The 1,153,433-nt window shown below is 43.2% G+C and overlaps 1 protein-coding gene, 1 non-coding gene and 2 pseudogenes across 2 annotated transcripts; 3 read left to right on the top strand and 1 right to left on the bottom strand.

The window, feature by feature from the left end:
* Positions 1 to 34,184: 34,184 nt before the first annotated feature.
* On the bottom strand, positions 34,185 to 38,701 carry LOC124606328 (annotated as a pseudogene).
* A 331,171-nt stretch (positions 38,702 to 369,872) lies between these two features.
* On the top strand, positions 369,873 to 1,083,273 carry LOC124606925 (dual oxidase maturation factor 2-like). Its single transcript, XM_047139039.1, has 8 exons — positions 369,873 to 370,004; positions 490,155 to 490,331; positions 665,784 to 665,841; positions 736,132 to 736,266; positions 837,889 to 838,105; positions 1,007,698 to 1,007,909; positions 1,069,559 to 1,069,763; positions 1,079,027 to 1,083,273. Exons 2-8 carry the CDS (start codon positions 490,167 to 490,169, stop codon positions 1,079,364 to 1,079,366), a joined length of 1,332 nt encoding a protein of 443 aa, XP_046994995.1. The 5' UTR covers positions 369,873 to 370,004; positions 490,155 to 490,166; the 3' UTR covers positions 1,079,367 to 1,083,273.
* Positions 612,089 to 612,206, top strand: LOC124607734 (annotated as a pseudogene).
* Trnap-ugg lies at positions 725,043 to 725,116 on the top strand. Its single transcript has one exon. It is a non-coding gene; the product is annotated as a tRNA-Pro (tRNA).
* Positions 1,083,274 to 1,153,433: the final 70,160 nt, after the last annotated feature.

The following is a 1,153,433-nucleotide window of genomic DNA, read 5'->3' as shown; positions in this document are numbered from 1 at the left end:
TACAAAACAGGAAGAAGACATCAACTGTTTGAAATTTTTATCTTCGTCAAAATCACAACCTTCCGCTGAAGCCATTGGTCATAAATCCATTTCAGGAAATGGAACAGTCTTTTGACATCTCTAAAATTACACGTAATAAAGTAGACAGTGCAGAGGCTGCTTCTGGAATAGATACGCAAGCGTCATCCGATATCTTACAGTTACATTCTGAAGTCTTTCTCAACAAAGATGCTACCGTGCAACATTTTAAGTATGAATTTAAAGTCAAGGAAAATAAAAAGTTTTTTGATCCACGTTATGCTACTTCAGCGGTATAAAGAAAGAATAAAAAATGACATCCAGTCGATTTCAGGTCAAGGTTTCATTGAACCTGCTGTGAGTTCTTACAACAGTCCACTTCGTGTCGTTGAAAAAGAAATGGGACATTACGTTTGATGTTAGGTTGTAGACAAATCAATATCATTCTCAGGAAAATAACTTTAATGTCTTATACATTCAGAAGGTTGCATTGGAGAATTAAATTTCACTAAAACTTGCTTCCTAAGGAACAAGATAAGGAACCTATATGGAGGAAAATCAAAGAGAAATGGAATGATTGAGAGGTACAATGTAGCTGTGAGACAATTTTATCTGATGCAGAACAATATTCGTTTCAATAATATGAGTATTAATAGAGAATTATGGGTGGTATGTACTCATAATGATATAATGAACAAGCTTGTGTGGTGCGTTCACCTTAGTAACGCCCATTTTATGGCCTGAAAATATTTTTTGCAAGCAATGTGATACACGATATTTTCACAGTATGGAGAAAAGTATTGGTAATGTGCTTCCAAAGTGTATATTGCGTCAAAAGGCAAAACCTCCTACTGCATCCCACTCTGGTCCACTATTTTCCCTAATCCCTACTAAATTAAGAGAACTCGCAGCTGCCGATTTATTTGGACCCCTTTCCCATAAAAATAATAGCTACTCATTTGTTTTTGTGGCAGTGGAACTTAAATCGAAATTTGTCTCATTTACCAAACTAAGTAGAGCAACAGCAAAATCTTTATCTGCAGCATTTATTAAACACTTTTTGAAGGAAGTTGGTCACATAAACAAGATAATAGCTAATAATGGACCTCAGTTCCGATCCCAGCGTCGGTTGCATTCATCATATCGTATGAAAATTAAGCCCATCTTTAACTCCTTGCATCATGCGTCTTCAAACCGTTGTGAAAGCATGAAGGAGCTTGGGAAATCCTGCAGGTTGTGTTGTCACAGCAAACACAACACTCGGGATAGTAGTCTCTATTTGTTTCAAAGTGTATTGAATGAATTACCAAATGATTCTTCATTGTCCCTTCTTCTGGTGTTAAAGATTAAGCAGACACTTGGCCGAGTCAGATAAGTTGTACCACTACCCAAACAGAGACGCCTATGTCATAATGAAGTTATTGATTTAGCATTATCCAACATGAAGAGGGCTGCTGGAAATAGGAAGAAGTTGCAAGGATGCATGAATGTCAAACGACTGCATGTAGGTGAAAGGTTTTGGTGAAGTCTTACCATCTTTCTCACAAGTTCTTTGATACAAGGGACCATTTTTCATACGTTACATTGTTCACGAAAATGCTGTGCTAGGGGAAACACTGAGGAAACGTAAATCGCGAGGTATTCGTCATGCATCTCATGTCAAGGTATTTAATGAGTGAAGTTGATAGACACGTGACTGACATTAATGGTAAGCTATTCTAACAGTGTGTATATAACAACTAGTTATTTTGATGATCTCCATACTTATTTGTGATGTTGTTGTACATGAGATATGTGGTAGTTCCATTCTGGCCAGACAGATAGATGTATGTAACCTGAGAAACTGGATCCAAGACTTTTCATTTATACACTGAAGCGCCAAAGAGACTGGTATAGGCACGCGTATTCAAATACAGAGGTATGAAAACAGGCAGAATATGGCGGTGCGGTCGGCAATGCCTATATAAGACAACAAGTGTCTGCTGCAGTTGTTAGATCGGTTACTGGTGATACAATGGCAGGTTATCAAGATTTAAGTAAGTCTGAACGTGGTGTTATAGTCAGGGCACGAGCGATCGGACACAGCATCTCCGAGGTAGAGATGAGGTGGGGATTGTAATAAAGATGGTTGTTATATTAATGGAGAATTCAAAGATTTTTATGTTTACCAATGCTTCATATGCTGTAAAATAGTTGCTGATAACAGTTTAGATGCTGTGAAGATGGATTCCCTAAGAGAGTGAATTGTACCTATACAGAAAGATTCATACGGTTTGATTATGAAGCACAACGAGAAACTGGTGTACCTATTCCGAATCTCATAATAGTTCACAATTTTAAAGGAGATACTTTTATAAATTTAAGACAAATGAAGAATTCTGTAGGTGGCTGATATCTGATAAAAACAGGAATTATATATTGATAGCTCATTGTGCTAAGGGTTATGATTCCCAATACATTTTGAAGTAGGAACTAAGCTGATGTTACTGGAGATAAAGCATTTAGAACTAAAAATTATAGATAGCAGTAATTTTGTAAAAGGCCCTCTTATAAGTTTTCCAAAAACATTTGATTTGAAATAATTGAGAAAGGGATACTTCCCACATTTGTTCAATACACAAGAAAATGAAAATTACATAGGACTTATTCCAGATATCCGAATTATTGTGCTGACACTATGAAGTCAAAAGATAGACAAGCATTTCTCAAATGGCACAGCTCAAGAGTTAAAGACAATTATGTGTTCAATAGGCAGAAAGAAATTGTCGAATACTGTAATTCTGATGCAGATATTTTGAGAAGAGGCTTTTTAGAACTAAGAAAACAGTTCCTAGAAATACCTAATATTGATCCATTCTGTTATTTACCAATCGCTGGAGTCTGTATGGCAATATACAGATCTAAATATTTACTGGAAAACACAATTTGGTTGAACAGTTTAAACAATAATGATATTTCGCATGCTCTTAAGGTTGGAGAAGTAAAAATAGCAAGTGAAAAAGTATTCTTCTTCCTAAATTTGCTTTAATATATTAATACATCCACTATGGTCTGCACTTCTCAAATGTTCTACACTAGAAAGATGATTTAAAATATTCTTTGCAAATATTACACTGAACTTCCTTCTCTCTTGGTTTCCTATTTCTATCAACAAAAGTATCAAATTTAAATTCACCCCACATATTAGTCACATTTATATAGAATAAAACAACTTAATATTATTATTTTTTCTTCTACATAAATGGATACTCAACTGAAGAAGCTAAATAATGCAAGCAATTCTAATTTGTTTAAAAAGATTAGTGAGCTAGAAGTAAATGAATTGTATCATATTACAGGCTGTGAATATTTAAAAACTAGATATGGGGAGAAAATTTTTATGGCGCTTGCTAATACATTTAAAATTATTTTGCTAGACAGGTTTAATAAAATAATAACTAACTGGGACTTCCAGTTTTTTGGAGATGGTAATTTTAAACTAAAGTATAAAGGAATAACAGAACTAAAAATAATAACGAATTCCACGATCTAGAATTCATTGTTTGAATAAATTTTTATTGATTTAATTTTTTATTTTTGTGGGTGGGTTAGCTTTGCCCAGTAAATAATCTCTTAGTGCACTCACTTACCACTCAGAGATCTTCATCAGAGATGATAACTTTGCTTTGTCAGAGTAAGTCAGAGAATACTTGTAAGAGAGCGTGTTGGACAGTCTGGGATGTACTTTGCGTAAAAACGATGGAAGCTGGCCTGCTGTGTAGTGGAAGAAGCATTATTTAAAGAGAATTTCGTGATAATGTGTTGTGAGGAAAGATATTGAGCAAATGAGATTACATTAATTGAAGAATGATAAAAGCTGACTTTTAAGGTAACGGTGTAGCTCCTCATTGCTAGAATATTCCGTATGGTTGGCGGTTGCTGTTTAATTTCGTAATGAAGCAGTCTTGTATTACTGTTGAGACAACTGTCAAGGGAGGCGACTGTACACAGGAGAGCTATTAAGAAATACTGCTAACTTGCTTATGTGCGAGAACTTTATGAAAACGTGCATTGTTGTTATGGCTTAATGAGGCACTGTTAAATGTGGAGTCTTTCTTCTCATTTATCAGTCATGAAGGTTAGTTCCACTTTTTCATTTGCTTTCAGGGCTCTGTTTGCACAATCGCATTGTGCATCGCGAGTTGTGTACTGAGAAGCATTTATGAAAAATCGTAAGATACCGTCTTGCACTGCGCATCGCAAATACGGCAAAAGAAATTATATTTTTGGCCGTCGCATCATTACCGCCAATAGTAACAAATTACAGGGTAGCCGAGCGTTCCGTGCGCACAGGTAGGCCAATAAATTTAATTACCAACGAAGTTCATGACCACTGTGATTGTCAGAGTGTATTTGTAGAAATAATATCAGTATCATTTCAGAGGCTTAATACCAATAAAAGATTTTTATGTTTATTTGCTGTGTAATTACAATAACAGTCTTGGTACAGTGATTGTGTGCACGACTAAAGATTAGCGATATTCAGCGCCAACATTTTAAACTGAGGCATTTTGTTTTGCAGTCGGATGACGTACGTAAATTTCATTGAATACGGATTGCTTTCTTGCAGACGAACTGTTTGACGTACCATTCAAAATAAATTTTCACATAGTCTTGTTGCTCTGCTCTGAGATTTACATGTTTCTGTATCAAAAATAAGTTTCACAAATTTCTTAGATACCAACTTGACGATTAGGAACACAGAGTTTAAATGTATAAGAAAATTTCACACACTTAAATGTTCATCACATCGTATGCTGCACGAACACTGGTTACAACACTGTTGTTACTACGTGGTTTTGAGACAATTTATCGAAAACATTTTCGGCCGAAAACCAAAATACAATAACAAATAAGTTTTTGCCTGCCAATGAGCGCAGTAAATCAGGTGCATGGTGCGCAGAGTCGCGATAATATTCTGGTAGACTTTTACTATTGTTTTGTCATTCAGTATGATACAAGTACCAAATTTTAGATATGCGTGTAACATTCGGTTGTCTTTACACGTCAGTCCTTATCTACAGCTACCGATGTTCGTAATTTAACTGTCGTAACTTGGATGCCATGTGAAAATTCTGAATTTTTTTTCCGGCCCTGCTTTTGTTTTCTCTTTCCAGTTCTTGTACTGCTTCTTTCTCGATTTTTTCGTAATTTTTCTGTGTCAACACTTCTCCTCTTCTTTCGTGTCATACGTGTAGTAGAATATCTCTTTTTCTTCTTGTCCGCCTGTCTGTCTGGTCCGGCTGTCGGACTGTTAAGAATCATTTATCTCACGATAGACGTATCACGTTCAAATTTATGTTATACATAATATCTGTCGTCCTTTAACGGTGCAAGAAAGTGAAGTTTCTAAGTCAATGCAATCAAGAGATACGGCCACTGATGTCATCTATTTTGATACTCGCAATCTCATTGATCAATACCCACAGGTATTTCCAGTTGGTCTAGAACCGTGAAATTTGGCAAGAAGCAAGGTTTCACGGTACAAGTAATGGAACGAAACCCGACAACTGTAAAACTGTAATTCTATCACATAAAACCATCTTTTTTCCATTACAACTTACATTGCATTCATGATTCATCAAAAACATAATAGAAAAATATTACTGGAAACAAACACAAATATAAGCTGTGGTCACGTTTTAATAAGTAAATAAAATATTTTAGTAAACCTTCTCGCACTGCATATATAAACCGAAGTCCCCTGCTGGATTCTTTTTGTATGTCTGAGCTACTCTCAGGAACTACTGTAGAGATTTTGATGCAGTGTTGGAATTCCCAGGAGAGATATCGCACCAGTACCGATATCGATAACAGAAAACAAGCGTCGAGATTCTCGATCATAATTTCAAGCAGTGTGGTTACAGCGTCAGTTATTGTGTGAATTGGTGTTTGTTCAGGACTGCAGACGTTTTGCAGGTAAGTGAAATCGTTTTCTTTTTATATCCTTCTGATTAGTTTAAAACAATTTCTCAGTGATATCCAGAATAACGGAATCCTAAGCTACTTTTAGAAGCACGTTTTCGTTACACACGTTTTTAGGTTAGACGTGATTAAGAATGGTTGGTGTAAATATGGGCCCATGGGTTTGGTGTAAAAACGGGCGCCTATTTAAGGAGAGCCCATAATTACTCCATCTCTTCTCTTGTAAAACAATTAAAGGATATTTTGTTTAAAATTCATATATACAACTCACACAGCAACAAAGAAACAAACAGAATTTTCAAATTGCGATAATAGACCCTAATGCTTTTGTTCGTCCTAGCAGAATGCCGAGACCGATGAAGTGCTATGAATGTAAGAACCATAGGCATCAGTGGGATAGATCTCAGATAGTACGCGTGCCATAGCAGCCGTGAAAGCAAAGGACGCTTCTGTGAAGGTGCTGCGAGAACAATCGGAGTGCCTCGTACCACTTTGCAGAGATTTCTTAAACTTGATAAACCCCCTGAGCAAGCGGTTCAAGAGTCAAAGCTTGGAAGAAAATCGATTTTAAATGCAGACCTCGAGAAACAGCTAGATTCTTATCTCCTTGAGATGGAGCAAAAATTCTTTGGCTGCGCTTTGGCGGATCTGGTTCAAATGGCTCAGAGCACTATGGGACTCAACTGCTGAGGTCATTAGTCCCCTAGAACTTAGAACTAGTTAAACCTAACTAACCTAAGGACATCACAAACATCCATGCCCGAGGCAGGATTCGAACCTGCGACCGTAGCGGTCTTGCGGTTCCAGACTGCAGCGCCTTTAACCGCACGGCCACTTCGGCCGGCCGCCGGATCTGAGAAGAATGGCATTTTTACTTGCCCAGAGAAATAGTTTGACAACTCCTTTCAAAGGAGGAGAAACAGGACGAGCTTGGGCTGATTTTTTTTCGTGAGAGACACAAGGATCAGCTGTCAATTCACAAACCTTGTGGAACTTCATATGCCAGAGCGTTAGGCTTCAATTAAGAGAATGCGAGGGTTTTCTTTCATTTATTGTCAGATGCTTTCAAAAACACTCATATTCAGCAGAACGAGAGTATAACGTGGATGAGACAGTCCTGTTCATTGTCCAAAGCAAAGTACCAAAAGTGATAGGGAAGCAAGGGAAGAAACAAATTGCAGGTCTAACGTCTGCAGAAAGACGGGCTACAAACACAGTTACCGCATGGATGAGCGTTTCGGGACATTATGTCCCGCCAATGATAATTTTCCCCACAACCGACGTGTTCCAATGTCCCAAGCTCCAATGAGTGGCTGTCCCCTTGGTGCAATTGGTAGAGCCCATCCAACAGGATGGGTTCAAAACAAGTTCTCCAAGGACTTAAAGAAATGTAGTTTCACCATTCGACATATCTCCTGTGTTCAACTTTAAGAAGAGAACCACAACGCGAGGACAAGAGCAGCAACAGAGTGCCACATCACTGGAATGCCATACGAAGATCAGTTGACAAAGTCGCTTGATGAAAGTGCTCTCAAGAAGAGGTCGTTGAATTTCTCTGGGGTAACAGGCCTCCCTATGGACAGAGGTGCAAAATCCAAAGGCCTTAAAAAAAAAAAAAAGAAAATATGTTCCACAAAACTACCTTATCCATCATTGGACTCTTCTGGCTACTGCAGCCCTCACCTTGTGGACAGCGATAATGACCTTGATGTGAACGATGGGGATACACCAGACTCAAGCGATGCAGGTTGCATCTTTCGTGACGAAAAGTTCTCTCAAGACACGAGAGGAGAGGTGTAGTTTAAATGTGTTATGTGTCAAAAGTGGACACACTTAGATTGTGCTAGCGCTGAAGGAGTTACTTACTTTTGCGATTATTGTAAATAATGTCAGATTTCATGCATAAAAGTACGAAAGTTGCTTTTGTAGACTATTCTACCATATTGTATTGTTTTCACCCATTTCATTAAAATATTTTGAAAGATTTCTTGCACTTTTTCGTGGATGCCCATATTTGCACCTTCTTTTTTTAAGTTTCATTTTACAAGCTTTTTGTAAACCTTTGTTTTCGAATAGAAATAATGGATACGAATCATTGTTCCATCTTTCATCATTTCTTAAACTTGGTATAGTTGTTTATGAAGGTATAAAATGTAGAATTTTTACAAAGGTGCCTTTAAGTCCAAAACAAAAGAGGGTGTCTATTTACATTTTCTCTCTCTCTCTCTCTCTCTCTCTCTCTCTCTCTCTCTCTATATATATATATATATATATATATATATATATATATATATATAGAGAGAGAGAGAGAGAGAGAGATAGTTTGTACGGAACCCTTAGTGCGCTAGTCCTACTGCCGCTTCCTCAGAAAGAGTGATGTGTTTTTACAATAATTTCATAGTACAAGCCGCTCGAAATGAGACTGATTCCAATGTCGTAATCTTTGCCGCATACTTTAGGCTGTCTTTTATGACAGATGTGAGCTCTGCTTCTGTTTGTCATTCGGTGCTAATGTCAGTGCTTGAGTATCTGTGTTTCATTTTTTCTGAGCTGTCTTGTCCTTTATGCATACAACCGCAATTTTCATTCGTTTATTTGTATATCAGTGCTAGGCTCCTTTCGACTTCGATACGGTCAAAATATACCTGCTGGCATGCATTACAATGTTTGGTCTAATCATGAATAAAACTCTGGCCCGTTAGTTACTCGCATGTTACATGGACCTTATTAGCGTCATCTCACGTCTGGAACGCTTCAACTGATTTTCTAGTACAAAAAATCGTCTCTACGAAAATATTGCTACGCGGTGACCATTTACATGATTAGTTCTCCATTAATCACAGTCTAAGTGCGAAATTAGTGACAAACACATACAACAAATTCCTCTGAGCAGCCGTTTGGTTAAGGCACCGCAATCGCTATCGGGAGGACGATACCTCAGATCACCTTCCCACCAACCAGTTTTAACGTTATCGTAGTTTCCGTAAATCGCCCAAAGCAAACGCCGGTATGGTTGCTTTGAAAAGGACGCCACCGACCTGAAGATGGCGCAGGATATCCACAGTATTATTTCGAAGGTACAGTTATGCATTCAACACTATAGATTAAGGAAATCATGGGAAACCAAAAATCTAGATGGCAAGAAGCTAGTTTTATTCCCTTCCCTTGCGAATGTGGATCCAGGGCCATAACCAGTTTACCACCTAGTCATTTTTGACGCAATGCCCAAGTATGAATAAGCGTGGCAAATGTCTCCATGTAAAGACAGCGTAAACTGTGACAGGCACTTCACGCTTTAAGCTTTTACGGCCGTATGTAAAATATTTCCAACGAGAACGGGACAGTCGTAACGATTTACATAACAGTTTCAAAACACTTAAGAATGTCACCAAGAGATTTTGCATAACGAGGAGAGGAAACTTTTCTTTAGCAACAACGGGCAAGTTTTCCCTTCAGGGTGGTCTTAGTTGTCAACAAAAATTAAGATCACCACAGTCAGGGCCATTCCGAACCATAAACGGACGTAAACTCGTATTTGCAGTCGTTGTGAGAATACAATTTTATAATGCAATACTGCAGAACCGGTGTTATTTTAATTACGATGTAAAGGCACTGCAGCTACCAGAGCCGATACGAAACACATCAAACGAATTCGCAGTTGCGAATAATGACTACCATCAGCTGTAGAATGGAATGACAACAATGAAAATTTGTGCCGGACCGGGAATCAAACCCGAATTTCCCGCTTATCGCGAGCTGTCGCCTTACCATTTTTTTCATTTTTTTAAATGGAAAATGGATCAGGTCGTGGGGTGGCGAAGGCAAGGTGGGCAGGGGTTGCAACCCGAGGCCTGGCCACAACGTCTCTTCCTCGGGGATATGGTACAAAGGATGCAACGGTTTTATTGTTTTGAATGTTCATTTAATTTTTTGATTTTATTTAATTAATTAATTTGCTTTTCTTTTAAGCAGTAAGTAACTTAAACTAATGAGTACACTTGTTGCGTCGAATTGGAGGCGCACATAATTGAAAACATACTTACAGTTGCAGCAAAGAGCAAAAAGAAAGAGAACAAAGTGTGAGGCTAAGGAAGCCAGTAAATAAAACCACAGGGTGGAATCCGTACCACCATTAACTGGCACTACATATTGCACCGGATGGGAAACAGAAACTGCGCACTGATGACAAAAAGAGGAAAGGGGGCAAATACTGCTACACAATGAGAGCGGTTCCGACGAAACTCTCCATCTGCTTTATCATCAGGTATGACTTCTCGCAATGACCAAGGTAGATCCCAAGTTGCACCGCGTAGTCTTCTATCGTCGTCTTGTAATTTTGGTGATGATTCAGCTGCGTGGAGGGTTGTGGAAGGCACTCCACAGATAGTTGAAAAAATATTGTCGATACTTCCGGTTATAGAGGATCTTGCAATGTCGTTTCTGCAAATAGTTCCAAAAATCTAAAGTATCCTTAGTGCCGTTTTTAAGCAAATAATGCACTGCATGTCCACGAAGCCACGTCACGGCATTAGTTTTCGTGCGTGGGTAATACGTCTCATCTAGGAATAATATAGTCTTGGGTTGAATATGATTCGGCGTCACTCGAAGGAACTACGCTGACATTTGCTTCACTAAGTGTCACACTGCTATAGACTCGCCACAGCTAAGAGGGTTTTCATTGTTGTCTGGAAAGCCACAGCTCGTCTGAATGGCGGAGTCCACCTAATGGATCGCATGTAGCCTCGATCTGGTCACCTGCTTACCGTTGACAATGATATACCACATCGCCGTGACGGCGGCGTCCAGTGTTACGTGGTGAATCGTCCTTTACACAGCTCGCCAGTTGACGTTCAGGTGCTTCCTCTCCACGATGTTATCGGGTCGTCCATGCTGCAGGACACGATAAACCGTCCGTGCCGTCGCCAGTCGAGTCGCTGGTAAGGCAAGGCGAACGTAACTGAGTTCGTGTTAAAAGGCACCGATGTAGAAGAGTGACGGGGGGACGTGGAGTATCGGCACAAGTGGCGAAAAGGAGGGCGGCGCTAGTTCTTTTAATAACAACCTCGTCAGAATATCCGGACGGCGGTGCCATAGTTTGACAAACCTGCTTACAAGGAGGGTGACCGCTCTGTCATGAACGTGATAAAGGCCAAGCCCTCCCCGATTAGGTGGAAGGGTGAGAGTCTCATATTTGATCTTGAAAAGCATTCATGAACTCATGGGATAGCCAATGTCTGGGCGATGTGCAGAATGTGTGACGCTGAATGTGTGTGGACATACTGGGTCCGCTGAACGATGTCCAGTGCTCGTAGGCGGTTGTTGGCTATCCCAGTCCCAGTCCGAATATTTTGTAAAAGTCATCGAGAGTTGTAAGCACCGGTTCGTCGTATATCTCCTGTGAAATCAATGCCGAGGCATTTGGAAGTATCTCTGAGCTGTAAGGGGACGACGCTGTCCTCAGGCAGTCCTAACCCAATGTTCATCGCCACTGATTTTGCGATGTTGGTACCAGTGGCCATGCTATATGCAGATATCCAATTCAGTGCACTGGCGGTGTCGTCGCCGTTGCGGATGACAAATACCAGGTCGTCGGCGTATGCTTTACATCAGAAAGTGTGGCCTCGTAACGTCATAACCGTTAGTCGTTGGCGCAGGTCGCACAGGGGTGGTTCCATGGCCACAGCGTAAAGTAAAGTGGACAGAGATCAGCCTTGGCGTATCGATCGCGAAATGGTGAGGGGTTGCGTAAGTCGGCCGTTGACGATCACCTTGGATGTCGCGCCACGGAGTAGTCGCACGACGACAGTGACGAATGGCTGTGGGTATTGCATATGTTGGAGGACCGCTTCCAAATAGTCGTGGTCCACACGATCGAAAGTTTGACCGAAATCGAGTGCCGCCGGCGCACCCTTCGGATGACATGCCGTCGCCAGTGAGATCAAGTCACGATATTCACTGAGTGCTGTTTGAATATTATTGTCGCCTCCTAATGACGTTTGATCGGATGAGATTATGTATTATAAACTCTGGTGTATTCGCGCCGCCAACAATCGAGAAAAGATATTAAAGCCGCAATTCAATAGCGCCAGCGGGTGGTGGTCCTGCATCCGTGAGCCACCGGACGGATTGTGAATAGGAATAGTCATCCCTTCTACAAACACCACTGGAGCGGCACATCTGGAGATGTCCGGTAAAATTCCAAGGGGAGGCCTTTAGGACCCAGAGATTTGTTTACAGCTCCTTTTCTAATGACATCGATCACTTTTTTTTCCATAATTTCTTCCATCAAGGCCGCTTCTAATGCCGGGGTGTCGGTGCCGTAAATCGTCTGAGAGACGTCCTCCAGTGCTCTCTAATCAGGATACTGAACTGCTGGAAATAATGGTCGAGAACGCTGTGTTTATGTCTTGTTGCGTGGTGAAGTGACGACCAGCCTCCGTGTCGATGAAGCATCGTTTGCGTTCACGAAGTACGTGGAACACAGGCGGGCATTCGCTCGTTATCCTATCCTGCGTTCTCGAGTGGGTGACCTCCCTCTTTAGGTGGCGTTGCATATTAGCGGTGATCTGAGTTTATCACGATGGACCGCCGTTTGTCGATCCGGAGCCGGCCGGGGTGGCCGAGCGGTTCTAGGCGCTACAGTCTGGAACTGCGCGACCACTACGATCGCAGGTTCGAATCCTGCCTCGGGCATGGATGTGTGTGATGTTCTTCGGTTAGTTAGGTTTAAGTAGTGTAACACCCCACCCATCACATAGCTGGTTTTGGTGTGTGTTCACCCCAACTAATTGACTAACAGATCAACAGAGAGTGCAAAACTGCCGCAATATCGGATAACGCAAAAAAGTAATATGGCCCTGTGACTCCTGATAGACTTCGGTGGCAGTGTTGACTTTAATTTATTCAGAATTGATAACTTTTAATTAAAAAGGGGTGCTCATTGGTGTTATATTCATCTATTGAACACCAGATGCAAATGTTGAACATAAAATTAATTAATAAAGTGACTTGGGATTTCAACTACTTGATTGAAAACAGATGCAGTCGATTACCACAAATTTATTTTAACTCAAGACCTTCAATCATGACATTACAAGACTCTCCTATCAGGCAGTGGTAATAAATTGCGTTTGCGTGGAGTAAAGTGCGATACTCAAAAGTAATTCCTATCGACTGACTCAGGCATAATGTGAAGTGTGAGAAGAATTCTTCAATACACGGCCCATGAAACCCTCGTGGAAACTTTGCTGATGTGATCCGACAAATTAATCAGCGGCCAGAGCGGGGGCAATATCACCGAATACAGCATGGCGGAGCAGCGTCGTTGTGTGGATGTCGGCCGACCTCGTGGTGCTGCAAGGCTGTGCTTGTCTATTCACTCCTAGCTATCTTGTTCAGCACATAGCTGAACCAAAACTTCCTATCTCCAAGCCCAAACATTCCCTTTGCTAAGTCCTAAACTGCAGAGATGCTCACTCTTTCTCAGGCAAGCTGAGTCAAGAACGCCACGTCCGCACTCAAGGCAAGCTGGGAACGGAAGTCCTCTACAGAGACTTCTCACAGTCTGCTCTTCGCCTCGGTTTCCCCTCCAGCAAAATCACTTAAGCCAATTGCAGCGCAATTCGCATTAATTATGCTTTGCTTCCCAGCGCCGACCAATGCCTGCTCTGGGAAGTGAACAAATTCCCACAAAATTTCCCTTCCTCTTAAATTCTGTTATTTAGCTCCTCCCAGGTCACCCATCAAGGTTAGCGTCTGCACAAACACCAATTTTTCCGGAATTCTGACTCCCAGGAGAGTACTCAAAATTCCTCGGTCCTATGTTCCCATCGGAGGCCGGCGTATTTCATTCTGTCGCTCTTCACCTGATTTGCTTCAGACTCTGAGGACCGTCAATTCAGTGTGAAATTGCTATAGTCACGAACACGCATACTTTGACCCCTGTTGACTGCTCCACCGTAGCTTTGCGCGGCTTTCTCGCATGTTTCACTGAAAACGGGACGACGGACATTTATCAACAGGCGTACAAGTTCTCCGTCTGCTTCCCGGTCCACCCACATGGGGTCAACCACCCATGCTGTCACTCATCTTAAGGCGGCTGGAGGCCACCCCGCGTTAGTGCTTTCTCAGAGCTTGAGCCGCCCTAAGCTGCCTATTGTCGCTTTCCTTCGCTGTTCCCCAGCCGGCCACGGTCAACTCTAAATACTTCCCTGGGGTAAACTAGCGTCCAGTAAATCGACTCGTTTCCACAAAGTTTTCATGTCATGTGAATTACTTTAAAACCATTACCTGACATTAATTATTCCAATACGTCCATACTATACCCTCTACAAGATGCATTGTGCCTTGTCAGTCATTTTGTTCAGCCCTACCGTTCGTTCTACGTGAATTAGGTGATCTTTAATGACTTCATGTAAGGGGCATAGTTCTTGCCATCCTACAGTAGTTCTAAGTTCTAGGGGACTGATGACCACAGCAGTTAAGTCCCATAGTGCTCAGGGCCATTTGAACCATTTTTGTCGTTCCGGAGACAGCGCCATAGCATCGCAGTCTCGCAGTAACCTGAAGTAAAAATCGAGAGTATATCAGTCCAAGCGGCGTAGTCGCTACCGTAGGTTATCACGTTCGCCTCAGTGCCGGTTTGGAGCCGTCCAGCCACCAGCAGATCGTTGTGGGATATGCACGGAGGCGATTTTCACACGAATGCCATGTATCCTCAACGGCTTGGCGGCTATCCGGGTACGGCATGTGAGCAACGTTTAATATCCAAGGGCTGCGAATTCTCCACACTTGTTGTCACCGTAGGGTGATGGTACAGATGTAAGCAGAGTGGTCCGAGAAAGATGCAGGCCACAGTTCCGCATCCCGCGTCCCAGCGGCAAGAGGGCGTGAAACATAAATCCGATCGATGCTACTGGAAGAGTGACTCGTGATGTGTGTGAATCTCGGTCGATGGCCTTGAAGATGTTCCCAAGTGTCCACCATCTGCAGGTCTCGGATTAGTGTCTCGAGTTCCGGGAACGCATTATGTTGTGAGAGTTGGTCTCTGGGTGCCAGTACGCAGTTGTAGTCATCTCCGAACACCATATGGCCGTGGCGGCCTTTGAAGAGCGGGACGACGTCTTCCGCAAAGAATCGTGAACGTTCGCGACGTTTGCCCGTCCCTGAAGGTGCATAGATATTGATAAGGCGGATACCCAGTACTGTGAGTGCCGTTCCTCTTGCCCCAGGCAGAAAGAGGATATCGTCCGCCACTATCCCTTCCCGAAGAAATACAGCGACGCCGCTGCATGTGGGAGATGCTGAAGAGACGCATACGTCTTAACCGTACATACCTGGAAAGTCGTCGACGCACACCTCCTGGAGAAGGGCTATATCGATGGAAGCAGAATTCATCATATCCTGCAGCAACGGTAACTTAGCGCTTTTCCGTATAGTGTTGGTGTTGATAGTCGCTACACGAAAAGTTTGAGGTCTATCCATGTCACCTGTGTTGGCCATCAGCACCCTTGTAAGAGGTGTGTGCACGTGACGTCAGGCTGTCTCATCGCTGTCACTGATGGTGGGAAAGGATCAGCACTGGTGGAGTGAATTCCACCGCTTGTCGTCCGACACTATGGGCAAGGAGTTTTCCTCACCGTCGTCCGCCCAGTCGCCATGAAATACCATCGGCTGCTGGTGGTTGCTGCGACACTCGGCGCAGACTCCTTCGGCGCTACTGGCTGGTAATCGGCAGCGGCTGTCTGCGTGTGATCCTGCTGTTCCATGGGGTCGGAGGGACTGAAACCGTCACCATGGCGATCTGTTAGATGGGCTGTTACTGTGGCCTCTGTACCGCCAGTACGGTCGTCTGACTGTCCACAGTCCATGTCAGACATTCGCTGCAAGCACTCGCCCCATGGAGCATGCCGCCGTCTCTTGTGTTTCCGCCTAGAGCGCTGTTTACGAACGTGTGTTTCAGTATCCGAATGTGGGTGGATCTCTTCAGCTGCTCCGGCGTCTGGTAGAAAAGCCGCTGTCGGCACAACCCATGGGTCAATGTTCATCCTATCATCCGTGTTTCCTTGCAAGGTCGATCGGTGATTATCCTCAGGAGGGGGCGTCGTTGTAGTGGTCGGATCCAGTATTGCAGAATCCATCGTGGCCTCGCTATCGGGGGCGGCTATCGGACGAATGTGGTCGGCAGGGGAAAGGTTGGCCGCCCGTGCAACGCCGGCATAATTGAGGGGAAGGGTCGTCACCGCAGAAGGAGGCATAGTTTCACCTGTCGGGATTTGCGCAAGCCGTCGCCGGAGACAATCCGACCTGTCGTGTCCTTCTTGGCCACACCCGGAGCTAGTGCGTCATACATAATTATCGCCCTGCATCCGCCGATGACAAGATAGGATGTTACATGTTTTGTCGGTTAAATTTTGATCTGTCTTACCCCGTTAAGAACCGGGTACGTTGTAAAGGTGGTCCATTTTTCGGCCATGTGGCTGACCACTCTGCCGTAAGGCTGTAAAGCCGCGGTGACTGCGTCAGGTGGTATTTCGAACAGGAGTTCGAAGACTCGTATCGTACGGAGGCCAAACCCCGCGTTATCTATAAAGACTGCCCCAACATTGCCATCAGAACGTTTGAATGTAAGATCGTCCGCACGTGCGCGCACGATTCTGTTACACACCTCGTCACTTACTAACTTGACGCAAACAACACTGCTCGTGATAGCGATGGATACCAACTGTGTCTTGTGGATCAATTTTAACGTCGTCACGCATAAAACCTTCCACTTCAAAAGCTCGCGCCCATGCATGATCGGGTTAAAAACTGATCTTGATGGTGGTTTGCTGTATGAATGTGCCATATTACGTCAGTGGTGATGGACTCTAAGCTAGCGGCGACGAAATAGTAAACAACTACGGGCACTCGGGACCTCGCAGACGGGACGTAAACTGGACGCCCTCGCCGCAGCGCTGCAGAAAGCAGACTGACGTACCATTTGGCTATCGGTGCACGACTCACGGCCAGACCCAAACTTCCATATGTCGTCGACCACGCATTTACGACCTGTACTCGTACATCCATTATGTATATTCCCTAACAGGTCAGGCGTTGTTCTTGAAAGTCGCTTGACCGGTATCGGCAGATAAATACGACATTGCAGTGCCTGTGTTTTTCTGATTACGATGCGAAGTTCCTGTGGACTTATGTGCATTAGATGTTTCATACAACTTTTTACTGTAGGGCATACCCTGTAATTCATAGAAAACAGTTCGTTATACAGGACTGGGAACAACCAACGTCTCAATGTGCGTGAACGACAAACATAGATCTGCAATTAGTCCACATGTAAGTTAACAGCTATAGCCATTGCCCTTAAATATAATTGTTCCACCAGTTTCAAAACTCGACAGACTGTTTTCCTGCTTCTAGATTCACAGTGTGGCATTATTATAACCCAATGGAGACAGCATGAAACATTGCCACACAGTCTACATCACACAGAAGCATATGACATGAAACGCATTACAAATGCTGTTGCTTTGTGTAAAAAATACCTAGCAACACAATGAAGTTGCAAGTAGCGGCTTAAAAATATGTTCCTTTGCTCATGGTACTTTATAAATTCATCTACAGGTCGTGGCTCCCTAGGATGAAGTCAGGAGGAATCACTCAACAGAAACAGTCACCTCCAGCCACTGCACTTTGGGTGGAAACGTATTGCTGTGACTATAACTACAATGAAGCCCCAAAGAAACTGGTATAGACATACATATTCAAATACAGAAATATGTAAAAAGGTGGAATACGGCACTGCGGTTGGCAACGTCTATATAAGACAAGTGTCTGGCGCAGTTGTTAGATCGGTTACTGCTGATACAATTGCAGGTAATCAAGATTTAACTGAGTTTGAACTCGGTGCTACAGTCGGGCACGAGCAATGGGACACAGCATCCCGAGGTAGGGATGAAGTGGGGATACTGAGTTTGAACGCGGTGTTATAGTCGGGCACGAGCAATGGGACACAGCACCCCGAGGTAGGGATGAAGTGGGGATTTTCCCGACCATTTCATGGTCGTACTGTGAATGTGAGGAATCCGGTGAAACATCAAATCTCCAATATTTCTGCAGCCGGAAAAAGATACTGCGAGAACTGGACCAACGACGACCGAAGAGAGTAGTTCAACGTGACAGAACTGCAACCCTTCCACAAATTGCTGCAGATTTCAATGCTGGGACATCAACAAGTGACAGCGGGTGAACCATTCAACGAAACATCATTGCCGGCCGGAGTGGCCGTGCGCTTCTAGGCGCTACAGTCTGGAACCGAGCGACCACTACGGTCGCAGGTTCGAATCCTGCCTCGGGCATGGATGTGTGTGATGTCCTTAGGTTAGTTAGGTTTAATTAGTTCTAAGTTCTAGGCGACTGATGACTTCAGAAGTTATGTCGCATAGTGCTCAGAGCCATTTGAAACATCATTGATACGGGCTTTCGGAGCCGATGGCCCACTCGTGTACCCTTGATGACTGCACGACACAAAGCTTTATACCTCGCCTGGACCTGTCAGCACCGACATTGGACTGTCGATGACTGGAAACATAATGCGTGGTTGGACGACTCTCGTTTCAAACTGTATCGAGCGGATGGAAATGTACGGGTATGGACACAACCTCTTGAATCCATGACCCTGCATGTCAGCAGGGAACTATTCAAGACGTTGGATATTCTGTAATGGTGTGGGGCGTGTGCAGTTGGTGTGATATGGGACCCCTGATACGTCTAGATACGACTCTGACAGATGACACGTGCGTAAGCTTTCTGTCTGATCACCGGCATCCATTCATGCCCACCGTGCATTCCGAAGGACGTGGTCGATTCCAGCGGGACAATGAGACACCCTACAGGTCTAGAATTGCTACAGAGTGGCTCCAGGAACACTTCTGAGTTCAAACACTTCCACTGGCTACTAAACTTCCCAGACATGAACATTATTGAGCACATCAGGGATGCCTTGCAACGTGCTGTTCAGAAAAGGTCTCCACCCCCTCGTACTCTTACGGATTTATGGACATCTCTGCAGATTTCATGGTACCAATTCCCTCCAGCACTACTTGACATTAGTCGAGTCCATGCCACATCGCGCTGCGACGTTTCTGCGTGCTCGCGAAGGCCCTACAAAAATGGTTCAAATGGCTCTAAGCACTATGGGACTTAACATCTGAGGTCATCAGTCCCCTAGACTTAGAACTACTTAAACCTAGCTGACCTAAGGACATCACATACACCGATTCCCGAGGCAGGATTCGAACCTGCGATCGTAGCAGCAGCGCGATTACAGACCGAAGTGCCTAGAACCGCTCGGCCACAGCGGACGGTGAGGGCCCTACAGATATTCAGCAGGTGTACTAGTTTCTTTGCGTCTTCAGTGTATTAGAACGCAGTGCTATTTCGGACACTCTAAATTTAGATCTAAGCCACCGCTTCCTGTGACATCAGAGATGCAGGACAGGCCTTTGCTCTAGAAGGAAACGCTTTTGTAGTGTGGCAGAAGAAGCATGAGTCTTGTAAACAAACAAATAGCACTAAGTTCGTTGATGATGTATCTTTCATATCTCTGTAAGTCTCGAGGAGGGTTATTCATCTCAGCTAAATAGGTTTTACAAACATTCTTTTTGTTTTAGCCATTGCCTACAGTAAAGTATCAGCTTTTCGAAGTTCGTTATAGTTTGAAAAAAAAAACAACGAGTATTATCAATACACATCTCACTAGCCAGCGAGCTGAAAGCAAGCCTGTCGGTGGAAACAAACAAATGCAATGCGTCAGTGTTTGACGTCAGAACTTATACAATATACTGCACTAAGGTCGTGAACAAGAACAGAACGTAACACTAGATCACCACAATATCTCTCTCATACAATAACTGTCATGGAAATGGCTAGAGAAACGTTGGCATGGAGCTGATAGAAGCTCACCACTTCCTGTCAGTAACTTACAATTACTACAGCTATGAAACTAAACGACTCGATTTATATCCGAGATGTTACAGGGAAATGGTGTACTTCATATCATCCCACACGCATCTTCATGTGATGGACTCTGATGTCCGTAGGAGACGCAACGTGAGTTTTCAGTTTTGCGTCAGAATCAAGGGATTTCATTTTCAACTTGGTTTCCAGCGTTTTTCATCCAACCTAAAGCAACTGCAGTCAACGTAGTCGCGTTTCTAAGGTTTTAGTTTATAGCTCAGCAGAATTAGCACGAAAGTCTTGTACTTAGAAGTGTTGCAAGTAGTTCTAAACATGGCAGAGTAACCCTTTTGATTTGGACTACGAATGTCCTACAACACAGTACACATAAACGACCGACATATAAATCAGCCGTTTTCAAGAGATTTCTAAATCATTTCTAATGAACTGTAGGTTTCTTTTACACTAAAATGCACTATAATAGTTCATACAGAATTATGATCGATGTTGCTTACTTGGTAGAGTATTAGTGGTTGTAATAGTTGTAGATTCAACAGATACAAACAGTAGGTCCCATGGCGAATTCAGCATGGCGATAATAGCAGATTCATAGTATATATTGCAACAGCTTCCCTGCTAGCTCTATAGCTATAGTAGATTGATAACCATGGATTCTCAGCCAGCTGTACCACAGCGATAACACACTCTCTTGATGGTGACAGTATTATTTTTAACTAACACTGATTTTCGCTGTAAGTATGCCTTGGTGTGATTTCCATCGGATGAAACGTTAAATCCTAACCATCCTTTCTATAAACAGAAGGTGATCTATCGTTCAGACTAGCTCTGCATTTTTGATTCCTCACGTAATTTATGAATGTTTTACGTTTTATGTAGAACACATAACATTTCCAGCACCTTTCTTTCCACCACTCACGCCTAGCGTCCCGGCTTACTAGCCATAATGAATATATTGCAGCAGCACACAGAACTGTTTCCAGATAAGCTCCATGATTCACTGGAACAGGACACACACAACTGTTACGAGACTTCGAGTATCCATTGTCTCCAACGTCTATGTCACTAGCACTGCATAGTGCACCAATGAATGTGGTTTTACTTTCAGCAAAATTAAATGCATTGTTACAGGATTTTCATCAGATTAAGAGTTAAATGTAGTGGTAATTTATAATAATTCAATGATTTGTTGGCATGAAAGTACTGTTGTTAGATAATGATTGATATCATTTATTTCGGAATTCAACACAAATAACTGCAATGTTACTGGATTACCACACACTGTGTGTAAGAACCACCCAAGAACATTGAAATTATGCATCAACAACGAGAATCCCACATAGCACATTCTCTTTCAGAAACCTGACAGATGTCAGTAAAACGTACAATGTATAACATCCTTATGTGTACAGAATTTATGCAATTCTCTGATGAAGCCTTATAGAGTTTACCCATCAGAACACTTCAGAAGAAGTCTCTGCTATGAATTTCTAGTATGTTATTCACAGATGACATTCCAAAATAGAAAATCACTTAAACAAAGGATGATCTTCCTGGTCTACATCCGCCTGTACCGCTACCCTGCAGGTAGAAATCAGCATGGATATGTTTAAACCAGAATCACATTCCATGAGTTATATGTAGCTAACCTGCACCCCTACAACCATTTTATACAGTCACCTTGAATGCACGACAGTAAACCACTTAGCCAGGTAATTGTATTTCTATGATTTCGCCCTAAAGAAACTAACCTGCTTGGTTCTAAGTTTAGAATTAAAGATGGCGATCCATGAAACCATTGCCGGCCGCAGTGACCGAGCGGTTCTAGACGCTACTGTCTAGAACCGCGCGACCGCTACGGTCGCAGGTTCGAAGCCTGCCTCGGCCATGGATGTGTGTCATGTTCTTAGGTTAGGTAGGGTTAAGTAGTTCTAAGTTCTAGGGGACTGATGACCTCAGAAGTTAAGTCCCATAGTGCTCAGTGCCATTTGAACCATGAAACCATCGATAATGTCAGAATCCAAGCTGGAGATCCAATATGGCAATTTATAACGTCATGAGTGATGTCTGAATCAGAGATGTCAATTCGAGATGACTGATCAGGGGATACGAATGCAGTCCAAAATAGTTGTTCCAGTTTCCATGGCACTACAGTTGCCCATGCCCACCAATTATCCTCAGTGTTCAATCTTACAAGCCACGAGCAACACCCAATCCCATTATCGTGTCTGGGTGCAGTGCTGTGCTATAGTCTGTTTAAGGCACTGTGCTATCCCATTCAAAACTGCATTTGGGAACAGCAGTGTACTATACCGTCTGGCTAATGCACTGTACTATCCTATCCGAAACCACATTCAGGTACATCGTACCGTCTGGCAACTGCACTGTACTACCGTGTCCGAAATCACATCAAAATACAGTGTCATACTATACTGCCCAGCTGTTCTGCTGTGCTACCCACGTATAAGGATGACACTCTCTTCCACAAACTGTAACTAATGTTAAACAACATTATTCCAAAAGCAGATGGTTGCTGCTGCTCATGACTGCCTCACCTTCCAGGAAAAAGAAAAGAAAATTATTAGTTAAGAGTATATATTTTCAGATACAATCCTATTGATCATCATCATCAGCACTAATAGTTATATGATGGGTGTCCTGCAGAGAGGAGTGTTACTATGCACGTTGACATAGTTACTCTTTGAATGGTCTCACTCGACTGGGTAAACTATTTTATTATTATTATTATTATTATTATTGTTCAAAAAATGTTCAAATGTGTGTGAAATCTTATGGGACTTAACTGCTAAAGTCATCAGTTCCTAAGCTTACACACTACTTAACCTAAATTATCCTACGGACAAACACACACACCCATGCCCGAGGGAGGACTCGAACCTCCGCCGGGACCAGCCGCACAGTGCATGACTGCAGCGCCTTAGACCGCTCGGCTATTATTACACTCCTGGAAATGGAAAAAAGAACACATTGACACCGGTGTGTCAGACCCACCATACTTGCTCCGGACACTGCGAGAGGGCTGTACAAGCAATGATCACACGCACGGCACAGCGGACACACCAGGAACCGCGGTGTTGGCCGTCGAATGGCGCTAGCTGCGCAGCATTTGTGCACCGCCGCCCTCAGTGTCAGCCAGTTTGCCGTGGCATACGGAGCTCCATCGTAGTCTTTAACACTGGTAGCATGCCGCGACAGCGTGGACGTGAACCGTATGTGCAGTTGACGGACTTTGAGCGAGGGCGTATAGTGGGCATGCGGGAGGCCGGGTGGACGTACCGCCGAATTGCTCAACACGTGGGGCGTGAGGTCTCCACAGTACATCGATGTTGTCGCCAGTGGTCGGCGGAAGGTGCACGTGCCCGTCGACCTGGGACGGACCGCAGCGACGCACGGATGCACGCCAAGACCGTAGGATCCTACGCAGTGCCGTAGGGGACCACAGCGCCACTTCCCAGCAAATTAGGGACACTGTTGCTCCTGGGGTATCGGCGAGGACCATTCGCAACCGTCTCCATGAAGCTGGGCTACGGTCCCGCACACCGTTAGGCCGTCTTCCGCTCACGCCCCAACATCGTGCAGCCCGCCTCCAGTGGTGTCGCGACAGGCGTGAATGGAGGGACGAATGGAGACGTGTCGTCTTCAGCGATGAGAGTCGCTTCTGCCTTGGTGCCAATGATGGTCGTATGCGTGTTTGGCGCCGTGCAGGTGAGCGCCACAATCAGGACTGCATACGACCGAGGCACACAGGGCCAACACCCGGCATCATGGTGTGGGGAGCGATCTCCTACACTGGCCGTACACCTCTGGTGATCGTCGAGGGGACACTGAATAGTGCACGGTACATCCAAACCGTCATCGAACCTATCGTTCTACCATTCCTAGACCGGCAAGGGAACTTGCTGTTCCAACAGGACAATGCACGTCCGCATGTATCCCGTGCCACCCAACGTGCTCTAGAAGGTGTAAGTCAACTACCCTGGCCAGCAAGATCTCCGGATCTGTCTCCCATTGAGCATGTTTCGGACTGGATGAAGCGTCGTCTCACGCGGTCTGCAATTCCAGCACGAACGCTGGTCCAACTGAGGCGCCAGGTGGAAATGGCATGGCAAGCCGTTCCACAGGACTACATCCAGCATCTCTACGATCGTCTCCATGGGAGAATAGCAGCCTGCATTGCTGCGAAAGGTGGATATACACTGTACTAGTGCCGACATTGTGCATGCTCTGTTGCCTGTGTCTATGTGGCTGTGGTTCTGTCAGTGTGATCATGTGATGTATCTGACCCCAGGAATGTGTCAATAGAGTTACCCCTTCCTGGGACAATGAGTTCACGGTGTTCTTATTTCAATTTCCAGGAGTGTATTATTATATGATTATTATGTAATACCAGCAACAGTACATGCAAATTAAAAAAAATAAAAAATAATTTATAGATCATTTTTACTTTTTTCAGGTATACAAGGTGAATAAACTGGGCTCATCAGCCAGTTTTTCGCTGTCACTCCCGAAAAATGAATGAATTTATGATACTTTACTCTAAAACGCGATAAACGCAGGGTGGCAGTACTCAGAGTTAACTTGTGCTTGGGTAGTGAGTACATATTATACGTTATGACTACTGATGATCTGCCCATACTTTGAATACAGCCACTAACCCACTCTTAAAGAAGAATGGTCATGGCACGATGTTGGTGTATTAAAGAGAGCTGCTTAGCCCAGACCTTCTAAATATTCTAGAACTAATTATTTCTGAATGTGTCTACATCTACATCTACATCTACATCCATACTCTGCAAGCCACCTGACGATGTGTGGCGGAGGGTACCTTGAGTACCTCTATCGGTTCTCCCTTCTATTCCAGTCTCGTATTGTTCGTGGAAAGAAGGATTGTCGGTATGCTTCTGTGTGGGCTCTAATCTCTCTGATTTTATCCTCATGGTCTCTTCGCGAGATATATGTAGGAGGGAGCAATATACTGCTTGACTCTTCGGTGAAGGAATGCTCTCGAAACTTCAACAAAAGCCCGTACCGAGCTACTATGCGTCTCTCCTGCAGAGTCTTCCACTGGAGTTTATCTATCAACTCCGTAACGCTTTCGCGATTACTAAATGATCCTGTAACGAAGCGCGCTGCTCTCCGTTGGATCTTCTCTATCTCTTCTATCAATCCTATCTGGCACGACACTTCAGCTGTAGGACTATGACTTCTACAAGAGAAAAGATGAGGATCTTGTTACTTGATATTAGAAGCACATATTCGAGTGGTTGAAAACTAAATATGTGTGTAAACTGCTTTTTGACATTTATAGGAGATGTACAGTAGGATGTCGAAGTTTAAATTGTATTTACTATTATTTATTTCCTACATAGCTTATATCATTGTTATATGATATTTCACACGGATTTAACTGGCTGCCCAAGTGTTCAAGACTGATGTGCCCTGCTATAAACATTATAATGTGAATATACGATGTCAGGTTGATGGCGGCCCTCCTATTAAACTGCACTGAGATGGTTGAAAAAGGAAGATATAAAAATTGTTTTCTCAATGTATTATTATATTTTCTTTCTTAAAAATAATAAGATGTGTAGTCATCGCAGCGTAGCAAGTTGGTTGGGTTATGGTAACAGGGAATCTATTTCTATTTAGGAATCTAACACCACACCCACTAAACCTTAGTCACTATGAGTATTGATCAACTTTTAACTCTCATTTGAATCCTGACTGCTCTTGGAGAAGGAAGTGGTGCAACAGTGTGTGTCTCATTCACATGCGAGAAGCGCGTTATGGCTTGTCCACTAGCCAGAGCGTTAAGAAGGTTGAGAGAGCCCTCGAGCTCGTGAGGTTTTCACCTTGATGATCTGACAGACACAGGTACTGAAGCAGACCGCTCCTCAAGAGCGAATGTCGATTAATTAAGTTGCACAACGGAACTTAAACAGTGCGATAAGTTATGAAGTCCTGTGCACGGTATGCTGAGGGGATCTCAGTAAACTTTCATTTAATTCTACCTATGGATATGGGTTTGATTAACTACTAAAGGAAAATCAAGAAGTAAAATATATTCATAATTTTTTCAATAATTAGGATGTTTAATGTTGAAGGAATTAAGCATTCATTATAAACAGTTCTGAATCATGCAGTACATAGGGGTTCGAGTTAATGATTGAATCTATTTGTTAACAAGGCTATGAGATGGAGGAGTGTAGTAATTTTATTATACAGTTTTCCTTTCGTTGTTATCCTACAGCGTAGTTAAACAGCAAATATGCAGTGATTGTATAATGAGAAAATGAGAGAAACTGAAGAAAAACATATTACTGGAGCGGAGTGGCCAATCGAGGGTTCACTACTTCCATACTTTAACAGGCTAACACCCCTATCCAGCCCTATTATGCTGTTGCTGGAATATGTTCTTCCCAGAGTCAGGGATGGCTAGCATCGAGAATAATCGCGTTAGCTGGTCTTAGTCCTCCATCTTTCCTCACAGTCTCGATTTGAAGTCTCCTCTCTCCCAGTCTATGAAGCCGAAGTGTCCTCCATCATCTCTGTAGCCGAAGTCCGTCTTCTCAATCTCCTCCAGTTGAGTCTGCTGTCTGAATGTCTATAAATACAGCTCCTCTCAGCCTGGAGGCTGTTTCTCACGTGCAAAAAATTTTCCAACCAATCATCGAATTTAAAGCCAGCACTGGCGAATCGTGAATTTTAAATACTTTTTATCTTCCCTCCAGCGCCTCTGTAAAACTATTCTCCCAATCAATTGCGTTTCCACTCTTAAGTTAAGTTTAAGAGGTAGGAATCAGGAGCTATGTCACGGGCCATCTACCAATGTAAGATCGTGTTTTTCCCGCCGGTGGATTTTCGCCACTGTGGGAAAACAAAAAGGAAAAGAAAAACTCCTACTCTCTTGGCGCCTGCTTGGCAGGCAACCAGCCACACACAAAAAGTTCAATCAGCGTTGTTTCGAGTACACTTTATAAAGATGTTATCTTCAGCCAGAGCCTATCGTTTTGCACACTGAGAGATGTCGACAGCACTTCTCTAAAACCCCTCACAACACCAGACAAGTTTTCCTCGTTAACCTGGCACATGGTGTGCCCCGCAAGTTAGACTGGGGAACGGGATGAATGGGGAGACAATGCAGCTGTGTGTCTGTGCATTGTCCCCTGGCACTGGTGGTCCGTGACCCAGCCCCTGCCTGGCTGCTGTCTGACCATTCACACAAAGCACCGTTCAAAACTGGCTCAAATGGCTCTGAGCACTATGGGACTTAACATATGAGGTCATCAGTCCCCTAGAACTTAGAACTACTTAAACCTAACTAACCTAAGAACATCACACACATCCATGCCCGAGGCAGGATTCGAGCCTGCGACCGTAGCGGTCGCGCTGTTCCAGACTGAAGCGCTCGGCCACTGCGGCCGGCAAAGCACCGTTCTTCCGCTCTTTTCTGGTTAGGAGTTCACTGTGCACCTGGTGCGGCTCTCAGTCTCTCTCTGGCAGCATCCTGTCTGCCTCTGCACATCATGCAGGAAATCCAATTAGAATATAAAGGTTTAAAGAGTTAGTACTACTACAGCAGTCAGTGGCGTATGCATAATTTAAATTTCAAGAGCACTTGTCGAGTTTAATTGTTTTGAACTTGCTATTTCGTCCTATTGCCTCTTACGTGGACGAGAGGTGGCTTGCTAATGTGGTTAGTCGTTTCTGCAGGAATGCCTATGTTGGAGGCGTATTTAGAGTGTGGCTATCGACGGAGGGGTGCCTCTATCTCTTTCTTTATTGCTAGGTGTTAGAGAGACATCGGCGATGGGTTCTAAGGTGGCTGCAGGAGCGTTAGAGGTGGCATCAGCTGTAATGGTGGTGATGGCGGCTGTGGGTGCAGCAGCGGCGGCGGCTGGAGCCTTGCACATGGACAATGACATTTGGTAACTAGCAAGCGTTTATATGCTGAGTTATTTTCCATAGTTCTTCTGTGGATAAAATTGGCAGCAATGCTCTAAAGCGAGCTGTGGCTGTAAGACAGTTGGTGATAGGATACGGATGGCATGGAAAATAATAATAATTTTGCAAGAAATATTTTTATTTATATATAATTATAAACAGTCACTATTTTTTGCAGTCATTCTGTTCTGCAATATTTCGTAAATAATTGTTATCTATACGCCTTACATTTGGCCTGTACAGAATTCAGCTCTGTAGGCATGACAACGTAACATAGGTATTCCATCCATAAAATCAGCTTCTGCAGACGTACTGACAGGGTCAATATTAGTTGGCTTTGGCACAGGATGAATACAGGCCTTTATACTTTGTTTCAATTGACTAATATTTACACTGTACTGACACAAATAGTTCACAAAGCTGTAGTATACAGCTATAACGTACAGATAGATGTCAATGGCTCAGTCTGTAGTAATCATTAATGCACAGTATATATGACGTAACTTAACAACACTTGAGTGTTTTATATAAATAATTGTGTCTACTGAAGTTAACTGCAGCATTGATTGTCTGTACATACCTCTCATGGACGACTTCCTTCTGAACGTAAGTGTGTCAATAGGTTTATGGGATGCGCTGTACTCGGTATCATCTTCCTCTAAATGCAATCCCCCATGCTGCACATACTGTCCCATTCATACCACGTGTACTGAAACCCAGCATCAAGATGTTGAACATTCTACTTCTATTACTACATCGAAGTCGCTGCTGGGTGATAAACATTCACACGTTTAGATCCACTAGCTGTCAAATTATTTATATGTGTTGGTGAATAGCAGTATTCTCACAGTCCTTAATTGAGGCTCGGTGAGTTGAGAAAGTTATATCAGCTTCTGCCACGTCTGTGGTGGTGATGCAGAATAGCAAGATAGTTGAGAAAGATCACCTGTTAAGTGCTGCTGATGCTGTGATGGAGCAAGCAGTGTTAAGTTGATCACGTGTGTGTCCTGTTCCCAGCAGGTCTGCTAGTACTGCATCAGGGGCATGTTGCACTGTTGGAAAATTAATAAAAAAACGTAAGTATAAACAAATATATTAATAAATGAGTAATAACGATAATAATATATAATAATAATAATAATAATAATAATGGGTGGGCAAATAGTTACTTTCAAATGTGACTGTCTTCCCCTTCTCGTTCTGGCTGCAGGCAGTGACTGATCTCTGTTGCTACTGCTGCTGCTGCAGGCGCTTCATGGTTATTCTTTCACTATGGCGCGTGACCCACAAAAAAATGCCTTTACCAACGCAACGCACACTATTTCCTGTCAGCTACTGTTTCACACCGTCCTCTGTAGAGTATTGCTGTCGCATTCTGCACTTCTTGTTGTTGTGGTCTTCAGTCCAGTGACTAGTTTGATGCAGCTCTCAATGCTACTCTATCCTGTGCAAGCTTCTTCATCTCCAAGTACTACTGCAACCTACATCCTTCTCAATTTGCTTAATGTATTCGTCTCTTGCACTCCCTCTACAATTTTTACCCTCCATGCTGCCCTCCAATACTAAATTGGTGATACCTTGATGCCTCAGAACATGCCCTACCAACCGAACCCTTCCTCTAGTCAAGTTGTGCCACAAATTCCTCTTCGCCCCAATTCCATTCTGTACCTCCTCATTAGTTACATATCTACCCATCTAATCTTCAGCATTCTTCTTTAGCACCAGATTTCGAAAGCTTCTATTCTCTTCTTGTCTAAACTGTTTATCGTCCACCATTCACTTCCATACATGGCTACACTCCATACAAATAGTTTCAGAAAGGACTTCCTGACACTTACATCTACATTCGATGTTAACAAACTTCTCTTCTTTAGAAACGCTTTCCTTGTCATTGCTAGTCTACAGTTTACATCCTCTCTACTTCAACCATCATCAGTTATTTTGCTCCCCCAAATAGCAAAACTCATCTACTACTTTAAGTGTCTCATTTCCTAACCTAGTTCCCTCAGCATCACCTGATTTAATTCGACTACCATCGTTTTGCTTTTGTTGATGTTCATCTTACATCCTCGTTTCAAGACACTGTCCATTCCGTTTCAACTGCTCTTCCAGGTCCTTTGCTGTCTCTGATAGAATCACAATGTCATCGGCAAACCTCGAAGTTCTTATTTCTTCTCTATGGATTTTAATTCCTACTCCAAATTTTCTTTTTTTTCCTTTACTGCTTGCTCAGTGTATAGATCGAATAACATCGTGGATAGGCTACAACCGTGTTTCATTCCCTCCCGAACCACTGCTTCCCTTTCATGCCCTTCGACTCTTATAACTGCTATCTGGTGCCTGTGCAAATTGTAAATAACCTCTCGCTCCCTGTACTTGACCGCTGCCACCTTTAGAATTTGAATGAGAGTATTCCAGTCAACGTTGTCAAAAGCTTTCTATACGTCTAGAAATGCTAGAAACGTAGGTTTGCCTTTCCTTAGTCCATCTTCTAAGATAAGTTGTAGGGTCAGTATTGCCTTGCGCGTTCTAAGATTTCTAAGGAATCCCAAATGATCTTCCTCAAGATTGGCTTCTACCAGTTTTTCCATTCGTCTGTAAAGAATTCCTTTTTTGTACTTTGCAGCCGTGACTTATTAAACTGATAGTTCGGTAATTTTCAGACCCATCAACACCTGCTTTCTTTTGGATTGGAATTATTATATTCCTTTTGAAGTATGAGATATTTCACTTGTCTCATACATCTTGCTCACCAGATAGTAGAGTTTTATCATGGCTGGTTATCCCAAGCTATTACTAGCTCTAATGGAATGTTGTCTACTCCCGGGGCCTTGTTTCGACTTACGTCTTTCAGTGCTCTGTCAAACTCTTCACGCAGTATCATATCTCCCATTTTATTTTAATCTACGCCCTATTCCATCTCCATAGTAATGTCATCATGTTCATCGCCTTTGTATATACCCTCTATATACTCTTTCCATCTTTCTGCCTATCCTTCTTTGCTTAGAACTGGTTTTCCATCTGAGCTCTTGATATTCATACAAGCGGTTCTCTGTTCTCCAGAGGTCTCTTTCATTTTCCTGCATGCTGCATTTATCTTATCCCTAGTGATATATGCCTCTACATCCTTATATTTGTTCTCTAGCCATCTCTGCTTAGCCATTTTGCCCTTCCTGTCGATCTCATTTTTGAGACATTTGTATTCCTTTTTGCCTGCTTCATTTACTGCATTTTTATATTTTCTCCTTTCATCAGTTAAATTCAATATCTCTTCTGTTACTCAAGGATTTCTACTAGCCCTCGTATTTTTACCTACTTGATCCTCTGCTGCCTTCCCTATTTCATCTCTCAAAGCTACCCATTCTTCTTCTACTGTATTTCTTTCCCCCGTTCTTGGCAATCATTCCATAATGCTCTCTCTGAAACACTCTACAAACTGTGTTTCTTTCAGTTTATCTATGTCCCCTCTCCTTAAATCCCCTTCTTTTTGCAGGTTCTTCAGTTTTAATCTACAGTTCATAGCCTACAGATTGTGGTCAGAGTCCTCATCTGCCCCTGGAAATGTCTTACAATTTAAAACCTGTTTCCTAAATTTCTGTCTTACCATTATATAATCTATCTGAAATCTTCCAGTGTCTCCGAGTCTCTTCCATGTATACAACCTTCTTTCATGATTCTTAAACCAAGTGTTAGCTATGATTAATTTACGCTCTGTGCAAAATTCCACCAGGTGGCTTCCTCTTACATTCCTGACCCTCATTCCGTATTCACCTACTACTTTTCCTTTTCCTATTATCGAATTCCAGTTCCTCATGACTATTAAATTTTCGTCTCCCTTCCCTATCTGAATAATTTCCTTTATTTCATCATACCTTCAATCTTTTCGTCGTCTGCGGAGCTAGTTGGCAAATATACTTGTTCTACTGAAGTAGGCGTGGGCTTCGTGTCTATCTTGGTTACAATAATACGTTCACTATGCTGTTCGTAGTAGCTTACCCGCGCTCCTATTTTTGTTCGTTATTAAACCTACTCCTGCATTATCCCTATTTGATTTTGTATTTATAACACTATATTCACCTGACCGGAACTCTTTTTCCTCCTGCCACTTAACAAACCTAATGTAACTTGCTCATCAAATATCTTTTACACAAGTTTTGAATTAACCTTTTGACCCATGATCCTAAGGTAATTTATATTTTATTATTTCAACAAAAAATGATGAGCTTCTATTCACAGCACAATTACACAGGGGAGTTGGATTTGTAATTGTGGTAGAAACGCCGATACACTCAACTTGTGCACTGAATCCTAACTTAGGGATAGGCTTCATGACTGGTTCCATCATCACAGTAGCAGTATGTATACTCTAAGAGAAGAGGTTTTAAACTCACCTTTTGACAATGTCCCTGGTGATAGCAATGTAGGAGCATTTTGGCGCCTGCTTATCTGCCGACTTGCAGAGTGGCAGTCGATCTGAGGAAATCTGTAGAATAAGTCGAAGGCGGGTGCGGTTTGCACAATAACGTATCGGAGTGCGGGAAGTAGACACGAACATTAATAACTGTTGATTCACGTTAGTTTTGCATAAAATGATCTAACGTATAGTGTATTATTTTATGGCCACAGTGCTGAATCAGAAAAGCAATGGCTAACTCGAGTGAAGTTGTGAAATCCTGTGAATGCTAATGTACTGTTAATGAACTTTTAGACGTAGTAGGGATGTTTCTTATGAACTTGAAGTATAATAAATACGGTGTGTAGCACAAACTTTTCTGATCTGAAGACACCTATCTCATGATTTTTTATGTGTTACGAGGAGCACACAGCTATCGTTTTTTTTCACTTTTATGGTAAGTGAAGCTTAAGACTCAAATATCACTCACCCAAAGCATTGCAATGCAATTAGCAAAAATTCTCGAAAAAATTCACTTTGATTTTATCTGACGGTGTTTAATACGCTGAAGTGAGTTCGACAAGCAGCGTGAGTCTGTGCTTGAGTGCTCGCTCGACACGTGAAGGAGCATGGGTTCGCTTCCTGCCAAATGAAATTTTTAAACAAAGATTCTTCTTCTATGAGCTTTCCCGTGAAGCGTAAAATACATAAAGATAGAAAAAAATTAATTTGTAATGTTTATCAAACAATCTTGATTAGCAAATTTTTATTATCGATAACTAAGAATTTATGATAGGACTGAAAAGTGGCATTTTATGTACGAGATGAATTAGAAATAAGAAGACGTGCATCCTTCGTAAAAATGACAATTAAGTGTGTTACATAGTTCGCATATGATCAATTTCATATTTGAATGACATAGGTATTACAGCTGAAAGAAAACAAAAACGACAGAAATAGTGAACGGAATAAGGCCTCATTCAGCAGTTTGTAGTCTCGAGTGCTACTGACTTTTTTCCGCTTTTGTATTTTGTACGCTAAACAGAAATGTTGATAGAGCATACACCTCTGTTTAAAAACTTTATTGCGATGGGGATGGAACTCAGGCTCCTCCTTATAGCAAGCGAGCATTTTACCTTAGAGCTATACTCCTTGTCGGAAAAAAAGAAAACGTTCTGCCTCATTTTAGCCTACTAAACATGGTCAGGATACTTCAAAGTCGATTTTTTAGAGAATTTTTAAGACTAGTGTCGAACTGCTTTTGGCAGTGGATATTTGAGTTCTGAACTTCACATAGCATAAATATATAAAATTACAAAAATCCGGATGTTGTGCGATCTCCTTGTTAGTTATGTGCATTAGTGAGAGTAAGAGTTTGATGGGTCATATGTCACAGTACTTTAGTGCCCTGATACCTGTACCTTGGGAGTAAAGCTACCTCCCAGTGCTGTCAGGATCGAGAGTCCCATGCCAAACCAATGCTACACTAAACTAAAGAAGCCCGTATTGAAGAACCAACATTAATCTAAAACCATCGTGGGGCTTTACATCGCTTGTATAGTTTGCAGATGATGCTGTCGATAGCTGCCTAGTAAAGCCGTCAGAGGATCAAAGCAAATCACAAAATGACTAAATATCTCGTGGGTGAACGGCCTCATGTCAGTGTCCAACTGGCACGCGACGGAACACAGCTGTAGACTGCTGAGATATGTGCTAGAAGAACTCCTCAGGAGCAATAGAATTTCCAGTGAGCCAGCAGACATTATGAATTGGCGGGTTGGAAAGTCACACATTGCAGTTTTAACATTACGTGGTATCTACTCAAAAAGTAACTGCTGTTCTTATTTTGGGATGAAGAGCATCTGTTCATCCACTACTCTGGAACATTGAGGACTCTATATTGTTGGCTGCCACGACCCGCCAATGAGCCAAACTCAGCTATGGAAAAATGCAGACATAGAAAAGGATCAAGGTTCGCTACTAATATGGGTAAATCAGCATTCAGCTGTTCTGGTAACCTTCGACAAGTTGTTACACCGGGCATCGTATTTTCGAAAGCAGACACCATACAGAGCATAGTTTGTTAATACAGTGTATTTCATCAGTATTTTCCACTCAATGACGCAATGACACTGTGGCGCTGTATGGTTACTCAGCTGTGGCGGAAACGTTGGTCGAAGGCTGAACTGAATAGGTATTCACAATTCTATCTATGTGTTCTTCACGGATTTTTGAAATGAGCACTGTGGCTATGCCTGAACCGGTGCCACCAGCCAATGAATGTGTAAGCTGAAAACCTTGTGGGCTGTTTCAGTTTTCGACCTCTTTCCGTAGTATGTCGATTACAGTATCTACAAGTTCAGCGCCCTCCGCAAATGGTCTTTCGCCCAATTATTTCCACCTTCATTTTGTTCGAAATCCAAACTGTCTTACCGGAAAAGCAGGCCAAAGGTCTCTGAATGTAGTGAATCCAGTTTTCCTGGCCCCAAGTTTGCCAAAACCAAGCGAGGGATTATTTCACACCAGATGCGAGGCGGTAGTAAATATCACCTAGTTCCAGCTGGAAAACTGGATCTCCTTGCTAGGAACCTGCGAATCAATTTTTTTTTTCAGTTGAAATCGTTACGACTATGCTTATTTGTCTTAAACTCAGTTTTTTCATAAAGCAGTTACTCCTTCAGAACTAACGTGTTTGATTTGCATGTGATGGTCGCATTGCTGCTTTCCTGGTAAGTGATTTCATTTGAGAATTAGAATCAGTAATTTTCATAAACTAAGAATTTCACTCATTCCATAACTTCATCTTCAAGGTGGTAGCCGTAGTGCTACATAACAATTCATAAGTATTGATCCACCTTGCTTGTAATTGAAAGTCCTCCAGATCAAACACAGTTATTATTCAGTATAAAGGAAATTCAGGTTCTCTTGTGAAACATTAAATTCATCGTTCAGAGCGGGCGACCAAATCTTCGTACCTATAGTTCGCACCGCCTATGGGCTTCGGTCCGACAGATACGAGTGAGGTCAATATGGAATATGTAGGAACTGAACTGATATCTGTACCCTTACAGCAAGCAACTCACGTCGTCTCCTAAATCGTTTAAATATATTAAGAACAGCAGAGCGCCTCTAATGCACCTTGGGGAACCGCAGATATAACTTTAGTTTCGTTAAACAGCTTCCCATAAATTACTATGAACTGTGATCTTTTCGACAGGAAATAAAGAATCCAGTCGCAGAACTGAGACGATACTCGACAGGAATGCAATTTGATTAGAAGCCGCTTATGAAGAACGATGTGAGAAGCCTTCTGGAAATCTAGAAATATGGAATCGACTTGACATCCTGTGTGAACAATGAGCCAGTTTTGTTTTAGAGGAACATTGTTTTTTGTATTTGTGCTGGTGCCAGTAGATCGTATATTTGGAGGAATTTCTTAATGATAGAACACAGTATAGTTTCCAAAATTTTGCTACAAGTGAATGTAATTATATAAGTCCGTAATCAGTAGATTAATTTTATTTTCCTTCTTCTGGTTTGGTGTGATCTGTGTAACTTTCCGGTCTTTAGGTGTGATCTTTGATCAAGCGAGTGGTTGTATTCGACTGCGGAAAACGGAACTACGTCATCAGTATACCCTGAAATGAACCTAAATGGTGCACTATCTTGACTGGATTACTTTCCTTAACTGATTTAAGTTGCTTCACTACACCGAGCCTTATCTTCATCCAAACTACTCATGTCCGCAGTTGTGAATGTTTCGTATTCAGGAATATTAACTGCATCTTCTTTGCATAAAGGATTTCGGAAAACAATGCTTAGTAACTTAGCTTTAGTGGTGTTGTCATTGTTAACATTACCATCGCTATCATGCAGAGACTGCATTCATTGTTTTTCCAAAGAAAACACGCTGAGTTATTAGCTGTAAATTATTTTCATTTGTTTACTGCTAGTCAGTTTCGACATATTGTCAATATCAAGCAAGTAGGCTATACAGTCGAAATTGGCCAATGGCAAAAAAACAGTAAAATGTTACATCCGAAGACAGACAATGTTTTATTTTGAAAAATGTGTCGAGGCTGTGGGACAGTGCACAAACGAAATTATCAAGGTATTTTTGTGCCTTGCCACTCGTCTGTTCAGAATGTCTTTGGACTTTCTGCCCGATTTCGAGACTGAGTCTCGTTATGGGAACTGTTGAAAGTATCTCGAGCTTTTGCGTTCTTTGAAAGGTGGGATGCTTTTTTCGTTGCTCCCAAGGTGTCCTGACCACGGGGAATCTTTTCCGACTCTTTAATTTACTTATTATGAAACTTTAATTACTGTCGAAACTAATCCTTTGAGCACGAAATGTAATCGCAAAGTGCGAATACTGTACCACAACACCTATGCAATTTACCGGAGACTTATAAAAATTTGTGCTGGCTCGGGACTCGAGCCTGAATTTTCCAACTGTCGTGAGCAGTCGCTGTATCCACTTCGGCTACCTGAGCATGCTCCCAGGACTTACCCAAATCTATATGTCCCGGAGTCTGCTTCCGACAGGTATGTGATTCACCCTTATGGAGACTCTTATTCTATTTTTCTAGTTAGGTTGCCTTGGCTTTGGCATGAAAAACATTAGCGCAGTGTCCATATTTGGCAGTGTCTGGTGCAGTGTTCCTTCGGAAATGCATACATGTCTGAAGGAACAGATGCTGCTGATGATCGATAGCTGTATTAAATCATGAAATGTAATTTAAAATTGCAAATATGGTACTACAACAGCTATACAATTTACTGGAAACACATGAAAATTTGTGCCGGGCCAGGATTCGATGCTGGATTACCGCTTTTCACAAGTGGCCACCCTAACCACTTCGATTTCCTGAGAATGGTTCCAGCACGAACCCCAAACCCGATTTCTCCCTATGTCTGCTTCTCACAGCGCTCGCACAATTTTGTGGTTCCCATTTAGGGAGAGATTTATTTTATTTTTCTCGTCAGATTGCCATGGCTCTGACATTAAATACGTTCTATTTTGCAGGACTATAAAGTACAAACACTGAACTTACGTATTGCATGCCAAAGCCAAGTCAACTGACGAGAAAAATTAAACATCTGACGCTATGTGGGAGTCACATAATTGTGCGAGCATTGTGAGAAGCAATCGCTGGGATTTATGGAGATTTGGAACGGTCCTGGGAGCATGCTTAGATAACCCCAGTGGTTAAAACGAGTGCTTGCGACAAGCGTGAAATCCAGCGAGTCTTACAGCACAAATTTTATATTCTGTATAGGATTTTATAACCTGTATAGGATTTTATAACCTGTATAGGTGTTGTAGTACTATATTAGCAATTTGCGAAAAAATTGGTGATTTAGTATGGTTATCGATCGTCAGCAGTGTCTGTTTCTTCGAACATACATACATGTGTAAAGGAACATTCGATCTAACTATACAGACACTGTAAAATACAGGCGGTGCGCTAATTTAATTCTTTGAATATGTTGCACATTTGGTGGACGCCTACAAAATAGTATGTGAGGAATGGTGACTGTCTCTTAGGGAAGACGTCAAGAAATAATATATATATTTTTCGTTTTCTACAACCCATTGCCATTTTCGAGACTACTTTATCCTTCGAATGTTGCCAGAAAAATCTAGGAATTGTTATTGGCAGAAATATAAACTATTTTACTAAAATGTTTTTTGGGAGGGGTGTCATGACCCTCCAGTTGGATCTTTGGCTGACGCCATTGGGTACTGACCGTCCCATGTAACACGGTTACGAGGTCGAATGGCAGTGTCGTTGCGTCTGCTTCCGAGAGCGTGGGGAGGGAGGAAGAGAGTAGCTTCTCCGATGGGGGGGGGGGGGGGGCGGGGAGGGGCGCTTTCCGCTGCGGCCGGCGCAACTTTCACTGTGGGCGGCGCGGGGCGGCGATGTTCCGGCTCGCGGCGGCCTTCAGTCGTCCGCGCGACTCTGCGCGAACAGCACAGCCGCTGGTGCCGCGCCGTGCCGGTGCAGTGAGGTGCGCAGTGATCCTGGCCGCGTGGTGCGTCGACTCGCGCGACACCGCTCGCCGCCCCCGCATCGCTCGCTTGACCTCGACACCGAGGCCGCCGCCCCCGCCGCCTCCGCCACCCCCGCCCCCGGCCCGGGGCCAGCCCCGCCTGGGACGCAGCCGACATGACAAGGAAGAAACTCGGCCAGCACCCGCTAAGGTGAGCCAGTTGGAGCGCACCACCTCTGCTACCCCCTCCCCTCCACGGAGTGCGACTGGCGAGAGGTGCGCCCGTGTAGACGCCGTGCGTAGTCCTCGCACTCGCATGTCAGTACCACGCAGTATGCCGTCGACGCACCTGTCCTCCTCAGCCAACGGACACTTGCTTTGATCCAATGCTACCATATTGTGTACGTGAGGTGGAGGCTATTCTGCTTTTTGAATAATAATGTCTCATATTTCTAAACGAGATAAACTATATAATAACACCATAACATTTCGACAATTTCCTAGCGCTTTCAATAACGTCGCAACTGTACAAAATTCAGCGTCACCTTTTAAATCCCTTGCAGCTACGACAGCCAACGTACTATGCTACGATATCATTCAAAAGTGCGATCAGTGGATTACAGCAGTGCTCTTAGAAAAGTAGAAAGAGAGAAAAAGCTCGAGAGAGCCGTACATTGAATCGGTTCACCTGTCAAAGCTTTCGATCAGTCTTACAATCATTTTATTTTATCGATGCGACTGGTCGGTAGCATTCAGTCACTTTATTCGCGCTTCACGCAATTCGACAACACCTTTCGAGAGGCAATGCTATCCTCGTCATCAGGCTGCCACCACTCTACCTGTATGGTTAAATCAGTAAATATGCGTGGTTCATAAAATAACGACACATTCGACAATGGGTCTTCGTCTCGCGTTAAAATCACATACTTTTGTACTTGTCAGTCGCAGCATATACCGCGACCTCGTAACAGACACAGCTGATGGAGAGGGACCGATCTCAAATGTGTGTGTGTGGTTCTTTTTATTTTTAACGACTGACAACCCTTCTGCTCAGAAACATTAATATATGTGTGCATCCAGTGTTAAAATTTGTGATGAAGAATATCTTAGTAGTTCAGGAGCAAAGAAACATTTTTATTGTGTTGCATTACTTTTATGCCTCTGAAACTCTATACAGTCTTGCCGATGTAGATTGTAATCTAATGCCGCCTGATGTTAGCTCTAAAAAAAAAAAAAAAAAAAAAAAAAAAAGTATTGACAGTGATACTGGCAAGATATCAGCCCCAGGAATTTCAAGAGTTTCGAGAATGTTTTAATTTCAAGTTTGGAGTCGGATAACTTTATAACAAAAGAATAACTTTTGTGATATAGTTACAAATGAACGATTTTCGAATTTTTTCACTTACTTGTACTGTGAAGCCTTGCTTCTGGCCAAATTTCATGATTATACGTAAACAGCAAGTACCTTATAAGCTTTAATGAGTCGTTTTGTAGTATCAAAGTATGTGACATAAATGGCTGTATCTTTAGATTGCATTGACTTAGAAGGTTTTATTTACTACATCGATAAGGGACATAGACGTTATTATGTGACGTAAATTTCAACCTGATACGTTTATCCGGGTTTTTAACAGTCGGACACAAAGAAAGACGGACAAAAAGGTGATCCTGGAGCGGTTCCGTTTTTGCAGGTTTTTTGGCACCCGTCAGCTGTCATAATAGTTTCTAATAGGACCTCGTGAAAGAGATGATTGTGGAGCCAGCAGTATTGTTGCAGTCTTGTCGTGATATGCAGTGTAGAAGTTGATGCTTACAAAGAATCTGCTACACAGCCATTTAATACATTTTCTATAACGATAAAGCTAAACTTGTATTCTGTCGTAGTACTATGTTTCGTCAGCGATCATCGCTGCACAACAAAGCACAGAAAACAGCAGAGCACCGCCATTGCGCACTACTCCTGGTACCATGTTCCACGTTATGCGTAATGCCGCGATAAATGTTGCGCAGCCGCCTCGTTGCCGCCCACATCCAGAACCACCCGCCTGCGACATAGGACCCACACGACGACACCTATTATGACTCATACAAACTACATCCAGGGCCATCTAAAATAGAAAGGTGCGACCTGAGAAACAGTTCTTTGTACGGTATGCTTGAAGTATTTATGGGTCACTGTTCAAGCTGAAGAACTTCCTATCGATGTTACTCAAGTTGGCTATTTGAGTAATAACAGGTTGTTACCTTGCTTTCTACACTATTTTAAACCTCTCCAATACGCCCTTCCTACTGTTTACCGTGTCTAAAAGGACTGTAATAGTAATACAGATATAGAGAATGACATTCTCAGAACGGGTCAGGAAGTCAGTGGAAATGTCAACAACTACTTCAATTTTCTGTTCTTAAATGAGACGTATTATTTGGCACCCGTATGTTTTATCACTAGTTCGATAGCTTGAAGACGCGCACGTAATTCGATAGATACAGCCTGAATATTTTAAGAATACATCTATGAAAGTACCCAACGAAATTCAACTTTGAGTGTTGAAAAACTCGAAAATGTTTAACACAAAATTGAAATTAAATAAATTCTGCGTTTTGTGCCCGTCACTTATTCTTTTCCACCCTTGTTTTACACGCATAGAAAGCATTCAATTGAAAAAAATAACTTTTATGTTTTGCTAGCCCCAGATTCATGAGATCAGCCTCAAGATATAAGCTATCAGGTCAACTCAAATCGTTGCAAAACGTACTCTCATGCAAAAACGCACCTTTGAATATAGCTGGAAGTTATACATAACTCGGAAGAATTAGCTAACTTATTTTTTTGCGGCAGTAATAGTACTAGTGCTCCCGATGTAACTGAAACGTACATGCACATTTATTGTAATAAATATAATCTAAATTATTTAAACCTTCGTTTTCATTTCCGTATTGATGTTTCTCCGTATTTTGAGGGCATGAACTGAATTTAGGCTCCAAAAGTATTCACAAGTAAAAGCTTTCCAAGATATGTGGTCTTCACAGATATCTGATTTAGGAACTGGCCTAAAATTAAAGACTTATTTTTAGATAAGATATAATTTTGCACACATTTTCATCGAATCTGATTATCAGAAAGGTGTTAAAATGGTACATGTTGGATAACATTCTCAGTTTTACGTCAGTGGCAGTGTATAGTAATTCAGTATTCATAGTTAATTCCAAAATTGCACGTAAAAGTTATTTTATATTATAATCAGTTTCGTTACACCATCTTCCGGCAAGCAAAATACATAATTAAAAACGGGTGGTACAAATATCTCTTTGCAGGTGACCGAGTATTATACAGTGGTAGGCAAATGCTGAGTGTATCTATTCAGCTGGAATCAGATTGTTGGTCTGGTTGTCTTATGTACTTCAACTAGTTCCCTGGAGATGACTTAACGAAAGCAGTTACAACTTAAATAAATTTTACCTGCGATTTCGACGGCAAAGAATATCAAAATATTAAAACAGTCTCTTATGGTTTCCAGTTGTTAAAAGGTCGATGTTCTTTGTGTCCTTGAAACTTATGGACTTCGTGTGATCTCACGAAGCACTACCATATCGTTGTTAAAGCGTTCTAACACCATCTTCACCCCTTCATTTCGAAAATTAATTTTATTCTGCATTGAAGTGTCCGCTGATTTGAAAATTCCTGGCAGATAAAAAGTGTGTCAAACCGGGAACGATTCCCCAGACTATGGCTAACGCAAGTTTCGTCCGTAGCCTTCGTTCCAGGAGAGCTACTCCCACAAGGTATGTAGGAGTACTCTGCCAGGAAGTTTCATATCAGCGCACACTCCGCTGCATAGTGAACATCTCATTCTACTTCTGTGAAGTTTGCAAAGTACGAGGTGAGGTACTGGCGGAAGTGAAGTTGAGTGGGTGGGGGTGGGGGCGGAGGCTTGGTGGGGAGGTGGAGGGGGGAGGGAGACGTGTCGTGAGTCCTGCTCGGGTAGCTCATTTGATAGAGTTCTTTCCCGCAAAAGGCAGAGAGCCCAGGTTAGAGCCCCAACTCTGGCTGACAAAAAAAATGTGTGTGAAATCTTATGGGACTTAAATGCGAAGGTCATCAGTCCCTAAGCTTACACACTACTTAATCTAAATTATCCTAAGAACAAACACACACACCCATGCCCGAGGGAGGACTCGAACCTCCGCCGGGACCAGCCGCACAGTCCATGACTGCTCTGGCTAACAGTTTTAATCCGTCAGGAAGTGTCAGTCTCTTATCATTATTGATGGTTATATATACGTGACGTTGTCGGTTGGAGAGCGACCAGTTAATTAATTCAATGTAAAGGAAGCTTCTGATATGAAGTTTTTTATTGCCTGGACTACTGGTTTCGACAGGACTAAGCTGCCATCTTTATATCTACCTGTAGTACTTGGTTTTGAAGATGGCGACTTAGTAATACATTGTACATACACGCGATCAAGGCAATAAAAAACTTCATATCAGAAGCTTTCTTTACATTATTAAACGTACTGGAAGACAGTCTTTGAAACTACTAAGTTCTAACTAGTTAGTAATTACAAAAGAAGGATTTCAAATATCTTTAATGACTGTAAAGCAAATACGGCTCACACAAATGAAAAAAAAAAATAGTTCGTTGTGAGAAAGATGGGAGCGTTTATGAGTTTATGAGTTACGCAGAAGAAATTAATTAGAGGAGCATTCAAGGAAAAGAGCAACGTCAGTTAGATTAGTAAAAGTTAAGGGAGCAAGAGAGAGAGAGAGCGACAGAGAGAGAGGGGGGGGGGGGGGCGGTAGGAAGGGAAGGGGATTGGTATATGATTCTGGAGAATAGTGAAATAGGGCTGAAGAAGGATGGATTGAAAAGTGATGAATGTATTTAAGAATAGTTAGTTCTTTTGTGCTCAGACTACTTTGTCAGATTATGAAACTTTATTACAGAATGTAACCGACAATAAACCTGACAATCCTCTTTCGTGCTAGAGAGCAAGCGTTTCACTGTGGCGACCTTTTAAGTGAGATGCGGACCCAGAAGTGGTACACGGCAGGTACCGGGACCGGCCCTCTATAGAGGGATTAGAGTGCGTCAGGACAGTTCCCGGGAATACGTGTCAGAATAGGGTCGGAGGTGAGGTCCAGCCAGCTAGCTTGCAGCCGTGCCAGCCGGAGGAAGAAAGGAGAGCGTGCCCCCACTCCGGGCGCCAGCTGTCAGTAGCGGCTGCGCTGGTATTTATTTACTCCGGCTAACCTCTCCGAACTGGGTCAAGTTTCGTTGGGCGTTGCAGTACGGCACGTCAGGAGTCAGCAACGGGGCGAACGAGGTCCGCCTGCAACTCACGCGGCCGCGCCGTCGCCGGCTGCAGTGCGTTCCGCTGCACTCACTGTGGCGCCGTGTCTCTACGGAGTCAGTTGAGCAGCTAAAATCGAGGCCAAAACAACCGCGTGCTGTTAGCGACGCCCAGTATGCCGCTACTCTGATGCGAGCTCTATTCTAGCAGCTGACATTCACGCGTCCCGACACAGTGGACTGCATCTGTTTTTCTCGCTTGGCCGAAAAAGGCCAACCTTAGCGCTAACCTGCGTCGTTTACAGAGTGTAAGAGTCGGTAGATATGAAACGCTGCTAATACTGGACCGATAGAAGTGGCGCTGTGGTCATCACATTGGGGTCATATCAGGGAGAACGGCGATTCAAATTCCTGCACGACATTTCAGCTTTAGGTTTATCGTGATTTCTTTAAATCGGTTAAGGCAAATGCCGGGATGGATCCTTTGAAAGGACGTGTCGAATTCCTTCCTGAACCTCCTCCAATCCGACCTTGTGTTCCGTCTCTAATGCTCGAATCGTTGACGAGACATTACACCACAATCTTCCTCCGTCATCTACATCTAGATACATACATACTCCTGATCAACCATACGGTGTACGGTGAGGGTATTTTGTACCACGGCTTCTCATTTCCTTTGCTGTTCCACTTTCAAACGGAACGAGGGAAAAACAACCATCTATTTTGTATGCTTCTGTACGAGCCCTGATTTCTCCTACATGATGCGTATTCGAATTTACGGATATGAATAACCATGAGCTGTTAAAGGAATGACGACAGTGAAAATTTGTGCTGGAATTGTTCACGCCATCTTCTAATGCTCTGTGCTGTAGGAGGATTCACACCTTACCTAGTACGAAAGTCACGCTGAACAGTTATTACTGACCCGCACTGCACAAAACATAGAACACAAAACGCTTTCTATTGTCCCGACACCATTTTTACTAGAGCAGAAGTGGGCGCACACTGCTGCTACCTAGCGGGAACCATGTAAAATTTGACGGTTTGTTCTTTCCAACAGTATAGTTCATGCACATATCTCAGCTAACAGAATAGTTACGATTTTTTTCAAATCGATTGATTCTTTTTGATACACCCTGCACATAATGAACGTACGAGTGTAGGTTGTAGACACATGGTACACGACGTATTGAAGTGTGGGTCTCGCTGTAAGTAGTGTTCGCATAGCCTAATGGCAAGAAGACCGCTCGCAATAAGCCGGCAATCCGGGCTCGAGTCCCGGTCTGGCATAAATTTTCACTGTCATCATTCCATTGTACAGCTGATGGTTGTCTATATTCGCAACTGCCAATGAATGCATGTCCTAAAGAACTTTGCAGTACTTCTGAACAACATAAGCGCTGCAATATGGAACTAATTTCTCTTGTCTTCGCGGTCCGTACTTAAGATGTTAATTGCAGTTGTAGAATCGTTCTGCTGTCTCTCGTAAATTCCGGTTCTCTAAACTTCGTCTTTCCTCCATGGATTCCCATTTGAGTTCGTGGAGCATTTTCATAATGTTCGCTTGTTGATCGAATCCACCGGTAACAATTCTAGCAGCACGCCTCTGAACTGATGTCTCCCTTTAATCCGATCTGGTGGCGAAGCAAAACATCCGAGCAGTACTCAAAAAGGGATCACACAAGTGTTCTGTACGCGATATGCTTTATCGATGATCCACGCATTCCTAGAATTCTCTTAATAAACCAATGCAAATCATTCGCTTCCAATACAATCGACCTTACGTGTTCGTTCCGTTTCACATCCGCCTAGAAATTTAATCGACATGACCGTATGAGGCAGTACACCACTAATATTGTAATGAACATGACAGGGTTATTTTTCTTACTCATTTCTAATAACTTATATGTTTTCACATTTAGAGCAAAGTGTCATCCATCACACCAAATCAAAATTGTTTCCAAGTCGTCCTGTATCCTGCCACCGTCACTCGAAGATGACACTTTCCCGCACTGTACAGTGTCATCAGCAGATTGCTGCTCATCCTGTCCGTCATATTGTTTACATACATAGATAACTGGAGCAATCGTACTAATACAGCTCCTTGAAATACCCCTGACGCTACACACCCCCCCTGATGAACATTCGCCATCGAGGCAACGTACTGGTTTATACTACTTAAGAAGTCTTCGAGCCACTTACAAGCATGAGAACCTATTCCGTATGCTCGAACCTTAATTAACAGTCTGGAGCGAGGCACCGCGTCAAACGCTTTCCCGAAACCTAGGAATATGGAATGTGCCCGTTTCCCTTCATCTATGGTTCGCAGGACATCGTGCGAGAAAAGGGCAAGCTGTGTTACATACGAGTCTTCCTTTCTAAAGCCGCGACGATCTGTGGGTAGAAGCTTTTATCTCTTAACTTGTGACTGTGTTAAGTAGCTCTATGCTCAAAATTTCTTTGTTATTTTTTGAACCGAGAGTGCAACAGTCTCAGTTTTCTCACCATTTGCCGAATTTTGATATTAAAACACGGTAGATCCTTTCTCCCTTTAATCCACTTGCTCGCCACACACCTCTCCGGGGCGCGATTTACTTTAAACTTCATCCGTAATTCCTCTGCGTGCATCACTATTCATCGTCTAAGCAGGAAGCTAACAGTGTGTTACCTGTTCCTCCGAGGGTAAAAGTCTCTTAGCCTTCTTCGTGGACTTCCTCCTTTCTTTACTAACCCTGATAACTTAGAAACGTCACCACTGTACGTCACAAGCGGGTGGGGAGACCACAAAATATATTTTATGCTTCCCTAGTGCTCCCAATGGAGGGCATCAGTTGTTAAATATTTTGTTATGAAGTATAAAGGATATTCTCTAACTATTTAGTTTTTGCTCAGCTAAGTTTGTTTTTCATTTGTTTGCTAGCGACTTTGAAGCAACCACCGCTTCTTTTTCAAGTACTCCAGCATAGTGACCGATGTGATACGCCACCGTAAGTATAATCGTTTTAGGTTGTCCAGCTGTGGAATGAACAAATACTGAATCAAATCTCTGAATAGGACATTAGAGGCTGTCTAGAGCCCGTTACAAATTTCTGCCTCACGTTAAAGCCGATGTTCATTACTGGTAGATTTCTTTCTTGCTTTAACTTGTCTGGTTTCCAAGGAAGCAGAATTGCTTGTCGTTATTTACTTCGTGGTCACCAGTTTTGATGTTAAGTTTGTCGCTAATCTCATTTTTGCTACTTCTCATTACTTTCGTCTTTTTTCGGTTTACTCTTTATCTATTACCTGTACTCATTGGTCTGTTCATTCGATTCAATGGGTTCTGCAATTCTTCCTCATTTTTCACTGAGGACAGCAACATCATTTGCGAATTTTATCACTGATATCCTGTCACCCTGAATTTTAAAACCACTCGTGATTTCTTCTTTTATTTCCGTTATTGCTTCTCCGATGTATGAACTGAATTGTAGGAGCGGAACAACTGCATCTCTGCCATATACCACTTCTAATCGGAGCACTTCGGTCATGGTCTTCCATTCACATTTTCCTTTATGGTTCTTGTATATACTACATATTACCTGTCTTTCCTTATAGCTTACATCTATACATTGCACCATTTCACACTATCCAACGTAATCCGATGAAAAGTCTTAATTTTCCTAAATCTTGCTTCCATTATCAAGCACAACGTCACAACTGCCTCTCTGGTGCCTTCACGAAATATTGAATGGTCAGTGGTTGCAACAGCCGTGTATGGTTCTTTGAGAAACCACAAACTACAGTTTTGATAATCCACAAACACATTCACTTATAGGCGGACATAGTAACGGATTGCCTAATAGGTCCGAACTTCCCTCGTCCTCTCTTAATCGTACAAGAGTATACTGCATCTCAGAGACAAATAGTCTAGTTGTTCTACGATATACAACTTGATCTTCGAACATGTATTTGTCTGCAACAAAGTGGAGTCGCCACTTACTTTGCTTATCTTGTTCTTGAACAACGGTGTTCCCTGAAAGATGGAAAGCAAAAGGCGATGCCGGTTTGTAGCTACCTCGTCCACTTCTTCTAGTGCTACTACATTCTTTTCGGGCGGTATGTGAAATGTGTTGAGTGCGAGAGATCTGCCGAGACTGAAGAGCATACTTTGAAAAGAATCCTTCCTGCCTCTGACAGTGTTCTAACAACACATTAGTTCCGTAAACGGAATTCTTGAAACTTTGTGCCACAGCATAACTTCTGCATAGAAGCTGAGAGATGCTACATTTAATAACTGTTTCAAATGAAGCATTGGGAGCTGATTCTGCAGATACAGTCAATTATGACAAAATCATTTCGCTACTCAAACTAATATATTCGGCCTTGTTCCTCCTTGAAACCTAAATCCTCATCACTGAAATTCCTTTACCTTAAGATACAGATATATAAGGTATGATCAAAAAGTTTCCGTTTAAAGTCGTTGTTGCAAGGTACATGCAACGCAGTGCGTCTCCGATGCGGCTAAATAAACGCCGATCTGTAGGCATGGGACACGTGTGGCTTGCGGTAAAGGTGGAAACATGAACTATGGCGACGTTTTAACCAAATGCTTCCAAGCAGGAGCAACGTGCTGTTATTCTGTTCTTGGCAATCGAAGGACAAACACCGGTAGACATCCATCGGAAAAAGAAGAATGCCCATAGGGCAGCATGTTTGTAGAAACCGCTGTTGTGAAATGATGCGTCAAGTTCCGTGCTGATTGCTGCTGCTTAATGATAACGGACGTCCCCATGTCGTAAATGTTGTAAAACGTCAACTTAAGTGGGAGAGACTTGAGCACCAGCCCTATGATCCTAATCTCTTCGCATACGATTATTACGCCTACAGCTTCTTAAGAAATGCCTTGCAGGGTCGAAAATTCCTGTCGGACGAGAATGTGCAGAAGACAGTTACCGACTTCTTCATGCAGCGGGACACGGCGTTGTACCAAAGTGTTATCTTAAACACGGTGCATCGGTTGGATGAGTGACTCCAGGCTCATTGCGATTTTGCCTGATTCGCATGCCGAATGTAGACTGCACGGTCTTAATGGAAGCTTTCTGATGGCAATTTATATATACGTTTTTCTATCAAATATCATCCTATGCCTTAAGCACAGTGCAAAGACTTTCCCCTTGGACGCATGGGCACCGTAACTGGCTACGGCCACGAAAGTCCTGAACTTAATTTCCGTTAATCACTTTAAACATTCCTGCAGTTCAGAGGATGAGGTACGGAGCTATTGAGCAAGCGCTTCAGGAGCAACAACTGTGACGTAAGAGCCACGGGCTTGCTGTCGTCCCAATCTTCACCATGTAATGTGAACCACAATATTTTCTTCTTTCGATTGTGTTATATTTTGGACGATTAATCTTGTAAATTTCATCGAACTGAAAAAGTCTTAAATATTTCCAACGATGACAATCGACGAAGGAGAAACACCACCACTTGCAAGATAATTACGTGTAACGAGTGTAGATGCACGATGAAGTGAATAATGTGCAAACATGCATCTCAAATACGAGAGCAAGAAGAATTTTTGTCAACCTGGTTTCGAAATGAGCTTGATATTCTTGATTTAAAATCGTGTTACGTGTTTTTATTTCACAACCAGTATATTTTGCCATCATCGCTAAATGAGAGTTTGTAGAGTCCCATCAAACATTTTCAACAGATATCAATTGGTCAACATAATTAGAAAAGATGAAGACACCAGAAGAAAGTTCTGACATGGAGGTTGATAATGGAAATAATACTGAAGACAAATCAAGACACGATGATTAGGATTTATCAACATGGAAAAAGCGTCTGACGACGCAAAGTGGTACAAGATGTTCAAAATTCTCAGAAACTTTAAGCTATAAAGAAAGGTGGGCAAAACACAGTATGTAGAAGGACCAAGAGGGGGAGAGAGGAGCGGGCAGCCGCAGTTTGTAAGCAGACGGGCGGCCGGACCGCAGAAGGCCGCGCGGTGACGCCACAGGCGCTGCTGGCAGGGTCCGCGGCTTGTCTAGCGCGAGGCCGTCCAACGGCGGACACGGTTTCACTCTCAAAAGCGACGAGGGCTCTGTGCTAACAAGTGGCCGCTCCAAGTCCGCCGCTAGACATCGGCACGCAGGCGACAGCATGCGCTACCTGAAATGTTCCAAAATGCCGCAAAAAAAGGGGGGATTCTTCCCGGGCTCATACCTCGAGTTCTATTTCTAATAGAAAGGCAAGATCACCTGATTTAGATAGCCCTTGGTCTAGGGACTATTTATGTACCCAACAGAAGGATAGTCTTACTGTAACTACCCTACAGTACAGGGTCAAAATTTGAATATTACACACTTCCTCCAGCTCAGGCAAATGGAGCAAATTGGTTGGTTCTTTTCGCTTTACATGTGGCCTACGGTGCACCTTAAAGGGCATATGGAGTCACCATTTAATTCATGGAAGATTCCAGAGAAAACCCGAACAACATAGTTTTTGGGTACCAAAACCGAGCCGCGGATTCCAGCACAGCAAATGGCTGAAACTTGCGCAACATATTCCTAAGATCCCGGTCTCGAATAATCCTGAAAATTTTCTTGATATCTTTATCTGTTTTCAGGATACAGAGGTTCAAAGTCATACCACTTGCACCCACAAAATACGCACGTAAAATCTGATGTGAGGAGAAACCTTAGCTTATAAAATGACACAGCACGGAAAAACAAGCTCTAAAGTGTCTCCGTCATCGTCAGAAGGCTTCTGGGAACCTCATCGTTTCGTAGTAATGACGCAAATGCAAAATTTCCTTGCACCTAAAATCTGGTCTGAGTTGTAAAAGCATATAATTCTGCGTTATTTCAATTTCACATAAGTAAATTATCAAAATTTTATTCACCCCTAAAGTTCTTTTTATATGAATCCCATGTCCTGTTGTAGCAGGAAAAGAAGGGAACCAACGGAAAAATGATCCTGTCGGTGCACAAAGTAGGTGAATATGCCCCTGTGTATTAAAAGACTCTGACTGAAAAGACTGGAACCACCCGCCTTATTCTAACTTCCTCAGCACCATTAAAAATTTTCCCAAAGACTTTCATGTGCATACATATCGCGCTTTTTTACGAGGGGAAAAAAGAAGACAGTGGTAGTGGCAAAGGGACGGAAAAGTAATGAAAACTGGAAGACAGTAGACAGTGGCTGTGTTACGGAATGAATGAAGGCTATGTGGTAGAAAGAGAGGAACATAGTGGCAGTGGAACATAGTCGACAGTGACAGTACTGTGCAAGGAAAAGAGTAAAAGAGACACTGCCAGTGGGAGACGAATACGGAGAAGGGGAAATGGAAGTGGGTGAGAGCCAGTGATAATGAGAGACTGATTCTATGACAATGACAACGAGCAAGAGAGAACAATGACAGCAGTAAGAGACAGCACCAGTAGGAAGGAATGAATGGGATGGTAGCAATAAAAGGAAGCAAGAGGGAGGCAGTGGCACTGACAGGAGACATTATTAACAGGAGGGAACGAAGGAGACTGTGGCTGTGTGACGAGGGACAGTGTCAAAGAGACTCAAAGAGATAAAGACGATGAGTTTGGCTGTGTGAGTGATTGAGAATATGCGAGTAGGAGTGGATAGTTATGTGCGATCTACAGTGGGTGTGAGGCAGTTATTGTTAGGGTAGCTTATGGAGTGATGAGAGCTGAGTGGGTCTTAAAAACTGGGTGTTAAAAAGAGCGCGAATATGAAGCGAAAATTTTTGGGTAAATTGGCAAAGGTGCTGAGGAAGGTAGAATGAGGCAGCTGGTATCCCACTTTTAGATTCTTTCGATAAACACGAGCGTATTAAACTTTGTTGTGCTCCGATAGGAGCATTTCTCCACTGGTTTGTAGTTGCAATCGAGAATAGTCAAATGGATCCAAACACTGCTGCAATTTAATTACTAAATTCTTTCTGAAAATCATGATTTGGCACAATACCTGTATGTCACTCTAAAATTACCAGTTTCAGTAACCAATTAAGAGGCTAGGGTCCAGTCATGATCTTTTGCATCCAGATCAACGTTATAAATTAATATCAAAATGATACAGGGTGTAAGCTATAATTGTTTATTACGTCCCAAAGTGGTGCAGGGGAGGCCCAGACGAACAATTTGATATATCAGATTTACAGTCTATCAAGCCGACAAGTAGTCTCAAATTAGCCCACATTAGCTGAGTTACAGCGCATGCGCGCCGCGTGAGATTTTCAACATCTTTAACACTATTAATTTAAACTTTCTCGCAACGGTAATGAAAGCAAACAGACTTTTGTAAACATTATGCAGAAACTAACTACATACTCGAGACAAACCTAACCTTTTAGAGCACAGTAGTTTCGTAGTAAGAAGGCCAGACAAACAAAACAACTTAAGCCGGCCGAAGTGGCCGCGCGGTTAAAGGCGCTGCAGTCTGGAACCGCAAGACCGCTACGGTCGCAGGTTCGAATCCTGCCTCGGGCATGGATGTTTGTGATGTCCTTAGGTTAGTTAGGTTTAACTAGTTCTAAGTTCTAGGGGACTAATGACCTCAGCAGTTGAGTCCCATAGTGCTCAGAGCCATTTGAACCAAAACAACTTAAGTGTTAAACTTCTGTTGTTAAAATTCACAGTATTTTGAGGAAAAGTTTACACAAACGTCAACTTTACGTTTCGTAAGTGCATGAACAATAGGTTTTTAAAATTTGAGGACAATTTTAATCAAAATTTGGGGCTGCAGGGCAATTTGAAGCCGTTTACCGGTTTGATAGACCACAAGTTCATGTATCTATTTGCTCGTCCCGACTTCACATATATCACTGTAGCATGCTTAAATAGTTTATTGAGGACTATTTTGAATCTTTCCGTAGTATATTGATTGACACGATGCGATTTGAATTACATCAAATGGGAAGGAAGGAAGTAAGAATAGGATTTAACGTACCATTGTCGTGGAGGTCATTAGAGACGGAGCACACGCTGGTGAGGGAAATTAGTCGTGCCCTTTCAAAGGAACCATCCCGACAGCTTTTAGGAAAATCACGGTAATCCTGAATGTGAATGGCCAGACACGGATTGGAGACGTCGTTCTCCCGATTGCAGGTCTTGTTCTCGTATAATTCGTCCTTTTGGAGTAAGCAGATTCCTAAGTTTGATATGATTCTTGATGGCGTTAGCGATATTGGCAAGTCAGGCACAATCAAAAAATTAATTAGTAATTATCAGGCCTTCTAACTACAAAACTAATATGGTTGTAAGGATTAAGGCTGGATAGAATTGTCAACGTAATTAGTTTTAGCGTAACGTTTACAAAAGTTGTTTTTATTTCATTAACCTCAGGGGCACGTTTAAATTTATAATGTTAACGAAGTAGTCGACTGTGCTGGTGGCGTAATGTCTTAATCAGTAGAGACCAAAAAAGGTCGAATACTGGAAATAGTTCGTATAGTCGGAAATTTTTGTACAGTGATAGGACGGAGTCCCGCGAACAACATACTCGAAATCTTGACTGGTGAGTTCTGAGTGTGGGTGGAGGTGCGTTTGAAGGTCACTTTCGTTCGTTTTTCTTGAATAACTAGAAAACCGTGACCTCTAGCGAGAGCGTATTCTCGTACAAGATTTAACTATATTAATTTTTCTACAAAACGGTACTACTCATTTTTTCTGTAGGGCTAATAATTTGTGCGTAGGGAGCGAGGGACTATGAAAATCTCACATGTCGTTTATGAAGGCCAGTTTTAACATTGGGAGTTGCAAAAACGACAGCGGTTGGTCAAGGGAATCGTCCTACATACGTACATCCATTTTTATAATATGCAGATGGATACGGGCTTTAGCTGGCCAGCTATTTAGCCGTTTACATTGTTGTTTAATGTTTACAAATACATATTCATTTGTTACATTTACAGTGAATTTTAGGTATATATTATTATCTAAATAACAGATATGTCAAGTTTCTTATTCTACTGCTTAGTGTGTTAAGAACTGGCAATTATTCTTACACCTAGTATGTTTTATGTGGCTCATCATTCGAAACAAATAACAGGGCTAGAGATTAACACCGTGCACCAAACGAATATCCGTCTCTTCAGTGGACATAGTTTTAATTGTCGGTCTATCTTTATCACACTTGTGGCTAGAGGAATTCCAGCTTTACGATCGCCTTATAGAATTTTGCCTCCTGAACGCGTCAGCGGCAACAGCTTGGCGGTTAAGCGCTGCCAGTTCTGAAAGTTGATCTTCCCAACATGCAGGTGTTAAAACCTTGAATCTATAGAGATGTGCAGAACAACACCCGTGTCCATTTTACGTTCTTGTTATTGATGTACGCCGTATTGAAAGTTATAACTTTCAATATCATATTCTTTTAGCAGTTATGGTTGATTCCTTGCGAAGTGTCGTCCTCTTGTCATCTGGCACGTTTTACAGAATTGATACCATTCATCAAATGCCCCTTTCGTTACGGCTATGGTCGTTGTATAAGACAGACGTAGAAAAAAATGATAATACTTTCTTGATAGTGTTCTTTGCCAATTGGCCAACTATTTCGTTTTCGCTGTTTCCGGAATGCCTTTTGACGTAGGTAAATGTACTGTTCGATACACCTATAAATTTATTCTTATACATCGAAGATGTAATAGTGTGGGTATTATACACTAGTTATTTGAAAGAATTCCAAACACTTTTTTCTATCTAAGAACGATGTTGCTGACAAGATACACATGAGCTCAATCTCTAAGTAGTGCTCTTCTGTTTGAGATGACTGAAGAAGAACTGAAAATCTGAGTAATAGAAGGGAAGAAGTGTGATCTGTTCGCAGATATGAGAGCGTTATACCGAAGCTAAGACGTTGCAATTGAAAGCACTTGAAAAAGCAATCGACGCAAAGACATACTTTTGGATGGTGGTTGGTTCTGAGCACTATGGGACTCAACTGCTGAGGTCATTAGTCCCCTAGAACTTAGAGCTAGTTAAACCTAACTAACCTAAGGACATCACAAACATCCATGCCCGAGGCAGGATTCGAACCTGCGACCGTAGCGGTCTTGCGGTTCCAGACTGCAGCGCCTTTAACCGCACGGCCACTTCGGCCGGCTTACTTTTGGATGTCATGACCGCATCTTGGCAAATAATTTTGTTGACGTGTTTGTCATTTGTCCCTAGACACACGAGGCGAACTTAAATATTAGCAGAGGTGCGTGTGCACTTTTCTTGCGCAGCATACATAAGTGGAATAGAAAATCAAATAGGCATTAATGTGTGGAGTTGGACGCAATTGTAGGTTCCAGTCTGTCGACTTTGGACGCAATTATAATGTCAAGCAAACTTGTGTACAAGTAGTCATACTGAAGACTAAACTAACGATCAACAAAATTATTGCATTTTCGTCAACATATTCTTAACCCTTAACTATACTCGCTCTTTGGACTGATATTAGTAACTTCATGAGATCGTTTTTAGCCCCAAAGAAAAAAACCAGCGTATCAGCGCACACTCCGCTGCAGAGTGAAAATCTCATTCTGGGCACTTGAAACTTATTTAGTTCTAAGTTTCTCTAAACTGTTATTAACAAGACAATAAAAGAAAGGCTTCTGTTTATGAGAAATCAATCTTTCTGACGGAAAAAACCATAATCTTACCAACAATTAGGGATCTTACATTAACATTGGTTTTTAAATAGGTTTTGGGATTAACTTCTAAAACAAAGAAAATATACGTCAACAATGTTTAGAAACATGTTTTGAGAGTAATTAAAAAGTAAACAAAGACTTTCGATAAAAAAATCATCATTTATTTTGAATCATCACGATCAAGATATACCTTTTTGTCACTAGAATGCATTTAGCACACGTGTTTTTCACATTTACAACACGTTTTGGTTGTTTTTATGTCTCTAAAGTGTGGAAATATGTTGCATCGTGACGCCTTTAACTTCCTGCTGAGACTTGCACTGCAGATTCCTGGACCTTGCTGTTAATTTCAAAATTTTTGCGAAGAATGTCGTTCATTACAGTCTGAAAAGCCCTAGTAAAATTGCTGGAATTCATTTTCCTCTCTTTAATATTTGCTTTGAAAAATTATATGCCGAGTTGTTTTATAATATCTCGATGTGCCATCTTGTTATTCTAATTTGTGACAGCTGTTCCCATAAAAGTAGCCAGATTGTATTACTATTTTTTTTGTTCGCAAACATTCTCTTCTTCTGCCTTTTTATCATTCTCTATTTCACTGCCAGTTTCATGATGAGGTATTTATGTTTCATTCTCATTGAAATCGGATACATCTTGTAAAAAAATCTGGTGTGTCCAATGAGTCAGAGTCTTCACTAGGTGACAATGACTCGAAAATTTGATCATCGTTTAGATATCGTTTCATTCTGTTTAAAACAATGGAGAACAATTTTTGATGACAGATAAGAAAACTAACGTTTATAACCCAACTGGTATATACCTACGAAAGTAATGGTCGCTTCTTCGCACGTAATGCCATAGCGCAGCTGATACTAAAATTATACAGAAGCGGAGTGGCAGTAGGAACGGAATTGTAAACAAGAGAGTGAGTTAAGAGTTACACAGTTCTTCCATCAAAAGAATACCTACAGTTATTTCATACAGTAAATACACACTCCTACTCCGATGGAGAGCTCACATTTGATCCGTACAATCGTGTATCTTGTACCCATTGCAACCTCAGCTCATAAGTGTAAAATGGCTATATTGATCTCCTATGAAACAGTTTAACATGTGTTCTATCTTTCGGTTCTGGTTCACGGAAGCTTAGTGCCCTAGGTCATGAATTATCTTTGTAAAATCTGTAAAAGTTTCTGTGACAGGATTAGATGAACAAAATACAGTTTGCCCTAACAAATGAGGGATCTGTGCTGCTTAATGTTGCGTCATCCCACAGCTGAGCATCTACGGCCGGTTTTTGATCACTTTTTCGGTATATGGAGATCCGTTAGCTAACAAAGTACTGGTACTCCCGGTGTCACGGGAGCGTTCTTTGTTGTTTTACGCTATTTTATAACAGATGCCAGCTACACAGCGAAAAATTACTGACCATTAGCGCTGGGTCGTCCCATTCTCTTTCTTTGAGAAGAACATGCACCTGATGATGCGGCTAAAATACCGCGAAACTGATCGTGCTTATAAATAAAATACTTACAGCTGAAGCGATTTTGTCTTCAGAAAAAGTATTTTAACTTTGGTATTCCACATAACAGATTTCTTTCTTGTCTGGCTAAAGACTTCAAAGTCTCACTACATGTAACACCAATAGTCCTTTACGTCAGATTTTCCGATTCTCTTTTATCCTGTAAAAGAAACTCTGTGAACCCATTTTACCGAGCGAGGTAGCGCAGTGGTTAGTAGACTACACTCTCATTTGGGAGGACGAGAATTCAAATCTGCCTCTTGCCGTCATGATTTAGATTTTCCATGATTTCCGTAAATCGCTTAAGGCAAATGGCAGGATGGTTCCTTTGAAAGGGCACTACCGATTTCATTCCTTACTCAGACCTTGTGCTCTGTCTCTAATGAGTACGTAGTCGACGGAACGTTAAACACTAATGATCTTTACTTCTTTCAACACGTTTTCTTTGTTTCGTTACTTTAAGGCTTTAGTTTCATCCTGGTATCTATGGATTCACCGTTTATCAAACTTTTATGGAGACTTGAGTGATACCCCACATAAGACGCCTGCAGTGTAATTGATTTAGTTTGAGAAGTCTTCCTCACAAACGAAAATCCACGAGGAGTTAATTTTGAAGACTGAGCTGTGAAAACAGTGTTGTTATACAATACTTTTATTATTATTTCGATTCTATAAAAACTAAGGCTTCCTGCAGGTATTGAGTGGGCAGCGTTCATGCTTAGTAAATGGCGGGGGTAATACTGTTCTTAATAAAGAAATTTAGTGTTCCTTTGTAGAAAAAAATTACTGCATTAATCTGAAAATCTGTTACCGAATGGTATTTACAACCTGTAAGTTTCCTAGTCTGCTTGTAACTTGGCAGTAGATTCACAGTCTATACGAAATAAATAATGTACACGTTTCAAGATAAGCGCTAGTTGCTGTAATCATTTCTGGAAATTTCTGCTAATATATGAACCAAGGAGCACAGAGAATATACTAAGTCTTCTGAAACTTTACTCAGAGACTGGTTGAACAGTAATAGATGGCTGTGAGGATAAACATCAAGTGAAACCACACAAGATGTTTACAAATGACTATAATCTTTCTTTGTATCTACTGTGGTTCCGCTTCACCTTTCTTTTATTTAATCATTTCTAAATACGTCCTCAGCTAGACAGAAACTGTCACTGCTTTGCCTGACGGAGAATGAATGGAGAAGAACTTGGAAATAAGCATAATTCACTTGACAAATTTGTGATGTTACCTAGAAGCTCAGACACTCTGAACAGATATTGGCCATATATTATTTCATATCATAATGCAGGAATCTGTACCAGAACACTTCAGTTCAATAAAATGTATTATAAAAGTAGTCCGCACCTGTGTGGGCCTATGGTCTGAGCTACCTCACACTGGAAGCTGGCACAAGGCGGTGAGTCACGGAGGAAATTTCCACATGTCTGACCATTCTCGAAACCTCATACGGGACAAAGGAAATAATAAAGATTTCAAGAGCTATCTCACTGTTAAAATCGTAAGTTTCAAAGCAGCCTTTGTCCATTGACGTAGAGGTTAATTGGGATTTACGATTGTGTCGACCTATATAGCTGCATATCATTACAAAATAGAGCACGGTTTCTATTAGTTAGGTACTCTTTCAAGCTGCGTCCTTGGGAGTCTTTGTTCGGTGTTAGTGAGATGATGTGGAAACGTATGAACAAAGATGACACAATCATCTCTTACTACTGTGATAAAATCACGTAAAAACGCTTGTCTCTGAAAGAAAACGGAAGCCAACTGCATATTAGAGCTGACATAATGTTAGTCTATTTCAGGGAGAATTTTTTATTTTAAATAATTATCCTACTGGACTGCATGTGTGTTGTCGTACGCATCACAGTGTCCGAATGGAAAGAATACTCTTACGAGCACACGCAAGAAAACAAGTGAATATCCAGAAACACTTAGTACAGCATAAAATATAGTAAAGAGCAAACTGTGTGTATTTCTCACCAAAGGCACACTACTATTTCTATAGTAAAATATTGTAACTACTGCTTTTGACTAGAAAAGTTATTGTGATTGCAGTTTTGAGTATTCCTGATTTTGAAACAAATATCACAAACGCAAATATACATAGAGGCATAAATACAGCCGTTTTTCCAAAATTCAAACGATACGAGCGTTGTGCATGTCTCACAAGAGATGGATACACATAAAACCACGCCAAAACCACGGCAGTAACATATTTATATTCTAGCGATTGTGATCTCGCGATTGACCGTCTTATAGTAGCTCTACCTATCTTTCACATATCCAGTTACTGTAAAAATATGCACAACAGTCTACTGGAAGCTAGGTTTATGTGTTACCCGAAGTTACTAGGTTCGAGAATTCTTGAGGGAACCTGTGGAACATGTTCTATAAGAAGAGAATGGCTCATTTTATTACTGCTGAAGGAAATGAAAATAGATCAATTTACCGACGGCTATTTATACGTCTGTGTCTTTTGTTTTGAGCTAACTTTGTGCTCTGTCTCTGATGACTACGTAGTCAACGGAACGTTAAAACTAATCATCTTTACTTCTTTCAACACGTTTTGGTGGTTTCGTTAATGTAAGGCTTTAGTTTCATCCTGGTATCTATGGATTCACCATTTATCAAACTTTTCAAGGATACGTGAGTGATACTCCACGTAAGACGCCTGCAGTGTAATTGATTTAGTTTAGTGCATTGTATTGTGAAAGAAGAAGCATATTTTTCGTTTTTATTTAGTAATATAATGGTCGAAGAAACACGGCCTGAATACAAATTGGAACAATTACTTACTAACTTTAAGCTCCTGCAGCGGTTTTGACATAGGCACTCTGTTCGTTGTTTAAATAACTGCTGTACCACGGGAGGGTATCGTTTGATATACGCTGAAGTTCTCTGCAGGACAGTCCATTATTCAACTGCAATGTTGATTCCATCCCAGACTCAATAAACTTTCCGTCGCGTAAAAGTTACGAGTGACACTGGGAGCTTGTAAACATGGCTGCACATACTGATGAAAAACCGCCCGTCGTCGTCGTCAGAATCTGCAGTGAGGCTGTCATTTTGACCAGTTTCTTTTTTTTTTTTTTTTTTTTTGAAGGCTTGACGTGACGTCCTTTTCCTTCGTTCTTCTGTTTTACATGTTTTTTTACGCGTTGATGACATAAATTACCAGTTGTCTTCCTTCATTAGCTCGAAGTCACTCTTCTTCTCGAAGGATCAAATTTTCGTTTCTCTGGTAACGTTAAAGTAATTATGATTTATTTTGGCCACAAGGCCAATGTCGCTCATGGACGTGATCTGGATCGAATCCGTCCACCTGACCAAGGCCGTATATATTTTGCACCTGTCATTCATAGTTTTCAAACTGTTTTCCACTCTTTTACGAACGAATATTGGTTCAAATTCTGGCTTGTTCTCTGACCTCAGAAACATGAGATGCAAGTACTTACAATACAAAAAGAAAAAAGTTTTTCTCGATTGACAAATAAGATGCTTCATGCGGCTTACCTCCAGTGCGGTAGCTGATTCTCGCACCAACAGGAAGGCCAATCGACTACAGAAAAAATAACATAAACGCCTAAGGTAGATGGAAAATTATGCATTACGAGCAGAACTTGTCACACGCGGGACTAACGCTGCAGAAATAAAGGAGGAGAAACTTGTTGCCTAGTCGACGAACATGATAGACAATGCTGTTGATAAGAATAACTATTATTCGTCTTTTGCAACTGAGTTTTTACTATTACTTTTAACAATATTTGATTCTTTTAATTATGTTAGGCATGGTCATTAGTCTGCAACACGAGAGACAGTTGTTTAACTACAAATATTTTGGTTTGAGATTTGTTGTCTTCCATGGCAGCACTGTAAGTATACCCTAATATTTGCTTTTAATTACAAGTACCGGATTGTGATTTAGTTTCTATGTTTGAGATATGTACGTCGGCTGTTACGTAAGCACTTGTGAACTCAAACTTCTTTGATAAGTTTGTCAGTCAACTGCATGTGTCAGCCTAGTAATTCACCGCATTAACGTTATTGTTACAACCTTGCCGTGAACTGTAAGGTTATGTGCAATGGACTGAAATGTTGCAGCGCGCAAGTGATGAAAACCTTGTCAAATAAGCTTGGTTCCAGATGTGATAATACAAGTGCTGTTGTTTTAAAGGATAGCGGCGCCACCAATAGGTTGGGAAGATAGGAACCGCAGTAGTTGTATCTAGCGCCTTGCTCACTGAGTGAGCGACTGTCATGGAAACGCTTAGGATTAGATCGACTGACATCAGAATCGTTCTTGTAACCAAACTGTCTCATTATATGAGACGAAAATTCTGCTATCATTGTGGCAGCTGTACCCACATTTCGTTTATTCTGTTTATGAGAAGTCTTGTGCAAAGTGAACAAGTAGAGATAACACGTATATTTTTCGAAGCACATAAGCAGGACACGTGGAAATTAAAAAAAGAGGGACTGGATTCGTAGATAGAATATATTTGTAGTGTTATGTTGCATTCAAAACAGATTTTTAGTTAGAGGGCATTTTCTCTTGTTAAAATTAGTTTATACTGAATGCCATTGTTACAGCTGTATTTCATAGTTGTAACTAGAATTTACTGCTATATATGTTTGAATTTTAGATAAAACTAGTTATAACTCTGAACATTAGATAAAATTAGTTTTAACTAGAGAAAACTGTTTGCGGGAAATAATTAAAGCAAAAGCAATTAAGTGATGATTGTGATTAAAAACACATCTGTATTGTTCAATTCAACATAATCATACACTAAAGGAACATTTTTATCGAACGTCACAGAGCCGTGTCGACAGTATTAATTAAGAAAGAGAAATGAAAATAATCATACATTATAAATCAAAGCCCAATTTCAACGTAAAAAATCACACCCCAAAATTAAGAAAGTCCGTAGAACTGACACAAAATTTCTGTCAGACAACAGAAATTAAATCGTCGAAAAGCTTCACAAAAAGAAGGTGGGGGATTGAGATAAGATCATAGAAGCAAGAATTAAAACAACCACGAAGAAGAAACATAGATGGTGGAACAAGTTGTGTGATGAAGCGATAGAGCGTAGACTAACAGCTTGGAAAAATGGGACTCCTGCAAAACAGAAAGAGGTTGGAATACATTCACTGAGATCAAAGAACAGATAGAAAAAAATTATTCGCAAAGAAAAACGAAAATATGAAGAACAAAAAAGATTAGAGGAAACGGATACAGATTTTAGGGGGAACAACACTAGAGACCTCTACAAACTTTTCAAAGAAAAAATAACAGGGGTACAAACCGGTGAGTCTTCACTTCAAAGCTTCAACTCATTACAAACAACAAAGACAACTGTGAATTACTAGCAAAAAACTTCAAAAATCTTCTAAACTGTGAGGTATCAACACAATGACTAATTTTCAGACATCCTCAATAGGAAAAATCCACCTTCGGAACCATCCTCATTGCATCAAACTGAACAATACACTGACCAGCTGAAAAACACCAGAGTGCTAGGTGAATACGGGATATTAGTTGAGATGTGGAAACTGGGAGGGAAGCGGGTAGCTGAAATAGTTTATGAAGTTATTAAAGAATGTTGGGAGAAAGGAAGAGTACCAGACAAGTAGAAACAAGCCATAATCCATTCGATACATAAGAAGGGTGATAGGACAGACACCAACAGTTACCGAGGGATATGTCTGTTTCCAGTCACCTACAAAATTATATCAAAGCTCCACTGAATAAGATAGAAGACGAAGCAGAACAAACAACTGGCGAGTACCAAGAGGGATTTAGAAAAAAATAGATCGTACCCAGAGCAAATTTTTAGCTTGAAAACAGTTCTCAAGATCAGAACAATGCGGAACCTTAATACAGTTATTACATTCATTGATTCCAAAAAAGCCTACAATTCTGTAGACAGACAATATTCCTAACACTGGAAGAAGCCCGTGCACATGTTGCCAAGTACGTTTTTACTATGCTGCAGAAGTTTCGCTGGGAAGCCCACACACACCCTCCATACAGTCCCCCTTTGTGATTTCCACATTTTTGGAGCCTTGAAGAAAGACATTCGTGGTCGTCGATTTGCTTCAGGCGAACAGGTGCACGCTTGGGTACCATCATGGTTCCGTGAGCAACCGCAAACATTTTTCCATAAAGACGTTAAACGTCTTGTCTCATAGTGGGATAAATGTATTTGCAGTTACGGTGATTACCTTTGAAATAATAAACAGTTTACCTATTTTTTCCCGTCCCTCATTATCATTTGACGGCCAACTACATATATTTGTGGACGTGTAATGCTCAATAAAAAAGTGGATTACCACAATTAAATACAAAATTGGTGTTAGTGCTTATTTAGTACAGTCATTATAGCTGAAAATAAAACAACTCACTGGCTGTATGGCCTAGTGCTAGAACGTCTATTAAGCGAAAAAGAAAAAACGATTGTCTGCAGGTTCAACTCCGTAGCCAATAGATCGAGACTGGCGTGCTTGTCGTCGGTTTTCTCGGCTTGTTACGGAGCACTGACAATGTTCAGCACAACCGATTACTCGGCGACTCAGCGTGCGAAAGCTGCAAATTCCTATTCTATGAAAATCTACTCTTGTATACAAATGCCCTCTGATGAGCGCACTTCAGATGTCACAGAGATTGGCGTGGGAGCAGGAGTACCGTCTGTGGACGTTCTAATTATGGAATGATGTCACTGGAATTAGAAGTCGCGGTAGACGTCAGTATAAGTTGGCGTGAGGAAATTATATCATCAAAATTACTTGAGACGAAGGGTTCTTCTTTTTAACAAAAAAATGTTCAAATGTACACACACACACACACACACACACACACACACACACACACACACACACCCATGTCCGAGGGAGGATTCGAACCTCCGCCGGGACCAGCCGCACAGTCCATGACTGCAGAGCATAGACCGCTCTGCTAATCCCGCGCGGTTCTTTCTAACAGTGGAATGGGAGCCATAGTGGTAAGACCGCATCTAATATGTTTGCGGGATGAAATGGCATTGGCGATACGTTTACCATTGCTCATCATACGCGGACCTGCTGGACGATCCCGTGCACTCTCTGTTGTCACATAGCTCTTTTCTTCACATCTGTATGATCTGTGAGGTAATACACGACATGTATGTTCAATGAAAACTCCGCGGACATCAATACCCCTCAGGTCACCTTACAGGAGTCCGACAGGAGAAATCTAGGGTACCACCGAAAGCCGGGTGTGCCCCATGGGCTGCGTAACGACCAATGTCTCTGGATAACGGCGGCGATTGTCATTTTTATCTCCAAGCGACGCGCTAAGCTATGTTTTGTGTTGTCTATTTCGTAAATAGTTGTCGGTGCAGTGTCATATACAGTAGATAATAAAGTGAAAATGCGAAAGAGAAGGAGGCTTGGGGCAGGGGAGAAAGGAATGTGGCTACATGGCAGTAGGGAGTCCGATCTTAGACAGTCACTTGTTGGACATACGATGGAAATTTAAATTCACACTTTATGTAGTTCCGTGCGCAGAATATGTACTATGTTACTGATTATCCTTTTGTGTATGTTTACGGTTAAATAAAACTTACATCTCATCAACGGCTATGGAATGCAACCAGTATTGTAGGCGGTTACTTCTATGTACTGTCTGTCTGACTTACACAGCACTTTCAGCATGTGGCGCATTCTAGTCATTTTGTTGTTTTTATTGTCTTCAGTCAGAAGACTGGTTTGATGAGAACAAGTCTCATCGTCTCCAAATATTGCTGAAATCTGCATCCGTTTGACCCTGCTTAGCGTTTTCAGTCCTTCTTCTCCTCTACAGTTTCAACCTCCTCCAAAAACTTTACTCCAAAAAGAAATCGACGATTGCTTGATGCCTTAAGATGCGTTCTATCAACCAATATCTTCTTTTAGATGTGCCATAAATTTCTTTTTTCCAGACCCTGATCTGCATCTCGTCGGTAGTTACTCTATCTGCCCATTTAATCTTAACTATTCTTCCATCGCACCATATTTCAAAGGCTTCTATTCTCTTCTTGTCTGAACTGCTAATCGTCCATGTTTGACTTCTGTACAAGACTATGCTCCACACAAATATACGAGGTGCGGCTAGAAAAAAACCGGACTGATGCTGGAAAAAACATTTATTTACAATTATTCACAATTTCATGTTATCTCCTTCAATGTACTCTCCTCCTCGGTCTCTACACCGCTCCATACGAATTTTCCACTGTTCATAGCAATGCTGCAGATCATTTTCGGTAAGTCCATACATTACTTCCGTCGCTTTTTCTTTTACTGCATCAACAGTCTCAAATCTAGTTCCTTTCAAAGCTGACTTGACTTTAGGGAAAAGAAAAAGGTCACAGGGGGCCAAATCAGGTGAGTAGGGTGGATGATCTAAGATGGGAATGTTGTGTTTTGCCAAAAACGTCTTCACTGACAACGCACTGTGAGCTGGGGCATTGTCTTGGTGAAGGATCCATGACTTTTTTCTCCACAAATAGTTCCGTTTTCTCCGTACTCGCTCACGTAGGGTAGCCAGGACGCTAATGTAGCAATGCTGATTCACTGTTTGTCCCTCTGGTACCCAATCAATGTGCACAATCCCTTTGATGTCAAAAAAACAATCATCATTGCCTTGAATTTCGATTTTGACATTCGTGCTTTTTTCTGTGGTGGAGAACCAGGAGTTTTCCAATGCAGCGATTGGCGTTTAGTTTCGGGATCGTAAGTAAAAAACCACGATTCATCGCAAGTAATAACATTTTGTAAGAAGGTGGGATCACTTTCAATGTTTTCCAGGATGTCAGAACAAATCATTCTTCGGCGTTCCTTCTGTTCGATTGTGAGACACTTTGGAACCATTTTTGAACACACTTTGTTCATGTTGAAACTTTCATGAAGAATCTGCCTAACACTTTCCTTGTCAACTCCTGTTAACTCAGACACTGCTCTGATTGTTAAACGGCGATCTTGTCGAACAAGTTTACCGATTTTTTCAATGTTTGCATCGGCTTTTGCTGACAATGGTCTGCCAGTGCGAGTGTCATCACTGGTGTCTTCGCGGCCATCTTTAAATTGTTTAAACCACTCAAACACTTGTGTTCGCGATAAACAATCATCGCCGTACACTTGTTGTAACATTACAAACGTTTCACTTGCAGATTTTCCTAGTTTCAAACAAAATTTGATGTTAACACGCTGTTCTTTCTGTACACTCAACATTTTCCGACGCACAGACAAAACGTCAACTGCTTAAAACAGACGCCACGGGCAGACTGAGTGCAGGAGGCAGATGAAACTCGAGCAGTAGGCGGAGCGAGAGTCAATTCACAGGCCACGCGACTTTCAGCCTTATTGCATTCGTTTTATTGTTTCACCAGTACTAGTCCGGTTTTTTTCTAGCCACACCTCGTATTCAAGAAAAACTTCCAAACACTTAAATTTATAAATAAGTGTGCAGGCTTTCTTAGCCGTTGTCCTTAATGACAAAATCTTATGAGTCGTCAGGTTGCGTCTACCATCAAGGAACACCGCTGGAATCATGAATAAGATCCTTTCAGGGATGTCGAAACATCGATCAGTGAAGACGTTTGAAAAGGAAAATGAGGCGACCAAACAACTTAAAAGATTTTTTCATCAACTTAAATTAGTATTAATGTTAATAGATTCCTCTTTTCCATAAATGGTTCTCTAGCTATAGACAGTTTACACTTTATATCCCTTCTACTTTGGATTTCATCAGTTACTTTATTGGCAAAATAGCGAAATTGGTCTACATCTTTTAGTGTCTCATTTTCTACTCTAACTGTCTCAGTTACCCTCTGTATTACTTTTGGTGATGTTTATCTTATCACTTCTTTCCAAGACACTATCCATGCCGTTCAATTGCCCTCCCAAGTCCTTTGTCGTCTCTAATAGAATTACAATATCAGAATATCTCAGAGTTTTTATTTATTTGCAGTCAACTTTTGATCCCCCTTCCAAATTTCTTCTTGGTTTCCTGTACTGCTTGCTATATGTACTTGCTAAATGTACAGACTGAATAATATTGTGGATGAGCTATAGATCTGTTTCAGTCTCTTCTCTACAACTGTTTCCCCTCTCATGCCCCTTGTGTCTTGCAAGTGCATTTTGGTTTCTATGCAAGTGGTGTATAACCTTACAGAACTAAAATGTTCGAATGACTGACGCAACAAATGTTAAAGAATGCAAATAAGCGTCAGTGATATACGTAAACGTCTTTTACCATGTACATTAACCATTTGTATTTCCACTAATCGAATTATGTTATGTTTCAGTTGCATTCTTGTCACGCAACAAATGCAGAAAGCAGCCGTCGGTTATTGCTACTACTGTTTCAACATTATTAGAGGAGAAGGATGTGGAATAATATCGTATTCAAAACGATTTCTTTGTGGGGTATTGTCTATTCTGGTAAAAGCGTCAGCGTAAAGTTGTCGACATAACAAAGCGAGAGTGCGTTCTGAAAGTTACGCGTGCTCTCGTTTTTATGCACTGTTTGTTCTGACATACCGCTTTCACCTCGAATACCTGCGTAGCATTTCGTTTCCTCAGAGGATCAGCCCGTATATTTACTGAGGCAGTGTTTTCGAAACTACTGTCGAAATGATGACTATTCAGCTATGTGTTGTAACTCTTGCACTGAGCTTATGAAGGGAGCGCCTTGTTTACACCGAGCGAGCTGGCGCAGTGGTTAGCACCCTGGACTCGCATTCGGGAGGACGACGGTTCAATCCTGTCTCCGGCCATTCTGATTTAGGTTTTCCGTGATTTCCCTAAATCACTTCAGGCAAATGCTGGGATGGTTCCTTTGAAAGGGCACGGCCGATTTCCTTCCCCATCCTTCCCTCACCCGAGCTTGCGCTCCGTCTCTAATGACCTCGTTGTCGACGTGACGTTAAACACTAATCTCCATCTCCTCCGCCTTGTTTACAATCAGGAAAGTATTCTTTTAGTCATCTGTAATTTTTCATTGGAGACACAGTAGATCTGTTGTGACTGAGGTAGTTAAACATCAGCTCAATAACTTGTCAAAATTTCTCCATTATGTGTAATCGATATTACACTCTCCAGTCACATTAATGCGGCCATCTGTTGGAAGCCAGAATATCCACCTTTTGCAGAGCGGACCACTGCGAGACGTGTAGAAAAGTAGTTAGTGAGGTACTGGAAGATATCCACAGCAGTTTTGAGCCACGCCGACGCCACTGCCGTGGCCAGCTCCGCCAGGTTTCTCGGTTGAGGATTTATGGCGCGAACAGCCCGATCGAAGTGGTCCCACACACTCTAGAATGGGTTTAAATCCGGGGAATTTGGTGGCAAGGCGAGTACGGAAAACCCGTATTGCTGCTCTTCTGACCACGCACGTATACTGTGAGTTATGTGACACGTTGCATTGTCCTGCTGGTAGATGCTATGGTGTCGAGGAAAAACAAACAGCATGTAGGGGTGGACATGATCCCGAGGAAGATTCCATACTTGTGTTGATCAATTGTGTCTTCGATAATAACGAGATCACCCAGGGAATGCCATGAAAACATTCCCCCAGACCATAACACTCTCTCCCCTGGCCTGGACCCTTCCGATGATTGTCACAGGGTGTTTGTTTTCAGACGTTTCATGCTGTAAACGCTACCTTCTGTCAGAAGGACACCTGTCACCACTCAGTGGACGTCCAGGTGCGATATTGGCTTGCAGATTCCAGACTTCGTCGCCCATGAACAGCAGTCAGCACCATTCGAATGCTGCAACGTTCGCTGAACGGTTGTTGAGGAGACACTGTTGATAGACACTTGGTTCATCTGGGCGGTCAGTTGCTCGACAGTTGCACGTCTATTTGTCCGCACATATCTCCACAGACGTCATTCACCTCTATCATGAATGGCCCGTGGTGCCCCACAGTTGCCTCGGCCCCGATTTTAGTTAGCGCCATTTTACCATACACGATACACTTAATAGACGGTGGTACGACGATGGTTTACAGAGTTAGTGTTTTCGGAAATATTTCTACCCTTGGCCCGAAAACCAATGATAATGCCGTTTTGGACGTCAGATAATTCGCTACATTTCCGCATTACGATAACGTCCCCACGGACACGCTTTCTATCCCGTCCACTGCAACTACTGCCACGCGGCGTCTGTGAGTGGTTACTGCTCGTTGAACTCGAACGTAGTCGGTGGCTGCATTAATGTGAAGGGACTGTGCTTATTTCAGGTACAATGTTTAATTAATGATGGTACTTCCCCAGCTAATACAATACCAAACATCGTTATGTATTTAAAAAATCAGCTTTAGCAACGATGCTGTTCTTTTCTGTAGGCTGTAGACTGCAGGCCTACGATGAAAAATTAGTACACGTTACACTAGGGAACACTGGTAGGCGTGTAGCTGAGAATTGTCTTGAATATATGAGCGCGGACTTTCGCGGCTGTGTCTGTTTCTACGCCTTGCAGTGTATCCCACGAAAAAAGAAAGTATGAACGTATAATAAAAGGATTGTGCTTAAATCTTCCAAAAACTAATTGTTCGGTAGCGTTATAAGTCACAGTGATCACAGCAGGAGCACGTTAAAGAACAAGAATAATTGTAATTTCACTATTAGATAGTATTAAAACACCTGCCAGACCAAATGGGGCTCCTTTACGTGTATTTTTTGGGATTTCTTTTCGTGTCAGGTGCAGAGTCGTCATCTGGGGTGCGGAAAAGCTGGGTGAAGGCGGACCGTGATAATATAGAAAATAATGCACCCAAATGATTTGCATAACACAAAACACCAATCGGACTTCGTAATAAGGAAATGGGACTGCAAGGTTCCACTTGTAGAAAACGCAAATATGCATATGACGTCGTGCTGGTGGGACGAATTCGACACGTCACTAAACCAGTTGCTTCCCAACCTAGTTAAACAGCTGAAAGATAAAATCTGAATACATTAGGAGTAAATGGATTTCAACCAAATGCCTACTAAATAAAAGTGTAAGTCAACTTAAATATCATCATCTATGTTACTAAATTTACAAGTAACAAAAATATGTCCTTACATGAAGACGGACGAAAGACAAGGGGGCAGCAGTGAGGAGATTTTTAGTGCCTCAGTTATTGTAAAAAATAGAAAAAACAAATTTGCGGCAGCGATAGCAAAACATTAGAGATACAGAGTATAATTTTGTCTCTGATATAGTGAGAACATTTAACTGTGTCGTGCCCCGATAAAAAAAACTACCGACGCATCCGCTCCTGTCACAGATAACCTTCGCCAAGGTGTCTAATTATTATTTATGACTGTTGCTTTTTTTTATTTGCCATTGGGTCCCTACATCTTTAGTTGGAAATTACTGGTCGTCCGGGATTGCTGTGTGACACACGCAATGTAATCTTACGGAAAAATATCTTCTCCTCGTTTAATTTGAAAGTGTTGATCAAAATATGTTACTTTTTTTCAAATTGGAGGCACTGTTGTTTTTTCTTCCACTGTTAAAAGCGGTTTCATGTGGCCTTTTTTGTCGATGTTCATGTATCTTAGCTGACAACAATAAGTTTTTCTTTCATTCTGATGGTCACCTCTGGAACAAGACGAACGTACGTTTTTAACTTTTGACACGGCTCTCGCACTACTCACCACTCCGCCACAGATGCATCGACACAAATGCAGGATAAAAATGTAATGTCGTTTGGCGTTTTAGGCTGGGGTATCCAACGGGATGGGTTCATCCACCTGTCGCACATTGGTCCCTTTACTTGCAGAAATGTCAGAGATGTGTCGTATGTGAATTCGATGAGTGCAGTTGAGTGTAATGGAATCGGATGTAATGTAGTGTTACGTTTGTGACGTGTGATGACGGTAAGGAAGAGGGTTACACCTGATGCCGGCGCGTAGCGTACACCTCTCTAATAGCAATGAGGGGACCGCCAATCTTAATGTTTCCATCCGATGGACGGATCATTATCAGCAGTATCAAAAGCCCTCACTTCATGAGCCACTGCAGAGAGGTTTGAAATTTAATTTCACCCACCATCTGGTTTCGAACCGACTTACCTCCGATTCGAGCCTCAACATACAGGCGTGCGTTTGCGATCTCTGCTACGGAGAAGACGGCGGATTGTAAAAGTCAATGCTTTCCATGATGTTGCAGATGACTTAGTGATTCATTCCGGTCAGTAACAGCAAACACTATTTTACTAGTGTCAGTTTTCAAATGCTTGTCCTAAGCATTGCCTTATTGACATGTTTGAAAATATCGCCATCGATTCGGATTTCTTGAGCAGTGGCAGCAACTTATCTCACAAGTCTCCATTTTGTAATGTGGAGGTATATCATAATCAAATCATTTCTTATAAAGGGTCTCCTACAATTTCCAAGAACTTTTAGGAAAAAATCGTGCTCAGATAATACTGCAGAAAGTATTTGATTTTTTAAATAATACCAGACCATCTCTCCGTCGTCAATTTTAAGGTGTTACTGAACGACAGGGGCCCCAGGTGTCCTTTATCAATTTATTTCTCTACATATACATCTACATTATTATTCTGCAGTTCACAATTAAGTACCTGGCACAGGGATCATCGAACTACCTTCAAGCTATTTCTCTATCTTTCCACTGTTGAACGGCGCGCTGGGAAAATGAACACTTAAATCATTCCGTACGAAGTGTGATTTCTCATATTTTACGAGGATAATCATTTCTACATATATAGGTGGGAGCCAACAAAATACTTTCACAGCCTGAAGATAAAGTCTGTGAGTCGAATTATGAAAGTAGATCCTGATTCAACGAAAAACGCTCTTGTTTAATGATTGCCAACACAATTTGGGTATCATACTCGTGGCACCCTCTCCCCTATTTCGTGATAATACAAAATGGGCTGCCCTCCTCCGAACTTTCTCGATGTCACCCCTACCTGATGCGGATCCCATACTGCACAGCATTACTGCAGATAGGGGCGGACAAGCGTAATGTAAGCAGTTTCTTTAGTAGACACGTGTTCAGTCAATTTTATTTTCCCAAATGGTTCAAATGGCTCTGAGCACCATGGGACTTAACATCTATGGTCATCAGTCCCCTAGAACTTAGAACTACTTAAACCTAACTAACCTAAGGACATCACACAACACCCAGCCATCACGAGGCAGAGAAAATCCCTGACCCCGCCGGGAATCGAACCCGGGAACCCGGGCATGGGAAGCGTGAACGCTACCGCACGACCACGAGATGCGGGCTTATTTTCCCACAACATTATCTACACTCCTGGAAATGGAAAAATGGGTGTGTCAGACCCACCATACTTGCTCCGGACACTGCGAGAGGGCTGTACAAGCAATGATCACACGCACGGCACAGCGGACACACCAGGAACCGCGGTGTTGGCCGTCGAATGGCGCTAGCTGCGCAACATTTCTGCACCGCCGCCGTCAGTGTCAGCCAGTTTGCCGTGGCATACGGAGCTCCATCGCAGTCTTTAACACTGGTAGCATGCCGCAACAGCGTGGACGTGAACCGTATGTGCAGTTGACGGACTTTGAGCGAGGGCGTATAGTGGGCATGCGGAAGGCCGGGTGGACGTACCGCCGAATTGCTCAACACGTGGGGCGTGAGGTCTCCACAGTACATCGATGTTGTCGCCAGTGGTCGGCGGAAGGTGCACGTGCCCGTCGACCTGGTACCGGACCGCAGCGACGCACGGATGCACGCCAAGACCGTAGGATCCTACGCAGTGCCGTAGGGGACCGCACCGCCACTTCCCTGCAAATTAGGGACACTGTTGCTCCTGGGGTATCGGCGAGGACCATTCGCAACCGTCTCCATGAAGCTGGGCTACGGTCCCGCACACCGTTAGGCCGTCTTCCGCTCACGCCCCAACATCGTGCAGCCCGCCTCCAGTGGTGTCGCGACAGGCGTGAATGGAGGGACGAATGGAGACGTGTCGTCTTCAGCGATGAGAGTCGCTTCTGCCTTGGTGCCAATGATGGTCGTATGCGTGTTTGGCGCCGTGCAGGTGAGCGCCACAATCAGGACTGCATACGACCGAGGCACACAGGGCCAACACCCGGCATCATGGTGTGGGGAGCGATCTCCTACACTGGCCGTACACCACTGGTGATCGTCGAGGGGACACTGAATAGTGCACGGTACATCCAAACCGTCATCGAACCCATCATTCTACCATTCCTAGACCGGCAAGGGAACTTGCTGTTCCAACAGGACAATGCACGTCCGCATGTATCCTGTGCCACCCAACATGCTCTAGAAGGTGTAAGTCAACTACCCTGGCCAGCAAGATCTCCGGATCTGTCCCCCATTGAGCATGTTTGGGACTGGATGAAGCGTCGTCTCACGCGGTCTGCACGTCCAGCACGAACGCTGGTCCAACTGAGGCGCCAGGTGGGAATGGCATGGCAAGCCGTTCCACAGGACTACATCCAGCATCTCTACGATCGTCTCCATGGGAGAATAGCAGCCTGCATTGCTGCGAAAGGTGGATATACACTGTACTAGTGCCGACATTGTGCATGCTCTGTTGCCTGTGTCTATGTGCCTGTGGTTCTGTCAGTGTGATCATGTGATTTCAGCTCGCCCTATTTGCCCAAGAAATTCACAGTGCCGTAGACACTGGCGAGCAGATTGATGCCGTATTCCTGGACTTCAGGAAGGCATTTGATACGGTTCCGCACTTACGTTTAGTGAAAAAAATACGAGCTTACGGAATATCGGACCAGGTTTGTGATTGGATTCAGGATTTCCTAGAAGAAAGAACACAACATGTCATTCTTAACGGTTCAAAATCTGCAGATGTAGAGGTAATTTCGGGAGTACCGCAGGGAAGCGTGATAGGACCTTTATTGTTTACAATATACATAAATGACTTAGTTGACAACATCGGTAGCTCCGTGAGGCTATTTGCAGATGACACGGTTGTCTACAGGAAAGTAGCAACATCAGAAGACTCGTACGTACTCCAGGAGGACCTGCAGAGGATTAATGCATGGTGCGACAGCTGGCAGCTTTCCCTAAACGTAGATAAATGTAATATAATGCGCATACATAGGGGCAGAAATCCATTCCAGTACGATTATGCCATAGGTGGTAAATCATTGGAAGCGGTAACGACCGTAAAATACTTAGGAGTTACTATCCGGAGCGATCTGAAGTGGAATGATCACATAAAACAAATAGTGGGAAAAGCAGGCGCCAGGTTGAGATTCATAGGAAGAATTCTAAGAAAATGTGACTCATCGACGAAAGAAGTAGCTTACAAAACGCTTGTTCGTCCGATTCTTGAGTATTGCTCATCAGTATGGGACCCTTACCAGGTTGGATTAATAGAAGAGATAGACATGATCCAGCGAAAAGCAGCGCGATTCGTCATGGGGACATTTAGTCAGCGCGAGAGCGTTACGAAGATGCTGAACAAGCTCCAGTGGCGGACACTTCAAGAAAGGCGTTACGCAATACGGAGAGGTTTATTATCGAAATTACGAGAGAGCACATTCCGGGAAGAGATGGGCAACATATTACTACCGCCCACATATATCTCGCGTAATGATCACAACGAAAAGACCCGAGAAATTAGAGCAAATACGGAGACTTACAAGCAGTCGTTCTTCCCACGCACAATTCGTGAATGGAACAGGGAAGGGGGGATCAGATAGTGGTACAATAAGTACCCTCCGCCACACACCGTAAGGTGGCTCGCGGAGTATAGATGTAGATGTAGATGTAGATGACCCCAGGAATGTGTCAATAAAGTTTCCCCTTCCTGGGACAATGAATTCACGGTGTTCTTATTTCAATTTCCAGGAGTGTATGTATACGTCCCAATTTAAGTTATTCGTAATTGTAACCCGTACGTATGAGTTGAAGTTACAGCCTTTAGATTTGTGTGATTTATCGTGTAATGGAAATTTAGCGAATTCCTTTTAGTACTCATGTGGATGACTTCGCACATTTCATTATTTGCAGTCAGTTTCCACTTTTCGCACCATATAGATATCTTGTCGAAATCATTTCGCAGCTTTTTGGTCATCTGATGACTTTATAACACGGTAAATGACAGCATCATCTACAGACATTCTAATAGGTCTGCCCAGACTGTCTGGTATGTCGTTGACGTAGGTCAGGAACTGCAGAGGGCCTATAACATTTCCCGGGCGAACGCCAGATAAAACTTCTGTTTTACTCGATGACTCCCCGTCAATTACTACGAACTGCGACCTTTTCGACAGGAATTTACAAATCCTTTTGCACAACTGAGACGATACTCTGTAAACACTCAATTTCATTAGAAGTCGCTTGTGAGGAACGGTGTCAAAAGCCTTGGGGAAATCTTACAGCATGGAGTCGATTTGAGATTGCCTTTCAATATCATTCATTACTTCGTGAGGATAAAGAGATAGTTGTGTTTCACAAGAACGATATTTTCTGAATCCGTGTTGGCTGTTTGTCAATAAATCGTTTTCTTCGAGGTAATTCACAATATTCAAAGGCGGCATGCACGTTCCAAAATCCTATTGCAAATCGACGATATTGATATGGATCTATAATTCAGCGGATCACCCTTATTTTTTCCTTGCGTACTTGTGTGACTTGTGCTACTTTCCAGCCTTTAGGTACAACTCTTTCTACGAGTGAGCCATTGTGTATGATACTAACTACGGAGCTGTTGTACCAGAAGACTCTGAAAGTAACCTGACTGGTATATAATCTGGCCCGGTGACCTTGTCTTTACTAAGAAACTGAAGTTGATTCACTACACCCAGGATATCTGATTCGAGTTACTTCACGTCGGCATTGGTTCTTGATTTGAATTCTGGAATATTTACTTCGTCTTCTTTGGTGAAGGAATTTCAGAAAACCGTGTTTAGAAACTCTCTCTCAGAATCGTTGAAACCGTCACAAAAAAATGCAAAAGTCCTTCTCTAAGGTATTGTACATCTTACTCACAATTACTCGTATTGAAGTAATTGCAATGTTTTTCTTCTAATCCATGCGCATGGTAAAAATGCACTCATATGTATGTAACTATGCTCACCATTTCCTTCTAAACCACAGGACCGATTTCAACTAAACTTGGTGCACATGCCGCTTGCTATCTGGAAAGAAAAGGAGCGACTAAAGCAGGATTGTTGGACACGACGGACGAATACGCAGACTTCATTCATCCAGTATCTGAGAATGAGAACACCTAGCAACTTCCACTAAATTTTACACGTATTTTCAAACCTTTACGAACCTCTTTCTCGATTACATCCCCGACAAAATCAAAGAAAATCGTTTATCGCATAATCTATTTTCGCTGTTTATGCGGTAAAACTGCCGCATCAGGCGAGATGTTTTAATTTTTTTCTTCTTTGCTACGAACTGCATTTGCGACAAATCTTACATACGGCATTCACATGTATCACTAAATGTACTTAGGGGTTACTGTTGCTAAGTAGTTTCTCTTTTAAACAGCATCACATACAAGCCAAGCTGTTGCGTCTTTACCTGTGGTTACTCGTACTTTCGATAATTGAGCAATGCACGGCTCTGTTTAAAAAGAATGGCTCGATTGTGTTGTAAGGTCGAGCCGCGCACGTCTGCTTTCATACCATGCAGCTAATTCGCTCGGAATAATAACCTGTAGCTGTTCTTGCAGTCAAATGGTCTATGCACTGGTTAGAACTGCGACTTAATAAAATATACGGTAACGCAAAATAAATCGTTTAGTAACAAGGGTTCTATTGTAACGTCAGTAATTGATGCAGACGACAGATAACCATGTTCAATAATGTTCATTCAAGAAATCAAACAATGGAATATTCAGGATGAAATAATAATAATAATATTATAAAACGGATAATTGCTACTCACCTTATAGCGGAGATGCTGAGTCGCAGACAGGCACAACAAAAAGACTGTCAAACAAAACTTTTAACCAAACATACCTTCATCAGAATAGAAAAAATACACACACACAAACTCACGCAAACGTAATTTGCATTCACGCAAACGCAATTCGCACTCGCCCAACGCCTTGGCAGCCAGAGACTATGGTGTGTGCGTGGGTGTACATTTTCTATTGTGATGAAGGTCTGTTCGGCCGAAAGTTTTGTTTGACAGTCTTTTTGTTGTGCCTATCTGCGACTCAGCGTATCTGCTGTATGGTGAGTAGCAACTATTCTTTTCGTAATATTTTTATTCAAGATTTGATATCTCAAATAAACGGAAAGTGGTCCTACGATAAACAGGTGTAATACAGACAGAAATACTCTTCTTAAATGAATTAAAATTGCGTTGAGAACTTTACGAGAACGTTAGCAAAATCCACAAACTAAAATGTTATCAAAGATACGTGACAACTACGTCCATTTCGTGATCACAATGATTCACCAGCTCAAAGGAGTTCAGAGGTCAACACGATAATTTACAAATTATCACACGTGATGAAATGAATAGTAACTCAAACCCTGTCTGTTCTGTTACGTAATTCAAACGGAAAAACAGAGTCCTACTCTGGAGCACATTCAGACCTCTCGAAATATAAAGTCCCTTCAAAAGTACGACGGCGACTGTTCAAATACCCAGAATCAACCACATATACAACTGAATCATGCACATTACCATAGGCATGTCTTCCTTCTTCCAGCACTCGACAAAGTGTCCAAAATAGCTCCCTCGAGCTCTTCACTCGAGTCGTCCCAGTCTCCACTTGACTCCCATAGTGTTTTGGTACCTTCTACTTTTCCATTTGTTTAAGGCGGTCCCCACAAAACCGCAACATTTTTACATTCTATAGGTATCATTTGAGTCTACTTGACCACTTCACGCATTAAATTAATGTATTACAACAATATTTAAATAAAGATACTTCATAAACATTTGGTTACACTCAGCTCATTTACAGTAAGTATAAGTAATAGTTGGTTCATAAATAAGTAAACCAGCATTCTTGCGCAAGTGTGCTCACAATAAATGATAACAGATTGCCCTTAAATATTGTTTAAACAGTTATTTACGATTTATTGAAAGAAGTGTATTTTGGTTCTCTTTTCAGTTTTGGTGTCCACTAACACACGCATCTGACCACTTTTAAATTAGCACAATTTTTTAATAGCACTTGCAATCTACATTTGAATAAACTTCTGTTCATTGAATAATTACACAAGTTTGACAATATGTGAGATGTTCATGCAGTATTAATTGGCTTTGTAAATGTGGAGAATACGACAGGTATCGTACATTGCTATCATCTCAGATACTGCATGTTGAAATGGCAGGAAGCAATTATAAGTTGTTAATTCAAAGGTTCATTGTGAAAATGTTTATTGAGTTGTAATATTAATTTATGCAGTATTAAAGATATTGAAATGTTGTTGTGTCATTGGATGTGCCTCATTTTTCTTAGGTCACAGATGTATTCAGACTTGCATTAATATTTGACTGTGATTTATTGTCGAAGTTCAGAGAACTGTAACTTAGCCGTCTTTTAGATTGTCTGACAGTTCGCCATTTCATGGAGCATTGTCTGCCCTCCTAACCGACCGTCGCCATAATTCCCCGTATTGGTTGGTATTAACCCACATCCGGTCCCTTGATGACGCACATGGGACACGTGGAGCGGCCACGGCGCCCCACCCAGCCGCGGCACGCTCTTGGCTCTTTGGCCCTGGGACCACACAGCTTCGCGAACAAATTCACCCTACCTTGTACCAGTTCGAGGCGGCCGATTAGCTCGCCTACATAAGCGTAACGTTACAGTATCTCATCGCGGCAGCTCCCAGAATTTTGAAAGAGGTGCAATATTGATTGAACCTATCATTTTAGCGACATAGTAAACAAATAATTATCTACACGTCTATGAGGATTTTAAATGCGTGCGTGGTTTTCGTCTATTTTCTTTTATCTTTAATTTGGTTATTATTATATTTCAGTAGGTTGACACCTTTCTTTTCTGGAAGAAGCATTTCATTACAATGACTTCATTCTGATCACCGTCGTCATTATTATCAACATCAATACCTTGACGAGGTGTCTGTCGTGGTATGTCTTCCGTTATGTATACCATTTGGTTTTAACCGTTGCTGTTCATTCCACCCATCACATTTTTCGGTATGAATGCACTGCGCCTACCTCTCAATTTCTTACCGATACTTTTTTAAAGTTTTTCTTTATGAATTGACCATGCGTCGCGCTAATGTCGTTTCTCTTTTACGTAAAAACTAACTAAAAATGTAAATGTCATGTGACTAGGGCCTCCCGTCGGGTAGACCGTTCGCCGGGTGCAAGTCTTTCGATCTGACGCCATTTCGGCGAGTTGCTCGTCGATGGCGATGAAATGATGATGATTAGGACAACACAACACCCAGTCCCTGAGCAGAGAAAATCTGCGACGCAGCCGGGAATCGAACCCGGGCCCTTGGGAGTGACATTCTGTCGCGCTGACCATTCAGATACCGAGGGCGGACAAACACTAACTAATATTTTGTTATTCGTTCATTTCTTTTAGTACTTGCGCATTTAATTTTCTGTTGATTCGGGATGTTTCTGTCTCGTTTCTCCATGTTGACATCTCTGTTTCTTCTTCTTTTGTGAGGCAATCCAGACTTCAGAATTGTAACTAAAAATATTGCAAACAAATGTGTTTATATGATGTAGTACATAAATAAATTAATTTTATTTCTGCTAGCTTGTTTCGCCGCAACGATTCTTCTTTCGATACCGTTTGCATCTCTGTTTTCGTTAGTTATTGAACTACCCAACTAACTTAATTTGCTTTCTTGCTTTCGCTTTGTATTTCCTGTGTTTGACACACAAATTGGACAGGCGAGTGAGAGAAAATCTCCTCTCACTCGCCTGCCCAATTTGTGTGTCAAATACATATTTTCGTTTTGTTTGTGTTTACTTGTGGTTTTTCAGGGGGTCAAACTTCTTGACACAAAAATTTCACGAGGAACGTAGACAAATACAAAATAATGGAACTTAAGGCATTACATTGTTAGTTTTATGGATTTACTTTCTAGCAGTACAGAGTGACTCTGCAGAATAAGCACTAATTCTCAAGTTACACCTAGCAGCGTGTTATTGCTAATTCTGTTCTTCATGTTTTGTCACGTGTCTGAGGCTGGTTTGCTGCGGGCCGCCATGACTTTCTCTCCTGTGTGAACCTCTTCATGTCAGAGTAAACCTTAAGCCTAAAGTCCTCAATTATTTATTGTATGTATCCCAACGTGTGTCTTCCCCTGCAGTTTTTTGTGCTCTACTACTCCCTATAGTACTATGGAAGTTATTCCTTGAACTGTTAACAGATGTCCTATCATCTAGTCCTTTCTTCTTCTTAGTATCTTCCACACATTCCTTTCCTCGACAATTCTCTGGAGGATTTCTTCAAGTCATACCTGATAGTCAACTAAACTTTTACCAATCTTTTGTAACATCACATCTCCAACGCTTCTATTCCCTTCTTTACCGATTCTCCCGCAGTCCATGATTCAAGACCATTGCTGACCACCAGACGTTCGTTCTTAGAAGTTTCTTTCTCAGATTATGGCTATGATTGCTACAAATAGGCTTCTTCTTCTGCTTCCGATAGTGTTCAGTCTTCGTCTTTCATAGGTTATTTTTGTTCCCGAGGTAGCAGAATTCTTCCACGTCTTCTGCTACGTGGTCCCCAATTTTGATGTCAAGTTCATCGCTAATTTCAGTTCTGCTACACATTATTACCTTAGCCTTTCTTCAGTTTATTCTGATCCGTAATCGGTGCTCATTACACTGTTCATTCCATTATACTGGTCCTGTAATTGTTACCTTACGCCACACCGATTTTTTCTTAAGGCTTTCTAACTACGTGGTGACGAAAAATGCTAACTTTCGTTAGCGTATACCTGCGTCTGACTGATATTTCTTCTTTTTTTCTCGTCTCTATCTTTTTCTTTTTTGCTCTCAGGCGTTAATTTAATTTAAGAGCGCATGTTCTCGTTCCGAACGAGAGAGACTGCAGGTAGCTCGAAGTATCCAACTGAAGGACAGTTGTAGCCCGGTGCGAATACATGACTCTTTATTTGCGCATATCCCGTCGTTATAAAGAGGAAACTGGCAGGGGCCAGTAACGACTTGTAATTAACGGGGTGGAAGGCCGATAGCGATCTGGCATGTAATTAAGTAGAGCCACCGCCGTGATGGATGCTTCCTGCGGCCGCCGACAGCCGCCTGTCAGGATTTGCTCACGACTTGGGACTAGTCTGCTGTTTGAGATCTTTGGCGCAATCGCCGCTGTCGTCGATTTGGACGCAGCGACCTCCAAGTCCTTCTGAAAGAACTTGACCAAACCCTCACTACATTCTTTCCCGTGCTGCCAACTGCACGCCTGTTTCTCAGTTGCCTCGTATCTGCGAATTACCTCATTGTCCTCCATCAATACCGTCAAATGGACGTGCGTACCACGATGTAGTGTCGGTACTCTCTCATTTTTCACTTTTGTCGCAACGAGTCTGAAATATAAATATTCGACACTGTCTTCACGAATACTCAGATTTGTTCACAAACTGGAACACAGTAAAGTACAATAAGCGAAATAGCTCACAACTGTTTCGTGCCGAGTCAAAGAAGGCATTTGACACTGTTCCTCACACGAGACTTCTAATCAAATTACTTGGCTAAAGTGTATCGCTTCAGTTGTGCAGATGGATTCGTACTTTACTGTCAGAAAGGTCACAGTACGTAGTAATAGACGGAAAGTCGTCGAGTAAAACGGAAGTGATATCCGACGTTCCCCAAGGAATATATGGCCTCTGCGGTTTGTAAAGTACATAAACCATTTAGTATACAATCTGAGCAGTCCGTTTAAACTTTATGCAGATGGTGCTGTCATTTATCGTCTAGTAAAGTCATTAGAAGATCAAAGCCAATTGCAAAAAGACTTAAGCGCGATATCCGCATGGTGCGAAAAGTGGCAACCGTCTCTGAATAAGGAAAGTATGAGGTGATACCTAGAAATTATAGTTGTGAACAATTTAAATTTGAACTATCATATAGATAATGTTGTGGGGAGGACAAACCAGAGATTGCATTTTATTGGCAGAACAGTTATAAGATGCAACAGGTCTTCTAAACAGACAGCCTACACTACGCTTGATAGAGTACTCTGCTAGAGTACTGTTGCGCGATAAGGGATTCTTACCAGATAGGATCGACGGAAGACATCGGAAAAGTCGAAACAAGGGGAGCTCGTTTTGTATTATAGGAACATAGGGGGGAGAGTGTCACGGATATGGTAAGCGGATCTGGATGACAATCATTAAAACAAAGGTGTTTCTCGATACGGCGAGATCTTTTCACGAAATTTCGATCATCTACCTTCTCCTCTGAAAGTGGAAATATTTTACTGTCACATCCTACAGAGGAAAAATAGATCATCCAAATAAAATAAGATAAATCAGAGATCGTACAGAAAGATTTAAGTGTTTATATTTCCCACGCGCTGTTGGAGAATGGAACGGTAGTGAATTAGTCTGAAGGTGTTTCGAAGAACCCTCTACCAGACACTTATGTGTGCACTGCAGAGTTGTCATGAAGATGTAGGAAGACGACTAGAGCCAAAACAGAGCAAGATAGTTTAACCAGAGAATCTAGGAATAGCGGTAGGCAGTAACAAAGTTTTTAGAAGCAGCAATACGGTAATAACCCAAATTCAGAAGCCAAAGCAGATTTTTGCGTTCAGGCAGGCGATTTCACAAGCTGCAAGAAGATTCCTAGCGAAGTGTCAGAGCGAATGGTGGTCCCTTAACATCGGCTTGCTGTACGTGAGAGCGTGCAGTGAAAGTGAAGCTCTTGTTATTGTGTTTGAGGGTGAAATGCAAGTGTACTTACTTTCCTTTGTTTTCATTCCTTTGTTTTCTTTTTGTTTGTGGCGTTCGTGTAACGTTGATGCAGTGATAATGATAGACAGGAAATGCTGAGATCATGGCAACAAAATTGAATGAGAGCAGCCAGTTGAGTCTTACTAATGAATGATTAACTGTGGAGCAGAATGTGCACTGAAACAGTCCTCGTCAGGTTAAAAATGTGCAGCTCCAGCGCATGACTTTCCTTTTAGCAGACAATATTCTACCAACTGGATCAACCGATCACGCCTCAAACCATGGCTCTCGACTTCAACTTGATAGGCCTCCGTTACGCTCCCGTAAACTCTATAGTGTGGTTTCGTGATGTTACGAACTTTCAGGGATGATGTAGAAGGATAAATGTATCAATTTGAGGTAAAGAATGCTGGTCCAGAAACGACCGAGTCGAAAGCTATAAGCGAAAATTGTTCTCATACATCTGACGGTGGGCCTCATGTACTGCAAGCTCTTTGCTTCCCATATTATGGGGGGAGGTCGTACGGACCAAAACAAGAAAAAATGACCAGTAAACATGGGCTCTAAAGTGCATACCTTAAGAGCTACGACCACTCGTTCTTCCTTGCTATTGAGAAACGCATCTATTCTGCTCAATAAGTGCTTATATGACACGATATTTAAACTGTTTACAGCCTAAATTTTTTGAAGGACCTGCTGGCGACCTGTGCATCACTGGACTCACGAAACCGGACACAGTTTCCTTGAGCACAGGTGCCTTAACTGTAGTCGTCCAACAAAAGATAGCTTCCGCAATCTACTAAAAGTTTGGGCATTGTATGAAGAGGAGCTTAAGAAAATAAGAAGTAAGTCGCACAGGCGACGAGAAACAATCTGCTGCTTCTTCGCCGTAGGGCCAGGCAGTGTAAGATATATAGTGGAAGTAAAATTTGTTCATTTTGGTACGTGTCCTGCTTTGTTAAGTCCGTGTAACTTCGTATCAGGGTGAAACTTCAACTAATGTACCGGGTGATTCAAAAATAAAGAATAGTTTTCAACTGCTTATTTCAGACAGACTATAAAAGATAGAAACACCTTTCACATGTCTCTGGATAGAGGAAGGTTCAAAGTTTTGACACAGCACAGTTGTTTGTTTACAGCAACTTAGCGAAGACATCATGGAGAAAATGTTATGCGCGTCGAAATTTGTGCGAAGTGCAACTCGTATTCCGTCATTGATGTAAAATGAGCCTCTTCACAAATATATTTATGCCTCGCACACAAAATTCTTGGAAGTCGGTTGCATATGCAAAGGGAAGAGCACTATTCGACCACGTATGTCTCATGAAAATGTCAACCGTATCCGAGATGCGTTTACACACAGCCGTCGGAAATCTACAAGACTAACAGGCCAGGAACTTGAACTTTCTCAAACAACGGTGTGCCGTGTTCTGAAACAACGCATGTAGAGGAAGTCGTACAAGTTGCAGTTACTACAACGATTACGTCTCGGTGAACATAACCGAAGGTACGAATTTTGTGTTCCATGTCTCCAGAATATTGCGGAGGACACTTTTTCCGAAAGACTCATGTTTGCCGATGAATAGACGTTTCTTCAATAGGGTAAAGCAAACAGCCATAAAGTAAAACTTTGAGGGTCTCGAAATCCTGGCATTGTTGTCGAACGTGAAGGAGACTCACTGAAACTGAACATGTTTTGTGCCATTTCTGTTCACGAAGTTTATGGATCTTTCTTGTTTGCGGAGGAAACTATGACAAGGATGTCATACCTGGACATGCTGCAATAATGGTCATTTCCTCAACTTCATGAATATCCCAATGATTTCGTTTTTATGTATGACGGCACCCCGCGTCACTTCCACCTTGAGGTGCGGCGTTATCTCAATAACACCATACCGCAAAGTTGAATTGAATGAGGTGGACAACAAGATCTTTTTCATTGCCTTTGCCCTCTCGGGGCCATCAGACCTCACAACTTGCGATTTCCTCCTGTAACGTTGCATAAATGACAAAGCCTTTATTCCGCCAATGGCAGCTACTGTTCATGAGGTGGGAAATCGAACTGTTGAAGCTGTCGATTCAATAAACAGGGACCTGCTGATTCATTTGTGGAATGAAATGGACTGCCATTTAGATGTTTATCGAGCAACCATGATATTCTTGTTGAGTGTTTGATAGTGCTAATGTTGAACGTCCGTGAGAACATAAAACTTTGAATCTTCCCTGCCCAGTGCGCAATGTGTTTCTATCGTCCATAGTTTGTCTGTAATAAACAACTGAAATACGTTCCTTCTTGTCAAAACAAACCGTAATGTAACACTCACAGTGTTGAGATGGCTGTATGGACAGGTCAAAAAAGCCAATAAATTTAAAAAAGCTGTACATGAGAAGGCGCACTGAACGGGAGGTATTGTAACTGAGTTGGAGATATACTTACTATTTGTACTTTTGTCGCTTTGCTTAGGAGAGGCATTTAGGGCGGGTAACTTTCGAAGTGCTGATGGAGCTTAATGGGCAGTGTCTATGAAAATGGAATTTTAGGCAGAATCTATTTTTTAATATCTGTGTATCTGGTTTCATATACCGGATATTGCAACATCTGTCAGAATGGAAAGAAAGACATTGTCCCGACAACTATGCATAAAGGACCATCTTTATCGGTGGTACAACGACGTTTAGTGAAACACAAACTTCAGTCGTGTAATACACTCCTTGAAATGGAAAAAAGAACACATTGACACCGGTGTGTCAGACCCACCATACTTGCTCCGGACACTGCGAGAGGGCTGTACAAGCAATGATCACACGCACGGCACAGCGGACACACCAGGAACCGCGGTGTTGGCCGTCGAATGGCGCTAGCTGCGCAGCATTTGTGCACCGCCGCCGTCAGTGTCAGCCAGTTTGCCGTGGCATACGGAGCTCCATCGCAGTCTTTAACACTGGTAGCATGCCGCGACAGCGTGGACGTGAACCGTATGTGCAGTTGACGGACTTTGAGCGAGGGCATATAGTGGGCATGCGGGAGGCCGGGTGGACGTACCGCCGAATTGCTCAACACGTGGGGCGTGAGGTCTCTACAGTACATCGATGTTGTCGCCAGTGGTCGGCGGAAGGTGCACGTGCCCGTCGACCTGGGACCGGACCGCAGCGACGCACGGATGCACGCCAAGACCGTAGGATCCTACGCAGTGCCGTAGGGGACCGCACCGCCACTTCCCAGCAAATTAGGGACACTGTTGCTCCTGGGGTATCGGCGAGGACCATTCGCAACCGTCTCCATGAAGCTGGGCTACGGTCCCGCACACCGTTAGGCCGACTTCCGCTCACGCCCCAACATCGTGCAGCCCACCTCCAGTGGTGTCGCGACAGGCGTGAATGGAGGGACGAATGGAGACGTGTCGTCTTCAGCGATGAGAGTCGCTTCTGCCTTGGTGCCAATGATGGTGGTATGCGTGTTTGGCGCCGTGCAGGTGAGCGCCACAATCAGGACTGCATACGACCGAGGCACACAGGGCCAACACCTGGCATCATGGTGTGGGGAGCGATCTCCTGCACTGGCCGTACACCACTGGTGATCGTCGAGGGGACACTGAATAGTGCACGGTACATCCAAACCGTCATCGAACCCATCGTTCTACCATTCCTAGACCGGCAAGGGAACGTGCTGTTCCAACAGGACAATGCACGTCCACATGTATCCCGTGCCACCCAACGTGCTCTAGAAGGTGTAAGTCAACTACCCTGGCCAGCAAGATCTCCGGATCTGTCCCCCATTGAGCATGTTTGGGACTGGATGAAGCGTCGTCTCACGCGGTCTGCGCGTACAGCACGAACGCTGGTCCAACTGAGGCGCCAGGTGGAAATGGCATGGCAAGCCGTTCCACAGGACTACATCCAGCATCTCTACGATCGTCTCGATGGGAGAATAGCGGCCTGCATTGCTGCGAAAGGTGGATACACACTGTACTAGTGCCGACATTGTGCATGCTCTGTTGCCTGTGTCTATGTGCCTGTGGTTCTGTCAGTGTGATCATGTGATGTATCTGACCCCAGGAATGTGTCAATAAAGTTTCCCCTTCCTGGGACAATGAATTCACGGTGTTCTTATTTCAATTTCCAGGAGTGTATATTACATAACACAAGTTCGCCTCTTCGCTACACGTGCGAGCCTGAGAATAGGTAGTTACAACCGTGAGTTACGTTCTCAGTATCTGGAATTGGAATGGTAATAGCGCTTCTCATATTGCTTCACCGCTGTGTTGAATCATAAATCGTGGGGGAATGGAAATGAAGCTTTTCTTTCTGCGTAAGTGTCTCTAAGACGTACTCTAAGAAGCGAACAAGGTTTTCAGTTAGGTTTCGAAATTATATGATGTTACACTGAGTTGTCCTTAATCAGTTTAAATGGGATGGTGTTGATAGCAGTTATTTTCCAGTCAATAAGAGTCCTGTAGTTATAACTATTGAGTTTTTCATGGAAGTTGTTAATATTTGTACATGGATATTTTTAAATCAAGTATTAAGGCATCTACATCACTGCTTCCAAACTGGAGACTTTCGACCAACTCTAACCATTGCGTATTACCCGCATGGATGACGAAACACGCAGAGGGCGAAGATAACGTATGCTGGTATTGCGCGTGCCTATGGACGTAATGGATACGAGTCGACAATGCTAGGCAGTGAAATAAAAACTGTGAGCTGTTTACAGCAAAGTTAACAAAACTGAGTTTGCGATACATTTCTTTGTTTCTACCCTTTGTGGAATGAAATACAAATGGATACACGTTTACTACCCTTACAACTTCATGTCACTACCGCAGAATAACTATATTCGATTTTGATATGAGCTTTAATTAAGTTCGTTATCTCATTCATTTTTAATAGTTGCAAATGAATGCACCGTTGTTTACTATGCTTAGAAGAATATTATATTACTCGCAACTTCTAAAATTTTCTGCCCGAAGTATCATAATGGGTGTTCAAAAGGTTCAAATGGCTCTAAGCACTATGGGACTTAACATCTTAGGTCATCAGTCCCCTAGAACTTAGTACTACTTAAACCTAACTAACCTAAGGACATCACACACATCCATGCCCGAGGCAGGATTCGAACCTGCGACCGTAGCAGTCCCGCGGTTCCGGACTGCAGCGCCTAGAACCGCACGACCACCGCGGCCGGCTAATAATGGGTGTTTTAACCGACTAGAAAAATCTGTTGAATTCTATAACAAGTGTTAAATAATATAAAATATAGTATTTTTAGTACGATTGCCTAGGTATTTCAGCTTCAATTTTCTGTTATACCGAACAAGGTTGCTAAACGATCGTGGATAAGTTACTCGGAGGTAATGATTACTTATAGGCATCCAACTGACTTAATGCATATTACTTTTACTGCCGAAGTCACAGGAATTACAGGAAAGCCAAGGAAAAAAGATTCACTAGAAAAATGTTTCTAAGTTTGACAAGGAACAGGCTACTCTTGTCAACGAATAGGAGAATTATTCTTTAGAGAAAATGCTGGAAATATACAGCGTTGATGTTGTGCAGTGATCTGCGCGATTTATCTAACTACGAGATAATGGCAACAGCCCTGTCTGAGGAACTGAACAGGCGCTACAAACGGTGGGATGACTGACGTCAGACCGCAGCAAAGTAACTACTCTGAGACAACTAATGGAACAGAGAGAGGAAATTTTCATTGGAAGGCTTTAAATTTTTGCTTTTTATTTAGACAACTGAATATATTTGGTGAATAGCAAGTAATCTTTGTACGCATTTCTCTGCCATTACAGCATTAGGTTAGGAACGTGACGGACAATAACGGTTCTTTCAGATGCGTAGTGCAGTATACACAAGCCTTGACTTTAGAACCTGCGATTCATCTTCTGTGGAGAATATGAGCCACGCACAGCACCGATAGAATTACATTATTTGATTTCCAGAATACGTAGCAACTTTATTTCCTAAAGGGCAGAGTAGTGCTGCTACAAAATCTTAAATCACTGAACCAATGACAAAGTGTCTGACCAAAACACACTGACAGGGCTGGGGCACACAACAACCACAATTACAGTGTGTTTTGATGAAGTGCAAAGTGCTTTTACGACCTTATTTGTGAAAATATGTGTTATATTTACGTGTACTTCACAATACCTCACCATGATGATGAGGATAATAGGGCTTGCCACACAAAAACGTAAGTAAAAACGAATATAGGTGCGAAATATCGCGACAAACTAAATTACGTTTGGGGCATAAAATGATAGGTTAACTACAAAAAAAAATTTCTCATCAAAATCGTTTGGTTGGAGATTACAAGCTACCTGTAATAAATAATACACAAGTGGTCCTGAAAAATCATGCGGACCGACTGAAAATGTATTTAAAAAAGAAACGAATTGTTGTTTGAGCTAAACATTCACATAATGTTGTAATCATTTGGTAAAAATGATCACAGTACAGATTAAATACAACAGAAACCTAAAGATGATGGCACAGAGATGCTGAAACATGTTTGGGAACTGGAAGAAAACTGTGTTTTGCACAACTGGCGGACCTTACATCCAAAAATTTTACTTGCAAACACGGTAAACACAAGGAGCTACAAATCCAAATGATGAATATCTTACATTTATGTTCAGTAACAGATAAACGCGTAGCGAAGATAACTGGCGTCAGTTTTCAGCAAACCGGGAAAATAGAAATTTCAAGAGTACATTTTATAGGCAAAACTATGCACTTCACACCAGCCAGTTACAATGATCCGAAGTTCTGTATCCGAACTGGTGGATGTACGAAGGCATGCTGAAGAGCAATACCTCCGATTTTTTTATTCTGATCTCAATGTCGGTTGAGGTATTATATGTCATGCATATTACTCTATCGGCATTGAAATATCGCTGGCGCGAATTGAAACCCACTTCCGATAGTGGGCTTCGAACTGTAGCGTATTATATGGTGGTGTTTAACGTAATTACGTCGGTGTTTGAAAAACAGCGTGCTGTAATCGAGTTTCTAACCTCAGAAAACGTGTCTCCAATTTAAATCCATAGAAGAATGAAAGCTGCGTCCCGTGACGATTGTATCGACCTCATTAACGTGCAATGATGGGTATTCGTGTTCGTACTGAAGGAAACGGGAGTGCTAAGCTCAGCGTGTGCGGCAGAGTTCGAACTGGATGACCGTGTACGACAACCGACGAGACTCGTCAGAATCGGGTTGATGACTCACTTGTGAAAATCAAGACCCATCACGCACACAGTTTTCTGTGCCGCAACTCTGCAACGATGGTCTGTACATGCTCTCGTGATATGCCGCACTTGTCTGACAACTGTGTCTGTGTTACAGACGATTTTATTTCATGAGTTCATCAGTCCGATTGTGATGAGTCTCGTCGGTGGCCGTACTCGGTCATCCACTCCGAGCTCTGTCACACACGTTGAGGTTAGCACTAGCGTTCCCTCCATTATGAGCACGAATAACCCAACGTCTCCCATTACTGATGTCGACACAGTCACCATCCTACAGAACGTCATTTGCAGTTCGAAATTCGATTACAGCTCGCTCTTTCTCGCGCAACGACGTAGTTCAGCCCTCGGCACACGAAACGAAGCAGGTAACGTTTACGTGTACGCAAACATCACGAGACACAGCGCCCGCACACGGCATGATCTGGTTAACCTGATAGCGCTCTCAGCGTCCTTCGGCGGCAGTTGTCGGCTTTATTTGGTTCGCAAACCGTACAGTTTGTTCACGAAAATGGACACGAGCAGGATTCCTACCTTAGCTCGATTAAAAGCCACATTGACTTTCCTGCCCATGTTGTTCTGTCTATGGTATACATAAATAAAAACTCAATATCTGTGAACGTGCAATAAGACAAAAAATGAAAGATACATATGTACTGAGTAAGGACATTAGTTTATTAAAGTTCACCAAATCGAACAAAACCTCTCCCGACAGCTGAAGTTTTATTTTTATTTATTTCATAGGGAAGTCTCACAAACTTTTTGAAAACACGAAGGTGAAGAAAAGAAACTGTAAACAGCAGGAAGCGAACCCTGTAGCTGTCCACCCTCAACTCCATTCTGTGGCACCTAAGTCAACTACACTATGCTGTAACTGTGAAATTAGCGAACTCGTATTTTATGTTACAGCCGTCTAAAGGCTTTAGTATTATTAACCGACTTTTAATTATAACTAACACAAAGAAGAACGACACCTTTTCATAAACCTTCAACGGGTTGTTGCCTTAAAACTGCTTACTACTAAAATGCGCGAGTTATAATGCGAAACTAAAAATGAGAAAACTCTTTAAGCACCAATGTGACATTTCCCGTCAATTTATTGCAACAAATCGTACCAGTAACGATTCGATCTCTAGGCATTCAATGTTCGGGTGCTTAGAAACAGCATATATTAACGTGATATAACGTATAAAATAAAACTCACAGAATATAGGCTTCTGCTAAACACGACAAATACCCTATGGCGTCGTGCTTTCCACTTGTGACGTAAGAAGTGTTCTTGCTTCCTATTGGTTCCACTTTACGTGGGATGCTGCCGAAATACTGCAGAATTTGTTTTGTGTTTCACGAGACGGAATGGGCCCTCAGAGTGAAATAACAGTTAGTAACGTCACGAAACTAACAGAGCGCCACGTCAATGTTAGCTAAATCGTCCCGTGTGACGAGGGCTTTACGTTTCACGCCGCCATGATACACGCTACAATTCAGAGCAATCTAGCGGCTGATGGCTGCAACTTGCGTGAGCGAAGCGGGAAGGTCGACCGAGTAACACGCATGGCATGTAATACCTCAACTGATGTTGAGAACAGAATAAAAAGTTCGGAAGCGTTAGTTTTCAGCACGCTCTCCTATTTGACTTCACCACCACGAGTTGTATCGCGAGTGGCGCACGTCGCTCACGAGCTGCATATAGAATCTGACGCTCGTGATACGTCACGCTTTCTTCCCGACTCTCTTTCACGGAGGAGGTGAGGTGCCTAGACGCAGCTGAGCGTGGCCCGGTGCAGGGTGAGGCTCGCCGGTTTCCGCGTAGCGTGTAAACAGCCTGCCGGCCGAGCGGGGCGGGGCGGCCAGCTTTCTAGCGGCCGGCATCCACCGCAGGCCGCGGGCAAGGAATTTCGCGCCGTGAAGGACGTTCGCGAGCGCACTGCACACGCACGGGCACACGCCGCACGCCGCCGCCTTACGCAACCCCCGCGGGCCGTTTTAATTTCGGGGGGCGGCGGTGGGGGCGTTGCGTAAGCGCGCCTCGCACTTTTCGGATCGCCTCGGCTCTCCATCGCGACACTGTTACGAAAGCTGCTGCAGCAGCGCAGCCACCAATCCCGGAAAAACTGCCGACAGTTTTCCCAAAACGCTGCACGTAGCTTGCTGTAGCGTATCGTATTGTCTGCAAACATTACGCTGTTCACAGCCGTGAATCACGAGCCACGTCCCTTTCGTACTGTCACTATAGACCGTGCGGCGAAAGAAGAGCTCTGCCAGTTACAATGAGCTTGGCGTGCTTATCTCGCACGTCTATCTCAACCAATCCACGTTACGCCAATGGGCGAGGATTTGCACCTTTCAGTCTGCCACAAAGATGGATTTTGCGCTGCGATCCTTTCATTAGAAGCATGCGTTATTTGCGAAAATTTCAAGCGAACACAAGCTGAAAACTTTAAAAATGATAGCACCAATCAGTTGTCGTTCCGGTTCTAGTTTTATTAAAGCAGATCCAGATTTCGGCTAGTTACTAGCTATTATCAATGCGGTATTTCACAGTTGTTATATATGCCCTAGTACGTCTATACCTGATGACTGTTGAGCTGGTACATAAATTCGAAGCGTTTTCCGTTAGTTTAATAAACACAACAGATACACAAAACAGAGACTTTAGTCAAAAATGGCTCTGAGCACTAAGGGACTTAACATCTGAGGTCAACAGTCCCCTACAACGTAGAACTACTTAAACCTAATTAACCTAAGGACATCACACACATCCATGCCCGAGGCAGGATTCGAACCTGCGACCGTAGTAGTCACGCGGGTCCATACTGAAGCGCCTGGAACCGCTCGGCCACCGAGGCCGGCAGACTTTAGTCATCAATAATATGTTTTCCTTAACTATTTACAACAGTCTGCCAACGCTGAGGTTCAATGGCTCTGAGCACTATGGGGCTTAACATCTATGGTCATCAGTCCCCTAGAACTTAGAACTACTTAAACCTAACTAACCTAAGGACATCACACAACACCCAGTCATCACGAGGCAGAGAAAATCCCTGACCCCGCCGGGAATCGAACCCGGGAACCCGGGCGCGGGAAGCGAGAACGCTACCGCGCGACCACGAGCTGTGGACAACGCTGAGGTAACTTCTCGATTCCAAGACTGTAGAAATCACGTGGTTTTGAGCCGATCAACTCATCGAGCCATGTTCGTTTCGATTTTCATGTGGAAAAGAAGTTCCTTGAAGATTGTTCGATAGAAAGCGGAATGGGCGGAAATCTGAGGACGCAGGATCAGGTAAATACGGTGGGTACAGAATGGCTTCCCAATCCAACTCGTGCATATTGTTTTTTGTCAGTCTAGCAGTATGCGGACTGACGTTATCGTGGAGTAGCATCACTTCACGCAGTCTTTTTAGTCATTGACCTTGGACTGCGTCTGCAAGACGTCTCAGTTGTTGACAATAAATGTCAGCAGTGATGGTTACACATCGGGGAAGCAATTCGTAGTACACCACACCGTCGCTTTTGCACCAGATGCGTAACATTATCTTTTGTGGATGCGCTGCTTTATTTGGGTTCAACCATTCCTTTCTTTTCTTGTGTTAGTATAAGGAAACCATTTATTGTCACCAGTAATGATACAGCCAATTGATGATGAGCAGCCGGCCGCTGTGACCGAGCGCTTCTAGGTAGCGCTACCGCTACGGTAGCAGGTTCGAATCCTGCCTCGGGCATGGATGTTTGTGATGTCCTTAGGTTAGTTAGGTTTAACTACTTCTAAGTTCTAGGGGAATAATTACCTCAGCAGTTGAGTCCCATAGTGCTCAGAGCCTGCCTCGGGCATAGATGTGTGTGATGTCCTTAGGTTAGTTAGGTTTAAGTAGTTCCAAGTTCTAGGGGACTGATGACCTCAGATGTTAAATTCCATAGTGCTCAGAGCCATTTGAATCATTTAATGACGAGCGAGCAGGATACACATATTGCCACCCTCTGATTTTGGCTTAGAACATGCAGCTCGCATAGTCCCGATTGTTGAACCTTCCCCACTGCATGTAAATGTCGCACGATGGTGAAATGACGACAATTCATCACTTTGCCAGTTCTCGAGTGTACTGACGTGAATCATTGTGGATTAATCTTCATCAAACCCCGAAGGTCTTCCGGAACGTGGAGAATCACTTGTACCAAAACGATCCTCCTAAATATGAGAAAACCATTTTCTTGCCGTGCTCTGTCCCGTTGCATTATTTCCGTACATGGCACAAATGTTTCCGGCTGCCTCCGCTGCTGTCACCCTTCTACTGAAGTCAAACAGAAGAATATGTCGCCGGCCGCCGTGACCGAGTGGTTCTAGGCGCTTCAGTCCGGCACCGCGCTGCTGCTACGGTCGCAGGTTCGAATCCTGCCTCGGGCATGGATGTGTGTGATGTCCTTAGGTTAGTTAGTTAGGTTTAAGTAGTTCTAAGTCTAGTGGACTGATGACCTCAGATGTTAAGCCCCAAAGTGCTTAGAGCCATTTGACCCATTTGAAGAATATGTCGGAAATGTTACGATTTCTCCACTCGGGACTCCATTCTCTACCGTCCACAGCTTTACTCACTATCTTCAAATGACACTACCTAAACTCAGATAGCAACAGCGAACTACAGATAAAAACGGCAATCGATAAATAACCCCGTACCATCCGGAATACCAACATGCAAAACAAATACGCTACGAACTTATGCCCTTAGCTAATACCTTTGTGCCGGCCTATGTGGCCGAGCGGTTCAAGGCGCTTCAGCCTTGAACCTTGCGACCGCTACGTTCGCAGGTTCGAATCCTGCCTATGCATGGATGTTTGTGTTGTCTTTAGGTTAGTTAGGTTTAAGAAATTCTAAGTTCTAGGGGACTGATGACCAAAAATGTTGTCCCATAGCGCTTAGAGCCATTTGAACCATTTAATACCTTTGTACGAATGCGTATCAACCATGATTCAACCCATTTTGACTTATATCACGTATGTATCAAAGATAAGCCTTTCTACGACTGCCAGAGGTAATAAAGAAAAGTGAACTACTTGTTGTTTTCCTTCGGTTTCTTCGAACCGCAGCAAAATCGCTTACTGCAACACCTTGTGAATTTGAAGGTTCCCCTTCCAATAGTATTCCTGTATTATTCTGTCGTGAAGACCCTCACATTTACAAAACCTTTTCTACGAGACTGTAATGTGTGTATATGAAAGTTGGTGTTCTGTATGTTGTTGCCAAAACACTGTTATCTCCAACTGTATGCTTTACAATCTCTGCTGAGTTCTTTTTTTTGTGTTCTGTTTCGTCTGTAAATGATATTATGGTGTACTGAAGCAAGACTAGTTCAGGAGGAGGACGAACGGATACTGTGGGATACACATAAGTTATTAGTAATTTACTGAAACTTGAACGTGGTAAGTACTTCATTTTGGAAAAAAGTGATGTCCACATAGATGACTGATGTTGTCGCTGACACTTGTAGGATTCAGCACTTCATTACACGATGATAGCTTCACATTAGAGTACAATAGTGTTTAACTGGATTTAAAGTTCAGCCGGATCTGTACTAAGGCGATACTGTCGCAAGTAATGTTTATAATAGATCGCTGATTACATAGAGAGAGTGGACAGAGCGGCCCTGCGTTCTAACATTATAGCTTCACAGCTGCGGTAGCGGCTAGGGGCATGTCTACGTCGATGCCTCCGATTCGTTGCGGCGTTTGCCAGCGATTGTCCTTATTTCGAGAACCACGAGAAAGACACGTGACACCGCAGTTCTTACGAGTGTCAGCAGCCGTCTCCGGCTGGGAGCGAGTAACTACTTCAGACGAGTTTAACAATTCTTGGCGGCAAGTTTAAATGCATGCAAACTCTCGACAGTACACAACAATGTTAAGACCTTTAAGTGGGTACCTTCTCGGTCACATATTAATTTCCCGTGACTCATGCACAAAGCCGAGGGTTAGCGAAGTGTGGCGGACGACCCGACTAGTATGACATCAAAAATACGTTACGGGGACGTATTTCTCTTGGCTAGTGGTGCTGCCTTGAGGTACTAACTTCTGCATGCTGCCTCGCCCTGCGGACGACGCCGCAAATACGTCAAGATTCCTCAGTTATAAGTATCATTGTACACACTATTTTTATTACGATGTCTATGTGGACATGATTTGACTCCATCCAGCACTGCCGTTTAGTGAAGAAAATACGAGCTTCGGAAGGATCAGACCACATTTGCCACAGGATTTGAGACTTCCTTGCAGACAGAACTCAACACGTCGTTCTTAAAGGAACAAAATCGACAAGTGTAAATGTAAATTCAGGATTACCACAAGGAAGTGTGATAAAACTATTACTAGAAAACGACTCGGTGGTCGGGGAAACCTCAGCTGTCGTAGTACATTTCATAGCAAGAACTTGGCAAACAGCAGTAACTTCAAACAATTTCGTTAACGCACTACCGGTTTTGTGGTTTATAGCCACATTATAAATATTTATTTTCTAATGTCTCCCAAAAGTTTGAATATGTATGCAACACCAAATGGAAACATGACGATGCGTGGAATTAACATTCCCATTGCAGGCGGGCTTGCTAGCGAAGTTTATCATGTTGTACGGAGCGCAGACTGACGTCTGCTTTGAAGCCCCGCCCAGGAATGCAGCAGGCATTGCTTGGGCATGTTTTGTACCGGCCAGGTGCGATAGTGGGCTGCAGCTGTCATTTTACATTCCTGTGGAACTTGTCGAGCTACCAGTTCATGGAAGTTCTCCGGTGCTGCAACTGTGATCGGAGACTTGGAGGCTGATGGAAGCGATACATTCAGTTTTCTGGAAAGAACAGACCGTGCAAAACATGATTAGCCATGGAAAATTTTTTGGAAGTTTGTGGTAAGGTTCCATGGGACCAAACTACTGAGGCCATCGGTCCCTAGGCTTACACACTAATTAAACTAACTTACGCTAAGGACAATACACACACCCTTGCCCGAGGGAGGACTCGAACCTCCGCCAGGGAAGCCGCGTGAACCGTGACAAGACGCCCTAGACCACGCGGGTACCTCGCGCGGCATTAACCATGTTTTAAGAGAACTTATGAATAATGGAGTGACATTTCGTAAAACAAAACCTTGAAACAACCGATCGACACACATAAACGGAATCCCTTCACGAGAGCGTACTGGATGTCTGAAAGACGTAATCGGGACGCAGCGCAGCTTCCTGCGGTTCAGTTGAGACGTAACAGTTTTTATTGTTTTGTTTCTTTAATGGGATGTAGCATCGTTATACAGGAAACAGGAAGGAAGGAAGATTAATGTTTAACGACCCATCGACATCGAGGTCATTAGAGATGGAGCACAAGCTCAGATTTTGTCAAGGGTGGGGAAGGAAATCGATTGTGCCCTTCGAAAGGAACTATCCGGTCATTTGCCTGGGATGATTTAGAGAAATGACGGAAAACTTAAATCTGGAAGAACCGATTATAACCGGATGCGAGTGCAGTGTGCTAACCACTGAAACAGCCGTGCAGCCATCCACGTCATTTAAATATCCTTGATTCTTATTCTACTATGCACTTGGCTAATTGCTATTTACAATAAAAGCTAGGTTATGAATAAATGTTTGAAAGGTGACACCACTAGAAGATATTCATGAAGTAATTATATCATAACAAAATAACAATATCATCATAAAAAATTCTACTCATCTTGCCGTTTCTTCTCTTCCTCTTTCTCTCGGACCATCGTTGTGTACTGGTCAAGATCGGGCTGGTACTTCGGCCTTAGTGATTCCGAAGAAGTCGGTAAGTGTTTTCCCCACGTAGTCTAACGCTCGCAGGGTAGCAGACCCTGTGCCACAGTTACGATCCCCATGACATTGTTGATAGATCCACTGCTGCAACAGTGTCCGAAGTTTTGCCGGAAGTTTCAGTGACGTAATCCTTCTCTGCAGTGGATTCTTCTGAAATGTGAGATTCTTCTTGAGCATTTTCTGTCCTCAACGCTAGGGTTGGAGTGAGGGTCCTATTTGATATGAGGGTCCTATTTGACATGGCAGGCTATGCCTGCTCTGATTGTGGACTAACTCCCCATCCAGTTATGAGGTGAAGTGCAACCTGACGTGCTCTCGGAACTTGGTTTTTCTGGTTTATACAAAGCACTGTCAGAGGTCAAGGAACAGGTAAGTAACAGGAAAAACTCCTTTGGTCCAAACGAGTATATAATACTGGTATTTTTGGATTTTTTATCTAACACATTTTTTCTGTAGTTAACTGTAATTCCAATTCTATCGTAGGAAAATGTTCAAATTTAGTGCATTTAATGAGGTTAATAAAGCCTCTCTTAAACTTCGTCCAAACAGGCCTTGGAAGACCCAACGGTACCGACTGGCCGCCGTGTCATCCTCAGCCCACAAGCGTCACTTGATGCGGATACGGAGGGGCACGTGGTCAGCACAACGCTCTTCCCGGCCGTGAGTCAGTTTACGAGGCCGGAGCCGCTACTCCCCAATCAAGTAGCTCCTCACTTTGCCTCACAAGGGCTGAGTGCACCCCGCTTGCCAACAGCGCTCGACAGACCCTATGGTCACCCATCCAAGTGGTAGCCCAGCCCGACAGCGCTTAACTTCGATGATCTGACGGGAAACGGTGTTACCACTGCGGCAAGGCCGTTGACCAATAAAGTCTCAATGACCGTTAAAAAAATTGCGTTTCAAAGAAGCGTGTACCGCATTATGTAGATAGGCCGATGAGCAAAATTTTACAACAGCCTGTCGAACAGCGTGTTACTACACCTTTGGAATGCAATACGCAATATGGCAGCGTTTCTGCATGGCATGTATTCGACAATTCCTTGACAGTTTTCCAGAGGCATGTGGAGTTTACGCATACGTCATGCAATACCTGATGATTTGCCGGCCGCTTTGGCCGAGCGGTTCTAGGCGCTTCAGTACGGAACCGCGCTGCTGCTACGATCGTAGGTTCGAATCCTGCCTCGGACATGGATGTGTGTGATGTCCTTAGGTTAGTTAGGTTTAAGTAGTTCTAAGTCTAGGGGACTGATGACCTCAGATGCTAAGTCGCATAGTGCTCAGAGCCATTTGAACCTTACCTGGTGGTTTGCGCTCGCGGATCTGGCCCCCGACAGCATTTCAGATGTATTCCATCGGTTTGAGATCGGGAGAATTTGCAGACAAGACAAAAACGAGTTCCCTTTCACGCTCCTCAGTGCTGTAGCACGATTTTGGGCGAGTTACACGGACAGTTATCCAGCTCTAAGATATCATCGCAATCGTAGTGGAAGCCCTGAACGTCCCCTGTAGCTTAATACCGCCCTCAGAGGGTTGCGTCCTTCGAGCGGTTCATATTTTCAGCACCCGTTCGTCTGGATGACGACGTATCCGGACACTATGATCGATCTGGTGTTACAAGGCAGGTGATTCATTCGAACAGGCGACACATTTCCACTGATCTACGGTCCAGTCTCGGTGATCCCGTGCCCACTGGAATCACAAATGGCAATGTCGCTGAGTCAGCAGTAAAAGGCATAGTGGTCGTCGTCTGCCATGGAGCGCCGTGTTCAACAATATCTACATCTACATACATACTTCGCAAGCTACCGTTCGGTTCGTGGCGGAGGGTACCCTGTATGACTACTACCTTTACTGTTCTACTCGCAAAGAGAACAAAGGAAAAACAACTGTCTGTATGCCTTCGTACGAGCCCTAATTTCCCTTACATTCGTGAACCTTACGCAAAATGTACGTTGGAGGCAGTAGAATCGTTTTGCAGTCAGGTCTAAATTTCCCTAAAAGTGTTCCTCGAAAAGAAAGTTGCCTTCCGTCAAGTTGTTCCCATTCGAGTTCCCGAAGCATCTCAATAACTGCGTGTTGTTAGAACCTCTCACTAACAAATCTAACAGCCCGCCTCTGAACTGATTCGATGTGTCCCTTGAATCCGACTTGGTGCGCATTCCAAACACTCGAGTAGTGGGTCGCACTATTGTCCTATACGCGGCTTCCTTTACAGATGAACTGCACTTCCTTAAAATCCTCCGAATTAACCGAGATCAACCACTCGCCTTCGTACTACAATCCTCACTAGTCATTCAATTTCATACTGTTTTGCAGCGTTACGCCTAGACATTTAATCGACGTGACTGTATCAAGCAGCACACCTAATGCTTTAGTCGAACATTACGGGTTTGATTTTCCTACTCATCCGCATTAACATGCATTTTTCTAGTTTCTGTTTCCAGGGCTCTCGGGTGTCCAGCCGGATGCGATCGTTGAAGTCCCACGATATTTCGGCGAATAACCTTTCCACCATCATCAGGTGATTCTGATGGAATGGTCTGTCTGCTCATTGTCGGTGTTATTTATGTCCGTCAGTCGGACTTCGATTCCCTGCGCTGACGGTCCGATTACGACCTTCGACATTCCGATTGCGAAGGCCGACCTTCGATTGCGCTCGCCGACAATCCGTTTGCGGGCGGCGACCCGGGTCCGCTCCGTCCCCGGCGTCGCGCCGGGTGGTGGGGGTGGTGGAAAATGCAGAATCCCGTGGAGCGTCCCCGGCGGCCGTCGTGGAAGGATCTTATGTCTGCTTGAGGCGTCACTCTGATGAAGCTAAGTAAAGGTTTCCATGCCTTACTGTGTTGAAAACCTGTGTCTCGGTTTATGCGATGGTCCGTTACGCGAATTTCAATGGCCAACTTGAAGATGGTGTCCCAGTAGAAGCTGGTAGGGGCCAGAATCTTGGTCTCTTCGTGTTTCGTGTTGTGTCCAGTTTCCAAGCAGTGTACTGCCAGTGCCGATTTGTTGGGCTGGCCTAGGTGCGTGTGGCGTTGGTGTTCTTTGCAGCGGTCTTCGACTGTTCGGATTGTTTGACCAGTGTAGCATTTGCCTCAACCACATGGAATATTATTAACCCCCGCTTTATTGAGGCCAAATCCGTCTTTCACTGTACCTGTAAGGCACGTATCTTGGACGGTGGTCGGAAGACCGTGTCAGTTTTGTGTTGTTTTAGCAGTCTCCCAATTTTTGACGTCACGTTCCCTGCAAACTGTAGAAAGGCAAGGCCTGGTTCCTCATCTTTAGACTGTTCTTCATCTGGGTTTCTGCTGTGTTTACGTCGTCTGAGGGCTGTCTAGATCTGTAGACTGCTGTGCATTTTCTAAGTGTTTGAGTTCTTTGTGCATATTTTGTTCGTTCGATATCGAGTATGCTCTGTGAACCAGTGTGTTGAGCATCCCGTTGAGTTGTGCGGAATGGTGGTAACTCGAGGCAGGTAAATGTAAGTCCGTATGTGTAGGCTTGTGGTACACGCTGTAACTCAGTGTGCTATTTGATCTCCGCTCTACAAGTACATCAAGAAAGGCTAATTTCCCTTCCTTCTCGATTTCCATGGTGCACCGTATATTATCATGGATGGAATTTAGATGTTTTAAGATGATCAGTTCCATGGGCCCAGGCTGACTGGACACACCTGAAATCCACTGACAAACAGATTGACAAGTTTGAAAGGCTACCAGGCAGACAACAAGAAGAGACACAGCCGATGAAACGGACCGTGGTTAACCTCACGGGGAAGTTATTGGACGATGCCACTCCCATACTCGAAAAAGGACTCAACTTTGCACTGACGCCAGCTCACCTCCCCTCCATTGAGATCATGTCCACAGTGGAACAGGCGGTCCGGAGTTTAACCGAGGACAAGGCCGACGAAGTCAGGAGGTAAACATGTCGGATTCTCTCCAAAGCGAAACCGACCACCAGCAACATCTCACGCGAAGGAAGAGCGGCACCTCGGGCCCTCAGAGAAGGCAAAGAGACCGTCGTCCTGCCGCCGACAAAGGAAACACCACAGTCGTGGTGAACAGAAGATTGGTGGTCACCTTGTGCGTCAGATCAGTTATGTACACAAAAAATAAGAGTGGCCCTGCCATAATCGCTGGGGCACTCCTGACGATAGCCTTCTCTCTGATGAACACTCGCTGTCGAGGACAAAGAACTGGATTCTGTTACTAAGGAAGCCGACGAGCCACTTACGTACCTGTGAATCTATTCTGTGTGCTCGTACTTTCTTTAACAGTCTGCAGTGGGGCAGGAGGAATATGGAATTCGCATGTTGCCTTTCATCCATAGTTTGTAGGATATCATGTGAGAGAAGCGCAAGCTGAGTTTCGCACAAGCGATGCTTCTTAAAATTGTGCCGATACGTGGACAGAATCTTGCCCTTCTCACTGAAAGTTATTGTATTCGAACTGAGAATATGTTCAAGAAATCTGCAGCAAACCGACGTTAAGGATATTGGTCTGTAAATTTGTGGGTCCGTTCTTGTGATCTGTGTGCTTCGAAACACTCATTCATGCATCAAAAATTATGGTTAGATCTGCCCCTGATCGCGTCTGTCTTAATTTACAGAGTGGGCAACAATCCTACCTCTACATTATCTGACTAGGCATGTATGTCCAAAACAATGTCGCCTTCTCGTGTTTACACTTTCCATAAATACTGTCGAAAGTAGTATACGTAAAGCTAGCCAACTCCGCCATTTCTGAGTTGCTCGTTCCGAGACGCAGGCCCACACAATCTGCCTTTTTTTCTTATCAATGTATAAAGAAACAGGCATTTGTGACGATCCTGTAGTTGCATTAAATTTATGGAGTTTATTCGGAGCGGCGGAACCTTTCTGACTCCTGCTGCATTAGGTGCGAAGATTTTACCTATCGGTGGCAAATTTCAATGCCTGTTAATTCAGGCGTTGATAAAAATATTACAAGCGTCGACGAACAAAATGATGATGGACATAACAACGTTGAATACGTCTGTTTTCTTGAAATCCTATGGCGGGGATCCAAGTAAAGCTGCGAGCGACGGAGTCGAAGTTTGTGTCGGTCCTGGAACCGTGTTCAGGTAGCCGAAGTGGTTAAGGCAACCGCTCGCGACACCCGCTCAATATCCAGGTCCGGCACAAATTTTTGTCTGTCACCAACAGGTAATATCGTCGTACCTAGCGCCGCTGAAGTCGGAGAAATCTTCGCAATTGCGGATACGTGTCATAAATCTACCCTATGTCAAAATCTCTTATACAAATGTATTTCCACATTTGCAACCCCTATCGTCGATAACATGATTCTACGTCGTCTCTCTTCCGCTGCTTTCCTTATTGTGACACGTTGTCCGCAATTTTACCAGGCGGTGTTCAGTTTCGCGATTGGCAGAGGTCGTAACTTTTTGGCTCGTCAGTGAGAGAATATCAAGAGTGTATACTTCGAAGAAACAGAAAAAAAAGAACTGAAGCGAAATGTGACCACCAATAGACATTAAGGATTTTTTATTTAATTTAATTTAATTTATTTATTTATTATTACTTTTTATAATGCCTCTTTCATTACTTGATACACTGCTTTAAAACTCTGTTCCGAGTCGAAACAGGGACCCTTTGTATTTTGTGGGAATCGTGCTATCAGCTGAGTTATTTTAAGGAAACGGCATGTTTGTCGTTCCGCAGACGTGGAGGCCATTGCAAACAGCGTACATGCTCGGACGGAACAAGGATGTTGAAGGAAACCAGCCATGGCCTATTCAGAGGAACCACTCCTGAATCCGAATGAAGTTGAATTTAGAAGGCCGGGCAGGGACGTGACGCCTACTCCTCCAGAACAAGCGCCCTATGTCTTGCTTGACAGCTGCTCTATATATCTATATCTGACGTACGTTGGCTGGGGCGGGGCAGCACACACAGGGTTTAGATAAGTAATATTATTGACTTGGTACAAATATACCGTGTATTTGTAAAAAAATTTTATGCGGTCTTGCCGCTGTAGGTGTTAATTTTAGCCTTTGACTACGCCTATTTAGGCAAGCTGTTTTATATTCGTTCTGAAGAAGGCGTGGTTACCCACCCTGAAACCTAGGTAAACAGCAGGTAGTTTGTGCAATCGATGCGGATTTTTCATAATTATTTAAATGATTAGAGTTGCAAATGATTAGAGTGACAAGTAGAATGTCCAACAGAGTGCGTTAGAGCTTTTCGTGTTTAGTGTATTTACCAGACCTGTCAGAGCACATAAAGGCAACGAACAGTGTCAAATGTTGACATATCGCTGTAAAGGATATGGAGAATCCGCGTATATGTGTGAGACAGCGTTATCAGCATTTCACAGAGTTAAAAAAGGATTTGATTATGGATCTCCATTTTGACAACTGGTATAAATGTGTTGTATCGAGATTTGTCAGGTGTGACAGTGCCCCGGTGTTCAACTGCATGAGAACGTGAGGGCAGACATACTCGTCGTCTAGGTTCTGTCAAGTACGTCTGTCCACCGCAAGCGAGGGAAGTACGTCTGCCCACCGCAAGCGAGGGTCGCCGTATTGTCCACCAGGCAGATTGTAACCTCTTCGCATCCGCGTCTGTCATCCGAGAACATGTAATGGACTCCTCGCAACATTTTGTGTCATCCTGCACCATTTTTCGGAGACTAGGAGCGCCTGGAATAGTGAATTACCATAGCATCCATAGGCTGCCGTTAACACCACAACACGAACTGCTACATTTGGAAATGCGCCGTGACCGGGAAGCATAGACTGCAGATGAATGGCGTCACATTGTGTTCAGCGATGAAACGTGGTGCTGCACTACCCCAGATGACCATCGTCGGCGAGTATGGCGACCACCTAGGGCGAGGCCACATTTCTCCATTGTTTTGGGGAGGCACAGCGGTGTTACTTCTGTCACAGACCGCGGCTGGTGGTGATTGAGAGACCTCTGACAGCACAACGACACGTGACGGACATCCTGTGTCCTCATGTGTTATCTCTCATGTGACAGTATCGTGGTGCCATTCTTCACCAGGAAAACTCTCTCCTACACACGGCACTCGTCTCTATGAACTGATGCGTGATGTTGAAATACTCTCTTAGCCTGCAAGACCACCAGATCTGCATTTGTGTTGGACCAGGTCAGATGTCCACTCATTTTCAGCGCCAGTTTCCGGGATATCAAGGATCAGTTCTGGGCGAGCTTGCGTCAGAAGAGGATACAACAGCTTTATAACATCGTTCCCTCCGACTCAGTGCATGCATCGAGGCCAGAGGGGGGCGACAACGTACTGATACCTGCCAAGTTCTTTGTAAATTTGAGTCGATATTGTAATAAATGAAATAATATCACATATTGTCCAAACCGTGAAGTTTCGTTTCGTTTCCACCTCCCCAGCTCCCCTTCTGTGTACTTCACTATTTCAACCAGACAGTTTATAGCTCCGACGTTGATGAGAAGCAGACAAATATTTCATCACATATACTGTGATTTTATATATAACACAGAGTCTCCTGGCATAAATGTAACACTGTATGTATCAGGTAGGTAAAAGACTTCATCGTGCTTCGATCTGAGGACAAGATGGTTCAAATGGCTCTGCGCACTATGGGACTTAACATCTGAGGTCATCAGTCCCCTAGAACTTAGAACTACTTAAACCTAACTAACCTAAGGACATCACACACATCCATGCCCGAGGCAGGATTCGAACCTGCGACCGTAGTGGTCACGCGGTTCCAGCCTGAAGCACCTAGAACCGCTCGGCCACTCCGGCCGTCTGAGGACAAGAGCAGCAGTCTTACTTAGTCGGTAAATTTATGTCCACGCTTCATCTCCTTTTTCATTTTATCAGACAGGATATAATCAGATTATGACTGTTGGGTTGAAATGCTCATAGCTTGTTTATTTAGCTGCTCCATAGGACTTAACGAATCACAAATCACGAAGACCGTACATCTTTCAGACTTTCAAATCTGCCGAAAGTGCTTTGTTTCATACGAATGTCCTTGACGCTGCAGCTTTGCGAACAGACTGCTTTGAGATTATTCTTTGCAGATTTGGTAAGCGTTGAGTTGTCAGGAGTGTATAAGAGAGAGATCTGTTGGTCGTGACTCTGCCTTTCATAGCCGCGTTCTTTTGAGGGGTGCCGGGCCACGGCTGGCGAGCGCCCGCGCTCGATAATCTGACGGCAGGCCGGCCGGCTGACTTGTCATTTGTCAGGTTACCAATGGGCCACTCGTAATCCTCTTCACAAACTTCGTTGGCACCCACAGCTAAAGGAGGCGCTGTCACGGTACTAACAGCTTTTGCACGTTCTCTGCGCAGATCTGGGAACGCCAATCAGTCACTATGCTTTTCTTTTCCTTGACTCAGTACGCAGAATCGGGGCGCACGTGTCGTGTATAGTTCTCATGCCCGAGGCTGAAGGCGTAGAGACGACAGATGTGTACGCAAATTTTCGAAACGACGTCTCACGTACCACGCACGTGTCTCGTTGTCATGACTTTCTCTCTTTATATACTGTTCTTTCCTCGTATCATTTCAGTAATGAACTCGTAAAGTGTGCCACAGACACACAAGTAACGCGATTCACAGCCCTACTATTACGAAAACTGTCCATCGCACATTCAGTTTTGTTGTCAGCGCGATGCCATTGCCAAGGAGCGAGATACACTCTAAAGGCTGAAAAAACGACGCACCACGACGGAATTATTCGAATTGGGCGGAAATCGACAGATGTGATGTACATGTACAGAGAAACAAACGATCTGAATTTCAGAAAAATTGGTGATTTATTCAAGAGAAAGAACTCCACAACTTGAACAAGTCTATAGCCGGCCGAAGTGGCCGTGCGGTTAAAGGCGCTGCAGTCTGGAACCACAAGACCGCTACGGTCGCAGGTTCGAATCCTGCCTCGGGCATGGATGTTTGTGATGTCCTTAGGTTAGTTAGGTTTAACTAGTTCTAAGTTCTAGGGGACTAATGACCTCAGCAGTTGAGTCCCATAGTGCTCAGAGCCATTTGAACCATTTGAACAAGTCTATAACGGTTAGTCTACGTCTGGCCCTTATGCAAGCTTTTATTCGACTTGGTACTGGCTGATAGAGTTGTCGGATATCCTTTTGAGGGATATCGTGCCAAATTCTGTCCAGGTGAGGCGTTAGACTGTCAAGCTCCCGAACTGGTTGGAGGGCCCTGCCTGTAATGCTCTAAACGTTTTCAATTGGGAAGAGATCCTGCGACCTTGCTGGCCAAAGTACGGTTTGTCAAGCGCGAAGACAAGCGATAGAATCTCTCGCTGTGCGTGGCCGGGCACTGTCTTGCTTCATACCTCGATATGAAGCATAGAATATTGCCGACGTACCGTTGTGCTAAGGGTGCCGCCGATGACAACCAAAGGGGTGCTGCAATGAAAAGAAAATCTGGTTGTCGGACCGTATAGCTGGCGTAGTCACGCTGGTACCGTACCGCTGACCGGGGTGTCTACGAGTACACACACGTTTCGGCCTGGAATATCATTGACTGGGGTAGAATTGTCTTCAGTGATGAGTCCTGTTTCCAAATGGGCCCCGATGACCAGCGAGGATGTGTGTGATGACGCCCCGAACAGTGGTGGGATATCAACCTGGTTGTCGTCCCTCATACAGCCCGAGATGCACGAGTGACAATCTGGGATACCATTTGTTTTCACAGCACCCTTACAGCACAGCGGTATCTCGACGATATTCTACGCCCCCTTCACCGCTTGCCATCCTTGGCTTACGATTCAGGAAGATAATTCCGACCCGCACGCGGTGAGAGTTTCTAGTGCTTGTCTTCGTGCTTGCCAGACCTTACTTGTCCAGCAAGGTCACCGGATCACACACAAATTGAGAAAGTTTGCAGCATTATGAGCAGGGCCCTGCCACGAGCTCGGGATTTTGACGATCTAACGTGCCAATTGGACAGAATTTGGCACGATATCCCTAGGAGGAGGCCCAACGACTCTATCAATCATTTCCAAGCCGAATAAGTGACTGCATAAAGGTCAGAGGTGGACCAACGCGTTACTAACTTCCTCAGTTTGTGAAACTATTTCTCCGCATAAATTATCCATATTTTCTGAAATTGTAATTATTTGTTTGTCTGTACATGTACACCACATCTACCGATTTCCGTTCCATTCGGATGATTGCTTCGTGGTGAGAAGGTTTTTTTTATTTTTTTTATTTTTTATTTTTTTACTTCTCTACACTATCGCATGGTCAGTATAATTTTTTTTTTAGCTTCAATGTTAACACACTCGCTGCATTCAGAAACACATAACTGTCACTCTTATGATCTCCCATTTATCTTCATTTGACAATATTTCAGATCTGCTGTCGGAATCATTTCCTACCGTGATCAAGTACATTTGGGGTACCTACTCCTCTTGGACCCAGACAGATTGTGAGTTCCTTACTCCATTTTAAAGCGCCTGTACTTAAGAGGACCTCGATGACCATTAATTTCTGGACATCGCTATCGGCCTCCATTTATTCCTAGTGCAAATCCAAATGAACAGTGAACTGAACATCCGATTTTTTATGTCTTCGGATTCACACTTCCTCATTTCAGTTTGTAAATAGAAATTCGTGATCGGATTTATTGCTGTTATAATCATCACAGGTTTCATATTCAGTCGTTAGTCATCCACACTTGGTAAAGGGTTCTTCCGAAAGCATCACGCATCTATAATACTTCTGCGTGTTTTCTGACATCATAAATATCTTTTTCAGACTTCAACGTTCTTTGAAGAAACGTACGTCAGCTAGCACGTTATTCTTACCAATAAACTTAATTTCAGTCAAACGTTCATGTACCTTCCTTAATGACTAAATTGCTTCCGACTTGCTAGTCATTATCAGTAACTTCTTAGGCTACGGCTACATCAGAACATGCGAGGGGACAACGTTTTCATAAGGCCCCCACTAGACCTAATGTTAAGCAAACATTGATTCCTCGAATGTTCTGATACGGCCATTGGCAAGATAACATTTATGGGCTGTTGACAATGATTTGGCAGTCGGAACCCGTATATCCATTAAGAACTTTACGTGAACATGTCACTGAAATAAATAAAATCATCAATCACCTTCCTTTATGTAGCTGACTCGATATTTTCTAAACTCTCGTAGTCTAGCAAAGAACTTTCTTTGTCCATCTACCATTCTGTCAACTGTCTAGAGGTAGCGCCTATTTCCATTCCATTTTCCCTGTCGTCATAATTACCTCTTTATTCAGTTTCCTGACGCTTATATTAGATTTCTCAAAATGCATCTCTTCATTTTTCGTCAAAAATTCCCAATTTTTAGTTTGTCATGTAATCATGTAGTATTGTCATACTATGACAACCTACTAGTTTGGTTTGACTCTTAACGTGGATCACTTCCCGAAAGCTGGGAATCCGTAATTATATATCTAAATTATGAAAATATAACCATTATAAACCTGAAGATGCATCTACATGGACATGAAATAGTAGTTGCGAATAAAGTACCTTAATAAAGTTACGTGGCTTTGGGAAACACCTTATAATTCTTCACTTTTTTATTGTTATAATTTTTATGATACTTCGAATGGTTGAGTGTTTTTCATTTTCATTGTTATTCACAAACCCAAAGCTTACCACTGAAGAATCATTATTAAATTTTGTTCTACTTCCGTATTGTAATTCGCCTTATACACCTTATAGTGAGATTTTATCAAAATGTGGGAGTGTTGTTGGATAGACTTTAATGATTTGCACGGATTACTTTTGCTTCTTTTTAAAATAAGTCTTACTAGTCTGAATGGAATAACGTAGATATGTGTATTACCATTTTTATTTTCCTTGCGTACAATTAAATCTACACTTTCATTTCCTCATCGATTTTTCGCTCTCTAATGGAAACATGACTTAAATGTAATCCTATTTGGTCTTTTTTTTCACTCTACTACATCTCATTTTTTTATTATTCAACAGCTCTTCAGACTGTTCCAAGAGTTTGGGTCATAAATATCTGGAGTTTATTGTCACAAAATTAATAGTAGTGTATGTAGTTCGATTCCTGAAGTCCATGTTATTTACATTGTCGTCTCCCAACTCGCCAGCTCAGAACCCGATGGAACACATTTGGGATGTTACTGAACGTGTCGTCAGAGCTTCTCACCCCCCTCCCGCCCCTCGCCGAAATTTATGAGAATTAGGTGACTTGCGTATGCAGATATGGTGACCTCCAGCGGCCTACGAGGGCCTCATTGCTTGCATGTTGCGACGCGTCGCCGCTGTTATCATTGCCAAAGGTGGACGAAGGGGTTATTAGGTTCAAAATGGTTCAAATGTCTCTGAGCACTATGGGACTTAACTTCTGAGGTCATCAATCCCCTAGAACTTAGAACTACTTAAACCTAACTCACCTAAGGACATCACACACATCCATGCCCGAGGCAGGATTCGAACCTATGACCGTAGCGGTCGCGCGGTTCAAGGCTGTAGTGCCTAGAACCGCTCGGCCACTCCGGCCGGCGGGTTATTGGGTAGGTGACCATAATGTTATAGCTGATCAGTTTATCAAATAAAAAATCGCGCTAGAAAAAAGCTAGAATAAAAATCAAACAGAATGTTTTGTGGTGACTATCAAATGCTTCCGTTTGATCATGAGATTACAGAACTCATTTTGGATTTCGTCCAGGCAGAGAGGTATCGTGGCGTCTATCAAATGCTTCCGTTTGATCAGAAATTATGAAACTCAGTTTGGATTTTGTTTATACAAAGAGTTACCAATGTATTTTAACGGTGTTTTAATTATTAAACAATAATTAAAATATTTACTTTTAAGTGCTTATGCTAAGAAAGCCTTTAAGGAGACCAAACAGCCAAGGTCATAAGTTTCCTACTCACACCCCCAGGACAGAAGCAGTGCACTCAGTCTGTTAGAGTGTAGAGTAATGTGTGCATGTAGGTGTGAGAAAGTGTTGTAAATATTAGTGTAGCGTGTATCTGAGGTGAAACATGGGAAGCAGCCTGGTATTTACATAATGGGATGTGGGACACCACAGGCTGGCCGGTACACCAACGCCCCTCGTCGGATTCGACCTTGGACCGGCATACCTCCTCGTCCCAGAAGCCTTCTGTTAACATGCACGGCTACCGGGGCCGGTCGTCTAAGTAAAACAACCAACTTGTCAGAGTCTATATATTTTGACATCATGTTTCGCTGAAATTTCAAAGGCGTTTTTCTAAAAAAAAAGAAACAAAAAAAAAAGTGGTAAGATCTTATGGGACCAAACTGCTGAGGTCATCGGTGCCTAAGCTTACACACTACGTAATCTAACTTAAACCAACTTACGCTAAGGACAACACACACGCACATGCCCGAGGGAGAACTCGAACCTCCGACGGGAGGAGCCGCTTGAACCGTAACGGGACGCCTAGGACCGCGCGGCTACCAAGCGAAGCCCGCCCACAAAACGTGGTATTTCACTACGAATAAGAAATGATTCTGACTTCCAATACATGTCAATAGAGCAAGGGAATTGTTTTCTAAAAGAAAATTTGTAATTACATCTGTAAGAAAAGGGATGGATATTTTCAAACAATTTTTGCAGTGTTATGTTACGTTAGAATCGACTCTTGTAGAGTTTTAGATTATAGTTAACGAAGCAGTTTTCTTCAGCAGAAATCGATCTGGAGTAGATCGAGTGGCTGCAGTCGATCTCGTATTTATGAAAAGAGCGACGAGTTCAACAGATTTACATAACAAATTATATACTCAAAACTGTTTTTGACTGGTAACACTTTTGTGTACATTGTGGTTGCAACAGTTCTACGCCGAGAGACAGAAAATAGCCTGTTTCAGTTTCTTTTATTTTAAAGCTGAATCCTTTGTCTCTTGTTAACACTGACGTTTATTATCCTGTCGATAGTCCATGTGTAACTTAATAATTTTTTCTGTCTATGTTATATTCCCATATATGATGCCCATCGTGTGATAATCTGAGGAAGTATGTTTCATCTACGCAACGGATGTGGGTGGCTGACGTTTGTGGTTGACATGTATATTATTGAACGGCTAACACGGTTCATGGTTGATGGAACCGATCCCAGTTGCCTACCTAACGACTTTCAGGGACAACAAAAATTTCATTTTCAGTATCTCATATGATTATTGACTAAAATTAAAAATTTAAAATTCAGTCATCGAGTGATTAAGGGATACAACCTGATGTTAAAGGTTTAATACAGTAAGACAAGTTTTACAGTTGGAAACTGAGCGTTACGAAACTTTTTCTCCTTGCCATCCTCGGACAAAGCGACGAAAGGAAAAAAGTGTATTGCTTACTACACTTTCATGCAGTAAAACTTCAGTATCCGGCATGACGTTTTAATTTATTATTTTTTTACCACTAATTGTATTCCCAACACAGTTTGCTTACAATATCCACATATGCTGCTGAATGTGTGCGCAAAATTATATCATTGTGCGAATCGTAGTTAAGGAGATATGACGTCATAAATACTGAGAAGCGTGAGAAACTACCTTTTCCTTGAAACGGAGCGTAAATTACGATTGTAATATTCCAGTGTTTGATAATGAGAACACACAGATAACATAACTACTTCCAATAAAACTTAATTTCAAGCCTTTCCTAAACATTTTCTCTTTTACATGCTTAATGCGAAATATTTGTCACATCATCTCATTCGTAATCAGATGTTTCAAGCTGTTTTACGCACAGCAGTTCGACTCCTTGAAGAATCAGGATTTACTCGTTCTATCTAAATTGTTGATGGAAGGAGGATTTTATTTCTAAGTCCACGAATTGTAAATGTTCTGGCAGTTACATTGACGTAACGTTTCGTTTTACGTTTAATTTCTTTTTCTTTACCTTTTATTTTTCCCAAATCATATGATACAATAGGGCTTCATATTTTAAGAACCCTCGTTATGTTTGTGTATGCGTATGTGTGTTTTGTGAATAGACATTTTACTGTTAATGAAATTTAGCAGCTACCGAGATTACTCAGAGTTCAACAAGAATTCCTTAAAACATAACTACCACAGTGATTGCCACCTTACACGTGTATGAAAAACGGTTTGACACTGGCTGTTTAAAAAAAATGTGTTGCCTTTATCTAGGAAATTTAGAGAGGACAGAGGAAATCCGAGCCGCGAGTACAGTCGGATTTCTCGTTTATATTCTTGGTATTGAATCAAACAATTTGTCAGGGCTCTGTTCAGTGTTCACTTACAATAACATAAGTGGTCCAACACATTTAAAAGCGGTATAACAGTAGACAGACGTGCATGCTTGCTTTTACATGCACTTATACACGTTTCTTTAACCCAGTAAACAGTGCCTGAGATGGGAAATATAACCCTCTTGTGGAAGCAGGTAAAAATCAAATTATTTGAACGATTTACACCAAGTAAGCTCATACTTCCGTGCTTATGATTTATTATTAATTTAAGCAAATATGTACGTTATCATCAAGGCATTATAGATATACTTAAACAATAGTTAATCTTATTATGTAACGAAGTCAAACACCACGCTATAAGCATCGTTCACAAATGTTCTCGCTGCAGCGTAAACATGCTGACCATCTTATTAAACGTGCAATCTTCCGATGTACTCACGTTCAGAACACAGACGTCACGATTGAGAGTGAACCAGAGGTACTCGTAACGTGTTGTCTTCTCAGTGCCAAACTTTCTCTGTCCCAGATGCCTTCGGAATCTGTAATCACGTGACGACCTGGTTCCAACGGTCACCCATCACCTACCATAAATGGCAGATCAGACACAGGAATCGGTCCGAATAATACGCCATTTCGCGATATATGAAACTGTTGTTTAGAAAAGAAAAGACAGCGGGGGTAAAACTGGCAAAGATCAATATGTCGATGGATGGAGCGTACACCCTGTCTATTACGAGGCCACTCTGTTTAAAACAGTACTACCTTGTTTGTATGTAAATTGAATGTGGTGGGCAGGGTGGGGGGGGGGGGGGGGGGAGAAAGGCAACGAAAGGGGTTATTGATGTCGGCTACACCGAGACATTGCGCGGAATCAGCAACGACGAGCGAAACTGTGTACCGGACTACGATTCGAACCTGGGATCTCTTGCTTACTAGGCAGGTGCGTTAACCACTGCTCATCCGGGACACAGCGTTATCACAACTGCGCGAACTATCGCGGCACGCTTCACAGCCGACCCACACTCACGCCGAGCGCCACCTGTCCGCGGTCCCTGTCCATTTACTCGTTACTCGCTACTCTGAAATTCCCACAGGAGGTCGGACGTACAGCCGTGGACAAAACGAGCGAGACCCCTCGCCTTTTCGTTATGCTGATCCGCATAGCATTAAAGTCTGCTACACAGCATAACAGGCAAGGCGACGAAGTGCTACCAACATACTGTGCACAGGCATGAAACTGACAAACTGCCAGGCACGTAAGTCTGAATTGCAAAGAAATCCTGTAGATCTAGTCATGTTGATGTAACGACGAAATTATGTTGTAATTGCGACATCTGAGTTACACTTGATTCGAACATCGAAGTTGTTTGCTACACTCCTGGAAATGGAAAAAAGAACACATTGACACCGGTGTGTCAGACCCACCATACTTGCTCCGGACACTGCGAGAGGGCTGTACAAGCAATGATCACACGCACGGCACAGCGGACACACCAGGAACCGCGGTGTTGGCCGTCGAATGGCGCTAGCTGCGCAGCATTTGTGCACCGCCGCCGTCAGTGTCAGCCAGTTTGCCGTGGCATACGGAGCTCCATCGCAGTCTTTAACACTGGTAGCATGCCGCGACAGCGTGGACGTGAACCGTATGTGCAGTTGACGGACTTTGAGCGAGGGCGTATAGTGGGCATGCGGGAGGCCGGGTGGACGTACCGCCGAATTGCTCAACACGTGGGGCGTGAGGTCTCCACAGTACATCGATGTTGTCGCCAGTGGTCGGCGGAAGGTGCACGTGCCCGTCGACCTGGGACCGGACCTCAGCGACGCACGGATGCACGCCAAGACCGTAGGATCCTACGCAGTGCCGTAGGGGACCGCACCGCCACTTCCCAGCAAATTAGGGACACTCTTGCTCCTGGGGTATCGGCGAGGACCATTCGCAACCGTCTCCATGAAGCTGGGCTACGGTCCCGCACACCGTTAGGCCGTCTTCCGCTCACGCCCCAACATCGTGCAGCCCGCCTCCAGTGGTGTCGCGACAGGCGTGAATGGAGGGACGAATGGAGACGTGTCGTCTTCAGCGATGAGAGTCGCTTCTGCCTTGGTGCCAATGATGGTCGTATGCGTGTTTGGCGCCGTGCAGGTGAGCGCCACAATCAGGACTGCATACGACCGAGGCACACAGGGCCAACACCCGGCATCATGGTGTGGGGAGCGATCTCCTACACTGGCCGTACACCACTGGTGATCGTCGAGGGGACACTGAATAGTGCACGGTACATCCAAACCGTCATCGAACCCATCTAGACCGGCAAGGGAACTTGCTGTTGCAACAGGACAATGCACGTCCGCATGTATCCCGTGCCACCCAACGTGCTCTAGAAGGTGTAAGTCAACTACCCTGGCCAGCAAGATCTCCGGATCTGTCCCCCATTGAGCATGTTTGGAACTGGATGAAGCGTCGTCTCACGCGGTCTGCACGTCCAGCACGAACGCTGGTCCAACTGAGGCGCCAGGTGGAAATGGCATGGCAAGCCGTTCCACAGGACTACATCCAGCATCTCTACGGTCGTCTCCATGGGAGAATAGCAGCCTGCACTGCTGCGAAAGGTGGATATACACTGTACTAGTGCCGACATTGTGCATGCTCTGTTGCCTGTGTCTACGTGCCTGTGGTTCTGTCAGTGTGATCATGTGATGTATCTGACCCCAGGAATGTGTCAATAAAGTTTCCCCTTCCTGGGACAATGAATTCACGGTGTTCTTATTTCAATTTCCAGGAGTGTATTTACTAATTTTTTGTACATTATTTTCAGCCATAGACAAACATCTAGGTGCGTTAAATTGACACTGAAATAAAGTGTCATGCATGGACCAATTAATTCTTAACTACTTGTTATGGTACTGCAGTATCTGACAGCGTCTTCAGAAGTGGATATCGCATACGACGTTCCTAGGGTGTTTATAAGTGGATATTGTAGACGACTTCGAACAAAATTTGGTTGTAGCTTCGTAAAAGTTTCGTGATCAAACGATCTGAGTTGCTGGCGAATACAGTCTATCCTCACTAGACGGTATGTATTAACATTATACATGAGGTGAAAAGGGTTTCGCCGGGTGCGGTGGCCGAGCGGTTCTAGGCGCTTCAGTCACGAACGTGCGGCTGCTTCAGTCGGGCATGGATGTGTTGGTTGTCCTTTGGTTTGTTAAGTTTAAGTAGTTCTAGGTCTAGGGGACTGATGACCAAAGCAGTTTGGTCGCATAGTTCTTAGAGCCATTTTTTGACCTTTCGCGTAAATTTTCTTTATATAAACGGCCGTATGTTTAGATTGCGTTGATATAGAAGCTCACTTTTTTACACTACCAAGGAACCATACACCGTAGGAAGTGCGATACATTTCTGCTTGTTATGTCTACCCGTAGTCGAGGTAAACGGGTTTTAAGGGTTGGGTAGACAGATAGACGGTCAAGAATGTGAGACTAGCAGGGTTCCATTTTTACTGATTTAGATGACGAAATCCTAACAACGAAAATAGCTACGACAGTTACTGAAGATGAGGGTCGCATAAATAATTCCCCCTACTCATTATTCGAAATGTTCTAGTTGCAGTCGATACATCAGCATATTAATCGTAACTACACTTTCGATCCAAATCTCGTTTACAGGAATGCAAATAAAATTGTCTATACACGTGGTAATTCAGATCCCAGTATTAATGCCACCGCGTCTTATAAGTGCGAGCATTCCCATTGCTAGCTAGCTTAAGAAACACTTCGGCTAATGAACGTTTTCTGGCTGTGGCGAGTCTAATGGAGAATTCGAAAGATTGTAGAATACGTTTGGCAGCTAGGTCGCCATTTATTTCCTGGGATGGTGCAGAATTATCCTACTAAATTTACTCGCTAATAACAGTATTTTGTTATTTCGATAAACATCCATAATGATTGTCACATAAGCGGTGACATAACTGTAGAAAATTCATGTTTTTGAGTCCAAAAAGCTCTATGCAACAGGAACTGCAGATCATTTTGCCTTTTTCTTTGCGAAATTGTCGGCTTATTCGTGTCTGGGGTAATAATAGAGGGCTGTTTGCCTGGGTTATTTGCTAATGTAGTGAAAGGTGTTTGCTATTGCAAGGGAGATCTGGTTTGTTTTCGGTTCTAATCTCGATGGAAGCAGATAGACTATCAGTAAAGGAATTTTAAGAAATTCTCGCCTTCCCCCCCCCCCCCCCCCCCCCCCCCAATACGTTTTATTGTTGCCTTTATTCTGTACCGGCGCCCTGTGGATGTCAATATGAAACTCTTGTAGAATTTCATACATGTTACTGCCTAGTTTTTCCGCTTCTGTCAATAACTGAACTGACTTAAGTGTGGCACTGAATGATGTTTAACTGACTTTCGTTATGAATCTTCGCGCATTGCTAAATTCGCACACTTTCGTGGTAGGTCAGCAACGGTAATCCAGTATGACTGGTCTGAACGTTGACACAGACTGTTTCGCGGCCGAATGCGCATAATATTTTGCTAATTCCTAGCGATCTGGGATACTTTGTCTTACTAAAACAGTTATGTTATCTCGATAAGCTGAAATTCATTTTTATTAGTACATTTCATACTAATTAGCGTTTCTTCTTTCATTTATATCATGTATTTACGTGTTGTGTTTAAGACACTAATCAACATTAATATAGTCTTACACATGATTTAAATAGTCTGATAAAGTACGGATAGTTTTTCAATTTCATGCCTGTGCATAGTGTGTTGGTAGCACATCGTCGCCTTGCCTGTTATGCTGTGTAGCAGACTTTAAAGATGTGCGGATCAGCATAACGAAAAGGCGAGGGGTCTCGCTCGTTTTGTCCACGACTGTACATGTGTATCGCCCATATAGGCGAATGAATGATATTACACATTCATATAACTACCTTATTCTGTTTATCAATAGAGTACAATACTGTTTTACGAATTTTTTTAAGAACATAAAAGGCTAGTCTTGCACCGTTTTTCATTTCTTACTCCCAGTCACTAAATACACATTGTTTCATAGTACTGCACAATCAGTTAATGTCAGGGTCATAGAGACATGTCTGTTTCCAATTTGTGCAACGCAAATTCCAACTTGGCAGTCAGAAAAAACTGAGCCAGCGTCCTTCTATGTAGAGCTCAGAAACAGGATAAGGGGTTAGTACAGTATTATACGTTACAGAGCTCTGGGAGAAAGTATTTCCGGAAAAGAAAAAGGAAAGAAAAGACAGTGTGAAAGTACTACAGGAAATGATGTATGTTTTATTATCGTTATTATTATTTGTATGTGTTACATTTTTTACCAAACCTCTACTCTTGTTGTTAAGAAGAGCCAAAACGTTATGACCATTGCCCACCACGATGTTTGATGCCGCCTGGTGGCGGTGGGGGCACGTGATGCTGTAACAAAAATTTGTAACCGGAGCAGACACAGACGGGAGATCGGCGTAGCGAAGATAAGGGCTGCAAATGGAGAAATCCACTGAGATAAGCGACTTTGACAAAGTACAGATTATTATTACGTGAAAGCTGTGAACGAGTATTTCGAAAACGGCGAAGCTGGCCAAATGTTTACGAGGTACTGTCGTGACCATCTATGGAAAGAGATAGGACAGTGAAACTACCACTAACCGCTAAATGGTTGGACATCCCCGACTCTCCACAGAACGAGGGGGCTCTGTAAAGTAGGACAGATGGTGAACTGTGGCAGCTCTGCCGGAAGAGCATAATGCTGGTGCACGCACAAGTGTTTCGAAGCACACCGTTCATCCTACGTTGCTGAACATGTAGCTCCGCAGCAGACCATGCCTACAAGTTCACAAGGTGACCCAATGACATTGTCAGTTACGATTGTAGTGCGCAAGGGATCATCGGGATTCGACCATAGATCAATGGAAAACTAATGGCTCTTTCGGTGAATCACATTTTTGTTACATTAGGCCGATCGCCGTTTCCACAAACGCCGTCATCGAGGTGAACGACGACTTAAACGTGCAGCGCGCTACGGACGAAAGCTGGTGGCGGCAATATTATGCTGTGGGAAATGTTCTCCTGGGCTTACATGGACCTGTGGTAGTAATCGAAGACACGCTGACATTTGCGAACCACCTGATGTCTTGGCTGACGGCGATGTCATCTTTCAGCAGTATAACTGCCGGTGTCTCGGAGGCAGAACTGTCCCACAGTGGTTTGAGGAACGTTATAGTCAACTCATGTTGATATCTCGGTGACCAAATTCTCCTGCTGTTAATCCTATGGAACCCATCTGGGTCGCTATCGTGCTCCATCACCGAGTACGCAAACCTGCGGCCCGTTATTTACGCGAATTACGTGACCTGTGCGCAGGTATCTAATGCCACAAACCTACCAGGAAACTGTCGGATGTCTGATACGCAGACTCAGTGATGTATTTCGCTCCAAAGACTGACAGACATGCTATTAAGCAGGTGGTCATAATGTTTTAGCTCGTCAGTGTAGAATGTACAGCTTAACACGTATTTGTAACTGCATTTTTAAATACTTTTGCTTTAGTATTATGTTTAATTTCCTTGGGCAATTTATTGTACAGTTTTATTTCTTGTTGGAAAGTGCTGCTTTGAGTTTTATGTTTATTCTTTTTTGGTGAACGTAAGTTCAGTGTAGCTCTTGTTCTATGGTTACGGACAGAGCTGTTTTGCAGTAATTATTTTCGATGTTAAATTTGTGTGCACAACTTCAAATGTATTCACATGACGTAGCTAAAATTTGCCATGTTTTGAAAAGGCTGGCTTCTGTGGTGTTTTCATTAAATACATTTAATATTTACATCCAGCTCTATAGCTATTAGTAGAGAGAGTAAGCGCTCACAGAGAAACACAGTGATGAAATTTCGACCATCAAATGTCTTTAGTGACCTTCATTCTTTTTTTTCCCTCTGCGCTTCTTCACGTCAGCCATCGGGTATACAGGATGAAATTAGACACCACTGTTCGACTACCTCATTTAATGTTATTATTACACAGAATGTACTGGTATATTACTAGGGCACGTGAAACAGATTGATGTACCACGTTATTTTGAAAAGAAATAATAGTGCTAAGGTAAAGAAATTATTCACTGTTTCAGCGTACTCATTTCTTACTCGTACTAACCTTGATCATTATTTAATTACTCACTCTTGTTTTGTTTTTGTGTAATTTTCTTTAAAGTATGTTATGTAGCACCATGTACTCACACTGAGGCGGAGTACGATATCTGTTAAGGAAGCACGGCTCAGCGAAGGTATTGTAATTTAGATATCGTTCGAGAGAACCGGCAGTTAGTTTTTGTACGAAGTCTACTACACGGTTCACAAATTAAACTATTCGTATATAAGCTGAGATTATTAATTAACACATCAGATATTTATTACTTATACAAAAAAGTTTTAATCACCATTTCCTAATACATTATACTTAATTTTTCGTTTAATTGTTTTTGTTTTGTACACGGACCGCTACAATATCTTTTTTCGAACCACAAGCATATGACATGCTCTACAGTCAAGGCCTATGATTGGTTAAATGACTACGTCTCAGAAAAGGGAATGTTTCCGATGCAGTGGCTGTGCATAGGGTTTACAAAAGTAGCCTATCGAAATCGATATGTAATGAGCTAGCTAACTTGTTCCGGACTGGGATTCAACCAGGTCAAGTTTTGTGTCAGTCCTTGACGCGTAATTAGTAGCGCAAAGCTCTCGCAAGGCAGGCATCAGGGTTCGAATCTCGGAACGGCACGATGTTTTAAACTGATACATATAATTTATTTGTGGCATCATTTACATTAAATGTTAGTTACCAAAGTTTCACCTGAAACAAAAGGAATTTTACTTGCAAGGAGAAAGGGAGTGGCTGTCTGGGGTAAATATATAATATGGAGGCCATTATTAATTTATTAATCTCACAAATGTGAGAATTAACATAGTTGTCGTGATTCACAAGAAAAATAAATTTTATTTGTGCATCCCTGAATGTATTAAGTTACAATGAATATTTTTAAATAAATTATTGGAATAATTTAACGAACAAGTCGATATTTAAAACCGATTTAATAAAAACAGTATTTCTGGCGCGGGCCACTACTAATAGAGGTGGAATACAGTGCAATGTCCTAATGGAAGCTAGTATGACAGTTGTAAACAGAGCAACGGCTGTGCGACCAAGTCCCAGAGGAAGGCTGTAGTACGTTGTTCAAACTTCCAGTTGCTCACCAAAACGTTCCCAGCAATCAACCTAACAATCGGCGACCGAATGACAGAATTGCTCAAGAAATCCTGCTGCGTGGCTACCGGAGAAACATATATATCTATACCGGCCGGACTGACAACCCACAGTTTCGGCAGTTTCCAATAGTTGCGTCTTGTTCAGTAGCTCCACCGTCGCCATCGGCCTGGTGCCACACTCCACGCTGCGGGTGGCTGCTCACTGCACTGCCCAGAGTTCCCATGTCACGCTGCCCTGATGGCTGAGTCTCGTCGTCACAAGGTGCTGTCGCAACAGGACGATGGCATCGCAGTGGATGAGTGCCAAGTGGGAATTCGAAACGTGCCGGAAATGCAGCACACGCTTCTGTGCAGGAATTCAATGGCTGCATTACTTCGTAGGGTTTTCGTCACTGACGTGGGTCGACTGTGCGCTGCTCTCTTCTTGATAGAGATCTTGACAGTTCGGTAAATTAGCTGCATCAACGACGCCCTGTGTAGTTACGACGTCCTGCTCCTATACTTGGCAAAACTCATGATAAATATCATGGGTGTTACATTTCAATGTACATGACATGCGCAATGAGACGAACAAATATGACACTTTCATTCTTATTTTTTCTTTTCTTCTTCCACTCCATGCTAGGCCTAGGGCCTGTTCCGGTCTCACCATCTCTTATTCGGTCTTAATATAACTGCACTGCAGTCACCGCAATTCGTGGTGGTCACCTGGACATGAAAAACGGCGGAACATGGTTTTTAACAAGTTGTGTGATTACCGAGGACGGTAATGCATGCTCTGCGACGTGCTCCCACACTGGCTGGCGTGTTAGTATGGAGTTGTTGTGGTATGGCGTTCCATTCCTCCACCAGCGCGGTTGGCAAATGTTGGATGGCCGTTGGTGCACGTGGACGTGTTACAAAACGTCTGTCCAATGCATCCCACACATGTTCGACAAAATTTAACTCGGGGAAACGGGCTGGTCAGTCCATTGGCCGAATATCCTCTCGTTCAACAGCTCCGATGGGGTTGTGCACTGTCATCCATAAAAATAAAGTCGGGGCCGAATGCGCCGCTGAAAACGCGCACATGGGGAAGGAGTACAATATCACAATAACTTTGATCGTTGTGTGTCCCATGTTCTAAAATTTAGAGGTCAGTATGCACATGCGACATCCTGTCTCTCCACACCATAACACATGGAGCATCAAAACGACCATGTTCGACAGTGCTGAACTTACCCTCATATGTCGAGAGTTGGGAACACGGAGGAACAATGTCGAGCGTGATCGTTTTGCTGTCCCTGGTGATAGGGTGTCGGGAGGCATAATGTTGCATGGGCATACTGACCACCAAATCTTTGAACACAGTACACACAAGGTTAACACTATTGTATCACTGTACTCCTTCCCCGTGTGAGTCTTTTCAGGGATGCATATGACCATAGCTTTATTTTTATGGATGATAATGGGCGATCGCATTGAAGAGAGCAGGTGCAGCAGTACTTTGAACGAGAGAATATCCGGCGGATTGATTGGCTTGCCCGTTTCGCCGTCTTGAACCTCATAAGTGGGTTGCGTAGGGCACACGTTTTGCAGCACGTCTACATGCACCAACGACCATTTGGCAACTGTCAACCACGCTGGTGGAATTTCATGCTAACGTTTTTGGTCAGTATGGGAGCAATTTGCAGAGCACGCATGGCCGTCTGTAGTGATCACACGCCCTATTAAGAACCGTGCTCCGCAGTTTGTAATGTCCAGGGAACTATCATGAATCGCAGAGTCTGCAGTGTAAATATTGTCTTTGAATAAAAACGTGGAGCAACCAGAGGAAGAGATGGTGAGTCTAATCCTGGAGTGGCAGAAAAGGAAGAAGAGTAAAAGATTCATTTTGTTCGTCGCATTGCGTATTTCTTTTAGTTACCTTTTGTACTAAACTGCAGGGGTTCTTTCTACGTACGGTGCAAGTTTCTTCGAGCTGCTTTACTTGGCAGAGACACATCATGCGAAAGTTCTTTTCAAAAAATGGTTCAAATGGCTCTGAGCACTATGGGACTTAACTTCTGAAGTCATCAGTCCCCTAGAACTTAGAACTACTTAAACCTAACTAACCTAAGGACATCACACACATCCATGCCCGAGGCAGGATTCGAACCTGCGACCGTAGCGGTCTCGCGGTTCCAGACTGTAGCGCCTAAACGGCTTGGCCACCCCGGCCGGCAAAGTTCTTTTCGTCCTTAAGTTTTGCGCACCAGTGTACCACGAGAGTTGCGCAAAATGTACGTTTCTCGTATAACCAGAAGATGTTGGGGCAGACGATGCAGGGTTAAAATACAAAAACGAGAATTTCTGGACTTTCCTGTCGAATCCGTCAGACAAATTCCTTCACAGCTCGAAGAATCGACATTTAATGGTGAACATGCCTGTTTCATTCCTTCTCCTGCCAATCGAGAGCTTATGAGTATAGTTGTGAAAAGTGCTCGTACATTCAGAATGTAACATTCATGCACATTTGTGGACAGTCTTGCTTATTATAGGAGCAAGACATTGTAACTACTCAGGACATCGTTGAGACAGGCAGTGTACCGTAAACTGTCAAGATATACGTCAAGAAGCATGCAGTGCCCAGTCGTCTCACGTCAATGGCTCAAGTACTCCAGTCGTTAATTTCCTGCCCAGAGTTGTGTGCCGAAAATGCGGCACGTATCAAATTCCCGCTTGATGCAAACCCACTCCAATGCTATCCTCAGCTGCACTTTCTATGTAGATTCCATGTTTCACCGTACTATGTTTCTCTTGGCAGTGACACATCATTCAAAAGTTATTTCCATCTTTAGTTTTGCACACCAGTGTGCTTTTGGTTAGATTACAATCTTTCGCAACAGCTGTCATATATCAACTGTTATTTTTTCTGTCTCAGCATAACGTAATTTAAGGGACTGTTACATCAATAGCGTTTCGCATTTATTTGCAGAGTAACATCATTAGTGATTGGCTTTCATTGCTACTCTTTCCATGATTTGAAGACTGCAGGTTCGTCCCTCGTCACCGACGGCAAAACAAGTGGAACCACAGTAAAATTTCTGTGAAGACAACTTGAACGAAGTTTTAGAAAAGTGGAGTGAATTGCAAAATAAAAGAAAGAAAAAGGTGGTTTCTAAAAGTAGAAAAATCGCGAAGGTTGAAAGTGTAACCAATGTTTTTCGACTACAACATGTTCTAGGGGCAAGGGAGAAAAAAGCCGAATGCTTGCACAAAGGAGGAATAAACACCAGCCAACAAGGATGATGCCCTGTAATAGACATGGGCAAACTCGTTCATCATTGGGAACTAGTTCACTGGTGATCGTTCTTTTTTGGGAACCGTTCATTTTTACTAGTCATCGTTCATTTGTGCTCGGTATATGGTTCTTATGGAAAACCGAAAACTAGTTGTGTCGGTGACTGAAGGATGGAGGGCACCAAGAGGGGGCACTTGCCTCCCCCCTGGAGTATAGAGTTTTTATTCATTACAGAATTCTTAACACTTTTAGAAGTAATTTCTGTGATTCTGTAGAACCTGTCGTTTAGCCAACCGTAGCCTTGTGTGGCTGATCGCATGGAAATAATATAGGGTGGCGCACGGAAAACCGGGCCCGAGTACAGACTGCTCGCCAATTACGGACGATCTGTTGCCCGTTACGAGCAGATACAACAAACAGACAAACATGTAATTATTAGGCAGCGAAGAAATAACAAGCTAATGCAAGCAACAATTGCGAAACAATCTATGACGATGTGTAGAGAGCTGGAGAAGAGAACATGAAAATCTCACGTGACGCGCATGGGCTATAGCTCATGTAGTCTTGTAAACCTGTTGGTGACTGTTTCCCAACTTAATTGACCACAAGTGTCTTGTATAAAATTCTTCGTTTCGACTTCCACTACATAGCTATGCTACGTTGTAAACAATAATCGTTTACACCCTATAAATACTTCACGTTGTCTCTAAGTTCGTAGGCGAAGTAGAGACTTTAATGGAAGCATAAAATAAAATGCGGTTTTCGCATACTTGCGTCACTTAGTTAAAATTAGGTTTTTATACTGTATTATTAAGGTTAATGCATAATAATAATAATAATTAAGTTTGCAGTAATAAAGTTTTTGGTTTGAAAGCTCCTTCTGAACAAATGTTTTTGAGACAATAAGTAAATATGATTTTATGGCAATCTATGTCTTTTCAAATGGAGAGGCACCGCTTTTCCTACTGAGCCAAAATGACCCACAACCCACTTTTTTTTCGAAGAAACCAAACTAGCAGATAATGCAAATTGGAAACAACCAAACTTAAAACTAATTAGAGCCTTCCTAAATGTAATGTTTTGTATATGAAAGATACACGAAAATAGTTTTATATAAATTTTCTTACACTAAAAATTAAGCAAATTATTGAAAGTTAGCTGCTAAATCAAGTCGCTGAAACCAAAAAATACATGAATAACAAAAAAACTTTCCTTGTTATAAGTATGTCTTCTGCTGTTCATCGATATAATGAAATGAGCTGATATGCCCTTTTGTTACCTAAAAAGACGTACCTATTACATACAACGTAATTTTTATGTAATTTACGTAACTATAAAATACTTTTTGATTACCTGTCGTGGACGCTGAATAACGGGAACCAAGAGCTAGAACAGTTTGGAACACATGTCAAATAGGCGAGCGCAGTGAACGAAACGAACAACTGGATACTGAACTAACTAGGAGCAGTCGGCAGTGGAACTGAGACAGGTGGTCCATGCGAAGAGCGACGAGTGCGGCCGAGGGAGACCGAGACTGAGACGAGCACGCGACCGAGGCTGGAACGAGAACTGCCGAAGTGACCGCCGCGACCGCCGCGACCGAAGTGAACTAATGAACTATGAACCGATCGTTCCTCGTTCCCGGTAACTATAAGTAGACCGCCACGACCGAAGTGAACTATGAACCGATCGTTCCTCGTTCCTGGGAACTATAAGTAGACCGATGCGACTGAGTGAACTACGAACCGATCGTTCCTTGGAATTCGTTCCTCGGTTCTTTCGTTCATCTTGGTGAACCGTTCCTTTGCACCCGTTCGTTCGCGAACTACCCATCTCTACCCAGTAAGCAAAAACGATTCGCGTCTGGCGTAACACTCTTTTAAACTGCAGTAGGTGTAGTATAAATCAAAACAATAAACAATAACAAATGATGAACACACGTAGTTTTTGAAGATGTACAATAAATGACTCCTCATTGGGCGTGAAAGACATAAGCTCAAAGTTTCATTTTGTAGGGTAATTTCAGCATCTTCTTCAAACACCTGCTAAACAATTTACCTTTCATTGACATTAGCCGCACATAGTTCAGAAGTTTCATGTGGAGGTTAGCAACCGACGCAAGAACACGGCATAGCGCTTTCTGCTGAATAGCTGCAGTGAGACTCTGGTTAGGGAAGTGTCTGTCGATGCGGAAGCCGCGGGGTTCGACGTATAGAGAGCCGGGGATTTCTCCGGGGCAGCGCCTGGGCCCCTTTCGTGTACGGCGGCTGACTAAAAACAGCGAGCACGTAACGCGGCGAGCGCGGTCCGTGACGGGGGCAGACGTTTTTGTGGCGCCACTTCGTTGTTCCTAATGGCGAACAATTTATGTCGGGCAACGCTTATCTAACAGTGTGCACCGAGTCACGGGAACATACAATGTGTTTCTTGGCTGGTCAACATTTTTCGTTCTGCACGACCAAGCGAGATACAGCGGGCAAGAAAATTATACTGAGCTTTCCATTCCAGTAACTACATCGTCGTTCCGCACGCATTGCAGTCCGACATAGTTCAGGAAAAAAATCTTTTTGTAACACTGTGCAACAAATTGGCAAGATGAATGTGTGCTGTACCGGTTCATTTATTTATTCGTATGTCTACAAAATTCCGTAAATTGCTTCATATTTACATAAAATTCTCTGAATTACTTTTTCTGACAGTGACATCCCGTTCACAGTAGGTATAGAGAATTTATCACCAAATACATACACACAAATTTTAATTTTGGTCTGAGACAATTGATAACCTTGTCCAAGGAGTAAATTACGACAGTCTCAATGCACCAGTTGCGAGCAAGGTTTTCAGAGATTTCTCTTTGTTATATAACGAATGCCGAAAGTACCAAATATACCCGATTGGGATTCTCTCTGCTCGATTCGCAGCCTGTTGGAACAGGAGGATGAAGACAATCGAGAATCTTTAATCGGCCGCATTACAAGCAGCGCACTCTGCTCATTGGAGAAATAAAACTCGACTGGCTCTGTGATACGTATTGAGGACGCCTCTGCCCCGCTCCCAGCACGTCTGAATTTGGCACAAGACAACCAAGCCCTACAAAGGGACGAATCACCGCGGGTCAACACTCGCTAGGCAAAAGCAGGGTGTAGAAGACAGGTATACGGTAAATGTCGAACAGTGCACTGACTTTACACTTGAATTAAGATAACTGATGACCTGAAATATGCCATGGATAACCCTGAGGCCACAGTGTAGACACTGCTAGGCTTCAGAAAAGCAGCTGACACCGTGAAGTTTGACATGCTTTTCAGAAATAAGCTACATACAAAATTTTCAGATAGGACACTGAATTGGTGAGAAAGCTATTTGACAGACAGCAGAGTGTTTCCATAAAAACGAGAAGTCATCCTGGAAGCATATTCTCTCAGATGTGACACAAGGGTCGGTTCTCGGTCCACTGTTGTTCTCGTTGTTTGTCAATGATATCTCGTCGGTTCTTTCCTCCTGTAAATATCATTACTATACTGACGACATCTAGCTTTGTCTAAGCACCAGCTCTGAAGATATCAGTACTTTCATTGTCCAGGTGAATGACGGTCTCCCTTCAGTGTTCAAGTGGGCACAAAACTAGGGACTTAAACCAAATGGGAAAAAGCCCAATTTATTTCAGTATCCAATGAAATTTTAATTAGTTCTGAGTTCTCTACGAATACCATATCACAATACAGTACAGAATTTGGGTATAACTTTGGACGAGAACCTCATATGACCGGAAAATACTGCCGCCACATGCAGTAAGACTTCTTCTTGCCTCTATATCCTCCAGAAGTCTCAGAACGTACACAAACAACTGCGACCAATCGCTTTGAGATATTTACTTATTCCTCCAGACTAGTTTTTGAGCCTCTTCAGGATCGTCTTCAGAAGTTACACCTTTGATTTCTTAGCGTGATACTGGCTTGCGGCACTGTGAGCACATTTTAGTTAGTATTCATCTGCTTCCGTTTCAATTGATTATTGGCCATACATTACCTTTCGCTATAAATATAAATAACGACGCACCGGCCACGAGTCGAATCCACCTGGAGGGTTAACGAAGAGTACCGGTATGGACCGGTACGTCGGACAGCCTGGGTGTGGTTTTCAGGCAGTTTACTACAGCCGACTCGGTTGATACCGGGCTGCTACCCAAGTCCCACCCCAGTCACACGATTCGCAAACATTTAGAAAACGTTGTTACACTTGCACATGGATAACACTGGAAGCAGACAGGCAGAGTACGCAAACTCCGTCCCGTGGTGGGAGGGGGGGGGGGGGGGGGAGGGGGAGGAGAAGAGGCGGAGGGGGAGAATAGGAAGGGCATCCTGGCACCCTCTGCCAAATCCAGTAATTAACATGCCGCCCATCAGGAGATACGTAATAAAGGACAGGAAGAAGAAGATCTACAACTACATGACTATTCTGCAATTCACAATTAAGTGCGTGGTAGAGGGTTCATCGAACCACCTTCTGACAATTTCTCTATCTTTCCACTCTCGAACAACGAGCAGGAAAAACGAACACTTAAATGTTTCCGTAAGAGCTCTGATTGCTCTTATTTTGTTACAATGATTATTTCCTACTATGACTGTGGGCGCCAATACAATATTTTAGCCTACGGAGGATACAGATAGTGATTTAAATTTCATGAAAACATCCTGCCGCAACGAGAAGCGCCTTTGTTTTTAGCAATTGCCAGCCCATTTCGCGTATCATGTACGTGCCACTCTCGCATCTTTTTCGCAATAATACAAAACGAGCAGTCCTTATTTGAACTTTTTTGATGCCCTCCGTCAGTCCTATCCCATGCGGATCCCACACCGCGCAGCAGCATACGAGAAGGGGACGGACAAGCGTCATCTAGGCATCTCTGATCTGTTGCATTTTCTGAGCGTTCTGCCAATAAATCGCAGTCTTTGGTTCGTTTTCTCAACAACATTATCTTTGTGATTGTTGCATTTTAAGTTATTCTTTACTGGAATCCCTGAGCATTCACAGCATTTACACTTGCGTGATTCGTCGTATGACCGAAATTTAGCAGATTCCTTGTAGTACTAATGTAGATGACTCCACACTTTACGCACCATGCACATATCTTGCCGAAATTATTTTTCAGTTGCTTTCGACCATCTGATGACTTTATGACTCTTCAAACGACAGGATTGTCTGTAAACAAACTAAGTGGGCTGCTCAGATTGTCCCCTAAATAGTTCCTAGGGGAATGCCAGATATCGCTTGCGTTTTGCTCGAAGGCTTTGCGTGAGTTACTGCAAACAGTGACCTTCCTGACAGGAAATCACGAATCCACTCGGACAATTGAGACCATACTCCATAGGCACAATATTTGACTGGAATTCGCTTGAGAGGAACGGTGTCGAGAACCTTCTGGAAATTTAAAACTATGGACTCAGTTTGAGATCCCATGTCGATAGCACTTACTACTCTGGGTGCATAAACAGTTAGTTGTGTTTCACAACTATATTTTCTGAATCCTTGTTGGCTATTCGTCAATAAATCGTTTTCTTCGAGGTAAGTCACGAAGTTCGAACAATGTATCGACGTCAGTGATATGGGGTTTAATTCAGCGGGTTACATCTATTTTCTTTCTTGAGTATTGGTGTGACCTGTGCTAAGTATGAAGCTATTGTATCAGCATAATCTGAAAAGAACCTAACTGGTATCCGATATGGACTGGATGCCTTTCCTTTATTGAGCTAACCCTCGCAATATCAAGGGCGGAGAGACGTTGGGGAGGGAGGGGCGTCACTTTATGCCCACCCTTTGAAAACATTGTAATCTAAAATTATATGTTAAAACTTTGAAAGAATATTTATTGTTTTTAATATGTTCTTCTGCCAGATTCCGTAATGTTTTAAAATTTTCAGTTGATCTTATCGCAAAATTTAAAGCTTATTAGTAGATGTCACTTACCACAATGAAAGTCATGTTCACTATTTTCTCGGTCAGGACGTTACTTACACGTTAGTACCTCCTTAAAAACTATGTTGTTAATAAAAATCAACAAATACTAAGAATTTTCCTTTTTTAACGTATTTGTAGGGTGGGCATCAAATACCCCTCCTAGGTAATGAGGGTTGCTAGGATTAAGCTGCTTCGGTACACCGAGAATATCAACGTTCAAATTACTCATGTTGGCAGTCGCTCCAGATTTGAAATCTGGAATATTTACTTCGTCTTCTTCGGTGATGGAATTTTGGGAAACCGTGTCTAGTAACTCTCCTTTGGTGACATTGTCATCAATAACATTACTATGGCGATCTGCAGTGAAGGTACTGATTATGTCTTGCCACTGGTGTATTTGCATACGACCTGAAGCTCTTTCAATTTTCTGCCAGATTTAGAGACAGTTTCGTTGCGGAAACTATTAAAAGCATCTCGTATTGAATTGCGCGCTAAGTTTCGAGCTTCAGTAAGACATCGACAATATATAAATACTTATAAATTTGGGAGGCTTTTTCTGGTACTTTTGCAATAATGTTCTGCTTTGGGTACCATTATGGATCAGTACTATACCTTATTAATTTATTTGGTATACATCTCTCAATTGCCGCCGATATTTTTCTTTGGAGTCAACCCACATTTGGTCTACGCTTACATAGGTATGTAGGAAGGAGCGGAGACTGTCTCTTAGGAAGGCGTCGGGAGAACTTCCGCAGTGATGCTCCCTAATTGCCTAGGATCATTTGTTGCGAAAAAGTCAGGTATGTTTTCACTATCATTTACACTTCAACTGGGTTCCTGAACTAATTTTTCAAAATAATTTTCAGAGAAGGCGTTCAGACGACGTTTTATGCCTATCACCGACTTTAAACACGTATTTTCGCAAACATATCGGGAGTAGATTGAAGTCACCCCCAACTATAATTGTATGAGTGATGCACCTATTTAACACAAGACTCCAGTTTTCTTTGAAATTTTCAGCAATTGTATCATCCAAGTCGGTAAAAGGAACAATTATAAATTTACTGCCATTGTAGTGTATAATTTCTACCCATACTAACTCACAGGAGCTTTCTACTTCAATTTCAATACAAAGTAAATTACATGTGACGACAATAAACCCTCCATCACCCACTGTATTTTATATGTCCTCTCTGAACATGGTTAGATCCTTTGTGAAAGTTTAGGCTCAACATATCTCCGGCTTTAACCAGGACTTAACGATTTGAGGTTCAGTGCTTTCTATTAGCTGGTGGAGCTCTGGTTCTTTCCCAACACAGCCACTACAATACCGATTGCTCCTTGGTCTACTTACCTTCCTGTGTTTTCCCTACACCCTTTTAGAGTGACGCCCTTTCTGTAGTTTCCGGAGATCCTCTAACCTAAAATATCGCCCAGTCTCTTTCACACAACCGCCAACCCATGTAGCTGCATCCTGTGTGTAGTGGGCCCCTGAAATATTAAGCGGAACCCGAAAACCCACTATCCTATGGCCCAAGTTGAGGAATCTACAACCTACATTTCATAGGACTGTCAATGGCTCTGATTCAGACCCTCCACTTGATGCTGTACCAAAGGTCCGCAGTCGGTCCTGTCGATGATGCTACAGATGGTGAGCTCCATCTTAATCTCGCAAGCAAAAAATTGACATTCCTTACGACTTCGGGTAAGTACCTGAGACCAGAGAGAATTTCTTCCAGTTCAAGGCGACACACATCGTTGGCGCCGACGTGCATCACCTGCAGCACCTGAGACCAGAGAGAATTTCTTCCAGTTCAAGGCGACACACATCGTTGGCGCCGACGTGCATCACCTGCAGCTGGCTGAACCCCGTGCTCTTCTTGGCATTTGGAACCGCCCATTCCCCATCTGGGATGACTCTTTCCAGTATGCACAAGAGTGCATACTGAAATCTTCCCCTCCTTCACAGCTATAACCCTTAGGGCCCCATTACGCGCCTGACGTTAAAGCTACCAGTTACCAGAGATCGCATCACCTGTGGCAGCCCAAATTTGGCAGGCCAAGACTTCGCCTCAAACAGGGCAAGCGACTACATCTGGTTCAGGATGTTTATCAGATACACACAATGCCTGCAGTTTGTTCGTCAGACGAACCGTTACCCACCCACCCCCCAAAAGAAGTCTTTCGCTGCCCGACAAAAGGTGAGGGTTCAACATTAGTGCAAGTTGTACCTGGGGTGGTCATAATAGTGGACCTATCGGGGGACACCTCGTACATGTTGAAAGTTCCTGGAATCCCCAGATCCAGCCCCTCATATATCCATCTGGATCCGTGAACGAAGGGCCCCCATCCATACTAAAGACGGCTGAAATATACACTAGGCAGTCATTAAAACGCGGAAATCTGTCTGTTATATACACGAACACGCAAGAAATTTAAGAGTTTAAACTAAAGAGCACACAGGAAATAAAAAAAAAATCACAAACGAGACGGTGCTTCGATAATCTGCTGCAGGCATACAAAGTACTACTCAACTGATTGTCACCAAAAATCAACATAAATCTGCCACAATCCAGCATGTGCAGTAAAACCGATGACGCTCGAATGGATGGTGTCACTAGTTTTGCGTTTAATATGTCCATCAGCACTTACAGTTCATAATTACATCAGCAGAATGTAATAATAACGGCAACGCATGCCATTAAAGTTGCCGTGGCTTTAGGGTATTACGAAGGGTAATAGGAAAATTTTGCAGTACAGCTTTATTTATTTAATTTTTTCAAAGTAATTTCCGACACATTGAACGCGCCTCGCCATGCTACGAAACCAATCCTTAAACCAGTTCTCCCAAGTTCCTATATCAAGAAGTTTCAGTCCTGTAGCCTGCGGATATCCTGTGCACGATTAGGCGCGGTTGAGATGAAGCGTTGTCGTGACGGAGAAACCAAGTGTCCATTACTGACTTCGGTTGCAGGTTCTTCAAAGGTTGGATGACTTTGGGCAGGCACAGCTCAGCGTACCAATTAGCTCTCTTCTGTATGTCCATAATGACACTCTCCACAATTCCACTCGATCTAATGATCGGGATTTTCTGACAGCTGCGGGTGTGTATTTTCAGTGATCCAAAGTTTGTTTTGAATCTTAGTCGGCACGTCATAATAGTACAGCCAAGTCTCGTCACCTGACACGATCTTACTCATATACTGAGGTAGTACCTAGAAAACTTCTTTAACATCTCCCAGCACCAAGTCACACATCGTGTCATCTGCTCTTCCAGCTGTCTATGTGGCACACAGACACAACAAAGTTTCTTTTCTTGGAAATGATCATGCAGAATAGAATGAATTTCCGGTGCATATAGCTCTAAGGTAACCTCTATCTGCTTATAGGTCGCTAGCCTGTTTTCATCTAGTATTTTCCTCACAGTATCAATGTTTCCTCCGTAACTGATGATCGTGGCCTTCACGTCCTCTCAGCGTCGTCCAGAGTGGAATTTCCTGTTTGAAGTTCTCTGTACTACCTAAATATATTTTTATGCTGTGGACACATATGACCAAGTGCAACAGTCATTTCTCCAAAGTGTTGCCCGTAGTTGTACCACAAAACTGCCCGAATCTCACTTCGCGACCAAAACGCCATAACAAGGACTTCAAAGTAACCCTTCTAGCGAACGGCTCCGCCCACAGACTTGGTGCAGCGGCTACAATGCAGGTATGAAGTATTCTCACAAGACAGCAACAATCAGCCTCCTGCGACTTAATGTTGCGTCGTATTACAAAACTTTCCCAGTACCTGTGTATTACAGGGTGAGTCACGTATGATACAATACGCCTTTTGTTTCGTGAACAGTTGTAGATACAGAAACAACATTTTCGGCAAATGGTAGTACACTATGGGACATGTACTTTGGTTAGTAATAAAGAATCTTAACTCTTGTATCGTTCGAGATATTGAAGCAAATATGATTTTTTAAAATAGAATGATATACACTTTTAACGGTATCCGAAAGCACTTGAAAAGACGAGTACAATGATATAACTCTTGTTAATTTTGAGCTTGAAACTCTTTGCAGAAGACTCAGGGAAATATTCTAAAATTGAAAAGCAAATCGACCATAATCAGCTATTGCGTTGTAAATACGCTCATGCTTGATTTCGTCATTGTATCAAGTCTTTCAACTGTTTACTTGTCTCCACTGCAAAACTAGCAGAAACTTCGTTATCTATTGGCAGATCATTACTGCTTCACAATTTCTTGCATGCAGACATGTAGACCAATGAGGAAAAACTGCCTGACGAAATTACAGTTGATTCCACAAAAACCTGGAAACGTACACACATTTGAAATAGTTTCAGTAAGCCCCATCTGATGCGTTCAGAAGTTAGCAAACGCCATCCATCTACAAAAACTGTAACTGAAGCTGTATCTATGTTGGTTTTGAAATGAGGTTCTGTCTTCGTAGTGTAGGCCTGTCTCGCTGGATATAACTACGAAGCCTGGCTTGAGAGCTCTGCTTGGCGCAATAGAGTACAATGGCTGCATTCGAACTCTTTTACGGAAGATTTCAACGTCAATAGTAACGAACGCGTTATCACTTTATTCATCTTTCTAAGAGCTACTGAACGCAGTTGTGAAAATTATACGGTTCCATTAAAAAAAAAGTTCGACTTGATTCAATATGTCAGTTGATACCAGAGTTCAGAGCATCAGTTGAACAAAGCATTATTATTAGCCCCTCATTGTACTATCAATTGTGGACGTCATAAACTTTACGACCTGATGTTTTCTGCACGGTTGTAACTGCACTACTAAGTCTGATTTCCATTTTAGGTTAATTCTTACGAGTTGAATGATAACCATTTCTAGAAAAGAGCTCGGTACCGTACAGTTGCATCACGGATCTGGTTGTCCGATAGAAACGTTCTGTCATCACTGGATTGATTATATTGGCCGAATTATGACACATCTGAACTGAGAGCAGCCGAGAAATCAACGAACCACGTAAATTTAAATCGTAATATTTTACGAGTAACCGCTCTCTGTTCAGCATTAATATTGTCTTTCATTACCTTCGGTATTTGTAAATTACCTGTGATTACGATTATGGACGTATTTTATGTGGGTTATATACGTCTTGAAACGACAGATGACGCAAAATGAAGATGTGAGTGTAACTGCACAAACTTCTTCTGCCTCAGTGAAAAATGAGATCACATCGCAGTCCTGAACTGATCATTTTTTACAACGAAAATCTGGTTTTAAGCGGTTACTTCACCACAATCTCGGGGAATGCCAAAAACATCCAGCGTAGCGTCATCTGAAACTCGGTAAGTGGTAGTGATTGTTACGATTTATAATGAAAGCGGAATGGCACTTCCTTCAGCTATTTTTGGGATCGTGCTGGACACGGTAACTTTTCCGTCTAATCGTTTTGAATTTATTTGTGTGAATATCTGTTATGTTCCAAAGTTGACAACAAACGCACTCGCTGCACCATTTGGAACTTAACAACTAAGGAAATATCACTGATCCTATACAATAGCGGAAACTAATTCTAAGTCACCCTCTCTGGATGAAAATATTATAAAAATATCGAAACACTGATTACTTATAAGTTCGACTGTTTTTTTTTCTTACAGTGAAGGAAGTAAGTCTGTTATGTTAAGATATCTATCCACGCATTTAGCTGGTTGGTTGGTCGATTTGGGGGAAGGGGACAAAACAGCAAGGTCGTCGGTCCATCGGATTAGGGAAGGATAGGGAAGGAAGTCTGTCGTGCCCATTCAAAAGAACCATCTCTGAAGTGATTTAGGGAAATTACGGAAAACCTAAATCAGGATGGCCAGACGCTGATTTGAACCGTCGCCCTTCCGCATCGAATCCAGTGTGCTTACCACAGTCCCATCTCCCTCGGCACGCAGTTAGTCACAAGTAGCTGAGTTAAAATGGAAGAGCGCTTTGAGTTTCAAGAAGGCTGATAAGCAAGGTGTGGTTACTCAGTCGAAACGTATCGCAGACTGCCTGAATGTATCAAGGGCAACTCTCTGGTGTGACGGTGAAGTGTAATCAACGGAAAGTAACCGGAAACTGAAAAAAACATTCACAAAGAATAAGAAATTAAAGTGACTGGGACTCACATTAATATCCTCATGCACAAAATGCTCTAGTGCGAAGTTTATAAACATCGACACTGTAATCTGAGCTAAGAACTATTTTGTTTAGAGTGGCTACAGCCACGTTTTAGGTTTCGAAAGACTACGTGTACGAGCACTGCGCACGTGCGACAAGCTCAGACGGCTAATGCAAGACACTTGCAGAACTGGCAGACATTTCGAACGCTCGCCTGCCCAGGACAAGGTAACGAGAGAAGGGAACGGACCGATGAAGTATTATGCAAGTGCTGTAATTTCTGATGCTTTATATGCAACCCCATTGCTCCGGTGCTCGTGATTTAGGGTTCCATGCCCTGGTTCATTTGATTTGAGGTTTCATCTATTTCATCCGAACATCCTGCAACTGATATATTACATCTGGAGTTCCGAAAACTCTCTTATAGCGAAACGTATTCCTACACTGCGTTAGGCAGTCTGGTTTAGAAAGGTCTCGGAACTTCGACTTTCTTTTGATAGTGCTTGACAAGCGATCAAAAAGTTTCAGTTTGAGGGCGTTGCTACCTCGTGTATGCAACGTAGAGCGATTACAATGAGCGATTATAAGCACCGGCATATAGGCAAGGGATTAGGGTGGCATTCGTATTTTCCGACGCGGAGACGGTAAATGCGAAAATGTTAACCATGTCGACGTTATTACAAAATGCGTCCAAACAGAACCAGCGTGCTATTATAGTTTTCTTGGCTGCCGAAGGACAAACCCCAGTACACTTCAATTGGAGATTGTAGAATGTGTACAGGGTAGCATGCCTGTCGAAAACCACTGTTACGAAATGGTGCGTGACAGGGTGCTGCTGCTTCATGACAACGCACATCCCCCTGTCGCAAAAGTCGTAACGCAGAAGTTACGCCAACGCAAGTGGGAGCCGTCGAGCACCCACACTACAGTCCTGATTTCTCCCATGTGGTTTCATGCTTTCGGTACCTTAAAAAAGGTCTCGAAGGGTCGACGATTGCTGTCGGACGAGAATGTGCAGCAGGCAGTTACAGACTTCGTCATAGAGCAGGAGGCGGTGTTTTACCAAACAGCCATCTTCAACCTGGTGTTCGATGTGATGATTGCCTCAATGCTCACGGCGATATGACTGATTGACATACCGATTATGGACTGTAAGTCTTCGAACGGAAACATTTTTGTTGCCCCTTATCATATATGGAATACTATCACATAAATTCTGCAGTAAAACAGCTAAAATAGCCAATAATCGTAAGATAAAATCGAATAAATTAATCATTTATTACTCGACGACTGTATATGATACCGTGCCGCTTTTATCATTCACGATGAAAGCTACAAGGATGGCTCAAAACTTTTAATACTTTGTGAAGCAACACGTCTTTATTTGGCTTTAAGTCTTCTTGGTATGAATGCAAGCCTTAATGAAATTAGTACTGTCTTTGTTTTTAACTTTTTTTGATACTGATTTACTATGATAAGAGCAACGGAAACATTGCTACGCCGTAATAAAGTCTCAAACCCATTATTGGTATAGTTTATAGTGTAGTCTCAGATGAAGACTACACGGAAAGAAGGGGTGAAGTCCAAATCTCACGAAAATGAGTTAGTGGTATCATTATGAAATTCATCCAATGTACTTTCAGTTGGGTGAACTTAAATGAATGTGATGGGTATAGTCACAGAGTTGCAGCCAGATTAAAATAAGATGTAAAGGAGAAAATGGATCAAGTCCGTCCAATACACGGACAGAAAGGTGAAGTCCAGCAGGTGCGGATTTCTGAAAATGGTTCAAATTGCTCTGAGCACTATGGGACTTGACAGCTGAGGTCATCAGTCCCCTAGAACTTAGAACTACTTAAACCTAACTAACCTAAGGACATCAAACACATCCATGCCCGAGGCACGATTCGAACCTGCGACCGTAGCGGTCGCGCGGTACCAGACTGAAGAACCGTTAGGCCGGCGCGGATTTCTGAGTTGTACTGGTTTTTTTTGTCTGCTTTTATGGTAGTCTCATTGTGGACATTGTTAAATGAAATGTCATTGTTGATCTTCTTATGTATTTTCGAAGCTAACAAGGAGTAGATTTGACATTAGCTTCGTGCTGTGGTGGAACTGAATTTCGTGCCGCGATTTGTGCTAACACAGAGCAGCCTTGACAATCGCTTCAGCGCTTTGTGGTGTGATAGATTGAATTGAATTTCGTGTAAAATCCAACTGAGGTCGGTGTTTCAACTGGTGATGGAATATCCAGAGTCAAGTTGCAGTGGTAAGTCTAGAAAAAGACAGAGCTATGGTAGACAATCTGAAGTATCTAAAAAGCTAAGAACAATCCCAGGTGAAATAGGCATTGTAATAGGTGAAATAGGTGCATTGTAACTGCAAGAAGTATTGCACTGATTAGCTAACCGATGCAGAGAAGTCTACATTAATATCTAATTTCAATTTTCTGAAGAACTGGAGTGAGCAAAGTTGTCACCTGACTGGACTGATTTCCATTGACAATGTACAATGCCGAAGTCCTCGCAGAGATGAGACAGTAGTTGCTTTGTGTGGTTATACATTTCATTATAAGGTCAGAATAATGAGAGACAATACTATGACAGAACTGTCTATTTGTCAAAAGGCCTTTATATCATTGCATGGTATTTCAAAGAAAAGATGAGAAACTATTGGGAATTCCTTAAAAAATGAAGTCATGGCGCCAGTTGATAAAGGAGAGTAACTCAGAAACCAAGTTCATAAACTTTCAACAGAAACAGAGCAAACATCTGCGCTCACATTAAGTCATTTAATGGACGGTCCAGTCATTAAAGCATAAATAAAGCACAGAAACTATATTTGCCGGAGAACTCACAATGAAGATTATGTTCAAGGTGTGTCAAGAGGCACATTCTACTTGTTCCGTATCATATGAAACTTATTGTAAAATATTTAAGACAAAATTTAATATCTCATTCGATTTCCCTCGAGGTGATACTTGTATATGCAGTACTTGTGATAAGTTTTCTGTAAGTTTCAAAGCTCTAGAGGCACAACCCACACATGCACCAGATAGAAAGGAAGGATCAGACGTTGAAAGTAATATTAAGAGAGAGATGATTGAATATGAACTGCACCACCATAAAGTATAAAAGACAGCATGAAAGACAATCTCGACAGAGAAGCAGAAACTTTACAAACACTGAATCGATATGTATGGATTTCCAACGAAATCTTCCATGTCCAAACATCAGCACCAGCATTGTCTATTATAAGCGACATCTTTCTCTATATCTATTGAACATACATCGACTCTCAGTCAGTAATGCAGTGTTTTATGTCTATCCCGAAACTACAGGGAAGAAAGATTCAAATGAAGTAGTTTCTTTCTTTCATCATTATGTTACTTCGTTTCTGGATTCTGACGTTAAAAATTTGGAAATCTTCTGTGACTCATGTGGTGGTCAAAACAAAAACTACACCCTTTTCAGGTTCGCCCATTATCTCGTCCATCATGCAAAGGGATTTGAATCAATTCGTGTGAAATTTCCAGTAAGACGAAATTCATACCTGGAAAGTCACAAAGACGTGGGCCTCATCAGACGTAAAACAAAGGCTGACGTTCCAAAGGACTGGATACACTTAATTAAAGATGCGCATCCGAAACCCACTCCTTTTCAGGTTGCTGAAGTTGATGACTCTATGATACGTGACTGGACTGATTTCTTGCAACCAAGTGTCCATTCCCATCGCGAATTATTAAGGAGATGAAGATAAAACATCGCCATTCAAGGCCTATCATACATCGTGACACTGATAATGGATCTTGTATCACATCAGTTGTTACTGTTCCTGCTGGACGAATGGAAGAGGAACCATAACTTGCAGATGAAGAGTTTTTGTTCCCTTCACCCTGTTACGAAGGTAGGCTGGTAAAGACTTATAAGCATGTGAATATAGCAGGTCCTGCTTTATTATAACAAACCTAATAAGATACCATGCTAATAAGACTTCGCATTTCCAATGTTTCGGGACTGCTACCTATCACAAAGGAAATGTATCGTGATCTGCAAGAACTGAAGGTGTTCTGTGACACAGGGGTCCAAGAGTACTATACAAATATTACTTTCCGACAGTGAATTTACAAATATGTTTTATGTTACTTGTTTGTAATAAGTAAAAAAGTGAGAAATGAAGACTGTGCTGATATCTGAAATTACGTTCTATTAAGTATATTTTTAGTGTATGTGTTGTAACCATTTTTTGAATAACGTAAGTAGATGTATACCAGGTGATTTAAAGATACAAAATTTGAGACATGGCTTATTAATCATTATAATTTACACGAGTTCAATGAAAATAAAAACAGAATATTGATAAACACTTTTGTCCCTAAAACCTGATTGGTCGTGAACATACTGTACAATAAACAATTCTGTTGGAAGAACATCCGCAACTGAGTATTATAGCAGAGGTTGAAAATACGGCTTCAATTGTACGGAGTCTGCTGCAAAAATACCAACCGGACGCACCACATAAGGAACCGAAGCAAAGCCAGACGGGCAGGCGCGAAGGCAACCAAATAATACAGCTGTCGCCCACGTCAGCCCACGTCCTGTGCTCATAGGCAGCACACCGCGGCTGGTACACGCGGCGCTCGGGGTCCACAGCACAGCTACGACAGCTGAGGATGGGCTTGTAACAGTCCGAAACCGGTCGTGTGAAAATGAAGTAATTTACAACTGAAGCGGTGTTTTCAACCTCTGTAATACTGTACGATAATGATTAGACGCCAAAGATGAATAGATCTTTGTCAAGGGAGTTGCAGGGAAGGTTTACAGTGAAGTATCATCCCAATATTGCATTACATTCTGACTTTTACAATGTAGTTTGTGCATTGTACAAAGAAATTAGAAAACAGACATTCAGATAAAAAGACATACAGGGTCCAATTTTTAATAATATTTTTTCCACTTTTAAGGAATCCTAAAGAAAAGGTCATTGAAGGTACTGTATAAATTACTAAAGCCACTGAAACTGTAATGTTTTAAACTTTTAAGTCCTCTCCTGAAAAATCTATAAAATGGACTTAACCCTTCTTTCCGTGTGGTCTTTAGATGTTATGTATAAGCGCTTAAACGCTGCTTGCGGCTCTATGTACTTTATAGTCCACAAGACCATGAATATTGTCGAACATGGTTGGTAAGAGGAAAAAGTTACATTTTAGTTTCTGCAATCTATTTTCAGTATAATCGACTACAACAAAGCGAAGCATGTATACCATAACAAAAGTGTCGTATGAATCAACGAGAGACATGGAAAGACAAATATCGGTCATCTTCCACAGTTGTGTTTTAGGAATGTATGTGGTCAGTAAATTGGAGACATTGAGACCTGTTGTAAAGCGAACACGGTAGTACTGTAGACGAGCGGTAGCCATAACTTCAACAACAGGAAGTGAAGCTGCCCCTAGAACGCTTCGGTGATAAGTTAGATTCTTGTTATGCACGCGAATTACATCGACATATTTACAACTAGTATAAAAGGAACCTTTAATATGACGCTTTTTGATAGTGCAGAACACGAGTATTGATGTGTATAGGCGACTGATGAAATTAGCGCCATGAGGTCAGTATTCTGTACGATCGTCACAGTATAGGGAAAAAGTATGGACTGTGGTTCTTCGAAAGTTCTATGTACCATGGGTTCCTGAGGATATAACGGTCATTTACGACCAGGGACATCACACCCACAACGCCGCCTGAAGGCGACTGCAGTAATTACAATGAAGTTTTTTCCCGGATACTCCGATAATGATCCATAAATTACCGATCCACGTTGTTTAAGAAAATAAAATGCGAGATATACAAACACAGACTTCGCTGAGACTGTACCATCTAAAAAAAAAGGAAAAAAACATCATTTTGCTTAAACATAGCATTAAACTCGTTAACAGATGCGGCAGAACATACGAGAACTGTTTAGAGGACATAAAAATTTGAAACTGAGACCATGTATGACAAAATACCGTTTTATTACACATTTACACTAATCAGTGGCCGAATCATCAACATACTTCAGCGCTGCACCACTCCATCTGGCGGAAACCGGTTCGATACCTGGCAGTGGAAGAAATTTCCATACCTCTAATGACAACGTATAGTGCGCGTTGACTGGATTGAGATCTAGTTTTGAGGATAAATTTCAAACCCTTCTGCTGGAAAACTTGCCCGTAACAAGATACTGTAAAAAAGTTCATTACAATCACCGACATTACGGTCGAATGTCTGAAACATGGTTCATACTAGTATAGGATCTGGCATTCACTTGACAGAGATGCGTAAAGCTGTGATGTATTTACATCTTTAAGTAACATTTTGAACAATTTAAAAAAATATTCTAAAAACTGAGGAAAATTAGTATAAATGTCTAGATGGTAGAAATACCCCGGAGACCAGTGTGAGTTAGTGATGCCGATAAACAGGAAACTCCCATCTAAAAACAATCGGGCGTAGGTCTTAGAAAAGCATGTATTAAAGCATTTTAGAATCCTGATTCGCTAACGACAATTTCTGGCTAAAATTCTGAAAGTACGATTGTTTGTATGTATTGGGTACCAAATCATCAGAGTTGAAGATCGATCGCTACTTTTCCCACCTTGCACCGGAAAAGATAGCAAATATGATGCCTTGCTAATGCCACCCTCCAGCCCCCTCAAACACACACACATACACACACACACGCACCACATATATACACACACACACACACACACACATTATGTAATGGGTGATTCAGAAAGAAAGAACAAATCTAATTTCTTATAACAGACGACAAGCTATAAAAAACAGACACACATTGCAGATGCCACTGGATAGAGAAAGGTTCAGAGTTTTGACATAGCTGCACTGTTGCTGGATTGTAGTAACATGCAGACTAAACCTGGAGAGAAATCATTTTGCGTGTTGGAATTTGCGCGAAGTCAATACATTGATCAAGTGCAACGTGCGTTCCGCCGTTGATGCAACATGAAATCGACTCTGCGCAATTATATTTATGACTAACATAATAAATTCTTGGAAGCTGGTTGCATATGCAAAGAAAAGAGAGCTGGTAGAGTCTGGTAGAGTACGCACGTTTGATGAAAATCTTCAGCGTATCCAAGATGCGCTCACACGGAGCCCTCGGTAATTTACAAGACCGGAAAGCCAGGAGCATCAACTTCCTCAAACAACGGTTTGATTTGTTCTGCAATGACGTCTGCATACGGAGCCTTAAAAGTTGCAGTTACTACAACAATCGCGTCCCGGCAACCATAACAGAAGGTTCGAATTTTGCAATTCAGTTCTCCAGGATATGACGTAGGACACTTTTTCTGAACGACTGATCTCTTCGGAGTCATGGACACGTCATCTATCGGGTAAAGTAAACCGCCATAATGTAAGAATTTGAGGGGCACAAAATCATAGTGTTATCGTCGAACGTGAAAGACACTCTCCGAAACAATGTGTTCTGTGCCGGCTCTGTTTATAAAGTTTGTGGACCTTTCTTTTCCGCAGAGGCAAGTGCGACAGGAATGTCATACTTGGACATGCTGCAAAAATGGTCGTTTCCTCAACTTCACGAAGATTCTAATGATTTCATTTTTGTACATGACCGCGCCTCGCCTCAATTTCACCTTGAGGTGCGGCGTTTTCTTAACAACAACATCGCACAACACTGAGCTGGAAGAGATGGGCAATAATATCTTGTTCATTATTATTGTCGTCTCAGATCACCAACATCACACCTTACCATTTTTTCTGTGGGGATAAATGAAACACAATGTCTGTCCCACCTATGGCAACTTCTTTTCAAGATCTAATAAATCGAATTGTTGAAGCTGCCGATTCAATAAACATTGACCTGTTGATTCATGTGTGGAATGAAATGAACTACCGTTTCAATGTTTCTCAAGCATCGCGTGGTGCTTATGTTGACATACGGTTTAGTGTATGGTTCAAATGGATCTAAGCACTATGGGACTTAACATCTGAGGTCATCCGTCCCCTGGACTTAGAACTACTTAAACCTAACTAACCTAAGAACATCACACATATTCATGCCCGAGGCAGGATTCGAACCTGCCACCATAGCAGAAGCGCGGTTCTGGGCTGAAGCGCCTAGAACCGCTCGGCCACTGTATAATGTATGTGCGAACATAAGACTTTGAACCTTACTCTATCCAGTGATCCGATGAAGGGCGTTTGCTGGCACTTCACGTAGCATTTATTTCAATGAATCTGAGGCTAATTTAAGAAGTTCATTAAGTCGATTCCTTGAAACGTGAGGGCGAGTACTATTTTCGTACCTACTTGGGATCGGTCATTCCCCTTCTTTACATTGTTTATTTTTGTCTATAATTAAGGTAGCCATGAAAAACAAGTAGGATTGAAATCTGCGTTGGATACGAAACGATTGCTTTAGCCTTTGCGTGACGTCGCTCGGTCAGACGCCATGGTAGGCTAGGGATATTTATGTTTCCGGATGGCTACGGAGATTTGTAGGGACCAGTAACTATTAAAATCCTTGATGTGAAAAACGTCAAACTGCGCTTTGAATAAGACAAGGAAAAACTGCTTACCTTGCGACCAAGTACTGTACACCTTTAGCTTCACACATATTCCTATTGTGAACAGTGATAGCCCGATATCTATAGAATTGAGTTCTCTCTCTTTCTCTCTCTCTCTCTTTCTCTTACCTCCCTCCGTCCCTCTCTCTCTCTCTCTCTCTCTCTCTCTCTCTCTCTCACACACACACACACACACACACACACACTTCTCACTTTGTTTAGATGGACAAACAAGAGCTCAGTTATACTCTGCTTGAAATGGACCTTCTACATACACCAACAATAATTGTAAATTTTTACGTCCAGTTATGTGTTGGTCTTGAGGACACTTAAATTTTTGATGGTATTAAAATACTGATAATTCGAGAAAATGAGAACTAATAAAATGATTGTAAATAATATCGTAATATAATGCGTAATCCGCGTTCATATCAATTAATGGAACGTTGGACTCACTTCAATGTGGTTTTCATGGTACAGTAAATTGCTTTTGTGGACTCAGTGTTTTGGCAACGACATGCGTCGTTCTAGAGATTCCACAGACTCTTGCCCGAATGCCGATTGCTTAGAAATTTGTGGTAAAACTTTTTTGGGAACCTGTATAATTATTAGGGGGAGAAAGCAAGCAGGCGACAGCTTTGATCGCCGAATCAGCCAGGTCAATACGGCTTCACGAGAGCAGGTCGAAGGAAGGAAACTACGAAATCACCTCCGGTATGACGTAAGCGAGACAGCAGCGTAGGACTTGTACTAGCAGCAATATCTAGCGCTGCGCAAATTTAACAGAGCTGGAGGAACGTTGAGCACCGTATTACAACGCCCCTCTGCGAATATGAAGGACTTTAACGACGACTGTACGCGGAACTGCAGACTGTACTAAAAATTTTTTCCGCTTTTCAGAGTGCATCAAACGACAATGGTACTATTTTTATTTTTTTATTTTATTTTATTTTTTGCAAGTATGTAACTTTTCGAGGATTTGTATAAAAAAGGTGATGCTGAACTCGATTTCCTATGATTCAGTTCTCTATCGAGAGTATCACGGCATTAGCTGAATAGATCCAAAGCCAGCAATAGATGGCAAAAATGATTTGCATTTAAGAAGACGGTTAGAGAGACAAAGCATTTGTGAATATAAACTTTTGGTTATGACATGTGAGGAAACCTGTAACTCCATTACGAGATTATAGCACACATGTTACTCAATACTTCTTTTACGTATAAACTGCGATTAACTAATGACTTTAAAAAAATGTGTGTTGTTGTGGTTGTGCACCTTTAGTTAAGGAACTGGAAAGAACTATAACTTTAAGACACCATGTTTCCTGAATTAGTTAACAATGTTTCAACCCTGTGTTTTAAAACTGTTGAAATGGGTATCTGTGCCCGTGAAAGGGTTATCGGGATTATTTCGCATGATGTTACTGTACTGTTGGTTGCAACTGTGCTGCGTAACATACACATACAGACTACAGCAGGTGTGGTTTATGTTATATTTTATTTACAACTGACAGGTACCGTTTCAGATGGAATGAGAACGTTTTCTTCAGTTTTAATAAAGTCCACGACAGTCTTGAATGTTATTTAGAATTACTGAAGTCAATGACTGCAATTAACGCAATCGAATGGAATACTGTGTGGCAGTCGATGTTTCGCACTCCACGAGAAACAAGGACACTAAATTTTAAACTGTCCATGGCTTATACCAACAATTAACTAAGACTGGCTCCAGTGTCGAAACATTTGCTCGCTTTTAGTTCCGCATGAGCTTACGGCTGAGCTAATGAGCCGATGAATGTATATCATCTCTAGTCGTGACACAAGGAGTAGCATGTATTTCCTTCTGTCCTTTCTCGTCAACTGGAATGAAACCTGAAATTCTGACCAAATAGGAAAGCCAGTAGTGGAAAATAGTTTTTCCCACGTCTCTGCCTGGAGAATAGAAAGCTACCAGTGGAAGGTGCGTGCAAATCAAGATGACAGTATTTTTTCATGATAACTGCACACTACCCCCATCAGCTCTCAGCACTATTAGGATAAGCTGTACAGTTTCATGTGATACGAAAAAATTTGGGCTACTGTCCAGTTGCGTAATTTGCGCAAAAAATACGCGACAGACATTTAGAAACTGTCGAGAAATGAGCTTCAGGTATTTAACTAGAAAAAAGTTTAGTATGGGTATTACAGTCCGTTTATTTTCCATCTGGTCTACTTTAGGGTGCCATTTGTGGATATTGTTTTATAGCGAACAACTGCGCGTTTCGGTACGTACAGTCAAGGTTCAACATACTTCTGCGACGAGTTTGGTGACCCTCCTGCTTCTTAATGCGAGCTCACAACAATGAGATCATCACCGAGAAAGTAAATTTTCAGTATCATTTGCTAACGATTAACATCTTTTCATTTTGTGGTAACTACGATGATGTATAGCTCAATGCCTAGCGCAGAACTCCCTAACTGACGTCACTTGGTGACTTGGTAATAGGGCATGTTAAGTGTACCCGTCTAGTACGCGTGAAAACACTGAGTGAGTGTATAGCGTAGTGTCATATTTATGTTGTTGTTGGTAACGAGTATTGAGAGGGGATAAAACCTGGTGCCAGCACATAGTCTACTCCTCTCGAAAAGTACCAAGGTTTCCGCAGAGCTTCATGTCACTACACGACGTACAGAGCATCATCAAGAGCACCAGATGCGCACGCTGCTCAAATTCTCTAATGTAGTTTGTTATCATTGGAAGAGATTTACATTTCCTTCCCCGTGTTTTCTACTTTGTAGGGCGGATGGACGTCAGAGTGCTGAAAAACGCAAGGTGCTGGTCGTAGAATTATTTCCTCAGTACTCTCCACGAATACCAATCCATGATGAAGGCTCCATTGCCCACTTCGGTGGTGAACTCGTCTCCAGAGGTTACGCTTGTCCGTATACCGTGAGAATCTTTCTTGTGCAGAGGGTGCATCTTGCAAAAAGGTACGGAGCCTTGCCACACGCGTCTTAAACCAACGCAACATCCGTAGGACAACCCCTAACGCCATCCTTATTGTGTGACTCCTGCACTATGCACCCCTGAGCAGGTGTGGTAAACAATGAAGGGACCAGATACCAATTATGCCAGTTCTTGCTCATCTGTCTACTGTGACTGAGGCGGAAGTTATTATGGATTCTAGTAGTTGGTCATAATGATGTGAACTAGTAGCGTCTGTAATGTTAAGAAAGTGGGACGTGTAAGAAACGGCAATGTAATGAAATCAGCACACTGTTTGCAGCATGGAGACATTCTGGAAGGAAATAAGGCTTTCTTTGCCCAGTTCTACCCAACAGATTAACGAGAAAAACAAGAATAATCAGGACACTAATGTAGTAACAACTGTGCAATTGGAAGAGGAGACGCAGCATAGTGAGGTACGATTCTCAAGATGTGAATAAATAGGATATGCACTATTAGGCATTCGTTTATTTGTCTCTGAGATTCCGTTTGACCGTGCGAGATAAATATTGTTGATCACATAAGGACTCAATACATGGTTTACAGAAGGTTTATTAAAAAGTATACAAAAAGAATTAAAGAATTAATAAAACACAGAGCATTCGAAAAAATTCCGCGTTACAGAAAAAATTACTCAATTACTGTTAGGATCTCCTATTCAGTAGAGGAGTACTCCTCAAGGAAACCTTACAACTTAGATTTGAATCCTTAGGGTTTATCACTAAATTGGTTCAAATCGCTCTGAGCACTATGGGACTCAACTGCTGTGGTCATCAGTCACCTAGAACTTAGAACTACTTAAACCTAACTAACCTAAGGACATCACACACATCCATGCCCGAGGCAGGATTCGAACCTGCGACCGTAGCAGTCGCACGGTTCCGGACTGCGTATCACTAAATTGTTTCACTTTTGTTCGAAGCCTTTTGAAAATGGAACCTGCTGAACAGTGCATATCTTTCTGTATAATTCTTAATGAAGTGTTAGCCTAGAGCAGGATTGGCCAAGATTTCGGCTCGCGGGCCACGCCTGGGCCCGAGTGCCAAAGCACTCGGCCCTGCTTCACATTACATTACCCCCACCGCCATGCCGCGCTGTCTGAGCGCGAGGAGGTGGACGAGGGGAAAACACCGAACGCGCCGCATTTAAATGGCAGACAGTCGTACACCATACGACTTGACTTTATATTTAAAGTTTTTTCACAACTTAGATCACAAACAAAACAAGTGTTCAGCATTAATTAATAATTTTTGGGGCGCTGAAGACGTAACATAATTTTTATCTGGTACGAAATGTCGGTGTACGGACAGACGCAGACAACTTGACGAATTTTAGTACTAAAGTTGATACGTAATCGTGACTTATTTGCTTTCATAATCGAAAAAAGACCTCTCACACAAATATGTGGATCGAAATATTGTGGCAATTTTGCAACTTCATTATGGAGATTTGAAAAATCTACCTGCGAAAAGCAATGTAGACGTCCTGGACAGTTGTAACTTAAAAATATCTGTAATTAAAACTAGAATTAGCTTGCAGGTCGATCAGTTGCATCTGCACACGCACAGGGGCGCTTGCAACTGATACGGCAAACGGTCTCGAAAACAGCTCGAAAACATAAGACTGACAGTGTCCTCGAAACCTTTATAAAACTATCATTGTAATTCGTCCAAGGCCACAAAGAATTCTTCAAACCTCGCGCTTCCTTTAACGTCACTGAGGTTAGGGAGCTGGACTGACTTTGTCAAAATGTATCCCTTTTCAACCCGATCTACTTTCTAAATGCATCCCCATCAAATTTGAAAAAAGTTACCTTGCAATGTCTTACTGTGGGCAGTGTGCAGATGAGTCCACTTAAAATGCGAAGTCTGAAAACCGTATCAGATGTTGTAATTTTCGTTCCTGCATTCCTTTTTGCTTCGTAAATTCATCAGTAGCGAGATTTAAATACAAAAACCGTTCCAAGTGTGCCCCTTGACTTAACCAAGGCACTTTTCAGTAATATATGAAGTTTCCATTCCCTACATTCATTACCACTGAAAACTGTTGCAACTAAAATGGAATAAGCAGCGCGACTTCAGAAATGTTGTTATCTGGACCACCAATTTCTCCATGTGCTCCGTGCCAGCAAATTTAGCACAAACTACTTCTTGATGTACAGAACAATGAATCCTGTCTGTCAACCGTTGTAATTTTTTGCTCTTTCATTTTCATCTAGAAGATTAACTTGTTTCTGCGTGTACTATAAAGTCGTTTCATTGCAAATAAGAAGTGCCCTTCGCTTATGCGAGTTGAGAATATTATCCGTCTCTTCTGTCATTCCCATTCATTTTAAAGCACTGTGATGATAGATCGGTAGACTGCCTCTTTTTGTGCAAACAGCCGCTGGACCTGTAAACGTCCTTCATACCGCGAACAAATAGCGAAGGGTAAACATCGCTGACACCACGATTCTGCCGAGTCAGCGTTGTCCCGACCGCACCGCAATGCTAAATGAAACGTCACGCTCTTCCGGGTACTTCCGAGAAGGACCGACAAAGCCGAGTGACAGGCCGGCCCTTGGTCCGCACGCTGCCCACACACGCTGTACACGTCAAGTTTGGGACACCGTGGCCGGCGCTGGTCTAGCGCAAATCGTTTCTCCTTCTAGTGTTCAGCGAATGTTGCACTTCTTCCGAATACGTCAATACTGTCGATAACAAGTCGAATTGTGGAATATATGTACATAGACGGTAGAGTTGGCGTGCACTTTCTAATAATGGCGAAGCAGGAAATGTTGGTGACCCTGGCGATCGGTGGTGAGCTGACACGCAGGAGTCTGCCTGGCAGAGTGCACTGCGCGGGCATATGTGGGTCAGGGGGGCAACTGGCGAACCTTAACCTTGCTCGGCCCGCCCACGGCTGATGACGGAGCAGCGGCTTTCCCGCCATCGAGACCGCCACCGCCCCCAGCCCGGAGAAAGCGCCTCCTCACTCCATACTACACCTTATGGTCTGTGCCATTCGCAAATGATGCACGAAAGAAAAGAATGTGAATGAGCTCGAATTTCTCGTAGGGCTTATGTACTTTACGAGATATACACTGTCCAGTGACATCATCTGACCACCTGTCAAAAGCCTGAATAAACTCTTTTCCAGAGCGGATCACTACGAGACGCGCAGGAAGGAAGTCAGTTACATTCTGGGAGCTATTTACACGGATGTGGAATCATGCCGACTCCAGTGCCGTAGTCTGCAGCGCTAGGTTTCTCGGTTGAAGATGCATGGTGCGAACAGCCTGATCGAAATCGTCCCCAGCTTCTCAACTGGGTGTAAATCCGGGGAGTTTGGTGACCAGGGCAGTACGCAAACGGTGCTCTTTAAACCACGCACGTACACTGCGAGCTGTGTGACACGTTGCATTGTACTGCTGGTAGACACCCACGAAAACATTTCCCAGGCCATAAAGCTCCTTCAGCCTTCGGCCTGTAGCTTTCCAACGATTGTTGCTTTCAGATGTTTCATCTGAAAAAGTCACCTGTCGTCACTCAGTGGGCGTCTATGCGGTGTTGCCGTGCAAGTTCTAGTCTTCGTCGCCGATCAACAGGAGTCAGCGTAGGGCCAAGAAGCTGGCCACTGCTGCGCAGTCGCAACTGTAGTTGAGGAGACACTGTTGGTAATCCCTTGGTTCGTCTGGATGGTCAGTTGCTCAACGCACGTCTGTTAGCCCGCATAAATCTCTGCAACCGTCGTTTATCCCTGTGACCCATGGCCCATGGTGTACTACAGTTGCCTCGATGCCGGTTTTGGATAGCAACATTCTGCCATGCACGGTATACCTAACGCCCGGCACGCCAGGAGTTCAAAAACCATGCTGTCTCGGAAATACTTTCCACCCTTAGCCCGAAAGCTACTGATCAAGCCCTTTTGGTCGTCAGATAAATCTCTCCACTGGTTCCGTCCTTCCCTCCTTCCCCCCTCCCCCCTCTCCCGAACATAGGTTGTTGTCACACTATCGTAACTGGACCGTGTATACTGGAAAAAATTATAGGTTGCTTGAGTCTCGAAACATGCGCTCTAAGAATTTTGACAGTAAACCTGTCCGTGACCACAATTGTATATCCCACTGCTGGAGTTTGACCACAACCTTTCTGCCGCCTTCGCACTTACTAAACGAACTTACTGGTGTCCTTTAGATCATCCCTATTTCGTCTATCTCAGCCGATGTTACCTGGTAAGGTTTGCAGACTGGCGAAGAATGTCCGAGAGTCATTCTAACGAGTATTTTGCAAGATACTTCTTCAACAGGTAACACATTTCCTTGATATCTCCAGTTCATTTTCACCTACTATCTGCCTTTCCTTCAACTACTTTGATCTAGTTGTTCCAATCCAAGTACCTCCTGGCACACTGACATTCTGTGAACCGCAAATTCTCTCGGCGTTTTTCTGCTCTGGTAGATACGATGGCTGGCGAGATAAATTTAGTGCCGGTTCCCAAGCGTTACTTAAATCGAAACCTCCATCCGTTTTTATGAGATTTTCTGACATTTTTACTTCGATAGATTCCTTAATTACACTGTTCCAGCAACTTGGCGTTAACACCACCATACTGGTCTCATCGCATTTCATTTCATAATTATATTTGAGACAGTACTCGGGGACAGCTGATTTGCTTGATTGTTTAGTCGGATATGCCGCTGATTTTCCTTGAATCCCTCATCAACTGTTCTGACAGTTCTTCCTGCATAGTACATGTCATATTCGCATGGGATGTGATACACACTCGAATTCCGAAGACCTTCATCGTCTTTAACATTAAAAATCACAGTTTTTATCGTATTTGAAGGGAGAACAATGCGCTGGATGCTACGTGTCTACAGGAATCTACCAATATTCCACTGTAATGGAGATAAGCGATTCTGGATTCTCTTCCTCGGTGTCATTCTCGTCTTCTTTCTCGGGCGTTCTTTAATTTGGTTGCTTCGCCCTTTCAGTTTCATAATTTGAGTACCCCTGACTTCGCAACACTATTCGTAGGTGGGGTAATTCTTCGGCGGGTTGTTCTGAAAGTGTTCGAGCTTTACGGAACCCGAGTCTTTGGCACGGAATTTCCTTGTGGCGGATTATTAAGGCTCGAGGTATGGGGATGGACGGTAGAGTGCGTTTTTTCTATATACACTGTAACCCAGAATCCGTTCGTTCTTCTCTTAACTAACCTCTCGAGGAAAGGCAGTTGGCCTTCTTTTTCTATTTCGCCTTGAATTTTATATTCCAATGTATAAAGTTATTCCAGTGGGTAAAATTTAAATGTTCCAGGAACTCTTGAAGCTTTCCCACTCCATTTGATCATACTACAAACGCGTCGTCCACTTAACGATAGAAATACTTTGGTTTCCACTTGGGGGATTCTGGTGCGTTTTCTTCAAAGTGTTCCACGGATAGGTTCGCCACGACAGGTGATAACGGGCTACCCATCGCCTCCTAATCGATTTGTTCATAATATTTTCCGTCGAACACGGGATAAGTTGATGTCAGTACGTGAAACAATCTACTGCCTGTGAAACTATCGTCAAACTTCTTCGCGATTAATTCCAAGAAATCAGAAAGTGGACCTCTCGTAAACAGGGTGACTACTTCGAAACTGAAAAACAAAAGAGCATCAAAGAGCGTAGTGAGCGTCAGGAATTGAACTAGGCTATAACTTGCGGCGGGAGATCAACAATATCTCACACTGTGATTGGAGTCCTGACAGTGAGTAAACATAACAACAAAATTCGCAGCAGCTGAAGAAGACGACTGGACCGGTTGTCGAAAATATTCTGCAGAAAACTGAAACAACAACTCGGCAGAACACCCGGAAGCGCACCATTGATCAGATCTAACGATTACAGCAGCGACACATAGGCGCGTGGTCAATACATGTGGACTGATAGGTAAGAAATGGGCAGGCGATAAGAGGAACATGGAAAACATTGACAAGAAGGATATTTATGTATTGAAACATCAGATAATCATTTGCATGGTACAAGGGGCCCTTAAAGGGTAAAGCTGCAGCAGATGATAGACTCCGGATGTATTCAACTAATCACTCACCGTGTAGTGTGACTAGGGCCTCCCGTCGGGTAGACCGTTTGCCGGGTGCAAGTCTTTCGATTTGACGCCACTTCTGCGACTTGCGCGTCGATGGGGATGAAATGATGATGATTAGGACAACACAACACTCAGTCCCTTAGCGAAGAAAATCTCCAACCCAGCCGGGAATCGAACCCGGGCCCTTAGGATTAACAGTCCTTCGCACTGACCACTCAGTTACCGGAGTCGGACAACTAATAACTGAGACATGATGAAATACACCGCTTCAGCTATATTATAAATATTTATTTATGATCGAACTAGTTTTGTGACGTTAGAGCCACATCCTCAGGGGTACATATTTATTTCGTAGCTTAGTTCAAGCGATAACCAGTAGATGACCCAGCATTTTCTGTACACTTGTGATAAAAATGTTCAATGGTCAAGAGATCGACAGTCCACTTTAAAATATGGCGGACTGCAGGGACTTGTACTATCGATCTCTTGACAGCTGAAAATTTTTTTCACAATAGGACAGAGAATTTTGCGTTATCTACTGGTTATTGTTTGAACAAGTTATTAAATAAATATGTATCCCTGAAAATGTGACTAACGCCACGACACTGGTTAGATCACAAATATTTATCATACAGCTGAAGCCGTCTAAGTCATCATGATACAGTTCTACAGCTGTGGATGCCTACAATACAAAATTTGCTGCAATAATTGAGGGCGTTGGATGCAAGTGGTACTCCGAAGTAAAAAGGTTGGAACAGAGTGGAATTCGTAGCGTAGCGTTCGAAGTCAGCCTGTTCTCTCCGTTTACTCGAGCCTCCAAAAATCACTTCCTTGGTATGGACATGTTGTGTGTGTGCACTGTTGTATCCTATGCGCATCCTGACGTTACAGAGAGCGCGGAGTGGAGACTATTGGCCACGTATGGTATGCCCTGATTAGCCCTGATTATCCAGTTTTGCTACGCTGGGCATTATTTTGAACTGCTGTCTTATTACTGCCTAGCAATTACTTTAGCTCGTATATTACCGATCGGTATTTCAGACGATACCTTTTACCTGACGAAACGAGGATCTAGTGGAGCAGAGGAGCAAAGATTACTTAGACAGCTTTCATTAAATCTAGGATGTTGTGCAAAGATCTAGTAATTCTGTTAGCAGAGGTCGTGACACCGGTAGTAATAGATTACTGTTAAGATAAGAAAAGGTCTTGCACATGAGTGATTTACAAGGCACAGCTGCTAACTGTGATGCACAACTAAGAATTATCCGGCTGAAAAGCTTAAGAGAAGATGTAGGAATTACTAACCTTTGAATAAATAACCTTCCACGCAGAAAATTCAGCGTTTCTTTCGCTGCTGTAGAATGTTGAGCAATTAATTACCTTTGGAACAACACAATGTTTTTCATTGTTCTCTATTGCACGCTGACGAATTTTTGAATCTTGTCTTTCATTGTTTAACTCTACTGCATGCTGACGTGATTTTGAGTCTTGGCCTTTATTCAACTTCTGTTTTTCGAAAAGTTCACAAACTAAAATGGTTCAAATGGCTCTGAGCACTATGGGACTCAACTGCTGAGGTCATTAGTCCCCTAGAACTTAGAACTAGTTAAACCTAACTAACCTAAGGACTTCACAAACATCCATGCCCGAGGCAGGATTCGAACCTGCGACCGTAGCGGTCTTGCGGTTCCAGACTGCAGCGCCTTTAACCGCACGGCCACTTCGGCCGGCGTTCACAAACTAGCTGAGGCAAATTTCCTCAAGTGATTTTATTCTCTATAGGTGTAACAATACGTTGAGTGTAGCTGCAGTACTCAATATTACGAGAAGATAAGAACAAGACCTATAAGTGAGCTGTTCTTCATACAAAGCGTAAGACTTTTCCGATTGGTAACACTTTCCACACGCTATGAAATCCGACAATTCTCATTACTGGTTGTTTATTGAGGCGGATTATGTTCGTAGTATAATACATGAAGCAACCAAGGTTCTGCTATAGTTAGTAGAGTTATTCTTGTATTTCATATCTGGCATGACGCGCTGGGTACTTTTAAATTCAACCAACCGAATGGATGGTATATTGAAAAGAGGTTACAAGGCTAATATCAAGAAAAGTAAAACGAGAGTAGTGAAATGGAATCGAATTAAATCAGATGATGCTGACGGAATTATATTCGGAAGTCAGGCACTAAAAGTAGTCGATGAGTTTTGCTATTTGCGTATCAAAATAACTAACGGTGGGCAAGTTAAAGAGGATATAAAATGCAGACTGGCAATAACAAGAAAAGCGATGCTGAAAAACAGAAATTTGTTAAAGTCGGACATAAATATAAGTGTTATAATGTCTTTTGTAATTTGTATAGTGTGGAGTCTTGTATGGTAGAGAAAAGTGGACGATTATCGGTTCTAATGAGAGGACAATGGAAACCTTAGAAATGTCGTGCTACTATTGAAAATTATGGGAGTAGTTCGAGTAACTAATTGAGGAGGACTGACTCGAAATGTGGAGGGGGTGGAGGGGGGGGGGTGGGGGAAGGAAGACTGTGGCACAACTTGAGTATAAGAAGGGATCGACTGATAAGACACATTCAGAGGCATCACGGAACCGTCAGTTTGGTAATGGAAGGATGTTTAAGGGTAAAAATTGTTGAGAGAGGCAAGGCTTGAATACAGTAAGCTGGTTCAGATGGATGTAGGCAGCAGCAGTTATACAGAAATGTAGAGGATTGCACAGGATGGGGTAGCGTCGAGAGCTGCGTCAGACCGGTCTTCGGACTGCAGACAATAACAACACCCTTGCTCAACATTCTTAACATTTCATTGTTAATCTAGAAAAATTACTGTTCACCAATGTCTTGTCGTTATTAATATATCCTCCGTTCAGCATTTTATATGTACTGGTTCACCCGTTTCAGCATTAGTTGAACTTTCAGCTTTTTATATTCATCTAATATGAAAAACTATTTGGCTGTTTCTTAACCAATTCCAATTCTTGGACACTTTCAGGCCTTCACATCACGGCGCTATAATGACTGTTCAAACAGTATCCGACTGCTATAAATAAAATAAATTTTTATTCAGATACAGTTGTTTGGCTCTAATCACCTGCAAAGTAATCCCCTTCAGCTTCTACAACCTCTCGCGAAGCTGCTGTCACTGCTGTAAGCGTAGCTGGGAAGCGTCTCTTTGGATGGTGGGCAACTAATCCGCCGAGTTGTGCATAATATTTCCCCGTTATGAAATCTGGCCGTTTCCACAGTCTTTTCAGTTTAGGGAAAAACAAGGAGTCTCTCGGCGCTAGGTCAGGGGAACAGGGGGCTGACAAACGACAGCCGTGTTGGCTTTGGCCAAAAAATTCTGAATTAATTGAGAACGATGAGCGGGTACGTTATCACGGTGAGTGTGCCAACTGCCCGCTGCCCGTAAGTCCGGCCGTTTGCGTCTCACTGCATCATGAAGACGACGCAGAACCTTTTGGTGGTCCTCCTTATTTACATTAGTACCTTGTGAGGCGTACTAGAACTTGCTTCACTCTTCACTGCCGAGCGGCCATCTTTGAAGTGCTTGTACTACTCCTTGATCTGTGAGGTACCCGTTGATTCGTCCCCAAATAATTGCCGAATCTGGCGGATTGTTCCAGCTTGAGAATCGCCAAGCCTAAAACAGAATTGGAGGCAATAAGTTGTTGCACTTTTTCTGTGATTCTGCCCTCAACGCAAAATCCCACGGCTACCACTTACTTGTGTTCACCTGTCAGCGGATATCCAGCGATTGGTAGTTTCTGCAGTCGTGCAAAAAAAATCAGGCTTGCGCAGTCTATTGACGCACAGTCAACACGGATTTAGAAAACATCGTTCTTATGAAACACAACTAGCTCTTTACTCACACGATGTGTCGAGTGCCATTGACAAGGGATTCCAAATTGATTCAGTATTTCTAGTTTTCCAGAAGGCTTTTGACACTGTACTACACAAGCGGCTTGTAGCGAAATTGCGTGCTTATGGAATATTGTCTCAGTTATGTGACTGAATTCGTGATATCCTGTCAGAGAGGTCACAGTTGGTAACTGAGGGAAAGTCATCGAGTAAAACAGAATTTATTTCTGGCGTTCCCCAAGATAGTGTTATAGGCCCTTTGCTGTCCCTCATCTATATGAACGATTTAAGAGGCAACCTGAGCAGCCATCTTAGATTGTTTGCAGATGATGCTGTTGCTTGTCGACTAGTAAAGTCATCACAAGATCAAAACGAGTTGCAAAACGATTTATAACAGATACCTGTATGCTGCGAACATTGGCAACTGCCCCTAAATAACGAAAAGTGTGAGGTCATCCACATGAGTGCTAAAAGGAATCCGTTAAACTTCGGTTAAGCGATAAATCAGTCAAATTTAAAGGCTGTAAATTCAACTAAATACCTAGGAATTACAATTACGAACAACTTAAATTGGAAGGAAAATAAGAAAGATTCTGGAGAATGCTACCCAAAGACTGCATTTTATTGGAAGGACACTGATAAAATGTAACAATCTACTAGTCTGCCTACACTACGCTTGTCCGTCCTCTTTTAGAATACTGCTACGCGGTGTGGGATCCTTACCAGATAAGCTTGACAGAGTACATCGAAAAAGTTTAAAGAAGGGCAGCAAGTTTTGTACTATAGCGAAATAGGGGAGTGTCACTGAAATGATACAGGATTTGGGATGGACATCATTAAAACAAGGCGTTTTTCATTGCCGCGAGATCTTCTCACGAAATTTCAATTACCAACTTTCTCATCCGAATGAGAAAATATTTTGTTGACGCCGACGTATATAGGAGAAACGATCACCATAATAAAATAAGGGAAATCAAAGCTCGCACGGAAAAATGTAAGTGTTCGTTTCTTCCGCGTGCTGTACGAGATAGGAATAATAGGGAATTGTGAAGGTGATTCGATTAACCTCTGACAGGTATTTAAAAGTGATTTGCAGAGTATCCATGTGGATGTAGATGTCTACGAACATAAAGAGCACGTGCGCCGCGATACCATTGTTGGTTTCAATGAGAGGGAAGGTCGGATACATTTTGAGTGTAGCTCGATATCGTGTTCTAATTCGTTGCCATTGTGTTGTTTGAGAGGTTTGTTCCAAAAGTGACACTCAGTTAGCTCATATTTATTTGTGCAGCCATAAGCTAACTCGTTGCTCCTGTTGCGTTTGTGGGCATAAAAATCAAGGACTTAAACACCAGTTTTTGGTTCTTTCTACGGTAGTAGTAATTCCCAGTGAAGGGCTGCCTCCGTCTTTAAAATTACGTCGCATTAAAAACCATTTTGAAAAAATAGAGCGATGTTTCACCACATCCGCCAGAAAAGCTGGACCAAGTAATTTGCGGTCCACTAGTGCGCCGGTCGCGCTGTCAGTGCGACTGCCTCAGCAGAAGAGGTGGGAACCGGTTTAAATGTACTCCGGCCCAGATTCCATGTGTCCGCTCTCAATTGGCATCCTGCTTGCCCTACTGCAGGTGTGCAATAAATTATGCCAGTGTACCTCCATAAACAGCAATGTATTAATAACGATTATTCGCGGGTGTTGCACATTTCATGCGAGATGCGGATAGACGGCTCGAACTATGATCACACTTGCGTTTTGCAACAGCTTGACCGTTTTGAGCACGACTTTTGAAGCACCAGTCTCTGCGACAGATATGAGTGTTTAAGTCACGAAAGACATGCAGCAGACAGCAGGAACCTGGAGATTACTTCTTTAGGGAGTAAAAATGCCAAGAGAATGTATTTTAGCCGAGTAGCTGCCCATGAGCGGAGACTGAGGATCAGTACAGTCGATGAAAAAAGGAAAAATAATCGTCGATTCATCAAATGCTACTGTTTGTCTTCTTATTTTTTAGTGGCCTGTTTCCGGTCAAAAGCTAACAAGCAGGAGTTTGTAAGTGAAAAGAAAAGAGGTCTAATTGAGAGATAGTTATAGTCTGCACTTAGAAATTCTAATGAAACTTATTGGAAATCAGGAGACGAGTCTTTGAGACAACAGAGGTTTAAATTAAAAGAAGTTCTTTCAGCGGGTAAAATATGTCTTAGTTGTACTGGAGAGGAAACGTTTGTTACTTCGACAGCTGTAATGCGTAAGTTGTCGTTGCCTGACAAAAGAACGAATTGACTATCGACCATTAGCCAATTAATTTTACCGAGATTATTCGACGTCCTTGACCTTAACATTTTATTCCTTTAACGGCGAACACGAATAATAGCGTTTAAACTATAGTGAGAGTATTTGACTTGGACGTTTCTTATAAACTGTAATTAGTATTCGAAGTTGGATTAATTGCTTGTAAGTTTCTCAGTACATACAGAATCCAACCTTAGGAGCTTATTCTCCATTTTCCATCGAAAGTTATGTCGTCAGCTCAGGATCTAAATGTTCTTTTGCTCGTCCGCGCATACTGAAAAACGTGACTCTCCACTTTTTAGCGTGAGGGACGAAACATCCGTGCAAAATCCATGCCTACAGTTCTCAAAGTAATACCCTCATTCTGATTCATCTATGCAGGAATTACGTAGTAGATGCCTCCGTCAACCTTCGGAAGACCCAGAATGTTCCTTGCAAGCATAATGTCTTATGTAGCGACATTGACTACTCACCTGTGGACTTCTCGTATTTGCACCATTCTTTTTGTTCTGGCGTCATGTAGGTGTTGATAGCTTTGCATAAGGATTACTAAAATTGTTTTTAAAAATTTAATGAGTGTCACTTCTCTGCTAATAGCTTGCTGCAGTTGTAACATCGGTTCCCGTCAAACCATCGAAGTTGAACGCTGTCGGGCTTGGCTAGCACTTGGGTGGGTGAAATCCAGTCTGCCGAGTGATTTTGGCAAACGGGGTGCTCACAGTCCTTGTGAGATCAATTGCGGAGTTACTTGATTATGAAGTAGGTGCTACAGCCACGAAAACTGGCAACGGCTGCGAGAACGGTGAACTGACCGCATACCCCGCCGTATCTGTATCCAGTAACGTCTATCGGTGGAGGATGCCGCGCGATATTAGCCGAGTGGTGTAGGGCGCTGCAGTCATGGACTGTGCGGCTGGTCCCGGCGGAGGTTCGAGTCCTCCCTCGGGCATGGGTGTCTGTGTTTGCCCTTAGGATAATTTGAGTTAAGTAGTGTGTAAGCTTAGGGACTGATGACCTTAGCAGTTAAATCCCATAAGATTTCACACACATTTCATTTTTCCGTGGAGGATGACATGGCGTCGGTCAATACCGTTGCGCCTTGCGAGGCCTATTCGGACGGAGAGGAGTTTCACTTCTGTAACTGGTATTAACTTGTATGGTAAATACATGGATTTTATCTCTTTTGTAATGGCAAAACTATGAGGGGCGATCAAAACGACTCCCTTCGAAGGCCGTATGCTAATGAGGCAAAGTCGCATTGATGCACTCATTCCACCGAGGTACCAGGCTGAAAATACGAATTTGGTAAAACACCGCCCCTGCTGCATGAAGAAGTCCGTAATTGCCTGCTGCACATCCTCGTCCGACAGCAGTCGTCGACCTTTTTTAAGGGACAGAAGGCGTGATACCAGAACCACATGGCAGGTGCTCAAGTGTCTCCCGTAATGGATGAGACTGACCTCTCAAAGTGACCGGCGTCTTGTGTCAAATCGCGACTAGTGCGGTACTTGGCGCACCATTTCGCAACAGACTCAGCAAGTCGCCTCAGAGTAAGTAGGTGGACAACAAAGAGAAAAAGACAAATAATGGAGAGGGCAGGGCAGAATAACAAGTCTAGTGAATGAAACGAGATCTAAAACGTAAGAGGTATCGAATCCAGAACCAAACCAACGATATGTAGCGAGATTAATATCAGAGCGCAGTGAAATCACGACTGACTGACTGAGCTGCTGCGGCATTGGAATTAAAGGACAGCAGCGAGTACTGTTACGCCGGCAAGAGGGGAATAGTTCCGAGTCACAACGCTGTGGCGGTGACGTAGCGCTCGAAGATTTGAGCAGTGCTGTCTACCGTCTGTACCCGAGATCCATGCCTTCCGGTGGACTTCCAAACTCGCCGAGCCGGCATACCAGAGGTAGTCTTGAGCTACAATCATTTATGCCAAACGGCGTATGTTGTTAGAGACACAGCTCACAGGGCACATCTGAAGTCCATACTTTGACGACTTTCGGAAAAATAGATATGTCTAAAAGTAGAACGCAAGTGATCCATAAGGCCTCACAAATACATCTTCAGTATTAGTTACGATATTAACAACGGGGAACGTAGAGGTCTGGCACGTATTACTGGCGTAAGGTTACCTGGGAGTGGAAGGACCGTGTCAAATAAGGGTTGAACGTCAATCGTATGAAAATTTTTACTAGCGCTTGCCAGCAAAATGGCTTTACTTACTAGCTCAACAGCGCCTTGACGTATTAAGACCAAACTGTTAAATAAAATTGGTTAAGAACAACTACTGATCATCGATCAACAATTTATCGAATATTTCAGTAAGATCAACTAACAAAAGGTTAGAGTGTTAATTGAAATACTTGATCTCGACTCTCCAAAAGTCGTTCGTGGGAACATGAAGTATGAAAATTTAAATTTACAAAAAATGTTACTCTCTTTGTGAAAAATGTACAAATCTAGTGTGCGACTGGTTACTAATGTTTAATATCTACAGCCAATTTTAATAAGTGAAGCAAGATAGTACTGAATCAGTTGAAGTTACACAACAATCTGACAAAATCTTCTGAGAAAAGAATCCTCAAATGGTTAGCCCATAAACATTTCTTGAATGTGTTCGAATAAAATGCTACAAATAATAGAAGTTTACCTAAAAAGAATTTCATTAAAAGGAAACAAAAATACAATTAATGCCGCTCGATATGAAACCACCACACGTAGGGCAACATGGTCCAGACGAATGGACCCGAATTTAGTTAGGGCAGCCCCGATACGCTGCTCACCACACTCCTCCTTTCGTTAGCAGCCAGTGGGAACACGTCCTAAGGTACAAACATACACTGATAGCCTCATGAACAGAGAAGTAATGTTTAAGTGAAACGAATAAAACTTAATTCATCAGATTACACGTTGGCGTTGAAGACAAAACAGTTATGAAACGCTGCTAAAAGCTAATAAGGTAACTGACCAAGGCAGCTACCTTCCACTTAGACCTGATAGCGAAGTAGTTCAGCGGCAAACCGACATTCTGCTTCGAATCCCTCCACGAAGCGGAAATAGTAAATACTTAACCGTTATCTGGGACGAAACATAGGTGGGAGAAAGCCGTTGGCTGATGAACCTTACTTATGTAAACATAAACTTCACTTTGAAGTATAGCCACCGAAATACATACAAGAAGATTTGCCCCGGTAACGCGCACAAGCTAGCGGTCTCCAAATAACTAAAGAAGATGACTTGGTGATTTAGTGCACAACGTACCAGACAAAAATACTTTGAACATCCTAAATAATAACGAATTAAACGTTAAAGCAACTTACGAAACCTCAAATAATTTAAAAGAGATCATCAAATAATTCAATGACAATTAGCAAATGGAAGATGTTATGGCCGGCCGGGGTGGCCGAGCGGTTCTAGGCGCTACAGTCTGGAACGGCGCGACCACTACGTCGCATTTTCGAATCCTGCCTCGGGCATGGATGTGTGTGATGTCCTTACGTTAGTTAGGTTTAAGTAGTTCTAAGTTCTAGGGGACTGATGACCTCAGAAGTTAAGTCCCATAGTGCTCAGAGCCATTTGAACCATTTTTTTGAAGCTGTTATGTTTTGATAAGAGCGACACGCTCCTCATGTTGTCAAGCCAGACACAGCAACAGAGAACAGCATAAACAAAAGTCTGAATCGAATCCGATATAGAAGTAGCAGGACACAACACGCCCTGGAAGCGAACCAGTCACATTTATAACTCTCACAGTGGAGAGCAAGATCAGCCTTTATGAATGCCACAGGGTCTCGACACCGAAGCAACGAACTAAAAGCAGCTCACTGGGCATACGAAGCCACCGTGAGACAAACAGTGGAAAAACTGAGCGCCGGCAGAAGACGTGCGGATGACGACTACTCACCGCTCGCCTCTATACGTGATCGGCCAAAGGAATACTGCGTCCACTCCGTTTCCGGAGCAGGTTGCACGAGTCCAGAAGATTCTCAGCCAGACCAACGTGGAAGCCATATGGGCGGTGAATCCAACAATCGGTCGGTCCGTTGCACCGCAGACTTCTCTGTCAGTACTGCTTCACTCACCGTCTCTGCCAGGAAAATTGTCTCAACGGCACTCGCCGCCGCAAACCTGCCACGCCCCCTTCGCGCCAAAGATTGTGATGCAGGAGACGCTGTGCGAGCTATCGATCGTGCAATTGTTAAGTGTGGTTAAATACACGGCTGTTATTATCTTGGAAGAATTTCTCTAGGTTAAGCCAGGATTCTGAAGAAACACCAACAAAGAAAGTGTCTCACTACGGTTGCATTAAGCTTGTCTCTAGGTAATGCGGTCGTCTCTACAACACAGGTACTTTATATGTGGCAAGGGCCAGATGAGTTTAAATTCGCACACCATTCGGAAGCAAAGCGTAGACATCAAGATTGTTCTCACTATTTACAGCCTATCTGTAGCTACTCCACATTTCATGTATAACAATAAAACATATGTTTATGATGTTCAGTTGTTTAATAAACTGTGATAATCTGGGTGCATAACTGTTTCATTAATCGTGATGACTGTTTTACGCCTCATTAAATTATGGAAACTTTCCCGTTAATTTTCATCGGAAGTAATCTTTGCTACCATCAACACCATAGGTGCTGCTGTCACGTCAAATGGATAGACAAGTATTTGCTTTTATGGCGCTGCTGCCACCGTAGCATATTACAAACTTTCTACATTTACGATAAGATAGACTTTAGTGATGGTCTTCGACTCACTTAAATGCTTAGAACGCACGCAGCCAAAATACCACTAAGACAACTGATCACATCCTAGAAATGAAATACAGAAACACTTAGGGCACTATAATATGCTACGCTCCGCTTCAGAGTCCATACCACACGAATTTTTGGTAGATTAAAACTGCGTTCTGGAACGGAACTCGAACCCGGAACCTTGTATTTTCCTGGCAATGCTCTTACCGACTGAGTTACCCTGGCACGCCTCACGCCCACCCTCAAAGTTTTCCTTTCGTGTCTCTCTTCTGCGTTGCAAGCTTCAGACAAGTGCTCCTGCCTACCTTGCTCCTCGGAGAAAAGAGCCTTGGGGACTGTTTCCAGGATGAATCTTTCACTCTGTAGCATAGCGTAGCCGTTTTGAAATTTCAGATCATTAACTTCATGTCAAAAGTAGCGGAACACCAGCTATCAAAAATTCTATAGCTGTTTCCATCAAGAGGTACTGTGAACATCAGTACTTGTTTAGGCGGGAGACACCAGTGCCGTCTGTTAAATTCAGTACGCATGTCGCAGCAGATTTACTACAAGCCGGACATCTCAAGGCTAGTATCCTTTCTAGAGCTTACCTGCTCTCTACTTTCACAGTCTAACTTGGCTAAGCTCCTACTGTGGCTCAAGTGGCGGTGAACAGTTAGAATGAGTGCGTAAGAGCCCAGTAACGGTGCCACAAAAACACCCTTTTGTTACAAAAATTAGGTAAAAGATTTTATTTTTTTTATCTTGTGTATGCATTTGAGACTGTGTAGCTGCCAAGTGTTCGACCTTCTAAACCTTCGGTACAATTTTCTGTGGCAGAATAGTAACGTAATTTTGGCACTTTTTCAAGATTTTCGCCTGTTACTCGGAAACTACGCATCCTACTGAAAAAGTTATACTTACCAAATGCAAGAGCATTTAATTTTGCGTCGAATTACTTACTTAAACTTCAAAATTGTTGCAACCGTTTGGCAGCAATCAGCTATCAAAATTTAGTCATTTTTACCAACTTGTAAAAAAATTCGGCTCCAACGTCTGTAATACAAAAACCGCTAATCCAAATGAAAAATGTCAATTCATCAAAGTTGTAGCATATAGTTTTTCAGTTTTAGGCGCTATTAAGCGTTCATGCACTTGAAACGAAAGTAATTGGTTCAAATGTTTCTGAGCACTATGGGACTTAACTTCTGAGGTCATCAGACCCCTCGAACTTAGAACTACATAAACCTAACTAACCTAAGGACATCACACACATCCATGCCCGAGGCAGGATTCGAACCTGCGACCGTAACGGTCGCCCGGTACCAGACTGTAGCGCCTAGAACCACTCAGCCACCTCGGCCGGCAAACCAAAGTAATTAGATTTTTGTTATTTTTTGCAAGTCAAAGTTGTTCAACGAAATTAAATTTCCAATAGGCACACATAACTATGTTCTACCTTCGGGTGTAGAGGTATCTATAGATCTCCCTCGACTGACGTATGTCACAAACAACCGAGGCTGCCATCCTTTCCGTTCCTTTGTCATTGTTTCCATCGTTAGCAGCGCCCAGTCTTCCCGAGTTGTGCGATGGAGACGTTCAGAACTCCTTCTGTCCTGCCACGTGGGGTAGCCGTGCGGTCTGGGGTGCCTTGCCACGGTTCGCGCGGCTCCCCCCGTCGGAGGTTCAAGTCCTCCCTCGGGCATGGGAGTCTGTGTTGTCCTTAGGATAAGTTAGTTTAAGTTAGATTTAGTAGTGTGTAACACTAGAGACCGGTGGTCTCAGCAGTTTGGTCCCATAGGAACTTACCACGAATTTTTTTCCTTGTGTCCTGCACAATTCTCGTTTCCTCGTTCGTTTGAGTCATCTCTCAATTTCATTGTGTCGCTGCGTTTAAAAAACAAACGAGGAACTTAAGATAAATGGAGAAAAATGTGTCTTGCTTGGTCACATGCAGTGATTTCTGCAGTGAGGCCACGGTCATTTCTAGCTTCACTATTGATTGGGCTCAGTACATTCATTTACAAAAGATTCGGATTAAGGCTTATTGTCGACGCTCGTATTGCAATTGAATTTGGCTCCAAATATGGAAGCTTTCCTATTTGAGATGTCCTCGACTGCGTGACCCGAGCAACCTAATATAACCAGTGAAGGATTCATCCGGTTCATCCCTGATAACGTCGATTTTGACATCTGTATGATTGACGGAACAGTTTAAGAATGAGAGGCACATTATTTTTGAACGAACTAACTGTCGGTGATTTGTGGCTTCTTCCATGAATCCATTCCACTCTGGCACGTCAGTTAATTTCTTTCACTTTCGATAAAGCCAGAGAATCTCACATCCAGAGAGCGGTGCGTTTGTTTAAATGTGGCGTGCTTTCTTCGTTGTTACTGCAACACTGTTCTGACCCGTTTTGTGTACCAAGGCATCAGCTCCGTCGTTTGTTAGTTTAGTTGGTATAAATCGCCCAACTACTGTCGATACTACTTGTTTGAATTCAAGCCACATCAGGTCTACACTTACCGGTACATTGTTAATTTGGAAAGGGTGATGACTCAGGGTCGTCAAAACTGAGTACATTTATAATAATACTGTTTAAGCTAATATCATTTGCTTCTTGATAGGTGATCAGCCGAGGTTCAACAACTATAGACAGAAATTAATAAGATGAAAGCCTTCTCTCCCGATCAATGTTCTTGTCAGACTCCATAGCTGCGTGAAGAATGACTTCCGTGATTCTTCCCATGGAATGGAAAGTATTCCAACTAAAACATTCATATTTCTTTATGTACTACATGAATATATTATAAAAAATGGGGGTTCCTATTTAAAAAACGCAGTTGATATTCGTTTGACCTATGGTGTCGCAATCTAGCGGGTCAACCATGGCGCCATCTGGTTCCCCCCTTCAAGCTAGACAAGTTTCGTTCTTTGTAGTTTTTTCGTTTGACGCTTATTTCGTGAGATATTTGGCCCAGTCACGATCAATGGACCACCCTGTATACACTGTTCCTTCTCAGCACAGAAACAAACGTTATTCAGTTAAGAGATATCTAGCCATTTCGCGTTTGAAAGTTTTTCAAGAAGGAAAATTCAACTTTGGTTAAGAAGTTAATATGTCGTCAACAAGTTAATACGTCACCTGGTGACGAAATTATTTGTAGGAGAAAAACAAATCCACAGATCAAGTGCTAGATGCGCTTGTACGAAAAATTACGAGCAGTGAATGTGACATCGTAAATAGTTACCTGTAATATAATAATAATAACTCTCGTAAACAACTTCTTTAACGAAATTGCCATATAATACCGGTATTAGGATGGCTCCTCTTCCTCTAAGTGGTGGGGTTTGAGCATCAAAAGACCTTACTCTTGTGGTTTCCATTGTTGTCGTTGGTCAACTTCGAAGTGAAAACTATGTAATAATGACAACCGTACTAGATGACGCTGAAATTATGGGCTTCATCTGACAAACAGCATGTGATCGCCGGGTCGCATCAAGCCGAATAAAATTACTGGAGTACAGTAATGTTCCCAGCTTCCGTAGAACCAAACTAGTTACATTTTTGTAGGCAAAGCATGGCACGTCTTCAGATCTTATTCCTACTGCTATGTGCTGTGAGCTATATGAGGATATGACGTCTGCACGTATTTGGTTCAACTTTTTAATGAGCTCTCCGCGCTGAAAACATTACAAACGTTTGTTAATACAGCTCTGGTTCTCACGTTACATCCTTGTCAGGAGTGTTTTAGGATTTGGCAAATTTAGTTATTATTTAACTATATGGCCGGATGCCCTTTCTGAGGCAGTCGTCACGGTATTTAGGGAACCACGGAAACCCTAAATCTAGTTTCCGTGACGCTGGATAACGGGAGCTTAAGTTTTAAATTTCTCTGTTCTAGCCATAGAGACTATTTTCATTCTAAGAGGCACTGTGTGTGTTGTTATTTATTTGCAGTTGATTTGAAAGGTTGTTACAGCTTCATCTTCAGGCACAGGCCGAAGTCCCTCAAGGGGGAACCATAAAAGGCTTCGAAATCAATTGCAACAAAAGTAAGCAGCAAACACAGCTAAGCAGATAGTTAATATGCAAAGAGACTCTGGGTGGCCGAATGGCTATTTGGACAACCGACCTCCGAATGCGAATATGTATCATACCATTGCACTGCAGTCATGCTCAGGAAGTTCAACAAATCAACTGAAGAGACTGCCTACACTACGCTCGTCCGCCCTCGTCTGGAGTACTGCAGCCCGGTGTGGCTTCCGCATCAGATAGGACTGACGGAGAACATCGAAGAAGTTCAAAGAAGGACAATTCGTTTTGTGTCATTGCGATATAGGGGAGAGAGTGCCACAGATATGACACGCGCATTGGGGTGACAAGTTCTTCGTTGCGACAGGATCATGACATTTCAACCACCAACTCTCTCCTCAGAATGAGAAATTATTTCGTCGGTGCCGATCCACACAGAGAGACATGATCATCTTAATAAAATAAGAGAAATAAGAGATCGCACGGAAATGTTTAAATGTTCATTTCTCCTGCGCTCTGTTCGAGAGTGAAGCTGTAGAGAAGTAACTTGAAGGTGTTTCGATGAATCCTCTGCCAGGCACTTAACTGTGAACTGTAGAGCAATCATGTAGACGTAGACATCTATCTCTACGTATACATGCATACTCTGCAAGACACCATGCCGCGCATGGCTGACGGTACCTTTTACCATGTCATTTCCTTTCCTGTTCCTATTTCAAATGGAGTGAGAAAAGAGAAACGACTGTCTATATGCTTCCGTACCAGCCCTGATCCCTCTTATCTTGACTCGTTGCTGACCTTATGCGACAGGTAAGTTGGTGGCAGTAGAAGAATCGTTCTGAAGTCAGTCGCAAATGCCGATTCTCTAAAATACCTAAAAAAAAAAAAAATTTTCAGGAAAAGAACTCCTTCCCTCGACGGATTCCCGTTTGATTTCACGATGCATTTCTGAAATACTTGTGTGTGTCAGATTTTACTGGTACAAAATCTAGCAGCATGCGTCCGAAGTGCTTCGATGTCTTCTTTTAAGCGGACTTGGTGGGGGTCCCAAATACTCGAACAATACTCAAGATCGCGGCCACCTTTCCAGCTGAGATAAAATTTCCCAGAATTCTCAGAATAAACCGAAGTCGATCATTTATGTTCCCTACAAACGCATGCTCCTTCACATTGCCGGCCGCGGGGGTCTCGCGGTTCTAGGCGCGCAGTCCGGGACCGTGCGACTGCTACGGTCGCAGGTTCGAATCCTGCCTCGGGCATGGATGTGTGTGATGTCCTTAGGTTAGTTAGGTTTAAGTAGTTCTAAGTTCTAGGGGACTGATGACCACAGCAGTTGAGTCCCATAGTGCTCAGAGCCATCTGAACCATCCTTCACATTACGTGCTCGTTCCATTTCATGTTGTTTTGCAACGTTATGCCTAGATGTTTCATCGTCGTGGCTATATCAAGCAGCAAATCACTAATACTGTATTCGAAAACTACAGGATCGTTTTTCCTACTCATCTGCATCTAGTATGGTTTTGCAACGGGAATTCTGAAAAAATGCGCTTTGCGGAAGAAAAGGAAAAATAGGTACTTGTGAAGTGTTTTTATTGTACCTATTGTACGAGCGTCCCGTCGCACCCGTTAGTGAAAAGCGTATGAAAACCACTACAATAGTTACCGAGTTTAGCCTTCACATACAGGCAGAAAGCGTGGCGGCGGACAAATTTAGTGATGTATATACAGGATGAAAATTATTTAAACCGACAAGCTGTGGGAGACTACAGCGGATATCAAAAATGTTCAAATGTGTGTGAAATCTTATGGGACTTAACTGCTAAGGTCATCAGTTCCTAAGCTTACACACTACTTAACCTAAAGTATCCTAAGGACAAACACACACACCCAAGCCCGAGGGAGGACTCGAACCTCGGCCGGGACCAGCCGCACAGTCCATGACTGCAGCTTCTGAGACCGCTCGGCTACTCCCGCGCGGCTCAGCGGATATCAAAACAACCACTTTTCTCTAATGTCATAATTGTCAGTCAGCATAATGGACAGCGGTAAAGGGCGTAATCTCTCTCAGCACTCGGGCAATTGCTCGTAAAGTGGGGATGAATCAGACAGTGTAAGAAATGTCCTCCATGAGGAATTGTTAATCCATTTTACTAACAGCGTTTGCACAACGTGGAACCGGAGCACAGTTTCTGCAGTGGTATCTGGAACAGTGTCAAATGCAGCCTAAATCTCCCTCCCGTGCGTTGCTTATGGACGAAGTAACGTTCGGGCCTGAAGGGGTCTTCAACACCCACAACTGGCATGTTTTCAGTGAGGTTGATCCACATGCCACATTAAATCTCGCTCCTCAGTTGCGGTTCTACTTGAATGCGTAGACTTGTGTTGTTGGTGACAGTTTAATTGGGTGGGCTATCAAATGTTAAAATGTGTGTGAAATTTTATGGGACGTAACTGCTAAGGTCATCAGTCCCTAAGCTTACACACTAGTTAACCTTAAGTATCCTAAGGACAAACACACACACCCATACCTGAGGGAGTACTCGAACCTCCGCCGGGACAAGCCGCACAGTCCATGACTGCAGCTTCTTAGACCGCTCGGCTAATCCCGCGCCGCAGTGGGCCATCAAATGACAGATATTATTACTGTTTCTTCGCCAGAGCATTGCAGAATTTCTGTATGACGTGCTACTCGCTACAAGACAGCGCAACCGGCATGACGGGGAGGCGGCATACTTCAATGGTCGATTTTTGAATCGACAGTTTCCAGTGGTGTATTGGTAGTGGTGGTCCTGTACCTTGGCCTGCTCGATTCCCTGATCTGCCCCATATGGACATTTTTGTGTGAGAAAAGATGTGCAATCTTGTTTACAAAACCTCTGTTGAATCAGAAGAGGATGTGGTTGCCCGGATAGCATTAGGGATGAAAGACACTCCTGCAGTCTTTGACGGTGTAAGACACGACACGAGAAGCGGTGTAGGTTTACAAGTCAATGGAGACATTTTTGAACTTCTACTGTAATTGAAGAACTTGTGTTAATGTCGACTCTTGGTAATAAAGAATTAAAAGTTGTTTGTTTTTCTTTTTGTCCACACAGCAAAACATATTAGAAAAAGTATTTTCATTGTCCCAGGCCAGGAAACCTCGCAGAGTTTGTTAGATTAATTATTTATCACCCACAGAAGACTCCCTCTATCGGTTTAAAAAATCCTCACAGAAAAATGTGATGCTAGAGAAAAGCTTTTGTTTCGGTGTCCGTGCAACCTCCCAGGGTTTATCGGTTTAAATTATTTTCACTATATAGATACTACATAGATACTACATAGCTGCACAGATTCAGTAGGTAAGAAGGATACAAAAATCATTGACAAGTGCAAAGACACATCTGCAAAGTGTTCAAGCGTGGGGACTGATAGGATCTTCCATCGTGTCGGCAGGACGCGGTTCCGCGTGATGTGGCGATGAGTTTTGCGTGGCAGCAGTGCGTGCCCTGTCCCACGGCCGGCATGCGGAGAAATGTCACCCTAGACAGCGGCGGCGGCGAGCTTTCTCCGGCGTGACGTCACACGTTCGGCGCTGCGGCAGCCAGTTCGAGCCCCGGCGGCCACTTTTACCGCACCTGCCGCGCCGATGATCCGCGCGCTTCCGCTTCGCGGCGCCGTCCCTTGCACCTGCTCTGTCTCCCCTACAGCGTTTTCTTCCTTAATCCTGAACATTTCTCGGAAAGAATATTCAGAGTGCCTTGTAATCCCTGGCCTGTTGACTAGCGAAACGACATACCACATGACATGAATCAGAAGAATTCTCGAATTTCTTACAGACGTATTCTAGATGGGATAAATCTCAGAACTCCATTCGTCGTTACCTATTTCAATCCTCTTTAGTTTTCCACAAGTCGTTTTTAAACTCTCCGAGCGTTGTTCCCTCTCTGTTAAAATCGGATCCTTCCTTCCAGATTCCAGTCCTGACCGTAACCCAGGCATCAGCTTCCTTTCGTACTTGCCGACGTAATTGACTCTGATATCTCGCTTAATCACTGTGATTATGTTCTAGCGATTAACAGTAATTAAAGTCTGGAGGGGAGACGTAAAAGTTGTGTAAATAAGTGTCGTAGACTGTTGATTAGTGAGCAAAATGCTAGTTTACCTGGTAGAGGACGGGAGTTATAAGTGGATACAGGGCTTCATTGCAGACAGAATTCAACACGTTATTATACAGAGGATCGGTGAGTGGTGCTCCGGCCGCTTTGGACGAGCGGTTCTACGCTCTTCAGTCCGGAACCACGCTGATGCTACGGTCGCAGGTTCGAATCCTGCCTCGGGCATGGATGTGTGTGATGTCCTTAGATTAGTTAGGCTTAAGTAGTTCTAAGTCTAGGGGACTGATGACCTCAGATGTTAAGTCCCATAGTGCTCAGGGCCATTTGAACCATTTTGGTGAGTGGTGCAGAGACTACCAGTTGATCCTGAACGTAAATAAATGTAACATAGTGTGCATAAATAGGCAGATAGACCGATTACTGTACGAATACACTACTACGGTTACACTCGTTGTAGGAGAAAAACGTAAATTAAGCCACTTGGTACTATTATGGGACTGTCATTCTGGTCCTTCCATTAACTCGTTGAGTGATTAACTCATTCTAACTTCAGTTCCCTTATTTGTATGACCGAAATGGTCAGTCTTGCGCCAATCTCAGAAGAATCGTCAGACACTGTAGGAATGTGGAAACAAATGTATTTGCTCCTCGCCGACGTTAAAGAAAGCATTATCAGCAGGTCTGTGAGTTTGTATAGAGTAGAATGGTGAGTCTCTAAGAATGGGGCCTTCGCAGTGCGACATTTGAGCTTGTTTACAGCGCCATTCAAGGCAGAGCGTGCTGATGGCACTTGTGCTGTTGTCTCTGGTACCGTTGTCACAAACCACAAATGCCTCTGAGTGCAGCGGGCACGTGAACGATGTCGCTGGAGTGGTGAGTGGCGAGATGCGGTCAGGCGAGATCCGCTTCAGCCTGTCCTACAGTGGTGACCGCACACGTGTTACACGCTACCGCGCTGACCGCAGACTGCTGGCATGCACTGGAGGACAGCGTTGTGGACGAACGCCAAGGGTGTCGTTTTCTGGCGCCACTGGATACGACACACGATCACAACTCCTACACATTGATGTTAATACGAATACCTGCAGCCGGCCGGGGTGGCCGAGCGGTTCTAAGCGCTACAGTGTGGAACCGCGCGACCGTTACGGTCGCAGGTTCGAATCCTCCCTCGGGCATGGATGTGTGTGATGTCCTTAGGTTAGTTAGCTTGAAGTAGTTCTAAGTTCTAGGGGATGATGACCTCAGATGTCAAGTCCCACAGTGCTCAGAGTCATTTGAAACATTTGAACCAATACCTGCAGCTGGACAAGGAAAGTTCTTATGCCATATTTAAACAGCGCATACCACCGAAGCGCATTCAGAATGAGGACATTACACCATTTGCGTGGCATGCGCCTTCAGTCATGTCTGAAACACAGCTAGTAGCCAGTATTCATGCCAATACTCTCCACCAATCATTATTAATGATGTGTGATCTCGCATACAAAACGCTTTCAAAGCGATGCTCCAGAAATGCAGGGTTTAACAGAAAAGCGTGGCCAAACTTTCAGTCCCAAACGTTGCCAGAAAATCTTTGTTGATGATGAGGTTGCACAATTTCGTCAGGATTCTCCACAGTCCATACTTGGCGATTGTGAAAATTAACAATTTAACCACATTGAAACGAAGCCCCATACGTGAACAGCACGTTTGCACTGAAGTTAGTGTTGACTCATTGCTGAAAGAACAGTTCGCGGAAATGTACTAGTGAAAGAAAATCAGCTGCTGATAGTGTTTGCAGAAGCTGTATTTGGCACGGATGCAGCAGGATCTCATGTAGCGCTGTCCAGTCGTATGTTCAACATCACTTATTGCAGCTAATTGTCTTAAGCTGACACTAGGCTTGTCAACTGCACGAAGTAGTTTTTCCTCCAGCTGAGGTGTCCTCGCCCTTCTAGATCTCCACAAACCCAGTCCCGAGTAGCAGGCTTAAACTCCAGTGTTCCCTGAGACGACTGGCAGTTGCTTCGAACTTTTTCCTGTCGGGGAACCGTCTTTCTGGAAATCTCTCCCGATACAAACGTTGAGCACCACGGCCATTACCACCTTCTAATCCGTACAGCAAATGGGCATGTGACAACTCCGCATTTGAGTTCTCTTCCATTAAAGCATACCGGAAACCAAGTCTGTGATGAGCAGTAACTGTTGATGCTGCGTGCTCATACAGTCCGTGATGAACACTAAACAGTTGATGCTATGTACTTGATGCTTGGATCGTAGGTTCGAATCCTGTCTCGGGCATGGATGTGTGTGATGTCCTTAGGTTAGTTAGGTTTAAGTAGTTCTAAGTTCTAGGGGACTGATGACCATAGATGTTAAGTCCCATAGTGCTCAGAGCTATTTGAACCATTTTGACCCTTGATTCAATAATTTACGCATAGAACTTCTAACTGCATCATATTGGAGCTTCACACTATATTATTCCACTCGCATAGATGATTTACAGTTCAGCAGTCGTAACCATTTGTGCATGGGCCTGCTAGGTGGTAAGTTTCCATAGACGCTAGTGTGTTCGTCTATGTATGCGCTTTACAAACCACGGTGCCGTGCAAGGAGGTCGGTACGTAGTACCAGTATTAGTGAATTTCTGCCCTATTCTATTCACATACTGACCGAGGAAAACAGTGACTGTCTACTTCTGCACGCGCGTTAATCTCTCTTATGTTATTTTCACGGTTTCTATGCGAGATATGCATTAGTGCAAGCAGTCGCAAACTCTATACCGAAAATTGGTTTTCTAAATTTACTGAAAAAATGTTTTGCAAAAATGACAGTACCATTCTGCTTAAGACACCCGTTCAAATTCTCTAATCTATCTGTTTACTCTTTCATATAGGCTTCTGTGCACCAACCTGTTACGATCGTAGCTGCGCCTCTCTGAATTAATTCGATTTCTGATATCTTTCCTACTTCCTAAGGATCCTAGAGCAGTCAGCTGTAGATCACTGCCGCGCGGGATTAGCCGAGCAGTCTAAGGCGCTGCAGTCATGGAGAGTGCGGCTGGTCCCGGCGGAGGTTAGAGTCCTCCCTCACCACGCTCATTGTACCAGAACCTTTCTAACAAATTTAATTTTTAAAGTAAATTTGTTTTTGTGTAACACATTCGGTTTCGTTGTCCATCCAAACATTTTTTTATGAGAAAAATACTACTGATATTCTATTCTTCAGTCTAACGTGTCTAGGCAGAAAGAAAAAAATTTGTGTTTGCCCAAGATGGAACATATCCTAATACAATGGCGAGCTCCAGCCTCAACATAACTAATTCTGCCATTAACCTAATTAGTGCAGATTTTACTTGTTCTTCGCATTTCATGTTGCTCCTAAATATTTATACGATGTGTTGTGCTCCAGATGTTCACGACTAATTTTGTAGTCGGACGCTATAAGGTTTTTCTTATTTGTTACGGGCATGATATTACGTTTATCAACACATGGATGTGCCATTCATTGCTCTAAATTGAAATTTTGTGCATTTCTTTCCGCGTTTTCCTACGATTGTCCAGCGACAATACACTGCTACAGAATAATCTGCTAGTAATGGTGAGCCTCTCTAATAACTTGTTTTATATTGGGAACATTAGAGGTCATATTAACTTTCATTAGAGGCAACAGATGTCCCTTTCTATTCTGTTGAACCCTCACCGTTCTGTGTAACATACTATAGTGAAAAATTCGCAACAGCCGCATATCTCTGAAGCTATTCTGCGACACAGTAGCTTTGTTATGCGATGTGATAAATACAACAAAAAATAACAATTTAAAAACAAATAATCTAATAGAAATAAAAGAGATTAAAGGATCTACGACGTAAGGTGTACTTCCAGAGACTCCTACACCTTTTGGGCATTGAGAAAGCCGGAACTTACCTCTTAACTTACGTCATTTGCAAGTTGTCGCAACCGAATAAAGCAGCAGTTGTTCGCATGATTGTTTTTTTTCCTGAATTCTTACTCATTCTTTCAGTAAAGCTTCTTTTTCTACAGGCACGTCATAATGCTCGAACTTAGAATAATCTTTGCGATCCTGTAATAGATGGGGTGTAGTATCATTTTACCCGTTTCGTAAGTAGGAGTGACTTTCGCTCTTTCCCTTCCACACGGGAGTACTCACCGCACAAGAAATTTTCTAGGAGTATGAGCTAGGAAAGGGGCTGTTTCCGCAGCAAATTCGTGTGAAATCTAACAGGGCCTGGCATGTTATAAGGCTTTCAGTGATTTCAGTTTATTTCAAAAAAATGTTCAAATGTGTGTGAAATCTTATGGGACTTAACTGCTAATATCATCAGTCCCTAAGCTTATACACTACTTAACCTAAATTATCCTAAGGACAAACACACACACCCATGCCCGAGGGAGGACTCGAACCTCCGCCGGGATCAGCCGCTCAGTTTATTTCAAAGCTGGGAATCCTTATATTAATATGTCTCACTTCTGAGCATAGGCGGTGTTTAAACATCAGTGACATAGATTCTTCGCAAACAGAAGTCACATACAGCCCCACAAAACGACAGTAGTACCAGTTCAGCATGTTTTAAGAAGGCCACAGGTGTTTAGTAGCAGCCATTTCTTCTGTACCAAATGGATACAAAAATACTTGAGACGAAGCCCGCATTCAGAAGAAAAATAAATATTATTCATTAAGTCTACCGCTCCACCCAAACTGGTACTTTGGCACTGGAAGAACAGCGGTTTTGAGGTATCACTGTTTACAGATCCAGCCATCTCTAAACAGGCAAACATGGACTCTCATACGTCGGCTTTCTCTCACTTCGAAATAAATTTATAGGTGCGAAACATTTCGAGTCTATCAAAATGTAATGGCGCTCGTAGATGGATATTCTGCAGATCTTGCAGAACTGGATTTCAATGGAAACATCGTTAGATGAATTCCAATGTTTTAAAGGTGACAGAGTCGGAAATAGATGAAACTGGACCTTTGCCGACTGAGCTGTACAAACACGACTTCCGACCCGGCCTGAAAGATTTTCTTCCGCCGGTAGTTCTGTACTATCTAATGCCGCACAACCCCGTAAGTGGTCTACCGTGCACAGCGACCAATTTGAAAGGCACTATCGTGGTGCTAAATTTATAACACATTTTCCTTTGCGTTATATCATAAATATAGCGTCTCATTTCAGTATCTAACTACAACATACCAACTAATGTTGAACAAACTACAACCAGTGCCTGTTCAGCAATTTGTGTTTTTACATACTACAAGAAATTTTCCATAACTGTTAGTTCACAACCAAATGCAGCTTATTACGTAAGCACGGGCGCGAATGCAGCATGTCGCTGTTTAGTGATCCAAATTTTTGAACTGAAATGTATTTATTTTCGAGACTCATATCCACCAGTACTGTCAAACATAGCATCCTTAAAAAAAGGATTGTAGAGTCAGTGACGTATCCCTGCTGAAAATGGAAGTGCTTTAAGTGCAAGTCCATAATATAAAATGTCTAAACATATCTGTGAAAGATAATATTGGTTCTTTTCCCGAATTTAGTTGTGCGATTGAATGCTGCACAACTCTTCACCATTTTTCTTCACGTACACAAGAATGTGTAGGCAGTACAGTTCCGACTGACAAATACTATACGTATGCACCACCAGACTATACGTATGCACCACCAGCTATATAGTGAACAATCTGAGTACTTACAAGCACTTCAACCTTCCATACTATTAACACCACAATGGGGTTGAAAGGTCTCTGTTGGATTCCTTTCATGTTAATTTCTTAAATCTGTTGCCATTTACGGCATAAATTCCACTTCTAAATTTACTGTGGTGCTTCTGACTCTATCTGGGAGGAGACTGAGCGTGGAACGTGTTACTTTTACACATAAACAAGAATGATCTGTCACACTACTACACTTTAAAACACAGTTTATATGTAATTCGTATCACAAAATCTCATATGGAACCTACATGCGCTTTCTTTTATATAGTGTATATGATAAGACACTGTCATCCCCCTTCCATTCTGTGTGAAAGGATGAATGAGCAAATGTATTTCTAGTTGCATGCTCGATGGTAGCAGACAAGCCTGTCTGCTAGAGAACAGTAGGACCAACGTCGGAACAGGTAGCTGTGCTTTCTAAAAGCAAAGAGGTTTCTATTCTTGGTATGGTCCTGTCCGTCCCTTGTCATGTTGATATAGGAAGCTGCCTCTCTGGTCACTTCTGTTTGTATCTGTGAGGCACCTTCGGTAGGGGCCTACGCCAGTCTGTCGGCGGCGAGCATCTGAAGTGGTAAGGTCTCCGGCTAAGCGTGTCTCTGCTAAGTCCGTAGGACACTGGATTTCTTAAGTTCAGCCTAACTGAAAATTTAATCACCTTTGTTTCAGGTTTAGATATAAAATATCTTATTTTTTCTTGAATTGCAACACAGTGTAATTCGAGTGTGAAGTTCAGAATATCTTCCAGTAGTTTGCTTCTTCACTACTTTGTGAGCAAAGTGGAACCACACGTTGATGATCCATAACTCTAACTAAGATCATCAATCTTAAATGCGAATGTGCATGAGATTATAACGTCTCGCCTTGACTATATTTTTCAATATAGCAACTTTTCTTTATGTTCAACCCATGTGGGGTGTACTTTGTGAGACCAGTACCACGTGCTTATATAATTGTTTGACCTATTAGGTTAATAGTATGATGACAGTTCAAGGTTTTTCTTTCGTAAATTGCATTTCTATGTAATTTATTTTAATTATCAAAATTACTGTGGAGCTACACTCTTTGTGTAAACCAAGTTTACCACGTGAAGCATGTGGTGTAATCATCAAAGTTATTCTATTCGAGAAGATTTCACAGACAATTAGTATGAATTTAGTATACCAATGTGTGGTAATTTCATAACTGACAGGACTGCGCTACGACCGTAACATCTTTGGGTGAAAATTGACTCAGTTGGTTGTGGTTAATTCCCTCCTGCATATGTTTCAATGTTCTTCTTGTGTTATTTTATGAATGCTGTGTTGTATGCAGTGTCCCAATCTTGGCTCCATATTTGATGTGTTCCATAAGATTACAAACTCACATTTTCACATTCCTAAATAAGGCACCAGTTTAGATATGAATCAAGTTTAATATGCTGAAATTTTAACGGAACAATGATCAATGTTAAAATAAATGTCCAAATATAAACTGGTTTATTTCATTTTATTTAAATTCGCTTTATATATATATATATATATATATATATATATATATATATATATATATATAATAAAATATAAAATATATATGTATATATCACCGGTTGTTGTAAGATGACTATTAAAAGATTACAATTAATGTTAGTCTGGTTGGGAATTTGGTAAGATAGACTGGATACCTGGAGAAACAGTTGCTCAGTAATGCAAGGTTAACTTCCCCAGATGGCTCACAGCTTTTAACCCGCTTTTATTATCAAGAATATCAGCACCGCTTTCAGAACAACTTACTGCATCAACCTTACAGGGTCCAGCCAAAGGTTTAAAACATTCCGCGTCTGCAACCCTTCGGTGAGTCTATTTTTACAAGCTCTTTGGTCCTAACTTCAAAACTTCGTATGAGTTCTCCTGCACTCCTGTAGTCATGTGGTTCCGAAGCCACCTTTTGTATAAAGTTCAAAGAAAAGTTATAGCTTTTCGGTGAATGTAGCAGCGAGTCTAATCGAAGCATAGCGATCATGTACGTTAAACCAACGACACAGCTGTATTAAACTTGACTTCCATATTTCACAATACGTAGCTCTCATCAGAAGTGCTAAGATGAGTTTAATCTTAACAAAATTCAAGATCTTCAGGTACAAATAGAATGGACAACTAAGTAGTTGTATAACGATTCTAACCGCATCGAGAACTTGAGTTCCCGCTTGTGATGTATTCAAGAGACACTTTAGACAGTTATCTTGGGCTACTACAGTTCGCTAATGACGCACTCGCTATAGCGAGGACTTTATCAGCTGTTTTGCATCAGCTGCGTCAAATAAACGAGACGACTAATGACGTGCAATTTATCATAATTAGCGAGCCGCAGTGGTTGGTTGCGGAGCGGAGCACGAAGCGGCGGCTGGCGGGTGTGTGCAGCAGGCAGCCTGCGGACTGCTGGCGTAGTGGATGAGGCAGGACAGACAGGCAGCGTGGTCTGGGGCGGGCGGCGGGACAGGGCGTAATGCCGATGCGGTGTCCGCTTCGCGTGGGGCCCGTGTCGGCGCGTCAGCGCTTTCAGCCGTACCGCTGCCTCGTCTGATAGATGGAAGAGCCTCTAAGTGCTGTAGCCAAAACGCGGAAACACTCCCTCTGCCTAAACATCCACTTTTACTTTGTCGACGCAAACGGAATACGTGGATAGACGATTTCACTTCCGCACTTCGGCTCGAAGAGCAAAATGTTCTTATAACACTACCGGTTGCTACTAAATTAGCAACACACCCGATAATGATACTCCTGTGAAAGGAATTAGATTTAACTGGTATCGGGCTATTTTTCGTTTTTTAAAGACATCTATTGAAAGGAGTAATGGCAGAAAAAACGGCAGTCGAACCAAGATTCTATAAGCAACCAAGTAAACTCCGATTGGGTAAAAAGAAACAGTCGCCATACTAATTAGGCAAAATTTTACAAAGTACTAGCACTGTTATTAACAGAATTAACTGTTGGTGTCTACTTTACTTGATACTGAACTACTATTTCTGCGTTGGTTGCTTGATTTGGGGGAGGAGACCAAACAGCGACGTCATCGGTCCCATCGGATTAGGGAAGGACGGAGAAGGAAGTCGGCTGTGCTCTTTCAAAGGAACCATTCCAGCATTTTCCTGAAGCGGTTTAGGGAAATTACGGGAAAACTAAATCAGAATGGCCGGACGCGGGTTTGAACAGTCGTCCTCTCGAATGCTAGTCCAGTGTGCTAACCTCTGCGCCACCTCGCTCGTTTTGTTTTGCTTATAGAGCTCGAGACAGTATAACACTTTAGCAAGCAATATACGAGCGGCTTGTCTTGCCCGGCCAGTGTGGCCGAGCGGTTCTAGGCGCTTCAGTCTGGAACCGCGCGACCGCTACGGACGCAGGTTCGAATCCTGCCTCGGGCATGGATGTGTGTGATGTCCTTACGTTAGTTAGGTTTAAGTTGTTCTAAGTTCTAGAGGACTTATTACATCAGATGTTAAGTCCCATAGTGCTCAGAGCCATTTGAGCTTGTCTTGAATAACACAGAAGGAGTATTATAACGTTTTGGCCAGCACTGGCTCTCAGTAACTCTTACTATCTACATATTAAAGCAGAGAGAATGGTCATTATTGTAAATTATTATTAGTGGTGGAGCACTAGTAACTTGGAAATGAGTATCTTTTATCAGTTTACTGAGAAATATCGTCACTGAAATGATCTTCAAATCGTTATGTCATCAGTTCACGGTACTACGTTTTTTATCACTTCTGTGTACTAAACAGAGCACACATAAGACTTGTGTTCCCTGAATCTGTAGTAGTTTGAATAATGGTAACCAGTTATTTATTGCCGGCCGGTGTGGCATAGCGGTTCTAGGCGCTTCAGTCTGGAACCGCGCTACCACTACGGTCACAGGTTCGAATCCTACCTCGGGCATTGATGTGTGTGATGTCCTTAGGTTTGTTAGGTTTAAGTAGCTCTAGGGGACTGATGATCTCAGATGTTAAGTCCCATAGTGCTCAGAGCCATTTGAAACAGTTACTTATTACAGAACAAAAATATTGCAAAATTGGTAATTGCATTTCATTAGAACAGTAATTGTATTTTGTAAAGTACAGCTGGCTCAACAATTTGTATGGCGAGCCTAAAACCAGTTTATTAGTGACTAAGATCGAGACTAACACGTTTTGTTATCACACAGTATGTAAAACACTATTAACTGCAAACACATGAAATATACATATTATTACAAATCTGTACATTAATTATTCTTTGGGCTAACCGTCCAAGTCTCTAGACAATGCTTACTTCGTTTGATAACAGTTTTATTCAGGTAATTTTGGTACTGTACTGATAATTCAATAAGAATGACATTTAAGCTAAGCACTTAGGTGTTTCCTTGGCAATTACATCTTAGTGAAACTTTTACTATCCTTTTCTGAAAACATGTGAAGTACTTTAGAAACAAAACTCACTGATTGGTAAAGAAACCTACTACCCCACGAAGCTATTAAATGCTGTTATGGAAATCAATTACTTTTCAGTCCAATAATGCAGGATACTCGGAAATATCGCAGCACTTGAAACAGGACTCAATTTAGGGAAATGACTAAGGATAAAATGTATGTCTTCAACGCAAAGTTTAAACAAAAGAACATTATTATCTGGGAAAACACCAAACTACTGGTCCATCCAGTTTTATCGTACGCAGTTGGTTAATTTAGCCAAAGGTGATGGGTGTGGCGATCTCCTACGGTTGCACAAAAAAGCTGCAAAGGTACCCATGGCTCTTGCTGTACAACATGTTGTGAAAATTCTCTTCTTAGCGTCGGATTTTCGTAGTGCGGAGCGTATGCCATCAAGAATGATCCAAATTTCTTCCACATCCAAGGCTGTATTTAAAATCTGGCTGCTCTCCTTGCCTCACTCCGCTCGTAAGATTCGAACACTTTACATGCTAGCCACCGACTAACTCTTGCCACAGGGGAGCGTTGCAGTTCGGCCGCCAAATCCACATTTTCTATTCCCACCACGCAGGTTTCTTTGCAGAGGGACTTGCTCCATGAGTCACATGATTAAAAACCTAAGTACCGTATGCCTGAACCAGTATTATAAGTAAAATTTTAACGTTTCCGTTCTCTTATTACTCTTATTAATTTTAAAATTACGTGCACAGATTAATTACATTGACATACAGGGTCATAATCATTGAACTGTAAGAAATTAAATCGTCATAACTCCAGAACGGTTTGCGTTAGGACGTTCAAATTGCACGGTTGGCCGTGGAGTGTGATGAGAACTAGTATGCGCATGCGCACGCGTGTTTTTGTTGTCGTCCATATGCACGCGCAAATGTCATGGTTCAGCGTGCCTGAGCGTATAGCGCTTGTGAAGGCCTACTATGCCAGCAATGACAGCCCAGCTGTGGCTCAAAGGAAGTTTGCGACCGAGTTCAAGCTGAAGATAATTGTGCTAACAATCAGGAATTTGTTTCGCAACTCTGAGAGAACGGGTAGTGTTCGTGATGACAGTGTTGGCAGTGTCGGTCATCCAAAAAGGGTGAAAACGCCTGAAAACATAGAGAAGTCGCTGTGTTTCAAACCAGCTCCAGGAAATCGATCAGACGAACTGCACAACAGGTAGGAGTCAACCGAGAGACACTGCGACAAATTATTGTTGAAGACCTGCATCTCTTCCCATACAAAATTCAAACCCATCAGCCGTTAAACCCCAGATCCATGGAACAGCGGTTGTGTTTTGCCAGCACTATTGTCCACAAAATCGACGAACGGGACACTAATGTGAATATGGTTTGGTTTATCGATGAAGCCCACTTTCATGTGGATGGGTTCATCAATAAAAAAAATTTGCCTATTTGGGGGACTGAGAATGCGACTTTCGCGATCGAGAAGTCTCTTCATCCTCAACGGGTGACTGTGTGGTATGCAATGTCCAGTCACGGAATAATCAGTGCGATATTTCTTGATGGCACTACCGAAGGGTATGTGAAGCTTCTGAGAGATGATTTCATCCCCATTATCCACAGAGACCCTAATTTCGACAATATGTGATTCATGCAAGATGGAGCTCCATCCCATCGAAACAGGAGAGCGTCTGATGTCCTGGAGGAGCACTTTTGGGATCGCATTCTGGCTCTGGGGTACTTCAATTTGCCGCCATATTCTCCGGATCTGAACATATGAGGCTCCTTTTTGTGTGGCTATATCAAAGACAAGGTGTATAGCAATAACCCCAAAAACCAACGCTGAGCTGAAAATAGCCATTCAGGAGGTCATCGACATCATCGATGTTCCGACACCTCAGCGGCTCATGCAGAACTTCGCTGTTCGCTTCGCCACATCATTGCCAATGATGTCAGGTATTTTGAACATGTCATTATCTAAATCCGAATATCTGCAGTGACGTTGAATAAAGTGTGTTCACGCCGTAGTTTGTAACTAATTTACGTTTCTTCTTATAGTTCAATAATTGCCACCCTGTAAATAATGAAATAATGAATAGAACACATGTACGACATATCAAAGATCATCGTGATACAGAAGCCATATTAAACATAAGCAGACAAATAAGTTGTGTGAGATAATTGTAAGTTATATTGATATTGGTGTTACATGCTGAAAGTGTAGGCTACGGCAGTACAAAGGAAAGAAGAATAATCGGATTTGATCGATATGAGTGGTTGTGTGGAACTCCCGTGAAGTCAGAAGTTAATTGAGCGCCAGCTACCGAATGTGACGAGTTTAGTCTGTTTCCAAAGCAACAATTATTCTCCACCTTAATTCCTACTTCCTATCCCTCTTTCGTGTTACCAAAAATGAAGAGTAACTGGAAATGCAGGGCATGCGATATGCCTAGGACTGTTCTGCCACTTCAATGTAGGACCATGGAATTCTGTAATATTCCACCAGCCTGAGAGATACTCTATAGATGTCCTTGGCCCAGCGCAGATGCAAGTGCTCAGGTCGCGAATTCATTGTTATTTAGGTGAGGCTGTAAAATAAGAGGTGATATGCCTAAGTGTGTCATTTCTTCTAAGTTATCTAAAAAGTTCCAAACTGTGATGTCAGAAACTTTCTTTTATTGTCTCATCACACGAATTACTCGAACTTCGCAAATAAAGAATCAAACTGTAAACAATGTATCTTACAAACGTACGCCTATACGGTTACAAGATTCACATTTCGTGTAGTCTGCCACATTAATTTCTTACAGGAAATACATTAGCAAAAATGATGTACACTTCTATGCTGTTCTTCTCTGCCATGCACGCAAAGTCGCAGCTATTGAATACGGCTTTGCAGCCTTTAACATGAACCATACTGTCCAACCCCTCGTGCGCGACTGACAAGACAGCCTGAATCACTTGGTTTCGTAACGCATTTTTGGTGGAGCCGATGATGCACGAAATAATTCGTTTGAATGTCGTTAATCTAATATTAGTTGAAATTGTTGTAAAAAAAAGATCTGAATTATGTGGAGAGTATTCAACATGATAGACAATTAAATCTGAATTATACTTTATTAGATATTAGTAACTGAATATTAGAGAATTTGTGCGCTGGCTCCCGTGGTGACAGCCAATCATATTATCCACTTACTAAATTGGCGCAATTTCTCACGCAACTGGTACTCATTGTACCGTCTATTTCCTTTCCTCCCATTCCACTTATAATGTCATGCTCCGGCTACTGCAATCCTAACCAGACTATGGGGTGAAAAGTACTCTTTTTTTTGACGTAAAAGTGTCTGTTCGCTCGTTGGTCGAACTTTATTGTGTGACAAAATGCCGCTAAATTTGAATCGCTAGTAACTACGGCACAAATAATGCATAAAAATGGTTGAGTCCATATCAGATGGATCATGTCTGTACGAGTTTGTCACGCAATAATTGTTTTGTCTGTAACGTCATCGTACGAGTATAGGCACACGCGCGTAATTGTTACGAATTAGCTTGGTGTAAAGTTATAAATTTGAGTAGCATGGAAACGCGTTTACATAGGACACCGATACGGATGTCATTGAGAAGATCTTGCAGAGGACCACTAGCACCCAGAGTGAGACGATAAAAATATTCGTCGTTATCCGAGTGAGAGTCGGAATTAAATTGGAAATCACAAAATAATGAAAGATGACGTCTCACATGCAATTATGATTGGGATTATATAAAACGCAAGTCAGAAGAAATATTGCGTGGAAAGGAATGCTAAGAGCCTGAAAAGTCCAGTATGGAGCGAAAACGAGAGCTGCGGCAGCGTCAAACAGCAAATGGAAAAACGAGGCAAAGGGCCATTGGGCATATCTCTGCACAGTATTACACCGAGCCCACCGAAGCTCAAGTCATGTACGCTTGTTATCTGCTTTAGGCGGTTGTATGTTTTACGAAAAATGTCTCTTCCACACTCGATACATTTGCTCCCCTTCATCACTCCACAAAACATACAATAAACTTGAGATTCTCCGAAGCCACTACTCTAGCCTGTGTAACCATTGTTTTAAAGAGATTGGTAGTTAAATTACACATTAATGCCAAACACTCGTTATGATTTTATCTACACGTTTAAAAAAAAAAAAAAATCCATGGCACGGATCCGAAATGCGCGCACAGAAACCACTGTAGCACTATTGTAACTAACCAATTTGTAAGGAACTATTTTATTACGAGGTTTATTCTGAAACAGGTTTCTCACATTCATTTCAACCAAATTCCGGACGTTTTCAAAATAATGCACAAAAAATTGAGAAAATAGAATTACCGTCAATATAAGCTTCATAGTAATTTATTTTCACATAATGTAACATTCCACTGATGGAACGTTAAGAACAGAACTGCATATTTACAGTTTGGAAATAATTATAAAGACAAATTTCACACAGTTTACGTTGAAAGATGATGGTACACACTTAGCGGTTCTTAGGTAGTAGTTTTTAGTGTCGTGTGTTGGCTTGGACATTTATTTTCATTTAATATCAAATTGTAGATGCCCAAACAAGGCAGACTGACAAACGTAGTTTTTATCATTTTCAGGTCTTTTACGGGTTGAGTCTTGTTTTAATCCGTATACAAAGTTTTAATTAGTGAAAACACTCTTTCGACAGATGCATCAATACCTGAAATAACTAGTGAGATCTCAACCAAGCTCCTAATACGTTTTAGACAGACTCGCTCATTGTGAAAGTCGGTTAAAATTTCCTGCCATATTTCATTGATACTAACATTTGATTTTGTATTATGAATCAGCAGTTTACCTTCACAGTATTTTTTTAATCAACAGTATTCGTCAAACAGTTCTCCTTTATCCACAGTGAAGTTAATGGCACTAGATCTTACAAAATTACGCAGTTCTTGATCACTAATCAAGTTAGTGGTTTTATTTAGGACTATTCATTTTATGACCTGAAGCTGTACCATAAATCATTCACATCCTTCACTCTGTATGTAGTGCAAATATCGTAGGGAACTGTAGTGATTTTTGAACAGATAAAACATTTCGTTTTACAATTCATGTAACGCTGTTTTACTGCGGGTATTATAGATCTTTAATACTTTCTCGCTTCTAATTTGAGGAGTAACATGTTGATTTTAACTGCAAGTTCCACTACAGTTACATTTTTTTCAGTGCACAGAACACTGTTAGAGAAAATACTCAACTGATTTGAAAGACACTAAAGGGTGGGAGAGATGATTTTCGAAAAAAACCTTCATTCTGAGTGGACATTGTCAAGGGACAGGAAGCAGAATTTTAATGCTTGGAAAACAACAATGACCCTTTCAGCGGGTGTAGAAGGGAGAACCATCTAGTTATTTTGACCGATAGTTTTACTATGACCCAGAATGATCTTACTAATTCTGAGCTCTATGTGCACAATATGCACAGGACGTACTAAATCAATTAAATTATTTTCACTCATTTCTTAGGACCAAAAATGAAGATTGTTTTTATCTGTCCCTGTCTTTCCTCCATAATTGGTATTTGTGTTGTTAATCGAAATTGTTACAACATTTTTCTTGAGTTCGAACTTTCACAACACTTCTAATACACATGATGTCAAACGCCCTCCACTTTCACACCAAGTTCACTTCAACACTCTTTGCAGTGGCATATCTGGATGGTAGAGCCTAACCATTGAAGGAATCCGCTCGAAGTTCGCATTTCTGGGAGATTCAAATATCACTGTTATACTCTTTCAAACGCCTTAAACACGTTCATAATAACTGATTTGGTTTTTGCCTGCGAGCACCACAACTTATTGTTGAAGCGTGATTTAATTATGACAATCGTGCAGTCGATGGACTACAGCACAGTACAGTATGCAAATGTGGTTTCTTCTGCCGAAAGTTGTATATTCACCTCTGAAACTACCTTCGCCGATAAGCACAATGCGCTATCAAAAAGTTGCCGTTCGGAGGCCACACTAAGCCCTCGACTCCTCGCATCCGAGTCGCGCTGGGTTGCATATAGGCTGCCCAAACGCTGTCAAACGGAAACTTTTTGTTCACCATTTATCGTTACTGATTTTGTATCTTGATCTGTTGATGTGAAGAGGAGCTTTTTATGTATGCTGGACTTCATATGAGTTCTTATGTCGGTGCTCCACAACCTGTGCACTCTGCGCTCTCACTGTGTCCTTTAATCAACGAGAATTTTTATCGCGTTTTACTGTTTAGTCTGCATTTGTATAGGAGTACTTGAAACGTTAAGCTACTGTACAACAGCACAACCCATCAAACTCTGAACACGTGAAATGTTTACAAGACCGCCATATGATCAAGTAGCGCAAGGAATCGATATATATATATTACATCGAATCTGACAGCCAATAAAGTTAAGTATTTTCGTGGGAATTAAGCGCAGTGCCAACGACCCAAAACTTCAGGCGGATGAAACATTATATTAGGACAAAATCTGTTCGTCCTTCATTAAACGTAACACAGAATTTTCGAACTGAAACTCCATTCATCACATTACCATAATTTCGGTTATTAGTTCGTAAATTTCAACAGGATGGACTTTTTTCCCTTCGGGAACCGTATTTAACTACGGACTTCACACTTGGAGAGATCGTTAATCTTGTCAAATATTTTAAAATTGCTGAAATAAACAGTAAGCGACAGTTCCTGCTTGCTGTCAGCTTCATACTGGCGCTAGCGATTAGGAAGGCCAGTGACACGATTACGGAAACTGGGAAGGGGAGGGGCGTTGAGGGACTCGTCATATTAAAACGTTCTTTACTTTTAGAGTGGGGCCCCACTCGTCCTGATTTTTTCAGGAGAGTTCTGATTTTTAACAGAATGTCCCGACGCCTCCAAACTCTCGCCCGAACATAATTTGTGATCAGATCATTGGGCTGTGTCTCATGCCAACCGAGCTAACTAGACCGATCTATCTCGTTCATCTGAGAGGCATTCTTCCTACTCTACTGAACGAGAAATCGAACTCAAATTGACGCAAATGTGGACGCCATATACCCAAATCGATTAACACAGAGGTCGCGTTGTTTCATTGCCACCTCGCTCATAAGGTCTTACACTTATTGACTATCTTCTGTGGCATGCTGTGAAGACTATGGTGTTTGCTAGTTCCGTAACATCAGAAGAGAATTTTGTCTTTCGAATCCATGCTGCCACTGAATTCGCGAATACAAAGTTGCCATTATTTCGCCACGTGCGACAGTCTCTACACCGCCGATGTATGCAATAGTAGTAGAACATATAATGAATTCTTTTTACAACGTACTGTTCGGCGATTGATTTTCTGACTTATCACCATATCCGACCCGTTCTGCAACTTCGTCGTCCTACTGCGCCGAAAACATGGATGTCCGAAATGGGATTCCGTCTTGAAAACTGGTTTATCTCTGTTCTCGGAATTCCAAACGATCCAAAGGCACAGTCTGTGCGTACTTTTACTAAATTTTTACTTTTTATTCGATCCTGCATATTCTGATGTCATTGGCCTTCTTGATGACGGAATTCCAATAGATCGATGATGTGGGGAGAATGTTTTCTTCCCGTGATTACGTACGCTTTCCCAGCGTAATAAGTCTTGAAAGTCTCTTCGGGTTTGCTGCCGGATCCTAAAATCAACTTGACTCGATATTTCGGCGATCCAACTGGTCGCCATCTTCAGGAAAATTCTGCTTCTGCTGATGAGTCCCGCTGAGAACTGATTTTAGGATCCGGCAGCAAACCCGAAGAGACTTTCATGTTTTTTTCCCATTTGACATGCTTTTGTACTTATTTGAGAGTCTAATCTCAGTAACCGCTGATTTGTTCAAATGTCGATATTTGATGTGTTACTGCATTCTGCACAACGTTATGAGACGGTATATACGGAATGATCAAAACAATTGCTACCACACTCACAGGAATGTAATACCCAGGAACTCCGAGACCGAACTGCCTTTACCGTTCACAGCCTTTCATTTTCCTGGGCTTTCGTAAAATAGGTCTCAGGCTCAAATGCGACGCGGCACTAAGGTTGAGAACGTTCTATCTGAGGATGTCGTCACGACGAACTTAGTCCCCAAGAAAAATCTGTGTTGTGGTACCAGTTCACCTTACGTTGGGACGTGTAGCCCATATAACGGGTATGACTGGAAAGGTCAAAGAGAGAAGGGACGGGGTGGGGGTGGGCAATTCAACGAAACTTGTATAGCGTTCTGGTCACTGATCCTCAATAACCCGCCGCACTCCCATCTGCACGAGATGTTCGACGCTCTCGCAATTTTCTCCTTGGGCTGTCGTGCCTCTTAACTTTAGAGCCAGAGAAGGTAGTGCCGATCGCATGACCTAATTGAGACATTACTTTAAGCAGGCAATTTCGTCCGGCGATGTCGTGATCTTACTTTCACAGTCACAGGAACGCCGGGCCGCGGGTCCCCTTTGATCTTTTCAGTCAGTCGAATACCCTGAGCTTGCCGTTTGTAGATTAGATTTCCGCACGATACTAGCTCTCTGGCGGAACGACACGCATCCATGCACTCAAAACACACACACACAAACACACACACACACACACACACACACACACTCACACACACACACACAAAAAAACAAAGATAAAGAGGTATTTTACACTGTTGCTCTTTAACATGAGCGTTGATTCTATCGTCGTACACGAACACAATTCCTCAGTTTTGCGGGCTTCATTTAGAACATAGTTCTGTTTGATCTCTTGATTCTGCTCTCGCCATTTCTTGCAATCTCTATTTTCTGCTCTCTCTGGTGAAACAGTCCTAATACCGTTAACGCGGAAAGTTTCATTTATATTGCTACAATATTCATCTGTGGCGCCTAATGATAGGACTTTGATAATGATAAAGAGAATCGATATGGGACCAGGAACATATTTGAGAATATACTCTATTATTTTTGTTTTCGTCTTTGTTAACAGGCGGAACGAATAAACAACTTTCATTTTGAATATTTTCACATTTGTTGCTGGCCATCCAATAGAGATCAGCAATAAACAAAGCGTTTCATAAAGCCGCCTGATAGTAAATGCTCGGTAACTGTCGCAGAATTCTATTTTGTTTGAATGATGGGGAATATGCATATTATTCATTATTCCAGATGGGTCCCTTGTAATTCTCGATGACGTAGTCGTTATTTAGCTTTCGCTATATGACGAACGTCATTATTTGTTCGATTACTAGCGGCATATATGGTGTACAAGAATGTGTCAAGAAGATTAAAACTGCTATTATATTGCAACGGAGCCTGAGTAAATTAGACTTAAAAAGGAATGTCCATGACGCATTCAGTTATCTGTGGAAGAAGAATGAAGATATCTGTATGTTGATGATTTTCACTTATAGACCGTCTGACAGCAACTGAATAAAACACAATTTTAGTGCCATACGCGTTTCGCCTTTATTTTCTGCAAGGCATCATCAGTGGCAGGTTGCGTAGAGAGTTTCTTACATATTACGCTCCTGTTGCATTTTTGGTCTTGTTCTTCTTCCTATGAGCGCCAATTTGCTGTTTTTTCTGCATTCCACAGCACTATGCACTGAACGCTTTTTTTAAATGCAATGTTTTGGTTTCTGTTGCCGACTGTCAAATGTTTTTGCCCTACACGTTGACAGGGAATGCTTGACATAGCAAAAACATTTGACAGTCGGCAACAGAAACCAAAACATTGCATTTAAAAAAAGCGTTCAGTGCATAGTGCTGTGGAATGCAGAAAAAACAGCAAATTGGCGCTCATAGGAAGAAGAACAAGACCAAAAATGCAACAGGAGCGTAATATGTAAGAAACTCTCTACGCAACCTGCCACTGATGATGCCTTGCAGAAAATAAAGGCGAAACGCGTATGGCACTAAAATTGTGTTTTATTCAGTTGCTGTCAGACGGTCCATAAGTGAAAATCATCAACATACCGTAGTATTACGCGCAACTGAGGAGGACAGGACCAAAAAATTGAAGAAGATATCTGTCCTTTAGACAAAATACAGCATTACCTTACTCTCTTGGCAGAAATGTTTGGTTGTTTGCTTGCTATTTTGCTTAATATTCACGTATAGGAGGAGATCGTGCATTGTGTTTATCAGTACATCTGAGCAGATGTCGCTTTCTGCCGGCCGAAGTGGCAGTGCGGTTAAAGGCGCTGCAGTCTGGAACCGCAAGACCGCTACGGTCGCAGGTTCGAATCATGCCTCGGGCATGGATGTTTGTGATGTCCTTAGGTTAGTTAGGTTTAACTAGTTCTAAGTTCTAGGGGACTAATGGCCTCAGCAGTTGAGTCCCATAGTGCTCAGAGCCATTTGAACCATTTTTTGTCGGTTTCTGTTGGCATTCTATGTGCTGCTTCCCACATTTAAAGGAATAGAGTCAACATCTCAGCAATTGTCGGTCATATTTTCGGATTCCCCTGACAGTGCAGTTTCCGTTCAGAGTTAATCACATTCTTGAGATCGCAAGAAGCTTATTTCATAAAGAAGATTTATTTAAGCTGTATAGATTTCATTCTGTGTTGGGAAGAACTTTTATCATGTTCTGTGTCGGACACAAATATGGGGATGGCTCTCAGTGGATTCGATATACTACAACAATTATCGATTATTAGATTTCGCACGTTGTCCTCAGGTACTCTACCTTTCCCCTTCATTATGTTGCTTCACTTATGTATAGTGTCTCTGTTTTGTTTGGTGTTTGGTGTTTACGGGCCCTGAATAATGAGGTTATCAGCGATCTCCGTTTTGTCACATGGGTCTCTCCTCCGTGTCGTTGTGTATTTATTCATAATAATTTATACATGGTTTTGAAAATAAGAAAAAAATTCAGAACTTGTGACCTAACGTGCGAGTATTAGAAATCTATCCCGCCTTTTTTTCGGTACAGATGACAGTGAAGCTGATTGTAATTTACACTGTATAATTATTATTGTATTGTAACAGCCTCAATGTTTTCGATCCTTTTTCCGTGCTGCTGTGTCAGCGCTGACGGTGCGGCGTTTCACAGGTGACGAATGAGCTTTCCCCAGTCAGCTGGGGCGAGTTTTTAGTTATAGCGATTCTGGGAAGCGGATCTTTCTCTCTGTTACTGGCTTTGGCAGGCGTAGGATCGATCTAGGGGGGACTGAAGTTTTTCACAGTGGCTCCCCCTATACAGAACCTCTGTATCCCTTCTTTCCGATAAATCGCACCTTATTACTCCTAAATTCACAGTCTTTCCTATCGGCCACACTCCTAGCTTGGCCATTTTGTACAGTAGTCAGCTGATTAGGTTTATAACGTCTTACTTAACATAATTGAAAAAAAAAAAAATGGCTCTGAGCACTATGGGACTTAACTTCTGAGGTCATCAGTCCCCTAGAACTTAGAACTACTTAAACCTAACGAACCTAAGGACATCACACACATCCATGCCCGAGGCAGGATTCGAACCTGCGACCGTAGCGATTGCGCGGTTCCAGACTGTAGCGCCTAGAACCGCTCTGCCACTCCGGCCGGCAACATAATTGAAACTTCATCTCGATAGCGTCTGTACAGGATGGCAGCCAGTCAATGAATATTTTAGGGAATTGGTTTAAGAAATTTATTTCAAAGGCCCAGTGGAATCTTTACAAGTTTTGTCCCAGAGTAATTCACGCCGTGTCTACGTGACACAAGTCGCTTGCCTTTCAAAACTGAGGAAGTTCTGTCTAGTTAAAGCTGCTGACAGGAGACTCCCTGAGCCCTCTACTGCAACTGCTAGCGAATTCACGCCATTGATTTTAGCCAATAGCGTGCGCGGGATACCGATCACGTGTGTGGACGCCGGAGCGTCCTGCGGAGCAGAACACACACTTGCTTCTCTCTCTTGGAATTCAGACCTCGAGCAGAACAGACGTCTTCTTGGAAGGCAGAGCCTCTGGCTCTGCCTTTCGCGACCGACCACCAACGTAAGTTAACATGAACCGCTTCCCCTTCCGTCGCCCATTTTAATTAATTATTCGACCTCCTAGACTGGCCTAAACCTGCTAGCTTACGACCCTTGGGGCGCCCTTTGCACTCCGTATATTGAAATATATCCTGTTCATTGTACTTAATGTCCTGTTTTGTCATTTAACGGCAGCCCTGGATGCCCACTATCAAATCCTGACCGCTCGACCTCCTGCACACTGCCGCCACGAGGCATATTTAACAGCCTTCTTCCCCCTTCCCTGCCGAGCATTTATTAACATCGATTGCAGAAGTCCCTTGTAAACTTCCCCTAACTTTACACGTCTCTGCAAATCTTTTTTCAAATAACACCGAGAAGCTACTCGTCAGAGTAACTGGTTCGTATATGTCCTTCGCAACGTCACTGCGATTTTTATCGACTGTGGCAGCTACTCATTACAGTGTGCGGTATGAAGTGACTAGCACTAGCGTATGGGGGAATACTGCTTAAATGGAGAATACTTGAATATATTGCCAGTAGCGGTCGCAGACTCGGCAAGCAGTTACGCACACACATGGAAAGCCACTAAAGTAAAGATTGTGGCGTTTGTATGTGTGTTTCTTTCTTTTTTTCTTATTTTTTCGTTCCACGAAAACCATTTGATTTGCGTTACGTCTTGTTTATCCGCTCTATCCTGTTCCCTGGCGGCTCGACCCACCGCCTGCACACGTAGCGTTGACCGCAATAGCATCCCTGCGGCCAACCGGTCTTCATTTATCACGAAGCTGTCGCACTAGAGCACGTAGAATCAGTTTCTTGTTGGCCGGTTGAATTGACACCTCTTTCTGATGTGCGATCCGACTGGAGAAAAGAGCGTACTCCTTTTGCCCTGCATTCTACCCCAGCTACCGAGCGAATCGATTTCGCAACGGCTTCTCATCATAAGGTGACTCAAGTGGACAATATTCTCCTTACGTGTTTTTCGGGAGGGAGGAGAGGGGAGGCAGTAACATCCAACATCCTCATTTTACACTACTGGCCATTAAAACTGCTACACCAAGAAGAATAGCAGATGATAAACGGGTATTCATTGAACAAATATATTATACTAGAACTGACATGTGATTACATTTTCACGCAATTTGGGTGCATAGATCCTGAGAAATCAGTACCCAAGGCAGCCACCTCTGGCCGTAATAACGGCCTTGACACGCCTGGGCATTGAGTCAAACGGAGCTTGGATGCCGTGTACAGGTACAGCTGCCCATGCAGCTTCAACACGATACCACTGTTCATCAAGAGTAGTGACTGGCGTATTGTGACGAGCCAGTTGCTCGGCCACCATTGACCAGACGATTTCAATTAGTGAGAGATCTGAAGAATGTGCTGGTCAGGGCAGCAGTCGAACATTTTCTGTATCCAGAAAGGACCGTACAGGACTCCAACGTGCGGTCGTGCATTATCCTGCTGAAATGTAGGGTTTCGCAGGATCGAATGACGGGTAGAGGCACGGGTCGTAACACATCTGAAATATAACGTCCATTGTTCACAGTGCCGTCAATGCGAACAAGAGGTGAGCGAGACGTGTAACCAATGGCACCCCATACCATCACGCTGGGTGATACGCCAGTATGGCGATGACGAATACACGCTTCCAATTTGCTTTCACCGCGATGTCGTCAAACACGGATGCGACCATCATGATGCTGTAAACAGAAACTGGATTCGTCCGAAACAATGACGTTTTGCCATTCGTGCAGCCAGGTTCGTCGTTGAGTACACCATCACAGGCGCTCCTGTCTGTGATGCAGCGTCAAGGGTTACCGCAGCCATGGTCTCCGAGCTGATAGTCCATGCTGCTGCAAACGTCGTCGAACTGTTCGCGAAGATGGTTGTCTTCTTGAAAACGTCCCCATCTGTTGACTCAGGGATCGAGACGTGGCTGCACGATCTGTTACAGCCATGCGGATAAGATGCCTGTCATCTCGACTGCTAGTGATACGAGGCCGTAGGGATCCAGCACGGCGTTCCATATTACCCTCCTGAACCCACCTATTCCATATTCTGCTAACAGTCATTGGATCTCGACCAACGCGAGCAGCAATGTCGCGATACGATAAACCGCAATCGCGTTGGGCTACAATACGACCTTTATCAAAGTCGGAAACGTGATGGTACGCATTTCTCCTCCTTACACGAGGCATCACAACAACGTTTCACCTGGCAACGCCGGTCAACTGCTGTTTATGTATGAGAAATCGGTTTGAAACTTTCCTCATGTCAGCACGTTGTAGGTGTCGTCACCGGCGCCAACCTTGTGTGAATGCTCTGAAAAGCTAATCATTTGCGTATCACAGCATCTACTTCCTGTCGGTTAAATTTCGTGTCTGTAGCTCATCTTCGTGGTGTAGCAGTTTTAATGGTCAGTAGCGTACTTATCTTCCTTTACAGTTTTTGACCTCTCTGGCTCCCTCTAGTACCATGGAAGTTATTCTCTGATGTCTTAACTCATGTCCTATCATGCTGCCCGTTCTTGGTATTTTCCACATATTATTATCCTCGCTGAATTTGTGAAGAACGTCCACATTTCTTACTTTATGTTACTTACATGGTTACTCTGCTGGCCCCACAAACTTCTGACTATTTTTTGACCTTATCAAGCAGCCTCTTCCACAGCGTTCCGTCCATGGCGTCTTCTACCTTTTCTTCAATTATATGAAGATCCGTGGTCTCCTGGTCTCTTCATCTTATTTTCGGTCTTTGTCCTTCTGGTTTCTTCTCTGACACTTCTCTCAATTTTGATCCCTCGTTTTTTTCTGCAGACATAGCCTCCCCGTATAAGTCTCCGTGTTTTGACTTCTCCAACAGTAGCTGATCCATTATACAGGGTTTTTCACAATTCATTGTACGCACTGTAGAAGGGACTTAGTAGATCATGCTTTACAAGGGAACCCATGTCCGGAAACGTCATGCAACGACGCTACAGATCGTAAAAGGTAGAGGCATGGGCGCCTGTAAAAGTACATGGTACGTACATAAACGGTGATTCTGTAATGACGTTACAAACTTTTGAGAGTGATGCAGAAGGATAAATGATCGATTCTAGACAAGGGGCCCTGTATCGGAAAGGAGCGAGTCGAAAGTTATAAGCGGAAACGGTTCTGTTACCTCTGATAGTGGAATACATGTAATGCTACTGTTGTTGCTAAAAGTGTAGGGTAATCAGCTTTCAGAGGTGGTAGTACGGACCAAAGCACGGAAAGAGTCTCTTAAACACGTGCTCTAAAATGCATACCTTAAGAAACTATGAGCAGTTGTTCAATAGAGGATATGTGTTTCATACTAGCGAAGATGAACAAGTGAACTCATCAAGTATGAATTTTGGAGCCCATGTATACTGGACTTTTTTGTCTTGGTCGGTATAGCCACCTCTGAAAGTCGCATGTCCTACATTCTTAGCAAGAACTGTACCGGTACGTCTATTTCACTGTCAGAGTTATCAGAATAATTTTTGCTTGTAACTTTCTACTTGTTAGTTTCCGAACCAGGAACTCTTACCTCAAATTGATCTATTTATCCGCCTCCATCGTCCTTGAAAGTCTGTAATACTATCACGGCATCAATGTGTGTGTACACACTTTTACATGCGCCAACGCCTTTAACTTTGAGAGTCTGTAGCATCGTTGGATGACGTTTCCGGACGTAGGTTACTACGTAAAACTTGATCTACCAAGTTCCCTCTACAACCCCTAGACGTGTATATCTTCTCGACCTCCCTGTTCTTTTGTCTTCGCCATTCTCCTCCCTCACAAACTGATACAAATATTATTTACAAAACCCTTTATCTTTCTCTCCGATTACTTATGTATTCTCTGCACGTCTGTCCCACACAGTGTACTGGTCTGATTATAATTTTATGTGTTCTTATTTTGGTTCCTCTTGAAAAAATTTTGGATGACAATAATTCGTTGAGTGAATATGAATGCCGCTTTGATTCTCGTTTCTATTTCTTGTTTCTCATCATTCCTGTTGATTACAATAACCAACAATATTAAAACCCTTCCGCGTCTTCAAACAACCTGCGTGGTTTGCAGCCTTTATGACTTGTAATTTCTTTCTGCCTTCATGAATTTTATTTTTTTGTCACTTACCTCTAATTCAACTTCCTTCGCTTTTTGAAACAGCTTTCGTGCCAATGTTTTCAGGTCAGGTAGATATTCAGTGATTAATGCTGCGTAATCCGCAAAGGCCAGTAGGGGAGAGTGTTGTATATTGGAACACTTTTCATACTTCCTCATCTCTAATAGGACATTAATAATTTCCTTATTTCACTTTTAAATGGTGGCATTCTCTTTTTGTGTTCTGTAGTCTGGTTTTGAAGTGACAAAAATTATTTCGGGAGAGGAAGTTTTTTTTTCCAAATATAGAAAACTTTTCGAGGTACGATATGGTCATGCACCTAGAACAAATCTTCTACTGAAGTTTAAAAGTGTTGCAATCGAGAAAATCTTGTCAGTACTGCAATTAACAGCCTACCTTTTACATTATTACTCTAACGTGTACCAATTATAAGTAAGACAAAACAGATTAAGTGGAAATATTATCAAACCTTAGTTAGAAGTTAAATACATTTTTTAAATAGAAGCTACGCAAAACCAAAACGAATTTGCGGTTTAGAAATAGGTAAAATTGATAAGACATTAAAGAAATCAGCTCATCTGCTAAAACAGTATCACATGTTTCATAGTGGAAGACGACCTTTCGTTTCAAGGTGCGCGACCCACGAAGCTCCTCGCTGCCCGCATGTTATATAACATTGATTTAAAAACGCATAGAATTTTTCTCAGCATGAAACTCTGTAACAGAAGAACAATGTCTTCCAGACTGCTTCCACATATTATACGGCACTTAACAGGGTAGAGTTATAAATATTTACAAACGCTACACAAAATACAATTTCATGTCTCACAACAATAAAAACATTAGAAAATGCCGAGAACAGATTATTGTGGTCTCCAGTGCCCATTCCTTCTTGTTATTCTGAAATCGGTCACTAGACTGAACCACGGACCACGAAACTTCGTGTGTGTCAAAGCACACTATCCTAGAGATACAATACTGTTCGTACACGCATTTTTACTCCTACGTTACTTCCCTATTCTACCTCGGTTTTTGTTTTCAGAGGTTCCTGTATTATTATGTTCAGCAAGAATGGTAACGTTCCATCTCCTTGCCTGTCTCCTGTTTTTGCGTCAAAAGCCATGGGATATTCTGTCTTGAATTCCGCTATTACTTTCGAAGCTCCCAGCGTCACTTTTACAAAATTTCTAATTTTCGACGCGTTGGGTAGCCGCGCGGCCTGAGGCGTCTTGTCACGGTCCGCGCGGCTACCCCCGTCGGAGGTTCGAGTCCTCCCTCGGGCATGGGTATGTGTGTCGTCCTTAGCGTAAGTTAGTTTAAGTTAGACTGAATAGTGTGTAAGCTTAAGGACCGATGACCTCAGTGGTTTGGTCCCACAAGTCCTTACCACATATTTACAATTTCTAATTTTCTTTAGTAACTTATCAATCCGCTTATTTTCAGCAGTCTATGAAACCACATCTCAAACTTTTTGAAGATATTGTCCAATATTGTCCAAGTAGACTATTTTTTTATTATCTATACCATTGACCAGTTTCGATCTTTGGCCACTTTCAAGCACTACGTAATCTTCCAGCTTCATTTTACATTATAGTATATCGGCGGTTCATGTGGATAGGAAATGCATCTTAGTTCTGTGCCTAAGACCATGTTTCAATTCTCACAACAAGTTGAGGTTTTGGACCCCTATAAAAATAAAATTTTAAAACATCTCAAACTTTTAGAACACGTTCTTTCAGATTTTTCTACAAACCAAACTTATATTTCTAGAAATTTCTACCTCAAATTAAGGTCTATGTCCGTTATTAGCAACTTCAAAAAAAAATGGTTCAAATGGCTCTGAGCACTATGGGACTCAACTGCTGTGGTCATAAGTCCCCTAGAACTTAGAACTACTTAAACCTAACTAACCTAAGGACAGCACACAACACCCAGCCATCACGAGGCAGAGAAAATCCCTGACCCCGCCGGGAATCGAACCCGGGAATATTAGCAACTTCCTTTAATGAGGAAATCCCTCTCGGTCTGTGGAAGTCTGCCCCGTGCAGTCTCCTTGATTTGCCCGCCATGCGTTGTTTTGCTTCAAAGTTACCATTTATCAGTTTGTCCGCTTCTTATCCCCAATGTAATCGCTAACATTTCTTCTACTCCTCATTACTTTCATCTTATCTTCAGCACACAGGCCCTGCAGTTCTTCCGCACTGCGGATAACAATATCGGCAGCAAATCTTATTTCGTATCCTTCCACCTTGCGTTTCAGTCTCACTCTTGAACCTACCTATTATTTCTGTCATTGCATCTTCGATGTACTGGTTCAGAAAGGCCGTATCCATGTCTTATAACCTTTATAATACGAGAACATTTTTCTTGATCTTCCATTTTTATTATTCCCTCTGGGGTCTTGAATATACTGTTCATTATATTACCCTTCCTTCCTTACTGCTTGTACTGTTTTACTGAGTGCTTCAAAGATCTCACAGCATTTTAAGCTGTCACTTATTCTAGGTGCCATAATTTTTATTGTTTTGCTTCCATAACCGAGAACAACGATAAAACTACCTCTCTAAACAGTAGAAATCTAACAGACACTGCTCATCACGTCTTTCATGCGACATCCAAGAGTGGTTCAGATGGCTTTAAGCACTATTGGACTTGACATCTGGTTCAATCCCGCGTCCGGCCATCCTGATTTAGGTTTTCCGTGATTTCCTTAAATCGCTCCAGGCAAATGCCGGGATGGTTCCTTTCAAAGGGCACGGCCGACTTCCTTCCCCATCCTTCCCTAATCCGATGAGACCGATGACCTCACTGTCTGGTCTCCTTCCCCCCCCCCCCCCCAAAAAAAAAACAACCAACAACAACTTAACATCTGAGGTAATCAGTCTCCTAGACTTAGAACTACTTAAATCTAACTAACCTAAGGGCGTCAAACACATCGATGCCCGAGGCAGGATTCGAACCTGCGACCGTAGCAGCAGTGCGGTTCCGGACTGAAGCGCCTAGAACCGCTCGACCACAGCGGCCGGCCATGCGACATCCGGTGTCGACGGAATGCATTGTTTTGTTTCCCGTTTAGAACAAAATTGTTCTTAAACTGGAATTTCACGTACCCATTCGATAGAGAGCTACCAGATTAGTCTAGTGCGATATTCGTTTTACCGATTCTTATTAGCAGGAACAATAAAACACGAGGAATAGTCGGTGGTACTCGAACAACGAATGCGCAGCGCCTCCCTGCATGGCGGCAGCAGTCAGCGCCGGCCATGACAGTGGTGTCGCTGTTGGACTACTCATTATTCCTTGTATTTTACCGTCCCTGTCAATAGGTATCGCTGAAACGAATATCGCACTTGACTTATTTGGAACCGCTCTGTCGAATGGATACGTAAAATTCCGATTTAAGAACAATTTTGTTTGTAACGGGAAACAAGCCAACACTTTCCACCGACGCTGGACGTTGCTTGAAAGAGACATAATGATCCGTATTTGTTTGTGTTGACTCCAGCTACACGCTGCAAAAATGAAGTTGCAAATATCTACCGCAACACCAGAGGAAATGCGCCTGGCGACTCTTAGGAGGGACGCACTAAACATATAGCCAACTCATGCACATTTCAGAACTTCATTCGCTTTGGAATTATCGCAACCAGGCACATTGCTTCGTTGACAGACAGTTAAACCTCCAACGAGCGAGTCTGTCGTAAAAGGGTAGCCATCAGCTTTCCCAAGGAACTGTGCGGCGACAGAAGAATAAAACCTCCTGCTGAGTTTACGGCTCGCCCCGCAGAATAAGCGCTCGTCCCGTTAACGGCGCCTCGCTTATTATATGCCTTCTGCGATACTTCCCACGCTTGCAGAGGAACGAAATTCAGGTTACGTCAGATAATTTACTGACTTTATTGCTCGCTCTAACAGGAAGGGCTCTCTTCCCTTTCTCCTCATGTCCAGCTGGACGATTATATTGTTCGTATTCTGCAATGCCTCCTGCGTTCGCAGGCACTCAGAAATCAATTTTCATTATTCAGTTTCCTTACTTGCCGCAGCACAGGCAAACAAAAATGCTTTGAACCAAGGCTATATCGATCGTAGGAAAATTTTAATTCCGTACAACAGAGAACAGTCTGTAAGTAGGCTGTTTAGGTTTTTATATTGGTAACGCCACGTAGCGCTCTGTATGAAAATCACTGGCTGTGCTGTGCGCACTCTGTGGCTGGTTCGCATTGTTGTTGGCTATTGTAGTGTTGGGCAGCTGGATGTTAACAGCGCGTAGCGTTGCGCAGTTGGAGGTGAGCCGCCAGCAGTGGTGGATGTGGGGAGAGAAATGGCGGAGTTTTGAAATTTGTAAGACTGGATGTCATGAACTGCTATATATATTATGACCTTTGAACACTATTAAGGTAAATACATTGTTTGTTCTCAATCAAAATCTTTCATTTGCTAACTATGCCTATCAGTAGTTAGTGCCTTCAGTAGTTTGACTCTTTAATTTAGCTGGCAGTAGTGGCGCTCGCTGTATTGCAGTAGTTCGAGTAACGAAGATTTTTGTGAGGTAAGTGATTTGTGAAAGGTATAGGTTATTGTTAGTCAGGGCCATTCTTTTGTAGGGATTTTTGAAAGTCAGATTGCGTTGCGCTAAAAATATTGTGTTTCAGTTTAGTGTTGATCAGAATAGGTAAAGAGCGAAATGTCCGAGTGCGTTCAGTTCTGCTCAGCTGTTTGAAAATCAAATAATGTAAGAGGTTTATCAGCACAGTAATTAATTAATTTTTCTAAGGGGACGTTTAAAGTCTAAATTTCTGATGTTTAGAACGAAGTACACTATTTGCTCAAAATTATCCAGGCACGTTTTACTGGACATCAATATGGGATGTGTCCATCCTTCGCCTTTATACTGGGAACGCTTTCAGTAAGATGTCTGAATGTCTAAATAAATGGCAGATTTCTTAGCCGAGAGCCGAAACCAGAGGAGTTAGTGATATAATGATATTGGACGAAGGATCTGGAGCGAAGATGTTCTAACTCATCCCAAACGTGATTACTGACTTTAGGTTGGGACTCTTGTAAGGCCAGTCTATTTCACAGACGCAATTATTCACACTCCAGCGCCTCAGAGATGCTGCTTTACGACGTGGTGCATTGACATTCTGAAACAAAAAATCGACTCTGCTGTGCATATTACACAATGCTGTCGGCCGGTGTGGCCAAGCGGTTCTACGCGCTTCAGTCTGTAACCGCGCGGCCGCTGCGGTCGCAGGCTCGAAACCTGCCTCGGGCATGGATGTGTGTGATGTCCTTAGGTTAGTTAGGTTTAAGTAGTTCTAAGTTCTAGGGGACTGATGACCTCAGTAGTTAAGTCCCGTAGTGCTCAGAGCCATTTGAACCCTTAAACTATTGTCGCTTTGACCGTGCGCCCTGTCCACGCCACGTACCTGATACTCCAGCGGCGGTCGTATTAGTTCTGCTACACACTGCTGCTGCCTTGCCTGAAATTATATATACAAATATGCAGGCGGGTTTAGGGGAGCCACCAACACTAAAGACAACTCTGTCCTACGTCTGGTATGAACAATTATATTCTGAGACGATAAGAAAATCTCCGGTTGAACTGTTTACACACTAAGTAGTAAGTGTTGATGCCGACTAACATTCTTGCTGATTTGACCCTGGTCGAACCTTCTGTGATAGATACACAGGCAATGATGATGATTATCTGTTCACAGTTATCACTTGGACGAGCGTACGCGTAACCGGCACGGCGTGGGTGATTGTTGATTATGCAGAGGCCGAATGGTCGAACGAAAGTTCTTACGCTCGTCACGCACAGCGATATCTTGCACCAGCCCTTCTAGACACTTGTGATAATGTAACACTGTTCATAAAAGTTAATTGACAGTTCACAGCTCTCTCTCGTACGAGCGTACGCGTAACCGTCGCGACGCTGCTCATTGTTGATGATGCTGAAACGCGATGACCGAACGTATGTTCTCACAAGACACTGGCACTTGACTGCAACCCTTTGTGGTAAACTATTTTACTGATTAGTTCATTTTGGGAGGCCGAACACGGCGCGGATGATTGATGTTGATTGGTTCGACACGCAAACGGGCGTATACTCAAATACGTTATCGGCGGCACTGCTCAAAAAAATGGTTCAAGTGGCTCTGAGCGCTATGGGACTTAACATCTGAGGTCATCAGTCCCGTAGAACATAGAATTACTTAAACCTAACTAACCTAAGGACATCACACACATCCATGCCCGAGGCAGGATTCGAACCTGCGACCGTAGCAGTCGCGCGGTTCCGGATTGAAGCGCCTAGAACCGCTCGCCCACAACGTCTGGCCGGCACTGCTCAGTTTTAATTAATTCTTTACTGACTTTTCACTGAATTCACTTCCATATCTCATTATTTCACAATAATCGCACTTGCAGCCACACTTGAACTTCCATAATAACGCCTTTCCCATGCAGACTACCCACAACACAACATAGCAGCTCCGTGTTCCGTGCTCTGCAAAATGCATCCGCTCGCAAAAATACTCCGCAACTAAGCCAGCGAATTGACAATACGCTCACAACTGCAAAAAGGAAATGCAGAGGCTCAGTCAATTGGGAGTCTGTGAACTGTACTGTGAAGATGAGAAGGATTTATTGTCAGACGAATGTAGGGTTATGTCAACAGCAGTAGAAAACGGTACAACGGGTGTATCATTCGTTGTTTGTTGTTGTGGTTTTCAGTCTGAAGACCGGTTTTATGTAATTCTATACTACTCTGTCCTGTGCAACCTTCTTCATCTGCGATTAACTACTGCAACCTGCATACTTCTGAATCTGCTCACTGTATTCATCTCTTCTTTTCCCTCTACGGTTTTTATCCCTCACGCTTCTCTTCAATGCTAAATAGGTGATCCCATGAAGTCTCAGAACTTGTTCTATCAACCGATCTCTTATTTTAGTCAAACTGTGCCACTAATTTCTTTTCTTCCCAATTCAGTTCGGTACCTCCTCATTAGTTACGTGATCTACCTATCTAATCTTTACCATTCTCCTGTAGCACCTCATTTCAAAAGCTTCTCTTCTTGCTCTTGTCTAAACTGTTTATCGTCCATGTTTCACTTACATATATGGCTACACTCGAGACAAATACCTTCAGAAAAGACATCCTAACACTAAAGCTACATTTTCGAAGTCAACAAATTTCTCTTTTTCAGGAAAGTTTTCTGGCAATTGATAATCCAGATTTTATGTCCTCTCTATGTCGGCCATCGTCTGTTATTTTACTTCCCAAATTTCAAAACGCGTCTACTACTTTTTATGTCTCGTTTCCTAATCTCATGCCCTCAACATGCCACCATTTAATTCGATTGCAATCCATTACCCCTGTTTTCTTTTTCGATGTTGATCTTATATCCTACTTTTAGGATACTGTACATTCCATTCAACCGCTGTTACAAGCCCTTTGCGTTCTATGACAGATTGAAATTTCTATGGGCAAACCTCAGAGTTTTAGTTTTTCTCTCTGAGCTTTAATTCCTTCTCCCACTTTTTCTTTGGCTTCCTTTACTGCTTGCTCAATGTACAGACTGAATAACACTGTTGATAGGCTACAAGCCTGTCTCACTCCCACCTTAACCACTGCTTCCCTTTCATGTCCTTCACCTCTTATAACACATTTCTGTCTAAGTTGTAAGTACCCTTTCGGTTCCTGTGTTGTACTTTTGCTACCTCCAGAATTCCAAAAAGTGCATTCTAGTCAATTTTGTCGAAAGCTTTCTGTAAATCTACAAATGCCGTGAACATAGGATTGCCTTTCCTCAATCTATCTTCCAAGGGAAGTCATAGGGTCAGTATTGTCTCAAGCATTCCTACATTTCCCCTCAGTCCAAGCTGATCTTCCCCGGTTTTTCCATTCTTCTGCGAAGAATCCGTGTTAGTATTTAGCAACCATGCCGTATTAAAACTGATGGTTCGGTAATATTCACATCTGTCAGCACATGCTTCTTTTGAAACTGGAATTATCATAGTTATCTTGAAATTTTCGGGTATTCTGCTTGCACCCCAGGTGGAATAGTTTTGTCATGGCCGGCTCTTCCAGGGCTATCATTAGTTCTGAGGGAATTTCATCTACTCCAGGGGCCTTGTTTCGAATTAGGTCTTCCAGTGCTCTGCCAGATTCTCCTTGCAGTATGATATCGCCCATTTCATATTCATCTACGTCTTCTTTCCTTTCTATAACATTGGCATCATTTCCATTCTATACCCCTCTGTACACTCCTTCCACGTTTCAGATTTCCCTTCTGTGCTTAGTACTAGTTTTCCATGTGAGCTCTTGATATTCATACAGCTGCTTTTCTTTTCTCCAAATATCTCATTAATTTTCCTATAGGCGCTATCTATCTTTCGCTTGGTTCTATATCCTTATATTGTCCTCTAGCCATTCCTTGCTTGGTCATTTTGCACTTCCTGTCTGTCTCATTTTATGAGCCTCAGTAATCTGCTGAATTTTATCTATTTTTCCTTTAATTAATTGATTTCAATATTTCCTATGATATCCAAGGATTTATACTAGAGATAGTGAAAGTATATGAGGATACTGAAGATGTAATTTAGTATATAAAAAGAGACTGTAATCTAATAATCATGGTAGATTGAAGCGCAATAATAGGGTAAGGAATAGAAGAAGAATTATGGGGAGACATGGGCTTAGTAGTAGAAATGAGAGAGGAGAAAGACTGAGTTCTGCAATAAATTTCAGTAAGTAATAGGAGACAATGTTCAAAATCTCACGAGATGTGAGTATATTTGGAACAGGACAGGAGATATAGGAAGATTTGAGCTGGATGAAATCATGATCAGATAGAGATTCCGAGATCAGATATTGGATCGTAAAATAGCAGACACGGATTCGAATCACAATTGAGTAGTGATGAAGTGTAGGCTGAAGTTTAAGAGAATCGTATGAAATAGTCAGTGTAGAAAGAAGTGGAATATTGAAATAATCAGGAATGATGGTAGGTTTTTGAGGTTCTCCGATGGTATAGATACTGAGCTAATCAACACCATAGTAGAAAGTCCAGTTGACGAAGAATGGACATCTCTAAAAATTGCAGTGACAGAAGTTGGACAGACAAATATAGATACATGGACGGTAACTGCGAAGAAACCGTGAGTAACTGAAGATTAACTGATCGACGAACGAAGGAAGTGTAGAAATGTTCAAGGAAATTCGTGATATAGAAATGTAGGATGTTTCAAAATGAAAATACGTGTTTTATGGCTTTATAGCATTTATTACATTCAACTCACAACTATAAATAGTACATCAAATGAAACAGCAACTCAAAAAGTTTTGTTTTTATACCCCTGCAAAGGGGAAGAATGTAGAAAGTCCAAGAGCGCTTGAAGAGCGTGTTGAACGAGTGAGACTTTTTCACGTGTATCCCCAAGAATTCATTTGGGATGGCTAGTTGTGAATTACCGTTTCCAGTGACGCCTGTGTGGAGATTTTTAAGGAGACACTTAAAACTACACCCATATATTTTGTGGTTGTTACAAGCTCTAAGGCCTTCAGACTATGGTTTACGAGCCAACTTTACAAACGAAATGTTGCTGCTTGACGATGAAGATTTTCTGGATGGTGTCGTCTTCAGTGATGAATCGAGATTTTACCTAAGTGGAAATGTGAACATACATAATGTGCGCATATGGAGGCCAGAAAATCCCCAGGAGATAGTACAGTTGCAAGGAGATTCCCCTAAACTAAATATCTTTTGTGCCACATTCCGATGGAAAGTTTATGGACCTTTTTTTCGCTGAATCAGCTGTAACTGCTGTTTGTTATCTTGATACGTTAGAACTATGGCTCTTTCCTCAACTGGAAGAAGCTGAAACATAGAACTTTTTGGCAACAAGATGTTGTGCTGCCTCGCTGGCACAACTCTGTATGCGACTGGTTAAACGACGTTGTACACGACCGCTAGGTTGGCCGCAACCGACCGGATGACATTTGTTTTGCATCACCTCCACGTTCACAGACGGTCTGACACCATGCGACTTTTACCATCGGTTTTGACCTGTAGGGGTTCATAAGGGATTTTTTGTATAAGTCTCCTCCAATCTGATGTACTTTACTTTGGAAAGGACACTGTTGTAACATTATTCCAGACACTCTGATCAAGGTTTGGGAAGAACTCGCTTATCGACTTACTGTGTGACGAATGATGCCCATACTGAACACTTGTAAAAAAACTGTTTCAGTTGATATTTCATTTGATGTATTATTTACAATTGGAAGTTGAATATAATAAATGCTACAGAGCTTTATAACCTGTAATTTTGTTTTGAAACACCCTGTAAAAGTCACTTTGAAATAAAATAAATAGCAAGTGCAGGGAAGCCAGGGTGAAGTGGCCGAAAGAAAAACGTGAAGGAATCTAAACAGAAATGACTATCGGGTGGACTGATTAAGCGTAAAGAAAGATAAAAACAGTCTCCGGTGAAAGTAAAAGCAAGAGTGGCAATAATGAGTGCAGCAGGAATTGCTCTTCTTAACACAGAGGATAAAGCAGATGCAAGTAACTGGAAGGAGTACACTGAAGGCCTCTACGAGGTGGAAGACTTGTCTGATAACGAGTTTGATGAAGAAATGGGAGTCGATACGGAAGACGCAAGAGATTCAGTGTTAGGCGGAGTTTAATATAGCTTTAGAAGACTTGCAAACAGATAAGGCAACCTTGCGACAATTCAAGTTGGAATGTAGGATGTATGAAACTGGATACATACCTCAGACTTTCTGAAAAACATCATCCAGACGCTTCTGAAAATAGCAAGGCCAGATAAGTTCAAGAGCTGTGGCACAACTAGCGTAACGGTTTATGAGTCCAAGTTGCTGACAAGGATAATATACAGAAAAATGGAAAAGGATATTGAACATCTCTCAGATGACGATCAGTTAGTCTTTAAGAAAGGCAAGGAGACCAAAGAAGCAGTTTTGATGTTGCAACGTAAAGGAAACATGACTTAAGAAACACCGGGACGCCTTCATAGAATTTGTCGACCTGGAAGCAGCATTTGACAACGTAAAATGGTACTTCTTTAACGGGACTAGGTCGTGCCACAATTCAACCCTTGATGTCGATTCTAGAATCTCCAGTTTCATTGAAGCCGGCCGCGGTGGTCTAGCGGTTCTGGCGCTGCAGTCCGGAACCGCGGGACTGCTACGGTCGCAGGTTCGAATCCTGCCTCGGGCATGGGTGTGTGTGATGTCCTTAGGTTGGTTGGGTTTAAGTAGTTCTAAGTTCTAGGGGACTTATGACCTAAGATGTTGGGTCCCATAGTGCTCAGAGCCATTTGAGCCATTTTAGTTTCATTGAAAAGATTGCAGAGGAGGCTTCTTTCTTGCTTTCGCAGGTGCCGTGAGATAATTAGTGTTTTCTAGATTTGGGAGCCATGCTCTACCACGCCGCCGTGAGTAGTTCAGTTATTCGACTGTGAAACATTTGGTTTATGCACAGATTGCTGTGGAGCGCTTTGTTCGATTTGTCTTGCACTGCATACATTTGTTTTTGACATGGTCACATCAATACGCAGTGGCGTAGCTAAACTGATTGTGGCTATGTAACGATTCTCATAGTGCCACTGATCTCCACAAAACAGGATACTGCGTATAGTGCTCGGAGCATCATTTATCCGACAGGAAGTCTCCAGAGTAACAGAGTCGATAGCGTGTGACAACCAGTCACTGTTTGTTTCAGCTTTGACATATTTCGGACTTGTGTTTAGTGTCAGAAATGTTGAGTCTGATGTAATTTTACTTTACTTGAAAGCACGTTCTTCTCGTTACCAGGCGAGGTAGACTCGGTGCGATTTTGTCAAAAAATGACGTTATTTGACCAAGTAGAATAAGTAATGGAACTAATGATATTCGACAGCATTAAATTTAAGGAAGCGTCGTATAACCAACAAAACATCACAGCCTAATTCAGTAGCCAGATCTCTCGGCGACTCTCAGGATGAAATGTTGCAACAGTTGACGGCAGAGAATAGGTAGTCACAACGCGTGCAGTTGCGACTTGGACAGTTCAAAAAAATGGTTCAAATGGCTCTGACTTAACAGCTGCGGTCATCAGTCCCCTAGAACTTAGAACTACTTAAACCTAACTAACCTAAGAACATCACACACATCCATGCCCGAGGCAGGATTCGAACCTGCGACGTAGCAGTCGCGTGGTTCCGGACTGCGCGCCTAGAACCGCGAGACCACCGCGGCCGGCACTTGGACAGTTCCTACGATCGGTAACAAACTATCTGTTTTTCATTCAGCTAACAGACCGCAGACAATTATAAATGGTCAGAAAGAAATAACCACAAATGGAAGGGCCAACACAGATTTAAATTGCGAACAAGGTATCACAGTTCAACGAAATTTGCCGAGAAAATTCGAACCAAAACTTACAGTTCCACAGTTTTGATAGGACAACGGATTTACGGTAGTAGTGGCGAACGATAGCTGGTACGCAAAAACGTCTCACAAGCAAATCGCATTAACTTGACTCGTGGGCAGGTAAAAACTAAGAGACTGCTCGGACAGACAGAGGCAGAGAAAGGAAAGATTTGACTGGAAGTCCGCTATTCATGACATTGGGATAAACCTTTGGCGATTATATGGTGTAAGATAAGATGACTGTGCTGTCCGTTTTACGACAGCAGCACTGCAAACAAGAACTGTAACGCCCACAGTTAGCGTTAGTTCTCCGCTTATTTTTTTTATTTAATATGCCACGCAATGAATTTACAGCTCATGTAGACAGAATTTTTCCTCTTTAACTTGCGCAAAAGTACGTAAAATGCGAGCAAGCAATTTCTCTTTCGTTTCATACTTTTCGACTGTAAGCATCGTTATTCAATCTTTATTACCACAGACAATAAATCAGAGAAGAAAGGCCAGGTGCCGTGGGCTGTCAAATGGTCACTACAGCAAACACCGTGACTTTCAGCTGTATCTCGGGAACAGTTTAGGCTAGAATACTTGACTACGTGAGGTGTTCCCGTCATTATGGTCCGTACTACTCCTTTAACGTTGGTCTCCTTCCTTCTGAAGTACCCAATGAATGGTGAAACAAGTTGTAACTGCCAAATCCAGGAGACTGGAAAGCACTTACATGGATGACTGGTGTAAATACAAGAAACAAATATCTTCTACTATGTGTAACCCCATTGAAATCTGAGTGACTTTGCACAACACGCGAAGGCAATTAATGAAAAAACTGACATCCGTTACTTGGCTGCAGGACGGAGGGATGAACTTCAGAACATTCCACCAGTTCACTGAAGTTATGAATACCACAGTACGCTATTGTGACATCATTGTCAAGATAATCTTTGATAGATTTATGGGAAACGGACGGTTCTGAGTATAGCAAAGTCCATGTTCAACAAAGCAGCGCACGATTGGTGAGATGTGTGTGTGTTAAAGATGTAACTTTCCTGAAGGTTGGATTAATTAATGCTGACGTATTTTATTGTGAAAACCGGTCCCCTCCGATCGGACCAGCGCATAATATTATGAGCATGGAATAATGAACTCGCAGGAGATGCAGGTATCCGTTCTTGGATCTAAAGGGTCTAATTATTCAGAGGGAGCAACGATTACCTCTTGGAAGCTCCATCATAATATTACTTCTCGTGAATATATTGGCTCACTTGCGCTAAATCACGCAGTAATTGGTGACGAGTAACGTTATTAAACTCGTCGCGCACAACACACATTATCCATCGTTTATTAATTTTTCTGTTTCAGTGGGATTAATATTTACAATGTTCCACAGCTTACCTTGGCAATTTTCACACAATTAGGAGATAGGTAGTACGCGCGAGAAAAATGCTGTTTCCTTAGATGCGTAATGACATTCGAGAAATTCTTCGTTTTCAGGTGTAAACCTCCAAAGAAAATGTTACAGAAAGGCACTTGAAGTTTGAATAACGAATTTTACGGATTTCCTGAGAAAACTGAAGCGCTGGTGGCTGTTTAATTACTTTCACCACAGTGAAAAGTTTCGTTGGTTAACAATATGCTTCATATCTTCAATGTGAATTTCTTTCTCCTTAAAACATTACTTTCTTACCTTCTTTTCTCGTATCAATTGCACTTTTTCACATCCCATAGCTTGTAAAATATTGCCCTCACGTTCGGTCCGGACACTTGTAGTGCATTCCTTCATATGGACGACGTTGTTGACTAACCTTAGAAAACGATTAGCTCTTTGGAGAGCTTTTACTTTTCATGAGATATCAAATTTTTATTAGATGTCTTTTGCTTAAACACCACGTACTTTTTTTTGTTTTGTATTTCAATGGATTAATCATTTTCCATTTATTACTTTTGCAGAAAGATAATACTAAAGATAAACACTGTTTACAAATGTTCTCTTTCCTCATTCGTTCTCTTTAACATCCCGTCGAAAAAGCAGATACGTGCCCAGTTTCGGAGGATTGTCCATAAATTAGGAGAACGAGTCAACAAATACTGGAGCAAAAATTATTTTTCACAACTTTCGGTGTTGTCAAATACTGAACTTTTTGCATGATGCCCAACACTTCACTAAACCTCAGTTTTGGTTCCGTTGCACTAAAAGGAATAAATCATTCTCTGTGTGGGTACTCACTAGCAACTGCCCCTCTCTAATCAAGACGAAGTATCCTCCATATCACAGAAATCCCTACTGAACAACCTTCAGAATTCAAACTAAATTCCTGGTGTAACTGAGGCCGCAACATAAGAGAATGGACGGTACCATTTGAGAAATTGCCTTCTGACCATGAAGAGAGTCGGTCGAAATGGAAAACTCTCAACAGGCTATGATCTGAATTCAGCAGGTGAAAGACCAACCAGAAGAAGTGGGGATTTTCTTGCGACCTCACCCTTTGCTAATGTGGAGAAGAACGAACCATGGATCATCGCCTCATCTGCAAGTTCTGCCAACAAAAGATCCCTAAAAGAACTAATGGCAGCTACCCATCAAGCCCATGAGGTGGCTACATATTGGTCAGACAGCATTTAAAATCCATTTCATCACGTAACATCTATTTGTAATGAGCTGTTAATGTGTATAGTACCAGACTGAAATTCTCTTTGTATTATTCTGATTATATGCCGTATGTTTTATGGCGCAGTTAAATAAATTCAAAATCCCACCAATTGAAAACTTCGTACTACTATTTCGAGGCGGATTTGTGGTGGTAATGAAAGTTAAGAAGCTCACTAACCGCAAGAAAATATTTGTCATAAATTGCTTAGCGCCATACACAGTCATCATAAATAATTAAAACTGGAATTGAAGTACCACGGCATCCGCTTTTAAGGATGGGAAAGAACGTCTCCTCAACTACTTTTTCCTTCGAGGACTTTTTATCAGGCCTGATGACTGCTGTGAGATGCTACAAAAATTTCGTCGCGATATTCATGCTCAACAGCGACGAAAGCTGCCGTGAGCGTCTGTGTACTGCACAACAGCCGTCCGTACAACGAGTGCTGCTTAACAGCAATTGCTCGCCTTCTGCCGTCATTTGGCTGTGAAGTTTCGGATCATCCGTAGTACTGTTCAGATCTTACTGAAAGTGTCCTTCAACCTTTCCAAAGATGAAGAAATCCTTTCTCCAAAGACTTTTGCAGACGATGATGGGGTCAACGATTGTAAGCGATGTGGTTAAATACTTGTGCGGTGATGGTAAATGAATGTCCGTACTTTGACCTACCAGAAGTCGGAACACATGTGGCAGTTTAGTCAAAAAGTGAGTAAAACTAGTTTCTAAGTATACCTAAAGCTATTGTGCAAATTTAGTGCTGCATAAATAATTCCCAAACTTCACAACCTGAGTGTTTGCGAATAATCCTCATATTAAGTAATCATTTAAACGTGTAGTTATAGATCATATATGGAGAAAAAAGAATTTTTCTAAAAATAATTCAACTAACAAAATATAAATATCTGAAAATATTTGCGTAATACATTTTTACTAATTATGTTCTACCTTTTAGTTCCCAGTAGAAATCCTAGATAACGGTAGTGACATTAACAGTTTAATTCGTTACAATCAAACATAGACGGAAAATGATTTATAGTTTTTCAAGCAAATAGAGTTCATACGTACGTTGTCTGTACATCAAATGGAGGAAGGAAGAAGCAAAAAGGTTTAATCTTACCGTACTGTCGAGGATGAGATCATTAGAGACTGGGCACAAGCTATGATTGGGAAAGGACAGGGAGGGAAATCGACCGCGTATTTTCAAGAGCACTATCCCGGCATTCGCCTTTGGTAATATAGGGATACAGGTCTGTATAGCAAAGTGTCCGCAAGCCGAAAACCGGTCTGCCAAATGAATACTTCTAAAGTGCACCTCATGGCGTACAACAAGGTGCCGTGTATCACATAACACTGTTGCCGAACACTGAGGTGACGAGTCATGGGATACCTCCTAATATCGTGTCGGAGTTTCTTTTGCCTGACGCAGTGCAGCAACTCGACATGGCATGGATTCCAGAAGTCGTTGGAAGTTCCCTGCAGAAATATTAAGCCAAGCTGCCTCTACAGCCGCCCACAATTGCAATAATGTTGCCGGTTCAGGATTCTGTGCACGAAGTGGCCACTTGATTGTGTCCCAGAAATGTTAGATGGGATTCGTGTCGGGTGATCTACGTGGCCAAATCATTCGCTTGAATTGGCCAGAATGTTCTTCAAAATAAACGCAAACAGTTGTGGCCCGGTGACATGGCGCATAAAAATTCCATCGTTGAATGGCTCAAAATCGTATCCAAGCAGCCGAACATAACCATTTCCAGCCAATAATTAGGTTTAGTCGGGACAGAGACCCAGTCCATTCCATGTAAGCACAACCCACACCATTATGGAGCCACCACCAGCTTGCTCAGTGCCTTGTTGAAAACCTGCGTCCCTTTCTTAGTGGAGTCTGTGCCAGACTCGAATCATACCAACTAAAATCGGTACTCACCTAACCAGGTCACAGTTTTTCAGTATTATAGTGTCTAACCGATGCGATCACAGGCCCATTATCGACAAATTTCGCCACACTGTCCTAACGGATACATTCGTCGAACCTCCCAAATTGATTTCTGCGGTTGTTTCAAGCGATGTTGCTTGTGTGTTAGCACTGGAAACTCTACGCAAATGCCACTGTTCTCGGTCGTTAAGTGAAGGCCGTCGGCCACTGTGTTGTCCATGGTGAGATGTCATACCAGAAATTTGGTGTTCTAGGCGCACTCTTGACACTATGGATCTCGGAATATTGAATTTCCTAACGATTTCCGAAGAATGTCCCATGATCTAGCTCCAACTACCATTCCGCGTTCGAAGTCTCTTAATTCCCGTCGTGAGGCCATAATGACGTCGGAAAGCCTTTCACATGAATCAGCTGACTACAAAAGACTGCTTCACCAACGTACTCCCCTTTTGTACCTTGCTTAGGTGATATTATCGCCATCGGTGCATGTGCATATCGCTATTCCATGACTTTTGTCAGCTCATAGTATTTCAAAACCCTAAGAGAAGCTTTAAAAAGGTATATTAGAGATGTCTGTATGAAGTTCAGCTAGAAAATTGTTAAATTTCCTGGTTTTATAAATCATTCTATTTGTGTTGTTCATACTACACATTGGAAAAAGGAATAAATAAACAGTGGCACAGCTGTCCAAAAAGGAGCAGAAGACCCTCTAAGTACTCTCAGTACGATCAGCGTATATTATGGTTTGCATCCGTAAGACACTACGAAAAACTTTTTGAATGACGACCGTATGTAGGACAACCCGTGAAATTCCTTGATAGAGTTTTCACGAACTGCTAAGTCTAGACAGTCACCAATTGCGCAAGATATTGCACTTGATTAAAGATCTCAACGACAGATGCACCATAATAAAGACAGACGTAATGAGCTAGTCCTGTTGGTAGTGGTTTGGCCCATGATGATACCCTGAGGCCGCCAATTAATGGCGAGTATCTGCGTAACTGTCACGCAGGAGAGTGAGCTTTGTACAAAAATTTCGCTCACAACTTGAGCAACAAGTACCAGAGGTCAAAGGCCGTCTTAAAGTGCTTTGACTTTTGCAAGGATTTATTATTCAGCCTGCGTGAATCACGAGAGACTTGAGCGTTTTATCTCTGGCAGCAATCGAGCCGCCAGAGAGTAGAGATTGCTTAGCAAGAGCGTTACAGATGATTCGTGTCTGGAGATAAGTCTTAAGGGAAGCGGTCGGTGATGCTGGCCTCATTCCTTGTAGCTACTTTCACACTCTTTGGAGACTACCATTAGTTCTTTACAGTGGTGGATGTTTGCTAGGTGAAGTCACACATAAACAAGTAGCGTCGATTAATACAGCTGCATACGCTATATTAATCTACACTGCAAGCAACGCCGAGGTAAAAAGACAGTCACTGTATTTATTTCCTAAAAATGTAGAGAGAAGGGGATGACTACGGGATGAATGAATATGCTCGTTATAGCACGTTTCGGGCACGTTGTATGGCAGTGAGACATTGACTGTGGGAAAGCCGAAACACAAGAGAATCAGAGTATTTTAGATATGGTGCTACACAAGAATGTTGGAAATTAGATGGACTTATAAAGTAAGGAAGGAAGAGGTTGCCCGCAGACTCGGCTATGAAAATACTGACAAAAGAGGAGATAGGATAGGAAATGTGTTAAGACATCAGTGAATGAGTTTCGTGGTAGTAGAGGGAGATATAGAGCGTAAAAAATGTGGAGGAAGACAGAGATTGGGACACATCTGACAAATAATTTAGGGAACAGGTTGCAAGTGCGACTCTGAGATGAAAAGGATGGCACCGTATCAAACCAGCCAGAAGACTGATGGAAAAACAACTGAATTGCGTATTGGGGAAGTGACGATGACACATCGCTGAGACATTACATACCCTTGTTCCGGACAGAGCAGCTTCATAAGCTAAAGGATAAAGAATACCGCTACTTATGCTTCATTCTACAAACGTATTTTACATTCTATGTGCAAAAGCGTTGTTAGTAGAGCTTCTCATCTTCATGCGACTGACAGCGTTTCATTTTGTAAGACTTTAGAAACTGTTTGTTTCTTCCGTGCTTTTTAGTAGCGACATGCAGCATGGACATTCACCTTCTCGGACCTATTCATGTACCTTTCAGCCGGTTCCTTTTAGGTTTCCATTACGTAAGTAGTGTCCGTCTGTATAGCTGAACTGCGATGTTTCTTGCAAACGCATGGAATATAATATGATTCTACGCAATTGCTAATGACTATTTTGGCGCAATGTATTGCATTTGTTTATATTGTTGGTCAACTGCCAATACCTGTAACAAGCCTCGATGTTCTCTAGGTCTTCCTGAATTTAGATACAATGTTCTAGCGTTACAACTTCTCTGTATCTAGCAGCAACATCGGCTATCAGCCTATTGAAACTTCTAATATTATCCACTAGGTTATTTATTTTGTTTACTGTTGTAATGAATTATCTAACTGCAAAGATACAGAAAGTAACACCGTGATACCTGCTGTAAGCTGATAGGGTGGCCATTATATCTTATAACATCTAGCAAATTCAAAGAGAACTTGAGGAGTGGAGGAAGGCGCTTGCAACATATGAAGTGTGCATCAATAGAACGGAGACCGAGTTCCTGAGTCCAACGTCAGCCTCGATAACAAAGAAACGAAAGATGTCAAGCTTCGTAACGGCACATTTCCATGAGTTAAAAACTTTATGTATCTGGTATCAGTAATGTCGGAGGACGGATAAATTGAAGCAGACATAACAGAAACAATAACATCCGGCTGCAACAAGTGACGTATACTTTCCGAGGTTCAACGCGATACAAAAACGTCCATAAAGTCATAGGCAACATTTAAAAAACAGCTGTAACACTAACTCTGTTGTACGGCAATAAAATCTGGGCATCAAAAAATGCTCACGAACAAAAGATTCACACAACAGAAATTTGCTGTCGAGAGGAATAACATCGAAAGACAAAGTACGACATGATTTAACAGGATTTTTATTCACAGCTGCTCTTCAACACATGCAGTGTGTATTCTTTTCACACAACATTTTAATTTCACTTCATTAGTTTCAACAGATTTATCTGTCATCTACAGAGTTTTAGTCCAGGTTTAAACCATAAGAAAACTGAAGTCAAACAAGGATCGAACGAGAAAGACATCCTAAAAAGATTTATGTAAAAATATAGATAATTTGTTGAAAGTTGTTGGCGAAGTGTCACAGCTTAATGTTCTTTAATGAAGGTATGGCTTTTTACGATGGATTGTACACTCGTTTTTAACTTCTCATTCTTTTCTAACGCTTAACTATTGTACATCTGCTTTAACAAACTTTTTGTATTTCTTAATTAACCTTTTTAGAAGGTCGTGACTTTACCTACGATTTCCACCTGCATTGAACTTCTGAAGATGACAGCATAATCTTTGAAACCGGAAAAGTAAAAGTAATGGTTTTGTGCAGCTGACGGGTGATTTTTATTTCGGTGAAAAGAATTCATAGCAGATAGCTTTTAACGAAAATTCTCTCACTCTAGGCTGAGGTTACATGGAAATAGAGGACTATGCCGTTAAAATGCGCCTGTCTATGGTTTTTTTTTTTTTTGGTGATCAGTCTACTGACTGGTTTGATGCGGCCCGCCACGAATTCCTTTCCTGTGCTAACCTCTTCATCTCAGAGTAGCACTTGCAACCTACGTCCTCAATTATTTGCTTGACGTATTCCAATCTCTGTCTATGGTTACAAAGAGAGAAGGAACACCTGATGACTGACGAATATCCAAAGTGATATGAAGAAGCTAAGAGTGAACATTATGCCTACCAGCAGGATAGAAGGTGCCGCGTGATGAGGAAAGCCGACCCTGAGTAATGAGAAAATGCGTGAACAAAGAGAACAAAGCTGGTCAGGTGTGAGCTGGGCTCGCCCACTGAGGGTTCCGTATAAATGTGATTATATATGCATTCAGTTCATCCACTCCAAGAATCGAGAATCTCTCCGATTTTTGCCTTGTTATCGACATTGATACTGGCAAGATATCAGTACCAGGGATTCCAAGCCTTTCAAGTTCGAGGCCGGATAACAAACGGTGAAATAAACATTTTTTCGTGTGGGATAGAGACAGATAACAGTTTTCTGGTTTCTTCCTTCACTTGTGCAGTAAAACCTTACCTATTACCTTACTCCATGATTTTAGAGCAACCGGAAATATCTTATACATTTTGATGAGTGAGTTTTCTAATATCAAAATATGTAACATAAATGGCCGTATCTCCTGCTTGAATTGACTTAGAAATTTACCATTTTTTCACCGCCAAGGGACTATAGACCTTAGTAGGCGACATAAATTTCAACACGATATGGCTTCCATTTCCTGAGAAAAATGGGACTTAATTGACGGACAGGTAGACAGACAGACAGCCAGATAGCAAATGACATTTTTTTCCCATATGATATAATTACAAATTAATATTTCCAGATTTTTTCCTTTACTTGTACAGTAAACTCTTACTTATTTCCAAATTCTCCGATTCTAGACCAACGGGAAGTATCCTACAGCTTTTGATGAGTGAGTTTTGAAGTGTGAAACTGCGTGACATAAATGGCCCTATCTTTTGGTTGCATTGACTTAGAACATTATGTTTATTACACTGCCTAGGTATTATAGACCTTAGTATATGGCATAAATTTCAGCTTGATACATCTAACTGTTCCTGAGAAAAAGGGTTTTTAACAGTCGGATGGACAAACAGGCTGACACTAACGTCATCCCATAAGAATTCCGTTTTTACCGATTGAGGTCCGGAATTCTAAAAAGAGAATAATGGTCCTATAACATTTCTTAGGGGTACGCACGAAGTCAGTTTTACGTCTGAAGATTCCTCTTCGTTAAGACGACACGTTGCGTTGAAAAACTGCAGATTTGGTCTCCGCGCTTCAAAGAATCCGGTCGGTGAATGTTCACGTAGGTTGTACTGGCGACTACTGGATATGAATATGCATTATTATGTTTGAGAATAAATATTTTCACTGTGATTACTATGTAGGAGTGAGGAAGAGATGCTTGCGACACAGATGCTTCACATTATGGAAGTGTTGGAAGTCATGCCACAATCAATGTTGAAGATATAACCGATAATATTTTACATTTTGAAAGACTACGAATGTAATAATGTTGTTGTCTGTTGATGGTGTAGAAAAGCTTCTCTGTTGAAAGATGATAACTGCTGCTTTCTAAAATGTAACATAATAGATTTTCAGAGATGTATTACAGAAATAATTGCCAGCAAAACTACCTGGACAACGTTATGAATGTAATACAAGATGCACCGCTCAGCACCTGCGGCGTTAAGAGAGATGAACATCATTTTGTGCTGTACATGCCGGCTATTACAGAACTACAGTTAGCATGTAGTAAAGTGCTCTTTAAATATATGACATGTAGCCTTAATACGGATGTGATAGTAGTTTACTACCAGCTCATTATCTTTACAAGGAGAGAACTATACTGGATTTGCTGTAATGGAGAGGAGTGATCAAGTGCAGCAAATATACGAGCACTAATGAAAGTATCATATTCCGTGTCATGATATTATCCTTACTGACAACTACAATGATGTCGATGACTTAAATGTTCAGTTGGTGCAATGTGCGATACTGTGCTCGAGTCTGTTAAATTGCCTATCATATTTTTATAAAAATTCCTCGGGAACGGTTCAAATAGCTTCGAGTTGCAAAAGGACTTTGAGTTTATGTCTCAACACAGCAATCAGAGGAGCTTGGAATTTCTATCATTAATTTTTGTAACTTATTATGTTTATTTACCTCAAAAAGGAAATGTCTGATATGAAATTCCGGAGATATTAAAACTTTACAAAGTTTGTCGTCAAGCAGTATGGAACATAACACCATTCGACGTTAAGCGAGATTTTTTTTTTTTTTGAGGTAAGTAAAATTGCAGCATATTTTGTAATTGTAAGTAAGAGTGTTTATGTATTGCTCATTTTAGTTTTACTGTTAGTGCAACCACTTGTATTCGATTATTCGATTACAATAACTGTTAGTGGAACCGTAGTAAGTTGAGTAGGAAGTTTTATTTATTTATTGATGACTTGCTTCGGACGATTTTTTCATTATGAAATCATCTACGTACAGAAGTCTCGCATTACAACCAGAGGTGCATGCAAGTTTTTGACCACAAAACATGTAAACATGGCAATATACTATATAGCGAACACGCGTAAATATCACTGTGCCATATGGTAAAACATAAACTTACGTTTTGACGTACAATGCGTCCACATGTGGATGCTACATTGTATATTGCGACTTTTACATGTTTTGTGGTAAATAACTTACATGCACATCTGATTGCGATCCAAGACTTCTGTACATGGATGATTTCGTAATGTAGAAGTCGTCCGAAACTAGTACCTACGCAACTTAAGACGGTTTCTCTAACAGTTATTGTAATCACTTAAAAGTTAGAAACCTGTTTCAACCCAACCTTGCTAGAAATACAGCAATTGTATTCGACAGTAAATATTATGACTTGTGGCTCAGTGGGTGAAATAAGAGAAAGAAAAGAATAAAAACGAAGACGGAAACAAAAAGAAAGGAACAAAAAGAAGAGATAATGAAAGGAACGAAAAAGAAGGAAATGAAGCAATAAAAAAGAAATGAAAAACAGAAATAAAAATAGAAAAGAAAACAGAAGACGAAAGGCAACAGATAATCACAGAAAACTACGAAGAAAAAGAAAAAAAGAGAAACAGAGAAAGAAATAGAAAAAAGGAAAAATTCGAAAAAGAAGAAAGGGAAGAAAAAGAGAAAAAGTAAAACAGAAAAAGAAAAATATGTAAGTGCCGCACTCCGAAACTAAAAGCGTAAGGTTCTGTCCTTGTCGGTTCAGGATTTTTTTCTCTCACGTCTCTCACCTTGGTCAGTGACTTGTTAGTGTGACAATGCCAAGTCGTACCGTGGTCAGAATCCGCGTTTAAATGTAGTTTCCCCTGTAACCGGCAGGTGAGTCAGTTCAGAGGTAAGAGCAAGACAATGGCATGTCACCTCCAACAGGACCATACCTAGTAAAGCACTGTGGTACTCAAACCACTTTCGACTGAACCAGATTTACATCTGTTTTTCATATTCATATAAACAGTCACAGTGGCAATCCAAAATTAAAGTAAAATAGTTCTGTAAATCACTGTACTGTAAACAATGTAACCAGTTTCTCGACTGTCGTCTCTTACCTTGGAGCTTATACCAGTAACAGCTGATACAATGATTAAAATGCCTTGTAAAATATACTTCTTATAAACGAGCGAAGAGCAAAACATTTGCAACACACCTGAAATTATCAGACCAAACTTCAGTGACAATCGTTGATATACTTTGACTGGATGTTTACAACAGATGGATCAAGGCCGTAGAGGACCCTGCAGTTACTAAAAGGCGAACCTTTCTTTCTAAGATGTAATAATCCTATGTTAGTGTTCTTCAGTATTTCTTGTACAGATTGAACAGATGTAACATTCGACAAAGGTTTTGAAACACTCCATTATTGCCTGCAAGCAGTTCACTATAAGATTAATGTCGAAATACATTTCCTTGCCGGCCGTAGTGACCGAGCGGTTCTAGGCGCTACAGTCTGGAACCGCGCGACCGCTACGGTCGCAGCAGGTTCGAATCCTGGCTCGGGCATGGATGTGTGTGATGTCCTTAGGTTAGTTAGGTTTAAGTAGTTCTAAGTTCTAGGGGACTTATGACATTAGAAGTTAAGTCCCATAGTGCTCAGAGCCATTTGAACCATTTTTGAACATTTCCTTAAATTTGAAGTCGGTTTTTCTTCTTACTTCTGAAATGGTGATACTTTTTACTTGAAATTTTATCTTTTTTCGTCTCCAACTGTGCACGACGATTGGTGTCACATGGGGCGTCTATGAACGTCTTACGCAGCTCTGCTCTGCGGAGCAGGTTTGTTGAGGACAATCCTCTAGAGTGCTTCAAAACAGATCTTTCATACACAACCGTGTCAAGTGGACGCCAACGCGTAACACAGGTTTTAGCAAAGCCTGTGGATGAAGGTGGATAATTCTTTTTTCGGTGTACGTTTTAGCCAGGAGTTAACAGACAGCTGCATTAGAGAGCGTCCCCAACGATATCAGTTGTATTACATTGGTCTGTCGATTCATGCTCCGCTCTGGCCACCACAATATGGTCACCGACGGAGGGAATAGCGATTCTCAATGAAACATACGTTATAAATTAAGCATAATGTCACTGGTATGATTCACGTTCGATTTTTTCGTATTTGATGAGCAAGCCAGTACATATCTCGGTAAGGAAACGCACTACTTAAAGTGGAACCGAGTTCACAGAATACTCTATGGCCTTTCGCGAAGAAAGAATTGTAAAAAACGTTAGGAAGTCGGCGCTGCCGAAACGCAAACAAGGAAACCTCGTATCTGCTTATATCGTAGCTCTTAATCGAAGTCAAACTGCATTTCAATTCCTCTAGATCAGAAATATGTTTATCTGTTATCCCTGTTGTTCTCTACAAGTAAAGAAAGTATTTCTGCGTGCTACTGTTGTAAAATTTAGTCTGTAAAGACATCTAATTTGTCGGTGACATCACATCTGATTGAATACTGGAAAGTGTTCACTTACCTGTCTATGTGTCAAATGCATCGTTTAGCACGTATCATTGATTCATTAGCTAAGTTCGCAAACATGATCATTCGGTTTGTTTTCCCCTCGCATTTTCGCTTGGATTCATTCTTTTCTCCTCGGTGCTGACACAAAAATGGTTCAAATGGCTCTGAGCACTGTGGGACTTAACATCTGAGCTCATCAGTCCCCTAGAACTTAGAACTACTTAAACCTAACTAACCTAAGTACATCACACACATCCATGCCCGAGGCAGGATTCGAACCTGCGACATAGCAGTCGCGCGGTTCCAGACTGAAGCGCCTAGAACCGATCGGCACAGCAGCCGGCCGGTGATACACAATTAGACTGTGTAGCTGGCTAGTTCAGTGTAACCGATTTATGAGCATTTCCTTGTCTACCAACAGGCACTGTGTAAATAAAAGGATACTTTTGATTGATTCAAATTTACAATATCCACAGATAAGGAACTTGTACCAAACAATGTACGTATAACACGTACAGTTGTAAACTTTTTTACCACTCTACTGCCGAATGACTTTCACTGCCAGTCGAATAATGTTCTGTCTCGTTGGCGGTGTTTTGGTTCATTCTACTTCACTTACTGGAGTAAGGCAACCATCTCATTCCGATTGGTACATAAATCTATCACGAGGAACCTTCACTAGCGTTTGAATTATTAAAATACATCCTGACGGATATTTTGGGAATAAACTGTCACCATCGTACGAATCCGTCAAAATAAAATTGCTAAAATGACAGCAATAAATCGTAAACTAGCTGATGTAAGCGTCTTAAAAATTTGATTATGTTTCTATTATGTTTAATTAAGTTCTAAAACCAAAAAGTAAATCAAATATCATTTGTATTCTGCAGTTGGTCCTCTATCGGATTTCTTTTCCCATCAACAATAGCTGAATATTGTAAGTGGGTCACTCAGCCTGTGGCTGTAACGGTATAATGATTCCGTGTGAACTAGAACATGTATGTGGCTCTAACAATTTGTGTGAATTGTACCGACCTAGGAAAAGACATTAGATGCTTAGGAGACAAGGAACAACTCACTATGAGAGGAAAACCGATATCAAGTCAAACAGTCATTCTATGCGCTGGTTTACGTCATGCAGTCGTATTTGGAGAGAGGTTTAGATGATTTTCATGCAGCTGGGCTTTCACTTGCAACGTTGTACACGTGAATATTGCGCAACGTTAAGGGGAAGACGTGCCTCAAGTACTGCGTGTCGGTACGTCAAAATCTTGAGAAACGGAAGTAAGTGGCTCAGAGCAGTTGCGAAGATGATGACGTGTTTCTATGTCGGCCACGGCCGAGGAGCCGCGGAAGTCGATCCAGAGACTGTGCGTGCGAAAGCGTCTGCGTCACCTCACCTCGCCTCGCCTCGCCTCGTCCTTTTCATGTGAGCGGCTGACGTCAGACAACTTCCCCATCTCTCTGACGGTTCCAGATGTAGAGAAGCTAGACCCAAACTATCAGCTGCAATGTTTGAAGCTGACAGAATTCCGGCGAGATAAACACGAATTCCACTAGGCTTACATTGACGCTACCATTGGTGCCCACACAAGGGTAGCCAGTCTTCCTCCTTTGCTAAGCTGCAGTCATCCGCACCTGAAAACTTTTCCTTACACTCTGTGGCTATGAATCTGATACGTGTTAGAAACATTTCTATTGCACCATAACGTTTAATCCAATTGCTGTGATTCGAACGAATTTACACATTTGAAGCCGTCTATGAAAATACAGACATAAGGATTATTCTCTGGTCTTGTTGCTTTTGTCAGTTCGCTTCACCAACAAACCATTGATACAAAGAGTTATATTCACAGTATTACCGTGCTCTTCCTATTCTTCTTTTTATCCCTTTCTTCTTCTTGGGTAGAAATAATCGTTATATCTCCATTTGGATATAGATGGTTCACGTTTTTCTTAGTGTTAGTCGATATCATTAAAACAAATTGTACAGAAATTTGTACCATCGGTGTTGCTCAATCATTGGCAGTTTTTCGATTTTGGGTTTTTAAAAAGTTTATCCAATTTATAAAATCACAATTATGCTATGTATAAGTGGTTTCGGGTAGTAAACAATGAAATTATTGGCCGTGTGGCAATCGAGATTTTGTCGGATGAATTAACTTTTCTACAAAGAATCAAATTTTGAAACATTGCGACACAATGTCGTGCTGTACGGAAGTAAGTTTGTCGCAACTGTTTCTCCAGCTGTGACAAACACCATAGTGTTAGAGGTGACGTTTAAATCGATCGAAATACGTTACTATCTGTGAAAATTGCAACTCATAGAAGGTATGGTCTGAATAACTTCGAAATCGGATAATGAGTACAACAGTGAATGAAATTCTTGAGAGCTGACGTGCACATAAGCTCTGGAGAGCCGTCTTTTGTGTGACCGGACAGGTCAGTCGGTACACAGTCATCAGACAGAGCCGAAACGTACAAGGAAGTGCCGGTGTGCATCGCCGGCGTCAAAAGGAGCTATATTAGAATATGGGTGAGTTCGAGTGGGGCGGAATGATTGGACTTCGTAAAACGGATTATCCGCTCCTGGACTTTGAAGTTCGTTCAGAACACGCTGCAACAACGACGATGTTTGGGTGGAGCCAGTGAACAGAGAAGGATCGTACACAGCGACTGGCGGGTATTTTACCACTCAGTGAGGCCACAGCGCGGGAAGATCACCGCCTTGTCCGCACGACCGCAACCGACAGAACAGCTGCGTCCACAGCATTGGCTCGATGTTGGAGCGCTGAAATAGGTGAGGACCTGGCTGCGTTGACGCTCAGACGGTGTCTATTGAGGGGCTTGACTGGTGCTACGCATGCCATTGCTTCGGCTGTCATTGACCAAAAACCAACAAGCCTTCAGACCCTTGACTAGCGAATTGTAATGCTTTTGGACGAGTTCTGTTGTAAGTTGTCCTGTAGTGATGGCCGTATTAGTCGCTACCGTCGTGAAAGCAGTCTGGCAGACTGCATTGTTGAGCGATATAGCAGACAAACTCCTTGCGTCACTGTCTGGGGCTCCTTTAGCTACAATGTATGATCTCACGTCCTCCGCACCGAGGGCAGTCTGAACAGTAACCACTGCATCAGCAACGTTTTAGATCCCGAGACACTGCCCCTCTTGCAGGCAGTTCCACAAGCCAAATTTGAGCAAGACGGCGCCTGGCTGCAAGTAGGGAAGAGCGTGCGAGTCTCGTTCGAAGAGCGACGGGTATCATAGCTTCGCTGGCCTCTACGTTCGCTTAACACCTCTTCGAACATATCTGTGGTGTAGTCCGCCACAATTCTGGTCCCCGTGCAACGCGCCTACAAACCGTATGGATGTGTGTTTTCCAGCAGCTTATCCGGGCTCTCTATGATCCCAGTACAAGGCGTCTAGAGACTCTAGTTGCAGCATATCACGGATCCACACTGTGCTGAATTCTCACTGTCAAAGTTTACATACTGTTATGTAATTCCACTCATTTGCGTATTTTCACGTCCCTAATCTGTACAACATCGTTGGCTGGGATGTCCCAGTCGGGTCCGGCCGCCAAGTGCAAGTCTTTTTACAGCTGGCGTCACATAGGGCGACTTGCGGCCGGTGATAAGGATAATACAACATCCAGTCCCTGACCGGAGAAAATCTCCAATCCGGCCGGAAACCGAACCCGGGCCCAGTGCATGACAAGCAAGTATGTTACCACCCAGCTAAGCAGGCGGACAGCGGCGTGTGTGCATGAGCCACATCATCTTTGCGTTACCCGATGACACATCACAGCCAGGATAGATACATTTCAACACGTAAGTAATGTTATCAGATACGTAGCGATTTCCTATTCCTATGCCTGCACTGTACGATATATGCGCTTTATTAATTTTCAGTTCAACATGCGCTTGAAAAAGGCCACAAAATCTAAATCAAGATTGTGTAAAATAAATCAATAGGTAACAGTGAAATGGCGGAAATTTCTTTCAAAAAGTTCTACGTGACTGTGGTCCCAAACGAAGTAAAGATCAATAACTTCATGTGTCGTTTCTAGTGTTGTCGCACGCAGCCATTGACCATGCTACTATGCTATCATAGATGTGGCGACGAGCAATTGCTAAAAAAGAAAAGAAGAGAAAAATCAATTAGACCGAAGGCGGCCGCAACGCTACGACCTTGAGACAGCCACTGAGGCTAAGTGCGGGTAGGCGATTGCGTGCGCGTCCATACGCGGAATCGTCGCTCCGCATTTGGTGGCAATCCGGCATCAGGGCGGTGCGGTGCGTCCCGTTGCGTCAGGCGCCTTGTGGCCTCGCCTGCGTGTGTGTCGCGGGGATGCAGCCCCGGCGGAAGGCAAGGCGACGCGAGCTGACGCGGAGTGAGGTGCGCGCCCTTGTATCCAATCCTCGGGCCCCGCATACCGCGTGGCGCAACGGTCCGCCCCGCCTGACATTGAACGCGTCTGCGTATGTCGGACAAGGACGGAGGACCACCTCAGCTCGGTTCACCTGCTGCTTGCTACCTGTTACCGGGCCTCCGCCGGCCACGGCCTCGCCTTCCGGTCCTCGACAACGCCGTAAACAACATGTGTTTGCTCCTTGCTTTCATATCTTGCCGCCGCTACAACCGAGAGAAAATGGGTCGCGTACAAACATTTCTGATCAGCCCTCATCACGTCGGCGTAGGTCTGTAAAAGTAACAACTACTAGAGCGAGGCGGAAAAGTCTGTGCCCGCCGCGTGGAAGGCGTAGGCAACATTAAAGATGTATGTCTTATTTTGGAGCTGGTGACGTCACATGGAAGACATAAGAGAATCTGTACCAGAGTTAGATGGAGCTTGGAAAAACTTTAAAAGGTAAAAATTATACATAACATTTCGTCTGGATTTCTAAAATCAATGTGGCAAATAGTGTGCAAGTGTGTAGAATGTTCGAGACTGAGGATACATCATTAGACTTTCGGATAATATCATCCACACAATCCCGAAGGTAGCAAAGACAAATACAAGCGAAGACATCCGCACAAGCAGCTTAACAGAACATGTATCGGGTGCTGACAAGAATAATACACAGAAGAATAGAAAAGAAGATTAGGTGTATAATACATGGCCATCCGTTTGGATTTGACAAAACAAAAAAAAGTAATGGGTTCTGGTTTGGCTGAGATTTTTCGCGAAATCGAACTCACTTAAAAATTTATCGTTATCCGAACTACAGTTTTATGAGTGCAATGCCCGTCACCGTTACGCAGTACACACCCAGATTTGCTGTGGTGACTGCACCGTCTTCGTAGATGAACAACACTCTAACAGCAAGTTTTTTTTATTTTTATTATTTTCTATTGAGTCATCAGTCTGACTGGTTTGTGGCGACCCGCCACGAATTTCTCTCTGCACCAGCCACTTCATCTCAGACTAGCACTTACTCCATACATCCTCAATTATTTTCTGGATTTACTCCAGTCTCTGTCTTGCCCTATAGCGTTTACCGTCTACCCTTCCTCTAGTACAATGGAAGGTATTCCCTGGTGTCTTAACACATGTCCTATCATTCTATCCCTTCTTCACGTCAGTGTTTTCCATATGTTCCTTTCTTTTCCGATCGTGGGAGAACCACCTCATTTCTTATCTTATCAGTCCACCTAACGTTCATCATTCTTCTTTCGGACATCTAAAACGCTTCGATTCTTTTTTGTTCTGGTTTTGCCACTGTCAATGATTCACTGCTGCACAATGCTGTGCTCCCAACGTACATTCTCCGGACTGTCTTCCTAAAATTCAGCCCTTTATTTGATACTAGCAGACTTCTCGTGGCCAGGAATGCCCTTTTTTGACAGTGCTAGTCTGCTTTTTACGTCCTCTTTGCTTCTTCCGTCATGGGTTGTTTTGCTCCCAAGGTAGCAGAATTCCTTGACTTCGTCTACTTCGTGAGCCACCAATATTGTTGTTACCTTTTTCGTTATTCTCATTTCTGCTACTTCTCATTACGTTTGTCCTTCTCCGGTTTACTTTCATCCCATATTCTCTACTTATTACACGACTCATTCCATAAAATAGATTCTGTAATTCTTCTTCACCTTCACTGAGGATAGTCAAGTCGTCAGCGAGTCTTATCATTGACATCCTTTCATCCTGGATTTTAATCCCACTCTTGAGCCTTTCACTTATTTCTGTCACTGCTTCTTCTATGTTCAGACGGGACTAAATCCCTTTCTTGCATCCTATGTAATCCGAGCACTTCGTTCCTGGTCTCCCAGTCGTATTGTTTCCTCTTGGTTCCTGTACGTATATTATATTTCTTTCCCTATAGGTTAGTCCTATTTTTCAAAGAATCATTGTACTAATACGTTTCTACATGCTTATATGTAATTACGAATTTGGATCACCATAAAATACAAATTAATCGTCATAAAAAAGATAAATTTAAAAGCGGAAGTGCTAAACGAAGATTCTTTTCGTGTTCAGTGTCATCAAGTTATTAAATTGCAAATTATGTAGAAAAAATTTACGAGTAAGTAATAAACTTCAAATGCTGAGTTATTAGTTTTTAACTGGAACATTGCACTAAAATATTTTTTTATGTTAGTTTATCGCAAAATTTCCCCTGGGAGGTCTGTCACCACAGGTTCAGCCTAGAGGGCTCGTGATCTTGTTCTGCATGATATGAAGAAATATTTAGTGTTCACTTAGTGCAACACCATTTACTGGAACTATATTTTTACACGAACTGTAACTTCTGATAGGTATGAATGAAATCAGGTCAGAATGACTGGATAAATTACTAAAATATTTAACCTCTTTACATGAAAATTGTTTGAGAAATTTTCAATGCATTTTAATAACTTACAGTTCGAATAAGATAATGGAATAGGCATTAAGTATTCACAGAACAATATTTTTTTTATTATTCCATTTGTTTCCATAAATTTTAACCTACAACACAGAGAGTCTAAACTATTTATAAATGTAATAAAAAGCGCTTGCTAGGAAAAAAGCCTTAGCCTTAGGTCTGAATATCAAACTATTGCCTTTAACAGCCTTCAAATTTTGTCGAACTGTGTCGAAAATGAGACTTGCAGAATCCTGCAGATTTTTATGATAGTAATTCGGGACATTCTCAAAACGTCAACACGATTCTCCTGTGTTTCGTTAACTGGACGGATACTGATGTTCCTTTTAATTAAGTTCGTTTTGTTAACTACGAATATTATCGCTGAGAAGTTGTGCGGCGATATCAATATACAAATGCTGGCCTTTTATAATAGAGGCTTGTACGGGCTAAATCAATTAACGTGTTAACACACAACTCCCGCTCGACATGATTTGTCCAGCCTGATATGCGTTGTCACAAAATATTGGCCCATATTACATGAAGAAATGAAACTGTGAGAAGCAGTCAAACTTCACCGTGTCACTCTTGCTGGTAGTTCAGCCCATGAATATGTATTTTCCTAGAGAACTAACCGTTTATCCTTAGTCCTAGAAATCTCTTTTTTTCTGCTATTTTTTGTTGTAAACAGGGATAAATAGAAATGAAATGGAGGATTCTCGATCGTCGGAGAGCTTGGAGATGATGGGGTAGAGATGATTGGGGTACTTACACGCAAACGTGAGCGGACCTGAATGCTTGAAGCTGAATGTGATGAACTGATACCCCAATTAACACAAGAGCCATTTATTATCGCTACGACTGTAGATAACATTGTTACACTCTTGAGGCACAGTTTGCTGAGGGAGGAAAAGTGAAAACCAGGCAGCTGCTGGCACAGCACCTAGTGCAGAAAGTTTCACATCCGTACTGCAGAAGTGCTTCCCTCTGATCTGTTATTTGGTGTCATTTGTTGTGTGTTCATATCTTTATGTAACTAACAGAAGCACATGAATGAATATGACTGAAATGGATAGATCACAATGTGTCAAAGATTATGATCCGTTGTTGGGCAGAGGGAAACCAGCTTCGCTGGACAGAAGGAATACCAGCTGGGGTAGATCGATGGAAACAAAGCTAATGACAATATGCGAAACTAAAAACTCCTCTCGAATGGAGAGTCGTTTTGAATAAGACGCATGCTACTAGGTCGCATGCCTGGTCTGGAGCGGGAAATAGATAAAGATCTGATATTATGCCAAAGTACAGCTAAGAGGCTGGTCGTATGCAATCAGGTATCAGAATAACGATAGGTATTTGTCACACGAAGGGAGACACTGAATACGCCAGTGTCTAAGAAACCGACGGAGAAATAGAACAAGTGAAAATCTCGTCGTCTATCTGGCGTCATCCAGCCTAACTGGGCGTAGGAAGGACTGAAGTGATCAGACAAACGAATGTTACACACCTTCGTCGCTAGCTCAAGCCTCTGAAGTCATGCCGAATTGAACGACATCACATTAGTATAGATTCCGTAAGACTAAAGACTGAACTAATTTTTGTTTAATTTTAAACGGAAGTATTCTAAATGTTTGTATTTCACGCAAGCAAGAGACAGGTTAACAGTTTGTTCCTCTCAGTCTGGAAGTTAACCCAAGATTTTTTTGCTTTGCTACAATTAAATCAAGGTCAATGCAACAAATTAAAGTGTTTGAAGTAACTATATTCATCTGAACTGAGGTGGAAAAATGTGATTTGCCAGCAGTGGTTGAACGGAGAAAAAAGTCTCACAAGTCCCAGTAAAACGATTTTTTTTGAAATTGGTAAGCAAGACTCCATCACAAGTCGGAGAAAGATGTGGGTCTCAACTCTTCCGCTGTACATTATAACAAATTAAAAGATGGTGCGAATGTCGAGGCAGGCTAGTGGGGCTTCCCTTCAGGGCAAGATGCAATTGAGGAGCGAACGTCTTTTGCTGGTGTATATGCCAGCTCCAGTGCAGGACGCTTGGCGGATGTACACAAAGAAAAATAAAGGTGTTAATGCAAATGAAGACCACACGGAAAGAAGGGGTTAAGTCAATTTAATATATTTTTCAGGAGAGCAATTTTAAAGTTTAAAAAGTTACAGTTTCATTGGTTATTGAAATATGCTTTTGTAATTTATACAGTACCTTCAATGACCTTTTCTTTAGGATTCCTTAAAAGTGGAACAAAAATATTATTAAAATGTAAATTATAATGTATAAATCACAATATTGGCCGGTATCTCAACTTCTGTATCTTTAAATCACCTGGTATACACCTACCAACATTATTCAATAAATGGCACATACATTAAAAATATAGTTAACAGAACGTAATTTCAGTTATCAGCAGAGATCACAGTTTTTATAACCCAGAGTCTTCATTTCTCACTTTTACTTATTACAAACAAATAACACAAAACGTGTTTGTAAATTCACTGCCGGAAAGTAATATCTGTATAGTACTCTTGGGCCCCTGTGTCACTGAACACCTTCAATTCTTGTAGATCACGATACTTTGCCTTGGTGATAGGTAGCGGTCCTGAAACATTGGATATGCGATCCCTCATTAGCATGGTATCTCAACAGGTTTGTTATAATAAAGCAGGACCTGCTATTTCACACACTGATATGATCTAGTTTCATTTAATTACTGTGACTAAAGTCTTTACCAGGCTACCTTTGTAACACGGTGAAGGGAACAAAAACTCTCCTTCTGCAAGCTATGGTTCCTCTTCCATTCGTCCAGCAGGAGCAGTAACAACTAATGTGATCCAAGATCCATTGTAAGTGTCATGACGTATGATAAGCCTTGGATGTTGACATTCTATCTTCATCTTCTTAATAATTCGCGATGGGAATGGACATTTTGGCCGGTATCTTCGTTGCAAGAAATCAGTCCAGTCACGTATCATTGAGCCATCAACTTCAACAACCTGAAAAGGAGTGGATTTCACACGTATATCTTTAATTATGTCTGTCCAGTCCCTTGGAAGCCCAGCTTTTGTTTCACATCTTATGTGTCCCACGTCTTCGTCACTTGGCAGGTATGAATGTCGTCTTACTGGGAATGTCACACAAATTGATTCAAATTGCTTTGCGTGATGGACAATATTATGGATGAACCTGAAGAGGGTGTAGTTTTTGTTTTGACGACCACCTGAGTCAGAGAAGATTTTGAAATTTTTAAGCTCAGGATCCAGAAACGAAGTAACATAATAATGCAGCAAAGAAACTACATCATTTGAACCTTTCTTCCCTATAGTTTAAGGACAAACATAAGACATTCCATTACTGTGTGAAAGCCAATGTGTGTTAAATAGATATAGAGAAAGCTGTCATTTATAACAGACAATGTTGGTGCTGATGTTTGGACATGGAAGATTTCGTTGGAAATCCATACATATCGATTCTGTGTTTGTAAACTTCCTGCTTCTCTGTCGAGATTGTCTCTTACGCTGATAGAATGCGTCAAGTTTATGGCTGCGCAGTTCATATTCAATCTTTTCTCTCTTAATATTACTTTGAACGTCTGATCTTTCCTTTCCATCTGCTGCATGTGTGAGTTGTACCTCTAGAGCTTTTAAAGTTACAGAAAACTTATCACAAGTACTGCATATATCACTTCGAGGGAAACCGAATAAGATATTAAATTTTGTATTAAATATTTTACGACGAGTGTCGTATGACACAGAACAAGTAGAATATGTCTCTTGAAACATCTTGAACGTCTTTTTGATTGTGAGTTCTTCAGGCAAATACAGTTTGTGTGTTTTATTTATGCTGTCATACTGCCCTTTAAATGACTTGATGTGAGCGCAGATGCTTTGCTCTGTTTCTGTTGAAAATTGATGAACTTGTTTTCCGTGTTTCCCTCGTTTATCAACTGGCGTCATGCCTTCAGTTTTGAAGGAATTCCTCATAGTTTCTAATCTTTTCTTTGAAATACCATGCAGTGATATAAAGGTCTTTTGACAAACAGACAATTCAGTCACAGTACTGTCTTTCATTGTTGTGACCTCATAACGAAATGTATAATCACGCAAAGCAGCTTCTGTCTCACCTCTGCGAGGCCTTCGGCGTTGTACATTGTCAACAGAAATCAGTCCTGTCAGCTCACAACTTTTCGCATTCCAGTTCTTCAGCAAATTGAAATTAGATATTAATGTAGACTTCTCTGTGTCAGTTAGAAAATCAGTACAATTCTTCATGCAGTTACAATGCTCTCCTATTTCATGTAACTTTGCTCTTAGCTTTCTAGATACTTCAGATTGTCTACCATAGCTCTGTCTTTTTCTAGAATTACCACTGCAGCTTCACGCTGGATATTCCATCACCAGTTGAAACACCGACCTTAGTTGGATTTTACACGAAATTCAATTCAATCTACCACACCACAAAGTGCTGAAGCGATTGTCATGGCTGCTCCGTGTTATCACAAATCACGGCACTAAAATCAGTTCCACCACAGCACAAAGCAAAGAAGCTAATGTCTAATCTACTCCTTGTTAGCTTCGACAATACATAAGAAAGATCAGCAATGACATTGCATTTAACAATGTGACTTCCGTAAAAGCAAACAAAAAAATCAATACAACTCAGAAATCCGCACCTGCTGGACTGCTCCCTTTCTGTCCCTGAATTGGACAGACTTGACCCTTTTTCTCCGTGTATAACATATTTTAATCTGGTTACAACTCCGTGACATTCATTTAAGTTCACCCAACTGAAAGTACATGCGATGAACTTCATAATGATACCACTAATTCATTTTCGTGTGATTTGGACTTAATCCCTTCTTTCCGTATAGTCTTCAAATGTAGTATGTGGATAATTAAAATTATTTTTAAGAATTTGGATGAACTTTTAGTAAATTTTTTGGTATATGGAATGCTTATAAATAAAATTAATCAGAACCAGCTATCTGAGAAAACAAGACCGAAAAGCTAGAAAACGTCTCTCTAGAGAAGCTGCTTACGCTACAATTCGTTAGAAGAAAATGTAGGTCATTCGAACAATCTCAAAATCACCCAGTGTTTGTGAGTGCAGCAGAGAGAAGAAATAAAAAAAAAGTAAATTAAAAATAAAACGGTCAAATTTTTCGTGAACTCGCTTGTGTAAAAGTAAGATCTAAAATACATTAGGGCAAGATTTGAAACACTTTTTAATGATACTGGAAACCATGTAAAGCAATTGAGATGCTCATACGTTAGAGACGTAAGGAGACCATAGAGTGAAATTCCATTTTAAAATTCTACATTAAAAACTTAACTTTAATTCTCTCAACAGGCATTTCATTTGCTGTACATGATTTCAGGCTTCATTTAAAGGCTCGTCAAATGTTTCTCAAATCTATTTTATTTCTTATTTTTAGACGAATCATTTCACAAAATAGGACCTTTTTTTAACATTTTTACTTTTGAATTACGTTCAGAAAGCTCGAAACACAATAATTTACGCAGTCGTGAAATATTTCAGTTTTCCCTCAAACGAATAATTAAGTTTTCCTTAACTACCGTGATTAACATCACGCAGTTAAAGTTTTTGCAGTACTAGATCTGGTCAATTTGATACCCCATATGTCTATCTCTCACTCCTCGTTTGGCTATGAAAAATCGGATGGATATTTTTATGTAATTTCTAGGAAGTGTTGTTTTCACTCCGCTCAAACATTGAACCTTTCGTCAAATATAATGCATTACTTCCATTTAATAGAGAGAACATCGACTCCAGTGCTTGCTCAGAAATGTAAGTATCACCCAGAGTTGAAACCAAAGATTAATTGTCCCAGTAATTCATCGAAACGTGAACAGAAACTCAAGTGAAAAGCTATAATGGAGTAGAAGGAAGAACAGAGGAAGTACGATACACTTGAAGGTTCTTCCTGACTGTGTTTATGCAGGTATCAGTTTCCATTAGGGGAGTCATTACGGGAGTATTATTGTAATAAAGAGCTCGAACGTTTCACGGGAAATTTCCATTCGTAGCAGATCATTAGATACGACAGAATTTTTTCTTTACTTAGCTTTGACACGTGACTACGATAATCGAAAAAGTGCCATCATTAAAGAAATAGGTTAGAAAACAGTCTGTCTCGGGTTAGTACAGGACAATTGTACACAAAGTACCCTCTGCCACACGCGCTTCACGTCTGCTGTGCAGCGAGCTACCTTAATTTAAGTATTAACTGTATTTTTCTTACTTGTCAGTTCTTCTTCCGTGTGTATTTGCTTTTAGGAAGCTTTAATTGTCGGGTGCTATTAATAGTGTTCCATAGATTTCGTGTTTGTTTTGAATACAGTCAGAGAGAGTCCCTTTAGTCAGCCATAGTGCCAGTAGAGTCAGTGTCGTCGTAACTGCCGTCTGCTTCACGTCTGCTGTGCAGCGAGCTACCTTAATTTAAGTATTAACTGTATTTTTCTTACTTGTCACTTTTTCTTCCGTGTGTATTTGCTTTTAGAAAGCTTTAATTGTCGAGTGCTATTAATAGTTCCATAGATTTCGTGTTTGTTTTGAATACAGTCAGAGAGAGTCCCTTTAGTCAACCATAGTGCCAGTAGTGCTAGTGTTTGTTTGCAATACAGTCCAGAGACAGGTAGTGCTATTTTCATTGTTTTCTACAAGAAGTGCCCAGCAACCAAAGTTTAGTGAATAAACAGCCGCCTTTAGTGAATTAGCAGTCTAGTTAAAGGTTGATTAACTCTCTTCAGTAAATTGATTCCTTAGGATGGATAGGATGTGTGACTGTTGTGTACGGACGCAGGAGGAGCTGGCCACTGTTCGCGAACAGCTGAGCGTGTTGATGGCCGCGGTCAGCCGTCTTCAGGCTGCTGCCTCGGAGTGTAGCGGCAGTGGGGAGTCTGGTGCGTCGCAAGGTACACCCCAGGTGTTACATGCTTCACCCACTGTCCCCGCTGTCGAGACATCTTCGCGTGTACTGGGCGCGGTTGAGCCACCCTCTCCCCAAGGGGAGTGGCGGATTCAGCGGCGTTCGCGGCGCACGAGGCGGAGGGTCAATGTGGAGGCTGGCCGTGTGGCATCGCCCGCTCTGCCTGTGAGTGGACATGTGGCTGCTCCTTCAGCAAGGTCCGAGCAGGCACACGGGGGGAGGGGTTTATTAGTTATTGGGAGCTCCAACGTTAGGCGGGTGATGGAGCCCCTTAGGGAAATAGCGGCAAGGTCGGGGAAGAAGGCCAGTGTTCACTGGCTTGCCGGGGGGTCTCATCCGAGATGTGGAGGAGGCCCTACCGGCGGCGATAGAGAGCACTGGGTGCACCCGACTGCAAATTGTTGCTCATGTCGGCACCAATGACTCCTGCCGTCTGGGTTCAGAGGTCATCCTCAGTTCGTACAGGCGGTTGGCGGAATTGGTGAAGGCGGAAAGCCTCGCTCGCGGGGTGTAATCAGAGCTAACTATTTGTAGTATCGTTCCCAGAACCGATCGCGGTCCTCTGGTTTGGAGCCGAGTGGAAGGCTTAAACCAGAGGCTCAGACGATTCTGCGGAGATCTGGGATGCAAATTTCTCGACCTCCGCTATCGGGTGGAGAAATGTAGGGTCCCCCTGAATAGGTCAGGCGTGCACTACACGCCGGAAGCGGCTACAAGGGTAGCGGAGTACGTGTGAAGTGCACATGGGGGTTTTTTAGGTTAGAGAATCCCCTCCCTAGGCCCGACAAGACGCCTCCTGAGACGCAGCAAGGTAGGAGTAGGCAAAAATGTAACAGGAAATAACAATATTAATGTGCTAATAGTAAACTGCAGGAGCGTCTACAGAAAGGTCCCAGAACTGCTCTCATTAATAAACGGTCACAACGCTCATATAGTACTAGGGACAGAAAGTTGGCTGAAACCAGACGTAAATAGTAATGAAATCCTAAACTCAGATTGGAATGTATACCGCAGAGACAGGCTGGACAGTGAAGGGGGAGGCGTGTTTATAGCGATAAGAAGTGCAATAGTATCGAAGGAAATTGACGGAGATCCGAAATGTGAAATGATTTGGGTGAAGGTCACGGTTAAAGCAGGCTCAGACATGGTAATTGGATGTCTCTATAGGCCCGCTGGCTCAGCAACTGTTGTGGCTGAGCACCTGAAGGATAATTTGGAAAATATTTCGAGTAGGTTTCCCCACCATGTTATAGTTCTGGGTGGAGATTTTAATTTGCCAGATATAGACTGGGAGACTCAGACGTTCATAACGGGTGGCAGGGACAAAGAATCCAGTCAAATTTTTTAAAGTGCTTTATCTGAAAACTACCTTGAGCAGTTAAACAGAGAACCGACTCGTGGCGATAACATATTAGATCTTCTGGTGACAAACAGACCCGAACTATTTGAAAAAGTTAACGCAGAACAGTTAATCAGCGATCATAAAGCGGTTACGGCATCGATGATTTCAGCCGTAAATAGGAATATTAAAAAGGGTAGGAAGATTTTTCTGTTTAGAAAAAGTGACAAAAAGCAGATTTCAGAGTACCTGTTGGCTCAACACAAAAGTTTTGTCTCAAGTACAGATAGTGTTGAGGATCAGTGGACAGTTCAAAACCGTCGTACATAATGCGTTAGATGAGTATGTGCCAAGCAAGATTGTAAGAGATGGAAAAGAGCCACCGTGGTACAACAACCGAGTTAGAAAACTGCTGCGGAAGCAAAGGGAACTTCATAGCAAACATAAACATAGCCAAAGCCTTGCAGACAAACAAAAATTACGCGAAGCGAAATGTAGTGTGAGGAGGGCTATGCGAGAGACGTTCAATGAATTCGAAAGTAAAGTTCTATGTACTGACTTGGCAGAAAATCCTAAGATATTTTGGTCTTATGTCAAAGCGGTAGGTGGATCAAAACGAAATGTCCAGACACTCTGTGACCAAAATGGTACTGAAACAGAGGATGACAGACTAAAGGCCGAAATACTAAATGTCTTTTTCCAAAGTTGTTTCACAGAGGAAGATTGCACTGTAGTTCCTTCTCTAGATTGTCGCACAGATGACAAAATGGTAGATATCGAAATAGACGACAGAGGGATAGAGAAACAATTAAAATCGCTCAAAAGAGGAAAGGCCTCTGGACCTGATGGGATACCAGTTCAATTTTACACAGAATACGCGAAGGAACTTGCCCTCCTTCTTGCAGCGGTGTACCGTAGGTCTCTAGAAGAGCGTAGCGTTCCAAAGGATTGGAAAAGGGCACAGGTCATCCCCGTTTTCAAGAAGGGACGTCGAGCAGATGTGCAGAACTATAGACCTATATCTCTAACGTCGATCAGTTGTAGAATTTTGGAACACGTATTGTGTTCGAGTATAATGACTTTTCTGGAGACTAGAAATCTACTCTGTAGGAATCAGCATGGGTTTCGAAAAAGACGGTCATGTGAAACCCAGCTCGCGCTATTCGTCCACGAGACTCAGAGGGCCAATAGACACGGGTTCACAGGTAGATGCCGTGTTTCTTGACTTCCGCAAGGCGTTCGATACAGTTCCCCACAGTCGTTTAATGAACAAAGTAAGAGCATATGGACTATCAGACCAATTGTGTGATTGGATTGAGGAGTTCCTAGATAACAGGACGCAGCATGTCATTCTCAATGGAGAGAAGTCTTCCGAAGTAAGAGTGATTTCAGGTGTGCCGCAGGGGAGTGTCATAGGACCGTTGCTATTCACAATATACATAAATGACCTTGTGGATGACATCGGAAGTTCACTGAGGCTTTTTGCAGATAATGCTGTGGTGTATTGAGAGGTTGTAACAATGGAAAATTGTACTGAAATGCAGGAGGATCTGCAGCGAATTGACGCATGGTGCAGGGAATGGCAATTGAATCTCAATGTAGACAAGTGTAATGTGCTGCGAATACACAGAAAGATAGATCCTTTATCATTTAGCTACAAAATAGCAGGTCAGCAACCGGAAGCAGTTAATACCATAAATTATCTGGGAGTACGCATTAGGAGTGATTTAAAATGGAATGATCATATAATGTTGATCGTCGGTAAAGCAGATGCCAGACTGAGATTCATTGGAAGAATCCTAAGGAAATGCAATCCGAAAACAAAGGAAGTAGGTTACAGTACGCTTGTTCGCCCACTGCTTGAATACTGCTCAGCAGTGTGGGATCCGTACCAGATAGGGTTGATAGAAGAGATAGAGAAGATCCAACGGAGAGCAGCGCGCTTCGTTACAGGATCATTTAGTAATCGCGAAAGCGTTACGGAGATGATAGACAAACTCCAGTGGAAGACTCTGCAGGAGAGACGCTCAGTAGCTCGGTACGGGCTTTTGTCAGAGTTTCGAGAACATACCTTCACCGAAGAGTCAAGCAGTATATTGCTCCCTCCTACGTATATCTCGCGAAGAGACCATGAGGATAAAATCAGAGAGATTAGAGCCCACACAGAGGCATACCGACAATCCTTCTTTCCACGAACAATACGAGACTGGAATAGAAGGGAGAACCGATAGAGGTACTCAATGTACCCTCCGCCACACACCGTCAGGTGGCTTGCGGAGTATGGATGTAGATGTAGATGTAGATAAGATGACTTGTGGAATGTGGATGTAGACTGTGAGCGCTTGAAGCGCCTGTTTGCCATGTTTGCGTGTTCTGACAACCGTTCATTCAAAGGCTGTAGAACGAAACATCGCCAAAAGTGTATCATTGAATGCTTCTCTGTCTGTTTCCAGTATTGGTTTCAAATGCTACTTCATGTCAAAGCCGCTGTGTCAGACTTGTTCCTGCGTGGAAAAAATTTATTTTCGCCGCTTTTCAAATTCATGTCACACTGAGATGTTGAAATAGTTTTCATCACAAGTATATCCAGTGTTTATGTTTCATTTACATTTCCTTGTAATCAACAACGTTTATATTACTTTTGGCATATTTTTCAGTATGACAGCTTAGTAAATAAGCTGAAACTTTGTTGCTTTACAATGGTGCCGAAGGATATACCGAACACGCTAGTACAGTGGGGAAGACAAAAGGAGCGAAATTGACTGCTTTCATTTTATTCATCATGTTTTTCTATCTTGTCTGCCCGTTGTCTACTCATAGGGTTTGTACCTTCTGCCGCTCCTTCCGTTCTTCTGGTTAACTATTCCTGAATCCCATAGCATACGCGTCAATGACCGGCCCTTTCAGGTAGGTTTTGTAGACTTCCTCCCTCACCTGGTCCTTGTAGTACCTATCCGAGTCGATTTTTATTTTTCCACTTAATCGTTAACATTCTTCGACACGAGGACGTTTAAAATGGGAGAATAGGGACTCAGATCTTCATCAGACCTAACATTTTTACGTTATATTTTAGTTTCCATAGCAATCATTAGTGATTGTAATACTGAATCGTTAGGTTGCATCATACTGTCCTTCAAACTTCTTCAGTTCCAATCTACTTGCTGAGATCTTCTTCAGGATTCGTCAGGTGCCTCTGGATGGCTGAACCCTGCCATTTAAATTTTGCGGAGAAGCGGAGTTACTTTGTAAAACTCTTGAGGCTGCTATTGATGGGCCGTCGTCATTTGGTAAACACTGAAAGCAGGTATTGAAAGAGAGAGAATCCAAAATATTGTTGTTGTGGTGCCGCCTCGATAGTGTCCTGGTAGTTCTTTATGTTCCCTGGTTGCTGTGGCTGAACGTTTACTTCCGCCATGACTGGTAGCCAAGTAGACGAAAGGCTATAGCTGTTATCTCTTGAGGAATTTAGAATAAGAAGATACAGTGGCCTAACGACTCAGAAGCTTTTGCCGTCGTTTACCTTGTCGATTACAGGTGAAGTCAGAGATGATTCTCTACGTAAGGGAACTACATACAGCTCTACTCAGCCTCCGCAGTCATCACATCGACTTTCAAACTTCATACAACAGAATTACACGAGCTCTGAGATCGTTTCTTTCAGTGTGGTATGGAGGCTCAGAGAGACGGATACAATAGTCAGAACGTATTTCCTTACTTTAAAATTTCTTCTCTGCTCGGTTCCCAGCATTACGACACTTTTTCTATAGATGGATTCCCAATTTGCTGATAAATATTTTATTTTGCTTGTGCTAATCGTATTTATTCTTTATAATGTTGTTTCGGCTAGTAGGTCATCTTCAAGTATACCTATTGATGCTCAAATTTATGTAGCTTTCTTATGTCTACGTATCCTTCATTTACGCTGTTCTACAATTTTATTTACGCCTGGTGGGATGACGTTCGTATGCATCTTGAAGCGCATATTTGTTTGGTGGAAAGTTGTGCGCATCACGTAATTTCGGCCGTATAGAATACTATTTTTGGCAGATAAAATGACGTTCTTGCCTCACGATGCTTTTTGTTTACAGAGTAAACAGTATCTCTAAAGGTCAGAGGTGGTGACTGTATATCGTAGATATTAGAATTAACTGTAGTTAAAAGTTGTCAATTGTTTTGTGTATCATTTGGTTTTTATTCTGTTTTGTTTTTCTAAAACTTCAATAAAGTTTTCTAAATAATTTGTGTGTTTCAAATCGGTTTGTTCGTTGAGAATGTCGTTGGGATATTTCTTCGAATGTTTTGAAATTTACTGTTCTTCCAGAATGTTCGCTGTAGGGAATTTGAGTATTGTATGTACTATTTTTAGAAGTTCATTGAGGATGTCGTTGAGCTATTTATTCGTTTGTGTGTAAATTTCCAATTCTTCCAAAATGTTGATTGTACTTGTAAGCAGTAATTATCTCCTTCTGATTTGTTTGATAATAGAATCCATCCCTTTTGGAGATTTCCCTCTCAGGGAAGAGCTGAAATTCGGTGCTAAGAGAAATGGAGGGCCTTATATGTAGAATTCTACATACAATACCTAAAGGCCTAACAATTGGAAATTTAAACATATTCGAATAAATATCCCAACGTCATCTTCAACGAACAAATCGGTTTGAAACATAAAAAATATTTAGAAAATCATATTAAATTTTTATAAAAGAAAAGGAGTAAAAATCACATGATACCCAAAAACAATAGTCAACCTTTAACGGCAGTTAATTCTGATATCTAAGATGTACAACCACAATTTCTGACCTTCAGAGATAAGATTTACACTGTAAACATAAAGCATCGTGTAGCGAGGACTGTCATTTCATCCTTTGCAAATAGTATTCCATACACACCAAATTACGTGACTTACACAACTTGTTGCTAGACAAATGTGCACGCCAAGACGCATTTTGAACATCACTCCACCTAGACGTAAGTGAAATTATAGAACAACGTTATATGAGACACACATAACGGAAAGTAAGCTAAATTAATTGTAACATCGACAGGTGCACTTGACAATGGCATACTAGTAGAAGCAATCTTGTAATGAAGGAATACGACCAGCACAAGCTAAGTACAATGTTTTGCAGCTAATTCAAAAATAGTTTAGATAAAAACTTCGAAATGCTGCAACATTGCTACTTGATTGTACTTGTAAGCAGTAATTATCTCCTTTTGATTTGTTTGATAATAGAGTCCATCTCTTTTGGAGATTTCCCTCTCAGGGAAGAGCTGAAAGTCGGTGCTAAGAGTAATGTAGGAGGCAAAGTAGTTTGGAGGTTTAAACAAACACATATTTCATATTTGTTTTGTTATAAATTCAGTCATGGATTGAAAAAGTTTAATTACCTTAAATTAATCTATGTCAACGATGACCGTCATCAGACAGGCGTAAATCCAGTGTGTTACACAATACGCGTCATTGGTTGTACAGGTAGTATGGCCAGTGACTCGAATTATTTAGGGTACTGGTTTTACTCATGTCTGGAGATGATCATAGTTGACAGAAATTAATTACCTGGTTAATTAACTTTTGTGATCCCTGAGTGGATTTATAGCATGACAAATATTTCCTGGTTCAGTGTGAAACATTATTGCGAGTATGTCGCAACTCGTATGCCGTACTTTGTGCCGACTTCTTCCGCTCTAAATATTTTCACATGTTTGAGACGGTGAGCGCGCTTCGATTCGGCGAGTTTCCCAGCCTCTGCTCAGCTCAGCTCACGTCAACGCCGGTGGCGAAACTGCTTCCGGTCCGCCTGTTCCCAGCCGGCTCCCGACGACGGGTTCGCTTTCTCCGTTCCACGTTCAGTTTTAGGGCTGGCGACCACTTTGCATCTGCCTTCGTTATGCTCGCTTTGGACATTTTCCTCTAGTGATACGAATAAATTTTGCTAAGTATTTCTGAAACATCGGTTTCCCAGATTACTATCGGCATGCCACTTCTGACAGGATTGAAAAGACTCGTGTAAGAAAATTTTGTGTTACGCAAAATACGGTAGCATTGTTTCATCGTACCTGCAAATGTTTCAGTAATATTTACTGGGTGAATATTCACTCCCGGGAAAGCAGTGACAGTTTCACAGAGGTTGAAAGGTGGTGATCTTAAATTTGTCAGGAATCGTATTTCGCATTGAAATACTCATTTTCATGACATTTCAACTCATTAGACTTCCTTATATGATGAAATCGTCAAATTTCAGAACTGTCATTCTCTCAAAGCGTAAAATAATTATAGTAATGTAGGACAGAAGATGTTGGAAAATTAAAGGAATAAATCATTACTCAGTTTACATCTCTCTCCCACAATTCTAGGAAAGAAGTCAATACCATATTAAAAGGCAATCAGTCTGAAAACAAAAACGTAGAATACGATATTCCACACTCAAAATAGCACTGAAAATAATAACAATAATAGTAATAGCAGGACACTAAGAATTAACTTCATTTTCCAGTTATCAATAATGGACAAGGAAAGGCGAACGCACCCGCAGTGGAGGTTAGGAGCCCTCATACTTGAATTTGCTCAAAATATTTGAAAAAAGCACACGTATGACTGCTGGAAGTGTGTATTCTGCGTACTAGCATGCATCCTTTCTTTAGGAGCACATTTCACGTTTCCGTGTATATCTTAGTGACTTACGATTGTATCTGATTTTGACAGGCCCTTTGTGCATAGAGAAAGGAGAGAAGAAAAGCAAGGAGTAATTTGGAAAACGATTTAAAGTTCAAGCAGATAAATATGAACTAGCTCTGTCGATGACGTAATTTCAATGAAGTAATTCTGTCGTGTGAAAAGTGTGGCAGGTCAATTGTCATGAAAAGAGATTATAAGATGAACGCCAACAGAAGTAAAACGAGGGAAACACACTAAAAGTAATGAACACATTTGATGTTTGGGCAGCAAAATAACTGACGATTGCTGATGTAAAGATTACGTAAAATGCAGACTAGCAATAGCAATAACACTACTTCTGTATAAGAGAAATACGTTAACATCACATATAAACTTAAGTACTAGGAAGTTTTTTCTGAAAGTATTTTTATAGACTGTAGCCTGGCATATAAGTCAAAGAGTGAAACGTAAGTATTAGGAAGCCTTTTATGAAAGTATTTTTGTAGAGTGTAGCCTCTTATATCAGTTGGAACGCAAGGACGAGATAACAGACGAGAAGAGGGCAGATGCTTTTGAAATGTAGTGGTAGAAAAGAATGCTGATGATTAGATGGGTAAATCAAATAAACAATAGGTGTTAATGAATCGAACTGTGATAATGAGCTTTATAGCGCAACTTGACTAAAAGAAGGGTAAGGTTGATAGGAGATATCCTGCGACATCAAGGCTTAGTTAATTTGTAATGATGAGGAACAGGGAAGGGCAAAAGTAATAAGATGGATCAAAGCTTCAAGACATCAAGTAGGTTCAAGTAGATACAGGCTGTAATACCAAAGAGGCTTCGGAGCACAAACCTACAGTAATAAAACATTAAGAAGGCTTAAAATACTCGGGTATGGACAGTATTTTATGGTGTTCAGTAATTTCGGTAAAAAGAATCACAGAGGACAGTAACTTAAAATATTTGTGAAGGTAACAGAAAAAGTTAGTCAAGAAAACCGCCTTCAGCATGGGTTTGGAAATCTGTAGGCTTTCAGCGACAGCCTTCAAGGCTTACGTAAACCTAGTGAAACTGAATATTGCGAAGTGCTATTTTATAGATACCAGTCAAGGATGTGTTCGTAATATAAAAGTGCTTTCACTAAATGGATCCTACTGTTCCATTTAATCAAGTTCATACAAAAAGCCGCAAATATCATAAGCGAGAAGCTAAGCTGCGTTGTCAGTGTGAGAATCCTCAGGCCTGATTTGGCATCACGTGTGGTTATCAGGAGCCGCTTATTCGGATATAATCAAGAGAAGTATAGTACCAGAAGGATGGTAATTAATGTATGTGTTGCGTGGACTAGCTGAATGTGTAAATAACTAACGAATGTCTAACCTCTTACTAAAGTGTAGATGATGATTTTCTTGGAAAAAAATTGAATCAATAGAATGCGAATTTTAATCGACTATGTTCTTGTTTTATAAACAGGTCCAATGAACTAGCAGCATCTAATTGACTATGTTTCTGTTTTCTAAACAGATGCAGTGAACCAGCAGCATCCCCTGAAATGCCGAAATAACGGTGCACGAGAATGTGGTCAAGCTCGAACGCTTCTACATCAGTGAACTCTATTCCTCACACATCAAAAGAAGTTTTGCATCACCCCTGTTACCAGAACTCCTGAAGATAGATATTGACTGTGGATATTGTATCACAGCCACTGCCCGTTTTACTATTCAGAGATGTCACTAAACGCGCCCAAGATGTAAACAACCATGCACGAGCAGCGCCTATTAACCGGAAGGGGTCCCATAGCCGATCAGTTCCAGTCATTCCACCAAGAAGGATGTACACGGCTCATGTTGTCTGTAGTTCAACCATGCCTAGACAGTCAATACCGCGGTTGGATCGCGTCCGCATTGTTACTTCGTGCCTGGAAGGACTCTCAACAAGGGAAGTGTCCAGGCGTCTCCGAGCGAAGCAAAGCGATGTTGTCCGTGTATGTAGGAGATACAGAGAGACTGGAACTGTCGATAACATGCCTCTTTCAGGCCGCCCAAGGTGTACTACTGCAATGGATGACCGCTACCTACGGATTATAGCTCGGAGGAAGCCTGACAGCAACGCCACCATGTTGAACAATATGGCTACGAAGTCTTTCGCGACGTATTTCTTGAGTAAAAATTTCTCGGTGCACATGCCGCGTCAAATCAGGATAAATCTCCAAGCTTTCGACCACTACCTCCATGGTCGTCGTCAGGGCTAAATGTTACTCATGTTGAACAATGCTTATCGTACAGCCACAGGACGTCGTGTTACTACTCAAACTGTGCGCAACAGGCTGCATGATGCGCAACTTCATTCCAGACGTCCATGGCGAGGTTCATCCTTGCAACCACGACACCATGCAGCGCCCAACAACATGCCGAATGGACTGCTCAGGCTTGGCATCACGTTCTCTTCACATATGAGTGTCGCATATGACTTCAACCAGACAATCATCGGAGGCGTGTTTGGTGGCAACCTGGTCAGTCTGAACGCCTTCGACACACTGTCCAGAAAGTGCAGCGAGGTGGAGGTTCCCTGCTCTTTTGGGGTGGAATTATGTGGGGCCGACGTAAGCCACTGGTGGCCATGGAAGGCGCCGTAACGGCTGTACGATACGTGGATGCCATACTCCGACCGATAGTGCAACCATGTCGGCAGCATATTGGGGAGGCATTCGTCTTCATGGACGACAATTCGCGCCCCCACTGTGCGCAACTTGTGAATGACTTCTTTCAAGGTAACGACATCGCTCGACTAGAGTGGCCGGCATGTTCTCCAGACATGAACCCTATCGAACATGCCTGGGATAGATTGAGAAGGGCTGTTTATGGACGACATGACCCACCAACTACTCTGAGGGATCTACGCCGAATCGCCGTTGAGGAGTGGGACAGTCTGGACCAACAAGCCTTGATGAACTTTTGGATAGTGTGCCACGACGAATACAGCCATGTATCAGTGGAAGAGGACGTGTTACTGTGTATTAGAGGTATCGGTGTGTACAGCAATCTGGACCACCAGCTCTGAAGGTCTCGCTGTATGGTGTTACAACATGCAATGTGTCGTTTTCGTGAGCAATGAAAAGGGCGCAAATGATGTTTATGTTAATCTCTATTACAATTTTCCTTACAGGTTCCGAAACTCTCGGAACTGAGGTGATGCAAAAATTTTTTTGGTGTGTATATGATCCATGGCATAAACAAACCATAGGTTTTGGAAACGTGATTCCTAAGAAAATACTTGAGTGTAGTGCATAGTGAAGACAGATGGAAACATCGATGCGAAAGAGAAGGCTACCAGAACGTGGACAGAATATCGGAAATCAGAAGGTTAGCGTTCCTCGGACCATAAACAGAATGAAAGGAATAAGATACCCACAAAAATAATTTTTCTCTGGGAGGAGGTGAGCACCCTGACGCGCATTAAGGAAGTTACGCAGGAAGGAAAAGTTAAGATTCACAGGGATGAAGACTAGTGTTGAACGTTCCGTCGATAATGCTGCCATTAGACACGGTGCACAAACTCTGACTGGGGATGCAAATCGGACATGTGCTTTCTAAAGTACTTTCCGGCTTTCGCCTTAAGAGATTTACGGAAATCATACAGCAGGATGGTTGGACGGTTACCTGAATCGTCGTCCTTTTGCGCCATCTCTCTCAGTTTCTAACTTCACAGAGTTTCAGATGTTAGAAGGAAGAACGTACAAGAGCAGAGTACTAAGTGTGGACGAGTTTCAAGCTGCAAGAAACATAAACGAGATAGGATGGAAGAATGAAGCGTCAAATTATATCCTAATAGTTCTCTTTTTTCCGTTTTGTCCAATGGCTCTCTCACAGTCACGCATCTATTTTACAAGTTTGTTGCACAATTGTGGTATCCTGAGCCTTGAAATGTCCTTTCTGGGGTACAATGTCATATTAATTGTTTTTAAAGAGCTGCTGATTTACAACTTACGTCAGACAACCAGTTTCGGTCCGAGACAAACTGAACACAGGTTCTTTTTAACGAAGTAACATACAACAGTTTAGCAAATCTTGATCCTCAAAAATTGTATTAATTATTTGAGGCGATAGAAATGCTGGTCTTATTGCACATGCTACCCCTTATATCTCGCTCCCTCCATGGCGACATGCTACGTCATCCGTCAATCACAGCAAGACTATCCTATGTCTAAGGACGCATACACTATTCTGAACAGTCAGTTTTATTCATTAACTGGACATGAGAGCCTTTTCTGAAAGAATGACACTGTGAAAGAGTTATTGACTGTGGTGTGGTGAACGTCAACTTTCAGAAGTATTAAACGTTAATTGAGCTTCAGATTGTTCTGCCGAGAAGCTGTTTCCATATTATGCGGAATACGTATTTCGACGACTGACACAGTCGTCACTTCCAGGTGCTGCGAGTTTTGTTGTTACCTTTGCTCGCTTCCTGGACTCCAAGCAGACAGTGAAGTGTTGCTGGTCGCTCGCCGTTGTTTATAGTCGAGGTCGATTCCCGGAGCCCACTACGCCCTCTGGCGCTCTCTTGTTTTTCACTGCTCGCACTGATATTCCGTGAAACGCAGATTCTCTCGGTGTTTTCCAACTGTGGTGGATGAGATGGCCTGCCAGATTCTAATAAATTCGGTGCAGGACAGTAAGCGTTATTTAAACTCAAACCCCCATCTATATTTATTATATTTTCTGACTGTAATTTGTGTTTTTTGTTGTTAACTGCATTTGTTTCCTATTCTTATACTCTGGTGTATTTCTCTGTGGAGTGAGACACTGAGCAATGCAAGTAGTGTGATTACGTAAATGCTGACTGGTAAAAGAAGACACCACATCAGTCTGAAACTGTATGACTGAATTACAGTTAACTTTTAGAAAACGTAAATATGTACAGTAAATAAGCTTCTAGAGGTTGAAGCTATTTTGTCAGTATTTGCTTTAACAATACATATGTTTCTGGGTGAGGTTCGTCTTTAGCAAAAAACAGTTTTGTTTTTTATCCCAAACATGTTTCACTGCAGTTGCAGCATCATCAGTGGGCTTTTACTTTACGGCTTTTTTCCGCATGGTGTAGTTTTCCTGATGTATTATCTATGTATGTATTATGTATTACAGGCACTGTAAAAATATAAAAAGTCTACTGATGATGCTGCAACTGCAATGAAACAAGTTTTGGATAAGAAACAAAATTGTGTTTGGCTAAAGGCGGACCCAACCCAAAAACGTGTGTACTGAATAAGCTGTCCTGTGAAATTCTGTATCATGCAGTGCCGTGAACAGTGTTACAACACTTGAGGTCACAGTACGTGACTTGCAGCTCCATATAACTACCAGAGCAAAAATTCTACTTAAAATCGCAAATCGAATTTTGAAAGGATAAATGTCCAAAATGTTTCTGTATAAATGTCCTGTAGATTTACTTATGCAAATTGACTAAATAAAATTCCAAACATTAAACGGCACAAACGCGAATATAACACTTCTCTGTAAGAATGAGAAAGTCTGCATAGAAACGAGAACGGCACTGAATTTTACCAATACTGAACCTGAAGAAAATTTTGCAATGCAATGCATAACTGTGAATGATCTTACTGTCCTAACTGTGACGTGAAACTGTCCCTAACAGATTTTCATGGCTTACCTGTGGCAACGGAAACTCCTTACTGCTCGGAAATGGTGATAATAAAAACAAAGTTCAGCAGAAAAACAGGTAGAGAAAAGAAACGCTTATGCCGTGCAATGCGAGGACATACAACTGTTACAAACAGATCACGCTTCAGTTTTAACCTCTGTGTTCCACAAAGTGCAACCGGTGGCACACAATTACAAAACAAAATTTTCGTGAGGAGGTGGTGGAAGAATTTAAACTTGCTGAATGATGAAAAGAGACTACCTTTTAAAAAATGTATTGCTTAGCAATTAAAACTATCTTTACAAAAATTCGCTTCTCATAAAGAAAATATTACTCTGCCATGAAATCGGTTACTTAAATTGTAAAGTAGTGGTAAGTAAACAACTTCTGAGTGCGAGCCATGTGCACAGATAATTTTACTTATCTTGTTTCGACAATCAAACTAGCTGACCCGAACCAATAAAGGGAAATCACCGAAAATTTGCGTTTCACAAACTTATCTTAGATTACGAGCGAGCAATCAATGCAGCGAGAACATTAATTGAGAATCTCCACAATTCTCAAATAAGTCTTTACCAAATCACATTTCCAGAATCCAAAATCCTCTGCATTCGTATCTCTGTGCTGTGATAGCTATTTCGAGACGGCTCAGTAACGTGAGCAACACCCGGTTCCCTCACTTCTCACTGAATGGTACTGGCAACGACTATGCTGGTGACAACCAAAGATCACATTGTTTGTACTCAGAACCTGTGTTGCGTAACATATCATTTATTGAACATTTCTGTTTAAAAAAATCCAGCGTACGGATGTGAAGATAAAAATTGAGCTCACGTCACTTTCATTGAATACTGAAAAACAAGCGATTAACCTCACACATCTTTATTTTGATAGACTTCTTAATTATGCTCTCCCAGATATTCGGCGTTCGCAACACGGTGCTGGTCTCATCGTATTTCATTTCACTATCATATTCGAGGCGGTACTCTGCGACACTTGATTGCCTCGGTTGCTTTAGTCGAGTAAGTCGTAGATGTTCGTTGCATCTCTCCTCGACTGCCTTGATAGTACGCCCCACGTAGGACATGCCACATTCGCATTGCGTTCTATACACACACGGCTCTCGGAGAGGTAGATCGTTTTTAACATTACAGAGAACTTACCTTAGTTGAAGGCAGCTAAATAAACTGGATGCCATGTTTCCACACGATCCACCGATCTTTGGGGATACTGGGCAAACAGAAGAGTAGATAAGCTTCTCTTTCTCTGTTTCGCTCTCAATCTCTCTCTGGCACAGCATGATAAAGGAGCCCATCGAAATGAAGATGTTAGAAAACCCAACAATCGGGGATGGCGATTCAAATTTAAATATTGTTTTGCCTCCTGCACTCAGTTTATTAAAGTATCGCAGGTCATCACATCCGCTAGAGTTGGGAAACGCTGAGGGAATTTCCACTTCACGGAACATCAGCATGTGAGAGACAAAAGAGTAGGCGTAGAGAATTGAAATCGGCTATAAACAGCGATATGAGGCTAACAACAATTCAGTCTGGTTAGGGTGCACGCAGCGAGTACATATAACAACAAAGATAGCAGCAACTCAAGACGTCGGCTTGGTTGGTCGCCAAAATGTGTGTACTGTGCAGAAAATGGAAACAAAATCTCGATAGAACACCCTGAAGCACACCATTACTCAGTCACGTCTGAGAGAACACATAGTATTAAACGTTAATGAAGAATATAGTTTACGAATTGACCGTCTGCTGTCCCGTCTCCACCACTAATTCTTTTGATATTTAACGCTTTTTAACCGATGTGAAGCCCTCATACAACTTTTACTCAAGCAATATTTAGGAAATTCAGCCCAGTTATCAATCGTGTGATTTTTGCCACATGTTTCGGCACAACATTACCCCACTTTCAAGTACTAAAAACAAGGAAACCAAATAAAACAAACCTCCTTATACCGACAGACACAAGGTTATCCGCCTTAAGAACCAACATATTTTACCACTGACATAGGATTTACGCAGGATGGAGGTACATTTAAGTTAGAATGCGCTGGGACCAGACGGGAATTTGTCAAAGATTTTATAACAGACAGTAGTATCGTTGGTGCTGAGGATTACGCTTTAAATAAATATCGTCGTTGTTTGGTGGTGGTAGCGGCTTTCAGTTTGACGCTGTACCTCGGAACTGTGGATGCACCGGCTTGTGATGTTTTATATTTTATTGTTTGAGTTGACAATGTAGGTGTGCAGTTGGTTTTAAGTTGTGACGAGGCCTAATGGCATAAAAATTTTTTTAGGGTAGATTATAACTCAGGACGTCTGAAATCCTTATATGTCTGTCGGTATGAGGAGGATAGTTTTATATGGTTTCCTTATTTTTAGTACTCGAAAATGGGATAATGTTGTCCCGAAACATGTTTTGGTAATAAACACACGATTGACAACTGGGCTGAATATCCTCATTATAGCTTAGTGCTTTTTGACTATAATTTATGCCGTTCATTACATGAATGTATGCATGTTTGCTTCATCCTAGGAAGAATATCACAAGAAAGGAAAATTCTTTGCTTTAATCACTACCAGAGGTTTTGTCACATTTAGTTGTTGATTTTCTTCGTTGCCCAGACAACCTAATTAATCAGACACTCATCCAAAATCGGCGAACCAATTCTTTCTGTATAAGCAGCTATACTTAAAAATAAAGTTTTCAACATCCGTATATGTTTTAGTTATTTCCAGGCAATTTGCGTATACATTTTTCATTCACATACAGTTTATATTTCATTCCGATCTTTGAATCACCAAAATGCTGTTTCAGAGTAATGTCTCCGCGAAGTATTATAAAAAAGATGTTTTTCCTGACATTTCACACGTACCACAGTTTCAAGACTTTTTCAAAGATAAGTAACCAGTTGATTAGAATCCCCACAATAGTCAAAACAAATAGCCGTCCTCTTAGCGACATAAGATAGTATGCGTAGTTCAGAGATTATTTGTTATATCGCAAACAGTTCAAGCGGGTTTATTTTTGCCAGAGATATACAGAAAAGGGAAGAAAAAGAAATCGAAACACCTCAACCGCAACCCATTAACTTGCCTGATGCGGTTGGCGTTCAAAACAATTTCCAGTCTTCTCGCAATGAATAAATACAGCTCCTGTATGGTTTTCGCGGGACTCTTACACAATTCTTCCTACAAAACGTTGATGGAGGTAGACAGCGATCACTCACCCTTATCTTCAACCTAGAGCACAAAGGTTCACTGTCATTAGTACCTGGTGACTGTAGTAAGGAGGAGAAATGCGACAGTTCTTCCCCGTGCTCACAAAACAAGTCATGGATGCTATGAGGTGTGTAAACATGACTTACGTCATCCAGTACCACAGCATCACCATTGGAGAACAAACATTGTACTACGGGGTTGACGTGATCAGCCAAAATGTCACAAAATATTTGTCAGTATCGGAATCCTGCAGAGTAGCTCTGGGGCCCGTGGAATACCTCGATACCGCTGCCAAATCGTAACCACCCTCCCCCCCCTCCCCCCCACCCTCCTTCCCATAATTCACTCTTGGGACGTAAACTCTGCCAGAAATTGGAGGCAGTGTGAAACAAGACGTATCCAACCAAAAGACTTTCTCCCATTGCTCCAAGGTGCAGGTGTTATGGCTTCGACAGCACGTTTTTCTGTTACGGGCATTTTCATCACTAATGAATTCTAGCCCGCCCTGCAGTTCCCTACTTCTGGAGCTTCCTTCGTGTAGTTTTAGTGCAGACAGTGTTCCCTAGTGCGACATTTGTTTCTGCAGTGACTTTTACAGCTATTGGTCTCTTACATTTCGTTGCAATCATCTTCAATGACCGCCCGTCACGAGCTCTGAGTACACACTTTCGACAGCGTTGTAGCTTAGCATACAATATTTTTCCGCTTTACCTGTATACAGTATAAATCTTCGATACGGTGCCTCTTGAAACACAAAACACTTCGGCACCCTCAATACGAGCACCAGCAATTTGCCCACCTTCGAATTCGCTGTGCTCCAGCATACTGCGCTTACAACTACACAGAACACTTTTCTGGCCAAGACTGACACTTCCAACGTACTGAGGGCACTGCACAATGGCGTTCGTAGTCAAATACAACAGCACACCCCGCCGCAGATTTGGCTGGCGCCTACATTTAAAGTCAAGTATCAACTTATCGCGAAATTCCATATCTTTGTCCACCCCCTATACAACGTATGCCGCAAAATAAACAATCTTAACTCGCTTCTTAAAATTGAACTTGATTATAGTACGGCCAAGAAGAGGCTCAATACAATTTTAAAGAGATTCACGACTTCCGTTACTCATGTAGTTATTTCGTTATAAGACTATAATCGCCGTAGGAGATGTGGTGTAGCTTTAGGTTTCTTGCTGCGATGGTTGGCTGTCAATCAGGTTGGTGCTGAATCCGGAAGTATAGCTTTCAGCATTCGCCTTACCTTCGCGACGTATATGTAAAAAGGCAAACACCGGTAGTGTTCATTAAATACAATTATTCCTATTGTAAAATGATTAGGTTAGCTACATATAGTACTACACATCGTGAATGTGACAAAATTCTCGGCGAGCCTGTGGAACTTCCGTCTCTCTTCATGACACATGCTGCAATTGTCTTATTGAATGTAACAAGTTACACAAAAAAACTGTAAGTTGACTGAGTATAGGTACGTGAGCTAGTCGTAATGGTACCACCACGTCTGGTGGTTCTCGTAAGTGAGAAGCAGGCTAGCTCAAGAATGTAGCATATGATGAGCGGCGGGCGCGTCATGGGCTAGGCGCACGTGCTCGGCGTACGCTGCGGTCCGAGATACGCCTGCGTGCGCCCAAGGATAACGAGGAAGCAGCGTGGGATGAATGAACGAGGCACTGTGACCAGGTATGCGGCACTTTCTACTCGCATGGCACGCATGCTTTATGGAACAACTCGACGCACTCGTTTCAGCGGCTGGACACTCGCTTAGCCGGCTGGATGGAAATTTTACAGATCCCCATCCAGAGGGTTCGTTATCTCTTTACTCCCCCACGAAGAACGCCAGCAATGAACCGCACTGCTTCTGTGTACAGGAACAGGTAGTTAGCTACATGGTGACACCCAAATGCGTGGGTGAAAACCACGTTGCAGCGTATGTCAATAAACAGATTTGGTATGGTTAAGCCTGAGATTGTTAGGGGACGTCTCAGCCTCAGCTATTGCACGTGATCTTCATACACCTTCACAGCTCCCGCTAAACTGGCGCCCACGTAAAGCCCAAATGGCATCCAGGCTTTTGTAAGCTCCACTTACGTATTTAACTAGAGAACCCAAACCAAGTCTGTTTCCGAAGTTATGCAATGTCAGCAAGAAGAGAAACGACAGAACAAGAAGTGCATAGAGGACGGTACTGTCAAAACTCAATCAGCTGTTTGGTAATGTACAGTCGGTGATACGATGTGATTACTTTCATTGTGTGTGATTAGAGTCGCACTCTACCAAAACTATTGTTCGATAGTTTTGATACAGTACATAAATGATGTACTAAATAGTAGGATTATTGGTAGTATTGGTATCATTGGTAGGGAAAGTGAATGTTTAAGATGGAAACTGGGAGATGACGACTTCTCGTCCATTTTTTTTTTCTCCACACCGCACACCATTCGATGTTAGTCCATTGTGTATTTTATATCTTTACAGAATATAAATCGTATTTAATGAGAAGTGAAAGTTGGTTGATCGCGTAACTTCAGCGCTTTTTTGCAACGAAAGTATTTACTTTTGATGCAAGTACATTTTATATGCACAAATACAAAAATATAAATAATTATTGACCTTTTTTTAAATCAAAGTAATTACTTTTGATGCAAGTACGTTTTTATATGCACAAACAAAAAAATTATTGTTGTTACTCTGTACTCAACAGAACGTTCTTTATCACGATGAAAGGCAAGAGTTTCCTGTTATTAATGATGACTGCGAAATTTGCTAATCAATAACAGAAACATGAAACTTCTTAGCAATTTAAAACTGTGGGCCAGGTCAAGACTCGAACTCGGGACTTACCCGCGATAGGCAACAGGTCTCACGTTGGAGTCTCGGTCTGGCACACAGTTTTAATCTGCCAGGAAATTTCTTATCAGGGCACACTCCGCTGCAGAGTGAAAATTTCATTCTGGAAACAAACATGTTTTATAAAAGTTCGACGAAGTACTGAAATGATAACTGATATATTTTTGTTTTGCGTATCTTTATTACCAGTTTTTGGAGGAAATTGTTTTTTTCTAGCGCTGTGTGACGAATACGTATTATTTTCTTTATTTTTACCATAACATCCCTCCGTTTCACGGAACAAATCAACAATTTTGCTATAAATACTGTTTGTTTTCACGTAACAGATTGGAGGATAACTATGTGGAACAAAAACGAACCATATGTTAGGCGGCCTTTTATGTATCCTCACTTACTTCCTAGACGGTTCACCGTTTTCGGTTTGAAGGGGAAACTAGTAAGACACTGATCGCATACTTAAAAGAAAGCGATCTTTGTGACTACAGGCAACGCCTGATAGGCATGCAACACATTTACTGTGCAGGTAATGCGGGTACGACCTTAATTGACCAAAGCTGCTAGGAAAACTGCCGTACTGCACGCGTACTTACGACAGTGTGCGGTAGTGTTACAACTCTATGTGTCACTCTTCCTTCAACTACTCATCAACGGATTTGTCTATCTGGCGTTGGCACTTTTGTAGGGCTACATCTAAATCTTCTTCTATACTCCGCAAGACATCTTCCAGTTTGAGACAGAGGGTACATATTGGGCCACTGTCTATCCACCGCCCCCCTGCCCCTCCATTTTTCTGTTCCAATCGTGAATACGTTGCATGATGAACGATTGTTGTTAAACCAACATGGGAGCTCGAATCTCTCTAATTTTACCCACATAGTCTTTTCGCGAGAAACACGTAGGACGAAGCTTCTAGGAATGTACGCTCTCGGAGTTTAAATTTAGCACCTTAATGCAGAATGACTCTCTTGAAGCATCTATCGTTGGAGATAACTGGACATTTCCGTGACTTCCACGCTTAGTGGAACGAAGCGCGCTGCTCTTGTTTGGATTTTCTCTGTTTCCTTTATCAATCTTATCTGTTACGTGGGCCGGCCGCGGTGGTCTCGCGGTTAAGGCGCTCAGTCCGGAACCGCGCGACTGCTACGGTCGCAGGTTCGAATCCTGCCTCGGGTATGGATGTGTGTGATGTCCTTAGGTTAGTTAGGTTTAAGTAGTTCTAAGTTCTAGGGGACTGATGACCACAGAAGTTAAGTCTCATAGTGCTCAGAGCCATTTGAACCATCTGTTACGTGTCGCAGACTGACATGAAATGTTCAAGCATTGGTCAACGAGGGTTTTGTGAACAGTCTTTTTTTGTGTGTGTGGACTTTTGCCTTACCCGCGATTAATTTTATTTGGTCGTCATACTTCAGATCGCTCCGCACACATACTCCTAAAACTATTTTACGTATGTGACTGTTTCCAGTGTTTGTTCTGAAATCGAGTAATCGTACGATAATGTGTCTTTCTCCTATTTATCCGAAATATATAACATTTACAACTGCCAGTCTCTGCACCGACTGGAGATACTCTTCAGGACTTCCTGCATTTTGGTTTAGTTATCCAGCACTGTGACTTCTGCAACTCCCCTGTGTGCAACACCATCCTCCGCTAAAAGCCTTATGGAACATCCACAGTTATCCATTAAGTCATATTTATATATTGATAAATAATGGTCGTGGAACACTTTCTTTGTGTACTTCCGAAGTTACTTTTACACTGAAGATCTCTCTCCGCTGAGAATGGCATGCTCTGTTCCGCTTGCTAAAAACTCTTCAATCCAATCTGGTTTCACTGTCCGTGAACTCTTATTTTGTTTTCTAGGCGGCAGTGCAGAACTGTATCCAACGCCTTCTGGAAGTCAAAGTACATGGATCAGCCTAGTTGCCGATATCTGCTACTTTTTGGGTCTCATGGGCGACCAGACCGAGCTGGGTTTCATACTATCGTTGTTTTCGAAACCCATCTTGATCTCTACTGAGCTCTCCATAATTACTCGGAAATATGCTTTGCGGGGGCGAAGCAATTTGATTGTCACAGCACGTGCCTGACGACGAAGCCACCAGAATTCCGAAACTGATCGTAACAGATGAAGATAATGGAATATAGTTGTTTGGAATTAGTTTCAAAATAACGAGGAATGATAGACCTTCTACGCAACAATAGGAGGTTTTCCGTCTCCAGAAATGTCTTAATACGCGTGCGTAATACTTGTTACAAAATTCTATAACGGACCGACGTCAGAGATATGGGCTTATATTTTTGTACCCATGTATACGAGCGCGAGAATGTGTCAGTTCCTCATGCATGGATCCATTTTTACACACAGAATTTAATATGCTGCTATCTGTTGGCTGTCCTCGGTCAGGATGGCTCATCGACGTTTTGCTGTCTCGCGAAGTCCGTGCCACAATTCCACCTCCGTGCTTGCGTCTAAAGGTGATGTCACTTGCAACTAGGCAGCTGTCTGACCCCTCATGACTCAATAGCTCAGTTGCCAAGAGTCGACTAGTCTGTACGTGGTGGCGTTATCGGTGTCAAGATAGAAGTTCACGTACAAGCCGCTGATTAAAGCAATAAGCACTCCAGGCGAAGGCGTCGGACTCCAGTTTTACTGCATGAGAAACTTAAACAGAAAGCTGCCTACAGTCATTCGCAGAACTTTAAGCAATTTAGTTTACAATGTATCTGTTGTTATAATGGATCACGTGCAACTAAGATGTTATTTCATGCTCGCAATGAGCAAAGTGGCTGGTCCTCTGACACAGGGAGGTTTTATGAAGTACATAAATGTATCGCAGTGACTGCTACACAGCGAAACTGTCTGCATGTAATAGTGTATTAGTGTAATAAGGAAAGGAGTGAGAAAAGCAGTAATAAGGCGGCGTTGCTGAAGGTAATGGGAAACCCGCCAGAGAGCTGCGATTTCGGAGCCGCAGTTATTCTCGAATGACAGGGGAGCCTTAGTTGAAGCTGCGCCGGAGAATAAAACGAAGTTCCGGGCCGGTACAGGGCCCTGACATCTGGCCTCGGTTGCTGCCGTACTCCACGCCACGAGGTCCAGTACACAGTTGCAAACCGGCCCTACTCTTCTTGTTACGTTCAAATCCAGCTACGACTGGAAATTACTCACTTTGCATGTTACAAGACTAGCTTACTCCTTCACTAAACCGATTTAAAGATCTTCGAGCCGTTGTCTTAAATTACCAAACAGAGGAAGTTTTAAAGGAAGCTACCAAAAGCTTCATACTCTCTCTAAGACAAATAGAAAAGACAAAAGAAGAACTCAGGAAGTTTCTGATGTAACATCAATTATCAGTTTCTGAACTTTTGTATCTGGATCGAAACAGTTCGTAGAGAGTGAAAATGTCACAGAAGAAGTCACTGCCTATACGAAGTGCAGTGCTACAGAAATACTTCGACATCTTACATACTTATATCTTACCAGATGATGAGATAAGTTAGCGATACATGTGCTAAGGCATATAGGATTGTTTTACCTGATTATTCAGCAATCAGTAAAGGGAAACAGAGGTAGAAATGTTAGAGAAAAGAAAAATTAGAATATGTATCGTAATCGGATTCAATAGGTAAACAGAGAAGAAAAGATTGGCACAGTTTACGAAGAGATGGAAGAGATTTGTCGGATTGGTCCAAAACTTAATGGCGATTTATGTATAATTCAGAATCATGGAAAATACGAAAATAATTCTCCGTGTGTTCCTAAAATAATATACGCCACTGTAGCCCTACAAATATCGGGAAGAGAACTGACTCAGTCCTGGACAAGGGAAAAAATACTCGCAGTAGTCGAGGAAGCTAGTGTGTGATAATTTTTGTTTTGTTTCTCTCTTATTATAACTTTTGATACGAACATTTGTAAAATGTGCATCAATGGAAAAACGATCCTGTGACTTTTTCTGGTAAATAGATGGCTAATTTTTTATCCCTGTCAGTCAAAATTTTTTCTGCTGTAGAAAAATTATATTTTTGTTTCATTCGCAACGTAGTTTTTGAAAAGAATAGTTTTTGAAACCGTCATGTAATTACTTACTTTTGTGCAATAAGAGGTTTATGCCTAATTTGGAACTTGCTTAGGATTCTTACCCATCTGGACGTCAGCGACTGAAAATATGCAAAATATTATTTATTAATTTCTGTGTCTCCAAAGCTGTTAATTATTCTTGTGGTAAAAGTAGCTGAATTTAAATGTTCTAGAAGGCCTACGTTATGGTCTCTCCTGTTTTTCATCAACTAGTCTACCGAAGAAAGAAGAATTTCAAATGGTTAAAATGGCTCTAAGCACTATGGGACTTAACATCTGAGGTCTTAGAACTACTTAAACCTAACTAACCTAAGGACATCACACACATCCATGCCCGAGGCAGGATTCGAACCTGCGACTGTAGTAGCAGCGCGGTTCCGGACTGAAGCGCCTAGAACCGCCCGGCCACAGCGGCCGGCCAGTAGAATTTCCTATGGTGTGAAGGCATCGAGATCAAGGCAACAATATTTGGCATACTCAAAATTTAGTGTGCCCTTTAGAGCATAGTATTGGGTCTGTTAACATTGTTATGTCAGAAGTCAGTGAAGACAATTCGTGCAATTAATGAAATGTTACTGAGGTTGTGCTCTGAGCGTGTGGGATGCTGGATGGTTCCCCCAAAGAATTGGCCAAACGTTGGCCAGGAGGTGTCAGCTCCAAATCACTGCTGGTAAAGGAGGTCCGCGGGAAGTGTCCGTACTTGACATCCTGGTTTATAAAGGCAGTCACCTACAGTTCCATACCTGCTCCTCCGCACGGTGGCCGCAGCAAAGATTAGTACCAGCGTTACATCCCGAGTGGCAGCTAGGACCGTCAGGAAAGGTCTGATGGCAACAGGCCTACGGCGTCGATCGAAAGGTCATTCATTCGAGGGCGTAGCGAAAGGCATGTCTAGCTGGAGAGATGACCCGATGTTGTGATCAGTTGCAAGGGCAGATTCTGGCTTGGAGTCAGTACTAATCCTTACTGCCGAATAGGACAGGGAAACAGTATCTTCTGGAGTGTGGCACGAAGCAACATGCATGATAAGTTATGGGCTCCGTGGTATATGTAAATGAACATGCATCTTACAATGATAAAGCAGAAATCCTGCTCTTTTCTGACGATGTAAGCATCGCAGTCAAGCAGAACACAGCTGCAGCAACAGAACGAGCAATAAACGAAATCTTCAAAAGTATTATTGACGACTGATTCTTGACAAATGGTCTGCACTTACAAAAAACACAAGTTATTCAGTTCTCAACATGGCAAGATACCGGGTCGTTACATTTAAACTGATGGTGTTCCGAGTCCTGAGGGGTGGGCTGCATACTTCGCAGGACGCTGCAACATCGTAGGTATGCTGATTATTCGGTGCTCTCGCCGAGTTTGCTGAAAAAATAAAAGTTCCACTTTCTCCCACCAAGTGAAAATATGGCACTGTAAGCAGTTAGAAAGCGAAATGTTTCCTGTTTTGACGTCATCATGCTGTTTGTCACTTAGTAATGTGTGCTGATTTCTTTTATGAAGTGACTGTCGTGGTGTAAAAGGTTAAGAGGGTTCAAGTTTTGTGTACGAAACGCAAGAAAAAATTATTTCTCAACATTACGCACCCTATAGCACCCTTAAGAGCTTTTAAGACTGTTTATGACCACCCTGCATAAGCACGAAAAACGTCTGTCCTGTACGGGAATATACCACCCATAACAGATGTCCGAGTACAGGTCGTAGGCGCATGGTTGACGACACATGGGAGTTTGGGTCTGGCCCAGAGTCGTGCAGGGATAGCCAAGTAGTAATGCGACAGCTCTCAAAAAGCGGGAAATCCGGGTTCGAGACCCGATCCTGCACAAATTTTGGTTGTCATTCCATCCTACAGCTAAAGGTTATCCTTATTCGGAATTGCGAATTCATTTAAGATACACTGATTTAGTCAAAGTCGTCCAGTTGTGATCTCTTTGCATTTGTTCGTGCCAGAACAGAAAAACTTGGATTCGGTTTTGTACTGGTCATGCAGTAACCAGATATTATGTAGAAGTAAACATTATGGGCACCTTTCCACCAAAGATGAAACAGTCCTGGCTGCTCCTGCCAAATAACGTACAGTAAAAGATATGAGGAGTATGATTAAAAGCAAAAAGGTATTGGGCGAGTAGGGAGTGGTATTTTCGACACATTAACTCCGTTGAGATAAGAAGCGTCGGGAAAGCTCTAAATTTTAAAGGCAAACAGGTATCCAGTTAATTGATCGAGTTCTATTTGTGAAAAAAAATTGAAGCGGACCAGTGGCGCCAAACGCGGACGCTTTTACCTCCGTTATGAGCTAAACGCGCCGTTCAGAAATAATGAAATAACTTTATTTGTTGGCTGTTAATTAGAACGACTTGAGAGCACGTCGGCGCGTCCACCACGTAACTCAGCGGGGCCGGGCGACCAGGCGGCCGTTCCCCTCTCGCTTTTGTAACACGTCGTCGCCCAAAAACACAAATATGTGCGTCACGAAACATTCAGTCAGTTCCCAGTCTTGCGATCCATGCTCTATTTTATAAATCAAGGGACCATTAGATAACTGACCGTATCCAAAGTTTTGTTACGAGTCTGACAGATATAATGCCCTCCCTTCCTTAAAGTCAAGATCTAACGAAGAATTCATGTTTCTGAGCATACAGTTTTCGAACTACACTGGAGCGCCAAAGAAACTTGTATAGGCATGCGTATTCAAATACAGAGATATGTAAACAACGAGAATAGGGCGCTGTGGTCGGCAACGCATGTGTAAGACAACAAGTGTCTGGCGCACTTGTTAGATCGGTTACTGCTGTTACAATTGCAAGTTATCATGATTTAAGTGAGTCTGAAGGTGGTGTTGTAGTCGGCGCACGAGCGCTGGGACACAGTATCTGCGAGGTAACGATGAAGTATGGCTTTTCCCGTACGACCATTTCTCGAATGTATCGTAAATATCAGGAATTCCGTAAAACTTTAAATCTTCGACATCGTTGCGGCTCGAAAAAGATCCTGCAAGAACGGGACCAACGACGACTGAAGAGAACAGTTGAGAAGTGCAACCCTTCCGCAAATTGCTGCCGATTACAGTTCTGGGCCATCAACAAGTGTCAGCGTGCAAACCATTAATCGTTCGAACCATTAAATGAAACATCACCGATATGGGCTTTAGGAGTCAAGATCCACTCGTTTACACTTTATGCCTGCAGGACACAAAGCTTTACGCTTCACCTGGCTCCTCAACACCGACATTGGACTGTTGGTGACTGGAAAAATGTTGCCTGGTAGGATGAGTCTCGTTTCAAATTGTATCGGGTGGATGGACGTGTACGGGTATGGAGACAGCCTCTTGAAGCCATGGACCCTGCATGTCAGCAGGGAACTGTTCAAGCTTGTGAAGGCTCTGCAATGGTGTGGGGCGTGTGGAGTTGAAGTAAAACGGAACTCCTGATACGTCTAGATACGACTCTGACGTGTGAAACTCACATAAGTAACCTGTCTGATCACTTACATCCATTCATGTCGATTGTGCACTCTGACGGACTTGGGGAAATTCCAGCCGGACAATGCGACACCTCACACGTCCAGAATTGCTGCAGAATGGCTCCAAGAACAATCCCAAGACATGAAGATTATTGAGCATATCTGGGATGCTTTGTAACGTGCTGTTCAGAAGATCTCCTGCCCATTGTACTCTTACGGATTTATGGACAGCTCTGCAGGATTCATGGTGTCAGTTCCCTCCATCACTACTTCAGCTGTTAATCGAGTCCATACCACGTTGTGTTGCGGCACTTCTGCGTGCTCGCCGAGGCCCTAAACAATATTAGGCAGGTGTACCAGTTTTTTTGGCTCTTCAGTGCATATAACGTTTTTGACAGTGATTAAATTACTGCATTATAGAAATTACATTATATCTGCAGATAAGTGTTACTTATTTTGCAAGGTCGGTCTCAGTATCTTTATTCATATATGAACTTTTACTGTTAGAATATTGGCTCTAGCGTTGTCGAAATTACAAATCGTTGGGACATTGTGTTGCTTTTAACCACATCCTTCGTTTATTAATAAGTTCTTGCCACACATCTTATAACAGCACTTCTCAAATATAAACTGTGCAACATTCTTGAGCTACATAAAGAATACAGTCGAGCGCGGAGTAACATGTACCAAACTCAATAGCTACTAAATCTATCTTGCTCTGATGTTAAGCGAAGTATCTCTAAAGCAAATCCAATGATATCTTATGCATGGTTCGGTATATCTATTGCGAATCCAGTTTACAGTACCTTCTAGAACAGTGTAGTCCGCATTATAATCACCATGACTGAAATTATTTTTCGGATTTAGTTGTATATGTTTTCTGGAAATAATTATTTGCGTACAGATTTATAGGCCTAATGGCCAATAACAAAAGTTTCAGATTTTGACAATATGAGAAATTGAAGCGCCCTGTTCTTTTTTAAGATCGATTTTACTGTAGATGGCAAAATTATAAATGGAAATAGAAATTGTTTTTGCATGTTAAACCGAATCATAAGGATGTTACGTTTACTTTAAGTTTGTTTTTAGAATATTTCAGTTGACAACTATCATTACTAATTTTCGTGGTTCAAGATCGATTTTACGAAATGGATCGATATGAATAGTAAAAATATATTATCAGAAAAAATAGTTTTTTTGAGGCTGATATGTGTTCAAAAATATATTCAGATGACAAATATACACTCCTGGAAATGGAAAAAAGAACACATTGACACCGGTGTGTCAGACCCACCATACTTGCTCCGGACACTGCGAGAGGGCTGTACAAGCAATGATCACACGCACGGCACAGCGGACACACCAGGAACCGCGGTGTTGGCCGTCGAATGGCGCTAGCTGCGCAGCATTTGTGCACCGCCGCCGTCAGTGTCAGCCAGTTTGCCGTGGCATACGGAGCTCCATCGCAGTCTTTAACACTGGTAGCATGCCGCGACAGCGTGGACGTGAACCGTATGTGCAGTTGACGGACTTTGAGCGAGGGCGTATAGTGGGCATGCGGGAGGCCGGGTGGACGTACCGCCGAATTGCTCAACACGTGGGGCGTGAGGTCTCCACAGTACATCGATGTTGTCGCCAGAGGTCGGCGGAAGGTGCACGTGCCCGTCGACCTGGGACCGGACCGCAGCGACGCACGGATGCACGCCAAGACCGTAGAATCCTACGCAGTGCCGTAGGGGACCGCACCGCCACTTCCCAGCAAATTAGGGACACTGTTGCTCCTGGGGTATCGGCGAGGACCATTCGCAACCGTCTCCATGAAGCTGGGCTACGGTCCCGCACACCGTTAGGCCGTCTTCCGCTCACGCCCCAACATCGTGCAGCCCGCCTCCAGTGGTGTCGCGACAGGCGTGAATGGAGGGACGAATGGAGATGTGTCGTCTTCAGCGATGAGAGTCGCTTCTGCCTTGGTGCCAATGATGGTCGTATGCGTGTTTGGCGACGTGCAGGTGAGCGCCACAATCAGGACTGCATACGACCGAGGCACACAGGGCCAACACCCGGCGTCATGGTGTGGGGAGCGATCTCCTACACTGGCCGTACACCACTGGTGATCGTCGAGGGGACACTGAATAGTGCACGGTACATCCAAACCGTCATCGAACCCATCGTTCTACCATTCCTAGACCGGCAAGGGAACTTGCTGTTCCAACAGGACAATGCCCGTCCGCATGTATCCCGTGCCACCCAACGTGCTCTAGAAGGTGTAAGTCAACTACCCTGGCCAGCAAGATCTCCGGATCTGTCCCCCATTGAGCATGTTTGGGACTGGATGAAGCGTCGTCTCACGCGGTCTGCACGTCCAGCACGAACGCTGGTCCAACTGAGGCGCCAGGTGGAAATGGCATGGCAAGCCGTTCCACAGGACTACATCCAGCATCTCTACGATCGTCTCCATGGGAGAATAGCAGCCTGCATTGCTGCGAAAGGTGGATATACACTGTATTAGTGCCGACATTGTGCATGCTCTGTTGCCTGTGTCTATGTGCCTGTGGTTCTGTCAGTGTGATCATGTGATGTATCTGACCCCAGGAATGTGTCAATAAAGTTTCCCCTTCCTGAGACAATGAATTCACGGTGTTCTTATTTCAATTTCCAGGAGTGTATAAGTCTAGCAAGGGAAGAGACTCAAGTCTGGCCGAAAATGTACAAGGTGATTTTTCCACCTTGTGCAAACTCTAGGGATTGATAGGCGAGAGGATACGGTACAAAACAGTTCTAATGAACTTATGTCTGGAAGTACGTGGTTTCCGTGCTAGAGACCATTTATTCAATCATACATTGTTACAGAGACTGCAGTCTAATACGCGCTCTACCGTGCAACCACAGGTACAGTATGCATGGCTTCCTCCTAGAGCGTGGTACTGTTCTTCATACATCCTGCCCTAGCGCCCTCTTGTTCCATAGTAGTTGGTAATGTTGTGTCCGATTCACTTCTCTTGCTGTCCCACTTCCTAGTGTATGTATTACGACGTTGTTACGTATTCGAATCGAGAGCTTGTCGACATGGTGTTTATATACAGAGAGGTAAATGGCAACGGCGGGCAGCAAGGTTGTATCAGGAGACCTATCCCCGCCGACAACAACCACAGCATTGAATGTCTGCAGCAGTGTTTTTCCGTTTGTCTGAGCAGGGTCGTTTCAGGAAGCAGGAAATCATGAAGGACGTGCCCGAAATGTTCGGACAGCAGACTTAAAGGAAAACGTGATTAACAATGTGGAAGGCGACCACCGTTCAGTACCAGGCAGTTGGCGCCAGTACAGGGTAAGCCAGACGACCGTGTGGAACATTCTCCATGACATTTATTACTACCCTTATCACTTACAGCGTGTGCAGAGCTCGCTAGCGACAGACTTTCCATGTCGAGAGCTGTTTTGTCACAGGTTTCTTCAACAGGCAACCACGATTCCGCGATTTGTATCACCCGCCCTATTCACAGATGAGGCCACCTTTACGCGGAGTGGTATTTTCAACTTTCATAACAGGCAGCTGTAGGATAGTATGCAAAACCCCGATGGTATGGTGACAGCGAATCATCATCATCGGTGTAGTCGGAATGTGTGGGTTGGGATAATTGGCGACCGTATTTTAGGACCAGTCTTCCTTCTATGTCGCCTAATGGCCCAGAAAATTTCACATCTCTCCACAGAGCCTCACGAACTGGCGGTATGTGACACTATTGATGGTGATTCACCGGATGAGGATGTTAAGCTTGGTGTTTCCCGTGTGTTGTTCGAGAGCCGTAGGCTATGTGCTGACACCGTGTTTCACCTTCTCCCTTCCTTTGATCCATGTCAACACAAACTCAACACTACACTGTACGGGCACTCTCCATAGTGAGGCACACGAAGCACATACAGACTTGGGACTTCTTAACAGGTCGGAGGAAGGGAATGGCAAACTACCTCCACTAAGACCTTGCCCGGAACGGCGATGCAGGATTCTACTCCCCTACGCTCGTTCCCTGAGTGTGGAACTACTGTGAATTGACGTAGAGTCGGCGTAGCAAACATGATGCATCGGAACTAAAGATGTAACTGTAATTGAGACTGAAAAGGCTCGAAAACAGTTAACGGGAGTAAACACGTATTTAAAAAACTAACTGGTCGCAGTTTTCTGTAATTATATTCAATACAAAGGCATAGGTTTTAGATTATCCGTAATGTATAATCTTAACATGGACATAATCCGAGTCTTTTTTCATGCGTCAGTTTCTATGTTGTCTTGGTCTTGAATCCGTTGATTGGTCAGAGGAAGCTCTCCCCAAGCTAGTCTATCCTATGCAAGCTCTTCATGTTTCCATAACTTCTGCACCAACAGTCACTGGCAGCTGCTTAACTGTAATGGAGCTTGGGTCTCCCTCTACAGTTTGCATAGAGAACCAAGTGTAACAATAGTGTTATACAGTGTAGCGTAGAATGATAAATAAATAAAACGGTGTACTAACAGTAGAAAGTAATTTTCACACATTCCTCGTGAACATTAAGCAACACATGTACCGCAAAACGGTCACAAGGGTCGACAATCCGCGTCCTGAGGTGTGTAAGATTTCTGATCGTCATATTTGCAAAACTGTTTTCACGTGCCTCCACAGATACAAATGGAATGGACTTAAATCGGGAGCGGCAGCCACTCCATTCGACCACTACGACCTGGGTAAAATAGATATCCACGTATGCCCAGACAGCTATACCGTCTGTGATTTCCTTTCCATTTGAAAATTACGAGTTGAATCCAAGATGACAGCATCCAAAATAATCACATTATTGTTACCATAGCCTCACAGTTGTTTTTTTTTCATGTCGTACTACTTGACTTTAAGTCTCTGTTCAAAAATGGTTCAAATGGCTCTGAGCACTATGGGACTCAACTGCTGTGGTCATAAGTCCCCTAGAACTTAGAACTACTTAAACCTAACTAACCTAAGGACATCACACACATCCATGGCCGAGGCAGGATTCGAACCTGCGACCGTAGCGGTCGTGCGGTTCCAGACAGTAGCGCCTTTAACCGCTCGGCCACTCCGGCCGGCTTAAGTCTCTGTTTATGCACTTCTTCTTGTTTAGAAGGATAGTTCCACGCCTATGGAACAACCTGTGTAGTTTTTCCATATGAATATGTGTGTGTGTGTGTGTGTGTGTGTGTGTGTGTGTGTGTGTGTGTGTGTGTGTGCGCGCATGGGGCTGACAGTTCGCTTCCTGAACCCACGATGGCAAAGCTCTCTTGGACACCTGGTAGCTGAACATTATGAAGATATTTGGTCGGGTCTGATGGCCTAATGGTAATGCAGTGTGGACTAGTGGTTAATTCTTTTGGCTGGTATGCTGCGAGTCAACAGTTCCAATCCGATCGCCAGCAAATATTTGTTATTTACCGGCTCATACGTCAGTGCGTTCAGTCAGGGTACTGACCAGCGTCTCTGATAAGACATTGCCATTGATGGAATTTGTGAGGTGGCACTCAACATTCGCACAGAACTGGAGAAGAAGAACGACGGAAAAACAGAAAGAACAGTGGTAAAGAGCGTGCCTAGAAACCAGAAGGTCGCGGAATCGAGTCCCGGTGGGATCACGGAATATTTCAGTCTGTCTTTAACTCAATAATGTGAAGAATCGCCAGGAATTACAGGTGGTTGCGCGACAAACTGTAGGTCCCCTTTCCCAGTGAGATTTATGTAGTAGGTGAGGGACGCGCAAGTAACAGAGCGGATGTCCAACTGAAAGACTTTCAGCAGGCGCTCGAGCTACTCGTACACGGAGCTACTTCGGCCAGATGGTCCGCAGGACCAGTAGAGGTACTCGACGGAGACGTTGGCAGGTGGCTGTGAGGCGCGCGCGGCAGGTTTTGGCAGCCGCAACGGCGGTTCAGGTACGAGCCGCGAGCCGCGGACTGTAATTAAAGGCGATGAAAGCGGCCGCTGCTTTCTCCGGCTGACGCAGCGCCCGCGGAACACTACCAGCAAGTGGGCCGCCCGCGCACCCCGCGCTGGACACCGGCTCTGCCGCCGGACGGTCGGTCGGTCGATAGCCTCCCAGCCGCGACGGCGTCAGCGGCACCGGGCGAAGGGGGGGGGGGGGGATGCCGCACCCAGGCACCACCGACACAGGCTGTTTCACAAAGATGTATAAACGCAGACTGAAGTGACCAATGAAAATTAGATTCGAACCCGGGTCTCCCGCTCACGAGGCAGGTGTGCTAACCACTGGCTAGTTAGCTGCACAGCCGGATTCGAATCCCGCCCTTGGTACAAATTTTCATTTGTCGTTTCATTGTGTTCAGCGTATGGCTATGTCGCATCGTACCTCACCTGCAGCAGCTGCTCCGTGTCAGGTATGATAATGTGTTGTTGGTGCTTCCATGTTCTTGTCCGTCGCCAGTATGTACAAGTACGGCATAGTTAGAATGTCAGCCTACACGAAGATCGCGAACTGACACTGTGGATCAGTTTGACCACCCTCCTGGTGGGTGCTCATATGGTGGAGATTATTCTTATAATCAAGACGGCTACATTCGTTTGCGCACAAGATCTTGAACGTGTTACTTCCAAGAAAGCATTCCAACTATGCTCATCTATACTACTAGACTGCTAAAAAAGTGCACTTTCTCAATTCGTTTGCCAATCTGACAACTTCCAGGGGCAACAAAAATTTTGGTTTCAGTTTCTTGTATAATTGTAGACCAAATTTAAAATACTATCATAAGCTACTTGTTCATAGGTATAATATTAAGTCAACAATTTAACACAATACGACAAACACCAAAATTTGTGTCTTGAGACAGCATGACTCAAAGCGCACAAATTACCCAGACTTTGAATTTTCGTACTTCGAGAGAGCTGAAGGGTGCCCTGTTTAATTGTTAAAAAGCATTCAACAAAATGTCTCTGAGCACTATAGGACTTAACTTCTGAGGTCACCAGTCCCCTAGAACGTAGAACTACGTAAACCTAACTAGCCTAAGGACATCACACACACCCATGCCCGAGGCAGGATTCGAACCTGAGACCGTAGCGGTCGCGCGGTTCCAGACTATAGCGCCTATAACCGTTCGGCCACACAGACCGGCAACATTCAACACCCAAGGTTGCATAAAATATTTTTTTCTATTTATGACAACCGGTTTCAACAGAGTTCAGATCTTAAAATATTTTTGTTGTAAAACAAGTTCATTTTACACTCACGTCACACATAATATATCAAGTGGATAAAAATAGCACATTATACAACGTTTGTGACATCTAAAATATTTAAAAAGATAAAGCACCTTGTGCAACAGGCTAAGTATATATACATATTATTCACAGTTGCTTGTTGCATCATACAAACACGGTACACGGGATCTGCACTTTTTAGAATATGTTCAGCACATTAAACAGTTGTGATTTTGTGTACCGTGTTTGTACAATGCAACAAACAACTGTCAACAATATGTATATGGAAGTCACCTGTTGCACACGGTGCTTTATGTTTCTGAATATCTTAGCGATGACAGGCCTTCTATAATTTGCTATTTTTATCCACTTGACATTTTTCACACAGACTTCGTTTATTAAACACACTTTGAACATAATTTCACATCTTCGAAACTTTATATAACATGACAAAAGATTGCTCCAACAATAGTACTATCACACTTCATTCAATGAAGAATATTCATTTGAACTATTATTCTAATAATTTTTGTTGGGGCTATAGTCACCACCCTCAGAATAAAGAAGGGAAAAAAGTTTTGTCTCTTACTATATTTTCGAGGATCATGCAGTAAAACTTCCACATCAGACACGACGTTTAACTACTTCTCTATTGCTAACTCTCAGCGCAAAATATTTTGCAGACGCCGTTCACACGCAACAATGAATGTACCTGCAAAATTATACCATTGTACGACACATAGTTCAGTAGGCATGACGTCAGAAACGTAGAGATGTGTGAAAAACCTCCGTTTTCTAAAAATGGGGTTTCAGGGGGTTTACTGGTTCCTGATAATTTGGAACAGTCGTCTTCACTGACTGTTTGCTCACGATGGGACAGTAAAATTTCACATTTGAAAGAGTACCATGTCAGAAATTGTAAGCACTTTGTTTCGTTGCAGTTAGTGTCAACTTGTTGTTGGAAAGCCAAGTGCTGATGTTAAGGACTGCCCTGTCAGCAATATTTATATTACATTCCAGGTCTTCCACAATAACATTTGTGTCATATGCAAAAAGATAACTTTTAGAGTAATTTGTCATGTTTGGTGGCATGTTGTGGCATATATAAGCAATGGACCCAGAACGGAACCCTGTGGCACCCAGACTCCTCGAACTGCCATCCTTCCACTTTAAACGACCTCAGTCAGTTTCAAATGTCCTCGCTGTTTGTTGACTCTGGAGGATAACTACCTGCTTTCTACTTTCCAGATATGGAAAGAAGCGTTGTTGAGCCTTTTCCCTAATCCTTTAATGTTTCAACTCATGCAAAAGAACTATGTTTGTCATATCAAAGAAAGTGACCTCGAAGTCGAGAGAGCGCTAAAGCCTATGTGCATTTCTTAGATCCAACCTGCATTAGGGAACCGAAGGAAAGTGTGAGAGCGAACAAACAGCAGTCCACAACGGTCACGGTGAGACTTCTCATGTTTGCCTGAGGAGTGGGTTTTCTGCTGCACCTCTTCGATCTAATGATGCTTGCGTGCGCTTTCTACTGCATCATAACAGCCATAGTAAATCTGGCAAAGGCTTATTTTGCAGGTCTGTGGGTGTTGTAGGAAAAATATTAGAAGTGTTAGGCATGTAGTTTCTACGAGAGTGAAAGTCGATCTGTAATTTGAAACTGCTATTACTGGCTGACTTTTCACGTTCCCTACGCACTTACACCACGCTAACATTGAGTAATAACAGTAGCATCCAACTGGATGGTTATCTTCCGCATGTCACTTGCAACAAGTCGACCAGAGATGCCTCTTATTTTCGTATTTTCTGTAGAAGAATAAAAAAATAGAAGAATCAAAATTATGAGCGTTATGAATTAACTCAAAGGAAATATCGTTCCTGTGAACCCAACTAGCTCTTTATTCTCGCGAAGTAATGAGTGGTATCGACAGGGGACGTCAAAATGATTCCATATTTTTAGTTTTCCCAAAAGCGACTTCTAATCAAATTGAGTACCTATGGAGTATCGTCTCAGTTGTGCGACTAGATTCATGATTTCCTGTCAGAAAGGTTACAGTGTGTAGTAACTGATGGGAAGTCATCGAGTAAAACAGAAATGATATCTGGCGTTTCCCAAGGCAGTGTTAAGAACTTTCCGATCTACATAAGCGATTTAGGAGACAATCTGGTTAATCCTCTTTGATTGTTTGCAGATGATGCTGTCGTTTACTGTCGCGTAAAGTAATCAGATGATCAAACAAATTGCAAAATGATTTATGTAAGATATCAGTATGGTGCGAAAAGTGGTAATTGACTCTAAATAATGAAAAGTGTGAAGTCATTCACATGGCTACTAAGATGAATCACAGAAGTCTAAAGGGCATTGATTGAACTAAATTCGTATGGATTACAATTACAAAGAACTAAAATTAGGACGATGACGTAGATAATCTTGTGGGGAAAGCAAACAAAAGACTGCGATTTATTGGCGGAACATTTAGAAAATGCAACAGGCCTAATAAAGAGACTGCATCTGTCCGTCATGTTCCGAAGTATTGTTAGACGGTGTGAGATCCGCATTAGATAGGATTGACGGATGACACCGAAAAAGTTCAAAGAATGGCAGCTCGTTTTATGTTATCGCAAAATAGTGGAGAGACTGAAACGGATATGATACGCGAATTGGGGAGGCAATAATTAAAACAAAGGCGATTTTCGTTGCGGTTTCTCATGAAATTTCAGTCCCCAATTTTCTCCGCCTTAAATATTTTATTGACATTCACGTAAACAGGGAGAAATGATTATTATAACGTCATTTTAATCGCGAACTTAATATTCGTGATTTACGCAATGTCTGTGTTAATGCAGTGACTGTATATTACATTACAATGTGCTCCAAAAGGGCATACATGTCTGAAGGAACAGACACTGTTTGACGATTCACAGCTAAGTAAAATGTGCAGCTAACGTAAAAACGTATTAACAATTTGCAAGTTCATTTCGACTTCATATTCACCGCTGACTGTACTGTTTACTACAATAGCCAAGAAAGCAGATTCGACCTCAGGTCATTTTCGATGGTTGCAGACGGTGAAAAGACAGAAGTAGTCAACATTCATAAGAAGCATAAAAATGCGATCGTCTATGGTTACGGTTGAAACTAGATTCGTACTTAGTGCATCTCCTAACGGACACCATACAGAGTTGATCCTCTGGTGAAAAGTAGAAATTTACGATCTCATAGTAGATTATTATTAGAAAAATCCTTTTTGTCTAAAGAGGTTTTGTAAGAGTTTTTCAGCACTCTTACGGAATTCGTTAATGTGCTATGGAACGCCGGTTGGTTATTCTTTTACCTTTACTGATTCTGTACTTGTGATTGTTTATGCACTAGTCTTTTGATAACTAGGCACGTTGACGAGCCTGCGGGAAAGCGAACATGGTAACTGGCTGGACGACTGTGGCGAATTGTATCGCGGAGTGGTATTGTGGGACCTAGCAGAGAGTAAGAAGAGGTAAGAAACACGTCGCAAGAAAGAGCGTGGAGGCGTGTGGCAGCGCCGATCGCTTCTTTCCCACCTCCGGCTCAGTCTCTGCTACGTCATTCCGCAGGCACGTACCAGCCGGGTTTCTCAAGCTGCCCGACCATTTTTTGAGGTTCCGTCTGCTCAATGTCTATTGCTTGTAAGAAACTTCTTTGTATCAATGCAGCGGTGTTTCTGGTCGTCGGGGAAAGACACACATTTCTTGGAATACAAGCATACCAAATCATTTAAAAAAACACACATACACAAAACAAAACAAATGAACGACACACACACACACACACACACACACACACACACACACACACAAAACAGAGAAACGAATATCAAACCACACATACAACACAAAGAAAAGACGAAAGATAAACACACGGTGACATTTGGTAACACTACACACTGTAAACACACACAAGTTAAACACTCAAAGAAAACTGCAAGTGAAGTGTTGTAATAAATGTGGGTAAAAAAAAAAAAAAAAAAAAAAAAAACGCCGGGGACGCCCATCTGGAATACGGGGACGAAGTAAGCATATCTCCAGGATCACAGACATGGGCTAGCATCACTGGAAATTGTATGACCAAACGATAGCTTAAACTAACGAAACTTGTGCTGCAAAATTTGTTTCTAGCCTTAAAAACAAAGAATAATGTGAGAAAACCTAATATAGTAACATACTTGTAACTACTACATAATGCATTTTTGTGTGTGGGTGTGTATAACAATCAGATGCAACACGAAGGAATTATCCGAATAGGATGGCAATCGGTAGATATAAGGAGCACGAACAGACAAACAAATTATTACAATTTCATAAAAATTGGATGACTTATTCGAGAGAAAGAACTTCACAAACTGAGCAAGTCGATAACGTGTTGATCGACCTCTGGTTCTTATGAAAACAGTTATTCGATTTGGTACTGATTGACAGGGTTGTCCGATTAACTCCTGACGGGTATAGTGCCAAATTTCATCCAACTGGCGCGTTAGACCGTCAAAATCCCGAGCTCGTTGGAGGGCCACACCCATAATGCCCCAAACGTTCTCAGTTAGGGGAGATCCAGCGACCTTGCTTGCAAAAGTACGGCTTGGAAAGCACGAAGACAAGCAGCAGAAACTCTCGCCGTGTGCAGGTGGGCATCATCTTGCTGAACTGAACGCCCAGGATGGCCTGGCATGAAGGACAATAAAACGGGATGTGGAATGTCGTAGAAGTTCTGCTGTGCTGTAAGGCTACCGAGGACGACAACCTAACGGGTCCCGCTGTGAAAAGAAATGGCAACCGAGACAGTCACTCCTGGTTGTCGGGTTGTTTGGAGGACGACACTCAGTTTGGTATCCCACCCCTGACTGGGGCGTCTGTAGACACGTCTTCGTTGGTCATCGAGTGTCAATTTGAAGCGGGGCTCGTCGCTGAAGGCAATTACACTCCAGTCAATGAGATTCCAGATCGAAGACGTGTCTGGATATACCCCGTACAGTGGTGGGATTCCAACCTGACTGTCACCCGCCATTGACCATCACTGTTGTCAACATTGATGGTCTGGGTTGCCTTTTCATTTCAAAGCAGGACCTCTGTAGTTGTCATCCGCAGCAACCTTAGAACACAGCGGTACGTTGACGATATTCTGCGCACAGATTTGTTGTCCTTCATGGCCTGGGCTTCCATTTCAGCAGGATGATGGCCGCTTGCACACGGTGAGAGTTTTCACTGCCGCTCTTCGTGCTTGCCACCTTAGAACACATCGGTACGTTGACGATATTCTGCGCACAGATTTGTTGTCCTTCATGGCCTGGGCTTCCATTTCAGCAAGATGATGGCCGCTTGCACACGGTGAGAGTTTTCACTGCCGCTCTTCGTGCTTGCCACACCCTACCTTGGCCAGCAAGGTCACCGGGTCTCTTCCCAATAAAGAAAGTTTGGAGCATTATGGGCAGGGGCCTCCAACCAGCTCGGGTTTCAGATGATATAACGCGCCAATTGGACAGAATTTGGAACGATATCCCTCAGGAGGACATCAAACAACTCTATCAATCAATACCAAGCCGATTAACTGCTTGCATAAGGGCCACCGGTGGACCAACGCTTGACTGGCTTGCTCAGTTTGTGTAGCTCTTTCTCCTGAATATACCGTCCAGTTTTTTCTGAAATTGTAACCATTTGTTTATCCGTACATTTACAGTGATTTCCGTCTTATTCAGATACAGCTAGCTCCTCCATGGTGTGTCATTTAGAGTGTCTAGAGTCAAACATGTATTACAGACCGCTGAAGATGCTTCATTTAGTTGCAAAGACAGAACATGCCTCCAAGGAAGTAAATAAACTTGATACTGCGTATTTTTGTTTTCAGTGCTCAGAGAAGCACACAGAACTGAACCCCACCTGAAACGAAGTACGAGTCACGCCCTTAAAAGTTGATTGCTGTACATGGTGTACGAATGGAACCAGGCGGTCATATGACGCGCCACTACTGATGTAATCATATCAGTGTGTTGGGTTTCTGCCACCCCGTCGTATGGTATCAGTGCATGAACATGTGCTGAAGTGCAAACATGACGCAACGGTAGAAATGAGTCATCGAGTGTGGACATGCCCACGACCACACCGTGGATGAAGTTGCACGATATGTTACTGTCCAATGTATCTACAAGGAATGACACACCACTCGCAGCAATATAGCACAACGTGAAGACAGTGGACCATTAGGGACCGGAGATGAGTGTCACACCTTGTTAATGACAGTCGATTTTAAAATTGGAAGGAGTAGATACCGTCAGTGAATGCAGGTCCATCACATCCTTGTTTCGAACAAACACTGCGAAGGGAATCTGAATGCTATGGACATTTGGAGCCAGGTACCTCGCAAAAGGCCATTGTAGTCAGCGGAACATCAAGCTTCAGTAGCGCAAGCAGAGAGACTAAGCAATAGCTGACTGGATGCCACTAGTGTGGTCCGAAGAGTCATCCTTTTGTCACTTTTCAGACGGTGCAGGGTGTCGAATGCACCGACGGCCCAGTGAGGCGTTCAGTCCACATTATGTGGAGGGTGCAGTTCACGACTGAAACGTTCTGTGATATTTTTAGGCGTGTTTCTGGTACCATGATCTGGGCTCATTTAGATCAGTTCCAGTGAACAGGAACCAGGATGCGTACGTCAACATTCTCGTTGAACATTACGTGATGGATATACTTCTTCTTCTCCACTTCAGAGCTTATCCACTTGTGTCTTCTCCATCTTCACTTTTTGCTGCCACATTATTCTGGGTTTTCCTACATTTGTCACTTCTTCCTCTTGCTGGTAAGCATGGCCAGACGTGGGATTCTCTCATTCTTTGTAGGTGGTGTTATCATAATGTTTTATTTTCCTCAATTTTTTCATAAATATTATAAATATCTAGTTCATTCCTAATATCCTCATTTCTTATAAGGTTTTCCCCGATAACACCTCCCACTTTCCTAAGAAATTTCGTTCCCGCTACTTTTATTTTACCTTTATCACTTTTTTGTTTAGAAATCCACCGGTGTAGTCATGGTTTTATAAATTTTTAATTTTGTTTCCTTCCATGTTTTGCTCTGGAATGTTTTGTTTATTATTCCACATGTTTCTTGTCTTGTCCAAGTCATAGCTTACATCGCATCCTAAAAAAGTAAAGTTGGAGACCTCTTCAAGTGGTGTATTATTTATTATTATTTTTGAGTGTGTGGAGCATTTCCCCTGACAATCCCGGATTTTAGTTTTATTTGTTGGTATTTGGAGGTTATATCCTCTTTTCCCTAACTGACATTGCTTTTTCTAGCTCAATTTCGCTTTTTTCAGAATCGTCTTCATACATAAGGACATTAGCCGACCGAAGTGGCCGTGCGGTTAAAGGCGCTGCAGCCTGGAACCGCAAGACCGCTACCGTCGCAGGTTCGAATCCTGCCTCGGGCATGGATGTGTGTGATGTCCTTAGGTTAGTTAGGTTTAACTAGTTCTAAGTTCTAGTGGACTAATGACCTCAGCAGTTGAGTCCCATAGTGCTCAGAGCCATTTGAACCATAAGGACATTACCATATTTATTTCTGTTAATCTACATGCTGCCCTGGCGGGGCCCATGCTCCTGATCTAGTGAGAGACCAGATCTAGTGAGAGACCAAAGTACAGTCCCGCCAGCGGGCTCGCTTCTTGGGAGGATATGGGTGGCATCCATTGGGCCCTTAGCTATGTGTCACATTACTTCCACTTACTTGTGTCAGACATCTTCTGTTTTCTTTTCTATCGGCCTCTCTTGGGCAACTCTTGCTTTTTCGACCCTGACGGTATTAGGTTGCAAAGCCCGAGGGTCTTTCATTCCCATTCTCTGTTGAAGAGGACGTCAACGTTTCGGATGGCGGAAGAGAACTTTGTATAATATCCTGGCGGCAGAAAAGGCGGAACACATCTACTCAGGGCAGGCAGAACTGGAAGTCTGGCAAAGGCGGTCTGCCTAGGAATGGTAATCCGAGAAATTACTCAGCAAACTTGGGAACTGTGAAGTGGCACTCCATCAACAAGCTTAACCTAAGCAGCGCTCGTTACCCAGACAAGGGATTATATATGTGCTGGCTCTATTCACAATTCACAACCTTGGATGAAAAAGGATGGATCGTGAAGAATATACAGCGGACTCTGTGATGATAACAGGTGCGTTCAAAGAAACTCGAAGTTTTTTATTACGGAATTCTAATGTATATACATTGAAGGATTATTCCCCAAAATATTAAGCACGAACTCCAAAAATGATTCAAATGGTTCTGAGCACTATGGGACTTAACTGCTGTGGTAATCAGTCCCCTAGAACTTAGAACTACTTAAACCTAACTAACCTAAGGACATCACACACACCCATGCCCGAGGCAGGATTCGAACCTGCGACCGTAGCAGCAGCGCGGCTCCGGACGGGAGCGCCTAGAACCGCACGGCCACGGCGGCCGGCGAACTCCAAAAAGTAACGACTCTGTGAGCGTTTGAAGACGAGCGTGCACTTCACGCCTCACCGTTAGGGAATTGGTTCCGCACTCACGCTCCCTGTTTGTACAGATTTGAGTCAACCTGATTTGCTGGAACATTGTTTAAGTGGTTATACACAAAATGTGAACGAAAGTTTCAATAGTCTCATTTGGAGATACGTTCCAAAGAGAACATCCACCCGAAGCGAAATGGTCAACATTGTTTCGAATTTGGCCGTGTTTCTATTCAATGTAGGCCTTAATACATTAAAGCACATCGCAAACCCCTTCAAATCAAAATCGGCGAAGGAATGCCCCGATTCTGTGAAGACAGACCCCAGCTTCGATGCACTCAGCAACGAAAAGGGCTTTGAGGAGGAAAACGAGGACTTATCAGGTCAAAGTAGCAGAAAGCGGCCATCCAGTAGCCGGGGCGATAGTTATTATGGACCAGGAATCAATGATATCCCGTAAGTTTCAAGCTTTGTCCCTTAAAATGATAAATACTTATCAAACTTCAAACGCATTCTTCTTAAAGCCATGATTTTCGGCATGGTTGTCGTCGCCCACGCTACAATTTTCAGCTGATTTTAATGATTTTTGGTCTCACTTGAAGCAAATTGAATTCTTTTCAGTTCATTATAGCCAATTTTTTTATGTTTATATTTAGTATTTTTTTCAGCCAAAAAACAGGGGTCCAAAATGGCCATTTTACCAAATATCTATAATTTCGGCAATTTTTTCTTTTTTTTTTTTTTTTTTTGCAAATCTCTACGACTAACTAAAATTACATCTGTAAGTATCAGGGTGATACGTTTCAGATAACCACAACCGGAGCTACAGCGACAATCGTCGATGTAACTCCTTCAGAGCTGCCTCGGAAAAATCCCAATTACACAATGAAGATATCAATATTTTTCAATAAAGAATGCCAATAAAAACTTCAATGTACGCTTTATTTATTGCAGCAAACCCCATTTGCCTACTACATTCCAGTACGGAGAAAAAGATCTTGAATTTGAGCAATATTTAGTCCGTCACCCTGTCTTAGAAGAAAGATTAAGGAAAGGCAAACCTACGTTTCTAGCATTTGTAGACTTAGAGAAAGCTTTTGACAATGTTAACTGGAATACTCTTTTTCAAATTCTAAAGGTGGCATGGGTAAAATACAGGGAGCGAAAGGCTATTTACAATTTGTACATAAACCAGATGGCAGTTCTAAGAGTCGAGGGGCATGAAAGGGAAGCAGTGGTTGGGAAGGGAGTGAGACAGGGTTGAAGCCTCTCCCCGATGTTATTCAATCTGTATATTGAGCAAGCAGTGAAGGAAACAGAAGAAAAATTCGGAGTAGGTATTAAATTCCATGGAGAAGAAATAAAAACTTTAAGGTTCGCCGATGACATTGTAATTCTGTCAGAGACAGCAAAGGACTTGGAAGAGCAGTTGAACGGAATGGATAGTGTCTTGAAAGGAGGATATAAGATGAACACCAACAAAAGCAAAACGAGGATAATGGAATGTAGTCGAATTAAATCGGGCGATGATGATGGAATTAGATTAGGAAATGAGACACTTAAAGTAGTAAAGGAGTTTTGCTATTTGGGGAGCAAAATAACTGATGATGGTCGAAGTAGAGAGGATATAAAATGTAGAATGGCAATGGCAACGAAAGCATTTGTGAAGAAGAGAAATTTGTTAACATCGAGTATAGATTTAAGTGTCAGGAAGTCGTTTCTGAAAGTGTTTGTATGGAGTGTAGCCATGTATGGAAGTGAAACATGGACGATAAATAGTTTAGACACGAAGAGAAAGAAGCTTTCGAAATGTGGTGCTACAGAAGAATGCTGAAGATTAGATGTGTAGATCATATAACTAATGAGGAGGTATTGAATAGAATTGGGGAGAAGAGGAGTTTGTGGCACAACTTGACAAGAAGAAGGGACCGGTTGGTAGGACATGTTCTGAGGCATCAAGGGATCACAAATTTAGCATTGGAGGGCAGCGTGGAGGGTAAAAATCGTAGAGGAAGACCAAGAGATGAATACACTAAGCAGATTAAGAAGGATGTAGGCTGTAGTAAGTAATGGGAGATCAAGAAGCTTGCACGGGATAGAGTAGCATCGGGAGCTGCATCAAACCAGTCTCAGGACTGAAGACCACAACAACAACAACAACAACAACCCTGTCCTTTTCCCTTAATCGCCCGGGCTTGATCACAAAGGAAGATTTTGGAACTATTTTGAGGAGCAGGTGGAACATAGTAATCATCAACCTTTCAGTTGTGTAACTGTACGGGCTCTGCTCTCAGTGAGTGGTTTGAGCTTGTGTGGCATACCGGAAGAAACTTGCGGACGCCCTTCCCTGCCTAACAGAGGTTATTATCACCGACAGAGGCGGTGTTGCACAAGTTTAGCGTTATGCCTCCCAGGGGTGATTAATTTTTATCGTTTGTGCGTGTATACATCTCAACATTTCGTTTGTTGTGTTCTCGGTGAATATCTAGAGTTAAATCTGGATACAATTTCAAACTTATTTTATTCTCCATTATCTTCGCAAGGTAACAAATAGACAAGGGGACGGTGGCTTGATCTTGTACTGCAGTTATCAATATTTTAGTTACAATGGCATCTTCCATGACTGCGTCCAGTAATTTGAAGCGTGGAACAGAATCTGCGTCTACTTACGAATGATTTTCGTTATTATTATTATTGTTCGTAAGACTGATTCTTCTATTAGATTACCACTGTACGATGGAACGTCAGCGATCTGTTAGGACAGACCGTATCACGCAGGTATTATATTCACACGAAATATTGTAAACTCTTAGAACTGGCCCTTTAAAAATCGTTCCATCTACAGCTGACTGTCATACGAAATTTGATAAGATATTAATGACTGTAAAATATCGCATGCACACATGCATTCCTTGATCTAGTACTCGAGATTCTCGAGAGGTCAACAACCAAGAAAGCAGGAAGGATCAATTCCGACGCATCAATCATGAAATTTATTTTATTTCGAACTGAATCTTGTTTGATAATATTTTATCAAGCATCTTCAACAGTTGTGATTTTATTCTCTGTTCTTTGTATTTAGTCTTATGTAGTAATATTTCATGCAGCCTGGTCCACCTAATTCAAAGCATAGCGTTGCTTAAGTTTACCCAAATATTTTTCGGCTTTGCTGAGACTACTTCAGTGCGATTTAATGTTTCTTGTGAAACTTAGGCTTATTAAAACGTATTACTTTATTTGTTATTACATTTGTACTCATTCGACTTTGCGTACTCCTCCTAAAAATGTGCGTGGGTGAAAACGATTTGAAAAATACTGAGAAATTCAGAACAAAACAGCAAAAAACCAGGGCTGATCCACAGCAGTAGTAAAACGTGTTTCAGGAATCATACACAAATCTATGTTATTCTTAAAGTGGGACTATGATGTACATATATTTTTAAAAAACTGACTCGGGATATAGCAATGTGCTGTTTGCGGGCAAGTTTTTGATTGATTTTTGCAAAGCTCCTTCTGCTTCTTCAGAACTGACCTATAAATAGTAATACCATTTCTCTTATTTTTCAGGTACATTCGCCTAACAGTGCAGCAGAAAATGAGTTGCGATAGCGGCATTTGTTGCGACTGACTTCAATACATGAGATATCAAGGTCAGAACCGAGCTTCAGTTGACACAAAAATTACAATAGGTGTTTTTAGAGTTTAGAGCTCACTAGACTTTTCTCTCCGTGAAAGGAGCAAATAAACGCTACGGATTGAATTAAGTAGGCAAAATCAACTGATTTTCATAGCAATTGTTTCAAATATTTTTCTTTGAGATCCATGTTCCGCAGATATAGAGGTTGATTCATGTGTTCTGCTATTATTCCAATAAACCGGATGTAGAATGCTATTTGGTTTTTCGACGCTTGAGTTAACGCTGTTTTTAAAGAAATGGTTCAAAAGGCTCTGAGCACTATGGGACTCAAGTTCTGAGGTCATTAGTCCCCTAGAACTTAGAACTAGTTAAACCTAACTAACCTAAGGACATCACACACATCCATGCCCGAGGCAGGATTCGAACCTGCGACCGTAGCGGTCTCGCGGTTCCAGACTGCAGCGCCTAGAACCGCACGGCCACTTCGGCCGGCCGCTGTTTCCGATGACACGACCAAGTTGTAAGCGTATTGTAGGCAGAACCACATTGGAGTTTTGAAATTTACAAATGTAACAACGCTTGGATATTTTTACACACATGTGAGTAATTGAACAACTAATTTAACAACCAATTATGGTAACCTTTAATATTTTCAGTAATTAAAACTTCCGGGCTAAGAGGCCGTGGTCCAATAGTAGAAATACTTCTCCCTGACGTTTCGTTGCCAGCTGCAGGCAATATCATCTGATGTGAGTCTACGACTGGCTGCTAGGCCGTGGAGGTCCTGTTTATATAGAGCGCGTAGAGGGCGCCACCACTCGTCACGTGTTGTCAACAGTAAAACTATCTCTGGCTGGCGTCATTACTCTCGATCGAAGGTAATCGATTGTCGCATCTTTGGTACAAAGTCGATCGCCATATCTTATCTAACTTCAAGCCTTCCTCTTTCCTGTTAAAATTACTGTGGTGTTTAAAAATCTCTACAGCCTCTCCATACATACGTGCATAATAATGCGATGTCTTAGCTAGCACGCTCGTCTCACTAAATTTTATTTCATGGTCATCTGTTTCAAAAACATGTTCCGCTACAGCCGATTTGTCCGTGTGTCCCAGTCGACATTGGAACCACAAAAAGAAGTATCAATACTCGCCTAACTGAACATAAAAGGAACTGTCGACTGGGACACACGGACAAATCGGCTGTAGCGGAACATGTTTTTGAAACAGGTGACCATGATATAAAATTTAGTGAGACGAGCGTGCTAGCTAAGACATCGCATTATTATGCACGTATGTATAGAGAGGCTGTAGAGATTTTTAAAGACCACAATCATTTTAACAGGAAAGAGGAAGGCTTGAAGTTAGATAAGATATGGCGATCGACTTTGTACCAAAGATGTGACAATCGATTACCTTCGATCGAGAGTAATGACTCCAGTCAGAGATAGTTTTACTGTTGACAACATGTGACGAGTGGTGGTGCCCTCTACGCGCTCTATATAAACAGGACCTCCACGGCCTAGCAGCCAGTCGTAGACTCACCTCAGATGATGTTGCCCGCAGCTGGCAACGAAACGTCAGGGAGAAGTATTTGTACTATTGGACCACGGCCTCTTAGCCCGGAAGTTTTAATTACTGAAGACGCCGGCCGTGAAAGCCTACACGCTACGATTAGACGCGTCTACGGGGAGGATATGTCGGTTATGGTACGACGATTGGAGAGCCTACGCAAGAAGAAGGCCCAGCAGCTTTGTTCGCTCACTTTCTTGCTACGTTGTCGTGACACCGGTACAGTTCCGAAGTTTTTGAAGGTGAGAAGATTGTTTCATTCAGCGCAAGCTAGCCGTATCTATTCACGCATGGAACTGGCAATGCTACGAGAACGGATCCATCAAACACGTCGAGGACTGGCGGTAACATGCAGTCAACTATTAAATATCCATCTATTTATTAGCAATACAATGCAGATTTGCGATTGGAATAAGGTGGATGGACTAACATTTAGATCCATGGAACACAGTGCAGAAGTGTCTTCTAATAGGCAGAAGAAGAAGTTTGATAATCTACAGAAGAGCAGACAGGAAACACCGGTTATAGACAATTCTCCAACGGTTATAAATTTGTCCGGAAAAGAAATATCCAGGGAAGAAACTTCTGTTCTCTCGAAAGGAGGAAATTTTGCAATTACTCCACTGAAGATTCCAACGCAGGATATTATAGCTAATATAGAGGTGGGGATTCGGCTGTTACCATCACACACTGCTGATGAAGTTAGGATGGAAACAGTCAGGATACAGCGTAAAGCTAAGCCACCTAGCAGTAATCTGTCTCAAGGAGAATAGAAAGCATTACGGGAGGTTAATGCGGACAAGAGTATTATTGTACTTTCTACTGACAAGGGAAATGCTACCGTGGTTATGAAGAGTGAAGACTACCAGAAGAAGATCAGTGACCTTTTGGATGTTACCACTTATAAAAAGTTGAAAAAGGATCCTACAACAAAAGTGTTGACAGTTACCAATCAATTAATAAAAAAGTCTTCTATTCCTTCAGAGGATAAAGAAGATCTTTGCAAAACGGAAGCTTATCCTCCTAGATTATATGGGCTACCTAAGGTGCATAAACCTAATGTCCCACTGAGACCGATAGTAAGTGCTATTGGATCCCCTACTCAAGAGCTGGCTAGACATCTTGCCACCTTGTTACAACCGTTTATTGGAAAAACTGATCATCATATTAAAAACTCTATGCACTTCATCGAAAAATTGAAGGAGATTACCGTCAGCCCCAGTGATATTCTTGTCAGCTTTGATGTGGTGTCTCTGTTCACCATGGTTCGTGTCAACGAAGCTCTTGCTTGCATATCTGACATATTTCCTACTGATATAGTAGCTTTGTTTAGACATTGCCTTTCCACGACTTATTTTCAGTACAATAATGAGTTCTATGAACAAATTAATGGAGTGGCAATGGGTAGCCCTTTAAATCCAGCCGTTGCTAATATTTTTATGGAATTTTTTGAACAGCAAGCACTGCAGTCAGCCAGAAAAAGGCCTTTGAAGTGGTATCGGTATGTGGACGACACTTTTGTCATATGGAATCACGGTGAAGAAGAACTGAACCGGTTTTTGAAGCATTTGAATAGCATCAGTTCAAAAATACAATTGACTATGGAGACAGAAAGTAATGGACAGATTAATTTTTTGGACGTCTCAGTAATTAAACGAGCAGATGGGACTCTGGGTCACAAAGTCTACAGAAAAGATACGCATACCGATCGTTATCTTCATAAGGATTCAAACCATCATCCCAGGCAGAAGAGAGGTATTATCAAGACATTGGTGGACAGGGCTAATAAAATCTGTGAGCCAGCTTATTTGCAAGAGGAACTAAACCACTTGCGAACCGCTTTCCAGAAAAATGGGTACGCTGGCAAGGAGATAAATCGAGCACTCCATCCCAGAAGAAAAATGTTCGAAAACGTGCAACAGCAACAACCATCGGTGGGGAAAGTTTTTCTTCCATTCATCCACAATATTACGGACCGTATCGCGAAAGTGCTGGCCAAGTTCAGAGTTGAAACAATCTTCAGACCCACCAAGAAGATCAGTGAGTGCTTAAGATCGGCGAAAGATGCACGACACCCTTTAGCTACTCCTGGTGTGTATAAGATTCCGTGTAGTTGTGGGAAGGTTTACAATGGAACCACAAAAAGAAGTATCAATACTCGCCTAACTGAACATAAAAGGAACTGTCGAATGGGACACACGGACAAATCGGCTGTAGCGGAACATGTTTTTGAAACAGGTGACCATGATATAAAATTTAGTGAGACGAGCGTGCTAGCTAAGACATCGCATTATTATGCACGTATGTATAGAGAGGCTGTAGAGATTTTTAAACACCACAATCATTTTAACAGGAAAGAGGAAGGCTTGAAGTTAGATAAGATATGGCGATCGACTTTGTACCAAAGATGTGACAATCGATTACCTTCGATCGAGAGTAATGACGCCAGCCAGAGATAGTTTTACTGTTGACAACACGTGACGAGTGGTGGTGCCCTCTACGCGCTCTATATAAACAGGACCTCCACGGCCTAGCAGCCAGTCGTAGACTCACCTCAGATGATGTTGCCCGCAGCTGGCAACGAAACGTCAGGGAGAAGTATTTGTACTATTGGACCACGGCCTATTAGCCCGGAAGTTTTAATTACTGAAGACGCCGGCCGTGAAAGCCCACACGCTATGACTTTAATATTTTGTTACAGTCCGTATTGGATGATTAATGTACCAGTAAAAGCAATGTGTAAAACAACATGCAAGAACGAATTCATAAAGTTGCAAACACAAGTGATAACAGTACTATTAAACCTCAGAAAAGAGCTTATGTGAAAAAAGAACTAATTACTTAACATTAATACATTATAGGCTAGACAATGAGCTGATAGATCATAAATATTTTGTCAACAGGTCAACAAGGAAGAGACCGACCAGACACGCTTTAGAGTTTTAAAGATGAGAATACACAATTTAATTAACGTTAATACTAGTTATAGATGTTACTAAACCATTTGTTTTTCGTTTACACATTCATCGAAAGTTCTTTGATGTTGCATTATATTTTAGTACTTGAGTCGAATTACAAAACTGCGACTTAAAATGCACGCAAGTGGAATGATTAGAATTATCCAGGCAATGTTTGCAAATTGTCCTACACGCCTAATATTTTACCGTGAAGTGTACCTAGAGGTCCAAGCATATGTAATGTCTTTGTGCGAGTGAAATTGTATGGCGTAGCTTGGATAGAGTGCAGGCACCGAGAATACGTCACCTTCACCATCCGAGGAAAAATGATAGATTACTCGTTAAAATTACTGTGTAGGAACACGAAACAGTAAAATTGCTTAGACATTTGCATCTTCATGAGGATGCCTTCTGCTGAACGCATAAAAGCCCCGTTAGTGTTACTGCAGACCAGACACCGCAACTCCAGTGAATACTGCTTTCAGGAAGCGATGTGTAAGTGACTGAAGCCCTTAAGGTCGATGCATGTTCTACATTTTGCTTCTTATGTTAAACCGTACAAAGACACATAATTAATGTAATACAAATACCGAGTGTCCAGCTGAATTACTCAATACTTCTTCAAATGCTCCAACCAATGCTTTCTGTTGTATTCACTGTCTAGTTTCCAGTGGGGATCGATGTCGAGCGTAAATACTGCCGCATATCTAATAATCCCTCACACCCAGAAGTACAAAATTTTAGAAACGGGTATTAGTACAATGAATAATGTGTTCATTCTCATAAGAGTGGGCTCTTTTTAGAATTAACCGTAGTGCGCGTCGTACTGGAAGCAGCGCAGTTTTGAACCGGTCTGGCCAGCCCCCTTTACAAGCTCTGGCATCAGTCTTCTTCCAGAGGCCTTGTGTGAATAGCGCCAGCTTGCGAGAGACTTCGATGTGGAGATACTTCACTGACAATCGGTGTTATTCACTGTCGCCTGCAACAAGGTCTGGTAAAATGGGCGACCACATCTCTGCCGTTCTGGGCAAGTAAACCTGGCAAACGTGACCATCCTGCATGCATCTCTCTCTCTCTCTCTCTCTCTCTCTCCCTCTCTCTCTCTCTCTCTCACACACACACACACACACACACATACACACACCCTTTTTCTGTCTGTCAGTAGGTGCCTACCGTTGTGAAACTCACTGTATACAACTACGAAACGAACACTCGCTCGAGAACAGTCAATTTACTCCCATAAATGGAAAACAACGTCTGAGAGGAGTCAAGACAGTAAGTGTATCAGCAATCGTCCAGCCGCTCGGTTTGAGGCCCCATGTCACGGACTGCGTGGCCCCTCCCGCCGGAGGTTCGAGTCCTCCCTCGGGTATGGGTGTGTGTGTAGTTCTTAACATAAGTTAATTTAAATTAATTTAAGTAGTTTTTAAGTACAGGGACCGATGACGTCAGCAGTTTGGTCCCTTAGGAATACATTTTTGAGCAATCATCGCTTGACGTAGGTACTGAAGACAGTTAAGACCATTGTGGCAGCGGTCTATGTACGGTGAACGAAATATGAAGGGTGTATGTCAGGTCTGAAACGTAGGTTTGGGGCTATTGGTAATTTTTGTTCTAACTTTATGTCAGTAGCCATTTTCGTGTGTTGATCGTCTTAATGTACCTGTTGCGAGTAACACTTAAATTTCAGTAATCCCATACATACTGAGAGTTTGGTTGGAAATATCTCTTTTCTTTCTTAATTCTCTCGCCTATCGTCAACTCCGATAATTACTGGTGCCCCTGAAACATTGTACAGGTTACTGTTCCGATGTCTTAGGTAAAGGGTATAAAATCCCGATGATAATGTCAGAGACGGTACAACAGCTCAGACTCGTCAACAGTGGAGAAGGAAATCGGCCGTGTCCTATTTTAAAAGAAACCAGCCGGCCATTTGCCTGAAAAGCTTTGGGGACACTTGGAAAATCTAGACTATGGCGGTCTGATGGAGATTTGACCAGTGTTCCTTAAAATAAACCAAGCCCTGTCGAAATTTCTGGCCCCGACGGAAATCTGCGATACCAACTGTTTATTAGGCGCGTTTGACCTACTTTTTAATTATAAAGTGTATAATCATGATTTTGGACATTTATAAAGTTTTCTAGTACTTGAGCGAAACCTTGCCTCACACGTATTATTTTGCATTAGTATATCTAAGTTACTTGTGCTAGGACGCTATGCCATGAAAATTAGTTTTCCAGTGAAGGACATTAGAAGAGTATACAACAGAATATTATTACGTATTCTTATTTTGTAAAATCGTTTTGGTGTTGTTCAAGACAAATGTTTACATTTATATTTTTATAGATTTACAATCGATATCCTATTAAAGTACCAACTTAACATAAGCAGTAACTTTAGAAATATTTACTCAAATTTTACAGTACTGTCATTACCTGTTATTTTAATAAATCTCTAAAGGAATTTACATTTGGGAAATTCAATCTTCAAATTAAAAATTATGAAACTTAAAAATGAAACTTATCTAGATAACATTTGATCAATTGAACTTTCTGAAAGCTCCCAGAACAATCTGCGATGCATATACTATTCCTGCTGGGCGCTAATAGCGTCAGAATCGTTCTACATCTGAGAGAGTGAACACGATGTGAACGTCTTTGATTTGTGTGGTCAGAAAGACTATGGGTCTCTTCTTAACTTTTATGTGCATTCCGGAGTTCAAATTTTCATTGTGATTTTCGGCAGTGTTTGTGACTGTGGGTTGAATAATGTGAAATGATAATAAAAATGGGATTTTGCGAACAAGCAGTTTAGCTTCAAGCTTGTCGTTAACGAATCTCGAGAGCTATTGAATTATATTTATACTACGCATTTATGAAGGCCCCTGGACAATGATGCCATTTGCAAGTCAAGTAAATAATAACGACATTTGTGATGATCCCTCTTTTGAACTTTGTTAGTAAACATTCCTACCAAAGTGCTTATTACTTAAGTACAATGACATCAACTTTCAATAATTTCAGAGTAATTAAGCCTTAACTCATGAGGTGACTTTTCTGTAACGTATACCACGGGGTGGAATCTCTAGGACCCCTACGTTTAAACCGAGATTTAAGGTGCTTAGTAAACATTCCTACCAAAGTGCTTATTACTTAAGTACAATGACATCAACTTTCAATAATTTCAGAGTAATTAAGCCTTAACTCATGAGGTGACTTTTCTGTAACGTATACCACGGGGTGGGATCTCTAGGACCCCTACGTTTAAACCGAGATTTAAGGTGCAAGTTATTTGAAATTGTTAATTTAAGTCATATAATATTCATTTTTACAATTATTTAAATGTTGTTTAAATAATTCTTGTTGATTTAGATGTGTAAGGTAAATCCTGCAATATTTTATTTTTTATCACAAAACATTACTTAGCTTTGTGCATTTTTAAGTAGTACACATAAATGCGAGTAAACCTTTAGGGAACTGAAATTTAAGTTCTGAAAAATTGCAGTGACTTTATTTTCGCATAAAACTAAATTACACACTTTGATCCTACACATTTGGGCTCCGTACATACAAGAAGAATGTCTCCAAAATTGATATTTAGTGCTGGGCTTTAAATTTTTCCTTTATGACTACTCTGCACACATTTTAAGTGACATGCTATATATTTTATTGGAGAACTATAAAGGTCACCATCACAATTCTCCAGAACTTTTTCCTTTCAATGATCGTCCACTAGTAGGGTTGTGACCACTGACATTTGGTCTTTTAAGTCTATTCCTAAATCTACATCACTGACATTTTCCTTCATCCACCGACAAACAATTGTATTACACTAAGGATCGTTAAAACTGACGCATTCCTGCGAACACATTTTGCACTTTACTGAAAAAAACAAGTAGATTGTTCACGAGATGCGGTCTAGGAGGCCCAGTCACGTGTCAGTAACACGTGTCAAAAACAAAGAAGGCGATTACGCAACCAACAATAAAACTTCGTAGGGTTGGCGATTAAGGAAGGTAAGGAAGGTACAGAAGTATTCTGCCAGGAGGGACCTTAAAGGACCAGTTCGAACATTTTCGCTCGGTGTGGGAGACTATACCTCGTGAGTTAGAGAGACAAGATCTTTTCATCTTCCAGAATGCAATTCCTGTGCTAGGAGAAATAAATTCATAAATAAATAACCACGCCGCCACCTCAATCGCTGGGACCATTGATAGTGGCTGTAACTTTACGTGCGGAGCGAGAGTCTGTGTGATGCGACTGGGCGATGTTAGGTCGCGATCCACAAGCTGGGGTCCGCTAATGGCTCGCAAATTGTCGCCAATCAGGTACGGGTCGCTGGTGAGGGACCTGTGAGCCAGGCGGGAAACCGTGGTGTCAGGGGTCGCGACGTGCCGGCCAGGGCGGGCATTAGCAGTGACGTGCGCTCGCAGACAGAAGCACCATTGCAGCTCCCCGCAACTTTACGACAAGGATGGAGGCTGCACGCAGTCAAGGACGGCATTCCTAAAATAGTTTGCGTGGTAGCCTAGGGTGCACCCATGATCTGATTGAAGAATACTTAACTATGCTGAATGGGATGCGGCAAAGTGTAACATGATCATAAAATAAATAATACACAAATCTAAGTTTATGGTATCTCTTTTGACGCGAAAATGTCTTTCAAATCAGTCCTGAACGAAATTGTGTTGCCTTTGTTTTCATTATAACCTGCAGTGTTTGCTTTTAGCCATGTGGCCATGTTTGTATTCAATTTCTAACAACAGACCGTACGAGACATTCCTCCACGCGGGAACCCGCGTGCCCGCTCCCTTACGTCATTTTGTGTGAGTGTGTGTATGTGTGTGTGCGTCGGGTGGGAATTAATTAGGTGTCTCAGTTCGCTTCCTATACCAGTAAATAATTAATCGTGTGTCAGCACTGGATTGAAACAGACGTGTGATTACGTAATTTTAATAAAGTGGCTTAAGCATCAATAAATTTATCGTTTCTAAAAAATCAACTCAACTTTTACTTTACGATCATCGATGTGAAAACAAACTCCAGCGAACGACTAGTTTCACATGAACGTGACTCAGTAACGTGTACAGGCCTAGTGTGGCTTACAGAACAGCTGGTTTATAGAAAAAAAACTATATCTTCTATTTCCCTGAGTAAAGATACTCTACATTTGATTTTCTGGAAGTGAGAATGAGATGTTGTTCAGAACAATGACAATGGCAACAAAGAGAACTAAGTTTGGAGTCTTGTGTCTCGACACCCTTATCACTAGAGACGAAACTCTAACCTTGCTGGAGAAGAAACAAAGAAGGGCGACCGTGACGTAGTCAAGGAATCCATCTTGAGATTCCCCTTAAGTGATTTAGCCAAACCAGCGATAATGTAATGGTCGGGCATAAATTCGGGGCTTCTGAATTCCCGTATGGCCAACAATCTTGCCGCAATGGTAACAGGTTCCCGTCCGATCACCAAAGTTAAGCACTGTCGGACTTGGCTAGCACTTCGAAGAGTGACCGTTCGAGTCTGCCAAGCGCGCTATTGGCAAGCAGGGTGCACTCTGCTTTTGTGAGGCTAATTGAGGAGTTACTTGGCTAAGTCGTGGCTCCGGCTGCGAAAACTGACAACGGCTGGGAGAGCGTTGTACTGACCACATGCCGCTCCACATCCGCATCCAGTGACGCATATCGATTGAGGATGACACGGCGGTCGATCGGTAGCGTTGGGGCTTCCGAGGCGTGTTCGGGCGGAGTTAATATTCACGTACACAGTGTGGTTAGAAACAGCCTGAAAACCTTGTCAGGATGTTGCAGGAGAGGTTGTGCTCAAAGATAATTGTTAAGATAAAAAAAAGTATACGTTGCGCCGTTTCCGTTTTATGTAAAAATGAAGTTAGCCGATCAGGTCGTTGCGCGCATATTTAAGCATCCTCCCAGAGACAGTGTCACCAAACGTGTTCTCCATTTGGTTTCCTAACTTCAGCTTCTGAAAAAGACACATTTTAAACGACAATAAGCATTTGAATAAGTAGTAATTTACGGACCCACAGATGCTACGCTTAGCGTGTTCATGTGGTTAAATTTGCGCGCGCAACGACCTGATTGGCCAGCTTCAATCTAAATAACTCGGAAAAAACCCAACATATCGAATTTTTTCCTTAACAATCATTTCTCAGCACAACCTCTCCTGCAACACCCTTACAAGCTTTTTCTGAGCACCTCGTGCACTTCATTACAAAAACATTCAGTTGTTAATGCTTTTCAGAATTGCCGTCACTTTAGGTGTCTGCTAACTACTGGCATAGGTGGGTTCTGGCATTAGTACTACCAGGCCTCGTCCTTTCGTAGATCCATCCTGCACTGAAGACAATTTTACGCCGCGTCAGCTTGTACTCTCCGGCAAGCGTGAAGTGCTCACGTTAAGTGGCGGATGCCTTCACTATGGCTTATAATTGCGCGGTGCTTACTTGAGTGTTAAAAATTTCAATTAACGCTCTTAGTAGAATACTGCAGTTTTAGTATCGATCTGGACTTTGATTCTGGTTAGCCGTTCGCTTCTTGAACTCAATAGTAATCCGTTACAGGAATCCGCCGGTATAAGCATCACCGACAGTGCGAGTGGCCATAAACTGTGTTCTGCCTACGCCGAGTAGGAGAGAAAAGCCTTTGCCATAGAGAGTAGACGCACACCACCACAGCACGGAGGATCGACGTGTGCGAGCCGTGGCGAGTTGTAGGATAATAAGGCAATGTTGCCGGCCTTGTGAGATATTAATCTCTTCGTGTATGTGGTTTACGGGCTCTTGTATTTCGGCACGTGTCTGGCGCCCTCGGTTCACCCTTAACAGTTTATTTCGTCCACCATATATCACTAGTTTCGAAAATCACAGTCCTTGACACTGACAGGATATTATGCTTCGTTCAAAGCCGGAGTCTAGCCTTGATGAATGTGACATTAAAAAGACACTGTTAATCTTCAGCTGTTGCACATCGTAATCCTCTCACAATCTAACGAATATGTTCCTTAAGGTGGCCCCCACTGATTTCTTACTACTAGTTTTCGTGACAGTTCTTTCAGTAATCATCGTCTTTCCTTACCATTCACAGTTACCAAATCGCTATTATGTCTGTCGGTGATCACGTAGTTTTTCTAGGGGAAAATCCGCCTTCCTGTAGACTTAGCGATCACTAACAAGGGAACCTCCCAATCGCACCCCCCTCAGATTTAGTTATAAGTTGGCACAGTGGATAGGCCTTGAAACTGAACAGAGATCAATCGAGAAAACAGGAAGAAGTTGTGTGGAACTATGAAAAAAATAAGCAAAATATACAAATTGAGTAGTCCATGCGTAAGAAAGGCAACATCAAGGATAATGTGACCTAAGGAGCACCGTGGTCCCGTGGTTAGCGTGAGCAGCTGCGGCACGAGAGATCCTTCGTTCATATCTTCCTTCGAGTGTAGAGTTTACAATTTTTTTTTTAAGTTATGATCTGTCCGTTCGTTCACTGACGTCTCTTTTCACTGTAATAAGTTTAGTGTCTGTGCTTTTTTCCACGGCACCGCAAAACCGTGCGATTAGTAGACGAAAGGACGTGCCTCTACAATGGGAACCGAAAACATTTGATCGCAAGGTCATATGTCAACCGATTCCTCCACAGGAAAACACGTCTGATATATTCTATACGACACTGGTGACGGCATGTGCGTCACATGACAGGAATATGTTGTCGATCCACCTAACTTGTACACTTGGCGAATGGGTAACAAGATTCTTCTACCTTGCCCGATAATACGGCGCAGTTACCTCGCATCGGACGGACGGACAGACAGATAATAATTGTCTGAAAATAAAAAATTAAATCTTTCACTCGAGGGAAGACTTGAACCAAGGACCTCTCGTTCCGCAGCTGCTCACGGTAACCACGGGACCACGGCCCTCTTGAGGTCACATTATCCTTGATGTTGCCTATCTTGCGCATGGACTACTCAGTTAGTATATTTTGCTTATTTTTTTCATAGTTCCACACAACTTCTTCCTGATTTCTCGATTGATCTGTGTTCAATTTTTCAAGGCCTATCCACTGTGCCAACTTAAAACTAAATCTGAGGGGGGTGCGATGGGAAGGTTCCCTTGTAAGTATCCGCAACATGGCCCTCAACGCTCCTGCAGTAACATAAAGGAGGCACTGTGAGCAAGACGACAAACTCGCAAAGGGGTACAGCAGCTCTCAGTGCCCATAAAAAGAGAAAGAACCGCATAGATCAGATCACAAGATTAGCTATTAATTTCTGGACTGCTTTACGTCGTTCAAATGTTTAATGATGATAAAAAATGATACGAAATTACAAATTGTTTTTATTGGAAGGATTCTGGGAAATGGCAGTGCAGGTGGTAGGAAACAAATTGTACTATTCTGCTCCAGAGTTTGAAGCACTTATCGATTAGGCATTACTGCAGACCTCGAACAATTCAGAGACGTGTTGCTAGCATCTTAAAAGGCGGGTATAGCCCGCGAGGACGTATAGCTGTGAAGCTACGGGAACTTAATTGCAAAATTTGTAACAAAAGACGACGTTATCCCCGTGAATCATGTTGGGTGCATTTAGAGAACTGGTATTTGAATACGAATACGCGACCGTTTTGCCATACCTCGTGTATTGTAAAGGACGTACTGGAACATACGAATGCTCTTTTGTTCCCTTGCTCAGTACGCTAATACACATATCAAAAAAGGTTTTGCATCACCTCGGTTCCGACAGTTCGGAAACCTGTACAGAAAATTGGAACAGAGATCAACGTAAACATCTTTCCGCCCTTTTTATTGCTAATGAAAACCACACATTGCATGTTGTAATACAACACAGCGAGACCATCAGAGGTGGTGATCCAGATTGCTGTACACACTGATACCACTAATACCCAGTAGCACGTCCTCTTGCATTGATAGATGCCTGTATTTGTCGTGGCATACTATCCACAAGTTGTCCGCCCCCGATAGCTGAGTGGTCATCGCGACAGAATGTCAATCCTAAAGGCCTGGGTTCGATTCGCAGCTGGGTCGTAGATTTTCTCCGCTTAGGGACTGGGTGTCGTGTTGTCTTAATCATCATCATTTATCCCCATAGACGCGCAAGTCACCGCAGTGGCTTCAGATCGAAAGACTTGCACACGGCGAAAGATCTACCCCACAGGAGGCCCCAGTCACACGACATTTACATTTATCCACAAGTTCATCAAGGCACTATTGATCCAGATTGTCCCACTCCTCAACGGCGATTCGGCGTAGATCCCTCAGAGTGGTTTGTGGGTAATCTCGTCCGTAAACAGCCCTTTTCAGTCTATCCCAGGCGTGTTCGATAGGGTTCATGTCTGGAGAACATGTTGGCTACTCTGGTCGAGCGCTGTCGTTTTCCTGAAGGAAGTCAATCACAAGATGTGCACGATGGGGGCGCTAATTGTCGTCCATGAAGACGAATGCATCGCCAACATGCTGCCAATATGGTTGCACTATAGGTCGGAGGATGGCATTCACGTATCGTACAGCCGTTACGGCGCCTTCCATGACCACCAGCGGTGTACGTTGGCCCCACATAATTCCACCTCAAAACAGCAGGGAACCTGCACATTGCTGCACTCGCTGGACAGTGTATTTAAGGAGTTCAGCTTGACCAGGATGCCTCCAAACACGTCTCCGACGATTGTCTTGTTGAAGGCATATGCGACACTCATCGGTGAACAGAACGTGATGCCAATCCCAAGCTATCCATTTGGCATGTTGTTGAGCCCATCTGTAACGCGCTGCATGGTGTCGTGGTTGCAAAGATGGACCTCACCGTGGACGTCGGGAGTGAAGTTGCGCATCATGCAGCTTTTTGCGCACAGTTTGAGTCGTAACACGACGTCCTGTGGCTGCACGAAAAACATTATTCAACATGGTGGCGTTACTGTCAGGGTTCCTCCGAGCCATAATCCGTAGGTAGAGGTGATCCACTGCAGCAGTAGCCCTTGGGTGGCCTGAGCGAGGTATGTCATCGACAGTTCCTGTTTCTCCGAACAACAGCGCTTTGGTTCAGTCCGAGACGCTTGGACGCTTCCCTTGTTGAGAACCCTTCCTGGAACAAAGTAACAATGCGGACGAGATCTAACCGCGGTATTGACCGTCTAGGCATAGTTGAACTACAGACAACACGAGCCGTGTACCTCCTTCTTGACGGAATGACTGGAACTGATCGGCTGTGTGACACCCTGCATCTAGTAGGCGCTGCTCATGCATGGTTGTTTACATCTTCGGGCAGGTTAAGTGACATCTCTGAACAGTCAAAGGGACTGTGTCTGTGATACAATCTTCAGGAGTTGTGGGAACCGGGGTGATGCAAAACTTTTTTTTATGTATGTGGATAAGGGTAGAAAACAGTTAATCGAAACAGATGTCGAAATAATTCGGAGTGGAATTTTAAAGATTTATTATTTTGTGACCTGTTGTATTAGCGAACTGAGCAAGGGAAAAACGAGTATCTTTGTATCTGAGTACGTTGCCTAAAATATTTATTCTCATTATACATATGCTAGATATACAGTATCGACAGCAAATTGTCATGCAGCTTACTCGAACGAATACCATTTCCTCTCTCGTCCTCTACAGAGATAGAGGGAGAGAGAGTGAGAGAGAGAGGAGGGTGGCAGAGGAAATTTAGATGAGAAACAAAGCACATGCCTTGAACAGCGTAACCTGGATTGACTTCGCATTCGTGAACGTTAAGACACTGCAATGAAATAGCTACCATGGATGTCTCGTTACGGGTCGAATACTGCTGAGGCAGCTGTGGAGAGAGCGTGAATCGAGCGAAGTACCAGAGAGAGTTATTGCTTCAACAACAGGACACACCGTTTCGAAGTGGTGGACGGTAATGCTGCGGGGACATGCTTCAAGAAAAGCAGTCTCCACGTTCCGGTTTGGAAAGACGCTGGAGAGACGCCATATGGTCTACACCACGAGTGTTCGCTGAATCGTGAGTCGAACCGCCTCACGGATCCTCACCTCATGCATAAATACTACGGCGGCAGATGTTCCTCAGCGGGCCATATGTTCGCCAGTACTCGGTGATATGAATCTTGAGCTGCACAGACTTTCAGGTGGCTCAGTTACTCAGAGGTGCTTTATCGTTGGATATAGGTTAAAAAGCCGGCCAAATGAAAAGATATAAGTAACCCAACCATTGTGCCAGAATGTCTTTGGTGCTTATCTGAGCAGAAAATAAGGGGAAAGATATGCGAGAACCGAACTCTGACTAGCAATGACATAATGATGTCAGACATGCCACTGAGGTACATTTTCTTATGTTGATGGAGATCGTCAGAACCAACTTCATCGATCGAATAGCTTTGATTATACGGCTTTTTAATATAGATATGTTGCGGCAGTATAGTACAAAAACAGATAGATTGGAGTAGTATATTGTCGTAAAAGTCTCTGTTTTGGCCGTTGTAGGATCCATCAAAATTCAATGTTCTCGAAGATTTATGCAGTATATGGTTTTCATTTACAATAATCTCTTGCATTTTATTCCACCTGCAGCTAGCTAATAGCTCTAAGCTACCTCTGCGGCCTCTCTTGACAGAACAAGTCCACGCTCATCGATTCGCAATGTTCATTGAGAAAAACAGAATTCGACGCCTGTACACGGGGACGCAGAAACCCTCTTCCCTCCGCAAGCTAGGACTTATTAACAAAACAGTTATCCTTTTCCAAACATCCACCAGATCTCCCCCCAAAAATGTTGCACCCAAGTAAGTAACATTTTTACATAATTCTGCAGCCTGATTTGGCTGTAACTATACGTAAGTCTGGTTCCGGATGAATTTTCGTGCGTTCGACATTCAGATTGGTGCGGTTTGCGCGTCTTCGCTGATGTACCCGAACGCTGCATCATCTTGCAGACTCTGTGCTATGTTTTGTATTCTGCTACTCTGGTCGACAGATCATGGAGAGATGCACTTGTTGACTCCTCCGTACCCGCTGCATTTTCTCTTATCTCATCCTGACCATCGAGACACCGCAGCTGTGTCGGATCTTGTGGCACGCTTCCTCGGCGTTTTATTGCGGCACACACAACAGCTGCTCAAGAACACGCAGAGATGTTGTCACAAGGCGTAGCTTTTTAGTGTGAGACTACTCGATGTGTCATAATGCCTCTGTTGCATTTCTCCCCTTTCAACTTCTGTCGCTAGCGAGTCTTTTGTAAAAGGCACTGGACTCTGGTACTCTGCAGATAACTCGGTTATCTGTGACGAATATTACCGCCCTCCCCCCACCGCCGAAAAGAAAGGCACGAATATCTAGTCTGGTCTTCACATGACATCAGTCTTGCGTGAATATCAGAAACAGGCTCTGAAGCAAGAGATGCGAAGAGGTGCGCAAATTAAGAATGTAGTAGTCTTTATCAATCAGATTCGTGATTCACAAATGCGGTGAATGTTGGACTGGCAATGTGTATTAATTACTTTCGGTTGTGCTTAAAAATTAGTAGGTTTTAATTTATTGGCGGAGTACTGGGACATTGCAGTCTGGCTACAAAATACAGTGCTTATACAATCTATCGGTCGCTGTATGTACAAAAGTGATCTTTCAAACTCAGATTGATTTCTTGCTAAATTAGTGACACTGATGTCGGCTGGAGTAGCAAGCACTGGCCTAATGTGCATCCAAGGAAGGGCAATGGGTATAGCAACGTGTTTGACAGGAGGTACTGCGAGCTAGTTCTCGACAAAGAATTGTTCGCACAGTAGAATTTGAGGAAATGATGTTGGACCATACAGGAGAAGATTCATTAGTAACCATACGATACTTTACCAGAGTGAGGCACAGTTGGGGGAATATAGTACTGTAAGCACTGTGGGACCTGCAGCTACACGCCTATCATACACAACGTGTGCAAACTATGAAGCCAAATGATTTTTCAGGTTTTTTAGTAGTGTAATGCAGAATTTGGAACAGTTGCAATGAACGTAAGTTGTTGCTATACGTTGTAATCTGCTTACACAAAAAAAAAACTAAATTCTCTTTTCCTACTGTTAGCTAGTTACTTATTTTAAGTCCGCAGCTCCTGGTCGTGCGGTAGCGTTCTCGCTTCCCGCGCTCGGGTTCCCGGGTTCGATTCCCGGCGGGGTCAGGGATTTTCTCTGCCTCGTGATGACTGGGTGTTGTGTGATGTCCTTAGGTTAGTTAGGTTTACGTAGTTCTAAGTTCTAGGGGACTGATGCGCCATAGATGTTAAGTCCCATAGTGCTCAGAGCCATTTGAACTTATTTTAAAGTATTCAGTTTTTAATACTCTTCCATCCGCATGAGTGTAAGCGTAACGGTGTAGGACATCTTGTACAGCTGGCCAAATGGAATATTTGTTTAACTTTTAGTTTTTGTAGTCTCATTATAGACTCAGTATATATACCATTTGTCTGGCTGAAAGACTGGCATTTGTCGTAAGGAAAAAAAAAAAAAAAAGTTACCATGTTCCCGTGTGGCATGATGGACTTAGGAGCTACTAAAATTGGATGTTGGCAAACGTCAGTTTTCAGTCCGACATGGGTGTCCTTGTCTACATAGGAAACGCGTTAGCTAACAGACCCTGCGGTAACTGCGGTTAGATGTTTCATTGGTCATATGATTTGAGCTGCGTGGCTAGCAGGCCACTGCTTAACTGCAGGTTACAGCTGATTTACTTATGACTAACTGTTACCTGTGTCTGCACTTGCATTTATAATATTAGTACAGATAAAATTTTAAATTACGATATCGTTTTCTTTTCGTGGACAGATTTCGATAATATAAAGCCTATGCAATTCCCCAAGCTACACTCAAATTATCTGTGAAAACCTTATGAAAATTCGTCTTGTAGGTAGCATGTTCAGACGAACAGACACGACACGCCGTTTTTTGATAAAACAATATACCAAGACATCTTTTTTGTGATCCGATTTTGAGTAAATAAGCCTATAAGTTGCCCCAAGCTAAGCTCAAACTACGTATGAAAATCCCTGAAAATTCGTCTTGTAGTTTTGAAGATAAGCGTGATCAAACAGACAAACAGTTATTACGAGTATTAGTAAAGCGATGTTACGAGCGTGACGGCTTTTCGCTGACAGCCCAGTTCGAAGAGTCGGTCAAACCTTGGGAGCGGCTGTCACTGCGACCGTGCGCTCGCCTTGCGCTAGTTATTAGATACCTCGCCTTGTAAGGGACTCGCTGCGAACTATGTCACTGCCGCGAAGAACGTGGCTCGGAATTTCTGCAGACGCATTGCAGAGCGAGTCCAGCTGCAGGTCATAAACTCTCGCCTGCTGACAAAAAGAACTGTAATGATGCTGCTGTTTTCCTTGCCGCCACGGAATTGTTCACCAGGCCGTCGTCCACGTGCTTCGAGCGATACGCAACGCACTCGACTCCTCTACATTGTATCGTCCTTCCAAAGTCAGATTCAGTCTATAGGTGTGATATAGGAGTGACACTGACTCACGGAATTAGGTTAAACAGCCCATATTACAACACCACTGTCACGAGCCACACAGCAATTTGATTGCTATACAGACTGCTATTCGAACAACTAGGCTTGGAAACAATATGCCACGTACCATCTCCACTTCACACACTGTCTGTTGCTTTGTATCTGGAATCTTGGGCCAAAGTTTGTTTAACTATTTTCCTAAGTTTCACCAGCACGAGTGGCTGGCACTGCCGAAGTTCACATTTCATTACTGTCTTTGCAAGTGGAGGGTGAATCTTTGGAAATGCCAGCCACAAGTGCTGGTGAAACGTCAAACAAACGTCGAATGTAGATACCGAGAGAAAAAGCCATCAGCCAGTACATCAATAATTGGCCACGAAAGTCTCAACAATTTTGTCATCTCCCAAACGTTTTTGTGAGAACGCCACTGGTGTCACGGGAAGGTAAGTTTCGAGATACCAGTTCACAAGCACCAGATAAAATTCATTTTTATGGAAACAAAGCGGCTTACTTCCTATCGAAAATGATTTAACAGCTCTGTTAGTCATGGAGAAAGATTATCTTTGCTGATGACAGCAGCACTATAGTCACTGAGAAAACAAGAGAACTCCTTGCGGAAAAAGCAAATGAAGCCCTCGAGCAAGTTTACAATTGGACAATAACCGCCAATGTGACACTGAACATAATCACCGAACTCCGACTGGAGTTGAGGTGGTAGTGATAACAGATTAATGAGCACAGAAGGAAGAGGAAGAAGTGGACAAAGAGAGGGGAGGATGAGGAGTTTGTCAGAGGGAAGGGGGAGAAGATGGACGAGACAGCGAGGGGGAGGTGGATAGAGAGAAGCAGGAGAATGAGGTAGACAGACCCAGAGAGAGAGAGGGAGCAGAATAGGACAGATAAAGGGGGGATGGATAGAGAGAGGACGGAGGAGGAGATGGACATGTGTTACGACAGTGAAAGAAACCTGTGACCACTGCAGGTACTCTATTTTACTTATTTTATGTTTATCGTTAGGTATATGTTTAATTTTTTGTCACAGAAACTCAAAACCATGTTCTGAAATTGTGTATTGTCTCTCCACTAGACGGTGCCACAAGTTCCTCCAAAAAATCGTAATACAAAAATGGCTCTGAGCACTATGGGACTTAACATCTGTGGTCATCAGTCCCCTAGAACTTAGAACTACTTAAACCTAACTAACCTAAGGACATCGCACACGTCCATGCCCGAGGCAGGATTCGAACCTGCGACCGTAGCAGTCGCGCGGTTCCGGACTGAGCGCCTAGAACCGCTAGACCACCGCGGCCGGCAATCGTAATACAACACACACACAAATGTCATACTATCAAATGTAAATCCACCTGTTGATGGAGGTTTAAACCTTTGAAACGTGTCTTGGAGATAAATAAACAGTGACTGGTAACATTAAACTTGTTGTTTCATTTAAGAGTCAATATATCGAGAAGCGCTAACTTCGAGTGTTGTGGTCGCAGCTTGGTATTTCGTTTGGAGGTGATGATTAAAACTTTGCCACCATCCTTCGTCCGGCGCGCCTTCTGCTGGTCATCGCCAGGAATGACACGCGTCGCCGACTCTGCCTCTTACGAGACATAATTAATGGGAGAAATCTCTCGCTCGATGGCGATCCGCGTCGAAAGACGACGTGTGAAAGCTAGGAACTTAATCCGACTAACTTCTCAGCGACTAGCGCCGGGAAGACAGCCTTGGTGAGCTACTGGCAACTATCCTCACACTGCCTCTCCTAAGGAGGGTAGTCAGTGCCGTACACATTCCCCAGTCAGGACACACCAAGCTGGACGTTTTACTTGCGTTCTGGAAGGAAATCGAGATAAATTCCTGCGAGGGTAGCAACGTCGCTAGGCTGCTAACAAGCGCCGGGTGATGGCATTTGATCGGATACCGGGGCGGGCATTGTTCGTGTCGAGATAGGCGTCTTCATAGCCCTGCTGCAGACCTAATGCTGTTGTTCACCTCTGGAAAGGAGAGCCTTATCTCGCAGCCCCATTGTTTCCGTGCCTCATTAGCTGATGCATAGCTGTCGCTGTGCCTGGCTGCGATCGTGTAGGACGATGTTATTACTATAGTAGTGTTCCTTCAGAATAGAAATCTGTGAAACCAAACCGTAGTTAACGATATACTACACCTATTAACATTATCTTAAATGCTCAATGTGTATACCTCTTGAAGATGAATTGCAGCTACACTGACCGCACTCTTTTACAAAATAGTGATACCATCCCGGAAATATTTGTTTTGTAAACATGAATCTCCTCGTGAATTGCGCCTCCTGTATTAGTTGGCCGTAGTATTACTGCGCCTGTGAGACAGCTTTCTAACCTGTCCCTATAATTATTCAGCTACAGTGCCTCTCTCTGTCAACTATACCTCGAAGTATTAGCACGCATGCCACTAATCTGTCCCTTTTCGTTGAGATTTCCACAGATACGTATCCTCGTCTATTCTTTCCACTAAGCATGTGAGGAAATGAAATAAATTTATGTTCACGAACAACTGTGACCGGACACAAGACCGTGTAAAAAGTAGCCATGGAGTGGGAAATATTCAAATATTCTGGGTCACTGTCAACGTAATTTTCTGCACCCTAATATTCAGCAGACAGTTCAGTGTGCTCGGCGGTGTTGCTGTTAAGTTACTATAAAAACGTAGTACACAATTTCACAAATGTGATTTTAGCCCATGTAAAGAGTCTGTTGCAGTTCAGTATGCTTCTGGCTTTCCTTTTTTTAAATTTAATATTGAGTCTTTAATTGATTTCATTCTGTCCTTCATTTATTTCCTACACTGTGTTAACCAACTACAATAGGCATACTTTACAGTTTCCAACCTGTCCCTATAATTATTCAGCTACAGTGCCTCTCTCTGTCAACTATACCTCGAAGTATTAGCACGCATGCCACTAATATGTCCCTTTTTTGTTGAGATTTCCACAGATATGAGTCCTCGTCTATTCTTTCCACTATCTAGTTATTTTGTGCTTTATATGCCTTCAAAATTTTTGAAGCCGTACACATGACTCATCACTACTTGTATATAAGCTTTGTTTATCCGTAAACCATGTTGTTTGGAAGGTGTTAGCATAGCACTCTCCCAGAATGTCGATTTCAGACTTCGCACTACATTTTCTTCGCTTAGCTCCATTGAGGTGATCGCATTCCAGAGCTCCAAGCAAGGCAAAATCATACCACTTTATCCGTTGCTATTCTGCTGAACTTATGAGAGTCCAGGCGAGAGAATTTCTCGGTATTTCCGAATCGTGGACTCTGAAACGGTTTATTTGGATGGTATGTAATGAATGGCTTTGTGTCCAAGTTGAACACCTGAAAGGTGGCAAACCACTTTCTCACTTTAACTATTCTATCGGTCAGATTAATATTCACATTTCAGGTCATGATAACCATATTCCCAATACTACATTTGGTATGTGTGGCTTATGACTTCTTTTACATGAGCAAATTGTGAGCAGAATGTTCTTATAACTGCACGTGTAGCCTGTAGAGAACTTGTATCCGAGGAGCCGTAGTGAAGGCGACGGAGAACAGAGGGAAAGTTGGATTGTGGGCCTTAAATGAGGTCTTAAGAGAGACTGGTGTAATCTGAGCTTTTGTGCAAATGGCACGTCGGTCACACAACTATAAGCATTCTCATGTTAGAAGCTGGGACAATACTATGGTTCTAATGGCTCTGAGCACTATGGACTTAACATCGGAAGTCATCAGTCCCCTAGAACTTAGAACTACTTAAACCTAAGTAACCTAAGGACATCACACACATCCATGCCCGAGGCAGGATTCGAACCTGCGACCGTAGCAGTCGCGCGGCTCCGGACTGAAGCGCCTAGAACCGCTCGGCCACCGCGGCCGGCTGGGACAATACTATCAGAGCGGCTGGTGCATATGTTTAGTGGCGACAAGACTGCAATTCCCCTGAGGCCAGGAAGTCGCCAGGTTCTTTCAGAGAGCGGAAAGAATACATATCTCACTGGCAGAACTGTCTGGGAAGCTTAACATCCTTCTTTCTAAAATTGGAAGTAGTTGGCCTGGAAAGATTAGGTCTCTTAGTAAATGAGGGACTGTGGTCCCATCTAGGTAGGCGTTTTTTGCCGAAACAAGGCCATGCTTCCTATTCTAAAATCTTATTTTTTCAGAAAAGAGAGGATTTGAGTCGCCGATTGGCTCCCCTCAGCGTATGCACAGCATAGGCTTGCTCCCCGCAGCATGGGAACCCTGGCGCTGTGTCTGGATTGGGTACCAGGCTAGCAGGACAATCAGGAGGGAGGATTCAATGAGTGGAGGATAGTTCGATTGGTTTGTATGACGTGGAGTCGTTTTTTTTTCTTTTTTTCTTTTGCTAATGTGGCTCCTGTATAGGACTTGTTGGAAAGGGTCTTTGATTCTTTGCTTCTTCGTCTCCTGGGCCTTCCCTGTTGGCGAACTTCAGGTATTTCCCTAGTGGGTGAGACTTGTGGTATGCAACTTGGGGTGGACTAGGATGCAGTGGAAGTCTCCAACTGTTCCGACAGTGGATCTGCATATCTCCTCGGACAGATCGTGTATCACGAGGATGAACTTATTCGTCTTGAATCTCCCGTCTGACGTCTGACAATTCCAGCACGCGCTGTCGTGCCTGTGAGTCAAATTGGTCGGCCAGACCAGTGAACGGGTGCGCCTCACACTGAAATCTGCCGGGATTTCAGGGGTCTAATAGGGAAGTTTACTACGTCCTAATAACCAGAACGCCAGTCCGTGTAGTTCGCAAATTTTCGTGCACACGTCAGAATATTACAGCTACCGCCGACTCTGCCCCTCGCCCACACCTTGCCGTTTCCTGTTGCCGCCTGAATAAAGGTGAAAGGGTAAAGTATTGCTGCAGTGGCATAGAGTTGTTAAATGATATTCACAGCTCACTGCTCTCCATGAACCATAGCTTGTGGTGTACCTGGGCGTAGTTGATTCCATTAGAATAGAATTTGTCCTCACAGTGGATTCATGCAGACGAAATCGGATTTCGTTGTACTACGAGGTGCATTCAAGTTCTAAGGCCTCCGATTTTTTTTCTAATTAACTACTCACCCGAAATCGATGAAACTGGCGTTACTTCTCGACGTAATCACCCTGCAGACGCACACATTTTTCACAACGCTGACGCCATGATTCCATGGCAGCGGCGAAGGCTTCTTTAGGAGTCTGTTTTGACCACTGGAAAATCGCCGAGGCAATAGCAGCACGGCTGGTGAATGTGCAGCCACGGAGAGTGTCTGTCATTATTGGAAAAAGTCAAAAGTCACTAGGAGCCAGGTCAGGTGAGTAGGGAGCATGAGGAATCACTTCAAAGTTGTTATCACGAAGAAACTGTTGCGTAACGTTAGCTCGATGTGCGGGTGCGTTGTCTTGGTGAAACAGCACACGCACAGCCCTTCCCGGACGTTTTTGTTGCAGTGCAGGAAGGAATTTGTTCTTCAAAACATTTTCGTAGGATGCACCTGTTACCGTAGTGCCCTTTGGAACGCAATGGGTAAGGATTACGCCCTCGCTGTCTCAGAACATGGACACCATCATTTTTTCAGCACTGGCGGTTACCCGAATTTTTTTTGGTGGCGGTGAATCTGTGTGCTTCCATTGAGCTGACTGGCGCTTTGTTTCTGGATTGAAAAATAGCATCCACGTCTCATCCATTATCACAACCGACGAAAAGGAAGTCCCATTCACGCTGTCATTGCGCGTCAACATTGCTTGGCAACATGCCACACGGGCAGCCATGTGGTCGTCCGTCAGCATTCATGGCACCCACCTGGATGACACTTTTCGCATTTTCAGGTCGTCATGCAGGATTGTGAGCACAGAACCCACAGAAATGCCAACTCTGGAGGCGAACTGTTCAACAGTCATTCGGCGATCCCCCAAAACAATTCTCTCCACTTTCTCGATCATGTCGTCACACCGACTTGTGCGAGCCCGAGGTTCTTTCGGTTTGTTGTCACACAATGTTCTGCCTTCATTAAACTGTCGCACCCACGAACGCACTTTCGACACATCCATAACTCCATCACCACATGTCTCCTTCAACTGTCGATGAATTTCAATTGGTTTCACACCACGCAAATTCAGAAAACGAATGATTGCACATTGTTCAAGTAAGGAAAACGTCGCCATTTTAAGTATTTAAAACAGTTCTCATTCTCGCCGCTGGCGGTAAAATTCCATCTGCCGCACGGTGCTGCCATCTCTCGGACATATTGACAATCAACACGGCCTCATTTTAAAACAATGCGCGTGTTTCTATCTCTTTCCAGTCCGGAGAAAAAAAATCGGAGGCCTTAGAACTTGAATGCACCTCGTAGAAATTAATTCAGGAGAGACCTTATATAGTTTCCATACCAATGAATGCCCTGCCAATCAAGCATCATTCCTTTCCTGATTTTGATTTGTCATTCTTTTTGTAAGATTTATCAGCTCGATTGTAGTTATCAAAGGATGAATAAAAACTTGTCATTATTTTTGTAAACTTTTATACGCCACTGTTCTCCTTAATACTCCCACAGCCACTCACCGTTTCTATTTTATTGTGGTGATACATGGATACCCCAGCAGTTCAGAATGCAATCGTACTAAATTAGTTAATTTGATGATTAATTTGAGTTCTGAAAGTGACCACAGACTAAGGCAACAAAAGTGCCATGATTAAATTTGCTAATACCATATATAAAAATTAAGGGTTAATACAGGGAGCGAAAGGCTATTTACAATTTGTACAGAAAGCAGATGGCAGTTATAACAGTCGAGGGACATGAAAGGGAAGCAGTGGTTGGGAAGGCAGTGAGACAGGTTGTACCCTCTCCCCGATGTTATTCAATCTGTATATTGAGCAAACAGTAAAGGAAACAAAAGAAAAGTTCGGAGTAGGTATTAAAATCCATGGAGAAGAAATAAAAACTTTAAGGTTCGCCGATGACATTGTAATTCTGTCAGAGACAGCAAAGGACTTGGAAGAGCAGTTGAACGGAATGGACAGTGGCCTGAAAGGAGGGTATAAGATGAACCTCAGCAAAAGCAAAACGAGGATAATGGAATGTGGTCGAATTAAGTCGGGTGATGCTAAGGGAATTACATTAGGAAATGAGACACTTAAAGCAGTAAAGGAGTTTTGCTATTTGTGAAGCAAAATAACTGATGATGGTCGAAGTAGAGAGGATATAAAATGTAGACTGGCAATGGCAGGGAAAGCGTTTCTGAAGAAGAGAAATTTGTTAACATCGAGTATTGCTTTAAGTGTCAGGAAGTCGTTTCTGAAAGTATTTGTTTGGAGTGTAGCCACATATGGAAGTGAAACGTCGATGATAAATAGTTTTGACAGGAAGTGAATAGAAGCTTTCGAAATGTGGTGCTACAGAAGAATTCTGAAGATTAGATGGGTAGATCACATAACTAATGAGGAGGTATTGAATAAAATTGGGGAGAAGAGGAGTTTGTTGCACAACTTGACTAGAAGAAGGGATCGGTTGGTAGGACATGTTCTGAGGTATCAAGGGATCACCAATTTAGTATTGGAGGGCAGCGTGGAGGGTAAAAATCGTAGAGGGAGACTAAGAGATGAATACACTAAGCAGATTCAGAAGGATGTAGGCTGCAGTAAGTACTGAGAGATGAAGAATCTTGCACAGGATAGAGTAGCATGGAGAGCTGCATCAAACCAGTCTCAGGACTGAAGACCACAACAACAACAACAAGGGTTAATCGTGTTTCCTTGACTTCCACGGAATAATCAAAAAATTCAGAGACGTGCTGTTAGGATCGTAACAAGTCGAATAGCCAATACGAAAATGCAACGCTAACACTCAGAGAACGCAAATCGGAATCCGTGGAGGAAAAAATGGGGTAGGACTTGAGAAACCCTATGTGGAGATTCTAGGTAGTATTCGTAGAAGCATAGGTGACTATTATACTACTACCGTCAGATATCTTCCGTAAGGGTCGTGATAATAAGGTGAGAGAAATTAAGGTACATACATAGGCATATAGAAAGTAGTTTCTCCGTCGTTCAAATATACGGGAAGAGTAGGATAAACCTCCTGACGCCCGCTGTGCATTGGCTTGCCGATTACGTATGTAGATGTGTATGCAGACAGGCTGTCCACATAGTCCACAGAAGCGTACATTGCGGGTTTGCATTAGTGTCCTTACCACAACGGGATCATTTATTCAAGGCCAAACCGAACTGCGTGTCGTTTAGTCATGCACGGCGAGTATGCACAACTTATTCCGCGATGTGTGCACACCGGGGCGGCGCGACCTGACCTCACCACAGCCCAGCACAGTGCACCACACGACGCCACACCGCGGCGACAGCTTTCTCCTGCTGCGCCATGCGGCGCGCATCCCACGCTGCGCGGTGCGTGTGCGTGTGCGTGACCTGAGGTTCAGACTGCCACTGCCGCCTCACCTCGTACGTCCTGGGCTCTTACTGTGGACGCTGTCCAAACCCTAGGCGCCTCTCCTGCGTCCCCCGCGGCACACTTCCTGCTCAATGTGATTGTGAAACTCTCGCCTCATCTTTCTGCCAGTAACGGAGAAGGCGAACACAAATAATAGAGGCGCACCTCTCGGACGTCCACTACCGGCCTTTTGTCCCCAGAAATTATTGATTACTTTCTTTTAATAGCCGCCAGTTTTTAAATTCCTAGGTGGTTTTATCCATTTCCTCCTATCTTGTGCTGGTCTATACGTTCCTGCAGTCCAACTACGCTATTGCCCATTAAAACTGGCGTTCCAAGAAGGTAATATGCAACAAACATCAATTTGTCATGAAGCTTACCACATGTTTCGAAATGCAAATGATTTACATTACAGTGAAACCGAAAATACGTCATCTACATTCTGTATGTAAAAAGTGATTACACAGTCAGTATCTCAGTCAGAAACTGAATTTCACGAGAGCTGTTTGTGAGAAGGTCGTGGTATGCCTCGTGCAAAATAGAGAAACGTCTACCAATATGTGTCGAAATTCAAAAGCATAAAAATCGGCCGGCCGGGGTGGCCGAGCGTTTCTAGGCGCTACAATCTGGAACCGCGCGACCACTACGGTCGCAGGTTCGAATCCTGCCTCGGGCATGGATGTGTGTGATGTCCTTATGTTTAAGTAGTTTTAAGTTCTAGGGGACTGATGACCTCAGAAGTTAAGTCCCATAGTGCTCAGAGCCATTTGAACCATAAAAATCGTGGGCTACCGAGGGTGCGAATTATAGTTCTGCGATATTGTTGTGTGTGTGAATTCCTAATGGACCAAAGTGCTTAGGTCATCGGTCCCTAGACTTAGACACTGTTTAAACTAACTTACGCTAAGAACAGCACACACACCCGTGCCCGAGGATGGATTCGAACCTCCGGCAGGAGGGGCCACACAATCCGTGACATGGCGCCTCAAACAGCTCGGCCACTCCGCACGGCGATATTGTTGCTCGAATTAGTTGAGATCAGAAGAGCGTCAAAATAATATGGAATCTGTGTGCTGAGCAGAGCCACATTCAGCACCATGGAAGATATCAATGGCCACACGAGACTAGCGCTAGAGAGGACAGTCATGTTCTTCTCACAGCAATGCACCGTTGTACAGTCAAATGACCTACCGTGAGTCAGGAATGTGCTTGTTTACAGCAAGACACACACGGACAGTGAGATGAGGTCTAGTGCACTGCCACTTGTCAGCACAGATACCAGTGCTACGATTTCTCTCAGCTCGAGCGTTGGAAGACAGGCACCGACAATGGTGTGCAACAATGGCCACAATGTTACGTGATTGTTTTTCCGGAAACAGTCACGTAACGTATGCAAATCCATAATGCAAAACCCTCTTGGACCCAATACTTAACTAACGCTGGGAAATAGGATTAATGTTAGTGCCTGTGATTGTCTGTTACTGACTAATACAACTGTACTCTTCTTTTACTCTCGATTAGAATTTGCATGCCTCGTAGAAGTGAGAGAACGCTGAAAGCATTCTAAGCGGTGGAAAAAGCATGTGATCGCCAGGGACAGTAGAGCTGTCCATCTCCTCTAGAATCAATTTGCAGAGGGCCTGGTGAGGCAGAGGCAAGGGTCAATAGCACAGCGGACATCAGCTACGCTTTTTAGTGCCGCCCCGGGACATAAACCTTTGTTTTGTACGAACACAGACTGAATCTCCCATGGCTCAAATCCCTGGCTATAACATTTTAAACTGGGAGAGAAGCGAAAAGGTTCGCTTTACAGCAGAAGGCACTATTGTGCGTCAATGTAGAAAGTTGACTGTTTCCACAGTTCTAGGACCTTCGAAAACTTGAGATACTGCTGAATGTATTGACTCTGCAGGAAACAAATGTTTACAGAGTATAAGAACCATAGGCATTGGCTTACGTAAATAAACTACGGGCTAAACAGCGAAAGGTGGCGGTGAAGGTGAAGACCACATCATTGGTCGCAGAGAGAGAAAGAGAGAGAGAGAGAGAGAGAGCGAAGCGATTTTTTTTACTGTGGAAGATGGTAGGAGAAATGTTATTGATTAACCCGCTAGAAGAAGGAGACTAGTGTCAGTGCTCGGAGGATCTGGAGCCCAGACCATCTGAATTTAGTAAGAGACGCAAAATGCGGCAATGCGTGACTTCTTCTTAATTAACGTCCGATCAGAAATCTCTCGATCTTCGGGAGTCGCTGCCACCAGACTTTCACGATGAGAACCATCGTCGATTCTGTCGGCCTGCTGTCCCACCTGAGCTGAGGTACTGGGAATTTAGGAAAACTTCAAGCTGATCTGGTGGGGGTCGTTGGTTCCGCCAATGGCTAATGCAGTCACCTCACCCTCTCTCTGCTTTACTATGCTGAGATCGAGTCACAGCCGTGAAATGATGCGTAGGGACATTAAAGTCATTTTATAGTAATTGACCACTAGATGTCACGAGAGGCGAACCCGCCAGTATATAAGGAGGTGGGGAGTTCTGTGTTGTTAGCAGAGAAGCATTAACGACAGAATGGATATGTCAGGAGAACGCAGTGACTATTCAGCTCCTGTAAAGCTGTCCAAATCGCCTGTTGGTGATGTGATTAAGAAGTGGAGAGACGAAGGAACGACCAACGCTAAACCAACACCAGACAGACTTGATGTACTGACGAGCACGAACCGTCGAGTATTGCTGAGGATGGGTGTCGGAAGGAATCGGTCGTGAGTTCAAATGGCACAATGACTGTGCATAAGGAGTTAAAAAGCATGAGGTACAGCATTAAATTTGGAAGCGTATCAGCACTTTTTATAGCACGATACACTCTGCCATAAAACAACATTTATGAATGAATGGTCTGTGGGCAGTAATATTCCTATAGTGGGCTGAATTTCCCAGAATTCCGATCTGAACCCAGTAGAAAAAGTTCGGATGATGTACTCGTATAACATTGACTTAGCTTCAGACTCAGCGTCCAGCATCAGTAAATTTTCTGGTTTCGGCTCTTGAGGAAGAGGAGGTAGCTTTCCTCCCCAGGCACTGAGAGGTTTGCTTTTCCTTGACTTTTCTTCTGAGATAAATCGTAGGGTCGGTTTTGCCTCGGATGTTCCTACATTTCTCCGAAATCGAAACTGATCTTCCCCGAGGTCGGCTTCTACCAGTTTTTCCATTCTTCTGTAAGGAATTCGTGTTAGTGTTTTGCAAACATGACTCAATAAATTAATAGTTCGGTAATTTTCAGTCTTGTCAACAACTGCTTTCTTGGAAACTGGAATTATTACATTCTTCTGTCTGAGCGTATTTCGCTTGTCTCATACTATGTAATAAAGGACTACTCTCGTGTGTTTTGTGTATTCGGTGTGTAGTCTTATTATAGTAACATGCTTAACGTGACTCGTGGTACAATAACTGGCGACGATTGTATGATAAATAGGGTAACATATGTCTCTCTGGTGATCTATATTTAATGTTCCTATACTTGGGTGTCTACACGTTCTTTTTCGTGGGTTGTGTGCTCTATCTCGGTGGCACTGGAATCCTCAAAAATGATTCAAATGGCTCTGAGCGCTATGGGGCTTAACTTCTGAGGTCATCAGTCCCCTAGAACTTAGAACTACTTAAACCTAACTAACCTAAGGACATCACACACATCCATGCCCGAGGCAGGATTCGAACCTGCGCCTAGAACCGCTCGGACACCCCGGCCGGCTGGGATCCTCATCTGAACTAACGCAGTCGCTTCTCTGACATCTGTTACGATACCTGTAAGGTCTAAATTATTTACAGATGGTGGTTTCTGTCTGTTAGTTTATTAGGATTATCCCAATTTGGACGAGTTGCTCAGTGTATGTTGTAGTGTTCCTGTTGTGTTTCCTATTATGTTCCGCCATGTGTATGGGTACCGGTGCTGTAGGATATGCTGTGTATGGGTACCGGTGCTGTAGGATATGGTCGATGACCAGTTAGTAAATGAACCGTGACACGGCCAGGACTCCCACGATTCATTCCCCCACCCCCCAGAACTGAACGCTAGAGCGCTTCTATTGTGAGAAGAAGAGCTCGTCAAAAGCGCAGTAATGGTGGTTGGCTGCGTCAAATCAGTCAGAAGACGGATGACCTTCGAAGAAAATACGGTAACCATACGAACTGCCGCCCAAGGGCGCTGACTCTCATTCTTACGACACACCGGGACGTTGCTTACTGTAACGGCGGGTAAGCGTCGCAACGATCGCGTGGCCTCGGCTGGGAGCTGAGGTGCGCTCGGCCCGCACGTCCGGTCAGGGCCCGGGCGTAAGGCGAGCCGCGGCCTCCGGAAGAAGCGGAATGCGGGTCACGGCGACGCTCGGACCTTCCTGCCCGCCCGCCTGCCGGGCTTTCGCTCTCCTTGCCTCGATACGGATCGCTTTCGTCGGCGCCCGACCCGCGTCAACCTTGACTTTTCCAGCGCTGCACCGGCTGCGGCTCCGGCACGGGCGGCGCGCCACGCCTTTCCTCGTCCGTGGCGGCGCGCACCGTGTTTTGTTTCCACGGGAGCGAAGGTGGCGGCCGGGCGGGGTAAGCTGAGGTGAGGTGAGGTGAGGGCAAGGTGTGCGGCCAGTCGGAAGGGTGCCGAGGCCGCAGTCCGGCTCTGGATAACAGGGCTACCGCTCTCTTTTTACTGCCGTCGCAGGAAGGCTGGAAGCCACAAGGAATATCTCTCTCGGCTCCAGATTCCAATCTCATAACTGTTTGTAAAAATCCCAACACCAAGAGATGTGGTCAGAATGAAATTTATTCTACGCTAGCGACCCGGGCCGGTTTTGCACGAGTAGCATTAAGAATCTACAGCCAGTCGACATTCGTGGCGTAGCGTATATGTTTTGCGGGCTTCTGTGTAGAGTTTCAGAGAAAAAACGTTAAATAACTGAATATCATTACTCTTCATACCTTGAGGAACTACTATGAAGAAAATCACCTGTGACCTGATCCATAAAAAAGTGCAAGTATGCGCATCCCACCTGCATAATAGAGAAGCCTCACCACAGTTGTAAATAGGACGGAGAGGTGTCAGACTACCAAACTGCACCAAGCCAAAATACTTGAAAGTCACCCTAGACGCCTACGCCGTACACTGTCATTAAAAAACCAGACACTGCACTGATTTGAAAGGAAAATACACTACTGGCCATTAAAATTGCTACACCAAGAAGGAATGCAGATGATAAACGGATATTCATTGGTCAAATATATTGTACTAGAACTGACATGTGATTACATTTTCACGCAATTTCGGTGCATAGATCCTGAGAAATCAGTACCCAGAACAACCACCTCTGGCCGTAATAACGGCCTTGATACGCCTGGGCATTGATTCAAACACAGCTTTGATGGCGTGTACAGATACAGCTGCCCATGCAGCTTCAACACGATACCACACTTCATCGAGAGTAGTGACTGGCGTACTGGGACAACCCAGTTGCTCGGCCACCACTGGCCAGACGTTTTCACTTGGTGAGAGATCTGGAGAATGTGCTGGCCAGTGCAGCAGTCGAACATTTTCTGTATCCAGAAAGGCCCGTACAGGACCTGCAACATGCGGTCGTGCAATATCCTGCTGAAATGTAGGGTTTCGCAGGGATCGAATGAAGGGTAGAGCCACGGGTCGTAACACATCTGAAATGTAACGTCCACTGTTCAAAGTGCCGTCAATCCGAACAAAAGGTGATCGTACGCATTTCTCCTCCTTACACGAGACATCACAAAAACGTTTCAACAGGCAACGCCGGTCAACTGCTATTTGTGTATGAGAAATCGGTTGGAAACTTTCCTCATGTCAGCACGTTGTAGGTGTCGCTACCGTCTCCAACCTTGTGTGAATGCTCTGAAAAGCTAATTATTTGCATATCACAGCATCTTATTCCAGTCGGTCAAATTTCGCGTCTGTAGCACGTCATCTTTAGCAATTTTAATGGCCAGTAGTGTATGTGCAAGAAACAATATTATACGTAAACTGACTGGTTCAACATGGGGAGCACAACCTGAAGTTCTTCGATCATCAGTAGTTTTGCAGCCTGAGGATATGCGGCACCAGTATGTGAGGCGTCTAGCCACTCCAAACAAGTAAATGTTGCTTTAAACGAGACTGTAAAGATTGTCACCGGAAGACTGAGGCCTACACCTGTCCATAAATTTTACTCACTTGTGGCAATAGCACCATAGCACCATCGAACACGTAGACGCAAAGCAGCCACTAAAACAGGCAGAAAGAAGCAGCAAATAGACCCACGGCACTTAATGTATAAAGATCAAAGAGATTAAGTCAAGGAAGAGCTTTATACAGTGGACAGTACCGCTAGAAGGCCGACCTGAGCCCCTTCGCATATCTTTATGGTTGGACACTCTGCAAAACACGAACCTGCACCCCAAACAGGAAATCACACAAGGTCAGAAACTACAGAATAGTACATGGAGAACACTGAATATATTAAGAACAGCACTCGTAAAATGCCAAGGAAACATGGTTAAGTGGGGCTACTCTGAAGATGAGCAGTGTGAATGTGGTGAAACACAGACTATTGAACATTTGCTCATTTTCTCACGGATGGAGTTTGTTTGCACAGAGAAAGATCTATTTTTGTACAACGATAAGGCTATTATAAGTGCAGAGCTTTGGAGGAAGAGAGTTCAGATGTTCTCGCTCGGACACGGAAAGTAAAATATCACTTTCATATACCTTATACCATGTAAGCAACACATGTCAGGAAACTTGTTTGAACCATGAATTTTGTGTGCTCCATAAGAACTGGCGTTTAGAGTTATATGGCAATATGGGAATAATGGGAACACGTGATGTAAGTACACTCTCCAGAGACTTAATGTGGTCACCTATTGCAGCGCGAGACATGCAGGGTGGTAACCAGTGAGGTCCAGGAATGTACCGACAGGGATGTGCAGCCATGCCGACTCCAATGCCGTAGCCAGCTCACTAGTTATCTCGGTTTCGGAACCATGGCGCGTATATATAATCGAGGTGATCCCACGGATTCTCGATTGGGTTTCAACCAGGGCGGTACGGCAAACTCATCCTGGTCCTCTTCTAATCACGCAGGTAGGCTGCGACCTATGTGACACGTTGCGTTGTCCTGCTGGTAGGTGCTAGCACGGCTAGGAAAAACAACCTGCACGTAGGGTTGCACATGGTCCCCAAGGATAGACGCGTAGAGGTGATCCCACGAAATGTCGACTAGGTTTCAACCAGGGCAGTACGGCAAACTCTTCCTGGTCCTCTTCTATTCGCGCAGGTAGGCTGCGAGATATGTGACACGTTGCGTTGTCCTGCTGGTAGGTGCTAGCGCGGCTAGGAAAAATAACCTGCACGCAGGGGTGCAAATGGTCCCCAAGGATAGATTCATACTTGGGTTGATCCACTGTGCATTTCAGAATAACGAGATGACCTAGGCAATGCCACGAAAACATTCCCCAGACCATAATGACCCGTCCTCCAGCTTGGACCCTTCCGACTACTGTCGCAGGGTGTTTGCTTTCAGACGTTTCACGCCCTACACGCCAACGGCCATCTGTCCGATGGAACATAAAAAGTGATTCACCTGAAAGGTCACCTGTAGCCTGTCATAGGAAGTCCAGTTACGATACTGAAATGCAAATTGCACCATTAGTTGCCAATGGACAGCAGTCAGCATCGGTGCATGAACCAAGCGCCTGCTGCGAATAGGACATGCACCAACGTTCACTGGACAGTTGTTGAGGAGACAGTGTTGGTAGCCCCTTGGTTAATCTGGGCGATCAATTGCTTAGTAGTTGCACGTCTATTCGCCCGTGCACATCTCTACAGCCGTCGTTCACCGTCGTCATGTATGGCCCGCGGTGCACCACAGTTGCCTCGACCTCGGCTTTGGATAGTGCCATTTTGCCATCCACGGTATACTTTAATCTCGGCAGTAGGCGAACAGATTACAAACACAGCCCTTGGGCCGAAATCCAATAATGATGCCCTTTTTGAAACCAGATAAGTCGCTCCGTTTCCGTATTATGATAACAACTACAGTGTTTTCAGCGTCCTCTCAAAACGCTTTGTATATTCTCGTCTGCTAGTGCCTAGTACTTGACGCGCGAGCGAACCATTGCGCATATTTGACCGGATTCCGTGATAGAAAACTTTCACAGAGTTCATTTTGGAGTTGATGAATGTATAATATATTCTTAAGATTTCGTTCGCATAAAATATTCGCATGACTTAAGAAACAAAATACTAACCCAAATGTCAAAAATTCGCGTCAACAAACGCATTTTAGTAAACTTTTAGTATATTCCCTTACATAGTTGTTGCTGTAAATAAAACTAAAATGGAAATATACTGAAGCTTCTGCAGAACACTTTGACGACAGTTCCGTGTCTGTACATTGCATATTTTACCTGTTTGCGCCAGTTGACAAACGAGGTTTTATTACAGGGTGTGACAACTGTGCTCCGTGCATCTACGTGGCCCTGGTGAACTCTCAGTAATGAAGGCGCTACGGTCTGAACTACCAACATTTGGCCACTTACTGCGCTAAGTGAGACGACTGATGTTTACCGCTACTCGTGTTGTCCATGCACGCTGGGCATTTCTCTCTTGCCTCACATCTCGTGGCCTCACCATATCACTCTTATTTTCTACTCTAACTTTGGGGCTCGTAATGATTTCAAAGACGTCCTTACGTCCAAAATCACAGCGACTGTGGCAACAGACGAGCGAGCAGCAGCGGCCGAGATGGGCGGCTGTTCCCCGTTGTGTTGATCGCCGTAGCTGAAACGCCCTTCCTGGTCGAAAGAGCGCGGCCAGCAGCGAGCAGCGTGCGATCCGTGGTGAGGCAACGCTGCACGCTTTTCTCCTTTGCGACACCGCGTCTCTCATCTTCAGCTCTCATCAGACGCGCCGCTCCACGCCGCTGCATCCGTAATTGGGTGCGGATGCTACAGTGGGGGGCTGCAGCAAGCCTTTGTCCTGCCTCTGCACTCAGGTCCAGGGGTCACTCAACTCTTACACTTCTTAATCAGATCGGATCACCGATAAAAGTCAGACACACTAGACGACCAGCTCACGCTGGTATGGCTAACGTCGATAACATCAGCTACACTTTAGCAGCGAAGTCAAAATTATTTGTAGGTTTGTTATTCTTGAGCTACTTTGTCTGAAAACCGGTTTGGTGCACCTCTTTGCACAACTATTGCAACGCCCATTTGAAGCTGACATCTGTAGCGAGGCAGCTATACAGACAAAAGCTGTAGAGAAAAACAGAGATAGGAATATATCTAATAAATAATGGAGAACGTCGAACGCTTGTGCTACTCTGAGATGAAGCTGGAATTGGAGTTCAGTCAGAACTGGTCTCACTGTACGATTTTCCAAGACCCCTCCCGCATACAACACTCCATTTCCAAACTGACGATTCCTTGGTACCTCAGAATATGTCCTATCTATATTTTAGTCAAGTTTTGCACAAATTTATTTTCTCCGTGTAGGGGGCTTTGTAGGTAAAAGAACGGGGAGAATGGTTTTAAATTGATATATAATATAATTTATTCATTAACTACAGTCAAGAACATACTGTAACAGCATAAAATCTTACTATGAAAGTACTCAGATATGCTTGGAATAAGGGTCGGGGGCTTAATACGCAATCTTACCTTAAATTAGAATTAATGACACCTGATATACAGTCTAACATTGAAAGGTTGAAGATTCTCGAAGTGAAAACTGACTTCAAAGTAAATCAAACACTCGAAAACGGTATCTGACAATAAAATGAAAATGGGACCTGTGGCCGACTGTGAAAACAGTGGGAATCAACTAACTGAATCTAATGTGCAACTCAGAGAGGAAGATGTATCGAACGAACTGTAGTTGAAATAAAGTCATTCACAAATGCAGTGTATCCTAAACTGGAATAAGTGAAACTTATTGACCACTGCTCGTCTACTAAAACTCTCTCTATCCTAGCTGCCGCTGGTTCGTTCTCACCATGTTATCTCATGAGAAAAAAATAGAGAAACGTTAACATTGTCGTTTTAATGCTTCATGTGTTCTTCATACTCTCGCCCCACTTGAGTCCAAGCCGGCCGCGGTGGCCGTGCGGTTTTATGCGCTCCAGTCCGGAGCCGCGCTGCTGCTACGGTCGCAGGTTCGAATCCTGCCTCGGGCATGGGTGTGTGTGATGTCAAATGGCTCTGAGCACTATGGGACTTAACTACTGAGGTCATCAGTCCCCTAGAACTTAGAACTACTTAAACCTAACTAACCTAAGGACATCACACACATCCATGCCCGAGGCAGGATTCGAACCTGCGACCGTAGCGGTCACGCGGTTCCAAACTGACGCGCTTAGAACCGCACGGCCACACCGGCCGGCTGTGTGTGATGTCCTTAGGTTAGTTAGGTTTAAGTAGTTCTAAGTTCTAAGGGACTGATGACCACAGCAGTTGAGTCCCATAGTGCTCAGAGCCATTTGAACCAACTTGAGTCCAATCAGGTGAATTTCTCCACTTTATGATTTTGTGGTAGGTTCGTACTGATAACACCAAGTTTCACCAACGGTGATGATTTTTTCCACTAAGGAATGTCCCAGTTTTCCATTTCAATCAAGTCACGGCAGGCTTCCACCCGTTGCTTTTGTTCGGGAGTCATCTTCAAACAACTCTGCAGAAAGTGTTAAACACTTGATCTGAAGATGTTGTTCCACTGCGACTTGTAACACAACAGCGTTGACACACTACGGCCCTACGTCCACTGCTTAACATTGCCTGCTCACGACTCAATGTTTGAATGCACAGTTATTTGTTCAGGCTACCTCCATAGCTACTGCGCCAGGAATAAAATCAGCTTATCTCACGCATTTGCACTATGAACATTAGTTAAAGTAAATGATTGTTAATATTTGCAGCTTTATGGACGGGGAGGGTACTGTCTGCACCGAGTAATGTAAATGTCTCAGGAGCAAATCAAACAATTCAGATGACTACTTGATCTAATGGCCTGACATAAAATGTCCCTGTTGACTATTCTTGACGGCGTAAAAGAAGGAAAGAAAAAGCTTTTCTTGGCAGCTATGCAATGTTATTCGACTCAAACTCAAGCCTTCTTTTCTCAACATGGGAAAACTTCAGCATTTTCTCATTATTATCGTAACAGTCCAGGTGAGAGAGTTAAGCCGCCCAGACAGCTGTGGGTGTCAGCACGCCGCTTCCGGAATCCGAGGATACGCCGTTCCGGAACGAATCCACCCTGCGGATTAACGACGAGGGCCTGCGTGCTGCCAGCCCGGGTATGGTTTTAGGCGGTATCCCACATCCGAATAGGTGAATACCGGGCTTGAACCCAAGTTTCGCCTCTGTTACACGATTAAGAAACATTTAGAAAACGTTTTCACCCTTTCACATGACAACAGTTGGAGGTACACATATTTCTCCGCAGGGGATACCGAGGTAGCAACAGAAAGGACATACGACCATCCCTTAAATTAACTATGCCGATAGTAACGATGTCGACCCTACGTAGATGACGGATAAAGGCACAAGAATAACGAGAGTCAATAACGAGAGGGTTAAGTTCTCAGCATACCTCACGTAGCTCGTAGAAATGTAGGTATCAGGGACAGCTATGGCATACACTTTGTCTAAGAGGGACCATTTATAGGACAGCGATACGCACAGCTGACAGAGCGAAAGGGAAACCTGGTGGCGCACGTCGTCGACCTGTGAAGAGAGCCATGGGCGATTACGTCGCCGATAGTCGGAGACGAGAAACCGCAGCTGCTTTTGGATGACCTCCGCCATCAGCTGGCCGTGTGTCACTCCTTAGGTCACAGGGCACGCCGCGGCGCACAAGGAGAGTGCTTATTTCCTCGGTCGCGGTTGGCTCGTAATTTTCCCTCGACTGCTCAAAGAGCTGCAAGAAAAAAATCCGTCGCTTTACGCCGGAGAGTGGGACGCGGCGCCGGTCTGTCGCAACGTGCGCCACGCCGGTAGTGTTTGGGCGAAACACGATGTTTCGGGGGAAATTGCCGTACGCTGCAATGAGAGTTGTCCCAGTGCACTTTTGTTAGCGAAACTCGTGGTGCCAAACACCCACGCAACAGCATCAACGGCAGCCGAGAGGAATGGGTGTGCGCGCGAGCATTGTCCCAATTGCAGCGTGAGCAGACGCTGAGCGGCAGGTCAGATACATGTTTATGTCGAGGAGTTAATCACTGTGAGTACTGATTCGCGCACTCCAAAGAGACATATCGTGCGGTGGGTAATGGGAGCACATCCCGTGCAAAGTATCGTAGCACCAGCACAGCAATGCATCCTTGTCATTAGCGCTTAGCGAGTAGATCCCATTGTCCCGAAGAGCAGCAGCCGAAATTGACTGTCACCTCCCGACCTCCACATTCGTTGCTATCTCTTTATTACGAGCGGGGATCAAATATGAATGGGAACTTTTCTTGTAAACTCTACTGAATTAACCAAAACAAAAACACACCAACCTAATTTCTCATCCAATTAGCAACTTTTTGACGCCATCATCGAAGCAGGAAGAGGTGCGTCTACGCAGCCACTTGCGCACGAATTCCTCTGCCGCTGCGTTGCCATGAAACCGGTGTCTTCCAAGCTCTTCTCTCAGAGGAGAGAACATGTAGTACTCGCAGGGTGATCAGTCTGGACTGTAGGGACGACGTTTCAGAGTTGCCCAATGAATTTCTTCTAGATTTTCCCTCGTTAAAGCAGCAAAGTGCGGCTGTGCGTTATCGTGCAGAAGGATAAAATTTCTAATCGGCTGCCGACGGTGTTTACACTGAGGTGACAAAAGTCATGAGATACCTCCTAATATCGTCTCGAATATCATTTTCCCAGAGTACGGTAGCATCTCGACGAGGCATGGATTTAAGAATTTGTTCGAAGTGCGCTGTAGAGATATTGAGCCATTCTGCCTCTAGAGCCGTCCATAACTGCGAAACAGTTGCCGGTGTAAGATTTTGTGCATAAACTGATCCCTCGATTATGTCCGATAAATTTTCGATGGGAGTCATTTCGGGCGATCTGGGTGGCCAGATGATTCGTCCGAATTCTTAAAAATAATCGCGAATAGTTGCGGCCTTGTGATATGACATCGTTCTTTGAGGACATGAAGTCCATGAATGGCAGCAAATGGTCTCCAAATAGCCAAACATAATCATTTCCAAAAAATAATCGTTTCAGTTTAATCAGAGAACCCAGTCCTTTACACGTAAACACAGCCCACACCATTATGGAGCCACCACCAGTTTTCACAGTGTCTTGTTGACAACTTGGGCTCATGGCCTCGTGGTGTATGCGCCAAACTCAAACCCTACCATGAGCTCTTATCAACTGCGGAACTCATCTGATTAAGCCACGATTTACCAATCTAGGGTCGAACGATATGGTTACAAGCCCACGAGAGGCGCTGCAGCCGATGTCGTGATGTTAGAAAAGTCACTCGCGTAGATCGTCTGCTGACACAGCCCATTAACGCCAAATTTCGTCACACTGTTCGAACGGATATGTTCGACGTATGCCTCACATTGATTTGTGAGGTTATTTCAAACAGCGTTGCTTGTCTCTTGGCACTGACAACTCTACGCAAACATCGCTGCTCTCGATAGTGAAGCGAAGGCCGTTGGCTACTGAATTGCACGTGGTGAGAGGTAATGCCTGAAATTTGGTATTCCCTGCGACACTGTGGATCTCGAAATACTGAATTCCCTAACGATTTCCGAAATGGGATGTCTCATGCATCTAGCTCCAACTACCATATCGCGTTCAGATTCCATAACAACGTCGGAAACCTTTTCACATGAATCACCTAAATACAAATGCCAACTCTGACAAAGCGTACCTCGTGTAGGCGAAACTACTGCCATCCGTATATGTGCATATTACTGTATTACTACTTTTTTTTCACCTCAGTGTCTTGTGGTATGTGAATTTTGCCTGAGCCAAAAGTCAGTAGTATTAGCCGATGTCTTGCAATACGGTCCTGTAGTGCACGAAGGTTGTCTGGTGTGGTCCTTGTCCATGGTCGTCTTTAGTGAGGTAAGTTATCCACAGCTGCCCATCCTGTCGCAAATGTTTATGCCATTCATGTAGTTGCGGCTTCGAAAGGATTTCTTCCGCACACTGTGCATCGGCCTCCTCAAAATTTCCGCAGGTGTGGTGCCTTCTTTCGCGAGAAACTTGATTACAATGCGCTGCCAACAGACTTGTGTATCTCGCACATGGTGGCCTCATTTGCGTCACGCTAACTACTTCATCATAGTTCTGTTCCAGACATTCCCATCAACATCCTGTCACTGTCGCGCGTGTTTTCGGGCAGTACCACAGCCGTGAAATTTAAATTCAGTTTCGTATTTGGTATGCTCTCACACTTAACACAGAGTCGTAATGTTTGCTAACTAGAGGTGCAGGGAAAACCCTTCATCATCAGACGATATGGTGACAATTCACCATATCGTGGTAGAATGCCCTCTGAGGGCCTACCCTGGGCCAACAAGGGACTTCATGGATGCGACTAACAGTGCAATCGATTATATTTCTAACCTAGATGTTTGTTTGTGATATTGTAACTGTTTTGTGTGTTATGTACTTTTAGATTTTTCATACGTGATTTGTACTTGCCATACGCTAAATAAATAAATAAATAAAATCAGACGCTTACGATTATATGCAGTCCCATTAAATCTACCTTGGGATAGGCAAGAGGGGAAGCAAAAAATCTCATTAAAAACTGTGCTTGAGAGGGTTGAAGACGCTCAGTAAAGAGAAAGATGTAGGAGGGGGAAAACATAGCTGCAAGTGCTTCCCGATGCGGAAGAAAGAAAAGAAAATTTTGTCTATATTTAATATTGCTGAACAAGTTGTCAGCGGCCTGATGCACAATTCACAGAGACACATGTTCTTTATTTTACAGTGTAAGTTTCATAGTAAGTAATGCTGTCAACTACGTTGCATTTGTTACCCAGTTTTTGTTTAATGAAATTATCTTCTGGCAGTGGTGTTGTTTCGCTTTGTGTGATCCTTTGTGTATGTTGTAAGTAGTTTTTTTTGGTTTGTGTATTGGTAACGCCACGTAGCGCTCTGTACGAAAGTCACTGACTGTGCTGTGTGCAGTCTGTGGCTGGTTGGACTCATTGTTGGAATATTCGCTATTGTTGTAGTGTTGGGCAGTTGGATGTGAACAGCGCGTAGCGTTGGGCAGTTGGAGGTGAGCCGCCAGCAGTGGTGGATGTGGAGAGAGAGATGCCAGAGTTTTGAGAGGTTGCTATAAGCGGACGATCCGGACGTGTGTCCGCCAGAAAAAGGAAATTTGTAAAGATGGATGTCATGAATTGATATACGACTTTTGAACATTATTAAGGTAAAGGCATTGTTTGTTCTCTATCAAAATCTTTCATTTGTAACTATGCCTATCAGTAGTTAGTGCCTTCAGTAGTTAGAATCTTTTATTTAGCTGGTAGTATTGGCGCTCGCTGTACTGCAGTAGTTCGAGTAACGAAGATTTTTGTGAGGTAAGTGATTCATGAAAGGTATAGGTTATTGCTGGTCATGGCCATTCTTTTGCAGAGACTATTGGAAGTCAGATTGCGTTGCGCTAAAAAATATTGCGTGTCAGTTTATTGATGATCAGAATAAGTAAAGAGAGAACTGTCTGAGCACGTTCAGTTTTACTCAGCTGTCTTTGTATCAAATAACGTAGAAGTTTACTAGCACAGTCATTCATAAATGTTCAAGGGGATGTTTCAATGTGACTACTTTTTTCCGGTGTACCAGTGACATACTATTTACTTTAAGTGTCCATATTTCTCGAATTATGGGCTGTACTGGAATATCTTTTAATACAATCGTTTGGAGACTCATTAGTAGTGGCTTAAAAATTATGCTAGACATCCATTTGTGCAAATCTCCTCTTCTGGGCAGTGGTCGTTCACAGCAGAGGCCCCCACCACCCACTGTCCCCTGCCTCCTAGACCGTCTTGCCGATATGGGCCGAGGTATTTTGTGCGCGCTCTTACAGAATCGACAAAAGTTTGACATGGTGTATGACTTCGGACCATTATTCACTTGTTCCAGGTCACAACAACATTTGTCCAGACTTCAGTGCCGTCTACACTGGCACTGCCATCGTCACTCTGTGTTGTAGTCACTACGCTGATTTTTGTTTCGTTTGTCCTTAACATTGCGTGTCCCTCCTTCTCTCATATACGAAAGCAGCCGGCATGCTGAACTCAGAGCTGCTGTCAACAAAGTTGGGCTATATTGGTAGCGAGAGTAAACTGTCAATGACGGTCGAATATCCTCAACTTGAGTCGTTTCAGATACCCACCATTACCAAGCGCACCTAGTGTTATCAACAGGTGATCGACTAATATGCCATTAGATCCAGTCATATAAGAAATGAACAGCTTTATGTGCTGCTGCGAGCAATGGCCGTTTGCGAGCTATGCGACTCCAAATGTCCACTGCATGCACTTCCCTCCGCAACGTTCGCTCGGAAACTGATTGATGTGGACATGTATTCACTGCGAGCAGCAATTTCTGTTGGAACGACCTACTGACATTGAAAAAGCACAACACTCACCTCTAGTCCCTGTTTTTGTACGATCACTGTCCTACCGTCATGATACATGGCTCCTAGTGGGGCACCGTTCCTTCCACACAAGATCAACAGTCGACGTTGATACACCAAGCAATCGGGCAAGTTCATTCACGGTGTCGTCATGGGCATGTGCAAACGATACAATAGCTGTTTCTTCACATCGCTGATTGCACACAGCCGCCTGGTCACATACACACCACTGCACTGTCATAACTGAAATCACTAGTGAAAGACCTGTTACAAGTTCCACATCTACAGCACTCCAAGGTGACCAGTGTGTTTCTTAAGAGTGAGACTAATATTTTGCTTGGTGGGCTTTCTTTACTGGAACTGGAAGTGAGAGCAGTCCTACAGAGTGTTCAACGCTGTCACGTAAAGAGTAACCACTACTTAGCATTGGTACACCTGTACCGCCACATCGACTCCTGGTCATCCCATTTAGCGTTACACAATAGTCTAGTAATTAATTTCACGTGAAAGACATTTGCTAAATTAAACACTATTCACAAGGTCATGATGTCTAAAGGCAAAATGTGCGCGGATGGTCCCTTAGAGCCTAGAGAACTTTTTCCCGGTCAGCCTTTAAGTTGGCGCTACAGTCTGGAACCGCGCTACCGCTACGGTCGCAGGTTCGAATCCTGCCTCGGGCATTGGTGTGTGTGATGTCCTTAGGTTAGTTAGGTTTAAGTAGTTCTAAGTTCTAGGGGACTGATGACCTCAGAAGTTAAGTCCCATAGTGCTCAGAGCCATTTGAACCTTCAGTTGGCTGTGGCTGGCTTCCGCCGGTGTTGAGTGTCGCAGAGAAAGCTGGCGTGTCGGGGTCGGCACCGAGCGTGGGTCGCCGCTGTCACAGCAAGACTTCTGCTACAAGTCGCGTCTGACGGCTCAGGACTTGAGCACCTCAACCTTGTCCTTGTCCGGCAGTCTGTTCGCAGTCGTGTGTGCACACTCTCCATAAAAATATGCTCTTGTCCTTGTCTTCCGACTCACACTGGCGTTCACTCCGTTAAGTGTAGTTTAAACTACCGTCGCACGAGTGGTTGACGTACTCGTTAGTAAACACTGGATTTTAAGCCCATATGGAAACGCTGGACGTCTCGTATCTCTTCTGACTCAAGTGCTGGGCGTGCCTCAAGGCGGCCGTTGCCAGCTGCCTCACACTCACTTTGCAACGGTACAACGGTACCTGCACCTGCACGATGACGTACTTGGATGTATATCTCACTTCTGTATCCCACAAATCGCTTTACGGATATGTGTTGGAGGGTACTTCTGGTACCACTATCATTTGTTCCCTTTGCTGTCTCGTGCACAAATAGTGATTAGGAAAAACGACTGTCGGCTAGCCTCAGTAAGATGTCTAATTTTCCCGTCACTATCATTTCGCGAGATGTACGTGGGAAGAAGTATCAACGGCACTCAAATGAAAATGAAAGAGACGGGAGGAAAGTAAGTAAACTGTTTAGCATTTCAAAACTAATAACCCTACCTGTTAATACAAAAAATGGTTCAAATGGCTCTGAGCACTATGGGCCTTAACATCTGAGGTCACCAGTCCCCTAGAACCTAGAACTACTTAAACCTAACTAATCTAAGGACATCACACACATCCATGCCCGAGGCAGGATTCGAACCTACGACCGTAGCGGTCGCGCGGTTCCAGACTGCAGCGCCTGTTAATACATTTATCCCACTGAGACACAAGACGGTCGATGCCTTCATGGGAAAATGTGGTTACCTACGGAATCATGTTTGTGAGCCAAGCGTGCACATCTTCGTCCAAAGCAAGTTGACAGCCACACGAATGTCTTTCTTTAGGCTCTTAAAATATGGAAGCTCATCGGGAGAGATCGTGATAGTATGGAGGACGTGTAAGGGCTTCCTAGCGGAACTTCCGCGACGCACACGAAACAACTTTGGCATCATGTCGGTCTGCCTGCTCACAATCATGGTTGCTTGGAAGAAAGCAAACATTTTTTCACGAAGGCACTGACTGTCTTGTTTCACAGTGGGATAAATGTTTTACCAGTTATGGCGAACAGTTTTGAAATAATAATCAGTTTACTTACTTTATTCCATCTGTCTCGTTTTCATATGACTGTCCTTTATAACATTTGGTTCGTAATCTCTAGGAAATTGAACAACAAACATATTCCTGTGCACAGACCCACTTTGTCACTGGAATTTGATAAGTATCTTTGATAATCTCTCGAGCTTAATAAAAGATCCTGTGACGAAATGTGCTTCCTTGCTTTGAATTTCTGTCTAGTATTTACCCTACCTACTGAAGGTCCCATAGTGGAAAATAACTCCTAAGACTCAACCAAAGGAATGTTTTGTAATTCACTGCTTTGGTGGATGAGCTACGTTTCTTCAGGATTCTTCGCATGAATCTCGGTCTGTCATCCGCTTTTACAGCAACTTGCACTTTGCGGTCGGCCAAATTCAGCTATCGAAAGTGATGTTGGAATAACTCTGTACAGTCACAAAGCAGATTTGATATTCTGTAAGGCTACATCTGCAGTAAGAACGAATCACAAAATATCGTAATGCTATTCGCAATCGTCCTTTGAAAGCGCTTTCTCTCTCGCTCTCTCTCTCTCTCTCTCTCTCTCTCTCTCTCTCTCTCTCTCTACCTCTCTTATTGTCTCTTAGTCTCTCTTTTTCCTTTATTCAGACTCCATTTTCAACAACTGCATGTCAGGTGTCGAAGACATCACATCACTCAAGGAATCACCTGAGTGACGTAATTTGCGATGATGGAAAGCTTAAATCAGCGTCTACATCTACATCTACGTCCATACTCCGCAGGCCACCTGACGATGTGTGGCGGAGGGTACTTTGAGTACCTCTGACGGTTCTCCCTTCTGTTCCAGTCTCGTATTGTTCGTGAAAAGAAAGATTGTCGGTATGCCTCTGTGTGGGCTCTAATCTCTCTGATTTTATCCTCATGGTCTCTTCGCGAGATAGAGGTAGGAGGGAGCAATATACTGCTTGACTCCTCGGTGAAGGTATGTTCTCGAAACTTCAACAAAATCTCGTACCGAGCTACTGAGCGTCTCTCTTGCAGAGTCTTCCGATGGAGTTTATCTATCATCTCCGTAACGCTTTCGCGATTACTAAATGAGCCTGCTACGAAGCGCGCTGCTCTCCGTTGGATCGTCTCTATCTCTTCTATCAACCCTACCTGGTACGGATATGAAGTCTGCTGTGTTCTTTCTTGATTTTTCGATAAGTTTTTTTTTCCCACTGATTGTGTACAAATTTCCGCATTTGATTCACGACATACAAAACATAACATCTAACTATCTATTAAGAGGAACATACTTTTCGCATCACTCAACAGCAGAAGTAAATAATATATTAAGACTATTTACACCTCCACAGGGCCCTAAATGCAACGTGCAATTAATAAAACTTGAGAAAAAGGTTACTGAAGGAGTTTTATTCTTACTTCCCGTGTACCGAATACAGTAACGTTCACAGCTGCAAAACGTGGATAAAATTAAAATGAGAAATATATTTACAACGAATTCAGATTTGAGTGTTGGGGCTGGCCGGGGTGGCCGAGCGGTTCTAGGCGCTACAGTCTGGAATCGCGCGACCGCTACGGTCGCAGGTTCCTGCCTCGGGACGTGGATGTGTGTGATGCCCTTAGGTTTTAGTAGTTCTAAGTTCTAGGGGACTGATGACCTCAGAAGTTAAGTCCCATAGTGCTCAGAGCCATTTGAACCATTTTTTGGGTGTTGGGAAGTCATTCTTAAGGTATTTGCATGAGTGTACGTAAGCTCAGTACGTAAATGAAACGAACTGATGAACTATTCATGTATGAAGAAAAATGTTGAGGCTACAGGAGAGTACTGGAGATTAGATGGGCAGACGAATAACTAATGAAAAGGTACTGAATGGAAGTGAGTATGTGGAATCACAATTATTCCTAACACTAACTCCACGTATAAAACCCTCAGCATATGTCAATCAGAGAGTGTTAGTCTGTCCCAGTGCTATCAAATTATACAGAACTGAGGTGAATATACACTCCTGGAAATTGAAATAAGAACACCGTGAATTCATTGTCCCAGGAAGGGGAAACTTTATTGACACATTCCTGGGGTCAGATACATCACATGATCACACTGACAGAACCACAGGCACATAGACACAGGCAACAGAGCATGCACAATGTCGGCACTAGTACAGTGTATATCCACCTTTCGCAGCAATGCAGGCTGCTATTCTCCCATGGAGACGATCGTAGAGATGCTGGATGTAGTCCTGTGGAACGGCTTGCCATGCCACTTCCACCTGGCGCCTCAGTTGGACCAGCGTTCGTGCTGGACGTGCAGACCGCGTGAGACGACGCATCATCCAGTCCCAAACATGCTCAATGGGGGACAGATCCGGAGATCTTGCTGGCCAGGCTAGTTGACTTACACCTTCTAGAGCACGTTGGGTGGCACGGGATACATGCGGACGTGCATTGTCCTGTTGGAACAGCAAGTTCCCTTGCCGGTCTAGGAATGGTAGAACGATAGGTTCGATGACGGTTTGGATGTACCGTGCACTATTCAGTGTCCCCTCGACGATCACCAGTGGTGTACGGCCAGTGTAGGAGATCGCTCCCCACACCATGATGCCGGGTGTTGGCCCTGTGTGCCTCGGTCGTATGCAGTCCTGATTGTGGCGCTCACCTGCACGGCGCCAAACACGCATACGACCATCATTGGCAACAAGGCAGAAGCGACTCTCATCGCTGAAGACGACACGTCTCCATTCGTCCCTCCATTCACGCCTGTCGCGACACCACTGGAGGCGGGCTGCACGATGTTGGGGCGTGAGCGGAAGACGGCCTAACGGTGTGCGGGACCGTAGCCCAGCTTCATGGAGACGGTTGCGAATGGTCCTCGCCGATACCCCAGGAGCAACAGTGTCCCTAATTTGCTGGGAAGTGGCGGTGCGGTCCCCTACGGCACTGCGTAGGATCCTACGGTCTTGGCGTGCATCCGTGCGTCGCTGCGGTCCGGTCCCAGGTCGACGGGCACGTGCACCTTCTGCCGACCACTGGCGACAACATCGATGTACTGTGGAGACCTCACGCCCCACGTGTTGAGCAATTCGGCGGTACGTCCACCCGGCCTCCCGCATGCCCACTATACGCCCTCGCTCAAAGTCCGTCAACTGCACATACGGTTCACGTCCACGCTGTCGCGGCATGCTACCAGTGTTAAAGACTGCGATGGAGCTCCGTATGCCACGGCAAACTGGCTGACACTGACGGCGGCGGTGCACAAATGCTGCGCAGCTAGCACCATTCGACGGCCAACACCGCGGTTCCTGGTGTGTCCGCTGTGCCGTGCGTGTGATCATTGCTTGTACAGCCCTCTCGCAGTGTCCGGAGCAAGTATGGTGGGTCTGACACACCGGTGTCAATGTGTTCTTTTTTCCATTTCCAGGAGTGTATGTAGTCTCGCATGATAGGAAGTCAGAACTATAGACGGAAGCGCGAGGCCAGCCGGGCCACCCCAGCGCCTACGAACACAACGCGCGCCATGAAAGATTAGCTGAAGCACTCTGGTCCCAACTAAAGATCGATCGCTTGCCCAGTTCACTGTGAGGAAATCCCCAGACAGGAAGGCTGTCAGTCATCTACACCTGACGCCTCTTAAGAGAGAAATTTGCCCCCAAACCATATGAGTTTTCCACTTGTAGCCACGTGAAAAGGAAATCACAATCCGCGAAGTTTTTACCACTTGAAATGCAAGCTTCCCATTTGTTAACAGCAGCAAACTGTCTAACAGAGAGCGATGGAGCTAATAAGGGGGAGGCGGAAAATAGCTGTAACTGGGAGGACTGGTGGTAGGGAGGAAAGTAAGTGTTAGTGCTTGGTAGTCGAGAGGACATTTCCACGCCCTGAAAAAGTAGTGATTAGCCACGATAAGCAGAGCTACAGGAAGGAGAAGTCTATAAAAGTAACAACAATTCCGATTCGCGTAAGTCGACTCCACCTAACCTGACACAGTGTCGCCGCAATAAGCGTTCATATTTAGTTGCATTACGTACGATTATTTCTGACTGAAACGCGTTAATTTTTAGATGTTATGTTTAATTATTTTGCTTATGTTCAGTACAGAACCTTTTACTCTCTGAGTTTCTCACTTGCCACTTTTTTTGATAATCTGTTGCGCAGTGATCACACAGCATAGCCGCGCGGGATTAGCTGAGCGGTCTGGGGCACTGTAGTTATGGACAGCGCGGCTGGTCCCGAGGTTCGAGTCCTCCCTCGGGCATGGGTGTGTGTGTTTGTCCTTAGGATAATTTAGGTTAAGTAGTGTGTAAGTTTAGGGACTGACGACTTTAGCAGTTAAGTCCCATAAGATTTCACACACATTTTTGAACACAGCATTTTAAACTGAACATGAGCAAGCGTTAAAACGATATTCTTTTTCTTCTACATGATGTCTAAGTCCTAAAAACGTCAATATATGGCAGTAATATGAAGAACTGGAAATCTCTGGAGAGCATAACACGTGTTAACGCACGTTCTGGCCTCGATTTTCTACATGACTGCTTTCAACATATCTTTGTGCTTACAAGAATTACTAAACTGCCCTCTGTAGCTGTGTACTATTTTTTCTTTTCTCCCTCTTTGCAGTTTCGATCAGATTGTAATGTTTCGATGACACTATGCGAGCCATTAGGGTAAAAATATATTTATTCTCCTAGTCAAGTTTTATTTTCAATGTTAAACGCTGTTTCAATTATGACTGCATACGAGTAAGTTCTAGACAAAAGTTGAACTATTACGCCATCGTGACTTCCTCTGTATATGACATAAAGATTGCGATTTTGGAGTAGAATTCTGGCGAATTCTTCGCCAGAATTTTAGTGAAGGCGTTGCAGAATTGTTATAGTTTTGGCACAATTTTACGAGCAACTACACGGTTTTGTGGCTCAAGGCATCAGGACTGAAGACCACAACAACAACAACAACAACAACTCAAAGTAGTTTCCTTCTGATTGCACACACTTTTTCCAGCGCTTCTGCCATTGATGGTAACATTTCTGGAACTCATCTTCTGTAATATTCTCCAAGACCCTCGTCACAGCTTTTTGTACATCTTGTGTTGTTTGAAAATGGTGTCCCTTGACCGCCGTTTTGACTCTTGTAAATAGAAAAAAGTCGCACGGAGCGATATCTGGTGAATAATGGTGGCTGTGGCAGTACTGAAATTTGTTTTGAGGTTAGAAGTTGCTGTACTGACAGAGCAGAATGGACTGGCGCATTATCGTGATGCAGAATCCCATTATCAGCAATGTTGGCACGGACCCGAGGAACTCTTTTACGAAGTCTTTCTAAAATTTCTTTATAGTAATACTGGTTAACTGTTTGTCCAGCAGGCACCCACTCTTTGCGAACAATTCCCTTGGAGTCAAAGAAGCACACAAGCATGCATTTCACTTTTGACTTTGATATGCGAGCTCTTTTTGGTCTGGGTGATCCCTTTGAGCACCATTGCGAACCATTGGGAACTTTTATCACCAGTGATAACACGGCTCAACAATTCTGGATTGATTTCCGTTTGCTCTAACAGATCGGCTGCCACATTTTTCTTTGTTTCTCGCAGTTGTGGTGTGAGATTTTTGGGGACCATTTTTGCACAAATCTTTCTCATACCAAGATCTTCAGTTATTATTAGATGAACCGTTTCTCGATTGATGTTCAGTTCTTCTGCAATCATTTTCACGGATAATCTTCGATCAGATCGTACGAGTTCACGCACCCTGGCCAAGTTGACATCCGTCCGTGAGGTTGACGGTCGTCCACTGTGGTCTTCATCTTCAACATTCGTTCTGCCTTCACTAAACATTTTATGCCAACGAAAAACTTGTGCTCTTGACATAACCTCCTCTCCAAAAGCTTCCTGAAGCTTACCGTAAGTTGTCGTCGCGTTTTCACCCAATTTAATGCAAAAAGAAATGGCATACCCTTGCGCAATATTATGCGGTTCCATTTCCGTGGCGAGAGACACAAACACGTGTTAACTTATTACAGCACAACTCACGACTGAGCAGTTGCACCAATGTACCGCTTGTACTATAAGCAACTTATAGACCAAGCTGCCGGCCGCGGTGGTCTAGCGGTTCTAGGCGCTCAGTCCGGAACCGCGGGACTGCTACGGTCGCAGGTTCGAATCCTGCCTCTGGCATGGATGTGTGTGATGTCCTTAGGTTAGTTAGGTTTAAGTAGTTCTAAGTTCTAGGGGACTGATGACCACAGATGTTAAGTCCCATAGCGCTCAGAGCCATTTGAACCATTTTTTTAGACCAAGCTCAAAGATATTGTGCCTACGCAAGCCTGCAGGGTTGCCACAACTTGCAAAGAAAATCAGTCTCATTACTTTATTGTCGCACCTCGTATATTGTTTTTGTTTGTAGGTTAAACAGGTTTTGGGGATTGTATGGGTGTTAGGGGGCCAGCACCGGAAGTGAAAGACGTCTAGAGGGTGGAAAAAATCGGTAATGGCGACCACTTGCGTAAAGCGGGAAATCCGGGTTTGAGTTCCGCTCCGGCACAAAATTTATTTGTCTCTTTGATCTTATTTCAAAGCTCAGTTGCGGCCGATGTCTTCGTTTCTCTTAAATTATGGACCTATTACATCAGCTCACTTCTAAAAGAACCTTATTGAGGTACAAATTTGAACCGGAAGAATGGCTGCACCGAGAGCATCTGCTTCTAAGTTGTTCATCTTGCAGTTGTTATTGATTTGAATCTCGTAGTGTGATGTACGTAGCTAAGATGGCGGGATGACCCACTGAGACTGGCGGTGGAAACAGACTGGGTGAGCGGCAGCTGTGGGCCAGCTCCGGCGCGGCGAGTTACGGCCCGCTGCGCGCAGCGACACGGCGTGGCCGGCCTGGACTTACGGCGCCACGCCGCACAATGGCCCATTCCGCCTCCCGCGGAGTGGCCACCGCCGTGCGTGCAAATTGTTTTCCTATCACGGCCGCGATTTACCGCTGTCCGCATAAAGGGGCCCCGAGAGGCTCGAAACCGCGTGTTCCGTAACTAGTCTACGTGTCCCGCTGGAATTCCCATCTACATAATGCTACACCGCTCTCGGAGCGCTAAACAGCGTTTCCTGACGAGTCCTTCCAAGGACTCTTCCAGCCACAATTCTAACTACATCGCTTCGGACGATGCGTGTACGCAATAGTTTTGTCAGGAAACGTGTGCAGTAATGTTTAAGGTCAAACAACAGATAATGCCTCTCAGTCACTGTTAACTAGTAAGTGTCAAAGTAGCTGTAGTAGTTATACTGGGCGTATTTCTTCATTTTTCATGTATATATTTGTCACGTACATTGAAAACCCATTCTCTTGAAACTATAACCGATCATGTTATTTATCTAAAGAATAACTGCTTTACATTCACTGGTTTGTGGTTTATATTTCGTTGTTATTGTGTGTTGTTACAATTATTAAATTTATTCAGCCTCCTAGCACTCCAAATGTCTTACGTGGTACCACGTGGCTTTCCTTCAAACCATCCAGACCATAGGTCGACCAAGTCTTGCGTCGCCACCCGCATGCACTTGTCATTATCGTTGCTTTTCCTTTATTCGGTGCCACCATATTACTGTCCCTCACCACCTAATGCGAATTTCTTCGCTTCTTTTCTCATTCTGTAGTTCCTTCTGTCATACTCTTGCTGGGCTTGCTACGACGTATTGTCCAGCATATTTTTTCAAAAAGTTATCTTTTCACTTTCAAAGAGTATCTCTCGTATGTCTGTTGTGTCTACAAACTACCTCTGCTCCGAAGTAGCTCGTGTCTAGTTAATGTATCATCCTTAATAGCGAAATCAGACAAGACTCAATGTATACGATAACAGAAGTAGAAACATTCCGGCAAGCAAGAGTTCGCAAGTGTCCAGTTTGCGAGATAAGTGCCAATATTGACTACGAGCTACTACTGATTTCGTTACGAAATATTGTCCTACTAGCCACTAAAGTGAACTTCCGATTTATCTCATGATCCATTTTATCGCAAAGTCATCAATGGTCTTCCTCAACAATAAATGCAATATTACTTCAGTGTGTTACATGTGTGACGCAGGAAGTGGCGGAACAGGATGATGGCTGGTGGTTGTGTAGGCGTATATCCTTTACAATATTTGAACACATTTATTAATTAATTTCAACAGCACCGAGCGCATGCACAAGATAACACAAATAAGATATTTAAGTCACATTTTACCAAAATTCAAAACATTATAACTGACACAACAGAACGCAAAAACAAATAATCTGCCCTTTTGAAATTTACCAACTTTGCAATAAAGGGGACTAGAAATACTAGATCATAAGTAATACCCCGAAAGTAGAACTTCTTGAAATAAAACAGTCTTCGTTGCAAAATCCTTTTTATTTACAGGAAATGACGTGTTTCGCCCCTTTGGGGCATCATCAGATTGGCGTAAAAATTAATGTATAAAACCAACATTCGTCCATTAATACATTAAATATATTCGCAATTGCAAATAAAGACAATCTTCAGCTATAGAATGAAATGACGACAGTGAAAATTCGTGCCGGACCAGGACTCGAACGCGGATTTCCCGTTTATCACGAGCAGCCGCCTTGCCATTTGGCTATCTGTGCACGACTCACGGCCAAACCTCCATATGTCGTCATCGATGTGTCAACGATCTGTACTCATACATCCTTTATGTGTAGTCCCGTACAGGTCAGGAGCTGTATGTCGCTTGCCCGGTATCGGCAGATAAATACGATATTGCAGTGTCTGCAGTGTACTGCAGTAAAGAGCATGCATGTCCAAAGGAACTTTGCACTGTAATCGGAATAACACAGGCACTGCAATATCGTATCGTATCAGTCCATTAATTTCCACACACGGCATTAAGATAAAATTTTATTCTAATGCCATATGCGCGCATTAGTGGACGAATGTTGGTTTTCTACATTGATTTTTACGCTAATCTGATGATGCCCAAAAAGAGTGAAAAGCGTCATTTCCTTTAAATAAAAAAAATTTACAACCTAGACTGTTTTATTTCAAGAAATTCACAACCAGTTGCTGTACCAGGCGGCCAGTGTGAAACGGAACCAATTTTACAAAAGTAGAAGAGGAAGAAGAAAACATACCAGGATCAATCTTGGCCCAGAACACCAAAGAGTAAGATATACTCAAACTAATGCCGACAATCTAACTAACAGTAAACAAGCTACTAACAGCACAGTTTACTCTCTACTGGGCTTAAAAAGTCAGTGGAACAAAACAGTGAATACCATCAACAAGAAGAGATTAAAATTTTACTGAACACAACAACAATAAAATAAAATTATCCAACTTTAGTAGACTAGTCCCTACACGCCACACCACAGTTGATAATTATGATCCCTTGGTAATTTAACTTGACCAGCGCAGACGCTCTAGTCTGCACTACATGACAGCACTGATCACAACGAGCACAACTGCCTTTAACCGCTGTGGCTGAAGACTAGCAACAGCTAAGAACACTAGACTTCCAGCCCCACTACATTTCCTGAATCGACAAAGCCAAGCAACGTCCACTGCTACAGACCTGATCTATACCCCGTGTTAACAGGAGGCCGCCACTAGCCCCTGAAGAACATTGACCAAATTGCCTCACTGCATTGTTACAAAACTTCCTGATTCACCACATCCACCCGGCTGCTCTCTTCAGAAGCTGCTAACCGCGTTGCCTACAACATTGTCGCCTTGATACTGCTCCCTCAGATGACAACAACGGCCGTCACATACCCCACCTACACGGGAGCGCTATCACAACCAACTTCCTGGGCCAATCACACTGGGACGTAAACGAGCTCTCTTGGTGCACCACGCACGGCCCGGCGTCAGACGCTGGGATATTTCTGACGCTGTCCATCGCACCCTGGTGCTGGAATCAATCTGAGCAGCAGTCGTAGATCGTTTGCAGGTGATACCGTCGGTCACCTTCTAGTAAAGTCGTCAGTAGATCAAAACTAACTGCAAAAGTTATTTAGAGAAGCTATATGTATAGCGGAAAAAGTGACAACTGATACTAAGCTTGTAGCATGTCATTGACGGAGTTGCGAGAGGCTAACGATGGCAGACCAATGCAATAAGGAAATAAGGCGCCCAATAGCATAGCGTTACCGTCAAGCACACGGCTGTAACCACGCCACAACACCTAGGCACGTCAGTCCACAACAGCTCCCGAGCCGGCACAGTGCGACAGCATACTTGGTAGCTATGGGACGGCCATCGACTTGTGTCAACAACTTCAATGTAAGACGAGGACCCACAGTCCAATATACTTTTAATTCTGTTTTACTCTATGGACTTCCCAACTATTTGTGATGGTATTTTGTCTTTTTAGTCCGTTTAATTTCATGACATAGACTTTACAACCTGATGATGAGAGCATTGTCTCTTGAAACGCGTTGTTAAAATATATGTATAAGAATCGCGGTTGAATGCTAACAGTGATAACCTTGATAAACGGGTATTCAGTGGACAAATATATTATACTAGAACTGACATGTGATTACATTTTCACTCAATTTGGGTGCATAGATCCTCAGAAATCAGTACCCAGAACAACCACCTCTGGCCGTAATAACGCCCTTGATACGCCTGGGCATTGAGTCAAACAGAACATGGATGGCGTGTAAAGTGCAGCTGCCCATGCATCTTCAACACGATTCCACAGTTCATCAAGAGTAGTGACTGGCGTATTGTGACGAGCCAGTTGCTCGGCCACCATTGACCAGACGTTTTCAATTGGTGAGAGATCTGGAGAATGTGCTGGCCAGGGCAGCAGTCGAACATTTTCTGCATCCAGAAAGGCCCGTACAGGACCTGCAACATGCGGTCGTGCATTGTCCTGCAGAAATGTAGGGTTTCGCAGGGATCGAATGAAGGGTAGAGCCACGGGTCGTAACACATCTGAAATATAACGTCCACTGTTCAAACTGCCGTCAGTGCGAACAAGAGGTGACCGAGACGTGTAACCATTGGCACCCCATTCCATCACGTCTGGTGATACGCCAGGATGGCGATGACGAATACACGCTTCCAATGTGCGTTCACCGCGATGTCGCCAAACACGGATGCGACCATCATGATGCCGTAAACAGAACCTCGATTCATCCGAAAAAATGACGTTTTGCCATTCGTGCACCCAGGTTCGTCGTTGAGTACACCATCGCAGGCGCTTCTGTCTGTGATGCAGCGTCAAGGGTAACCGCAGCCATGGTCTCCGAGCTGATAGTCCATGCTGCTGCAAACGTCGTCGAACTGTTCGTGCAGATGGTTGTTGTCTTGCAAACGTCCCCATCTGTTGATTCAGGGATCGAGACGTGGCTGCACGATCCGTTACAGCCATGCAGATAAGACGCCTGTCATCTCGACTGCTAGTGATACGAGACTGTTGGGATCCAGCACGGCGTTCCGTATTACCCTCTAGAATGTGGGGGTTGTTTACACCAGGATGGATACCGTACAGTCAACTGGTAAACATATTCTCAGCTTACTGATGTTTACATGAGATAGGATACAGTATGGGTAGTTGGTATAGATATTCTCATATGAGGGATGTTTACACGAGATTGGATGCTGTTGAGGCAGATGGTAGAGATATTCTCATGTGAAGGACGGTTACACGAGACATTGTTCTGTTCAGGTGGGTATTATAGGTATTCTTGTGTGAGAGAAGTTTACAGGACATAGGACACTGTTCAGGTACGTGATAGGAACATTTGGTGTGAGGGATTTTACGTGGTGAAGGATACTGTTCAGGCTCATGATAGAGATGTTCTCGTATGAGGAACATTTACTCAAGATCGGATATTGGTCACGTAGGTGGTCCGTTAGCACTTCCATATTTTGTAAAGACGACAAGAACCACATCGGTAGAAGATATGGTGACGTCAGAATTCAAAGTTCCACGTTCCCTCTTTCAGATTTTCTTACAGTCATTTATTCATCTTTCGTGGTATGATAAAATGATTTCGAAGAGCGGCCAAGAGCCTACCTACTCGTGCTTTCAACACTGCGGCTGCATGAAAATCGGTGTGGTGATCTTCATTTGAACGAGGCTTCTTGCCAGTCGAAAACCCAACTATCAGTTTCCCGGAGTTCTATATTCGTCACGCTATTTGGGGCACAGTGGTCCGAATGAAGTGTGGGACACAGAGAACAGTAATTAGTCTGCACAGCCTGGGATGGCAAGACCCATCAAGCTGTAATAGTAGTGACTTGGTGCAGATGGAGTCACATTATGTTCAGGACTGCATCTTGCGTGATTTCGCAGGGTCCCTGGAGGAACTATTCGGAGCAATTGAGTGCTGGAAAACATAGACATTGATTTCCCAGTCTGTTCGTTTGTAATTTCTTTGTTTTTAATTTCAATGTACTGAACTACTAATTGACCTAAAGCATCAAACACTAAAGAAAAATAGTGAAGTAGTCGAATGAATGAATGAAATGTTTTATGGTTCCAATCACGATTAACGTTTCTTGAGTTGGCCATTCCTATTCTCAACGCGGCAATATTCACAGAGAGGATGCACCTTTAACACCACCGAAAGAATCAAGAATTTCTGGGAGAAACGCAGGGGGAAACACGAAAAACACGACACATTACCACGTCTAGTACGGCTTAGGAAATCCCTTGTCGTTCATAACATCTTCCAGGTAGTCTCGGAATGGATAAATACAGGTCCCATATGGTTTTCAAAGGAATCTTATACAATTCTCAATGCAAAATAGTGACGTGTTCAGATAACGATGGTATAGGTAAATAGCGATCACACACCTTCTCTCCAAAGTGGTCCACAAACTCCGATTAATATTATCTGATGACTGTGACCGCAAAGGATGGCGCAACAATTCACTCTCGTGCTGACAAAACAGTCTTGGACGATGCGAGCTGCCTGAACAGGGTCCGTGTCGTCTTTGAACAGAGCATTACCATTGACGAACAAATATTGCACCATTTTATGGACGTCCGCAGCTCGTGGTCTAGTGGCTAGCGTTGCTGCCTCTGGATCACGGGGCCCCGGGTTCGATTCCCGGCCGGGTGGGGTTTTTATTTGCCCGGGGACTGGGTGTTTGTGTTGTCCTCATCATTTCATCATCCTCATTCGTGACAGTGGATAGATTGGACTGTGTAAAAACTTGGACTGTGTAAGAAACTGGAACATTCTACGGGCGCTGATGATCAGCGCAATTGAGCGCCCCTCAAACCAAACATCATCATCATGTTGTCGACCTGTTAAGGTAAAATTCTCACATAATCTTTGCCAGTAATGTGATCTTGCAGTATAATCATGGGGCCCATGGAATACCGAAAACCCGCCGTGGGCAAAAACTACGCCAGAAGTTGGAAACAGTGTGAAACAATACTCATCCGACCAAATGACCTTCCTCCGTCTCTCCACAGTCCACATCTTACGGCTTCGTAAAAACGTTTTCTTGTTACGGACATTTGCATCACTGACGAGTGATATGGGAATTCCTCCGCACCCGCAGTTCCCTACTCACGGAGCTCCCTTTGTCTCGTTTTGGCGCTAACAGGGTTCGCCAGTGTGTCATTCAGTTCACCAGTGACTCCTGCAGCTATTGTCCCCTTATTTTTCGCCACAGCCCTCTTCAATGAGCCTCTGTCACGATCACTTAACATACGCTTCCGTCTGCGTTGTGCCTTAGCGGATGATGTTTCACTGCTTTCCCTGTGTCCGGTACAAAACTTCGATACAGTGCCTCTAGAAACAGCAAAAACTTCATCTCCCTTGGTTACAAAGGCAAGTACCATATTAGTTTCAACACTTTGCTCCCGTTCGAGTTCATTTAGTTCCTACCTCGTGCACTCACAACTACAGAGAACGCTGTTCTGGCCACGACATGTAACATATCGGGAACATCCAGGTGCCATTCGTAGACAAATACAGCAGTGCAGCCAGCAGGCTTGGCTAGCCTCTGCATTTACACTACTCGCCATTAAAATTGCTACACCACGAAGATGACGTGCTACAGAGGCGAAATTTAACCGACAGGAAGAAGATGCTGTGATATGCAAATGATTAGCCTTTCAGAGCATTCACACAAGGTTAGTGTCGGTGGCGACACCTACAACATGCTGACATGATGAAAGTTTCCAACCGATGTCTCATACACAAACAGCAGTTGACCGGTGTTGCCTAGTGAAACGTTGTTGTGATGCCTCGTGTAAGGAGGAGAAATGCGTTCCATCACGTTTCCGACTTTGATAAAGGTCGGATTGTAGCCTGTCGCGATTGCGGTTTATCGTATCGCGACAGTGCTGCTCGCATTGGTCGCGATCCATTTACTGTTAGCAGAATATGGAATCGGTGGGTTCAGGAGGGTAATACGGAACACCGTACTGGGTCTCAATGGCCTCGTATCACTAGCAAAAGAGATTACAGGCATCTTATCCGCATGGCTGTAACGGATCGTGCGGCCACGTCTCGATCCCTGAATCAACAGATGGGTATGTTTGCAAGACAACAACCATCTGCATGAACAGTTCGACGACGTTTGCAGCAGCATGGACTATCAGCTCGGAGACCATGGCTGCGGTTACCCTTGACTCTGAATCGCAGACAGGAGCGCCTGCGATGGCGTAGTCAACGACGAACGGTGTACGAATGGCAAAACGTCATTTTTTTCGGATGAATCGAGGTTCTGTTTACAGCATCATGATGGTCGCATCCGTGTATGGCGACATCGCGGTGAACGCACATTGGAAGCGTGTATTCGTCATCGCCATACTGGCGTATCACCCGGCATGATGGTATGGGGTGCCACTGGTTACACGTCTCGGTCACCTCTTATTCGCACTGACGGCACTTTGAACAGTGGACGCTACATTTCAGATGTGTTACGACCCGTGGATCTATTCTTCATTCGATCCCTGCGAAACCCTACATTTCTGCAGGATAATGCACGACCGCATGTTGCAGGTCCTGTACGGGCCTTTCTGGATATAGAAAATGTTCGACTGCTGCCCTGGCCAGCACATTCTCCAGATTTGTCACCAATTGAAAACGTCTGGTCAATGGTGGCCGAGCAACTGGCTCGTCAAAATACGCCAGTCACTACTCTCGATGAACTGTGGTATCGTGCTGAAGCTGCATGGGCAGCTGTACCTATACACGCCATCCAAGCTCTGTTTTACTCAATGCCCAGGCGTATCAAGGCCGTTATTACGGACAGAAGTGGTTGTTCTGGGTACTGATTGCTCACGATCTATGCACCCAAATAGCTTGAAAATGTAATCACATGTCAGTTCTAGTATAATATATTTGTCCAATGAATATCCGTTTATCATCTGCATTTCTTCTTGGTGTTGCAATTTTAATGGCCAGTAGAGTATGTTGAAGTATGCATTTCACGTGGTGTTCCCACATTTTTGTATAACCACCGTATCAACTATCTAATTAAGAAGTGAGAGGGACGCGGAGAGAATTTTACTTGGTACTTTCGGGTAGTTTCATTTCACTGTCCCCGACGAGCTTGGCACGACATCGCACTTGTTTCTCCGAGGCCTATCAGCTGCTCTGAATCGACAGGCGTCACGGAGAATGATTTTCTGGGGCTAGACAAACGTTTGCTCTTTAGCGTGCCGGGTGAGACGGCCGTTCGAGATACGGGCGAGGCATTCTCCGCACTACCGAATTTCGTGTTTCCGAAGTCGGCGGCGCGGCGCGGCGATGGTATCTGCGGCGGCAGGTGGGAGAGTCCTCGCCTTGTCTTTCCTCGGCGGTTGCGCCAGGCGGCGTCTCTCCCAGGCCGCTTGCTCAAGCGCGCTTCGCAAGCCGCCGACTCCCGCAATCCCTTTCCTGCCGTTATGATTTCGAGTGCAGGTGCCATTAAAGCGCCATCCGCCGCTCACGAACAACCTGCTACCGCTGCTGCTCTGGCGAAATGCCTCGGCCGTTGCTGATGTACTGCCGGAACGCTACGAGCCCTGTACCGCGAGTCCTCGTCAAAGGAAAGCGATGTACCTGTGTCAAAATGGTTGAGCTGGTCCACGAAATTCGGAACTGGTGAGCACAATTAGCATTCACGTCTCGCTGCAACAGCATTTTAGCCTCCACCAGGTCAGCGGCCGATCCTTTTTTTTCTTTCTTTTCCCACAGCACAGGCACAATAAACTTTTATCTTTTTACGAACTGGCATAGTTAACTCATCAATGTAAATCGTAAATGATACGACACTTGATACAGATCACAACGTCTAGTTGTTACCGGGAAGCCGACTACGTGTAGATCACTGGATCCGGCCCGCGTTTTGTTTCAACTCAGATCGCGAAAGAAATTCTTGCAAGGGAGACATTTTGCTGTCCTAGATTCTTGTGTTTGATTTTGTGAGTTTCTATGTATACTTTATTGCGATGGCATGTCGGAAAGCTTAGCGCTACGTTAAAATATATTATCCACAAACACTGACATCGCTGGTGCTATACCTTCGGACCTTTGCGTTAGACTGTGCGGCTGGTCCCGGCGGAGGTTCGTCCTCCCTCGGACATGGGTGTGTGTATTTGTCCTTAGGATAATTTAGGTTAAGTAGTGTGTAAGCTTAGGGACTTATGACCTTAGCAGTTAAGTCCCATAACATTTGACACACATTTGAACATTTGCGTTAGAGGGGGCTGCCATCACGTCACATTAATACTGTGCAGTTTCGGCCATTTCGTGCTACGGTCACAGGTTCGTGATGTCCTTAGGTTGGTTAGGTTTAAGTAGTTCTAAGTTCTAGGGGACTGATGACCTCAGATGTTAAGTCTCATAGTGCTCAGAGCCTTTTGAACCAACCATATCGTGCAGTGCTATCAAAATACGATTCGTGCCGGTGACCTGCTATGGAGAAATGTCACATGGAAGTTAACGGGCTCTCACACGTTCAATATGATTCTCAGTAGGTCAGTCTATTGACCATCTGGGGAAAAATATTGTCGTATTGTCAATACTAGAATACTGACGAACAGTATTGATACCATCCAAAATATTCTCAGTAGTACCAATAGGCAATGAGCGCTAGTAAATAATTCTTGTGTGGTGTGGAGATGTTAGAACACTGCAGATATTGAAGCTGAAGGTGATTTATAATGAATCAGCTGCTACCAGTTGCTTTTATAGGCGTAGTTGTTTCCATGATGACATTTCAAGACGCCTGGCACCCCATCTTACATTTATTTACGCGTCGTGGTCATTGTTTGTTTGCTAACGACGTTGCAGAATTCTGCGAAGCAAGTTTTTAGGACAGCTGTTGTAAAGCGTCGCAAATAAAGAAACAGTGTTCACGACACGTAAATGAATGTAAACATCTGAAGATGGGATAAGTATAAAATGAATGTAGTCTCAAAAACGCGTGTTTTGAGGCATAATTTGTTCTCGTGGTGTATTGAAATAGGAGTGCTATTCATATCAGTAAATTACCACTTGAGCATTAAAGTCACGGACGTTATATTTGGGCTAGGAGCGCTGCTGTCGCGTCACGTGACGAGGCCTCCCGAAACTCTTAAGTAAATACACACATCAAAAAATGTTTTGCATCACCCCGGTTCCCAGAACTCCTGAAGATAGACGTTGACTGTGGATATTGTATCACAGACACAGTCCCTTTGACTGTTCAGAGATGTCACTAAAGCCGCCCAAAGATGTAAACAACCATGCATGAGCGGCGCCTATTAGACGGAGGGGGTGCAAAACACGATCAGTTCCAGTCATTCCACCAGAGCGGAGGTACACGGCTCATGTAGTTCAACCATGCCTAGATGGTCAATACCGCAGTTCGATCGCGTCCGCATGTTACTTTGTGCGAGGAAGGGCTCTTAACAAGGGAAATGTCCAGGCGTCTCGAAATGAACCAAAGCGATTTTGTTCGGACATGGAGGAGATACAGAGAGACAGGAACTGTCGATGACATGCCTCGCTCAGGCCACCCAAGGGCTACTACTGCAGTGGATGACAGCTACCTACGGATTATGACTCTGAGGAACCCTGACAGCTACGGCACCTTGTTGAATAATGGTTTTCGTGCAGCCACATGATGTCGTTTTACGACTCAAAGTGTGCGCAACAGGCTGCATGATGCGCAACTTCACTCTCGACGTCCATGACGAGGTCCATCTTTGCAACCACGACGCCATACAGCGCGTTACAGATGGGCCCAACAACTTGCCAAATGGACCGCTCAGGATAGGCATCACGTTCTCTTCACCGACGAGTGTCTCATATGCCTTCAATCAGACTGTCGTCGGAGACGTGTTTGGAACCAACCTGGCCAGTCTGAGCGCCTTAGACACACTGTCCAACGAGTGCACCAAGATGGAGGTTCCCTGTTGTTTTGGGGTGGTAATATGTGGGGCCGACGTACACCACTGGTGGTCATGGAAGGCGCCATAACGGTTGTACGATACGTGAATACCATCCTCCTACTGATAGTGCAACCATATCGGCAGTATATTGGCAAGGCATTCGTCTTCAAGGACTACAATTCGAGCCCCCATCGAGCGCATCTTGTGAATGACTTCCCTCGGGATAACGACATGTTCTCCAGACATGAACCCTATTGCACATGCGTGGGATAAATTTAAAAGGGTTGTTGATGGACGACATGGCCCGCCAACCACTCTGAGGGATCTACGCCGATCGCCACTGAAGAGTGGGACAATCTCGACCAACAGTGCTTTGATGAACTTGTGGATAGTATGCCTCGACGAATACAGCCATGCATCAATGGAAGAGGACGTGTTACTTGGTATTAGAGGTACCGGTGTGTGCAGCAATCCTGACCACCACCACTGAAGGTCTCGCTGTATGGTAGTACAACATGCAATGTGTGGTTTTCGTGAATAATAAAAAGGACGGAAATAATGATTATGTTGATGTCAATTCCAATTTTCTGTACAGGTTCCGGAACTCTCGGAATTGAGGTGATGCAAAAGTTTTTTTTATGTGTATGTGCGAATGAGCTGCGCGGGTTACCATAGGCTTTCTACGACTGGTGTAGAGGGACTCCTCGTCTTCCGGCTGTTCCTGCCTCTTGATGTTGATAGCGGCCCATCGGGTTGTTCTTAAACAGTTTATTTACCGGACTGGTTCCCGATACTTATCGCAGTTTTTATTAAAGGCTGTGTCAAATGCAACGATTAAAAAGTTCAAAAAATGGTTCAAATGGCACTGAGCACTATGGGACTTAACATCTCAGGTCATCAGTCCCCTAGAACTTAGAACTACTTAAATCTAACTAACCTAAGGACATCACACACATCCATGCCCGAGGTAGGATTCGAACCTGCGACCGTAGCGGTCGCGCGGTTCCAGACTAAAGCGCCTAGAACCGCTCGGCCACCAGCAGCCGGCCTAAAAAGTTCACACGAATTTCTTCATATTTTAGAATTTTTCTCTATTTCTCACGTGGGTTCCATAGATAACATAGAAACTGTAATTTCTCAGTGTGTCGCAGCTGATAGAGGGAGTGCTCTTTTTTGGGCAACTATTTATGTAGTGGCAAATCTCTTAGAGGCAGGAAACGGCTTAATGTCTGGTTCGGTGATTGTTGCCGCGGCGAAATGATTCGTCGTGGTTCCGTTTATGAAGCTAAGTATTAGTTTATTAGTTCTCCAAACGTCTGGGACCGTCCGACACAGAATACTGAGCTCCAGAGTGCCTGGTTCACAGCACGGTCCGCAGGTTGTGGTCGTGCGGTAGCGTTCTCGCTTCCCACGCCCGGGCTCTCGGGTTCGATTCCCGGCGGGGTCAGGGATTTTCTCTGCCTCGTGATGACTGGGTGTTGTGTGATGTCCTTAGGTTAGTTAGGTTTACGTAGTTCTAAGCTCTAGGTGACTGATGCGCCTTAGATGTTAAGTCCCATAGTGCTCAGAGCCATTTGAACCATTTTCTTCACAGCACGTGTCGCAGGCGTCTGTCCTTATCAGGTGTGTGGCTGATAGTTTTACAGTCTTCTCTCTGGGATTGAAGGTGGATTATTGTCACGTGAACTTAGTGTAAATGGGATCTCCTCGTGGTCCACTGGTGCCATTTGGGAATCTGGTCTGTATTATTATCGAACAAGGCCGCTGTCGGACTGACCATGATGTTTTCTATGATTTTGGATGTTTTGTGTCTCATCAGAACAGCGCATCTTCAAATAAAGTCGATTAGGTCGAGGCCTTCTTCTTCTGATTTTAAAGTCCATGTGATGTACGCAATCTTAGGTATGTCTCCACGCCACAGTACCCAGGAGACCGTATGTATTGAGCTCGATCCAGTTCTTTGGGCATGTTTAGAATTTTGGACATAAACCAAGATTTTGATAGGAAATATATGTCTGTTTTTACTTCACCATTTCTGACAATCTTAGGTTTCTTGTGGCGTTTGATTTAGTTACTGCTGTGGTACAAGACACTATTTTTGGCCAGTTGTAAGCTGCTGTTTGTTGAAAACTGGCTTGGGCAACTTCTCTGTGGACTTTATGTTTCAGTTTTATGATTACCAAGGGCACTGGAATTGTGGTTGTCCTAATGGGTTTTCGAACGGTTTATTACCTCGCCCCGTGTTCTTTCGCATATATTTAAATCTAGTCCAAGTCTCGTATCTCGAAATCATCTACATAAGCTTTACAAACAGTACATGCTCCCGCAGTCGCGACAGCTCACAAGATTTGCCGAACTACAGGCTTCTTAGCATTCACCAATGTGTGCCCTGCCCTAGCGTCTAAGACTATTCGTCACCTGGATTCGATCCCAGTCATTAGTCCTCGGGTGAAAATCTTCGACTGAAAACGTTCGTTTTAAGGAGCCACTCTCGTTCTTCCAACGGCCTTGCAAATGAGGATAGACGAAACCGATAGAGGTTCAGAGCATATTCTGGTTCTTCGAATGGGAAATCGCCCTTAAAGGCGAAAGCATAAGCAATGATCATCGACAAGAACCAGCAGAAAGTAATGCAGACAACTGTATTAAATACACATAATATATATCCTCAGGAAATGTGTACTGTGAAGGAAAAATTGCCATGATGAGCTCTCCATTAATAAAAACAATACAGATGTTCACGCCCGAGTCTCCTTCCTGCGAAGAGTATAGCGGGCGATCAGGTAGTAGCCAGATACAATTAGCGTCAGTTGTTCTCATAGCATAAACGACAGCGCACGCGGCTGCTCAGCCTTTGCCTCTGGCTGGATCCTTACTACAGTTCCATGCCCAATTTTTGTATCGCTCTCTTATTTGGTTTTAGGAAACCAAACGAAGAACACTTTTAGCGACACCGTTTCTGGCGGGCTGCTTGAATCTGCGTGCGCTACGTCCTGATTGGCTCACTTCAGTACTAGTTAACTCCAAAACGGCGCAACATATCGAATTTTTTCTGAATAGTTATTTCTCAGCACTGCCTACCCTGCAATATCCTTACATGTGTTTTACATTTTTCTGACCGCCCTGTACTCGTTTAACGAACCGAGCACACTGGAGCAACGGTTAAAACACTGGACACATAAAGGATCGCATTCCTTGTCTAGTCATCGATATTTAGGTTTTCCGCTTTTCCTCTATCGACCCTAAAAAGGCTGATATGTGGCGCCTGATACGCTATTTGTACCCTCTCCTGGCAAGTTCATATGTCTGTCAGCACAAAACTTGAACTATGCCAAGCAACGGTCGTACCCTCCACGTTATAGGGTTGCTTCTCCTGGGCCACTACAAGCAACACAAGCATTAAATAACTACAGGTGTTACAAAATCGCTGTCTTCGACTCGTTCTAAAAGCCCTTCGGTGGGTCCAGAGGAGGAACCTTCATCGAGAACTTGACACTGACCCACATCCAGCACACCGTCAAGAAAACAACGCGTAAGCTCGTGGACAGCGTCACAGACTTCCGGCTGACCACCTGCCACCTGACGTCGGATCTGTTACCCTACTACACTGACATCGGATGCAGGTGCCACGGCCCACGATCGAAGCTCATCAATAACCTACAAAAACGTCTAGAAAATACCAACACAGAAGGGCTCATGGGTCCAGAGCCTGTTGCCCCTGGCCGAGCGATTCTAGGCGCTTCAGTCTGGAACCGCGCGACCGCTACGGTCGCAGATTCGAATCCTGCCTTAGCCATGGCTGTGTGTGATGTCCGTAGGTTAGTTAGGTTTACGTAGTTCTAAGTTCTAGGGGACTGATGACCTCAGTGCCATTTGAACCATTTGAACCCTTTGCCCTTTTCACGAGTAAATAAAGAGAACAATACCCATTTATATTTTCATCCAGGAAATCCGGCCACACAGTAGTAGCACTTCTCTTACACCACAAAAAAGGCGACACGTAAGCGAACGCATTTTTACAGCTGCCGACTCCGAACACTGCCGGCGTCCCCGCTATGGTTGGCTGAGGAACCGGCTAGAAGACGTGACGTAAAGTCGGAGCGATACGCGGCCGCATCGTTGACGCAGACTGCTTACTCACCCCACCTTAAATGTCGCGGCTGAGCCGGTAATGACCTGTGTGGAGGGCAGCGCGCCAGCTGCTTAACCGTCCAGCGGTGCCATCCACATCGCACTCGTCGGGCGGCCGTTTGGTAGGCCGAATACAGCCTGTGGCTGAAGCTCGCCCACACTGACCGTGTTACATTAGAAACACCATCAGTCAGTCGTTAAGCAGCTGAAATTAAAAGCAATGGTGCCAACATTACGACTGCAATAGGAATTTCACTGTTAAACCAGAGCAGAGAGATGATGGGCGAACAAAGTACACTGAAGGCTTCTGTAAAGGGGGATTGAGGGGGGATGAACTGTCAGGTGGCGTGAGAGAACAAGAAATAGGAATAGGTTAGGAAGACAGTGATAATACCGTTGTAGATTCTGGCGTTTCGTTTGGGCTGTAGGTTTATCGGAAGGAAGTAAGATGTACTGCAAGTCGCTGTTTCCCTATCAGAAGATAAAAACAATCTGACCTGCTATACTTCTGCTTCCTGGATCGTGTAACCTTCATCGCCTACAAAAAAAATGGTTCAAATGGCTCTGAGCGCTATGGGACGTAACATCTTAGGTCATCAGTCCCCTAGAACTTAGAACTACTTAAGCCTAACTAACCTAAGGACATCACACACATCCATGCCCGAGGCAGGATTCGAACCTGCGACCGTAGCAGTCCCGCGGTTACAGACTGCAGCGCCTAGAACCACAAGACCACCGCGGCCGGCCGTCGCCTACAGCTGTGGATACTATTACCTTGGTAAATGACTATATTAATGAAAGGGGCAGGTGGAAAACCATAGACCATTGAATTTAACTGAGATTAAATCAAATTTATTCATGATAAAAACACGTAAGTGCAAGGTAGTCCTGTCACAAGGGATGCAATTTAGCGAAACCACACAATTCTGGGCTACATGGTGACAGGATTAATACATAGTGCACTGAAAACAAAACTGAAGATCTGTTACACGACTTTAATTTGGTTTCAGGAAACGTAAAGACATTAGAGAGGCTATTTTGAAAATCGCTTGATAATGGAAGTATGACTTAAGAAAAATCATAAAAAGACGTTCATAGGATACAATATATGCGATATTTCAATGCCTCTGTTATTCTGATAACGATGCAAAGTTGCTTTGGACATGCATGCATGTCCAAAGGAACAGGCACTTCGCTGACTGCAGCCTTTATGAAATACACTAAATGAATTCGCAATAACGACTAAGGGCAACCATCATCTGTAGAATGGAAAGACGACTATGTAAATTTGTACCGGACCGGGATTGGAAGCTGGATTTCCCGCTAATCGCGAGTTGTCACCTTACCATTTGGCTATCCGTGTACGACTTACAGCCAGACCCAAACTTCTATACGTCGTCAACCATGCGTCTACGACCTGTCCGCGTACATCCATTTCGAATACATTTAATGTAGTTCACAGGATATGTCGACTTCCAAAAAGCGTTCGATGAAAATGGGGCACGATGATCAGAATTCTCATAAAAATGGATACAAACTTACAGGAAAAGGATGGTATTTACAGTATGTCAAGAACCAAGAGAGAACAATCAGAATGGAACACCAGGAACAAAGTACTTGCATTAAAAAGGGTGAAGACAGGGATGCAGTCTTTCGCCCCTACTGTTCAGTTTGTACATACTAGAAGCAAAGACGGAAATAAAAGACAGTTTCGACTATAGATTAAAATTAATGCACAATGGACATCAGTGCTAAGACTCGCTGATGGCTTTGCTATCCTTAGTGAAAGTGAGGAAGTATTGAATGGAACAGTCTAATTCCATGTTCGTCAAAGTGCGGCCCGCGATCCTCATGCGGCCCGAATCAAATATTCACGCAGCCCTCAGTTCTCATCCGTATTTTATAACAATATCTATTTAGTAACTAACAGTCGAATCAAAGAACGTCAGCTAACGTTAAGAGATACTTAAGATAGTCGTTTTCTTGCCAATAACAAACAAAAATTCTTTCAAAGACAGTAATATTTTAAGGTGTACTCAATTTTAATTGACGCTAGTGAATTCGGCCTTGAGATATGTGAAGTTGGCTGCTAATCTCAGGTGATGAATGGTAAGCAGCGACGCCATGTTGTGGTGAGGGAATGTTTTATAGTTTGTCATCCAGTGCTGGCAACCCAGGGGTATATGTGTCTCGTAGCTTTCAGCTGCGATTGTATAAATTTCAAACGGAAATAACAGGGACTGGCGATTGTTTTTGATACAGACAGTAGTCTTCAAATTCAGTACATATTTGCAGCAAGCAATATGAAATGAAATTAATGTTCTTTTAATACTCTGAGGCGCCAAAGAACTGGTATAGGAATGCGTATGCAAATACAGAGATATGTAACCAGCCAGAATATGGCCCTATGGTCGGCAACGCCTATACAAGACAACAAGTGTCTGGCGCAGTTGTTACATCGGTTACTGCTACAATGGCAGGTTGTCAAGATTTAAGTGAGTTTCTACTTAGTATTAAAGTCGGCGCACGAGCGGTGGGTTCCAACATGTCTGAGGTGCTATAAACTGTGAATTTTCCATTACGACATTTCCACGAGTGTTCCGTGGATATCAGAAATACGGTAAAACATCGAACTTCCAACATCGCTGCGGCCGGAAAAAGATACTGCAAGAACGGGATCAACGACGACTGAAGAGAATCGATCAACGTGTCAGAAGTGCAGCCCTTCCGTAAGTTGCCACAGATTTCAATGCTGGGCCATCAACAAGTGTCAGTGCGTGAACCATTCAACGAAACATAATCGATATGGACTTCCGGAGCCGAAGGCCCACTCGTGTACCCCTGATGCTTTACGCCTCGCCTGGGTCCGTCAACGCTGACATTGGACTGTTGGTGACTGGAAACATGTTGCCCGGTCGGGAGAGTCTCGTTTCAAATTGTATCGAGCGGTTGGACGTGTACGGGAATGGAGACAACCCATGAATCCATGGACCCTGCATATCAGCAGAGGACTGTTCAAGCTGGTGGAGGCTCTGTAATAGTGTCGGGCGTGTGCATGTGGAGTGATATGGGACACCTGATATGTCTAAATACGAGTCTGACAGGTGACACGTACGTAAGCATCCTGTCTGATCACCTGCATCCATTCATGGCCATTGTCCATTTCGACAGACGTGGGCAGTTCCAGCAGGACAATGCGACACCCCACACGTTCCGAAGTGCTACAGCGTGGCTCCAGGAACACTCCCCAGACGTGAACATTATTGAGCATATCCCAGATGCCTTGAACGAGCTGTTCAGAAGAGATCTCCAACGCCTCGTACGTTTACGGATTTATGGACAGCCCTGCAGGATTCATGGTGTCAGTTGCCTCCAGTACTACTTCAGACATTAGTCGAGTCCATGCCACTTAATCTTGCGGCACTTCTGCAAAAAAATGTTCAAATGTGTGTGAAATCTTATGGGACTTAACTGCTAAGGTCATCAGTCCCTAAGCTACTTAAACCTAAATTATCTTAAGGACAAACACACCCACCCATGCCCGAGGGGGGACTCGAACCTCCGCTGGGACAGCCGCACGGTCCATGACTGAAGCGCCTAAGACCGCACGGCTAATCCCGCGCGGCAGCACCTCTGTGTGCTCCCGGGGGCCCTACACGATATTAGGCAGGTGTATCAGTTTCTTTGGCTCTTCAATGGAATGAGATGAAAAAATGAAATTCAAAACATCCGTTAAAATTTCGTGATAGTGTCACATATTGCGCAAAACATTTAAATATAAGCGCAGTTGCTGCTATTAGTCAGTTAATAATCCGCTCACACAGACAACATAACAATAGTTTGTCAGGAAGTTGACGGGGTCACACCTTTGGGTTACCGAGAGTGGCCGCAATCTGAAACGGAGAATAGTTGACACGATGTTTTCTGAATGGTGCTCACTTTTAACGACCAGTCCTTGATGGATGACGGCCAACGTATTGCACTCTTACTATAGCTAGTATATTGGGGCTCACAACATACTGATTTATGTGGGTTACTAATTAATAAGATTGGTACATATGCGCCCAGAGTAACCTTCCTACAATGTAAGTATTGGCGCCTGAGCACAAAAGTTTGACGTGCACTGGCCTAATCAGTATTCGAATATGGATTCTGAGTAAACCGAAGAAAGATGAAAAGAATGCGGAGGAACAGAAATGAGATTAGAAGTAACATTAACATCAAAGTTGGAAACAACGAACTCGATGAAGTGAAGGATTTCTATTATTTTGAAAGCAAAATAACACATAACAGACTAAGCAAGTGGGACATAAAAAGCAATCTAAGACAGGCAAAGAGGCCATTCCTGGACAGAAGAAGTCTAATAAAGTCAAATATCCGCCTTAATTTGAGGAAGCAATTCCTAAGAATGTACGTTTCGAGCACATCACTGTACGGACGTGAACCGTGAGTTGTAGGAAAATCAGAAAAGAATATGATCGAAGCGTTTGAGATACGGTGCTGTCGAGAGGTGCTGAAAATTAGGTGCATGAATAGATTGAGAAACGAGGAGGTTCTCTGTTGAATCATTGACGAACGTGCCATGTAGAGAGCAATAATAAGGAGAATGACAGAAGATATAGTAAGACGTCAGGGAATAACTTCTATTGTTCTAGACGGAACTGTGGAGGGTAAGAAGCCATGTAGGCTCTTATCGATATTGGGCATGGTTACGCTCTTGACTTATCTAGCGACGGCTTCACGAGTGGCACCAGTGAGGGCGTGCGCGATGACTTCCGAGACTTTTACAGTGGTATCAGGTTCGCGTGGTGAAGACTGTCTGGCGGCCAAGAAGGAAACTTCCAGCTGGAAAAAAGAGCTCCTACTCCAATCCGCGCAGACAAGCTGGAAGGGCGCATCCCAAACTTCGCGTGGCGTCGACAACTATGAGACCATGAAGATAGGAGGCGAAGCGGGCAGCTGTACCTCGGGCCAAAGAATCGTTGGGTCGTTGGCCGCGGCCAAAGGAGGGGGATTGGTGTACCAGTTAAAACTTGGGACAGCTCCTATTCAACCAAAAATAACCAAACTTGGTGAGTACGTTTCAGAACATTGGCTATTGCTGTGCACTTGTGCGCGTGGCCGACTCTAGCATACAGCCCTGTCTGTTTACTCCTGTCTGCTGGACTTCAATCACCATTGAGTTGCAGTCGGTGTCTTCCTTCGTGTTTTTTAATGGTTGTGGAATACTTGAAAAGAACTGACTAATCATTGGTTCATGTGGAATTTCTTCCACCTGTTAAGTTTTTTATGTTATCGCTGTTCAGAATTAATTTTTTTGCCTTAAAATTGTCGTTTATTATCTTGAGTAACGGGGTGGATGAGGGGAATAGATTTGAGTCGTACAGCTGGTCTGACTCGCTCAATTAGAGCGGCTGGTTTTAAGATTTTTATTATGTAATTATCGTAACTCGTCCTAGTTGATGCTGTTCCTTTGCTTACTTCTATTTGATTAGGCTTCTGTCATCAGCACTGTTTTTTACATGTTTCACCCTAGCTGCGTTACGCTTGTAGGCTATTAGGTTTACCAGGACTTGGTTTGTTATTGAAGAGTTAATAGCTTCTGTCATCAGATCCAAGCACTGTTTCTTTAGCTTACACTTGTTTGTGGGGTTTAGATTATTTATTAGTATGATGAAAGGTTATTTTAAATATATTTCTGGTCGCGGATAATGGAATGTATAATTTGGAAGGAACCTTGAAGAGGCGGCCCTTTTGTGAATTGATTATTGTGTGCTTATTAAATTTATTCTATTTCTGTATTTTAGAAGTGCCAATGACTGTGCTATTTGGCTAGGTACAGTAAAACGACGTGCCCACACTGTGGACTGGTGCACAGTTTGAGTCCTGCCCACATTTGGTTGATTATAAAATGAAGCTAACTGAACATTTGCTGGCTTTTATAATTGCATTAGAAAGTTGTGGGCAAATTTTTCTATTTTGTTACCCTCCCCAGGCACCTAGCTCACTGGCCACTTCAGGTAAGAGCTGTAGAATGGTTCAAATGGCTCTGAGCACTATGGGACTTAACTACTGAGGTCATCAGTCCCCTAGAACTTAGAACTACTTAAACCTAACTAACCTAAGGACATCACACACATCCATGCCCAAGGCAGGATTCGAACCTGTGACCGTAGCGGTCACGCGGTTCCAAACTGACGCGCTTAGAACCGCACGGCCACACCGACCGGCTAAGAGCTGTAGACACAGAGATAAATAACTGAGGACGTCAAGCGCCAGAGCTATTCTCAGATGAAGAGGCCGGTGCAGGAAGTTGAGGTGGTTGGTTCAAATGGCTCTGAGCACTATGGGACTTAACTTCTGAGGTCATCAGTCCCCTAGAACTTAGAACTACTTAAACCTAGCTAACCTAAGGACATCACACACATCCATGCCCGAGGCAGGATTCGAACCTGCGACCGTAGCGGTCACGCGGTTCCAAACTGAAGCGCTTAGAACCGCACGGCCACACTGGCCGGCAGTTGAGGTGGACTCCATAGAACCAGTCAGAAGACTGATGACAAGGAAAAACCTCTTCAGTGTTGGTTCAAGGCGTTCTTGAACTTCCGTCAATGTATGATCACTTTTTGAAATTAAAATCTTTCTTCATTACACCTTACTTGAATTTATGCTTTTCTGTGAAATTTATGGCTTTCGATTTTTGATGTGATTACTAACAAACAACTGTCTGCTTTTTTGCACAAACGCTTACAATGAAGGTGCTTATGGACAGACTGAATTTCCCGCTAGCACATAGAAATTTACGAGACGTGTCAAACCATCTCGTAAAGTAAGTGGGTGGTTAACATTTTTCCAAACTACTGTAGCTTGAATTGAGCAATGAGTTGCGGAGCATAAGTATGGGGAATTATAGGAACGCTTATCAGTATCTAAATTGAGCCGAAAACACTATTCCTTTGGTCGTTTCTCTTCTGATTACTAATTCTCTTCGAATGTCAAGATAGAGCAACGAAGCAGAAAGATAAACCTTCTTCAGTGGGACAGCCGGTAACGATGCATTGAATCTCGTTCATAATAGGCACATGCACACAGTGGCGTAACTAGGATAACTAGCGTCCTTGGCGACTTAGGATTTGTGTTCCCCCCGCCCTGCCGACATATTCCCATTTTTTGTTTAACCCACATCACTACTTATCTTTCATTTATTGCATATTTAAAGAACTGTGGCCTAATATGTTAAAAGATTTGGTCATTTTACAACTTTGCATCTAATAACATAAATTGTTCCATATTATAAGCAAATATTGTCTTCAGCAATAAAATAAATCAAAGTTAGGACACTGAGTTACAATGAGAATTAAATTATTTATAGGGAACATAAGGTATTAAACAAAAAATGTTAGCAGGTTAGAAGAAAACAGTGGAATGATAAAAAATAAAAAACATACAGCTTTTGAAACATTTAAAACTCACAAATAATTAATTATTGAACTAAATACTAGATTGTTTGGTCAAGGAATCTGTCGTCATCGTCGTCTCTATTGTTGCCTGGGTCATCAGTTTCGTCACCTTCCCGTGTGGTTGAAACGTCCCCTTTGAACAATTTTACATGACTGTGCTTAACCTGACACACAATATTTTGTTAGCGCAACGCAATCTGACTTTCAAAATTCCCTGCAAAAGAATGGCCCTGACTAACATTAAACTATACCTTTCACAAATCACTTACCTCACAAAAATCTTCGCTGCTCAAGCTACTGCAATACAGCGAGCGCCACTACTGCCAGCTAAATAAAAGATTCAAACTATGGAAGGCACTAACTACTGATAGGGATAGTTAGCAAATGAAAGATATTAATAGAGAACAAACAATGTATTTACCTTGATATCATCATATATAAATATAGCAGTTCATGACAAATTACAAATCTCCGTCATCTCTCTCCCCACATCCACCACTGCTGGCGGCTCACCTCCAACTGCGCAACGCTACGCGCTGTTCACATCCAGCTGCCTAACACTACAATGGCGAGTATTACAACAATGCAAAGCAGCCACAGACTGCACACAGCACAGCCAGTGATTTTCATACAGAGGTGGCGTTACCAATAAAAAAACCTAAACAGCCTACTTACATAAAGAAAACATAAACAGCCTACTTACATGGTGTACATTATATTACTGTTTTGCTATGTCCTGGGCCTCTTGTCACGTCTTTTTTGTCGCTCTTTTGAGTGCCGAAGATGCAGGACCTTGGGGATCGAGTCTGCCCTACTATCGATATCTGTCCATGGTGTTTCGTATCTAATCGCATGCCGGCCGGTGTGGCCAAGCAGTTAAAGGCGCTACAGTCTGGAACTGCGTGACCGATACGGTCGCAGGTTCGAATCCTGCCTCGGGCATGGATGTGTGTGATGTCCTTAGGTTAGTTAGGTTTAAGTAGCTCTAAGTTCTAGGGGACTGATGACCTTAGAAGTTAACTCCCATAGTGCTCAGAGTCATTTCTAATCGCATAACATAAAGCCTCGTATGTGCGCTCTAGTCGTCTGGTCTGTTTGTGAGAAGCGTGCAGAATAATACGACGTGCTCTGGGACGCGTCTCTCCCCACAATTACATCCTTCCCTTTCACTGAGATGGATGCGGTGTAAATGCATCAGTCAGGAAATGGTCCATGCCTCTACTGGGGTCGATGTGACTCGTTCCTATACGTACACTCATATTGAGAAATAATGTGTAAGCTTTCTGGTCCTAGTCACTGCTATTTAATTCCCGTTGTTAACTATTTCATTGTCATCTATTTAAGTGGCGTTTGTATATATTTTCTACACGTGCTATGATGGTTACCTTATCTCGTTCTCTCATCTTAAGCTAGTACGCAGTGGCCCGGAATTTGGTCATGTAGTCTATCGGTAGATTCCCAAACCACACTCGAAGCTTTAAGTGAGATAGTTTGAAAAGTCCCAGATAATCTGAGCAGCACACTACCTTGGCTTCATCTAACCCCTGTTCGCTTAGTAACAAAGCTCAGACCGTGTGCCCATATACTGACCGCAAAGCATACAGTCGACTCAAAAAAAGTGGCAGGAAGCAGGAGGCAGTCTTACTAAATTAGTAGTACTGTGGAACCAGTATCTCCGCTCCGGGGTGCTCATGACCTCAACACACAGGAGGGCTGCCAGTCGACTCCTTTATTTTGCGAGCTCCAACCTGCTGTATGAAAACTGATAACATTCCGGCTTTTGGGCTGATCAGAGTCAGTAGCTACATGCAGGCAATTTTAATGGCCCGTTTCCCTACGCACGTTAGTAACACTCCACTGTAAAATGCTACTATTCAAAAGATTGTTTCCAACTGATGCTGAAGAAACCAGCCATTCTGGAGAAATCTCTCTCCCCTGACCTGCTCTGTAGGCTTCCATCACATTTCCATTTAGGAGGACGAGGGAGACTGTCGCATCATATATTCAGGGGTATAGCCTCCATCCCCTTCCCCCTCCCCCCACCCGCTTCCGCCCTGCCCCATCCTCCAGATACTGGGGTGACCATCACGAGCTGACAATTGTAGCGAAGAATTGATACATGACACAGGTGGTAAATTACGGTAAATGGAAACAGGAGAGGTTGTGGATCTGTTCCTCAACACAGTCCAGTCCGGATCCCCTGGTGATTTTCTCTACCTCTACATCCATACTCCGCAAGCCACCTGACGGTGTGTGGCGGAGGGTACCTTCAGTGCCTCTATCGGTTCTCCCTTCTATTCCAGTCTCGTATTGTTCGTGGAAAGAAGGATTGTCGGTATGCTTCTGTGTGGGCTCTAACTCTCTGATTTTATCCTCATGGTCTCTTCGCGAGATATACGAAGGAGGTAGCAATATACTGCTTGGCTCTTCGGTGAAGGTATGTTCTCGAAACTTCAACAAAAGCCCGTACCGAGCTACTGAGCGTCTCTCCTGCGGAGTCTTCCACTGAAGTTTATCTATCATTTCCGTAATGCTTTCGCGATTACTAAATGATACTGTAACAAAGCGCGCTGCTCTCCATTGGATCTTCTCTATCTCTTCCATCAACCCTATCTGGTACGGATCCCACACTGCTGAGCAGTATTCAAGCAGTGGGCGAACAAGTGTACTGTAACCTACTTCCTTTGCTTTCGGATTGCATTTCCTTAGGATTCTTCCAATGAATCTCAGTCTGGCATCTGCTTTACCAACGATCAACTTTATATGATCATTCCATTTTAAATCACTCCTAATACCTACTCCCAGATAATTTATGGAATTAACTGCTTCCAGTTGCTGACCTGCTATTTTGTAGCTAAATGATAAGGGATCTATCTTTCTATGTATTCGCAGCACATTACACTTGTCTACATTGAGATTCAATTGCCATTCCCTGCACCATGCGTCAATTCACTGCAGATCCTTCTACATTTCAGTACAATTTTCCATTGTTACAACCTCTCGATATAACACAGCATCATAACTACCGATGTCATCCACAAGGTCATTTACGTATATTGTGAATAGCAACGGTCCTACGACAGTCCCCTGCGGCACACCTGATATCACTCATACATGTCCACACCAATTTCATTAAGTGCACGCCAATTCTTTGCTTTTCCTTTCACTTCTGCCTCTTCTTCTTCCACTTCTACTTACTGCTACTATCTCTTCATCGTCTCCCTGTCTTTCCCCTCCTTCTGCTTACTCGCTCTTGCAACTTTATGTTGTTCTTTCTCAATTCTTTTCCTTTACTTTTTGGCTTTTACAAAAGTGCATCCGTACACAAACGACGCCCTGATTGCCGTATCCCAATTACGCCACTGCTTGTACTTTTTTTTGTGCTGTGTGGGGGACGTATACTCAACTGTAGAGTATCTCGAGGCAAGCACAGAAGACATCTTTAGAGTGCCCGCTCAAGTGCGGTTACGACGATACCTTGGCAGTGCAGCGGGCACGGAGTAGCCTGCGCCAGTGGCCGGTGGCCGTTCGTTTCCCACGTCCGCCGGTCCCCGGTCCCACGGCTGCGGCCGGCTTTCCCCGGCAGCCTGCACTCCAGTGGCGGAGTTCCGCAGAGGGTCCGCCGGCGGCGTCCGCTTGCGCGACCCGCCGACACGTCACACGAGCCCGGCCGGCGCTGCGCGTTGCGGCGCCTTCGCGGGAAAACTCTCCTACGAGGACGCGCTCCGGCCGTTTCCCGTCCTCGCCTTCGCCTTCACCAGGCGACCCAGTTTTCGCTTTCGTCCTCTCGGCGTGCTGCCACGTAATGGATGCAATCTGCAACGTCTCCTGGGAAACGACACTTCTCTGGAATCACGATGAGTCCTCTCCACCGATACCACAATTCACGCGATGTGTAAGCGCCAATATTAGCAGTCGTCTTATTCTTTACCCTCATTAACCAACTGCTCACAATGATGCGATGTCACGATATACGTAAGTAAGCGTTGACTTTTCGTAAAATATTTACAAGCCAAAATCGCTTATAGGATATTTGATAACTAGCTTTGACCATTACCAGTCAACTTCAGACCTAACTAAAGTTCAAATGGTTCAAATGGCTCTGAGCACTATCGGACTTAACATCTGAGGTCATCAGTCCCCTAGAACTTAGAACTACTTAATAGGTTTAAGGTAGGTAACCTAAGGACATCACACACATCCATGCCCGAGGCAGGATTCGAACCTGCGACCGTAACGGTCGCGCGGTTCCAGACTGAAGCGCCTAGAACCGCTCGGCCACTCCGCCCGGCCCTAACTAAAGGGAAGTTTGTATGATGCAGCTGCTCTGGACCCCGAAATAATATAACAGCTGCACTTGAAAATTTGTGATCGGACCGGTATTCGAACCCAAATTTCCCACTTTACGCTAGTGGTCGCTTTAGCCGTTTTAGCTATGCATACACGAATGACGGTCAGACACAAACTTTCATATCCAGTCCTTACCGTGTAACAAACTGTACTCGTACAAACATTATGTACTTCCCGTTAAGGAGAGGCGGCAAAGAAATACGATATTTGCAGCGCAGGCATGCGGCTACGTGCAGTCTGGAGGAATACTGCATTGTTCTTCTTAACAACATTTGCATTGCAGTATCGTATTTATCCACGAGTGCCGATCCAGCGTAAATTTCCATTATTGTCATTCCCTTATACAGCTGATGGTTGTCCGTATTCAAAACTACAAACAAATTTCATGTGTTTAACAACACAGGCACTGCAGTATCATAAAACGTGGGGTTGACGCTACGTCTGATAACGTTATCCGCCTGTCCGCTAACACCATGTCCTGTACTCTAGCAATGTTTTCATTCGTGGATGTGGAGGGACGCCCATTTCAACCTTCATCCTGCACACTCTACCTTCTTCTCTGAATATTTGCAACACCAGCGACCAACCATTTGACGAAACATGACATCTTCGCCTTACACGGTCAGTAGGCGTTCATAGATGATGGACACACTAGTCCTACGTGCCCATACTTACCGGATAACAGCTCGCATTTCCGTCGGCGACCACATTGCCAGTGGTCGCCAAGGGAAGCACTGAAGAATTTTACTTTCGGAACGTCCGTCGGAGAATGATTCCCCCATACGGCTCTGTGTAGCTTGTACGAAGGATGTTCAATACGTAAGGCAACATATATTTTTCTCTACTAATTTCAGTTGAAAAAATGCAGAATTGCTTTTGGAATATCGTACAATATTACCGATTCATCCCTTAGAGTTTCATGAAGTTCCAGTACGTGGCGCGCTGTACGTAGCCTTCAAAATGGCAACTGTAAAAGAGGGGCAGTCCAAGGAGAGAGCTGTCATTGAATTTCTTTTGGCGGAAAACCAGAGCACCGCAGAACTGATAGGCGCTTGCAGAATTTCTACGGAAGCGCGCTTAGTCGTTGGGCGAGGCGTCTGTCATCAAAGCAACAAGGCCGCTCAAACCTGTGCGATCTCCCGCATGCCGCCCGGGCACTCACAGATGTGACTCCTGGAACGTTCCAACGGACTTTCTCAATCGAGGTGGTCAACGGATCACAGTTAAACACCTCGCTGTTGGACGTCTCTGATGGTAGTCCGCCAGTTAGGGTACTAAAAGGCATGTGTCAGTTGGGTCCCTCGTCGCCCAACACGAGACCATAAAGAGCAACGGAGGATTAGATGTACGATGTTGCTTGTGTTTCGAGGCTGATTGTGACATCGATACAGGTGATGAAAAATAGGTTTATCATTTCGAGCCGGAAACAACACGGCAATCTATGCAGCGACCCACATTGCTCCCCCTCCCACCATCAGTGGGTAATGTCATGGCGACGGTCTTATGGGACCCTGGATGAGATTTCTGTTTGATGTCCTCCCACATGGTGCAACGATCGACTGTGAAATGTATTGTGCTATCCTCAGGAAATTGAAGAAACGACTTCAGCGTGTTCGTGGCCACAAAAATACAAACTAACTTCTCCTTCTCCATGACAAAGCAAAGCCTGACACAAGTCTGCGCATCCGAGGGGAGATCACAAAATTTCATTGGTCTCTTCTTCCTCATCCACCCAGCAGCCATGATGTCGCTCCTTCCGACTTGTTTGGCCCAATGAAGGATGCGCTCCGCGGATAGCAGTACGTGAATGATGGGAAGGTCATTGATGCAGCAAGACGTTGGTTCCGACGTCGGCCAATACAGGGGCGCCGTGCGGGTATACAGGGCTGCCCACTATGGTGGCATAAGGCAATAACATTAAACGGAGATTGTTGAAAAGTACAGTTTTGTAGCCAAAAGAGTCAGAAAGAATATGGTGAATTCCAATGCTGAATAAAACCAACTTGCTCTCAGAAGAAAAGTGCTTCATTACTTATTGAACGTCCCTCGTATGCTTCCCTTGCCCACCCTCGTACCTACGCATAATACAACGTCACGTTGGGCACCGAGCGCATCTTTATGTTCACAGAGATGACAAAAGTCATGTGATACCTCCCAATATCGTGCAGGACCTGCTTTTGCTGGGTGTAATGCAGCAACTCGACGTGGCATGGACTCAACAATCGGTTGCAGGTCCCCTGCAGAAATGCTGAGCCATGCTGCACTCTATAGCCATCCATAACTGCGGAAGCGGTGGCGGTGCAAGATTTTGTGCACAAACTGACCTCTCTATTAGGTCTATGAAATATGCGACTGGATTCGTGTCGGGCTATCCGCGTTGCCAAATCATTCACTCGAATTGTCCAGAATGGTCTTCAAGCCAGTCGCAAACAATTGTGGCCTGATGATATGGCGCATTTTCATCCATTGAAATTCCATCGTTGTTTGGGAAATTGAAGTCCTTGAATGATTGCAAATGGTCTACAAGTAGCCGTACATGGCCATTTCCAGTGAATAATCGGTTCAGTTGGACCAGAGGACCCAGTTACCCGATAAAAACACAGTCCACACCATTATGGAGCCACTACCAAGTTGCACAGTGCCTTGTTGACAATTTTGGTCCAAGACTTTCTAGGGTCTGCGCCACACTCGAACGCCACCATCAGCTTTTAGCAAATGAAATAGGGACTCATCTGAGAAGGCTACGCTTTTCCAGTCGTCTAGGGTCCAACCAACATGATCACGAGCTAAGTAGTGGCATTGTATGCGATGTCGTCCTGTTATCAAAGGCACTCTCGTCGGTCGTCTACTGCCATAGCCCATTAACGCCAAATTTCGCCGCACTGTTCTAACGGATACGATCGTCGTATATACCAAACCGATTTCTGCGGTTCTTTCACGCAGTCTTTCTTATGTGTTACCACTGACTACGCAAGCGCGGCCGCTCTTTGTCGTCAAGTGAAGGTCGTCGCCACTGCGTTGTCCGTAGTCAGAGATATTCTCGGCACGCTCTTGTTACTGTGGTTCTTGGAATACAGAATTTCATAAAATTCAGAAATGGTATACCTCACGCTTCTAGCAGCAACTACCAAGTCTGTTAATTCACGTCGAGCGGTCGTAATGACGTCGGAAACGTTTTCACATGAATCACCTGAGAACAAATAATAGCTCCGCCAATACGGTGCTCTTTTACGCCTTGTGTACACGATATTACAGGCATTTGTACATGTGCAAATCACTATTCCCTAACTCTTATCACCTCATTGTATATACCTTACATAAATGAATTGGCACTAAGAAACATCCCAAAGTCCGAAAACTGACTGGGAAACGTACACTGCCGACAGTCAGCGCACTGGTATATAGTGCGCACGTTGTCAGTGGCTGTAGGAATACCGGAAGTCGCCCACGAGATCTTTCTCTGCCGCACGCTAAGCCGCAGGAATGGGGTCTGAGTGAGGGACGTGAGGTGCAGAGGCAGCGAGGCGCGGTGAGTGAACGGAGGCCCAGCAACAGCGCGGCCGGCCGCTCTGTATGCCGGACGCGGGCGTCGGCGCGCGGAGGAAGGCCGCGGCACGCGGGCCGCGCGAGCCCTAGGTAATGGAGCTGAGGCACCGCTGGCGGCTGCCGGCTGCCGGCTGCCGGCCCTGAGCGCAAGGTTAGCGAGCCGGCGACCTTGCCCGCGGCCCGCGGCCCGCGCTGCTGCCGCCGCCGCCGCCGCCTACTGCCGCTCAGTCTCGCACCGACGACGACAGCGACGGCATCGCAGCTGACCGCGCCGCCGCTCCGCACCTCGCACAGTACTGCGCCGCGCCGCGCTACGCCACCACACTCCACACTGCGCGACTACCCGCGCCGACTTCCGAGCAGCCTGCACGCCTGGTAACTGCTGCTCTTTGCCCATCTCGCCGTCGTCTCTTCTTCCGTCCTGCAGGGAGGCGCACGATATGTTACACGACTCAAACGTACTCTCGAGGCTTTGCCAGTGGAGTTACGCCTTCGAAAATTCTGCTCGGAGTCTTACGTCCGTGCAAAAAGCAAAATTTGGTGTGAAGAGCCCAGTAGTTTGTGATAACGGTCGACAAACGCAGCTCGATAGTTCCACAAAAGCAAGAAATGTTGTGCTACCACTGTAGGAGAGAGAAAACGTGGTACTGTGACACAGTCTTACTTTTTGTTCTTTCCCAGTACAAGGCTGTCTCCTTGCCGCAGGCAGTAAGAAGACTATCTCGACAATTATACGCAATGCGACTGTCTTGAAGAGAAAGTGTTCACAGTCTGCTGGTGTTCGTGCATTACAAAACGTTAAGCATCGCTAGTGTCTTTCACTTCAAGTTCGGAAAGAAGACCCAGTGCTGAATGGGGAATTTCAATTCTGTGCAAAGTTTTACCGTTTCCGAGACTGGCCAGCCTCCTTATAATATTTCGGTGGCGCAGGGCTTAAGTTCCGGCTCCTCCCAGGTGGTCTTTTTTTAATCTCATTTTAGCAAATTTTGTATTGTGGGCATCCAAAGTTGTAGAACTGTACCATGATGAATAAGACCGTTTCAAGCATATGAAAATTTTTATTTTTGAGCCAACTACTTTTGCAGTTCAAATGGTTCAAATGGCTCTGAGCACTATCGGACTCAACTTCTGAGGTCATCAGTCCCCTAGAACTTAGAACTACTTAAACCTAACTAACCTAAGGACACCACACACATCCATGCCCTAGGCAGGATCCGAATCTGCGACCCTAGCGGTCGCGCGGTTCCAGACTGTAGCGCCTAGAACCACTTGGCCACTCCGGCCGGCTACTTTTGCGGCATCAGAGTCACATCTTCACCGATACATATTTATTTCAAACAATACCCAGTAGATGACCCCACACTCTCTGTCCAATTTTGCTGTAAATGTTTAACCGTCAAGAGGTCGGTAGTCCAAGTCAAAATAGGGTAGAATGCAGGAACCTCATTCTGATACAGGAAATCCGAGGCGGTTCAGTTCAGTTCGTCTAGGTGGTCACTGCGGACCTCACGTTGCCACGACGTTGTTACACCTAAGATTTCCTGTATCGGTATGATGTTCCCTGCGTTTTGCCCTCTTTTGAATTCGTTTACCGATCTCTTTACGGTAAAATTTTTTTAGCACTATTGGACAAAGAATTTTGAGGCATGTCCTGGTTACCGTTCGAAATAAATTATGAAATAAACATGTAGTCCTATCCATGAAGATGTGGCTCTGACGCCGCGAAAGTAGTTGGATCATAAATACTGGTTTATCACACAGCTGAATCGGTCTCATTCATCATGGTACGTTTTTTAACTGACCACAACAAGTCGGCTCGGGAGATTTAAAGTAGTACACGCGTAATAAATCGCAGCCTAACTATAATTTGCCGCTGCGCCAGCATCATTGAACGTGACGGTGGGTGACCAACATGATGTGACGGACTGGGGCGTCGGCCGACGTACTGTACTATTTGAAAAAGATATTAGTTAATAAAATATATCAATCAGAAAATTTTCAGAAAATTCACGGTGAGATTTTCTAAAGTCTAGGAATACAAAGACGACACCCAAAACTTCCGCTCACCGAGCAGCTGCAGCGCAACTATTGGGACCTTGCGGCTGGCAGCGGTTGGAAACATGACGTGACATTCACGAAGATTATCGACTTGTGCCGATATGTATCGAGAAGACTTAAGGACCCAAGTAACACTACCACTGTAGGGTCTGTTTCTTTAGTAAATCTTGTATTTTTTGTTTTTAGAATTAGAAATTGTGTTTTAAAGTCCGGAATTTCAAAACAATATAGTGTAAAAGTATTTGTCATTGCACATTTTATCACAAGTCTGCAAAAAATCGAAATTTGTGGCTTTATGGCTGGAAGGAAGAGGAGGAGGAATAAGCTTGTATGGTTGAAGAAGTGCATTCCGGCACCTAAAATTTTAGAAATTAAGCACTGCGTTGGTGAATAACTTTTTGGCAACAGATAGGATACAGACTGCTACTACATTTGCAAACTGAGCAATCCAGGAAGAGGTTGTTCTGTACAACATGCTCTTTTCTGATCAAGTATTGAGTCACGCGAATGAAGGTATAAACAAACAGGCTGGGATATTCGCTAGTAGTGGACATTAAAGAAAAGTACGGTTCCAATTTGTGCTTGGATCGTGATCTCATGCCACGGAATCATTGACCAATTGTCCTTCGATTCTATTGTAACCGGTGAACTGGATTTCGGTATTCTGCGAAAACAATGCTTCCCCAGTCGTGGCAACAAGTTTATTGCTGCAGACACAGAGCATCATGCTGGATGGAACATGCCCACGCACTGCAAACGCTACACTTGATCTCCTGCTTCATGGGCTTGGCTTTCGTGTAATGTCGGCCAGATTAACACAGTGTCGTGAACATGGTCGACTCTGGACGCCCCAAAGCTCTGAAATTGATCCATATGAAATTTTCCTCTGGGGCTACGTTCAGAAATACGAAAAACCTCTGCAACTGAAGGTCATTGTTGTGGAGTTACACTGCATGACTGCTGAATATCTGTATGGGAGAGTCATCAGCAGTGTACAAGTGACTTCAAGAAACTGTAAGACAGGACGGTGTGCACATTGAACATGTTATCCGTTAAGGATTTTTGCTTTTGTAGTATTTACTTTGGGTTCCGTCCCGAAATAGAAGCACAATTCGTAACTCATGTCGTGTGACATTTCGTGCGCCACCCTGCAACTTTATTATTATTATTTTTTTAACTCCGGACTTTTGTCGCTTATAGACTAATGCTCTGTTAAGGAATGTACATTAAAATTCTCAAAATATTTTTTTGTCCTGATTATTCGTGATAGTTCCGCAGTCGTCGAGCACCTATTTCGTGTAAACAGTGGAAAAGTTATGTATCCAATGGGCTTTTGTCAATTGGAAAGTGTATGTGGTTTACCTGCTGTCAATCCTGAAATTTCAGCAACTTTCTATGTCTCTCCTTACAATGGATAGTAGGACCACATCTTGGCCCTCTTCCAGCCATGCAGGCGGGTCCCTACGCGTAAATGCCTATGATGCAATAAAGATGTAAATATTTTCAAAAAATCATATTCTTTGAGTTAACTGTTACGTAGTGGTTACTCATTTTTCTCTGGGTGACTTTTTTGTCTGTTACAGAGTCAAATAGTTTCAAAATATGTCTTTATGAGTTCCACGTTATGCTGCAATGACTTTAGTATAATAGCGTGTGAAACACCTTTTACTGTTGTTCAAAATATATTGGGAGGAATATACAATGGTCTTCGATATCGACTGAAAGAAAGGTGCCCTAAAATTACCTAAGAAGACATTGTTTACGTCATTATTAGATGTGAACTGCAGAATCTTACATAAAGAAGTATTTCGAGGGCTTTTACTTCAGAAGTTACCTGTGCGAAACTCAATAGCTGTTTGACTATACCTCACACACATTGCCAGTGTATATTAACATCGCGATATGCGACTTAAATTCAGTTTGGCTTTACACCATTTTAAAACTAATACCCTAGGTAAAATATGTTAGAATAATTTTTTTAAACGTTTATTTCGAAAAGAAAAAGTTCATTTCTGTAGAACAGATATGTGGGTTCTAGTACAGTTGGTGTTTCCGTATGTTGTCGTTTGCAAAATTGCTATCTAGTAGCATTTTTATGTATATCAGTATATTTCTTGTTATGAACACTTGCCTCTTCTTCTCTTTAATTGCTTTAGATGTTGAATTCCACTGCCCTATATATCTATAATTTGTACACCATCGATCTACTGGTCTATAGCATCCTCGCAGCACGTCCTGTAACATTGGCCGTTGACATAGTCGTTCTTTTCAACTTGCCACCTTTAACAAATTTAAAGACGTAGGTAGCACACCCATGAGTCCATCTGCGAATGCGCCACCGCAGTCAGTTTCTGTGGACGGTACTAAGCAGCAGCCGGCCGCTGTGGCCGAGCGGTTGTAGGCGCTTCAGTCCGGAACTCCGCGGCTGCTACGGTCGCAGGTCCAAATCGTGCCTTGGGTATCGATGTGTGTGATGTCCTTAGGTTAGTTAGGTGTAAGTAGTTCTAAGCCTATGGGACTGATGACCTCAGATGTTAAGTCCCATACTGCTTAGAGCAATTTGAAACATTTTGAACTAAGTATCAGGGAACACTACTTTGCATTGTCAGGCTTCTGTAAATCACGCACTGTATAATCGAGGACTCACAAATGTAAACTTTCTCAATGAATCGGAGAAGACGAAAGCGTCCACGGGTTCGTCATGTGTCAGGATGAACACAAGGTTCCGCAGCTAGTGGCCACATTGACTCCACTTCGATAGCAAATATTACCTATTCTGCATTTGTGTGGACGTGATGTAGCTAGTTGTCGAATAAATGTTTAGGGTACTTAGAATTGCTCTCTGCAACTAGTGAAACTTTATTGTGCCATATGTGTTTCGTTTTATCAGTTTAAAAATATCATCAGTGATGTGGAATCAAACACATATAGAAATTGATTTGCTTTTTGATGTTAAACTACTTCGTTTCACAAGCTACTGAAGAGTGATTTTTTACTTACTGCATTTTTTCCGTTTTCAGCTGACATTCCGAGGTGTCGAGTGCAGGCAAATTTGTCAGATTTCTCTGCCCTTGACAGTGGTCTTCTTTAGCCAAAGGGAGCCGCGTGACGAACCCCCAAACAGTTTCTTCTTTTCATAAACTTGTGGGTTTTCGTTAACTAAAAGAGTCATTTGTTGGTGCATGTAAATGGAATCTTTTTATTCAAAAAACGATCGCAGTACAATTTGAATATCTGAATGAATAATGCAACTAGGAGGAATAAATATCTGGCATACTAAAAAAATTAGTAACATACAATCCCAGTTGTTAGTCTGCCATCAGTGGAATCAAAAATAATTGTGGTTAAACCCCGTGCATGCGGGTTAAATTGCTTGAAGAAATACAGCAAGAGGTCTTTCTTTTCTTTCTTTATTTCTTTCTTTTCTTTTTCTTTCTTTCATTCAGCCTCTTTCCCCCGAGATAAGTTTCCGGCCTTGACGCATCTTTAATTACCATAGTACATTTGTATCTTCGTCAGTACAAAGATTCTATCGCCTGCATTTAGAAAATGGTTCAAATGGCTCTGAGCACTATGGGACTTAACTTCTGAGGTCATCAGTCCCCTAGAACTTAGAACTACTTTAACCTAACTAACCTAAGGACATAACACACATCCGTGCCCGAGGCAGGATTCGAACCTGCGACCGTAGCAGTCGCGCGGTTCTATACTGAAGCGCCTAGAACCTCTCAGCCTCTTCGGGCCGGCGCCTGCATTTAGAATGCAGATGATTCCTTTTGTTCTTCAACTTGTGGTTCCATACTCATGTATATGCGTAAATCGGTCATAGGGTGAATTCTGCGCTGCGTTAGTGCGCCAGAGAAGCTGAAAAGTGTTCAAAATGTTCAAATGTGTGTGAAATCTTATGGGGCTTAACTGCTAAGGTCATCAGTCCCTAAGCTTACACACTACTTAACCTAAATTATCCTAAGGACAAACACACACACCCATGTCCGAGGGAGGACTGGAACCTCCGCCGGGACCAGCCGCACAGCCCATGACTGCTGCGCCTCAGACCGCTGGGCTAATCCCGCGCGGCCTGAAAAGTTTTTGTGCTAAGCACATAAATGTGTGAAAGGAGCTACAAACTACAGAATAAAAAGCAGCAGCAGCCTTCTGAATGTGGTCGATAAAAACGTTGCATTAACGAAGATTTGAATTTTGGTACGCCAAGTGAAGGAGAGCGAAACGCATCTCGCGTAAATAAAGCAGTGGAAGGAAGAGCTGCCTGCTTCATTTTTTCAAGGAATCAGCAATGTTTTGAACCTGAACATTGCTGCATACAGTTATTTGACATGGCTTCAGCTAGGCTACGACACTGTTGTTGATTAGTCGCGCAGTATTTTCTCCACGTACTACTGTGAGCCCTCAAGAAGGCTGTAACAAGCGAACGCAACGAGGCGTTAAGCGCTGCCGTTCTCGAAAGACGCGTTACCAGAACCTGAGTGTCATGCAGCGCAACAAACATGTGTGACTGTTCCGGTGCGTGCGTCCCTTTCTCCGCGTCATACGCAGTGCGTATACTGATGGTGTGGCGATAGACTCGCCGCTGGAGTCGCCACTCTTTTTTCCCCCCACTCGCTCTCGGCGCGGAACGAAGAGTGCAGCTTTCACCGGCGGTATCCGCGCATGCGAGCCACGAGCCGGGACCCTCCGCCGTTAGCGCTGTCGGCGAGCAACGAGAGTCGTGGCGTAGAGGAGCGGAAGCAGACGTGCTGCGTGCAGTTGGTGCGTGGCGTGCTGGCTTCGATGCCCGGCTGAGGGAGTGGGCGCGCCGTGGGACGATCCCGGCAGTCCGCGAGTTCTGCGGGAGAGAGCGGCTCGCCGCGTGGGCCACAACTGGTCTGCCTTCTGCCGGCTCCTGCGCCGACGCCCGGCTGGCGGACGAACGGACGGCCGGTCCCAGTGAAAACGTGTGCGACAATTCAGACGTTTTCTTTCCAGACCCGTGTCACTAAGCGTCTGCAACATTTAAGATTTAAATACCAGTGCATCAGCACTACTTCGCGAAAGAGACATTTGCTGTTTTGCAGGAAACGTGGCCGTGTTTTTTCGAAAAAAAATGTATATGAACGAAAGTGAGAATCGTGTGCGATTGTGTCTACAGTTTCTGTTAACTGTGCCGCGCTGTGGTTGTGCTTGGCAACTTACAAGCCATGTCCTTTCGACGAGAAAGGTATGACAAACTTTCCAAACGACTACGAAGGCATTCCATCAGTCGTAACACGTGACTGCGTAGGTCATGAGGAAATCGAGGTAAGCGAATTCTTTAAAATGATTTTGTTCCGTTATTTCCAAAGACATTTACTTGCTCCTTATGCAAAAGATATTACAACACCAGTGCTCTTCACTTTACCGCGTGTGATACATCCATCAAATTCACTGAAACAGCTGAAATGGAAGTGGTCTTTACAGAAAAATCTTGTATTTGCTCTAGCATACTGATTGCGTGTTTCCGTAGCAAGTATCCAAAGTTTCCAAAGGTCGTTGCTAAATAATAGCATTTCGTCCGTATTCGTGGCACATGTGGTTTAACAAGTACATTAGCAAATCGATGTTAACGAACTCTTGCAAGGGGAATTTCTTCAAACGCAGAATCACAAAAGTAGGTTTTGCAACTGGAAATTAGGACATTTGTGTCAAGTTCTGTGGGACCAAACTGCTGAAGTCATCGGTCCCTAGGCTTACACACTACTTAATCTAGCTTAGCGTAACTTACGCTAAGGACAATACACACACCCATGCCCGAGGGACGACTCGAACCTCCGACGGGGGGAGCCGCGCAAACCGTGCCAAGGTGCCATAGAATGGTTCGAATGGCTCTGAGCACTATGGGACTTAAATTCTGAGGTCATCAGTCCCCTAGAACTTAGAACTACTTAAACCTAACCAACCTAAGGACCACACACACATCCATGCCCGAGGCAGCATTCGAACCTGCGGCCGTAGCGGTCGCGCGGTTCCAGACACTAGCGCCTACAACCGCTCGGCCACTCAGGCCGGCGGCGCCATAGACCACACGGCTACCCCCCGCTGCCGGTTTTCAATTGATCTTTACTAAGGTTTCAGTTGTCCAGAAACGAAACAGTTAGAGGCATGTCGTTTACCACAACAACAACATTCAACAGACAATCGTTCAACTTTTGCTGTAAATTCTTTTTCTTCTTTTTTATCTGACTCTTAAAAACTCACGAACTAAGCTGATTATAAAACTGTACTCTGCATCTTTACACGAAGACTTTACATTAATCTATAATTTAAAACTGTCCTTTCTTTACCATAGTAAATTACATCATTTAACAGTTACACTGTTTCAAAAATGGTTCAAATGGCTCTGAGCACTATGGGACTCAACATATGAGGTCATCAGTCCCCTATACTTAGAACTACCCAAACCTAACTTACCTAAGGACAGCACACACATCCATGCCCTGGGCAACATTCACGCGGTTCCGGACTGTAGCGCCTAGAACCGCTCGGTCACAGCGGCTGGCTTACATTGTTTGAAAAACCAGGTGTATAAAACTGAGCTTTTCGTGTTTGTATCTATCGTACCGCACGTTCCTGCTCCGGTTGTGGTTGGGTGAGGAACATCCATTTCGTCATAACTAGTTCCTTTTGTTGAGCGACAAAATCGATGCCGCGAGGGATTAGCCGAGAGGTCTAGGACGCCGCAGTCATGGACTGTGCGGCTGGTCCCGGCGGAGTTTTGAGTTCTCCCTCGGGCATGGGTGTGTGTGTTTGTCCTTAGGATAATTTGGGCTAAGTAGGGTATAAGCTTAGGGAATGACGACCTTAGCAGTTAAGTCCCATAAGATTTCACACACATTTGAACAGTTTTGAACAAAATCGATGCAACCCTAGATTGTGTGGGAAAGAACTACCGACATCTGACAATTCTACCACAGTAATAAACTTCTAAGGCCACTTCGATTCGCAGATATGTCGCAGTTGGAATTTTCTTGCTTGTTCCATTGTAGCGTACGCATTTCGCGAGGTTCCAACTGCTTTTGATGTGGAACTGATAGCTCTGAAAGACACTTCTGTTGAAGGTGTGTGATGTTCTCGTATTTCTGTAAATCCTTAGGGGCGATCCATGATCCACCGCTGTAAGGTTTCGCAGCGTATGTGGAAGTATGAAGTTGTACCACGGCCAGCATTCCATGTTATAAGTCTGTGTTCAACTGGAAGCGTGGGAAATATCTAACGTTGTTATAAGACAAGGCACGCCACTTACATTAGGACCAGGTATGTTAAAATAATGCAGTATTCAAGCGATCCTCCGCGATGTTTAGAATTAAATATTTAAATCTTTTCCTTACGTTTTTCTCTACGTTAGCGCCCTGGTTATTTCTGCAAGTGATGAGAAATTAATTAATCTGTCAGAATCCAATCGTTACTGTACTGACGACACATGACGTACCTAATGTCCACCAAGAAAGTTTTCACTCTGGAGGGACAGCACATATTCTGCATCACCTCCTGCCTAGTGGCCTAGAAGAGTTTCATGCTACTTTAGTAAACTACCACTTCTCAATATGACTTTGTCTATACAAAGGAAGAATTATTTCAGACTTTGGATTTAAGAGACCGTCACTAGCGCTGCAGATTTTTGTGAGCAAAAAACAAGAGATTTTTTGGGAAATTTTTGCTAAACCAGCAATGATCGGAAAAGCATTAAATGATACACTCAGTTTATTTGTATCTATAAGTTTTTTAGTATGTAAATTGGCTGTGAACTACTCTTATCTTTGCTGGCATCGTATTTAACTATGGCATTAAAATGCCCACGAGGGTGTGTCCCAAAAATTTTGTATTATGTATTAACAAGAAAGATCCTCAGCAGCCATGACATTCAGCTCTGTGCAAGATTACCCTCATAGTCTGTGCTTAAAAAAAAGAAAAGAACTGATTTTACCACCCCCTCCCTCCCACGCTGTCTCCCCCTCTTCTCCTCACTCTTTTGTTTCCTTGCCACTAACGAAGTCTCTTTGTTCGTCGGGCGTGTATGCAATTTCACGACGGAAACGTCGACGACAAAGGTACCTGGCGCTGTCAGAGGAAGGAATTAACACACATGGACCTGTATTGTACATTTTCTCTTCAAGTAGTGGCATGCAGACTCTTCTTTGTTGTTACAGTCAAGTTTCGTCTCCAGTGGCGGCCGGTTGTAACGTGCTAATGTGCTGCAGAACGTTGTAAATATGGCACTAAAATTACGCCATTTCTCTTTGAATGAGAGCCGAAAATTGCATTAAGATTATGCTTCTTATCTTTGAATGCGTGCCGGTATGCAAAGAAAATGGATGAAAACATGTTTTGTCTCTCTCCCTGCGTGGTAACTAGAAACCAGTGTCGGGTGCTGAAGTGACGGTTAGCTGCACAATGGTCAATTTAGAGAAGGGACGCAGCTGTCTGTTTTCGTCTATGCATACTCTAATGTGAAGGCATTCCTTCTTGCGCTATGAGGGCTACGTAACTCACAGCACCAGGTCAGTACTTTTCTTTGAAAGTGCATGTAACGTATTGTGCAAGCATAGAGCAGGAGGGGTTTCTGAGGTGCAGTTGATGTAATGACACTGTGGCCGAGTGATCCTGAGAACTGACTGACAGTTCATGAATTCGGGTTTGATTCCTCTTGCAACTATAATTTTTTCACTTTATTTTATCCCTTGCAATGTTAAAATATTAATTACAAATTTAAATATATTCAAGCACTTCAGTTTATGTACGTAAAATTAATATATTCTGTTTAGTTACGGTTACTATCGTTGTAAGTCAATAGGCTATAGGTCACCACATTGTAGCACATTGGTAAAATTTTGCACAAACCGCCTCTGCTAGTCATTCAATTCTGCCATCACAGCTGTAGCATTTGATCTCAGTGGTATGGCTCCACAAATATTTAATCTCTTTGTTGCACTTAACGCTTAGTCGACAGCGTCCTCCTCTCTGTAGACACACAACGATCATATATCTTGTGTTGGTTTTCACACAATGAAATAAACCTACATAGTGTGCTTTGTAACATTATCCTGAGATTGTTTCATGTAAGAAACGTAGACAATTGTTCCACCTTTCACATTAGCAGCCATCTGCCATCGAATACTTCATATTATTGATAGTGTGCACAGGGACACTGTAAGGAAATAATATAAAGAGTTAGGTAGTGCAATGACTAAACGAATACCTCGTAGGCGGTCTAATTGGTAGTCCAAATCCTGATTTGGCTATCTTGGTTTATATTTTCCCTGGAGGTGTGCCCAAAAAGCTTGGGGTTATGGATAATAAAAATAATCACATATATCTCTTAGAAGTTCCAGGGAAACTATAAACCAATACTTCCAAATCACCATTTGGGCTACGAATCTGACTGCCTATGAGGTATTTGTTTAGTCACTACCTAACTCTAAAATATCATTTCCTTATCGTGTCCCTGTGCACACTATGAATAAAACGAAATATTCGATGGCAGATGCCTCCTAATGTGAAAGATGGCACAATTTTCTAAATTTCAAACAATCTCAGGACAATGTTACGAAGCACACGATGTAAATTCATCTCACTGTATGAAAACTAACCCAAGATATACGACTGCTGTCTGTTGTACGCTCCATCCTTGCTGGTGAAAATATGTGGACTCTCTTTTCTATGTTTATTTACTTTTCTCCTAGCGATCGTATAGTTTAAAGTGAGAAATATTCTTCTAATATTAATGAAATGTCGACACGTGATGACCTGATTTAACCTAATTAGCTACAACGGAAGTTGGCAGTACACGTTTACGTTACTTTGAGCATGAGTTTTTGGTTGTGGCTTCCATGTACTGCACCTAATGTACTTCCCTGCAGAATCCACCACTTCGTTTTTTCCTCTTTAATACCTCGGACCGAGCCAGAAGTATGTTCCTGAAAACCAAACACGTTAATTCTTGACAACTTTAAAGGGTCACTATCAGACTCTGCCTAGACATAATATTATGTGATATCTGTGAGAGGATATGGTTCATCAAAGAAACACACAGCAAATGCATTCTTCGACTGTCAGTTTATTCGCCGGCATATTGGGTCGACCTGCCTCACTTCAAGAATAAAACATGGTCGACCATAAACAAGCTTAATAAGGCTGCAATGAAAAATTTACCCACTTTGCTGCCTCAGCCTTCGTGAGTTAGCAAAAAATCTGACAGCTCATCAAACCTGACACACTTCTTACCAACCATTTACTACACCATCGATAACTGTAAGCAGAAATCTGCTTCCTCGGCTGGTTCTTCACGAAGAGAGCGAGATTTGAAGCTATGAGCGTTCCCTCAAACTTGTACAAGTTAAAGTTGTTTTGACCAATGCTGACCTTAGTTCTGTTGTGGTCGTTTAGATATCGATGATTGTGGATGTTCATTTGGACGGAACCTGCACCCTTGGATCATATGACCGCAGAAAAGGGCTGTTGTTCCATTAAAACTCCGCGGCGTGTGGCAGGGGTTGCTTTAGGCTCTCAACGCGACAATGTCGTTTGAAAATTGTGCACCATTTCCTACAACACTAAGACGTTTTACTCGTGCAGTGCAATTAATAATAGAATTGGACATTCATGAACTCCTTGATCTCTTATTAGCGCTTTTTCCAACTTATCCTCACCACACCATTTAGTCGTCTCCTCCACATTTCAACTGTTCCAGTTAATTGAACTGATAGGTAGAAGGCGGATCAAAAATGAACTGCCTATTAGTTCGGAGGATTAATTTAACGCTCCTATTCAGCAATAATCCCGATGTACTAGGTCGTGCTAAAAAGTAATGCCACCAATTTTTTTATGTGAAAACTCCAAAGCTTAGATGATTATAATGATCTACATCTTTATTCTTCATGTCTACAGGCATGTTTCTCAACATAGTCGCACTGTCGACGAACACATTTCTTCCACGAGAGACGAGTTTGTTGATACCATATCTGTAGAATGTTTGATTTTGTACACCGCGCCACAACAGCACCTCTGCTTACACTGATCCGTCGTTATCAAAGTGAAGTCCTCGAAAATGTTCTTTAAATTTTGGAAACAGAAGAAAATCGGATGGGGTATAGTCGGGACTGTTTGGAAGATGATCGAGACAGCGAATCCAAGCATCGAACTTTTGTAGATGTCACAGCGTTCGTGTGTGGTCTGGCATCGTCATGCTGAAGGAGAGGGTGATCCGTGTGTGGACGAACATTTCGAATTCGAAACTCGATTCCAGCACGTGGTCTCTCACGCACTGGCATAGTTATGTTATACACCGCCATGTTACACGCTACAATTCGGAGTGTTCTAGTGGCGGAGGGCTGCAAATACACTCCTGGAAATGGAAAAAAGAACACATTGACACCGGTGTGTCAGACCCACCATACTTGCTCCGGACACTGCGAGAGGGCTGTACAAGCAATGATCACACGCACGGCACAGCGGACACACCAGGAACCGCGGTGTTGGCCGTCGAATGGCGCTAGCTGCGCAGCATTTGTGCACCGCCGCCGTCAGTGTCAGCCAGTTTGCCGTGGCATACGGAGCTCCATCGCAGTCTTTAACACTGGTAGCATGCCGCGACAGCGTGGACGTGAACCGTATGTGCAGTTGACGGACTTTGAGCGAGGGCGTATAGTGGGCATGCGGGAGGCCGGGTGGACGTACCGCCGAATTGCTCAACACGTGGGGCGTGAGGTCTCCACAGTACATCGATGTTGTCGCCAGTGGTCGGCGGAAGGTGCACGTGCCCGTCGACCTGGGACCGGACCGCAGCGACGCACGGATGCACGCCAAGACCGTAGGATCCTACGCAGTGCCGTAGGGGACCGCACCGCCACTTCCCAGCAAATTAGGGACACTGTTGCTCCTGGGGTATCGGCGAGGACCATTCGCAACCGTCTCCATGAAGCTGGGCTACGGTCCCGCACACCGTTAGGCCGTCTTCCGCTCACGCCCCAACATCGTGCAGCCCGCCTCCAGTGGTGTCGCGACAGGCGTGAATGGAGGGACGAATGGAGACGTGTCGTCTTCAGCGATGAGAGTCGCTTCTGCCTTGGTGCCAATGATGGTCGTATGCGTGTTTGGCGCCGTGCAGGTGAGCGCCACAATCAGGACTGCATACGACCGAGGCACACAGGGCCAACACCCGGCATCATGGTGTGGGGAGCGATCTCCTACACTGGCCGTACACCACTGGTGATCGTCGAGGGGACACTGAATAGTGCACGGTACATCCAAACCGTCATCGAACCCATCGTTCTACCATTCCTAGACCGGCAAGGGAACTTGCTGTTCCAACAGGACAATGCACGTCCGCATGTATCCCGTGCCACCCAACGTGCTCTAGAAGGTGTAAGTCAACTACCCTGGCCAGCAAGATCTCCGGATCTGTCCCCCATTGAGCATGTTTGGGACTGGATGAAGCGTCGTCTCACGCGGTCTGCACGTCCAGCACGAACGCTGGTCCAACTGAGGCGCCAGGTGGAAATGGCATGGCAAGCCGTTCCACAGGACTACATCCAGCATCTCTACGATCGTCTCCATGGGAGAATAGCAGCCTGCATTGCTGCGAAAGGTGGATATACACTGTACTAGTGCCGACATTGTGCATGCTCTGTTGCCTGTGTCTATGTGCCTGTGGTTCTGTCAGTGTGATCATGTGATGTATCTGACCCCAGGAATGTGTCAATAAAGTTTCCCCTTCCTGGGACAATGAATTCACGGTGTTCTTATTTCAATTTCCAGGAGTGTATATTGACATGAACAATAAAAATGTAGAATGTTAATAACGTTTGTTTTATTCATAAGCCTTTAAGATTTCCCACATAAAAAATTCGCAATCATTGCTTTTCAACATGCCCTCGTACTTTTTCTTCCTATCGTCATATTCGCGACATACTTATGAACACACGGTACAAAAAGGGCATAATTTTTGGTCCATAAAAAGCAGCTGAACGGAATGGACAGTGTCTTGAAGGGAGGATATAAGATGAACATCAACAACAGCAAAACGAGGATAAAGGAATTTAGTCGAATTAAATCGGGTGATGCCGAGGGTATTAGATTATGAACTGACACGCTTAAAGTAGTAAATGAGTTTTGCTATTTGGGGAGCAAAATAACTGATGATGGTCGAAGTAGAGAGGATATAAAATGTAGACTGGCAATGGCAAGGAAAGCGTGTCTGAAGAAGAAAAATTTGGTAACATCGAGTATAGATTTAAGTATCAGGAAGTCTTTTCTGAAAGTATTTGCATGGACTGTAGCCATGTATGGAAGTGAAACGTGGGCGATAAATAGTTTGGACAAGAAAAGAATAGAAGCTTTCGAAATGTGGTGTTACAGAAGAATGCTGAAGATTAGATAGGTAGATCACATAACTAATGAGGAGGTATTGAATAGAACTGGAGAGAAGAGAAATTTGTGGCACATCGTGACTAGAAGAAGGGATCGGTAGGTAGGATATGTTCTGAGGCATCAAGGGATCACCAATTTAGTATCGGAGGGGCGCGTGGAGGGTAAAAATCGTAGAGGGAGACCAAGAGATGAATACACTAAGCAGATTCAGAAGGATGTAGGTTGCAGTAGGTAGAAGCTTGCACAGGGTAGAGAAGCATGGAGAGCTGCATCAAACCAGTCTCCGCACTGAAGACCACAACAACAACAAAAAGGTACGCTGTCTTATAGTTCGGCGCTTAAGCAGTGGAGAACTGTCGTCTTATTTTACGGTGCAGATCCACACAGGCCGGCCAGGTACAGAGTTGCAGCGGGCACGAGTCGGAGTAACACACACTGAACGCTGCTGAGAACACGTGTGGTCAGTGACGACACGTGCAGGGAGGGAAGGGCGGCCCGCGTCCTCGGCCGAGCCTTGACATCTCGCGGCCCGCTGCGCCGCGCGACCTTGGCGAGCAGAAACACGCCCACTCGCCTGCCGACCGCGCGTCACGTACACGGTGCACTGCCTTGCCTTCCCTTCCCTTCCCTTGCTACTGACTCTCCAGAATGCGAGCACTCCGAGAGTAATACTGCATATGTGGACTGTCTCCTACCCGCTCGGATAGCCGGGAGCGTTAAAGCGCCGCATCCGAAATACGGGGAGGTGGGCGTGACTCAGATCGAACACGCTTCTTTATTTTTTTATTTTTATTATTATTATTTTTTTTCACCAGTCTACTGACTGGTTTGATACGGCCCGCCACGAATTCCTTTCCTGTGCTAACCTCTTCATCTCAGAGTAACACTTGCAACCTACGTCGTCAATTATTTGCTTGACGTATTCCAATCTCTGTCCTCTACAGTTCTTGCCCTCTACAGCTCCCTCTAGTACCATGGAAGTCATTCCCTCATGTCTTAGCAGATGTCCTATCATCCTGTCCCTTCTCCTTATCAGTGTTTTCCACATATTCCTTTCCTCTCCGATTCTGCGTAGAACCTCCTCATTCCTTACCTTACCAGTCCACCTAATTTTCAACATTCGTCTATAGCACCACATCTCAAATGCTTCGATTCTCTTCTGTTCCGGTTTTCCCACAGTCCATGTTTCACTACCATACAATGCTGTACTCCAGACGTACATCCTCAGAAATTTCTTCCTCAAATTAAGGCCGGTATTTGATATTAGTAGACTTCTCTTGGCCAGAAATGCCTTTTTGCTATAGCGAGTCTGCTTTTGATGTCCTCCTTGCTCCGTCCGTCATTGGTTATTTTACTGCCTAGGTAGCAGAATTCCTTAACTTCATTGACTTCGTGACCATCAATCCTGATGTTAAGTTTCTCGCTGTTCTCATTTCTACTACTTCTCATTACCTTCGTCTTTCTCCGATTTACTCTCAAACCATACTGTGTACTCATTAGACTGTTCATTCCGTTCAGCAGATCATTTAATTCTTCTTCACTTTCACTCAGGATAGCAATGTCATCAGCGAATCGTATCATTGATATCCTTTCACCTTGTATTTTAATTCCACTCCTGAACCTTTCTTTTATTTCCATCATTGCTTCCTCGATGTACAGATTGAAGAGTAGGGGCGAAAGGCTACAGCCTTGTCTTACACCCTTCTTAATACGAGCACTTCGTTCTTGATCGTCTACTCTTATTATTCCCTCTTGGTTGTTGTACATATTGTATATGATCCGTCTCTCCCTATAGGTTACCCCTACTTTTTTCAGAGTCTCGAACAGCTTGCACCATTTTATATTGTCGAACGCTTTTTCCAGGTCGACAAATCCTATGAAAGTGTCTTGATTTTTCTTTAGCCTTGCTTCCATTATTAGCCGTAACGTCAGAATTGCCTCTCTCGTCCCTTTACTTTTCCTAAAGCCAAACTGATCGTCACCTAGCGCATTCTCAATTTTCTTTTCCATTCTTCTGTATATTATTCTTGTAAGCAGCTTCGATGCATGAGCTGTTAAGCTGGTTGCGCGATAATTCTCGCACTTGTCAGCTCTTGCTGTCTTCGGAATTGTGTGGATGATCCTTTTCCGAAAGTCAGATGGTATATCGCCAGACTCATATATTCTACACACCAACGTGAATAGTCGTTTTGTTGCCACTTCCCCCAATGATATTAGAAATTCTGATGGAATGTTATCTATTTCTTCTGCCTTATTTGACCGTAAGTCCTCCAAAGCTCTTTTAAATCCTGATTCTAATACTGGATCCCCTTCTAAATCGACTCCTGTTTCTTCTTCTATCACATCAGACAAATCTTCACCCTCATAGAGGCTTTCAGTGTATTCTTTCCACCTATCAGCTCTCTCCTCTGCATTTAACAGTGGAATTCCCTTTGCACTCTTAATGTTACTACCGTTGCTTTTAATGTCACCAAAGGTTGTTTTGACTTTCCTGTATGCTGAGTCTGTCCTTCCGACAATCATATCTTTTTCGATGTCTTCACATTTTTCCTGCAGCCATTTCGTCTTAGCTTTCTTGCACTTCCTATTTATTTCATTCCTCAGCGACTTGTATTTCTGTATTCCTGATTTTCCCGGAACATGTTTGTACTTCCTCCTTTCATCAATCAACTGAAGTATTTCTTCTGTTACCCATGGTTTCTTCGCAGCTACCTTCTTTGTACCTATGTTTTCCTTCCCAACTTCTGTGATGGCTTCACGGACTAACAACATGGGCTGCTGAGCTGGCCATCCTGGATGTGGGTCCTAAGTGGTTTACGATATCTATTTAGCTAAACACCAGGCTGGTACCCACGTCCCGTTTCAGATAAATACTATACAAACATTAAGAAAACGTTCTCACACTTGAATGTAGATTTCCTCTAGATGCAGCAGATGAGATAAAACATTTTCAGTCCCATGGGAAGAGGTGCCACCAGGAAGAGAATATGGTCACTAACACACCCTCAACCCTTATAACACCAGAGAAGAAGGAAAAAAGACGGGAGAAGATAAAAGGAGGAGAAGAAGAAGAAAAAGGGGGTGTCTCTCCGATACAGCCATATGCTGTCTCTAGGTCAGTGACTGGAAAAATGCAAAGGCCATTGCTGTTTCCTAGAACGGTCGCCAAAAGGATGCCCGCAACTATAAGCGTGTATGGCGTCACTCTGTTGTAGCATTTCTGAAACGGTTTTGTGGTCGGATATTATCAATTTCGTAGAGATCTAAAGTCTCCTTTTTATGAATCAATAAGCATTCCGCAAAGAAGGGTCGTATAAGACCCAGCCCTTTCTTTCCTGCAAAGCTGATGTTTGGTTTGTGGAGCGCTCAAATGCGCGGTTGCCAGCGTCCGTACAAATTCCCAACCTTTGCTCAGCCCAATCCCGCCACTTTCATGAATCATGATTAAATGATGAGAACAATACAAACACCCAGTCATCTCGAGGGACGTGAAAATACCTACCTCCGCTGGGAATCAAACCCGGGACCCCTTGCTCGAGAAGCGAGAACGCGACCGCGAGACCACGAGCTGCGGACTCTTCTGCAGTCTTATAGATATCAGCGCCTGTAATGTCCTGTTAAAAAAAATGGTTCAAATGGCTCTGAGCACTATGGGACTTAACTTCTGAGGTCATCAGTCCCCTAGAACTTAGAACTAATCAAACCTAACTAACCTAAGGATATCACACACGTCCATGCCCGAGGCAGGATTCGAACCTGAGAACGTAGCGGTCGCGCGGTTCCAGACTGCAGCGCCTAGAACCGCTGGGCCATCCCGGCCGGCTGTAATGTCCTGTCATGGCCGCCAAATCTAATGTGCTAATACATGCCTGTACTACCCGGCAGCTTATAAACGTGAAGTATACATTAATCTGTTGTAAATTCTACTAAAAATAATCTTTGGAAAAATTCACGAACTTTCAGGTTCGGAAATATGCTACAGGAAATTGTTCTACTGTCAGAGAGACACACACTTATTCCAACACCAACATGAAACACAAGAAAAATATGTACTAACATTAATTAAATCGGTTCATTTTAAATAATAAAATATTAATTAGTTTATCTAGCTCACCAAACAAGTGCAGTAGTTTATTATCACAATACTTATTACAGTATGGCGTAAACTGATTACAACTGACATATAGGTATCCTCTATAGCTGTGCAACACAGAAACAGCAAGAATGAGATCTTATTGTACAATTTTTGTAGTATGGCGTGGAAAAATGAAGGATGACAAACATTCAGGACTCGCGCACAGAGCATCTTTGTATTTTTACGATCGCTACGACAGAGATTGTTACTATATAGGTGATTACAAGAGTCTACTTAGATGTTATTGCACGCTCAAGTTACCGTCATGTTACCCCATTTATGATTCTGCTGCTTCAAGCACCGATCCATTACCGTATACTGGTGGTCCACATGGCGACATTTCTTTAACCATCATCGTTCGGTAAGGTCATTATATAGAATTTGAAATCAGCTTCTTAAATTTCTGAGTCATTAGATTCGATCCACATTTAGTTGGAAATGTATCTGTAGGCCCTGTACCATTCAGGACATTTCGAGAAATAGCTAATATATGCGAATTTCCTTGACGTCATTTACAATAACTAGCTCTTTTCCAATCCTCCTCACTTTTACTGCAGTTTGAAACTTGACGATTGCAGGCAGTGCTAAGTGCCTGTAGAATAGAAAGATGTTCCGTATTGCTCGCGTTCTGTAGAGTACATGTGCAGCGACTACACAGCAGGTTCTTCAAACCAATCGTGAACAGCTGTGACCTGCTGATAGGATGCATTGTCATGCACAAAAATTCTATCGCTGTTTGGGAACGTGAAGTCCGTGAATGGCTGCAAATGGTGTCCTAGAACCCGAACATAACCACTTCCAGTCAAAGGCCGATTCCACGTAATATAAACACAGCCCATACCATTATATATCCACCACCAGCTTGTACAGTGCCTTGTTGACAACATGGCTCCGTGGCTTCGTGGGGTCTACGCTATGCTTGAACCCTACCATTAGCTCTTACCAACCGAAACTGGGACTCTTTTTGACCAGGCCACTGTTGTCCAGTCGTCTAGCATACAACCGATTTGACCACGAGCCCAGGAGAGGCACCGCAGGCGATATCATGTTGTTAGCGAAGGCACTGCTGCCGTAGCACATTAACGCCAGATGTCACCTCACTGTCCTAAGACGTAGACCTACGTTCGTCTTACGTCCCCTAATGATTTCTGCTGTTATTTCACACAGTGTTGGCTTGACTGTTAGCACTGATAGCTCTACGCAAACGCCGCTGCTCCCGGTCGTTAACTGTAGACCATCACTCACTTCACTGTCCGTGGTGAGAGGTATTCTCTGCACACTCTTGACACTGTGGATCTCGGAGTATTGAATACCCCAAAGATTTCCGAAATGGAATGTGCCATGCTTCTCGCTCCAGCTACTATTCCGCGTTCAAAGTCTGTTAATTCCCGTCGAGTGGCCACAATCACATCGGAATCATCTGAATACAAATGACAGCTCCGCCAATGCACTGCCATTTTATACCTTGCGTACGCAATAGTACCACCGCCTGTATATCTGCGTATCTCTGCCCCGTGACTTTTTTTTTCTTTTTTTACATCAGTGTAAACTTACAATGGTCAGTTACGTGACTTTCAGATTCGTGGGAAAGATGTTCGTTGTTTCGTGCAGGTCTGCGAAGCTTACAGCGCCATATACGTTTTGATGGCCTTTCAAGAGGAGCTTTACGGGACATACAGTAAGTGCTCTTTGTTAGAACGGCAACATGGCCTTTCGGGCTCATATAAAGTTCTCTGACATTTAGAGCGTACTGCTTCTCTTGGTGTCTGTCGTGTTCAGGGAAAGGTTAGGAAGTAGAGAATTATAAAGTTTTAATGTATCATTCCATCTTCTAGGTCTTTAGAGATAGCGCAAACTCAAACGTAGAAAAAAGGACGAAAGAAATCGGCCCAGACATTGTATTAAAGAAATCATCCTGGTGTTAGCGGGAAGTAGATTAGGAAATGGAGTCTAAGCCCCTGTGTCCCTAAATAAGAGTCCAGTATTTCTCCCTCGATAAGAGTCCAGTATTGTAACCATCGGAAACACCTCTAGAATAATTAGAGCTACCTCAGTACCAAAGACCCTGAAGTTACACCAAAATTCATTCATTGCCGTATTAGTAACCACGATGGGCCGTAGAACATGCTGCTTAGCTTTTGATACCTGCATATAAAAATCTGTGTTCCCGGAAAGATGCTTGATGAATATGCTGTATCCCTAAAACAAGAATCTTCGTGTTTTCATTAAGAAGCGACAATATTACTTGTATAAAAGACGCGACGTTACAGTGGATGTGACGTACACATGAAAAATTTTGCGATGTATTTTTGCATCCTGGTGTTTATGCAGGCTAATAGCCCTAAAACAATGATGTTATTGTTCAGGAATGCAAGGTATCTACGATTTGGTATTCTGTGTTTCTCTAAAGCATGAGCGAAAAACATGCTATACTCCCTACAACTGTAGTACAATGAACCAAATTTTTCTGACCGGCATGTTGACCGCTTTTGACAATTTCACGTACACGACCTTGCATCAAAGGTAATTTAGAACGAAATTACGAGATTATTAGACCTCATAGTACTAAATTCCAAACAGGAAACTTCGTTCAGTAATAGTGATTCACTCATTCCTGTTGAAAGTATTGAATCCTGCATAATGAGCTAATGTTTCGTAGATCCATACGTATTATAAAAACCTGTGTGTGAATGTGTGTTTGCTCCACGTCCCATGCTAAACAACTGGACAGATTTCAATCAGATTTGGTACAAATATGCGTTACTGTCAGACAACAATCGCTGGGAGGTAAGAACCACCGACCTATCATCGGAGTCTTTCGCGGCGGCATGACTGAATACAATCTTTACGGTTTTCAAGTCGTGTCAGTTCGAATAAAATTACTGACAGCCAATATACCTACTCGTGATGACGGTGACGGAGCTGGCCATCGAAAGATGGAGAATTTTATTTGAACTGACGCGGCCTGAAAACTGAGAAAACTTTATTCAACCACTTACATGTCATAGTTCAGTAGATATGACTTCATTAGCAATTAGATGCTTGAAAAACTGCCGCTTCATGTATGAATTTTTAATACATTATTTTTCTTTACTTCTAAGACTCTCCTACAGTCGAATCAACTTAAGGAAATCCCTGCCACCTGGCAGCGCTTTTGATGGCTTTCAACTGCGAGGCGCAAAGGACTATGGGTGGAAACAATAGCCGTTTACAGAGCTATGAAGAGGCGTTGCCATAGAGACATTTACAAAATCGCGTTGTAAACTCGCGAATCAGCTACGTCCAGCGTACAGGAACTGTATGGGATCATCTTACACCGTGTCTACTGCAGGAGTACATATAAGGTAATAACAATCGAAAATAAGTTTTTCGTCTTGGTCACAGGTCAAATTGGCAAAATGAATACCCGGGCAGTGCCGGCTTCGTCAGCTAGTAAATTTAGCAAAGGCCGGCACTGGTAATTTTCTCCCATTCATTCAGTACCTACTGGAAACCTCACTGGTATTTTGCTGCAAAGAACCGAGGCACTATAACTGGTCCGATCTTAAGCAACCCGCTCTTGTCTTTGGAGTAGAGAATGACGTACACGGAAAACAACAACCAAAAAACCAAAACATTCCTGATTCCTGTCTTGCTGACAAACATCGCACATTAGAGTAATCAGATTTGAGAACATTAAGTGCATATTAATGCCCTTAACATGGATGTATTTTAATGTACAAAATTATGACAAATTCTGTTGATATCGGTTAGTCAGTGAACAGGAGACTACAAAATTTCGGCAGCCGGAAAAGTATTGCCACGGTTGAGTTTTGTGACTGAAAATGCGGAAGAAATACATCATCGAAACTAAGATGTTTCAAGAAATCAAACAAAACATGAATTGTAGGTGTGTGAGCGCTAATTCAACCCGGAGACTGCGAGGCACATCTGAGGCTTTTTGCTACCTGCAACCCGTCACTCCGTTCCTAGCATCTACTGCCGAGTCAAAACGAGGCGAGGGAAAGGCTGGTGGGAACACAATAGGTCTGCCCACGGATGTCTTAAAGGCAGAGACATTATCCTCGCTTGATCCGATCTTTAGTGCTGAAGTTAATTGGAGATTCAAATCATTGCACGGGCCGTGACGCTTGGCATTTTTCCCGACTATTTCTGAGTAATTTTTAGTGACGTGCAGACAAATTTCGTTGGTGTTGTACCAAACTCTTATTACGAGGAATGGGCAATGCACTGATTACAGCACACTATAGATTATAATACGTATTTATAAATGATAAACTGTCAAGGAGTTGTTATGCCGTTTTTACTTCATTCAGTTAGTTCCAGTGATAGCCGTTATGAGATACTGACAGTTATATTTCGTAAGTCGAAGCTTCTATAAACCTAATGTCACTGATGTTTATGGATATGATATCTTGTGGTAAGAGCAGATTCGTGCAATGATACAGTAGGAGCTAATTCGTGGCTTCCGAACTTTGCAGTTGGTAGCTATCGAATGATGACTACCCGGATAAAATTACCTCACTTTGAAACGCACTGTCGTGTATAATGCAGCATTATTTACTCCATAGACTCTAAAAAAAAAAAAAAAACACTGCTTTTTACTGTTAGACAATAAAACTGATACGACATCCGGCCACAAACTACAGAGATTTTGTAGAATTCATAGTCTACTTGTAGTATGTAATTTATAATACCATATCTTAGCAAATTATAAGTCCGTGACTCAAGACCAAATCTGCAAAGACCCCGGCCGGTTGTATCACTGTGTGTGGATTCGTCAATATGATCTCATCGACAAATTGAACAAAGGTTACCCCACCAGCTACAAAATTTCTTCTGCAACACATGCAGCTACAAGGAATACCACAAATCTGCTTTCCTCTCTGAATATTAACATTCGTATGAAACAAAAGAAGTTTCGTTCGGTACTGATAAAATCTGTATTAATCGTGGAAGTTTGGATACTCCAACGATAAACGTATAAAGGTAGCACCCTTCCCAGTGTGAACAGAACGGTATTTAACTCTTCATTGTTCAGGGTTATTCATGAACTACCGCCTTCGTACCTGTACTGACAGAAACATTGTTGTTCAGAACAGCTGTGATTTGGGATTTATCTAACTGGACTGCAACTTTGATTTACACATCAGCAGTGTTGCTAAATTTATTAGTAATTAAGGTTTCACACCAGTACCTACATTGTAAAGTACAATATTAATACAAACAAATACAAAATTTTAAAATACCTAAGAAGATTTCCAACGTTCTGTATGCACAGACTGCCGTAGTGCAATTCCTCGTCCATGATGTACCTGCATCTCCAGTGGTTTGAAAATAAACGCAAGACTTCGATACTAGTCACCATTAAAATTTTAGATGCAACCGTGACGAAAAATTTAATAAATAATAAATAAACTGAGCTGCTGGTTCTTTATACCAAGGCAATGTTGGAATTGCCTAAGTGTTACTTAACTATTTTTAAGGGGATACTTTTTTTATTTTTTTCAAAACGGTGGGAACCGAATCCAGTGCTGCTGGGAGAGTGAGCAATGTCGAAGAAAATAATATGAAGATTATTATAAACACTGCTTTACATTTTTTTAATTAACTGTCAGTAGAACAATCGCACACGAGAGATATGACGTCTACGTTGAGGCGCTGGACTTCTACTTGGAATGTGCGGTCGCGTCTATGTCCGTAGCTCATCCTTCCTTCAGCGTTATTCAGTATACCATAAGCCTTATTACAAATGATTTCGATGAGATGTCGTACTTTAATCTTAAACAATATTTATAAATATATGAGAAGCATCGTTAAATACTCATTAAAAATTCGATGAGCCCCTTCACATGAAAACCATGGCACCTGTATCGTAACTCAACTGAATATTATCTTCAGCGTAAAGCAACGTTAGTTCAGCCATAAATTTGGTTGCTGTGATCTGATTATCAGCTTTTACTTGCCTCATTCCTAAGTTTGAGGATATCAATTTTTCCACTCCACATCGGAAGATGACAGTTTTCCTACATTCGATTTCTGTTTGGATAACATGCTTATGCAGACATTGGAAAACATTGATTCTCGCATAGAATTCTAGATGTACCTTTATAGGATCTTAACAGGCCTCCGAGCAATGCAGCGTTGTGGTTTCGAATGGCTACTCTCCTGACCTTACTTTCCGCTCAGTTTCAGTCACCTTCATTGAAGAAATATATACTTAGGAGCCTTCTGCTAGGTAACCTTCCTTCGAAAGGTTTACCAGGAAAGGGAACTGTAAGTAGAGCGGTTGCGAGAACGTCTATTCAAGGCGCAGCAGACGTGACCTCGAGTAGCGAGGTCTGTGGATCGAGCATCGCTGCCGCCCGGCAGATGCATTCACTTCTATTACCTGTGCCATTGGATGTGTTTTTCTTCGAGACTAATTTCCAGCTTACAACGTTGAGCCCGCTGTGATATTAGTCTAAAAGTAGATAACTTTCTGAAACCTATAGCGCTTGTCAGATTAGTCTGATGGTGCATTATTCTTTGTATAACGTAGCCCAACCTTCGCAGATTTCTGTTCATTGCGTAGAAACAGGCAGTAACAGCACGTTTGCTGTAAGAGTTAATAACGTACGCAGATGCAGGCGCAATGTGGATGGTTCTGAACTGCGTCACACAGAATCTCTTTACTAAGGCCTGTGAAGATTTTAAAAATGGATCTGAGCACTATGGGACTTAACTTCTGAGGTCATCAGTCCCCTAGAACTTAGAACTACTTAAACCTAACTAACCTAAGGACATCACACACATCCATGCCCGAGGTAGGATTCAAACCTGCGACCGTAGCGGTCGCGAGGTTCCAGACTGTAGCGCCTAGAACCGCTCGGCCACTCCGCCCGGCGAAGATTTTAACTAAACCGTCAGAGGACCAAGGCAGCAAGTTTAACTAGTCGCTAGATTTTGCGCAGGCAGCAATGTTTCCTGACCTTTCATTGTAATCCGATCTAAAACGAGGAATTAATGCATCGGTTCGACATTTTCCAATGACATAAACGAAGCTCAGATAGCAGCTATATTAGAGAAAAGGAAAGAAGGCTTAGCATTGAAACTGTGGTCCCACTGGCGAAGGCGTCGTTGGGGACAAAGAGGCAGCATGGACAAGGAGGGAAAAAGAAGTAGACCAGCGTTCGCTGAAGTGATTTACAGAAATTGTGTATAATCTACATGAAGGCAGCTATTGATCACCTAGTGTGTTAATCAACTACTAGATGATCTTCTTCAGTCTTAAGGAGCTAACAGAAGGGATACAGAATGAAAAGAGACAAGAAAAAGCAGAGGGGAGGGCACAAGAGCCCCACAGGCGTTATTATTCATATATCAGGAACAGTTAACTCTCTCTTCTCTGAAATTCCTAGTGAAGAATAGTTTATCAAACTGTAGTCTGACATGATTACAATGTGTCGGTCTTAAAACGATGTTGCTCGTCATCATCGTCTTTGTATCCTTCCAGTCAATTGGGTAGTGGGTTTATGAACAATTTACTTCTCTATCTTCACATACTTCTTGTCTTGATATTGTTTCCCAGTTTTCTCCTCTTGTCTTCAGAACATCCTTAATCTGATCCAGCCATCTTTTTCTAGGTCGTGTTATAAGTCTTTTCCCCTACTTATTTCTACATAAGTATTGTTTTGGTAGGCGGCAACTCTTCATATTCTTGACATGTCCAATAAAGCACACTCTCTGAGTCATTGGTAGAGGTGCTCACATCTTTCCTCTGACGTCTCCATTCATAATTTTGTCTCCTTTGATCTTCTGGAAGGCTGACCGCGCTTTACATGCTTGTAATTTGCTCAGATCTGTATTGTTAACTCTGAGTACACAGTACCTCAAACTGAATGACGTTACCGGCAGGAGATACATTTTAAACATGGTCTGCTTGGCTCTGATAAGAACTTCTTTGTCACACATTAATAAAAGATTCAAGACCCGTCGGATCACCGAAGTTACGCGCTGTAGGCTTGCAATGGGGTGGTGACCGTCCGGGTCTGCCGAGCGCTGTTGGCAAGCGGGATGCACTCAGCCCTTGTGAGACCAACTGCGGAGCTACTTGATTTAAAAATAACGGTTTCGGTCACAAAAGCTGACAAAGCGGGAGAGCGGTGTGCTGACCACATGCCCCTCCATAATCGCATCCAATTACGCCTATCGGCTGGAGGATGACATGGCGGTCTGTCGGTACCGTTGGGCCTTTGAAGGCTTGTTCGGACGGAGTGAGAGTTTGAGTTTTTGGAGATATGCAAAGAGTAAAGTTCCGTGCTACACGATAAGTACCTGTAACATTTGGTGAACTTAGATGTTAATGTAAGAATGATTTGTGTGTGTACGAGCTGTTTTTATTAATGTCACTTAAACTGCAAACTATAAGTCTTCATTTCCAGGCTCAGGAATTTTTCGGTAACTACTCTAAAACTTTCGTCGCGAACATTTACACATTTCCTCTTTTTAACAAATTATAGAATGACTTAAGCCCTACTCGCAAATAGTAGTTCTTACTGGAAACATTTGTATTATAGATTAATGAGCCAAAACAACATGACGACTGCGTACAGTGAGACTGAATGACGTCTGGGTACGTGAGACGGTAACTAAAATACAGTATATGTCCAACGCAGCTGTTAATGGTCGCTATGATCGCTTCTCTGACGTTTTCAAGAAGTCCTGAGGCTGTAAATGCACGCATGGTACCTCACCAGTGTTCGCTGGAGTGGGCTGCATGCATTTCTAGCCCCAGGTGTGATTTAAAATGCAAACAAAGCTACATTACTAACTGTCCACAGCAGTGTTACAAAAGGCAGATTGTTATAACCCAACACCTGGGAACGAGAAATACCAGGCGTGGAAACCTATGCTGTATGATCATATATGAGTTCGATAGATTAAGGCTGCCAGAGGAATAGAGCCTGGTGTTATCCCCTACACATTCGGCGCTTTGTAGAGTCGTTGGGCAAAGTTTCCACGCGTAGCTTCCTATCCTCAGTTTGTTCGTCTGCACCCCCTTCCAATTCTGTCTGTACTGTTCCTTTACAGTCGGTATTAACGTGAACACTTCTACGGCTGGAGTTGCGTCTCCATCCGTACCAGTGAATCCTGCGTCTAGTCACAAGTTTCGTTTGTTGCCTTTCCATGTGGTTGTACACTTTGCGGAAGCTACCAGGAAGCGAATAGCAAGTCAACCGGCAGGAAGCATTTGGCACTGTCCAGAGGCCATTGTTCTGCAGGAATTGGGAATAGCGGCAGGCACGAGAGCGAGCACTTTCTCGCCGCTTCCCGCGACGGAGAGCCAGAGCCACGCCTGCCCGAGCTGGCCGCTGCTGTCGGCCGGACCGGGGGGAACCGTTATAAGGCGCCACGCCGGATCACTTTTCTTTTCCGGCTCGCGCCTCAGCCGAGGCCTTGCGATCGCGTCCGGCTGCGCATGGCGTGGCCCTGAGCGCAGCCTCTGCTCTACAAAGCCCACCCGCGGCCGTCGCTCCACTCCGCTCCTGCTGTAGCTCCAACAGTATTACCTCAGCTTTAAGTCCGAAAACAAATCATCACTGCTTGCTGTATAGTGACTGCAGGCAAGGCTCCACTTTCGCGGGGGGGAGGGAGGGGAGGGAAGAAGTGGGCGGCTAAGGGCGGATAGGGAATGGGGAGAGTCATGGAGGTGACGACTCTCCCATTCCCCCCTCCCCCTCCCCCTCCCCCTCTGGTACGAGACGTCTACAATAACCCTGGGTTCGGTGTGTGGCGGCGGTGGGGTGGATGGACGGCTGCGGCCTGTTATGGGGTTGAGAGCCACTGAGGGCTACGGCGGGACGAAGCCTCTCCATCGTTTCTGGGTCGCCAGTTCAATAAACAATACACAATCCACATAAACGTGGATGTTGGCGATGCAAAAGCATCGTTGTCTACGACTCGTGAATACCTTTGTTGTATTCATCCAGTATTTGAGAATGAGATCATCCAACACTTGCAACAAACTTTACGCGTAATTTCAAACGATTACGAAAGTTGCTCTGACTGACGACCCCATAAAGAGATGGAAGGAGAAAAGCTTACCGCTCACTACATTTTCGCTGTTCGTACGATAAAACTGCCAGATGAAGTATGACGTTTTAATTTATTAATTCTTTGCTATTAACTATATTCAGAACATATTTCGCAGAAAGTAGAAACACGTGCCACACTATTGTACATCACACAGTTCAGGAGATACGACATCACAAATACTGAACTGCTTGAAAATGAATTTGCAGAGCGAAATTCACTAGACGTGCAGGTGAAATACGTGTACAAATACTCGTGCAATGTGTTGAAAATATGTGAAATACACTACTGGCCATTAAAATTGCTACACCACGAAGATGATGTGCTACAGAAGCGAAATTTAACCGACGGGAAGAAGATGCTGTGATATGCAAATGATTAGCTTTTCAGAGCATTCACACAAGGTTGGCGCCAGTGGCGACACCTACAATGTGCTGACATGAGGAAAGTTTCCAACCGATTTCTCATACACAAACAGCAGTTGACCGGCGTTGTCCGGTGAAACGTTGTTGTGATGCCTCGTGTAAGGAGGAGAAATGAGTACCATCACGTTTCCGACTTTGATAAAGGTCGGATTGTAGCCTGTCGCGATTGCGGTTTATCGTATCGCGACATTGCTGCTCGCGTTGGTCGAGACCCAATGACTCTTAGCAGAATATGGACTAGGTGGGTTCAGGAGGGTAATACGGAACGCCGTGCTGGATCCCAACGGCCTCGTATCACTAGCAATGGAGATGACAGGCTTCTTATCCGCATGGCTGTAACGGATCGTGCAGCCACGTCTCGATCCCTGAGTCAACAGATGGGGACGTTTGCAAGACAACAACCATCTGCACGAACAGTGCGACGACGTTTGCAGCAGCATGGACTATCAGCTCGGAGACCATGGCTGCGGTTACCCTTGATGCTGCATCACAGACATGAACACGTGCGATGGTGTACTCAACGACGAACCTGGGTGCACGAATGCCAAAACGTCATTTTTTCGGATGAATCGAGGTTCTGTTTACAGCATCATGATTGTCGCATCCGTGTTTGGCGACATCGTGGTGAACGCGCATTGGAAGCGTGTATTCGTCATCGCCATACTGTAGTATCACTCGGTGTGATGGTATGGGTTGCCATTGGTTAGACGTCTCGGTCACCTCTTGTTCGCATTGACGGCACTTTGAACAGTGGACGTCCCATTTCAGATGTGTTACGACCCCTTCATTCGATCCCTGCGAAACCCTGCATTTCAGCAGGAAAATGCACGACCGCATGTTGCAGGTCCTGTACGGGCCTTTCTGGATACAGAAAATGTTCGACTGCTGCCCTGGTGAGCACATTCTCCAGATCTCTCAGCAATTGCAAACGTCTGGTCAATGGTGGAAGAGCAACTGGCTCGTCACAACACATCAGTCACTACTCTTGATTAACTGTGGTATCGTGTTGAAACTGCATGGGCAGCTGTTCCTGTACACGCCATCCAAGCTGAGTTTGACTCAATGCCCAGGCGTATCAAGGCCGTTATTACGGCCAGAGATGGTTGTTCTGGGTACTGATTTCTCAGAATCTATATCTGTGAACCCAAATTGCGTGAAAATGTAATCAGATGTCAGTTCTATTATAATATATTTGTCCAATGAATACCGTTTATCATCTGCATTTCTTCTTGGTGTAGCAATTTTAATGGCCAGTAGTGTATATTTTTCACATGCGTATTCGGACAAAACCACGGATAAAAAGCACATCCTAAACCCTTGGAACGATTTCAGTCAAATTTGGTTCACTTATTATTTATAATCTGGAAAGAAATACTGTATGGAGAAGAACCACAAGCCTCCTACTGGGGTGAGAATAATAATGCAGGGAGAGAAGGGAGGACGAGCAGATGAACAGACACCGACGGGATGGAGGAGATAGGTGCACATAGGAGGAGAGGGAAATGAATGGAGGGAAGAGAAAGGATGAGATGGACATAGAAAGGAAAGGGGAGGAGATGAACGGAGAGAGGTGGAGATGGCCAGAGAGAGAGAGGGGGAGGAGGGGATTAACAAAGAGGTGGGAGGAGAAGATGAAATTAGTGGGAGGAGGAGGAAATGGACAGAGTGAGCGAGGGGGAGATGGACAGAGAATGATGATGGAGGAGGAGATAGATTGAGGGCGAAGGAGGAGATAGACCAGTACATGACTGGAATAAATATACACCCGGGCAACACTGTGATGCCGGCCGGAGTGGCCGAGGGGTTCTAGGCATTACAGTCTGGAACAGCGCGACCGCTACGGTCGCAGGTTCGAATCCTGCCTCGGGCATGGACTTGTATGGTGTCCTTAGGTTAGTTAGTTTTAAGTAATTCTAAGTTCTAGGGGACTTATGACCTCAGAAGTTAAGTCCCATAGTGCTCAGAGGAATTTGAACGATTTTTGAACACTGTGTACTCAGCTAGCATATTTATTAAAACTAACAACGGCGACACTACATTGCACACTTTATGTGCACTGTACACACTATGCACGTATTTAAATTGGGAATATTTCTGCCAGTTGTACTTTCGTGATATTCTTCGTCTAAAACAGTTCTGCCTTGTGCTGTAACAATGTCAGGGCGACAGCCCCTATTTGAAACTGCTCGAATGTGCAGCGCAATAGACGTTGCTTTCTCACCTCGACGCTGGAGGGTTTTTCTCAACAACGACCGTCCTGGCGTCATCGCGCCGTGAGAGATGAGCGACTTTCGCAGCCGAGAGATAAGGCCGCGGGACGCGCGGACGCGCTACTGACCCACATCGCACACCCCGCGGACGTTGAGCGCTGCCGCACGGGGAAGCTTTCGACAGCGAGCGCAACGCCGACGTGACATGTCCCGTCCTGCCGGTGAAAGACGCAGCGGCGCGACGCGACGCGAGAGTGACGCAATCGCCGACAACGGAGGGTCATCACGCGAAAGTCAGATAACATCGCGATTTCCCCGGCGTCACGTAATATGCCCATTGTTCTTGCAAATTAATTATTCACGATATCGGGGACAGGTCAAGCGGCGACATGAAGAGACATAAAAGGTTGTGCCCCTCTGGTCGTCTTTTAATACCAATCTGCGGGACCGAAAGGAAATGTGTAGCTCTAATCGTTTAGCGCGCTCGCGCCCATACTCCCCACATGCTGCATGTTTCGAGTCACGCATTAAGGTCGTAACGTCTATAAATTTGTTCTTCAAGATGCGACTTTCTCTGATAGCCAGAACTTTCTTGATGAGAAATTTTCTGTTCAGTGTATTTTTTTCTCTGATCACATCCTCTTTTTTAAACAACAGTGGAAAAAAAGCACTTATTGTAAGCCACATCCTGGTCATTAAGAGCACTAAGGTCTAAGAATGGAAACCGTTATGACAATTCATTAACATTTTACTCTGTCATTATCAAATGCTGACAGGGCTTTAATAATTATGTTGAAAGTCACACTAATGAAACATGTAGCTTACTGAGTTGTTAATACACACCGATGAGGAAAACCTTATAGTAGCCTGCTTCGTAGCGTATCGGTACACCATTGTAACGCAACATACCAGCGACTCTGCGTGGCTTGGTTTCCACAGGTATGTGGTTCCAGATGACTTACTGCTTACTGCATCCTCTTTCTTTCACAGACTGCTACACACTCACTGCTGTGCACCAAGTGCCCTCTTACTCCAACACTACAATCTCAGACCAGAAGCAGTATCTTTGGCTCTGCGGTCGTGCAAAGTCAGCGATGCGCATTATAGAACCCATCACAGACATACATCGCTTGCAATATAGTAGTTTCATTTTAGAATGAGATTTTCACTCTGCAGCGGAGTGTGCGCTGATATGAAACTTCCTGGCAGATTAAAACTGTGTGCCGGACCGAGACTCGAACTCGGGACCTTTGCCTTTCGCGGGCAAGTGCTCTACCAACTGTGCTACCCAAGCACGACTCACGCCCCGTCCTCACAGCTTTACTTCTGCCAGTACATCGTCTCGTACCTTCCAAGCTTAACAGAAGCTCTCCTGCGAACCTTGCACACAGTTTTAATCTGCCAGGAAGTTTCATATCAGCGCACACTCCGCTGCAGAGTGAAAATCTCATTCTGGAAACATCCCCTAGGCTGCGGCTAAGCCATGTCTCCGCATTATCCTTTCTTTCAGGAGTGATAGTTCTGCAAGGTTCGCAGGAGAGCTTCTGTTAAGTTTGGAAGGTAGGAGACGAGGTACTGGCAGAAGTAAAGCTGTGAGGACGGGGCGTGAGTCGTGCTTGGGTAGCTCAGTTGGTAGAGCACTTGTCCGCGAAAGACAAAGGTCCCGAGTTCGAGTCTCGGTCCGGCGCTCAGTTTCATTTTAGTTTTCGTTAGTATCATCACAATATTCGGGTGCCACATGTAAGTGTCCCCCAATTGACTGCTTTCAGTATTTAGATAACGATCTTGGAGAGGTGGGAGATCCACATTATGCAGAATCCAAGTTTTGTTTTACCTTATAAAAAAGAAAAAGAAATCATCACTGCCCTACTTCCGTTAACAGGAACGTCCATGATCATGGGAAAAGCTGTGAGTGGGATCGGATCTACTAGATACGAACGTACTTGAGTCATGATTATGTCAATAAAAATAATAAAATTATTCCAGCCCAGCTTCTGAAAGGATCTCGGACACTTGCTGGGTTAGAATTTAGCTCAAGGCTTTGACGGCTCGTTACTCGGTCGCTCTTTGCTACTCAAATGTTGTTGACGAAACGTTTTCACCAACCAATATTCGTACTGCTCCGCTCTGGAGCGCCACTAAACGTGCGTGTCTTAGCGATATCGGCCATGGAAGCGTTTTGTCTAACAGAAACTATCCAACTTCATCTCTCTTTTTTTTTAATGTAGTGATTCCTTTTGATATTCTTGTCTGGACTACTTTTCGGATAAAACAACAGAAAAAATGTACGTCAGCGAAACGAATACAGACATTTGAAACTGATGTAGTATTTTAAGGATGTGCATCATTTCGGAATTGAAAATTAAAAAAGAAAAGTAGAATCTACGTAAAAAATTCTTGTAAAATATTATAGCAAACAGCAAATTCCATAAGCATAAGCAGGAATTGGGCGAGAAACTCGCACCAATGGTGATATATATCTGTGTTTGTGGAAAGAACGAAACGCGTAGGATTATGAAAAATGCTTCTTTACTGCTAGCATCAGTATGCGCAAAGGATTCGTGTAAAAACTACTGTTCGTATATATGACGGATTTATAGAGAAATTAGGTCACAATGGAGACGCATATGAAGATCTTACGTGTACAGCACAATTTGTTCGTGATATAAAATAGAATAAGGGAAGAATGGTTGAATTCAACGTGCCGCCGACGTCACGGTGGAGTCAGACTACAAACTCAAATAACCTAGGGGATAAACTAGGTTTCCCTTTGGTCACGTACATGAATCCCAACTTCTGGAATATAGAATAGAAACAAAGGAAAACTAATGAGCTTATGAGCCACTACTTTGTTCATTTTGTTTAAATTCACCACTTTCCACACCACTTAATGCGAGGAATTAAGTAATAAAAAGGAGCAAATGTAACAATATTGAAATAACTAAGTTTTTCGCTCTGCATCCAATTGCTGTGTAAGTGTTTAAGGAGACGGTACAGTTGAGTTCATCACCCCTGTTGACCCCATAGGACAGAAGCAGTGTACCCAATCCGTCTGCGTGTAGAACAAATTCTGTGTCTAAATTTTCTAAATATTTAGGTAGCATGTGTCTGAGGCAGAAAATGGGTACCACCCCGATATTCAAGTAGTGTGATATGGAAAGCCACCTAAAATCCACATCGAGGCTGGCCGGCACACTGACCCATTCTCGTCAATCCACCGGGCGGAGAAGATCCGCGGCCGACAATCGCCTCGCCCAGGGATAGGTCGCTTTAAAACACATGGCTACCAGAGGAAGTACTACGATTCACCTACGGTAAGAATTTATATAGCGGTTTTCTTCCAAAGTTGTTTCGCGATCTCTCTTTTTCTTACTTCGGGCTGACAGTTTTCATACATACTAACAGTGTAATTATTGTATCCTTAGATGCGGGGTGTTTTCTCCAAGGATCTAAAAAATAATAAGCCAGCACAATGTGTTACCAGGAAATGTGGTAGTTTCGTGAGTCAATGATGACAAGCAACTATAAATACGAATCAGGAAAACATCAGACACTTTAAACGTGCCTGAGAAATGGAAATTTTACTGTTCTTCCAACTTCCTGTAAAGGAAAGTTGTGCGATGAGCGTGTAATTTCCCCTTTACCAGTCCAACACGTATTTTCTCATCCTATGTATCTCTAAATCAGCAAAATACTCCCTTGGTAAATCTCTCCACTTGCAGTCAGGACAATGACATTAGGTTCCTCCGCTCGAAGAAGGAATTACTTATTGCTAAGCTAGGCCACTACAAACTGCTCCCCCCCATTCTTGTGTAGCTACGTCTCGGGTGACTTGAGCTGCCGGTAAGAGGCCTACTTTAAAAAAAGAATTTATGATAAAAGTGAACGCTACTGCATTATTAATAAAAGTCGAAAACTTAATTATAAAAGCCATACATTTAGACACAGATCGTGACAACGAGCTATCTCATTGCTGGTCTTCAATAAAAAAAGTTCTGCTTCAATGTCAGCGATATTTCTGGAATTACAAGACAACCGACCCCAGTAACCCTACTGGGGAAAGGGGTCCAACAGTTTAATGTGAAATCCGAATACAGTTTAACGTGAAATCAAAATAAAATTTAATGCGAAACATGAATTGCGTGTCGATCCCGGCATTTCTTCACATCAAGGAAAGGTGAAGGCTAGGGTGAAGGCAGACTGGAAAATTCCGTCATCTGTGCGGATTCGAACCTGCAATCTTATAGTCCCCAGTCTCGCACCACTAGACCGCCAAGATCGACACCGGAAGATATGGTAGTCGTGTTAGCTTCATGTGGACAGATGAGAATCTATAGGGTAAATGAGAAACGAAACTGGCGTAAAACCATCGAAGTGACATGAAATTGGGTGGCTTTTACTGGGATGGGGGCACAGCATCGCGTCTCAACTGACGCGTGATGAAGTCGTAACAGTCCTTGCTGTTAGCTAGTGCACCTCACCGTCACCCTCTAGCAAAACAGTGTCAACAGAACCTGGCGGTACTCGTCGCTGGACAAGCAAACAAGTCACGCGTGATGCTCATAAAGGGTGTAACAAAAATGTACTGCACAAATTGCACGACACATTCCTCACATGTAGACGAAGAAATTATTTTATACGAACATGGGTCTGGAAACTCTGTTTCCAAGTTACAACTCGTATTCTCCAAGTCGTTATTCATGGGAAACACACAAGAACAGAATGTTAGAATCGTGGGGAGCACGCACTCTTGCTGACGTCTGGTTGCGTTGTGCACCGCCAGTGTTTTGTTTTACATGTCCCTGTTGCCGTGCGATGTATGTCATTGCTTGTTTGCAGGTAACATCAACTGTTTCAGCTATCAGTAAGATTGTTGCAAGCCCACGGGTTACTAAGTAGAGTTAATCACAGACTTGCTTGATGTAGAGCACACAAATGCAGAGACGACAGTAGCCAATTTGATGGATGAACTAGCTAATGGCAATGGAGTCCGTGGTCAACGCGGGAGGTATATCCAGGACAAAGGTACCTAGACAGGAAAACGTTTGAAACCATTGGTTCAAAAATGGTTCAAATGGCTCTGAGCACTATGGGACTCAACTGCCGCGGTCATTAGTCCCCTAGAACTTAGAACTAGTTAAACCTAACTAACCTAAGGACATCACAAACATCCATGCCCGAGGCAGGATTCGAACCTGCGACCGTAGCGGTCTTGCGGTTCCAGACTGCAGCGCCTTTAACCGCACGGCCACTTCGGCCGGCTTGAAACCATTGATCGTCGACTTAGGGAACAAGTATGATACTCGCCACCGGGGGAAGCTTAGAAGGACGAGGACACAGCAGCGGGAGGCGGAAATTCTTCATGCAGTTGACGACGACCCTAGTGTCAGTACAAGACATGGCGAGTGTTACACGAGGACCAGCTGGATCCATACCATTTACAACTTGGGCAGGCACTATAAGCAGCTGATTTTCCTGCACGGGAACTCTTCTGCGAAAGGTTTAGTCAACAAGTGTCAGCCCTAATTTTACTGCAACGATGCTGTTCACTGAAAAGGCGTCGTTTCAAAGAGATCAGATTGTAAATTTTCATAATCGGCATGTATGGGCAGACGACAATTCTCATGCAACTGTTGAAGCAAGTCATCAAGAAAGATTTTCTGTCGATGTTTGGGCCGCCATTCTTAATGACCGTTTGGTAAGATTTCAATTTCTTCCACCCGGGCTCAACGGACAAAGTTATCATGATTTCGTAGAGAATGTTCTGTCTGATCTGTTAACAGATGCGCCTTTAGCTATGCGACAAAACGTATACTCCAAGCACGATGGAGCACCCCCTCATTTTAGTGGTAATGTTCGTCGGCTTCTACACAGTGGATTCGGTGACAAATAGATAGGTAGAAAAGAACCAACTGAGTGGCCTCCACTCTCTCTGAACCTAAACCTCCTGGGCTTTTATTTGTAGGGGCATTTGAAAGGTCTTGTGTGTGTAACTCCAGTACAAGATGTTCAGAGTCCTCGTGCTCGTATAATGGAAGAGTACGAAACGACAGGCAATACTCCAGGGATACATCTGCGCATTCGAGATTCACAAAGACTGTGGGATGATGCACGTATCAGTGCCTACGGAGGGCATATTGAACATCTCCTGCGAGAAAGAGTTACATGTTGTATGCTGGTGCGTTCTGTTCACGTGTATTTTACATGATTAATGAGTTGTAGAAAATGAGTCGTAACATGGAAACAAAGCGTTTACAGACCTTTATTCATATAACATAATTTCTTCGTTTACGTGTGAGGAATGTGTCCTGCAATTTGCGCCGTACATTTTTGTCATACCCTGTATTTGTGGCTGCACTAGTGATCATTCTCCATTGCATGACTATTGGCTATGACTCGGTTGTCATTACTGTAATATGTAACCTGAATATTATAGTTCTATCACTGCAAACTCATCAATACACTGTCATAAAAGCATAATGTTCTTTCCGATAAAGTTATTGTAGTTAATGCAACATTTCTTTCTACGTTCAACAACGAAGGTGGAATGCGATCGAATTGGTCAAATATTCCTCACAGTCAAAACAATACTGCATCAAATTAAAGAGAAAAATAAAATTATAAACTCTATGTAAATTTTTCGTAATTAATGCTCACGGGATTGCATCTGACTTCATCTGACTTGGCAATAGGTAACACAAAAATACTTAATGGAAGTGAAAAAGAAAAACGAAAAAAAGGTTGCATTAAATTTCAGTTTACTTGTACAACTCTATTAAAAGATATGTTATTTAATTACTGCACACTCATTATGAATCCGGAAGACAGAACAATGCATTATTATAATTTTTTAAGTAAACAAAAATAACTAAGATTCATAGATTGTTTTAGATTAAACTTTAGTCATACTGACACACAGAGTTCCTTGATATTTTAACACTGCGTACTCATTTTTTCCTTGTTCAATCACATAGTTCTTTCTAGATATCAATCAGAAACCGGAAGGAAAAACAAGTCAAGGCACAATTTTACAATGTCTTCATTTTGTAATAGTCATTCATTTCGACATAACGTTCGCGAGTAGTAGGTTGGTTTGTGAAGAGTTTGGAATTGTCAAGACTTAATTTTACCAATATTCATTTTGTCTCCGCTGTTCACTAGAGTATAACTTTCGTGAGTAGTAGATTGCTTTGTGAAGAATTTGAAATTTCTGCTTAAAAGCATAATTTACGCTGTCTCCATTGCTGCTCTCTGCTGGTTCTACCCATACCTTTGTTTGTGTCACGATACTACTCACACTCGTAGAATACACTTCCAGCAAAGCTTCTCTCGGCACTGCGCACCAGAACGTAGTTACATACAAAAACAGAAAATGGAAATTTTAATGACTTCTCATCTCGTCACTTATTCTTGTTTAAAGTAACTTTATTTCGTTTCCAGTTTGGTGCTTTATTTATAAAGTACCAACACATCCATTTGGAAATTCCCATGCATGACGTAATGGGCTGGGGGAAAGAAAGAAAAAATACGTTACACCTGCTTATTGAACTTGTTGTATCATGCCAGTACGAAGTATGCCCTGACAAGACAACCTATTTTTAAATAAAACTTTTCGCTGGTGACTCCCTACAGTTGTTACATATTTTGAAGAAAGCATATTTGTCCCATACGCTCTACAGTCGCATGTTTATTTTCAGTTTCGACTATTATAACCGTCTTCATAGGAGAAAAACAGTGTACATCAATGGATCAAAAATACATTTTCGTCAAATGTGACGCAACCAAATGTAGAATATACGTAACTGTCATAATAGGCTGTCTGAACACAGTCCTTATAAACTTCTTGTGCCTTGTCAATTTTTTAACCTTACTTCGTGTGCCTCGTACAGGAAAGGAAATCGGCCGTGACCTTGTTGAAGAAACCTACCCACTTTTCACTCGAAGCGATTTACATAACTTACAGATTTTGTCGGACGGGCACTTAAATCCCTTTTTTCCGAAAGCGAATCCGATGTTTGAGCCAACGGGCCATATTTCGCTGGCTCTGTCATCGAGGAAATCGCTAGAACATGCGAAATGGAGTGGCATTAGTGCCGCTTGCAACACACCGTCTGTCTCCGTGGAGACTAGTCGGGGACCAGGAGGTGTTGGCGAGAAGGCGGACGGCGCCTGCCGGAAGAGCTGTGGCCGGACCGTGGTCCACGAGGGAGGAGAGGAGAGAGAGAGAGAGAGAGAGAGAGAGAGAGAGAGGGCATTTGCGCAACGGGAGGACCGCGGACAAAACAGGTTGCCCGGCATTGTCATCCCTGCGCCCGCCCGTCCGCAGGGGTCATTCACCCCGGGGGCGACGACCCCCGCCGGCCGCTGCCGTTGCCCCCGCGCTCTGTTTACATGTTATCCCGGACGTCAGCTGCAATTTTTACGCAGCGTTTCGACACCCAGCGGCGGCGGTTTAGCTTCCTGGCAACGCCTGAGTGATCCTCAGAGAGGGCGAGCTGCAGGATAAAAGGAAAGAGGGGAAAAAAAGGGCAGAGCCTAGAGTGGCCGACGTAGAGAAGCCTGCTTCCCAGTCAGTTATTCCGGAGCTGCTCGGGTCATCACATAGGCACTAGAAATCCCGCGGCCGACCAGAGTAACTTACAGTGGCGACTCTAATTAGCTTTCGAATGACAGCGAGAAACAACTAGGTACTTGCTTCCATGCCATTGGAGCTGAACATAATTTCTCAGGAAAACAAATGGAGAGCAACTGGTGCCTTCCACTTGTCTATGCGCCTGTGGGATGAATATGCAGTGACACAATCGCTCCTCTCCTAGTCGTTCAACTGTTCTCAGAAGATGAAGAGCTCTATCTGCGCCACTGCTGCCCATCTTTAGAAGACGTCCGCGGAAAATGGTTTCTCGGTTGCCGAGCAACTGAGCGCGGAGGTTCGGTTATGGACTGTGATCGAGCGACTGTAGGACCTCTGCAAGAACAGTACCGCGTTGACAAGGTGAAGTTGCCTATATGCAGTTTTCATTTACCTTTCTTCGTTGATACTTTTGTGATTAAAGTTAATTTTTGGGAACAAAAGCCTTCTGGTTCGTTTAATATATTTCTATATTTATTATGGCTACCACCATCATCAGATCAAAACTTAGAACGAGAAAAACAAAGTTCATTGTCAGTTGCAATAAAACATATGTATGGCCTAGGTGGCCTAAATTTTAGTTGCAACTGACACTAAACTTCTTTTCTTTTTTACGAGTTCTGCGTTTTGATCTCATTATGGCAAAAGCTCAAAAATTGTAACAAATGAAGACAAATTTATTCGCAAAAATCCTCAATTATCGCAGATTCATTTAGGTAATGTCATTTCTGTATTAATGTTCAGCCAATTGGCCATTTATTCTTGACGTTAGATTATTTGGGCTTTGTATCACAACTTTTAACAGTTGGATTCTGTGGCTCTGAAACGATTTTTTTATATGCTTCGATGTCTTTGCTTCTGTTTCGTTCCTTACGCTCACAACTTCCATCGCAGACTAAATTTCTAAGGCATGCTGCCGGCCGAAGTGGCCGCGCGGTTCTGGCGCTGCAGTCTGGAATCGCGAGACCGCTACCGTCGCAGGTTCGAATCCTGCCTCGGGCATGGATGTGTGTGATGTCCTTAGGTTAGTTAGGTTTAACTAGTTCTAAGTTCTAGGGGACTAATGACCTCAGCAGTTGAGTCCCATAGTGCTCAGAGCCATTTGAACCATTTTTAAGGCATGCTAGTACGATAATACAACTGAAGCCCCGTCGAATCTCGGTATTATAACGTGGCAGTCTCACTCCTATATTACCTACATCCCTCCCTAGATAGCGTTAACACGTCATGAATATGTCCTGATACAGGTTTACACGCGTAGTCCCTTCGCCATCAACAACAGAAATACAGTACTCGGCATACTCTATTTCTTGTCAAATTAGTGATTAACAACAACAACTCTGCAAACTAACTGATTAACGAGGAAAGGGGGGGGGGGGGGCGGGGAGGTGGTTATTAGCGGCCTGCGCCAGCGCTATGTATAAGCTGCTTGGCGTCTTGTTAGCTTCAAAATCCGGCTCTTGTATTCGTGACTAAAGACTAACATACTCTGTGATTACAACACGACGGACAAGTAAAGGAACTTAACTGCTACGTTTCAAATTAATATTTAAAGATTCCAGTACTTTGCTATTGGCAGTTGCGTCAATACTTCTCAAGGTGTAATTGAGATCGATATGACGGTTAGTGCAAAAGCAGCAAGTGAACGTGACCCGCTGACTCGTCGCAGAACACTTTCACTGGACGTTCAACGGGACCTGCCGTTAAACGTGGACGGTGTAAACAGCCTTAGCTGCCGCATTTCCCCGCGTCTCGAAAGACGGCCACAGGCAGTACTCTAGCGACGCACTGGGCAACGTTATGGAGCGGAATTCCAATTCATCACACCTGCTTTTCCCGTCCAATAAGGAGTGAAAGGTATAGTATATGCCTATATCATTGTCAAAAAGATATTTAAAGCGCAATGCACTCTCATAATATCTCATGCCTTGGTGGCGTACGGGGAATTTCATCCTAGAGTTTCAACGTTACGATTTTGCAATAAATGTGAACGGATCTCCTTTACGTTCTCGATCTAAGATGTTTCCATTCTAGTAAAAAAACGAGTATAACGGCCCTCTGTAATTATAAAAAGCTATAGCGAAAACATTGTAGACTGACAGGACTCAACAAACTATAGTACGACTTCGACAGGAATTTCATATCCGTTCCGTCTTGTGAAATTAACTGTTGGATTTTCACAGTGCTTTCATGCCAGTAAATATCCTGTGTAGTCTTATTTTCACTGAACTCACTTGATTCTCCTGTGTCAGAGATCCAATAATAAAAATCCACATAGCTGTGAGCTGTCATTAATTTATCCAGTGATAGGTATTAGTCATTGCAAATGAAGACTCCCAGATCACATCGTCGGACGTTGTGAAATAGTGCAATCTCTATCCCTCACACGTGAGTAGTTGATAGTGTATGACTTCAAAACGCGGCTTCAGTCGCAAAAATATTATTTACTTGGTATGACTATTCGAATCCTGGAGGAGATTTTCGGTTACATTTCCTTGTTATTTTTATATTAGTGCTTCTGTTTATACGAAACATTTGTATTATAAAACAGTACTTGATTTCAGAGATGAATGAACGAACTAGGTGTGCGAAACATTCACCATCAATTCAAGCAGCGACAGTCTCAGTATTCTATGTTTAAAATGTTGAAATGTATGTGAATTCCTATGGGACCAAACTGCTGAGGTCATCGGTCCCTAGACTTACACACTACTTAAACTAACTTATGCTAAGAACAACACACACACCCATGCCCGAGGGAGGACTCGAACCTCCGGCGGGAGGGGCCGAGCAATCAGTGACATGGCGCCTCTAACCACGCGGCCACTCCGCGCTGCTCAGTATTCTATGCGTACGTACTTCACTAGTATTCAGAACACAGGTATAGGCCGGAAGAGTGTGTGTGTGTGTGTGTGTGTGTGTGTGTGTGTGTGTGTGTGTGTGTGACTGGCGATGTAGAAGCTCTGTGCTTCGGAGGGAAATATACGGAGTTATTTGTGCTTTCAGAGCGGAAGTAAAAACTCCAAAGAATGCGCCTAGCTTAACATACTACATATTACTTTCCTCTCCGGAGAATGAATTCCAAAGACAGTGACAACTCAGGATATTGCATAAAGTACTTCCAAATTTCACAGCTCCTCTTCAGGACAGAAATTCGTGTTAGCCCCTCGGGCAGCTTAGTGTAAATTTAATACTTCAGAGACAGTTATGCAGTACACAAACATTTTGGCAGATTACAGAAACGATACAGTTCACACACGCACAACAAAGCAAAGGGTTCGGAAATTCAAATATTTAGTACGTTTATTTTACTCCGATCCCATAGACTCCAAGCATGTCTGTGAAGAGGATGACATTGCTGCCAGGAGATTGGCAACGAATCTGTACAACTAAAGAAAAAACTGTGGCTGTTGCAATCTGGTTTTCACTCAGTTTTTATTTTACTGGCCACAGTCATGGATAACTGATCATGATTATGTCTTCAGTGCTTTTTGGAGTATATTCCCTTTGAAACAATATCAGTCTCATTCGATTAGCTTACATGTAGAGATGTATTGGATAGCATTCCAAAGCTACTAAATTTTCAATGCACTTACAGTTTTGAGTGACAAAATTTTATTTTAATTTTCCGAAGAAATGAATGAAGTGCTTTCCGCCAGCTCCTTGTGCCACGTCTCGGTTATCTCGAGAGTATAAATATCATTCTGTACGCTACAGATAGTTTAGAACTGACATCACGAACAGCTAGAAATTTGAATCGGTGCTTATGCGATTAAGTGTGAGACTACTGACTGTAAGTTTCCGTCCCCTTTAATCCTATGGCTTCGCTTCGTGTGTACATTTCCGGCGTGATTACGGTTAAACTTCAAATGAACATTTTGTTGTTGTATATGAAAGTTTATGCCGGATCAAAACTCGAACCCGGTTAACCCGCTTTTCACCAGCAGCCGCGTTAACCACTTTCGCTATCCGAGTACGCCTTCCGGATCGACGACACACCGTATTTGAACTTATGCCCACGTACTGCACTCTCGCGGTTGCTTACGTACTACTGACGCGGCTTGTCTAGCTACGTACACACATCAAACAAAGTTTTGCATCACCCCGGTTCCCAGAACTACTGAAGATAGACGTTGACTGTGGACATTGTAACACAGACACAGTTCCTTTGACTGTTCAGATATATCACTAAACCCGCTCAAAGATGTAAACAACCATGCATGAGCACCACCTAATAGACGGAAGGGGTCCCACAGCCGGAAACTTTTAGCCATTGCACCAGGAAGGGGGTACACAGCTCGTGTTGTTTGTAGTTCAACCATGACTAGACGGCCAATACCGCCGTTCGATTGCGTCCGCATTGTTACTTTGTGCCAAGAAGGGCTCTCAACAAGGGAAATGTGCAGGCGTCTCGGAGTGAACCAAAGCGATGTTCTTCGGTCATGGAGGAGATACAGTGAGACAGGAACTGCCGATGGCATGCCTCGCTCAGGCCGCCCAAGGGCTACCACTGCAGTGGATGACCGCTACCTACGGATTATGGCTCGGAGGAATGCTGACAGAAACGCCATCATGTTGAATAATGCTCATCGTGCAGCCACAGGACGTCGTGTTACGACTCAAACTGTGCGCAGTAAGCTGGATGATGAGCAACGTCACTCCCGACGTCCATGGCGAGTTCCATCTTTGCTACCACGACACCATGGAGCGTGGTACAGATGGGACCAACAACATGCCGAATGGACCGCTCTGAAGTGGCATCACGTTCCATTCACCGATGAGTGTTGCATATGCCTTCAACCAGACAATCGTTGGAGATGTGTTTGGAGGCAACCCAGTCAGGCTGAATGTCTTAGACGTACTGCCCAGTGAATGTAGCAGCGTGGAGGTTCCCTCATGTTTTGGGGTGGCACTATGTGCGGCCGACGTACGCCGCTGGTGGTCATGGAAGGAGGTAACGGCTGTACGATACGTGAATGCCATCTTCCGACCGATAGTGCAACCATATCGGCAGCATATTGGCGCGACATTCGTCTTCATAGACGACAATTCACACCACCATCGCGCACATCTTGTGAATGACTTCCTTCAGGATAATGACATCGCTCGACTAGAGTAGCCAGCATGTTCTCCAGATATGAACCCTGTCGAACATGCCTGGAATGGATTGAAAATGGCTGTTTATGGACGACATGACCCACCAACCACTCTGAGGGATCCACGCCGAATCGCTGTTGAGGAGTTGGACAATGTGGACCAACAGTCGCTTGATGAATTTGTGGATAGTATGCCTCGACGAATACAGTCATGCACCAACGGAAGAGGTTGTGCTACTGGGTATTAGAGGTACCGGTGTGTACAGAAATCTGCACCACCACCACGGAAGGTCTCGCTGTATAGTGGTACAGCACGCAATGTGTGGTTTTCATGAACAATAAAAAGGGCGGAAATGATGTTTATGTTGATCTCTATTCCAGTTTTGTGTACAGGTTCCGGAACTCTTGGAACCGAGATGATGCGAAACTTATTTCGAGATGTGTATTATTATCTGCAGTGTGTGTTAATGACGAGCACTGTTGCTTCCACGAGGACGAGGAGGGTCTATCACTAGTTCCGCGGGAGATCAAACAGAAGCTCGAAGACGTATCCGCATTCCCGCATGGTCGACTGTGACATTGCCGACGTTTCCATCATCATGTCAGAATAGATAACCGTCCTTTGATCGTTGTAGAAGTCGTTTTCAAGCCATCTCATTTACAAGCTTGACATGGACAACGCTCGATACGTTAGATAAATGTATCCCCACCATTTCTCGCAGATTTATCTTGACCTCATCTCTGAGGAATCGTTCTATCAAATGAGCCTACAGTCTTGAATAATTGTTATTGAAACTGGAGTTTGATGTTGTCATCCTACGGTTATTTAATTCCGAGTCTGTGTTCGTGTGTGGATGCCTGTGTTAGATGATGCGCCGTCCTTCTGGCGGTTCTACTTTACTGCGAAACATCGAAGTCCTGACATCGGTATACCACATTTCGCTGAAACAGCCGTAGAAGTAAAGTATGACCTCGATCAAAATGAGGTTACAGACTTCAATATAGCTATTTCGAAAGACACCGGAAAAATAATGCGATTTGCGAGTAGAACACGGACGTGAAGATATAAAGTTAATGTCTGTTGTCCTGCAAACTAAGTTATACCCTCACCAACGGGGGCCACGCAGTTGCGATCATTGACCTTCCCCCTGGCGCCGACTCTACCAACCGACGCTCAGAAATCGATTCCGTTCCGTGCTCGCTCGAAGGCTGTGTGTCTCATTTACAAACAGAATAAGCACGGAGCCCATTTGCTCAGCTCCGCATCACGACCAGCCGGCCGCTGTTCTCGCCGCCCAGTGACCTATGACGGATCACGAGGAGGCCGCCGTGCGCTGCGGGTCCGCGGTTTCTTTTCGGAGTTGGTCGGCCTCACTTTGGCGAGAGGGGCTCGCCGGTGCTCACGACGGCGCGGTCGGCCAGACTCGTGATACCATCTGTCACTCGGCCCGGACGAATACAAGCGCACACACACACACACACACACAGAGCCTCGGGCCGTCGTTTCACAATCGGCTGAGCGCGCGTCCTCGGTGGGGCCAAATTGTATCTCGATGCACGTTCCGCCAGCTCAGGGTCCGGGCATTCCGACACGGGCCTGCGAGCACAATGGCTGCGGCGGCATCTGTCGTCGGCTCTTGCCGGACACCGTCGGCAGTCGTGAGGAGAGCACAAAGTGGCGTGAAATCTGCGCTAAGCGGCGAAGGCGAGCGACCGACGGCTTTTGTGAGCGCCGAAGAGTGTGGCGTCGAGAGGTGACAGAGGCAGGCAGTCAGCAGTCTCGTTAGCGGCGCAGCTGCTCAGGGCGCAGTGCGAAGAGCGCTGCTGCATCCATCTACGCGCCACACGAGAGCCACCGTGTGGGAGGAGTAGCTGCACTGCAAGTCGGCTTGTCCCAGGCCTGCGCCCGGTCCCTGAAGCCGTCGGCACACGAAGCGTGCATTCGAACATTGAGCTTTTGAGCGTGCCGACTTCCTGACGTCATAGCATGGAAAAGCACGATGGCGAGTCCTTCCGAACTTGCAGAGCATTATCTAACATGCCGGATATTCAGATCGTGCGCCTGAACCTAGACCAGTGAGATGGAAGAACGTCAGCTTCGTCACATGACGCCATCTCTCTTCAGTATAGAGTCGCGAGTCGCAATATTGGTTTTTTTAATTGAAACCCATATGGCCGGCCGGAGTGGCCGAGCGTTTCTAGGGGCTTCAGTCTGGAACCACGTGACCGCTACGGTCGCAGGTTCGAATCCTGCGTCGGGCATGGTTGCGTGTGATGTCCTTAGGTTAGTTAGTTAAAGTAGTTCTAAGTCTAGGGGACTGATGACCTCAGATGGTAAGTCCCGTAGTGCTCAGAGCCATTTGAACCTTTTTTTGAAATCCATATGCGTATATGCCATTTCTAAGAATAAGCAAACTGAGGATCTCTCGAAAATCCGTCGTTAAGTATACGATTTGTTGTAATAAAATGATGGGAAACGTCATATATGTAGTTAAAGAATTACTGTAACTTATGTATTACGTAAGTGTGCGGTTTCAAGGCAACGACACTTTAAGGAAATTTGGAAATTAGTGGTAAGTTCCTGTGGGACCAAGTTGCTGAGGTCATCGGTCCCTAGGCTTACACACTACTTAATCTATAACTTACCCATGTCCGAGGGAGGACTCGAACCTCCGACGGGGGCAGCTGCGTAACCGTGAATAGGCGCCCGAGACCGCGCGGCGCACTTTAAGGATCCATAACGCACTCTTCTTGTTGCTACACAGGGAATTTTTGTAAGAGAGTGCAAAAATTTAACAGGGCATAGAGGATGGTCCACTGAACAATTTGAGGCAGTGGACCTGGGGTTGGAGAAACCAGCTTAAGGACATAATAGGAATAAAATCACATTACTGGGTTCTTCTTTATTTACATTAGTTATAGTTAACTGCAAATACCACCATTGACACAATGAACGTACCATTTGTACTGTATCTTACAAAACGTGCTGAAAGTAACAGCCATCAACCTCTGTGCAAGCATTACATCGGTGAACAAGATACTGACGCATCCTAGCAAATATCCCTGGTTTGTTTCGAATCACATCACAGGAAGCTATAATTATAGCAGCTAATTCCATCTCCGTATCCACTGGGCTCTCATACAAAAATGTTTTGAGATTTCCCCATAGAAATTAATCAAAGGGATTCAGATCAGGTGACTTCGCAGGCCGTGGAAGAGGACCTCCAATTCCAATCCAGGGACTGGAAAAAACAGCATCATGTCTTACTATTAATCAGTCGCGTCCTCCTCTTTTCCTTGGAGAAAATAAGGAATATGTCTGTAAATAACCAACACAGTACATTACCTTTAAATAAGCTGGACGACAGGAAAGCTAGATAAAGCGGTACAAAAGTTTACTTCCTTATCTCCTTAAACTGCCTCTGTTATCTTAAGTGCAAACTATTGTGAATATGTTTCGCATTATTTGTAATGGTACTTTTACAAACCGCGTTCTCATTAATGGGAAACGGCACTTTCCTTTTTGCCTTATAACATGTTCATGGATATTGAAGTTTTGATTTACGTATATTACAGTAGCTCAGATAAATTTGTCGTCCTCTCCAGAGTAACGTGGTATAGGACAGAGGGGAATCGAACAGTTGCCATCAGCAGATCTTTTTCTCGAAACGAGAATCAGCTACTGACAGAATTAAAGGTTTCCTCATAACTCAGGTGCAACTGCAGGGAAAAATTCGATGAAGATGAGGACGAAATATGTGTACAAATATGTGTGAAATGTATCTGAAATACACAGGGTGTCCCTATTAAGAGTCGCCAGGTGCATCTTCTCTGGTGTTTCGGCCGATACTGCAAATTTGTAGCTGGAATCAGCCGAAACAAATACTGCTTATCACGTCTTTGGTGCGAGGCCGAGTGTCGACGGAAAGCACAGGTTTGTTTCCCGTTATAACCTAAATCATTTTTAATGCGGAATTTTACATACACGTTCGAATGAGTGGTCCAAAATTAGTACGATGTTGGTTGTATCTATATGTACAATACTGGCCATTAAAATTGCTACAACACAAAGATGACGTGCTAAAAACGCGAAATTTAACCGACAAGAAGAAGATGCAGTGATATGCAAATGATTAGCTTTTCAGAGCATTGACACAAGGTTGGTGCCAGTGGCGACACCTACAACGTGCTGATGTGAGGAAAGTTTCCAACCGATTTCTTATACACAAACAGCAGTTGACCGGCGTTGCCTGGTGAAACGTTGTTGTGATGCCTCGTGTGAGGAGGAGAAATGCGTACCATCACGTTTCCGACTTTGATAAAGGTCGGATTGTAGCCTATCGCGATTGCGGTTTATCGTATCGCGACATTGCTGCTCGCGTTGGTCGAGATCCAATGACAGTTAGCAGAATATGGAATAGGTGGCTCTGGCTCTGAGCACTATGGGACTCAACTGCTGTGGTCATACGTCCCCTAGAACTACTTAAACCGAACTAACCTAAGGACAGCACACAACACCCAGCCATCACGAGGCAGAGAAAATCCCCGACCCCGCCGGGAATCGAACCCGGGAACCCGGGCGTGGGAAGCGAGAACGCTACCGCACGACCACGAGATGCGGGCGGAATAGGTGGGTTCAGGAGGGTAATATGGAACGCCGTGCTGGATCCCAGTGACCTCGTATCACTAGCAGTGGAGATGATAGGCATCTTATCCGCGTGGCTGTAACGGATCGTGTTGCCACTTCTCGATCTCTGAGTCAACAGATGGGGACGTTTGCAAGACAACAACCATCTGCACTAACAGTTCGACAACGTTTGTAGCAGCATGGACTACTCGGAGACCATGGCTGCGGTTACCGTTGACGCTGCATCATAGACAGGAGCGCCTGCGATGGTGTTCTCAACGACGAACCTGGGTGCACGAATGGCAAAACGTCATTTTTCGGATGAATCCAGGTTCTGTTTACAGCATCATGATGGTCGCATCCGTGTTTGGCGACATCGCGGTGAACGCACATTGGTTCAAATGGCTCTGAGCACTATGGGACTCAACTGCTGAGGTCATTAGTCCCCTAGAACTTAGAACTAGTTAAACCTAACTAACCTAAGGACATCACAAACATCCATGCCCGAGGCAGGATTCGAACCCGCGACCGTAGCTGCCTTGCGGTTCCAGACTGCAGCGCCTTTAACCGCACGGCCACTTCGGCCGGCGAAAGCACATTGGAAGCGTGTATTCGTCATCACCATACTGGCGTATCACCCTGCATGATGGTATTGGGTGCCATTGGTTAGACGTCTCGGTCACCTCTTGTTCGCAATGGCGGCACTCTGAAAAGTAGACGTTACATTTCAGATGTGTTACGACCCGTGGCTCTATCCTTCATTCGATCCCTGCGAAACCCTACATTTCAGCAGGATAATGCACGACCGCATCTGGCAGGTCCTGTACGGGCCTTTCTGGATACAGATAATGTTCGACTGCTGCCCTGGCCAGCACATTCACCAGATGTCTCACCAACTGAAAACGTCTGGTCAATGGTGGCTGAGCAACTGGCTCGTCACATTACGCCAGTCACTACTCTTGATGAACTGTGGTATCGTGTTGAAGCTGCATGGGCAGCTGTACCTGTACACGCCATCCAAGCTCAGTTTGACTCAATGCCTAGGCGTATCAAGGCCGTTATTACGGCCAGAGGTGGTTGTTCTGGGTACTGATTTCTCAGCATCTGTGCACCCAGTTTGTGCGAAAATGTAATTACTTGTCAGTTCCAGAATAATATATTTGTCCAATGAATACCCGTTTATCATCTGCTCTTCTTCTTGGTGTAGCAATTTTAATGGCCAGTAGTGTACTGACAGGGGCAGTAAAACTGGAAGAATAACCGGTACTCCAGCAGCGATTGATTAGCGCTGCTGCATGGCAGTAACAGTCAGTGCGGGCCAGGGTGCTGCTCAGTCGCTAGTGGAGTGCCGGTTATTCTTCCTGTTTTACTATCCCTATTAATACATGTCGATAAAACCAATATAGTACTAGACTAATTTTGGAATGCATTATCGAATGGGCACGTAAAATTCCGTTTTAACAATCATTTTGTTTGTTATGGGAAACGAACTGACGATTTCCGTTGGGACTAGGCGTCGCATGAAAGACGTGATCAGCAGTACTTATGCTGAAATACCAGAGAAAATTTGGCTGACAAGACTAAGGAGGACACCGTGTTGTGTGTGTGTGTGTGTGTGTGTGTGTGTGTGTGTGTGTGTGTGCGTGCGTGCGTGCGTGTACGTTACATCTACGTACGCAAGGAAGCCGCCAGCAAAAAGTTTGTTTATTATGAAATTACGTTGCGGAGGATACGCGACTATGTTACGGTGTTCCAGTGGTCTTGTTGGCCGCACGTGGAGCGTCAAAGGATGACTTTGCAGCAATTCTCGTTACAGCCGTAGCATTGGGCTGTGACGGATTCTGGCCGGCGAGGGAAAGAAACGAGAATCAATCTGGGCAGCCATTGTGGCTGCGGACGACTTTCCCCGCTGTTAATTGAAGAGCAGCGGCACGCGTGTCGCCTGCCTTCGCAGAAGCGCGCGGCAGCCGCAGGTGGAGCGGGCTGAGCTGAGGCGTGCCAGTCACCGCGACACAAAGGCAGAGGCGGCCAGCACAGGGCGGCCGACGCCTCCTCAGCGCTGAGGGCCGCTGCCCCGACTGCAGCCACACGACGCTGGGCACTCAGCGCAAAGGATGAGAGTCCCGTGTGACCGCTGCAGCAGGTGGAATAAAACACTCACGTACCAGACGTTGATCCGAGGGGGAGAAGGGGCCACCCATAACGAATTACTCGAAAAGGAAAGTTTACTGAAGGCGTCAATATTTTTACGAACTTCCAAATGTCTCAGACAAGTTTTTTAAACTACAGTAGCGTGAAAACTCGACGTCGCAAAAGTGGCAAGGATATTAGAAAATTACAAGCTGTCCAGCTGCTTGCTTGATTTACCGCTCACGTGATTGGGCTTGCCGGCTGCACAAAACATTCCAGCCAGTAAACGCACACATTCAGAGGCTGATCGAACCTGCCACGCCGGCCGAAGTGGCAGAGCCGTTCTAGGCGCTTCAGTGTGGATCCGCGCGACCGCTACGGTCGCAGGTTCGAATCCTGCCTCGGGCATGGATGTGTGTGCTGTCCTTAGGTTAGTTATGTTTAAGTAGTTCTAAGTTCTAGGGGACTGATGACCTCCGATGTTAAGACCCATAGTGCTCAGAGCCATTTGAACCATTTTAACCTGCTACCACAACAAACCCTGTATGCCTCGTGACTCTACAGGCAGAACCAGCAGATCACGGTAAATTGAACAAGGCATGACAGAAACGGAAAGAGCAAATTGTACTAATTTAGATTGACGTTTTCAAGTGTAGTAGGAAACGACCGAAAGAAACCACATTTCCCTCATTTACACGCTCGCTTAGTCATAAACTACAGAACTACGTGTTCACTGTTGTAGAGCTTGATGAAATACTGCCAACAGTGAATGTACACTTCGATTACTTAGCGTGTAAGTTATGACGTTGACGAATTTTTAAGGGTTTGTTGCTGTTACAGATTTTAAATAAATGTCATGATATCTGTACATTTCAGTTTCTCGGACGAAAGCTTTTCCAGCTAGGTGTTTTGTTAATTGTTGGTTTTTGGAAGTTAGGCTAAAGACACGTGCTAAGCACTGATCTAAAGAAATTATTATTGTTATTATTATTACTGTATCAAAATACTTTATATATTTTATTGCTGTTCAAAGTATAAGCCTCTCTCTCACGGGTAGCCACGGCGAGTTGTGTTAGGGAAGATGGGGGGGGGGGGGGGGAGGGGTTGGTTAGGGGGAGTTCGACGCAACCCGTTTCAAAGTTATGCAATCCTCACTAAAATCAGATCTTCGACGCACGACTGTCAGTTGCATGGTAACCAGTACAGATTCCAGAAACAACTATCTCTCGAAACCAATCTCAAAATCTGAAATTCTTCACATGTCATGTCCTTAATATGGCATCGCCCTCATTTTTAACAACCCACACATGTCTACGAATTTAATAGTACGGAGAGGGGAATGTAGAACTGGCCCTGCAAATATTTCACACACCTTAAGGTAGGCATCCACACTTACATCATCTGCAGCTGCAGCTCATAATTTAATGTCAGGTGTGTGAAATATTTGCAGGACCTATTTTATTTTGTCTACCCTGTAATACTCTAACAACAAAATGTACAGTGTATTTGGGGGTATAAGTGCAGATGTTTCTATTGATGGCTGTGGACAGTGTACTGAACAACTTTACACTGGTATTTATTTCAATTGCAGACTAATAATCATAACTATTACAACTAGTGTGTTTCTAGGTCGGTTAGTACCTCCAACTATGCGTGCTACAAGCAAGTCATTAATATTCATTTTTCCCTGGGCAGTAGGTCAGGTATTGAAGTGTGAACGCGTCGAAGCAAACGAATAGTTATACTGCCACGCACAGTCCGCTTCGTGCAGTGACGATTGTGCAGAAAACATCAGGTGGTAAGTTAAGTGATGTGTTAGTGGGAAGACTGTCAGACACAAAGAAAAAAACAATTCACATGCTGAAGTTGCTGCATATTACGGCACCAATGATCACAATATCTTTAGCTAACTCCTACATAAAGTGTTTTAATCTCTAAATAGTAAAGGCATTGTCCCGACTGACTGACACGCTCACTGACTTATCTTCGCTGAACGCAAACCACTAAGGATAGAAACTTGAAACTTGGAGAGGACATTCATCTTATACTGTAGGAGTCATTTAAGATGGAATTTCTCGCAATTCCACACCTAAGGGGATGAAATAGCGGATAAAAGTTTTTTGAAAATTTGTCGTTATTAGGGCAATTTCGAAGCTAGACCTACAAAAGCAGGTACTTCATATCTCGGTCAGAAATAAAGAAATATTTGTTCCAACATTTTTGGGAATTTAACCCCTATGGGGGCGCATTAGTGGGTTGAAAGTTGTTATTGAAAATACGATGTTAAAGAACTACTAAAGCAGATACATGTATGAAAATTGGTATTTGGCTTCTCGGTTACAAATAAAAGAAAAAATATTTGTTTCAACGTTTTTGGAAATTCAGTTCCCTAAGGGAGTGAAATAGGGGATGAAAAGTCTTATGAAATTATTTCATTACGAAAGCATTTTCGTACCTACATCTAGGAAAATTTGTATTTGATATCTGTGCTAGAAATTAAAAAAAAGTATGTGTTTCCACAGTTTTCAGAAATTCATCCCATAAGTGGGTGAAATAGGGGACGAAAATTTAAAGAAAATATTTTGTTATATTTCAATTATCTTAAACCTAAATCTATTAAAATTTGTCACTTCTTGGTTTGATATAAAGATATGTATGTTAGTGGATGAAAGTTTCTGCGGAAATATCACCACAAGAACGCAAAATGCATTATTAACAAAAGCGGACTCCAACTACCAAAATCGCTTTTTGGTCAGAAATACATTCCAACGAAACCATGCTTCTATGGCCTTATTAGCGTGAAAAGTTTAGCAGATGTAGCAAATTGTGAACAACATAAAATTTCGATTAAAGAAAGAGTGAAGCAGGGGTCGCTAAGCTAGTCTCGTAATAATTTTTTTACGTCAGTGCTTAGTACAGCTCTTTAAAAGGACATCCAAGAAATTGCAAATCAGAGAACTATTTAATTTGATGAGGATTTGTCTGAAAAATTGAAATTAAAATGTCTTAAGTAACTATTTTATTAAGTATAATAACAGCGCACTGTCACAATTATGACAAACTCATAATGCACGCAGTATAAAATCCACGTTTGCACTGACCGTTGTCAGTCATTCTCTTAGTACTGCGACTGTGAAGACAGCCGGCCGGTGTGGCCGTGCGGTTCTAGGCGCTTCAGTCTGGAACCGCTCGACCGCTACGGTCGCAGGTTCGAATCCTGCCTTGGTCATGGTGTGTGTTCTGTCCTTAGGTTAGCTAGGTTTAAGTAGTTCCAAGTTCTAGGGGACTGATGACCTCAGATGTTAAGTCCCATAGTGCTCAGAGCCATTTGAACCATTTTTCTGTGAAGACAAGTCTCCAGACTACGGCTTTGCGAGCTTGAAAACGAGAGGAAGAATGGTTCTTCCAAAAGTTTCCGCATAAGTTGGGCAAGTCAGTCTTTCTGTTGTTTGTTTTCCGGACAAGGTCTATCCCTGTCTGTGTAGTTTTAGTCAACTACCTCTGGTTGGCCGATTCTGCCTGTTGAAGTACAGTGCTGGATTTATTGACAGCACTTACGGCCAGCTCTACATGACTGAAATGTTCTACAGGCCAGCAGGACGCAAGCCTATCCAATAGGGCAAGAAACAGAAGTATCATGTACTGTATTAGACACGGCTTGAAGTTTCTAGCACTCCTTACCAATAGTTATCGTTGTATAAACAGTCACGTAGTCCATGCATACGAAAAGAGTCAAGACTTCATGTAGCTAATAATTATCAACAGGTTTTATTCTTACATTTCCTTTTAAGAAAGAGAACATAAATGAGGTACAGTTGGAGTGATATCTGCAGCATCACTATTATCGAGTGTAATTTTATACACTACTGGCCATTACACCACAAAAATGACGTGCTACAGACGCGAAATTTAACCGACAGGGAGAAGATGCTGTCATATGCAAATGATTAGATTTTCAGAGCATTCACACAAGGTTGGTGCCGGTGGCGACACCTACAACGTGCTGACATGAGGAAAGTTTCAAGCCGATTTCTCATACACAAACAGCAGTTGACCGGCGTTGCCTGGTGAAACGTTGTTGTGATGCCTCGTGTAAGGAGGAGAAATGAGTACCATCACGTTTCCGACTTTGATAAAGGTCGGATTGTAGCCTATCGCGATTGCGGTTTATTGTATCGCGACATTGCTGCTCCCGTTGGTCGAGACCCAATGACTCTTAGCAGAATATGGAATAGGTGGGTTCAGGAGGGTAATACGGAACGCCGTGCTGGATGCCAACGGCCTCGTATCACTAGCAGTCGTGATGACAGGCATCTTATCCGCATGGCTGCAACGGATCGTGCAGCCACGTCTCGATCCCTGAGTCAAAAGATGGGGACGTTTGCAAGACAACAACCATCTTCACGAACAGTTCGACGACGTTTGCACCAGCATGGACTATCAGCTCGGAGTCCATGGCTGCGGTTACCCTTGACGCTGCATCACAGACAGGAGCGCCTGCGATGGTGTACTCAACGACGAACCTGGGTGCACGAAAGGCGAAACGTCATTTTTCGGATGAATCCAGGTTCTGTTTACAGCATCATGATGGTCGCATCCGTGTTTGGCGACATCGCGCTGAACGCACACTGGAAGCGTTTATGCGTCATAACCATACTGGCGCATCACCCGGCGTGATGGTATGGGGTGCCATTGGTTACACGTCTCGGCCTCTTGTTCGCATTGACGGCACTTTGAACAGTGGACGTTACATTTCAGATGTGTTACGACACGTTGGTCTATCCTTCATTCGATCCCTGCGAAACCCTACATTTCAGCTTGATAATGGTTCAAAAGGCTCTGAGCACTATGGGACTTAACATCTATGGCCATCAGTCCCCTAAGTAAGCTAAGGACATCACAGAACACCCAGTCATCACGAGGCAGAGAAAATGCCTGACCCCGCCGGGAATCGAAACCGGGAACACGGGCGCGGGAAGCGAGAACGCTACCGCACGACCACGAGCTGCGGACAGCACGATAATGCACGAGCGCATGTTGAAGGTCCTGTACGGGCATTTCTGGATACAGAAAATGTTTGACTGCTGCCCTGGCCAGCACATTCTTCAGACCTCTCACCAATTGAAAACGTCTGGTCAATGGTGGCCGAGCAACTGGCTCGTCACAATACGCCAGTTACTACTCTTGATGAATTGTGCTATCGTGTTGAAGCTGCATGTGCAGCTGTACCTGTACACGCCATCCAAGCTCTGTTTGACTCAATGCCCAGGCGTATCAAGGCCGTTATTACGGCCAGAGGTGGTTGTTCTGGGTTCTGATTTCGCATGGTCTATGCACCCAAACTGCGTGAAAATGTAATCACATATCAGTTCTAGTATAATATATTTGTCCAATGAATACCCGTTTATCATCTGCATTTCTTCTTTATGTAGCAATTTTAATGGCCAGTAATATAATTCTTCAGTTTTAGAGAAACAAAATTTCAAACAACTGTTGTAATTACTTTCAAGTTTTGCATGTGATCTTAGTGAGTATTGGAGAGTGTACTTGTGTAGTAGCATCCCCAATAACAAAACATTCAAGTTTAGATCTGTGTCCCAAAGATTTCATGCTTCCTTTTCATATTAATCATTAGTTTCAAGGAGCGAACGAGAATAGCTGCTCCAGTGTTATTAAACCAGCGCGAGAATCGTGTGCCGTCGAACGTTTTATATCTGATCGTTACGAAATGTGTGAAAACACAGTTCATTTGGGACGTCTGTTATACCCTCTGCATGTTCATTATCGCGCATTTGATTGGAGCTCTGAACGTAAATTTACTCAGCTACTTAAGATTACTAGTCTGTCTTACTCAAACATATCATCGTATATTTCCTTCCTGGAAGCTTGTTACCAAAGCTGCAATTTGTTTGGACGAGCAGCTCTATGTGCAAAAAGGCGCGCCTCGATTCGTAATGATAGGGTCAGTCAGTAGGAAGGAGAAACACTGAGGCGAAATTTTCCGCGCTTAGTTGACCGGAACCAACCTTCCCAACGGCGAAGGCTATTCTTGTTTATCCTCTGCGAAGTATCTGATGAAACTCTCGCCTTCCCTGTAGAAGATCAGATCTATTAAGGGAATCCAATTGAGTGTGGCCTTCCAGAAAGAAAGTGACAGTAAAATACTTCTTGATTCATCATTTTCACTTGGAGAGATGCGCATACGTAGCTTTTTACTGGAAGTTACATCATTGCTATATCGTTAAGTGGAACGGAGAATACGACTGTGGAGATAGAAATTGTAATTTGTTACAACATCTCTATGTGAATCTTGAAGTTTCCCTAGCAACTATACATCCACCCAATATATTATAAAAAATCGTAAGATGTATACCAATAGATGAATAGAGTAATCTTATTCAGAAGGTTGCAAATTACAGAAGTTATTCGAAGATGCAGGGGCTTAGACAGGATAGTATGGAGAGCTGCATCAAACCATTCTTCGGAGTGAAGACCACAACAACATAGTGAGATAGTGGCACAAAGTATTTTTTCGCCAAGCTTTCCGCAAATGTCCCGGATTAAACTCCAGTCCTGTTTGCAGTATCTCGTGAAGTGAGGACACGTGGCACTGTTGACTGTGATCCGACCGTCGGATGGTGGCGTTAAGCTCATCGGCCTCTGTCGTGCTATTCGAGAGGCGTAGACTATGATCTGTCTACGAGTTCCACCTTCTTCTTCTCCTTCTCCAAAACTACACTGTACACACACTTATCACGGTCAGCCACACGACGCAGATACACCCCTCATAACAGGACAGAGTAAGGGCCTTGCCTAGAGCGACGATGCAGGATTCCTGCACCCGCTCCCCTGCGTTCATATCCAGAATATAGGACTATACTGACTGCGTAAACAACACGGAGGATTCGTATTTTACTAATGCATGGCGAAGAATTCCTATTCGTATTCTCCCACAGTCCTCCCCTGCCATAGTGACCTTCAGCACCCGCCCGTCCCATTTTCCACGAAGATATCCTCCCACGCCCTCATTGTGTTGTTCCCTCGCGCAGTGATGGCGACAGCCGCCCGACACTGTACTGCGAAACTAATTACTACGTCATTAACTTGCGTAGAGCTCATTAAATTAGGAATGGTGCCAAGGCAGCTCTGCTGTTTTTACTGTTGCTTACAAGTGTTTCCTACACTCTTGCTGCGGGGTCGCGGCTGGTGGAAAGTTGGCTGCTTTGGACTACCGTACTGGCGCCAGGGGATGACGCTAGCTTTCCTCCGGCACGGCGGCAGGAACGCGGCATTAGCCTTGTAAAGCCAGCGCCCCCTATCTGTGTCAAGTACAAGAGTATACCGTACATTCTGAATAAATCAATGCAAATGAAGCGTGCGCGACTGGCGCCAGTGGCTGCCACGCGTGTGGGCGCCGTATAACGAGAACGGAAAGGGACTTCATGCGCTACATATACAGCCGTACTCCGCTAATCACCTAATGGTGTGTGGCGGAGGGTATACTGGTACTACTATAATTTCCCCTCTTTCCTGTTCCACTGGCAACTGGTACATGGGAACAACGATTGTTTGCAAGCCTCCGTGCGAGCTCGAATCTCTATTTTCGCGAAATGTACGTTGGGGGAAGGAATCTATTGTGTGACTTTTCGGGGAACGTAATCTCTCCGAATTTTTGCAGTAAACCATCCTTGATGCACTACATGTCTCTTGTAAGTCTGCCACCGGATTAGGGTAAGCATCTCCGCAACGTTTTCGCTCTTTGTAAATGAACGTGTAATTAAACTTGCTGCTCCTTCGATCTTTTAGATTTCATCCATCAGCCCTTTCTGGAAGGATCTCAAATTAACGAGCAATAATATCTCGTATAAGATTCACGACTGGTGAGCAGTATTCGAGTACTAGCTTCAGCGCTGGCGTTCCCCGGGCTATTTAGTATCTGTAGGTACATTTTGCAACTAACAAGAATCCCATAGTGTTTTTGGAGAATTCGTCTTCTGTTCTTTCAGAGCACGACACGAACTGATGGGGCACTTTACGTCACGATTCGGGAAATCTCGTGTTCTGTTCGATCTTTTGATCGGCCCGCGATCTAGCGACTTTTGTTGATACTATGCCCATGACTGGCCTTAGCGATTGTATGGCGCTGTGGATTTTAATAACAAAAATAGTTGTGAAACAAGGACTAAAATATCTTCTGCGATATACCGTATGTCATATGTAACGACAGTTAATCATAAGAAAGTGTTTGCAATCATGTTTCTGTCAAATTCTGGAGCTTTCGCTCTTCCCACAATCTAGTGGCATCCCCAAGACGGCTTTTGCCACTATAATGTATTCTCACGATAGGAATTGCAGTCAATTTACCATGATATACTTCGTTTGTTAGGAATTCAATTTTTCGTTAATTTTCTTCATTGTTTCATCTGAACGTAGAAATTTGAAGTAAATCGACCATGAACTTTAAGTAAATCGGTCAAGTGCTTTTCGAGATGTTTGGTAACATGGTAACAACACTACTTCTTTACACACACACACACACACACACACACACACATATATATATATATATATATATATATATATATATATATATATATATATATCGCCTGATGAACATTTGGTTCATCAGGTGATCGTACAGAAATTTGAAGTAAATAGGTGAATAACTTTTACACATTTTTGCTAACAACCTTTCCTCTTAATAAATTATGTACATATATGTTTCAAGTCAGGTTACGAAATCTTATGTAGACAGTTATCTTCTGCTTGCCTTGAAGGTAAGGTGTGCAAAATTTCATCAAGATCGTAATAGAACTGTAGATTCTTATGACTCACAAACGAACAAATAACCGGACTCTCTTCTTTATATATATCGATCTATCAAACGATGATTTCATAAGCTACCTCCTTCTCGTGTGGACTGCACTTGCTGAGGAGTCTTCCGATGAATGAGTCTCGTATCTGGAGTTCATTGTTAGTTTTATGTATTCGTTAAACTTTAAGTCGCTCCGTACTGATACTCGGAGATAATGACTGTTTCCAGTGATTTTTTATCATGGTGTAGTGACAAAACAATGTATCTTCCCGTTATGTATGCTCATTATGTTACACCTGTTTATGCTGCAAATCCCTGCAGCAAGAACTGATGCTCTGCAGGTCTTCCCACAATTTGCTACAATTTGCCAGCGTGGCGACGTGTCCGTAAACAACACTATTAGCTACGAACAGTCTCATAAAACATGAGATGTTACTCACTTGGCCATTAAAATACAGGGTGTAAGTTCGGATATATTTATTGGTTTCTGAGGACAGTGTATTGAACAACATTACGTCAGTATTTATTTCATTTGCAAACTAACAATCATACCCATTACAAGTCCTATGTTCTGGGCAGTACCTCCAAAGACATGTGACAAGGCCAAACCATTAATGCTTATTTTCCCCTGGGGAGCAGCTCAGGTGTTGAAGTGTGGACACGCGGAATCAAAACGGTTCGTCTATCTGACAGGCGCAGTTGACTAAGTGGTGCAGTTATGAGAATACAGGAAACATCATATCGTAAAGTCTGTGATGTGTTTGCAGAAATACTGTTCGACACCAAGAAAAACCAACCAATACACAGATGTGCGTACATACTAAGGGACTACGAATAAAATCTGCACCTATACACATTACACCCTGTTTATTGTGGAAAATAATCGTCCTATAACTCTCCTTTTGAGTATGACCGAAGTAACTTTCACATCTGAAGATTTTTCTCCATTAAGAACGACATACTGCTTCCCGTTTGCAAGGAACTTCTAAATCCAGCGACTAAACTGGTCTGATAATCCATATGCACATATTTTGTTCATTAGGCGGTAGTTCTGAACTGTATCGAACACCTTTCGGAAGTAAAGGGCGCCGGTACCCGCTGCGTTCTGGATTTTGTGAACAAACAGAGCGAGGCAGGTTTCACACACTAGTTGTTTGCGTAGTTCTTGTAGGTTCTACAGAGAAATTTTTCGGTCTCCAGATAGGTCGCAGTAATCGAGCATGAAATGTGTAGCAAAATTCTGCAACAGACTGAAATCAATGGCGTAGGCCTGCGCTGATTGTGAAGGTCATTCACGGTCACGACGTAGTAACTGAAATCAGTTGTTACACGAGCTAGCCAAACTGGCTGGAAACTGATGGCGCCACAGTTGTTTTACTTCCCGTCGACAGGTGAATGTGTGAGTGGAATGAGAAAGCCTTTTGGGGTATTCTTAATATCAATAAAAACTATTGTTAATCACGAGTACCATCTTCTGCCTTATCAACTCCCTCTCTCTACGGCGGTTCAAAATAGTCACTACAGGAAACATCTTGGAAAGAGGGATAGATTGTGGAGGGTTCACAAGGATCGGCAGCCCACTCAGAGGGGGGACCACCTGCTGTCATGAACCGACAAAAGGTGATTTACCTGCTTGTTGCTTGATCTGAAGGTCACACGATATTTTCACCATTATTTCTAGAGAATGAGAGTAGAGATTGAAGAATGCTGTGTGGCCCGAAATGGTATCGTATATCTATAGCCCCATGAGAGATAAATGAAGAGTGGACATAGAGGAAGCCGAAACAGTGAAAGAAAATGTTCTGGTGATCGAAAGGAAATAAAGAAATTAGAGGCTTGTCTCTGCTGAGAGCCGAGGACTCTTTGGACCATCGCTTCGCAGAAATCCTTGTGTAGCTGTACGGAGCAGTTGTCGCCGCGTGACATTGCTGACAATGAGCAGAGTATGACGGTGCTGACAATGAGCAGAATTTGCGATCTTGCGGACAGCCCTGGACCCGCATGAAAGTAAAAGAATACCTTCCGCCAGGGGGGGGCAGGTCGCGCCATGATGGAAACGAAGTCCGCACGCGCCTGGCGTTCCCAGCCCACGCGTAATCGCGAAACTTCGCATTCCTCTTGCGGGCTCCCGCAATTAATCGCCTTTGTGGCTACGCTTTGTACCTCGTAACAGCACCAATTTTTTGCTCGGCTGAGGTATCTCACTACTATCTTGAGACACCCGCTTCGGGCGGCATGCGTACTGGTTATGCTGCAGTGCAAAGGCAAGATGTTCAGCTTCCCTCCGATCTTGTTCTGGCGCGGGACACAATACGTGCGAAAATATCCGATCTAATCTGAACATCACATAAAATTTGAAATATTAATCAAACACTGTTGTATCATCCTTATATCATTCTGTACCACCAAGAAAGCGCGAACAATTTTTCTCCACATACGTTAATTAAAAAATCTGCCAATTTTACGTTAATAAACTTGCAGGATTCTCAGAAAAACGAAGCAGCGTCCACTTAGAGGAGATGTAGAACATATACACACATACTGCTCACTCAAAATATTACGACCACTGTCCACCACTTAGTTAGAAGCCATCTGATGGCGTTGCGGGAAGGTGACGCGGTAAGGAAAGTATGTAAGCGGAGCAAAGACGACTGGGGTATCATTCTAGCGACGACACGGACCGCAGATGGGAAAATCCACTGAGATCAGTGACTTTGACACAGAGTAACCTGTGAACGAGTATCTCGAAAACGGTGAGGCTGGTCGAATGTTCACGTGCTACAGTCGTGAGCATCTAGGAAAATGACAGAAGGGCAGTACAACTAACACTAGACGCAACATTGCTGGAAGTCCATGACTTTTCCCAGAATGGGGGGTTTGGAGGCTTACCTGCTCGGAAAAGTGGGATAGGTGGCGATGTGTAGCATCTCTGCCAAAAGAGCACAATGCTAGTGCACTCACAAGTGTTTCGGAGGGCACAATTCAGCGCACAATGTTGAGCATGTGGTTTCGCAGCAGGTGTTCACATGCCGACCCAACGACATCATCAATTATGGTTGCGACGGGCACTAGATCATCGAGATTAGACCGTAGATCAATAGAAACGTATCAGCTCCTCGGATGAATCACGTTTTTGCTATAACAGGTCGATGGACGTATCCACAAACGCCTTCGTCCAAGCAAACGGCGGCTCGGAACTTGTACCACGCTGAAGACGCAGGCTACTTGGGGCAGTATTATACTATGAGAGACATTCCCCTGCGCTTGCCTGGCATCTATGGTAGCAATAGACGACAAGCTGACGGCTGCAGGCGTCACTTCATGCTTGATGTCTTCCCCGGCGTTGATATCATACTCCAGCAGGATAATTGTCCGTGTATCAAAGCCAGAACCGGGCAACAGTGGTTTGAGCTGCGTGATGGTGAACTCACATTCATGTCTTCGTCACCAAATTCGCCTGATGTGAATCCGATAGCACCCATCAGAATCGTTGTCGGGCGCCATCACAGCGTACACAAATCAGCAGCCAGTAATTTACAGGAATTACATGACTTGAATGTAGACATCTGGAAAAATGGTTCAAATAGCTCTAAGCACTATGGAACTTAATATCTGAGGTCATAATCCCCGAGACTTACAACTACTTAAGCCTAACTAACGTAAGGACATCACACACAGACATGCCCGAGGTAGGGTTCGAACCTGCTGCCGTAGCAGCAGCGCGGTTCCGGACTGAAGCGCCTAGAACCGCACGGCCACAGCGGCCGGCAGACATCTGGAGCCGCATACGTTCACAAATCTACACTACTGGCCATTAAAATTGCTACACCATGAAGACGGCGTGCTACAGACGCGAAATTTAACCGACAGGACGAAGATGCTGTGATATGCAAATTATTAGATTTTCAGAGCATTCACATAAGGTTGGGGCTGGTGGCGACACCTACAACGTGCTGACATGAGGAAAGTTTCAAACCGATTTCTTATACACAAACAGCAGTTGACCGGCGTTGCCTGGTGAAACGTTGTTGTGATGCCTCGTGTAAGGAGGAGAAATGAGTACCATCACGTTTCCGACTTTGATAAAGGTCGGATTGTAGCCTATCGCGATTGCGGTTTATCGTATCGCGACATTGCTGCTCGCGATGGTCGAGATCCAATGACTGTTAGCAGAATATGGAATCGGTGGGTTCAGGAGGGTAATACGGAACGCCGTGCTGGATGCCAACGGCCTCGTATCACTAGCAGGCGTGATGACAGGTATCTTATCTGCATGGCTGCAACGGATCGTGCAACCACGTCTCGATCCCTGAGTCAAAAGATGGGGACGTTTGCAAGACAACAACCATCTGCACGAACAATTCGACGACGTTTGCACCAGCATGGACTATCAGCTCGGAGACCATTGCTACGGTTACCCTTGACGCTGCATCACAGACAGGAGCGCCTGCGATGGTGTACTCAACGACGAACCTGGGTGCACGAATGGCAAAACGTCATTTTTTCGGATGAATCCAGGTTCTGTTTACAGCATCATGATGGTCGCACCTGTGTTTGGCGACATCGCGGTGAACACACATTGGAAGCGTGGATTCGTCATCGCCATACTGACGTATCACCCGGCTTGATGGTATGGGGTGCCATTGGTTAGACGCCTCGGTCACCTCTTGTTCGCAATGGCGGCACTCTGAAAAGTAGACGTTACATTTCAGATGTGTTACGACCCGTGGCGCTACACTTCATTCAATCCCTGCGAAACCCTACATTTCAGCAGGATAATGCACGACCGCATGTTGCAGGTCCTGTACGGGCCTTTCTGGATGCAGAAAATGTTCGACTGCTGCCCTAGTCAGCACATTCTCCAGATCTCTCACCAACTGAAAACGCCTGGTAAATGGTGGCCGAGCAACTGGCTCGTCACAATACGCCAGTCACAATTGTGGTATCGTGTTGAAGCTGCATGGGCAGCTGTACCTACACAGGCCATCCAAGCTCTGTTTGACTCAATGCCCAGGCGTATCCATGCCGTTATTACTGCCAGAGGTGGTTGTTCTGGGTTCTGATTTTTCAGGATCTATGCACCCAAATTGCGTGAAAATGTAATCGCATGTCAGTTGTAGTTAACTATATTTGTCCAATGAATACCCGTTTATCGTCTGCATTTCTTCTTGGTGTAGCAATTGTAATGGGCCGTAGTGTACCAACGACCTGTAGAACAGATGATATTCAGAAGTGGTACTGTATTGCGTTACAACGACGGCCCAACAAACTATTAAGCAGGTGGTCGTAATGTTTAGGCTTGTCAGTTCGTGTATGATGTGCCCTTTGTAGTGAAATCGTCAGTATTGTTCCGGTCCTGACACGGCGCCGCAAAACCAGAATTGAGACTCTCGCAACCGACGCTTGCGGACCATCTCTTAGTGGTGGCTGTCTTCCGTGTAACGTCGGACAACGCCCCCCGTTCTAGCTTCGAGTAGGAAGCCGCCGGCTGAGTAGAAAGTCCCGAAAGTGGTCTCGTTAAAAAGCTATCTGGAAATAGGGGCACAGATCCGAGCCAACGCGTGTTTGCCGGGAGGCAGCTTGTCCAAAGCTAGCCAGTCTGCAGAAGAATCTATTCTATTTTGCTCTTGGATGGTTCTAAAAATAGTCCTACCACTCGGCTTATTTCGATAAAAATGTTAATTACTTAGTTTAGATAAAATGACTCTTTTATGCAGTGTAAACGATAACTGTTTACAACGTACCACAGTGGTGTACAAAAGTCTTCTAAGCTACAATATTCTCTCCCCCTCTTACGTCGCTGGCTTAGTCGGCCGTAACCGTTTGAAATTAATTTCTTTTTCTCGCTGAAATTAGCCTTTAATATTAATCACATCCTGTTCTTGCACTTAAATACTACAAAATTTACTTTTTAATTTGCCTCACAGTTTTGTGTATTTTAATAATTAAGTTATTTTGTTTCTCTGGTCTTCTTACTACGAGGCTTCTCTGCTTGTGAGGACTACGATTAGATCGAACTGTAAACGCCATTAGTTTTTATGCAATATTTGCAAAAGTGTTTATTCTTTCTTTTCTATACTACAACAGATAGAGTCCCCATGTGGAGGAGTCAGTAAATAGGTTAGACTGTCGCAAATTTTTGGGTGTACATATCGATGAAAACTTGATCTGGAAGAAGCATATTACTGAGCTTCTCAAACACTTAAGTTCAGCTACTTTGCTCTTCGTATAATTGCTAATCTTGGAAACAAACGTATCAGCCTCCCAGCATATTCTGTACATAATAATGTCCAGTGGAATAATTCTCTGAGGTAAATCACCAATTAGAGAGAAGTTAAAAAATGGCTCTGAGCACTATGGGACTTAACATCTTTGGTCATCAGTCCCCTAGAACTTAGAACTACTTAAACCTAACTAACCTAAGGACAGCACACAACACCCAGCCATCACGAGGCAGAGAAAATCCCTGACCCCGCCGGGAATCGAACCCGGGAACCCGGGCGTGGGAAGCGAGAACGCTACCGCACGACCACGAGATGCGGGCTTAGAGAGAAGTTATTGATTGTAGAAAGTCGAGCAGTAAGAATAATATTTGATGTTCACCCATGCACATCATGTAGGTATCTCTTCAAGGAACTAGACATTTTAACTGCGCCGTCTCAGTACATATATTAATTAGTGAAAGTCGTCTTAAATAAACCATCCCAAGTCGAGAAGAACAGTGATGACCATACCTACAACAATGGAAGGCAAAATGACTTTTATTACCGATTGTCAAAGCCGTCAGTGGCTCAGAAAGGAGTTCAATATGCAGCAACAAAAATTTTTAATCATTTGCTCGATAACATAAAATGTCTGAGTTGTAGCGAAGCAGGTTTTAAATCTAATTTGAAGCCACTTCCCCTGGATAGCTCCTTCTATTCCATTGACGAATTTCTTCTTAAGAACTAATTGCCAATAAATACAAAAGAATTAAATGCAGTTGCCTGCGAAGGATTAAAAATAATAATGTGTTCACTATTGTTAACACTGAGAGGCACCCGCATGCCTTGCTCATACTGTGGCATCAAGCAGTCAGGCCTGCAAGATGAGTGGTCTGCCAAGCGTGTGGATTTATTCTTATTTATCGAGTAACATCAATGACTGATTATGAGCTCTGGTACTCACAATTAAGCTAGAAATTATTCTCCTGTTCGAATATGAGGCAACGGAAACGGATAACTCACTTCTGACTATTAGTAATTAACACAACTCTGATTGTTCACTAACACTGGCAAAACCCCATTTTCTTTCTTACCCTACGGCTTTGATCAACACGTGGCCATCGGACTGAATATGAATGGCGCACACATTATAAATTCTGGATATCATGACTACACACTATTCGAAGAACAAGGCCACCAATCTTTTTTTTTTCACTATCTTTTTTATTCCGATAAATTCTATAACCTAAACACACCATTACATTTCATACAGCAATTACACATGAGAAACTCCGCCCAGTGGGCATGGCTTTATATTGGTGAGTATCTTATGGTCTCGTAATTATCTAACACTACAGTGCACTTTCTGGATAGGATGGTGGATCTTTTGCTATATCTCACACTTCGACTCTCACACCCATCATCACGAAACTTTACTCCAGACCGAGCAGTACAAAAAAGAACATGCATATCCCACTACCTCTGAACCTATCTTGCTACTCTCCCATGAAAACCACACATACTTAAATTACATGAAATACATCACACTGGTAACATACAATACATAACAAAGAATAGTCACAACGTTAGAATCACATCACATTCAACTTTCCCACTTCAATTAGTATTCATCCCAGTTTCAAACGACACTGTCCCACTTCGAAACTTTTCTTGCCTACTACGAACTCTGGAGGATATATGTACGTCTTGCTGTGCAATGCAAGCCAAGTGGCGTTGCTGGATAGACGGCTGACTCACCTTGCTTCTCTCTCAGAGTATTAGAGTTTGAATCCAGCATCACATGGAAACATAATACGCAAAGTAATACTAAGATCATATTCGTCACACACGCGAGTCCTCAACTGATACCATGGACGAGTACTTCTCTTTATCCTTTGTCTCATACACAGCTTGAGACTCACACAGTACTCACCACGTGGAAGTACTCGTCTCTAATTTCAAGTCCTGCACACGCCATTTCTTAAATCTTTCCAACTTACAGTACACACGCCAGTAATTCAGCTTAACACTAGCACTCGCAAGTATTTCAACTTATTGCTACACGTGATTTCATTGTGACCGTTGGTCACTTGCGAAGATTACTACGATCCCCTTAATATTACCTGCCTGTCATTTAATTCTCACCCCAAAAGTTCCTGAAATAGAGAAATTATTATTCCAAGCTGCTCTTAAGTATTTCACATCCATACCGTTCTCTCCACTCTTTAGTCTTTACGGAGCACACCTAAGACAGGTCTTACCAACACAAGATCCAGCGGCAGAGTGCTGAAACCTGGCCGTTCTTCAGGTCAGCTCGCACCTCCGTCGAGGTTGGGGAGCACCTTGCTACCGTATTAGTCAGTCACATTTCAGGTGCTCAAAGCTCAGGTAAATTTCATCTCTTTGGTTCCACCAAAGGTGACCAAAGGACCGTCTCAAAGATGATCGTATATTGCACATTCACTATCTGCGGTTAGCAGACGACCATACATTCATTCATTTCGCAGATCTCACCAAATTGGATATAGAGATTTATTTTGTGGGAGTGCACATGTGATCAGTTAAATAAATAAATTGTCCTTTCCTATACTGGTATCCGGCTTCGGTGTATTAAGTGAAATTGAGTTATTATTACAAAAAATATGTTGTTCTGACAAGAGTAACGAAGAATGTTGTACCTATTTTCAATGTCGGGCGGTACTGTACCCTTTCAACACTAATCATGTATTTATAGCCTGTAAACTGGCTCGTTCCACATCATTGCGATAAAAGAATCGTTCAGATGGTCTATGGAACATGTAACCAACTAACTAACAGAAATTCCGGGAAAAATTAAATGGACATTTCTGGAAGGAAAACGTAGTTCTCGTGTAATCCTGTTGGATAGATTTAGGGAGCCTGTATTCGAAGAAGACTTTGCGACCATTATGCTGCCCCAAACGCATGTCTCCTGTTGGCATCATGAGAATAAGGCAAGAGAGATTAGGGAATGCACAGAAGCTTATAGATAGTCATTTTTTTCCTTTGCTCAATACGCGACTGGTAAAAGGAAAGAGCATCGACAATATTTGTACGAAATACCCTCCGTCATGCACTGAAACGTGTGGTGGGGAGTGTAAATGTAGTGAACATTGTCAATCAAAATATGTAACATGTCCCCTCTTGTATTTCAATCGGCAAATACAATAAGCGGTTATTTGAAGCAATGTTCCCGACATAACGGCAGAAACGGTTACACACGCACATTCTACCAGTTCGTGGGACGAGGTTCTTGTACAAGGGTGACAGTTGGCGCTAGACGACCGCACCCGGATACAAGCATAGCAGTCGCAGAGCGCGCACACACACACACACACACACACACATACACATACATGCGCGATGGAAGTGAGCTGCAGGTCGGGCAGCGTCGGCAAACAATGGGCTGCCCATTCTGGTAGCCGCTCAGCCCATGCTAATTAATATTAATCAGCGCAGACGTGTCCATTCAGCGTTCACATTACGCTAATTGACTGCTTCCAAGGCTGTTAGACACTCGTCCGCCCTGTACATGATACCGCCGCGTCGCAGCGGGCCGTAAAATATGGCGGTCCTTTAAAATCGTTACTGTCAGCGCCATTGTGCGGGCGCTTAGCGCACAGTGGCAGAATTCTTGCTGCCCATTGTCCTGTTCGTGTAATTATTGAAAGCCACAGCGGACAATGGTTCCGTGTACCGGGTCTGAACCAGATTAATGTATTGTCCCTTGGATTACCACGGTGGGCCTGTCACGCACTGGCAGTGTTCGTGATTCATCCGAGCAGATCTCCAGCTTTAGATTAGTTGACGGAGTGAAAAATTTTTCCATTTAACTAAGGCTGAAGTATAAATTCTACCCACTTCAGTCCTCTGCCAGTAATTATTACATTCCTTGCATCACAGCAAATAATAACGACATAATGAGCTGTTCGTTGGGTGACGACACCTTAGAGAGGTGTAGGACTTGTTAAATACGTCTCGACGGCAGAAATCGTTATAATTACTTTGGATGTAGTGGTCCAACTGAACAATTATGCACAACAGCAGCCGTATCTTTAGAAATGCGAACCGAGAGTTGAGCTCTGTCCGGCAACTTTTGCATACTTCCAGTATTACCCATCCATCCGAATGTAGGATGTACGACTCACGGTGCGTGAAAAACCACGATTCACATCCTAACGTAACCAAAAGGTACAGCAGAAGCTTTGTGTTGATCCGAATCACCTTATGAAGGAGAGAAACTACCCTAACCGCAATACTTTTAACGTTTATGCTACTGGCGGCTGTAATAAATTGGCTACTCCTGTGCCCGAAATGGAGAGACTTTCGAAGACAGGACTCGCGTAAGCAGAACATAGATGATGGTGACCTGTGTTGCATAGTCTCCTTCGACTGAATGTATGCCTTGTCTTCTTAGGTATTTGGAGGATGGCTAGATGTTATTATTACTCCACAAGTATCATATGAACACCTGAGCTTAAGTAGTCAGACGCCGCGCGGGATTAGCCGAGCGGTCTAGGGCGCTGCAGTCATGGACTGTGCGGCTGGTCCCGACGGAGGTTCGAGTCCTCTCTCGGGTATGGGTGTATGTGTTTGTCCTTAGTATAATTTAGGTTAAGTAGTGTGTAAGCTTAGGGACTAATGATCTTAGCAGTTAAGTCCCATAAGATTTCACATACACAAATCAGTAGTCAGACCGAAAATACTCAGCACTAAAGCAGACTTTCGACGTCCATGAAATAATAAACATCTATTTTGAAAACAGTGTTTCCAGCTTGAAACAGCGGGAATAGCCGATTTAAATTTGAATATTGTAAGTGGTCTTGTAATCAAGTGATAATCTAATCTCGTTATTTTACACTGAACGAACTAAAGTGTACTATTCCGCATGCGGGATTCTGAGTCAGAAGAATAAAATTAAATTTACTGTCCAACATCAAAATGTCGATGACTTCAATATGTTGCAGAAATGTTTTAGATCCTCAGCAGCATAAAAATGTAAGCAGTATTATACCGGAAAACATTGTTTTTACACAGCAAAAACAAAGCTCCTGGTCTAATTGTGGAACAGTTTTCGCTGAAGAATGTTTTTACACAGCAAAAACAAAGCTGCTGGTCTAATTGTGAAACAGTTTTCGCTGATGAATTCATAAAAGAAACCGTTTACGAGTACAGAAATCATGCTTCACTGGCAACATGGTTTCTCTAAGAAATCAGATTAAAACTTATTCTCCAGTAAGGTTTCTTATTCCAATAACGTCGTAAGCTCTACTTTATTACAACAAAGAACCACAGTATAATACATTCTAAGTGTTTCATTATTATCAAGTACTGTTCGGTGAAGATACTCACAGTTATTGTGCAAAACATGATCGCCTTAGAGATTACTGTAATGCAGTGAACAGTATCCTCCGTACAAGTGTATCACCCAAACATGAAACATTCACAATATTCTTGCTCGATAGCTAGTAGCCCACAGTTCTGGTCTGCCTGTTTGTGCAGTATAGTGTCACACGCCACAGTCGTTAAGTTGCGGGATAAAGCCAGCATCGGTGTCGGTAGGTTCAGTTGACCGAGCAAGCTGGACGATGTTTTACTATAGAGAGGTTTAGTCAGCCAAGCGGAACACTGCAGGTACCTGCACAGGTGTCGCCGGTTTGAAGGCCGGTAAGTGAGCGACAAGTGCGTTTCGCGCTACGCCTGCCAGCGCAGTCTGACCCCGGTGGCTACTTTGCATGCTGGCCTGTGCCGTCAGCCGCCTCTCCACCATATGCGCTGCATGGAGGTCCTCGGAATACAGATGGAGTGCGCTGCAGCCGCGAGGGTCAGATGAGCACATACTTTGCGCTTCACGCGACACTGTATCACGTGAACCAATTGCACCTTTATACTCGGGGCTCGTAATCCAACTAATGCGGATTGGGCAAAAGTTATTATTATTTCAGTAAGGCATATTCTGTAGGCCATCTGATGCTAGTTACGTCAGGTGCTTCAGGTGCTGTCGGAGGAGGATTTCGCACAGATCGCTATGTTCTGTGTCTTTTCATAAAGCGTAATCAGACACGCGGGATGTTCAAATGGATCTGAGCACTATGGGACTTAACATCTATGGTCATCAGTCCCCTAGAATTTAGAACTACGTAAACCTAACTAACCTAAGGACAGCACACAACACCCAGTCATCACGAGGCAGAGAAAATCCCTGACCCCGCCGGGAGTCGAACCCGGGAACCCGGGCGTGGGAAGCGAGAACGCTACCGCACTACCACGAGCTGCGGACACACGCGGGATGTACTCACAGCACTGTGAAGTGAGAGAGATTACACGTTTGACATATTTTAGTATCATATTGAGAATCAGAGTTAATTGCTATAGGCGGAACTTCGCCTGTAGGGATCCATTGCCTCTGTTTTGTCGCATGAAGGAATTACCCGAATGGGACGGAAATCGGTAGATGTAATGTACAAGTATAGACAAACAAATCATTACAATTTCAGAAAAAATTGATGATTCATTGAAGTGAGAGAGCTTCACAAATTGAGCAAGCCAGCAGCGGACTGGTCCAGCTCTGGCCATTTTGCAAGCAGTTATTCAGGCTGGTATTGAGTGGTAGAGTTATTGGATGTCCGTCTGAGGGATATCATACCAAATTTTATTCAATTGGCTCTTAGGCTGTCAAAATCCTGAGATGGTTGGAAGGCTCCAAACGTTCTCAATTGGACAGATATCCAGCGACCTTGCTGGCCAATGTAGGGTTTGATAAGCACGAACACAAGCAGTAGAAACTATAGCCGTGTGCAGGCGGGCGTTATCTTGCTGCTGGCCGCTGTGGCCGTGTGCTTCTAGGCGCTTCAGCTTGGAACCGGTTCGAATCCTGCCTCAGGCATGGATGTGTGTGATGTCCTTAGGCTAATTAGGTTTAATTAGTTCTAAGTTCTAGGGGATTGATGACCACAGATGTTAAGTCCCATAGTGCTCAGAGCCCAGCCAAGCCATTATCTTGCTGAAATATAAGCCTAGAATGACTTGCCGTGGAGAGCAACAAAACGGGGCATAGAATATCGTTGAAGTATTTCTGTGCGTTAAGGGTGCCTCAGATGACCCCAAAGGGGTTTAGCTATGAAAAGAAATGGCACCGCATACCGTCGTTCCAGGTTGTCAGGCCGTAGGGCAGTCGACGACCAGGTTGGCATCCCACCGCTGTGCGGAGCGTCTTCAGACACGTTTTCGCTGGTCATCGGGGTTCAGTCCTAAGCGGGACTCATAACTGAAAACTTCTCCAGTCATTGAGTTTCCAGCCCAAAGATGTGTCTGGAGACTTCCCAGATAGTGGTGGGATACCAACCCAGTTGTCGTCTGCCATGTGACCAGACAACCAGAAGTGATGGTCTATGGTACCATTTCCTTTCATAGCAGCACTCTTACAGCACGGCACTATGTCGACGATGTTCTGCGCACCGTTTTGTTGCCCCTCACGGTGAGCTGTCCTGGGCTCGCATTTCAGCAAGACGATGCCTGCCCGCATACGGCGAGAGTTTCTGTTGTTTGTCTTCGTGTTTGTCAACGCTATCTCGGGCAGCAATGTCGCCGACTCTCTCTCCAATTGAGAACTTTTGCAGCATCACGGGCAGGGCTCTTCAACAGGGTCGGGATTTTGGTGATCTAACGCGTGATTTACAGAGCGCCGACATGTTGCACTGCTCTGCTCGATCACCAGACCTGTCTCCAAGCGAGCACATTTGTGACATCATTGGACCACAAATGCAGCATCATACCCAGACAGCATTAACCGTACCTATATTGACCGACCAAGTGGAAGTCCATCGCAGAAACTGACATCCGGCGTATGTAAAACACAATTCACGCGCGTTTGTACGCTTGCATTCAACGTTCTGGCGGTTTCAATGGTTGTTAATCTACCAGAATTTCACATTTGCAATGGCTTATCTCGCGCATGCATTAACCTGCGATGTTGCAATGTTAATCACCCCCGAAATTTCAGTAATCTATATTAATTCTTTTTGGTATTTTGATTGTTTTCGGTCAGTGTTTTTAACTCTTGTTAGGAATTTATAAATTTTATTTTCAAAAAGTAATATTTGTACCTTTTTCTTAGAAACTCTTAAAGATATTTCTACAAAATTTTCTCTATTTAATCTCTTTGTGTATAGTAAGCTTCTCTCGTGAAATTTTCTGTATATATTGGATAGAAGAATTGGAATAATATTTAATTATAATTCTGTAAGTGTAACATAAAATTCATGCAGAATTCCAAGCACTTTGGCCTGTATCTCAGCTTACACTCAGAATTTAAAAATTTTCTCTTGAGACATTTCTTGGGTTTATAGAAGTATGAGCACAAAATTTCATAATTATAGCCTTCATAGATTCTGAGAAAAAGTTGCACAAACTTTAAAAAAACCAGGTTTTATGAAATGCAAACTAAGTTCAACCTAAAGTGTTTTTATTTATTTATTTATTTATTTTTTTTTTTTTTTTTTGTGGCGTCTTCAGAAGGCCCCAGGTTTGTACCCAGGGTCCTCACTCCCTTCAAGGCTTCTCTTCTGTACTCTTGTATCTTACATTCATTCGTTTACCAATTCTTCAACTGACTTTTCAGCAGCAGAGAGGCAGTGTATATCTATTTTCCTCAATAAGTCTTGAGCGAAATTTCCTATCTCAAAGCCCATTCCCCCTAATACCTTCATCATTCCTCCGTTCCCATCACTAAATGCAAGAACTGCATCATAAGTTGCAGTCTGACAACTGTTGCAGATGAAAACATGGTTTTAGGGCATCGTTTCCATGCGAGTGAATTTAGAGAGACTCATCTCCGTGGTATCACGCATCGACCTGCCCCTGGCATCTTGAAGTTAGCGGGTTTCCACCAGACGCCAGTAGTGGTCGTGCAGGATCCAGCAAACCCACTGGTGCACGCCCGCTGAGCCACGGCTCCAGTGGCTATGGACTACGAGAGCACTCTGCTACCACAATATAGCACTGGCCGACGGAACCCAGATAGCCCCACTCACATTCGGATCCACTTCGCTATGTGGCGCTACACAGATGCCGTCTAGTCGCTGCTCCGACGCCATCGTTCCTGCTTCAGTTCAGAGAGCCTCTTCCTTGTTGACATTAGAGCTTCACTCTATTTCTTGTTGCATTATTTGTAATGAGTGTACATATGCTTGGAGAAGTACAAGTTGCATAAATCTTCTGCTTACTGTGTTAACATGTTCGCTAGTCATTTCTGCTACTATCCATCTTTCCTACGACACAACTGCCGCACCGCTCCGTAACCCACCTCTGCTTACCGTTGCATACGAAGTTGTACACAATAATTTGGATTCTGGGTTTTACCACGAACACATTTTGTAGCAGGACAGTATTCACACGGCTTTCTAATGTGTACCGCGCAAGTTCGCTTGAAAGTAATCCACGGATCATTGTTCACTAAGCTAGTACTGAAGTGTTGCTTCAGAAAGTGAGCGTGGCTGGAAGGTCGCGTCACATACTTAGTTATTTTTCAGGAACCTCGGATGCGATTTCATCATTGCAGTTTTGGCAACTTACAGGCATGAGTTCTACTGATAAATAGAAATGAACTGAAATCGAAATTTTCGGTCAGTTTCATGAACGCCCCCCCTCCACCCCCCCCCCCCCTCTCCCACCCTTAATATGGCAGTAACTTGAGTTAGAAGCGTACATTCAGTTGCAGAAATACCGATTATTCCGAGGAAAGATGAGGAAATGAAGTTCTTAGTTGCGAACAGTGCGAGTTGGAAGGCAGAGTTTACTTTCGCTCGCGCCGGAGGCTGCGCGTGATGGCAGGGCGCGGTGTGATTGTTGCCCATCTTGGGCACTGACCGCCCATCAGCGTCCGCCCAGAAGACATTAGGGCCGGCCCGTGATGCGGCCCGCACTGTTCCAAAGAATGCGGCAGCCGGCCGGTGCAGGGAGAAACGCGCGCGGCCGCCCGGGGCGGCGCGGCCCGCAATTACGCGACGAGGAAGCCGAAGCCGAGACCGGGGCTGCTACCGCCCTACGCAGATTCCGGGAATGCCCCGGGCAGTGCCCCCCCCCCCCCCCCCCCCCACCACTCGCAGAGCGGGCCACGGCTGGCTGTAGTGTTGGCGCCCCTGTAATAGGCTCGTTACGCGCCTGCGCGCCTCACCGGCAATCGCACGTTATTCGCCGGCCGTTTGTCCGCCTGAGAGAGGATTCGCGGTAGACGCTCTGCCACGGCTCGCGACCTCTGCGCCGCTAATAAGTTGCCCCGACAGAACCCAGCGGGGAATACGCGCTGCAGTGTCAGTGTCTGTATTTCGCATAGTATACACGCTATCATTTTGCGGTTGTGTTGTCGGCACGAGAAGCAATTTGTATTGGCCGTGTAGACCGCGTCAGTAAGCAATCTGACTGCGTACTCTAAGTTGGAGAGAGTAATAAGTAGGGAAACGGCATCGCTACGTTAGTAATGAGCAGTACCGTAAAAAAGCACCTCACTCCTAAAAGTATCGATACCTTGAAGTACCGGTCATCATTTTTGATAACAAAGTAAGAGTTAGGTACATCCTATCAACTCCAATCTTCACATCTGAGTACCCGGCACTGCCCGGGTATGTATTTATTTCGATCTTCTAGTAGTCTGTGTTCTTCTTCCCCCATATCTCTAACCATCTCCTCCTCCTCTTCCCTTTCTCTGTCCATCTCCTCCTCTCCCCTCTCTATGTCCATTTCCCCTTCCCCTCCGTCTGTCCATCTCCTCCCCACCCCGTATTTAAGCCCATCTCTCCCTTCCCTCTCACTGTCTACCCACCTGCTCCTCCACCCTATTTGAGTCCATCTCTTCCTTCCCCTCGCTGTCTGTCCATCTCCTCGTTTCACCTGTTTGAGCCCATCTCCTCTCTCTCCTCGCTCTCTGTCTCCTCCTTCCCGCGTCTCTCTTCACTTCATCACCCTTATACCAACAGGAGGCTCGCGGTTCTCACCAGTTGCTTTGCATGCACACACATTTCTCAACTATATTTCACTTATACAGTATTTAACACATCGCTTTATCAAATACCGGTATATCACCTGTATCTCTAGCGAATTTCGGACTGCATTTTCATTTTCACGCAGCTCAATGTTTATGACGTCGTAACTCCTAAATCTCCTAAACTATGTGCTCTAATAATGATATCATTTTGCAGGTACATCCAGTGGTGTATGTGGCTACTGTCAGTGAAACGTGTTGTGAATAGATTTAGAAATGAAGTAATAAATTAAAACGTTATACATGATGCTGCAGTTTTTCACTCGTCTCCGTATTTATGACGTCATATCTCCTGAACTATGTGGCGAACAATGATATATTATTGTTGGGATATTCAGCGGCGGATATGGCTACTGTCTCCAAAAAGAGTTGCAAATGAAGTTAACAGCAACAAAGTAATAAATTTAAACATCTTGCACGATACGGAAGTTTTCCAAGCATCTCAGCCTTTACGACGTTATATTTCCTGAACCATGTGTCGTACAGTGAAATAACTTTTCTGGTACATTAGGTGGTGTATGTGAATATTGTATGCAAAGTGCTTCGTGAATACAGTGAGCAGTAAAGAAATAATAAATTAAAACGTGATGTTTCATGAGTCACTTTTACTGTATCAACAGCGAAAATGTAGTAATTTTCGTGCGGTCGAATCTCATTTTTTACAGTGTCATATCTCCTGATATGTGTCGTACTCTTTTCTTTTTGGGAGGGGGTGGGGTGGGGTGGAGGGAGGGGGACTAGAAACCTGCGCGGGTGTACGGAGAACTACTCACCAAAGTTTCTTCGCAGTCGGAATTTAGGAATGCACAGAGGACAAACATACAAAATAACATTCTTTTTTATTTGTGTAGATATGAATGATAGAGAGCGATTTTTTGAATTTTTAAATGGAATAACACGAGAGTTAAATCAAACAATGTTTTTTATTCTCATTAGAGGTTACAGATTCAAAAAAAATTTGTAATCTGAAATAGGAAAGTACAGACAAATTATCGGAAAAAAACTATCGAATCGTGCCCAACAGAAATAAATCAAATCTTACTTTAACTTCCCGTATTTCTTTCTTACAATCAGAAATAACATCTGAAAAGCATTCTTTTATCCAGTCGTTCAGCTGATAATCTGTTATGTGACTTTCGCAATGTACTTTCTGCCTTTGAAATTAATGCTAGGAGAGCAAAGACAGTTGTGGAATTGTCAGAAGCTCGTTGGTATGGCCTACACAGCTGGGGGAATAAAGCTTTCATGTCTTCCTTTTGCTATAAAAGTTTAGTCCAAACAAAGATTCAGTCGATACGATACCCTGCTATAACGAACGGATATGATATAGTGCCAGTTGAAAAGTATGGAGGAAGAAAGCATCAGTATGGAAATGAAAGCAGTCGATACCAAGAAATATCAGTGTCTTTCCGTTGTCGCTAGTAATAAGTGCTGAAGCGGACCTACAATCGGAATTAACGACTGCTTTCTGTTTAAAACTACTATCAGCCTCCGATGATGTCTGTAGCATTAGGAGACGAAACGTTAGGCCCAGAAATAAGCCTTGGACCACTGCCTCATTCAAGTAAAACTGTATTCACTAGGTACTTGATACTTTGTAGAATTGCTTTTGCGGGATACTTTACGTGTATTCTTAACCCTAAACCCTCTTTTTCTACTAAATCGATAGTTAATTTCTGGACATTCTGTACTTTGTGTTGCAGTAGCTATTCGGAAACACTGTTCTGTGGAAAGCCTGCTTGCTTTGCTCTTGTTGTGTGATCGTATAGCGCTATTTAATCGCTGTCTTTGCGCCTTACAAAACTGAAACGATCCAAGACAATTCTTCATTGTATTTTGAGTAATCTAAGTATCAAGTAAACAAGAGTGAAGAATGTCTTCATTAGTCCGTTCCTGAAGATAGGCTGTGCATTCTCACATCCTTGTTCCAGGAAAGTAAGTGCCCGCCTCGCTACGAAGGGGAATTGCCTTTCTGGGCAAACCACTCCTTCAGCTTCTCCAGTGAGTTATTCGGCATGCGACCTGAGTTCTGTTCGCAGGCGCCTTTCCTACCTATGTCGAGTAAAAACGTGCTTAGCTCTACAATAGCGGCGGGCTGACACTTTCAGTTATGTGTTATTTGTTTCGAGCTCTCTGTCTTCCTGGTTAGAGGGGTGTCCTAGTTTATCATATTGCATGTTTTATTGCTGTAAATAGTTATTTGTCACTTTGCTACAATATCACAGTAGCTTTTCTAATAGTCGAGGAAATACACCCAAGCTTTAGTTTGTCCGCGGTGTTCTTTATTTCGCTCTTACTTCGAAGACTGGGCAACCAACTTTGGGCAGGGTGAAAAAGGAAGTACATTCTCACACACAAAAAAACGACACATCACGAAAGAATTATCGAATTGGACGAAAATTGGTAGATGTGACGTACATGTATTGACAAACAAATTATTATAGTTTCAGAAAAATTGGATAGCTTGTTCAAGAGAAAGAGCTTTATCACAAATTGGGGATGTCAGCAACGCGTTTATGAACCTCTGTCCCTTACGCAAGCAGTTATCCGCTTTGTGCTGGTAGGCAGAGTTGCTGGATGTTCTCCTGAGGGATATCGAGCCAAATTCTGTCCAGTTGGCACATTAGATCGAAAAGTTCCCGAGCTTTAAAGGGTTCTGCCCATACTGCTCCAAACGCTCTAAGTTGGGGAGAGATCAGGAGACCTTACTGGCGAAGGTATGGTTCGACCAGCACGAAGACAAACAGGAGAAACTCTCGCCGTGTGCGGACAGGCATTATCTTGCTGAAATGTAAGCCCAAGAGGGCTTCCCGTGAAGGGCAACAAAACGGGGCGGAAAATAGCATCGACGTATCGCTGCGCTGTAAGGGTGCCGCGGATGACAGCCGAAGGAGTAATGCCATGAAAGAAAATGGTACCCCAGACTATCACTCCTGGTTGCCTCCCATGTGGCGGGCGACAGTCAGGCTGGTATTCCGTCGGTGTCTCAGGTGTCTCCAGACACCTTTTTTTCTGGTCTTAGGGTGTCAGTTCGAAGCAGGACACATCCCTGCAGACAGTTCTACTCCAGTCAATGAGATTTCACGGCCGAAGACGTGTCTGGAGACACCATGGACTTATGTGCGATACTAACCAGGAGTGATGGTGTGGGATGCCATTTCTTTTGATTGCTTGACCTCTTTGGTTGGTATCAGTGGTACGTCGACGATAGTCTATGCCCCGTTATATGGCCCTTCATGGGAAGCAATCCAGAGATTACGTTTCGGCAAGATAATGTCCGCCCGCACACGACGAGAATTTCTACTGCTTGTGTTTGTGCTTGACAAATCCTACCTTGATAAGCAAAATCACCGAATCTCTCTTCATTTGAGAACATTTAGAGCATTATGGGTAGGAATTATGACGACCAGTCGCGTCAGATCTACAGAATTTGGCATGATATATCGCAAGAGGACATCCAACAACCGAATCAAGCGGTGTCGAGCAGAATAACTTACCGACCGTGGTGGCGTAGTTGTTAGCACAATGGACTCGCATTCGGAAGGACGACGGTTCAAAGCCGAGTCCAGCCATCCTGATTTAGGTTTTCGCTGATTTCCCTAAATCGCCTCAGGCAAATGGCAGGATGGCTATTTGAAAGTGCACGCCCGATTTCCTTCCCCATCCTTCCCTAACCCGAGCTTGTGCTCCGTCTCTAATGACGTCGTTGTCGATGGGACATTAAACACTAAACTCCTCCTCCTCAGAATAACTGCTTGCATAATGGCCAGAGGTGGAGCTCTTTTCTTGTATAAATCATCAAATTTTTCTGAAAATGTATGAAATTGTAATCAGTCGTTTGTCTTACATGTGCATCACATCTACCGATTTCCGGCCCGTTTGGATAATTCCTTCGTGGTCTGATCGCTTTTCTTATTTATTTATTTATTTTTGTCTTAGAGTGTTTTTTTTCAGTGCAGTGCATAAAGTGCAGATACAAAGTTAAATGGGGAAAGAAACGAGATACAATTACTCTGTTGCCTACCATCGGAGATCACGATTCCATCGTACCATAATACTCAGAAATCATCTCTAAATAACCTCGGAAATTGTATGTGTGGGGTTCGAGTTTACCTTGCATATTAGGTACATTTAAGCTTTACATGGAACCTCAGCGACTGATAATCAAAAGCTCATTTTGAAACATTCCATATATTTGTTTTATTTATCCATAATGATCGGTCTCGATTAAACCATCACCAGACAGAAGTGTACTCCACAGGGTGTTAACGCTAATGGAATTTATGCAGTAGTACATAATGCTAGCCACCAGTCAACCGTGCAAAATAGCTGCGTCTAGGTATTTTATACAGCTGACAGGTGCCAAGTGCAAGGTTCTATTTCATCAGTGCTGCCACCAGTCAAGGACTTGTTTGGTTTGACTAATAATTGTCACCAAGAATAAATTTAAAAAAAATCATTTTGATTGTTTCAAGGTTAGCTTAGCTACAACAGAATTGCACTCATGGAAGACTTAGAAATCTCTCACAAGGGGAGGGCGCCAATTGTGAAATTCAGATTCGATTCATACTGCGCATGATAAAGGCTCATGGCCAAAGATGTAATGTGGCAAAGCACCAAGATGCACTTCTCAGCCGTTGTCGAGAAAATCGACAGTTAAAATAAACCGTTGCGGTGAAATACTCTCTACGATTAATAATTTTTTACAGCGTCGTGGCGCAGTGGTAAGCGCTTGGGTTCGTAATGCGAAGGTCGCCGGATCGAATCTCGCGCCATGCAATATTATTTTTAATTATTAGTTTTTTGTATTTCATATATATATATATATATATATATATATATATATATATATATATATATATATATATATATATTAATGAAATACTTATGCATGTTGGTGAAGGCGGATCGCTCTCCAATTGTACCGCCTCCATTTTTCCGTTTGTTTAACAGGATGTACCAAAGCTCTCACGTCCGCACTGATTTTCGACGATGTTATAACTTGCGCTAGGGACCGCATCTACCTTCTTTCGAAGTTAGCAGGCAACTACGCTGTTATGCGGCGGCTCGTTTCGGCCCATTCAACATCTGTCCTTCAAGTGTAACGAGCGAGTAACGGAGTTTATATTTCATACCTACCACAGCAAATTTGTGTTCGTGGGGTTTCTATTCTAATTCGAACGTTTGACTTACGCTATACGTATTCGTTTCGGAATATCGTTTCTACGTCTTCCGTTAACTATACGTGGTTAACATTATGAAGACAATTAATAACATTTGTGAAATACAACTTTGTTTGCGGAAAACATAATGATGTTCGAAGTCGCCAGTTATTCCACGACAAACGACTTTCAACAACTTATTATATGCATAATTGTTGCAACTGATTGCCGGGAATTATATATATATATATATATATATATATATATATATATATATATATATATGTGTGTGTGTGTGTGTGTGTGTATGTATACACACATTTGAATTAAAAAAACAAATACCAAAAAAAAAAAGTTGCATGGCGGGAGATTCGATCCGGTGACCTCCGGAACACGAACCTGAGCGCTTACCGCTGCGCCACGACGCTGTAGGGATTTATCAAACGTAGAGAGTATTTCACCGCAACGGTTTATTTTAACTGTCGATTTTCTCGACAACGGCTGAGAAGTGCATCTTGGTGCTTTGCCACATTACACCTCTGGCCATGAGCATTTATTATGCGCAGTATGAATCGAACCTGAATTTCACAATTGGCGGCCTCCCCTTGTCAGTTAGATTGTACAGTAGAGTCATAAGAACAGCAAGCGTGTTACGTGAAATAGTTTTTTTTTTTTTTTTTTTTTTTTTGTACAAAACATCAGCGACTGAGCGGTCATTGACTGTCGCTGTTCGGTTCCTGAGATCGCCAAGAAGCTCACCGAGGTAAGAGAAGTCGAACGGGGCCCACTGACTCTCAGGAGAACTACTGAACCAAAACCAGCGGCTCGTATTTCGAAATGTTCTGTCACAATGGCGTAAGTAGTACTGTGACTAATGCACGACATAAACTGAGTGTCTCCCACCGTCCGCCGTCGGTCACTTCAGACGGCAGCATCCACCGCAGCAACAACAGAATGAGTAATGACACGATGAGCCTGCCCTGGCGCACTGCTGTCTTTCAGTGACACACGACCTTCCCGAAATCATTTCTTCCACCCAAAGACACGACTGCGTGTCGTACAGTGTTCGCCGTACATAGCAGACATTCTGGCGTGAATTTATATTCCTGACAGTCCTTCCACAGTCAAAAACTGCACAACACCTCACTGTTCTTCTTTCTCAAAATAAGACGTTCACACGACTCGATAACGACACGTCGAGCATGTCTGATAGACAAATGACACAGCGGCGGATGTTCGCGCTGTTCCTTCGTAATTTCCTATATGGGCACATCCATACGTACATCTACTTGTATTACCAACGTCCGCTCCATGCTCGTTACAGTGTATTCCGTTTTCATGTGTTTGTCTATAACATATTTTAACAGGATGCATCAAAATGATTTCAGATATCCCTAGTGTCAACACACAGCTTCAAGGAAAAGCAATAATTTAAAGCCGAAAACCACGTGAATCTCTCGATTTTTTGTTAGTGTCATTAACTCGCAATAGTTTTTGTATGTTAAATAAACGATATAACAGTATCAAAAAATTATCATTCATTTTCTATAGCTCCCCTAATGTCTACCCATTCACTCTAACGTCAATGGAATACAAAATATTTGCTGATGAACACGAAGAGAGAAAGAGAGAGAGACATTGGATGCAGATGTGTTAGTTTACAACTGTGGTTAACTACCATCCAAATGAACATGTCATTCGGCTTAGTACCAAATAGGTCAGTAATAATATTTATCCACTTTCCTTTCTGGGATGATTAACTTAGTACTGTGATTTATCACTTGCATGGGCCCTATCTGATTTCCAAGAACTGCCAGAGGAAGCCAAACGTGTAGGTTCAAAATACTCTTAATAAAAAATGCCCATTACATTGTAAGTCTGTCACCATTAGAAAATACATGTACGATTGTTTTTTAATATAATAAAAACTAGAGATCGTTTGAAATTAAATAAATGTGAAAGTCTCGTTCGAAAGCGAAATCTGAATCATATTACAACACATAAAAAACGAGTGAAATTGAGGATTTTACTTCTTCTGAAAGAGAAAGCGATCCCTGAAACTTTTACAGGAAATTACTTAATAACGATTTGAACTCAAGATATTACTTCATCAAAATGGAAAAACGCTACTGTGCTCTTGGATCCTGCGTTCTTTATTGGTGGAAAGTCTCAGGTGCGTCAGGAACTACCCAATTCTGAATAATTTGATTAGGTGTATGAAAATGTCTCTTTTTATTGCTTCCAAATAGCTACTACATCACACGCAACGTTCGAGGAGGCATCGGTTTCCCATCCAACAGAGAAGATATCGAGACTGGAGCTTCCTACGTGCATTGTTACGGATGTGATACCGCGAGTACGTCTTTTCTTAAAATACGTATTACGAAAACGTTTCCCCGCGTATCTCTAACGTTTTTCTACGCGCAGGAGTAGTAAAAGTGAATGATAAGCCATGAGCATCCCTAGCTAATTTCTCATCAGAAATATTGTCTGTATTTTCACCTGCAAGTACTTAGGTAATATGACCTATGATGTCATGTCCAGATGTTTCTGCCGCTAACCACGTCGTATGGCGGTGACACACATGTAGTGACTAAGCACAGTTTCAGGAACTGGAGAAATTGGAGACTTGGCTTGTCGGTTCTTGCGATGAATTAAATACATTCCAGAAGCCAGACGTAAACACCGTCTCTGTCACTCATAAACACCAAATTACAACATACTTTTTTTGGATAGAATTGAGAAGTTATTGCTTCACATGTGACAGGACGTTTTGCAATACATATTTCGCACGAAATATGATTAGCTTTCGGTGCTGCTCGTAGAGAGAAGTCCACACACACTAATTCAGGGAATCATAACAATGGAAGCAAATCCTGGCTGCTGTTTGTGGAGTTCTTGCGTTACTTGCTGAGTTATAATAGCTTATCTTGGGGAGAACGGTTCGCATGACTGGCGAATGATTTTAAGGCGCATATGGGAAACATAACGGTTCGCAACTTCGTATTAATCTCAATATACAGAAAATAACGCTGGTGCACGAGAAACTGAAATAGGTCAAACGCAGTCGTAAGGATAATTTAAAATAGAGCTTACGGTTTTTCGTTTCATTTTTCTCGAAGGATAACGAGGGCGGGTTAACAGCGGTTTATGTAATTTTTCTTGTGACAAGAATCTCTAGAGCTATAATGAAAAGAAATTTCAGTTCATATATTAACGCCTGGACTTCTTTGCTTTTGTTTTCTTCGTTAGATAGATGGTCACATTGCGTCTGCACAATCGAATCATCAATGAAGAGAGACACCTGTATTCCTGTCCAGCAAGTCAATATTCAGAATGTTGACTGTGTTGCTGATGTAAAACAACATTTTAGATACACAAAATTCGAACCCTGAACCACAGTCAGCAACCAGCAACTAAAATTCTAATTCAATGTGTGTAAAGGATGCAGATGGTTAAGTTCGAATCGCTTGCACACTATAAATTTCATTCTGATGAGTCCAGAGGTGACGGAGAGTAAAATCCACACCTTGCTTTAAGCGGTAATTGATTGCAGTATCTCGACTTGTCAGGGCAATAGCATTGTTCGAAAACCACGGCTGTCGACTTCGAAAAGAACTGAGTACCCACCTGTTTATACCAACGTTCTGCTTCATTGTTTACTAAATGCAGAAAATTGACAGAAACTTTGTGAAGAATAACTTTCAGAAGAACCGTGAATATTTGAGAGGGTTATACCACCGCCAAGTTCGTACATAACGTAATACATTATTCAGTGGGTACTCAGTTGTTTGATTAATGTGCATAAAATTATTACAAGATAGTGCTGTAATGATTCACTGACACGTTTTCTGAGTGAATAAAAATTCAGATGGTGTTTTAAAATATGTTACATCAGACCTAGGCACGCTTTACGGCTCTAACAGCCGCAGTTCGTTTGCAGTCGTAGTAATTGTGAAAGGGTGGCTATGGTATTACTAGGTGTGTCTGATTCACCTTTCTGTTTTGAGTTTACTTTTATCCTGTGGTCTTCTTTTTGCGTATGTCGTCACAAGTCAAATTAAACTGATGCCAAATGCAGGAACAGTGCAGCCCAGAGGAATTTATCGATACGACCAATCGATTTTGCGAGAAATACTGCGTATATTTGATGTATTACCGTATTATGGGTAAAATGAACAGAGGCTGCTTCATTCTGAAGTGATCTATTTAGTCCGGTAGCTAAGGGAAACCCTTCGACCGACAGGGGGACCCTATTTTGTGATAAGGTTTTGAATGGTTCAAATGGCTCTAAGCACTATGGGACTTAACATCTGAGGTCATCAGTACCCTAGACTTAGAACTACTTAAACCTAACTAATCTAAGGACATTTCACACATCCATGCCCGAGGCAGGATTAGAACCTGCGAGCGTAGCAGCCGCGTGGATCCCGACTGAAGCGCCTAGAACCGCTCGGCCACCACGGCCAGCTGATAAGGTTTCGAGCATGATCTCTGTCAAGTGACTCATTAAAAATAACCCTCATAAATATCAGATCGTCGAGTGCACTCCACTAAAAAACACTGTTGAAGACGTGTGTTAACAATGACGGGTAATGGCCGTCACCAGTGGAAGTAGCCCGACGATGAACTGTATTAAGCGAGTAATTCCTTACGCGTGGGAAAACAAACAAACAAACAAACAAACAAACAAACACACACACACACACACACACACTCACACACACACACCAGCTCGCAGGCACTTTCTCTCGCACAGCTTCAAAAATATGTATCCACGCTCGTATAGAAAAATGGACTCATGTTTGTGTGATAGTTTTACTCGAAACGACCATCTTTTCACGTACATGCTTTCTTCCGGCACAATCCTTACCGATAACAAGACACCATAGAAGTACGAATTAGTTCCAAAATATAACAGATAGCATGATACACACACCCAGGTAACAATCAGTTGATTGCGAAGAACAAATCATGGAAAACGTTTAATACAGTTTTTCTTGTTACACTAAATCTTTATTTATTATAATCATTATAGACGGCATTCTCTGATATGAGAGACGATCAGATAGTTACAGTTAGAAGGCCAGACAGCCCAGAATCGGTATGTCAGTGAGACAAAATCACCGAGAGCACTGAGTCAACCGTCCCACCGACGCACCAGCTTGAAGATAATCGTTTGTTAAATCACCGTGTCCTGCTGTGTGAAGAAGTCCGTAACTGCCTGCTGCACATTCTCGTCCGACAGCAGTCGCAACCTTTCAAGGCTCCCCCCCCCCCCCCCCTATTTTTTAAGGACCGAAGGCGCGATAATCGCATGAGGAGAAATCGAGACTATAGGGCGGCTGCTTGAGTCACTCCCGCTTGAGTTGGCGTAACTTCTGCGTTATGACATTTACGATACGGGGACGTGTGTTATCATGAAGCAGCAGCACTCCATGTTTCCGACAGACATGCTGTACCATACATATTTTGCGTTCTCCGGTGAATGTCTACCGGTGTTTGTTCTTTGTCAGCTAAGAAAAGAATGATAGCATTTGATAATAGCGTCCCCATAGTTCACGTTTCAGCATTTACCACACGTACGTCGGAAGAACATGAATGACACACTGTTCCCTTGCCTGCATGTTGGTGCTTATATACCCGCATCAGAATCGCGCTACCATGCGCACACACTGCAACGTCCTCAAACGGGAGCTTCTTGATCGCTCCTTGTATATGTATTGCGTTTTCGATAAAAAAAAATGTCGTGTGACTAGGGCCATCGGGTAGACCGTTCACCAGGTGCAAGTCTTTCGATTTGACGCCACTGCGGCGACTTGCACGTCGATGAGGATGAATGATGATGATGATGATTAGGACAACGCAACACCCAGTCCCTGAGCGGAGAAAATTTCCGACCCTGCCGGGAATCGAACCCGGATTGACATTCTGTCGACCTGACCACTTTTTTTTTTTAAATTTTGTTCGTTGTATTTAGTCGTAGCGGACGTCACGTGGCATCCATTGAAGTTCGTTTGTTGATCCATTGACTCAGATTTTTTATTACAGAGACCAGCCAGCTCTCTGACCGAACTCGCTGAGCTACCGTGCCGGCAAAACTCTATCCGCTACACTAACTCTACAGCCCAACTGAGGGGGGACTGTGTTTTTCGATAAACATATTGGTATAACAGACTGGTCAAACGCATGTTGATTATTACTGATTGAGGAGAGACGTAGAGCGGGAGACATTGTCGAAAATATTTGGCATAAGAGGTCGTAATCTACATTATATCCAACATTTTGCGACAGATCTGACTTCTACGCAAGCAAACGTTTAGAAAAACGCAATGTGTAATTACCAGGAACTCGTTCTCAGAATACTAAAATGTATAGACGACTGCGTACAAACTAGAATTGAATAAATATGGAGTTACGGCGGCCACCAGAATTTGCTGAAGTAAAGCGCAGGTTCGAAAAAGCGACCATAAAACGATAGTTTTCTCTCCCTGCGCAAGACTGTCTCTTTTTTTGCCTCCATCCTTTATATAAGAAAGGAACTAACGATATAAATAACAACTCACAATGATGAGCGAAGGGATAACGAACTTTACGGCTCAATAAATACTACCACAGCAGAAGTTCAGGCAGCCCAATAGAATATAGCAGAATCTGTTCCTGGCTCGAAGCTTCCAATTAACGGCGAATATCTGCCGCAGAAATAAACCGTTGTGGCCAAATGCGAGGAGAAAGCATCGATCAGGCCCACGTGGCCAGGCCGTCGAAAATACCAGCCGCTGTCTTACGTAAAGGATACGTCGGTTCGGATGGGATGTTTATGCGAGAGCTGTAATATCCAGCTTGCCTCTGGCCAATGTGTTTTCATATGTCTGGCCCACTGCCAAATACTGGAAAGCGTTCGTTGCTTTACACAGGTCAGCCGGAGTGTGAGGATTAACTCGTGTAGAATGACCGCACCTAGGATACGTTTATGGCACAAAAGGTGTGTAACAAACGCAAGGAATCCAGAAAAATCATTAAGTGGTTTACAGGTGGAGAGGATGTGGAAAACCGCATTTTTAAGCGCATTTGACAAGGGCATCTTGTTTTGGCTTAGCAAAAGGAGCATCTCAATACAGGGTGGTTCAGAAAGAAAGAACAGATATCAGCTGTTTATTACGTACAAACTGTGAAAGATAGAAACACATTGCATATGTCACTGGATAGAGGAAGATTCAAAGATTTATGTTCGCACAGACATTATACCATACACTCAATATGAGCACCATGCGTTCCTCGAGAAACATCGATGCGATAGTCCATTTCATTCCACACACAATTCAACAGGTCGTTGTTTATTGAATTGACAGTTTCAGCAATTCGACTTCTAAGATCTTGAAGAGTAGCTGCCATAGGTGGGACGAAGACTGTCTTTTACGTATCCCCCACAGAAAAAGTCGTAAGGTGTGAGGTCTGGTGCTCTGGGAGACCAAAAACGACGAACAAGATTTTGTTGTCAACCGCTTCCAATCCAACGTTGTGGGATGGTGTTGTTAAGATAACGCCCTACCTGAAGTTGAATGTGAGGCAGGGCGCCATCAGGCACAAAAATCAAATAAGTGGAATCCGCTTGAACTTGAGAAAACAACCAGATTTGCAGCATGTCCAGGTGTGACATTCCCCTCACAGTACCCTCCGCAAAAAAAGAAAGATCCATAAACTGTGGCCCCCAAATTCTTACGTTATGATGGTTTACTTTACCCGATAGATGAAACGCCGATTCGTCCGAAAGGATGAGTCGTTCGGAAGAAGTGCCACATTCTGGAGAACTGAAATGCAAAATTCGTACCTTCTGTTACGTTTGTTGGGACGCGATTGCTGCAGTAACTTCTAAGTATTCATATGCAACAATCGTTTGAGAACTCGTCATACCTTTGTTTTAGTAAGCTGAAGTTACAGGCTTGCCGTTCTTGTGGTCTACTGAGGGCTCTGTATGAACGCATCTCGGGCACACTCGACATTTTCATCAGACGTGCGTGGCCGTCTAGTGCTCTTCCCTTTGCATATGCAACCAGTTTCGAATAATTTTGTATGCAGGTCATAAATCTGTTTTGTAGAGGCGGCTTCTTGCTTCATCGACGGCGGAGCGCACGTTACACTTGAATAATTGATTCACTTCGCAGAAATTCCATCACACAAAATGATTAAATGGTTTCTCTTATGGTGTAATCGCCATGTTGCTACAAACAAACGACGGTGCAGCTGTGTCCCAACGTTGAACCTTCCACTACGCAGTGACATGCGGAATGTGTTTCCATCTCTTATAACTTGTCTGTAATAAACCACTGAAGTCTGTTCTTTCCTTTTCAATCACCCGTAAACGGCATAACTTGTCGGGCGTTTGCGTACTACCGCATCCATCTCAAGTGGACGACAGCAACTGCTTCCAAAGACAAGGTATTAGATTTATAGCCTCTTGCAAGAAGGTAGACGTAAGAGATGTCTCCTCTGAAGCGGCAGTCCGTAGTGCAACTGACAACAGGTTAAAGAGCTGGAAAAGTCACTAGTGTTGCAGAGTACGCCATTCTTCGAGGTTTTGACGTAGTTACGGGGTGAGGCAACTATGAGAGGCCACCCCAGATACATCCAGAAGAATACATATATCGAGGTGTGGTTTTTGCCAAGATATAGCGGACAGTATAGCTAACTTCCTGACGTTCGCAAGTCTCTTTTATCATTTATAGTCGCCGATTTACATCTACTTGTTTTTTTTTTTTCCTACTGGAGCTATATACCTTTTCTGTGGCACTTAAAAGAAACTTCCGAGAGAACTTCAACGACACAACATATTTAGGATTTGATCAAACAACATGAACATAACATCGTCGCAAACTACTGCCGTGTCATCAGGAGAAGAGATACCACAGTCGTCTGCTCTGTTATACGAGATGTAAGCAAACACGCCACTCAGAAATGGTTCAAATGGCTCTGAGCAATATGCGACTTAACTTCTGAGGTCATCAGTGGCCTAGAACTTAGAACTACTTAAACATAACTAACCTAAGGACATCACACACATCCATGCCCGAGGCAGGATTCGAACCTGCGACCGTAGCGGTCGTTCGGTTCCAGACTGTAGCGCCTAGAACTGCACAGCCACTCATGCCGGCCACTCAGAAATGGTTTACCTGTGCGTTTGAAGCCCATCAGCGTATCCTCTGTTGTTGAAGCAATTGGGTAACTTACTCTTAATGCTACTGAGACATTCACAATGTCTACAACAATCGAAAACGTGAATATCGCTTATGGCGAATGTCGCCAGAATGTTAGAGCAGCTGGGATGTCGTACGCTGAAGAGTAAGCCGATCCTGTCAAACACTCACGATCTGTCTTTGCAAGCATTATAAAAAAGTTCTAGAAACTGGGAGTATGGAGAATACAAACGCTAAGTAAAAAGATCAACCGATCAAAGAAATGCAGCAAATATTTTAGTGGCAATAACACATAATGCAAATGTCACTAAGAGACATCTCGGAAGTATGAAAGAGTCAACCAAACGAGTGTTCTGCGAATGTTATCTATGAAAAGTACTAATGATACGGCATATCTATGCAGAATTTTGTTTAAGGAGGAAGCATCGTTTGCAACCCATGGGCAACTCAATCTATGCAATGTGCAGTAATCGTGAGTTTAAAATCCACGTTGACTCAAAGGCGTGGATAAAAATAACGCTCTTGGTCTTCAACGCATCACTGATTTATTGATGGGAATCTAAGTACACTCAAGTATCTCGCGTTCCTAAACTGTGCTGCCGCCGTAAACATCCCAATAGCCGTAAGACAATCAGGTCAGTGTGGTAACAACATGACAGACATCCCTCCCATTCCACACATGTAATGACAGATCTTCTTAAGAGAACAATTAGAGAGCATTGGAACGGTCGTTCAGGGAGCGCAAACTGGTTTGCACACTCATCAAATTTAGAACTTCTATTCTTTTATTTGTGATGAAAATTAAAACCCGATGTCTATTAGGAAATACCGACAATTCCGGAAGTCATGTGACGCCTTACAACACGGGCTTGTGCTGCTGTTTACTGCAGATAAAATTCAACGTGCAGTAGCTTCTCCAGAATTACTTTATAGTGTGTAGTGACGCTCAAGGTCAATATTCTGAGCATTTTATGACGACCTTTATAGTGAAAACTCGAACCACACCTGAGTTTCGTGAGGAAGAACGTTTGGAACCTCTTCTGGCTGCAAAACAATGGCTTGCGGCGCTGTTTTCTTGATACTGTTTGAACAAGTCCCATACACGTTATGTGATTGAAGTTCTGTTACATGTTTATTTCAAATACCACAAAAGAAAAGTATATAGTTCCATTACAAAAAAATGCCGGTGTCGTAATGAGGCGGCTATAAATGATAAAAAATACTTGCGAACTTCAGGAAATTAGCCATATTGTCCACTATCACTTGGCGATAACCGCACTTCTATATATTTATTAATTATGGATCTATTTGTGGTGTTCTGTCTTATCTGCCTCGCCCTGTGTATGTACACATTGTTGAATCAAATACATCGTTGGAATTGCAGAGATGATGGGAACATTGCAGTGTAAACAAATAAGGTAGACTTGTTAAATCACGTTGGCAGCGTCCCGTCCACATCGAGGTGAGCAGACACGGAGTACAAGCTCGGATGGTGTCAAGGATGGGGGAGGAAAACGGCCGGGCCCTTTTGAAAACAACCATACTGGTGTTTGCCTGAAACGATTTAGGGAAGATCACGGGAATCCTAAATCCGGATGGCCGGACGTGGGTTTGAACCGTCGTCCCCCGATTGCGAATCCAGTATGTTAACCACTGCGCCACCTCGCTCGGTGCAGCCTATAGACGGCGCCATCTTTCTCTAGGGTTATTCACTTATGCGTGTCATATCAGTGTACCCTAAAGTGGGTTCTGGAAGATTCGAAAATACGTTTTAACGATCACCGCAATATTTTCATTGGACCCAAAAAAGCTGGCATATACGATACCAAATCTGTTGAATACAATAAATGTTCCAGCAACTCATATTTCAAAACTCCCAGGTTTTCTATAGCCAGATAAAGTTTGCAAACATTTGTTGAAGCCTGATTTCTTTACTTTTGATGTCCTGACCTGTCTCTCACATTTTATTCGTCCAGTTTGTTCAGTCGACATGGACAGTATTTGGGAGCTGTTGTTTTACTCTTCATCAGGTAACCAACAATAAGAATGTCGTTCACGCTGCTAGGCGTAATCGCTGGTTGGAATTCTGGCAGCTATAGTGGAGAAGGCTAAGAAGATCCCTGACTGTTCGTAGTGCTGTTGCCAGTTTTCAACTGTGAAGCGCTAATAGCCGCTGGAGAAAACAGTAGCTGTCTACAGAACTGTGACAACAATGAAGCGTTGCTATAGAGACGTTTTCAAATCGCTTTTCTTTATTGGTTGAGATAGGTCTGCAAAGCTCCAGTACCCAGGCCACTGCAGCTACCATGGATCAACACACAACGATTCAACTATAGAACATCTAACATCACTGTGTGCAGCATCTGAAGAAGACGACTGGCTCAGTCGTCGAGATACTGTACATAAAATGTAAATAAGTGGCTGTACATACAGAAGTACACCATTAATTGGTTTTCTCATTTCCGTTTCGTCGGTGTTCAAGACATGCGGCACCCATCTTGCACAGTGCTTCCTCACTGTTAATTCTGAGTGTGAAAAGTACCCCACTCTTTTCTCTATAGGTCCACTGTTTACATACACTTTTAACTGCCGAGCTATCGATAACATTTTATGCAGTTTGTCGAAGTTTTCATCTTTGGTTGCAGTTTTTAAACGTCCTTCAAGGGCATAATTTTCACGATCATTGTAGCAATGTTTGAGAGCAGCCACCGATTTCTTAACTCTTCAAGACGAAAGGTGCAGGCTCCTGATAAACATTCACTAATTCGTGTACAGCTCAACTGCTTCAACACGCTGTGTGTAGAAAATGGTCATGTGGTCAAGCTGGCAATTGATTCAGGCTGCTGGGCAACCTTTTAAAAGAAAATCATTGACGCTGTGACCGGGCGAAACTACGATCGTCCAGCCATAACTATGGTTTCCATGACCTCTCAGTGAAGTGGCATGTAGGAACTGTAACTCACGAAATATTAGTTCGTCTTATTACATTAATTAATAAAAAATTTACTTAACTTTCACACACTTCTTTGTCACAGGAGTGCTTGATAATGCAAATGTCAATGACTCTTAAAGCATTATTAATGGACCAATTAACAAACTGTTCTCTTGGCGCATGATGTTTCACATTTACGAAAGTACAGGTCCATCTCAGATTTCGAATCATTCGTTTGTCTTGCTCGATGATGTGCCTGCTTCAGCTGAGGTCACAAACGGGGCTAGAATTCTTGCACGCTCGACATTACATTGACCTCAGTGCGAGGACGCTGCAGTGCTGGGGGATTGGGGTGGTCTTCAGGAGCGCCTCTCGTACGTCGATGTAGGTAACAGTGAGCTCTCGCTAACGTCTCTCATATCGATATGTGTTGCCGCCTTTGGTGTGGCACTGCGATCTCTTTACGATGCCACAAATGACGCGACCGCACATTTCGTTCCAGAAATTTTCACGTATATTGCAAGAGTGAATTTTAGCTTCCCTGTGGCCAATGGCAGAAAAACAAATGTGAAGTGCACCTTGCGTTTGGCGCTTTTTTCCAGTCTTGGAAAGCTGGGTCGAGTCTCAGCGCCACACACAGACGCCGCCGAAGAAGAAGAATAGTCTGCAGCGATGGCACGAAACGTGGGGCGCCCTCGGAGCGAAGGAGCAATTATTTACCTGCACCTCGGGAGCAGACGTGGGTTATCGCATGGCAGCGGCTAATAAATCGCCCGCGGACAGCTGGGAGGCGATATGACTAAGTGGCCGGAGGGGGGTTGCGTCACAGACGCTACCCGCGCTGCAGCTAGATAGCTGGCCGGCTCGCCTGTGTGTAGGAAATGAAAGCGAGCGTGGTTGGCGCGCGCGTTCGTGTGCGTGCGTGTTAGTGGCCATATGTGACCGGTGGCGCCTCCCGGCCACGTGACCTCCCCAGGAATGCGGCGGTGACGTCACGCAGTGAAACCGGCCGCGGAGAATTCCACCGTGGTCCGAGTGCCTCGCCGGCAGTGGCTGAGTGAGGCCCCTCGGGACATCTCGGTCCCGCCAACAGATGCGTCGTCGAGGCGATGCCGCTTATTAAAGTAGCGATTTACAGCGTGGCGAAACGTGGCCACTCAGGAAGCAGCTCCTTGGCATTAACAGTCGAAAACACTCGAGTCTAGAAAGCATCGGCAGTATCACACCTGCTCCTTCTACATATAAATGGCTGCCCCTTAGTAGGCCGTATACGTTAAAGACACGCGGTGGTCTTCTCTTTCATAGAATACAACGGTTGTTAAGAGTGATGACATTACACTGAAAGCAGGGTGGAGAGCGACAATGAAAAGACTGTGGACGTGTTGACGCAACGCACAGGGTATTCGTCTGTTAATTAATAAAAAACCATGGTGAACCTACAACAGCAAAAAAGAGTACTCAAATGGTTCAAATGGCTCTGAGCACTATGGGACTTAACTTCTGAGGTCATCAGTCCCCTAGAACTTAGAACTACTTAAACCCAACTAACCTAAGGACATCACACACATCCACGCCCGAGGCAGGATTCGAACCTGCGACCGTAGCGGTCACGCGGTTCCAAACTGTAGCGCCTAGAACCGCTCGGCCACCCTGGCCGGCTGAGGTACTCACTCTGAAGCGGAGTATAAGTGGTCATGAAACATCCTACTGGGTTAAAACTGTGTCTTATATCAGGAATCGAACTTGGAAGAAGTCTTCGGCAGGTAACACTATGACCAGGTGAGCAAACACAGTGAACCGTAAGCTCCAGTCCAAAGCTTCAAAGAACACGCTTTTGTTCTTCAGCGCTACAGATTATTTCCTGGGTAGGAAGAGATTGCTTCTCTATTGCCAGATTCGGCTCGTTTTGTAAATGGCAAAACTGTCACTTTTGTGTGTAAAATTATTTATTTGTACAACCCACTATTACGATTTCGTTCGTGTGGGCATCATAAGTGGAAATAACTGTCTTGTAGTAAATGTCGAAACCTAAAAATCATCTGGAATATATGGAAGTCATTCACATCCGATAGTTGAGTCTTTAATTATACTGTTGTTAAAAGTATGGCACGCATGCCACAGTGACACAACTAAAAAATGCAATAAATGAGAGAACCCGAGTTGAAGAATTAATTCTATAAAACATATTGAAATAGCACAGGGTGTACCACATAAAACAGGTACGCCTCATGCTCGAGGTTCAGGAAAAATTAACTAACTAAAATAGAATAGATAATAGCGAAGTTAAAAAGCCTGTTTGTAAGAGGTGCTGGAAGTGGTGACCATGGGATTTCAGGCATTGCTGACTTCGAGTGATGATTTTACCAGCAACAAGCTGTAATTCTGCTCGCATGATGTAGTTAAAGTCTCTACCAACGTTCTGTTCAAGATCGTCTATTGTACGAGGATTGTCGGCACACACTCTGCTTTTCAATGTGTCCCATAGGTAAGAAACACACAATGTTAAGTCCGGGGACCTTGGGGATCAGAGGCCTATGCTGAGAAGTCTGTCTTCGGGCAACACGTTGGTAATGTGAACCATACTTTGGTTGGATGTGAGCGGTTGCTCGACCTTGCTGGAATACTGCATACAGCTTTTCTGCATCTTTTAATTTTGTGCATAGAAAGAGTCAAAGATCTCTAGATATATGGTATTGTGTAAGGTGTAATTGAAAGATATGGGACCAGTAATGTGCATACTGGACAACGCACATAAAACACCTATCTTCTCTGAGCGAAGGGTCTCTTCTTACAGAATATATGGGTTGTCCTGCTACCAGTATCTGCAGTTATGGGAGTTCACGTAACCTGACAAATAAAACAAGGCCTCATCTGACATGAAGTAAAGCAAGGGTCCAGGTAACCGTTAGAAACTGACGTTACAGCAGTTACAATAAACAATTCTTTTTTTTCTGATCCTCAGATTTCAACTCTTGTACCACACTCACACGATAGACTTTTAATTTCATATCTGTTAGTGCACGATGTCCGCCCCCGGTAGCTGAGTGGTCAGCGAGACAGAATGTCAATCCTAAGGGCCCGGGTTCCATTCCCGGCTGGGTCTGAGATTTTCTCCGCTCAGGGACTGGGTGTTCTGTCATCCCCATCGACGCGCAAGTCGCTGAAATGGCGTGAAATCGAAAGACTTGCACCCGGCGAACGGTCTACCCGACGGGAAGCCGTAGTCACACGGCGTTTACAGTGCACGATGATACGATGTGCGAGATGTACCAACCTGCTTCGATAACCCTGTAACCGACTTGCGGGGACTTCTCGTAACGTCAACGTCAACTCTGTCTATAGCAACAGGAGTCCTCACTGTCGGTCATCTATTCCTCTGCACATTTTGAAGGATGCTGCATCCCTCCATTTATTGCACAGATTTTGAATTGTGCTGGTCGTGGGGAGTTTCCTACCAGAATACTTCGCCGGCCGCTGGTGGCCGAGCGGTTCTGGCGCTACAGTCTGGAACCGCGCGACCGCTACGGTCGCAGGTTCGAAGCCTGCCTCGGGCGTGGATGTGTGTGATGTCCTTAGGTTAGTTAGGTTTAAGTAGTTCTAAGTTCTAGGGGACTTATGACCTCAGCAGTTGAGTCCCATAGTGCTCAGAGCCATTTGAACCAGAATACTTCGCTTGAAACATTTCTTTAGATTACTTGAAGGATCCTGCCTTTATGTAACACAGCGCAATATCAATTCCCTACTCCAATGCAATCTGCCCCATTTCTATAACAACTCAACAATACGAGTGAAAAACACGGATGCACTAAACTTTAGATAAAATGTAGTGTAGTCAACTTTCGATGCAGTGTTGCTACTTTACAAGAAATCCGACTAGAGGTGATTAACTGGTTGGTGAGGCGTACTAGATTTATGAGGGTCACCATATATAAATTTCCTTTAAATTTGAAGTAAGTATTGTTGGCAGTAAATTTCGTTGGGGCTTCTCACACGTATTTTTCAGCGGCGTAAACTAAATGTGCCTTATTTCGACTTGTGTCACTTTTCTTGCCGGGGTGCGATATGTGAGGTGATTTTTAGACATGTACTAAGCCACAGTTGTTTCCACTTGATAATGGTCACACGGCCGCGCGGTGTAGCCGTGCGGTCTGAGGCGCCTTGTCACGGTTCGTGCGGCTGTCCCCGTCGGAGTTTCGAGTCCTCCTTCGGGCATGGGTGTGTGTGTTGTCCTTAGCGTAAGTTAGTTTAAGTTAGATTAAATAGTGTTTAAGCTTAGAGACCGATAACCTCAGTAGTTTCGTCCCATATAACTTACCACAAATTTCAATTTCAATGGTCACACGCCTAAAATTGCAACTGTTTGTTCTGAGAGTAAATAATTTTACAGTCCAGAGGTAACCATGATGTTATTTACAAAACTCCTCATTTGCACATCTGATGTGACATTCCCTCCGGCAGCCAATGAGCATCTTACTGCTTTCACAGGACACTGCTTTCATGTTATTGTGGACTGGAAACGTGATTATAACAAGTCGTTTTTCATAAAACTGTTGCATTCTCTGCGAGTAATATCACTTCCGTAGCTGAGAGATCAGCGCGGCTGACTACCAGACGGCTAGGCAGGGGTTCGACTCCCGGTACTGCCAGGGATTTTTTCTTGGTGGGAGGACTGGAATGGAGCACGCTCTGTCTCGGGATGCCAACTCAGGAGCTAATTCAGAGAGTAGTTGTGGCTCCAGGTCACAGAAACTGATAACGGCTGGGGAAGCGGTGTACTAACCGCACGCCCGTCCATATCGGATCCAATGACGCTATTGGCAGAGGATGACACGAAAATGGCTCTGAGCACTATGAGACTGAACATCAGAGGTCATCAGTCCCCTAGAACCTAGAACTAGTTAAACCTAACTAACCTAAGGACATCACACACATTCATGCCCGAGGCAGGATTCGAACCTGCGACCGTAGCGGTCGAGCGGTTCCAGACTGAGGCGCCTAGAACCGCCCGACCGCACGGACCGGCCGATGACACAACGGTCGGTCAGTACCGATGGACCCATCAGGACCTGTGGACAGAGTTTACGCTGCGAGTGATGCCTTACGATGGTCATAATATTATTGGCAGAAAACGCGCTTCTTTCAAATGAGAATCAAAACTCGACACTTCAACAACGATGATTTCCAGGTCTTAGCAGCAAATACGTGCACGCGCCACGTCAGGCGTTAGGATTTAATATAAGACTCTATCGGCGTAGCTCAATATTAATTCTTTCCTACAGCTTCATCCTTTATATAGTGGCTAAGTAGTTTACAATCATGTGAATGCTTGTCCTTCAGGGTTCACATGATAATTTTTCAGGCCTCTGGTAGAGTAATATAAGACTGTTGGTAGATGGTACTTTGAATTAGGCCGTGAGATGTGCTCACGTGAGCCACCTGGCAAGAGAGTTATGCAGGTTCAGTTTTCATCCAAAGTTAGGATGGATGCATCAGAATGTCTGTTCCTTTCTCAAATCAAAGTGTCCTGTCTTACTACCAATACTTCAAACAGCATGATAGAAATGTAATGTCGCATACTGTATGTTTTTAACAAGTCAGTGTATAAATTAATGCACATCTCTGTCTGAGTGAATAATATAACTTCGGTGCAAATCGCCTCAGTGAGAATGCAACTCCATTAAGGAATACCTTACTGCTGTCATAATTAGCTGTTGTAATGATTGCGACAATAAAGATGATGATGATGATGTTTGGTTTGCGGGGCGCTCAACTGCGCGGTCATCAGCGCGCATACAAATTCCCAATCTGTACACAGTCGAATCTAGACACTTTCACGAATGATGATGAAAACACAACTATAAAGAACCTGTGTCGAACGCATATACATGGTGTCGCAGAAACGTTGTGACAAACTTCGAGGGGTTGTAGGAGACGCTTTGAGCTACAAATTAAGGATAGGAATCCGTGTCTTGAAATGTCACCCAACAACGCTACAGAGCCTCAAAGTTATGGGCGCCAGCGCTTGACACTAGAACAGCCCTTCAGCAGCAAATGCCATTTTGTACCCTGACCGGACCATAGCGTTGTTTGTTATTCAGTGACCGCCTCTGGTTGCCACGACAGTCAGTGGAGAAGACAGAGCAAACTGCTGCTTATACAGGCCCTGTTTCCTATGAATGCGGCGCACTTTTGTCTTGATGGATGAGAGTTTCGGACATGCGTTTCTATCTGTGGTTTATTTTCTTGTGTATACCGAAAAAAATGGAATTTTTATAAGTTTCCAGGAGAAAAATAAACTGCAGATGCAAACCTGAGTCCGAAACCGTCATCCACTGACACGGCAGAGCACCGGATTCATAGGAGACGAGGCCTTCGTACACAGTAGCTAGCTCCGTCTTCTCCACTGCCGATCGAGGCAATCAGTTGTGGACACTGAATAACAAACATCATCTCGAGGCGTTCCGCCTACGGTCCGTTAGCGTTTGAATTCACGTTTGTTGCCGAAGTGGTGGCCCAGTGGCAAGCGCCGGCACGTGTGAGATAGACACTCTGTACAGTCATTGAATAACGTTTCCGTACACCGGTTCACCTCCTCGATTTGTTCCTGGAGACACCACATACAATCTCTCGAAGCCCGTCTGGTATCTCTAGGATATCCTCTATACAAGGTAGTTTACATCAAGCTGTTGCTTCGAAAGTATAGAATCATCTCAGTTGAAGCTAGCTGACAGAAATTACGCTTCTTAGGCAATATAAGTTCCTTTGAGAAGGATTTGGTTCAAGTCACATGCATCACAACCTAATGTACATTGCATTTATGACTGTTCCGTCGGTTCTTGGTAGAATATTTTATACATTGCGAATGAAACACACACAACACTGGTGTAATATTCCACAATTACACCAGTGTCGAGACATTTCATTCATAACACATACAATTACACCAATGTTGTGTGTGTTTCATTCATAATAATATGTGCATAACAGTTCTTTTTCATGCTTCATAAATAAGAGTGTAACCATATAAACTTGTTTCCTGCAATTAAAAAAAGTCACTTAATTATAGCAAACAAGGTTTCCGGTATATGACTGTATATAAAGGGATCGTATCTCGCTGCATCTACATCTAGATTCGCTGTATGAAAGTACGTAATCTTTTTTTGAAAAATCATGGAATTTTCATTGTTATGGTAGATAAAAGTAAGCTACGCACGTGTGCCACATAGTAAAATACTCGACGTTTTGCATATTTCTCTTGCTGGAAACATATTTCGTATCTTAAACCATTTATGCATTGAAACTTCCTGGCAGATTAAAACTGTGTGCCTGACCAAAACTCGAACTCGGGATCCTTGCCTTTCGTGGGCAAGTGCTCTACCATCTGAGCTACCCAAGCACGACTCACTACCCTCCTCACAGATTCAGTTCTGCCAGTACGGACGGGTAGTGACTCGTGCTTGGGTAGCTCAGATGGTAGAGCACTTGCCCGCGAAAGGTAAAGGTCCCGAGTTTGAGTCTCGGTTCGCCACACAGTTTTAATCTGCCGGGAAGTTTCATATCAGCGCACACTCCGCTGCAGAGTGAAAATCTCATTCTGGCACTTATGCATTGTTATGAGTATGTCTTAGATGGGATGCCTATTATGTTAATATCACGAGAAAATGACAGAAAAATAAAGTGAATGCTAAATTTCACTGTATGAGAGGTTTTTGCTGTTACGGAAACATATGAAGTTCAATCCACCATTCTTAATGTTAGTTACAACAGCCATTGTACCTCAGATCTTGAAGAAAACTCTTGAAGAAATCCTTCAGTATTTGAGAATGGAGCGTTTTGACAGTAAGTTTATAATAAAAAACATTTGCAAACTATACAGGACTGTTAGCAAGTCCATAGTGACAACCATCCGTATCGTGAGTCCACAATTATTGCGAGACGAGAACGAATTGACCACGTTACTCGTTGAGGCAAGAAATGACGAGGAAGTATGAGTGCCGATGTGAGTCACAAAGACGACGGAGCGTCTGGGTGGAGAGCTCCGAGAACGGTCGAAACGTGCAGACCGTTTTACAAGGGGAGCGAAAGAAGCTATAAAGAATCGTGAGGAATACGGCATGAAAAAAAAGCTATTACAGGTGCTGCAGGGGGCAGCAATTTACATAACGCAGCAGGACGGCACAGGACACTGCAAGATGAGGACGATAGTGAAGTCAAGTGTGAGGGCGACCGGAGTAAGCGGCTGCTATTTGTGCCGTGTAAACGTCAGCCAGGCTACCTGAAGCAACTGCCGAGAATTTATCGTCGGTGGTGAATACTGCTACCACCCTTAAAAATTTGATGTAGCTTCTCCTGGTATTACGTCTCCCGCTTTCGCTACCTACATTTCTGGTCTTATCAGTCAAGTCATAGCCACTCCTGACGCAAACGGAGAGTGCTGTCAGACCACTTTATGCAGTGAAACTCGGATGCTCCTGAGAGAAGCGAAAATCTCTCTCTCTCTAAAAAAAATAAAAAAAAGAAAAGTCTGTCACAGCAGGACTACTGACGACGTGATTTAGAATGTTTATGTATACGTCGGGAGTAATCGGGAACTTCAGATGACGTTAACTCTTACTGTGGTCGCGACGTTAATCATGCAAGATCGCGTATCTTATTCCGTTACAAGATCATCCGTTAAAAGAAAATAGCAATGACTGAGTTTGGTGAGAGGAGAAAAAATCTGGTCTATCCATCACTCCAAACTATGGATAGGGTAGGTGGCTGAATACGTGAAAAAAGGTACTAGAAAGCTTCCCCATCTGGAACACTAGATACTCTGTGCCATTCTGATGGTAGATATAGTTTAATAGAATTCGTAATTTTTTGTTTGTTTGTTTGACTGGCATTTGAGCCATTTCTTTTCAAAAACTGCATGATCATTTCAGTAACACAAAAATGCTTTGTTAAATATACTTCGTGTATTCCTCCTTCCCGGTTATTACTCATCCGGCCGTAGAACTCCTGTCCTTGGCACGTGCTGTCAAATGCACTTCGTGAGCTAAAAAAAGTTCCGAATTCATCATCTACACATCTACACACATCAAAAAAGTTTTGCATCACCCCGGTTCCCAGAAATCCTGCAGATAGACGTTGACTGCGGATATTGTATCACGGACACATTCCCTTTGACTGTTCAGAGATGTCACTAACCCCGCCCAAAGATGTAAACAACCGTACCTCAGCAGCGCCTATTAGACGGAGGGGGTCCGACAGCCGATCAGTTCCAGTCATTCCACCAGGAAGGAGGTACACGGCTAGTGTTGTCTGTAGTTCAACCATGCCTAGACGGTCAATACCGCGGTTCGATAGCGTTCTCATTGTTACTTTGTGCCAGGAAGGGCTCTCAACAAAGGAAGCGTCCAGGCGTCTCCGACTGAACCAAAGCGATGTTGTTCGGACATGGAGGAGATACAGAGGGACAGGAAATGTCGATGACATGCCTAGCTCAGGCCACCCAAGGGTTACTACCGCAGTGGATGACCGCTACCTACGGACTACAGCTCGGGGGAACGCTGACACCAACGCCACCATGTTGCATAATGATTTTCGTGCAGCCACAGGACGTTATGTTACGACTCAAACTGTGAGCAAAAAGCTGCATGATGCGCAACTTCACTCCCGACGTCCACGGCGAGGTCCATTTTAGCAACCACGACACCATGCAGCGCAGTATAGATGAGCCCAACAACATGCCGAATGGACCGCTCTGGAGTGGCATCATGTTCTCTTAACCGATGAGTGCCGCATATGCCTTCAACCAGATAACCGTTGGAGACGTGTTTGGAGGCAACCTGGTCAGGCTAAACGCCTTAGACACACTGTCCAGCGAGTGCAGCAAGGTGCACGTTCCCTGTTGTTTTGGGGTGGCGTTATGTGGGGCCGACGTACACCGCTGGTGGCTATGGAAGGTGCCGTAACGGTTGTACGATACATGAATGCCATTCTCCGACCGATAGTGCAACCATATCGGCAGCATACTGGCGAAGCATTCGTCTTCATGGACGACAATTCGCACCCCTAACTCGCACCCCAAGTGAATGACTTTCTTCAGGATAACGACATCGTTCGACTAGAGTGACCAGTATGTTCTCCAGGCATGAACCCTATCGAACATGCCTGGGATCGATTAAAAAGGGCTGTTTATGGACGACATGATCCACCAACCACTCTCAGGGATCTACGCCGAATCGCCGTTGAGGAGTGGGACAATCTGGACCAACAGTGCCTTAATGAACTTGTGGATAGTATGCCACGACGAATACAGGCATGCATCAGTGCAAGAGGAGGTGCTACTGGGTATTAGAGGTACCGGTGTGTACAGCAGTCTGGACCACCACCTCTGAAGGTCTCGCTGTATGGTGGTACAACATGCAATGTGTTGTTTTCATGAGCAATAAAAAGGGCGGAAATGATGTTTATTTTGACCTCTATTCCAGTTTTCTATACAGGTGCCGGAACTCTCGGAACAGAGGTGATACACAACTTTTTGTGATGTGTGCATTCCACGGTGAAGGTCTCTCTGTGCTACACCTAAATTTTCAGAAGGAAATATTGAATTCGTTCTTTCTTTACAACGTTTCAAACGAACTAAAAAGTTTAAATAGATATGCTTTTTTCTCTTGGCCGATCCTTGCTTATGTTCCGTCTCAAATGATCTCACCCTTCATAAGTTTTAAATTCGTTCTCCTGTGGCCGTAGTTTTTGAAAGTTAATAACGCATTAATTGTAGGCATATTCATAAGTGGAGGCTGAAATGCGTCCAACAAGATCATCTATTATGTCCAAAAGATCAAATACGCAAAATTCTTCACATGGTCCCTCAAAAATTAGTCTACTGTTTTCACGTCTTATCTTACAAGCCAAACGACATTTCCCCCCTCATACCCTTCCCTTTATCTCTCTATCTCATAAAACGATCTCGATTTTACTCATGAACCAAACCAGCGGAAGTACTAAAAAATGGTATAAGCCGAACCTGGGGAGATGGGAGTTGGCTCTACCGAACATTATCGAAGCTGAACACATGTACATATTGTTTCTACAGTGGACATTAGGGGCATTCCCCTCACCCTTACACAAACACTTAACTCGCTAAAACTTTCACTCCTCGCATGAACAACGTAAGACGGGCACAGCTTTGCTTCACATACTTCTGAAGTACTATCTTAATTGCTGGCATTTGTTAACGGTATTCGGAAAGATATAAAAAGATACCTAATTAAACAGTACTGAGTCCAAAGTCTCATGTCTAAGGAGCTAAGCTCACGAAGGCAGCCACTTAGCGTCTCCTTATGAGCTTCAAGGTAACTGCTGAATTGAAATGAAACATGAAGTGACGACCGCGAAATGAGATAATCCTTTTTTTCACTCTTGACTTTTAATTAGAGATTGTTACTGGATCTACTGCTATTAACTGTACCAGCATAATGGAAGAGGAACGTGAGCCGTTTTTTTGGTACCAGAAAAGTTTTATCCACCGCTTATAGACTTGGTGTAAACTCATTTTACCGCGAAATTAAGACCACGTTTGATATTTTGAAGCATTGTATGAGTGTTCGTTTTGATTGTACGAAAATACTTAACACATAATCAAAATTGCGAACAGCAGCCATCGAGAGAAAAGTTCCAGAGAAAAAGAAAAGCCTCGTAAAAATAAATGGACCTGGTCGTTAAGGGGTATTTATGCTCGAAAAGCCCGAACTTCTAGCGACGAGTTGGCGCTACGCAGGCAGCCGTGCTTCGCAGATTTAGTGTTATGCGTACGCTTCTGAGGTGAGGGTATAACTCCAGCCGTCGTAAAACAAACAACCCGAGAGAAGCAGTCAACGCCGCGTCGCGCGTGACTAACTTCGCACCTGAGGTTCCGCCTCGTGCGTTAGTTAGTTCCCTGCTGGTTGCTGGCGCACTTCATGCTGGCAATTTGGGTTCCACGAAGGATGAGCTCGCGTCCGCCGAGATAAAGCGCGTTGATTAAATCCAAGCATCGAGCAATAATCCATGGGCCCCTTGTACATCCATTTCGGTCTCCTAGATGACACTTACTGAGAGTCTCTAGTGATCCTCCTCGTTCATACTGCTTTTAAATATATTATAATTAAATGCAAAAACGCATCCCCCCTCCCCGACTTCCCGCCCCCTTGCACAGACGTACACACATAAAATGGGATGTTCCGTACCAGGGACACACAATGACGTGCACACACGCATGCAGATAAAGTACAAAAACGAATATGCAATCAAATGTTAGAGGAAATAGTTGAAATTTACCGTCCCGTCTGCGAACAGGTTATTAGCGTTGTCGCAAAACCTCGGAATGTGAATAAATCAGGAAAAGAAAATTAGCTTTCTCGTTTTCAAAGCAACCATCTTGACACTTAAATTAATTAATTTAAGGAATGTATGTTTTGAAGTTAAGGCTCACTTTTTATACCCATATTTTTTCAAATAAATATTATTTGGGAAAAATTCTTGCCTTGGACAGATACAATTTTCTTCATTTACACCCACACATATTTCGGTAAATATCGCCATGAAACTTTCTGACAGATTACTCGAACCTGGGAGCTTTGCCGTTCGTGGGTTAGTGCTGCATCAACTGAGCGAACCAAGCACGACTCACGACGCGCCCTTACAGTTTTACTTTGCTCAGTACCTGTTTTACTCTCTTTCAAATCTCACAGAAGTTTTCCTGCATACCTTTCGGTCCTTTACTCCACAGAGAACAGTGTACTGCTCCAGCAAGGATTGATCATACAAGAGTTTTGTAAGATGGACGCTACAGATGACCTCATGCTACGTCCCTAACGACATCGATATAGCCCAGATTTTTAACTCCAACATCCCTTTCCACAGCTGAAATTCTAAATGTGGTGTGCACGTCAGATGCCACGGTGATGGGCAGAGGCAAAGGGCAGACTACCACATGATACACCAGCCAACAGCGTCATTCCGCCGCGTTTGTCTCTAGCGTGCGCTATAAAGTGCGCGCAGAACATTTACCGTTGGTTTTCACGTTAGTATTGGCACGATGAAGGTAATTAGTCACTGTACTGCTCATTATAGGTGGCTTAAGGTATATGAGGTGTGTTAATAAAGACGGGATTTTCTGAAAACCTTTTATTTTTTGTTCATGAGTTTTATACGTTTAAAATAGTTCAGAATAGATTTTATAGACTTCTGTTATCGCTTTTTCTTATTTCCAAAGCATTTAAAATCTCGTCTAGGTTTGTAAAATGATATCGCCTATAATGTTTTCTTTACTTTTGGGAACAGAGAAAAGTCACACGGGGTCACATCTGACGACCATGGAGACTAGGGCATCATTGTAGTATTGTTTCTGGCGAAATATTCCCAAAGATGCAAGGAGGTGTGAGCAGGTGCATGATCGTAGTACAAAAGCTACAAATCCAGGCGTTTTTCGTCGGATTTCTTGACGCAAACGACATAGAACTTGTAAATAATATACAACGTTGATCATTGGAACATGTGGTGCACTATGCGGTTAAAATCGAAGAATATATTTGACCGCATTTGTCGTGCGGTTTTCGGTCTTCGCTGCACAGATTGGGACGGTTACGCATCAGTTTCAGCATCATATCCGTAAATCTATGTTTCATCAGCGGCTATGACACGTTTCAGTAGTTCTACATTGCTGTTAACTTCACTGAGTGGCTCATGAGAAACTTGCATTCGCCGTAGTTTTTGTTTAAAATTCAAGAAACTCAGAATAAAATTTGATATTACAAGTTTCCTCCCCAAATATGGGAAAAAATATCCCTGCATTGGTCAATTGTTATGCCAACATCATCAGCGACTTCTCTGATTGTGACCCGGTGATCGTTCATTACCACTCATTTCATTTTTTCCGCGATTTCATCTCTCGATGATGTGCTGGGGCGTCCAGGGCTCTCGTAATCTTCGGCGCCTTCACAGAGTTCTTCGTAACGCTTGTATCACTCATAGCAGACTGTCGAAAACCATTGCTAAAGCTTTGGTGAACTTCATTCCGTCCTTAACGAAAATTTAATACAAGTTCTGTGATTCATTTTATACAAAATAAATAATAGCCGATACTACAGCCGACAGTAAACCGAGTATCAGACATGGTGAACACCGTACATATGCCTTCCAGAGATGTTTACTAACAAAAACGTAAAAAAAGAGTGGGTAAGTCGAATAGAATAGGCTAAATTAAAATATTCCAGTTACGTTTTGAACACACATTTTACACGTCATGGAATAATAAGCGACAGCGGTAGCTTATAGAGCATCTAAATTTGCCTACAGGGAATCAGGAGCAGAAACGGTGGCTCATTGCAGTTCGAGTACTTACCTCAGCGTTGGCAGTTACCAGGGTAGGCTACAGTCGGAGGGGCAGGTGTGGGACAATGAGGTAAAATACATATGCGACGCCGCAAACCGCAAAATATGCTCCGCCCCTCTCTGCACGAAAAGCATAACGCGCCACCGTCGTACTCGTAATTACGCACCACTATAGATAAAGACGTGTTTCTATAAAATGGTTCAAATGGCTCTGAGCACTATGGGACTTAACGTCTGTGGTCATCAGTCCCCTAGACTTAGAACTACTTAAACCTAACTAACCTAAGGACATCACACACATCCATGCCCGAGGCAGGATTCGAACCTGCGACCGTAGCAGTCGCGCGGTTCCGGACTGAGCGCCTGAACCGCTAGACCACCGCCGCCGGCGTGTTTCTACAGGCAACTAAAATCTGCACATGAATCCTCCCACCATTGTCCTCAGAAGGCACTGTTTCCACACGCGCCATCCTATTCTATACCGGCACTGTATTCGAGATGGTATTAACTGCAAAAAGTCGTGCAGGAGTAAATATAACTGTCCACGTTTTAGCTCAAGAGCTCACACAAACGTGAAGGAGAAGAAGACAGCGGTACAAGTATTGAATACGAAATGAGATTTCTCGTAGAAATCATTTGGTTCCTCAAGCACGCTAAAAGTGTTGTTGAAAGAGGACGAGTGTCGTTCGAAAAGTAAATGAAGGAGTAAAACTATTTAAGAATTCCTGTTGAGTCATGTTTCTTGTGGGGGTATGTACGGTTTATGCAACTAAATGAAGGCAGTTCGTTTATTGCCATACACGTTTCGCTTCATTTCTTTGGAAAACATCATCAGTGGCAATTTCCATCAGTGTTAACTCATGTGTGTGGTCCTGGATATGTATTCGTTAATTTCCATACTCCAGCTGGCCGATTTCTGGCGTCCTTTCACCCACATGTGTCAAATCGCAGATGTCAATTGCACTTTCCATTTTGTGATCGACATACACTATGTGACCAAAAGTGCCCGGACACCTGGCTGAAAATGACTTACAAGTTCGTGGCGCCCTACATCGGTAATCCTGGAACTAAATATGGTGTTGGCCCACACTTAGCCTTGCACTGTCTCAGGTATACGTTCAATCAGGTGATGGAAGGTTTCTTGGGGAATGGCAGCCCATTCTTCACGGTGTGCTGCAGAGAGGAGAGATATCGATGTCAGTCTGTGAGGTCTGGCACAAAGTCGGCGTTCCAAAACATACCAAAGGTGTTCTGTAGGATTCAGATCAGGACTCTGTGCAGGCCAGTCCATTACGGTGAAGTTATTATCGTGTAACCACTCCGCCACAGGCCGTGCATTATGAACAGGTGCTCGATTGTGTAGAAAGATGCAATCGCCATCCCCAAATTACTCTTCAACAGTGGGAAGCAAGAAGGCGCTTAAGACATCAATGTAGGCCTGTGCTGTTATAGTGCCACGCCAAACAACAACGGGTGCAAGCCCCCTCCATGAGAAACACGACCACACCGTAACACCACCGCCTTCGAATTTTACTGTTGGCACTGCACACGCTGTCAGATCACGTTCACTGGGCATTCGCCATACCCACACCCTGCCATCGGATCGCCACATTGCGTACCGTGATTCGTCACTCCACACAACGTTTTTTCACTGTTCAATCGTCCAATGTTTACGCTCCTTACACCAAGCGAGGCGTCGTTTGGCATTTATCGCCGTGATGTGTGGCTTATGAGCAGACGCTTGACCATTACATCCAAGTTTTCTCACCTCCCGCACAACTGTCATAGAACTTGCAGTGGATCCTGATGCAGTTTGGAATTCCTGTGTGATGGTCTGGATATATGTCTGCCTATTACACATTACGATTCTCTTCAACTGTCGGCCGTCTCTGTCAGTCAACAGACGAGGCCGGCCTGTACGCTTTTGTGCTGTATGTGTCCCTTCATGTTTCCACTTCACTATCACAACGGAAACAGTGAGCCTAGGGATGTTTAGGAATGTGGAAATCCCACGTACAGACGTATAACACAAGTGCGACCCAATCACCTAACCACGTTCTAAGTCCGTGAGTTCCGCGGAGCGCACCATTCTGTTCTCTCACGATGTCTAATGACTACTGAGGTCGCTGATATGGAGTACCTGTCATTAGGTGGCAGCACAATGCTCCTAATATGAAAAACGTATGTTTTTGGGGTGTCCGGATACTTTTGATAATATAGTGTATATTGTTGCTCACAAAATGGAAAGTGCAAGTGAAATATGCGAAGTGACAAATGTAGTGAAAGCATGAAATCGTCCAGGAGGAGTATGGAAATTAACGAATAGATCTCCAGGACCACACACATAACAGCGCTGGAAATCGCCACTGATGATGATTCCCAAATAAATGAAGCCATACGCGTATGGCAATAAGCAAAGTGCCTTCAGTTAGTTGCATAGTCGAATTTAAAGCAACTAAGGGAAAGACAGAAAACAGAAAAAATGACATATTTTTTGCTCTATACAGAAGTCAAATATATGTATGTAAGATGACATAACTGGCCATCTTAAATTAGAACTAACACTGACAGACCAGGCACCTGGAGATCACTTTATTATGACTGTAGTATGCTTACTGCATTCATAGAAGGCAAATTTCTAAAGTTTTGTGTGAAACTGTACCTGCTATTTATGCCTTATACCATCTAAGTACAGCGGTTCAAAATGGTTCAAATGGCTCTGAGCACTACGGGACTTAACATCTTAGGTCATCAGTCCCATAGAACGTAGAACTACTTAAACCTAACTAACCTAAGGACATCACACACATCCACGCCCGAGGCAGGATTCGAACCTGCGATCGTAGCGGTCGCGTGATTCCAGACTGAAGCGCCTAGAACCGCTAGGCCACACTGGCCAGCTATTTACAGTCATATTTGCGCTTAATTACTAAAGCAAAAACTTATCATCGTCATAGTTAAATTTAAATTCCTTTACAATACTCACTGTTCTGCAGTAACATAAAGTTTAGCATGTCCATACTCTCAGTTACGTTACAGTGAGTTGATAAAAGCCATGGACTAGCGATATGGACATATACAGATACTTTTAATATCGCATACACAAAGTATAAAAGGGCAGTGCGTTTGGCGGAGCTGTCATTTGTCCTCAGATGAGTCGTATGAAAAGGTTTCCTAAATGATTATGGCCGCACGAAGGGAAAGAACGGACTAAAAATGGTTCAAATGGCTCTGAGCGCTATGGGACTTAACTGCTGTGGTCATCAGTCCCCTAACTAACCTAAGGACATCACACACATCCATGCCCGAGGAAGGATTCGAACGTGCGACCGTAGCGGTCGTGCGGTTCCAGACTGTAGCGCCTTTAACCGCTCGGCCACTCCGGCCGGCCAAAAGACGGACTCTGAACGCGGAATGGTAGATGGAGTTAGAGTGTAAGTCATTCCACTTCGGGTATCGTTAGGGAATTCAATATTCCGAGATCCACAACGTCAAGAGTGTGCCTAGGATGCCACATTTCCGCCATTACCTCTCATCACGTACAACACAGTGGCCAACAGCCTTCACTTAACGACCGTGAACAGTGGCGTCTGTACAGAGTTGTCAGTGGTAACAGACAAGCAATACTCCTTGAAATAAGCGCAGAAATCAATGTTGGACCTACGACGAATGTATCCGTTAGGACATCGTGGCGAAGTCTGGCGTTAATGGTGTATGGCAGCAGCCGAACGATGCAAGTGTCTCTGCTGACAGAACGACATAGCCTGCAGCGCCTCTCCTGGGCTCGTGACCATATCGGCTAAACCCTAGACGACTGGAAGACTGTGGCCTGGTCAGATGAGTTTCGATTTCAGTTGATAAGAGCTGATTGGTTGGGTTCGAATGTGGCGCAGAACACACGTAGCCGTGGATCCAGGTTGTCAATTACGCACTGTGCAAGCTGGTGGTGGCTCCATAACGGTGGGGACTGTTTTTACGTGGAATGGACTGGGTCCTCTGGCCCAAGTGAACCAACCATTGGCTGCAAATGGTCGTGTTCGGTGACTTGAAGACCATTCAACGATGAAATCTTTACAAATGACGATGTGCCACTTCGCCGGGCCACAAACTGTTTGCGATTGGTTTGGAAGAACGTTGTGGACAGTTTGAGTGAAGGATTTGGCCAGCCAGATCGGCCGACATGAATCCCATCGACTATTTATGGAACGTAATCTAGAAGTCAGTTCGTGACAAAGTTCTGCACCAGCAATAGTTCTGCAATTGCGGATGGCTGTAGAGAGGGCATGACTCAACATTGTTGCAGTGGACTTCCAATGACTTGTTGAGTCCATGCCAAGTGGAGATGCTGAACTACGCCAGGCCAAAGGAAATCTAAAATGATATTAGGAGGTATCCCTTGACTTTCGTCACCTCCGTTGCCTCACTTCAAATGATATTGTTTGACTTTAAGTGTTTATTAGGAATTATGGAAGGGTATAGTGGTATTCGTACCGCGAAACTTAAGAATATTTTGCCACTATTTACTTTCACAAATAAACTGATTCAACAACTGCGCTGTTGAATGAAAGTAGAATCAGAGCAGAATCAGATAGCGGCAGTTGCTGAATTTCTTGGAAGAGGATGGGGGAAAGTGCTTGTGGCCAGTAACATAATTCTTACGACTGTCAGTCCAACTTGCAAGACAGTGAGCCAGTAGGATTTTTCCGCAGGGCAGTTGACTAGCCGGCGTGATGGTGGAGGACGCATTTGCTGGTTTCGTTGCCAGCGGTAAGGAGGCTTTGCGCTTAAAAGAGAGAGAGAGAGAGAGAGAGAGAGAAGAGCGTGCCGCGACGTAACGCGCCGTTGACTGCCCTGCTCCTCCTCCGGCTGCGCTTCCCTCATTGCGCAACTCTGCCTCACGGCTGCTACGCTCGATAAACTACAACGGCGACGCACTCGTCAGCTTACAACACTCCACCTTTTGCTGCTACCGGGACCGCTCGGCGTGTTACGCGTCGTGTAATCCGGTGGCGGGGATCCCGGCATCAGCGCCGCGGGACGCGCCGGCGCCGGTCGGACCTCTGGCGCTGTCTCGCGGCTCGTTAATTGAAGTGGGCTGCCTCGGCGCCTCCGAATTACGGCGGCCGGAGTCGTTTCCTGTTGCGCAAAGGAAACGTTACGCTAATTGCAGTAATCGCGAGTTTTCTGCGTCGAGGAGGGGGTAGAAACACGGAAAGCTCGCAGCAGTTGTTGCGGCCACCTCCTTAGCTCCGCCGGAGTAGGCGCGTTTTAGGAGGGGGAGATCCAGACGCGGGAGGTGCTTTCAAAACTCCCACAGTCACAGTGATGCGCATCTAGCAACACATTTTGTCCTACGTATGATTGATTTTTTGTCTACCAAAGCCCTCATTTTTTTAAACAACAATATTGTCCCCTTCAAAGGAGGTCCCTTCGGTAACTACACACCGGCAGAGTCGTTTCTCCCATTCTTGGTTGCAGCGCTGAAAGGCTTCAACTGGTAGGTCCTTTAATAAGTCGTTCATATTCTTTTGAATGTTCTCCGGAGTCCCGGCCGAGCGGTTCTTGGCGTTTCACTCCGGAACCGCGCGACTGCCACGGTCGGAGGTTCGAATCCGGCCTCGAGCATGGATTTGTGTGATGTCCTTAGGTTAGTTAGGTTTAAGTAGTTCTAAGTTCTAGGGGACTGATGAACTCAGATGTTAAGTCCCATAGTACTCAGAGCCATTTGAACCATGTCCGGAGTCCCAAAATAACGTCCATATGAGACATTCTTCAATTTATGAAAAAGAAAAAAAGATCACAAAGACTCATGTCAGGTGAATAAGGGGCTGTGGAACAACAGGAATGCCTTCAAAGGTAAAAAATTCCCTGTTGGAAGTGGCTGTCTGACATGGGGCGTTGTCACGATGCAGGATAGACTTGTCTGCTATGCGCCGTTTCACCCGATTCACCCTTTTCCTGAGCCTTTCAAGGAACAGTCTCACAAGAGCACACACACGCTTTCGACGTTTTCGTCGATTTTTGAAGCTGAAGGTCTCCATGCACGGGGTTCATCTTCAATGTGTTGTCGGCCTCTCAAAAATGACTTGTGCCAGCGAAAAACTTGTGCTCTTGATAAGGCGTTTCAACGTTTCAAGAGCCACACCTCCGGATTCTCCAAGTTTAACACGAAATTGGATGGCATAACGTTGCTCTAGATTCTGTTGTTCCATTTTCGTAATGCACAACAAAAACACAACTTCACTGAGGCGCTCTCAAAAATCGTGTGGGGGCTGTACAGAGCTTGAAGTCGGACTGATCACCTGCAAGGGATGAACACACCGATCTACACGAGTGGAAAAATACATCATTGTCAGATTGCTCGCAGAGTTCTCAATCTCATTACTTTTCCCGCCCATCTCATAAGATAAAAGTGGAACTCCTTTAATTTCAACGGTGTCATTTAGGTTACACATGCAGCATATCTGTCCCAGAGTCCGGCCTCTTCGATACTGATGTCAGCCATCGATGGTATCCACAGGTGCAATGATTGCAGCTGGATCTCAGATAAGCGTTTGGAAACGTAATCCGGTGCAAGACGTTTGAATGCCCCAGAAAAGAAACTGCAGCTATGGTGTCGAACGTTGTTGATAACAGACGAGGCAGGACCCGCTCTGAGGCTGGCAGTGAGAGACGTGACGGCCGGCCGCGCCAGTCTGCGGCCGACTGGAGTGCAGACCACCTGCTGCAGGCGCACGTATTGCCACCACCGAGCCGGCGAGAGCAGACGCCTCAGCGAGACCAGCCGAGTTGGATAGCGGAGTTCCTTGAATGCATTAGCAGTCTTATCCGTAGCTTCTCTGTACTGTGATTGTTTACGGCGATTAGGCTCTGGCTAACGGATTTCTGCAATAGGACTGGTCTTGCTCTATCACATTAAGTAAACACAAGTATCACCCCGATTACGTGTTGTTGTAATTATTTCTGCTTTCTGTCGAGGCACCCATCTATTCTTCGGCACTCACCCCGGTCCAACAATAACCTGTTTGAGTAGACGGGTAAAATGCAGTATATAGGCTACAAGAACCAAGTGGGAACTATAAGAATGGAACGCCAAGAGGGTTCTCGTATTAACCCTTTTAGTGCCACCAATACGAAAAAATATAACTTTAAAATGTTCCACATAACTAACCTTAATTATCATAATAAGCAACGAATACGAAAAGAAACTGTCAAAAGTAAACACTCAGTTGTTTTAAGGAGTTGGTTTCGCTTTGGAATATAATTTTAAAATCTTTCATAAAATTAACCTTTACTTTCGAAGTGAGCAACGAATACAAGAATAAACTGGCAAAATGTACACAACCAGTCGTTTTAAAGATGTGGTTTCGTTTAGGAACCTCCAGGACGTACAGTTTTAAATCACCCATCATTTCATGTGCTATATTTGAAGGAAAATTCGCTTTTTTCCTAGACACAATCCCACATCTCGAAACTTCCACGAACTCAAAGCCTAAAACAAATTATAATCCCAAATAACATGAGAAAATGGGCCTAAAATTTAATAAGTTTTGTACCAAATCTACGTTTTGGCCCTGCGAAACCACTAGGGTCAAAGATATTGTCAAAATCCTCACTACTAAAGAAATAGATGTCTCTGTCTTGCAACGACATCGGTTGTTCCATGTTAAAGAGACTGGTACTTAAAAAAAAAAAAAAAAAAAAAAAAAAAAAAAAAAAAAAAATTGTTCCATGGATAAACCACTGTTAATCAAAGGATTAAAAATGACATAAGACAAGGATGAAGTATTTCGCCTCTGCTGTTAAACCTACACCTCAAAGAGGCAATGACTAAAATTAAATAAAAGCTCCGGAATTGGATTAACTTTTACGCAAAAGTGATATTAACTGATGACGTTGTTATCGTCAGTGAAAGTGAGGAAGAGTTAAAAGTCCTCTTGCATGGAATGAACAGTTTAACGAGCATTCAATATGGACTGAAAGTAAAATAACGAGGAATAGCATAGCAGAAATAAGATTAGCGAAAAACTTATCAAAATTGGAGACTACGAAGAAGACGAAGTAAAAATCTTCCGCAACCTCGCGAGCAAACATACGGGTTAATTTGAGGAAGGAATGTATTATACGTCTGGAGCACAGCGTTATATGGATGTGAATCATGGACTATGGGAAAAGTGGAAGGGAAGACAGCTGAAGCGTTTGACATTTTGTATTACAGAATTATAGAAAGTAGTTGAAAATTAGATGCACTGCTTGGAAATAACCCGATAGGTTAGGTGTACGCAAGTCACCGGAGAGGCGCCCAATTGAAAGACTTGCATCAGCGCTTTGAGCCACATGGAATTAACATTATTATTAACATAGCAGAGGAGTGAATAAATTACATGATTGATGAGGAGGATGTATTCGACGAGCGCGGACGTCGTTAGAAGATTGTAGCGAAAGGCAGGAAGACTTAGTGGAAGACGGCAGCTGATACTCGACTTAAATGACTATAATGTAAGTAGAGGGAAAGATACACTATCGATCACTTACACGATCTGCGGGCTGTCACTGCAATTAAACAGAACCGTCAGCAATTTATGATTATCTATTTGGAGCGATTTAATATCCGTCTCAAATGGCTCATAAATAAAAATAACGGCACGTATTCATTCATTTCGTATAAAACTTACACGAATATATGCCTGAATTGTTGAACGGTAAATGTTGGTTGCCGTTTGTAGAAATTAAGCACTCATGTTGGAGAAAGGGGAATGATATATGCCATACGCGCTTATGTTTCTCAAAGAGCATCAGTACAATAATGTTTTGTAATAATGCAAAACTCACATTATTGACTGCGTGCGTAAGTTGCTGTATATACTGTATGTATTCCTAACTCTGGCCTAAATTCTTCCCACGCTGAGGTATTAATACGCAAAAGTGTGATAGCATCTGCGGATGATTATCTTCGTTCATCTGAACATAATGAAAACACTTTTTCCAGTGGCATGTGTCACAATTTTAAATGTTTGCCAGAGGAATACAGAGAGAGAGAGAGAGAGAGAGAGAGAGAGAGAAAGAGAGAAAGAGAGAGAGAGGGGGGGGGGGGGGGGGGGCGGGGGTGAGAGGAAGTGGGAGGAAGAACATATACCATTGGTCATGGTATTATTTTTCTGCTGATTATGCTGACTTTAAACTCTGTACAAACAATGAATGTATGTGTGTGTGTGTGTGTGTGTGTGTATGTGTGCGAACACTGACACGTAGCACCTCCGTCTGGGATACAAAATACGCTACATATTCGCTGCTGCTAGCTAGACAGCACAATGTATACATTTCTGTCAAAGAGCTTTCCAAATCACGAATTTCGTACAGGTCGTTGGCGCAGTGCTTTAAACTCAAGCTCCTCCATTCTTGTACATGTTCTTCGTCATTAGATTTGTAGTTAATGACTTGATATCGTTCCAAAGCAACTGTAGTATCTAGTCATGTAAACTGGTCAGGAAAAAATTATTTGCATGTTGGTAATTCTTCTTGAATTATTGTACGAGAAGATGAGAAGTACGTTTCATATGCACTTATCGGTACTTTCCAGCATGCCTGAGAAAAAGGTTAAGAAACCTCAAATTGTTAAACAGTAGTTGAAAAAAATCGTGGCATGCATCTTTACTTCAGCACAAGGCTTTTTTTTTTTTTTTTTTTTTTTTTTGCTGTTGAGACTTTCTTTCAATACCTCTAGGTTTAAATAGAGGAAAGTTCTTTGGTCTCCAGGCCAGTAATACTCTTGAGACGTCCCGATGTTTGGACGAGTTTTTTTCTTGTGGCGAGAAGACAGTATGACACTTGTAGATACATAGCGGTATCTCAACGCGAAAGTCTAGTTATACGTTCTTATGTATTCCAGAAAAGAGCAGCTTTTAGTCTAGAAGGATAGCACGTACATACTGCTTCCAGTAGCACCGTGTATACTAATATACTGTGACAGTTAAATTGGCTTCCTCGCAGTCTGCTTGACCACTGCCGTCGGTGTTCCAGTGGCGACCGGACATGAAGGGCTGGTTCGACGCCTTCAGGAGCGATGGCGGGCCCACCCTGTACAGCCAGAGCAACCGGACATCCGTCACGGGTGACGTCACCACGGTCACGGTCTGCCTCGTCTTCTTCACCGTCTTCCTCGCTTTCCTCATCATCTTTCCCGGCGTGCGCAAAGAGGTAAGCAACTTAGTACAGTTTAGGCTGGGTCATGCATGAAGTATAAAAAGTCTAGACATTCTAGTCAGACTAGAAAAGTGTGGTTGCGTAGTGATTCCATGGGCGTATGACTTTTTCCTGTGGAAATAATGGGAAGAGGTGGTGCATTGGTCAAAATTTTCACTCTATCAGCTATCGTACTGCTCAGTTTCCTTAAGCTCACAAATACTGCGTAGTTGCAGGGTGTATGTGGTTCGAATCCCACTCTCTAGCCGGTATTAGTAACATAAAAGCAGAGAAAAGCTATAATTTTGCGTAATGTTGTAGGTATTTCCATAAAAAGCAGAAAAAGACACCTCTAATTTCACAATAATACCATGATCCGTGCGACACTGATCGCCACTCTCCATAAAACGTAATTTAACGAGAATATTGATGGGCATGTGTACTGCATACCACTTTCCTGACCATTAATATTGGGCTTAGATACCTGATCCGGGTTGTCGTCATAAGGTTGCGCGGAGCCCGTTCTATTACTGCCATCAACGGGAAAATTACCGTCGATATCTGTGAACTAGTCACGGTGCTACCCGTTAGACAGACCTGATGATTCGTTAGTTACAGTGGTGGTTGCTTCTCGTCATAAAAACATAATTAGGTAATACTCGTGTTTTTGCTCTGTAACGCTGTTGACATGCTCAGAAAGACTGTCATTTTCAGGGAGTAACACTGTTTTGGTCTTCAGTCCGAAGACTGGTTGGATGCAGCTCAAGCTAGTCTCTGTGCAAGTCCACTTCATCTCCGTATAATTACACCAACCTGCACCCACTTAAACCTGCTTCCTGTGGCCATGCGCTGTCTCTCTGTACAATTTTATCCTCTCAAATCCCCCCCCCCCCCTTTATCAAACTGACAACTCTTCAAGCTTCAGAATGTGTCCTACCAGCTAGTCCCCTCTTTTTGACAAATTGTGCCTTGCGCATGTTTTCTACCCAGTTCGATTCAGCACGTCTTCATCCGTTATCCAATACACTCATCTAGTGACTAACACTCTTTGTAGCACCATATATCAAATGCTTGTAACCTCCCTTCTCTCCCTTTCTCAGCTTTGATTGTGGAAGTTTTTAACTTCCGTACAAGGCAACATTCCAGACAAATACCTCGAGAAAAGACTTCGTAACTCGCTTTTATATTCCTTGTAAGGAAAATTATCTTTTTAATTAACGCTTTTTCTGATTTTTTCCAACAGGCGTTTTATGTCCTCTCAACTTGGGCCATCGTAAATTGTTTGGCTATCCAAATACTTAAATTCAACTACTGCTTTCAGTGTCTCACTTCCTAGTCTAATTTATTTCAGTATTATTATTTGCATTACATAAGGTCATAAATCTGGATTGCCGGACGTGGATGTGAAGTGTGCTGCTTTCTGACACCGAAAATGTGTCCAAACACAGGTCTAAATCAGCTGCCAGAAAGTTGAAAAACCAGTTTACGACATTCGAACGATTTATCAGACTCACTTACGTGAACTATATCTTGTTCAACTGTTCCGCACGGAATAAATTCCCCTCTTGAATATACAAAATGAATTCCTCGGGTAACAGGATAGAATTTACAGTTGTTTGTCGGTGGCTTTGTTGATCCCAATAAATGTTGTCACAGACGTTGTGAGTGTTTAGAACTCTACATGCTAAGCTTAACTCCGAGTCGTAATTCGAATCACACGTGTAGTTTTCGTGGCACAGAAGCGCTAGGCGAACACACCCCGTCTGCCGACTTGTACGTGCGCATACCGGAAAGTTGGCGATATAAAGCCGACGTAAATCTCCCAGACTTCGCGTGCGCGGCGCCGGGAATTGCAAATGTGTATTTAAGGCCAGACACCGAGGCTGGAGATCTCCGGACGGCGTCGCAAAGGGGACTCACGGCGCCAGGCCGCTCTTTCCGCCGCGCTATCGGCGTCGCCTTTTGCAGAAGGGCAAGTCTTTACGCGGCACCGGCGCCAGTTAGTTCCCAGGTGTTCACAGTGCCGAGCAGCCAGGCATCCTGAACAAAAATGTGGAAACATCGCGAGAAGTGCACGCTTTAACATAAATGCACATGTTAGCCGAGCCTGCAGATTGCGCCGTTATACGCTACTGGCCATTGAAATTGCTACACCAAGAAGAAATGCAGATGATAAACGTGTATTCATTGGACAAATCTATTATACTAGAACTGACATGTGATTACATTTTCACGCAATTTGGGTGCATATTTCCTGAGAAATCAGTACCCAGAACAATCACCTCTGGCCGTAATAACGGCCTTGATACGCCTGGGCATTGAGTCAAACAGAGCTTGGATGGCGTGTACAGGTACAGCTGCCCATGCAGCTTCAACACGATACCACAGTTCATCAAGAGTAGTGACTGGCGTATTGTGACGAGCCAGTTGCTCGGCCACCATTGACCAGACGTTTTCAGTTGCTCAGAGATCTGGAGAATGTGTTGGCCAGGGCAGCAATCAAACATTTTCTGTATCCAGAAAGGCCCGTACAGGACCTGCAACATGCGGTCGTGTATTATCCTGCTGAAATGTAGGGTTTCGCAGGGATCGAATGAAGGGTAGAGCCACGGGTCGTAACACATCTGAAATCTAACGTCCACTGTTCAAAGTGCCGTCAATGCGAACAAGAGGTGACCGAGACGTGTAACTAATGGCACCCCATACCATCACGCCGGCTGATACGCCAGTATGGCGATGGCGAATACATGCTTCAAATGTGCGTTCACCGCGATGTCGCCAAACACGGATGCGACAATCATGATGCTGTAAACAGAACTTGGATTCATCCGAAAAAATGACGCTTTGCCTTTCGTGCACCCAGTTTCGTCGTTGAGTACACCATCGCAGGCGCTCCTGTATGTGATGCAGCGCCAAGGATAATCACAGCCATGGTCTCCGAGCTGATAGTCTATGCTGCTGCAAACGTCGTCGAACTGTTCGTGCAGATGGTTGTTGTGTTCCAACGTCCCCATCTGTTGACTCAGGGATGGAGACGTGGCTGCACGATCCGTTACAGCCATGCGGATAAGATGCCTGTCATATCGACTGCTAGAAATACGAGGCCGTTGGGATCCAGCACGGCGTTCCGTATTACTCTTCTGAACCCACCGATTCCATATTCTTCTAACAGTCATTGGATCTCGACCAACGCGAGCAGCAATGTCGCGATACGAATAACCGCAATCGCGATAGGCTACAATCCGATCTTTATCAAAGTCAAAAACGTGATGGTACGCATTTCTCCTCCTTACACGAGGCATCACAACAACGTTTCACCAGGCAACGCCGGTCAGCTGCTGTTTGTGTTTGAGAAATCGGTCAGCACGTTGTAGGTGTCGCCACCGGCGCCAACCTTGTGTGAATGCTCTGAAAAGCTAATCATTTGCATATAACAGCATCTTTTTCCTGTCGGTTAAATTTCGCCTCTGTAGCACGTCATCTTCGTGGTGTATCAATTTTAATGGCCAGTAGTGTATGTGACCACGAACGGCGCCTGCGGAACGTCCTCAATAGGCTGCGAGTGTCAGTCGTGGCCAGTACAGTGTTCTGTGTAGTTGTGAGTGCGTTATCTCGGAGCTAATTGAATTCGAACGTGGGCAAACTCTTGGTACTCGTATGGTGGCTGCCAAGTTAGCCGAAGTTTTTGTTTTTGAAGAGGAACCGGATATTTGTACCGCACACAAGGAAAACCGGAAACATCATCTGCTAAGCCGCAACGAGGACGAAAGTGTACGCCGAATGATCGAGACCGATGGTTCACGGAGGAGGATTGTGACGAGAAAATGCGGCACTAGCGCTTTGAGGGTTTCGTACAAACGCAGTTAAGTGTACAGGCAGTTCGTCCTTCCCAGGAATCGAGAATCTCGGCGATTTTTGCCTGTTGTCGGCGTTAATACTGATATGATATCGGTCTCGGGAATTCCAAGACATACAAGAATATTTTAATTTTAATTTTGAAGCGCGGTAACAGATAGCAAAAGGAACATTTTTCGTCTGGTATAATTACAAATTAACAATATTTGTACTGTGAAATGTTGCTTCTTGCCAAATTACGTGATTCTAGGTCAACGCGTTTTGCACGTTTTGATGAGTGAGTTAGCGAGTGTCAAAATTTGTCACACAAGTGTTTGTATCTGTTGTTTGCACTGATTTAGATGTTTACAACTACTCCACCGCCAAGGGCCTATAGATCTCAGTATGTGACCGAAATTTTAGCTTGATATCTCTACCCGTTCCTGAGAAAAAGGGACCTCAACTGACGGCCGGATAGACAGACAGTCCGTTAACAAATGACAAAAAATTTTTTTTCGTTTGATTAAATTACAAATTAACAATTTTCCAATTTTTCCTTTAGTTCTAGCGTGAAACTCTCCTTCTTGCCAAATTTCATCATTGTAAGCCAACGGATAGCACCCCATAGGTTTTGATGAGTGAATTAGCTAGTGCAAAAATATTTCACATAAATAGCCGTAACTTTTGACTGCACTGACCTAAAGGCTTACATTTATTACGCCGCCAAGGGACCATAACTCTTTCTATGTGACATAAAATTCAACCTAATAGCCGGCCGCTGTGACCGAGTGGTTCTAGGTGCTTCAGTCCGGAACCACACTACTGCTACGGTCGCAGGTTCGAATGCTGCCACGGGCATGGATGCGTATGATGTCCTTATGTTAGTTACGTTTAAGTGGTTCTAAGTCTAGGGGACTGATGACGTCAGATGTTAAGTCCCATAGTGCTCAGAGCCATTTTTCAACGTGATACTTCTACCAGTTTCTGAGAAAATGGGTTTTTAACAGCCGTACAGAGAGACAGATAGACAGGCGAACGAACAACAAAGTGACCTTATGAGTATTCCGTTTCACCGGTTGAGGTATGGAATCCTAACAACAGAACGAGAGCTACGTAAGTCACTGCAGAACTGAATATCGCACTCGCGAACCCTGTCAGCACGAAACCAATACGAAGGGAGCTGCATGAACTTGAAGCTGCAGGTCGAGCTGGAATTCCAAAATCACACATGAGTGACGCAAATGCCCGTAACAGGAAAACATACTGCCGAAGCCATATACCCTGGACTGTCGAGTAATGGGAGAGAGCCATTTCTTCGGATGGGTTTTGTTGCAGATTGTTTCCAACATCGGGCCTAGTTACAGTAAACATTACGGGGGTTCAGTGATGATTTGGGCAGTCGTATCGTGGTACTCCGTCGGTTCCACAGTTCTTCTGCAAGGTCGCGATATTACCAAGGGTTATGTGACCATTTTGGATGATCAGGTTCATCGTGTGATACAATGTTTGTTCCCCTATAGGGATGCTGTGTTCTAAGACTATTGGGCCCCTGTTCACTCAGCCTGCACCATCCAGGACTGGTTTTCATAGTATGAGGATGAATCTCTTTGGCCAACTCAGTTATGATTTCTCCATGTTATTGAGCTTTTGTTGTGTATCCAGAATGAGATTTTCACTCTGCAGCGGAGTGTGTGCTGATATGAAACTTCTTGGCAGATTAAAACTGTGTGCCGGACCGAGACTCGAACTCGGGACCTTTGCCTTTCGCGGGCAAGTGCTCTACCATCTCAGCTACCCAAGCACGTCTCACACCCCGTCCTCGAAGCTTTACTTCTGCCAGTACCTGGTCTCCTACCTTCCAAACTTTACAGAAGCTCTCCTGCGAACCTTGCAGATCCCGAGTTCGAGTCTCGGTCCGGCACACAGTTTTAATGTGCCAGGAAGTTTCATATCAGCGCACACTCCGCTGCAGATAGAAAATATTCTGGAAACATTCCCCAGGCTGTGGCTAAGCCATGTCTCCGCACTATCCTTTCTTTCAGGAGTGCTGGTTCTGCAAGGTTCGCAGGAGAGCTTCTGTAAAGTTTGGAAGGTAGGAGACGAGCTACTGGCACAAGTAAAGCTGTGAGGACGGGGTGTGAGTCGTGCTTTGGTAGCTCAGATGCTAGAGCACTTGCCCGCGAAAGACAACGGTCCCGAGTTCGAGTCTCGGTCAGGCACACAGTTTTTATTTGCCAGGAAGTTTCGTTTTGTGGTGTACTTTGGAGATAAGGATACTTGATCGCTACCCTCTTCCACCATAGGTAACTGAACTTGCCACTCTTTGGTAGGAAGAATGGTGCAGTATTACTTTGAAAACGATTCAGGTCCTGTAGTTGGTTGGTTGGTTGGTTGGTTTGGGGAAGGAGACCAGACAGCGTGGTCATCGGTCTCATCGGATTAGGGAAGGATGGGGAAGGAAGTCGGCCGTGCCCTTTCAGAGGAACCATCCCGGCATTTGCCTGGAGTGATTTAGGGAAATCACGGAAAACCTAAATCAGGATGGGCGGACGCGGGATTGAACCGTCGTCCTTCCGAATGCGAGTCAAGTGTCTAACCACTGCGCCACCTCGCTCGGTGGTCCTGTAGTTATCCATTTCGATACGACTGGAAGGTGTTTTGAATGCCAATGGTTTTCCTACATCATATTAGGCATGGTAATGTGTTGTGTTTTTCATGTTTTCATGTTTTTGTCCACCATCTGCACAAATATGCTCCGCAAGCCACTGTGCAATGCATGGCGTAGGGTGCATATCAGCTATACCACTGAATACCTGCCCTATTTCTTTTGGATAAAGAGCGAGAAAAAAATATATCTCTATACACTAGCTAAATTCATTTATCTTTTCCTCATGACCCAATGCGAAATGTATGCATGTTGCAGTTTAATCGTCATACAGTCTTCTTCAAATACGGGATTATCCAACACGGTTTCATGAGAACTATGGCATCTGTCTTCCGGGTGTTACCATTTAACATCCCCGAGCATTATTGCACTTCCATATGTACTATACCGACCTCAGTTAAATGGATCACGTGATGTATCTGAAGTACGCTCTTTTATCCATAAAAGTAGGGTTCGCGTTTTTGGCGGGCTTATGACAGTTAACGGTTTAGACTCTAAATAATCATCAGAATCCGTATCGATCCTCCTTGTAAGTATTCGGTGCAGCGCGTCATTTCATTCATCACTGCGGTGACATTTTTCGTTGGACACAACTCTTTTCAGTTGGGTAGAATTTTGGTATTAGCGCTGTTTATCCATCGCAATTTGTTCATGGTATGAAGGATGTTTGCAGGTCCAGCTGTTTGCACACCAGAAATTTTAAAAATAAATGGAAACGACGGAAGAGAGGGATGAAAATTTCAAACATATATTATGCAGTCGCATAACCAACGGGTACTGCAAATTCTCTATGAAACGATATTACATTGCCATGCAGAAAGAGTTTGAAGATTTAGTTGCCAATGAGAGAAAAAAAAAATTACAGCTATCGACAGACAGGATCCATTGTTCTGTGCATCAAGGAGCACTTTGTGTTGAATTTGCAGGCATGCATCACGTGAAGTAATTAGTAGTACAAATAGTAAATTTCTGAAGTCACACCTATTACTCCACGATCATTAACTGTAGTTTTTGATTTAACTGAACGAAGAGTATGGAGACTTTATATATTACTGCAGTGGACGTTTGTTAAGTCAAGGGGCATACCTGGAAGCGTTTTAAGATTTAAGGCACGCTATCTTTGAATCAATAAAGGAAAAAGCTATGCAGGAACGAAAATTAGAACATGCTGAATGCATTGCATACTCGCATTTTAAGTAGACTTGCACCCACACTAGAACTTTGCCAGGTGAGAAACAACTTCTTTCCGGTTTGATGCCAAGGCATTGAACAAGAAAACCACGTTGTAGTTTCTGTAATTATAACTTCTTTTCTTGATTATTAACTTACAATTAAGGAAACTTTGTCGTTCACCTTAACTGTTTTTTAGGATACTTGTACAATATAGGATGCCTACATATCGAATCGTAATTATTTGTAATTAATGTAGGAAAACAAAGAAGAAAATAAAAAAATTGCTCTTAGTGAATATGAAATGTCAGAGTTTCGCTCTTCCATGCATGTGGTAGATTCAGATGTGTGCTAGAAAAACAGATGAAAGCCTAAATCAATTTGTCTTTCGTATTTTTAAGATTAAATGTATCTTAGACTACAATCTATTAAGTTATATGGGCTCACACTCCTTTAAAAAGCTTGGAATGCCAGCACATAAGCGCTTTTCCACGTCATGTTTTGAACATGAGTGGCTTCCACACATGGCGTACTGAATAAATGACTACCTAAATTACAGAATGTAAGTTCTTTCCTTAGAAGCGAGCATGTTCCAGGTGAAGCTTATTATTATCATATCTCATGGCAAGGAAAGACTGTGTGATACGAAACTTTGGTGTCGTTTCTCGAAGTCAGTTGCACGAGCAAGGGCTTTGAAGCAGTAATAATGGTCGCCATGAACGGTAAATCAGGATACTGTCTGAGCTTCTGTGTAAGCCCAGCCAGGACAAAAAGCGTGTGCCTACTTCTTACGGAAGGATAGAGAGCGAACAGGAATAGCAAGAACCGGTAGCGAAATTTCGCTTTTGGCAGCTCATGGGCGTGAGTTACGAGAATTGCAGCAGATAAGATCGGAACTCAAGAGGCTGTTTCGCGCTGGCGACTCGTCGACCGTTTACAGATATCATTACGCGATTTGCGTAAGATATTAGTGCGGCTGTTCTTTACTGCGGGCGCTTACCTCTGTGAGCGCACTGGAGCACGAACTGCTTTCCAGGAGAGAAGGCAGTCGATGTATCGATACGGAATAATCGTGCTTCTGGCGGAGGCTCGCCTATTCATTCCTACCAGCTCCGTAGTTCCACTACGACGGGTAGTTCATTGTGCTTCTATGACACACACATCGCCCTGGTTAGCTTCTATTATTACTCTGCACTTCTTGTAACGAATAAAGTAGCGATGGGCTCACACTGCTCAGATGACGATACTCAGATTAAACCTTCCTTCTGTCCCCTCACTTACTGTCTCACGCATGTTGTGATACGTATGGAAGCCTGTAATGATACTTCGCAGTTCAATGGTCGTCACTAAAATCACCTCACAGTTTTACGATGAGAGGGCAGGCTCGTAACTGCTGCCGCTTTGCTCTACAAGATGTTCGCTGGAGATGATTATGCCGAGAGAATATATAAATGTAAATGTAGAGCAATAATATGTTGATAGTTGTCACATAGGACCCAGCTATTTTCTACTGAATGAAACCAATTTTAACATGCCAAAACAAGACAAAGAAAACATGCAAATACGAGGGGCGTTCAATAAGTAATGCAACACATTTTTCTTCTCCACCAATTTCGGTTGGCGAAATGTAGAATTTACTGTGGACTATTGTTGAATATTCCCGCTTCAAACCTATAGTTTCATGAAGTTCCGATTGGTGGCAGCATTATACGTAGCCTTCAAAATGGCGTCTTTGACGGAGGTACCTTCCAAGAAGAGATACGTCATTGAGTTCCTTATGACGGAAAAACAGAGCATCGAGAATATTCATCATCGTTTGCAGAATGTGTACGAAGAACAAAATGGGCGAGGCGTCTGTCATCAACGCAACAACGTTCCGAAAACCTGTCCAACTTCTCGCGTCCTGGTTGGCCGCACACAGCTGTGACTTCTGCAATATTGGAACGTGCGGACAGTCTCAATTGAGATGATCGACGAATCAAAATCAAATACCGTACTGCTCAAATGGACGTCTCTGCTGGTAGTGCTGACACACGCGTCCAACAGTTAGGGTACTCAAAGGTGTGTGTCTGCCGGATTCCTCACCGCCTAGCAGAAGAGCGTAATGAGCTTCCAGCTGTTTAGCCCCATGCGGCAAGACGCTGGCTCCGATGTCAACCAGTAGAGTGGTACCACGGGGGCATTCAGGCCCTGCCAATAATGTGGCGTGAGACCGTCGCTTTGAACGAGATTATGTTAAAAAATAGAGTTTTGCAGTCAAAAGAGATGGGAATAAGATGGTGTAGGGTAAATCCGGGAGAGGCGCCGGATGCGGTGAAGACTGCGCACACCTCGTATTTTCAGCAAACACTGACTGAGTGTGTGCATATCGGCCTGGCTGCAATAAAAGTGTTTACGTTTCTTCGATCGAGGAAGTTTTACATACGCTCTGGGGAAATAACTGAGACAAGTCTCTAAATGTTTCATCAAAACTTTTTACTGTGTCACGGTCACGATTAGTTCTTAGAGTGTGTTAAATGGTCAAACATTTCCAAATGTTTGAGTAGTTGTATTGAAAATAGGTTCTGTTGGGAGTGTTCTGATTCTTGTGCTACTTTTCACTTTCGCAGCTCTCCTGTATAATTCTCGTGCATGACGTGAGAGACCAGCACTCCTGGAAAATATGATATTGCGGAGACATGGGTTAGCAACGGTCTGGGGGATAATTTCGTGAATGGATTTTTACTCTGCAGCGAACTGCGCGCAGGTCTGTAACTTCTTGGCAGAGTAAAAATGTGAACCGGACCGGGACTCCAACCTGGGTCTTTGCCTATCGCGGGCAAGTGTGCCAAAGGCAACAGTTTCAGTTTAGAGTTGCGGTTCAGCGCGCAGGAGTAATCGGCCAGGAAGTTTAAAATCTGCGCACACTATGCAGCGGAGAGAAAATCCATTCTATTTTATAAATATTTGTGTGCCTGATGATTCACACTAATATTTGAGGTCGAAATATATGCAGATGTTCATTTTGCAGCGATGGACATATTTTATGTAGCTAAAGGTATTAAAATGTTGCAAAGTCGATTTGCCAGATGTATTGATTTGCATGGTTATTATTTAGAGAAATTTAAAAAACATATTTGTTTCTTAGATACTGCGTTTCCATCGTACGCCCGAGAACTTGTTGAGTGACGTTTGTATAATGCGTTTCATATTGATCAAAGTGGATAAAATCCAGCTGTAAGTTTAAAAATGTGAAGTGTTGTTCACAGTATTAACTTCGTGGTAAAAATTACGATTTTCTATCGTCTGTAAACGCCAGATGAGCACGCTGTCTCGTCCTTGCGACCCTGCTTGAGTTACTGGAACCTGCCCTTTTGGTGCGGCCACATTCCCAGCGCCTGTCAACGGAGATTAGGTTCTTTTGCGAAAACGGAAGCGGCAGACTCGTTAAACACCTGGCGAAACGACTTCTTGCCCTTCGCTTGCCGAGTTTGGAAAGTGGTTGTACAGACAGGCCATGATTTGTGTTTCTCTACTGACGTCTGCTGACTAGACTATAAAGCAAGTGTGTCTCAGAAACCAGCACTTTCAGAAGCAGAGGTAGGTATCTGCGAATTACAACATTTGTAGTGAACTTCAATATCACTTTCTGTTTTAAGCAATAAGTTAACGGACTACCTCGCTCCATCTGGAGACATGGGAGAGTTTTTTTCCGAATTACAAGGCAGTAAACAGCTATTTTTCTGTAAATTGTTCTTATGCGAATAACGAGGAGCACGATAAACGAGAGTATCGCTGAATATATTTCGTTGTAAAATACATACAGAACAGTTTTTCTGTTCAACAACATTAAACAACGTTAAAAATACAGGATAAGGAAGCTTATTTACAAATTATACAGAAAGCAAGCTGCAGCTTCGAAGGGCGTGAAATGGACGAAGTAGCAGAAAAACGAGTGGGAGCGTCTTTTAGTCTGTACCCTACGTTATTTGATTTGCATAAATAGCGAGCACCAAAGGAAAGCAAAGAAAAATTTAGATAAGGAGTTGTAGTTTAAGGAAAAGAAATAAAATGTTTTATGATTTTCTGATGACACTCTAAATGTGTCCGACACGACAGGACGTGGAATATCAACTGAACAGAATGAAAAGTGCCTTAAACAAGTAAAAAGAACATCAACAAAAGGAATGATAAAGTAATGGAGAACAGTCATATTAAATTAGGTAATGAAGAGGGTATTTTACCAGGTAATGAGACATTAAAAGCACTAGATGACTTTGGTTATCTGGCAAGAAGATAATTGATGATGGCAGAAATAAGGAAGATTTCAAATATAGATTGATCTCAGCGAGAAATGTTCTTATAAAACACAGAACTATGCTTATATCCAACATACATTTAAATATTAGGAAGTCTTCGCTAAAAGCATTTCTCTGGAGTATAGTCTTGCGCAAAAGTAAAACGTGGACGATGAACAATTTGGACAAGAAGTGCACAGAAACTTATTAAATATGGTGTTACAGAAGATTGCTGAAGACTACATGGACATTCAGAGGTACTGAATAGAATTAGGTAGCAAGGAATGGTTAAAGGGTCAGTAGAGGAGAGCTGGTTGAAGTGGATATTGGTTGTAATAGTTATCCAGAGGTTAAGTGAACTGCACACGATGGAGTCGCGTGGAGGGTTCTATCAAGGCATTCTGCAAACTGATGAAGACCACAGAAACTGCCCCAATCAGGTTCTACGTAATTCATATTGTATGTTTACATACGTCCGCAGCTCGTGGTCGTGCGGTAGCGTTCTCGCTACCCGCGCCCGGGTTCCCGGGTTCGATTCCCGGCGGGGTCAGGGATTTTCTCTGCCTCGTGATGACTGGGTGTTGTGTGATGTCCTTAGGTTAGTTAGGTTTAAGTAGTTCTAAGTTCTAGGGGACTGATGACCATAGATGTTAAGTCCCATAGTGCTCAGAGCCATTAGAACCATTGTTTACATACGATAATTTCTGCGATAATTTGACACAGAATCACAAAATAACGGTCAGGTAGATATTATCTCAATAACATCTTAATATTTAGTCTTAAATCCGGTGCAAAAGTTCGTATCGGACAATACTGAAATAGTAATCTGCCGTGTTCTTTTCACACGAACAACCCGGCATTTGCCTTAATAGATTTTGGTGAATTGTGGGAAACCTAAATCGGAATGAACGGACGAGAAATCTTTGCTGGTTGCTGTTGAATACGTGCTCAATGCCCTCCGTTGACTACCAGAACATCAGTGCCTGTCCATCTTTGTAGAATAGCTCTGTTTGCAATAGAGAAGTGGAACAAATACTCAAGAGAATGCGTCGGGAAGTTTGCTAAACATATTGTGGAAACTACGAAACTTTCCACAGTACAGCGTGTGGTCAAGATACACTCATTGTGTCTATGTATTTGATGTAAGGTCCTTTGCAAGGAATTGACAAAGTTAAAGAATTTGTAGGGGCAGGTAAGCCAGCAGCCTCCGCACAATTACTCGTAAATGGAATAGGATTAGCATTTCAGTTCTTTATCAATAAATACTAAATACACACAGTACAGATGTAAAAGAAGATATTAAAATAAATTCAAAACGCTCTTTATTTCTGGTGGCATTACTATCTCTGCGATGTTCCTCTGAAACACGTACAATATTTACAACTCCATCAAGGAACTGAAATGCTACGCATTGAGTAGAAAATCGATAATTTATCGAGAAATTCATTCGTGAAAAAGCTGGCTATTCAAACTTACGCTATGTTAGCTTTGAATTCCCGCTCCTGCACCCACTGGATTTTTATCTGGAATGCTGTTATTACTACCTCTTCTTTACTGTGTTGTTGGCATTGGTCGAAACCCGAGCTCTTCGAAAGCTGCTGACCAAGAAGTCTATTCAAACTGCGGAACATGGACGTGCGTGACAACAAGCCTTCAACGGAGATTACAGTTAACTTGGTGACTCACTGCGACCTGTGATGTTTGTCGAAGCAGTTGTCGATAATGTAAACGTCCTTTACATCTTAGTGACAGAGTAACTGAATGGCAAGAGTAGTGAAAAAAAAATTATTTGTCACCCATCTGTACACTACTTCATTCCAAGTCACGAGTGTACAAAGAATACGTGTTTGCCAAGAAAACGTGACCAACGTAATTTTCTCGGTAACAAATATTTATACTATACGCTGTTAAGGAAACAGTCAGTCCAAAACGCTCTTTTCTTTAGTTATTCAAACAGCGTATTATCGAATAAGCGGTAAAAGATTGGTAGGCCTACTGTTAAGAGTAATATTGTAAGTAAACGTGATACGCTCTTCACGGTAAAAGAAATGGTTTCTAACCATTTCTCTTACATATTTTGAAAATGAAAAAGGTAAAGGTGGATCCTGACTATAAATCACAGATGGAAGTAATAGGTCACAAAATAAAATGTAACTTATTCTGACAATGTTTATGAATCCTTATGAATAACTTGTGGATGGTACAACAGGATTAGGCTTTTGGTTGATTATTGCCTGAAAAAAAAACTGATGTAGTGTGACATCGCACACTTTTTCGGATGTATAGATTGTTCTAGTAAATTTTGGGAGATACCACCATATTAATTAAGCACAGACTGTTCTGGACATACCGAGCGAGTTGCTGCAGTAGTAACATCGGAACGGTATATAATGTGACTGCTGTTAAAGGCTCTGTTAGGTTATCCTGATTTAGGTTTCCTAAATCGCTTTAATCGAATGCCAGGACGTTTCATTCCTGAGGCAAGGCTAGTTTCCACTCCCGTTCTTCTTCACCCTAGCTTGAATTCCACCTCTAATGATCTCCTTGTCGGCTTACAGTTAACCTCTCTTCTTCGTCTTGTTCAATTCCATTGGTCGTCTTCAGGTACATATTGGCGAACGTACACTGAGCTCGTTTGTTTGAGACACCGCTGGCTCATGCGCTGTAGATCTGTAAGGTGCTGTGTGGGCTTTACTTGAGAATATGCGCTTCTGCTCTTTGTGCGTTGTGCGACGTGAAAACTATGCCTTAGCGACATCAAGTCGATTATCCGCGTTCAGTAAAATCGCATAATAATGTCTGTCACACGAAGAACAATAGCTAACGATAAGGATCTGTAAAGTAACCAACGGAAAACAATCGTCCCGATTGATGAAGTTTTCGGAAAGTCATATTTCCACTGATTCACTGATTTTGGGTCCCAGATGTTAAAGTATAGGTCACAGTTTTAATTCCATTTATAACACTCCTGTCTGCTACTACTGTACCATAACCTTAAAACTGGAAACAGGTTATGAAATAAAACTATTTTGTTCAAGCAATTATGGTATATAGCAACAGAGCAGTGTTGCCCTCTGAGAGGAATTTTGTTAGGTTGACCGTGCTGTACCTAACGGGAATGGCTTATCGAAAATGAAAGTCAGAATTACGTAAATATTTGAACAGTACTAACAAAATTTTGTCTATCTGTACTGTTCAATTGAGAAAGAAAACGGTCGCCAGCCTAACTATGCAAGAGAATAATTAACATTCTCGTTTAAGAAAGTAGGTATAAGTAACTCTAACGAATAAACACGACCTATACTTTGTCACACGCGAGTGCAATGAACTCTGACATATACATATGTTTACGGTAAGATTGAAACTGACAGTTAGAGCAGCAGAAACTATTTGCAAAATTATAAGAGATACCGAAACACACTATTACTTTCAGGGCTTACACAAAGTGAATGGTCTTTATAACATTACTATTAATATGCACTTCTAATACACAAGAGAGACAGACACTTAGCAAACATGAGTATATAACGTTTCACAACTGCAGTTTTCCACTTTTACTACAGTGAGACACAGAATTAACATATATGTAAGATACTGACTCACCTTCTGCGATTTACAACAGGCAGTAGTGTGATCATTCACTAAGCAAAACTTTATAAGCCTCAATCATAAGAACTTTTAATTTTGAAGTTGGCAACAACACACTAATAAGCAGTTTTACAAGGAAAATTATTTTCAGCAAGCCACATTAACTTTAACTTTCTTTTTACTATGTTCAAGAGGCATCAATTAGTAAAACTCTAGGCTTTAATTTCTTTCAGTAAGGACACTCGGAAATCACTTTAGTTCAAACGGAGAGGAACCTGAGAGGTGTTATGATGAGGAGAAAAGTGAAGGTTGGTATATAAATTCAGCTATAAATTACCTTATATTTGAACACACTAACATATCCATTAAGCTGATCCTTCACTGTACATCATTACAGCATTCCGATGCAATGATTGCGCAATGTGGTGGCAATTGCCTGTTGGTAGGTGGAATTGCAGGTAGAATTGCTGGACTCTGTCATTTCTTGGTGGCGATGGTAGATACAAATTCCAGAATAGTTCCAGCTATTTATCCATCCATCCGAGGCATTGGAAAGTAGCAGAAAAAGCCTCTCTCGGAATCAGCACAATATGCATCTTTTATATGGCAGTGCACAGACTCGTAGCTTGTCCCCGACTGGTGGCTCGTCCCCGACTGACTATCAGTTCCACCTTTCCTACCTAGGCCAACAACAATTTGCGCGCGCTACACAGTTCCGTTCCCGAGGGGAACCACTACACCTTTTACATACAAACTAACTAAGAACCCTAAGTGAGGATCAGCAGTTTACATAACAGTAAACAATCATTTTAAACAAAACAGAACATTTGCACATATAGACATTTCTACAAAAAATTATTCATACAAAGTTACAATTATATACAGTAAGTATTGTTCCCTCCAAATGGGACAAAGCGTTTAAACGACTGATATACTAAATTGCATAGAACCAAACCATGACATCAAAGTTTGTGCAAAGAAAGAAATATACAGTTTTTGTGTTATCGATTCAATGAAACAATGTTTACAGAAGCTTAGCGATGTAATATTAAATGAAACAAAAGCAAAATAAATCAGTAGAGCATTCGAGCTATGGTGTTACACATTGTACTTCATCGACAGACCAATAGTAATTAAGTGTTTGGCAATAGCTGATTTGTCGGCTTACTGGACTTGACGAGTATGCTGCTGGTGTTGATTTAGCTTTATCAAACTCCCTCTTTCATCGTTGATACCTACCTGTCCTAAAAACTATAGTCTTAGCCTTTTATCATCTCCTTGGATCAAAGATCCAATAGATAAACTCATCTTTTCATTCTACGCACAAACAACCATCGGTATGAATTACGCAATGGGTTTTCCTGCGAATTTTTATAGTCATTTGGAGAGCGGGAAATGGGCCAATGGTGTATCAAACGGACCTGCATGAGGCATATTTTTGTAAAAAGTATTTAATTGCTTTAAAATAACAACAGGAATTAAGAAAAACATATTGGTGATTTGAGGGAAAATTAAACAATCAGTTTTTGTTGGAATTTTCACAGCACAACGGTGAGTGGGAAATGGACAAGTGGGGCTTCAAACCGACCAGGGTGAGGTCTGGTTTTGAAAAACAGATTACTTTGACGCAATCAGTGATTATTAAGAGAAACGTAATTAGTGATTTGAAGATAAAATTGAAACGTTTCACGAGCAGCTGCTGACAGCCTTGGAAAGAAATGTCAAGAAGTTCATCTCATCAACTACTACTTATTTACCAATTAAGAAGTTGCATTGGTGTGACATTTAACTGTCAAAAAAACTTTCTTCACATAAAATACTAAATTTAAGACATGTCGAGAACAGAAGACGCGAGGAAGGCAAAAAGTTCATCTCTTTAAGGCGTTGCTATTTTGTGTCCAAAATGGTTGAACTGATGTGAGATTTGATATCTGAAACGGCTTCAGATCAAGTAATAAATTTAGATCATTTCCATAACCTCAGTCACTAGGAAGACGAATGAGATTTCAAAAAGTTTATCTTCTCAAGGCAAAGTTATTTTCCATATAAAATGATACATTGGTGTGATACTTAACTTTCAGAATGGTTTCCTTCGAATCCAATACTAAATACAGGACGTTTAGAGAACAGAAGACGCTAGGAAAGCAAATGAGGTGTTTCCTGAACAAAAATTCGAAAACTAAAAAAGAGAATGAAGAAAATTCTTTCAAATGTTTTGTGAAATTATTTGTCTAAAAGTAAAGAATTAAATATATTTGTGAAAAATTCCGCACGTCTTCAAATGATGTTTAAATCATGTACAGAAAATAAGATATGTCAAAATTTTTCTAATCTATTTTTTTCTTACTTTTAGACAAATCATTTCTCAAGACGTTTGACCGATTATTTTTCATTTTTTAAAATTATTTTCAGTAGATTTCTTCGTATATGGCGCCACAGCCACGAACTTATGAGACAATTCCATTCTGCACTGTGGCTGTTACAATGTCATTGTAATTGTACGACAACCAAATTGGGAAATGGTTTTGTCTTTCATTGTATTGTAAATGGTGTTAAGATGAAGAACAGTAATAAACGAAGTCTCGTACTTCAAATGGCTCTCAGCACTATGGGACTTAACTTCTGAGGTCATCAGTCCCCTAGAACTTAGAACTACGTAAACGTAACCAATCTAAGGACATCACACACATCCATGCCCGAGGCAGGATTCGAACCTGCGACCGTAGCGGTCGCGCGGTTCCGGACTGAATCGCCTAGAACCGCTCGGCCACACCGGCTGGCAGTCTCGTACTTGTGTTCGATGTCCCCCCCCCCCCCCCCCCCCCCCTCATTTCGAAAGCATAAACGTTTCATTGTGTGTATAAACTGCGGTTCTTAGTTGCGTTATCGCCGGACGCAGTGAAGTGTGCGACCGTCCTGCTGTATTCTCACCTGGCCCTGAACCCACGCCATGCTGCGCCAGTATCGGATTGGAGTGGTTACGCGCCGCGTACCAAGTTGGTCACCGAACGAAACCGGATAGAAAAGCACCAGTTGTTACAACATTACTTGTAGACGCGTGCGAGTCCTCATGTTACGTGCTGAAAGGTTGCTCATAAATGTGGAAGTCCTTCGGGGGGCAGCATAGTGGTTATTTAATTGATCTGTGGTTTAATTATCTTTCGAGTGCAACTTGCGCCTGCCACAGCTTTGTATTGTTTTTCCTGCTCGCTCAGTACGACGAATTATGTGTCGCTCGTGAAAGCGAACACAGAACTACTGGCTACAGTAAGAGATTGTTTCAACTTATCTGAATATCTGCTGGATGTGAAAGTAAATTTGTACCCTTTGCACATTAAGTCCTAATTGTAGGAAGTTAGTTGAAATATTTTTGACAGCATCTTGACAGAACCAAAGCGAAAAGTGATAATGTCTTACGCAGCTATCTGACGTATCGTCAAAATCTGCTATTCTTTGCATTTGGTTTCGCTACGTGTGCTGGGTAGAGTTTGGTGTAGGTTACGAGACTGATCAGCAGTTAATACCCGTGGTGCAACTTTATATATTGGTGCATTGTAATGAATTTTTATTCATTGTTGTTATAGACCTCTTTTTATTTATAGCACATGTGAAAATGAAATTGTACACTTTGGAAATCGATTACGAGAATTAAATGTATGCATAGAAAAACTGAATGGGCTATTCAGAAAACATCAAAGTGGTTAGATACAACTAAAAGTCTCTGTGGTACGGAACATAAAATTAATCACAAGAACTGCGAGTGTTAATCAGGAGGTTACTTCAAAAATGGTTCAAATGGCTCTGAGCACTATGGAACTTAAAATCTGAGGTCATCAGTCCCCTAGAACTTAGAACTAATTAAACCTAACTAACGTAAGGACATCATACACATCCATGCCCGAAGCAGGATTCGAACCTGCGACCGTAGCAGTCGCGCGGTTCCGGACTGAAGCGCCTAGAACCGCTTGGCCACCGCGGCCGGCCAGGAGGTTACTACCAAAACTTATTCCACGACTTACAATGTGTCTTTCATGTCGACATGGGAAGCCTGTTTGGTGGAGGGTAAAGAAGTTGACACTGTCTGAACTTCGATCAAGTTTCACATACGAAAAAACCCCTGAGCGAGTTATTTCGTCTGTTAATGACGCGTCTGGTTATTCAAAGAAGCCCAATTTATACATTCCGGGGAAACAAATTAAAAATTCATGTTTACGATATAGGTTGACTCTTACAGAGAAGATAAGAGGAATCAGCCACTTTTTATAACGCTGTTTATTAATTAAAAAGCGCCGTTACCGGTTTCCAACTGGTAGGTGGTGTCTGAAGATGAACTTGTCGGTTCGAAACCAGTAATGGCGCTATTTAAATCAATAAATAGCATTACAAAAAAGTGTCTGGTTGCTGTATGTTCTCTGTAAGAGTCAACCTATATTTTATACACAGCCACGGGGTCAAAATGTAAGTTTTCGACGAAACAGCATCCTGCTTATCATATCTTGTGGAAAGCCAACTTTTGCTATGTCCCTAGATGTCCATTTCGACAGTATTTTCGAGCGGTAACCACCTTTACTCTTAAGGAGAGAAATGGCACTGGTAAGACAACAGTTCTTGGGGTAAGGTATGGTACTGAGTTTCAGTTCAACGGCTTCAGTTCGAGGTTTCCACTGGACTGAACGCATGCATGACTAGAACGCATAAACTCCAAACGATACTTGAGTTCATTTTTATTACGCTTACGATAAAAGAGCCAATACCAGACGTAGTAAGTACGAGACGATGAGGTGATAATTCAGAAATAGTAACAAGGCTAGGAATCTGAATTCAAATATTTTTAGCAACAGAATATTTCTTCAGTCTTTAACAAGGAGATAGATAGTCTTGTTAGAATTGTTTGACAACAATTTTATCAAACAAAGATCTTGCGCAAGGTATAGTGAGTGAATATGCTGACCATATTGAAGAAACTATCATGTGAGTTCCCTGGAGCGGAATTAGGGAAAGTGGGGTAAAACTAATTGATTGTTGGCAGGACCAGAATTTGAAAATGCCTCCTTATGTGTGACTGCAGGTGAACGCGTAGGTATGCAAAAGACAGTTACTTCGCGTGTGCCATACGAATAACACGAAGTGGAAGGAGACACGGCAGCAAAACATTTTCCAGTCTGTGCTTGGGCAAGCACCGGACGCACGGCCCAATTCCCGCACGCTGTAAGTCCTAGCGTTGTGCTCCTGCTGCCACGGGCGTTATTTGGAATCACCTCTGGTTTCACCTGAACTACAAACATCAGTTTTTGCAGTATAAGGATCACGATGAGTGTGGCATAATGTGCTATGTCTCGTATGGTCTGAGAGGCATGGCGGACATGGCAGAGGTGGGGGAAAGATGGAGGGGATGGCTACGGCGTGCAACATCTCGTGTGTATGGGGAAGACAGAGAGGGTAAGTAGGGGAGGGGGGATGAATGGCGGGAGGAGAGGGTATCAAACAGCTTAGGACTCTGTGTAAGCTGAAGTTCGTCATGCTAATGTCGCAAAGTCTATAAAGAAATTCTTCTCATTTATTGCAGCCTGCTCTAGTGAATACTATTTTTGCTTCTCAGTTAACGTAGTATATAGCTATTTAACTATGTAAATGCAGAACATCGACACTACCACTTAGGGTCTTTGGTTCTAATACGAGGGTTGGAACTTAAATAGTGGCAACTATTTATTCACCACCGATGCAAAAGAGTTACATGTTTGCATCTGTTACTGTCCTTCAGAGTAGATACCAGCGTTGTGTAGAACCCGTTACCACCGATGTGGAAAGCGTAGTATACCGTCAGCAGAGCCTGTTCTGTTGATGGTGCGAATGGAGCGGTCAACTGCCTGTCGAATCTCTGGAACAGTTCTGAAGCGAATGCCACGAAGTGGTTCCTTCATCTTCGGAATCAAATCAAAGTCATGAGGACTTAAGTCCGGGGAGTATAGTGGATGCTACATTACAGCTTGCGCTGTATGCGCCTGCGCATTGTCGTGCAAAAGCAAGGGGTGAGGCGGGGGGGGGGGGGGGGGGGGGGGCTCCGCAGAAAGTGTCGCGCCGCTTCTTTCTCAAAGGTGGTCGCAGGTGATGCTCCAAAAACCAACAGTAATACCGTGTATTAACGGTCTGCCGTGGAGAAACGTAATGCGTCAGGATAACACCATCACAGTAAATCACCATAACTTTAGACCGCTCCATTCGCACCATCAACAGAACAGGCTCTGCTAACAGTATACTACACATTCCACATCGATGGCAACGGGTTCTACACAACGCTCGTGACTACTTTGAAGTACAGTAGCAGGTGGAAACACGTAACTCTTTTGTATCGGTTGTGAATAAATAGTTGCCACTATTTAAGTTCCAACCCTCGCAACCCTCGTATAATCTCACTGAAACTGTAAACGAAGTTTGCATTTACTCGTATCTGTTTCGTTAATTTGGCGCAGTGCAAGCCAAGTTTCCGGGTGGCAGTAGTTCCTACTTGGAATAGGGGAGACAGTTTGTTTCTCATTGGTTATGAACTATGGTGACTGGGATAAACACAGCAATAGTAAAAAATAGAACGGTTTCTTTCAATTGATCATTAGTTAATTTTATGAAGAATTCAGGACAGTGGACGTTGTATTATAATTTAACATCCCATAAGGATAAACGAGAGATGATACAATTTAAGGCCACAGTTTTGCAAGTCTCGCGATAGCCTCTGACATGTCATTACACGTGTCTCTACCTCGCTACTATGTAATACATGTTTCGAAAGCCAAAGTTGTGGATTCTCCATTAGAAAGCCTGTTGCGCCACTCGCATCTCACAGTGATTTGGATGAAAAGATCCCAGTTCTACAAGAGCCTGCCCTTCCCTCTTGGACCCTTGGATAAGGAATAGAAAAACAGTACTTCGAATTCCCAAGGTGTGACTAAGGGTTTCGGGAGAATGATCAAAAGTATCCGGACACGTATTAGATTACGTTAATATGGGTTGTCTCCACCTTTCCCCATTATGACGACTCGAAATCTGCTGGGGACACTTTCAATGACGTGTCTGAACGTCTATCGAGCACATTCTTTCTTAAGAGCCGAAACCTGATAAGGTCTCCATGTTAACCGCCTGGATCTGCAGCGAGGTCAACGTTCTATATCATTCAAGAAGTGCTCCACAGGATCCATGTCAGGACTCTTCGTAGGCTAGTCCATTTCAGGAATTTTATTATCAACAGACCGTTGCTTCACAGATGCTGCTTTATAACATGGTGCCTTGTTACTTTCATAGAATCATCATCTTCGATCTGTTACTATACTGAACGCAGTACAAAATTACGCAAATGTGTTCATGTTCTTCCTCAAAGCGGTTTCTTAAGAGCAATAAAGGGACCACAACCTAAGCACCATTTAATACGTTCAATTCACAGTCCACAATTACTGTAGACTCTCGCTCATGCTTCCCACACAGTGATATTGTTTCGTTATAAGGGCTAAATTTATTCAAGTAGTGTTTTGGGTTACTGAATTTACATGCCATAATACTGAGACTTTAGGCGAACTCTACGCTGATCCATTATGTCCACGCAATCAAATCCATAGTCCACATATTTAATCTCTGCGTGTAACGGTATTTCAACAACGACATCTGCGAAAGAATGCGTATAAACTGTTTGTGACTAAATCCAGCGATATTTGTCGACAGACTACTCTAGTATACATGTTAACAGTATTCTACATGTGTCCTGAATTATATGGGAAATGAATAGAGTCACTTACGGTTTAGTGTTCTTGGAAGATCGCTTTCAAAGAAAATGTAAGTTGGCCGTCACATAACGGTCCGTTGCAGCCATAAATCACCGCAAGAAATAGACAATGAATGGCGGAGGCTACTTCAGAGCGTTACTAGTTGTTTATTTTTCTGCTCCACGAGTGGATGAATGTAGGGTAAAAACGATTATCGTTATGCCTTTGTCCAAGCTCTTCCGTTATTTACGCGCGGTGTACAAAGGATGCATTAACACTCTCAATTTGCCTGATACACGGACACCCTAGCAGTGCCCAAGAATTCGTAACAAGAGTAGTTAAATCTTCAATATATATATATATATATATATATATATATATATATATATATATATATATATATATATATATCACCTGTCCGCATAGAGATGCACTATTTCCAGTCAACACATAACAGAAAAAAGAAGTTCGTAGCTGAATGGGATTGTACATGAATAATTCCAGAACACGCCAGAAAGCGTTCGAATGTGACATACTAGTACCTCGTTAAAGGGTGTTTGACGTTATAACTGAACTGTATAGCTGCATGGACATTGTTAACAGACAATCGCTCACGTATCTCCTACTAATCTTCACTTCTTGCTTCTTCAACAGTGCATGTGAAACGTCATAGCTAAGGCTAGTCTCAAAATCCCAATGCAACATTCAGGTGGTCGAGCTGTGAAGAATTCAGCCACTCGAGTACTCGTAAGAGATCGTTTCGCAGATCGTATAACAATGGAAGTATAAAATCTAATAAGTATACGTCGACACTTGCTTCGAAGTACGTGTATTAAGTGAAACAAATGAACGAAATAAAAGAGCAGCAAATGTGCTTCAGTCGGACTTGGCCTGCCTAAGAGAATGTACAGCCGTCACCCGGTGCCCCACATTTGATTTCCAGCCAGGATATTGTTATGTCGGTCTTACGGCGAAATAATTTCAGGTGGCTATTAATGAAGTTAATTACATATCATTATCACTCTAAGACAGGCAATTTGGAAGCTAGAAAACAAGCAGAATGGCGAAGGAAGCACTGACTTTTAAGTTTGTTGTACGAGGCTGTTTGACGACCTAATTGAAGTGAAAAGGGGGAACTGAATGCGAAAACGCGTCTTGGGCCTTTTATCACGAATGAATCACATATTGTTTAAATTACCGACATGACAGCTATGAATCGTAACAGAGAATAATGTTATTATGTTTTTATGAGGGGGACAAAAATAACGGTAACGTAACCTAATTTCTTTTAAAAACTCAGTAACATTGTGTTTCGTTTCCGAGTCGCAATTAGTAGCTTCAGCAAAGTAACACTACAGTCGAATAACAGTACTTGCTGCTAAAATACGTTCGTATTTACATTCCTGACACCTGTAAATATCTTCCGTTTACTTTTCCGTTTACGAAAACTAAGCATTCTACTGTAGCTTCAATGTCTCACTCTCGAATATACTAAATTGCTGCTAACTGGCAACAGGTTTCTTTCGCCATTAACGTATGTTTTCTTAGGGCGTCAGGGTGTGCAGAGAGAAACGTTTAAGAATAAACAGTCTTCAGCCACTGCTGCAAGCACAAACATGAAACCATAAAAGGCAGCGTTCTGAATTCGGTGATGTTATCCTGGCATTTCGGGACCTTTGTTTACGTGGAGGACACTATTGACCGATATGTCTCCCTCGGTAGTTACATTCATCCATAAATGTGATTAACTTCCACGGGGAGGGTGATACCACCCAGCTAGATAGACTTGGGGTTTCGTTGATTCATAATGACGTTATTTCCAAGAATACATGACATAAAACAAGAATACGTAATACACACTGTTTGGGAGAAAACAGATACGTTGATGTCCTCCCACAGATTCATTTAAGATAAAATACAAAACTTGTCACAAACGCGTAAACTTGCAAACACTGAGGTGCATAATTGTTACGCTGTGGAAGCCACACATCGTCAAATACGAGTATAAAGCGGTTCACAACACTTGTTTACGGTGATCACATTATTGCAGAGGTCAGATTTTACTCAATAATTTATTTGACATTACGAGCAGTACTAATATGCCCCTCCTCTTCTGTCCGAAAATGCTTGGGGAGCTAGATCAATTCATTCAAGTGCTTTCTTGTCAACTAAGTTCCCCAAGTACTAACTGCATTAATCATCTACAGGACCACCCCAATGCGGTCGCAGCGTGAATCTTCAAAGACGTGGGTTGTGTTTGGGGAAGGGGCGGAAAAGCCCTGCAGACAGTGCGATTCCACATATCTGAGGAGAGAAATCAACACCTGAGTCAGGCCATCTAGCTGCCGTTTGGGATTAATCTCTGGGAACCAGCAGGAGTACATTATAACTAAATAATGTGTAAATCATGGTCCATTTCCTTAGTTGAGTGGTCAGCGTGTTTGACTGTCATGTGGAAGACTCTAGTTCAATTCCCGGTGTTGCCAGGCACTTTTCATTTGTGAAAGGATTGGTACGGGGTGCTCTGAGCCTCGTGACAACAACTGAGGAGCTACCTGAGTCAGAGGTAGCGGCTACAAGGTCGGAAAGGCTGTGTGCTGACGCCATACGCTTCCATATCGCATTCGCTTCACACCACATGGCAGAGGATGACAAGGCAGCCGGTCGGCGACGAGCGGTCCACTGGGCCTGATCATGTCTATTTTAATCCTTCAGAGTGTATTGCATTCTCTTATCGAAGAGGTGTCCTTTGGTCGTGGTTAATCTTATCCACTTCTCACTTCCCCACCCCCAACGTCACCCCTACCTCCACAATATCTTTTTCCCTTTCGGGTAAAGGAATTTAACAAAATTAAAAAAATATATGTATTCTCATTTCATAGTGTCCTGTTCGTTCAGAAACAGTGAAAGATCCCTTGCTTGTAGGCTGCTTGACAATTGCTAAGGAACAGAGATACTGTTGGACAGAAATAATCATACGCAATGATGAAAGAGTATACCTTTCTTTGGCACCAGCGCACATTTTGCACTCGTTATTCATGCTGGCTACGACACTGTTGAGAAGTCCTTGGGGGACATTGTCGCACCCCTCTCTCAAGGCGGTTTTCTGTTCAGGGAGGGCGTGTTCGTTGAGAAACACTTTTCCCAATACCATCCCAGACATGATATACGGGTTTAGGTCCGGGGTGTAGGCTGGCCATTTCATATATTCAATTTTTTCACTTTCCAGTGTGTCCCAAACCTCAGCAGTCCTGTGTGGGCTGGCGTTGTCGTCCACAAGCAGAAAATCAGGACCTGCGGCATTGCTAAACAGACGAACATGATCCAGGGTAATCTCCATTCGGTACCGCTGTGCTGTAACCGTACCTCGCCCAAAGTGGTATACATTTAACAGGCTTCGAGCGTACAAATCAGTCTGATTTAACTACTGCGAAATGGTTCCGGCAGACACACGTGTACCGGTTGCAGCTGCCATGTCTGCAGCCATCTACCTAGGAGAGAGATGCCTTTTCCTTTTCGCCACTAGGGCTACGCATCGATCTTCTTGCGGTGTGAGGTCCGTCTACGACCAACGGAATGCTGTCGCATGGCTTTTCCACGTTCAGCAGACTTTTTTAATAACGATAAGACACTTTTGGGCACACTCATTACTGTGGCCACAGTAGTGACACTTTGATCGGCTTCGAGCAGTCCAGCTGCATGTCCACGATCGTAAGCCCTCAAATGATGTCTTGTCGTACCATACGGAATGTCGCACTAAGCGGTAACACAACAGCATTCGTCAAACAACGTACTGCATGATATGTCTAATTTATACTGAGCGTTCGTGGACAGGCTTTGCTGCAGTTGACACGTCCTGCCATCTACATTTCCTTTTACAATCATTGGCCGGGTGTTCCGAACCAATTGCCGGTTGATCCGTAGCAGTCGGCAGCTGTTCCTTGCAAGTGTCAATTGTTACATAGCAAGTGTCAAGCAGAGCACTTAGGCGGCAAATACCTTACCGAGGTGCAGCTGAGAGCGTCAGCGCCCTGCGTGCCTCCCCCGAGCAGGAAAGGTTGCAGGCGCCCAACTTCACGCTCTGTTTGGTGCGCGTGGCTTGCGACACGGCGGCGCTACGCCAGCCAGCCTCATGCAACGCCACGCTCATGCTCCCGCTCTCTGAGCTCCCATCCACACACTGCTTTATCGCAGTTTTCCCTCCTTGTGCGCATGTTGTCTAGAAAGCAACAATATCATCTTCATTTTCTTCTTCCTGTTCCTGTCACACTTTTGGAATGAGGACTGCGTATCTTCTTCACGCCAGGCTTTACGTTCACTGCTTTCTTTGCTCGTATTTTCCTTTCCAGGTAGCTCCATAGCACCATGACCATTTAAATGGATGCGCAGGAAGTAACTGATACACAAATCTAGTCTTCCTTGCGTAACTTTATCCGAATGGCTAGTTTAGTACAACGCCTGACGAAAAAAGTGAAGAACGCAGACAGGGAGGAGGAAACTTCACAGGTTGAGAGAGTAAACTCACCGGACAAGAAGTTAGTCAAACCTAGAGAAATAATTACAAGCATAATTTAATACCGTGTAAGTCCGCCCTTTGACAACCGCCGGGCTTCGGTCCACGAGTTTGTGCAGGTACGTCGCTTCCAGGTTAAACCACTCGCTGAGGCTCTGGTCGTGCAGTTCCACCAAACTGCTGGGATATCGACGTTTTGATATCACCGTTTTACTCGCTGTTCCCACAGGTGTTACAGATTTTCTGTAGGGTTCAAGCCAGGTGATTTTGCCGGCCAATTGAGAAGGAGGTGAGGGAGAGTACAGAAAGTTAGTCACATGTTCTTCCAGCCCGATGAAGTTTGCTGTTGTCATCTTTATGTGCCTGTGTGAGCAACGTGACTGACTCCAAATGTTCATTGCGCACAATTTTCATCGCAATCTTATCTAGCTAACTTATTCAGATGAACGTTCCTTCATTGCCTGCGACAATTCCTGTTTCGTTTGGAAGCGATTCTGCTTCACAAGCGGTGAAACACTTCTCCGGTCCCTCTCAGTCAGATTCTTTTCCCAACAACAATTCCGATGTCGTGTTTCGTGGCTACGTGTGTTACACCACTGCTTGCAGTCACGTTGAACAGTCCGCCGCGAAACACCAACAAATCTAGCGACTTCACACACCACAGTGCCATGGGCACGGCCAAACACGGTTGCCCATTTTTGCTACTCCGTCAAGTTCTTACATTTACCTACGCTTAGGTACAATATAACATAAATGTTTCATTGATCGCTACTGCCTAATGGTCACGTAGAGGCAGTATGCGCGCAGTTGAGTAAGTGACTCTATCGCTGGGCCATATGTAAAGTTTTAACAATTGCCGGGTTGTGTGGCCGAGCGGTTCTAGGCGCTTCAGTCTGGAACCGCGCGACCGCTACGGTAGCAGGTTCGAATCCTGCCTCGGGCATGGGTGTGTGTGATGTCCTTACGTTAGTTAATTTTAAGTAGTTCTATGTTCTAGGGGACTGATGGCCTCAGATGTTAAGTCCCATAGTGTTCAGAGCCATTTGAACAATTTTAACCATTCATCTGTTCGTGAGCACTAGGGTGACTAATGTTTTCTTTTCTGGTGAGCTTATGTGACGTTGTTTCACAGATACCAATATCCACTTCAATCTAAAAGAACTTGACAGTATGATTCCACTTATCAGGATTACGCTCACCCCCTCTGCGAGACCGATTTGGTTAGGTAGGCTGTCATAAATACGTTGTATTCTCTCCTGTGGTAAGCTGTTACAACTGATCTTTGATATCGTAGACACTGGCACTGGGACGCAGTTGACATCCGAGATGGTCCCAAACATGTTCTGTTCCCCGACAGATCTGGCGATCTAGCTGGCCACGGGAAGTACCTCAACATCACCGACGGAGATACACTGTGTGATCAAAAGTACCCGGACACCTGGCTGAAAATGACTTACAAGTTCGTGGCGCCCTCCATCGGTAATCCTGGAATTCAATATGGTGTTGGCCCACCCTTAGGCTTGACGACAGCTTCCACTCTCGCAGGAATATGTTCTATCAGGTGCTGGAAGGTTTCTTGGGGAATAACAGCCTATTCTTCACGGAGTCATGCACTAAGGAGAGATATCGATGTCGAACGGTGAGATCTGGAACGAAATCGGCGTTCTAAAACATCCCAAAGCTGTTCTGTAGGATTCAGGTCAAGACTCTGTGCAAGCCAGTTCATTATAGGGATGTTATTGTCGTGTAGCCACTGGGCCACAGGCCGTGCATTATGAACAGGTGCTCGATCGTGTTGAAAGACGCAATCGCCATCCCCGAATTACTCTTCAACAGTGGGAAGCAAGAAGGTGCTTGAAACATCAATGGAGGACTGTGCTGTGATAGAGCCACGTGAAACAACAAGGGGTGCAAGCCTCCCCAATGAAAAACACGACCACACCACAACACCACCACCTCCGAATTTTAGTGTTGGTACTACACATGCTGGCACGTGACGTTCACCGGGCATTAGCCGTACCACACCTTTTCACATTGTGTACCGTGATTCGTCACTCCGCACAACGTTTTTCCACTGTTCAATCGCCCAATGTTTATCCTCCTTACACCATGCGAGGTGTCGTTTGGCATTTACCGGCATGATGTGTGGCTTATGAGCAGCCTCTCGACCACGAAACCCAAGTTTTCTCACCCCCTCCCTAACTGTCATAGTACTTGCAGTGGATCCCGATGCAGTTTGGAATTCCTGTGTGATGGCCTGAATAAATGTCTGCCTATTACACATTACGATTCTCTTCAACTGTCGGCGATCTCCGTCAGTCAAAAGACCAGGTCGGACTGTACGCTTTTGTACTGTACATGTCCCTTCACGTTTCCACTTCACTATCACATCGGAAACAGTGTACCTAGGGATGTTTAGGAGTTTGAAAATCTCGCGCACAGACGTATGACACAAGTGACACCCAATCACCTGACCACGTTCGAAGTCCGTGAGTTCCGCGGAGCGCCCATTCTACTCTCTCACGATGTCATATGACTACTGAGGTCACTGATACGGAGTACCTGGCAGTAGGTGGCAGCACAATGCACATAACATGAAAAACGAATGTTATTGGGGGTGTCCGGATACTTTTGATCACATAGTGTATGCACAATGTGTCTACGAACATTATCGCGTCGTGTATGCCATACAGCTATATGAGACGTAACACATGAGGACAGTGTGGGAGCGAAGTACGGCTTTGCTGTCAGAGTTACCTCAGACACCAGTAGCCGTGACAAGAAAGCATACTCGACGCCTCCCAACGTCATGACGTCAGGGAGTGTCTCTCTAAAACATTGGAAGACTCGGGCCTTTTCCCAGGTCCCCGCCATACTCGCAGACGATGGTCTTCCGGGATAGTCCGGAACCTCGATTTATCGTTGCCTCCTGTTCACGGTACCTCTCCAAACGCAGCCTTTTGTTTTCAAAAATGTTCAAATGTGTGTGAATTTCTAAGGGACCAAACTGCTGAGGTCATCGGCCCCTAACCTTACACACTACTTAAACTAACTTATGCTAAGAACAACACACACATACCCTTGCCCGAGGGAGGACTCGAACCTCCGGCGGGAGGGGCCGAGCAGTCCGTCACATGACGCCCTAGACCGCTCGGACACTCCGCGCGGCAGCCTTTTGTGTTGTGTCAAAGTAGCCGAAGCATGGGACAGTGATTCCCTAGTCCGGCTGCTGTTAAGTAGCGGTGGCTCCACCCACTGTCTCCCGTATAATGTCATTTACAACCAATGGTTACAGTGTATGACAAAATTTCATATTAAGAGTGCAGTACAGTGCGTTTGTTATAGGTATATGGCAAAACATGTTAATATGAAACGACATATAAATTACACATCGAAAAGTATGATAGAGAAGCGAAAGGAAGTAATATCCCGTAACATACGATATTTGAACGTCGCCTGCCATCTATAGGGGGATGCAGTAGCTACACATAGTCCAAAGATCGCTGACAGGACTCCAAGTGGTTACCTACGAGGTGAAACCTGAATCGAAACATACTGTCCTCGATGCTATAGAATCAATGATAGCCTGACGCAAGCTAAAATAAACAGGCAAATGTATTGCCGTCATTTGTGACAGGGTGCTATTACTGGTACAAACGATAAACTGAAACAGTTTTTTTTGTCAAGGTTTGGAAATCCTCGAAGTGAAGAACGCAAATAAATTTTTATTTTGATTACTGTTTTCAGCTACACACGAGCCACCTTCATATCGTAAAAAAATTTTTGATTAGTTTAACTGCTATGACTGCGCAGCACGACGTTAAAATCTTTTTTAAAACTGACGTCATCCATACATAACGTACAGGCAAAATAACATCGTTCGTAGCCAATCAAGTAGAACGGAGGTCACAAAACTAAGGCGTTATGCCATTAAAAATTAGTAACTGACAAAGTTTAATCAGTACTGTGTCAGTTACTAAGCTTAACGGTACAACGCCTTAATTTTATGACCTTCGTTCTACTTGACTGGCTGTTCGTAGGGGCGTTGACAACCTCACCGTTGAGCACCCGTAAACCCTAAAAAAACACACACACTACTTGATTGACTACGAACGATAAGAAAATATTTTACCCATAATTTCCGTATGCAAGTTGTCAGTGTTAAAAAGATTTTAACGATGTGTTGAGCCATAGTGGCAATTACATTAATTAAGAATGTTTTCGTGATCCAAAGCATGGCGCGTGTGTAGCTCGAACTAGTAACCAAAATAAAAATTTATTTACGATCGCGACTTAGAGAGTTTTCAACCCTTACATAAAAAAGTTAAGAAGTTAGATAGATTTCTTGTCTCTAACACTGACAATGTCAACAAACATTTTAAGTTGTACGTCAAAATATGTGATACTCATAAAACTGAAAGTGCATTTGCATAAGTTAAATGTAATCTGTAAAATCTTATGCAAAAGTACATGTTACGTATTTTCTCTTTCAATTTAGAAAAATATATATAATGAAGTAAACATGAGTATTTGATATTTTATATTTGTATAGAGTGCGTCTAAAATTCCCCTTTCAAACTTCTAGAACTTGTAGAAGGGATTGAGTAGACAATATTTCGAATTGGAACCCATGTCTCGAAATGTACAGTCGCCGGTACGTATGCAACAGCGTAGTCATAATGGGGTTAGGGGCAGGGAGGGGGGGGGGGGGGGTGGTGCTGACGTCGTATTAGCTGATCTCATTTGCCATTCGGAAGAGTTACCCGTTGCTTTTATCAAGATCGTTATCCACAGCGTTCGACTCCTTCGCATACCATTTTCGCCACAATTAGGCAACGGCTTCGAGAAAGGGGTATCTTCATAATCAGCACGCGTGACTGTGGTGTTCCAAGGAAACACCACAGTTAGAAGAGGCCGTACTGCATCACGCTGAAGATAACCCTTGTATGAGTACACGAGCAATTGTGCGCACAATGGCTGTTGCTCCCAGCACTGCCTGATATGTTCTGCACGACCAACAACTACATCTATGCCACATCCAAAGGATACAGTCAATAACACCAGCCGTTCTGCACCTCGCGTTGAGTTCTATACCCAGTTTCTGCACCGCTGCTTCAACGAGCCCCGAGTATTTCCACGGCGCAATGTCTTTGCGGATGAATGTAAATTTATTGGGGATAGTGATCTCAATTCTCAAAACAGCCGTGTCTGTGCAGACGAGATCCCACAGACCACCTATGTCCAGGGATTCCAACATAGATTTGTTACCAAAGTGCGGGCAGGTATTCTGGTTGATCATGTGACTGGACAGCATATGCTTTCATCCAAGCTCACGGATCCCATCGATCTGACCTTTCTACAACAAGTATTGGGCGTATTGTTGGATGCTGTGCCATTGAACTTCCGCGAAGACATGTGGTTTCAGCATGACGGCGGATACGCTCACTTTTCACCTGATGTTCGGAAACATCTGGAGCATCGGTTCGGACACAGATGGATAGGCCGAGGTTCTCCAATCACATGAGCTCCACGATCACCGGAGTCGATTTCATTGGACTTTTTCCTCTAGTATCGAATGAGGGGTTTGGTTTATGAGAATCCTTTAGAGACAGAAGAAGATCTGTGGTACGATTTGTGTCCCTGCAGGACAGATAACAGACACCAGGTGTGATAGAGGCTGTGTACAATAACATCATTCCTAGATACAATGTTTGCACCGAACTTGGTAGTTGCCAGTTGAACCTTACTTGTAGTGGATCAGAAATGCTAACCCTCCCTTGAAAAGGACAAAACGATTTGGTTCAAAATGGTTAAAATGGCTCTGAGCACTATGGGACTTAACTGCTGAGGTCATCAGTCCCCTAGAACCTAGAACTACTTAAACCTAACCAACCTAAGGACATCACCCACATCCATGCCCGAGGCAGGATTCGAACCTGTGACTGTAGCTGTCGCGCGGCTCCAGACTGTAGCGCCCGATTTAGTTGTTTGTGAAAAGTGATTAAGTTTACTTTTTGTTTATTTGGTTATTAATGAGTGGAATTGTAAAGGAGTAATGTCCTGGTTCACTCCTAATAAATTACTTGTAAAAGTGGTCGCGTTACGAACATGTTTTCAAATGATTGCAGCACGGAAACGGGACGGTTCCGGACATGGGTTCCAATTCACAATACTGTCTACTCAGTTCGCGCTTCAAGCCCTAGAAGTTTATAAGAAAAATTTTAGAGCATCCTGTATAAAAAGTGGCAATAGCTGGAGTCACCAAGACATCAACGGTTATTTAGGGAGACAGTGGGCGGAGCCTCCGCTACTTGCCGTGCGTAGATCAGCATTGTTTATCGTCGCTACATAGCGGGCTGCTCCGCGGCAGCCTCTCCAGCCGTCATGGGCAGATATGAAACGTTACTTTAAAGCAGTTGCATTATTTACATATACACGTAAGTCTTGTCCTCTGAAACTTTGTATTACTCTTTTCCCGGAGTTTTATGGTCTGACGATGACCGTACCACGATGGAAACCCATCATCTGAGCATTAAATTTTATATTTTAACCACTCACAAAAAATGTCAAATGTTAAATGAGTGTGAAATCTTATGGGAGTTAACTGCTAAGGTCATCAGCCCATAAACTTATACACTACTTAACCTAAATTATCCTAAGGACAAGCCGGCCAGTGTGGCCGAGCGGTTCTAGGCGCTTCAGTCTGGAACCGCGCGACTGCTACGGTTGCAGGTTCGAATCCTGCCTCGGGCATGGATGTGTGTGCTGTCCTTAGGTTAGTTAGGTTTAAGTAGTTCTAAGTTCTAGGGGACTGATGACCTCAGAAGTTAAGTCCCATAGTGCTCAGAGCCATTTTGAACCTAAGGACAAAAACACACACCCATGCCCGAGGGAGGACTCGATCCTCCGCCAGGACCAGCCGCACAGTTACCACTCACAATTGATGCTAGACAGTTTTTATTTAAAAGTCCTTAGTTAATTTTTTGATAGCTGTTTTCGAGGAATGATGTTCCAACAGATGTGAAATAAAGTATTTTAAAAGTAAAGTAACAGTCTAGGCAGAGGAGTGTACTGCTTTAAGAAATTTATAGTGGCTGTGTACCCGTGAATAAAAAGACTATTACGCAAGGCAGGTCTCTGATCTTTGCCGGCGCTGGTCTCGCTGTGACGTGTGGGATCTCAACATAATGGAGCACGCCCGCTTTGTCGGACTAGCCCCACGCGCCACGAGGCGGGCAGCGCCGATTGCGGGAGCCCAATAAAACAGAATGCCACCGCGGCGACACACAGCCTCTCGCATTCGGGACACGCTCCGCGGCGGCTACTGCGCCCCACATCACACCGTAGCCCCTACTTTATGCCCCGCTGATTGTGTCGCATTTCCACAGGCGCAGTTCTCAAAACATTACGATAAATATTGACACTCATAAAGGCGCACAGCCGGCCGAGTCGCCGCCGTGTTACGCCCCGTGTTTACCTTTTGTCACAGGCCGGGAGCGGCCGGGTGACTGCGACGCTGGGAAATTCCCGCTGCCCACGCGCGGCTTAATGCCGATTTATCGCGCGGCCGCCTTTTCACGCCTGCTCCCAATCGAGGCGGCAAGCGGCGGAGAGTGATTTAGCCACCGCGGTGGAGCTGAGCCACGGGTACCTAATGCCGCGGCCGGGCGTCGCAGCCGGCCATCGTCCGCTGTATAGTGCACGGGGATGCTGCGCATTCAACAGGCCGGTAAATTGGGAACTTCAACGGCTGCCTCCGTGCCTCTGCTAAGCTCATCCCCTTAAAAGAGAACGCCAGTAGCCGCCCAGGAGCGCTGTAGAAGGCGTAGACACTGACCCGACGATTTACCTTAGAAGACAGACTGAAGAAAGACATATCAACGTTTAAAATGTCCAGTCACATAACGTGACAACGCATTAAAAATCTGAATAACCAACTTTTGCAACGCGGACCGCTGCGAGCCTTGGAAAAACTGAGTCAGTTAGGTCCTGGAAGGTACCGGCAGGGATGTGGAGCCATGCTGATTCCAGCTGCGCTAAGTTTCTCAGTTGAGAATAGACGGCCAGTTGAATCGAGGTGGTCAGACAGACTCTCGACTGGGTCTAAATCCTGGGAGTTTCATGGCAACGATAGTACGATATACTGGCAGTGTGCAGTACCACTTCACGCTTCCCTTTTACCATTCCAGTCGCTAAGGGTATGTGGAGAGAAGGACTGTTCGTAAGCTTCCGTACGAGCTCGAATCTAATTTTATATTCATGATATCTTCGCGATATGTACTGCAGGAGGAAGCAATTTCCTACTAGTATAGCAGAAGGCGCACGGCACAAGCAAGCGAGACAAGTAGTTGAGCCATAGTGGGATCAAATTCACAAGACGATTTAACGGCAGTCGGTCTGATATACAGACCATACTAAGTGTGGTTTTTAAGCGGTTTTCCAGCTCATTAGTCAAATACTGGGCTGGCCCCCAGTCTTCACCTCAGTAAATGCGGTACACATTTAATCTACGATAACATACAAAACCAAGTTTACGCTATTCACAGACAGGAAGTGCACATGAGTTTTGTTGCTTTGGGGTAAATGACTATTGTGATGAGAGGTAAGGCATCCGAAGAAAAATAAAATAAATTAAATTTTGTCCCGTGCGACTACTACGGCCGCAGGTCCGAACCCTGCCTCGGGCATGGATGTGTGTGATGTCCTTAGGTTAGTTAGGTTTAAGTAGTTCTAAGTTCTAGGGGACTGATGGCCTCAGATGTTAAGTCCCATAGTGCTCAGAGCCATTTGAACCATTTTTTTTTTTTTTAATTTTGTCAAATCACGAAGACAGCTGACCCAGGGATAAACGCAGTGACCGAGAGAGAGAGAGAGAGAGAGAGCGAGAAAAGCAAGATCAGTAAACAACACGCTGATGGTCAGTGCCACTTTTGCAGTGTCTGCCACAGGAGTTGGATGATCATCTCCACGACGCTTTCGCGGTTGCTGAAATGAGCCCGTGACGAAACGCGCCTCTGTTTTGGATCTTCATTTCGGCTATCAATCCTAGCTGTTAAGGGTACCAGACTGAGAAGTAATAAACAACCGGCCGAGCGGGGGAGCATTGCACTTCCTGAGGATTCTTCCACTTCCCAATCTGGTATTTGCCTTTCCCGCGATTAGTTTTAAGTAATCGTTCGGCTTTAAATCGTCCCGTGCGCATATTCTGAGATATCAGATGGATGTAACTATTTCCAGGGATTGTTCAGCAATCGTGTAATCGAACAATATCTGGTCTTTCCACCTATTTATATAGGAAATGGATCGACCATCCGTCCGTAGCATCCACTAAGAGGGAAAGCTGAGCCCAAATAAAATGGAGTAACGCCTACCACAACACCAGAGGAAAATCAGTAGGAAAAATGTCTTTTCCTTGGTCACTAAAAAGTGTGGTATAAATTGGTTAACGGCACGACAGTAACAGACTCAAAACTCCACATGGTTAGACTTATTGCGTCGTACAAAGAGTTGCCTCCGCTTGTCTGGTGGTGGGCGTACACGCTCATCAAGATGAGTTAGCCATATAAATTGGACTATGCGTAATCTCTATGACAAAAATACATGATGGCTCGGAGAAATCACAATTACGGAAAAGCTTTTCAACAATTATTTTTAAAACACCGGTAAGGCGTCTTCATAAAAATCATATCTCTGTCACTCAAGCAGTCTCAGTACCAATTGCATGAAACAAACGACATGCATACCTTGATGCTCGCTTCTGAAATTTCAATAATAAATTAGCTTTTATTTTACTCAACGATGGAAAGAACTGGGGGAACTAATAACTGAAACTGTTCATATTAATCTTAATAAATAAATTGAATGTAGGCGTAGGCATTTTTCCCAAGGACAGGTGAATAATTGTATTGATCCACTGCGTCTTCCAGAAAGACAAGATCACCCGGGGAATGCCACTAAAACATTCTCCAAACCATTACGCTCCCTGTTGTTGCAGGGTGTTTGCTTTAGGACATTTTACGGCAACGGCCATCTGTCCGATGGAGCATAGAACGTCATTCATCTGAAAAGGTCACCTGTCGTCACTCAGTGGACGTTCAGTTACGGCAAGGCCGTGCAAATTCCTGCATTTGTCGCCGATGAGCAGCAACCACCATTGGTGCATCACCCGGGCACCTGATATGGAGGCCCATACGCAGCGATGTTCGCTAAATGGTTATTGAGAAGACATTTTTGGTAGCTCTTTCGTTCATCTGGGCGGTCAGTTGCTCAACTGTTGCAAGTCTGTTTGCCTGTACACTTCTGCACAGCCGTAGAGCCACGCACAGTGGCCGCGCGGTTAGAAGCCCCATGCCACGGATTGCGCGGCCCCTCCAGCCGGAGGTTCGAGTCCTCCCTCGGGCATGGGTGTGCGTGTTGTTCTCAGCATAAGTTAGTTTAAGTAGTGCCTAAGTCTAGGGACCGATGACTTCAGTAATTTGGCCCCTTAGCAAGTCACACACACACACACACACACACACACACACAGACAGCCGTCGTTCACCCTTGTTATCTATGGCTAGCGGTGCAACGCAATTTCCTGGGTGTCGGTTTTAGACAGCGCCATTTTGCTACGCACGGTTTACTTTAATCATGGCGGCACGCGTGTAGACAAATTCAGCCGTTTTTGGAAATGCTTCCGCCCTTGGGCTGATAGCCAATGATCAAGCCGTTTTGGACGTCTGATAAATCGTTCCGTTTCCGCATTACAACGTCTGCAATCTTTTCCGCATTCTCTGACACATTATATATACGCCTTTACTGATACTGCTGCTACCTGCCATCTGCGAGTGGTTATTGCACTTTGTCGTCGATCATAGGGCTGAAAGGCAGCTAGGATAAAACGCAAGAAGCGAAAGATTATTTACAACTTGTATAGAAACGAGGCGGCAATTAGAATACTCGAAGTGACTCTAGGATCATACTGTTATAACTCTATAACAGTCATATAACGTCTTGTTTCACAATGGCTTATTTTGTTACATTCTGCCTGCATGATATTACTAAAGGAATCTGCGACGTGTGATGTCTGTCTTGAATACCAAATCGCATTACCCTTGTGTCGAAAGAATGTCTTGATTTGTACACTGTGCCTGGAGTGGTGTTTTCTGGAACAAGCCGATAATGTTCTCTGCTTTACCTGTATCATGACGGGGAACCCTCATCCTCACACGCTTCCATCATAGTGACGTCACTGTGAGTTTTTGCCGCTATGTTCGCGGGAAGTTGATTATGTTGAATAAGAAGCCCACAATACTCTACTCGATTCTGAGTTACAATTTACTAACGCACACAGCTAGTGCCAATTGAGCCATGTATGTCAATCACGTTAAACACTTTGGCTAACACTGAAAGAAACATAGTACTTTGCTCATTATGCACTTGTGATACTCGCGAGTCTCCTGCAACTTCGATATATTTTTTACAGTAGTTAATTTTTGTTAGTCCCGCACACGCACATACACACACACACACACACACACACACATACACATACACACACACACACACACACACACACACACACACACACACGATCGTGAACGCTCAGCATTCGCTGCTGCTGCTCCGGCCCATCGCTCTCTTCTCTCCCCATGCGACTTTCGTCACCTTCTGACTAAGCCGCTGGCGTGCCTCCAACACGACGTCTCCATTTGCCTGTCACGCTCTGATCTCGTGAACACCACGCAAAGCTTCACAGTAGCGAAACATGCGTTTCTCACTTGATAACCTGACTTGGACATTATTTTTTCAGCACTATTATTTTTTTCACAGTGCTTTTGTGACCACGGCATTAAATCAAAGAGGCACTGAGTCCACGGGGAAATTCAGAATCTAGTTTACATATTAAAAATTAATCATATTTGTGTTAATAAAAATGTGAGGTCACATCTGAGACGTCCGAGTCACCTAACAAAAGACGTGCCTGCACAGGTGTGTGACGCTTGCACTGTGTGGAGACGACGAGAACCAGCATCTACTCTGGACGTACGAACAGCGGATCTTCCGCTTTTTGTGTCTGACTTATCGAATTATCGTGAGGCGAGATAAATCATAGGTAGCACATTCGCAAGCCGGCTATGCTCATTACAGGGCGAGCCGTAAATCAGAGAGCGCAGATCGGTGGAGCGCGGGGCGCTCCGGTGCGGAACTAATTCGGAATCGCGAGTGGCGCCCCGTAGGCCGGGCTTCTTGCCGTCGCCCGCCGTCCCCGAGGTGACTGCCGGATGATGCACGGCCGCACGTCGCACTATTGTGGGCTCAGACGGGCCCTAACAAGGTGCTCCTCACCTGATTTATGCCCCGCTGTAACGTGCAGTTACGATGATTTGTCTTCAGAATTTCACCGTCCATTAACAGCGATAGATTACAAGGAATCAGCTGCCGCAATTTCATAGCTTCGACGAGATGTATTGATTTTGTTTTGCGCTCGTTAGAGTCGGAAAAAGGAAGTTGCGGAGGACACCCGTGCCTTCAGCTTAGAGCTTTTCTTTTTTCAGCGCCGAATTTATGTACGTTTCTATCTCTCTCTTTTAAGGAAAAAAAAATTGCCGTTACCGATAAAGATATGTAATGGTAACTCATGTCGGTGTGTAGAAGATAAAATTTGTAAGATAGTACCGAAGGAAGCAGGCAATAAAAGACAAAAAGAAGAGAAGGAAGGATAGGTTGCTAGACCCCATCGTTGTGGAGATGGGCCATTGTCTCACGTGGTAAAGCGACATCTGAAAATTTCGTTCACGGATCCAGCCCAGCATCTGACTGAAGTAAAACGTGGAAGTCAAATATGGGTACAAGAAATACGATGACACTCCAGATGTACAATTTATTGGCGACAAATGAAAATTTATGCCTCACCGGGTACTCGAACCCAGATTTCCTGCTTAACCACTTCGGCTTTCCGAGCATGCTTTCTGACGGACTGCAATCTCTATATGTCACCGTGAGTCCACATTCTGCACTCGCACGATCGCTGTGATTCCCGTACAGAGACAGACTTGCTTATTATTGTCGGCTAGGCATGTAAATACTACTCCTATTTGCAGTGTCTGTGTTTAAAGGTCTAGTACACAATGTCTATCAGACATACATGCATGTTGACGGAGCAGACACTGCTGCATCAAAAGCTCTATGAACCACAAGCTATGTACTCGCTCTAATTTTATCCATATTTGGAGCTGAAAATGTGATTCTATACAGTACATTGGAAGTATGAATTAATAAAGTTTTCAGTCACAAATTTTCGTGTCTTATAGAATACACGATGTGTTTCGGACCCTGTGGGTCAATCGTCAGACGTAAATCGTCTTAATACATGATTTATTTTTTCTGTTGAGAGAGGTGAAATGCAAGTACCTGTCATGAAAAAAGCTTGATGTTAAGTTACTAATTTCGTAAGTCAAATGTGGAAAATATGTGCAAAACGGGGAAAATGGACATATGATCAAAGAAAAGCGTTCTTAACCTTTTAACACCACCAAACTTTGGTTTCTCCAAGTTGTACGTGCGTATCACTTCACTCAGGAGCCAATTTCTATACACATTTTTATAAACACTTCACAGATATTATTCAACATGGTGGTCAAAGATTAGTTTCTTCGTAGTGCCAGAAATATAATTTGTCAAACAATTGGCATATGCAGGGGCTAACTTTTGAATAGGTCTTTAAAATTACCAATGTAACGGTGGCTTGCGAAATCTGTCTGTTGCTTTCGCAACCCAACGAGGTGATGCAGAAATGTTTTTTGATGTGTGTATATTGGTTTACTCTTGGGGAATGCACGTTCTCGGAATTCTAACAGCAAACAACATCGCGATGCACGGCGCCTCTCTTTGTACTTTCCTCATCTGAGTTATGTGAGCAGCTCCGTGGCGCATTCACGCCTAAACGAAACTGTGACGAAAATCTTCTTTGGGTCTCACCTATTCTATCAATACTCTCCGGCGTAAGAGCGAGAATAATAAGCAATATTATAATATAGATTGAACGAGGGTTTTGTAAACTGCGTCCTACGTAGGTGGATACAATTTTAGTTTTGAATTCTGAGACTACTCACGCATGGTTGTCCTTACGCTAATTTTGACCATGTTAAGTTTTTGTGTTTTTCTTTGTCTACTAGGCATTAGCTACGCTTAACACGTTTAACGAAATGTACGTCTTACCGAGCATACAATATGGTTATGCATAGCCAAAACTAAGATGAACACAATGAACAGTAATAGAAAGTATAATAGTCACTACTTAATATAAAAATTGAGAGATAAAACAACTTGGAAGCAAGACTACACGGTATGGTCGAAGCAAGAAAGGTATTAGACAAAAGGATCATCATTTGGTTGCTGATCAGTTTTTGAGAAAATAATGATTCGACATTGTTTATGATGTGGTCTCTCTGCTTTGTGCTATACACACACTAATCGATCAGTCCCCTTGGTCACCTTTCACATCATTCTAGACACTTCACCCATGTGCTGCTCTCCTGCTGATGTGTTACCTCGGTAAGCTGTCTGAAACGTGCGAAGCGCGTAGTGGGCAGTTGCTCACATTTAGAACAAGCGTTTAATAAACCGCATACACCAAATAACAACAGTATTTAGTACGTGAAAACAACCAGTAGCCGGCCTGAGTGGCCGTGCGGTTCTAGGCGCTACAGTCTGGAACCGAGCGACCGCTACGGTCGCAGGTTCGAATCCTGCCTCGGACATGGATGTGTGTGATGTCCTTAGTTTAGTTAGGTTTAATTAGTTCTAAGTTCTAGGCGAGTGATGACCTCCGAAGTTAAGTCGGATAGTGCTCAGAGCCATTTGAACCATTTTTGAACCAACTAGTAGACGTGATCTAATCGAGACAACAGATGACACCCTTCAGCCAAATAACGGCTAGCAACAGACGGCTCCGTCACTGTCGCACCTTTGTACTTTGTACCATCCCAGAGCACGTAAAATATGTTAGGTTTGTGCTAAACATTTATTTCTTTTTTGCTATACACTTTCGTTCCATGGTACTTCAAAGAAAAACTAACTCAGTCTGTAGCAAAAAATCTCAATGAAATTGACAGTTAATAAAAAACTTGTACTAGACGTCGTTCACTGTGGCCACGCGCGTTTAATGTCGTAAGATTTCCATCATAGGAAAGACCAAATTGTTTTATTACGGTATATTGATAATTTTTTTAGTTATGGACCGTCTGACAGCAACTGAATAAAACACAATTTCAGTGCCTAAAATTGGCACTAAAATTGTGTTTTTATTCAGTTGCTGTCAGACGGTCCATAAGTGAAAATTATCAGTATACCGTAATATTACACGCAACTGAGGAAGACAGGACTACAAGAGTTGAAGATACCAAATTGCTTCTTTTTAAATATCCACCACTATACGACTACGGAAAGTCAAAAATCTATCAGACTGCGACCGATTATGACAACACATGACGTGCAGATACGCAAGATGTTAAAGAATAGAAGTAATTGTGTTTGACAATAAAATGGTTAGATCAGTTTCGCAACTGTATCTTAAAACATTGAATAGAACTTGGGTATATAAAGAGTTAAGCTTAATACGTGAGTGAGTGCTGAAAAGAATTGCCTCGGTATTTTTTAGCTTTCTATACAAAACAAAAATTGTTGAAATTCTACATCTTTATCCTTCATGTCTGCATCATATTTACTTCTCAACCGTCACCCTGGCGACGAACAATTTCTCCTATCTAACGTCCAGTTTGTTGATATCTTCTCTGTAGAAAGTTTGGCTTTGCTGACGAAGCCACAACCTTTCATCTGTTTGCACCATTTCATCGCTATCAAAGTGATGTCCTTTCTTTAAGTCTGGGAAACAGATAAAAATCGGACGGGAACGTGTCGGTATTGTATGGAGGGTGTTCGGTGACAGCGAACGTAAGGCGTCGGATTGTTCAGGCGTCGCACCGCTCGTTTGTGGTCTGGCATTGCCATACTGAAGGAGAGGTGACTTCATGTGTGGACCAACTCTTCCAATTCCAAACTCGATGACAACGCGCTGTTTCTCTCGCACCAACATGGTTACGTTACACACCGCCTTGTACACGCTACAATTCGGAACCCTCTAGCGACAGAGCGCTGCAAATATGTAGACGTGAAGAATAAAGATGTAGAATATTAATAACGTTTGTTTTATTTAAAAATCTTTAAGAATTTTCACATTAAATATTCGGAGGCATTACTTTCCAGCGCCCCCTTGTAATTACATGTGTGGCTGTAAACTACGATTAAACTACAAAGGAACAATTAAGACATGAATTCGTTGAGTTTCGTAGTACAGCGTCGTAAAGGTGATTTGATATAGGATCCAAAATGCACCTGGTGGTGATACGAGAATAATTAAGTACTCCTGCGAGGTTTTTTCTAGCCATTGCAAACAGTTTCTTTGGCGGTTTGTCGCATACACGCAAATATCGGTAGCCTATTTTAGAGCAGGAATCAGGTGCTGTTTTCCTTTCTCAGAACCACTGGTTGAGGAAGCTGCTGTGCAACACGAGGAATTGTACTGAATTCTAATTTCGATGAAATTATACAGATTCATTTTACGATGCATGTCATCTGTCTCATTGTAGGTCGAACATTATATTAGTCACGTTTGTTCTACTTTTTGCATCTGGCAAATAACAAGTTGTAAATTGTAAAATATATTTGCATAATAAGTTAATAACTTGTTACTGTGGTTGGACGTATTATTGTGCCAGTCAATGCACTGTGGAAAGCATTTTACGAAAACTGGAATTTCAGCGAAACTGCCGCATTACGACCAGAGAAGAGAGACGCGCTGACGCTGATGAATCAGGGCTTTGTTTCTAGTACACTTCTCGCCGATGAACTCACTTGAAAGTGAAACCATTAAACTGCATTACGTAGCTGCCTCAGGAGCAGGATGCAGACACTGCAGCGTGGGTAGACAGTAGACGTGGGAAACAAATTAGCTAGAAATTATAAAAGCCACCTACCTACTTACCAGTGGAGCTGCTAGTTTTTCGACTACGGTAATAGTTGTAGCTATCATGGTGCCCGTAATTCATTTTCGATGTACTGTTAGCCAATGTGAGATAATGACGGTAATGAGGAAGATAAAACGCAGATACGCTATTCGAAAAATTCCAGAGATGCATACTCATCATTCATTGATACTGATTCCAGTAGCAGCCAGAGCAGAGCACGAATTTTGAACTGAATGTTTGATTTTAGTGTTCAGGTTACTGACTCTTCCTCGTGTTGTGCAGCCGTGGTAACTTGCCCTCCATCCCCCCTTCTGAATCTCCCCAACCCCCTGTCTCCCACATTTCTTCTAGAAAGATTGTTAAAACAGGTCCTGTGCAGATCCTAATTACTAAGGGAATTGCAGTAAGCTCTGAACTGATCCTCAACACCGTCTCCAAATGGGATCTTTAGAATCACTTAAGTTTCACTGGCTTCATAACAATAATCTGATACCAGCAGCATACTGATCTTTGTTAATAGTTTGTATTTTGGCTCAGCGTCAGAATTTTTCCAGGAAGCCGGCCGGTGTGGCCGTGTGGTTCTAGGCGCTTCAGTCTGGAACCGCGTGACCGCTACGGTCGCAGGTTCGAATCCTGCCTCGGGCATGGATGTGTGTGATGTCCTTAGGTTAGTCAGGTTTAAGTAGTTCTAAGTTCTAGGGGATTGATGACCACAGATGTTAAGTCCCATAGTGCTCAGAGCCATTTAAACCATTTTTTGCCAGAAATCCGGGAATCTGTCTGTTGCCCTTTATCCAAGGTTCGAAGACTATCGTGCGAGAAAAGGGCAAACAAATTTTCGCACGGCCGACGTTTTCTAAATCTGTGTTGATTGTCGATAGAAGGTTTTCTCTCTTAGGGAAATTTGTTGTATTCGGCCTTAGAATATGCACAATAATTCTGCAGGATAGGCCACGTGGACACGCATTATACATGGCTGGCAATATTCAGTGATGCTATTAAAGAGAGAGAAATCATCTATTAAGGTTCAGGGTGAAATTGTATAACAGCCAAAATAGGCTGATGAGCTGAATTCTTGGATCTAGCAGTGCTGACACCTCAGGTTAGGTTTCAACAGAAACCTGACAAAATTTCTTCCCCTTATGTGTGGACTGACAGGGAAAGTACTTGGGTTCGTACGAACATATCTGCATGAAATTTTGGTTACAGGACCATTACGTACCCCTCAATGTGCTGGTGAGTGTCGTTTTTCTGCAAGAATCTCAAACGTGCTCCAGATGTCAGTGCAGATGTCATTGCAGAAGCTAAACGCAGTGCACGTACCTTAGCTATAAATGCAAGTGAGGACTTAAATGCTCAAAGCAATAGGAATGACTACAAATTGCACAGTGGAGAAAAGCAAATTAATCACTTATCGTAACAGCGCATTCTATAACATCAGTGCTGAACGCCACCTCAGTGACACTTTTGAAGTTGTCCACAGGTTCACCAATATCATAGCTCGCAGCTCGCGTTCTAGCATTCGTAAGGAAGTGTTGACTATATACTGCCGCAGACAATTGACTGTAAATGGCAGAATGCATTTTCATGATAGAGAATCTGTCATAAAATTTTAGCTACTTATTTGTGGAATGTAGTTTAAGAAAGGCTGTTATTCTCTTGCCGTATATTTTATATTACCTAAAGTTCTTTAGATATACACATCCGTAGGTTGTGCATATTTTGTTTTTTTAAGCGGAATTATTTTTAAAACTACATCTTGTCCTCCAGATACTTTCAGTTGTAATTATTCATCCTGATGCACACACCAGGAATGGCAAAGTACTAGAAACTTTATGGATTCAAAGCTGACAGAGAAAACGTCTTCAGATGTTGTTTCGTCATCTTCCCGCTCACATTTGCATCTACGAAGAAATCTGGAGGGCATCGTTTATTTCCGTTGACACACGGAATCCAAACTTTCAACTTAGTTCTTGGAGTCTTTTATAGAGTTTGTCTACCAGTCGTTCCTCCTTTGATATAGTAACATCGATCGTATAGTTGTGTGCTGCACTGTTAACTGATTGCATGGTCGGGACAGCGTTTCTCTTCCCTTTCATGGATAGAGTTCTTACAGAAGATAGCTCGTAGTTGAACTGACTCCGATCACAGCTCCACTCAGGGCCAATTTGGATGTTTACTGTCATGATATGTGCACTGACTTCAGCAGCATTTCTTTCAGCTCATTGATCATCTCTTCTTTGCCGTCTTCATCTTTTTGTGCTTTAAGCATCCTTAAACAGTGTGCTGGTATCCTACGCTTTTAAAAATTAGTAATAAATTCCCGTTACCCTTTAAAATTTGTTCATCCAAGATTTATGGCTACGTCGAGTGACCAATGTTGTAAATGCCAATAATGAACGGAAGAAATTCTCGCGCTTCATCATACTTCGCCATACACACCGCTTGATGGTATTGAACTGCAGAGTACGATTTCCTTTGAAAATTATATTGCCTTCTTTTTTTCTTTCCCACATATTGCTTTCACCTTTTAGTTTAGGGTGTCTTTTAAGAGCTTGTCACTTGTGTAGCACCTTTGATGTGATAACCATGTACACATTCTACTGTGCTGTCATCAAACACCGTGATAAAACTTTCAACTTTAAACTCATTAGGAGAATTGGTCCTATTCTTGAAATAAGACAGTTTTGGTTGCAAATTGTTTTTATCTATTTGTCGGTAATGACGCGGTTCGTCTTTATGGGGCATCTCCAGAGTAACCTAGAAGGTGTAAGCTAAAATCATGAGGCATAGACGAAGGTTTGAATTCACTTGCACTGCTTATATCGCCTCTTCTCTAACCGGCCTTATCACTACCGCTTACAGTCAGATGCTCGTCACTATCATCAGAATTGTGTGTTAGTGTTACAACCCATAATAATATTTTCGTACTATAATAGCTACCATAAAACACCCGAATGATTCATCTTCTCTACCAATACCATCTTCACGAAGAGGAGTTGGTCGTATTCTCATTTCGACCAATCGCAATATATTAACAGGGTTGATTACCAATCACCGACGCATCTGAAGCTTCACTACAAAAATAGCGTCACAAAATGCAACTCACATACACTCTGGCGTAGCGGCCGGCAAAGGTCGAAATCTTCATGGCGTACTCAGTGGCCTTTGAGGACGACTGCAGAGATTTCCAGATAAACGAATATCACCGGTGCAACAAGAGACCTTTACTAGTAAATGATCCCTCAGGAAATTGTGATGTAAATAAGTTTGTTCGAGCCCAAATACTATGCTTGTGACAGTATAGAGGCAAAACCCTTGTGGAAGAACGTAAGTGAGAATGTGTTGGTCCTGAGACACTATGGATGGCCTCGAAGCCTCGAAAGCTGTTGACACATCGAATGATGTCCATAGAGGTAACAAGCTGCCACTAGGGTAGGCGAAAGCGTGCGGGCAGAGTGCGTGCTGAAGCGTGCGTATTCGTCCGTAGCCTTGTGCTTCGGGCCCTGAGTACGTGCTGAGTGTCACGCACTGTACTCTAACTGCTGCGATTCTCGATACCCTCGTTAGTACATCGAAACAGCCGTTGCCCGCCAATAAGGCCTCCAGCACCTCATGACAATCGGCATCCCCTGTGTAGTCTACGTGAGAAATACGAGAAATTACGTAGCTTATCATCTACCATAATTCCCAGAAGTGTTTGTAGTCCAGGTTGTTTCAAAACGCTTACTCCGATTTCATAAGACTATATCTTCTACACGACTGAGGATAGAATTTTGTAATAAATTTTAATTCACCCACTAAAACTAAACCGAACGAGGTGGCGTAGTGGTTAGCACGGTGGGCTCGCGTTCGGGAGGAAGACAGTTCAAACCCGCGACGAGCCATCCTGATTTAGGTTTTGCGTGATTTCCCTAAATCGCTTCAGGCAAATGCTAGGATAGTTCCTTTGTAAGGGCAAGGCTGACTTCCTTACCCATCCTTCAATAATAGAATGGGACCGATGACCTCACTGTTTGGTCCCCTTCCCCAAATCAACCGACCAATCAACGGACTTATAATAAACGTTTGTATTTGCGCCGCTTGTAAATTGCCGTTTAATAAATTGGCGGTAGGAGTCTACGTGGTGTAATTACGTCGCTCGTTCATTACTCAATGTTAATCAAGCCATGATGGTGAAGACACAGTAACAAAATGATTGTAGTACGAGGCGAGTTCAATAAGTAACGCAACGCTTTTTTTCTCAGCAAATTTCGGTTGAAAAAATGCTGAACTGTTGCGTCACATGGTGGGATTGTCCCACTTCTGAAGGTGCGTTCTAAGCAGATAGCTTATATTGAGTTTCTTTTGGAGGAAAACCAGAGCGTTGCAGATATTCGCAGGCGCTAGCAAAATGTCTACGGAAAGCAGGCAGTGAACAAAAGCACGGTCAACCGTCTGCCATCACTGCAGGAAGGTCGCACAAATCGGCCCGATCACCCGTGTGGCGGCCGGCCGCACACAAGTGTTAATCTTGCAATGCTGAAACGTGCGGATACTCTCATTCGAGGTGATCGTCGGATCACAATCAAAAACCTCGCTGCTCAACTGGATGTGTCGGTTGGTAGTGCGGACACACTCGTCCACCATTTGGGGTACTCAAAGAAGTATTCCCTCTGGGTTCCTCGCTGCCTAACATAATACCATAAAGAGTAACGAAGGACGTTGTGCGGAATTACTTGCGTGCTACGCGGCTGATCGTGACAATTTTTTGTCGAACGTCGTCACAGGAGATGAAACATGGATTCATCACTTCGAATCGGAAAGAAAACGGCAATCCATGAAGTGGCGCCTCGCCACCTCTCCTCTAAGACAGCGTGCAAAGCCTCACCCTTAGCTTTGGCGATCGTCTTCTGGGACTCTGAATGGGTTATTCTGTTTGATGTCATCCTGTATGGTGCCACGATCGATCCTCATGAAATTGAAGGAATGACCTCAGCGTGTTCTTCACCAGAGACGCAAGGCCTCGAACAAGTCTGTGCACCCTAAAAGAGCTTACAAAACTTCACTGGGCTGTTCTTCCTCCTCCATCCTACAGCCAGGATTTAGCACCTTCCGATCTCCATCTGTTGGGCCGAATAAAGGATACACTACGCGTGAAGCAGTACGTGAATAATGATGCAGTAAGACGTTGGTTCCGATGGTCCCGACATTGACAAGTAGAGCGGTACAACGCGGGGAAACATGCTATCCCACTAATGTGGTGCGAGGCCATCGGATTGAAAGGAGATTGTATTGAAAAATAGGGTTTTCTTGTCAAAAGAGTAGGGAATGTTATGGTGTAATGGAGTCATGAATAAAACCAACTTGCTTTTAAAGAAACGTGTTGCATTACTTATTGAAAGCCGCTCGTACGTTCTCCCAGTTATAAACATTGCTCAAGTTGACGTTTTCTTCATTACGTGTCAATTTAATTATGCTCGGATTTGTTGTAAATCTTTTGAGTGATATGGAAAGAGATAGAATTAGGCTTATTCTTTAAGTCGTAACCGACGACGGAGGCACTTAACGTTTTGGTTAACGTTCCTTCTACGACAAAAGTTTATTAAACATGAAATACAAGCTAAGATTGGTCGAGATTGAGAAAGAACATCGTCATTGTTGTTTTCAAAGGAACTAACATTATATTCACATTGAGAGTTGTAGAAAAACTACGGAAACAATCAATCACAACTAGCGGACTGAAATCTAGCGCCATTTCGGCAAAACACGAGTAGTGTGTCACAACCCCGGTGATCTCTCAGTAAGTATCGTCGATGTCGATGATTAGAGACGGAGACGGGTCAGTATAATCGATATCGACATGAATACAGACGGAGATGTTGGAGAAAAATGGAGAAAGGTAGCGTCTATGGGTTTTTCAAGGGCGTTCGTGGCATTAGGATGAATTAATTTACAGAAAACCCGCGAGAAACCTATTTTGTTATAGCTGTACAAGAATTAGAACTCCATACCTAGAATATAAATAGATCTTCTTCTTCCAAATTGCAGTTATCAAGCATACAGAACAGCACACTTTCTTGTGTAAATCAGAGTTCAAATAGCTCTGAGCACTATGGGACTTAACTTGTAAGGTCATCAGTCCCCTAGAACTTAGAACTACTTAAACCTAACTAACCTAAGGACATCACACACATCCATGCCCGAGGCAGGATTCGAAACTGCAACCGTAGCGATCGCGTGGTTCCACACTGTAGCGCCTAGAACCGCTTGGCCACTCCGGTCGGCTAAATTAGAGTTCAAAATGGTTCAAATGGCTCTGAGCACTATGGGACTTAACTTCTGACGTCATCAGTCGAACCTGCGACCGTAGCGGTCGCGCGGTTCCAGACTATAGCGCCTAGAGCCGCTCGGCCACCCCGGCCGGTTAAATTAGAGTCCTTAGCGAAGTAAGGAGGACATCTGTTGTAGAACTCCTCGTTCTTTTCAGTCACATATCAGCGACCGGGTGGTGGACGAAAATAATTAACAATTAAAAATGTGAGTAAGGTGACTTTCAGATTCATAATATGTCTTGCAAGGAAAAAAAGTCTTCAAAAATATTCCTTAGAATGTTCAACCTATTAACATATGCAGTGCTCTTCTACAAAGAGAATTCTTACCTTGAGTTAAAAAGGTTCGATACCTGGCGAATTTGCACTCTATATCCACTTGTCCCTTTGCGTAATAGGCATAATCGCAAGTTGAATTATTGCTAGAAACACCAGGAGTGCTTTCTTATGCCACTCACATGCACTGTCATATCACAAGGGACATAAACAGCTGCCAGTGAAGTAATAAGAGTACCCCGCTACGTATTAGTCTGGGTCTCCAGGTGTAGTTCAATAGCTGGTAATGCAATACCCACCTTGACGGACGTTATCGATGCAAACGCATTGCAAAGTAATCTGATGCTGTTTGTATAAATGTCGTGGTGTAGCTAACGGCACAGTCTCTATCCTCGCTAAATTCAGTCCATAGAGAAAAAAAAAAAAAAAAACAGAATTGCCTTTACGGGCTGCGTGCTACAACCACGGACATAGTTCACGATTGTATCAAATAATTGAAATTTAAGGCGTACGATAAAACGTGACGTATGAGTTCCTTGCAAAAGTTTGTACAGCGCATCCTGATGTTAGGCTTGATTCAATAGCCACGCACAGCCAAGTGCACCGTGTAAAGAAAGGGTCGCTAGAGCCATAATGTACGAAGATTACAGTCGCGCTTGCGCAGTGAGCATTGCCGTAAGACATTGCGAGCCATCGTGCGGAGTCGAGGTCGCCCAGCAACCTTGCAGTTCGCGGCAGCCTTCAGCTCCGGGCTCAAAGCTTGTTCAGTCTTCATTATTCACCAGACAAATACCTCAGCGGCAGCTGTGACTCCTTATTCGATGAAAACCATGATGCATTAACATTTTAAAAAGTAAAAAGACAATCAGATATGAACACATTGGTTCATCTGCTATGTAGCTATTTGTGTTATTTATATTGAAATAATAAATGAAAAGCACTACATTGATTATGTTCTACACACACGATTAATTTACTGATTAGCCGGTTTTCGGGTTAGAAGGCCATCATCAGACTTAAAGGGACTATCGTCGCCAAAGAAGTTGCAATGTTTGTAAACAACATTGGGAAAGATGCTACACATTTAGACTGAAGCACAAACACACAGTAAATGTGATCTTTGACAGTGTGTGTAACTCATTTGGCGACGATAGTCAGCTAAAGTTTGATGATGGTCTTGTAAGCCGGAAACCTGTTAATTCAATAAATTAATCCTGTAGAACATGAGCAATATAAGGTATTGTAGTACCTGTGTTATTCTGATGACAATGCACTGCGGCGACCACAGCCGTTACGAAACACACCAGATGAATTCACAATTGCGAGTAATGACTACCATCAGATGTAGAATGGATTGGCGACAGTGAAAATTTGTGGCGGACCGGACTCGAACCCGGACTTCCCGCTTATCGCGAGCGGTCGCCTAACCATTTGGCTATCCGTGCACCACTCACGGCCAGCCCCAAACTTCTGGGCTATCGTGACCTGTCGTGAGTGTTAAGTAATCAGTTGCGAGTGTGTTTCTTTGTATTACCCCATCTTGGCCATTACTGTCAGTCTGCGGGCCGGCATTCTACATCTACCTTACTGGTGCGTCGCGGAAGGCACTTGCCCGCACCACTTGCTCGCCCGACCCCTTTCCTTTCCACCTCCTCTCACGAACAGTGCGTGGGAAGAATTACTGTCGACAAAACTTCGTATTAGCTCTCCATTTCTCTGATTTGCCCGTCATGATCATTCCATGAGACCCCTGTGAGAAGTAGCAACATTTTGCACGATTCTTCTTCGAACATACGTTCTCGAAAGTTCTACAGTAACCCGCTCTGTGATTCACGACACCTTTCTTGCAGCGTCTGCCACTGGAATTGGTTGAGCGTTTCCGTTACTCTCCTGCGCCGAATAAACGGTTCTGTGACGACAAGTACTGCCCTTCTATCTCTTCTATTAATTCTACTTGTTATGGATTCCATACTGACGAACTGAATAGGGCATACTCAAGACTCGGACGAACGTGCAAGTTACTTCTTTCGCGGACGAATTGCGATTCCTTACGATTCTCCCAATGAACCTCGTTCTGGCATCCGCTTTTCCGACTGTTTGTTTTACGTGGTCGTTCCACTTGATGTCGTACCGGATGGTATTTTAAGTAGACACTGTTTTCACTGGTCGCCAATAGTGTAAACGATCAGTGGTGAATCTGTTCATCTACACTCCTGGAAATTGAAATAAGAACACCGTGAATTCATTGTCCCAGGAAGGGGAAACTTTATTGACACATTCCTGGGGTCAGATACATCACATGATCACACTGACAGAACCACAGGCACATAGACACAGGCAACAGAGCATGCACAATGTCGGCACTAGTACACTGTATATCCACCTTTCGCAGCAATGCAGGCTGCTATTCTCCCATGGAGACGATCGTAGAGACGCTGGATGTAGTCCTGTGGAACGGCTTGCCATGCCATTTCCACCTGGCGCCTCAGTTGGACCAGCGTTCGTGCTGGACGTGCAGACCGCGTGAGACGACGCTTCATCCAGTCCCAAACATGCTCAATGGGGGACAGATCCGGAGATCTTGCTGGCCAGGGTAGTTGACGTACACCTTCTAGAGCACGTTGGGTGGCACGGGATACATGCGGACGTGCATTGTCCTGTTGGAACAGCAAGTTCCCTTGCCGGTCAAGGAATGGTAGAACGATGGGTTCGATGACAGTTTGGATGTACCGTGCACTATTCAGTGTCCCCTCGACGATCACCAGTGGTGTACGGCCAGTGTAGGAGATCGCTCCCCACACCATGATGCCGGGTGTTGGCCCTGTGTGCCTCGGTCGTATGCAGTCCTGATTGTGGCGCTCACCTGCACGGCGCCAAACACGCATACGACCATCACTGGCACCAAGGCAGAAGCGACTCTCATCGCTGAAGACGACACGTCTCCATTCGTCCCTCCATTCACGCCTGTTGCGACACCACTGGAGGCGGGCTGCACGATGTTGGGGCGTGAGCGGAAGACGGCCTAACGGTGTGCGGGACCGTATCCCAGCTTCATGGAGACGGTTGCGAATGGTCCTCGCCGATACCCGAGGAGCAACAGTGTCCCTAATTTGCTGGGAAGTGGCGGTGCGGTCCCCTACGGCACTGCGTAGGATCCTACGGTCTTGGCGTGCATCCGTGCGTCGCTGCGGTCCGGTCCCGGGTCGACGGGCACGTGCCCCTTCCGCCGACCACTGGCGGCAACATCGATGTACTGTGGAGACCTCACGCCCCACGTGTTGAGCAATTCGGCGGTACGTCCACCCGGCCTCCCGCATGCCCACTATACGCAGTCGCTCTAAGTCCGTCAACTGCACATACGGTTCACGTCCACGCTGTCGCGGCATGCTACCAGTGTTAAAGACTGCGATGGAGCTCCGTATGCCACGGCAAACTGGCTGACACTGACGGCGGCGGTGCACAAATGCTGCGCAGCTAGCGCCATTCGACGGCCAACACCGCGGTTCCTGGTGTGTCCGCTGTGCCGTGCGTGTTATCATTGCTTGTACAGCCCTCTCGCAGTGTCCGGAGCAAGTATGGTGGGTCTGACACACCGGTGTCAATGTGTTCTTTTTTCCATTTCCAGGAGTGTATTTATGCACAATACGTTACATTTACTTACGTTTAGAGTCGACTGCCAGTCCCTGCATCAATCATGTATCCTCTACAGGTCATCCAGCATTTCACTACAGTCTTCTGGTATTGTAACCTTCCTATAGAAAATTTCGCCCACGCCGTGCGGTTCTAGGCGCTACAGTCTGGAACCGAGCGACCGCTACGGTCGCAGGTTCGAATCCTGCCTCGGGCATGGATGTGTGTGATGTCCTTAGGTTAGTTAGGTTTAATTAGTTCTAAGTTCTAGGCGACTGATGACCTCAGAAGTTAAGTCGCATAGTGCTCAGAGCCATATGAACTTCGCCCGCAAATAGCCTTACGGTGTCTCCAACGTTATCCACAAGAACATTAATACAAACTAGACGCAGTAATGACGCAATAGCATTTCCTTCACTGTATTCCCGAAAATACATCCGGGTTTGTTCCGTTGAGAACAATGTGTTGATTTCTGTCTGCAAGAAGTGCTGTATTCATTCGAAAATCTGGTCAGATACTCGGCAAGCTGGCATTTTGTTTACAGGTGGCATATCAGATTTTATATATTCAGACTGAAGCCAAGAATGAGAATTGGGCCAAGGCCGTCATTGGAACCCAGGCCTCCTGCTCACTAGAAAGATTCGCTGACCTCTATGCCGCCTGGCTAGCTAGCGCCTCTACCTAGTGAGCAAAGGACCGTCTGAACCGTATCTCAAAACAGATGCAGCCATTACTTTAAAAATATACTTTTGTTTCTTTCTGCGCTTCGTTGCCTGGTGTTCTTTCCAGAACACAGCGATAAGATGCCGCAAGGAAGAATAACAAAACAAGTACTCAAGTGCAAAATACAAGGAAAATAAGATCCTGGTAGACTAAGGAAGAGATGATTAGGCTGACATCTCAACAGGTGAGACATAGTCTGCAACGCGTGTGTGTCTGCTCGTGTGAGTGTGTCTGTGAATGGGGAGAGAGAGAGAGAGAGAGAGAGAGGGTGATTGTGTGATTCGAGACGAGAGGTGTGTGTGAAATTAGGGTTTTACGTCAGTAGGGGGCAACGCCGACGTCGTCTCATATAGCGGGTTGCCTACATCGGGGAAAGTATACATTCATATAGGTAAGAAAAGGGGATTACTATTCTTTCAATTATCTAGTTTCAACTACTTTTCAAAGTCACCCGACTACCCATTTTCCCCATCCGAAATACATGTGCATGTGCATGTGAGTAGTGGTGTCACCTTGAAAAGTAGTTGAAACTAGATAGTTGAAAGTATAGTAACCCCTTTTCTTATTTATATGAATGTATACTTGCCCCTGATGCAGGCAACCCGCAGTGTGGCGATTGAAGCCGACGTTGTTCCCCTACTGACATAAAAAGGAGACCAGTAAATGCAATAGCCTTCCTGGCCGAAAGAATCCTACCAGCTCAAACATCGACCTTTATTTGAAGTAGAAATTTCTTAAAGAGTACACCATTCTAAGGAAGCGAATGATGCACTGCAGGAACACCGGAAAAGAGACGAATCGAAGTGTTTGAAATGTGATGCTATAGAAGGATGTTGAAAATTAGGGAACTGTTAAAAATAAGGAAATGAGGATGTTCTCCGCAGACTTCGCAAAGAAAGGAAAACATTGACAAGAGGAAAGGAACAGGATGATACGACAGATGGTTTAAATGGTTCATATGGCTCTGAGCACTATGGGACTTAACACCCGTGGTCATCAGTCCCCTAGAACTTAGAACTACTTAAACCTAACTAACCTAAGGACATCACACGCATCCATGCCCGAGGCAGGATTCGAACCTGCGACCGTAGCGGTCACGCGGTTCCAGACTGAAGCGCCTAGAACCGCATGGCCACACCGGCCGGCTACGACAGATATCAGGGAACTGGGGAGAGTAAAATCTGTAGGGGGAGTCAGAGATTAGTGCTACTCTAAGACGTCACACATTAACACAGTAAAGTAATTGATGATATGCCGCATCAGACAAGTCAAAACAAAAAAATTACAAGAGATTTATTTACAGCCCCTTCTCCGGTTCTGAAGACTTTGTTTTGCCGTTCTTTAAAAAATAAGATTTTCCCAGTTATCAGTACTACTTTTCCTAGAGAATATTCCGTTAACGCAAGTTTGGCTTGATTGGTATGAAATGGCGTAATTACCGTGCTCTAAGGCTGCGCAAAGATTTAAATGGAGCCCCTTGTGAAAACGGACATGACGGAAGAAATTGGTTGGAAGTGGCATTCCGGGAAACTCAGGTACCTCGAGTATGTTTTCCACAGTAGTTAACTCAGCATGTTATTGTCCTGTCATATTCTTCCAACTATAGGAGAATTGCTTGCTACAGACAAACAGGTCCTGAGGATAAACACGTCTACCTTGCGAAATGCCGCTTGCCACACAACTAGGTGGTATTGGAAGGAAACAGTTTGCAGCACTTGCGGAACAATAGCAAAGCAATTATTTTATTTCAGAAAAGGATAGGTACGAAAATTTTTCCAGGATTAATGAAGTGAGGCTGTTGTTATACACAGAAAGTTCCCGATTACCCAGGTCAAAGCGGACCCTAGGTTGTACGCGTTACCGAACAGACGGCTAATCCAAAATACGGGTAAACGTTTTTACCGGAAACTGCCATTTGCTGCATTTACAGAACATGCTGCGTGCCATATACTGCAGCCCGAAGGAAACAACGGAAAAAATCTTTCCATATTTTTTATTTAATAGTCTTGATTGCAAAGTTTTCTGAACGGAATTATCGGTTTTGGCTGTACAATAACCATATTCAAAATCCATATATATGCATGTGTGTGTTTGTACGCATGTTTCACATCTCTTCCTAAACCACTTTTCTTTTCACCCGACCAATTTCATCCAATCTTGTTATACATATCCCTTACTGTCAAACGAAAATCACTGTGAATGTAAGAGCCACATACCTATCATATTTCAGGGGATATGACGTCATGAACAATGAGATGCGTGAAAAACTACCGCATCATGCATGACGTTTAAATGTTTTTCTTCTATACTCTGTTCGTAATATAGTGTGCAGACAGTATCCAAATAAGCCGCTAACTGCACCGACAAAATTATATCATGGTAGCACATATAGTTCAGGAGATATGACGTCATAAGCACTGAGATGCCTGAATAACTGCCGCATCATGCTTGACGTTTACATTTATTACTTCTTTCCTACGACACTACTAGATCTATTTTCAACACATTTCGCAGACATTACCCACATATGCCGCTGAATGTACGACACACAGTTCAAGAGATACGACGTCATAAGCACTGAGATGCGTGAAACAATGCCACATCATACATGGGTTGTAATATATTTGATCTTTACTACCAACACACTCCTACAGCCGAGCCAACTTAAGGAAATCCCTGACACCTGACAGCATTTTGACAGCTTTCAACTGCGAAGCGCAAACGGCTGTAGGCGAAAACAACAGCAGTCTGTAGAGCTATGTCGAGGCGTTGTTATTAGAACTGTTGGTAAAATTCCGAAATGTCGATATGTCCGCCAAATATATCGATATACGTTGGCGACATCTTCTTCACCCGTATATCGATATCAAAGTGGCAGTAATGGGTACCAATATTTCTATTTCATATTACATTTTTTCGCAATTTTCGATAAGTATTTGAAATTGCCCTTTTGAAATTGTAGTATACGTAATTTTACTTTCGCTATTGGAGGAGTCTTACTACTTTTTGAGCTTTCATCCTTGAGTGTGTGAAACAAATATAGGTGGCACAGAAGAAGTCCGATTGCACTGGTGGGGGTGGTGTAAGTGGAATAAAAAGATTTCAGATGTGAAGAAATAGAACGCCAGTTGTGTTAAAAAAACAATTTTTAACTCAACTATCGTACTGTTTCTTCACATAGACATTCTTGAAAAACACTTGCTGCGAGCGGAGACGTGTGAGGGGAAATGCTGACGTAATCGACGCTCGTCGCTACCAGCAGAAACTGCAAAGTTTAACTTCACCACGCAATTCTGATACTAGAATTGCTAGGTTGCTGGCGTTTGCAGAAATGAGAAAGGGAAGTTATCATGAAATGTTCCAGACAAATCCGATTTGTGACGAAACCGAACGACGGACCCTTCGGACACTTATTGTGTCACTTACATGCAGTTACCTTTGCTAACAAATTGGTTATGAACATGCACCGTTTTCCTTTCAATCCTTGCTCTAAGTGGGATGAGCAGGCTGTGAGCTTGTTGATGTACACAATATCTAATAATAAATCAGTACTTATACCGGCTGTACATATACAATGAGCAGCCGATATTTTTACAGGTCGGTATGTCGATATGTTCTCCTCGATACATCGACACAATTTTTCGTATACAGAGGGACGAGAATGCTCTATTTTTAAGTATCGATGTATCGGGTTCCCGATATTTTTAAAAATATCAGCGGTTTTAGGTGCCCCCAGCATACAGAAAGCGTAGGGGGTCATCCCACAACGAGTCTATTAAAGAGTATATGTAAGATTTCGTATATAATAGAAAATTATCAAAATGAATCCCCGGGCAATGCTGTGTTTGTCAGTTGATCTATAACGAAAGTAAAGAAAGAAAAACAGTACTACATACTACAATAACAAATTAAAAGCGTAGGACAAAAAATATATAAGATTGTGCAGCTCTGCACGTCATAACCATGTAAAAAACTGCTACGCTGCTTCAGCCAGATGCACAGAGTGGTTATAGTCAAAGCGAAGCTGCTCGTATAGGCCCAGCGTACGCTGTAATCACCGCCTGGCAGCGAAACTTGGTAGATATTCTAATACGTTAATGAGGAAACGATTTACGCAGGTGTGAACGGAAGAAAGGCTGTCAGCAATGTTTCTGTATGTAATGGATTGGAAACGGGACGTGGGCAGAAAAGCTCAAATAAGTGAGAACTGCATAATGTTGAATTTATTATTAACCGTCGCTTACACAATTTGTTCTATATGGGCACCAGACACGTCGACCATGTGCTGCACAGCGTCGTATTTGCACGTGGTAGCCAAACTTGGAACAAATTCTTTTCCAGCGTAAATCGATTCCGCATTAAGGCAATGGCATATCTACCAAGTTTCGCCGCGATACGATATTTACAGGCCACACTGGACCATAGCCAACCAGTTTCTTGGATGCAAAGCTGTCCTAGAGATCGTTCATGCATGCATAGCGTAAGGATGATTATACAAAGTAATTAAATGAAAGGTCTTTTATAGGTACATTTCTTTAAAGTATTCTCATTTGTATTTAAGCAAGCAAAATCCTAATGTATTTAACCATCTGAAAAATCTATGTCTCTTCTGAGGGCTTAAAGCTGACCAGAATAAACAAAATATATGGTGTAAACGAAGGAAGAAGTAGGGTACATTTCAAGAACATGTACATTGGTCTACCTCCAAACTTCCAATTTATATTGTAATTTGAAAAATAAGCAATAAAAATGGAAATGGAAAGGAAAGGAATGTGAAGCAAAAAAAGAAGAAACTTAAAACATTTCAATAAAATAAATGCCAGATGACGTAATTCGCAGTTTTTTACTCTTTCTAAAATTGTCAACTTATGCACGCAAAGCCACAAATCGGATAATTAGGACCTTGTTGTGCTTCATTAATGCTGCTGTAAATCTAACCAGCTACATAGATACATTTTGGTTAAGTTAAGCAATTTAAAATGTTCCTGTTTATTAAGAAAATCTTTTTTTTTTTCTAGGTATGTGACCACCTTCCGCTGCTGAATGATAAAATCCGCCTGAGCTGCTATTGCAGGTAATATTCAAGGGTACAACTACACTCAAGTGCCAAAGAAACTGGTATAGGAAAACGCAAGCAAATACAGAGCCGCGCGGAGTGGCCGCGCTTTTTCGAGGCGCCATGTCACTGATTGCGCGGCCCCTCCCGCCGGAGGTTCGAGTCCTCCCTCGGGCATGGGTGTCTGTGTTGTTCTTAGCATAAGTTAATTTAAGTAGTGTGTAAGTCTAGGGACCGATAACCTCAGCAGTTTGGTCCCTTGGAATTCACACACACACACACACACACACACACACACAAACACACACACACACACACACACACACATACACATACAGCCGTCGTTCACCCTTGTAATCTATGGCTCGCGGTGCAACGCATTTGAAATACAGAGATATGTAAATATGCAGAATACGGCCCTGCGGTCGGCAACGCCTATATAAGACAACAAGTGTCTGGCGCAGTTGTTAGATCTGATGCTGCTGCTGCTACAAAGGCAGGTTATCAAGATTTAAGTGAGTTTGAACGTGGTGTTATAGTCGGCGGACGAGCGATGGGATACAGCATCTCCGAGGAAGCGATGAAGTGGAAATTTTCCCATACCATTTCCGAGTGTACTATGAATATCAGGAATCCGGTAAAACATCATATCTCGGACATCGCTGCTGCCGGAAAAGGATCCTGCAAGAAAGGTACCAATGACGACTGAAGAGAATCGTTCAGCGTGACGGAAGTGCAGCCCTTCCGCAAATAGCTTGAGATTTAAGTGCTGGGGCATCACCAAAGCATGCGAATCATACAACGAAACATCATCGATATGGACTTTCGGAACCGAAGGCCCACTCGTGTACCCTTGATGACTGTACGACACAAAGCTTTACGCCTCGCCTGGGTCCGACAACACCGACATTGGACTGTTGATGACTGGACACATGTTGCCTGGTCGGACGAGTCTCGTTTCAAATTGTATCGAGCAGATGGACCTGTACGGGTATGGAGAGAACCTCATGAGTCCGTGGACCCTGCATGTCAGCAGGGAAGTTTTCAAGCTAGTGGAGGCTCTGTAACGGTGCGGGGTGTGCGCAGTTAGAGTGATATGGGACCCCTGATACGTCTAGGTACAACACTGACAAGTGACACATATGTAATCATCCAGTCTGATCACCTGCATCCATTCATGTTCATTGTACATTCTGACGGAGTTGAGCAATTCCAACAGGACAATGCGACGCCCCACACGTCCAGAATTGCTACAGAGTGCCTCCAGAAACACTCTTCTGAGTTTAAACAGTTCCGCTGGCCACCAAACTCCCCAGACGTTAATAGTATTGAACATATCTGGGATGCCTTGCAACGTGCTGTTCAGAGGAAATCTCCACCACGTCGTACTCTTATGGATTTATGGACAGCCCTGCAGAATTCATGGTGTCAGTTCCCTCCAGCCACTTCTTCAGACATTAATCGAGTGCATGCCATGTCGTGTTTCGGTACTTCTGCGCACTCGCGGGGGCCCTACAGGATTTAGGCAGGTGTACCAGTTTCATTGGCCCTTCAGTGTATTTTGGTGTTGTATATTTGTTAGATGGTCATTTTCAAATAATTTCAGCAGGACAAGGACCGAGTGGTAAATTTAGAGCTACACTGAACGCTATAAATGGTCTCACTTACGAAGACTGCTTGCCATAGTTCCAAAACATCGGCGTCCTTGGTATTTAAAGAAGCAAACGAGCATCCAGAGAATTTTTTTATTGCTTGGAAGTTTCTGCTCGTCGTTGCTCACGGTGACTTACAAAAGCAACGCCCCGGTTCGTGAAGCGTAAATTACCTTTGCCAGACAGTTCGACCTCTTCACCCTAAATAAGTGGAACGCGCTTGATTAAGAAGAGAGAAGAAAACGAATCCGGAGGCCGGCCATATGGCACGCGGAAGACGCCGGGAACGTGATATACCGGTAAAAGTGGCTTTCACTGCAGATGTGCACCCTGACCGTGTCGTTACGTCTGCCGCAGCCAACTGTGGGTAACAAAGGCAGTTGCGGTCCGGTATGTCACTGCGAACCGCACTTTCCCCATGGAGCAGGTGCTTCCGGGCTGTTATCCGGGCTCTGGCCGCATTGTGCAAGGCGCGCATTAATTGCGAGGGAACGCAGCGCAGCGGAACGGTCCCAGGCATCCAGGGCGCCGGCCGGCGAAACGGCAACTCGGCTAGTGCGCGGATCCAGCTGCCGTCGTCCTTACACGTACGCTATTTGCGTCCCAAGTTGGATTATGCCGTCGTTCAATGCAAATTTCTGTGCTTAACCTTTCGGTTCCTGATGCTGGTAACGTCATCAGAGGCTATAAAGACTCAGATAACAGTTTCTAAGGTAAACAAGCTCCACAAGCCGAACTGTTGACACGTATCCTCGCAACGTTCGGTCAGTGATGTCATCAGACAGCTGTCAAAGATCGTGGTGTGGCACCGATGTTTGTTATGGAGCTTCTGGTGGGGAGTAGTTTGGATCGTTTGCTTTATTTATCGCTGTGACCCATAACTTGACTAACTCTAATCCTTTTCGTTTTCTATTAAAGTTGTTTTTGTGGTTTTGAATTTCTACGACGTCTTTGTACTATATAAGAAGCAGTAAAATTAAAACGAGATACATGTAAAAGTAAATAATCTTTATTATTTCAGAAGTAATTGCCATATCTCTTAATACAGTTATCAAACTCTGATAGAGTGCCTTCGAACTCGCCAAGCTAGACTCTTTTTTGTTTAATCAGTAGTGCACACGAAGGGATTAACGAGGCACCCGCTGTTCCTACTTCTTTGATACGAGTCTTTCGTTATTTGTTCTTACATGTTAGTAAGCTTATCTACTCTTCTGCGCTTACTTGCAGAACTTGACCATAGGTAACTATTAAACTTTATTTTTGGATTGGCCCTTCCCGGACGCATGGTCCACAAAAGTTTTTCCCAACATGCACGTATCGCGTATCTCCAGAACTACTAGTAAATTAAAAGTGTGTTCATATTTTGAGTAGTATGTTTTGGAAATATAGCTGTCATTGTACTAAAGGCGAAGACAAAGGTGATAGCTCATCTGTTCACCTTCACTGTCTTGCAAACCTCACACGAAGGCGTTAGAAACTGCACAGGATCAAAGCCTTGCACTACGTTTAGTACACTCAGCACATTAACCTGCACTGTATCGCTGTACTCCACAGTTCGAGAGCTTTGGAATACCGCTAAAACGTTCTTCTTAAATAATCTCAGCTACTTTAGAATTGCGATGTATGAAAAATAAGTAGACAACAATCAACGCTGCTCTTTTCTCGGCATCACTTTCCGTATAAATTTTTTAAATCTTTTATCGTGAAAGCGTTGGTTTTATTGCATGGAAAATACACAAAACGTTCTGTCTGATGGCGTATTTTTTTGATTAAGTTATTTATTGTAGAAGTTAAATGAAGTTCACGAGCAAGCATCATGGAACTGCTGAAACATTTGAACTGACAGACATCTGAGGACGACGCCAACCACTCCACCAAAGACCAGCTCATAGAGTTTAGCGATTTTGGAAAGCTCGACATTTTAGCGGCACCGAAGGCTACAATGATTCATTGTTTTGAAATAATTTATTGTGCAGCACAGACACACAAATTTCAACCTAAGCTACTAGTTACGGGCGGAATAGACGAAAGAAGCGGCTTGTAAGTAGATTTCTCATCAGTCAGGGACACTTACCAGGTAGGACTCAAAGAAGAGATAGGGAAGATCCAAGGAACAGCGGCGCGCTTCATCACGGAATCGTTTTAGACGGTGCTAGAGCGTTACAGAGATGCTCAAAAATTCCAGTGGCAGGCGTTACAACAGAGGCGTTGTATGTCACAGACAGGTTTACTATTGGAATTTTAAGAGAGTAGTTTCCGGGAAGAGTTGACAACATACATCTCGTGAAATGACCACGACGGGAAAATCCGAGAAATTATAGCTCTAACAGAGGCTCACCGATAGTCATTTTCCCCATGCTCCATTCGCGACTGGAACTGGGAAGGTTAGAGGTACCAGAAGTGTCCTCCTTGCGGAATATGGTGTAGACGTAGAATCGGCCCTTCTAAACAATGAAACACAGGCGATGGCCCGACACCATCACTCCAGCAAGCACGTTGACCATGTGGTCTGATGATAACATGTTTTCCGCAGTGGTGGGATTGAACCATGGCCTGTATTTTACGATCTGAGGATAGCCGATTCCGGCCGAAACCAATCATTTCGTTTCAAATTTGTGTGATAGTGTCGCACAATAAATTATTTTAAAAGTTCTATGAGCCAATATTAAATGAAAAACCTGGGAATATACTGAATCCCTACGTATCGCTCCGTAAGATCCGCGGACGTATTATTAGACTAGTTATAGCATACACAGAAGCACGTAAACATTCAGTCTTACCGTGCCCCATGAGAAAGTGGAACGAGAAGAGACCGCAGTATGTAGTGCTATTCAAAGTATCCCCTCCCATACACATCGCAGAAATTTGCTGGATGCGCATGTAAATGTACAGGATGACAATTATTGAACAGTATGAAGAAAAACATAAATTAGGTACAAACTATGGCGTGCACACACTTTATTCAACATCTAAACGTCACTACAGATGCTCCGATTTAGGTTATGACACGTTAGCTACGCCTGCCATCATTGGCGATGATGTAACGCAGACGAATAGCGAAATTCTGCATGACCCAATGAGGGGTCGGAACGACGACGCTTTCGATAATTTGCTGAATGGCTGTTTTCAGCTCAGCAATAGTTTCTGGGTTATCGCTGTACACCTTGTCTTTAATATGGCCCCACAAAAAGGAGTCGCATCTGTTCAGGTCCGGAGAATATGGCCGCCAATCGAGGCCCATGCAAGTGGCCCTGGGTATTCCAGAGCCAGAATGCGGCCCCCAAAATTCTCCTACAGGACATCAAACACTCTCCTGCTTCGATGGGGTCGAACTCCGTTTTGCATGAACCACATCTTGTCGAAATCAAGATCACTCTGGGTAAGGGGTATGAAATCATCTTCCAAAATGACATACTGTTCGGTAGTCACCGTGCCATCAAGGAATATCGCACCGATTACTCCGCGGCTGGACACTGCACGCCACACAGTCACCCATTGAGGGTGAAGAGACTTCTCGATCGCGAAATGCGGATTCGCAGTCGCCCAAATACGCCAGTTTTGCTTACTGACGAACCCATCCAGATGAAAATGGGATTCGCCGCTAAACCAAACTGTACAGCACATACTAATTCCCATCATGGCCCGCGGCCAAAAGAGCAGTTTGAACGTTCTAACGCAAACCGTTCGGAAGTTATTTAGATTTCATATCGTGTAGTAGAAAAATTGTCACTCTGCATGAATTACAAAGTAAGTTGTAGCCGGTCGATTTTCTGAATGTGATATAACAAAGAGTGGGAGTCAGTAATAGACTGCAGTCAATCTACACTGCTCAGTCTATTAATGTGACCACATGTCAAAAGCCTGAATAACAAACTTTTGCAGCGCGGACTGCTGCGGAATTAGTAGGAATTGAGTCAGTGAGGTTCTGGAAGATTCTAACAGACTCGCAGAGTCATGCTGAATCCAGTGCCGTGTCCAGCTGCGTTAGGTTTCTCGGTGGCACGAACAGCTCCATCGAAGTGGTCCCAGGGATTCTCTATTGGGTGTCAATTATTCAAAATGACAGTCACAATTGCATTATTTATTTTGCCGCCAAACGGTTTCAACCCGCGATGGTGTCGTCTTCAGGGCAATTTACACCATTTGGTCTCTCTCTGGAGTCGTCACCCTGCCTGTGCATGGTTGGTAACGACTCCAGCGAGCGACCAAATGCTGTAAATTGCCCTGAAGATGACCCCATCGCGGGTTGAAACCGTTTGGCGGCAAAATAAATAATGCAATTGTGACTGTCATTTTGAATAATTTATTAAAAGTAAATTAATCGCTGATTATCTCCATACGACTATGTTGTCTAAAAATTCTATTGGGTGTAAATGCGGGGAGTTTGGTGGCCGGGGTCGGCCGGGGTGGCCGAACGGTTCTAGGCGCTACAGCCTGGAACCGCGCGACTGCTACGGTCGCAGGTTCGAATCCTGCCTCGGGCATGGTTGTGTGTGATGTCCTTAGGTTAGTTAAGTTTAAGTAGTTCTAAGTTCTAGGGGACTGATGACCTTAGAAGTTGAGTCCCATAGTGCACAGAGCCATTTGAACCATTTTTTTCCCTTTTTTTTTTTTTGTTGGCCGGGTGAGTAATGTAAACTCATTCAGTTGCTCTTCGCACCACGCACGTTGCATCGCCCTGCTTGTAGATGCTATTGTGTTGAGGGAAACATAGCTGTATTTAGGGGTGGACATGGTTCCCAAGAATAGATGCGTACTTCTGTTGATCTATTGTGCCTTCCACAATGATGAGATCAACCAGGGAATGCCACGAAAACACTCGTCAGACAATACCGCTTTCTCCTCCGGCCTGGACTCTTCCGACGACTGTTGTTGGGAGTTTGCTTTCAGACAGTTCACACCGTACACGCTAATAGCTATCTGTTCGATGGAGCATAAAACGTGGTTCATCAGAAAAGGCCACCCGTTACCACTCAGTGGATGTCCAGTTGCGGTACTAGCGTGCAAATTCAAGTCTTCGTCGCCGATGAACAGCAGTGAGCATGAGTGCTCACCTGCTGCGGAGGCCCATAAGGAGTAACGTTCGCTGAACGATTCATCTGGCCAGTCGGTTGCTCAAGATTTGCAAGTGTATTTACCCGTACACATCTTCTGAACGGTCGTTCACCCCTGTAACCTATGGCCCGTGATGCAACACAATTGCCTCTGCTCCATTTTTGGATGGCGCATTTTGCCATGCACGTATACTTTACCTACGCCAGCACGCGAACAGTTGACCAACTTAGCCGTTTCGGAAATGTTTCCACCCTTTCTCCAAAAGCCAAAGATCATGTCGTTTTGGACGGTCAGATAACGACTGCTCTGTTTCCCCCCCCCCCCCCCCCCCCCCCCGCCCCTAACCTACCCACGACACGTTTTTTACACTCTCCACTACTAGCGTGCCACATGGCCCCCTGTGAGTGGTTATTGCACATTCACGTCGAACGTGGGCGGTGGTCACATTAATATGACTGGACTGTGTGTATTACTAAACGGCTATCCCCAACATTGTTCCAGTTGCTGACTGCCAATGCAACGGCTTCTAGGGGCAATAAAATTTTTGTTTTCGGTATTTCACGCAGTTACTGACCGCAATTAAAAATTTAATATGCTCTCATAGCCTTCTCAAAAATGGTTCAAATGGCTCTGAGTACTATGGGACTTAACTGCTGAGGTCATCAGTCCCCAAGAACTTAGAACTACTTAAACCTGACTAACCTAATCACATCACACAGATCCATGCCCGAGGCAGGATTCGAACCTGCGACCATAGCGGTCGCGCGGTTCCAGACTGTAGCGCCAAAACCGCTCGGCCACTCCAGCCGGCATAGCCTTCTCATTAACATCTATAATCTTACGTCAAGTGTCCCAGTTAGAAACCGTGAATATATCTTGAGGCAGCGTAACTCATAACGTGCAAATATCCCAGGCTATACTCACCACGTACTTGAGATGGCAGCAGTTGGCGGTCTTCCAACAAACTTTACACATAAATTCAAACTTTCATGAAATCTTTTATCATTCACACTCCTCACAAGATGATGAACAGAAAAAAGTTTGTCGCTTACTACACTTTCGCTGTTCCTGCAGTAAAACTGCAGCATCAGGTATGACGTTTCAGTTTATTAATTCTTCACTACTAGCTCTGTATTTTGCAGACAGAATCCACGACATGCCACTGAATGTACTTGCAAAATTATATTACTGTACGACGCTGAATACCGGAGATATGACATTTTATACATGGAGTACAATTCTTTATGAAATGTGAGCTTGGGGTTTACTGGTACATGTACACCCACATCTGCATGGATACTCTGCAAATCATATTTAAGTACCTGGCAAAGGGTTCATCGCACCACTTTCACAGTTCTCTATTATTCCAATCTCGTATAGCGCGCGGAAAGAACGAACACCTATATCTCAGCGTAAGAGCTCTGATTTCCCTTATTTTATCGTGGTGATCGTTTCTCCCTATGTAAGTCGGTGTCAACAAAATATTTTCGCATTCGGAGGAGAAAGTAGGTGATTGGAATTTCGTGAGAAGATTCTGTCGCAACGAAAAACTGCTTTCTTTTAATGATGCCCAGCACAAATCCTGTATCATTTCTGTGACACTCTCTCCCATATTTCGCGATTATACAAAACGAGCTGCTCTTCATTGAACTTTTTCGATGTACTCCGTCAGTCCTATCTGGTAAGGACCCAACGCCGCACAGCAGTATTCTAAAAGAGGACGGACAAGCGTAGTGTAGGCAGTCTCCTTAGTAGGTCTGTTACATTTTGTGTGTCCTGCCAATAAAACACTGTCTTTGGTTAGCCTTCCCCACAACATTCTCTATGTGTTCCTTCCAATTTAAGTTGTTCGTAATGGTAATTCCTAGGTACTTAGTTGAATTTACGGCTTTTAGATTAGACTGATTTATCGTGTAACCGAAGTTTAACGAGTTCCTTTTAGCACTCACGTGGATGACCTCACACTTTTCGTTATTTAGGGTCAACTGCCAATTTTCGCTCCATTCAGATATCTTTTCTAAATCGTTTTGGAGTTTGTTTTGATCTTCTGATGTCTTTATTAGTAGATAAACGACAGCGTCATCTGCAAACAACCGAAGGCGGCTGCTCAGATTGTCTCCCAAATCGTTTACATAGATAGGGAACAGCAAAGGGCCTATAACACTACCTTGGGGAACGCCAGTAATCACTTCTGTTTTACTCGATGACTTTCCGTCTTACTATGAACTGTGACCTCTCTAACAAGAAATGACAAATTCAGTCACATAACTGAGACGATATTTATAAGCGCGCAATTTCATTACAAGCCGCTTGTGTGGTACAGTATCAAAAGCCTTCCGGAAATCCAGAAATACGGAATCGATCTGAAATTCCTTGTCAATAGCACTCAACACTACATGTGAATAAAGAGCTAGTTGTGTTTCACAGGAACGATGTTTTCTAAACCCATGCTGACTGTGTGTCAATAGAGAGTTTTCTTCGAGGTAATTCATAATGTTTGAACAGAATGTATGTTCCAAAATCCTGCTGCATATCGACGTTAACGATATGGGTCTGTAATTTAGTGGGTAACTCCTACTACCTTTCTTGAATATTGGTGTGACCTGTGCAACTCTCCAGTCTTTGGGTACAGTTCTTTCGTCGCTAATCACTATCTGCCGGTGCTCCAGAACAAGTAAAACTGAACGAAAGGAGAGTGTTAATCCAGTAATCGGGGAAAGCCGGTTGAGTGGTGCTATGTTCGTTGTAATTCACGCTTAACAGGGCACTGCAGTTCAGAGTGAGTTCCGGTTCAGTGCGTTCCGCGTCTCAGCTCATATGAACACTGGGCAAAACGAGCCTGCGGTCACGCGAGGCAAAAATATCAGGCCGGGAAAGACCCGCTGTCACGGCCGGCTGGCATTCCCAGGCGACCGCCTCTTTGTCGCATCCGGGACCTTGAGGAACTCCACACACCGGGCGTTTACGTCGCTGGGGCTTTTGCATCCTATTCCGAACAGTTCTTTAAGAATTCATCTGACCACCACCGTAATGAGGCTATGCGCGAGGAATGACTTGAAGCAAGGTAGAAGATGCAGCGAAAGAAGGCAAAAGATTTCTTCTGTAGAAGTGAGTAGGTTTTCCTACTTCCCTAAAATACGTTGTGTAGGGATCGTTCAAGACTGCAGTGGGCAACTAAAAGCAACGAAATATCAAATGATTCGACAGTTAACGTCTGTAAACCCACTTAATAAACTATAACGCTGAACATAAGTTCTTCTTTACTCACAACAGAAAGGACGCAAAAGAAATACGTGGTAACGAGTTGAAGTGAGGGCTGCCCATAAAACTATCAGATAATCTCTGAAAAGCCTTACTTTTTATCATTTCTGCATTTCTACATATACTCTGTTGACCCGTATTAATTCTTAGAATATAGTAGGAACAGCAAGCAGCCGCTATTAGTAACGCCATATATAAAGAAGAAATAGGGAATTTACTGTCTTCAAACAGGCAGGTTCATCATCTGACTGCTGCTCATGTTTGGAATTATACGTAGCTTATGCTAGACATGCGAGTTCACTGATTTTCGTTGTATCGACACTTCTTTGGTTTGATGGTGCCATCGAAAATCCTGGTACATTTTATAGTACCTGTTGACCGCTTTTGAAGCAGTTCTCACAGCGAAAATCAGCCAATATCTCACACACACCATAAGCCACGTCTAATTTTAAACGTGAACAGCCGTCTGTTGAGCCTATCGATTCGAAACAGGTAACGGCCATAATTTTTCTGAATATGTAACTTTATTAACTTTTTGTAAGAATTAACTATATTTTTACATAGACAAGGTTCAGTCATGTCAATTTTCGACATAACAGCACTCTACTGATAGTTTGGAACCGACTGCAGCGGGAAAACGTCGGAAGCTCCGTGTGAAGATAGCTGGTTGATTGGTTCATTTCGGGTGAGGGGACCAAACAGCAAGGTTATCGGTCCCTTCGGATTAGAGAAGGATGGGGAAGGAAGTCGGCCGTGCCTTTTCAAAGGAACCATCCTGGAATTTTTCCTGAAGCGATTTAGGGAAGTCACGGAAAACCTAAATCAGGATGGCTGGACGCGGGTTTGAACCGTCGTCCTTCCGAATGCGAGTCCAGTGTGATAACCACTGCGCCATCTCGCTCCGTGTTATTTTATTTTGCACGTTTACTTCCGTAGGACGAAATTGAGGAGCAAATCTCCAAAGTCGTGGAAGGTGTCACTACATGAAATTACAACATAAAAGTAATAGCAGACAAAATAAAATGTTTATGAACCCAAAAAATACAAGCCATATGTTTATGTAACATATTTCAACGAACTCCTCGACAGAATAGGAGTGACCTATGAGGAAACTCTTCAGTTTCTATTTGAAAGCGTGTGGATTACTGCTAAGATTTTTGATTTCTTGTGGTAGTTTATTGAAAAAGGTTGTGTACAAAATATTTTTATTTTATTTTTATTTTACACTTCTAGTACCGTAGGACCAACTTGAGGAGCAAATCTCCAAGGTCGTGGAACGTGTCAGTACATGATATTACAACATAAAAGTAATAGCAGACAAAATAAAATGTTTATGAACTTGTATATGAAGATAGTAAAGGGGTCAGAACATGGATCGTGCATTCAAACTTCAACGTAGAGCGTGTCGAGTCTCTCTCATCATAGCGTGGGAAAAGCACGTTGAGGAGTGTTCCCGAATTTGCAGAACAATATCAGACATGACAGATATGCTGAACGTACGTTTCATCGCAGACCAATGAGATGGAAGAACGCCACCAACGTCACATGCACGTCAAATTTGCGGGTATAGAGTAGAGAGAGGCCATATTGCCTTTCAGTTGAAGCCCAATGAATATATGCTATTTAAAGCAGCAGAAAATTGACAAATCTAAAACCGGTCGTTTATTGGTACTATTTGTTGCGATAAAATGATGGAAACTTAATTGTTATGAAAGTGTGCCGTTTCAAGGCAAAGGCATAGTGAAGATTCACGAAAAACACATTTTTATTTGTACGATTTGTTATAATTAAATGTTAAGGACATACCTACGATTTAAGACCTTCACGAAAGAGTAACATACGAGACATGGTAAGATGATACAGAAAGCCTGTGAACTGTAATGGATAGAGGTGCGAAGTTCAAATGTAGCATGTGTGCTGCAGTTTGCGGCTCATTACATCCAGTTTTTCATTCACCTTTGTTTTTGCTGTTATATTCTGAGTTTTTCTCATTCATCTAACGCAAGTACATTCTATAATATTAGATGTTATGTAAATGTGAAAGCATTGAGTATCAGGAGCGTGTTCCGTCGATTGGTTTTATCTGCAAGATAGCCTGCATTACTAGCAGTAAGATATTTATCACTGCTTTGTTCAGTCTTGTGTTTTACAATTTCTACAAGTTCTGCTACTGAATAGACACAACGATCAAATACGAATGAGCTTAGGATTCTACTAACAAGTAACAAGGACGAAATAATTTTTCTCTTGTGTGGTTCACTATTGCATATTTGTATGGCACGATTTGTAATGGAAATTTTATAAGCCGATGTTCTTACTCAATATATATGGTACTTTCCTTTTTGCCTTGTAGCATGTTCATGTATATTTAAATTTTTGTTTATCTATACTACGGACTGAGCAACACGACTGGAATATGACCATAGGAGGAAATGGGCGTTTACATAGAGTTAACATGGTAATTTTATGCCCGTACATTTCGTAAACAAGCTGGGCGATTTGCTAGCCACGGGAAGTGGTGGCCGAGTGGTCTAGGCGCTTCAGTCTGGAACCGTGTGACCGCTACAGTCGCAGGTTCGAATCCTGCCTCGGGCATGGATGTGTGTGATGTCCTTAGGTTAGTTAGGTTTAAGTAATTCTAAGTTCTAGGGGACTGACGACATCAGCTGTTAAATCTCATAGTGCTCAGAGCCTTTTTTTCGATTTGCTAGCTATATACAGCCGAAAACTGCCGCCGGAGCGCGCTTCTATTGCTTGCACAACGTTAAGACACTCATCCGTATACAGAAGCCGCACCGTTTCTCAGCGTTCAGCAGCACGATGAACTCGGCATGCCCAGCGTTGAAGTTCGAAAGCACAGTCCGTATCAAGACGGTTGAAGACTGCAGTACAATGTTTCGTTTGTATCCAAGCAGCTGTGAAGAAAGGCTAGCTTGTAGTACAATGCTAGCAGAAGAAACACGCTGCGGTCTTACTGAACAGTCAGTAATCCCTAGAAGAGATGTGGACAACCAACGGATAACATAAATAAACCTGAAGCTGTCGAGTACCAGAAAAACCGCTGAGACAAGTCGTTCAGTCTTTTTCGATTGAACTGAATGTGTTGCGATGATTGCGTACCAACTATGCTTCAACTCTATCCCAGTTACATCAACTAAGCATCAAAGATGACCCTCACTGCGACTGTCAGAACAAAGGAAAAGGAGATTGGAACCAACTGCTGTTTTCCTGCAATTTCTTTGAAGCACAAAAAAAACTTACTACAGACAAACATTGCGAAAACGAAGGTGCTCCTTCCGACAAATGCTCCTGTTTCATTGTATATTGTGATTTCCATAAATATATGATTCTGTACTTTTACTAAGCTGTTGACAATCCGGTTCAATAAACCTAAACCAAATTGAAAGAAAAAAGAAACAACGGCATGCGCCGAGACAGCGCTGGGTTGCCGCGCGGTCTCAGCCGTCTTCTCACGGTCTATGCGGCTCGCCCCGTCGGAGGTTCGAGTCCTCCCTCGAGCATGGATGTGTGTGTTGTCCATAGTGCACGTTACTTTAAGTTAGATTAAGTAATGTGTAGGCTTAGGGACCGATGACCTAAGTACTTTGGTCCCATAAGATCTTGCCACAGATTTCAAATTTTTTTTATGTGCCGAATGCAGGAGTAAATTACATTTTAAAGTAAACGATTTCGTAGAAACGAATTCTCCAGTTATTTCCTTACTAAAAGCTGTGCTTCGCTTTATTTATAGTTACACAACATTAGCAGTTACTTTCTTTACGAAAGAAAGTACAGCGCGTTAGCGGCCTTACACATGCAGCTTTTATTAAAGAAATGTACACAGTAAAACTTGCAGAGTCACTTGAGTAAACGAATCCACATCTTTCTCAAAAATGAAACTCTGCTGCGCCAGGAGAAAGCTAGCTCTCTTTTATGAGGTAAGCGGAACGAATTGCGCGTGCTGCTAGATAAGGCCGCCTATGGACTACCGTGATTAGCGCACGCCTGTACACAAAGGGAGGCGCGCTGTTCCCTCCACAAAGCGATGGAAGCGCAGAGGCACGCCGGTGAGCCGACACACTCTGCTGCCCTCACGCTTTTGTCAAAGTGCGCTTCCTGGTATGCGCGTTAATCTTAGGAAGTCTGTAGCCAACAAAAGAAAACCGAACCGATAAGAAAAGAAGCAAGCGGCGAACCAGATGAAACTCGTTTTATGTTACGCCAGATCGATAGTTGTGGCCGGACATGCTATCATTCAGGCGAATGGCAGCTCAAAACGTGCACCACGCCACAAACGTACGAGTACGGGAGCAGTATCATTGTATGGGGGACATTCATTAGACTTCAATGGCACCTTTGGTAGTAATCGAGAGCACAATATGGATTACGTGAACGTTATTGCGGACCACCTGCGTCCCTCCACATTTGATATCTTCTCCGAAGACTATGACTTGTTCCAGCGGAATGACTGTCCGTGTTACAAAGCCAGAATCGAGCTACAGTGATCTGAGAAACACGTTGATGTCTTGGCCTCCAAATTCATCTGATGTGGACCCTGTGGGTCACTTATGGGGCATTATCGGGCACAGATCCGAGCCCACAAAACACCGGTCCGAATTTAAAGAAACTCTGTGACCTAAGCGTCGACATGTAGTGCCACATACCTCCGCAAAACCACCAAGTACATGTCGAATCCATGCCACGAAGGCTCGATTTTATAATGCGTTCCAAATGTGGATCAAAACACTGTTAAGCAATAGTAATGAAGTTTTAGCCCATCTCTCTCTCTCTCTCTCTCTCTCTCTCTCTCTCGGTGTGTGTGTGTGTGTGTGTGTGTGTGTGTGTGTGTGTGTGTGTGTGGTGGAGGGGGACATGTTAGAAACTAGTGGAAAAATTCTTCTATCTGATCATAAAAAACGCGAATATACTCTTGTTCCCGTATTAAAATATTCTGACCGAAAAGTGGGGGGAACAGCTGCCTCATTTTACCCTCCACAGCACCTTTAAAAATTCTCCCAACAATTTTGGCATGCGAATATATTCTCTCTCTTTTTAAAACGCAGGTTAGCCTACATCTCACTCCCATGAGCTCCCCTAAATCACTCACATCCACTAATCCGTCGTTGTAAGTCACTCATACCCATCCACTTCCACTTGCCCGTTCTCACCCACTCACTAAGCCCCATTCATTGTAATCTCTTTGTGTCTAACTCTCATCTGTCCTGTCTTATAGCCACAGTCTCCTTCATTCTGTCATACAACTACTGTCTCTTCTCACTATCACTGTCTCCATTTTGCTCTCTCTCTCCACACTCTCTCTCTCTCTCTCTCTCTCTCTCTCTCTCTCCTTCTCTCTATCTCTCTCTCTCTCTCTCTCTCTCTCTCTCTCTCTCTCTCTCTCACACACACACACACACATACTCTCTCCCTCTCTCTCTCTCTCCCACACCCACATACACACACACATACTATGTCTCTCTCTCTCTCTCTCTCCCCCTCTTACTGCTACTGTCTCATTCATTTATTTCCACTGCTGCTGTCTTTCTCACTGTAACTAGCTCTCTCATCCTCGTTGTCATTGTGATATAACCCATTTTTGTTGTCTCGTTCTCTTTATTCCTCTCTCAGTGCCATTGTCTCCTTCATTCTTCTCCAAACACTGTTCTGTCACTGTCAACTATGTTCCACTACCAATGTCTCCCCCTCCCCCCCCACCCCTCTCTCTCTTTTACTGCCAATCTTTGCTTCGCTCTTTGTATTCCAATCAATGTGTACTGTCTTCCAGTTTTTATTACTTTTCCGTCTCTTTCCCACAGATACTGTCTCCTTCTCTCCAAGCACAAAAAAGGGTGAATATTTTCGCGTGCCAAAATTTCTGGAATATTCTTAAAGGTGCAGAGGAAGGTGTAATGAAGCGGCTGGTGTCCCACTTTTCAGTCAGAGTTTTTAAATAAACGGGAGCATATTCGCCTTTCTTGTGCCCTGATAGGAGCGTTTTTCCGTTGGCTCTCTTCTTTTCCCTGCAGAAATATGTTGTGAAGGGCCTCCGTTACCATCAGAATAGCTAAAGTATTGATGCACATGCAAAATTTCACATAAATTTATTTTCACAGAAGTAAACTATCAAATTTTTACTGACCCATAAAGTTCTTTTTAAGCAAGTGACATTCCTGTATACCAGCCGCTTCATTACACCTTCCTCTGCACCTTTAAGAATATTCCAGAAATTTTGGCACGCGAAAATATGCTTGTATACCAGGAATGTCACTTACTTAAAAAGAACTGTATGGGTCAGTAAAAATTTGATAGTTTACTTCTGTGAAAATAAATTTATGTGAAATTTTGCATGTGCATCAATACTTTAGCTATTCTGATGGTAACGGAGGCCCTTCACAACATATTTCTGCGTGCTGTATACCAGGAATGTCACTTACTTAAAAAGAACTTTATGAGTCGGTAAAAATTTGATAGTTTACTTCTGTGAAAATAAATTTATGTGAAATTTTGCATGTGCATCAATACTTTAGCTATTCTGATGGTAACGGAGGCCCTTCACAACATATTTCTGCGTGCTGCATTACTTTATAAACTATCTTTTTGCTCTTATAGGATTTTACGTGTACAAGTAGGGTAAGTTTGAACTTCTGTATCTCGGAAACGCATAATGACTTGGAAAAATTTTTCAAGGTATTTCGAGATCAGGATCTTAGGAATATATTTTAAAAATTAGAGTCATCTGCTGTCCACAGCCGTCTTGAACTCTGCGGCTCGGTTTTGGTTCCCAGAAACGATGTTTTTTTGGGGGTTTCTCAGGACGCACCAATAATCTGAATGGTGCTTCCATGAGCACCTTAAGGCGTACCGTACACAGCACCTAATGTAAAAAGCCAACTGATTTGCTCCATCCGCCTAAACTGGAGGAAGTGTGTAATATCCACAAATTTTTTTGGAAATTTGTGGTAAGGTCTTGTGGGACCAAACTGCTGAAGTAATCGGTTTCTATGCTTACACACTATTTAATCTAACTTAAACTTACTTATGTTATTGACGACACACACACACACACACACACACATGCTCTAGGGAGGACTCGAACCTCCGACGGGGTGAGCCGCGCGGACCGTGACCAGACGCCCCAGACTGCGCGGCTACACGCGTGGCAGTATTCATACTTTGAGCCTGTACTGTAGGTTAGTTACAGTAAGACGATCGTTCTGTTGGATACACAAATGGTCTGTAGTCGAAGGGCTAACCAAAACACTTGACCCTACCGTACTATCACTAATAGAGCCCGAGGTATGAGCACCGGAAAAATCCGGTTCTTACACGTGGCGTTTTGGATACAATATGTGGCTCACGCTTTCGCATGCGTACTGATGAGACTTCCTACAGCAGCAAATTAAATGCTGTTTATTCGCTAGAAATCGCAAGGCGTCGCCCATTGATGCACTGCGGAAATATTTATGACTGATTTAATCAAGGGCATTGCGCGACGTCTGGTGAGCAGTCTTGTTACTGGTCAAGTACTGGTTGTGAAACACTTTTGCATCTTCGTGTTTCAAAACTACTGTCTCCAAGTTGAGCATCGTGAGCATGCGTCAGCGACCTCTACTACGGAAGTTAATGATGTCTCATTATTCACCTTTAAGATCGTCTGTGTAAAGTGAATCGTCAGTGTTTCCTTGGATCGTGGGGTGACGATATTCACTCAGACGCAAGACCGCAAAAGAAAACACTTCAGTCCTGCGTTCACCGTTAATCCTGGCAAAATTAAGCGCATCCCCTCTGACAAAAGGAAATAAAATTACTTCACATTTCGTTAAAAAGGAATTAAGATTAGGATTTCACGCCGCTGGACGAGAGAGTCATTAAGAAACAGAGCATAAATTCCGATAGGCAAGAATGCTGAAGGAGATCGGCTGTCTCCTCATCCCGGCGTTCGCTTTGACCGATCGAGGCAAACAGCGGAAAACCTAAATCTATAGGTTTGTTTAGAAATGACTCATCTGCTAGGTTTTTATGTGCTCTGTGTACCTGGTGTTGAAATTTCGGCCTGTTTGTCCTAGGTAGAACATGGAGCATTAATGCTCCATAAAAGCAAAATGCCAACCGACTAAATAAAGGACATAAAATGGATTTGCTAGAAGAGCTAGAAATATATTCACATTACAGAAAATATGAAGATAAAATATTAAACGAAAAATTTGAAAATGTATAAGTGAATTTCTTCAGATGCTTCCATAGTATACTTAAATAAAAATAGTAACACAGAAACAAGCACAATTGTAAAATAGACATAAGTCAATTATGATCCAAATTTTTGAGGTAAATAACGTCTGTACAAAAGCATGTCATACTCTGTGGAAGATCTATCATGTCATCTGTGTTGACAACTTCTAAGAACATCTGCGACACTGCTTTCTTTATGTAAAATGTTTTCGATGTTTAAAAGTGTACATCAAGTTGTGTGTGATGTTTAGTGTATGTGAGACTCTGCACAAATGGACCATAAGGAAATTGTAAGTACAAATTCTTCTAAATTTGGCCACTAACTTCACAAAAACATCGACAACCAACTAAAAATCGCGTATTTTCTTATATATCGCGGTAAAGTCAACGAAATGAAGCAGAATCACACACATCGACATCACATGGGAATAACATGACAAACAAAAAAGAACGCACTTGAAGATGGGAATCATTTCCCGAAACGCGTCATGCGAAAAATAAAATAAAGAAAATCGTGACTGATAGCAGATGAGTTATTTATAAACAAACCTATTGTTTTCACAGTCGCAGAGTTTCAGAGCCATTTATAATGGATAAAATCAGACACCTAAATCTACTTAACCGGACGGGAGTCTGTACGTCGTTCCTGTCGAAAGCGAGTACAGTGCGCTAACAGCTGTGCCAACCTCGCCGGTTTCTGCGCTTCGTGAGCGGCCGCAAACTCCCTGAACTACATGCCGTGCGATATGGGAACCGAAAGCGCGTCTGCTCGACGGCCGGGTGGCTCTCTCATCGCGGTCCTGCCGGGTGGCAAGTGGCCTTTCGGCGTCTGTCCACCTCCCCTGTCCCTCGGAGTGTCGCAACGTGTCGCCCCGTGGCCGGCGGGCGAAAGTGGGCCGTCCGGCGACCTTGCCACCAGCAGGGGTTCGCCGACAGGGGTTACGGCACATCCTGCCACCTGCCACACGCCGAAACGCTCGTGTAGTCGCGAGAGTTTGTTGTGAACGACCAGAAAGGCACAACATTTTCTACAGGTTCTACCAAAAGTTAACACCGTATTACGACATCCTTAGTGAAAAGGAAGGGTCTCAGGCATTGTCGGCCGGGACACCGTGAGGGGTAGGTCCATATGGGGATCTTCATACTGACAGCGTGCGTAGGGCACGACGAGCACTTCACATATCGTACCCCGGCAACTGAATGTCGGTAAGGCTGCTGGCCCTGACAACATCTATAATGAATTTATTAAGAAAATGGGCCCACACTGCATACGGTGGCTCACTTCGCTTATTACTTACATACTCAAAGAGAACAAACTTCCCAGACAATTCAAACTGTCGAAAGTTATAGCCACTCTCAAACCTGGCAAGCCTGAAGACAGCCCTGAAAGCTACCGCTCTATAGCATTGCTCAGTTGTACATTAAAACTTTTGGAACGAGTTCTCCTAACGAGAATAGCACCGTTCATCGAGGCTGCTACCCCTCCTGAACAAGCTGGCTTCACACAAGGACGCAGCTGCACCGATCAAGCTCTTGCCCTAACTACCCATATTGAAGCAGGTTTTCAAGGCCATCTGAAATCAACAGGTGTCTTCATCGACCTTACAGCCGCGTATGACTCTGTCTGGCGACAGGGACTTGTACCTTGTCGAGAAATTGTGGATCTAATATCCAGCATGCTTAGTGAAAGGCAATTTGAAGTGTTTCTAGGCAGTTTTAAAAGCCACAAACGGAAACGGAAACTAAATAATGGACTGCCACAGGGATCTGTTTTAGACCCATCACTATTCAATTTGTACATTAATGATTTACCAACCACAATACCAACTAAATTCATCTATGCTGATGACATCGCACTGGTAGCACAGAGAAGTAATTTCGAAGATGGTGAACGAATTCTTATGGAGAATCTGGAGAAGATGTCAACTTTCTTTAAGACCTGGAGATTGATCCCAAGCACATCAAAAACTGAAGTCTCTTGTTTCCATCCAGCGAATCGTGCTGCTACAAACCAAGAGTTCTGCTCAATGGACAAACGTTGAGGTAATATCCTTTCCCAAAATATCTCGGAATCACTCTAGATAGAACCCTGAGCTACAAAGAGCACATCACCAAGCTTTCTCATAAGGTTGCTGCAAGGAACAACGTACTACATAAGCTCAGTGGTACAACCTGGGGAACCTCTGCTGACTGTCTGCGTTTAACTGGCATCAGTCTTTTGTACTCTGCTGCTGAGTACTGTGCACCTGTCTGGTTGGATAGTGCACATGTGAAGAAAGTAGAAACAAAACTTAACGACACAATGCGCTGTATTACTGGTTCCGTCAAATCAACCCCATGCCACTGGTTACATGTACTAAGTCACATCCCTCCACCTCACTTAAGGCGGAAACAAGCTCTACTGAGGGAGGCCAAGAAAATCTCTGCATCACCCTCTCTACCACTGGACAAGGAATTCTGCAATCCGCCACAGCAACGATTGCGATCAAGAAGACCAACAAGTGTTACTACAGGACAACTCATTGCGGATGGTTTTGATCTAAATGAAAGCTGGAAGCATGAATGGACAAAAATACATTGGGAACAAGAGCCCATCACCTTGATCCCACAAAGAAGCCAAAAGGTTTTGACCTACCGAGGAACCTCTGGTGCCGCCTCAACAGGTTAAGGACTGGACATGGTTGTTGTAGCTACTTCAGGTACAAATGGGGCTGGATCAATTCACGAATGTGTGAATGTAATCAAGAAGGGCAGATAATTGAACATTTAGTCCAACGCTGTCCACTTCATTCATACCCTGGAATTCCCGACGACTAGATCACTCTCACACCCAGCTTAATTAATTGGTTGAAAAACACGGACTTTAAGGTTTAATCTTGTCTTATATCATATGTATATTATATAAAATCACTTGCCTTGTATCAACTGTGTATTGTATAAAATCACCATACGATTAAATAAATAAAACCCCAACCATAACAGAGACACGGCTCAAAAACGCAATATTTGAGAAAAATCGACTTAAATAATTCTATAGAAATAGAAACTAGAAATAGTATAAACTCATTTAAATTTGAATTACATATTTTTGCCAGTAATTCTTGTATATCTATACGGCAGTTATACGAACATGTGGTTCTGTTCTCGTCGAATGTGAGGTCTTATCCGGTAATTATTAATTCGTTCTTTGAAACATGTCACTATTTTTGTCTTTCTAAAAACTGTTTGCTTCTGTTACGTCTCTCGTGTAATACTTTTGCCACAGTGACAAATCGGCGTAGTTCAAAACAATGCGAATGTCGTTGAAAAAAATGTCCTTTTATTCGATTTTGGTCAAGATTCCAAAAATTATGACCTTCGATAGTTAATTTACGAGAGCGTGCTGAAAAGTAATACCTCCAAATTTTTTATACTGGTCTCAGTATCGGTTGAGTTATTATATGTCATGCATATTACTCCGTCAACTTTCCCGCGTAGCTGATGCAGGTTGCAGTCCTCCGCCACCAGATGGTTCCGAACTGTAGCGTATAACATGATTGCGTGTAATGCAACTACACTCCTGGAAATGGAAAAAAGAACACATTGACACCGGTGTGTTAGACCCACCATACTTGCTCCGGACACTGCGAGAGGGCTGAACAAGCAATGATCACACGCACGGCACAGCGGACACACCAGGAACCGCGGTGTTGGCCGTCGAATGGCGCTAGCTGCGCAGCATTTGTGCACCGCCGCCGTCAGTGTCAGCCATTTTGCCGTGGCATACGGAGCTCCATCGCAGTCTTTAACACTGGTAGCATGCCGCGACAGCGTGGACGTGAACCGTATGTGCAGTTGACGGACTTTGAGCGAGGGCATATAGTGGGCATGCGGGAGGCCGGGTGGACGTACCGCCGAATTGCTCAACACGTGGGGCGTGAGGTCTCCACAGTACATCGATGTTGTCGCCAGTGGTCGGCGGAAGGTGCACGTGCCCGTCGACCTGGGACCGGACCGCAGCGACGCACGGATGCACGCCAAGACCGTAGGATCCTACGCAGTGCCGTAGGGGACCGCACCGCCACTTCCCAGCAAATTAGGGACACTGTTGCTCCTGGGGTATCGGCGAGGACCATTCGCAACCGTCTCCATGAAGCTGGGCTACCGTCCCGCACACCGTTAGGCCGTCTTCCGCTCACGCCCCAACATCGTGCAGCCCGCCTCCAGTGGTGTTGCGACAGGCGTGAATGGAGGGATGAATGGAGACGTGTCGTCTTCAGCGATGAGAGTCGCTTCTGCCTTGGTGCCAATGATGGTCGTATGCGTGTTTGGCGCCGTGCAGGTGAGCGCCACAATCAGGACTGCATACGACCGAGGCACACAGGGCCAACACCCGGCATCATGGTGTAGGAAGCGATCTCCTACACTGGCCGTACACCACTGGTGATCGTCGAGGGGACACTGAATAGTGCACGGTACATCCAAACCGTCATCGAACCCATCGTTCTACCATTCCTAGACCGGCAAGGGAACTTGCTGTTCCAACAGGACAATGCACGTCCGCATGTATCCCATGCCACCCGACGTGCTCTAGAAGGTGTAAGTCAACTACCCTGGCCAGCAAGATCTCCGGATCTGTCCCCCATTGAGCATGTTTGGGACTGGATGAAGCGTCGTCTCACGCGGTCTGCACGTCCAGCACGAACGCTGGTCCAACTGAGGCGCCAGGTGGAAATGGCATGGCAAGCCGTTCCACAGGACTACATCCAGCATCTCTACGATCGTCTCCATGGGAGAATAGCAGCCTGCATTGCTGCGAAAGGTGGATATACACTGTACTAGTGCCGACATTGTGCATGCTCTGTTGCCTGTGTCTATGTGCCTGTGGTTCTGTCAGTGTGATCATGTGATGTATCTGACCCCAGGAATGTGTCAATAAAGTTTCCCCTTCCTGGGACAATGAATTCACGGTGTTCTTATTTCAATTTCCAGGAGTGTATATCGGTGCCTGAGAAACAGCGCACTGTAGTCGAGTTATCGAGTTTCGAATTGGAAGTGTTCGTCCGCACATGGAACACCGTCTCTTTCAGCATGACGATACCACACTACACACGAGCGATGTGACATCTGTAACGGTCAGACGCCTCGGGTCCACTGTCATCGATCATCCTCCATACAATCTCTACTTGGTCCCGTCCGACCTACATCTCTTCCCAAAACTTAAATATCACCTTCGAGGACTTCACTTTTATAGTGATGAAGTGTTGCGAGCAGAGGTGAGGTTGTGGTTCCGATAACAGTCAAACATTCTACAAAAAAAATGGCTCTGAGCACTATGGGACTTAACTTCTGAGGTCATGAGTCCCTTAGAACTTAGAACTACTTAAACTTAACTAACCTAAGGACATCACAAACATCCACGCCCGAGGCAGGATACGAACCTGCGACCGTAGCGGTCACGCGGTTCCAGCTGCAGCGCCTAGAACCGCTCGGTCACTCCGGCCGGCCACACATTTTACACTGACGGTATCAGCGAACTGGTCCCTCGTTGGGAAATAGATATTTAGATATGAAGAATGAATATGCAGAATGTTCTTAAAGTTCAAAAGCCTTATTCACATTCAAAATAGGAGGCCTTATTTTTCAGCATGCCCTCGTATTATTCAAAACGTAACTCACAGCTTTTAGTAATACACTTGGTATTGGAGTTATTTCATGGACATTTAATCACCGAATCGTTCAACAGTTCGAAACGTTCTTTCTCGGCGTTTTGATCTGCGGTTCAGTTTGCACATGTCTTAACTGAAATAGCAGATTTCTTACTAGCTTTGAAAGGCAACGAACGAATTTGGCATTTAACTATCAGAAACGAAGTGTTTTATGACGGTACGGCTTTCCAGTTCATCTATTTGAAAGGAACGCTTACAACACTATTTTTAACAACGATACAAACAAAAGTATTGGTCTACTCTAATTATGCTATTCCACATAACGCAGCATATAACAAAAGAATCATTTTATTAACTCCATCTCCGTGCCATGCAGAGTACATACTACGAATTGTACCACTCTTAACTTCCGCACCACACGAAGTCATCGGCTGTAACTCCAGAAAAGGAGAACAAATTTAAAGTGAGACAGTAGATATTGGAAGGAACATGCTATTTCGTAAGTTGTGGAATCAGAATCCGGAATTGAAAAATATAATCTTCTTGGCAGAAAAGTCTTATTTTCCCAGCTTGCAATAAATGCGTGCATAGATAAGTAGTTTCGACAATTTAAATTGCCATGTTCAGATCATCTACATACATCACCAATTATTGCGCCACTCATTATAGTGCGCTGTTACCTAGTCACTACTCTGAGTGGCACAATGGTTGATGTATCTAGATGATCTGAACATGGCAGTTTAAATTGCCGAAACTACTTGTCTATATACGTATTTATTGCCATCTGGAGAAAGAAAAGTTCTGTTGTAAGAATATCACATTTTGTAAATTCAGATATGGCTCCCCTGCTGGCAACATCAGGTAACCAGAATCTGGAATGCCAATGGGCAGCACAATTCATAAAGAGATCTCACCGCAAATAAACAAGAAGTAGAATGAGTGGTCCACGAAGAAAAATTGAGAATGTGTGGACACTGAAAAAAATACCATGAGCTCAGAATACGCGGAGAGCCGAGATGCAACTTCGGAAAACAAACGGTACTCGTCGTCATAGAGTGCTTTGCTTACTTGCAGTAGAGTTGTATCGTGTTCCTGGCTTTACTCACGGTGCTACCGCATGGCGTTGACAGGAGCAGCGTGCGTGAAGTCGGTTGACAGAATCAATTGTCGATGGCCTAGCCGCAACCGCAGACGCGGCCGCGGTTGGCAAGCGTCGTGGCGTCCCTTGGTGTACGAAGTGCCGCGGCCTCCATTGATGTGTCAGTGGCACTTCACTCACGTGGCAGTAGCAGCACAGCACTTCTTGCCGCGATGAAACAGTCTGTGTTCTGAAAGAAGAACAGGTTTTGCGACGCCATAGGAAGGAGGTATGCTCTTTACACAGACGTTGAAATATTCACTGTTCGCTCACGACACAGCGACATTAGGCCCTCAACACTAACTCTCTCAAATTTCATAGAGTGGCCGACAGACGACTTAAGCGCTCCTTGCGGCAGCCAGTGTTAACTCGGCCGCCATACTGACGGTGGTCACAACAATGACGGGTGCCAGTCCACCTTTTGTATGTGTGGAAAGTGAACTGCTTTATTTGGTGAATCGTTCAATTTTCCTTTGCAATTTGTGTAGCAAAATATAAATTAAATATGCTAAAAACGGATTTAGGATTCAGCTGTACGAACAGAAGTGTCAGGAGCTGACGTAGAGATGGACAGTAATTATGAAACGAGAGCAATTGTTACGAACTACGACGAGCTACATCTGCTTAAATCACTTTGCAGCGAAATATACGAACGGCACAAATTATCAGGGGTGTCTTTTGTCCAAGGTGACTCAACTATCTTTAGTTTTCTACAAAATTCACAGAAAAGTGAAATTTCGAGAATTTTCTCAATAATACTTCTAATGAGTTATCAACAGCACATAGTAAATCTATAATTTAGTAACTATTCTGCTTCCACATATTTTCATACAAACATACATACTGTCTCTATTAGCTAACCAGGACGCATTTCGAAGTTTACCCCATAATCTTCAGGTGGACGTGCTCATTTTGCACTGATTTACGTTCAGTTTACGAGCAACTGGATGTTATCGTGGGTGGACGACAATATTTTGAATCGTCTTTCAGTTTTATCTGAATTGAAAGGTATATCCACAATTCGACTAACACTTTCCTTGTTCCTGCCAGTTAACGCAGAAATCACAATTGTTTACTGTTTTTGCGAAATAAATACAGCTACCATGAGCAATTTAAAGTTAGTCAAAGGTAGTTTCAAGAGGGGTGACACAGCAGTCGACGCCTTTGGTTATAAACAAAGTGTCGGACGGGTATACTATTTGCTTCTAACATGGCGGACGTATAGGCACTCTAATAATCTCGTTGGTCTTCACAAACCCGACTGCACCGTGCTGAGTACCTGGCTTCAGACAGTTTTCATTTTGTTCATAACTATACCTTTTACGGACATGCAATTGCACAAAAACACAAACAAAAATTCACATCTGCTTTTGCACCTCACGGTGAGAGACCTTTACCTGTCAGAAAGATCGCTATTTCAAATTACACGGAAAGTCTATCTTATTATTATCTAATGTCGGGTAGGCAGTAGGCTTTGACGACATACGAACGTGAACACGAATGGGGATAAATAATTACGTTTGCACGTACCTCAAATGTTTTGTTGTGGTGTTACTCCTTCCGCTTATAAGAAATTATCATTTAATACTTTTTTAAATGACACTGTTTATTCATATATGTTTTTAACAAATGAGCCCTGTCAACTGAGCTTGCTATAGTTTGCTTTATGCAGAATAAAGCATCAAAATACTTTAAAAGTTTGTTGGTAACGTCACGTAGCGCTCTGTATGAAAATCACTGGTTGTGCTGTGTGCAGTCTGTGGTCGGTTGGCATTGTTGGAATATTCGCTATTGTAGTGTTGGGCAGTTGGATGTGAACAGCGCGTGGCGTTACGCAGTTGGAGGTGAGCCGCCAGCAGTGGTGGTGGATGGGGGGAGAGAGAAGACAGAATTCTGAGAGCGGACGATCTGGACGTATGTCCATCAGAAAGAGTAAATTTGTAATACTGTATATCATGAACTGATATATATGTTGACGTTTGAATATTATTAAGGTAAATACATTGTTTGTTCTCTACCAGTAATTAGTGCCTTCAGTAGTTAGAATTTTTTATTTAGTAGTTAGAATTTTTTATTTAGCTGGCAGTATTGGAGCTCGCTGTATTGCAGTAGTTCGAGTAACGAAGATTTTTGTGAGGTGAGTGATTCATGAAAGCTATAGGTTATTGTTAGTCGGGGCCATTCTTTTGTAGGGATTATTGAAAGTCAGATTGCGTTGCGCTAAAAATATTGTGTGTCAGTTTAGTGTTGATCAGAATAAGCAAAGGGAGAAATGTGTGAGTACGTTCAGTTCTGATCAGCTGTTTGAAAATCAAATAACGTAAGGGATTTACCAGCACAGTAATTCATTAATTTTTCTAAGGGGAGGTTTCAAGTCCTATTTTTGACAGATGGACTTCGGCATGCCACCACTTTTGTTTTCCTGTTTATTTCAAACTTCGAGTTTTCTCACTATATTTTATAGCTATATATCACAAGAACTGCTACCGAACAGTGTGCGTCGTTAGTCCTAGGAGTCTTTGGTGGCCGCGTGTTTGAATAAGATTTCAGTTTTCAAACTGCGTCATTTCGATTAAAACACTCCGCCATCGTTGTCAGGAGTAAAAAACCACGGGCTATCCGTGCTGGCCCGGTTTCCCGCTTATATACGAAGCTCAGAAGGAAATGACAATGCAATGTTGACTCGCTTTCTTGTCTGGGATGTGGCGGAGAGTACTGCGTGTCATTGCAATTACCTCCTTTTCTGTTCCAGTCGCGACTACTGGGAAGCCTCAGTCTGAACTCTAATACGTCTGAATTTTACCTTCACGGTCTTTTCGCCAGAGACATGCAGGAGGAAACAATATCCTGGTTGACTCAGTTGACGTTAAACTGAAATAAACCTAAAATTTACCTCACGTCTCCGTTGTACTCTCATCACTATGTTTGAAATCGATTAAGAAATTCGACACACACACACACACACACACACACACACACACACACACACAGAAGAGTGAAAAGCAAAAAATAATTACATAATAAAAATTCATTTTTAATGTACCACGTTTTTAAATCGATCTAAAACTTATAAATAATTTCTCTTATCCTCATACAGATACCTAACACCATACGGATACTCTTGAAAATTTCTGATCGTCAATTTTTAATAGCTGCGAAAATACTTGCAAGACTTCAAACGGAAAACGTTGGGCGTATGCAGTATGTAATACTTAAGAGGTGAATTATTCATGCATCAATTATGTAGTGTAGTGCCCAACGTTTTAAATCACGCAAGTGTTTTCACAGCTATTACAAATTTTGAGCACACTCTGTATGGGGTTAGGAATCTGCGTGGAGCTGAGAGAAATAGCTTATACTTCTCAGTCGGATTTAATACGTGGTATACTATTTTTTTAAATAATTATTCTAACTCTGAACGGAATATACTTAACAACAACATGCCCTTTTAATAATGGTATTTATGATTCCTTGGGATTTACACTGATTAAATGCGATTGTAAAAAAATATCTTCCGTGTGTTGCACATAATCACATAATATGTTTACTTACTTAGTGGCAGTAATTCGTTCAAATGGTTCAAATGGCTCTGAGCACTATGGGACTCAACTGCTGTGGTCATAAGTCCCCTAGAACTTAGAACTACTTAAACCTAACTAACCTAAGGACATCACACACATCCATGCCCGAGGCAGGATTCGAACCTGCGACCGTAGCGGTCGTGCGGTTCCAGACTGTAGCGCCTTTAACCGCTCGGCCACTCCGGCCGGCCAGTAATTCGTCTTTCATGTGTAACAATATCAAAAATGTCTAAATATCCACAGAAATCAGTACAGGATACCTTCAAACCTGGACTGTAAACAGCTTTCCTCTGTACGCAAATGTTTTATTTACAAGAACAAAAAAAAACAACGAACCACATTCCATTTTTTCCAGTGAATAACAATTATCAATTTTAACGTTAGGCTAGTCTTCAAAAGTACGGTCATCGCAGTCGGAGCTCAAGGTCGAACTGCTTTTATGCTCTCGCCTGACTGTTTTCACAGAGACAAGGTCTTCTTGATGTTCTTTGAGTTACACTGCTCTTTTCACCATACTGTGCAATCCACTCATTTGTTTGACGTGAGATATTCGTAAGGAACAACCTTTTAATGTTAATCTTCTTAGTCATTAATATCTTGCCTTGATACCACAAATCGTTGTTAATCTCAATGAATGAGTCTCTTGAACATTAAAATAGTCAACACTACAGTCCTTGGAACAGCTATTCCACATGAACAATCAACTGCCTTCTCACTTGTCATTTAAGATGACTTGCAGCACAAAAATGAAAACGTCGTTACTGCATACTCTCAGATACAGTTGTTTACATTTCAAAGATTGACTGCTAAGGTAAAAGTTATCTCAGTTAGTAAGACAGCACGTCCACTAAAATACAATCTTATATATAAGCATATTTTGTCATGCCACTTAAATATGGGATGATTATTTAGTTTTTTTTGTTATTCAATATTCTTAACAGTTTCTTTTGGGATAGCTAAGTCTCTTTATATTAATAAAACAAGTATGCCACTTTGGGGAAACGTTTCAAGAAATTTGTACTATTACTCTCTAGATTATCTTTTAGCATTTTTGTTAACTTGCACTATACCAAAAAATGAAAATTACTATTTTGTCATGTTAGTTTTGAGTCGCTTATTCGTTTTATACAATATTATGTAGATATTTTGCGATATCCTTGAATGTGTGGCTAATGTCCTTAATTTTTGGTGATTTAGCAAAATTCTGTTAAAAGTTTTGTATATTTAACCTCACTGACACAGCCAGCAAATAGGTCACATCGCTCTCCAAACCAATCTGTGATTATAAGATAATGTACATGTATCCAAAGGCACATTGTGGAAGCAGCTTGCTGCTGAAACGCTTCGGGTCAATAAATATCTCTAAAATAAAAGGGATTAAGCAGAAAAAATATTTTGTAAATGATTTGATCCAGCCACTGACCTGAACAAATTTTACACAACATGGATAATTTTAAGTAAGTAACGTTGTTTACAAGAGGTGGTAGTTGAGATATGCATTTTTGAGCAATTATTACTTAACCAGAAATCTTTATCGCATGTACAGAGTAACTATTCACAGATTTTTTATTTTAGAATATAACTCAGACATACTGCCGAGCTGTGTAGATATTATTTAGGTAGCGATTAGCAGCAACAAAGTTCTCTCAAAGTCTCATTCTCAGCGTGAGAAGGTAGTTCAATCTAATGCGAGAGATTAAAGCTTGTCCAACACCGTTGGATTCCCCGTGAGCGGCGGGGTCGTTGGGAACAATGCTTTGTTTTCTTTAATGCGGTGTTACGGGTCGTCATTAAGACATAATTACATCGCAGCGTGTAGTTTAACGTTATGCGATAAGACATCGACATTGCGGCTTAATTATAATTATCGGACGACGTGCGCTGGCCGTGATGTGGCCGACGCGAGATGTAGCAGTAGAACGTGTACGCCCCACGAGTCGAGGGACTCCGGATTTCTCCTCGGAAAAACAGCCGGCACGCCTCCTCCACGTCCCGTAATAAGCCGCGCGCCGCGCAAGAACAGAAGTTGCCTTGCTTCCATTATGGGGGGTAATGTTGTTTGAGGTTAGATGTCGAAAAGAGGCAACAAGGAGCTGCGCGGCACGCCCGCGAGTTGCTGGGCGCGCACCTGCTGTAATGGCGGGAGGCCGACCGCGCCAATCCGGCCCTAACACGACTCGGGCGCTTCCAGGCTTCTTCCCGATGTCGTTTTCGAACGTTCAGAAACGTACTGATGGCTCAATGGCGGCAGTGTGATGTGTGACCTCAGCGTTCTCCGGCAGCAGTTGTCCCTTGCATCAGGTGCTCAACACGTGCAGAACTGATGCCAGGAAATGAACAGACGTGACATTACTGCGTTAACTTACAAGAAACTCGTGATGTACAGAAACATCGACAGCAGTAGGCGACCCTTTATTGAACACTATCTCTACCCAGCGGTGTTACCCGCAGTTTGACAGTTATTAATAGAAAAATGCACAGGTATGTAATTATTCCAATCTTCTATTAGTCAATCTCTTCCTTGTCCATCTCTCCGTCCATCTCCTCCTTCCCGCCTCCTCTCTGTACCTCCTGCCCCCCCCCCCCCCCGTCTCTGTTCATCTCTTCCAACTCCTCTAGCTCCCACTGTCTGTCGAGTCCCTCTACCTCCCCCCTCCTCTCACTGTCCATCTCCTCCACCCCCTCTCTCTGTCCAACTCCTCCTCCCCCACATTTGCGTCCATCTCCTCCTACCCCTCATTCTGCCCACCTCCTCCTTTTCCCTTTCTCTGACCATCTCCTCCTCCCCCTCTCTCTGTACAACTCCTCACCCCACTGTGTCCATCTCCTCTTATCCCCTCACTGTCTGTCCATCTCCTCCTCCCCCTTTTTTTGTCTACATTATTATTCCCACCTTAATAGGAGGCTGGTGATTCTTATCCCATAGTATTTCTTTCCAGATCATACACAGTATGTTTTGGATGAGCTTTTTTACTCATGGGTTGGCCCACGTATGAACATGTCAGATATATTTCACATGTATTTAACGTATTTCACACGTATTTCTACACATGTTTAACCCGTATCTCTAGCGAATTTTGAACTGCAGTTTCGTTTTCACGCAGCTCAATGTTTATGACGTCGTATCTCCTGAACTTACGTCGTACAACTATATATTTTGGTGAGCACATTCAGCGACATATATGGATACTGTCTGCGATATGTGTTCCGAATAGAGTGAGTAGCAAAGAAGTAATAAATTTAAACGTCGTACATCACGCGGCAGTTGTTCACGTTTCTCATTGTTTACGATGTCATATATGCTGAACTGCGTGTGGTACAGTGATACAGCATAATTTTGCCTTTACAATCAGTGGTATATGTGAATACTGGCTGCAAAATGTGTCACGAGATGCAGTCAGTAGTAAAGCAGCAATAAACTGCAACGACATTCTTCATTCGGCAGTTTTACTCCATGAACAGCGAAAATGTAGTAAGAGATAAACTTTTTTTCCTTCATCGTTTTGTAGCGGCTGTCAGCGAGAAAAAGTTTCGTATTTTGTGTGATGCTTTTACAAGCCTCTAAGTGCTCTCATTCCAAAATATTGGATGAATAAAGTATGGATATTCGCGCATCGTGGGCTACATTTCTTATTCACCCCTACACCCACCCCCCTTTATAGGTAGATATATACTGTAAAAGGTAGCCTATTTCAGGATATCAGCTACCTCCATTCCAAATTTCATCCAGATCCATCCTGCCGTTTCAGCGTGAATGATTAACAAACTTTCTCTCTCTCTCTCTCTCTCTCTCTCTCTCTCTCTCTCTCTTTCTCTCTCTGACACAAACGCACACACACACACACACACACACACACACACACACATTTCAGATACGTGACATCACCAGTCTACCAGTTTACTCACCTTCACATTACGATTTGCTAATATATTTGAGAAATAATTTTATCAATAATCTAGCAGTAGCAGCTGTGTCTCGTACTTACAGGTCGCTGGAGGGGTGCAACGTTCCCGTTGATTGAAAACAATATCGAAAACATGCTATACAAAATTTAGCCGTTAATCTTACAGTCCTATTGCATTGAGGTCACAAGGCTGTTTTGCGTCATTTGCGTCTCTGATGGGAACTTGAAGCTTGGAAACTTCTCGGCACTAGGGTATTTGCCAGCACCGGTTTGCATCATTTTCGTTCTCTTCCTCATCTTCGGCGAGATAAACTGGACGATACACTGCAAACTCAATCATCACAATGAGCTACTTCTTCCACGTGGCCAGGTAAGCGCATGACGGAGGATTCATAATCGGCTTTTAGATGAGACATTTACGTTTTCTCGAAGGGGCTACACAGGAACTCAACGTATGAGCAACTTTGTGGTCGCACAGAAAACCGTTTGCAGGTGACACGTCCATCGGTCGCGCGCAGTTGTGTGCCAGCCGTGTGCCTGTTGCCAGCAACGCTTCCGCAGTCTGGCCGCGTAACTACAGTATAACCAGCTTTCGGTTTCACTTGGCTACAGCAGTTACGCACTTTCAGCAAAGGTGCCGTAATTTCACAGAGTGTTCCTAGAATGCTGTAGTTTGTCTCGTCGACGTTGTGGTCATTAAGGACGAAGCGTTAGTTCTACTGGAAAACGGTGAGGGAAAGCAGCAGGCGTTCCTTGTGATTGAGAATGCCGTTTGTACATTCACTCGCCAATATTACAAGCCTTACGCAATAAAATATCGCCAGTTGGTATTTTTTGTTATCTTTCCAAGGCGTTTGATTGAGCGGATTATGTTACACTTTTAGAAAAACCCAAGTTTTATGGAATTGATGGCTTTACACACAACTGGTTGTGCTGAATAATTTTGACAACGTTAGAAGGATAGGAAATGTTATTTACTGGGGAGAGATACAAAGGGAGCCACACAGGGCTCAATTTTGGATCCACTCTTCTTACTTATAAACGTAAGCGATCATCCACTTAACATTCAACAACAAGAATTGATACTTCTTCAGACGATACTAGTTTTACAACAAATCCCATTAGAGAGAAAGCAACAGGAGATATAGTAAATGATTTTTCTAAAGAATTGTAAAGCGATTCTCAGAAAATGTACTTTCCTAAAATTTTGAAAACCTCACTATATCCAGTTCTATACAACAAACAGAGGCATACCAACAACTGATATAGCACATGAGTAGGAGTCAGTAAATAGGACAGTATGCTCCAAATTTTAGGGTGTATATACTTGAACTGGAAGCAGCATATTACTGACCATCTCAAATAACCCAGTCAGTAACTTTTGCTCTTGATATAATTGCCAGTCTTGGAAACAAACGAGCCAACCTCCCGACATATTTTGCATATTTCCACTCAGTAGTATCTCATTTTAATTTTATGGGGCATCTCACCACTTGGAAAGGAAGTACTGATCTAATCTCAAATCATTTCTCCGGGACAGCTCCTTCTGTTCCATGGTCGAATTTCTATTTTAAAACTAAAAGCCCTAAAAAAGCTTGTAGCTACATGAGTAGGACAAAAAAAATAATCTGTTCATTAACGTTAACGCTAATCATGTATACGTATCGTGTAAACTGACTACCTACACACCATTTGGATAAAAGAATCTTGAAAACTTGTAACTAGCCAAGGAATCATACTGCCACTTGCCTAAATCGAATTAAAATAAAGAGGAAAATCTGAATCACGATCGGATGGGACGCCAAATCCAGTGCCCGAGTGTGAGCACAGTGCCCTAAGGTGCATAGCACCCTGTTTGGTACATGTCCTTGAGTCAGGAGAAGCACGTTTTGAGGCACATTATAAGAACATTTGTACCATGAAGGAAAAACAAAACAATGTTTTAAAAAGGACACATTTTCTTGTAGCACTGCGCTTTAGGAAATTGTTTCGAAAGATTGTTTTGTTACAGAAAAACAGTCCTATTATCCAGGAGCAGCATCATAGCTGTAGCGAGGCTGCAGCTGAAACCGCTCAAAAAGTGGCAACCTATTACATGCAGTACTTGAACTTCGAAAGCGGAAGAGAAACAGTGGCAAAAATTTTTATGTCAACACACAATGCATTTCTAAACATGTAGGATTAACTTCAGGCGCCGCTTGCAGTCACAGCAAATTCTTGGTCAGTTTAGTCATTTTTGTGACTAATGCGAGGCTACTCTTAAATGACCACATTATTCACATTATTTTAAAATATACCTTAATTGTGTTTCATAGTACGGCTGGAAAAACACTTAACAGCTATCATAAGCAAATTGCTATGTAATTTTTAATGGATATTTCCATCTATAAAAAGAAAAATCTTCAAGAAACTTCTTAAATTCAAATATAAGATGCAGTAATTTGAGAAAATTTTCCGAACACATACAAAAAGAGCCAAAAACTATTGTAAGAGTGCATGATAACTAGCGACACGAAACGAGCCTACAGATTTCGAAATGCATTCTCCACTGATAACAAAAAGTATATTGATACCGGAGACTGCTTTTAGTGATAATATACTTATAATATTTGACAATTTCGTGTAAATTTTGTGAAAGAAATGACAGTCCATTGTCCAACGTTGAATCGCTTTTGCTTTGCTTTCATTTCACTTACCGTTACGTAAACGATACTGCAACAGTTCAACCGATACTTCGTTCATGTTAATGTTGTGAGTGATAAAATGTAAAATCACAGACCTCTTCAACTAAAAATTGAATTTCTCATAAATTCATAGAACACTGAAAGTTGAATAAAACAGTACGAAAGATGAGACGTTATATTATGACTTATTATCAAAACCTTCTCTTTAGCCTTTAAATAATTAAATGCCTTCCATCGGCCATTTTAAATTAAAAATAGAGAGTAGAGATCACTAGATGTCTAACAGCAGACAACGTTCCCTTGGTAACAGTCTGCAACGAAGCGCAACACATTGTGTGTTCATAGCGTTGCTTGCTTAGTCCATAGCCATTGTGCGAAACAATAATTTTCCAATAACTGATCAGCGGAATGATGCGCTTTGAAACTAGAACAATTAGTCACTCAACCTACATACGCGAGCAAATCATACAATCTGAAATAATCTCAAAGGAATGTCGTGCACAGTTTCACCTCAAGAACTAATCTTACTTTACAATGATAGTTTAAACGTATATAGAAAATGAGAAACACAGCAACTGATAATGTTTTGAGAATAAAGGAGCTAGATAGCTTATTATATTTTCATTTATTATAACGTATCCGCTATTGCCACCATCAGATAAAAACTTAGAACTCGTAATACAGAGTTCAGCGTTAGTCCAAACTAACACAGAACTTTATTTTAAGAGTTCAAAGTTTTGATCTGATGGTGGCAATACGCGACAAATTATAATAAATGAAAATATAATAAGCGAACTAGACAGCTTTATTCTCAACAGCCGTCGATGATTCGTAGATTCTTTTACGGATTTCATTTCCTTGTTAATGAATAGTTGATAAGTTACAGCTGGAAACTATCTATTTTCAAAAAAATACCGACCAAACAGAGTCTAATCCAATCTTTCAGTATGTAGTACGACAATGAACTTTGTCGTCTCATAAACGCTGGTGTGGAAGACTTAACGACGAAAGTGACTTTCGCATTATGTGTGACTGCCAAGTAACGTACTTCGGTAAAACTTGAGTCATACATACAACGAACTACTACAGTATAATAGAGAAGGTAACTGAAAAAAAAATTGGCAATGAGACATACATAAATGCCATTTTTATTCAAAGACAACAATTACGCTGAAGTAACCACCATTAATGGTGGTCCCCTGGACGTAACAAGCGCTTGGAGATACTTTGTTGTTCAATAGTGGACACATTTGTTTTTATTTCAGTCCAGTTGATGCGCAACATCCTGCTCCAGCACTGCATCGACGCATTATTTGGCTTTAAGGGACCATGTCTCGCAACTGCAAAAGAAGACGAAAAACACGAGTGTCTCAACAAGCCGGACGTTTGTGGTGTACGTTATTGCTCTGTTCTGCCAGATCTTGGGGAGGTGCTTGATCGTCTTATCACGTCTTCACGGCTTCCCGCGTTGCAGATGGTTGACCAAAGCTTGATGGAATATAGTGTCACAATCATGTTGACCGGCGAGTGTACCATATTCATTGGTTAGGAGGTAAGTACGGCCGACCAACATTATTGTTCTTCACACCGTAACACCTGGATCACCAAAACGATCATTTTCGACAATGCTGGCCGTACCGTAATATGGCGTTTGGTGGAACAGGTAATGGAGCCAGGAACATCGTGGGATATGATTGTTCTGGTGGTACAGATGTTCTGGTGTGGCGACGCGTAATTCTGCAAGAGTTCAGTTATGCATTCAAAATGGTTCAAATGGCTCTGAGCACTATGGGACTCAACTGCTGAGGTCATTAGTCCCCTAGAACTTAGAACTAGTTAAACCTAACTAACCTAAGGACATCACAAACATCCATGCCCGAGGCAGGATTCGAACCTGCGACCGTAGCGGTCTTGCGGTTCCAGACTGCAGCGCCTTTAACCGCACGGCCACTTCGGCCGGCTATGCATTCATCCCGGAGCTCTCTGTTATGCATGAATTGCGCGATCGCATCGAACTGCGCCGGTGGAGGAGCTCTTGGAATATTTGGCGAATGGACTGGCCTGCATGTCCACCGCCACACATTTAAATCTCATCAGGTACGTGTGGAATGCATTAGGGAGTCGTTCTGCAGCACGTCCATATCACCAACGACCGATCAGCAGATGGCAACCTCGACATTGAAGGAATGGAACGCCATTCCACAAGAATCCATTGCCACCCTTGTGGTCAGCACGAAGCAGAGCATCCTTCGCCATCAGTGATGATAACTGATTCCGTACGCTACTAAGAACCTCTCTCGCCGTTTGTAACGTCCAGATGACCATTATAAATCGCGATGACTTCCGTGTAATTATTGTTTTTTAATAAAACTGTCTTTCCTATTCGTTTCATCGCACATTCCTTTCAGCTCCTGTCTGTTCTACACTATAGCAGATCTTTGTATACACGGCCCATGTTTCACTGTAGTAGGGTTACTTGGCGGTAACACATCACGTGAAAGATACTTTTGCCTTAATCTGTACACACCAGGCTATCCCCGGAGCTCTTTGTTATGCATGAATTGCGCGATCGCATCGAACTACGCCGGTGGAGGAGCTCTTGGAATATTTGGCGAATGGACTGGCCTGCAAGTCCACCGCCACACATTTAAATCTCATCAGGTACGTGTGGAAAGCATTAGGGAGTCGTTCTGCAGCACGTCCATATCACCAACGACCGATCAGCAGATGGCAACCTCGACATTGAAGGAATGGAACGCCATTCCACAAGAATCCATTGCCACCCTTGTGGTCAGCACGAAGCAGAGCATCCTTCGCCATCAGTGATGATCACTGATTCCGTACGCTACTAAGAACCTCTCTCGCCGTTTGTAACGTCCAGATGACCATTATAAATCGCGATGACTTCCGTGTAATTATTGTTTTTTAATAAAACTGTCTTTCCTATTCGTTTCATCGCACATTCCTTTCAGCTCCTGTCTGTTCTACACTATAGCAGATCTTTGTATACACGGCCCATGTTTCACTGTAGTAGGGTTACTTGGCGGTAACACATCACGTGAAAGATACTTTTGCCTTAATCTGTACACACCAGGCTATCCCACGGTTGAAGCTGACGATATAATCATTACTCTCGATTGATGTGGTACCTCCGTCCACGGTTCTCCCCTACACACGAGCATATTGTTGCGTGTTCTTATTCAGAACTCCAGTTACTCCTTGAAAATATAATTGCGTATTTTGTGGTGTAAAGGAGACTAAATTGATTTATTTATACTATTCTCTTTAAAGCAAAAGTAACTAATAGATATTGCTTAACGCCACACACTTACACAAGTTTCGCTACTAGTCGTATATAAATCAAACTGGTGACTTCTCAACAGGTAACGCCCGTTATATTGATTCTTAGTTGAAAATAATTGCATAGCTACGCCATCGTTATAAATTGTTGTCGCTACTTTAGCAGTCACTGCAATTTGCATTTCAGACCTGTAAGGGTTCGGAAAACTGTTACTGAGTAAGTGATTCACCGTGGCTGAGCGGAAGACTTGATTTGTAGTTCGACATCATAATTCAACACGGAGGATTTCGTGTCCAGACATTTGCAATTCGTAATGGGCGTCTATAGTACGTACAAACACATATGCAAAAGCAAGTACCGAAGCGATCGTAGCAGCAGACACGGTTCCACTTCTCTCGGGAAGACGACGCAAGACGATCTTCTGTGTTGCGCGGCCGTAACTTGCATCACATGCTCTGTGTCATTGGCTCTGCGTGCAGCATCCCTAAGGTCATCCGTGGCAACAAACCCTAGGACGGCATAACTTTCCTCGAAATAGTTGCACGAAAGAGCAGGCAGCACTTCGTGAAAGGTCGCTGATAACAACCTTTGGCCTCTCGCATTTTGGCTGACACGGGAACACGTGGCGCGGCCGCCCCGGCGCGTGGACCTCCTCCTTGTCTCACCTCACACATAAAGCTGCCGCCGCGCTGTGGTACTGTGCGGCTGACAGCGCTTTCGTAGATCGGACAAACCACCGAGGTAAGAGCATATTTGAGCCTATGGGTGGTCTTTCGTATTTTCTTTACTCCAATTTCCTGCAAGGACATTTCACCTGCCGCTATGATTCTACATCCGACCTATCAGTTTAATAAGTCACAGCTGCAAAATACTAACGCGAATTATTTACAGACGAATGGAAAAACTGGTAGAAGCCGACCTCGCGGGTGATCAGTTTGGATTCCGTAGAAATGTTGGAACACGTGAGGCAAGACTGACCCTACGACTTATCTTAGAAGAAAGATTAAGGAAAGGCAAACCTACATTTCTAGCATTTGTAGACTTAGAGAAAGATTTTGACAATGTTGACTGGAATACTCTCTTTCAAATTCTGAAGGTGGCAGGGGTAAAATACAGGGAGCGAAAGGCTATTTACAATATGTACAGAAGCCAGATGGCAGTTATAAGAGCCGAGGGACATGAAAGAGAAGCAGTGGTTGGGAAGGGAGTGAGACAGGGTTGTAGCCTCTCCCCGATGCTATTCGATCTGTATATTGAGCAAGCAATAAAGGAAACAAAAGAAGAGTTCGGAGTAGGTATTAAAATCCATGGAGAAGAAATAAAAACTTTGAGGTTCGCCGATGACATTGAAATTCTGTCAGAGACAGCAAAGGACTTGGAAGAGCAGTTGAACGGAATGGACAGTGTCTTGAAAGGAGGATATAAGATGAACATCAACAAAAGCAAAACGAGGATAATGGAATGTAGTCAAATTAAATCGGGTGATGCTGAGGGGATTAGATTAGGAAATGAGACACTTAATGTACTATAGGAGTTTTGCTATTTAGGGAGTAAAATAACTGATGATGGTCGAAGTAGAGAGGATATAAAATGTAGACTGGCAATGGCAAGGAAATCGTTTCTGAAGAAGAAAAATTTGTTAACATCGAGTATAGATTTAAGTGTCAGGAAGTCGTTTCTGATAGTATTTGTATGGAGTGTGGCCGTGTATGGAAGTGAAACATGGACGATAAATAGTTTGGACAAGAAGAGAATAGAAGCTTTCGAAATGTGGTGCTACAGAAGAATGCTGAAGATTAGATGGGTAGATCACATAACTAATGAGGAGGTACTGAATAGAATTGGGGAGAAGAGGAGTTTGTGGCACAACTTGACAAGAAGAAGGGATCGGTTGGTAGGACATGTTCTGAGGCATCAAGGGATCACCAATTTAGTACTGGAGGGCAGCGTGGAGGGTAAAAACCGTAGAGGGAGACCAATAGATGAATACACTAAGCAGATTCAGAAGGATGTAGGCTACAATAGGTACTGGGAGATGAAGAAGCTTGCACAGGATAGAGTAGCATGGGAAGTTGCATCAAACCAGTCTCAGGACTGAAGACCACAACAACAACATACATACAAACCCACCTTATGGTGGTACTTCCGGTACCACTCGCTGTTCCATTTACAAACCGCCTATGGGATAACGATTGTCGGTAAAGCTCTGTGGTTTGTGGGATTAAAGGGACCAGACTGCAACGGTCATCGCTCGGTAAATCTCTGTACGAGGTCTAATTAAATTCTCTAATTTTTCCGTCTAAGTCATTTCGCGAGAATTTTGGAAGTGATATATTGTCCGAGTCTTCTCTAAATGTATGCGCTCAGAATTCCAAAAGTAAATCTCGTTGATGCACGACGCCTGTTTTGTAACGTCCACCACTGAAGTTAGTCGAGTATCTCCATAGTAATCGAATGAAACTATATGGTTCCTGAGTCCTTTTCAAGTCTCGAAAATATATATGATGTATATATGCAGACTGAAGGGACGAGTGAAAATTTGTACTAACGCCGGGATTTGAACGAAGGTCTCTTGCTCACTTCGCAGACGCGCTAGACACTATGCTGTAGCAGAACTGCACGGAGTACTGTAAAGTGTCTGCCCCCCCCCCTGCCGCTGCACCAGGGCGGCGTAGTGATTAGCGCATCTGCCTAGTGAGCAGGAGACCCGGGTTCGAATCCTGTTGGTACAAATTTTCATTCGTCGCTTCAGTCTGCACATATAAATCATCTCTATGATTCTCTAGCGGTGGATAAACGATCCCGTGACGAAACGCACCGCTCTTCGTAGCATCTTCTCTATCTCTTTATTAATCCAACCCGGTAAGTTACGCACAGTAGTGAGGAATACTGAAGAATCGGTGTCACAAATGTTTTGTAAGCCATTTCTCTCGCGGATGAACTACATTTCTGTACCGTTCTCCCAGTGAACCTCAGCCTGGCGTATGCTTTTCCTACAGTTGTTTTCTGTGGTCCTTACTCTTTTAGATAACTCTGGTTGGTTATTCCTAGGGTTTTTACGGTGATTTCTTTTTCCATTGATGTCGCAAATCGTGTAATCTAACAGTAGTAGATTTCTTCATCGATTAATGCGAAATACGTTACATTTATTTATGATCAGGGTCAACTGCCAGTATGTCCACCAGTTATCGGTCCTCTGCAGGTCCCACTGCAATTCGTTACTGTCTTAAGGTGTTGCTGCCTCCCTGTACACAACTGCATCGTCTGAGAAGAGTCTTATAGTGATACCGACATTATTTATCATATCATTTATATTTATTGTAAACAGTAATGGTGCTTTCACACTTCCTTGGGGACACTGCTGAAGTTACCTTAAGGTTCATTAAGAACGACGTGTTGATTTTTCTGGGGAGGAAATCCTGAACCCGATCACAAATCTGTCCGATAATCGGTAAGCTCGCATTTTTGCCTACGAGACACGTACAGGCACTACTGTTGTGATAGTAATCATCTGGCTCCCAGAGATCTGGTTCACAGTTAGCATTTTTGTCAGCGCACGTTGTTCACAGATCCTCGTATGCTGGAAGGAAGAAAGGAAAGAATGGGAAAAAAAGATGATCACTTTCGTTGACGAATGGATAATTAGAAACGGAGTACAACCGGGTGTAAGGCAAGTATGAGAAAGGTAGTCGGTAGTCTCCTTCTCAAAGGTGCCGTGCCAACATTCGGTGTAGTCGATTTAGAAAGAGCCTCTGAAACAGTAAATGTGTATAGTAAGACGTGAATTTAACCCCGTCTCCCTCGAAATACGAGTTACAGCCTTGACCGCAACGTCATTTTGCTGGACGCGTTGAAATTTAAGTTGCCAGTAGAACGGCGCCTTCAGGTAAGAAATTCCCACATTACTAAAAGAAAAGACAGTAATGTCATACACGTCTCCTCATCAACGATGACATTACACACGCAGAAATGGTTTAAGGAAATCACTGAATATCTGCAGCATGATGGCCGAAAATCCCGTTCTTCTAGAATTAATTTTCTGCTTGTTAACCGCTATAATATGTTTCTCTCTACGGCATTACGTTTTGATACGTTCGGTGCCCCCGCTCCGCCAAACGTGGTATCTCGGGGCCGACGCCACGCCACGCCTAGCGTATTGACTATCGGTGCCGTCTAGTCTATGTTTTTTTTTTTTTTTTTTTTTTTTTTACTGTGTGGGTCGTATTTGCTTCAGTCCGCCCCCGGGCACTCTGCAGTGAACGTCGGTTACGATTTAGCTGTTGGTTTATCTTCCTTGTGCAGGCGAAATACATTTTAATTTATGTTTATTACAAATTTACTTTCAACAGGAAATAATTTCCTCTTACGCCCACTCCTGTTTTGAGGCATGTCTATAAAAATTAAATTTGTGTGTAATTACGCTGAAAATAATTACTTTGCAAATAAAGAACGATGCACTGGGAACAAATGCACTTATTTGCGCAAGTTCCACCACAGACTGGTAGAAAGATAAACGAACAGCTAAATCGTAACAGACATTCACTGCAGTGTGCCAAGTACGGACTGGGTCAAATTCGACAGGCACAGTAACGAAACACAGACTAAAAGCGCTGATAGTCAGAACACGCTAGGTGTGGCGTCGGCCAGTTAGTGTTGCAGGAGCTATCACGGTTGGAGAGGTGGGGGCACCGAAGGTGTTAGTAAGCGTTCCGGACTAAAGCTTCGCCTCGCTCATACCGTGTAACAACGCCTCTGGCCTTGATGATTTCTCAATTCGGCAAGGAAGAGAGTACACACAAATTTCTTCAGGTATGTTATATCCGGCAGAAGAAACACATTGATGATTTGACCCCATAGAGTTTGAAGAACTCCGTGCATGAGAGAGAAATGTGACATTTATCTGAATCTGAGATTAATCGAGAATCAGGCACACTCTTGAGACCCAGTGCTATATATGGTGTGCATGAGGAATTTACTAACGCTTAGGTGATTGGCCCCAGCAGTGTTCCACAAGGTGGGGAACTGACGTAGTATTATAACTTCAAAGAACTTGTTATGATAATGAACTCGATATTTAAAAAAACAGAATATGCATATTAAGGCAGTAAAAAACATGATGACAAGAATGTAAGAAAGATGTTCCCTACGGTACATGTTACTGACTAACTCTCTAAGTTGCCATAGTTACTGAAAAAGGCGGAATTCCTTCAAATCTATAACCTAATTTTGTGAGATAGGCACAGTAGACAGTTTGTCTGGAACAAGCACCCAAAGAACTTGAGAACTGAGGAAGCGCTGATAAATGAGCCAGTGACAGCTATCTTGCGACTGAAACGCAACACTCTCGGTTTTCCTAAAATGCCAGAGCTGTAAACGACGCTTACCATAGCAACACTGTGACTTGAGAGCGCAGACACAGCCTAGCCCCCTCGTCTCTCAATCGACTCCTCTCTTCCACATCTTGGACACGACTCTCCTCGCCCTCGTTTTCCCATCACTCCTTTCTTCGCGGCTCTATAAACGTAGCTTGCTGCTGTCTTTCCACCAAAACTACGCGTCCACCAATCCTCTAAAAAGTTTCCAGGGCTGCCCCATGGCGTAACTGTTTCATAAGCAAGATTTCGCAGACAAAAATTCTGAAACGACAACAGGCCAATGAACCACATTTACTCCCCTCGTTTCTGAAGATCTTACTGCCGTATTTTACGTACAAATGCCCTCACAATTAAAACAGCTAACACACCAATTGGTGATGCAGTCATCAATGAGCCACATATTACAGATTTTGCGAAAATGTTAAAGGCTCTCTGCTACAGCGCCCGTCCTTAAAATAGGTCAGAGCTGTTTTCTTAGGAACGCCAGGAGATGTTTATCTCCCCAGTATATCATTTCCGAAATTCCCAGCACCTGTTGCCCATTGACAGAGTTCCGTTTTTTTATTTTTTGAATTAAGGCCTTTTTATCTACGCCGCCCGCAGACTGTCATAAATGGTCAGTGGCTTGCCGCCAGAGGTCTGTCCGCCCAATCGACTTACATCACCTAGGCAGGAGATGGGCAGCCCGCCTATCATTCTCACCTGTTCCTAAGAGAGGCCGGAGCGCGGCTGCCCTTGGCTCATTTCGCCAGGCCTCGCAACGTGACGCCAGTCTCGTGTTTGCAGCACTCTCGCTTCTAAAGTAAGCTTAGTAAGCAATTGAAAATACCCAGCACGAAGTCAGTTTACCAGAAAAATAAGAAGAGGAAGTGAGCACGTCACATCCTGTCACTGTGATAATACATATCCTATCACGCTAATTCAACTCCCTTCAATTTGCTTGATTTAAGATGAGCAAAGAATGAAAAGAGGCTCAAAGAAGATCTTGCCAGCTTGTGAGAATTTTAACTGCGAAAGCTATCTGCTGTTTCACCCACTGTTCCAAACAGCCCTAGCCATTTTCTACGTGAATAAGGTCGTGTGTTTTAGCCGGTTAGTCTAGATGCCATAGGGTAGCCCAGTGTTCATAAAACCAGGAACGAATGTACGCAGCCCTATTCTGTTGACGTCTTTGAAGGCGGGATTGTTTACAGATGTATCCTGTCGGACAGGATGTTTTAGTGTCACTGTTCCTTTCCCGTATTGAATGGCTGTGAGTGGCAGACCATTCCTTGTAGACACGTTCGACTGAAAAATCGGGCAACTTCATTCACGGTAACTCCTTCCTGCTGTTCTGACACGTCGATCCATCTTTCTGTGTTGATTCCACTTTACCGTCTGACATATGCATCAGGGGTAGAGAGTGCCGTAAGTCAAGATAAGAATTTTATGTAACGGTAGTATCACGGAGCATCCCATACAGTACATTCCAGTGGTGACTCGCTGTGAGGTGTTGCCATAGGACGGTACTGTTCCCTGTGACAAAAGCCGTGGGATACGAATGGTTGAAATGGCTCTGAGTACTATGGGACTTAACATCTAAGGTCATCAGTCCACTAGAGCTTAGAACTACTTAAACCTAACTAAACTAAGCACATCACACACATCCATGCGCGAGGCAGGATTCGAATCTGCGTCCGTAGCAGTCAGGCGGTTCCGCGCTGAAGCGCCTAGAACCGCTCGGTCACAGCGGCCGGCCGGTGTGATACATTCGACATCATTTACTCTTTATTGTCCCAGGTATCTTTGCCCTTGCACAATGTCTCACAGGCGAGACGTACAATTACACATTTCCGGACATATCCAAATAAGTAAGTAAATTAGAAATAAGAAAGACGCTCCACGAAGGAATTATTCGAATGGGACGGAGATTGGTAGATGTGGCGCACATGTAAAGACAAACAAATAATAACAATTTCCGAAAGATTGTATGATATACTCAGGAGAAAGTGCTTCACAAATTGAGCACATCAACAGCGCCTTGGTCAGCCTTTGGCCCCTATGAAGCAGTTATTCGGCTTGATATTCACTGACAGAGCTGTTGGATGTGCTCCTAAGGGATATAGTGCCAGATTCTGTCAAACTGGCGTGTTGAATAGTCAAAATCCTAGCTGGTAGGAAGACACTGTCCGCAATGCTCCAAACGATCTCAAATGGGGTGAGATCCAGTGACCTTGCAGGTCAACGTAGAAACGTTTGAGTAAGCGGGTAGACTAGGAGTAAAAACTCTCGCCGCTTGCGGGCGGGCATTATCTGGCTGAAATGTAAACCGAGGATGGCTTGCCATGAAGGGCCTCGGGCATGGATGTGTGTGATGTCCTTGGGTTAGTTAGGTTTAAATAGTTCTAAGTTCTAGGGGACTGATGACCTCAGAAGTTAAGTCCCATAGTGCTCAGAGCCATTTGAACCATTTGAACCATGAAGGGCAACAAAACGGGGCGTAGAATGTCGTCGCCGTACCACTGTAGTATAAGGGTGCTACGGATGACAACCAAAGAGGTCCTGCTATGAAATGAAATGGCGCACCATGTTGTCACTCCTGGTTGTCGGACCGTACGAAAAAAAAAAAAAGGTTCAAATGTGTGTGAAATCTTATGGGACTGAACAGCTAAGGTCATCAGTCCCTAAGCTTACACACTACTTAACCTAAATTATCCTAAGGACGAACACACACACCCCTGCCCGAGGGAGGACTCGAAGCTCCGCCGCGACCAGCCGCACAGTCCACGGCCGCAGCGCCCAAGACTGCTCGGCTAATTCCGCGCGGCTGTCGGACCGTGCAGTGGGTGATAGTCATATTTCAGGGAGATACCGCAAAGCTGTCCGCCACGTCTCCAGACACTTCTTCACTGGTCATCAGGGTGTAGAGTCTCATTGACTGGACCAGAATTTTCTTCACTGATGAGTCCCGCTTTGAACTGACCCCCGATGATCAGCGAAGACGTATCCAGGCAACGTTGGGATACCTAGCTGACTGTCAACCGCCATGCGGCCCAACAGACAGGAGATAATAATAAGAAATCGTATTCATTGCAATTAATCTGTTACGAGCTACTGGAGACTGCGAGTCTCTTGTGACTGAATATGCACGTAAAATCACAAAACTAGCTCCAGCATCCCGTAGTTTCTGTTTTGTTCTGCTGTGCTCTGTTTCACTCCGTATTTAGCGCAGCTGTTGTCTCCCGCCCAAAGGAAGCCCGACGAGTTGATTTGAATTAGAATAGCCTCTCTGCGCAGTTAAGTTGTTGTGTGATAACGGTCAGTGAGGGTGCCTTGTTAGCATTCTGTGAGCCGACCGCCTCGGAGGCTGCCGGCTGGCGCTATGCTGGCCACGTCGCCGGCGAAACGGGCCAAGGCGAGGACGCCCGCCGGAGGACAGCCCGCGTTGTTTGCGCAGCCCGCACGCGTCTGCCCGCCACGGACACCGGCCCGCGGCCCTCCTAATTGGTGGCCGCTGTCCCCACACGAAAACTCATACACACGCTACTTAAAGCGCCTAGAAGAGTCACTGCTTACTCTGGGATGTTTCAGGACGAACAGTAAATATTTTAGGAGGTTGTAGAACAAATGGTTCAAATGGCTCTGAGCACTATGCGACTTAACAGCTGAGGCCATCAGTCCCCTAGAACCTAGAACTACTTAAACCTAACTAACCTAAGGACATCACACACATCCATGCCCGAGGCAGGATTCGAACCTGCGTCCGTAGCGGTCGCGCGGTTCCAGACTGAAGCGCCTAGAACCGCTCGGCCACACCGGCCAGTGGTTGTAGAACAGACTAATTCGAGTGAAACATCCTAATTATACGACGTGCAATTATTATTGGTTACTGAGATACAGCTGTTCGAATGTAACCCAAACTGGACGAGTTAAACAAAGGCAAATGATCGACTTCAAAGTTGATTTTCACAAATTCCACCTCAAACTTCAATGCACTTTCGAATTCTCTTGACGACATCACATATAGCTTCCGAGATCGTTTTGTGGCCTTTAATAGATAAGCACTATTCGTAAATCTAGCGATCAGTTCGTCTCTTGTGTTTACTTGCTCTCTTTTGACCATCCCCCCCTCCCCCACATAAAAATCAAAAGGGGTAATGTCCGTGGACCATGGTGGTCAAGAACGTGACCGTTTATGACAATACATTTTCCGCAACATTTTAGTTTCAGATGACGTGTCGCCTGACGACTAGAATAGCAAAGGTCTAACATTGCTGGAGGGAAGCGAAACATGTTTTTTTTTTTGTTTTTTGTTTTTTTTTTCATTCGGCAGCAGGGTCTCGGACAAGATAAGGCACTTGCTGAAAAGACACAAAAGCGATATTTAGGCCTGCGTCAAAAATCCGGCAATTACTGAGACCAGTTAAAAACGGAACAGAAATCTGGGCCTACAAGATACCTTGCGAATATAGCCAGTATTGCGTCGTACAAACGGTGCGCACTGAAGAACAATGCAGGTTTTATCACTTACGCTCTCTCGAAAAATCCGCTGTAGCTGAGCGTGCTCTAGAAAATGTCCAGCGAATCAAATTCGACGAAACCTCTGTCGTCGCTGGCACTAATGGCTTGTGAGACTGCGTGATTACAGAATCCATCGACATAAAAATGCTTGACGACACTCTTAATAGAGATGCGGCTGTCTGGGATGGAGCGATCGCGAGACTGAAGCGGGCACATCGAACACGCAGCCAACAGATGCTCGCATATGGCGATGCTGTGAGCACTAGTGACGTCACAGTATGTTGCAGGGTACCGGCAGCCCATAAGCAATCACTCCACGTGACAATGGCCAAGGAGTGCTTGGTCGAAAGCTCGTGACATCAGTTGACGCTAGTAGAAAAGCGTGAAAATTTTATTTAACGACAAATGTAATAGTCATAAAAATATTCGTCGATTTTTTGTAAATGGGTTATCTGTTATGATAGTGCCATACGAAATCATATTCTGCAACGCTACCTCACATACGCACAAAACACCTATTGTACAGAAACCTGTTATAGCCATAATACATGTTCCAAACTCATGTAGACAATTTTTTCTATAAATTAATCATACTAACAACGATTTGACAGAAAACTCACTCTCTTGGGAAGTTTTACTTAAGTTCAACTGAAGTTTGAAAGTAATAATAGCTGTCATACAAACTCTTGCTCTCGGGTGAAGGTAACGTTAGTCTGTGAACGGTGTGTATATGTATCAGCAATGAAATCAGAATCCTCTAATCACATATTAACCACACTCTCACACTGATGAGGGCAAGTGTGAAGTCACGAAGTACTGGACATGCTACCTTGTGAATAAAAAGATACTGATAGCTAATTAAACTATTTCTAGAAATTAACTGAAACAGGTTTTGCACGTCAATTCCTTACTCACCTTGGATAAATTTCAAAGTGACACTTTTAAAAAGTTTAATAAAGACTGAAATTAATGAGAAGGCCAATTATGTAATGGGTCAGTATGTAGCCGTGTTTTCACCGAGAAATTGCTCGGCATGGAAGGATCATAATATCGGGAAAGCGTACGGCATGACATTGGACAATCGGATATTAACAGAGGTTCAATTGCTTGACGCTATTAGCCTATCAGAAGAAAGAATACAGTGCATTTCACATGAAAGAACTTTGTGTGTTACGACTTGCAAATTTCTTGAATGCTCAGTAAAAAAGAACCTGACACGAAATTTTCAGTAATGTTTAATCACTCTAAAATAATTTGGTAGGTTTTGTGTACCGATTGATATTGTCGATTATATGTCCGTAACCAAGTTCAAGGCAAAACGAAACAGAAGTGAGTACACTGAGTGTTGTTGATGGCCCTGCGCCAAAGAAAAAGATGTTGAAAGCACCTGATGTAAAAGTTATGGCCAGTACTTTGTGTGGTGGAAAATAAATTGTTTCAAACATAAAACAATACCTTGTGAATAACTACCACGTCATTTCAATCACCTCGGTGAAAAGGCGTGACTAAACCTAAATAACAGACATGGCTATTCAGCAGCTTTACAGTTTAGACTGTACACTTCTTCTCTTTTATTTTCAGAAATGACAGACCCTGCAGACCACGCGCTGCATCAACGATCTGCTTCCACTTCTTCTATCTCTCTCTGTCTCTCTCCACCCTGGCGAGATTCACCATGCTGCGACGTCCTTTGATGTCACCTTTTCACCATGTGCGAGGTCGGTCTAATGGTCTTGTTGCCTAGAGAGCGCCCTAAAAATCTTTTGTAGGGATGCTGTTGGTTTCCATTCTAGCACATGCCCAGGCCACTGCAGTCTGTAACTTTTTAATTTCTGGACGATAGTGTGTTACTTCATTAACTGATAAATTCCAGTGTGCTTTTGAACTCTCCAGACTCATTCTCCAACACAGGTCCCCAGATTCTTCTTATCACTTTTCTTTCGAATACATTCAATTTTTCTCCTTTTTTTCTTTGTAAGCGTCCAGTTTTCCGAACCATGTAGTACTACTGGGCAGTCACGGGTTTCTCTGCCTCGTGATGACTGGATGTTGTGTGATGTCCTTAGGTTAGTTAGGTTTAAGTAGTTCTAAGTTCTAGGGGACTGATGACCGTAGATGTTAAGTCCCATAGTGCTCAGAGCCATTTGAACCATTTTTGGCAGTCATGGTGTAACATATCCTCTTGTTTGTGGAGATTGCAAAGTTTTTCTTTTGAGTGGGCTGCTTATAGCATACAGACATCTCGATCCTGAGGATATTCTCTCATTTATATCCAGTGTTACGATATTTTTACTTCTGAAGCGCGATCCAAGGTATTTAAACTAATGAACTTTTCTGAATCTTGAATGGTGATTAGTTTCGAAGTGTGGAATTGTGTTTGTGACTGATGTCTGTACGTTGTGTTTGAGATACCCTGCAGCTTTTCTGAATGTTTCTCAAGGAGAGATTCTATTGTCTTTGCTGTTCATTTCAGTCCTGTCTACTCGATCTGACTGGCAGCTTCTTTATTATTATTTCTCTGTTTGCAAAATGTGGAAACTAGAGTTTAGCAATTAAAAAGTCTAAAACACACACACACACACACACACACACACACACACACACTCTCTCTCTCTCTCTCTCTCTCTCTCTCTCTCTCTCTCTCTCTCTCTCACACACACACACACACACACACACACACATACATACACACACATGTGTGCGCGCGCACTAGTCACAACCCACAGTAAAAGCAAATAAAAAGGCATGAACACAGTGCTGAATGCATCACAGACGAAAGCTTAGTAAAATTTCTATGAAGACAACTTGTGCGACGTTTTTCAGAAGTAAGGTTCCAAATGGCTCTGAGCACTATGTGACTTACCATCTGAGGTCATCAGTCCCCTAGAACTTAGAACCACTGAAACCTAACTAACCTAAGGACATCACACACATCCATGCCCGAGGCAGGATTCGAACCTGCGACCGTAGCGGTCGCGCGGTTTCAGACTGGTGCGCCTAGAACCGCACGATCACAGCGGCCGGTTCAGAAGTACGGTCAAAAGAAAAAGCGGGTTTCTCAAAGCTGAAAAATATCGAAGCGTGAAATTGCAAATAAGTTTTTTCGACTTCAGCTTCTGCTAACAATGACGTAAGGGCCTGTCGGGTTCATAATACGTAGAGAAGAGCAGTAAACACCGAAAGTACACCAATTCCATAAAGAGAAACTGGGCGAGTATGAGTAGGACTCGCCCATCTGAGTGTTCCGTACAAACTCAAATTTGTGTATAGATAGTTCATCTATAGATTTTGATGAGTAAGTTTGCAACCATTAAAATATGTGGCATAAATGGCCCTATCTTTTGACTGCATGGACGTAGAACCTCAATTGTTTTACACCGTGAAGGGACCATAGACCTAAGAATTTGACGTAAATTTCAGCTTGATACCCTTAGCCATTCCTGAATACACTGGTCTTAACAGAAGAACAGACAGGTGGACAACAAAGTTATTGTATACCGATTCAGGTAGGAATCTGTAAAACTGGTTTGTAATCTATCAATAGCAAAATATAGGAACGTATTGTGTATAGGCTACTATATTTACAGGACACCGCTGACTATGTAAAAATGGTTCAAATGGCTCTGAGCACTATGGGACTCAACTGCTGTGGTCATAAGTCCCCTAGAACTTAGAACTACTTAAACCTAACTAACTTAAGGACATCACACACATCCATGCCCGAGGCAGGATTCGAACCTGCGACCGTAGCGGTCGTACTGTTCCAGACTGTAGCGCCTTTAACCGCTCGGCCACTCCGGCCGGCGACTATGTAAAAGCGAAACGCGTCGTGTAAGACTACCTGAAATTGCATTACGCGGAAAACAAGATATTATAATTCGTAGAATAAAATATTATTTATTTATGATGGTAGTTTCTGTGTGGTAAAATATTTTGGTCACAATGATTCGGGATTCACTTTTGGTGTGATGTCCTTGCGTCATTTTTGTGGCGTTGTTGGGATGTGGATGATGAAATTTGCTGGCGAGAGGTGGCGTTGTTATGGCCGGCGGCCTAAGAGAGTAAGTTGGAGGCCCGAGGAGCTACGGTCTGATATTTACGGATCAGTACGCTGTGGGAGTGGCTGTTGCGTGTTGAGAATTGTGTGAATGGGATGAAAAAAGCTGGTCTTGGATATTGCAAGTGGTCTAAACAAGACTGGTGCTCCTCAAAACATTGTGAGCTTCAACAAGATGAACCACCTGTAGTTAAGCTAACATCGAAGCGCTAATAGACTTTAAAGCAAAGCGTCATCAGTGCACGTGTCGAGAAAAGCGAGCCGCTCAGCAGTTCACGATTCCCTTCACTAATGCCTTCCAGGCCGCTGGGCAAACTGCAAACCAACCTCTGAGAGGGGATGCTGCAGCTCTTGTTTGCTCCGCAAACAGACTGACGCAGGCCCAAAGAACGTCGCTAAGAAACGCCGGCGATCGGCGGGCAAGCTGCTGACACCGCCGCAAGCCGGACATTCCGGCGGAGCTGACGAGGCCGCCACGGCTGTTGCTCTGACCTCTCAACTGTTCAGCGTTTTTACGGCGGGTCACTTATTTCCATCTAATAACGAAAAGAAAAAAAAATGCTCAACACGTTGCTTGTTATAGTTCTCTTTCGCTGAAAAAAAAACTTTCTTTCTAAGTTTGTGTAACTTCTGTGGCACACTCAGGCTGAAAACTTCGTCTCTCAATGAAGTTGGGCTTCCCCTTACACTTCTGTCCATGGCTCTCTATAATTCTCCGTATGGTTGACTTCTGGAGATTGTGTTTCAACAAATTTAGGACATTTATAAAATCACTGCTCTTACTGTATGCACTTTATGCAAAGGACATTTATCTTTTTACAATATGAACCTCGACCAGAGCTCTAGATTATAAACTTTTTTGAGGAAATATTTTTTTCCCAAAATTGATAACTATTTTTCAAAATAATGTCGTCAATGATTGCAAGTGCACCCACCCAAGTCGAAGACCCAGGGCATCTCACCGTCGCACAGCTTCTGCTGTTTCTACTGCCGTCTGAAAATTATCCTTTTGTAATTCTTCCTCGGTCTTGCAGCACTCAGTCGTCCTACGATCCAATTTGTCGACATTAAATTTACTTTTTTACGCAATTACTATAGCTTCCAACACTGAATGTCTCTAACAACGTATTTTTTTCGCCAGTTCGAAAAACTGATCTTGTTGACACAGTTTGATCCTCTTGTTAATCTTCCACCGTAGAATTTGATTGGACCACCCCTGCCGTGTGGTATCGTTTCCAATTGCTCTCCTGAAACATTAGCGTTTTTTTACTAGCCTTAGCGCAATGTTTTTCATTTACTTCAAGTACGGAGAGACACATTTCGCTGACATTATTCGTTCTTTGCTGACCGATTCATGACCGTGAGACGAATGCATCCTCATATTTGTATCGGTGCGTTGTGTCGGCAACATGTTTTCAACACGCTCACTATTTTCCCGTTTGAATCAATCTCTCTCTGATGGCAAATCACGGACTGCCACTTAATGAAAAATTTTTTGATACTACTTTACTCTATTTCACGTCTAGTACTTCTATAGACGTGCAATGTTTGGCATTTGCGGACAATTTCTCATTTCTCAGCAGCAATAGAGAGACAGTCAAAACATCACTAAAACTGTAAAAAAATTGCAGGGAAAATTATGCCGCTAATTTGAAAAAAGAAATACGCAGAGAGATTGCCACAGGATAGTTTTCATATAGCAACAACCTCAGGAAATTCGCACAGACCACGAATTTACGGTACTTTGAAGAAATTATTGAACCATCAGCCCTTTTCTTGTAGGGGCAGTCAAGAAAAAAATCAGAAAACTCCAAGACTCATATATCCTCTAGTGGTGTCACAATGAAAATATCCACGTACACCAATGGAAAATCAACGCTGCGCAACAGACACATTTGTTGAAGCACCGTAGAACGCAACGCAAACTGACTGATGATGATGATGATGATGTTTGGTTTGTGGGACGCTCAACTGTGCAGTCATCAGCGCCCATACAAAGTCCCAGTTTTTTTACGGTCCAATTTTTTTCAGATTCCAAAATAGTCACTGTCGCGATTGATGAGGATGATGATGAAACGATGAGGACAAAACAAACACCCAGTCCCCGGGCAGAGAAAATCCCCAACCTGGCCGGGAACCGAACCCGGGACCCGTTGATCTAGAGGAAGCAACGGTAGACACTTTTTTTTAATTCTTCTTGTAAACGATGAGAACTAGGGAACAGAAGTTTAAAAAGAGAAAAAAAATGAACCTGACAAGGATTCTAACCATGGTTCTGTGGTAGATTCGGTTTTGATGTGCCAGCAATCTACTTTTTTTTAATTTCTTTTTTTTTGGCTAGGAACCTTCGTGGGCGTACGGAGAACAAATCACCAAAACTTCATCGCAATCGGATGAGTAGTTTGGGAACACACAGAGGGCAGACGTACATACATTCATTTTTATATATAGAGGTTGACAGTTACGTTATACTATATGACCTGTTTAAGTACATTAAATTTTACAATTATTAGTTTAACATTGCGGGGAATGAAATAAAATGAAAAAAATTGCGAGTAGTGGGAATAGAATCCGGGTCCGCTGCATAAGAAGCCTTTACCTATTCTTTTTTTTAATGTATTTTTTATTTTTTTACATGTTTACATTTAGGAAACGTGAACAAGGAGAATTCTAGTAACTAAGTGTTACAAGTAAGTGTTACAACAACAAAGGTGGCATAAAAGAATAATCAAAAAAATAAAAATATAAATCACTGATGCAATTCCAACTAAAAGATTCTTCAATAAATGTAACTGGTTCCACCTGGTGCTTCGCCATCGTTATCTGATATCTCCAACAGCACCTTTGAAGGGCATCTGCAACGGAGGCACTCTGCTTCGCTAGTGCCTCAAGGAAAACAGCATCCTTGCAGCAGCCTGTCTCTTCCTTCGCTCATGGCTGACAAGGCAGAACGTTCAGCCGTTAGTGTGATGCGGCACAGAACATTAACCGCAGCTTGGCACTCCTCACCTGAGTGGGGGGTTAACGAAAACGCTGCGTAAATAATTTGCGAAGAGCATACGGTATTTCGGTGTGCGTTCGAGGGCATTTTGAGCATTTTGTAGGAACCACCAGTAATCAAGCTGCTCTTTCTCTCCGTCACTAAAGATATAGGCGACGGTAAGTCCTTTGAACCATGTAAGCGCATGATATTTTGCAGCCGGAAAGTAAGTTTCATCTGGACAGAGTAGGGTCTGAGGGTCAATCATATGAGGTGTGACCCGGAGGTAACAAGCCAATATCTTCTGTGTTAGTCGCCAAACTCCGGACGATGATGCGCAAGTAAAACGATGTTCATCGGTATCCAAGAGGTAACAATCTGGGCAATAAGGTGAGTCTGCCAGTCCAATAGTGTGAAGTCGCTGTCGTGTGGCATATTTTTTGTTGGCGATCTGATACCACTTCGAACCCACCGTGGATGACAGAAAGTTGTGGTGTATCGCTTTCCACACTCTTGGCCAGTGAACTGAAGGGTACATGTTTTCCACCACGTTATGGGGAACAGCCAGCAGAAGGTTGGTATAAAAATCTTTCGCCTTTGGTGGACGTGTGGCGGAGAGGTTCGAGCTGACGTAGCTGTAATCAAGAATGAAGGTCGACACATGGGAGAGCTGTGGTGCGACGTGCGCAACCGACACCGGCGGGACGTTAGAGACTGGCATCAGAACCTGTAGTAAACGACCCGTGAGAGAGGTATGTTGACTTTTCCATCGTTCCTCATGTTGCTCATGTAAAGGGCAGCTGCTCTCGCCCTGACGTTGACCAATCCCAGCCCCCTTTGTGCACTGGGAGGGTAAGAGTGTCGTATCGTACTTTAAATATATGACCTGCGGAAACGTAGTAACTGAAGGCCGCCTGAAGCCGGCGACCTATCTGCAGCGGTAGTGGGAGGACCTGTGCCACGTGGTTGAGTTTTGATGCCACGTAGAGGTTCAGGTATTCAACACGTTGTAGCTGATTCAAGTCCCGGAGCAGGTTCTGTCGTACCATTGCGTGTATGGTAGTTTGCTGCAGCTGTTTTACGTACATCTTTCTTGAACGTGATTCTCAAATATCGCAGATCAGAAACTGGTGGGAGGGGAGCGAGGGCTTCCGGTCCGAGACCACGCCCAATATCCAACGCCGCCGACTTGTTGATGTTCAGAATACTGCCTGTGGCCTGTACGTATCGCTCAATCCACGTTAGTACGCTTTGAACTTCGTCATTGGAACGAACCAACAGTAGTAGGTCGTCAGCGTATGTCCTATAGCGAAAGGTCACGTCCCGCAGCGTGATGCCAGATAGGCGGTGGTTAAAGCCCCCTAGGAGTGGCTCGAGTGCGATTGCATAAAGATAGGTAGAAAGGGGACAACCCTGTCGTAGAGACATCTTAATGGGTGCTGGTCCTACTGTCCTTCCATTGACCTGGTCGTGTGAGCTGGCTGCGGTCCAAAGACGCCGTAGGGTGTCTATGAGGCCCGGGGGGAATCCCATACAGTCCATCACTCGTAGGAGGAACTTGTGGTGCATTCTATCAAAGGAGCGGTTGAAATCGATGGAGACGATCGCCGCTCTCAGACGGCACGCAGAAGCGATCGCTATTAAGACCCTGCAGTCACCGGTGGCCATGTGTATGTTCGCTTCTCCCCTCTGCGACGTCTGTTCTGGAGCGAGAATCATCGGCAAAGTCGCTTTAATACGGCTCACCATAATCCTGGCGAAAATCTTGTAATCGGTGTTCAACATTGTAAGCGGCTGATAGTCGTTAATCGGTAGCCCTCCACCTGGTTTGTGTACCGTTATGAGAAGTCCTTCTACAAACGCTGGCGGCACAACACAGTCTGGAGACATAAGTTCGCGGAACATTATAACCCAGCGAGGCATCATGATGTCACGGAAAGTCCGGTAGAATTCGATGGGCAATCCATCAGGTCCAGGAGGCTTATTGGCCGCACCTTTGTCCACGGCGTCTTTGACTTCTTCGAGTGAGATTTCCTCTGTTAGTGCATTCACGGTAGCCTCGTCGATAGTACGTGTTACCTGCTGTAACACTTCAGTAGTGGTCTCGTCATCGACGGTTCTTTCCTGGAAAAGATGACGAATATGATCCTCCACCGCCTTTACTATGGTTGCTTGGGTCGTACATAAGCGACCGTCGTGTGTCCTGAGTTGTATGATTAAATGTTGGCGTTGTCGGCGCTTATCCGCCACAACGTGGTGCATAGTGGGTTCCTCTGCAACCGTTCGGTCGTGCCGTCGCGAGCGGACTACTGCACCTTCTAGTCGGTGCTTCGTCAATTATAGTATTTGAGCCTTGATTCTGCTTTGGTCATGTTGTCTCTCCGGGGAAGGGGGTAAGGCGTCGAGGTCCCTGAGTGCCACGTAGTAAAAATCGAGGGTCTGTCGATGCCACGCAGTCACGTCCTTGCCATATTGCATAAGTGTTCTACGGATTGCTGGTTTGGCACAGAGGAGCCACCACTCCAGGGTCGAGGTGTATCGTGGGTGGCGGCGTTCACAGACAGTCCACGTTGCTGCAACTTGCCGACGGCAATCCAGGTCCTGGAGATAAGTTGCGTTGAGCTTCCAAAAGCCATTGCTGCGCCAGACTTGTTGGGGGCGTAGGTGTATAGTGCAGATATAGGCACTATGATCGGAATAGGCCTGAGGCCATAGTTCGGCGTCCACCACACCTTATGTGAGATCTTGTGACACATATATGCGATCAAGTCGGCTGGCCGAATGACTGGTAAGATGAGTGTGGCCAGAGCGGTTACCGTGGACTTTATCCCACGTGTCTCACAAGTGAAGTTCTTGGATCATCGCACCCAGTTCCGGACAGTGCATGTAATGTGGGATTTGGTCCTTGGGGTGAAGTACGCAATTAAAATCGCCGGCGAAGGCGCTGTGGTCGCATCGTCCAAGGAAAAGGGGAGCGACATCTGTGAAGTAGAATCTGGCGCGGTCGTGACGCCTTGTGGTACCCGACGGCGCGTAAACATTAATGAATCGGGTGTTGAGCGCCGTAAATGCTATTCCTCGCGTAGAGAGAAGATACATGACGTCGGTAACTTCAATACCATCACGCACTAATATTGCCCCTCCGGTGTCTGCAGGGCTACCGGGTGTCACATGTGTGGCGTAACCGTAAAAGTTCGGGAGTGTAGTCGTTTTCACTTCTTGTAGGAAAGCAAAGTCAACTCCCATGGCTCGTATTGTGTCTTTCAAAAGTTGGATCTTGACAGGAGAACTTATCATGTTGATGTTCATTGTCGCCAGGCGGTAAGCCTGGCAACGCGTTGTTTGGGCGAGGTTATCCATGTTGATGTTGGAGAGAAGCTAACATCGGAAGTGATGTCACCCCCCGCCGAACGCGCTCCTCCTTGTGCTGCTTATGCTGCATGATCCGGCGGCGGCTCAGATGGCCGCGGATCGGGATATTGTGTCTCGACGTCCTTGGCCCACGAAGCGGGCGCGGATGTCTGTTCATGTTCCATAGCCTCGGAATGGTTGGTAGTAAGGGCCCGCGCGACCTCGCTGCCTGCACTGGTACCTTCCCGCTGCTCACTGTTTCTGTCAATGGGCTGATGTTCGAAAGCTGCATGTTTTTCTGCCTGTTCTGCAAGGTTCGAGTCAGTGGAAACAGCCTCAGCTTCGCGGCTGGCTTCTTGAGTGGTCAGTTGTTCTTCCCCGGCCGAATGCGAACCGCTGTGTTCCGACACGGTCCGACGACGGCGCTTTCGGCGTTTCGGTGATCGCTGTTTCCGTACATGGCCTTCATTGTCAGAAGACGGCACTGACTCACGCTCCGCCGGGACAAACGGTTCGGTTGGTACAATAAGGGAATCAATTGCCATCATGCTGTCGTCAATGTCTGACGCGTTCGGTAGCTCCAGAGTCGTAGTACTATTTTCCACCACTGGCCAGGTCGGCGGATCATCCAGATTTTTGTCCGAGGAAAGTGATGCTTGTACCGCTGAAACCGTCGGTTGTGGCTGTTGTGTGGAGAACGTCGTGAGCGCCGCCGCGTAAGTCACGGGTAGAATAGTCTTCGTCGCTGGTGGTGCAACGTCCTTCGGTGGGAGTTGTGTGATCCGACGCTGGAGGCACTCGGAACGAAGGTGACCTTCCTTGCCGCATCCGGAACACGTCTTCGGCTAACCGTCATAAATAACTATGGCCCGGCACCCACCTATCTGTAGATAGGATGGCAGGTGTCGTTGGAGATCAATGCGCACTTGGCGTACTCCATTGAGTACTGGATACGTCTTAAACTGGGTCCATTTTTAAGCCACGTGTTCGTGTTCCGTGACGTAGTGGCGGAGCGCCGCTACAACTTCTGCCGCCGGGAGTTCAAATGGAAGTTCGAATATGCGTATAGTCCGCAGTCCCATTGCGGCATGGCCGACCTCGACGCTGCCAACATTTCCATCAGCGTGACAGAGGCGGAGTTCTTGTTTCATCTCACGAAGCAACTTGTCGCATGTAGTTTCGTTTATGAGCTTTACATAGACCGTGCTACTGACGATCGAAAAGTGAATGCCGACAATGTCGGCAGCCGGGGTCTTGGCTTCCTCTTTTAAAAAGCGTTCGACTTCGAGCGCCTTTGGTCGGGTAAATCCGCTCCGAAATGTAAATTTCAAAGTTGATCTTCTGTGTTGGTTTGCCATGGTCTTGTAGCGCTACGGCGTCACGTTAGTGTCGGCCGAAGAAAGTACACAAGGCGCGCGGGCCCTCGCTGGCGGCGGAGAGCACACACTGCACGTCTGCTTCGCTCGCCTGCGAGAGCCGCACTGACCACTAGACAGCGAGCTACTGACAAAAACTGACTGAATGGTTCAAATGGCTCTGAGCACTATGGGACTCAACATCTTAGGTCATAAGTCCCCTAGAACTTAGAACTACTTAAACCTAACTAACCTAAGGACATCACACACACCCATGCCCGAGGTAGGATTCGAACCTGCGACCGTAGCAGTCCCGCAGTTCCGGACTGCAGCGCCAGAACCGCTAGACCACCGCGGCCGGCACTGACTGACAGACAGAAATTATGGATATACAGAAAGAAGAATAGAAAACACCTAGCAAGAGTTTCGGAACAACGAATAGACGAGGAATTTGGATGAAGAGAACAACGTCAGAATATACAAAGAAACAAGTCAAAATCATACTTCAGAAATGGAATAATGACGTATTACGAGCATGTTTATGGGATGAATAGGAACAGAATCGCATGAATAATTCTCGAAATGAAACATTCAGGCAGGGGAAAAATAAATTGGATGAGGGAATTGAAGATCAGTTCGGACTACTATGTGTGACAGCAGATTAAGTGTAAGATTGGGAAAAGTTCTGGAAGACCACCAACAATCACCAGTTAGATTCCACAGGAGAAAAGAACAAGACAGGATGATGCAAGTGGGCAGAAGAGCGAAAGAAACAACACAGCGAACATCTGAATAGAATTTGGGAAGGGAGAAGAAACCCAGACAAATAATAAGGGAATTAACGTTCAGACATTGTCTTTATCAGGGAATGATCGTAAATAACAGTAGTGATAATACCATTTGGGCAACGGCCTTGCCGCTGTGGATACACCTGTTCCCGTCAGATCACCGAAGTTAAGCGCTGTCGGCTGTGGCCGGCACTTGGATGGGTGACCATCCGGGCCGCCATGCGCTGTTGCCATTTTTCGGGGTGCACTCAGGATCTACTCGTCCAAATAGTTGTGGCTCCGGTCACAGAAAACCGCCGTAACGACCGGGAGAGAGGTGAGCTGACCACACGCCCCTGCTATCCGCATCCTCAGCCGAGGATGACACGGCGATCGGATGGTCCCGATGGGCCACTTCTGGCCTGAAGACGGAGTGCTGCTGCTGATAATACCATTTCACTGATAAGAAGAGAAATGTTATCTTCAGTTGTAACTCAACATTACTGAATTAAGTGTTTGAAAACGTACTTTTATGCCTCATGTATTCACTTCCTGAATTATTCCGAAGAAACTTAGACTTAATAGGGACGAATAAATTAGAGCGAGACTCTAGCTTATTTTCAGTCTCACCTGTTAAGAACAGTGTTGCGTCAGAGTGTAAAGTATTCGTGCTGTTCTGGATACTTTTTTTTTCGGAAAATCATGAGTAAAGCGGACAGACTTGAAATTGTCCTGAGCTCAGTGGGATGATATTTGACGTCAACGTATGCAGAGCGCAGACGGTGGTTCACCCGCTGTTTCTCCGGGCAGCACTTGTTTCAGTTTAGTCCGTTCGGGTAGGAGGATGAGCAGAGCGCGGCGCGCGGCGCCCCAGTGAAACGCGAGTCGGACGCGTCGCGTTCCTGTCCCGCGGCCGCGGCTAAGTCAGCAGCAGCGCCAGCGCCGGTGGCGCCGCGTTATGAGAAAGCGGCTCTCAGCAGAGGCCACGGAGAAATCCCTGCGTCTGTCTGCGTGTGCGAGCCGGGACCGCCCGCGGAAGTGTCGGAATCGCCGCCTCGGCACGAGACGGACGCAAGTCGTACAAGCGCATCTACAGTCTGTTACTTCAGGGCTGAATCTCTACAAAAAAGTAGCAAAAACAGGCCCTATCCGTTTTTATGTAGAATCCAACAAATTGAAATTTTTACAAAGAGACACTGTGACGTAAGATGACAGAGTCATCGTGAGGATTTATTGCGTAAAACTTCTCGGTAAATGGGTTAAGTTGCAATATTCCGCGGTGTGTGAGATTGTGAAACCTATCAGAGTAATGGACCCACCCATACTCTCTCACACTCCACTTGTGACTCCATGTTAACTGTAAATGACGCAACGGAATCGCTACTTGAAATGCCGTTACGTTGAAACGTAAGTTGGGAAATTGCTACAACCCTACTATATAACTATCCATTAAATCAGTAGAATAAATCACTGAATTGAAGGGACCACGTGGTCCTTCAAATAAAAATGAAAATGAAACATAAGCAGATTATTTGTTATATTAACCAGTTACAAAATATTCGCATCAACATTCTATGAAAAAACAAAGTTAATTGCTGACGACAGCTAACAAGATAGGCAAGCGGAAGTATGGCTGCCGTATCCTATCTCCACATTCAATCATTAGTCCACTAAAACCCAACGATTTAGTTAGAAACTCCAGTGGTCGGTTGAATACGGCATCAAACAATACTAAAGCTTGAATCGGGCTTAGCGGGGCTGTGGCAACGGTAAGCTTCCAACCTAAATGTTAACCTCCACCTATTGTGCCGTGCTGCTTTATAATCTCCCCAGTCTGCTGTGGCGGTAAGTCGCCGTGCGGCTGGTCTCGGCGGAGGTTCGAGTCCTCCCTTGGGCATGGGTGTGTGTGTTTGTCCTTAGGATAATTTAGGTTAAGTAGTGTGTAAGCTTAGGGACTGACGACCTTAGAAGTTAAGTCCCATAAGATTTCACACAGATTTGAACATAAGTAGCCGCGCGGAGTGGCCGCGTTGTCTGATGGCGCCATGTCACGGATTACGCGGCCCCTCGCACCGGAGGTTCGAGTCCTCCCTCGGGCATGGGTGTGTGTTGTTCTTAACATAAGTTAGGATAAGTTAGGTTAAGTAGTGTGTAAGCCTAGGGACCGATGACCTCAGCAGTTTGGTTCCTTAGGAATTCACGCACATTTAAACATCTTAAGCGTAAGTCGACGGACTGTGGTCGTAGTGGAGAATCTGAATCTCGCTCTTTCAGGACTCGGGCTCCTACAAGCGCCACGACTTCTCGAATCACCGATCTGTCTCCATTCAAATCAAACCATGAGTGGCCCTTTTTGTATCACCAGCTCTCGACACGGGTATTAGCGCCAATCTGGCCTCGAACGCCAATCAGGGAAAACATTACTGATTTCCACCAGCAGCTTGTCAGTGCCACGTTTTACAAATTCCCATCCCGGAATGTCGTCAGTCACGGGCCAGTCAGAACATATCTTCCTCGCTAGATTGTCCCAGAAATTCCCATCTGACGTCAAACGGCGATGGGCGAATCGGAGCGTTTTTAAACATTTCTGAATTTACCGATGTCCCTGTCCTCGCCGTGGTTTGCCTCAACATTACAAGACGCGTACATTTTCGACATAAATGGGGGTGTCCCAGTAAGCACTTGAAACTGTTGACCTCGGCCATCTCAAAGGCTAGTCGTGCCACAGCCCGCTAAACTCGACTTAGTGAAAAGGATCGGTAGGTTCTGTAAGCTTCCATCGGTGGCTACTTGAATCACGGAAGCCAGCGCAAAGATCTCCATGCCCACGACACACCTACCGCATTCAGATCAGTGTTCGAGCTGTGCATTTCTCACGTATTCACAAAAAACGTGTCTCTGAGCACTATGGGACTTAACATCTGAGGTCATCAGTCCCTTAGACTTAGAACTACTTAAACCTGACTAACCTAAGGACATCACACACATCCATGCCCGAGGCAGGATTCGAACCTGCGACCGTACCACCAGTGCGATTCCGGACTGAAGCACCTAGAACCACTCGGCCACAGTGGCCGGTTAAAGTTGAAGTACGCGGATCAGTACGATTATTGTGGGTAAAACGTCTAAATTGCACAAAGTTTCACTGCGAAATTCTGATGCTGTGTGGACCAAAGACAAAATCGAATCCAGCCGTAGCGAAATATGGTCAACTATTGGACCACTGTCGCATAGACGTGGGCGATGCTGATGGGAAAGCAGGTAGTTCTTGTACCAAGCGATATCCATTTTTTCGGCAATCTGAAACAATACATGGGGAAAAAGAGAGGACGTTCGCACAGCGGTTCTCAAATTGCTCGTGACCAAGGAAAGGATTTCTATCGTCGAGGAACTAGACGACCGTTAGAACGTTCCAATTGTTGTTTACGAAGACTTTGTGATAACATCAAAAAATAGTATCATGTATCTGTGCCACTCTGAAGTGTAGTGCAGCACTCGATAAATGTTCCTTGGGCTGCCATAATAATGTTTAGCCTTCCGTTTGAAGTCCCTTCGTACAAAGGTAATGTTGTGTTCTCGTCATTTACTGATTTGAAGCTTTCAGCGTCATGTATTTCATTTTCAAATGAAACTATTGCCGTTGCCTTCCATTTGACTGTCTTTCCTTTCAAGTCCTAGGTCTCACTATTCATCACTAGGTTCGTCGAAATTGTGAGGATGCAAAATTAGGACTGTTTCACATGAAACGTAACATGTTCAATTCCAATTATTGTCGACGCCCACCTCGATAACTTCGCGGTCAGCGCCGCTGCTTGCTAATCGAGAGGCCCGGGTTCGAGTCCCGTTACGTTCGGAGATTTTTCTCAGTTCAGGGACGTTTGTATTGACGTAAATAACATTTCAATGTTGACATTACTGTACGGCCACGTCTGGAAAGCCAAAAAATAAAAATAAAATTTGGCTTCATCAGTCCCGGTTTATGTTTGTTTCTGTGAATATGACCAATACGTTCCTCTTTACTTAACTTTTTGTATTTTATTCTCACTTCAGCCGCAGTAGAGGGACGTATTACTAAGTCATACTTTCGCAGAAGCAGATTTTTTATCGCAACTCTCATAAGATCTAATGATACCGTAGCAGACACTGTAAACGTACTTGTAGTCCGCCCTGAGGGCTTTGTGATGTGTTTAGTTTAACACATATTTCGCCTAATTCTTCGTAACACTTCGTGCTCTTCTTTTATGTTATGCGTGTCTCATAACCGTGTATACGCAGTTTATTGTAAACATAGTGTTTCAAATCCAAGTCTGGAGCAGCTACATTCTATTGCTCTTGGAGCACGTATATATGCAGACTCAAGCGACGAGTGAATATTTGTACCAAGGCCTGGATTCGAACCAAAGTCGCTTGCTCCCTAGGAAGGCGCGCTAACCACAGCGCCACGGGCGCGTTGACTTTGTACTACTGCACGGACTATCTTAACATGACCCCCTCCTCAATCCAAATTCCCATTCAGGTCTCAGCCGTCTTGATATTTCGTATTTATCCTGAACTCGAAAAGTATTGCAGAGGCTCTCTAACCATATTGGGTATTCTGCCTGAAACCCAGGCATAGGTGCTTTAATCAAATGAAACTATGGTTCTAGTGACCTTTTCGAATGTCTAACATCTAAGATGTGTATGTGGAGTCTACATATAATAGATATTTGAGACTTCAATAGGTCTCTGGAACCTTATAATTTCATTTGACTGTCGGAGCATGTTTCAGTCATCGTTACTTAAATACTTATTGCTGTTATTTCCCCATACCAGTTTAAAATTTTTCTTCTCTTGTTTTGAAAAATTCTGCGTCTATTAGTATTCGTTCACTTCGACTCATAAAATATACCACGTTCCGAAATTTGAAATTATGGTTCCCTATTTAACTCAGTCTCGCTGTTTCTCTTTTTTTTTTAAAGGGCTTTCATATACTTTTTCCTACAAGTGATGTCTTAATTGCAAGACCTTCTTTATGAGTAGGCCTCGTGGTTCAGTTTATCATAAGAGTTTGTAAGCAATATCAAACGCAAATCACCTGGATTAATCTGCTTGAACATATCCTTATAAATCTCCGCGTTCGTTTGGCAAGGAGAGAACCTATTCGCGGAAGTGCTGTGAGCTTCAGTGTAACAGCAACAGGAAAAAGTCGTGGAAGAGCCATTAGTCACCCAAAATATTTCTTCGTTGCGTCTGCTGCGTCCGTCTCACCCCTGCGCAGTCGTGCTTGTTGACGCAACCCACCTCCGCGGGTCTGTCATCGCAGCCGCAACGGCCGCTTACTCAGCTGTTGGTCACGCACGTCTCGCGGTGAACGAGGCAGCATTTACTGAGTGCCCACCCCTTCCGCCGATCTGCCGGGCGGCGCCGCTAACTGGCAAAGTGCTTGTTTCAGTGCGTGACTGCGAGCGTGACGCGGCGCTTGGGAGAGCGCAGCCACACACACGCAAGTCGACAAGCGTGGGAAGGAATTGTTTATACTTCACTTCAGTCCCCTTATTTGTCTTGTGGATGGCGCTGTTTGACTCATCAGCTATCCGGGACGTAATGAAAACAGTTTGTCAAATTTACCTACTGAAGCCGTTCTTTCAAGTGTGCAACGAATGTGTGAAGAATAATATTTAAGTTGTATTCGCTGCTGTTACATAGTCATGTGGAAGTTACGCAAAAAATGAGCTATACTACCCAAAATCTTAAAGATATTCTAATCCAATGTTGCAAAATTTAAATGTGTCAAAAGTGATATTTTTTATGTGCTGGAGTTAATGAATCTATTAAGAAGAGGAGCAGGAAACAACGCATAATAACAACTGTGGGGACATAAAGCTGTGTGCTTGACTGGGTTCAGACTCAGACATCTGCCCTCCGCGACAGATTACATTTGCCGAATACCCTTATGAACCTACTCAAAGCTTCAACCTATGTGGGGCATTCAGTAAGTAATGTAACAGCTTTTTTTGAAAGCGGGTTGATTTTATTCAGGATTCCAATACATCATATTATTCCCCACTCTTTTCCCTACTAAACCCTATTTTTTAAAATAATCTCCGTTAAAGGCTACGGCATTACGCCAGCTTATTGGAAGGGCCTGTATGCCCTCATGGTACCACTCTACTAGTCGACGTCATAGCTAACGTCTTGCTATGTCAATAACCTCCCCATTATCCACGTACTGCTTCCCACGGAGTGCATTCTTCATTAGACCCAACAGACTGATGTCGGAAGATGCGAGATCCGCACTGTAGGGTATGAGGAAGAACAGTCCAATGGAGTTCTGTGAGCTCCCCTCGGATGCGCAAACTTGAGGCCTTGCGTTGTCATGGAGAAGGAGGAATTCATTTGTACTTTTGTGGCAACGAACATACTGCAGTCGTTTCTTCGATTTCCTGGGGGCATGCGGGTGATCGGATAGGTCTGCGCGACCATTCTCCGATGACGACACACGCCTCGCCCAGCGACTCATCGCGCTTTTGTTCACTTCAAGGTCTCCATAGATAGTCAGCAAGCACTCATGAATATCTGGTTTTCCGCCAAAAGAAACCCGATGACAGCTCTTTGTCCGAAACGGATCTCTTTTACAGACGTCATTTTTATGGTTACGTTTAGCCGCCACATATTGGAACATCATGAAATTATAGTGGCTGAAGCGGGAATATTCCTCGATGTCCCACAACAAATTCCACATTTTTCCAACAAGAAATGGCAGAGACAAAAATGTATTGCATTGATTATTAAACACCTCTCCTACATGTAGTTCTTCTCCATACTTCAGAACTAAGTTGGACCGAGCGAGGTGGCGCAGTGGTTAGACACTGGACTCGCATTCGGGAGGACGACGGTTCAATCCCGCGTCCGGCCATCCCGATTTAGGTTTTCCGTGATTTCCCTAAATCGCTCCAGGCAAATGCCGGGATGGTTCCTTTCAAAGGGCACGGCCGACTTCCTTCTCCGTCCTTCCCTAATCCGATGAGACCGATGACCTCGCTGTCTGGTCTTCTTCCCCAAACAAACCAACCAACCAACCAACTAAGTTCGAATACCGCTAGGCATGCGCTGCCTCACAAAAATAAGTAAATAAATCCAGAAGAGGAGGAGAAAAATAAATTAAACCTCTTGGAGTGAGAAGGCATTTGATGTTCTTTCAGTGATTTTAATATCGAGTCAAATTTACAAAGGATTTGTCAGTACGAGCCCACGTGTCAATATGACGCTGCATTGATTCTGTTGAAAATGGTTCTCTCCTGAGGCAAGATGTCATACAGGTGTTGTAAGTCATCCCTGATATCATGGCTCCTGGCACTGGGGCAGCTTTGACGTCCGAGCTGGTCCCTCACGTGTTCTGTCGGGGGAGGATCTGGGGCTCTTACTGACCTCGGGAGTACCTCAACATCACAAATATCTGCCCTCTGTGGAAAAGCATTGTCCTGTTGAAAAATGTCACCACGATACTGTTGCGTGAGAGATAACACCATGAGGACGCAGGATGTTCGCGCAGTACAACTGGACACTGAAGTCGTACCCGATGTCTCTAACAGAAGGATAGAGCAGTGCCTCTCCATAACATTGGAAGAATGGGATATTTCCCCACGTCGTCGACATACCCGCTGACGATGGTTATCCAGGATAGCGCAGAACCGCGACTCATCGCTGAAAACAATGTGACATCCATTCGTGAGCAGTCCTTGCTTCTCGGCCGCGGCACCACGTCAGACGCAGCCATTTGTGTTGTGGTGTTAACGGCAGTCCTACACATGGGACGGCGATTCCCACAGTCTCCGACCAGCGATGCAGGTTGACTCAGAGTATTGCAGGCATTCCATTACTTGTTCTCGGATGGCAGGCGCATATGCGAGAGGTTTATAATGTGCTTGTGCTGGCCAGACGTGATCGTCCGGAACCCTGAAGACGAATGAGACTGCCCTCACGTTTCCATGCAATGGGACGTTCGAATGACACAAAAACAAGAATACTGCACCATTCGAAACGCCAGCCAAAGGCACACAATAAAACGCGAGCCAATATGTTTCTTAAAGAAAGTCAATTGAAAATTTATGTTTAGCTCCCAGATGGGGTTAATACCAACGGAATGTACGTACGTATTGCACAGTAACACACGTCGAGCATCAACGTAATCTGCCTTAGTATTCCTAATACGACTGTTTAAAGAAGTCTTGTTTTGTTCATATGATTAGCTACAACACCGTGCTGTCGAGAGATTCTTTGTTTTGGGCGGTTTATTGCCAACGGAAAGTCATAAAGTTAAGAGATGAGAAATGTGTACCTGCATTCGAACGCGACCGTAAGATGGAAATATGGAGACAATGTGAAAACGCTGTTTATTGATAAGCTGTATATGAAATAACAGACGTTGTGGGCCTATCAGGCAGAAGAACGCAAGAGACCAATGTATCTGACCCGAAAAACTTACGATAGGAATGCTTTGTGCATGACGGATACCACATTGGTTGAATGCTGACGAAGTTACGAAAACGAATTCCCTAGTTCTCAAGGTTAGAGATACACTACTGAATTACAACTTTTATTTCGTTCTTTACCACAATCGCTATAATGTTATAGTCGGATGACTGTTTCATGTAAGGTCTCTAACATTCTGCGTCTTGTCTGATGTTCTATATCGTGTCTCCCTACCACTTTCGCGCAACGACGCTCTGAGCGTGTTTTTTAGGGAACTGACTAGTTTGAACCTGGGATCTGTTGCTGATAAGGAGACGCCAGACCACACATGACACGTATAATTCAGAAGAGTTCAGTGAGACTAGCGATGATATAACCAAATACTTACTAATTTCAGCGTCAGCTCCACTGCACTCCCTGTAAAAGAATCTTAATACTAACTACATTTAGTGGAAGGGGTTCAAGGCTTTCCTATTTTTAGTTAGCTGGTAAAATAACGTCGAAAAAGCAGTTAACTTTACCACTGGAAATTTTATTCTACTCACAAAACATTGTTTATAAATTGCAGTATCGATAAAAGGAAATGTCTTAATACAGGATGGTAAAAACCAACTGCGTTCAACAAAAATGTGAACGAATATTCCCTGCATGGGTTTGCAAGTTCTACAATGGATCGAAGGATGACCTATGCCGTATCACATCTATAATCTAGGTTTAAATTAAGTTTCGTAAAAGAGTAAACTATCAAAATGGTCTACAGTGACCCTCAATTATCTTTAATTAATTATCTAACTTGTCGTAAATTACAGTGGCTGATGTGGCTTCTCAATAACCATATAACAGAAAAATCATCGCGTTTCAGATTTTTACTTCAAGTGGCAAATGTGAACACCATGAGCTTTAATTGACGATCGACACTAGTATTACGCAAAAAGGAGGTGTAACAGATGAGACTTCTGCATTTCTGAGTGAAGCTTTATGCGCTGTTATGCGGCATCGCGTGCGTTCATTACCTTGTCGGTGTTCGTCAGGGGGCGGCAAGCAGCACAGCTCCGCTCACCTCGCCGTCTCGGAAGCAACTCTCCTCTAACTTCTCCTTACTACAATTTACCGAAGTTGGTTTAAAAAAACTGTCTGGCTGTGTTTTCATCTGACCAATCAGGGTCTCAATGTTAACTTTAAGCTCCGCCTGCAAAAATTCTGTCTATCCAATGAGAAACGTTATACTTTTCGTGGTGGGGCAATGTTTTTAAAGTTTGCAACGTAACAGAGACGCGAAAAAGTCTCACGCTAAAACTTGCAGCTGGTGTGGTCCTTTTAGCGTTATCGTAAGATCTATACTGTTCTTCTGGAGGGCTCTATCTTTTAACATGGGCTGGGGGGGGGGGGGGGGGTGGTCCTGACGTAACAGAGACGCGAAAAAGTCTCACGCTAAAACTTGCGGGTGGTGTGGCCCTTCTTGGTGTTATCATAAGATCTATACTGTTCTTCTGGAGGGCTCTAGCTTTTAACATGGGCTGGGGGGGTGGTCCTAACGGTTAGCTGGCAACGTGGGTGTCCGTCCCTAATCGTAGGGCCTTCTAACTTAACACGGTTCTGCTCTCGGCTTCTGTTCTCGTTTCTCCCATCGGAACTGCGTCTGTCTCACGGTGGGAAGGTATGACATGCATTGAGGTATTCTTGTGTTAGTCTGTGGTATTCCATTTGCTCACTCGTTACTCGTATTACTTTGGTTAATTTAATGTCACGATTTATTCGGAGCTATGTGACATACTACTGGATTTGCTTATCATGTCAGGGTTTTCATGGAAGGTGTTGGATGTGCCTGACACCTTACAGGACTATTAATCACATGGGTACACATGGTTCACTGTGACTGATTACGTATCTGTAACTGCGTGAATACTCGAAACGGGTCATTTACTTGTGGTATTAAAGCGTCTTTCACGGAAAATAAATGTGAAAATTACAACTTACTTTACGGGCCATTTTAAAATTAATACAACTGATTTTGTGCAGTGATGTGGTACCGTGGATGAGATATGGGTCCGTCACCACTTCACAGCAGAATTAAAATGTTTTTGCACATACTTGGTGGAATGCTGTTTCCTTGACTTTCTTTTTAAAATATCAATAATTCCACAGCGTAACCAGCCACTAAATTTAAATTGTGTAAACAGTTATGTATTAAGTTCAACCTAGAGTGAAGTACACTACGAAGAAACACAGACTGGAGATATTTGTACACGGTTGCTTTCCCATGAGCAATGCAACTGAACTAGATATCTAAACTGCCGCCTGACAATGAAGCAAAGCATCTTATACGAACCTTTAATAAGCAAGTATCGAAATACCAATGGTTCAAATGGCTCTGAGCACTATGGGACTCAACTGCTGAGGTCAGTAGTCCCCTAGAACTTAGAACTAGTTAAACCTAACTAACCTAAGGACATCACACACATCCATGCCCGAGGCAGGATTCGAACCTGCGACTGTAGCGGTCTCGCGGTTCCAGACTGCAGCGCCAGAACCGCGCGGCCACTTCGGCCGGCTGAAATACCAATCATAACAGCGAATGACAGAGGAAGTACATTACACCTACTGGAAAGACTATGGCCAGTATAGCCTGGAAGAAAAAGAAATTCTTGTCGTTGATGTTACGCAAGATGTCTGTACCAACTGGTACAAAAAAGCGAAAAGATATCTGTATAAAAAAGAAAATCATCACGAGAACTCATCTACCCAATAATCGACTTCACCATTGCAAAAACTGAGGAATCAAAAGTACGCATTGGAGCTCTTGCGCCAGACACCAAATATAGAACTTCGTGTTGTAAAACATTTTACAGCTTTCGTCTATGGCATTTAAAGGAAACAGTCTCCCCATTGAAAAACAAATTGCAATCAACTTAACGGGAACTACATCCAAAAATAAGTCAGTTTTTAACCTATAACATCCGTTTTTTACTGCATGCTAATAATTTTTCTCATTTTCCTCGTCTATTCCAGAAAATTTACGAACGTCCAGTAGTATAAGAGATTAGGCTTTCCCCTGCTGGAATCTATTTCAATAAAAATCTTGTAGGTGTTTGTCCGCCTTACGTGCGATAAAATTGCAGAACTCATCCGATGATGGCTGTCTGCTGCAGCGGCCAAAACGTTGGCAATTTTATCATATGGAACCCAGTCACACACGAGAATAATTTTATTCAAACTTCCAAGTGAGTAGATTTCCAAATGACTATTGACTGAGAGGCAGTTGAAAAGACAGCGGAAACACGACCTCACTAGCCGTCAGCTGTCAGCCAACCAGCCAAGAGATCTTTCCTGGGTTACTTCTGTCCAGCGTGTGGTGGAGGGCAAGCATTTCTAGTGTTCTCCCCGTCATAGAGTTGTCCTTTATTTCACTTTACGTATGGTAGCCATTTCGATTCTCATCTTCTTTTGTTCTATCCGATACTTGCCACCACTTTAAGCGCGCTGCAGATCTGGCCAACGTTTACTCATCGGCAGGTGATCTTCGAGCACCAGCTCCCGGATGTGTTTGTTCTGGAAGTCTTCTGTCTGCTGGAAGAGCACGCTTGACATTGTGCGGAAGTCCTGCTGTAGGTATGTGATGCCTGCCATTCAATTAACCGGTTCCATTGGACGTCGGATAGAAGGTGGAGCGCCAGTTCAACCTCGTCAGTCCTGAACTTACATTTTATGAATAAAAGTTTATGTCGGTGGCCAGTGCGTTTTTCTGGTGCAAAATGAGACTAATATACAACATTCTAAAAAATTTGAGTAATTCATCAAAATTTTAGGACACGTTTAAAGTGAATTTTATTTATGTTAGAAAACAAGTGAATGATGCGCAGTGTTTAGAAAACTCAATGCAAAACACGTAAAGATTATGAAAACAGTGCCACTGGAATGCGAAAGTAAAGTTTTTTACCAAATGTAGACCCAGAGTTACATCGAATACATAGCTGTGTTGTTGTGAACGAAATAAACACTGACTTGTTTATTGCAGTAAGATATACTATCGTATTACAGCATATACTAAACCAGTGGCTCCCAACATTTCTGAGACCCTTACGTTTGTGTGCAATAAGATATTAACTACTGTTCCACCCACCCTCTCCCACCATCACCATCCTTAAAATTAGCGTCTAACTAAAGTTTAGAATGAAACAGAATTTCCTTTGACTACTTCCATATCTAAACTGATGAAAGCTAAACGATATTTAGTTTTTGTACGTGTATTAATAAACCACAAAATGATGAGACAATGAGAAAATTTGTACTGCTAATTTCTAACAACCTTTTCTTATGGAATGACGAAGCAACTTTTAAGAAAAGAAAGGTGATTATCCACATTGATGGCAGATATTTGTTACAAAACTTGCTTTCTCTGCACCAGTCTTCTCCTCTGAGGCACTACCTTCAAAATCAACTAAAGTAAAACATTGGCACTACAGATGGCCTACTGCTTGTAAATCACTTGGTTTCTTAAATCTTCACTTCTGAACCGACAAAAATTAGAGGACTTCAGACTGCCAATGCTTTGTGTCTGACCGCTACCACTAATAATAATAATAATAATAATAATAATAACAATAATAATAAATGTACTGGAGAATGATGAATATAAATTATACTGGAACAGAACCATTATAACAGATAAAACAACATCACATAACAAACCTGACATCATACTCACCAATAAAAAGAAGAAATTAACACAACTAATCGAAATATCCATACCCAATACAACAAATATACAGAAGAAAACAGGAGAAAAAATTGAAAAACACATCCAACTGGCTGAAGAAGTCAAGGACATGTGGCATCAGAATAAAGTTGACATTATACCAATTATACTATCAACTACAGGAGTCATACCACATAATATCCACCATTACACCAACGCAATACAGCTACATCCAAACTTATAAATACAACTACAGAAATCTGTAATCATTGACACATGTTCAGTTACCCGAAAGTTCCTAAATGCAATGTAACATATACCGTACAGTTAAAAGGAAGTCACGCTTGATCAAGGTCCGCGTCACTTTCCATTTTTAACCAGACATAACGTCTGAGAAAGGAAAGAGTAATAATAATAATATTTTGTAGGCTCTATAGCGGTGTAGTAGACGTTATTATCGTTGTGTTGTTCTGTCAATTAGTTCGATCTGTTGCGAACTGAATAAGTAAGAAATTTCTGGTGTTCTGTAGGAACTATGTATAACTTGGACAGGATAGCTTCCTGAGATATTTAAGCACGTGTGACGTCCGTGGCTCAATTTTGTTGTCGTAGTACATGGTCCAAAGTCAAAGACCAAAGTGTACGTGTATATGTGAGGAAGAAGTTGTTCATACATGCGTTTCATATGCTGTAACCTTCAGCACAATGTATTACGCGTTAATGTTAGTATTTTCAAAAAATGTGTTTATTGGTACTGGTAGTTTACGTAATCAGTAGTATTACAGTTTTTACAGTTTACGAAATAGTGATAGTAGTAATGATCTTTGGAAAAAATTTAGTTTCGTGACCGAAACGCAAGTCTACTCTTACTGTATACCCCTCAGAGAATTACATTTTACCCCTCAGGGGTAATAACCTCCAGGTTCTACTGTTTTAAATACATTCTAATCCAAAAATACCGAAAAGAAAAAAAAATCAATTTCATTTTTCGGAGACCTGCTGACATTGCGAAAAGAGCTTTTTTCAGAATATGATACGGTCCACAGTGAACATGCAGAACGAAAAAGTGATACACTGAAGCACGTGGTGTAAAGTAAACGCTAGAATAAAGTATACCGAGATTAGTTCGTTTCCTGGACTGGGAAAAAAACCTTGGCCTTAGCATATGTGGTATATAAGGACTGACGAGGTCAAGCGTCTTGTTTTGGACACAGTGGAGCCGATCGATGTGTAGTTTCGCCACTTTGCCCCAGGTGACAGCTGCATAAACAATGCGCAGCCGCAGAAGCTTCTTGTTCATAGTGAGACCAACACCTGTTGGCAAAGTTGATCGTGGATTGAGAACTTGGTATAGGTGGCGCATAGCCCGGTAACGAAAGCCCTCGACGTATCGCGCTATGTGAGACGGGTGTCCAACGTAACGCACAAGTACTTGTTTGTCTTCGTCAATCATCACGGTACTGGTGGCAGCGCTACTGGGATGGCAGTCAGATGTCGGTACGACGCCGTTGTAGACCTACGCAGAGGCGCGAGTGCGGGCAACGTGCAAGCGTCTCGCGGCGTCGTGGCGCCCATTAGCATGTTGCAGCAGCAGCAGCAGCAGGAAGAAAGCCGGGCGGCTCGGCGCGGCTCGGCCGGAGAGAGTTGGTGACCCAGTGGCTCACTTGCCTCGTCCTCCGCCACCTGGCCGGCCGGACAGCCCGGCTTTCCGCGTTCCCTCGCGCAGACACTGCCGGCCGCCACTCCATTCTGCGTGGCCGTCCCGACTTCAGAAAAAAAACGTCAATAGTCACAGATAACTCACTGCGTCCTATGAGCACTTCGTACTGATCCTATCAGTAAAGTCAGAATACATACTAACTGACGAGTAGCCAGACAGAAGTGGTATCTGACGTCCTCCATGGAAATGTTGTAAGCCCTCTGCTGCTTCTGAGCTACGCACAGACCAGTCACATTAATGTGATCTCCTGTCAATAGTCCGAATAACTACCTTTTGCATGGCGGACTTGTAGGAAAAGAGTCAGCGAGGTTCTGGAAAGTAACGACAGAAATGTGGAGCCATGACGACTCCAGTACCGTGGCCAGCTATGCTCGGTTTCTCGATTAAGGTTTCACGGCGCGAACAACCCGTTCGACGTGGTCGCACATATTCTCGATTGGGTTTAGGAATCTGAAGAGTGTGTGGCCAGGCGAGTATGGTAAACTCATCCTAATGCTCTTAGAATCACTAATGTACACTGGGAGCTGTGTGACACGTTGCACTCTTCTGCTGGTAAATGCCATCATACCGAGGAAGAAACAGACTGTGTGTAGGGGTGGAGATGTCCCACAAGTGTGTTGATCCATTGTGCCTTCCGGAATGACGAGATCACCCAGGGAAAGCCACCAAAAAAATTCCCCAGACCATAATGCGTGCAAGGTGTTTGCTTTCAGACCTTCCACGCCGTACGCGCCAACGGCCGTCTCTCCACGTCTCTTTCTGATTCATCAGAAAATGCCATGTGTCGCCACGTGTTGCGGTATTTGCGTGCAAATTCTAGCCTGTCTCCGATGAACAGCAGTCAGAAAGACTGCATCAACGAGGCAACGTTCGTTGAACGGTCGTCGTGGAGACGTTGTTGGTAGCCACTTGGTTCATAGGGGCGGTCAGTTACCCGCACCATCTCCGCAGCTGTCGCTCACACCTGTCACCGTTTCCATCTGGCACGGCTCCACTGTTAGTGGTGCCATCTGCCGTTTGTGAGCGGTTATTGCTATTAATGTCGAACACAAGCGGTTGTCACATTAATGTGACTGGACCGTGTATAAGCAATTTAGGAGATAGTCTGAGCATCTCTCTTAGATTTACTGTACATGATCCTGTCACTTATCGTCTAGTAGAGCCGTCAGATGATCAAAACCAATTGAAAATTACTTAGACAAGACATGTGTAAGGTGTGAAAAGTGGCAATTGATTCTAGGTAAAGTAAAGAGTACCAAACGAGTACCGAAAAAAAAACGCTAAATTTTGGTTACGAGATGAATCACACAAATCCAAAGACTGTGAATTCAACTAAATATTTAGGGAGTTCAGTTACGGATAACTCAAAGTGGAACGGTTATGTAGATAATGTTGTGAGGAAAAAGAACCAAACACTGCAAAAAAATAGTTCAAATGGCTCTGAGCACTATGGGACTTAACATCTGAGGTCATCAGTCCCCTAGAACTACTTAAACCTAACTAAACTAAGGACATCACACACATCCATTCCCGAGGCAGGATTCGAACCTGCGGCCGTAGCGGCCGCGCGGTTCCAGACTGTAGCGCCTAGAACCGCACGGCCACGCAGGCCGGCCCAGACACTGCAACTTATTGGCAGAACACCTAGGAGATGCATCGAGTCTACGAAAGGAACTGCCTACACAACGAGTGTCTGTCTTTTTCTGGAGTACTGCTGCCCAGTGTGGGGTCCGCATCGGGTAGCACTGACAAAGGATTTAGAAAAATTCAAAAAAGGGCAGCTCTTTTGTACTACCGCAAAACAGGGGAGAGCGTATCACGGATATTATACGCGAATTGGGGTGGAAATCACTAAAACAAAGATGTTTTTCGTTGCGGCAGTGCCTTCTCATGGAATTTCAATCACCTACTTCCTCCCTGGAATACGAAAATACTTTGTTGACACCCTCTTACATAGGGGCAAATCATCATTGTAATAAAATAAGGCAAATGAGAGCTCCCACGGAAAGATTTAAGTATTCGTTATTGTCGCGCTTTGCTCGAGAGTAGAACGTTAGGGAAATTGTCTGATGTTGGTTCGCTGAACTCTCTGCCAAGTAGTTAATTGTGAATTGCAGAGTAGTTATCTAGATGTACATGTAGATCACTACATACTGTGCCATCACAAGTTCAAGGTTCCTTACATATTCAGGACGTATTGATTGTTGGAACAGCAATCAACACAAGCAGAAAAAAATTGCTGTAGCCTATAGTCGCATTTTGACTTTGTCAAATGACTGTCAGTTTCGGTAACCAGTATCATCATCATGCCATCCACTGGCGCGCAAGTGTCAGACACTTACTTGTGCAAGCGAGTTTGACGACTGCGCGCTACAGCGTGTTTTAATGGTACTTGTTACGGGCAGTCATTTGACAAAATAAAAGTGCAGCTTAAAGCAAAAACAAATTTCTCAAGAATTTTTGTTAGTAATCTAGTTGCCTGTGATGTCAGTAGCAATTACGAATGAAATTAGCACGCTCGGAAAAAAATACCAGAAACCAGATGTATCCTTCAGATAATATATGTCACCAGCAAAACAGTTTACTCTTTGAAGTTTACACTCTCTCTCACATACTGAGCAGTATGGCCATACGTTTATGCAGTTTGTTTATTTATCATGCAACCCATATTTCGCTTTATTTGTGAAAGCAGTCTTCAGTTTTTATTTTTTTTCCTTTGTCCACAGTTTCCCTTGTATACACATCAATTACGAATTTAAAGCAGTTCCGCCTCAACTTTTACGTACAGTGAAACAGTATTCCCAGTTACTTTATGTGTCCTGGTGATTTCTCCGTTTTTTACCATGTGGACACGGAAGGAAAGTCGTGTCTGCGCTTTATTTGGAAGCACCTTCGTCATATTCACGCTGAAAGCAATCGTGTCTTTTCCAGACCTTGTGTGTGTATTGTGTAATTCAAGCATTTGTCTGAAGACGTAGTAACCAATTAAAATATTTAACATCAACATCTACATGACTACTCTGCAATTCACATTTAAGTGCTTGGCAGAGGGTTTGTCGAACCACAATCATACTATCTCTCTACCATTCCACTCCCGAACAGCGCGCGGGAAAAACGAACACCTAAACCTTTCTGTTCGAGCTCTGTTTTCTCTTATTTTATTTTGATGATCATTCCTACCTATGTAGGTTGGGCTCAACAAAATATTTTCGCATTCGGAAGAGAAAGTTGGTGACAGAAATTTCGTAAATAGATCTCGCCGCGACGAAAAACGTCTTTGCTGTAATGACTTCCATCCCAATCCGCCACACTCTCTCCCCTACTACGTGATAATACAAAACGAGCTGCCCTTTTTTGCACCCTTTCGATGTCCTCCGTCAATCCCACCTGGTAAGGATCCCACACCGCGCAGCAATATTCTAACAGAGGACGAACGAGTGTAGTGTAAGCTGTCTCTTTAGTGGACTTGTTGCATCTTCTAAGTGTCCTGCCAATGAAACGCAACCTTTGGCTCGCCTGCCCCACAATATTATCTATGTGGTCTTTCCAACTGAAGTTGTTCGTAATTTTAACACCCAGATACTTAGTTGAATTGACAGCCTTGAGAATTGTACTATTTATCGAGTAATCGAATTCCAACGGATTTCTTTTGGAACTCGTGTGGATCACCTCACACTTTTCGTTATTTAGCGTCAAGTGCCACCTGCCACACCATACAGCAATCTTTTCTAAATCGCTTTGCAACTGATACTGGTCTTCGGATGACCTTACTAGACGGTTAATTACAGCATCATCTGCGAACAACCTAAGAGAACTGCTCAGATTGTCACCCAGGTCATTTATATAGATCAGGAACAGCAGAGGTCCCAGGACGCTTCCCTGGGGAACACCTGATATCACTTCAGTTTTACTCGATGATTTTCCGTCTATTACTACTAACTGCGACCTTCCTGACAGGAAATCACGAATCCAGTCGCACAACTGAGACGATACCCCATAGGCCCGCTGCTTGATTAGAAGTCGCTTGTGAGGAACGGTGTCAAAAGCTTTCCGGAAATCTAGAAATACGGAGTCAACTTGAGATCCCCTGCCGATAGCGGCCATTACTTCGTGCGAATAAAGAGCTAGCTGCGTTGCACAAGAACGATGTTTTCTGATGCTGATTACGTATCAATAGATCGTTCCCTTCGAGATGATTCATAATGTTTGAATACAGTATATGCTCCAAAACCCTACTGCAAACCGACGTCAATGATATAGGTCTGTAGTTACATGGATTACTCCTGCTACCCTTCTTAAACACTGGTGCGACCTGCGCAATTTTCCAATCTGTAGGTACAGATCTATCAGTGAGCGAGCGGTTGTATATGAGTGCTAAGTAGGGAGTTACTGTATCAGCGTAATCTGAAAGGAACCTAATCGGTATACAATCTGGACCTGAAGACTTGCCCGTATCAAGCGATTTGAGTTGCTTCGCAACCCCTAAGGTATCTACTTCTAAGAAACTCATGCTAGCAGCTGTTCGTGTTTCAAATTCTGGAATGTTCCATTCATCTTTCCTGGTGAAGGAATTTCGGAAAACTGCGTTCAATAACTTCGCTTTAGCGGCACAGTCGTCGGTAACAGTACCATCGGCACTGCGCAGCGAAGGTATTGACTGCGTCTTGCCGCTTGTGTACTTTACATACGACCAGAATTTCTTCGGATTTTCTACCAAATTTCGAGACAATGTTTCGTTGTGGAACCTATTAAAGGCATTTCGCATTGAAGACCGTGCCAAATTTCGCGCGTCTGTAAATTTTAGCCAATCTTCGGGATTTCGCGTTCTTCTGAACTTCGCATGCTTTTTCCGTTGCCTCTGCAACAGAGTTCGGACCTGTTTTGTGTACCACGGGGGATCAGTTCCATCTCTTACCAGTTTATGAGGTATTAATCTCTCAATTGCTGTTGCTACTATATCTTTGAATTTGAGCCACATCTCGTCGACATTTGCATAGTCAGTTCGGAAGGAATGGAGATTGTCTCTTAGGAAGGCTTCTAGTGACACTTTATCCGCTTTTTTAAATAAAATTATTTTGCGTTTGTTTCTGGTGGATTTGGGAGATACGGTATTGAGCCTAGCTACAACGACCTTGTGATCACTAATTCCTGTATCAGTCATGATGCTCTCTATCAGTTCTGGATTGTTTGTGGCTGAGAGGACAAGTGTGTTTTCGCAACCATTTACAATTCGCGTGGGTTCGTGGACTAACTGCTCGAAATAATTTTCGGAGAAAGCATGTAGGACGATCTCGGAAGATGTTTTCTGCCTACCACCGGTTTTGAACAAGTATTTTTGCCAACATATCGAGGGAAGGTTGAAGTCCCCACCAACTATAACCGTATGAGTGGGGAATTTATTTGTTACGAGACTCAAATTTTCTCTGAACTGTTCCGCAACTATATCATCGGAGTCTGTGGGTCGGTAGAAGGAGCCAATTATTAACTTAGTTCGGCTGTTAAGTATAACCTCCACCCATACCAATTCGCACGGAGTATCTACTTCGACTTCACTACAAGATAAACCACTACTGACAGACACAAACACTCCACCACCAATTCTGCCTAATCTATCTTTCCTGAACACCGTCTGAGACTTCGTAAAAATTTCTGCAGAACTTATTTCAGGCTTTAGCCAGGTTTCTGTACCTATAACGATTTCAGCTTCTGTGCTTTCTATTAGCGCTTGAAGCTCAGGGACTTTCCCAGCACAACTACAACAATTTACAACTACAATTCCGACTGTTCCTTGATCCTAGCACGTCCTGTATTTGCCATGCACCCTTTGAGATTGCAGCCCACCCCGTACTTTCCCGAGGCCTTCTAACCTAAAAAACCGCCCAGTCCACGCCACACAGCCTCCGCTACCCGTGTAGCCGCCAGCTGAGTGTAGTGAACTCCTGACCTATTCAGCGGAACCCGAAATCCCACCACCCTATGGCCCAAGTCAAGGAATCTGCAACCAACACGGTCGCAAAACCGTCTGAGCCTTTGATTCAGACCCTCCACCCGGCTCTGCACCAAAGGTCCGCAGTCGGTTCTGTCAACGAAGCTGCAGATGGTGAGCTCTGCCTTCATCTGGTAAGCAAGACCAGCAGCCTTCACCAAATCAGACAGCCGCTGGAATCCAGAGAGAATTTCCTCAGATCCAAAGCGACACACGTCATTAGTGCCGACATGTGCCACCACCTGCAGCTGGCTGCACCCTGTGCTCTTCATGGCATCCGGAAGGACCCTTTCCACATCAGGAATGACTCCACTCGGAATGCACACGGAGTGCACACTGGATTTCTTCCCCTCCTTAGCCGCCATATCCCTAAGGGGCCCCATTACGCGCCTAACATTGGAGCTCCCAACTACCAATAAGCCCATCCTCTGTAATTGCCCGGACCTTGAAGACTGATAATCATCCTCTGAAACAGGGCAGGCAGCTGCATCTGGCTCAGCCAGAGACAGTCCCTGAAACCTGTTTGTCAGACGCACCGGGGAGGCTTTCTGATCAGCCTCCGGGGACGTCTTTCGCTGCCTGCCACGCCTTGGAACGACCTCCCAATCAACCACAGGCGAGGGCTCAGCCCCACTGCGGGCAGCAACCGGGGCAACCACAGCGGCCGACCGATCTGGGGACAGACGGGACGAGGTTGACATCCCCGTGATACCCAAGTCCGGCTTCCCGCAGTGGTGCCCATTGGCAACAGCCTCAAGCTGCGCGACCGAAGTCAGCGCCGATTGCAGCTATGAGCGAAGGGATGCCAACTCAGCCCTTCAAGGGAACTGTTGTAATTCCGCACGCAAAGTTATTAGTTTGCTTGGTATCAATTTTTTTTATTTCTGTGTAGACGTATTGCCTTCCTACTCTCGTCCCCCCACCTCCCTCTGTGTGTGTGTGTGTGTGTGTGTGTGTGTGTGTGTGTGTGTGTGATGTGTGCGGCCAACAAAAGTGTAAGTAAAACAAATTTGATATGAACTATCAAAAATTGTAGTTGTCCTGTTTTGGGCGTGATCGGGAGGGGGATTTCATTAGTTGTGCGGTAAATAGCGCGTTGAGCACTAAAATACAGTAGAATGCCCCAAATTTTTGGGTGTACATATTGATGAAAACTCGAACTGGAAGAAGCATATTGCTGAGCTTCTGAAACAGTTAAGATGATCTACCTTTGCTCTTGGTGTGATTGCTAGCGCTGGAAACAAACGCATCAACTTTCTCACATATTTTGCACATATATACTCAGTAATGCCTTATACAACAATTTTCTGAGGTAACTCATCACTTAGAAAGGAAGTACTGATTTCACAAAAGCGAACACTAAGAATACTGTGTTGTTCACCAACAGAAGTCATGTAGGTAGCTGTTCAAGGAGTTGGGCGTTTTAACTGCGCCATCACAATGCATATATTCGCTAATGAAATTCAGTACAAATAATCTTTCACAATTTGAGGACAACAGTGATGTCCATACCTACAACACTAGAGGGGAAAATGACCTTTATTACCAATTGTTAAAGCTATCGTTGGCTCAGAAAGGAGTTCAATATGCAGCAATAATAATTTGTGATAATTTACGCAATGACATAAAATGCCTGTCAGAAAGCTAAGCAAGTTTTTAATGTAACTTAAGGCCATTTCTCCTGGACAACTCTCTCTGTTCCATTCAATCATTTCTACTTAAAAAGTGGAATCCAGCAAAGACGAAAGAAAAAAAAGAAAAAATTGTCTTTTTAAGTGTAGATGTGGGAATAGAACAAGAAAAATGATGTGTTCAGTATTTTTATCACTACTAATGTGTACATACACAGTGTGTCCCAGTTCCGTTAGAACTATGTGTGTGGAACTCCAAACTGCAATGCTATCTCTTGACGAGATGTGGCGTTGTGGTATTTGAAGTTTCAACAACAGCCTTGCAGAAGATCAAACTGCTGTCTTCGTTGCATCAGGCGTCCTAATTGAAAATGTCTGACACTTGCCGAAAAATGGCGGTGGAACAGCGAGGCAGCGTCAAGTTTTTTTGAGTTCTCCATCGTTTGTGAGCGAGAATTCATCGAATTCGACCCAAATATCGAGAGGCAGGTTCCTGATAGCTCCTCCACGACAATGGCCGAGGCGACAAGGCGAAGACTGTGTGCGAGTTTTTGGCCAGCAAAAGAATAACAGGACTGGATCACCCACCGTATTCGCCGGATTTGACCCCAGCGAACATCTTGTTCCCCAAATTGAAGTTCGCAATGAGAGGGCATAGTTACTGCAATTGAGGGCATCCAAGAAAATTGTACTGCAGTTCTAAGTTCAATTCCAAAAAAGGGCTGAAGTATATTTTTCAAAACACTTTTAAAACGATTTTAGCTTTGTACTGAATCAGGTGGAGGCCATTTTGAAGAAATACAGTGATTTTGTAAACATGATCCATGACTTTTACTTTTCGTAGCCACAGTCCTGCACGAACTGGGAAGCACTACGTAACATATAAACTGACTCGTTCAACATCATTTCGACAAATGATCTATTGATTGTGTAACTAGCTAACTAACTATCAGCCACTCGTCAGTTGAGTTGTTTTGTTGTCTTATGGTGATGGGAAATGATACTTGAACAGTGGCCTCTAAAGTGATACGATGATGTCGGTCGTTCTGTGTGCGAGCCGCGGAATCTGCAACAATGGGAGGCGGAAAGGACAGAGTCTGAGACGCGGTCGCCGGCCGCGGTGGTCTCGTGGTTCTAGGCGCTCAGTATGGAACCGCGGGACTGCTACGGTCGCAGATTCGAATCCTGCCTCGGGCATGGATGTGTGTGATGTCCTTGGGTTAGTTATGTTTAAGTCGTTCTAAGTTCTAGGGACTGATGACCACAGATGTCCCATAGTGCTCAGAGCCATTTGAACCATTTTTTTGAGACGCGGTCAGCCGATGTGTTGCGGAGAGCGGCTAAACGCCCGGGCAGGCGTGGACTAGCGGCCTTGCTCGGCGCGCCATCCGCTCACCGCCGCCGCCGGCGCTGCTATCTGTCGAGGTCATACGCTGGCGCACACGCATCTGCTCTCCTCTCACCTCTGCAACGGCCGCGTCGCGCTCATCCACAGGAGGAAAAGGCAGCCTGCGGTTAACGGGCTGTCAGCGTCTACATCATTACGGGCGGAGCCATTGTTCATCATAGCTTTCCGTTCTGGAGGGGAGGGAAGAGGGAGGGGGAGAAGACGTGACAGTTTGATACTGGCACTCTCTCCCTCGTTCCCAAACACAGCTTCTTCATCAACATATACACTAAGGGATCAAAAATATCTGGACACCTGGCTGAAAATGACTTACAAGTTCGTGGCGCCCTCCATCGGTAACGCTGGAATTCAGTATGGTGTTGGCCCACCCTTAGCCTTGCTGGTAGCTTCCACTTTCGCAGGCAATCAGGTCCTGGAAGGTTTCTTGGGGAATGGCAGCCCATTCTTCACGGACTGCTGCACTGGGGAGAGGTATCAATGTCGGACGGTGTGGCCTGGAACGAAGTCGGCGTTCCAAAACATCCCAAAGGTGTTCTGCAGGATTCAGGTCAGGACTCTGTGAACGCCAGCCTATTACAGGGATCTTATTGTCGTGTAACCACTCCGCCACAGGCCGTGCATTATGAACAGGTGCTCGATCGTGTTGAAAGATGAAATCGCCGTCCCCGAATTGCTCTTCAACAGTGGGAAGCAAGAAGGTGCTTAAAGCATCAATGTAGGCCTGTGCTGTGATAGGGCCACGCAAAGCAACAAGGGGTACAAGCCCCATCCATGTAAAACGCGCCTTCCGGAGTGGCCGAACGGTTCTAGGCGCTACAGTTTGGAACCGCGAGACCGCTACGCTCGCAGGTTCGAATCCTGCCTCGGGCACGGATGTGTGTGATGTCCTTAAATTAGTTACGTTTAAGTAGTTTAAGTTCTAGGGGACTGATGACCTCAGAAGTTAAGTCCCATGGTGCCCAGAGCCATTTGAACCATTTTTTGAAAAACTCGACCACACCATAACACCACCGCTTCCGAATTTTACTGTTGGCACGTTCACTGGGCATTCGCCATAACCCCACCCTGCTATCAGATCGCCACATTCGTCCCTCCACATAACGTTTTTCCACTGTTCAATCGTCCAATGTTTACGCTCCTCACACCAAACATTTACCGATTTACCGGTGTGATATGTGGCTTATGAGCAGCCGCTCGCCCATAAAATCCAAGTATTCCCACTTCCCGCCTAACTCTCATAGTACTTGCAGTGGATCCTGATGCAGTTTGGAATTGGGGGGGGGGGGGGGTTGTGTGATGGTCTGGATAGATGTATGTCTATTACACATTACGACCCTCTTCAATTGTCGGTGGTCTCTGTCAGTCAACAGACGAGGTTGGCCTGTACGCTTTTTTGCTGTACGTGTCCCTTCGCGTTCCCACTTCACTATCACATCGGAAACAGTGGACCTAGGGATGTTTATGAGTGTGGAAATCTCGCGTACAGACTTATGCCTCCGCGGAGCGCCCTACTCTGCTCTCTCACGATGTCTAATGACTACTGAGATCGCCGATATGGAGTACCTGGCAGTAAGTGGCAGCACAATGCACCTAATATGAGAAAACATATGTTTCTGGGGGTGTCCGGATGCTTTTGACCGCATAGTGTATACTCTTCAAGCCACCAAACGGTGCGTAATGAGGGTACCTTATACCACCGTTAGACATTACATTTCTATTCCACTCGCAAATAGAGCGAGGGAGAAACTGATGGACTGTGGGGAAACCAGAAAAGAAGAAAACCGAGGTGGGCTCTTCTTACATCTATGTCTACATGATTACTCTGCGATTCGCAATGTAGTGCCTGCCGAGGGCCCCTCGAACCACCTTCAAGCTATTTCTCTAACTTTTTAAAATTTTATTTTAATGGGTGTCCACTGCCTCAACGTGTTTTTAGAATGGAAATATAGTCTAAGTAAGCTGTATCCTGTTTATTATCTGTGCAATTGGCTGATTTCAACCGTGCGACTATTTCAAGGAGCTGTAATACGTTCAAAAATTGTGACGTTGGTTTACACATTGTCTACAGTTCTCGCATACATATACTTTATAACCCAAGTAACTTACATATCATAAGCTTCCTGTTTCACGTTCTAATACATCGCTGTTACATGAGGATAGGTAGGCCTATACATTTGTGTGCGTGTGTAGCAGAAAGAGACTACAACCATGTACCTGACTACGTACATTAGCCACCACAAACAGAAATCTGTCATATCATAGTATACGCACAGCTGCAAAATACTGAGCATTATTTCGGTTTATTTGTAGTGTAAGATATTTTCGATAGGGATTCGAATCCACGATCTTCAGACTGCAGTTTGTACTTTTTCCGCTGGGTCAACCGCTGCTTGGAAGCCACGCTAACGTAAACGACTCATGCCTCGCCCGACATGCGCCAAAATTGCTACTTTTTAAGATATATGGCCATCTGGAGCTTCCACTTCCGGCAGTAGCTTTTCTGGGCAAGCCTTGCACATTCCATAATTCTGGCGAAATCAGTGATGATGAGTAAGCACGGTCCCGTTGTACGTTAAGACCGTCTCAACATGGCGCTCAAGAAGCAGGACGTTGGCATCTGGGGCACTGCAACAAACAGGGGAACGCGTCTTGACGGCAGGAGAACTCGAGTCCCAGTGCGACAGATCTCCTCTGTGAAGATTATTTAACACCTCGGGTTTCGAAGAGACTACTCAGAGACGACTACGTTTCGTAGCCAACTTAACCGTATTCATATGCTCTGTTTTCGGCAGAATGCTTAGATACGTTCCGTTGCGAGACACTGACTTCTTGTAACGGCCAGAACCACTTCTCTGACGCCTTTCCAGTGTATTCAAATTTAGCAGAAAAGGATCCTTTACAACGGAAAACGCCAATCACTATCTTCTAAATTAATTACAGCTACAATCCGCCAAGTTATGGGACAATATCTCAATAATGGGACATAATTACTATATGGAGATTATCAAAAAGTTTCGGTTTGAGTCCGTTACTACAGCATATATGAATCAGCCCGACTCCGGTGCCTGTATATAAGCACTGACATGTAGGACACGTTCGTGACCTTCGAACGGAAATTTTTTGATCGCCCCTTGCGTTTAGTATCTCTCGTCCTCTCTCGCAAATCACTTAAAATCGCGAATAAAATTACAGTCAAAATTAATTCATACATCGTAATTTCACTGGTAGCTACAAAGGCCTATTAATCTCTTAACTGATGTGTTGATAACAGTTTAACCCCCCCCCCCCCTTCGCACCATGTGCAGAATGTGGCATCACAACGCACCACACTGGAAAAAATTATTTCGAGAACAACGAGCGCATTAAGCGCATGCACACAGTCGGGAAGACGCAACAAGCGTGCACGCGTGTTTGGAAGTGAAATCTGCCCAGATATCGCTACGAGTTTTACGACCTCCTCGTGAGCAGCCCATAAAAAAATAAAGAGGCTATATTTGCTGTTGGCTATGTAGTGAACGCTTAGCCGAAAATCCAGGCTCATTTGTCATTCATGAATACACGTGGGTTTTGCATTAAACATAATGACTTTGTTATTGCGCAGCGGCCAGCACCCAGGCAGGGAAGTGTCATTTCCAGGGGTCCGGTTCGTACGCTAGCAAGAGACCAGCCATGGCGGGGATTCTCGCCTCGCTGTTTGCAAATTCGCAGAAGAGCACCGGTAAATTTCACAACATTACGAAGCGTCGCTGACTATCTTACACTGCTTTCCCCTTCCTTCAACTGTTACCTACTTACCCTACAGTTTCAATGTAAGTAGAAATTATCTCGTAACCGAGTACGTAAAAGAGGTGGATATACATATTTAAACTTTGTGCTATAAGATAGCAGTTAAGATTAAGAGGTGTGTTGAAAATAAAAACAAAAACGCAAACGCAGATTCAAAAATTTAGGCCCCAGTAATGACATATTTCTGTAAATTCGCGGCCCGTCGAGTCAGAGATGCAGCTGCAGTTTACCTCCGAAGACGACTCCCTCAGTTATAGACGAAACATCAGGGTATTGTTTTATATGTCGGCCACGGTCTGTCATCATGAAAGCTCACACTGTTTGAAAAACAAGCGTAATACTGCGCGTAAACCTACTTTAAAAAAATCGAAAATTAGGTTTTCAGAGCCTAACAAACGAGTATTTCTCGATTTCTTACTTATCACTCATTGAGGGATGCTAAAGATAAATACAAACTCTGATCTGATCCATTATAAATGGTTCGTGAAAGCCTGCGACTTTGGAAACAATGGGTCCGTTAGTAAATATCTTTTCTGCTATCTGTCATGATCGTCTTTTATTTATATTTTATTTTATGATTGCCATTTTCAAGCGCGTTTTGCTCCATGTATGATGCCATTTTTGTGTAATGTTTTTGAAGTGCTAGGTTCTGTTTTGTTCTGTTGACATTAAGTTTTCTTATGGACCATTTGTGCAGAGAGTCTCACTTACGTTACACACCGCACACAATTTTCTGTGCAAAGTATAAATGGAGAATAACTTACATAAACAAACATTTACGAAGATGTTTTGTAGTCAATTTTTTAAATGTTTGTTCATGTAAGTTATACTTACATACTTATAAGAATACTTATGGTCAACAGAACGATGCTGAACCTCATTACATAAAAAAGAGACAATACGCAGATAAAAACTGACTTGAAAATGGGAAACATTTCTCGAAACGCTTCGTGTAAAATATACACTACTGGCCATTAAAATTGCTACACCAGATGATAAACGGGTATTCATTGGACAAATATATTACACTAGAACTGACATGTGCTTACATTTTCATGCAATTTGGGTGCATATATCCTGAGAAATCAGTACCCAAACAGCCACCTGTAGCCGTAATAACGGCCTTGATACGCCTGAGAATTGAGTCAAACAGAGCTTGGATGGCGTGTGCAGGTACAGTTGCCCATGCAGCTTCAACACGATACCGTAATTCATCAAGAGTAGTGACTGGCGTATTGTGACGAGCCAGTTGCTCGGCCACCATTGACCAGACGTTTTCAATTGGTGAGAGATCTAGAGAATGTGCTGGCCAGGGCAGCAGTCGAACATTTTCTGTATCCAGAAAGACCCGTACAGGACCTGCAACATGCGGTCGTGCATTATCTTGCTGAAATGTAGGGTTTCGTAGGGATCGAATGAAGGGTAGAGCCACGGGTCGTAACACATCTGAAATGTAACGTCCACTGTTCAAAGTGCCGTCAATGCGAACAAGAGGTGACCGACACGTGTAACCAATGGCACCCCATACCATCGCGCCGGGTGATACGCCAGTATGGCGATGACGAATACACACTTCCAATGTGCGTTCACCGCGACGTGCCAAACATGGATGCGACAATCATGGTGCTGTAGACAGAGCCTGGATTCACCCGAGAAAATGACGTTTTGCCATTGCACCCAGGTTCATCGTTGAGTACACCATCGCAGGCTCTCCTGTCTGTGATGCAGCGTCAAGGGTAACCGCAGCCATGGTCTCCGAGCTGATAGTCCATGTTGCTGCAAACGTCGTCGAGCTGTTCGTGCAGATGGTTGTTGTCTTGCAAAGGTCCCCATCTGTTGACTCAGGGATCGAGACGTGGCTGCACGATCCGTTACAGCCATGCGGATAAGATGGCTGTCACCTCGACTGCTAGTGATACGAGGCCATTGGGATCCAGCATGGCGTTCCGTATTACCCTCCTGAACCCACCGATTCCATATTCTGCTAACAGTCATTGGGTCTCGACCAACGCGAGCAGCAATGTCGCGAAACTATAAACCGCAATCGTAATTGGCTACAATCTGACCTTTATCAAAGTCGGAAACGTTATGGTACCCATTTCGCCTCCTTACACGAGGCATCACAGCAACGTTCCACCAGGCAACTCCGGTCAACTGCTGTTTGTGTATGAGAAATCGGTTGGAAACGTCCCTCATGTCAGTACGTTGTAGGTGTCGCCACCGGCGCCAACCTTGTGTGAATGCTCTGAAAAGATAATCATTTGCATATAACAGCATCTTCTTTCTGTCGGTTAAATTTTGCGTCTGTAGCACGCCATCTTCGTGGTGTAATAATTTTAATGGCCAGTAGTGTAAATAAAAGATAATTGTCACAGGTCGCAGAAAAGTTATTTATAGACAAACCCATAAGTACAGAGGAATGTCAGAGTTTAGGGCAACAAGTAATCACTGTAATCACATTCTATTTGTGAGGGACAGCATTAAAAGCACCACCTACCGCGCGCTCTGTTCAGTGCAGATGCAGATAACGCTTCCGAGATTGCGTATATCTGTCAAAAATGCGTGTAAAGTAGCACCGCTACAGTTTGAGACGGGAGCGCTGCGGCGGGGAGTGAGATGGACTGCGCGATACGGCGTGCCCCTAAACGGTGCTATTCCTCAGGAAGGGCCAGCGCCACCTGCGGCGAGAGGCCGGAATGCCGCCGGCGCGGTCGCTAATTAAGTTGCCATTGCGGGGGCGGAGGGAGGGGGGGGGGGGGAGGAGTGCTTTCTCTGCAGATGCTGGCGGCCGATACGGCGCTAATACCCACAGCAGCCGGGGCCCAGGGCAGGCCAGCAGCGGCTGCCCCCACGGTGGGCCACGGCACGCCTGTTGATTTAAGGCGAGGACTGGCGTGGCGTGGCGGAGCGGGAGCGCACACTCCCCCCACCACCTCATAGCGTTGCAGATCGCATGCCGCTGATACCGCCGGCGTTTTTCGCACCGACACATAAATTTCTCTGTCAGTTGCAACTACTGACAGGATTGTAGGATTTATGACCATTAGCGAGAACGCTGCCTCAAACTGTTATCAGATTCATTCAGTGCAGCAGCGATACCTGATGACCCTAGAACACCTAGCACAATCATGTGTGTTCTGTAACGTGTCGCTGTGCTTGCCACACTCGTCGATCCTATTTCAGCCTGGTATTCACTACATTTGAAAACTTTCTTTAATTCTGATAATGTCTATGGAACTACTTAAATTGCATTTTTCGTTACCATACATATGTCAAGCTTGTTTGAAACCGTCTGAAGTTGTAGGGCCGGCCGGAGTGGCCAAGCGGTTCTAGGCGCTTCAGTCTGGAACCGCGCGACCGCTACGGTCGCAGGTTCGAATCCTGCCTCGGGCATGGAAGTGTGTGATGTCCTTAGGTTAGTTAGGTTTAAGTAGTTGTAAGTTCTAAGGGGCTGATGACCTCAGAAGTTAAGTCCCATAGTGCTCAGAGCCATTTGAACGATTTTGCAGTACTGCAGCAGAATATGAATGACTATCAATGAGGACTGGAAGGAGTTTGGACAAATAGAAAAGTTTACTTGAAACTTCCTGGCAGATTGCCTTTCGCAGGCAAGAACTCTACCGTGTGAGCTGCACAAGCACAACTCACAACTCGTCCTCACAGTTTTACTTCCACCAAGGTAGGAGACGAGGAACTGCCGGAAATAGAGCTGTGAGGACGAGTCATGTTTGGGTACCTCAGATAGTAGAGCACTTGCGCGCAAAAAGCAAAGGTCCCGAGTTTGAGCCTCGGTCCGGTACATCGTCTTAATCTGTCAGAATATTTCATATCACCGCACACTCCACTGCAGAGCGAAAATTTCACTCTGGAGAAGCTTACTTATTCGGGAATCAGGGCCGCAAGGGATGATAGAAGCCGCGAGGTAATTGTGAACCGAATACAGCAGGCCAAAAGTGCCTTTAGGTTGAGAAAGAACTTACTCACTGAGCAAAATTATATTAAAAAAATATAATATAATTAATTTTAAAAATTGATTTTTTCACACTTTTATCGTTTTGATTCCTTATAAATTTTTAAGCGAATGCAATGTCTTTCACTTTTAACTTACATCGACTCCTGTATTCGCTTTGCTGTTGAGATTTACACGAGTTGGTAAAATGGTTCTCCTTCCTCCATAACTAGTTCTCATTCCTGACCTTTTGTTCAATATTGATTCTTAAGCAGACTTCCTCTTCTGATGCAGGCAGCTACAGTGGCATGACATTCGGACAATGCGCGGAAGAAAAGAAAAAAACAAAAAAACTTTCATCGTTTTGCACAAAACGAACTCTCAGACTTCATATTTTCATAAAATTATTATTCAGACGCATTACTGTATCACAAGAAATGCGTCTTCCCGCCACGAGAACTAAAGACAGAGGCTCTCTAATAATTGCAAAAAAAGTTAAAAAATGTTTCCATCATTTGTCTTTCGCCTTCTGGCGTAGCAAAATATCTCTTTGCCGACGCTTCCAGTGGGCGCGCTTGTGTTTATTGTCATTGGTAATAACTTTTATCGTAGCATGTTGGAGATTTTCCTTTATGTACCAATACATCACCAGCAAGAAAATCAGTCTGGAAATACGGACGTGGGCCATGAAGCAGAAGAGACGTTGGCTAGGGCCTCAGGAAATTTGGCGCTATAGAAGTATCTTGAAAATCAGCTGGAGATACAGTTACCAATGAAAAGATGCTAAGCAGATTACAGGCCACCACATCTCTATGAGTAAACACCCGAAAAAATTAGAGAGAAACTAGTTGGATAAATTTTACGACACAGTAATACCACTCGTACAATAGGAGATGGAGCTGTTGGGGGAAGGAATCGCCGGGGACGACCAAGGATGTCAAACATGCAGCAGATTAAAGAGTGATGCTGGTTGTACGAGGTATATGGAAACGGAGAAGAACGCAGACAGAAGAGTGAAATGGCGAACTGCTGGGAAACAACCTCAGGGTTCAACAGCAAAAGAGAAGAAGATTTAACACCAAGAGCTGCTGATAAACTTTCATTTGCTGTCAGTTTTCACCGAAACGATCAGCATTAGTTAGCCTTTACTGCAGTGGAACTTTGCGTTATCAGCAGCTATTGGTTTCACATCAAAAATGGCTCTTTAAATACACTGGCCTGCTAAACTTAAGAACGAAAATATCTTTCGCATGGTATGTCAATGCCAAGCAACATGCCATGATGAAACTTGGACCATACACAGAAAGAACTGCTACTGTGTAGTACCGAAGTATCTGAAATAAACACGCGTGAGAGGAACAGAAATAACACTTTTATTCAAAGACAGTACTTACACTGAAGTCGTCGCGATTTATGATGGTCTCCTGTATATTAAAAAAAGGCAGGACATGGGTCGTAATAAGGTGTGTGACCAGTACGGACGCCGATGCATGCTCCGCAACGTGTTACCATGCTGACCGCAAATCTAATACGGAGTTCTTGCGATAAGGCGTTCCATTCCAAGTGTACTGTTGACAGTTGCTGGATGGTCGCTGGTGCACGTGGACGTGCTGCAACGCATCCCAAACGTGCTCGATGGGATTTTACTCGGAAGAACTGGCTGACCAGTCCATTCCCGAAATTTTCTCTCGCTGCAAGAGCTCCTATACCAGCACTGTTCGATAAGATCCCGCATTTTCATCCATAAAAATTACGTCAGGACCGAATGTACCTAGCAATTATGCACTTGGGGAAGGAGTTAAGTGTCACAGTAACTTTAACAGGTAAATGCACCGCATTCAGGAGGTCAGAAAGTGCATGCTACAATATGCTTCCCGGCACCATAAAACCTAGGCCACCAAAATGATCATGTTCGACATGATTCTGAACGTATCCGCAAATGGCGAGAGGTGGGAAGAAAAATGGTTCAAATGGCTCTGAGCACTAGGGGACTTAAGATCTGAGGTCATCAGTCCCCTAGAACTTAGAACTACTTAAACCGAACTAACCTAAGGACATCACACACATCCATGCCCGAGGCAGGTTTCGAACCTGCGACCGTAGCGGTCAAGCGGTTCCAGAATGAAGCACCTAGAACCACTCGGCCACAACGGCCGGCAAGTGGGAAGACGAAATGCACCCAGGAACTGAAATCCCGATTTCATTGGGGGTCTCCCGAATACCAGTTGTGTTTCGTAACCTATGTGTTACCTTCCTAGGTCACACAGAATTGAGGAAGATGTCTGCGAAACAGTAAGCCAGGAACACAGCATTCTACAGAAGGGAGCTTGGACTATGGGAAAGCAGGAGAAGGAGAATCTTTGTTAGAGATGTGATGATACAGAAGAACAACAGGAACTGAGTAGATAATAAATGGCATAAAAAAGTACTATGAAGAAAAAGCGTGGATAGATACTGGAAAACATCTACCGGAAAGAGTATCAGGCAACCAGGAGTATTCAACTTGAGGCTGCAAGGAGTAGGAAATAGGAATAAATGTGGTAGTCTGTTATCTGGGTTGTTAGATGTATTATACAGAGAGTTTCATGGCACAGTAGAGGAAGAGATGAAGCAGAGAATCAAACCAGATTGCAATAAATGAATAAAAACAGCATTCTCATGTTTCTGGATCGACAACGGCGGCTCTCAACGAGCAGAGTGTAACTGTGAATGGTACATACGTAGTACGCCAACCTTCCCGCAAAACCGTAACTCTCACACAAAAAGGAAAACCTCGCAGAGGTTTCGAACGCTATCCCCTTTCCCAAATTGCAATTTCGTCTGCAACTTTTGTTCGTTAAAAGCAGGTAGCGTTGGCAGTTTTCACTTTAATTTGGCGTTCAATAACCAGTTCCAATTACTCAGCATCAGCGGTTATTTTACATACAGTAATTACACACGCCATACCGGTATACCAGGCGGTCCGCAAGTAGACTGGGATGCAAAGCAGTACATGCATACGTTCGCTCACCGTGGTTGTGGCTAATTGATTCGGCGTCAATTACAGGATCCGCAGCATATGAACATCACTCTTAGTATAATAGCGCGTATATAGCACGTTTGCTCATTAACAGCTTCAGGAATATAGAATTTACTATTAGTGGTTCAGGATAACAGCTTTATCTTTATGAGGTAATGAGTTTTTCTTTGAGGTACCGCAACGCACAGCGCCATCGTTGCTATGAGGCCATCAGTGGCATCCCTCGCTGTGCAGGGCACAACGTCTTAAAATCTTATTTACTGAATATTCGAAACTAAATTTTGTTTAGTTTTAAAAATGATTATACAGGGTGATTCAAAAAGAATACCACAACTTTAGGAATTTAAAACTCTGCAACGACAAAAGGCAGAGCTAAGCACTATCTGTCGGCGAATTAAGGGAGCTATAAAGTTTCATTTAGTTGTACATTTGTTCGCCATTTCAGCCAATAATGTTTTTGGTCCCTTTTTCTTCGAAGGTGCTACTGTAACTGGACTACAGTATCTGGAGATGTTAGAGAATTGGCTGTTCCCTCAGCTCGAACAAGAAGCACAACAATTCATATTTCAGCAGGATGGAGCGCCACCACATTGGCACTTATCTGTCCGTAACTACCTGAACGTCAACTACCCGAGGCGATGGATCGGCCGCCAGGCAGCCCGTGACAGAGCACTTCATCACTGGCCTCCAAGAAGCCCTGATCTTACCCCCTGCTATTTTTTCTTATGGGGGTATGTTAAGGATATGGTGTTTCGGCCACCTCTCCCAGCCACCATTGATGATTTGAAACGAGGAATAACAGCAGCTATCCAAACTGTTACGCCTGATATGCTACAGAGAGTGTGGAACGAGTTGGAGTATCGGGTTGATATTGCTCGTGTGTCTGGAGGGGGCCATATTGAACATCTCTGAACTTGTTTTTGAGTGAAAAAAAACCTTTTTAAATACTCTTTGTAATGATGTATAACAGAAGGTTATATTATGTTTCTTTCATTAAATACACATTTTTAAAGTTGTGGTATTCTTTTTGAATCACCCTGTATAATACTTAACGATATTTCATTAGTACAAATTCTGTTCAGCACATGAGTTGACAGTGAAATGCAGTAACGGTGTAAGTAGTTTAAGACTTCAAGTATCTGTTCAGGCAAGCGCAGATGGTTACCATCTGCAAATATAACTCGGTTCTCTTCGTTTTGATTCCTCAGGATAAGGTCCAAATTCATTACCGACGGGTTAGTGCTGCAACTACTTCTCAAAAATGGGGTTTGAGGTGAACATGCTCTTCATTTATTCGGTACGATATCAGATGATTGTTATAAAGGCTGTCCTATTAATCTTGATCACCCCAAATGAGTCTTTGTACTGAAGCAAAATGAAAAAAAGTGCATCACGCAAATATTGTTTAGCCACCAGGTGGAGATTAATTAGCACGACTGCCTGTCTTGTGACAATATTCTTTACGAAGACATAAACAGCAGTAGGTCTTTTTTTTAAAAAAGCATAGCATATTTTTTATTATTTATTTGTTAATCCACTTCCTCCCCTGAAGACCTGTGAAAAAACTTACCACAGCATATCATTCACATAAACGACGTAATTAAAAACGTAACACAGAACTGTCATGCTAACGTAATTCCCCCACTTGGTGGAGCTGACAGCAGACAAATGGAAACACAAGGAAAATGTCATACTGTTCATTAAGTTAAGCGTGTTTAGCTAAAGGTTTGTGTGACTGCAATGTACACGAACGAAGGTAAGTAGAAATTCTGCTCGCCTACGGAGAACGTAAGTTTCCAGAACAGTAATTGAATTAACATTTTTTGGTTTACAACTCTGGTACATTTAGTACAGTAGTATAGCCCTTTTAAATGATATGTTGTCTACGATAAAGGCAGTTCGTGATTTAAAACGGTGTAGTCACTACTTCACTTTTATTGTGATTGAATGTTGGCGTGATGCTTTTCAGGCAGAGGAAGCTCTACGGAGAATGATATCCTGACAAGAACCTACATTGTCTATGGATGTTTTCTCGTCTCGTGACGCTTCAAGAAACGTGAAGTTTTAACAAAAAGCATAAAACTCACAAAGACGAAGCAGCCGAAATTAATGTTCTCGTTTCTGTTGCAATAAATCCATACTTGAGCATATGAAAGTTTGAACAGGAAAGATAACTATTTGATAGTGACAGGGCAATATTTGATTTACTTATAGAATTCTTGTAATTAGTTGTATGGCTACCGACATTTAATTCACAAGCCTGTTACTTTTATCAAACCTAACGTACTGAAGTTCATTTAAATGTTGTCTAAGACTATTCTATTGCAGTTGATTAAATTTTTGTTGTATGGACCTGTTCAAGTTCCTATAGAGAATTGAGAAAAAAAAGGATTAAGGAAACAGATCTTCTTTGATGGCAGTTTTTGTTTGTTGGACAAGCTGCTCGGTATCTCTTAGAGCTGAAAACTGTCAAGATGGCTGCCGTAGAAATCTTCATGCTTCACACCGCTGCAGCTGGTATTTCTTGCGAAGTTGGAACTTGAAAAAACATTCAACGGAGCTCTTCAGACAGGCTGGAGACTACAATGCAATGTGGCGCTCTCCATCGAGTAATGATCACTGGTCTGCGTAAGGAGAAAATTTATATTTGATGTAACGACTTTAACGGCGAAAATTCTTCCATATATTTAGCCGAACCGCAAGCAGGCTCGAACCAACTATCATTCATCATTGATTCCACTCTCTAAACTACGTCTATCTGCAGCGTTAATCATCTCAGTAGGCTTTGTGGAAGAAAAGTATTGTACCTCGCTAAATACGAGGGTTGGAACTTAAATAGTGTCAATTATTTATTCACAACCGATACAAAAGAGTTACACGATTGCACCTGTTACTGTCCTTCAAAGTAGTCACCAGCGTTGTGTAGAACCCGTTGCCAGCGATGTGGAAGAAGTAGTATACCGTTAGCAGAGCCTGTCCTGTTGATGGTGTCGCCACTTCTTTCGAAAAGCTGGTCGCAGGTGATGCTCCAAAAACGAACAGTAATACTGTGCATTGACGGTCTGCCGTGGAGGAACGTAATGCGTTAGGATAACACCATCACAGTCGTACTCGAGAATCACCATACCTTTCACCATACTGGGACTCTGACGCACTTTCGACTTTCGCTACGACCCATAATGACGCTTTCGTTGGATTGGCGTTTCAATTGTGGCTCGTACGATGTGGCCCATGTCTCATCCAGTGTTACGATAAAGCGTAGCCGGCTGCGGTGGCCGAGCGGTTCTATGCGCTTCAGTCGGGAACCGCGCGACTGCTATGGTCGCAGGTTCGAATCCTACCTCGGGCATGGATGTGTGTGATGTCCTTAGGTTAGTTAGGTTTAAGTAGTTCAAAGTTCTAGAGGTCCCATAGTGCTCAGAGCCATTTGAACCATTTGATACGGCGTAAGGAAGTGTCTCCTTAGCGCTCATAGCGCTCCAAGTGCGTTACATTAGACCGCCCGCTCATAAGTGACTGTGTTTTTCTCGATTGTGCGCATGCCGGTGACGTGGGACGGACGAGTCCATTTGTTCGGAGATAAGGTAGGTATGTCAACAACGTGTGTTATCGGCGACAATAGCAGATTCCATTGCATAGTCTCCACAGCAGTGTTGCCACTATTGAAGTTCCAGCCTACGTATCTAGAATTTATAAACAGAAAAACGTTTGCTTGCTAACTGAACACTTTTACACGTATAGAACGCCGTAGCCCGTCCAGATAAAAATAAATTAGTAACTAATCTTCTCTTTACACACAATGATTCAGAGATAACCTAGCATCCTTGAGTAACGCAACACTCGTAAGAGTTTATAATCGTTATTGTTGCTTGCTACTAACTCACAGTAGGAAAACAAGTTCATTTACAATTGTTGACTGAAAGACGTCGTAAATAATATTTAAATAAATTGTCTGTCAAGTCTGCGACCTATATTAAATATTAATACTGTTTCATGTCAATACGTTTTAATTTATGACAAATGAATACACGCACATAGCGTCATTGCACTTGAACCATTATATGGAGTTTGGCATTATTAAAACCAGTATACATCTCATTCTAATACATTTCTTACATCTTTATTACGTTCTCTATAGATCAATAATATATCTACCTTTTCTTATTTGGCGTACATTGTACTCACGCAAACCTTCAACTGAAAACGTTTGACTGATTTATCGGTGTGCATTTTCCTTGTGTTTCCATTTTTTAACTACCAGATGCAGAAAGTGGACGACTTACGCTACTCTGGGTACCTAGCTTATGTGCTAGTACAGGGGACTAAGAGTCAAAGTTGTATTACGTTTTTGAAACGTCATGTTTACATGAATGGTACATTGCGATACATTCTGGAATAGTTATTGAGCTGTGGGAGCGGATTACCGAATAAAAAGTAAGGGTATAGAATGCTATTGAAAAAAGACGCAGGGCTGTCGATATATTTCTAGTGAATAGAGTTACAAGATGGGCGATCGTGCTGATTATTGCCGTCATGGCAGCTACATATCTGCTTGATACAATTTTTATTTGGCTCATGGATATAAAGTTATTTTGGGACGTCAAGATAAATGGGACGCCCTGCATAAATGATATTGATCAGAACTAGAGGGAACAATTGTAGAAACACATATATGGAAACAGTTTCTCGCTGAGATATTGGCCATCTAATTGTGTCTCAAACGGTTATTGGTTGAATTATTTTGTTATCCAAAACGGTTATTGTTTGTATTACTTTATTATTCTCGTCAACGGTAAATAAAATGCAAAATGCCAGCTGTGATTTCGGCCCTCCCACGCTTGGAATCTATTGGCAGAAATGTGGTCTGGTATGATAGTTATCAGGAGAAAGAAAACTGGCGTTCTACGTATCGGAGCGTGGAATGTTAGATCCCTTAATCGGGCAGGTAGGTTAGAAAATTTAAAAAGGGAAAGGGATAGGTTAAAGTTTGATATAGTGGGAATTAGTGCAGTTCGGTGGCAGGAGGAACAAGACTTTTGCTCACGCGAATACGGGATCATAAATACAAAATCAAATAGGGGTAATGCAGGAGTAGCTATAATAATTAATAGGAAAATAGAAGTGCGGGTCAGCTACTACAAACAGCGTAGTGGCTCAAATGATTCAAATGGCTCTGAGCACTGTGGGACTTAACATCTATGGTCATCAGTCCCCTAGAACTTAGAACTACTTAAACCTAACTAACCTAAGGACATCACACAACACCCAGCCATCACGAGGCAGAGAAAATCCCTGACCCCGCCGGGAATCGAACCCGGGAACCCGGGCGTGGGAAGCGAGAACGCTACCGCACGACCACGAGATGCGGGCAAAACAGCATAGTGAACGCATTATTGTGGCCAAGATAGACACGAAGCCCACGCCTACTACAGTAGTACAAGTTTATATGCCAACTAGCTCTGCAGATGACGAAGAAATTGAAGGAATGTAAGATGAAATCAAAGAAATTATTCAGATAGTGAAGAGAGACGAAAATTTAATAGTAATGGTAGTAGGAAAAGGGAGAGAAGGAAACATAGTAGGTGAATATCGATTGGGGCTAAGAAATGAAAGAGGAAGCCGCTTGGTAGAATTTTGCACAGAGCACAACTTAATCATAGCTAACGCTTGGTTCAAGAATCATGAAAGAAGGTTGTATACATGGAGGAACCCTGGAGATACTGACAGGTTTCAGAGAGATTATATGATGGTAAGACAGAGATTTAGGAACCATGTTTTAAATTATAAGACATTTCCAGGGGCAGATGTGGACTCTGACCACAATCTATTGGTTATGAACTGTAGATTAAAAGTGAAGAAACTGCAAACAGGTGGAAATTTAAGGAGATGGGACCTGGATAAACTGACTATACCAGAGGTTACACAGAGCTTCAGGGAGACCATAACGGAACAATTGACAGGAATGGGGGAAAGAAATACAGTAGACGAAGAATGGGTAGCTTTGAGGGATGAAGTAGTGAAAGCAGCAGAGGATCAAGTAGGTAAAAAGACAAGGGCTAGTAAACTCCTTGGGTAACAGAAGAAATATTGAATTTAATTGATGAAAGGAGAAAATATAAAAATGCAGTAAATGAAGCAGGCAAAAAGGAATACAAACGTCTAAAAGATGAGATTGACAGGAAGTGCAAAATGGCTAAGCAGGGGTGGCTAGAGGACAAATATAAGGATGTAGAGGCTTATCTCACTAGAGGTAAGATAGATACTGCCTACAGGAAAATTAAAGAGACCTTTGGAGAAAAGAGAACCACTTGTATGGATATCAAGAGCTCAGATGGAAACCCAGCTCTAAGCATAGAAGGGAAAGCAGAAAGGTGGAAGGAGTATATAGAGGGTCTATACAAGGGCGATGTACTTGAGGGCAATATTATGGAAATGGAAGAGGATGTAGATGAAGATGAAATGGGAGATATAATACTGCGTGAAGAGTTTGACAGAGCACTGAAAGACCTGAGTCGAAACAAGACCCCGGGAGTAGACAACATTCCATTAGAACTACTGACAGCCTTGGGAGAGCCAGTCCTGACGAAAGTCTACCATCTGGTGAGCAAGGTGTATGAGACAGGCGAAATACCCTCAGACTTCAAGAAGAATATAATAATTCCAATCCCAAAGAAAGTAGGAGCTGACAGATGTGAAAATTACCGAACAATCAGTTTAATAAGCCACAGCTGCAAAATACTAACGCGAATTCTTTACAGACGAATGGAAAAACTAGTAGAAGCCGACCTCGGGGAAGATCAGTTTGAATTCCGTAGAAATATTGGAACGCGTGAGGTAATACTGACCTTACGACTTATCTTAGAAGCTAGATTTAGGAAAGGCAAACCTACATTTCTAGCATTTGTAGACTTAGAGAAAGCGTTTGACAATGTTGACTGGAATACTCTCTTTCAAATTCTGTAGGTGGCAGGGGTAAAATACAGGGAGCGAAAGGCTATTTACAATTTGTACAGAAACCAGATGGCAGTCATGAGTCGAGGGGTATGAAAGGGAAGCAGTGGTTGGGAAGGGAGTGAGACAGGGTTGTAGCCTATCCCCGATGTTATTCAATCTTTATATTGAGCAAGCAGTGAAGGAAACAAAAGAAAAATTCGGACTAGGTGCTAAAATCCATGGAGAAGAAATAAAAACTTTGAGGTTCGTCTATGACATTGTAATTCTGTCAGAGACAGCAAAGGACTTGGAAGAGCAGTTGAACGTAATGGATAGTGTTTTGAAAGGAGGATATAATATGAACATCAACAAAAGCAAAACGAGGATAATGGAATGTAGTCGAATTAAGTCGAGTGATGCTGAGGGAATTAGATTAGGAAATGATACACTTAAAGTAGTAAAGGAGTTTTGCTATTTAGGGATCAAAATAACTGATGATGGTCGAAGTAGAGAGGATATAAAATGCAGACTGGCAATGGCAAGGAAAGCGTTTCTGAAGAAGAGAAATTTGTTAATATCGAATATAGATTTAAGTGTCAGGAAGTCATTTCTGAAAGTATTTGTATGGAGTGTGGCCATGTATGGAAGTGAAACATGGACGATAAATAGTTTGGACAAGAAGAGAATAGAAGCTTTCGAAATGTGGTGCTATAGAAGAATGCTGAAGATTAGATGGGTAGATTACATAACTAATGAGCAGGTATCGAATAGGATTGGGGAGAAGTTTGTGGCACAACTTGACTAGAAGAAGGGATCGGTTGGTAGGACATGTTTTGAGGCATCAAGGGATCACCAATTTAGTACTGGAGGACAGCGTGGAAGGTAAAAATCGCAGAGGGAGACTAAGAGATGAATACACTAACCAGATTCAGAAGGATGTAGGTTGCAGTAGGTACTGGGAGATGAAGAAGCTTGCACAGGATAGAGTAGCATGGAGAGCAGCATCTAACCAGTCTCAGGACTGAAGACCACAACAACAACAACAACAACAACAACATGATGGTGTTGTGGCCTGAGAGATACCACATACTATAAGACATGTGGTATATACGTGCTCACGCAGTGCAGTGATTTTGAGGCCAAAAATAAAAACCATTTTCTGCTTTATTAAGTTTTACGCAAGTTCGATACAAGACAAATTATCTATCCAAAGCAGTTTCCGAGTGGACAGATACTACGACGGCGTACTGAAAAGTAATGCTCCCGGATTTTTAAGTGAAAACACTTAAAGCTTCTTCAATAAAACAAGTGCTATTAACATTCTACATCTTTGTGGTTCACGTGTACGTATTTATTTATTACCATAGTCACCCTGCCGACGAACATATTTCTCGCAACGAAATATCAGTTTGTTGATGTAGAATGTTTGAGTTTGCTGGCGGGGCCGTAGTCTTACCTCTGCTTCCACCGCTTCTTCAGTGTCAAAGTGAAGTCATCGAAGGTGTTATAATTAAGTTCTGGAAACATGTGAATAACAGATGGAGCCAAGTGGCGAGTGTGTGGAGGATGATCGATGGCAATGAACCCAAGACGTCGGATTGCTTCCAGATGTCGCAGCGCTCGTGTGTAGTCTGGTATTGCCGTGCTGAAAAAGAGGGTTTTCCATGTGTGGATGAACACTTCGAATTCGAAACTCGATTACAGCACTCTGTTTCTCACGCACCGACGTAGTGGCGTTACACACTGCCGTTGTTACACGTTACGATTCGGAGCTCTCTTGCGGCGGAGGATTGTAAACTGCGTCAGCGGAGCGGAAAGTCTGCCGAATAATATGTGTGGCATGTAATCCTTCAACCGATATTGAGGAAGGAATAAAAAATTCGGAGGCACTTCTCTTCAGTATGCCATCGTACATATAAACCCGTTTTCACTCTTTCCAATACAAATGTGACTAAGACGGTGTGCACGAACCTTTGAAAACCATAGTTATGCTAGCGATTGTGACCAACTCGTCGACATCTGCCAGAGAAAACTAAGAGTCCGTCAAGACGTCTTCGTATCTGAGAAATAGTAGGGATTATGATTTTAGACGTTTACGCGCTTGTACTAGAAAGACGGGAGGTGGTGTTGGAACGGGTGTGGGTGAGGTTTGTCCGCAGCTCCCAGACATGTATACCAACGTGTAAAAGTAATGAACGGGATATCAGCAGCAAAATACCCGTGATAAGGTTTTGGATACGAGCCAAGGTAGGGAATGATCTTGCCAGTCTCCAGAATTCAGCGTGATTCAGTTCTTACGAGGTACAAATATTACGAACTTCACATCGAAAACACGCATTGGTTTGAACCTGCATGGAGTTTATGGCTGACTAGCTTATGTGATCGGTGATGATGATACAAATATTGAAAAAAGAAAGTGAAGCATAAAGTTAGACCCCACAACCTCAAATTACCGTTATGTACGCTTTACGCTGCGCCAACCGCTTCCCGAAAACCACGCTGGCATTAATGACTGACACTTTGCCCGACTCATGCCTAAAATGCTACTTTTCCTAAACGCGTGGCCATTTGGACCTTCTGCTCCTGTCACTTTCACTTCTGGCCAAGGTCCACATATATATCATAAATTAGGACGAAATTGGCGGTCGCCGTATTACTCGCATATGTTACCACCGAGGCGAATAGATTACGTCCCTTTATTGTCAGACGGGAGAGGAAGGTTTCTCTGGCAGAAACGTGCTACCCTCTTCAACTGCTTGTCTGCGACAAAATTTACAGGCTAGAAGCGGACGTAAATAACGGCGCCGGTTTCGTGAGCGGTGGCCGGTTCCGCAGTGGGGTAACCGCTGAGCGGTGGGCAGCCGTGACTGTCGGCTTGAGGCGTGCGGCGAACCGCAGACGGCCGCCGGCGGCCGGTGAGAGCTGTACTGCGCGCCACCTCGTGTCGCGATCCTTCCCGTGCCTGCGCGGGGCGCCGCGGTCGCCGCATTGTAGCTGACGGCGCGCGGCGTCCTGCGTCGCTCACAGCCGTGCTGACCAGCCCGCGAGGCCAGGGGAAAGCACACGAGGCGCCGATTTGCCTCCGGCGCCTGTCCGCTGAAGCTCCGAGCGCTTTGGCTACAAAGACACGCTCCGATAAGCTGCGCAGCTTATCGCGTGTGATGTCGCACTCGTACAGCGAACCGCTCTGTATCAACTTGTGGCGACGCAGTTCCTTCCATTCATACGTCGTTTATGTAAATCCCATCACGAATGGAAAGCTTTAATAGTGTACACTACTGGCCATTAAAATTGCTACACCAAGAAGAAATGCAGATGGTAAACGGATATTCATTGGACAAATATATTATACTAGAACTGACATGTGATTACATTTTCACGCAATTTGGGCGCATATATCCTGAGAAATCAGTACCCAGAACAACCACCACCACGCCCTAGATACGCCTGGGCACTGAGTCAAACAGAGCTTGGATGGCGTGTACAGGTACAGCTGCCCATGCATCTTCAACACGATACCACAGTTCATCAAGAGTAGTGACTGGCGTATTGTGACGCGCCAGTTGCTCGGCCACCATTGACCAGACGTTTACAATTGGTGAGAGATCTGAAGAATGTGCTGGCCAGGGCAGCAGTTGAACATTTTCCGTATCCAGAAAGGCCCGTACAGGACATGCAACATGCGGTCGTGCATTATCTTGCTCAAATGTAGGGTTTCACAGGGATCGAATGAAGGGTAGAGCCACGCGTCGTAACACATTTGAAATGTAACGTCCACTGTTCAAAGAGCCGTCAATGCGAACAAGAGGTGACCGAGACGTGTAACCAATGGCACCCCATACCATCACGCTGGGTGATACGCCAGTATGGCGATGACGAATACACGCTTCCAATGTGCGTTCACCGCGATGTCGCCAAACACGGAAGCGACCATCATGATGCTGTAAACAGAACCTGGATTCATCCGAAAAATGGCGTTTTGCCATTCGTGCACTCAGGTTTGTCGTTGAGTACACCATCGCAGTCGCTCCTGTCTGTGATGCAGCGTCAAGGGTAACCGCAGCCACGGTTTCCGAGCTGATAGTCCATGCTGCTGAAAACGTCGTCGAAATGTTCGTGCAGATGGTTGTTGTCTTGCAAACGTCCCCATCTGTTGACTCAGCGATCGAGACGTAGCTGCAAGATCCGTTACGGCTATGCGGATAAGATGCCTGTCATCTCGACTGCTAGTGATACACGGCCGTTGGGATCCATCACGGCGTTCCGTATTACCCTCCTGAACCCACCGATTCCATATTCTGCTAACGGTCATTGGATCTCGACCAACGCGAGCAGCAATGTCGCGAAACTATAAACCGCAATCGCAATTGGCTACAATCCGACCTTTATCAAAGTCGGAAAGATGATGGTACGCATTTATCCTCCTTACACGAGGCATCACAACAACGTTTCACCAGGCAACGCCTGTCAACTGCTGTTTGTGTATGAGAAATCGGTTGGAAACGTTTACTCATGTCAGCACGTTGTAGGCGTCGCCACTGGCGCCAACCTTGTGTGAATGCTCTGAAAAGCTAATCATTTGCACACCACAGCATCTTCTTCCTGTCGGTTAAATTTCGCGTCTGTAGCACGTCATCTTCGTGGTGTAGCAATTTTAATGGCCACTAGCGTAAAACATTGCGAAGTTCAAAATGGTTCAAACGGCTCTAAGCACTATGGGACTTAGCATCTGAGGTCATCAGTCCCCTAGACTTAGAAATACTTAAACCTAACTAGCCTAAGGACATCACACACATCCATGCCCGAGGCAGGATTCGAACCTGCGGCGATAGCGGCAGCGCGGTTCCGAACTGAAGCGCCTAGAAACCGCTGGGCCACAGCGGCCGGCACTACGAAGTATCCGGACCCGTAGTCGCAATGCGGAAAAGGAGCGTTTTACCTGACATCCAAAGGAGCATGATCATTCGTTCAGAATCTTGGTTGCGAAATTATCTAATGTTAATGACGCGTTTCACCCTGTGTGTAAACGTAGCTGGATACCTAACCAATCCGTCATAAAGCCTTATAAAATGGAAAACAGACGCAACAGTACCTGGATACGTTTTTATGACGGATGGGTTACATATCCAGTTATTGTTACATCCACTTTCCATTTTATCTGGCTTTATGACGGATGGGTTACGTATCTAGCTACTTTTACACAATATGATGATACTAAACGTGTCAATGATATTAAATAATTTAGCAACCAAGACTGTGCGAGGTGCTGGGGTGGAGAAGAGTTTGTACCTCTTGAATTCAGACGGATCTTGAATGAGAACGAGACATGCACCCGGCCCCCTCCATATGTACCAGCTGATTAATTATGCGCACAAAGGTAACGGAAGGAAATGATGGTGGACCCTGCTAGTTGGTAAAATCAGGAGTGCACACTCTCAATAATTTAATAAAAATCGTAATCCACTCAAAAAAGAGAACTTTATCATGATAATTAACAGGAAATGGGATTCTGCCTATATCTACGAAATGATAATCGGATTAAATATCACAATGAGATTTATTATATATCAGAAAGTAAATGCACATGATTGTCAACACACACAGTAGGTTAAGGTATAGGGTATACTGAAATATTATGAGAATAAGAGCTGGCTCGAGAATAAGGGGCTCCTACTCTCTGTCATGCAATAGACTGACGATAATTACTGGAGGTCCTGATGAATCAAATATTAATCTCCCGACTATATAGCAGTATTGCAATTAGTAGTGAGAGCTCAAATGGGATCACATGGAGAAACAAGGAAGGTGGGCTTGTATCAAAGTGAACGCGCGTGCAGCTGAGGGATTCAGTATAAAATTGATAAGGTCCTACAATGACAGAGCTGCAAAATACTGTTCCAGTACTGAAATCTGCAGCACGTCTTCGGTAGGCAGCGTCCTGATGATTTAGGCGCCGACTTCTGCCGTGCAGCAACTCTGTGTCAACCCCTGGCCGCGAAGGCTGTCCGAGAATTGTAAGTTCTTCCGAAAACCATCGACTAAGTTGCAAGACCGTCCGATTCAGAGGAAGATCAGATCCCGAAACCTCTGCCCGCGGAACGCAAGAGCGAAGCCAACATTACTCTACCGCCTACTCTCCTCGAAAACCGCGTATCATCATGCAGTGCTGATTCCAAAATACCCCCACACTGTCTCTCAACATCATTCACGCCGATAGCCACCGGTCCTTCCAATTTCGAGCAGGATTTTATGACGTCAACTAGTCTCAGTTTAATTTGACCAATCATGCCTCCGCTGTTCAGCTGAGGCCACTGAACTTGCCGTTTGACCGGCTACGAAAACAATCTACCTAGACGACCGGCAATCCGGTGACAGACAGTCTCACCTAGCAGGGCACAGTCCACAAGTATACTCAGAATCAAGAGGACGATGCAGCCAGTTGGTGCCAGGAATCTTCGTTCCGGACGCGCCGGAACGGTGAACACACAAACTGCGTCGACGCTCAAATGTCTCGCAGGTCGTTTCGCCCTGCATACAATAGACAAAACTCGACTGGCGTCAGTCGTTCCGCCAGGCGTTTAAGCCTGTTGTACGAACAAAAATGTTCAAATGTGCGTGAAATCTTATGGGACTTAACTGCTAAGGTCATCAGTCCCTAAGCTTACACACTACTTAACCTAAAGTATCCTAAGGACAGCCGGCCGGGGTGGCCGAGCGGTTGTAGGCGTTACAGTCTGGAACCGCGCGACCGCTACGGTCGCAGGTTCGAATCCTGCCTCGGGCATGCATGTGCGTGATGTCCTTAGGTTAGTTAGGTTTAAGTAGTTCTAAGTTCTAGGAGTCTGATGACCTCCATAGTTAAGTCCCATAGTGCTCAGAGCTATTTGAACCATTTTTTATCCTAAGGACAAACACACACACACACCCATGCCCGAGGGAGGACTCGAACCTCCGCCGGAACCAGCCGCCCAGTCCATGACTGCAGTGCCCAAGACCGCTCGGCTAATCGCACGCGGCTATTGTAGGAACCCCACAGAATTCAGGGAAGTGCAGCCCCCAACCGGAAATGCAGTGTGCCGCGTCCTCCGATGCTCGCCTTGCACAGGCCACCCAGGGAAGTAAAACAACATGTTTATGAATCAAGTGAAAAGTATTTTTTGAGCTCTCAGTACAAATACTCTCATTACAATAACCTTATTCGGTCTGTTACTACCGTGCAATGACATAGAACATTAATAAAATTGACGAAAATGAGAGGATACATGCAAAAGAGGGCATGGAACCTCTCAAATGTTTTTATTTTGGAATAATTCGTAACTGGTTGCTGTAGTACCCTGCCACAATGGAATGGAATAATTTTTACATGATCATTATCTCTCGAGGTAAGGCTGGAAGCATTTCCGAAACGACAGTGGTTGAAGAATACTGTGGCAACTGTGGTGCACTGCGGGCATTAGATCACGAGGGTGAACGGCGGCTGCGGAAATGTGTATGGAGGAACAGACACGCAACTGTTGAGCAGCTGGCAGCCCAGATGTAGTAACGGGCTACCAACACTGTCTCCTCAACACCTGTGTATGAATTTCCATAGCAGGTGCCTGATTTATGCACCCATGCTGAATGCTGTTCGTCGGCGACGAAGGTTGGAATTTGCACGCCAATATTGCAACTGGAAACCCACTGAGTGGAAACAGGTGACCTTTTCAGATGAATCACGTTTTATGCTCCATCGTAGAGATGGCTGTTGGCATGTGCAGCCCTGCATCAATCATCACAAAGGTCCAGGGCGGAGGAAAAAAATGGTTGAAATGGCTCTGAGCACTACGGGATTTAACATCTGATGTCATCAGTCCCTTAGAATTTAGAACTACTTAAACCTAACACATCCATGCCCGAGGCAGGATTCGAACCTGCGACCGTAGCGGTCGCGCGGTTCCAGACTGAAGCGCCTAGAACCGCTCGACCACTGTGGCCGGCCCAGGCCGGAGGAGGGAGCGCTATGATCTGGGCAATGTTTTCATAGCATTCCCTGGGTGATCTGGTCATTTTGGAAAGCACAGTCGATCACCACATCTATCCTTGGAGACCATGTACTCTGCTACACTCAGTGTGTATTTCCTCGTTACGACGACGTCTGCCAGGACAATGCAACGTGAGACATAACTCGCAGTGTTCGTACGACTTTCGAAGAGCACCAGGATAAGTTTACCATACTCCCTGGCCATCAAACTTTCCGGGTTTAAACCCAATCGGGAATCCTTGGGACCACTTCGATCGGGCTTTTAGCGCCATGGATCCTCAATCGGGAAGCCTAACGCAGCTGGCCACGGTTCTGGAGTTGCTACCTACCAAGATCTCATTGACACTGTTCCTGCACGTCCGCACCCGCTGCAAAAGATGGCTATATAGCCCTTTGGCGGACGACTGGATCGTGAAGAAGTGTTTAGAAATTACACCTATCAGCAGTATTAGCAAGTAATTATCATTTATATACTACAGTCGAGCTTAACAGGAGTGTTTAATTATTTTGCATATAGCTGCATCACTGAAAGTTAATTTCACGATTCTTACAAATTAATATGTATGCCGCAAAATTAGTCTACTGACTCCTCCCTCACCACCAGAAACTATGCTGGAACGTTCTCAGATGACGTTGTTGAACTACACTCATGCTCATAAATTAAGGATACTGCTGATACATGGTGAAACAACGCTCTGGTGGGTGGTTTGCGGGTTTAAATAACCTCGGAGTATGACGATGCGGTGCATTTGTCTTGCAGTCGTCACATGGTGGCGCTGGCAGCAGTCCACATACGCAGATGTGTGTTGGTGCATGTCAGAGTATGGTGCAGCGAGTAAGTGTGCAGACGTTTTCAGACGTGTTAATGGTGACTGTGTGTTAAAAATGGCTCAACGAACACGTATTGATGACGTTATGAGGGGTACAATACTAGGGCGATTGGAGGCTGGTCAAACACAGCAGGTCGTAGCACAGACCCTCCGTGTGCCACAAAGTATGGACTCAATATTATGGCAACGATTCCAGCAGACAGGAGACGTGTCCAGGCGCTACAGTACGGGACGTCCACAATGTACAACATTACAAGAAGACCGATATCTGACCATCAGTGCCCGCAGACGGCCACGCAAAACTGCAGCTAGCCTTGCTCGGGGCCTTACCGCAGCCACTGGAACAGTTGTCTCGAGACACAAAGTATACAGAAGACTGAACTGACATGGTTTATTCGCCCGGAGACGTGCAAGGTGCATTCCCCTGCCCCTGGTCACAGGAGAGCCCATAAAGCCTGGTGTCAAGAACACAGTACATTGTCATTGGAACAGTGGTTCCAGGTTATGTTCACGGACGAGTCCAAGTATAGTCTGAATAGTGATTCTCGCTGGATTTTCATCTGGAGTGAACCACGTACCAGATACCAACCCCCTTAATGTCCTTGAAAGGGACTTGTATGGTGGTCGTGGTTTGATGGTGTGGGATGGGATTATGATTGGTACACGTACACCCCTGCATGTCTTTGACAGAGGAACTTTAACAGGTCAGGTGTATCGGGACGTCATCTTGCACCAGTATGTCCGCCTTTTCAGGGGTGCAGAGGGTCCTACGTTCCTCCTGATGGATGATAACGCACGGCCCCACCGAGCTGCCACGATGGAGGTGTACCTTGAAACAGAAGATACCAGGCGAATGGTGTGGCCTCCTGTTCTCCAGACCTAAACCCCATCGAGCACGTCTGGGATGCCCTCGGTCGACGTACCACTGCACGTGCTCAAACCCCTAAGACACTTCAGGATCTCCAACAGACACTGGTGCAAGAATGGGAGGCTATACCCCAGCAGCTGCTCGTCCACCTGATCCAGAGTATGCCCACCCGTTGTGCGGCTTGTGTACGTGTGCTTGGTGATCATATCCCATATTGATGTCGGGGTACATGCGCAGGAAACAGTGGCGTTTTGTAGCACATGTGTTTCGGGACGGTTTTCTTAACTTATCGCCAATACCGTGGAATTACTGATCTTTGTCGTGTGTGTTCCCTATGTGCCTATGCTATTAGCGCCTGTTTTGTGTAGTGCCACGTTGTGTGGCACCACATTCTGCAATTATCCTTAATTTATGATCACGAATGTACTTGGTGAACAGTCTGTTTTTCAGCGCCACATTCACGACTTGAACAAGTTACGTTCTTCCACTTCTACAGAAACTCGGCACACTTGCTAGTGTTGGTCCTTATTTGTCATGAACCGGGTAAATCTTGCATGTCAGTTCAAAGATAGATGGCTTGTTCGATATGCACGCCATGTTAAGTCTTTCCATCGTAAAAATAATCGGCCATAGTGAAAGTCGTCGTCAACTAACACTCTTGCAGCTTCCAGGGGTGGACGACGAGAGCGAGGCCTTCCTTCACTAATGATTGTAATATTTTTGTGGAGAGGAAGTTTAGGATTTTTCTGTAGTTTCTTTGTACTCCCGTACTGTGCACTTTCCTGCCGCAGAGGTGGAGGTGGTATTTGGCTAAGTATGGGTAGGCAGGTCTGATTGTACCAGCTGTAAGATGCATGGTTTGGTTGAGCTGTGCGTCAACGAATCTCGTGTATATACCGTTCTTCTAAGCTGGGTAGCAATACTCCGCAACGGGGCAGGCCAATCCCATAGTTGAAGTACGGTATGCCATGTATCCCCATGGTCTGCCATAGAGTTCCAGGAGACTGTAATTTCGATTTTCGATTTTGGTGGCTGTTCTTAATGGACGTTGTTCGGAACTGGGCGTTGAATTAAGCGTGAGCACTAGATATTTCTGGTTTCTATTATGTCTGAGTTGTATTCCTTCAAAGTAGACTGTGAGCTCCTTGTTTGCCAACTTGTTGTTCAGGGGAAATGTTGAGACTTCTGTCTTAGCGGCACTTCACTGCGGCCTCCACCTGCCGAAATACCTGTCAATAATTGATAAATCATTGGTCAATACAGAGTCGGTAACTTCAAGATCTCTACGTCTCATTGCGACTGCTCAATTACCAGCATACCCAAACATTTCCTGGTGTGATTTGAACCATACCTGATATGTACAAACTGAACAGGAGAGGGGTTGCTTCGTCTGTGAACTCATGTTGTTGCCCATTCGTTCTTGGAAACATTTGTTTGAGCATTTGATTGATGATATTGCCGATATTTGGGATTGGGGTGACTTGTAGAAGTTTCAGTATGACGTCTTGCTTCCAGGCGGCATCATATGCAACTTTGGAAAGAAAGCTGATGCTTTCTAGCTACGCTGTGCGGCTCCTTACTGTCAACTACACAGTGATCAATATTTACATGAATATAATACTATTTAAAAACAATAACAACACCAACAATGACACTATTTAAGGGTTAAAGGTTACAAATTCTGTAACAATGGCTACTTTATGTTTTACATTACTGATGCGTATTTTCAATGCGAGACTGCTCATCATTCGTAATTTATAGTTAAGACGATATGTCTTCAAATTATTGTGGACTTTTTTTTATAAAGTTTCTCAGAGTCTTGCCTTACGTCACCGAGAGAGATGGCGCAGTAGTTAACACAAGACACCGGACCTGCATTCCAGATGACGGAGTTTCAAACCGTCGTGCAGTCATCCGCACTTCCGGTCGATTCCCTAAAGAGCTTATGGGAATTGCCGCGACGTTCGCTTTGAAAATTAAGGGGTCGATATCTTCCTCCAGCCTTTTGTAATTCGAGCTTGAGTTCCTTGACGACATCATCGTTGACGGGATTTTGTACGCTAATCTTTCTCCCTTCCTTTTATCGTATATCTGCAGGCTGCCTTTTGAAGACCTTCAAAGCAAGATAAAGCACTCTAAACTCGAAACTATCGCGGAAGACAACGTGGTTATAATAGTTTTTATGTAACACATTTCGTTTTACAAGCGCCGCACGGAGTGGCCGCGCGGTTTCAGGCGTCATGTCACGGATTAAGCGGTACCTCTCACCGGAGGTTCGAGTCCTCCCTAGGTCATGGGTGCGTGTGTTTTCTTAGCATAAGTTAGTTTAAGTAGTATGTAAGTCTAGGAACCGATGACCTAGCAATTTGGTCCCTTTGGAATTCACACACGACATTCGTTTTATAAGCCCTTAAAGTGTTACTACACCGAAGGTATCCCACTTTTCTCTCTGTTCACAATTACACCCACAAGTAATGTAGTTTCCATGGCCTGTATTCAGATATATAACACGTATTTTTTTCTGTTTCTTCCAGAGATTCACCACTTTCACCAGCGTGACGCTCAGTCTGTTCGTCGGGACTGTCATCCTAGGTGAGTCGTTTGGTTATTAATTTGTTAGTGATTATGTGTACAGACTGAAGGAAACAACAGTAAATAGTTATCAATCTATATAAATACTAAAAACGTAAATGGTCGCTTGTTCAAAATCTTAAATCTCTGACAGTTCTTCGCCGATTGCTTTGAAATTTTGACAGAACGCTGAATTCGAACACGTGCGCTGTTTCATATACATTCTGCAGCCATTATATGTCACTTTTTTAATATTTGAATATATATGTAATATATAAATGGAAATGTTGTTACCAAAAATCCCGAAAGTTATTGACTGGTATGTCCCACATTTTCATACGTTAGTCTAATGACAATATGGACGGACATAGGCTACATATTTTAATGTGTATAGAATAGAAATATCTATGTATTATATAATAGATTACGTCGCAAGCAAAACTCTCGAAAAGTTCTTGACCGTTTTACTTCACATTTTTGCACTTTGCTCTAATTAACATTCAGCCAGACCAGTTTAATGTCGTGAAGATTACGAAACGGGTTGTTAACCAAAATAATTTACAAGAGCATCCAAGCGATTATTAGTCAGGAATGCACAGTTTTTCTATTAAAATTGACTGGGGGAAAGATAATGCTGTGTTGTGCTCTGCTTTGAAAGCGCGCAGTTTTTTTCGCATTCATTTTTTAACTATGGTACCATGTCACGGAGAACAGGAAGGAGGAGACGGACAGAGAGGAGAGGGAGGTTGTGGGAACAGAAGGAGAGGGGCGAAGAGGAGGAGGAGACAGATGGGAATCAGAAGCAGATTAGGACGTATACCTAATTTCCATACACATTTAGCAATTGCGAGTATTGCTGGGTTCGCATAGCTGTACATAGAGAGGAGGAAGGAGGAGATAGAAAGATGGGGGGGGGGGGGGGCGGAGCGGGACATGGACAAAGAGAAGGGGAGGAGATTGGCGAAGAGAGGGGGGGGGGGAAGGAGATCCACAGAGAGAGACAGAGAGAGAGAGAGAGAGAGAGAGGGATTAGGAGATGATCACAGAGAGGGAGAGTAGATTAGAACGTATATTCATTTAGCCAGAGTGAGCCACAGCGGCGCGTGACCGGTTACAGCTAGTAAGGGAAGCAAATTTTCTATATGAGTCTGCAATCATTGTGGAGCTTTGTGAATCTGGACGTCTAGAGCACTTAATATGCTTCTTTATTTACAACGACGTTTCGGCTCCTACCATCATAAGACCAAAATTTAGACCTTATAAAACGAAGTTCTGTTTAAGCTGCAACAGAACCTTCGCGTAAGCGGTGCGTCTGCTTGGTTATTCACAAAACAGTAAATAAACCCGCATCTTACTAAAAGGTCGCTTATTGAGAAAACTTTGATTACGTAGTGGCACTTTAAGAGACTGGTGGCTCGAGGCGGATGGGTGGGGCTGAGGTGGCGGTATATTCGACGAGAAAGCAAGTTTTAGTTGCCGCTGGGAATGCAGTAAATTCAAAGTTCAATTTCTTACGAGCCACACACACCATGAACAATCGTATTGCAATAATGTGTCCGACATGTAATTTGCATCTTATTTGTGTTTCTTATCTGTGAATCTATGAAGCCGTAACAGTTTTGTGTGTGTGTGTCTTTTTTTTCTACTGTTCTACATATTTCTTCGAAATGCAGACGTAAATCACATTATGTTAAATATGAGAGGAAGACTTAAGATAACGTGCTCCGTAGCGGGCTAAGAAATCCTTTAGTACCTTTAGTAGTTCCTCAGTTGGCGTCACGACTCTGAGCGTAAACCGTTCCAGTCGTCCCATGAAGGATATAATGCAGAAAAGTTGAGTTAGGTTTAATACTCTTTTAAATCTCTTTACCTTTTGATTTTCGTAAGTCAATTTTATTTTCTGACAGCCATCGTATGTAATGAAGGTAATGAACGAAACACGATCAGTATAGAACAGCTTCTGTCCCTTGTACAGTTAATAATCTGTAAATAAACTCTACTCTGAGTGCTATATAAATGTTAATTTAGCACTCAGCGAACAAAAAGGCGGAATTGTAAGAAGCTCTCGCGGCTCACCGACAGGTTTGCCGTGAATAGGGGCGAGTGTCAACTGTAGAAGCAACATTAACAGCTGACAAATGTCCAGGTGACGATTACAATTCAAAAGATAATAACATGGTTGTACCTCAAGGCAGTCAGATCTATGCTGCGGAAAAGAAGTCTCGAAACGCTTTGTCGTAGATACGGTGGGCGAACGACTTAAGGAGACCTGTGTGTGTGTGTGTGTGTGTGTGTGTGTGTGTGTGTGTGCCTTTTTGTGTGGGAGGGCTAAGCGTTATTTAGCACCCGGCGTTCCGCACCAATTGAGAACTGCGACAAAGCCATGTGAGGCACGGCGACTCGGTGAGTGTGTGGACACCGTCTGCCGTGCCGTGTGAGTCGTAGCGTCCACAGACGACGGATCGGCCGAATGCTGAAACTGTCATTTGCGGCACAGAATTGGGAATAGTGCGCGCCGGTCACGCGCCGCCGGCAACTGGGCTTGCGCTCCCCTGTGCGACGTCAGCGGAGTTAATGCCGACCGAGGCAGTAGGTGGAAGAAGTGAATTAACTGCTGGACACACCCGCCGCTACAGTTGCTACTCCGTTGAAACTCTATGACTAACGACCCGGCAAATGCTATCAGTCAGTGCCACTCTTGCAATACGCGCACACATGTACACCGTCTTTCCGACACACTTGCTAGCACTCTCCTTATCTCCCTTCGTCGATCACTGCCATCATCTCTCTCTTCCTTGTCTCATTTCCCTCCTACTTCAAATCACTCTCTCTCTTTTCCCTCCTACTTCAAATCACTTTCTCTCTTTCTATTTCTGGGATATGGAGCTACATACACAGCTTGTACTACAAGTAATAGTAAAACGTTACATATCTGAATGTAATGGATAGTAAGAGAAAACACATTCCAGTAAACATAGGTGTGCAAGATAACTGGGAGTATGTGTATATGAGCCACCTCTGACATCAGTATGAAGAATTGTCGAAGTCCTCACTGAATTTGAAGTAAAAACTCTTCTATTAAGTCCCCCATGACTGTGCTCAAATTTCACCCATGACCTACCTTAATGAGAAATACTGTACTACTTTGGTAAGTTAAATGTTACTGTTTGCTGCATGCTCGTACCTGTTAAAGATGTTCCACACTTCGTCCTAGCATTTGGATGGTGTCTTGCTCTCTCCTCTCCAGTGATACGTCGGTTCTTTCAAACATACGCCAGACCCTCTCGTACAACTTGACAACACTGCATAGTTCAGAGCCCCAGTTCTTCAACCAAGTCATTGAAAGTATCGTAAACTCCAGTTCTGAGGTGATCCCAGACAAACAGATCCAGAGGTAAGATGTTTTGGAAACCACCTATAGACCATGTTCGACATATCCATTTTAACCTTACATCTGCAGCAAAATGTGCTGGTCCCATTATCTAGCAGAGATCTTGTTTGTAAACCCGTATTTACTGGAGGGTAACTACAGCTATTGTCATCTGTCTTATATGCGTCACTTTTTAGTACCAATTATGAAACATCCTGTAGAATGCAGCGTGTCATATTACGAAACTAGCCTTTTTTTCATGGCTTCACCTGCATCTGTATTTCACCCACATATATGGAACACACCTTATCCTGCATCTCTATGTCCGACTATTTGCGCCTCTGTCTGTCCACCTCATTCACCCACCTCTGTCTGTCTCCTCTTATCCACTCTCTCTATCTCTTCATCTCCTCTTCCCCTTCTCATTGTCCATATCCTCCTCCACCTCTCTCAGACCAATCTTCCTGGCCCCTCCCTCCAACCGTATCCTCCTCTCCCTCTTTCTTTATTCCTCCAATTCTCCCTCTTTCTTTTCCACCTGCCACTACCTCTCTACATCTTCCACTGGCCTCTTGCATCTCCTCCTCCTTCCCTCTTTCTGGCCATTTCCTCTTCTCTCTCACTCTGTCGATCCTCTCCTCTATCCATCTCAACCTTTCCCCAGCCAAGCTCATCATCACAGGTAGTCCCTGCCATACAGTTCAACAAAGCAGGATGATACTACTCCCCCCCCCCCCCCCCCACACACTTGTCATGCAGGGCAGGCTAAATGTCAGGACCTCAAAAATCATCGGTTTCTTGCCCTCACAAATAGGCTGCCCAGAAAAAGAAGTAGATTTGGCAGGCTGATAATGCTCCCACACAACATGTTTGGCCTGTTGTGCAGGGCGGGCTACATGCCAGGTAATAGAAGAAAAAGGCTTTTTGCCTGTGTCTCTGCTCCTAGGAGATTATAAATCCCACAGTGCTGATACTCACGAGACCTGCTGTTTCAGTGTCAGATTTGGCTGAAATCTATCCAGACGTTTGGGGGGAAATCCCAGACATAATCATATACACACATATACTCATTTCTAGACCACTCTTTGTAGTCATTAGATGCCGTTTCTCTTCTGTTCCTGACAATAGTTTCAATTTTCTTTTGTATTTAGTATGTCAACACAAACATAAAGAAACTACTTGCGATACCTAGCGACAGCACACAAACAGTGTTTGTTTCTGATTGTATGTCTGGAATAATAAGCTTTTAAAGTATATCAGTAGAACAGCCTCATGTTAGCGCCATGTGACATTTATTTCAAGGACATTTATTGAGAGTAACTGCAAAATAGGGAGAATAATTATTGTTTCTAACAATGATGTAGCACTGATGCTTCTATGCAATACCAGATCTTCATAGGCTCTTTGTTACAGCAGCCATACTCATTTTCTGCTCAGAATACTGATTATTCTTTGTGTTCTGCTTATCCTTCTACTGAATATGGCAGAATAGCAATGCGATTTGAATAAAGACATTTTCTTCTTTGGGATGTAAATTTCTTTATTTGAAATTCAACATTTCTCGGCATATATGGTACACAGCATTAGTGCAGTGTGTAGAACACATTCATATATGATGTGAAACTGATCAAACGTACACAAAGAATTTTACGAGCCGCAAAAGATAAAAAATCTCTTCATTCAGCACTGTGTCATGTATGTGTAACGACTTGTAAAGAAAATATAGTCGCCTACAGCTGCTCTTTCGACTGGGTACATAAAAATTTTTTTAGACAATATTTTGGTTACAATGAAAAGTAAAATCGTTTCCTGTTAGCACGAGGGCCATAAAAACATCCACACATCTAATTTAATTTGAGCAGACTTGTACTATAGGTCACAGAAATTAAACTCAAAGTATCGTAAGAAATACTACCTGACTGCTGTTAGGTGGAACACGCGGTATGTTTATAAAATCCGTAATTTTCTTTTCCTAACTTTTTTGTCTTATACCACTGATTCCCTTCTGGAGCTTTTTTTGTGTGTCTAGTAATGAAAGTCTTCATACCGGCTTCTAAATGAAACTTCTCGCTGCTTTGTCACTGGAGCTATCCGCTTCTATACTTTTTCTGGCCACCGACGATTAGTTTCATTCAGCCTTTCGATATGTACATACCAATATAGATATTTGTTTTACATCTGTGTCTCTAATTGCAACATACTAACACACTACATCCATTCGTATGAATATGTAAATTCTGAGAAAATTCCCTTTCACGCTTTCTCAACGTTAATACAGCTCGTGCAGGACTGATTCAAAGTTGTAATGTAGTTATTTGACAAAAAATTTCACACAAAACCGGTTCACAGCTTATTCTAAAGAAATATGCCCTAGTCATTTTGCATGTTCATGAAGAGGACATTATGTAGACATCACCATCGCTACTTTTTTCTCTGCGAGATTTCTTAATGCTAGTATTCTACCTATTCAATGAAACATTTCAATCCTTTCTAATCTTCACTGATCATAGGCTAGAAATGTGATGACGTTATGGTAAAGTTAGGATTCCAGGGCTCTTCGACAATGAACTCTTGATCTCTATGATGTTTAAGAACTGACAGTCTTTCCCTGGACTATGAAAACCTTTTGTTAGTCTACAAAATTGGCCAAAAAATTGGTTCCAATCTATTTTCACTTCCATCCTGTCTTAGATTTTGTCTAACACTCTCCTGCTCTTCCTCTTCTCTCCAGCGTTACTCCTCCTACACACACACACACACACACACACACACACACACACACACACACACATACACACACACGCATACACAGATCAAAGTACGCCAGACACCTAGTAGATTTCTCCTGTGCAATTCCCTATCCAGTGACTGTCACAAATATAGATCACTCACTCCTTGGCTCCAGACGTAGATGGTAATTGATATTATGTTTTAACAGCTGCCAAGCGCACGGTGCCTCGACATTAACTAGGCCATAATCACATGTAGGCTGTCTACTGCTGCTGCGATGCAGTCGAGTGACTTCTTGCTGCTGATCAATGCAGTTGTTCTCGGCGAACGTATACTCATTCAAATTAATGATTCTAAAGCGGATGATTGCAATAATAGCACGAGCAAATTGCCTCCAACACTTCTACTGTTACACGCCTCCGCAGCCGAGATTAATGGCATGAATCTCGACTTCGAGATGATTCTTAGAATTCTAGCGAATTCTTAGAATTCTAATAACCACCATTTGGCCGGCAGGGGAGATGAAGTGGTGGCGTACGCTTTATGTTCATCAGACTACGTCGCATTTTCTTGAGTTAAGTTCCAAACTTCGTAATAACGTCTCACAGACTTAAATACGACGTTGCTGATAAACATCCCGTCAAATTGAGCTATAAGCTCTGTACCTTCTTTGCTGCCACTTCCTACCTACACTTCATTCTCTACGTTCATCACAACAAGTTATTACTGAAACAAAGCTCAGATGTCGAAGTTCTGCCCGACACTTTTTTTTCAATTAGAGTTTTCAAAACTGAGCATTTAGCCTCACTGCATGGAAAGACAGATGAAACTCTAATGACAGTAATACGGAGAAAAGCAGACTTATGAAATTGCTAAAACTCGTCAAAAACTAAAAATGAGTTATGAAACCTTATATTTTTCTGTATTTACAAACCCGTACTCTTGGGTACAATAGCGGATCGTAGTAACCAGTAATGACATCAATGCATTTGTTTGCCATGTTACGGAAGTGCGCTGCTTAGAAAACAGAATGGTTGAACATAAATCCATACATATTATCTAATCCACTGGACGTATTTAACCAAAGTTAGTACACGTATACTATTAGGCAACAAGCGATGTGGCATTAAGAACCTCCTACCTATCATAGTTCGGGAGATATGACGTCATAAACAATGAGATGCGTGAAAAACTGCCACATCATGCATGACATTTATTTTATTGTTTCTGTGCTACTAATTCTACTCGCAATAAATGTAGCAGACAATACTCACATTTACCGAGAAATGTATCTACAAAATTATATCTTGGTGCCACACATAGTTGAGCAGATGTGACGTCATAGATAATGAGTCGCGTAAAAAGTGCCGCATCAGGCACGAAGTTTTAATACATTTATTCTTTACTACTAAGAGTTTTCTATGTTCGAGCCAACTTAAGAAAATTCTTGGTATCTGGCAGAACCTTTGACAGCTTTCCACTGCGAAGCACAAACGGTTGTAGGCGAAGTCAATAGCTGTCCATAGAGGTATGAAGAGGCGTTGCCGTAGAGACGTTTACTAAACAGTGTTGTACGTATGCGAAGCAGCTGCGCCCAGCGTACAGAAACACCGAGCCTACTACAGGAGTACGTATAAGGTTTCGTTTCTGACAGAGAATTCGCAAAATGTATACCCGGGCAATGTCAGGTCCGTCAGCTAGTAAAATTATAAATAAAGTCACATGGAAATAGACCGAAATAATAAAATAAATATACGCTTCTGGAAAGTAGAAAATGACATTAACCAAATGAAATACACGATCACAAACCAACTTTCCAAAGAAATTGATGTTGCATACTATTATGTAACGTAGGAAACTAAAAAATAGTATAAGAGACGAAGAAAGAGAATGTACTAATGCTGTGTTGGTCAATTAGCAGATACGGGAGACCCTCGAGTTAGTTTTTTACCGCCTTGTTAGGATTGACAATTTTTTTAGACCTTTCTAGCGATGGAATAATCATGTTGTTCCTCATAGTATGTGATCGCATTGTAGCTGGCGTTCCCAGTTACGCTCACAACAGTCATACTCGGAGTTATGAAGTGATAACGGTGTGCTGCTACCGCGCAGTCGCCGCGGCATTGCCAGAGAATCACGGCGCCGTCGAGGCTGTGAGTGTCAAACAACACACATTTCCGATGTCGAGAGGGAGCATCAAACATCTGCTTTATTCGAGCTTCTTGACAGCTGCGACGTTAATTTCTATTTGTGTGACTATCTTATAGTCGAGCCGAGTAGGAAGTATTGTGTAGTGGTAATGCGAAGGCGAGGCATACGGAAAGAACGTGCACGCTGAGCACAATGTCTGCTGAATGACGTCCCTCACAGTGTCTGCTAGTAAATCATATCGTCGAAAGCCGTGTTGCGTTTTCTGCGTTACGGTCACCTTGCGGTGCGGATGAGCACAGGGTGTACCATTTATCTTGACCAACCTCAATTACTGTTTGTCCAGAAGCGAAATAAAAGATGTATCAAACAAATGTTGCTTAGCTACCATGGGGACATTACCTCCATCATGATCGTCTTTGTTGTATCTTTGTTCCCTACGAAGGTACGAACAGCAATATGTCTTTTTCAAATAGCAATTTACACTTTTTATCTGCTAATCCGATTCCGCTTCTCCAGACCTGTTCAAATGTGTCACAGAATACTATCCACTTAAACATGACGTTATCAAAAACGGAACACAAAATTAACTTTACAAGCATGTTGCATAAACCCTTTATGAGACTATGCGGTCATTGGTTGCGATGAAAGAGCACTTTTGACCACAGTTTTTATTGTCTGAGTTACACGTTACTCGTGAGTATAACTTCTGTGTCGTCCTGTCGTCCTGGCGCTGTGGTTGCTGTTCCTACGCTCCCAAGCTTTTGACTGACTTGGATGTGAACCTCTCTAGGACTGACCGTCCCGACCACCACACGTTTATGTTCCCATAATTATTTGGTGACAACTGAAGATGAAGCTTTATGCTACGAGACCGGTAGTGGAATAAATTAAGAAATTACTGGCCACTGAAGCAAATTTTTATTCTATAAATACGTTCTTCAGTTGGGGATGTTCACTTGATCAGATGTGAAGGAGGTTGTAGAAACAAGATTTTTTACGTAGGACATCCGGCAACGGAAATTAATCATCGTGCTTTAATTGTAAAATGAAAACTGCGGTTTAGGCACTAATAGTTTTTTTAGATTAAAATTGTTATTCAATAGTGTTATTTTTGTTATTTATTGGTCCATAAGACATAATGTCCTTTAATTTCTATTTATTACATACTTCGTTGGCATTCTCTCTCGTGCCTGCACACCGGTCATGATAAACCACAGAGGCATACTCGTATACTGTCGATGTGATAGACGTTTAAGGTTAGTTGTTAATGTCTCAGTCCGACGATTATCAAGTTTCCGTTTTACTTTAATGTATCCCAGTACATCCATAATTGGTGGAGTAAGTGCGTTCACTGTATAATGTCACCACAGCTGAAATATGCCCATCGCGAATTCCATGTTCCGTGCAGAGAATTTTTAATTTAATTGTATATACTTTTGGGTGGGGGAATGCGTTGCATTAAGTCGGAAAGTCGATGAGTAAACTAATGGCGTAAAAAATTTCCATCGTGATAATTGACAGATATGTTATTTTAAACAAACAGTTCCAAATGATGTGTAAAACGATATGTTTTTTCTGACTTGCTGATTCTTCTTCATCACCTCATTTTCAGTTTGCATGAGGAGGAAATGACCGAGTGACCATTCATCAGTTTTCTTTCATAAATCTCTTTTATTGTATGCCCTTTAATTAACATATAATGATAGGAATTATTTATGAGATATGATTACTTACACATGACACCTGGATACTTGATAACGACCCATGACTGTGAAATAATATACTCGCGCTTGCACAGTAGGCCGATGGTCACCACTTGTTTCTGGGGATAAAGCTCTGACTGCTTCGAAATCGATAACGATTAATGAACAACATTAAATACAGCTTTGTAAAGCATGAAGAAGGCAAGGAAGTATTTTTGCTAGAAAGAGCGGATAAGCAGTTGTTAGGATCCCACTTATAAAATGAATGGACATAATTTAGTTCCAGTATTAAGAGCAAAGTCTGAACGGACTGGAAATCGAACGCTGAAGAAGTATGAGCTGAGTAAATGGATTAAGGACGGAAAAGACACCCCGTGGTTTAATAACAAAAATCAGAAACTGCAGAGGAAACAGATACTGTTGCAGTCTCGCTTCGAAAAAGAACCGCGCGAATGACGGCACGCAACAGTTAGCAGAAATTAGTGAGTTAGTAAAGAGATCGACCCGCGAAACATGCAACTGCTGTCGCCATCGTTCCTTAGCAAAAGATCTTGCCCGGAACCCGGAAAGATTCTGGTCCTATGTAAATTCGCTAAGCGGGTCTAAGGCTTCTGTCCAGTCACTCGTTGACCAGTCTGGTGTTGCAACAGAAGACAGCAAAAGAAAAGCCGAAGTTTTAAATCTCGCGTTTAAGGCATCATTCACGCATGAGGATCGAACCAACATACCATTGTTTAACCGTCTTACAGATTCCCACATGTAGGACGTAGTAAGAAGTATCCCTGGCGTGGAGAAACAACTGAAAGGGTTGAAAACAAATACGTCAAGAGGTGCGAATGGAATCCCAATTTGATTTTACAGACAGTACTCTACGGCAGTGGTCCTTTACTTAGCTTGCATTTACAGCGAATCTCTCGCCCAGCGCAAAGTTGCGGGGGAATGAAAAAAAAAAAAAAAGCGCCGTTGACTTTTGTATACGAGAAGGGTAAAATATCGGACAAAATTACGAACCAATATCCTTAAAATCTGATGTAGAATTCTTGAACATATTATCAGTTCGAATATAATAAATTCCCTTGAAACAAACAGCGTGTGTCCACAAATCAGGAGGTATTTAGAAAGCATCGCTCGTGCTAAACTCAGCATGCTGTTTTTCTCGCATGATATCCTGCGAACCATGGGCGAAGCACAACAGGCAGGTTCCATGTTCCTATATATCAGCAAAGCATTTGATACGTCGCGCCACTGCAGACTGTTAACGAATGTACGAACATAAGGAACAGATTGTCTGGTATGTGAAGAACTCGAAGACTTCTTCAGTAATAGAATGCAATACGTTGTCCTCGACGGCGAATGTTCATCAGAGACAAGTTTATCGTCAGGAGTGCTCCATGGAAGTGTGATGGGACCACTCTTATTCTCTACATCTAAATGATCTGAAGGACAGAATGAGCACCAATCTGCTGCTGTTTGCTAATGACGCTGTTGTGTATGGTTCAAATGGTTCAAATGGCTCTGAGCACTATGGGACTCAACTGTTGAGGTCATTAGTCCCCTAGAACTTAGAACTAGTTAAACCTAACTAACCTAAGGACATCACAAACATCCATGCCCGAGGCAGGATTCGAACCTGCGACCGTAGCGGTCTTGCGGTTCCAGACTGCAGCGCCTTTAACCGCACGGCGACTTCGGCCGGCTTTGTGTATGGGAAGGTGTCGTCGTTGAGTGGCTGTACGAGGGTACAAGATGATTTAGACACAATATCTAATTAGTGTGATGAATGGCTGCTAGCTTTAAACGTAGAAAAAAGTAAGTTAATGCAGATGAGTAGGAAACACAATCCCATAATAGGCGAATACTGCATTAGTAGTGTGCTACAATACACAGTCATCTCGATGAAATATCTGGGCGTGACGTCTCAGAGTGGTGTGAAATGGAACGAGCATGTAAAGATTGTTGAGGGGAAGGCGAATGATGGACTTCAGTGTATTGGGAGCGTTTTAGGAAATTATGGTTCATCTGTAAAGGAGGTCGCATATGGAACACTAGTGTGACCCATTGTCGAGGACTGCTCGAGTGTTTGGGATCTCCATCAGGTCTGATTAAAGGAAGGCATCGGAGCACTTCAAAGGCTGACTGCTAGGCTTGTTACTGATAGGTTCGATTAATACGCGAGTATTGCGGAGAAGCTTCGTGAACTCAAGTGGAGGGAAGACGATGTTCTTTTCACGGAACACTATTGAGAAAATTCAGGAAAGTGGCAATTGAAGCAGACTGCAGAACGATTCTCTTGTCTTCAACATACATTACGCGTTAGGACCACAAAGGTAAAGTGAGAGAAATTAGGGCTCGCACGGAGGCATATAGATAGTCGCTTATCCTTCACTCTGTTTGCCAGAAAGAGGAAATGAAAAGGCTGATAGCTGTACAAGGTAGCCTACACCATGCACCATTAGGTTGCCTACGGTGTATGGATGTAGATATCGATGAAGATGATATCATAATAAAGGAAATGAGTAGTTGGTTATTTGCTGCAGCAAGATGAGAGGGATAATGGGGAGGCGGGAGTGTAAGTACTAGAGCTGTCATTATTTGATAGTCATTATGTGCGCGATTAATGTAGGAATGGCTAAACTGGTACCAACCACCCTCCACCACGCACTTTCAGTGCCTTGCGAGTATGTATGTCGCAACTACGCCAGTATCACTACTTTTTCGTTGTACACAACGTAGATACACATCTCTAATGAGCTCCCTGTCGGCTTAGTGTTGATAACAAGAAATAGATTTGAATGTAGAGAAATAAACAAGGGAGACACAGGAAAAAAGCCTAATTGTAATAGGCACCGCACGTCCTTTTGTGCAGAGGCCGACGTCGGCTTGCTTGAAGCGCAGTTACTAATGGCACGAGCAGACAGAGGCGCTTGTGTTTTCCTTCGAAATAAACTTGTCAGCAGCAGGCTGGCGAGTCGTTAGGTTGCGTAGTTTTCATACGCGCTGGAAATGAGGTGTAACAGCGGGCGCACGGCGCCGCCGGCTGGAACTGCACTGCGTTACCCTTACCTGCCTGACTGACGGCAACTGCTTTAGCGCTGCCGCGTCCCGTCCGCGCTGGCTTCTCGTTTTTCTGTCACGTGATACACAAGGCCGAAAACAGATAGGTTCCTCGGCGCGCTAATAGCACCATAAACATGTTTGTGCTCTCGAGGACTGTCCGCAGTTAAAGAGTCGTAGAAGGGAAAGCGCAGTGTAGCGGGCGCACGCGAGTCTTTGTTCCCTGGGAAACGTCTCCTCTCCTGTTCCGGAGACAGTACGCAAGCGTCTGACTCACTTTCGAGGAATATCAAGTTCATAATCAGATGAGTTACCGGCTAAAAATCTGTCACTGGATACCTTTCAGGAACATAGACAAAAACGCAATGCTGAATTTTTAATTTCTCCTGTTATCTGTAACTATACTCTGCAAGTTATCTTAGGTACGGTTTGCGATGAAAGGGTACCCCTGGTATCATTATCTGATCCCCGTTTAAGCGGGAGACGAGGTCGTCGCTGTTATAGAGTGTTTTAGGGTTATAACTCCAGATATTGCGATCGTTGCTAGCTTGATATGTACACACCTCAGTGTGTTAATTTTTTTTCTGTATCTAACAGTCTTCCTGCCGATACATCACGTAAGTTACTATCTGATGTCTTCAGCACGGTCGTAACTGCACCACTATGTCTACTGCGCCTGTCAGTATAGACTAACCGCATTGCGTTCACGCATCTTCATTTCATCATCTGACCTATGCCCAGTGGAAAATAAGCATTAATGACTTGCTCTTGATACATACTTGGAGATACTAACAAACCTAAAACCCTAACACACCTATTAGTTATAATTATTAGTTTGCAAATGGAGTAAATGCTGGTGTAATGTTGTTTAATACAATGTCCATAGTCACCAATACAAGTAGTTGTTCTTAAACCTTTAACACCCTGTGTAATTAGTGGAACATTAAACGTAGGTTGAGCCATATGTAGATAATGATACATCACGTGTCGAACGGTCGCATCCGCAGATTAAGTACAGAAGAATATTCATGGCGTAGGCATCCACAAGCAACCAGGAATGCAGAGATTCTAGTCATTCTCTGGAATATAAGTGTTTAGTGTAATCTACAAAATTATAGTATGACAGATCTCGAAAGTGATCAACTCATTTATATCAAAATGGCAATTAAACACTCTCCATCCTTTAAGTTCTTCCCACCCGCTTCTTCTGAACGCATTTTATTGATCGTCGAGTGAAGAATGTAATTCACACTATTCCGAAGACGGGAAATGTGAGCACTATTGCACAATCAGCTTGACAGCCCATACATCTAAGCTACTAATAAGATTAATGTACAGAACAATGCGAAAGAAAACTGAGGGCCTATTAGATGAAGATGAGTTTGGATTCAGGGAAGGTAAAGGTACCAGAGACGCAGTTCTCAAGTTACACTTGATCACAGAAGCGATACTTAAGACTTAAGAGAAGTGAAGACATCTTCATAGTATTTGCCGAATTAGGAAAAGCGTTCGATAATGTGAAGTCACCAAGGTGTTCGAAATTCTCAGAAAAATAGTTTACTAATTCAAGTGCAATTTGGGTTTCAGTCTTCCTGTTCAGAGTTAACAGGAAACAATAAGAATAGAAAATTGAGCGAGAAGTACTGAGGTTATAAGAAAGGTGCAAGGCAGGAATGTAGTCTATTTCTTCCGATTTTCTGTTTGTCTACCTCCTCCCTCGCCCTTATATGTTGATCTCCTCTTCATCCCTATCTCTGTCCTTCTATTCCTTTCCACTCCCTGTTTCTGCATCTCCTCCTCCCCCACCTTTCTCTGCCCATCGTCCTCACTCCAATAGGCCCCAGCCCCCTCCCCCCCCCCCCCCCCCCAGTATTTCTTTTGGGACAGTAAATAACATGTGTACCAAGTATGGCTGAAAACGATCCAGGATGTAGGGGTAGTTTTTTACCTGCAGCTTCATCCAAGTACTTTCACGTCACATATATTTAACATCTTTCACACATTTTTGTACACATATTTCACTAGTATCACTAGCGAATTCCGCCCTGCAGTTTCCTTTTCACGAAACTCGATGATTATGACGTCTTATTTCCCGAACTATTGTGTGTCCTACCGTGATATAATTTTGCAGCTATATTTAGAGGTATATGTGGATACTGTCTGCGAAATGAGTTACGAATGAAGTTAGTAGCAAAGAAGTAATAAATTAAAACGTCTTGCATGATGCAGCGGTTTTTCACACTTCTTAGTGTTCACGACGTCATGTATCCTGAGCTATATATCGTTGTGTTATATGTGGACATTGTCTACAAAATGTGTCACAAATAGAGTCAGTAGTAAAAAAGTAATAAAGTAAAACGTCATAGCTGATGCGGCAGTTTTACTGCGTGAACAGCGAAAATTTAGTAAGCGATAAACTTTTCTTTCTTTCATCATTTCGTGGGGGTATGAGAGAGAAGAAGTTTCTTACTGGTATGAAATTATGTGTAGAGTTTGTTGCAAATAACTAAGTGCTCTCAGCCTCAAATCCGGGATGAATAAAGCCTGCGTCTTTGCGCGTGTAAGGCTACACTTCTTTTTCGCCTCAAACACCATCGATTTGATAGGTATGTGGCTCTTACCCGCACAGTACTTCTTTCCAGACAGTAAGTGGTATGTGTACCAGGTTTGGTTCAAATCTATCCAGTAGTTTAGCAGGAGATGTGGCACACACATACATTTTTGCAGTATGTATGTGTAACGTATGCTCAGTTCCATTCTTGGTAGAAGATTGTTGCTACCCCTTTTTTTATATAATATGTTGCTTCTACCTCACTCAAATGCTTATTATGCAAGTCAACTGATTACTCAGTTAAGGCAGAACACCACTGATATGGAATGCTGCACTTATAGTGAAATGAATAGCTCTCAAGCTACATAAATCGAGAACTGTTTCAAATAAACAGTAGGGCTGATACTCGAAACAACAAAAAATATTATTTCTGTTTCCGTAGTGAAATGCAGGTCACCAGTTTATCTACCTGCCAGGAAACATGACGACTTTAGCCTACTGCGTGGTGCCTGATTGGTGAACCGGTGTATCCCCGGCTGTCGGCTCTGAGGTAATGACACAACAAGCTTAATGGCCTCAGCTTGGATTTGGAGGGGTAAGGGGGCCGGGTGAGGAGGGTCACTGAGACACAAACGCAGTAAGTAGGGACGTGCCTGTAACAATGAAAGTGAAACGCAAAGAAAAGGAAATGCAGCCATGAAGAGAAAGCTGGCGTAATCACCGAATAATGGGACTGAATTCTTTGCAAACAGCTTGAAAAGGCCATCTGTCGTCACGGCACGGTTCGCGGACGGGACAAAGCGTACGTGAGGAGAGGGCCGCGCCTGTAGGTGAAACGCTGGAGGCTTGGGAGGGGGGTGGGGTTGAAGGAGAAGGGGCACATCAACGCCTCCACGCTTCCGGCCGGTCATTGTTTACGCTGGCCCATTCAGAAGTGGTGACGTGACACTTGAAAAGCCGCCGCGTCGCTTGTCGCTCGTCACCCGCCAAAGCCACGTCAGACGAAGTTGCTGCGTGCACGGAGCTTTCTTCTGTGTTTGCCTGCAGTCCGCACGAGCGCTTTTCCTTGTTTGCAGCCGCCAAACAAAGCAGTTTGTCTGCTTACCACTGCGGAATTTATCGTTGATGCAAGGATTATACCCTTGCTGTATGTCGAGCCGTGAGTCTTTGTGCGTGGACTGCAATAACTTCCTTAAAGTTGAGCAAACAGACGTACAGCACATTGAAAACCAAAGGATAAGAACAAGCTCCCTACGCGGCAATAAAATATTGATTTTTCCGCCGCACGGTGTAATGAAGCTATCATCGAGGTTTCTTCGGACGATAAAGGTAGCCCTGTTCTCAGCTAGATAAGCCTATTTCTAAGAAGCCCTTGCGTAGGCTTCCGCGGCCAGAATCAGTCGACATAAAAGTTTTCTGGGTATGGTATCGCGTCATAATGTATAAAACTACTGCTGCTGGAGAAAAACCAACGTTTCGGTCACGGCTGCAGCGGTCTTCTTCTGGGTCTACTGGTGCGTTCTAGCTATGCAGTGTCCCTTATATTTTTCTTTTTTTACTGTTCACTGCGCATGCCATTACGTCATAATTTTAAAATGATAGTTCGTTCCATTGGTCACTTGAGGAAGAAGGAGAGGAAACTTTATTTTAATAGGTTATTGCGGAGGAGGGAAAATAACCTCTGTTGTGTATTGGCTCTTGTGTTATGTGCAATAATTGGCGGTCAATGTCGAATGAGAAGTTGGCTGTTGCTTACCAAATGCTGGACGTCGGCCGCACGGCGGCAGTTACTCGCCGGTAGTGCTCGTGCCTCGTGTTGACAGTGGGGTCTATTGGGCTCCGAAATAGACAAATTGCAGCCAACAGTGCGCTTTCCTTATGTGAAAAAATGTTACTGTTACGTCAGAATATGCTGACTGAATGTAACGTTTGCAGTGTTACTTGAAAATGGCCATAAGGCCGAAAATGCAATCGTAACAATAAATATTTTATACAGTCAACGGCGGCTATGATGTCTTTTAAGAAATATTACATGACTGTGAATTCAAACCATGAGAAGTTAAACAATTAATTTTATTTTTTGATGAATGGGAAACTCAAAAAGTCTTTTTCCATACATTTTCATAGGTGTTCCATATGAGATACACGGCATATGTCAATGCGGCATTCAAATTGTTCCCACACTGCAGCGAGCATGTTTTGAGTTACAGCTTCCACAACTGCTGTTATGCGATGTTTCAGTTCATTCATTGTTGCTGGTAACGGTGGCACATAAAGATAGTCTTTTGTAAAGCTCCACGCGAAATAAGCACATACACTCAGGCTCGGTGACCTTGAAGGTCAGTGATGTATGGCTGAATCATTTGGTCCAGTGCGACCGATCCATCCTTCAGTGATGATTTGATTTAAAACTTCCCGCACTTCCAGATGCCAGTGTGGCGGTGGCCCATCCTCTTGCTAAACAAAGTCCTTGGAATCAGTCTCCGACTGTGGGAAAAGAATGTTCTCAAGTATATCGAGATATGTGCTTCCTGTAACTGTTCTCGGCAAAGAAAAAGGGACCATACGCCTTTTCCCGTGAAATTGCACAAAACACATTACATTTTGGAGAGTCTCCCTCATCTAGTACAACTTCATGTGGTTGTTCCGTACCCCATATTTTCACATTATGACGGTTGACCTTTCAATTTAAATGGAATGTTGCCTCGTCACTAAACACTAAGCGTGGAGAGAAACTGTCATACTCAGTCCTTTCACGAACTAAATTACAGGACTCCACACGTTGCTGTTTGTCACCTTCACGAAGAACTTGCAGTAGCTGAATTTTGTAAGGTTTCATGTGCAAACGTCGACGAAACACACCCCAGACGGGTCATGTTGTGCTGTCGAGCTGCACTCCGAACGAATTTCTGTGGACACCATTTTTACTAGAACTGAAGTGGGCGCACACTGCTGCTACTTTACGTGAACCATGTAAAACTCGAGAGTCTGCTCTTTCCAACAGTACGTTATTCACTCACATTTTTCTAATAACATAAGAGTTACGATTTTTTTAAATCGGATAATTCTTTTTTATACACTCTTCATTATTAAATGCAATTATTTCGGTTTATTTGCAATGAAAGTAACGTGAAAACTGAAAATAAAAGAATGCTTTCTTCAGAGGTTCTGTACCCACAACTTTCAGATTTCTGTTGTGTGCCCTTCCTGCTCCGTCTACCGCTGCCCGCTGTACTAACGTAGATAGTTAATGCCTCGCCGACTTGCGCCAAAAATGCTTTTCTTTCCTAAATGCTTGACCATCTGGAGCTCCCCCTCCTGTCATTTTCGTTTGTGGCCAAGCCCTGAATGCATACATATTATAAAAATGGATGTACGGATAGACGTATGTATAAATGTATCTATGTTCCACATCTCCTCCTAAGCTACTGGACTAATCTCAACCTCTTACTTACTGTCTGTAAATCATCGCTCTAGGTGTAAGAACCACCTACCTATCAAAGGGGTGCGTACAGGGACGAAAAAGTAGTTTAAGCGACGACGCGCCAATATCCATACTTCATTCATCCAGCATTTGAGACTGACATCACTTAGTGACTTGCAGTAAACTTTACATATAGTTTCGAACTTCTTATCGCTGACAACACTCACAAAATGATGAAAGGAAAAAAACTTTATCACTTGCATCATTTTCGCTGTTCGTAAAGTAAAACTGCCGCCTGAAGCACGACGTTTTAGTAATTACTTCTTTAGTACTAACCGTATTCGCGACAGGTTTTGAAGACAGCATTCACACATTCCACTGACTGTACCGACTAAATTATATCATTGTAAGAAACATAGTTCAGGAGACTTGAGGTAATAAACACCGAGATACATGAAAAGCTACATCATGCAAGATGTTTAATTTTATTACTTCATTGCTACTAACTTTATTCGTAACACTTTTCGTGGACAGTAGTATACATATATGGCGCTGAATGTACATATAAAAATATATCATTTTACGACACATAGTTCAGGAGAAATGACGGTAAATACTGAGATGCGAGATAAACTGAGGCATAGTGCATGACATTTAAATTATTATCTCTTTACAGCTAACTTTATTTGCAACACACTTCGCAGACGGTATCCACAATGCTGCTGGATATACGTAGAAAAATATATCATTATACGACACATAGATCAGGGAATGCAGCGTCATAAACACTGAGCTAAGTAGAAAGGAAAGTGCAACGTGGAATTTGATACAGGTGAAATATGTGTACACATACTTGTGAAATGTGTTAATTATATGTGAAATATATCTGACATGTGCATACGGGGCAAACACATAGGTAAAAAGCTCATCCTTAACCACTGGAACGATTACGACCGAATTCGGGACACATTTTAGTTACCATCTGAAACGAAATACTTTAGGGATAAGAACCACGTATTAGGGTGAGCGTGATAGCGTGGAGAGAAAAGAGGGACAGACAGACAGTGAGGAATAAATAGTAGACGGACACCTACAGGGGGGAGGAGAATACAGACAGAAAGAGGGGCGGAGGAAATGAGCAGAGTATGAAAAGAGGGAGAGATGGACAGAGACAGCGGGAGGAACATGTAGGCAGAGATATGGGGTGGAAAAACTGTACAGAGAAACTGAATAAGACTGGTTGTTTTAATGAGTTGGGGGAGGGGACCAAACAGCGAGGTCATCGGTGCCGAAGAATAGCGAAGATCGGCCGCGCTCTTTCAAAAGAACCATCCCGGCATTTGCCAGAAGTGATTTAGGGAAATTACGGGAAACCCAAATCAGGATGTCCGAACGCTGGTTTGAATCGTTGTCCTCCCAAATGCAAGTCCAGTGTGCTAACTACTGCGTCACCCTGCTCGATACTAAAGAAGAGGAGATGGACAGAGGAAGGGGAAGGAGGAGGTGGACAGATAGAGGGGGAGGAGGAAGTGGACAGATAAGAGGAGCAGGAGCAGACTGACAGAGAGAGGGGGAGAGATAGACAGAGAGGGGGAAGGAGGCGGACTTACAGAAGATTTGAATAAATACATATCCAGGCAACATCAGTTACTCAGCAAGTATACCATAATATCATTTGAATAAATACATATCCGGGCAACACCAGTTACTCAGCAAATACACTACTGGCCATTAAAATTGCTACACCAAGAAGAAATACAGATGATGTTTTTGAAGTGCTAGGTTCTGTTTTGTTCCATTTGTGCAGAGAGTCTCACTTATGTTACACACCGCACACAATTTTCTGTGCAAAGTATAAATGGAGAATAACTTACATAAAGAAACATTTACGAAGATGTTTTGTAATCAATTTTTTAAATGTTTGTTCATGTAAGTTATACTTACATACTTATAAGAATACTTATGGTCAACAGAACGATGCTGAACCTCATTACATAAAAATGGCACAATACGCAGATAAAAACTGACTTGAAAATGGCAAACATTTCTCGAAACGCTTCGTGTAAAATATACACTACTGGCCATTAAAATTGCTACACCAGATGATAAACGGATATTCATTGGACAAATATATTATACTAGAACTGACATGTGATTACATTTTCATGCAATTTGGGTGCATATATCCTGAGAAATCAGTACCCAAACAGCCACCTGTAGCCGAAATAACGGCCTTGATACGCCTGAGAATTGAGTCAAACAGAGCTTGGATGGCGTGTGCAGGTACAGTTGCCCATGCAGCTTCAACACGATACCGTAATTCATCAAGAGTAGTGACTGGCTTATTATGACGAGCCAGTTGCTCGGCCACCATTGACCAGACGTTTTCAATTGGTGAGAGATCTGGAGAATGTGCTGGCCAGGGGAGCAGTCGAACATTTTCTGTATCCAGAAAGGCCCGTACTGGACCTGCAACGTGCGGTCGTGCATTATCCTGCTGAAATGTAGGGTTTCGCAGGGATCTAATGAAGGGTAGAGCCACGGGCCGTAACACATCTGAAATGTAACGTCCACTGTTAAAAGTGCTGTCAATACGAATCAGAGGTGGCCGATACGTGTACCCAATGGCACCCCATACCATCACGACGAGTGATACGCCAGTATGGCGATGACGAATACACGCTTCCAATGTGCGTTCACCGCGATGTCGCCAAACACGGATGCGACCATCATGCTGCTGTAAACAGAACCTGGATTCATCCGAAAAAATGACATCTTGCTATTCGTGCAACCAGGTTCGACGTTGAGTACACCATCGCAGGCGCTCCTATCTGTGATGCAGCGTCAAGGGTAACCACAGCCATGGTCTCCGAGCTGATAGTCCATGCTGCTGCAAACGTCGTCGAACTGTTCGTGCAGATGGTTGTTGTCTTGCAAAGGTCCCCATCTGTCGACTCAGGGATCGAGACGTGGCTGCACGATCCGTTACAGCCATGCGGATACGATGACTGTCATCTCGACTGCTAGTGATACGAGGCCGTTGGGATCCAGCACGGCGTTCCGTATTATCTTCCTGAACCGACCGATTCTGTATTCTGCTAACAGTCATTGTATCTCGACCAACGCGCGCAGTAATGTCACGATATGATAAACCGTTTCATCACGCAACGCCGGTCAACTGCTGTTTGTGTATGAGAAATCGGTTGGAAACTTTCCTTATGTCAGTACGTTGTGGGTGTCGCCACCGGCGCCAGCCTTGTGTGAATGCTCTGAAAAGCTAATCATTTGCATATCACAGCATCTTCTTCCTGTCGGTTAAATTTAACGTCTATAGCACGTCATCTTCGAGGTGTAGCTATTTTAATGGCCAGTAGTGTATTCCATAATATGGACGAAATAGACAATGACAAGTAGGAGCGCTCCTTTGATGGGAATATAGCAATCCGTGTATTTACATTTTGGTGACTGAATGTTAGTCCTCAGAGAAGCTACTGCAAAGAGCGTTAAAGAGCTTCGCTGCAAGGCGTGGCGTGCTGCTGGTAGCCGTACATCATTTCCAAGTGCGCAAGTCGCGGCAGCAAGCGAGTGCGTCGTTGTCGGCTGCGCGTCCGGCCCGGATTGTTGGGCTGGGCTGTCTGGCAGCTGGTGCAGGCAGCGAGCAGGAAGTGAGAGGTGAGCTCGGCCTTGCGCCTTGCCACCACTACCGCCACACCGCCACAGCGCCAGTCCGCGGTGAATGCATTCGCCGCTGCAGCCTGCCTCCTTGCGCTTAAGTGCGGGCCCTCGAGCCCTCCCGGCTCACATTTGTTTCCTAGCCGTTACTGTCCTTCAGCGTGACAGTTACCAACAGCGAAAACGAACCACATTCTCTGAATAATTAGTCATTCGTCGATCAGTTCATCACGTCAAACGAAAATGTTTGACTAATATTACAGCATTTCTCTCCAATGAAGGGTCTCCGCTTCATGCAGCAGTTACTATTGCGGTCCTCAGTCTGAAGAGTTTAAAGCAGTTCTCCACAGTAGTCTGTCCCTTGCAAACCTCTTCACTGAACCTGCTTACTGTAGTCAAGCTTTGGTCCCTCTCAGCAACCCCCCTCCCTTCTCCCAAACCGTCCCCTTTCTCACTTCATCACCAAATTGACTATTCCTGGGTGCCTAGGGGTGGGTCCTACCAACTGAATGTTTCTTTTAGTCGAATTGTCTCATTACGCTCTTTTCTCCCAGTTACCTCTTTATAAATTATGTGGTCTAGCCATTTAATCATCAACATTCTTCTGTAGCACCAAATTTCTAAGGTTTCTATTCCCTTAGCCGCTGGTAAAAAATTCCGGGTTGTACGGTCGCGGCCATGAAGCTTTCCTAATGTTTCGTTCAGAGCTGCGATGGACGTCTTCAGAGATGGTTTTGGTTCCTACCGATCCTCTTCTTTTCTTGGCTGTACTGCTTGTCGACAATGTTCCACTTCCATTTGAGGCTACAGTCCACTCCAATGTTTTCAGAAAAGACTTATTGATGCTTAAACTTATATTTGTCTAACGACCTACCCCAACACCACACTGGTAGGACTACTTATCTACGGCCAAACGATTTGTTTATAATTTGCGTAGCTACACACAAACTCTCTCGCCGGCCGAAGTGGCCGTGCGGTTAAAGGCGCTGCAGTCTGGAACCGCAAGACCGCTACGGTCGCAGGTTCGAATCCTGCCTCGGGCATGGATGTTTGTGATGTCCTTAGGTTAGTTAGGTTTAACTAGTTCTAAGTTCTAGGGGACTAATGACCTCAGCAGTTGAGTCCCATAGTGCTCAGAGCCATTTGAACCATTTTTGAACAAACTCTCTTCTGAATTAGTCTATCTGTTAGTGAAAAAAACTAGCCAAGTGCAAGTAGGACTGGCGCAATTACGGTTGCGTACAAACTTAATTATGTATATACGTAGTTAATCCATCCTGGGAATCGAACATCTCGGAGAATTTTGCCTATTATCGATATTGACACTGGTAAGATATCGGTCTCAGGTATTCCAAGACCGTATCAAAATCTCTGCAGTAGTTCTTGAGAATAAGCCAGATATTCAAAAAGAAGAGAGAAGTTTATTTATGTGTAGAGAGAGCAGTTTTAATATGTCATTTATTTATTTACTAAAACATGGCAACAGCTTAGAATTTGTTAGCGTGCGAATTTCATGATTGTAGATGGGCAGGAAGTACCTTATAGGTTTTGATGACTGAGTTTGTGAGCATCAAAATATAGGACATTAATGGCCATATCTTTAGATTGTACAGACTTAGAACCTTAAATGACTTCCACCGCCAAGGGACCATAGATCTTAGTATGAAACACGAATTTCAATTTGCTACGTCTACTCGTTCTTGAGAACAAAGTGTTCTTAAAGTGGGTCAGGCAGAGAGACAGATAGACGGAAGGAATGTAAAGTGATCCTACAGGGATTCCATTTTAACCGATTGAGCCTCGGACCCCTAAAAGCCATCAAAATCCCTACAGTAGTTCCTGAGATTTGCATTAACATGCAGACAGAAAAATGCCGTGAGGCACTTGACAATATGTACAGATGTTAAATAAAGTATTTCTCTTCCTTCAGAAACTATTTTCTTGTTGTTGTCAGACTGCATTTTCTAACACTTCTACTTCAGCCATCATCAGCTCCCAAAACAGTGGAACTCGTCTACTACTTTCAATGATTTATTCCCTAATCTAATTCCTTCAATACTACCAAACTTAATTCCGCTACATTCCATTACCGTCGTTTTGTTTTTGTTTGTAGTGATTTCATAAAAATAGTTCAAGTGGCTCTGAGCACTATGGGACTTAACATCTGTGGTCATCAGTCCCCTAGAACTTAGAACTACTTAAACCTAACTAACCTAAGGACATCACACACATCAATGCCCGAGGCAGGATTCGAACCTGCGACCGTAGCAGTCACGCGGTTCCGGACTGAGCGCCTACAACCGCGAGACCACCGCGGCCGGCAGTGATTTCATAATTTTTTATTTCTGTTCGATGTACTTTAACAAACCGGTGGGCTGTAAAAGTGTTACCCACTTCTTCTTCACTTCAAGATTTAGACAGCTCTGTTTTCGTAGTGTCTCCTTGCATTGTATTCGTGGTCGTCTCGTATCTTCATATCTTCTTCTAGGCGTCTCTCATACAGCTGTCCTTTCGGAACATGGTATCCTTCATTCTTATCGTGCTGGGCGCATTTGCTTCTCCGTTGTCGCATTTTAACTTCAATTGTCTCTACGTTTTAGTCAATAATCATCAGTGTCTTCACACAACGGTTCTCGAATGGCTTTGTGATCAAGGAATTGAACGATTGGTAGAACTTACCGACCGTTGTTTAAAGATGCTTGGTGACTATGATTAAAAATAGTGGCATAGATATGTATGCCCTTGGAGTTTTGCAGCATTCAGTATACGTTACTTGGCCTGCAGTAGTATTTAAATAGCTTCGTAGTTCATTCACGCAACAATTGGCTCATAAATGCCTACAAGACCGTTTCTTGACTACCGCTAATCAACAGTGGACCCTCACCAGGTTTCGTTGACAGAGGAAACGGTATTTCGTGAAGGGGTAATTCAGTAAGCGAGAGGCTACTACGCAGATACACCAATGGCAGTCGCTACAAGAGACAAGGAGACAAAGGACAACTCCGATGGTGTGCCTTCTATAATTGTATCTGCTCCGAGAGACTGCCATCATTAATCTTGATTCGGGTGCTCGCATTTGGTACAAATGCACTGATAATTTCGACAAATTTTCTGTTAAATCCCATTTTATCCATTACTTTCAAGGGAGTCAACATCTGTCCTATCGTACGCTTTTTAAAATCGAAAATGCAGTATGCAATGTCGGCTGCACTTCCCAAGTAAAATGGACAATGTCTACATTGTCTGCCAATTAGTCAGTCATCCTACGTTCAGTGAAATGCTGTAACTGGCGAGGAGCTGGGAGTGGTAAGATTCCAAAAAACAACATTTGAACTAGAAAAGACGATTTATCTATAAAAAGAGGCACTGTAAATATTTATGTATTTCTTTAGCACATCTTTAGTAGATCTGAGTAAACAAGTACGTATGGTGGGCTAAAACGGCAAGAAAAACACTTCAATTAGCCACTAATAAACAGAAAAAACAGCCTGTAAAACAAATGGGCGATGATAATAGATGTTTGAATAAAATTTAAAACAAAACACTCATATGGTTTAAACGACAAGCAATATATTTAACCCTGAGTGCCCAAGCCTGCGTAAATAATAATCTTCAGTTACAAACTGGACTCAATCCCGATAAGCAAGAATATTCATAACATGAACTGAAGGCACCATTAGCAACGTACACGGCTTGATTTCAAATTCCATATAAAAGATGTATAAATAAAATTTGAACCAAAACGCCCAAAGCACTTCAGCTACAACAGAAAAATTGAATTTGCCTTTGTACTGGGTGCACATTAGAGGTACCACTCGTAACATTCATTAAGAAAGAATTAAGCGTTTAGTAAAGGGGACTTTATAACTATAACTAACGGTAAACGTCCCTTAACAGCATTGGAGTTAACTGAAGCCTAAAAGAACACAGAGGCAAAGCAGATAACTCGGAATAGCTTCACGTACAGCCTACACATCAAAATGCTCGCCAAACATGCCCATATCGCTCAGCCAGTCCACCCTGCCTACAATTTCTGTAGATAAGACACAGCAGGCACAGTATCGAGGCCGTCCTTTACCAGATTCGAGTGTCGTATTTCTCAGGTATGTAACTGACAGAGCGACTGTGTAGGCTTCCGGGCAGCGTGCTACTCAGATCCGGCAGTGGCTTGTAGCTGGCTGCACGCCAAGCCGGCCATTGCTTAGCTACAGCCAAAGAGTCGAAATCGTGTTTTCGATGACATATCAAAAGCGAACAAGGCTCATTCAGGGACCGCGAATTTCCTACAGGCGATCTGATTGATTGGAAGAAAAGTTCTGTACTTAACAGGACTCGGAATTTTCAGATTTGCAAAGTCGTTTTTTTCGTGTTTACGAGAATTGCAGCGAAATGCTTCAGAACATTTATGTTCACACACTGTGCTTCAAGTCGATGAAAGGTACGATGAAAATCGTTAGTTACAATAGTTGGTTACTGACATGTTGTGGAGAAGATATGAACTGAGGAAACATATTGCAACACCAAAAAATAATCAAGGTAGAGTAATGAAATTTAGGGAGTATATTTGTCTAGATAACATATTTAAGTGATTAACATTGCAAGATCACACAGGTTCATGTAAACAAGAGGTAATCCATTGCAAATGTGAAATGCTGGTACATTAATAACCGGAACTGTCCTTGAAGTAACGGATTTGTAACTGTTAGTTGTATCACTGTGGCCCCAACTGCTACTCAGATTGCTGTTGCAGAAGCAGTACGACGTAACAGAGCTATGCGCCGAAAACGCTGGTCTTCCGTCTCGGTAGTGCCACATGGCCGTCCGGAGCCCGGTCTTCTTGCGACCATACACTCTTTGTGTTCCCCGCTGCCACAGTCATGTACAGTCATGGCAAGTCTTTCTGCAGTTTCGCAGAAAGAACATCCAGCTTCTCGTACCTCTATTAAACGACCTCGTTCAAACTTAGTGAGTTGTTGGTAATGGCGTATTTGTCGCCGCAAAAGGCATTCTTGGCTAACATCAAATTACAACGTCCAGTCTCAAAGGAACAGCATTTCTTTAAAGAAAGGCTGATTTGCATCCCCATAATGGCGATACCAACGCCTCTCTTGTATGACTGGCGAGAAATTTGAACATTCCAACATAAACAAAAGCAAAACGAGGATAATGGAATGTAGTCGAATTAAATCGGGTGATGCTGCGGGGCCGGCCGCGGTGGCCGAGCGGTTCTAGGGGCTTCAGTCCGGAACCGCGCTGCTGCTACGGTCGCAGGTTCGAATCCTGCCTCGGGCATGGCTGTGTGTGATGTCCTTAGGTTAGTTAGGTTTAATTAGTCTAGGGGACTGATGACCTCAGATGTTAAGTCCCATAGTGCATAGAGCCATTTGAACCATTTGATGCTGCGGGAATTAGATTAGGAAATGAGACGCTTAAAGTAGGAAACGAGTTTTGCTATTTGGGGAGCAAAATAGCTGATGATGGTCGAAGTAGAGAGGATATAAAATGTATACCGGCAATGACAAGGAAAACGTTTCTGAAGAAGAGAAATTTGTTAACATCGAGTATAGTTTTAAGTGTCAGGAAGTCGTTTCTGAAAGTATTTGTATGGAGTGTAGCAATTTATGGAAGTGAAACGTGGACGATAAATAGTTTGGATAAAAAATAGAATAGAATCTTTCGAAATGTGGTCCTACAGAAGAATGCTGAAGATTAGATGGGTAGATTACATAACTAAAGAGGAGGTATTGAATAGAAGTGGAGAGAAGAGAAATTTGTGGCACAACTTGACTAGAAGAAGGGATCGGTTAGTGGGGTATATTCTGAGGCATCAAGGGATCACCAATTTGGTATTGGAGGGCAGCGTGGAGAATAAAAATCGTAGAGGGAGACCAAGAGAAATGGTTCAAATGGCTCTGAGCACTATGGGACTTAACACCTGTGGTCATCAGTCCCCTTGAACTTAGAACTACTTAAATCTAACTAACCTGAGGACATCACACACAACCATGCCCGAGGCAGGATTCGAACCTGCGACCGTAGCGGTCACGCGGTTCCAGACTGTAGCGCCTAGAACCGCACGGCCACACCGGCCGGCCAGACCAAGAGATGAATAGACTAATCAGACTCAGAAGGATGTTGGTTGCAGTAGGTACTGGGAGATGAAGAAGCTTGCACAGGATAGAGTAGCATGGAGAGCTGCATCAAACCAGTATCTGGACTGAAGACCGCAACAACATCATCTTCCAGATGTAGAAACACGCCTACCAAATTTCGTTTATGTAGCACAACTGCTTCTTGGTGTTGTGTCAGTGTATTTCAGGAAGTAGTAGGCGCCGAAGTCCTGATACACTAATTTAGATGAAATGAATAAACTGCGCGGTGGAAAGAGTAAACATGGTAGAGCTGTCATTACCTTGGCTCATATCATTCCCAGTTCGCTGATGCAGCGAGAAGGGAAGCTGTTACAGAGCAAATTGGGAGCTGCTCTGGGGAAAGCAAGCAAGCAGCGGAAGGCGCAGTGGTGTGCGCCGCAGGAAGATGTGAGATCTGCAGGTAGCTGCAGCCTTGTAGCGAGGCGGCGACCTATTGTGGCGGCAGAGATGCGAGCGCGATAAGGCAGCCGCCGTGCCGCCGGGCACGCGTAACCACCGGACGGCTGCCAGCGCGTCAGGCGTGCCCGCTGCTCCACTATTCCGAGTCCGCTGATCACGGAGTCAAAGAAATACGTACACGGACCTTTGCAGCGTGCGTCACAGCACGTGACGCTACAGGTGTTTAAGAGTGCCAGCGCCGGGAGCGAGTTACTGTTTCAGAGGAGTTCATTAATTTTTAACATGCAAGCTCTCGACAACACACGACAGTGTTAACACTTTTAATGGATACTTTTTCATTGAAATACTGTTTCCCCGTCTGAACAGAGCCGAAAGTTCGCCATGTATGGCGGAGAAGGTGACTAGTGTGACGTCACAAGTTCGTTGTGGGGCCCTTATTGCTCGTGGGTCCCGGGTAATGAGAACTGAGGCTTCAGGTATTACCAGAGCAGCACAATTTGAGAGTATATGCGTCCAGCTAAGTTTCCACATTTCCAACTATAAGTAGCGGTCAAGAAGTTTACATTCGAAAGCTATAAAATCCAGAATGGGTTTGCCAATCAGGCAAAATCGCCGTTATTACTGAGGCAGTCATCCCACCGACGCACCAGGTTGGAGATAACCGCTTGATACAACACCGTGCCCCGCTGCGTGAAGAAGTCGGCAAGTGCCTGCTGCACATTCTCGTCCTACAGGAACTGTCGACCCTGCAAGGCCTTTTTTAAAAGGTTGAAGGCGCAATAGTGGCATGGGGAGAGGTCGGAACTATAGGGCGGGTGCCCGAGTCTCTCCCATTTGAGTTGGCTTAACTTCTGCATTATGACACTTGTGATGTGTGGATATGCGTTATTATGAATCCGCACGGAACTTGGCGCATCATTCAAAAGTTGTGGTTTTGGACAGACATGCTGTCCTACACTCACTCTTCATTCTCCGATGGATGTCTACGGGTGTTTGTCTTTCGACAGCCAAGAAAAGAATAAGAGCAGGTTGATCCCGTTTGCACGCATTGGGTAATGACGTCGCGATAGTTCATGTTTGAACATTTAGCGCAAGCAGATTAGAAAGACAGGAATTCCGTTCTAATTCCTCGTCTAGAAGCTGGTGCTTGTACAGGCTGATTTTTACTAACGAGTAAAAACCCCTGAAGCGACGCAGGTGACGCAGAGCAAGTAATTTAATTTGAGACACGTGGGGTCGTAAAAGTGGGGGAGTGCCCCAAAGGAGGATGACAAATGTTAAACATGGGTCGTCTCCAGATGACGTACCTCGTAGCAGGTGCAGCGATTGACCTTATCGCTCTGTCGTACCTGAACATTCTAACCCAAATGAAGTCTTCACGTCGGTGTGGCTCCGAGCCTACTGGCGCGATCTAAGAGCATAGGGCTCAGCGGTCGAATCTTGCGTCTGGCAGGCGGTACTTTAATCATTGCATTAGACAATTATGTGTTTCCATTGATAATATACATTATTTTATTTACCGGTCTGTCCGTCTTCGTTGGTTAGTTGTAAAGTACAATTAAATAAGTATAAGCTTCCGCACGGAAGTAAATGTCGTACGTGTTCCTCACCAAATAAAGTCTCTAAACCAAAAAAGAAGGGAAAAAGGGAAGAAACAAAATAAGAACAGCTTTTGCTTGGTTACAATGACGACAATATTTTTGTAACGCCTACGTTCACAACACATCATATTTGCAAAAGGTGTTCGCAAACAGAGTAGCATAGCGGAACGATGTGTTGCTATATCTCTAACGGTGATGCTACGATCGACAAACCCAATCGCTTCATGTGCGGCCAACATTTGTCGTCCACTTTTGGGGTATTTCCCGACATTTGCGGCCCAGTTTGTCTTATGTTAAATTACGTGTCTCAGTGTTATTACGTCGGTTCGGGTTTTTTTAAACGTTAACAATAATCTCTCTGTAAACTCGCAGCGGAATCGCGGTGCATGTACTCTACAGCAACGCCCTCAAACAGAAATGTTTTGACCACTCCTATGCTTTATCCCCCAGCATTACTTTGCTTCTACATGTACATCTACGTCTGTACTTCTACACGCTAGCCATCTTAATAACCGTGGCGGAGGGTACTTTGTGTACTCTGTCACTTTCTCCTGTCCTGATCCAGTCGCTAATGCTTCGCTGCACTGGAGTGGGCTCGAATTTCTCTAGTTTTACCTTCAGGATCTACGCGAGATATATGTAGGAGGAAGTAGTATTCGATTAAATCTTGTAGGAGCGTACCTCTCTGAATTTTAAAAGAAAACAACATCGCGATGCCGAACGCCTCTCTTGCGGGATCTGCCAATGGTGTTGGCCGAGCATTTCCATGATGCTTCCGCGCTTGCGAACTGAAACTGTAACGAAACGCGCTGCTCTTCTTCATACCTCTATTTTCCTTATCAGTCCTATCTGCTACGGACCCTAGACTACCGAGCAATATTTAAGTACTGGTCGAACGAGGCTTTTGTAAGCTTCCTCCTTTGTGTAGTGCTATGCGACCGTGAAACATGTTCCAAAATTCTACAACAGACCGGTAGACCGACGCCATTCTTTCAGAATGAAGATGTTAAAGACAAAGATGACAATGAGCCATGTCAGCGGACACAATTGCTCGCCATCGGTTTGAAGAATATTCTGGGCAATTCGAGCGAATGATGTGAGCATCCAGATCGCCCTACATGAATCTCGTCGAACATTTATGGGACGTAATCGAGAGGTCAGTTCGTGCACAAAACCCTGCTCCGGCAAAATTTTCGCAGTTATGGACGGCCAAAGAGGAAGCATGGCTTAGTATTTCTGCAATGGACTTCCAACTATTTGTTGAGTCCAAGGCACGTCTAGCTGCTGCACAACGTCAGGCAAAAGGAAGTCTGACACAATGTGAGGAGGCATCCACTGAATTTTGTCCCTCGGTGTAAATGCAGTGAAGAACGCCGATTGTATCTGAAATGATTTCTGATGTCGTTAGTTGTACAGCCTGTAATGAAAGCAAGAACTTGTATAACAGCTGCACACATATGGACGCAGAATTTTCGTTTCACAAATACTGAGTTCATCTCGTTCAGAACGTTCAGACTTTGCTACATGTGGTTTTACACCTCATTTGGGTGCAAACAACTGAGACAGAGATCCTGCCTTAAGTTAATAATCTAGAAATCCCTGATTTCCTCTTAAACTGCTAATCAATTGCTAATACTAATGTTTCTGATCGCTGGAGCTTTGACTGATATATAATGTCTATGCGACCGATACAAATCAACGAAAAATGTACTGCCTATCTTAGGCGTTTATAACCTTAAAATTTAAATAAAGAAGATAGAAATATTTACTACGCATGTGAAACGTCATTTAACAGTTCAAAATGCTTAGCTTTTTCCTTAAAGAACATTTTCAACGGCGCGAGAAATCATTGGGTGGTCTGAACCACACAAATATTTGATTCAACATTATTGACAAGTAAACACAAAAGCTCTGGCTGTTACACTCGTCCCGTGTCTCTGTGTTTAGTGTTCCAGTTGAGCAAACAAATCGCTGGTTTACACAGCTGACTCCCTCCATAAGGTACTTAGGATTTTGCCGACGGCGATGTAAGGGACACAGCTCTTAACGTTGCCAGCAAGCACAGAGAACGGAATCGTCCGTGAACCTGTGTTGTGTAAGACATTGCGTTGTATAAGACACAATTACAGGATGCTAAGCTTGTAGTGCAGCATGTTTGATAGCGCACTTTCCATTCGGGAGTAAGGTTCCTCTCAAATTTATCTCCAGTAACCCTGGTTAGTGTTTTGCATGGTATTCTAAACTTTTTCTGGCAAATGTCGCCATGATATAATTAACCAGGGCACCAGTTCCCTCACCAAACTGGCCCGAATGACTTCTGCGGGTCTGACCATTTGTTGTTCTCTCCTCCTCTTTTGCCACTGTATCATAAGTAGCCGGATATATTTTAGATAAAGTGCACGAATTGGATGTTAGAATGTTCACTTCGTATTTGAACAACACTACTTTCACCCAGAAGTATGCTAAAATTTCACAAACACCGAGCGATAAAATTTCTTATTGTTTATTTAGTGAAACTTCCTGGCAGATTAAAACTGTGTGCCCGACCGAGACTCGAACTCGGGACCTTTGCCTTTCGCGGGCAAGTGCTCTACCAACTGAGCTACCGAAGCACGACTCACGTCCGGTACTCACAGCTTTACTTCTGCCAGTACCTCGTCTCCTACCTTCCAAACTTTACAGAAGCTCTCCTGCGAACCTTGCAGAACTAGCACTCCTGAAAGAAAGGATATTGCGGAGACATGGCTTAGCCACAGCCTGGGGGATGTTTCCAGAATGAGATTTTCACTCTGCAGCGGAGTGTGCGCTGATATGAAACTTCCTGGCAGGTTAAAACTGTGTGCCCGACCGAGACTCGAACTCGGGACCTTTGCCTTTCGCGGGCAAGTGCTCTACCAACTGAGCTACCGAAGCACGACTCACGCCCGGTACTCACAGGCAAAGGTCCCGAGTTCGAGTCTCGGTCGGGCACACAGTTTTAATCTGCCAGGAAGTTTCATATCAGCGCACACTCCGCTGCAGAGTGAAAATCTCATTCTGGAAACATCCCCCAGGCTGTGGCTAAGCCATGTCTCCGCAATATCCTTTCTTTCAGGAGTGCTAGTTCTGCAAGGTTCGCAGGAGAGCTTCTGTAAAGTTTGGAAGGTAGGAGACGAGGTACTGGCAGAAGTAAAGCTGTGAGTACCGGGCGTGAGTCGTGCTTCGGTAGCTCAGTTGGTAGAGCACTTGCCCGCGAAAGGCAAAGGTCCCGAGTTCGAGTCTCGGTCGGGCACACAGTTTTAATCTGCCAGGAAGTTTCATATCAGCGCACACTCCGCTGCAGAGTGAAAATCTCATTCTGTTTATTTAGTATTCACTGTTCTAAACAGCTAAGAATATTTAAAAGGAACAGGGAGGTCTGACTCGACCACAGTGCATGAATAGTCTGTGTTCGTAGACAGTTGGTATGTAGCACCCTTTCACAACCCTCCATAAATCCCTGATCCGACCCATTGTCTGCTATGGCAATGTGGCATGGACTGTCGCTCCTCCCTCATTTTATCACGTGCTACAGATCCTCGAACGCCATGCACTCTGCCTAGCCTTTTGGATGCACTTAACGTCCCCCTCCCGCACCCTATACCAACTTATCAAATTCCCCAGCCTACTCTTCCATCTTGAACGTCTCTTAATATCCTACGTTACCGGTAAACTCGACAGTACCCATCACCTAGTAATTTTCCTCCTGCTCACTGATTTTAGTATTCTGTCGCATCTCTACCACCATGTTCCCCCAACGCTACACCTTCACACCCTCCACATCTTCTCCCATCCAGCCTTTAATCGCCTTCCCTTATCCGGCCATGAAATCACCCGACCTATCCCATCTAAGAGACCCGTAGCATATTCCCCGTGTCAGGACTCGCTTCCTCTCCAATCCTCTCTACCCAATTCCTTAGTCTTGGTTGGGAACTGCTTACCCCTCCACTCTTCTCCCATTCCTCCTCCAAAAATCTACCCACATAAACCCATTCCTTGCGATACCCTTAAATGCTACATTTCCATGATACTCTTATCCCTGGCAGTCTACTTCCATTCATTTATTCCCTCATCTATGCACCTATTTCAATCAGTCAACACATCAACCTTTCCGTATTATCTTAGGCATCAGTCTGTGTGTTTTTATATAATCGTGTACGACACTCACTGGCATTCATCTGTGCTTATATTTTAATTTATCACCAAATCAACCTTTTATATTTTAACTTGTGCAGCTGACGACCAGTCTTTTCATGGTACAAAACGTTTCTTCTTGTCAGCTGCCCTGTAACGTTTTTATATATCCGCTGCCAGCCCACCCACTGACCATATAGTGCAGAGTGGATGAAATAATAACACAAAAAAAGACATATCATAGATTACAAGGTGCAGATCATTTCACTTATGCTCATGTTAGCTGATGTTTAGATACAGTGAAATGAAGCTTACACCTGTTCTTTGGACGTCTAATTTACATCACAGGTTTGCTACATTTGCCATTTGCCACACATTCAACTTTCCAGGTTTTTTATGTATCACACATATATGTTCGCACACATAATTACGAAACAATTCGTTTATATAACCCGACGTATATATATATAGGGTGTCCCAGCTATCTTGTCCACCCAAAATATCTCTGGAACAATAACAGCTATTGGAAAACGACTTTCACCGGTATCAATGTAGGATGGCAGCAGACCGTATTATTCGTTTCGGACCTCTTCATAAGTATGGAAGTGTGATTACGCATGTCAATCACATCGCGATTACGGGCAGGATGGGGTTCACGCCTGAGCCTTAGGACGTGCGCTAGCAGCGCATGTCGGGTGTTTCAAGCGTCAACTACGCGTTTTAATATCTCGGGATGTAATGGGAATATTGCGATGCAATCAACGCCATTGTGTATGTGCTTTGTCATCTACGGATTGCTGAAGAAAAAATATAGGAGGTCCATTTAAAAAACATAAGTTTGTGTTAAAAAATACATATGCTTTCGTTTTAGAATGTTTCCAAATATGTACATTCATGGGCCCCAGCCCTACATTGATACCGGTTAAACTCGTTTTCCAATAGCTGTTATTGTTCCAGAGATATTTTGGGTGGACAAGATAGCTGGGACATCCTATATATATATATATCTTGTCCACCCAAAATATATATATATAGGATGAGTCACCTAACGTTACCGCTGGATATATTTCGTAAACCACATCAAATACTGACGAACCGATTCCACAGACCGAACGTGAGGAGAGGGGCTAGTGTAACTACGTAGTTAGTACAAACCATACAAAAATGCACGGAGGTACGTTTTTTAACGCAACCTACGTTTTTTTAAATGGAACCACGTTAGTTTTGTTAGCACATCTGAACATATAAACAAATACGTAATCAGTGCCGTTTGTTGCATTGTAAAATGTTAATTGTAATTACATCCGGAGATATTGTAACCTAAAGTTGACGCTTGAAACCTCCGACGTTCAGTTGCGTGTTGTAACAAACACGGGCCACGGTCGGCGAGCAGCATCTGCAGGGACATGTTTACGATGACGACCGTGTTTACGAGTGTGGCTGTAGTGCACTGTTGTGATTTGGTCTAGCTGTCGCAGTGTCCGCATGTAGCGCTTGCTGCTATTGTTATTCTGCATTCGTCTCCGCACGCAGACCAACTGTAGTACACCGTGTTACCAGACGTCTGTGATAGTGTAGTGTTGTAGGAACTGTGACCATGGTGTATTCGAACTCTGAAAAGGCGGAGATAATACTCATCTATGGCGAGTGTCGACGAAATGCAGCTGAAGCCTGCAGAGTGTATGCAGAACGGTACCCGGACAGAGAGCATCCAACGTGTCGCACATTGCAAAACATCTACCGCCAACTGTATGCAACAGGTATGGCCGTAGCACGCAAACGGGTCCGTAACAGGCCCGTCACAGGAGAAGCGGGTGCAGTTGGTGTGTTAGCTGCTGTTGCCATGAACCCACACACGAGTACACGGGACATTGCGACAGCCGGTGGACTGAGTCAAAGTAGTGTCATGCGCATACTGCATCGTCACCACTTTCATCCGTTTCATGTGTCGTTACATCAGCAACTGCATGGTGATGACTTTAATCATCGAGTGCAATTCTGTCAATGGGCATTAACAGAGAATGCGTTGCAGTTCTACCTGTTTATCGATGCAGCGGGTTTCACAAACCACGGGGCAGTGAATCTACGGAACATGCATTACTGGTCCGTGGACAATCCTCGCTGGCTCAGACAGGTAAAGCAACAGCGACCGTGGACTGTAAATGTATGTTGCGGAATCATTGGCGACCACCTCATTGGTCCTCACTTCATTGCAGGGGCCCAAACAGCTGCAACATACATCGCGTTTCTACAGAATGATCTGCCAACGTTGCTCGAAAATGTCCCACTGGAAACGCGTCGACGTATGTGGTATCAGCATGATGGTGCACCTGCACATTCCGCAATTGACACTAGGCTGACCCTTGACAGGATGTTCGACGGGCGTTTCATAGGACGTGGAGGACGCATAAATTGGCCAGCCCGTTCTCATGATCTTACACCTCTGGACTTCTTTCTGTGGGGTACGTTAAAGGAGAATGTGTACCGTGATGTGCCTACAACCCCAGAGGATATGAAACAACGTACTGTGGCAGCCTGCGGCGACATTACACCAGATGTATTGCGGCGTGTACGACATTCATTACGCCAGAGATTGCAATTGTGTGCAGCAAATGATGGCCACCACATTGAACATCTATTGGCCTGACATGTCGGGACACACTCCATTCCACTTCGTAATTGAAAACGGAAACCACGTGTGTACGTGTACCTAACCCCTCATGGTAATGTACATGTGCGTCAGTGAAAAAGACCAATAAAAAGGTGTTAGCATGTGGACGTAATGTGCTGTTCCAGTCTCTTCTGTACCTTAGGTCCATCACCGTTCCCTTTGGATCCCTACGTAATTCGGTGCTCTCCGAAACACACGATCGAACAGCGGAGGAGTGGTACTCAAGCGTCAACTTTAGGTTACAATATCTCCGGATGTAATTAACATTTTACAATGCAACAAACGGCGTTGATTACGTATTTGTTTATATGTTCAGATGTGCTAACAAAACTAATGGGATTCTATTTAAAAAAAACGTAGGTTTGTGTTAAAAAACATACTTCCGTGCATTTTTTTTATGGTTTGTATTAACCAATTACACTAGCCCCTCTCCTCACGTTCGGTCTGTGGAATCGATTCGTCAGTATTTGATGTGGTTTACGAAATATATCCAGCGGTAATATTAGGTGACTCACCCTGTATATGGACAGCAGTTTTTCACCTGTAAGCAACGTAACAAATCCAGCAGTTTACACAACATTAATTTTCTCTTTATGTATTTGTACCATGTTTTTTTGTCATTTGTGCTTTTTGTTGTTTATTTACTCCAGTTTAACTTTTGAAAGTGGTCTAAAGCCGTAATCTAGATTGTGAAATAAACATTTTTCGAAAATTATATGAGACAGTGGCCCCAGAAAAAATAAATCAACTTTCAACGTATTGAATTTCCATGCAACAGTCAATTTCGGTTTGCTTCAAGTGTCCAGCTAACAGATATCTACCGATACTCCAGTGTTCCACGTTTGGGCAAACCTGAAAGGTTAGACCACTTTGTTTCATTTCCAGCATCCCGTTCGCGAGGCAGTCGTGCCATCTCCGTCTGGGGATAATTATAGAAGACCACCAAGAAATGACGAAGAAGCACAAACTCTGTCGAAGTTCTGTATTTTTTTACCCAGTATTTCCGGCTATTTATGCAATGAACGTTGTACATGTATTTTTCAAAGAAAAATCGCCAAAAATTTTATTTAGACGACCGGTTTCGGCATCTCTTGATGCTGTCCTCTGGCCATTATGCATTCCATGTACAGGCAATCTCATATATCGATACATGCATAACTGGAACCACCAGTATCTGGATTCAGTGAATTTGTAGGTGGAGTGTTCACTTCGAAGGCTTTGTAACAAGTTTCTGGAGTGTTTACTTCGAAGACTTGAAAATAGACCTGAAGACAGCATTAATGAGACACCGAAACTGGTCGTCTAAGTAAAGTAACTTTTCAAAAAATACGGCTATTTGGTGATTTTTATTTGATAAATATTTGACCGACCGCTGTCCCTTGTCCACGAAGGATCAACAGATTTTGGTATCGACATGTTGCTGGCGGAGGAAGAGCGCGCCCCACGTGTGAGCGGCAGTCAGCTGCGATCAGCGGCCGGGGAGGGCCCGGAGTGAGTGACCGTCCTTGCGAGACACTGACCCACTTGCCGTCGCCTGCAGCAAGGCTGCCAGACAGCCTCGGCACGCCACGCAGCCGCCGTGCCCACAGCTACTGCTGGCGACTCTCCCCGCCTACACCGTGTCATCACCCGAGTTTACACTGCCATTAAACAACCCCAAGTTTCTCTTTCTACCGCGAGAGTAACGTAGCTTTGGTAGCGGCAGCTTGCAGCGGACGGGAGGCAGTGCTGCCCATGTGTCGCCAGCCACGATTGACAAGGGCCTACTTGTACATACGAAACAAGCAACACGGTGAGCACGAGGCTATGATTAGTTGGTATCCACCCTCTGCCACTCCACTCGCTGAAACATCAGTCGCAGTTTTTATCCAAGTCTAGGGTCATCAGTCTTAGTGTTGTTAAATGATAGTCGTTCGTCACTTCTTTTACGTCAATCTTTTAATTGGCTAATACCTGCTGTATCGGACATGCTCAATTTTCTGTGCTAACACCGACCGTGGCAAGAACTGAGCTTGGTATTCACTGAGATTGATATGTCTAATTTTTAACTAAGCACCGACGGTATAAACTAACAAATATGAGAGGTACGTCACATGAGACGGTAAAGTGCCAATCATTCAGGGTTAGTCATCAATAATATATTCTCCTTCACTATTTCCAAAAGTCTGCCAACGCTGGTGCAGCTTTTCGATTCCACGGCTGTAGAAATAACTCGGAGAGCACTTTCGTCCGAAAAGGAAGTTCCTTGACGGTTGTTCGACAGAAAGCAGTAAAGGTGAAAATCTGAGGGGGCAAGATCAGGTGAATAAGGTGGGTGCCGATTGATTTCCAAAACTAACTCCTGTATAGCGCTTTTTGCTCTTGTAGCAGAATGTCGGCGATCGTTATCTTGGAGTAGCATCACTCCATGCAATCTTCCCGTTGTTGTTCTTGTACTGCGTCGCCAAGACGTCTCAGTTGTTGACAATAAATGTCAGCACTTCGGACAGCAATTCGTAGTACACCACACCGTTGCTGTTCCATCATATACATGACATTATCTTTTTTTTACGAGGAGTTCGCTACTTTGCTTGGGCTCTGCCATTCCTTTCTCAGGCTTATATTAGCAGAAAAACACCACAACACGGGATAGAAATAGTCGGTGTTGCTCACGAGCCAATTGATGAAGAGCAAACAGAGATGGATATATGGTCACCCGCTGGTTTTTGTGATTTTGATTAGAGCATGATGTACCCATACACTAGGTTTTTGAACCTACCCCGTTGCATGCAAATGTCGCACGATCACAGTTGATGATCGCAGTTCGGCACATTTGTCAGTTATCGAATATACTGATCTGTACAGTGTGGATTAATGCATTTAAATTATCTTCATTAAACTCGAAGGTATTCTTGAATGTGGAGAGTCACTAACTTCAAAACGATCCTCCTTAAAAAGAGAAAACTGTTTTTCTGCCGTGCTCTGTCCAAAGGCACTATCCCCACACACGGCGCAAATATTACTGGCTGCCTCTGCTGCTGCCACCCCTCTATTGAACTCAAACGGAAGAATATCTCACAAATGTTATATTTTCTAACGTCCGTAGCTCCACTCAGTATCTTCAAATGACAAAATGACAATATGTAAACTCAAATAGCAGCAGTGAACTACAAATGCAAAATATCAATCAACACATAAACTTATAGCAACCGGAATACCAACAGGCAAAACAAAAACCGACGTGTGCACCAACCTAATATCGCAGAGTGTTCCTGCATCCAGTGCCTTCGGGATGTACGCTCCGTTTTTTGCGACAGTCTTTTTAAACCTGTTTCTATACTAATAATAAAGCTATGAAATTGTTGTATCTATCTGTTTGAAGACGCTTTGGCAAAGCTATTACACGAATTTTCATGGGTTTTTCGCAGGTGACTTGAGCATAGCTTGGGACCCCGTATACAGTTTATTTTATCAGAATCGGACCATGGAAAAAAGGGCATTGTTTTGGAAAGTTTTATCGTACTAATATTATAGCTGTGGAGATAATCTGTCTGTTACGTTTTCACGACTGACCCTCTGAACCGATTTCGATGAAATTTGGTACGCGAATTTAGCCGCTGGCAACAGCTAGTAATATACACTCCTGGAAATGGAAAAAAGAACACATTGACACCGGTGTGTCAGACCCACCATACTTGCTCCGGACACTGCGAGATGGCTGTACAAGCAATGATCACACGCACGGCACAGCGGACACACCAGGAACCGCGGTGTTGGCCGTCGAATGGCGCTAGCTGCGCAGCATTTGTGCACCGCCGCCGTCAGTGTCAGCCAGTTTGCCGTGGCATACGGAGCTCCATCGCAGTCTTTAACACTGGTAGCATGCCGCGACAGCGTGGACGTGAACCGTATGTGCAGTTGACGGACTTTGAGCGAGGGCGTATAGTGGGCATGCGGGAGGCCGGGTGGACGTACCGCCAAATTGCTCAACACGTGGGGCGTGAGGTCTCCACAGTACATCGATGTTGTCGCCAGTAGTCGGCGGAAGGTGCACGTGCCCGTCGACCTGGGACCGGACCGCAGCGACGCACGAATGCACGCCAAGACCGTAGGATCCTACGCAGTGCCGTAGGGGACCGCACCGCCACTTCCCAGCAAATTAGGGACACTGTTGCTCCTGGGGTATTGGCGAGGACCATTCGCAACCGTCTCCATGAAGCTGGGCTACGGTCCCGCGCACCGTTAGGCCGTCTTCCGCTCACGCCCCAACATCGTGCAGCCCGCCTCCAGTGGTGTCGCGACAGGCGTGAATGGAGGGACGAATGGAGACGTGTCGTCTTCAGCGATGAGAGTCGCTTCTGCCTTGGTGCCAATGATGGTCGTATGCGTGTTTGGCGCCGTGCAGGTGAGCGCCACAATCAGGACTGCATACGACCGAGGCACACAGGGCCAACACCCGGCATCATGGTGTGGGGAGCGATCTCCTACACTGGCCGTACACCACTGGTGATCGTCGAGGGGACACTGAATAGTGCACGGTACATCCAAACCGTCATCGAACCCATCGTTCTACCATTCCTAGACCGGCAAGGGAACTTGCTGTTCCAACAGGACAATGCACGTCCACATGTATCCCGTGCCACCCAACGTGCTCTAGAAGGTGTAAGTCAACTACCCTGGCCAGCAAGATCTCCGGATCTGTCCCCCATTGAGCATGTTTGGGACTGGATGAAGCGTCGTCTCACGCGGTCTGCACGTCCAGCACGAACGCTGGTCCAACTGAGGCGCCAGGTGGAAATGGCATGGCAAGCCGTTCCACAGGACTACATCCAGCATCTCTACGATCGTCTCCATGGGAGAATAGCAGCCTGCATTGCTGCGAAAGGTGGATATACACTGTACTAGTGCCGACATTGTGCATGCTCTGTTGCCTGTGTCTATGTGCCTGTGGTTCTGTCAGTGTGATCATGTGATATATCTGACCCCAGGAATGTGTCAATAAAGTTTCCCCTTCCTGGGACAATGAATTCACGGTGTTCTTATTTCAATTTCCAGGAGTGTATGTTGCCAAGTCGTTTTCTCCCCTGCGGTAATAAAATATAAACGATTTCATATATTCACTTTGCAGACACCAACTGCTCTTCTCATCATCATTAACTTACATTTTAATCTCTTGGGGTTTACAGTGACGGCTTCTCAGAGGTGAAGATAGTAGTAATACTACGAGGGTGCTTCAAAAAGTAAATTACGCATTATCATGGTAAGCCAAGTAACTCTACTGAGTACTGTACTACACTTCAAAGTGACACAGATACATGACATTCTTTTTCGGCACAGTCACCACGTCTCTGTAAAAGCGATCTCAGCTTTCTACCAATCGTTCGATTCGTCGACGCAAAAATCCGCTCCTTGGCGATCGAGTCATTCGAGAACCACTGTATGACCCTCCTCATCGGTGGGAAATCCCTATCCGTGTCGTCTTCTTGCTTTCCAACGTCCAAGAAAGTCCAGAGACGACATAAAGCTTGCGCCTTACGAACAGATGACAATAATTTCGGGGTTCAGCGTGAGCACTATTTCTGATACTGCAGACGGTCTCGGACTGCCTATTGAGATGAGCATTCGCTGAGCAACGTTCGCGGCAGTCACTCTGCTATTGCTGTGAAACAGTTCCTCGATTGCCAGGACTTCGTGGTCGATATGAACGAACTTTCTTCTCGATCAGCTTCCTGTCGCCTGCGCGCCCTTGGTCAAATTGTCGGTCCCATTTTACTACGGCTGGACGCCCCATTGCACTTTGTCCATACACCGTCAGAATTTCACGGTGAATCTGTGTGCAATTTGGTCACAAGGTCACAAGGATCGTACTGCCCCACACACTTCAGTTTTGGAGAACGTTGCAGCCCCATGTTGTTCGTACGCTGTGATGAACCTCTTACCCGTACGGCAGCAAGACGTCGTCTGCAGGAAACCTGGAACATGGGCTCCCTTCCGACAAAGCGCCACTCAAGTTTCACGGTGGTCATAGCCTGGGAAAACATGTGCAACTTATTTTCTGAGGTCCCTACGTATATCGCTTCCAATCATTGCGATGTTTATAGATTCGTATGCGACCAGTACCCCTATTGCACTGACTCCATGCTGTGCACTACTTAGGAAATGACGCTATTACTCGGACACTGTTAGAGACAAACAAACAATGAATGTAGAGTGTATTCTGGCTAACTTCTTTAACAGACGTTTCTTCCGTCTGTATTACGGGATATGTAACTGAGCAATCCCATTTGGTTTTCGACAGAATAACAAGTTACAATGTAAACAAAAATATCTCGATGAGCTAATGACTGGTGTAAGACACTAAATTATTTGTTGCTCGGATGATTGGTAACACTTTGTACGCGATCAACATGGCAAAAATTGCGTTTTGTAGAGAAATTGCATGCAATTTATACAATTTTTTTATGGAGTACCAAAGTTTTCATCGTTTTACAGCTCACATTATATCTGAAAACGAATTGCAAATAACATCAATTATTCTTTGCAATAATTTCTCAGCTATTATTTTGTTTCGTTTCCAAAAGGGAGAGGAAGAACCAGGAAATGATTCCATATTCGACTCTTCCTAGGCCTGTAGCTATTCTCGTCACATGGGAAAGACCCTTCATAAGCGAAAATTCTTGTCAACAGGAGATTTATGCTATAGTTCGCCCATGAATATGAGTGTAAATTGTTTTTATACCCATAAAGCACTTCCTATATTTGAGGCATGTAAAAGAGTAACATATCTCCTGCACTGTACGTCCAGCAAAGGTGTATTACGCCGGGACATGAAGAAACTCATTTATTTATGGTAGAACTTTTACCTGCACGTTTTCAGTGGGCTGTGGTGTTACATGACCATCCGTTGTCATCATCACCGGAGCTGAGGACGAAAAGCACCAAAAAGACCCCATGTTGGCCGCAGTGGGACATCCCAATCATTTCTTTAATTCGACATCAGATGTTCTAGTATACCCTTACAGTGCCAAAGAAAATGTGGCATCAACTTACCTGCGTTTACAAAACCTGCAAAAGGCACTAGAACGTCGCGAAGATAAATTCCTCAACGTCGTTGTGCTTACTCCACTCGCTATGATCGCCACACAACTTCTGCGGCCTAATAGGACAGTAACTTTATGAAAACTATGACACAGTTTTGCTGAAGCAACCAGTAACATGATTCATTCGTGATACAAAACAAGTGTGATGATCTAGCTGAAATCTCTCATTCATCATTCGGCAAGAACATGTTTAACTTCAGCTGATCTCGTTGTGTGACTAAGGCATAAGTACCTGCGTACGCTTGTGCGTGACTGACTGCGCGCTATAGATAGTGCTATGCTGTTGCAGTTACGGATCGATACGGAAGTGAAAGGGAGAGAGAGGGAAAAACCTGATGCTAGCAAGTAGTCCATTCCTCTCTAAAAGCACGAAGTGGACCGCTACGTGTAATCACCAACGGCGTGTTACTACCACGAGGGCAAAGTGAAGAGTTCTCAGGATGGAAGTATGGCGTCGATATCAATGAAATTTTGGATTTGATCTCCATAAAGTTTTGTTTATACGGCCTTTCTAAAAATATAGTCGCATTGTGTGAATTTAGTTTGAGTAGATATGTATAAACTAGAAGCCTCTACTGCGTTAAAATTCTTTATTTATCAACAGTTATAAAGTCAAAGTTGAAGGTTTATAAGCCGTTTTGTCTATCAGTCTGCACAATTAAGAAATTGATGACAGAGTTCAGACAAGCCTGTGTTTATCTTAAAGATGTTCGTCTTGACGGTTAACACCTCAGAACGCAAATAATCTCTGACTTCTCTTTTGTCACACATTGATACAAGGATAAATGTTATTCAAATACATGTTGAGAGAACTACGGATGAGAGATAAGGCTATAATAATTTGCTCAGGTAAAACAAAATTAAAGCTGTATCTTGTTGCGATGCATAAGCACCTACAAGAACATAAAAAAAGTGCGCAGCATGCTATTGGACAATGATAATTAAACGTTTATAACATTACTGATGCCAGAGGCGTATCAGAAGAAAGACGTTCGAGCTAGGACGAGGTCATTAGCAACGGCACACAATCTTTCTTGGAACAAGAACGAAGAAATCGCATCTTTCTCAAAGAAACCAGCCCAGAATTCGCCTTATTCTGTTTAGGAAAACACGGAAAACTGGATACTGATGGCGGGCTGGGTATTGAAACCTTCACAATATTTTAGTTGCAAAGGATCTGCAGCCATGATAAACTTCTTGAAAGAAATTAGTTTCCGACATTGGCTATTTTTTATATCCATGTAAATTTTTTTGTATACTACGAAAGGTAATTAGAATACACGATACACAGTAACTACTTTTATCTTTTTAGTTTTGATCCTTTACTGCAGAAGTTTTCTCTCGGGTGTTGCGTTAAAGAAGTGAGCAGAAGTATCAAATTGGACATGGCCTATATTCATCGTTACATACGCTATCAAACTGAAATGTCTCTAAAATAGTGTCAAAAGTGGTTATATGATTTATTATTTTATTTTAATGCTCCTAATGCGTCTGTTTCTTAAGAAGAAGATGGGTATCTTTACATGATCTTACTTCTTTTTTATTTTTGTAAGCTGTCTATAGCAATTATTAAAAATGGTATTGTAACAATTTTTATTTCGGTAGTAAGATCCTTGTACACGGAATAAAGAGAAAATGATGCATCTTACCCTTCCTAAAATTCGTGTTAAAGCCTTAGATAGCGTAGATAAAGACGTAAAGCGAATCTGCCTACACAGGTTTATCTTTGACCTGCTTGGCACGACGTGCCGCTGCACACAGCTCAGTGCTCCCTCGCACTAATAAGTGACGGGTTTGTGTGCTACTGTTTGTTGTGAACCGGATACCATGGCTGCATGGCTGTAGCTCTCAAGCCCAATAGTGTGCAAACAATTTTATTACGATGTTTTCGACTATTGCCTACTTACAGTTTTTACGTAGTGTCAAATCTTATTTTACTTTTTGTAATTGTACCAGTTCAACTACGCACCACCCACGACATTATGTGTTGCAGGTTAAACATTTAAGTGCTCTCTTTGTCCTGTTTTTATGTTGGTCACTATATCTATTGGTTGTCTTGTACCTTGTACAGTAATTACGTTCAGGCAAGTGCTTTGAAATGGTTAGACAGCCGAAACGTCGTAATTTAAAAAATGAAAGTAAAATGTATTTAAAAAAGAGCCATTGAATGAGACTAAAGTACTTTCAAGAAAAGAATTTGAACCCTGCTCTTCCTCGATGCGAGTCTGTCATCTGTATCACTTTGATCGATACATTTTGTGGCAATAATTTACCACGAGAAGGATTTGTGCCAGAATAGAGCTGCTTTTTCGAAATGCAATTAAAAACACGTATAATGTAGAACTTCTCGATGATAATACAATTTATTTTGCATATCAGTTAGTTACATATGAAAAATAGGATCACCACTTCTCACACGAAACAAATTACTAATTAAAGCAGTACGTGGCAGCTGTTAGCATTGTACTAAAAAGGGTGAAGTCTGTTCGATTGCACAATGCCGTGGCCAATGTGTTCAAGGCTGCAAAAGGCATTATTCATATTTATAATCCTGTTAATAGAAAACAACAATGACGAAGTCTACGCAAATTATTCTGGAGCAACCAGACGAGCAGAATACGTGAGATGATGCCCGGTTGCGGAAAAAAATACTTCAGACTTATGAGCAGTGGTGTTTTGACAATGATGTAATTGATGGATTTGCTGTATAAAGCGGTGGAACATAACTAGAGATAGAACGATCTGACATCTAGCGAAATTTTTGTTCAGAAGTTGAGTCCAACAATGAGTTTATGGCAGCTATAGATAGCTTTTTTTTTTTTTTTTTTTTTTTTTTTTTTTTTTTTTTTTTTTTTTTTGCATACTTTCCAGCATCGCAAGTCTGGGGCAGAGCGCTCTCAGCGGAGGACGTGTACTGGCGTAATGAAAGACTAGCAAGAAAATAATTTTTAAAAAGGGCACAGTCTTTCACCAGCAAGATCGTGAGATTTAATCAAGACACTGGTGCACGAACTGGTGACGTGGTAAACTAGCCACGTCTAGGAATTCGGATCGGGCTATTATGTAAACTACTGCTCTCGTTAATATCTAAAGATTTTTGGCACCTTTCTGCCGCGATCAATGGGTACTTCCATTCGGTTTTTATTTCCTGGAATGTGAAGTTCTCTGTACCTTCTTTCTATTGTTTATGTAGTTGCTATAGTTGATTTCGTGGCAATTTGTCATCTGTATGCTCGCCTGTCGTTGAAATACATACGTAAAAACGATGTATGTTTTCAGTGAACCGCATGCGCAAGCAAAAATTTCAAACTTCTTTTCGTACATCAAACATGTATGTTGTCTTTCTGCATGTACCCTGCCTGACAAAAAAGGTGAAGCACCCGGAAGCGGAGAAAGAGGCGAAATGAAACTTCACGGTTGAAAGGGTATGTGATGTTACTTCAATGATTATAATATCGAGTCAAATTTACAACTTACCGCTTACCAGTACCAGATCACACCGCTTCGGCTTGGATGCATGCACTGACTAGGTTGGGAAGTGTGCAAGGAAGCCATTATATCCTTTTCTGACGCAAGCTGGTCCACAATAAATTGTTGGATGTTAAGACTGTTAACACCGGGATGAAGGTGACGTCCGAGCTAGTCCTATTCCTGTCCTATCGGAGACACATCTGAGGATCCTGCTTGCCACGGGAATACCTAAACATGGCGCAGTCAGATCGCAGACACTCGAGCCATGTGTGGACGAGCATTGTCCTGTTGAAACATGGCAGCATGGTATTATCGCATTAGAGGCACACGTAAAGACGCAGAATGCCGTTGACGTTTCATTATGACGTCAGAGTTCCCTCAATCACTACCAACCGTGACCTGAAGACATACCCGATGACTGCTCATACCATGACGCTGCGAGTAGCAACGCTGTGCCTCTCAAAAGCACTGCAAGAATGGGACCTCTCCCTAGGTCGCCAAATGCTTGCCGATGATGGTCATCCAGGGTAGTGCAGAACTGCGATCGATCGCTGAACACAGTGCGCCGTTCATCAGCTGTCCATGTTTCCCTGTCACGGAACCATCCAAAAAGCAGTCGTCTGTGTTGCGGTGTTAACGGCAGCCTACGTTGTTGTTGTTGTTGTGGTCTTCAGTTTTAAGAGACTGGTTTGATGCAACTCTCCATGCTACTCTATCCTGTGCAAGCTTCTTCATCTCCCAGTACGTACTGCAGCCTACATCCTTCTGAATCTGCTTAGTTTATTATTATCTTGGTCTCCCTCTACGATTTTTACCCTCCACGCTGCCCTCCAATACTAAATTGATGATCCCTTGATGCCTCAGAACATGTCCTACCAACCGATCCCTTCTTCTGGTCAAGTTGTGCCACAAACTCCTCTTCTCCCCAATCCTATTCAATACCTCCTCATTAGTTATGTGATCTACCCATCTAATCTTCAGCATTCTTCTGTAGCACCACATTTCTAAAGCTTCTATTCTCTTCTTGTCCAAACTATTTATCGTTTATATTTCACTTCCATACATGGCTACACAAAAATACAAATACTTTCAGAAACCACTTCCTGGCACTTCCATATGGAACTGTAATTCCCTAGTCCGGCTGCTGCTTCTCCGACCGTTGTTGCGGGATGACACATTTTGTTGCAAAGAGTCTATTACCTGTTCTTGGCTGGCTAGGGCAGATGTAAAGGTATTACGATGTATTTGGTGCGTAATACGGCGATCCTCGTATTTGGTGGGCAGCAGTTGTGGAACGTGACCTTGACCATACGTGTGCCTGCTCTCACGTTCCCATTCACGCCAACATCAGGCCACTGTCACATGTGAATGCCCCACAAATCTGGATACTGTACGACTCGACCAGCCGGGGAAATGGAGACCCACAATGAGGCCCCTTTTAAACTCTGTCAGGTGCTGCCAAAGCTGTCTCACCCGATAACGCGGCATCTCCTGACCTTCACAGTCATCATTTATCATCTTACGCTGTTCATGCCCTTTACATACGCTGCATGGCCTGGTAACGGGACTAAATACAAACAACACAAACGCAGTCAGGTTACCGTTCAACCTGTCACAGAGAATTACAGCTCTAACTGTTTACTTACTTGACGAAAGTGTGTACGTGTCCGAAGTTACACTGATATCCGATCGTGATTCCTGCGGGCTTCACTTTCTTTTTCCTGTCAGGCAGTCTATTTCTGCAGTATATGAACATGCAGATGACAAACGCACATCACGAAAACAATTATGGCGAGCTAGAACGTGAGTTGATGTTCTACATGGAAAGTGAGAGTTGAATGAAAATACCCACTGATGATGGCACAAAGGGCCGAAACGTGTTTGGGCATTAAAAAAAAAAAAATCTTTTGCATAGCAGATGACCATGAATTTCCACAATTTAGTCCTCAAAAGCAGCTGCTGTTAGAGTTTTGAAACCAAACGATGATTACAGACACATCTGCTTCATGACGACATAGTTCCGGCAGACAAAGTTTCAGTACTGCCTCGAACGTTCCAGATTTGATGGTATGGAGGCTAGGGAATCAGATTATACTATTCTGCTACTTGTTCAGTGCTCTATGAAGAGCCGTAGTGTGTGATTTCCTTTGAGGTCCAGACTATGACGAGGCTGCACAAGAAGTTGGAAAAATCGTAGCCGGCGTGGGTCAGCACGATGGCCGCTATGTTTCGTACGCAGCGCCCGCACTTTAATGGCGTCCATAAAAGTTTCCCAATGGCACAAATACTTACAACAGACGGCTACGGAGCTTTTTACAGTTCTGCCGGCATAAAGCGGCCGGCGTTTGCCACACCGCCCACGCTTTCGTCACCGTCCGCGGCTGGCGGAACGGCGGCCTTCCCACAGCTGGCGACGAAGCGCGCGTCACGTAGGTGCAGCTTGCTTTCCCGAAGGACGAGGTGCTCTGCGGGCGTGAGAGAATAATATTGTGCTGTGTCTGAGTGCGAAGTGCTCTGCTGCACTGACGGTACGATCCTAGAGCTTATCGAGACGGCACGGTAAAACTCTTCTCCGAGTTATTTATTTATTTACTTGGCCTTCACCGTGAGTACTCTGTTTAGTCATCAACAAGAACCTATTTAGCTATCAACAGTTACAAAAAAGTAAATATTTCTTAAAGGAGAACTGAAAGTTCAAAGCAATCTACCAATTAATTCTTCACTTTTTCAAAATAAAAAAGGAAAACCAGATATAACAGTCAGTTAGTTACACGTTCCACAAATCATATGAACTATTCTTGTATAGAAATAATGTGGAACGGATCAGTTAACGGGATATGTACACATGATTAGTGTAACATTAATCAGCACATTATCTTTTTATTCATGTTCAGGCAACAAGTTGCCAGCTACCAGTCAGTGGAATAAAAGGAGTTGTACAGATGAGATGAACTCTTTTTCTGAGCCAGTGACCGCTTTAATAGTGCCTCATTTCCCCTCTAGTGTTGTTCGTGTGGACATCACTACTTTTCTCAAATTACGATGGAATATTTCTGACGAATTTCATTAGCATATATATGCCTAGCTCCTTGAACAGTTACTTCAGTGACGTCCGTAGATGAACATCACATTTACGTTTCCTCCACTTCAAATTTTCATCAATATGTACAGTCAAAAATTTTGAGTCTTCTAACCTTACTCAGGTGCTACGTTCATTGTTGGTATGACTCTATTTGTTGTGCAGAACTGAATATAGTATGTTCTTTTCCAAATTTACGGAGAGTCGGTTGCCTGAGAACCGCTTCATAATCCTTTGGAAAATATCATTTACAATAAATTTCTTCTGTTGCTTTCTCTCTAATGAAATTTATTATAACACTAGTATCGTCTACAAAAAATACCAATTCTGCTCGGCGAATGTTAAGTGGAATGTCTTTCCCATGTATAAGGAATAGGAGTGGACGCAAAATTGAACCCTGTTGAACTCCCTTTGGGATTTCGCCCCCCTCCAAGACCGTCACTAAAATTTGTTATCCTTGCACCATTGTTTCAATTATTCAGCTCAAATTTTTCCTTCTGTTTGTTAAGTAAGATTCAAACCAGCTGTCTATAAAGCCATCAGTTCCATAACACTTGAGTTTTCTAAGAGAGTAACACGATTTTGCCGGCAGGATTGGCCGAGCGGTTCTAGGCGTAACAGTCTGGAACCGCGCGGCCGCTACGGTCGCAGGTTCGAATCCAGCCTCGGGCATGGATGTGTGTGATGTCCTTAGGTTAGTTAGGTTTAAGTAGTTCTAAGTCTAGGGACTGATGACCTAAGATGTTAAGTTCCATAGTGCTTAGAGCCATTTGAATCATTTGCTCGACTGTGAATGCTATTTATACATTCACGCATCAAATAGTACAAATCCTGAATGATAAAATATCGCCAATCTGTATTTCTTTTGTGTGCTTCCCAAGGTGTTTGTGTAAATATTGTTTTAAAAAATGGTTCAAATGGCTCTGAGCACTATGGGACTTAACTTATGAGGTCATCAGTCCCCTAGAACTTAGAACTACTTAAACCTAACTAACCTAAGAAGATCACACACATCCATGCCCGAGGCAGGATTCGAACCTGCGACCGTAGCAGCAGCGTGGTACTGGGCTGAAGCGCCTAGAACCGCTGGACCACAGCGGCCAGCCCAGTCGAGCAACCCTTTTGAAATCCGAATTGTGACGTGCTAAGTAAATTGTTTCTTCTTAAGTGTGAGACTAGTATTGGAAACATTACTTTTTGGAATATTGTGGAAAAAGATGTCAATAAGGAATCTGGACAATAATTTTTTAAGTCTGTCCTGTAACCTTTCTTACGAACAGTTTTAAAAATTGCATATTTTAACCTGTTTGGAGATATTTCCTGTATTAGTTGTGCATTACATGTATCACTAATGACATTACATATTAATTGGCACATTTTACATTCAAATCTCCACGAAGTACTAAATGATTCTCCTCGTCTGACAGGAAGCTCAATAATTCATCTAGATTTCTCATAAATGGCTGAAAATTTCCTGGACAGGATCTGTAGAAATTTACAATTACCAGAAAGGTATTCTGCAGTAACAACTAACATACACATGCTTCTACTTTCTGATCAACACAAAAACTATTTGTTTCAATATTTTTGACTTCGAGTCCAACTTTTATGTGTGTTGTAACTCCTCCTTTTTCTATGTTAACTCTGCACGAAATTGAAGCGAGTCTGTAATACCAAATATTTAAGTTCTCCCTCCCTGTCGTTACGTGGTGTTCCATCTCTATTTGTAAGGTCACTTGCTAAGTTAATCTAAATTGATTCCTTAATGACACTATACCAAGAGCTGCTAGTGTACGTCAGAGTATCCGTGTTGTTACACTTCGTGGCTGACCGGTACCAAGGCAATGTAGTGCAGCAGCAGATTTGCTCGTTTGCTGTTAGCGCATGTGACGCGTATGCTCAGAACACCGGTCCGACACGGTATTGGTGCTCTGACCAGTGTATTCCTATAACGTGTTACAACTGCCTTCCCAAACTAAGATCATCTTTAACAGACTCTACAGATCAGATCTTGATTTGACGGAAGCAGATGAAGTGAAAGTAGCAAGTGACCTTAGAAAGAGGGACGAAGGTTTTTGTTTCAATTCTGTTTGGAATTCTGCTGTATCCCTGTCGAACAACAGAGGGACAGAGTTATCGTTTCTTGTTCACCCGTTGGTACTTAATGTTCGCTATAGATAACTTCTCTGTCGTTCTTGGTTGTATGGTTGCGCTAGTTGTTCACGGTGAGTGTCTGTTGTCTTTTTGCATGTACTGTGCTATGGCTCTTGTTCGGCGTAGCCACAGATACCGAGGTTTTAAATTTCCTTGGACAGCGCTCTCTCGCTGCAGTTGTGCATTAAAAATAACGGGTGTGCTACTGTCGAAATATGTGTGGTTGTCGAAGACATTACCCGGCTGCATCTCCCCAACTTTCTGATCAACTACGATTCATTAGGAAAAACAAATACATTTCAGGATGGACCTCTTCACCAAACATATATTGCAATATATTCAGCTGCAGTTTAGATGTCGAGTAACAGCGTCTGAAGATCTAACGGTGTAATTCCAGATGTTCATCCGAGTCGCTGTTTCCGTTTTATGGACAATTTTTTGGGAGACCGACCCAGTATTCTTCTTGAGGTGCCGCGAGTTGTGCTGTCAAGTGTATGCGCTTCCTGGCTGGAGTCCAGTCAGCGAGTGCACATAACAGCGCGACTCGCGACACCTGAAGAAGACGACTATGCCGTTCATCGAAAGAATGTGCATAAAATGAGAACAACTCTGCTAAACACTCGGCGGCACACCATTAATCAACCATGCCGAAAAATCCTGAGAGATCGGATCAGTGGTCAGTCAGTGCTCAACTTTTTAGTGTTTCCGTCTGAATTTCGTAAGTTCTGCGAGCATGTGCTACTAACACACCAGTCTGAAGTGGTAAAAGGCTCATTGGTTTTCTCGGAGTTCTTTCCAGGGCCACTTCTACTGCATTTATGGCTGAAGCCAATAAGCTACCTACACGATCGAGTGATGTGCTGAGTGTGAAACACACCATGTAGTATCTGACAGATGTCTCCTACATGTACTAAAGGCTGTTAGAAGGTTTAGAATACACCTTATATATAGGGTGATTGTGCTGCCCCTAACCATCGGTTTTATGCAACCCACAACGCCTTCAAACCTCACGTTCAAGATTTTCATGTGCAAGCTGTTAATCATACATAGAAAATGAACAGATGAACAGGATTCTTTGCAAGAAATTTAATGTAGTTAAATTTTATACTGGGATATGTTTTCGCAAGAGGCCGTTGTTTTTCAGTTATTCAAGAGAAATTTACAGAAGTGACCTTCAGACACGAAAACTATAGCCTCCAGCATAAACGTATCTCAGTGCAAAATATAACTACATTAAATTTCCTAAAAAAATGGCGTATTCATTTTTTGTTTAGGACTAATAGTTTGCGTATAGAGAGCGATAGAACACGAAAATTTTTCACACGGTTTTTGAAGGCGTTGCGGGTTACATAAAACCTATTGATTGTGGCAGCTCAGTCACCCTATATACAGCTTTGTCTTTTTATTTGTCTTCGCAATTAGAATAACGAAGCGATTTGTCACGCTGTCGTTGGTATCCACTTAAATAATGCGTTGTTTTTAAAGGATAAAGGAAATGTTAAAATAGTAACATCTCCATTACATAGCTCCAAAGGCATAAGGTCGGTAACATAACGTATAGTACCATCAAAAATTGGTTTTATCGATGGTAGTAGTAGCGTAATGACTCTATACCATTTTACACACAATAAGAAATAAAAGTCAGTAACAATAATGGTAAAATTCATGACAGTGTAAAACTATATACCAGACAGGAATTCGAAACTGTCTTTCACATGTAATGCTCTTACTGACTGAAATATTAACGCACGAACCACTATACAACTTAACAGTTCAAATTTTGTCAATACCTCTGCCATACGTTCCAAATTCCTTCGTACGTTGCGGTGCTGGACTGGTATTCTCTGGGGAAAGAATACAGCGGAGGCAGTGGGTTGCCAAAGAATAGATGTTGTTCCCAGGATGAATCTTTCACTCCGAAGTTGATTGACGCATAAAAAAAAATTTCTTTTTATTTTGGGACGCAGGTGATAGGTACCGACAGATGTGTAGCTGCAAAGGTGGGTAATGAGTTGCGTAAAAAGCGTAGACAGCGAATAATGAAAATTTTACCAGTAGATAGAGCTGTAAGCGTTTTAAAGTAATGGGTGGGCTACAAATGACAGATGAATCGCAACACAACGGCTATGATCTGAGTTGCACTTTACCACACCCCTACTGTTAAATGTGCATGACTGCAGGAGTTCGGCGTCAACGGTTGTGGTACTGTTGGTTGTAAGGTAAGCCCATCCGCTACGGCAAGGTCGTACCATATCGGATGGGGAAAATCGGGTTTTAACTATCCTGAGTCAGAAAACCGCATAGAAAGCAAAATGACATAGGTTTATAATTACCCTTTTGCCATGAACCGCATAAAAAACAAAATGACATCTGTTTACAGTAGTTGTGAGACTGGCGCAAGACATGTTCAATATACTGCGCACTATTTTCTGTGCAAATGGCTCTGAGCACTATGGGACTCAACTGCTGTGGTCATTAGTCCCCTAGAACTTAGAACTACTTAAACCTAACTAACCTAAGGACATCACACACATCCATGCCCGAGGCAGGATTCGAACCTGCGACCGTAGCAGCAGCGCGGCTCCGGACTGGAGCGCCTAGAACCGCACGGCCACCGCGGCCGGCTATTTTCTGTGCATGTGGCACGACAGATCGGAGTGTCTCGGGGGGTCACATTCAGAATGCGTTGCGCAATGTATGCCTTCAGTTCACCTACTTTCATAACTAGAGCACTGAACACAACATCTTTCACAGAACCACACAGCCAAAAGTATCACGGATTAAGGTCAGGCGGTCTGAGCGGCCGTGCTGTAGTTAAATGACGGCTGTTAATTCTAGCATTTCCCAAATGCCTCTGCGGCAGCCGCTTCACTGGCTGTGCAATGAGCGCAGGAGCGCCGCCGTGTATTTAAATAATCCTACCCGCACACTCACGCTGTTGAAGGGTTGGAATGACGTTGATGCGCAAAAGACTCTCATAGCGTTTACTAGTGGCGTTACAGGCAACAGGACACACAGGACTCATCTCCTCGAAAAAATGCGACCCTACGATAAACGATGCAGTCAACACTCTCCAAACAATCACTTTTGTTGGATAAAATGCGTGGATTTTCCGTTGCCCATATTCTGAAATTCTGCGTATTGACATGTCATTTGAGATGGAAATGAGCTTCGTCTGTGCACAGAATGTTCCATGGGCATTCATTATCCACTTCCATGCTAGCAGGACATTACAGAGCGAACGCTTATCATGCTGACGGGTCAGCAGGAAGAACTCCTCAACATGGATGATTGGCCGGCCGGAGTGGCCGAGCGGTTCTAGGCGCTACAGTCTGGAACCGCGCGACTGCTACGGTCGCAGATTCGAATCCTGCTTCAGGCGTGGATCTGTGTGATGTCCTTAGGCCAGTTAAGTTTAAGTAGTTTTAAGTTCTAGGGGACTCATCAGTCAGAAGTTAGGTCTCATAGTGCTCAGAGCCATTTGAACCATTTGAACATGGATGATTCGTATATATAGCAATGCAGGACGTTTCGTATGATTTTATGCACCGTGCAGGTAGGAACATTCAAATTTCGGGAAATTTCTCGTGCACTGCATGTTGGCATACTTCCGCTCGACGCCTCCTGCAATGCTGCGCCCAAATCTTCGACAGACGGCGGACCAACTGCTTTCCTCCCTCAGTCACACTGTACTTCAAAAAACTTGTCTTTACGAATTTTCCTATTATTTTCTCCAGACCCTCAACAGAAATCGAAACAATGTCTTTTTTCAGACTCCTGAGTATTAGGAACTTGTGCAGGGCTTGTGACGCACAGTCAGCATTCTTGTTTTACCAGCAGCGTGCGATCCTTCACGGAGACAGTCGTGTCGGGCGTCTCGAACACAAACTGAAGAGCAACCTTATGCCGCGCGTCCGTTGTTGCGCCCATTCTGACGCTTGCAGCGCCCTCAATTAGTTAATTTGCTTTCCGCGACGTTTTCCCCTACTCCAGTAATACGGTGCTCAAACGTGACGTCATTCTGAACAGCGGTTCTCTTTCTAAAGCGTTTTGTAACTGTAATTTCCATTACGGACATCCTGTGTGCCCTATGAGGGTTATTTTCGAGTGAAAGGTGTGGCGAGAAAAGAGAGTAAAACATTGGGGAATAAGTCCGAAAGTTCATGAAGCGAGAAATGCCAGATGAGCTATCAACCTGCCTTTACTAGTGAAGGGAGAGCGCGTGGTGAACGCTCGCGCCCTCGTATCCGGGGTGTCGGCCAGCCGGCACCACCAGTCTGCAACAATTAGGCGGCGGCGACCGTTATCTGGCATCGCGCCGGCTCTCCAGCCCATGGTCCTTTGTTCTCGCCCGGGCTGCACATGGGGGCGCCGGGCGCGAGGTGGCGATAGCTCCGAGCGCCGCTGCCACCGCCCCCGCGAGTACACCTCTCCGGCCGGCACGCGGGCGATATTTATCAAAATGGAGGAGAGTAATTATTACTGCAACGGGGACCGCACTGGCCCGGCTCTTGTCTGTTTGAAGTACTACGTGGGGAAGATACGTGCCAGCTGAGCTTTATCGGGACAATAACGTGGAACAGTAATTCACCCGCAATGGAAACCGCTGCAGAATCCTTCTTCGACGAATTGTTGATTTTTATCTGTCGGTCTACGACCTGTAGAAAGTCGAGTTAGTAAGTACTAGTTTTTTTTCAGAGTGGGAGTTATTAATGTATGATTATTTCGATTAATATCGTAGTTAGAAGTTACAATATGAAAAAAAAAGTCTACAGTCATTTCATTTTCCAGCAACTGGGGGAGTTGGACATACACTGTTATTGACAAGTAAGTTCGTGGTTTCAGAAGACTACCTGCAAAAACTGCAAGACATAAAGACAACAGACACACATCAGTGAACACAGCATGTCTTCACGTTTGTAACCCACATTACAGATGGTCAGTATGTGTACTGTTTGCAACGTCGCAGACATCAGTAAATGTGTGCAGTTCATTGACATGAAATGTCTGAGAAGGCACGACAGCAACTCATTTTGCAGATCTGTTGACTGGGTTGCCTGTCTTCAGGCCCTAACTAATTCGATGCGACAATATGGGGCCAATGTTTGTCGATATGCCCTGCCTGCAGGTGCCATCTGTAACTACACTGCCCAGTCACATTCATGTGACCATCTGTCAAAAGTATGATAACGCCCTCTGCAAGGCGGGGCACTGCGAGTCGCGCAGAGTGTCAATGAGGCTCTGGAAGGTACTGACAGGGATGAGGAGCCATGCCGACTCCGTTGCCGTGGCCAGTTGCTCTAGGTTTTTCGGTTGAAGGTCAATGGCTCGAGCAGCTCGATCGTCGTGGTCCCACAGATTCACCACTAGATTTAAATACGTTGAGTTTGGGGGATAGGGGAGATTCGTAAGAGGAGATAGGTAAACTCTATGAGGTGTCCGAAAGAATAGATACCATCTTCATATAGTTAAGGCTAACCGGCCATTGACCTACTTCTTCTGTACTGGACGCACGCACATTGCCCGAACTCTTACGAGACTCGGTAAGATTGTCTGCCGCGAGTAATGAGTGTAATGGGCAGGGACACTACGAATGTAGTGTGTGGACATTAAGTTGGAAATGTGGATCTCACGGGGAGCGTGCAAGGGATAAATCCTGCAGTCGCACTAGCCTCTGTGCCCTCGGTGGCATCCTGCCTCGGGCATGTATGTGTGTGATATCCTTAGGTTAATTAGGTTTACGTAATTCTAAGTTTAGGGGACTGATGACCTCAGATGTTAAATCTCATAGTGGTTAGAGCCATTCGAACCCTCGGTGGCTCAGATGGATAGAGCACCTGCCATGGAAGCAGGAGATCCCGGGTTCGAGTCCCGGTCGGGACACACATTTTCAACTGTCCCCGTTGATGTGTAACAACTCCTGTCGACAGTTTAGGGTCTTGATTTAATTATCATTTCATTGGTAAACTCGTCCTGGTGCTCTTCGAACTACGTACGTACACCGCAAGCTGTGTGGCACGTTGTAGTGTCCTGTTGGTATTTGTAGCGGTGGACATGGTTTCCAAGGATAGATGCGTACTTGTTCCCCTTGTGCCTTCCAGAAGGACGAGATCACCCAAGAAATGCCCTGTGGCCTGGACACTTCCGACGACTGCTGCAGGATATTTACTTTCAGACTTTTCACGCCGTTCACGGCAACTACCATCTGTCCGATGCAGCATTCATCTGAAAAGCTCGGCTGTCGCCACTCAGCGGACGTTCCGTTGTGGCACTGGCGTGCAAATTCCAGCCTTCGTCGGCAGCGAGCAGTAGTCAGCATGGTTGCACGAAGAGGCGCCTGCTGCAGGCGACCATACAAAGCAACGTTCGCTGGACAGTCATTGAGGAGACACCGCTGATAGCCCTTTGGTTCATCTGAGCGCTGAGCCACTCAGCAGTTGCACGTGTATTCGCCCCTAAACATTCCACAGCCGTCGTTCAGTTCTGTCATCTGTGGCCCCTGGTGCATCACAGTTGCCTTGGCGCCGCTTTTGGATAGCCGCATTTTTCCACGCACAGTATACTTTAAACCACGACGGCGCGCAGACAGTTAACAAACTTAAGCATTTTCCGTTTCACCGAAAGCGAGTGATAACCCCCATTTGGACGTCAGGTAAATCACTCTGATTCCAGATTACGACAGTAAATGCACTGTTCTCTGCTTCGCCCAAACGCGCTTTATATGCAGTCCACTGCTATTGCTACCACGTGCCGCGTATGAGTAGTTACTGCACTCTGACATCGAACACAGGCGATGGTCACATCAGTGTGAATAGACTGTATATAAGAGTAGCGTAAACCATTAGCAGGCTCCCGTTTACAAGTGGGACATTATTGCATACCATTAACATGCAGTAAAATTTCCAGTGGTTCGCTGATAACGTATCATGCGACACGCTCGTCCCAATGATAAGTGTGCTGGATTATACCATATCGTCAAGGTAAAACCACTTGAGCTATGCTAAAATCCTTTTTATTCGTCTCAGACCGATTTCGTGGCATTACAACCACATCTTCAGGTAATCATCTAGATACAAACAAATACCATTATATTTACCCAACAGTAATAAGCCCTCAGTCTTAAAATGTAGCAGGAATAGTGGCTGCTAACATATGTCAGCTCATAAAATCAGCAACACTGGGATATATGGAAGACCCAATATTCGACGTCAATTTAGAGTACAAAATAAACCGCTAAAGAGGCGATATTTCAGAAACAGAGTCTGTCCGAAGCGATCCAAACCCCAATTAACTGGTAAGACCTAATGAAGACAATAAAATTCTCTGTGGCAACCGACGATATCAAGTGAATATTATGTAGTTAAACAGCAAGTTAAAGTGTGGCTTTTTTTCACAGTTCAGTACATCTTCTTCCTGTTTTCATGCTTGACCTGTTTTCAGTTTTTAACGGGCTTCCCACTCGGCCGTCTTAGCACTAAGGGTGCTATGGGGAGTTTCCCTTGTGAGATAGGTATGGTCTGGTTGACGTCAGTATGTCCCTGTCTTCCTAGAACCTAGAATCCAGATATCCCCTCATGAGACGATCTAAAATTTAAAGTGGAATCTCAGAATTGCCAGAAAAGGAGTCAGTCCAATAAGGAGTAGAACCACAAACGTTTCTATTATTGCAATTAGCCCTCCTGTCGTAAAAGCCACCCCTTTACAGACATACACCTCTAGTTCCGTTGCACAATAGACATTAAGGCATTTCCATTGTAATTTATAAGGGCTTTCATGTTATGGAAAAATGATATTTATTATTCATATCACCAGTTATTAGTCGTATTATTTATGTCACGGGAAGAAGGCAAATACAAGACTGGGGCCTCTGCCTCAGGCGACCTTGTTGCTATGGAACTGAGCTGACTTCCAGTCCTCGATTATTGAAAAATGGCTTCTTCGCTACTTCTTCTGTCCTGAATTTAATAATTGAAGGTTATAATCACACTGTATAAATGTGATCACTGATCACTCCCGATACCTAAAGTTCATGTACACTTCTGCCTTGCCGATGACCGGAGTAGGAAACTGATTAGCCAGCCGCTGTAAATAAATATTGGTTCGGTACTGTAGACTGTGCGACCACAGATGAGAGTCACTCACTATCACTGGCTATGCTGGCTATGTAGAAAGTTAGTAATACAGTGTGGCAGCCTGTACCTATATGCTCTAAGGAATGTGTGACCCGCGCACCACTTTCTCCGTAGTCTTTCTTATCCAATTACAACACGCCACGGTGTGATACACAATTCCCTTACTCGCTCTCACACGCACGCACCCATTCTTTGTGTTTCGTCCTCTGTACGCTACTTCATATTACTAGCAGCGCTCCTGCAGTGCCTTTCCTTTTTACGACTGACGTATCGTCGCTGTCTTAAGGGGCGTGACTGAAATTGGAATACGACTAACACACGCTGCGCAATTGTTTAGCGGAACCTGCGTTGTGCTACCAGATAGAGAGCAAAGATAACCCCACCTTGACTACACTTCTTGAAAGGACACTACCATCTGAAGTGCTTAAATGTGTGGCGGTTTCGTTATCTACAGCATTATTTTTATTTGATTTATTATTATGATTACAATTTTCTTTCCTCTTCCCATGTTTTTCAGACCAGGTACTGGTATTCATTAACTCTTTGTCCATATCCTTCTCACCGAGCTTTGGATCTTTATATACATGGTGCAGTTCATAGACGACTATACGACTTATAACCTTTGCCTCCCTCGAAAATGGAAGACGTGGCTTTGTCATTATATTATTAAACGGAGGCATTCACTGCAGCCGTTGATCTAACGTCATTGATCAGCAACAGCTGTCGAATCGGTATACTGTGGGTTACCTTAGTTGATGGGTGTGGTACGCAAATCCTTCCATATTTTACTTTTGGCTTCCGTCAATGATCAGCTTATTCTGAAAATTTGTCTCAAAACCTGTCAGAAAATCCAAAGAGATTCTGGTCGTACGTGAAGTATGTTAGCGGCAAGAAACAACCAATGCCTTCTCTGCGCGATAGCAATGGACATACTATCGAAGAAATTACTGCCAAAGCAGAGTTACTAAACACAGACTTCCGAAATGCCTTCACAAAAGAAGACGAAGTAAATATTCCAGAATTTGAATCGAGAACAGCTGCCAACATGAGTAATGTAGAAGTAAACATCCTCGGAGTAGTGAAGCAACTTAAATCACTTAACAAAAGAAAGTCTTCTAGTCCAGACTATATACCAATTAGGTTCTTTTCGGAGTATGCTGATGCATTAGCTCCATACTTAACAATCATATACAACCGTTCACTCGACGAAAGATCCATACCCAAAGACTTGAAAGTTGCACAGGTCACACCAATATTCAAGAAAGGTAGTAGGAGTAATCCACTAAATTACAGGCCCATATTGTTCATGTCGAAATGCAGCAGCATTTGGAACATATATTGTGCTCAAACATTATAAATTACCTCTATTGACATACAGTCAACATGGGTTTAGAAAACATCGTTCCTGTGAAACACATCTAGTTCTTTATTCACATGAAATGTTGATTTCTATTGACAAGGGATTTCAGATCGATTCCGCATCTATGGATTTCCGGAAGGATTTTAAAAATGTACCACACAAGCGGCTCGTAGTGAAATTGCGTGCTTATGGAATATCGTCTCAGCTATGTTACTGGATTTGTGATTTCCTGTCAGAGAGGTCACAGTTCGTAGTAATTGACGGAAAGCCATCGAGTAAAACAGAAGTGATTTCTGGCGTTCCTCAAGGTAGTGTTATAGGCCCTGTGCTGTTCATTATCTATATAAATGACTTGGGAGACAATCTGAGCAGTCGTCTTCGGTTGTTTGCAGATGACGCTGTCGTTTATCGACTAATAAAATCATCAGAAGATCAAAAAAAATTGCAAATCGATTTAGAAAAGATATCAGAATTGTGCGAAAATTGTCAGTTGACCCTAAATATCGAAAACTGTGAGGTCATCCACATCAGTGCTAAAACGAATTCGTTAAACTTCGGTTACACGATAAATCAGTCTACTCTAAAAGCCGTAAATTCAACTATATACCTAGGTATTACAATTATGAACAACTTAAATTGGAAGGAACACATACAAAATGTTGTGGGGAAGGCTAACCAAAGACTGCGTTTTACTGGCGAGATACTAAGAAAATGTAACAGATCTACTAAGGAGACTGCGTACACTACGCTTGCCCGTCCTCTTTTAGAATACTGCTGCGCAGTGTGGGATCCTTACCAGATAGAACTGACGGAGTACATAGAAAAAGTTCAAAGAAGGGCAGCACGTTTTGTATTATCGCGAAATATGGGAGAGAGTGTCACAGAAATGATACAGGACTAGGGCTGGACATCATTAAAAGAAGGCGTTTTTCGTTGCGACGGAATCTTCTCACGAAATTCCAATCACCATCTTTCTCCTCCTAATGTGAAAATATTTTGTCGACACCGACATGCATAGGTAGAAACGATCACCACGATAAAATAAGGGAAATCCGTGCTCGTACGGAAAGATATATGTGTTCGTTTTTTCCAAGTGGTATTCGAGATTGGAATAATAGAGAATGTGAAGGCTGTTCGATGAACCCTTTGCCAGACACTTAAATGTGATTTGCAAAGTATCCATGTAGCTGTAGATGTAGATGTAGAAAATTTCGAACACTTCCAAGCTCCGCCTATCCATTTTTGGCGCGTTTTCAAGTGAGCATAGCAAACAAGAGATTTCAATCGAGTGTTTCTTTTAATTGTCTAATATTGTTAATTAAGAACTCAGATTTTCTCATTTATTTGAAATTCTGAAATTGTAATTAGACTATTGAAAATATACTCAAATTTCTGACATAATTAACTCAGCACAAATAACAACGATCACAACGTTTCATTCAATAGTTTCGATCCTTTGAGAAAACTAGCACTAAAAGTGTATAGGTCCTTTTCCGTGTAAGTGTTTACTGCTACGAAGAAGAAAAGCAACGTTGAATGACACACGTTGTGAGTCTCTTAAAGTCGAAAGGTTTAGGACGGCTAAGAGTAATAACCTACTGATGGTTCTTTACATTTTTTTATTCGATATTTGTCTGAATCATTGTATCCGTAAGACACAGTCACTAAATAAATCTACATCTATATCTATACTCCGTAAGACACTTTACGATGAGCCGGCCGGGGTGGCCGAGCGGTTGTAGCCGCTACAGTCCGGAACCGCGCGACCGCTACGGTCGCAGGTTCGAATCCTGCCTCGGGCGTGTGTGATGTCCTTAGGTTAGTTAGGTTTAAGTAGTTCTAAGTTCTAGGGGACTGATGACCTCAGAAGTTAAGTCCCATATTGCTCAGAGCCATTTTGAACACCTTACGGTGTTTTTCGGAGGATACTTCAGATATCATTATCTATTTTTCCCCTCCCTCAACTTCCCATGTCTTGCCCATTCCCTGTTCCAGGGTACGTGAGAAGAAGGACTGGCGATAAACTTCCAGACGAGCTCTACATTCTCTCGTTTTCTCATCGCATTCATTTTGCGGTTCATTTATCATAATATATTCAGCATTAAGTAAAAGAAAATAATGAATAAAATGAAACAATGTTGACTCTGAAATTCCGTTATGAAATTAACGATGAAGCTAATTATAATGTAAGTACAGTATAAGAATTTAGTTCGTTTAACAAATCCAAATAATTTGTAAGCACAGGAGAGGATTACGACCAGAGCATGTTACTGTTAACCGTCTAGACATTCGCTTCGAATGATTTGGGTAAAAGCGAGTCGGAATTGGTGACACACTCGATTCCTATTATTACGTCTCGGTTGGTCGCGCTTATGCCGTTCGTTATAAGGCATTGTAGTTCTGCAACTGTACCACACACAGGCTGCGAGCTTCTGACGGCAGCCGTTGTGAGATAAATTGCCGTGACCAGTAACTGGCTTTTGTAGAATATCGTGTCTGTCTGCAGTAACGTCATTTGTTTTTGTTATTTTGCAATGACTATTGCAATTCATGGCTGTTTTTCTGAGAACAAGCATCGTTAATCATTACATTAAAGTTAATGAAATGGAAAAGTGAGTTACGTATTAGGGGTTCGGATTGTTAGACGCTCTGCATGGAAGAATCATAAGTAGCAATAATGGGTGGAAAGTAAAAATCACTACATATCTATAGACAGATAAAATTATATTTACGGTTTATTTTTGTTCACAACTTGATAACACACAATATAATCTGTTTGTATATCTGCGACAGACTGAGTAGTGAAAATACAGGGCGAGTCAAAAGTCCTTGGACACCTTCATAAGTTGGAAGATTAAAGGGAAAATTGAAATGTGATGATGGGAACATAGGTTTGATGTGGGGCCGCAACTTTTGGAGTGAGTGTCATTTACGGCCGCCATCTTGAAATCCGCCATTTTGGATTCAAGTCAGTTTCTTTTTTTAATGGGAAGGGGGGGTGTATGACACATCAGATAACACTCGCTTGAGCTCTGGAATTTAGTGGTGTAATTTGTTTTTGTATATCTTGTATAGTTCAGAGGTTATTAATGTTCATAGTTGGGAAATTACCTTCATACCGACTGCTACAACACATGTTCTACATGTTGTCCATCCCGTCAAAGCACGACTGTAGTCGCTGCAACCACATTAATAACTTCTAAACTATACAAGATAGACAAAAACAAATTACACCACTCAATTCCAGAGCTCAAGGGAGTGTTATTTGATGTGTCATACACCCTCTTTCCCATAAAAAAATGACTTGAATCCAAATTGGCGGATTTCAAGATGGCGGCCATGAATGACATTCACTTCGAAAGTTGCGGCCCCACGTCAAACCTATGTTGCCACCATCACATTTCAATTTTTCCATTAATCTTCCAACTTATGAAGATGTCCAAGGACTTCTGGCTCGCCCTGTATTTTGTTTGGAGAGGACATTTTATACGAGCTCTTTTGTACGAGGGGCGTTCAATAAGTACTGTAGCACATCCCACACATCCAATACACAATATTATTCCCCACTCTTCTGCCTACTAACCCTGTTCTTCAACATAATCTTCGTTCAATGCAATGGCCTTGGACCACCTTACTGAGAGGGCCCGAATGCCTGCATGGTACAACTCTGCTGGTCGACGTCGCAGCCAGCATCTTGCTGCATCAATAACCTTCCTATCACCGACGCACTGCTTGCCGCGGTATGCATCCTTCATTGGGCCAAACAGATGGAAGTCGGAAGGTGCGACATTCGGGTTGTAGGATGAACGAGGACGAACAGTCCAGAGTCGTTTTGTGAGCTCCTCTCGGGAGTCCAGACTTGTGTCAGGCCTGGCGTTGACATTGACGACGATGAACAAGCTGAGATCATTTGTTCAGTTTCCTGCTGGTATTATACTCTTCAGAGTTGATTGTTGTACCATGAGGGAGGAGATTAAAAAGAATAACCTCTTTAGAGTCCCAGAAGACCGTCGCCATGACGTTAACGGCTGACGGGGTGCCTTTGAACTTTTTCTTCGGTAGAGGGGTGGTGTGGCACCACTCCGTGGATTGCCGTTCTTGAGACCTGATAGTCAAGGGAAGACAGGATTCGGTTACGATTGTGGACGGAGCCGTAATCAGTCACTGTTGGTTGCCTTTTACAGTTACACGCACTTTGTCTTCAACTAATAATTCCAGACTCAACAATAAATAAAAATACCGTACGTTATTAAAGAAGGAATAAACAACTGTGTAAACAATAGTGTTTTCAGTGAGCTGCAATTTAGCAAATCACCATTACATGCAGATAAAGCAGATAATGTTTTAGAAACAAGCCACTGTGATCTGGGCAGAAGGCCTTACACGCCAGCAATGGCAATAAATTAAGAATTGTTCAAAACTCGCTACAACTTACAAATTACAGGTACTGAAATATTGAAGGCAAGTCTCCACAAACACAGCAGAAGGCATCAGACACCAGGAATGCCAGTAAATAAGATTTTAAAGGATTACTGCTAAAATACAAATACCAAATTAGAATTTTACAATTTGTTAAGGTCAATCAGCGATAATTTTTTTTAATTTTATTTATTTATTTATTTATTGTTTGCCTTGTGGGCGCTAACGCCCCAGTTACCTGTCCTGGGGATTAGTGTATGTAACGGCAGTGTACGTTTCCTCGCCTTGCCGCTGCTGTCCGGTAAGGCGTGTAGTTTTGACAGGTTTCTTGGTTGTAGGACGGTTGGAGATTCTCCTACTCTGGTGGTAGTGATTCCTTTCTCGTTCCGGGTGCTGTAAAGACAGTATTCTGGGGACGTAGTGCAGACAGCCGGTTCCGGCTTTGGCGAATCGTTCCACCGTTGCATTTGGTTTATCGGACGTCAGGTAGCTTCAGCAAGATTATCATTAGTCATTCATTAGACTGCCAATAGTCTGAGTTACCATCTTGTGAAGTGAATGCAACTCTTGGCTGCCCAGAATGGCAATAAATTAGGAATGTTTAGCGTTAGCGCCCACAAGGCAAAAAAAATAAATAAATAAATAAATAAATAAATAAATAAATAAAAAAATAAAAAAATTAAAAAAATTATCGCTGATTGACCTTAACAAATTGTAACAAGTTGAACGCAGTAAATAGTAATAAGAAGTCGAGGAAAGCTAATCAGATCCGCCTTCCTCAAGCACTCCACTCGCTGCTCTTCGCCTCGGCGACACTGCGAGCAGCAACACGAACCCAAGTCACAGGAGAATCGCGAGATATCACAACGGTGGAGGTTTCTCTACTTGGATTGAAATGCACTCATCTTAAAGCTTACTGGATCCGGTTTGCGACGAGGTCGTGCACCCTCGTGACCACAGACCTTCCTCTGGCAGTCCATGCGTGCCACCAGCGGTCCCGGCGTGTTCTGGCACTGCGCGGACCTGGCTCCTCCTGAGTCCCCAACCGAACTGGCCACCCACACGACCCGGAAAAACATCGACGTCGTCCCAAATATAGGGCAACAGTTACTACATACCGATAGCCGCCGTGGCTGCGACTAGCGGACAGGCAACGCTTGCGAAACAAGTGGCGCCAGTCAACACGAGAAGAAGACAAACAACCGCAACCATGCCAACTAAACGATACTGTCTAGCTTCCAACAGAGGGCGAAAGCCTACAAATAGCACCAATGCGAGCCGCAGCATGGCTCAGTTTTGTTTCCGGTTCGAAGTGACGAACCCATGTTTCATCGTCTGCGACGATGTTCGACAACAAATCTTCACGATCAGCGTGCTAACGTGCAAGCAATTCCACCCAGATGGCCCTTCGTTGCTCTTTATTGTGTTGTGTCAGGCGACGAGAAACCCAACGGACATGCCTTTGAGTACCTCACTGGTGGGTGAGTGTGTCAACACTACCGACAGAGGCGTCCAGTTGTGCAGCGAGGTGTTTGTTTGTGATCCTTCGATCACCTAGAGTGAGAGTGTCGGCACGTTAGAACATTGCAGGAGTCGCAGCTGTGTGCTGCTGGCCGGCACGCAGAAGATCGGGCAGGTTTGCGCGATTTCGTTGCGATGATGACAGAAGCCTCGCCCAACGAATCACCGTGCTTCCAGGCCTCCGCAGATATTCTGCAAGCGCCTGTGAATTAGTGCGATGCTCTGGTTTTCCGCCAAAAGAAATTCAATGATAGCTCTCTGCTTGAAATGCATCACAGTTGCAAACGCCACGTATCGGAACTTGATGAAACTGTAGGGGATGAAGCGGGAATACTTCACTATGTCCCATATCGAACTTAGCACTTTTGCAACCGAAATTGGCCGAAAAAAAAAAACGCGTTGCATTACTTACTAAACGCCCTCCTATCTTTGTGGTGTAGACCCACAAGTCTTTCCTAATCGATACGCGATCGTAATTCATTAGCATATTAAGTGATACTAGATGTTTTTGAGAATACATAATATCTGTTTACTATCCCTTTTGATCTCTGCATGGGGCAACCGCTGCAACATCGATAGCGCGATGAAGATATTTACTGAGGACAGATCGCATTGGAGGACGGCTGCTGGAAACATACTTGCTCGCTAAAAGTTGATCACTAAAGTAAGAAAGACTATTCTCGAAGACGATAAAACTCCTACAAGGCAGTAAACCTAGTTTAGCAATTTTTTAGTTCGAGATGTAGACAATGGCATAAAGAATATAAATAACACAACGACTTCTTCTACACTTTGCTCTTCGCTTGAAACGATGAATTAAATATTGATATTGCCGGATCAGTGTGGATGAGCTTTCCACTCTCTTCATCGTAAACTAAAATAAAGATTTCTCTCTCTCTCTCTCTCCCCATCCTACCTGCCTGAGCTTCTCCGAAATCTACAACTTTCTTCGTTCAGTAACTATAAAAATTCCATATTTCGTCTCTAAGCGGTTGAAGGCGGTGTGAGTTGTAATTTTAAAAGTTAGTACTTAACTTAAGTAACTATTTTGGTGTCTGAATATGTCTCTCGTATCTTGATTAATTACAATTTACCACATCTAAGAAATAATAATCACTCTTCATAGGACAAAACGCCTTTACCATCTTTTTCTCTTTTAAGATTATACTTTTATCTGTATTGCGGTCCATGATAACTGAACGAAAGTCATCTATCAATCAACGCTTTTCCGCACCGCTGTAGGAGAATATTACCTAGTTGGAACTATTTGACACCTGTAACAGTAAGCGCAACAGGGCTCGACTCCAGATGGTTGCGATTTGCAGACAATGCTATTATCTGTTGGTCACTGCTCACGTCGTCATTCGAATGGCTCAGCTGTTAACAGCGGAAAATATGCCTCAGTTTTCTTGTTCTCATGCAAACGACTGTCGCGTGATTTCGCGCCCCACCTTTTCCTGTTGCAGTGGCTAAGTACGGCTCCTGCTGGCACGTGGCTTCCGCCAACATCGTCAGCAGCTACCGCGCCTTCTCCAAGGAGAAGATGGCGGTCACGATCGGCGCCTACATAGGCCTCGAGCACGTCAACGTCACCCTCACCGGTAAGTTACACTCCAGCTTCTACAAGCACCTGCTCCTGCGACCTCCACGTAATGCTTCTGTTTCGTTAGCACGTAGAAGCGGTTTCTCACTCAGGGCTCTGTAGCGCAGAAAAAACAGAAGTTTATCCGCGATATTGCTGTTTGAGCTAAGAGTGTTTGTATTAAGTTACTTGAAGAAATACGCCAAACAGAAAAAAGTCTGGTTGCTGAATTTCTTCAAGATATTAACTGCTACCGGCGCGGCAATAAATCTGTTTTTTCAGGTAAAAATAAACTCATTTTTCGCCGTAATTCTTGTAAGTCAATATACGATACTCGAATGTCTGGCAGACATTAATCTGCCAAAAACTACCGATAGAGGAGGCACTGTGGTCAAATAGGACTCGCGGTCTGGAGAACGGCGGACTCGTTTCAGATATTAATTCATCTAATTGGCTCAGACGACTTACTTAATATTTCCTAGTTATAGCTTTACCCCTTTCTAAGTAAATAACAGGAATATTCCCTTTTTGTAACCAGGAAAACACTAGCCATCTCTTTCAGTAGTTGAGGTGGAAGTTTTTGGTGCTGGACTATCAATTTAATTGTAGTACTTCCGTTGTTACGCCTTTTCTGGTTAGAAATCGTGGAGCAAAACTAGTTCGTGAATCACTGCACATAATCACGAGAATTTCTTTGAAACCCTTCTTATCATTATTATTTAAGTAAGGTTCAAATGGTTCAAATGGCTCTGAGCACTACGGGACTTAACTACTGTGGTCATCAGTCTCCTAGAACTTGGAACTACTTAAACCTAACTAACCTAAGGACATCACACACATCCATGCCCGAGGCAGGATTCGAACCTGCGACCGTAGCAGTCGCGCTTTAAGTGAGGCGTAGAGTAATATTTCTTTTTTATTACGTACACTTTGTCACCTCAATGTCATTCACACGTAATCGTTGATTATTCAGCTTCATAACACACAACTTTTCTTCTGCGCAGCTGCTAATTTCGCAAATCCGTTTGCTATAAACCATCCAAAATGGAAAAGAAATCGATTACGTCCTTCCTTGTTTTTCAGTTCATCGCTTTTAATTTCACAACCATGGGAATAAGATATTTTTGCTGATTAAGATGGCACTTGACTTCGGTTGTTGCGCATCCTGAATCAAGATGACATAAATAAAATTTCCTAGATATCAACACTATTTCTATCCCAACAGAGATCTTTTAAACTTTCCTTCGCATACCGTCCAGGACAACGAGAATCACAAAAAGAATGGTGTAATTACATTAATTTCAAATTCTTATTGTGTGGGAAATGCAACTTATTAGTAGAGGTACACTGATACATAACAATTTTTGTGAAACACAATACGTTGGTTAATGTGTTTTCTTCGTGGTGATAAAATTTATCAAATTACGCATCCTCAAGATAGATATGAAACATCTGTATAAATGTACTAGCTATGACGGTAGAAGATACTATCTTTTGTCATTTTTTATGCAGACAGAATCAAGGGACAAAGGGACAGTTTGTCGCTGGATTCAGTTTTCTATACTTAATATGTTCCTTATATACTACCACACTCTTGAACATATTTAGACCAAGATTTCAGTACACACTCCGTAAGAAAAGGGCAAAAACTGTATGACAGATAAGAGTGACAAAATTACGACAGGAGAAAATTTTGGTTCTTTTCTGGACGAACTGATTTTCTTTTTCAGTGTTCTTGTTGAATAGAAACAATGAAACAACGTTCTCGGAACAAAGAGACAGGTGTATTAAATGGTAGAATGAAAATACTATTGGGAAGGAGGTGGGGGCGGAGCAGTTCAAGTAAATCGATTCCCATGTATGAGATATTCATTTGAAAGTTTGTGCTCTTTGAGGATAGTTAGGAAAAAAAGTTCCAAACAGATACTGCATGTTGGTGCTACCGTAAATGTGACATCCTTGTCAGGTTATTGGCGTCGTCCTACCATCCGAATATATGTATGTCGGTCAGGCAATAAATGTGGGCTAATACTGGACAGCGTACGTTGATCTTCACAAAACTAGTAACGCTGTTATTACCGCTGAGGGCACTATCAAATATACACAGAAAATTCTCAATATCGCAGCTTAATTGTCTGTTAATGAATTAAGTATAAAACCTCAACATCAGATACATGATTCGGGGCAATAAATAAAATATGTACAAGGTAAATATAAATACGAGAAATAATAATGTAATATTTTCTCTCATCTTCACCTTTTCTCCCCTCAAATAACAGATTCTGCCACAAAAAAAAAAGACAAATAAAATTTACAAGGTGCACCAAGAATGAAACCTACTTACTTGAAATTCATGATCTGGTACGTTGATCATTTTTCTACCATCTCGAATGACGAATGAGTAACTTTTCAAAGATATGTGCGTTGTGGACTAATATGATAACATTTTCGATTTCTCTGTACTATTAGGTTGCGAACTGGACATGTGAAGTACAATTTGTTTGAATCTTGTGTTGATGATATCTGGTCCGACGAGGAGCATGATGTGAAACAGCTTCCGTATCGTTTTCCCTGCCCAGTTAACCTACATCAATTGCTAATTGTTTGACTTGTTATTTCGAAATTAAAAGTTTTAGCCGGCCAGAGTGGCCGAGCTGTTCTAGGCGCTTCAGTCGCAGGTTCGAATCCTGCCTGGGGCATGGATGTGTGTGATGTCCTTAGGTTAGTTAGGTTTAAGTAGTTCTAAGTTCTAGGCGACCGATGACCTGAGAAGTTAAGCCCCATAGTGCTGAGCGCCATTTCTAAAAGTTTTTACTTACACCTGTTTCACGTGCGTTGCTTTTGAATGTACCTTCTCCCTCATCTTCACCACCATATTCGACTATTTACCTAAGTTGATACAAATCGTTTAGAAGCAGCGTCTGACCTTTCTAGTAGGACACTATTTTCTTGTTGTGGCGGGATATACAGGGTGGTCGGAATCGGTCTGAAAAGTTCGTGAGATTGTTACAGGGGATACTGTGCTGAGAAATAACTGTTAAGAAAACAATTCGATACTTCGCTCTTTTTCCGAGTTTTTTAGTATTGAAGTTATGCAATCAGGCTTTTGCGCACGCAGATTCAAGCTGCCTGCCAGACAGTGCTGCCAAAAGTGTTTCTAGTTAAGTTTTCTAAAACCGAAAAAATTGGCCTTATGCGATTAGGACTCTGCACTTAGGCTTCCGCACAAACTTAATTGTGTAGGCAGACACTTCGTACGTTCCGGTAATCGAGACTCTCGTCCATTAATGATTGATATCGGCACTGTTACTGGCAAGACATTGGTCTCAGGGATTCCAAAACCTTTCGAGAATGTTTTAACTTCATTGATATAAATGTGACATACAGTCATGCTGGAGGAAGGTGACTATTATTACAATAATTAGCAGTTCCCCATTCAGGATGACTGGGTCGCAATGGCAAAAGTCAAAAATCAGGCAAGGAATGACTTTATTCCTCATATGAAGTGTTTCGGAATGTATCCCTCATCAGATATCCAGGAGCGATTACTGCACGTAGATATGGCGTTTCAAGTTGTTTGGGAAACGCTATATCTACGTGCAGTAATCGCTCCTGGATATCTGATGACGCATAAATTCCGAAACGCGTCATATGAGCAATGAAGTCTTTCCTTGCCTGATATTTAACTTTTACCATTGCATCACAGCCAGCTGAAATGCAGAAGTACTGATTGCTTTAATTAAAAGTTTAACGCTGCATGATAAATCGCAAAAAAAAAGAAATCTTTTACCGATGTTGTAATAAAAATCAACAGTTTTTGCATTTAGCTCTTTGGCTGTACTGTGAAATGTTGCTTCTTGCCAAATCACATGATTCTTGGCCAATAGACGTACTGTATAAGTTTTGATGCGTGAGTTTGTTAGTATCAAAATATGCTCCGTAAATGGCCGTATCTTTTGATTGCATTCACTTAGAAGCTTCAATGCTTTTCACCGTCAAGGGACCATAGGCCTCAGTGTGTGACATAAATTTCAGCTCGATACGTCTACTCGTCCCTGAGAAAAGGGTTTTTGATAGACGGACAGACAGACAGACAGAAGTACAGACATCGAAGCGATCCTATAACAATTCCGGAACCCTAAAAACGCAACCTTTGCTTCCCTGTCTGAAATTTATCACTTCCGGAAAAGGCACATTTTAACTGGTAATGAGCATTTCAACAAGTGGTAACTCACGTTCTCGCGTGAAAAGGCTTCAATTTGCTCGCGCAACGGCCTATTCGGGTAATTTCAGTACTAAATAATTCGGAAACGGCGAAATGTATCGAATTTTTTTCGTTGCAATCATTTCTCGTAACAGTCTCTCCTGCAACATCCTTACACGCTTTTCAAACTGTTTCTGACCACGCTTTGTGCAACGTTGAACGTGGGTTACAAGCTAAACTGTGCATTCAACATGCACACATTCTTAACTCACCGGAAATTGTCATCCAACAACTACTTCGAATGAAGTCGGTCAATAGTCACTTCTATTAGCAGCAACCACACCGAAATACGCCGCTTACTTTGGATGTCTACAGTATCTTGACATAATGAGGTCCCCTTTCACTCGTGGTCGTACCGCACCGATTTCGTCGCGAGCGCTTGTATTTCAGGTCGATTCTTTCCAAGAGAACAGCGTCCGTTCGTTCAGATGAGTCACGCCGAACACAAATCTGGGCCGGAGCTAACGCCCAAGTTGTGAATCAGCTTCCGTATTGTTTTCCCCGTCCAGAAAACCGGGCTTAATTGCTGGTCGTTTCCCTAAATCACCCACCATGACAAGCGCCCCGGCCGCTTTCGTATCCAGAGTCGGCCCGATCTATTATATCTCCCGATCTGCAAGGCTGTACCTTACCGTAATTCGTGCAATCACTACAAGATGGGAGATTTGAGACCCGGTGTTTAGGAATGTGAGCGGTCGTAACTCTGCAGATATTTCCACGAATTACTCAACATGGAACGCTATTGAGATGACAGAGCTCGCAACTTACGCCGTGGTTGCTTTTGTTACGATATCTCGGGTCACGTCGACATAAAAGACTATAGGAGTATCACATTTACGACTAGATTCTACATAGTTTTCGCAATCTTACTGGGGGACTACGTACTGCGGTTACCGCTCAAGGTTTCGAAAATGAATCTCCCCTAAAAAAGCAACATTCGGAATTACTTCTGCAAGCTATGATTTGCCGCTGTCTCTCCATGTCAGAAAATTTAGTAGGATTTTTTCATTGCACTTCGTTGCAAAGCAATATCTGCATAATGAATGGTGCAACAGACAGTTTAAGACGTCCACTTAGAGAGGTATATCTCTCCTTCCATAGTAATGAAACATCACGCTTCCTTGGTGAGAACTTTCCAAAAGAATATCAGACAGTAATGAAAAATGTGAATTTCAGTGATGAGTTACAGACGGTTTTCACTGCTTTAGCAGTTGAACAACTATCAAGAAGTTATAGTTTAATTCATCCATTGGTACTTATATCTCTGGGCCAGAGTTACAATAAGAGAACAAAGAGTCACATAAAGATTTTAGTAAATGGGGCGCCCTCCGGATGATACATTTAGAAGTATCAGGATCTTTAACACAGTTTGCAAGACTGGAAAAGAAATACTGAGATTTAGTACCGAAAATGATAGGGTCATTGGCAACGGTGAAGAAATTCAGACTACGGGAAGAAAGGCAGGAAACTAGCCATAGCATTTGAAAGGGACCTTCTCCGGATTAGACTCAAATCATTTTGGTAAACCAGTGTTAAAGTAGATCTAGATGGCCAGAGAAGAATTTGAATCTCGCTGCTCGTGTTGCCTTAACTAACTTGATCCTTCGTTCGCTTCAAGCTGATCTCTTTGAAAACCCACAAGTTCTTCGGTTCGCAAGACTTAATCTAGTGAATCTAATCTTTAAATAATACAAATACTGTTGAGGTTTCCAGTAGGTAACAGCTCAGATTCACTAACTACAAATTTCATATTGACAGCGTCGTCCTAATTTACATAGTGTAGCTGGATGAGTCGTGTAGACTCGGCTCGCAAGGAAGTTCCTTACAGAAAAGCCCACACCCAACAATCCGTTGATCTTGAAGCACATGGAAAACTACAGATACTCGAATTACCGCGTCCACCGAACAATTCTCGTGCAACTGCCTTTCGTTGCCTTGAGGTGTTCAGTCTTGTAGGAAATCAGGCCTCTTCAAATTTTATTTAACTGTCTAACGCAGGTGACGAGTTTGAAATACCTCAACATGCCGAGCTACATTTAATGAGGTACGATTATATAAGGGGGGATCAAATAATTTCCGTTTGAGGGCGTTGCAGCAACATATATATAACGTGGCGCGATTCCGACGCTGGTACATAAGCACCGGCGTTTGGGCAAGGGGTTAGTGTGCCACTCGTGTCTTTACGACGTACGTGCGGTAGGTGTGGAAACGTCAACTATGGCGACGTTATTATCTAATGCGTCTACACAGGGCCAAGGTGTTGTTATTCTTTTCTTGGATGCCGAGGAACAAACACCGGAGACATCCATTGGAGAATGAACAGTGTGTTTGCGTGTTTTGTCTTGCAAGCGCATCTGCCTCTGCCTTTCAAAAGCTACCGTACTGCATGCGAGAGACGAAGGTAAGACGTGAGCACTGTAGTAACAGGATCACTTCTTCCCGTCCTGTTCAGTCGCGTATGGTAGGCGAGAAGAAGAAATGTACTCGTGGTCATTGGGTGAGATGCAAAATGTAAAATATAAGGAGTAGTCAAATGAAAATGAGACAGACAGGGAAAAAAGTTAATAAACTCGTTACTGTTTCAAAAGTACGCTATGACTGTTAATATATTTATCCCACTGTGAGACAAGAAGGTCAATGCTTTCTTCGAAAAATGTTCTCGGTTTCGTACGGAACCATGATTGTACCCATGCGTACACCTTCTTCGTCCAGAGCGAATCGACGGCCAGGAATGTGTTTCTCCAGGGCTACAAACAAATGAAAATCGTATGAGGAGAGAGCTGGACTGTTTGGGGAGGACGTATAAGAGGATCCTAGCTTCACTTCTGCAGCGTAGTCGAAAAAACCTTACAACATGTGGGCAGGCGTTATCCAGGAACAAAGTGATGGCGTCCGTCAACCAGCTACTCACTGGCTCTCTGGAACACTGCGCCACAATTAATAGGCAGCAGTATGTGGACACTTTGCAAAAACTGAAACTTGGCATCAGGTACAAACGCACAGAGATGTTTACGGACGGTATCGTTCTGTTGCAGGAGAATGCCCTCCCACATATCGCCAAGGTTGTTTCAAGACACTGCAGAAGTTCCACTGGGAAGTCCCTACACATCCTCCTTACAGTCTCGTTATCTCCCCACGCGATTTCCACATTTTTGGAGCTCTGAAAGAGACTTGCGTGGCGGTCGATTTGCTTCGGGCGAAGAGGTGCACGCCTGGATACAATGATGGTTCCATCGGTAACCGCAAACATTTTTCCATTAAGGCATTGACCGTCTTGTCTCTCAGTAGAAGAAATGATCAACAGTTACGACGATTACATTCAGTACAATAAACAGGTTACTTGCTTTTTTCCAGCCATCACGTTTTCATTTGACTGCCCATATTAATATCTTTCTTCAGTCGTACTATTTCCTAGAGCTTCGGAAGTTTGACAGCCAAATTTTCCATGACACACGTCGTCTTGGACGTAACTTCAGCCAAAGAAATTTGTCGAGCAGTTCTATGACTCTCCCGCGCTGGCTCAACTAATCCAATAGTAACTACGCAGATCCTGTTTGAATCTTATCTATCTGTTTTTCAAAGTAATTTGGCGAGAGTTGCAGACCGTCGAACAGTTATCAGGAACTGGTAGGACGTGAGTTTGCCCCTCTTCATGAGTGAATTACACTTCTTTTAGATTCCCCCGATAAATCTCAGTGTGTTATATCCTTTCTTCACAAATACGTTAATATGGCAATTTCACTTGGAATAGCTACGGTCAGGTACTTCCAGCTACTTGACAGTTATGACCAAATCTAGTAAGTGATCAGCGATGTGGCTCTGACACCTCGTACCACACCTGAAACTGCAATCTGAGAAGCAATTGGCGCCAAGTGACACAACGAACTGTTACAAATCGTTTGATTCGAGGACAGCTCCGAGCCAGAGGCCCTGTAGCGTGCATTCCACTGACACCAAACCACCATCATTTGCAACTTCAGTAGTGTGAAGAGGGAGTTCAATGAAGGGCAGGGTGGAGATCTGTTGCGTTTTCTGATGAAACCTGGTTCTGGGCCGGTGCCAGTGGTGGCTGTGTGTTAGGAGGAGGCCAGCTAAGTGCCGTCAACCAAGTTGTCTGAGTGCTAGACACACTGGACCTACACCTAGAGTTATGGTATGGGGTGTGATTTCATATGACAGCATGATACACCTTGACCCCAAATTTGTACGTCAGTCTGGTGATTCTGTCCGCAGCTCGTGGTCGTGCGGTAGCGTTCTCGCTTCCCGCGCCCGGGTTCCCGGGTTCGATTCCCGGCGGAGTCAGGGATTTTCTCTGCCTCGTGATGAGTGGGTGTTGTGTGATGTCCTTAGGTTACTTAGGTTTAAGTAGTTCTAAGTTCTAGGGGACTGATGACCATAGATGTTAAGTCCCATAGTGCTCAGAGCCATTTGAACCATTTTCTGGTGATTCGATCTGTTGTGCTGCCATTCATGAACAGTTTTCCCGGGGGTGCTTTCCAACAGGATAACGCTCGCGCACGTACTGCTGTTGTAACTCAACATGCTCTACATGTTGCCGACATGTTGCTTTGACCTGGTCTATGACCAGGTCTGTCTCCAGTCGAGCGCATATGGTTCATCATTGCATGACAACTCCAGCATCATCCACAAACAGCATTAATCGTCCTTGTATTGACCGACCATGTGCAACAGGCGTAGAAAATGGCTCTGAGCACTATGGGACTTAACATCTGAGGTCATCAGTCCCCTAGAACTTAGAACTACTTAAACCTAACCAACCCAAAGACATCACACACATCCATGCCCGAGGCAGGATTCGAACCTGCGACCGTAGCGGTGACGCGGTTCCAGACTGAAGCACCAAGAACCTCTCGGCAACAAGGCCGGCGCAACAGGCGTGGAACTCCCTCCCACAAACTGACATGCAGCACCAGTAAAAGACAATTCATGCACATACGCAAGCTTTCGTTCAACATTCTGGCAGTTACACAGGTTATTAATATACCAGCATTTCACATTTTCAAATTATCCCTCGCTTGCATTAACCTGTGATCTTGTAATGTTAATTACTTAAATATGTCACCTTGCCAGATATATTCCCCAAATTTGATTACTCTACATTAATTATTTTTTGGTGTTCCGATTCTTTTCCATTAGTGTACATACAACAGCTCTGCTTCTTACTGTAACTTGAGAGATGAAATTAGACATCGAAGATGCAGGGTTCATCCATTATTTCTCTTTCTCTGTATTCCTTGGCTGAATATTAACCGCTATTGTTGATCGTCCTTCTTCTTGCACTACAAATTTTACCACTGAAAGTCTAACTGAAAACGGAGAATCCGTCATACGAATCTTTCTCCCAGTTGGGGCCATGCAGAGAAAGAGTAAAGAAGTTGAGGCACGTAAGCGCAGTTCAGAACAAATCCAACATGTGGTGAATGTAGGTTTTACATAACTGAATTTTCTCCTGAGTTTTCACCAATCGTATAAGAATAAAAAAAATAAGGGTAGCCAAAACCCATCTCAGCACCAGACCAGGATTCATGAGAGTCTTTATTTCGTTGTAAGCCACCTTCAGTATCGAAATCGCACGCTATTACCTTTCCAGCCGGAAGTTCACCCGTAACGACCTCCTAATGGTGCCACCCACCTCCTACTATTGCGCCCTGCTGCCTGAAAAGCAGACACAGCTACTCCAGCCAGCACACGGCTGCCCCTTCATTAACCGCATCGTGCTGATTAGCCTACTGAGTGGCCTTTGTGAACGGTGGACGGGTCGCCAGAGGTCGCTAAGTCGAGCTTGTCTGGCTCGTTAGCGACCACGCCTGCCCTTGTCTAGGGCAGCTGAGAACAAGGGTGCACCACGAATGCACAGGGAGTCATTAGTTCCTGGTGCTCTACCAGTAACACGACACTCACAAGCACTAACGAAGGCTGTGTTACATCACTAATGCCTGCGAAATATCTAGCACTGAGAAGGATACTCGTACATCCGCTTGAAAAGAAATTTATACTACAGATAGAGTAACAATTACGATTACATAACCACATTTCTGCCTTGATTCTGTGATTTTAGTGCAAGCTGAAACCCAAAGTTCTACAGTCGACCTGTCTAAACGCCGTGGCGACATGGAGTCGAAAAGTCTCTCGATAATCTTTTTCCGTGAGGTTTTCCCACGACTCCAAAAAATTTCGAACCACGTGAAGTGGCACTTTTAAAGACACAGGACTTGCATTCCGGAGGATGGCGTTCCAAGTTCCCTTCCGGCCATCCACATAAAGGTTTTTCGTAAGTTTTCTAAGTCGCTTAAAGCAAAAGTCGGGAAAGCTTCTTTGGAAAAGCCATACTCGGTTTCTCTTTCCCCATCCTTTTAAACAATGTATTTATCCAATATGTGTTTCACCTTTTGCTACCAAAAACATCACATTACATAAATAAAATGCTGTTTATTGTTATTACATGTAATCTATCATATATGTACTCTAGTGCTTTAGGCTAGAAAAAGTTCCTATGGCTTGTCGAATTGCGAGGAAGTTTGAATATGTCTAATTATTTTTGAATTTATAGCACTTCTGGAGGAAATTTACTTGTGCCTGTATTATAGCTACTGGTCGCTATTTGTCCAGTGCACGTATGAAGAGTAGAATGAAGTTTAAGACACTTGTCAGGAAGAATCAGTGTGGCGGGAAGTGGGATAATGAGGAATGATGAGAGGCCTATGAAGTTGGTTAAATATGTGGATACTGCGATAAGGAATGCCAGAGTGGACAGTTCAGTTGACGAATGGCAAAGATGTTGAACACAAACATTAGTTCGAGGAAAGTAACTGCGAAAAAACTTGAATAACAGACGAAATACTTCCACTGATCGGCGAAAGAAATAGATACAAAAAATTTCAGAGAAATACAGCAATATGAATCACTGAGGAATGAAATAACTAGGAAGTGCAGGGCAGCCAACGCTAAATGGCTGCAGGAATGGCTCTGAACACTATGGGACTTAACATCTGAGGTCATCAGTCCCCTAGAACTTAGAACTACTTAAACCTAACTAATCTAGGGACATCACATACATCCATGCCCGAGGCAGGATTCGAGCCTGCGACCGTAGCGGTCGCGCAGTTCCAGACTGAAGCGCCTAGAACCTCTCGGCCACTCCGGCCGGCTGGCTGCAGGAAAAAAAGTTAAGAAATGTAAAAAGAAATTACAGGATTACAGGAAATTCAAAACAACCTTCGATAAAATTAAAAGCATGACTAGTGACATTAAGAGTGCAATGTCAATTCCAAACGCAGGCGGAGCACAGGGCGGATAGGTGGAAAGAGTATATTGATGGACTTTGTGAGGGGGAGGACTTGTCTGTTAACGACATGGAAGACATAGAGGATCCAGTATTAGAGTCAAAATTTAAAACAGCTCTGGATGACGTTATACCAAATAAAGCTTCCATCGAAATTTCTAAAATCATTGGGAAAATGGCAACCAAAGGACTACTCAAGTTGGTGTATAGAATCTGTGAGACTGGCGATGTACCATCAGACTTTCCGAAAAATATCAGTCATACAATTTCGAAGATTGCAAGGGCAGGTAAATGCGAGAACTATCGCACACTCAGCTTAACGGCTCATGTATCCAAGTTGACGGCAAGAAAATGTGCTAAAGGATTGAAAAGAAAATTGGGGATCTGTTAGCTGATGATCAGTTTGGCTTGAGGAAATGTAAGGACACCAGAGACGTAGTTCTGACGCTGCAGCTGGTAATGGACGCTGAAGAAAAATCAAGAAACACTCGTAGAAAAAAGCTTTCGACAAAGTAAAATGGTGCAATATGTTTTAACATCTGAAAAATATTGGATTAAGCGATAGGAAATATACAATACGTACAAGAACCAGGAGCGAGCAAGCGCACTGGGAGACGAGGAACGAAGTGCTCGGATTAGAGACGATGTAGGACAGGGATGCAGTCTACAGCCCATACGGTTCAATCTGTATACCGGGGAGCAATGACGGAAATAAAATGAAGGTTCAAGATTGGGATTAAAATTCATACTGGAAGAAAATGAATGATAAGATTCGCTGATGACATTGCTGTCCTCAGTGAAAGAAAGCAGAATTACAGGAATTACTGAATGGCATAAACAGTCTAATGAATACAAAATATGGATTGAGAGTAAACCGAAAAAAGACAAAAGGAGTAAGAAGTAGCAGAAATAGCGATAACGAGAAACTTATCATCAAAATTTTTATGGTCATGAAGCAGATGAAGTTAAGGAATTCTGCTACCTTGGAAGCAAAATAGCTCATTAGGGACAGGGGAAACAGGACATAAAAAACAGGCTTACACAGGCGAAGAGGGTGTTCTTGGCCAAGAGACGTCTGCTAGCATCAAACATGTGTCTTTATTTGAGGAAGAAATTTCTGAGTATGTACTTTGGAGGACCGCATTGTATGGTAGTGAAACACGGATTGCGGCAAACCGGAACAGAAGAGAATCGAAGCATTTATTTTTATTTATTTATTTTTTTCGTTGATTGTAGTGGACTGTAGCGGTTGAACAGTTGGCAGGGGGAGGTGGCAGATTACAGGACCGAGAAAGCAACAGGAATAGGGAATGGAAAAATTTGGGTTCGTATATAATTGTGCGTTTGTGCCTTTATTTTACTATATTTATAGTCCGTTAAAATAAAGATGAACAGGCACAAACACATAATCACGCAGAAAGTCATTCACAATGCAGTTTTAGGCCACTAAAGGTGCACTGCATTGTGGAACGCGAGACGATTCCGACGTCAAAACTAATAGTCTTCGTTTAACTGCACAACTGCGAATGCGTTAGGCACTACTAATTATTAATATGCAGTTGGGAATCAGATAGTTACAAAACTCATGACTATGTGTTCAGTGTTATTTAAACTATCGAATAAACCAAAAGCAATGAGCCGAGAATGAACTCTATTCGTCTAAACGGGGGATACCTTCAAATGTGAAAAGCTATTTTTCGTAAATTCGTACCAAAGTGAGAAGGCACTTACGACACAGGGCGTTCACTTCTTCTCCGCGTTGTGAAGACGTAAACCGTTACTAATGGCATACTCTACAAAGTAGCTTAACACGTGGTACGCTCATTTTCATAGAGCGCCTTGCAACAGCGCGCCAGCTGCAGCAAGTTCCCAGTACGGCCGGCAGGTCGTTTCAGTCCGGTGGGCACGCGCTATCTTCACACACCGCCGCACTCCAACACCTGATAAACGCGTTTGACATTCAACGTAGCTTGAAAAAGGCAATTACCTCGCCTGTTGTGGCACACCATGAAATTCCATAATTGCTTGCAGAGATGAAAGATGAAACGTAGAGAGAGTAGACCGAAGAGGCGAGTGAATAGAGAAGGAAGACGGTAAGGTTGTATAATAAGTGACGGGCGTTGATGGGTCCGGTAACCGTCTATAGAAAGGGGAGGGAGAAAGATGTGAGCGAAAATAATGTATTTTGTTCTAGACCAGTGGTCTTCAAAATGCTACCCGCGGGCCGCATGCGGCCAGAATCAACTGTTTGTACGGCTCGTAGTTCTCAGTCATGTTTTATAATAATACGGATCTAGCAACAAACAGGCGAATCCAAAACCGTCAGTTAAGGCTAAGCGCTTCTTAAGAGTAAAAAAAAAAAAAAATGTTTCAAATGGCTCTGAGCACTGTGGGACTCAGCTGCCGTGGTTATCAGTCCCCTAGAACTTAGAACTACTTAAACCTAACTAACCTAAGGACATCACACACACCCATGCCCGAGGCAGGATTCGAACCTGCGACGTAGTAGCAGCGCGGCTCCGGACTGGAGCGCCTAGAACCGCACGGCCACCGCGGCCGACCTTAAGAGTACACTTTTCCTGCTCAGTAACAAAAAACATACTTACAGAGACAGCAAAGTTTTAAGATGTGCTTGATTTTAACTGAGGTTGTTAAGTAAGCTGGCCTCTCACAACAGGGACGAAGCTTACTGCAAGGGCAGACAGTGGGGTGAGAGAATGTGGTAGGGGAACTGTTTTCTTGTCTTCCATGGCAGACAACTGATGAATCTGCGTGCGTTGTAGCGGTCAGATGCTACGGTATAAATTTCAAACGGAAGTTACGTGAATTCGTAGCAGAGAGTTGGAGAGAGGGTCATCTTCAAGCGCTGTATATTTTTTTTAAAAAGGAATAATAAATTAAATTAAGGCTGTCGTAATAGAACGGAATGAGTAGAAGGAAATTAAAATTCAAAACATTTAATTTACTGATATGAGCCTGTCTCATAGTGCATAATCCATTTAAATATAAATACCTTTACTGTTATTAAACAATTAATTATCAGATTACAGAAAAAACACTTCCTCAGGAAATTACAGTGTCATAACACTGGTGTCCATAAGGGTGCTATAAATCGGAAATAGAGAATACGAAGAATTTCAAACGGTGTCGTCGATCAGTAGTTGGGTGCGAAATTATCGCACCGTTACTGTAGCTTGTCTAGTGGGGGGTCATAACACATCAATTTATGTGGGTTACGAGTTAATTATAAGATCGGTACATGTGCCGCACAATGGGTCTTGAGGAAAAAACTTTGGCGACAACTGTACTAGACCATCCCGCTGTTTGTTATATCGATGCAAGTAACTGTTTTGTGAGTTTGACTTAAGTCTTTTATGTCCTGGCAGACTTCTTCGAATGGCTGAAGCTTTAAACGGACCGATAAAGAAGCTAATTTCGAAATAGTACTTCATAAAGCCGGAGTTAACAGCAAAACTGTTATTTGAGAAGTGATAATTCGAGTGACTAGGAAGGCTGACGGTTACAAGAAATATTTTTCATGAATTCCAAATGAGATGCAGTGGTAATAGTTGCAACTTATATAATAGAACTATTTGTTTGTGTTTACTACAAATATTTTGTTCATTTCCTGAAACGTTTCTGCCACTGGCCCTCTTCGAAAGTATTGTACAAGCAAAAGAAAGTCTTCAAACAGCAGTTACACACATAACAATATATTTGTTATTTTATCTGGCCGAGCGGTTCTAGGCGCTTCAGTCTGGAACTGCGCGACCGCTATGGTTGCAGATTCGAATCCTGCCTCGGGCATGAATGTGTGTGATGTCCTTAGGTTATTTATGTTTAAGCAGTTCTAAGTTCTAGGGAACTGATGACCTCAGATGTTAAGTTCTAAGTTCCAAGTCCCATAGTGCTCAGAGCCATTTGAACCATTTGTAATACGGGACAATAGCTTTACCGGCGCATTTAGCTTTGACAGCACTGGCCGGGCAAGTGGTCCAGCTAACGTGCACTGCTGTGAGCAGTGGCAGTTCAGACGTAGAAAGAGACGAGCAGAGGACAATACAGCTTTGAATGTGAATTTTTAAACAGAAGGAAATAATATATGGTAAAACTCAGGTGATTTTCTCCTTAGGTGACCGTACGGAAAATGTAACATGCCATCGATATTAGCGAACATAGTATTTTAATTAAAAGCAGGAGTGATGAAAATTCGTGACTAACGAGGGTAATTGTTCTACATGAGCTGTGTGTGGCGTAAAAGCGCACTGTAGTACCGCAATGCAGTAAAAAACGTAAGCCACTGAAGGTGTCGGAGTCAGCTGTCTGGTAATCTCTGAACTCCTACCACATCGGACACCGCTGAACACACTTTAGTACAGCTACGTTGATAACGAGTCTATCAGAGACAGAACCCCAAGCCAGAAAAATTTCCACATTTCCTCCTCCTCTTTCGTGAAGTGCTGTTCTGCAGTTCGCCATCGTTAGGCAGTGACGTGTCACAAAGCTTCGTGCATTAGTTGCAGTATGTTTGACAGCGTAATGTCTTGTTATTTCTCGCGACAAATACCTTAACTTGGCTCCATATCGATTCTGTCGGGTTCAGACTGCAGTGTTACGACCACAAGAGAGCCATTTGTTATTTTATCCATCATCAGAAACTGTAGTCGTATATTATGAAATAATAAGCAACCAGTTTCATAAAAGAAATTTAATTTCTTTGACGGTTTCAGGCACTTAGTGCTCTTCTTCAGAAGGTTATGCCTGTACATTACTTGTGTCAGCAATAAAATGCATGGCCGGCCGCGGTGGTCTAGCGGTTCTAGGCGCTCAGTCCGAACCGCGCGGCTGCTACGGACGCAGGTTCGAATCCTGAACAACTGAACCGTTGAGTACGTTTTTTTACCTTTTTTTATTACGCATGAATATTTTCATTTTTTCGTATAAGCTCAATACAGGTCCTTTGTTCAATTAATGGTGTACCTCAAGCTCTTTATCAGTGTTGCTGAAACTGTGTCTTGAATTTCTGATGTGTCCGGACCAGTTCTGACTGTATGAATTAACACGACCTTTAGTCCATGTAATTTATTTACACTAGCAGCAACGTATGCCTTATGACTTGTTCTAGATGATTGTGGCACCTGTCGGATGCAGAGTAGATTAAACCGCGAGATGCAAATAAACAACATTCCATGCTGACGTGTAATGTAGTTGATTTATCTGGCAACGCTATGGAGTATGGCGTCATGGGTGTTTACGTCATGCAGTCTGCCAAGACAATTTCCTGCGCTGCTCTTGTTTAAGATGGTGGATCAGTTTCTTACCGTCACAGTTCTTCTAAAACAAACATATTTCTTGGTAAAAATTGCGTTGCACCTGCATCCTGACAAAAAACTGAGTTTTTAATGTAATTATTTATTAATGTCAAACATTGCCTTTAAACTTTAATATAGTTTTGTGATTGCCATTATTATTTATTCTCCATCATTTACATCACGTGCATGTCTTCGCTGCTGATATACTGCATCTGGCATGTCTTCGCATCCAGAATGAATTTTCACTCTTCAGCCCAGTATGCACTGATTCGAAATATACCTATGAACCCAAAATCCAGGTTCGAGTCCCGGTCCGGCACACAGTTTTAAAATGCGAGAGGGTTTCAACTCTTCGTACTTTGTCATTTATTTATGCCTGTCCCTCGTTTTGGGATAAGAGATCACCTTTGTGCGTTTACACGTACTCTTTCGATGGAGTCTTACCTGTTATGTATGAATATTTATTTAGTTTAACATCAGTCCCTTCTAAGGCTCTCCCTGCCAACAAGGAAATTTGGCCCTGATTTCTTAACAAATTCTCTATCATGCTGTACCTCCTTCTAGTTAATGTTCTCCACACGTTAATTTCTTCAACAATTGTGCACTGAACCTTCTTAGTTATTACCGTCAGCTTTACTTCCGACTTGGCAAAGGGCCTAGCAGCTCTGGGGATTGAAGACACCAGGTGGAACCGAGCACAAAACGGAAAGGAATGGAGGCATTTGTGGAAGCAGCTCGTGGTCTGCAGGTCCTGTGATTGACGGAAGATTCACCAAGCGCATTTTCTTTCGTGTTTCGGCAGATATCTGCGGTTCCGGTTTTGAAATGTGTACCTGGAGTCAGGCCCAATAAATATTTCATTTCATGTATTTTTTGTGGTTCCCATTCTCGATGGAAAGAGTCGGTTTTTTTCCTGTTACCACCAAACTAATTTTGAAAGCGGAATGTTACATGTCCATTCGATAGAGCGATCTCAGATTAGTCTAGCCTCTTATTACTTTCATCGATATGTGTCAACAGGGACAGTAAAAGAAGGTGGATAACCAGTACTCCAGCAGCGACTGAGCAGCGCTGCTGTATGGAGGTAACTGAAAGCACGGACCAGAGCAGGACACGAGTCGCTGTCGGAGTACTGTTTATTCATCGTGTTTTAATGTTCCTGTTAAAACATATCGATAAAACTAACAAGGGAGTGCACTAATTTTAGACCACTCTAGCGAATAGGTACGTAAAATTTCTCTTTAAAAATCATTTTCTCTGTAACAGTCAAGAAGCCGACGCTTTCCGTCGACGCTTGGCGTCGCATGAAATACGTTATGAGCAGCATTTTGTTGGGCTGACTCCAGCTACTCACTGCAACAAAGACATTTCAAGTATTTGCCGAAACAACAGGGACTTTTAATATTAACACGTTGTATAAATATCTAGCGGCTGTAGTTAAGGTACAGCTACTCACAGAGGTCCAGTGCGGGCTGTAATTATCGAGTGGCAACGAAACGTCGCAGATATTCTAATGCTTTAATTTGGAACATATTGACGCGGGAAAAAATTACACTACTAGCCATTAAAATTGCTACACCAAGAAGAAATGCAGATGATAAACGCGTATTCATTGGGCAAATATATTATACTAGAACTGACATGTGGTTACAGCTTCACGCAAATTGGGAGCATAGATCCTGAGAAATCAGTACCCAGAACAACCACCTCTGGCCGTAATAACGGCCTTGATACGCCTGTGCATTGAGTCAAACAGAGTTTGGATGGCGTGTACAGGTACAGCTGCCTATGCAGCTTCAACACGATACCAAAGTTCATCAAGAGTAGTGACTGGCATATTATGACGAGCCAGCTGCTCGGCCACCATTGACCAGACGTTCTCAGTTGGCGAGGATCTGGAGAATGTGCTGGCCAGGGCAGCAGTCGAACATTTTCTGTATCCAGATAGGCCCGTACAGGACCTGCAACATGCGGTCGTGTATTATCCTGCTGAAATGTAGGGTTTCGCAGGGATTGAATGGAGGGTAGAGCCATGGGTCGTAACACGTCTGAAATGTAACGTCCACTGTTCAGAGTGCCGTCAGTGTGAACAAGAGGTGACCGAGACGTGTAACCAATGGCACCCCATACCATCACGCCGGGTGATACGCCAGTATGGCGATGACGAACACATGCTTCCAATGTGCGTTCACCGTGATGTCGCCAAACACCGATGCGACCATCATGATGCTGTAAACAGAACCTGGATTCATCCGTTGAAATAACGTTATGCCTTTCGTGCACCCAGATTCGTCGTTGAGTACATCATCGCAGGCGCTCCTGTCTGTGATGCAGCGTCAAGGGTAAGCGTAGCCATGGTCTCCGTGCTGATAGTTCATGCTGCTGCAAAAGTCGTCGAACTGTTCGTGCAGGTGGTTGTTGCCTTGCAAACGTCCCCATCTGTTGACTCAGGGATTGAGACGTGGCTGCACGATCCGTTACAGCCATGCGGATAAGATGCCTGTCATCTCGACTGCTAGTGATACGAGGCTGTTGGGATCCAGCACGGCGTTCCGTATTACCCTCCTGAACCCACCGATTCCATATTCTTCTAACAGTCATTGGATCTCTATCAACGCGAGCAGCAATGTCGTGATACGATATACCGCAATCGCGATAGGCAACGCTGATCAACTGCTGTTTGTGTATGAGAAATCGGTTAGAAACTTTCCTCATGTTATCACGTTGTAGGCGTCGCCACCGGCGCCAACTTTGTGTGAATGCTCTGAAAAGCTAATCATTTGCGTATCACAGCATCTTCTTCCTGTCGGTTAAACTTCGCGTCTGTAGCACGTGATCTTCGTGGTGTAGCAATTTTAATGGTCAGTAGTGTAGTTCCAGTTTTGGTCACCAGGTGCAAATCTGGCATTGTGAATGCAAGAAAGACGTATAGAAATATTTTCATTTGTAATGGATTAGGAACGGGACATGGGCAGAAAAGGTCAAACAAGTGAAAATGGCATAATGGTGATTTTATTATTAGCCGCCTCTTACATAATTTGTTCAATATGAGCACTGGAGACGTCGACGAGGTGCTCCATCCGTAAAACGACGTGATCAACAGTTGCTTGCAGCATTTTCGGTGGAATCTGAGCAACGTGCTCCTGTGTACTGGTCTTCAGATCGGGTAGAGACAGAACGTGTCCTTGTAAAAACGTTCTTGTAGATATTCTCCAGACCAAAAGTCAAATGGATTCATATCAGGTGATCTTGCTGGCCATGTATCTGGAAAACCTCTGGAGATAACACGTTCTTGTAGTTGCATTAAGCAGGTATTTCACTGGGCGAGCGACATGAGGAGTTGCCCCATCTTGCATGAAAACAGTGGTTTGTACGCAGTAGCGCTCTTACAAGGCAGGAATTACATGCTACACAAGGAGGCGTCGATAACGCACAGACCTCACGGTACGCCTGACAGGCCCTCTGTGTGTGGTATCCTCAAAGAAGAACGGACCGAGAATGAACGTGGTTGTGAATCCACCAGCACACGGTCACATATGTTGGGTGCAATGGCTCTTCGCGCGCAACATGCGGTTTAACAGTATCTCAAATTCGGCAATTTTGTGTATTCACATCATCCTTTAGTGTAAAATGTGCCTCGTCACTCCATATAAAATTTCCCAGCCACAAATAATTTTGATCCATGCCAGAAATCAAAGAACAAATTCAGAATGTTTCTGCGGATCAAGAGGTTTCATTTGCTGCACCGCCTGGATCTTGTGTAGTAACTTGTATAAAATAGACTGCAAAACTTTACATACTGTTGACCATGGGATGGACAATTCTCGTGACACTGCACGAGCAGTAGCATTACCCGGGGCACATGCTGCATGGGTAACTACAGCAACAGCAACTTCGTCAATAATTTCCACCGGGATAGCACGGCTTCGTATGTCAGGCGACAGACCAAGCACATACGTGTTTTCGAATTTCAATATCATCTTCTTTAAATCACTTAATGACACCGGAGCTCACCTCCCACTTCTCTTCTCGACTGCCAAACTGTTCACTCACATTATGGCTTGTCAAATGACAGCGTGGATGCCGTACCATAATACAATTAGTGTACAGCGCCAGATCTGCATCCGGTCGCCAAAATTGGAACTAAGTTTTTGCAGCATTAATCGGTTCCGCATTAACGCATTAGCACATTTACCAAGTTTCGCTGCCATACAACAATTACAGCCCACGTTGGACCTCGGTGATTAGCTGCACTTGAATTATAACCACCCGATACCTTTCTGAATCACTGGGAAAATTTCGTTGCCACCATGTCGCAGCTTGTGTGACTGAAATACCTCCAGGAGATAGCACCTTGTTCTGTTTACGTAGTCTGAATTGTTTGTCTGTTTGGGGTTCTAATACTGATGTAACGTCAAGAGAAGGCGAAAAAGTATCGCGTTTGCGTCCAAGATAAAATAGACCAGTATCTTAACAAATACCCTACGACACTTGTTCTCTGTCTTTCCATAGAAAATCGCATACTCATACTGACCAGTAGGTCGAGACGCCGCCAACCAGTCCTCCATCTATACTGCTGGCGCCTTCCGCCCCTGAGTTATTCTCGTGTGTGTCGCATGAAATATTCCAATAAATAAACTGCACGCTCCCATTCGCCGGGCGGCAGAACAGGTCGGCCGCTGTCCCACGCGTCTCCCTACAGCGGCAATTAAAATTATCTACGCTGGGCGACGAATAAAATATCCAGTCCTCCGACTCGAAGACAAATACGAAATGTCCGGTCACGTCAATTTTGGCGAGGGTAATTTTGCAAGCATGGGCGTTGCTCGGCCGAGTTGCGCAGGGTGGTTCTCTGGCTCGAGATTTTTTTGTTTACTTTTTTCCTCGTATCCGTCCCCCCTCCTGCATGACAACTGCGTGGGTGAGACCTTAATTAACGCAGGCAAACAACAGCGGCGGTTGCGACGGCGCGGGGTCCTGGCTGGCTGCTGGCTCGTGCCATCCTAAGGCGAGCGCAGACGATCAGCGAACACCCGGCGCGCCGCCGAGGCAATGAATATTCTTAAACGGTAATAGAGGGGCCATTAGGCACGCGCGCGCGGGGGGGGGGGGGGGGGGGGGGGGGGGTCGCGTGGGAGCGCGGGCGTGTTGCTACGGCTGACCTTTCCGCCGGTCACCTGTGTCCGGCGCAGCTCTGCATGCGCAACGAACGAAACGACGCCGCCTATAATGCCGACCGAGTAATTGAGACGCCTGTCTACGTCCAACAGCGTTCATAATCGTTCCGAATAATGTAAGCCACCTCTGTAAGAATTCATTGTAATTTTCCGTCGATACGCAATAAGCTACGTTACATCAACTATTCTGTAGTCCAGTAGAATTCCAACACCAGAAATGATAGCAAATCACGAAATTAAGTTACTGTGCGTATGCAGTATCAACTGAATCTAGAGTCACAGATTATTTTTATTTCCACTACACTTTTCGAAGGGTTAAATCTCCATCACCAGGTTGGACAAAATGGAAACACTACGAGAAACGCATCCTTAAACATAAATACTGGTAATAATGAATTAAGGACATTTGACAACAGAATAACACGCAGAATAGGAAACGTCATGAGAAGATAAGGTATACATGTGGCACATGGCCGGCCGGGGTGGCCGAGCGGTTCTAGGCGCTACAGTTTGGAACCGCGCGACCGCTACGGTCGCAGGTTCGAATCCTGCCTCGGGCATGGACGTGTGTGATGTCCTTAGGTTAGTTATGTTTAAGTAGTTCTAAGTTCTAGGGGACTGATGACCTCAGAAGTTAAGTCCCATAGTGCTCAGAGTCATTTGAACCATTTTGTGGCACATGAAACAAATATAACTCTGCAGAAAAGATTTTAAAAAAACACCATTCAACAAAGCGGGTACGTACCATCTAACCTGCATAAACTGTGATTGGGTACACATCGGACAGATATTGAGAAATTTCAGGTTAAGAGCACTAAAAAGCGACAGCACAGGTTCCACATTTGCAGACCACCTCATCAAAGACAACCACCACCACAGTGGCACAGAAACAGACTTCCAAACACTAAAACAATGTAATCATCTGTACCAATTTTAACAACGAAATAAAATTACCACATCCAAGAACTATAACACAGAGCAGTATCAATGAGCCAACATTATTATGTAACAAAACAGTATTCGACACTCTAAATGGACTGTCGGATAGCACAAAATAAAACATACACACACACACACACACACACACACACACACACACACGCTCGCGAAACAGATTCAAGGTTAGTGGATGTCGAAAAGAACAACAAAACAAAACAGCAAACTTGGAAGCGCACCAGAAACATAATATTGTGCTGAGAAAACGTCAGCCCAACTACACAAATACCCGTTTGCCACATAAAAACAAACTTATCACAGCTCAAGACTAGCCAAATATTACAGTGATATGGTGTACTAATTTAGGTGTGTCCAGGACTGATTTTCTGAGCACGAGGACGTATTACCGCATTTCCTGTACCACCACAATTACTAGACCTCAATATTACTCAGCCTCAATAGCCTACTTTAGAGAAGTTTGTGTGGCTGCTATTCACACCCATCAGCGTTACCTCAACTTGCCACTTTTTGGAAATTTGTAGTAAGTTCCTATGGAACCAAACTGCAGAAGTAATCGGTCCCTAGGACTACACACTACTTACTCTAACTTAAAGTAAGTTACGCTAAGGACAACACACACACCCATGCCCAAGGGAGGAGTCGAACATTCAACGCGCGGACCGTCACAAACCGTGGCAAGGAGCCTAGGCCGCGCGCCTACCCCGCGCGGCAAACTTGCCACTATTTTGCTGTAAAAATGGTGTGCAATTCCCTGGAAAAGCATACAGGACCCGTGTTTATCCATTCGAGACAAGTGGTACCCGTTCTGAATGCCAATGGTTTTCTTCACCGTGCTGAGCATGGTAATTTATTGTTTTTTTTTTCGTGTTTCCATATCCTTGAGCCAACCTGTGTGTCAATCGATTACACCTGCAGTGTGTTCAAAAAACCGTGTCTCATATTCCTGCAACAGGTAGTACTGGTTAAAACTAGGGGAAAGTTCCGATAATTATATGTCCGGAAACCAAAACCTGTGGAGATATGGTCCGTTTTGCATCTGAGAGGAACATAGGGGCGTACACTTTACCAAACAGATCAACAGGTGGTGTGTATCGCCGATTTTTGCGTGATGAATTAGCAGCGCTATTGGAGAACGTTATTATTGTAGAAAGACAGCGACTGTGGTTTATGGTATGTCCTACGGGACACCACCCCGTCTTTTACGGATTGTGCTACTGTATCTCACCCCGACGTCTCATGGGAAAAGAACTGGTCAAGGAGGTCATGTAGCGTGGCGTCCCCGTTCTCCTCAAATGAACCGCCTCGATTTCTGGCTACAGAGACAGTTAATGGCGTGTGTTGGGCATATATATGCCGAATCCTCCGACAATGTGGAGACGTTACAGGAGTGTGTGGCCAAAGCATCTGACGCTGTACGAATAGAGCCAGATTTACTGGAAAGATTCACGCTACAAAGGCCTGAAGAATGTTTCATTGTGTGGTAATCAAATGCACTACTACTGTAGTGTCCACTTCTACGCAACTGAAAATGACAGTACAGATTGGCTCATATCTGAACAGGGGTTAGTTTCCGGGTAGATTATTATAAGAACTTTTCTCCTCGTTTTGACCAATTCCTGTAGGGACATGTCACTTTTATTTAAACATTCTGTATACGTATTGTGGGTACAACTTTGAGGAAGCCTGCGGCACTCTCTTGTAACTCCTCGTTTTGACCAATTCCTGTAGGGACATGTCACTTTTATTTAAACATTCTGTATACGTATTGTGGGTACAACTTTGAGGAAGCCTGCGGCACTCTCTTGTAACAGACGACAAAAACAAAACACTATTGGAGTACGAAGATCACACTTTCGAGAAGTTCTTTAACCGCTAAGATGGCTCAAATGGTTCAAATGGCTCTAAGCACTATGGGACTTAACATCTGAGGTCATCAGTCCCCTATACATAGAGCTACTTAAACCTAACCAACCTAAGGACATCACACATATCCATTCCCGAGGCAGGATTCGAACCTGCGACCAGCCTTTTCTTTCACAATACACAGTTTCCCACAGAGTGGATCTACCTGCAATGGTCTGCTGCTGTTGAACGACCCGAGAAGGAATATCTGGATGATCCGCCAACCAAACAGTAGCTCAGCAGATAGCCTCGTAATTACAGAATCATCCATCGGCTCGGGGAGCTCGTTATTCGGACTGCCGTAATTGAGACATCGCGTCGGTCCCGCACAGAATTACTTTCTTGTTTCCTAGCCGCCATCACTTCAGCGATTAATGGAGAGCCGTTTCTCTCGGCGGGTCGTGGTGAGAGCAGAACAAGTTGTTTCAAAATCGTCCGCGGCTAATCGTCGAGTCGTTACCGTGAGAGGTCTTTTGTGTCGAGCGCAGCAACTTCATATTGTTTCCCTGTTTATGTAACGGATAGTCTATGCTTCCAGAACTAGTTTCTACTCATCAGCTGAGTAACAATGATTCTGAAGTTCTACCTTCCCATCCATAATAGAAAAGAAAGATGCGTAAAAAGCAATGTAATAATCTTCTCCTGTTTCTGCTTAATGACTATGAGGACAGTTTGCTTATTATTATTTGGCTTCGGCTTATATGAAGTGTACTGCCAACAGCTTGATACAAACATAAAATAACCAGAACTGCAAATGCTCCTATCCTACCACAAAAAAGAGGAATAGGCCCGAGGAAGAGTTAGAGACATAAAACAAGGAAACTAGCTTTTTGATTTATCTGGCAGCTTCAAGGGCATTTGAATCAAAACGTCTTCATATATTCGCGCTTTTTACCCATGTCATATAATATAATGCATCGTCTCAAGTAAAGTAAAGCAAAGTAATTCCTTATTTATATAAATGATAAGCCCTCCAGTATTACGGGTAATTCTAAAATATTTCTGTTTGCTGATGATACTAGCTTGGTAGTAAAGGATGTTTTGTGCAACATTGGCCCTGTTTCAAATAGTGCAATTCATGACGTAAGTTCATGGCTTTTAGGAAAATAAACTACCGCTAAATCATAGCAAGACTTAGTTTTTACAGTTTCTAACACACAGTTCAACAAAACTCGACGCTTTAATTTCACAGAATGGGCATATGACTAGTGAAACTGAACAGTTCAAATTTCTTGGTGTTCAAGTACGCAGTAAACTGTCGTGGAAAGCCCACGTTCAGGATCTTGTTCAAAGACTTAATTCTGCCATTTTTGCTATTCGAACGGTATCTGATGTAAGTGATCGTTCGACACCAAAATTGGTCTACTTTGCTTATTTTATTTCGCTTATGTCGTATGGTATTATATTTTCGGGTAACTCTTCCCATTCTAACAAGGGAAGCTCCCCATCGCACCCCCCTCAGATTTAGTTATAAATCGGCACAGTGGATAGGCCTTGAAACACTGAACACACATCAATCGATAAAACAGGAAGAAGTTTTGTGGAACTATGAAAAAAAATAAGCAAAATATACAAACTGAGTAGTCTGTGTGCAACATTGGCAACATCAAGGCTAGAATGAACTGATGAGTGCCGTGGTCCCGTGGCTAGCGCGAGCAACTGCGGAACGAGAGGTCCTGGGTTCAAATCTGCCCTCAAGAGTAAATTTTACTTTGTTTATTTTCGCAAAGTTATGATCTGTCGTTCGTTCATTGACGTCTCTGTTCACTGTGATAAGTTTAGTGTCTGTGTTTTGCGACCGCATTGCATAACCGTGCGATTAGTAGACGAAAGGACGTGCCTCTCCAATTGGAACCGAAAACATTTGATCGCAAGGTCATAGGTCAACCGATTCCTCCACAGGAAAACACGTCTGATATATTCTATACGACACTGGTGACGGCATGTGCGTCACATGACAGGAATATGTTGCCGACTCACCTAACTTGTACACTTGGCGAATGGGTGAAAAGATTCTTCTACCTTGCCCCATTTAGGTTTTCTCGTGTATGTGATCATCACTCCCAAAAAAGTGATGAAAACATAAGAGATTGTCACATAAACTGCAACAAATGAATGAAACAGTTTCACAGTCGCACAGTTTGCACTGTGCTCTGTCAAAACTTTTTTTTTAACGTTTTCAAATTTTTCCGTGTGTAGACGGTAAAATTCTGCATATGTCCAAGCAAATCTGAACATGTCTTGGAATTTTGGAGAGCGAAGTTGATTATGTGTGAGTGCTTGAACTTTGATAATTGTCTGAAAATAAAAAAGTAAACTTTTTTCTCGAGGGGATACTTGTACCAAGGACCTCTAATTCCGCAGTTCCTCACGCTAACCACGGGACCACGGTGCCCCTCAGCTCGTACTATCATTGATGTTGCATATCTTCCGCATGGACTACTCAGTTTGTATATTTTGCTTATTTTTTTCATAGTTCCACACAACTTCCTTCTGTTTTCTCGATTGATGTGTGTTCAGTTTTTCAAGGCCTATTCACTGTGCCAACGTATAACTAAATCTGAGGGGGTTGCGATGGGGAGGTTCCCTTGTAACAGGATATTTTTGTCTCAGAAAAGGGCAGTTCGGATAATAAGTGGAGTAAGTTCGCGAACCTCTTCTCGACCCCTGTTCACTAGTCTGGGTATTCTGACATTGCCCTCTCAATATATATTTTCTGTACTGTCGTTTCTTGTTAACAATATCAGCTTATTCCCAAGAATTAGCAGCTTTCACTCAATTAATACACGGCAGAAATCCAATCTGCATTTGGATCAGACTTACTTAACTCTTGAGGAGAAAGGTGTGCAGTATACTGCTGCATCCATTTTCAGTAAGCTAACACAAGAATTCAAAAATCTTAGCCGTAATCCACTCGCTTTCAAATTTAAACTGAAGAGTTTCCTCATGAGTCAATCCTTCTATTCTGTTGAGGATTTCTTTGAAAAATTAAGCTAATTCGTATGTTATATCGTTGATTGCGTTTACTTAAACTTATGGCTTGACTTCTTTTTGGTTCATTTTGTGTGATATTACTTTTATGCTGTAGTTTCATGTACTGACACGTTCCATAACCTTGGAGATTTGCTCCTCAATTTGGTTCTACGGAACTTGACGTGTAAATAAATAAATAAATAACGATGTCATGTCGTGTAACATGGCACATGCTGTTATGTCATCTAACGTGATATTTATCATGTCTTGCAATATGGAACAACATTTCGTTAAAGTTTAGGATGCCTGGTTTCCCACTCTTGGATACTTCCTGTCATAGATGCACCCCCAGTCACGGGCACTGCCTGTTGTAGATGCATCCCGTTGTCTAGAAGCACATAAATTTGTGTCTATTTGTTCTTACACCCTTCACAACACACGTCACAGGGGTGTTTCTAAGAGCTCACAGCGCTGAGGAAGTAAATTAACTCGTAAAATAAAATAATAAAAATAAAAAAAATGCAGATATGTCAAGATGTTGTTTTTAAATATCTCTGAATCTGTCAGATAAGTCGAAAAATTAGTTTCCTTCTTTATACATCCCTAAATCTGCCTAGGACATATTTGTCTTTTTTTGCTATGAAAGGAGCATTTTTATTCTGATTCCCATCTTTTACTCTACCATAATATTGACATTCGACCACCACAGCTGGGTAATCGATGTAAATTTTTTTGACTCGGCGACAACTGATCCGGTAAAGGTTTCCTTATTATCTTTCAAACTACGTTGCTTATATCGTGGCAACGGATAAAGCTTCCACAATGAAACAATACTACCATTAATTCCACGTATTTGTCTAGCTTTTTGAAAAATTTTAATCGAATAGCACAAGTCTGAAATATAGAACTGGAATGCGCAAAAAAGTCACAAAAATGTGTTTTTTGCACTTCCGAATGAAGATTAATTTTTGATATCGTGTTTTCAATGTTATCGTATGAATGAGTTTTTAATTTGATTCAGTTTAAAACGTTTCCGCGCATGCAGTTCACGTAAGAACGAATTTTACGTGCTACATTTAGCTCAGTTTTGTATCGCGACAACAGATAAAGGTTATTGAATAAGAAACTTCGTTTTGACTTTATCCATTTATCTAGCTTCGTACAAAGTTTGAATCGATTCGTATAAGTTTAAAGTATACAAGTGGCGCGCTTCGAAAGCGTTGCACAAAACCTGTTTTTTGCACGCAAAATTAAGACGAGGGAAATTTTTTTAAAACTGTTAAAGCTTATTTTCGACCAAAGTCCGATACAACGATGGACAAATTTAATCCATCACTGTCGTTCCATTCCGGAGTAAATCAAGGATGACTCTTTGTGAACATAAAATCCCAACGGTGCACATAAAATGGTGCCATTTGCTTAGTATTAATTTCACCCCAGTTAAAATCTTTAGCAAAGGAATTAATCGAATCGCACAATTTGCCTGGGCGTCAGCTCCGGTTCGCCGTCCAAACCTTGTTTAATATACTGTAACATAGCTAAAGTAAGACAGATGGTGGAATGGCTATACAAATGTCGGCTCATTCGGGCTAAACCAAAACATTTTGACCCCATGTTCCTAGCTCAAATAGGAACCGAGCACCAAGACACTCAAAATCGCGATTCTGCGCATGGCACTGTACCTATATATGCAGAGGAACCACAAAATAAATACTTTTAACAATGATTTTAAGTCACTTTACAACGCAAGCGAATACAGGTGTGTTGTTATCTCTGAAAGCGAAGTTTCAGAATGTTGCTTTTAGATGGAAGGCCTATTACCGTGTCACGTGGTTCCTGACGTTTAGCAAGAACTGAGAACTAGGTCTCAACAGCCTGAGTTGAAATGGTACGTACTCAGCTTCCACGTTCAGATACTTTGTAACTTTCGCGGCCCAGTTCGGAGCTAGGGAAACAAATAACTGCTTGGTTGCTCTTATCATGTATCCGTTGAAATTAGGCATCCACCAAAAATATATAACTGCATCACAAATTTGTAACTCTGTTGCCGGCAGGACACAAGAAACGTAATAAACTTCAGTAAGAAGACAACAGAATTTTAACGTATTCGGTTTCTCGTAACTGGAGAAAGCTGTTCCACAGGCTAAAGCCACTCGTGTGGAATTTCGGGCGTTGTTTGATACAGATTTGGCTCTCACAATGGCGGCGATATATGTGCTGCCAGTGATTTTTCTGTGGATAATGAGCCAGAACCCGAAGTCGGGAGCTGCACGAGACGTTGTGGCACACGCCCTCGGATCGTGACTGGTCCTGCTGGAGAATGCTAAATGTTGTGCCCGCTGCGCTATCAGAATCTTTAATATCGCAGAGCCTCTTAAGCCCTTTTCTGAGCAATTAATGTAAACGTCGGTAAGGACCATGCAGCGCGACGAAACTGATCGGAAAATGGTTAACATCCCGGTTTGAAATGATGCAGTCGTGTTTAATTACGAGAAACTAATTTCTCCAAGAAACTTTTATGACCGTTACCGAGTCAGATTAGCAGATGTTAAACATAACGTGGTCTACTTCGGCTTTTTCTGATTCATATTTCTGTGTTTCTTACTTTTTAACCATCAGATTTAACAGCAAACAACAAATTTTGTAGAAATGAAGAGTTCGGTTGCGATCACGATTTTTACAACAAATGGATGACCATGAGATCAAAAACATTGGTATATCTTTACCAAAGCTCGCATTTCGTAAGAGGTCCATATGTACAACGGGCAGTCAATCGGAAACGAGACAGATGGAAGAAAATAAGTACACTGTTGATTATTTCAAAAGTAAACGTCATAACTGTTAATAGATTTATCCCACTGTGAGACAAGACGGTCAATGCCTTCATGGAAAAAAGTTTGCGGTTGCCTACGGAACCATCATTGTACCCAGGTGTAGCGGGTCCGCCCACATGTTGTCAAGCTTGCGTCGACTACGAAGGAAAAGTTTGGGTGAGAAGCCATTATACGTTCTCCATGCAGTTTAGATTGCTCACTATGCTGTTTCCTAATTTTTGGAACCCCGAAGAAGGACATTCGTGGCAGTTGATTTTCTTCGGAAGTTGAGATTTACACGTGCGTACAATCATTGTTCCGTAGGCAACTGCAAATATATTTCCATGAAGCCATTGGCCATCTTGTCTCACATTGGGATAAATGAATTAACAGTTATGGTGTACTTTCTTTCCATCTATCTCGTTTTCCTTTGACTGCCCCTCATAATTTGCTCAATCAATAATATTATTTGTTATCAAAAGCATCCAGACATGTGTTAGTGGCTGTTAATAGGGGGTGTGTTCATCCTTCACTTTTATGGCGGCTTGTACTTTACAGGGCACACATTCAATGAGTTGTTTGAATGTCTATGGTGGACTGAGACCCCATTGTTATTCAAGGGTCCAAATCAAAGAAGACAGTGATGTTGTTCACTGTGATCTGGTTTGGAGTCGACGTTTCATTCATCCAAAAGACATTCTTTTGAATATATGCAGGGAGTCTGGGCAGGCCAGTCCAGTTCGGGTATATTATTGTCGACAGGCGATTGCCCCAAAAATGCTGCTTTGTGACAGTGTGCATTGTCATGAATGCGGGGATGGTTCCTTTGAAAGGGCACGGCCGATTTCCTTCCACATCCTTCCGCAACCCGAGCTTGCGCTCCGTCTCTAATGACCTCGTTGTCGACGGGACGTTATCACTAATCCCCTCCTCCTCCTGCATTGTCATGCTGCCGGCAGTCACCGTCTCCGAGCAAACTTAGAGAAAATACGTGACTAGTATAAACATGAAGCTGTCATTTCATCGCGGAACGTCTGCCTAGAAATAAAAGGCCGAGGAGAGGGGACGGCGCAGACAGCCGGTACCGCTTTTTCTGGGTACACCTCAACAGACATGTAACCCGACAAAATTGTCAAGAGGATGTAAACATACAAGAATTACAGAAGTAATTAAATGAAAGCGCGGTTAAGGAGCATCGCCGGCCGGGGTAGCCGTGCGGTTCTAGGCGCTACAGTCTGGAACCGCGCGACCGCTACGGTCGCAGCTTCAATCCTGCTTCGGGCATGAATGTGTGTGTGATGTCCTTAGGTTGCTTAGGTTTAAGTAGTTCAAAGTCTATGGGACTGATGACCTCAGATGTTAAGTCCCATTGTGCTTAGAGCCATTTGAACCATTTGAATGGAAGACTGATGGGGTTGTCACCGAGTGACTGATCACCATGTGTAACGTTTCGTCTACACTGGGTACTGAACTTTCCCAAGCACAGCGCGTAGCTATAATCGACCACAGCCGTGTAGTGCTGTGACAAGTGATTTGCAGTGACACATTTCAGATAATAGCCATTAGTCCGTAGAAGCTGATTCGTTACGTGCTGGAGAATGTGACTAAACATTGTGACGAGGGCAGCAGATGATGTCGCTTCTTTATTCTGAAGTGAGCCTAAATAGGATAGGAGCACTCTCGTTTAAAAATTAGTCAGTCTACTAGCTCAGTTGTTAGGACCGTGGTTTGTAACTAAGAGAAATTCTGTAGCTTCTCATCGTTCGTGAATGAACTGTGAATTCCCAGCCACACTGCAGTACTCTGAGCTGAAGGGATGTCGTGACTGCACGATAGAAACCGGAACGCCTGTCGTCGGCTATAGTGCGTATTCCTAAGACGCACGAACTTCGCATGGTTGCGGCAGCAGGAGCTATCCTGGAGAGTAAAAGGCTCTTTAGCAAAGTGTGGATCATTCCTTCTACAACAGCGCTCTCTCGACCCCTCAATTTCATTTGCTCATATTTTCGAAGAGGTTGCGAGGTGCCGGGGCTAGCATTGTATTTAACACTAAATTCTTCTAGAATCTACATATGTAAAAGATGCTCTAAGCCCCCCCCTATTCTAACTCCGACTTTTGCTATTGCACTAGGATTAAAAAAAATACGCGAACTGACTCTAATCAACCCTGCCAGTGGAGTAGAAGAGAGTTTGGCACCTGCAATAATTTAATTTGATAAATAAGTTAAATAAACGAAGGTTCCATTAACATAGTGAGGAATGATAGTGTTGCTCTACCGATTAACAGAATGAAAGTTCAGTCCAAAATAACAATATGATTTATTAAGACTAAACACAAAATAATAAACAAAAACACATGAAACATTTACAATACATCAAATTGGCTCAAATTGGATACTCAAACAAACGCTGTGAATGTGAAGTTGTCCCTAAACTAGATTGTGAGGATTATGACAAAGTGGTATGTGGAGCCAATTCCTTGCAACTCAAATCTTAAGAGAAAACACATAGCCAACCCAATGTTAATTGCTGCTACCCAAGACAGAACAAAGTTAGAAAAAGACAAACAGGCGCGCTCTGCTGAGCTCTGATTATCACCTAGGAAAATCCCTGTCTGCCGGTGCTGCGGACATACATTACCAATCTGTCTTCTTAACTGCAAGAACATGATTTGGCGTACCGGAGGCGATGGCTGGTTGCTTCGACGGCCCGTCGTGGTTATGATAATGTCACGAGTATAGCCCGAAACAAATTATCCTGGCATGGTTGTTCCAGACTAAAGACTTCCTAGCAATACAAATGCGCCTCTGAGGGAGACGAAGAAAGCTCGCCACACAATCACTGACGGTACAGTGATTGATTTTGATAAGAGAAGTCACCCAGTAACTCCGATACAGTCAACATTAGCCAAAACTGCTCAAGACAGACAACATAGGCCTCTTGTACACAGAACGCTCAATTGCCAACTGTACACGGAAAGTTACGTTGAAGTCTAAACTTCAGCAACTTCAGCAACCCGTACAGGCTGAACACACAACATTCCCGCCCCCACGACAGTGGCCGTGGTTAAACGTTCCAGTCAGCAACTCGAAAACCGGCGGAAAATTCCACTCTATTGCCGGAGCACTACCATTTCACCAATGGAGATTCTTGGCGCCAATTTCTGCGCTGATTTTGCTACGTCACGGAGCTATGCCCTGAGCAAGCCAATCACAGTTACTATTTTTCAGAAAGCGCGGGAATTTTCCCGCCACAACTGCCTGGGTACACAAGTCATTCCCACGCCTCGCTGGTAGCCCGCCAGAAAGTGTTTTCGCTAAGTTTCTGTGAAGTAACGGAACCTCTAGCCCAGCCACTACTTCAGGCCCCTGCGGGCGTGTCTCTTGACAATGTCGGCGTCTGGAAAGCATTCACTCGACTGCCTCACACCCGTCGGCTTAACCCTCTCGAGATCAGCAGAGCCCGACTGTCACCGGACCACCTGGGTGACGAGTGACGCTGCGTGGGAAGTCCGCATGGGAAGGAATAGCAACTTTTCACCGCATGCAATTAGAGACGAAAATCGTAAGATAGAAATATGAGAGGGGGCTCATGCCACCTCTCATAGCACCTGCGCCATTTTAGATTGTAATTGGTGAGCGGTTGGCTTACTTAGGAGCAAGGTTGTGAGTCAATCGCCCAAGAACAATCTTACAAACTGACTCCACATGCCACACTCTATAAAAAAAACCACTGCAACCGAAAAATGCAGCTCTTAGAGGGAGGATTATTTATGATGTAGCCAACTTCACCTTCTTAATATGGAACACTAACACTCACATCACACATCCATACCCAGGGAGCCCCTTCCAAACACCGACTCACACAGACATTAATGCATTCATGCTCTAAATATGGCCCGGGCATGTGAGCCAAATATGGAGCAGTTTATTCTTTACAATCAGAGTTGGAGTACTCCACAATTAAATGCCCAAGATTTTACAACAGTTTGAATGATGAAACTAACCTGAACTCACTCACACATGATACTATTTAAGTTAACAATCTCTTTGTGAGCTTTCAGAATCTAGTTACAACCTCCGATTCATTCTGTCTCCCTGCACCAAGAATAACCTTTACAAAATGTTCCCTGAACTGATGATCCATTCACAATGACAGTGGTGGTATCTGCTTCAGTTTATGGGGACTTCAGGCACACTGTTTGCATACACATAACAATAAATACAAAATACAAAAAAAACATGGTGTGGAGAACAATACAGTAATTTGTAATAATAATTACAGTGTAAAACACAAACACATACAAGGTATAACATACATTACAAAAAACAACACTAGAGAAAGAAATTTAAAAAAAAACAAGGTTCATGGGGCATCAAGTTGTGCGTGCACATTGCACAATGTTCACGACTGTGCTGAGAATGAGGCACTAAGTCACATTGTTAGAAATATTCGAAGCACTTCACAAATTCCACAGTTCTGACATCACATAGGGCTAAACATCGGGTGTTGTTGCTACGTTGTTGTAATGGCAATAGGGTGTGCTGGAGCATCTGCAGTACTCTGTTGAGATTGCACCAAGACCCACGCATATGATCACGACAGTACGGCACGAAGACACAGTGATAGGCTCTCCTTACGTCGATTAATTGTCTCTGAGGTCTACTTGTTGGGATACATCACTAGTCTAGGTCTCTTCTCTCGCTGGACAGTACTTTACGTTTCCCAATATTGCAGTTCGACGAGGGTTGATGGCACATGGAGTGACTCCACAAGTGTGTGAGGTCATCCATACAGGATCGAACTAGGAGCGACAATTGCTAAAACTGCTCTCTAATAGAGAGGAGAAGTTAGAAATGAGACCATTCATTTGTTAGTGTGGCACGATACTGCTTTGTGTATGCAGATCGGCCAATGCTAGTGAGTTGTAAAAACCCAAAGAGGTGAGTATATAGCGTCCCTTTCTGTCCTGAGGCACATGAGGCGCAGGTGCTGACACGATATGTGATCTTCTTCGTGTACTCACGACAACGTGGTCTGCCGCAGGGAATCCCTCCAAACGGCTGCCGTGTCCGGAGAGCTAGCAGGCTGTCACGTGTGGGTCGCATGTCAGTGTCAACGGCCAGCCTCACTTTCGCTTGTGGCCCGGCGAGGGCTGTCTGCCGCCTAATCCCTCAGGTATACGGCCCGGTGACTGTCAGCTTGTAGGACCAGATGCTCTCACGCCCTTCACGTCAGGTGGCGCGCTGACGCTCTCTTCTTGCAGGTAGCCGATGACCTCTTGTTTTTGCTCCGGCTGGCCTCTGCATTGCCACAATCCCCGTCATCTGCACAATTCTTACAAAAATCTTATGCGTAACTTTTCCCCATGACCTTCTGTGTTATAATAAATTTACATAACGATACATTGATGGTCTGTCATTTCAGACACTCTAATTTTAATTTTATAGTTATTTATCTGTAGCTATCACTATAACAAAATCTTGGTGTATCTAATCTAGACACGGAAATAATTTATTTTGATATTTGTGTAGAGACCGATCTCAGTATTGTACATGGTGTGTGATAACTGATGCTATGTAATGGATGAACAACTAAATGTGCGGGCCCGCACCAATATTACTATTACTTATATAGATCGACAGTAGACATGCTCAAGAATTAACTACCATATGCCAATGATCTACATTCTATGTCTTCTGAATAAATTATGTTATTATGCAGGCTGAAGTTTTACTGAGCTATAAAGAACATGCAACTATTCTACGTTCGCTCACCGGTCGTCCCTCCATCTCGGGTCTGTGATTTGATGACCTGAAAAATAGCATCCCAACAGGCGCGCGCCAAACACTTGTGGTAGAAAACCGCCACAATATTAAGGATCTAGTTATTGTAAAATCCTAAAGTTTAATTTATCCTAGTATATGGTACTCTCTCTATTATTTTTTTTTTTACCTTATACAACACTCTTACATAATTCCTGTTACGCTGAGATGTCTCGCTGCTCGCCGCTATTGACGACAGTGATGTGCGCGCCGTACGACATGGCCTCCGAGTTCTCACTACGCCTCACTGAAACTCCAGAGACTGGGTTAGCCATGGCTATACAAGACAATAAATTTATAGTTGCAACTTCTTTTTCTATGTTATGGAGTATTCGCGATCAAAGCACACCTTTCCAGAGGCAATGTAATATGACCAAGCCAGGACTGGTTCCTGTTGAGGATTCCGTCGCCCACCACACACCAGCTACACAGTACGTCACGAATTTCCAAGTATAATTCCTTGGTTATTCATCTGTGACAGTCACAAGCAGCACGCTAAATCCCCAACCAGCACATTGGCATGGTAGGCTTTATGCCCGCATTTCTACCGTCTAGGCCCTAGGGCACCATTGGAGTCAAACGCTCACAGGTTCACCCCGACTTGCAAGACAACGATGCTGGCGCATCACTGTAAAAACTATACTGCCCATGTTCATCCTCGAATACACGCAATATACCACAATCTTGCAGTGCACTGACGCGTGCCTGCAAGCTTTGGTATGAACGTCTCACGAACTGGTTGTGGCCGCTATGGAGCGTATCACGACTTCTCAGAACGCTTCTAAGAGCACGTTCTTGTATGCGCCCGTTTGTACGACATCTCCTCACTCATCATTATCCCTCAACATGGACACCAGACAGGAAAGGACTAAAACATTGCTCATGGAAAGATAGTGTCTCCTACTCCACCGACATTGGAAGTCGCGAACACAAACAAAAAAAAAAGGATAGCAGCAGTAAATTCTTATGCGAGACAACGCAGCGTGTTAATACTTTAGCAATCTTAACCTATTAATGCAACGATTATCGTTCCCCGAAGAAAGGGTCATATATTTGCCTATTCTACTATGTACACCACTTACACTACTACTATAGCAAGGTTCATGTATTTGCCCATTCTACTATGTACACCACTTACACTACTACTATTCCACGAACTCCTTTATGTGAGAGATGTGGTGGAGTCCTATGGACTTCTTTCCTTTCAGCGTCTCCAATTCATAAGCATTGTGGTGAGCTGCTCTCCTTATACGGTACGGGCCGTTGTAAACAGAATAGAATTTTTGGCATTTCATTTTTTGTTTGTTCAAAAGTCGGAAAGACTTCACGAGCACCTTTTGTCCAATTTGGAAGTGTCGTAGACGAGCTCCCCTGTCGGCACGTCTCTTCCTGACCTCTGCTGCAGCCCGTATCCTCTTGAGAGCCAAATCCACTATGGCTTGGTGCTGCGTTCGCGCCCTTGGTGGGAAGTTTACGACCTCGGTTATCAAGTCCTTAGGAATCCGGTTTTTCAGTACTGTAATGGGTGCCAATTTTGTTATCCCATGGGGTGCCTCATTGATCACCTCCTGGAAGTCTTTAAGGAAAACGTCCCATGTCGTGTGCTGTTTGTTACAGTACAAGCGGCACAAGTTTCCGAGTTCCTTAATAACCCGGTCTGCAGCATTCGAGCTCGGATGGTGTGAAGATATAAAAATGGGATCAATTTTACATCGACGCAATGTCTCCTTCCATGTTTTTGACTTAAATTGTGGCCCGTTATCAGAAATAATTTTACTCACATGACCAACCTGTGGTAGGAAATCCCCGATTAGGGCTCGTGATACAGTTCGTCCTGTCGCCCTCTTCAGTGGCGTAAAGGTAACGTATTTGGACGTTAGTTCAACAAACACTAATACGTAAGTATATCCTCTTCTTGTTCTTGGCAAAGGTCCCATCAAATCTGTTGCTGCTAATTGTCTTAATTTGGTCGGTACGATTGAGTATAATGGTGCCTGCATGCTCACAGTGGTGTGCTTAGCCTTTTGGCAGTCTTTACACACCGACAGTACCCTCCGAATTCGACGCTCCATGTTTCGAAAGTAACACATGGTCCTTAGCTTGAGACTGCACTTGCGTGGTCAGAAGTGCCCGTAGCTGAGGTGAGTATGCCATATAACCTTGTTTATTAGGTGTTCAGGGGTGCATACCCCCCATTCAGTGTCATTGGCATAATTTCGGTGGAAAATTATGCCTTTCCGCAAGAGGTAGAACTGCCTGATGGTGGCGTGTCTTCTGTCTATCCATTTCTGTTTCAATAACACTAGGGCAGGGTCCTTGTCTTGCTCCTTCTTGATGTCCTGCATACTACAGGTAATAAAATTTTCAAAGGCTACTTTCTGCATATAGAAAAGGCAGTAGTGATTTTCCTTCAGATCTTCTTCCATGTTGTGCTCAAATCCGATCGGTGACCGTGATAAGGCGTCTGCAATAATGTTCTGACTGCCGGGGATATGTTCTATCGAAAAGTTGTACTGCTGCAGATATGATGCCCACCTAATGAGCCGCCTGTGATTAAGCTTTGCAGTCATCAAGAACTCGAGTGCCTTGTGGTCTGTGTAGACCCTCGTCTTGCGACCAAACAGAAGGTATCTGAATTTTTCAAACGCCCATACAATAGCCAGAGCCTCTAACACGGTTACTGAGTTGTTCCTCTCACTCTTGGCTAGTACTCTGCTACCAAACGCAATTGTCTTCCACACCCTGTTTCCTTCATGTACATAGTCTTGGAACACCATGACACCCAGACCTGAGTATGAACTGTCCGTTACTATGCAAAGCTCTTCTGCTAAATTAGGGTGTGATAGGATGGGTGCTTGTAATAATGCGAATTTTAATGCTTTCCATTCGGATTCGGCCGCCTCATCCCATTCCCAAGGAATCTTCTTTCCTGTAAGCTGATGCAACCTAGTACTGCTCTGAGTTTTGACATGTATAAAGCGGTTGTAAAAATTTATGATCCCAAAGAACCCCCTTAACTGCTTCTTTGTCGTAGGAATGGGAAACTTTTCAATCGCTTCGATCTTTTCAGGATTTGGCGCAATGTCCTCACCCGTGATGATATGTCCCAGAAATTTGACAGAGGACGTCCCAAAATTCGATTTTTCGATATTGATAGTCACTCCGTATTCCTTGAATGTCGCAAGGAGTTCACCGAGGACCGCATTGCGCTCTCCCCAAAATTTCTCCGCGATCAGCAAATCGTCCACATAGCTGGTGACATGACGTTTCAAATTATCGCTTAGTATGCCGTCCAGCCCCCGAATGAATGCGGCAGATGAAACGTTTAAACCAAATGGTAGACGACGAAACCGGTAACATCTTCCAAATGCTAAAAAGGCTGTGTACTGTCTGCAATTTGGATGGAGCTCGATCTGCCAGATACTCGGTTTTAGATCAACTGATGAGAAGATTGATATTCCATGGAAGTTTTGTAAGAGTTCCTCTAATCGTTCCGGTCTGTCTGTTTCGGGTTCTATTATGGTATTAATTTGTCGCGAGTCCAAGACTAAACGAATACTACCATCTGCCTTCTCGACTACTCTTAACGGGTTATAATAGGCTGAAGCCGTAGGTTCTATTATTCCTTCACTCAGCATTCGCGTAATTTCAGCTGCTACTTTCTGTCGATATGCCAAGGGGATTGGATAGGGTGGCACACGAAACTGGTTGTGCGGACGTACACGAAATTCATATTGGAAGTTCTTTATTGATCCTGTCTTGGGAAGGAAGACCTCCGCATGTTCTGCTAGTAATTTATGAAGTTCTTTGCGGCGGTCGCACCTTATATTCTTTATTGCTTCCACTTTTTCTCCTATTTTCTCCTTTATTTCTCCCATTATTCCGACTTCATTCTCATCCGTGTCCTCTCCCCTACCCGCAACGTCGACCTGTTCTTCCTTTCTGTCTTTCAGACACGCATAGTTTATCCGTACACAGTTAGACGGTAGTTGGGCTGGGATCAGCTGGTCGTCGAACTTAATGTGGATGGGATTCCCTTTCCTCAAAACCACTTCACCTCGTCCTAGATCAACTATCGCTTCATGTTCATTTAGAAAGTCCGTTCCTATTATCATGACGATCGCCAGATTTGGCACGATCCAGAAGTTAGACTCTACTTTGTGTCCTTGGCAGGAGAATTCCAGTCTTGTTTGTTGGGTGACCTCCGTACATTTACCCGCTAATGCCCCTTTTATTTTGGTTTTCTTAACCGATAGGACAGGCCAGTCCATCTCCTGAGAGCACCTCTTGTATGCTGCCTCAGATATTGCTGTTATGTAGCTTCCACTATCTATTATCGCATTCATACTCTTTTCAGATATTGCTACTGCGATAAGAGGCTGCCGATCTTGTCGAGGAGTTGCTTTATGTTCCTCGAGCAGGATTTCTGATAAATCTTCGTAATGTATCATCCGTAGTTGGCCAGGTCCGAGATTACGTGCGAAATTCCGGCGGCCTGTGTTCGCACTAGTCTGGCGTCAATCCCTTGTTAGGCTCCCCCTCCTCTGACGTGCATTAGGATTTGCGGGTCTATTTTCAATCTCCTGGTTCCACTGTTGTCCTTGGTTTCGCTCTCTCCAATTATGGTCGCTTTGCCGTTCGTTATTCCTCCTATCCCAGATTCCTTGTCTAGATTGACCCTGCTCCCTGACGTTCTGGTTTCCGTGTCTTTGGTTTCCATAACCTTGAATAGCGTAACTTTGACTTCCATAACCCTGGTTTCCTAACTGACCAGTGCGATTATGCGATCTGTTGTCGTCTTCCCTTCCTGGCCCGTGGTATTTGTTACTTTGCCCCTTCTTCCTGTCCTTTGCGTCTTGTTTATCAAAGACTACTTCGAGTTCGCGCAATAGACTCTTGAATGCTTCTATGTCAGATCCACACTTCCCGACAAGTGTCTGTTGGTACCTGACTGGCAATTTGGAAAAGCAAAATTTAATGATTTCTCCGTTGCTATATGGACTATCTAAAAAATTGATTCTTCTTGAGTAAATCATCAAGAAATTTGGTTGCGCTCCTATGCCCGGACACTTCCAGTTCAGGACAAAATATTATTTCCTCTTTAATCCTGTCTTGCGTTTCCTTTGACTAGTAGGTCCGCAGGAATGCGCCAACAAATTCCTGATAAGTCCGACACGTTACTGCCACACCCCGCATCTTTTCCGCGGCTTGGCCTTCGATGTGTCCACACATGAATTCTAATTTTGCCTGGGTTGGCCATGATCCCGGTAATGAATTTGTAAACTGCATCACCCAGCTCTTCGGATGCATCGACCCCCCATTTTCTTTGAACTTCTGGAATTTTAGTATCGACAAGAAGTGATTGTGATCAAAATCCTGTCTGATCCTCGCACTGGTGTTGTCACTCGTTTCCGATACTTGCACGTCTGCTGAGTGTCCTGTTCTATCTTGCTGATAACTGTGATGTGCTACCTCTGTATCACAGTGGAAGTGGCACTCAGAATTCACTCTCCTAAGTGGGCTATAATTATTGGAGCTATTACTCGCTGTTTCTACGTGTGCATTGTTAGTTCCGCACTCAGTCGTTGGGCTAGAGCACGGCGGGCTTTTCCTCGGAGACACAATTCTGTGTATTCCAACATTGGTATCCGAACGCGCAGTGCTCGTGTGCCCGTTTTGCTCTAGTTTTGCTATCCGACTCTCTACTTCTTCCATTCGTTTCGTGGTGTTCGCAACCGCGATATTACCTTGAGTTTTTAAGAATGCTAGGGATTTTGAGTGGGATTGTGTTGTACGTCGCAAGCGCCCTGCGAGTTTAGAAGTTGCTTCCGCGACTTTCATTGCCCCTATTGCTGCCGTTTTGGCCAGGCCTGCTACTTTTTGTGCAGCCATTGACATTTGTTTTACTTCTCCACATTCTTTCTTTATTGTTAGTAATTCCCCACGAATTTCCCCTATATCCGAAATTATTGCCTCAGTGTCCTTCTTACGCTGTTCGTCAGCTTCTTCCTTCTCCTTCTTACGTTGTACGTCAGCTTCTTCTTTCACTGATCGTAGGAAGCGCAGTATTGGGTTTACGTCATCTTTTTGATCCTCTTCAAACGTGGGAGATGTAACTCTGGACACCTGGGCGCTAGAGCTCTGACGTGGCTGAGCTAGCCCCTGTCTGCTCTCGTTCGTTTGATTATAAACTTCTGCTACCGTCTCGACCTGTGTGCCTGTCTCTGTTTCATCCTCTACTTCACCATCATAATCACGGCCGCACATCTGCTCTGAGATCGCGTCCAAATCACCTTCCTCACCAATGACCATGGCGTCCTGTCCTGCTAAAAATGTGCCCATCTCATCTCCGAACCTATTCCCATTAGTAAACTGCCCCTTATCCATTATGCTATCCTCTTTTGTTTTAGCTTCGCTCGATAATAGTCGTGCCTTACTTCTCGTTATCATTCATGAAAAACAAATTTATCTAAAATGCACAATAAAATTAACCTACTCCATATATTTTTACACATAGACATAAAATTTCAACAACGCCTCTCCAACACTGTAATTATACGCACGATTTGTTGTGGTACAGAAACCGCACACAAACCCGACAAAGTGTGATGTGATATGGACACACCATCAAAGAAACACAAAAACAATGAACAAAAGAATATATACAGTGAAAACAAAAACTGTAATCATGCGCCGCTACTTAAAACTAAACGCGGAACTACCAGAAAAAAAACTTGGGTATTAATCAATAAAAAATTAAGCAAAAAAAATTCTGAGTGTCCCTACTACTAATAATACTTGCTTATCAGCGATTCACAGGAAAGATCCGAGGCTAAGGGTCGCCATTTTATGCGAGGTGCCGGGGCTAGCAGTGTATTTAACACTAAATTCTTCTAGAATCTACATATGTAAATGATGCTCTAAGCCCCCCCTATTCTTACTCCAACTTTTACTGTTGCACTAGGATTAAAAAAAAATACGCGAACTGACTCTAATCAGCCCTGCCAGTGGAGTAGAAGAGAGTTTGGCACCTGCAATAATTTAATTTGATAAATAAGTTAAATAAATGAAGGTTTCATTAAAATAGTGAGGAATGATAGGGTTGCTCTACCGATTAACAGAATGAAAGTTCAGTCCAAAATAACAATATGATTTATTAAGACTAAACACAAAATAATAAACAAAAACACATGAAACATTTACAATACATCAAACTGGCTAAAATTGGATACTCAATCAAACGCTGTGAATGTGAAGTTGTCCCTAAACTAGATTGTGAGGATTATGACGAAGTGGTATGTGGAGCCAATTCCTTGCAACTCAAATCTTAAGAGAAAACACATAGCCAACCTAACATTAATTGCTGCTACCTAAGACAGAACAAAGATAGAAAAAGACGAACAGGCGCGCTCTGCTGAGCTCTGATTATCACCTAGGAAAATCCCTGTCTGCCGGTGCTGCGGACATACATTACCAATCTGTCTTCTTAACTGCAAGAACACGATTTGGCGTACCGGAGGCGATGGCTGGTTGCTTCGACGGCCTGTCGTGGTTATGATAATGTCGCGAGTATAGCCCGAAACAAATTATCCTGGCCTGGTTGTTCCAGACTAAAGACTTCCTAGCAATACAAATGCGCCTCTGAGGGAGACGAAGAAAGCTCGCCACACAATCACTGACGGTACAGTGATTGATTTTAACAAGCGAAGTCACCCAGTAACTCCGATACAGTCAACATTAGCCAAAACTGCTCAAGACAGACAACATAGGCCTCTTGTACACAGAACGCTCAATTGCCAACTGTACACGGAAAGTTACATTGAAGTCTAAACTTCAGCAACTTCGTCAAACAGTTACAATTAAATAAAAGTATATTAGGCAGCCCACGGAAGGCAGGCTGACCCGAGCAGCGAGAGCTCAGTCTTGTAACCTACTTCCACCGAAAGGCGAGAGACGACTACTCACAAGAGCACCCGTACAGGCCGATCACACAATATTCCCGCCCCCACGACAGTGGCTGTGGTTAAACGATCCAATCAGCAACTCGAAAACCAGCGGAAAATTCCACTCTATTGCCGGAGCACTACCATTCCACCAATGGAGATTCTTGGCGCCAATTTCTGCGCTGATTTTGCTACGTCACGGAGCTATGCCCTGAGCAAGACAATCACAGTTACTATTTTTCAGAAAGCGCGGGAATTTTCCCCCCACAACTGCCTGGGTACACAAGTCATTCCCACGCCTCGCTGGTGGCCCGCCAGAAAGTGTTTTCGCTAAGTTTCTGCGAAGTAACGGAACCTCTAGCCCAGCCGCTACTTCAGGCCCCTGCGGGCGTGTGTCTTGACAATGTCGGCGTCTGAAAAGCATTCACTCGACTGCCTCACACCCGTCGGCTTAACCCTCTCAAGATCAGCAGAGCCCGCCTGTCACCGGACCACCTGGGTGACGAGAGACGCTGCGTGGGAAGTCCGCGTGTGAAGGAATAGCAACTTTTCACCGCATGCAATTAGAGACGAGAATCGTAAGACAGAAATATGAGAGGGGGCTCATGCCACCTCTCAAGGTAACAACCACCTGGACTCCATTATAGTAGTAACAACTAAGTGCAAATCGCTTTTTTGTTTTCTTTTTCTAGGCGCAGGACACGGGTTTCGACGAGATCGGGTTTTAAAATTCGTAGAGGTACACAATGGGTGTCTCGGCGATCGTAGAGATTACGTGGGAAAGTAGAAGAGAGGTCAGTCTTAAATATCGAAGAATTATTGTGTTTTTTCCTACATCTGCTCTTCTTTTTTCAAGGTATGATAGGTCGCGAAATTAAAACTGAACTGCAAATCCCATGAAACTTTGCACAGATGTGTTGCACAGTACCTCTAGTATGCCCATCGACATCGTCATGTCGCACTTTTCAATACTGAGTGCACAGTGAGCAGATAAAGATGCCTAGAACAATAGACTCTCCCGCCAAGTGTGAAGGGCGTGCTCTCATTCGATATCTTCGTGGTGAGAGTTCCGCATGACTTCATGTGGCTCTCATATTATGAATTGTCACATGTGACAGCGAAATGTGTTAGGGGTACAGGGACTTTGAAGCAGGTCATACATACGTTCATGATGCAAGCGGTTAGGGAAGTAAGCGAGTGTCAACCTGTTCGACAAGTGGATCATACGATTCGAGAAAGTCGCCTATGATGGGCAACTCAGAACAAGCGGGGAGGAATGTTATCATCAGGCATTGTCCTCCTTCACGACAATGTTCGGCCATGCACTACAGTTGCAATGAAGACCTTCGTTGGTAAGTGTTTAGTAATCCACCACACAGCCCTGACTTGACTCCCTCTGGTTTTCATCTCTTTGTTCGCACGAACAGCCGGCTATGAGGACAGAATTTTGGGACGGAGAATAAGCTGCAGACCAGCATATAGAATTGCTGAAAAGCGCACCCGACTGCCTACTATGACGAGGATATTGTAAATCTGGTACCACACTTCGGCAGATTTCTAAGTCAGAGCGGTGATTACGTAGGGAAGTATCTGGAATGTGTAGCTTAATACTGCAAATAAAACATTTATGATTTTCACGATGGTTATCATTTGGCATCCGATCGGACTTTGGAAACGAAATAAATAATATTTATTACAAATTTCCCTTATATACTGTTGGTTAAAATCTAAAACTAGTAACTAACGTTCCCGGGTTCAATTCCCGGCGGGGTCAGGGATTTTCTCTGCCTCGTGATGACTGGGTGTTGTGTGATGTCCTTAGGTTAGTTAGGTTTAAGTAGTTCTAAGTTCTAGGGGACTGATGACCATAGATGCTAAGTCCCATAGTGCTCAGAGCCATTTGAACCATAGTAACTAACACAGTGTTTTGTGGTGCGAGGATAAAATTGCCTACAGTTTAAGGCTGCACGCAAACTAGTGTGGCAGTACAGAATAAACGGCCAAAACAGATAAAAATTAACTGATGTAATGAGGCAGAATAAGCATTGAAATAATTCCATGCAATCTCACTGTTGCTTATGATGTTATCTATTAATTGTAATGTCTCTGGCTCTCCAAGTACGCGTTACCATATACACTGTCTTGTAAGACAAGACTTAAGAGCAATAAAGAAGAAACCGATAAAAATTCTCCGTTCTTCCGGAACACGTAATTTATTAGAAGCGGATAAAAATACTGATATACTACTCAGCGTAATAAGCACATACTCGACCGTCCTGGGCGGGAGAATAACAGCATTTAGCTCGTCGAATACAAAACGATGCCCATAATTTCACTAAATTGTTACAAACCAATGCATGTAATACTGACATGCAGTACAGTATTATAACAATATCTCCGACATTACGAGGTTCTTGTTCGGTACCCACGCCTGCTTGGACAACCACAAAGTGAACCCACTGGAGCACGTCTGAGTAGCGCCCTTCGATTATACGACAAGCTACCTGCAAACCGCCTGTGGGGCTGACCGATCATGCTCGCGAAGGCAGAAGCAGTTCCTGCAAGGTGAGCGTCAGCTGCAAAGTCAGGCAACTACAGCCCGGTCTCTCTCCGATAGCGACAGCCAGCGTTGATGACTAGGACGAGGAAGAAATTTCTCGGTCTGGCAGTGAAAGGTTTCTCCACCCCATTTTCATTAAGCAGATTATCGAAAGCCTTCAAAATATCCATCTACGGTCTCTTTAGTGTCACTGCACTCAGAATGATTTAGAACATAAATTTCTATTCATATAGTGTTGGGGAGCATTCAAATGTTGTCACGTCTGCTGAAAATGGATATTCCAAGAAACTGTTCTTCAAGCTCTTGGCTTTTTCCGTTGACCAAGCATCTTCCGTTGCTCTATTGGAAGATGACGTTCTTCTAGCATATCTTTTCATCCAGCTGGTGTATAGATGTCACCATTTATTGCTTTACTCCTGGAGAGATGGAAATAAACACCTCTTTTTGTCTCAGAAACGTTTCAGGCAATTGTAGTGAAATAGTGGAAACACGCCTCAAAGTCTCAATAATGTAAAGCCGGCCACCCCCTGGCTGTGGTGCAGCAACCTTAGTGATATGTTTTCAGTAAGAAAACCAGCCTGGATTGCAAATGACAGTAGAGCTTTTTTTATGCGTTTCGTTTTTTTAAGTACCTTCATAATTTTTTTTGGAAACTGCTGGTAACGCATTAGTCACAAATAGCCAAAATTTTGGTATACTATTTCGACGTAGGCATGCAGCATTTTATAATCTAGACTCTTTTTCTTACTGAAACTACATAACGCATCGGCGCACAGAATCAGATGGATTTCCTTTAAAAACTCCGAAGTTCATCGACGTGACGGACGTGTAAAAATTATTGTATCCCGACATCAAATTATCGAGAAAGTATATTGTGTGATGCAGGAGTAACAGCTATGCAAGATGATGAACTAGAAGACGCCATAAACTGGCGACAGAAAGATTAGGTTCCAGTTGACATGAAAAAATAGCTACATGTACTAAGATTTTGCTCGTCCAGTCATCAGTCATCCGACTACTTTGATGCTGCCGCCACACAATCTCTTCAACTTACGAGGGTTGTACGGAAAGTAAGGTCCCCTGTCGTAGCATTGTACCAACTTTCTTCATCATAGACGGCAGCCGCCTGCACCTTCCGCCACTTCTGTAAGCTGGTCTGCATTTCGTTGCTTGTCCTAAAATGCTATCTTCATTGCCAGCGATTTATGTGAGCAGAGATAAACATCAGAGGGAGCCAAGTCCGGGCTGAATAGTGGGTGAGCGGACACTTCTCATCGAAAGGGCGTCCTCATTGCATTCTGCAGCATGTGGCCGAGAATTGTCATGAAGCAGGAAATGCGTGACAGGTATGTTATGTAGAGTTGCATGAAATCAGGCGAAACCTCTCAGCGGGCACCCATACTTGGCGGGAGATATTATTGTTCTAGGCAGCTTTGCATGTTTACTCTGTGCTCGGAATTGAAAAGAGCGACGTGACGAAATCGACAGGCATACTGGAGACATTGCCCAACACGTGTGTCAAAGTTTCGTCGGATTTTCTGTGTCGCTTCCATTTCGCGACCTATCCGACCTTACTTTCCGAAGAGCCCTCGTGCTACCATGACAGTTATTTTACCATGTCTTAACACACGTTCTGCTATCCTATTCCTTCTTCTGCTTAATGTTTTCCATGCGTTTCTCCCCTCCACAATTCTGCACAGAACCTTCCAGTTCCCTCTTACTGCACTTAGTTTGTGCTATTCTTTCATAACACCAAATGTGCAACGCTTAGATTCTCTACTCTTCTATCAGGTATTGGCTTTCATACAATGCTGTACTCCAGACGAACATTTTTAGAGTTTTCTTTATGGAATTGAGGCCTATGTTTGATATTAGCCGATCTGATTTTGCGAAGAACGCTCTCTTTATACTGTATTGTTCTTGATTGTCCGTCGTGCCCAATTTTGATTTTAAGTTTGTAGCTAACTCCAATTCTGGTGCGTCGTCATGTTCCGTCTTTCCTTGGTTTACTCTCAATCCATATTTTGTTCTCAGTAGGCTCATTCAGTGGTTACTGTAATTCTTCTCTTTCAGCGAGGACAGCCATGCCACAATGAATCATATTATTGATGTTCTTTCACTTTGACATTTAATTCTTCTTCTGAATTTTTTCATGCTAACAAACGTAAGTTGGTTCACACTTACCACCTTTCAAAATTAGATTTCCAGGTGCTGTTAACTACAAAACGTCTTCAACTTATTCACTTAACTGTAAAACTTTTAAACTTATTAATGTAGTGGCTGGTAGTTTCAAAGTTTTGAAATCGTGAAGCCACAGGTTCTATTCTAGCTAATAGTAACTTTTTAATGTTTTTATTTATCTTCTACATTTATCATCAAATGGAAATGTTGGTTAATAAATATTGAATTATAATTATTTAATAATATAACAAATTTCCATTTTAATTAATAATCGCATGAGTATATAGGTATTATTTACACAAGAAGTTGAAGTTTGATATAAAAATGCGAAACATTAAATAGAAAGTAAAATCCTTTTTTGTAGATGTTGAACAGCGTTATTAATGTATGCAATTTTTTTCTTTTTAATTTAAGCGCTGTCGGGCGTGGTCGGCACTTGGATGGGTGTCCATCCAGGCCGCCATGCGCTGTTGCCATTTTTCGGGTTGCACTCAGTCTTGTGATGCCAATTGGGGAGCTACTCGACTGAATAGTAGCGGCTTCTGTCAAGAATACCATCTTACCACCGGGAGAGTGGTGTGCTGACCCCACGCCCCTCCTATCCGCATCCTCCACCGAGGATGACACGGCGGTCGGATGGTTCCGGTAGGCCACTCGTGGCCTGAAGACGGAGTGCTTTATGTGTTATTTAATATTTCCATTTGATAATAATTACGGTATTTATATAAAGTTGATGATGCGTGCTTTAAAACTGAATCGAACCAAAGGCTTCACTAATGGAAGCTCACATGTTACGCTCTCAAGTGGCTACCGGTGAATGTGTTGCAAACTAGAAAATTGTTGTACTTAACTCCGATCGGAAACTGATGTCTGGGCTCTGAACGTAAGAACTTATAATATGAAAAAAATCGAATGAGGACATTCCATAAGGTAAACCTGTAATAAAACGGTTGCGAAATTTCACAGATGTAATCGAGTTCGAGCAGTACTTTTATTGTATCACAGCTCGCAGTATTCCGCCGAGAGAATAGAAATGTTTTAGGGGACTGGAATCCACCAAATGGCTACAGTTTCTTTCCCCGAATTCTGTTTGCAGACCGGCTTGTTTCCATGGAAATGGATGAAAACGAACACACACACACACACACGCAGAAAGAGAGAGGGAAAGATGAAATACGGAAACAGAGAGAGACAGGAATGAAATACAGAAAGAGAGAGGTGAAGGAAGAGAGAGTGAGTTTTGGAGCGCACCGACTGCACGGCATTCTGGGTAACGCCAGCGCCCTGCGAAGAGAATCCATTGTGCTTTATTGAGCGTGGCATTCGCGTGAAATTACCACTCCGCCGGGTCGCCTTGGAACGCCTCGGAAGCGCCCTCCGATATTCTGCGGGCCCACTCAAGATTGCATTACACACTGCACGGTCCATTTGCCACCCAATGATTCGGCCGTACCCTGTCGCTTGTGTATTTCTCATTCCCGGAAAAAAGAACGACTAGAGAGGTAGTTTATCTGGGGGGGAGACGCCGTTCCGCGCCTAGGTGTAAACTCGCAGCCGCCCGCCCCGCCACTAATAGAGCGGCAGTGCGTGCGCTGCCCGGAACGCCACGCACGGCAACGGCGACGCCAACGTCACGGCTGCAGGCACCAGGGACCGGCGTCCCTGTTACGCACGAGCGCCCCTCTGAAACGGGCCGAAAGGTCGGCGGCGGCCCGAGCGTCTACCCCACTTTGGCGGCTAAATCGGCCTACGGAGCGTCGTAAATTAAACCCGGGGAAAAGGGCGATAAGCACCCGTCGCGCTAACCGACAAATCTCGCCTTCGGATCTCGCGGTTCCCGACCTCTTCACCCGTTTCGAAATAGATATCTCATTAGGAAATCCGGCCTGTAAAGTGTTCCTTATGCACGAATTCTATTAAGTACCGTGCCTGAGGTTATCGCAATAAGTAAACTTACCCTCTTAAAAGTGAAACCATTACCGCTGGCGTCTTATTTACAATAAGAAAGCGGAACGCGAGAGTAACTCAGCTTCAGCCTGGCAACTGGTAAAATCTGCCTGTGTAGTAATACCTTCGGTTGCGTCATGATAGTTCTAAGGGCACAAAGAGAGTTGGAGAATTATGTAGGTGAAAAGTTAGCTTCTTTTTTTTTTTTTTTTTTTAGAAACCCTGAACTACAAATAATCAGTTTGTTTAAATACATGACACACACACACACACACACACACACACACACACACACACACACATAGGCAGAGAGGGGGAGAGAGAGAGAGAGAGAGCTAGTTGAATAATCAGATGCAACCAATAAAAAATCAATACCAGGCAAAACTGCAGAAATAAGAGGGAATTACAGTCACTGATGGCAGCGTACTCATTAGATTAACATACGGTTCAGAATGTTGAGACCTCTCGTCGTGCTGTGAGCATAACCAACTGAAAGGGAAAAGTTGTGATGAGGGAACATCTGTGTGTCACGGAAACGAAATGAATCGTTAGTAACAGCAAAAATTAAATCACTCGTGTACCCAAAGCCTTGTAATACATAATGTATAAGTTACAGTTAATTGTAGATACAAGTCAAACTGTATTTTATCACACGTTTTCCACTGAAATGTATCTGTGCTCTGGCATGCTGGCTATGTTATAATAATAACTAAGACATAAAGGAATTACAGACATCGGCTGCGAGCGGGGCATTGATTTAGATCAATGAGGAAAATCGAAAATTTGTGGTTAAATGGCTCTGAGCACTATGGGACTTAACTTCTGTGGTCATCAGTCCCCTAGAAATTAGAAGTACTTAAACCTAACTAACCTAAGGACATCACACACATCCATGCCCGAGGCAGGATTCGAACCTGCGACCGTAGCGGTCACGCGGTTCCAGACTGAAGCGCCTTTAACCGCAGGGCCACACCGGCCGGCGAAAATCTGTGTCAGAGCGAGATTAGAAAATGTGAATGCGACATTAAGTACCTTGATTTAGTTTCGATAAGTAAATATAAATGTAAAATTAACATTGTGTCATCGTTTACCAGCGTCTCGCAGTGTCCTGATTGGTGCAAGTGATATCGTAATAATGAAATGCTAGACAGATACCCCTGCAGACATAAAACTAGTTTTGTTAATTATTGTACAATGTCTTTCTGGCCCTTTGGGTTGATCTTTAGCTCCTGATTACAGTTAAAATACACTTACTTAATCTTATATTAACCCTTCACTATCAATTTTTTCTGACTGAAAGACTTTAATGTACGGTTATTTAATAAATGTCGTAGTCAGAAGTAACAATGTGAAAAATCATTTCTCCGCTCTTTCGGTAACTATAGCGGGCAGAGATGGGATATATATGTGTCCCACAGATATTTCGACGTCGGACTTTTTATTGCAAAGTTATGAAAGGCATGATCATCCTACATTTTCATTTACGATACATATTTTCAGGAAAGTACTAGAATCGTATTTATGATTACAAATATTTTACATTTCGGTAGCTAACAAGCTCTTGATCATTACATGCAAAATGGGTTGTCCCATGTGACAGTCACATCGGCCCACCTACGATACGGTGTGAAACCGTTTTGCACAAAGTTATTTGATACATGGAACACAAGGTCTTTTGTTCTGCAAATACTCCAGGTTCTCTGATGACCTATCATAGGACATGTACGTCCCAGCAGCAGTGAAACAGTTAACTACGTAAGTCAAGATGTCTGAATTACTGCGTTTGTTAATTTCAGGTAGACATTTTAAAGATATCTATTTAATATTCACACTTGGTGTGCATGATCTTTCAGGACCACTTGTGCGTTATCTATTACAGGTAGCTTGTCATGTTTTCGTGTGGCAAGCCCTTTTATTCTCAGCATCGTAGTGAGGTGTTGTGAAGCACATGCAAATATAACACCTATTTTCACAATTTGCGTGTGCTTCACAGCATCTCACCATGATGCTGGGAATAAAAGGGCTTGTCTCACGAAGAGATGCCATGCTATTTGTAATAGATAATGCACAAGTTGTCCTGAAAGATCATGCACACTAAATGTCAAGATCAAATAAAACAGAAACCCATTGATGATGGCACAGTGGTACTGAAACATGTTTGGGAACTTGGGAAAAAGACAGTGTTTTGCATAACTGGCGCACCTTATATCCAACAATTTTAACTGCAAACACGGTAAACACAACAAATCCAAATGATGAAACATGGTTCAAGAAATATGACGTTTTATTCATGGGAGTTGGATTCTTTGAAGAATCGTGGATGTGTCTCTTTACTGGTAAGACAGATTTAGTGTTACCTGGCAACGGTACAGATTCGAGTCACAGTTCGGCACTCTATTGGGATCCGTGGAGACGATTTATTACAGCGTGCACTTCGTTGTAAAAGTGAAACATTCGTTCTCTACGTTAGAATCTCGTTACAGATTCCTTAGTTCTCGCTGACAATAGTGAACACGAAAGTCTCCCACGAGAGGATACCGTCACTCCAACTGCAGTGGTCCGGAGACAGCCACTCGGAAATCGGCAATTCCGCGAGCGTGGCAATTGTGTCTGGGAACAATGGCACATTACGGTCGGCGCACGCCCCACAGGCCGCTACCTGTCGCTGGGCTGTCACGCCCTCTGCCGCCGTTTCCATACCTCTGGCGCCCCGCCACAAATCAGCGCACGTTTAGGACGCCCTGGGGCCATACAGAATTGGATCAAATCGCAGCAGTCGGAGCAGGATCGAACGAAACAGATTTTTTCTTCTGAATTTCGCCACATTTTTTTTAGTTCTTCGACCCTGCAACTTAAAGAGTATTTCATTCATTTTAGTACAGTTTATTAATTCGAAATGGTTCAAATGGCTCTGAGCACTATGGGACTTAACTTCTGAGGTCATCAGTCCCCTAGACTTAGAACTACTTAAACCTAACTAACCTAAGGACATCACACACATCCATGCCCGAGGCAGGATTCAACCTGCGACCGTAGAGGTCCGCGGTTTCAGACTGTAGCGCCTAGAACCGCTCGGCCACTCCAGCCGGCCAGTTTATTAGTCTTGGTATTTCCTAGATCCAATAGGTCCCATTACACCAACAACCCATGGGTCTATCGCCTTGCCATGATGATATTCGCGAACAAAGATGGCGTCATATGTTATCTTTCTAATGGCACACGGGGGTTGGGAAAAAATATGGATGACACCTTGAGATTTGGTTGCTTGAACATAAATGAAGCTCCTTTCCAAGCTCGCAGACTGTGCTATTGTACGTTACCGCCAACGACACCTGTGCAATGTCCTAAAAAAAATGGCTCTGAGCACTATGGGTCATCAGTCCCCTATAACTTAGAACTACTTAAACCTAACTGACGTAAGGACATCACACACATCTATGCCCGAGGCAGGATTCGAACCTTCGACCGTAGCAGTAGCGCGGTTCCGGACTGAGCGCCTAGAACCGCTAGACCACCGCGGCCGGCTGCAATGTCCTCGATACGTTGTTTAAGCGTCAGTCGTGGTTAGAACAGCTTTCTATTGGTGAATCGAGGTAGCCTAGGTGTTTGGTGTTTCAAGACGCACCTTATCGGAGATTTACGCTGCATACAGGAAAACCGGAAAATCATCACCCGCTAAGTGTCCACGCAGGCGAAATTGACAGGCGATCGTTTAAGACAGAACCGTCCACGGCATGCCACACTTAGCGTATGGAGGGTGTGCGGGCCGCGTGCCGCTCAAGTCCCGACCTGTTCCAGTTTTACTCGGTACTTCTCGGAAGTACCCGGAACTGCGCGACATTCCATTCAGTTCTGCGGTGTGGCATTTCTAGCTCGGCACGACTCTCTTCAGTTCGGCAGAATCGTGCTGTCAGGACTGATCACACTTCGCTATTTGTTGGTGGTATGAAGAACGATCACAGGTCCAGTGGCTCTACAAAATACAGGCAGTCTAACGATCTATCGGCACAAGCGTTTAAAAATAAAGGCAAATGACAGAAGACAGGGACGAGAGTTTTCACTATATATTATGCAGTCACGAAAGTGACGGGTACTGCAAATTTGCTATGAAACGACATCAGAGTACCATGCAGAAAGAATTTAAAGATTAGTTGACAGTGAAATAGCGAAAAATTGCAACGATGGACAGACGTGATTCATTGTTCTGTACATCAAGAAGCACTTTTCGTTACATTTGCAGTCATGCAGTTCGTGAATAAATTGGTGGCACGAATAGCAAAATTTCTGAAGTCGCATACATTACTCCAATGTCAGTAGCAACAATTTTTGGTGGAACTGAACGAAGGGTATGGAGACTTCATATATTTCTGAAAAGTACGTTGCGTAAGTCAAGGCGCATGCCTGTAACAACTTTTCGATTTAAAAAACGCTGTTACTAAATATATGAAAGAAAAAGGAGTGCTGGAACAAAAATTAGAACATCCGGAATGGACTACAGACCTCACATTTTAAGTGAATGTGACTACACTGCCGTAAGTAAAACACTGCAAAGTGTGGAACATCTTCCTTCTCATACGACGACGATGCATTTCAAAAGAAACTCACGTCATACAAGGGACATTTTCTGACAAATACAGTCCAGCTCCCTATGGTCATTGGCGTAAAAAAAAGGGTTCATTCTGGCTATGGAAGTATTACAAGGACAGTTTCCTAACGTTTTGAGGACACTGCCCATCTTACATCCGTTTTCGAATTTGTTGCTAGACGATCTGCCGTTTTAGTCGAAAGTGATCCTGTATGGTGCAGATGTAACTGATCTGCAACGTAATTCCAGTTTTAAAGACAAATCCTTTTACGTTAAAACTGTGCAGGACGTCTACATTTTAATCCTTAGGTAGAGCTTCCATGTCTCCATAATGAGGCTGAAAAAGTGCTACAACATTTCGATCCGCATATGCGTGTGTAAAACAAGTTTTTCCATTATAAAAATAAAAAAAAGTTACGATTAATGGCAACCAGAGCGCGAAACTCTGATATTGTCTGCGCATGTCCGAATATCGACAGTTTGCACCAGATAAAAATTGTGTTATGTCTTCAGTGTGCCAAAATAATTAAATAGTACTGGAAATTTGTTTTTATTTTCATCTATGTTGTTAAGAGATGTGAAGCATAAACTCAAGTTGTATGCAGTGCGCCTGCATTGCCATTTAAATGCAGCATTTTCGCAATTTCCACTTCTTCCCTCTCATCGCGGTCAGACAGCTTGGTGGTGGGGTAAAAGTGCCAGCTAGGAACAAAAATGCCAGGGCACGGCCCGCGGGTCGAATTCTTCGCCATCCCTGATTGAAGAGGATTCTGACGAAGAGTAAGAGGACGATGGCTGCAAAGGACACTGTGGAACTGAATGTCGCACTCGTCACCCTCTCAGCACCAAAAGAGCACGAAGGCAGCTCAAGAAGCAGGGAACTGCAGGGAAAACTGAAATTCCGTAACAACACATGAGTGATGCAATTCGGGTTGCACGAAAAAGTGACGCCGAAACTAAAAACCATAGATTCTGGAGCAATGTAAGCAGTCGTTTGCTCGGGTGGTTCTTTTTTCTTGTTAGTCCCAACTTCTAACGAAGTTTACTTCTCAAGAGTGAAACGTGACGGGGGTTCGGTGACGATTTGGGCAGCCAAATAGTGGTATTTCATGGGGCCCTTGGTTACTCTGCAGAGTTTCATTACTGCTAAGGATTATGACCATTTCAGCTGATCAGGCCCATCCAGTGATGCCACATTCCACAATGGTGATGCTGTGTTCCAAGGTGAAAGGACCTCTGTTCACACAGCTAGCATCGTTCAGCATTGGAACGAGGATGAACGTGATTGAACTGTCGCATCTCCCCACAGCCCCCAGATCTCAATATAACTGAGCGTTTGTGATCTGCTTGAGAAAGTAGTGTACGCCATTGCTGTCCACTTCCATAGTCGTTACCTGAACTTGCCACTATTTTGCAGAAAGAATGGCATAAAATTTCCTTTAAAATCATGCAGAATGTGTAATGATCTATTCTAGACGACTGGAAACTGTTTCGAACGTCATGCCATATTAGGAATGGTAATGCGTGGTGTTTGTTGCATTTCCGTATTTTTGTCCACCTCCTGCACAAAGGAAGCAGCTTACAAATACACCTCCTGTGTCCTGAATCTGTCTCAAGCCGCTAAACAGTATTTTTTCAGCCGTGCTGAAGGAAACTAATAATCAGTACGCTGGCCCTCGCTAAGTGCTAAAATTATGAACAGTTCTCGAAAGGCGCCGCCATCTGTTACTGGGAGGACAACCGTGGGAAAGGGACTAAGAGCATTCCTAGAGATAGAACATTCACCGCGAGGGCTGACAATCCGGAAAAACTGAAAGGGCTGTTTAGCCGAAACTGCGAGCCGTTCAGTGGTCCCCAGCAGAAGGTTGGTTCAAATGGCTCTGAGCACTATGGGACTTAACATCTGTGGTCATCAGTCCCCTAGAACTTAGAACCACTTAAACCTAACTAACCTAATGACATCACACACATCCATGCCCGAGGCAGGATTCGAACCTGCGACCGTAGCGGTCACGCGGTTCAAGACTGTAGCGCCTTTAACCGCACTGCCACACCGGCCGGCCAGCAGAGGGAGTCGGCAGCCTCAAGAGTTGAGCACCCAAGTCGAGCGCTAACGATTCATTCGTTCTGCAACGATAGTGGCTCTGCCTCTAAATTTCCATCGGCTGAAACTACAAGTCTAATGTTACCAGCCATACTTTATTTTATTTCCACAATGCATTTCTGCCATAAGGTAGATTTACGTGAATTAATACGAAATGTGTATGTTGTGCTCCTGATGATCGAAGATTAAACCTAAGGCGCCTAATGGAAATGTAAAAATAAAGGTATAGTTTCAGTCGATATCAATAACAGTCGCGGTAAATCCTAACCTAAACTGTTCGCATTTGAGGTTATTGTACGTAAAAACCCACTGCAATGTACCGAACGTTTTGTTGAATACTGTGAAGAGGTTCTGTCAGTTTAACTAATAATACCTTAGCATTGTTTTCAAATCGATGTTCATTGTCTGCTTGTATAGTTAGAGAAAAAAAATTTCATAAATAAATGACCACCACTAGAAGGTTTATAGTGGATATTTAATATTTTAAGCTGTATAAGCTATATAATTACGCAATAAAGAAGGTTCTTTCTCCCTTGGCTTACAATGTAGCAGTCTTGTACACTGCCCCTTTTCACTATCCTTGCATTATCACTTTTGGTTCTTGTTTCCGATTTTACGCGTCGGTGCAAATTTATGTTCAAGATTCTATCGTAGTACTTCATGTACATTCTTTGTTTCTGCAGGTTTTATTGTTAACGCTAATGGTTGGCATCAAGTTTGGAGTTCTTAATTACCTTTATGAACCTCATTCGTAACCCATACTGAGATGATTGTAAATTGACTTACCTATTCAGTTACTGAGGGTGCACTGAATATTCTTCCTAATCGCAGTATAGTTGTCGAGCATGTAGAGGCACAGCTGACATAATGTTTTGTACCAAACAGCTACAAGGAATATGTAGAAAATAGCAGCAGACCTGGAAAAAATTGTTGATATTAGTCCTAGGGAATGCTAAGAGCCAATACTGAATTATTATGGATGCTAGAATTTCATTGGTCTGGTCGAGGCTTCTGCAGACTGCATTCCTGGGCGTGTGCTCCATTTATGAAATACTATATAAGAACCTATATCGATTATTTATTGATGGACTACAGTTCTCTTTGCTATTTACTTATCGGTCAAGGTACGTGAAATACTATAGTGGAGATAATGAGCATAGGTATAGTTTCGCCGGAGGGTTTCTGGAGTAACCACACTTGAGAAAGTAAGAGAACACAGGTACACAGATGACTGTGAAACATCTGTTGTCATATAAAATAGCTGCAAAAGGCAGTAAACGAGATTTGCACACATCGAGCTTTTGCCTACTGTTTATGTTCGTGAAAGTACTAACAAGTCTACAGTAAGGACAATCTTTGGCATCAACATTTCTTGTACTTCTGTGATGTAGTTACACTACTTTTCTTACTTAGGTAGTATCTCATCTAAGCGTGGTTCCTTTCAAAAAGGCACGGAGATGACTTGTGCAGATCACGCAGGCTTTACAAAAATAAATCGCGTTTTCAAGACTAAATCTCGTAATGCATAAGCCGACTGTCATTTCAATCCTTCTGTACAGCTACGAAACATGGACATTCTGTTAGTGGTAGATCAAAAATTTTAAGCACGTCCACCAGCAGAAAAGTGGTTTTGTGATGATAAACTAGGTCGTTAAGTTCAAGAAACAGCACCGATGAAGAAAGCCGATACGCTATTGTAGCTTACCAGCTGAAATGACTGGATCGTCATGCCTCTTGATGCTTACAGTCAACAGTACAGGGGTTTAAGACAGCAAGGGTCCATTGCGAGGCATTATCTACCATCAGCTTACATTACGAAAATGACAAATACCAATGAAGTCAGTTCGGAAGAACTTGAAAATGATCATCAGCTGTAATGGCAAATTTTGAAAAGAAACGTCGCACTTACGAAAAGGACACGGAACGACCAAACTCTGCCATGCAGATCCTGTGTCAGTGGGTGCACTGAATGTCGGCGCAGTGTCGTAGTGCGTCATTTGAAGCATGAACGGAAGACAAATTGAACAAATCAAGGAGAAATTTATATACGTAAACAATCAACACCTGACAAAGAAATACTACCGCAAGGTAATGTAAATATAATTTATGAGCCATTCGCCAGCCGAGACACGTGGGCCGTAGAGCGACGCCACCGTGATGAGGTGTGCGTGCTGAGATACGGTGCTCGGCGCCCTCGCACGGCCAGTTATCGCTTTTCGCTTAGCACTCGCCAGCACATAAATTTACTCGTTGCAAATACGTCCGAAGGCTGCCGTAATGGGCGGATTCGTTACGGGGAGAGCCTCCTTCACCGTGGCCAGCCAATTGAAACGCGGAGCGCCTCGTACGGTAAGGAGGTAATTTGTCGACCCGCTCCGTTTCGGGTTACGAGCGCACGGCCGCACACATGAACCACCGCGGCGTCGGCGAGACGAAGCACCGAGTGCCGGCCGTCGCCCACGCAGCTCCCGTGGCAGGGAGCGGCGAACAGCCGGAAAAAGCGCGTCCGCGCTTCTTTGTTTTCCCGTTTCCTCGCCGCCATGAGATGACTGCACGTAATGACACAGGCCGGCTGTGGCGACTTCAACGACGGGAGCGTCTACGAGTTTTACGACTGGATTCGTGGTTTCCTGTCACAAAGGTCACAATCCGTAGTAACTGACGGACAGTCATCAAGTAAAACAGAAGTAATATATTGTCAGTGTCAATGAAATTCACCAACAGCCGTGTAACTTAAGCTGTTATTTTATATTATTTTGAAGGCTACCAGTTTCAGGATTTCACTATGCCATCTTCAGTCCCCATATGCTTCTGTCCGGGTTGCTATCAAGTCTTCGAATGAAGCACTAGTGTAACGATTGAATTCACTACATCCAGAGATTTATGGCTCTGTATGACATTTTCGTTTATTTGGAGAGATGCCTGAAGATGGCATAATGAAGTGTTGAAACTGGTAGCCTTAAAAATAAAATAACATCTGAAGTTACACAGCTGTTGGTGAATTTCATTGATATTGACAATCACTTAACCAGCCGATGTCCGCTGTCCATGACGGACCAACAGAGAAGTAAACCAAGGAAGTGTTATAGGCCCTCTGCTGCTCCTGATCTACACAATTTAGCAGAGAATCTGAGTAGCACTCTTAGATCGTTTGCAGATGATGGTGTCATTTACCGTCTTACACAGTTACACGATAAACCACACAAATATAAAGACTGTAAATTCATCGGCATGGTTATGGATTACAGTTACGAATAACTTAAGCTGGAACGGTCACATAGACAATGTTGTGGGTAAAGCAAACAAAGACTACAACTTATTGTCAGAACACTGAGAATTGCAACAGGTCTGCTAAAGGGACTACCTACACATGCTTGTCTCTTCTGGAGTATTGCAGTGTTGTGTGAGATTCGCATCAGATAGGATCGACGGAGGACATCAAAAAAGTTCAAAGAACAGCGAATCAGGGGAGAGAGCGCCACGGATATGTTACGTAAATTGGGATGCCAATGATTAAAAGAAAGGCGTTTCATGTTGTGCCAGGATCTTGTCATGGAATTTCAATCACCAAGCTTCTCTTCAGAGTACGAAAATATTTTTCCCGCCCACCTACATAGGGAGAAATGATGATCTTAATGAAATAAGAGAAATCGGAACTCGCAGAGAAAGATTTAACTGCTTGTTTTCCCCGCGCGCTGTTCAAGAATGGGACGGTAGAGAAATAGGTTCAAGGTGGTTCGATGAATCGTCTTCCAGGAATTTAATCATGAATTTCAGAGTAGTTATGTAGATATAGATGAAATACTGGCGTCTGCCTTCCGAAATTGTTTAATTATGAATTGCAGAGCAGCCATGTAGATGTAGACGTAGATGAAATACTGGGTTCGGTTATCCGAAACTGTTTCACTGCGGAAGATCGTAACACGCTCCCTCCTTTGAATCTTCGTCTGAACTTCGAAATGGTAGACACTGAGATAACCATGGAGGTAAAAATAACGAGAGATGGCGCAACAGACTTGCATCGTTTTGAAGCCGTGTCACTCTGTAACTGTTCTCCTCTTACTGTGTCCAGCGATTGTGCGTACACACCGCATAGTTTATATGTCTGATAACAGCCGAATGACAGCTCGCTCGTGACTTAGCCTAATCGACAAATGACACGACTCACAAATGGCGGCAATCTCGTTCGTGAAGTACAAAATGACTGTGCCCCCCCTCCCTCCCCACAAGATTAAAAATCATTTAAATTTCCCTTTGAGTGTTTCATGTGCGTAAGTTCATAGTCTTTATCGACAGGAGTCAGTTGCTGCGAAGAATTTGTAGGTTGTCATGTTAAGAAATGTTGTCATCTTACAATGTCTGAGAACAATCCGGAAGCTTAACTACAAAATGAAACTTGTTGTTTGAGGCTTTACTGGAATTAATAATTGCTTGAATTTGCTCATGCATCACTGAACTCATTAATTCTCACGTTAAAGTTCATTTCAGTCAAGCAATATTTATGGGCCACTTGCAAATGATATTCGAAGCCTCAATATCAACGAAACAATTTGTGATAATTTACTGAAATAAACTTTAGAGTGAGTTGTTTGAATGTCTCTCAGGAACAGTGTCACATGTTGTCGTGGAAAGTACAATTGTCTCGCCTTTGTAGCTACCCACAGCCATGCACGATAAGAGCACTTTTCCCCAATACATCAGAACTGGTGGTCGAAAAACATTCAGAGTAATAGTTCTAGGGAAAATAGATGCCAGAGTGAGATTCACTGAAAAAAATCCAAAACGTTCTTTCGAAAGGCTCTCCAGTATTTCTCGTTAGTCTAGAACCGTGAGTTACAAGTAATAGAAAAACAAGAGGGGATCCAAAGAAAGACAGCACGATACGTCACAGGTTTGCTTAGTACGCATCAGAGCGTCATCGGTATGTTCATCGATTTCCATTGGTAGAGGCTGCAAGAAAGGCTTTGTGCATCACGGAGAAGGTTATTGTTGAAATTCCGAAAGTATACATTCCAAGAAGAGCCATGTAACATATTATTTTCTCCGACTAACATTTCGCGAAATAATCATAACTGTAAAACCAATCATTCTTACAATATACCATTTGTGACTGGAGCAGGCCAAGGGTACCTCAAAATGATATCAAGCGTGTCCTCTATTGCAACCAGAAAGATTGTTTGCCGAGCACAGATGTAAACGTAGAGCAGCAGATTACGGTACCGATGACGACCCAGTCAATTCATTTTACTCTGGACCCGCGCGACTGCGACGGTCGCAGGTTCGAATCCTGCCTCGGGCATGGATGTGTGTGGGGAGGGAGAGCGGTTCTAGGCGCTACAGTCTGGAACCACGCCACCGCTACGGTCGCAGGTTCGAATTCTGCCCCGGCCATGGATGTGTGTGCTGACCTTAGGTTAGTTAGGTTTAAGTAGTTCTAAGTTCTAGGGGACTGATGACCTCAGAAGTTAAGTCCCATAGTGCTCAGAGGCATTTTTTAATTCACTTTACTGATCTGGCCGCTTTGGTATGCCTAATATGCATCAAGACAGGAATGACTAATTTCCCTTGTATAAAGCGCTGTAAAGATAGCAAAACGGGGTCTTTCTCTGTCTATTGCTTATATAACTAGCATCTCTGAAAGCAGCAGTGATGTCTGTCAGGGGAATTCTGTGTAATACATTAGTCCCATACGAGAATGTTGTGAGAGTGCTACGCATATTGCATGGGAGATTTTCCCTTTACTTTTTAATAATGAATAGAGTGGTTGCATTGCTTCTAGTATTTTAGGCGGACACTGAAATGTAATATGAAAAAAAAGACGCGTAAGCCAGTCCACAGTTCTCTTTCTTCGGAATATAGACTTATACAACACTAAACCTCTCCAGATGTGATTAAAATTCTCATTCCTTATTTAAATTATAAACTGCAGATATACGTGTTAAATAAGGCCAGATACAAAGAGCAAAACAGACGTTATGAATATCTATTGTGAAGCGTAAAGTTTATTGCTGCAACACAAAACAACTAGCGTTGACTCAAACGAAAGCCAGCTGCAGCTAGTCGTTCACGCTGTAGCATTTCAAAACGCATTCACTTACTGAAACAACCGTACCTTTCCTTGCTGGAGTCGGTTTACGTTACTCGAGTAGTTTCCTTCTAAAAGCTTACGAGACACGCTTACGTCATCCTCATTTTGTAATTTGTCTGCCTCTCGTCAAGTCTGCCGTTTTGTGCTTGGACTGGAACGAGAACTCTCGCAGAGAAAGCAAGAAGACTGTTTAGCAGGCTGTCTTCCTCTGTGTTCTCTCGTGCCAAAGAAAACTCAACAATTTACCGTACCATCGTCGAAAATGGTAACCTACCACTGTGTTTATGTATGTTTCACTCACTTTCCCGTTTGAAACCAGCAGGTCTTTGAGTCGACATTGTTAACTCCATTCTGTGTTATTTCCAGATGCAGCACTGACACATTATAACTTCAGTAGACGCATAGTTACTTGCACCTCCGTTGTTCTCCCTCGAGAAATGCATAAGTGTGTATAAATGCTTTTTTAAGTTTCTGATTCATGAGGATACTGAAAAAAAAAGCGCATACACAGACTTAGACTCCGTGTGTTCCTGCATCTGTATGCGAGAAAGTAAATGTAAAAGATAGAAACAATTTCAATGTTAAGTACCCGCAGAGATAAAGTTAACACTTTTGTCATAATTTTACGGTAATTAAAAGAATGTGGCACAAATGAAACAGGTTTTGACTTTCGATTGTATTGCGTAAACTAAAGAGGAATTTCGTTAAGTGACACCTCCACAGATTTTTACGTAGTGTTTGTATTTTATCAGCATATTTCCCTCTTTCTGTCTTCTACGTAGTTTCCGTTTCTATTTTCGCTTGGTCTTCGCATTTTACAGCCGATTAGGTCTATGGTATAGCACTAATTTCAAAATCTCGTTGTTATATCTTCTTGATGACACCGTGGAAAAGGAATGTGACAGTTCTTGAACCTTCGATATTTTTTCTGCGTCTGTCCATCGATGTCTTTATGAGACAAAAGTGGGAGACTAGGTACGTGGGGCGTTCAGTAAGTAAATGCAACAGATTTATTATTGAAAATATGTTGGTTTTATTCAGGATTCCAATACTCCATATTATTCCCGAATCTTTCGGCTACAAAAGCCTATTTTTCAATATCATTTGCGTTCAGTGCGACGGCCTTACGCCACCTTGCTGGGGGGGCCTGTATACTCGCATGGTACCATTCTACTGGGCGACGTCAGAGCCATCATCTTACTGCATCAAGGACCTCGCCATCATCCAGTTACAGCTTCCCGTGAAGTGAATTCTTCATTGGGCCAAACGCATGAAAGTTGGAAGGTGTGAGATCCGGGCTGTAGGTAGGAAGAACAGTCAAATGACGATTTCTGAGCTCCTCTCTGGTGCGCAGACTTGTGTGAGGCCCTGCGATGTCCTGGACAAAGAGAAGTTCGGTCGAGAGTGTCCGCATGCTCCAACGTCACAGGAGACAAGACTGTTGGCCTGACCGTCACGCGCGAGATCGGACAGGTCGGAGGACCTCATTGCGATGATGACAGATGCCTCGCCCAACAACTTACCGTGCCTTTGTTCACTTCCAGATGTCCGTAGACGTTCTGCAAGCGCCTATGAATATCTGCGATGTTCTGGTTTTCCGCCAAAAGAACCTCAATGAGAACACTCTGTTTGGAACACACCTCCGTTACAGTATAAAGTCTCTATGATGAGCACTTGTATTGAGTGCGTGTCGCTCTCTATGTGTTTCCCACACCGCCTTGTGTTTGTCTTTGTATGAATGAGTGACTGTGTGTGCTCTGTTGTGTTGAATACCCACACCGTTGGTTCGATACAGGGCGATGTGTAAAACTGCTTTCACACTATACGCTTCCGTTGTTCTAGCGATCTGCTCCAGCTGCTGCAGACGCTGTACTGAAGCTGAAAGTGTTAATGAAAGTTGCGGAGAAATAGTCGTCTGGGCTCTGTTGCATAGCAATCAGATTTGCTTTCAATTCTTATAAATGCCCAAGATTGGTGGATTTAAATGATCCGTGAAATTACTCCTTTTCCGAAGAAATGAACGATCTTTTATTGACTTTGTGTCAATTAAATTCTTCTCATAACATGAATTATCTGTTCACTGACTTATATACAGATATATAATACAATTTCCTTCAAAACCTCGCAATGGCGTCGATTTCTACTTCACGAGAATGAAAAACTCCTAATGAATTACTTCTTAACAAGAACAAAGACCTCCTACACTAAGAATAATTATCTGAGCGCTAACCACCACAGAGTAATAAAGAATATCTTTGTCTCTCTCTCGTATTGCATTATACACGATAACAGGCGCCATTTTGAAGGCTACATATATCGTCACCACCTATCGGAACACAATAAACTATAGATTTTGAAGTGGAATATTCCACGATGCCCCACAGCAAATTCCACATTTTTTCAACTGAAATTGGCCGAGAAAAAAGTGTGTTGCATTACTTATTGAATGCCCTTCGTAACTATTTTTCTAATCGTTCTTGGTAGCCACGAAAATCAAGTTCGTATTGTAGCGGACTCACGAGAGGGCTGTGAAATAACCGGAGAAGTCGAATCGAAGTGGCTTGCTTCCTTGCCCGTGTTGGAACTCAAATCTTTAACACACTCGCCTATCTTTCACAGATGCAGTACACATACGTAATTTTTCGCCGCAGGCAGTGCCTTGCCAGCTGAATTGATAGCCCCGTCGTTTTATTACGTGTTTCTCGAAACTGCGTGTTTTTATGGATTTCTAGAAACTCTCTCCCACTGGCAGCGCAGGCTGATACTACAGCCATCACCCATTACACGTGTGAGCGCAACTGCGTTGTCTCTTTCTCTGTTCGCATACCCAATAGGAGACAGCTCTACGTGTGTTATATTACATATAACCGGACAATTAAAGTCGATGATATTCGAGATATGTGACTTTTTTATTAAGCCAGTCATAAGCAAAGAAGGGGAAGCTGAAAGGTGAAAGAAGTATGTAGAGGTTCCATATAACGGAGATGTACTTGAGGTTAATATTACAGAATTGGAAGAGGACGTAGATGAAGATGAGATGAGGGACATGATACTGCGAGATGAATTTCATAGAGCACGGAAAAACCGAAGTCGAAAAAAGATCCCTGGAGTAAACAACATTCCGTCAGAACGTCTGATAGCCGTGGGAGAGCCAGCTATGACAATACAATTCCATCTGTGGTGTAAGACGTACGAAAGAGATGAAATACTCTCAGAATTCAGGAAGAATATAAGAAATCCAATTACAAAGAAAGCAGGAACTGACAGATGTGAATATTACAGAGCTATGAGTTTAATAAGTCATGGTTGCAAAATACTAACATGAATTGTTTCAGAAGAATAGAAATGTAGGAACGCGTGAGACAATACTGACCCTACGACTTCTTTTAGATGGTAGGTTAAGGAAAGACAAACCTACGTTTATTGCACTTAGAGAAAGATTTTGACAATATTGACTGCAAAATCCTCTTTGAAATTCGTAAGGTAGCAGGTGTAAATTATGAGGAGCGAAAAACTATTTAAAACTTGTACAGAAACCAGACTGTAGTTATAAGAGTCGAATTATATCAGCTGGTGATGAGGAATTAGATTAGAAAACTAGACACTTAAAGTAGTGGATAGGTTTTGCTATTTAGGCAGCAAAATAACTGATGATGGCTGAAGTACAGTTGATATGTAGACTGGCAATAGCAAGAAAACGTTTCCGAGGAAGAGAAATTTATTAACATCGAATACAGATTTTAGTGTCAGGAAGTGGTTTCCTAAAGTATTTGTTTGGCGTGTAGCCGTTTATGGAAATGAAAAACATGGACAATAAAGAGTTTATACAAGAAGAGAATAGAAGCTGTTGAAATTGGGTGGTACAGAAAAATGATCACGATTACATGACTAAATCAAGCAACTAATGAATGAAGAGTTATTGAACAGAAATGACGAGAGAAGAAATTTGTGGCATAGCTTGACCAAAAGAAGGGATCGATGGACAGGGCAAAATCTGAGAAATCAAGGAATCGCCAGTTTAGTGCTGGAGATAAGTGTTTTGCGTAAAAATCGTAGAGGGAGGCCAAGAGATGAATACGGTAAGCAGATTCAGAAGGACGTATGTTGCAGTAGCTACTCTGAGATGAAGAGACTTGCACAGGATAGAGTAGCGCGGGGAGATGCATCAAACCAGTCTTCAGACTGAAGAGCACAACAACACAACAACGTCATTAAGATTGTTTAAAATTTTTGAGAAGGAAACGTGAACTCACCTAGTTAATTTGTTCGTAAAGTTTGTTATTGTAAGAGGAATTGTGGCACTCGTTCGAAAAACATCAGAGGTTTCTCAGATTGGTTATTTCAGCATTATCACTTAGTTTCAAGGCACCACCTAGAACGAGTGTTGCTGACACAGTGAAACTGTTTACTGTATGGCATGCAATAATAGGGTCGGCTGCTGGAGCAAGGTTGTTAGGACTTCGTAATTTTGTTGTACATGCAGTTTGTAAATGATATACCATTGAACAGCTATAGATCTACAGGAGGTGGCCAAAAATATTGAGCACCAAAGACACAACAAACTACTACACCTAACACGGTATAGGAAACCCACTGGTAAACAGCTTGCTACCACCCCGTAATGGATAAATGCAGGTGCTGTGTGGCGTTCAAGGGAATCTGGCAAAATGAGGTAAGGATGATGGAGGTGGATAGACATCACGGACCCTTCTCTCCGAAGTAGACCACAAAGGCTCAGCAATATTGAGAGCTGTTGACTGTGTTGGCCAGGGGAGGTACGCTATTTCATCCTGGTGCTCACAAACCCAGTCCTGAAAGATGCGGGCTGTGAACGGCAACCCTGTCGTTTTGGAACACAGCATCACCACTGAGAAACAAACTTTGTATCATGGGATGGACATGATCAACTATAACCCTTGGCGGAAAAGTTATACTGCACAGAAACAATGAAATATTACGACGTGGGCTGCAAAATCATTACCGAAGAACGACGTTGTTTCACCTTGGGACGTTGGAAACAGTGTGAAACAAGGCTCATCGACCGAATGAATTTCATCCATTGCACCGTAGTCCAGGTTTTAAGGCTTCGGCACTACGTTTTCCTGTTACGGGCATTTGCATCACTGATGAGTGGTTTTGGAATTGCAGCTGGCTCTGCAATTCCCTGATTCTGGAGCTCCCTTCATGTGGTTTTGGTGCCGACTGAGTTCGCGAATGACATTCAATTCTGCAGTGCCTTTGACATCTATCGTCCTCTTATTTTTCTCCAAATCCCCTTCAATAACGTCTTTAGGATCGCTGAACACACTCACTTTTGTTCGCAATGTGACATATTGGTTGATATTTTTCCGCTTTCCCTGAATGCTCCATATTTCTTTCATAAAATACACCTTGAGACACCGTGCTCTTCGTCTACCTTGCTTACGGAAGCACTCATCATACGAGACTGACAGTTTGCTCACGTCCAAATTCACCTCGCTCCGAGGTAACATACTCGCAGCTACACAGAACACAATTTTGAGCATGACTGACACTTGAAGCGCATTGAGGACAGCTGCCTTCCGTGGTCAAATACAACAGCACAAACTGCAGGCTTGGCTAGCTTCTTCATTAATCTTTAAGCATCCATTTCTCGTTCTGTTTCCATATTTTTGTTGAGCCCCTGTATATCACTGACAGCAGTCTATTGCAGAATGATGAGAAAGTTCCTTTCTAGTGAGAATGAAAATCTACTCTGCAGCATACAACACAAATTCTACAAACTGTAATATGAACAAGAGAGTGAAGTGGCGCAGTAGTAAGACACTGGAATTCTACACTCCTGGAAATTGAAATAAGAACACCGTGAATTCATTGTCCCAGGAAGGGGAAACTTTATTGACACATTCCTGGGGTCAGATACATCACATGATCACACTGACAGAACCACAGGCACATAGACACAGGCAACAGAGCATGCACAATGTCGGCACTAGTACAGTGTATATCCACCTTTCGCAGCAATGCAGGCTGCTATTCTCCCATGGAGACGATCGTAGAGATGCTGGATGTAGTCCTGTGGAACGGCTTGCCATGCCATTTCCACCTGGCGCCTCAGTTGGACCAGCGTTCGTGCTGGACGTGCAGACCGCGTGAGACAACGCTTCATCCAGTCCCAAACATGCTCAATGGGGGACAGATCCGGAGATCTTGCTGGCCAGGGTAGTTGACTTACACCTTCTAGAGCACGTTGGGTGGCACGGGATACATGCGGACGTGCATTGTCCTGTTGGAACAGCAAGTTCCCTTGCCGGTCTAGGAATGGTAGAACGATGGGTTCGATGACGGTTTGGATGTACCGTGCACTATTCAGTGTCCCCTCGACGATCACCAGTGGTGTACGGCCAGTGTAGGAGATCGCTTCCCACACCATGATGCCGGGTGTTGGCCCTGTGTGCCTCGGTCGTATGCAGTCCTGATTGTGGCGGTCACCTGCACGGCGCCAAACACGCATACGACCATCATTGGCACCAAGGCAGAAGCGACTCTCATCGCTGAAGACGACACGTCTCCATTCGTCCCTCCATTCACGCCTGTCGCGACACCACTGGAGGCGGGCTGCACGATGTTGGGGCGTGAGCGGAAGACGGCCTAACGGTGTGCGGGACCGTAGCCCAGCTTCATGGAGACGGTTGCGAATGGTCCTCGCCGATACCCCAGGAGCAACAGTGTCCCTAATTTGCTGGGAAGTGGCGGTGTGGTCCCCTACGGCACTGCGTAGGATCCTACGGTCTTGGCGTGCATCCGTGCGTCGCTGCGGTCCGGTCCCAGGTCGACGGGCACGTGCACCTTCCGCCGACCACTGGCGACAACATCGATGTACTGTGGAGACCTCACGCCCCACGTGTTGAGCAATTCGGCGGTACGTCCACCCGGCCTCCCGCATGCCCACTATACGCCCTCGCTCAAAGTCCGTCAACTGCACATACGGTTCACGTCCACGCTGTCGCGGCATGCTACCAGTGTTAAAGACTGCGATGGAGCTCCGTATGCCACGGCAAACTGGCTGACACTGACGGCGGCGGTGCACAAATGCTGCGCAGCTAGCGCCATTCGACGGCCAACACCGCGGTTCCTGGTGTGTCCGCTGTGCCGTGCGTGTGATCATTGCTTGTACAGCCCTCTCGCAGTGTCCGGAGCAAGTATGGTGGGTCTGACACACCGGTGTCAATGTGTTCTTTTTTCCATTTCCAGGAGTGTATATGGGAATATGGAAGTTTAACACCCATCCAGCCATCCACTTATGAGTTTTCCGTGCTTTCCCTGAAATTAAATGCAGGCATGGCTCCTCTGAAAAAGGATAAGTCCCATACCCACCCCGACTTTCCCCAATCGGAGCTTATGCTTCATCTCTAATGTCCTCGTCAACAACTTGAAGCTGAAACTAATCTTCATTTTATCGTGAGCAGCTTATGTTACTTGCTTCAGAATATTTGCAGAAAGGAAGGGACGCTCCCGATAAGATCATGCAAAGCTGAGAGAAACAATGTCGGCCCATGGATACCTTCTTATTGAAGGATAACTACGTGGGGTGGCCCAATTAAACGGGTGCCACACGACACATGAATATATTAATGAAGGGGCTCATCTAATTACAAACAGAAATTAGCTGTAACTATAAAAATTGTTTTATTACTATAAAAATTACTTACTGAAATAACCAAGTAAATGTTTAATAATAGGACAAAAGGTTGAAATTACGAAATATAGCCTTGGCGCTGGTGGGTGGACACATGAAAACATAGCATAGAACTGTATTGTGCATATCCACATGCGTATGGCTAGTGGTTTAAAGAAAGAAACACACACACACACACACACACACACACACACACACACACACACGCACGCACGCACGCGAGAAAAGCAAATGTGAATACCAATTGTATGGCCAAATTGCATATGGTTGCAATCAGCTAACTGCGAACCTTAAAATTGAGCATGTGAACTCTGATGTGAGTGTGAATGACGGCGCCTGTGGCGGCTGGAAATTCCGAGTTCAACTCAATCTCTGTACTCTGCTCTAAGGTGGGGGCATCTCTCTCTCTTCAGTTCTCTATAACAACCTGAAGCAAGTGCTCTCTCCAATAATAATTTCATAAATACGTTTAAAAAACTGCTACTCTGACCGATTTTGTCATGGTTAACCAATAGTGATATGGTATGGGAAGGAAAGGAAAAAAAATTTCCAACTATATGACAGGTTTCTAGCTGTAACTAACCAAAAGCCTTGCACATAGACATGTGTCAGAAAATACGCCTTCTACCTAAATAATTATTGTGATGCAATATCAGACCTGGTTCTGGATTTAAGCGAACGTAATTTCATTGTGTGGCCACAGAAAATGACCATTTCCACAGTCTCCCATTCTGAGTGCTACACCTAGCTTGCAGATTTTTGCCTCCTAGTATCTTGTATAATGCAATGGCAAGCAGGCCACCGCCCTTCCCCCCCCCCCCACCCCCCCCCCCTCCACCCCACCCCCACCCCCCAATGTGCCCACTGTGCAGAGATGGGAAACAGGGAATTCCTTGTCCTATACCTGCTGGGTGGGGGGGGGGGCGAGGGAGGGGGCTGCTTTTAGTGCTGAACAAGTTTATGACCCTCTGGGAATTTTAAGTTACACTCCTGGAAATGGAAAAAAGAACACATTGACACCGGTGTGTCAGACCCACCATACTTGCTCCGGACACTGCGAGAGGGCTGTACAAGCAATGATCACACGCACGGCACAGCGGACACACCAGGAACCGCGGTGTTGGCCGTCGAATGGCTCTAGCTGCGCAGCATTTGTGCACCGCCGCCGTCAGTGTCAGCCAGTTTGCCGTGGCATACGGAGCTCCATCGCAGTCTTTAACACTGGTAGCATGCCGCGACAGCGTGGACGTGAACTGTATGTGCAGTTGATGGACTTTGAGCGAGGGCGTATAGTGGGCATGCGGGAGGCCGGGTGGACGTACCGCCGAATTGCTCAACACGTGGGGCGTGAGGTCTCCACAGTACATCGATGTTGTCGCCAGTGGTCGGCGGAAGGTGCACGTGCCCGTCGACCTGGGACCGGACCGCAGCGACGCACGGATGCACGCCAAGACCGTAGGATCCGACGCAGTGCCATAGGGGACCGCACCGCCACTTCCCAGCAAATTAGGGACACTGTTGCTCCTGGGGTATCGGCGAGGACCATTCGCAACCGTCTCCATGAAGCTGGGCTACGGTCCCGCACACCGTTAGGCCGTCTTCCGCTCACGCCCCAGCATCGTGCAGCCCGCCTCCAGTGGTGTCGCGACAGGCGTGAATGGAGGGACGAATGGAGACGTGTCGTCTTCAGCGATGAGAGTCGCTTCTGCCTTGGTGCCAATGATGGTCGTATGTGTGTTTGGCGCCGTGCAGGTGAGCGCCACAATCAGGACTGCATACGACCGAGGCACACAGGGCCAACACCCGGCATCATGGTGTGGGGAGCGATCTCCTACACTGGCCGTACACCACTGGTGATCGTCGAGGGGACACCGAATAGTGCACGGTACATCCAAACCGTCATCGAACCCATCGTTCTACCATTCCTAGACCGGCAAGGGAACTTGCTGTTCCAACAGGACAATGCACGTCCGCATGTATCCCGTGCCACCCAACGTGCTCTAGAAGGTGTAAGTCAACTACCCTGGCCAGCAAGATCTCCGGATCTGTCCCCCACTGAGCATGTTTGGGACTGGATGAAGCGTCGTCTCACGCGGTCTGCACGTCCAGCACGAACGCTGGTCCAACTGAGGCGCCAGGTGGAAATGGCATGGCAAGCCGTTCCACAGGACTACATCCAGCATCTCTACGATCGTCTCCATGGGAGAATAGCAGCCTGCATTGCTGCGAAAGGTGGATATACACTGTACTAGTGCCGACATTGTGCATGCTCTGTTGCCTGTGTCTATGTGCCTGTGGTTCTGTCAGTGTGATCATGTGATGTATCTGACCCCAGGAATGTGTCAATAAAGTTTCCCCTTCCTGGGACAATGAATTCACGGTGTTCTTATTTCAATTTCCAGGAGTGTAATTTCTACATTGCAAGGGCCCTGAAAATAACAGGTCCCCATTACCATAATAAAAGGAAAGGAGAAATAGTAATCAGCTGTGCAATCATTTGCAGTTGTGAATATGATCTTCAGCCTTGAGAAATTGACTATACTGACGATAGAGTGTTTATATTACAATGCAAAATAGGCTGCATGTTAGTTTGGGGATAAACTGAGACGTAACAACGTGTCTTTCCCTTTCCTATACTTCTTTACTCACTTTCTTGTGGTATGCTAGTTCTACCTGTAGACTCAAGAACTGCGTCGGGATTTTAGTTGACAGCAGGTGTTGTCAGTGTTTGAATGTGGACCTTTAACTGGCTGGTCACAATGCAAGCCCATCCACGCAAGCAGGGCCTCGCATTGCCAAGAAAAAAGGATTGTTTGTTAAATGTACCTTGTAACGTCTAGAATTTCTTACAATTTTCGAAAGTCCAGCTTTTATGCTACTTTATTCTCCAAAATTTGATGGTTTTATAGAGAGTTATGTAAGCGTGAGGACAGTTTGAAAATAAAAGAAGCCACAGATCTTAGTGTATAAGTACAGTGGTTCTACAGAATCGAAAGATAAGTTTTACCTCCGACAGACTACGCTCAGCAGTTAAGTTTTATCTCTGACAAGGATCATCTCTGTTGATAACTCGTAAACTTTGTCCAAGCTGTTCTTCCACAGTATTTAAGTCGCTTTCCAACGCCCGACCCGTCTGTTGGTAAGACTCATTGAAACCAGGAACTCCTCCGGACGAAACGTTAGGAATGGAAAAGTTTCATGAACGATGACCATACAGGCCTGGCGACTCATCAGCACTTTCGTCGGAGGTTCGAGTCCTCCCTCGGGCATGAGTGTGTGTGTTATTATTAGCATAAGTTAGTTTAAGAAGGTGTAAGTCTAGGGACCGATGATAAAACCTCACCAGCAGTTGAGATATCAGCTCATGAAAGCTTTCATTATATTATGTATGACAATTACAAATTGATGTATGTGCACTGTACCAGATATTAGGGCTTCTTCCCGTTCAATTCAAGCATCGATCATGGGAAAACTGATAGCATAAACACGTCTGTGTGCATTGTAATTAGTCTAATTTCGTTTCCGCGATCCCTACGTGAACGATAAGTAGATATTGTAGTATATTTTTAGATTCATCACGTAAAGTTAGCTTCCTGAAGGCTTTCACGAGAAAAGAATAGGCATCTATCTTGAAGCATCTGCCTATTCAATTTTTTCAGCATTTCCGTGACGCTCTACAATTTATCAGACAAACCTGTGACCATTTGTGCTGTTCTTGTTCGTAATTTTCAATAACCTCGTTAGTCCTGCTTGGTAAGGTCCCATACACTTCAGCAGTATTCTATTATGTGTCGCACGAGCGTTTCCAATTATATAAATCCCACAAATTTGCTACCTGTGACTGTTTATTCTGGGATTAACGTGCTTTAGAGTTTCTGGAGCGGAGAAAGAAAGAGACCCTCGCGTTCCAGTATGCCGCTGCCGTAAAGGGATCGCGAGCTCTTATTTTACGTCGCCGCAGCGAGGGAAACAATAGCTGCACGCAGAGGGAGGACTGTTGCGAAAGGGCGGCCACGCCGCGAGACGTGGGAGGCTGGTCTGTGCTCTGTGCTCTCGCCCACGGCGTTCCCACGGCCTTCGCGGCCGGCCGGCCTCATCAGCCGCGATTACCTGCGCTCTGTCCGCGGCTCCGGATCCACGTCTCCAGGCCACGCGCCACAGTCGGCAACAAACGTGGCGAAATAGCGCCAGCCGCGACGCCACGTCGCTATTACTGTCCGTCCGTCTGGAAGGACGCGCTTTCTAAAAGCCTTACGGCCCGCAGCACCTTCCGACCCCCCTCTCCAGAATCTTTCTCGTTTGGTGCGAAAATGCCTGTTTTAATCGTGGAAACAAGACTATTCTTTGAAAACCGAGACATTGATATAAACGGGTAACTTGATAATAAAATCCATTTATTCTATTTCAATAGCGTTTCCTTGCATACTCGTCCCAATTCTTTAATTATTTTAATTCTTAATTTTATACGTTTCTTTAATTACTTTTAATCCTACTCACAATTATTTTCCTACCAGCTAATTATATCTTATCTGATGGTTCATGTTAGTGGATATACCACCCGCTAATAACTCTACTGCCGGCCGACGTGGCCGCGCGGTTCTGGGCGCTATAGTTTGGAACCGCGAGACCGCAACGGTCGCAGGTTCGAATCCTGCCTCGGGCATGGATGTGTGTGATGTCCTTAGGTTAGTTAGGTTTAAGTAGTTCTAAGTTCTAGGGGACTAATGACCTCAGAAGTTAAGTCCCATAGTGCTCAGAGCCATTTGAACCAATAACTCTACTGCATCACTCTTGTCGTGTATCCAAGTTGTGCATCAGTACGTTTTGCATTTACTCGCCGGCCACGGTGGCCGAGCGGTTCTAGGCGCTTCAGTCCGGAACTGCGTGACTGCTACGGTCGCAGGTTCGAATCCTGCCTCGGGCATGGATGTGTATGATGTCCTTAGGTTAGTAAGGTTTAAGTAGTTCTAAGTTCTAGGGGACTAATGACCTCAGAAGTTAAGTCCCATAGTGCTCAGAGCCATTTGAACCATTTTGAAACTTCATTCAGTATATAGTTTTTTTTTTTTTTTTTCATTTCACATATGCAGTTAAAGGTCTATCTTGAGGAAACTACTGTTGTATATGCAGATGATGCCACATTTGTACATATTTGTAAACGTCATCATCCTACTTCTGGGCTTCTACGTCTGTAGATGCTGGCATGTTTAAGGTAAATTTTGCGGTTTCTGCTCTGGCTTCTTTGAGGTTTTTGTCCTTTTTGTCTCTTGCTGTCAAAACTTATTACGGCAGTGTTTGCCTTATAGGTGCACGACCTATCTCGCACTTCTCACAAATGCTTGTTTGCAGAATACTAAGTAAGCTTTCCCTTACGACGATTTTTAAATTACTTATTGTAGAGGCGTATATCAGGACGATGTCCCATTCTCGTATTAATGTTTTTTCTTTCTTCCCTTTCATTCTGGAAAATACTATGATGGTACTCCAAAAGGGCGAAACGCGTTATTAAATAATGATTATCTTGCAATCAAGACTGTTTTATTTTTTAAGTAACGTTTTCACTTCTCCAGCGTACATTTCGAAATAACTGTTTCATCACCAGGACTTCAGTTGTTATCGAAGGACTTTCACAGCCATGGCTACATGCCAGAAACGTGTATCTGCCGAATTTGTTCAATTCTTTTGTATATATCATCACAATGAAGCAACACCCTCAAGTTCATCCCGCACAGTTTTCAAAGGAAGCATTAAAATTTTTGAAACTGTGTGTCACCTTCGACAACTGTACGTGTTGGACACATGGGAGCTGCTTCTTAGTAATGTCATATGTAAAATATCCGAACAAAATTCGTAAATAGCGTTTATAATCCTAGTGTAGGTGCTTACACATCACCTGGAACCTTGATGGTGATGGTGTTACTTCTTTTGTACCATGGCTTAGTAACGACCCTATGAAATTCCATTAGCCTACTTGACTCGCAGGGGATTGTTACAACATTGCTGAAACATCTGGTCTGGAGGGCACTAAAGGAAATAAATCCTGATATGTCAGATTCAGAAGGATGTAGGCTGCAGTAGGTACAGGGAGATGAAGAAGCTGGCACAGGATAGAGTACCATGGAGAGCTGCATCAAACCAGTCTCAGGACTGAAGGCCACAAGAACAACAACAACAAGATGTTGCTAAAATTTATGGTTCAAATGGCTCTGAGCACTATGGAACTTAACTTCTGAGGTCATCAGTCCCCTAGAACTTAGAACTACTTAAACCTAATTAACCTAAGGACATCACACACATCCATGCCCGAGGCAGGATTCGAACCTGCGGCCGTAGCAGTCGCGCGGTTCCGGACTGAAGTGCCTAAATTAATAACATATCACACAGAATTATATGCACTGACGAGCCAAAATATTGTGACCACCTGCGTAACATCTTGTTTTCTCGTCTTTGGAACGATAAACATCACTGATTCTACGTAACAAGTATCCGACTAAATATTTTTGTCAACAGACTACCGGTTTTGGTACATAATGACCATCTTCTGATCTGTTCTATAAATGTACTGCAGCCACAGTGGCATTGTCAAATGTTAAACACAACGTGTTTAACTTTTGACAATCTGAGGAAAAAAAAAATTGTGACCACAGACGTAAAGGAAACGAAATTTGTTCTATATTCGGGTCACTGTTTTATTTGCGACTACGTCGCAGCTTGTGAGGTATCCGATTGTTTATAGATAGCTTCATGGAGATACGTCGCATTAGATTCTTGAGAAAAGCAATTTGCGTAAATAACAGGCCACTGATTTGCGTACGTGGCGATGGCACCCAACAGCGACCCGGATCCGATCCAGATTTACATCAGGCGAATGTGGTCGCCGAGACATGAACGTGAGTTCACTATAATGCTCCTCAAGGCACTACAGTACGGTTATGGCTCCTAGACACGGAAAAACTGCTGAAAGATGACATAGCCGTCGGGGAAGACATCAAGCATGAATGGATGCAGGTGGTTCGCAGTTGTCAGCGTGTCTTCGATTACCACCACATGGCCCATACGAGCGCAGAAGAATGTCTCCCGTAGCATAATACTGCTCGCACTAACCTGCGTCCGTGGCGCGCCGCACGTTTCGAGCCGCCGTTCACTTAGATGAGGACGTTTGTGGGGACGAGCAGCGGCCTAGTGTAGCAAAAATGTGATTTACCTGACTAGCCGACACATTTCCACTGATCGACGGTCGAATCCCAATGGTCCCGTGGCCACTGCAATCGTAATCGACGATATCGTTAGGTCAACATGCGAACACGTGGGGGTGGTCTGCTGCGGAGCTCCATTTTCAAAATGTACTATGAACGGTGTGCTCCGAAACACTTGCGCGTGCACCAACATTATGCTCTTTCGGTAAACTACTTTACCGAGCAGACAAGCTTTCAAACCCCACGTTCTGTGAAGAGTTGTGAACATCCAACCACTTAGCTCTTAGTCGTAGTTTCACTGACCTTTACCTCTAGATGCTCACGACAGATTCGCCGTTTTCGAGATACTCGTTCATAGGCTCTGCGTAATAATAATCTGAACTTCGTCAAAGTCACTTATCTAAATGGATTTGTCCATTTTAAGCCCATATCTTCCTTAGGGTTTGATGACGATGTTTGGCTAGTAGGGCTGTCAACTGGACGGTTATCAGCGCCCGTAAAAAGTCCCAATTTTTTCACAGTCCAAATTTTACACAATCCATTTTAGCCACTGTCGCGAATGATGATGATGATGATGAAATGATGAGGACAGCAAAGACACCCAGTCCCCGGGTAGAGAAAATCCCAAACCCGGCTGGGAATAGGACCCGGGACCCCGAGATCCAGAGGCAGCAAAGAGATTCGCTGGGGTGATCCTGTATCCATGTCTGCTTCGCTTACGTACTTTTGTTACACGTTATGTGCCCGCAACGCCACCAGGTGGAACGCAGCGTTGGGCAGCGGTCGTAATGTTTTGACCTATCAGTGTAAGCTGTCATTCTTCGTACTCTTCGTCCAAGGCACGGAGTGGAAAACTTTCAACATGTGGTGCATGAGAAACAACCATCCACTTCCGTGTCTCAGTGAAAAAAATTAACTGCTACGAGGAGAATATAAATGTTTTCTTACAAAGTAATACTACAGTGTTGTGACGGCCATTCAGTGACCACAATTTTCTGCAACTAATCAGGTATGATTCTCCCTGGTAGCAGAAATCGGTTAAGTTCACCTCAATTAGTCTGTAGCTGTATTAAATAAACATATTTAAAACATCAAATTGTTTGTACTTTGCTAGTTTTAGTTTTTGAAGAAACGGGGCACAAGAGATGCTATAAAAGGGATTCTCCCGTCGCTCTGAGATCGATAGTTGTTTCACGTTCGGTTATAGGTTTGTACAGATCAGTTTTATCTCTTAATGCGCACCGTAATCTTAGGGAAAGAAATTATGTCGTCAACATATTTCTGATGTGTACCACACTCACACTCAATAGTCTCTTTCTGTGTAGTTCTCCGTTTCCCCTTCACATAGACTACTTTTACCCACGGTCTAATGAGGCGACAGTTTTTAATATTCGCTTGTTTCAGACTTGAACTCTTCACCTACAAATGACCCCTGGGAAAGTCCTGCAGTCATTATCTGAAACTAAGACAACCCTGAAATTGTTAAGTTTACGCGCTATTAGAATGGAAGTCCTTTGCAACGTTGGGAAATAGCGTGTGAGAGTCGGTGCATTAGTAGTAATGACCATGCCTGGTGCAAGAGACTCGCACCGCTGTCCGGTACTAAAATGCCTTGCCTGCTCTTGTGAGGGGTTTCTGTAGCTGAACTTTCCCCTGTGACTCACGCAAGTCGCAACTTACCGTACATGTCGAAACACTTTGCGCCCCCTCCAGCGGATAACTAGACTCAAGCAGAATTCTCTGCTCGAGATATCGATGTAGGTTATAATCACACATAGCGAGATGACACAGTGAAAGGACACTGGAGTCGCATTCGGGAGGCCGATGGTTCGGATCCCTATTGGGACATCGATATTTATGTTTTCGGTAACTTGGCCTAATCTATGGTAAATACCGGGGTTGTTCCTTTGAGAAAACACGGTAGATTTTCTCACCCATCCTTCCGTAATCCAAGCTTGTGCTCTCTTTCTGGTGCCTTCATTGTCGACGCGACGTTAAACCCTAATCACCATATGACGTCAACATCACGTAGGCGATATAGCAAGTCCACAGGCAGGTAAATGTGACTGAGTGGGAGGTGGAGGTGCCGCAAGGCAGTCATGGATGCAGGAGGCCCGGAACGCAGGAGGCAGGCGCTTCTTCCACCCAAGCGGTCCGCCCGCCGTATTAGGCTGGGCAGCTTTCCCAGTTAAACGACGCGCCGCATCTGTCACGGCGCCCTGGGGTCGTTAGGCGGGACGCCCGGGGTAATGGGCGCACTCCATCTTCTGACTGCCCCCGCTACACACACGCAGCGGAGTCGGACTCGTAACAGATCCCGTGCAGCCGCGCAAAAAACAGCAAATCGGGCACTGCTTTAACTAGAGACAGATGGCTTCAGTAAATCGAAGGCGGTTTGCATGTGGGTCTAACCACATCTCAGTCACTGCAACTGGCTTCCGTGATTTTTAATATCCACTGCTGGGCATTGAAACTCCAACACCAGGAACGTCAGAAAATAAAGAAATTTTAAGATTTTGTACATGGTTGGAGCAGCAACGGTGGCATGAAATCTTCCAGGTGACTACTGGATTTGTCATTTTCCTCGTTTGTTAATTATAGTGGTACCTGTGTTTCATATTTTTGTGACGTAAATGTATTACCAGAGGTTTTAATGTTGAATATTCTTTTATTTTATTTTATATTTGTAAGTTATACGAAGTGTGATCAAAAAGTAAAGGGAACTTTCGTTGCTCTTAAATAATCAAAATTTATTCGTCGACTTTGTCTCCTTCAAAGTAATCCCCTTCAGATATAACGCATCCTTTTTCCAATTCTTTGAAGCACGTCTGGAACTCAGTTTTCGTTATTGTGTTCATCTCCTTCAGTGATTTTCTTTTTATCTCATTAGTGATGACAAAACGACATCCTTTCATGGTTCTCTTCAGCCTCGGGAATAGAAAGAAGTAACAGGGGGCCAAGTCCGGTGAACGGTGGATGAGGCAACACAACAGTTTTTGTCTTTCGCCAAAGAATCACGAACAAGCATTGAGATGTGAGCCCGAACATTATCGTGACACAATTTCCAGAGTGGTTTTGCCATAATTCCGGTCGCTTTCCTCGGTTTGCTTCACGCAAGCAATGAGTAACTTCCAGGTAGTATCCCTTATTGATCGTACGAACACAGGGCAGGAATATTTTTACTGTCTTGGCTCTTCAGGCAGTTTCTATTGGGATGATTGGGCCTTGGTTTTGACGTCATACCCGTACACCCATGTTTCGTCGCCTCTTATAACCTTCTTTAGAAGTTATAGATTGTTGTCGATTTCATTCAATAATTCCTGAGTGGTGTCTAAGCGCCACTTCACTGCTACACGTTTCATGCATAAAACATCCGAAAAAATTGCTGGGCTAGAGCCAAAGGATATGCTGATACCATCATCAACCTCTCTGTCAGTGATTAGGCGATTTTCCAGAATCATTTTCCATACTTCCCCCACATTTTAGTCAGTAATGGACTTGCTAGGGCGTACATGGCGGTTGCCGTCTTCAACGTCTTCTCGACCTTTTTCGAAACGTTTATACCACTCGAAAACTCTTGTATTATTCACAATAGATTCTCCAAAAGCTACAGACAACATTTCGAAAGCGATACTGCACTTTATTCCATTTTTCAAGCAAAATTTAACAGAAATTCTGTTATCCATCTTTTGCGGAAGGAACAATTCGCCGAGCACTCGAAAACAATATAACTTTTTCCACAATCAACAATAAACTAAATGTTCAAATGAGTAGAAAATACGAACATACATCAGTAACATGTGGACCGACAAGATAAAGAAAAAATTGAAAATCGGCTTTATAGTGCACATGAAATTAAAGAAGTCCCGTTCTTTTTGATCACACCTCGTGTACGGGGTACTAAACTAATATACCTCAGGCAGCTACAGTTGTTTCTGCCGGGCTGAGCATCGTGTCGAACTGAGCCTGGATTATATATATGCCATGCCCCTTCATTTCTACGCCAAATTTCATCAGTCGCAGTGTCTACTGGATGGTGGTGTACCAGTGCTTCGGCAACTCAGAAAGGTTATTTTCAGAGGACCAGAGATCTGCGGAAAATTCTGGCCAGGAGTGTAGAAGAACATTTTCTGTATCTAAATAGGTCAGAACGGAACGACTGTTGGCAGTGCTGCGTTATCTTGTTGAAATATAACGTCGCGCAGACTTAAAAAATAAGCCACAGCTACAGGTCTTCATACGTCAGAAATCTACAAGGGGCAGTCGAATGAAAATCTAACTCCCTCCAAAACGGACCGTGGAATGGTTCCACGCAAAAGGAATCACCACACGCGTTAAGACATTTATCCCACTGGGAGACGACGCTATCAATTCCTGTTTCGTAGAACGCCGCTGTCTTTGTGACCGAGTGGTTCTAGGCGCTTCACTCAGGAACCACGCTGCTGCTACGGTCGCGGGCTCGAATCCTACCTCGGGCATGGATGTGTGTGATGTGATGTCTTTAGGTTAGTTAGGTGTAAGTAGTTCTAAGTCGAGGGGACTGATGACCTCAGATGTTAAGTCCCATAGTGCTTAGAGCCGTTTGTAGAACGCCGCCGTCCGCTGGCGGATCGACAACCGCACCCACTCTTGCACTTACACGTCCGACTAAAACCAAACTCCACGTGTGTCTTTCTTCAGGCCGCCAAAGATGTGAAAGTCACACGGAGAAAGATCGTGGGTCTACGGAGGATACTGCGTTGTTTTCCAACCATATCGCTGAAGCGTAGCTTTCTTCCGATTGGCAGTGTGGGAGCGGCGTTATTGTGCAACCAAATGATTACGTCCGACAGCACGCCGACAGTCTGATAGCAAAGAGCAAAGCGACCAGTGGATACATCTCACATTTCCGCTGCCAAAAATTATTCAAAGTTTTTCACACAAGTTCCGTGAAGGTCACGATGACCTGCTCGTCGAGTGAAGGGTCCCTCTGCTCCTCCAGTTCCACGAGCGTGGAACCATAATCATTGTGCAGCGCTATGAAGACACTTTGCAGAAACTGCGACGTGCCGATAAGTGAAAGCGTCTAGGAATCATTCTGTCGGACGCAATCATCTTGTTACACGACAACGCCCGTCCCCGCACTACCAATCGGTCGAAGTCTACGCTTCAGCGATTTGTTAGGGAAACACTGCAACATCCTCCGCACAGCCAGGATCTTTCATCCTGTGATATTCATATCTTTGATGACATCAAGTAAGACGTGCTTGGACGTAGGTTTCAGTCGGACGAGGACGTGCAAGAGTGGGTGCGGTTGTGGATTTGTCGGCGGCCGACCGCGTTCTAAGAAACAGGAGTTGATCGTCGTGCCTCCTAATGGGATAAATGTCTTAACGCGTGTGGTGATTACTTTTGAATGAAACAATTCCATGGTCCGGTTTTGGTGGGTCTTCGGTTTTCAAAAATGCTTCAAATGACTGTAAGTACTATGCGACTTAACATCTGAGGTCATCAGTCCCGTAGACTTAGACCTACTTAAACTTAACTAACCTAAGGACATCACACACATCCATGCCCGAGGCAGGATTCGAACCTGCGACCGTAGCAGCAGCGCGGTTCCGGACTGAAGCGCTTAGAACCGCTCCGCTGTCTTCGGGTTTCATTTGTCTGCCCCTCATAATATCCACTGTCCAAATTAAAGGTTACGCGAAGCAGAGGTTATCGTGTACCGAAGGCACCATTTGAGATCAGGCGAGCTGCTGCACCCGAATGACGCTTGATATCAGATTTTTTATGTAAAGGTAATTTCCGGAGTATCTCAAGGAAGTGTGACAGAACCGTTACCGTTTACAATGTATGCAAATGATATGGTAGAAAGCGTCGGACGCTGTTGAAGACTGTTCTTAGCTGATTCTGCTGTCTATAACAAAGCAGCAACGCTTGAAGGCAGTATCTATTCGCAGAATGAACTACAGAGGATTGACAAATGGTGCAGGCTCTGGCAGCTGGCCCTGAACGTGACTAAGTGTAACACGTTGCGCATACACAGGAAAATGAGACCACTACTGCGCAATTACACTATCGAGGACAGATAATTGGAAACAGCATCTACAGTGAAACATCTACGAGTAACTATCCACAGCTACCTCAATTGCAATGACCACATAACACAAATAGGAAAAGCAGATGACAGACAGAGATTCATAGAAACAGTCTTGAGGAAATTTACACGTCCACGAAACATATGGCTTTCAAGATGCTTGTCCGAGCGATTCTGAAGTACTGCTCATCTATTTGGGTTCTTTACCAGATAGGAGGATTGATGGACGGTATAAAAAAGATCCGATGAAAAGCTGCGCTTTTCATCACAGGATCATTAGTCGGCACAAAAGGGCTACAGAGATGTTCGAAAAACACCAGCGGCAGACGTTACAAGAGAGGCGTTGTGCATCACGGTGAAGTTTACTATTGAAATTTCGAGTGAGCGCTTTCCGAGAAGTGTCGGGCAACATACTCGTGTTAATTCCTCTCACGTACATCTCCCTAAATGACCACGATCAAAAAATTCGAAAAACTGGAGCCAATACAGAGGATTACCGACAATCATTCTTCCCATGCGGTACTCTCGAGAGAAAAGGGGAAGAAGAGATCAGTTAGTAGTACCACCACCAATGGTTTTTTGGTGCACTAATGTAGATGTAGACGCTCTCGATTGCAATCTGTCAACGTTCGTTTCATATACGGATATTCTGCAATGGTACTGTACAAAGAACCAATATTTAAACGTGATTTCTGAAAGATAAACCGGCTGCATACTCTTCCGTTATAGGCAGAATGCAGATTGCGTTAGTACTTTCCATTGTACTTGCGCTGAAATGCTGAGTACACAAATCCAAGCTGATAGTAAACTTCATGACGATTATATTGTATTTCGTAATGCACCCAGGAGCATTCCACAATATGTTCGTTTCGGTGGCCAAGGTATTACGGTGTGGAGAGGCATAATGTTGCATAGACGCACTCACCTCCATATCATTGAACAGACTTATTGTGACAATGTAGCTCTTTTCCCATGTGCGAATTTTCGGGGTAGTGTTTGGTCCTAACTTCATTTTTATGATGACAATGAACGACAGAATCGAAGCTCACAGGTGGAGGAGCTCTTGGAACGAGATCATATTCGGCAAAGGGACTGGCCTGCCCGTTCCCGAACTTACACTTCTGGCCATTAAGATTGCTACACCACGAAGATGACGTGCTACAGACGCGAAATTTAACCGACAGGAAGAAGATGCTGTGATGTGCAAATGATTAGCTTTTCAGAGCATTCACACAAGGTTGGCGCCGGTGGCGACACCTACAACGTGCTGACATGAGGAAAGTTTCCAATCGATTTCTCATACACAAACAGCAGTTGACCAACGTTGCCTTGTGAAACGTCGTTGCGATGCATCGTGTAAGGAGGAGAAATGCGTAGCATCACGATTCCTACTTTGATAAAGGTCGGATTGTAGCGCATCGCGATTGCTGTTTATCGTATCGCGACATTGCTGTTCGCGTTGGTCGAGATCCAATGACTGTTAGCAGAATATGGATTCGGTGGGTTCAGGAGGGTAATACGGATCGCCGTGCTGGATTCCAACGGCCTCGCATCACTAGCAGTCGAGATGACAGGCATCTTATCCGCATGGCTGTAACGGATCGTGCAGCCACGTCTCGATCCTTGAGTCAACAGATGGGGCTTTTGCAAGACAACAACCATCTGCACCAACAGTTCGACGACGTTTGCAGCAGCATGGACTATCAGCTCGGAGACCATGGTTGCTGTTACCCTTGACACTACATCACAGACAGGAGCGCCTGCGATGGTGTACTCAAGAACGAATTTAGGTGCACGAATGGCAAAATGTCATTTTTTCCGGATGAATCCAGGTTCTGTTTATAGCATCATGACGGTCGCATCCGTGTTTGGCGACATCGTGGTGAACGCACATTGGAAGCGTGTATTCTTCATCGCCATACTGGCCTATCACCCGGCGTGATGGTATGGGGTGCCATTGGTTACACGTCTCGGTCACCTCTTGTTCGTACTGATGGTACTTTGAAGAGTGGACGCTACATTTGAGATGAGTTACGACCCGTGGCTCTACCCTTCATTCGATCTCTGCGAAACCCTACATTTCAGCAGGATAATGCACGACCGCATGTTGCAGCTCCTATACTGGCCTTTGGGGATACAGTAAATGTTCGACTGCTGCCCTGGCGAGCACATTCTCCAGATCTCTCACCAACTGGAAACGTTTGGTCAGTGGTGGTCGAGCAACTGGTTCGTCACAATACGCAAGTCACTATTCTTGATGAACTGTGGTATCGTGTTGAAGCTGCATGGGCAGCTGTACCTGTACACGCCATCCAAGCTCTGTTTGACTCAATGCCCAGGCGTATCAAGGCCGTAATTACGGCCAGAGGTGGTTGTTCTGGGTACAGATTTCTCAGGATGTATGCATCCAAATTGGGTGAAAATGTAATCACATGTCAGTTCTAGTATAATATATTTGTCCAATGGATACCCGTTTATCATCTTCATTTCTTCTTGGTGCACCAATTTTACTGGCCAGTAGTGTAAGTACCATCGAGCACGTGGGGGATGCGATGGACAGACATTCTGCAGCACGTCCGCATGCACCATAGAATATCTAAATGTCGTTAACGACGCTGCTGGAGAAATGGAACACCCTACCACAGGGACTATTTACCAACGTTGGCCAGCATCAGAGCACGCTGCAGAGAAGCCATCACCGTCCGTGGTCATTACACATCCTATTAAGAACCATGTCCCGCTCTCGATGACTTCAGCTTCATTATAGTCTTCGAATAAATGAATCATTTCCATTCTTCTCATTGTGCAATCCCTTTTGTTGCCTTCTGTTGTATGTTGTAGCAGTTCTTCCTGTGTATGGTCCAAGTTAATCGAGCGTTGTTATCCGACAGGGACACGTCGCGTGAAAATTAAAAGTTTGGTACATCAGATGCTGCAACTGAAAACAATTTTTTTATTTGAGGCCAGGGAAGCGTCCCTTAGCTTTAGTGTTAATCTGTGAGTGTCTATTATACATGTAATGATTGCTATACTCGTACATTTTTATGAATATTTCAGTCTCTAGGAAATGGTCGGTTGACCGAAACTGGTATCTATGTGGAAGCACACACCGCAATAGCTTTCGGTGGTTCCATTATGTTGTTTTTTTTTTTTAAATAGACCGAAGCAGTGTTTACAGAGACCTTATTGTTTTGTACAATATTATCAGCTCTTGAAGACTGTTACAGAAGTGCCTGGAAAATAAGCGAGCACAAAAGGAAGGAAGGCAGGCCTAACACTTGGGGCACTATTACGGCGCTTAGATAAGCTCCCAGCGCGCTCACCGGCTGCGTGCTATTAGGTCCGCGAGCGCAATTAACGCAGTCGATTGAAAACGCCGATAGCGGCGGGTCGCCGGGTCGACTCTGGGCCGTGTTTACCCGGCCTCTGTCCGCACGCCTGTTAACCGCGTCGTTACGCCGGCTATGGCGCCACCTTAATAGCTATCCGCAAATGGTAGCGGTTGCTGCGACCACAGAGCGCGCCAGCTCTGAGGTAAAGTTGTGAGCCTTCCACACTGAGCGGTTAATTCTACGGGCCACGTGGAAAAATAACTACTGGATCGGAAAGAGACGTAGAATCCGAACTGTGCAAAAAGAAAGATGCCAATACATTACTGTTGCAGTTGAAACGTTTCTTCTGTTCGTCTTCGGAGATATCGTCGCGCTGAGCGAAGTTCCAGTGGAAGCCGCGCCCAGAATGCACACAGCGATGTTCGGCACGCGAGGCAAATTACACAACGTGTAGATTTATTCGGGAACGTTTATTGATGCACCTAGATTAATTCTTCATCTATCTTTATCATGAAGCGTACCACAACCAAACATTAATTGAATGAATGCGGCATTTTTCCTACGTGGACTCTTATTTATTTAATGTTTCTGTCTTACCACAATGGGTTTCGGCTTGTGAAGCCATTATCTTGAAATATAGCTAATGTATAAATTGGCAACGTCTTCACAGTCTGTCTCTCCATTCGTACTGCTTTACAAAATGTAACTTTTCTTGATGTTTTGAAAAGTTCTTAATGGAATTCCGCACCCACACACGACAACGCACTCTCAGTTTCGGTTGCCTATTTGAAAAGCAGATTTGTTAACCATGAAAGATGACCATAGGCCAACTCAAAAATTTACTACCAGTAACCGCAAACGAACACTGTAGGATGTGAAATGGTTGTACGGAAAAAGAAACTGGAACGACAAATGGAGAATGAGTACACTTATACATGGTGGTCAGAAGCTGTCTGCAAAACTTGTAAGGGTGTTTCAGGGTGTGTTGTGCTGATAAATAACGTTTAAGAAAAAAATTCGGTACGCTGCGCCGTTCCGGAGCTAATTAACATTGAAGGTAGACAATCAGGTCGTTGTGCACGCAAATTCAAGCGGCCCGCTGTGGACAGTCTCGCTAAACGTGGATTTCGTTGAATTTGTGTGCGCAACGACTTGATACGCTAACTTCAATGCTAATTGACTCAGAAACGGCGAAATGTTTGGAATTCGTTTCTCAACAGTTATTTCCCAGCACAACCTACCCTGCAACACCCTCCGAAGCTTGTCAGGCTTGTTTCTGACAACTATGTATCTTTCATGAAAATGCTCCTCCCCCCCTCCCCCCACATACACACACACACACACCGACACACCCACCCACCCACCCACACACACACACACACATCAGGTCCGGTTGATATAACCAGGTAGCTTTCGTTAGGTTAAACTGCTGTAAATCTGACTGAAGCGTGCGTCCACTGCGAGATCGGCAGACAATAGCAAGAACTCATAGACGCAGTAAGTTCGTGAAAGATCGGTTGTGACCTATTGCCCTAAAGCAGGTAAATATGTTCTCTATTGCAGACATCCCGCGCAGAGCCTTTCTCGCTTTATGTTCAAATGTGTGTGAAATCTTATGGGACTTAACTGCTAAGGTCATCAGTCCCTAAGCTTACACACTACTTAATCTAAATTATCCTGAGGACAAACAGACACACACCCATGCCCGAGGGAGGACTCGAACCTCCTCCGGGACCAGCCGCTCAGCCCATGACTGCAGCGCCTTAGACCGCTCGGCTAATCCCTCGCGGCTTCTCGCTTTATAATCGCAGCAGAAGAAAGTAAGGAGGTAAAGACAAATGACATGCTACCAAAGGTCAATTACAGTCAACAAAGAGAATAAATTTATTTGATCATGTACGGAACACAGTGCTGTCAGGTATTTCGCCAAGGGTGCGCGATTGTCTTATCTCGGACGTGTGAAATAGGTCTTGTAGATGTACAACAAGCGGGGTTCTCCACTTGTCGTATGGGCGTATTTGCAAGCGGCTTCTCGTGCTCGTGAAAGCAATTACTTTGTTGATTAATGCCCCCTAGCGTTAAAGAAACCAGCCGCAGACTTCTGTTGCTGATATATGTTCGGAGGACCGACGTCTAATCCTCCCAAAATCGTTGTCGCAGTTGTCTCATTTGTTACCGGGTGGGAGCAGCCTATACACACAGCTTCTCTTACACTGAGGTTCTGACAGGACATTTGCAAATAGAAGTAATTCTCCGTACGCTGCATCCCACACATTTGGCGTGCCGTGCCGCACCGCCTCTCAATTACTATTTTTGCTGCGCGGCAGAACAACATTACGAGTGCAAATTTACATACGCCTGCAAACCTGTTATTAATTAAGCCGGTAGGCAAGCGCGCAGCTTCAGGTAGTTTCGTAATTTGCAATTACTTTCGGCACATTCCATTATAATGATGCTTCATAAACGAGTAGGGAAAAGCGCAGTGTCGATTTCCACGGGTGTGCACACACGCGCGACGAACATGCTCGCGAGCGGCGTATGAGCTGTTCGGAGAGAGCTTTGCCTGAGTATTCAGTGATCTACGTTGCTTGCAAGTGCGTACATACTTACATACTTACGGGTATGCCACTGGCACAGTGCTGCCCCTCGAGCCTGGACGCCCCTCTGCACTCTGTGTCACAGAGAAAGATCGCATTGTAGTTTCTACTCTAAATCGAAGCACGAACAACAAAATGAAAAATCAAGACAAAAAGAAATTAAAGACATTAATTGCTATGGGGTATTGATTTATACCAATGGAACAAGTGGAAAATTTATGCCAGACCGGAATTCGAACCCTAGTCTCCTGCTTACAAGTCAGGTGCACTGACCATTACGCCACCCAGACACAGTGATTACCATCTCTGCACGCACTAACCCAACACGCCTCCCGTCAGACCCAAATTCTCAACTTATACCACACAACACTGACATAGTGCTCCTGTTTATTAGCCTCGTTCCCGTAAGAATTAGAGCTTGGTGTGCACCCGCACTGAAGGGATCATTAGCCATCATCGTCTTACTTAATTATGAATGTAGTGTCTGCTCTTTCTGACATGTCCGAAGGAACAGACACGATTTTGATACTGAAGCCACTATGAATCAAGACACAAAGGACTATATGCATATAGGTTCAAAGGAATTAGACATTAGCTACAAGTGGGCAACGTCTCTACATCGGTAGTGCGTGGATACACTATGAATTTGGGTCTGATGGGGGCTTGCTAGGGTAGACCTTTCAGTTGTGGTGACCACTGTGACCGGGTGGCCTAGTGGTCAGCGCCTAGTAAGCAGGAGAACAGGGTTCGAATTCAGGTCCGGCACAAATTTTCAAGTTGCCCCATTGATAGAAAGATAATGTCTGTAATTCCTATAACATAAAATAACAGATATCGAAATAAGTGACCAGCGGATAGGAAAGCACTTGAACTCGATCAATAAAGGAAAGGCTTCTGGACGTAACGGAATACCAGCTCGATTCTACATAGAGCATGCGAAAGAATTTGCCACTCTTCCATTAACAGTGTACCGTAGGTCTATCTAGGAGCGAAGAATTCCAAATGATTGGAAAAAGGTACAGGTCATTACAGTTTCCAAAACCGGTCGTCGAACTAACACCCAAAACTATAGGCCTATATGTCTGACGTCAGTCTGCTGTAGCATTTTGGAACATGTTTCATACTGGCGTCTTATGACTTTTCTTAAGACTGAAAATCTTCACTGTAGAAATGTACATGGGTTCGGAACACAATGGTCGTGTGAAACCCAGCTCGCTCTGTCCGTCCGCAAGACCCACAAAACAGCAGATACGGTCACTATGGTCAATGCCGTTTTCCTTGCCTTTCGGAAGACGTTCGGTATAATTCCGCACTGCCCCTACTGAACAAATTACCAGTACACGGAATATCAGTCCCACTGTGTGACTGGACTGAAGACTTCCTAGAAAACAGAACACAGCATGTCATTCTCAACAGAGAGAGGCCTTAAGATGTGAAAGTCACATGTAATGTGTGGTGTGCGTACTGTAAGACCTTCGGTACACACACCATCAGATTATTTGACTTGTCGCTCTAACGAAGTAGGCGAGTGTCAGCAATATGTCTCGTGGTCTTATCGTGGCGTGTTTATCTTCTGCCCTTAGGTCAGACGATAGAAATGCCACTTGCACGCTTAGAGTAGCAGATTGACGGTGACCAACTTTAAACAGAACTTGATTAATTTTCACACACATTTATTAAAATAATAACCAGCATAAATATTACATAACTTGGTTCTGGATGCTATTTACAATTGACAATCTGAAATTCCTTTGGTCTTGGTACGTTAATCTTATTCTCACATATCTCTGATACTTGATAAAGTGTCTATACATTTATCTTCATGGCTATGTACAGGAAGATGATAATCTTATTAGGCGCAGACTGAAACTTGATTATAGACTGGTACAGACAAATGCAGACTAATACAGACTGGTGAAGACTAATGCAGACTGGTACAGACAGGTGCAGATAAATGCAGACTAATGCAGACTGACTAATCGGAGGTCTGTACACTCATTATAATACCTCGAGCGTTCAGGTATCACTGCGCGAGTGTGATCCGCGAGGAGAAAAGGTTCTACGTTAGCAGCAATCTCATTGGCTGCGTTACATAGTAATACGCGGATCGGCGGAAGCAGAATTTGGTCCGTCTCTAAGACAGCGCCATCTCGTAGTGCGGAGACGGACGAGCGCTGCGCCTGCGCTGTTGTGCTTAGCAGGGCGCACTCTAGTGGGAAAGTTGTGTACGCGCTGTCTACGCGGAACTACACTCCTGGAAATTGAAATAAGAACACCGTGAATTCATTGTCCCAGGAAGGGGAAACTTATTGACACATTCCTGGGGTCAGATACATCACATGATCACACTGACAGAACCACAGGCACATAGACACAGGCAACAGAGCATGCACAATGTCAGCACTAGTACAGTGTATATCCACCTTTCGCAGCAATGCAGGCTGCTATTCTCCCATGGAGACGATCGTAGAGATGCTGGATGTAGTCCTGTGGAACGGCTTGCCATGCCATTTCCACCTGGCGCCTCAGTTGGACCAGCGTTCGTGCTGGACGTGCAGACCGCGTGAGACGACGCTTCATCCAGTCCCAAACATGCTCAATGGGGGACAGATCCGGAGATCTTGCTGGCCAGGGTAGTTGACTTACACCTTCTAGAGCACGTTGGGTGGCACGGGATACATGCGGACGTGCATTGTCCTGTTAGAACAGCAAGTTCCCTTGCCGGTCTAGGAATGGTAGAACGATGGGTTCGATGACGGTTTGGATGTACCGTGCACTATTCAGTGTCCCCTCGACGATCACCAGTGGTGTACGGCCAGTGTAGGAGATCGCTCCCCACACCATGATGCCGGGTGTTGGCCCTGTGTGCCTCGGTCGTATGCAGTCCTGATTGTGGCGCTCACCTGCACGGCGCCAAACACGCATACGACCATCATTGGCACCAAGGCAGAAGCGACTCTCATCGCTGAAGACGACACGTTTCCATTCGTCCCACCATTCACGCCTGTCGCGACACCACTGGAGGCGGGCTGCACGATGTTGGGGCGTGAGCGGAAGACGGCCTAACGGTGTGCGGGACCGTAGCCCAGTTTCATGGAGACGGTTGCGAATGGTCCTCGCCGATACCCCAGGAGCAACAGTGTCCCTAATTTGCTGGGAAGTGGCGGTGCGGTCCCCTACGGCACTGCGTAGGATCCTACGGTCTTGGCGTGCATCCGTGCGTCGCTGCGGTCCGGTCCCAGGTCGACGGGCACGTGCACCTTCCGCCGACCACTGGCGACAACATCGATGTACTGTGGAGACCTCACGCCCCACGTGTTGAGCAATTCGGCGGTACGTCCACCCGGCCTCCCGCATGCCCACTATACGCCCTCGCTCAAAGTCCGTCAGCTGCACATACGGTTCACGTCCACGCTGTCGCGGCATGCTACCAGTGTTAAAGACTGCGATGGAGCTCCGTATGCCACGGCAAACTGGCTGACACTGACGGCGGCGGTGCACAAATGCTGCGCAGCTAGCGCCATTCGACGGCCAACACCGCGGTTCCTGGTGTGTCCGCTGTGCCATGCGTGTGATCATTGCTTGTACAGCCCTCTCGCAGTGTCCGGAGCAAGTATGGTGGGTCTGACACACCGGTGTCAATGCGTTCTTTTTTCCATTGCCAGGAGTGTATGTACATAACATAATGTGTGACAAGGGAGTGTTATGGGTCCATTATTTTTCATAGTTCGCTGCGTAACGGGTATGAGGACTGATATTTTTATATGTGGTACCTTAATATGTACACACATAAGTGAGTCTTTTTTCTGTGCGTCAGTCTTCCCACGGATATCTCACAAACTTTACGATATGCTGTTGTCTGCACGGTCGTACTGCACCACTAAGTGGAGTAAGCCTGTCGGTATAGACTAACTGTATTACGTCCACGCACACACACTTCAACAACTGCCCAAGGGAAAATAAGCTTGCTCTTGCCACATGTACTTGGAGGTACTAACCAACGTAAAATCATACGACTTATAAAGGCTATAATAGTTGTGGGCTGGGGGGGGGGGGGGGGCTTCCATTTTGATGCAAATCTCACTGTCGCTCAAAAAAAGACTAATAATGGTGTCCTGGTAGGACGGATGCGTGGGTTCTAGGGCAGCACACATACAATAAAAGTACTACAGAATAGTGAATAGCAAAATACATTACAAGAACAGCTCCAGACTAACAGTACTCAGTTAAGTCTCTGCCGGCCGCGGTGGCCGTGCGGTTCTAGGGGCTCCAGTCCGGAGCCGCGCTGCTGCTACGGTCGCAGGTTCGAGTCCTGCCTCGGGCATGGGTGTGTGTGATGTCCTTAGGTTAGTTAGGTTTAAGTAGTTCTATGTTCTAGGGGACTGATGACCACAGCAGTTGAGTCCCATAGCGCTCAGAGCCATTTTTTAGTTAAATCTCTAGACAAGCGGTCTCCGTCCCTATACGATAATTCTGATCCCTGTTCGTTTCTTCTGAAGAGTGACCACTGGCTATCTCTCGGTCGTTCTTTCTATCTCACTCGATGGCTTGAAGACACGATGAATATTCTGCAGGAACTCCCTAGCAAGACTCGGATCGACTTACAACTTGCAACTGACAGTTTCTGCTCCTGCACGGCTACTTTTAGCGCGCGTCTCTCTTCCTGGTAGTCCTGCCGCCCCAAGGGTGTGTTTCTCGCGGGCAACGTGATTGGTTTGCGCACAGCGATGTTCCTGCTGTGGACAAACCTCCATGGTACTTCTGGCAATAACTGTCTAAATGTCTTCTTGAGTGGTATCTCAGTACACCACAATAATTACTAATGACTTAATTATTGATGTAACTTTGTTCAGTACACCGTCCTTAATTACTAATAGAAATATCTGCACTTATACCAGTATATATAAATTACTTAGTTGATGGCGTCCAGAGTTCCATGATGCTTTCACGGAGGATGCTGTTGTATGTAGAGAATTCGCAACGCTAGAAAATTGTAGCAAAACTCAGCAAGACGTGCACATGATTGATACTTGGTGCAAGGATTGGCAATTGACCTTCAACATAAACAATGTTGTGTTATGTGAAAACATAGGCAGAAAGCCATGTATTGTACGGTCACACGATTTGTGGACAAGCACTGGAAGGAGTTACTTGGATAAGATTTAAAATAGAACGAACACATAAAACTAATGTCGAATAAGGTAGATGCCAGAAGCCATTCATTGGAAGAATCCTCAAGAAATGTAGTGCATCGACAAAGGAAGCAGCTTACAAACACACGTTCGACCAGTACTTGAAAATTGCTCGTCGTCTTAGATCCGTACCGGATAGGATTGATGGAGTAAATAGAAAAGATCCAAAGAAAAGCAGCATTCGTAACAGTTCATTTAGCAAGAGCGAAAGCATCATGGAGATGCTCAGCCAATTCCAGTGGCAGACGCTGCAAGAGAGGCGTTCTGCATCACAGGATGTTCACTATTAAAGTATTAAGCATGTGCGTTGCCAGAAATTTCAGCCAAATACGACATAGTTCTTTCATCAAAGATATTACAGTACAAATATTCTGATTCTTGCAAAGTAAGTGTTTTAGCAAAGACACATTAATTTTATACTGAAGAGCCAAAGAAACTGCTTCTGAACACCACGTTGTAAGTAATCCAAGATATGCTCAATAATGTTCATGTCTGGTGAGTTTGATGGCCAGCGAAATTGTTTAAACTCAGAAGAGTGTTCCTGGAGCCACAATTTAGCAATTCTGAACGGGTGAGGTGTCGCATTTCCTACTGGAATTGCCCAACTCAGTCGGAATGCACAATGGACATGAATGGATGTAGGCGATCAGACGGGATACTTACTGTCAGAGTCGTATCTAGACGTATCTAGACATATCACTCCAACTGCACAAGCCCCACACCATTACCGAACCTACACCAGCTCGAACGGTCCCCTGCTGGCTGGCAGGATGCATGGAGTCATGAGGTTGTCTCCATAGCCGTATATGTCCATCCCCTCGATACAATTTGAAACGAGACTCATCCGACCAGGCAAAATTTTCCAGTCATCAACAGTCCAGTGTCGGTGTTGACGGGCCCTGGCGAGGCGTAAAACTTTGTGTAATGCAGTCATCAAGAACACACGAGTGGGCCTTCGGCGGTGAAAGCCCATATCGATGATGTTTGTTCAATGGTACGCACGCTGACACTTGTTGATCGTTCAAATGGCTCTGAGCACTATGGGACTTAACTTCTGAGGTCATCAATCCCCTAGAACTTAAAACTACTGAAACCTAACTAACCTAAGGACATCACACACATCCATGCCCGGGGCAGGATTCGAACCTGCGACCGTAGCGGTCGCGCGGTTCCAGACTCAAGCGCCTAGAACCGCTCGGCCACTCCAGCCGGCACACTTGTTGATGGCCCAGCATTGAAATTTGCAGCACTTTGTGGAAGGGCTGCACTTCTGTCACGTTGAACGATTTTCTTCAGTCGTCGTTGGTTCCGTTCTGCTGGATCTATCTCCAGCCGCAGCGATATGGGCGATGTGATGTTTTACCGGATTACTGATGTTCATAGTACATTCATGAAATGGTCGTGAGGGAAAATCCCCACTTCATCGCTACCTCGGAGATGCTCTGTCCCATTGCTCGTGCGACAACTATAACGCCACGTACAAACTCACTTGAATCTTGAAAAGCTGCCATTGTAGCAGCAGTAACCGATGTAACAACTGCGTCAGACACCTGCCATCTTATTTAAGTGTTGCCGACCACAGCGCCGTTTTCTGCCTGTTTACGTATCTCTGTACTTGAATACACACGCCGATATCAGTTTTTCGTTGGCGCTTCAGTATATATATTGAAAGGCAATGCCTCCCGACTTTCTTATTCTGTTCTCAGTATCGCTTGAGGTATTACATATCTTCCATATTACTCCGTCGACTCACCCACGTCGCTGACGCAAGTTGCAATCTTCTGCCAATAGAAGGCTCCGAATTGTAGCGTGTAATATGGCGGTGTGTAACGTAAGTTCGTCGGTGCATGCTACAATCGGCTTTCTAATTCAAAATACTCGTCTACAAATGTAGCATCCTCACCTTCAGCATGATAGTACCAGCCCACACATGAGCGCTGGGGCACGTATAAAAATCCGACGCCTTTGGTTCACTGCCATAGATCATCCTCCATACAATTACGACTTGACCTTATCCGATTTTCATCTGTTTCCCAAACTTAAAGAATGCATTCGATGATTTCGTTTTGATGGCCATGAAGCGGTGCAAGCAGAGGTAAGGTAGTGACTCCGTCAACAAAGTCGAACATTCTACAGTGACGTTATCAGCAAACTGGTGTCTCGTTGGGAGATACGTGTTCGTCACCAGGGTGACTATGTTGAGAAACAAATATGTAGATATGGAGAATAAAGGCGCAGAATGTTAATTACGTTTGTTTCATTTAATAAGCTTTGAGGGTTTCTTCGTAGGCATTACTTTTCAGCGCGTCATCGTAAACAGGGTGAGTCACCTAACGTTACAGCTGGATATATTTCGTAAACCACATCAAATACCGACGAATCGATTCCACAGATCGAACGTGAGGAGGGGGGCTAGTGTAATTGGTTAATACAAACCATCAAAAAATGCACGGAAGTATGTTTTTTAACACAAACCTACGTTTTTTAAAATGGAACCCCGTTAGTTTTGTTAGCACATCTGAACATATAAACAAATACCTAATCAGTGCCGTTTGTTGCATTGTAAAATGTTAATTACATCCGGAGATATTGTAACCTAAAGTTGACGCTTGAGTACCACTCCTCCGCTGTTCGATCGTGTGTATCGGAGAGCACCGAATTACGTAGGCATCCAAAGGGAACGGTGATGGACCTTAGGCACAGAAGATACTGGAACAGCACATTACGTCCACATGCTAACACCTTTTTATTGGTCTTTTTCACTGACGCACATGTACATTACCATGAGGGGTGAGGTAAATGTACATACGTGGTTTCCGTTTTCAATTACGAAGTGGAATAGAGTGTGTCCCACTGGAAACGCGTCGACGTATGTGGTATCAGCATGATGGTGCACCTGCACATTCCGCAATTACCACTAGGCTGACCCTCGACAGGATGTTCGACGGGCGTTTCAAGAGGCATAAATTGGCCAGCCCGTTCTCCTGATCTTACACCTCTGGACTTCTTTCTGTGGGGTACGTTAAAGGGGAATGTGTACCGTGATGTGCCTACAACCCCAGAGGATATGAAACAACGTATTGCGGCAGCCTGCGGCGATATTACACCAGATGTACTGCGGCGTGTACGACATTCATTACGCCAGAGATTACAATTGTGTGCAGCAAATGATGGCCACCACATTGAACATCTATTGGCCTGTCATGTCTGGACACACTCTATTCCACTCCGTAATTGAAAACGGAAACCACGTGTGTACGTGTACCTCACCCCTCGTGGTAATGTAAATGTACGTCAGTGAAAAAGACCAATAAAATGGTGTTAGCATGTGGACGTAATGTGCTGTTCCAGTCTCTTCCGTACCTAAGGTCCATCACCGTTCCCTTTGGATGCCTACGTAATTCGGTGCTCTCCGATACACACGATCGAACAGCGGAGGAGTGGTACTCAAGCGTCAACTTTAGGTTACAATATCTCCGGATGTAATTAACATTTTACAATGAAACAAACGGCACTGATTAGGTATTTGTTTATATGTTCAGATGTGCTAACAAAAGTAACGGAGTTCCATTTAAAAAAACGTAGGTTTGTGTTAAAAAACATACTTCCGTGCATTTTTTTAGGGTTTGTATTAACCAATTACACTAGCCCCTCTCCTCATGTTCGATCTGTGGAATCGATTCGTCAGTATTTGATGTGGTTTACGAAATATATCCAGCGGTAATGTTAGGTGACTCACCCTGTATATATATATATATATATATATATATATATATATATATATATATATATATATATATACTTTGATTATGCGTCACAAATGTCTCAGCAGTCAAGAATAAGAATAATAATGTAAACGTAATTTTAACAATGAAAATGAAAATGGAAAAAATTAAACAAAAGAACTTGAATGCAAACACAGTTTGTGCTTCGTTCCCTATCGGTACATTTAAACATAATTTAAATACCGTGTAAGTTATAAATAGTCGTATAAATGTAAAAAAGAGTTTTTCAAGTTTTATCGGATCGTGATGTATATTGAGGCGTAACGGAAATCGGATCTGGTATCCTTACCGAAGAGGACGAGCCCACAAGCGCGGTCAGGAATGGCCTGTCAGAAACGTATTCTTTCCCTAAAAAAGCAAATATAGCATTCAGTCCACGACTGAAAATAGTGACCCACACCGTTATTCTACAGACGTGTGTTATTCTGTTCATGAAGCGTTTGCACAGCTCTGACAGTCTCAAACCGCCAGCTTTCACTGCCTATAAAAAAAAGTGAAGCATTTGGAAGAGATGGAGAAAACTAACTGAAACTTCACGGGTTAAGAGGATATGTGATGTTATTCCAGTGATTATACTGCAATGTCGAGTCTCTTTTACAAAGAACTTGTTGGAGACCACTTAGCTGTATGACGTTGCACCCGCTTCTGGCTTGGATGCTTATACTGTTTCGATTGAAAAAGATATCACAAAGCTGCTGGGTCCTCACCTGAGGCAAACTAGACCGCAAACTAGCGCACTATAACTCTCCTGAGGAGTTGACGTTTGAAATGGCGGAGTTGACGTTTGAAACAGTCCCACACTTGTTACATCTGGAATGGCTGTGGGGATCTATCTGGTCGCTAGAGTACCTCAACACTGTGCAGACAGTTCATACAGACACCTGCCATGTCTGGATCAGCATTGTCCTCTTGAAAGATTGCACCATATTACTGTCGCGCGAGAAGAAATGCGTGAGCATGCAGGGTGTCCATGACGTACCGTGGTGCCATCAGAGTTTGCTTAACCACTACCAGTCGATCTCCTCACACCAAGACGTCCGAAACGATAGAAGAACAAGACCTCTTCCCATATCCCTGTCATACTCGCTGACGATGGTCATCGGGAGTGGTGCGGATCCGCAATTTCCTGATGTCTTGATGAACACAACGTGACACCAATTATCCGTGCTTCCTGATCTCGGCACCATCAAGACGCAGTCGTTAGTATTGTGGTGTTAACGGCACTCTGCACGTGGAATGGTAATTTCATAGTGCAGCTGCTGCTAGTCTCTGACCAGTGGTGTGGGATGACATCGAATTCTACGACACGCTAAGTTCGCAATACGGCAATCCCCCCTTGTGGTCAGACATAGTCGACTGAACACTTGATCTCACGTTTCCATGCAGTCAGACATTGGACTACTGTCACATCTGAGTGTCTCACATATCTAGACATTGCATGACACGACCAGATGGCAAACTGGGGACCCACAGTGAGGCTCTTCCCAAACTTCGTCAGGTGCCAGTAGGGCTGTCCCACAGGAGTACATGGCATCCTTTACAGTGATTGCTTAATATCTGTTCTCGCCCCTCTCATATTCTACAAGGCGAACAACACAAAACACGAACAACACTAATGCTCTCTGAGGGGTGGTCTACATATCACAGAGAATTGCAGCTCTAATCATTTACATACCTACAATTGGTCTGTACATGTCTTCTGGGTGCTTCACTTTTTTCGTGAGGCAGTGTATTTAGCTTAGACGCCTTTATTTAAAGCGACATCAGCAAGCCTGTTGCAAATGATTATCGCGCTGCGCGTACGTCACCAGCGAGTGTGGCTGAGCGACTGTCTCCTCTGTATTGCAGCGACCGGCGGGGGCAACGGGACGCAAGACATCGACTTCAACGAGCGCTTCCGGTGGGGGGGCCCCGGCGAGATGGGCGACAGCTACCGCGAGGCGCTGGTGCGCGGCCTGCCCTTCCCCATCCTGACGGTGGCCGAGTACCTCAGCCTGGGCCAGGAGGGCTTCGCCTGGGGCGGCCGCTACCGCGCCGCCGGCTACTACGGGTCCGTCTTCCTCTGGTAGGTGACACTTCACTTCAAAGTCTTAGCTGCTCCATTTAGGCTGTCGTCGAGCTCCTACTCAGCACTCTGCTGGCTACTTTCTACGTCTACTACTACATCCATGCCCTCTGAATCATTGTGGAATGCATAGTAGAGGATTGTGCTAAATACTGCCAGCTATCGAGTAGCCAGATTAATGTGGGCCTCACATTGCAGGGTTAACTAAAAGACAGGTATACTCCAAAATACACCTGTTTTTACTGGAAACTATTTACTATACTTACAAAATATGATTGATTGTGTTTGGTTTCTGTTATGAATGCCATTTCAACTTTTTCTTAAATCATCCAGTTACTCAGTTTTACTTCCCAATGAGCTAGAGACTTGAAATTATAAAAATAGCTGACAGCTGGATGTGAGTCCAGTATTAACTCACTTTCTTTCAGTCTGTTCGATAGGGTGAGAGTGAAAAATTGTGTCAATGTCTGACATCCAGGTTGTCCTGCAGGATCAATGCGTAGTGGGGGTAGTATCGGATTATGTTATTTCTTGTCTGTCTCTCTGTTCAGTACAAATTTTACAATGAATTCTAAGCTAATTTCCTGATTAGCCAGATACTTCAAATCTTAAATACAGCTCTGTACTGGATGACAATGCAATATTAACTAGCTTTCTTGTCTGGTGTATGGCAGAGTGTGCTCTGGGCACCACTGCCATTTCCCCTTTTGCCTGTTTCAGCCACGAACAGGTCGCAGGGAGAATAGTTGCTGATGAACCACTGTGTGAACTTGAATCTCTCTCATTTTTACCTTCACGGTCTTTTCGCTAGAAATAAACGGGAGCAAGGAATATATTAATGATGAGTCAGGTGAAGAGAAATTGAAATGTTCGTGAAAGTTATTACCACGTGTCCGTGTTGTAATCTCATCAAAATCTTTGGAATCGATCGAAAAATATCACACACACTCACATAAGTCCACAAAGCAGAAGATAATTATTTAACTAAAACTGAATTCTTAATGTATTACTTTTTAAATTGGATTAAAAGGTATAAAATAATTTCTCCTAGCCCCACACATATTCCTAACCCCATACAAACAGCCCTGAAAATTTGTGAGTTTAAATTTGTAACGGCTATGAAAATGGTTGTAAGATTTAAAACAAAAAACGTGGGGCAGATGCAATACAAAATTTACGCATAAACACTTTACCTACTTTCTATTATAGTATTTAATAACTGATGCATGAATAGTTCACCTTCTTACTATCATCCATTCCATGTACCCCAAACTTCTCGTTTTAAATCTTGCAAGAATTTTAAAAGGTATTAATAATCCACAGTTACAAAATTTCCGTACTATCTGTATGGTATTAGGAAGATGTATGGGGCTAAGAGAAATTACTTTACACATTTTAGACTGATTTAAAATCTTGGCGTTGTAAAAATTCACTTTTATATAAATAAATTTATTGTAGCTCTTGTCCTTTTTCTCACCATAGTCGTTAATATTAACATTCATATTATTATTTCTTCTTTGAGACTTGAAATCAAAACAATTAGTGCCACCAGTTAGCTGCTAGCTGACAGGTAGCAAGTCTGGTGTGAGGCTGCCACTTTTCTGGTTTCAGACTAATGTTCAGATTTTGTTGGAGTTGTCTGCCGTAGCCTTTAATTGTCCCCTATGACACCTGGAAAGCCTCAGGTCACCCTGAAACCGTAACAGGCTACTAGTCCTAATACTGAGTAGGAAGACGATGAAGAAGAAGAAGACAAAACAAGTTATACGACACATTTGCAAGCTCACTGCATTATTTATGTGATACTCACAGGAAACTGACAACTTATTTACAAAGTTACATATCAGACACACTGTATTTCGTGTCATTTACTTTCAGTTCTCTTCCGCAAAATAGAAATCCAGTTTTCTATGTTACTGCTTTTCATTTAGTTTTTTCCTGACGACGATTTTCTGGAGAGTTAAAACATCAGTACAGTCAAACGAATTTTGCCCAGCATACAGCGTCAAGAGTACGTCCAGAACGCCAAATTTTTGAAATGGCCTGTCACCTTGGACATGGCAGTGGCCGACGCCCTTCAGTTAACGATCGAGAGCAGCGGCGTATGAGAGGAGTTGTCAGTGCTAACAGACAAGCAACACTGCATAAAAAGAAACGCAGGAATCAATATGGGACGTGATGTTTGGTTTGTGATGATGTTTGGTTAGTGGGGCGCTCAGCTGTGAGGTCATCAGCGCCCCTACAGAGTCCTTATCTTTACACAGTCCAATCTTGCCACGAATGATGATGAAGTGATGAGAACAACACAAACATCCAGTCCCCAGGCAGAGAAAATCTCCAACCCGGCTGGGAATGGAAGCCAGGACCCGTGATCCAGAGGCAGCAACGCTAGCCACTAGACCACGAGCAGCGGACTCAGTAGGATACGTAAGCCAAATTTATGCGTCGGGACAGTGCGGCGAAATATGGCGTTAATGGGTTATGGTAGCAGACGACCTACGCCGTTTGCTAACAGCAGGATATCGCCTGCAGTGTCTCTTCTGGTCTCGCGACCAGATCTGTTAGTCCCTCAACTACTGGAAACCCGTGGGTTGGCCATATGAGCCCCGATTTTAGCTGATAAGAGCTGATTGTATGGTTCGAGTGTCGTGCAGATCTCACGAAGTCATGGACCCAAGATGTCAAGCTGGTGGTAGCTCCATAATGGTGTGGGCTGTGTTTAAATGGAATGGGTCCTCTGGTCCAGTTGGACCCATTAACTGGCAATGGTTGTGGTCGGCTACTTGGAGACAATTTGAAGTCATTCATGGAATTAATTCATGTTTCCAAACAAAGATGGAATTTTTATGGACGACAATACGCTATGTCACTGTGGCACTATTGTCCGCTGTTGGTTTGAAGAACATTTTGGACAAATGGAGAGAATGAACTGACCACTCAGATCGCCTGAAATAAGTCCCATCGACCATCTATTGGACGTAATCGAGAGGTCAATTCGTGCTCAAAATCGTGCATCGGCAGCACTTTCGCAATTATGGACGACTACAGAGGCAGCAAGGCTCAATATTTGTGCAAAGGACTTCCAACGACTGGTTGAACCCATGCCATGTCGAGTTGCTGCACTACACCAGGTAAAGGGAGGTATCCCATGTAATTCGATCAACTATCTACATCTACATCTACATGGTTAATCTGCAGTTCACACTTAAGTGCCTGGCAGAGGGTTCATCGAACCATTTTCATACTACTTCTCTGCCATTCCACTCTCGAATGGCGCGTGGGAAAAGGAACACCTAAATCTTTCCGTCCGAGTTCTGGTTTATCTTATTTTATTATGATGATCATTTCTCTCTACGTAGGTGGGCGTCAACAAAATATTTTCGCATTCGGAAAGGAAGTTGGGGATTGAAATTTCGTAAATAGATCTCGCCGCAAAGAAAACTGCCTTTGTTTCAGTGACTGCCACCTCAACTCGCGTATCATATCAGTGACACTCTCACCCCTATTACGCGATAACACGAAACGGGCTGCCCTTATTTGCACTTTTTCGATGTCCTCTGTCAATCGTACTTGGTACGGATCCCACACCGTGCAGCAGTATTCCAGCAGATGACAGACAAGTGTAATGTAGGCTGCCCCTTTAGTGAGTTTGTCGCATCTTCTAAGTGTTTTGCCATCAAAGCGGAGTCTTTGTTTCGCCTTCCCCACAATATTATCTATGTGGTCTTTCCAATTTTAGCTGCTTGTAATTGTAATTCCTAGGTATTTAGTCGAACTGATAGCCCTTAGATTTGTGCGATTTATCGTATGCCCAAAATTTATCGGACTACATAAAGTACTTCATGATCTACAGTTAAATACCAACGATGACGAGGAAGGAAGTCGGTCGAAAGCTTGAGACTACATGCAAATCTGAGATGGCAAGAAATCTGAAACAGGTATCCAACTTATATGACATTTTTATAAATTGTGAACATATGGTGTACGGCATTTTAAAATTTTGAAGTCTACCAGGCGATGACCTGTTGTCGAAACTAGTTCGAGAACGACAAAAATTTTAGCAGCTTTGTGATGCTTATATAAAAAAACGTTATTAATAAAAGTTTTGGTTCATAACTTAAGGTTTTAGGGACGTGAACGTACGGTACACACACACACACACACACACACACACACACAGAGAGAGAGAGAGAGAGAAAGACAGAGAGAGAGAGAGAGAGGGAGGGACATGCGGTCACCGACCCGGCCAGCTCTCCGCCACTAATGTGCAGTCGGTTTGGCGCTCATCAGGAGGTCGTGAAGGCGAAGGATGATGAAGGAGGGGGCGGGCGGCGCACCCTAGCGTGAACGGCCGCCTAATCGGCGCCGCTGGACACGGAAGATTCCAGCGCGGCGCCAGCAATTAGGCGTGCCGGAGCGCGTGCGGCTGGCTGGCGCCTAGTGGCGCGCTGCGGGCTGCGTGCCGCCCCTGCGCCGGCGACCTTGTGAGGAACGCCGCAGCCAGGAATAGCGCCAGCCGGACTGGCGCTATTTTTAGCGGCGCCCCTCACCGCTGCTGCGTGGCGCCACGTGGTGCGCACGCGGACGCCGAACTCCGCCGCTGTCGGCCCGTCCGGGTCGGCATCTGCGGGGGCAGCGTCAGCTTCCCGAGGGCCGGGCACTCCTGGCATCCTGTATACGGAGTCTCGACGACTCTGTCCTTACGGGGCGTCAGATGACGCGCACCTACCGTCACTGTAGTAGTGGCCGCGAGATACCAACGCAGCGCTAACTGGAAGAATGGAAACGCTACGGTTTTATAAACACGCAGTCCACAGAGGAGACAAAAGTCATATGATACCTCCTTATGATATGTCAGACTTCCTTTTGAACGTTCAAGTGCAGTAACTCGACATGGCATGAACTTAACAAGTTACTGGAAGTCCCCTGCAGAAATACCGAGCAGTGCTGCCTCTATGTCGTTGTTGTTGTTGTCTTCAGTCCTGAGACTGGTTTGATGCAGCTCTCCATGCTACTCTATCCTGTGCAAGCTTCTTCATCTCCAAGTACTTACTGCAACCTACATCCTTCTGAATCTGCTTAGTGTACTCATCTCTTGGTCTCCCTCCACGATTTTTACCCTCCACGCTACCCACCAATGCTAAACTTGTGATCCTACCAACCGGTACCTTCTTCTAGTCAAGTTGTGCCACAAACTCCTCTTCTCCCCAATCCTATTCAATACCCCCTCATTAGTTATGTGATCTACCCATATAATCTTCAGCATTCTTCTGTAGCACCACATTTCGAAAGCTTCTATTCTCTTCTTGTCCAAACTATTTATCGTCCAAGTTTCGCTTCCATACACTCCATACAAATACTTTCAGAAACGACTTCCTGACACTTAAATCTAAACTCGATGTTAACAAATATCTCTTCTTCAGAAACGCTTTCCTTGCCATAGCCAGTCTACATTTTATATCCTCTCTACTTCGACGATCATCAGTTATTTTGCTCCCCAAATAGCAAAACTCCTATAGTACATTAAGTGTCTCATTTCCTAATCTAATTCCCTCAGCATCACCCGACTTAATTCGACTACATTCCATTATCCTCGTTTCGCTTTTGTTGATGTCCATCTTATATCCTCCTTTCAAGACACTGTCCATTCCGTTCAACAGCTCTTCCAAGTCCTTTGCTGTCTCTGACAGAATTACAATGTCATTGGCGAACCCCAACGTTTTTATTTCTTCTCCATGGACTTTAATACCAACTCCGAATTTTTCTTTTGTTTCCTTTACTGCTTGCTCAATATAGAGATTGAATAACATCGGGGAGAGGCTACAACCCTGTCTCACTCCCTTCTCAACTGCTGCTTCCCTTTCATGCCCCTCGACTCTTATAACTGCCATCTGGTTTCTGTACAAATTGTAAATAGCCTGTCGCTCCCTGTATTTTACCCCTGCCACCTTTAGAATTTGAAAGAGAGTATTCCAGTCAACATTGTCAAAAGCTTTCTCTAAGTCTACAAATGCTAGAAATGTAGGTTTGCCTTTGCTTAATCTATTTTCTAAGATAAGTCGTAGGGTCGGTATTGCCTCACGTGTTCCAACATTTCTGCGGAATCCAAACTGATATTCGCCGAGGTCGTCTTCTACCAGTGTTTCCATTCGTCTATAAAGAATTCGCGTTAGTATTTTGCAGCTGTGACTTATTAAACTGATAGCTGCCTCTACAGTCATTCATAATCTCGAAAGTGTTGCCCGGTGCACGATTTTGTGCACGAAATGATCTCTCGATTATGTCCCATAAATCTTCGATAGGATTCATATCGGACGATCTGGGTAGCGAAATTATTCGCTCGAATCATCCAGAATGTTCTTCAAATCAATTGCGAACAAAAGAGGCCCGGTGAAATGGCGCACTGTTATTCATAAAAATTCCATCGTTGTTTAGGAACATCAAGTCCGTGAATGGTTTCAAATAGTCTCCAAGTAGCTGAACATACTATTTGCAGCCAGTGATAGGTTCAGGTGGACCAGAGGACCCAGTCCATTGCATGTAAACACGGCCCACACCGTTATGGATACACCAACAGCTTGCACAGTGCCTTCCTGACAAATTAAGTCCACGGTTACGTGGCGTCTGCACCACACTCGAACGTACCATCAGCTCTTACCAACCGAAATCGGGACTCGTCTTACCAGACCGAGATTTGCCGGTCCAATCGATGTGCTCACGATCTCAGGAGAGGCGTCGCAGGCTATATCGTGCTTTTAGCAAAAGCACTCGCGTCGCGTCTGCTTCCGTAGCCCATTGGCCCCAAATTTGGAGCACTGTGCTAACGGATACGTTCGTCTTACGTCCAATAGTGATTTCTGCGGTTATTTCACGCACTGTCCTTGTCTGTTTGCACTGACAGCTCTACGCAAACAACGCAGCTCTCGTTGTTAAGTGAAGGCCGTCGGCGATTGCATTGCCCATGGTGAGAGGTGACTCCTGAATTTGGTATTCTCGACACATCCTTGAAACTATGGATCTCGGAATACTGAATTCCCTAACGATTTTCGGAATGGAATGTCCCATGCTTCTAGCTCCAGCTACCATTCCGCGTTCGACGTCTGTTAATTCACGTCCTGCGGCCATAATCACATCGGCAACCTTTTCGCATGAATCACTCGAGTACAAATGACAGATTCGCCAGGGCACTGCCGTTTTATACCTTGTAACTCTTCACGCTTTCCCGGCGATCTAATGACATCCTGGGTTGTTGGGTGTTCTGCCGGATATCAGAGTCGTACTTGCACGATATTTCGGTAACGTAGCTCGTAACCTTCATCAGGTGCGACCTGATGTTTCAGCTCGCACCTGATGAAGCTTACGAGCTACATTAACTAAATACCGTGCAAGTACGACGCTAGTATCCGGTAGAACACCCGACAACCCAAGATGTCATTTTATACCTTGTCTGTGCCACACAATCGCCGTTTATATATGTGCATATCTCTATATCATGACTTTAGTCACCTCAGTGTATTTACAGACGGCCAATAAAGCCATACGATCATTTCGTACAGAAGGATAGAAAAATTGGAAGAAGCCAACTTCGGGAAAGATCCGTAAAAATATAGGAACATGCAAAGAAATACTGACACTACGATTTTGCTTACAATATGTTGTTACGCCGTAGACACACTCAAATCTAAATTCGGAATGAGGGCTGACAGTAAAATACAACACTCGGCACTAAAACACGTTTTTTACGAACACCAACGTACAGCCATAACAGACCTGAGGGTGCAGCTTTTACCCAACACCAAACATTCCATAACATAGAAATAATACAAATAACAGCTGTTTCAAGAGCTCTCAGAAAAGTTAGTACTATAGAAGCTAAGTAAATATGCTCACTGTTCTGTTTTGGCTGTAAATGAAACCACTGGTGTTTCGACTGCTAGAACAGGCATCCTTCCGCAAAGTGATTGTTTTCAGCGTATCATTGCTTCCGTTTGTGTGCTACCGTTTTACTATCCTTATCAAATTTCAAATGGGAAAGGCTATTTCGTATTCCGCGTATTAATTTGACAACAAATTCAGGAGCAAGGGACATAAAGTGCTTCGTTCTAGCAGTGTCTAAGAATAGTTTTTGATAGTCATTATCGATGAATCCAGTGAAATACGTCACTCAGAGACTGTGTTGCTTACGTATTTCCTGGTGGCACCTACGAAAATCTAGGAGGTCCGTTGCTCGCCAGCACGGAAATAGTTTAAAACCGTTCTCACGGATAATGTTGTCGGATTGTTTTCTGTCATTATGCCAGTTTCTGCTTCCATCTTAGCGGTGCTTGGCTGCCTGGTTAGTCAAGAGCTTTCAACATGACGTATCTAAGCTTTTGTGATTTGATTTTCCCGGACATCAACGTCTTCGTCGATGCTAGTCAGTTGTTTCCTGACGGTTGCCTAGCAATGTGAATGCCTCTTTGGCGTTATTTGCCGTCAACACATAACGCGGAAAGAAGAAAGTGGCGCCATACGACATACATTGCCCAAAAATACTCTCGTATCTGCCACGCTATGTGCGAACTAAAACGGCCTACGCCCATCACCTTTTAAAATTTATATGGGATCAGATGTACTACCTGCTCTGGAGATTAATGCGAATGATGTTGATTGTGAAACGCAGAATGTTCCACGGAGTATATGCCATTCTAATCGTCACATCATTTTTTGCACATTTCTTCCATTTTGTTAAGGTAATTATTCATTTTTTACATATCTGTAATTGCAAATAAAACCTAAACGCTTAACAACAATTATCTCACAACAGTGGTAATGTTATTCTTTGTGTCCCAACTCGTATGTTTCAGTAACGGTCTGCAATATTCTGTAATATTTGATTTCCTGTTGGTTTTCACGATAATTGTAGAGTTTTATTCAACTCGGATTTCTGAGGCTTGAGCGTGTATCTTTCTAAAAGCTCTTGTTCAAGACTGCAAAAATATTATTTTATTTACATTAGAGGTATGCAACTCTTGCTGGAACGATATCACGGAGAATGGCTTAGCTGTAGGCTGTTTGTGACTGAACTCTTGGCAGTAACGGACATTGTGTGAGACGTCGTATATCTCATGAATGAATGACTGAATTAGTGGTCAAGAGAGAAAGAAACTTTGAACCAAATTTACATCCAGGATCCAGTTTTAAGATATTGTGATCATCTGTTTCTCTCAAACTCACTTTAGCAATATATTTAATTCAGTAAGTTTGGCGGTTTGCGTTATACGCTTTGGACCGGAATGAAATGTTATTCTGTTTCGTATGTCCCCACCACGCCACAGTTGCCACTGGCTGAGGCCGTGTTTACTACGCTCCCTCCTCTTTTTACGTTGGCTTAACACCTCAAGGCTGATCAACTGGTTGTGGTTACCTGCTTTGTACATCAGCTGCTGAGTATAGAGCGTTGAAAATTTCCTATTCGTTACTTTATATAACTTTTGGTTTTCCACAAGGATTTCGTTGGAGAGTATAGGGTATTTCTCTTTCTTCTGATGTGCGGTAATTTACAGTCTGTTTTACAGTTTGGATTATACGCGAGAACTTCTCCCATTAAACTGTCAGTCACGCCTTGACTGAACTGTTGTGATTGCCTGATGTAATACACGTTAATTTATTGTAGTTTGTGTCATCTGTTTGTGAATCGCACAATGTTTTCTCACATCTGTATCATATTTACTGCGTGTGTGTTTGTAAGTAAAGAAGACCAATGCTCACGGAAGAGAGCTTATAATCGATGCGAACTGCTCGACACTCTATTTTTTTATACCTATCGTTTCAAATAACGACATTCCTGAAGAACAATAGCAGTAAAGTATTAGGTAATATTATAATCTCAAGCATCACCTGCTCTTATATTGTAAGGCGCGGCAAGCTAGCTAGCAAGACAGGAATGCGGTGCTGAACCTGTACTGACTATGTACTACGGAGTGACACCCTTGTTTGGTGCACCGGCCCAACTGAAAGAGGTTTTAGGCTGTTTTTCACGCACGTTTAGGAAAATTCTGGGTTGGTACTCCATTTCTGCCTCAGGAAATACTATACACAAACAGAACAACGTCTGCACAATTCACATAAAGGTGGCACACGCAATTTCAGTCCTTTAGGTAGATAACGAATCTAGCGGCGTGGCTGAGTTACCGCTCGCCTTAATAATCTAGAGGGAGTAATACGATTTCTAACCACTACTGCTGGAATTAATATTTTATTACACAGTGGAACATGAGACAGTGAGCTGTTGACTCAGTATTTGAGCTATGGAAAACACTTAAATTTCAACATCAAATTGGGATAATAGAAAATTTTATTGTTCAGTAAATCCTCTTATATGATTTAGAATTTCTAATGTCTACATGTTAAGCGACTACCGCCTCTGCGCGAGAGCTATGTGTATTCTGTAAAATTTCTTATATGTTCATCCTCGCATGACATAGATTACAAACCTGAGAGTGTTTCGTAAAAGAGAGTAAGTAACAGAAATTGCAACCTAAGGTATATTGTAAATTTATTCATTGTTTATTGATCGTTCAGTTCCATTAAATTATAAAAGATTTTATTTCTTATTAAAGATGTCACCCATACAATAACTTTTCTGGTTTTCTACATTTTACAATTCATTTTCTCAGTAATGAAAGATGATGATTTAATATTTGTGCTACTTTAAATATAATTTTATGTTGGAAGGAGTCAGTGTTGGTTTTTCAATACTTTTCTCATGTATGATTCATTCTGGTACATTTGCACACGCCGTTTGTACTGAATTGTGGGGGTGTTCATATTTCAGTGCTGCTGATCACAATTCAAATGGACTGATGGAATATGATAACTGGAACTTTTCATACAGACCAGTTTTTCTATGGAAACTGATTATCAATATAGAACGATCCGATCAAAGTACACTTGGCCAAATGTAGGCCTTAAAAGAAACTGTTTATTGCATTTGACGTGGAGTGAGGGCATGCTGGGGTCGTGTCGTTGGGAGAGGGAGAGGGAGAGAGAGAGAGAAAGAGAGAGAGAGAGAGAGAGAGAGAGGGAGGGAGAGGGAGGGAGAGGGAGAGAGAGAGGCACAGGGGGAGGGTAAGGGGACATATTGAGAAGGAAAGCCAGACGGGGAGGGAGAGCGGTTCTAGGCACTACAGTCTGGAACCGCGCGACCGCTACGGTCGCAGGTTCGAATTCTGCCCCGGCCATGGATGTGTGTGCTGACCTTACGTTAGTTAGGTTTAAATAGTTCTAAGTTCTAGGGGACTGATGATCTCAGATGTTAAGTCCCATAGTCCTCAGAACTATTTCAACCATTTTTTTGAGAAGGTAAAGAAGGGGAACTATGTGCCAGCACATAGCCTAGCGTGGAAGGAGCTGGACAACGAAAGTCTCCATTCCACGGAACAACAACAATAGCAAGATGACTTTACGTCTTGAGAATGTGACGAGGTATGGAATTTAATTCAGGGCACTGGTACTCGCGCCAGCTATAACGAGCAGTACTGCGCTACATTCTGTGGTCTTCCCCTCGCCATTTATATATTGCTCTCTGTTAAGGTCAGTAAGCGATTGTCGATAAAGAATCAATAGATTGTTGATGACAAAGAATCAGATTGACTTCCTCTAAGTCGCAGTGTCAACGCCCGAACGTGATTTAACGACCGCAGTAACGCAACTTGTTGCTGTTTAGGCCAATACCACAAGGAAACCGTTTCGAAACACCGCTGACGTTCACTGCCAGACGAGCCTGCCGAAGGATCAGATGAGTTCAGTAGGCTTTCAAAGTAGTCTCGCAGAGCGCCATCGAATGGTGGAGGCCTCGCTCGCTTTTAGCGCGAGTGCCCTCTGCCTGCCTCGCAAGCGGTTCTCCTTGAGCAGGGACGACCGAGTGAGCTGGGCGGGATGACTGGCACGTACAGCTCATGGCCCGTGCTCTTCCATGCGGCCTTCGCTCGCTATTTCCTGCTGACTGCGCAAGCTGCACACACACACACACACACACACACACACACACACACACACACGCACGCAAGGGCACATTCCACTTCGTCTCTCCGGCAGGCCACAGGCGAAAGACCGTACTATACTTTACAGGAAGAAAGCTAAAACACTTCACAGCCTTTCACACTAGCAGTTCCAGGTCATACTACTAAACCACAATAGCTGAAATAATTCTCGTATGGACAAGGTGAATAAGAAAACGAATATATTAAAAAAAAAACAGAAAAGTGCGAGTAAGACTCGGATACCGAGGGCTCCTTACAAACTTAGTTATGTATATACATAGTTCATCCATAACAATAATCGAGAATTTCGACTATTTTTGCCTGTTATCGATATTCATACTTGCAAGATATGAAAATTTGGGACATAAACGGCCGTATCTTTTGACTGCATTGGCATATGAGCTTAAATTTGTTACATAAGCAAGAGACCACTGACCTTCGTATGTGACATAAATTTCAAGTTGATTCATCTACCTGTTACTGATAAAAAGGGGCATTAATAGACAGAATGAACGACAGACGTATAACAAATGACAAAACATATTTTTTCGTGTGATACAATTACAAGTTAACAATTGTTAGATTTTCTTCTTTTCTTGTTCTGTGAAACCAAGCTTATTTCCAAATTTCATGAGCGTAGGTCAACGGGAGGTTCCCCATACGTTTTGATGAGTTTGTATCAAGATATGTGACATGAATTGGCATATATTTTGATTGCATTCACTTGGAACCTTAAATTTAATTAAATTAATATGTGACATAAATTTCAGCTTGGTATGTCTACCTGTTCCTGAGGGATAGAGGTCTTGATAGTCCGACAGACAGACAGAAACACGGACAGACAACAAAGCGATCCTATAATGGTTCCATTTTTACCGACTGAGGTACAGAACAATTAAAAAAATAAAATAAAAAAAGATGAAATCAGGTTGAAATTAACTTTTACATACTGAATTTTGCCGATCGAGTCGGCGTATTTTGTTAAACGTAATATACCGTGGATTCCTAAAGCAAGAAACTTTCCCCACTAGCTGGAAGCAAGCAGAAGATAGCTCTGAGCACTATGGGACCCAACTTCTGAGGTCATCAGTCCCCTAGAACTTAGAACTACTTAAACCTAACTAACCTAAGGACATCACACACATTCATGCCCGAGGCAGGATTCGAACCTGCGACCGTAGCGGTCGCGCGGTTCCAGGCTGATGCGCCTAGAAAAGCAAGCAGAAGTTACCCTCGACTACAAAAAGGGTAGAAGAAGTTATCGACAAAACTGTCGCCCAGTATCATTCAATCCGTCTGTTGTAGAACCTTAGGATGTATTTCGACCTCGTACACAGTGAGTATTCCTGCAGACAAACAGGATGCATCCCGTCAACTTCGCTTAAGCAAAACTAAACTTGCAATTTCTTCACATGACAACCCGGAAGCCATAGATCAAATCAGGTGGATTCAATATCTCTTGAGTTCCAAAAAGCAATAGTCTCAGTACCACACGAACGTTTGTTAACTGAAGTGCGGTGATATGGTATATCAGAAAAAAATTCTGACTGGGATAAGGATTTATTAGTAGGGAGGAAATAACATGCCATCTTGGTTGGAGAGTCATCGACAGATGTAGAAGTAACTTAAGGAGTATCCCAGAGAAGTGCGTCGGGAATCTTGTTGTTCATGCACAGTATTAATTATTTATGTATCATATTAATAATATCCTCAGATTCTTTTCTCAAACGCTTTTCACAAAATGAAAGAATAAGGTATACGTGAAAGGTAAAGAAACGTTGTGGCGAGATTTTATGGTTATTTAATATTTTGAAACGTCAGTTTCGTCTGTTACTTGGAGCTTCCGTGGCATAGTAGCTAATCTCACTCTCCGTCCTGGTCAAAATACAGGCGCTCTTGGGGTCCGGGAAGAATAATTACACGATGTGTTGTTCCGAAAATTAAGGAAGAAACTTTTCTTGACAGATTCAGATAAGTTTTTTGCTCTTATACGCTAACAAAATAGTCCCAGTAAGGGTCGCAAGCATCGGCTTTACGCACGAGACAGCGTAAAACTTTACAGTGCTTCAAAACGAGCAATGTGTGCGCTGTAGCTATAACATTTACACCCACAGAGTCTCCGTGATCCGACAAATGGAGTGGAAGACGCTCCGTGTTCACAGTCAGTATACTGTCTCCAGCCGGTTCCACGAGGACTAACTGTTTAAAGTCAACCAGTCAAAAGACACAGAAAATGCCACACTTCAAGTTACCGGGGAAGTAATTTGATTTATTGCTTTCAGTTAGTCCTCGGCACGTCTCTTTCTTAGAAACCACATCGAGCTTGACGATGATTCAACACTCATACAAGGCCTCTACCTACATCTACATCTACATTGATACTCCGCAAGCCACCCAACGGTGTGTGGCGGAGGGCACCTTACGTGCCACTGTCATTACCTCCCTTTCCTGTTCCAGTCGCGTATGGTTCGCGGGAAGAACGACTGTCTGAAAGCCTCCGTGCGCGCTCTAATCTCTCTAATTTTACATTCGTGATCTCCTCGGGAAGTATAAGTAGGGGGAAGCAATATATTCGATACCTCATCCAGAAACGCATCCTCTCGAAACCTGGCGAGCAAGCTACACCGCGATGCAGAGCGCCTCTCTTGCAGAGTCTGCCACTTGAGTTTATTAAACATCTCCGTAACGCTATCACGGTTACCAAATAACCCAGTGACGAAACGCGCCGCTCTTCTTTGGATCTTCTCTATCTCCTCCGTCAACCCGACCTGGTACGGATCCCACACTGATGAGCAATACTCAAGTATAGGTCGAACGAGTGTTTTGTAAGCCACCTCCTTTGTTGATGGACTACATTTTCTAAGCACTCTCCCAATGAATCTCAACCTGGTACCCGCCTTACCAACAATTAGTTTTATATGATCATTCCACTTCAAATCGTTCCGTACGCATACTCCCAGATATTTTACAGAAGTAACTGCTACCAGTGTTTGTTCCGCTATCATATAATCATACAATAAAGGATCCTTCTTTCTATGTATTCGCAATACATTACATTTGTCTATGTTAAGGGTCAGTTGCCACTCCCTGCACCAAGTGCCTATCCGCTGCAGATCTTCCTGTATTTCGCTACAATTTTCTAATGCAGCAACTTCTCTGTATACTACAGCATCATCCGCGAAAAGCCGCATGGAACTTCCGACACTATCTACTAAGTCATTTATATATATTGTGAAAAGCAATGGTCCCATAACACTCCCCTGTGGCACGCCAGAGGTTACTTTAACGTCTGTAGACGTCTCTCCATTGATAACAACATGCTGTGTTCTGTTTGCCAAAAACTCCTCAATCCAGCCACACAGCTGGTCTGATATTCCGTAGGCTCTTACTTTGCTTATCAGGCGACAGTGCGGAACTGTATCGAACGCCTTCCGGAAGTCAAGAAAAATAGCATCTACCTGGGAGCCTGTATCTAATATTTTCTGGGTCTCATGAACAAATAAGGCGAGTTGGGTCTCACACGATCGCTGTTTCCGGAATCCATGTTGATTCCTACATAGTAGATTCTGGGTTTCCAGAAATGACATGATACGCGAGCAAAAAACATGTTCTAAAATTCTACAAGAGATCGACGTAAGAGATATAGGTCTATAGTTTTGCGCATCTGCTCGACGACCCTTCTTGAAGACTGGGACTATCTGTGCTCTTTTCCAATCATTTGGAACCCTCCGTTCCTCTAGAGACTTGCGGTACACGGCTGTTAGAAGGGGGGCCTGCCGAGTCACGTGCATTTAACCACAACTTTCACCTAGAAAAAGAACTTTTCAGAATTCCACGTACTTGCGCTGTAATGTATCTCTGAATTCTTGTACCATTTCTGTTGAAAGTTGTGATCTGTGTCTTAAAGTTTGTTAGCCATATTATTATGAAACAATACAACGCCACGTTATACACTGAGAGGAAATCGAAACCACTCTCTCTGGTCCACAAAAAAGTCTAAAAGCATACAAGACGAGCGAGTGTAAAGCTCGTTCCTTTATGAGGGTCATGTCACACCGTATTGAAAAAATAGCTTTCCCTACTGATTCTTTGCTCCAGAAATTTTTAAACACTTTAAAGCACCACCTCCAACCCAGAGGTCAAGCCCTGGAGGGCAGACGCTCTTCCATCCCACGTGCAACCAAACGCTCACCGAAATTGTTTGCAAACATAGGCCTTTCAGCTGCTCAACCTCAGGTAGGCCTACAGAAAGCAAACATTTTCAGTTGTCATGTTACCCTCTAACAGCAGTGCTCCAGAAAACGCTGCTTCCTACCAGAACTTTTCGGAGGTTTATGTCCAGCTGGTGGTGGAAACCGCTTGTCATCGTGGGAATGCCAACAGTCATAAGCCGGCCCAGCAGCTTCCCACCACAACCCCACTTCAGTGCCTACCAGTAGACCCATCACACGACATTCTTTAAAGAACTAGCCAGATTGGAGCAGTATAAGTCATCTACATGTAAGATGGGATTTCTGAATAAACGCACTTGATGATTTACAGGGCGTTAGGAGTATATGTGCGAATATACTGAGGACAATGTACTGAACAAAATTGCTTTAGGATTTACTTCATTTTCATGCTAATAATCATAGCTATCAGGAGAAGTGATTTTTAGGTTACCTAGTACCTCCGAGTACATGTGGTGAGAGCAAACTGTTAATGAAATTGCTCTGGACTATGAGCGCAGTCTGCTGCCGCTATATAGGACGACCGGCGATAGCCGCTCACCCAACTGCATTTTGAGCCTTGTTGCTATGACACCACTGTTTGTGTTCAGTTCAGCGAGCCTCATCTTAGTTGACATAGTGATAGATGGACTCTGTTTCTTGCTGCATTATTTGTAATGGGTCTTAGTTCGCTTCGAGGAATACAAGAAAAGTAAATAATCTGTTTGCTATGCTAATTTGTTTGTTAATCGTTTCTGTTCCTGTCCCAATTCCCTACGACAAGAGTCGCCACGCCACTCTGTAGCCCACCTCTCCTTTCCATTGTGTACGAAGTCGTACACAACACCTTCCCTTTTATCCTGTCTGCTCGGTTATTTTTTTCACCTAAACGATAGTTTTGTCTTCATGTAGTACAAGCACTGCCACAGAGAACACAAGAACTATGTATACTGTTTTAGCACTCGACGCACAACAGCTTCTTCTCTGGCTTACAGTACTCACAGGTACATTGTGGCACGTCTTATCACACGGTTCACGTTCGCTTTAGCGAATGTTTTGTTGCGCTCTTTAAGGAACGTGTAACTGGGCACTTAGGCTGATTAGTCCGCTACTGCCGTGCGCCGTATGCCAGCTCGGGCGTCACCAAAGGCGACCCAGAGGTGCGTCCGAGAAAGATCTCTTACAACCTGTAACATAAAATGCAACTGATATGCGTGTAGCTACAACAAAATGCCTATGTTCGTCAGTGAAAATGGACTCTATAAGCAACCTGAGCTATCAGTAATCGAACTGTAACCTGCATGACACTGTGTGCGTGTTGTATGAGTGTCAGTTTCACTGTCATTTAAAACCTCAACAGATCGTTACATAAAAAAATTAAAACTAACATTTCGATAAGGTATCTCACTACGTATTTGAATATGAGAAACTACAGGAACAAATGAACCTGTAACAATGAATACGTAAGCTATCTGACTGCGTTTTTTAATAAGAATTTACAAGTAATACAGAATCTGACTTGTGCAACGGAATTTGCTGGATTAGAGTACCTGACATGTTGTGGTGAGTCGGGGTCTCTGTTTTGGCCATACATTTTGCACTCACCTCTTTAGATGACTGCCTTTTTCCATGTGGTTTACAGCAATTCGCAGCAGAATGCAGCAGCAGCGGCTAAAGGTTATTGTTCGTAAGAATGAATTTAATATAAAGGAGTTTGCTTGGGTCCTGTTAGCTACTAAATAACTTGTGATAAGGGATTTCATAAATTAAGTCCACTTAAAACTTTAGAATCGTCATGACAAAGTATTAATAATGGCGAAACGCCTCACAATGACCATATAAGTATCAATAATGGCTGAGTGCCAGAGAAACAAATTATTTCATTTCCAAAGTTACATTAATATTTAATTACCACAGCATATTTATTAATCAGATGTGGAGGATAATAATTTTTATTTGGAGGATAAGGAGGCTTCTTTAACTGACAAGCAAAGCAGGGGATAATTACTAACTCGGACTAGCAATCACGAACCTAGTACTGCAATTGCTTTTGCGCTATGCTTGCGAATTTTACCTTGAATTCCATCTTCAAGGACAGTTAAGCCACCTACATCTCTCCTGGCTATGTAAATGAAGTCAGGCCTTGAGTGTGGTAAGATCTGCCATCACCGACGTGAGGGCAGCGTGACACGTCTTCTGTCTCCGAGCTCTCGACCGACACTACTACTTCCACTCGCGCAGCCAGACCTCGTCTCCCAACAATGCTTAGAATCGCGCTCCCGTGTTTCGACCTCACATTCTTACTATCGATATTTGAGTGCTTACACAATATAAAGAATAGCGTTAAGTTGGGCATATTGTTTTCAGTGTAATGGAGAGTTCTGGCACGCTCCTTACAAACTTGCCGTAGCTAGTAGGCAGAAACCGTTCTGCCGGATTTCGTTTCGTCAGCTGCTGTTGCTGATCTGAAATTTCTCTTTTTTTTTTTTCTCCTCGTGTCAAGAGCAAAGATATTTTGTAGTTCTCGTCGCTCCGCCTCGCGCTGTTTGCCGAGTCGGCAGAGGGGCTGTAACGAGTCTGTAGGAGCGGAGACGAGGAGCCGTTTCTGGTTTACGACAGACGGGCAGTACCGGCTGGACAAACGAGCCGAAGCGACCGTAGCGGCGGCGGCGGCCGGCGCGCCGGTCCCGCGCTGGTCAGCTGACAGCGACGTGGCTGTCTTAATAAGGCCGCGTGTGCCGCGCTGCCGGCTGGCGATGCGGCGGCGGCGGGGACGGCTGCCCGCGATCCGAGCGCACCGTACTGCTCTCCTCCAGTAGTGGACCCACCGAAAGCGAAACGGTCGACCAGTGAACGAAGAGCAGTGCAGGAAAAGACGGATAACACACAAGTCAATTAGTTCATTAGTTACATCCACCAAAAATCATTTGAACGACTCTTTTTATAGGAGTGAAGCAGAATGAGACAGTTTACGTGATTAATTTCGGTGGAAAGCTACATGTTGGCTCTTTTTTATGGTTCTGTACTTCTATCGGTTAAAACGGAACTCTTACAGCAGGGGCCGGCCACGGTGTGCCAAACTGAACGCGTGCAGTATGTGCGGGTCTCCGGCCCACCAAGGCTCGGCCTGTCACTCACCTTACTCACACATTATTCCACTGTCAGTTGCAACCGTTTTCAATCAACTGAACGAAGCGTGAGGAGACTTTAAAATAAGATCACTGCAAAGTACGCTGGGCTAGTCAAGGGGCATGCCTGGAATCGTTTTTCGATTGAAAACTCGCTGTTGTTGAATTTCTGAAGAAGAAAGGAGTGCAAGAATGAAAATTAGAACATCCGGAATGGACTGCAGGCGTCGCATTTTAAGTGGACTTGACCACACACTGCCTACAGTAGGACACTGTAAGCAGAGTAACAATTTACTTCTGATTTGTTGGAGATGGATTTAAAGAGAAAATCGCATTGAAGAAGTGACACATTACGAGAAACATAGTCCAGTTCCCTAAGCTCACCGGCTTCAAAGATAACGCGAGGTTCGAAGAATTCATTGTGATCTTGAAAGAATTACAAGTATAGTTTCCTAAATGTTTTAAGGAAGTTGCCAATCTTACAGCTTGTAAAAATTTTTTGTTTAGGATCTGAAGATGGTAATTGTATGGCCGAAACCGGTTATGACTGTATCATAAACATGTGATTGTGTCTATAAATAAACAAAAAAATTTCACAAGAGAATCAATCACGCACTCCATAGACAAAATGTCGTTTTTCCAAAATCTCACATCTGCTCCGCAGCTGTTTTCGATACCATTTCCCGTTTCAGTTGAAACCGCCCCTGCGTATGTGCAGATATAATTGATTGATCTGCAAGGTAATTCCAGTTTTAAAAACGATTCCATATACATTAACACTGTCCAGGACGTCTACATTGTTTTCCTCGGGTAGAGTTTCCACGTCTCCATAACGAGCTTGCAAAAGTGCTACAATATTTCGGTCAACATGTGTGGATGAAAGACGTTTTCCCGATTACGAAACTAAATAAATCACGATTACGTGGCAACCTGAGAGCGAAAATCTGTGAAATTGTTGGTATAACGACAGTTTGCACCAGATGAAACTGATAGTCTTCAGAATACTAATTAAATAATACTGAAAATTTGTTTTTTTTCCTTGATGTACGTTGCTGCCAAATGTGAAGTATAAAACCAAGTCTTACACAATGTGACTGCACTGCGATTTAAATGCGGCGCTTTCGCAGTTTCCGCCCTCCTCGCGCCCAGACAACGCGCGGTGGGGAAAACGTGCCAGCCGGGCTAAGCTCTGTGGCAGTCGCGCCAGGACACGGTCCGCGGCCCTAATTCTCGGCCACCCCTATCTTATAGGATCACTTTACTGCCCGTGTGTCTGTCCGTCACTTAAGTGTAATAAGTAGCCTTATACCTACAGTGCCGAAACTGCAATATTGATAACCCTTCATCTCTGAAATTTTGCTACACAGAGAGTTAAAATTTTTAGGAAGTATTTTATAACTCCTTTCTGATTACTGAACTAGATTCAGAATACACAGTCAAATAATTAATTAGTTACGATTGATACGAATTACGCTCAATTTTTTTCTTTAAAAACTCCATATTTTTCCCTTTGTAAGTAAAAAACCATTAGAAATAGATCTATTTTGCTGGTTTACTAGCTACAGTGTGCTGAGAGCTAACAAAGTGTAAAATTAGGTGTAGTTATCTGTAATAGTTTCTGAGATAATGCATCAAATATTTTTTTAAAAAGTCGATTTCAGAAAATCAAGTTCAATCTCAGATATCAGTTGACATAGGGAGATACGGCAGCTCCTGGAAACAACCATGGCCACACTCATCACTTTTTGTACCCTGTTCTTCATCGCCCTACAATCCTAGACGCTTCCTTCTTTTTCTGGCTGTTGCTCCTTTAGTCATTTCTTCTGCCGCACTCTGGGCTTTCATTATTCTAAAACGATCCATTCGCTGGAAGGCTCGAAGCGTGTTGGCTCCATGACTGCTATCAAGTTACTTTAGTACCTTAATTCTTCCGTTGTTACAACCATGAAACGTTATCACAGCATTACAAAGACCCAGACATTAGTTTTCATTCCTACAAACACATTCTGTGGCGCCAAATGACATTACTGAAAGACTCATTCGGGTTTTGCGTTCGGGTTTTGTGTTCCATATGAAAAGAAGGTCAAGATGAACTATCTCTCTATACAGTGGTTTAATAGATTCAATCACTACAGAGGCTATGCTGCCTTTGCACGTGAATTGTTCCTCTGTGCCCGCTTACTGAGCTTGGCAATACTTGCACCGTGAATCCGCACCCAGTGGACAGAGGTTATATATAGGAGTATCATCAGCGGTTGACGTGTGTAAATCTGTAGCCCACACTGCTTTTTTCATTTCTTGTAGGTCATATAGGTTGTATGTTACTGCCATTCCACACTAACGCTGCAGTTCACCAATTTTTCTATCTGTAAGTCTTCCTTTACCATTTGGACTTTATTATCTTTAAATTTAACACTTACAAAGCGCTAGAGCCATGTGGAATACCGCCACTTCTCTTCACACAGTCCATCCAGCCTCTTAACATGATCATTAAATCATGGAATAAATAAGGGAAAACCATAGCCTTCTAGTTTGAATGCTTCAGAGATAGATATATTTAAATAAGTTTAAACGGTACAGTAGTTTCCGCTCTATAAGCAGCAGGTTTCGCTGCTCGCTCGCACCGGGAAACAGAAACAGAGGCGGCTCCGCAGCCAATTTTATTACACGACGCGGCTTCATAATACGTATTTATATGTGTCGTATATTATGCATTTCTTGTACGTGAATGTGAATCTGCACATGAACTTTCCTAATCCTCCTCACACCTTTCCGTAAAGCGTGGCCAAATCTTCGTTGGGAAGTAGTTCTGTAGTATAGTAGTGCCAACCTTACTCAAGGGTAGGGGATCAGAGAGACAGTACAGGCAGGTAAAAGTCAAAGACTTTCCAGTGTCACAAGATTTGGGGTGGAGAGGTTGGTCACGGCCAAATGGTTCGACCACCCCCTCCACCGGGACCCAGGAAGACCTCCGGGTGCCCGCCACATTCTGGTAGTGTTACAGAAGACGGGTAAGTGAGCAGACGTGCCCTCAGTGCGTCTGTGTCAATGTTCAAGCACGGAAGAGAGGTATTTGAATATTTGTAGTAATTCTTTTATTTCCAGCTTCGGATTGTGTAAGGAAATGAATGTTCTCGTTTAATTTCGGAAATTTGACCCCTTGTGTTAATGTATCTGGTCCCCAGTTTGCCCGTTATCCTCCTCACATAGTGGATGTCCTATGTAAAATATTGGGAGGCTTTGGTGGTATACATTTGGACACCCAAATTCCGTCTTGCCCGTAGAAATGTGCGTGCAGATTGGTATATAATATACCCGAGCTATAAGTTGTAAAATTGTAATATCTGTAAACTGGAACAATTGCTGTAAAATCGAGTATTAATGTTTAAAATAAATAGGTAATCAATTGTCATCAATCTTTAACATACCTTAAAAATCACAAAGAAGTCAAGTTAAAGGAATTCATTTAAAATAAAAGATATAGAATGAAGGGACCCACACATCAGCGTGTGAGCCCTCCAGCCCCTTGCCTAATATCGTACAGAAAGGGCACGCTCTCTAGGTAGCGCTCTCAAGCTCCCCTCCCCAGTTATCCGTTGCGCAATTTTGATTCAGGGCTTGACGACATCAACTTTCATCTGGCGTCGCTAGGCAAAGGAGGGTAGACGGTAAACTTTCAAAGTCACTGCAGAACGACTAGTTCCTATTATACTTACACTATTAACGTTAAAATTATTAAGAGTACACTTCCAATTACAATGAATGACAGTACATCAAACTGTTCAGGAAAGATTAAATATTGTTGAGCGATAATAACTGGAAAATGTTACTTTTAGATCCGTTTCACAATATGTAGTCCCCCTAACACTTCTTTCTCTTAGGAATGGGCAGAGTTATGAAGTTGAAATTTATGTTAAATACTAGGTCTACGATCCCTTGTCAGTCCTTTAAGAGTCTAAGTCAATGCAATCAAAATGCTTTGCAAAAAGTATTTATGTCATATACTTCGATACTCGCAGACTAACGCGTCAAAACCTATAGATGAACTATCCATGTATATATAATTATTAAAATTGTACGGAATCCTCAGAGGGCAAGACCTACTCTCAATTATTTGGTTTTTCTTTTCCAGAAGCCTTTTGATGCCGCCTGCCACGAGTACCTCTCCCGACCCAACCTTCTCTTCTCTATGTTCTCAGTCTCTGCCTTCCCCTACAGTTTCTACCATCTACGGTTCCTTCTGGTACCGTGGAAGTTCTTCTCTAATGTATCATCAAACGTCCAGTAATTCTGTCTCTTCTTCTGGTCAAGCCGGCCGCTGTGACCGAGCGGTTCTAGGCGCTTCAGTCCGGAACCGCACTGCTGATACGGTCGCAGGTTCGAAACCTGCCTCGCGCATGGGTGTGGTTGTGATGTCCTTATGTTAGTTAGGTTAAAGTTGTTGTAAGTCTAGGGGAATGATGACCTCAGACGTTAAGTCCCATAGTGCTTAGAGCCATTTGAACCATCTTCTGCTCAATGTTTTCCACATATTTCTTTCTTCGCTGATATGCGGAGAGTCTCCTTATATCCTACCGTACCAGTCCATCTAATTTTCGACGTCCTTCTCCATAACTCTAATGCCTCGATTAACTTTTTTTTCACAGTGCATGATTCATCGCTGTACAATGCAGAGCTCCAAACTTATATTCTTAGTAATTTTTTCCTCAAATTAATGCAGATATCTGATACTTGGGGACTTCTTTTCTTATAAATGCCCACTTTGCGTGTACTACACAGCGTTCTGTGTCTTTCCTCCGTCCTTCATTCGTTGTTTTGCTTCCAAGTTCGCATAATCTACTTCGTACTCCTCGGTTTTGGTGTTAAGTTTATCATTAATCTCATTTTCGCTACTCGTCATTACTTAAATCTTTCTTCGATTTTCTGTCAGTCAACATCCCGTGCGCAGTAGACTGTTCATTCCATTCATTATGTCCTGTAATTCTTCCACGGCTTCACTGAGAATGTCATCAGTGATGTATTATGAATGGTATCATTTAATCCCGAATTTTAATTCCACTCTTAAATCTTTCTTTTGTTTCCGTTATTGTTGCTTCGATGTACAGATGAAACAGCAGGGACGAAAGACAGCTCCCTGGCTTGCACCCTTTTTAATCCGAGCACAGCGTTCTTGGCCTTTTATTCTGATTGTTCAAAAATGGTTCAAATGGCTCTGAGCACTATGCTACTTAACTTCTGAGGTCATCAGTCGCCTAGAACTTAGAACTAATTAAACCTAACTACCCTAAGGACATCACACACATCAATGTGCGATGCAGGATTCGAACCTGCGACGTAGCGGTCGCTCGGCTCCAGACTGTAGCGCCTAGAACCGCACGGCCACTCCGGCCGGCTATTCTGATTGTTCCCTCTTCCTTGTTGTACATACCGTATATTACCTGCCATACTCACAGTTTTCTCATAATCTGGAGCCTCTTTCACCATTTTACACTGTCGAATGTTTTTTTTTTTTTTTTTTTCTGTATCGAAGTATCCTCTGAACACGTCTTTATTTTTCTTAGATCTTGCTTCCATCATCAAGCGAAACTTCAGAACACCCTCTCTCGTGTCTTTACCTATCCTTAAGTTAAACTGATCATCTAACAGATCCTCTAAATTGTGGACAGGCGGTATAGTTACCAAGCTAGTGCCCGATTGCGGACGGATGTATTCTGTCGGGTTCAGATCACACGAATTTGCTGCTCATGACGTCACGTGAGTTCATTGTCACGTTCCTCGAACAGTTGTGGCAGGATTCTGGCCTTGAGATACAGACACTTACGCAGCCGGAAGATACCATCAGCGTCGAGGAAGTCATCAAGCATGAACGGATGCGGTTAGTCCCCAATAATGTTCAGGTAGTCCTCAGCTGCCGTGCTGACTTCGACTACTTCCTGCCAGAAACGACATAGCCGTTGGGAGGATACAGAAATGGAAGTGTGCATGTGACCCACAATATCCAGGTAGCATGCAATCTCACGGTGGTCAGTGGTCCCAATGTTTCGGCTCATCAGCGTGTACTTATCTGGTGCCTGGAGTTCTTTACGTACGATGTACTGAAAGTATGCAAATAGTATTTTAAGTAAGCACAAAGGAGAGACAGCAGGTAGTGACTGTTTTGAAATATTATTTGTGATGGACACTACGTATCGCCTGCACCTGTTTGGTATTTATGTGCCTCAGAATAACTAAAGGACTGTAGCAAGGATGCTTTCTGTCTCCCGCATTCTTTGTGATGTATGTGCAAAAAGTACTGGATCTATGGTACAGAAAGTGCGCAGGCGTGTGGACTTAAGTAGGGAACCAGTTAATGTACATACTTTTCTGTGTTGCTGATCAGGTCGTTACAGCAAACTATGAAGAGAATATATCTCATAAGCTTTATAAATGGACTACTTGAGAAGGGCGTGTAGGATTTCCCAACTTGGCCTCGTAAGAAATGAGAAAATAAGAGGAAGGACGCAGACGCATTATAGTATTACCAATAGAACAGATGAAAGACAGCTAGGATGGTTTAGACATTTCAAAAGACCGAGGGAAGTTAGATGACCCAAGAGGGTACTTTCATGACAACCTCCTAGAAGGAGACATAGACGAAGACCACTGGTAGTGTGTGATAGTGTGGCTAAATAGTTTTCAAGAAGCGATGGTGAGAAGAGGAATAACAGAGACTGAGGAAAAATGGCAAAATCGGGGTCGAGGCGTTTCACGACGAAGGTGCGGGATGCAGCGACAGTTGTATGACCCTCGAAATAACAAGAATACTTCCTCTAAAGCAAAACAGATGGCTTTGCGGTGCGTTGACCAATAGAAATTCCTAGTAACAGCTCTATTTCAGCCCTGCTGGAAGTGTTTATTTCAGCTGTGACACAGAGAACTGGTCAAGGCAACTGTTGCGAATCTGACATCTGTTGCTGGATAGTAGTAGTTTTGATATTAATAACTGTGGGAGTGATTTTCTCTAATGTGTGAATAGCTGAAACAGTAGTACTTGGAAGTTTTGTCGGTCGGACGAAATCGAAGGATGTATCTAGTTGGCGTATAGCAGGAACTCGTTCTTAAGAGTATAGATGTTCGCTGAAATGTTTACGCACGCAAACGAGAAACAGGCTTTCATTCTTATGGTTTCTCTTTACAACCGGTTCTACTTCCTTTCTCCATCATCTCGCATGCGTCGTTACATAAACTGACGGTGGTCACCGCACGTCTCCGTGGACCTGCAAATCTATACGACTCGTAGCTTCCTGCAGATGAGGCCGTTGCTATCGCAGTGCGTACCGCTTACGCGTAAGTCCCCAGTTTCTGAATGACGTGTTGCTTAACACTGAATATACAATGACTCTTTCATTTACTGATGACAATTTAATAATGCTTATAGTGAGGTATACTTACTGGGAGCCACTCATGAACTCAATTTCAGAACTGCTGAGTAAATACTTAGACCAAAAAGATTATAAATTCATCTTAGCTACAGTACCAGGACAGTCTAGCGACAAAATAGTAATTGCATATTAACCAACAAGAAAATAAATTCATTGGCCTCTTGTGTTACACCTCACCTTCGGAAGCAGAAGACGCTGAACAGTAAGACACTAACACAATAACTTCATTGAAAGTAACAAAATAAAATGAGCGAGGATGTGATGAAATTTTATCGCATTAGTTAGGATTAAAGTTTTGCTTAGTCGCTTGGGGCGAATTCTCGGACAGTTCTTTGGAAGAAACCACAGCCTTATGATCTCTCACACCCCCCCCCCCCCCCCCTCCGATCAATCAGAGCTTATGCTCCAGCTCCAGTTATGTCGTCACTGTCGCAGCGTTAAACCACAAAATTCCGTTGACAAAGCTTTAGGCCGAAACGTCGGTTTCTCCAGTATAGATTTTTACATTACGACGCGGGGCGATACTCAGAAAACTTTTATGACAGCTGTTCTATTATTTCATCGAATATTTTACACATGTTGGAGAAATTTATTTCTCACCACCATCAGTTGCGGATACTAGGGCATTCTAAAGTGTTCATAAAATACTTCTTACATGAAGTCTCAGTGTGGACACTTTAAATCTCGCCGACCACTTTGCTCTGGTATATTCAGAATGAGAGACCTGTTGTGTGAAGTATGCCCATTGCCAACAGCACTCAAGTAATTTATGAAATGCACGACACTCAACTGTCTATGACTTCTTTATTATCACTATCGGTATCGGTTGATAACCATTCATTATTTACATATTGTGTGATGTCACAATATAGCAAAGCTTCAGTTGTATAAATATATTTCTCAGTACGATAGGTAGCAGCTGCTAGAGCATTCTGAAATGTTGGTCAAGTAATTCGTACATTAATACAGCTCAATCAGAAATACAGAACATCAGAAGAACAAACACTACGGATACCTGTACTCAAGAGTATGGAGTTGGTGTTGTTCGCAGCTCGTGGTGTACTGGCTAGCGTTGCTGCCTCTGGATCACGGGGTCCCGGGTTCGGTTGCCGGCCGGGTTTGGAATTTTCGCTGCCCGGGGACTGCGTGTTTGTGTCGTCCTCATGATTCCATCGCCATCATTTGCGGCAGTAGCTAGAGTGGACCGTGAAAAAATTGGACTGTGTAACTATTGGGACTTTGTACGGGCGCTGATGGTCGCGTAGTTGAGCGCCCCACAAACGAAACATCATCATCACCAGTTGGTGTTTTTGATGTTCAGTAGTACTGGTGCAGCTGTATTAATAAAATTGCCATATTGATAGACTTAAATAATATACGAATTTTTATACTGTGATTGTGATTATTAACCGAAACCAGTAATCATAATAAAGAACGTATAGACAGCTGTGTGTCATGCATTTCTTAAAACACTTAAAATTAACCTAGTGGCCGAAACTATTTATAGTGAGAAATATATTTATGAAGCTGAAACTCTGATTTGTTCAAAGTATTACTAGTGAACTACATGGAACTGAAGTATGTGCCGTAATGAAAAATAAAGAAAGAAGGTTTTAGACAGGTAAAAAGAGATGCTTGAGAAGAACAATAAGGTACACATGGAAAGACAGGAAAAGAAATGTATGATAAGTTGTTATAAAACTTTAATTACCACCTCCAAAAAAATAAAATTACGTAAGTAAACTCCTGTTTTTGGTAGGTATGTGTCTGCAGTCCTGATAAGTACTGGAAGCCTAGTGGTAGAGTACAGTGGTATACTGTTAGAGAAAATAAAACAAAATGGCTCCGCCCACTGATATAGTGGAGATTTCAGCGAGTGAAAATACTGCAAACATGTACGGAAAAACAAAAAGAATTGCTTACGTAACTTTATTTTTTGGAGGTGACAGCTAAAACCTGATGACTACCCGTGGTATAGATTGAGGTAGATTCTAGATGTATAAGATATATAATGCGAGTCTATAGAACAGAAATTATAGAGACAGTATGGACGATATTCGTATTCGTAGAACGATGTATGAAAGTAGATACCAGTCAACTGGACGAACATTACTGGGATGCTCACACTCCAAGACACGGCGGTGACAGACTGCAAATGTATATGATGAAGGAGTGTGAAGTAACGAAGAAGAAGAAGGGGATCATGATGATGACGATGAACTCTAAGAAGAAACATGCTGTGAACGGCACTTCGTGAATTGCTGATGATGCCCGAACTGGACTGACTGTCCCGTGAAAGATTTAACCACATTGCAGGTAATGGTCACTTTTCCACCGTACAGAGAAACCGATTTTGTATATATGCATCTTATGTATTCGCTATCCACAGACAGGTGCAGTATATGAAAATAACATGTCGTACTGCCATTCGCTTAAACGTGAAATAGCTTAACATGTTTGCTTCTGTTTCCATTTTCGGCAGCAAGTATAGAAACTTTCGTTTTATAATTTTAAATGCATTTGTGTTACTGCAATGTTGTATTTATTTACGTTCCAAAGTCGTTTCGTCTTTTAACCATTAAAGGTGCCTTTAGTACAAAAGACGTAAAGCGTGTGAAATGTAAATAAATGTGGTACTGCAGCAATTAAAAGGCGTTTCAAGTTATAAAATTAATGTCGAACAACTTACTTAATCGTACTGCACTCTGATAACACGCTGAAACGGACTTTCACTTCCACTTCTTGTTTAAGTTCATACAAACTCTGTACTACCAAACGATGTTTAGTTCTTCTGGAACCCGTAAAGTGAATGTCGGAACCAGTTTTACCTGACAAGCTCTTGGCGGTGCGGTATGGCCCGATGTTAGATTACATTCAAGGCCAAATTGATGGAATGCGCCGTCCGCATAACGAAGATCCTCTGTCGGTGCTTTTTTAACGAGAACAAAGGCGAGAGGATACCTGAGAGGTTTCAGTATTTCCAATACATTTTATGGAACAAGTAATATTTTCTCACGTTGACGACGCCTCTTCGCTTATATGGCTAGTCCGTTTATAAAGGACGAAAACGTTGTGAAACAAGACGGCAAGGAATACCTTTCCCCTGTCATTTTGTAATCAAACCCCGAAGCTTATATATGAGCGGAATGGTTCCCATATCGTGCTGAGTTGTATTTCAGATGTTAGGGAAATATAACCAATCTACAGAAGTAACTCCAGTAAAGTGTTGCTTATTACCGTAAAATTAATTCCAGTGACGCAGTTAAAATAACTGACGTTTAGCACTCTGAGTTTGCCGTTTCCATACGTTTTTGTTAACTAAGAAAACGATTCAGTGATTCGTTTTATCCCACTATACAATTGTTGTATATGTTTGTTGCAAAGAAACTTTGCTGTAGGTACATACAATCTAATGACGGCGTTTGGTACTACCGGCCAAACTCGCGAAACAACTTATTATTGCTAAAAATCATGGAGTCATTTACGTGACAAGCATGTAATTGGACAGAGATCTTCTCAAAGGAATAGCTTGGATGAAATGCTGAATATCAAGTTTATACTCATGCAGAAACGATAGATTGTAACGCAGTCAGTCCGTAGCGAGTTATTAATGGCTGCCCGTTTAAGTAGATTATTATACAGATTACAGTTTTTCGCTCTGGACTCCATTACATAATTCTGGAGGACGCTTCAACATTCACGTGTGTAACGTGTTGAATTATTAATGGACATACGCATACCAAGTGGCCAAACTTGATTTCTCCGTACAGATAAGACCTGAATTTCAAAAAGTTAATTTCTGGACGAATTTCGTATTTATCATATACTCTGTACTTCCACGGGACAGCGCATATCTTTAACGTGAAAATATTTGGTATGTGTGTAAGCTGCAATCTTCTTGTATGAGCTTAATAACAGCTTATTTCAACTGTACAAAAAAGTAATGAACAGAAATAGCAACGTCAACTATTCTGTTCCTTCTCTTCAGGTTACAGATCACTCTTCAACGTTCTAGTTCCACCCAATCATGGTAGCAGACAACAAGGCATGTGGTTTGGAAGTTAGCGTACGGGTCTCTATCAGTGTGAATGATGATCCACAAGCCAACGGCTTTTTCATAGCGTGACGAGGAAGCTGTGTCGCCAACAATAATGCAACTGAAGCAATTATGACCATCATTGTTGATGAATGTTTATAAAACTGATTTGTGATCCAATATATATCTACTGCAGTTTCCTACGAAATAAGCTCCGTACAGCGTAAGATTACATTCTGAGGAGAAATGCAGTAAGTAAATTTAGCCCCTGTGAATGACGAGACATTAAATTTGTTAGATGCTGCTTTGGTCTAAACTCCAGAAGCGCTATTACAGGTGACAGGAGACATCGTAATTCAAATCTCATTCTGGATAAATCAAATTCTTTGATAACTTTCGTATACCGTCAGAGGATCAGCACGAAGTTTCTAACCCAAACAACTCAGCTGAAAATATTTCTTAGCACCAGTTCAAAAGGTATAGCTATAACCAAATGGAAACTACATCGTAATTGGCAGAAGTAAAGCTGTGAGGGCCGGCCGTGAGTCGTGCTTCGGTAGCTCAGATGGGTTCGCCGGCACGGTAGCTCAGCGTGTTCGGCCAGAGGGTTAGCTGCCCTCTGTAATAAAAAACTGAGTTAATCGATCAACAACGAACTTCAATTGACGTATTACGACGTCCGCCCCGAGCAGATGCAACGAACAAATGCGAACAAAATGAGATTTAAAAAAAAAATTAAAAAAAAAAAAAAAAAAGATGGTAGAGCACTTGCCCGCGAAAGGCAAAGGTCCCGAGTTCGAGTCTCGGTCGGGCACACAGTTTTAATCTGCCAGGAAGTTTCATATCAGCGCACACTCCGCTGCAGAGTGAAAATCTCATTCTGGATAAATCAAATTCTTTGATAACTTTCGTATTCCGTCAGAGGTACAGCATGAAGTTTCTAACCCAAACAACTCAGCTGAAAATATTTCTTAGCACCAGTTCAAAAGGTATAGATAGCTATAACCAAATGGAAACTACCGAACTTTGGCAGTCTCATGATGGTAGAAGCACTCATCCAATCCTACTGTGAATTAAATTCTTGTGAATGTACCTTACGCAAGAAATAAATTCGTGGTTTATGCTCTAGTCTGATGTGTTTTTCCTTTGAGTTTTCGTACTTCTGTTCAAGATGTATCGAAAACTGTATGCATTACTAAGGGATTGGATTTCTCATTTGAAAATGAAGTACTATTGTACATAAGTGCGGAATATGTGGCTTTACATTAAGAAGAAAACCAATTGCGGAAACTGTTTTATTTACGCTTGTGTTTCAGAGTCTCTTTTAAAGTTAAATAACTGTAGTAAGAGTCGGCCTTGTTTGCAAGGAGCTGTTCGTTTTGATAGCGGTTCTTCAGCGTCATCTGTGACTGCATTGTAGTTGCTAGCTTGTTTGGACCTCATGTTCTGCCAAAAACGCTCGCAGGTGCGAAGAACGAATGATTATTTTGATAATACCCCAACAGCAGTCCTACGAGGAATGTTCATTATACACAAAGATACTTTTGCAGAGTTACTTGAGAGTGCCCGAGAGCACATTAACGCATGATTCCCTTGGACTCATAGGGGTGGATAAAAACATTTCGTCTCCTATACGCTTAGTTGAGGGACGGAGCAAAGTGGCCAGGCAAATGTATTCCTATTTTTTAATCTAAATAGCAATAAACGGAAATGCATGGAAAAGACTCATTATAATCTACAACTATTGAAGTATGTTACTGAATCAAATGAAGTACATTAAACAATACAATTTCGACAAAGTGGCGAAACAGCCACTTTGCCCGTTCTTGGCACTTTGGCCGATATGTACACTTAGCTTTAAATTAAAAAATAAGTGATTAAGAACTGTTTCAACAAAGAACTAAACACATTTTATTGCGAACCATGATACTAATTGCACTTTTCACAAATAAACGTCAAACTATGTTTCTCAACATCTGTACAGAATTATTGGGCCAAGAGCGAGCACAATTGGCAGTAAATTCACTGCTCTTCTGCCGTTGGATTTGAACATTTTTATGCACGGTGCATGCACTGACTGTTCTCACTGTTCTCGCCAAAAAGAGCGTTTCTAGGCTTGGGCTTGCTGCGCTTAGCACTCTTCTTTTTACTGCCTTTCTGCTCTTCGATTGCTTTCCGATTTTCCTTCTTTTTGCTTTCTTCTTCTTATTTTTCTTTATTAGCCTCCTCTAGGTCACAGTTACAAGGACTTGCTGCAAGTGTTACCACTGCTTTTATATTTCTCCCTATACAAAAAAAAGGCCAGAAGCGGCCTCCGAGATGGCCCACTCTGACGCCGTTACACAAAAGCTCTATACTCTCTAATAGCATGACCGAAATTTCAATAAATAATGTGGAATTATGGAGTTATTGTATGACACTTTCATCACAATTTAATTAAAAAGCATTCTCTCTCCAGGATAAATGCACAAAGTGACCACTTACCTTACATCAGGATAATTAAAATCCACTAAAATTGTTATAACTCTGAGGAGCCGCAGAGCAAACAGGTTAGACTTCATGGGGTGACTAGACACTGCAGGGAGAATCAGTTAAGGCATTTTCCCCACAACGCCAACAGATTACAGTCCCCATGACCGAAATGACCCCGCATGGCAACTTCGCCGGACTCTCCCCTACACGACTCACATCAACCAGATTTCTTTATGTTGGGTGACGTGAAGTCGACGGCTGCGGCAACAGCTGTTAGTGACGAAGCTGTCTTTCTTTCGAGTATCGTGGGAGCATGTAGGACTGTAGTCACTAAGTGAGGTGAATCTGAGCGCCTTTGGAACACTCTGCGATGGTGTGCTGAAGCCTATATTCGGGTAGATATTAGCTTTGAACGCTTTCCGTGAGGTTCTGCGACTCATTCGTAAAATTTAGAAAACGATTAAATATTATTAACGAAAAGCAATATTTGGATAGAACACAATTTTTCTTTCTAGTGGGAAAGGGGGATCGTGCAGCTGCCTTCGCTTTTTCCTATCTGAATATGTCCTTGTTGATAAATATTAATATTTTTTCATCCTGTTTAGTGGAATGTTTTTGGAAGTATATGATTCGTAACAGGTGGTAGATCCCTCGTCTTAGGATACGAATGAGAGAGGCGCAGTGGTTATGGCAGCTGACTTGCGTTGAGGAGATTTACGTAATCGTTATTTCCTTTAAATTTATTAATGTGAATTCTGGAATGGTTCCATTTAAAAGGACAGGACCTATATATTTCTCCATATTCATCACACTTAGTACGTCAGGACAGCTCCGTTTGTAAGAGTATATCGTGAATGAGGCACGAGGCCAGATTTGGTCCTGAATCGACACAAAAATGTAAATGATCGTATGGCGTCAGTGGCCGGGATTTCCCAGGCGGGAAGTTCGGCTACCAACTGCGACGCCATATTGGGTGACTTGCGCATCGACAATGGGGATGAAATGACGATGATGACAGCACAACACCAGTCCCTGAGAGAAGAAAATCTTCCACCCCAGACGGGAATCGAACCCGGGCTCCCGGAATCGACACGTATTTAAGCTGTCAGCTAGAGTTCAGTGAATAACTTTTTTTTATTGTAACGAAATGAAAGTGACAAGACAATATCCCTTACCGCGACAAAGAAACATTGCTAATTGGCGACGGATTACTTGTTCTGACTACATGATATCTTTATCGTCATTATCTCCAGTACGACCACCACCATTTCCACAACCATCATTATCGTCATTACCATCATCATCTCCCCACCATCACTATCATCTTCATCATCATCTTCAACATCTTCAGCTGCTTGATACTGGTCTCTCTGAGATTTATCCGTGCAATTCGATCTTCAGTTCTTGCCTTGCTTGTATCTTGATGTCTTCGTGTTCTATTAAGGAATCCTCAAGGTCATTTCTTACCCCGAAAGACCTTCTTAGCTGATCGGCAGCCCATCATTCCGTCTCGCTACATATCCAGCCCACATCCATTTCCGTTTCGGAAAAGCCACTATGACGTCGTCAACTCCTGTCTTTCCTGTTATCCATTTGTTTGTTTTTTCGACCTTCTTGTTATTACCAATATGCTTCTTAGCATGGCTCACTGCATAACCCTCAATTTTTGAACAGTTTGCTTAGTTAAGGCGCATATTTCACTTCTGTAAGCTAGTAATTTCGCATAAACTGGTTGTAGACTTCCTGCTTAAGGCACGTCAGCAATTTACTTCTAAATACACTCCTGGAAATGGAAAAAAGAACATATTGACACCGGTGTGTCAGACCCACCATACTTGCTCCGGACACTGCGAGAGGGCTGTACAAGCAATGATCACACGCACGGCACAGCGGACACACCAGGAACCGCGGTGTTGGCCGTCGAATGGCGCTAGCTGCGCAGCATTTGTGCACCGCCGCCGTCAGTGTCAGCCAGTTTGCCGTGGCATACGGAGCTCCATCGCAGTCTTTAAGACTAGTAGCATGCCGCGACAGCGTGGACGTGAACCGTATGTGCAGTTGACGGACTTTGAGCGAGGGCGTATAGTGGGCATGCGGGAGGCCGGGTGGACGTACAGCCGAATTTCTCAACACGTGGGGCGTGAGGTCTCCACAGTACATCGATGTTGTCGCCAGTGGTCGGCGGAAGGTGCACGTGCCCGTCGACCTGGGACCGGACCGCAGCGACGCACGGATGCACGCCAAGACCGTAGGATCCTACGCAGTGCCGTAGGGGACCGCACCGCCACTTCCCAGCTAATTAGGGACAGTGTTGCTCCTGGGGTATCGGCGAGGACCGTTCGCAACCGTCTCCATGAAGCTGGGCTACGGTCCCGCACACCGTTAGGCCGTCTTCCGCTCACGCCCCAACATCGTGCAGCCCGCCTCCAGTGGTGTCGCGACAGGCGTGAATGGAGGGACGAATGGAGACGTGTCGTCTTCAGCGATGAGAGTCGCTTCTGCCTTGGTGCCAGTGATGGTCGTATGCGTGTTTGGCGCCGTGCAGGTGAGCGCCACAATCAGGACTGCATACGACCGAGGCACACAGGGCCAACACCCGGCATCATGGTGTGGGGAGCGATCTCCCACTGGCCGTACACCACTGGTGATCGTCGAGGGGACACTGAATAGTGCACGGTACATCCAAACCGTCATCGAACCCATCGTTCTACCATTCCTAGACCGGCAAGGGAACTTGCTGTTCCAACAGGACAATGCACGTCCGCATGTATCCCGTGCCACCCAACGTGCTCTAGAAGGTGTAAGTCAACTACCCTGGCCAGCAAGATCTCCGGATCTGTCCCCCATTGAGCATGTTTTGGACTGGATGAAGCGTCGTCTCACGCGGTCTGCACGTCCAGCACGAACGCTGGTCCAACTGAGGCGCCAGGTGGAAATGGCATGGCAAGCCGTTCCACAGGACTACATCCAGCATCTCTACGATCGTCTCCATGGGAGAATAGCAGCCTGCATTGCTGCGAAAGGTGGATATACACTGTACTAGTGCCGACATTGTGCATGCTCTGTTGCCTGTGTCTATGTGCCTGTGGTTCTGTCAGTGTGATCATGTGATGTATCTGACCCCAGGAATGTGTCAATAAAGATTCCCCTTCCTGGGACAATGAATTCACGGTGTTCTTATTTCAATTTCCAGGAGTGTACATCTACATCTACGTGATTTCTCTGCTGTTCACAATAAAGTGCCTGGCAGATTCGATAAATAATTATCAAGTCATTTTTACTCTTCTGTTTATTTCCTTAAATGTGCATCAGGTTGTTGTTTTTTCTTGCCTTAAGAATAAAAATTCGTCAGATGTTTCTGCAGTTTCGTCATTAATCTTTACTGTTTTGCACTTGTGCTGTTATGGTGTTTTAAGCAGATTGTCCTTGTATTCGAGCGGGTTGGTGAATTAATTCAGTGGTTCCCGGCCTGGAGGTAATTACCAATAGGGTAAAAAGTAATTTTTAATGGGTAGAAACGGAAAGGTTCAATTCTTTTTCTGTCACAAAAGTAAATTACTTTTAAAAGATTATTACTATTAGGATTATTTTTTAAAACTGTAATGCAGATTACAAAAGTTATCAATAATTATCGTTTTTGTTTCAGATGCTATCATTAACTTGTTACACTATGCGGTGGATGTTACTGCTTTTGATACAAATGGATGAACATCTCCCTCACATAGGCCACCCATAACATACACACATCGTGCTATACATCTATGAGAGTAAAACTGGGACATATACGTCTTATATGCTTAAATAGCTCTTAAAATACCTTCTACGAGTTTCACGTGGTTCCCATAATAGACCAAAATTTGCTTCATAATTCATTTTGCAACAACAAACGAAGTAACTGAGGACACAACGCAACATAACGGTAGCTATGCAATGTCCACTGCTTTAGGGCCTACGCTATATTATTATTATTTATTATTAGTGCAGTGGTCATACAAAAAGCACTGACAGTTTAAAGACTTGCAATTTCAGACATAAGGAATCCAGAAATGAAGTGATTTACATATATGTACAGTGCAGCCATTTTAAGTTGGGTGATTTTAGATTGGGGTGCAGGCTGTTAGTGAAGCAAGTGCCGCTGGGTATAAGACTGTTGCAGAGGAAGCAAATTTCGTAACAATTGTCTTTTCTCGCTGTGGGTAGCTAGCTTTCTTTTCTGAGAAGGAGTTGTAGCAAGCACTCCCGATCCACTAAGCACTGGTTCATCATTCCGCAAAAAAAGGTTGTTAGGAATAGTTAGTAGCGATAATCTTATTGACTCTTTAGTTGGTTGTTTAATAAAACTACCCATTGTTGTTGTTCTGGTCTTCAGTCCCGAGACTGGTTTGATGCAGCTCTCCATGCTACTCTATCCTGTGCAAGCTTCTTCATCTCCCAGTACCTACTGCAACCTACATCCTTCTGAATCTGCTTATTGTATTCACCTCTTGGTCTCCCTCTACGATTTTTACCCTCCACGCTGCCCTCCAATACTAAACTGGTGATGCCTCAGAACACGTCCTACCAACCGATCCCTTCTTCTAGTCAAGTTGTGCCACAAGCTCCTCTTCTCCCCAATTCTATTCAATACCTCCTCATTAGTTATGCGATCTACCCAACAAATCTTCAGCATTCTTCTGTAGCACCACATTTCGATAGCTTCTATTCTCTTTTTGTCGTCCACGTTTCACTTCCATACATGGTTACGCTCCATACAAATACTTTCAGAAACGACTTCCTTACACTTAAATCTGCACTCGATGTTAACAAATTCCTCTTCTTCAGAAACGCTTTCCTTGCCATTGCCCGTCTACATTTTATATCCTCTCTACTTCGACCATCATCAGTTATTTTTCTGCCGAAGTAGCAGAACTCCTTACTACTTTTAGTGTCTCATTTCCTAATCTAATTCCCTCAACATCACCAGATTCAATTCGACTACATTCTGTTATCCTCGTTTTGCTTTTGTTGATGTTCATCATATACCCTCCTTTCAAGACACTATCCATTCCGTTCAACTGCTCTTCCAAGTCCTTTGCTGTCTCTGACAGAATTACGATGTCATCGGCGAACCTCAAAGTTTTTATTTCTTCTCCATGGATTTTAATACCTACTCCGAATTTTTCTTTTGTTTCCTTTACTGCTTGCTCAATATACAGATTGAATAACATTGGGGAGAGGCTACAACCCTGTCTCACTCCCTTCCCAACCACTGCTACCCTTTCATGCCCCACGACTCTTATAACTGCTCAAAATGGTTCAAATGGCTCTGAGCACTATGCGACTCAACTGCTGAGGTCATCAGTCGCCTAGAACTTAGAACTAATTAAACCTAACTAACCTAAGGACAGCACACAACACCCAGCCATCACGAGGCAGAGAAAATCCCTGACCCCGCCGGGAATCGAACCCGGGAACCCGGGCGTGGGAAGCGAGAACGCTACCGCACTCTTATAACTGCCATCTAGCTTCTGTACAAATTGTAAATAGCCTTTCGCTCCCTGTATTTTCCTGCCACCTTTAGAATTTGAAAGAGAGTATTCCAGTCAACATTGTCAAAAGCTTTCTCTATGTCTACAAATGCTAGGAACGTAGGTTTGCCTTTCCTTAATCTTTCTTCTAAGATAAGTCGTAAGGTCAGTATTGCCTCATGTGTTCCAATATTTCTACGGAATCCAAACTGATCTTCCCCTAGGTCCGCTTCTACCAGTTTTTCCATTCGTCTGTAAAGAATTCGCGTTAGTATTTTGCAGCTGTGACTTATTAAACTGATAGTTCGGTAATTTTCGCATCTGTCAACACCTGCTTTCTTTGGGACACCCATATAAACTATTATTTATCTCTCGTCTTTTTAAAAATAAGGGTGTTCAAACAAAATACTTTTTCATTTTAAAGTTTATTTATGTGGTAATGCTGATGATAGTGGAGGCAGGAGGAGCAGGGCACTAGCTAATATCTTATTGTGTTTAGTGGTAATAGTCTCTGAATGGTTGGGAACCACTAACTTAATCTTTATCCAGCCATCCTAATTAGGTTTTCTGAATTTTCCTTAAATTGCATTGCGGAGTATGAATGTAGATGCGAGACAGCTCCTATTACAAGGGCACGGCCAACTACCTGTTCTGTGTTTGTCGGATTAAACCTGTAAGTATATAAATTGTATATATGTAGAGTGATACTGGTATAAATGCAGATATTCTTACCGTCGACTGAGGAAAATGCACTGAACGACGTCACATCAACATTTACTTCATTTGCAGACTAACAATTATTAGGAGTTGTATGTTTTTAGGCTGATTAGTATCTCCAACTACATGTGGCATTTATGTTTAGTATCCCCTACGCAGCAGGTCAGGTACTGAAGTGTGGACGCTTAACAGGATGGTAACGTGCTTACCTCCCATTCAAGCGGGTCCGGGTTCGATTCACGGCCGGGTTGGAGATTTTCTTCGCTCGGGAGCTGGGTGTTGTGTTGCCCTCATCATAATTTCATCCTCATCCCCGGGGCGCAACTCGCCCAATGTGGCGTCGACTGAAGTAAGACTTGCACTTGGTGGCCGAACTTCCCCGGTTGGGGCCTCCAGGCCAACGATGCCATACGCTCATTTCCTTTTTTTACGACCATGCAGAAAACGTCAGGAAGTAAATTAGGTGATGTATTTGCAGAAAGACTGTTAGACGCAGAGAAAAAACCAACTAAGACACTGAAGTGCATACATATGGAGGTACCAATGATGACAATATGTACACTTGTATCCCATTCTCCCTGTATGTGTGTGAATTATGTTTTTCTTTTTTTTTTAAAGAGGGGTAGGACGTCAAACGGGCCGACTTGGAGTAGGAGAGGCACCACAGGACATTTTAATTTCCACTGTCTATACTTTTACAAGTAAATTCATAAAACTTTGTTAGCATGACCAGGATGGATTCGGGATTCACACTCGTAGCAGCGGAAGTTCAAAACATTACAAAATAATTTTTTACATGTGAAATTTCATCATTTTTTCGCTTACTATTGGCTGCATTTGTTGCTATAGGTACACTTTTCTTCATAAGTAAGAGAGACTGTTCGATGAATTTTGCACAGTATACAAACCATACTTACATGTGTGAAACTCTAGAATCTATTTAATTTATGAGAAAATGAATGAGCTGTTTCGTTTTATACTTGATGTTCAGAAAAAAATCAAATTTTGTGGTTAATTATCTCAATTTTTACCACAGTTTTTAATAGATTTGGAAAATTATAGAGTTTCATTCACAGGTAAGTATGGTTTGTATGCTGTGGAAAATTCATCAAAGAATCTCTCTTAATTGTGAAGAAAAATGTACCTATAGAAACAAATGCAGCCAATAGTAAGCGAAAAAAATTATGAAATTTTACATGTAAAAAAAAATTATTTTGTTATGTTTTTGAACTTCCACTGCTATGAGTGTGAATCCCGAATCCTTCCTGGTCATGCTGACAAAGTTCTATGAATTTGTTTGTAAAAGTATAGACAGTGGAAATTAAAATGTCCTGTGGTGCCTCTCCTGCTCCGTGTCGTCCCGTTTGACGTCCTACCCCCCTTAACTGTAATAAAATGATGTATCCAATGTTCTTGTAAAAGTGATCCACAGGAGCATAGAAGTACTATTAGTATTACAGCTAAATGCTGTTACCCGAAAGTTTCATAGGCAAACAGAATTCGTGTCGACTACCTACAAAATCTGAAGAAACAGCACCACCAAAAGCGTCCGAGATCGACCTCGCGTATCGAGGTGGTCACGGAGTGTTCGTAGACGGTCGTAAATAAGCAGGAGGGTGTCCCTTAAGAGGAGGCAGGAGAAACCAACGAGAGAGAGGTCGCAGAGTCCTGAAGACACGAGCAGCCTGACAGGCAGGACGCCGGAGAACGTATACGCGGCACCGTTTCCGCCGAGGTCTCCGTGGCAACGCATTATTTCAGGGCCAGGCTAATGAGACGCCAGCCGGACAATTGCTGCGGAAGACGTATTTCAGCGGCGGCAACGGGCGCGACGCGGCCGCGGCTGGCCGCGACCCCGCGACAAAAGCGCGAGTAAATATTAGTCACCGCGGAGGGCCCGCCAGCGTGTTTGCACAGTCACTGTACTGCTAATGGACGGGCCACACTGGCCTTGTCACGGCCGGGGCAATAATTACGGACGGCACACAGGACCCTGGCTTTTACTTCCATTTTATAATAAAAAGGGCGCTGCCCGTTTGTTATTATGTGTGCGCATAGCATTTCTAAAGAGTAACGCATAATACGCAGCTTCTGCGAGTAGTGTGCGTGTGTGCGTGTGCGTGTGTGTGTGTGTGTGTGTGTGTGTGTGTGTGTACGGGTTCCCAACGAGACACTGGGTCCGTGCGGGGCAGGTGAATGTGCAGTAAAGAACGACACTGCCACATTACGAGGCGGGAGTTATTCGCCTCTTATTTTGCTTTACGGTGTGCCTCGAGTACAGCGTGACTGATAAATAGCTCCGGGTTTTGCGCGGCCGTCGTTCTCGCGCATAGCGAATGCGGGCCGCGACCGGGGCACGCAGCATTGTGACGCAAACCAGGGCGCGGGGCGTTCTATGAGTCCGCCGGCTTGGCCCAAGCCGCGCCCTCGCTGCTCTGCTGCTGCTGCCGCCTTCCGGTGGATTTGCCGACTGGGCGTCCTCTACTAGCACGGCGTCTGAACTCCCCGTAAGTAGAGGTCTGCGCCGGTGTCGATATACCTGGGCGCGTCGGAACATCGCAATAGTAATTACTTCGTGGGTTAAAGGTAAAAGATAGTCGAAAAATAATAGTTGCACACACACCTCTTACTAATCAGTTTATTACACAAGCAGTTACAGTTATAAACAGACCATCTTCAGGTGTGGTGTGACATCGTAATAAGATGTATGACAACCCAGAGCCGCTCGGTGGTTATGAAACTTCCTGTCAGATTAAAACTGTGTGCCGGACCGAGACTCGAACTCGGGACCTTTGCCTCGCGGGAAAGTGCTTTTAGAGCACTTGCCCGCGAAAGGCTAAGCTCCCGAGTTCGAGTCTCGGTCCGGCACACAGTTTTAATCTGACAGGATGTTTCATATCAGTGCACACTCCGCTACAGAGTGAAAATCTCATTCTGGAAACATCCTCCACGCTGTGGCTAAGCCATGTCTCCGCAATATCCTGTCTTTCAGGAGCGCAAGTTCTACAAGGTTCGCAGGAGAGCTTCTGTAAAGATTGAAGGGTAGGAGACGTGGTACTGGCAGAAGTAAAGCTGTGAGGAGGGGGTGTGAGTCGTGCTTGGGTAGCTCAGATGGTAGAGCACTTGCCCGCGGAAGGCAAATGTCCGGAGTTCGAGTCTCGGTCCCGCACACAGTTTTAATCTGCCAGGAAGTTTCATATCAGCGCACACTCCGCTGCAGAGTGAAAATTTCATTCTGACTCGGTGGTTATAATTAGAGTGCAGCTTCTCACTGTGGTCCAGTGGGGGCTGTAAGTATCGTACGACAGCGAACCATGGTAGATATGCTAATGCGTTACTGCGGAACTGATTTATGCTAGAAAAAGAATTAGTTCAAATTTTGGCCACCAGGTGCCAATATGGCGCTGTGCACTGTTAGTAGGACGGTGTTAATCAACACTGTCATTTTACGAGCCATAAGGTGATTAAACAAGACGGCTGTCGGGAAGAGACACCGCGCGCTGTCAGTGAAATTACTTTATGTGAACGGCAACAATTAAAGTGCTGGATTGAGAGAGTATCGCCGACTGAAAGGTCTGAAGGGAGGCCCGATTAAGTGGTTTAAGAAGATGATAACGGAATTCTAAAAGACGGGTGAGCATGCTGTGTCACCTACAAGAGGAAGGCGTCCTATCCTGGTGGAAATGACTGAGGAAATTGCTGTTGCTGTAACTGACCATTGTAGCACGTGCCACGAGTAGTGCTGGTGTTAGTGCTCCTGCAGTGTCACGACAGTTGTCCATCCCATGCTCGACAGTACGGAAAGTTTTGTGGGCTTTATTGCACTATTACCTCTAAGAGATCCAGACTGTGCAGCAACTGAAGCCTCATGATCCGCAGCAACATTCTGAATTTGCTCTTCAGTTTCTGTAAGGGATCGAAGTTCATGACATGTGGCCAGGCAATATTCTCTGGAGCGATGAGGCACGGTCTAAGGCGCTGCAGTCATGGACTGTGCGGCTGGTCCCGGCGAGGGTTCGAGTCCTCCTCGGGCATGGGTGTGTGTGTTTGTTCTTAGGATAATTTAGGTTGAGTAGTGTGTAAGGTTAGGGACAGATTTTTTTTATTTTTTTTTTATTTTTTATTTTTATTTTTGATGAGGCACATTTTACACTACAGGGTTGGTTGGAGACCAGACAGCGAGGTCATCGGTCTCATAGGATTAAGGAAAGACGGGGAAGGAAGTCGGCCGTGCCCTTTCACAGGAACCATCCCGGCATTTGCCTGGAGCGATTTAGGGAAATCACCGAAAACCTAAATCAGGATGGCCGGACGCGGGATTGAACCGTCGTCCCCCCGAATGCGAGTCCAGTGTGCTAGCCACTGCGCCACCTCGCTCGGTACACTACAGGGTGCAGTGACTACACAGTGCTGCCGATCAGGGATACTGTTAAACCGCATATTGTGCACGAAGAGCCACTGCACTCGCCCGATGTGACTATGTTGTGCGGATTCCCAAGGACCTGTATTATAATACATCCAGAGGGCCTGTTAGGTGTATTGTGATGACTGTACGTTATCGAGACCTCCCTGTACGGCATGTGATTCCTGCTTTGGAAGAGCGTAACTTTGTAGGAATCAATGGGGCAACACCTCATGTCGCTTGCCTGGTGAAACATCTGCTTAACGTAACTTTCCACGAACGTGTTACCTCCAGAGGTATTCCAGATGCATGACCTGCCAGATCACCTGATCTGGCAATATCTAAAGGAAAGCGTTCACCAAGGACGCGTTCGGTCTCTACCTGGTCCGAAGGTCATTATACAGGAACACGTTGGTGAGATTCCGCCGGAAATGCTGCTACCAACTGTTGATCACGTCGTTTTACGGACGCAGATTCCCGTCGACGTGCTCATACTGAAAAAAAGAAGTTAAGCGGCGGTTAATAATTTAATCACCATTATGCCTTTCTCACTTGCTTTACCTTTCCTGTCCACGTTTCGTTCGTAATTCAATACATTTGGAAACATTTCTATGCGTCTTTCTTGCACTTCCATATTTGCGCCTGGTAGCCAAAATTGGAACTCAGAGGTTTTTGCAGTGTATATCGGTTCCGCATTTCGCGGTAGCATATCTACCAAGTTACATTGTCAAACAAAATCATAACCCACACTGGACTTTGTGAGTAGCTGCACGGTAATTATAACCACCTGATATTATCAGGCATAATGTTACGCCAGGATTTCCATTCAGCCATTACTTGTGTTTCTCGAAAAGTGCAAACTTTGTCATAGCATGTTTCACAACTCAAGAACAGATTTCAGAAACATGTTGTTGTGGTCTTTAGTCTGAAGATTCATTCAGTGCAGTTCTCCACACTGGTCTATCCTGTGCAAGCCTCTTCATCACTGCTGTACTTCCGCAACGCACCTCCACGTGAACCAGCTTACTGTATTGAAGCCTTGATCTCCATCTACAGTTTTTACCAACACTTCCTTCCACTACCAAGTTGTCAACTCCTCGGTGCCTCACTACGTGTCGTATCAACCAACAACGTCCTTTAGTAAAGAGATGCCATAAATTTCTTTTCATCCCAGTTCGATTCAGGACCTCCTCATTACTTTTTCAATTTATCCATCTGATCTCAGCATTCTTCCATAGCACCACAGACATACCGAATGAAGTAGGGGAGACGTTGGCGCACTAGACTCGTATTCGGGTGGACGACGGTTCAAGTTCGCGTTCGACCATACTGCTCGCCTCAGAAATGCTTTTTTCTTCTGTAACCGGTGTACATTTCGTAACATCTGTACATCGGCCAGCGTCACTTATGTTGCTGCACAAATATCACATTCTTCTAGTACTTTTAGAGTTTCATTTCCTATTTCCTGATTTAATATGACTATACTTCATTACCCTTGTATTACTTTTGAGAGGTTCGTCTTATAATGTTCATCTAAAGCTGGCCGAAAGATTGCCAGCAGAAAAGTCGTGGCAAGGTATCGACGTCAATCAGCAGTTGGTCCGGAATATGCAGTATTCATTACGCAGGGAAAAGTTCAAGAATCATACTGTCCATTTCATTCAACTGTTTTTCCATGTCGTTTGCCGTCTTCGACAGAGTAATTGTGCCATTGGTAAACCCCGAAGTTGTTATTTTTTACCCTGACGTTTCATGTCCTCTCCAAACCCTTAAAACTGAAGTAAGGTTTCTATACAAATTGTAGATAACATTTATGTCCCTGGTTTTGTCCCTCGTTCCTACTGTATTTCAAAAACTGTGCTTCAGAAATACGTGACCTACGAAATGTCAGCATCTGATTGCTATTCGATTTACATCGACGCAACAACTTGTCGTTCCTTAAAAATTAAACTTGTCATTCCTTAAATATTACATTGCACTGAGTATCTATAAACTCCTCGTGTCTGTATGGTGGCCTCTTGTTCAGAGTTACGCAACACTGATTTGAGAAATGAAGATTGATATCCATCCTGTGACTTCAAAATGTTGGACCTAACGCTAGTGATCGTTTTCTGCTCCTGTTGAGCATATTTGTACAGGACACTATTGTAGCGAGGGGTCGCTATTTAAATAAACAAAGAGCTTGTCTAGCAGTTCTTGTACTTTGATCGCTAATGATAAATTCTGACACCGAAGGTAGTAAACCTATACCAGTTCCGTTACATCTTTAAAAAGTAGGCCACAGAATAAATCTTCGTGCAAAATTGGTCTGTTAGTTCCACCTTCCATTGATAATGCTCACAATAAACATTGTTACGTGGAATGTGTCAACTAAACGAAAATATAGTCGTATAAAGAAATATGCATCTCAATGTTTATGACGTCATTGCTCCTGAACTATGTGTGGAACGATGATATAATTCTGTAGTAGCATTGAGTGGCATATGTGGATATTATCGGCGAAATTTATTTCGGGTAGAGATAGTAGCACAGAGATGATAAATTTAAACGTAATGCACGATGCGACAGTTTTTCACACATCTCTTTGTTTTCGACGTAATATCTCCTGAACTGTGGTAGGTAGGTGCTTCTTATACCCGCAGCGATCTTTGTGTGACGGTAAGGAATAAGTTTACCAACTTTGGTTGAAATCGGAGAAGTGGTATTAAGAGGAGATGTGCAGCATACATACATACGTACGTATATCTCTATAATACTACGGATGTTACGACATGCTGGTCGTTTGCAGGTTTGTAAATGTTTATGTGTTCGTATTCAAGAAGTCTCCTACCATTGAGATTCACTCGATGTGCCGAGGGGCAAATGTGTAAGCTGCCACCAGTCTAGACATTCCAGTCAATATATTAGAAAGAATGACGCTTTCTCTGCGTTTCAGAATACTTGTCCTGCCATTTTAGGAGACCAGACAACATATTCATGCTTTTTCCCACATGCCTATATATATTTTTCCTAGGTTCTTACCGTTGGCAGTTTATACTCCGTGGTTTTTCAGAGGAAGAGGTTTTTGCATATACACTGCCCTTTGCAACCGCTAGAAATGCGTTCAGGCGCGCACCGGTCTACATTTCATGCCAAACTGTATTACGGAGCCCGCACCGAAACAGGGAGCAGGGTCAACTGTCACCGCTCGTTTACACAAGTCGTGCTGAGCCACCTGCTACGACACTAATCGTTACGAGCCCGTTTAGTTCGCACACGCAAGCCGTAAAAGCAGCTGAGGTCGACAATGTTAGAGGAATATATGCTGCTTCGAACTCGTCCCAACAAGTTGCGTGCGTGAAATTGTGCGTATGAAAGAGACAGAAGCTAATCCCATAATGCATGAGATAGATATGAATCATATACTTTTCTGAAACTTTTTAGTCCGTTGTGCTACTTAATTTTTTTAATTGTAATAACAGTATGTTATGGTGTTCCTTCATATCTTTTCACGGTATTCAGTTTTAACTGTAATGTATAGAAAGAAATGTGGGCCAGTATTGTATTATGTTGCTCGCTGCTTCGTTGGCATGGTAGAACACGTTGTTAAAGAAATGACATGCGTATATTGTCCTCTTGGCTCCATGCTCTTTAGGTCACCCAGTCTTTTATTCCTTGCGAATCAACAAAGAAGTCTCTTTCTCGTCACACAGTTACTGATTAATAAACTGTTTATTGTGGTAAATTAAATTTGTGTCCAGATCTGGAATATTTTGTCACAGAATATCATTATTTATTTATTTATTATTTATTTATTGATTTATTTAACCTGGCAAGATTAGGGCCATCAGGCCCTCTCTTACATCTAACCAGGCATTCTACTTATTTTACATTCATATGTTTTAGTAGGCATGTTAAACTACATCTAGTACAAAAAGTGAAATAAACAATATCATTAGGCTAGAATTAGAATTTTTACATACAATAAGACCTGAATTTTGTGCATACTTGAAGGAACACAGCTGTAAGGGATCGCTGGAGGAAAAAGTAGTAGTGCGCAATAAACTTTTAAAAAATTTTATTTCATAGTAGTTATTCAGTTACTTTATAGTGATAGAAGTTAGTTTGTTTGAGAAACTGAACTCCTCTTGGAAACATTCAGAAAATGGATTAAACTGTGTGGTTTTCACTAACATTCTTGTATATACTAAAATCCGCTAATCTAATCTCATGCGCTGTATTTATAACAATGTGACTTCCAGTTTATCAGTTGATGCTTTTCGTGTGGCGATGGTCCCTACTATTTGCTTTGAAACAATGAAGTCCTCGTTTCCCATTCTGATCACCATGAATGGGCTTCTTATTTTTGCATTTTTTTTAAATGATGACAATTTTTACGAAAGTATGCGCTGAGCAAGCGTTTTGTGACATTATTGTAAATGGACTGAGAGCCTTATCCAGACAGGTTAGAATATACTACTTTTAAACCTCTTTATAAGAAAGATGATAAAAAAGACTCAAATAATTATCATCCAATTTCCTTATTGACGTCTTTTCCCAAAATATTCGGAAAAATAATGTACTCAAGAGGAATCTCAAATTTAAATAAAAGCAATTTACTTAGTACATCACAGTTTGGATTCCAAAAGGGTTGTATGAAATAGATGGCTTTACAGTCAACTGGTTTGAATCTTACTTAACAAACAAAAAGGAATGGTTCAGTTTTGGATCCATTCCTATTACTTAAACAAAAGTGAACGATCTTACACTTAACATTCAACAAGTATAACTGGTACTTTTTGCAGTATCTGTTAATGTTATGATAAATCCCTTTAGAGAAAAAGCAACAGAAGAGATTGTAATGACGTTTTTCGAACAATTATGGAGTGTTTCTCTAAAAATGGACTCTCGCTTATTTTTGAGAAAACACACTATATTCAATACTGTACAACAAACAGAATCATACCAACGACTGATGTACCACATGAACATGAGTCAGTAAGGTAAGGATAGAATTCTCCAAACTTTGAGTGTACAAAACGATGAAAATCTGAACTGGAAGAAACATATTACTGAGCTTCTAAAACAGTTACTTGCAGTTACAGTTGCTCTTCGCATAATTGCTAATCTTGGAAACAAAGGAATCAACCTCATGACAAATTTTGCATATTTCCACTCAATAGTGCTCTATGGAATAATTTTCTGATGTAGTTCATCACTTATATAGGAAGTACTGATAGCACAAAGACGATCAATTAGGATAGTATGTGGTGCTCGTCCTCGATTGTTGCATGTTTGGGACTGAACAATAATGTGTTCATTAATGTTAACACTAGACTGACTCGTTCCATAGCATTTCGATAAAAGAATCCTTCAAACGATCAACCTCACTAGCACCAAAAAGTTGATCACAAGACAGGTATGATCGACCATTATTCAGTTGCTTGGATCAATTTTCATTATAGAAAAAACTTAATTTGCTATATTAACGTTATACGTTGGTGACATTTCCAAGTCTGATGTTGAAAATTGACAACTGAATAATCAGATGCTCATTGTATTATTGGGTAGGAAAGAGTTTCACACATGCGTATCTCTGGAACTTGAGTTACGTTACTGTTCTACACATAGTGATAACAATACTTCGCTCGGTATTAGGCCAAGCGTTGCCATCAATTGTTTTGGGAGACACTATAGGTCAATGTCAGCTGTCGACAAGGAATTGCAATATAAGTCAGGAAAACGCTAATATAAATGATTCACAAAAAAGGTGGGCTATGCTACTGTTACTTTCACAGCCTCGATTCTAATACTTTTTCTAGTCTCATTTTTCTTCGCATCTACTTTCGAAAGCTTTATGTAAGAGTACACTTTGAAGTGGTGTTGACAGTGTGCTTGAGAAACTAGATAAAGTAGTAAATAAGTATGTGAAGACGCATGAACAATATTATCTAAGGCCACCGAGAATGGAAGCCGGATCCCATGCGAAAATTTGCTCACGCAGCTCCATAGAGTATGGACACATGTCAGAAGTTTGACGCTTAGCTGACCTTCACTTCTTGCAGTATTTAATTATTAGCAAAAATCGCTGATAATGGGAATTTTGAGGAAAACATTCGAATACCGTGCCAGAAAAATGTCAAATTTATTATGGATTTTCATACCACGTCAGTTAAATAACTATTAATCTGTCGAAAACTGACAAGTGTTGTGTTAAATGTACGATACACAAAATGTAGGTGTTTGGACGCTTTTTTTGTCAGTGTGCGGTGTTGCATGGCAGTGTGTAGCTTACTGCACGCAGCTACACAATTGCAATTTTGTAAAAGTGAGACAAGTTAATAGTTTTTCTGGTTAGTACGAAACAACTGCGGATTGTAATTTCGGTAAAATATTAACTATTGCCTCAAGATATGATGCTGATGATAATGACGGTGATGGTGTGTTTGTGGTTATTGTCTGAATATGCTGCTACAGTGTCGAAAGTTTATTCATGTTCTCTGTACATTAGAAGAAGTTAAAATATATGACCAAGATGGTTCATTATTAATAATATTGCTCCTTACACGACTACATGTCCAATATCTGGTTCTTTGGTAAAGCTTATTATATTAACAAATTAATGGCACTGTGGTACTTTTTGTGTATGTGATTTAATAACCAAACTTTCCCTAGCAAACTTAACAAGAACTTCGCTTCCAACGTAACAAACCATGGAAAGGAATTTAAAGACTCTCTTCTCAGCTGAAATATTATCTTCAGCTAATATAAATAGTAACTGCGCTTTTTAGCGAAACAGGCATTAGTTTTAGTGCACGCATCCGGCCGGTGTGGCCGAGCGGCTTTAGGCGCTTCAGTCTGGAACCACGCGACCGCTACAGTCGCAGGTTCGAATCCTGCATCGGGCTTGGAGGTGTGTGATGTCCATAGGTTAGTTAGGTTTAAGTAGTTCTAAGTTCTAGGGGACTGATGACCTCAGATCTTAAGTCCCATAGCGCTCAGAGCCATTTTTTAGTGCACGCACTTCCGCGCGTTCGTCGCTGATTGGTTGTCGGTCTATGGCCGTAACTCTCACAGCGGTTCATTTCAGACTTGCGGTATTTTGGCACATTTTGCTTGATTAGCCGTCCCTTACCCTGCTCTGGCATTATTATGAGGTGTTTATGTGCACCCTGTGTACTACGCATCACTGCTGTCTCTAACAATCAGTTTGGTCCCCCGCAGCATGCCCGCCATGTCACTCGGTCTGCCTAGCCCTAACTGATCAAGCACAGGAGAAACAGTCGCCAAAAAAATCAGTATTAAATAGTAGGTATGCAGGAAAAACTACGGTGTGTTTATTCAGAAGATACTGGGTGCAGTTTACCTGTCGGACCTGGAAAGCGCATCACAAGTGATTAGGGCAGGAACAGAGGACGCGCCCTTATATACAGGAGCTATTGTGTCGAAGCCTGGCCTACCGTTTAAGAATGCTTGAACACCGAAACATTTTAAGTCTTTGAGATTTACTGTTGTTCCCAGCTATAGTTAAGTTATCACAGAAACTTTTTTTTTTCAAATGGACTTTTATTACTGGAGTGATCAACAGCCGAAATATCTCATGAAGCCGGAACTCAGATTGTGCATTACTCTGCAAGAGAGGCTCACCACCAATTTCTCTACTGTGCGAGCCTCTTGACCGCAGGTAACACTGGCACCCAACGTCCCCATTTATTTTTCCCAAATATTCCAATATCTGTCTTCTCCTAAAGTTCTTGTTCTTGGCGATTCCCTCAAGTACCTTGGAAGATATTCCTTGATGTGGTAACATACACTCCTGGAAATGGAAAAAAGAACACATTGACACCGGTGTGTCAGACCCACCATACTTGCTCCGGACACTGCGAGAGGGCTGTACAAGCAATGATCACACGCACGGCACAGCGGACACACCAGGAACCGCGGTGTTGGCCGTCGAATGGCGCTAGCTGCGCAGCATTTGTGCACCGCCGCCGTCAGTGTCAGCCAGTTTGCCGTGGCATACGGAGCTCCATTGCAGTCTTTAACACTGGTAGCATGCCGCGACAGCGTGGACGTGAACTGTATGTGCAGTTGACGGACTTTGAGCGAGGGCGTATAGTGGGCATGCGGGAGGCCGGGTGGACGTACCGCCGAATTGCTCAACACGTGGGGCGTGAGGTCTCCACAGTACATCGATGTTGTCGCCAGTGGTCGGCGGAAGGTGCACGTGCCCGTCGACCTGGGACCGGACCGCAGCGACGCACGGATGCACGCCAAGACCGTAGGATCCTACGCAGTGCCGTAGGGGACCGCACCGCCACTTCCCAGCAAATTAGGGACACTGTTGCTCCTGGGGTATCGGCGAGGACCATTCGCAACCGTCTCCATGAAGCTGGGCTACGGTCCCGCACACCGTTAGGCCGTCTTCCGCTCACGCCCCAACATCGTGCAGCCCGCCTCCAGTGGTGTCGCGACAGGCGTGAATGGAGGGACGAATGGAGACGTGTCGTCTTCAGCGATGAGAGTCGCTTCTGCCTTGGTGCCAATGATGGTCGTATGCGTGTTTGGCGCCGTGCAGGTGAGCGCCACAATCAGGACTGCATACGACCGAGGCACACAGGGCCAACACCCGGCATCATGGTGTGGGGACCGATCTCCTACACTGGCCGTACACGACTGGTTATCGTCGAGGGGACACTGAATAGTGCACGGTACATCCAAACCGTCATCGAACCCATCGTTCTACCATTCCTAGACCGGCAAGGGAACTTGCTGTTCCAACAGGACAATGCACGTCCGCATGTATCCCGTGCCACCCAACGTGCTCTAGAAGGTGTAAGTCAACTACCCTGGCCAGCAAGATCTCCGGATCTGTCCCCCATTGAGCATGTTTTGGACTGGATGAAGCGTCGTCTCACGCGGTCTGCACGTCCAGCACGAACGCTGGTCCAACTGAGGCGCCAGGTGGAAATGGCATGGCAAGCCGTTCCACAGGACTACATCCAGCATGTCTACGATCGTCTCCATAGGAGAATAGCAGCCTGCATTGCTGCGAAAGGTGGATATACACTGTACTAGTGCCGACATTGTGCATGTTCTGTTGCCTGTGTCTATGTGCCTGTGGTTCTGTCAGTGTGATCATGTGATGTATCTGACCCCAGGAATGTGTCAATAAAGTTTCCCCTTCCTGGGACAATGAATTCACGGTGTTCTTATTTCAATTTCCAGGAGTGTATGTACAACCATCCTGTTCCCTCTTCCTGACAATATATTCTACATGCTGCATTTCCAAGGAAAATCTCATTTCTTATCAGTCCACCTAGTTTTCTATATAGCACACCATCTCACACTCTTCCATACTTTTCTTTTCCCGTATTCCCACAGTTTATAACGCACGATACGCACCAAACATACGTTTTCAGCAATTTCTTCATAAAATTAAGGCCGATGTTTGACACTAGTATTCTTTTGCCCTAGAATGCCTTCTTCACTTGTGCTGGTCTGCTCTTTCTGCCGTACTTGATTCGACAGACACGCGATATTTTGCTTCCCAGGTACCAGAATTCCTTCACTTCCTTCACTTCGTGGTCCCTAATTCTGATGTGTGGTTTCTTGCTCATCTGGTTTTTGCTACTTCTCACTAGTCTCGTCTTTCTTCTGCTGACTCTCAGTGCATAGTTTTTTCTCATTCGACTGTTCTTGCTGTGATTCTCCTTAATTTCCGCTGAGGATAACAATATCATCAGCGAATCTTATCACCGATCTCCTTTCGCTCCTGAACCTTTATTTTTTATTCACAGCTGCTCTGTCGACGTATACACTGAACATCTGGGGAGAATACAGCGTACCTGTCTTATACCGCTTGTAATCAGTGTACTTCATTTTGATCTTGAATTCTTATTCTTCATTGTTAGTTCTTGCACATATTGTATACCAGCGAACCCGGCAACGCTCCGCAATTGCTGAACGTTTATGGGAATTGGATATACGTCCTAACCTCCTTCTCTACCCTCCTTCTAGTCATCTTTTCCCCCTCTTTGTCCATCTCTTCATCCTAATCCCCTCTCTTTGTCCTTATCAGCCTCTCCCCCCTCCCCTGCCCCCCACCAACTCTTCTCGCTTCCTAACAATGTCGATGTCCGCTGCCGTAGCCGAGTGGACATCGCGCCAGCTTGTCAGGCTGGGTGGCCTGGTTCAAATGGTTCAAATGGCTCTAAGCACTATGGGACTTAACATCTGAGGTCATCAGTCCCATAGACTTAGAACTACTTAAACCTACCTAACCTAAGGACATCACACACACCCATGCCCGAGGCAGGTTTCGAACCTGCGACCGTAGCAGCAGCGCGATTCCGGACTGAACCGCCTAGAACCGCTCGGCCACAGCGGCCGGCTCCGGGTGGCCTGGGTTCGATTGTCGGCTGGGTTGGAGATTTTCTCCGCTCAAGGACTGAATGTTTGTGTCGTCTTCTTCATTCTCATTTCATCCTCATCGACGCACAAGTCGCCGAAGTGTCCTCACCTCAAAAGACTTGCACCAGGTGATCAGGTCTACCCTCCGGGAGGCCTTCGTCACACGACATTTCAAATCTGTCAGTCTCCTCCTCCCCTCTACCCATACCCATGTCCTAGCCCCTCTCTTTGTCCATTATTCCTTCCCTCTCGCTCTGAACTTGAGCCTTATTTAATGTTATTGCAAATTAAGATTCTGTTATGGTATTCGAAATATAAGCTGATAAGCCATAAACAATACTTCTCTGCTTTCTATGAAAACCGATATCGAGGTAGAAAGCAAATCAGCGCAATAATATAATATGCAAAAAAACAATTTGTGTAAAGGTTTAAATGCCCTGCCAACGTAGCCAGAACTGACTGTGAGAAAGAATACAAAACTGCATGTTTTCATAGCAAAGCACAGCACAGCATTTTCTTCCTCGCCGTTAGTTGGCAGAGAACCTGGTTATTGTTGTTTAAAAAGGCCAGCCAGTGTCCGTTTGAATGTTTGTTAGAGTATCATGTAAAACGTTGAAGTAAATCGGTCAAAATCATTTCGAGATTTTTACCAACAACTTTTCGCTACTATTTATAGCCTACAAATTGCCAATATCCGTCCAAACATTTATTAGAGTAACGCGTAAAAATTTGTTTCAAATAGGTCAATAACATTTCAAGATTTTTGGTAGTAACGTTAAACAACGACTTGTCTTTATATAGTATTGTAGATTACTTGTCTTTCCAAATAACTTAAATCTATTCTCTTGAGAAATTCGAACATATTGCATCATTTTGTTTGTACTGGCGAACGCTATTTGTAGGCCAACAAATCCTTTGAATGTGTTTTGATTTTTGTTTAGTCTTGCTTTCATTATCATACGCAATGACAGAACTGCTTCTCTAGTAACAACATCTTCAACTTTTGCAGTCCTCAGGTGCGTGTAATATTACAGTATATTGATAAGTTTTACTTTTTGGACCGTCTGACTACAACTGAACGAAACACAATTTTCGTGCCACACGCATTTCGCCTTTATTCTCTGCAAGGCATCTTCAGTGGCCTGGAATATGTACATACAGCATTTTTACTATTTAGTTTACATTTTGGACAATGTACCTACAGGTTATAAACAGTTCAGGTGGGTGGCTTTTGCGATTATGTAGTAATATTTTGAGCTGTACTTACAGGTTGCCTGGACGATTTTCTCCACATTACGCTTCTGTTCCATTTTTGGTGCCGTCCCTCCGCAAATACAATTTATAAGCAGAGGAACGGCACAAAAAGTGGAACAGAAGCGTAATGTGTAGAAAATCGTCCATACAACCTGTAAGTACAGCTCATAATATTACTACGTAATAGCAAAATCCGACCTGCCGGTACATTGCCCAAAATGTAAACTAAATAATTAGTACAGTTCAAAATATTACTACATAATAGCAAAATCCGACCCCCAGGTACATTGCCCAAAATGTAAATTAATAGTAAAAATATGAATATATTACAGGCCACTGAAAATGCCTTGCAGAAAATAATGGCGAAACGCGTATGGCACGAATATTGTGTTTCATTCAGTTGCAGTCAGACGGTCCAAAAAATTAAAAATTATCAATATAACGTAATGCTTCTAAGGTTTACGTAGTTTGCAGAATTCTGTTTGACGAATGGAGCAGGGATTTGAATCGGCAGCTCGCCCCTTCTGTCGGCCTTCTCCCTCTGCAGGTGGCCGAGCACAGCTGCTTTTGTTGCAGCTCAGCTCTGCACTGTCACTGCGGACACACAGAAGGAGCGCGCGGCGGCGAGCCACGACCGGCCGCGGCCTGCGTAATCAACTGGGGCCAATTATCCAGCAGCTCATTAGTAACCTTTCGCCACGTCACTTCCACGCCGCTATTATTCAGTTGTAAGGGCGAGATGAAAAATCCCCTGCTTGTTACAGCGATGGAGCTAACAGAAAAGAAATTTTGCAATTTTTAGGTTGGGCTACGTAGCTCAATAATGTAATCCGGGATTTCGTTCCTTTGTGGTTTTTTGGTTTTTAGATGAATGCTTGACTGCTTTTTTGTACGTGCAAACGTGTATTCGCACGTCGGTCAGACTTCCTTGTGTGATTAAATACCGCCAGATTTGAATCGCTAATATAAATGGGTAAACAGCGGCCGAGCCCACAGCAGATGGACAGTGTGGCTGTACGTGTTTGTCGCGCAGACTTTGTTTTGTGTGCGAAGTCAGAGTGCCAGTGTACGAGCTTGCGCTAGACTTAACGAATTAGCGTTGTGTAAAATCTTATGAACTGGTGCAGCGTGGAAACTCGTTCATCTGGGACACTGATTCGGATCTCATTGTGAAGAGCTTTCGGAGCACTGCTGCGGCCCAAAGTGAGACAAAATATTCACTGTAATGTAAGTGAAAATCGGTATTAAATTGCAAATTACTAAGAAATGAAACATTTATTATACGAGTCGTAAATCTGCTAGAAACGGAAATGTAGCCGGCCCTACGGGCATAGAGAATCCAGCGAAAGTCTAAACTTGTGATTTATCTAGTTTGGAACTGTTATACCACTCTGTGTTGTTAACTTGTTAAAGAGATTGACAAATTACATATTAATATCTGAAACACTTGTTTTGAATTTAACCCGATGTTTTCATGAAAAATTTACGGGCTGCACTATAGAAGTAGACACACATTTTTTATTTTTATTTCAGGATCATGAAAGACTGCGCTCTAGTAGACAGACAGAGGAATGTGGAATGTAGATATAAACCAAAAACGATTATAAAAAACACATGAAAGAATCCATCAGTATGCAAGTGAGAAAACAATTTGATGGAAACCGGAAATTGGTGGTAAGGTTTTATGGGACCAAACTGCTTGTAACAGGTCATCGGTCCCTAAAATTACACACTACTTAATCTAACGTAAACTAACTTACGCTGAGGACGACACACACACACATGTCCGAGAGAGGACTCGAACATCCGGCGGGGGGAGCTGCACGAAACGTGACAGAACGCCCTAGACCGCTCGGCTACACAGCGCGGCTAATAATTTGATGTGAACAGTTGACACTTGATTATCTTGAGTGAGTAACATAGGTTTATGCAGCTCACGCAGGATATGGATAGGAGGGTGAAGCCAGATCTCGCAGCCAGTTAAATCCTGAAGTGCAGGTGTGATGAAAGGTGACCTGCTCAGGTGCAGTTCATTAAATTTTTCATCAGAAAAATGGATAAAATTCCTGACATCTTCAAAGTAGCTTGTGGAGCCAGTACGCTTGACAACGTTCGTGGAGACATCTCCATCAAAAGGCGACGTTAAGCTGTGCTAGAGCCATTTTGCTTTGCGAGAGGACTAATCTGCGGTATGATATCTACGGGTTTCATTATTTCCATCACTCTATTCTATTCTTATCCTTGTCAACGTTAAAGCAAAATTCCGCCAATAATTTACGGAGTTCTATGTGTTCACAAAGAAGCTAGGCTCGTCTGCAATGGAAATACACTGGTGCTCAAAATTAAAGCAACAAACCGCTGTTTCCACATCCTGTGTTTAATTCACTATGTGATCATACAAACTGTCAACAGATGTCAGTACGATCGTGTTCTGCACGGAAGATGGCATTTCGGTCAGCGGAAACCACGGTGGTGGCAGGGCACCTATCCAACGCAGTAGTGTTTGTCGGGTAGTCCCATATCCACAATCGCAGTCACTGACGGTGCAGTATAGCACAGAGAAGCTGCTTACCAGACTCTCTGCGGTTGAGGACCAAAGGAGAACGAAAACAGGACACTCGCAAACTCATATGACTCGATATCTTCACATGACTCTTTCTGTTGGATCTCGGATGTGGCGATAGTTTATAGAGACCGACACTGTACCCGGAGACCAGGGCACGGACGATCACGTGTCACATCACAAGCAGAGGACCGTTATTTCGCTGTAAGGGCACGACGGTACAGCCTTAGTGCTGCGTAGCAACTGGTATGGGACCTCACAGCAGAGGACGACGGTTCAATCCCGCGTCCGGCCATCCTGATTTAAGTTTTCCGTGATTTCCCTAAATCGCTCCAGGCAAATGCCGGGATGGTTCCTTTGAAAGGACACGGCCGATTTCCATCCCCGTCCTTCCCTAATCCAATGAGACCGATGACCTCGCTGTCTGGTCTCCTTCCCCAAAATCAACCCAACAACCCCAACCTCACAGCATCCAGCGGACGTGTTGTATCGAGGCAAACGGTGTAGAGAATCCTTCGACAGGGTGGCATTTATAGTCGGAGACTTGTTATATGTGTGCCTCTGACGTGTGTTCATAGAAGCGAATGTCTAGAGTGCAGTCGTCAACATGGCATATGGACAGTCGAAGAGTGGGCCAATGTTCTTTTCACAGATGAGTCCCGATTTGATCTGAACGTGACTCTCGATGGATTCGTATCTGAAGGCAATGTGGAACACGATTTTGAGACTCGAAAATTGTTGAAAGAGACAGATATCGAAGAGGCTCGCTAATGGTGTGGGCAGGGATTATGTTGACCACTTGGACACCTATTATAAGGTTGTACGGGTGAATCGGAAACACTTAACTGCTATCAGGTATCGTGTCGAGTCTTGCGACGTCGTGTACGGTTGTTGCGAACTGCTGTGCTTCCGGACGTCTTACTGATGGGTGATAATGCTCTACCTCGTAGAGCACGATTGTTTGATGTTTCCTTAGGAACGGAAGACACTGCACGCATGGCCTGGCCGTTGGCTCTCCCGATTTGAATTCCACATAGCATGTCTGGGATGTGCTAGAGAGACGGGCTGCAACACTTTAATATCCACCAACCACTCTCCAAGAGAAGCTCCGCAGGAAGAATGGGCATTATTGCCTCAACATGGCTCTGATGATTTTACTCGCAGCATGCTCCGCATTGTCAGGCCACTATTGCTGCCAGAGGTGGCCACACCCCATAGTGACTACATTAACCAGTAGTTGGAATGTGTTAAGTTGGAAAAAGGAACAATATTTTCGTCTACTTTTCTGCATGTTCTTTACATTGTTTCTTCTCTGTTATCACCTGTTTATACTGTTATCACCTGTTTATACTGTTTACTGTTTTGTAGCAAAATTTCCGTTTTTTTTATTTAATTTTGTACACCAGTGTATTCGGAAGAGAGACAGACCTGTTGATTTTAGGCTTACTATCTTGATATTCATCTCAAGAAAATCAGGACTAAGCAGATATGAGTCCTGTTCTTTTCCAGTCTCTTTCAGTAACACCTGCAACAGTTATAAAGCGGCGATTCCACTTAATCTGTAATTGAGCAGGACAATTACCAGCAGACGACGCCATTTTCTCCTGCTAATCCTCAGAAAAACCACGAGCCTGTGAAAGTTGTCGCCAACTTGTGGTAGACGTAATTTCCCGAGGCGCTTTGCATGTTAGCCGCGCAAAAGGTCAGTGTCGGAGATGGAAACCCATTCATAAAGCCGCGATGACTCGCCTTCTTGAAGGGTGCCATCACATCTGCAATTAATATTGCTGACTGAAACATAACCGTACGTTTATTCAACTTTATTCTGCAGACAAGTTGACAGCCTGATGTCACTGTTTCTTGATGATACGGAGAGAAGCAAACCTCCGCTGGACAACAGTTATTACAGTTTTGCATTCTTGAAGCTATCCGTTTATAGTCTCTGTAGAAGAACTGTCCTCTCATACTGTACTAAATATAAGACTATTCTCATTATTTTGGAATATTTGAAGAAAATCCATGACGTATGAGTGCAGCCCCATAGGCCTGCACATACTACAAACGCTGCCAAAGGTACATAGGAGTTACTGACTCGTCGTTTGTTTTTCAGATGTTGCGAAAAATATTGTGCCATGAAATTAAAGTACTCTACACTTAAAATTAGGGAAATGAGTGCATAGTGACATTTATTAAACTTTTCAAAAGCGAACCCTAGATCCAGAAACATAACAACATTAATGTAAAACTGAGCCTTAAAGTCTGAATGTTATTCCATAATAACAATAGTTTTATAAAGTTCAAAGTCTCTGGTAACATGCTCGTCTCTAAAAACTTGCTTAACCACAAAAAAGAAAACTTTTACACCAGATTACATCAATACCCTTTAAACACAAAAAGGAAGCAATACAGTCTCCTCAGTTTAACGATGTTTAAGTATTTTTGGAGCAGATGTTTGACGCGAATAGTCTTTTAATATGCTACTAACTGGTCTCTTAAATAAATATATACGACTGTTAGTACTTCAGAGGGGCCCCTGCCTTAATTCTTACTGGTTCCTAAACTTAATTATCGGAGGTCACACTACCATGAAACTTAATTTCGTAGAATTAAAAGCATACAATTTTTTGCCATTTAAGGAACCACACTAAACAAAATATAGTATAATAAATTTTGGTACATCAGTTACTTAACGTAATTTATGATTGCAGGACGCTAGTGTTTGTAGAACGGTGCCACCAGCTGAACGCATTTCTAGCCTCTCATTGAAGCCCAGTACAAGTCATTCTGCCGAAAGCCCTTCTGTCACACGTGTAATATCGAACCACCAGTATTGCCTCCCTTCCTGTCCCAACGGTCCACACAGAGAGCTAGTGTTTGTCAGTACAAGAGGGCTCATCTGTAAGAGTGACACACTCCACACGCCAGATCACTGTCCGGAAGACCCCATATGTCCCAACACCATACAGAAGAACCAGTGTTCCGTTTGTTTCCACAGTTCATCAACCGTAGTTTTAGCAAGCACGTTATACGTAATCCAGCTACCAATAAAACCGTTCTGGGGAAATGTATACCCACTAAGGCCATCTTCTGTTACAACTTTGATTTGCAACATTCCTACATTGTACATCTGCTCCCCCGTCTTCTATAGCTGAGCTTTAGAAGACGGCGAGGCGAGGCGCACACATATACAAGGTGATTCTTATTGACTTTTAAAAAGCTCACAAGCGACGTAGATGATGCTGAAACAAGTAATTTAATACAAGACACATGGGTCCGCAAATGTCCGGAAATACCCCCAGATCGGATGACAGATGTTTAACACGAGACGTCACCAGATGATGTAAGCTATGTGATCAAAAGTATCCAGACACCCACAAAAACATACGTTTTTCATATTAGGTGCATTGTGCTGCCACCTACTGCCAGGTATTCCGTATCAGAGACCTCAGTAGTCATTAGACATCGTGAAAAAGCAGAATGGGATGCTACGCGGAACTCATGGACTTCGAACGTGGACAGGTGATTGGGTGTCACTTGTGTCTTACGTCTGTAGGCGAGATTTCCATACTCCTAAACATCCCTAGGTACACTGTTTCCGATGTGATAGTGAAGTGGAAACGTGAAGGGACACGTACAGCACAAAATCGTACAGGCCGACCTCGTCTGTTGACTGACAGAGACCACCGACAGTTGAAGAGGGTCGCAATGTGTAATAGGCAGACATCTATCCAGAACATCACAAAGGATCCACTGCAAGTACTATGGCAGTTAGGTGGGAGGTGGGAAAACTTGGATTTCATGGTCTAGCGGCTGCTCATAAGCCACACATCACACCGGTAAATGCCAAACGACGTCTCGCTTAGCGTAAGAAGTGTAAACATTGGGTGATTGAACAGTGTGAAAACATTGTGTGGACTGACGAATCATGGTACAGAATGTGGCGATCAGATGACAGGGTGCGGGTATGGCGAATGACTGGTGAAGGTCGTCTGCCAGCGTGTGTAGTGCAAACAGTAAAATTCGGAGGCTATGGTGTAATGGCGTGTCGTGTTTTTCATGGAGGTGGCTTACACCCCTTGTTGTTTTGCGTGGCGCTATCACAGCACAGGTCTACATTGATGTTTTAAGCACCATCTTGCTTCCCACTGTTCAAGAACAACTCGGGAATGGCGATTGCATCTTCTAACACGATCGAGCACCTGGTCAGAATGCACGGCTTGTGGCGGAGTGGTTACACGACAATAACATCCCTGTAATGGACTGGCCTGCACAGAATCTTGACCTGAATCCTATAGAACACCTTTGGGAGGCTTTGGAACGCCGACTTCGTGCCAGGCCTCACCGACCGACATCGATACATCTTCTCAGTGCAGCACTCCGTGAAGAATGGGCTGACATTCCCCAAGAAACCTTCCAGCATCTGATTGAATGTATGCCTGCGAGAGTGGAAGTTGTCAACAAGGCTAAAGGTGGGCCAACACCATATTTAATTTCAGTATAATCGATGGAGGGCGCCACGAACTTGAAAGTCATTTTCAGCCAGGTGTCCGTATATCTGATCACGTATTGTACATCGCCGCACATGTAGCTTGTAGATCTTACCCTGTCCGATAGAGGACGTGCTACACATCGCTCCGCTAGGCTCCTCTGATTTCATAAACGTAAGCCTTGTACTATCACTATTGCGAGAACTACTTTATAGCATCGGATAACACAAGAACTAAAACAGAGTAGCCTAGTGGTAGGATCGACAAGCCCAACCGCTGCATGTGTGGCGAGGTACCTCATCTCGTGACGTCAAATGTTCAACATTTGTCATCCAATCTTGTGGTATTTCCCGAAATTTGTGTCTCCATGGGTCTTACATTAAATGAAATGTCTCAGCGTCACCTATGGGGTTTTTAAACATTAATAAGAATCACCATATATATACCACATGAGCGTAACTACACAAATCTTAGTGACAACATGGAGGTAATCACAGAGTTTTGCCCTAACCCGTGGATACTTTAGAGTATGTCTCTGCTGTTCACAAGTGAATTTTACGAATACCCACCCGAGGCCGTACCATCCATTAGACTTGATAAGCCGGCAAACACTGCTCAAGTGTAACAGTAATGGCGAACCAGTACCCTCAGAATTATCGTGCTAGGAAACACGCCTTCGCTACACCGTCACATTACTCCAGAAGCTCAGATTGATTGCGTGTTGAACGTGTGGATGTTAAACCCTCTCCTCTCTAATACGAGACCAGTGTCATAGCGACTACGCTGCCTCACTCTTTAAATTTTATTTCAGTTACTATGTCACCTTTTTGGAGAACAAAATAGAATCGCTAGCAATCACCGACGTCTCTGTTCTTGGTATTGACAGTAAAAACGAGTGCAGCAAGATGACAAAGTAGTCTGCAGTTTCCGCTATCTGTAAATGAATCTCCCCACAGACTACACCACAAATTGAACAAGAGGAACCGCAACAGCTGACTAGTACAAAAGAAACAGTGTGCTATTAGAGAAACAATGTGGGTAAATTTCACTCTAAGAAAGAAATCACCGAGTAATCGGATAAGCTGACGTATAATGCCACGCACTGCGGGTGGATGCCTGCCGCATTCGAGAAGAAAGACAAGACGTAATGGGCCTTCATTTCTGAATTCCAGCGGCTAGGTAAATAACAGCGCGGGCGTGGGACAAGTGGCAGCCCGCAGTCGTTTGTGCAATATCACCGGCCATAAGGGGCGGCTGGGAGGCTGTATTCGCTTGCAGCGGCTGCAGGGAGCCGTTCCATTCCTCACCACTAGCCTGGACAGCTTAATTCCGCGTGCCTCTGCTTCATACTGAACGCCACCGCGGAGGCAGCAAAAGTTATTTCAATGTACGTTTGGCCACAGGCGACCGGCTTCCGTCAAATGAGCCTCTTCGAGTCACAGATCAATACTACGCCAAAGAAACTGCATACGTGTACGTTACAGTTTCTGCAACTAAAAATAATTATCTCTTTGACGTTAAGGAACGTTCCCTCCATTAATTTTGTGTAACTAGTTACATACAGCGAGGTGACGAAAGTCATAAGATGGCGATGTGCACATATACAGATGGCAGCAGTATAAAAGCTGTCATTTGTACACAGGTGATTCATGTGAAAAGGTTTCCAACATGATAACGGCACAAAGGGAATTACCAGACTTTGAAAGTGGAATGTTAGTAGGAGCTAAACGCATGGGACATTCTGTTCCAGAAATTAAACATTCCGAGATCCATAGTGTCAAGAGTGTGCCGAGAATACAAAATTTCAGGGATTACATCTCACCACAACTCAATGGCCTACGGCTTTCACTTAACGACCCAGAGCAGCGGCGTTTGCGTAAAGTTGTCAGTACTTACAGACAAACAAAAATGCGTGAAACAACCACAGAAAAAAATATGGGACGTACGACGAACGTTAGGACAGTGAGGAGAAATTTGGCGTTAATGGGCAGCAAATGGACGGCGTTTGTGCCTTTGCTGACAGCACCATATCGCCTGCGGCGCGTCTCCTGGGCTCGTGACCATAGCGGTTGGACACTAGAGGACTGGAACCCCCATGGCCTGGTCACCTGAGCTCCGATTTCAGTTGGTAAGACTGATGGTAGGGTTCGAGTGTGGACCCACTTGTCAACAAGCACTGCGCAAGTTGGTGGAGGCTCCATAATGTTGTGGGCTGTGTTTACATGGAATAGAGTCCTGGTCCAATTGCCTCGATCATTATCTGAAAATGATTCTAGTCGCCTACTTGGAGACCATTTGCAGCCATTCATGAATTTCACGTTCCCAAACAACGATGCAATTTTTATGGGTGACAGTGCACCATGACACCGGGCCACAATTGTTCGCCATTAGTTTGAAGAACATTCTGAATAATTCGAACGAATGATTTGGCCACCTAGATCGCCCAACGTCAATCTCGTCGAATATTTTTATGAGACATACTCGAGAGGTCAGGTCATGCACAAAATCCTGCACTGGCAGCATTTTTGCAACTATGAACGGCTTTAGAGACAGCATGGCTCAATATTTCTGCAGGGAACTTCCAATAGTCCATGCTACGTCGAGTTGCTGCACTATGCTGGGCAAATGTAGGTTCGACACGATGTTAGGAGGTATCCCATGATTTTTGTCACCTCACTGTACATTTATGACTTGGAGATAGTTGTTTGACTGGAGATGGTTTGTGTGAAGAAATATAACTGCACACTACATCAAAATCTCACTTGTTCTCTGATACCGTTCTTTAAATATTTTGAAGCTGTGCAACACGTCTTACAAAAAATATTAAACCATATGTAAGATCTCTGCTTTCTAGTTTTTTAAGTACTTTTGCCATCCTTTAGAGGTAGAATAACGTGCCCTTTTTTTTTATAATCATCAGTGTAATCATTGTGAATGAAAACATGGTCCAGGTAGCCTGTATTCCTTTTGTTATCTGCACTATCGACCAGCTTCAACTTTATGTCATTTTCAAGCAAGTGTCTTAAGCTTTCAGATTCATTTTACATTGTAATTTATCGGTCATATATGTGGACGGGAATACGTCTAACTATTCACTGATTTGATACGACCCACAACGATTTTCTGTTGCTTGTCATTCTCCTCATCTGACAAGGAAACGTCGCCAACTTGACCTAATAATCAATTATTCAAAATGACAGTCACAATCGCATTATTTATTTTGCCGCCAACCGGTTTCAATCCGCGATGGGGTCATCTTCAGGGCAATTTACACCATTTGGTCGCTCGCTCGCTGGAGTCGTCACCCCGCCTGTGCACGGTTCGTAACTATGCTTCTTGAGGCTTTTCACAGTTTAGTCAAGATTAGAGACTAACAATTCGCCAAAAACAAAGACGTGAGAAGCAAATTCTGTCCTTAAATCAGCTGTCTGTATGACATGGAGTCATCGTCATGTGTACAGGTAGTTTTAAATTCCTCTAATTTTGGGGCTTCTATCGGCCCAACTTTCTCAAAGAAAACTGCAGAGAATTTTTTAAGATAAAAATTTAAAAATTGATTTTTTGACACTCATTTACGTACCAGTCACCTTAGGTATAGACCAGACTGTGGTTCGAAACAGCATCTTCGACTTTTGCGGTGAGGTATCTACTTTCTCGTGGTGCGAGGAACTTTAAGAGCGGGAACGGGGCTGACGACGTATTGTTACAACATACACTTACTTTTACGCCACTGCAAATGACAAATAAGCGGCCTTCTAAAATAAAGCTTAGCTTTCACTTCATTTTTATAACCATCTGCGGGAAAGCTGCAGAACAGAAAGCTCCTTGCATAAGGCTGCCAGACGCGTTGGCGAAGTCATTTCTTTCCTCGTACAATTGCAGTCTACCACGTTTGCTAAATTACAGACATATATTGCAATTAGAGTTGGCATGCAGAAGCGCCGGTTTTTACGTAACTTACATGACTTTTACGCGACTTGCATGAGTAATTACATAGAATCTGCGCACTGTTCTGCTTGTAAAATGGTGACACTTGTTTATTCGTCATAATTTCACAGCATTTCTGCCTAAAGCGTCTCCAGTCGTTAGGGGCAAATAAATTACGTGTTTGTCACCCATAGCCACGTAATACTGTTTCTACAAAAGATAGTATTTTTGCCAGACATTTCGATTACCGTGTACGATTATCTGGTAAGCACCAGTTGCTTTCTGCAACTCGCCAGAGTGGCAGAAATCCACGCGGCTTCTATAGTGCTCGAATATATCAACATCAATGACTTCTGAGACGATTGTTTCATAGAAACTTTACATAATATATCTTGTAAATTGATATTGGTGATATTTATCAACAACAACATCTGGCAATATTCAGAGACTTGCTAGCTGCCAGCCTTACTCAGCTGCCGTCCGTTATTCCCTCGTAAGTCATTTTATTAGAACATCTGCTGTATGTTACATGTCAATGATGATGTATCATGCTGTTTTCAAAATGAGCTTCTGAGATCGAAGTAACGTGTGCCTCCATGCGTGGAGCTCGATGTTATTCTGAAAGATAAACGTAAACTTAAGCCCATAACCAGGGCCAGGTGCCGCCACTTTGCTTACCGATCTATATGACATCGTTACCTACGATGTCACTGGACCGTAAGAAAGGGCAAGCGGGTAATGTTCGCCTCTTATGGGAAGAGGGTGGTTGTCTTTCGGATATGGCTGATGCAAACAGCTGCTTCCAAGTGGCTGAACTGAACATCTGACGCAGAGTTAAAAAAGGAGTGGTCTCGTGTCTGTGCCTTGACACGATAAAATACACAATATAGTTGAAAACACAAAGCAGTGTATGCTTCAGAGTATTGCTTTCAAATCGACATTCCATTATTGTTTCACGCAGGATTATCACGTATTCCGAGTTGGGTGAGATTTCCCGTATTTCCTGTTGAATCTTGACTAACAACTAAGCTTTGTGGAAATACGTAAGAAGCCCGATTACAACTCAACGGTTAGTATTTCACAGAATGTAGATTATTAACTATGCGAATGATTAAGTTAAAAGGCAGTCTTGCAATCTTAACAGAAATTAAAAGTCAGAAGAGAGCGAATCTGTCAAACCTCAACCGAATAGCCTTTATATAGAACTTGCTCGCTTGAAGTTAGCTGTTTTCTCGACGGAGCAGAAGGGAAGATTCTACTAAGGAAGTTGAAATGTGAGCAGGACTATCAATATGGTAAAATGCAGTGCTTTGCTTAGATTCAGACATTTTAGTATTGTGTCATGCGTGTCGGCTTAACACTTTAAGGGTTGACAAACTGCCTGTTGGTTTCTGTCTCGGGTTCTTCGGCCGTCGTTCATCTAATGATTTTTCTGACGTTTCGCCAGCACGAGTGGCTGGTATTGTCAAAGCTTCACCCTCCATTGCCGGTGGTGAACTGGAGCCGAGCTCGCGGGCGCAGACTATATGTACCTGGCGCGCCAACGTCCGAGGGCTTCTCCGCGGTCATTTCCGGTGCGGTTCTCCTCTTGCTACCTGCGACGGTCGTTCGCTGCAGTACGGGAAGCCAGGATCCGTTGACCTTAAGGCTTTCCTCTTTCTTGTTCAAACTGTTCGCGTGTTTTTTATTTCTACGTCGCAGGTAGCAAGAGGAGAACCGCACCGGAAATGACCGCGGAGAAGCCCTCGGACGTTGGCCCGCCAGGTACATATAGTCTGCGCCCGCGAGCTCGGCTCCAGTTCACCACCGGCAATGGAAGGTGAAGCTTTGATAATGCCAGCCACTCGTGCTGGCGAAACGTTAGAAAAATCATTAGATGAACGTCGGCCGAAGAACCCGAGACAGAAGCCAATAGGCAGTATGTCAACAAGTGGCCACGAAAGCCTTAACAATTTCGTACTTTAAGGGTTCATTGTCCTCACTCTGCGTATTAGACGAGTGATTTTTACGAAGTTTTTGGAAAAACTATTGAAACAATCAACCGAAGTCTTTTTCCACGTTATTATTGACCCTTGGACAATGTTTTTTGTTTAAAAAGAATCAGTCACCGTTAAGGCCCCGCCCCCCAATCCGAGTAGCTGAAGCTCATTTGTCCAAAATCAAGTGTGTCCATGACGGAAGTCCTGCAGTCTGTAAATTTTATCTAAAATCAAAAGCAAACAATTTTGTTATTCCATAGGATAGTGCACACGAAGTAATAGCACAGTTGTAAAAAAAATTGACAGAATAATAAAATGGCGGGCGCTTGAAAGAAGGATGTAGTTTTTTTGTGTGTTTCTGATTATGTTTTTTTTGCAATAACTAATGAATAAATAAAAATATAAAATAGCCTGTTAATCCTAGTGGACATAGCCGAGGAGTAATTCAGTCAAATTTCAAAAAGATATCTTTCTTAGTGTGCCCGCAATCTATTCCGCCAGCATGAGAAACGGTGTGATTTTTGATTTCGGATAAGGTATGCAGACTGGAGGACTTCCCTCATGAACACACCTCATTTTGGGCAGAGCAGCTTTAACTCCTCAGACGGAAAGCTTAATGACAGAACTTCTTAAAAAACTCAGAAATTGTTGTCTAAGAATCAATTTAAGAAAGATCGTGAAAATAGATAATTTTACAGGTTAATTGAAGACAATCGACCCTTAAGAATTCAAAATAAGAAACCAGTAGCTGCAGTCTGCACACAATGAAAGGAAAAAAACGCAATACCAAAAAATGATTAATATAGATTACTGAAATTTTGGGAATACATTTCTCTAGATACCATATACAAAATATTAACATTGCAAGATCACAGGTTAAGGTCAGCCCAAATCTGGAATTCTGGCACATTAATAACAGGTGTAACCGCCAGAATATGCATGCATCGTGTTCTACATCTACATCTATACTCCGCGAGCCACCTTACGGTGTGTGGCGGAGGGTACTTATTGTACCACTATCTGATCCCCCCTTCCCTGTTCCATTCACGAATTGTGCGTGGGAAGAACGACTGCTTGTAAGTCTCCGTATTTGCTCTAATTTCTCGGATCTTTTCGTTGTGATCATTACGCGAGATACATGTGGGCGGTAGTAATATGTTGCCCATCTCTTCCCGGAATGTGCTCTCTCGTAATTTCGATAATAAACCTCTCCGTATTGCGTAACGCCTTTCTTGAAGTGTCCGCCACTGGAGCTTGTTCAGCATCTCCGTAACGCTCTCGCGCTTACTAAATGTCCCCATGACGAATCGCGCTGCTTTTCGCTGGATCATGTCTATCTCTTCTATTAATCCAACCTGGTAAGGGTCCCATACTGATGAGCAATACTCAAGAATCGGACGAACAAGCGTTTTGTAAGCTACTTCTTTCGTCGATGAGTCACATTTTCTTAGAATTCTTCCTATGAATCTCAACCTGGCGCCTGCTTTTCCCACTATTTGTTTTATGTGATCATTCCACTTCAGATCGCTCCGGATAGTAACTCCTAAGTATTTTACGGTCGTTACCGCTTCCAATGATTTACCACCTATGGCATAATCGTACTGGAATGGATATCTGCCCCTATGTATGCGCATTATATTACATTTATCTACGTTTAGGGAAAGCTGCCAGCTGTCGCACCATGCATTAATCCTCTGCAGGTCCTCCTGGAGTACGTACGAGTCTTCTGATGTTGCTACTTTCTTGTAGACAACCGTGTCATCTGCAAATAGCCTCACGGAGCTACCGATGTTGTCAACTAAGTCATTTATGTATATTGTAAACAATAAAGGTCCTATCACGCTTCCCTGCGGTACTCCCGAAATTACCTCTACATCTGCAGATTTTGAACCGTTAAGAATGACATGTTGTGTTCTTTCTTCTAGGAAATCCTGAATCCAATCACAAACCTGGTCCGATATTCCGTAAGCTCGTATTTTTTTCACTAAACGTAAGTGCGGAACCGTATCAAATGCCTTCCTGAAGTCCAGGAATACGGCATCAATCTGCTCGCCAGGCTCCGGATCTCAGTTTATGGGGTGGAGTCCCATGCCTGTTACACTTGGCCTGTCAATTCAGGAACGGGTAATGCTGTTTTTGGATGGCACTAGAGTTGTCGTCGGATGATGTTCCACATGTGCGCGATTGGAAACGAGATCTGGTGATCGAGCAGGCCAACGCAACATGTCGACACCCTGTAGATCATGTTTGGTTACAACAGTGGTTTGTGGGGAGCGTTATCCTGTTGAAAAACACAGCCTGGAATGCTGTGTGTGAATGGCAGCACAACACATCAAGGCAACAGAATGACGTACAGATTTGCTGTCAAGGGGCTTGGGATAACCACGAGGGTGCTCATTCCATTATATGAAATCGGTTCAAAATGCTTCAAATGGCTCTAAACACTATGGGACTTCACATCTGAGGTCATAAGTCCCCTAGACTTAGAACTAATTAAACCTAAGGACATCACACACATCCATGCCCGAGGCAGGATGCGACCGTAGCAGAAGCGCGGTTCCGGACTGAAGCGCCTAGAATCTTTCGGCCACAGCAGTCGGCTATGTAATCGGATAGCAGACCATAACTTCAGGTGTTGTGTGGCATGCAGACAGGTTCGCTGCAGGCCCTCGTCTAGCCTCCTTCTAACCAACACACGGCCATCACTGGCACCGAGGCTGAAAGAGCTTTCATCAGGAAACACGACAGATCTCCACTCTGCCTTCCAATGAGCTCTCGCTTGACTCCACTGAAGTCGCAAATGGCGGTGGTTTCGGGTCAGTGGAGTGCACGCTGCAGGGTAGCTGGCACGGAGCTGTACTTGAAGTAAACAATTTATAACAAATGATTCAAATGGCTCTGAGCACTATGGGACTTAACATCTGAGGTCATCAGTCTCCTAGGACTTAGAACTACTTAAATCTAACTAACCTAAGGACATCACACACATCCATGCCCGAGGCAGGATTCGAACCTGCGACCGTAGTGGTTGCGCGGTTCCAGACTGAATCGCCTAGAACCGCTCGGCCACACCGGCCGGCAATTTATAACAGTTTGCTGTGTCGATGTGGTGCCAAATGCTGCTCAGATTTGCTGCTGGAGATGCACTACGATGCACTAGAGTAATAGGCCAGGCTCCCGTCTCGGTAGTCCACGTGGCCGTCCGGAGCCCGGTCATCTTGCGACCGTGCATTCTCGTGACCAGCCAGCCGTCATAAACAGTAGTCTATCTGTATTATCGCAGAAGGAACATCCAGCTTCTGGTAGCCCTATAACTCGAACTCGTTCAAACTCAGTGAGATGTTGATAATCGTGTCTTTGTCACCATAAAGGCATTCTTGACTAGCAACAACTCCCCACGTTCAATCTTGTAGGTAACTAAAGCTCACGACTGTTACAGCATGTATTTAAAGAAAGCCTGACTTACATCCACATAGTGTCGCTCCTAGCGCCACTCTTATGTGACTGATTTGAGTAGACATCTTACTTCAGATGTAGAAACACGCCTGCCAACTTTCATCTATGTCACACAACTCATTCTTGGTGCTGCGATTCTTTTCCCCTTCAGAGTATGTTAATTTCAGCCTGTACATGTGAATTCTAGGTTAAGCAATGACTTAGAGGAAATCAATTTTAGTTTAGTTTAAAAGTGTTAGGTTCATAAAAAAACTCTACTTTCTTTAGAAAAACATTGGGAAACTTTGTTCCGTGTCAGATGGGTTTGCAAAGACTGTCATTACGATCTCATCTAAGCGTCCCAACATCATTCGCCATCAGCTTATTGGCCACGTGGCGGAGACGCAGATGCAGCCAGTTAAGAACTGCACCTACCGGAGCGCCGGTAAGCGCGTAAATTGACGGCTGCGCAATGAGACGAGAAGTCCTTACGGCGCGGGCGATACGGAAGCGAAAGCGGCCGCAGGCGAGTCGCGCGCCTGCCACTGCAACTCTGGCCGGGTTTTGCTCGCAAATGACGGGTTGCCATGGCGCAGTAAGTGCTTCGTGATCCCTGCGCCGAGTCTGACGATATTGCGAAAAGATACTCCGCCTCGTTATGAAACTGCTGGGGGCAGAAGCCGACGAGCGCCGCTACTTGTGGATCGCCGTCTCGTCGGCGAAGGGCGGGCTATCAGAGCCGGGCTGTCGGCCAGGGCGCGCCGTGTGCTGTCTGCTACTGGGCAGCGACAACGCCAGAGCGTGACCGCGCCGCGAGGCGTGGATCCCCCGCTGACGTCGACATCGCGACGGAGCAAATGCGAGCAGTTTTGATTTACGACGTTCAGTCTAGGTCACAACACGAGGGGAGAGCTATAAATTTCATTGCTCCGAGTACAGAATAGGCCGCAGCAGTTGTTCCTTTGAGGGTTGCGAGAGTGAACTTCCCGTTACAGTTAAATGCGCAGTAGTTTTCATTAAGTTTTTGTACGTCCATCCTAGTAATTGGAGGTCTGAGGGACTTCAGCCGTTCAGTTACGTAATAGTTGACTGTTGGAGAGACAACATCGCTGTTAAAGGCAGTCTGCGAAAACCAGCTGTAGATGTTGGCTACAGATGCATCGTGTATACGGATGATGTTAACCCCACTAGCGTCAGCCAAGACCTAAAGAGGGTGCACTGAAGCACCCGAACGGGTAGACATAAAATAAATGACAGCATAAGGACGGCTGTAGGTGTTTCATTTTATTATAGTTTTCATTATTCCTAAAGATGGACGATTTAGCGGACACCTTGGCTGTAGAGGTCTGAAATTTGGCTGTGTACATATGCAGAAGTGACCTGGTCAAATTGTAGAGATATGAGCATATGAAGCAAATTTTTAATGAAAAATTTGGTTGAGACACGAGATATAGGGGCTGGACGAAAATGTGGAAACCCCGTGAGAGATGCATGATTGTTCATATAGGCAGATGATAGCCATGCCTGCAGGTTGCGCTGTTGTATTAGAGCAATAACGGCACTCGTGCAATGGCCTCGATACGCTGCAACTGTCAGGTCAGAACACTAATGAGGAGTAGTGAATGCATTATGTCGGAAGTGAAGTGAATTCAAATGGCTCTGAGCACTATGGGACTTAACTTTTAAGGTCATCAGTCCCCTAGTAGTTGGAACTACTTAAACCTAACTAACCTAAGGACATCACACACATCCATGCCCGAGGCAGGATTCGAACCTGCGACTGTAGTGGTCGCGCGGTTCCAGACTGTAGAGCCTAGAACCGTTCGGTCACCCCGGCCGGCTGAAGTGAATTCTAAGATTAGCTAATTGCTAGTATGTATGGTGGATGCTTCCGTAACCAAGGTAGGGCAAGTGATTGGTGTCTCAAGAGGCGGGGTATGAAATATTTGCGACATACAGCGAAAGTGGAAAAAGTGTTTGTTGAGTGATCGTGACGAACTGTTACTGAAGAGGGCTGTAACGATAAGGAACGGGGCGAGAGCTGCAAAAGTCACTACAGAACTGAATGTCGCACTCGCGAACGCAGTTAGCACCAAAACAACACGAAGGGAGCTCCATAAGCAGGGAATTCCAGGACGAGCTGGAATTACAGAACCACCCAAATGGTTCAAATGGCTCTGAGCACTATGGGACTTAACTTCTGAGGTCATCAGTCCCCTAGAACTTAGAACTACTTAAACCTACCTAACCTAAGGACATCACACACATCCACGCCCGAGGCAGGATTCGAACCTGCGACCGTAGCAGTCACGCGATTCCAGACTGTAGTTCCTAGAACAGCTCCACCACTCCGGACGACAAAACCACCCATCTATGATGCAAATCTCAGTAACAAGAAAACGTGGTGCCGAAGCATTAAACCTGAACTATGTAGCTTCAGAAGAAAGTAATTTCGTCGGATGAGTCTTGTTTCACGCTGTTTTCAAATTCTGGCCGAGTTTATGCCCCAAGAGTGGAATGTGGCGGGGGTTCGGCGATGTCTCGGTCCACGTGATAACTCTACATTAGTAAAAGCTGGTCATTTTCCTTCTTTATTACCTACATCTTGCGAGATTATGGTCTACGACCTGGTTCGCAAACGATGAAGCTTTTAATTGCATACTGTTCTAGTCTTCTTAGCCCATAGTATACATGCATGTCATTGCATGACTGTAGTTAATGGTGATATTTTACAATGCAAATTCAATTTTTTTGAGTTTTGAACGATATGCAAATGATTATAGAAAGAAAACGAAACCAGTAATCATGTTTTCATTGTATAAAGAAACTTCTACCTTATGCCTTAAAAGCTTTTGACATTAAAAGTTTTTTATTTAAAAAATTACTTTAAGACCGCTGCCTCCTTCCTTGAAATGCCAGGCCTTACGAAATATTCTTGTGCGTCACGTGCGGTGGTACTGCCTAAACTTGACAATATTTCTACAAGACATCTGAAGATGACGAGTAGCTGCCTTGTTGAAATATTGCGCAATTTAGAAAATCCCGCCCGATACAGCTCCTGAGAAACTCTGCAACAGTTATCAGGTCAGGAAAGCCCCAAAGCAATAGAGAAATAGTATCAAAATGCTGCTAACAGAATTAACCACCAAAATGCACGAGGGCTATTAGGAAAGTAATGAAAACTGTTTTACTTGCAAATCTATGTAACCTTCCAGCTGCTTCTCTACATAGTCGCCGCTCCGATTTAGACATTTGTCGTAGCCGATGTACCAACATTTCAATACCCTCGTCATAGAATGCTGCCTCCTGTGTTTTCAGACAATTTTCTATGCGGGACTGCAGCTCACTGTCTGTGCCAGAATGCTGTGTGCGTAGCCGGCAGAGGTGAAAATCAGAGGAGCAAAGTCCGGGCTACATGGTGGGTGATCAAACACTTTGCAACAAAAACGCTGCAGGAGTGTCCTCATTGCCCCTGCCATGTGCGGCCGGGAATTGTCACGAAGAAGGAAATGCATGGCAGTTACATTCTATGTAGTTAAATGAAATAAGGTGAAATCTCACGGCAGGCACCCGTACTTGGCAGGAGACATTATTTTCTAGGCGTCTTTACGTGCCCACAGTGCGCTCAGGACAGAGGAGAGCGACGTAACGCTATCTACGGGCATGCTAGACACATTGCTCAACACATCTCTGCAATGCTTCATCGGATATTCACTAATGGTTTCCATTTCACGACCCATCATTCCTTACTTTCCGATTAGCCTTCGTAGATACAGATGTAGATATTTCGGACTTTTAGTCCCTGACATTCAAAGATGAATGTAACCACCAGACTACTAAAAACACGACAGTCATGTACTACATGGTAGTTTATAAAGTTGTAAGCCGTGACTGGAAAACGCTTGTCTACTGAAGAGTGGGCAAATAAAACTGGCGCGAAGACGTAGGGGCAATAATTAGAGGCGCCATGTACAAGTGGTTACGCAAGTGGTGGCGGGGCGCAGCGTCGGGGGTGGGGCCACGGGGAGTGGAGGTGGGGGCGGGGGCGGGGGGCGGGGCCGGGCGTGGCGTCGCGCCGCCGTTTGCCAAGTGGGACAGCGGCGGCCGTGCCAGCGCAGCGCCGCCATGGCGAAAGCCCGCGACGGACACTGGCCACCGACCGCCGCCAGCCGCCGGCGGGCCGCACTTTCGCCGCATCCCGCAGCAGCAGCCGCCGCTCTCCGTGTTGACACCTACTCTTCTGCAGGAGCTGTGGATGCTATCGGGGAACCAGCATAGCAACTCCAACTTAACAGCGTTTTTCGCTACTGTCGAAGTTACACTGCCGGAAAAAAAGTACATCTCGAAAGACGACGTCGATTTTGATCCGATGACTGCACACACCATTTGGGAGATAGTAGATGTACTGATAATGATTTCGACGTCATCTGACAACAGATAGCGCAGTGGCATAGCTACCAGGGCGTCAGCTGTGTCTATCCTTCAGTAGAGAACTCTCACAGCCAGACCGCTCAGTGTGGCGCAAACCTGTGGAGCAAGCAGCCAACAATGATATGGAGACGCAGTCGTCCTTTCCACAGCCATTGAGCAAGTTCGAAAGGGTTCAAATTGTGGTCTTCTGAATGGCGGAAAGTCCTTTCAGAGAACTGCTTCACAAGTTGGCCATGCTGCGGTAGCTGTGCAGCGATGCTGGTATCAGTGGTCAAGTGAACATTCCCACGTCCGTAGGGGAGTATTTGACATCAATGCAGCACAGACGCCTGCCAGGATCATAGCATTGTAATGGCAGCAGTGGCAGATCATACATCTACCACAGTACAGATATGACGGCTTTGAGCCCAGACGTATCAAGACGAACTGTTGCGAACCAGTTATTAGAAGTGGGACTATGGGGAACGCACATCTCTAGCCCGTCTTCTACTCTCGCCACACCATCGACTTGCAGAGCTCTACTGATGCCGTCAGTGGATCACTTGAAAGATGGAATGGTGCGACTTGGTCTTCAACGATGGAAGCAGATTCTGCCTGCACGCAAGTCACGATCCAAGACACACTTGCCTTACCCTTGGCCCTGTGGCCTGGAGTGCGATAAGCTACAACTCTCGGTCACCTTTGGTGTTTTTGGTGGGGACGCTAACCAGCGATCGATGCTTGCATTATGTCGTTAGACTCCTCCTTCTGCCGTTCATGCAATAAGAAGGTGATTTGTTGTTCCAACAGGACAATGCACACCAATACACTGCTCGTGAAACTCAACGTGGTCTGCAAGACATGCAGCAACTTCCCTGACCAGCACGATCTCCAGATTTGTCTCCAGCCACGTACGTGTAGGATATGACGGGACGAGAAATGACTCATGCGTCTGGTCAGCCAACAACTCTTACAGAACTACGTGAGCAGGTCGATCAGAAGTGATGTAATGTATCCTAGGACGGTATTCGCCATCAGTACGATCGACTGGATCCATGGTCAGCGTATGCATTACTGGCTGTGGAGGCTACGCCATGTACAATATGGGTGTTTCAGCACGGGGCGATACCTACCATTTCAGAACCTCTTGTGCTTTTGATCTGGAAATACAATCATTTCACGTACTCCGTATACGCTGTTGCAACGATAAACCTGTAAAGGGGTGTACTAATTGCTTTTCCGGCATTATATTTTGAAAATATCGAACGACGAAAAGTGCCACTGTTGCACACTGAAATGAGTAATCACAGTGTTGTCCATGAGAACTGCAACGTCAGTAACTAAACATCACTTATCGTGGGCATTCAGTACGGCAGGAACAATGAAATATTGAATTGTTGGTGGTTTGGGGAATTGGGCTTACCGGATACATAATTAGGTACACAGGATTGCCAACTCCGGCAGCAACAGTGGCAGAAGCGCGGCTGGGCATAGAGTCAAAAATGGTTCAAATGGCTCAGAGCACAATGGGACTTAACTTCTGAGGTCATCAGTCCCCTAGAACTTAGAACTACTTAAACGTAACTAACCTAAGGACATCACACACATCCATGCCCGACGCAGGATTCGAACCTGCGACCGTAGCGGTCACGCGGTTCCAGACTGTAGCGCTTAGAACCGCTCGTCCGCTCCGGACGGTTCTGCTTGCAGAGTGGTGATGGATAGATCTGAAAGTGACTCTTTGGGGAGAACGGACATTGCAAGACCGCATTCGTCGTGGTTATATGGGCCCAACCATCTATATCTTCTTGCAAAAATTTTCAGGTAATGATGTTAGAAGCAGAAAACGCGACAGGTTGTTAAATGTAATATCACGAGTTCTGGAATCACTTCAAAAATCTGCGGAGGTGAAAGTAATCTTGAATGCAAGTGTCAACAATTAAACGTTATTCGCTGCTAATGCTGCCTCAGTTGTAAAATATACCGCTGTTAATGGTGTATGCATTATAGTTCAACAACTTCTGCTCTTTTAGTCACTGTATATCATCTATCACCATTACGTTGGAAGTAAGGATGTAGGTTAACGTCTCATGAGTTCCACGGTCGATAGAGATGTATTTCTCCTGATCCCAGCGTGGTTGTAAAATGAAATGTTGTTCATAAACGAAAGTAATCATCTGTGGCATATTATAATACATATGTCTTTGAAACCACTGGAAACGGTTTTCGAACTATTTCTTATGGTGGCCATGCTGGATTTTAGATCGTGTTGTGACATAATTGTAAGATTAGAAGTCCGGGGATATTTTTAGAAAAACATTTAAATTATCTACGTTCCTCTCAAATGAATGTTCCTAGGTGTCTAAAACTTGTTGATCACTGCCCTTCGTTAGGTCACAACTAAAATCAGAAAAATAATTTTATAGCAAAATGACAATATATCGGCTGAAATTTAGAAAATCTGTCAATTACTGTTTTCACAAAGAAAATTTGAAAGATCGCATCAATCTACAGTTTTAAATTTCTGCATTTAGTTGTGACTGCTTGGGAGCAATAACCAAGTCCTGCCGTGTTGCCTTGGGAACGGCTAATTTCTTTTTGGACGGAAGCAGGCACCATCCAGACGGATGGGCGCCTTGACGGTAGGCAATCCACCGTTACAAAGTCTCTCACGCGCCAGTGACTGACCTGCTGTAATCTCCAATGCCTTTTTGTTCTGTTATATGCAGCTTCGAGTTGATTTCTTTTACTGTTGAATGATGGTTTCGGTGGTAATACCGTAAGGAATCCCATTAAGATTCGTACAGCTCAATAGCGTTTCACCGTTGTCCTTATGAAGGTAATGGATAGAAAGGAAAACAAGAGTGGGGCTCGAGATCAGCTCTTAAGCAACATTGGATGGAATTTTGGTTCCGTAAGTGCCGGCGGGGGATAGTTATAAAGGTACTGTGGACATTAACACGCACTCAGCTACTGATTTATTTACATTTTTTACTAGAGTGTGTTGGAAAGTAATGCCTCCGAATCTTTATTCTTTTCTCAAAATCGGTTGAGGTATTACATGTCACGCATATCGCTCGGTCGAATTTCCAGCTTCTTTGACACAAGTTGCAGCCCTCTGCCTCTAGAGCATTCCGAATTGTAGAGGGTAACACGGCAATGCGTAACGTAACTATGTCGGTGCTAGAGAAACAGTAGAAATTCCACTTTCACAGTATCAATAGTCAATTTATTTCTTGTCGAAGTCTTCAGTGATTTGACTACCATGATGACGTTATAGTTCCATCGTGCCTGCACTTTTCTACTTATCCAGCGTATATGTCGGTGAGAAACTACAGCAGCAAGTCAGAAAGCACCTGAAGATGAAGAGTAACTGTCTCGTTGAAATAATGTGCAGCTTTCACAACATTATCCGACGCGACGCCAGTAAAGCACTGAAGCAGTCGTTACGTCGGGAATGTGTCAAACAGCGTAATTCATACCTTCTTCGTGTTTTTTTTAGTAGGAGTGATTGATGTACATTCATCTTCATTAACTATGCGAAAAAAGTTATTGTAGTATTGGTGAAATAATGCAAGGATACTGAAATAAAATTAGTTGCTTTTGGCTAATCCTCGGTGATCTACAAACGCAAAAACAGAAATACGGTTCAGTTTTCTTATATTACCATTCATATATAGTCAATTACGTTTTGTTGCACTTCGTGACTTAATGAGAAATATGACACTCCATTTCCATCCAAGTTCGTGGCATTCAGAATGAAAGAAAATCCAAACTCCAACGGTGTCGGCTTGCGCGATATTACTATCCGCTACATTTCTCGCAAAGAAATGCTTCCCTCCTGATTTAACATCCCCCATTTTGATCAGACGTAGTAAATCTCTCGAGAAAACCAGAGATCCGAACTAGAGCTTTAGTTTAGTGGCACAGTTATTGCTGCCGCTTATAATCTCAATTTACGGCGAGCTCCGGCCGTTGTCTAGGCGCTTTACGGATGACGAGTGGTCACGCGCGCTGCCGCGCCGTTGTTTAACTGGGAACCTGGCGGGCCTGCCACCTGTGTCTCGCCATACCCGAGCCGCGTGGGACGGCTAAGTACTGACATTACTCTTCTACCGGTACAGAGGGTACAGAGCAGAATCGCGCTAACTCGAATAATAACAATAGCTTTTCATATTCTCGTATGCTGATTTACGGATTCGCGTGATATATGCGTCGAGTGCTGGGACGTACATTCGCCCGGCACTCTAAAACACGCCTGATTAGCATACATTAACAGTTAATCTCCGTACAAGAGCACACATTCGTCATTTCAGGCTATTATATACAAGATGGATGGTCGATCCCCTGAGACGTAGAGAACAGTGTCACAGGCTTTGCTACGGCCGTCAGTCGCTGTAAATGGTGTACCGTCTTAGTAACTTTGTTCTCACGACCACGAAGCTCGAGAATGTGCAGAGTTTTTTTTGTATATTTATGATAGATTACAGCAATGAAGCGCATGATTAAATGTAATGAAAATGTCTATTAAGTTATCAGCACATTTAAACTCTCGAAGTACGAAAAAATCTGCCATGAAACAAATGGAGCAGAGTATTTGTTGCTCTAGCTCTTCTGCTTGATTTTCTGTGCAGTTGTCTGTGTTTCTATTATGAAATCGGATACTACACTGCCCAAAAAAAAAAAAAAGAAAAGAAAAATGGGAAGCAACGAGAAGGGGAGAAGCAAACGAAATGAAACTTATAGGGTTGAGAGGGTATGTGATGTTATTTCAGTTATTACAAAATTGAGTCAAGCTTACAAAGTACTGGTCCGTGCGAGCCTCAGTTAGCAATATGACACATCCCGTCTGGCCTGGATCCATGCATGCACTGATACAATTAATAAGGCTGTCATGATCCCGCTCTCTCCGCTCCTGGTGCAAGTTGGCCTACAACTGTTATAACTGGTCCTTGACTTCCCGGACACTGACAATGGGACGGAGTTGCCGCCCGAGCTGGTCCCGCATGTGTTCTATTGGAGACAATCTTATTATCATCTTGTTGGCCACTAGATTATCTCACCACCATCCAGATGATCATAGAGACATATGCCATGCTGGAGGGAGATTGCCTTGTTCAGATATGGCACTAAGATACAGCCGCATGAGAAAGTAACACATGAGGATGGTTGTGATCATCAGGTACCGTTGTGTCGTCACAGTTCCCTCAGTCACCGCTGCCGATCTGCAGTCATACCCGATGACTCCCCACACCATGATGCCTGGAGCTACACCACTGTGCGTCAGCATAACATTGAAAGAATGGCACCGCTCTAAGTAAACGCAAACGTTTGTGTGTGGTGTTAATAGCAGCCTACGCAGGGAACTGTAATTCCCTTAACCGGTTCAAATGCTTTAAATGGCTCTTAACACTATGAGACTTAACATCTGAGGTCGTCCCCTATAACTTAGAACTACTTAAACTTAACTAACCTAAGGACATCACACACATCCATGCCTGAGGCAGGATTCGAACCTGCGATCGTAGCCGCAGCGCGGTTCCAGACTGAAGCGCCTAGAACCGCTCGGCCACGCGGCCAGCTCCCTTAACCGGGTGCTGCTAGTCGTCCACCAGTGTTGCAGGACGACACAGAACGTAGCAGGGAGTACATTACGTGTTCCTCGATGGCAGGCACAGATGTGAAGTGGTTACGATGTACTTAGTGCCCCATACGGCAATTACAATTGTGGTGGCTAGATGTGGTGGTCCGCAACTTTGACTAGTACGCCTGCCCTCACGTTGCCATGCCATTCATTATCGAGCCACTATCACACTACAGTGCCCCACAGATCTAAAATTATACGATACGACCAGTCGGTCAAATGAGACCCCTTTAAAACTCTGTCAGATGCTGATGACGCTGTCTCAAACGAGTGAGCATTATCTCCACGCCGTTCAAAGTGATCGCTGAACGTATATTCGCCTCCTTAGATCAGTGGTCAGCCCGACTGGCTGCCACGTAGCGGACCTGGGTTCGATTCTCGATCGCATCGGAGATTGTCTCCTCGTGGAGACTGGTTGTTGTGTAGTGTCCTCATCATAACTTCATCATCGGCACTCAAGTCACCAAAGTGGCGTCACCTGAAAAGACTTGCAACTCGGCGGATAAACTACCACAGGTGGGGTCTACCATCCGTCAATGCCATACGATCATTTCATTTCATTCAACATATGCTGCTGCTCACGTCCCTTGTACCCTACCAGCCCTGACAGCAACACTACACAAACAACAATAATGCACTCCAATGGCCGTTTTACCTGTCACATAGAACTGCACTCTATGATCACTTACATACCCTGCGATTGCGTGTTTGTCTACAAAGCTACGTTCACATGCGACCATGTCTTCCGGGTACTTCACTTTGTTGTCAGTCAGTACATTTGTAGACAGCAAAAAGAAAAATTCTGAAAGAATATTCCGTTTCTCGCTGAGGAGCGTCAATTTTTCAAATTCTAATTTACTTCTAGGATTTTTCGAATGCAATTAAAATTAGACTCTCTTCCCAATAAAAATATATTTCAGGACTGACTGAAATCAGATAATTTCCAAAATATCCAAGAGACAGCGAAGCATTTGTGAGGTATTTCACAAAGAAAAGTGTAAGCAACGTTTTTGTATTTTGATCACATGTGTTGATAGAAGGCAGACACTACTGACAACTTAGTGCACTGTTGTTCAACCATGTGAACTAAAGTACCATTTTTACTGCTTTTTAGGTCTTTCATATGTAGAGAGTGTCCCGGAAGGAATCGTCAGCATTCAGAGATATGACAGGAAAATACCATTAGAAACAAAAATGTCCAATAAACTCTGGCTCTAAAATGCATACCTTAAGAACTATGAGCACTTCTTCATCTTCGATATTGTGAAACATATCTCTTCTACTGCAAGCTCTTTGCTTCCATGTTTACGGAATTCACAGTATGGACCAAACCAAGAAAAACATAAAAACTTCTTCCTATGAGGCAGCCGCAACTCTGTAAGTGCATTTTGTAATACGAAGAATCCGCAACGGTTGGCTTAATCATTTATTGTATGCACCGCAGGCTTCGGAGCACTTGAAGTTCCGTCATCCTATGTAAAAAAAAAAAAAAAAAAAAAAAAAAAACGATTATTTAACCATATAAGGTCATCCTCACCACAATATTCTAATGGAACCAAAAGTTCCGTGCCAAAAGGAAAAAGGGACATAAAATATTCCATAAAATGTTCCCCCGTGCTGCGCGATGGGGAAGACAAGCAGGAAAAGAATGTGACTTTTAAATAATTTTCCCTGTTTGTGTTCCTGGACGCGCAGCTCGGGGGATAGTTTTTATGGAATTTGTGTCCTTTTTATCTTCTGACACGGAACCAATGATTCCATAACAATATTGGGGAGAGGATGTTTTTTACGCCAGATGATGAAACTCGGGTGTTCCGAAATTTATCACATATTCAATAAAAGGCAGTTAATTAAGCAACTGTTGCGCGGTTTCTTCAGTTTACAAGAAAAATATTTCCAGTAACCGTGGGCACCTCCTGAAATGCGTACCAAGAGCTGTGAGGTCTTGTTCATCTTCGCTATCGTGAAACACATCTCTTCTACTGAAGAGCTACTCATAGCACTTAAGGTGTCCGTTTTAGGGCTCATGTTATATTGACTTTTTCGCATCGAATGATCGTTCCTTTCATATCACATAATATTCACCAATCCTTCTGCGACAACCTGTATGGATGGTAGACCAGCACAACCTAATAAGGCGAGAGCAAAGTGAAGGAACTCGAATTGAGAAAATTTTTCAAAATAGCCATAGATCGGAAATGCACCGTCAGCGTCGAGTGCACGGAAATTTGTCCTGTAAGCTAACGTGTTCGGGAGCGTCTAGCATTCCTTAATAGAACGGCGTTTACTGACGATTTGACGAACTTCGTACAATGATACTAACCACAAATGAATTGTTGTTGTTGTTGTGGTATTCAGTCCTGAGACTGGCTTGATGCAGCTCTCCATGCTACCCTATGCTGTGCAAGCTTCTTCACCTCCCAGTACCTACTGCAGCCTACATCCTTCTGAATCTGCTTAGTGTATTCATCTCTTGGTCTCCCTCTACGACTTATATCCTCCACGCTACCCTCTAATACTAAACTGGTGATTCCTCGATGTCTCAGAACATGACCTACCAACCGATCCCTTCTTCTTGTCAAGTTGTGCCACAAACTCCTCTTCTCCCCAATTCTATTCAATACCTCCTCATTACTTATGTGATCTACCCATCTAATCTTCAGCATTCTTCTGTAGCACCACATTTCGAAAGCTTCTATTCTCTTATTGTCTAAACTATTTATCGTCCACGTTTCACTTCCATACATGGCTATACTCCATACCAATACTTTCAGAAACGACTTCCTGATATTTAAATCTATACTCCATGTTAACAAATTTTTCTTCTTCAGAAACGTTTTCCTTGCCATTGCCAGTCTACATTTTATATACTCTCTACTTCGACCATCATCAGTTATTTTGCTCCCCAAATAGCAAAACTCCTTTACTACTTTAAGTGTCTCATTTCCTAATCTAATTCCCTCAGTATCACCCAACTTAATTCGACTACATTCCATTATCCTCGTTTTGATTTTGTTGATGTTCATCTTATATCCTCCTTTCAAAACACTGTCCATTCCGTTCAACTGCTCTTCCAAATCCTTTGCTGTCTCTGACAGAATTACAATGTCATTGGCGAACCTCGAAGTTTTTATTTCTTCTCCATGGATTTTAATACCTACTCTAAACTTTTCTTTTGTTTCCTTTATTGCTTGCTCAATATACAGATTGAATAACATCGGGGAGAGGCTACAACCCTGTCTCACTCCCTTCCCAACCACTGCTTCCCTTTCATGTCCCTCAACACTTATAACTGCCATCTGGTTTGTGTACAAATTGTAAATAGCCTTTCGCTCCCTGTATTTTACCCCTGCCACCTTTAGAATTTGAAAGAGAGTATTCCAATCAACATTGTCAAAAGCTTTCTCTAAGTCTACAAATGCTAGAAACGTAGGTTTGCCTTTCCTTAATCTTTCTTCTAAGATAAGTCGTAGGGTCAGTATTGCCTCACGTGTTCCAACATTTCTACGGAATCCAAACTGATCTTCCCCGAGGTCGGCTTCTACTAGTTTTTCCATTCGTCTGTAAAGAATTCGCGTTAGTATTTTGCAGCTGTGACTTGTTAAACTGATAGTTCGGTAATTTTCACATCTGTCAACACCTGCTTTCTTTGGGATTGGAATTATTATATTCTTCTTGAAGTCTGAGGGTATTTCGACTGTCTCATACATCTTGCTCACCAGATGGTAGAGTTTTGTCAGGACTGGCTCTCCCAAGGCTGCCAGTAATTCTAATGGAATGTTGTCTACTCCAGGGGCCTTGTTTCGACTCAGGTCTTTCAGTGCTCTGTCAAACTTTGTATTATAATTTGGGATATCTGCAGATTTTCACATGTGCACCAGTTTTTTTTTTCGCTGAGCAACTCTTATTGCGGATATCTGCTGTTATCAGTATTCGTACAGACCTCTTGCTATGTTGTCTGTCAAGGTATAGGAAGAGCACTTGGTGACTGACATTTATAAGGAGAAATGAAAAATGAAAAAAAAAAGAGGGCAGGGCAGTAGTCCCGACACGCGCTACAGACAGTGAAATGATAACATGACGTCATTACGATGGCATTCTCACCAACACGGGGATTACGACATCCTCTGAGAAATGGGACAAGCCGAGTTGGCGGGTGCTGCTGTGTGAACCTCTCGCGCCGCCGGCCTTCCATTTCTTCGTGGCTTCCCGCCGGCTGCGAGCAGGAGGATTATCCGATGTAGCCATTCATCCGGCACGTCTGCAAGTGTGCCCGTTGCAGCTGCAGCTGCAGGGGCCAGAGCCAAGCTAGCCACGAGATTTGTTGCCGGGGGCAGCTTGCGGGTCTCCGCCTGCAGCGGCCGGTCAGAGGTGGCAGCTGCAATGCGCCTGGGGGAAACGACGACTCGCAGCTACTACTGGACTGTCGGCAGTCTCTTACGTCATAAGTGACAAGTACTGCTGTCCCTCATAAACTCTAAAACGTACAATAAGTGCGCAAGATTTAAATTTTAAATAAAACACGCTTTCCTGTAGCAAAGCATTGTCATATTTATTGATTTATAATGTAGACATTATGTCGGAAAGTATGTATAGAACAGTACATACGCCCCAAATAGCCGCCAAGGCTTTGGTGAGACTCTTACTCCTCTGGTCCACTTTTCAATTACGGTTTTCCATAAATGCCGTGGTACTTCGTTGAAACGTTGTTCAGTTTCGGTCTTGAATGCTTAGGTGGTGTGTGCTTGTTGGTATAAAGCTGGGACTTCAGTAAACTACGTAGAAAAAAGTCCACAGGTGCGAAATTGATAGAACGTGACGGCTATTTTTTTTTCGTCATTCTTCTGACTGGTTTAATGCGGCGCGCCGCAGATTCTCTTCTGCGCCAACGTCTGCTCGTCTTACGGTAGCACTTGTAACCTACATCCAATCTCTGTCTGCCTTTATGCATACCTTACCAGTCCACCTAATTTTCAACATTCTTCTGTAGCAACACATCTCTGTGGCCTCCATTCTCTTCTGTTCTGTTTTTCCCACAGTCAGTGTTTCACCCTCATACAATGCTGTCGGCCGGAGTGGCCAAGCGGTTCTAGGCGCTACAGTCCGGAACCGCGCGACCGCTACGGTCGTAGGTTCGAAACCTGCCTCGGGCATGGATGTGTGTGATGTCCTTAGGTTAGTTAGGTTTAAGTAGTTCTAAGTTCTAGGGGACTTATGACCTCAGCAGTTGAGTCCCATAGTGCTCAGAGCCATTTGAACCATACAATGCTGTGCTCCAAACGTACATTCTCAGAAATTTCTTCCTTTAGTTAAGGCCTTCGTTTTATGCTGGTAGATTGCTCTTGGCAATGAATGAACTTTTTTCCAGTGCTAGTTTGCGTGTTATGTTGTCCTTGCTCCGTCCGTTATCGGCAATTTTGCAGCCTTCATCTGCTCCGTAATCACCCATTCTGACGTTAAGTTTCTCGCTATTCTCATTTCTGATACTTCCCACTACTTTCGTCTTTCTTCGATCTACACTCAACCCACATTCTGTACTCATTACACTGTTCATTCCATCCAACACATACTTTAACTCTTCTTCACTTTTACAGAGGGCAGCAACGTCATCAGCAAATCTTATCATTGATATCCTTCCACCGTGAATTTTAATCCCACTTTTGAACCCTTCTTTTAGTTCCATCGTTGCTTCTTTGACTAATAAATCGAATAGCACCGGTGAAAGACAACATTCCTGTGTTACACACATTTAAAATCGTGCACTTCGTTCTTGGTCTTTCTGTCTTACTGTTTCCTCTTGGTTCTTGTACATATTGTATATTACCTGTCTCTCACTATAGTTTACCTCTATTTTTATCAGAAATTCGAACATCATGCGCCATTTTACTTTGTAGAACGCATTTTCCAGGGCGACGCGTTCAATGAACGTGTCTCGATTTTTCTTCAGTCTTGCTTCCATTATCAACCGCAACGTCAGAACTACCTCTCTGTGGCTTTACCTTTGCTAAAACCAAACTGATCGTCATCTAACAAATTATTAGTTTTCCTTCCCATTCTTCTGTATGTCATCCTTGTCAACGACTTGGGTGCAGGGGCTGTTACGCAGACTGTGAGATAATTCCCGCACTTTCTGGCTCTTGGTATTTTCGCAGATTTTCCGAAAGTCTGACGGATATCGCGTCTCGTACATTCTACACACCAACGTGAATAATCGTTTCGTTACTAACTCCCGCAATGATTTTAGAAATCCCCTGGGATGTTGTGTATTCCTTATGTCTTATTTGATCTTAAGCCTCCAAATCGCTTTTAGATTATGGACACCAAAACGGGAGATGTCACGACGAGGAAAAGACTCGTGCAAACCCCAATATTTCGTGGGCGGTGTGGGAAGTGGTAGTGTCCCACCGAAACCACATGTCATCAAGAGCAGTATTTTCCAATCGAGGCACAAAGAACTGTATTGCTGTTTTACGATAACGTTCACGATTTACAGCCGATGCATTACATGTTTCGTTTTCAAAGAAAAATGGTCCATTGATTCTTCTGGACCACAATGACACAGAACAGTGACATTTTGGGGAAGAATATTTTTCTTTCGTCAAACACTGGTGGACTTTGTAAGTTTCAGATGCGGTAATTGTGTTCATTAACGAAGCCATCGAGGTGAAAGTGGGACTCATTGCTGAAGATTATTTTGTCCACGAAATCGGCATTCAATTGTCGTTGTTCAATGATCCAGTTGTTGAGCTCTCATCTCTATGTAACGTCTGTTGGTAGAAATTGTTAACTGTGCTTTGTAGTCACGGAGATGAAAGTCTTTAGAAAGAATACAGTGAAGAGTGGCTACTGAAATGTGCGTTTATCGTGCATGGTGACGCACCGAGGTCCTTCGAATCTCTGCCCAGCTGTCGCCAACCGCCGGGACGTTTGTTTCTGAACGACGGCTACTAGCTCATGAGTCTGTCTTACATAAAAACACAAATCAGAGCTTTTGAATTTTTTCATTGTCCTTTTTACAGTTTTTGAATTTAGAACCTTTTTTCCACCGAAAATTGGACGTACTTCACGAACTTTCACCGTTTTGACAATGACGTTTAACTTTAAGAATATGTTATTGTATCGTGTAGTGTTCTTTATCTACTAACTCCCATCTGTCTCGCGTAGATGTCACAACTATCGACCCATCGAATCATGACAGTCAAAATGGATCGCACTTCAGATATTGCACTCTTATTGTAACACCCACGTTGTGATGGGGTTTCTAAGTTGACAACGAAATAATATAATATTGTGTGTATTACTATAGTATAATCTACTTGTGTCGCATGGTAGGCTCGGAGATTCCGAGGGGTAAGTTCAGCCGCATAAATTGAAAAGTTTATCTTCCTTTGCTCGCAATGGCTGCTTTCCTCCAAGAAGTTAGAATTGTGTTAGGTGTAGCTGTTGAATGTAGGTGACTATTATGGTTGTGCACAGCGCAGTGTCGAGTTCGTGACGTATGATGATGAGAGAAGGGAGAGTGCTGGTACATAGCCCCCTACTCTGGAATGGCACCGAAGGGGTCGTCGAGATTAAAGCCCCTATCCTAGTGACGCATCACCGTCAACAGTGTCACATGCCATCAGTCTATGAGTGAGTGCGGAGAAGTTTAGAATTTAATGGATGACAATGCCACTATTTATGGTGTACGTTAGCGTATACCAGCAACATCACCTATGGTGGCGAGTTTAGTTGTAATGATGCGTTGGTAACATCTGACTGTAGCCGAGAGTCAAGAATGCACACTGACTGCAGTCGTAAACAATGCAGAAACCACAGAGAGTATTGCCACAAGCAGCGGAAATACCTGGTAGACTACTGTAGGAAACAATCTGAACATAATTCGCTGAGTAGTTTACGGGCGCCTCGGTTTGGCTAAAACAAGAAGATGAGGAGGGGAGATTGGACGTGTAGATCACTGCAGATGAAACACGTCCTCACTAGCCTACTTTTAAAAAAGAAGGAAACAACATTCGCCACTTCCGTTCTTCTATTGTTAACAAGTGATAGACGAGAGAAAATGTAAATGTACTACACTATTTGTACGTACAAACTGCGCAATAATAGTAAACACGTTAGTGAATCTGCGTTTGGAAGAAGGTGAAACACCATGATACGTACCCGGTGTGGACAGTACTGTACAATAAGGCACACAAACAAGACAAAAACTAACATAGCCTACAACACGACTCGAACCACGTAACTGACTGCAGACTACTTAATGGTAGATAGAGTACTGTGAGTAAGACGTCATAATACCCTCCCGACACATTTGACGGAGGGCCGATGCAACGACTGTGCTAATATCCGCAACCAAGCGTCACACGGCCCTTCTTATAAACACGTGTTTATTTCGGAAAGTATGCGTTTGCCCATGTTTACTGGACTTATTTTTCTTGTTAAAAAAATGGCTCTGAGCACTGTGGGACTTAACTTCTCAGGTCATCAGTCCCCTAGAACTTACAACAACTTAAACCTAACTAACCTAAGGACATCAGACATATCCATGCCCGAGGCAGGATACGAATCTGCGACTGTAGCGGTCGCGCGGTTCCAGACTGAAGCGCCTAGAACCGCTCGGCCACCCCGGCCGGCCTTTCTTGTTTCGATGAGTACTAGCACCTCTCGAAGTATTCGGCGTTTCTTTGAACATATATATATATATGTATATAGTGTGTGTAAACAATTAGGCTGTTGTGTAGCGTCCTTAAGAATTATGATGTTACCATTTTCTGTTATAGTTACTGTATTTTTGGAGCTAGTTCGAAATCCTACACGAATTAAAAAAAAAGCCATTTCAAAAGACACATTTTGACGCTACGAGTAAACAAACAGGTGAAGAGGTATCCACGGAATCCGAAACGTCCTTGAACATGATTTAAATCAAGTTAATTTGAGACTGAAAGGAAGTTTTACTTATACATTCACTTGAATAACCAAAGCAAGGATATTGGCATCGTAATGGATAAGGTTAAGTCAAAATTTTATGGCCAGTATGGACCCGAACCGAAATGAAATTAATAAATTGAATAAAAGAACTCTAACAATATCTTCCAGAGCACCGAGTTAAAACCTCAGTTTCTCTGTTACGCAGCGCAATCAGAATCTCATTAGCTTTCTCACATGCAACAGTGCGTTACGTGCGTGTCAGGAGGAGTACTCCCGGGGTCAAAACATCTACTGGCGAACGGTATGACCCGGAGAAAGCGAGGGCCCGTTAGATGTAATTTATACTCTGGAAGAGAAAACTCGTACTAAGAGCTGTATAATAAGGAGAGAGTATCTCGTCTGAGCGATACCAAATACAGCTGTGGGCAAGCGTTGGCTCTAAAAGCAGTCGCAGTCGCCATGTAGAAATGCCAGACGGAGCCATTGTGAAGAAAAATGTGAGTGGCCAGCCATTGGATCGTCCGTAAAAGAGCGCGCCGGTAGGGCACTCAGAGCGCGGAATGCCGGCCGCAGGTGCCCTCCGCCCAGCACCGCACCGGCGTCAGGCGTAAATTAACCGACGCACTTTGCGGCACTGTGCGTTCCGCATGTAGCGCTCAGTCTCCACGCATCCTCTTCGCTGCACCTGACGTCACAGTCTTAGAGTGGTAACCAACACTGCTGCGCTGATTGCGTGGAGTGTGACCATTTCATTGGTCTCATCTGTATCTGCGTACTGCCACTGCTAGTGACGAACCGAACTCTCTCTAGCACTAAAACTTGACTAGGGTACATTTCATTGTTCAAGACGTTAGGCACTATCGGAAAATATTAATTTTATGATGGCAAAAGAGCTTCACCCCAAAAACACACCGATTTTGAACATCGTTATTGCCACTGGAACTGAACAAACGTGAACGGTGGAGATGACGACACAGAGTGTCTAAAATCCTATCATCATCCGCATTAACGATCAAAATATTCATACTTTAATAATTTTGAACACCGGTATAAAGACACGCCTCTGAATGCTAAGCGACAGGTAAAATCTCTCTTTTGTGCAAATGGTCATCAAGGAAACGAAGAAAAAACTTCGCGCCAATATATCCGCCGAATTAACATCTGTTACTGGCTTCGGATCGGCAAAGAGTACAAGTGCACAAGGATTGACACTAATATGGAAACACACAACACAACGCATTTCGATGCCTAATACGATGTAGGAAAACCGCTGGCGCTCAAAACAATTTCCAGACTTCTCGGAACTGACCAATATAGGTCCCTCATGGTTTCCAAGGGAACTTTTTACCGTTCTTCCTGAAAAATAGTGGCAAATTCAAGTAACGACGATGGTGGTGGATAGCAATCACGTAAGTTTACCCTTCTCTCCAAAATGCTCCACAAAGATTCAATAGTGTTGAGATAGGGCGACTGTGATTGCCAGGGGAGATGCGAAAATTCATTTTCTGGATCTCAAAATCAGTCTTGGACGATGCGAGCTGTGTGAATAGGCACCCTGTCCTCATGGAACGCAGCATCATCGTTGGAGAACAAACATTGTACCAGTGGATGGACCTGACCAGCCAAAACGGTCATTAATCCTTGGGACAAGTGCGGCCTTGCTGAGTAACCAAGGTGTCCACGGAATACCAAACTATGGCTGTCCAACTCATCGCCGAACTTCCAATATGTTTCATTTACGGAGTGTAAACTCTGCCAGACGCGGGAAACAGTGTGCAACAAGACCCATCCAACCAAATGACTTCCTTCCGTTGCTTCATAGTCCACGTTTTATGGCTTCGGCACCACGTTTTCCTGTTACGGGCATTTGCATCACTGATGACTGGCTTTAGAAATCCAGCTTGCCCTGCAATTCGCCGCTTATTGAGCTCCATTCGTGTTGTTTTGGTGCTGACAGGGTTGGCGCGTGCAACGTACAGTTCAGCAGTGACTTGCAAGTAGCTCTTCAATCAGTGCCTGTCACCACACACTTTCGTCCGCGTGCTTCTTGAAATACCAAACACTTCAGTCAACTCGGTTACGGAAGCACCTATAATATGGGCATCAAATTCACGTAGCTCCGACATAACGCACTTAGAATTACACAGAGGAATATTCTGTTCACGGCGGACGGGTGCCACTCGTGGTGAAATTCAACTGTGCAATCTGCACCCTTGGCTATCTTTTGCATTAATGTTCAAACATGCGTTTACGAGATGTTTCCATGTTTTTATCCAAACCCTGTAAGTTCTGTTTACCAAAAGGGTTAAAGGGCGGATGCACAGAATTACGGTCCGCCATCTCTTACGTCCGCTTTTTATAGAATCCTGGAATATATCCCTCAAACATTTGACGTTCCTGGAAAAACAATCTTCCCTCACTGAATGAGCAAGGATTCAGAAATAACCACTCACGTTACACACAGCGTGTTTCATTCATAAGTATCATCTTCCAAATAGTAGATGCAGGTGAACAGATAGACTCCGTTCTCCTATGTTTGTGAAATGTGTTAGACGCTGTACTACATCGTCCACTACAAACCAAGGTAGGATCAGACTCGCAAATATGTAACTATCTTGGGCAATAGTTGAGTAATAGAACCCCGTACGCTGTTCTGGACGGTGAATGTTCCACAGAAACGAAAGTGACGTCGATTGTGCCCAAAGGAAGTGGAATAGGACCTCAGTCGTGTTCAATATAAGTAAAAGGTTTGACATACAGGGTCACCTGCCAAATAAAATTTTTCGTAGAGAATCGTCGTTGGAGGATCATGAGAAAGGGCAAAGAGAATTGCAAAAAAATACACTTTTAAAATGGGTAAAATGCACAGAAGAAATGATCTAATAGTACCGGATTTCAAGATTATTAGGGGTCATCAAGTGTGCGTCACACCGTGTGAGTACTTCGGGATAATTCCCACAGCGATTTGAAATGGGATGAACTGTTGAAATCAATCTTAAAGAAGACGAAGTGAAGACGGGTATAGAATCTGTACTTACGTGGCCGTGCTGAAAAGTAATGCCTCAAAATTTTTTGTCTGAAAACTCTTAAAAGTTTTTAAACCAAACAGTCGTTATCAACATTCTACAGCTCTATTCTTCATGTTTACACATTTATTTTTCGACATAGTCACCTTGGGAACAAACACATTTCTGGCATTGAGACACCAGTTTGTTGACCGTTGCTTTAGAACATTTGACTTTGTTGACGGAGCCATAACCACACCTCTACTTTCACCGCTTCATCAGTATCAAAGATTTCTCGATGGTTTTCTTTAAGTGTTGGAAATAAATGAAGAAGGATGGGACCAAGTCGGGATTATATGGGGGATGGCCGATGAGAAGTAAGAGATTTTACAAATCTTGGAAATATGAATCACTGAAGACTTGAGATATCATCAGGAGCTGAAAAATCGCATTGCTGTAACAAAGGAGGCATTCAAGCGAAGAAGAAGATTATTAAATGTAACTAGATAAATGTCTCAGGAAAAGGCTTGGCATTGTCCGGAGTGTGACACTCTATGGAGTATAAACATGGACACTGAGACGAGAAGATGAAAAAAAAAGCTAGAATGATTTGAGATGTGGATGTGGAGGAGAATGGGGCGGATAAGCTGGATGGAAGGACTGCGTAACGAAAGAGTGTTGGTGAGTCGAGAAGACTGCTCGAGGTTATAAGAGAAAGACAGAAGAACTGGACATTCGTTGAGAAGGGACTGCTTGCTAACAGATGCTGTGGAGGGTCTAATTTGTGGGAGGAGACTGATAGGAAGGGGAAGATGCAAGATAATGGGTGACATAAAGGGAAGCTGAAATTACGTGGACCTGAAGAGGATGGCAGAAAACAGGAGAGCATGGACAGTTACCTAGTGAAAACCTGACTTTGGACAGGACACTGATGATGATGATGAAGGGAAGACTTTGACTTGTTGGAACGGTTTTGGGAAAGTGCAGTGCATGTATGACGGAAATTAGATATAAGACGCTTGTGCGACCAATATTAAGTATTGTTGCAACGGTTGGAGGCCTTACCAAATAGATATGACACAAACATCGTGTGAATTCAGAGAGGCCCTGGTACCGGTAGTTATGGTATGAAAATGATCGGGGAGCATCAGTGGGAATTTCTGGGAGAAAAGCGATTTAGTTCTCACCAAACCGTTTTGAGTAAATTAAAGAACTTGTGTTCGAGGAAGATCGACCGTATTTTACGCTTAGATGTTATAGGAGATTACGGCGAGGGTATGCAGGAGTCGTTTTTGTAGTCGCTCAGTTGTATATGCGATAATATATATAAGTTGTAACTAGAGGAAGATTACTTCAGCTGTGGTTGCTCTCAACAGGAAACTGTTTGTAGCAGAATCACAGAATACTTCAAGGATGCTCTCTATTGGTGTATGGCGGCATAACTAGGGACGAGCCGCAACCGCTCGAACATGAAACAGACGCTCAAGAACAACATCTAATGAAAAAAGAAGCAGTTTGTGGGGACACGTCTTTAGGGACTCAGTCCGTCAAGGTGAGGGATTTTCGTTCCAGGTAGTTTTCGATGGTGATGAACGTTCCGTCTGTTCTTGAAGAGTGTCGCTACGTAGTCAGTGGATCTGAGCTGAATTCGCGAGACACAGACGCACCTAAACAAGTTGTGTTTGATGAATACATCTTTTTAAGTCATACTGTTTAGCTGAGGTGTGCTGTTCTTGCTGTGATAGTGTGTGGTGAGCTGGTAGGTCTTAATGTACAATTTAACAGGACATAGCGTCTCATAATAATAATAATAAAAATAATAAATATCGTTGTGGTATTGGATTTGTTACTTCCTCAAGTTTTTCTCTCACTGTTTTCACGCCTTATGTTTTATTTTTTAATTATTTGCTAGGTGTGAGGTAACCCATAATGAAGCTTAAGATCAAAATTATTTAACAGCTGTTGCACATCGTATTCAGCAGATATCTAAGGCGTGCTTTAGTTTTCGAGAAGACAGAGATAATGACACAAAAAGTAAATAAAAAACGTCACTTGGGCTCTGTTCAGCATTAATGCGCAGTCAACAGGTGGTTTAAATCTTGCCATGTTTTCGCAGGAAAGGTGTCCAATCCCTCGGCGACCGCATAAGTGGCATCGTTAAGGGCCGTGGCATAAATAATCGTTACAATACGACGTGGAAATTTCTCAAGAACGGCACCCACAGACGACTAACCGTGCTACTTAGCGGGCGTCGTAAAAGTTCGTCTGTGAAAGAACTGCGAGTTATTAAGTAGGCATTTGTCAGCCGTAATGGTCTCGGGGTTCGCCGTCCAGAAACTCCGACACCCACGCTGCGAGAGGTTTTGCAAAACAGAGTACTACTTTCCAGGCTCCTGATTGACGAATGGTATTTTTTCTGAAAGGGAACAGATTTAAGACGGTTTAGGTGGCGCGCAGAAAAGAATAGCGCGCCAATTGCGAAGTGGATCAAGGCGGTTGGCATTTTTGGGCGAGTCTCAACCTGTAGCTAGCCCACCAACGCAACTATTCGTAATTCGGGAAGTGTGTCACGTGGAGAATTGCGTGCGGTGGCAGTGGAGGAGGGGGTGGGAGCGGCGGTGGCAGACTGGCTAATCCAGGAGAGGACAGAAGTGTCCGGAGAGTGGGCGGCGGAGAGAAACGCGAATGAAGGCCGCTCCGGAGTTTCGGATTACAATCACGAGAGATGACAGCGAACAGATAGACGTCTTACAAAAGGGAAAACGAAAGAGGACATGACGGTGGGGGGGGGGGGGGGGGAGACGATCCATTTCTCAATTGTGCGCAATGTCTGCGGGGGGTGTGGCAGCGGGGTCAGCAGGGCGAGCGGTCAGCCGGAGGGCGGGCCCACGGCTGCGGCCGCCACCGCGTCCGCCCGCTCCTTGTGCAAGCAGCAGCAGCAGCAGCGGCAGACATATACACACACACCTGCCAGCCACCGCCGCTAGCCAGCCGACTGCCCGCCTCTCTGTCCACCGAGGCTCGCGCAATGCTTCTACGTTAACCGTGAACTGGACAATGCTCTTTTGCTGTTACTAGTCCCGTACAGCAGAAATATGTGCGGCGTGAGCATTCAGATGCGTATCAACGGATTATTTATCTCCAACAATATCTGATGGAAAGTAACTGCATGCCTATAAGTGAGCGTTAATAAGGGTCTGTCCACCGTTCGATTTTATGACGGCTTGAACTTCCAGTGAAGGGTCTCAATGTATGTGGAAGAATGGCAGCCCATTGATCCTCAAGAGGCGCAACTGTAGAAGGTAGCGATATTAGACGCGAGGATCTGGAGCGATGTCTACGTTATAACTCGTACCAGCCGGCCAGTGTGGCCGTGCGGTTCTAGGCGCTTCAGTCTGGAACCGCGTGACCGTTACGGTTGCAGGATCGTATCCTGCCTCGGGCATGGATGTGTGTGATGTCCTTAGATTAGTTAGGTTTAAGTAGTTCTAAGTCCTAGGGGACTGATGACCTGATGACCTCAGATGTTAAGTCCCATAGTGCTCAGAGCCATTTGAACCATTTAACTCGTAACAAAGGTGTTCATTTGGTTCACGCCAATCCATTTCAGGGATCTAATTGTCCATAAAACATTAGCTTACAGATCCTGCGTTACGACAGGGCATTTTGTCACGCTGATTTCAACAATTATCCTCTCCGAACTGTTACTCCACTGTACACGTACACAATGCCGTAAATGTGTTCCTATTCTTCCGCAGTTGTCATTTTCTTAAGCACAGATGGGGACTACATTCTAATCACGACCGTAACACCACCTCCTTCGAACTTCACTATTGGCCCTACACACGATGGCAGGTAACGTTCTCCAGGCATTCATCAAATCCAAACCCTTCCATCGGATTGCCACAGGGTGTACCGTGATTTATCACACCAAGCCACTCGTTTCCAGTCATTCATTCTCTACTAGGGACTCTCTTTAAATCGTCACAAGCGTCACTTAGCGTTGGGCCGGCCGAGGTGGCCGAGCGGTTCTAGCCGCTACAGTCGGGAAGCGCGCTACCGCTACGGTCGCAGGTTCGAATCCTGCCTCGGGTATGGATGTGTGTGATGTCCTTAGGTTAGTTAGGTTTAAGTAGTTCTAAGTTCTAGGGGACTGATGACCTCAGAAGTTAAGTCCCATAGTGCTCAGAGTCATTCGAACCATTTTCATAACATAAGAGGTTACGAGTATTTCAATAGAAGAGACACCGTTGTCCATCTACGTAAATGACATAGACAGATAGGAGGATGTTGTCATTGAGCTGTGTGTCGTGATGGTTCAATCGCTGGATTGGAAGGGAAGGGATAATTTGTTGCCGTTTATGAGACCGTTCTAAGCTTTGTATTTGGTGGCTTAAGGAAAGCACAGGAAACCTAAGTCAGGACGGCCAGGTGTAAATCTGATCTCTACCCTTACCGAATGAAGCTTCAGTGCTTTAACGTCTGCGTCACCTCCGCGGGATGTATGAATGTAAATTTCGAACTAGCAGGTGGCTGACCTCCGAGGCGGAAATGTTTCCACCCGCATTGTGGTAATTTGACGATGAGCATCCACCTACGGTATAAAAACTGATCGCCTCCTTTTTGTACGTCCTTGTTTCCATTCCGAGGAGTGCCCTCGTCCTTTTTCCTTTCCTGCCCGGACTGCGCCCACATATTTTGTAAGTTGCGACGCTGCCTCACCGAGACGAAACGCTAATAACACAATTTCCTCGATACGAAGGGCCGCGTCAGGAGTGCCGCATCGTAGAGGAAAAGGCAGCCGTCGAAGAAAGGGGAACGAATCGCGCACGTGGACCCTCGCTGGCTGTGGCAGCTGCCCGTCCGACAGGCGCCGCGGCTTAATAGCGGCCGATTCAGCAGGTGCGCGCCGCCGGATCGATCTCCTCGGAAAAAAAGTTTGGTCTGTACAGGGCGCGGCGGACTCAATCAGAGCAACCGGCCACAAGTGGCTTTTCTGCCGCACAATCGCATTCCTGATAGGCTGCACGTTTTGCTCTCACCGTACCTGTTTCCGGCACTCTTGTCTTGCAGTGAGATATAGCGTTCGAAATAAGGCGTCACTTGCTGTACTATCAATGCGTTCCTTTTCTACTACGTATTTTCAGAATCGTTCCAATACACCACTAGAGATTTAAGTAAATTTCGAGGTCACAAACTTGTTATTAGGCACGTTACGATTTAGCTGTTCGTCTCAGTTATTCTCAGACTTTTCGTAGATTTTCCAGTGATCTATCAGGAAGCGTAATAGAAAATCTTTATAACGTACAATTAAATCACAAAACATAATCCTGGTGCAGAAATGTGCATTTAACTCATAATGTAGAGAAGCGTAGAGTAGTGCACTTCACAAAGTCTAAAAATGTGATTGTTTTGACCATGCAATTAATAAGTTACAGCTACAGGCAGCCGTACTATGCAAACAGATGAAATATACCGTTCCGCAACTTGAAAGTGATTTTTTAATTATACAATGACGATGCTATTTGCGGATGATCAAATTTTAATCTAGAACAGTGGACTACAAATCGCCGACTGTAAGCTACACGAAATAAGTCAGATATGTAACGTGTTGATATCAATACAAAGAAGAAAAGTTATGGCTTTGTGTGGGAAAACGCACCAAAAACAACAATAGTCACAGAAAACTTGATCGTAGAACAAGTAGATAAATTTAAATTTTTGGGGGCGATGCTAACGTACACAGGAGACCTCGATGAAAAAGACAAAATTGAGAAGTTCAATTACCTGAACAGTACCAAAAATAAAGCGAGAATAGAAATTTATGATCAGTTTTGTAAAGTTATGTTAGTACCAAAATTGCTGATGGGAGTGAATGAATCTTACTTAGTGAGAAAAAGAAAGATAAAATTAGATTAGAGACTGACGAGGAATATACGAGCCTACACAAAATTAGATTACAAAAGAAACACAGATATTAGGAAGGAATTTAATGTATATGATATAAATTAAAAGGTTGAATAAAATAGGCTGAAATGACTATCCCATCTGTTGCGTATGGAGGAGTCAAGATTACCACTACATTTCTGATAATATATTCCGCGAGATAAAAGCTGCATTAGAAGATAGAAAATACAGATGGAAAGACGAAATTTAGCTGCGATGGGCCCAGGGAAGCCGAACGCATGACAGAAGAAAAAGAAGACTGAAAGAAATAATGTTCAGAGATATCTCGTCAGTAGGAATCAAGATGGATTCCACACACAACAACCGTGTGAACCCAGCACGCTCTGTTCGCCTACGAGAGCCAGGTGCCAGAAGATAACCGGCACCGGCGTTGATGCCGTCTTGCTCGACTTTCGAAAGGCGTTCTTTACAATTCCGCACCGCTGCCTTATGAACAATATACGAATGTACAGAGTATCTTAATAGCTTTCTGATTGAGTTCCTAGGAAACATAGCACAGAGTGTCATTCTTTACCAAGAGAAATCTGCAGACGTAAAATAGCTTCGAGAATGACTCAAAGTAATCTTACAGGAGCATTACTTTTCACTGTATGTATATATGTTCAAGTGGGTAACGTCGGAGTTCAAATGGTTCAAATGGCTCCGAGCACTACGGGATTGAACTTCTGAGGTCATCAGTCCCCTACAACTTAGAACTACTTAAACCTAACTAACCTAAGGACATGACACACATCCATGCCCCAGGCAGGATTCGAACCTGCAACCGTAGCGTTCGCGCGGTTCCAGACTGAAGCGCCTAGAACCGCTCGGCCACTCCGGCCGGCGGTAACGTCCCGATGATACTATTATATACGGAGAAAGCTGTGGGGAATTACAGGGAGAGCTGCAGAAGGCGACTCTTGGTCAAGAGATTGACATTGGACCCTCAACATGAACAAATGTAACGTGTTGCGCATCCGACTCCAGTGGTAGATGCCGCATGAGGGGTGTTATACATCACGATGTCTTTTACTATTAAAATTCCGAGAACGTACGTTGCTACAGAGTGACTCAGTACATTGCTTCCTCCCACTTGTATCTCAGGGAAAGACTAGTAAAGGAAGATTAGATATTCGAGTGCGTACAGGCGCTTGCCAACATTCTTCACGCTCACCATTCGCAAATGGAAGTGGAAATGGGGAGGGGGGGGGGGGGAGAGGTGAGAGTGACAGTAAGAAACGAAGCACCCACTGGCACACATCACAAGGTGCTAGAGGGGAGTAGATGTAGATCAAGTGGAAGAACCACGGGAATTAAATTGTAGGTAAATCAAATGGCGGGCTATAATTCAGTTGTAGGCTACTGGGAAACTACAGTTTGTTTACAAAATAGTAGGCTTTAGCCCCCTGTCTCACAGCGGTCTCAGATCTTTGACACCTAATCCATGAACTTGTAGACACTGTTAACATTTTAGCGGAGCATATTTTTGTTGGGATCTTTCTCTCCGCGCACAAGTGGAGCTTAATGGGTGCCGAAAAACCATCAACTGGCCCCGACGTGTTAATGCGACGTGTAATTACTCAGCAGATGTGAATGCGAGAGATGAAGTCACTCTGCTCTCGCTCATGCGGGACGCAGCGTCTTGCTGACTTATTTACTCACTCCGCAGATTCTAGCTGCATTCCACACATATACCTCGAAAAAATGCAGTGTATTGCCTCTGGGCTGATGACACTATTTTCTATAACTTTTAAACTCCCTACGAACATCTGTTCGCAGTTCAGCTCGCTACACGGGGTGAATGTAATAAAGCAAGTTAATATGGATCGTGTAATTCGAAGCGTCCTTTTGCAGAAGGACTTTTTCTTTACATAAGTAAGAAAAGAAATACGAAAATAGAGAAACTCCGTCTACATCTGTATCAGCACGGAGTTTGGCTAAAATAGAACCAGCCGTTGTGGCGGAGCGGATCTTGGCGCTTCAGTCTGGAACTGCGTGACCGCTACGGTAGCAGGTTCGAATCCTGCCACGGGCATGGATGTGTGATGTCCTTAGGTTAGTTAGGTTTAAGTAGTTCTTGGGGACTTATGACCTCAGATACTAAGTCCCATAAAGCTCAGAGTCATTTTAACCATTTTGATTACAATAGATTCTGACGAGTAGAGGGCAATGAAACAATTAAATAGTTATAGTAAATAAAGCTCTGGAAGTTAGCGGTTTCATCGATATGAAGTATAACGACTGAGTACATCAACACCGTATCACAGGGATTCATACGGTCCGAACTGCAGATATGCATATTCGAACAAGTGTCTCACATGGCCAGGTTTGAGCACGTTTTTTATAGATACCCGTACACGTCCAAAAATCGCAGGCGTGTTCTCATTGACAGCCATCGACCAGGCGTTCACGTAGTTCATCGGCATTATCAACAGGACTGGAACACACCGCATTTTTGAAATAATCGTACGCTAAATAACGCAATGATTTCAAGTGGGAGGGTCTGGGAAGCCACGGTGTTGGCGAGCCACGACCGGTGCACTAGTTGTCGAAGCACTGTCTCACAATACTTAGGTCTACCCGCCATCTTCAGGGAGAGTGGTGACAATGTGATTACTATACTTCTTTAGACACGACTGATAGTTGGTGTGTCTTTTAAGTTTCTGGCTGAGTTCAGAATTACTTATATGCCACCGTCGGATTTGTTGTTAATGTAATATTATCTTCACATTCTCTACGGGAGCGATACTTACAAGCAGACCACACAAGAATCGGATTTTGTAATTTTATATATTTATGGTACGTGAAATCGAAAACTCAGATATCACTCCCCAAAAGCTGTTCAATGCATCTCTGAAAAATTCTCGAGAAAATCGTATTTTAGTTATTCCGACATCTTTTAGTAGTTAATGTAAGGCCTGTTTTTTCACAGCCAGCGGGGCTTCGCTGTAGAAAGCTCGCCTGCCACGTAGCGGTGCTGGGTTGGATTCCAAACTGACGCAAATTTTTATACTTAGGTGCAAGTTCTACGAGCATTCCCCTTAAGTGTAAAATACTTAAAAATTGAAAAATCGCGGTAGCACTTGAGACTGGTAATCGTTTAAATCATTATTTCTTTCGTTCATTTCTAATACCTATGTCTTTTCAATTTAAATTCAAAAAATATATGCTGATTAACACGTATCTAATTGCTATTTTTATGAAAAATGCACATATGTGCATTTGTAATTACATGTCGCATTTAAAAATCGACTTTTCATTCGAAATTGTGGTAAGGTCTTATGGGACCAAACTGCTGAGGTCATCGGACCCTAAGCTTACACACTACTTAATCTAACTTTAACTTACGCTAAGGACAATACATACACCCATGCCCGAGGGAAGATTCGAACCTCCGACGGGGGGAGGCGAGCGAACCGTGACAAGTCGCTAGGCCTCGCGGCTACCCCGCTTTTCATTGCAAATATAAATTCATGGTTACCGATCTGTTATAAAAGACAGATAATAAATATTATCAATTAAAAATTAATTTTTACGTTTTTGTGTATTTTTGCTTCATAGAAATGCTCATGGAACACGCGCTTTTGTTTAAACATTTGCAAGATTGGGAATTGAACCCAGGCCGCCCAAGTGGCAGGGGAGCTTTACCAGAGACACTTGTCCCGTCGGGCAAAATCGACGTTTGTGTAGGGTGTTAAAGACACTCGAGAAACTTCACAATCGATTTTCTCGAGAATGTTTGCCAGTCGCAACGCACTGCTTAGAACGACTGATATCTGAGTTCTGAGTATCACGTACCATAAATATAAAGAAATTAAAAAAAAACGATTGCTGCATGGTCTCCACATTAGTGAACTAAAGAATACCTACAGATTTCTCCCTGAAAATCGATTCTTAGATTTCTCTTATCAAGTACTCTAGGCATTTTATTCGTATTTTTACGAAATGGTGCCAGCAAAACAACATTTTGCCCGCGTTCTCATAGTAATTAAACAAGCGTGTGGTCTCCGGCGTGCACATCATTGGATACGCTCGAATTTCCCTATTGCCTCCAACTTATATGGATCTCACATACTTGGGCAGCATCCACTGTGGTCCGCGCAGTTGTTTTGTAACCAGTCCACTTCGCCGACAAGTTGTAGTTTCCCAGTGTTCTACAAATGGACAGAAGCCTGTCGTTCGCTTCATCTCCAACTCAGCGTATGTGAACCCGTTGTCGTATCTCACCATTTCGCTGTTCCGAGATATTTGTACGACATGGATGACTCGTTGTGTCTCATTGATCGTGTAGTTAAATACTGCTACGGTTTCACATTCCGTCAAACGCACGACCGTATGTTTCTCTATATTAGGAGCTTGTTTCCAGTCTTTGCACCAGTCTAATGTTTTGGGAAGCTCTGGACCTTGCAACAATTCTTCAGATAGCAGTTTGCTAAGGGGCCCACACATGAGCGACTGTTCGCAGCGAACCGTCTCGTGGGCGACCGATCACTTCGTAGATTGCACGTGCCTGTGCAAATCGCAGCGATGTGTAGCTTTGTCTCGTTTTGCTTTGCCCGTGTTGATTAAGAACTTTGAATTAGAATTTATAGTTATTCAGATGCAACGAACTACTCTCAGAAGTGAAGTGGAGGCCAGGGTTTCGCATTTATATTAAGAAGTGATACGAAATAGACCTCCCAATTTTACAATGATTAGCATTTTGAAATGTGTGCTGTAGAATCAGGCCGGACGGTAAGTTCATGGTAATATTCGTGATACAACGGGCTACATGTGATGATTTCGAGTTATTTATGAAAAAAATGCACACATTATTCAAGTTTTTGGCAGAACGACGTACATACTGTATGTAATTTAAATTTTCCGTTTGAATCTAGCGTACAGCTGTGCTCAAGTCCCATGTTATTTCATACTGTGGTAATCTAACTCTCCCTCAGGCAGTTTATAACCAGAATTATGGTAATCAGTAGTGCTGCAATTGACAACATCTCTGTAGATACACAGGGACTATAAACGAAATGTGTATTATGTACTTGCAGTCAAAATATAATACTAATGGATAAAAGAGGAACTGACGACTAACAAACGAACAGTGTTAGGACCTGGAAAGAAGTACACAGCCCACTTGGCGTCTGTGAGAAGTGTAATATATGCTGTCAAGTAGCCTATCGTTTCCAACAAAAACTCTCGTAACAGGTTGAACAAATTATAATTCTCGTTTATTTTCAACATTTTTACAAGTACACCTTGGGATACGGAAATCAACTGCAACTGCTTCTAAATATAGCGGTTCATTTTCCACAGCAGAACTTCCCGACACAGTCGCGGTCGTTAATACTAATTGAAATTGCTTGGCAAATCGCTCGCATGTGGAGTATCGTGTTGAGCGACCGACTGCAGACGACTATCTCATGCGGCGGATGGCTGCGATTCATCGCTCGTATGTGGGGCCCTTCATAATTAACCGCAAATAAAGGGACTACCATTTTGTTGCCTGTATTACCAAAAATGATTTCGATAATTCTTCTACTCCAGGCCAACACTCGAGTGTACGATAGTGGGAGGAGGAGGAGAATTGTGCCTTTCATAAAGAATAGGGGATAATCGTTTACCACGTCAAAGGTTCCTTTAAAGTGCAGTCACTTGTGTCTTGTAGGTTACCTAACATCAGGTCTGTCTCTACGTATAAAGTGCCGATTTGTTTTTACAAAGCAGACACACCCTCGGTCAGTCGTAAGAGGTCGGCGAATGGCGCGTAAGTTGTAGAGCGTGAGACGCCCTCAGGCTAAGGATATACACCGATCGCCAAGAACGAAAGTAAACCTGTTGTTAGTCCCACTTTTGAATTACGATCGAGTGTAAATTAGCTTCAATTCAATTGTTGAGGTGTTGGCTTCGCGCGCGGTTCACGATGGACGAACCGTACAGTGATAATTGGATGCGATTCTCTTCAAGCAGCCGGAGCGTTGACGAGCTGGCGTAATCAGCAAAACCGCTGCCGCCGGCTATCACGGACAGCTTAATAGAAGAAACGCGATTTACGCGTGACGCTGCCTCTCCACGCCCGCCGCAGCAGACTCTCGCCGCGGCGGAAGTAGCGGGCTTCGGCCACACGCCCCCGGCGGCGCAGCGGCTGCCAGAACCGCCCTCGCCTCGCCGTCTCCTAGCACGAAACGGTCAAGTTACGGCCCTAGCGGCCCACAGCAATTTCTCAGCTCCGCTCTCGGTAATTGACTTCGCAATTCTGACACAAATACCTGGAAAAGGAACACGCTCCACCGTACGGAATTGCTTACTCTCTAGTTCACCACGTTGCTGTCGACCCGCCACTGTGCCGAATGTCTTGTCGTCATCATATTGCGGACAATTTGTACTACTACAGCAAGAGAACAGCTTCACCATATCGGACTGTAACTCATAAAGTTAGTAGAATAATTACGTCATTATATGTCTTTTGTATGTGTAACCCGCCAGGTAAGCCGAGAGCGCTAACGCGCTGCTTCCTGGACTCGGGTAAGCGCGCCGGCCCCGGTTCGAATCCGCCCGGTGGATTAACGACGAGGGCCGGTGTTCCGGCCAGCCTGGATGTGGTTTTTAGGCGGTTTTCCTCATCCCCCTAGGTGAACACCGGGCTGGTCCCCATGTTCCGCCTCAGTTACACGGGTCGCAGACATCTGAACACTTTCGCACTATTCCATGGCTTGCACTAGTCACAGACAGTTGGGGTACACTAATTCCTTCCCGGGGAGTACGGGGTGGCGGCAGGAAGGGCATCTGGCCAGCCCTTAAACTAACATTGCCACATCTGATTAACCATGCCGACCCTGCGTCTCTGCGGGAAAAAGGCACAAGCAAAAGAAAGGATGTCTTTTGTGTGTGTGTGTGTGTGTGTGTGTGTGTGTGTGATAGTATTGAGTTCTTACCTCCGTCGGCGGTCTCTGCATCTAGGATAGGTGTTAGAAGGAAATTTCCTTTTTATTTGACACTTTCACGGGGAGAGGGCGATCGGAGGGTGGTCACTCAAGTGGGTCATTTCCATTTCTGGGATAATAAATGTAGTAAGGTTGAACGTAGCTGAACATCTCGGTGAACGTAGGATGGGACAGGTTCTTGAGTAAACGGCCCATCAATTGTCGGGGGACGTTGTATTAATGCCACGGACGTGGTTCGATGATGCCTACGCGTTCAGGTTGCCGGACAACTTGTCGTAAATCGTGAATCCGTTGGAAAACGGCAGTTGCGTAGTCCCGTACCTTATCGCTAAGGTAGTTTTCACGAAGAGTCCTATGAATCGCTCGTGTACTTGTCCACAATTCGAGACCCAAACACCACTTAAGGCATTTGTTCTGGAAAATCTGAAGTTCTTTAATATCAGAGTTGCAGGTCGTCCTACACGCGGTACTGTCATACAGAAGGGTGGCCGAACTGTCGCCTTGAAGAGACGATCCTTGCTGAGAAAGATCGGCATCAGGACATGTAACATTTTTATTGTTGTCTTTTTCTTTTCCTTAACACGTGTTTTCAAGATGAACCCCTTGTCGAGTCATACGCTAAGGTACTTAGTGTGAGTCTTCTAGGGTATCCTGCCTTCTTTGATCATCAAGTCCATTATCGCCCTTTCCTTCGTAAATAAAACACCTGCAGTTTTGGCTGCGTTAATGGTTATTTTGCTGCGGAAAGCCGATATTTCAAGTCGATCCAACTGTCGCAGCATGCGGGCAATAATCTGCGGTATAACACGACCCGTGGTTAAGAAAGCCGCGTCGTCGGCATAAAGACTCGTGGGCACATTGTGTTCCAGTGGCACGTCGTTAATATAAATATTAACCAGTAACGGCGACAAGACAGAGCGCTGAGGGACGCCAACGATGGGATGTTTCACGCCAGATACCTTTCCTTTAAGCTGAACGAAGACTTGTGGTCGTGTACAAAGGTACCCAAAATGTACACAGAGGTCTAAATAGGCGTATTGGTAAGAAGCTTCTCCAACAGCTTAAGGCGTCAAACGTTATCATACACGTTCTCTACATTTATGAAGACGCCGAGGGTAGAGTTGGACATGTTAAAACTATACTGGATAATGCGGCACTTATATGCTCTGAGAGTGTTCGAAAAAATGAACAAAGTGAAATTAGCAGTAGGTTCAGAAAAAAGTTACAAGTTTTTGGCATTCAGAATGAGGAACTATATGAGACAAGAGAGACTGCAGTATCAGTATCAAAAACTCAGATGGTAAGTCATTGCAAGCAGGGAAGAGAAGGTTGAAAGGTAGAAGGAATATATAGGGCAATACAAGAGAAAGAAACCTGAAGACATAATTATGGAAATGGAAGAGGAAGTAGATGAAGATCAGAGAGGAGAAGTGAAACTGCGAGATGAATTTGACAGAGTTCTGAAAGGCCATATTCGAAACAGTGCGCCTGGAATAGGTGACATTTTCTCAGAATTATTGATGACTGTGGGAGTACCAACCACAATAAAACTATTCCACCTGATGTATAAGATATCTAAGACGATTCAAGTACCCTTAGACATCAAGGTGTTGTCAGGTGTGAACATCACCGCGCCATCGGTTAAATAAGTTACATATTCCCGGCATATCGTCGGTGGAACAGCGGCCACTCCAAAATTACGCATTGTAGTCTATAGTCGCAGTTTGTTTATTTTGCTGACTGGCTACCGATTTCGGTACACAGTACCATCTTCAGGCAATCCCCTGGCATGCCGTCGTCACACTGACTTCTTAAGTATGGGTGTCAAATACACATGGCAAAAGAAATAAATTGCGACTACATACTGAAACCGATACTTTTGATTGAAAAATATACATTTTCAGTTAAATAACTCATGGTTGCAAAGTAATATCGAGAACTATTTACAGAACAATGGACAGAATGTGACTTGGGGAAAGATCAGTTTAGTTCCGAAGAAATGTAGGAAAAGTCACCCTACGATTTATCTTATGTTATAGAGTTAAAAATAAAAAATGAAAACCGGTATTTATATACTGAAGTGACAAAAGTCATGGAACTCGGCATAGTGCAGCAGCTCGACTTGGCAAGGACTCAATATGTCGTTAGGGTCCCCTGCAGAAACATTGCCATGCTGCCTCTGTAGCGTCCGTAACAGCCAGTGCACGATTTTGTGTACGGACTGACATCTCCGTATTGTCCCATAAATGTTCTATGAGATTCATGCCGGGGGATCGGTGTGGCCAAATCATTCGCTCGTATTGTCCAGAATGTTCTTCAAGCCAATCGCAAATAGTTGTGGCAGGCGACATGTTGCATTGTCATCCATAAAAATTCCATCATTATTTGGGAACATGAAGTCCATGAATGGCTGCAAAAGGTGTCCAAGTGGCCGAAACCAACCATTTGCAGTCAAAGATCGGTTCAGTTGGACCAGAAGTCCCAGTGCATTCGCTGTAAACACAGCCCGCACCATAATGGAGCCACCACCATCTTACGCAATGCCTTTTTGACAACTGGAGTTCGTGGCTTCTTGGCGTCTGCGCCACACTCAAACTATACCATTAGCTCTGAAATCTAGATTCATCTGACTAAGCCACGGTTTTCGAGTCATTTAGGATCCAACCGATATGGTCACGATCGTCGCTCGTCTGCTGCCCTAGCCCATTAACGTCATGTTCCGCCGCCCTATCCTAAAGGAAAAGTTCGTCTTACGTCCCACACTGATTTCAGTCAGTGTTGTTTGTTTGTTAGCACTGAAAACTCTAGGCAAACACCGCTGCCCTCGGTCGTTAAGTGATACCCGTCGGCCACTGCGTTGTCCGTGGTGAGAGGTAATGCCCGAAACTAGGTATTCTCGGCACTCTTGACACTGTAGCTCTAGGAATATTGAATTCCCCAACGATTTACGAAATGAAATGTCCCACGCCCATAGCTCCAATTAGCATCCGCGTTCAAAGTCGGCTAACTCCCGACGTGCGGCCGTAATCACGTCGGAAACATTTTCTATGGCTAAATGGGGAACTCAAGTGGTGCTTGTTAACTACCAAATAAGGAAACTTAGACTTTGCTGAACACTATAAAAAATTTAGCTTACACGAAGTATTTAGGATTAATCCAAATCTTAATTTACTGCTACCTTTACTTCATCGATCTGTTCGTCATCTCTTGAACGTAATTTACATTTCATAATTTAATTTATTTTTGTTCGTGAAAGGGTTTCAAGATCCCTTTTGACAAATAATGCAGAAGAGAGTTCTTGAGATTTTAAGAAAATGACAGTTCATATACTCGAGCGTGAATTTAAAAGTTAAATTAATAAAATATAGCATTTTTTCAGAAGAAAAGAAGAAAAAAAGATTATGGACTAAATAAATGTCCATCGAGGCGCAGCGAGATAAGATTTTCTTATTCCTTCAATAAGATAATTTGATTCTAACTCTGCACAAAACTTGCTTACAACACCTTTTCACTCGGCGGAAGTTTCTGCGATGGAGGCCGTTTCTCGAGGGTAATAAACAGAATAAATCTTAGATGAAGTGAAAATCTGGGAACTATGGTGGGTAGCAAGCTATTAAACTATAAGATTCTTCAAAAATATTCATCCGATTTTACAGATCTTCTGTATGTTTTCAGATATAAACTTGGGATCAGTTGTAACTAAAACTTTACCTTGGCGCCAGTTATAAGCTTCCGCTTCATGTGGTTGCCGGTAGGTGCCTCTCTGGTCCGGCTCGCTCGTTAATTAGCCAATATGGGCCGAGTGGAAATAGTGATAACACAGCAACAGACTGCATTTTACGGTCTCTGTTCCAACTGAAGCAGTTCAGTTTCAAGTTTGCGGCGTAATTTCGTTCGAGATTCGGCCTCAACGACGGATCGGCCGAAAGTAAGGGACGTACCCATCTCATCTCGCATTGCACCATTGACCTCCCATGTTGCCTGATCTCACTTTACGTGACTCTATTTTGTGGACATTTCTGAACAACCTTCTACGTGCGTTCCCTTCCAATAGCTTTCGGTATAGCATCTGTGGATGCATTAACTTCGCGAGTTCTACAGCTACGTTTTATTATTTATTGTAGTCTTATAGCGTCCGCGATGATGCCTGCTACGAGCTTGGCAGCTTCGCTTATTACGAGAACGATCGCAAAGAAAGAAATATAAATAAATAAAATGAAACAAACAAGCACCAAAATTTATGGAGACGAAATGTTGCAAAATTAAACGAGTTCCACAATTTACTTAGGAAAATCGAATCGAAGAAAAAGCAAAACGACGGTAGATGTGAAAAAAATAGAAACTGCATACCCACTTACCCATAATATTTACAAGAAATGTAGCTCCAAGCACACTAAATAAGAAGTTGTAATACAATAATAAAACCAGAAGCCATCCACCAATAAGGAACACTAACTTTGTACGCAAAAAAGTCATTGAAAACAATGATAAAAAGGAATGCAAAATCATAAGAAAAAGTTTAGAGTCAAAACTCTAAGACTAACAATACCGACTCAGTGGCAGACAGGAAACCAAACAATGCACAAATATCCAGTGACAGTAGAAAAAGGAATAAACTGATACAGACATACAAAATAAATAGTCATATTCTTTGACAACGGGCACGAAGCCAAAGCGGACACACTAAAATGGAACTAGCAAGAACAAAAATTATCTACAGTTCGCAGGAATTATATCAGAAAATGTTCAAAACCGCTGTATCTTCTGGTAAAATATTCCCAGATGATAAGTTCACCAAGAAAAAAAACAACAAAGAGGAACACTGGAATAATATGGTCTAAAGAGAGAAAAGAAGCCCTCAGGAACAGAATGAGAGAAATATGGGCATAAAGAAAGGCAAATACTCATCTCTAAATACTTAAAAGTAGTTCTAACGGGCTTATTCGTAAATAATAAAAACCCCTATATTACTATATAAAGACACATATATGGTTGCTAGCCACCAACTCAGAAAGCTCTTGACCGATTTACATTCCAATTCAATTTATCAACAACCTACAGATTTTTTGACTGTTATCCCACATTGCAGTCTTTCCCCTTGTATTTAATTTTAAACAAATAACGTGTACACAACAATGTGCTATTTTTTCTACCTCGCAGTCTGTTAAAACAGACTGCGAGGAAGGTTGTATTTAAGGCTTCTCGGCTGATGTTTAGAATACTATTACGGAATCAGAATGGTCGTAAACTTTGTAATCCTACGAATTCGCATACAAAAACTATGCGCAATCCTGTCATTGAAGCCACGCCGAGTAGCTGCGCGGTTACAGGCCCCATGTCACTGATTGCGCGGCCCCTCCCACCGGAGGTTCGAGTCCTCCCTCCTGCATGGGTGTGTGTGTTGTTCTTAGCAAAAGTTATTTAAAGTAGTGTGTAAGGCTAGGGACCGATGACCTCAGCAGTTTTTTCCCTCAGGAATTCACACATATTTGAACACTGTCATTGAAGCAACTATCCTCACAGATGCAGCAGCTGTAGAGTTCTTTCTCATAATGTGAATACGAATTACCGGAATTGATTTAGTCATTCATTTTAAGCGACTTCAGTTCATAATGAAGATTCCGTTTGCAGTACCAGTGCCGGTCATTTTGGCCGAGCGGTTCTAGGCGCTTCATTCTGGAACCGCGCGACCGCTACGGTCGCAGGTTCGAATCCTGCCTCGTGCATGGATGTGTGTTAGTTAGGTTTAAGTAGTTCTAAGTTCTAGGGGACTGATGGCCTCCGATGTTCAGTCCCATAGTGCTCAGAGCCATTTGAACCATTTTTTACAGTACCGGTAAACATCGCTCAAGGCAGAGAGTCGGGTGAAGAGGCGGTGGACAGAGAGGGGAGGAGGAGGAAAGGGGAAAGAGGAGATGGACAGAGAGAGGGGAGGAGGAGAAGAATAGAGGGAGAGCAGAAGATGGAGGGGGAGGAGGTGATCTACAGAGGCGAGGGGAAGGCGACGAATAGACAGAGGAGGGAGGAGGAGATTAGCATAATATTTCCCATAATATTTAGCAACTGCAAAGCATGCCGGGTTCACTAGTAATAATAACAAAATGAAAACATTAAAGTTTATATGTGAAACCGTCATTTCCACAAGGTTGTAGCCCAGGAAAATAAGACGGATCTTGTGAAAATAAACACTTTCTAGTGTTATACGTTCACCCCAAGATTCAATCTTCATTAGTTTAGAATATATAGAGTTGTGAAACATAATGAATATTTCTGAAACACCCTCTTTCACGAGATGAACGAAGCGACACTGCAATAATTTATTCAGGAGGACGAACACGCCTCTGAGGTGCTACCGTCAGACTACCGTCGGACTGCCAGTTTAGGGATACGCTGGCGAGAGCGGTGGCAGGCACTGCCGCTGGACGCCCTCTTCGTCCACAGCCAGGCGCCCGCTTCCTCGGACGTTTTTAATGAGTCGAATGCCGGCCAGCCGGGCTGTCCGCAATCACCATCAGTCACCGCGCCCAGACTCACAGCCGCCCGTGCCACAGAAAATTTATAAACGCATTGTTGACTCTGAATGCGGACGCGCAGTAAATCTGCAGGAGCAGCCCCACACTGCAGTACAGCGCCCTGCTCTGCTCTGTGGTTGCCTGGTCCCTCTTTCCGCTCTCAGTTTTTCTGTGTACAGCAGGAAGCACCTGCAGCATGGCCGCCAGCTAAGCATTAGTCAGTCCGAGGAGGTGGACGCTGCTGGTGTGTAATGAATTCTGTCCTTCGTTAGCGGCGCGTCTGGCGATAGGTCCGTGGCCCGATGTGGTTGTTGCCGGAGAAGGAGGAGGAGGACCTGGCCGTCGTCGAGGACAGGCTCCAAATCTTCCTTTGGGCATAAGTTTCATTGCAGCTAACACTGGACTTCCTACAAGGTTTTACTTTTTACTTTTGGCGCAACTACATTTTATATGACAGAATCGTAACCGTTTCGGCCTACAATGATCAAATGCTACGTGTGCCGTTTCGTGAACAAGCGATCTTGCGATGTGCTCCGTGCTGCGTGCAGCCCTTTGAACAGGACTGTTTCTTGGAAGACAGAAATGTCCACAACATACTCATCATGAGGACGAAGAAGAAACGGCAATACTTGGCCACCGAAAATGTTGAAATTAACGTCTTGGCTCATGTTCATGATAACCTGAATGAGCGGTCCCAAGTCATAGTACGAGAAACACTCCCAAGATACGACTTGAACCACATCGTCCTCATTATGCGGTATGAACGCTTCCTTGCGCCGTTGATACATTACACGCCTTGCATGATTTGAAAAGAGGCAAAATCGAACCTCGTTGCACCACACTACACACCTCCACCCAACTCCAGGTTCTGTGTTGCTTCGTGCATAAAAACGTGCACCATTGTGTTCCTATGAGAAATGGCCTTTTACGAGCTACTCGAATCCTAATGTGCATCGTATATACACTTAAGCTCCAAAGAAACTGGTATAGGCAAGCATATTCAAATAAATAGATATGTAAACGGGCAGAAACGGCGCTGGGATCGGTTACGTCTATACGAAACAATAAATGTCTGGCGCAGTTGTTAGATGGGTTACTGCTGCTACAATGGCAGGTTATCAAGACTGAAGTGAGTCTGAACGTGGTGTTACGGTCGGCGCGCGAGCGGTGGGACGCAGCATCTCCGCGGTGGCGATGAAGTGTGAATTTTCCTGTACGACCATTCCCGTGTATACCATGAATTTCAGGAATCCGGTAAAACATTAAATCTCCGACATCGCTGCGGCCGGAATAGATCCTGCAGGAACGGGACCAACGAGAATGATGACGATCGTTCAAGCGTGACAGAAGTGCACGCAATTGCTGCAGCTTTCAATGCTGGGCCATTAACAAGTGTCAGCGCGCGAACCATTAAACGAAACATTATTGATATGGGCTTTCGGAGCCGAAGGCCCACTCGTGTAACCTTGATGGCTGCACGACACGAAGCTTTAAGCCTCGCCTGGGTCCATCAACACCGACGTTAGACTGTTGATGGCTGGAAACATATTGCCTGGCCGGACGAGTCTCGTTTCAAATGGTATGAGCGGATGGACGTGTACGGGTATGGAGACATCCTAATGAATCCATGGGCACTGCATGTCAGCAGGGGACCTTGCAAGCTGGTGGAGGCTCTATAATAGTGTTGGGCGTGTGCAGTTGGATTGATATAGGACCCCTGATACGTCTAGATACCTCTCTGACAGGTGACACGTATGTAAGCATCCTGTCTGATCACCTGCATCCATTGAGGTCCATTGTACATTCCGACGGTCTTGAGCAATTCCACCAGTACAATGCGACTCTCCACACGTCCAGAAATGCTACAGAGTGGCTCCAGAAAGAGTTCTGAGTTTAAACACTTCCGATGGCCACAAAACTTCCCAGAAATGAACATTATTGACGTATCTGGGATACCTTGGAACTTGCTGTTCAGGAGAGATCTCCACCCCCTCGTACTCTTACAGATTTATGGACAGTCCTGCAGGATTCATGGTGTCAATTCCCTCCAGCACTACTTCTGACATTGGTCGAGACCATGCCACGTGGTGTTGCTGCACTTCTGCGTGTTCGCGGGAGCCTTACACGATATTAGGCAGGTGTACCAGTTTCTTTGGTTCTTCTGTGTAGTTCCCTTCGGAATGTTCGCTCGGAAACTGGTTAAGGTGGACTTGCATTTACTGTGAACAGCATATCCTGTCGGATTTGGCACCGATTGTCATTGATAAGGTGTATTACTCGTCTCCTGTGTCTGTCATTTAGAAACTTTTGACAAACACTGTTCTTAGGCTGCGTTACATGGCTGAAAATTGTAGAGCATTCTTTGTAGCCACTGTCTGCCTACATAGCTTCGTGGTCAGTGAAGCTGACTGCCATGAGAGGCACCGGGTTCTAAACCTGACCTTTCGGAGATTTTACCATTCGGAGACTGGATGTTGTGTTGACCTCATCATTTCATCATCACTGACCATCAAGTCGCCGAAGTGGCGTCAAATGAGAAGACTTGCACTAGGCATGCGAACAACCATGGACGTGTTCTCCTTGCCAATAATGCTATACGAGCATTTCATTTGTAGCAACTTTGGACAGTTGGCAAACCTTTTTTTGTTATGGATGAGTGTACACGCTCTGCTAGGCTATTCCACAGGTACTGTGGACGTGTATACGAGCGCTGCTAGCTTTTTCCTGCAGTGCTCTGGACTTCTGTGTGCATCTCGAGCCGCCGACCTCTCGCTGATGTGGACAAGTTACATCCTTATCTTGATGGATAGAAAAGTTTCGGGTATTTATCATATAACATATGTGCGTCATTGCGTGCTATCATTTGTAAAAACTGCGCTTCGAAAGCTTGAAGGCGTATGAGATATAATGGTTTCTACTACCACATCATTCGCGACATGCAAGAACGTCAACGGGAACGTTGTGCGCGCCCATCTGTCGGATATAAATCCCAATAACTCGAGAACGAAATGAGATAACGTCCTGCTCTCAATTTTAAATAAAATTGCGGTATCTTATCTCTCTGCCATTCAGTGCAATGTATGAGCTTAAATCAACCACACGCAAAATTTATGCAGTGCGTTTTTACCTCTGAAAACTCATAAAAATTTCCTGTGACGTTTACTTCATTTGTGCAGCGCAGTAAGTACAAGGGATAACGAAAAGAAATTCAGTTCTTTATCGAGTAAAGATAACAGACTATAAGACGTGCAAAAGTCAGATTTTTTCACCGGGTAATTTTCGAAAAATTGGATGATAAGTATTTCATTTCGGATGGAACGCCGTCTCTCGGTGCGGGCACCAGCATTTGGTGAGTAGTACGGCCACAACAAAAGCCTCCCTCAGCACGAAATTCAGCGAAAGGGTTAATACACCAACTAACTGCGCAACGTTGTTCATGGCTTGGTCATGAGCAGCACGTCCAAATAAGAAAACTCGTTTCTGCTATTGCATTGCGTCTGCTCACCGCCCATCTTACAGCGCTGATTCCAAACAACCTACCGGCACATAGATACCAGTTCACTGTCACGACGTAAGTCAGCAGCGTAGGGTAACATGAACCACCATATATAGTGGGCAGTCAAAAGCAACCAGTGAGGTTTTTAACGGGGCTGATTAATGTTTTATCCAGCGAGCTTCTATAAGATTTCGTATAATTGAAGGAACTCAAATTTGAGCCTTTGCGTGTTACCCAATAAACTGCATAATCGTACTTATGAGGTTATTTCGTGCATTGCTCCACTGAAGGCGCTTACACAAAGACACTCACTTCCAGTGCAACAAAAAGTGTGTTGTTGGGGTACAACAAGAGGATGCAGACTACAGAGCCACTTGTTTGAGAGTGATATCTTCACGTAGCACAAGTTTGGTAACAATGTAGGGTTCGCGGTGGTAAGGCGCACCGATTTGAATTTTTTCTAATATTGTGAACAAGGACAAGCAGTTTTTACCACGACTTCAAATTGAAGTCATAAGCCACGTTGTTGTTTACAACCCATCCAAACTGCAGCTCTGTCCTATTATTAATTACAGAGAAATTTACAATTTAGCTAAAACAAAAATTGCGAGGTTTTAACCCACAAAATGGGGTAAAGCCTAGCAGTGTGGGTCTTTATCTCATTTGAGATAAGCTTGGATAAAAATAATGACAGCGTAATAAAAACGCTTGAAGTAACACTTTGTAAAATTGTAGTATTATAAGTTTGTCGAAAAGTTACGTAACACAATATTGAACTTGAATGTCTCGTAAATTTGAACACATTGTGTAAAATACGTGTATAAAGGTAATACTTGCTTCTCCAAGGAAGGAGAATCAGTGGAATTACCTGCAAGAGTTTAATTACTGAGGCTAAGCTATCTAGATACCTAGTAGATAATGTACTTTGTTAAATCCTCTGATTCTTCCTTGATGTCCCAGGCTCATGTTCTACCTCTTATTCGGATACCTCTTCGCCAAGTCCATATCTGTATCTGAGATACTATCGTGATGTGAGAAGTCTTAATCTGACTCTGGAGAATACAGAAATTACCGTTTGATCTACTTTCTTTCTCTTTTGGTCGTTCCGTTTCTGTATGGCGTTCATTTCTTTCTTAGTCATGTCTTTGCCAGTCAGCAGCAAGCTTTTCGTTTCCTATGCGTTCTTCTTCCTTTTTTTTTTTTTTTTTTTTTTTTTTTTTTTTTTTTTTTTTTTTTTTTTTTTTGACGGGGCGTTGACATTACAAGCACAGATTTCAATTATTACAGATAGGATATATATATATATATATATATATATATATATATATATTTCAGGTAAGATAGTCTAACTGAATATGCGCTGAGCGTCATTTTTTGCAGGGGTTTGTCACTGAAGAATCGCCGTCGCATTGTTGTAGGTGCGGGGATTTACCCAAAACACCTTGGGGCATTTCCCCCATTTCGCTATTTTCTGACAGACGCGCCAGTGTTGATTTTACGGAGCAACTGCCGGTCGCTGTGGCCGAGCGGTTCTAGGCGCTTCAGTCAGGAACCGCGCAACCGATACGGTCGCAGATTCGAATCCTGCCTCGGGCATGGCTGTGTGTGATGTCCTTAGGTTAGTTAGGTTTAAGTAGTTGTAAGTCTAGGCCTCAGATATTAAGTCCCATAGTGCTCAGAGCCATTAGAACCATGTTTGAACGGAGCAGCTCTGGCAGTTATTTACGCACGGAAATGAAGCTTAAATTCAGTAGTGCCAACGAGTAGTTCGTTGACTCTTCTTTGCAAACCCTATATTATACAATGTTCAAGTAAAACATCAGAAAAGTTACATGCAAGTAGTAAAAAACCGACTTTCGTTTTATCACCTCTGAAGTGACCTGCCGGGACAAACTTTCATGGAACAATAATTTACAATAAGATAAAGGTAGCACCTGGTCGTCAACTTTTGAATTGATGGCAGTCAATTGAAAAACTCGGCACGGGAGTTTACCCCATGCTGGGCTTTATCTCCACGTACATTACTCCACATCCATAGATACAGCTTGAGGAGTTTTGCCGAGACACTTGTGTTTGTGAGTGTATCGCCTGCCTGCAGTGTGGGAACCAGTATAGAAAGCTGTCAGTAGCTGTTAAGTGACAAATCGAAGGCAGGTGAGCGTGAAGGCGGGCAGGGCCGCTGAGTGAGGTGTAAGGCGCGGCGGCGCCCCGCCTTATGCAACGGGCGCCGGGCAGGTGTCGCGGGAGCGTCGCGTCGCGCATACTAATGCCCGCTGCTCGCCAAAACCTCGCAGGCCGCAAGAAAAGAGGAGAAAGAAAAAGACTCTACCGTTCACTCTCTCCGAGCTTCTCTGTCAGCCACGGCTACTTAAGACCATACGTCTTCTCTTTTACGAAATCATGAATACTTGCTGCGCTAGCGCCACTTCGTGGCGATGTCAGTCGAAATGTGCAGCAATCGGAAAACCGCTACCCGCCACATAAGGTAACGGACAGACCCGATGTGTGAAGACAGAAGAAATACAATTACAGTCGAGGCAGTAGCTCAGTTGGACAGGAGCTAGCAAGCTTTTGGAGTTGATAAGACACTAGTCTAGCTAGAGGGAACCAGAGTTCAAATATCTTTCAGGCCGTTCCATGCTTCTTACCAAATGTCATTATTCTACGCCAGCGGGAAGTACCCTATGGGTTTACGAGTATCAAAATATGAGACATAAATGGCCGTTTCTTTTGACTGCACTGACTTAAAAGCTTATGTTCATTAAACCACCAAGGAACCAAAGGCCATCGTATGTAATACAGCCTAAATTTCAACCTGACGTGTCTACCCGTTCCTGAGAGAAAGGGTTTCCAACAATCGGGCGAACACAGAGAGAGCAATTGTGACAGCAAAGTGATGCTATAAGAGTTCCGTTTTTACTGGTTGAGGTATGGAAACCAGAAAAGGTCATGTTTCAAAACCGTCAAGGGCTGCTGATAAATCGCTCTTTATTTATCACTGTTTCGATCTTGTGACCATCTTCAGGTCTCATAAAATTATTAACAAGAGCCAAAATGGTATGGCTCCTACTGTGGAGTCAAATAAAATAAAGGCCATCCTCCGCTGCTGTAGTCAGTAATAAAACGCGTTCTACAGAGAATATTTAAATGCAACAGCTGTTAATCGATCTTCGTATAATGTTGTAATCAGGTTCCACCATTCCACCTTTCATATGGCGCAGCTACATATTGACGACTGGACTGCTGTTTTGAAACAGAAAGCTAAAACCACGGAAAGAAGCCGACGGAGATTTGAAATACCGTGCTCCTCTCGAACACGAATTTCTGACCACTGCATGTCTGGACTTAAGGAACATGGTGAGAAGGAAGAAACAATTAAGTTAAATTCACTGGACAGTCATGAAGTGATATCTCTGAGATCTCTCCATTAATGCTGAAACAGCGAGGTAATGAATATTTCGTGAAAAATGATGGTTTGTGCCATACTGCGATTGAAACCAAAATACCCGGCTTATCGCGAAAATTCATCTTAACCATTAGGCTATCTGAATACACAAATATTCAGAGTCAATGAAGTTCCGTGTTTTATTGCTTGGGGTATGTGACAAAAGAACGACTGGGGAAACGATTACGCAACGGACCTTTGCTTAGCCTGTCATATGAGAAGGTATTTAGTGATACACAAAACTGGGGTCAGGCGTGGAGTCGTACTCAAATAACCTAATGGTTAAGGTGAATGTTTGCGTAAGTACGAGATGTACTTTCGAATACCGGCTAGTAGAAATTTTTCATTTGTCAGTAAATATTCAAGGAAGAAATACTCGAAAACCTTTAAAGAGACGATAACGCAGCTAAGTCCTAAACAAGCAAGATACTGGAACTTTTTGGGAAATGTAGGCACAAAGGAAGTCTCTGTCTTTCTTAGCGTTTAACCCGTCGTAAGGGTTCATGTTTTAACAATTTTTATTGATGTTCCTTTTTTTTAACTGTGTGGCTGGACATCCTTCCTGTCGCTACAGTCGTCAGTTAAACTAAGAGAGACAAATCATGTGCATCATTCGTTTTGAATAACATAGACTTTGTAACTTTCTTTAAAAATGATAACTTTATGATTACGTTGAATGAATGTCTGATCTGTGGAATGAGTATTGAACTCGAAGTGTCGTGTTGAGTGTTGTAAGTGCAAGTGGTGTGCTTACTCTGTGTTATTGATAGCAAAACTTTACGAATCGATTGGACAGTGCAACTCCCAATACCAATTAAGAAATATAGTCACTGCAAAATATAATCAGTGCCTTAAGCACTGAATCCTAAGGCCCTGTTCAAAACTAATACCTTTGGCCTTGTGCAAATAACAAATAAACGAAATTGTCTTACCTCTAAAGCAGCAACGGTAGAACGCGATATATTCTGGTCCCTCATAAAAAAATAGAAATATGTTAAATACAGGCTCAGGAGTGTGCAATGCTGGCCATAATACTTGAAATGCACATGAAATTCATTTGGCTGATAAAAGAGAACATTTAAGAAAATCCAATTTCTTTGAAAAATATATGACCTGGACTGGGAGGCGGCACTGATCATGGTGGATTTCTAACACTTAAATTTCTTAGCAAAATTATATTGCAAGTTAAGTTTGTCTTTTCAAAAACGTCTGACAATACAAGTTACATTACTCACAATTGATTCACAAACAGTGACGTTTAAACAGCAAGTACTCGTATTATCTAACTTCATTAATCCAACATAAATGCAAATCATCAAATTACACATAGCTCTGTTAACAAATCTTAAAAGCATTGCAAAAATGAAATATTTAACTAGCCTCTTTATCAACGTACATTCTGGGGTTACTCAACAGCTATAATTATCAGTAAAATCCTCTACACTAACGCGGTGGCAAAAACATAAATCATAATTATTTAACATCTTTATCTTGGTAGGATGAAGATTTCTGCTTCCATGTTCAACAATATTGACATACCCGCATTAATCTAACTCTTGGTGGCTTCACACTGCACACCCCAAAGACTGCATACTTGATCGTCTTTCCCTCACAGACAGCTACCTACAACTGTGCGCCAAGCGCTCTCTTACTCCAACTCTAGCAGTATCTTTGGCTCCGCAGTCGCACGCAGTCAGCGATACGCATTATCGAGCCCATCAGAGACAGTCATCGTTTATAGTATACTATTTTCATTTTAATTTATTAATATTCTTATTTTATTCTGGTGCTATATACAAGTGCACCCGAGTATACTCCTTTCAACTTCGTTCTGTCTGTTATCGTATTTTAACTGTTTGTGTATCCTATTATCTGAGGCGGAGATTGGCGAACAGTCCAGCATTTGCACAAACTAGCGTAGAGAGCGGCATAAGAACCACACTCAAGGTGACCGTGAGGCTGGCCCGCCTCCCTGTGGTAAGGTCTTATTGTGGTAAGGTCTTATGGGACCAAACTGCTGAGGTCATCGGTCCCTAAGCTTACCCACTACTTAACCTAACTTTCACTAACTTACGCTAAGGACAACACACACCGATGCCCGAGGGAGGACTCGAACCTCCGACGGTGGGCAGCCGCGCGGACCGTGACAAGGCGCCTGAGACCGATCGGCTACCCCGCTCGGCGCCTCCCTGTCTCGCAAGATAAAACACTGCGCGTTAGGGTGTACGAGTATAAGTCGGATAAAAGAAAACTACAAGATTAAAAATTTGTTAAAAAAGGTACCCCGGCTACTGGAGCTTCAGCATGTAAAGCTAATTAAACATTTAATCGAAGGAACACCGAAACACAGGAGTATCGAGAAACCTAACGATGGAAATACGTCGTTCAGAGTAAAGGGCGAAGAGATTACTAGAATGGAGCAGAAGTGGATCACGCTACAAAAGAGATTGTGTCATTGCGAAAGAAGGAATAAGTGGGCACGGTAGGGGGGGGGGGAGGGGGGGGAGAGAGAGATATTGTCGATGTGCAGTGCCTCCATGGCTGAGCGGCTCGACTCGGGTCGATTCCTGCGTGCTGCCCGCTGCGCAATCGCCGCTGCGGTATGTTGTGATACGACTTTGGGCAGCTGTTGCGACGCAATTACCGGTCTGCAGAGAGAAACGCCGGTTCGTGCGTTATGGTCCAACGGTCGTCCGGCGGCGCGGGGGCTGCCGACGGAAAATCCCTGCAGATTGCTGGAGCGCGACCTCCTCCGAAACGAACCGTGACAGCGGGCCCTGATCTCGCGATTTCAACGAACGTGAAGTGGACCGTAAATTCCGACGCGGCAGAATCTGGTTCGAAGGGGATCCTGCGTGGATCACGAGGGGCTGCTTTCTCGAATATCACGATTGCAACTTGCAAGGAAATATCCCTCATTTGCTTATTTGCCCTACGCGTCATAACACAAATCAGGCAGTAACAACCTATTTCGGCAAAGAAGGCGAGGGGGAAGGGGGAGGCTGTCACGCTACGCGATTGCAGCTCGAGATAAACGACAGTGTGACTCAAGTGACTACCAGAATAACGCGTTTCATAAGCAATGAAGAAATGTCTCCAAACAAGAGATTTACGATAAATGTATCTCACATTTTTAAGGGGATAGACCAGGGTGACGCTCGATTATGGAACCGATATTCATGTTTCTTTTTTTCAATAAAATAACGAACAAATTACAAAACTGACTTGGAGCTTGAATGTACACCATTAAGACTGTATCATGTATTTTCTTAAAGTAAAAAACTTGCATCATGAGGACACCACACGACACTGACAAACGCCTTCGTGGAATGCGAGGGCGGTTGGTGGGACCTCTGAACTCCACAATTTTCAACCTAGAACAAAATTTCAGGAACTGCTTTGAAAACGACGATATTGTCTACCGCAATAAGTAGGGATATTTAAAAAAAAAGTTTTTATTAAAATGGCTGCACTGTGAAATAAAAATCGTTTTTTTTTCGACAAAACGTGTAACAAAAATCGAAATTAAAATATTTCACAAAATCCTTCTTTCCACAGTAGAAAAAAATGCTGACCCGCACGTCACAAAAAGTATACTGTAATTGCATGTATATTTCATGAGTTATAACTCCCGCCAACTTGAAAAATATTGTTTTGAAAAAAAATAAAAAAAACATGCGTTTAACGTTTCAACCTGTGTTTTTTTAATATAGGAATTGAACAGACCATTAATCGGCAAAGCCAGCACCGTAAAACTGGTCTTTTTTCGCCGATGTGGAAACACTGTCATTTTGACGAAATTATATCGATTAACTGGCTTCCGCTTACCAATCGAAGCATTTTTTTGCATGGCTGGAATTATTTTCCGAACCTTTTCTATCCGTATTTTACTTCGTATAAAAACGAGTGAAATGACAAGTTAAGCAGACGTGAGACAAGTACGTGCTTTCGGGCTGTTGATCTTTAACGAATCATGTTACGAAGAGAAATCTTTTGAGAATAGCGCTTTAGTTGATACTAATACACTCTGTGATATTATGCGAAACTATCAGTACCGTTATTTCTTTGGTAACTATTATAGAGTAAATCGGTTACATTCGAGCACTCGGCTGCGCCAGATCCCCATGCAGTAAATCACAGTTTTGACATATTGTATGTAACATTTATGCTACAATTTATATGAATGAATTTTTGAAATACACCTCCTAAGGAAAATTTAAAACCAATAGAAAAGTTAGGCTAAAGTAAAGGTCTAGCCTGGTCTACCACCTTAAGTTCTGTACTGATTCTCTGGAAACTTAACAACGAATCATCAGCACTAACCTGCAGATTTCACATCAGCTCGCATTCAGGTTACGTGCAAATAAGATAGTTCTCTAAATTGCGCCAAATGGAGCTGCACAATTATAAGTTATACTCAACTGAAAAGCAGATCTTCGCTGTAGCGGTATTGTATGTAATGCCAGTGGTTGGTTGGTTGGTTTGTGGGATTAAAGGGACCAGACTGCTATGGTCATCGGTTCCTAATGCCAGTGGGTTTACGTGTTTACCGAGAGGTGCTATGGTGGTATTCCCAGTTCCACGAGCGCAGATACCGACTTCGCACTAATGTCCTCGTTTCTGGAGAGTTGTTTCCACAGTTGTTGCGTGATGCATTCCTCCCTATCAGCACAAGTAACGGTTATCCAGTTTCTTCGCGCAGAAGGGAAGCATGCCTCTCAAAATTGGCGCAAGATGAAAGACGCGTACGAAGAACAGTCTCTCTCGTGGTGCAGAATATTCTGGCGCTGTCAGTTTTGTGAGACGGGATGTGTGGCCAAAAAGATTCTCGAGCTTCTTCAAAACATTCGATGGGAGGTCCTAGATTGTCCTCCTTACAGTCCTTCTCCCTAGATGATTCGCACCGAGAGAGGTGGCGCAGTGGTTAGACACTGGACTCGCATTCGGGTGGACGACGGTTCAATCCCGCGTCCGGCCATCCTGATTTAGGTTTTCCGTGATTTCCCTAAATCGCTCTCGGCAAATGCCGGGATGGTTCCTTTGAAAGGGCAAGGCCGACTTCCTTCCCCGTCCTTCCCTAATCCGATGAGACCGATGACCTCGCTATCTGGTCTCCTTCCCCAAAACTACCCCTACCTAGATGATTCGCACATCTTCGGCCCTTAAAACAATCTCTGGAACAACAGAGGTTCACATGCGACAAGGAACTGTTCTGGATCCGTCAGCAATCCAGTAGTTCCTACACTGAAGCCATCCACCCCATTCCTACGCCTTGGGATCGGTGTATCAATGTCAACGGCAATTATTTATAGTTTTACTATTCCAGGTGAACTGTAATTATAAAATTATTATTAAAATTTCTTTATATGTAACTGTGTTATCCTTTTCATTCTGGTACACCTCATATTATACTGTGTCCGATGAAACTTTCTCTGGCTTATTATGAATTATCAATTGCGTTGGGTGCATGTGCACTGTAACCTTATGTGAATGTTATTTGGAAATAGTGTGCAATGAAACGACTCGGGGCAGAAAACTCGATCCTGGCACGCTGTCTACTCCTTTCAGGTGAGTCGAGCACCCCGCTTAACTTAGCCTTCCCATCTGGCGTATTTATGACTATCAATAACGTCACACGAGTGACCTCACTCTGTGAGATACTGCAAAGCGCTTTGAGATTTATTTGAGGACAGTGGCGCATAGTCTGGTGAATAGCAGCTGTACACCTCTACCTCTGCAAACACGAAAAATGCTAATGGAATCCTCTCCCCCTACTACAGTTCGAACCTACTACCACGGCGACTAGTACCACTAGTAACATGCGTTAGCCTATGAAGGTGGTTATGAGTGGCTACTGTTGACAAGTTTATGCAGTTCATTGTAGAGCACTGGAGCCAAATTTGGAGTAAGGGTCGTCATATGATATTTTTACAGCTGATACCTAACTTTTCATCCGAGCTTTTAAGTGCTTGAGAAAGTTTCTTTTCCACTTTATCGTATCAGATACTTCATATGACAGTAAGCGATTGAGGCAGCACATTTCAATAATGGAATAAAACCTTTCTCAAAAACTTAAAATCATCTTAAGCTGACTCCTACAAGAATCGGTATTTACGTTTCTCATTTTTGCAACAGGCAGTCCTCAAGGAAGCCAAGAGTCTCCTTAATCGATACAATACTGAAGCAATTTCCCAGTCACAAATATTTTGGGTTCACTTTGCAATGAGTTTTATTATTTCAAAAATTTTGTTCTGTTTCCAAACCATATGCCACTGGCGTACAACTTACTTCGAAAATTGACCAGCAACTACTTTTGGAGCCATATCCTCGTTTGGGAAAACCATTACTTCAGCACAGTACTACTCCCCTGGGTGCTACACGGGTCAAGTGCATTACAAATTGGCGTACGTTATGGAATCCGATTGTCACCTCAGGCCGACAACTGGGTTCAGGAGACCAAGGTAAACGGAAATACTCAACCGTCTAATAGGCATTCCATTGATCTCCGTCAAATAGAAATTGCCAACCAACCTGTCTGTTTTTACAAGAAGCCCAATTTACGGCTCATAGCCCGCCGGTGAAGAATTAGAGAGCGGGCGCACGTGTTTTTAATTCCAATATAAACTTCAAGAAACAAAACCCTTTCCAACTTGCGAAGAAGAAATAACTCACAGAGCCTTTGTGGATCGCCCACGATCGGAAGAGCTGACAGCAAGATGCAAGGTAGTTGTTTCAAATAGGACACTGGCTAAACTTTGAACAAGTCATGTTAAGTGTACCAAATTCTATCTATCAGGGGTTCCGTGAAATCCCGAGACCACATGGACACGGGTGAATCTCCGCACTTAGACACACATACTCTTATTCTTGGTACCCTGACTAGTGCTCCTGAGAAGGCATCAGGCCCATTCTGATCAGTGAAGTGGATGTGACCCAGTTCTAGACTAAAACTTTTAACACTTCGTTTCTGGCTCCATCTATGGGCTCTCCTTTGCCTACCGTAAACTACAGAGCTGTTTTCGAGTATGCAGGAAAGGTGGTGACGGGGCTTCGTTCCGCCTCAAGTTAAGGGGCCGATTGTTCGGTAAGTGTCTTAAGTGAGTTGTGGTCGGGACTGACTGCCCTGGCTAAAGGACTAGTTCCTTTTCCATGATGACAGTTTTATTCCAGCAGGTCTACTTGTTGGAAATGCACTTTTAAAAAGACAAGCTAAGAAGCTCAGGAATTCTAACATCTGCAGCAGGAAATTGTCGATGGAAATGCCTGAATTCTGCTGCTGCAGCTGATTGGCAGTAAGGCGTAGTTGTTAAAACAGTTACTTTGAGCGGCTGGGAGCTCGTGAAATTAAGTAATCTGTTAGCAGCTCTCAATAGTGTAAGAAGCGAGTCGCGGGACTGTGAGGCAGAGGTGTTGGTCCTCCGTGATTCTAAGCGATCAACAGAGTTGTTTCACCAGTGGAGAAATTTTTGAAACATGTGCGTTGATCCCTTGAGCGGGAGTGGAATTATGATTAAGCTGTCAGTTTTCTAGGCGAATGTTACAGTTTAGAGAGCGTCCTAGGAGTCGGCTGGAAGAGGACGCGTGGACTTGTCTTAAATGAACGAAATAGACTTGGCAACGTCTAATAGGAGATGATAAATACAGATTCTTCTCGCAGAAATCTGAAGTGTGGTGGTTTCATGAGTTTTTTTCTTCCTTTTATACTTTTATTTATTGTTTTGACTATGGAGGTGAACGTCGGTGGGAGTTACTAGAAATCAGTTGCAGATGGTGTAGTAATTGTTTTCGGCGTACTTATTCCAATCCAGTGATCGGATCTAAGTGTTTTTTTGAAAGTAGGCAGGTTGCTACAGGACAGTTATTAGTGGCATAGTAGCTGTGAAAATTTTAACAAGTTGCGACACAGCTGCTCCAAAATGCACAGTGATCCATGCAAGTGTATATGCCGTCATTTCATCTACAGACTACAATCTTATAGAACGCGTAATTAATTTCGGCCTACGATTACCATCTTCAACACCAGAAACTTAAGATACTCCTGCTTTTGAATGTGGCGAAATATGAAGGGCAGCAAAATTACAAAGTAAGGCAATCATAAATCGTAATTTACACGTACGTAACACTTTTTCGGATATGAGTAAAAGTACTCTGTAAAATGCTATAAAAGTGTTATTCTCAACGAAGAGAAATCTTCAAACGTAAAAGTAACTACAGCGATAGTCTAGAGAAGTGTTATTGGGCATTAATTTTCACTGTATTTGTAAATGGGCTTGTGGAAATTCTTTCAGGGCCTCGACGGCTGATGCTGTTATATAGAAAGATGTCGCAACGCTAGAATGTTGTGGCGAAATGCAAGAAGAGCTGCAGATGGCTGCCGCTTGGCGCGAGAATAGTCAGTTCACCCTCAACATAAACAAATGTGACGTACTGTGACTAAGCAAGCAGAAAGTTACATCATTGCATGACAGCACGACTGCAGAGATATCACTGAAAGCAGTCACATGCTTTAAAAATGGAGGAGAAAGCATACAGGGCGATTTAAAGTAGAACGACCACATAACATTAATCGCCGTAAAGGCAGATGCCGTAATGAGATTCACATGAAGAATCCTCAGCAACAGTGGAAATCCACACCTTTGTTCGATCGGTGTTTGAATATTGATTGTTACTGTACCATCGGCACCAGATAGGATTGTTGGAAAAAGTGGAGAAGATAAAATAAGAGCAGCGCGTTTCGCAATAGGTCCATTTACTAAGCGCGAAAATGTCACAGAGCTTCTCAGCCAACTCGAAATGGCAGACGATACAAGAGTTACGTTCTGCATCACAGTGTACTTTGCAGTTAAAGCTCCGAGAGCGTAGGTTCCTAGAAGGCAGCAATCATCTTACTTTCTCCTACATACATCTCGTGAAAGACTGTGTAGGTAAAAATGAGAAATTCGAGGTCACACAGGTGGATGCCAACAACCGTTCTTCCTGCGAACTATTCCCCGACTGGAACACGGAAGGGGGAAGTGATAGTGGCATACAGTATAGCCTCCACCATACACTACAGGGTGGATCGCGGAGTGTAGATATAGCTGTAGAAATATTGTGCAGTCAATTTCAATCCGTCACACGCGTCAGAGAGAGTTGGCGACGTCCAAGGAAGTCAGAAAGGAAAGGAACGTTCCGTACTGTCTAGTATTATCATCGCGTTGCTGTATTTTCATTTCATTTTTATTTCATCTCAAATGTAATGTTTACTGCGAAGGAGTACGGTACGTGACACGATTAACATCGAACTGTCGACGCGCATAATCGTAATATGCTGTAGAGCTTTCCCGATAAGAACGGCCGATAAAGGCAAGAGTAGCCGCAGAGAACGCTGCGACCGTCCCGGTGGCGAGTGCTCCATTCTGACCCTCACGCTGCGCCCATAAATCAAATTCTCAAGCTCGGCACAGCGGGCTAATAAGGTAAGCCGCTGTATTCAATTGGCGGCGTTCAGAGAGATTCCAGATAACGGGGCCGGAGCAAGATAAGGATATTAATGTGGAAATACCGGCGTATCGCCGATCGATCGGCGATCGCCGCCAGAGCAGGCTCGTGTGAAAGGAGCCGACAGGTAGCCAGCGGTGGCTCGGCCGCCACGCTATGAATGGTGGCCCCACGCCGCGAGTCGCGCCGTTTCGCGAGCCGAGTTGCAGCGTAACGTTTCTTGATTAAATTGTGGACGCAATTAATTAATTACCGGCTATCGGCCAGGCCTCCGGTGGGTTTTGCCTCTTCGGGTGCTAACCACCAGCGAGCGGGCAAATGAGTTAGCCTCGGGAGGCGGCCTCATTGAAAATGAACTCCGCCGAGATCGACAAAAAGGAGCGAGAGGAGCGGTGTGGCCGGGGCCGGCGAGCTGCTGCTGCTGTGGCGGAACGGTCGCGCGCCGCTGCCCACTTTGCGGGACGAGGCGGCGGGCACACACGCCTTCGGCAGGAGGCGGAGGAAGGCAAGAGGCAAGGGAAGGGCACGGCACGCGGAAAGTGGGCAGCGGGCAGCGCACCGCGCGCCGCGCGCCGCGGCCGCGATAAATCGCGGGTAACGCACCGAGAAGGGCAGCGCGCCCGTGCGGTGCGCGTCGCGGGGCGTGGCGGCGCCCACTCCCACGCTCAGAGCGCGGGGGCGGACACACGTCGACGTGCGTTGCCCTGTCCAGCCGCTGGCCGCTGCCAACGCACCGGACAGCTCTGCAACTTTTCAGATCGTAATCCGCGGCGGCTTTCCCAGAAAGCTTCATGAATACTGCAGTAGTTCCGAGGTATCACACAGAGCGGAGGTGGTCCAGATCTCTGCGGAGTGTTATCCACAATTTCATAGAATATTCCCATACAAAAATTAAGAAACTTACCTTACATCTTAACAATTTCATGGTTACAATTTATTTTGCATGTTGCTGTTGTGGTCTTCAGTCCAGAGACTGGTTTGACGCAGCTCTCCAAGCTACTCTATCCTGTGCAATCTGTGGTGTCACCGCCAGAAACCACACTTGCTAGGTGGTAGCCTTTAAATCGGCCGCGGTCCGTTAGTATACGTCGGACCCGCGTGTCGCCACTATCAGTGATTGCAGACCGAGCGCCGCCACACGGCAGGTCTAGTCTAAAGAGACTTCCTAGCACCCGCCCCGGTTGTACAGCCGACTTTGCTGGCGATGGTTCACTGGCTACATTCGCTCTCACTTGCAGAGACGACAGTTTAGCATAGCCTTTAGCTACGTCATTTGCTACGACCTAGCAAGGTGCCATTTTCAGTTACTATAATCTGAACAGATAATATTGCGAATCATGTACCGTCAAGAGCGACGTTCATCATTAATGGATTAAAGTTAAGTATCAAACTAATTACGTCCGCTTTCTGAATTCTCACTCCTTGTCATGTTCCAGACCTCACGTCAGTGTAGTTCTTCCCTCCTCACGCCAGCCTGCGTGAGCTAAAACGCGTGCATTTCGGCCTCCATTCGTAACACGGTGTTGGCACTTCAGCCAACACAACACAAGCCTCCTCATCGCCGAATAACTACTGCAACCTACATCCTTCTGAATCTGCTTAGTGTACTCATCTCTTGGTCTCCATCTACGATTTCTACCCGCCAGGCTTCCCTCCAGTACTAAATTGGTGATCCCTTGATGCCTCAGAACGTGTCCAACCAACCGATCCCTTCGTCTAATCAAGTTGTTACACAAATTACTCATCTCCCCAATTCTGTTCAGTATCTCCTCATTAGTTACATGATCTGTCCATCTAATAGCCGCCCGGAGTGGCCGTGCGGTTCTAGGCGCTACAGTCTGGAACCGAGCGACCGCTACGGTCGCAGGTTGGAATCCTGCCTCGGGCATGGATGTGTGTCATGCCCTTAGGTTAGTTAGGTTTAATTAGTTCTAAGTTCTACGCGACTGATGACCTCAGAAGTTAAGTCGCATAGTGTTCGGAGCCATTTGAACCATTTGAACCCATCTAATATTCAGTATTCTTGTGTAACGCCACATTTCGAAAACTACTACTCTCTTCTTGTCTAAACTATTCATCGTCCATATTTCTCTTCTATACATGCTACACTGCGTACAAAAAAAACCTTTCAGATAAGACTTCCTGACACTTAAATCAATACTTGATGTTGACAAATTTCCCTTCTTCAGAAACGCTTTCCTTGCCATAGCCACCCTGCATTTTATTTCCTCTCTACTTCGATCATCATCATTTATTTTGCTCCCCAAACAGCAAAACTCCCTCCTTTAAGTGTCTCATTTTCTAGTCTAATTCTCTTAGCATCATCTGATTTAATTACACTACATTCCACTATCGTCGTTTTGATTTTATTGGTGCTCGTCTTATATCCTCCTTTCAAGACATTGCCCATTCCGTTCAGCTGTTCTTCCAAGTCTTTTGCTGTCTCTGACAGAATTATAATGTCATCATCAAACCTTAAAGATTTGTTTTTTCTCCGTGGATTTTAATTCTCCTCCAAAATTTTCTTTTATTTCCTTTTGCTGCTTGCTCAATATGCAGATTGAATAACATCGGAGATAGGCCACAACCCTGTCTCACTCCCTTCTCAACCACTGCATCCCTTTCGTGTCCCTCGACTCTTATAATTGCCATCTGGTTTCTGTACAAATTGTAAATAGCCTTTCGTTCTTTCTCTATTTTACTCGTGCCACCTTCAGAATTTGAATGAAAGTATTCCAATCAACATTGTGAAAAGTTTTCTCCAGGTCTACAAATGCTAGAAACGTAGGTTTGCTTTTCCTTAACCTATCTTCTAAGATAAGTCATAGGGTCAGTATTGCCTCGCGTGTTCCAACATTTCTACGGGATCCAAACTGATCTTCCCAGAGCTCGGCTTCTACAAGATTTTCCATTCGTCTGCAAAGAATTCGTGCTAGTATTTTGCAACTGTGACTTATTAAACTGATAGTTCGGTAATTTTCACACCTGTCAGCTCCTACTTCCTTTGGGATTGGAATTATTATATTCTTCTTGAATTCTGAGGGTATTTCGCCTGTCTCATGTATCTTGCTCAGCAGTGGAAGAGTTTTGTTGTGGCTGGCTCTCCCAAGGCTATCAGTAGTTCTTATGGAATATTGTCTACTCCCAGGGCCTTGTTTCGACTTAGATCTTATTTTGCATACATTTCAAAACTAGGTCAGAAACTGCCTTCCTTTTTGATAACTGTGGCATGTAACTAAATAACTGGTCAAGCACCAAAAAGGAAATTTAGCGTAAATGCTAAGGCCAATAACAGATGTTCTGACACATGTGTCATAACAGCGGGAAACAGAGTTTACAGCTGTCTAAAGATTGCACTCGTATGTAACACCAACACCGATGTTCAGATGAAAATATGCGCCTACTTCCTGTTAGAGTTTTAGCGTGCACAACGGTCCATTGTTGACAACTGAAGTAACACTGGGGTTTCTTTGCAACAATAGGGTATTGCTTAATTAATTATTACATGTAAATAGCACACAAGATTGCAAAATGGGAAGGAAAGCTGCACCAAAACGGAAGAAGAAAGTTGAAGGCAACACTCAAAGCCAAAGGGAGAAACCAGGCGGCAAAGGAAAGGAATATACTCGAAAAGACGATATTATGGCGCCAGCTAAAGAGGCTCCCAAGTACCAGATAGACCTCGACTATCATTTTAACATGTCCTATAAGGCTTGGAATCAATTTAGGTAATGTTAAAATATTTTAATGGTTTAATTTATTATTGAAACGAATCTAGTATCAACAGAAAACATAGTGCGGATTGTGAGGTTATAGTTAACTAATTGTGCAGAATCATTTACTTACCTAACGCTAAATGGTTACTTTAAAGAAATAGAACACAAGTTTTTGGCGAAAGGACACTCTTTTATACCTTTGCTCACCTGAAGAAACAAAACGGGATAATTGTGTGTGAAGTTCGCAAAGATTTAGTTAGCCTCATCACTGAATCTACGTGCACAGCACCATTCACAGTGACTGTTACGCAAGAAAGAGATTTTTGCGACTATAAGTCAACAGCTTAAGAAATATGAACTTCACCGGGGTGCACATTTCAAAAGCACAGTGGATCAGACTGACTGATAAACGGCTAGGGATATTGCAAGTTCGGTTAACTCTTAATGCAGTTGAAGCGTTCAGGGAATATTACATCTTGAAGAACTTTGAAGCCTTCTGATATTCAACAAGCCCAGCTGGAAACACTGCGCTGTGAACCTAGGTTGTGTGTAAGAAAATGATGAGATTTAGCTAAAATGATTCCATTTGTAAAATAGGACAGGAAGTAGTTTTATGAGAACATTGTTAAATGAAATGATTATAAAGAATCCTCCTCGATTTTATAATCATTAAATTATTCACGATTGCTGACGCACTGCAATGTTAAAAGTTCTCAAATTGTGAAATGTGTGAAAATGGATATGATGGCACTTGTATCGTTATTTACGTTAAACCTATTGCACAAAGAACATTTCATTTTCTTCATATATTGTATTATTTAGTTCTTAAACCTACTGACGAAGAATAAAAACACATATATGACATGAAACTTGCATTTGTGTGTCCATCCTTGTGATTCGAAGTCAGCCGAACTTCGGCCGTTCACTTTTGTAAGAAAATGAATCACCTACAGCCGTTCTTATTATGTCGTGTATTGTATGGCTACTAGTTTCGGTGCTTCAACGTACCATCTTCAAGCCTTAGCTCATGCCGGGAGAGTTAACACCATCCATACACACGATGTATCAGAGGCCAGCACCTATAACTGGTTTTCGCAGACTACCCGCAACCGCAATGTTATCTCTCCACCCACCAACTATCACCTCAACTCAAAACTGTATAGTTTTTGTGTTTGTGTCGCAATCCCCAAGTTTTATACTGGTTTTGTATAACTGCTATAAGTATTTTGTTGATTATCTCTAAATCAGAATTTTTGGCGATCGACCAAGTATTTACTTACAGCCGGCCGGGGTGGCCGAGCGGTTATAGGCGCTACAGTCTGGAACCGCGGGACCGCTACGGTCTCAGGTTCGAATCCTGCCTCGGGCATGGATGTGTGTGATGTCCTTAGGTTAGTTAGGTTTAAGTAGTTCTAAGTTCTAGGGGACTGATGACCTCAAATGTTAAGTCTCATAGTGCTCAGAGCCACTTGAACCATTTACTTACATGCCACCACAAATGCCACAAATTTTCAACTGATCAGTTTTCGAGACGATGATGGGAGGGGACTGGGGAGCGGTGGTGGGGAGGGGGGGGGGGGGAGGGAGGAGGGGGACGAACGTTTCTCACAGACCTTACTAGATCCATATTTTCATGTGAACCTAGGATTTTCAAAATTAAATTGTTAATTTTGGAATGACTTTATCAGGATGGCAATTATAGGAAAAAAGCGGATAAATCAGTACTACAACAGATTTACTCTCCTGACAACGAAAAGCATAAGATATAGCACACAAGTTGTCTGCATAACATTTGAGGATGACTTTGACGTACCATATACCAGTGCTTTCCTCATTCTACGAAATTTCGTGTGGAATAAACATCCCACTACATATAAATTATTTCAACCCAGCAGAATTACTGAACTGTGTAGCAACGTTACAAAACAATGTCTACGATGTATAAGGAAACGCATTTGATACCTCAGACAGTCTTGGAATGGAGAAGATGGCGATTTCATCTGATTTTAGTGAAACAGATGCACTGTGCCACCTACAAACACACGCTGCCCCATTTGATAGCTAATAGTCTTTTATACTATTTTTTTCCAAGTTCGGAAAGCGTCTCGCTACATACTAGCACAAGACAAATATGAGATGTAGACGTCTAAAAGCTCAAAACTGCGCATTACTTTTGTGGTACACAGTCTTATCTGTACACTCATGTTTCATTAGCAGTTATGGCTCTGGACTGGAAATTTGGATTATCTCAAACCGTTGTTTGCAGTCCAGTGCATGCCTGAAGCCATTTATTTCGTCAGTCCGCATTAAAAAGACGAGAAACGAATACAGTTCGCCCCATGTGCAATTCATAACTTTGAACGTTTCCAGCATGAAATTCCACCGATTGTACAAACATCACGAGTTTCCTGGCTTCTGTCATTATGGATCACTTTACCAACTTTTACGATCGTTTTCGCAGTCATGAATGATGACGATCGTCCCGAGTGTTTCTGATCCTCTGTAGACTTCCGGCAGTTTTTAAATCGTTTAGACCACTGAAATGTTCTTGTTTCGCTCAAACTTACTCTCCGAAAGCTTGCGGTAGAATGCAATAGGTTTCAGCAGTAGTTTTACGGAATTTAAAGCTTAAAGCAGTGCCTTTATTCCTTCATCTCAGCCATTTACAAACTCACGGAGACGGTGTAAAGAAATCAGCAACAACGCTCACGTCAACGCAGTCGCAACGATGCTATGTGACAGTGGCGGAAGTTTGTACCGCCGATTTTTTTTGCGTAATATTTCAATTCTCGGGAATTTTGGTTAGTTCCTTGTATATTTATAATAGTCATTGTTTGTGTTAATGTATGTACGTACGCACTTATTCCTAAATCTCTGGATAGATTTCAACCAAACTTGGTACAGATGTTACTTTCTATCGAGAAAGAAGCGCTGTGGGTTGCTACCACCTACCTTACATAAAGGTGGGGAGGGGGGTGAGTGTTAAAATGGGGTTCAACAGAAACATAAGTATGGAACGCATCGGACAATTTCAGCCAAATTTGAGATATACGTAGCTCAACATTTATATTATTTCTATAATTATTTGTACAAAATTTCTGTGGAGGCAATATACCTCTACCACCACTAGAGGTGGGGGCTAGAAAGTTGTGGCATGTAAAAATATTCAATAATGACCGATATTAGTACCGAATCCATAGTTTTCTTGGCCGCTGGTCACATTGGTGATAGCGCCAATTACGTTGCACCCCTTAGGGGTGATAGGGTATGTGCTAAGATGGACACATATCAGCATATCTCCTCAATGCATGCAGCAGTTTCTCCCAAACATTGGACACGTATCGCTATCTGGAATAATTTGTCTGTAAGGCATCGCTAGCACCCCGGTGGGTGAAGATGGAGTAGAAAGGTGTTGACATAAAAGTATCTCTTGGACGCTAGGAGCAGCTTCAAGCAAATTTGTTACGTAAATCATTCATTACTTGTATAAAAATGCTGAGGGCGTAAGAGACATAGCACCTAGAGGTGGACATGAGAAGAGATGCATGTAAAATCGTTCTGAAAAGAGATTTTGGTATTCCTTTCCTGTCTGATTACTTGGCTGCAGTCCCATGAATTCCAAACACGAACTTTTGGGTTACTGCAATTCTCGTCAAACAGGAGACCGGTCCTTGCCACGATTCCGTAGGAGCCGCTGCTCCAACAGAGGCGTGGCTGTCCGCCTCTGAGGAATGGGAGGCGGAGGGGGAGGGGCGGATGTGCGTCGCCGGTGGCCCCGGCGGAAACACTGGGCTATTTGTCAGCGGGAAAAACGCCACCCCGCGCCCCGGCAGATTTTCTGCTGCTGCTGCTGCCCCGCCCACGAGGGCCACTTGTCACCGCCGAGTGAGACAGCCGGCCTGCGACAGCTGAACTAATTACAGCAGCCGCGTTTCACGCTGTAAACACGCCCCCTGCAATGACGCACTAATGACCGATTCTCCACGGTGCTCAGACGCGTGTCAGCCGTTCCTTTGTTTACATCTGACGTTGATTTATAGCTTGTGTTCTCTATGAAGTGAGATGAAAACGCACCTACTTTATATTAACAAACGAATACGTCGTGCAAAGTAGACTATCAGTGGTTGGTTTTTACTTCGTCGATGACGTCAAAATTCCTAATCATCCCAAGCAGAAGAGAGCGGCAATTAGATCGTTCACGATCAGTCTAGAAATCAGAACAGCAAGAAATTTTTGAGACCATGCTGGAACACGATAAACCAGTCAGAAAATGCGCTGCTGGGATCGAAAGAGACTGATGTAGACTATATGAATGAGTAACAGCAATGCTTGAGCAACGTAAATCGTAATCCTTGGTAGAAAGACACGTAGTTCCCCCGAAACCTTGTAGGTTAAATTCAGAGAAACTCTAGCCGAAGAAGTGACCATCATATTGTCCGCATCTTACAACTCGAGTAGGGATCTTGAGAATAAGATAAGAGAGATTATCCGGCCGCGGTGGTCGAGCGGTTCTAGGCGCTTCAGTCCGGAACCGCGCGACTGCTAAGGTCGCAGGTTCGAATCCTGCCTCGGGCATGGATGTGTGTGATGTCCTTAGGTTAGTTAGGTTTAAGTAGTTTTAAGTTCTAGGGGACTGATGACCTCAGATGTTAAGTTCCATAGTCCTCAGAGCCATTTTTTAAGAGAGATTAGCGCGTGTACATACACATGTAGAGAGTCATTTTTCCATTGCCAAACTCGCGAATAGACTGCAAGTGGCTAATACTGTTATGATGTACCATTTGCCATGCGCTCTGCAGTGGCTTTTTTGGGTACATACAGTGTGAAGCTTCCTTTCAGATTAAAACTGTCTGACAAGACTCGAACTCGGGACCTTTGCCTTTCGCGGGCAAATGCTCTACCAACTGATCCATCCAAGAGATCTGTATACATCGGCTGTTTCAAAGTCTTTGCATTAAACACCTAGGGACGATGGATCACGTCATGGGGAACATCTTTCGTTAGAGACAAGATGTTCTCTGACGCCTCCCAGCGATGCTTAGAGTCTTGTTATTGAATTCGTCGGCCCTGGGATGACGAGATTTCACGGAACTAGCAAGGTACTACCAATCAGGTGTGCTGCATCTGCATACTTCCTACCCCGAAAAATTGATAATTTTCAATAAGTAAACCTGAAGAATGTCTCTAAGCGTAGAAAGATACATTAGAAAGATACATTACAAGCGAATCACAACCCTTACGCCCTGCCGCCTCTCAGGGCCACAACTCAGGGGCGGAGGAGCCTAGCGTCACCAGATGGTATCCACGACCATTTTTGTCACTGACCGAACTTTTTCAACATGAGGTGATCTATCACTGCTAAATGTTTCACTCAAAGACTTTAAAACACCCCGTACATAGGTACGTAGGATGTCAGGTATTTTACTTAATACAAATAAAACGTCTAAATCGCATACATTTTAATTTTAGGGGTGGTTACCGTTTTCGGCTGGTCCTGTTGGTGTAGGTAATAAGCACCCACAAGAGCAAGTATTTGGTCTGACGTATATTCTTATACAGGGTGGTCAGAAACAGTCTGAAAAGCTTGTGAGGATTTTGCAGGGTAGATTCTGTTGAGAAATAATTGTAGAGAAAAAAATTCGGTACGTTGCGTAGTTTCCGAGTCAGTCACCATTGAAGTTCGTCAATTAGGCCGCTGCGCATGGAAACTCAAGCGGGCCACCAGAGACGATGTCGCCAAATGTGTTTCTTCTGGTTTCCTAAAACCGAACAAGGAATAAATGCAAAAATTGGACATGGAACGGTAATAAGGATCGAATATGAGGTAAAGGCACTATCAACTATGCTGTGAGAACGACTGACACTAAATGTAGCTGTTGGACGGCTTGAATTTGCTCGTCCAACGGCCTGATTGATAACTCAGTTAATTAACTCGAAAACGACGCAACGTACAGAATTTTTTTCCTAGCAATGATTTCTCAGCACAACATACCCTAGGAGCCCCTTACAGGCTTTTCAAACTGTTTCTGATCACCCTATATAACCAAACCGGTAATCACAATAAAATTAAATTTTTTGCAATGTTGACCGTTACGTTTTATTTATAATTTTTGAGTGACTATACTTGGAACAAGAAATGAATCACTTAAAAATAGCCTTTATATGAAATTCATAAACCATGAATAGCCCTATTGGCCAGAATTCAACCCGTGCACAAATGCACTACAAGCCATCGCTGAGTATCTGTAGAAAAGGCAGTTGCCAGAATGAGATTCATTGGAAGAGTCTAAAGAAAATTATTTAATGAATGAAAATAGTAGTTCGTGAAGCTGTCACTGGCCCGATTCATGAATATTACTCATTAGTCCGCCATAGTTGCCGGTTGTAATTAGCAGATGGGACAGAGAGTAGATCCAAAGAAGAGCAGTGTATTTCGTTATGGGTTCAGAGAAACAACATGGGAGCATCACTTATACCCTAATCCATCTCCAGTGGTAAACACTACACGGGGAGTGTTGTACGTCACAATGGAGTTTAGTGTCAAAATTCGAAGAGTAGCTGCCCAACAACACGTACGTAATCTATTATTTCTCTCAGAGCGTATCTCAGAAATGACGCGGGTGGTAAAATCTGTAGAGTTAGATCATTTAGAGGGTGTCACTGACAGTTGTTCTTTCCGTAAAACTTTCTCGGTTGTAAACTGAGGAATTGAAAATGATGGAGGAGTGGAAAAGGATTCTGGTATATGATGTAGCCTACACTTCTCAACATAGAATAATGTAATCGGTGGGGTATAAATGTAAGTAGAGATTCCTAAAACAGCCCATAGTCGCTTCCTTCCATCATCCTCGTCGCACTGAACTAGTGTTGCTCCACCTGGATATCCTTGTGTCATTTCTACTGTGGGGGAGGGTATTTACATATCGTTAATGGCTATTGTCCCCTGTTTCTGCGATGGTGAAGGGCATTAACACTTCGTTAATGTCTCTTGTTACCCCTCTCTCCCCCAAATATAACTTGCTTTCATCCTCATTTTTAATATGGCATGGACGTCTGTGATTCCAATGAACAATACAGTAAAATATATAAAATGTTTCAATAACAGTACTTTGTTTAGATCAGTGCTTAGAGTACCATTCCACGAAATTGTAATTCAGAGAAATATAATTTGAAAAGTATGCATCGAAAAAGATGGAAATTACATGTATTATGGAATTTATTATGAAGTGCAGCAGCCACAAACTCTCATAACTTCGACTACGTCATGTTTTACACAGTATAAATTGAAATGTTTGCTCAAGATTCCGTGTGCTTCATGTAGCACTACGACTGTGGACGTAGTTTTGCGGACAATTTCTATACACGCATGTAAATTGGGGAAACGTTGCTTTTTCAATCTTGTGAGCCTACATTCAGTAAAGCCAGTCTTCATTATTTCCTTCTCAGTTTACCCTCTTTCCCATCCTGCCTTGCTTTACTCAACTGCTGTCTTACCTTACCCTTGTGCTTTTCTGATTATACTTGTGAACTAACGAACTGTGCCAGAATCGTTGTAGGCAGCAACTATCGTCAGCCTGTCCTTTGGTTAGGGACCTATGCTCTCCCACTTTGTCTCCATGTCTGGCCTCTAACTTCTTCACCACCTGCTGGATATCACACAGGAACTTCCGTTCACAAACTGCCTTGTGAGTAAATCATTTTACTTATTAATTCTTTGATTGCACATTTTAAAATGTAACTTCCACTTTCTCAAGTAGTTATGAATATAAATTTCTTAAAAATTAGAAGTGTGTTTAAACTTTCTATCACTGACGTAATCGCGGGAATGCATTCGTATGATAAACTGCGAGTAAGAATCAGTTTTCCTATGACTGCAATTAAATTATCTTCAATTTCATTTTAACATGATCCATTTGGAAACTTTTGGCTTCATTATCACACATACCTGAACGCATTAAAGAATTCCAATATTCAAGCGCAGACAGCTTTAGCAAAAAGGATGGAAAGTAAAGTATAGCACCCACTTGTGTACAGTAGTTAGCAAGTGTGATCCCTTATTGGTGCGATACTGGTGTGCCAGGTCTTCAGCAAGCTATTACTTTCTCAATTGTACTTCATTGTTTTACATGCAGTGCTATTCTAACTTGCATTTACATATGACATGAGCATAATACTTTTAATGAACTTGGTCTAAAGACAGGTTGAAACAGAATAATATATCATCTATGAAACATGCTAATTCCAAGTTGGTTTTAGTAACAGTTTTCACCCTAGTATGTTCTCACAAGTGAACAACACACATAATTTTGGCTATGACCATCTAGCTCATGTAAAACAGAATAGTGTCAATTTCATCTATCACACATGGAGCATCCTACAAATACGATGTCCTTTTCTGCCGTAATCCCGGGTCGAAACAGAATAATATATCATGTATGAATTATGTTCTCACAAATGAACTACACACATAACTTTAGCTACGACCATCTAGCTCATGTAAAACACAATAGTATCAATTTCATCTATCACAGATGTAACACCCCACAAATGCGGTGTCCTTAATTGCTGTAATCCCATGTTGTAAATAGAGTGCCCACAGCATGTAATGTGGAGCTACTGGATAGATTTCCACAACACTTTAATTGTAGGACTCCACCACAGTATTTCAAACACTGAATTGGTTCGACTTCTACATTTCTGTGCCTTTGAGAATATATGTTACCTTTTATAATTGAAACATCAACAAGCCACAAGTGTGTTTAAAAAGATTTATTTGAATCAGCATGATTTTATTCAAATAAATCTTTTTAAACTATACTTGCAGCTGGTTCCCGTTTCAACTATGAACCTTTTAATATTGCAGCCGTGGTTCTCAAAATGTCAATTTTCCACAAAATAGCGACATGTTACGTTGCTTAATCATATGGTTTGACGTTGTTTATGGCACACAAACGCCCGACGACACAGGTGTATAACACAGACAAGCACATTGTAAACGTTTGTTAATTTAAGATACAAACTAATTGCTGACACCACCAGATGATATTTAACACAGGTGAATTGGGTATATCACTGTAAGACTGCTATTCGGAAAGTTGGGTCCAATCGGTCGCAAAATGGAAACGACTGTGAAAATCAAAAACGTTATATTTCCTACACTTAGCTACACTTCCAGTTACTTCCTTACCTAGTGGCCGCTGCGACTTAGACATGTGTCGTAGCGTTTTACAAACTTTCCAATACCCTCCTCACAGAAGGTAGCCGCCAGTGCTTTTCGCCAATTCTCTATGCTTGTCTGCAGATCGTTATCTGTGCCAAAATGTTGTCTTCATAGCTAGCGGTTCAAGTGAGTTGAGATGAAACCTAGGGGAAGCAAATAACAGGCTGCAGTGGGATGCCGAGAATTGACATGAAGAAGGAAACGCATGACAGTTATGTTGTGTGGGCTGCATGATATTATGCGAAATATCTCACCAGGCCTTTGTACCTCGTGGGTGACACTATTTTGTAGGCATATTTACGTGCGCTCAGAACGGAAAAGAGCGATGTGGCGCTATCGACAGGGCATTCTAGAGACACTGCCCAACACATCTGTCCAAACTGCATCGGATATTCTTTGTGGTACCCATTTCTCGCCAGATCAGATCTCGCTTTCCGAATAGCCTTCATATAAATGTTTCTTGCCTGTGGCTATGTGAAATTGTAATTTTATATAAAATGTCTGACTTGAATATAAGGACATTGATTAATATCACGACCAAAAGAGGTTAAGGAAGTTGTTAACACATAGTAAGTAAGTCAAACCATGCTTTACCTATGTGGTGGCTTATTGTAATTCTTTAATGTGAAAAGGTACATCTGAAAACGAGGCTAGAAGCCTCGAAATTGACCATGCTAAAATAGAATTGAAGGTCATTAAGCTGCAGTCTGACGCAAATTGATTCTTACTCTTAAATTGATTCTTACTCTTAAATTATAAGTACCTTGTGGAATCCTTACAACTTTCTGGTGCCACTGCATCGCTTTCGTAGCAAAAGTTCCCTATCTTCGGGAAGTATTCAAAGATAATGTTTTCTTCGTATCATTGTTTTCTACGTTCCGCCTGCAGCACGTTTGAAGTCAGCGACGATATTTTGTCGACTGCACGTCGCACACGGGCAGGCTTCGGCTTGTACGTGTGTGAAAGCCGATGAATAGAGACTGTCACTAGGAAAAGACAGGTGGATGCATCTAAATTGAATGTGACGGGCGCACAGTGCGAGGGGTGCGGAAGGCAGCAGGCGGGCGCCGGCAGACAATCGCCCCTTAAATACGCGGCGCAGGCGCTCGGTCTGCGTCAGCCCACGCGGCTAGCGGCCGCTTGACCCCCATCAATCGCCTTGCGAGGCGGGCGCGCAGGTGCCGTCTTTGATGAATAGCCACTCCCCGGCTCATTTGGGAAAATAATTTTTGGAATGAACCCCTTTTAGGGAAAAAGAGGAGTACTACTCTAACGAGATCCTTGTTAGCGTTGCAACTGTCAGATATGAAATGGCGTGGACGTAGATTTATGAGGAACGCGATTTATTTTTCGTTGCAGAGTTTTGTGAGTACAGAGGTGACTTCCGTCAGGTTCGACACACACACACACACACACACACACACACACACACACACACACACACGTAGTAACTTCCTAGTTAGAGTTGTCCAATAATGTTCTGCGTGTTCGTATGGGTATAAAACGAATTACCTATTCATGCAACGATGTGTGGTCCACTGTTGTCAGATTTTCTTCTATTAAGACTAACGTCCTTGCATCAAAAGTCAAGGGGTGATAAATCACGTTGTTAGAGCCAAAACGTTCGCTGAGACTTACCGGCAGTGCTTGGCATCCTTTGTATTGGTTATTCCTCTCAGAGGCGGCAAGGTCTAAGCACACTGTGGTGCGTGTACGCCGTATGGTTCAGATGGCTCTGAGCGCTATGCGACTTAACTTCTGAGGTCATCAGTCGCCTAGAACTTAGAACTAATTAAACCTAACTAACCTAAGGACATCACACACATCCATGCCCGAGGCAGGATTCGAACCTGCGACCGTAGCGGACGCTCGGCTCCAGACTGTAGCGCCCAGAACCGCACGGCCACTCTGGCCGGCTACGCCGTATGTGTGACCTATAATTCAGTCATCTGATCCGTTCGAAAGGGGTAGGAGCACGAAAATTAAAGTTCCTGATTCACACCGCCTCTTAGAATGGGCATGAAAAGGCCTTAAGGATATCAACGAAACCATCCCCTCGCTTTGGGCATTGATCCCCAAACAATTCGCGTCTCAAAACTACAGTTCACAGAGCGATGAGCAAAAGGACGACGTTCTTAAGAACGTTAGACACTGCTCACACCCCCCAGACAATTCATCCCTTCTCCTGAGGTCATCGTGTGGCTGCAACCTCACCGAATGGAATCTGAGCCCTTTGAAGTGCAAAGCGACCACAGACGTTTGCTCTGGCGTACAATGTGGATCTTCTAGGGATCACTCAGTACCATTCGACGAAATTTGAACGTGATGCAAAAAGGGTTTTTATGCTTTTTCAGCCCTCCTGTTTCACCTGATCTCATGCGCGAATAAAACTGCAAAGGGTCCCTTGTCCCTGCAAGACAACTAGTTCGGTAACACCCTCGGTATCACCTGTACACCTTTGTTGAGCACTTTAAAATTATAACTGTACAGCTGATGATGATAATGTTTGGTTTGTGGGGCGCTCAACTGCGTGGTCATCTAAAAAAGTCCCAATCTTTACACACTCCAGTTTAGACGTTATCAGGAATGATGATGACAACACAAAGTCCCAGTCCCCGGGTAGAGAAAATCCCCAACCCGACCGGGAATCGAATCCGGGGCCCCGTGGTCCAGAGGCAGCAACGCTGTTCACTAGACCACGAGCTGCGGACAACTGTACAGAGCCTCCGACATCCGTTCGGCTTAGTTGCCCTCTGCTGCTGCTCGAACTCGTGAGGGCAGGCAACGCCTTCGACATCGATTAGATTCCGCATGCCCGCAAGCAGGTTCTGGAACAGCAGTGGAAAGGAAATCAGCTGAATGGGTGTCGAAGTTTCTGTACAACTGTTTTTGAAGTCCTCAACAAGATGGTTGAGGTGGCACCGGCGGTGTGGCGAAACTGGGTGGAGTGTCTGAGAGCCACTCTTTGCTGTTTTATTCACGCTATGTCAACGCTGCACAGTCCCCACTCATAAAAAAAAAAAAAAAAAAAAAAAAAAAAAAAAAAAAAAAAAAAAAAAAAAAAAAAAAAAAACATGCCACATGAAATTTGAAAGAGCAGAAACACCCTTCATTGCTTTGGATTGCATTCAATCTTCGGTCCCTATTGTGACCAGTCTGTGTAACAGAGAAAAAACTGTTGTCACACTGCACTCCGAAGGGGTCAGATCATGTTCAGTGTCACTGCAGATCCACCGTGTCCCCTAGAGTAATGTTTAATTGTACGAAGGTGTCAGCAGTATCTAACAACATTGCCAAGAACGACTTAGTGTTGCTCACTGCACTCCGAATCATCGTTGTCGACCATTAAATGTATGGGAATCAACGCCCAAAAAAAGGAGTGGTTTCTTCAACGCTCTTTACGCCACTTCCTAAGGGCTTTTCATGTCGATTCTAAGCGGTTGTGTGTCCTCTGCCACGTATAAGAAAACCGTCTGATTTCAACGTTGGAGGTCGTGGTTCTGACCTCCATCGCAGAGGCGTCAAAAGACGTGGTGGCAAGTGGGTACGTCGGTGGGTGACGACGTTCTCGTCATTATGTCACGTCCACAGCGGCTATGGGCAGAATTGTGGTGAAATGTGGCGCCAATATAACATCATTAACCTATCTTACATCTCACACGAACTTGTGAGCTCTGGCATTTCTTCCGCATGTGGCGACTATTGAAACTGCCAGGTGTCGACACCTTGCAGTTTGAAGTGTCCCCGAGTCCGAGAGACACCTTGCAGTTTCAATAGTCGCCGACTCCGAGAGTGACCTCGCAGGACGCCACGCTTTTGCGCTATTAGAGAATAAGGTTGTAGGCACCTTTGGACCAAATTTCAAGCTTCAGCTTCTGAGTAGGATACAATTACGTGATTTCAAAAAAGTGCCCCTTTAACTGTGTAGCCCAGCGTAGAATAACCAAATAGCCCATAAGAGGTTCATCACTAGGCTTTACAATCTGGGGAAAGCAGAGCAGCCAATCAACCTTTCTAAGAACATGCCTTGTCGGCTAGAGGAAGTTCAGTGGTATTATTGATAAGTTATGAAAACATATTCGTATGGTGAGGCACAGTGAACGTTCGGCGACATTTAATTGAAATAAATTTATCGCCACATTCAAAAAGACCTTAGAAATAGTAAACAGGTAAATTAACGGCAGCACACTATTTAAGACTAGGCACTCTTTCATGTGTGCTACTGCACTTCCACGGAGCTCTTATTCATCAATGGCCGTGTTGAGCCAATATAGTAGATCTCACAGGGCACCTCCTTCCTCTAGCAGGACGCAGCCAAGAGTGAGGTACTGCAAGGTATCGTTAGCAGACTAACGTCTGCATTGCACACAGTTGCACGATTTTGAACAACGAATCGGCGTTCGCCAAATCCTGCACCACGAGCCCGACCACTCCACCTTGTTACAAAATACTGGATTGGTGCATAATATTCATACTATATACACCTCCCTTTAATAGGATTCCTTCGAAACTTATTATTGCTTCAGATCACTCACTGCGCTAATAATTCGTAGTTTAGGACTCGCTATTCTGCGCATAGTCCGCCCATTTCTTTCCCTCTCCGACAAGGCCCTCAAGAACAGCACAACACCGCACGTTTCTAGCAAAAGTTTCCAATGACTGTCAGCCATTTGTGCTCTCTGGAACGGTCAAATTATGACGATGTAATATTTTTTCGTTCGTCTTACAAATGATATTTTAAATGAGGAATTTAGAGATTCAGTCTTCAATTTCAGCACTCGGCTATTCAAAGAGTGACTGGAAGGAATTTTTCGATAGCAAGTCTGTAGTATCTGAAAGATATTTGTTTGGATCTGGTTGTGAAAGTTGTTTCAAGTTTTGTAGGTCCATGAACCACTAAGTATTTTCGTGCAGTTTCCCTACAGTGCACGGATCTCTGTATCTGCAGCTTATTCATATTGTTGTTATCAAACCAAGGCGTAATTATTTCTCCTTTAGAACGTTACGAGGCACTGCTTCGAATCAGTGGCTGATTAATTTTTGTTGTTTTTCCAGCACGAACGGAAGACTGTGGTAAAATGTAACAAAAAACGGATAGGAACATTAGTTTTAGATTTACCGTTATTTTTTGTAAATTTCTGTTCTTTTCCAAATCTCAGTATTAATCTCAGTAATATTGGCGCAAAAGAAAATTATCTTGCATTAACTGCTGTAGAATGACAAAACAGTTTTGCGTTAATCTTCTGACAGGATGGTATCCCAGCACAGAGATTTTAATGCGCCCAGAGAGATCGCACTCATTCACGTTCAAGCTATTCGCCAATCTTGTCTGCGTTGTTACCAAATGAAACGGTGGTCGTGCCTTTCATAGGGTTGCACCGGTTACGCCAGAGTGTATAATTAACGCTGGGCAATGTTGTCGCTTGCTCAGCACAATTCTTTCTTGAGACACACCCTTCATTCCGCTCCGTCACACAGGAGCTACGAGCGGGCGGCTCGGGATTCGCTTCGCGGTTCGCACCTCAGCAGGGGGGACGTCAGCTCCTCAATTGGTCCGAGATAGTCAGCTATACACAACTGTGCGCCGCTGGCTGGACAGCACCAAGTTGTAAACCCAAAATGTGGGCTTTCTCGGAGTTTGAAACGTCAGTCTTCGTTCTCTTCAGTGTCATTCACTGAAATTTTCAGTCCGAATTGAACTATCGCAAGGGTTTGGTTCAAATGGCTCTGAGCAGTATGGGACTTAACTGCTAAGGTCATCAGTCCCCTAGAACTTGGAACTACTTAAACCTAACTAACTTAAGGACATCACACACATCCATGCCCGTGGCGGGATTCGAACCTGCGATCGTAGCGGACGCGCGGTTCCAAACTGTAGCGCCTAGAACCGCTCGGCAACTCCGGCCGGCTATCGCAAGGGTTTGTTAACGTTGCTGTACCGAAGAATTCTACTGTCTACAGACAGTGAAAATGGTGCACTGCATTACCTCACGAAGGACGTCTGCCGAAAACACAATGGCTTCAAAGAAAACGGTATATAATTACATCCATATTCATTGTTTCCCTAGGCGCACACGACGACTTGCAATTTAACTACTACAATTCTCGAACTTCAAGTAGTTGTATTCATATTTCCCATCAAACATTTTTATTTAATATTCCCCGAACTGTAAATTATCATTATCGTATATCGCGTCCCCTCCCCTCCCATGAACCATGGACCTTGCCGTTGGTGGGGAGGCTTGCCTCAGGGATATCGATAGCCGTACCGCAGGTGCAACCACGCCTCGTATCTGTTGAGAGGCTAGACAAATGTGTGGTTCCTAAAGAGGGGCACCAGTATTTTCAGTAGTTGCAGGGGCAACAGTCTGGATGATTGACTGATCTAGCCTTGCATCATCAACGAAAACGCCTTGCTGTGATGGTACTGCAAACGGCTGAAAGCAAGGGGATACTACAGCCCTAATTTTTCCCGAGGGCATGCTGCTCTCCTATATGATTACATGATGATCGTATTCTCTTGGGAAAAATATTCCAGAAGTAAAATAGTCCCCCATTCAGATCTCCGGGCGGGGACTACCCAGGAGGATGTCGTTATCAGGAGAAACAAAACTGGCGTTCTGTAGATCGGAGCAGGTAGGTTAGAAAATTGAAAAAGAGGAATGAATGGGTTGAAGCTAGATATAGAGAGAATTAGTGAAGTTGCTGCATACAGGAAATTTAAAGAAACCTTTGGAGAAAAGACAACCATCTGTATGAATGCCAAGAGCTCAGATGGAAAACCAGTCCCAAGCAAAGAATTGAAAGCAGAAAGATGGAAGGAGTATATAAATGGTCTATATAACGGAGAAGACAACAGCCTTGCCGCAGTGGTAACACCGGTTCCCGTCAGATCACCGAAGTTCCGCACTGTCGGGCTGGACTAGCACTTGGAAGGGTGATCATCAGGTCTGCCGAGAGCTGTTGGCAAGCAGGGTGGACTCAGCCCTTGTGAGGCAAACTGAGGAGCTAATTGATTGAGAAGTAGAGGCTCCGGTCACGTAAACTGATATACGGCCGGGAGAGCGGTGTGCTGACCACATGCCCCTCCATATCCGCATCCAGTGACGCCTGTGGGCTGAGGATGACACGGCGGCCGGTCGGTACCGTTGGGCCTTCATGGGCTATTCGGACAGAGTTACATGACGGAGACGTAATTCAGGGCAACATTACGGGAATGGAAGAGGACGTAGATGAATATGAGAATGGAGGTATAAGACTGCTCCGATACAGCTCTCCAATGAAGTTCCTCTTCATCGCTGTGTAAGTACTGCAGTGTACATATACCTGAACGTGAAGCTACTCTTCGTCTCTGTATAACTATTGCAGTCTATATACATTTGAACGTGCTTTCTGTAGCGAAGCCTTGGCTTCACTCAATGGTTTTCACAACTCCCTCCCCCTCCCCCCGCCACCATTACCAAATTTTCTAACCACTGATGTCTGAGGATTTCTCATAGCAAACGATCCCTTCGTTTCCCAAGTTGGTGCCTTAAATTTCTTTCATGCCTAATTCTATTTAGTAATACTTAATTATTTATCCCGTCTAAGCATCTAATGTTCGGCATTATATTTTAAAAGCTTCTATTCTCGTCAGTACAAGGCTACACTCCAAATACTTCCTTAATTTTAAATTTATAACCGACATTAGTTTCTTTGTTTCAAATATGCTTTTCTTCTTATTTCCAGGCTGCATTTTGTATCCTCTCCAATTCGGCCATCATCTGTTAGTTTAAAGCGCTACGACCCGGTATCTACAAATCACATGACGTACAGACTACCTCGTATCACGTGTGGCGGTTGACAAAAGAACTAAAGCACGATTCGAAAATAATGCACGAAGAGATCTCTTGAAATAATTTTGGAATGGGTTTTAATCAATTTAATCAAGCAGAGAAACGGTGGGTGACCTACATTGTATCATATGCGAGTTGAAATGCTATCGAATGCCACACGTAACTCATCACTAAGGTAGCACATCTCATTCCAAGAATTTGCGTACTGAAATCACTGGGTAGCTTAAAAAACGCCACTGCAGTAATTTAAACTGGAGGAGGAACACGGTCGATGATTTAAGTGGCCTGAATTACGCGAGACTCCGGCTAGCACCTAGTGTAATCATACAAGAAAGAAAATTTGGTTCAAATGCAAAAATTTTAGATTACGAAATATCAGAAATGTTTCACAATCGTTAGTTGCATGAAAATATCGAGTGTTAAGCACTCCATAAGACTATTTGAGTATACCATACATCACAAGGGCCATTTGGCTAGACGTGGTTGCAATCAAAAATACCCAGAGAAAAACAATGAGAATTAAAATTCATAAAATACCAAAAATGACGCAAAAACACTGATTAATCAAATTTAAAACGGAAGAGATTACGAAATCACTGACTGAACCTGTCTAACCTCACATACTAACATTATGAACTCTGACGAACGTTCACCGAGGAGCAGCAATTTACTCGCCTGGTCCCCCCTCGACCAAGCCTCAAGAGAGAGCGGCCGTTCCTTCTTTCTAACCGCCTACACCCCAGCGGCACAGCGCGCCTGTTTCTCAACAGTCACCGTAAAACGCGTGAGCCTGCCAACCTTTGTCGTTTAGGGGGAAAAAAGCGTGATACGACTGCTAAGTAATCTCTGTGCCTACACCGAAACCAATGATCTCGCGCGTCCTTACACGGATTGCTAATTGGCAGGGTTTTGAAAGCCGCTCACCCATTGCCATCACTATTACTAATCCAAACTGACAGGAAGGGGTCGGGCTGGAGGTGCTGTCTACCAAACGATATCAGGTATTTCTGTTACTTTTTAGGGTTACGTTCCGCGATCGATAAAGATTATACCCATACAGGACCACCTCGTTGTCTGTCCGTCTGTCTGTCTGACCGAGTATTAAGAACCCTTTTTCTGAGGGACGCTTGCCGGCCGGAGTGGCCAAACGGTTCTAGGCGCTACAATCCGGAACCGCGCGACCGATACGGTCGCAGGTTCGAATCCTGCCTCGGGCATGGATGTGTGTGATGTCCTTAGGTTAGTTAGGTTTAAGTAGTTCTAAGTTCTAGGGGACTGATGACCTCAGAAGTTAAGTCCCATAGTGCTCAGAGCCATTTGAACCATTTTGAGGAACGCTTAAGAATATCAAGTTGAAATTTGCGTCACATACTGAGGTGCACGCTTCCTTGGCGATGTAAGGAATTTAAGCTCCTAACTTAAGGAAATCAAAATCCACGGTCATTTCTGTCACGTATTTGATACTCGCAACTCATTAAAACCTATAGAGTACTTCCCGTTGACCTAGAAGCATTAAATTTGGAAAGAGCACGGTTTCACAGTGCAGTCTGTCTATCTGTTAAACTTCCTTTTCCTCAGGAGCGGCTAGGTGTGTCAAGCTCAAATTTATATCGTGTACTAAGGTCGATAGTTACATGGCGCTGTAAGACATTTCAGCCTATTAGTCAATGCAATCAAAAGATACGGTCATTTGTGTCATGCATTTGAATACTCACAAATTCACTCGTTAAAACGTGTGGGGTACGTCCCTTTGACCTAGAACCATGACATTTGGCAACAAGCAAGGTTTCGCAACGCACGTAGAGAAAAAAAAAATTCGTAAATTTAAATTGCATCAGATAAGAAATACTTTTTACCATTAGAGCTTACTTTGCATTCTTCATTCGTCAAAAGCATAACAGGAATGTATTACTGCATGATTACATGATATGGAAGCTGTAGTTATATTTTAATACGTAAATAAAACAAAATTTTATTAAATCTTCTCTCTCTACATACATAGACTGAAGTGCTCTGCTCGCTCCGTTTTGTATGTCTGGGTTAGTGTCAAGAACTACTGTAGAGATTTTGATACAGTCTTGATAGACCGATATTGATGTCGATAACAAGCAAAACTCGTCGAGATTCAAGATTCCCATGATGAATAAATTATCTAGGTAATTGAATTTGTTTGGTACAACCCTCTGTGCGCGGGTACTACTCGCACTTGGTCACTTTTCTCTCTTTTAGACAGATTGAGGGATTTAATATTTTACAAATCCGAGACAGGTCAGCCACAATTTGGAGGCAGCGTTTCAACCTCTTTGCAAGGTACTATCCATTCTGTTCTGCTGCTTTTCAAAGTCCTGTGTCGTCCCTGACATAATCAGAATGACATCACAAACTTCAAAGCTTTTATTTATTATCCTTGGCATTTAATGCCGTTTCGTAATTCCTCCTTACTTTGTATCAAAGCGAGCTGAATGTACACAGTTGGCAACATAGGAGAACGGCTACAACGCAGTCTCACTACCTTCTCAACAAGCGTTACAGCGAAGTATTCCACGTCAACGATACGCGGAAATATTTCTGTGGCGTTGTATTTGGGACACTGGTTCGCGCCCAGTGCTGGTGAACCAGCGCACCTGGGCTGCGGAATATCGCACGGAGGCCTAGCGCGCCTATCTGACGGCTGCGCCACCCGCCCCTCATTCAGCGCTGCTCGGGTTCCCGCCCCCGCCGCCCCCGCCGCCCCCGCCGCCCCCGCCAGTCACCTCTCTGTGCCGCCCGCCCGCTCTATTTGTTCTGGCAGACAGGACGGAAAAGAAAGGGTCTACAGCCCACCGCGTTCCGCTGGCAGTCGGAGGTCGGACAGCAAATCTCTTGCAGAAATCTGTCCGACACAACTCGTGGTTATATCAGCTCTCTCCGACTCCTCAGTAATAGCAGGCGCTCAGGTGCCAGTCACGCCTGCTGTTGAGAACCTCTTTCATTGATCAAGACAAGAGATAGACACATATCAGTGCCTCAGTCACAACAAGTTCTCGTGGAGCACGTTGCACATAGAAGTCTGTGTACTACATTTACGTACATTTTTGTGTGATACAATTCAAAAACGAGATTCTGCAAGGCGGTATTTGCCCTATCGTGTACTTCCGTAAGCGAAGAAGTTGTATAAAGAAGTATTAACTCAAGGAACATATTCGTTTTCTGGGAAAATTCACTGGGTGAATTCTTTCGTCACTTTCAGATCTGAAAAGTCAGTATTATAAACATGAAATAATACTGGAAATAATAACGTTCAGGTAAATTTATGAACTGTTTACTATGATAATCTGCATTTCGAACGAAAGACATTATGTAACGCGAATCTAAAACCGTTTTGCTGGTTCCGCTAAGTGAATCAAATATTTGTTACACGACCATGCAAAAAGGAAGAGCTACATAAATTGTACTACTATCTGAATAACATTCGGCAGCAAATCAGCTTCAACTGGAGAGTGAGCTGGGTTTTATGTTCTTAGGTGTGTCGATCTGAACAAGAAAAAAAATGGTTCAAATGGCTCTGAGCACTATGGGACTTAACATCTGTGGTCATCAGTCGCCTAGAACTTAGAACTACTTAAACCTAACTAACCTAAGGACATCACACACATCCATGCCCGAGGCAGGATTCGAACCTGCGACCGTAACAGTCGCGCGTTTCTGGACTGAGCGCCTAGAACCGCTCGGCCACCGCGATCTACGCAAGAGCTGGCAGTACTCTAGGACCCACAGTTCATTGTAAACCTACGAACACATTAACGTACTTGCATTTTGAGGACGCTCCGCTCCACCGCCCAACCTTGAACCAAGCCGATCTGAACATTCTGTCTTTGCGTGTATTCTGCATAAGTGACAGTAACAGCTTATGATCAGAGTTACATTTCCTAACAGAAACTGATGGCTACGATAACCTTCTCATAAGTATGACCTTCAAATTGAGGAACAATGATGATAATAATAATGCAATAGAGAAGGAACCTCGCGCTCATTCTGCAACGTTATCCTTTTATGCTAGAGTAACCGACCGCGTAGGCAGAACCTTTCGGAAAAATTGTATAAAGACTAAATTTTCCAGTCAGCACAAGATAACATACTTCTTCAAACATACGAAGGACATACCTGAGCGCCTGCACAATGTGGCACTCTGTGAAGTCACCTGTGATAGTGGCAAAGTATGTAACGGCGATAAAAGATAATGAAAGAACAAGTTAAAAAAATGAACGTTACATGTATTTAAGGCAAAATGTAAAATTAGTGGTAGCGTGACACCAAGAAGAATGTTACTATGTTATGGATTGTTAGAAAATATAGCACTATCTGGATAAATTAATATTTATAGAAGGTAAGTCTAGTACGTAGCTGAAATAAAGAAGAATGAGTTCACGTTCGATAGAGATGACGACTACAGGCTTCCGGCTTCGTGGTTACCCTCTATCAAGGAAGCAAGCAGCCAGCCTAGGCTGGCGAAAAACATAGACAACATCAGGAAACCACCGAGGCCACACAACAACAATAATATATTATACTCCCCTCTCTCTCTGCCAGTATCTGCTTTCGGTATTTACCCAGTGACGACAGCCCACTAGCAGCACTCTAAAGATTTTTACCCAGTAACCTCACTGCTCCGTAAAAGCTTAGGAAAACAACCTTTTATAAGTGAACACGACGCTTTCGACATTGTTCAGCCATCCAGAGGCCTCTCTGGAATCCTGAAGAAGATCCCCTCTGGAGGATCGAAACGTCAAGCATTGAAGTTTGAGGAGGAATATGAAGCGTCCTAACGGCTCAGAAGAATTTAGCATCAATGTTTACGATGGCGTTCAGTATCATTTTAACTATTCATTAATTCGCATATTTGCTTGCGTCTGTCATTCACAGTTCCGAAATCAAGGAACCTAGATACATTTACGTGAGAAGGTTGACATGGATAACTTTCGTAATAACTGCTTCCCACTTGTGGACAACTGAATTAAGGATGCTCCCGTAGTAAAGTCTCAACCAGTTGTTGAAACTAACTAATCGTGCGCGCACCGTATAGTGGGCAGCCGTAGCTAGAAGTTCCGCAACTGGATCAAAAGTTTTCTGCACAAACCGAAACCTGCAAAAGTTTAAAGTAGGGTGAAATTGAATTTCTCCTTATTCAATCAGACAGAAATTTTGTGGGTAATAATTCAGAAGGCAATGAAAGCTTAGCAGACCTTCCATATTTTGAAGGACTGGAACTAAATATGATGTTATCGGCTCTGAGGCTCTGAGCACTATGGGACTTAACTGCTGAGGTCATCAGTCCCCTAGAACTAGAACTACTTAAACCTAACTAACCTAAGGACATCACAGACATCCATGCCCGAGGCCGGATTCGAACCTGCGACCGTAGCGGTCGTGCGGTTCCAGATTGTAGCGCCTAGAACCGCTTGGACACTTCGGCCAGCCATGACGTTATCGTTTGGAGAACGGAAGTGTGTGCTACAGCGTTACTGGAGTGAGGTCAAACAACGTTGGATAGTTGAATTTGAAACACTGCCAACCTCAAGGTTAATTACAAGAATCCGACGTAAGTTTGAAGTCAGTGTAACGGTGCATGGTATGAAGAAGGGACATAGCAAAAGAAGAGACGTTAAATAGATACCGAAAGTGTCGTTGCATTGATACAAACGTACAAACAATCCTCGCAAAAATCTGTAATACTGGTATCAACAAAACCAATGTTTAGAGGCTCATATGCGGAAGTTTTACAGTCCGACTATTTTTCATGCTCTGAACGTGGATGATCCCGAGCGTGAACTAAATTTTTTGACTGATTGTTCAAGGAGATCCAATTCCTTTGTCGGATGAAGCGACACGTAAACTTAACCAAACAACTAACCGTCATAATGGTGTACTGGACTAACGAAAAGCCGAACGCTACTGAAGAAAGGCATATTAAATTGTTGTTGTTGTTGTGGTCTTCAGTCCTGAGACTGGTTTGATGCAGCTCTCCATGCTACTCTATCCTGTGCAAGCTTTTTCATCTCCCAGTACCTACTGCAACCTACATCCTTCTGAATCTGCTTAGTGTATTCATCTCTTGGTCTCCCTCTACGATTTTTACCCTCCACGCTGCCCTCCAATACCAAATTGGTGATCCCTTGATGCCTCAGAACATGTCCTACCAACCGATCCCTTCTTCTGGTCAAGTTGTGCCACAAACTTCTCTTCTCCCCAATCCTATTCAATACTTCCTCATTAGTTATGTGATCTACCCATCTAATCTTCAGCATTCTTCTGTAGCACCACATTTCGAAAGCTTCTATTCTCTTCTTGTCCAAACTATTTATCGTCCATATTAAATTATCAGGAGTATAAGTCTGGTGCGTTGGAGCCGTACTTCTTCGAAGAGACTGCCAAAGATGACTCTTACCTAGAAATGTTGCACTTGATATATCCAGATATATCCAGATATTAACTACATTTTTGACAACGAAGATTACGGCTTTCAACCTGATGGCGTGCCACCTCATTGTTAATTTGATGGAAGGAAATTCCTCAATCGCACATTCCCTTCGAGATTGACAGGACGAAGAGGTCGTGCTGTGGCGTATCCATCGCGATCACTGGATTCAGCCCGTTTAGATTTCTGGGTTACTTTCAAGAACACAGTATACGTCGCAAAGCTACAAACACTGACGATCTAAATGAGGAAGCTGAGTAAGCCTGTCATACTGTTCCATTAGAAACAATAAAATTGGTATGTCAACATATTCTTAGTCGTTATCACTAATTCATTGATAGGTGGTCATTATGAGCATATACAAATCCAAGTTACGTCCTAATGTATACAATACCACAAACTTTTCAATGTAAATATATAAAACTGCAACCAGTCACTTTTTTTCAGAATGAGATTTTCACTCTGCAGCGGAGTGTGCGCTGATATGAAACTTCCTGGCAGATTAAAATTGTGTGCCAGACCGAGACTCGAACTCGGGACCTTTGCCTGACGCAGGCAAGTGCTCTACCAACTGCGCTACCCACGCACGACTCACGCGCCGTCCTCACAGCTTTACAGGCAAAGGTCCCGAGTTCGAGTCTCGGTCCGGCACACAGTTTTAATCTGCCAGGAAGTTTCAGTCATTTTTTTTGAAATATCTGTTTATTATTCATGAACCGGGTTTGGAACCTTTTCAGATTCATTTTCAGATGGTTTTCTGGAAGTTACGTATCTATCTAAAGCATAATGCTTAAAATAGGTATCAGAGCCAGCATCCAGCATTATGCTTAAAATAGGTATCAGAGCCAGCACCCAGCATTATGCTTAAAATAGGTATGAAATATCCGGAAAACCATCTGAAGATGAGCCCAAAAGGTTCGAAACCTGTTCATGCAATAATAAATAAATATTATAAAAAAAGTGACGGGTTGCAGTTTTATGTATTTACATTGAATAAGTAGTCACGGGTTCTAAAGCATCTTAAAAACTCTTCATTTCTATCAACTTTAATTAAAGATACGCTGACCGAAAGAAAAGTCGCAGCACCAAGAAGTGTTTGTGCGTTATAAACGAAAGTTGGTAGGCGAGTTTCTACATCTGGGAGACTATGTCTATTAAAATTCGCGGCAGTCGCATAAGAGCGGTGCCGATAGCGTCACTGCGATGATAGAAATCAGGTTTGCTTTAAGTACACTCTGTAACAGTCGTGAGCGTTAGTTAGCTTTGAGACTGGACGTGGATACTTGATAGTCAAGAATGCCTTAAAAGGCGACGAAGACCCCATTATCAACGCCTCACTGAGTTTGAAGAGTTCATTTAATAGGGCTACCATAAGCTGTATGTTCCATCTACGATACTGCAGAAAAACTTGGTAGTAATGTAGCCACTGTACATGATTGCTGGCTGAGCCGGTCACGAGAAGGTACGGTCGCAAGAAGACACCTGGCTCCAGACGACCACATGGCACAATCGAGAAGGAAGACAGTCGTGTTCAGCGGAAAGGCGCACAGTACTGGATCTGCAGCAGCAATCTGAGCAGCAGTTGGCACCACAGTGACACAGCGAACTGTTACAAATCGGTTCCCTCAAGGATCACTTCGAGGCAGACGCCCTGTAGCGTGCATTCCACTGACCCAAACCACCGCCGTTTGCGACTTCAGTGGTGTCAAGTGAGAGTTCGTTGAAGGGCAGGGTGGAAGTCTGATGTATTTTCTGATGGAAGCTGGTTCTACCTCGGTACCAGTGAGGGCCGTGTGTTTGTTGGGAGGAGGCCAGTTGATGGCCTGCAACCAACTTGTCTCGGTCTTGGACACGCGCACCCCACATACTGGCGATATACCTTGAGTTATAGTCCTGGGTGTGATTTCGTATGATAGCTGGAGCACTCTCGTGGCTATCCCACGCTACCTGACTGCAAATTCGTATGTAAATCTCGCGATTCGAGCCACTGTACTGTCATTCACGAACAGCATTCCAATCAGTGTTTTCCAACAGGGCAACACTTGCCAACATTCCGCTGTTGTAACCCAACATACACTACAGTGTGTCGACATGTTGCCTTGGCCTGCTCGATCACCAGATCTGTCTCCAGTCGAGCACATATTTGACATAATCGGACGCCATCGTTAACCGTCTCTGTATGTACCGACCAAGCGCAAGAGGCATGGAGCTCTATTCCACAAACTGACGTTCGGCATGTGTACAACACAATGCATGCACGTTTGCATGCTGGCATTCAACGTTCTGGCGTTTATACCCGTTATTAAAGTTCCAGCATTTCGCAATTACAATGAATTATCTCCCACTTACATAAACCTGTGAGCTTGCAATGTTAATCAAAAAATGGTTCAAATGGCTCTGAGCACTGTGGGACTTAACTGCTGAGGTCATCAGTCCCCTAGAACTTAGAACTACTTAAACCTAACTAACCTAAGGACACCACACACGTCGATGCCCGAGGCAGGATTCCAACCTGCGACCGTAGCGGTCGCGCGGTTTCAGACTGAAACGCCTAGAACCGCTCGGCCACACCGGCCGGCCAATGTTAATCACTTACATATGGTACCTAGAGAAATGCATTCCCGAAATTTCATACTCTACATTAATTTTTTTTTCGTAATGCGATTTTTTTCCGTCGGTTTATATTCCGTTTCATGAGTATGTGTACTACTGGCCATTAAAATTGCTACACCACGACGATGACGTGCTACAGACGCCAAACTTAACCGACAGGAAGAAGATGCTGCGATATGCAAATGATTAGCTTTTCAGAGCATTCACACAAGGTTGGCGCCGGTGGCGACACCTACAACGTGCTGACACGAGGAAAGTTTCCAACCGATTTCTCATACACAAACAGCAGTTGACCGGCGTTTCCTGGTGAAACGTTGTTGTGATGCCTCGTTTATGGAGGAGAAATGCGTACCATCACGTTTCCGACTTTGATAAAGGTCGGATTGTAGCCTGTCGCGATTGTGGTTTATCGTATCGCGACATTGCAGCTCGCGTTAGTCGAGACCCAATGACTCTTAGGAGAATATAGAATCGGTGGGTTCAGAAGGGTAATACGGAACACCGTGCTGGATCCCAACGGCCTCTTATCACTAGCAGTCGAGATGACAGGCTTCTTATCCGCATGGCTGTAACGGATCGTGCAGCCACGTCTCGATCCCTGAGTCAACAGATGGGGACGTTTGCAAGACAACAACCATCTGCACGAACAGTTCGACGACGTTTGCAGCAGCATGGACTATCAGCTCGGAGACCATGGCTGCGGTTACCCTTGATGCTGCATCACAGATAGGAACACGTGCGATGGTGTACTCAACGACGAACCTGGGTGCACGAATGGCAAAACGTCATTTTTTCGGATGAATCCAGGTTCTGTTTACAGCATCATGATGGTCACATCTGTGTTTGGCGACATCGCGGTGAACGCGCTTTGGAAGCGTGTATTCGTCATCGCCATACTGTAGTATCACCCAGTGTGATGGTATGGGGTGCCATTGGTTACACGTCTCGGTCACCTGTTGTTCGCATTGGCGGCACTTTGAACAGTGGACGTCCCATTCCAGATGTGTTACGACCCCTTTATTCGATCCCTGCGAAACCCTACATTTCAGCAGGATAATGCACGACCGCATGTTGTAGGTCCTGTACGGGCCTTTCTGGATACAGAAAATGTTCGACTGCTGCCCTGGCGAGCACATTCTCCAGATCTCTCACCAATTGCAAACGTCTGGTCAATGGTGGCCGAGCAACTGGCTCGTCACAATACGCCAGTCACTACTCTTGATGAACTGTGGTAACGTGTTGAAGCTGCATGAGCAGCTGTACCTGTACACGCCATGCAAGCTCTGTTTGACTCAATACCCACTCGTATCAAGGCTGTTATTACGGCCAGAGGTGGTTGTTCTGGGTACTGATATCTCAGGATCTATTCACCCAAACTGCGTAAAAATGTAAGCACATGTAATTTCTAATATAATATATTTGTCCCATGAATAACCGTTTATCATCTGCATTTCTTCTTGGTGCAGCAATTTTAATGGCCAGTAGTGTACATTATTCTGGGACATCTTGTATATTTTCTCCAGTGACAAGAACTATGCAGAGAGAGAGTAGAAGTAGCGTTGCAGTTTAAGAAATCGAACAACTTTCATTGCGCACAGAGTCGCCCCTTACCTGTTTTCGAAAAGCATAAATTAACGAACTGCGTAAATGAGAAAGAAGTACAAATAGCAGGCAACTAAAACGGTTTAGAGTTGCCTGGGATCCAAAGGACAGCAGGCGCGGGCCGGTGCAATCCCGTGTGGACGGGAAAGTAAACATCTGAGAGCAGCTGGTGGCGGGCGGAGATGCAGAGATAGCACCCCGCTGCGCAGAGCGGCGGCTCGGCTCGGGGCGGCTGCCAAAGGCCGCGATGGCGGCCGGTGCTGCCACCTGTCTCCAGTCCGCTGTCGCCACAGGTGTCTCTCTCTGTTGTCTGGCCGAACACTCGCTACACCCTTCACTGCGTGTCTTACTGACAGTGGTCGCAGAAGGGGGTGTGAAGAACCGTAGCTGTTTACATGTGTAAGTGACCTGCTAGACCTCGTTTGAATATAAATTCCGAGGCGTCTCGCAGGCGACGCGGTTATCTAAAAGGAGGCTACTTCGTTAGAGGAATTTTAACTTTCACTGCAGTCGAGTATTAGGAAATATCTAATGGGACCTGATGGAGGCGGAAGACCTTGCGGCAGTGGAGACAGCTGCCAGGAAAGCATTTCTTGGAAGAATCATAAGAAAGCGTTATTCCCCTAAGAATGAGGTCGCTTACAAAACATTCATTCGACCGATCCTCGAGTCATCTATCTGTGACCCTTACCAATTGGGAATAGCGAAAGGGATATAGAATATTCGATAAAGACCTGCGCGGTTCTTGACTGATTTTTTTTTTAACCTACAGTGAGCGCCACAGAAATATTCAGTAAATTTCAGTTGCAGAAACTACTAGAACTTGGTTGTGTATTGTAGAAATATCGCGACCGATACATTTGTTACAGTTTGTCTTTTTCTGCTGACGTTACCACGGTACATAACGTATTCGAAGGGAGCGATTATTAGAGTAACTGCAGAGTTATTTGGACCGAGCAAATAAGTTCCGTTGAAATACTTTTTCTATTCGTGATGTCTATCATATAAACTACAGAGGGCAAGAAGAAATTGGGGTAACATCTCATAATGACCCACTGATGCATGTATAACGGAAAAGGAGTCTGCATAAGGAAGGTTGACGGAGATTTCTCGCAAGGGAGGTACTGCGCGTCGCCTCTATTTATGAGTTATTGTAATGAGGTTATCCAACTAAATTATTTTAACTACTTTCTCCCTCTTTTAGCCATCATTCCAATAATTACGCTAAAATGAATCTTTGTGTAGGCCCTTGACCGTTACAGTTATGAAGGCTCCCATTTCCTAACGTAGTGGCAAGCAGTTTGCAAAGCTAACAATAAATAATCAAAACTACACATTCACAGTAATGACTCAATGAAGGTATTCCTGCTTAGTATTAAATCCAATTGTTTCATCCTCAACACTGCTGTTTATTAAAAATTGACCGATTAGTTACTCTATCTAATCACAGCAGTTGTAGATGTTGCCTCATACTCGTATCCACAGCCCCAATGTATTTTGTGAGGATCAAAACCACATTGCCCTCCACAGAGTGTTTAATTTATCGGAATAAACATGTCGTCGATGCACATCTGTATTTCAAGAGGGTCATGAATTAAAACTAGCTAATAAAGCAAAAAAGCGTTGAAGTAGAAGTTCAATTTGGTCCAGTAATTGAAGCAGAAAGATTTTGACGTTCGATATGGGTGTTTTATGAAATAACCACTGAACTGTCATGATTCTTGCTGCTATTTTACCCAGGTTCGCAAAATACGTAGTCTTAATTAAATAATGCTGCCCAAATAGTTCCAGATTGTCAATAAGTTGCACGTGTTTTATCACTCGGTTCACAAACACTACCTAACACGATCCACGTCATAGATCTTTCCTGCAGAATCTGCTCGCACCTGCAGTTGGTGTTGAACCCACAACAGGTGGCCAGAGTGACACACCGATTAGCAGTCGCGGGGCTTAACTACTCAAATTAAACTCTGTCCTACAGGCCCTCGAAGGCCCAACGATACCGACTGACCGCCGTTGTACTCAGTCCATAGGCGCCACAGGATGCAATTAGTGAGTGGCGTGTGGACAGCATACCCCTCTGCCTGCCGTATGTCAGTTTACGAGGCCGGAGCCGCTATTTCTCAATCGAGTAGCTCCTCAGTTTGCCTCTTAAGGGCCGAGTGCACCCCGCTTGCAGACAGCTCTAGGCAGACCCAGACGGTCGACCATCCGAGTGCCAGCCAACCCCGACAGCGCATAAATTCTGTGATTTGACAGGTATTATCACTGCGGCAAGATTGTCGGCAAAGCCTACCACTGCTTTATTGTAATATCATCTCACGTCGAGATGTAACAATTAGAACAGCGTTCCTAGAGGGAACAGCAGGGGACGCGACACTGGGAGTAGCACTCGCTTCCGCCTTTTACCTTCAGCGTCGCGACTTCGACACCGATGCCCGCTGCTGCCCCGGTTATGCACGCCTCACCAGCATGCTGGTCGCCTCCGTCCTCACCCGAAATAAGCGTCCCCAGAGACAGGGATTTTGTGGCTCCTCTCTATCAACGATTAATCTGGGCTCCGTACCGTAAATCACTTTCAAACCGTTCCTTCCAGTCGAACTGAGTGCCTACAGCGTATCGCCTCAGTTGCACTGCTGGATTCGTGGTTTCCTGTCAGAAGGATGCAGTTAGTGGTAATTAACGCAAGTCATCGAGTGAGTCTCGAGCGATATCTGGAGTTCCCTAGGGAAGTGTTCTAGGCTTTCTGCAATTTCTGATCTTTACAAGGTGTAACGGATGTAAGTGTAGATATTTCTATTGGTGATTGAGTACTGTGTACTGAAAAACTTACAAGAATAATGTCATTTTCGGACTAATAGTTATAGCTATTACGAGTCGAATGTTTTTAGGGTGTTTAGTACCTCCAAATTCTTGTGGCAAGAGCAAGCCATTAATCTTTATCTTCCCCCGGGCAGCAGGTCAGGTGTTGAGGTGTGAACGCGTGGACACATAACGTTAAATCTATACTGATAGACGTAGTCCTCTTAGTGGTGCAGTTACGACCATGCAGGAGACATCAGGTCGTAAAGTTTGTGGGAAGACTGTTCGACAAGAAGAAAAACAACCAACATACTGATGTCTGTGTGTACAAAGGTACCACTTATCAAAATTTTTGCACTTCTACACATTACACTCCGTATAAACGATATAGGAGATAATCTGATTAACCCTCTTACATTGTTTGCACATAATGCTATCACTTACCATCTAGTAAAGTCATCACAAGACCAAAACTATTTGCAAAATTACTTAGACGAAATCTTTGCGTGGAACAAAAAGTGGAAGCTGACCCTAAACAAAAAAGTGAAGTCCTTCACACGAATTCTAAAAAATGCTTGGTATTTTATTCATCTTCAGCAACTGTAGCTATATAACCGAAATGATCAGCAACCTGTTGCATAAAAGAAATTTCATTTCCTTAAAATATTTGAAAGTATCCTTAAGGAAATAAAGTTTGTTTTATGCAACTGGTTAATGAGTATTTCGATATAGAAAAGGTGTTAAAATTTTGGGTTACACAATAAATCACACAAACTAACTAGGGATTACAGTTCGAACTATTTAAATTGGAACCATCACACAGAAAATATTGTGAGAAAGCAAGCAATAGACAGTGTTTCATTGGCAGAACACTGAAGATATAACAAATCTAGTAAAGAGGCCGCCTGTGGTATGGTTGTGCGTCCTCTTCTGGAGGAGTGTTGCGCGGTATTGAATCCCCACCTTCCTGTCGAATATTTAATCGTAAATTGCAGAGTAGTCAGGTAGACGTTTATGTAGATAACGCATTAAATCAGTCAACAATTAAAGCAGAGATTTGCCTGATTTTGGTAGTATAGAAAGTTTTCGAAAGAAGGAAAGGAAGGAATGAAGATTAGGATTTCATGTTCAGGGGAACATCATAAGAGTTGGAGCGACAAGATCGGATTGCGTAAGGATAGGGAACAAAAACGGTATTCTTGTTCTGAAAGGAACTGTTTTGGCGTTCTCCTTAAAATGCTTAGGGAAGTCACGTAACGCCAAGAGCTGCATAGCCGGAAGAAGATTTGAACTACGCTTCTCCCTAAAGTGAACGCTGTACCTTAACTATTGCTTGTGTGAGCTCAGTGTCTCAACTATGCCTACATTTTGACAAGTGTGGTGGCGCGGTGGTAAGACATTAGACTCACTTCCGGAGTGAGGGGGAACGGGGGAGTCGGAAGTCCCGTCTGGTCATCCAGGTTTGGACTTTTCTTTGTTTCTCGTGACAGCTTAAGGTAAATGACGGAACAGTTCCTTCGAAAACGACACGATCGATTTCCTTTCTCATCTTCACGAATCAGAATTGTCCTTAATCTGACGTTGTGGTAGAGGCAGGGCCAAAGGACGCGAACGTGTGAAGCTGAGCGTTCTTGACTATGAAACTGGGAGAGGGAGTAGTCCTGCCACGTTTCGTGGAGACGTCAAAGAGTACAGCCTATTCATTAGGATCTGCAACAAGTGCAATACAGCGTATCTCACTAGTATCTGCAACAAGTGCATTACATGAATTTTCCTCGACGGCATGCTACCAAAATCTTCACCACTGCGACATAAAACATCGAAATTTTCGTTAACGGGGTACGTTTGATCTTGAGAAAACTCATTACTCCCTGTAACAGGTACGGGGTTTTTCAGGTGATACGCACTTTAATGAGTAGATATCACGAGGTGGAAGACAGAAAAACATGTTTCTGTTCTTCCTTATATATCTTATAATACTGCCAATTACAAGCAGGAGCATGCTTTTCCCCCAAATCCAACGAAACTTTTCTTTTTTTTAATCTATTTTGTTATAGGTGCTCATTAAAGAGTAGTTCTCATTGAAAAGTGCAAAATTTGGTCTCATCTGCGAATAACCTTCATTCAGTCACGTGAAATCTACATGACAACAGATTAAAATTCCTGCTGAATTACGTGATAAAACCCCTTTTCCAGTACGAACTGCACAAAAAACGTTTTGGTTGACAGGAATAAGAGGAATTTCAGTAGTAATTATCTGACTATCAAGAGACCTATCAGAGACACCAGCGACTGCTTTTTCGATTGAAATCTGCAGTTTTGTCTGGACTTCCACTTGCTCAAGAACGTACTCCAGCACTAGTTTAGAGTAAATAAACCAAGTCTATGAGAGCTTTCCGCTTTCGACTATACACACCGCAGGAAGCATTCCACATGGACCAGGAAGACTTTTTCCACTCCCTCTCGGCGTCCGCTCGCAACCGCCGCCTCACGGACTGTATCGATTCTGGTATGTCGCTTCGGGCCCGCCAGGCAGCGATATTTACATTTTAACGAGAAACCGCGGTGCGACGCCCCCCGCGGGGGCCGCCGTGCCGGCACTAAATAAGAAGCAAGTAGTTCCGGAGCGCAGCTAATGAAGGCCGGTGCCCGGCCATGCATAACAAGCTGACGCGGAGTGTTGCCCGGTAGCCAGCTGCTGGCGGGTCCGGTAGCCAATAGCCAGGCGTGGCCCGTAACAGTACTCCAGTCGCACTTATAGCGAGGAGGCAAGGCGAAACATACTCAACGTGCCAGTGAAACAGAGAGCCATTTGCGTAAAAAATGCACCCTTATATACTAAAAAGTTCCATCCCAAAAGAAACTGAGGGAAAACCTCGCGAAAATGCCGTTGCTCTTCTCGACAAAAATTAAAATATCAATGACTCAGAACATTACCGAAATTAACAATTTAATAGCGCATTACTACCAGAAGTAGACGTATATAAATATATACATGTATAAAATTACCATATGCAGGGTGGTCAGAAACAAAGTGAAAATCTTGTAAGGGTGGTGTGCTGAGAAATAATTATTAAGAAAAATATTCGATACGTTGCACCATTTCTGATTTAATTAGCATTGAAGTTGGCCAATCAGGTCATGGCGCGCACAAATTCAAGCGGCCTGCCAGAGACGGTGTTGCCAAACGTGTTCTTCGTTTGGTTTCCTATTAACGAGCAAGAGAGCAATAGAAATATTGGTCAGGGGACGGTCGCACCCGAGCCAATGGCTGATCAATCTCGTGCGCATCATCTACGCTATGAGAACAACAGACACTAATTGCGTCTCTTTCTGACCACTAAATATAGCTTGAACATTAATAAAACCGACAACCTACAGGGACGTAGTCCTGACTTTCAATGGAGGAAAAAGGTCCTATGAACATTTCTCCGGAGACGGACGTTGTGCGTGCAACGACAACAAATCGACCCGGAACAAAATACGGAGCTGCATCGTATCCACGTCAAAACAGGTGTTTAATGTGGCCTCCATGTGATGCAATGCACGCGATCATACGTCGCATCTTGGATTGCCGCACTCTTTCGCACGTTCCGGCCTCTCTCCGAGTAGCGTCACAGGTGCCGTGAACACGTTGTTGAAGGGTCTGTACACCAGGAGCTGGTTCAGCATACCCAACGCTTTTCATATGTCCCCGGAGGTAAAAATTCAGGGGTTTTTAAGTCAGGTGATCTAGCACATCATGCTACAGGTGCTGCTGTCCTATTCAACGTCCGGGAAAGATGTTGAGGTGTCGGCGAACTGTAATTCGGAAGTGTGGCGGTGCTACGTCTTGCACAAACCACATAATCTGTCGTATTGTCAAAGGCACATTCTCAAGCAGCCCACGCAGTGTATTCCGTAGGAAGTCCACGTACGCTTCTCCGTCGAGGCGTTGTGGAATAATAACCGATCCAAATATGTAGTCGCCAAGAATCCCTGCCAACGCATTGATGCTGAACCGATGCTGATGAGACGCTTCAACCATTTCCAGAGGATTTTCTGTACTCTACAGATGAGATTATGCAAATTGATGATGCCAGTTCTGATAAAGGTTGCTTCGTCGGTAAAGAGGACTGGTAACAGAAATCCCATAGTTGTGATGGTTTGGCGTAAAAACCATCAACAAAATCCTTTCGTAGAGGGAAATCCGATGATAATAATCCTTGCACTCGTTGTAGGTGATAGGAATAGTAGCGGTTGTCATAAAGGGTACACATAATCGTACGCTACGATCGCGGGCTCGAATCCTGCCTCGGGCATGGTTGTGTGTGATGTCTTTAGTTTAGTTAGGTTTAAGTAGTTGTAAGTCTAGGGGACTGATGACCTCAGATGTTAAGTCCCCTAGTGCTCAGAGCTACTTTAACCAACACGTAATCGTAGTTTGGCTACACTATGTTGGCAGGCCAGTTGTCTGTAGCTTGTGCTAGGTCTCGTCTCAATAGCCTGTAGAAACTGGTCATCCAAATCTGATGTACTCACAGTACAACCGCCTTCCAGCACGCTCATCTTCTGAAAGGATCCATAATCACACAAACGCCCTAAACGGGCTTGAAATGTTGATGTGGTCCGTGTCTGGAGGGGTACTTGTTGTGGTACAGCCGTGCTGCCTCTCGACCGTTTCCATCTGGCTGGCAGTACACTAACACCATCACGGTTTGTTCCCGACATGAATACCAGACCATTCTACTGATCACAGAGCCCTTCGTCAGTCACACAGCCTGTAACACACAAGGAACACGCGGTGCGTGGTCAGAGGAACTTCCATAAGCTAGCGACATCTACCGTGGCAACGATGCCTTTCCAAAAGCATGTTCATACTCGTAGAAACTTTTTTCCTCCATTTCCAGTCAGGGAACCGTCCCTTCCGTTTGTCGGTTTTGTTATATTCACCCTGTATAAGGGGTAGTCAAATCAAAACGGGACACATAAAAAAGTAAATAAACTGTTTATTACTTCAAAAGTAATCACCGTAACTCTTAATATGTTTATCTTACTGTGAGACAAGATGCTCAATGCCTTGAATTAAAAAAGACACATAATTGCACCCAGGAAAGCACCTCTTCGTCCGAAGCAAATAGATGGCCAGGAATGTCTTTCTTCGGGGCTCCGAAAATATGGAAATCGCGTGGGAAGTGATCGGGACTGTAAGGAGAACGTGTAAGGGCTTCCCAGCGAAACTAAAGCAGCGTAGTAGAAACAGCCTTGTCAACATGTGGTTCTCATCCTATATTAAGACCCGACATTCCCCATGCAATCTGCGTATTTTTAGAGCACTGAATAAAGATATTCGTGGTGTCGATTTGCTTCGAATGGACAGGTACACTTCTGGGTACAACCATTATTCCGCAGGAAACCACAAACATCCTTTCATTAAGGCATTTGATCGTCATATCTCACAGTGTAGTAAATGTGTTAAGAGTTATGGTGGTTACTCTGGACGTAAAAAACAGTTTACCTACCTTTTTCCATCTGCCTTATTTTAATTTTACTGCCTTTTGAACTTACGATTTAACTGTCTTAATTCACCATAATAAGCGTGTGTTTGGTGTTGTTTGGCAGGGCGGCGCTGGCGTCGTGGGTGATGATGAACCTGCTGCTGGTGGTGGTCCCGCGGTACGGCGCCTACGCCATGACGGTGACGGGCGTCCTGATGGCCGCGTCGGCGCTCACCTACTGGCTGCTGCTGCCCGCCGCCCCCCTCTGCGTGCAGTTCGAGGCGGGCGCGCTGCACTTCGAGTTTGGGTGGTGCTTCTGGGTGGTCATCATCGCCGGTGAGTGCCCTTTTCGCAAAAACATGCTCTTTTTATCACAGTACCAATATGATTCGCCAACTGCCTTGCCGCAGTGGTTACACCGCTTCCCGTCAGAAAACCGAAATTAAGCGCTGTCGGTCTGGGCTAGCACTTGGATGGGTGGCCATCCAGTCTCCCGGGCGCTGTTGGCAAGCGGGGTGCACTCAGCCCTTGTGAGACAAACTGAGGTGCTGCTTGATTGAGAAGTAGCGACTCCGGTCTCGTAAACTGAGAGAGCGGGGTGCCGACCACATGCCCCTCCATATCCGTATCCAGTGACACTTATAGGCTGAGTATGACACGGCTGCCGGTCGGTACCGTTGGGCCTTCATGGCCTGTTCGCGAGGAGTTAATACGATGCGGCTCATAATGAGTTCTCGTGTAAATTGAACCTACCGATACCGGACGTCGGTTTGACCAGTAACGTAATTACGATGTAGTGTATGTCGTCATAAGCTCACAAAAACAATGGGAGTAGAACACGGACAGTATTTCTTTTGCACCTGTATTGTTTTTTGGAATGAAGCTGGTGGTAACAGACTAATCTGTAGTGAAGCTCGAGGATTCGATGGAAAGATAACAGTCTGACTGTGAGTTGCCGAAGCCAACAATGCGATGTTGTGAGAATATAATTGTTGTTAAGGTGTGTATGTCACTCACACTAGAATCTTAATTACGTCACTGATCAAACCGGCGTCCGGTATCGATAGGTTCAATCGACCCTCGGACATTAGTGAGTCGTTTATATTAGCCATTTTGATAATGTATTTGGTCAAAGCTGACAGGAGGAATTGAAGGCTTCATCCATCACGACATCTGTCTACGCCAACCAGCATGGATTGCACAAACATTCGTCTTGCGAAACACAACTCGTACTTTTCTCTCATGACATCCTGAAAGTTATAGATAAAGATAGATGCAATATGTCATAATTTCCGAAAAGCTCTTAACTCAGTACCACACCAGCGCTTATTGAGGGAAGTATGATCATACGGGGTATCAAATGAAATTTATGACGGTACTGGGGATTTCTTGGTTGGGAAGAGGTAGCAGAGAGCTATCGGCAGATGCAGAAATAACTTCAGCTGTGCCCTCAGGCATCAGTGGCGGGAACCCTTGCTGTCCATGTTGTATATTGATGGCCTGAAGCCGGCCGCAGTGGCCGAGTGGTTCTAGGAGCTTCAGCCCGGAACCGAGTTGCTGCTACGGTCGCAGGTTCGAATCCTGCCTCGGGCATGGATGTGTGTGATGTCTTTAAGTAGTTCTATGTCTAGTGGACTGATGGCCTCAGATGTTAAGTCCCATAGTGCTTAGAGCCATCTGAACCATTTTTGATGACCTGAAAGAAAATTTTAAAGGTCACTTCAGAATTTTTGCAGACGATGCAATCTGAAAAAAACTGCGCAAATGCCCTGCGATAGCTGATTAAGCGTCTGTTGTTCACGACCTGGATAAAATTTTAGTGAATAAGTGTAAATTGAAGGTGGAGGGGGGAAGAAAGGAAAGGAAAGTGAAGCGATTACTGACGCCAGTTGCATCGGGACTTTACGCGGAATCAACGGCGACGAGTGAGAATGTGTACCGCACTGGGATTCGAACCCAGGATTTTCTGCTTACTCGGCAGATGCGTTAACCACTGCGCCATCCGGGACACAGCCTTAGCGTAGCTGCGCGAATTATCTCATCGCCGACCCACATTCGCACCGAGCGCCACCTATACGTAGTCTCTGTCCGTTTCCTCCACGCCCGCTACTCAGAGATTACCGCAGGGTGTCGGTCGTATTTGTGCGTCCACACCGAAGACGGTGGTTCCGTTGCCCATCTAGACGATCAATTATACGATATATATGACTACTTGGTGAATGTTCTTTCTGCCATGTCCGACAAAACAGACACCACGCATTCATAGAACTGTATATTGCGACATTAATTGTCTTCCGATACTTCCATCGAAACGGATATACATTATATTGTCGGAATCTTGTCGTAACCAGAGTCGGTAGCAATAAACATGAGTATATGCGATTTAATTGTTGCTAGGACGTTCAGTCGATACCAACAAGCATTCCTATAGCAGTCCGGTCTCAGTACAACTAGTCCGTTCTGCGTGTTAAAGATTTATTACGCTTTTCTTTTACTCAGTGTCGTTGTTTTGTACGTTATTATTAACTGATATTTTAACATTCAAAGAGATACAGTCGTTTCCTTGAATCAGTAGTAACACGTGTGGTCTCATCTCGACAAAGTCATCACCATATTCCCTTCCTGAGGATACTATAGGCCTACACGCTGTACTGAGAACCTAATGCTTCATGTCTGAAGGACCTTCGCTTGGATATGGCATGAAATGGAACACAGTTACCGGAAAGCTTCAATAGAAACATAAAGAAATGAGACTGTGTATCAATACTACTCGTAAATATATTACTTACTAAAGTGCAAGTAACTAGTGAATTCAACGTGCCCAAACAGTGGATACGTTTCCTGCACCGACCACTTTTCTTTTGGGCAGCATTCCTGCAGTGACATCCTCTTTTATGTCAACCTCTTATCTCTGATATATGAAGACGGTATCTGTTCTTTCGGACATGTCCGAAAGAACAGATGCCATCTTCATATATAGATAAGACTAACTGGCCCATTGACCTCCTTCTTCTGTGTTTGATGCACACGCATTGCCCAAACTCTTACGGGACTAGGTAAGATTGTCTGCCGCGAGTAATGAGTGTCATAGGTAGGGGCACTACGAATGTAGTGTGTGGACATTAAGTTGGGAATGTGGGCCTCACGGGGAGCGTGCAAGGGATAAAATCCCTGCAGCCGCACTGTCCTCTGTGCCTTCGATGGCTTAGATGGATAGAGCGTCTGCCATGTAAGCAGTAGATCCCGGGTACGAGTCCTGGTCGGTGCACAAATTTTCAAGTGTCCCCGTTAATGAATATCAACGCCTGTCGACAGCTTAGGGTCTTGATTTAATTATCTTCTCATTCTAAGAGAGCTGCTTAGTCACCGATGGTATTTATTCTTTCGGACATGTCCGAACAGATACCATCTACATATATAGTTAAGGCTAACCAGCCATTGACATCCTTCTTCTGTGCTTGATGCACACGCATTGCTCGAGCTCTTACGGGACTCGGTAAGATTGTCTGCCTTGAGTAATGAGTGTAATGGGTAGGGGCACTACGAATTTAGTGTGTGGACATTAAGTTGGCAATGTGGATCTCACGGGGAGCGTGCAAGGGATAAAATCCCTGCAGTCGCACTGTCCTCTGTGCCCTCGGTGGCTCAGATGGATAGACCGTCTGCCGTGTAAGTAGGAGATCCCGGGTTCGAGTCCTGGTCGGGGCACACATTTTCGACTGTCCCCGTTGATGTACATCAACGCCTGTCGACAGCCTAGGGTCTTGATTTAATTATCACTTCATTCTTATCTCTGAGTATTACTTTCGTCCAACCCAATGTTCTCAACTAATAATTGGACATATTTGTCACTGTCTTCCCCACAGTTCTACAGTTCTCCAACCTCTACAGTTCCCTCTAATACAATGTATCTTACTGCTGTCTTAACATATGTCGTATTACCCTGTGCCTCCTTCTTACAGCGCCGTCGACACATTCTTCTGTAGCATCACACCTCAAACGGTTCGATTCCCTTTTTTCTGGTTTTCGCACAGCCCGTGATTCACTCTCATTCAGTGCTACGCTTCATACGTACTATCGCAGTAACTGCTTCCCCAAATCATGGCCAATATTTTATCAGGAATGCCCTCTCGGTCCGTGCTAGTCTGCACGAGAGCAGATCGCTCTAATTTGCGAGACCGTGGCAATCATTTGCAGCATGACAGGTATTTTCTTGAGCTTCCGCCAATACTTTGTTTGACTGTGTCAACACTGTAGCTATGTTGGAGGAAGGATTTTCGAGAATTTGCTTTACATGTTAGCTGAGAAAAAAAGTGTTTAAATGTATGTTTTTTTTCCTGCTCTTGCATCTTATAGAACCGGCCGGAGTGGCCGTGCGGTTCTGGGCGCTACAGTCTGGAGCCGAGCGACCGCAACGGTCGCATGTTCGAATCCTGCCTCGGGCATGGATATGTGTGATGTCCTTAGGTTAGTTAGGTTTAATTAGTTCTAAGTTCTACGCGACTGATGACCTTAGAAGTTAAGTCGCATAGTGCTCAGAGCCATCTGAGCCATCTTATAGCACCACATATTTAGTTTCCTACCGCAGTGCTGGTTCTGCAGTACACCTTTTCATATTGACAAATTATTGGCTTTACGGTATTTTTAGCTTAGTTTATGGAGTAATCAAGCTTCACATAGTAAACATCACATAAAAATCCCGTATAACTTATTTAGCCATGGACAGGAATTTAAAATTTGTCAACATCATAGAGTATCTTCAGCTAATTTATTTAATAATACGCTCTTGAACAACAGACATTAGCTTGAGAAAATTAGTTTGAATGCACACACTTATGCGAATTTGTGGCTCCTTTGGCTCTTGTTTTATATTCTTAGATGCACAACAGTGCATATACGACCGATGGTTGTCTAGAAAATTTTACTTTATTGAGCCTCCCCTACCTTGCTCTGGAATTATTAACTGGCTCTTTCTATCCACGTTGCAGGAGGACCCACCGTTTGATGGGCAAACCGAAACAAATCACTGCGGTATGCGGTATTTTTCTTCACACACACAAAACATTGCAATAGGTAAAAGTTACGTAACATAAATAAATACTACAACTGACAGGGCATAGAAATCTGACCCTCGAGATTTATAGTTATTCATAGGTCGATCAAATTATACAGTTACACCTGGCTGATTTGGTTTGAACGCTTATCGAAGTAAATACGTTGGGATGATACGAGTTTTGCGGTGAAATGTTGTTACTTGCTGCGCAGTGGGTAGTGTTTCATTCCATCCTGTGGTACCCTTATGAGCCGCCTTTTCCAATACATCGCGTACTTACCGCCTTCTGGAGGCGATCCGCGTAACCTCCGACGTCAGTATCGAAAGAAGCCGTCTTCTTAATTTCGCGGAGCTCGGGGCCCGTTCATGCCGTGCAGTACAGATGAGCGTCGGTGGTAATCAAGTGCTCTCCCGGAAAGGAGCAGTGCTTCATTTGGTCGGTTCCCCAAATTCGATTGAAGGCGGCCGTGATTGCCGGCTGGCGGCGGTGTTTGCGCTACATGCGTGCAGCGGAGCGGTGTCCGGCCGGTCGTTGCGAGCTACGTGTAAGAATTCTGGCCGGCGAAGCTGATTGGCATAATACGGCCCGGCGCCCCGCGACGGCAGCCTGCCGCCAGAACCGTTGCGTAAGGCGCGGAGCCACCCGACAGCCGCCATAACGCGGCCGGATTCCTGCGGGCGCCACTTCCCCTCTGCCGTATTATGTATTTCCATGTGTGCCGCACTGTCTTGTAGTCTTACACATTTTCTCTTTATTACAGCTGTGAAGAAACTCTAATTTACTGTTTTAGGGACCTTTTCTCTCGCGTCAGCTTCTTACAACCTAACCCGTGCTGTCAGATTTAATCTCTTCTGTACTGGTACTGTTATCCTCGAGACGCTGAAAAGGGAAAATTGTCTAATTGATGGTGCTTTCGGCATTTAGCTGTTAATTAATTTATTTCTGGATATACTGTCGAAATAACAGCTTTTGTCACCATTATGAAGTGATTCTCAAATTAATTTATACATTTCAGCATTTTTACTTCACTACAACTTCGTAATTATTGCTATGGAAAGCCGTACAGAAAGTACTGTTAAAGAAGAATGTCCTTTCGTTTGTTTGTTTGTAATTCGTATAAATCTACAGTTTTATTCCGATCTTGATGAAATTTTGCACACTTTACCCGCAAGGTAAAAGGAAGATACGATTTTGTAATCTGACTTGAAAGATCTATGTGTGTAATATATAAAGCGGGAAGATTGTTACCGAAAACGCGCGCGCAAGCGATACACATACACACACACACACACACACACACACACACACACACACACACACACACACACACACACACGCGCGCGCGCGCGCGCGCGCGCGCACACACACACACTCAGAGAGAGAGAGAGAGAGAGAGAGAGAGAGAGAGAGAGAGAGAGAAATGAGAGAAACATAACCAAACATGTCGGAAAGCACTTGACCGATTTACTTCAAATTTGTAATGCAGATGAAACAATGAGAAAAACTAATGAAAAATCAAAAGCCTAACAAAGAAATGTACCGTGGTAAACTGACTGTAGTTCCTATCGCAAGAATAAATTACAGTGGCAATACCCGTCTTGGATATAGTGCAATCAGACGTCACTAGATCGCGGGACGAGCGAAAGCTAGAGAATTTGACAGAAATATGGTTGCAAACTCTTATTTATTGATTAAGTACCGTTGTTACATGTGATATATATCCTATAAGATACTTTAATCCGTGTTTCACAGTTATTTTTATTATGGAAATCCACAATACCATGCAAACGCTAAGGCAGGTCGTGGATATAGTACCAACAAAAGTCAAAAGATCGCGGGCCGATCAAAAGATCGAACAGAACCCGAGATATCCCGAACTGTGACGGAAATTGTTCGAACAGTTGGAGTCGTGCTCAACCGCTCAACCACAATCCTACTTGAAACAGTGAAAACAGCTGAAACAAGAGAAGACGAGTTTTCCAAAAACACAATGAGATACTTAGCGCAAAATGTAACAACAGCTGGCGCAACTAATCATATTTTCGTACAGATGAATACGTATTCATTCATCGCATTACAGTGACTTCCAGTGATTCATATATGTCCTTCTATTTAAAGCGATTCCAGTTTTCCATACGGCTTGCATTCGCTATGAGTATCAACAAGGCATAGGGCCAATCAGTTTGTGTGACAGGTATTAAATATCATGTGCAACACCGGGCACCGCCACTATTATTCAGTATTTGATGGTGCAAGCAGTGTCATCATACGCCACGTACATGTTGTGTCAGAGTACGATGTGAAAATGTCATGTAGATGGATAACAATTTGACACAAGTATCAAAGATAATTGCAAAGTGCCTATATGAACTTTACTAACAGCCTCACTATTACGACAAAAAACAACATCGTTTTCTTTCAGTAATGGCAGCAGTAGCAAATGCGAACCACATAAATAATGCAAAAATATTAAGTAGTAACTTGTAAGCTAATCACTTGAAAGCATATGCAGCTCTATTTTTGTCTGTGGAGAGCATATTCCTATTACTGTCTGTATATTACAGTAAATCAACCAGTGGCTGCAGTTTTTTAAATCATGTTGAAAGTAAGCAGTACTCGTATTTCTGTAGTTGTGTTATCCACTACGTGAATTACACTGAAGTTTTGGCTATAAGAAAAAAAATTATATGTTCGACTTTAAAATTTTTTTCGTAGAACAAATTAACACATTCGAGACAACCAGACATTTTTCAGAGAGAATCTCGTTCCTTTGGTCAGGAGTCACACAAATAACAATTATGAAACTTGATCCAGGGCTGTGGAAAACTAGAAGTTGTTATTAATACTAGAAGAATGAACCCAAATGGATCAGAATGTTTCAGTACAGTCAGAGACACTGAGAAGGGATGTACTGGCAGAAGCACTAAGCCATAGAAGGTATGAGAGGACGAATAATAATATTACGCAGGCAGTTGTTAAAACATTAATTCCAGTAAAATAACTATACAAATATTCTTATATTTGACTATTGAGATACACATAACATGAAAGGACTCCCAGCCACTGAGGAAGTTAGGGAGGCAATAAATATCAGATAGCACGTAACTGTTCAAAATGGTTCAAATGGCTCTGAGCACTATGGGACTTAACATCTATGGCCATCAGTCCCCTAAAACTTAGAACTACTTAAACCTAACTAACCTAAGGACGTCACACAATACCCAGTCATCATAGCACGTAACTGTAATGAGTATCATCTCGTTAAGCGACTCACTGAATGGAAAGGAAAGGATTTTTAGCCATCGACTTCAATCGTTATTTACTGTCAGTCTCTTACCAATTTCAGCAGTTATGCGCGTCAGCTACCACTTCGAAATGGCAGGAGTTCAAGCCACCGAGACGTCGAAACACCAGTTTGTGGCTGGTGATCATGAAACCTACAAGCAGTCTTGCCCACAGTCAGTGTAAAAAGACATTAAAAGTAGTAGCTGAACGAGAATACTGTCCATTCCGAGTCAACTGCAATAAAATAAACTATCGTATCACAGGCAGTCGTCTATATGATAATAATTTTCGCAAGTGCACGTTGAGACGTAGCTGGTACTACGACATTTTGTTTTATTACAGTAGACTCACACAGGGCAGTGTTCCACTTTTAAAGCGTATTTACACCATTTGTTTGTGTGGCTGCTTGTCGTAAGTTTTATGTCCGACCGCCATGGCTAGTGGTTGGAGAGGTTGGTGGCTTGTGCTCACGAAAGTCAACTACCGCACTGAAATGGCGTAATAGCCAGAATTGGCCAGTAGTGGAAAACTAGCGAATTGTGAATGGGAAACCAGACAACTGTACTAAAAACAATTGTCCAAGCACTTAGCTTTCAACTATGTCCGACCGACATGGCTAGTGGTCGGAGAGGTTGGCCGTGGCGATGCTCGAGGCGGAGACATTTGGCCGCGGCTGCGGCTGCGTTCCTGCTACGGCCGTGGGTTTCTGCAGCGGCGGTTTTGACAGAGAAAGTACCGGAGAAAGCGCGCCCAGTGGATACGCCACCGCGCAACGCGCCGCCACTGCTGCCGCTGCCGCCACTGCCCACCTGCGGACAACCTGCTTCCGCCAGACCAGCACCCACAGCAAACCTCTGTCACCCCACGGCCGCACTATTTCTGAAACGGCGCTTCCGATCGCTCTACTAAACCTCCTGTCCCGTCCTCCAAACGATCAGATCACTTATAAGTACAAATTTCCACTGCATAATTTACACTGCTGGCCATTAAGATTGCTCCACCATAGAGGAATATACACTGGTGTCCAAAATTAAAGCAACAAACCGCTACTTCCTCATCCTGTGTCTAAGTCACGAAACAATCATACTAGCTGTCAACAGATGTCCGTACGATCGTGTTCTGCACGGAAGATGGCATTCCGGTCAACGGGCAACCACGCCAGCGATGACCTCACGGCACCCATCAAACGGGATAGTATTTGTCTGGTAGTCCCACATCCACTATTGCTGTTTACACAGTCACGGACGGTGCAGTATGCCGCAGAGAAGACGCCTGACACACTCTCTGCAGTGGAGAGGCGTAGGAGGAATGGAAGATGGACAGTCACAAAGTTGTTGTGGCCCCTATGGCTTAAAGAGAATCTTTCTGTTGTTTATCGACTGTGGCAACAGTTTGTAGAGATCGAAACTGTATCCCAAAGACCAGGGCAAGGCTGATCATTTGTCACGTCAGAAAGAGAAGACCGTTATTTGGCTGTAACAGTACAATTGTAACGCCTTTGTACTGCACGGCAACTGGCATCTAACCCCGCAGCATCTACTGGACGTGTTGCATCTAGGCAAATGGTGTACAGAAGGCTTTGACAGAGTGGCCTTTATTGTCAGAGACTTGCTGTATGTGTACCTCTGATGCATGTTCGCAGAAGAGAACGTCTAGACTGGAGTTGTCAACATGTCACCTGGACAGTCGAATAGAGGGCCAAAATTTTTTCACGGATAAGTCCCGTATTGGTCTGGAGAATGACTCTCGACGAACTCGCATCTGGAGGAAATGTCGAACACGACTTAGGGGCCCAAACATTGTGGAAGAGATCGACATCGAGAAGGATCCCTAATGATGTGGGCAAGAATTATGATGACCACCCGAACGTCTCTTCATGAAACCGTACGGGTGAATAGGCAAGGTTTAACTGTTGTAAGGTATCGTGACGAGACCTTGAGACCTCATATGTGGTTGTTGCGAGGTGCTGTGGGCCCAGAGTTCGTACTAATTGACAATAATGCTCGACGTCATAGAGCACGGTTGGTTGATGTTCTGTTGGAAACAGAAGATATTGCATGCACGACGTGGCTTGCTCGCTCTTCCGATTTGAATCTCATAGAGCATCTCTGGTACGCACTACGGAGACGGATTGCAGCAAATCAGCATCCACTAACCACTCCATAAGAGACTGTGAGCAGTTCTGCAGGAAGAATGGGCGGAATTGCCTCAACATGAAATCGATGACGTCATACACAGCGTGCCCCGTCGTTGTCAGGTCTGTATTGCTGCAAAGACGGCACATTAATCAGTTGTCGAAATGCGTGTGTAAACCCGTTAAGTTGAAAAAAAAACGAAGAGCATCTTTGTCTACCGTTACGCATGCAGCAATTACATACCTTATGTATTCATTACATTGTTTCAACTTTACTATCACTCGTTTCTACTGTTCTGTGGCAAAGTAAAAGCAACCTTGGAAAATTTCCGTTTCTTGCTTTAATTTTGGACACCTGTGCAGCAAACAATATAGTACAGCCTATACAGTACAACAGGGAGAATACACGAGTAAATCTGCAAGTGATTTTGGTGTATACAGTACGCGAAATTTAGTCCAAAAGGCTGACAACTTTGCTTTTCACCCAGCAAAGCATTGAGTCGAACAGTTACGGATACGTCAGACGAACAGACGAATGATGTGGCTATGAGGAAACCCTTGAGCCCAGTTATGGCAAAATCGTTTAACGGAAAATTCAAGGAACATGCATTGGAAACTGCCTAAGAGAAACTGAATATTTGTTTCCGGCACGTAGACGATACGTTTGCTTTGTGGAGGCACGACAGAGAGTCACTACGTCGTTTTCGCAAGCATCTCAACGGGATTAATCCGAAGATTCATTGTACTATGGAGGATGAGGAGCCAGGCGGAAAATTAAATTTTCGTGATGTGCCAGTTTAAAAAAAAAAAATGATACCTACACTGGTATTCGAACCACCGCCCACAACAAAAGTGATGCATTATAGAGACGTTGGCCGACATAGCAAATAACAACTGCGAACCAGAGCTGCTTCACACGAAATTAAAACATATCACCAATGCATTGTTAAAGAAAGGTTATTTACTCGCTGAGGTAAAAAGAGCCTTAAAAACGCCGTGCAAAAATCATAGCGATGCCCAAGCGCCTGTGAAATTGAAAGTTCTCCTGCCTTTCATTAAGGACATCACTGAATGCAGAACAAAATTCTTGAAAAAAAAGAAAAAAAACTGAATATCCGGTAATCTACGAACCCACCCAGAAGATACAGGATCGATTAAAAAAGCCAAAGGGTGCTCGCAAACCGACGGGGAAAGAGGGAATTTATATGAGTGTATGTAGCTGCTGGGAGGTGTACGATGGTACTACAAAAAGGACGGTCAATACAAGACTAGAAACGCAAAGGGGCAACAGCAGAAGGGGGGAGATTAACAGCTCAGCTGTTGCGGAAGAAGCTTTGCAGCCAGGGGACCACCACATTCATTTTGATAGGAGTCAGGCACCGACAGCCACAAGCTGACTGTACTGAGGCTAGGCGGTTCTAGGCGCTTCAGTCCGGAACGGCGCGACCGCTACGGTCGCAGGTTCGAATCCTGCCTCGGGCATGGTTGTGCGTGATGTCCTTAGGCTAGTTAGGTTTAAGTAGTTCTAAGTTCTAGGGGACTGATGACCTCAGATGTTAAGTCCCATAGTGCTCAGAACCATTTGAACCAATTTTTTGACTGTACTGAAAGACCACAGTGATTATAAAACACCCCAGGAATTTCAGTCGGAAGGAATAGGGCGTGAAATTGAATGACATCTTTAAATATTTTGTAATCTTTGGTCTGAGTGTGATCTTATTTTTTACATTAAATAGAAGATAAAATATTAGAGAGTTCTTGGAGAAAAATAAACTGCAGGTGGAAACATATGTAAGAAAACGTCATCCACTGGAGTAACAGAGCTTCGCATCCATAGGAGACAAGGCCTTTCCACTCAGCAGCTAGCTCTGTCTTGTGCACTGGCAGGCGTGTCAATCCGTTGCAATCGCTGAACAACTAGCAACATTGCAAGATGTTCCGCCCACTGTCCGTCAGAGTACAAAGCCACGTTTGCTGCCGAATGGGTGGCGCAATGGTAGGGGCTGGCGCCTGTAACTTCGACGTTCTATAGCATCGATGTATGATGTTTCCGGACACGGGTTCCTATTCTCTATTTGTTCCTCAAGACACCTGTTACAATCCCTCGAAATTCGTAGCATTATTTCTGGGACAGCCTGTGTAAGGGCCGATTAAAAAGATCCCTTTCCGAAGGCCGTACAACCCAGAATCGGTATACCAAAATAAACTGCTGTACCCATTGAGGCAACGTCTCCCACCGACGCACAGGGTTAAAGATACCCGTTTGGTAAAACATCGTGTCCTGCTGCGTCAGGAAGTGCATAGCTGCCTGCGGAACATTCTCGTGCAAGAGAAATCTTTGACCTTTCAAGGTCTTTTTTGAGGAACCGAAGGCGTGATAAACGCATGGGAAGAAATTCAGGACTATAGGGCGGGTACTCGAATGTCTCCCACTTGAGCTGTCGTAACTTCTGCGTTACAACATTCGCGATATGGTGACATTCGTTTTTCATGAATCAGAAGCACTCCTTTGTACACCATTCCACAAAGATGGTTTTCGACACACATGTCGCTCCATACACTTTCTTCATTCTCCGATGTATGTCTACCGGTGTTCGTCCTAAGGCAGCCAAGAAAAGAATGACAGCACGTTGTTCCCGTTTGGACGCATTTGCTAATAACGTCGCCATTGTTCACGTTTCCCCTACTATAATTGGTCCATATCCACGAAGAAAACTAAAGTTGTGGCCTTCTATGGGGAACAACATCTAGTAGCTGAAATCATAAGAGAAAATAGCGTATGGGAACAAGGCCATAAATTCAACTTCCTGGAACCGGGCGACCGCTACGGTCGCAGTTTCGAATCCTGCCTCGGGCATGGATGTGTGTGATGTCCTTAGGTTAGTTAGGTTTAATTAGTTCTAAGTTCTAGGTGACTGATGACCTCAGAAGTTAAGTCGCATAGTGCTCAGAGCCATTCAACTACCTGGGCTTGGGGGATATTTGTTATCTTATGATGATAGTCCTGAAACGGAACTACGAAGGTACTTACAGATGTTAGATACGATTAACAGAACGCTTCTGCATAAAACGGGAAAGAGACAGTGCTGATATTTTGTAATACGTACGTTTAGTTGTCGCCCGAGCAGTGTGAAATGGAAAGAGTTGCTCCTCGCGGCCCAAGAACCCCAAATGCGGTCTCCCGACAAATAATGTCATACGATCTCTTCATTTTTCACTGTTACGTAAACACGAAAAATAGATTTTAACAAGAAAACAACTACAGAGAGTTGAAATGGCGAAAATCGAGCTTTTGAGACGTGTGGTAGGATACAGATCATAGGATTATAAGAGAAACAATGAGATAGGAGAGGAGCACCACGTTCTAGGAATTATATGGAGAAAAGATCCAACAGTATAGAAAGAAATGGTATGACAATTTCCTACATATGAAGCAAAGCTACAGAACCAAGGGTAGCAGAAAATAGGACGACCACGACGAAAATTTTGGTCAGCTTTAAATTTCTTGGTTTCGGATCAGGCAAAGATGTCGAACCCGAAAATGCGCGTTATGACGAGCTTTCACTCTGCAGTGTAGTGTGCGTTGATCTGAAAGTTTTGACAGATTAAAACTGTGTACCAGACTGGCTTTGGAATCTCGGACTCAGCCTCTCACGCACAAGTTTTCTACCAAACCATCCAAATACGACTCACAATCCACTCTCATAGATATAACGCCGTAGATTTGAGACCCCTCTAGTCATACATATTTAATTCCTAGTAAAACGAAGACTGTACTAAAGGGAAGAACTGTCCCGTGACAATATTACTGTAGAATTCCAGAAGACAATGGCTTTGTTTCGTGCGGCGGGGATTAAAATGCATTAATCGTTGACCGTTTAATTGGCACGTCTCCAGGTGCGCGCGATAAGAGGCTCCTAATTGTTCGGTCCGGCGCGACGACGGAGGTTAACTTACGCAAGCAGGGGATCTGCAGGCGACGAGTTGCCTTAAAAGGCAGTCGCTGGACGTTGCCCAGTACCGCACGCGAGGGTGACGGGAAATAAAAGCAACAGGCCCGCGCGAAACCGCAACTATGTTGTACCAGCGCACCTGCACACCCATCTGCTTTCTAGAAATTGCCGCCGGTGGCTCGCCGGACTTTATGGTCACTGCTTCAGTACCGTAGGCTCTCGAGCGTTACGTGACGCCCCTTAGGCATCCTCCGTTGGTTATCCAATAGATTACACTCGCTCAGGTTGCATGCAGCTAGAAGCTAAAATTTATTATCTTACCATGACAAAAGTGAAAGTTGACGAGATCTAAAGAACATACTTCAGTGAAATTTGTTTTAAAAAATTACTGTGCCACTAGTTTTATAGGCTTATCATTGATAGTATGGAAACGATTCCAAAATCGCCAGAATGCCGCTGGTAAACTTCCTCGGTTTCAAAAGTTTTCCATCAGCAGCAGGAAAGTGCTAATTATCTCGAGGACGGAGTATTTCACATCAGCAGTCTCATGTAATTTATGCCTATTCAGTCTGTTTCTTAAACAAATCTTATCCCACTTATCCCACTGTGTGAACCACGCAAAGAAAGAGATACAGAAATTAGGTAATGTACCGTTTTACATGGATCTTTGGTTTTCGTATGTCTTACGGCAAATTGTGCACAAATCGTTTCTGCCGTTGTGCTTTCGACATACCTCATTCTTGCTGAACGCAGAGGCAGCACATTAGGTACAAAATTAAATTTATTAAATAATTACTGTCACCTTTGGAAGTGAGCTTCAATTTGTGTGTACACGATCGTAAATGTGTGCCAGAAATCATTGAAAACATCATCTGTCTTTTTTTCGGGTAATAGATTTTCTCTTTCTTTCTCTATTTCTAGCTCTATCCTTCTCCCCCGGGTTTATCTCATCGTAGGGAATTCGTTGTTTTCATGAATTTGCAAATTTATTTTATTTGAACTTCGTGTCTGGATGAATTTCCTGTCGTTAGTTAACCAAAAGGAGACAAGTCGTGCACTCCGAGCATTTGCCTTAACAAGCTTAAAAACCTACGTAGAAGTTTCACGCAAGATGGCCAGTGCACCAGATCAACGGTGGTTAACCCATCGCTTGCATTCGATCCGTGTCTGCTGCACCTCCTGCCTCGCATACTACTGCTCCGCGGGTTAAGATATATGAACAGATAGACAGACAAACGTCTCACTAACCGCATTACGTGGAAGTGTCTCATCTCCTGTCAAGTCAATCGAGGCAACGCGTCGGAAAAATAATCCCTGCACAAATCCTCGGAGCTCCTCTTGCACGGCGTTCTGCAGCAACTCGACGTGGCATGGACTCAACAAATCCCCTGCAGAAACACTGAGCCATGCGCCTCTATAGCCGTCCAAAATTGCGAAAGTGTTGCCGGTGCAGGATTTTTGTGCACGAACTGACTTCTCGATTACGTCCCATGAATGTCGATTGGTGGTCATATGATTTGCTCCAACTGTCCAGAATATTTTTCAAACCAATAGTAAACAACCGTGGCCCGGTAACATGGGACATTGTCATCCATAAAAATTCCATCGTTGTTTGGTAACATGAAGTAAATCGATGGCTGCAGATTGTCTCCAAGTAGCAGAAAATAACAATTACCAGTCAATGATCGATTCTTCTGGGCCGGCTGGAGTGGCCGAGCGGTTCTAGGTGCTACATTCTGGAGCTGCGCGACCGCTACGATCGCAGGTTCGAATCCTGCCTCGGGCATGGATGTGTGTGATGTCCTTAGGTTAGTTACGTTTAAGAAGTTCTAAGTTCAAGGGGACTGATGACCTCAGAAGTTAAGTACCACAGTGCTCAGAGCCATTTCTTGATTCTTCTGGACAAGAGAACCCAGTGCATTTCATGTAAACACAGCCTACGCCATTATGAAGCCATCACCAGCTTACACAGTGCATTGTTGACAACTTTTGTGCATGGCTTCGTGGAGCTTCCGCCGCACTCGAACCCTGCCGTCAGCTATTACCAACTGACATCGGGGCTCTTCTGTCCAGACCACGGTTTTCCAGTCGTCTAGGGTCCAACCGACATGGTCACGAGCCTAGGAGAGCCGCTGTCCTGCTGTTAGCAAAGGCACTGGTATCGGTCGTCTTCTGCCATAGCCCATTGAAATCAAATTTTGCTACACTGTCCTTACAGATGGGTTCGTCGTACGTTCCACGTTGATTTCTGCGTCTATCTCACGCAGTTAGCACTGACAACTCTACGCAAATGCCACTGCTTTCGGTTGTTAAGTGAAGGCCGTCGACCATTGCGTTGTCCGTGATCAGAGGTGATGCCTGAAATTTGGTATTCTCGTCACACTCTCGACACTGTTTATATGGAAATACAGAATTCCATAACGATTTCCGATATGGAATGTTCCATGGGTCACTTCTGACTATAATTCCGCGTTCGAAGTCTGTCGATTACCGTCGTTCGCCCATAATCACGTCGGAAACATGAATCTACTGAGTACGGGTGACAGCTCCCCAGTACACTGCTCTTTTATACCTTGTGTACGCTATAATACCGCCACCTGTATGTGTGCACATCGCTATCTCCTGACTTTTGTTACCTCAGTGTAATCATATAACAAGCCAATTTTCCATTATGAAATCATGTATCTGCCTTAGCCTGTTGTGGAAAAGGACTTTTCGTGTAATGAATTACTAAAAGACGTTTTCTTTTCTCATTCAATGGTTCGGATCTACAATGAACTGGATTGCGAATTGCGAAGGTTTTTTTTTTTCGGCTCTGGCATTCAAATTATTTTCAAAGAATTGTAAGCAATACTGAATGTAAACCTCGAAGTGTAAGGTGCTTCACAGCGGCACATTTACACAAACCGTTTGCAGTGCAAAGAAATCCGTGACGTTTTGTAAGGCATGTACGATATTATGTAACCTGTTTGTCCGGCTCTGCTCCCAAATGGATGGGTTCAGAGGTTGTGACGTGCAACAACCACTTTTCGGTAGGTACACGGGCGAGTGCGGTGACCACTCGGCAGACAAACGATGCAGGTTGCGCTGCACTCACTGTTATCTGTTCCCCTTATCGGCAATAAATCTTTAGTACAGTGTAATATCCAAAGCATGAGTGAATGTGGCGTCAAACCATGTAACACTAGCTTGCATAAATCAATTTCTTGCCCTGTATTCGGCATTTCCTCGACTGAACAACTTCTGCAGGAGGGCAGCTTGACTTTCATAGTTTCCACTCTGTCATTCGTAAACACAGAGGGCAGCTTAACTTTCATGGTTTCCTCTCTGTCATTCGTAAACACAGTTATGACGTCCGTAAAAAGCAATCACTGTCCGAAACCTGTAACATACCAAGAGGAACCGTTATTCCAATCAAACGAATGATAACAGGACTTCGTCATTTCACCGCCCAACTAAATCTGAACTAATGAAAATTAGTTTTAGAGTAACAGGTGAGTCCTTCGCAACTTGCAGGAATGTCCCAGTTACAACAATTACCAGTTTTTTTCCCACATGCAGATGAAATCTAAAGAAAAATATTCTGCTATTTTCCAAAGCTTTCGACTTAGTTTATCGCACTTATAATTTCAACACTTCTTTCCTATAAGTGGTCGAACAATTGAGACCGTTTGGCAATGGTACCTGATGACGGAAACGAAACGAAGTAGTTGACAGTAACTGAAATCTTGATTTACAAAAAGCACAGATTACTTAATCGCTATCTATCAGAGTAATGTTACTTATAAATGACTATCGCTGGTGTTTGTGCAGGACATTAATTCGGCAGCTTGTGTGTCCCTCGTGTTAGACGTGAGACTGTGCAGCGTCGATGATTGTAAAGAGTGTGTAGAGAGTCTATTATCGTTTTCATGTTGTCATTGTTGTTGTTGTTGTTGTTGTTGGTGGTGGTGGTGGTGGTGAGGAGCGTGAAACGCGTGCGGACAAGATTAGAAACCGTAGTTTACCGCGTCTCCTTTTGAGACTCACGTGAAAGTTTCTTTCTCTATCGAAATTCGAAACAGCTACCCCCTACTCGAATGCCTTGACGCAAACGTACTTGAAGCCCAGGAAAGACTACCATTACATAATAGGCAAGATATAAATCCACGTTAGCCTCGAAATTAATGTGCCAGATCGTCGATAAATTTCTCGCAGTCGACAACCTCAGTACAGAAGGAGTCACAAACAACTTTCCCTTCAGTTTACGTGATGAGAGGCAGTTCGGTACTCTACCCGTCTTACACTAGACTGCCGACCAATTCGTTTCTCATCATGAAGCATTAAGAGAAGTCTTCAGTTTTGCTTTTCATCTTATGAACTGCCTATATGCGCCAATCGATTTTCGTGACAGTTTCTAGGATTTCCTCACTTTCGGTCTTTCTTCTTATACTTTCATTTTTAGTCTGTTTCTTTTCTCTAGGGATCAATGGGAAAGAAGAGCTGAGGAAATGAGAAGTAAGCATTTCAGTTTTAAAGAGACGCGTGATTATGTCGTCAAGTTCATATTTAAAAATACATTGTGTTACATATTATTTCAAATCACTGGCAGAAATTAGATTTTCTAGTTCGCTACACACGAGCAGCTATCGTTACTGAGAAACCCGTTTTCTTCCTTCTAGGACGCAGATAAATCTCGTATTCCTGTTGCAGAAATAACACCTGGGGATTGGTAATTAGTCTTGCAATGAAGTTACCAGCGTTGTTAATTCAGTTGAGCTCCTGTGTGGCTGGAGAAACCGGTGATTGGATTCCGGAAGTGTAGAGTAGATTCGTGGTCGCTTGTTAGATGCTTAAACTGAGTGCGGCACGTGACCATTACACGTACGGGTTTTTTGCGTGTTAATGTATTCACTGCATATAAATATGCAGGCTCGGCCCCTTGCGGAGCGAGTCGGCGACCAGCAGCGAATGTGCGCGGAAACCGTTGTTGTCTTGGCCGTCGCGCTTTCTCAAGCGCTGGACTGCTTCCAGTTGTTGCGAGGTAAAAGGAGTCCCGCAGTGCGAAACACGGCACTTTTGTCACGATCCAGTAATTCTCACTGTGGGCGTTGCGAAACCATACTGGAAAATCCGGAAATCTCTCACACAAAGAGAGTTAATCAAACACCGTAAAGCACGGTGACAGCGAACTACACCGGTAGGCTGTACCTCTCTTGTCGTGGTTAAGTGCCGTATTTTGATATTTTCGACAGGAGTGCTAATAAAAACCATATTTTTAGCTAAGAGGAGCATAGGTAGACCGTCTCCTTTAGAAACTGTAGAGGATTAAAATACATTTCTTTATAGTAGCTTACAAGGGACAGATGTAAAGTTGTGCGCCCTAAAACACTAATCATCATCATCATCATCAGATGTGAAGTTTTTAGCCCAGTAGGAATAAACTGTCATGAAACAATTATTTTTCGATGTAATCCTCATTTAGGTCAATGCACGTTGCCCAGCGTTCCTCCAGTGAATAGATTCCACCCATGAAGTAAGTGTCGGACGGTTTCCGCCAACATGCAATGATTGGAGCTCTTGCACTGACTGGCCCGACGGCGTGTTATGTACCACCAAATACTATAATTTCATACTCATGAAGATGGGATTTTAAAGTGTTGAAACCGGCCATAGTTTAAATAAATGTTAGTACAACTGAAGTGGATCTCTCTAAATTAATTATCAAGAATATACCACGTTAGCTAAACAGTCATTTTAAGCTGCGATGATCTCATCAGACCCGACTATCTACAGTAGTTTCTTTAGATGTGGAAATAGGTAGAAATCAGAGGCTTTCCAATCTAATGAAAGGGTTTACGAACCGAAAATTTGTACTTAAAATCTCTGTTTCCCGATTACAAAAACACCTTGGAAGGATGGTGTATTGCTCTGAAGATATATGAGATAAAAAACGGATACAGAAGGCTATTTCAGAAAAATCTACGTGATTTTTCCATGCGGTAGTTGCAACTTTGTAGTAGTACTGCTGCCCTAGAGTCCAAGTAACAATTCAAACCTCGGTCACACGCTAGAAAAAGTTAAACAATGAAGGCGAAGATAGTTATCTACAGTGAAAAGGTGAAGACTGATGGCTTTTACGATTACAAGGAAGTAATCCTGATACATTACACATGATAAGGCAGAAACATATCCATTCTCTATTGTAATTCACTACTGGATCGACTGACATATGCTTTGATTGAAAAAATTACCAGAACTACTTAGAAGAAAGTGCCTTTTTTCCAAGACAGAGCTCCACTTAAGTCAACAGCATTAGCATAAGAACCAAATCGTTTCGAATGTGAAATGGTTTATCATCCACGTTATTGGATTGCTTTAATCTTAAATAGTTTATCCTTATTTCCACATTTTTATTTACCAATTTAAAAAGTGGGATGAAAATACTAAGCTGAATGGTCAGAGATGAACGTCAAACTCACCTGTGGCCAATGGGCTGTGTGGGGTTCCTATAGATCGTCCAGTACACTCTTGGATTTGTGAGTGGTATGTTACATCTCTGCTATTTGGTAAACACTTGGCGGCATATAGTTTAAAGTCCTGTCCCATCACATTTCAACAATACAAGGTGATTCAGCTGCCCCTACCGATGGCGTTTTACGCAACCCGCACTACATCTCTATCAGGAATGGTACGCATACAGGCAAGAGGCCTGTAATCGGTGAAGTTCCTCTCAGAGCTTTGGGCGACTGTTAACAAACGGAATCGTACAATAAAAAGTACAAGTGAGGATTTACCGTGAGTTACTCGGTATTTTTGGGTCAAGATATACTTTACTCCAGCCATAATTATCCAAGTGTTTCCAGTATTGTTTGTGTAATTAGCGGTATAATCATACAGGTTTCGGATGTCTCTGTAAGTTTTTTCTGTTGGTAGTTCTTAATCCTTCGTAAATGGTTCCGAAACGTTGTTTTATAATGTGTGTTTCACAATCTGAAATAACGAAATCAACAGGAGATATCAAAATAGGAAGCAAGGAAATAATAATTTTCTGGTATATAACGTCGCATTAAAATGCTAAAATAGTTTCATAAACAAAATTAGAGGAGTAGATCTAAGATGTCTCCGTATACTTTACCATTTATTCTGCAACATTTTCACAATATACTTCACGTCTCCAGAGTGAACTGGTCAAAAACATAATCCTGTTATGTGGGCTGCATAAAACGAATCGGTAGGGGCAACTGAATCGCCCTATATGTGACTAGACGAATGTTTCGGCTGTAAACGAAATATGTCCATTTGACTGCTTACACTATGCTTGCTTAAAAATTGCTTCACAGACTAAACTATGCAGCTAGAGAACCAAAAGTAAATGGATATTTCAATAGCCTGTTGCTAACAACAGCAAGTGCGGCAGATTTTTGTCAATCATAAATTTTTTTTGGCTGTACGCCTCATTGCAGTTTAATATCAACAGTTTCTGTAGCACTTTACTACCGATTAAAAAAAACTGTGTAAAGACAATTCGGAAGTAAGAAAAAAATTATTCTGTAGCTTTTGCAAGGCACAGAACAAAAATAGTGGGTTCTCATTAGTGCTAATCAGACTCTCACACACACGTACTGCAGTTCACATGCGCGTTCAAAGTTACTTGCCGATTGATGGCACATATGGAAGAGTGCAAAAATGTATGAAACCCCGAATTCATCCTTGTGCTAGAAGAGTATCACAAAGTTTTAAGCAGGAAGACCATGGGTCAAATGACAGTTAGATAACTGGAAACTTGCAGTATGTTCCTTCATCAAGGAAGAAATGGATATAAACACATCCGACATGAAAATGATCCATGAAAACGCGAAGTCGGTTCCCTGCAAAGAATATTATTGCGAGTTACTTGAAATGTGTAAGAGTACTATGTCAAAACGAGGCGGAAAGGAAAAATCACGTATTGCAGCTGATATTGAGCCACCCAGCAGAAACAGTAAGCAGAAAAAATTGGTTGATCTGAATCACCTTTTAAGTATGGATAACTGATGGACATTATGTTACTTCGTCAACAACTCTTGGTCTTGGGGTTAGCCTTGCTGACTCTCGATCACGGATCCTCAGGTTCGATTCCCGGCACGGCCGGGGATTTTCTCTGCACAGGAATTTGTGTGTGTGCGTGTGTGTGTACGTGTGTGTGTGTGTGTGTGTGTGTGTGTGTGTGTGTGTGTGCGTGCGTGTGTGCGCGTATGCGTGGTTCTTAACTTCATTTGAACATCATCAAAGGGTCAGTTTCTGCAATCGCGTCAAATAAAAAGATTTGTGTCAGGAGGCAGAACATTCCGGAAACGGTCTCCTGACCAAAGACTTGATCCGAACATTTCATTGCGCTATGCCACTTTTTGTTTACAAGCTGTTTTGTTTTCAGCTTAAGTGCATGCTGTTCCCCGGAAGTAACGATTAATTTACTCTACGTATTTTCCCACATATTTTCGACATTTTCAAGCCAGCAAAAATATTCTGTTTAATGGAGTGTTTTCGGACATACAGCCGAGTTCTTCATTTCATTTGACGCTCAATATTTCGACAACCGATACAGCGGCGAATTGTGCTGCTATGTGCGCTCACTGTCTGCATTTCAACCAGATTGTGAACAACATCATTAGCATAGTTCAACTCTTGGCACCCTCTACACACTTTGACTCTCATTTCTTTTTCAGAGTCTGGGCTGGTATTCCGTAAAACGCACATTCTCTCAGCGTTCTGGTAGATAAAATGGTTGGAGAGATCTTAACTCAATGCGTACTGGACTCCAAGCCTAAACGGAAACTTCCGTTCCGGTTTAGTAGTTTCTCCAACACCCTAATTCCAAAGGATCGTTTATTAATACTATCCAGTATCGTGGCGTCTTGGCCACGACAATGATGTCATAGTAATGCATTTCAACGTTTTATTCGACGCAGCACTCGGAAACAGTGATCTGAAGTAAGGATACCGAGAAAATAGGATAAAGCACGATAGATGTTTCAACTTAAACAAGGCTTGAAGTCAGCACCCAACGTATTACTAATTCGCCTGCCTTCTCATTCATCGGAAGTGGAAAATACTGACAGAATTTTCATTTTACGGAATATTAGTGCAGGGCCTGAAAAACAAATGAAAATCAAAGAGCGTAACGGGCGCCAGGAGTCGAACTCGGCTACAAACAACGGCGCGTCACCAACATTCCACTCCGATTGGAGCGCGGGTTGCGATTACGAGTAATCACACAGATCGCAGCTTGTGAAGACGACGGTTGTGTCGATCGTCCCAATATCCATATATATTATAAAAATCGATGTATGTATGTTCCACATCTCTTTCTAAACCACTAGACCTATTTCAAACAAACTTGCTACGCATATCCTTTACTGCCAGGCAACAATGGCTGTCTGGATAAACCTATCTAGTATCATATTTCAGGCGACACGACGTCATGAACAGTGAGATTAGTGAAAAACTTCCGCTTCATATATGACAGTTTAGTACTTCTTTGCTACTCAGCTACTCACTCTACTCGGTACACTTTTTCTTAGACATCATCAGCACATGCCACTGAATGCACATACACAAATACGCCATTGCACAACACATAGTTCATGAGATATAAAGTCAAAAATATAGAGATACGTGATAAAATACCGCATCATGCATGAAGTTTCAATACGTTTACTCTTTGCTACTAAGCCACTCCTACAGTCCAGTCAACTCAAGGAAAGACGTGACACCTGGGAACGATTTTGACAGCTTTCAACTGCGAATCGCAACCACCTGTAGGCGGACACAATAGCCATCTATAGAGATATGAAGAGGCGTTGCCATAGGGACATTTACAAAATCGCGCTGTAGACGCGAAGCAGCTAAACTTATACATTTGTACTTGTGCATATTCCTTTGTAAGACTGTTTCATAATGTCAAAGGAGTTTTCACAAATGTATGATAATGAATTCTTTTTACATTTTACGCTGCAAACACATTTCACTTATTTATTTCAGTTTCTAACAGAAAAATTGCAAAATGAATACCCGGGAAATGCAGGATTTATAAACTAGTTGTACATAAAATAGAATCAAGAAGATAGCTGAACGTGCGAAGGCACAACTTCAATCAGTCACTCAGAGAAAACATGGGCGATCACTAATATTTAGTTCTTAATTGCAGTAAACTACACAGTGCTTGAACTTATGTAAAAGGTGTTTAATTTCTTGCTTGGAGTGGATAACATTATGATTGTTTTTAACGACAATAGTCAGAGAGATAGTATGAGTTTTTTCCATAGCGGACTAAACGCTGACAGCTCTGCCGGACACGGCCAGCTGGCTTTCCTCGTTCGCCTCGCTAGCAGGTAACAGCCCCGCCGACGACAGCGCGACGCGTCGTGCTGGCTCTGCGACGTCTCCTTGGCAAACGCTCAGGTCTGCTGCATCAGCTCCGGCCTGCTTCTCCTCCGCGCTGTCTCCGGTCGCGGACACTGCGACTCTCCTGCGCATTAACGTAGCTGCCATGAATCACAGTTCCCGACATTCGGAACCTACATTTGTAATTTATTATAGGACCAGATTCGATGTTTCCAAACTTTACAATGAATATGCAGAATTACTTTTGAATGCATTATGGGAACAGCAGTGATCAATGTCTTGTAAATAATTACTATTAAAAACAGTCTTGATCACGATTTATTTTATAAGGTGACCGGTTTCGACCACTACTGTGGTCATCTTCAGACCATTGAGTGGAAACCCCTTTCTGTTGTGATTCTCCAACAGAAAGGGGTTTCCACTCAATGGTCTGAAGATGACCACAGTAGTGGTCGAAACCGGTCACCTTATAAAATAAATCGTGATCAAGACTGTTTTTAATAGTGATTATGCAGAATACATGGCAAATGCGATAAAAGAAAACAGCTTCTACGAGGTAGAATCCTCTTTAAGAGGTCACCTCAGGTGTTTTATCCTCAGTGTCCAACACAGATGATGTACGTAAAGTCTTTCGCAACTACGCTGTGTACTGTCGTCAGAATTACGCCTCAATTGGACACCTTTCCTCCTCAGTAATTTCGTGCTCGAGAAACAAATAACATTGATGGGGATCAAGCCACTTTGACACTACTCTCGAGAAAAGTGCTAAGACCTCACGGAAATGTTTTTCGTTCAGCTCTGGAACCGCGCGACCGCTACGGTCGCAGGTTCGAATCCTGCCTCGGGCATGGATGTGTGTGATGTCCTTAGGTTAGTTAGGTTTAAGTAGTTCTAAGTTCTAGGGGACTGATGACCTCAGAAGTTTAGTCCCACAGTGCTCAGAGCCATTTGAACCATTTTTCGTTCAGCATTTATTAATTCTCACTGCAGCCAAATTTAATCATGGCTTTCACTGCCCTGACAGAAAGAAGTTACAGGTGGATCGTCCTAAACATTTGCTTATGACTTTCCTAACGTGGGCTACTGAGATGATACTTGTGTTTAGCCCGCATCTCGTGGTCGTGCGGTAGCGTTCTCGCTTCCCACGCCCGGGTTCCCGGGTTCGATTCCCGGCGGGGTCAGGGATTTTCTCTGCCTCGTGATGGCTGGGTGTTGTGTGCTGTCCTTAGGTTAGTTGGGTTTAAGTAGTTCTAAGTTCTAGGGGACTTATGACCACAGCAGTTGAGTCCCATAGTGCTCAGAGCCAACCATTTGAACTTGTGTTTAACTGCAACCTGCGCGCCGACGCTGTAATACTTCTGGCAGAAATTGGATATGTCACTGAACAAGCTTTTGAAATACGAGGATTTATAAGGGACAATAGGTGGACACACCAAAAAGCAATTACCTTAAAAACCACTGTTATATATTACCAAGCACTGTCGTTATAGGCTTCATTAAATGGATGTGATTGGTGAGTTGCAGTCAAACAACAATAAAAGTTGCATTTACCTATCTGAGATGAAGTACATTAAGTCATTACAAGAGAGTACTAAACTAAACGAGAGAGAGAGTGATGTTAAAAAAGTGATAAACATTTACGGCCTAACAAATAAAATTCAGCGTACTAGAAGAAGCAGGTTTAGATTGAGTAGCGTTAGACATAGAGCAGAGAAGTTTGGACAAGTCGAAAAAGCCTTGAATACCATAACTGTCTTATTTTTATTACCTAGCCGGCCGGGGTGGCCGAGGGATTCTAGGCGCTACAGTCTGGACCGCGCGACCGCAACGGTCGCAGGTTCGAATCCTGCCTCGGGCATGGATGTGTGTGATGTCCTTAGGTTGGTTACGTTTAAGTAGTTCTAAGTTCTAGGGGACTGATGACCGCAGAAGTTAAGTCCCATAGTGCTCAGAGTCATTTTTTTTATTACCTGAACTGAAATGTCGTGTGGCTAGGGCATCCCGTCGGGTAGACCGTTCGCCTGGTGCAGGTCTTTCGAGTTGAAGCCACTTAGGCGACCTGCGCGTCGATGGGGATGAAATGATGATGATTAGGACAACACAACACCCAGTCCCTGAGCGGAGAAATTCTCCGACCCAGCCGGGAATCGAACCCGGGACCTTAGGATTGACTTTCCGTCACGCTGACCACTCAGCTACCGGGGCCAGACATTACCTGAACTGAAGAAGAAGGAGAAGGAGAACATGGCGGCTATGATTATGATGATGGCGACAATGGGCAGGAGGAGGTGGAGGATAGACCCAAATATACATAGGTATTTTGCACAGGTGAAGGAAAATTTGTTTTTCATTTCTTTTTGCCACTGAATTGATTTATGGCCTCAGATTTTCTTGTATCACGTGTACTTTTGCCACATAGTGGCTACGTTACGCACTAAGAAACCGGACAAAGACATGAGACTGGAAATAAATGTACGTGGGCTATTCGGCAAGTAAGGGCCGCTCAGTCGCAAAATGGAAACCACTGTGAAAATTAAAAATGTTTTTTTTGCAACAGTTAGCTACACCCTCCAGCTGCTTCTCTACACAGTCGCCGCTCCGACTATCTGTCGTAGCGTTTTACAAACTTTCCAATATCCTCGTCGTTGAAGACTTTCGCCTATTCTTTCTGCCAGTTCTTTATACTGATCTACAGCTCGTTGTCTGTGCCAAGATGTCTTCTCAACCAGCGGTTCACATGAGCAGAGATGAAACTCAGGAGGATTAAATTACGCGCTGTGTTGCGTATGATCAAATACTTCCCATCGAAAATACTGTTCACGCGTCTTCATCATTCCGGCAAAGTGCGACCGGGAATTGTCACGATGAAGGAAACGCATGACAGTTATGTTATATGGGCTGCATAAAATCAGGCAAAATATCTCACCAAGCCCTTACACTTGGCGGGAGACACTATATTCTAGGCATCTTTATTTTCTCACTGTACGTTGAGAACTGAAAAGAGCGACGTGACACGATCGGCGGACGGACTAGAGACACTGCCCAAACATGTGTGCAAAGCTTCATCGAATTTTCACTGTGCTTTCCATTTCGCGCCTGATTGGACCTTACTTTCCGAACAGCCCTCATGATGGACGGAACTGAATAAGTACAAACATGGAAACATCTCCTTATTACATAGGGATTTTATGTTAACTGGGTTATACCTCCTTTCTCTCTTCTCTATGAACCATCTAATATAGGTTTTTCTGTGGTATGTCTCGACGAGGTGTCCAACGATAGTCTTCCATGTTATTGGTATTCAAGGGGCTATAACACCGTGTTTCAATCACACTGGTTATTGCTGAAAGCGCTCACCTTTTTTCTCGCATTCATGATCCAAATTTTTAGGGAAAATATCAAAGAAACTGCTCAGAAAGTGACTTATGAATCTCATTGAAACGTCTAGCTTCTTGAACTTTTCGAATATCTTAACTAGAACATAGATACAATGTGGGCCCTTTTTGCTGCAACAATCTCTTTGAATGATACCCAAGCCTCTCTCTAACTGACAGGCATTTTTGATTCAATGTTTGAATCTGAAATCAATTTTTGAACGTTATATCCATCAAACTGGCCGTCTTGTACTTCCTCTACTGACAGAAAAGGACACTTCTCACTGGGATATTTAAAGCATCCTCGATATCTGGATAAAACTTCCGTTCGGCACAGCTGAATGTCTAGATGTGGTAGTACAAATTTTTTCTCGGGTCCACGAGGGTGTTGCGCAGTACGTTATTGCGTCCATGCTTTCACGACTATTTTCGGGCCAGTTTATTCTGGACCAGTTTCGCTCCCCGGTTCTACTACATCATTCACATAAGAAACAGGAAATTGAAACAGTATATGAAATACTTATAACGTATTGGCCCAAGTCAAAACTGCACATTTTCTCCAAAATTTAATCACAATATTTTAGGATATGGCTTATCTACCTGTCATACAAATACCTGTGTATTTTAGCATCACACAAATTTCAAATGCAGTGCTTGTTCTTTAGACGTGGAAGCATAATATCGCTAGTCTTTCGAAATAAATTGCTATGTATGAAATATCATAATTTAACAATGTAACAACCTTCGATCGTTGACTTTTCGTACAGGCAGTCACTGTTATCGTATTATCGAGCGCACCGTTCAGTTATTGTACACGACAGAAAACACACAGTTTTTCTCTATCCGAAAAGTAAAATTTGTTTTCTGTCGATGAGTGGTACCGTCGAAAACAAATCACCAGCAAACTTTGTTGTCGGCGCAGTTATGATGCAAATTTTATACTTCCAGACAATCTTTATGCGAAGAGTTCATCCGGTAAAGTTCTAGGAAAAAGTACGGTTTTGGCGGAATTTAGAGGTGTCTCACTGCGTTTTACAATAAGCTACAAACTGTCGTTTCATCTACGAAGTGCTACAAAGGGCTGATAGCTGGGAGTATCGTGATGCTAGACCTCTTTCCTTCTTCAAGATAACAGGAAATACGAGTATTTTGTGTACCTGTCATTCGGCAGATAAGAATTCCTCTCTTTTTTCTCGCCTGAAATGTAATGGTGCGGCTTATATCCCGATCAACAGGGTAATTATAATCACTACAAGACTGATATTCTAAAATCTTGAGTGCTAATTGTAAGAAATGATAAAATATTGAGACCTAGTAAACTAAATACCACAAAAATAAGCTAGTTCCATTAAAAACGTTTTTCATCATTGGCCTACGTTGTCTTTGAGGCAAGTGAATGTGAATCTTAGCTCAAGGGTCGTAAGATTGCGCTTCTCACCTCTGCTTTTCCAGGAAGTCGCCTACAGCTCCGGAGGAGTGGCACGTCCTTAAGTCGCCTTTGTTGCCTTCAGCCCCCGCCTCCTGCAACGCGTCGAAGGCTCCTCCTCGCACGATTCCGTCGGCTGTGAGCGACATTTAGTTACGTCCAAGAGTAAACCCAACGAAATTAGTGTAAAAGTGTCAGGATGACTCGTCAGCTTGTCATCATTTACAAAACCATCTTACTTAGACATCAAATCAGACTTCACAAAAGCAAGTTGGCAGTCATTTTATGAGATACGTACCGTGAACTGGAGAGTACTGAGATGTAAGAGAGAACACTTCATTTCTAAAAGAAAGTCACACTAATTCTGGTACACCAGTTTAAACATTCGCAAGCTGTAAAACAGGAAATATGTAATGTTTGGCTGTTATGACTAGCTGAAGGGGGAAACTGGGCTTCTCCCGGACACTTTAGGTAAAACTCGGGCCTCGTTCTGTGAATCGCCCAAGCTATAGGGCAAGTTCCCAACTACAGGTTGCCCACTCATTAGACTGTAGTGCAGATTTCCAAAATGCGTTACAAGATGCCCGTACATCGCAAGCACCCTACAACACTCGGCTGTCTTTCTGGGGAAAAAATCAACAGCAATATATCCTCAGGCCAGTTGTAAGTGGCTACGTCACAGCTAGGCAACTGACTTCGTCGCCTAAAGAATTTTCTTCGTAGATTCCAGTTATTTCTCTACCTTCCACTCCCTCCCCCCCCCCATCCTGCCCCCCCCCTTCTCCAATGAAATACGACCTGACGGCGAGGTCACTAAGTGGAGGGAGATGGCGTAGTGTGCTGAATGATATATTGTGTTCGCTTTCGCCAGTTCACTGCCACAAATTGATGTGTGTCCTGCTACGTATCAGAATGTAAATTGGTAAAAAAAAGGTTTTGCATTGTTGTCATGACTTGCATAGTCCATATTACTGTTAAAATCCAAAGCTTCTTTCTCAATATTCCTTTGTCCACAGGAATTCACTGCTTATAGCCAAATGCAGACTCAATGCGGCTGACGTGTGAATGGGACATTGCAACCTGAGCACGCTGATGAATTTGACAATATGCCTCGAAGTGTCATTTCGAGCTTAGTCTGTGCGTGCATTTTCACTTTACAGCGAAACATAAACAATCTTGTAATGTACATTATTACTAGCGTCCTGGTTGACACAGCTTCGTTGGCTACATATCTAGACGGTAACGTTGCAACAGAACGTGAAATGGAACGAGCACTTAAGGTCGGTGGTAGGGTAGGCGAATGGTTAGCTTCCGTTTATTGATACAATTGCAGGAATCTGTAGCTCATCGGTAAAGGGAGCCGTGTACACAAAAATTGTATGACCCATTCTTGAGTAATGCTCGAGTGTTTGGAATCCCTAACTGGTCGGTTTAAAGGAAAACATTGAAGCAGTTTAGAGGCTTGCTGCTAGATTTGTTACCGGTAGGTCCGGTCAACATGTGTTACAAATATGCTCTGTGAACTCCGATGGGAATCCGTGGAAGAACGACAACGTTGTTCTCGCGAAATGCAATCGAAAGAATTGTGAGAACTGGCATTTGAGGTTACTTGAGAACGATTCTACATCGTGGGATGTCTGGGGCGGAATTTGTGTTACCATTTCGTAAGTCTGGAGTGAGTGATCCTTCGTGATCATCGAGGCTACGTTTTCGGTACGAAAAGTGTACAAAGTATTGGGACTTTGGTTCCTGTGTGTGGTCACTGATTTCTGGTCAGGCATTTTCCTCTTTTCCTCGGCGAATGTTGCGAATTAGTGAGCAGGAACTTGTTCGCTGAAAAGAGGCCTCAGGGCAGACAATGAAGGCATTAGCTAATTGCATGTGGTGTTGTATAAAAGTGACCAACTTGGGTGAAGCTAACTGATATCAAATACATTTGCTTTGTTTCTGCGCAGATTTTAGAATGATGTTTTCGTGTAACACTTCCCCTATTGTTTTTGAAATACATTCATGTTTTTACCATGTGGTTTTTATTAGGCCGCTATTGTGTGTGTCTGTTAGGTACATATTTTGCAATTCGTTTTAAAGTAACCTTCCACTGAGCTAGGGATCTGAAATTTTAAACATAGCTTAGAACTGGATGACAATGCAGTATTAAGTCGCTTTCCTGTCGGTTTGTTCGGCAGGTGTGGGGTTGGGAGTGAGAAAGCTTGGCAACGCCTCACATCTTAGTTGCCCCGCAATACTTGCACGTTGAGCAGATATATAGTACCAGAATGCGTTACAGGCGATATGGGAGCGGATGAGCATGGCTGTGTGGAGAAAGGGGAAAGAGGAGAAAGATACCACTTTCTTGTCTCCCTGTTCAGTGCAAATTTTGCAGTTCATTTTAAACTAACTTCCTGGCGATAAGCTACAGACTTGAAATTTTAAATACAGCTCAGAAACAGATGACAGTGTAATCCTAGGTCGAATTCGTGTCTAGTGTGTGGCAGAGGGTACTTTATGCACCAAGCCATTTCCTGTTTTCCTGTTCCAGTTGCGAATGGTTTGTGGGGAGAATGACTGCTGATAAATCTCTGTGTAAGCTTGATTTTTTTAAATTTTTACCTTGATGGCTTTCTCACGAAATATATGTAGGAGAAAGCAATATTAATGTCGACTGAAATGAAGAAAAATGAAATAAATCTGAAATTTACCACATGTGTCTGGTGTCGTGTCATCAAACTCTTTGAAATCTATTGAAAAAATTACGCACTTCAGGGCTTTGATTATTGACATTGGACTAGCGAGCAGTTTAGCCCCGACTCATTAGTCGAAATGAAACTGGTTACGTCTTGGTGGTCCATATGGGAGTGAAGTTTGGGGGTTGTAGCATTTTCCTAGGCTAGCTGAGTACCTGACATTGACTGGGTATGTATTTATTCCAATCTTCTGCTAGTCCATCTCCTCCTCCACCCCTTCTGTGTTCAGCTTCTCCACGCGCCCTTCCCTCATCCTCTGTCCTCGTCGCTTGGTCTATCCATATGCTCCTCCCCCTTTTCTCTGTCCATGTGCTACACCCCACTCCGCCCATTTGCTCCTTCTGCCTCTACTCGTCTCGTCATTCTCGCTCTGTCCATTTCCTCCTGCCCTTTGTGACTCCATCTTTTCGTCTGTCCATCTCCTCCTCTTCTCGTTCTGTGTCCATCTCCTCATATCTCCCATCTCTATTTCGCCCTCCCCTCACTCTGTCCATACCCTCCTACCCCTTACCTGTGACCACCTCCTCCTTCCCCCTCTCTATCCCTCCATCTCTTCCACCCCCCCCCCCCTTCTCTCACCACGTTATCATCCTCACCCGAATAGCTGGCTGGTGATTCTTATTTCCAAAGTATTTCTTTCTAGATGGTAATTAATATGTGTACCAAATCGGCTGAAACCATTGGAAGCTGTTTAGTATTATTCACTTCAGACCGCCTTTTGAAACGTTGTAAGTAGGCTTCCACAGGAAAGCGTCTGTCCATTCAGGTTTTTCAGCGTTTCCGTGACGGTCTCCGGTCAATCGAACAACCCTGTGACGCTACCGTCTTTGAATTCGTTGAGTATCACGTGTTAGTTTTGTTGTTGTTGTGGTCTTCAGTCCTGAGACTGGTTTGATGCAGCTCTCCATGCTACTCTATCCTGTGCAAGCTTCTTCATCTCCCAGTACCTACTGCAGCCTACATCCTACTGAATCTGCTTAGTGTATTCATCTCTTGGTCTCCCTCTACGATTTTTACCCTCCACGCTGCCCTCCAGTACTAAATTGGTGATCCCTTGATACCTCAGAACATGTCCTACCAACCGATCCCTTCTTCTAGTCAAGTTGTGCCACAAATTTCTCTTCTCCCCAATTCTATTCAATACTTCCTCGTGATCTACCCATCTAATCTTCGCATTCTGCAGCACCACATTTCGAAAGCTTTTATTCTCTTCTTGTCTAAACTATTTATCGTCCACGTTTCACTTACATACATGGCTACACTCCATACAAATGCTTTGAGAAACAACTTCCGGACACTTGAATCAATACTCGATGATAACAAATTTCTCTTCTTCAGAAATGCTTTCCTTGCCATTGCCAGTCTACATTTTATATCCTCTCTACTTCGACCATCATCAGTTATTTTGCTCCCCAAATAGCAAAACTGCTTTACTACTTTCAGTGTCTCATTTCCTAATCTAATTCCATCATCATCGCCCGATTTAATTCGACTACATTCCATTATCCTCGTTTTGCTTTTGTTGATGGTCATCTTATATCCTCCTTTCAAGACACTATCCATTCCGTTCAACTGCTCTTTCAGGTCCTTTGCTGTCTCTGACAGAATTACAATGTCATCGCCGAACCTCAAAGTTTTTATTTCTTCTCCATGGATTTTAATTTCTACATCGAATTTTTCTTTTGTTTCCTTTACTGCTTGGTCAATATACAGATTGAATAACATCGGGGATAGGCTACAACCCTGTTTCACTCCCTTCCCAACCACTTCTTCCCTTTCATGCCCCTCGACTCTTATAACTGCCATCTGGTTTCTGTACGAATTGTAAATAGCGTTTCGCTCCCTGTATTTTACCCCTGCCACTTTCAGAATTTGAAAGAGAGTATTCCAGTCAACATTGTCAAAAGCTTTCTCTAAGTCTACAAATGCTAGAAACGTAGGTTTGCCTTTACTTAATCTTTCTTCTAAGATAAGTCGTAGGATCAGTATTGCGTCACGTGTTCCAACATTTGAGGCAATACTGACCCTACGACTTATCAGAAGAGAGATTAAGTGTTAGTTTTCCCTGTAATAAAAAGGAAGTGTAGGAGAGAAATGTTAGAGACCGGGCCTGAGCAGCAGGAGGCGCGCGGCGGCGGGCACGTCCTGGGTGAGCAGGCTGTCAGCGGCGCGCAGCAGGTCTGGCTTGGCCGGGCGCAGGCGCGCCCCATCGTACGCCTGCCGGTCGCCGCGCAGCAGGCGCGCGCGCAGGGCGGCCGCAGCCGCCGCCACCAGGTCCTCCCGGCCGCTCAGCCGCGCCCGCTGCTCGCGCCGCACGCGCTCGCTCTCCTCCGCCAGCACCGCGGCCGTCGCGCGCCGCGAGCCCCTGCACACCCCACACCCACGCGGCTCGCTCTCTACCTCACACACACACGGCTCGCTCTCTCAGTGCGCAGTGGGGCGGTACCACTTCCGGGGCCAGCGCTGTCGCGCCTCGCGTGTAGTGTATTCTGCAGTGACAAGGGGACGTTACGGACCGGCGTTCTTCGAATTCGTGAAGCGTTACCACTCAGTTCTAAATAAAACCGAAAATAATCGCTTTTGAAGAGTTGAAGGTGCCGAGCGCTGTTAACACAAAATTTTTCGAGCTGGTAGCAGTGTGCATAGTGTACAAGTCTGGAAATTGTGAAGTTACTGGTTTGATTTGCCTTAGGTTAGTTAGGTGTAAGTAGTTCTAAGTTCTAGGGGACTGATGACCATAGCTGTTAGGTCCCATAGTGCTCAGAGCCAGTTTTTTGGAATCCATCATTACCCGACGCACCCACCAGCATCTCCACCAGCACTGCCTCCTTCCTGTTATCCAGTGTGGCTTTCGACTGTCCTTCTCTACCGATGACCTTCTTCTTTACCTCACTCATCTCCTCTCCAAACAGGTCAACTCCCGTCGCTCCGCCATCTTCCTCTCCCTCGACCTTGAACGTCTTTACAACCGTGTATGGCATTCCCGTCTCCTCTTCAAGCTCCAAACCTTCGCCCTTCCTATCAACTACGTCTGTCTGATCGAGTCCTTTCTTTCCCAACGTCCTTCCTATGTCACCATCCATAACACGGATTCCTACACCTTCTAACCCCCCGCCGGTGTGCCCCAAGGTTCCGTCCTCTCCCCTCTTCTATACCTTCTGTATATGGCGGACATGCCGCCGACTTCACCCCCCCCCCCCCCCATCCACCTTATCCAATACGCCGATGACACCGCCTTCCTTGCCCTCGCCCGCACCCTGCAACGCTCCCAACATCTTCCCCAATCCCATCTTGACCCGTGGTGTAACCAGTGGTTGCTCAAGGTCAATCCTTCCAAGACCCAGGCGATCATTGTAGGCAAAACCACCCCTTCCTTCCGTCTCCTCGACTTCTACATCACCATTTATGGCCTTCCTATCACCCTCACTCCCACCCTCAAGTATCTTGGCGTAACCCTTGACCGTCGCCTCTCCTGGACCTCCCATTCCGGACAATCCAAGCCAACGCACACTCTGACCTCCGTCTTCTCAAACTCCTTTCTGGCCGTACATGGGGTCTGGACCCCTCCACCATTCTCCACACCTATAAATCCCCCATCCGCCCTATACTCTGCTACGCCCACCCTGCATGGATCTCTGTCCCTCCTATCTTTTACAAATCCCTTCAAATCCTAGAACGCCATGCGCCCCACCTTGCCTATCGCATCCGCCTCCCATCCCCCATGCAGATCCTATATGACCTCATCCTGTTCCCACACCTAGTCCTTTTCCTCGAATGGATACGGATCCTCTACACTTCCCGCAAACTTCATCCCCCTCACCCACTTGTCTCTCCCATCCTTTCCCACCCCCGTCTGCTGCCGCGCCTCCATTCCCTCACCCCACCTGCTCTCCATCTCTCCACTCTCCATATCCTCGCCCTAGGTGGCTTCCACCAACTCCCCCTCCCTGATGATGCCCTCCTCCCCTCCATCTACCCCTTCTACCAACTTTGATCCTTCCCATCCATCCCCTGTGTTTTTTCCCAGGGCGCCCTCTCTCCCTTCTATACCTCCTCCCTTCTTCCCTCCCTCCTCTCCCCTGGGCCTCCCATAACCCCCCCTTCTTTCCTCACCCTCCCATCTCCTCTGTCACTGGGATCTACAGCCTCCCCTCTCCCTCCTCCCCCACCTTTTCCCCTTTTTGGCAGGTCCCCGGACTCATACACATATAGCGAACTTTCGCGCGCCGAAGATCATCGCCTAGTGTGTGTGTGTGCCGTCGTGTTCGTGTTCCAGTGTTTCATCGTGTGTGCTCCAGCGTTCGCGTGTGTCATCTCTGTCATCTCTGTGCGTGTCCACGTTTCTGAACGTTTTTATTTTGGACACTGCGCCCGTGAACGGTTCTGTGTGTTTTAATTTTATGTCTACGTTTGTATATACACCATATCTGTTCTGCGATTGTCTCCTTTTGCATCGTTAGTCTTATCTGCGGCCGAAAAGCGGCGTATTATGCCGCTGCTGGCCTATCTGTGTCAGGTGTGAAAATCACAATAAAGAAAAAAGAATTCCGATTCGTCAGTCGGCAAGACTCAGCACAACCAGGCGCACCTCCGAAGATGTCCAACGTAGCTTTGGACGAAACGTCAGGGATAGAAGAGTTCCACGGACCACGGCCATACAACCCGGAAGAATTCTTGGCAGCATATTTATATTGACAATATCTTTCTCTACATCTAGAAATAGAATAAACATGGGATTGTCTTTCTTCGGTCTGTATCTTAAGATAAAGCCGTAGGGTAACTCGCGCAGTTTACACCTCTCGTGGGGTAAACGGAATGCGTCCGCGTGTGTTTTCTCGGTGAGCACGAGTAGGAAAGGAGAAAAGCGGGTGAGGGAGGCAGAGGAAAGCAGTGTGGGCTTAGGACTGACCCGAGCCGGCGGCCGACCCCGGCGGCGATGGCGGCGTGCAGCTGCGCGAGGGCGGCGCGCTGCGCCAGCGCCGACAGCCGCTGCGCGCAGGCGAGCCTCGGCGCCTGGCGCAGCTCGGCCAGCAGCTCGGCTGCGTCCCGCCGGTAGAGCGCGCGCACCCAGCGCGGCTGCCGCCCCGCGCGCAGCGACACCACGAACAGCCGCGGCGGGTCCGCCACCGGCATCACCTGCAACACGCCGTGCTTGCCTCAGCTGCGGCTCTCTGGACGGTCCCGCCAATCGTACGCGTACATAGTTTCGACAATGGAAAAACTTCTTAACCCTAGGACGCCTAAGGGGGGAGGGGGGGGGGGGGTTCGTTGAACCCACAATTTTTTTTATGTCCCCTGCTTTTGTCCAAGTAACTTTCATACTACATGTTCCCTTAGAGTTATTGTTTGCTGGCTATTTTATGAAACGTTAGGGTCAATATAATATTTATAGTAAATTCCTGCTTTGAAAGAAAAAATAAATGAACTTATTATGGGACCAACAACTCCCCCCCCCCCCCCCCCCTTAGGCTTCCATGCTATCGAAAATTTCCCTTAGTAGGATTTCGTATTTCTCATCTCTACAACAATGCAAGTTAGTTTCTTGTTGGTTGGTATTCTTGATATTCACACCAATCGGTTTACTTTCAGAGGAAGTGATTGTTGATGTCAGTCAGCTGTTATTTATCTTGTAAACTTGCAGTGAGTTAGTGCAGTTCCCAACACGTAGGCCTCAAGTGACTTTGGTGTCCTACACAGCAAAAACGAAACCAAGTAAAAACTTACTGATTTTTGGCAACAATGCGCCAAGATAAAGGCACTGTTGGAGGAGAGAAGAATAAAACCGAGATAAATGCATATTATAATTCCAGTAAAGGTGGAATTGATACCATTGATCAAATGGCGCGAATGTACACCAGCAAGAGGGGAACAAAGAGATGGCCTCTATCTGTATTTTACTCTCTCATCGACATTTGTGCTATCAATGCAACCACCATATACATCCAGCAACATCTAAGATGGAATGAAAAGAAATACAACAAGCTGAAACTTTATCTTCTGCAAGCTGGGATGGAACTAGTGAAATTGCAGGTAGAAGAAAGAAGTGCCAGTGCAAGAGGGTTATCTAACCAAATTGTTCAATCAGTGGAGACTATTATACAAAAGAAAATCAAGGAAGTGACACAGAAGGACGTCAACCTCCTGCAGGGAAAGGTCGGTGCCATATTTGTGTATGAAAAGCTAAAACAAAGAAGCAGAAGTACAACAATCTAAGTAAACCAAAACAGTATTGTGGACAGTGTCATAAACATGTGTGTACACACATTCAGAAAAAAATTGTGAAGTGTGTCTCTTGCCTTGAAGTTGAGGACTCAGAGTAGTCTATTGTATATGAACACATCTGTATTTTGCATTGCAATATGTCAATTTTTATTCACTCAATCCAATATTTATAACAATTAACAACATTTATAAACCGATGCCTTAGTTAAAATACGTAAACCATTTTGAAAGTTGTAATTTTTCGTCAGTAAACTTATTTAATACCTGTGGGCTCGCCGAGCCCCCCCCCCCCCTTCCTTAGGCATCCAAGTTAGAAAAAAAGGCTTGGGTGTCCTAGGGTTAAGACTACAATTTCCCTGCTCTCTAGGAAAACATGGCAAGTGCCATAACCTGAGTTCTCAGAACCTTCGCTGGGTGGAGGAGGGGTCAAAATAAGTGAACACGTGTCTCGGCATATCCTTAGAAACTCCACCGTTTCGTAGCAAACGATGGTCAAAGTTTTGAGTTACTCTATGTGTCTTAGTGAGAAATCGTTCAACCGGAGCTGTAACAGTGACTATAATCGCAGCTTCACATCTTTGCTTTCCATGTTCTAAATCCCATTATTATTTTAGTCTTTCTGATTTATCTACCCATGTCCGTAAAATATTACAACACGATTGTTTTACAATTTATACTGAATTAACGTTGTCCTTATTGAGGGAATGAAGAAAGATTGAGTTTAACGTCCCGTCGACATCGAGGTCATTGGAGACGCAACGCAAGCTCGGATGGTGTCAAGGATGCGGAAGGAAATCGGCTGTGACCTTTCAAAGGAACAGTCGTGGCACTTACCTGGAGAAGTTTAGGAAAATCGCGTAAAACATAAATCTGGATGGCCTGGTGGATTTCAACCGTCGTCCACCCGAATGCCAGTCCAGTATACCAACCACAGTACCACCTCGCTCGATACGTTGTCTTTATTCGTCTACTAATTGCATGTCTGGTGAATGAATTTTTTAAAAAAGGAAAAAAAAACAATAAATGAATCGAAAAATTATTTGAAATTATATTCGGTGAAATTCCTATACTGGACTTCGATTCCTAATCAACTGCAAACTCCAGTTTTCGGAAAAGTTACCATCTATGTATGGTTTGCCGCGAAATTATTTCCAACGTGCGGAATCTTTAGCAATGTTAACGACTGTTTTTTTTTCTTTTTTTCTGAGTGAGATACACTCGAAGAAACGTCACTGCGGCAGACCTTCCTTCGCGCGATATTCTTGGTGTTCGGAACATCTGCTTTTCGAAAGTTTCTACGATCTGTGTCATCCAAGGGAATGCACCAATCTTCCTGGAGAATAAACATAAGATTGAAACACAAGAATCAGTATAAGAATTGATTTAGGAATGAAGTATAAGAATATGACAATTCAAAAATACCATACAAGGAGATACCGGATAATAAGTTTATGAGGCTTATTGTGAAACCCAGCTGTAATTTTACAATTAATATAATGCCTTTGTATCCCCCAATTCGATAAGAAACATTCGTTTGCTAACGTTCTACAGACGTGGGTAGATAAATGAAAAAATATATAAATAGCTTAATGTAATACTCGGGTTTCGAACACGACGCGCAAAACTGAAGCGTTACGTAGGTAGCCACTGTTCCACCATTTCGACTGACGTTATCGCGCGCTAATAGACATCTAACTTACGTCTGAAACCTTGACAGTCGTTTCCTAAGAAGTGGTCGAGTATCGACGGATAAGGCGAGACACGTGTTCGCTTAATTTGTCTCCTCTTCCACTGAGCTAAGTTTCTGGGAAATCGGGTTATGGCACTTTCCGTGCTCTGTTCGTCAGTAACGGAACAAAAGCGCTTACAGAGAGAGTAATGACGCGCTTAATTTTAATTGCTGTTGGTGAATTTGGCAGTGAACTAAGCAAACCTGGCCTCCTACTTCAAGGACAGAACGGTAAGTAGCGCGGCCATTGAGGGGTTAGGAGATGTGAGAGGGGGACCGTTACAATTCTTTTCCAGCACTAGCAACTCCCCTTCGTCTGTGCCTCGTAATGATCAGCTGCCACGGTATAAAATCTGACACTGAAGTAACTTGGGTTCGTGAATGCACATTACAGACACATTTGTAGCATGGAATATGAAATTAAACTAAGGCTGATGTACAAAGCAATGAGTAGAAGAAGAATGACATTCAAAACATGTAGTAAATATTTGTGATCGTATATCATCTTGAAAATTGCATTTAACTATAACTAGAATTACTGTTATTAAACAGTCATTCACTCACCCAGACAACACAACAACACTTGGTTAGACACTTACAGTGTCACAACCTTGGTGTCCTTAAGGGTGGCAGCAAACCGAAACAGAGAACAGTCGACAGAAAGTTTACCGAATGCTGCCGACTTTTAACGATCAGTACTCGGGGACCGCGGCCAACTTATCGCACCCCTACTGCTGCTAGTCGATATGGAGCTCACAACATACTGACTTATATAAGTTACCAATTAATAACAACATCGGTACATTGTTACTATTAGCTCTTCAGCAAAAAAGTTTGACGACGTCTGACCTACACAGTACTATTATTATTATTATTAGTAGTAGTAGTAGTAGTAGTAGTAGTAGTAGTGGCACCGGTCAGACACAAAGTACTGCCAGACTGAAGTCTTCGATTTGTGCCAATTCCGAAGCGAGTAGTCCAGGAATCGACTGACTTAGAAGCAGAAGGCCTAAGAATGGTGCACAAATTTTTATTTGGCTATTTCTAAATGGATGTGCAGAGTGCGGGTGAAGCAAATGCCGCAAGTTAGAGGAGTGGTGTGGAGAGAACATGTTTTGCAACAAGTATATACAAGTATAGTTAGCTTTGTTTTCTGAGAAGGAGTTGTAAGTAGCTTATGACGGTGGCGGGATGGGCTGGCAGAAGTGGACGTGTAGGGGGAGAGTGCTGTACTAGTTAAAATCTGACTGCATTTACAGATAAAGGTCTCAGGAAGGTTGGGAGCAACTGAAGTGTAGGATATTATTAATAGGTAATATACCGTTATTGTCGTTTCGAATACTGTACATTTTAATTCATGCCAGGAAATTCATATTCATCATTTGACTATACAGAGATTGTCCATGTAGGTATCAGCAATTTTACACTAGGACTAAAGATATTTGTACAGTCATATCGGCAAGTAAGGTACATATTTGGAAGTTAGGATTCGAACTACGATATTGGTAACTTAACACATAGTATCGTGAGAAGTTGTAACCTAACATCGGCCCTCAGCGTTTGTCAAGTTTCCATTTAACACGATACTTTGTATAAAGCTATTTTCAGACATACTGGTGACGCCCCGCGGCCAAATCGCCTCAGAAAAGTTTTAATTAGAAGTGAATTTTTGTTATCTAGCAACTTGAAGCAGTGATAAGGGCTTGATTGTTAATCGTATAATGATAGTAGCCCACTTACACGATCTTGAGTCGTAAGTTAAATTAAAACAATGCACTCTGTAACAATAACGAAATAATTCAACTCTCTCTTAATTTGCCCTATGACAGTTTCTTAGGTACTGGTTTCAGATCCAAGTGCATCTTCCATCGGCGGCTAGACTTCCGACATGCATTCTACATTGTACCACATATTCGACTGACAATCTACTCAAGGAGTGTTTCTAAAATATGTCGCTGGCTCAAAGAAAATGACGTATAGAACCCACCACGCCATGATGGACGACGAATCTTTGGTGTAAACGAAATCAGTAATTGTTGTGCTTGCCAATGAAGCGTTTAAACTGCTGCTGTTCAGTCCATAAAGATTATCTATTACGTAGAGTTAATAGGGCTCTCAGATTATTCTCTGATGACCATGTAGCTACAGAAAAGTATCGGCGCTGAATGATCGTCGGACATGCAGAACAACGTGTGCAGTATGTGTACTTCGTGAACTGAATGGCAACTTTCTCTCCAATAGAGATAAAGGCAAGATAATGCGCGTACAGCAGGAAGAACCGGATAGCATCTGACTGCAAGATCAGAGGTAAGCTTCTGCAGCCTGCCAAACCCAAGAGTAATACTAAGAAACTAAATGAGAGGTAACAGCCAAATGAAATAAAATGTAGGCTAAGTAAGACGAGCATAAGATTTAGATTCGTTGGAAGAATACTGGCAAAGTGCTGAGTATTTGTTGATGGAAACATATGCAAGCCGTTGTTGCGACTTGGTATACTGTCCTGCTCTAGAACATGGGACGCTTATCAACAGCTTATATCGACGGAATTTACGAGACACACTGCTACGATCCTGTCAGGTTGTATATTCTATGTGAAAGTGTAACATAGCTACTCAGGGAACTTAAATAGGAAGTGTTACAGGAAAGGAGACATTTTATCGAGGAAGTTTGTTGTATAAACGTAGGGAACAGGAATTTGATGTAGACTGTGTATCAGTTACTCTGCCACTATCGACGGGATCCTGATAGTCACTTTCTTCCTCGCTCAGTTCAAAAAGTAGATTGGCCTAAGTGATTAGTGCAAAGCGTCCTCTCTCATTCACTGCGTAGTTGCCCTTGGTGTACACAGGGTGGTTCCGTGACGATATTAAAAACTTTCAGAAATGGTACAAAAGGCTAAATGTATCAATTTGAAGTAAGGGACGCTGGTTCGGAAACGACCGAGTTGAAAGATAAGAGAAATCATTATGATTCCTCTGAAAATGGAATATACGTACCGGTACTACTGCTGTGACTATTGTAGAGTATGCATCCTTCGGAGAGGGTAGTATTGACGAAAGCATGAAAGAAATGGGCAGTAAACGTGGGCTCTAAAACGAATACCGTAACAGCTGTGAGCACTTGTTCGTCTTCGCTACCGGGAAACACATCTCTTCGACTGAACAGATGCCAATGTCTCTTAATGTACGCATTTTAAAACCCATATTTACTGGACTTTTTTTCTTGTTTTGGTCCATGCTACCTCCTCCAGAAATATGGAAACCAAAGAGCTTGCCGTGGAAGAAGTGTGTTTCACAGCATCGAAGATGAGCGGGGGTTCATAGCCCTTAAGGTAGGTATTTTGGAGCCCATGTTTACTAGACAGTTCTTTCTTGTTTTGGTCCATACTATTACCTCTGAAAGTTGCCTAACCTACAGTCTTAGCGACAACAGTTCCGGTACATGGATCCCACTGTTCGACCTAACAGAACGATTTTCACTTATAACAGGGGCACTTACCTTACACCGATACAATCACAGTTCACCATCGTCCCATAAAGTTTGCAACATCATCACGGAATCACCCTGCATGTTTATGTATTGAAACAACAGTTACATAAATAACATGAGTAATTTTCTCGTATGTCAATAATATACATAATACACATAAACAAACGTTATATTTGAAACTTCCTGGCAGATTAAAACTGTGTGCCCGACCGAGACTCGAACTCGAGTTCGAGTCTCGGTCGGGCACACAGTTTTAATCTGCCAGGAAGTTTCACATCAGCGTACACTCCGCTGCAGAGTGAAAATCTCATTCTGGATACGTTATATTTGCTGAAAGGGTACGTTACTCTCATGTAGGGAAGGCATTCTTTCTTTTGATATGTTACTGATTCATGACTTTTGATGGTGCACCAAACAGTTTTCAGTTTCGGAAAAGTAATTTTCTGCTTAACTGTTTATAGAACTTCGTTGACAGTGTCAACAGCTCTGTGAGAGTCTTTTGTGAGAAGACGATTTTATATGGCAAAGTTGCTTTAATATAAGAGCAGATAAGGAAGTGTAGGCATTGTCCACAAAGCAAAATACTACTTCCTTTACTTAATATCACTTGTCGAAAACCTTGTTTCCATAATTTCAGCTGTTGTAAAAATAATTGAGGTTAACTGCTAAGATGAATCATCCTCGAAAGGAGGACACTATTTGCTCTGAAAGGACTGTGGCCGAAATATTACAAGCGTGGAGACAAACCTTGTGAACATGTTTTCATGCAACCATCATTCTTGATTCTGGTGTCGTTTCTTTTCGCTTTCTTGGATAAAAACTGTAAATATACAACAACTTTCATGAAAAACGGCAGTTTCCTTTTCATTTACTCGTTTTATTTATTTTCCTGTAAAACTGCAGACATTACCTTACTATGTTTAAGAACTCATGGAGGCTTAACGATTGGACCACTTGGAAATTTCAGTGAGAGACATCTGCATCACACATTCCTTGTCAACGTTCAAAAATTTTAGTAACAGTATTCGCATTATACTTACTTTTAAATGAATTACGGGAACCTGATATAGGTAGCCAGTAACGACTGATAATTCTTGTAGCTTGAACATAAGGTATGGTGTAGCCAGAGTGAAGAACCGGCCTGGCCGCGGTTAGCAACTACCACTTAAATATTATAATCAGCAATTTCTGGTATAAAACGGGAGATGATTTAAATGAGCAGTAAAAGCCGCAGACTACACTCGAGTAATAACGTTTACCGCTGATACATGCTAAGTAACTTGTCAAACTTTTTTCAACGCACGCTTTTTCGAGAATCGCGCTCTTGCTAGAGAACAAGAGAGCCTGGAGGTGCTGAACGTAGCGAGCGGAGCAAATAGTTGCTTTTCGACAGCTCGTTTACCACGCTCACGAAATTACTGGCAGAGAAGGCCAGAACGTTCGGTTAATTTAGCTCCGTATTTTGTAGTGCTGTTGAGAGACATGGTGCAACATCACGCAAACACCGAGCCGCAGTTAATTGCTGGTACTGGGTGTATAACACAGCTCATTAACCTTCAGTCCGCAGAAAGAAAAGCTATTTCCCCTCGTAACATTAGCGCACAGGCAGTCTCTCTTAACTGAAAAGACGTTTTTGCGGAATAAGGGCAAGAAATAGGTATAAAGCAATATTGAACGGGATATTCAAGTGCTGAGCAATTTATTTCTCAATTGGTGAAGAAATTTATCACTCGAAACAATCGCAGATATTATGCAACGTGGACTCTTATGATATGGTTCATTGGCGCTTTTGTAAAAACCTTGTAATTGACAAGTGGGCTTGTTGTTCACGTCCATGTGCGCAACAAAACTATCAAAAGAAAACAGGAGAAGTGACAGCTTGCAAGCTTGCAACACACTGGATCGACATTACCCGAGAAGGCACACGCCAAATGCAAATAGATGGTGGGTAATGGCTTCAGTGGACTAAAGACTATTAAGAAGACACCGAATAACTAGCTAAAGAAAAAAAAACGATTACTTCTTGGAAAATGCAGATTAGTTGGAAAATAAGTCACTACACAGGAGGAACAGAATCAACGAGAATTACGTACTGATTGGAAGAACTATGAGAAGTAGAAATTGAAGAAATAGAGATTTTTTGTTAGCAAATAAATTCATGCAGCACGGCCAAATCGAAGTACATATTTTATAATGGCAAACAGTGATATGCCGTCGGTATATCTTGAGGTATTTTCTTCAGCTATGGTTCTATTTAAAAGTGAAACATGAAGGATACGAAATATGGAAACGAAGAAGCTCAAATAATTAAGAGATGTAGTGGTATTACAGGAGGGCTTCAATGGATTGACTGGCCAACTTAAATATGGATGAATAGGAAAAAGAATTAATAATCAAAAAAGGCCGTGGAGAAAATTTTCTGGAGGAGACAGGTAACAGTTTAGCAGAGAGTATGAGTAAAAAATCGGAGGAAAAAAAAAAAGTGATGTGTAACGTACTTGATCGAATATGAGCGTCGTCAACAACTACGTACAACTGAGAGCAATGGTATCAAGTAGGATAGCAATAAACCCTTTGAAAGACTCATAGTTGAAGTAAAAACATATACTTTATAGAGAGTAAATTAGTCAAACATTTCACTTTCTCCTTCTTCTTACCATGCTATCAAGGATGTAACACACCACACACAAGTTGCCAGAAATTCACCTTGGATCTAAACATGATGCATACTTACGTTATTACAATTAAAAGTTGGGTTAAAGTCATTATGTCGTGAAAATAAAAGTTGACGTATTACGATTTCATATACAACATGCAATTAGGGACAATCCTGGATTCGAGATTATGTTTAAGAAGGTACTGACGTTCTCCTTAGACATACCATATACTATTTCAGTGCTTTCGACGATTAAAACCAGTGTTAGAAGAAAATCAGAGGGTTAATACGTATTATTGCGAGATTTAACGTCATCTCTTCTACCCAGTACGCAGTTTCGTGTGCAGTTGAAGACTGTCTCGCGCGATTGGTTTTATTCGCCACAAATATTCGTTTTGACAGAATGTAACCTGAAAAATATGTTGTTGAGACTCTCTGTTTCAGTTTCCTGTAGCCAGTCTTTTATTTCTCACATGTATACAAGTCAAGTTTTTGTGTTCATAACCCAGAAGTCACAAGAGCCTATTTACTCGTATGTAAGAGGATTTCATACTTCATTTCTCTCAAACTACTGTCTGTATTCTGGGTGCTTCAGATTATGTTCACCAAATAAAATGGCACAAAAATGCAATTATTACCAGTAAATATTGTTCAGAAGCTACCAGCGACCTACATGACCACACAGTCCTCTGAGGAAAGGAAAACTGCGTGAAACTGGTGTATTTTCAGTAGGCGCTCAGGGTGAAGTATTTTATGTTTATAACGGTGTACTTACCTTTCGTCCCACTGTTAGGTAATATAAATTAACAAGGATAATTAATAAATCAGCAGGGGTAATTCTCGGTTGAGTTATTCGATACGGTAGCACGGCAGCGTACAAAAAATTTCTGTTTCAGAATTTCATGGAGAGAATTGTGGATCAGATCCTTAACTATCAGTAAATGTATCGCAAAGAGTTAGTCGGTTCACACCTCGCAAAACACTGTGCGTCTCTACGCAGTGCACCTGCTCGGAGTAAGTCGTTTCTCTTCCCGGCGCCGCGGTGTAAATACTTCATACAAGAGTACAAAAACACGTCGTGCCGCCCGTTGGCATAACTCAGGTGTCTCATGCATTCGCTCGAGTCGTGCAACCGGTCGAGTAAAATATTTTACATTACTGGCCTTCACACGTGATAAAATAAGGCTTTAATCTCTCGTGTCAATTAAAGCGTATTGCAGCTGAACCACAGAACTAAACAGATGTTTACGAGGATGCGTTGCAGACATCAGAATAACTTACTTATTGAAATATGAACCAAAAGTACTCAATACTCGGCTGATTATACGTCAAGGAGAAAATAAAGAACAACGTTTGTTTGATTAGATTATGGCCGATGTGGCAATATATTTATTGCGAGCTAGAAACATTATTAGCGTCTGTAATACTCAAATTTCCACTAACTGAAGGTGGTCATCACTAAATATACTTGTTTTTCTCTTTCTGATCTAGAGTTGAGGTGCCGCGAATAAACAAGACTGGAATTTCACGTCTCGTCGAGCTCATTCGATTCATTGACAAGGATGCGATAGGAAATCAGCCGTGAACTATCAGTTTATATGTCAGTTGTGACTTAGAGAAACCGTGCGAAACTTAAATTAGAATACATACTTGGACCCACGATTTACTTCGAAATTTGTACCTCGTGTATCAGCGGTACAATTTTTTTCTATTTAATTTCTATTAGTTTTTCTTTTTTCTGTTGTTGGAAATGCATCGAAATTTCTACTAATGAAATTGTATTTTTAAAAGTAGTTTCATCGAAACTGATGAGAACAAATTTCAGACAGCTATTGAACCCGCAGAGTGCATCCTTCATTGGGCCAAACAGATGAAATTTGGAATGTGCGAGGTCCTGACTGTAGGGTGGATGAGGAAGAACCGTCCAATGAAGTTTTGTGAACTCCTCTCGCGTGGGCAGACTTGTTTGAGGCCTTGCATTGTCATAGAGAAGGAGAGGTTCGTTTCCATTTTTGTGGTGACGAACACGCTAAAGTCGTTTCTTCAGTTTTCTGAGGGTTACATAATATGCTTTAGAGTTGATCGTTGCACCATGAGAGTAGACATCAAACAGAATAACCCCTTCAGAGTCCCACAAGACCGTCGCTACCGGCTGAGCTTGCGGCTTCGAACATTTTCTTCGGAGGAGAGGTGGTGTGGTGCCACTCAGCAATTACCGTTTTGTTTCCGGTGCGAAGTGATGAACCCCTTGTTTCACGGCCTGTGAATATGTTTGACAAAAAGAAAAAAATTGGCACGATCCGCCTTATAAAGCGCAAACAATTCCGCACGGCTAACCCTTCGTCGCTCTTTATGATTTTCTGTTAGGCGGTGAGGAACCCAGAGGGGACACACCTTTGAGAAACCCAACTGGTGGACGAGTGTGTGACCAATACCAACAGACAAGTCTAGTGAACAACGAGGTGTTTCATTGTGATCCCTCGATCACCTAGAATGAGAGTGTCAACACTGCAGGAGTCACAGCTATGTGCAGCCGGCCGTCATTTTGAAGTCTAAAAGCCGACGTCGGGGAAGATCAGTTTGGATTCCGTAGAAATACTGGAACACGTGAGGCAATACTGACCTTATGACTTATCTTAGAAGAAACCTACGTTTCTAGCATTTTTAGACTTAGAGAAAGCTTTTGACAATGTTGACTGGAATACTCTCTTTCAAATTCTAAAGGTGGCAGGGGTAAAATACAGGGAGCGAAAGGCTATTTACAATTTGTACAGAAACTAGATGGCAGTTATAAGAGTCGAGGGACATGAAAGAGAAGCAGTGGTTGGGAAGGGAGTGAGACAGGGTTGTAGCCTCTCCCCGATGCTATTCAATCTGTATATTGAGCAAGCAGTAAAGGAAACAAAAGAAAAATTCGGAGTAGGAATTAAAATCCATGGAGAAGAAATAAGAACTTTGAGGTTCGCCGATGACATTGTAATTCTGTCAGAGACAGCAAAGGACTTGGAAGAGCAGTTGAACGGAATGAACAGTGTCATGAAGGGAGGATATAAGATGAACATCAACAATAGCAAAATGAGGATAATGGAATGTAGTCGAATTAAGTCAGGTGATGCTGAGGGAATTAGATTAGGAAATGAGGCACTTAAAGTAGTAAAGCAGTTTTGCTATTTGGGGAGCAATATAACTGATGATGGTCGAAGTAGAGAGGATATAAAATGTGGACTGGCAATGGCGAGGAAAGCGTTTCTGAAGAAGAGAAATTTGTTAACATCGAGTGTAGACTTAAGTGTCAGGAAGTCGTTTCTGAAAGTATTTGTATGGAGTGTAGCCATGTACGGCAGTGAAACATGGACGATAAATAGTTTGGACGAGAAGAGAATAGAAGCGTTCGAAATGTGGCGCTACAGAAGAATGCTGAAGATTAGATGGGTAGATCACATAACTAATGAGGAGGTATTGAATAGAATTAGGAGAAGTTTGTGGCACAACTTGACAAGAAGAAGGGACCGGTTGGTAGGACGTGTTCTGAGGCACCAAGGGATCACAAATTAGGCACTGGAGGGCAGCGTGGAGGGTAAAAATCGTAGAGGGAGACCAAGAGATGAACACACTAAACAGATGCAGAAGGATGTAGGCTGCAGTAAGTACTGGGAGATGAAGAAGCTTTCACAGGATAGAGTAGCAGGGAGAGCTGCATCAAACCCGTCTCAGGACTGAAGACCTCAACAACACGTATAGCGCCGACACCTAACGGAACTTCATGAAATTATAGGGACCGATTCCATGGTGTCCCAGAACAAATTCAGCATTTTTTAAACTGAAAATGACCGAGAAAAAAAAGTGTTCGATACTTATTGAACGCCTCTCGTAGTTGCTATTGCACTGTTATCGTTGATTGGTGCCGTGACCTCGAGCTACGCGTAAGAAAACGAGCGAGCGCGGCGACTACGACCTAACCTGCGCCAGCGTCCACATGAGCGCACCGTAGACGCGCAGCAGCTGCTGGTAGGGCACGGCGTCGGCCTTGGTGAGCAGCAGGCGCGCGGTGTCGGGCCGGCTGGCCAGCAGCTGCGGCAGCTGCGGCGGCAGGTCGGCGGCGCGGCTCACCTCCACCGCAAGCAGCACCACGTCCGCCTCCGCCGCCACCTGCGGCATCTCCGCGCTGGGGCAGCAGCACTCCAGCACCGAGAGCGACCGCAGCGGCTCCGCGTCACACACCACCATCTGGAAGCGGCTGCCCCGGCGGGCGACTGACAGACACAGCGCAGGCTGCTCGCGTATAAAACTGAGCCGACAGAAGCTTTGAAAGGTTCTACCACTTGAAGATGTGTCGCGTATGGCGCCCAAATGTCGGCACTAGATGGTGCGCACTGTGCGAGTGTAGATACCGTTTCTGAGGCGTCTAAGTACTGACAAATTGTGGGTGTCTTCGCAGCGTGTCACGCGTTATTCGGCTGATTTTCAAAGTCGGGTGACAATCGGTACAAGATGCTCCAAGTAACGATAGAATCCTTCAGTCCAGCTATTAAAATAACCTATGGAAACTAGGAACATGGTTTCTGTGGTGGGTACAGCGAGTGCCGTGAGCGTCAAGTGGTAACACTTGCAGATCAAACGTACCGCATATTTTCAGAAAGGACCACACTTAAGGACAGAAAATTGGTGCGGTTTAGTTTCCACAGGCAGCAAGGACACCTAATGATCAAATCGTTCAAATGGTTCAAAGCACTACAGGACTTAACATCTGAGGTCATCAGTCCCCTAACTAACCTAAGGACATCACACACATCCATGCCCGAGGCAGGATTCGAACCTGCGACCGTTGCGGTCGCGCGGCTCCAGACTGAAGCGCCTAGAACCGCTCGGCCACACCGGCCGTCACCTAATGATCATCCTAGGGCAGTGGTTCTGAAACTTTCTGAGACGATTACCCCTGAGCGCAATCAGACATTAGGTATAATTGCCCCCGCGTCCACTGCTGGGAACCACTGTCTTAGGGGGTGGCTAGCAAAGGCTGTGCATTAAATAGATTTAGTAAAACACAGAAAAAAATAAGAGTAATACACCAATAATTACAATTAGCTTTTAGAAGAGAGAAATAGTAGAGCCCCTACGACAACCACGCTGCTTCCGGGATCCGTGGAAGTGCGCTGGCCCCGGATCAAATCCTCCCAGCGGGTAAACGACTACAGCCGGTGTGGCGGCTAACCTGGCTGCTGTCCACGTACCGTCTCAGTTACTCGAATCACAAATATTTTGAAAATATTCTCGCTCTTTCAAATGTTTCAACACTAGACGTAGACACGTGGGCCAGACAATCTCTGTCCCGAGCTGGGGTAGGGCGGGGGAGGGGGGGAGAGGGAGTGACGGCAGAGAGGGAATCCATTCACCCTCTACCACTAAAATTACGAAATTCAGACAAGGCGCACAGCCAGGAAGAAGAAGAAGAAGTAGAGACAAGGCAGACTGAGGTACGTAAATCAGAATCTAATATAAGCAAATTGCAAAAAAGTAGTAGTTAAAGTAGACAAAATGGGGAGAAGTCAGCCCTGTGGTCCGTTAGAGACGTGCTATGGCGGCGGAAGTACGTCTGCTGCTTGTGAACAAGACCGTATCCTCGGCAAATTAGGCTAGTACAATTTGTGGTGGGACAGGAAGGTCACTGAAATATGTAACAAGTAACAGTGCAGACGGTACCAACCCCTGCGAAATGTCTTCTGTGAGGTGTCTCAGGCTTGAGCGTTGCTCGTCGATCCTGACCATTATCTTTCTGTCGTCGAGAAAGCTAAGTATCTTTTACGATAGTCTCGGAAGACGTTAAGGTCTTGAAGTTTGGTAATTAACTTCCCTCGCCAAGCGTGGTCGTACGCCTCCTTTATGTCCATAATACGGTTGCGGTGTAGTTTTAAACACTGATGTTATACGTTATACATTATGGTATTCGCAGTTATTGGAGTTCCAATAAGCTGGAAGGCAAATTGGTCTGACCTTATCACGTCCTGGTCGAAAATGAGGTTCGATTCGACAGAAGAAATGATCGCACGTTTCACATTCTGTGAAAAGCTGTTCCGAAATGTTTTAAGATCATAGAGGCAAGAGAAAGTCTTCCCAGATGAGGTGCTCATCCAAAGCTGTACCCCACTCCCTGTCGACAAGAAGAGGTGGGAGCTATTCACGGAATTCAGAACTTACCGATTTCTGATTGGATTTTAAAAGTAGTTGAGACTTTTTCACATTTGGTTTAAGTCCCAGATTTTGCGCCCATCTAACGACTGAAATAGATCATCATTCATCTGGACAGTCGCATTATCGAAGCGTCCAAGTCTTGGACGTAAGTAGAGCTGGAACTTGTCGTTATAGAAGTGATACTTGCAGGAGGGTAGAACAGACGAGATCTCATTCACATACAAGGAAAACAATGGTGGGTCCAAGACTGACCCCTGTGGCACTCCTGAAAAAGTATGGTATCTATAGACAACACATTGCTGTTTGGTTTTCAAGTTTTTCAGCATTAGTGGTGTTTCATGATTCGTAAATGGGTAAATTGATGCTGATGTGTGGGGCGTGTAATCTCTCTGGGACTGAAACGGAAGGATTTTGACAATCAGTATGTAGCAATTAAGTACAAAATTTCTCATGAACGTAATGTCTTGTTTGCAAAAACAGGTAACTAAAACTTAGAAAATAAATTCCATGAGTACTACAACAGGATTTATGCAAAAGTAATACAGACAGTCATTACGTGAATGGTACGCAAATGGATTAGGAAAGAAAATCAATGATATTTGCACTATGCTTCCTCCGCCATAGCGGTATACAGTAGCTTGCAGATGTAGCTGCAGATTGTGTACGAACATAACAAATATATAAAAAAACACATCTCTGTGCCTGTATGCACGTCCTCATGACAGAGCTGGTTAGAGAGCTGTTACCTGAGGAAGGCGTTTCCGAGCTTCTTGAGCGCAGCAAAGTCCTTGCCGTGTGGGGAGGCGAGCGCAGCGGCCCCTGGCAGGAGCGTCTCGTTTGTGCCGTACACGAGCGCCGTGCTGCATCCAGCGCCGGTCGTCGCGGGGTGTGGGTTGCAGCCCAGCAGCCAGCTCACCAGCGTCGACTTGCCAGAACCGGCGGCGCCCACCACGGCCACCAGCGGCCTGCAGACACGTCCAGCCTCTCGCTCTCATGCACCACGACAATTCCATACTGGTATACGACAGGTTGATCCAACGATGCCCCGTGGCCTTCGGACACGAGACTTTTGAGCGTCCGTCACCTCACCCGCGGACAGGCGTAGGTAGTAAGGGCCACCAGCCAGGCGTCCCCAGGCCACCCTTGGCCGCAGGCGGTCGCCAAGGCAAAGACTTCGCTTAATCTGCCCCTAGACAATAATACTGTGCAATATTTCATATTGTGCAGTATTATTGACCGAGACAGGACAGGGTCGAAGGTTGTGAAATATATTGCATAGCTAGTGAACCTGGTGATGCTTCGCAATTGCTAAATATGTATGAGAATTGCATATACATCCAAAATTCCTTTCCGCCCTCTCTCTCTTCATACATCTCCTCCTCCCCCCATCTCTCTGTTCATAACCTCCTCTCCCTTCTCTCTGTAATGTTCAGTAGCTCTGTACACATCTCTTCATTACCCCATTTCTCTGCATAACCTCGTCCCCCTTCCTCCTCTTTCCATCTCCTCGTCTCCCCCCTCTCTAAGTCCATTTCTGTCTGAATTTTTACCAATTATCGTGTAAAAATTTGAAGTAACTCCGTCAAGATCTTTTCGAGATTTTCGGTAGCAGCAGTTTCCTTATATATCACAATAACAAAGTCCGCCTGCTAAGTTGAGTGGTAACTTACTTGCCTCCCACGCGGCGGGCCCGGGTACGATTCCCGCCCGTGTTGGAGATTTTCTTCGCTCGTGGACTGGGTGTTGTGAAGCCCTCACCATCCTTTCATCCTCATCACCGGCACACAATTCGCCTAATGTGGCGTCTACTGAAATAAGACTTGCACTCGGTGGCCGAACTTCCCCGGATGGGGCCTCCCTGCCAACAATCCCACACGCTCATTTCATTTCATTACAAAAACGTATAGCCTATGTCCGTCCGAATATTTCTTACAGCACCGTATAAAAATCTAAATTAAATCGGTAGCAAAAATACTATTACCATTTAGAATTATGAGCACAACAAAAAACAATAAACAACCAAATCGGTCGAACCGTTCTCAGGTAATGACCTTTCACAATTTATTTTAATTCCCGATTTTTCTGGTGGATTTTCCTAAAATTTTCTTTCAATCTAACCTTGTCCTCACAATTATGAACACTTCAGAGACAAAACTCAACCAAATCTGTCGAACCATTATTAATATCGACAATATTTCATACATGCGGCAATTGATATTAATGTCAGACTCTTCCGTTTGATTTTCCAAAAATTACCTTTCATAGGCCACTAACCTTGTCCTGACAATAACGAACAAGCAAAAAAATCAACTAAATTGGTTAAGCCAGTCTCATGCAGGCTCTTTCATACGTGCGGCAACTTATTTTTATTTGTATAGATAGATGTATAGATATGTTGACGGATCTACTGAAATTAGGTTTTTTATTATGCAAACTGGTTGTACGGATCTACTGAGATTAGATTTTTATTATGCAAGCTGGTTTTTTTTTATAGTTTGTTGCTAATAATCAGTACCTTTGGCAGCTCAATCCCGTGTATGCGAGACTGTTTATTTTGAGCTATTTGTTCTGCTGTGGAAATCAAATGTGGGAATGGCTACGAAATCAGCGAATCGCGTTTTCTCTTTATGGTGTGTAAAATTAAACGAATATAGTAACTGCCACAATAAATAGGAAATAGATCGGGCAACAAATAAGCTAGAGTACATAAAGCTAGAATACATAAGACTGCGACCTAATCCTGAGAACTGCAACGAAAAGCGGTGCTGGAGCTGACGAGCTACTGGAGCCAATACCTTGGCACTTCTGACGTGACGGACTTTTTGTAACGGCCAGAAATCCCTTCAGTTTCAGCATTAAATACAGGGGGGTATACAAAAACATAAGAACACCAGAAATAGAACACATTACAATGCCTAATACGATGTAAGAAAACCGCTGGAATTCAAAACAGCTTCCAGTGGCCTGGGAATGGATAATTACAGATTCTGTATGTGTTTCAAGGGCCTCTATACCAATCTTCCTGCACAATAGTGGCAAGTCCAGATAACGATGATGGAAGTGGACAGCGAACACGCACCATTGCCTCCAACGTAGACCACAAAGACTCAATATGCAGGGTGTGCACTCAACTTAGTAGTTAACTATAATGCCACTGTAAGTTCGTAAAATGTGTATGATAAAATAAGACAAATCTCCAGTAAGAATGTCAGTGCACATTAGGAACAGATAACCTACATTAATTCTTAAAAAAGTACTCACACGGAGAACTTCACTTCATTTACACGTATATAAAGGTGAATCATTAAGTTCATCACACGTACATTTTTGTATGAAGGTGGATCACTGAATCAAAGTTCATCACACGTACATGTCTGACATACAGTTAAATAACAGCTTTCCTCCTTCACAAAAACTTGTGCATTATCTGTGTAACATTAAATTTTGGATACATGAGAGAGGGAAAGAGAAAACAAGGAGACAGTTAACTCTTTGGCACGTTGTGACTTACTTTGAGGTGAAGTCACGAGGAAGCGCTGGGTGGAACTCATGGAAGTCGTGTCGCATCTCCAGTGGCAGCAGTTTTTCTTCGTAGGCGGTCTGCAAATCAATGCCCACGCGAGACACCACGTCTTCCGACATGTCGTGCCGCAGTAGGCTACCACACTGCGTATATTTGAACTGAATTAAATGCACTGAAATGAGACAAATGGATTGATGGGGATGAAATCAACTAAGAGTTCATTGGTATTAAATGCTATCAGTGCAAACTGTGCAGATATGCTGAATCTGAAATATAAAGAATACATTGTGGCAAGGTTATTTAAACATGCCCCCCCCCCCCCCCCTGCCCCCAGGCCTAACTCGGAATTTATTACTGGTAACCCCACAGTGTCAGAAATACGTGCTCAGATAACGTTATGATCAATGCCACTGCTCACTAAAAGTAGGAAATACGGGTTTCTTCACGAAAGACATTCAACAATTAGTGCTATGATTCGACACTGTTATATTACCTCATACACAGTATTGTTTCTAGGAAAATTTACCATTGCCCAAAAAATTAATTAATCTTTTAATAGACATTAAAAAATTTGTAAGGGACACCGCTGAAAGTCTTCCGTAGAAAATATTTTAGTTTCTTATTAAAGAAGCTGCACTAGTTCGATAATAATACCAAACATTGTGAAATGTAAACTGTATCCTACCATCTCTGGATGTCAGAGATGTATGCTGTTGACAGAGTTCCTTGCTTCTGTATCTCAGTACATTAATGTCAATAGTCAAAATAAGGGCAAATTAATTAATTAAATGGGTAAAGAAATGTAAGAAAATGTGTGGTATCAGGAAAGATATCTACTTCTGGATTAACCATGTAGTTTTAATATGCACTTTAACGTACCAGAAGCACGAAACGTACATTAAGAAGGTGCATTCTAGATTTTTTTGTTTAAAAGTCTATACCGCGCTAGAAAAAAGAAGTGTTTTCGGTTACACCCGTTTATTAAAATGTCCACCTTCATTGAAATTACTAAGGTTGGGGTTGGGTTGTTTGGGGGAAGAGACCAAACAGCGAGGTCATCGGTCTCATCGGATAAGGGAAGGAAGTCGGCCGTGCCCTTTCAAAGGAACCATCCCAGCATTTGCCTGGACCGATTTAGGGAAATCACGGAAAACCTAAATCAGGATGGCCGGACGCGGGATTGAACCGTCGTCCTCCCGAATGCGAGTCCAGTGTGCTACCACTGCGCCACTTCGAGGCATTCAACTCAAATTCATTTTGAAGCGCAGTGAAAAACCAGGTACTTCTCTGCATTCTTAGAACGTTTCGCCGATCAGAAGGAATGTTTTCCTAGGAGGAAAATAATCTCTCCAAATCACAGGATACCAACGGTGAAGATTTTAATAGATGAAATACTCCGGTAGAGATGTCCACTAGAGCGTCTTCTTCGCCCCATTGAGGACATTGCATATAGTAATGGAGTATACTGGATTTCTAGCCAGAACGGCACAAACTCTATTCACTACCCTCTGCCCAACATCACCTCTAATTTCATCAGGTTGCATTTTACATTCTTTACAATTTCTAACGATTTCGGCAAAGGCAACCCTATGGTGTTTGATGCAGCTGGCAAGGAAGCCCTAGTTGTTATAGATGTAAGCCAGAGCATTTCGTGAAACAAAAGATTCTCTCGGAAATGAATTAATAAAAAATTTCAAGGCTTGGAAATGTTACTTATAAAAACCGACAGCCTCAATCAGTGTACCCTACCTCGTTAGAAGAAACTCAGACGGCAACCCTGTTCAGCAGCAGTTCTCTATACACCGAGACACGATGCTACATGAAATTATTTTATTTTCTTCTGGATAGGTGCCGCGAACTTCTTCGGGGATATGTTGTAGTAATCAGATGAAATGGATTAAATGCGGATATAAATCGGGTAGGGCAGATGCCGCCTTCAGAATGTAGAGAGCAACATCCGAACATTTTCTTCTTGAATTCTTTACGTTACACCATGTTAAGACTGTCATTCATAAAACAGGCTGCTTTTGAATATTTTGTGTGTTCCAGCACTCTGCAGCAAATCAGGAATGGCTTTGAGGGTTCTTCTCCATCGAACTATCCGTATGTGGTGGTTACTTGTATAGCAACGTACACTTTTCAGAGCCTCCTGGTAACAAAAATCTAAATAACATTTCTTTAAAGCTGATTCATTAGGAATCTGTTGCCTAATGCACTTTTGTAGAAACGCGCGGTACTCAGCCACTTGAAGTCTGTACCATGGGAAGTTCGCAGAAAAAAATCATTTTCGGAGTTCGGAGTCTTTTGCATCTACCTCAATAATATTTGCTTCGCAGACCATGACACTGCTTTGTTCTTTGTGTGTGCAGCACAGTGTATATGTTGCTCAAGTTGGAAGTTCATAGAGCACCCGATCTGCTTACTGTACGCTCGGCATAGAACAGTCTGTTCATCAGTAGTGAAAGCGTTTCCTCGTAAAACAAGATCTTAAAGTAAATGATAATTATGATAAATGGGAGACATCATGAACACAAAAATATCGTGAACCTCTAAGAACTCTTTGTCAAACTTCTTGTCGCACGCACTTCTTACCTGTGAATCGTTATTAATCGGCCGGCCGCTGTGGCCGAGCGGTTCTGGGCCTTCAATCCGGAACCATGCAGTTGCTACGGTCGCAGGTTCGAATCCGCCTCGGGCATGGATGTGTGTGATGTCCTTAGGTTAATTAGGTTTAAGTAGTTCTAAGAGTAGGGGACTGATGACCTCAGATATTAAGCCCCATGGTGCTTAGAGCCTTTTGAACTATTTTTGGTAGTAGTCGCCTGTAGTCGTAATATGTCTTCTGTTTGACCCACGGCCAATTTTGTTGCACAAGAAATTCTTCACTACACACAATAATGGTTACTGTACACAGTATTGTTATTGTACCTGCTTCGCCTTTGAGAACTGAAATTCCGAATCACAGAAAATAAAGCAGAAAACACGACCTTCATAATCCAGATTAGGGTGCAACTAACCATGTTTTATTGCACCAGAGCGTGATTTTTGGTGATAATCTACTTCCTGTCTTCAACTTTTATGGTAGATCGGATTAGGATTCTTGAAATATATGATACAGTATAAAATTAAGCAATGTAAAAAATTGTAATTATAGAGAAATATGTAAAGTACGTAACGATATCATGAAATATATCAACACTGACAACATAATTCGACAACAGTTACAGGTTTCACGTCCGTAAGAGCGAAGAAAAAGAATATGTAATTACATAAATATCCGGACTCTACAGCAACGTCGAACTGAATAATATCTAATACGTAACAGTGTGTAGTGTCTGAAATGTTCTGTACTGACTGCGTTGAAGCCACTGTTGTAGTAGCTGTCCTTTACTGAACTATGTGATTCACCCATCGTTGTTTTTCGGTTGCATTTATATAGCCTGAATTTCGTAAGAGCAACATAGCTAGTTCTGTAAAGGGGAATATCTTTCAGTAACTCATAGATAAATATCTTGTGATATTGTCACTTACTTTTTCAGAAATACATGTGTAGAATTAAAGCCTCTTTGCATTAGTTCTCCACCAAATGAATATTTTGATGAAAGAGTCCACATTTTGCCTCAATTTCTTGTTGCTTTTGCCCACAGTCAGCAGTAAGTTTACGAGTATCATAGTTGGCCCACAAAGCGTTCCTGAAAGGAAAGTGACTTGTGAACTGAATGGATGGAAACAGACTACTAACATCCCCAGTATAAGCCTTAAGTTCTCCTATTGAGTCATCACCGCCATCACACAAACAATGTAATACCAAATAGGCCGACGACAGAGAACAAAAATTACTCTGTGCACGATGATAACAGGAGTTTTACCGGCACTTTTTTGAAGAGAAGTAATGTCTAGCGAATTATATTTTTGCCGGCCGGTGTGTCCGTGCGGTTCTAGGCGCTTCAGTCTGGAACCGCGTGACCGCTATGGTCTCAGGTTCGAATCTTGCCTCGGGCATGGATGTGTGTGATGTCCTTAGGTTCGTTAGGTTTAATTAGTTCTAAGTTCTAGACGACTGATGACCTCAGAAGTTAAGTCGCATAGTGCTCAGAGCCATTTGAACCATTTTTGAATTAAATTTTTCTGAGACTGGCAGACCAGTGTCTTCTAGCAGTCCTGTGACCAACTGCAGACTCGAACTAACTGGAATCCCTCCGTCATTCTGAATTTGCAGCGTTCAATAGTACTGAAGAAAATTCAGTGATGAATTCTTTAAAGTTAGGCAAATATATTAAGTCTGTTGCCGTCTTACGAAAAAGAGTCAACTGCTACCATTTACCATAAAATATGAAATGACTTCACATAGAAGCTCTTACGCTTTGAATTACTATCGAAGTACCTTCGTTTTCTCGCTAACAGATGGTGGGAACATAGTTTCCTACACATAATTCGTAAGGTATCGAGTACTATCAGTTTTGCGGCAGTTTTTCAAGGATGATATTTATTTATTAGAAGCATCTTAACAAACATGTCCATAGGGCTGCCTACATGTTTTATAGAAAGAAGTGTTTACCTTCACTGTCGACTTTCCTCAGAATTAATAATAATAAAAATAATGGCGTGTGACGAGGGCCTCCCGTCGGGTAGACCGCTCGCCTGGTGCAAGTCTTTCGGCGACTTGCGCGTCGATGGGGATGAAATGATGACTAGGACAATAAAACACCCAGTCCCTGAGCGGAGAAAAATCTTCGACCCAGCCGGGAATCTAACCTGGGCCTTTAGAATTGACGGTCTGCCGCGCTGACAAGTCAGCTACTGGGGGCGGACTGCTTAGAAATGCTTTATATATTTGTAGGTGCATTCCTTACACTACACGCTGCATCGTGGGTCTGCAGTAGTATATTTTCGACATTCGTGTTAGTTCAGCATTATATTACCTCCTTTTATTAGGTTTGGTATGGCTCATACCATTTCCAAAGGGGGTCGTTTTAAGTAAGAGCACTGAGAAATTAATAGGACATAAATTTCGAATAGTCAGTGTCGTAGGTATAGCGAGATACAGAGTGCTGACAAAATCTCATTGGGTCTGAAAGAGAACACGCCAAATAAACAGAAAATATTCAGGGTAGATATGTTATAGATGAACCAACTGGAATGGAACCCTGAAACACTATCTAAACCGGAGTTAGCTATTAAACATGCAACTTTTGGGGATAATGAAGTAATCATAGAAGTAAGAAGAAGTTTCTGGACAATTCTGAGACTGTCACCATCTTGCCAAATGAACTTCCTATTTTCCGATCTGCTTAATGATTCCTGTGCACCTTTCTGAAGTTTCTATTGATTGAGAAAAAAAAAGTTTCTTCAGTGTGTGGAACATATAATTTTCTAAAAACATGTGGGACTGTCCCGAAGTAGCTACGACTGATGACATTGTTTTCCTTATGTGAAGATTATGAAGGTTAGATGCTGCCTAAACGAACAATATTTATTTTGAAACTTCCTGGCAGATTAAAACTGTGTCCCGGACCGAGACTCGAACTCAGGACCTTTGCACTAGAGCACTTGCCCGCGAAAGGCAAAGGTCCCGAGTTCGAGTTTCGGTCCGGGACACTGTTTTAATCTGCCAGGAAGTTTCAAATCAGCGCACACTCCGCTGCAGAGTGAAAATCTCATTCTGGAATTTTTATTTTATTAATGGTCGGTATAGTATCTTTAATCTTAGTAATCTTTATGTTCCAGAGACTCAGAGCCATGATTTAACGACACGGATTATATTTCCATGAAGTAAAGCACAACTTGATTACAAATAGAGACGTCATCGTTTAACTAATTAAGATTCGGTTCTAATTTCCAGGTGCACTCTGTGCTTTGTCTGGGATCGCCATTGCCACAGTCGACATGGTGTTCCCACATCGCTTCTCCACTATCCTCGAAGTGGATTACGACACGCCGTACGACCGTCACATCATTATCGAGGAAAGTCACGACCGTAAAAACGCCGCGGCCGGGCACCGCCTCGAAGCGCCGCCAGGAGCGGGTCTTGGAACGAGGATTCTCAGGCGAGTATATCATCTCTGACTATTGTTCAACCTGAGGAGGGCTTGTTGGTAAAAATACTGCGTGTAAAAACCGCCACTTCAGACACTGCTACTCACAATTACAACTTGAAACAAGTTATTATATGAAAAACTGTTAATGATAGTGGGTTTCATAATAATTGAATTTAGTTAATTTATCTGATCATGACTCTGCTTGGCTCCCACTTCAGTTTATAGAGGAGCTGTTCCAACTCACAGACTCCTGCTTCAGCAAAGTATAGATTTACTTTTCTCTGCAGCTCATACTAAGTCAAATTCCCTACCAAGACAATTTTCCTGGGAGAAGACTTTCCATCTCTACAGCCTGTTCCTCTAGTAATGTGACACAGAACCTTTCTCCATTTATCTTTCTCAGCAAATAATTACTTAGAGACTTCATCCACTTCAGGCATGAAAGAGGGACTTTTTTTGGGAGCTGTTGCAAGCTCTGGTCTGTCCAACACATCTCCAAAATTTCCGCAACAGCAGTTTCTGCACAGATGATGTCCTTCGTATTAGTGCCTCCTTCAAATCTAGCTAAATACCTTCATTGGAAAATATTGTTCTCTGAAGACAACCCCATATAAACAAAAAATTGTCATCAAATTTTCATTGACTTATCATCAAATTTTCATTGACATCACAGATAGTTCTATGACTGTTGAATACAGCTCAGAAGCTAAAGTGACGAGTCGCAGAGTTAGTTGCAAATAGAACTACTACGCAGCTACGCACTCATTCATCTGAACCCTCTGCCTCCCCTTCTTTGGTTCCAAATAAACCAGTGTTATCAAAATTCCTACACCTAGAAAGAACGACCAAATTGAAACTAAGACGTATATGACAGTATCTCAGCAGTAAATGATTAATGCCGAGCGCTCTCTTGTGTGAGTGGAAACTTCAGTATCACACCAAACACGTACCGAGAATAAGCTCGCTACCCACAGCTAACCTGCTTGCTCGTTATAATCCGTTTCCATCCACCCATTTATCGTGGAGATCAAAGTCAAGCCTCAGAAATTTGCTGTGGCAAAGTCACAGCAATACCAACTTCAAAGTCTTGTCATGCGACGGTCACTGACGCACTACTCATCATCACATCAGCACCACATATTTTTAATTATATTATTCACATTTATTGACATATTTTTTTAAACGTCCAAGCACTGCAATTTTAGCTTTATGTATAATATCACGTTTTCGATAGAAAAAATTTCAAACTATACTTGCTTTTCCTGTTTTCAATCACTGTGTTGTACGTGATCATTTTATTCTGGCTGGGATAATTTGTCACTGAGGAAAGAAAATGTTTGTTGGACAGAAGCGTGAAATAAGTATAGTACGTGGTCTTATTACAAAGTCTGGAGACAATTTGATATAGGTTTTCAAATGTTGCAGTTTCTCCTTTAGGCTTGATTATAAAACTTGCTTAGTCAGGAAATAGAACTATTTCTCTTTCTTGACGATATCGTGGCAAATCAGTTATATGTAACAAGTAAAACATTGGATCCAACTTGTATTCTTAAGATGCTATTTCGTTGCGTACACTCTTTGGATTTCATAATGTGACACTCTGCATACTTTTAGTTAAATAGGGTGGAAACCAGTTACCAACAAGATCCCAATAGCTGAGCTTCTCTAGGATAATTTCTTGAACTATACGATAAAATGCTCTTTGCAAGTCACGGAAAATACCATGTGGTAATACTTTGTCATTTAAATGTTGTGCAATCTGATTCATGAATTGAAAAATAGTGTGTTCTGTGGAGCACCCCTTTTGAAATCCAAACTAAGTATCTCATTTTGAGACACGTATGTTACGATTTTTTCATACACAATCTCTTCTAGTACCTTCGAGAAGCAGTTAATTAGTGAGACTGGTTGGTAACTATTAACGTCTGTCTTACTACCTTTCTTGTAAAGAGATGTCACAATAGAACATTTCAGTCCCTCTCAAAATGTCCCCTGTGATAGTGATGCAAGTATACATGACTGAAAACATGGCGTATATTTTTAGTCTTCTACTTGAAATAGCATGAACCAAGTGAGAGTTCTTGATCTGAAGGATTTAATTACATTTTTAATTTCTTTGGCAGACCATGGAGTAAGCGTAATTTCCCTATATGTATGGGAAGTAGATTCTTGTATATATTCTACTGAAATATCGTTTAAGGTGTCTATGAGCTACTTGAAGGAAGTGATTATTATTAAAAACGTTGAGTATGTGATTGCTATCATTTATTATTTGGCTGATTTCTTAAATCACAAAGGCCTCGCATTTCCTATCTGATTTTCCATTTAATATTTCACCTGTCATTGATATAAACTTAATTTTGCCACCAGTTTTATTAATTTCAGTCAATATAAACAGTATTTTAACCGCTTTTCCTAAGACAGTGCAGTATTTCTTGAAATACAAGTACTGCTTCTCTGTTAGTTCCAGCTAGTTCATACATTTTTTTCCTTGCATAATACACTGAAGCGCCAAAGAAACTGGTATAGGCATGCGTATTCAAATATATAGATATGTAAGCAGGCAGAATACGACGCAACGGTTAGCAATGCCTATATAAGACACCAAGTGTCTGGCGCAGTTTTTAGGTCGGTTACTGCTGCTAAAAAGGCAGGTTATCAAGATTTAAGTGAGTCTGAATGTGGTGTAAAGTCGGCGCACGAGCGACGGGACACAGCATCTCCGAGGCAGCGGTGAAGTTGGATTTTCCCGTACGGCCATTCCATGAGTGTACTGTGAATATCAGGAATCTGGTAAAACATCAAATCTTCGACATGGCTGTGGCCGGAAAATGATCCTGCAAGAACGGGACCAATGACGACTGAAGAGAATCGTTCAACGTGAAGAAAGTGCAGCCCTTCCGAAAATTGTTGCAGATTTCAATGCTGACCCATCAGCAAGTGTCAGAGTGCGAACCATTCAACGAAACATCATCGATATGGGCTTTCGGAGCCGAAGACTCACTCGTGTATCCTTGATGACAGTCCAATGTCAACACTGACATTGGACTGTTGATGACTGGAAACACGTTGCCTGGTCGAAAGTGTCCCGTTTCAAATTGTATCGAGTGGATGGACGTATACGGGTGTTGAGACAACCTCATGAATCCATTGACCCTGCATGTCCGCAGGGGATTGTTCAAGCTGCTGGAGGCCCTGTAATGGTGTGGGGCGTGTGCAATTGGAGTGATACGGGACCCCTGATACATCTAGATACTACTCTGACAGATGACACGTATGTAAGCATCCTGTCTGATCACTTGCATCCATTCCTGTCCGTTGTGCATTCCGATAGACTTGGGCTATTCCAGCAGGACAATACAACACCCACACGTCCAGAATTGCTATAGAGTGGCTCCAGGAACACTCTTCTGAGTTTAAACACTTCCACTGTCGACAGAACTCCCCAGACATGAACATAATTTAGCATATCTGGGATGACTTGTAACGTGCTGTTGAGAAGTGCCCCCCCTCCCCCCCCCCCCCAAAAAAAAAGGAAACAAAAAAGAAACAAACGGGATAACATTGCCATGGGCGGAGATTGTGTAGTACGGATTTCTGCCGCTAGGTGGAGGAGGAGATTAGTGTTTAACGTCCCGTCGACAACGAGGTCATTAGAGACGGAGCGCAAGCTCGGGTGAGGGAAGGATGGAGAAGGAAAACGGCCGTGTCCTTTCAAAGGAACCATCCCGACATTTGCCCGAAGCGATTTAGGGAAATCACGGAAAACCTAAATCAGGATGGCCGGAGACGGGATTGAACCGTCGTCCTCCCGAATGCGAGTCCAGTGTCTCTGCCGCTAGGCGTGTAGGCGTGTATAGCGCAACTCATTGCCAGTTGAGGGCCGCCTGTGTTGTCGACTTGGCTTGTTCTATTCAGCTGCAGTGATTGTTATTGCTAGCACTATTTTGTTCTTGTTTCGTTTTTTATGATGGCAGCTGTAAGTGCACAACGTGCAGCTGTGACATATTATTTTCTACTCGGTAAAAATGCTGCTGAAAATGTTTTAATGTTGAAAACAGCTTACCAAGATGACGCTATGGGAAAAATTCATATGTACCAGTGATTTGCTCGTTTTAAACTTGGCGACATGTCGATTGATGACAAACCTCGTCCTGGACGTCCGTCAACTGCCTGAAGAGACGAAAATGTCGAAAAAATTCGAGACCTTGTGCTCACAGACCGTCGACAGACAACTGATCAACAATCAGAGATTAGTGCAACAGTGTTCGACAAGAAAGACCAGATTTGTGGCAGACAGGAGACTGGTTCTTCCACCACGACAACGAGCGCACACACACAGCCATCACTATTAGACGGTGTTTGGCTGAAAGTGGCGTGGCTCCGCTGCCCCACACACCTGGCTAGCCCGACCTGACCTGGTGCGACTTTTTCTTGTTTCAATGCGTGAAAAGGGGCATGAAGGAACACCGATTTGACAACATTGAACAAGTAAAGAAAAAAACGAGGGAGGTGCTGTCATCCATTTCTAAAGATGACTAAAAATGTTGCGAACAGTGGAACCACCAGAGGGGCAAAAGTATTAGTTGTAATGGAGAGTATTTTGAAGGCGATAAGGTTGTTTTGTAAACAATTTGAAAAAAATGTACCTTTTAAGAAATAATCCTGTTCTTTTTGGGTACCCCTCGTTGTAGGCTTTTAATTGGAAAATTGCTCTAAAATGCAATTTTTGCGGATAAGTAGCTAAAAAATTTCCATGGATATTGGCTGCACCAGAAGTATGGCCCACTGTTCTATAATTCCTAAATACAGCCCAGGTCCTGACACAGCACTTACTGTTATCCAGAGAAAGTAATTGTTAAAGATTGGCAGAAAATCAAGCTATGAACATATTACCTTGGATCTGGCAACTGTCGTATTACAGACATTCCTCCAGTTGTAAGTGTACCATCTCCTCTTACATTTGTAATTCCTTTGGTCACTATAATTGATTTCGTTTGTATATTTCCATTTCGTGATGTAGTTGGTAATCGACAATTATTAGATGAAGCTGATGAAATAAAATTTTAATTGAAACACTTCTGCTGTCATAAAAATACAAAAGCATCCGGACTGTTAATGTGTGCTGTGCTACAGTTACATTTTTTGTTTATTTGTTGTTTACAGCTCTTTCGGCGGTTCCTCTTAACCTTGTATCCTAGCCTCTTGATCCTTATACAAATATTCTTTCAAATTTCTTTGTTGCATATCCTCCTCCACAGGGTCTTCCGCTTTCTTTCTCGTGTGGAGTCCACCGTTCATACCATAATCTCATCACAAACGCATACCACTTTAAACTCCGTTTTCATCTCTTCGACGATGCACATGATATCTTTGTTTGCGATATTCTCTTGCTTTGAACTTATACAACATCTTCTCAAAAAATCCATTTTCAGAGCTTCAAATCTTCTTCTACCTAGTTTTTTCATTTCCTGCAATTCATTTTCATATAAAAAATGGTTTGTATTATTGATTCGTATATAAGTAACTTTATTTTTCCTAATTTTGTCTGACCAAAGGATGGAATTCAGCTTAATGGCTGCTTGTTTAGATTTTGTTGTCCTCTGCCTTATTTCTTGTTTACTGGATCCCGATCGAGACTATAACTCAGATATTTATAGTTTTGACATACCTTAATAGTCTTTCCAGCTATGATAATGTCATGTTGTTTACCTACTGTACATAAATATTTTCTTTTAGAAACAATTATTGATAGTCTGGTCTTTGTTTACAGATTTTTTTCATCATATACGGCATATCATAGTCATCTTTGGGCAATATTATTTGTACATTGGCGTATAGTAAACTCGACACTGAATTTCCAACTGTGTCTACGACCACTCCTCCACAATTTTTCATCTATTCTTCAAGAACTTCGTTCAGTTAATACTTAAACAAAGTAGTTGCTTTACAATACCCTTTTCTAAGGCCTTTGATTGGTCGCATTACTAGGGGGGGTTCCCTCCCCATTCTAATTATCGTCTGTTTTTTAACTGCACCAAGATGTGTCTTTTTTATTATTCTGAAATTATTGAAGAAGGGAAAGAAACTATATTTATGACCTAATCAGGCCGTTGCTCACAGAGAAGTGGCGCGATTTTGTTTGCTGTGCTTTCCGAAAGACACTGTTGGCGTCGGTGATAAACTTAATATTCTTTCCTTAACCCACTGACGTTATCAACGTATTATGAAACGTCTCATTCGGGTAGTTCCATTTCATTTCAGACAATAGGCAACTTTGCAGTTATCATGGAAGTTCAGTTTTCATTTAAAGTAGACGGTAAATTAATATCTTTTGAAAAGTAGCAGCTGTGATAAACAAGTGCTTTCGACATTTTTTTTAAGCGCCTAAGTTGCCGTATTTTGATTAAATCACGCGATTCTGAGATCGTAACTCGGAAACTATTGAAACTAAAATACTCAGACTTAAAACTGCAGATAATATTGAGTAGTTTGAGGTGTTTTTTACGCGGTATTTTTGGGGCTTAAATTTAATCTTAATTTTCATTATTTTGCGTATTTTTTTCTGTAAACCTCATTTTAAATGCAATAAAAATGACCCCATTTGATTAAAAAACAATATTAGTAAACTTCTTTTGGTATCTTCGATGGAGAGCTTTAGAAAAAATAGAAAGTAAGTAGTCGTAGAAACAGCGATCACACTCCATAACGAGGCGGTCGTCGGTCGCCTGCTCCTCTTCCCGTCAGCACATCGCAGCCCAAGTACTACGTGAGCCTAAATACTTTTATTTAATTATTTTTTTCCAAGTTCCAGTCAAGGAGTGCCACATATCGTAAAACAGAAATCAATCTGTAGGAAAAAGACGTTCAAGCCTATGTCAGTTTAATCTTCATGAAAATTGTGTTTATGCTTGACACACGAATAAAAGGTTTTTAAAACTTGTATTAATTATTGTTCTGTTATTGTTATATGCCTCCATAAAGAACAGACATCCAGCTACCGAAATCCGATGTAAGGTTCTTCAGTTACACGACAGACATATTGTCGCGATCGGAAAGTTACCGGTACGCAAAATTTACCGAATTTTAAGTTGTAAACCAGTAAATACTTAAGAGATAACTTTGTAAATGTTGATTTCATGTACAATAATTGGCATATGTAAATGTTGTTAATGATTTAAAAGAACCATGAGGTCAATTTTCTCATTTTTCATCCCATTTGAAATACACTACTGGCCATTAAAATTGCTACACCACGAAGATGACGTACTAAAGATGCGAAATTTAACCGACAGGAAGAAGATTCTGTGATATGCAAATGATTAGCTTTTCAGAGCACTCACACAAGGTTGGCGCCGGTGGCGACACCCACAACGTGCTGACATGAGGAAAGATTTCAACCTGTTTCTCATACACAAACAGCAGTTGATCGGCGTTGCCTGGTGAAACGTTGTTGTGATGCCTCGTTTAAGGAGGAGAAATGCGTACCATCACGTTTCCGACTTTGATAAAGGTCTGATTGTAGCCTATCGCGATTGCGGTTTATCGTATCGCGACATAGCTGCTCGCGTTGGACGAGATCCAATGACTGTTAGCAGAATATGGAATCGGTGGGTTCACGATGGTAATACGGAATGCCGTGCTGGATCCCAACGGCCTCGTATCACTAGCAGTCGAGATGACAGGCATCTGATCCGCATGGCTGTAACGAATCGTGCAGCCACGTCTCGATCCCTGAGTCAACAGATGGGGACGTTTGCAAGACAACAACCATCTGCACGAACAGTTCGACGATGTTTGCAGCAGCATGGACTATCAGCTCGAAGACCATGGCTGCGATTAGCCTTGACACTGCATCACAGACACGAGCGCCTGCGATGGTGTACTCAACGACGAACCTGGGTGCACGAATGGCAAAACGTCATTTTTTCGGATGAAACCACGTTCTGTTTACAGGATCGTAATGGTCTCATCCGTGTTTGGCGACATCGCGGTGAACGCACATTGAAAGCGTGTATTCGTCATCGCCATACTGGCGTATCACCCGATGTGATGGTATGGGGTGCCATTGGTTACACGTCTCGGTCACCTCTTGTTCGCATTGACTGCACTTTGAACAGGGAACGTTACATTTTAGATGTGTTACGAACCCGTGGCTCTACCCTTCATTCGATCCCTGCGAAACCCCACATTTCAGCAAGGTAATGTACGACTGCATGTTGCAGGTCCTGTACGGGCCTTCCTGGATACGGAAAATGCTCGACTGCTGCCCTGGCCAGCACATTCTCCAGATCTCTCGCCAATTGAAAACGTCTGGTCAATGGTGTCCGAGCAACTGGCTCGTCACAATACGCCAATCACTACTCTTGATGAACTGTGGTATCGTGTTGAAGCTGCATGAGCAGCTGCACCTGTACACGCCATCCAAGCTCTGTTTGACTCAATGCCCAGGCGTATCACGGCCGTTATTTCGGCCAGAGATGGTTGTTCTGGGTACTGATTTCTCAGGATCTATGCATCCGAATTGCTTGAAAATATAATCACATTTCAGTTCTAGTATAATATATTTGTCCAATGAATACCCGTTTATCATCTGCATTTCTTGTTGGTGTAGCAATTTTAATGGCCAGTAGTGTAGAAAACAATATTTACTCTCGTAGACTACACAATTAGTTGAATTTTATCATGTTCAGAAATTGGAAGGCTAGTTCTGCATTATTTGGTAAAGAAAACTTTCAGTAGTCAGGATCGCATAAGTTCGTATTTATGTTTGACAACCGCTTTCGTCAGATATAGGCCTGACTGTCGTCTTCTTGTCTCCGAAACATTTTTGCTACCAAACGGGTTCGTTGTGAATGAGAGATCTAGGCTACGTTGTCACTCTGGTGGAATAAATATAGCACCTAAGTATAAGTGTTTTATTTGTGGCAGGCGTTTTTATGAAGTGCTGTATTTTATCCACCACAATGACAACATGACATGAGGCTCTAACCCGCAATGAACACGTTTATCAGCAAAAATGTTTCTAAGACCAGAAGATTACAGATATATCTGTCGAAACTGGTTGTCAAAAATAAAGATGAGTTTATGCGGTCTTGGTTATTGAATTGTTAATTCATTATGGAAAATTATAGAATAATAATTATATGTTAGCGTACTCTGCTCTAACAAGGTCAGGTTCCTGTAAGACTGGCTTGAAACTTTCTGAAAGACAATAACAAGAAAATAAACGATTCGTGAACGCAGCGTAATGGTTATGTGGTGTTGCGCAGGCGGCTGTCGAAGCGCGAGCGCCTGGAGGAGCGCCGGGGCGTGGACAACGAGGGCTTCGAGATGGACCCGCCCAAGTCGCCGTGGCGCTACCCTTTCCCGAGGCCCGGCCCCCCACGCGCGGACCTGCCACCGCCCTTCCGCAGGACTATCTCGCAGGACTCTGCCGCCAGCTCGAGCGGCGCCTCCAGCCTGGGGCTGTCCTTCCTGCAGCGCGAGTGCGCCGCCGCCGCCGCCGCCGCCGCTGCCGCCCCCGCAACCACAGCCCCCGCTGCTGCCGCCCCCGCCGCCTCTGCGACGAGTGCCGCCGTCCAGACGGACCCCTTGCCTGTCGTCAGATAACGCACTCGCCACCGCCCAGCCGACTCTCCGCGAACTGTTCACTCTCTGAGGGGTCACCACGTCTCATCGGAACCTAGAAGCGCGGGGACAGTTCCCCGAAAGTAGGTAGATCTCACTAGGATATACCAAAAAAACTCGTAGATGTAGTGCTCGCCGCGTCGCGAGGTACGCGTCGAGTCGCGATCGACTTGTCCCACCTCACCGACAGGTCCGCAGGAAGTGTGGAAACTTCCCTGTTCGCACCTGTCTGAGGGCAGGTCGTCAGATGAAACTGGAAGAAATCCAAAGAACCAGTAAACAGTTTAGAGGAAATGACAATGCTCGATGCTCTTCATCTCGATGAAGTGTCAATATCGACAAGTCTACTTTTATATCCGACAAATACTGGGTGCATTGAGCTGTCTAGTGGCCCCTTTCAGCATTGCCAGTGCTAACAGAACACTTGCCAGGCAGTTCCTTTATGCTGCAGACTGCTTTATGCTTTGTTCTGCTAAAGTAAACCTACAGTACGTTAGAGTTATCATAAATTATGAACTGAGGATATTTGCATGACCTGTATTATCTCCTACACATTATCGTAAAGTATTTGTAATCTTTAACATTTTAGTCATGTTTTGAATGATATAGTGTAGCTGTACTAGGTGATAAGGTATCATCTAAAAACTCCAACTGCTGAATCTCTTGTTTAAAAGAACTATTCAGTGCAAGGACAAACAATAGTTTGTAGGGGAGACTAGAATTGGGATGTGAAGTATTTTTAATATTTTGGAAGACAAATGGAGACTTGTAAGTAGCCATAATAAATTTTTGTTTCTGACCCTGTTAAAAACCAGCATAATACCAACTTCTAATCATTTTCTTAAAAGAAAAACATACTGTACTATATTTTTTTCTGGTTCCTGAGAACTGGGTGGGGAGGCCGGTTAGCCCCCCTCCTCCTCTTACTGCTGGTCATTGCTGCCCTTCATACAGTGATATACTATACAGGATCTCTCCAATCTGAATTTTAATGGCTTGTAGGTGTACTCCAGTCATATGAATTCCCCCCCCCCCCCCTCCCCCACAATCTTGTTGATCTAAATCACAGTTGTTCTTCCTGATTCCTTGAGATTTTTTACTTTCATTCTACTCCATTTCCCCCATTTCATTCATCAAATCAGACTTTGTGTCTCATAATAATCACATGCAGATTTTACAGCTATTTCCTAATCTTCATATTTTTCTTACTCTTTCACATAACATGTCTGTGCTCTGTATTAATGTACATTGTGGTGCTTATCAGTCCCCATGGGATTACTCACCCACATAAGTACTCAGCAAAGTACTGAATACTCCATATGGAGCCGTTACAATTTGTGCACTAAATATGAGAAATATTTATTTCATTCAACAGCATTGGAGCAAACACTTAAATTCTTATATGTATATTCAGTTGTCATTTTCTTTGGGGAGCAATGTATTTGCAGCTACTGAGGCCTGAAAACCCCATCTTAAATAGCAGATTCTGATATGGTTTTAATTCGTGACTGAACTGGAAACTTAATTACCACCGGTGCAATAAAAAGAGGACCCTTCATAAGTAACCATAAAGCTGATCAGTCATAAATTTCTTCCATAAAGTACTCAAAATATTAATTTTGAAGCTGATCTAAGGTGTTTATTGCATTTCTTTGCACTCCTTTCAGATGTGTATAAGCTGCATTCATTCTGACAAGCTAATGACATCACAGTTAGTGAAAAAATGGAAACTGTTTATCAAACATTTGTAGCACACTGACAAACTGGCCACTAGGCAGGTCAAACGGATGTTTGCCAGTTTATAATTTTACTTCTTAATCAGTAATATTTTCCAAAGTTATTATGATAACATGGAGTTCTAGTACACATGAGGTTAATTGCAAGCTGTAAATACACATTCATGACATTTTTTTAACACCTTGGCATGGTGAGGTGGCAGTGTATCATTTGGATGGATGTGTTCCTACATTTATGTACTCCATATATTTCTATAGTCCATCTGCTGCTTGTCTGTTTTATCATTATTTGAAGAATGTAATCTTTCAATGTTACAAAATTTTTTTTATTATCATCTATGAGGAATAGAGATTTATGTATTACTTTGCATTTTAGTTGCCCTATAAAATCATGTAACATTTATTTTTGTTTCTTAAAAGTTTATCACATATGAAAGTCTAACTGAAGGTCACTTCCAGGCCTTAATTATTAGTTCTTTATATTTTTTATGCTTTCAGTCTTCTTCATAAACAAAAATTATTTTGTAAAAAGCAAGTTACATACTTTTTTTAATAATCCATGGCACTTGAATGTCTGTGGTTTCCTATGGCTGTATGCTTAATTTATTATTTTATTTAGCTGTATACTATAGTGAGAAAATAAGTAAAGTCAAGTGTGATATTGTATGGCACGTAGAGTACCTGTAACGCTTGTTACATAATTTTTTCAACTCTTTCATTTTCTGCATCTAAATTATGTTTCTACATTGACATACACATCCTTTCCATATTTATAGCCTTGTGTTGCAAGAAGTGACAGAATAATACTGCTTGTTAGAACACTCAATCATGGAGAATTTAGCAAATGAAATAATGCAACTGCTTGTAAAATAAATTTAGTAAATAATTTGAAGGAAAATCATAAAATCAGAAATGTAATGGCATACCCTGTAGGCCTATCATATAGCTTCCATATTCATATTTAATTATATGGATGATAACAATTAGCCCATTTAGCTACAAGAGGGAGACTGGGTAGTATCTGTATCTCAAGTGGAAAAAGATTTTGTTACTACATTACAATAGACATATGGTGATCTATGAGGGATCTTGGTTAAATTTGAGAGACATATAGTTGAAAACAATTGCCCTAGTATACATGTCTTCTATTGAAAATACAAAATTTGGGAGTTCAGCAAAAATTGTCATTTGTGATGGATATACGCTGATATAACATGGTGTCACTAAAAATGTAACAATATATGCAATTCCTCTGAAATTGGTTCTACAACCAATCGTAATAGAAATGTTCATTATGTTTTGTGGTGACCTCATTCAAGTTTATGACTGTTTCCCATGACCAGATATATAAACTCTTTTTATTTAAAAAATCATAGCTTTCCTTAGCAGCTATTGTGATGATTGCAATTACATTTGATAGTTGAGAACATATTTATTATACCTTGAAAAAGCTGTAACATTCAAATAAATGATTTATTTGTGATAGCCAACAATTATTTAACAGATTAGATGTTAAAATTACAAAATACCAAATAGGTACTTCATTTTAGATGATATAAATATTATTAATATTGAGAATAAATGATTCAGTGCAATATAATGATACTATTGTAGATACTGTGAATGCTGATACAACATACCATAATATCTTCATGGTATGTCTGTATAGAGCATGAGAAAACTTTACTATTTGTCTTTATAAGCAAGTGAAATGAGGTGTATTGGTCTGGTATGTGAGACTGACGACTTCATGATCTGAAGGACTGGGCTAATGCTCTGCTCATGTGATGGAAATTTTATCAAATGAAAATCAATAATTAGCTTTGTGATATTATCATGTAATCTTTCTACTTAACAAATGGTTTTCTTTTATTAGCTGACATTTTATGTTAATCTCTCTTTCATGTAGTTCTGTTGTTACATGACATCACTGATCACTGTAAACTTATAAATATGTGAATATTTTATTAGTTTTCTGTTTGTAAATTTTGTTTATATGTAAAAATGACTACAATGTAATCTGGTGTTCCTATTTGTATAAAATGAATATGAAAGTGTGATTTTGATGCTAATTGGCATCAGTTTAGTGTAATATTTGATAATCTATAAATTGTACACAATAGAATAAATATTGTTCATGTGGAGTGTTTGAAGGTTCTTGTTTTCATTTATGTGGCATTCACCCTCTCTACTATTGAAGAGTATACAAAAAATTTTTAGCAAGACACAATATTTTTGTTTTAAAGGCCTGCCAGAGACATCAGCTGCTTTGAAATATAAATAGAGAAGCAGTGTAAGATGGAAAGTTGATTTAATTATCACAGTTGTTCTTTTTTTTAATTTTTTAAGTGAGTTACAGAGTAGAGCTGCATGCTGTGATACATCTGGAGTGAAAAGAGAGTGTTTTTACAAAGGGAATGATTAGATGACTTAGAATTCACCTTGAAAATGAGTTGTATTTATTACAGTAAACACATTCAGAATGAAGAAGTATATGTGGGAATAAGAAGTAATATCTTACAAAGCAAGGACATTCAACTTAAAAGTAAATGATGCAGTCAGAACTGCAAACTGTATTTTATAATAATGATTGTCATGAAACAATGATTAACTTACAGGACATTAATCAGTCTCTATTAAAATTTTCAATGAAAGAGAAACACATATGCAAAGCGTAATAAAATGTGAAAGGCAGAAGTATAGAAGTTCATTTACATAGGCCATATTTTACAGCAATGTGTGGCCACAGTATGGATGTCATCAACATTAGAACGATGTGCATACAAGAAATGGCAATGCTGGTAATTTAACAGGCTGTTAAAGGTAGGTAGAAAGGTGTGGCTGAATCTTATATTAACTGCAAGCTGAGAAAAACAACATATCACCACAACTGTTTTACAATATTAGCCATTAAAATTGCAACAACCAAAATGATAGCTAATAATTAAATTTTCTCATGTGTATTCAGTATGATTGGAAGAACTATTCAATGCTGCTTCAGTTCTACATCAGAGTTCATCAATCATAGTGGTTGGTGTCTGGTGGTATGTCAGTATCTCAGCAGCTCATAACCATGTTTTCAATGGTGAGAGAGTGCAGGCCAGGACAACCAACATGTGGGGTGTTGGGTTAAAATGATACTGTCTGCTTATGTAGTATAGAAGTTGAAATTTTTGGTAGTCTGTGTGATTTTTGGATGCCACAGCCTTTTACAAGGGCCTAAAACTTTTTGTGCTAACATCCAATGATAGAGAATGTGCTGTTCATAGTCTTTAGTCTACAGGCCCATTACTCAGCTCCCAAAACTGAAATAACATGTTCTAACTCTCTGAGAATAATGCAGAATAATTAGAAATAATGAAAGTAAATAAAAGTCTATTTTTATTTTACTCATCACTATATTATGTCAAAATTCCACAAGCACAAATATTAGTTTTCAAAATCATTAAAACCTATCTTATCATACTTGGCACTCAACACAGTTCAGACATGATTTCTACTCTTTACTTCTAATTATGGAAAATTAAGTGCTTCTCTTGAAAACAGAGAATAATTTTGGACACTTGCCACTTGCCACCTAAGGCTGAAGTAGTCACTGTCATTGACAAAATCATGGCACATTTAATAGAAAAGTTTAACACATTTTCATATGACTGACAATGATCAAATAACCTCCATGTGCAGACACCTTATTGTTTGTATATGTTCAGTACAGATTGCAAACGAAGCATTGTCTCCAAAATTACTTTCAGCAGTGCCCAGTCAGCACCCTTTATGACTACAAAGTTATCTATATCATTGTTAGTTGCAAGCTAAAAATGATCTCAATTTTTCTCTATGTAAATCTGTACTTTATTTATGTTCTATAAATTCCTTTGACCAATAACTCTTAAATTTTGACCTCCAGAATTTTTAAAATGGGACTGAGGATAGATAGTGGCCTCTGAACTGTCTCCATTGGAATTCTGTAACTTTGAACAATTACAATCTTCAATATTATCTAGAAATGTGGTACAGCTTCATTATTACTTATATCAAGTACTAGCTTAGTATCTGCTGCTTCACTCACACAGTCTATATAGTCTGTACAGATCTTTTTTTTTTCTTTAATCAAGTTTTTATGTTGGTCACAATTTGCAACATCTTCTAAACATTTCATGCTAATTAAGGCCATAGATGCATGGTACTTTCCAAAAGTATGTCCAACCAAAAAGCGACTCTATTAGCTGGAGCCCAAGGTTTTTTGTCAGTCATGCCTTTTTCATTTCCATGATGGTATTTCTATAGGAAGTTTCATCCCCTAACATATATTTCTTTATATCTAACCTAGAAATGAAATACCAATTGTTGTATATATAGATTTAAAATTTCTCAAAAATAAATATATTCCTAACGTTTTTCATTCCCCATTTAACCCCCCTAGGTGCTGAGTTTCCAGAAATAGTGAAAGACATATTTTTTACTAACAGAGAACCCAAATACAAATTTTCATTTATTTAGCTTGCAATGATTTCAAATGAAATAATTTCATAAAAATTTCGTCTTCTATTTCACTCCCTTAGGGACTGAATTTCCAAAAACACTGAAACACTTTTTTTTTATTTCTGCTTGAGAAGACAAATTTAATTTTTCATAGATGTAGCTTTAAACATAGTTTAGTAGTTCTTTAATAATGCTCGAATTTCCAAAAATGCTCAACACATTTTTTTCAGTTCTGATAGCAACCAAATATCAGTTTTTGTAGTTCTGTCTTCAAAATATCTGCGATAGTGACATATTTTCAAAATGCCTTTCATCCCTTATTTCACTCCCTTTAATAGTGCAATTTTGAACAATCGCTTTTTAAATGATTCTTTAAGTATAACATCAACACCATTTCCAAATTTAAAGTTTTTATCCTTAGTAGTTTGGGCTGGAGGATGAGTCAGTGAGTAAGTCTGTCTGTTGGGACATTGCCTTTTATGTATAGAGATAGTGCTGTAATTTTAGCTCTGTATCTTATATACTAAGTTAAATTAATCAATTTGTTTTTATAAATTTTAGTTAAGAAAATTGATTTTTACTTAAAACTCAAAAAGTAGATGAGGTATCTTCATGATAAACTAAGCCTGATTCCAGAAGTAGAACTCTGTAACTTTCAGATTATGTGCTTCTAAAATTTCAAATAAGTGTGGTATTTCAAAGAGTAAATAAGGCAGCTTTCTGAAAACGTATATCATGAGTATTTTTAATAAACTGCATCTCTTTCCAGAAGTAGAACTTTCTAGCTTTAACATTATGTGTCTTTAGAATGTTACAAAAAGTGATTTTTCGAAGAACTAATTAGTGAACTATGTTGATATTCACAATATTTAACCTTTTTATACTTTTATACAACCTGACAAAGTCTTGAAACAGTATTTAAACATCTAATCTTATGCAAGTGTATGGTGCAATATCTTTGTTAGCAGCTCACAGTATGCTACACTCTGTTGGACCTTTGCTGAGTGACAGGGAAAAATCAATAAGTACTTAACTCACCACACTAGCACATGCTTACTTCCCCACAAACAGTCAAACACTCTTTGTGTAGAGGTAGACAGGGACAGCATGGACAACATGCAGTTTTGTGTTATCCTGTTGAAAGATACCATCATGAAGACCTTCAAGATATGGCTCAGCCACCAGCCGTAACATGTCAGAAATGCAATGCCTGTTGTCCAAATTACAGATTATGTTAACCAAAGCATGTTGTGTATCCAGTGGAACCCCATACCATCATTTTACATTCTGGGACCTTAAAAGGATGACAAATGCAATATGGTAATGTTTGTGCTTCTGTACAGAAGATTCAGATTGGTATGATGCTATTCTTGTGTCCGTTGTTTTTGTTGGAGGTACCACTGTCAGCACGCCTCTCTTTGCCACCACATCAAGGGAGAAGCCACAATAATGGCTGCTATGCTGACAGTCTGTGGTGCTCCAGACATTAATGTACTGTCCATGTCAATATTTGCTATGCTGCAAATAAGCCCATTCCCTGACTCAAGGAATGTGACTTTATTCTACAATCCTATGCAGATTGTATGAAGTTTTTGAAATCGTACACAAGACTGAAAATGGTGCTCTTGTCCTCCTGAAACAACAATTCAGTATTACCAAAATGAAATTTTCACTCCACAGGGGAGTGTGCTAATAGGAAACTTCCTGCCAGATAAGGCATTGACAGAAGTAAAGGTGTGAGGATGGATCATGAGTTGTGCTTTGGTAGCTCAGTTAGTATGTAAAAGAGTCTTGAGTTCAAGTCACCATCTGGCACACAGTTTTAATCTGCAAGGAAGTTTCAGTTCAGTATTTGCATGACAGTCATAAGAATATGACTAATGCAAGCAGTGATATCACAGTACAGTAAAGAGAAATATCTGTAGGCCACAATCCTGCTGCTGTCGAATTCTGATAGGTGGTGGTAGAAATTCCTCATTTTTTACAAAATTTAACTTCAGCTGCTCACAAACATATAATATCCAAATACAGTTTCTGAATGAGAAACTTAAACTGTCTCATGAACTAATGTATATCTTTTAGAGAATGGAGGGGTAACCTCATAAATAAAGGAAACATATGAAGAACAGAATGAAGATCCACCTTTTTTCTATTATCCACAAATGTTTTCTTGCCTTAAGTTATCTGAGAGAACTTGGGGAATGGACATAAATAAATTAGGTACACATAAATGAACTGCGCATATAACAATAACTTCCTCCTTCACAGAAAATATTTTTGGGAAAAAACATCATTTTAAATACCAAGAAAAAGACATGAAGCAAAAAACTGATGGAAATATAAGTGGGGAAGGACTACTCATAACTATTTTGAAAATGCTGTTCCCAGTTTTCTCTAGTAAAATATATCACATGAGGCAGACATTAATACAGAAATAAAAATTTGTTGCTGTTGATTTTCACCACTGTACTTGCAGTCTGATATTTATGTACTGAGTTACCAGTCACCATATACTTCACAGAGGGTAATTAATAATGTTTGTAGATTCAGTACATGGTTTCTTGAAGTACAGAATGAATAGTATACTGAAAATGGATTATACAGTGATTAAGGAATGAGATGCTAAAGAAGTAAAGCCGCAGATGAATTTTGCTACTTGTCCATCGATATTACTGATAATGGCCAAAGCAAAGAGGATATAAAATGCGGACTAGCATTAGCAAGAAAACTATTTATACAAATATAATAGTACGGTAGTAGTAGTAATTACAATTTTTTTTAAATATATTTATCTGGTGTATAGCCTTATAGGGAAGCAAAACATGGATGGTAAACAATGCTGACAAGATGTACAGCTGAAGTTTTAAAATGTGGTGTTGCAGAACATTTCTGAAGATTAGATGGGTAGATTGAAAAACTAATTAGAATGTACTGTACTTCCCTAAATTGGAGAGGAAAGAGCTGTATGACATAACCTGAGTAAGAGAAAGGATAGGTTGATGTGACACATCCTGAAGTATCAAGGAATAGTTATTTCAGTAATGAAGGGAGATTTAAAGGATCTAAATGGCAGAGTGAGGCAAAACTTAACTGAATACAGTCAACAGCTTCAAACAGAGGTAGATGTAAGTAGATATGCATTTGCGGGATTACTGTTGGATTGTAGCCCAAAGAAACACACTCATTTCTGTAAGACTCGGTATATTTCAGGCAGATGTCCACAATACAATAAGTCATACAGCCAACTGGGCAATAAAGATGGTGTGAGCCATTAGGTTCACAGAGTGAAAGAACTTGCAACAATGGCAGAGATATGCTGTTCATACTTTTATACTCAACACAGCCCCCCCTCCCCACAGTGTGGAGCACGGTTGGAGTACAGTGCAAGGGGTGTGTCCAGCGGTGAAGGCAGTGAGGAAGATAGCAGTGACGTGATGAGGATACCCATCTCTGGAGGCTGTTGCGGCAGGGACCACACTGGAAGGTTGACTTGGGTCTCCTGTAGGTGGTTTGGGTGAATGAGGTGTCAGCCCATGCATGAGGATGGAATGGTGTGGGGAGGGACTGTGTTCCCTGTGTGATCGGCTGGCAGCATTCAAACTAAAACCCTCCCTAGGGGGGGTTACTGTAGCTCGGAGGAGCTAGTGGTCGATCTCACATGGGAGCGGGAGGAAGCTGGTGATCGACTGATGAACTCTGTCCCCGGTCGGGTGGGGCAAGTTGTCTTGCAGCAGGATGAAGATGTGGTAGTCATCAATGAGGATGGTGACATTCTCCACACGTTCGGGTGGGATGTCGGTTTGTAGAACCACTACAGGGGGTACGGGGGAGGAGGTAGAGAGAGAGGGTGAGAACCCAAGGAATGGCTTTGATGGCGATGCAAACACATGTTTGGGTGACGTCTGTTGTGGTAGCTCTGAGGGGTCATAGCTTGAGGGCAAGTCCTCAGTGCTTGGGGGCTGCGTAACATTGTCGGGAGTGAAAGGTGCTGGGTCAAAGTGTGCCGGTTTCACCCAATGGAGAGAAACAGTGAGAGGTGAACCTTTAACATGGATCTCTATCATGTTAGTGATGTATTTTATGACCTCATATGAGCCTGAATATGGTGGGGCAAATGGGGCCTGGACAGTGTCTCACAGAGAAAAACAAACTTGCGTGAAAGGAGATCAGAGGGCATGTAGAAGTGGGGGGGAGTATGACTAGACAGGGGGAAGGGGGGGAAGGGGGGGGGAGGGAAATGGGGAAGGGAGGGTGGGATGGTCAGGGGAAGTAGGCTGTAACAGTTCCCCAGTGAGGACAAGGTTTTCACAGTAGACAAGCTCACTTGTGGTGCCCTCAGTATCTGGTTTGTACGACGATCATTGGTCCAAATACTGTCATGACACCGCAGTGCTGTCCTGAATGTGATGCCACCTTTCTACCAGTTATAGAATCTGTCTATTGTCTGTAGTGCATGAGAGAGGTGCGCTCAGCGGTGGTGGCGGTGCTGATACACACGGAGCTATGGAGCAGGCCATGTGGGGAGGCACTAGAGGGGGGAAATGTTTATCATCACACTGGGTGGAGTGGCCAGAGGCCAGACAGCTGGATTGTCATGAGGTGCACGAGTGTCAGTGTGCTAAACATGCGAGAGAGACATTGAGCAGAACACACTTGATGGGTGCGGGAGAGGCGGGTGTAACACTGTATGGTTGACACTGGAGTCACACCAGCTAGGTGTGGTGTTGCTAATCCGTCTGCTATCATCAGCAGAGGTGTCAGGTATGGGGGAAGAGGGTTTAGGTGTCAGCACTGCTGGGCAGTGTGAATTGATGCCAGCAGTGATCAAGGGAAGGTCATCCTCAGTGCGTACAGTCCAATATTTCAAAATGGCGTTCTCACAGAGGAGGGTGCATGTCCTGGCACTTTCTGAGAGGACGATTAATGGTTGCACAAATCCTGCTAGTGAGAGCCGCACGCTGATGCACTAAACAGTTAATGGCATTTACACTTGGAGCAGATGGTGGAGCATGGTCACACAGGATGTGAGAGTTAGAGGTGTGGTGAAACAGAGAACCTCAAATGACATTTGGAGACAGATGGTGGTGTGTTAAGAAGGATTGATTCTGTGATGTCCACCACATGGAAGATCCAGAGGAGGGAGAGGTCATTAGGGAGGCTGAGTTGAAGCTTGATGGAGCTGCAGGTCTGGAGTGTAGAGGAGTTCACGGCCCACAGGAGAGCGCGCGTGTGTGTTAGGGGGCATGTGACCATCGATTTAGGTATAATTGAGATGTCAGCACTGGTGTCCATGAGGAAGGTGCAACTTGCAGAATAGTCTTTGAAATAAAGGTGGCCTTTTGACAGGATGGAGGCATGGATGGAATGTAGTGCAGGTTGACACTTATTGGACGATTGGCTTTTCGGATGTTTCCATGCAGGGCGTCACTTTTTTGCATCATCGCTGAATATGGTGTGGTACCAACAGTGAGGGTAATTTGAAAGAGGAGGAGGCTAATTATCCTCAATGTGTTTGGGTTCATATGCCAGTGTGGATGGTGCAGGCGCTATATGCAGCAGCTCAGTGGGCAGAGAGTGCACGTGCTGGGTGCCAGATGGCACAATAGTCTAAGAGGCAGAGCACAGCCTGCCCCTTCCTGCATCTGGGTGAACTACCAGTGCAGGAGTGCCACCTGCTGTGTGAACTAATGCTGGCAGCACTTGTATGTGAGCAAATAGACCTGGTTAGCCAACCGCAGATGCGAACCAATGGATTGCAGTGCATGGGGGAGGAGATAAACCTGTAGATCTGTAGGTAGCTTTGATAACCACACTGACTACAAGTTTTCGTCCAGCATCATCTGCTCGCTGACCAGAAGGTGTAGCTGGTGCCGAAGCTGGGATGGGGTATGGTCACCGAGATGTTCCTCATACAGTATTTACAGAATAACCTATTGTGGTGAACACGAGAGGTGCTCGATAACAGTCTGTTCTGTGAAATCGTACTTCAGAGTTAGCGGCAGCGTCAGAAGTAGGTCACAGATCAGTTCTGTGTGTCCATGCAGTTGAGTCATGAGGCACAGGAATTTTGAATTGTCATCAGTGATGCAGTACAGCTCGAACAAGTTCTCCACCAGTGCAAACCACATTGACCACATTGCTGGATTGTCCTCAGATAGTGGGGGCAGGGTCAGTAAGCAGCCTGGTGGTGGCAATGAAGGCACAGATGCTCCTATATCTGAGTCCCTCATATCACTTGTATGGTGGGGATGCCAGACTAGCACAGTCGACGCAGATGGCACTGCCTAGGGTGTGAGTGAGCAGTCTGTTGTTTCAAAAGTCCAACTTGTGCCTGGGTGGAACAGTGCTCATACAACTGGGCACCAAATGTAGTGTTGTCATACTTACCTTGACAAATATACCACTGATAGCTGTGCCCCTGTTGAATCTGGCTTAAAACTTGGTGATTGTGACAATATGGTCTACACCAGGTTTGCAGTTCAAACATTTTACTTCTGCTTTGATTGCTGATTGAATTAATTTTTGTGGCGAGATCATGTCTGTTCTATTGTTATTTATGCACACATAAACAGCTAGCCACATATTACAATATAATGTGTTAGTTCACATGCACTAAACTACCACTGAAATGACACTAAATGGCAAATAAATAATTAATGCAGTCACATAATTATACTCTTGAAACACTATCCTTCAGATTTAACAGTCTAATCAGTATCAAAATGATGTACCGAGTAAGTAACTGTGGATATTACATATGGTAATAATGTAGACTACGCCAGTAATAGTCAACCAAGTAATGATTTGAAAAGATTTATTCAACGTGAGAACACAATGCAGTGTGATATTTTACAAAGCATGGCATGAGACATGAGAGAAGAGAGACAAGTCAAAGAAGTCAATGTAGAGCAGAATGCAGAATACATAACCAGAAATTATGCTTTGTCAGGGTCGACCGGGGTCGACACACGCTACAGGACACCTGTCCCTTGGGTAGTGCAGAGCGTGGGGTAGGTGCAGAGCTAGAAATAGTGTAGACAACAAAGTCTTGAAGCCTTCCAGGAGGACATAGGTGGTGTCCCATGTGAGGGTACAGTTGCCCTCTGTCGGTCAAGGGGAGAGCGGTTGACAGCTGGTGGAAAGGCACATAGACTGAAAGAATGCTATCACCTGAAACAGATGCTGTTAGAGAGTCAACTATAGCTTCATCAGGGACACCTAATTTGGTGAGAGGGATGACATCGAGGTGCGAGTATGTGTCCTGTGGTGCGGTTGAAGAATGTTGAAGACAAAAATGGTGCCATTGCACAGTCTGATGGATAGGTCATCAAAGGTAAAGTTGTAGACACTGACGTGAACACTGAGTGACATAAGGGAATAGAATCACATGTAGAGGAAGAATCACTGCACTTGGGGAGTGAAGTATCCCTACAGGAATCACCAGGAACAGAAATGTCATCCTCTCCCTGGGGACTGACAGCTGTAGAATCAGAACTGTCGTCCAGACTAGGGCGGGAGGGGAGGGGGGGGGGCTCAGCTAAACACCAGGCTCGTTTGTGCCAGTTAATTGAAACTGTTTGCTTATTCCCATCAAACAGAATGCAGAATGTTGAAGGTGTTCTGTCCACTACTGAACAATCTGTGTGGGCCAGAGGAGGTGGGCTGGAATGTGACTCTGACTGAATCATCACGTAGCATTATGTAGTTACAATGTTTGAGATCTTTATGCAGGAATATGAGAGGAATGGTATGGGCTTTTGGAGGGGGGGGGGGGGGGGTATGCATTTTTGAAAGGCATTTGTGCACTTGTTTAACCAGTTCTGGAAGTTAATCTGTGGTTAGAATGGGCACTGGCTTGACGAACAGAGCAGGTAGGACAAAGGCTTTGTGGTATAGGACCTCTTCTAATGGGGCCTTAAGGTTGTCTTTATGCATTGTGCACAACATAAGTAGAACCCACAGGAGTTCAGAGGACCAAGAGCTGCCATGGAAAATAAGTGCCGTCTTCAGAGTACCAAGCCATCTTTCCACTAAACTGTTATTGCGGGGATGGTATGCTGTTGTATGGAATTTCTGTACCCCACAGAGCTTGTACAGCTGGGAGAAAAATGCTGACTCAAATTGCGGGACCTGGTCCAAAGAAATAGCGGAAGGGCAACCGAATCGAGCAGTCCAGTCATTGATGAAGACAAGAGCTACAGTCTCAGTCATGATATTGGCAAGTTGAACAGCTTCAGTCCAACATGTTGTTTGATCAATAACAGACAGGATGTAATGGAAGTATTTGGATAGGAGCAGAGGACTAATGATGCCCTACACACATGCTACACATTCTGAGGGGAGGCTGGGTACATCTACCGACTTTGCTCCTTTGGCACAGCTTGCATGTACATGTCCACTTCCTGCAGTCCTTTTAATCCCCAGCCAGAAGAAGCATTCTGTTATGATGGTAGTCGTAGCTTTAACCCCTTGATCGGTGAGGCCGTGAAGAGAGTCGAAAATTGCATGTTGGAGAGAAGTGGGGACAACTGGGTGGAGTGTCCCTGTGGAAATGTCACAGAAGATAGGCGTTGTGGAGCCCAGGAGTAAATATTGCTTGAGTGGCAGTGGAGCCCAGTTCAAATCCTAAAGCACCTCCAGGTTGTTTGTGTGTATGATGGCAAGCTCACCCATATTGATGGGGGGGTATGGAGTTCACGTGGGAGAGATAGTCCACGATGACATTGTCTGCACTCTATATATACCCCACATCATCAATAGAGTCTTGACAAATGAGGTCCGTGTGGCATAGACATCATGTAGGTACATCCTAGCTCGAGTTTCGAATCACATCTGCTAGGGATGGCGATCTGCTTAGATGCTGAACTTGTGGCCCTCACTGAAAGTATCCTACCATTTCACAGACTGCAGTAATTCTTGGTCAAATGTGGACCATTTGCACTGAGAAGCTGTCAGTTTCTTGGGAAAAAATTTCAAAGGCTCTGTTTTATCACCCATGTGTTTCTGTAACACCACACCCACCTATTGACGTATCACTAGAATGTGTCATAATGGAAATACGAGCATCTGGGATGTGATTGACGAGATTGACTGTGTGGGAAAGAGCTGACTTCAGTGCGTCGGAATCCTGATGCATGTCTTCTGTCTCAGGAACTTCCTGGCACCAGAAGTGTTTTTGCCTTTAAGGGCATCAGTGAGGAGGGCCTGAAGGCATGCAGCACGAGGAATGTGTATCCTGTAAAAGTTGATAACGCTGAGAAAGTAGCATGACTGACTTTAGCCACTGGGAAATCGAAGATGTTTAATGAAACCAAGCTGCTCAGAGGAAGGATGATGTCATCCACCAAAACTGCCTGGCCAACGTAGGTGATGTCTCTTTGCACAGTTGAGATTTCTCTTGGTTTTTCTGGACGCCATTCCTATGTAGTTTGTTCAGAACATAGGCAAGATGTGATCCTTGTTCAGCCCCAGATGAGGAGGAATTAATGAGTATGTCATCTAGGTAGGCATACATATACGGTTCGTTAAAAAGCTGTGAATGAATAAAACATTACCAGGTCTGGGCAGTGTTTCTTAGGCTGTATGGAATATAAAAGTATTCACAGAGGCCAAAGGATGTAATTACGGAAATCTTCAAATGGTTCAAATGGCTCTGAGCACTATGGGACTCAACATCTTAGGTCATAAGTCCCCTAGAACTTAGAACTACTTAAACCTAACTAACCTAAGGACATCACATACACCCATGCCCGAGGCAGGATTCGAACCTGCGACCGTAGCAGCCCCGCGGTTCCGGACTGCAGCGCCAGAACCGCACGGCCACCGCGGCCGGCATGGCAACCTTCAGAATGCCCTCTGCGGACATCAGAATCTGATGATAGCCTATGCAGAAATCCAAAACACTGAACACCTGTGCACCACTAAGCAGCTGTGCGAGGTCTTGTATGTGGAGAAACATATAGTTGTCTATAATGGTGCAAACATTAACAGTCCTGTAATCATCACAGAGCCTAACTGAATTGTTTTCTTTTGCACAATGTGTATGAGAGAAGCCAGGTGCTATGTGATTGGTGAACAATGTCCAAACTAAGGGTATAAGGTGCTGCAGTCATGGAGTGTGCGGCTGGTCCCGTCGGAGGTTCGAGTCCTCCCTCAGGCATGGGTGTGTGTGTTTGTCCTTAGGATAATTCAGGTTAAGTAGTGTGTAAGCTTAGGGACTGATAACCTTAGCAGTTAACTCCCATAGGATTTCACACACATTTGAACCTTTTTTTTTCCAAACTAAGGAGGTCACTGACGATGGATTAGGCCCCGTGGAGTTTTTTTGGATAGAGCAAATGGGCTTTATGACGAACAGAGGGTCCCTCAGTGGTATTCATTTTATGATATGTACTGTTAGTAATGCATGGTAGACAAGAGTCATCTGGCACCATGAGAGGAACTTTATAGTAAACTTGCACAGGAGAAAACACTGTAAGTTGGTACTAGACGGCATAATGTTACTGACCAGACTATTAAGGCAGTTGCTGTGGGATCTACACTCGGTAATGGCCATGGAGTCTGACAACATTGTATTGATGGCATTTGTTGCAGAATCTAATGTGCCTGTGTTAATTCCTCAGAAGCCACACCGATCCATTGACGGAGGACATTGTTGCGCTTGCAGAGAGTGTCAGTTGCTGCACGCCCCATGGTGAAGTGAGTGAGAAGTGTGGTAAGGTGAGCTGTTAAAGATGAGAACTCGACCAAAGAGTGCATGAATGGACCTTCGACAGAGGAAAGGCAGGAGGAAGAGCAAATGAGCTCAGAATTAAAGTTCCAGAGGCATGATCTAACAAGGCAGCTTCATTAGTATTCAATGGAAGGGTGAAATGTTGTAGAAAATCCATGCTCGGAAGGGGTTCATCAATGTCTGCCTCGTGGAACGCCCATGTAAAAGTGAGTCCAGGAGCAAGTTGTAATGAAAGATCATCTGCGCTGAGGATGTTAATGATAGAGTTATTTGTGGCGCATAATGTCAGTTTAGTAGTTGTCATTTATGCCAGAGCTATTGCAGGAATTATCACACTGGTTTCAGCACCCATGTTGATCAAAAAATTATAGCCAGAGAAACCATTCAATATGTAGAGGCAGTCGATGGTGGTTGTCGAGGCAGATGTCAACTGTTGCATCTGTAGGTCTTGCGAAGAAGTCACTCAGTCCAGTAAGGTCAAGTCCGAAACATACATGAAGAAGAGGTTGAGGCATATTGTAGGCTTAGGGACCGATGACCTCAGCAGTTTAGTCCCATAAGACCTTACCATATATATATGGTAAGGTCTTATGGGACCAAACTGCTGAGGCCATCGGTCCCTAAGCCTACAATATGCCTCTATATATAAACAAAAAAAGTAGAGGTACCCTCTTCAATTTCTTACTTTCTTTAGATTCATCTATCTGTCTGTCTCTATAAGTGGTAGCAGGTGAACGTATGACAACTTCCACAGAGTCAATATTGTTAAAAAAGGTGTATTCCAATTGTACAATAAAAGATGTAATAGATACTGATCGAGATAGAAAAGTTTATTCGTACATTCAGGACGACCATACCTGACTGTTCATCATTCCGCGGCGCACCGACAATCCCGCATCAAGAGGATCGAAGCAGACAAGAATGAATAATTTACGTGAGCAGAAGAGGAGCAATCTGGAAACAGTATTGTTGTACCAAGCTCTATACACAATAGCGGTAACAAGAAAAAGAAGTACGTAAATTTAAATGCTGAATATATGTATTGAATTTTGAGGACCTGTTGATATTAAAGCCAATTAAAGTTCAGTCATGATATGTGTACCTTCCAATTCTTTTCGAATATTCTTTCACTTGTTTATTTAAAAAGCAAGTTTTAATCAGTTTCCATTATATATTACATTTTATTGCCCCCACCACTATTCAATGGCAACCGGGACAGGACGGCGCCGAGCAGAACAGAACTTTCAATTGTTGAGATAAATTGTTTTTTAGATAAATGGTCCATTGTATCGCTACAAGAAACCAATGAGGCCTTTGTTGCATTTATTGCATGTTCATGAGATTGGAACTATCAACAACTTGAAGCAACAAATTAAAAATTAAGTACTGCTCACAAACGAGACACACCAGGAATGTGAATTTCAGCAGTTCAGGTAGGAAGCTGCTATGCTGCATGCTTATATGGCTGTACTTGGCGCCATCTCTCTTGCAGTAAATAACCTCTTTTCCTTCCAATTAATATCCTTTATGCAAAGTGCATTTCTATAGGAAAGATTAACATTTGTGTAAAGTCAACATTAAAGTTCAATATAAGTCCGTTCAAATTCTGTAAGGGCATATGACAGAATAATCAAGATCATTAATGAATGCACATATAAATCTGCTTTAATTGAAAAGTATCGATAAAAACAAAATTTCGTCTTTGAAAATCATTTATTTTTCTTTTCATAATTCTGTTAAACGCTATGCACAATGGACTTAAAGGAAATGGCCATTGTTGAAATCTCATTACAAAATACAATACGCCAAGATGTTGGAAATCTGGGAACAGTTGAAAGTAACGCGCCAACTTGTCAACAGCCCGATGGCTACCAAAACAACCAGCTTGGCATCTCACTACTAAGAAATGATGACACTGGTAATATAACTAACCATGATGTCAGTTTCATGGCAATCGATGAGACAATTTCTCAATTCTCATGAGGAAACATTTTTTCAAATAGTGAAACTGGAGTGTGCGACAGCAAAACTTTCTCTTACTATTTGCTCACTACGTCGCGAATGCCAAGAGCAGGAAACAGTTCGAAAAAGCAATGTAAATACTAGTGACACCCACAATTTGACACAACTCATACAACTAATAACACAACAGTTTACAAGACAATAGGAATTTCAAAAAGTGTAACACAACATCTTAAGAATGTAACACAGCAGTCCACAAGACATCAGGAAAATATAGGACAACAGTTTACACAGCAGTTCACAAAACATCAGGAAAATATAGGGCAACAGCTTACACAGCAAAATCAGGCATTGAACAATTTCAAGAATAGTATTAGCCAACAGTTCAGTGAGGTCAGCAAAACTATAAGCACTGAGTTATCTGACGAATTATCCGGGAAGTTGACAGAGCTCGGTAAACAACTAAAACATGAAATAATTACTGACATGTACCCCAATATAATACTTTAACGGGAAATGTAACATCTGTAGATTGTAAACAGGAACAACTTGCAAATGAGTTGCAAAACCTCAGTGAAGCATATTCTCAAATTCTGGAGATGCAATCCCAAGTGGATGCATTGGTAAGAATGGTGACGAACACAGTCAGTAAGCTGCAAAACGTATGCAAAAACCTACCTACAGAAATACACAAGTTGAGCCCAAGTTGAGCCTTAGATTAGATCAGTTAAATATAGAGTCAGAATTTTCCAAAAAACAGAGAGATAAGTTATGTGCAGATGTAATGGAAGTAACTGAAAAAGCTGAAGCTGTGATGCTGGATAAAGGCAACATCATTGCTGAAAAGGTAGTGTCAGAATGCAAAATTTATGCAGATACTGTAGAAGAAGCTCTAAAGGAGAAAGAAAGTCAACTCCTAGCTAAAACAGACTCGGGTGTAAAGGAAGCAGAAGAAAGGTTATGAGGCAGTGTTGCTAGAACTACTGACATTCCAAAGCAACATATGACAGAAAACAAATGTATGCTCTTAGAGAAGTTAGATACCTTCTCCGGTTACCCATTATATGGGGATAGCCAGTCGAAGGAAAATAGCAATGGTTGCACTATGCAACAACACTTGCCGGCAGTTGGACCTGTTGAACAAGCACAGTTGCCATGTGCTATCCCATGAGCGAACATAAACATGAAAGTCACTGATGGTGTGGCGTATTTGTCAACATTACTTGCAGATGAGGAATTACTTAGGCACTGACAATTCCCGATATTTACTTCTGAAGGGAAAAGAACACACCCTGTGGTCTTTATCAGAGCATTTCGAAATGTTTTGCCTAGTACCTGGACCGAAGCCCAGAAAATTAGATTTTTTTGGTTGGATACACATAGGGTGACGTTCTGCTATGGGCTAAGGACATGGCGCAATGTTGCCACTACAACCAACGGTCTGAGAGAGCATTTCTGGAGAAGTATTGGTCTGAGGCCGTACAAGAGAGGCTCAGATGTGAAGTATTCAACCCAGCTCAGTTCAGGAGAAATTATGGAAGTTTAAGGGGCTATTTTGAAAAATATTTGAATAGAACCAGATACTGGACAAACCTCGTATTGCAAGTAGACATGATGAAAATTTTAAACATTCGTCTTCCTGCCCAAATTAAGGAAAAACTCATCACCATCTTGCACAATGACACTGAGTACTTTCTATCTGTACTGGACTCAATAGATTTAATATACAAAGGGAGACCAGTACAACCGAAACCTGTTAATACGCCCGTAGCAACACAGAGCTTTACGGACCAACAAATAAACAACGGATTTATAGAACAACACAGATGGTAACCTTACCCCACACAGAAATGTGGTAATGGTAATAGTAATCACAATGGCAATGGAGAAAGTCGTAAATACTAAGGTCGATATAAAAGAAATGGGCAAAAGTTTAACAAAAACAATTACAGTGGGCGAGTAGCTTATGGCCAGCCTGTACAATATGTGCAGACACAAGCTACTGGAAAAAATCAGTCGATTGCTTGGCAAATGCAAAACAATAACAGACAACCGAATAACCCACAGACAGCAGAATTCGGCCAGCAAAGTGACACACATATGCCGAATAACATGCAGAGGCTAAGAGAATTTCAGTTGAGAGCCTCTCAGGACACTAGTTGGCATAACCAAATACCAATGGTCAACAAAGTGGAAGTTACGCTAACTTAGGGATCGGTGCCACCGCAACACCGGAAAACTTGAATCGGTTACGGTTGGCCCCCATTCTGTGACCTTGGAGAGGAGTGGGAGTATGAGCTTGATCGAGACTTGCTTTATCAGATATGATCATGGTAATGATGTGAGAGATGATTTGTATCAAGGTAATGAGGGTTCGCAGAAAAACTTGACAGGGAGCAAGGTACAAGCTACTATTAAAGCCAAAATATTTGACTCAGGTGCTATGACTAATTTGATGTCACAGGGATTGTTTCAAGAATCGAAGAAATGTGGATGTGCACCCACACTACCGGTGTAAAATTGCAAGGTACAAACTACCACTGGTCACAAATCGAAAGGAGTCAAGATACAAGCCTTAATACCCCGTAAAATTAGGACAGTTTTCTGTTCGATGCAATTCTTTGATAGTAGAGAAATTAATAGTTGATTGTTTAATCGGTATGGATACATTTTGGATATACGAAGTACAAATTGATATAGGAAAAGGCCAATGTCATTTCACTGTAAATAACCAATTATTTGTAATAAACCTAATTGGGGGAAGTACTAATAGAGGTAAAACTGAAGTTACTCAGGACTTCGAATTTCAGTTGGTAAATCCCATAGTTATCTTTGTCAAAACATACAGTAACGAACAGTCATCAGCAGAAGAAATAAATGTCGACACAATAAGCACAAAGGTAAGTGAATCAAAGTGCCAGTCTACAGAACAGCTAGCAGAACTTAGGGAACTGATACTTGCTTATATACATGTATTTGAAAAAATACCAGGTATTATTAAGGATTTTGTGTACAAAATGGAAGTGTATCTTCACGAAACGTTCTGTTCTACCTGGTACCCTATACCATGGACAAAGGGGGAAGCAGTAAGAAAAGAGATTAACAAGATGCTTAAATGGGACATAATGCAACCATCATTTTCCCCTTATTGTAGTCCTGTCTTGGTTTTGTGTAAGCCAGATGCCAAGGTGCGCTTGGTCATCCACGCACACAACATTAATAAGATTATTGTACCAGACTGTACATGTCCAGACAGTTTAGAGGAACAGCTTATGAAATTCCACAATGCTAAATTTTTTACTATAATCGACCTGCGGTCTTTATATTGGCAAATAAAACTACATGACGGAAGTAGGAAGTATACTGCCTTCGTATGTGGGGGCAGGAGCTTCGAATTTCAAATATTACCATTTGGATTGAAGTGCAGGTGTATTTATCTCTGCATTTGACAGAGTGCTAGGGCCCGAACTTTTCAGTAAGGTAACATTATGTATGGATGACCTTTTAGTCGCTACACCCACTTGGATAGAACATTTAAAATTATTTGAATGAGTATTGAGCCATTTTTCCTAATATGAAGTAACAGCAAATCTCAAGAAATCTAATTTCAGATAAGAAAAGGTAAAATTTTTAGGACACATAATCTCTTCAGAAGGCATACCTCCAGATCCTAAAAAACTTGATGCCATTAAGAACTGCCCTATTCCTCAAAACAAAAGACAAGTAAAGGCATACTTAGGCCTAGTGTAATTTTTCAGAAAATTCATCCCCCAACCAACTTATGAACAGTGATGCTCTGCTCAATTCTCTCTGGTAAAACAGACCTTGGGTATGGGACAAGCAATGTCAAATCGATTTCAAAAACATCAAACGAGCCTTATTAAATGCTAATATTTTATCTCAACCAGACATGAAGAAAGATTTTTGTTTATGCACTGACACGTCCTCTCACAGTCTAGGTGAATACCTTTTTCAGATGGTTGAAGAAGAGGGAAATCTCATCCCTAAAGTAATTAACTTCGCCAGTGGCATTTTACCTGAAACTGAACATTCATGTTCAGTCACAGAGTTAGAGGGTTTGGCTGTAATTTGGTCCTTTAAAAAGTTTGAATATTTCCTTTTGGGTACACACACAAAAGTGTACTGTGACCATCAGTCCCTATCGTTTTTGTTAACTTGTAAACTGCTACACCAATGGATAGCCAGGTGATGTACGTATCTTCAAGAATTCGATTTTGAAATAGTATACATAAAACGAAATCAAAAAATAATAGCTGATGCACTGTCTCGACTACCACAAGGCTCAGAGGAATTCAACGATCCTTTAGAGCAGGAAGGTGAAATAAGAGCGATGCTGATGGAGGACAAAACATTCCGACCGCTCTATGTCCACATGTGCAAACATATGGAGCAATTACAGCAGGAAGACACACGCTGGAGTAAGGTAAGAGCAAAAGTTGCACATAATGGCGATGAAAAATTAAAAAGGTTTTTCACTATTCACAAAGGTGTTCTGTTCCATAGGGAACCTCCCGAACTAGAGAAATGGCGCTTGTGTTTGCCAGAGGAATATGTGGATTATTTTATCTTACACAAACACAATACTTGGAGCCAACATGGCACTGCAAAATGCACTGATAAAATAGCTAAATATTGTTATTTCCCCAGCATTAGATGAAGAGTACTACAGGCGGTAAGAAAGTGTATCGTTTGCCAGAAAGCAAAACATTCTAACATCTCCAAACAGATAGAACTACATCCCATTTTGGCTAACAAACATCTAGAAATGGTGTCGTTAGATGTGGCTGGACCCTATCCCAGAGATAAAGAGGGAGTAAAACATATAATAAGCCTGTATGATATTTTCACTAAATATGTAAAACTCTATGCAGTCCAGAAATGCACAGAATATGAAGAAGAGGAGGTATTTGCATAGTAACGAGCATTCAATCATCCCTAACATTCTTACAGTGCGTGTTAAGGAGGTGTCACAAAAAGAACTGTTGGCTAATATTACCAGTCCCAACGAAAGGGGTGCAGTTTATGCAAACATCAGCCCCACCACAATAGGACACAAAAGGAAGGAACGCGAAAACAAGCCACATGGTTTACTGGACTCGCTGTGAAGGAAAACTTATAATTTAGGGAGGAAACCCATTCTTATAGGCAGTTTCAAAAAATCGGTCATTCGACAAACACTGGAGGACTTTTACATAAACCAAAAAATGGTGCTGACATTACGGAAATTACTTACTGCCGTGAAACAAAAAATACATTTTCCTTGGCAGAAAGATGTTTTATATGAGACGCTGTGTGAAATGGGATTTACCTGGAAAACATCTGTAAGTAAACAAAAGATTCTGATAGAAAGAACAGATATAATTGACTGGCAATGTAAGTACCTGATCCAAGTGAGGAAACTAAGGGAGCTAGGCAGAAAATTCTTTTATGTTGATGAAATTTGCATTACTTACAGAAAATGTTGGCAGGGTCCTGGCATTGATGGCATTATGGACAATGTTAGCGGAAGCAATAGGATTATAGTGGTCAATACTGGATCAAAAGATGGGTTCTTACCCAACGCACAGTTGATTTATAAAGTGGGATGTGCAACAGGAGACTATCATGGGCAAATGAACTACAAAAATTTTTCTAATTGGATATCGAATAAAATAATTCCGAATCTGCCACCGAACTGTGTTATTGTTATGGACAATGCTTCATATCACAACAAGGACCACAACAAAGCTCCAGGTCCTCGAATAAAAGCAAAATGATTGAATGGTTATTAAAAAAATCAGGTGGAAGCTGATTTGACAATGAGAAAAACAAAATTATTTGATTGAATCAAACAACATAAGCTCGAAGACAAAGTATTTGAAATTAATAAAATACTTGAAGCTCATGGACACACTGTGCTGTGACTTCCACCATACAACTGTGAGTTAAATCCAATTGAAATGGCATGGGCAAAGCTTAAGAATTTCGCCAGAGGAAGAAATATTCTTGGAGATTTTGCATGATGAAGTTGCTGCAGTTGGTGAAAGAAGGTATGTAGCCATTTTCTAAGCTTCCATTTTTTATTCTGAACTAAATTTTGCAGTAACTGAAAGAAAGCGTATACAAACACTTGTCCCAATTGTTACAGATTTTGAATTGATAACTCAGGATGCTGGAGTGCATACTGCATGAATGTGGAGAAACTTGAAAGAGTCCATGACTGCAGTGCCTTAGACCATTTGGATAATCCCATGCGGCTCACTTTAATTTAGAGAGTAACTTCTGAAATGATTCAAATCTCTTATTACTACAATTTATATAAATATTAGATTCTAATTTGAAGAACTTCAGCAATGTAAATGTCATAAAATATTACTGACTTTTAAATTTTGATTTTTGATGTGAACAGTCAGTATGTACTTGTGACTTCTTTGAATTGCAATGTGACATGGACAGTGCTAGTCACTTTCTATCTGAGTTGGTTTTTGGCATGGGGTAATGATAGTCAGTAGTCTGGACTCTGCTATGTTCTGTTGTAAAAAGTATCTCATTCTTGTTTCACTTGTGAACTATGATTAGAAATAAACATGTCTGGAACATCTGAAACTTTTAATTCCAATACTAATATTCAGCACATAAATAGACCTGTGTACCCTTCTGCAACCAACAGCAAGGAATTATATCTCTTAGATGATTGAACCTACTAGAAGACAACACTACAATGGACTATGACAGAAGCAGACCTTAACAGTTTCAATTGTTATCATCCCACTGATGTTTAAACAGCAGTGTTCTCCCTTTTATGCTTCATTGATTTACAGTATTGGAGAGTCATAGGACAAACCAACTAGTTGCTCAAATGAGGTTTGTGGCTTCATTTTTACTAAGCAATGTGCTTCAGTAAAAGTAAAGGTGTGAACCATTAGAATTGTGGGAAACAGCCAGGACAGTAATACTGTGTACATTAATATGTTAACATGTTGCAGGAAATTAGTAATAAAATAAATATAGCGGACCTGGAAAATATGATTCCAGGCAAAGGATAAATCCTGGACAATAGGGGATCTAGCATTGTCTGTAGAAGCAGATGGACAAGTTAAGGACAGTGTGATTTCTTATATAAATAAAACATTAGATTCTTTGTGCTTGGCACATGCAAAAAATGTTTAGCCAAAGTGATGATCTCAGAGCCAAAAATAGAATCTGAGACAGTGAAGGAGAATAAAGAGGTATCAGTCATAGGGACAGTACAAAAACAATTAAAGAGGGTGAGGTGTTTGAAACAGTATAGCAGAGAGATTTTGATATGAAATATGACTCTTTAAATCTATCTCAAACTATATGAAAGAGTGGAGAACGATTGTGAAACATAGAACAGTTGATATTAAAAATGAAAAACAGTTGAAAAGAGATTAAACAATCAGTTTTAAATCTGGGAAATTCATTCTTAAACTTGGGGAATAAATTGGGAATGTACAAAACCGAAGTGGGGGAAATTAAATCAAAAAAGAGCATTGAGATGGCACATAAAATTGAAGTAATAAAAACATACAGAAATTATGACAAAACAAACTTTGAGAATGCTCATACTGAATCTAAAAATGTTACTAACTCAATTTTTTAAATTATTTAATTTTTTTTTTTTTTTTTTTTTTTTAACTGAAACTGAGCTTTTAGCTGGTGTTGAAGTCTTGAATGTTATCTGTTGAAGCTATTGGAGAAAAACTTGCAAGCAATGTATGTAATGAATGAAGTTGCTGATGTGAGTGGGGTCGTTGATTTATTTGATGAAATGATTATGCTAATGAGAAAAGTGAAAATGAAGTATGTGAGTTGCCAGTAGTGAATGAGATTTCAGTGCTAAGTATAGCCACTCATATAACACCACAGTTTTATCAGAAAGATTTTATGTGGGAAAAGGATCAGAATATGATTTGCAAATAGTTTAAGAATAATATCTGTATTTGAAGTGATTTTGTTTCCAAGCCTGTGTCTCACTCTGCTGCACAGCAGAAGAAAAGTGCTCCAACACAAGAATGTTGTCTGCATCAGACCTGTGCTAGTTTTATATTTGGATACCACACACAAACAATTGTGAAAAATACCAACCACTGTTACACTCCATGGCAGAGTGTAAATATTCTCTCCTCCTCAGGAATACTGACGAATAAAGATACACTGAATATCCCCTACCTGACAGCATTTTATAAGTGATTTCACTGATGATGAGTGGTGATGGGGTCTGGGGTCATGAAAGGCAAGAAGGGGGTCAATACTAATAGGTACAGTTCCATTAATTAAATGTCTTCAGTCTTGCCACAACAGATACATACGTAAACACACTCATCCAAGGCCATGGTGTTCTACTGACTTATGTCTGGCAGAGATGTGTGTGACAACAACAAAAACAGCAACAACACACAGACAACATACGGCACTGATTCCACTTAGATAGCTTTTATTTACTGCCAGCAGTCTTGCATGGAGTCAGCTAAAGTGGGAATGTGTGTACTGAGAATGACAAGGTGAACTCTCTAATGCCTTACTTCTGTGGGCTCTAATATCTACTGATTTTGGTGTAATTTCCCAATCAAATTCTCTCAGCAGTATCTGATTTAATTTAACTACACTTCTGTACCATTGTTTTGCCTATGATGATAGTCATCTTATAAACACTTTTCAAGATACTTGCATTTTAATTTAACTGATCTTCTAAGTCCTTTGATGTCTTTGACAATATTATAATGTCATTTTAAATCCTCGAAAATTTTAATGCTTTTCCCTGAACTTAAATTCCCTTTCAGAATTTCATCTTGATTTCTCTTACTCCTTTCTCTAAATCTACATATGCTATGAACGTAGGCTTGCTTTCTTCAGTCTACCTTCTAAGATTAATTTTATGGTCACCATTTCCTCATGTGTTTCTACATTTCTGTGGAATCTATACTATTCTTCCATGAGTTCAGCTTTTACCAGTCATTCCATTCTTAAGTAAATAATTCATGTCCGTATTTCGCAACCATAACTTATTAAACTGATGGTTCTGTAATACTCACACCTATCAGCACCTGTCTCCTTTGGAATTTAAATTTCATATCCTGCTTGTAGTCTGAGAGTATTTCCTCTGTCTAACAGTACTTACTAAATCTTAAAAATTCAAAACACCAAGTTAGAACATCAACAATGCAGGAAAAGATAGATTTCTACTTACCATAAAGATGACATGTTAAGTTGCAGACAGGCACATTATAAGGCACATACCCATAAGTTTTTGGCCACAGGCATCATCAGAAAGAGGAACAGAAACATACAACATTCATTCACACAAGCAAGTACATGTCATGCACACATGACAGCTAACTCTGGCAGCTCATATCAGAACACAACTGCCACGTGGACTGGAAGAAGTATCCACAGGGGGAGAGAAGGGCAAGGGATGGCAGTGTACAGGTGCAGAGAGAGACATATACTGTCTCGTGGTATGTGCAGAGACTAGACTGCTAACAAGTGTGGTGTCAGGAGCTTGTGAGGCAGAGAGGTGGGGACAACAGAACAAAAAAAGGAGGGGAGTGGGGGAAGATGGGTGGGTGCATTGGCAGAGGGTGATAGACAAAGAGGGTGGGAGACAAGAATGGGGTGGAGGTGATAGGACAGATGGAGTGGAAACTTTTGGGTGGAGTGTGTTGGGATAGTATGTTACCAGTTCAGAAGAGCTGGTGGTGGAGGGGAGCATACAGAAGGCTTGAGTAGTGAAGCAGCCATTGAAATCAAGCATTTTATGTTCAGCTACATGTTGTGACAGAGGGTGATATACTTTGCTCTTGGCCACAGTTTGGCAGTGGCTGTTTGTCCTGGTGGATAGCTGGTAGGTAGTAATATCAACTTAAAAAAAAGCTGTGCAATGATGGCAGCAGAGCAGGTATATGACATGGCTGCTTTCAGAGGTGGCTCAATCCCTGATGTGGTAGGATAAACCTGTGACAAGACTGGAATAGGAAGTGCTAGGTGGTTAGATTGGGCAGGTTTTGCACCTGGGTCTTCCACAGAGATACGATCCTTGTGGCAGGATACTGGGGTTGGGAGTGGAAAATGGATGGACTATGATGTTGTAGAGCTTGGCTGGGTGACAGAAAATCATTTTAGGAGGGATGGGAAGGATCTTGGGTAGGATGTCACTCATTTCAGTGGATGATGATAGGTAATCAAAGCCTTGGTGAATGGTGTGTTTCATTTGTTCCAGCCCAGGATAGTATTGGATGATGAAAGGGGCACTCCTTTGTGGCTGCTTCTTGGGGGTGGTAGGGGGATTGGGGGTGTGAGGGGAAATGGTATGGGAGATCTGTTTGTGGACTGGGTCTGCGGTTAGCACCTGTCTGTGAAGGCCTTGGTAAGACCTTCAGCAAACTGGGAAAGGGAATTCTTGTCAATGCAGATATTCCACACCTGGGTGGCCAGGCTGTATGGGAGAGACTTTCTGGTGTGAAAAGGATGACGGCTGTAGCAATGCAGGTAATGTTGGTAGTTGGTAGGTTTAATGTGGACAGAGATGCAGAAGGCAAACATATCGAGCTCAAGTCCTTGTCTGGTACACAGTTTTAATCTTCCAGGAAGTTTCAAATTTTCCGGGGTTTACTATTAAATAATTTCATGCATATGACCTTTACATTCTAAAGCACATGGAAACAGACTAAATTTATAACATTAAAATACAGAATGAACCATGTGATACAATTTTAGACCTGTAGTTTCCGATACTGGTTTATAGCTGAACTATGTGACACACAGCTGGGCTGTTTCGGAAACAATTTTATCTCAACTTGTCAGCAATTAATTTGAGCAGTCCTTTCACTTATGATTTTTCATAATACATAAACATAAAACTTCCCCAGCAAAATTCATCAAACAGTTGTTGCATTTGGAACAGGGGAAAGTGGGGCACGTTGAGACACAAAAATTGAAAGGGCTGTACATTTTTAAGTAGCCCCTGTACAGTTTTGCTATCACTTTCTTTTTTTTTTTTTATGGGGAATTTTACAATTAGATTAGAAACATTGCATTTTGTTCCTATTTTTTTAATTATTTGGGGATAGTATTTTAAATTAAGTCATGAGATAAAATATCTCTGAATAAAATAACACTTTATTGGTTGAAAGAGGCACAAGACAGTTGCAATAGTGAAACTTTTTACTGTGAGATTACACATGAAAAAGAATAGTAATAGAACTAGAAAGAAAAATGTTATGAACTACCTCTATAAAAAAACTATTTTAACAAATGTTATACTGCAAAAATGAAACAGGGAAAGAAAGCAGTGATTGCTGGAATTTTGTTCTTCTATGCTCTTGAGGTAAAGGTAGCACCATAACTATATCACACATCTGGACATCAGACATATCTTCAACTACAGGATAGAAGAAAGTATTTTCAGTCTACTGTGACTTTCTCAGAAAACAAACTCAAAGTCCCCGTCATCACATTTATTTCAAAACCTTTCCTATATAATGGACTACATTTTTCTTACTGATAAATATAATGGGAACATAATGTCCAATGTCAGCGATTTGTGGAACTGTAACTTCATCTTCACTTAATTGAGCAGTACCATTTTCCAAGGCTGATGTTCCATCAATCTGGTGCATTTCATCTTCATTCTCAGAGTTAGCTTTCTGTTTCTTGAAGAGACTTGTCTTTACACGTGTAACCTGTAGGCCTACTTTTGTGGACTTCAAGAATTTTACTTTCTGTTTTTCTTCCAGCATTACCTTTTCTATGATTTTTCTTCTCTCTTTTTCTCTAGGTTTCCTAGTCCTGTTGTTTCTTTCTGTTTTTGGATAGCCACAGAACTTTTTGGGGCTGATGTAACTTGAAGGTGGAGGAGAATGGATGTCTGTGTGATTTGAACTTTGTGAACTTTCCGGTTGTTGTGAAAAATCAGCCTTCCTTCTAGTATCACCACTCTGTTGAGGTAGATTGCATTCAGGCACTGTCTGGTCACTGTTCTGTCCTTCAGTTGTAGAATCCTGGCTTGTTTCTCTCTGTTCACCTTGGGGATGGGGTTTGTCAGTGACCATACTTGGAAGAAACGTATCATCTGTGTAAACATGCCTGACAACAGGGAAAATGCCAGTTCTGGACTCATTGCACGTACATGGGCTATACCCACACAAGCTGCAACATTATAGATGGTGAATGACTGTCTTGGATGTTCACTCATCCATGTGTCTACAGCTGCATTATAATAAGCCTAAAATGGCTTCATAATCCCAATGTCCAGTGGCTGCATTCTATGTGTTGAATGTGGAGCAACAGTTAAGATGTGCACTCCGTTAGCTTTTGCCATTTTAATGGCTTCAAAGGACATGTGACTTTCATGGTAATCACAAATTAGCAGTGTTTGTTGTGTCATAGAACTCCCAGAATATTTAATAAAATGCTGCATGACAAGTACAGAGGTAACTGAAGTCATCCAACCTGAGGAATGAGGCAGTCCAAGTGTTCCTGTAGGTGCACCATAAAGCATGATCTCTTTAAAATGAACTCATTGGAAAACCACTACTGATGGCATGGTGTTGCCATAGCATAGATCACAAGCAGCATTGTTACTAAAGCCCCTTTTCTCCACTGATAACTTTGGACACTTGTTTTATTCCTTTCTATGCTATTACCTTTAAAGGCTGCTGGGTGGTTTCGGTTTTAGTCTCATGCAGGTTGTAAATGTGAGATGGGTCACAGAATTCTGTATGTTTCTTAAGTAATGTCTCTAAATTATCAAAAAACATATCCACATTGAAGCGACTGAAGGAAGTGGCTCTTGCTAGACTGTACCCTTCAGCAGTTCGAAGAGATAGTTGAAGATGGTGCTCGAGAAAACCGTAGAGCCAGTTTTAGCCAGCCATGCAATGTTTGTTCCATGTTTCAGGACATTCTATTTTATTTATTTGTGCTGTCTCATACACTAACTTACATGTTTCTAAAGTTCTGAAACCACAGAACATCTTTGCATTAGCTATTAAAAATTTAACAAAGTCCTTTTCTTGTTCATCTGACAAAACTCTGCAAACATCACAGTGAGCTTTCATTTCTATAGCACTGCCAGGATTAGTTCTTAATTTCTTTATGTGTCCAGCAAGAGTCTGAAACTTTAGATTCATCTTTTTAGAGCAGCCCTCCTGATAGAATCTCCCTGTAGAATAAGTTTAACACCTTCATTCATTGTATCTGCATCAAAGGTACCGGTATCTTAAGCCTTAGGCTTTTTTTCATTCTCGCACACTCGCACGCACACACATATCCATCTGCACATACACAGACACAAGCAGACATTTGTAAAGGTCTGCTTGTGTCTGTGTATGTGCGGATGGATATGTGTGTGTGTGTGTGCGCGAGTGTATAACTGTCCTTTTTTCCCCCTAAGGTAAGTCTTTCCGCTCCTGGGATTGGAATGACTCCTTACCCTCTCCCTTAAAACCCACATCCTCTCGTCTTTCCCTCTCCTTCCCTCTTTCCTGATGAGGCAACAGTTTGTTGCGAAAGCTAGAATTTCATGTGTATGTTTGTGTTTGTTTGTGTGTCTATCGACCTGCCAGCACTTTCGTTCGGTAAGTCACATCATCTGTGTTTTTAGATACATTTTTCCCACGTGGAATGTTTCCCTCTATTATATCCTTATAACTAAATAGTTTACTTGAGGTGTGGCCCATTTCTTCATTTGGTACCTGTTCCTCTTGATGTAATTCTCTTCTTCTGCACCGTGATGATGCACTGGTCACTGAAAGAAAAAACTTAAAACTAACTTAAAACTAACTGCATTTCATAGTTCGGTGGCCCCTGATACATTTGGTCACTGCATACAACTGCAGTTATTTCCATACTTTGTGTAAATTCATAGACATTCGTTTATTCTGTTACCCATTGTGATCATTTACTCTGCAAAGAAAATTATTTGACATCTCTCACAGTATTTCATCATTAGTACTTAGCTTACATGTCTCGAAAAGCTTTTCATAATACATCTTTTTGGTTGTAAATATGTTGTATATAACTTAGTATTTAATTAAATCTCTTTGTACATATATCACTAGGTTCCCTAGCTCTTAGACAGTAGATGTATTTGAGTAGTATTTCCGTTTACTTTGTATTTAAGTTAGGTACCTATTGCATTCCTGTTTTGATTGTGCCTTCTGCCAGTCTGTTGCACATGCGCACAGGTCAATGTCTCCTCTCCCGCTACTGATGTCAGCAGGTATTGTTGAGTGCACAACAGCTGAGCCATAAGCTAATTTCATTTATACTTTAGCTTCATGTGAAGCGTTGTGTTACTTCTCATTGCTGTTAATATTTATGCCTACATGTACAAATCGAAAGATTACTTATGCCTATACACATTACTTTATCTTAAAGTACTCTCCAGAAGAAAAATTACACTTAGAATTATGTACACTATGTACAATCATCTTGTGATAAAAAAACATTATCATGCTTCATCGTTCTATAAAGACTTTTATGTCTTTGTGAGGGTGGAGACCCTTATCTCTTCCTGTTTTCTCATAAACTAATCTGTACATCGCAGGATATGGTATTTTGGAAATTACATAAGCTCCTAAATAGAGTAATTGGCACTTCTTATTCAGTTTGCCACATTTTGTCAATTTATGGTGCATGCACAAGAGGACTTGTTGCCCTTCATCAAAGGTACCGGTATCTTAAGCCTTAGGCTTTTTTTCATTCTCGCACACTCGCACGCACACACATATCCATCTGCACATACACAGACACAAGCAGACATTTGTAAAGGTCTGCTTGTGTCTGTGTATGTGCGGATGGATATGTGTGTGTGTGTGTGCGCGAGTGTATAACTGTCCTTTTTTCCCCCTAAGGTAAGTCTTTCCGCTCCTGGGATTGGAATGACTCCTTACCCTCTCCCTTAAAACCCACATCCTCTCGTCTTTCCCTCTCCTTCCCTCTTTCCTGATGAGGCAACAGTTTGTTGCGAAAGCTAGAATTTCATGTGTATGTTTGTGTTTGTTTGTGTGTCTATCGACCTGCCAGCACTTTCGTTCGGTAAGTCACATCATCTGTGTTTTTAGATACATTTTTCCCACGTGGAATGTTTCCCTCTATTATATCCTTATAACTAAATAGTTTACTTGAGGTGTGGCCCATTTCTTCATTTGGTACCTGTTCCTCTTGATGTAATTCTCTTCTTCTGCACCGTGATGATGCACTGGTCACTGAAAGAAAAAACTTAAAACTAACTTAAAACTAACTGCATTTCATAGTTCGGTGGCCCCTGATACATTTGGTCACTGCATACAACTGCAGTTATTTCCATACTTTGTGTAAATTCATAGACATTCGTTTATTCTGTTACCCATTGTGATCATTTACTCTGCAAAGAAAATTATTTGACATCTCTCACAGTATTTCATCATTAGTAATTAGCTTACATGTCTCGAAAAGCTTTTCATAATACATCTTTTTGGTTGTAAATATGTTGTATATAACTTAGTATTTAATTAAATCTCTTTGTACATATATCACTAGGTTCCCTAGCTCTTAGACAGTAGATGTATTTGAGTAGTATTTCCGTTTACTTTGTATTTAAGTTAGGTACCTATTGCATTCCTGTTTTGATTGTGCCTTCTGCCAGTCTGTTGCACATGCGCACAGGTCAATGTCTCCTCTCCCGCTACTGATGTCAGCAGGTATTGTTGAGTGCACAACAGCTGAGCCATAAGCTAATTTCATTTATACTTTAGCTTCATGTGAAGCGTTGTGTTACTTCTCATTGCTGTTAATATTTATGCCTACATGTACAAATCGAAAGATTACTTATGCCTATACACATTACTTTATCTTAAAGTACTCTCCAGAAGAAAAATTACACTTAGAATTATGTACACTATGTACAATCATCTTGTGATAAAAAAACATTATCATGCTTCATCGTTCTATAAAGACTTTTATGTCTTTGTGAGGGTGGAGACCCTTATCTCTTCCTGTTTTCTCATAAACTAATCTGTACATCGCAGGATATGGTATTTTGGAAATTACATAAGCTCCTAAATAGAGTAATTGGCACTTCTTATTCAGTTTGCCACATTTTGTCAATTTATGGTGCATGCACAAGAGGACTTGTTGCCCTTCATAAAATTGTGTAACACATTTCAGTTTCTTGTTATAAATTTTCCTTATATACTTGGCCCTGTTTTCTAGTGTGATTGTGACTTGTTTGATTTTGTCTTGAAATGTCATTTCTGTAGTGGATACCTTTGGTATGGGTGACTCCCACTCATCTGTTTGTTTTGTCTGGAGCATCAATTTGTTAAGTGTGAAACCTGTTGAAGAATGTGGAAGGTTATTGACCACTTGCATGAAAGGAGTTATGTGTTCTACCCATTGGGTGTGTTTGTAAGGGTGTATGTCCTAATAAACTGGTTAAATTCTTTAAAGACTCATTCTACTGGGCTTTCTTCTGGGTGAAAAAGGCATACTAAATGTGCTTTATGCCCTGTGAGGTCATAAATTGTTTCCACTTTTGCCCAACGAAATATGAAGCATTATTGGGTGGTAGTACCTTTGGTTTACCTACTCTTCTCAAGTAGTCTCCCACAATTCTTTTTCTGATATTTGTGGTTGTTGCATTTTTGATGACATACATTTTGATATATTTGAGAAAATTTCATATAGTGCTACTACGTACGTTACTCCTCTTTTCTTCTTGGATATGGACCAGCTGTGTCCAGGGATACTATATCTAGAGGGTTTTTTGTGAGTGTTGGTTGTAGCTCAGTATATTTTGACACATTGTGCTGTTTTCACTTTTGACATATCGCATACCTTCTTAATACCTGTAGGGCTCTCCTTCTCAAATTTGGAAAACAACAAAGTGTTGCAATTTTTGCAGTACATTTGCTCACTCCATAATGTCCCCATACTTCAAGTGTGTGTCTTATAAATTCACTCAGGAATACACACACACACCATTGATTAGATTTTTCATGTTTCCTATGAAATATAACACACTTGTATTCCTGATACCATTTACTTACATTTGCACCTTCATCTAGCTTAAGGTTTTGCATGACTTTACTCCATCTGTGATCTTGCTGTTGTATAATTTTCATTTGCTTACAAAACTTATGGTAATCAGACTGTTGTGCTGTACCTTGCATTCATTTCATTTTGATTTCTGCACCCTGCTCTGTTAATTCACCAAATTACTTTAAACCTTGTGGTAACCAGGACAAGGCATCTGCAATAACATTCTGACATCCTTTAATATAAATGATTTTGCAACTGAATTCTTGTAAATATATACACCATCTCGCTAATTGATGGTGTAATAGTTTACATCTTAAAAGAAATTACAGTGGCTGATAGTCACAGTAAATTTTGGTATTCTTTCCCCACAAAAATTCCTGTATTACTGCTAAACTTTCCAATTCTGACACAGAGTAAGATCTTTCTGCTTCTGATAATGTACAACTAGCAAATCTTATGACCTTGGATACTTACTTACCTTCTTTTTCTCGCATCTGAAACAAGCATGCCCCCAGCCCGTGAGATGAGGCATCTGTGCATAGACAAAAATCCTTGGACATGTCAGGGTGGCTAAGAATTTTTGCATTGACCAATGCCTGCTTAATGTTGTTAAAGGACTCTTGACACTTATCATTTGATGACCAAAGCCTATTTTTTTAATAACAAGTTAGGCAAAGCAACAGTGTTCATCAGTTGTTGTGGGATGAACTTACAAAAAAATAAAAGATGCTAGTCCTAAAAAGACTTTTAGTTGTTTTTTATTCCTTGAAGCTGGACAATTGCACATGGTGTCAAGTTTTTTCAGATCAGGTAATATACCTTGTTCTGACACAACATGTCCTAAAAATTTGACTTGCTCCTTTCCAAAACTAGACTTTTTTAAATTGGATGTTACTCTGTATTCTACAAATTGTTGAAGCACCTGTTCAATGAGCCTGATATGTTCTAACCAAGTGGGTGTGGCCATTAGCATATAGTCTACATAAACAGTGAATTTGCTAATCAATTCTGGCCCCTAAAACCTTGCCCAATGCAGGTATGAACACTCCTGTGCTCATGTTCAGTTCAAAAGGTAGAACACAGAATTCATAACTTCTGCCACCACCAATAAATTCTGTATATTTTTGACTTTATTCATGGAGCTTTATTTGCCAGAAGGACACCTTGGGATTGAGTATAATGAAATATATTTTGTACTGTAAAACCTTAGAAGCTGTTTGTCCAAGTTGTCTGTTCTTATGCATACTGGCACTATAATCATATTGATACCTCTAGCATTGAGAACTACTCTTACAGAACCATCTGGTTTACATACTGGTAATACTGGACTACAATAGGATGAAAATGAAGGTTGTATAATTCGCCATTTAATCATATGATTGATCTCTTCCTTTACTACCTCTTGTATTGCCAATGGAATAGGATATGACATTATACAAAATATTTTATGTGGATAGACTTCAGATTTATATTCATAGTCTTTGATTACTCCTGGCTCCTTACTGGAAACATTGGCATACATAAATAACAAGTTGGAAAGTTCTTATCATTGCATCTCATTTAGTACCTGTGATTCACTTAGTTCCTGTTCCACCATTTTGTAACTAACCTCAGTGTTTGCTTCTTGTTCAGTATCAAAATTGTTTGTGAAATATACAGCTGGAAGGGAATATTGTACCACTACATTTTGCTCTGGTTTGTTTTTGTTACTTTTTTCAGGTGTTCTGACTAAATCAATAGAAAAGATCTGGTTCTTTACAAAAAAGTGACATTTGTGATTATCTGGTCAATCTGCATTTTGTATACGTGTCCATGCCAATAAGACAATTAACTATAAGTTTGTCAATTATAAGAAAGTTGCACTGTAAAATGTTCAGTTTGCACTGGAATAAGTGCCTGATGTTCAACCAATTTAGTCTTACTGCCTGTAGCAGTTTGCACCTTGCAATTTTGTACAGGAAATGTTGGGAAATTGCCTCTCTTCTTCCATTCACAAAAAAACACATTTGACATCAGGTTGGTAGTTGAACCTGTATCTAAAATTAACTGTGTGTGAATGTTAAATATTTTCACCTTAATGATTCCTCGTATTTGTTCTTCCTTGAATTTATCTACTATATCTAACTCATGCCGATGCAAATCATCCATGATGTCACCTTGTTTGTCAAACCTTATAAAACATGTTTGTAGTTCTGCCTTGCCCCCACTCCCTGAGATGTCAGTAGCTTGGAGCTTAACTATGACTGGTTGGTGTTTTCTGATGGTGTAACATGACTTAATTCGTTATCTGGAGAAATTTCAGTTATTTGTACTGTGTGGCTACTTTGCCAATTTGAGTCGTTAGCTGCTGTGCAGTTATTTTGCTGCCGACAGGTCGAATGATGTACAGCGTAAGGCATGACATTGTTGCCGTGCGTCGGCCACTGCTGCAGCTGACTGTTTCCATTCATAGTCAGCATAGGGCCTTGTGATGGTGAATTGTAATTTGCTCATGCATTGAAATTACCCCTGCTGTTTTGGAAATTAGTTTTAATTTTTTTTTCTTTCTTTCTCTTTTTTTCCGTTCCTGTTACTGTACTCATTACCTCTAGGTATGTAATTTTGCTGTTGTGTGTACCAAATTTGCTGTGTGTATAAATCACATTTTACTGACTGATTTACATAACTATATTGTTGTTGTGCCTGACTTTCTGTTGCCCTATCAGGTACGTGTCTTTCCTCATAGGTTAAGTCAATAGAATCAAACACTGACAGAAAATATTCAGTGTCAAGCATTGGTATTGTGACTAATTTTTCCCTAATGTGCGATGGCAAATGACTGAATCCTTTTAACGCCCGATTTTTTAAATACGAACTTTCAGGAACTGAGTTACATGGCCTCTGTGTGGTAGGAATTAGGTAGTGGTTCCATCATTGCTGCTTTACACTGTATAGCATGTATCTGCTACTACAGGGTGAAGGGACGTCAGAAGGAAGGAATATCAAGGTAGGTGGACTTTCAATAATTCAGAGAGAGAACGAAGATGTCCGACACTGCCCTGCTACAATTGGTGCATTTAGCACCCGGGAAATGTGAAGCTCAAGTGAGTGTGAGCTTTAAAAGCAGCAGTATAGTTAACACAATAAAAGAAAGACCCACACATGCATAAATGAACTTTAATAAAAAGACAGGGGAACTGTGTGATCCAGGGAAAGGTGATTCAGAAAGGACAGCAATAGTGAAGTGGAAGATTTAGAGGCTAGAACAACTGGTGGAGAAGGGGGCTGATGATGTAGGTAACGAGTAACAGCAGCTGGGAGTCTTTGGCAGTTTGCAGAGCAGAGCTTGGTGAAAGGACCCACTCTAACATCTCACCACGCTGACAACGTTTGTGAAAAGCTAAGTCGTATTCTACTTCATTTGGTATGTGTGTTTGTGTGTAAAGAAACTTGTGAACATGGCAGAAAATAATAACCAGCTATAGTAGATGAGAATGTAGGGGTAAATTTTGGTAAAGTAAATGCAATCGCTGGTGAATTTAGTTTTGATACATCACAAGCAAATGATGGTGGATTGCCATATTCAATGTATGCTAATTATGGGACAGGTAATGATCAGCACATGGTGGAAACTGGTATCAAGTCTATACCTGTTACTGTTACAGAGATAAAGCACGGACCATTGTCAATTGCTTGTGAGCATTAGGATAGTGTTTCAGAAATGTTATCAAATATTTTGAAGCATTATGGGGGAAATGTGTTCTGATATAAAGAATTCTTTAAGTTCTGAAATAAATAAGTTGATCAAAAGTTTACTAACTTGTCAGTAGAAATAGAATCCAGAATGGAAAACAAAGTTTCTAAATTAGGAGATTATTGGGAAAATGATATGACTGTGTTTAGTGACAGTGTAAGAAAAGAGATTAGTAAAGTAAAACAAGATTGTAATAATGCTGTTGTTACAGTAAGAAATGAATTGACATCTCAGATTAAGCAAATTGCTGATGACAGCAAACAGTTGGGGGAACAATAAATGCAGATTTAAATGAAATGCAGGAACAAATAAATAATGTGGAAAAACAACGTGAGGATAGTCACATTATAATGTGAAATCAAATCGAGAAAGGAAAGGATGTGTGTACAAAATTTGGTGTGCAAGTGGATGTTAAATTTACTAACCTGGAAACTAACATAAATCAGTCTAGTACAGCTGTAGATGGACAACTGTGTAACTATGACGGTAGACTAAAAAGAGTAGAACAAAGTGTTACTAACAATAGTGGATATGTAATATCTAATGGTGTGGTAGAATCTTAATAAATTGCATATGTTACACATCAGCAGTTTTTGCGATTCAATCCAAGTAAAAATGTACATCTTAAAGAATTTTGGGATGATTTTGAGGGCATCTTGCCCAAATCATGGAATGGTAAACAAAAATTAGTTTCATTACTTCAAATTTGATGGGTGGAGCTAGAGTTGGGGGAACTGGGCACTAGATAAATATGACAAGATAGAGAATTTTAAACAGGAATTTTTTGAAGAATATTGGGGCAAACAAAAACAGATGGAAGTTTTAAACAAATTCTGGTCAAATGAAAAATATGATCCAAAGAGAGAGACTATTAAGAGGTTTGTACAAAAATGGGTCACAACTTCATCGTATTTGAACTCTAAAGTGGAAGCAGGACAGATTGTTACTGGGATAGAGAATAAGTTGCCTTTGTACTGGCAGAATACAATAATCTCAGCACCTAGGGATGATACTGATCAATTTATTTATTATCTTGAGAGGGTAGATAATATTTTAAAAGAGGGGGAGAATGCTAGGAAGGATTATAGGCCTCCCGTTAGGCCAAATGAAAATAGAGCTGGGGCACATATAAATAGAATAGGAGTGCAAAGATCCAGTAATTATAGAGGCAGGCACTGAGAGTGAGGGGGTGCTGGTGGAAGTAGATATAATAACAGAGACCAAAACATTGAATATAAACAGAAACAATCTGCTTACTAGGGGAAATGGTATTAATGGTAACTGAGGAAGAATATAGAAGGGCAGGGGAAATTTTATGAAGATTAGAAGTAGTAGTTTCTGCTAGTGATGAAAAAGGAACAGAAGTGGAGGAAGTAGGGGGTTATTTTGATAATTCTGACAACACAATAGGAAGGGTTGCAGAATCTGATATTATTATTAAAGAAGGAGAGTATTTGGAGAAGTGTTTTGATTTGTCAGTAGTGGACAGACTAATTAAAGCTGTCACAGTTACAGAGGAAGAAAACTCTGTGAATGTGTTCATAATTTCCACAGAAGGTGTAGGATTCAATAGATGTGATGTAGTGCAAGATTTGTTAGATGGACCTGATTCTGAAGTCAGAGGACAGCCAACAATAAAAGTTACTATTTTTAATGAGAAGGTTCCTTGTTTATTTGGTAGTGGTTCCAATTTACGTGCAGTGTCACAGGGTTTTGTGAATGCTCTCCCTGCTAATAAGGATGTGGGTATAATGCCAGTGAGTGGCATAAATATTATTGTAGCAACAAGAAAAAGTAAGAAAGTAGTTAAACTTGAAGTTGTGCTTCCTTTCAGGATCAGTGATGTAGAGTTGGAACAGAATTTTTTGATAATAAATGGCTTAAGCATGGAAATGCTAGTGGGAGCAGATTTCTAACTAAAGTACCAAGGAAAAGTGGATTTTGCACAAAATGAAGAGGTCATTGTGGTACAGAGAAGAACAGAAGCTATTCCTTTTATTGGAAAAAGGCAACATGAATCGGATGAGAAAAGTGATGTGCCTGCAGAAAGAAAGAGGATGTTATGGGGTATAATCAGTATGGCGAAAGGAAAGAATTAAATCCTTCTGAGATAGAAAACATCAGGATAAGAATTGACAAAAAAATACAGGGATTTTCGAATTTGAAGAAGTACATACAAAAGGATGATGGGGACAGTAGCAATTAACTGGCCTCAAGGGTATGTGGATTCATAGTGTCATCAAGTGTTTGATGAACATCAGGCATCTTGAGTTGTTGGCAATATTATTTCCTTTTCATTTCGTATTGTCAACCTAACTCTTCATCATTTGGAACTTTTTGCTATTTTCTTTCCTTCACCCCTATTGTAGTAAATAATGTAGATAAAATGTACATAAAGAATAAAAGTCATTAGAAAATAAGAGAATGGGTGAAAGAAAGATATTTTTGGAAGTAAATGATGACTAAAAACTAACACGATGAATCAGGAATGAAATTGATGAAAAAAGGGATACTGAAAGGAATAATGTAATGTGACAATGTAATAAGTGATTTCTAAGCAATTTTGGGAACATGTAGAAATGTTGCTGGAAGGTGTTTGTGGTAAAGGCATAAGGAATGTGCCTAGTAGAAGTAAGTAATTAGATTATGTATCTGATGTGTTTTTGAGAGCCATATAAGTTGGCATAAATATTTTCAACATTTCCAGTAATTTTACGTTCATCATCATCATCATCATCATTCATCTTCATTACGGCCAGAGGAAGGCAATGGCAAATCACCTCCACTAGGACCTTGCCTAGTATGGTGATGCGGGTCTCCTGCTTTGTCCCCAACAATTTGTTATGGAGTATGGGACTTCATAATCATCACGTGTTTAATAGCTATTTTATGTAAAGTCATGAGATTTTAATAGTAACTGTAAAGTAAATATTTTTTTCTGAAAAGAAAAGTTAATGAAGAAAATGTCTGTAAATTTTTGGCTAGCTTTCAGCAGGAACTTGCTTAAGAATTCTCTCACTATAAAATGCTTATAATGGTTTTTTGAAAAAGCATAAAGTAATAGTGCCAATTTGGTTACTGTTATTATTTCTAGAAAATGGTTAATTCATTATTTACTGGAAATAATTAGTACTATGTAGGAATATTTGATAAAAGATGATGAATTTCAATGAACATTGAGTATTCTTGGAAAAAAGTTCTGTGAAAATAAGCAGTAATTTTTGAGTACACTAAAATTCTGGAAGTTTCCTCACAAAGTTTTTCCTTTAGATTTGAGAAAAAAAATGTATGAACTATGATACATGTATATGTGTAAAGTTAGGGTGCAGAAATAAAAAGTGGTGGCTTAGACGTACTGTATTTTGCAGGTACACAATTTGGAAAAACCTGACACAAGACTATAACAAATCAGATCTAGGACTGGGGGCTGGACCCTGTATCACAGTAAATTGCCTTTAAAGCAATCCAACTGTAAGTGCAAAAAAGAAAATTGTTATACCCCAGTGCTGCTACAGCAAGTCAGTATATTTTCTTTTTTAAATATATAAGAAGAACTCTCCCCAACACTGATAAAATAATATATTCATTTTCATGAACGCTAACATAGTGACTGTAAAGTGTTTAATTAATTTCAAAACAATATAGAAATTTGTAAGCTAATTCTTCAAAGATAAATTTAATTTCATGGAAAACATGAATATTTACTAATGTAAATGGTTTGATAAATGATTTTTTTTCGTTGGAAAATGTTAAAATGCAGAATTTTGTATGAAAGATATTAGTTCTGAAAAAAAAGGAAGTTCTGTAAATCAGTTTTGTTATTCACTATCACGTCCAAGCCTTTTGATATTTCATTCTTCTTTTTTTTTACCTTAAATGCAGTTAAATGTAATTTTAGGATTGTAGGAGGTGTGTAACACAGCAAGTTATTACAAGATGACAGTCATTGCAGTAATAAGGCATGCAGCATCATGCTGCCTGCCATGAGAACTGCATAGAGTAACATTCAGTTAGTACAAAAATTTATACCCTGTACGAACTTAAATAATCCATATTAGTAATTATTCGATTTTGTTCAAATTTCGTTCACAGCCTTTTGTTATTAATGAAATGATGCTGTCAAAATTTCAGAATTTTATTTATTATAGTTCCGAGATAATGTAAATTACCTAAAAGTCGTAAAACTGACGCTTATGTTTTAAAACCCAGTTGGGAACAATAACAAATTGACTTTCATTATCATTTAAAGCCATTCCAAAGTTACCAGTGCATAGAAACAATTAACTATAATTCTCTTTTTTAACACTTTAGTCACTGTGCATTACGTAATACAAAAATCAGTCAAAATTATTATTTGCTTATGATTTTGCGTGTGAGTGCATGAGAGTGATTGAGAGATTGTATGAGGGACATACATTAAAACCTAATATGTCATTTTATGTAAGACCTTGTAGAAACAAACTGTGGGAAAGTTATGGTGCAACCACGATTCAGAAGATGTGGGTTGGTGTGAGCCCGCTTTTGTATAAAAGCAGCCAGAACGAAAGTTAGAGGTGGAATAAGTTTATTTATCAGTTTGGAGAATATTTTGAACTTTGCTTATTTTGATTAAACAATATACTAGAAACTGAAGTTTTAATGACATTAATTACTATCAGATTAGTGATTGGATAAGGGCAGTTTTGCTGTGAGAACGATCTGGAAGGAACATTAAGATTGGTCATTTAGATCAACAGCCAATCGGAATTAAGCTACTCCTGCATGAATATAGTGAAGTGGGCCGAGAGTAGAGGAGCTCAAAAAGTTGCTTGCTATCTGGCCTATGGGTAACACCATGTTAGATAGCTCTGTAAAAATAGTCTGTAAAATGAAGAACTAGTGAGTTTATTTAGATTAGAACATGTTGTGACTGAAGCGACTAAAGTTACAAACATTTGGTGTTTCTAAATTAAATAGTTGGAGATTTATGAGTGTGTGAACTTTTTAGTCGTAGTAACAATTCTGTGTGGCATATTATGTGTTCTGTACAGAATACTTTGGTGAGCACCTCTTACTAAAAAGACCACTGAAATGACCCAATGTTTAACTCACAAAGAGTGGTGGATCTGTGACTGTCAGAGCGTGAAAATTAGTCGGGTCACACATGCAAAAATCCTGGCTGCTTTTTGAGTGAAAATGTGTTGTACAGACAGTGAATTTTCAAGGATAAAGTTTACCATATTAAATACGGACTTGATAGCCATTTCATGTGTTTCCGTATGAATAAAATGCAGATTCAATCTAAATTTTAAAATGCTTTCTGCAAGTAGACAGCATTCTCTGAACACCCAATTTTTTAAATATGAACTTTCAGGAATTGACTTTCAACTTGAGTAACGCGGCCTCTGTGTGGTTTTTAGATTAGATTAGATTAGATTAGTTTTTCGTTCCATAGATCCTCGTGGATGTGGAACACGTCAATTTTTTTTTTTTTTTTTTTTTTTTTTTTTTTTTAGCTGAAATAACAGTACTAATAGTATGAATATATACAACACATCATTTGTTTCTATTAAAAAGTTCATCTATGAAGTAAAAGGAGTTGGCCACTAGTAAGTCTTTCAGGTTCCTTTTAAATTGATCTTTATTTGTAACTAAATTTTTTATGTTTGCTGGCAAATTGTTGAAGATGAGTGTTCCTGAGTAGTGGACCCCTTCTTGAACTAAAGTAAGTGCTTTTAAGTCTTTATGCAGATCATTTTTGTTCCTAGTATTGTATGTATGAACTGAGCTGTTTGTTGGAAAAAAGAGATATATTATTTAGGGCAAATTTCATTAAGGAGTAAATATACTGAGAGGCAATGGTTAGTACACCCAGTACTTTGAAGAGGTTTCTACATGACGTCTGTGAATTTACTCCACAAATAATACGTATTACATGCATTTGGACTCTGAAAACTTTTGTTTGACTTGAAGAGTTAGCCCAAAATATTATACCATATGACATTATGGAATGAAAGTAGGCAAAGTACGCAAGCTTTTTCATTTTTATGTCACCTATGTATGCTAACAGTCGAATTGCAAATACGGATTTGTTAAGGGGTTTCTGCAGTTCTGTGGTGTGCTCCTCCCAACTGAATTTATTATCAAGTTGTAATCCCAGGAATTTAAGACTGTCAACCTCTTCTATCTGCTCTTCTTCATACTTTATGCATATGCTGGGTGGAAACCTCTTGCAGGTTCTGAATTGCATGTAGTTAGTCTTTTCAAAGTTTAATGTCAATCAGTTGGCTTTAAACCATTTATTAATATCCATGAAAATATCATTAGCAGATCTTTCTAGAACTACACTCGACATACTATTTATTGCAATACTTGTGTCATCTGCAAACAAAACGAACTCTGGCAGTGTAACTGATGAGAGGTCATTAATATACACAAGAAAAAGCAATGGCCCTAAGATGGATCCTTGTGGGACACCACATGTAATTTCTTCCCATTCTGATGATGACTGATGACTTAATTCACTAGTCCCTTGTACTGACACCCTTTGTTTCCTGTTAGCTAGGTATGACTTGAACCATTTTGCAGCACTGCCCGTGACACCATAGAATTCTAATTTATTTAAAAGGATGTTGTGGTTCACACAATCAAATGCTTTTGACAAATCACAGAAAATACCTGCTGCTTGTAATGTGTTATTTAATGAATTAAGTACATTTTCACTGTAGGTTTAAATAGCCTTCTCCATATCAGAAACCTTCAGAAATCCAAACTGTGTTCTTGATAATATGTTATTTGTGGTCAGATGGTTGAGAAGCTGCCTGTACATTACTTTTTCTAAAATTTTTGAGAGTGCTGGCAAAAGTGAAATTGGTCTGTGGTTTGATGGTATCTCTTTATCCCCTTTCTTGAATAGAGGCTTAACATCTGCATATTTTAGCCAGTCAGGAAATGTCCCAGTTGTAATTGACTGGTTACACAAGTAACTTAGAATTGTACTAAACTCACAAGAACATGTCTTAATTAACTTTGTTGATATTTCATCATAACCACTAGAATGCTTTGTTTTCAAAGATTTTATTATGGAAGTTATTTCTTTTGGTGAAGTGAGTGACATATTCATTTACCTGAAACTATTTGTAAAGGCTAGTTTCAGATATTCAAGGGCATTATTTACTAATCCTGCCAATCCCATTCTATCAGTAACGAATATAAAGCACTTGTTAAATAGATTTGCCACACTATGCCCATTGGTTAATAATGTGTCATCTACCCTTAATGCTATTTGCTCCTGTTCCTTTCTGGTTCTACCAGTCTCCTCTTTCACTATATCCCATATTGTTTTTATTTTGTTCCCTGACATTGCCATCATCTTCTCATAGTGCATTTGTTTAGATGTCTGAATTACTTTTTTTTAATATTTTACAGTATTCCTTGTATTTAGCTAAATCATCAATATTGGAGCTATTCTTGGTCGACAGATACATTTTCTTTTTTGTCTTACAGGAAATCTTTATTCCTTGTGTAATCCATGGTTTTATTATAGACTTCTGTTTAATTTAAGTAACTTTTAGAGGAAAACAGTTTTCAAACATGGTACTGACATTGTTAATGAATGTATTATATTTTTCATTCATGTCATGGGCACTATAAACATTTTTCCAGTTCATATCTTTGAGCAGTTCTCTAAAACACTCAATTTTTGGTTGACTGACTACTCTCCTGTACTCAGACTTAGCAGTCTTGATAATCTACTCAGAATTTACATCTAAAACAAGGAGCTGCATGTCATGATCTGATAGTCCATTTATTACAGGTTTTATGATATGATTTTGTTCCTTTGATTTGTCTATAAAAATGTTATCAATGGCTGTCCTTGAGGATTTAGTGATCCTAGTTGGAAAGTATTAGGTAGTGGTTTCATCAATGCTGCTTTACACAGCATAGTATGTATCTGCTACTACAGAGTGAAGGGACATCAGAAGGAAGGAATATCGAGGTAAGTGGACTTTTGATAATTCAGAGAGAGAATGAAGACGACTGACCCCACCCTGCTGCACTGGTAATATTTTTTTCTAAAAGATTGCAAAACCTACCTTAATGTTTACCTTGTTCACAATTTTGTTTTCTTTTTCCTGAATAGCCTTTCCTACTGCATCTGTGTAAAACTTACAATCAGTTACTAACTTCTCTGCAATTTCATTACCCTTATCTAACACACCTGCTTCAGCCTGACTAATAATATCATTCAGATTTTCATTGATCTTCTCTCTCTCCTTCTTATCATATGCTGACACAACTTCTAATGTTGTCATCCTTAATATAAGCTCTTATACAGCTAGAGGTACACCTTTAAAGTCTTTATTTAATTTGTTAACAGGAGTGGTTACCTTTCTTACTGTCGAAAACAACTGGTTTTGTGTGGCTTCAATGATTGTGTTTGCATCTGTGATTTCCTTTATCTGTTGTTCTGCTAGACCATGATGGTCATTAAAAGAATCTACCTTCTGTTTTAAATCCATAATGTTACTGTTAAATTCAGAAAGTACTTCATGCTCTACTTGTATTTTTATATCATTCAATTTTTCATCAATTTCAGTGTTAAGATGTTTGGCTAAGTCATCAAATTTCTGTGAGACTGTGTCTTGCAACTCCTTGAATACTTGTTTTTCTTCTTACTTAATTGCATTTAGATCTTGTGTAACAATGAATCGTTGCTGCTTTACCATGTTCAAATCTTGTGTGGTGGTGTTCAGATTCGGTGTCAAATTATCAATTTTGGTATTCATATCTTGTTTCATATCACTGAAGTTGGTGTTCATATTGTGTCTCATATCATCAATTTTCATGTTTATGTTCAATAATAACTGCAAAAGTAGCGCTTTAGTTCTACTACTATGATTGCCATCAGCTGTACTTTCTAAGTTAATATTTTGGTTGTGAACAAGTGATGTTTTGTAACATGTTGTCAAAATTCATATTGAAATCACTCTCCAGTGTTTCATTCATGCGCAGTATGTCACTCTGGGAGATTCGTGATGTTTTCTTGTCAATTGTAATCACCGTTTCATCAAGGTTATGCTGTTGTGTAGCATTGGTATCATTTGTCACACCTGTGACATTAATCTCTGATCTACTTAAACTTTCTGCAGTAGGCATGCATGACACCTGAATTTCAATTGTTCGATCATACAATTCTATGCCACCTTGACGATTGCATTTTCGCTATTGCTATCAACAATGGGCATATATTTTTTGGCCATGTTATATGAATATGCAAAATATAAAATTTTCAAAAAAATGTTAAAATTTCATATGCTAATTATTATACTAAATAATTGAAATTTATTGACGTCAAAGCCTGTTTTATGTTTATTATGAAATGCCAACTATTGTACTGCAATTCTTTGTTTTTCTGACAATATGTGTCACACTAAAACATTATTGTAAATTTCTCACAAATAAAGTTCAAGAAAGGGGTGTGCATTGTCAGCAACACATCAAAAGAGGTGTTACCAAGTGTAATCATGCAAGCAACTTACATAGCAATCCTACCTTAGCTGTGTCGAACAAAACAGCTTACTATGGAAAATTTTATGTGACTGGGGTCCAATTCTTATTCCTTTCAAAAATTTTCTCCCCATTGTGATTCATGTACACAGAAATACAGACAATTAGTTTTTATGACCAATAACAATGTCATAAAAATTTATTACAATAACAATAATTAACAAACCCTACTCACAACTGGTGTCCTGAAGTTCTGGCACTAAGGTCATCATATTATTAAATATGCATATGAAAACACGCTTTAAACTCATACAACATGACTGCACTACTAGAAATGTTGTGCAGGACATTGGACTTCATTTCTTATTTCTTCAATTGTAGGGCTCGCAATACTTAATATCTAAAATCGTACATCTTCATCCTCCTTCTACCTATGAGAGAGACTGTAAGAGTGAAGAAAACATAAAAAAACTGTAAAATAGTTGAATGTTTTTTCCTGTCATTTGTCTGCACCTTACTGTGCATTCATAATTATCCCCTTTTCCAACTCTCTGGTCACTTGGCATTTCATTTTTTGTTTTTTAATAAATCTTAATTTCATGGCATCCTGGAGGCCTTTCATCGTGTACCCACAAATTTACTGAAAATATCATGTGCCACACGTTGGTGTTGGACTTCCTAGAAGGGCACCATCACAAATTAAAATTTACACATCTTGTAAAATTTACTGTGAGATTTTTCACATGTGTGAAGCATAGTGAAAGTGCTGCTATGTGTTTCCACTGCACAGTATCAAGAGTTAGTTGTAATAGAAAATGAAATGTAAAACACATTAAAAACGTCAAACAACTGCTCAAAGGTGCCAGAGTGTTTCAAAGAAGCCCTATTCAATGTATGTTGGTAGACTTTAATTTATGGCCATTCGTGAATTAATAAATTTTTGATTCAACTTCTCCAGATACTGCACACAACTTCAACTAGCTGCCTCTTCCTAACCTTTCTCTAAAATGCTTGTACCCCTCTAAAAGTATCAGTTCTGCATTGTATGAAGTAATCAGACAATGTAATTCAAACATAATAACAGTGTAAGGTTTCACTCAGTGATTCCAATTATGTTAACAATCTGTCCTTCTTCTAAGTTCCTTACCTTGAATTCTTAATATGGTGTTAATTGTACCAAACCTACAGCATTAAAACATTATTTCACCACTGAGAATAAGCACAGTGGCTATTCCATGAAGATTGGAATAAGAATCTAATTCCTTATCTTACCGTGACCTTCTTCAGCATCTTCAGAACATTAACTGTGCAATTGCCCACCTGTCCTGAAATGAATCTTGATTGGTTCATTCCTCCTTTCATGACTCCTACGCATTTATTTCATTTTACTTTTCCAACTTATCTTTATCTTCATTTCCAAAATATGTGTAAAACAAATGCATACATGTTTTATATTGACCCTATTTTCAGCAAATTTCTGATTTTTGTGAAGTTTATATTTATGCATTTCTTTATTTTAAGGTGTCAACTTCAGGTTTGATTTGGATATTTCAGTGCTTTAGTGTGTTTGATTCTGTTGGTGATTCAGTTACAAAACTGATATTAAATTCTCTTAAATTCTGCACACTGTTTAAATTGGTTTTTGAGGAGGTTTCAAAAAGTAGTCAGTTCAGTGGCAGCAGATGATGATTAACTGTGGGTATTGGAAAGTCCTCTCAACTATTTAATTTTTAAGTTTTTTGCAAAAGTATTACACTAATCCACATTGCCTAAATTACTACCATAGCTACAAAAATGTATACAGAGGCGCTCTACTTGCTCCAAAAAAAATCATACAATAACAAACTAATATATACTGTAGAAAATAAAATTAAAGTAGTGTGGGATATCATAAAACATGAAACTGGAAAGGGTAGACACAAGTCAAATCAAGTAAAAAATGGGAGTAGAGTACTAAAAAATCCTCAGAAATTGTAAAATTTTATAAATGAGTACTTCTCTGGTATTGATGAAAAGTTGTAACAAAATCTTCCTAAAATACATGTACTACCCATAGTGAATTACATGGTAAGCACAATGATCTTGTTTCCCACATCAGAGCTAAAGCCAGGAAGGAAACACAAAAAATTGAGATAATAATAAATCAGGAGTAATGGAAGACATTCCAACTCTGTTATGAAGGTGTGCATAGACAGCATACAGACACCAACAACAAACAATAAATGTGTCATTTGGTTCAGGTATTTTTCCAGAGTACCTAAAGCAAGTAGAAGTTGTGTCCTTACAAAAAAAAGGCAATGCAGACACTATAGAAAATTACAGGCCAATTTCAATACTGTTGGTGTTATCAGAAATAACTTACTCAGTCATGAAAAATAGACTAATGATTTACATGAATAAGAACAACTTATTTCAACATTTTTCTTTCCAAATGGAAGAAATACAATGTCAGCCATAACAGAGTTCACACAAATGGTCCTTGAAGTTCTTGACTTGGATGACTGTGTTACAGGCATTCTTAAACTCGTCCAAAGCTTTTGTCATGGCCGATCATAAAATAATATTAAAGAAACTAGAAGCAATAGGTGTAAGTGGAATAACAAATTGGTGCTTCCAGTTGTACCTAGAAAATAGTGTGCAAAAGGTAGGGGTAATTCACATGCCTGTTGATGATAAATTTTTAGTAAAACAATTGTCAGACAAAAAATAAATAAACTTGGGTGTGCAACAAGGTACTGGGTTGAGTTCTGTTTTCAATATATATCTTTAACTTGCGAGACAGGAGAAAAGGTTCTCTTTGATTATGACAGCAACAGCATAGTCATTGATAAAATCCTCAAGGATGTTTACCAGTGGATAGTATAGAATTCATTAACACTGAACATGTTGCAACCATAAACCATGAAAAACAGCACTTCTGAGTTTTGAGTTGCAGACTTTTTAATCTATGTTCTTTTATGTCTTCATCTTTGTGTGGGTTTTCTCAACTTTGTACTTCATGTGAGTGTTCTGCAGCTTGTAATTAAACTTGTTCTACAGCATATCTCATGTTGGTGATTTCTATTCCTTCGTCATACATTATACCTTTACCACAATGTTAACTCAGTTTGTTTTCCCTTCTTTGCACAGTATTCTGGTGACTGTGTGGCGTGTGCATGTTACAAATTATAAGCCATTCAGTGTATGATACACCAAACCCTGTGTTCTCGCATCACCATTTGCCTTTGGACTGTGAACCTCAGGTGTACCACCCACCTCATACCACAGTTAAAATGGAATAAGTATCAATTTTTCCTCATGCAAACACAAGAGAGTTCGCTAACCTGTTTGAGTTCACAATGGTGCAAACCAAGTGCATTGCCTTTGGTGCTTATGCAAGGTCACATCACTCTTGGTACTCCACAAGTTCCATAGACTGATAAATGCATGTGTTTTGGACCTGATATTACCACCCAGTGTGGTGATAATGTGCTGCGTACATTGCCATTGATGCTCAGTGGCTACCAAACAGTGAACTATTACACTCAACATACCACTCAGGCTACAGTACATTCTCTGATTCTGAATACTTACACATGTACCGCTACAGTGTTTCACACCATGGCTGTACCACCTGCTATGGCCTAAAGCACATCTGCAGCTTCCATGTAGTGAAATCTTGACTCCCTTACAGGAGCCTTGGGCAACTCATCACACTCCATTCTCACTCCACATGAAAGCACATTGATGCTGCATTTGATGACTATGGTGATCCCTGACATGTTGGCCAAACTTGCTCTCATGCCTACCACATCATGAACTGCATGTGGTCACCACCTCAATCACCCCTTGATGATTTCATCTAACACTGCTCTGGGATACCATACATTGCTCAACAAATGTATTGCCACTCATAGTACCTCATTACTCTTGAAACCTCAGGTTCCTTCAATCCAGCTTTCATCTACACAAAATGTTCTGATGCACTTTTCTAAACTGCCTCTCCCCTATTTAAAGACAACTCCAAGTTGGTTTCCCTTGGCTGACAAGCTCTTCAGTTTCCATGGCATCATGATATATGATGACTCACGTTTTATCTGCCTTGTCATCCATCTGCATGACCACATGGATCTCATCAGTGATCTAGTTCTTTGCCTGTCTACTCACCATGACCTCATCAGCAATCTAGTTCTCTGCCTGCCCACTCACCATGATAATTGAGCATTTGCCATGCTCTCTATCTACAGTTATTCATCACATTATAAACAGAGAAAGCCTGGGATTGTGGACTCTGTCCCAACTCTGGTGCCACCTGCAGGCACTGCTAGATGTGAAATTCATGTTTGACATTGTGTTATGGAATTTGTGGCGCATTAAGCTCCTGTACAAACTGGAACTACAACTACTTTCCTATGCTTCAGATTCTTTGGAGACAAAACTCGATCTTGTGGGTCAGGCCTACAGTACCCTCCAACATAGGCACCTTCTCACCAACCCTGATGGTTGTGTGGAGGACAAGGTTGGTACTACCAACTTGCCCAGCTGACAGGCCATGCAATAGCATGTGTAGTACTTTAGGAGGACATACAGCCACCTGGTTGCAACCTTTGCATACTGCCTGGGCTGTGCTGCTGACTGTTTACAAACACACAGCTGACTCCACTATGAATCCAAGAGATGCCATGTAACTGGTGCAATGCCTACCTGATGTACCTCATCTGTCAGTTCCACACTACATTCAAAGTTGCCACACATAACTGCCAACCTCCCTGCACATTCCCAAGCTCTGCTCACAGACTGGCTTAGACACATTAGTCAATGCCACCCCTACATTATGCCTTAACAACCAACAGTCAGTAAACACCACATCCACTCTTAGTGGTCTCCTCTATGTTGTGAACCACAAATTGGGCTTAAGGTTTCTTACTGATGTGGGTTCAGAGGTAAGTGTCATACCTATAGCATTAGCCCCCACTTGCACATCTACAACCAAGTTAGTCTTATGTACTTGCATCTGCATCTGCATCCATACTCCGCAAGCCACCTGACGGTGTGTGGCGGAGGGTACCCTGAGTACCTCTATCGGTTCTCCCTTCTATTCCAGTCTCGTATTGTTCGTGGAAAGAAGGATTGTTGGTATGCTTCTGTATGGGCTCTAATCTCTCTGATTTTATCCTCATGGTCTCTTCACGAGATATATGTAGGAGGGAGAGGGAGCAATATACTGCTTGACTATTCGGTGAAGGTATGTTCTCGAAACTTTAACAAAAGCCCGTACCGAGCTACTGAGCGTCTCTCCTGCAGAGTCTTCCACTGGAGTTTATCTACCATCTCCGTAATGCTTTCGTGATTACTAATTGATACTGTAACGAAGCGCGCTGCTCTCCATTGGATCTTCTCTATCTCTTCTATCAACCCTATCTGGTATGGATCCCACACTGCTGAGCAGTATTCAAGCAGTGGGCGAACAAGCGTAGTGTAACCTACTTCCTTTGTTTTCGGATTGCATTTCCTTAGGATTCTTCCAATGAATCTCAGTCTGGCATCTGCTTTACCGACGATCAACTTTATATGATCATTCCATTTTAAATCACTGCTAATGCGTACTCCCAGATAATTTATGGAATTAACTGCTTCCAGTTGCTGACTTGCTATTTTGTAGCAAAATGATAAGGGATCTACCTTTCTACATGTTCGCAGCACATTACACTTGTCTACATTGAAGTTCAACTGCCATTCCCTGCACCATGCGTCAATTTGATGCAGATCCTCCTGCATTTCAGTACAATTTTCCATTGTTGTAACCTCTCGATACACCACAGCATCATCTGCAAAAAGCCTCAGTGAACTTCTGATGTCATCCACAAGGTCATTTATGTATATTGTGAATAGCAACGGTCCTATGACACTCCCCTGTGGCACACCTGAAATCACTCTTACTTCGGAAGACTTCTCTCCATTGAGAATGACATGCTGCGTTCTGTTTATCTAGGAACTCTTCAAACCAATTGGTCTGATAGTCCATATGCTCTTACTTTGTTCATTAAACGACTGTGGGGAACTGTATCAAATGCCTTGCGGAAGTCAAGAAACATGGCATCCACCTGTGAACCCGTGTGTATGACCCTCTGAGTCTCGTGGACGAATTGCGCGAGCTGGGTTCCACACGACCGTCTTTTTCGAAACCCATGCTGATTCCTACAGAGTAGATTTCTAGTCTCCAGAAAAGTCATGTGCTGCTAGCAACTCTTGTTTCAACATTCTGAGCACAGCATATCTTCAGCTCCACCTCATTCCTGATCTAAATTTCCTCTGGACTTTTCATGTCACAGATTTCAATGAACCTGTGCATGGAACAAGCTTCTTTAAACTTTTCAGTTTATCACCTAATACCTAGTCTGCCTCATTGCTCCACCATGTCTCCAGCTCCCTACTCCTATGTTCATCTGGCTCTACTCCTTTATTACCCACAAATGACCCATTCTCTCTCTGAGTGCTCTACTTTAACGGCTCAACTCACTGCATTATTGGTCAAGTTTACACTTGAGTGGTCTGCTTCCAATACTTTATGAGCTCACAGTGTACTTCATGAGATGATCAACACAGCATAGATGCATCTGGCATGTGCTCATCACACCTTACATCAGCTCACCATAACACACTCATTGCACTCTGATGACAGTCTGGCAGCTACACCCGCACTCTCCCTGGCACCACCTCGTCAACAGGTCTTTAAGGTCAGTCACATATTGCTCCCTAGTGATTCCCTTCTGGTGTGCCCATCCTCTGTGAACCAACAGTGATGCATCTTTTGTGAGTTTGAATGATTTGCTGTAGCTGTGATTACTACTGTTACTTGCACAGAATCAATATTATGAAGGGAGCACTAGTACAACACATCTCTATCCCAAAACATCTGCACTATGCCAAAACAGCAGTCAGTGAGCTACTTGATGCTGGAATTATACACTCATCAGATAGCAGTTGGTCTTCTCCCCATTCGCCTCATCCAGGAGAAAGACAGTTTATTTCATCTGTGTGGGGACTACAGGGTTCTGAACTCTCACACTATTATAGATTATTATCTGATCCTACATATTCAGGACTTCACTTAACTGCCCAGTGGAGTGCAAGTGGTCAGTGGACATTATTGGTGCAAAAATTATACCAAAGACTGCTCTCATTACTCCATTTCGACTCTGAATGCTGTTTCACATCACATAGCCACAAAAATTCAGCTCAGACTTTATCGTCCAACCTCCTATCCAGGTATGCCTATTTGGATGACATCCTGATTTTTTTCTTCCATCCCCGAGGAACACAAACAGCATCTGGCTCAAGACCAGGCCACCCACCATAACAATGGTGTCAAAATCAACCATGAGAAGTCACAAATAACTTGTGACACTATAACTATCCTAGTTTATACTGTGCTGCATGAGGGACCCAACCAAGTTTGTTCGAACCGCCCCCTACCAATGGAATACTGTAAATTACATAGATTTCTTGGCATTAAAAATTTTGACTGACATCATCTCCCTTGTGCTGCCTCCATCCAGGCACCACTTATTGACCCACTGATAGGAAAAAAAACCCTCGGGCACAAAGAAAGTTTCATGGACAGATGACTTATCCAAGCAGTTGGAGGATCTCAAGTCTGCCTTCACCCATGCCTTCAAAGTATCACACCTGGTACATGACACCCACATCCTGGTCACTGCTGACATGAGCATTACATCAGTAATCATGTTTTAGCAACAGAGCATCGGTCATACCACTGAGCCTCTCAGATTTTTCTCAAAAAATCTTTTATATACCGCATGAAAGTGGTCTACGTTTGATAATGAACTCCTCACAGACTATGAAGTGGTCAGATCCATCCACAATGATATCAAAGGTGGTGACTTAACTTTCTTTACCAACAACCAGCTGCTTGTAGACACCATCCGAAATCTTGGCAAAGATGTTCCTCCCTGATGACTGTAGCACATGGACCTATTCAGCCAGTATTCTACAGACATGCTATACACTGAGGTGACAAAAGTCATAGGATAGAGATCACAAATAAAAGGTATATAAGGGCAGTGTATTGACAGAGCTGTCATTTTTATTCAGATGGTTCATGTGAAAATGTTTCTAACATAATTATGGTTGCACAGTAGGACTTAACAACTTTAAATGTGGAACTGTAGATGGAGCTAGATGCATGGCACATTCCATTTCAGAAGTCATTAGAAAATTCAACTTTCTGAGCGTGCTGAGAATACTAAGTTTCAGGCACTTCCACTCACCATGAACAATGCAGTGGCTGACAGCTTTCACTTAATGACTGAGAGCAGCTGCAGCTGCTTAGAGTTGTCAGTGTTAACAGACAAGCAACTGTGCCTGAAATAAATACAGAAATCAACTTGGAATGTATGATGAATGTTTCTGTTTGGACAGTGCAGTGAAATTTGGCATTATTGGGCTATAGCTGCAGACAACTGTTGCAAGTGCCTTTACTAGCAGTGTGACATTGCCTGCAGCAACTCTCCTGGGCTTATGACCATATCAGTTGGACCTTAGACGATCAAAAAATGATGGCCTGGTCAGATGAGACCTGATTTCAGCTGGTAAGAGCTGACAGTAAGTTTTGAGTGAGGCACAGATCCCACAAAGCCATGGACCCAAGTTATCAACCAGCCACTCTGCGAACTGGTGGTAGCTCCACAGTGGTGTTGGCGAGGGGAGGAAGGGGGGTGGGGTTTAGAGGGAATAGATAACAATGTGCTGTGTCACTGGGTCACAGTTGTTTGCAATTGGTTTGAAGAACATTCTGGACAATTCGAATAAACTACTTGGCCACCCAGATTGGCTGATGTGATTCCAATCAAACATTTGTGGAACATAATTGAGAGATCAGTCCATGCACTAAATTCTGCACTGACAACATTTTTGCAATTATGGATGGCTATAGAGGCAGTATTGTTCATTATTTCTGCAGGGGACTCCCAAAAACTTGTTGTTTCCATGCCATCTTGAGCTGCTGCACTACACCATTCAAAAGGAAGTATGACACAATATTAGGAGAAATCCCATGACCTTAGTCACCTCATTTTATCTGTGGTTCTGATAATGTTGTCATCAACTACCTGTCCTGGGTGAATATGATCATGCCCCCATTGATATTTATACAAATGACACTGAGCTTGCAGATATCCAAAGGACACAAAATGCACACTGACTCTCAAGCTGCATCTGCTACAGGACTTAGCCGCTCCCATTGTGTGGAACGCCTCAACAGCTATATAACCGTTGTACTTCTGCCTCTCTGATGGCAGGTGTTCGGATACTTGTGCAATATTGCTCACCAGGAATCAAAGCCACCAGAAAACTGGTTACTGAATGATTTGTCTGCCTGGGAATTAAGAATGATTGTAGCAATTGTAACCTGTGTAACCAGTCATGTGGTCGGCAAGGTAAGCTGCAATCACTGTACTGCATTCTATGTAGGCATGAGAACCAACAAGGAATGGCCAACAACAAACTGTGGCCAAGAAACAAGTGAACCACCCTGTTGCTGAACACACTGCCAAACATGATATCCTTCATTTCAATGACTGCTTCACAGCCTGTACCATATGGATCTTTCCCACCAACACCAGATTTTTTGATTTGCCCAGGTGGGAACTTTCCCTGCGATACATCCTAAATTCCTGTAACCCTCCTAGCCTCAATGTCCATTAGTCACTGTTCTTACCCATCCAGCCCCTTCCCTGTTCCGATTCCAGGACTACACAGCCATCATTACACCAACACACCCATTCTTTTTATTTCTCTCCTTTACTGCTACTTCAGCCCACTCCCCCCCCCCCCCCCCCCCCCCCTTCCCCATATATCTCCCCAACCCTTGCCTAGCCTGCAGTACTTCTATGTCCACCACCCTCACATACTGTTCTTCCCCCTTCCCGCCCCAGTCTCCTCCTTACCCCACCCAGTCGCCACTCCCATCAATCACAGGTGCTACCGCTTGCAGTGTGGTTTCATTTGCCTGGGGCTGCAGTGTATGTGTGAGTTGCATTTGCATGAGTATGTGTCTGTGTGTGTTTGTTTGTGTGCACGTATGTGTCTATTGTTGACGAAGTCCAATTGCCAAAAGCTGTAATTGTGAAAGTCTTTTTGTTGTGCCTATCTGCGACTCAGTAGCTCCACTATATAGTGAGTAGAAACTTTTGTTCTCATAATATTATTGAATCATACTTACAGATACTTGTTCATGGAAATGACGCATTTGAGTGACGGTCATCCACATCTGTCAGTTCCAACACATTTGAGCTGTAGTTATGCATTGCGAAATGAAGAACAGCAGAAGAATCTTGCTGTAAGGTTGTTTGATTGTGTTAACATAATATGCTCACACAGTTGTTAGAGAATTTACAGGTATCATACTTAATTACTGAGGGTCAACATGTAGCTTTTGAAGTTAATCTTGTAAATGTGTTTTCTAAGTTATTATTTTTAGTTGAAGTGATAAATCTTTGGCACTCTGTTTTTGCTTTGAGTTGCTTATCAGTACATTGTCCACCTCCGGTAGCTGAGTGGTCAGCACGACAGACTGTCAACCCTAAGGGCCCGGGTGCAATTCCCGGCTGGGTCGGAGATTTTCTCCGCTCAGGGACTGGGTGTTGTGTTGTCCTAATCATCATCATTTCATCCCCATCGACACACAAGTTGCCGAAGTGGCATCAAATCAAAAGACTTGCACCAGACGAACGGTCAACCCAACAGGAGGCCCTCGTCACACAACATTTCATTTCATCAGCACATTTTACTTTTTGCCTGTACATCATTCTTATTTGTGTTATACTCAAATAATTAGTATGCTGTGTCTTGTGAAATTCTACTTATGATAAAGTTCTATAGTCATGTGGATATTATGAAGTCTGTGAGAAATGATCATCCTTTGGCAGAGTAGATGTGTTGTCAAACTTAATGGAAGTATTTATTATGTAGAAATGCCTAAATAATTAAAAAATTCGCACTTAAAGATATTAAGTACTGGAAAGGGAGGGAACTTTTATGCAAAGTAAGAGTGCATAAAGGTAATAGGAAACCTTGTCATATCCTCTGTAGATGGTGTTGAGAATGTGTTCCCTTTAGTGAGGGTTTGATAAGGCTGATAATGATGCACTGTTTCATGATGTTGCCATTAGGTAAGAGGTTAACTGTGAGTTGAAGCAAGGAGGATTTATTAAAGATGATTTGAGTACTTTGTGGAGTGCCATGATAACGCTGATAATGATGATGCTTGTGTGGTAGTATGGAAGGCTGTGTAGAATTATGGGCATTATTGAAGCATTATGTGGAGTATGAAGATGAGGTTTTAGTTTAACTGTCATGAGATGTAGCTGATTCTGTCCAATGAGTCATATCTTTAAATATGTCTGCTTGTGTCTGTATATGTGTGGATGGATATGTGTGTGTGTGCGAGTGTATACCTGTCCTTTTTTCCCCCTAAGGTAAGTCTTTCCGCTCCCAGGATTGGAATGACTCCTTACCCTCTCCCTTAAAACCCACTTCCTTTCGTCTTTCCCTCTCCTTCCCTCTTTCCTGATGAGGCAACACTTTGTTGCGAAAACTTGAATTTTGTGTGTATGTATGTGTCTGTTTGTGTTTCTATCGACCTGCCAGCGCTTTCGTATGATAAGTCACATCATCTTTGTTTTTTAGAGGGAAACATTCCACGTAGGAAAAATATATCTAAAAACAAAGATGATGTGACTTACCAAATGAAAGTGCTGGCAGGTCGACAGACACACAAACAAACACAAACATACACACAAAATTCTGGCTTTCGCAACCAACGGTTGCTTTGTCTGGAATGAGGGAAGGAGAGGGAAAGACGAAAGCATTTGGGTTTTAAGGGAGAGGCAACCGTTTAAGGGAGAAGCAACCGTTGGTTGCAAAAGCCAGAATTTTGTGTGTATGTTTGTGTTTGTTTGTGTGTCTATCGACGTGCCAGCGCTTTCATTTGGTAAGTCACATCATCTTTGTTTTTAGATATATTTTTCCCATGTGGAATGTTTCCCTCTATTAATCAGTATATATATTTGTTCTACTGATTAATGCTGTATGAACTATATATATCGTAAATAAAAAATATTGATTTCTGTTCAATAGTGGTAAAAAATATGAAGAAGAAGTGATGCACACAGAAACTCTGCATAAAAGTGGTAACTATGTGTTATAAAATGTTTGTTAAGAATTGCTTTGTGTGAAATGTGCTTTTCACAATTAAATGTTCTCAAGTAGAGTTAAAGTAAGGGAAAAGTTTAAATTTTGCTTCCAATAGCAACTAGTTAAAAAAAAAAAAAAAATTTAAAAAAAAAATCTCATTAAGTCTTCCAAAGGAAATAAATTCTTGAAAAAAGTTTTCTAGTAGGTTTGATTTTGCTGATTAAAGTAAAATGTTAATTTAATTTCATTTGAGGTCAAGTTAAATGAAATATAAAATTTGAATGTGTATTAGGATTTGTGTAAAGAAACTAGTCTCAGACGGAAGTAACATTTCAGGGACAATGTTGCATGTAAATCCTGGAAGGACAGATATGTGGAGTATGGAGGAGTGTTACAGATGCTACAATGTGAAAGGTGCCATAATAAAGAAGCAGGAAAATGTGTGTGATGAAAAGACAATAGTGATGTGCTGGTGCTAGAGTAGGATAAAATGCCATTATTAAATAAAAGGACACAAATCACAGTGCCTTTAAATAAAAAAAGTGAACAAACAGTTAACTTCAAGAGACTTTCATGAAACATGAATTTAAAAATGTTGAAAATTTGTTTTGAAAATTCGAATCAATTTTCTCAAGTAAGAAATGCTTTTTCATAAAGAAATTAAAATATTAGGCTAGGTTAGTTGTAGACTGCCAAGTCTGGAGTAATAAATCTGTAATTTTAGTTTATGAGAATGAGAATGTTTTGAAAGATTTAAAATTTGTAGCCAGAATTGATAATTTGTGGATTCTAAAATTTTTGTAGAAAACTTTATAATCATTGGGGGTGTGAGGAGTGGCAGCTTACAACGCCCCTGTCTAGAGCCTGTGTATCAGGAGAATGACTCAGGTGTGCGCAGTGACAGATGGTCTGAAGCAGGTTCAGTCAAGTACCTAGATTGAATTTTCATCTGCTACAGGATAGTAGCGGACAGGGCTAAACAGAAAGTACTACAATGTAGTTACAAATTTTGACCACCCGAGTCCAGTAGTGCACAGAGACATTCAAGAAACAGGTCAAGAGAATATTTTTGTGAATTTTTCTGTTTGTTTCTTAAAGGCTTTTTTGTTTATTTATGTTTGCACAGTTTTGTATATGCTTTTAGTAGTGCGAATGATGCATTACTGTGGTCTAAAGTAAATATGTAGATCATTGTTCTAATGATTAATGCTTTATGAACTAGTGTGAGAAAGTGTTAAGATAGTGTGAATGCAGACAATGGGGAACTTTGTATCATAATATGTTAAGTAAGTCTGTGGTAAAAGAAAAGCTAGTTTAAGTGCAAATTACAATAGTTAATAATGTAAAGTATAAAAAATATATCAGAATGTTAAATATTTATTTTGGGATAAAGCACAGTTGAGAAGTATGTTATTTGTTGATTGGTTAGTCACGAAAAGTGTGGTCTACCATAGGAGGATAATGTTTTTGTATTGGCCTTAAAGAAAACTGACCAATCAGAATAGAGTATTCCTTGTGTAGCTTTTCTCTTCCATATATAGAATGCTTACAGCAGCCTAAGGGAGTTGGAGCCCACCTTTCAATGGTAGAGTCATGTGTTGTACGAGCTCCAAAGGAAGTTATAATTTGCTGGTTATAGTTGCACTACATGTTTCAAGAGTGTTTTTAAGTGAAAAAATATTTATTCCTGTGCATTTTTAGAAAGAATGGACTTTCAAGTAACTTAGTGAGCAAAGACAGTAATTCCATGTGGCATATTGAGAAGATCGGTGACTAAAAACTTGAGTGCATTAGACACTGATAAACTTAATAGTATTGTGAGCATTTTCATTTAAGATAAGACCATGCTTAGTAGCTGTTCAGATTTCAGGAAATACATTACCACAAACTTGCTAATGTTAATGAAAGTGTTTGTGGATGACTGTGTTAAGATGAGCACTGGCTTGGGAGTGAATGTGTACAACTTGTTCAGAATATACTGAAGTTTTGCCAGTATTTCCACCTTTCATTCAAAATTAAGACCTTTTCTGAATTCTTAGAATAGTTAAATTGCATGCAGCCTGGTGTGAGTTGCAGTATGGTAGTTTTTTGCTCAGCTTTCCTACCAGCTATCTGCTGCATTGAGTTCACAGGTAGGTGCAGGTAATGGATGAACATAATCGCACCACCACAACATCCATCAGAGATTGAAGAATGTGTATGGGGCAACATGTCTGTCAAAAACCACTGTTGTGGAATGGTATGCTGCAAAGGGTGCTGCTGCTTCATGATAAATTATAACTTCCTTTGGAGCTCGTACAACACATGATACCCCATATTGCAAATGCTGAAACACTGAAGTTACACTTGAGCACTTGAGCACTTGAGCACCCACCCTATAGTCCTGATTTCTCTCCATGTGAATATCACACCTTCAGTCCCTTAAAAACGCCCTTGGAAGGTCAATGATTCCTGTTGGACAGGGACATGCAGCTGGCAGTTACGGACTTTTCCTAGTGTACATGCCGGCCGAAGTGGCCGTGCGGTTAAAGGCGCTGCAGTCCGGAACCGCAAGACCGCTATGGTCGCAGGTTCGAATCCTGCCTCGGGCATGGATGTTTGTGATGTGCTTAGGTTAGTTAGGTTTAACTAGTTCTAAGTTCTAGGGGACTAATGACCTCAGCAGTTGAGTCCCATAGTGCTCAGAGCCATTTTGAACCTAGTGTACATAAATGATATAGAGCAACCTTTCAACTCCCAATTGGTAACCTATGCAGACGATACCTCACTGTTATTTCTTGGTAAACAAAATGCTGAGTTAACGTTGGTAGCAACTGAGGGCCTACGTCAAATAACTACTTATTTCCAAGATCAAGGTTTGAAAGTTAATATCAGTAAATCTCAGTTATTGCCATTTAAACTTACAAACTCACACCAAACCTCTATCAGTGACATAGGTAGAATTGAAGTAGTGGACACAGAAGGCTGCAGATTTCTAGTATTCACCTAGATGAAAATCTAAGATGGGTAAACCATATCAAATTTTTATGCAATAAAATCAGCAGTTCATTACACCTAATCAGCCAGTTATAAAAAGTAGTCCCACATCAGACATTAAAAACAATTTATTATGGAACCATTTTTGCACAGATTAATTACGGGATAGAGATATGGGGTTGTGCTGCCGACATACATATAAACAGAACATTAACCCTACAGAAAAAGAGCAATCAGAATTATCCATGGATTAGGGTATAGAGATTCATGCAGGGAAATCTTTGTTCATCATAAATACCTCACAGTCTACTCACTGTATCTTTACAAATTAATTATATTTTTTGTGACACATCAAAACAAAGCAACAAAGTGCTCTGATATGCATGCCTATAATACAAGAAATAAAGACTGCTACTACAGACAAATAACAAAATTAAAAACAACAGACCATAGTCCTTGCATTAGTGGTCAAATATGGTACAACAGATTATATATATATATATAATAGAGGGAAACATTCCACGCGGGAAAAATGTTTCCCTCTCCTTCCCTCTTTCCTGATGAGGCAACAGTTTGTTGCGAAAGCTTGAATTTTGTGTGTATGTTTGTGTTTGTTTGTGTGTCTGTCGACCTGCCAGCACTTTCATTTGGTAAGTCACATCATAAAAAAAATAGAGGGAAACATTCCACGTGGGAAAAATTATATATAAAAACAAAGATGAGGTGACTTACCGAACGAAAGCGCTGGCAGGTCGATAGACACACAAACAAACACAAACATACACACAAAATTCAAGCTTTCGCAACAAACTGTTGCCTTATCAGAAAAGAGGGAAGGAGAGGGGAAGACGAAAGGAAGTGGATTTTAAGGGAGAGGGTAAGGAGTCATTCCAATCCCGGGAGCGGAATGACTTACCTTAGGGGGAAAAAAGGACAGGTATACACTCACACGCACACACATATCCATCTGCACATACAGACACAAGCAGACATATTCAAAATATTTTCAGCTACTAATAAGTGTTTATTGCACTGTTTGTAAACCCTACATTTACTGTTTTATCCTGCGTGTTGTGTCTTTTATTTCCAGGTTAAGCAAGAAATTCAAGCAGAGGAGATGAAGATGTAAATGTGGCCTCAAGAGAAAAGAATCAAGAAACAAAGGAGGTGAAAGAAGACAAAGATTATATAACATGCAACATAAACAATCACACAGTTAGGGTTTTTTGAAGAAAACAACACAAATGGTTGCTCTTTACAAGGGCACCCATACCAAATCGAGATCTGTGCTGATTCAGTCTGGGCAACATCAACATACTTCTGATACATACACACAAAAAATATTCAAATGTGTGTGAATTCCTAAGAGACCAAACTGCTTAGATCATCAGATCTAAGCTTAGATCATCAGCTCCTTACTTAACTAACTTATGCTAAGAACAACACACAAACTCATGCCGAAGGGAGGACTCGAACCTCGGATGGGAGGGGCCACACAATCTGTGACATGGCATCTCAAACTGCACAGCCATTTTATGCGGCCCCATAAGCATGTTTTTCTGTTACATACATACTCTGGTAAAACCTCATCCATAAATTTTCATGGTAGTTACTGTAATGAAGGGGAGCATAGTGTAACAGCCTTGAATTTCATATAGAAGTAAGGAGAGCATAGTTTTCAGAGTTTTACTTGAAACATTGTACCATATATTGCATTATTATACAACTGCATTTCACATTTATTACAAATTATTTAATATTTCTTGCAACAGGTGAAGATTATATGTGTATTCATGCTAAGCACCTCATATCATTAACAAAATTATGAATCTCAGTCATTTCAAATGGCATATTTCTGAGTTAACATTCACTTAAAAATTATGAAGTTTAAAAGAATAATAACTTAGTTACATAAAGTTTTTCTAATGATGTTATCACTCAGAAAGTTCCAGAAAGTCAGCCTGGAAACAAATCAAGACAGTTTAGTAATACAAAATAACTTGTTGATTGAAAAAATTTTGCTTTAAGGATGGAGAATGTTTTAATGTTAGTAATCAAAATAATTAAGTGGTTTAATAGAAATCTGCACAGTTTGGAAGTGATTCTTTACAATTCATATTTCATGAAATTTTGTATGAAAAAAAATTTATGTTACAAAACAAACTGTGTCAAAAATTTTCCTGTTTATTATGAAACTGACTGTTAGTCGTGTTTGTGGGTAAGTAATTTTTCATTAGCATTTTACAGAAGTACTAGTATTAATGGTGTATTTAATACCATGAATTGTTATTTTTCTATATAACAGCTGGTGTTGAGTCAAGGAAGGGAGTTATCAGCTGGTTCATGTGTGTTATTAATGGCAGTGTGTGAGTGAATTCACTGGAAAGGATAACATACTGATAAATTTTCTTATTTTTGTTTAAAAAAGACTCCCTATGAGAAATTATTGCTAAAGAATCCAACATTGTCCAAAAGAAGCAATGAAACTAGAACATCTGCAACAAACAAGCGTGTACAACAATGAATCTCACTCTTGAATTCTTCAAAACTGTATTATAAAAGTATCGTTTCTTCCACTGATACCTCTATGACTAGCAGTTCTGTCACATTAGCTTTTGAGGAAAATTCAACTTATGAATGGAACTAAATTTTGATGTTTTTTTCAAGAGTATGAATGTTGCAAGAAGTGCATGTTCATGGTCCTGTAGTTGCCAGTGAACATCTATACTGTATGTGGTGGTCGAGTGCGAAACTACCTTTTATGTCATACAATATTTAGTGCAAATTATGTATGATAAAAATAACATTCTACAACAGGGACCAACTCAATTAAGTGGAGTGGTTGTTGCATCAGTGATATAAGTGATATATTCAGAAGGCAGAGTTTGCCCTACACAGCCATCTTGATTTAGGTTTCACGTGGTTTCCCTAAACTATTTCAGGTAAATTCCAGGATGGTTCCTCCAACAAGGCCATGGCTGACCACCTATTTCATCCACATAAAGTGTATGAGAGCTATTTATTTTTATTGTTTTATGATGACAAAATACTCTCCTCTGTCAATAAGAGAAACCCATGCAGTGGTATGCAAATCAGAGACGAGCTGTTTCCAGTCACACTGGAAGAACATTTTTACTGCCAGTATTCTGCCAGCAAAAGAAAGAGAGTTGTTGGTGTAAAGAACCTGATAACCAGTCTTTGTGTCAATGTCCTGGGTTGAATTCCAAATCTCTCAGTAGTGTTTCACGAAATGAAGGCAGGTGACACTATTGATTGTGATCCATCCATCAGATAGGGATGCAAGGCTCAGCAAGCATCTTGATACTATTAAAGAGCAGTAGGCTATATGGTGACACCACATTTACCATCTGCCTTCCCTTTAGTCATAACAACACAAAATCAAGACTACAATGTACAAACACTCATCACAGTCATCTACGTGCCACAAATAAACATTTGACACTTCATAATAGAACAGAGGTGAGTAACAGCAAACCATCTCCAGTAGGAACTCACTATGAGAAGGAATGTGGGATTCCTACATCTACTCCCCTGCACTCATCTCTTGAGTACAGGACCACTTTGAATATTTTGATGATAACATATGTTTTAGCATAGTGATACCTGGACGAATAAATCAATACAATTGTTTAAATGATTTGAATGAGCTAAGCAACTAAGATCATGGCAGTACAGAAAGGAAGGATTGCCACTCACCACCTAGAAGGAGCACTGATTCACAGACAGTCACAATAAAAACGACTGATAAAATGATGATGCTTTTGGACAAACTCCTTCTTCCAAAACAGAAGAGACATACACATTCACAACCCAGCCCCTCCCCTTTTTCCCTCCCTCCCTCACACACCCATACACACACACACACACACACACACACACACACACACACACAAAACCACTGTACCACTGTAACCACTGTCTCTAGGAACATAGGCGTAACTGTTACTGCATCTGCCTTGAGCAGCTATCTGCTGTGGTGGATGGTGGGGGTAAGGAGGAGGCATGTGGCAAGGAGGGGGAGAGATAGTAGGGTAGGGGCCAACGGAGATGCTGTGCTGCCTATGGAGTATACTGGGATGTGGTGGAGATGGAGGAAGAGGGGAGAGGCTCAGTTGAGAGGGAAACTAAGAAGAGAGAAAGACTAGTAGATGTGTTAGTGGATTAGAAGACATGGGTAGTACTGCAGTGGGAGCAGGGAAGTGTATAGCTAAGTGGAGGATAAGTATTAGGGAAGGGTGGGCAAGGGGACTTGAATAAGCAATGCATATCTTGTAGGGAGAGTTTCCAGCTGCGCAATTCAGAGAGGCTGGTGTTGGAGGGAAGAATCCAGATAGTGCAGGTTGCAAAGTAGTCATTAAACTGAAGCACATTGCATTGCACAAAATGTTCAGGAATTGTGTGGCCCAGCTGATTCTTGGTCGCAGTTTCACAGTGGCCACTCATGTAAACAGACAGCATGTTAGTTGTCATGTGAACATAGAAAGTGGTACGATAATTTGCAGATTACTTGTCTGCTTTCACAAGTAGCCCTGCCTTTGTTGGGGTAGGAGAAGCTTGTGACAGGACTGGAGTAGGTGGTAACGAGAGCACGTATGGGACAGGTCTTACATCTAGTCTGTTACAGGGATTGTTGTTGTTGTTGTTGTATTTATTGGTCCTTTTGTCTACAAAGCAGCTTATGCATAAGACATTGGAGAAGTTGTCATAAATATGCAGCTGAAAGTCATTTCTAGACATAATTCTTTAAGGTTACAATAATACACTTTATATAAAAGTATTCATAAGCATACACTTGATAAATTTAAATATTATTCAATGGAGTAAAAGCAGTGATGCTGTAAATATGACTTTAGAGATTTTCCAAAGGTATTGACCACAGAAATAGCTTTCATGTTTTCAGGAAGTTTGTTATAAAGCTTAATTCCCATGTGAAAAATACCTTTTTGGCACAGAGCTGTGGTGATTTGGTTTATATATAAGTTTCTGATTTGTCTGGTAAAGTGATCATGCATATCACAGTTCTTTTGCAGTCTGCAGTCCTTACCTATTACATTTATTTTGAAGAATTAAAGGGTTTACATAATGTATACACATGGCAATGGAGGAATTCCAGGTTTCTGAAACAGACCTGCACTACAAGAGCCTCTAGCCTTGCACCCAAACAAGACTCTAATGGCCTGTTTTTTAGTTTAAAATTGCTATTAGCTGTTTTAGAGTTTTCCCAGAAGGTGATCCTTTATGTAAGACGAGAATGGAAGTAGACATGATATGCATTCATTATTGTTTTCTCACTACAGCATGATTGTAGTGAGCGAAGAAGGCAACATGTTTTTCTCAGTTCTGCATTGAGATATTCAATATGCATATTCCATTTGACATTGCTCTGCAGCCAAAGTCCTAAGAATTTGGTTTCAGTACTGTTGCCAAGAAGTTTGTCATTGATAGAGACTGATGGGATGAACATGTCCTTGTTAGGTGCATCATAGATCTTTAGTGCAATGGATTTTTTTACTGTTTATTACATGCTTATTATTCTGTGCCCAGCTACTAAGTTGTTTCATGACCATGTTTATTGATTGCTGTAACTGTTCATTGCTGTCACCTTTTAGTAAAATTGTGGTTTCATCTGCAAATATGATAGTTTTATGTGTAGCAACATTTAAGTTTAGATCATTTATGTACAGAAGGAACAAAAGGGACAGTTATTTACATTATCTTTCTCACCCCTTTTATGTACTGGAATAACTTTTGATGTTTTCAATACATCAGGGAAAGTGCCTACCTGAAGTGAGCAGTCATATAAGTGTGTGAGTATTTCAATTAGATTTAATGCACTCTTCTTTAATACTGTTGCATGTATACCATCAATGCCTGCAGAGTTGGAATTTTTTAGTCCTTTCATTGCTTTAGCTACTTCATCTTGTGAAACAGAACTGTTGTACATTGATCCTCTACATGCACTTATTTTGCATTCATTTGTCCGGGTGCTCTTAAAATTTGACCATAACATATTATCAGCAACACCGGCAAAAAAATTGTTAATGTGTTGGCTACTCCTAAGGGGTTTGTTACTTCTTTTAATTTTTTTGTGAGTGTTATATTTTCCCCAGGTTGTCTGTATTCTTCAGATTCTTTTTTTTTAATAACATTCCACACAGCCTTTGATTAATTAGCTCAATTATAAATGTATTCATCATTATGCATTGTTTTTGCTGCTTTTATTATTTTTATTAATATTTTGGAGTATTAGCTCAAATGCATTCCATGCTTCATGTTCAGATTTCAATGCAGCTTGCTTATATCCAGTATATGGCACTTAGCCTATTGTGAACACAGTTCCTTTATTTTAATGTTTGTTTAAACATGAACTACAAATTATATTGTGCCTATGAGACAGTAAGGCAACTACTGTGTTTCTGCATTTGTTAGCTTCTAAAAAAATTCTGCAGCATTTTCATGCACACCTCTGCTACGTTTTTTGTCACATCATTTTATCCCATTATAAAGATGATAAAGTCATTTTCCTGCACTAATTTCCAGCCATGAGGCAAGGGTTTGGGAGCAAGGTGGAGTAAGAATGGACAAGTTTCAGTAGGTGGTGGAAGGATGGTAATGATAGGGGGGTGTTATCCCTTATTTCATGGCACAACGAGAGGTAGTCAAAATCCTGATGGAGAATGTGATTTAGTTGTACCAGTCAATGGTGGTACTGAGTCACAAGAGAAGTGCTTCTTTGTGATGAACAGTGAGTATGTGGGAAGTGGAAAGTGACAAATTACAAATAACCTAAATGGAATGCTCACATAGATAATGTTGTTGGTAGAGCAAACCAAAGACTGTGATTCATTGGCAGAACACTTAGAAAGTGCAACAGGCCTACTAAAGAGACTGCTTACATCATACTTGTCTGCCTTATTATGGAGTATTGCTGTGCAGTGTGGGATCCACATCAGGTAGGATTGACAGATGATATCGAAAAGTTCAATGAAGGGCAGCTCATCTTGTATTATTGCACAATAGGTGAGATAGTGCCATAGACATGATATGTGAATTGGAGTGGCAATCATTAAAACAAAGGTGTTTTTCGTTGCATTGGGATCTTCTCATGAAATTTCAATCACCATTTTTCTCCTCTGATTGCAAAAACATTCTGTTGGCATCCACCTACATAAGGAGAAATGATCATCATGATAAAATAAGAGAAATCAGGGCTCGCACAGAAAAATTTAAGTGCTCATATTTTCTGCACACCATTTGAGAGTGCAGCAGTAGAGAGTCAACTTGAAGGTGGTTCATTGAACCCTCTGCCTGGCATTTTATTGTGACTAGCAGAGTAATCACATAGGTGTAGATGTAGACTGGAAGAGACTTGGCATGACAGATCTGTTTCTGGACATGCTTGGGACAGTAATTTTAGCCTATGCAGGCTTCAGTGAGAGCCCTCTCCCACACCCCACCACTTGCATAGCCACCCATCAATAGTTACAGCAGCCCTACCCTATCCATCTCCAAATATACCAAGATTCTACATGTTCCCACACTCCCATTCAGCACTACACACATCTTCTATCCCACCAATGCACCTAGCAGTCCTTCCCCCTTCTCTCTTGTCTTCTCTCCCCTCTTCCTTCTTCGGCACTCCTCCCTCACACACAGCCTCCTGATAACGCACCACCACATCCCTGCACACTCTCATGCTTCCCCACACCTCACAGGTACAGTACATCCCCCACCCCCACCCCCAATGCCTCAGGCAGTGCCTTCTCCTTACCCTGACCATTCACCCCAACAGATATTTGCTCAGTCAGATGCAGTTGCTGGTGGGCCCCAGTACCTGAGGATAGTGGCCATGTGTGTGTGTGTTATGGGATGTGATTGTGTGTTTTCTATTGTGGAAGATGTATTTTGTCTGAAAGCTAAGCTATTTTAGCAGTATTTTTCATTGTACCTCGTCCATGTGGCGAGTAGCAATGTATAATTACCATGTTTCGTTGTTATTCCATCCTGGATTTTCCAATTTTGGAACTAAGATAATGGTTAATTTTGAAACACACTGGGGTGATGAGTTAGTGGGTATTGATTCTGTAGTTGTTTTTCTAATTTAACTTTGCGGTAGGAATTAGTACTTTAAGAATACTGAAACTACACCATGTATACAGCAGGAGCGATTCTTTGGAGTTAGTAAGATCTGAAATTCAGCAACTCAGTCATGGGTAGGAATGTTTTAGATGTGCATCTACAGGGAGTAATAATTACAATCTCGCTGAACATTCTGTCATAGCATGTAATATATGTTATTGGTTAGAAGGACATAATTTTGTAATCAATAGACAACAAAAATTACAAGAGCATTTGAAACATGAATAATAAAAAAGAATTAAATTGATCCCTTTTAGTAGTATCATATTTTAATACAACAAGACAAAGTTATAAGGTTAATTCTATTTCTCTCTCTGTCACATTTCTATTTGTTGTTTCAATCTTCCCCTCCACCACATTTCACTTTTTGTCTTTTCAGGACATATTGTCAATATAAAACCAGAGATGAAAAGAGATAGGAAAAACAATGTTTTTAAAGACGTATGTATATATTTACTCTAAATGCATTTGATCAAAAAACAGCTACTTGTAAAGGCTTCTGTAATAACATGGATCACCTGTTATGTTATACGCAAATTTATGGAACTGCAAATTACTGATGATGTACAACAAAAGCTTTGAAAACATGGGTGACACTAGTACTGTAATGTGTAAAGAGTGATATTTAATATGGGATATATTATTTTATACAACAGATAATTCTTGGACAATAGTAAGTAATTTCTGAAAGATACAGATAAATTAAGCAATATTTTATATTGGAAGACAGGTGATTTATTTTTTATTAGGTATACAATATTCGCTGCAAATCATTATTCATTTCACTTGGCATTTTAAGAACTCATTCCAATAAATATATATAAATTGCTTGACAAATCTGTAATTAGTTCCTTTCAAAATATATTTGCATTTGAGCAGCATCTACCTTCAATAATGTTCATTTCAAGTAGTACCAGAGATGAACAATCATATTAATGTGTACATTTGTGAAAGTTGAAACTGTGTGCCACATTAGGTCTCAAACTCTGCTTTCTGTGTGTTGCAAATTGGTATATCACAGCATACCTCACAATCAAATGAAGGAATATTAGAATTTAATGTATGTGGCAATGTCATTAAAGGTAGTGTGGATAAAAGGTGCATTATACAAGACAAAGAAGGTCAGTCCTGAGCTTTTCAGAGGAACCACCTCTGTGTTGACTCTTCTTTGAGTCAGTCTATGAGGTGTGCTGGGATAGGGTAGTAAAACACTCCACACAAATGACAGGGATCAATTTCTGATTCCCAGTCAAGGAAATAAATTTAATTTGCTGTAGTATTCATTTCCCATATAAAAATATGTCATTTCACACATTAATGTGCAGATTCACAATTAGTACTTCCCTCAGTATATATATTTTTTTCTTTTAATTTACAGTTTTTCTACCACATTCTGCTGTTCTCTGTTTCTGTCACTTTTCCTTTTATGTACATATTGCAATTTTCTCATTTGTTTGTAACTTTTTGATAAGTAAAATTTACCTCTTAATGCTACAAATCTTCTCGTTACTATTTGAAGTTATTTATTTTCTTTACCTTGT

This window comes from Schistocerca americana, chromosome 3 (assembly GCF_021461395.2).
Source record: "Schistocerca americana isolate TAMUIC-IGC-003095 chromosome 3, iqSchAmer2.1, whole genome shotgun sequence".
In the NCBI taxonomy this organism is placed as follows: Eukaryota; Metazoa; Arthropoda; class Insecta; order Orthoptera; family Acrididae; genus Schistocerca; species Schistocerca americana.
The sequence above is the reverse complement of the archived record's forward strand: the minus strand, read 5'-3'. Positions and strand labels throughout refer to the sequence as shown.

Coding starts and splice junctions, on each gene's coding strand:
- LOC124606925 (XM_047139039.1), top strand. CDS start 490,167: ATGAAGGGCTGGTTCGACGCCTTCAGGAGCGATGGCGGGCCCACCCTG. Junction 838,106..1,007,697: donor TACGGGTCCGTCTTCCTCTG/GTAGGTGACACT, acceptor GTTGTTTGGCAG/GGCGGCGCTGGCGTCGTGGG. Junction 1,069,764..1,079,026: donor CTTGGAACGAGGATTCTCAG/GCGAGTATATCA, acceptor GGTGTTGCGCAG/GCGGCTGTCGAAGCGCGAGC.